General features: G+C 39.4%; 1 protein-coding gene across 4 annotated transcripts; it reads left to right on the forward strand.

Moving 5' to 3' along the window:
* Positions 1 to 414,513: 414,513 nt before the first annotated feature.
* On the forward strand, positions 414,514 to 926,075 carry SORCS1 (sortilin related VPS10 domain containing receptor 1). Of its 4 annotated transcripts, none has more exons than XM_030335173.2 (27): positions 414,514 to 415,089; positions 601,965 to 602,032; positions 688,490 to 688,589; positions 736,029 to 736,187; positions 752,707 to 752,780; positions 783,742 to 783,806; positions 799,186 to 799,304; positions 801,875 to 801,964; positions 808,324 to 808,503; positions 818,086 to 818,232; positions 826,295 to 826,397; positions 826,666 to 826,742; positions 828,719 to 828,810; positions 830,094 to 830,201; positions 831,631 to 831,748; positions 833,595 to 833,725; positions 836,836 to 836,949; positions 850,198 to 850,369; positions 873,076 to 873,262; positions 881,436 to 881,569; positions 883,768 to 883,891; positions 891,216 to 891,328; positions 894,039 to 894,170; positions 904,674 to 904,773; positions 920,613 to 920,718; positions 920,841 to 921,001; positions 925,833 to 926,075. In XM_030335173.2, exons 1-27 carry the CDS (start codon positions 414,532 to 414,534, stop codon positions 925,910 to 925,912), a joined length of 3,612 nt encoding a protein of 1,203 aa, XP_030191033.1. In that variant the 5' UTR covers positions 414,514 to 414,531; the 3' UTR covers positions 925,913 to 926,075. The 4 variants fall into 4 exon arrangements, with proteins under 4 accessions (XP_030191033.1, XP_030191038.1, XP_030191035.1 ...); XM_030335175.1 differs by having other exon boundaries at positions 414,532 to 415,089; positions 922,815 to 925,901; XM_030335176.2 differs by lacking the exon at positions 925,833 to 926,075 and adding an exon at positions 922,542 to 922,879 and having other exon boundaries at positions 414,532 to 415,089.
* The last annotated feature ends 227,358 nt before the right edge of the window (positions 926,076 to 1,153,433 follow it).

Consider the following 1,153,433-nt stretch of genomic DNA (forward strand, 5'->3'; position numbering starts at 1 on the left):
TGATGGCTTACAATCAAATGTGCAAATAATATGCTTAGAGAACATTAAAACAGGTCTAATAGGGTGGCAATTCATTTCCTTTTCAATACATATGAAAAGAAACTTTAATAGTGGCTCCCTTTAATGTATTCACCATGAAGAATGAAAGTCCACGCTAATGTAATTTAAAAACCTAGCCCTGCCTGCAAATTTCAGAGGCAGGATTAAAAAAAAAGCAAAAGCTTATGTAGCAGAGAGCTCTGGCAGTGCTTTTCCCGAATATACTGACTAGATCATCAGCTCCAGCTAAACATTTTCTTCTCTTGACATGCTTGAATCCATGCTTCTTCTCCTTTGTGGAATTTAATAGAAATTGTTACTGTGAAACCAATAAGAGTTTGGTTCTTTTGTTTTTGTGTGCTAGTTACCAACCCACTGAGACTGCAGATGGGTTTGTGGGACTCAGTCTTGAAGCCTTAGTTCTTTGCTTCTGTGAGTGACTATTTCGAACCCAGGGGTCTAGTGATGTGTCAGGCAGAGTACTGGACTATCTGAGGTCCTCAATGCAATGAATCCAGCTATACCTCTTTCTCACCTGAACTTGGCTTTCCAGATTTTGTAGCATCCAAAATGCCCCCGGTACTAAGTAACACAGAGTCCTCTGTCTTTGGGAGGGAACAAAGGGTTAATATTTTATAGCACAATGAGGACAGGGCAAATCGGCAAAGGACTATTTACTGGGTAAGAAAAAAAACATAAAATAAATCTTGAAGAAGTCTGCTCTGGAAAAATGTATCTTATATACCTTATACATTTACCCCTGCGTTTTTGTGTTTTTTTTCTTTTCTGGTCAAGTCTTATTGCATTGTGGAACATCAATAGTATAGTATAATGGAATAATGAACTTTTATTTATTTCAAAAATATTTTCCTGATTTTTACTGTTCATTTTTAAACAATTGTAAGTAAAAAAATGTTTATATTAAGGTATACAACGTCAAAATGGTGTTTTGGTATACCTATACATAGTGAAACAATTACTACAGTCAAGCTAATTAATACATACATCTTATGCACTTTTTTTTTTGGTGGGCTAATGAGCTTTTAAAATGAAAAATGCTAAATTAGGAAATCATCCTACCTTTCATTAAAAAATCATCAAGGTTCAGGCTTCTGCCCTGGTAATTAAAACTTAATAAGAAATATTCATGATAGTTATAATTCCTTCATTACCTTTGCCAATGAGTCTGTGAGTGGCTATTGATATCCAAAGGTTGGCTTCCACTTAATTATTGTGATCTTTCCATTAATGCCACATTTTTTCATCCCCAGAGCTTGAGCCCTATCACTATTCATGCATCATTTCCCCTATATGTGAGATGTAGCTCAAGATGATTTACCTTAAGTTCCATTTTACCAAGGGCTTAATTTTAATCATTACCTGCTGCGCAAATAAAATAAGAGAAGCAACGAGGCTCTCATTATTGATAAAAGTTGCATGTGTTTTTGATACAAGTTATGTTCAGCCACTCTCCTTGAAGTTTTCTGTAAATTTTGAATGAGCTAGGTAGCATGAGATGGCACAAAATCACAAAGACTGCATAAAGAAGCAATTAACAGCACACAGATATATTTGAATTGCTGTGTCTTGTTTTAAGTTGTTTGCAGTGGTTTTATCATTGCATTTCTGTTATTATGTGCTCATGTACCTAGGTGCATAACCAGGCAACAGTATTCTCGAAGGCAGTTTCTAGGATGTCTCAGTATTTTAAACTCCTTTCAGGGTCCAAAACCTAGTATGAACTCAAACCGAGTTCTTTTCTAAAAGAAAGTTAAGGTGAATGGGAAGATAAAATGGGTTAAGGTAGACAGGCTGGGACAAAAGATGTCGCAAGAAAAAATGCTCTGGAGCGTTTAAAGGATTAGAAAGGAATTAAACAGGAGGATTTACTGGAACTTCCACTTTTAAACAGTTGTAGATTTCCGAATACACGTAATAGGGCATATAAGGCCACTTACTTTGTAGCTCTGAGTAAATAATGTATTTCAAAGTTAAGTATGCATGTATTTTTTACCTCACTTACTTTTACTGGCTTCCAGATGTACCAATATCTGTAGTAGTGCTGGTAAGTATAATAAATGATGTTTACAGGATAAATTGTCCGATGTTAGTTGGTGACAAGAAGGGGAGACTTCCCATTGCATCCAAAAGTGTTGTTGCTTTAAGAAAAAAAAAAAAGAAGAAACAATGTGTCCTACTTGATGATATATAGTTATTCTAACAATAATAAAATCAAAGTTCTTTTGGGGACAAGCCCACCTTGCATGATGGATGAAGGTGATGTTCTAAAGATTTGATTCTTTGTCATTTCTTATTTCGCAAATATTTTATGACACCTGAATTTCATGGCAGGAAGAATTAAGCATCTTGCTTAGACTTCCTGGAACTGGTGACCTGGGAATGAATAAGTCTGTCAGTAAATAAGAATAAAATTAAGGAAAATAAGACCTAGAATTTCATAGTCTCTAAAACTGTAGTATTAACTAAAGTTTCTTGCAAAGGATGGAATTAAATCTCCTTGATGATGCACAAGATGATGAGAGAGTTCTGCTGCCTTTGTGGTTTTTTCTAATTGTCTCTGATAACCCTGAGGCAGGCAATTAGTACAGAGAATTGGAGAACATGAAATGCCCCATTAAGTACTAATAAAGTATGGAGATTTGGTTATAGAACACACAGGGTAAGTGGGGGACCTCTTGTCCGTTTTCTCACCTTTTGCCTTGAGCACATCGTTGCATTGCTGCACTGCTGAGGCACGCCAAAACTCCTTACCTGGATTTCAATCTTTGTAAGTAGCTAAGGAAAAGGGTAGGGTAAGAGGAGAAAGGATGTTGTAATTATGGCACAAGAAATTATTTCCATCTTCACCACCATCATCTCTCAAATAGCCATGAAGACTGAGCCAAAAACCCCTTATAGCTAAGTGGCCACTAGTTTCTGGCACTTCTATGCCTGGCCACAACTGCTCTCTCTGATCCCTGCTCCATACCGAGTTGGTCAATATTCAAAATTTAATGAGACTTAATGATGTGCCAGGAGTTGTTTTGTGTCTTGACATTAGAGGAGGAAAAAAAAAAAAAACAGTTTAGTGATTAAGAACTCCAGATTCAGGCAAACTTCTTAACACTTTGAATACGAGAAAGTTGAGTACGAGAAAATTAACATACTTTCTGTACTTTAGACTTCTTATTTAAAAATGTAAGAATAGTATGTAAATTAGCACAATGCAGGGAGAATTAAATAATGAACATAAAGCATTTATAAAAGTGTTACCAGTGTTTACATATTGTCAAATGTTGTATTATTGTTGACCAAGTGTTACCTCTATGTTAAGCACTATAGAAAGTGCTGGGATATAAAAATTTGTGTATCTGGTCTTTATGTGCTTACCTGGGATAGAATCCAGGATAAAAATGTTTCTCTATAGAATGATTTTTTTTTTTTCTGCTGGGTTGTACCTATAGGACCTTCCCTTGGTTACAAGCATCTAAGTCCTAAAAGGCGTTTCTGGTGATATCATTACGGGGTGTCTTGAGCCTACAGATCCTCCTGGCTAACCAGGGGCCTTCAGTATGTCTGTCTTCATGCACAGTTTTACCTACTAAGCGAATAATGGGCTCTCCCACTGACCAGCAGCACCATTGGCCAGACAATGAGAGGACTCCCACACTCGCGGTGAGATTCCTTCCCTGTAAGATGTGGTATCTGATTTCAGGCAGCTTAAAGTAGGGCCAGTAGACACATAAATCAGCACAATGAAGAAAGAGGGAAAAGCTACATGAGAAGTGTGTGATATGAAATTATTCAGTGTCCCCTCGCAATTTAAGTGTGAATTAGTGTTCAAGGATAGGGCTTTAAAATCCATCTGTTTTCTTAGAAACATGCTCTGCCTTTTATGAGCTATTTGAAGTAGGCGATTTACTGCTCTAAACCTCAGCTTCCTGGTCAGTGCAGTGAAGGTGATCACAGCACCTCTACTTAAGGTTATTGTGTGACGATGTGTAGCCTCTAGTATCTAGTACAGTGCCTGACACATATAATAGTCTTTCAATAAATTAAAGCAGTTGGAACAACACAAGGTGAATAGGTTAGGGACTTTCGAGTGTTTATTTTTCCCCTGTACAAAGGGGAGGTTGAATTTATTAAATATAATTTTTAGATACTTGGAGGATGATTCTTATTCAGTATCCAGACTTGAGTAAGGGCTTGCCATTTTGCACATTTCATGAAGCATCTACTTCTGTTAGGGATCACCAGGCTTTTATAACCCAAATCCGTTTTCTATCTTTCCTTTCCTTCATTTTGATTCTCAATGGAAACAAATTCTAAAGATAAGGACTTTTTGGTTTTCAATTACTTTAACTATTTCTGTCATTCAAAGAGCCATCTTAAAACAAATGAGATAAACATTAATAAAATTATAGATAGACAGGTGACAGCTAGATAGATGCAACTGTGTAATGAGAGGCTATTAAATTCCCCCCACGTTTTTACACCATCTTCATCTACATGATAAAATAGCGAGGGACTAAAATGGAAGAAGTAAAACAGAGAAAAATTGTACCAAAATTGAATTGAGCTCAGGATGGCATAATACTGCACTTATTCAAAAGAAAGCCCTGTTTATGTTGTTTATAAAAAATTATTAAAAAAAAGAAGATAAAATTAAAAAATATATATGTATAGTGTTCCTCCACAGAAAATCTCTTCTGGTTAATCAACTGTTAAATTCCCTCAAGCCTTATGAAGTTACTATTTTATGATAAAGAAGCCAGGGGTACACCAGGCTAATTATGTTGTTGGTTTCAGTCCAACAGTGACTTATTCTTGCAAGTTATTAGTGAGTTTATTGGACTTCTAAATCAAAAATTTATTAAAATAAACTGTGTTTTTCCTTGGTTTTGTGAAGCATCAGGGTTACAGATGAGAGTACATAAGGCTACAAAACCTTAAATGAAAGATTATAAGCGTGGGTTTCTAAAGTAAAGCTAGATTTAAAATTAGCAAAGATTGGGGCACCTGGGTGGCTCAGTTGGTTAAGCATCGACTTTGGCTTAGGTCATGATCTCACAGTTTGTGGGTTCCAGCCCCGCGTTGGGCTCTGTGCTGACAGCTCAGAACCTGGAACCTGCTTCGGATTCCGTGTCTCCCTCTCTCTCTGCCTCTGCTTGTGGTTTATCTCTCTCTCAAGAATAAATAAACATAAAAAATAAAATAAAATTAGCAAAGATGTAGCTTCATACTTGGACGTCTCAGCAAAATAATGCACTTCCTATGGAAAGGTCCCATTTTGATAAGAAATGTTGCCTTGAATTAAGGTGAAAATATGGAGACTCTAGGGAAATCATCTATCAAATGGCCTAGGGAGAGACGGCTTTCTTTTCCTAGTCCTGGCTCCTAAATGGCAGGTAGTTCTAGTATCATTTGCTTGGGAACTGTTCTCTTAACTCTCATTGGATTCCCATTTAAAGCTCGTCTTTATATCATATGAAATTCCTCACTGGTGATGAGAACCCACCAGTAGAATCTGAATCGATGAAAATTATCTGTAATATACATGTGTCATTTCCTCACTCGGAATGACTACCTTTCCCACTAACCAATGCCTATTGTCATTTTAAAATTAAGCTCTATTGCTTACCCTCTGTGAATTTTTTTCGTGTCTATTCTCATTCCCAGTGAATTCATATGTTGACTCTGTTCCACCAAATTGAGTCCTTGATTTTGTGCTACCTATAGTTCTTGCTTGGAATGTCATGGGTAACAATTTGTCCTCCCACACGAACTGAACACTATTCAATAGCAGAGGCAGTGATGTCACATGACGAGTAAAATTGGCTTCAATTAAAATATCAGGCATCTTTGGAACTTTCTGAGAACACTCTATTTTCTATAAATGGCATCTGAAATAAGTATTGTGACCTAATCTACGAGCCATCATCACAGGAGGTCAAAATATTTGCAACTAAACGTAAGGTATTTGCTTCATTGGTGTCCCTACAGAGTAGCCAGTTAGCTAGCCTTAGATTTAAAATGACGAAGAGAGGAGCTACATAAGGAAACAATAAATACAACAAAGTGCTTGATGATTAGGCAGCAGGGGTTTAAGTGTGCTGGAAAGTGGAGCAGGGGGAGAAGTGGGAGGGGAGAACAGGTGAGAATCACATCTGGGTGAAAATCATATATGCCTCCCAATCAATGACAAAGACTGTCGAACATTGACTTCCAAGAAGGGTGCAGAGGTTCCTGGGAGAGAAGCTTTTTGTTGTTGTTGTTCTTGTTGTTGGGAGAGGAGGGATAATTCTAATTACAGCATGGAGTCCCATCAGTCGGTTGTGTTCCCGTCCACACAGTTCATGTCAAAACTGAATGTGAAACAAAGGTTTTCAAGTTGAAAACAACAACAAGTAATGCAAACGGAATAAAACAGAAATCTCTGGAACACTTTCGGGCATCAGCAGAATTTCTTGAGTGCCACCATCACGGAGTATGAGCCACGAGGGAAGAGGAAATATTTCCCTTCCCATAGTAACACACCCTACAGCTGTGGCAGAAACAGAAGACCAAGGTGTTCTTAGAGGAAACAGCAGCACCTGGTGGGCAAGTGATTACTCATCAGGGTATTATAGTCACTTAGGGATTTTATGGAGACCTAGCAGTGGGAGCCAGCGGAAAACTGGCTTTTTTGTTAGCACATTATTCATCAATGTGGGGATCCCAGAGATGTTTCGCTGGGGTAAGGACTTTACAGAGGATCAGAAATCAGAGTCTATGAAAGTTGCTTTACTATTATTATTGTAACCTCACACACACCACAGTATGTTAAAGCTTAAATCATCTTCGATTTCAGGCCAATCGTTTAAACTTTAGAAAAAGAAACAGGGTAAAGAATACAAAACTCTTCTCAGAAGAATATTTATAACTTTTGAGTATAAAGTAAGAACTAGATCGACTCAGGCTCTTATTATAGAAATTAACAATTCTTACAGATACACCAGAAATCATTCCAAGAGGATAGTAATTTTGCCTTGGACAATTATTTTAAACATTGATACTACTCAGACAATAATTATGGGGTGTGTGATAAATACGGTGGGACTTTTGTTTTTGTAAGGAAAGCGTCTTTTGGACAAGGAAAGAGAGTGAAACTAAGACATGTAATCACTCCATGGAAAATATTCTTGCTTCTTACGTGTGAAATTTCAGATACAGAAGTATTTAATTTTCCCATTAAACCCAGAGATTGGGCTCTGAAGATTTTTAGAAGGAACAAATTCTAGAATTTATTCAGAACAATAACTGAAAAGGGCAGAAAAGGGATGTGAATGAACTATCACTGATGCTTCTAAGAAGTGTGCACGGTTTTTCCCTTTTTAAAGGCAACCTTGTCTTCCCATAAGTACCTGTGGCAGAGAACACAGTTGCAAGATCTATACGCCTGCTCCCACAACCACATTTTCACCATCATTGGTATCATGAACATTTAACTCAGTACTTAGTATTTGCCAAGCACTGTGTCGAATGATCTACTTATTCATTTATTTGATTCTCTAAACAATCCAATGAATTCAGTAGCTTTAATCCCAGTTTTCAGAAGAGAACGTTCAAATAAATAACATGTACAAGTTCATAGATGTGAGAAGTGGCAAAGCTAAGTTCTGAACTCAGGTATTCTGACCACAGAACCTGTCTTATTGATGAGTGCTTTATCCTGCCTCCCAACAGCTCCTGGTTATTTAAATCCAAGTATTATTTATGTCTATCTTGGAGGAATAATGGAATTCATCTTTCTTGGTTTATATTTGTCTAGATAAGGGATCCTGCTCTTACCCCTCAAGGAGAGTCATAACTAAGCTGTTCACAAACTTGCTTCAAGTGAAAACAAACAAACAGTGGTCAACCAAAACGGTTTCTCTGCATTTCTGAAATGACCAGTTACTTCCATATAACTCCAAAGCTACAATGCCTCCGCTGGGTCGGGGGATATTAACCCCCTTTGATGTCAGAGTGAGTAGCAGTGTCCCATGTGTTTAAAATGGTCTTTTCTATCCTGTTAGTATTTACAAATTTGAACGACAGTCTCCTATCTTCCTCAGTGCTGTCGTAATCTCCCCACCCTCACATCCCCAGCTATCATCATTTTTGAGGATCTAGCAACTATGTAAGTTTGATTAAATGAACTCACAATTTCTACCTCAGGAAGAACTTACTTACTTTGTTTGTTTTGTCACAATCTCAAACTCAGTTTACCATTATGCAACTTCCTTCCCTCTCTGTCTCCCTGCCTCTCTACATTCTTCTTTCTATCCTTTCTTATTCCCTTCCTTCAAAAGGCAAAGTGTGTGCCAAGAACTGGTAGAAACTGGAGTTTTGATGAAGAAAAATCTGTATTCTTTGCATCTGACAATGTAATAGGAGGGAATCAACACAGACGTCCATTACTGTAAATGCAGCATAGACATTGTGTAATGGGAACTCAGAAGGAGTAAACGCAGTTGGTAGCTTGGTAAACCAGATCTCTGAGGGGAAAAAACAATGTGTAGCGTTTACCAATTTCCAAGTTGTGAATATTTTCACCCTGAAAGTACTCAAACTATCAAAATCACATCACTGATGGTGAAGTTGGAAAGAGATATAAGTGTTTTGTTCTCATAAGCCTGTAGAAGTCACTTCTATCATGCTTTTAGCTGTAGCTGGTTAAACAGCTATGAGCCTTAGAGAAAGCTGTCACATTGGAGTTGAGATTTGATTTGTTTCTCATGTCTCCTAAACTCTTAACTCCTTGATCTGTGTCTTTACATCCTTTTATCCCCACCTCACTCCTGTTTATTATAAATACATGTTAATTTCACTAGTTTAATATAGATACATATCTATGACTAGGCTGAACTAGGAAACCTAAGGATAGATACATATGTATAGAGATATGGATATAAATATAGATATAGATTCCCAAGAGAAAATATTTACAAGCATCCCTAAACTACTGCATTGGTGCATGAAATGATAAAACTTGTTTGATATCCACTCATGAGTTCCATATTAATTCACTTTCTTTGGTCTCTCATTACCATTCTACATCCCCTCCTTCCTCCCTTCTCAACTCCTTGTTTCTTTAATATGTATTTTTTAGTGAGAGAGAGAGAGAGAGAGAGAGAATGAGAGAGAGGCAGAGAGAAAGAGAGAGAGAATCTCAAGCAAGCTCCACACTCAGCACAGAGCCCAAACCCTGGGATCATGACCCGAGCCAAAATCAAGTCGGTGGCTAAACGACTGAGCCACCTGGCACGCCAACTCCGTTTCTTTATAATTACTGCTGCAAATATGTACCATGACTCTGCAGCCACCGGTTCCACCTCTGAGCCCTTTATTCTCACAAAACAACTCCCATTCCTTCTCTTCTGGGCTCAGGTTCAAACAACACAAAGCTCTCCTTTTTTGGAAGGGGCCACAAAATGCCACTTCTGCATCTTTAACAACCTGGTGAACTTTTTCCATGTGTGCTCCTAGTCTCGTTTATTTCTGACTTCTCTGAAACTTTGTTCCGGGATTTGTCAATATTCTCTCTCTTATATGATCAAAACTCCTGTTTTTTTTTGTTTGTTTGTTTGTTTTTGTTTTTATTAGTTATTTCCCCCACCTATAAACAAGCTTGGCTTTTTTCTCCTGTGAGAGATTTTCTCCGATTGGATACATCCTCAAGCAATACTTTTAGCTTGTTTCTTTCCTACGGTGTATACTTTTCAGGAGAGTTTCATAGACTATTTTCCTCTCTTTCTCCTTTTAACATTAATCCCTTACTTTCTCACCAGGCTTTATCTGCACTCCTCTGTGATCAACTGATTTCTTGAAGGGCCCAAGGTGCGGCCTAAGGAGGCACTCCCGAGACTTTTCTGCCAGGATGAGTGTTGATTGGCTCTTTGCAGCTCCTTTCCTTGACAAGTGCTCTCCACTGCCATTTTGCCCTCCTACTTCTCTGACTGCATTTCTGTTTCGTTCTGTGGCTTCCTTTCCCATCCCCACTCCATAAACATTTCCTCCTTTAGCTCCTCTTTGTGGCAATTGTATTTACTCTATAATTCTAAGACAGAAGCTCTACAGACTTTTTAATGTTTGACATTAGACATTTAACCGAAGGCATTCTAGTGGGTGTGAGGTAGAAATCATGCGTCTCCACTGATGACTAATGATGTTGAATACTTTTTCATGCACGTCTTAATGCCAGTTTTATTTAAGAATATGTAAATATGCCTCTTTGAATTGTCTTTTCAAGTCTTTTGGCCATCTCATATTGTATACTTTGTATTTCTTTACTGAGCACTGGAGGAGTGCTTTTCTACCTTCTGGATGACAGCCTTTTGACAGATGTAGGTCTTTCTTTTCAGTGCCTTGCCTACTCCTTTTCAATGGTGTCTCTTGAGAACGTTGATGTTTTCATGTTGATGCAGTCTAATTTATTTTAACTTATGGCAGTTCTATTTTATCCAGATAAGTAAAGATATTCTCTTGCAGGATTGTAAAGTTAGTTTCCTGTGGTATTCCCTGGGCGTTTGGAAATGTAGGATTTATGATGTGTCCCCTGTTAATTTTTGAGTGTAATGTCAGGTAGTGGCTGAGGTTTATTTGTCATCCCTAGGAATATTGAATTCTTCTGGCACCGTAAGTTAAAAACTATTTTCCCCTTTGAATTGTTGTGGAGGAGGTCATCTGTAGATGTGACCTCTGGGTGACCTGAAAGCTGGCCCGGGGCAGTCAGAGGCTCCTCACCCCCCCCTCACCTGTCTTTGGAACTTTTGCTCTGCCCATTGTTCCCACGTGGGAGCTGTTTACAAGGATGCAGCCTTAAGAGAGTGAGGTATTGTGGAGACAGCTGGAAGGGAGGCACGGCTGACCCCAGTTAAGGTCTATTTATGAAGTTGTAAGATTCTGGAGAGCATACAGGGAGATCTACTCATCTTACTGCCAAGAGAAGCCCGGTAAGTAAGTTCCCTGTTTTTTTCTAATTTTTTTTTTCTTTTTATGTTTTCTTTTATTTCTGAGAGACAGAGAGAGACAGCATGAGTGGGCGAGGGGCAGAGAGAGGGAGACACAGAATTCGAAGCAGGCTCCAGGCTCCGAGCTGTCACCACAGAGCCCGACTCGGGGCTGCAACCCACAAACCATGAGATCGCGACCTGAGCCAGAGTTGGACGCCCAACCGACTGGGCCACCCAGGAGTCCCAAGTTCCCTTGTTTTTTAAGGCTGTCACCTACCAATGTGAAGTGGCCAGCCTTGTTTTCAGTGGCTCCTTACCCTCCAGGTATGGGTTGGGGCAGGGGGCGGGGCCAGTTTGTGAACCGACAGCTGTTTGGCATCTTTTAAAAAGCAGACCTCGGTGAGATCATTCCTTTCGTCCCCCTGGTCTATTTTTCTGTCCTTACTAACAAATTATTTTGTTCATGGTGGCATTACATGAATCTTGAAATTAGATCGTGTAAATCCCCCGATTTTGTGCTTCTTTTTCAAGGTTAATTTGGGAGTTCTAGGTTCTTTCATTTTCCATATAAATTTTATAATAAATTTGTCAATATTGATGGGAAAAAAAGCCTGCTGGGATTTGAATGAGATTAAATTTAATCTTGAGATCAAATAGCAGAGAATTGACATCTTAACAATATGGAATCTTTCACTGCATTAATAGGGATTATCTTTACGTGTATTCCTACCTGCTTTAGTTTCTTCCAGCAGTGTTTCATCTTTTCTCCAGTGTAGAATTCCTGCACATCTTTTATTATATTCATCCTAAGTATTTTATGTTGTCTAAGTAATGACAACTCATGTATTTCAGTTTAATATCCCAATTATTATTGCTAGTCTACAGAGATAAATTTGTACTGATTAATTACTTTATTTCTTGTGACTTTCGTAAATGCACTTAAGTTGTGGAATTTTTTTGGACCTTCCTTAAGGTTTTTCACATAAATAGCTACTGCCTGAAAAATATATTTTACTTGTTTCTTTCCTGTCTGTTTTTTAAACTTTTTTGTTATACATAAACCCTTTGTGTAATGTTTAAAAGACATGATGAAAGTGAACATCCTTGCTGTGTTCCCAGTCAGAAGAACACTTCTAATATTTTATCATTAAATATTATGTTGGCTGTAGGTCATACATATGGGTGCTTTATGAGATTGAGCAAGTTTCTTTTTATTCTGGCTTGCTGAGTTTTTTTTTTTTATCATAAATGTGTGTTGACGTTTTCAAATGCTTTTTCTACATCTACTGAGCTGGTATTTTTATATACACTTTATTCTGCTAATGCAGTAAGCTATATTTATCTAATTACAAATATTAACTTTGCATTCCTGGTATAAATTTTTTTTCAGTTTTGTATAATGTTCATTTGATATGTTACTATTTTGTTGAGAATTCTGCATTTAAATTCATGATGAATATTGGCTTGTAATTTTATTTTCTTATAATGTTGTCTGGTTTTGGCATCAAAGTTATTCTATTATCTGGCCTCATAAAAATGAGTTGGAAATGGTTCTTACTCTTCTATATTTTTGGAATAATTTATTTAGAATTGGTGTTATTTCTTCTATAAATATTTAATGCCAAATTCTGGTGAAGCTATCTGGGCTGGGCTGGTAATTTTAATTGTGGGGCACTCTTTGAACACAAATGTGGTTTATTTAATAAGTATTAAGCTACTCAGATTGTGTATTTGTGTGTCAGTTTCAGAATTAAACCTTAGAGAATATAACTGAATTTTCTAAAACTTTACAGTTAAGAAAACAACTTCATTTTAAGACCAAAAAAAAAAAAATGGACATTTTGAAAATGACAATTTTATGATGTATTTATCTAGAAAGCCTTTATTATGCCAAATAGAGGTGGACACAGATAATGCCATATTTCCCAAGGGAAGAGGAAATATATAAAATGTAAAACTCCCCAGAGTTCCCACAAGTAATCAGTCACTGACATGATGCCTCCTTTGGACAGACCTCGATATAAATGTCAAGAAGCATCCAGCCTGCCTGGTGAGACTTTAGCTGAGCCTGACAAATAACACCAGGCTAACGTACAAGTAAGCATGTCCATATGGTTGAGATGCAGTCAAATATTAGCATAGTTAAAACAACTGAGGAATGGAAAGAAAAACTTGATGCACCTGCTGCTATTTCAAAAAACAAAATCATTTTACCAAATCATTACGCCCTACTTGTGGCCTTTACCTCCTTTAACATAAAGCCGCTCTCCAGCTACTGTATATATCTGACAGCATCTAAATGTTTTTTAATCTTATTTATTCTTTTAAAAGAGTCAGATATAATTCAGATATGATCATTGGAAATAGTTTGGAGAACACAAAAAAGGAGACAACAAACAAACGAAAGACCTCAAAATCTTACTTTCACAGTTAATGCCAGAATATTTACTTAATAAAAGTATATGTTTATAATTAATAAATAGTATCATACTACATTCATATTATATATTTTTATTAGTATGATATAATTTTCCCATTCAAGGTAGACATTTTTGATTTTTTTTTTTTTTTTTGAGACAGAACCAACATGATGGGGTGGGGGGCACAGGGAGAGGGCAAGAGAGAATCTTAAGCAGGCTCCATGCCTAAAATGGAGCCCCAAATGGGGCTCTATCTCATCACCCAGAGATCATCACCTGAGCCAGAATCGAGAGTCAGATGCTCAACCAACTGAGCCACCTAGGCACACCAGAATTTCTTAATAACATAATATTATGACATCTTATAGCTACACTAGAATTTTGTGTAAATTTATATATTTGTGTAAATCTATATATTTTCTTTGCAGAAAATCTATATAATTCTTTGCTAGATTTTCTTATTATTTTGATAGATTCCTATAAAATTAAATAATAGGTCAAATGGTATAGAGTTTCTTAAGGCTGTTGGTAGAATATGCCTGGTTTGTTTCCTACAGAGCAATGGGAATATTTAAATTCACAGTACAGATAAATGGAAGTACCATTTACTTGCACGCTTGTAAGTGATCAATTTGTAAAAAACCTTTGCGCTCTTGCTAGATAAATATACCACTATTTTAACTCTTTAAATATTCATAAAATTAATTTTTATTAATTTTTTAATTTAGTATAAAATGTATACTAAAATACATTTTTAGTATATTTTATTTATATGTACTTTTTTTGTTAATCACATTATTCCCTTTTCCTACTTACCTATTAACATTTTAGTAAATAATACTTGTTGATATGTAAGTTCTTTAGAGAATAATCGAATTTTTCTATAATATTTTAGTAAATATTCTTCTTGGCTTTAATTGCCATTTAATTTAGTTGATGTGTTTTGATATGAGAATAATTATGTCAGCATTTAAATTTTTCAATTTCTTTCTTCTGGTTTACTTAATTGCATGTATTTTTAGAAAATTCCTGATAGTTATGAAAGCAATGTATCTATATGTTGGTGAGAGTTTTGCAGGTTTTTTTTTTTTAATGTTTAAAACTCAGTCCATCTGGTATTTATTTTGGTCTACTAAGCCTTACTATAAAGGAATTTATCTTTTCATTCCCATTATTAAGTTCAAGACTTAGTAGCTAATACAGCAGAACTTAATAGGTAATGAAGTTGATCAGTGTATCTTGTTTTCACTCTTTCTTTAAAAATATTAGTGGTGTTTCTCCTATATCTTAGAAGGGCACTCATTTCCAGCTCTTAGTACATGAAAATTAGTGATTGCATATTTCTGTAGTACAAGATAAAGAAAGTACATTTCTACAGGGTAGGCTGGAGAACAAACATAGAAGAGAGAAAGAGAGAAGAGTATTTGAGCTAATGAGGGAACAATAGAAAGTTTATTTTCAGAAGTGATCTTGGAGCTGCTGTTCAGAGCTTTGCCCAAACGAGTACTATATATGATTTGAATCTCATCAATATGAAACTGTCAGCAAATCAAGAATGTGGAAGGCTTTTTGGAACAATGACCTGGAGTTATCAAAGTATTCGATATTACAAGCAATGTAGGATGCTCATGATCTAGTTGAGACTGCAAAGACTAGAAGGATATAACTGGCAAATTAAGCATGTGAATTTTTACTGGATCTTGAATTTAAAAAAAAATGGGGGCGCCCAGGTGGCTCAGTCAGTTCAGTATCTGACTCTTGATCTTGATTCGGGTCATGATCTCACAGTTTCGTGAGTTTGGGCCCCACATCAGGCTCTGCGCTGGCAGGGCAGAGCCTGCTTAGGATTCCCTCTCTCTTCTCTCTCTGCCTCTCTCTCACTTGCACTATGTCTCTCTCTCAAAATAAAAACAAAAAAAAAATTAAAAAAATAAGAAATAAAAAATAAGGTTTTTCAGACAACTGGAAATGGAAAATCGATGGAATATCATAGGATAGAGTTGAATTAACGTTGATCTTTTCATGTATGGTAGTTGTGTTGTGGTCTTGTAGGAGAATATCCTTGACATCAAGAGATAGAGTCTGTGGTATTCTTGAGATGCACATTTGGAGGTGTTGCTATGGATACACCCTATTGTTGAATGGTTTAGTATATGGAGCCTGTGTACAGGGAGAGAATGGAGCAGTCAGTAAGTATGAGCATGTGAATTGTAATTATTCTGTAACCTTTTTTATCAGTTTAAAAAGTTTCTGAACACATGCATACATACACATATAAGGATAATAGCACCAAACTGTTATCACAGGCATGTCATGAGCAAGAATTGTGCTGGTTCATGGAAATAGCTTACTAATATTTAATACATGTTCGTAAATGTTAACAGAGAACCTTCATACAAGAATATTGAGAATAGATTTTCTAATGGATGATGTTGATGACGGTGGTGGCGGTGGTGGTGTTGGTTGAGTTCAAACCTCCATCCGATGCCCATATCTTTCTAAAGCAATTCTGGTATATGGGTTCCTCACTTATGTTTGAATGTCTCCAGTAAGAGTACCTCATTATTATTTAATTGCTATCCTTGCATAAACCCATTCTTCATGCCGTTTTAAATGCCTTCTCTTTCATGAGGTATTAAAAGCATTCTTCTCAATTGAGATTATATTTTTCTTTTGAATTCTGCAAACTGACTTATTGCTTATATTATTGACCTGGGCATTTAGATGTGCCCTGCTCCCCTGCCTCTGACTACTTTATAATAGTTCGCAGCATTCAGTTCAGTACCCATTTGTAGTATGAATGCAAATACAGTTTTAGAGCATAAAGAAAAATGCAGCTTAAGAAGAACAATCGATACTATGTCAGGTGTTCCTCTTTAAGATTCTGCCCCATTGTGAAAGTAGAGTTTTCCTAAAAAGTCTGAAATCTAAAGTGAGAAAAAATCATATGACTTTAAAGATCCCTCTGATTGCACTCTACAACCCAGAGTACGAAGAAGGACTGAATATTTCTGTGTACTTTGAATTCTAATATTCCTTGCCTACTTCCTAAGTGCACAGATATTTTCTATAATAAAAATTGGCCCCAGAATAGGATTAATGTAGATGAGATTCCCTCAAACACAATACCAACTATGATCCATTCAATTTAAGTTTCTACTTCCATGGGATTTGCAAGGAAAGAAATTTAATTTTTTCTGAAGACAAATGTATTAATATTTAATAAAAACAAAGTCAGATGACAGTGTTATTAAAAAATAAGAAATGTACATAACATCTTCCTATATTTGAATAAGACAACTGAATTGAGCAGCATTAACTCCTAGACATGAAATGAGATGTGGGTAGGCAGAAAAATTTCAGGCAGAAAAAAATGCTTATAGCACTAAAGTGCTGAATGGATTCATGTTATGGAAATAAATCACAGATTCAGTGTTTAAAAGGTTGTTCTTTCAGATATTGGTGAATATGGATGTGGTTACCAATGGCCTAGGAAATTGGCAAATGTGTTTAGGATGAGTTACCCAACATCACTCAAATAAAGGCTATAAAATACATAGTGGACAATTAACTTTTTTCCATCTCTAATCCTTTGCATTCTGACTTCTCTCATAATTTGTATAGTTTACTGTTAGGTGGTTCCAAGTTGGGCCTGGCCTTGCAGAGTATTCTAAACCTTTGCTATAGTACTCAATTCAGAAATTGGCATGTAAGACAAGTCAGCACATCCAGATTTCTCTCTGAGACTTATGTCAATCAGGTAGTTGTATTAACTAGGATAGGCTGTAGCAATAACTTGAACCTGACATTTCAGAAGCTTGGCAAAACAGAGTTACGGGGCAAGAGAAGTCTAATTTGGGTTGGCTTACACTTTTGCTTGTGACTTCACCATACGAAACACGTGGCCTTTTAGGTCACTGCACCAGCAGGGAGGGAGGCTGGAAGACACAGAAAAATACTTTTAAGAGCAAGGCCTGAATGGATATAGACGATTTTCTTCCACAACTCATTGGCTGGAGCTCAATCACATGGTTCTAATAATATGAAAATGAGGCTAGACAATGAGTCTTCCTGTCTACATAGGGGGAAGTGGTGTGCGAAAAATGTTTCTCTTATTGCTCTTCCCACAGGGATTAATAGTCTTGTAAAATATGAGCCCGGGTAATTAATGTCCATTTTTTCCCAACAAATATGGAGGGAAGAAAGCCTTCAACAAAAATAAAAGCAGACAAAGAGACATTGTCCTGATTATATCATTTGAATCTTACATACAACTTCATAATTGACTCCTTTTTCTACGTATTGTTTCTAAGTACAGTTTGGATTTCTCCTTACAACCAAGAGTCATCACTAATTTAAAGCTTTTAGACTTTTAGACTAAGGAGCCTAATGCTTCCTAAAATTAGGTTTATTAATCAATCCATAGGAAATAATTAATTTAAAATTATATCCTTAACACTATAGTGCACCTGGTAAACTTCTACTCATCTGTCAAGTTTTATTCTACTGTCATTTCCTCAATAAAGTGTCTTTATCACATTCTGTGGTGGATCACAGCTCCATTAATTCACATACTTCTCATGGGCAGCATGGCATGGAAAATAAAATATAGGCGCTGAATAGACTCCCTGGATGCCAACTCTGGCCCTTCCAATTGTCAGCTCTGCAGCATTGGCATTGTGTTGAATCCCTTTTTGCCCCAGATTCTACTGGCTGTAAAGTAGGTTTAATATAAAGTTATTTAAAAAAAAATTTTTTTTTCAACATTTATTTATTTTTTGGGGGACAGAGAGAGACAGAGCATGAACGGGGGAGGGGCAGAGAGAGAGGGAGACACAGAATCCGAAACAGGCTCCAGGCTCTGAGCCATCAGCCCAGAGCCTGACGCGGGGCTCGAACTCACAGACCGCGAGATCGTGACCTGGCTGAAGTCAGACGCTTAACCGACTGCGCCACCCAGGCGCCCCAAATATAAAGTTATTTTAAGGAAAAAAGGAGTTAATATTTAGAGAGATAAGCAATAGTAGCACACTTCAGGCAAGGCTTAATAAATGGTAGATATTTTACTGCTGTCATTATCATTTTACTTTTATTAGGCTGTGAACTCAATAACAAAGACAGTGCTTATTAACTGAATGTTTCAACAGTGTTCGAAACATGCTTTGTATTTAGAGAATACTCATGAAACTTTAGTTGAAAGGATCACACTAATAGTAACTACTTAGTAATAATTATAACAACAACTAGCATTATTAAGCCCTTACTATGTGCCAATCATGGTCCAAGTGCTGTGTGCATACCAACTCATATAATTAACAACAACCAAAAAAAGGAGTATATCACCATAGAATATATAAACTCTAATGGTTTAAAAATCTAAGACTTTATTTATCATTTGCAAAAATTTCACTTGGATGTTGCTCATTGATGAGGACTCCTAGGCGCACTTCTAACAGTACTGACTCAGGGCTCCAGGCTTTGAACTTGGTACTCCACGTCTTTAACAAGGGCTTCTAAGACCACTCTGGAAGATTACTTTTACACCTATTCCATCAATCTATTGACCAACACTTGTCACCCGATTGTACCATTATGAAAATAAATGAAAAACCAAGCTTCATTTGTGATTATTAGTAAAATGAAAGCATTTGATAAACAAGACATTTTAAAAATCGATTTGAGGAGGAGACAAGATTAACACTCAAACAAATGAAAAACAAAGATCGTTATAACTCCACTCAAGAACTTGAATGTACCCTGCAGGATGAGAAAAGGTTGGATTGGTGGGAAAAAAAAGGGGAAGGCATTTCAGGTGATGTGTGTGGTGCAACTAAAGGTGTAGAGGAAGATTTAGCAGGTAAACTTCCTGTCAGAAAAACCCAGACCCAGCACATGTAAACCCAGCAATGAACACAGCACACAACCATCACATCCGTGCAGCAAATAATATGTGCATCCTTCTTTCTAGAGAACCCTTTGGAGTTAGGGCTAAGAGTATTTCTTGGTACAGTTTGAAATGGACTCATTGGATCTGGTTGTCAGGTAAACAGGTTTTTTATATCTGAATCATCTCCTCCTCCTCCTCCTCCTCCTCCTCCTCCTCCTCCTCCTCCTCTTCCTCCTCCTCCTCCTTTTCAAATGACTATATACAAGATGGTCTACTGATCTGGGTAAGGGTGTTATTGTTGGCAACATTTTCTGATAATTTCAACCTGTTGCACCAATTCTGAGTCCTAATTGTTTTCACAAAGTTTAGTGTTGCCCCCTCACCTAGACTATACTTCATTTGAAAATAGAGACATGAGTCATTCCACAGTCCTAAGCACAGTGCAGTAAGCACAATCATTTAAATAATACTTCTTTATCTCTTGATTCACTAGTTATTTTTATAGATTCCTGGCACCACAGTTCTTTTTTAATCTCTGTACATAGGCTTCTAAAGAGAAAGACATAATCTCCAAATCCTATTTATCTATATATCTGTCTTTATGTATTTTTCCCTATTTTTTTCATCTTTTCTACTGGTGAAGCAACAAAAGGCTAAGTTGTGACATTTCAAGTCATGGACCTGTCTTGGTCCCTATACTCCATCTTGTGAGATATGGGGCACAGCTGACCACGAGCAAATGATTGCTATTTCCTACTTTACCCTGTTCATACAACCATCAGTAACTCACATTTTATTGAATATGTTGTCCCAGAAACATATGTTATTCCTTCACTCTTCTGCCACATTTGGAGGCTGGGTACCATGTTAGCTTGTGTGGGTGTCCAAGCTTGGCTTAAAATTCTAGTGCTTTCTCTCTTCAAGTTCTAAGGCATTTGAGGGAAGTGTAATAGCTTCCTAGGAATGCATCTGCCAAGTAAGGGGATTAACTAAGCAAAGAAATAGAAATGACATATCATGCAAAACCCAATTCAGGTCCAATTGAGGTGTCTCTAAGAAGCATCTTTTAAGAATAAATTTCTGGGGTGCCTGGGTGGCGCAGTCGGTTAAGCGTCCGACTTCAGCCAGGTCACGATCTCGCGGTCCGTGAGTTCGAGCCCCGCGTCGGGCTCTGGGCTGATGGCTCGGAGCCTGGAGCCTGTTTCCGATTCTGTGTCTCTCTCTCTCTCTGCCCCTCCCCCGTTCATGCTCTGTCTCTCTCTGTCCCAAAAAATAAATAAACGTTGAAAAAAAAAAATTTAAAAAAAAAAAAAAAGAATAAATTTCTAATACATATTACATTTGTATCTTAAAGTAAGCGGTTATGGAGATGAATAGATTGCTCTATGTGATGAAATAATTTGCATAGAATAAGTTTCACTCTTAATCTGAAATATGTTTCCTCTGAGGTCCAAAATAGGTTGGTTCACAGTGTTCTACTCTTCAAAGAATTGTATCTTTAGGCTTCTGGATAAAAAAAAATGAGATCTATATTTCCTTTAATAGGTCAATAAGGTCTGACTGAGAGCATTAGAATTGAACTTGGGGATCTAGTGTTGAAAATTTATGATCCAGACTGGAGGTGTATTTTATCTTCACTAATGCTGGCAAAAACAAAGTCATGAGGAGATGATAACAAATTGGATAAATGATGCAACGTTGTTCCAAGGAACAAGATTTGACTACCAGCTTAAGTAGATGGGACTAATGAAAAGCCTATAACTGCAGGGGCTCTGGAGCTAGAAGATACCATTGCACTAATTTTCTTCATTGCATAAGGGTTCAGGGTTGCAGCATTAGGCTAATGGATAAATCAGGCAGTGGATAAGAAGAAATAGCAAGAAAAGGGCAGGATTAGAATAAAGACTTTTCAGAAAAGAAAGGAAATGAGTTAGGAGGTTGCTGAAGTTTGCCTTTTCCCCCAGTGTGTGCATGGGTTTGTACAGTAGTCCCCCATTATCCACTGAGGACACATTCCAAGACTCCCAGTGGATGCCTAAAACCTCAGATAGTACCAAACCTTATATTTATGTTTTTCCTATGCATATATATCTATAGAAAGGTTTAATTTATAAATTAGTCATAGTAACAGGTTAACAATGATAACTAATAATCACATAATTTTAACAATACACTATAATAAAAGTTATGTGAGTGTGGTCTCTCTCTCACACACACACAATTCCTCATTGTACTGTACTTACCCTTCTTGCGATGGCATGAGATGATAAAACGGCCATATGATGAGATGAAGTGAGGTGAATGATGTAGGCATTGTGATGTACTGTTAAGCTAGTATTGACCTTCTGACCATATGTCAGAAAGAGGATCATCTGCTTCTGGACCATCGTTGACTGAGGGTAATTGAGACCCCAGAAAGTCAAACTGTTGGTAACGGGGACTACTGTATTTTCAGCAGGTGTGATTTCCTCCAGCCTTCAATTCACAGCCATTTCCTGGTCCAACCCTTTGTGAATGGAGTAGTAGTGTTCGTTTCATTTATTTGATATATGTAGAAATAACAAGCCGTTACCACCTAGCCAGAAAGAAACATACCAGGGGTGCAAATCCTCCACTTTTGCACATCAACTGTGTAAAACTCAGAATGCAAGGCTGAGGATCAGTGATGAGGATGTTCACTGATCAAAAGAGCTGTAGTTAGGTAGATAATGTGGCTGCTGATGACTGTGATGGTAGTCAGCATGATAGTGATAATGGGAAGTATCATTAACAGTCAAATTTTCCTCTCCGACTCTGTTTCAAGTCATACGACTTATTTAATCTTCACAATGGCACTTGGAAATAAACACTATTATTATCCCATATTTTATAGAAAGGAAATGAAGCCAAATAAAGTTGAGTTTGTCTCAATTCACAGAGCTTGTAGCTATCAAAGAAAAATTAATAGTGATAAAAGCAAGAACACAGCTCTAAATCGCAACAGCTGAGACTTCTGGAAAGAAAACAGCACCAACAACCCTTGTGAATTTCTGTAGTTTCCACCCCTTCCTCCAACACGGTAGCCCAGATTTTCCCAGTGACTTCTTTTTAGAAGACCGACCATTTCAGACCCATGTCTAACAGAGGGATGGAGTTCTCAGGCATCCCGATGTCTTAAGGCTATGATGCTATACCCTGACAAATTCTGATGTTTTTTCCTGGTGTTATTTACCATTCTGTATAGAATGTAATTCTAATTACAAAATTAAGGATGCTGGAATTTAACGAATTCCGTTCTCTTTTTCACTAAATCAGATGTGGATCTAAATCCCAGTACTCATGGATGAGTGACTTAGACCCTGTGCCCACCTATCTTGTTCCATTTTGACCTATTTGATGGCCCTGCAGTAAAGACCAAATGTAGACATTTAGAGAAGTTAGAAGGTTTATCCTTTGTATGTGGTCGCTGTTCTTCTGAGTCCACAGGAGACAGACTACCAAGAAACATTACTCTTCAGGTTATTCCCTCCAAAGTTGATTCCAAAGTAATATATAAATCACTGTTTTCAACATATCTCCTTTCCTAATACTTTTCTTGTTCCTGTAGATTGGCACATTAGAAGTTAGGCTTTATCTCGTAGCTATAAATATAACACCTTGGCATTAATATAGATTACACGCCAGTATGAGATCTGGCAAGAATGGTACTAGCCAATAAATCTGATGAGAAAAGTTAAATTCCTCTCCATGTACCAGCATTGGCAATTATATTTGATTGAAAAATGAGTTGTTCTCACTGGCACTAGAAGTAGCAGATTTCAAGTATTCATATATCAATAAATAGCTAATAACAGATGTTGTATATATCATTAAATAATCATAACAATTATTCTTCTTCAATAGGACTAGAGTACCTTGTGCACTGAAGCTGAGTAAATCACTACCCTGGATGGTTTCCTGTTTTACTCTAAAAAGCAAAGACTATAAATAAGATAAGCCGTTAGCTGTCACACAACTCATATCATTAGTAGCAGGAATATTTATGGAACCCTAAGCAAACCTAATATGATAGAAAAAGGATGAAAGGAAGACTGCAGTGGCATGGATAGAAATATTAGTAGGAGAAATAGCAAGTAACACAGCAGATGAAATAGAATAATATCCGACCTGATTTTGAATGAGCATTCTTCCAATCAACAGATGTGGTGATGCCTTGAAGTTTGCTTACACGTGGTTAGATATTTTGGTAGAAAATATGCCCTGAGTTCTAGCACAGACTCAGGAACACAGATTTTAATGTGCAAAGGTCTGTTTATCTCATAATTTGAAGAAAATATTTAGTTAAGTATTAATGGTTAGTTGAAATTGTATTCAGACATAGATTTATTCAGCTGTTTATAACAGTGTATAGAAATAACAGTTTTAAGAAGCTAGAAGTGAAGAGCCAGAAATACAGACTCATATTCATTGGAAGTCCAACTTTGTTATGTGTTCCTTTCCTGCCATTCATATCATATATGATGCAATGTCAAATGGACCTCGTGTTTCAAAAGGATTTCTGTAACTATGGAAATCACTTAGATTTTTGGTTGTATTTAGACTTGCATGTATCTCCTTGAGGACCAATATTCAACCCATTACAATTGCCAACAAGACTCAGGGCAAAAACTCGCCTATATGTTGCTTACAATAGACCCATCTTACATATAAGGTGGAAAAAACAAAGGAATTAAAACAAATCATATAAATGGTTAAAGAAAGCTGCCATAGCAAATTTGTATCAGAAGACTCAGATTTTAAGGTAAGAATCTTTATTAGAGATAAACAATGATAATTTCACAATGATGAAAAACTCATTCACCAAGAAAATATAATAATTCTAAATGCATATGCACAAAGTGATACAGCCTCTAAATATGTAAAGCAAAACTATGTGTAATTGAATAGAAAAATTGATCTATCCATAATTCTGGTAGAAAACTTGAACATAGCCTTCTCAGTATGTGGCAGAAAAGTCAAAAAAATTCAATAAAATATGGAGACTCTGAAAACAAACTTGATATACCTAGGCAGACATTGAGCACTGAACTGAACAATTGAAGAATACATACTGTTTTCAAGTGCACGCAAGATTTTTTTAACAAAATAGACTACGTCTTAAGCCACTGCTCAATTCTCAACAAACATCACATAATTGAAATACTAGTGCACTGACAGAGACCTGCCAAAAATTTGTAAATTAAGAGTTATAAGTGAAAGAAGATATGACAAATTAAAACTGGTAGTTTAATGGTCATGAGTAGGACATTGGAACAAAAAATGGAATATTCAATATTAAAGGAATTCAGATAAATCTGTGAATAGAGGAAATTTATAGTCTTAAACAAATACTTTAAAAATTAAGAAAGCCTGGAAAGTAATTATTTAATGAGTCATCCAAAGAATTTTAGAAAATGACATGAAACAGGTGCCCCAAAAGAGTAGAAGGAAAGGAATAACAGTGATAAAGTAGAAACTGACAAATAAAAAGAAAATCAAATATACAATGGGAAGAATAAAAAAAATCCCAAATCGGTTTCTTTTTTCAATGTTTATTTATTTTTGAGAGAGAGAGAGCGCGCGCAAATGGAGGAGAGACAGAGAGATAGGGAGACACAGAATCCGAAACAGGCTCCAGGCTCTGAGCTGTCAGCACAAAGCTAAACATGGGGCTCGAACCCACAAACTGTGAGGTCATGACCTGTGCCAAAACTGGACACACTGACTGAGCCCAGGTGCCCCTCCCATCCACACCATGCTGATTACTTGCACCCACAGATAGCTGTCTTTTGCTTGATGTTGATATGCTTCCAAAAGTCAGAACAGTTTAGAACGTTGGTGTAGGCTGTTGATTTTTAACATTGAGTTGGGGGCGGGGGTAAAAATACCCTATTCAGAGCCGATCAGAGTAGACATGATATGTCTTTGAGATTTCCCAGATCTGAAAAAATCAGTTCCAGTGGCAGTCTCTCCTTCTAGTACAGGGGCTTAGGACCATTCTTGTTAGAAGGAAAAAGTAAATAAGGCTTGTCAGAGATCTGTAGGGCTGAATATTCTACATGCATCATCAGAGTGAAGGAGTGAACAGAAGAACTTGTTGACAGAGCAGCTAGTGGAATCCTGCCTGTCATGTTTCTAGGTCAAACCTATTAAATTGTTGTCATATACATGGATCTAAATCCCAAGCTTACACTTTTTCTCTGTCAAGATTTTCTTAAGTTTTCCTAGTCAAAGGAAGCCTAATGATATGACGGTAACCAGGTAGACCATGGGATGAAATTTTGGGGTCATTCTGAATGTAAGGGGCAGCCACTGGAAGAGATTTCCTTTAAAAGATCATTGGGCTGTTGTGTGGAGAATGGATTTAGAGAACATGAATATGGAAGCAGGGAGACCAGTCACATAGCTGTATCAGTGGGCTCAGTGAATGTACCCAGCCAACCACCTGCAGATAACTGTAAATAGAATTAGTGTGTCAAAGTCACTCTGACTCCCATGGCCATGTCAGATACAGGGTTACTTCCTCAAGCTGTGTTAATTAAGCCTTCTCTCTCCTAATCATCTTGGAGCATTTATTTTCTCCGTGAAAATGATTTGTGCAACAACACCTCTTTTCTTTTTTCTCAAGCAGAGAAGAATCTGAGAATCAAAAGTTCTAGTGTTTACGGCTAGAGAGATGTTAAAAATCTTCCAGCTATAAAAATAATTACCCAAAATGAAAGGCATGAAAATGCCGGCTGGTTCTTATAAATGTGTTTTAGGTCATGTAAAATCATGTTAAAGGTACAATTAGAGATTATTCACCCCCCTACCCCCCGGGAAGGCTACATGCAATTTTCAGCTGCAGAAATTCCCTTTATCTCTTGAGCTCTAGGCAACCATCCCTGCAGACTGTAATCTGTTCACCTATATTACATGTAAGAATTGTTGCCGAGGTCAATATCTTCAGAGATATCAAATGTAGGAAGAATTGTTTCCTGTGCCTGATATGTGTCTTCTGTTAGGAATATTAGGCTGAAATAGTTTAATAGCAGATATTATAGAACTAATTCTGAATCTCCTTTCTGATGGCTAGAAAATTGATAACTCTCATCCATCAAAAATTATTCTCTAACGTAATTTTTTCTCCAACCCTGCTGTAAAGCTTTTAAGATTATTTTAAGAAGCATCTTTGCAGTTACATTCATCATGGGATGTGAAAGAACTAAGTTTTAATATTTTTTGTTGTCTGAACTTCTTGGTCCTTCTTTATTGTAAGCCTCTAGGTTATATCTTATTTGTGAAGTAAACTCTAAAGCAACTTTGAACAACTTCTAAGAACTTTTCTGTTTTTGGAAGGAGAAAGGCCTTTTCCATATTCTTATTTTACAGGCTTCTCATGTATCTACCTGCAAGCACAGTAACTTGTGAGCATGACTTCACCCCGTCATGAATAAATACTGAACATCTATGTACCAGACACTGTGTTAAGTTCTAGGTGTACAATAGCCAACAAAACTGAGGAGATTCTTGCTCACAAGGAGCCTTCAGCCTAGTGTGAATGAAAATTCATTCATCCCAACTCCCTCACTCTGCTGAGCTCCTGATAAGACATAGGGAAGATGCCAGGCTCTGTATTTAAGAGTCTTTATTTTGAAGGTGAAAGTCTGATATTTCCTCTGTGGCTTTAAACTTGCATATATACATTGCCTGTGGGCCTCGTATCAAGTTTGTGTCTGTGAGACATGGGCGTCTAAATGGTTTTTAAAATGTACTAAAAATGTGGCCCATAGACTTTGACTTTCAGTTCCTACTCTGCATCAGGCACTTTAATGTGCATGCACGTACTCATGTTTGCCTGCACCCTCTGTGCCTTTGCAGTATCCCTTACGAGCAGATTCGTATGACCCATGCACAAATAAGGGAATCAACAGTAAGAAAATAACTCACTCCTGGCCAAGCAAGTGGCAACGAGTGGACCAGGATTAAGGCTCAGGACTGTCTTCTTCAACAGCCTGTTCCTCCAACAGCACCCCCGCCCCACCTCTGTGTCTACATCACTGATGGTTTGGCTTCAATGGCTTTCAGCCGTTTCCACTTATCCTCATGGGATAGGGCAGCTTTTGCCCTTCTTAGACCAAAAATTAGACTTTCAGTGCCTTCAGCTGCTTTCCAGCTTGGTCTTGAAGGAAAAAAAAAGGTGAAGGAATTAATTAAGCTTAGATATTGCTCGCATTGTATATTTATATGTAGATATTTTTGTGTGTTTATAATGCTTTATGCTATAGAACTAGAGTACATAAGCCCCCAAACTGAGAATCCAAACGTAGAGCTATGGACTGAATTGTGTTCCTCCATACCATAGTTCATATTTGAAGCCCTAATTTCCAATGTGACTGTAATTGGAGATAGGGACTTTAAAGAGGTAATTAAGGTTTGATGAAATCATAAGGGTGGGGTCCTAATGCAGTAGGACTGACACCCTTTAAGGAGAAGGAGAGAAATGGGATGCACTTGCATGAAGAAAAAGTCATGTGAGGACACAGCGAGAAGACTGCCATTGCAAGCCAAGGAGAGACCTCAGGAAAAGCCAGCCCTGATGACACCTTTATCTTGGCCGTCCAGCCTCCTGAACCATGAGAAAGTACATTTCTGTGTAAGCCTGTGATATTTTGTTGTGGCATCGCTAGCAAACTAATACACATCATGATAACACTACAAAACAGAAGAGAGAAAGAATAGCTACCAGTTGGAGAGAAGAAATATTTTTAAAGTACAAAAGGGAGGAAATAAGTGCACAAAATAAGGAAGATGAGATGGCAAGAAAGCCCAGTAGCTTCATAGTTATTAGTGATAATTAAACTCCCTCACTCACAGCGTTTAACCAATGTCCTATCCTTTGGGTTGCTGAGAGAGTAAAGTTCCTCCCTTAGTTTAAGCTCTCTATGTGGAGTTCAGAACCACCACTATTTTTTTTTTTAGAGAGAGAAAGAGAGAACATGGGCAGGGAAGAGGGGCAGAGGGAGAGAGAGAGAGAGAGAGAGAGAGAGAGAGAGAGAGAGAGAGAGAGAGACAAAGAGAGAATCTTAAGCAGGCTCCATGCTTAGTGTGGAGCCCAGTGCAGGGCCCAATCCCATGACTGTGAGATCATGACCTGAGCCAAAATCAAGAGTTGGATGCTCAACCAACTGAGCCACCCAGGCACCCCCAGAACCACCACTATTCTGATGTGACTACTAAGAGATTATCACAGCCTAAATATATGACCCATGCTTCCTCCCCTAACCACATGAGTAAACCCATGGTTCAAGAGTGGAAAAGATAGCTGAACTTCCCCCTATATGGTAAACCGAGGGGACACTACCACATAGAAGAGAGAACTCTCTTTCACTTGGACAGTCATCAGCTAAATCTTCTGGTCAATCTTTTTGAGGTCCTGGGATGCGTCTCTGATAGATCTAGTCTGTACTAGATACCAAAGAGTCAGTGGCTGACAATTGAAAGGCCTTTCCAGTAGGGTTCGTAGTGAGAAAGTCTGATATCTCATTGACCAGAAATCTTTTTTAGTACCTGTGGATGACCACATAACATAGGTCAGCCATCATCTGTTGGCCATTGCAGACCCTGCTTTATCTACTAGCAATACTCCTATTAAAGTATTTCTGGTATCTCCCACCATGCACCCCAGCAAACTAACTATACTGCCTTATTTCACTTACAAAATTTGTGTGATAAAACATTGGTGGTGCAATGCAATATATAAGACACTCACAGTCTTCACCTCCTTAAGCCTGTTTCTTCACTTGTAAAACTGGGGTAAATAATAGCTACCTCTCATGATTCTTAAGAGGCATTAGATGACTCAGTATGCTAAAGTACTTAGTGCCTGGTACATGTAAGTTATCCAATAACTAGAACCTAATGATACTCTGATTATTCAAAATGGGCATATACATGAAGACTTCTTAGGAGAATGATACATGAAGACTTCTACAACTATGGAACAGGCCACAGCCATCTCTGCAGGAAAATACCAAGGTGGTATTTCCAGGATGCAGACTGCTGTTCTGAGCTACAATGTCTAGTATCTCTCCCAGTTCACCAGGTAACACCGACTGGTATCCTCTGGGAGAGAAATCCTGCTGCTTGTTCCCCGGCCCCCTCCCCCCACCTCTCTGTAAATAAGGACCAGAGCTAAATGTTGAGCAATTCTTTTCTATTGTAATTTCAAAGGAGTGATGGTTCCCTAACAAAATCCCAAAGGTTTATTTCTTTTTTTTTTTTTTTTTTAATTCACTGTTTACCAGAACTTGCCATTGCTTTTCCCAGGGAGTGCTATAAATAACCATCTAGGGGAGATATTTTGAGTATACAAGATGTAACCTCAGGAAGAATTCATTCTTTCTTAAAGCAGAACTCTCTTCTCATTTCCCCTCTCTGGGGACATAATGAATAATGTGTGAGAGTTAGGGAGTAATTAAGAATAATGGCAGTGTCAACCTTAGGACAAGTGATAAATCTTAGTTTGTTTATGATTTAGAAATTTTATTAATGCTTAGTCAAAAGACCACTTCTGAGTTGCAATGAAAGTATACTAGAGTAATTCTTTAGCCTTGGAAATGGAGAAACAGACTTGCAAAATATGTTCAGAAATTTTTTTTCCCAGGAGGCATAAATTAAACTTTGATATTCCATAGATTATTTCACAGCATGTGCAATTTCAAGGCTTTTCCGTAATATTTAATTTACTTTTAAATATGCATATGTCCTAGGTACCTAATGTCTACGCTGATGATATAGTCCCCACACTGCAGACTCATGGGGAGGTGGGGTGAAGGCACTTACACATAAATAATTACCAAAAAAATGTGATCAGTACAAAAATAACATTCTATGCAAAGTGCTTAGGCAGCACAAACATTGTGGTACTTGAATCAGTCTAAGAAAGGAGATGATTTGTCCTCAGCCCTACAGATTCTGATTTAATTGTCTTGCTGTGGGACCTGGCTTAGGTATTAAAGTTCCAATGATGATGTCTATGTGCAGCCACAATTGAGAACCTCTACCCTAATAGGTAGCAGTCCATTCTGCTGAATTTATTCTTGGGAGTAGCCGCTTTATGATCTCTCTCAGGGAAAAGACAATGGAAAAGTTTCATATTTGGGTTTCAGGTTTTCATCATAATAGAACACTAGATGCCATACCTGAGGGAGAGAAAGGTACTGAAAACTAGCTAGATATATTCAGAGACCAGGCCTTTATCATTCTGAATCTCAATTCCTTGCTCTAGCTTGCTCTCACTTGGACACTCCTGACGTTTAAAATTAATAAGTACAGAAAACACTGGAGAGAAATAGGTTAGGGAAATGATTCTCAAACCTAGTTGGGTATAAGAATCACCTGGAAGACAACTATTTTTTAGTTAATTTTTAGAGAAACAGAGACAGCATGAGTAGGAAAGGGACAGAGATAGAGGGAGACAGAAAATCCTGCACTATGGAGTATGGAGCCCAACATGTGGCTCGAACTCACAAAACCATGAGATCGTGACCTGAGTCAAAACCAAGAGTCAGATTCAACGAACTGAGCCACCCAGGTGCCCCTGAAAAGGCTAGTTAAAAGCATATTCCTGGGACCCATCTACAGGGATCTGGTTTCAGCTTGGGTACAGTAGGGCACAGAAATATATATTTTTAATAAGCTATTTGGTTGATTTTTGAATAGGGAATCTAAGAACATATTTTGAAAAAAAAAAAACTGCTGAGGCTTGAGGAATCTCCAGTAGTGTCAATCAAAGGGTTTCCTGGATTTTAGACATCTCTGAAAACATAAAGAAGAGATGGACAGAAAAAGAGGAAACAGGCGTAACAGTAAAGGGACCCTATATATGTGCCAAAGTACATCTTAGTGTAGAAACAGTACTTTGGTGTTAGAAACAACCTCCAAGGTGATTTAGTTCAATCACATGTATCAGTATCAGTTATGGCTTTACAAATGAATGGCCATGTAGCCTTTGTTGACCTTCACAAAGAGAGTTCCCTATATCCCTATCCATTTCTGGATGACTCTGACTGACCATATCCACCAAACTATACTTACTGACCTTTGGCTTTTAGCAGTATCAAACAAGCCAACGTGTTCCTCTCCATGGCACCTTTCATATACTGAATAAGGACCCTCTTGTTTACGTCCTGTCAGCCCTCCATTCCCCTTGAAGAGTCCTCTTCCTCCAATATTCTTCTTTCAGCAGTTTTCAGACCATTCGCCATCTTGGCCATAATGCTTTGAAAACTGTAAGCCTCACACAGGGTCTTCTTAAATGCTCCCAGGAGCGCAATCCTTCTGATGTTTTATACCACATCTGCTGCCCCCTTCCCCAAGTATAACGAGAATATTACTTTCTGAGATCGTTCCCTGTTACTTACTGTAGTGCATTTACAGAATACTAGCAAAGGATTTGGAGCACGAATAAATGAGTGGTTTTTTTTTGTGGGTTCCTTCAAATCATTAACTGACATAAGAAAGGGTAAACTCATTCCAACAGAAAAGAAGGCAGTGTGGGCAGAGAAATTGCAAAAATTGTTTGCAGACGTTGGGGCTTTGCCTCTACACCCAAAACCATGGGTGGATTGTCATGTTCTGATTCCACAAGATTTGGCTCATCACCAGAGGTGATAAATTTGCCATTTGATGGCAAATACAGTCTACTGGCAAAACAGAAAATGTAATCCCCTTCGTGAATCTTTGATTTGCAAACTTGTGTTTCTAAATAGTTTTCTATAATAACTGTGGCATGATTTTTATATACTGTGCACAAACAAGGCTGAAGGTTGTTCTTTAAGAGACTGGGGGTAGTCTGGGAAGGGGAATAGTGAAGATGTATTCCTCCCCATTGTTTGCACAGGAAGAAAAGGTACTTGTCAATGAGAAATTGGGAATCTGGATTAGCCAGTCTAAAACCTTCTAAGGGAAAAGATATGGAGCTTTTCTAATCCATCTGAAATTTTTATTATGTTGTTCAATCTAAGGTGGCTGGCATTGGAGGTGAGTTGTGGGCAGAGGGTCACAGAACTAGAAGATGTGAATGATTCCTTCTTTCTGTGCCATGTGTTTTAGCAAACAAGTCTGAACTTGTTTGATAAGATGGTCAAGTGTAACATTGCTGTACAAATATCCATAATGATGCTTTATCCATTTAGCACAAATCTCCACTGCAGGTTATCTGCCTATTTCATGAATCATTACCTTCTCAAGGCACCTAAAGCCCTTCATGATGAAGTTCCAAAACACCTTCCTGCAGAGTTGTGTCCCACTAGGTAGCTCAGGGCATCACAGCCTTAACTCTTTGCTGTGCCCTGAACATAGTAATTTCATTCAGACCTCAGACCATTTTTCTTGCTGATTCTTCACCAGGTAGATTACTACTTCTGATATCTTTCCACTGAAAATTTGACTTATTTTGCAAAGGCAACTCCAATGATACAAGGTCAATGAAGCCTTTCTTGAATTTTTAATAATTGCATGATTTATGGAGCTTCTATGTGCTGTGTTAGATATATTATTTTTTATCTTAATCCCCATATTCATCTCATAAAGTGAAATATTATTTTTCTTATTTTAGGACTGGGACTGGAAGTTTAGACAAGTGTTATTTGTTTACCCCTTAGGGTACCCAGTTTACAAGGGAAGACTTGAACTTTCGACTTAGATCTGCAGATACAAGAGTCAACACTCCTCATCACTGTCCTCTATGACGTTTATTATTACTCCCCCCTCTATTTGTACTTCTCCAAAAGGACTATGCCTCTACTTAAAGTACTTACCCTTCTTTATGCCTTCTCCAAAAGGACTTATGCCTCTTTATGCCCCTATTATCTATTTCTACTTTAAATATAGTAAGCTGGCCACAGGTCTGTTATCCTTGTTCTATTATAAGCAATTCCTTCTCATCTACCATCTTCTCCCTCTGTTAGAGAAAGAGCCAGATCCAATAAATATTCATTGAACTCAAAATGAAGGAACAATGGCTACGTCTTTTGCTTATGGCCATGATGTAGTAGCCTGTGTTAGAATAACTCACATTAACAGAAATACAAAGGAAGTCATTTAGCTAGAAGAAAAATAATCTCAGATGAAAGATGAAACAAGTTTTAAAAAATGAGTCTGTATGTAGATCTAAATAAATAAAGACTGTTTAAAACAATGGCAATAATGGTTTTTGAGTTTTAATATATGTTGTGAGTAAGGGTCATAAAATCTTTTTGTTGTTGGGGAAGTGGTAAAAGTAATAATTTTTTATATACTCTGACAAGACAAGAAGAAATGTAGAAGTGAATTAAGGAAATGTGTAACAGGCAAGCTATTAGAGGGGAAATGGAGTGATTTTTAAAATTCATAATTATTTCGTCGGGCTCTGGGCTGATGGCTCAGAGCCTGGAGCCTGTTTCCGATTCTGTGTCTCCCTCTCTCTCTGCCCCTCCCCCGTTCATGCTCTGTCTCTCTCTGTCCCAAAAATAAATAAACGTTGAAAAAAAAAATTTAAAAAAATAAAATTCATAATTATTTCAAAAGAAGGCAAGACTATGAAAAAAATATGTATATTCCTACAGAGCATAGATTATGATGGTGGATTTAGCTCAAATATATTATTAATTAAATAAAAATAGATCAAGTTCTCTAATTAAGATAAAAATTATAGGATTTAGAAAAGAAGAAAATAACTCTCATAATAAGAAATACCTTTAAATATAAGGGCATAGAAAAAGTGGAAATAAAATGATGTAGAAAGATAAAAGACACATCAAGGAAATACTAACCAAAAAGAAAGTTAGTATTGCCTTAATACTATTAAAAAAGGAAACATTTATGATCAGAAATATTTCCAGAGTTAAAGAGAATATTTAATGATGATAAAAGGGTCAGCCCAACAGAAATATCCACTCATCCTAAACCTGTATGCCATTATTAATGTCCTGAAACAATATATAAAATGAATGGTGGTGATTAGATCCTAGCATCTGATTTCTCCTTCTCCTGACTTTCAGTGATGTGATCATTCTTTTTATCAGGCCCATACATATAAAGAGCCTAATTCTGAATGTTTCACATTCAAGATGGCTTTTGCAACATTATTATTGCTATTAATATGATTATTTTGTTTATACGCATATATACATGGAAAGATATGCGTTTACACATATATAAAAAACTGTGTGTGCATGTGTGTGCGTGTGTGAAATGCAAATAAATAAGATGCTAAAGTGAATAGGCCAATAAAATTCTCTTACAAGACAGCTAAATCATTTGCCTAACCTTAATCATCCTACCTGTGACTGGATGATACACAGGATATACAGGCCTAGGCAATCCCTGGCTTTATACGAGTTTCTTTGGGATGACAATACTAAAATAAGTGGTATCTAATCATTGTATACTTTATCTTAATATTATTTTATTTATTAACTATTGGATAGACAATTCATGCACGTTGACTGAAATTCAAAACCACAGAAGTGAATAAAGTATATAGTATGCGTCCCTCCCTGTTTTGTTCCCAGATTAATCAGTTCTTCTCCTTGAAAGCAACAACTATTACCTTATTTATTTTCTAAAGGTATTCTGTGCATTTAATAATATCATTCAGTAATTATATATAAAACAAGAGATATATGTATGTGTGTATGTATATTTCTAGATGTGTTGTATATATGTGTGTGTATTTTCCTTATCTTTATTTATTCTTTTCTCACATTGCTTTATAGCTGACTTTTTAATTTAAAACTACCACCTGGAGACCTCATTGTTTTTCACAGCTGTAGAGTATTCCATTTTATGAAGATAGCATAATTTATTTTACCAGTCTTCCTACACGTAAACCAATTTTTCCCTATATTTTGTAATTACAGTTATGCAACTAATATCCAAATACATATATAATTTTACATCTCTTATGACAAAGACATTGGAAACACTTCTGTAGAATAAATACCTGTATTCAGAATTGCTAAATCAAAGACTTCATTTTTTTTTTTTTTTAAATTTTAAATGATTTTATTTTTGGGACAGAGAGAGACAGAGCATGAGCAGGGGAGGGGCAGAGAGAAGGAGACACAGAATCTGAAGCAGGCTCCAGGCTCTGAGCTGTCAGCACAGAGCCTGACGCGGGGCTCGAACTCATGGACTGTGAGATCATGACCCGAGCTGAAGTTGGACACTTAATTGACTGAGCCACCCAGGCGCCCCAAAGACTTCATTTTTAAATTTGAAAGCTATAGTCCAATTGTCCTTTATAGAGACATTCCAGGTTGCCACTCCCATTGCTAAGGACTTACCCTCAGTACAGTCCTCAACATAGTGCTCTGAGAGAATGGGACTGGAATGAAAGAGAAGCACTAGAGGCAACTGCATGTTTCTGAAAAGGCATAGCTGTAACACCCACCGATTGTGGGTGGTGACTAAGCATATCCCTCAGGCAACCTGATTAAGAAGGGCTTCTCAACTTGGGGGTGCTGTGTAGCTCAGTCAGTTAAGCATCTGACTCTTGACTCATGGTTCATGAGTTCGAGCCCTGCATTGGGCTCTGCGCTAACTGTGGAACCTGCTTGGGATTCTTTCTCCCTCTCTCTCTTTGCCATCCCTTGCTCTCTCTCTCTCTCTCTCAATAAATAAACTTAAAGAAAAGAAGGGATTCTCAACTTAAAAACTGCATTGGGATCCTCTTTCCTTAAACTAAAAATTATATGTAGCAAGAAGTGATTCTTTAAAGTTCCAAGACCTCAGTAATAAAAATATAGGAATTCCCACCTTAAATGAAACTCAATGGGGCAAGCATTAACAGTCAGATTGAGGAATTGAAAATAAATAAGCATTTAAAGAAGAGCTATTGAATGTGCACATGAGATTTCCCTGCAGGGAAAATGGGTGCATGCTGGAAGGAGGCAGGAGGGAAGGGTTGAGGACTATATTAAATCTTTGCAAATACATACTATTTGCTCTAGTTCAGCCAACATTAATTATCTTCTGTTAATTTGCAGTTGAGTTCACTGCAAAGCTCCAGAAATAACAAAAACACCTGGATACATGGAATAGAAAACAAATTTTGCCCATTATTAAAAAAAGCTTTAAACCTCTCTCTTCCCTCTCTTCCATCTTCCCCCCTTCCTCTTCTGAAACTACTATTTACATTCTACCAGAAAATGATTTTGTTCGCTGCTATCTTCACACAATTTTCACTTAGTTCCCCATATAATTGCAGGTTTCTCAGGAAAGTTAAAAAGCCTGCCTATAAGAACCAGTCTATATACTCTTGAAGCTACTTGTGTAATAGATTTGCAAATGTCTAAGTTCTAGGGCTTTTCCCCAGATGGTTCAGACCTGTATATGCTCTTGTCTGTGTACTTCCCCTTCATGGAAAGCAGTGGTCCTGGGTTAATTTATTACATCAATCCAGAATCTACTCCACAGCTTGGCATTCAGACCCCAGACAGGGAGTTCTCAGTGGCAACTTGCAGAAATTTATTCCCTACAGTGTAGCCACAGGAGTGGAGAATAACAAAGGATACACTGTCTTAATTATTGGAGAGTAGTACAATTTCACTGGGAAAGACTGTTCTCAGTTTATTTTTCCTATTTTTTGTTTGTTTCCTTAAAAGCCCTCCATAGCAATTAATCAAAAATATGGTAAATAGAGGAAAGGTAATCACCCTTACCCAAAGATTAACCACGTCAAACCATTCAGTTCTGTGTTGTTTTTGGTATTTTCTATGTTTTAAACACAGTTTATTCAGCATATATTTACAGAGTATCTGCTAAGTGCCTGGCATTATGCTAGATGTAGTTGTGACAATATCATGTGGTTAATTTTGGAATCTGAGATTTTTTTGTTTAACTTTATTCTATAAACCTTTCTTGTTATTACACATTCTTTGTTACATGTATTAAGTATATTTTAACATAAAATTATTGCTTGAGGTAATAGTTTTTATTCACGATAGTATAGTGGTTAAAGGTAATAGTTCTGTAGAATCTGAGTGAATCACATTCTGACTCACTCTTTATTAGCCGTGTGAATGTGAGGAAGATAGATAGTTAATAGGATCTTCAATGTTTGCTTGGATAAACTAGACCTAACCTATACACATGAAGTACATTAGCCTGTATCACATTGACTTCTTGTGAGCATAAGTGACTTTATTCCAGTAAAATGGTTCTTCTACACCACTAGGCTGCCCCCAACTCTTTGTCTTTCCCTCTGGCCACATCCAAAGTACTGGTGAGAGCTGAGGAAAATCATCCAGTATGGATGACTGAGAACAGGACGCATTCATTGTCATCATTTGCAAATGAAACATCATGAGGGCTGGCCACTACTGAAAAGATTCTAGTTAAAATCTCCTCTATTCCATCTTTCATCTCTATAGTGCAGGAGCTGCCCATCTCTCCAAACACAAACTGCTCTGTCACTGCCCTGGATCCCAACTTCTCTTCAGCATCTAAGCAAGTGTCTCCTCTGGGTCCCATACCTTCAACTGCTGCCTCCCAGTCGCCTGCATTTCACCAGCCGTTGAGAATGCAAAAATCTTCTCTGGTTGTAAAAACAAAGAAACCAAAGCCAAAGCTAAAATCATGACAACTTTCAAGCCCATATTTCCGTCCAGCTACTGCCATCTCATTTCTTATTCCTAGGTGAACCTCTCAAATAAAGTGGCTCCACTATCTTATTCTGCTCTTTGATCATCCTTTCCCTACTTGACCCACTTGAATAAGTCTTTTACCCTTTGCACTCCAGCAAAACCGCTCTTCTGAAGATTAGGATGACCTTCCTTTTTTATAAAGCCGATATACACTTCCAGATCCTCATTTTCATTCAGCTCTTTAGAGCATTGAGGACATGTGAACACATCCCCTTTTTAAAAACACTTTTTCCTTGAATCTGTGATACCACAAACTCTTGGTTTTCTCCTTCCAAGCTGTTCCATCCAAGTCTTTATTTCCAGGTTTTTTTCTGCCTGCCCTTTAAACGTTATTTTGATATGTTTTCCTTACCTATTGATTTATAAATTGCATACTATTATAGGCTAAACTGTGTCCCCTCAAAAGTCATACTTTGAAGTTCAAACTCGCTGTACCTCAGAATGTGATTATTTGGAGATAGGAGCTTTAAACAGGCACTTAAGGTGAAATGAGGTCGTAAGGGGAGGCCTTAATCCACTGTGACTGGTGTTCTCATAAGAAGAGGAAATTTGGACACAGATTTGGAGGCAATGGAGGAAAGACCATCGGAGGACACAGTGATATGGCAGCCATTTGCATGCTAAGGAGAGAGCCCTCAGAAGAAACCAACCCTGTCAACACTTTGTTCCTGGACTTCTAGATGGTGGAACTGTGAGAAAATATATTTGTTGTGTAAGCCATCTATGCTGTGTGGTATTTGGTAATGGCAGCCCGGGCACACTAGTGCACATATGCTAAAAGGTAAAAATCTTGTGTTCAGTTTCATGACATTTTACACATTGATAAGGTGACATGGAGTTACAACCTAGATAAACCCATAGACTGTTGTCAATCTCCCATGTGTCTCCACTAAAATAATACCTATCTTGATCTCTGGTACCACATGTTACTTTTGTTTCTCAACTCTGTGTAGGTGGAATCGCGTTGTGTGCCTTTTTATATCCTGTTTATTTTGCTCAAAATCACATTTGTGACATTCATCCCTGTTATTGAATAGCTGTACAGTGTTCTGTTGTGTGAATGGAATGGAACAATGTATTATATTAGTTCCTTTTTTTATGGATACCAATATTTCTTTTTTTTAAAGTTTATTTATTTTTTTATTTTGAGAGAGAGAGAGAGAGAGCGCCAGCCCGTGAGCTAGTGGGGGAAGGGCAGAGAGAGAGAGAGGGAGAGAGAAAATCCCAAACAGGCTCTGCACTGTCAGCACAGAGTCCAATGCTGGCCTCAAACTCACGAACCGTGAGCTCATGACCCAAGCCAAGATCAAGAGTCAGATGCTTAACTGACTGAGCCACCCAGGTGCCCCTGGACACCCATATTGTTTCTACTTTCTACTATTATAATTACAGAATGGAAATTTTACTATATATCTTTTATGGGACATAGCAGTAATTTCTCTTGGGTTCCTGTGCATACATTTTATTAAAAATGAGCACTTTTTTTCTCTTGGGTAGCTATGTAGGAATGAGATCACAGGGTCATAGAATGTGTGTGTTTCACTTTAGTCTCACTTTTTCAAAAATGAGTGTACTAATTAACACTATACTCATTGTTATGTGGGAATTCCTGTTCCACAGGCTCACCAGCAGGAAGTAATTTCTGTTATTCTAATTTCACCTCTTCTGGTTGGGAGTATAGTAGTGTCTCTTTGTGAGTTTAGTCTGCATTTCCCTGACTATTAATGTTACTGAGAACTTTTATAAATGAATATATATATATATTATATTTATATATTATATATACTATATAATAAATTATATTTGTATATATAATAAATATAAAGTATGCTATATTTATATGTTATATATAAATATAAATATATGTTTAATTAAAAATATACACAGTGAAATGTTTATTACAATAAAAATTATTCTTATTCATCATCAAAATATCTTCTTCTTCTGTGAGGTACCTATTCAAGTATTTTATCCATTTATGTAGTGGTTTGTCAGAATGTTTCTAATTTATTTGTAGGTCTTATTTTTATATACTAAATACAAATCCCTTTTTTTAATTTTTTATTCTTATTTCTTATTTGAGAGAGAGAGTGTGAGCAGGGTAGAGGGGCAGAGGAATTATGGGAACATACCCTGAGCTGAAATCAAGAGTTGAATGCTCAATGACTGAGCCACCCAGGTGCCCCATATGTATCTAAATACAAATCCTTTGTTACATGTGTGTATATATGTGGGTTTATGATGTATATGTATGTATATAATATATATATACACAGAAATATACACATACATATATAGAGTTTTCTGTGTGAGAAATATTTTTTCAATTGATAACATTATTTTTCACATATAATACTTCAGATTTTCTATTTAATCTTTTTTTTCAGTCTAATAAATTGCATTTTGAAGGAATTGACAATTTTATCTCATTTGTAAATTATTTCTTATAATTTCAAAATTTCACGAGATATTTTCAATGTCTGTAAATGTAATGATTTATATATTTTATTCATGTGCACTGCATGTTCCTTGTATTCTTATTTTGTTTTATTTTAACATTTCATTTTCTTTTTATGCTTCAATTTGAATATTTTCTATTGCTTTTCCTTGAATTCATTAATCCTATCTTCTGCTTATCAAGTTTTCTATTAAATCTAAGGAGTGAGTTTATAGTTTGTCTATTTTGTATTTAGGGTTAGATAAGGTGAGGGGCCAATACCATCAAGCAACATGGGATAGCTGAGTCACGTTATGATTTATGTTTTAGGGAGGGTCAATTTACTTCTGGTTTATACCCTTCTTCCTCATGCAGAGACTTCCCTGACTTTTCGTTCTACTCCTGGTATGTCTCTATTTCCTCATCCCAAAATAAGAATGAAGGATATTCAGCTCTATCCTTTTGAAGTTTTGAACTTTGCCCTTTGGCCCCTTTCTTTGAGGCTTCAATAGGACACGTGTCTGCTGGAGAGACAAATGTGTCCTTAAGGCAGCCTCTCCCTCTGGTAGGACTTTGCCTATGAAGCACTTAAAGATTATAAGAGCTTTCCTTGTGCCTTATAGAAGATGCTTTCTATTCTTCAAGCCTATGGAACACAACCTTGGAGCCCACATAATGCCCCAATGGGAGAACACTGGCTGCTCATTCAAGGCTCTCCAGGTTTTCAACCTCATACCCATTTGTCTGCCAAGGTCTCTCTCTTTTTCCTCCCATTTCATTAAAGCTGTGGAAACCAAACTTGATACTCAGTCCCTGATCAAACTCTGCAAATGTCCCATTCTAGAAAATGGCCAGTCATGGCCAATTCAGCTTGGATGGGCTCCCTTGTCTCCAGAATTTCAATTCATTTGCCTCTCACTGTTCACACAGTGTTCTAATTTCTTTAAATATATGTGTATTATTTATACAGTTTCTCCTGATTCTTGCAGGGTTACATGGGATGGCTGATATAACCTACTCTATCCTACGTGGCAGCAGAAGGCATCTCCTGGGATACTAAAGTTTGGAGTCCCTTTTGACTTAAGGGTAGGTACTCTTTTGCTTTTACAATTTTCCTACTGATTCCATATTTATGAGACTTTTACATTTATTTTGCTAGACCAGTACCTGAAACCCTGTAAGTTTAGAACTAAAAACATATTTATTACCTCCAACTGGCCCTCTTTTATACTTCAGCGAGTCATAACATTATCCACTTGTAGTGTTTTTTTTTTTAGTTTTTTATTTTTTATTTTTTATTTATTTTTTTAAATTTTCTTTTAACGTTTATTTATTTTTGAGACAGAGAGAGACAGAGCATGAACAGGGGAGGGTCAGAGAGAGAGGGAGACACAGAATCTGAAACAGGCTCCAGACCCTGAGCTGTCAGCACAAAGCCCAATGCAGGGCTCAAACTCACGGACCGCAAAATCATGACCTGAGCCGATGTTGGCCGCTTAATGGACTGAGCCACCCAGGCGCCCCATTAGTTTTTTAAATGTTTGTTTATTTTTGAGAGAGAGAGAGAGAGCTTGTGCAAGTGAGCAGGGGAAGGGCAAAGAGACCGGCAGACACAGAATCTTGAAACAGGCTCCAGGCTCAGTGCTGTCAGCACAGAACCCGATGCAGGGCTCAAACTCACCAACTGCAAGGTCATGACCTGAACCGAAGTCAGGTGCTTAACCGACTGAGCCACCCAGGTGCCCTGTCCACTTGTAGTGTCTCTGTTCACTGTCCAGAAACCTGAGAGTCTTCTTTGACTTATTTCTCCCTTATACCACCAATATAGGATAGCAGTCTTTATTATTTACCACTTAAATATTTCTTGACTCCATCCAATTCTCTATATGTGTACTCCCTTCTTCCTACTCCTTGCCACCATCATTGCTCAATGCAATTTTTGCTATAGTGGCGTAGTTCTTCCTGCTTCTATGCTTGATCTTATCCACCTCATTCTTCAAGGGTAACATGTGTGTCTTGTCCATTGAGGCTACGATTAATGGAATATTATACACTGGGTGGCTTATAAACAACAGAAATTTATGTCTCACAAAAAGACAAGTTTCCAGTAGATATGGTGTCTGGTCAGAGCCCCCTTCCTTGTATTCTATATTCTTACAAGGCTGAAGGGATGAAGGTGTTCTCCTGGATCTATATGATAAGGGCACTAATCTCGATGGGCTCCACTCCATGATCTAATTGCCTACCAAAAGCCCCACTTCCTAACATCATTGGGAGTTAGGTTTCAACATGTGAATTTGGGAATGGGACACACAGTCTATAGCCATAATCTTTTAAAGCTTCATATTTAATATGTTTCTCTGCCCAAATGTATGGTTTTCAATTTTTCATAAGAATATGTCTATAATATTTAATAAAGTCACTAAGACTGACAAGATTCAGCCTGTATCTATATATCTACACTTATTAGCATTACCCTCTGCTTTACTCTGCTTTATTCTGCTTCAGTTTGAGTGTTTGGAGGGTTTGGTTGTTTTTGTTGTTAATCCACTTTTCTCCACCACAAAACTTTTCATATGTGTTGTTACCCTGACTTGAATACTTCCTCTACCCGGTATCATCTGAATCACTCCTACTTATTTTTAAGTTCTTAATATAAATGTCATCTTTCTGAAACAGCCTTCTGTGAGAGTTTATTCTGAGGTTGATACTCCCTTCTCATACATATCATAGCCCCCTTTATTATTACTTCTACTAATATGTTATTATTCTCTCATGCACTATCAAGAAAGAGTTAATTTTTTGTAAGAAAATTTCCAAGTTAAAAATAATAGTTTTACTGACCCCCACATGCTCATCACCCAACTTCAAAAATTACAACTCATGGACAATTTCATCTATACCTATAACCACCCTTCCCTAGCTCATTATTTTGAAATAACTCCTACAAACGTTTCAGTATATATATATAATATATGTTTAAAAGATGAAGATCTTTTTTGAAGAAGAAGAGATTTTAGTTTCTATTACTGAGAGAGAGAGAGAGAGTGCACACATGAGTGGTAGAGGGAGAGAGAGTATCTTAAAAAATATTTTTTAATGTTTATTTTGGAGAGAGAGAGAGAGAGAGAGAGAGACAGAGACAGAGACAGAGACACAGTGCAAGTGGGGGAGGGGCAGAGAGAGCAGGGAAACAGAATCTGAAGCAGGCTCCAGGCTCCAAACTGTCAGCACAGAGCCGGACGTGGGGCCTGAACCCACAAAGCGCGAGATCATGACCTGGGCCGACGTTGGATGAAGTCAACCGACTGAACCACCCAGGCACCCCATAGAGTCTTAAGCAGGCTCCATACTCAGCACACAGCCCAACTCGGGGCTTGATCTCACAACCATGAGATCATGACCTGGGCCAAAATCAAAAGCCAGTCACTAAACCAACTCAGCCACCCAGGTGCCCCAAAAGATGAGGATCTTTTTAAAAAATTATACCACTTGTCGCATCTAAAACTCTATAGTATTTTCCATAATTATAGTAGTATTATAAAATAACTAGTCATTGTTTCTATGCCTCTGCTCCTCTCCCCAGTCCAGTTTGTTTCTTTGAATTGGGAATCAAATCATTAACCAGAAAATAAGTATACATTACAACAAATTAGTATCTTTCTTAAATATGTTTTATACATAGATTATTTTATTTATTTATTTGTTTATTGTCTTGCCATTTATTTGTTGAACAATCATGGGTTACTTGCCCTGTTAATTCCTCTAAGCTGATTTGTTTAAATTGTACGCCCATGATAAGGGTATTTAATGACATTTAGCATATTCCTCTGTCTTCTATGTATTCGTTATTTGCAGTTAGATCTAAAAGCTTATTTATATTCAGTTTTAATATTTTGTGGAAAATTGGTCAGGTGGTCTCATGTACTTTTATCAGGAGGCACATTATTCTGTTTTTCTCACTTTCTGTGAGCTCAACTTTCTTTAGTTGTTGGGTGCAGTCATTGTCCTAGGCTATTTTGCATGCATTATGTGTTCCACAAGGGCAGGAAACACTCGTCTTGTGCCAAGTCTAATACTTGTTCACACACAATGTGTTCAATTGACTAGTGAATGAGAGTATAGCCTATTGTTGTAATTTATTGTACTGTCATATAGTCTTTGCTTCCATATGGATTTGGGGTTGCTGCAAGGATAGATCCTTTTATATAACTTCCTGGAATGGACTGAAATTTTTGTCACATGATATATCAATGAAGTTTTGAGTGGATGCTTTCAATCAGCCAGGTAATTTCACACGCTGTAGAGAACTATCAGCTGATGAAGGGTCTTAAAGCATATAAACCTCTGAAATTTGATTATCCTAAATCCACGTGGCAGTTGAGAAATTAACTCCATATGCTTTTCAGCTATAGCATTTTTCATCCAAACTGCTCCTTTTGCCTTATTAATCCATGGTAGGGTTGCCATGGCCTCTAAATTTAAACTTACTGCAACCCCTTGGAACTAAGTTTATGATATGAGTAGTCACTCTGTGGTTTACAGTTTAACATGCTCAGTTAACTCTAATAGTGCTGTTTTCCTTCAACAGACATAAAGCACTTCCACGATTAAAGAGAACAGTAAACTTTGTGTGCCTTTATTACTTTCCCTTTATTTTCTGTTGATTCATATGCTGTCAACTTAACAAGAACATATTTTCCCAACCTATTCTTAGATATGTTATGTTTCTTGCTTTTCTCTTCTTGGTCTGCAAAGACAGGACCAAGTGCAAAAGAGGATTCTACTGTACTCCTTGTAGGCCTGTTCCATGTTAGGTTGATAAATCATGGAAGCAGAAGTCAATTGCCACAAAACCATTTATTGGAATGAGAATTACTTTATGTGCAGAGCTTGCTGGATTGGTTTATTAATTCTTACTAAATCCATCAAATCCTGATTTTCCAGAAATATAATACACAATAAAATTAAACAAAGTTCTCTGTCTTATAGTAGTATCTTGAAAGGAAATGTAACTGTATCTCGTTGCCATATCATAAATGCCATTATGTTGAATTCAGTAGTTAAATACACACGGACATATTTCAAAATAGATCTAATAATCACTGGTTATATTTCATTACCACTCTTGATTCCAAAATAGTGAATATCTCTAGTCATAGCCATAGCCCAGGTCTCTCTCCTGCTGATAAAGAGAAAATAATAATAATCCTCTTTGATAAAGATGGGACTTTTGCTTGTCTCCTGAGTTCCTAATTGAACTCCAGGTACTGGCAAACCACTTTTTTACTTACCCCTGAAGTGCTGCATTAAGCAATGTTTTATTATGTATTTCTGTGAAAACCACTGGGATCACCCTGTAACCAGTCCTCAAAATTAAAATTCATTAGTCTACCTGAAAATTAAAGAGGGAAAAATAATGTAAAACCCTTTCAAAAATTATTATAATGCCTGTCCCTGAGGAACATGATAACAAACCTTCCTGTTAACAAATTTGTTACATTAATTTAAGGAATGTTAATGAGCACATCCTCTTTGTAAAAACTCATTGGGAAATTTATTTTCAGCTCCTCTTATGAGACTTCCTTCTGAATCTCTTAACTGTTATTTAACGCTATATCTTGCAAACACTTTCATTTGTGAGCTAATCATATCTTCCCTCTGCTTGGGCTGTTAGGCAACTCTAAAGCCAAGCTGTAGTCTACCTACCACAGGAACGTGATTTTTTACCTGTCTTTTGAGTATTTATCTCCTCGCCCCCAAATTGGGCTTGAATTTATTTCCCTGTTTTTATATTTGTTTGCATTTTTCCCCATCTAATATCTATTAGTGTTATCTATGACAATTAGAAATGTAAATTCCAAGATATTTTATTGTACACACTGTGTTCAAACTGGTGGCAGGAGTGTTACAATTTTTTAGTTTATGTTCCATCTCAATTTGTTCTCTCAAATATGTTCCTCTAGAAACTCATATTTCTCTTAATTGAGTTACTTATTTCTGTTTTGTATTTTCATGTTGTTTGGTGACTCCTAGCATTTTTGGGGTTTTTTTTGTTTGTTTGTTTTGTTTTTTTAAAGCACTTCCAGGAGTGCCTGGGTGGCTCAGTTGGTTAAGTGTCTGACTCTTGATTTCAGCCCGGGTCATGATCTCATGGTTCATGAGTTCGAGCCCCACACCAAGCTCCATGTGCTGATAATGTGGAGCCTGCATGGGATTTTTTCTCTCTCCCCTTCTCTCTCTGCTGCTTCCTGCTCACTCTCTCTCTCAAAATAAATAAATAAACTTTAAAAAGAAAAGCACTTCCAGACTAGACTCTTGCATATTTTCTCTAGTTATTTTTTCTGTAGATGTCAGTACCATTTTTTTATGGTATCTAATTTTCAAAATTGGCTTAGTTTATTGCATGCTGATGGCAGTTACTATTTTTGTTGTTTGTCTTGCATGTTTTCTATAATCTAGGTTTCTATAATGTCAGGGATGAAAAGAACACATAGGCTCTGTTTGTCATCTTAAATCAGTGCCGCTCAGTTACCACTTTTTAAAAACTGTTTGTTTGTTGGGGCACTAGAGTGGCTCAGTTGGTTAAGCATCCAACTTCAGCTCAGGTCATGATCTCACAGTTCGTGGGTTTGAGCCCCACGTCAGGCTCTGTGCTGACAGCTCTGAGTCTGGAGCCTGCTTCAGATTCCATGTTTCCCTCTCTCTCTGCCCCTTCCTCCCTCATGCTCTCTCTCTGTCTCTCAAAAAAAAAAAAAAAAAAGTTAAAAAAATGTTTGTTTATTTTTGAGAGAGAAAGAGAGGGAGGGACAGATAGAGACGGAGACAGAGAATCCCATCTAGGCTCCACACTGTCAGTGCAGAGCCTGGTAGAGGGCTCGAACTCACAAACTGTGAAATCATGACCTGAGCCAAAACCAACACTTGGTTGTTTGACTGAGTCACCCAGGTGCCCCAGTCACCACTTTTTATTTTGCTAGAGGAGGGAGTCTATCACTCTAGGATGTATGTGGATCCATCTGTGGATTCTATTTTCTTTTATTCACATGTGTGTCTATTATTTCACTAATAGCATGTCTTGGTCAATTTAGGTTTATAATGAGTCTTGAAGTTGGGTTATATCCATCCTGTGATGTTATTCTTCTCCCAAATGTTTTTTGTTTGTTTCTTTCTTTCATATAAATTTTAGTAACACTTTGTTGATATATGCAAAATAACTTCATATAATTTTGATTGGGATTATATCGAATCCATAGATCAAGGTGGAAATAATTGAAATCTTTGCAATATTGAATCTTGTAGTCAGTGAACATGGAATACATCTCTGTTTATTTAGCTCTTTAATTTCTTTCATAAGAATTTTGTGTTTCAGTTCACCTGGGTGGCTCAGTCAGTTAGTATCCCCCTTCAGCTTGGGTCATGACCTCACAGTTCAAGCTCAAGCCTCACATTGGGCTTTTTGCTGTCACAGTGGAGCCTGCTTGGGATCCTCTGTCCCCCTCTGTCCCCCTCTGTCCCCCTCTGTCTTTGCCCCTCTCTTGTTCTCCCTCTGTCTCATCAAAAATAAACAAACATCTACAAAATTCTTAAAAAAAAGAATTTTTTATTTCCACATATTGATCCTATAAAAATATATTGTTATATTTATACCTAACTATTTCATTTTTGATGTAAGGGATGTGATAGTGTTTTTAATTTCAAGTTCCAATTAGTTTTTCCTGCCATAAAGGAGAGTAATAGACTTTTTAATGTTAATCTTGTATTCTGTACCTTGCTATAATCTTTTTATTCCAGGAATTTTCTCTTTATTTTTTACATTTTTCCCCATAGACAGCCATTTCATCTACAGATGAAAACAGTTGAATTTTTTTCTTTCAAATATGCACATTATTTATTTCTGTTTCTTTTCTCATTGCAGTAAATTAGGACTTCCAAAAAAATGTTTATCAGAACTGGTAAGAAAGTACATCCTTGCCTTGTGCCCAGTCATAGGGAGAAAGTACACAATTTCTCATTATTAAGTACGATATTAGCTGGAGAGTTTATGAATGTTATTGACCAAATAGAGGAAATTCCCCTATTTCTTCTTGCTGAGCATTATACCATAAATGGATGTTGGACTTTGTCAAATAATATTTCTATATCAAATGATACAATTACATACATTTTTTTTCTTCTTTAGCCCATTGATGTGATGTATTAAAATAACTTGTTTTTGAATTTTGAACAAATCTTACATACCTAGAATAAATCACATTTGGTCATAGTGCATAATTGTTTTAATACTTTGTTAGATGCAATTTGATGATATATTGTTGAGATTTTTGCATCTGTGTCTAAGAGATAGTGGTATGTAATTTTCCTTTCTTGTTATGTCTTTATCTGTTTTTGGTATTAGGGCAATACTGCCACCAAAGAATGAGTTAGGAAGTAGTAACTCTAGTTATATTTTCTGGAAGAGATTGTAGAAAATTGGTATCATTTGTTGTTAAATGTTTGGTAGAGTTAACTAGTAAAACCATCTGGGTCTGGTGCTTTTTTTATGAGAGATTATTAATTATTGATTAAATTGTATTTAACAATTATAGGCCTATTCAGATTATCATTTTTTCCTTTTGTGAATTTTATTATTTTCTGTCTCTCAAGGAGCTGGTTCATTTTATCTGTTATCAAATTTGTGGGAATAGAGTTGCTCAAAATTATTTATTATTATCCTTTTAATGCTCATGTGATGAATAATGATGGCTTTTCTATTTCTTATGTTAATAATTAGTGCAATTTACTAAACGACTTTTTAAAAACTGCATTTAGACTAATAATTTTTAATTACAAATGTACCACAAAGACTAGCAGAGGTTGGGAGTTGGTTAGCCCTGACAGTTGATAGAGGTTTTGCATCTTTGTTCACCTTTTTAGATAAGGTAAACTTTTCTTATATATGAGGTCTTTCTTATTTATATTTTTCTCACATACAACCATAGATATAACTAGATACAAAAACTAGTAGAGATATACCTGTTGTTAAACCAATATGTCAACATCCAAGAAGGAAATTCTTCCTTCTGTTAATAACAATTTTCTGACTGATATGAAAGTGCTATTGCCCCCTCTGTCCCAAACTCTTCTCTGAAACAGCGTTATCTTTAGCACTTTAGGATTCCTGCTTGAAAATCATTTTAGTATAATTTTATTTTGTGTATATTTTATTATGTGTGATGTTGAGTATTTTTTCACATGTTTAATGCTGTTTGAATTTCATTTCTGGTTAACTTTGATTATCATGTTTGGCCGCTTTTCATGTGAACATTTGGTATTTTTTCTATGAGGTTACAAACATTCTTTCCATATTGAAGAAATTGACCCTTTATCTGAAATACGAGTTTTTATTGTTTCCATTTTGCCATTCATCGTTTTTCTTTGTTTATGGCAGTTTTTGGTATTTAAACATAATTTTTATGTTATAATTGAACAAACTTTTCTAGGTGTGGTACAAAGTTTAGACGTCCAAATATTTTTGATGAATTTGAGTTAAAAAGTAATTTAAAATAGTCCCCGTGTCTTTTTATTAGTGATGTCTAGTTTTATTGTTTATGTTTATTTTATTTATTTATTTATTTATTTTTTAATGTTTGTTTATTTTTGAGACAGAGAGAGACACAGCATGAGCAGGGAAGGGGCAGAGAGAGAGGGAGACACAGAATGTGAAGCAGGCTCCAGGCTCTGAGCTGTCAGCACAGAGCCGGACTCGGGGCTCAAACCCACAAACTGTGAGATTATTACCTGAGCCGAAGTCGGACGCTTAACCGACTGAGCCACCCAGGTGCCCCTTATTGTTTACGTTTAATTCTTGGACCACTTTGAGATTCAGTCTGCTATGACAAATAAATCCACATTTATTTGATTTTAAATAGGCACCTAGCTTCTAATACCAATTTACTCAAAAAAAAAAAAAAAAAAAGGAAGGAGGAGGGAGAGAGGGAGGGAAGGAAGGAAGGAAGGAAGGAAGGAAGGAAGGAAGGAAGGAAGGAAGGAAGAAGCAAGGAAGCAAGGAAACTTCTGAGAGAAAGTACGCTTCTTGTAATACAAATTACTCTTTTTAAATGTTGTTATTGATTTAAATCCTTATAGAATATTTCTTCCTGAAATTATGGCCAATATAATTTCCTGATTTATAATTCTTCCTAGAATCAGAGGATATCTACAGAAAGCTGGATATCTTTAGAGGTCTTCTGAACTTTTGCTTTTTAGGCATGTCATATTGATTTCAATGTATTATTTACTAAAATTTAGTATTTCCTTGCCCAATGAAACATAGTGAGTTTTATACTACATCAATGACTATAATATTTACTAAACTCTAATTGGAATATAGCTATTTATTCCTATGCTTACATTTAGTCCAATTCTGCAAAATGCTTATTCTGTATTCTATGAGCATGGCACTCTGTCTGACACTGCAGGGAATCCAAAGATATTTAAGACTACCTCCTGCCCTCAACGAACTAACACAGAGATAAAAGAGTGGGTCAGTGAGTACAGTAAGAATCAGAAGAAAATATTTTTCTCAAGAGTATAAAAAATGCTAATCTTCTGGGAATATAGAAGAGAGAAAAATCTCATGTTTGTGAGGGAGTTAGGCAAGAAAGGGTTCATGGAGGAAATATTTAATATTTGAGATGGTTTCTACTAGGTTGGAGTGGGCTGTAAGAAGGTCAGTTGAAGAATGGAAATATGAAAAAAAAAATTTTAAAGTTGGAGTAGTCAGAAAACTCTTTCCACACAGAAAGAAGTTTAGTTTAACTGGGTTGTAGAATATTTACTGAGGGGCAATGAGAATTAAATTTGGAAAGGTGAAATGGCATTATATCAAGAATAGCATTTGCTCAGAATTTCCAGGTAGTGGAGAGCCATTTAAAGTTTGATGAGGTAGAGGGTAATGTAATTCTACATCACAAAACTTAACCAAGTAGCCAAATAAGGGTTGACATCAGTTTGAGTTTATTCATGAAGTGTTTAGGAAGCAATCTTTATTTCTGCTGTGGGAATCAATCCCACCTGCCCTTAGGAACTTCTGTCCTGTTGTGGAGGTGTGTATTTTATGTGTGTGGTGAGCAGAAGTGGGAGGTGACACTGAATACAGGCATCCCTCCTAGAACCTGACAGATACTAGGATTAAAATAACCAGCACTTGGCGGCTTTGCATTTTTCTCCTTGATTTTCTACGTCATGCAACAATAAAATACTATGTTGAAAGACCTTGACATTTCTGGGTTCTATAGGGTAGTTTTGACAAATGAAATTGCTTAAGGTGAAAGCCTCTACCTGTGTTGTCTCCTTGAACCTTCTTGGGGAACAGGTAAGAAATACTATAATGTCTTCTGGTGGGGTCAGGAAGAGTGTGCTGGAATACCATATATGTTTGCCCAACTTTTCTTCTGAAACTTCCTAGAAGACTTCTAGCCACTAATGCATTAAAAAAAAATCAGTCATGTAAATTTAATTTGCTGAAAAGCTTATGAATAAATAACGAAAACCACATTCTAATCAGTGTTTTGAGCTAGCATAATTATGTGATACTGGCCTGGCGGAGAGGGTGGAGAGTTGGACCTGAATGCCTTTGACATCCTGCCCTGTGGTCACCTACACACCTTCCTCCCTTCCATACAAGGCTTCAGTTGATAAAAAATGTTTCCTTTACCTATGAAGGCTGAGAGAGAGTTGATAAAGGCTCCCTTTGAAGGCTCTGATATCCAAAGGTCAGGGTTGACATTTAAATTTAGCACCTGGACACCTGCATTCACTTCTTTTCATTTAATGTCACCAGAGTGGCCTTCCTGGAAAAGCAGGATTTTTAGCACCTAAGTTTTCTGAGTGACAGATGACATCTAAGTTTCTTTTAGAGTGATATGACTAGGGATCCCATGTATACCCCAGTCCATAAGGAAGGATACTACTTTTCACATTTACCATGCTCAGAATTATAGTAAACGAATGAGGGGAGGTGAAGGAAAAAGAGAGAGAGAGAGAGAGAGAGAGAGAGAAGGTGAGAGAGGTTTTCATCCACAGGATAGAGAAATGTGAGATGGAATATATGTGATTTAAACATAGTCTAACAGTGATGCCAGGTACATCCCTACAAATTTTGGGGTAGAATAATTTCCATATGGATAAATAAAGAAGAAATCGAGATCACAGTCAAATCACAGAAGGAGAAACTGGTGATTGCTGAACATGGTGAAGTAGTTAATTGAAGTCATTGAATGACAAATTGATATTTCTATTTGTGCAACTCCTAGAATTTATTTTTATGGGGCCATATTTATAGTTTCTGTAATGTTAGCTTTTTAGATTCCTATTGGCAGCAGGTCTGGAAAATATGGAAACTTGATGGAGAAAGATTGTCTTTGAGCGAACCATGAACTTGGAAGATATAGATAGAAGACCACTGAGTAATAATAATAGATAGAGAGGCAGTTGCATTAGAAAGCAAATGCATGGTCCCCTTGGCTGGAGCTGTGAGATGGGATACCAGGAACATAAGGTCTGGTTATAAGTCAGGCTAAAACAGGAGGTGAAGAAGGGGCCCAAGAGAGTCAGCAGACTTTATCATACCTCAAACTGCAGAATTTTCTCTGGCATTGGTGCAGTTACTGTCTTCAGCCAAAGACCAAATACATTTCCTTGCTTTTAACGGGTAGCGATACAACAACACACACATCCACCATTATTGTTTGCTAAGTACAAAATATGTGCCAATATCTTTATAAATTTCTTTACCAACCTATTATTTAACCCTCCCCATGATCCTCTGAGGTGATACCATGATCAATCGTGTTGAGAGGAGCAACTGAGGCTTAGAGAAAGCAAATAATTTGCCTAATATTTCACCACCAATGTCTGTTAGTGGTAGTGTTTGAATCCAGATCTGTATTAACAGAACTGTTTTACTTCTTGGGGTCTGTAACTAAGATACTGTTATTATTAGGCTACTTATGAGACAACTGGAACTGAGAAAGTACTTTCTTATATTTGGGGTGAGTGTTTTCTGTGGAAGAGAGAGGGGCAGACATTCCAGGGATGTACTTTATTCTGTCAAGAAGGGCCTCAGGCTTGCCATTAAGTGTCAGTGCCCACACAATTAACGGAGCATTACTGAAGTGAACTCTGGCTTTGAAACTTAGAAATACGCTTTTGAAAGCAATTGCAGGAGAGGCAGCGCTTAAAAAAAGTCAGCAGTTTTGAAGCAGAAAGAAAAAGGTTTATAAAGAAAACTCTATTAAAGTCATCAACTTTCCTTTGCTTAAGGTCAAAAACTTACAGTATGCTGGAATACTATTATATTACAAATGAGTTCCAACAATCATCTATTTTCTTGGTCTTGTCAGGTCTCTGCCTGGGGTCTTTCTATTTGATCATTGTTGTGTTAATGACTATGAGCCAATGAATAAGCTATGATACCTACAGTTTTAAAACGGTGTGTGAGAGAGAGACAGCTAGAAAAAGAGAGAGAGGGAGAACAAAAAAGGATAAGAATACATGGTCAGAGGGATTCTTTCTACTGGTTTACATCACTGAAATCAATCTAATATAGAAACTATTGATTTATAGTTGAAAGCAAAGCAATCAGTCAGGAAAGTAAACACAAGCATTATTAACCCTTTTGAAAGGTGGAAGACTCAGAGAAAGGGGCATGTGGGGCAAGTCCTCCAATGTTTGGCTACCTGATTGACATCCAAGTTCTATACCCAGAAGATTATGCTTGAAAGAGAATTAGCCTCTGGCATTTACATAATGCATCAAGGTCAGCAAACAACTTTTTAAACCACATAATGAAATAAACATAGGACTAGAATTTGAATCGCATTAGAAATAAATTTCAGCCAGAATATGGGTGACTATTTCAAGGCAGGTATATAAAACATTTTTAAACTTCCCTAAGGCAAGTACATACAGAGCAAGTATTTAATAATTCTATGAATACATGAAAGGATGGAGAGAAATGAAGAAAAGGTGCGTGTGGGGGGAATGAACAGTCTTACATGTCAGGATTCATAAGAATGTTCTCTAACTCTAGAGCAATCGTTGTATATCAGAATTTTGATCTATGAAATGGTAATACATTGGGGGGGGGCATTATCCTTAGGTCTAGAAAGTTATTTCTATAAGGGATTTCAGGAATCATCTGCTCTATTTCTGGTATTTACAGTAAAAAAAAATTAAGGATGAGAGAAATTTCATAATTATGTGTATAACTCTAGTCAGTGTCAAAGCTAGGACTAAAACCCAGATTTCCTGACATTGTCTTAAGTGTGCATTTGGACATTATGTTAATTTGAGCTCAGGGTCAAATTCAGTAAAATTTCATTTTATTTGTAATTCCTCCTGTTCTATTCATGTTATGTATTATCTAATTATAGTCACTTTCGTGTGATATCTATAGAGCACTTTTTGAATGCCAATATCATGCTGGGCACTAGGATTCAGCAATGAATAAGGTGGGCATAGTCTCTGCTTTCATTGAGTTTACAGTCTACTGGAAACCAGATACCAAACAACCATTAATAAATGTAAATGGTGTTTGGAAAGTGGAGTTGAGTAGGGTCCTTATCAGAGCAAGTTTTATTATTTCTATTTTTTTGATGAGGAAACAAAAAGCATTCCAGGAGATTGTTGGGCAAATATTATAGAAAGGATCTGGGACTTTAATGGTTCAGGATCCCTGACATCTTATACCTTACATCTGTATGTATAGGATCTTAGGTTTATATCAGTTTCTAACTGTTTTAAAGTTTGACAACACAAAAAAAATACACCAGATAACATTAAACAGGCAAGGAAGATTTTATTCAAGATTTCCTGTAGGGGTGCCTGGGTGGCTCAGTCAGAGTCTCAGATGCTCAGCCAGCATCTGACTCTTGATTTTGGCTCTGGTCATGATTTGATGGTTCATGAGTTTGAGCCCTTCATTGGGCTCTGCGCTGACAGCATGGAACCTATTTGGGATTTTCTCTCTCCCTCTCTCTCTCTCTCTGCCCCTTGCCCTGCTCTCTCTCTTAAAAATAAATAAACGAACTTAAAAAAAAAGAGTTACTGTAATAGGGGAGAGAAATTGAACTCAATTCCTCTGAAACAAAAGGTATGGAAGTTTTAACTTTTGGAGTAAGCTGTGAAAGTACTAAGGGACGTTCGGGTGGAGGTTGGTCAATGTGACGTCCTATTAGTTTTCTAATTGTTCCTGATAGAAATTAAGCTGCTACCCTCTCACAGGGACTGGGGGATAGGGTCACTATCTTTCTTGATGATTACATTTCAAAGGGATGTCTCCCAGGTCCTTGAGAAAGACCTGGGTTATGAAGCTAGCAAAAGTCTGGGAAAAGAGAAAAGTTTTACAATTTTAAGTTTTCTAAAGGTAATGTTCCAAGAAAAGGAAATTCAGGTGCCTATATTCAAGAAGAAACCTATTTAAAACTTAGTGAAGGTGAGGGGAACATTAAGTCCATCTTGTCATAGAACATATTGAGGAGCTCATTAAAGCTTAGAGCCTTCTTCTCAAGAAAATACACTTAGGAACTAAAGTAGAAATCTGATCTTTTGTCTTCACAAAAGATTTGGTGAATACAAGGGTATCACAGATGTTGGTTAAGGAATGAGCACTTGACCCAGTTGGCCCAATATGGACGTACTGACAAAGAAAAATCTTTCCTCACTATTGGACAGGAAGCAGGAACAATCTAAGACAGGGTTGCTAGGGGTGATCAGATAGAGAGAGCCCACTGTGGAGCAAGCACAGCGAACTGGCAAGTAGACCTAGAAAAAAACAGGGTCCTCATAATATCACTGCAGCTTTTTGGATGTAGCCATGCCTAAAAATAGCATCTTGTTTTTTAAATGAAAATGAATGATTTCCCTGTTTTAACAAAAACAGTTTGAGCTGAGTTTTCTGGTATTTTCAGCTTGGTGGACGAAAGACAACAGTGAAAATGAGGATTCTTTCCTTAATCTTCTTATTTTACTCTGAACCATGAAGAATATTACATAGTCAGAATATTAAGTGTTATATAAGTATTATACAGGCATACTACTGGCCAGAATACAATATGTCAGGCACTGAGATCAGCTTGTTATGAAACTCTAAAACATAGCTGAAACCAAAGTAAGGAAAGAAGGAGCCAAGGACAATGAACCTTCACGCATATGTGGGTCCACTTAAGGACATTAATCCTTTTATATATCTTCTGGAGAACCCTTCTGTTTCCTTCTTTGGGCTATTGTTCTCCCATAGCAACCTGAGGCCTCTGATAAGGCTTTAACAGCAATGAGCTGGGATGTACTCAAGACTAAGATGTCATTGTGATAATGGACTTTTTCCCATGCTCAGCCCTCCTTGTGGGAAGAAGCAGACAATCCACCACTAGCTCCTTCTCAAAGCTCAGTGCTCAACTGTTGGCAGCCTTATTACATTCTAACAGAATATGTGTCCTCCAATATAGAATAATCAGGACAATATTGGGTACAACTTACCAGTGTGTTCAGTTCTGATGCAGTAAAGGGAGATAGTTCCATAGAAAATTCTTCCATTTGCTTGGGTGAGCTACCCAAAACCACAGGTGATGTCTCTTTCATTCATTACTAGGTGCTATTTCAGTACTTTAAAAATATTTTGTCCATCAACTTTAATCATTTATTTGGCAAAGTTTCTAAATGTGATTGGGAGCCCGGTGCTTGACCAATGGCTCTATTTTTCCAGATTTTTAAAATTTATTAAGCCCTCACTCCAGGCTAGGCAGTGTAATGAATAAATGTGTACAGATGCTTACATTTAGGATTCCCAGAAACTCTATGAGGTAAGTATTATTATTATCCTTATTTTAGAGAATAGGAAATAAAGGTTCAGAAAAATAAAGTGCTTGTCTCGGAGTCTCATAGCAAATAATTGAAAGCACTGGGATTCAGCCCCAAGCAGGATGCTTCCAAAGCCCATGTTTTTATTCACAAGTTCTTTGATGTCTTTGAAACTTCTAAGGATCTAGGGGTTTATATTAGTTTCCTATTGCTGCTGTAACAAATTGCGAAAAACATAGCGGCTTAAAACAATGCAAATTTATTATCTTTCAATTTTGATGGCCATGGGTCCAAACTGGTCTCACCGAGCTGAAATCAAGGTGCTGACAGACCCACATTCCCTACGGAGGCTTTGGAGGAGAATCCATCTCTGTCTCTTCCAGCTTCTGGAAGCTATCCATGTTCCCTGGCTTGTGGCTCCCTATCATTTGCAAAGCCAGCAATGGGGAGTACAATTGCTCTCACATCACATCATTCTGACACTTCTGCCTCACTTTCCCACATTTTTTCCCAGCTTTATTGAGGTATAACTGAGAAGCAAAAAATGTTGTGTACATTTGCATGTACAATGTGACGTTTTGATGTTTTTATGGGTTTTGAAATATTTACCACAATTAAGTCGGTTAACAATATCCATCACTCCCAGATAGTTATCATTGTGCATGAGTGTGTGTGTTTTTGTGTGTGTTTGTTGAGAACATTTAAGATCTACTCTCTTCCTTTTCACATTTAAGGACCCTTGGGATTATAGTGAATCAACCTGGGCGATCAAAGATCATCTTCCTACCTACAGTTTAGTTTATTGGCAACTTTAATTCCATTTGCAACCTTAATTTCTCTTTGGCTGAAGCTTACCCATTCCCAAGTTGAAGGGACTAAGACATGGACACCTTTGGCAGGTCATTATTCTGCCTACATCTAGCTCAAGTCTTAGAGGTACTGTAGTGGTCAGTTCTCACCTCCAGGCAAAGCCTGGGTTCTGAAGACACAGAACCTATTAAAGCTTTTCCTAGGCAAGTGCTTATGTTCCCTGATTTACTTGTTTAAACTAACTGGACCCTAAAATACAATGAGGCGACGTTCCTTTTGCCCTCACCTGCCCACACCACCTGTTCCGTTAAGCCTAGCCTAGTATGAATCAGTAGAATTCACAACCTTTGCTGTGCATTCCAATAAGGGCCTTATCCTCTATTCCTGAGATGGCAGATCTCACAGGTTCTCAGAGGAGCTGGATTAGCCAGAAATACCAGCAATACCTGACCTATTCCTGTGGACCCATCCTTCCTGGACGTGCTTTAATCATGCTGCTTCCCAAATACATCTTGTGTTTCTCAGAATGTGGTCTGTAAACCATCCACATAAAAATCACGAAGAGAATTATTTTCACTGTTGGTTCTTACTCCTCTTCTCTTGCCCAAGACTGGTCTGAGTTAGAGCCTCAGAATCCTCTTTAGAAATAAGTATCCCAGATGAGTTTTACTCCAGCATTCCAGGGTCACACACTGGAAAACACTCATACATACAAAGTTTCCAAAGCATGTTGAAATGGAGACTTGACTCTATCCTTTGGGCGTGTAGAGAGAGAGGGAGAGAGAGTTCTATGTCAGCTTGTGCTATAATCTTCTTATAGGGAGTCTCATTTAACAGTTCTAATAATCATACAAGGGAAGTACTACTATTATCCCCATTTTAAAGACATGGAAACTGAGGACTCTGAAATAGAAGTAACTTAGCCAATGTCACAGAGATATGACACATCCAACTGTATCCATACATTTGCTCTTTTTCCCTGCTGTCTAAATTGGGTAAAATTCTTCAATACAGACAATGACTTCATGGTAGAGTTTATCCTACTCCCAAAGTTATACCTGGCACTTCAGAAAGTCCTTCTCTAAATTTGAATTCAACATGCTTCACATCTGGTTTGAAATAGTGTAAGCAGAATTTCGAGTGTTCTCCTTCTGTCTCAATTCTGAAAATGATTAAAATAACTAGGAGAATACATTGCCATATAATTAAAAATAGAACCAAATCTTTTCTTTTTGGCACAATAATGATATTTTCGTAGTAAACTGTAACTCTTTACCAAGGCTGGTAAACTATGACAGATTCTTGGTTTTAAGTAGTAGCAATAATTTCAAAAAGTTTTTTGAAAATTAAAAAAACTACAATTAAAATATAAAATATAGAAAAAATTTTTTTTTAATTTATAACTTTTGAAAGTGAAATAGGTGCGTTTTAATAATCATGCTTGGGCAAGAGGAATAAACTGCGACCATCCCTGCCAGGCAGACCTTTTCCTTAACTCAAGTGATACTGAATGGACTGTGGTCATGTCTGAATGGGCCTGGCATGCAGCTTTGCAGGGCCCTGGAGATATGGAATAGGAGCTCATCTTCCTGTGGTGAAGAAATGTTTACTGGAAATTAAAACTTTCCTTTAATTTTTAATTAGTTTCTTTTTGTCTAACAAATAAAGCATTTAGGCACACATATATAAATATGCATCTTTGTGTATCATTAATTGCATATATATTTTTAAAAACTGTAGTATATGATTCTAGCGTCATAAAGTTATTCAGTCTATGTATGCACCCATTCACTCATCTATCCATTTATTCCTTATGAACAAAGTGATGGCTAGAATAATTTTCATCATACTAAAATACTAATATGTTCCCCCTCATGAGGAGAAGCTATATTAGGTGATTTCTTTTGTGTTCTGTTTTATTCTGTACTCCCCTGCATAGCTTAAAATTTCATAATGAACATGTTAGCTTTCTTTAATTTAAAAAAAATTTTTAATTTATTTTTGAGAAAGTGAGCAAGCGAGAGAGAATGTGTACAGGGGAGGGGCAGAGAGAGGGGGAGACAGGGCAGTCAAAGCAGGCTCCAGGCTCTGAGCTGTCAGCACAGAGCCCGACATGGGGCTCAAACTCACAAACCATGAGATAATTATCTCAGCCAAAGTTGGATGCTCGACGAACTGAGCCACCAAGACGCCCCTTAACTTTTAAGATGTAAAAAATTTTGTTTTTTTTCCAATGGCAGAAAGTTTAACTAATAAAGGGTTCATATCCTGCCTCCTGTGTCAGTTTCCACAGTATGAAACCCTAACCAAATTCATTCCCTGCTTTAGCTGTGGTAATTCAGAATTACCATAGTTCCTGTTTGCTGAGAACAGTATTCATTAAGTCACTTGTCCCAGTAAAATTACTAAGAACTCTGATTCCTCTCTATAGTGTCCTTGTTTAGAAGACAGATAAACATACGCTCACTGTAGCAGCATGGCTTCTGATTAACAGTTCTGTGTGTGGGATATTTATATGCCTTCGTAGTCACCTGTGGAAAACACAGGAGAGAAGCTGGATGAAGCAGAAACCAAGTTGGGGTACAGGCCCAACAACGGCCATGGCTGATCCCATAGGCACCTCTGGAGCTCACATGGCCCTTCACAGCTGTCCACGTTGGGCTGAGATGTATTGATGTGTTGATCAGTCACTGGATATTGGCCGCCTTGAAAGGGACGTGACTTGGTGGGTCAGCTGTCTCCCACTGGGGGAATCACTGAAGGTTCCTTCTGCTGACAGACCTCATAGCAGTCGTGCAATGATATCTTCATTAGAGGGGAGGCCTGGGTGGCATTTTTGGTGTTTTGTTCTCACTGAAGTGTAGTTTCATGAGGTCCAAACACATCTCTGGGGACCAAATTAGCAGGCCCATTTCACCACAATGCAGAGAGGAAGTGCCTCTAAAAGAAGCTATCTGGTAATGTGAGCAGAGATCCCAGCAGGCCTGGGATGGAATGAGGTGCTTCCTTCATGGTTCTGAGGATGTGTGTGGTCACAGTGGTTATTAAAAGCCCTCTAAGTTGCATTAGGCTCTTTTGTTGTAACTTCCCCTACAATTATGCCTTGTAACTGAACGAAAAGGACAAGGACTTTCTCTGAAGTCTTTCCAGCTGAAAACTTTCTCTGCTAAAGAAAACAGCCAATGTCCCAACTCTCCATTTCTTTGTCTGGGGAGGTTAAGGTTTTGTTTTTTTTGTTTTGTTTTGTTTTGCTTTTTGTTTTTTAACACACATATACCACCCCCGCCCCCGACACTCACACTGAGGAAGCCATCATGACCAACACTACAAACCAACATCAATACAAAAAAAAAAAAAAAATAGTGGATTATTGTTACCCTGGTAGTCTTTGGGGTTCAGGCCGCAGAAGATGACTTTTGTCCTTTTCAAATTCACATTTTTCCTGACTGAGACATTTTTATTAACTTCAAGAAGGAGAGATTCAGATTATGGGAAGGATTCATCTAGACTATCCTATCTCAGATCTTTTATTGAAGGATGTGTCTGGATTTTTCTTTTCGTTCTTCACATTCTACCTTTGTTGTTGTTGTTCTTATTTTGAATTTATTCATTTGTTAATAAACATAAATACTCTTGTCAAGAACCCTAAAAGTAGGTGCTACTGGCACCTCTATTTTAAATATGAGGAATCCTAGACTCAAAGACGTTAAGTAACTTGCCCAAAGGTTATTCAGCCTAATATGCAGCAGAGGTTCAAAGCAGGTCTGTCTGGCTCCAGAGCTCATTCCTTTCACCATGAAGATACCCTGTGTTCCTTTATGAAAGGGTCACGACTTTAAAATGGGCAATCTTGCAGAGTGGATGTTCTACCTCCCTACCCTGTTTCACTGACACCTAGAAAGCAAGTAATTCAGTTTTCAGGGCTAATTGAAATGTGAATGCTCTAGAGGAGGCTTTTGAAGGACCCAAGTTCATTCTGGGTCGTGGCAATGCGTAGGTCACCCAACTCAAAGTAATTGATGTAGTAGTAATAATCAGTTCCTTTTAGAGAGGATTGTGCAGTGTTTAAAATAGGGTTCAGGGGAAAATGTGTTATTTAGCAAAGCATCATTACAGCTTGAGAGGAAAATGACCCATCATTTGTTGTTAATTCCAGTTTTCCCCCCCTGCTCTTGTCCCTAATTTGGACCCAGGGTTTCCTCATTAATTGTATAAATGGGATTAATGACTTCATACCAGCAGAGAACATAAAGTACTTAAGAACTCTGGCCATATGACACATTATTGTAGTAGCAAATGGTGAAGTATTTAGCATTTATATAGTACTTTATTTGCAGTGTGCCTATTCTGATCGCATATTCACACACACATTATAACCCTAATGATCACTTTGTGCTTTTCTATTTGTTATGCTTGTATGTATTTGCAGAATTTAAAATTGGTAATATTAAGCAAAATTAATGCTCATGAAAGCCTGCAGCTGCCTGCCTGTGTGGTTTGGAGTTTCATTTATTCATAGAGCCTCTGCCTCCCCCGCAGAGGACCCTAAACCCATTAGGTTATTTGGCATCAGGGACTTTAGATCAGTCATCTTCTGTTGATGGAGAGTTGAATGATGCCCTAAAGTTATTTAATTCCCCAAGCAGCCTCTGTTAGGGCAGCTTCTCCACTCTTGGTGGTTTCTGGCTACAAATTCCATAACCTTCATCCTTTTAAGTAGGCCTAGACTTGAGGCACCTGGGTGGCTCAGTCCGTTAAGTGTCTGACTCTTGGCTTTGGCTCAGGTCATGATCTCACAGGGTTCGAGCCCAGCATCTGGCTCTGCGCTGACAGGTGGAGCCTGCTTGAGATTCTTACTCTCTCTCTGTCTCACCTTCTCTCTCTCTCTCTCTCTCTAAATAAATAAATAAGATTGAAGTAGGCTTAGACCATTCTGGAAGTGCCTGAGTTCTAACTGACCAACTCCCAGCTGACAACCACCTAGGAAAATGCAAAGTAGACTATGATGCATTTTGACATCTTCCCACTGAAGGCTGTTTATGACTGTTTCTGTTTCTGGATTAATAAATATTCCAGAATATTAACAACAATAACAATAGTAATAATAGAATAATACATATGACTCAAGCACCTGGGTAAGTACTCTGTGTATGCAATCTTGTTTACTCCTCAGAAAGTCTCATGAGTTCATTACTAGCATTAGGAAGGAGGAATCTGAGACTTGGAGAGTCAGGGTGACCTGCCCATGGTCTCACATCTAAGAAGTCTTATTCTAGAGTTCCAATTCAGGCAGGATGCATTCCAAAACAACTAGGAACCTTAAAGTCATCTTAAATCACAGGAGTCTCACAATTAGGGAGAGGATTTCATGACGGTCTTGAAAACAGACAGTGTCATCTGTCAGCTGCTTTGTGCACTCAACCTGCTGTTTTGCTTACAAATAAAAGTCAGGGAATTACCCTTAGCAATACGTCTTCTCATTTCTCCCCCATCTTCATTTATTTTTTTCCTTTTGAAAAAGATTACCTTTCTCAGCGGTGTGCCATTCCTGTTCAATTTAAAACTCCAAATTTACACTTCAGCTTTTTCTACCTCATATTTTAGTAAGATTGAAGTGTCTTTGTATGACTATTTAATGATATATTTGTGATAATGAGGAAATATCTGGCAAATGGTGTCTTGTTTTTCTATAAAGAATGTGAATTTTGGGCGCCCAGGTGGCTCACTCATTAAGCATCTGACTTTGGCTCAGGTCATGATCTCACGGTTCCTGAGTTTGAGTCCCACATCCGGTGAACGCAAGCCCTGCTTGGGGTAAACCCCTCTTCTCTCTCTCTCTCCCTCTGCCCCTCGCTCAGTTGTGCCCTCTCTCTCAAAAAAGAAATGTGAATTTCATTGAGGCTTGGGAAACTGCAATGTCTTGTTGATTTGTTCCTTCCTCCTCCTGCTTGTTTTGGCTACTCTAGTGTCCCAAATCCCTGTCTCCTATAGGACTGTGATCCGGGAGACAGATGCGTACTTAGTGTGGCAAATCAGTGAAGTACTTCTCTGCTCATTGAGGCAAGTATTTGCCTGGCTTTTGGAGGTGGGGTGGCAGAGGATGGGATGGTTTCTAAACTCTACGTCCTGCTGAGAGGGTGCTTTTCTGTCATGGCGTCTGGAATTTGCAAGTTTAGCTCCTCTTTGGGCAGAACCAATTCTTCCCTGTTCATTACTAGTAGGAGAAGAACAGGGTGTTTTTCCTGAGGAAAGGGGGAGGACCCCTTTTTGACCCCCTCCTGTGTGCTAGGCACCTTTAGACTTATCTCATGGAAAACTTACTACTTTCTCTCATGTTTGGAATTGGGGGCTGGAATGCTACTTTACAAGGCACAGAGATGGAAAGAAAACCTGGAGTCCCAGTTTACAGGTGCATTGCCATTCTCAGCTTTCTCATGGTCTTCATCACCCACTGGAGCTTTCCTGCATGTCTTTACTCTAGAATCCTTTGACACACCCAGCTGGGAGTTGTCAGCTTTGCAACAAAATATTTTCCCTTGCATTTCCGCCAAATGATATTCCTAAGTTCTCAGCCTTGACTGGAAGCCCTTCTTTAAAAAAACCTCTCCCTGCCCCTTTTGATCTGGGGGTGAGGGGATCATATGGTTCTGAGTTCTTTTTACTATCACCTCCCTCCCTCCGCCCGCTGTCAAAAGAGAACACAGCATGGCTGAGCAGTGCCCTCAGTCTGGGGTTGTGCGTCACAAGACCCTTTTATGGTGTTGACCTCTATAAATGCCACTTGGGGAAGTCTGTCACTTTTACAACTGCTGCAGCTCAGGGCCTCAGACCACTACTATTTGTAACATCAAATCAGGTTGAATAAATTTCTCTCTGACAGATTTAAGCTCTGTCGAGACCCAGGGAAAAATCATCCAAAGGGCCTTAAGATTAACTGATCTTCCTGTCCTCAATCGGAAATGAGTAAAAAATGTCAGCGAGTGGAAAGTGTCAGCATGTTGAATGTCATAAATCTGTCGGTAACCTCACTCTTCACATATATGAAATTAAGCAAAGCATTTTTCCCTCTGATTTTAATTTGAATTACGTACTCAGTATACTTGATAGATTGACTACTCCCCAGCTGGTAGGCATGATTTTAGGAGACATGGATGTGTGTTTAATTTTATCCTGCTTCCGGTTCAGTGGTTGAGGTGACAAGTGACCAAGCGTCAGGTGAAAAAAATAATCTGTAATAGGTGAGTGCAAACCACTTTTGATTACACCCAATGAGATATAATTGGTGATATTGGCAACACCAGGAATTGCATTGATTTTCCTATCCATCTGGAAACCTTGATGGCACTTTTATTTTCACCTGTACTATCCTTTTTTTAAAAAAAAAATAAAACTATTTGTACAATGAAAAAAAATACTAGTTGCAAGTTCCATGTGTGTATCTGTGCTGTTTTCCTGAACGAAATGCACCCGGATATGTGTTATCTTCAAAAACATCAAGATAAATCGGTTAATGATTTTGGACTCCGCGGGGCCCCCATCTACTGTTGTGCGAGTTGTACATCACACAAGGGCCCCCAGCCAAGGAGAAAACTAGTGTCTGGAATCCTGCCCATACTCCACTTGCCAAGTTGGCCACCCAGAGGAAGGGGCTTCTTTTTCTAATTTACACAAAAACACCATATGAACAAACAGAAATTAACTACCATGTGCCAGGAAAAGACTAGAAGCTCTATAGACTTTATTATATTTAATGTGTACAAAACTCTTTAAAATTAGTACTCATTCCTTACATGTATGGGAACTGAAGTTCAGAGAAGCAACCATAGCCCGTAGTTGAACATTGGATTTAAAAGCCTGCTCTGTGCCTCTTCCATGCCCTGTGCTTATCCACTGGGTTCTAAGTCCTCTACTGTACCATTGAAATGGGTTCCTAGGGAAGGGTTCCATGTCCTACCTTAGATGAAATGGGAAAAGGTAGCTTCTCTGTGACTGCCCCAGGCAGTTATTGAATTATTTTCTTGCTTATGTCCCCAAGTCACTCTCACAGCATGAAAAATGTCTCAAAAGACTACTCAGACTCTACTTTCATAATAAACACACGCTGCTCTTCTAATCAAGATGCATTTTGAGGCAAGACAGACAAACAAGTTCAAATTCAGAGGGAGGATGGAAGGACCACTGTGAAGTCTCATGGGACACAAGGAAAGCAGAACACCAAGCTTTGGGAAGATCAAGTCTTGGTTGTTTTTTTGTTTGTTTGTTTGTTTTTGTTTTAATTAGAGAGAAGGGAAGAGGGGGGTACAGAGAGAGAGAGAGAGAGAGAGAGAAAGAGAGAGAGAGAATCTTAACCAGGCTCCACAGTCAGCACAGAGCCAGACACGGGGCTTGATCTCACAACTGTGAGATCACGACCTGAGATGAAATCAACAGACACTCAACAGACTGAGCCACCCAGACACCCCTCCTTTTTTTTTTAATTTAATCCCTTTTTCTCAGGGTTTCTATGGATTTCTTTCCTCATCTGTTCCATTCTTTTACTCATCTGCTTTCTCTGTGGCTCTACTTCATTTATATATGTTTGCACATGTCCTGATATGAGGAGCCCTAGTCCTGACTTACCAGTACCTCTCAAATCCACCATTTGGAATTCTGTATCTCCCTATTTGAATTCCCAACCTTGGGGGTCCCATTGGCTTACTCTTCCTTCCATGATAGATATCCTACTCAGGTATCTTATCCTGTTATATTTAGCTATAGCTGGTTTCTGCTGAGATTTGGTTAGGATACAGGATTTAGGCTTGGGGCACATGGTATGGCACACACTCCAAGGTACGAACAGTTGGGAGCCCATATTAATGGGCATAGATTGACGGATTCCTAAAATAGATTTAATGAACTTTCCAGATTCTCTAGCTGATATTATACTTTGGAAGGGTCATAGCCTATCCAATCCATGGCAAAGGCTATAATAACCAAGGTGCTCATCCAAGGATGAAGTTGGGCCTGATGGAAGGATAAACATGTCTTAGGGTAGGAATGAAGAGAATGAATGGCTCTTAAATTTCAGGGGAAAAAAACTGGCTTTATTTATTTATTTATTTATTTATTTATTTATTTATTTATTGGCTTTTTTAATTTATTTTTTGGTGCCCATATTTCCATCACCCCTTTAAAAGTTGTAACCCTGCTAAGATCAGTGGCCAACAGACCTATAGTACCTTCAGCCACATGCATGTTAAATCTGATATGACACTAGGTTCTAATTTGCACCCTTTGCTTAAAACCTCCCTCATGATCTGGCTCTCTCCATTGTAGATGTCTCCATTTCCACCAGAGTAGCCCAGTTAGGTTGTGCTTCTGGGGTAGCCTGTTTGGATTGGCAGTCAGATGACCTTTGCTCTGGCCTGGTACACCCTTAATATGTGGCTTCTTATTTGGACCCTTGAGTTTCTTCTGGTCATAGCCAACCTTACCATTGTATCTTTCTTTATGTAACAGGTATTGAGAATGTATTTAAGTCAGGCACCGTGTTTAGTTCTACACTAATTCATTTGATCTTCAGGAAGCCCCTATGTGGTAGCTGATATCATTATTCTTTATTTCACAAAATGTAAAATAAAGTCTTGGAAATATAAAATATAATATCCAAGATAACCCAGAAACTAAGATGTTTAGATGGAATATAAACCCAGACTCTAGAGCTTGTATTCTGATTCACCACACTACAGTGGTTAATGCCAATATGCCCGATGGGAACACCTAACAGGGAATCTCCCGTACACAAGGAGCAATAGGCTTGTTTCTCTGGCTATGACACGTCTAAGTTACCTCCCCCCGACACTTAACATTTCTTGTGGACCTAGGCTATTTGGAGGCACAAATCAAGTTTGCAAATACTGGTCAGAAGGGACCTATACTTCAGCTTTTATCACCATCAAAGGAAAGCTGTCACTAGGATGTGTATGTGTGTGTGCTGTATGTGTATACACTGGTGGGTGTGTTTTTTGCCCAGTTTGAAGTCACTTTTCCTAGGAGAGGGAGGCTAACTATCAATGCTTGGCTGCCCCCAAAGCCTGGTTTTATGCTGACGCAATTAGCACTTTTACAAGTAAGTGTGATTACAGGACTCATTGATTTCTTCTGATGATTAATTTACTTAAGTAATTTGGTAACAATGACAATGATAATAGTTTTGCATTACCAAAAATACTATTAATGTTATTCACAAAAAATATGAATATAACTAATAATATAAATTAATAAAATTTGTATTTGAAAACATAGTTAATAATGTTATTCTATAATATAATGTATAATACATTATTAAGGTTATATAATATTATATACTATATATTCTTAAATATAATATATAATTATATATTTATAAATATAATTAATATTTAATTCTGGAAAAATCTCTAAATTTCTGCTCCCAGTTCAGTGGCATGCTGGAGAAATCATCTAAATCTAAATCATCTAAAGTGATTAACATGCTTTAATTGCTAAATCATCTAAAGTGATTAACATGCTTTAATCACTAGTGCATGATTTAGAACAAAAACAAGGCAACTTTCTTCACTCTTCCCAGTCTCCTCGTCTTTCCAACCAGATGGTCCGAAAACTATTCAGGCCACTTTGGACTTTGGTGGTCCAGATGGATAAGGATTAAAAACTAAGAATGGCTCTGGGCTATGTTTTAAAAACAAAAGGACAGACTACCCCTAGCCTCTTTAAGCCACTTTCTGTGACTGAGATGAAGCCATCAGGATCACCTGTATCCCCATATTTCAACGCACACACACACATACACACACACACACACACACACACACACACACACACACACACAGTTGTTCCAGTTATCTTTTGCTGGTGCTTGAAAATTTAGTAGCTTAATGTGACAACTATTATATTATAGCTCACACTTTTGTGGATTAAAAATTCAAGCAGGGCGTGACTGAGTGATCTTCCATTCCAAGTGGCATGGGTGAAAGTCACTTCTGGTATACAACTGGCAGACAGTCTGGTCTAGTATATTTATAAAGGCCTAACTCACATGTCTGACACTTTGGTAAGGGTGGCTGGAAGGCTGGGCTCAGTGGTACAACAGACAGGAGAGCTTAAGTGTGAACTTTCCTGCATGTTTTTTTTTTTTTTTTTCAGGATAATTAGATTTATGTAGTGTCTCAAAGTTCTAAGAGTATGTCAGTGAACAAGGAAGACCTATGGTCTAATGTGACCTAGACACTGAAGTCCCATAATGTCACCTCTACCATACTCAATTGCTTGAAGCAGTTATAAATTTATCACTTAGCACAGTGCCTGGCACTAAGGAAGTGCCCTCCAAATCACAGCTACTACAATGACATCACTGTTCTTAGTAGCTTCCTGAAGGTCAGGGTCTGCCTTGTAGGGAGATGTCCTCAGTGAGTCAGGCTGAGCACAAGAGATTGTGATTGCATTATATTGGCGCCTAGTTCAGTAAGGCCAAATCTGATCATCCCCTAGCTCAGAAAGCCTGTCCCCGCAGAGGCATAGCCTGGCTGATCTCTGCCAAGACAGGGCCCGTCTTGTTTACTTCAAACTGCATCTTTTTCATAATTGATAAGACCCAAGGACATCTCCATCATTCACCATCCTAATTCAATAAAATATATTGTTAACTAAGACAGTAGTGCTCGAAATGGCTATTGATTCCAACTTTCATCTGGGGTCAGAGGGGGGACTGTCATCCCTCTGAATAGGGATTTCACTGACAATATAAGATGAACATCCAAGCATTTCTCTTTCTGCTTCATCCAAAGCATGGTGTCAGAATTGCTTAAAGCAACTGAACATCGACAACTTAAGCACCAGCAAACCAAGAAAATATCCCTTATAAACCTTCTGGAAAGGGGGAAATGGGCAGATATCAAGCCCTGTGGCACCTCATTGGAGCAAACATCCTCCTACCGTTGGCCAACTTTTGTGTTGCTGAGCAAGAAAAGAGAGAGGTCAGAGTTTATCCAATTACAGCTCAACTATCATTAGAAAAACCACTTAACAGATCTGGGGAGAAATAAAATGTTATAGCTTCAGTGAGTACTTCAGCCAAGACACCCAGAGTATTATTCTATTGCTGGAAAACAAATTACCACAAAGGTAGGAGCTTAAAACAATGCTCATCGGCTCAGAAGGTCAGAAATTCAGACACCATGCAACTGAGTTGTGTGCTTAGGGTTTCACCGGCTGAATTTCATGCTGCATTTCGATCTGGAAGCACTTCTAATTTACACTGGTTGTTGGCAGAATTCACTTCTTTGCAGCTGTAGAACTGAGTTCATGTTTCCTTGTTGGCTTGCCAGCAGGATGCCACTCCTAGTTCCTCGAAGCCACCCATATTCCTGACACATGGCTGTCTCCATCTTCAAAACCAGCAGGAGAGTTTCTCAGGTTAAATCCCTCTCACATTTTTTAAAACTTTTTACCTTCCCCCCCCCTTTTTTTTTTCCCTCTGACCTCTAGACTCATATTTAAGGCACTCATGTGATTTGTCTGGCTTACTTAGATAATCTCCCTATCTCAAGGCCAGCAGATTGAGGGCCATAGTTACATCCATCAAAGCCCTCTGTGTCATTACCTACCTTAGTGTCTGAGTAGATTTCCGGGAACTGTGTGCATGCCAGGTGTCAGGAATCTTAGAATTCTACTTTCCACTCCAGGGATCAGGATTATTTGAATGCCAGGGTTGAAAGGGCTCTTATGTTATTTAGGCTCAGTGAAGAACTCTTGGAGAAGTATCAGCTGTGGAGTTTTGATGAGTGTTTCTAGTAACTGATATTTCAGAAATTAAAGAAATGCTTTCAGTTCACTTGAGTGGTCATGGAACACTTTGTGTATTGTGATTTAAATATCCTTTGAACCAAATGAAGGCAAGAGAATTTTCTTCAAAACCATAATTACTCTGTGGACCAGAATGTAAGCAGCATCAGAATTCAATGAACTAATAATAACACTAGTTATAATAAATAGCTAGGTAATTACATATTTTACTTCCATTATCTTATTAGGTCTTCCTTAAAAAACAAAACAAAACAAAACACATAAATAGGTGACATGAGGTGGTTTATGGTTTCTAAAAGTGTGGTCCAAAAGTCAATGCTAATAGATGCCTCAGGGTTAGTGAGGGAGGTGAATGTTAAAAATACAAAGCTGTGAGCTATATCCTAGCATCAAGAAGGAGATCTCTGTGGGTGTAGCTTACAAATCTGCATTTTAAACAAGCTTCACTGGTAATTTGTTTGCATTGAGAATGGATGATATTTCTTTCCCTGTGATAAGAGCTAGATTAGGGTAATTTCTGAACTCTTTCTCTGAGTTTACTCCCTCTACCATTTACTCCCTCTACCACAAGGGATATAGAATGTTATGTCTTATGGTAAAGTTTGTAAAGTTGCAAAGAACAAACTGGGATACTTAGTTTAACTCCTTTTCTTCTCCTTGGGGGGATCTGCCGGTGGAGAGGAGGTATTCTCTGCTGTTCTCCTGGGGCAGGCTCCTTCTTTGTGCCCTACATAAACATGGTGGCTGCCCTGGTCCAAAATGAATGGTTATAAGTTGGTCTAATCCTCCTATTTCTGAGGTTATTTGTCATAATCATAAATAAAGGAAGCACCTACTTAATTTGATACCAGTAAGCTTATTTTTCCCCCAGAGTGTAAAGTGGTATCTTTTCCTATAAATCATAAACTCTGTCTCCTTTGCCAAATCTCCCTCCCCCAGCCTAGTCTCTTCACGATTATTTTCTCCTTTTGTCTGTATTCTAGTTTGTTCTTCAAGCATAGAGAGGATTTTTATTTTCATTAGATCTTATTTTACATCAGAAATCCCTTCATTTACTTATGTCAAAGTAGGAAACCCTCAGAGAGGCCCAGCTGACCTTACCAGGAGGGAGATAGGGACAAGAAGCACTTCCTTTAAGGCCCTGAGCAAATAAACATCCCTTCTGTGGGGATTTATGATTCCTTTGACTCTACTCACCTCCTAGAATATGCTACATGCAACTTTTTTTTTAATTAAGGTTTTTTGTAAGACACTAAATTATGAGTTTTTTAAAGGCAAGAAACGTTATCTTTTTCCCTGTAATCTTTTGAGAATCTAGCATAATGCCAGGGACAGAGTAGTTGTGTGACAAATGTATATTTAGCATGAAATTCCTTGGGATTTCTAATATTTGTAATCAGGCAAATAATAAATACAATTGCAGAAAAATTGTAGACACCTGAAAATAAGAAAAAATAATATAATACTGGTTTTGCTATTATATTTTAACACATTTAAAAATAAGTTGGATAAATACAATTTTATAGTTAAATAAGACTTATAATATCATCATTTCCCAATGTTATTCTGAACATATATAGTAAAATAAGTAACAGTTTAATTATATTCCAATTGGTTTATTGATAAACATCTTATCACTTCCAATTTGACCATAGACTACACTGAACATTTCTATGTATAAAGGCTTTTTGAAGGTTAGAGAAAACATTTCATTAGTTTTTACTCCTAGAATTACTGGGTTAAAATTACTACTAATAATATAATTATTTTTAGAAACTTTTTTACACAATGTTTGCAACAACTTCCTTTTCTTACTCTTTAATGTGAGTTACATCAAATTTGAGTATGCATATCTTATAAACGATATTTGTAAGCATGTAAAATGATATAAGTCTTTGAAAATTTGTAGAACAGTTTTTTTAATGTTTATTTATTTATTTTTAGAGAAAGAGAGAGCATGGGCAGGGAGGAGGGGCGGAGAGAGAAGGAGAGAGAGAGAAGCCCAAGCAGGCTCCATGCTGCCAGCACAGAGCCTAATGCGGGGCTCGATCTCACATCTGTGGCATCATGACCTGGGCTGAAAGCAAGAGTTGTCTGCTTAACCTACTGAGCCACCCAGGCCCTCCTAGAACAGTTTCTTTTTAAGCTTTTCTGTGAAGTAAGTGCTATTCTGTACAGTGTTATGAAGTTTATGCACTGCACAGATGTTTCTCGGGAGGGGGTTAATGGGCGTGACGATGTGCAGGTGCACCATAGCCACACTACTCACTCTAAGCTGGCTCTGCTCAGTGCTGTTCCTTTTTCTAATTTGTGCAGGGCTGTCCTTTGCTCACCAAGCCATTTGCCCATGGGTAGATGGTACTTTATCTGAATACCTCAAACACTTCTTATAGGGCAGAGGGGCCCTGGCCCCAAAATTTTCAAGGCTAGGGGGTCCTATTTGTGTATTGGGTTTCCGTGTTCATGTTATTCTCTGAAATAAAGGTGCTCTTTAACTTGGGTGGGTGGGTGGGGCAGGTAAATGTGACACTGTGAAGGGCAGGGACAGTAGGATGTCTCTCTCTCTGTCTGTCTCTCTCTGGGTGGTGGGGGGAGTGTTTCTCTTTTAACTCTTATAGATCTCTGTAACTCAGACACTGTTTGTTTCTTAAAATGAATAACAATACAAATGGACAGGCAGTGAGTTGACTGACCTACAGGACATATCACCTTTCTTTTGTTCTCCCTCCCTCCTTTTCTTCTTTCTTCCCTCCCTCTGTCTCTCTCTCTTCCTTCCTTCCTTCCTTCCTTCCTTCCTTCCTTCCTTCCTCCCTCCCTCCCACCCTCCCTCCATCCCTCCCTCCCTCCCTCCCTTAAGTGATTAATATTTATTGAACACACAGTGTGTCATGATCCACACCACAGAAACCTGCACAAGCATATCCATAGACTGATGATTGGAATGTGATATGTCAATGCTATAGAGCTACACACAGACACATAGAAGAGGGACACAGAAGAGGGACAGGTTTACAGAAGAGGGACACAGAAACCAGGATAGGTTAACATATAGTTAGGACAGTGGGTAGGTAAAATTGAATGAACTAGAAACAAGCCCCTCTTGGAGAGAGGACTGAGTCAGCATTGACAGCATTTCTTGCATAAAAGAGGGCTCAGGTCTAGCTACTTATTATAATAACACTTTTCCTATAAAGATATATATCCTAAGTGGGGAGGAAAAGGAAAAAAAAATTCTTTTGCATGTAATTAATATTCCTAGCAACTTGCACCCTAACGAAAGAAAAAGTTTGGGGATATTCCACAAATATATTTTAGCTGAGTCCAATACTTTTGTTTGATGCCTGTTCAGGCAATAACCAGGCAGTAAGCCACTTGTGGCTTAATTACTAAATCATATTAAAACAAAGCAATTTAATTGCAATTTGTGTTAGAATAATTTATTCATAAAATGCCAGTATATGTATTTATTTTCTATAATCCATTACTTTCAGCCTGGTACTATGTGTGCTCCATTAAATTATAAAGTACAAGGTCATTAATCTACAATTCTACTTGTGATTATATTTTTAGATTGCATTCTGTTTGTTCTTCAGTTAGGATTAAATTGTTAGCCCTCTTAGGTCATTTATCTTTAGCTATTTAATTTCTCTGTGATCATCTAAAGGCTCTTATTATTGCTAATTAAACAGGTGTGATCTACTCAGAAAACAGTTGGCTTTCTTTGAACACCTGGTAGGATCCAAAATCAAGTCAGTCCTCTTCAGCTTTCATTGTTCCTCATAACTGAATCCCCTCTTTAGTGATTCTGAAATTGTAACACATATCTGCATGTTTTGGATTATGAAAGTTTTGGAAGCCTTTACAGAGAGCATTGGGCACATGGAAAAGTGCATATATGCAGGTACTCTTTTATTCATTTTTTTTCTGAGTCCGGCCTAAGGCTTTGGATGGCCAGGGCTGGTCAGCTGAGCATACAGATAATGAATCTGGAATTGTGGCATGAGGCTTTCCAGGCAAGTAGCTTCATGTAGAGAAAAACCCATGTTCCACCAGCACGGAATGCATGTACTCCTACTCAAGGCGAACCTTCTAAATAGCTCTTTAATATACTCGTTTGAGAAAGAGTAGATGGTTCTACCCAAACCCACCCACACTCTTGAGACATTGACTACTTGTTGGTAGGCGTAGGAGGGAAATCCAGTTAAGTTCCTCTTGCCAAAGCAGCAAGGGATGTTGAAATGGAGATTTTCAGACCTCTGGCCCTAGGAAAATTTTCCCAATCCTTCAAGAGAGGTATTACTACAAAACCATCCTCCATAGAGGGAGAATCTAGGACCTAGAGATAAATTGACTTGCCCAAGATAGCCGACAGGGAATTCAAATCTAGTTTTCCGGGATTCTAAGGCTCAATATAATGCATGGCATTCTATTTTCCCTTTTGCGGTGCCATACGTAGAACAAGCAATATTCCAGAACTGTGTAAACTGTTTGAGAATTAACCACTTTTGGCCATTTCCCGCCCCTGTCTCCCACATTCTTGCTATCCTCTACCAAGCATGAGACGCCCTGAGAGTCCAGGACAGAAAATGTAAGGCAGTCTGTGTTGTGTATTGTGGTGTGTCACTGAAGTTTCCCCTTTAGGACTCAGGCATTCACTAACCTGGCTTCAGGGAATGTTGCTCGTGATGGATCTCAGCTGTGTTATTTCTCCCCAGAAAATTCTCTTGGCCAAAGGGAACTGCTTTACCCATGTTTACACCCCTCTCCAAGGCACCCCTCCATCAAATGGCAGATTGACATAGGGAAATAAAGGTCTGGTTATTGGCCTCAATTAGGTAAACTCGTAAATCTTGAATCCTCATAAGTCCCCAAGCTTCAGAAGTAGAACACTCTTCCTTGTTAAAACCCAGTGTTCCCCATCATTTGAAGACAAAAAACAGTCTTCTGCCTTATAAGATTAAATCTCCTTTGAGAATCAACCCTTATAACCCATCCTGTCCCAAGATCAGTATGTAGGGTTAATCACAGCACACGCAAGTCAGGGGAGTCTAAATTACTAAAGTTGGGAAGTACTCTACTTCATGGAGCTGCTGGACCCATAGAACCAAGCCAGCTCCAACTGACAGAAGCCAGGAAATTATATGTAGGACTGGATCCTGAGGATGCTTCATCTAGGGACAGAAACACATAGTTGGGCAAGAAATATGTTGCTGAAGAAAATGATCTATCCCAAGATACAGGACTTAACCCTCTAGCAAGACTCTGGGAGACAGTGCTGATATGCTGCCAGGGTAGCTCCTGAAGCCTTTAATAATGTGATGGCTCATAATAAACTGATGTAGAAATGTCAGGGCCACTGAGGTAGATATTGGAAAAAGGGATTAAAAGGTTCAGAGGCATGAAAATACTAGAGTGTGTATACTATGGAAGGCTATTTACAAACTAGCTGGATTTGTTCTGTGACAGGACTAGAGGGCTTTGTGTTTCAAAGAGATAAGGTATGCCCTGGTGAGAGGAGCCCCAGCATCACTTGTAAGTTCACATTGACTGTCCTCTGTAGGTTGAGGCTACGGTGGGAGATGCTGTTACAAAATTGACCTGCCTAATAACAGTGAAATGGTGGGATGCTAAAATCACAGGGGCCAGGTTGCCATCCTAAAACATTAGATAGGTGGGCACAAAACTGATAATGAGTTATACAGGCAGAATGACAGCCAGGGAAGCCTAACTCATAGAGAGCTATGGAAAAAATTAATAAAACATAGTATTTCTAAGGGCAAGAATGTTAGGCTGGAAACAAGAGTGTTGTTTAATCTGTTCAATCCAAAGAAATCAAGAACAATCAAGGGGAAAATGTAAGATACCCTAATAATAAAATCATAATTCTTGGCCCACATTTGCTCAATGTTATGGAACTGAACTAATACATTGGTGAATAGGTTGTGTTCTCAGGAGGAAGGATCATATAATTCCACAAGTATATACAATAATGTAGTCCCTCATTCTCAAAGAGAGTCAAAACTACAAATAGATAACTTTTCACTTGAGAAATGGGAATACTATGGCATTTTGAAGAATATTAGATGCACGATCCACTTTGACATTAAAGCCCAGGAATCAGACATGTCATTCTTGTGCCCCTCTTAAAGTAGGATATGAGTATTCCCAGGGATCATTCCCTTGGTCCTCAAATGTGTAGTTGGAGTAAGCATATGTGGTTGTTGGTAGGAGCTTCCACCAGTTCCTTGGCCTTTGGGGTAAGAACTACCAAAGTGATGAAAGCCACAAAGACTAAGATTTTAAATTAAAAACAATGATGTATCCCAAGGAAGGCCAGGACTAGGGTGGAATAAGTGAGGCACCTAAGGCACAAAATTTAAGAAAACTTGCACTTTCAAGATCACGTACTCTAGCCCTGACTCTGAACCTGAATTAGGAGGCAAAGATTAGTGGCATACCTGAAGATGTAAAGGATGCCAGGAATATGGCCCAGATTGTAACCATGTTTAATGGCTCCACCAAAAAACATAGATATGGGAAGATGGCAGCAAATTATCACAAAAATCCATGAAGTAATAAATCTATATGCAGATGCTCTGCCAGATGAGGTATCTTTGCTAGAGCAGATTGACAAAACCCCAGTTATATATTATGAGGTCATTGATCTGGAAAATGTATTCTTCCCCATCCCTACCAAGAATTATCAAAAATATTTTGCCTTCATGGAGGGTACACAACAGTATACATTTATATTTATGCTTTAGGGCTATATTTATTCTACTATCCTTTGGTATAATATAGTCTCAAATGATCTTCACTGTCTGGACAGTCTACAGAACATTATGTTGTTCTACTAGTTTAATAACATTATGTAAATCAGACCAGATGAGCAGGAAATCGCAAATATGTTGGAGCTTTGGGTAGTCGTATACACTTTAAGGTGGGAGGTAAATTCTGTAAGAGTTTGGGGGCCAGGCACAAAAGTGGTGTTTTTAGGGATCACATGTGCTTGACATAACAGAGTATCTGCTTGAAAATAAAGCACAAATTGTTGCTTCTCTTGCACCTCCCACCACTAAGAAAGAAGCACAGCTTGATTATCTTCTTCATGTTGTAGGGTAGTGTAGTTTACACTTTATATTATTTCAAAGCATTTGCCCAGTAGCATTAAAGACTACCTGCTTTGAGTGGACCCTGCACTGTATAAAGGCTCTGAATCAAATTCAGGATGTGGTTCAAGTTCTACCATATGACCCATCACACATGTTGGTATTAGATGTATCTATAATGGGCAACAATGTCATATAGATTTTTTTTTTAATTTTTTTTTCAATGTTTATTTATTTTTGGGACAGAGAGAGAGACAGAGCATGAACGGGGGAGGGCCAGAGAGAGAGGGAGACACAGAATGGGAAACAGGCTCCAGGCTCTGAGCCATCAGCCCAGAGCCTGACGCGGGGCTCGAACTCACGGACCGCGAGATCGTGACCTGGCTGAAGTCGGACGCTTAACCGACTGCGCCACCCAGGCACCCCTAACAATGTCATATAGATTTTAAGGGCAAATCCATTAAAGAAGCAGAATATAGATTCCCTATGTTTCTTGAGTCAGGCCATGATATCACATGACTATGTGACCATAAATGTTCATCATGAATTCATTTGTCTCAGACTCAGCAGTTTATAAACTTGGATACAATTACATAGAAATGGTGTATCCAAGGTCAGGCAGGAGTAAGGCACAAGTAAGCTGATCAATCAGCTTTCCTAGATAGCCATGCCATCTGCCATTTTTGCTTTAGTTACCTTATTCTCTGCTAACAGAGACCAGCCAACAACAACAAAAAGTTTTGAGCTTGATTCATAGGTGAGTTACCTTAGTATGTTGATAGATACTGAAATGATTGGTAGATTGACTACAGATCCACCCCAGTGACTCAGACAGCATTTACAGAAAATCATTCTGAGTGGCAAAGTTTCGAGTGTTATACTTTGGAATCCACTTTAAAAAAATTAGGAGTTTAAGGATTTATTTTTAGAGAAATTCTAGGGTCATCCAAAATTGAGGTGAAGTTTCAGAGATATCCCATATAGTGCACCCCCCATCCCCGCATATGCATAGCCTTCCCCATTATCAACATCCTGCACCAGAATGACTTAGAAGAGTAGGAAACTAAAGTATTCTTCTGCCCTATGTGTTGAACTACTCTGGTCACTTCACTTACAACTTAGGCAAATAAAGCAGATGTTATTATAACTGATTTAAAAATGAGAAAATAGGGGTTCAGGCATATCCAAAATTTTTCTATGGCCTATACAGCCAATAGATATTGAGACCAGTGGATTCTAAGTCATGACTTCCTTCCTGTCCCCTCTCAGTGGAAGCAACATGCTACTACTTCTGTTGTAATAGCAGGAGGGCTTCAAGCTCCTGTATTAAGCAAACTTATTTTCTTTACTCAGGCAGAACAGCCTTTTTGCATGATGAGCGAGCCATTTTGCTGCAAGTTTTTGCTTTCTTCCCAAGCAAAGGGAAAAAGTAAAAATATCAAATAACAAAATAAAAGTATCAACTTTTTTTTCTATTTCTGTATGGGATCTTTTCCTTTTCATCATCAACAAGGAGACATTTTTCTCATAGATGTGAATGATCCAATTTTGTGTTTTGCTGACCATTAACATTGTATAATCAATATGTTTTCTTTCTTTCACTGGTTCAACCCTTTTGAGAACTTACTAGAGACCAGTTCTCTGCTCATCCTTGGAGCTATATAAAGGAACATTAATCATGCTCTTTGCCCTTGCAAGTCTCACATTCTATGGGGTAAAGAGATGTGGACAAAAAAAATGACAATATGAAGAGAAACATATTTTCATTGATACCCCTGTCTCCTTAAGTCAAGGATGATTAGGATACAATTAAGTAAGATCTCATTGGCAGAAGCAAAAAGAAGCACAGTATAGCGATTCTGAATGACTGGAATATATATGGGGAAGAGATGTCAGGGTACCATTAGAGGGAAGAGCAAGAATCAGATCAGTAAGTTGAACATCAAGGGATTTGGATTTAAGCAATAAACAAGAACTTCAACCTCTGTTGTTTGCTTTACAGTCTCCACAATTGGCAGACAATGAAAGAAACCATCTTCCTACACTGCCTTGTTCTGTCATCTGGATGAAAGTCATACCTCCACAGGGGGAATGGAGTGATTTACTAGAAGTATAGGAATTTGATGATCATGTTTTCAGAGCAATTTTGGATTTATGCCTGACCACAAGCGAGCATATTTTAAATTAAAATAGCTGGAGGCAATCTATGCTAATTTAATACCTTTTAATGTTTTCTATAAGAAGTAAATCAGATTACTGTTTCCTTGTTATTGGGTCCAGCAGAATCTATCCTATTTAGGTAACTTGAATCTGAATCAATCTGGCTTAAAGTCTGAGTGCTTAATAATAATGCTTCAATCCTGACATGGTTTCTAGGTCTAGTATTCTATGATTCTGTAGGGCTGTTCTTTCCTGGCCTCTTCATTCACAAAGTATGTGTTTTCATCACCACAGTGCTTGACAAATGACCTCCCTGGGGCTTGTCTACAATGTTGGCTGGACATCAGAATCACCTGGCAGTGTTTAAAAGCCCTGACACCCAAGCCAAACCCATGAGAAATTAAATCAGAATACCTGACTTTTGGAGATGGGACTGAGGCATGTGTGTGTGTGTGTGTGTGTGTGTGTGTGTGTGTGTGTGTGTGAGTGATTTATCAGGTTATTCCAATGAGCAATTAAGGTCAAGAATGACTATTGTATAGTAATCAGCCATGAATCATTTATTTTGTTTTAAAATCACATTCTAGGTGTTCATTATGTACCTGCTGTATACCTGCTAACAGAGGGTTAAGCAGTGATTGGAAAATGAAAGACATAATACAGGGTCTCTAGTCTCTAGGACATGACATTTTAGATTGAGGCTCAAGTCAACCGTATATTAAATGGTTAATGAAAAGTCCAGAGATCATAGTAAAAAGTTGCTACATTTATATGTGTGTGTGTGCGTGTATACCTGTGTATATGTGTCTTTTCAATGAAAGGGGGGTGACCATACATTTAAGTTTTCCCAGAGACAATAATGGCTTACATTTGTTTCCTTGGAATAATAGTAGTAGTCATGTACTCTCCTGTTTCCTACTTTTGCTGATAAATCATAAGCTCACCCTAAATATTAAATAATGAGGCAATGGGAAATCATGGGATGAATCTCAGGAAGATGCAAACATTGATGGGCACTTGTGGCGGAATTAGTGGGGCGAGAAAGAGAAAGACATCAAGGGACTAAGTAAGTACTTAGCATTAAGAGTGGTCACAATCAATGGGAAGAAAGTGAGAGGAAGTTCCAGCCAGCATGCAAAGGGGAATTAGAGAAATGAATCTTCCACAAGTAGTGTAAGTTGAACACACTGGAAGCCAAAGGAGTTTGTAGGGAGTTTTCCTTGTGTGGAGAAAGCTATGAAGAGGTCAGTTTTCCCTATGGCCACTTTAATGGAACAAGGAGTTCCCACAGTTCGCCCTTTGGTCTTTGGTTTTACTCAATACAGCCAAAGAACATTCAGTTCCCTGAGCCTGGGCTCATCCCCCATTTCCTTTCTCTCTCTCTCTCTCTCTCTCTCCTCTCTCTCTCTCTCTCTCTCTCTCTCTTCTTTTCTCTCTCTCTCTCTCTCTCTCTCTCTCTCCCCCCATCTCTCTCTCTCTCTCTCTCTCTCTCTCTCTCTCTCTCTCCCCCCCCATCTCTCTCTCTCTCTCTCTCTTTCTCTTCTCATTCCCCTTTTTTTTCTAAGCTACCTTGTGTTCATCTTCTAAATACAAATTTAAATGTCACATTTTCAGGTAGACATCCCCTACTCCCCGACTAGGTTACCTCTGTGAGGGACTAGGACTGAATCAAAACATTGTCCTTGCAATTGCTGTGGGTCAATGGAAAAGACGCAATCCAGGATACACATAGATTTAACCTCCATTCTAATTTTCCTTCATGTGTTCATAACATGGTTTAAAGTTGGTACAGCTTCAGTTTATACATAAGTTCCTTCTTCTCTGAGAGCTTAAATTACTACTTTTTAAAAAAGGCAACCATTAGAATCACTTTTTATATTCAGAGCAATAAAAGTTCATTTTGCACAAGCGAAATGGCAGCTTTGGCCTCTGCTTTGATTTTGTTTTTCTCTTCCTGCAGTAACTGTCTCGTGATGAGACTGTCACTTCCCTGAGTGCCCACAGACTACTCAGGTTATTCCTGTTTTGGTTTGTCAGCATCGATTGGACCACCAAGGCTTTTAGAGGATTTTTGTATAATACAATTGTCAACCCCAAAGTAATGTGATTTGTTGAGAGATTTTCAGCTTTATCACTGACAATAAAAAGGCCACATCGGTAATACGGTGACATTAAACAGTACTTTGGTTAAAGTTGGTATTCCACAAGCTAAAGAGCAGGTAGTAAGACATTACCAGGTATCTACACATGACAGTTTTTTTCAGGGCCAGTATCTCTCTCTTATAGAGTCAAAACCAAGACAGGGAATTAATTAATTCAACTTAACATTATTAAATGTAGAAACCCAGTTCTGTGCTCAATCCTAAGCATCCGGCATGGACCCCTAGTTCCTATTGGACTTCATGGTCTAGCTGCCTCTTGATCTGCACAGAGGTCTACACTGAACAGTAGTATTTTTCTTTTTTATTTCCTACAGTCTGCCACACCATAGTCTCTCCCCTGGCCCCATGATCAGCGGTCCACCCAATGGGAAGCAGCTAACAGATGCTACATTCACAGCACCAGAGCTGTGTTATAATTATATATAGAAAGGCGTTCCTCAGCAAATTCTCCACAGCATGTGGAGCTGTGTTTTCAAGGACAATTTCTATGTTGACATGTCCAAGGAAGCTTAATGAAATCACTGACATCAATCTAAAATTCCCCTCAGAGCTTGAGGAGCAGACAGACGGGAAGATTCTGGATCCAGGTGAAACAAAGGAGCATCCAGGGTCTACCTTGTTGCAGAACCTCTTCCTGAGGAGAGGATTGTCTCTGGGGTGGGCTAGTTGGTTGTCTCTAGAAGATAATTTAGCTGAATTCTGCCATATCATTGAATAAATTATTGATCATAAATATATGCAAGCTGCAGTAATGTGTTTAGACTGTTGAATGAGCTCAATCTTTTAACTTTTAAGATAATTTAAAATTTATTCTTTTCTTTCTTTTATTCTTTTTGTTTTACTTTATGTAAGTTCATCACCTCTCTGACCCTAGTTTTGCTTGCATTTTTAACCAAACTATGAGCTTAACCAATAATTTATGGGCAAGTAACCATTGTGCCTCAAAGATATAGATGTCCTTAAAATCTAAGGCAGAAAAAACAGATACAATATTAGACAAAGCATATGGTAATAATTGGTTTACTTCTTGGAATTTTTTCCTACAGTTGGCTGTCCTTAAACCCTGTTAGCATGGTGCTGGGCTTAAGGTCCAGTCTTATAAGTAACAACTACATCGATAGTAATTTATTTTCTGTTAACACCTATTAAAAGGAATAGCACCATGTGATAGACAGTGTGAAGCACCCCAGTCAATCAGAAATTACAGAAGCAATAAAGGAGTAAAAGTATAACTTATTTATGTAACACATATCCATTGTGCCTTCTGTATCTTGAGCAATAGCCTAAATGGGGGGATAGAAGGTTGTGAGACACAGTACCCCGTCTCCTCAGGGAGCTCACAGACCCAAAGTGGACATAGGCACACAATTACAAAAGACATAAGTGCCATAGGGAAAGAGGGGTTGGGGTGGGAATGTAACCTTGTCTAAGGAGATGTTCTCTGGGGAAGGAGAGACCTTGGAGCTCAGATCAGAAAGAAGAATGATGGAGAATGAGAGATGACAAAGGGGCAGGCAGAGGAAAGTGTTCTAGGGAGAGGCATATGACACAGAGATTCTGATATGGTGAGAAGCATAGCTCAATATGGCAGGAGTGCAGAGTTTAGAGAGAGGGATGGGAGAGGTGTGGCTGCAGGGCAACAGGGCCACGTGATACAGACCAAGAGAGACCCACCTGAGGCTTTGCCAATATAGTTTTATTGCCAAAAATGCATAATACAAATCTATTTATGAGTGAAGCATCAGACAAGCACAAATTCATGGATATTCTACAAAAGAACTAGACTAATCAAAAAAAAAATGTCAAGTTCATGGAAGATGAGAATAGATTGGAGAATTTTACAGAATAAATGAGACTAAAGAGCCATGCCACTAAATGCTGTTTGTGATCCTGACTTATATACTAGACCAGGAAGCAAACATATAAATAAAGTTATAAAGATAACTATTCCAGAAATTGGAGACATTTGAATACAGACTATGGGTTGCATAATATTATTATATAACATTACATTTCATTATTGGGCCAGTTGTACTTTGGTTATGTGATAGAATGTCCTTGTTTTAAGAATATACTTTGATGTATTTTAAGGATAATAAGATATGTCTCCAAATTCCTGTAAAATCTTTCTGAAAAAACATTGTGTGTCTGTTTGTGTGTCTGTGTTTGTGAGAGAGACAGACATTGTTCCCCCTTGATTTCCATGCCTTTGTTATGTGCATGCTCTGACAATTAAGTCTGACAGAATGTCAGAAAAGATTGATACCCTCTCTAAACCATTGAAAAAAAAAAAAAAAACTAAAACATCCTGTTCCTTAAGACTAAAAAAATGTATATTGTTGTTTTATTCAGCTCCTGAAAAATGTTCCCTGGGTTCACCTAAATTTTATACTGAACTTAAAAAGTATTAATAAAAATAACCAAAGTTCTATTTGAAGTACTTTGCATGCTTTATACCACTTAATCCTCAAATAGTCCTATGAAATATGAATAGTCATTATCCCCATTTTTTGATGAGGATTTGAAATTTTAAATAAGTCATTGATGGTCACACCACTAGTAAGTGTCAAAGTGAGGCTACAAATCCAGGTTACGCTATTTCCAAATCCATTCTATTAATGATTATACTGGTATTAAGAAGTAGACCTTGACATTTTGATCTTAAAGACAATTCCCAGATCCTTTGGCCTGCCAACAATGCCACATTGGCACACACAAGTGACAAAGCACAGTCTTTTCCATTGATGTTGGAGATGTAACGTTCTTATCACCCTGTTCTTCCGTGTCAGAGACTCTGTGAATGTCACAAGATGTTGGCCACAGACCCGTGCCATTTTACCACTGTCCCATGCACAGAGATGAGTGGTCCTTCTGAATGTTCAAATCCTCAGTTCCCTCCAAGCGACAAGCACTGAGATGTGACATGGTGCATTTCTTCTGCTAGGTCACCTGCCAAGCACCAGAGTTAACAGAGAGGACACCAGCAATGTCATGGTCAGTTGTCTGATTTGTCTATTCCTAGGAATATGGTGTCAGGAGTAGATACTACAAATACAGGCCTGAATGTGAACAGTGACCTAGAGCCAAAAGGAGATTCTTGTCTTTGCAACAGGCTGTTTCCTTTTCTTAAGTCAAGAAATCTGTCCTCATCCCTTTACCTTCTTGGCCTCACTTCTTCATCAACTATTTAATTGAAGGTGTAGATTAGCTTTCTCCTTATGGCAGTTTGGGTTTGTGTTTTGTGAGTACCAGTTTCAGCTGGGAAAGGGGAGGCAGGACACCATAGAAGTGAGGTGGGGTGGCCCTGATGAGGACCGTGGAAACCTGGTTGGTCCCGGCTCTGGCACCAATGAACCAGGCATCTCCAGGCCTCAGATTGCACATCAGTAATAATAAGAACTTAGTCCTTGTTCAAATAAGGCAGCCCTTTTTATGGTTGTTTTTCCAACATAGTTTTTAATACTGCTCAGTTTCGCTCTCAGAAGTATCCCCATTTCTATGATAAATCCTACAACACCCAAATACCAGAGAGAATAATTGGGTTGATATGAAGATCAGATGGAACAATACAGTGTGGACTGGAGATTCCCTGCACAGACCCTGTAAACAGACTGCTGAGGTTTAAATATTCACTTAGCCACTTATTAGCTATGAGACTATGGATGTGTGACAAGGTAAATTGGGCCACTCCCTCCGGGAACTATGGCAGGTCGTGAAGTGATGCACATATATAGAACTACATACTTTCTGAAATAGTCCCTTTATAAATATTCCTCATGAAACTGTAAGAGCCAGATACTTAGCTATCCTGATTCTTATTAATATACCCTTTATGATTAATATAGATAAATTATAGGTAAATCAGTTCTTGTCAAATGCCATGTAACCACCATTTCTACTTACAGGGCAATACATGCATGCATACATGGATACGTAGACTTAACTAGCTCTATGGAAAAGACTTATCAGTGTTTTCTATATTTAAATAAAAGATGTTATTGCCTCACTGCCAGTATAACTTCTCCTTGAAGTTTCCCCTAATAGTGGCTATGGGTTTGCTCTGAATAATCTTTACTTTTTTTTTAATGTTTATTTAATGTTAAGAGAGAAATAGGGAAAGAGAGAGAGAGAGAGAGGTGGGGGGAGGGAGTGCAAGTGGGGAAGGGGCAGAGCTGTCAGCATGGAGGCTCTGAGCTGTCAGCACGGAGCCCGATGCAGGGCTGGAACTCATGAGCTGAAGTCGGATGCTTCACTGACTGAGCCATCCAGGTGCCACTGAATAATCTGTAGTTTCTAACCTGGGTTTCTCTGTGAGAGAGCTGGGTTGGGGACTAGTTCTACAGACTGTATTCATTCCCAAGAGTGATCCCTCTGCCTCTGCACTGACCCCATTGGTTCCCCTGTGGCCCCAGGAGGTGTGGCATGCCCCTTCTTTTTAGGAACTCTGAATAACAAATTATTTGTTAAGTGCAATTGTCTCCTGATGTGTTGACCTCATCATACCCGTAAAATAATGAAACCTACATTTTTTAACAGATTCTGAGATTATTAGTCACTTACTTGCCAGGTGTTGGACATGTGATTCTAGTTTTTTAAAGAGTCACTTGTTCTTCTCATGGTGATCCATTCATTCCAGTGATTTTGCTTTTCCAATCAAGTAGCATGGACTTTCTCATGCCTTTAGGAAATCCCATTCACAAGATATTTGCAATAGGTAAGGAAAGAGAGTGATGAGTTGACAAAAATTTTCTTAGTATTACCCTAGGGATAATTTTTACATTTTTCTTTAGTGTTTATTTATTTCTTGAGAGAGAGAGAGAGAGAGACAGAGACAGAGACAGAGAGACAGAGAGAGAATATGAGCAGGGGAGGGGCAGAGAGAGAGGGAGACACAGAATCCAAAGCAGAAACAGGCTCCAGGCTCTGAGCTGTCAGCACACAGCCCGATGTGGGGCTCGAACTCATGAACTGTGAGATCATGACCTGAGCCAAACGAAGTAGGATGCTCAACTGACTGAGCTTAACTGACTGAGCCACCCAGGTGCCCCAGGATAATTTTAATACATGGAATAAAATCTCCTGGCACCATAGTTTAAAATAACTTTAGAGGAAATACCTATTATTCAATACTTTTTCACAACCAATGCCTTATGATTTTTGGTTTTTAAAGCACATCATGAACATTTCCTCATTTGATCATTGTGATAACAGTCTTATTATTTGTACTTTCTAGATGAAGGACATTAAATTCAGAGAGGTTGTGGCTCACTAGCTGCAGGGCTAACATTAGAACTGAGGTCGACTTGGTCCCAGTCTTGTGTTCCTCGCTTTGAATCGCACTGTTTCCCATCTATGACATTCCTTTTTATGATGAGATAGAGATAATGATGATAATGAAGATAATGACATGTATTCAAAATGTTTCATGTCTGGCATTTTTATTTTTATTTCTGAAAAAGTAGGCTTTCCTTTGTGCCCAAACATAAATAAGAGGTCATGTTTCATGATCTAGAGAAAAGAAATTATTCTTTCAATTTTTCCCTAGGCTTTTTTCTTCCATGCTAAGAAATATTTTTCAACGCTGTTTTCTTAACTGTAAATAAGGTTACAAGAGGGAGTATTCAACCAAAACAATTATAATTGGCTACAAACATAATCCAATAACCTCATTTCACCCATATTGTTAAAAGAGTTAATTGGACCTACGCTTACAGCCACCAGCTAAATATATTTCTGTATGCAAACAGTGAATCCAATTTCTTCCATAAACATCCCTCTGCAAACGTGGTGTACATGAAAGGGTAATGAGGGAGGATTCTGCAGTGTAAGCCCCAAACTTCACCCATTTATCCATTTGGTTACAAGTGTGTGATTCTATCATTTCAGAAAGGAGAGAGACAGACAATATGTGTCTATTATCTATATGCATTTTCAAGTAAACCAGGTAAATGATAGAAAAAATAGCTTGTAATTGCAGCCAAGCTCAGCCCAAATCAGGTGTCTTTTCTGTGCAGACATCTAGTAAACATTGCACCTAACATCTATGGCATTAATCTGGAGGAGATGAGGTATCTTTTGTCTGGGTGATTGTTTCACCTCTGGGCACATCAGCTTATATTTTTCTCTTTAAAAACTCAAATATAGTAAAATCTTACTTTTTTCAAATCTTACTGACTTGGAAGTGTTGCTGTTCAGGCCAGTAGTTAGTTCATTAGAGGTATTAGAAAGACATCTCACGTATGGATTTCTGCTCCTGCTGTGTTCCGTATTTACACTGCAAGCTGAGGCAAATCTGGAAGCATTTTAAACCTTACATTGTTTTCTTCTGAAAGGGAGTCATGGTCATGTTTTTGTTGTTGTTGTTGTTGTTGTGTTTTCTTTTGTTGTTGTTTTTTTTTGTTGTTGTTGTTTTTGTTTTTTTTACAGATGGGATCATGAATGAATGTGAATGAATTTTTTAACAAGTGCAATATACACTATGTGGGAAAATATTCAATACGTGAATTCAACAAACAATAATGTAAACAACTATGGAAGAGAAAATTTACTTTCCAAATACAAGTCTCTTTGAATTACTCTTAAAGCATAAATTATATTGTAACAGAATTCACAAATGGCATGTGTTCACCCTTAGTTCATTAACAAAGGTTTCTCCCTTGAATATTAACTTAGTTAATTCAGATTTTATTTGTTGTGGCTTTAAAGTACACTTTGCAAGCGAGGTTTTACCCAATTCCATTGTTGGTCATTTCTGTTAGCCAAATTAGTGAGCTTGTATGCCAGCCATTTTCATGGTCTGAGTTGACAAGCCTTATGCTTGGGATTTTGTGTTAATGCAGAAACTCCAGTTTTCTAGAAAATAAATTATTTTTCTCTGTAAATTTTATTAACTACCTTTGCTTCTGAGACACTCCATAAATAAGGAAAAGGCAAAATAGAATTCTGATTCCTCATTCCAAGTTTAAGCATTTTCCAAATACTGGGTGTTTGAGTTTATCCCTTAACATATTATTCAGTATTTATTAGCCCATTTATGTCTCAAGAAAGAGACTATGCCCCTGCCACTCATCTGTTCTGCTTACTTTGAGGATCTTCAATGTGCTTTGCACAATTAGTGTTAATGTTATCTTCCCCAAATTTGTTCCTATTCATATGTTTACCAAGAGTACACTCAGCACAGTGCTATTTGCTGTAAGAGGCAGAATAAAGGTAATTTTAGTTGTTAGTGTACCAATAATAGTCATTATACAAGATTTATGGAGCTTATAGTTCTTTGGGGGAGATGAATGATAGCCCAAAATAGTTAATGAGCAACAGAGACAGTATATGATTAAGGAAAGCAATTTGTGAATCCCGTTGTCAGTGTTCATGGGAATATAGAGAAGATAGGATATAATACTTGGGGGGAAGCTTCATGAGGGAGGTGAGGCATGAATTGAGCCTGAGGGTGAGAGCTGTGTGTGACTAGGATATAAATAGAGTAAAATGTGAGAAGAGAGATTTGACATTAAGATTTCAAAGTGACTTCAGGGCTGAACTATTGATGCCTTTGGGAGAGTTAGTATAGTAGGCTACTCTTTTTTATCCTTTGCTTTAAATGAAGGTAAATTCATGAATGTCAATGATTTGGGCTTCTCCCAATTTAGGCAGTCTCATTGGATCTTATTGCTGTGTCTGATATTTAATATTTATTAGAATAGCAATCTACTTCTTGGAATACTCCTCCCTAGCTCAATCTGTATAGTTTCTAGAGACTTTTTCCCCCCTAGAAAATATCTGTATATACCTTCTGGTCATATTTGATTGGCTCAGGAATAGACCTTGAACTAAGTTTAACAAATGAGTCTCCTAGACAAGATTTTTGATCTTGGAACAAGGGAGATCATTAGATCACTTTCTCTATTTGCATCTGTAAGATGTGAAACTTGGAAGCTATTACCACTTTCATGTTTAACCAGGTGTAAACAGCTGCTCTGTGGTAGGAGAGAAGAATGAGGTTGACACACAGAGACAAATGAGTGTGCATGCATGCACGTGTGTGTGTGTGTGTGTGTGTGTGTGTGTGTGAGAGAGAGAGAGAGAGAGAGAGAGAGAGAGAGAGAGAGATCATCTTGAGTATGTTGATGGTTCTATTTAAAGCCCAACCACAATCTTGTCCTTACCATACCTTTTTAGTACTTGCAAGTAAAAAGATACTTCTTCTTTAACAAATGCTATGTTCTGAATATTTATGTCTGCACCCCTCCCCAAAATTCATGTTGAAATCTTAACCTGCCAGGATGGTTTTAGGAAGTGGAGCCTGAGAGACAGGATGAAGCCATAAGGATGGGGCCCTTGTGAAGGGAATTAATGGCTTTATAAAAGACGCCCCACATCTCTCCTTTGCCCCTTCTGCTGAGAGAAGATATACAAATCTTCAACCCAGAAGAGGGCCCTCTGTCTACCATGCTGGCACCTTGATCTTGTGCTTCTAGCCTCCACAACTGTCAGAAATATATTTCAGTTGTTTATAAGTGACCCAATCTGTGGTATTTCGTTGTGGCAGCACATATGGATGAAGACGACAATTTAACAACTGATTTGGAGATGCAAAGTTCAGCCTATTCTTGTCCTTACAGCACCATTGTGCAAATTAAAATAAATATATTCCCTCTGGTTGCCCTGTAAGTATAGGACTCATCAAAGGAGCACAGAATATCTTATAGTCTCCACGTACCCACCCCTTAACCTGTTGTTTTTGTGCAGTAAAAAAAAACCTATATAACCGTCCACAGCAACCTTACAGAGGTCATGACCTTGGCTATAAGGACTATTTTGCTTAAATGATAGTCCTCTGTCCTAAACAGCCTATTAGTTTATTTTTGTCCAACCTAAATATCCTGGGGCACTTACCAGGAATATTAACTACCTGTATGGAGCTTTCCAATCATCAGGAAATGGATTTGTTATCACCTTCTTTTCCTGATAAACTCTGCCATAACATAAACAGAAAAACATTTTTTTTTTCAATGAAAGCGAGAAGTGGTAGTGGATATGAGTGAAAAATGTGTGCAAAAAAAAAAAAAAGCCAGTCCTATTTGCCTTTAGTTTTATGATTTGAGTACTCTAAGCAGGAAACTGTAACTTGATTCCTGAGTCATGAACACTTTTGACAGTTACACTAAGCTTGGGCACCAAATAATGTTCCTAGAGAAACTGAAAATTGGTATGTACATATTATATTGCAGTACCAAATGAAGTCATAATGCAAACAGAATGCTCACAGCAGGAATAGTTATTCTTGGGCAGATCTGGACATGCCCCCCAGCCTCTACAAACAGAGGAAGCCCTCCTCCCCAAAGTTTGTGAAAAGGCCAGAACATTATATTTTGTGTGTGGCAGGGGGGCCTTAGTGGGATAAATTCTTCAGCATAAATTATTGCACAACTTGTAACTCTTTTATATAATGAAGAATCTAATTTAGCTAGTCAGCTCAGGGGTAGAAGAATCCATTTTCTTTATAAAGAAGATACCTTACAGGGTAACTGAATATGGAACTAGGAAGGAATTCTCTTCCTAAGAACAGATATTCCCGAGCCACAGATTTAAAGATAAAGAAATCAATCTCAATGGGAGGGTGCCAGCTTGTGATTTATGAAGCCAATCGGTCAACATAAGTTTATGGGACAGGCAGGAGGGAGACTGTTGAAAACATGGTTCCTGCCTCCCATTGAGTATAATTTCTTTCCATCCTCAGAACAGTTGTGTAGATCTTCATTTACTCTTACTGACATCATGCCTTTCCAGTATCTCTGATCTTAGCATTGCGTCCCTGAAATCCATGGCCACGGTTACTTGGCTCAGTCACAGGAGGTACTGTGTAGTTTGGCGGTCAGACCACCTTTGTTCAGATTCTGACTCTGACACTCTCCAAAAAGACCTTGGTCAAACTGTAGATCTTTTCAGGATTTTGTTTTCTGCAACCACGAAATGAAGGTTCAAATAGACCTACCTTGTAGAGTTGTTGATCTTTTCCAAAAGCAACCTTTCAGTTTAACGAATTTTCTGTATGTGTTTCTATTCTCTATTCCCCTCATTCTCACTTGAATCTTTATTACTGCCTCCCTTTGCCTTGCTTTAAGTTCAGTTTGCTCTTCTGTATCTGGTTTTGCTGCATCCAATAAGTTTTGGGATGTTGTGTCTTCACTTTCATTTATATCAAAATATTTTCTGATTGTTCTCATTTTTCGAGTCATTGGTTACTTAGGAGTCCATTGTATGATTTTCCCATATTTGTGAATTTCCCAAATTCCCTTTTGTTACTGATTCCTAATTAGATTTCATTGTGGTTGGTTAACATACTTTGTATGATTTCAGATTATTGAATTTATTGAATTTCAAATTATTGAATTTTTAAATGACCTGACACATGGATTATTTTGAAGAATCCTGCTGTTGTTGGGTAGAATGTTATATAGATACATGTCTGTTAGGTCTAGTTAGTCTATACTGTGGTCCCGGTTTTGTTTTTCCTTATTGATCTTCCATCTAGTTGTTCTGTACATTATGGAAAGTAGAGTAGTGAAGACTGCAATTAACCCTGCTAGACTTTGCTTATGGGTGCTTTATGTGTGTTAGTGCATATCTCTGATGCTTAGGCAGGAAGTTTATACCTCTGCCTGAGTCTTAATTTCTTGATTAGAGTCTCAAGGTCAGCCAGAGGTGAGAGGGTAGGGACTTTTCAGGTCTTTTCCTGCACATGTGCTCAGCCCTGGGCATGAAAAATCCCTGTGTATGTGTATAGCCTTTTAAGTCCCCAAAAATGTGTCTGAGATTTTCACAGCCCCCTGTGAACATCTAGTCATCTATCCCACCAGCATTTTCTTTTATTGTATTATTTTTATTCTTTGGTGAATGCTTATTTTGTGCCCCATTTCTTTTTTTTTTAAGTTTATCCATTTATTTTGAGAGAGAGAGAGAGAAAGAGAGAGAGAGAGAGAGAGAGAGAATGAGTGGGGAAGGAGCAGAGAGAGAAAGGTACAGAGAGAATCCCAAGCAGGCTCTGCACTGTGAGTGTGGAGCCTGACACAGTGCTCAAACCCACAAACTGTGAGACCATGACCTGAGCTGAAATCAAGAGTTGGACACTTAACCGACTGAGCCACGCAGGAGCCCCACTGTACCCCTTTCTTATCATATCAAGCCTATTTGATATTAAACAATTGACACTTTTTTTTTCTTTTATAAACACCCCTGGGAGAAAGTATGTTCATGTGGTTTTAACTCCGAGCCAGGTCCAATAAAGACAAACGAGTTAGGTTTGATAGGGAACTTCTAGCCAGATCAAATAGCAGTTCTTTGGGAATGGTGCTTAGGAGAAGCTCCAGTCCCATTCTGCCCCATCCAGTGCTGCTGACCTCCTGGATTGTGGGGATGCTGATTCTCAAGGCTACAGCAGAGGCAAAGAGAGAGAGATGGTAATAGGGCAAGTTAAATGCAATAAAGTTCATTATTATTACCAAAGTTCTTTCTCTCTAATAAATACCACTCAGATAGTTATAGGCATTTGCTTAATTCCCAGAGCTCTGAAAATATTGATTTTCACAATTTTTTCCATTGTGCCCATTACTTCAGGGAGGAAAGAACTTTCAGAAGCCCTTTTTCTGCCACTCTCCCTGACTTTACCCAGGTGCAATTTTTTTTTTATTTTTTTTTTATTTTTTTTTTTTCAACGTTTATTTATTTTTGGGACAGAGAGAGACAGAGCATGAACGGGGGAGGGGCAGAGAGAGAGGGAGACACAGAATCGGAAACAGGCTCCAGGCTCCGAGCCATCAGCCCGGAGCCTGACGCGGGGCTCGAACTCAACGGACCGCGAGATCGTGACCTGGCTGAAGTCGGACGCTTAACCGACTGCGCCACCCAGGCGCCCCTACCCAGGTGCAATTTTAATCTTCATTCCCCTGTGAATAATGTTTTAATTTCCCCTCAGACTTCTTTTAAGTTTTCATCTTTATTTTTTTAATCTTATTATGATATGACCTCCTTATGATGATTTTCTTGGTTCAAGTTATTTTAATATCTTGGTTATGTAGATTAATGGTGTTTTAATTAATTTTAAATTGGCTCTTCTATCCTTTCTTCCTTTTCTTCTCCTTCTTTTCTTCTTCTTCCTTCCTTCCTGTTCCTCCTCATCCTCCTCTTCCCCTTCTCTTTCTCCTCCTTTCTTTTTTGTGTCTAACCCCACACATCTCTCCTCTCCTTCTTGGACTCCAATTATACATATATGAAAAATGTGCTATTGTCACAGATTCTGTGCTTATTTTTGGTCATGTATATTTCCTGACTGCTTCAATTTGGATAGTTTCTATAACTATGAGGTCAGGTACATTGTTCTTTTTTTTCTGCTGTGTCTGTCTAATCTGGGAATGTTATTGGTTTTTTTTTTATTTTAAGATATGATATATTTCAATTCTAGAAATTCTGTAAGATTACCTTTTAAATTACCCATTTCCTCAAATTCTATTTATACTTTGTCTTTAATTCCTTGATTATATTTATAACAGATATGGTAAAACATTTCTCTGCATATCCAAGACTGTCTCTCGTTATTAGTAGGTTTCTAATGATTGATTTTACTCTTTGTTATGGGTGACATTTTTAATTTCTTCTTATGTTTACTCATTTTTGATTGGTTGCATATGTTGTGAGTTTTCTGAAGTTTGTGTTTGATTTTATTTTCTACCCAGGTTTATAGGTCATTGGACTTTGATCTAAAATGCAATTAAATTACTTGTGGAACAATTTCATACTCTCAAGATTAATGTTTTAGTTGTATTAGGATAGAGTAGCCTTTATTTGACATTACAAGCATTACTTGGGCTTCTCTTGAATGTGCTAGATGTTTAGCAATGATTCCTCACTCTGACTAGTTGGAACCTCAACCCCTTCCAGCCCTGTGTGAAAGTTAGGAATGTTCAGCTTGCAGCTGTTTGATAATCTTTTGCCTAGCATTATGGATTTTCACATGAGGTTTCTTAGTACTTAATCCAAAAGTCGAGGGACTCAAGTGTCGATTTCTGGTATTCTTTCCCTAGGAAGAAATCTCTAGCATTCAGCAACTCAAATTCTACTTGCCTCTACTACCCTGAATTCTAAACTCTATCTCAGAGTTCAACTCACTATATCTGCAAAATTCTCTTTTTTTAATGTTTATTTATTTTGAGAGAGAGAGAATGAGTGAGAGTGGGGGAGGGGTGGAGAGAGAGGAAGAAAAAGAGAATCCCAACTTGGTTCTGTGATAACAGTGGGGCTTGATCCCAGGAACCATGAGATCATGACCTGAGTCAATACCAAGAGTTGGGCGCTTAACGGACTGACCACCCAGTCACCCCATTATCTGTCAAGTTCTACTGGGTTACTTTTGACCCCTCAGACAGTGATTTGCAGAATATTCCTCACCAGGATAATTGTAGGACTGACATTATTAGTTTCCCTGCTATCAGAGACCATAGTCTTATACTGCCAGTGGATCAGTATCTGAAAACATTTATTTCCCATATTTTGTTCTGCTTTCTCACTGTTAACAGTAGGAGGGAGAGTCTATTTCCAGCTATGGAATCAAGGTCAGAAGCAGAAGTTCCAGTCCTTGCTAGGTGAGTTTTAATTCCTTGGTAATTTTGGTCTCCCCCAACCCCCAAAATACTTCATGTAATTAGCAATTTTAAAATGCACTAAAATATTTATTAACAATAATAGCAAATACATCAGGATTTTCCTTCCTATGTTGACACTGATTTGTTACTTTTAGTTAAGAAAATTTCTTCTGTGCATTAATAAGACAGTCTTATTCTCTATACATTAATGCTACTATAAAACACGAAGCTTATTAATCACTTCTGCATGTATCAAGACCTCTGCATCAAAGAGTTCAGACATGCTTTGAGATGAGAGGTGGCAAAGCATAATGGTTAAAGACTCAGGCTCTAGGTTTAGAAAGATAATTTGCAAACTTTTTAGCGTTCTGAAATTTGCAGATATCTTTAATTAATTTTTATATGTGTAATGGTTATGGTGAGAGTCCCTACTTCATAGAAATTTGTCTGAAAAGTAAATTAGATAATGCTCATAAACAGCTTAGCCTAGTATATGTTGTATCTAGTATATGATGTATATTTACATCTTATCCGTGTGGTAGAGAAGTAGAAGGAGGAGATGGGGGAAAGAGGAGCAGGAAGACAAAGAGGAAGAAGAGGAAGAAAAAGAAGAGGCAGAGAAGACACAAAGTGCCAAGAACTATCAGGAAGTATCATAAAAATTGTGGGTGGCATCTTACAAGCTTAGTTTTTAACAAGAGAGTTTCCTTCTGCCATTGAAATGGACATTTATTCAGCCCACTGATATTGAGCTATATAACTTTACTTTACCAGAGGAAAATTGGATCTGTCACTAGTTAATTATGTTAGTTAAATACCTTGAAAGGTGTTAGGAGTAATTCACTAGGGGCAATACCTGCCACATTCTGACATCTTTGTGTGGGTACAGTTAATGATCACCCCATTACAAATTTAATCACATGTAAATATATACTGTGGCCCCTGGGACTCCAATCAAAATTCAACCCCAGGAAAATGACAATATAAAAAATAAAGGAGTCAAATGTTTTCAGTAGCTCTTTTAAAAAATAGTTAATCTTTGGGGAGTGCAATAGGAAAGTTTTTCAAACCAGATTGATCATTAGGATAGATAAATATTAACTCCAGATGCACTAGAGATTTCCTTCCTCTATCTGTAGGCACCTCTTTATTTCAGGGTGCTGTTAAGTCCATAAAGTATGACATGGAGCTACCTGCTCTCAGATCCCAGATGTTGTGTGGTCATTTTGGTACACCCCACAACCCAGTTCAAGGGTAAATCACAGCCAAGGATGGTCATACGGCTACATTGTTTCCAAATCTCTCAGAAAACTTCAACCTAATGCATTAAACTTCTCCTGCCAGAGTCAGACATAGAACCAATACTGTTCCCAAAAACACCCTGGCCTTTGGGTACACACCTGGTAATAGAATCAAGGCTTCATACAGATGGACAAGTACATAGTGACTCTAGTCAGAACACCTGCTTGCAACTTAGGGAAGGTTTTCACGTCTTAACACACAGTAGATTTTCAACACAGGAATGTTAACTGATCTTAATTCCCTGTAAAAGGATGTAACAATGAGGCTCACTCCAACCCCCCAATGTATTTCTGGTCAAACATGATGCCACAATTTGGTGTTCTAGAAACAGTGTTTTGGTTTTTTGTCATAATAGTTTGAATAAAATTTACTTAAGAAAACAACCTGCTATAAATAAAAATTTAAATCCACATAGAAATGGTTATTATGGCTTAATAGTTTCTCTGTATTTCCTATTGAGTAACATTGGGCTGCTGCATTACACCTGTTGGATTTGGACTTAATTACTCATACAAAATCAGTATGCTAGCTTTGGGGCAATTTTCATAACCCCGTATTTGCTTTGCTTTTCATGTGATATATACATATGCATAAATGGGTGTATATTTATATGCACACGTGTATATATACATGTGTATGTGAATGTATATATATCTGTAAGGAAAGTAAAATGCAGCATAAAAAACCAGACAGAAGGTCTATTTTATTTAGAATAGGTGTGTTGTTGACCGCAAGTGTGTGACCTCTATATGACATTCGGATAATAAAGTAATGCCCACTTTAGGCAGGTCATCTTAACACGGAATCTATTCTAATTCCAGAAAAAAAGTCAACTTCCCATGAGGAAGGTATATATTTTCTTTCAGTAAATCTCCGTGTTGGTCACACACACCTCACTAACATCACCAACACCAAACATTCCCGATGAAGAATCACATTTAGAACATGTGTCTCAGACCACACAACACAGTTGCTGAATGAAGATGGGGCCAGGATCTGTTTATTGATCGTTTTGTTCCAGGAACTTTCCACTTATAATAACACTGCAAGAGAGTTCATTTTATAACTTAAGAGAAAAAGTCTCAAAGACATTAAACAAGTTGTCTCAGGATACACAGCTGGTGTATTATACACCAGAGATTGCCACCAGTTTAATATTTGTTTACATTCTTCCATGCTCCATTGCATTAAGATAAAAATGGAAGAAAGGTATGGAGGGATATATTTATTACATATGTCAAAGCGAAAAATACACCGGACAATATTAAACAAAAAATAAGATTTTATTCAGGCTACTGCAATAGAGAAAAGAAGCCAGAACTGAGTCTGAATTCAACCCCACGGAAACAAACAGTAGGGTTTTAAGAGCTGGATTAGATCATAGGCCATCTGTGTTCGCTAGTTGGCTTTACCCAAAGGAAAAGTAAGCTTTCTCATATCTTCATGACAGGAGGCAATTTTACTACTTGGGGCAAGGCATCCCCAGGGGAAGTTAGGCTCCTACTCTTCCACAGAAACTGAGACATAGAAGGACTGTCTTCCTTGATGATGACATCTCCTCAAACAGATGGCTCCCAGGTCCTTCAGAAAGACATTCCTGGCTCCTAAAATTGGCAACAGACTTAAAAAAAAAAAAAAAAAAAAAAAGATTTACATCCCAAAGGGGCAGGAAAAAGATTTATAATTACAAGTTTTCAAAAGGAAGTACTCTAAGAGAAGGGAAATCAGGAGCCTAGAGGCAGAAAGAATTCAGTATAAAATGCCGTCAAGCTGAGGGGAATGATAAGGTGGTTTTGGTGAATATGAATATATCTGTGTTTAGTTTCTTGCCTCTTGCCTCTTGCCCTTTGCCTATTGTGCTTTTATCTTACTCCTTAGTTTCTGTCTTTGCATACTTCTCTCTCATCTCACCACTGGTAAAGCATAATATAAAAGATAAATGTGACTCTCATGCAAATGTAAACACGATTAATAGCTGACTGGTTTTTTCCGTTGATGATGGCAGGAGTGCCCAGGAGGGCCTTCTCTCCAGGCTTTTCTTCTTGTATTACATCTCCTAAAACTGTTTCTTCCAGTGAATCCTCATGTCCTGCAAGGCATGGCTTATCTAAAAAATAGGTTGTTATTGCTGTTCTGCATTTACCTTTAGATTTTCTATTGGTACATTTCATTGTCTTTTGCCATAGTGTTCACAGTGTTAGATTTTAAATCATGTATGATGTGTGCTTGGATTTATTTTTAGGTATAAATTTTGCTTTCTTATCTGGGGAGTTGCAGTAAAAATAAAACAGCATCTTGGCTAAATTAGGGTCTTAAGAGCATTCTGGTGGCATCGTTTTTCACCAGATGAGGCTCTCTCTCATTTTCCTTGTCTCTTTCTTTCCTATCTCCTCCTTTGCCCCTTCCTTGCCTCCCTCCCTCCCTCCCTCCTTCCCTCCTTCATATCCTCTCTTTCTCTCTCTCCTTCCCACCCTCCCTCCCTCTTTTCTTTATACTTCCAAACTCTGGCCCACCTTGTATGAACTCTTTCATAGGTCATGGTGAACTCACAGAGAGGTCCTACCTGAGAAAACGCAAGACAGAAGCCGACTGACCTGTGCAGGCTGCAGCATTTGAAACAGTACACTGTTTTCACTAATCAAATAATTCCTCTGGGTAAATGCTGTTACCCTGACAATATGATCTTGGAAGATGGATATTTGAAAAACGAGCACACTAGAAGGATATGAGCAGTGAAATGAACTTCAGATTATAATAGAAAATTAGAAGGGGGAATAAACATATCAATAGCAGAAGAACCTAGGTGGCTATCTATCAGGGGACAGTGTTATCAATCCTGGTACATTGAGTACAAGTGTAAACACTGAAATATTCATGAAGAGGATGGATGCAGGGAAGCTGAGTTACAACCAAGGGCTCCAGTTTGATTAATGCTATGCCGCCAGGGTAAAGGGACAAGAAGAAATGGGCATAAACAAAGGCAAAGGTCCATCTTTTCTTTTTGCTTTTGCTTTCTGTTATCCTCACTCATAAATAAGAATGTCAGAAAATATGAATATAAACACACATGCTTTGTATAGTACCTTGAAACTGAAATATTTAGATTTTTTTTTGTGAAAAAATCAGTGAGGGTCTTGGTGGTGGACTTAGTGAGGGGTAGGTACAGCCTCAGTATAACCTTGCTGTCTGATGACATTGGCTCCTTGGGCACACATGAAAGCCAGGGTTCAGTTATAAGCACTACATTTAGACACTGTTTCCCCGATGGAATTAAGGCAGATCAGACGTCACCCACACACGACATGCCAGCACTGACACAGGAAAGACTGGTGAAGGACCACTCGCCAGGGTCCTCAGGAGTGAAGCCATTTGCTGATCACTACCTCAGTGACCGTCTGCATTTTACTGCAGCTAACATTCAACTAAAGAGATTTATTCTTCTACTTTCCCTTAAAACGTATTTCTAGAAAGCAGGCTGAGGAAATAGTTACTATATAGGAAGAAATGAATACCCTGATTATTTTCCGGGAAAACCAGCCAACAATACTATTTATCTCTTTATTATGAAGATATATGAAAAAGGCAACAAATTGTGCTTGAGAATATAAACTGCCTGGAGTGCTAAAAATACTAGCTGGGCATTTACTTAATAAAGGTATAGACAACATGCAAGCTGTTTTCAATTAGATATACTTTGCCTTTGCTCTCTAAAATAGGGCAGTGTGAGTAACCTTCAACAACTTTTATTCAACAACCAATAATCCAGTGCATCCATATTTTGATGTCACAAAATATTGAAGCTTAAGATGAAACTCTTTCCTGTATTTATAGTCAAAACATTCAGTAAATATATAATTTAGGGTAGAAGGTAACATTCAGCAAATTAATGAAGTAAGGGTCTGCTCATACATCTCTTGTGAAAGCTAATTTATTTTTCAAATGCTCAGAGTTACTTGTAGAAATAGAACTTAAGGAAAGTCCTACTGTGAACTAATAAAATATAAGACGTTAAAACAGAAGTGAGCACAGAAAAAACATTTTAATGGCCACTAATGACTTAATTAAGATAGACCATCACACTGTTAACAAATTATTACCCTTGATAGAAAGAAGTGTGCCTAATGGACTTGGCATTATTTTTCTCTGTTCCACACTTGAGATGGTTATTGATCTTGGTCTATGACACATATTTATGATGCACTTGTCACCAATCTTTGTGTAGCTAGAGAGGCTGGTGGATCTTGACTTGCTCTTTCTATACTATTCTCATGTAAGTGTCCTTCAGAAGTACTATTGGGGAGCCTGTGGTTTTAGCTGACTTTGATGCATGAGTTTTCTGGGTGGCTGAAAACACTTGTTCAGAATCAACTGGCCCTCACCTCTTACTTTCATATGAAACAGGCCTGCCTATGGCCACGTTTCCTCACTGGTCTCCCTCTCTCTCTGCTTCTACTTTGTCATACAGACATCAGGATGCATGTAAGATGTTCCACTCTTTTTGTCCACACTGCAGCTCTTTGTTTCTAGATGGACTGAGACTTCTAAGCATAGTAACTGATACTGCTGTATCAGCACCAACTTTTCTCCTTATACTTACTACAGGAAAATTCTGAGAAGAACTTGTATGCCACCACTTACAAGTGTGAAGAACTTGATTTAAGTCCCTTCTCGGGTAGTGTTTTTATTTAATGAAGGTAAGAAAGAAAAGAAAGGAAGGAAAGAAGGAAGGAAGGAAGGAAGGAAGGAAGGAAGGAAGGAAGGAAGGAAGGAAGGAAGTTAGTTTATATTTTTCTATCCTTTATGCCTGTTGGCTCTGGCACAGTTCACAAGCAATATGCCCTCCTCATCCCACTCCCAGCTCACCACCCAACCAAGAAGACTCAAAAGGATGAATATAACTGCTGTGACTTGTTTACTCTATTTTTAAGTTTAAATTAGAAAATACGTCATTTTAATGGTTGAGAACAGGTGTCGTTGCTGCTTTTCAAACTTTTGGGGAAAGCTAAAAGATGACTGATGTCACAGCTGTGACTGAGAGGTAAGAGATCTCCCCTTCACTCTTCACCCACCATTTATAATAATTGTAACTTCTCCTTGACTTTATGGGCTGCTGCTTTCCCATGAGGACATGCTTGATTCCCCTTAAGAGCTCTGTGTTCTGGCATTGTTTGCTGGCCTTGCTCCATGTGGCTTAGCCCAAAAAAGATTCAAGGTGAGGGGGTGGCACAGATAGGGACATATACTAAGGCAGCTGATTTGCTTTTTATGGGGTTTTAATGCTAACTGCTGAGCTATATGTGGTTGTTCAACAAACCTTACAGTAGAAGTTGTCATCCATACTCTGTGCTGCTTATTGTTAGCCATAAGGAGCCATTATGAACAATGACATAGCTCAAGAGATTCTAAAGAAAGTGAGATTCCAATTAAAGGAGATCTCCTGGTGAAAACAGAGCACTTACTGAAAATTGGTCCACAGACTTCAAACCCCAATAGTTCAGAGCAAGGCTTGTGAAAATATATTTTCTCCATTTCTCTGTCTTTTCTCCTCTCTCCTCCCTCTGTCATGTCCCTGGTCTTCTTGCAACCTACTCTCCTGTGATTCTTTGTAATTTCATGTAAGCAGGCCCTCTATACTCCATTTCTGATGTGAAGTATATACCACTGCTGTTAGGAAAAAAATGATTGCTTTGGGTCTTAAATGAGCATCTATACTTGTATTTCTAATGATCTCCTGCTTGTCTACAGCAGAAAGTCTGTTAGCTTCTTGAATTAGCATGATTTGAGAACTCTTCCTCTTCTTCAATCTTCTCCTTCGGCACCCATCATCCCATTTCATGGTATTACTATCTCCTTTTGCCATCCAAGCACAAACATTTCCCTTCCCATTTTCTCCTGTCTCAAATCTCACATCTAATTGTCACCAGTAGTTGTTGACTTTGCATTCAATGTTACTTCCCAAGCTGCCAATGCCTTTTCAACCATGTAAGTTCCTAATGTATTTTTTCCCAACTAAATTACTTGCAAGACCCTTGAACTGTTCACTCCAGTCTTGTCCCTTTTCATCCATATCCCTGCTGTCACCAGTATGATTTTACCAATATGCAAATGGATGTTGTTTCTTCTTTTTTATTCTTTTTTATTTTTTAAATATAATTTATTGTCAAATTGCCTTCCATACAATACCCAGTGCTCATCCCAACAAGTGCCCTCCTCAATGCCCATCACCCACTTTCCCCTCTCCCTTCCCCCATAAACCCTCAGTTTTTTTCTCTGTATTTAAGAGTCTCTTAGGGTTTGCCTCCCTCCCTCTCTGTTTGTAACTTTTTCCCTTCCCCTCTCCCATGGTCTTCTGTTAAGTTTCTCAAGATCCACATATGGGTGAAAATATATGGTGTCTGTCTTTCTATGACTGATGTATTGCACTTAGCATAATACCCTCCAGTTCCATCCACGTGACAAAGCAGGAAAGAATTTCCTTGTTTAAAATTCCAGGGTGGTTTCTTTAATCTCAGACTCTAAAGCTCAAACTCCTTAACTGGAATTACATACCAGGCTCTTCATGATTTGTCAGCTATCTTTAATTATATGTTAGTCTTTCCCTTTCTTGCCTCTTGGTTCTTTGCCCCTCTAAAGTGCCATGCTTCCAAATCATTTTGCAACAAGATATACACTATTTGCCCTAAAATGCTTCACTCACATTCCTTTCTCTGGATAAATTCATACCCAGACCTCAAAACAAGGGTCAAATATCACCTCCTTCCCTCCTCACCTTGTGAACTAATGATTTTCCTTGGCATTTTAAGTTTTACTCCTTATGGCATTATTTTCTAATCTGATATTTTCTGATGTTTCCACATAACTATGAGTTTATAGTGGTAGAAAATATTAGAATTAATGAAGTAATTCAATAATAAATAAATAATAAATAAATAAAAAATAATAAAAGAGGATACTTTCATTTCTAGCCCAGAAAGAGTAACCAGAGCTAAATTTTACCTTATTGCACAAACTAATTAAAAAAAATGGAACACATGAAACAAGAGTTTTTAACACCTTGGGCATCAGGTAACTGAGATAGTAATCCCTGAAAATAAGAAAATGGATAAAGTCAGTTATGATTGATTGCTTATTGTCTAGAGAACATGTCTGAGCCATGGCACCATGAGGGGAATCCAGGGAGAGACTGGTGGTCTCCTTGAGCTGAGGAGACAAAGTTAAAAGGCAGGAGAGGTCAAGGCAGCTAGAGTTTATAGGGCAGAATACAGGAGAAGAGAGGCCAGCACACAGGAGAATAATAATCAATTAGATTTGTTTTGTCTTTTTAATAAATTGTCATTATAACATGCCCTTTCTATCCCTGACAATATTCTTTGTTGTGAAATCTAATTTTATAATATTTATATAGCCTCTTCACCTTTAGCTTTCTTTTAATTAGTGTTAGGTCATACATCATTTCCCATCCTTTTAGTTTTAACTCACTTTTGTGTTTATATTGTAAGCGTTTTTTCAGCTTTATGGAAATATAATTGACATAACACGGTGTAAGTTTAAGGTGTACAGTGTGGTGATTTGATACATGAATATACGGCAAAACGATTACCACCGTAAGGTTAGTAACACATCCATCACCTCACGTAATTATATTTTTACTGTGTATGTGTTGAGGACATTTAAGATCTACTCTCTTGGCAACTTTAAGGTATTATAACATAGTATTGTTAACTATAGTCACCATGCTAGATATTAGATCTCAGAATTTACTCTTCTTATAACTGAAAGTTTGTACCCTTTGGCCAGCATATCAACAACGAACAACCATAACTTGCTTTTTGCTCCAACCTGATAATCTGTCTTTTAATTGGACTCTTGAAGCCATTTATTTATTTTTTTAATCTTTTTTACCGTAATTGTTGATAAGAGTGAGTTTAAAGTCTACCTTCTTCTTTGTTTTCTATTCATTTGTTATTTTCCTTTTTTACTGCCTTTTTCTTGGGGGGGGGGTGCTGTGTATAAACTAGGCTGTGTCTTGAAACCACAACTGTGATCTAAAATGATTCTGTTTGTTAAAATTATTTCATTGTTAACAACAAAATAAAAATCAAACATTTACAAACTAAAACATATCCAGAAAGAAAATATTTGATTCTGTACTTAAAATAAACCTGAATGCCCTTTAAGTCTAACCTAAATAGTGAAGGATTAAAATTATGGCAGTAAAAACATAGATGACAGAGACAGAGACAGAGACAGACATGGAGACAATATAAATGGATATAAATATATAGATATAGACATGAAATGACTATAGAAATGGATACAGATATAATTTTGACATTTGGATCTCTAGGCTGACATACATGCAAGATTATGTGTCTGTATCTTATGAGCTCATTTTCTGACATATTATGAATTTCTCAGAAATGTACTTTGATGTCCACACATGATAAATCTTGCTGACTTCATCCCTATCCTTATATTATTTTTAAACAGGGCTCACATCCTGTCTTGTTTCCCCCAGATGTATTTGGGTTCCAGTCTTATAAAGTTCTTTTTTTTAATATGAAATTTATTGTCAAATTGGTTTCCATACAACACCCAGTGCTCATCCCAACAGGTGCCCTCCTCAATTCCCATCACCCACCCACCCCTCCCTCCCACCCGCCATAAACCCTCAGTTTGTTCTCAGTTTTTAGGAGTCTCTCAGTCTTATAAAGTTCTAAGTTAGAAGAGAGTTATCTGTTGTTTTTATAGCTTTGCTTTACTTTGAAAAAAATGATCAGAGAAAATCAATTGAAAATGGGTTAGATAATAAAGCAGAGGTGAGCAATATGATTTCCTTCTTAGCGCCCGAGCTATTTGGGCTGGCTGAGATCATAGTAAGTACACTGTCAGTTAACCACTTCACATTAGTTAACTACTGATCTAAGGGGCTGAACATCCACTGGGAACTGGAATCTGTGTGTATAATAGTGAGTGCTATTAATCCTCTGGTTCAAGTGCTCAGAATCTGAAAGGATCAGAGATTACAGAACCTTCCTTAAAGGGCTGTCATCATCCTGATTTCTGTAGCCTATTGAATTTAGACAAGTGTTCTTACGAGGGAATATGATAATATGTATTTATGTATGTTAGGGACTACGTTACATTCCCCCCCAAATTCCTATGTTGAAGTCCTAACCATAGTACCTTAGAATGTGAGTGTATTTGGAGATAGGGTCTTGAAAGAGGTAATTAAAGTAAAACAAAGTCATAGGAGTGGGTCCTACTCCAATACAACTGACGTCCTTATACTAAGAGAAGATTGGGACATACACAGAGAGAAGTTCATGAGAAGATACTGGAAGAAATGTCCATCTACAAGTCAGGGGGAAAAATACTCAAAAAAAAAAAAAAAAAACAATCCTGACAACTTGATCTTAGATTTGTAGCTTCTAGAAGAGTGTGGAAATAAATCTCCAGTACTTAACCCACACAGTCTGTGGTACTTTGTTATGATAAGGCTAGAAAACTAATACAATTTATTTATTTACTATGTTAAACTGCACTAACTCAAGTTGTTCAAATACCACCTTTTAAATATTTGTCCCATATTTTACAAGTAAAATTAAGTGGAGAAAGAATAGTCTTTTCAATAATCCTGGGACAGCTGGGTCAACCCATACAAAAGAGTGAAATAATATCATATGCAAAATTTAATTCAACACAGATTATAGATCTAAATGTAAGAGCTAAAACTCATAGGAAAACCATACCCAGAATTTAGTTTTGATCGGAAGAGAGAGCTTTAAATGGAAAAATTTAAGCATTCCTGCCTCTCCAGTGGCAGTTCCCATGAGTCTAACATTTGCTAGAAAGTTCTCAGGATTAGGAAGCATCATTAATGGTAATGGGAGGAGGGGAGAGAGAAATGGAACAGATGAGAGTGGGGATGAAAGGTGAACTTTATTCCTTATGTTTTGTTAATGCTGAATCTAGAATGAGCCATAGTAAAGGTGGGTATATTCTCCTACATCAGTACAACATTGGGAAGATTTGAGAAAATGGTCCCCTTTTGTCAGAGTGAACATGGGGCCAGGATGTGGTTCTAAGAAACAAGGAAAGAAAAGAAAATGAAGACATTACTGGGCCTGAGCTGAGGGTCTCACTACTTTTTACTGCCCAGCTAAAAAACCATGACCCTAAGTGAGCTACATCATTTTCTACAAGGTTATCTATATGAGCAAACCAAAGACATATTGTTTTGGGTAAACTGTAAGGTTATTGATAACATTTGTTCTGAAGTACAGTTTGGGGCAGTGAAGAGTTTAATTTGTACAGCTCCCATATTTATTTTCTTTCTTTCTTTCTTTCTTTCTTTCTTTCTTTCTTTCTTTCTTTCTTTCTCTTTCTTTCTTTCTTTTCTTTCTTTCTTTCTTTTTCTTTCTTTCTTTTCTTTCTTTCTTTCCTTCTTGCCTTCTTTCTTTCTTGCCTTCTTGCTTTCTTGCTTTCTAGCTTTCTAGCTTTCTAGCTTTCTTTACTTCTATATTAAAAATAGCTCCAGGGAACACCATTATTAGCTCTTAGGCTTTACTATTGTTTTTAGATCCTAGAACATACAGGATGATTCTCCTACATGTTTCTTGTTGCAGGTAGAGACCACATGGAGGAAGTCTTAATCCAAACTCTTGATGAAATCACAATGACTGACATAAAGAGGAATGTCCTGAAATCTTAACACACCTAACAATTATTGAGCACTCACATTATATAAGAACTTGTGTTTAGTTAGCACTTCACCTTACCATATCACCCTGGATTCTCAGTCTTTGAAACATTATGTAAATGCATATACATGTATGTATATGCACACATGGATGCATATACGTGCACATATAGGCACACATGCAAATACACATATGTATATATACATGGATAATGTGTATTGTGCATATACACATGGGTGTATATAAACCAATTATATAAAAACACATTCCTAAAATTCTAGGATTTCCATCAGTTTTTTTTTTTTTTTTTTTTTGCTCTATATCTCCCATATGTGCCCCTTAGGTTTTACCTAGTTCAAAGAGTAAGGTTGTGTTTCTGACAACCTTACACACTGGAGATGGATAATAGAAATTTATTAAAAAACCATAGGGGTGCCTGGGTGGCTGTCAGTTGAGTGACCAATTTTGAATCAGGTCACGATCTCACAGTTTGTGAGTTTGAGCCCTGCATCAAGCTCTGTGCTGACAGCTCAGAGCCTGGAGCCTGCTTCTGATTCTGTGTCTCCCTCTCTCTCTGCCCCTCCCCCACTCAGGCTCTGTCTCTCTCTGTCTCAGAAATAAATAAACCTAAAAAATTTTTTTAAAAATAAATAAAAAATAAAAAATCACAGTACCTCAGCATAAAAGGCAAAAATTAAAAGACAGGACTCACACCATATCATATGTACATATACCTATATATCTTATTATAACTATTTGCATGATGCTAGCTGAAGTTTCTCAAAATTACCCAGTGTCTGTGTGATATTTATTTTGTTCATATTGCTGCAGCTTTGTCATTCTGGAATATTCCCATCCTTTCTTTCTTTTATCCAAAGCATCTATTTACTTTCTGGTGTTGGCAGATGCTCCAGGATCATTATATTTTTCCTTTCCCCATCTCCAGACCCAGCCATTTCTCCCAGGATCCCTGATTTGTTTTATAGAGAATGGTATTTAGAAACCAACATCTGGGTTCTAGGTATGTTTATTGCTATTATGGTTTTACTTTTTCTAGGCCCACTCAGTGGATGAAACTAAACACTATACATATTTATACTAACCAACATGCAGAAAGACTTCTGTATTTATTCGTTTATCTATTAGATAACAAACTCTATTGTTCTAGTATTGCCAGATTAGAATTTTTATAGTTTACATTTGTGCACTGACATATCATATTTCTTCCTGCATGATGAACTTATTTTCTTATTTCATTTTATTTTGGGTATACCCTTGAATGTTCTTCTAATAGATGCTATCAGATCTTTTTCTGCAAATTCTAACAGCTGAGATATCTCAGGGTCACTTTCTACTGACTGTTTTTACTCCTTGACTTTGAGTCACATTTTTTAATTTCTTTACATGACTAGTAATTTTTTATTGTATACCAAATATCATGTAGACTACATAGTAGAAATTCTGAGGGTAGGTAGGTAATTTGGTTCTGCAGTGGGAAGCAGTGGAAATGTCTGCTTAATTCCCTCATCCTTTACCTTTTAAGTTGAACTTGGTCCCTTGGCCCTTCCCCTAATAAAGGTATTTCAGGGTTAGTCAACAGAACTAGATTTTCATTCTTTCTCTCACTCCTGGTTCTTGGTACTTTCTAGGAAATTTTCCCTTATTTTCTAGTCTATTTGGTGGACTTAGAGTCAGTCCTGTAATGTCTCAATTCAGTAATACTCTTGCTTTATCTTTGCATTTCAACTACCCCATACCCTGACTATAGAGGATACACCCAGCTGAAATTCTGTAGCAGTCCTTCCCATTGCAGTTCCCTAATTTTAAGGTTCAATTGTCTTCTAGTTTCTGTTCACTTTTATTTGTATTTTTTGCTTACTCATGGCTTCAAAGAGATTTTTAAAAATACAATATTGGGGCGCCTGGGTGGCGCAGTCGGTTAAGCGTCCGACTTCAGCCAGGTCACGATCTCGCGGTCCGTGAGTTCGAGCCCCGCGTCGGGCTCTGGGCTGATGGCTCAGAGCCTGGAGCCTGCTTCCGATTCTGTGTCTCCCTCTCTCTCTGCCCCTCCCCCGTTCATGCTCTGTCTCTCTCTGTCCCAAAAATAAATAAACGTTGAAAAAAAAAATTAAAAAAAAAAAAAAATAAAATAAAAAATAAAAATACAATATTTATTAGAATTTATATTTCTTATCTGTGGGAGAGCTAGTCCAACAAAATTTACTCTACTATTATAATAAGTGAAATAACCTATAATATATTCCTAATGAAATAAAGAAGAAATTGAAGGTTTTCTATAACCTTGGGTAACATAAGTTATAATTTATACATTATTACTTATTCTTTAAAATATATATCATTGTATATTTTGAATTTTTCTGGGCTGATCTGACATGCTATGTCAAAACTCATGCTTCCCTATATTGCATATTTTCTTACATGTAAAACATAAACTAAACAGCAACAAGACAGGTGTTTATGAAAATTGCAATTCCTGTAACTCCAAAAGATTTTATTTCAAAGATCTATAAAAAATGGAAATAACACATAGTTCTTACATTAGGTATTTATCTTAGGGATAAGCAATTGATCAATTAACACCGGGAGACATGAGTTTACAGTTAACTCATTTGTTTCTGTTAAGAGAGTATGATTTTGAGAAAATATTATGATGTATTAGTTATAATAATAATAGCTGTACTGTCACATTCTTAGAGACTTGGTCTCATTTTTAGCATTAGACATATATTATTCCATTTGATTTTTATAACTTAAAGGTGAATGTAGTGTCTGCCTTTCATAAATTAGTATACTTCTGCCAGGAAAACGTAGGTAATTTTTCCAAGCTCTCAAATAAAATGAGAGGTAGAACCAGGAATTCGGAGACAAGTGAGGAGATTAAGATTCAAAAATGCCACAGAGGAGACCCATGAATATTTAGAAGAGATTGGTAAAATATGTTTTGAAAGTACTCAAGAAATTGTGATATTAAGAAAATTTTTATCAGATTTCACAAGGCAAATGGCAAATAGATCCTCATTTGAAATTAATATAACAGATCATCTAAACCTATGACTAAGATCCAAATCTTATTGATATAAAAAGCTATGGCTCGAGGAGCACCTGGGTGGCTCAACAGGTTGAGCATTCGACTTTGGCTCATGTCATGATCTCACAGTTGGTGAGTTTGAGCCCTGCTTCTGGCTGACCACTCAGAGCCTGGAGTCTGCTTTGGGTTCTGTATCTCCTTCTCTTTCTCTCTGCTTTCTCTCTCTCTCTCTCTCTCTCTCTCTCTCTCTCTCTCTGTCAAAATATGTAAGCATTAAAAGCTATGCCTCCCACCTATGAGATCAGCAGCCCTGAACACGAATTTTGTCCTGTGAAGCTGTATTTCACCTTGAATCACAGTCCTGTCCCTTTAGCTTTTCCATGGGAGAGAGATTCAGTAACGTTAGATGACCTCCACACATTTAAATTTCAGGGGTTCAAGGCAGTTAAATCTCAACAGTGAGAACAAGAAGCAAGATAGAGCCCTAATTTGTGCACAGCCACAGGGACATAGATCATATTAGTGTAAGTTGGCTAATTGTGGGTTTTTCCTTCTGCCTTCTGCAAGTGAAACACAACTGTATTGAAGGAGCTAAGAAGTCACTTGTTGCACAGATATCTTTACAGTGTGGTTTTAAAAGTCAATTATCAGTTACTTTTCTACAATCACTAGGCTTTTGTTTTAGTTTTCATACCCTAGCACTTATTCCATAAGAAACACAAAACTTATGGCACAAAAACAGACACACAGACCAATGGAATAGAATAGAAACCCCAGAACTAGACCCACAAACGTATGGCCAACTCATCTTTGACAAAGCAGGAAAGAACATCCAATGGAAAAAAGACAGCCTCTTTAACAAATGGTGCTGGGAGAACTGGACAGCAACATGCAGAAGGTTGAAACTAGACCACTTTCTCACACCATTTACAAAAATAAACTCAAAATGGATAAAGGACCTAAATGTGAGACAGGAAACCATCAAAACCTTAGAGGAGAAAGCAGGAAAAGATCTCTCTGACCTCAGCCGTAGCAATCTCTTACTCGACACATCCCCAAAGGCAAGGGAATTAAAAGCAAAAGTGAATTACTGGGACCTTATGAAGATAAAAAGCTTCTGCACAGCAAAGGAAACAACCAACAAAACTAAAAGGCAACCAACGGAATGGGAAAAGATATTTGCAAATGACATATCGGACAAAGGGCTAGTATCTAAAATCTATAAAGAGCTCACCAAACTCCACACCCGAAAAACAAATAACCCAGTGAAGAAATGGGCAGAAAACATGAATAGACACTTCTCTAAAGAAGACATCCAGATGGCCAACAGGCCCTGAAAAGATGTTCAGCGTCGCTCCTTATCAGGGAAATACAAATCAAAACCACACTCAGGCATCACCTCACGCCAGTCAGAGTGGCCAAAATGAACAAATCAGGAGACTATAGATGCTGGAGAGGATGTGGAGAAACGGGAACCCTCTTGCACTGTTGGTGGGAATGCAAATTGGTGCAGCCGCTCTGGAAAGCAGTGTGGAGGTTCCTCAGAAAATTAAAAATAGACCTACCCTATGACCCAGCAATAGCACTGCTAGGAATTTATCCAAGGGATACAGGAGTACTGATGCATAGGGGCACTTGTACCCCAATGTTCATAGCAGCACTCTCAACAATAGCCAAATTATGGAAAGAGCCTAAATGTCCATCAACTGATGAATGGATAAAGAAATTGTGGTATATATACACAATGGAGTACTATGTGGCAATGAGAAAAAATGAAATATGGCCCTTTGTAGCAACGTGGATGGAACTGGAGAGTGTAATGCTAAGTGAAATAAGCCATACAGAGAAAGACAGATACCATATGGTTTCACTCTTATGTGGATCCTGAGAAACTTAACAGGAACCCATGGGGGAGGGGAAGGAAAAAAAAAAAAAAAAAAGAGGTTAGAGTGGGAGAGAGCCAAAGCATAAGAGACTGTTAAAAACTGAGAACAAACTGAGGGTTGATGGGGGGTGGGAGGGAGGGGAGGGTGGGTGATGGGTATTGAGGAGGGCACCTTTTGGGATGAGCACTGGGTGTTGTATGGAAACCAATTTGTCAATAAATTTCATAAAAAAAAAAAAATAAATAAAATAAAATAAAATTGTAGATTGCAGGAAAAAAAAATAAAATAAATGTTTGGCAAACTAAATATTGTATGCAATAAAAATTGCAGGCCCACTTTCAGTAAAATGATCATTTTTAGAATAAAAAACTACTTGATTGTTAGTAAAAAAAAAAAAAAAAAAAAAAAAAGAAACACAAAACTTAACCAAATAACCTATACAAATTAATGGCCTATTCTTTGACATGCAAAATTGATTAAATTCTTGGATTTCATTACTATTTAAAGGTCAGCAATATTTTGCCTGCTGAGAGCATACATATTGTTCCTGTTTTTTCATTCTCAAACATCTTATTGAATTTTTTATGAATCATACTGGCCAGGGCTCTTACTTGATGTTTTTTTGTTTTTTGTTTTTTTAATTATAAACCCTCAATCTCATGATGACATTTTGTTAAGTGGTTGTTGTGAAGCATTTCTAGAAAAAAAAAAAAAAAGAATGAGAGAAAAATTCTTGTAATAATTATTCCCTCGTGTATGACCTTCAGAAGCAGAAATATTAGGAATTCATCAAGGGAACAAGCTGAATTGCTCAACAGCAAATCAACCATCCACTGAGTCTGGAAACATAGATAATAATATGATAACTATTAATTTTAATACTGAAGATGTACTTGGAGACATGATGTGTATCTGCTGCATTTCCATACTTCAGGGGACACCTTGTGTACTCAGTTCTAGGGTTCTTTCCTTTTATTTTGTGTAGAATTGTCCATAATCTATTATCATTCTTCTCAAGCTGTCTCTCTCTCTTTCTCTTTTCACACATACACTGTAATTTTGAGAAACTTCAGCTAGCATCATGCAAATAGTTATAATAAGATATATAGGTATATGTACATATGATATGGTGTGAGTCCTATTTTTTTTTAATTTTTGCCTTATATGCTGGGGTACTGTGATTTTTTATTAAGTTTCTATTATCCATCTCCAGTGTGTAAGGTTGTTAGAAAGATAACTCCCTTTGAACTAGGCAAAACCTAAGGGGCACGTATGGGAAATACAGAGCAAAAAAAGCTGATGGAAATTCTAGAATTTTAGGAATGTGTTTTTATATAATTGGTTTATATACACCCATGTGTATATGCACAATACACATTATCCATGTATATATACATATGTGTATTTGCATGTGTGCCTATATGTGCACGTATATGCATCCATGTGTGCATATACATACATGTATATGCATTTACATAATGTTTCAAAGACTGAGAATCCAGGGTGATATGGTAAGGTGAAGTGCTAACTAAACACAAGTTCTTATATAATGTGAGTGCTCAATAATTGTTAGGTGTGTTAAGATTTCAGGACATTCCTCTTTATGTCAGTCATTGTGATTTCATCAAGAGTTTGGATTAAGACTTCCTCCATGTGGTCTCTACCTGCAACAAGAAACATGTAGGAGAATCATCCTGTATGTTCTAGGATCTAAAAACAATAGTAAAGCCTAAGAGCTAATAATGGTGTTCCCTGGAGCTATTTTTAATATAGAAGTAAAGAAAGCTAGAAAGCTAGAAAGCTAGAAAGCAAGAAAGCAAGAAGGCAAGAAAGAAAGAAGGCAAGAAAGAAAGAAAGAAAGAAAGAAAGAAAGAAAGAAAGAAAGAAAGAAAGAAAGAAAGAAAGAAAAAGAAAGAAAGAAAGAAAAGAAAGAAAGAAAGAGAAAGAAAGAAAGAAAGAAAGAAAGAAAGAAAAGAAAGAAAGAAAGAAAGAAAGAAAATAAATAAATATGGGAGCTGTACAAATTAAACTCTTCACTGCCCCAAACTGTACTTCAGAACAAATGTTATCAATAACCTTACAGTTTACCCGAAACAATATGTCTTTGGTTTGCTCATATAGATAACCTTGTAGAAAATGATGTAGCTCACTTAGGGTCATGGTTTTTTAGCTGGGGAGTAAAAAGTAGTGAGACCCTCAGCTCAGGCCCAGTAATGTCTTCATTTTCTTTACTTTCCTTGTTTCTTAGAACCACATCCTGGCCCCGTGTTCACTCTGACAAAAGGGGACCATTTTCTCAAATCTTCCCAATGTTGTACTAAGGTAGGAGAATATACCCACCTTTACTATGGCTCATTCTAGATTCAGCATTAACAAAACATAAGGGAATAAAGTTTACCTACATATTTATATAAATATGTACGTATTCATGTACCTAAATATGTACCTAAATATTTATATAGAAAGGTTATAAAAGACAAGGAAAACTTGAGAAATCATCACAGATTGGAAGAAGTTATGTAGACATGATAATTAAATGCAATGTGGTATCCTGGATTTAATTTTAAAATAGAAGAAAAGGACATTAGTGAAGAAACTTTTGAAATCCAAATAGTGTGCTGTTCAATAGTGTTGTATCAATACTAGTATCTTAGTTTTGATAACTGCATTATGTTTTTGTAAGATGTTAACATTAGGGGAAACTGGGTTATACGAGGGCAGGAATTCTCCGTACTATCTGTGAAACTCTTCTGTAAATCTAACATGATTTAAAATAAAGTTTAAAAAAATACAAAGTTGGGGCGCCTGGGTGGCGCAGTCGGTTAAGCGTCCGACTTCAGCCAGGTCACGATCTCGCGGTCCGTGAGTTCGAGCCCCGCGTCGGGCTCTGGGCTGATGGCTCAGAGCCTGGAGCCTGTTTCCGATTCTGTGTCTCCCTCTCTCTCTGCTCCTCCCCCGTTCATGCTCTGTCTCTCTCTGTCCCAAAAATAAATAAACGTTGAAAAAAAAAATTAAAAAAAAAATACAAAGTTATCTCCAAGAAAGAGATTTTAGAACTGGTTAATTCTTCATATCGTCCTATACTTCAAACTCTCACTTGAAAGGAGTTTCATTGAACAGAAATGATGGATATGTATTTCTGAAAGTGTAGAGAAGATGTGTACTTCTTATGAAGTGAGTTGAGGATTTCTTCTGAAGTCTGAAATTCTGAATAAGGAACTTACTGTGGTTCACTTAACCCTGTCTGTCCTTCCTCTCTACCAATCATGTGTATATGTGTGTGAGTTCATACATATATGTGAGTGTTTGTTCACACAAATATTAGAAATGCTACAGAAACACGGGCATCCAAACTCTAGATTTTCATACTGAAAAAAAAAAAGAATATGTTTAGTGATTAAGCAACCCAACTATTAATTAATTATTGAAAGTAATTGAGTTCATGTCACTATAATTGTCAGGCAAATCGGAGCATGAAATAAGTCTATTTACAGCACAAGTGAATTCTGAAATGGAGCAATTTACCTGATTAATTGGTAGTTTTTTCTGAACTTAGTAAAATTTAAAGCAAATATATATCCACTTCAAGCATGCCTTCAACAAATACAGACTGTCTTGGTAAACAAAACAACCTGGCCTGCCTTCATGGAGCATATATTCTAGCCGGGTGTAGGATTTCATGGAAATTAAATAAAGAACACATTTAAAAAAAATAGCATAAATCAAAAGCAACTATGAAGAAAACTAAGACAAGATCATGTAAGAAAGAGTTACCATGGATGTATTGTTAGAATGAGTGGCCAGAGGAGACCTCTCTAAGGAGCCTGCAGCTTTAAACTAGCATCTCTCCACTTTGAACCCAGCCATGTATGCTCTTTTTCACGATTTGGGGGCGGCAGCTACGCAAACCGTGTATTTACTTTGCCAGCTGCTCCTTATTAGGCTCTGCCAATAAGTGGCATGGAAAGGAGTCTGAACATCTCTAGAAAGGAAGAGACACACTCCTTTCTGTTGCTTCCAGCCTCGTCTCAGCCAAAGTTTTTCATCATGCTAGTGGGAGTTGATCCTAGAAGCAACAGCTCATTATAGAATACAACAATTGACTCTATTCCCCACAGTCCCATGAAGAGCCTCATCACATTCCAATAAGGAGCCAGCACCAGCTGTCTGGCAACCCAGAAGTTTTCATGGATGCAGACTAAACAGGTCCAGCAAAATGTTGCTCTCTCGAGCCAAAGAACCTTGAAAAGGACAGTCTAGCAAGATAGAAAGCTCATAGACACTAACAGTGCTAGTGCAGCCAAAGGGCACCAAGGCTGGGAAGGGCTAAGCGGATAGCAGGGACTTCCACTTTCACCGGGCTCAGATTTTCAAGGAAACGTCCTTTGACACGGTCTACAGCAAATGTTCCTTATTGGACAAACGCGTTGTGCTGTATTTATGTCAACCAAGCCTTATCATTAAAGTATTTTTTCCATATTTTCAGACATTATCAGTAATTCTGGTAAAGGGAAATATATAAACCTGGTGTATGTTATATAACATATTATCCTGGTCAGTGAATAACAAATGGTGTGGATGAACATACATGGAACAGGGAAGATTCTGTAGGCATAATGTAAATTCCTTGAAGCAGAGGATTTTATACTTTCTTATGTAAATCAGGGTTTGTTTGTTTTTTTTTTTTTAACTTTGACATTACTGACATGTTGGGACTGATAATTCTTGGATGTTGGGGGCTGTCCTGTGTGTGATAAGGTGTTTAGCAGCATCCCTGCAATCGATGCCAGTGGCAACACAGGTGTGATGACCAAAAAATGCCTTCAGACATTGCCAAATATCCCCCGAGGGGCAAAATTGTCCCTCAGTTAGGAAACACGGTTGTAAACCAATCTCTAGCATAGTGTTGTGGTCAGTATTTTGAACAGAGAATGGATATGTTCAATGGGAGAAAATTATAATTGTTGTGTTTAATGGTAGAATTTACCTCAGAACAGTGAGTGTAATCTGAGACAGGAGGGTACAGTTTCAAGTAAGAAAAAATGTTATCTTGGCTGATACAATTTTCTCTCTTAATATATTATTGCTTCTCTAGGGTAGGAATCACATATTCCTTGATCACCGTTATGTTTCTCTTGCTAGAACAGTGGCTGTAAATAGGAGATATTTTTAAAAATTACATGCATTCACAAGTGAACAAGTTCAGAAATCTTCACATATAGAAGTAGTGAGTTAGCTACTACTAACTAATGAGTAGCTATGAGTTCCCCATCATTGGAGTTTTTTACACTCCCCAAACGATCACACACTGTCTATCTCATCACAAGGATGCAGGCATCGGGTGGGGCTTGAACTACATGATTTATAAGACTTTTTCCCCTTCTGACACGATATTTTAGAATTCCATTAAATGGATGCACCTAATTTGCCTACCCTTTGCGCAGTTAGGAAAATCTGCCCCACCGTCTGTGAAGCACCACAAAAAATGAAACTTTTTGTATGTGAGAGAGATAGATTTCTTATCCTGGGGCCATGAGATGAATCTTTTTTTTTTTTTAAGAAGGGAACAATTTTTGGGAGTGGGAGCTATTTCTTTTAAGTTTATTTATTTATTTTAAGACAGAGAGTGTGTGCACAGGGGAGGTGCAGAGAGAGAGAGAGAGAGGGAATCTCAAGCAGGCTCTGTTCTGTCATCACAGAGCCTAATGTGGGGCTCAAACGAATGAACTATGAGATCACGACCTGAGCTGAAATCAAGAGTTGGACACTTAACTGACTGAGCCACCCAGGCGCCCCTAGATGAATCTTTTACAATGGTTTCAAGACATTAAAAAGCCCTTTCCTTTACTCTCCTTTCAGATCATCTCACCCTGCTACATACAGTTCAGAATTTTCAGGTTTCCCAGAAATGTGGTAGGAGCCTGCCTTCCTAGAAGCTAACTGAATAAAACTTTCTTCTGTTATGGTGGCTGATTATTGGATTTCTATCAGGGAATACACCACGGAAGCCAGGCCATAACCAATAAAACTTTTGTTGTTAAACGTTCCTGAAGTGTTGCTCCAAAGTGCCGTACAAATGTTATGTATTGTGATGTGCGAGGCTTCTCTTCCTCGTGGATGCATTAGCGGAGTAAACAGAGAGCAGTAACAACAGTGTCTTTGGGGCCTTTTAACTCCTGGAGCACCTTCTTCTGGGGACAAAACCACACTGGTTGAAATTCTTTTTCTGGTGGAAATGCTCTGTTATTGAAAGACATTCCCAGAGCAGCGTCGTCTGTTGCCACAGAAAAGCATCTTAGTTTTAAAAATAGCACCTGCTGAGGTTTTCTTAATCTGCCTGGAGATGATTGTGGGCCATTTGGGCATCTGCCTGTTTATTTCATCTCTCCTGCACATACTGCTCCATAGAAGCATAATTTCCTGTTTTCATTTTTTTTTCTTAATTTAGAAATATTATCAGCCTTTGAGTGAATAGAAATAGCCATTAATAATAAATAATGGTTGCAGAATGCTGAAAAAATCTGCAAAGGAGATTGTGGTTGATTATAAAAATGGTCACAGTACTTTATAGTACCTCTGATTAAAAGATGGGGCTTGAATCCCCAACTCTTTCTGCTGTGCTGTGGTGTTTTGACTGCCCTCTGGCAGAGGTGACCTTGTGAAGGTAGGTCCTGGGCCGAGGCTTGACGATGCCTGTAGCTTTGGCTACTGCTGCTTTTGGATTCCTGCACCCCTGTGTGAGGAAACTGAGGCTTCCAGACCCCCGCTGTTGCCACAGCTGACAACCTGCCAAGTGCCAGACTTGGGAATGACTGGATCCCGGTTCACCCAACTGCTAGGCAATCTGCTGGCTACAGCCAGCAGACTAGAGACTTACACAGTGAGCCCAGCTGAGAGCAACCAGAGGAAGTGACCAACTGATTCTCATCATTAAGAGCTAAAAAAAAAAAAAGTGTTTTGTTTTGTTTTTACTAATTTTTTTACTAAATTTCAGCGTGGTTTGTTACATAGCAAGAGATAACTGATACAGAAACTGCTTCATAGAAATGAGGAAATACAGTAACAGATGTAGATCTTATGCATATTTTTTGACTCCTAGAATATAAGCCTAATAAAAGCAGCAGCCTCATTTTTCTTGCTCGTGGCTGTATGGCCAATAACCAGGACAGTGCACGAGAGAGAGTTAATGAATTCAATGTAGTGGCAAATACTTTAAGCATGGCACTGTCTTAATTTTACAAGATTCTGTCCTCCCGTATACTCTGCGAAAACTGCTATCAAGGGGCAACCTCTATCCAAGTCAAACCAGAAGATTTCACTCTTGGGTGCAATTTGGATGTTCTTCTCATCCTGAGCTACAACCACCCAAAGAATGGTATCAGGCAGGCGGTCTTTCTTTTCTTTCTCTCCCTCTTTCTCCACCCCCCTCTCTCCCAGCTTCATTCCTCTGTGTCTATAAAGCAGAATTTCACATACGGTGTGCCTTACTCCAGTAGTCTGCTGGTTATTCAGCCGCAGCAACTGGTTACAACTGGTTTTAGAGCTAGGTTGCTGTCGACCATAATATTTAAGGATGCTTGTCTTTGGGGAAAAGCGCTTTCTCTAAGATGGAAATATGATGGTGATATAAGAGATATGGCTCTCAGTTGTGGTTTAAAATAACTGTGTTTATAAATAAGACTAATACCATGCCCACTTTAGGGGCTAAGCTTCTCTTGAGTGGATTGTGGTTTGGGAGAAGAGAAGAGCTAGGTTTTATATTTCCTTGATTAGGTATGGCAGATAGCAAAATATTGTCCTGACACATTCACAGAAGGCAACAGCAATCTTGTAAACTCTGTAAACACAGAAAACCCTGACAAGTCTCAAGCTCACATCAGATGGCTAATGTCAATGTCTGCTCGGGGAAACAAACTAAACCGAAACCAAAACAACCTATGGTCTAAATCAATAGGGGGAAGATTAAAATATACCTTAACAAAATATGCCGAATTTAATTGATAGTTTGTTAATTACAGGCCATGCTCACTAATTCATATTATAAATGTTTATGTATATAAAAGGGAAATAAACTATTAATGTTTTGTTTTGTTAATAAATTGTCACGAGAAAATTACTTGACATGGCTGAATGGCTAACTTCTCTCATTTTCCTATAGAAAGATTTGAATTTTAAAATGTTATTGATATTTGCTAATATTCTAATTACTAAGCCCTACCCCCACATGGCACACCTCTGATTTTGAATCCTTAGGCCAGCAGCCATTTGAAAGAAAGATATAAAAGTCAACACTAATTATTTCATGCCTACAAATAAGACATATATAGACAGGTTTATAAAGAGATAATCACCTTTTTTTAGCACTCGTTTAATGACGGATGCCATTTAATTATGGTAAGGAGGGCAGAAGGGACATACAATTGCTAAGGAAGTAGAATAAAGAAGCCAATTAACCATTCCTCTCCCTCTTCTCTGTGTTGTCCAATACCAGAAACACTAGTGCTATTTAAGTAGAGTCTTAAATATATACTAAAGTGCAGTAAATAAAAATACAAATTCAGTTCTTCACTGGCACTAGCCACATTTCAAGGCCTCAGTAGTGCCTGCCATTTAGACAATGCAGATATGCAATATTTTCATCATCTCAGAAAATTCTGTTGGACAGCATTGTTCTAGAGTACAATTTCTTCAGTCTCAAATTTCATGCAAATGAAATTTGCTGTGGTATATACCATAGTCAAATATGGGCACAATTTTTATTTCATATGCTTCTATCTATTGTTTATATTTATGAGTACTATCCCAAGTATTATCCAATAAGAAGATGATTCCATATGCACTTGAGAAGATTGTGTATTGTGCTGTTTTGGGGTGAATTATTCTATCAGTATCTATTGTGTCTATTTGATTTACAGTGTGTGGTTCAGGTTTTCCATTTCCTTTTTTGGTCTTGTGCCTAGTTGTTCTTTAAATTTTTAAAAGTTACTTGGGCTTCTGCTTTTCCTCCAACATGTAAAGAACTTGGAAGTCACCATACCCATCCTACAATAAGAAAAAAGTGACCAAACTAAAAATCAGCAACTGCTAAATGCAGTAGAGATTGAGGTCTCAGAACAAACAAATGCCCTGAAAACTGGAGAGACGGATAAATACAGGGAATTGGAACATACTAGGATATAAAGCTGCTGGAGGCAGAAACTGATAGGAATACTTAAATCATAATTGACTAATTTCTGGAGGTTAATCATGGACTAACTTGAGAGTTGGAGACTGCTGGGGGCTCGGTGTTGAGGACTTCTACACTTTTGTGTCTTACTTCCGGCAGCCTAACCAGGTTCTCACAGTGAAGATCAGAGAAAAACCCCCTGTATTTCTATCAGAAAGTAATCATTTAAAAATATTCCCAGGGTACTCCATTCTCACATTCCATAAAGGGAAACAATTTCGCCAAAGCCTAATTAAGGTGCAGGAAGGGAAACACTCAGTCCCACACCCTCTGCACCCTCCATACATTTTTCTGTAAAGTCTGTATTCTTGTCATTTATGGTCATTGAAATCTCTGCTCGGTAATCTTAGTAGTCAACTAATAACTGAACAGAGATTTATTAAAGTCCTTGAACCAGAAAATCTCCCACCCTTGCTGCTGGCCTCTGTGTGTGCACTGGGGCACACCTTCGACATTCCAGAAGTTTAAATCACTCCATTAGTCTTCATTTATTTTTTATGCAGAGTCTCAAGGTCAGCCAGAGGTGAAATATTTGGCTTTCATAGATTTTTTTCCCTTAGGATGAGTTCTGACCTCCTAGAACCCTAGGAAAATGCCAGTGCTTTTAAAAACTCAGTAGACGTTTCATTCTCCTGATTTTCATTTTAAGGTTTTTTGCCTAGCTTCTTGTCTGACCTAATTTAGCCACTATTTCAAGTAGCTGCAGTGTTAAACAATTGCTGCTGGTTGTTTTCAACAAACATTAGGGTAAGGCTTTCCTCTATGAGCAAGCTCTGGAAACAAGACTAGCCCTTTGAATGGAACTTTTCCAGTGAGTCAAGTTGTGAAAATTCCCCGGAGATGACAATTTTGTGGAGCGGTGCCAAATCTATTCTACCCCTGAGGTGATTACTAGAGTGCTGATTTTCACAGCCTCCATGGTTTCTGAAGCTACTAGCTTTCAAGTTTACCTTGAACCTGTGGAGAGGGGTATGGGAGTAGAGTGAGTTACAGCACTGTGGAGAGGGGTATGGGAGTAGAGTGAGTTACAGCACTGCAAATTGTATTGTTCCTTCCAAGAGTTAGCCATTTCTCTCAACTAAGGTCTCCTCAGATTGCTATAATATGTCTGGAATTCTGAAAATTTGATTTGACAAAGTTTGCCAATGATCTGATTGGCGTTAAGGAGAAACATGTTTTTGGCAAACCCGACTCAACTTTTCTGGATGTGTTTCTCATATTAGTAGCTTTTAATTAAAAAAATCTAGAATCAAATAATGATATTTATTGGGTATTTGGCCAGTGTTGAATATGGTATGGCTCATGCCACAGTTTTGATCTGTTCATGCACAGTGGGACTTTCCATGCAGGGATTAATATAAGGAAATCCTCCCCCAAATTATTTGATTCTATGTGATTTTGTATTTGGAAGGTTTGTTGCTTGTTTGTTTGTTTATAGGATGAGTACTTCATAAAATATACTTTGAGAAATGCTGAGATAAGCAGATCTTGGTTATTCTCACTAGGTACTTACAGCTGAATTAGCAAAGTGTCACTAAATAACAACATAGGAATTTCACACTCTCGACAGACTATGGATCTTCTTTGTGCCAGGTAAAAGTTTCCTGCCCATGATCAATTGGATGGGTTTATGATAAAGGAGGGCCCAATTGCCTTCTCAGCTCACCCCCCACAAGCTTAGAAGTTTATTAAAAATCAGATCTCATGGTTATTAGAAACTTTCCCTAATATCTTCAAGTAATTGAAAGGGCAAATAATTATATCACTAAAAATCAGTTATGTTATAATAAATTACAAAGACTTTCAAAAGGGTTTTAAATTTCATAAAAAAGATAGAGACAATGAACACTCAGAGTTGTCTGTGTTGCCAAAAATAATTAAAACATGCTAATAATTTATCCCCCAATTTAATCTATTTATTGAGCACCTAATATTGAAAGACGACGTGGTAACCAGGACCAGCTAAGTAATTTGAAGGGTTAAAAATAAAATGTGGGTTCAGGGCACCTGGGTGGCTCCGTCAGTTAAAAAGCTGACTCTTGATTTCAGCTCAGGTCATAACCACGGTTTGTGAGTTGGAGCCCCACATCCAGCTCTGCGCTGAGTGTGGAACCTGTTTGGGATTCTCTATCTCCCCCCTCCTCACTCCCCTACCCTACTGTGCTCTCTTTCTTTCTGTCTTAAAAATAAATAAGTAAACATCAAAAACTGTGGGTTCATTTATCCAATATTATCAAGAATTTAAAGTAAGCAAAAACATGGGGCGCCTGGGTGGCGCAGTCGGTTAAGCGTCCGACTTCAGCCAGGTCACGATCTCGCGGTCCGTGAGTTCGAGCCCCGCGTCAGGCTCTGGGGCCTGGAGCCTGTTTCCGATTCTGTGTCTCCCTCTCTCTCTGCCCCTCCCCCATTCATGCTCTGTCTCTCTGTCCCAAAAATAAATAAACGTTGAAAAAAAAATTTTTATAAAGTAAGCAAAAACAGAGCTTAAAAACCAAGTGTAAGACCCTTGTAAGAATGGGGCCTTGTATGATGGCATAGATCGTATACTCAAAATCTGGCCTTCCATGCTTGGCATACTCATAGGTAGTATTGTATTTAATAAGGTAAAATTTCTATTCTCTTTCACGAGACACTTAACCCTCAAAAAATTAAATGTTTGCCCAAATGACAGAGCTTGTAAATGGCAGATTTGAGATGGGAACCCAGGGCTTCTGGTTTCAACCGGTCCCTTCCAGCCTGCCAAATCACACTGTCAGCAAATACAATATTTTTTTTTTCCTTGATGGCTAGAAGAAGGGATATTAGAGCAATACTTGAAAAATGGTATGTTTAACGAATAGGAAAATGTTAAAGTAAAATGTTTTATAAAACATCATGGTGGAAAAGCATGAGGCTTGTTAATAAAATAATAACCATTAATAAATGTACCCATTAAAAGATAGGCAAAGTATTCTCATATGTCATTGTGTCATTTAGTCCACGTAATGACTCTATGATCAATGTACTAAGATTATTATCCTCAATTCACAAATAAGTTAACTGAGGCTTACAAAGAATGAATTATATGTGCTAGAATACAGAGCTTGAGATTTAAATTTGAGCAGCCTAAAAACACTACATAATATTCCCTTTGGTTGGAGTCCAGAGATCTGACTTGTAGTTCTGGCTCTTTCAGAGGCTCAAGTTGTAAACTTCAAACAAATCATTGACCCTTACTTGCCTTTTATTTTCTCACATTGGATTAAGTAGATGTTTAGATCTCTTGTACCTCTAAAAATAGGCTTTGTTTCTATAAAAATGAAGGTAGTGGATGAGAAACAAACAACATCCTATGTTTTCTTAAAGTATGCTTTTCCAGATTGTCTCTGAAACCCAGTGAAATTTCAAGCCAGTTGAAATTAAAAAAAAAAAAAACACTTCTTACAACCAAGTGCAGATGCATTACTTTTATATTTGAGATTTATTGTGTACTATCAGCATAGATTTTCATTTTGTGAATATTTGCCCAATGGGCTAATTCCTGGGAATATTAATAGATATTACTTGTGAAAAAGTTTCTAGCATTAACAGTTTCCAGTTTTTCTCTAAGTTGACTGAAAATGCGGATAACAGAACTTCTCGTTGTTCAAGGAGGAGTATAATATATGCACTGATTCTTAAAGTTATTTAACCCAAGAAACCTATTTTAAAAGTTTTTCTTTTAACTGAGCCATTCTTATTCAGAATTCTAGTTCTGTTGGCAACATTCAGCATGCTTTATCAAAAAGTACCAATTGGCAACACATAAATTCCAGCAACTCTCCTTAGAAGGCCACACATTTTTCCTGTGCCAGGGAAAGTTGCCCATCCAAGTAAAGGTGTACTTACATTAATAGCAGGTACTATTTATTTTCTCGAGTTCTCTCTTCCCTTAAAGAGTTAGTGGGTTGTTAATACTAAACTTCTCAGAAATAGGCAAGATTTCTACAGTAATGCTAACCTAAGTATGGGAAACAGTGAGTCACTAAGATTCACTGTTATAGTTTATCAGTCACAAAGGCATTTACATCAGTCCTTCAATCCCATAAAGAAAAGGGAAAGTGATAGAAATCCAAATGTCTATGTTGCCAAAATTTTAGTAGAATCTGACTTACAGAGCACTATTTCCATTCCTGATACAAATTAATATCTACTGAATACCTGCTATATGTCAGGCAGTGTGCTAAACAGGCACATTGATGGGTGGTATTTCATTTAGTCCTGATACTTCTACAAGATAGGTCTTACTATACCCCTTTCAGTAAGCATATATCACTTAAGTGAAAATTTCCCTGACCAATAGGGCTGGTGTATAGAGATGAGATGGAAATACACGGTTTCTGATTCCAAAATCCTTCTCCACTTTCTTCAGCCACAGCTCTGACCAATACTACTGGCCTTTCTTGGTATGAGGAAAAGGAACATTGAGTCCTGCAAAGAACAAGAGTTGAAATAGATAATCCTGTTTTTAAAAAAGGAGTACAGTAAGAGGTAAATAGGAGTCATTGACCCAAAGTGATTCTCAAATCCAGCTGGAAACATGGTATCTGTTCCTGGATTAAAGTTCCAACTCTACTACCTGAGAATGTTTCTCTGCAGCTTTGGGGTCTACCTCCTTGCCCCTAGTTCATTTCTGTGAATAATTCTTTCATTTTTTTCCTTAATTGAAATTATCTTAAAATCTTCATGAGATTCTTCTGAATGTTTTGGGGTTCAATACATTAGAAGAAGTCATACCTGCAAATCTCTTCTAGGCAGGTTCCTCTATGCTTGGGCTGAGAGTCAGAATGCTAGAGACAAAGCTCCTAAAGTACTTAAAAGCCCCTTTATCTGGTTAAGAGGGTCTATGAAGCATAACTTTATATCTTTTTGAAATATTAACAAAGGGCCTAAGTTTTAAACCTTCTAAGTGTTCTTTATCCTGATGTCATTTCTTATTTCAAGAGGTATTTGCTTTCTGGATAGGCTGGTAATGAAAAATAGTTTTAACCTTGCTCATTTATATTTCATATGAAGTTTGCCTAAGGTCTGAATAGCTCTTTTTTTTAAACTCGATATAGATAGATAGATAGATAGATATCCATATTTTATCATCTGTCACTGAGAGAGACCAGATATGTGTAGTTATCATCTTAGCCAAATCACCAGTTCATTAGGTATGTTTTATATTTTCCATTGTACCATAGGTGACAGTGTGGCCAAACTTTCTGCCACCACGTTACAAGTGTTGCTTTTAATGTACATTCCAATAAGAATTTTCTCCTTGTCCTTTCTGCCTTCATCATCAGTCTGCCTGAGACATTTCCAGCATGCCTGCTGCCCAGTCCTATTTCAGTGTTAGATTTTGTTACAGAAGCACCCCACTTCCACGCACCAAATTCTATTCCAAGAAGTGGTTGTTGAGTAAGAAACTACTCCAAAACCTAGTGGCTTAAATTTTAAATATTATGGGTCAGGACTTTAAGCAAGGATTGGCTGTGTGAGACTTTTGTTCACATAGCACTAATGTAGGTCAACAGATTATATTCATCTGCAGAATGAGTTGGTATGCAGGCTCCAAAATAACTTCATTCATATTTGTTGTACCTGGATGTAGATGACAGGAATTCTGGGCTCATATGGGAAACTCAAGCTAAATACTTACATTGTGCTTTTTCGGCATGGATTTTCAGGTTTGGATTTCTTACTTATGGGTTTACAACTTTCAATGACTTTTTCAAGAGGCCTGAATGGAAGCCCCAAGGCTTGTAATGACCTAGCATCAGATGCCTCAGAACTTCCCTTCACTGTATACGTTTTCTAAAGCAAGTCACTAATACCACACTGGGTTCAACAAGAGAGAATTAGAGTCCACTTCCCTATAGGAAAAGTAACAAATGATTTGTCAGCACCTTTGATCATACTAGAGTTCCCTTCGAGATTGTTTTTCATGAGAATGTGAAGTGTGGGCTCCCACTGGATGTAAATGTCAACTGCAGAAAATATTTCGTTCTCCAAAGAATTTTCCCTTCTCCAACCTGTTTGTTTCTATTAAACCCCAGTGTTTTCCCAATTTTATACATTTGTTCAATGATCAGTTGGATCTATTTTATTATAAGTGACTGAATGTCTCACTAAAATCAGATTTTCAGGGACCTACATTTTATTTTTTACAATTTGTTATTGTTTATTTATTTTTGAGAGAGAGAGAGAGAGACAGAGAGACAGAGGAGAGAGAGAGAGAGAGAGACAGAGAGAGGAGAGAAAGGGTGAGCAGGGAAGGGGCAGAGAGAGAGGGAGACACAGAAACAAAGCAGGCTCCAGGCTCTCAGTTGTCAGCACAAGGCCTGATGTGGGGCTCAGACTCACAAACTGTGAGATCATGACCTGAGCTGAAGTCAGACTCTTAGCTGACTGAGCCACCCAGGTGTCCTAGGTACAAACATTTTAAAATATTCTTGGTCAAAAGAACAAACTTTCTGATCTCCAAAATGGAAGAGACAAGTCACCTGATTTTGAATGAGGATTAAACTAGGGAATCAAATGGTGTGATCAGATCTCAGTATCTCCATTTTCAGACTCTATGTTCATTCAGTGCTTTTGCAATGGCAAAGTTTCTGTAAGATGTTTTAGGCCTGTATACCCCCATGTTCAAATTCATTGGCAAAGATGCCAATTTGTTTAGTAATTAAAAAAAGAAAAAAGTCCCAGGATTAGTTCTGATTGGATCTGAACCAGCATTGTGGACAGGAAAATAGAATAATGAGCCTAGATCACATAGATCACATGCTCATGATCACATACAGTCCTGGAACAAGGGAGTGTATGAAACTATCTGGATTCAAAAGGCATATGAGTGGGACAGTTATTTCTATAGAAAACAGTAGTGGTATTTTTACCAAGAAAATAATGACCTGATGCTAAGAGGCAGATACAACTTTCCATCACAGGCTGTTCTTTCACATGAAGGACCGTCACTTACCGTCTCCACCTGTTGAATCTTAAACAACCTTACAGTTCTGTCTAAAATGCCACTGCCTTCATGAAATCTATCTTGATTCATTCACCTCTTTTAACCACCTGAACTAGATTTCCTCCTAATTTAGGTTAAATTGAATTCTAAATTTCTTGTGTGGCTTTATATAATCAGCCTGTCTTATAACTGTTGTTGCACTTCTCTTAGATTTTCCACAAGCATGTATAATTATTTTTTTAACGTTTATTTATTTATTTTGAGAGAGAGGGAGAGAGACTGTGTAAGCAAGAGGAGGGGTAAAGAGAGTACATCCCAAGCAGACTCCATGGTGTCAGCACAGAGCCCAACGCGGGGCTTGATCTCACAAACTGGGAGATCATGACCTGAGCTGAAATCAAGAGTTGGATGCTTAAGTGACTCAGCCACTCAGGTGCCACAAGCATGTATAATTCTTAAGAGTAGAAATTTTGATGCCTTTGAAGATAAAGGTCAGTAACCTATATTTAGCAGATACATTAGATAAAGATCTGTCGAATTAGATGAGTTCAGTGACCCCATGATTATCAGAAAGAAATTCTTCTTCAATTATATATATATTTAAATTTTATACAAGACTTCTGTGTAAATTTGTACAACTAGGCAAAGATATAGTATAATAACCACTGTATTTTCCTACCTCAAATCAGACCTGGGTATTTACTTCTTCACATGTGATTTTGAGAGGAAATATTGGTTAGTTTAAGCCAAATTAGCCATTTTTTTTTCTTTTCTCACTTTATTTTTTTCTTTTCTCCTGTGATTAGTTTAAAGATATCTATATGACTGATAAAAACATGAGTGATCTTCTGGAGGGCTCTCTGAGTAAAATGTCTTTTTCCTAAAAAGAAACACAGGAGAAGAGACTGGTAGCATTTCTTTGGTTAGATTTTTTTTCATACCTATATGATACAAGAAACTCTAGCAGATAGTCTGTGACCATGAGAGGAGTTTGTCTGGTGGGTAAGAGGAGCATAGTGAGGCTGGAGAGCAGAGATAGAGCACAGGCTGTGAGAAGGCTGTTAAGCTTCTGTCTTAATAATCCTTGAACTGCCAAACTTTCACATAATAAATGTTTTCATTGTTTAAGCCAGTTGGTGTTGAGTTTTCCATTATTTGTAGCCAAAAGCACCTTCATTAATGAGTACAGTCAAGAATGGAATGTAAGTTTATTGATTCCCAGCTCAGGGATTTGTCCAAAAGATCTTGACACTTAGTGAGAAAGAAAAACTTTGCCTGGAGCCTGAAAACCATGTGATTTGTGGGCCTGGCCTAAGTTGATGGAGAACACTAATCACTTGGACAGCTACTTCATAGATTGAATGCTTAGGAAAGGATATGCTAGATTCTTTAGCATTTCCTTGTTCTTGGAATAGTAAAACAATATTCACAACATAGATTCTATCCTTAAGTATCTTTCATTCTTACCAAATGCCTGAGAATTGACCTGTCCAGACTGTTAATGCATGTCCTGCAGATTTTTCTGTTTCTAATCTCAACAGTGCTGTGTAGGAAGTAAATGATAGGTTCTCAGTCACTTGATATACACAAGGTGATTGGATTCCTGTGTGACTCCAGAGAAAACTAATCCCAAGAAGCACAGGGAGAGAAGGAGAAATGTAGGACAGAAAGAAAAATTTGGCCAATTTCATTCCTGTGGTGGAAACATCATCCTAATTTTTACTTGGAAATACTGTCAGGGAGAGAGTGAATATTGACAGGGACTTGCACTCAGAGTTCTGTGATTCCATGTGGATGAATGGAGTGCATCTCTTACAAATTATAAATTATAAAGCAGAAGCTGTTCCATGTAACTCTTTCTAAATTGCCATCTTAATGTGGTGATTATTTTGTGTGGGCATGCCTTGAACAGATATTTACATCAGGAAGCAGAGAAGAGACTGGGAAGAGACATGTGGTTGGACACTACTCATGCTCCTTTGGGCAAGTTCTGGCTCCTTAGAGCTGAGGTATGTTTGATAAACATAGCACAGAATCAATTGTCACATTTTCTAGGGATTTGTGATACCATTAAAACAAAATAAAATGGAAAAAGCTTGTCAATGTCTTCTCATTTGTCGTGATTTATTTTTTTTCTATTATTTAAATTAAGTACCACAGTTGAATCCACCCTGACTTGTAAGTGATGGGCACATGAAACTGAATTGTAATTTAACTTCCACAGTTTTAAAATGTGTTTTATTTCCTGGGGGAAAACATAGCTCTGAAATTGCTATATTCTTTTTTTTCGTATGAACTGATTAAGACCTTCTCAATTGACATGATTAAATGGTTTCTTCTTTTTTTTTTTAAGTTTATTTGTTTTTGAGAGAGACAGAGACAGCAGGAGTGGGGGAGGGACAGAGAGATAGAGGGACAGAGAGAATCCCAAGCAGGCTCCACACTGTTGGCACAGAGCCCCATGCAGGTCTGGAACCCATTAAACCTGAGATATCATGACCTGAGCTGAAACCAAGAGTTAGACACTTAACTGACTGAGCCAAGGCTTGCCTAAATGGACTCTTCTTATTGTTTGTGTTATGTGTATAATGAATTTATTCATCAAATATTTGTTGAAGGTCCACAATATGCTAAGCATCCTATTAGATGCTTTTTTTTCTATCACCATTGTAGCAAATTACCACAAATTTAGTGGCTTAAAACAACACAGATATATCTTCTTACCATTCTGACTGTCAAAATTTGAAATGGTTTTTATTGAGCTAAAATCAAGGTGTGAGCAGGGCTGGTTCCCACTTGACGCTCAAGGAAGAATCTTTGTCTTGCTTTTTCCACTTCCAGAGGCTATTGGCATTCCTTGGCTCATCACTAGATTATTCTGGCCATATTTTCTGTCTTAAGTATCCTGTGTCTGGCTCTGGTCTTCCTCTGCCTCCCAGTTGTAAAGATCTTTGTGATTATATCATACCCTCCAGGATAACCCAGTATATTTCCCCAATCCAAGATCCTTACCTTAATTACATCTATTAAACCCATTTTTTTTTCATATGAGGTATGATTAATAGCTTTGGGGAGTTAAGAAGTGAATTTGTGTGTGTGTGGCAGGGGGTGATGGTGGTGGTGGTGGTGAGGATACTGTTCAGCCAGCCACAAACAGAAAGTGATACCTTTCTTCTTAAGAGCTATACGGTCTAGCAAGGGAAATTAATATATTTAATTACACTGCTTTATAAAAAGAGAAATACTAGGGAAATGGGAGGTCAAAAGAGAGAATGCTCATATCCATCTAAGGATACAGGAAAAGTATCCTAAAGGAGATGGTTGAACTGGAATTTGAAGGATGGGGATATTTGGGGTTTAACTGATACGAATAGACATGGTACTTGGTAAGTGGCAGGGCACTTTTAGTAAGTGCTGTGTAAATTCCTTTATTTGTTATAAATGTCTCATAAGGTAGGGACTACTATCATTCCATTACAACAAATGGCTAAAGGAAGAAAGAGACAGGTTAAGCTATTTACCCCAAAGCACACACATCCTGAGTGGAGAAGTTCTTCTGCAGGACATCCCAGGCTGAGGTAAGAGTAACTGTTAAGGCAGAGGAATAGTGTTAATTAGAAAGCGGCTTTACTTTTCTCCCCTACACCCACCACAATAACCCATGTCACAGACAGAAATCTCAAGACCCTAACCGGGTAGGGGAGTTGACTTGTACAACAGGAAATGTTGAGACGAGAGACATAGAACAAGACTTACCCTCAAACTCTTAAAAATAGCTTTGCCTTTGTTTATCCAGTTATTTTTTTAAAAAGGGTGACATCTAGAAGCCATATTGCATAACTGAAATTTTGCACAGCAATTGTGAGTTTAGTTAACAATACTGTATTGTATTCCTGAAATATGCTGAAAGTGTAATTCTTCAGTGTTCTCATCACAAAAAAAGAAATAAAATGGTAATTATATGAGGTGACAGATATCTTAATTGGCTTGAGTGTGGTAATTATTTCACTGTGTGTGTGTGCATTGTGGATATGTTTTGTATATGTATAATATCACAATATCAAGTTATAAACCTCAAATATGTATAACTTTTCTTCATCAGTTATACTTCAGTGAAACTAGGGGAAAAAAGTAACTTCCAAGACTGCGGTAGGAGAGTTGCTGTCACAGATCCATAAGGCCTCTAACATGGGTCAGAACCATTCCCATTTTTGAGGGAAATCCCATACCAGTCCTCCCACTAGGCTACGGAAGAGCAATCAGAAAGAAATTGAACCAGACTGGCTACACCCACATAGTGAATAGAGTTGACCCTTGAACAACACGGGATTGAGCTGCATGAGTCCCCTTGTATGCGGGGTATTTTTTTTATACAGTACAGTATCATAAATGTATTTTCTCTTATGATTTCCTTAATAACATTTTCTCTCTTATTCTAGCTTACTTCACTGTAATAATACAGTAGATGATATATATAACACAAAATACATGGTAATTGAGTATGTTATCAATAAGGCTTTCAGTTAACAGTAGGTTATTAGTTGTTAAATTTGGGGGAGTAAAACGTTATATGCAGATATTCTACTGTGTGGGGGTCAGTGCCCCTAAATCCCGTGTTGTTCAAAGGGTAAGCTGTGCATAGCAATGGAAAATTGGCAACATAATTTTTATCTCTGTGACCATTAAAATGATGATGTGAATCTATATTTACAGACATGGGAAGATGTACCATCTTGTTAGTTGAGAAAAATAGGTTACAAAACAATCTCACAGCATCTCACTTTTTAAAAAAAAATATGTGTACAATGCATAAATAAATGCTGCCAGAATAAACAACAAGGTGTTAGCAGTGGTTATATTTGCTGGATTAGGATATGGATGGTTTCTACGTCTTTTCTTTTTGGTTTTCTATATGTTCTATCCCTTCACTCCTTTTTTATGGTGAACACAGATTTAAATCATTCGTAACAAAAAAGTAAAAGAAAATGATGCCAATAAAGACCTTTTGAAAGAGAGTTTCCCGTTTTTATTCCCCTCCATCTCCCCCCAAATGCTACAAATATTTTATAGGATTATCTCAGGGATGTCCCTGGGGCTCAGGAAAACAAACGGAGTTTCCAGAGCAGAGAAGCATGAACATGAAAATGTTTGAGAAAACAATGAAGGTTTTTTTTTTTTTTTTTTTGCTTTCGCCAGCACTGACTTGCGGTTTCTCAGTGGGATAATTATAACACTGAAGTAGGATAAAAAAAAAAATAGTACAATTATATTTAATTTGTTCCAGTGGCTGTTGGCTATTTTAACCCTAACCTATGAATATTATTAGCGAGCAGATTGAATCTTACCATTGTAAGCTGCATTAAATAGGTTTTTAGTTCACTTGCTTATTTTATTTTTATTTCTTGTTTGTTTGTTTTCTTTTTCCTTGGCAAGCACTACCAGAGTAATAGATTAGATTGCTGTGAAGTCTATTATATGATACATTATTTTAGCAGTGCCTATAAGACAGTAATGAAGAGCAAATTCAATAGTATTGGCATGATAAAGTGAAAACTATTAATAAGGAGAAAGAGTTCATCATAGTCATTAGATTTGAGGGCTGGAAAGAAGCACTGTATGTTAAGGGCTGGCAAAATTGCATTACAAAGTCATTTAATTTATATATGGATTTTCTTTTTTTTTTTAGTGAGTAATTAGTGTAAATAATTCTGACTGGTTTTAAAAACCATGGATACTGAAAAAAAATAAAGGAGTAAATGATGGGAAGCAGATGGATCATTTAATTTATTTCTCAATTACAGTTGACACGTTGGGCACAGAAATCTGCATGTCATCTACTTCTTTATGGTCCATTTTGCAGCTGTGTTTATTGTCATGATACATAAATACATTATCTCATTAATGGAACACTGAATAGTTTTTATTCCAAAACACACACCCACACACCCACACACATTCGTACAGAATGCTTATGCTCCAAAGAGAACACAACAGGAGAGAATATTTACCTAGCCAAATGAAGCAGAGAAGTAGGGCCTGTGTGGAGCAAAGACTTTAGAAAGTAAGACATGATCACAGCAGAGTGTAGCCTGTTATTTTTTAGGTATCATCTATTAGACTCCAGGACACTTTTCTTCTCAGATAGTCACACAACTAATGAAGGCACACTTGGAAAATCTACATGCAGTTCCTAGTTGATGTGTATTGCATCTGAGATGCAGATGTAGTCCATTTTAGGATCTCCAACTAGAAATGCCAGAGAGAGTGAGGGAAATATAAGAGCCTACCTCTGGCATTGTATTTAAAGTTGTAAAAGCAACATACATTGGACTGAGAGCAGATACGTCCTTTATTCTCAAGTGAACAGATGGACTGTTAACATTTGAATGGCTTCCCCATTAGAGTAGTGCAGTTGGCGGTGGGGTTGTGGGTGGGGCAGTTGCTAACTATTGGGTATAACAATCAAGAAGCTTTAAAATATTGAACACCTACCATTGCTTCAGTTTGGATTAGGAACTCATCTGGTCTGAGTATTCAGTGTTGGCAAGGATTATAGAAATGGGTGTGCTATTGGAAACATACTTCTTGGCTTGGTTTGAACATACAACTCCTATATTGATCCCACTCATTAATTCCCTTAACTATTATACGTTTATCTAACTATGTGGGCCACTTTTATTCAATAGCTATATCCATTAAAAATCCACACAAACCAAATTCTAGAAATGTTAGATGTACAATACAGATTCAGAGAAACCTTTATTCACATCTCAGTTTTGCACAATTTTGTTTATAATCTTTTTGACCTAATATCTCTGGGCCTCAGTTTCCTAATCTGAAACATAGGGGTGAGAAAACAAGTTTTGGCAAGGATGTAAAGAAGAAGTAACCCTCATGCACCATTGGTGGGAATGCAAACTGATGCAGCCACTGTGAAAAACAGTATGGAAGTTCTTCCAAAAATTAAAAATAGAATTACCATATGATCCAGCAATTCTGCTACTGGGTATTTACTCAAAAGAATATGAAAACACTAACTCAAAAAGATATGTTTATTGCATATGTTTGCGACAGAATTATATACAAATGCCAATTTATGGAAGCAGCCCAAGTCAAGTGTCCATCAAATGGTGAATGCATAAAGATGTGGTATATATACAGTAGAATATAATTCAGCCATAAAGAAGAATGGCATCTTGCCATTTGCAATTCTAAGCGAAATAACTCAGAGAAAGACAAATAGCATATGATTTCATTCATATGTGGAATTTAAGAAACAAAACAAATGAACAAAGGAAAAAAGAGACAAATTAGAGAACATATTCTTAACTATAGAGAACAAACTGATAGTTACCAGAGGGAAGATCAGTGGGGGGTTGGGGGTGGGTGAAATAGGTGATGGGGATTAAGAATACACTTCCCATGATCAGCACTGATAAATTTATAGAATTGTTGAATCACTATACAGTACACCTGAAACTAAGATAATACTGTATGCTAACTATACTGGAATTAAAATTAAAAAATAAAGAGTGGGAAGCAGCATAAGGATTAAAACCCAGGACTTAAATCCCCCATATATATAAAATAAAAGCACCTATTTCATTGGATTGGATTGTGACATTATATAATTACTGTGAAAGCTTAGGAAAATACCTGGTATGGAGTAGGTGCTAAAATTATTACACTTGTTATTTGTCAGCTTTCTGAGGGTATAAGCTTGGGGATTTGGGTTGAGTATTTTTTTAAGGCAGACTATTTGTATACTAGTTTAGGATATAGAAAAATGACTTATGTTCCAATAATGCATGCTAACTGATAAGACACACCTTCAAATTCTTTGTACCTCCATATTATGCTGATGTAGGGTGCTGTACAAACACTCAAGATTCAGAAGGACTCCAGTGGTTGGACTAATGTCAAGACTTTGTTCTGATGATAGATTTGATGCCCTTCAAGAGGTAAAAGTTAATCTAGAAAAAGTGGTTTGGATGTCAGCATATTAGAATATCTGGTACCTTATAGATCATAATTTCTAAAACTCATAGGTGTGTGTGTGTGTGTGTGTGTGTGTGTGTGTGTGTGTGCATGTTGTAGATCAGTCACACACACACACACACACACACACACACACACACATATCCAGGATTTCAGGGTCTTTGCATTTTTGGAAATCTGATGATGCATGGCTGCAATTTTCTTATCCCAAGATACTCTTTGATAGTGAGTCCAAGGCAAAGCAAAGGGCTAACTAGACAAGAGAAGAGCAGTTGGCAGGGAGAGGTCTAGATTCTGGGTTGTAAGGTACTAACAAGGACCTCAGGAGGAAAAATGTCTAATGAAAACTATCAAATTGATTACTGTATGGGTTTTCACAAAATTAATGATTTCTTCATAATGCCTAAGTCTTCAGTGAAGTAAAATAAGTGAATTAACTGCAATTGTGGCATTGATAGGGAATACATTAGAGGATTAAGCTTAAAATCTGGATAAGAGTTCAGGAAGCAAACAAAAGCACCAGCCCTAAGAAGCAGGAGAGGTCAAGGAAACTGAAGCCCACATGAAATTTGCAGAAATTTTTGGGGAGCCATGGGCCCCCACAGGCCATGGAATTGCATGTGTTCTACATTTAAGGCAATTTTGCCTACATCTTCAGGGCCACAGGCTCCAGCAACCATCTAATTTAGTTATAATTTTCTTGATATTTGCCATTGAGAGTGTGTCCCTACATATGATGTGTGATTAAAAGCATGGGCTCTCCAGTTACTGCCTTTATGGAGTCATCTTCACAGAGGATGTTTTTATGTTTCACCAAATGATGAGCAAAGAGATTGCAGCTGTCTCCAAGTCTTCTTTCTCAGAAGTGCAATCTGTAAAACTGGGCTCGCTCTCTTTGCAAAACTCAATTTTCCTGAGTTTACAGCTCAACTTACTCATGAGCAAGCTCAGACAATTCAATCCCTTGATCCCTGCTCAGTGGGGGTGTTGCCTGAATAAGGGTGACAGCTCAAGACAAGCCATCCTGGGAACAATTGTGAGAATGCAGGGGTGGTTGGCTGTGGTTTTCAAGAGTGTGAAGGGATGTGTGGGTTCCTTTAAGATGCCAGTTCCATGAGTGTCAGTAGGCAGCAGTTGGAAGGGTAAATGGGGAAACAGAGGAGTTTTAATTTCAGGCTAAGGTCTCAATTGCAGTGGAAAATGGGTGACAGGTGGTGGCTGCTTTCCTCAGTGATTTTAAATTCATTTAAAAATTACATAACTTGGCCATCAAGTGGCAAAAACTAAGTCTGAAACAGATGACTTTTAATTTTTAGTCCAGTGTTACTTTCTTCCATACATATCTCTCTTTCCAGTTGGAGCTGGGATTGGACATGAATTTGTGCATGTTGAAAAGACAAACTCTTACAGAGGATATGAGAGCTATCTGCCATAGCAGTCCATGGGAATGCCAGCATTCTAGAACTTCACACAAGTGATCCCTTAATTCCAGCAAAGTGCAATACAAAAGTTATCATTTCTCCCTAGAAATGGATCCTAAGTCCTATACTAATTAAGTTTTGGAAAAGAAATCGAAAATGTCTTGTTCACTAACATAACTATGTGCCTATTCATTTGTTCTCCTACAAAGCTATTAGTTCAAGAAATCTTTTAGATGCTGTCAGTTATGGATTTTATTAGACTATACGTAACAGAAAAGCTATTATAATGGCTTAGCTAAGTGGAGATTATTGATGTTCATCGTGTAATGAAAACCCAGAGCTAGATAATCTTGGGTTTGTTCAGCTGATCCAAAAACCAGGCTTCTTCTGTTTTCCTATAACTAAGCTCAGGGATTTCTTTCTCAACTTACAAGAAGGCTTCCCCACCTCTTGGCTCATGTCAGTATTCCAGGTAGAAGAAAAGATAGAAGCAACAAGAAATGGTAATGCTTACCTTAGAAAACTAAAGTATTTCCAGAAATTCCCAGTAGATATTTGCTTAATTTCCTAGGAAAGTACTATCATTTGGCTTCTCTTACCTTCAAGAAAAACTGGGAAATTGAATATTCTAGTTTGCCACGTTACTGACCATCCTAAAATAAAGGTTACGTAAAAGAGATTATACCTATGATAGTCTCATGCAGAGGAGCTCCTGCTTTGAAGGAAACTAAATATGAAGCAAATTATATTAATTCATTCACATACTCATTAAACAAATGTTGGTTGAGTTATTATAATAGTGGTACTGATGGTACAAAACGTGGATACAATCCCTTTCTTCAAACATATGGTCCAGTGAAACAGACATATGGATGGTTGCACTGCCATGGGGTACCCACTATGAAAGGAGAACCGTGGTGCAGCTAAGGAAGCACGAAGGAAGGGCAGGTGGGCCCCCAGGACGGAGGTAAGTGAAGACTTCCCAGATGATGTGCTCGCTGAAGGAACACTTACACTTTACATTTCCAAAGGATGGCCTTGAATATCATGTCAATTAAAAGGTAGAAAATTTCAGAGCCCATGTGCTTCTTATTAATGTCCAATTGCTCGATCTTTCTAAGCATTGAGGGAACTCAATGCTGTTTTACCAAAATCATACGGCTAGCATAAAGATCAAATGACCTAATAAGATAATAAAATTAACTTGCACTAATAAGTACCAAATCACTGTTGATTGAACGTGAGACTGAATGCAGACTCTACCACTATCTCCACTTCATAGTGAAGGACAATGCAGTTGACAAAAGTCAAGTACCTTATAAATAGTCTCATAGCAGTGAAAGAGCTGGGATCTCTAACCCAAGGCATCTGACTCTAAAATCCACCTGGTTCATGCTTTCCCAACTTCTACCACAGGATTTAGAAAACATCCAATAGTATAGATTACACTGTGCATTATAAAGTTTACACAATGCCTGTGAAGAAAATGTGTTGGTTCTACAAAGTCATCAAATTAGGGTAATTTGGCCTTTCTCTCCCTTCACTTCACATCCAGGTGGTCTGATTCAAGCAGTTGGGGTACCTCTTGTGTTGAAAGCACTGTGAAACACAAGAAATGCATTATGCATGATGCTCTCTTTACTGGAACTTTGATTTTTATGTGAAACTATTTTGCTCTCCAGAAGTGCTGAGTGTCCTTATAAGTATTCTTTATTCCTCTTTCCTTAAGAGCTTTCAAAAACACTTAAAGTAGTGTTTAATAAAATGTACAAATACCAAAACAGGACAAAATCCACTAACTAAAAATCCCAAAACAATGAAAACAAAGCTCAAACAAAAGTAAATATAATCACCGACGGAAAAGAAAGAATTAAGCAATAATGAATAATAATGACAGGATTGAAATCAGAAAGTCTACATTTCAGAACTGTAAGATCATGAGATATAAAACTCAGTAATGATCTTCCAGAGAACCAAAGCAAAAAGTCAAAGGGGACATATGACAGAGTTCTAATTGCATAATGAAAGAAAGAAAGTGGTTCTTCCTATATAATAAAAGGAACTGAAGTCAGATTTTCATTCGTTTTACCAATTTTGAAATCACAAAAGTTTGTCATTGTTCTCTTTATGGAAGAGGCATTTAATGGCCCAATTTATAAAACTCTTAGGGTTATAGTATTTTTAAAATGCATGTGACCTACTTGTTACTCTTCTGTAAGATTGTTCTAAAATAAGTAACATGTCCAGAGACATGGCTAAAACCAAGAGTGGTTTGATGTTGGGATACGAAATGGGCAGACGAGCCTTTCTGGGAGTATGTATGTTCTGTTTCTCTGGACAAATGGGAATCTGTAATTGTCCCGATTCTTTATTACCAGCAAGGCTCTAGTACCAGTTGAGACTTTCTAGGCAGCTGTCTTCAGAGAATAAACCAATTCTATCCCAGAGAAAGGGTCTGGATCCTTCAGTTTTGTCTTTAATTGACACAATATCTTCCAAACATCTTTTCCCGATGTCCCTGGGTATTGGAGAAACAAAGTTTGTTTTATGTCAGTTTCATTGAAATGAAGCAAGAAAAGAAATACAGAAAGCTCTGATATATGATCAGGTCAGAATTGTTTTCAAATAGCACTTAATTTTACCCTTCTGGGTATCCCTACCATTTTAAAGTTCGTATTTACTCCTTTTATTCTGAGCTCTAGGTGAGTGACAGCAATATCTCTTCAAGGGAGAACATATTCTAGAAAGAAAAGCCCAAGAATGTTGGGATGTGTTTATAAATGTATAGCTTCTATGTTTTCTTAATGAAGCACTGGAATGTCATACCTATAAAATGGGAATGGAAATGAAATCCTTTTTTTGTGTGTGTAATGGGAGAACTGGATACTGCAGAGACTTGGCAGTGATCTTATCTGGCAATCAGTTCCTGGAAGGGGGAGTTAAAGTAAGTCCGTGCATTCATTAAAATCACTGAACAAAAATCTCAGCTTCATGTGAATAGACATAGCATTTCTTCTATTTTATTTTTAATATATTTATGAGGGGAAAAAAATCTCACTTCAACAGTTTCATTAGAACATTTTTGACTTACAATTGGCATGCAAATGCCTGGCTAAATTGTTTAGCAGATTCATCACTATTCAGCACAGAGGAGCACTCCTGAGGGAGACAGAGAGAGCAGAATTACTGACCTGTGCCTTATTAAATCCACATAATCCAGAGATAGAAACTGCCTTTAAATGAAAGGTCAGGTGCAAGAGTTGGGGGGGGGGGGGAGTATTTTCTGCCATTGATGCGGAGGTTAGGGCCCTGAGGCAAACCTTGGCTCTTTTTTTGGTCTCTGCTTTTCCAGATCTGACACTTGACCTCTTGTGATCTCAATATTTACCCAAGTGTTTCTCAAACTCTTATTTTAGTTTCATGATAATAATGAATTATAGTTTTCTGAAGAAGAAATTCTTGTTGTTTCATCGTTTTTCATTGCTTGTTGTATCACTTTTCTTGCCGATAGGCATGTAGATCAGACAAACAGAGAGCTAGAGTACTTGGCATAAATTCATAGTGTACTATAGTATCCTGGAGTCCCACATATAAGTGCAGGGAGACTCCACTCGCTCTGTTTCAATGTAGCTATTTCTTACTGCATTTCCAACAGGTTTTAACATCCTAGTGGAACCAGAACTCTCCATAATGTTTGTAAACTTCCCTGTGAGATATTTAAAGTTTATACTCAGAACACATCAAATGTCAATCAACAAATACCATTGGATTCCTCTGTGAAAAAGACAGTTAGTCTCCAAAAGGCTTAAACATACATCTCTGCTATCATGGAGCTTACAGAATACATGTAACAAGACAATCATAAAAAACCTATTCTGCCAGTGTGATGAGGGTCCAAACACTAAACAATCAAACACTAATGCACTATCAAATTCTTATGAAGGAATAGTCCAGACTACTATGAAAAACAGGGGCACTTAATTTATTTTGGACTTTCAAGATACTCTGTCTGCAGACGTGAACATTATTCTGAATAATGGAAATAAATGAAACAGGGAGGGAAAGGGGGAGGGGTAAACTGGAAAGAAGATATAGCTTGGACCCAAGGGAGACATAATCTTGGTACATTTAAGAGACAGAAAGAAGACAAATAGGACTAGAGTATGCTCCTGGAGCAAATAAGTGTGGTTGAGGTTAAGAGAGGGGAGTTAGGCAGAGGTTTTATGAAAGAGGCAGAGTTTGAGTCTTGATGCTTCTGGGTTTCTCTCTCTTTTTTTTTTTTTTTTTTTTTTTTTTTTTTTTTTTTTGAGCAGGAGGTGGGGGTAAGGACAGAGAGAAAGGGAGAGAGAGACTTTTAAGCAGGCTCAATACCCAGCACAGAGCTCAATGCGGGGTTCAATCCCATGACCCTGAGATCATGACCATAGCCTAAATCAACAGTTGGATGCTTAATCAACTGAGTCACCCGGACACCCCTTGTAGCTTCTATGAAAGTATTCTTTCTCTGATAGGGAACAAGCTTCACCTTCTCTTACCCATGCTTTCTCTTGAGGTAACATAAAACCTAACAATGGTCTGTGATCCCAACAAGTTTCATAATTGGCATCCATACTGGAGAAAGCTTCAAAGAAGTGCCTTAGAAAAGCAAAATGTGAAACAGATTAAATCAAAAAGTGTCTTAGAGAAGGCCAGCTGCTTGCTTGTAAATCTTCCTTTGCTTCCCATATGAAATAATATTCTAAACTACTTTTCTTCAGATGTTCCTGTCCACTTCAGTATTTGTGTTTGGTTGAAAGAAAAGGCCTGTGGGGTTTGTGGAAGTTAACATTTGCAATATCCAATTTTCAAAGGTCTATGTTAAAATGCTGCTCAGTTGATTCAAACTTTCTTTCACTGGTCATCTGGACTGGTGAATGAACAGGTACTTTACATGTGTTGATTTTTTAGAGTTTCATTCAGGAAAGACTGTAAATCTTAGTATCTGCACCATGAGATTGTTCTTCCTAGAGATTTTGGCAAGCAACTCATTACTTGAGGGCACCAGAGTCTCCTCAGCCTGCCTGGGAATGAAAGGTTTTGCATCCAAAACATGAATTAGAATGAACTTTAAGACTTCATTTTCAAGTGGTTTTCATGTTTGCCATTGGAAACATTTTTGCTTTGAGGAGACAAACGTTATCCACCCTGCCCCTGAATTGGCCTGGATTAATTCTGAGCTGAAGCAAGAATAAGCAAGAACCAAGATTCACCCGTTATTAACAAAACATACATGTGCATACATGTACATATATTAATACATGCATATGTCATTTTATATGACACATAGAGAGAATTATGTAATAAATAATAAGCAAGACCATATGTCAAACATAGTTAAATTGCATCAACCTACCTCCTCAGCACTCAGAAATGATCGCTCCCATATGACATCCACATCATACCCCATGGGCAGACCCTCCCACTTACAAAGACATTTCAGATGTAAGCACTATTTGCTTTGGAATTTTCAAATCCTCTTCTTCAAGAATAAAGGCAAGAGTAGCTAATCATTTATTGAACACTTACTGATGTCAGACAACGGGCTGAGCACTTTACAATAATTTCATTTACTATCCATAGCAACTCTATAACAAAAAGACACATGATATTCTATTTTTCACGTAAGCAAATTGAGGTTTATATAGGTTACTTAGCTTGCCCTTGAACACACATGTACAATAAATCAATATTAGAAACCAATTCAGAATGATCACAGAACATAAGCTTTGAAAAGTCTATGGAAAATTTGGTAACAGTAGAGAAACAGACCTGGATTTAGAGTGAGGAGAACTGAGTTTAAATCCAAATTACCCTAATTTTCATGAGTGGCTCTTACTCAAACATTCTAGTTTCTCAGAGGTGCAGTTTCCTTATCTTGGAAGAGGAGGCAAAAGGCAAAATAGGAAATGCACAGTATATTACCTGGTATTAAGGTAAGCAACTATTAACTTGAACTTTAAAATTGTACCAAAATTCAGATAAAAGGCCATAATTTTTTATCACGTGTGGCTGTTTTGATGTAAACCAACATATTTTCATGAGTGACTAGTCATTCATATTCTCCAAGTAATTAGGAAATCCTGCCTCTGATGACACTGACACCATTAGTTTCCAGTATTTGGGATGGTCAAGACTGTGTATTGGAAATAATAACATGGAATATTGAGAGAGTTTATAGATGGCTTAAAATCTATAGGTAATGTTCTATTTCTTTGGCTGGGAGGTAGGTATAGAGATACCCTTTAAGTTACTTGTTATGCACTTTGCCTATGGAAAAAATAATAATAATTCAAAACTGACTACTGATGAGTGAGCCCTCACAGTGCCTATGATTTCCAGGCAGGACAGAATCATCTTTATATTACTTGTGTCCTGTCTCAGGGAGAACTTGCAGAAGCAAATAGCTCTCCCCTTATACCCATGGTCCTTCTCTGAAATATTGCACTAAAAGTCTTGTGAGGTTCACCATTAAATTGTTTCATGTGTGATTCTAATGTCTCCAGGTAGAATGTATACACCCTAAGGCGAGAGTCTGCATCTTCCAATCTGGTGTTTCCTCGTGGCATACAATTGAGTGCAGAACCAAGACTGAAGACCCCAGGTCGCCACTCTGTCTCAGCCTAGGTTTCATGCTCCAAGGACCAGAGGAGTTGGATATGAGTACGTTTTTCTTTCCCGATAGTCTACGATTCTGTGAATTATCTTATTAAAAAACTATGAATAATCTTCAGAAAAAGAAAAAAAAAGCTCTCAAGCTCTAAGCTACCTCCCAAATCATAATGTAAGCCAAAAAACTTCTAGAATTCTGCAGTAATCAGGAGGCAGCTATGAAATTTTGGAAACAGAACTTCTGCCTTTTGAAAGAAATAAACTAGTGATAATATTGCATTAAAATCATATCTGTTTTGAAAGGTTACAGCTTCCCTTTCCAAACTCTGGGCAGTTAAGTACCAAAGTTCAGTGGCTTTCTTTGGATGTCCCATGGGTGACATTCATGGTGCAAACACAAGGTGTTTAAAATCCTTGCCTGCCACGCAGTTACGAAGCTTCTGAACTTCATTTTTGAGCATCCTCCAGGGCCATTTCTCAGATGATTTCCTATGCAAATGGAATACTTTGGCCTTTGGCCTCTGGCTGGTTCTTGGATGCCCATTGATAAAACTGGGTTATGAGCACAGCCTGGCCTAAAGATCCCTCAGTGTCTTCTCCATTCTGTATTTCTATTGCTTATCCCCACTCTTCCCACGACAGCACATGTACTAGACCCTCTATATAGACAGATGGCTTTTGAATGTCTAGGACTCTGAAGATGAGACTATTTGAACTGAAGTGGTGCCATGTCTTTTGACTCTCTCTTCTTCCTTTATTGCTCACAAAGGCTAAAATATTCAGATAATATATTTGATTTCCTACCCTATTTTGAAGTTAGTTTGGACCTAGAGTTGGTGAACGACACCTAGAATAGGTGAGAGGATATCTACTAAGAGAAAGCAAGAGTGGCCAGAGGGAAGATGGGAGATGTAGGCATAGAACTTATGGGAGAGCTGCAGGACATAGTTTCCTTCCTGCCATGGAGCACAGATGTGCAAGAGCGTCCCTGGAGCAAGGGCAGCCAGCGTGTGATCTGTCACGATCTGGAGGGCACAGATGAGAGTTGTGGCCAGCAAACTGAAGATGGCTAGGAAGAAAGTTGGAAACACATGGGTTACTGACACCACTGTGACACCTAATGAAAACACCCTGGACCTTTTTACATCTTGCCTAGTGACAAAAGAAACACACTTATTCTAAGCTATTTTGATTAGCTAAAATCTTTCTGATTCAAGCCCAACATATACTCTTTGGGGTTTTTTCACCCCGCTGTCTTTTGTATCACATTTTTATTTTTTTAATGTTTATTTACTTGAGAGAGAGAGAGAGAGAGAGAGCAAGGAGGAGAGGGGCAGAGGGAGAGGAAGACACAGAATCCGAAGCAGGCAACAGGTTCCAAGCAGTCCACACAGAGCCCGAAACAGGGCTCGAACCCACAAAGCATGAGATCATGGCCTGAGCCGAAGTTGGACTCTCAACTGACTGAGCCACACAGGCGCCCCAATTTTGTACCATGTTTTAATTCACAACCATACTAGAAGGGAGATGATACATCCTCATTCACTTCTAACAGTTGGAGGAAACTTTAGATGTCATCGTTAAAACTGGACTGTGAAAAGTACATGGAATGACTAAATTTTAAAACATACATCAGAATTATTTATTCTGCAATTGTATAAAAACATACAACTTTGATTAAGGTAGAAATAATGTCAAGGAAAATTTGAACCTAGGAAAGGTCGGATAGGACCCTCCATGCCCCAGAACTAAGATATAAACACATCCTATTACAAAATAATAGCTTAGCACAGAGGCTAGTGACACCCAAGGCTCACGCAACCCTGACATTTGAATCAGGCAGACTATAAAGCCCGTAGCTGGTCCTCTGGGTGGGCTGAGGGTAATTGAAATGTGGCTAAATAGGGAAGCATTATTCATTGCCTCCTGGCTCTTGTCAGCAGCACACAAAGGTCTAGGGAACTGGAAACTTCATTAAAGTCATAATAACCACATTTCCAAACTGCAACCTTTGTTTAGTTACCTGTTTGCCACCAAATTATCTCTTGCTAGCAGTATGGAAATAAGCGGAAAGATGGTAACTGCTCTCCTCCAATATCTCATAATACACAGGTACCTTCCTTAGACTTAAGTTCATGCACAGCTCTTTTTCTTTTTAAGGATTTGAGGAATTTGAAAATGGCAAATCAGTTATCACCTGCTAATGTTTTGTTCATCAAAGAGCATTTCTGATTTAAATTTTTTTTTTTTTAAAGTGGTGTTTGCTGGGGCGCCTGGGTGTCTCAGTCGGTTAAGCATCCGACTTTGGCTCAGGTCATGGTCTTGCGGTCTGTGAGTTCGAGCCCTGTGTCCGGCTCAGAGCCTGGAACCTGCTTCGGATTCTGTGTCTCCCCCTGTCTCTGCTCCTCCCCCACTCACGCTCTGTCTCTCTCTGTCTCTCAAAAATGAATAAATGTTTTAAAAAAATTAAAGGAAAAAAAAAGAACGTGGTATTTGCCTCACATTTGCTGACTTCCAGGAAACTCACTGTGTCCTGTCCATCTTTCGCTATGAGCAACCATGTTGAATATGCTGCTTTAGAGTATTAGTTTGATACTTTACAAAAAGAAAGACCATTTTACTATTGAAATAAAATTAAAATGTGCATTTTATTCCTGAAAACATGGCCTGGTTAAGAGGAAATGAAGAGAATATAGCTAGTAACTTGTTCACAAATGCCCTGCGTCCCCTGGGCTGGTCTGTGCTTCCTGGCAGCAGGCCTTACGGCTTAATTGCTTTCATCAGCGTGTCAGACTGAGGTTGAAAAACAAACAGTGTTTCCAAGCGTCTTCTCTTTTAATTAATTATGACAGGGTAATTTGCTTCCATCTTAAGGCAAGTCAGAACTTGACAATATTTTTCTTAAAATGTTGAGAAGAACAAGTTTGTAAAAGGATGGAATAAAAAGTATATGTCCTCGCACAGCTTTTTTTAATGAAATGTCCAAGTGATTTTTATGATTTTGCTGAACTATCTATTATAAATATTAACTTCTTAAACTGACACAATCCTTATACTATCATTAATGAACTATCGAAAATGAGGTCTAGATGCTGAAATCATTGGGCAATTATTCAAATAGTTGGAGTGTCTTCTCCCAGAAAGAATTATGAAAGGTGAAGTGTCAGTGTTGGATGGGAACATATTTTATATATTCATCAGTAATTGGGTAATCAGTAGAGTTATTTTGATATCAGGAGTGCTAAGAATTCTTTTACATAGAATATTGAGTAAAGGCATTCGATTTAACAAAAGTTATTAGGCCTTTCCTGTATTGATGAGATGTCCCTCCTGTCCCCACATACACTCATTCAGTTAGAAAATTGAGATTGCTGGTCGATTCCTACTCAAGAATAACAATACCTGCTATTGGGACGCCTGGGTGGCTCAGTTGGTGAAGTGATCCACTCTTGGTTTTGACTCCGGTTATGATCTCATGGTTCATGATTTCAAGTTGTGCTCTGGACTCCACAGCTGGCAGTATGAAGCCAGCTTGGGATTCTTCTCTCTCTCCCTCTCCCTCCTTCTCTGCCCCTCCCCCAACCACACTGTCTCTTTCTCTCTCAAAATAAATAAATAAGCTTAGAAAGAAACACCTGCTATTTACTGAGGACCCCTAGGTCCAATGCATAAAGTCTATAATACTTAAAACAATCCTGTAAAGGGTTATATAACAAGCCCGCTGGACAGCTCCAGTAAATGAGGACAGAGGAATTTACAAACCATGCTCTGGAAGTTCTTGAGCCATGATTCAGAGAGACGTTTATTTTGTTATTCTACCACGAAGCTCTTAACCCTCTATGCAACTCAATGTATGTGTGCACACACACGCTCACTCACTCATGCACATTGGCATGCACATTCCCATCATGCAGGAGAGTGCTGTAGTGCAGGTGCTAATTGCAGTGAGAGAATGGAGAAAGTACGTTCTAATAGGAGAAATCCAATGAGGGCCTAGGCTATTGACTTCATTAACCTTCTCCCACCAAATTCTGAAAGTTTTTGGTGACTGTCACCAAGAATAGTTATGAGACATGACTGTAGGCTCCAAATCGAGAGCATGAAAACAAAGTTATGATGCATTTTGTGTGCCAGAGACTCAAGAATCCAGCTGAAGAAAGCCACTACAGACAGGGCCAGCACACAATCCTACTAACATTTGCTTAAATATAGTTATTTTACCCAAACTCTACTCATAAGAAACGCTTTCAGATATACCCCTTATAGTGTGCACTGGTCTTATTTCCCATTTGATTTTCAGAATGAATATGGTTAGCAGGAAATATATCATGCTAACTGAAGGATCTTTAAAACCCAAATATCCAAGACACTGTAACCTGATTTTTATTTTTAAGTATTAAAGATATGTTAAAGCTAGTTTTGGGAGTAGGGTCAATTATATTATGTATGAAAAAGATAATTATAAAAGTAAATATAACAGTAAAAATAAACAGCACCAAGAAGAGTGGCCAGCATATAGTAGATGCCAAGCAAATATTTAATAGATGGCTAAATAAAGGAAAATGGCAGATGCCTGGGTGGCTCGGTCAGTTAAGTGTCCGACTTCAGCCCAGGTCATGATCTCACAGTTTGTGAGTTCAAGCCCCGCATCAGGCTCTGTGCTGATAGCTCTGAGCCTGGAGTCTGCTTCAGATTCTGTGTGTCCCTCTCTCTCTGCCCCTCCCCCACTTGTTCTCTGTCTCTCAAAAATGAATAAATGTAATTTTTTTTAAATAAAGGAAAATGGCAATGTATTAAACTATTGTTTTTGTAATATGTGAGCATTTACTACAGAACGAAATTTCATCTAGCACTGGCTAAATGTCATCTTGATATTTTATTTAAGAAATAATATCTGAAATGATGTTTCATTCTAGGAAAAACAGAAGGAAAAAAGTATTGCATTTGAATCATATACCAAATACTCATTTTCATAAAATAATATAAAAAGGTTTTCAGTGAACTGTTTTGTTTCAGATTAAGACTTAACAAATAATGGTTATGAAATCCTTCTCAAATACCGAGTATTACCAATTCCTTGAGGAGGATATACATGTGAAGAGACATATGCCTCTTTTTTTTCTCAAAATGATTTCTAGATTTTTCATTTTATAAAATTATTTAGGAAAAAAAATCCTGTCTCTTATTTTTATGTTCCACAAATGAAAGATTTCTTAGGGGTCTAAAGTTCTGCAGGTGAAAAATAATCATAAAATGAATTTTGCAAGACTCTGTTTTTTTTAATGCTGACTTAAAACTATAAAAACAAGGAGGGGTTGCTTGAGAGAAATTCAAAATCAATCTCATTTTAGTGGTGACTGCTCAGTGACTTGCATAAAATAAATGAGTCTTGTCTGGAACAACCGGAAGTACATGCTAGAAAATATAGTTAAGATTGATTGTGAAGTAAGACAGCGTGGTTGCCTATCTGGCAAAAAAAACACAAGGAAATGTTCAGCTCATCTTTGTTAGATGATTAATCTAGTTCCCTTTTACAAAACCATTCACGTTTGTGGCAGAAAAGGGAAGGGGTTGTCAACGTCTAACTTCTCTAGCCAACAGCCTGGTCCAAGAATGAAGGTGTGTGCTTTGGGCTTAATGTAGTCCAAATAAAAGATCAATTTCTCATTTTCCAGAATAAAGTTTGGTATGAAATATGTAACAAAAATTTACTTAACTTTTTGCTTCATTTTGTACTTCTCAAATCTTCAGATTGTTTTCTGGATGAGTCATAAGACGCTAACAAATCCAACCTATTCCATTTGCATCTATGTCACCAACAGACGTTTGGTGGAGTACTGCTTATGTGCAAATCACCAAGTGTGCTAGGAATTGGCATTCTGTGGCAGCTCGGGGACTGGCATTCTGCGGCAGCTCAGAGATTGACAATTCTGTGGCAGCTCAGTGCTCCAGGGGCTGATGACCTGCCTCAGAAAAGAATTATGCAAACAGTGCAGTTATTCTCCAAGTCTGGCAAAACAACCACTCTCTGACCTCTGCTTCAGGAAACTGAGGCTTGGCCACTCTGACAGAATTGTCACTCTTCTTAGATACCTCCTCCCCCCACCTTAGAAGTCTCTCATCCAAGTTCTTGTTAGGGAAATTGTTATGTCCCTTATATCTGAATATTTTTCAAATTGTTCTCAGAAGGTCATTTGGTGTCATGGAGTCTCTCTCTCTCTCTCTCTCTCTCTCTCTCTGTAATCAAGAGTTTAGATATTTTCTCCTGGATTTTTTTCCTCTGGATTCAGTGCACGTCCACGTTAACAGGCACTCCCTGTTAGCACACATCTGATAGTCCCAGTGTTAATTATATGGAAAACGTTTCTGAAGGGCCAAGGAATGAACTTCATGTACATTTAAACAGCTTAAAGTTTGAGCGAATGTAACTCTGACAGAGCTGGCTTTTGTGAAAGGACAGTGCTGAGAGCTAAGGGCTGGGGTGCTCAGCCCAGAACAGGTAGCCATATAAATTTCTGCAATTTGTGTCTGTGGATGGCAGGAGAGACCAATCAAGATAAGGTATGAGCAAAATTGGCTGGCCCAGTAGGCTTCCTACCTCTTACTCTTACTTTACAACTGTATTATCCTCATTTCCAATGCTCCAGCTGTAAAAGACCATGTGCATAAGAAGTGCATGCTTGAGGATCCTGTAGGCAGAATCTAGAAGCTGTGCAGGAGAAGTATTTGTGAATAGCAGAATCAGGTGGCCCAATGAGAGGCATCTTAGAGTCCTTCAGTGTTACCTCATGCTGGGATCAGGACAGGGATGAGTTTAATGGGGTTAGTTGTTTTCCATAAAGAATTCTCCATGCTGAGGGTGGAATCACTTGTTTTTTACAGCTGCATGCCAGAAGTTCATCCTTCTCCCTGCAATGAATGCTGGTAGTATAGAGATTATTTTGGGGGGGGGGGGGAGACCATCATTTTTTGATTAATTATGCAATTTTACTGTTGAATTTTGTATCCTATTTTCTTCATTTCCCTTTTGCCTGTAAAGTTCATTGTTGGGATTTAGTTATAATCATTTTATAATTACTGTATTACAGCATTAATTGATGTCCCATCAAGTCATTAACCATATAATTTGATATAAAATTTATCAAGTCCCAGTGATAATCTATGGCATCCGTGTAGTGGCCAATCTCTCCTCATGGGATCTTTATTTTTTTATTTTTTTTAAGGATTTGAAAATGCTTTTGGATCTTATATAGTCTTAAATCTTACCCTGTTAGTAATCTACAGTACCCACACACTACTTATGGAGACTTTGTTCTCAGATGCAGCTCTGTGTCCCTTCAGTTACTATGTTCCTCTCTGTTTCTACCAACTCAAATTCATTATTTTTCTTTCCAGATGCCTGAGTGGCTCAGTCTATTAAACATCTGACTCTTGATTTTGGCTCAGGTCATAATCTCACGGTTCATGGGTTCAAACCCAGCGCCAGGCTCTGCGCTGGCAGTGTGGATCCCACTTAGGATTCTCTCTCTCTCTCTCTCTCTCTCTCTCTCTCTCTCTTGAAAATAAATAAACATTTAAAAAAAGGAAGTGACAGTTGCAGAAACATAGTCCTGTGTTGTGACGTCCCTCAGGACTGGTCTCTGATCATCTAATGTCAAACTGCATGCCTGTCATTCTACTACTAAGGCTTTAATGGGTTTGGGTGTCTTTGTATATTCTGGATCAAAACCCTGTTAGAGGATCACTACCTAAAAAAAGGAAGAGGATAGGACTCCAAGATTTCTGTTTTATTTCCACCCACACAAACCGTGTGAGCTCTTTGATACAGCATTGTTGGACCTTAGTTTTTGCATCTGTACAATGTGGAAATTGGACAGGGTCATGGTGAAAATCCATTACAGCTATACATTTTTGTTATATTAAATTCAATTTAAATACAATTGTATCCTAATTGCTTACAAGCCACAAGAGCTCCATCACTAGGTTTTATGCGAATTAAAAATTAATTATAATTAATGACACTGTATTGTGTACTTCAAATTTTCTAAAAGAGTAGGCCTTAAGCATTCTCCACACACACATAAAAAAATAATGTTAACTATGTGAGGTGATGTATTTGTTAATTAACTTGATCATGGTAGCCATTTCACAAAATATACTCACATCAAAGCATCACATTGTACACTTTAAATATATACAATTTTATTTGTCAATTGTACCTCAAGAAAGCTGAAGAAAATATGTTAGACACTATTAAAATGTGTGCTTCTTGATGAAGAACAATTTAAATGGACTTAATATGACCTCTTTAGAATGCATTGGATCTCAGATCCTGTATACACCAAAGGTTAATCCACTGGGAACAATGAAACAACAATGATAGAAACTCCAAGAAAAGCCCAATAAAGATCCATTTTGTCTCAGTAGAGCCTAGGGAATAAGAATCACTAAGCAGGCATGGGCAGGCAGATACTGAGGCTCCAGTAGACAACACAATCATGGGAGGGACCTGGGCAAGCAGTCCAAAGAGAGGTCAGGAAACAAACTCAAAAATATTAGTTTTAATGAGGATGAAAGCTTTGGACCAGCTTGGCGCCAACCAGACCACTCTAATCTCAAGACAGTCATCCCATTAACACATCTCTTTGGATAAGGCAACAAAATAGGTTATTTTGTGACAATTCAAGCCCTGGCTATGTTTCATCTTGCAGTATTTTCAAGTTTTGTGGGATGATTTGATCCATTTCTGGATGGAGGATCATTCTCACTTTTTCAAGAAGGTTTTTCTAATCATAGGATCCTTAACGTCTCTTGTGGGATTTTGTCTTTATCCCTGGCCTTCTGAAATTCTGAAATAGGTTCCTAGCTTTGGGTGTATGTTCATTCATTGTACTAAGCTAATATTAAACTGTTTCAGTCAGTGTCACTCAGTCCAGAAATTTGAGAAGTGTGGTGGAGGTATCAATACCTATCATGTTCATTGGAAACAAATTCACATTTATTCACACCATACTTGTTTCTTTGAAGTCCTGGACACCTTGTTTGGCATACTTGTGATGTTTTCTAGGCTCATGCCTCATTCCTTTCCACCCCATACCATCGTCAGTCCAAACTTTGTGCCCTCTCTTCCACTCATTCAAATTCTGTCAGTTACCAGGGGTTGGCCCAAGTCCCACGTGCTCTATCTAGCAAGAACTCTGACGATTTGAATGTTCACAGCTCTATTATTCATTATTATTTACTGGATATCATTGCCAATGCCACGCTGCACATTTTAGTGCCATATTATATACAAGGCCACAGGCATGTGGAACTGTAAACATGTTAGCTTTTCCTAGTCTCTTCTGTTTAAGTATTTATGCTTCTCTCTCTGTCTCTCTCTGTCTGTCTCTCTTCACTTTGTTGTCAAAAGAATGTCAGGTGATTTTAATAGCAAAATAATTAATGATGACAGTCATCATAATAGATTAGAACTTTAGTTTTATAGAAAATTTAATATTTTTCCAATAGCGTTCACCATTTAATTGAAATCTACCATTTCATTTCCGAGACAAACTATAAAGTTCCTTTCAATGTTCTCAAGGAAGAATGTTATGCCATTGAAAATTACTGAGAAGTTTTCTTGCAGAAGAAAACAAGTTTCTTGACTGCTTTAAAAAAGTTACAGTTAGAAAATTAAGCCCTTACTTTCTCATGGCGACTGAAATAAATGTATGCTCCAATGAAAAGGAATGTGAATCAATCTCAATATTCTCATTGAGCTGCAAACTTTGTTATTGTCCCTCTAGCACAATGTACATGCCATAAACCATGTCTAAGTAGGCAGAAGAAATTACTTCCATGAGATGTTTTCAGTTGGATGAGGCATTTAAGCTTTTCTGTTCTACCTGATAAGTGAATTTTAATTTAAATGCATTCTTAATCACAGCAAAAGAAAACTCATCTCTTCACAAACTAGCCAAAGTGCATTAATTTCTAAAGTATTGGCATATTTTAAAAATTCATCCAACATATCCTAGTCCAGATCTTTAAATATTCTACTTGTATTAATTTTAAAAAGTATTCAGTTGCATTGCGATTATATGGAGCTTCTTTATTCATAGAACACATAATGTGAGGCACTTTCCAGGTCCCATTTCCAGGGAATTTATCAGAAAAAAAACCATGAAACAGCAGAGAATTTACCAAAAACAGAGGCTTTCAGGAAGCCGCCTGATAGGGACCTAGGACATGAGGGCTTCTGAATGTTAAAGCTATCAAAGACAAATGTAATCAGCTACAAGAGAGCAGGGTTATGAGATGGGGAACAGAGGAAAGTAATTTACACACAGGACATTAGGAGATGTATGATCTACTGAGACAAAATGCCAACTTCCTAACTTTCACATCCATCCCAAATCCTCACTTTCAATTGCTTCATTTCAAAGGAGTCTGCCAGGGATGAGGAAGGTGTTTGATTTGGTATATGAGTAATAAAAATGAAGTGTCCAATTTCTGGACATATATCCTCCTAAGGACAAACCAATGGATTCCCCCAAGAGAATGAACTGCCACTGTTTCCAATGAGATGCCCTCTCTCACAAGTGGGCATATGACTTGCGTGTAATCAATAAAATGCAGAGGAAAGGACACTGCACGACTCTTAGATTAATTACAGCTTCCGCCTGCTTCACTGCAACACCTATCTTTGGAGACTTGAACTACCATTTAAGAAATTTAACTCCCCTAAAGAATCCATGCTTTGAGAAAGCCAAGCCAGATAAAATGATCACATATAAACTCTAAGGCTGGCAGTACTGATCTTTGAGTCATTTCCATCACATGAATGCATGTGAATTATCTTTTTGATGAGTCTAGCCGTCAGCTACAGAGTCACCTCCAGTTTCTGAGAATACCCACCTGAGGCTTTGGTAATAAAAATAAAGTACCTCAGGAACAATCACCAAATTCCCAACTTGCAGAATCCACAGGAATAATAAATTAGCTATTTTAAGCAAATGAGTTTGGGTATAATTTGTGACACAGCAATTTAAAATAGAAAAGAAATTTATTTGCAATTTAGAGCAAATAAAACAACATATATCCACCACCAGCACTTAAGGAATACAATAATTTAAGTGAAACCAATGTGTTTTTTTATTTGTTTCCCCAAAATTTTTTTGGTGGGGTGTGTTGGAAGCACGGAATGTAAGTGATAAATAAACCTAGAAATGTTGGTTCAAACCAGTATGTCCTTTCAATCAACTGAATTTCACTTTATATATTATTTCAAACGAGGATGTGCAAAGACCTTCCTTGACACTCTTTCTCTGTATAGTCCCTTTAGCAGATTTTGCCATATTGAACCTTAGTTTTAAAATCTAGCACCTAAGATTTTGTTTTGCTTTCCAGAGTGTCTCAAAGAATGCTCAGGCACAAAACTATTGCTAGGCCCTTGGAGCGTCACATGTGAACTGACAATAAATGCCACATCTTGGAGATGTTCTTGGAAGAATGAAAATTTCCAATGGTGGTGCTTATGGATTTCAAAGCGTCTTAGTCAGGAGACAGGTACTGTAATCAAACCTTGAAGTTTTATAGTAATATGTTCTGCACCAGCCTGGACATTGATCTGTCACTGATCCACTGTATTCCATTTCACTCCATGTCAGTGAATTGCAGAGGGCTTTTATACTTATTTTTAAAGCATGTTTCCTTTGAATTTGGAACGAATGCTTCAAGGTAAGTGGGACAGTGGCAATTTTCTTACTTTTCTGAAGCATCAGAAATAGAGCTGCTTTTCCAAGGTTAAGCAGCTGATTGGTAACTTATTCAGGACTAAAACCCAACACCATACAACTTAGCATGAGTAATTTAACAAGTATTTATTGAGTACTTCTCCAATGCCAGGTCCTGGGTTAGGCACACCTTGCATGTGAAGACTGAAAACTTGTTATGGAAAAAGGGCTTTGCACTCAGCACAGTAAGTAGGGTCTGAACCAAATACAATTAGATTACAGAAGAAGAAGCAAGTAACTGAGCCAAACTGAAAACACTGGCATGTTTTAAGTTAAGTCACTGAGGATAAAAATGCTGAGCTGCAGTGAGCAGAAGGGCATTTAAATGTGTCTCAGTCTGAGAGAAGAGAATAGGCAAGGACACAAAGTGCCCAGAGTGGTGAGGGAACAGGAGGCCCTTCAATGTGACTGGAGTAGGAACAGAAAAATACAGGTAGAGATATGAACAAGCTAATATCTAGGTGTTCATTTAGACCATTATAAATAAATGTGTATTAATATACATACACACACATACATATTTATCTATTTTAAAACATGTGACTTATTGTCATTTGGCATCAAGCTCAAGGAAAAGGACTATTGGGAATCTGCCTGGTTTTTATTACTGTGAGACGTTCACGTCTATCCCAAATTCACCTGTAGCCAAAGTTACATTCCATAGTTATACTTGTCTTAGTATAGGGTCTAGTGTAGAGACCAGATGATGAAATTCAGCCTTGCATTTTGGAAGTCTCCCTATGGACCCAAAGAAGCCCAGAAAACTATTACTTACAACCATTGTAAAATTAGCCCCACACGAGATGTGGTTAGTGAATATTTTCCTCTTGTAAGATTTGAGCTCTATTTTAGTGTGCTTTATAGCTTAGTGTCCTGGACAACTACTTTCCCAGCAGGCCCCCTTCCTGGGCTGAAACATAAGGAGAAAAATGGAAGAGGTGGCAGAGGATAAGTCTGATGGCCAATTTACAACATTTGGACTAAATTCTGCAGCCCACTGAGAGAGAAAAAAAAAGGTGTGTGTGTGTGTGTGTGTGTGTGTGTGTGTGTGTGTGTGTGTACATGAACATAGAGCCTAATCTCCCTTCAATTTGGCATTAGTTCTTAAATTTCATGTGAAAGATCTGATTGGTCTTTATTAGTCTATAATTTTAGAGATAGAGATAGCCAGGAAATGTCCTAACAATCTGTCTTAAACCTTTATGCCACAAATTCATTAATTTTCACTTATTTCAGCTTCATTCTTAATTTTAGATACAACTTATTTCTTCCTTCCTCATTCTACCTCGTTACTACAGTCTCCCTGTTTTTACGCCAGGATTATTTTTATAATACTATATAGATTATACTTTTATTTTGTAATATGGAGACAAAATCCTCATTAAGTCAATAAGTAAGCCCAAAATATATGCATATATACATATTTTTTTAGGGAAAGAGAGAGCATGAGGAAAGGAGAGAGGCAGAGAGAGAAAGAGAGAGAGAATACTAAGCAGGCTCCATGCTGAGCGTGGATCCCACAACCCTGGGGTCATAACTTGAGCTGAAATCAAGAGTCAGAAACTCAACTGACTGAGCCACCCAGGCACTCCAATAAGGCAAAACATTGTTAAGACTTCAAAACACTTGTCCTGTGGAAGAAGTCACCTGAGAAACCTAAAGACAATGTATCAAAACTTGTTGATAATCTCAGGAGATAAAGTACAGACAGAACCAACTACAATACACATACAACAGATGGTCCGTATATACATGCTTAATGATTAAGGCTCAGAGGACTAGCTAGGCAAACGTGTACCTCAGAATAACTCTGCTCCCATTGTGATAAACCAAGAGGATTTAAGTTCTTCATCAGAACAAGATTTCATTGAACAATGCACTCCCATTAGATTTAAAGATTTAGGGTGGGGATTTTTCCCCCTTCTTTAGGAAAAATATGTAGTGTCATTTCATTCCAGAAAAAAAACACACACACACACACACACACAAAAAAAAACTTGAGCACACAATTTGAGGCACCAGCAATGAATTTAAAGACAAAAAGTAACTCATGAATTTTGACCTCAGGTACTTCCTGAGACTGGAACCCAACAGTATCCCCACCAGCATAATGGTGCATTTGAGTGATAAAAAGTGTATATGTGCAAGCCATGGTTATGGGGAACTTGTTCCATAATTTTAACAAGGCTAGGTATTATCCTAGTGCTTAATATCATTCTTCGCCATTCCACTGAAGTCAGCTAAAAGAGTAATCAAGTTTCAGTGAATAAAACTATTGCCTTGGAGGACCAGAAAGTATTCTCTTTCACCATGGCACGTTATTGTCTAATTTTCCGAGATATTGTTCAGTCTGGGGACAAGATTGCTACATTACACAGGGTTGCTTTCAAATCCAAATAGGTTACACCAAAGACTTTGGGAAACCTGGTAAGTACTTCTATGATCTCTCTAGTTCCTCTCTGGAAAGGAACTTCAACATCATTTATTTTCATGATTTACAACCTTCTTTTGGCTGCTGACATTTTTTTCTAAGTCAGTCTTCAACAATTAATTCAATACAAATAATACATAGAGGCCAAGTGCTCTGATAAGAAATTCAAATTTTCATCTTAGGTAAAAATGTTCCTAAAAATGTGAAATTGAAAAGTCACCTTATTTCTCTAAGCCTCACTTATTTTAATATTTGAATCGAAATAATAACAGCTGTCTTACTCCACAGAGTGTTATAAAAATCAAACAGGTAATTTATGTGAAAATACCGTGAAAAATATCACATGTCTCTAAGATATTATTAGGGCATGACAACAAAAGCACAAAGTTAGCACATTTTTAAGTAATAAATTGTGTTATAAACCAGGGTTCTAAAAATGGAGAAAATTAAGTAGTATTGGTAGTTTATGTAATTATCCTTTTCTAGACATTCAGTATCACTCATTAAGATTTAGCATATCTGGGATTTTGAGAAAAGAAAACATGCTTCATCCCATGCATGGGATGGGGATGGGGTGCTGTGCATTTGCCATTTCTCTTCTGCATTTTCTTATTCATTTTCTTCTTTTCTAAGGTCTCCATTCTTCTTCCTTGGTGTTAGGACCCATATTGCTTCTCAGGACACATAGGGCACATTATTCACAATTGCCCAGTGAGGTCACAAATCACACAGGATTTCATTAGTGGTATGTTTCCAGTATTCAGAGCCTTGCCGTTGTGAATTCCAACCAGTCTGGCAGTCTCCTCAGTGTCTTTTCTTCATACTGCATTCTGTCTAAATTGCACAGGACCAAATAATCACCTGAAAGGCTAAAATTCCATTGGGATCCATGTCACTAGGGACTGACAAATTTAATATAACAACGTAAGTGTTTCTTCTCTCTTTCTAGCATGTTTTGAATAGAAACACAAGTGCTCTGTATGGGAAAAGGGAGAGTATACTGAATATGTGTAGTGGACTGGTGAGATAAGAACGTTAGGTGGGACTTATCCAGGCCCAGTGGGGACATCTAACATGGAGAACATATGACTTCCTATGCTAGGATTTGTTTTATTTGTTTTCAATCCCAGTCCTCCGTCTTGGCCACTGAGAGAATGAACAGAATAAGATACAAAACCCCACAGGCTTCCTGTAGATGTGATGAAACAAATTCCCTACATCCCATAGACATCTCCTGATATCCCACATCTATGTACTGCCACAAAGTCAAGGGTCTCTGATGTATTTGCAAACATTCTGCTGCTCATAGCAATAATCCAAATTATGCCAAGGGAGAGGTGGTGACAGCAGCATTTCTATGTCTCAGTATTGCCCCTGTAATTGTGATGGCTCATGAAGATACTGGCCGTAAGTCTATCTTTGGAATCAGCAGAAAACAACCGTTTTCTATTCTGAAGCAGGCCCAATGACTGATTGGAGTAGGTATAAAAATCACTTTCTGCTTTATGATGTGTGGATTAATGAAAGTATTAAACCATTCTAATGATAGATAAGGAAATTATTTCCACTGTAGCTGAAAGAAATAAAACTGTTCCATCTTAAATTAAAGAGGTCTAAAACTTTGCAAGCTCATCAAAAGTGCATGGGCAACAAAGAGGTACAAGTTTATAACCCATTCTGGAGTACCTTAATTTCTTAACATCCATCATTTTTCTGCTTCATTACTGTTCGTGTGCTCCTCAAAAGCTTCTGGGAAAACTAATTTTTGCAGAAAAGGATAATAAATATGGGTCAGGCTAATATCTTTTTTTTTAATAGGGAACACTGGGATTTCCCCATTTTATTAGCATGCTGCACTGTTAATTTTATTTTGTTGACACTGTTGCCTTTGTAGCAGCTGGGTCCTAAGCATGAACGGCATGATTTACTACTCAAAGATTAAATCTGGACTTGGAAAAAATCCAGGCAATATCATTCCTGAGAAGGTCACGGCTTGTGTGCATACCCCCTCGAATTGGTGATATTTGGTTGCGTTTTGTTTGTAGAGTCAGCATAGGCTTGCGGAAAACAGGAACATAAAGAAGGATGTGAAGATATATGTATCAGTAATCTCCCATGCAACATTTTTTGCTCTGAGAGGTTAATCTGATTCCAGAAATAGCTATAGTTCTCAGTTCAACACAGACCATGAACAACTTTGTTCAAATTCAACCTCAGGCCCTAGGCCACATACTCTTTTAATGAAGCTGTGCCCTGGAAAATTGATGGGAATTTATTTGGCATTCAGGTATGCACAATGTGGAAGTTCAACCAATCAATGCCCATGGAGCCACCCATTGACCCATAGGTGAGGGGTTTATGAATACGTTTCCCCCTTTCATCCCCTGAATAATAAATTTAGAGAGCCATTTCAAAATCTCCTCAGAAGGTGCATGGGATCAACTACCCCTAACAGCGGCCAAATCAATAGCTTGTCCTTGTGTTGGCTTACTTTACCTCCTCTGTACCTCATATGTGCTCTATGAGTTTACCTTCTCAGAACACTTTTTCTCATGCTAAGCTATAAGGTGAACCCATACTAAGAGAACATTTTTCTTACTCTTTTTCAAAGATGTTAATTATAAGTCACTTGTGCTGATGTTCTCTCCTCCATTACCCACCACTAATGAATCATGGAACTCTTCTGCACTCAGCCCAGGAATGGCCTCACAAACCTTTCAAGTACAATGTCCAGTTAGATTTATTACTTATTTTAATTTGACACATATTACCCTTTCTTGCCTTAAGTCCTCTGCCTCTGTTCCAAGGGAATCCATAGTCAACATGTGGCTCTGTCCCTCTTTCTGGAACCAGCCACCTTCTAGAAGTGCATGAAAGACTAAGGCCTCCATTACTCACCATGTAGTCCTCTACCCTTTCATGTGTTTGGATAGGGACACTGTGCAGCAGACTAAGATACTCCTCAGTTCAGTTCTCTTTCCTGCATGTCAATGGTGTGTTTAGGATTTAATTCTCTGTCTTACAAGGTATCAATCATTATTGGCTTTTCAGAACCATTGATAATAGTTGAAATTTCAAATGTCAACTCTGAAAATACCATGTTTCTACCATTTAAAAATATTGCTCAAGAACATTTGTTCCATGGCCTAGAATAATGTCAACTTTTTCATTTATCTTCTCCCAAAGAATCTGTATTTTTGAGTTCCGGACTTCAATATCTGATCATTTTTCTCCAACTGAATATCCCTGTTTTTAGTCTCTTGTTTACCAACTTAAACCTTGGAGATGCTAAACTACGTGTTCATTTCCTGACTCCAATTAATTTTATTTCATCTCTGAAAACCTAGAATAGTGTCCTTTAACTCAAAGACACAAAAATTGTTTCCAGAAGTAAGAAAGAGAAAACTATGATGGTATGGAAGTTCTGATACTTATTTTTCCCCAGTTATTTCACAGGAATGTGAAGGTGAGGTTTAGTTTTGGCTAATTGCTATGTCCTTCTTAACATCATTGCACACTAATGGTTTACCATAAGAAATTGTTGAAAGAAATTAATAATGGAGAAATCAATACTGGCTGGAGGAAAGCCAATAATCATGAAAGATGTGGATATCCTGACAAAGTGAAGTGAAGACTTTCAGGCAACAGAGAAGAGAGTGGTTCCTTGACTTCCTGACATGTAGGCAATTGTAAACTCCTGAAACAGGCCCTAGGAATTTCATTCATAAAGACCATGAAGGGAAAAGCACCTGCCCCAGTACTCAACACACAGATGGGTAGGAATGCTCTATGGTATACCACTCTTACCCAAACTCAGGTCATATTTTATTCTAGTCATTGCTAAGCAACCAGTTGCATGCAAGGGTAAGTTGACAGCACTTCTGACTATGGATTGAGACTTGCTTAGATTTAATAGTTAATTTGGCCAATATGTTACATTGCATTTTTAAGCAAATTTGGGTTATATACCTGTCACCTAACAGCAACCAAGACACTTATTCCTGAATGGTCTGAGCCTACCGTGACATGCGCTTATCAGGCCATGGTTGCTGAAATTATCTATTTACAGTTAAACCTGGGCATGGAAATAGCAATAGATGTTCAAATATATTAACTGGATGTCAATCACAGTTTTCTATGTCCCATAATAAAGTAGCACCTATCTTTTGATGATCAAGGTCAGTTATTAATGCTCATATGAAAATTTCTTTCTTTATTTGCTCAGGAAGCAAAAGTGACCAATCCAGATTTCAAGGTTAGTGGAACTCCTATTGCCTGGTTAGGATGAACAACCATTCAATTTAGTCTGTGATGAAGGAAGATCCTAGGAGACAAGACTTTCAGTTTTAAAACCTGGATAGTCTTAGGCAACCTAGGAACAAGCTGGTCATCCTACACTTGGTCAAGGGATTCCCTAATTAAGAACAAGTACTTCTATATCCATGGGGACATGGTGCACAAATGTTTCAAGTTGTTTACTATGAGGGTTGGGAAGAAGGGCCACTCCTGTCTTTACCTTTAAAATCCCAGACCCATTAGAACCACAATACTACATCATGACTGTTGGTTTAAGTTTTAAAATGTTGACCAACACTCAAGGATTGTCAACTCAACCTGGTGCCTCAGCTGTGCCTTCACAGCTGTGCCCTCAGCTGTGTTACTATAATTTGTTACACTAAGCCTGGTGTGTTAGGTCTTTTGAAGAGATGTATGGCTTGTCATAGATTAAGAACCTTTTTATGGATTGGACTTCATGTGAACATTAGAGGATCTGAGTCACCCAAGGATGGACTATCATCAGGTACTTCCTGTACCCTGCTTAAGACAACACCTATAGGAATCTTCTTAGCCATGTCTAATACCTATGTCTGGAAGTAGAAGGAAGTTAAAACTCTTCCTTCTGACCCATGGAGACAGAAGCCAATTCTCTTTCCCCATTCCCCATATATAAAATGCTGAGACTCACTCTGCATAAATTTTCACAAAATCCCATATGGGATCCAGTTCCGTTTCCTCTATGCTCCTAGTGGAGGAAGCTTGAAAACCCACTGTTGGATTTACCTTCCCTCTTTTTCTGTTTCACACCTGTCCCATGGTATTATTTACCAGAATAAATTACCTGCACATGAGCCTTGCTTCAGGCTCTGATGTATGGACTGTAGAGGTGAAGTTAGGGGATCACCTATCCTAAAATCAATGCCTTAGTATTTTATGGAAGTTAGAACTCTTGCTTGCAAGTGACAGAAATCTAACCCAGAATGGTTTAAACACACAATGTGACTTATTAGCCAAATTAAGTCTTAAATCTAGGCAAGTCTGGATCTAAGGGCTTAGATAATTTTATGAGCATCTTTCCCCTCTGCTTGCTTCTTGTGGTAGCTTCATTTTGAAGCAGTTCCCCAGGCACGGTGACCCCAGGCAGCCATAGACATACAGAAAATAGTTTCAAGTTCAACAGAAAGACATGTTTTCTTTCTTGATAATTCCAATAAAAGGCTTGGAATTATACATCACATCATTGTGTTAGATCAATGGGTTGTATCTATACCCCGTCCCAGCCAGTTGTTGCCTGAGATGATGCGATGGTCTGGCTCTTGAACTATATCTTTCCATCCCTGGAACAGAGGACAGGGGAGACACCACATCCCCAACTCAACACATGGTTTGAGAGTAGGAAAAGGATGGTTCATCAAGGAAGATAAGAAAGCAATGAGTGCTAAAAAGAAAAGAGATGTTGGGTAGGTAAACACACAGGGTCCACTATACATTGCAGTCCTTGAAATCTTACTCCCATCCCCTTTTCATAAAACAAAAACAAAACAAAACAACTTGGGAGCTTGTGTTCTTCTCTGCCCTACCCTCTACTCCTTAACAAAACACATAGCCTTCCCTCTAGGGGAGGCTAGGATCCCCACTTTTCTTCCACTGTTCTTCCTGGTAAATGCACATCCCTTTACAAACCCTCCATTAGTTTTTATATTTGCCTCTGTGCTTAGGTGTGAACAGCTTCTCTAAGGTCTGCCGATATGTCTCCAGTGCTTTTGTGAGCCTCTCCGTTTCTTTCCAGCACCTTCATTCAGGGAAAGTCACTCACTTCATCACTCTTATTTAACACCATTTGTTTTTGTGTGTGAGAGCATTTAAGCAGCAAGGGAGGCCTACTGAGGTCATCAGAGCTTCACCAATGCATTTTGTCAGGTACCAGGGAGTCTCTATAATAAACTGAGAAGTAGGCTGAGGCTTTTTGACTGCTCAATTCATCATGGAACTAACAGGACACATGAGGTGGGGTGATGGAGGAAATGCCAAGGGAGTAGGGAAAAGATACTGCTTAAAATGTCTAGCAGAGCCTCTTATTTTTCTGTGTTTACTGCACAAGGTTAGGGCTTGAAAATGGATCCATTTTTCAGGAGGTCATGCAACAATTCTACCTTGAATTTCAAGGAAAGGTGAAATCTCTATTTTCTGCTGCTTATCAGCTGTGCAGTGGGGAAAACTCAACTATCCCTGATTGGCTCAGGTGCTTTCCTACCAACTCATGTCAAAGGACTGGATGATATTGCCTCTGTGATGATTAAAGTTGTCCATGGTTAGTGCCCAGTACAGAGTCTACAGGGAAGGATTCACTTCCTGGGTGTCCTAGTTAAATTCAGTCCCTGTCCCTGGGCTGTGGCTAAATTCTTATTTAATCATTTCATAAAGAGGTATCGCTTTGTCACAACATGAAGGAAGGGAGAAAGCATATTTAGGTCAGTGCATATGGACCTACACTAATTTTAGGGAAATCAACATGTATGATTTATTCATGATAAGTTCAAGAATGTCATTTTCAAGGTAAAGAACACCTAGCAATTAGAGCATGATTATGCATGGGCAGGTGGACAAGATGTTCTTGCCAGAACCCCCATCCCTTTTTATAGCTACAGAAAGAAGATGGATTTCTGAAATCTTAAAAGAGTTTGTATTGGTTTCCTCTGTAGCTCGAGGTGGGATCTTCATTAAATGACTCTATCAGGATTATATTACCATTTTTCAGAGTTCCAATTTTTGTATATCTGAGGACATTTATTCTTCCCCAACTAAAATTTATACCCACTGACATCAGATTTAAATACCACACACTGTATCCCCACTATGATTAAACATTTCTCTTGACTTTGCATTTGCCTGTAGGTTACATCCAAATTCTTGGCATGTCATGTTAAAAATTTCAAAATTTTGTCTCGACTGGATATTCCAACCATATAATCACACTCTGGCCATTTCCCAAATATATTATGTTCACTGATGCCATTACACATGTTTTAAATTCTCTCTGAAATGGTTTTCTGTGACTGGTGATATCGTACGTCGGTCAAAAGGTTACCTCTCTGAGAAATCTTTCCAAATTCTTGAGCAGATATTTAGCTTTTCCCTCCTCCATGTCTCTCAAGAAAAGGAGTCCCCTTTCAATTTATTATTATTATTATTATTATTATTATTATCATCATCATTATTATCATTACTATTGGATAGTAGGCTAGGGTAGTCCTGGATAAGACAATTTTGTTCTGCTCCAAATGGTCCTACATTCTCAGGTAACCAGCTGAGGCTTATTCTCATATCAGATTCAGTCATAGAGTCAGAACAGAATAAGAAAAGGCCTCTTGAGACCTAAGCTCAAAACTGGCACACTGTCACTTCTATTGCCTTCTACTGATCAAAAAGATTTTTAATGGGGCTGAAAAGTGTGGCAATAAATTCCATCTTTAATGGTGGGAAGAGGGAAGTATGGGAATATGCAAGTCACTTTGCGGAATGTTGTGGGTTGGAACGTTGGGACGTTTTGGTATTCAGTCAATCACAGTGACCTTCCTTGCAGGTCTGGAATTGTACATGGCAGATATATGTAAATATTATTGTCCAAACACCTCTGAAAACCAAGATTACATCTCTATAATTGGGGAAGATGGATATTTTAAAAGGCACATTCTGAAATTTTCCCATAGCCACTGGTGTAGAGAACACTTAGTAATCCATGAAATATATTTCTTCAGTCACATATTGACTTGGCTTACATTTCAAAAAATGAATGTAGTACCTATGTTCATAGCCAGTATGTGCAGCCGAGTGTTCAATACACTGTGCAGTGCAGAAGCATGCTAACTGTGCTTCTGCTTTCTCCCTCTGGTTTTGTCTGTACTGTCTCCATCTGTGTTGTGTCATCGGCTCAACCTTACTGAAAGGATCTCTTAGAGAGTTTGGGGGAAAGGTGGAAACTCATGGAAAATTTTCAGTGTGGTATAACTCACAGGACTGAGACTCTAGAGCCATACATGCCAATAACTATGTTATTGATCCTCACTTTCAACTACTATAAATAAAGATGTCAGACTCTGCTTTTTCCAGTTTTAACATTGCTTGTTTCCAGGATTTAGTACCCTGATGCAATTTGTCGTGAAAATGATGCACGTCAGAGAACTTTATAATGTTCTTTGAAAATCTTTGTGGTTGGACATGTTGTAGGCGCAACATCTGGAATCATCATTGACATCATTGCAATCTTTTACTGAATGCTTTTGATGTATCAGGCATACATAAGCTCATTTCCTCTTCTCTTAGAAAATTCAGTAAGAGATATTTGATTACCCTAATTTTACAATTGACATTCAAACCAAACAAACAAACAAAAACAACTCTGAAACTTATAGGGAACTTGCTCTGGGTCCCAAAACTGCAAAAATATAGAATCTTGGTTAGGTTTGGGTCTGTGAGATTCAAACGTCATGCTCTTGTCCACTAAGCTATCAGACACATGAGCACTGTGGCTATCAGACACATGAGCAATCAAAGACTGAGCCATTTCAGGATTCTTTACAAGATCCAGAAATATGGAAGAAACAGATGTTTCCCTTCTTGATTATTTCCATCCCAACCAATACATAGCCCCTATGTTCTTTAAAACCTGGCCTCTATATCTTATCCCATCCAACAAAAATAATCTCAGATACCTGGTAATATTAAGATTTCAACATTTATACTTTCAAAATATTTCCTTTCATTATTTTTAGTTTTTTAAATTATACTTTCCAATTTATTATGCCAAGTATAATGGTCATCGTACATGCTTTCATATTTTGTATACAGTTTATTGTCAATTTAGCTAACATACAATGTATATGGTGTGCTTTCGGACTCGGGAGTAGATTTCTGTGATTCATCATTTATATAAAACACCCAGAGCTCATCCCAACAAGTGTTCTCCACAATGTCCATTACCCATTTTCCCGCCTCCCCATCCCCTTCCACCCTCAGTTTGTTCTCTGTATTTAAAAGTCTTTTATGGTTTACCTCACTCTTTGTTTATAACTATATATATTTTTTCTTTCCCTTTCCCCATGGTCTTCTGTTAAGTTTCCTAACTTTCACATATGAGTGAAAACATATATCTGTCTTTCTCTGATTGATTTATTCCACTTAGCATAATACTCTCCAGTTCCATCCATGTTGTTGCAAATGTCAAGATTTCATTCTTTGTCATTGCCAAGTAGTATTCCAGTGTGTATATGTGTATATTTGTGTGTGTGTGTGTGCATGTGTGTTTATATATATACACATACATATACACACACCACACCTTCTATATCCATTCATAAGTTGATGGACATTTGGTCTCCTTCCATAATTTGGCTGTTGTTGATAGCCTGTACTGCACAGCTGTAATCAAGAGAGTATGGTATTGGCACAAAAATAGACACATAGACCAATGGAATATAATAAAGAACCCAGAATTGGACCCACAAATGTATGGCCAACTAATCTTTGACAAAGCAGGAAAGAGTAGCCAATAGAAAAAAGATAGTCTCTTTAGCAAATGGTGCTGGGAGAACTGGACAACAACATTCAGAAGAATAAAACTGGACCACTTTTTTACACCATACATAAAAATAAACTCAAAATGGATGAAAGCCCTGAATGTGAAACGAGAAACCATCAAAATCCTAGAGGCCGCAGCAACTTCTTACTTGACACAGCTCCCAAGACAAGGGAAATAAAAACAAAAATGAACTATTGGAACTCATCAAGAGAAAAAGCTTGTGCACAGCAAAGGAAACAATCAACAAAACTAAAAGGCAACCAACAGAGTGGGAGAAGGTATTTGCCAATGACCTATTGGATAAAGGGTTAGTATCTAAAATCTATAAAGAACTTACCAAACTCAACACCCAAAAAACAAATAATCCAGTAAAGAAATGGGCAGAAGACATGAATAGACATATTTCCAAAGAAGATATCTAAATGGCTATCAGACACATGAAAATATGCTCAACATCACTCATCATCAGGGAAATACAAATCAAAACTACATTGAAATACCACCTCACACTGGTCAGAGTGGCTAAAATGAACAACTCAGGAAACAACAGATGTTGATGAGGATGTGGAGAAAGGGAACCCTCTTGCATTGCCGGTGGGAATGCAAACTGGTGCAGCCTCTCTGGAAAATAGTGTAGAGGTTCTTTAGAAATTAAAGATAGAATTTCCCTAAGACCCAGCAACAGCACTACTCGGAATTTATGCAAAGGATACAAGAGTGCTGATTCATAGGGGCCCAAGTCCCCCAGTGTTTATAGCATTATTTTTAGTTTTGAACCCTTCTCATTAAGAAGCTAGTATGACCTTAATTTTCATGTTAGAAATTTTACATACATTACACACATATATATACATCTAAATATACATACATAAATATATATGTATACTGTGTTCCTGTATACATAATTTGTAACATTTTTTGCTATGTTAAACCCCTTATGGATTTTATAGGATTCTCAGTTTTCAAACAAGAATAAACTTAGCAATTCATAAATTTAATTTATGGGCAGGGTGATCCATAAATTAAAAGGCAAAACTCAGAGTGGCCAGTGTGTGAATGTTGTCAACTTGCAAACAAACATTGGAACAAGACCCATGGACATTTTTCCCCTTGGAGCAAGCCTTTGAAAATGGAAATTAGTCATACTAACTTTAACTTCCATTTCTTTACAAAATGTTGCAGCTGGTCATTTCCTCAAGAGTACCACAGAAAGATGAGGAAAGCAAGTAGTTCCACAGATAACTGCACAGGAATCTTAAATTACTCTCCAAAGACGGGAACTGGAAGGAGGACTGCTGGAAGAATTTACATATATTGCTTGCCTATGTTTCTTTAACATACTTGCAAATATTTTCTTTAACCTTAACTCATATATTCAAAAATCAAATATAATTTGGAGACTTCTACTCATTTTGAGGAATGAGATTCGGGAAAAACAAATATATATGTATTTTAAAGTTTATTTACTTTTTTTGAGAGAGAGAGAGCACACAGACAGAGGAGAGGGAAAGAGAAAATTCTAAGCAGGCTCTGCACCATCAGTGCAGAGACTGATGCAGACCTTGAACTCACAAACTGTGAGATCATGACCTGAGCTGAAATCAAGAGTTGGACACTTAACAAACTGAGCCACCCAGGTGCCCCCAGAAAAGATATATTTATAGTGGCTGTCATTCTATATGTTACCACCATGAGAAATATGGTAAAAGTAGTGGAACCTGTGTATTAGAATGAAGCAGTAAATGCATATATTGAGTGAAGAATGTATGCTACCTCTGGTTTTGAAAGCCTTGTTCTTGAGTAATTTCTCATAAAAATTGGGTGCATGTGTATAAGATTTTGAGTCGTGTATCTATTAAATGGTAAGTTCTTTAGAGACATTATCTCACACCAGGCATACCAGGTTAGTATTTTTATCCTCATGTGATGGATCACTGAACAATTGATTCAAGATATATGGTTTTTATCTAATCAGAGTATATAGCATACAGTGTGTTAGGTGTGGTAGCTGATAAAGGCAAAATGGGTAGGAACTAAGGGATACTAAGTATGACAGGAAATGTCAATAAACATAAAGTATTCTATTTTAAGTACAAAATTGGGTGTTCCAAGCTGTTAACGATTTTTTAAGTAGGGGGGTAGTGTTAGGGGAGGTCTTGTGGAAACACGATAAAGGAAGAGCTTTTCCTGTATGGGCACCAGTACAAGGAAAGATATTCAGATGGAGAAATGCAATAACCGCCTTGCGAGTTCAATGATGTACATTATGTGGCATAGATCAGTATTAGGAAGGAGGGACTAGATTTAAGGGAACGAGGGTTTATCGGGAAAGAATTCTGCAGAAAATGACATGTCCTGGACTGTTACTCTTTTGCAACTTTTCTTCCCCTCTCTGTGATTCTGCTATGGCTGTGAATCAAGGGATATTGACACTTCATCCTGGGAAAGAAGGTTGGCCCCAGTCCAGCCATTAATAGCTCTTTTGAAGACTGAGGTAGATGAACCATCTCAAGTCATGCTTATGACTGTTGAGGAGCACTTAGGAATGCAGCTGCTGGAAGTCACGGTGTTCCCACCACAGGACAGAGTTTGCCTTAGAGAGAACCCAGCAGAGGCCACAGAACCAAGAATGAGAGACAGAATCCTGGTGGCATATCGGAACCGCCAAATACAGCCCTTCCCACAAGTAACAACTTCAATTCCCTTTGTTGGTGGTGGCAGAATTGTTTTTGTTGCATGAAGGAGAATTTAATAACTTTAAATACAATTGAGCAAAAGATTTTGGGATCTCTAAACAAAAGGTAAATCAGGAGAACACGGATATTTATTACAAAACATCCAAAATGAAGCTGTTCCACTGTGTCCTATTTAGAAATATTAAAGTGTGTGAGGAGCTGCGAAGAGATGCATTTTTCAATAACCAAATGTCATATATTTAGCTTGCACTGTTGGTTTATTATTTCTTTTACGGGAGTAATTTCACATACTGCTGCTTCTGAGAAAGCTGCCCCCCCCACTCCTCCTGTCCCTTCTCTTCCTTCACCAGGCCCTCAGCCAGTCTGTGTGAGCGTTGCTTTTTTTGCCTTTGCTCCTCAACATTTTCCACCTCAGAAAGATAACCTTCTAACTCTGAACTGGGTAAGGGATAGGTTGCCAAGACAATTATCCTCTTAAAGAGACTGAATCATTTTTATACATCCACTGACTGACATTTTCTATTCCTCATCCCACACTGAAACAAAAAGCAGTGACATGCCGGCCCTCATATCTTAAATGGATTAATCTTGCTTTACTATCTTTGGTTTCTCATGGTCAGAATTTACACTCATAAAACTTGATGTCATGGGTGGGATACAGGTAAATTTGAGTTTATAATGAGAAGGATCCTTTATTGTTCCCAACAGATCTTGTGCTCTGTGTAGGCAGTGATTAAGTAAGCATCTCAGGACTCATAAAAACCTACATAAGTTTCCTGGTAACAGATCTTTATTGAGGCCAGGCTAAGACTGAGCTTAGAGAATAATTATATAGCCTTTCTTGTCAAGAAGCTGTTTCAGGAATCAGGTAGGGGGGAATAGGGTGAAGCATGTTGAGGGCCCATTTGATAATCAACTCTGTTCTCAAGTGTCATCAGGAATGTAGAGAGGTCTGGTGGGAGGAACATCTCTCATTGGCAGTGGAATTAAAGAAGGGCAAAGTGGATCTCTGAGAAAAGCTTCAGGTTCAATGTGAGTAGCTCTTATGTAGGATAAATTGTTTAGTCACTAACCTTAATAAATAGTGGTCTAAGCAAGTGGGAATGAGCTGGCCATGTACCTATAAGAATTTGGACAAGGCAGAATTAAAACTTTTGAGCCAGGTGGATGGATAGGCTTTAGAATGGAGGCCAAACAGTAGTAATTGAAGTCACATCTCTCCAGGTCTGAGAAGGACAGATTACCACTTGTGGTTAAAAAAATGTCCTTGCAAGATTTCTTCTCATTACAGAAATAAATGTTAAGGTATATGTCAGAAAAATAAGAAGAAATAGATAGAAGAAAGAGATTAGTTCCCCCTCATCCTATATTTAATTCACAGTATAGAGGAGAAAGAGAGAGAGATGAGATTGGGAGAATGGGGTGGGGGTAGTGGAAAGAATGAGTGAGTGAATGAATGAATGAATGAATGAGCATAGAAGAGACGTGACAAGAAGAAAGGAATAGGGAAGACAGGAAGAAAGCTCCCAGTGGATGCATCCATAATTCAGTAACTTGCAGGATGAGTGTCATCAGGTTGAAATGAGCATCAACAGTATGGAAGAAATAAAAACCAGAAACTGTGCTATAAGGTGGCAACTTTCAGCACGGGGGCTGGAGTATGTGACAGCTAGGAGAGAGATGTGATACAAAGTCAACCAACTTAGTTTTTTCTTAGAGTCAAGAGATAACGTAGACCTGAGAGGTTTATTGTTAATTGAATAAGTCCTTCCTTCCTTTTGTAATCTGTTGGTAGTGGTAACTTCTCCCTCACCCTCTCTCCATTCTCCTTTCTGTTTAAAAAAAAAAATTAGTGCATCAAATCATCGGATTCTGAGAGCAGCATGAGGCTGGGCCAAGTGTGTCCCAGTTTGACATATGCTGATTATGCCTGAAAAAAGTAAAGATCTAGCACATGTGATGTGGGTTAGAATGGCAGCCAGACCTATCTGGGTGTGATGTCTTACACAATAATGCATAAATGCTGTGGCCTTACCAAGTTCGCTAATCTCTCTAAGACTCGGTTACCTTATCTTTAAAATGTGAATAAATGCATTCATTTTAGGATTGTAATGAAGAATGAAATGCAGAAGTGCTTACTATCATTCTTGGCATTGAATATTATAAAATGCCATAGGAATGAGGTAAACAAAGAATCCAAGATGAAGTTCTTGATATTGAGGGGGAGCAAGAGGCAGTAGAGGGTCCTAAAAAGAGCTTTGGCTTGGGAGATAGGCAGCCCTCAGTTAAAATTCCAGCCCTTGGATGTACCAACTCTTTGCAATGGATATGCCATTTTAATTTTCTTAGCTTGCCCATCAGCAAATGGAAATAATAAATCCACCTTGTGGCTCTTGAAAGGATTATTCTTAATACTTAGAAAAGAGCAGCTTAATCATGCAAAGGAATGATTTATAGGAAGAGAATAAGGAAAGACTATGTGTCCTTCTTATGCTACCTCTTGACTTAGGCTAAAAAAATTGGGATGATAATGAATAGTCCAGATACAGACTATCAATCCCTGATCAGAAGGTGCAAAAATTTCTTTGACGTGTTAATTGGGGACTGAAAAACATCTCTCATTGGCAGTGGAATTAATGTCTAAAGGCTGGAGATGGTGGGGAAAAAAAAAAAAACAACAGAGTAAACTGTTGCATGTTTAGAGCTGACAGCTACTAATGTGAGTGTCCTGTAAAAAAGGTAGGGCAAGCAGGAAAAATAAACTTATCAAATAATCACCTTAACAAGCAGTGTTTGCCTCTGTTACACTCACTCAGACCTGTCTTCATGATGAAACCATGCAGCCAGATCTTCAGAAGTTTCCAGATCCCAGAAAATTAAAACTTGCAGAAATCCAGGACATGGCTACTTAGCTTCTTCTTTATATTCCTTATTTCTACTTCTCATGGTTTCTCTCTGGTTTCTCTCTCCTCTTTCAGAAAACTTTTCTCTGCTACAGAGGTCATATGGTGGTAGTAGACAGCTTCCCTCAATTCTCAAATGCACATATTGTAATTCCACACATAGGCACAGACTCCCTCTGGCCAAATCAGCTTCTGGTTTGCATTCACAACACCTATTAGAGAGGTGATACTTACCTAACTTGCAGCAAGTGCCAGAGGCCAGAGGGTCAGGGTCATACTGCGGGCAAGAAAACAGTATGAGCTAGTAGGTACTACAAAAGGTAAATAAGCAATAGTTGCCCAAAGAGTCCCCCACTTTACACAGGGCATCTAGTGGCAGTTTTTCTCACTGGTTTGCTTCAAGTGAAGCAATGGGAAATGGGACATACTAAGAGAAGAAATGTTCAACTGGACAGAGTCTGGAGGAAGAAATATGGCGGACTGTTGTTTTCCTCAGTCAGAAGAAGTGGGGATTAGAGACTTTTTCCATCACTACCTTCATATTTCAATTTCCCATCAGAAAACATTTGGTTTTTACATTAGGCTAAGAATTTTCTTGGGGAGTCAGTGTGTAAAAGTTTCCCACTACTTCCTGTTCAAATAAAAAACCATGGCTGCAGGGAATGCACCAAATCCCACTCAGTTAAAAAATATACCCAGCATTAATCCAGTAATTATCAGCATTGAGGGTTAATCAACCTTCCCGTAAGTGAAACAATAAATTTCATAGTCTTTTCCCACTCATTAAGAATAACTGCCAGGTGACACTCTGCATTTTCTCTCCTCTACACCCCGAGTTGCACAGATAAATTCTTCTGTCATTTTTAATGGAAGCATCTATATGAATTTGAAACTTTTACTATGTTAGCTTTTTCATTGATAAATTTCCAAAATTAGCTAATTTTAAGGTCTTGTAAATCACAATGCTGGGTTAATGAAGAATGACAGGAAATGAGTTTAGCACAAGTTGCGGGCAATAGCAGTCGGTCTTGGTCCTCTTTCTGACCATCTGAGTGAACCTCCAGTCCTTTATCCAGCTTAACTCTGTATCTGAGCTTCAATTCAGCATTATGTCAGCCTGGAGTTGGCAAATTTGTTACATCTCAGGCACTGGAATGGATTAATAGTGCTGTCTAGAATAGGTGTTGAGAAGGACTGAGGGTTTTGTCTAGAATCTATTTGCAAAGAAGGCAAAGGTTGACATTATTGACTCTCCTAGAAGAGAAGAGATTACCAACATGTATCTATACATACTGCCATTCTATGCATACTGCTGGTTCTATCAACAGGAGCCTGGGGAGTGCCACTGCGCCCATACTGGGATTAAGTCATTCGGAATATGACTGACACTCAACATATGTAACTATGCTCAACACATCCTCTCTCTCCATCTCCCTCTCCTATCTCTCCCCTACCCTCCACTAATTAGCCTACAAAGAACATGCTACTAACTTACAAGTCAGGACTTGAGGCATTGAGTAGTAATGTTCCCATGATCACATAGCCAGGGAGTGGAAGAACTGGGAATCAAGGCCAGACAATCTGAGTCCAGTGCTCTCAAGTCCTGCACTGTGTGGACTCCAGAGTGTAGGGAATTAACACTAACAGACCTGAATGCTGGACAATCAACTAGAGACCTTTATTAGCTCCATATGTGCTCCTTTGTACCAGCCTCACTGCTAACTTGATTCAGATCCCTCGTGGTCTCTTTTACGTCCACAACAACACTGTGGGATAGCTGTAATTACTCTTAAATATGCACCTTAGAACCACTTGCAAATAGTAAAAATTGTGACCATTATAACCCAAAATAACAAGGAGATTCAAGTATATCCCACCCTATAGTTAAGATACTGGCATCTGGAGAAGACTGTAATAGAAACAGGAAGACAAACATATTTGCATGTACGTATTAAGGTTCAAAATGGTTTATTTCAAAAAAGAACTTTTTTAAGGGACAAATAAAAAAATCTGTTTGCAGTGGAATGCTATATTTGTATATATTTATTGTCAAAGAGTGTCAAATCTACTTCACTGCAGGTAAATGTTTTATGAACTCATTTGTGTTTATAACTCATTGTGTAGCTCATTTCTCATCTGTCAGTTATTTACGCTTTATTTTAAAGGACAACAAATTCATAAAAATTACAGTATTAGCAAAGCTTCCCATTAGCCACTTCTCCCTCCCTAAGTAATTTGTGTCTAGAGAATCAGTTTCAGACTGATTTATTTTTTATCAAACCTTTGCTTGGAAAAGTCCCTTTTTTGCTTATGACCAGCACAGATAAATCTTGGACTCCTCATTCTCAATCCATTGCCTAGGCAACACACACAGATGGTCAATAGTTCACACAAGTAGGCAACAGACCATGTAAACAAGCCTTCAAATTATTACCAGCACATCTTGGTAATAAAGTCAACATTCTGCCTAAGAGCTGATTGCATGTATACACCTCCACATCAGTCCCCTCGGGAAACGCAACAACTAGGCTTTCCAATGCTGTATGATTTCAACCTATTATTAGCATGGCTGCTTCACCAGATAGTGTGGACATCAGAGAAAGTACCCTCAGTTGGCAGAAAAGGGGTTGATTTTCTGTACCAGTTTTTTTAGAGTCAGAAAGGTTTGTGTATAGGAACTAATAGAAAAGGGGTAATGTCAGTATGCCAAATGGAAAGTTGGAACTGTACCTACAAGCCAAACAGAAGACAGGCAAAGTGGCCCCATGATGCAGTGGGAGAAGCAGGGACTATCGCAAATACAGACCCAGGATCCAGTCCTCCATTGACCATTTACCATCTGTGAGACTGCTGAGCAGTTTACTTAATATTGCAGGCTCTTTCGTCATCTCTGAAACAGAGATAATGGTAGTCCGGATTGTTGTGACAGTTAAGGAGAAATTTTAATGTCCACAACACTCTGGCTAAATGTCTGCATCAAGGTAGTTGTTCACCAAAGTCGTTTCCATGACTAATACCCTCTAGCATCACCCAGGAGAAAGATTTAATTTGAGTCCCAAACCTATCATTTCAGCAAAGACATCTTGTTAATTTCCAAATGAACAGCTCTACAGGATAAAACCCCTTTTATTGAATACTAAGGATATTGGGGCTGCCATTTCTCCCCGTGTGTGTGTGTGTGTGTGTGTGTGTGTGTGTATGGTGCTTTGAGCAGGGCTCTCCACCAATTTCAAGATTATTCTCCTTCAACCCATCTGGCAACCTCTAGTGCCTCTCTATTGTTTAACAACCTCTATTGTTTAACTTATTCTTTCTTCTGAGTAATGGTACCCTACACCCCCACTTCAATATACTCTTGAGAAATCATCACTTTTTCCATTCTCTGTCCATTAAATTCAGGTTGGGTGAACTGTACATCCTGGTTCCAAAGGTAAGCGCATAACTCAGGCCCTGGCCAGTGAAAGCTTTCACTGGTGCTTTCCTTAAAGCAAATTCAGAGAAGGCTATTTTTTCTTTCAGAGACGGTGGGCCAGAACTCAATATATGAAGAATGTTTCTCCATAATGAGTTTAACACTGGGACAGAGAGGGGGGAAAATATAGATTTTGTTGGCATGATTTGAGACCTTTGATCAGCTGTGTCTGAAGTGTGACCATTTTGATATTAGCACAAGGTACTAAAGGATGAGGGACACCTAATTCAGACTGGGTTTAGAGCCAGAGATGTCTTCTCAGAGAGTAGTGTTTGGTCATGATCAGCTAGGAAAAGAACGTCATGTGAGCCTTGAAAAGGAAGCACAAGTGCACCCCTATGTTAATATGAAAGAAGATAGAGGTTTTGGCAATGGGGAAAATTGAGAAAGATTGGAGATACAGTTTGATGGGACAGCTATGTGGTGGAACATTTTTGTTATTGGTATGTTCATATTTTTCTTTTTCACTCATCACCCCTTAACTGCAAAAGTGAAATGGTGGAAAAACTCCCAAGAATTAGTGTAACAAATAAAGACCATATGTTTATGAGGAAGAAAAGCTGAATTATCTGGATAATAAATCAATTCAAAGAAATAAGATAGAACAAAATGTTAATGAGAAAATAAGCAAGAGTGATATTTACTATCAGCAGGATGGTTCAAAATGCCTACTAGGGGCAGAAAGGAACATCTTCATTTACATAAAATGATATAAACTGGCTTCTTGTGTAGAATATAAAATATTTACTCCTTCCATGCCACATCCATTTCCTCCTTTAATGTGTCCCTTTCTACCTCTTCAGGAAAATGCCAGTAAATTTTTCCCATATAAGTCCAGCCCACAGCTTACTCCTTGTCTTCCATCATTATGATTTTGCTGTTATCTTCACCAAACAGAGTTCAATAAATATTTGTCCCATCAATGAATAAGTGGATAGTAAAAACAATGTGCATTGAATTATTTGTTTATTTATTCAATAAGCAATTATTGAACTCAGACTATTAGGCACTGGGGAGATAGAAATGAAAGATTCATTACTTGACCTCAAGGAGCTCACACATGACTGCTTGCCAGAGGAGAATTTCCTAAGAGCAGGATTTGTTTCTCCTTTTCTCCTTCTTTGTGTGTGTGTGTCTGGAGCCACAAGATGAAATATCTGAAATGTGAATAAATATTTATTCACATACTCTGCCCATTTCATGGGGAATGAGTAATTTTCTTTGCAAGAAAGGTGAAGTTGTCCAGGAGGTGGCGTCAGGCTTTGTATTTACTGGATTCCTCATGATGTCTGCTATGAAAATGAATGGAAGGTATCGTAGGGCTCCAAGAACCCTGACTTTTTCAAAGCTGAGCACTCAGCCTTTCTGCTACAGAGCTGGGAAACTGTCAGAACGGAAGTCCTAAGGTGGGATTACTGCCAGGAGCAAGGGGACACCAAGGATTGGGGTCTATCAGCACAGTGTATGCAAATATTGGTATCTTCACAAGATGGTCAATTGTCCCTTCTGGCTGCAGTGCGGGAGGATATAGAATCTGGAAAGAGGGAAAGAGTTTTGTTTTTATTGAAAAGAATCCTTAATGCTAAAGTTCTAAATTATCCCAGCATTAATAGATTTGCTTGAGTCGTAAGTCATGTATCAAACTCAATCAACTTTGAATATTTTTTTTAAAAATGTTTAATATTTATTTATTTTTGATAGGGGAAGGGAGAGAGAGAGACAGAGAGAGAAAGAGAGAGAGAACAAGAGCAGGCGAGGGGCAGGGAGAGAGTGAGACACAGAATCCAAAGCAGGCTCCAGGCTCTGAGCTGTCAGCACAGAGCCCGATGCGGGGCTCAAACCCACGAGCAGTGAGATTATGACCAGACCCAACCCAGTCACTCCCCAACTTTGAAAATTTTAACTAGATAGGAGCTGGTATTATGTGTTCATTGCTGCATATGATACTGTAACAGAATATTTTTGTTTATAGTAGATTTCTTTTGTTTTTATATTTTCTATCTTTTGAGAAAGAATATGTAGGAATGTAACAGAGGCCAGATGATGAGTTTCTAGCCCTTCTTTAACAACTAGGAGGACTTTTATTGAGAAAAGATACTTAGTATCTTAGACTCTGTGCCTCTATCACCTTCATCTAGAAAATGGGGATGATGCTCCTAGAATATTGAATTGAGAGTTTATGTAGGATCCTGTGGGCACACTGTCATGATCATTCCCTGTTCTGAACCTCCCTCTGAATCTTCTTTTTCTTCTAATTGGAGTCTGAGACACAGTACTTCACATCGCCTTTTCTTATTAGATTGAGGACAAAGATAGGATCTTACTATAGTCACAGCACAGAGTAGGTGCTCAGTTAACATACTTGGAAGAGGAGGGAGAGGAGGCAAAAATAATATTTATTCATTTACTCATTCACTCATTCACCAAATACATATAGGAGCAAGTGCCATTTAAAGAACAGTTATCATGGTTTACAGCCAGTAAGACAGTATGACCTTGACTTCAGTTCTCCTTTTGTTTCACCAGCTGATTCCCTTTGTGTTTTCCCAGGGCATTGGCCTTCGGGTATGATGCTCATTTTGTCATCCTGCGAGGCTCACAGAGACCTAAAGCGTGGAACACATCTCAACATGTACTGAATAAGTTGGAAAGGGGGAGGACCAAACTGGAAGTGTTGGACTGGTTTGCAGGTGACATGTACCTTTACCAATTCATTTCTCTGAGTACTAATTTTCTCCAGCTAATGGGGGCAGGATGTATTGATGTCTGAGAAAGCAAATCCCCCCATGCTCCAGCCTGCCTTTTGTTCTGTAGGACAAATGTTTTGCATAACACAAGTGTTTTATGTATTAACCAGTATCTATTTGTAAAAATAGGATATAATGAAATGAACATATATTTTGGAAGTAACAGATCCTAGGTTTAAATCGAATCTCTACCATAACCTATGATCTTAAAAAATACTTAACTTCTCTGCACCTCATTTTCTCTTCTTAAATACAGGGTAACAATATTTACCTCATGGTAAGCTTAAATGAAATAATGCATGTCACTAGCCTGGTCTGTATGTAAGGTAGGAAATAAGTAATAAAGTCTCTAAAACCTAAGGATTCTAAGATGCCAAGATTCAACAGTCAAATTTGAAAAAAAAAATCACTATTTAACAAAGTTTAGTCTGATTTGTCATAATCCTAAATATATAAGTGTATTTGTCTTTATTTAGTTCTTTTTTGGTAGGAGAAGGTCAGAGTCATTTCAGAATCAAGGCTAAGCCTTGACAACCTCCCTACCACCCAAAATCCAGTGTTGGTAGTAACACACGTTTCACAAGCACCTGCCGTTCTCAACTGGCTCACAGGATCGTGTTCTCTATGGATGGATGGCAGGAGGTCTTGGATTATTTCCCAAATCAGGGAGCTGTTTCTGGAGTTAGAATATTTGTCCTGAAATTCTTTAATCACTTAGCATCCTCTCTTCACAGATTTAATCTTTCTTCCAAGTGACCTACTGTTGCAGATAAATGCTTCCTGTGGTCTGGGAATTCATAATGGGCAGTAATTAATTACAGGTTAAGAAAATAAAATAGGAAATAAGGTAGTAGTTTTCAACTTCTAAATGGAGAGAGTCAAGGGTTGGACCTCAAGTAATTGGTTTCCTGATAAAGTTTTCCTCCAGGGGCTCTGAGAGACCTTTTATTTTAATAAGTATTTGCCAAGATTAGAGTTTTCTGTAAGCTACTGCCACCCCATTACAATGAAGAAAGACTGAAGAGTCTAAAGTCTACAACAGTCTCCAAGATTTGCTGGATTCAAAAGGGATATCATACCAAAAATAACAATGCAGCTGGAGGGTGATTAGTTTCCCTTCTCCAAGTCACCCAAGGGATCTTATTTGAATTTTATGATTGTGCAGAGTTGAGACTCAGGGTAGATGGGATTTGTTCTGTCAAAAGTTTCTAAATTAGAGCTAAGTCTTCCTTATCCTCAAAACTGAGCCTCTACCTAGAGCCCCACTCTGCCAGATAATTAAGAAAGCTCTATGTTCTTATCAATTATGGAATAGTTTCTGTTTTTATTATTGATATAATAAGTGACCCTCAATATATGAATTAATCAATGACTTAGCCATTTAGAGTTGTTCTCTTCTCTTTTAAGGCTTCACTGTATCTTTCTCGTTGGGGAGGTAGGATGTATACATTCAAAATGATACCTAGTATGGCATGCTGTAACAAGCGTTGAAGAAAACAAACAAACAAGTGTTGAAGAAAGTAGTTCTGACTTCACCAGTGGCTTCTGTGATAAGTGAAGTTTTCCTAGAGAAAGTGACGGCTAACTGTGATGTTCAAATAAATAGGATTTAGGGGAGTAGAAAAATGAGGTAATCTTGGAAAATGGTATCTCTATTAATGCAGAATCTGCATCATCTATATCTCTATCTCTACCTCTGTATCTATATCTATCTATGTCAATCTATATTGATAGAGATAGATATAGACAGATATAGATATAGAGGTAGAGATAGAGGTAGAGATAGAGATAGAGATAGAGATAGAGATAGAGATAGAGATAGAGATGGAGATACATGTTTTATTTTGGTATGGTAGCACTTTTACACATCTTCATTCAAGAGTTGGAGTCTAATTCCATACCCTTGATTATATCCTGGCCTTAATGACTTGCTTATAACAAATAGAATGTAGCAAAATGATGATGCATGACCTCCAAGGCTAAATCATAAAAGGCATTCCAGCTTCTGCCTGGCTCCCTCTTTTAGGGTAGATGTGACTAAAGAACTCTAAACTGCCATCTAGAATGCTGTCTACCTTAAAGCTGCCTTACTGGGGAACCCATGGAGAAACCACATGGAAGAAAATGGAGAAGCCTAAGGAGATCTGCTGATTTATCCCCCAGGTCTTCAAATCTTCCCAGTTCAAGTCCCACACATGGAACTAAAGAAGACCTCAAGCAGCCACCTCTCTTCAACTGCATGAGAAGACCAAACAAAGAGTACCCAACTTAGTTCAGACAACCCCAAGAGCCATGAGAGACAATAATCATAAATGATTGTTGTTGCTCATGTCTCTAAATTTTGGGTATATGATTACATAGCAATAGATAACAAAAATAGGAGAATAGTAACTGTATGATCAGTCTGGCTGGAGAAAAAAATATATATGTATATCATCTTGGAGATAAGAGTGAAACAAAACTGGAAAGCATGGTTAGGCTAGCCCAAGGGAAACTTGAATGTTGTGCTGAAAAGTTCAGTATTTTCTCTTCGACGAAAGTAAAGCATTTGGCATCTTCAGAAGATAATTCCTGGCAGGGGTGTGCAGACCAAGACTTGGAAAGAGGTGACTAAGTCTGGGTAAGAAAATTATTGGAAAACTCTAATGATTCACAAATTGCACAATGAAAGTCCTAAAAGAGGGGTGGGGTGGAAATGTATATGTATGAGACTAATTCCAAATTTATATGTATAAAAAAAAAGTCTCAGTTTGTTGGCAGGTCAAACACCTTCCCCTTATTCTTGTTTTCTTGCCTTTATAGTGCCTTCCACATGCTCAGCACATGGTTGGCCCTCAACACGTAGTCATGGGCAAGAAACAAAGCATGGTGTAATAAAAATATTTTTAAATTAAGAGAAGCAATTGATTCTAATTTTGGCTTCACAACTTACTGATCATGTAAAAATTAAGTAAATTCCATGGGACTAATTTTCTTCTCTTGAAAATATAATAATATTATCTGCCTCATAGGCTTGCTACAAGTGATTCATCTTCCTTTAAACCTCTCCTTAACCAATTGTATCGGTACTTGGGGTTTCTACTGCCTCTCATTGGCAGACCTTCTGAACGTTAAGTCTCTAACACCAATCTGTCCCCCTAGTCCAGATGATAGAGCCACCTGGCATATTTGTTTGGGCGCCTACAGATAAACATGTCAAAAATGTAACTGGTCACCTCCTTATTCCAAATTTCCCCTTGCCACCACAAATATTTGAATGCTTGTTCAGGGGTGCCTGGGCAGCTCAGTTGATTAAGCGTCCAAATCTTGATTTCAGCTCAGGTCATGATCTCAGGGTTCCTGAGCTTGCATGCATTCTCTTTCTCTCACAGTAAATAAATAAACTTAAAAAAAAAAAGGAATGCTTATTCAAAGGAGCTATCTTAACCAAGAGAAATAGATTTGAATAACAAAATCTGGCTCCAGTGAGAAATTATCAAGAGGAAAATACTTGATTTGGAAAACTGCCCATAACTGGCTTACCATCATAACCAGCTATCCTTTCAAACCAAATCTAGCTTTGTCCAAGTTACCCATTGTGCCCTGCATTTATTGTCTACTAGATATTAATGAGTTAATGAATGGAAAGCCTGATGTACAGTGTATATACATAGAACTGATGGATTTAAAAGTCACATGCCTACATTCACATACTTTAGGGCACCTATAGCTGAATCAGCCTTATCACAAACCAAGAGACAAACAAACAAACAAACAAAGTAAAGTAAAATATATACCCAGGATGCCCAAGGATTGATAGACTGTATGTTTGTGATCATAAATTCATTTCTTATTGTCTCCAAAATATCTCGTAATTTCCTTTACTTAGAAAACACAAAACATCTACAATGACACCTGACTTAAGGTGACTTAAAGGCTTCTCTGAAAACATAGGATGAGAAATCAAATCACTGTTAACACACAGAATTCTGAAGAATATTAATTTGTATTTCTATTTGAAAGGAACCAGACAGCGTAGTATAGTCCGGGTTTGGGTACCAGAGAGCATATGTATCCTAAGCAAAACATAAGGAGGTAAAATTATGATCATTTCTCCCTGCTAATCTCAAGTGGAAAGGGATTCTGAACTCCTTTGAGACCTTCTAAAAGGTCCTCTTGGCACTTTCTCACTCTCTACCTCTGGTCAAAGAGAACTCTTAGCTGGATTTCAAATCAATCTTAATTAAGATCACAGCTGAGATAAGAGCTTCCCTTCTGTTCTGAATAATTGAACTTTTATTTGAGGTAGGTTTGACGCATTCTTTTACATAACCAGGAATGTGAAAGAAACTATAGTTCCTCATTCTAGAAGATTCTCATAAATCAGTGGGGTAGGGAGTTTTGAAGAGTTTCTTGTGCTCTTTTTCTTAGTGGCTGTTTTTTTTTGTTTCTTTTTGCTTCCCCTCCCCCACCGCCCTTTAGCAGCCTGAGCTGATTTACATTTGGCAGATTTGGAGGCCACTGGGGCAAAGCCCAGGTTTACTGAGGGTGACTGGGGAAGCTTAGGCTGGTGGAAAAGCACAAACCAAACTATAATTTGCACAAAAGGAAGACAGGCTCGGATGCCAGCTGTTTTCTGAAAGCCTAAACCTGCTTCTGTCTTGCTTTTCCAATTATTATCTATATGCAGGATCAGCTGTCACTGATTTCAAGGAACAAGTCATGAACGCAATGATGTCAGCTCCTTCTGCGCCCTCCATACACCACAAGGGAAGTTACTGTTCCGCCCAAACCCTTAGGAACCCCCTCTTTAGGAGCTAGTTAAAAAGACCCTAAATCATAATAAAAATAATTCTTTCTTCTAACCATAGGAAAAACTGATACTTACATAAACCAAACCCATTACCAAAAAATATTTAAGTACAATTAGAGGTAAACGTTTATCAAAGCCATTTAATAACTTTATTTAGAAAGTTTTGTTCCTCTGAAGAACTAAGCATAAGCTATAACCTCATCTATTCAAAGTTATCAGAAATGCCGAAGCTAGTATTTTTATTGCTTGCTTGCTTGTTTGTTTGTTTGTTTTTAAGTAAGCTTTATGCCCAATATGGGTCTTGAACTCACGACCTGGAGATCAAGAATCACATGCTCTGCTGACTGAGCCAGCCAGGCATCCCCAGAGATAATATCTTTAAAATATAATATTTCTTGAACACAAGAAGAAAGGACTTCAGATGAGAGACACAGAGACATCCTAAAAATGGTAGAAATCAAAAGAGAATGAGTGGATTCCAGTTCCAGCAATGCCAGAGTACCTTTTATTAACCCCTCTTAAATAAAAAATGAAAACTCTGGAAAAATTATTAAAAAATGCTGTTTGCCATCCTGAAGACTGACAAGAAGCAGGCCAAAACTCGAAGCCATTTGAACTTTGGAGGGAGTAAAATGGTATTTTTTGAGATCAGTGTTTTATGGATTTTACCATTGGGGCATTCTGCATTACTCTGGTATACAACTCATGTTGTAAATGGCAGGGTTACGAGATTGAGGTGATAGAAGACAGACTGTAGTTGAAATAGTGGCTGGAAATTGAAGGAATCATCCTAAAAAGGAAAGAGCCATAGTTGAGGCATCTCCCAAATTTATATATTAACTCCTCAAACCCACAGCTGACTCTGCATTTCACATACACAGGGAAAACTCCAGAGAACCCAGAGGAAAGCAGTAAGTGCAAAAGTGAAAGAACTGAGCATAAATTTGGGCTGCTCAAACCACAATAGGTAGAGGGGAGTCTGAGGTTCGAATCCTACTAAATTATATAGTTGGTAAAAACATTGTGATTCCATTGAGACTCCAGAGGCATTAAGCCTTAGGAATATAGACAAGATTCCAGAACTAAGAATTCTTAGGTTCTGTAAGACTAAGGGAAAACCTGTAGGTAAACAAAAACACCATTACAGAGCATAAACCTAAGAATGCACAATGTCAGTGTGATTACCTACTAATTGTTTATTAGAATAAAAGTGATCACTCCTCAGAGGAAAATAGCTGAAGCCAGAATCTATAATTTAACATATCTAACATATGATTTTCTCCAGTATACCAAATTTTCTAGGAATGTGAAGAAACAGAGCAATTTTAGTTAAGATTTAAAAAAAAATAGCAGTCAACAAAAAAAGTGTCAGTATTACACAGGTGTTAAAGTTAGCAGAAAAGGAGAAATCTCAAGGCGAAAATGCAACAGATAAATTAACTGCTTGTAAAAGAAGTAAATCGAAATTCTAGGATCTCAAAATGAAATATACGAATTGAAAAACATACTGATGCTGTTATGAGCCAACTGAACAGCAAAAAAAAAGATAGGGTCAGTGATAATGAAAACAGATCAATAAAAAATACTCAATTAGAAAAACAATGTAGAAAACAGATGAGGAAAGTTTCAGTAACCCAGGAGATAATCCAGTGACTTACTATCTGTGTATTTGAAACTCTACAAGAAAAAGAGAGAAAGAGTAGTGATTTCTTACCAACCTTACGATAATTATCACTAATATTTATTAAGCATTTGCCATGTTCTAGGCATTATGCTAAACCATTTCATACACAGTAGTACATTTAGTTCTCTTATTGACCCCATGTGTTAGGTATTAGTACACTCCCATTTCACAGATGTGTAAAATGAGACTCAGAGAACTTAACTGGCTTCCCCCAAGGTCCCAGAGGGACAGAAAAACCTAAATACTGCCACACATGTCTTTAGTCTGTCTAATCTCCATGTTTGTGGCTCTTAATACATCTTACCTTTTATTAATAAGAGTTTTATAAAAATATTTTAAATCTATTCCTACTAAATTTTTAATGGGGATGTTATTCTCCTTCCTCTACTGACAAACTAAGAAGAAAGTATTCCAGGCATTATCATGTCACAGAAACATTTTACAGATGGAGAAAAAAAATACGGTGTTTTAGAAACAGTTCCTGTGAACGTGCATGAGCCAATTATACAAAATTTCTTTCCACGTCCATGGTCAGTGGCATCAGACTAATAGCTTAAAATCGGCATAATAGAGCATTTACACGAGAGAGGTTGCCAAACACTACAAACTGGAACTTGATTTCCACCTTCATTTCACTTCCTCTCCCTGCCAGAAGTTACAAACATTTGCCAGGGTACAACTGATATTTGCCAGTATACTACTGGATCCTACCTCAGTGGTTTGAAATAAAACATATTTTTTCATGAACACATGTAAAAAAAAAATCAAAAATAAAACTTATCTTCATGTGTAGCATGAGTTCAGGAGTACAATATCATTTTTTTCCGTATATATGTGTGGGCTCCACTTTCTTCTCTGTGTGGGCTCCACTTTCTTCTCTGCATGGGCCCCACTTTCAGACAGGATCTCCCTTTGTGATGAAAAGAAGGCTAGAGAAATTTCAGGAGGAAAAGGAAATACAAAAAGCATGTCCCTTTCTTGGGTGTGCCACTGCCTCCTAAGATTAGTTTTATTGGTTCCAGTTCGGTTCCCTAACTACCTGCGCATCCAATTTTGTGACCAAGGGAGGTGTTCAATCCTAAATTGCGTACTTCTCTCTCTCTCTTTGTTGGGGTCAGTTCCACCAAAGCACACAGCTTGAGATTAAATGAATTTCAGTTGCTCAGAGTAATGAGGGTATTTTTACTAGAGAAAGGGAATTCCAAGTTGCGTGGCTAAAATAATAACAGATACACACTTTATCCAGCATGTACATGCATATTCTATTTTAATCTATGCTGGAAAATAACTCATGAAATAAGGCTGATAAGACTTTCCAAAATTATGGAGACCTTGGCCTTGCTACAACACGTAGGTCTTTTATGCCCATTGGAGGCCTCTCTCACACAACACTGTCCTTACAACTGAAATATTTGAGTCGGATCTCTACCAAACTCCTTAGCAGCCAAATCTTGCCCACACAGTGCCTTAGACGCTGTCCATCCACCTAGCATAGTTTCAGGGAGGTGTAGGCTAATAACACAGACTTATTTCAATGCTGGGGAGAAAAGAAAAAAGGAATGGCAAAAACTTTATTTTTCTAATGTTAACAAGAGTATGTATATACATACAAGAATATGAGTTTAATCTTCTGTGTTTTTTTCCTACCGATCTGGGATTTAGCATAAGAAATATTAAATTCAATCTAAAACCTTGAGAAAGAATGTGATTCTATGTTTTAGACTTATTTAAAATGAATGAGGCTGCCAGTTCCCATTTCAGCAACAATATTTTCTAAAGCTATGCTTTGTAGGTTGGTCCTGCTGCACACACGGATTACCAGAGACGTACTACTCGGGTTTCCAGAGCGGAGGAGTGGTCCTTTGAGACACAACTAAAGAGACAAGCAGAGACAGATAAATCTCTTGACTCTCAACTTATTTTCCCCTTTTCATTTCCCTTTGTTCTTTGAATAGGGTCACATTGCTGTCACAAATGGTTCATTCTTCCGTGACTGTGTTTACCATCCCTTTTGCCCAAAGTGAAGCTGGTCCACATATTTTCAGCCCATGCCTTTGGTGGGGACAAGGGATTCCGTTTGTCAGATGCCCAGTAACATTTAACTATTATAAAACAAAACAAAAAACAAAACAAAACAACAATAACAAAAACCATGTATGTTCTCCATGTTGGATCAAGAGATGACTTTCTCTCTACAACGCAATGTACTTTTAAATTGTTTGGATCTCAGATCTTGCCGTCACTACTTTGGACATGCACAGATGTGTGTACCCTTTATTTTCAATATTCTCTCAAATTTTTACTAACCTAAGCCCTGTATTTATTACAACTTCACATTTATTCACACAAAAAAATCTTTCCCTACCACAAAAATCTTTTTCATCTGTCCAGTCTAAATCCTGACCACATTTTAAGACCTAATTCTTATCTTACCACTTCCCTCCCAAACCATCACTATGTTCATTGCTCAACCATTGAAACCCCATATCATTTCTCACTTAAATGCACATAATTCATTTTAATACTTGTTCATGGGAGTTCTCTTTTTCTTACCTATTTCTCATATTTTGTTTTGTTTTGTTATGTTTACATTTTTAGAGCCAAAGCAGCCTCCATACCCCTGAGGAGCTCTGCTCACAACTTTGTATTCCTTACACAAAAGTTTCTAGTAATACTTGCTGCTATGGTGAGCCCAACTATTTCCACGTGTGTTAGCACGTTTCTCTAACTACTGATGTGTTAATTCTCAAATTTTCCATATCTTAACATTATCTAGGGAGTTTGGGATTATGTATGTAAAGAGTTTTCAATGTAGAGGATCTTGGATAGACTCAGGAATTTTACTTCCATTTTCATAATGTTAACACAAATTATTCTGAGGCAGGTGAGAAAAAAATGAAACTGAAAAAATGTTAGTGAGGAACTTTTACCTGATTCTTTCCAGGGTGTTCCTAAATCATTAGTAAATGCTGTCCTAATAAATGAGAACATCTCTGCTCACCACACATCCCTCAAAATCCTAATCACTTAAAAAAAAAGTGAAAACCAGTAGAAAAGATCGCTGCTGAGAATGTGTGGTTTGAAGACACCTAGCTGCTACTTCTGGACGTGGAGGTGCTAAGTAGCACAGGTCTTTTACAAGTGAATTTTCCAGATTAATGATGCCACAGAAGAAAGCCATACACTTGGGTGGCCAATATGTTTTGCAACACTCTAAGATTTGCTAAAGTCATGACCAGCTGAAATTCCAGCCATCATTTACCTAACAGATGAGATACCTAAGTAATCTGATTACTCTCATTTTGATCCCTTACCAGTTGTTGGGAAAATGGTCATTAAATAATTCAATCCTATTTACAGTCCAGACTTTTTATATGATCAGGGTCATCTCACAGATGGAGCCTTCTGCATGTCTACCATATAAGAAGCTCTGGGGTGGGGCAGATAGTGAGTAGTTTCAGGGGCTCATCAGTGCCCATTAACAGGTCTAATGTGGTTTTCTCCTGTGAAGCTCCAGAAACCATGGACTCAGGAGACACGTGAGACAACAGGTGTAGCAGGGGGGCAAAACAGAAACAGGAGACATGGGTTCTGGTGCCCAGCATGTACAAAATAAGGATAGTGATGTTTATCAAGCTCTCAGCTAAAAATTTTCATTCTTTTTCTCATCTGAGGTTCCAAATAATGTTACATTGTTCATTTGCCGCGGAAGTAACCATGTTAAGGAAGATGAAATGATTTGCCTAATATTGCAGAGCTTGTAAGTGCTAAAATGAGGATTTAAAGCTGGCAGGCTGATCCTGGAAACTATTCCAAACTACTAAAAACTATGTACTGCTTCTTTTGTTAGGGACCTCAGATAACTCAATCTATAAACATCTGTGATATATGTGTGTGCACATGCCAATTCTGGGTATTGCATAGGATTAACCTGCAGTTCAAGTTAAAAAAAAAAAAGTGCATACAAGAGAATATGAGGTAAAATTAAAGGTCTATGTTGTCCAGACAGGTAGTGTGGAACAGGTAATTCGACATTTACCTTGTCAACCAAGAAAGAATTCACTGAAAATTTAAATAAACAGGCATGTATTTGGGGAATTAGAATTGCAATTCAGGAAACACAAATTCAGCTTAGAAACTTGAAGAGGGCAGATTTTTAAAGCCAAAGGTCGTTTAGGCCCTGTATGCAAAACAGGGATTGAAACATGGTTACCTGGGAGTGATTGAGACTTGTCAAACGGTGTTGGATCCTTTCAAAGAATGCAAAGGATTCAGGTGTCCTGGTGGGGGCGGAATTCAGTTCAGGTTGAGGGCTTGCAGCTGGAGAAAGATCCACCGGTTCCTCCAATGAGAAAGTCTATAAATTCCCTCCCCTCTGGCCTCTGGAGCTTATTTTGAAAAGATTCTCTGGGTTAGGCTTAGCATTCTCTCTCTGTCTCTCTCTCTCTCTCTCTCTCTGTCTTGAAATCTTTTACAGTCTCGTGGAAATTGTAAGGTCTCTTATAGTTTCTTCAGGAGTAGAAGGTGAAATATTTTAGTTTAAAAAAATTAACCAGGAAAAGGTTATGGTGAACAAAAAAAAAAAGTCTCCAGAATGCTAGCCTGAATTCTGCGCATAACGCATAACATAGTTTCATTTATAGAAGTAGCTTTTGTACTAGGAGACAGGAGGAAATTACTTAGTTCTGTAGAAGCTCTGATGTTTTCTCTGTAAAATGGGTCTGAGGGTAGAAACTTGGGCCATATGTTGTCTTAATGCCTTCAACTCTATCTCTTTCTAAATCTTTGAGCTCTCTATGGGGAAAAAAAACCCCTCTGGATCCAGATTATATGATTGAGGATATGGAGATCACATAGATGAAAAGATCTGAGATTCCTTTTGCAAAAGCTTAAAGAATATATTCTCTATGCATTTGAGAAAGAACAAGACATTTAAAAAGTAACTTCTAAGGGGGTAGTTAGGAGAGAATAGTAAGGATAAGGCAGCTGAAACTCTAGCAGTGGGTATGTATTTGGCAAAACTTAGTAAATTGGGAGCTGGGATTTTGGGACATAAACTTGGTCAGGGTGCAGGGTCACAGGAGAGAAGAATCAGGAAGATAAGTCGTTTCAAAGAAATTAAGGATGTTCTCATGAGAAAAGGGGTTAAATTTGCTCTTAGTAGCTCCAAGGGTTAGAATTAGCATCTGGAGGCAGCTTTTCTTTTGCAAAAGAGGAGCAGTTTTCACAGCTGTCAAACCCACCCAAGAGATACCAAGTTCCTGATTCCTGAAAACCTCTAAAGAGAAGCTAGAAGTAGTGATGATTTGAAAGAGATGGGAGTTTTAAAATGTGGGGTTCCTGTGGTCTGGCTGCACAAGCCCAGCAGTTCCTCAGAATCCTGGAGGAGGATATTAAATATCCAAACAGTAGAATCTGATGCATTAGATGCAGGGAAAGCTTGCAGACTTGTGTTTTGAGCAAGCAACGCCCGGTTGCTCTGTTGTAGCCACCACTAATATCCCTGAAAGTCCTGTTTCAGGTTCAGGATTCTCTGAAATAGCTTTTAAAATACATTGCATTGGGGCGCCTGGGTGGCGCAGTCGGTTAAGCGTCCGACTTCAGCCAGGTCACGATCTCGTGGTCCGTGAGTTCGAGCCCCGCGTCAGGCTCTGGGCTGATGGCTCAGAGCCTGGAGCCTGTTTCCGATTCTGTGTCTCCCTCTCTCTCTGCCCCTCCCCCGTTCATGCTCTCTCTCTGTCCCAAAAATTAAAAAAAATAAAAAAATAAAAACGTTGAAAAAAATAAAATAAAATACATTGCATTGAGCACACACGTTGTACAGTGGACTTCGAATATTTGCATTCCTTTCATGATCTTGTGTAGTGCTTGTCCTATTCCATGGGGATGGTTCTTTTACAAATGAGGAAAGTAATATTTTTGAGGCTATGCAGTGATGAAGTGGAAGGTTTCTATACCTCCTGCCCAATGCATGTTTCCTTGGGTCTCAAAAGAGATCCCCCTTGGAATCAGAGGATCCATGAGAGCCGAAGGAAGTTGCTTCCAGGAAGATCATAACACCTGGGCAAGTCTTGGGAGCAATGGCTCTTGGAAAGCCTTCCACCTCACCCACAGCAACTGTGGTTACCCGTCTTCCAACCCACACCTGAGTACTAAATGCCTCCTGTACCATATATGTGAGATTAATTCAAGGGACAGGGATAATCGGGAAGGGAACTGTGAGAGAAGGGGCGGGGGTGGGGGGGGGAAGATTTTCGAAATTCGATGTGTTTATCTGATTAATGCCTTGGCTTCCTGCCCAAATATAATGCATATCAGCACTTAGAGACACACAGAATTTACTCAAAATGAGCTGAGGGAGCAGGAATGTGGCAAATAGGTAAAGCAAACTGAATAATACAAGCACAATCAACTTGACCAGCATCAGGAAAGGGGAAGTGCCTACAGTATCATAAATGGCCTTTTCTGATGCCTTCTCAGCTGCAGAAAGGCAGCATGAGTGTTTTATGATGATCAGATGGCTCTATTTGCCTCTTTGATTTATTTTTCCCTTCAAGATAGGACAATAGAAGTCAGTTTTTTTTTTTCCAACCCAAAGCAGACCAAATTTTGCTAAATTAAAATGATTCTTGGGGCACCTGGGTGGCTCAGTGGGTTAAGCGTCTGACTTCGGTTCAGGACATGATCTCACAGTTCATGACTTTGAGCCCCATGACTTTGAGATTCGGATTCTTTGTCTCCCTCTTTCTCTGCCCCTTGCCCACTCACGCTCTGTCTTTGTCTGTCTCTCAAAACTAAATAAACATTTTTTTAAAAAAAATCCAAACAGATTCTGGATAAGTAAGCCGGTCAGATCTTAGAGGCCTTTCTTCATTAACAAAATCAGCATCCAGTGTTGTTGCTTCCAGCCTTTCTCACCAAATGAAGATACTTGGCAGATGCCATCAGCAGGGCTCAGGGAGAAATGCATTACATTACCAGAATCCTAAACAGACGCAAGGGCCAATTATTACATGTATGCATGACCTATGTATTCACGTAAGACCATTACAATTATATTTCACTGTTTTAAATAATACCATTTACATTAGAGATAATGACCTTCCTGAAAATAACAGTGGGGTAATTGTATTATGCAATTATGCTTACTCAGGTGTTTTGTGCTCTTCGAAAATAACACTAACAATGGAAGCCAGATGGCCTCTCAGGCGTGGTATGACAGTTCTCTCTTGTTAAAAAAAACACAATTCAACAGAGTAAGTTTAATGATTTAATTGGCTTCATTAAATGATTTATGAATTGAGCAGCATCCTACACAGCAAACAGAAAGAAGCTCTGTCCAGCTGCAGAAAAGAAAAGGGTTTTAAAGGTGGAGTACAAAGTTCACCCTCCTAAGGGAAATGGAAGGGACTTAACAATGGATTAATAAGTTGACGGAGAACTTCCAGTTTGACTGGTTGATGGTTATATTCCTGGGGCAGTTGAAATTGCAGTTTGGTAGGTTATATTCAGTTTTGGTTTACTGACCTCGAACTTGAACATACATGACTCCAGTTGGGTTTTCTCTTTAACATGACTTAACCATGACGGGCTGTATTGACCTAGTCTGTGGTACACAAAATATATGAGCTCTCAAGAGAGGACATCTTCAAACCTGCTCAAAAAACAATCTGGGGGCGCCTGGGTGGCGCAGTCGGTTGAGCGTCCGACTTCAGCCAGGTCACGATCTCGCGGTCCGTGAGTTCGAGCCCCGCGTCAGGCTCTGGGCTGATGGCTCGGAGCCTGGAGCCTGTTTCCGATTCTGTGTCTCCCTCTCTCTCTGCCCCTCCCCCGTTCATGCTCTGTCTCTGTCTCAAAAATAAATAAACGTTAAAAAAAAAATTAAAAAAAAATCTGGATGGTGGTAGACAGAAATGAGAACATGAACTAGGAGGCTTTAGAAATGAGACCTTAAACCTGAAAGGAATATTACATTGTTAACTAAAAGAAATTTAATTAAAAACTTGAAAAAAAAATTGAAAGACTATTTTTGAAAGATAGACTTGATCAATATTATAAATTTTGAGTTTATTTGAGCAAAAATCCATTTGAATTGGGCCTAGGCAAACCAGAAGTGCTGAGCTAGATGACTGAGAGGAACAAGGTGAAGGAAGTTTGACTAAAATCTGTGTAAATACTTCATTTGTTTCATTGTTTACAGGTATACTAGAAGATAGTGACTTTCAGATCTACTATTCTACAATCTTGCTAAATGCATTTACCGGTTCCAGGAGTGTTGTAGGTTTTATGAAAGTGTTAGTGAAAATAATTTTCTTTTTTTATTTCAATGACTGGGACCTCTCGTGTAATGATGAATAGAAAGAGGAGACAGGGATCCCAGATGTCTGGTTCACAATCTTGAGAAGAAAGTGTTCGGTAGTTTGCCATTCAGGGTAGGATGTTAACTGCAGGTGGTTCATAGATGCTCTTGATTATATTAAGGAAATTCCCTCGTAATTTTAGTTTGAGAGTTTTTATGATGGATCTACGTTAAGCTTTTCAAATTTTCTGCGAATAGAAAAACAAACCTACAGTTGACCAAATTACTGCACTATTTCTTGGATGGTGCAGTCAGTTACCATCTGACTCTTAATTTCTGCTCCCTTAAAGCCCCGCAGGGTCAAAGTGGAGCCTATTAAGGATTCTCTCCCTCGCTCTCTCTCTGCCCTTCCCCCACCCTCTCAAAATAAACTTTAAAGATATGCTGGGAATTAATTCTTAAAGTTATATTTTATTGTTTGAGAAAGTCTTTACTTGATTTATTTTTGGGAGATATTTTTTATGATTATAGAACTCTGAACAGACAGCTTTTCTGTTCTTTGCTTTCCTCTCCCAGCTTTCAGTACTGTTAAAACTTTAAAGATATTGCTTCTTTGTTTTCTAGTTTCCCAAATTCTGAAAAGGGATGTTAGGAATCCATAGCTTTTTCCTTCTGTATGTTTCTTTTTCCTCTGGCTACACTCAAGGTTATTCCTTTTTCTTCGTGTTTCAAGAATTTGACTACGATAAGCCTGTGTGTCTATGTGTTTGGTTTGATCTTGTTGAGGTGTTTTTGTTACTTCTCTTTCAAATTCTGAATAGAGATCCCTGAGTTTCTTGGATCTGTGGTTTATTTTGTTAATTAACTTTGGAAGATTCTTAGTCATTAACACTTCAAATATTTCTTGAGCAAACTTCCTTGCCTCTCGGCTTTGTGGGAATTCAGTTACATATATACGGATGTGAGATACTGTCTCATGATTCTTAGATACACATTGGGTACTTCACAGTTGTTCATCTTTTTGTTTTATCTTAGCTAATTTGTTGGCCTACTTTTTGCTGATTTTTTTTGTTGTGATCAGATCATTGAAAACCTATCAGAGTCTGGAAAATTTTTTTCGAAAATACTATATATGTAGGGGCGCCTGGGTGGCGCAGTCGGTTAAGCGTCCGACTTCAGCCAGGTCACGATCTCGCGGTCCGGGAGTTCGAGCCCCGTGTCAGGCTCTGGGCTGATGGCTCAGAGCCTGGAGCCTGTTTCCGATTCTGTGTCTCCCTCTCTCTCTGCCCCTCCCCCGTTCATGCTCTGTCTCTCTCTGTCCCAAAAATAAATAAAAACGTTGAGAAAAAGAAAAAAAAAAGTACTATATATGTATCTGTGTGTATATGTAAAATGTGTTATTTCTAGCATTTTTTATTTCAATCTTTTATTGATGCCTTTTGTGTTAAGCCGAATAATAGCCACCCAGATATGTACATAACCCAATCATCCGAACTGATGAAAATGTTCTACTTCATGGTGAAAGGGACCCTTGAAGATGTGATTGAAGTTAGGGCCTTATACAGAGCATGTTCTGGATTATCTGGGTGAGCCTAATTAAATCACACAGCCCTTAAAACAGAACTTTCTCTGGCTGGCAACGGAATAGAGGTAGAAGAGGTGAAGGCAGACAGTGTTGAAACATGAAACTGCCTGACCCACCAACCTTTGTTTTAAGATAAGGGAGCTTAATGTGCTGAGGAATTCAGGTGATCTTCTGGAGATAGAGACACCTTTTTACAAGAAAGCAGAGATCTCTGTCTTAGGACCACAAAGCTTTGAATTCGGCCCACAACCTAAAATCTGTACAGATGTCTATATATCTATTTTATTTTATTGGAGTTCTGTTTTCAGCATTCAGGTTGCAGGTATTTTGCAGGATTATAATGAACAGTTACCATTGTAAATAGTATTTTTTAAAATAATGAACTTTCTGAAAAAAATGCTTTTTAGAGGTTGCCCTGGAGTTCAATGCATCAAACGGTTTAACTTATCAGATTTTCAAGTATTGTTCTACCATTTCACATGTGTAAACTTTGGTGAAAATGAAGTATTTCAGTTGTATGTGTGAGAAAATCCTTACTTCTATTTATGAAAATTCCTTTCTCTAAGTATAGAATTCTGGTTTGATGCTCTGGTTTTTGTATTTTTCATCTCATCACTTTAAAGATGTCCTTTCGTTTCCTTCTATCTTACACTGTTTCGAAGTCTTGTAGAATTCTTCTATTTGTTACTCTAAATGCTAAGTGTCCCCTGCTGTCACCCCCTTCTACCCCCCACCTCTCCGGGTCTTCGATTTTTGTTTCTAGCAATCTCAACAGTATATGCCTAGATGTAGTGTTCTTGGTATTCTGCTTGGTAAACTGAGGTTCTCAGGTATGTTTTTGATATATACCATTATTTTTGGTAAGTTTTGAGCTCCTCCTCGAGTATCTTTTCAGCACCATTTTCCTCTCTTCTGGGATTCTAATTATACATGTTAGATTTTTTTTTTATCTTGCATCTATGTCTTGATGTTTTATTCTCTCTGCTTTTTTAATTTCAGTTTGATAACTTCTTTTGACTAATCTTCAAGTTCCCTTACTCTTCTGTGTCCTGTCTACTGATGAACAGTGGAAGGGATGATCCATTTCTGTTACTGTGGTTTTCATTTTCAGCACTTAAATGTGATGGTTTCTTCTAGTTCCCATCTCTCTCCTGAAACCACCTATCCAGTCTTCTGCATTGTCCAACATTTCCACAAGAATCTGGATCCTACCAAGCAGAGATATTTTCAATCTTGTCAGATAATCCTAACCTCTGTGTTCTTGGTAGTGCTGATTTTCTTTATGTTCTTTCACTTCCTTAATATGTTTCATTCTTGAAAGCCAGGTATTTTATACAGAGTAGTAAAGATGGAGATGAGAGAAACAGCTTTTATGCCTGGAAATGGGCACATTTTTCTTTCTGCTTGGTCTTTATTGATGGGCTTTGACTTAATGTAGTTAGAAATCCCACTGATACTGAGATTTTTGTTACTATGGTTACTGTCAGTGCCTCACATTCTTCAGATAACTCTACTCCTTATTGAAAGAAGTGGCTGGTTTCCAATGCTACTCCCCCTTGTGTCTCATTGGTACTGTGTCTTGGGTCTTGGGGATGTAGCCTAAACTACGGTCTTGCTCCTACCTTGGCTATAGTTCTGAGCCCACCATCCATTTCTGCTTCTCCCTATGATAGGGACTCTTTTGTTTGTTCTCCTGTCCTTTTTCCTCTGTTACAATGGATCTTCACCAATGCCCTAAGTACAACACTGCTTTTTACCCTTCCCTACACAGATGAAGACTTTTGTTCTCTAGAGGAGATAGGGGAGAAGAATTGTCTCATCTACTTGAACTCCTTGTGCCCTTCCCAGCTCTGTATCATAAAAGACACTGCTTAAAAATTTTCCCTAACCTTTATGTGCACACCCAATAAGGTTCATGGATGAAAAAAGAAATACCCTTCTAAAGGGTATAGGATTCCTCGATTTCCATGGCTTCCAGGAGATTCATGATTTCTCAATAGGCATGACCAGCCTCCATCAATTTAACCAATGATGATTGCTGAAATAGCCTAACAATTTCCAATGGATGTGGGCTTAAAGTCTTAGAGACACATTGGATCATATTTTGTGTAAAATATAGGAAGAATATATAAATTGAAGGAAAAAGAATGGAACGTAGTTATAGGGAAGAAACCACAAACATAATCTAGTTATATTTATATATAGTATGGAGGTACAATATGTATTGGTATGGTTTTATTACTCGATGACCCTACCTAAGAAAAATCTGGCACATACGCATGTAGAAGAATCTATGTATACATGTGCATGTATGTTTCTCTATTATCCTTATCATATTTGAGCTTAAACAGCAAGTTTAACTTGTGCACACATTGATTCCAAGTCAACTAAATCCTCATTCATTTTTGTAATAAAATTAAGTAGAAGTCAAAGCAATACAACAAATAATTACATAAAGTTATCAAAGAAACATAAAAAATACTCGGATAGTGACCTTATTGAAATTACCTTGCAAGAGGTCTCCTTTTTTCTAAATGGTTAATCTTGCCTAATGAGCTAGTATATAGAAACTCCAATGCAATGGCATGTCCCCAGTAATAAAAAAAAAAAAGTGGAGCCATTTGAAATTCATCCTCCTAGGTCTCCATATTCTTCTAGTATAAACCACAAAATCCACTAGAGATGGTGATTCCCTCTAAAGGAAAAGATTGCCTCTATAGAAAATAAAAGGAATCAGAAGTGGTTTTGAAATAGTATTTATAAATGACAACCTCTAGCAGAAAGACAAATAGGGAAAATGGGTTGTACTAAAAAGGTTTTAAGAGATGAGAGGGAAAGCAAAGAGCTACATTTTGACAAACTACAAATTGGCAGACAGTTCTGGATTTCTCTCAAGCTCCTATGTCTACAAATAATTACAGCACTAATTGCCAGATAACCCAGAGCAGTCAAGAGGAATAGCTACAGAAATAATTTGGAGTCAAAAGCAAAGAATTATGAAATGAGACTTGTGCTAAAAGTCCTGCTCTGAAATTTGGAAATTCAATGTATTGTTAAAATTCCACCCCTCTAGTGAATTCCCTGATAGAGAAACAAGTTCAGGGGATTTGAATAGTAAACAAAAGATAGAAGACCATCTCCTCTACAAATTGTAGATACTGTCTCAAGGTTAAGAGCATATTCTTAACACCAAAAATAGTGATTTTTTTTTTTTTGAAAGATCAATATGGTCAAACCAATAAAGGACTCACTTGAATTCCTGTGTGATTAAGTTGGATAGTTGAACTCATTCCCATTTTTGTTGCTCTGGGAAATTTGGGGGGGAAAATCAGATTCAAAAAATTTTACCATTACTTTCCATCATATGTTGATAAGTTGCCAAAATTTTGGTTTCTCAATGTTGATGTTTTTCATAATCTGTACAGCATTCCTTGACTGATAATAGGCTTGGAATCAACTAAATGTTTTAGGATCAAAGCTCGCTGTCCTTGCTCAAGGCAAGAATGTTCTTTTCTTTTTTTTTTTTTTAAGAAAGTTCCAGTGCAGGGGGAGGGGCTATAAGAGAGAAAATGAAAATATCTTAAAGAGGCTCCATACCCAGGACAGAGTCTAAAGCAGGACTCAATCTCAGGACCCTGAGATCATGACTTGAGACAAAATAAAGAACCAGACACTTAACCAACTGAGCCACCCAGGCACCCAATCCAAGATACTTGAGACATGTTTGAATTAGCAATTCTTACTCAGGTCAGTTCTCACCTGCCATGACATAATCCAAATGATTGAGTGAATAGCTCCACTTTGACAGATTTCGGTCACCTATTGACCTTTTCATCTATGGCTATGCATGCTCATTCCTCCTAACACTGCGGTCTGATCTCCCACATCTTCACAAAGAAAACTCCTGTTCACTGAACATCTGCGGTGGTCCACACACTGATGGGAGGCATTCAAAGCTGAATGGGGCACAGTCCTTTCCCTCGGGATGTTTACAGTCTTCTAAGAGGAGCTAGGCATACAGAAGGAGGGAGAAAGTCCAACATTACATAACAAACGCTACAATAAAAGTATAGCCAGGGTTTTATGGGAATCGATTGGAGGAGTAAGAATAGAATAGGATAGTAGAATTCCAGGCTGAAATGGGTCCTCAAAGATGTATGGTTAAAGTCTTAAAACAGGAATAGGACCTTCAGAGATAGAAAAATGAGGGGATAGAAATATTAGCATCAATAGTTAATATTGTGGAGTGACTGTTTTTAGAACTATGCTAACTTACTTGCATGCATCATTACATTTAATATTGTAAACAACCGTACAGGATAGATGTCACTACTATTTTTATTTTACAAAAAAAATGGCAATTCAATGAAATTAAGTACAAACACAACATTCAGAATCAGGGTGTCTAACTCTACAACACCTTACCATGAACCTTGCCTTCCATATTGCAATGGAGCAAGATCACTGGAGGCAAACAACAGTACCTGAAATAATAGGGAGTTGGGCAAGAAAAAGCAAAGCAAGAAAATGACAATATACCAGAGGGGCAGGAAGGAATGAGATCAGAGAAGACCTTAATGCCACAGTAATGAACTCAGGTTCTTAAAATGGAAAGCAACTGGGGCCAGTGACATTTAGCTAGATGGATGTCACAGTTGGATTTGCAATTTAATAAGCTTATTCCAGAGGAATTGTGGAAAACTGGACTACAGACAAATGAGACCAGGGACAGGAAGATAAGTTAAAAAATTGTCATATAATCCAAATAAGGAGAAGCTGAAATAAAGCCAGGGCAGTACAATGGAGGGGTGAAACTAGAACTAAAACCCACCTAAAGGTACAGTTATAGATCTTGTTGAATAGTTGTGCACAGAAGATAAGTGAGAGTAGCAATCTTATGTGCAACTGCATAATTGGTCATGCCTTCAATGAAATACAGAAAACAGGAAAAGAGACAGTTTTATGAAGGAAATAATGAATTTACTTTTTGCCCAGGCAAAAATACCTCTACGTCGTCCATGTAAAGGTATTTTCAGGAATATGTGGGTCTAGGATTCAGTTGAGAGAGGACTCAGGATGGATTGAGACTCCTATCCTTGGAGAGATTGCCTTTGTGGAGATGTAGAGATGGAATTTAATCATCTCATGGATGTTTGGGTTATTTGCCACAAATACTGACTGGTGATGTTCTAAAGGCTAGGTTGCAGTCCCAGAATATCTAGTAACATATCTGCTTACACTTACATTTAAATACTGATGTTAGTACACACAAGATTTTAACAAAATGATTCCCAATTCTCCACTCTTACCTGTATTCATTTCCACTTTGATGTGTATGAATTTGTTTATAGCTCCACCCATCTTCATGAACAGTTGGTGCATATTTTCTCAACCCTTAAATCTGGACTAAACTTTGACTTGCTCTGGGCAATAGAATGCTCCAGAAATTCTAAGCCAGGGACTCTAGAGGCTTTGCATGCTTCCACTCCGTCCCTTGGAACCTCAGTTCCATCATAAGTCCTAGCTAATCTGCTGGGGCATGAAAAGCAACATGCAGAAAAGTCCCAGTTGTTGGAACCAAAGTCAATCCGAAGCAAGGAGCCATTAGCTGCAACACAACTGAGTCCCGTGGAACTTCCCCCTGGCCAAGACTCCCCAGTAATAGGAAATGCTCGTTGTTTCACTAATTATTAAAATAGTTTGCTGACCATAACTTTTTAAAATTTTTTAAATGTTTATTCATTTATGATAGAGACAGAGCATGAGTGGGAGAGGGTCAGAGAGAGAAGGAGACACAGAATCCAAAACAGGCTCCAGGCTCTGCACTGTCAGCACAGAGCCAGATGCAGGGCTCGAACCCATGAACAGTGAGATCATGACTTGAGCCAAAGTTGGACACTTAACTGACTGAGCCACCCAGATGCCCCCAATAACATCTCTTTAATGTTTACATTATCCTTGGAGTTTTCTACAGGAATTCAGAAAATAATAAAAATATAAGTTCTAAAAAGATTTCAGTAATATTAATTACTTGAGAGACAGAGACAGAGAGAGGCAGAGAGGCAGAGCATCTTAAGCAGGCTCCATGCTCAGCATTGAGCCCAATGTGGGGCTCAATCCCACTACCCTGGGATCATGACCTGAGCCAAAATCAAGGGACATTCAACTGATTGAGCCACCCAGGTGCCCCTGTGTGATATTTAAATAGATGGTCAATTACATCAAAATTTGGCTTTTATGTTTTATCATGCACATACATAATTATTAATGACCTATTCATATATTTTTGTGGTTTGTACTTGGTAAAACATGAATACCACTATTCTAAAGGGAAATGTTCTTTCTGGAATCTGAATCACTTATTTAGAAAGAGTGGTAACATTGCAGACCCTTCGGAAAAGGCAGATTGTGGCTGAAGGCTACTCAACACTCTCATTGTTACCAGGTCCCAGAGCTGGAGCCTCTTTGTTCTCTATTCTGATTTTTTTTTTTCTTTTTTGAGACCACATGTAATGACTTCATTTTATAATAGTAGGGAACCTCCTTAAAGAACAAATACACTCAGATGAATTTTCATCAAAATAGTCGTAAAGGGGGGCGCCTGGGTGGCGCAGTCGGTTAAACGTCCGACTTCAGCCAGGTCACGATCTCGCGGTCCGTGAGTTCGAGCCCCGTGTCAGGCTCTGGGCTGATGGCTCGGAGCCTGGAGCCTGTTTCCGATTCTGTGTCTCCCTCTCTCTGCCCCTCCCCCGTTCATGCTGTGTCTCTCTCTGTCCCAAAAATAAATAAAAAACGTTGAAAAAAAAAGTTTTTAAAAATAGTCGTAAAGGGATTCTATGCCTCCTACCTCTCCCATCCTTTCAACATCCTTGACATTTTTTAATTAAAGGTTGCTGATAAATGATGTTAGATTGATCACATGTGAGCTTCTCTGACCTGGAACCCCTGAGAACAGAACCACAGGTTAATCCTTGCACAGCTTCCATAAGCTCAGTTTCATATCTATTTGGACACATGTGGTTGACTGGATAGAAGCTATTTTGACTGAAAAGCTTTCCAAGCCCAAATCAGTCTCTACCAGTCCTTTTATTCTTACCTTCGCCTTCTGTGTGTTTTCGAACTGGACTGAGCCTTAAGTATCTTTGCCATCCTGCAAAACCTGCACTGTTGTCTATTCTTAGGCACTAGCCAGCCTGATGTTCAGAGAGTCAATTGTGGTTTCCTGCAACCACATAAGGGACTCCCTGATGGGCCCCAGCCAGTAGGACTGGTTAGCCTTCCTTACAGAGGACACACAACTGTGTTTCTGCTCTGATGTCACCATCCTCCTTTCTGGGTCCCAGATTTTCCTGTCTGACTTGACTGTTTTTGTTTTTTTCTACGTCTGCTTTAACAACTCTGACTGGCAAATGCACAAAAGTAACAAAAAATACGTATGGTGTCTGCTCCAGGGGCTTTTTTTTTTTTTAATTTTTTTTCAAAGTGGGATTAACTTTCACTTGGGACTTCTCATGTCCTGAAGGGGACGCAAGCCTCCCACAGGTGTCAACTGTGGGATTGCATTTCTACACACAAATGTGTGGCCGCAAGTTGAAACAAATACTTACATTTAACCCTCACCCCATCAGTGGGCACATCTTACTCCAATAGACCTGCTAGAGTGTCCATTCTAGAGTGGAATAGACGCTCTTATTCCAATGTGAAAATCTAAACTTGCACAAACAAATTCAAATATTTTTAAGGTCTTTGCTGTTCAGAATGCAAAAGTACTAAGAAGATAAGTTCTAACAAGGATGCAGAGAAATTGGAACCCTCACAAACAGCTGGTGGGAATGTAAAGGGTACATTGGAAAATAACTTGGGAATTCCTCAAATAGCTAAACACAGAGCTGTCATATGAACTACGAAGTCCTCCCCTAAGTGTAGACCAAGGAGATTTAAATATGTCCATGCAAATACTTGTATGTAAACATTCACAGGGTCATTCATTATAACAGCCAAAATTTGTAAACAATCGAGATGTTTATCTCGTGATAAACTTAACTGATGAATGGGTAGATAAAGGGCGATATAACCACACAATGGAATAGTCTGTGGAAATTAAAAGATAGGAGATATTGATAAATGTTACAACATGGATGAACCTTGAAAACATACTCCTATGGAATATACTTCAACCTTTAAAAGGAAGGGCTTTCTGCCATTTGCAACACCATGAATGAATCTGGAGGGCATTATGCAAAGTGAAATAAACCAGACACAGAAAGACTAATACTGCATGATCTCACTTATATGTGGGATATAAAAAAGTCTAACTTGGAGAAGCACTGAGTAGGATGGTGTTTGCCAGTTGCTGAGGGTGGGGAAAATGGGGAGAGGCTGGTCAAACTTTCACTTGTACAATTAATAAGTTTGGGAAGTATACAGCAAGGTGACTATAGTGAATAATACTGTATTATATACTCAAATTTTGCAGAGAGTAGATCTTAGGTGTTCTTACCACAAACAAAAAAAAAAGTGCTGTGAAGTGATGGATATTTTAAATGGCTTGATAGTGGTAATTTCATAACCTATGTGTATATCAAACCATCATGTTGTATACCTCAGATAAGTACAATTTTATTTGCCAATTGTACCTCAATTAAAACAGAAAAAAATAAATTGGAGATGTAATGTGCCTGTATCCCTTCAGAGTACATTGGCTTAGGACGTGAACTTTTTTTTTTATATAACCACAGTGAAGTTACCAAATCAGGAAATTAAAATTGATAGAATATTCTTTAGTTTCACCACTGTTCCAGTCATGTCCAAAGGAAATATTTAAATCATTTGTTGCAGTCAGTTTTTATACCTCTTTAGCTTATTTTAATCTGGATGTTCTCCTAAATTTTTGTTTTAGGACACTGGTGGTTTTGAACACTCCAAAATAAGTTGTAGAATTGTTTTGTAGAATTGCCCTAATTTGGCGCTTGCCTGATGTTTCCTAATGACTGGATTCAGATAATGAGTGGCTGGAATTCTATACCAGTGATGTTCTATTCTCAGTATATCTTGTCCCAAGGCACATGATGTTGATCTATTACATTTCTGGTGATATTAACTATTACCCTTGTGTCTCTAAGGTATAGTCACTACTCTTCCCCTTTGAAGGTCCCTTGGTAACAGACACTTGGAAACTTTTATGGACTGAAGGTGTCTCTCCCCAAAATTCATATGTTGAAGACCTAAACCCCAATGTGATGGCTTTTGGAGGTGGGGCCTTTGAGAGGTGTTTTAAATGAGGGTGCAAGCCCTCATGGTGAGACTAGTGTCCTTATGAGAAGAACAGAGGCAGAAACTAACCCTCCTTCCCCATCCTCTGTCTTTTCCCCATCCCCCACATCACTGATCACGTGAGGACAGCAGGAAGATAGGCATGTGCAAGGCAGAAAAATGAATCTCAAGAGAAACCAAATTTGCTGCAACCTTATCTTGGAATTCCTAGCCTGCGAAACTCTGAGAAATACGTGTCTATCGTTTCAGACACCCGGCCATTACTGTTTTGTTGTGGTAGCCCAGGCAGACTAAGAATATGTAAATATGCCCTTACTCATCAATTTTTCACTGGCCAGTTTCAGCATCCATTAACGATTTTTTGTCTGAAGCAATGAAGATAATGATGGTTGCCAATTCGTGATTTTTCTAATTCCATCATTCCTTCTACATTTGTGATTTAAATTTTTATTGCAAGGAAAAACTTTATTCATATCTAACTGGACTCATGGAATATTATCTTATTGTATGGATTAAAAACTCTGAGCCTGTCTAAATAAATAATACAAAGGGTACCAGCTTCATGGGGCCCCGCATGCTAAATCTAGCATAATTTGAGCACTGCTTTACTTTATGGCACAAAATAACATTCTAGGCACAACTCCTTTTCTTCCACCCTATCCCTGAAATCAGCCCTTTCTCTTAAGTACCCAGATTCCTTAAGTGGAAGATGGTATGCGAAACTGAGATCTGACCACTAGGTGTGCTCATTGCTGCTTGGGTTATAGTCTCTCTCAGTGCACAGAATCAAGAATTAAACATATATGTGTGTGTGTGTGTGTGTGTGTGTATATATATATATATAAACATGTATACACTGACACATTTATATATTTATGTATTTCTCAACATACCTGTATTTATTGATGTGTGTGTATACATACAACCATACATATGTGTGAACATACATATATAACCAAAAACATCTATAACTATTTCTTTATTAAAATCATCAGTTGACACCAATGCCTCCAATTTCAACTGAATACCAGAGAGTTCATAATGTCATTCTCCCTCTCAGTATTCGTAATTTCTTTTTAGGACCAAGAGAAACCTGGCTCCTGTTTGCTACAATATAGATCCTTATTTGCTTAGACCAAGAATACACAGATGGTAGTTTTCAGAATTTTTAAGCCATTTCTTTGTGAAAAAGAAACCTATGAGCCAGAGTCCAACATATTTTAGAATTTTGTAATTTTGCCTTTAGCCGAGGCATATAATCTAAATACTGAAAAGTTGAGAAGTTACTTGATTATTTTTTTTTGTTTCCCTCCAATATGGCTAAATTATTTCTTCAAATATGGTTTATAAAAGGTTCTTCTATTTGTAATATGTTTTAATATTCTCCTGGTACATTTTGGTATTTTCCTTTTGAGAATTAGAAACACGAACATAGTTGTAAAAGTCAGACTATTCAAAAATGAATGGTCAGAGAAACATCATTCCCTACCCTATACTTCTATATTTTCCATCTTGTTCATCCATGTTCTGTAAGTAACCAGTCTCATTAAGTTCTAGTTTGTCCTTCCTGTGGTTCTACATGTACAGTTAAGACAGAAGCATATTTTCATTTCCTCATATTTCTTACACAATAAATAGCATACTTTGTGTAATTTTTTTATTTTGACTTTTTTTTACTGAACTTGTACGCTGAAAATTATTCCATATCCTAGAAATCTTTCTCATCGCTATTCTTTTGTTCTGACTGCATTGTACTCCATCATGTAGACACATGATAATTTACTGAACCCCTCTTCTCTTCTATATATAAGTACATAGGTTTCCAATACTTTCATCCATAATCAGTGCTGCAATGAATATTCCTAAATACCATTTTTTTCTATTTTTGGAGCTGCATCTTCAGAGGAATTCCTAGATACTGGGTTTCGGGAACATAATATGAACACACAAGTAGTTTTGCTGAATACTGACAAAATCTCCATAAGTTTATTACCAAGTATATTCCAAAGAGTATCTCATGAGCATCAAAGTGATTTTCTCCACCTCTTCACCAACAGCGCATGTTGTCATATTTATTTTTCCAGTCTGACATGAGAAATGGCAATCCAGTTTAATTTTGTTGTTTCCATTATGAAGGAGGTTAAATATCTAGACATGAAAAGACTTCAGGTATTATGACTTTAACCCCCTTAAATAGATGAGGAAATTGAAATGTCCAAGTCAAGATAAATATCTCCACACACACTCACATTATGTTGGATAAATAAATCCTATATATGGATGTATTAAATACATATCTCTTGCTATAAATGATAGCAAGCTGATTGTTTCTAGAGATAAAATGGGGAGGATAACCAGGCATCCTAGCTCTAATGGACTTGCACTCTGGGAAATAAAATTTAAGAGGAAGTTACAAATATCAATCAAAAATTGAAAAATTATATTACAGCTAGTTATAATTTAATTTCTGTATTGTGAGAGCATATAATAGAAATGATTGACCTTGTCAAGGAGGTAACTGTGAATACTCCTAAAGGAGTGAGAAATGAGCTTGTTATAAAGGGTGAGTGCCTGCTGATTAGGTGACTAAGGGCAAGGGGCACTGAGGATCAGACAGAAGAGTCTGTGCAGGGAATACAACAGGCGTCAAGAGCAGAGAACAGACCTGGGGTTGTCTCAGAGAAAGGACAGTGTTGGGTGTGAAGGGTCTGTAAAGTGAGAGTGGCTAATTGATGTGATACTTGAAGATCAACAATTTAAATGACTCAACCTGAGGGAAGAGAGATGACATGGTCTTATTTGGTTCAGGAGAGCATCCACCATAGTGGTAAAATGGAGAATTTCTACAGAGTGGCAAATTTGGTTTGAGGAGATGAATTCAGAAGCTCTGCAACAGGACAGGCTTTAACTGGAGTGTTGATGATAAAGATTTTTTAATTCAAAACTTAATGTCAGCTTTTCCCTTCAACGTCAGGCTCTGAGTTAGGGTCTGGAAGTGGAAAGAGGTAAACCTATATAAATAATATTTAAGAGTTAAAATAGGCAAGACATGTTGGTAGTTTCTATATGGAGAACCAGAGAGAATAATTTAAGGATAACACTCAACTCTGGCTTATGGAAAACAAAATGTATAGTGATTTTTATTTTTTATTTTGTTTTTTTATTTTTAATTAAATATAATTTATTGTCAAATAGGTTTCCATACAACACCCACTGCTCATCCCAAAGGTGCTCTCCCCAAAGCCCATTACCCACTCTCTCCTCTCCCCCACCCCCATCAACCCTCAGTTTGTTGTCAGTATTCAAGAGTCTCCGATGGTTTGCCTCCCTCCCTCTCTGTAACTTTTTTCTCCCCTTTCCCCTACCCCATGGTCTTCTGTTAAGTTTCTCAGGACATATGGTATCTGTCTTTCTCTGCCTGACTTATTTCACTTAGCATAATACCCCCCTCATCAGGGAAATACAAATCAAAACCACACTGCGATACCACCTCATGCCAGTCAGAGTGGCTAAAATGAACAAATCAGGAAACTATAGATGCTGGCAAGGATGTGGAGAAAAGGGAACCCTCTTGCACTGTTGGTGGGAATGCAAACAGGTGCAGCCTCTTTGGAAAAGAGTGTGGAGGTTCCTCAAAAAATTAAAAATAGAGCTACCCTATGACCCAGCAATAGCACTGCTAGGAATTTCCCAAGGGATACAGAAGTGCTGATGCATAGGGGTACATGTACCCCAATGTTTATAGCAGCACTTTAAACAATAGCCAAATTATGGAAAGAGCCTAAATGTCCAACTGATGAATGGATAAAGATGCAGTTTATATATACAATGGAATATTACTTTGGCAATGAGAAAGAATGAAATCTGGCCATTTGCAGCAATGTGTATAGTGACTTTAAAAGAAAACCTATGTTTGGGGAGGAAATTGAAACATTTGGACTGGACCTTTTGAGAATTGAAAGATTTTGAGACCTCTCTTGGAAGGTATTAGAGGTTCAGCTGGTCAGGGGAGTCCAGAGCTCAAGGAGATGTCTGAGTCCGAGATGCAAGGGGGTTTGAGTTAGCTGCAAAGAGCTAGCATTCGAAATGTTGATGCAGGTGAGGTCCTCCAGGGAGAGTGAATAGGAGGAAAGAGCAGAGCTTGGACTGAGTAAAGGTGGTGTCCCCTCAAGGGACACCAGCACTGAGTGACTATGGGGGAGGGGGTGGATAAATTTGGCAAGAGCGGTGAGAGGGAAAGTAGAATGGTACAAATCATGGAAACTAATTGGCTAAAGAAGCAGGGGTGTATTGATAATGTCAAATATTCTACTAGAGTAGAAAAGGACTAAAACTACTTATTAGACTTACTGACCAGGAGCCCCTTGTTGATCGTAGTGAAAACGGGAGAGTGATGGTGAGGTGACCTAGTGGAGAAGAACTAGGAAGCTTGATTGTCAAAAGAAAAAAAAAATCGGAAGTTGCATAATATTTTCCATGAAAACATACAAGCTTGCTATGTGTCTGAGATTCTATGTTTTTCTCCCTTTAATGCCATGCTTTATCTAACTATGCAGGTGTGGATCTTAGGTTCTCATAGAAGGTGCCCCCAGAGATCAGTTTAAAAAACCCACCTGGGGCTCTGAAGATCGCCCACTAAACGAATCTCAGACTAAGTTCCCATGTTGCTGTTGGAAAGGTTCCCAGGATAAGAAGATAACATCTGACAACCAACATAAGGGTTTTATCTTTATTAACCAAAGTGCAGCTCTGGGGAACATCTCAATATGAATAAATGATGTTTTTACTAATGCAACCAACATTCAAAAGTAACAAATCCACAGCTTTACACGGCAAGCAATAGTGACAGTTCTGTTTTCCTAAATAATATATCTCATTAACAGGAGCTGTCTACTTCTTAAGCATTAACTCACTGAATGCTGCCACTTGGATAACACATACTGCTTACAACATACATATGCTTTATGATCCCCCAAACCCTGCATTTCTATGACTTTTTGTTTTTATTGAGTGAATTTTATAGTGGCAAAAAGGTTGCAAAGTGAGACTTGTCACTTTCCGGTGGCAGTAATTTAACATCTAACAAGCACGACTCATAAGCCTCTGAGAAGTGGCTCAGGAACCAAGATGCTGGGGGCACAAACGGGATTGACTTTAAAAGGCAGTGAATGTGACTCAGAAATGGAAATCAGGTTGAGAAAGTATTCTCCATTGTGTACTTGAGAAGGAACAAAGAGGCAACACAGATCACTGGAAGATGTTAAACCAACTAATAAGGAGCAGCTGATGTCATGGTAGTAATGTTAATAAAATAATCAGGATATTGGTAATGACTCTCATCGATCAAGTGCCTTAATCTATGGTCTCATGCACTGAACCATGGGCTTTGTAAGCACTGTGATTTAATTATTACCTTATAAATTCTGCAAAAGTCTTAACTTCTTGAGACTTCAGTTATAAATCTGCAACATGGAAATAAAAACGACTGAAGTCACAAAGCAAGTTCAAGTCATGGAGATTTTAAGCGTCGGTTCATCGCTCAAACTCTAACCATCATGTCCATCTCTGAACTAGTAACAAGAGTCCTTCCACATATGGCTGCAAATCAATGAGGTGACTCAGTAAGGTGGAAGTTCAGTGAAAGAGAAGTTTACATACAAACTGCCCCACATGTAAAATAAGGAGATTGAACTAGACAAGATTCTAATCTTATTCAGAGTTAACCATTTACCCTTTATATTGCTAGAAACTTCTGCAGAGGGGCTGCTTCTTAAATCCTTACTGGCACCACTGAGAAAAACAAAACCTAGAGTCCTTCACAGCCGAAGACCAGGATGCATAAACGAAGGGTTAAATGGGTGAATGCACGAATGATCAAAGCCCTGTATACACAGCACTATTTTAAGTGCTGTGGAAATACAGTGATTGGTGAGGCTCAGAATGAGTACTATCTCTTTCAAGTCCCTGGGCTGCGGTGTTTTCTTATGTAAGAATTCTTAGGTGGGGTGGAATGCTCAGATATCATCAAACAAAATATATCTTCAGGATTCTTGATGGAGAACTTTTTTTCCATGTTGATTTCCAAATAGGCAGTATCCCTGGAGAGCCCAATATACTCTACATGACATAGTCAATATGGGTATTACCATTACACACAAATGAGTTTATATGTCTATACTTATTTTAATATCAGGATCTCTGGGACTAAAAAGTAAGTATAAAACATGCAACTTCATAATGTATGTTTTATATATAGCAAAACTTTACATTCAAATCAATTTTTTCTGATGCCGACATTAATATACCAGATCTTTGCCTAATATTTATGGTTTATCCTCTATTTTTGTTAGGTATATCTCTTGTTTTTATGTAAAGTACTTATTTAAAAATCTTGAGACCAATTTTTCAAACATACAACTATAATTTCCATTTACTAATTTACTATTGTGTTTCTATTTTTATTTTATTATTTTGCTCTACCATTCTTGTTCTTCCCCTTCTTCCTGCAATCTGTTATTTTTACCTTCTTTCCTTCCTGCACTAAGCTGTGTTACATTTTTCCACAACTTTTTTCAACTACATTATTTTTTCTTTAGCCTTTTTTAAATCTGTAGACATTTGGAATTTTTCTTATTTGACAATTTTATAGTGATTTTGTAGTCTTTTTTATATTCTTTTTTTTTTAATTTTTTTTTCAACGTTATTTATTTTTGGGACAGAGAGAGACAGAGCATGAACGGGGGAGGGGCAGAGAGAGAGGGAGACACAGAATCGAAACAGGCTCCAGGCTCCGAGCCATCCGCCCAGAGCCCGACACGGGGCTCGAACTCACGGACCGCGAGATAGTGACCTGGCTGAAGTCGGACGCTTAACCGACTGCGCCACCCAGGCGCCCCAATATTCTTTAGCTCTTGATTTATTAAGATTTATAGGAGATAAACAATCACATATCTTATTTGGTCTTGATATTTTTATGTGAACAGTAATAATCTTGGGTTTTTGCTTTAGTTTTATCTCCTTTTTAATCTCATCAAAAATAGTCATAGGGTTGTGGAAGCCCCACATGTGTCCACCTGTAAGTAAATGGATAAACAAAATTTGATATATATACACACAATGGAATGTTGCTTAGCCTTAAAGGAAGGAATTTCTAACACATGCTACAACATGGATGAATCTTGAAGATAATATGTATGCTAAGTGAAATAAACTGGGTGCAGAACGACAAACTATAGGATTCCACTTACATGATGTATTTAGAGTAGTCAAAATCATATAGTACAGAGAAAATAGCATGGTAGTTTCCAGGGAGTAAGTGGGGAAGGGGATTGGAGAGTTAGTGATGAATAGGTATAGAGTTGCGGTTTGACGAGATGAAAACAGTTCTGCAGAAAAGACGGCGTGATGGTAGCACATTTTGAATGCATTTAATAACACTGTATACTCAAAAAGGTTATGATGGTAAACTTCATGTTTAGGTGTTTAACCACAGTAGAAAAAAAAAACTGTGCATAGCTGGTCCATACATACAAAACTTTGTATTGAAGTTTTAAAGTTTTAACCTTTTTTTATTTTCTGCCAAGAATCCAGGAATTCATTGATGTTACGAGTTACGTTAGCATCTCAAAGAGAAATTTGAAATTGATGCAAGTCATGAAAATCTGAGTCACAAGTCACAAGTACTCCAGACGTAGGTAGGGATTTTTTAAGTCCCCCTCCCCCCCCACCTCCGTCAAAAGCTCTTTAAGTCCAAATATTGCCACAAGCACTGGTTATATTAGCAGCTGTTAGGATAGGGGTATCTCACCTATTTAACAAAGAGAAAGATGAATGTTGGAAATAAATTAACCAAGCCTATTCATAATCTGACAAAAAAATGAAATAAGAGTTTAGTCATGTATTGGTTGGTTCTTAATGTTTTTACTTATGTTTTTTATTGAGGTACAATTGAACTACAGCATCCTAGTAGTTTCAGGTATATAACATGATGATTGGGTATTTGTATAGATTATGAAATAATCACCACAATAAGCCTAGTGAACACCCATCATTATACTTAGTTGTAGAGTTTCTCTTCTTGTGATGTTCTCTCAGCAACTTACAAATACGGAATATAGTATTAAGTATAGTCACCATGCTCTACATGACATTTCTATGACTTATAGCTGAAAGTTTGTATCTTTTGACTCCCTTCACCCATTTTCCCATTCCCTCTTCCCCACATCTGGTGAACATCAATATGTTCTCTGTATCTTTGAGCTTGGTTTTGTTTGGCTGTTCTGTTGGTTTTAGAATCCACATAGAAGTAAGATCATACAACATGTGTCTTACACTGTCTGACTTACTTCATTTAGTATAATACCATCTAGGTCTACTCATGTTGCTGCAAATGGCAAGATTCCATTCTTTTTTATGACTAAATAATACATACATATACTTCCTTTGTTCATTCACCCATTGATGGACACTTAAATTGTTTCCACATCTTGGCTATTGTGAGTAATGCTGCAATGAACATGGGAATCTTACAACTTTAGGTATCTTTACACATTTCTGTATAAACTCATGGAATAATTTGAAGCCATAGACGTAGCATATAGTAAAGAAAGAAAATGAAATAGATCAATTAGTTGAAATTCCAACTTAAAGGATGTTTCAAACCTTTAGATCCAATGATTCCACTCAGAATTTACTCTAGGGTGTAATTAGAGAAATATGCAAAGATGTAAGTCTAAGAATGTTCACTGAGCACTAAGTAATGCATAGAATTGCTGAATCACTAGTATAAACCTGAAACTAATATAATACTGTATATTAATACTGGAGTTAACATGAAAAATTTAATAAAAATTGATCACAGCATTGGTCAGAGTATTGGGAAATCTGCAACAACACACATGTCCAACAATAGTAATTGGTTAAATAAATTATGACTTCTATAAAATAGAATATAGTAAAGTTATCAAAATGATATAAGTATATTGAGGTATAAATAGATTTACATTTAGTTGCTTTAAAAAGGTACAAAGTAGGGCACTAGGTGGCTCAGTCATTAAGTGTCTGACTTTGGCTCAGGTCATGATCTCATGGTTTGTGAGCGTGAGCCCCACTCTGAGTGAACCCTGCTTCCCTCTCTTTCTCTCGCTCCCTCTCTGCCCCTCACTCGTGCCCTCTCTATCTCAAAAATAAATAAAATAAATAAACAAATAATTAAGAAACAAAAAGGTGATGTTATGTAAATGCATTTTTAAAAGGAATAAATTTGTAGATTAAGGACATGATGCAGAGGCTTACAAACTAAAATTTACAGGTATTATTTTTAGACGGTGGGTTGATGGATAATTTTTATTCTTCATGCTTACCTTGAATTCTTATTTTCTCTCAATATCCATACAATTTTTGTACAATAAAAAAAATGAGAAAAATACATACCAGTGAAGATTTTAAGCATTTAAAATATTTTTCTGTTTGGCTTTGCTGTAATTATTGCTTCCAATAATTATGAAACCTAGGGTCTTGGAATTCTTTTAAGTTTCTTTTGAGAGAGAGAGTGTGCATGAGTGGGGAAGGGGCAGAGCGAGAATCCCAAGCAGGCTCCCAGAGCCTGACGTGGGGCTCAATCTCACAAACTGAGATCATGATCTGAGCCAAAATCAAGAACTGGATGCTCAGCTGACTGAGCCACCCAGGCCCCTCATCAATTTTTTTTTTCCAATGAGTGACTGTCATGCTAACATCCAGTTTTTAGAATTAAAATGTGACCATCTGAATAACTCATAAACTGGTTTTTCATGCTTCCCTGCTAGGGTCATTGTACCCATTAACAGGCTGACCTAAATTAGAAAACAGACCATGTATTTAATTCGATAGGACCAAAGGTAGGAATGTCACATTCATCCTCATCATGATCATTCCACACCCACTCATGCCTCTTTCCTCATAAAGAAAATACACTTGGGGGCTCCTTCTTGTGATGTTCTGACTTCAAAAAAGTATTCTCCTTTAAATCGGTTCCTCTATCAAATAGGACCTGGTCATATGGAGGAACTATGACTCTGATCATCTTAACTCCAACAGAAAACCTCTTTGCCCAAATGTAGATCGCAGTCTCGGGTCCCTGTGTTTCACTCTCTGACTTTCAGTCACTGTGAGTAAATATCTGATTGAGAGTCAGATCCCAGCTTGTTTCAAATGATCTGAGAACCCTAACTACTTAAAGCTAAGCTATTAGTAGAAAACATGCATCATGGCTGAAAGTTAATTCATTGATGTCGATAACGTTGCATTTAATCATTTTGCACTGAATTGATTGTATTAGATTGCATTGAATTAAACTGATCTGACAATGCTCAATGCCATGAATAAACTAGTAGATTAACCTAAAGGTGAAAAATTGTATAATGATGAAAAGGCTGAGAACTTAAGACACTCTTTCACCTTACTCCCAATCTCTCTAACTTCTATTTTATAATTCTCCCATATACAGATTAGACATTATGTCTGTTAGGAAATTTATTTCCCCTGTCCCTGCACTTGCACTTACACCATTCATTGTACTTGGGGTGCCCTTCCCTTCCACACTGCTTATGTAGATTCTATCCTATCAAATGCAAGTACTCCCTCCCAGAGACTTGATTGCCTTGCCTCCAACAGGAGGGAAAGAGGCTTTGTTTTCAGATAAGTAGCATTATTTTAGTGCCTAACACATAAGTCCAATGTAAAGTGGGACCTAAGGGATGCTGGCTGCATTAAAGAATCAATGGATAGATTCTAACATAAAAAACATGACATTGATCTGTGTCTGTTGTCTATCTACCTATAGCACTTTTTTTAATAACTTATGTTTATTTGGATACACATTTTCTTTTTTCTGTCTTTTTTTTTTTTTTTTATTTGATGCTAGGCCAGTTTAGGCCAAGGATTATGTCAATGGTAACTCTGTACTTGGCCTCTTTTTCTCTGACAGTGATTGGCACAATTCTTCACATAGATGAGAAATTCAACATAAATAGATTAAATGCAAGACCCTAATGAATAAACTTCTTGCCAACATGCATGTTGTACACTAGCCATATGGTAATATTCTCATGTAGCTATGTATTATTTATTTTTATTGAACACTAAATCAATTGGAGAAATAACCTACATCATGTGCATATTTATACATATTTTACCTTTTTCCACTTCTGTGCCTGAAGCTGAAGAACGCACATCTCCCACTCATCCTGTATTTGTTGAATAAATGAATAAATCTTAGCATAAAAAGACACCGTCCCATCCTTCCAGGTTTTTTAAATTTATTTACTCCTTCATTCTTGTTATTTGGGGTACTTCCTCTGTGCCAGACAGTAAATTATTCACTGCATATCCCAAACATTTAACACATCCCTGTTTAAAGTCAACTGTGTGTGTGTGTGTGTGTGTGTGTGTGTGTGTGTGTGTAGTCTCAGAAGAGTTGATTGTTGACAGAGGGTGGAAAAAGTAGGTGTCATGCTTATATTTAAGAGAAAAGAGAGCTCATACTTTGCTTTCCTACCATGATGAATATTACTGCATATGTATAGAGGGCGGGGTGAGAAATTCAGTTTCCAGCAGAAGGGTTAAGCTACTCCAAATGTAGATCTGCCTTCTGGGTTGAGTACACACTCAGATGAAAGGGGTTGGGAGGTCAGTCTTTACATCAAAAAAAAAAAAAAAAAAAAAAAAAAACTAGAGTAGAAGGCCATGGTCCAGGCAAAATGTCTACTCCGGATATTCAAACAGCAGAGAGGAATCTAAAATGGGAGCTACTCAGAAGTGAAGGGCATTAGGCATTTAGCATGGGGGAAATCTGTTTCTGAGTCACAGCCATTAGCAAAGCTTTCATTTTGAGGAGTTCGGATCAAAGAACAGCAAATTACACTTGAAGGATGTAACAAAGAAATCTTGAAACTACACCGGCATAAAAAAAAATTCATTTAATAAGATTTAAAAAAAAAAGACTCCATTCTTCACTAACAATGGTACTATATCACTCGTCATCAAGGTTTGTGAAACTGAATCAAACAACCAAAGACAGAAAAAAGCTATCAATGTGAAAATTATAGAATGGTAGATCATTGCAGATTTATATAGGTATTAAAAATAATGATGTTTCTTCATAGTATTTACTATTATCAGTGGTGAAATAATGAATTTATCATAGAAAAATGGAAAAAGAAAAAATAAGCCCTTTTTAATTTTTTTTTTGTTTATTTTTATTTTTGAGAGAGTGAGGGTGTCTGAGCATGAGTGGGGGAGGGGCAGAGAGAGGGAGACAGACTCTGAAGCAGGCTCTCGGCTCTGAGCTGTCGGCACAGAGCCCAACACGAACTCAAACCCACAAACTGAGATCATGACCTGAGCCCAAGTTGGATGCTTAACCAATTGAGCGATCCAGGCACCTTGAAAAATGCCCTTTATAATCACTTGATTTAACATTGTACTGGATATTTGAACTATTTCTTTAAGATAAGCAAATAAAGGACACCAGTTTGGAAACTTTTTTGTTCATTTTTTTAATAGCTCTCGGTATCCTCAAATGATGAATATGCCTATAGTATATTCAAATGTGCAGAGATTAATAGATTAACAAAGCAGTAAGGTCCATATATAAACATAAAATTATATGCCACCAATAAAGAAATATAACAAATTTTAAAATCAATCTTCTTTTAAATGGCAACAAATAGAATTAAATACTTGGGAATAAATCTTTTCAAAAATGTCTAAAATCTACACAGAAAACCACAAATGTTATTGATGTAAACTGTTTAAGGTTATATGAGTGTACATATTTGCTATGTGTGAAAATCTTAATTTTCCTCAAAACATTTTATAAAGTGAACACGGTCACACTGTAGGTCCCATCAGGATATTTTGAAATCATAAACTGATTGTAAAGTATACTTGGGAATTCAAAGTGAAAAAATACAGCCTAGACATTCTTTTGGAACAATAAAAAAAAAGCCAGAGAATTTATACTACCAAATCACAATATTATTAATAAGCTACAATAATAGAGGTAGTGTGGATTGGCACAAGGATTGACATGTAGACCATGGAAACACAATAAAAACAAAAAAACATAGACAGACCCACAATTACATTTTCTTCTCTATACAAAAGATAATGTGGTGTGAATAGAAAAGAATGGATATTTTAATAAATTAGGGGTATCGATATTGCAAAAAATACATATATAGAACTCTACTACCCAGAATACATTTTTTTAAGTTGTAGGCAGTACAAATTTAAATTGAAAAATAATAAATAAGTCTTTAAAAGGCATAGGAAAATATCTTTGTGATCTTTTTTTTTTTTAATTTTTTTTTCGACGTTTTTTATTTATTTTTGGGACAGAGAGAGACAGAGCATGAACGGGGGAGGGGCAGAGAGAGAGGGAGACACAGAATCGGAAACAGGCTCCAGGCTCTGAGCCATCAGCCCAGAGCCTGACGCGGGTCTCGAACTCACGGACCGCGAGATCGTGACCTGGCTGAAGTCGGACGCTTAACCGACTGCGCCACCCAGGCGCCCTCTTTGTGATCTTAAGGTAGGCAAATAGATTTTTCAAAAAGTAAATATTGTTAAACTGGACACATTAATAGTTTTTAAATCAAAAGAGTAAAGGAGAGCCAATTTATCATATCTGTGTATATATTTATATTAAATATAGATATATAGGTAGATAGAAAGGGATAAAACAATCTTTTCACCTTGCATTAAAAACATTAATTTGAAATGGATCATAAATTGTTTATAAAGTATATTTTCTAAAAATATAGACAAATAAGATCTTGGGAAAGGCAAAGTTTACCTAAATGTAAAACAAGAAGAGCAAACAAAATGAAAAACTAATTGAGACATTAAAATTAAAAGTTTCATTCAACAACATTAAGGGAATTAAAAAAAAAAAAAAGACCAGACGGGGAGAAAATATTTGCAATACATTTATATAACAAATGATTCATCACCAGAATATACAAATAACTCCTTCACATTAATGATTGAGAGGCTAAAGCCCAATAGGAAATGCTTAAAATAATTGAACCACCTCCACAGAATGAGATACGACAAATGACTACATGAAGAGATGGTCAAATGAATGTCCTCATGATGTGTAAACTAAAACCACCATGAAAAACCTCTACAAACTGACCAAAATGACTAAAATGATAACAACAGATTATACTAGGCATAGGTAATGAAGAAGTGGAATACTCAACTGATGGTGTGGGTGTAAATGTATTGAAATATGATTTAAAACTCTTTGTATCAGCTTTGGGGCTCCTGGGTGGCTTAGTCAGTTGAGCATCCAACTCTTGATTTTGGCTCAGGTCAGGACCTCATGGTTTGTGAGACTGAGTCCCACGTTGGGCTCTGACATGACATGTCAGCTCTGTGCTGACAGCATGGAGCCTGCTTGGGATTCTCTCTCTCTCTCTCTCTCTCTCTCTCTCTCTCTCTCTCTCTCTCTCTCTCTCTCCCTCTCTCTCTCTCTCTCTCTCTCTCTCCCTCTCTCTCCCTCTCTCTCCCTCTCTCTCTCTCCCCCTCCCCTACTAGGGCTCTCTGGCTCTCAAAATAAATGAAGTTAAAATAAAAAGAAAAAACAAATAAAAAAACAACCTTTTCATCAACTAAAGCTGAATACATGCATGCCCTATTGTGCAATGATCCTAGTCACAGGTATCTACCCAATAGAAATTCCAAAAGGTCTACCCAAGAATCTCCAACAATAGCTAAATAAACTGTGATACACTGTTATTTGGAAAGACCACCCACCAATGAGCATGCATGAACTTTGAGCTGCATACAGCAGCGAAGAGGAGTCCCACAGTCCTAACACTGAGGAAGAGAAACCAGACACAAACAAATACATGCTACATGAGTGCATTTGTGTCGGGTTTGAACACAGATAGCAATAATCTAAAGCCAATGTAACAATTTGTTTTCTTGGGTAGAGGGCAGTGGATACAGAGACTGGAGAGAAGGAGATTTCTTGGTCCACATTTCCTTTTCTTATAAGGACAGTAGTCAGACTGGACTTAGCCCAACCCTCACAATCTGGTTTTAACTTAATCACCTGCAGGAGTGTGATTGAACAGAGGTAGCCTAGCAAGAGAGTTTGAGGAGGGGAATAATGGGTAAGGGCAAACGTTCCTAGGGGAGCAAGCAGCCTGAATACAAACCACAGATGTGCAGGAAATTATTCATGTTACCAAAAGTGGTTCAACCAGCATGAGTCTTGGGTATGAATCACTGAGTAGTGAAGGATAAGGCAAGCATAGTTAGGCTTTTGTCCAGTTATGAAAAACTAGGATTATAGATGACATTATGGTACTTGGACTTTGGATAGGGAATTTGAATACTGCATTTGTCCCATATGAAGGTTGCGGACTGCCATATAATTGCTATGACTAAGAATCACTTTAACTTACGGAGTGCACGAGAAATCATGAAGCCATAACTCCCAAATTTATTTGAATCCTATTTGGATTGAGGAAAATGCATTTCATGTGTTATGATTTAGACGTTCAGTGGGCCACATTAAAAAAAGTTCTCCAGAAACATTGTCAAGGAGAAATCCAATTGGACTGTCGATTTCCTTGCCTATCATTGTCTGGGTTTCTGTACCCCTATAATAACACTAGCATTTCAGTCGGGTATGTTCAGCTGTATAACATGGCTCTATTGCCCACGGGACTGCAATTCAGGACATCCAGCCAAGGCTTGACCTGAAGGTTTTCTGCCCACATCTCACTAAGCACACGGATATAGAAGCTCAGCCAAAGGCAGGCCTGACTCTTCCTGGAGTGCCCTTGAGGCCAACAGTATGGTTCTGGCCCAGAAAATGTGTAAGCACCTGAAAGCTCATTTGCTGTTTTTTCTCTCCACGCCTCTTTCTTTTATCGATCTTCCCTTTAATCCCTCTATATTACTTCCTTTTCTTCACTTCTAGTTTTCCTTAAAATAGCACATGGGATTCTGTTTTCACTCTCTGCCTTGCCTCCATCAAATACTTCTATAATTTCAAGTTCATGTGATTTCCCAAATGAGTCCAGTCTTTGTATCTCTCTGCTTCTCTCCCTGCTGACCGTGCTCTCAGCCCTTGTTTCTAGTGATTTGGTCCTACACAGACTGCACTATCAGCTGAACCCTCATTTCTGTAATGAATCCTTTCCTCTGTTCTCCAGCTGAAACAGATCTCCCCTTCTTCTGAGAATCTGTCCTACCCACTTGCCACTTACCCATCATTGCACAAATGACAGATGCACCTGAACTTGAGGAGACCTGTATACACAGAAAAGAGTATATGCTCATTCAACACTTGTTGATCAGTTCTCTTACTGGTGAGAAAGAGAACAAATAAAAATGGAGACACATACTTATATAGGCTTCTTAATGACCCCTCTCTTATCTATTTTTTTCTCTGCACACTTGTTAAGTTGCAAGTTCCCCTCATCCTTTCTTGACCTCTATTTTATTTTCCTACCTGTTTTATTCTCACTTCCTCTCATTTTTTCCCCCTAATCCTTCTTTGAAAGATTTCCAAGATGGTGAAGACAACATGCACATACATACTCCCCCTCCTTCCCTCTCCCTCCTTCCCTCTCCCTCCTTCCCTCTCCCTCCTTCCCTCTCCCTCCTTCCCTCTCCCTCCTTCCCTCTCCCCCTTCCCTCTCCCCCCTTCCCTCTCCCCCCTTCCCTCTCCCCCCTTCCCTCTCCCCCCTTCCCTCTCCCCCCTTGCCCCTCCCCCTCCCCTTGCCCCTCCCCCTCCCCTTGCCCCTCCCCCTCCCCTCTCCCCCTCCCCCTCCCCTCTCCCCCTCCCCCTCCCCTCTCCCCCTCCCCCTCCCCTCTCTCCCCCTCCCCCTCCCCTCTCCCCCTCCCCCTCCCCTCTCCCCCTCCCCTCCCTCTCCCCCTCCCCCTTCCCTCTCCCCCTCCCCCCTTCCCTCTCCCCTCCCCCTTCCCTCTCCCCCTCCCCCTTCCCTCTCCCCCTCCCCCCCTTCCCCTCTCCCCCCCTTCCCCTCTCCCCCACTTCTCTCTCCATTGTCACCCTCCTCTTTCCTGCTCACCCACCCACACATACTGAGTAATTCAAGTTTTATTTAGAATGAATAAAAATAAAAATGCTTTAGGGCTCAGACCATGTAGGCCAAGCTTTGCCTGGAGACAATATTTACAGCTGAGTGATAAATAGGGATTGCTCTCAAGGGGTTGGTGGCCTGTTAACTAAAGCAAGGCTGGAAATACTGCCATAAGAATCACTGGACGTGGGAGAGTTCATACTCAAAGGATCCTGCACTCAAAACAAGTTGGCAAATAGCAACAAATGCAAAAAGAATTACTGTGGTCAGTTTGGAGATAGAGTTGTGATACAAGGTTAGGTTTGTCAGAACAGCCTGTCACCTGGCCTGGAGACATCACCTCCAGGATCACACAAACATTACTTGGGAATCCAAGCTAGAATTTGCAACATCTGAGAGCTGGTTTGGTCATCCAAACACCTTATTTGGATAAGTAGTGGCTAAAGGATCTTTCTAAATATATCAGAGTCTTCTGTTTCAAAGTACTAGAACCATAATAAAGGCTGGAACCCAGATACTTAGAATGAGGAAAGAGACTCTTTTTTTTTTTTTTTTTTTTTTTGGACTGGGGCATAGATTTCTTTTTCTAGGAACCCAGAAGTCATTTATTAGATTCAGTGAATGAGGTCCAAGTTCTTTCTGTGCTTGGAGGTGCACATGCAGTGCATCACCAATAACCCTATGGTTAGGCTTAGCTAAGTTCCTAAGTTAGGACAAATAAAATGAAAGGTCGAAGTCTTACACATATCTCCAGGCCTGCCCTGTATGACTATTGCACGCAAGCTCCCAATCTCCATAGCTTCCCTGATGGTGACTAATTGAAGAAAACTTTGAGATGCTGAGTCTCAGGATAGAAGAAGCCTCGGGTGGGGTGGGGGGGGGGGTGAGTTGCCTGGGTGGCTCAGTCAGTTAAGCTTCCAGCTCTTGATTTTTGGCTCAGGTCATGATTTCACGGTTCGTGAGTTCAAGCCCCACATTGGGCTCTGCACTGTCAGCTTGGGATTCTGTCTCCCTCTCTCTGACCACCACCCCCCTCAAAAATAAACATTAAAAAAAGAAGCCTGGAAGCCTAAGAGGCAGCTGAAGGAGAGTCATTCATAAAAAAGAAAAAAAGATATACACCCAATCACAAGTACCAAGGAAACTTTGGTGAGGTTGTAGAACATGAGCTAAGTGTTCATTTTAAGAAGAAAATAAACAATGGACAGAGATTAGTCTACCATGACAAGTTTGGGATCATAGAACAGCTGGCAGCAAGATTGATCAGAATGAACATAAGTTGGTTGTGATCTTCCTGCTTTTGCATTCCTAACTTTGTTTAAAACTCCCCATTCCTAGAAAACCATTCCCAATCTCCTTTCATGTGGTTTGGTTGGCCCCAATGGTCGCCATATTCAGAGGTGGCATAGGACTCAGGTCTAGATAACCAGTATATTCAGTTCCTTAGCCTCTCAGTGACATATGGATTCATAAACAAAAATGGTCCAATGAGAATGAATCTTGAGACATGCTAGAGCCAACTGGAAAGACAATCCTCTAACAGATATGTTGTTATAAGAATGTCAGTCTGGATCTTCTGAGGGGGTGGGCGGTGTCCATGAGGGAAAATCTTGTTTGAGAATGAAGCCAGCACAGTAGAAAGCAAAATGGAGAGGTAGTGATAGCTTCTTGATAACATTGTTTGAATACCCAAAGCCTACTCTTGCTAAAGTGAGGTAGTTTTGAACTTTTTTGTAGGCTATAAATTCACTTTTCCTTTAAGAAAGTCCAAGTGGGATTTCTGAGAATCAGAACTAAAATAGTTGTTTTGAACCCTTTTACCTCATCTCCTATTACCCTGCATCTGAAGTTTGGGTAAAGTGGCTCCAGGTAAGGTAAAAATGAGAAGATGCATGGGTCAGGATATCTCCCTGCCTGGTTATCATTCAAAGGAAGAAATACTGAGCTTTGTACATAGAGAACACTCAATAAATGTTTTTGATGGGTCTGCTGAATATCCTATACCATGTCAATAATACTTGATTCTAATTCCTTAATTTCTTACGCAATCTTAATCATAACACATCCTTATGACTAATAAGAAAATAAGATTTTTCCTCAAAACTGAGATACTTTTGAGAGTAAAAAAAGGAGCTCTTAATAATTACACCAAAATATCATGCATAAACTGGGACTTTCCTGGGCAAAGCTGGGGATATATATTTTTCCCTACATGTAAATAAGGATTTTTGACAGAAGCTCATATATGAACCTATTTATTCAAATCCCAGGAATGATACCCAATTCTGACTGCTTCTCTATAGAAAATAAAGAATAATAGAGAACTAGGAGTATGTTTAAAAAAAGTCAGTATAACTATTATCTAGTGTTATTATTCCCTCTAAGATTAAAAAAATCATTTGTGAATCTATATATAAAACACTGAATTTTCATAAGAAAATGGTCATAAGAAACTCTCCAGTCATTGTGATCTTTTAGAAAATAATTCTTGCTCAATGCACAAATTCTTAACTGGCATGTCTAATGGTTGCTGGCTTGCTTCTTTCCTTTGTTTCTTCCTTCCCTTCCTTTTCTTCTGTCCTCTGCTGCTTTTTTCCTTCTCTCCTTTCCTTCCCTTCTTTATTTTCTTGCTTTTTCCTCATCCATTCATTCAGGAAATACTGACTGAATCTTTAATCTATGCTGAGGCATAGATTAGTCATAGGCATTTAAAATGAAAGAAAACAACAACAACAATAACAAACCTGAGAAAACCAAGAAGTTCATTGAAAGGAAACCAACAAAAAAAAAGTGCATCATGTTTGAAGAAGGACATTTATTAGGACTTAAACATTGCATGAAGTTAAGGAGTATTCTTAATTTTTTTTTTAATGTTTATTTATTTTTGAGAGACAGAGAGAGCATGAATGGGGGAGGAGCAGAGAGAGGAGATACAGAAGCTGAAGCAGGCTCCAGGCTCTGAGCTGTCAGCACAGAGGAGATTAGGGAGTATTCTAAAGAAGTAGAATGTGTTCAGGTATTGAAAGGCCAAAGACAGGAGAGTTTGCCTTCCTTCCTGGACATGACCATAGATAAGTTTTCAAGTATGTGAGTGACAAGGTTCTGAACACTGCATGGTAGACTGGATACCATAAGGCTGGAGTTCATGATAAAAATAATCAAAGTGATGGTAAACATTTACAGAGCTCCCACTATTTTGGGGCACTGTTACAGGTGATTTACATGTTTTAATTCATATAATCCTCATACAACCCTGTAAGTTAATCTTAACTAACGCCATTCTGTAGAGGAGGAAAACACGGCACTAAGATAAAAAGAAACTGGTAGAGGACTTAAAGACTGCAAGTAGCATTGCTGGAATTTAAATCTAGACTATTTTTTCCACCCCTCCCCCTCAGGCAATCATTAAATTATGAGACCTCCGAGATGAATAAGGTCTCCACCAAGGAGAGCAACCATAGGAGAAATGTGAAGAAGCAAGATAGAAGATAGAACTTGAGAGTGACAAGGTTCTGATGTTCACATCAGACAATTATGTTAAAAGATCCAGGGAGAGGAAAGAATTGGGAATCATGTTAAACTTTCAACTTGAACTATAGTGGATGGTATCAGAAGAACCCAATCTCTTATAGGGAGGAGTAACAAGGCCCTCAAGGACATGGCTATGCTAGCAAGCAGGTTTGTTTTCAGTAACTCCATAGGTGCAAAATGTAGGCATTGAGACTCCATTGATCAGAATAAGTCAGAATATTAGTCACTGCACAGAACAAAGCAGGAATGTGAGCATGGTAGTAGCAGTGTGTTCCCCCAAGGCCCACAGAGTGATGTGATGAGCCCAGATGGCAGTTACACACTCTATAGGTCTCACTGCAACTTTAGAACTCATGGCCAATGGCCCAGTACGTTTTATAGCGAGCAGTAAACAGAAGAGTCCCCAGGCTCCAGGGAGTGAGGAGTTGTACCGTACATGATGCAGCAGCCTTGGCCTACTTAATTGCCTACATGAGTAGCAATAGAAATGGCACAGTGTCAGGGGACGATTGGGTCTTGAGCTTTGGCACACTCGATAAGAATGGGCAAGGACAGACAGCCTCTCCTAATAGGTGTAGTGATGGCCTTAGTCAAAACAGCAACCATATGCAGTGCCCCTTCTTCAAGAAAAGATAATACTCCCATTATGTGTAAGAATGTGTTGAGTTTGAGATGTTTTTACGACATCTAGAGAGCTACTTTCCAAGAACTAGTGAGAAGAGTTGGGGGAGAGGGTGAAGACACATAAAGAAATGGTCAGTAAGTAGTTAAAGCCACAGCTAAGGTAAAACTGAGTAACATTCTCTTTCTTTTTAGTCAATTAAATCCATAGAGAAATTAACCCCAGTTGCCCCTCTTGCTGTGTGTATTACCTAAATATCTTTGAAGGCCCAACCTAACATGATCTCTAGCACAGCTCTTGAGACAAGAGTTGTAACACTGATATTAGTAATTGACAGACTGTTAAAATGAAAGACTAAAGCCCCCCCAAAAAGACCCTTTTGTTAAATATTTTCCCAGATCATTCCAGTTCCTCATCTGAATTCCTATAGTACTTTCTTGTTTGACTGTTCATTAGGCCCCATGTGTGTGAAACCTTTTGCAACTCATTTTTTTTCCTACTTGGTTTTACTGGCTTAGAAGCTATTTAAAGACAAGGCTACTAAGTACACATATTTTTATTCCCCACAGCTTTTAGCAAACTGCCTTGTCTGAGATTAGCACTAAATAAGCCATTCATTTTGACACAAGCAGGCAGAGATTTAACATATTTTGTGTTTTTGTCTATGTTCCCCCAAAAGGAAAACATCCAATAAATGGCTTTCAAATTTGAACATTTAGTACGTGTCCATCACAACACTCATTTCATTGCATTTCCTTGCGTATATTATCTTATTTAATGACATTAAATCACAACAGACCAAAAAGGCTGGCATTATTATATCCATTGAACAGATGAGGACACTGAGACTTGGAAAGCTTATATAACCTGCAGAGAACCACAAAGACCGTGAATCACAGAGCTGGGTTTTGTACCACTGTATACCCTATTCCTAAGCCTGTAGTAACCACAAGCATACCCTCTTGACCTTGCTTATGCTCCTGCTTTCTCTTCGAAAGACCTAGCTCTTACCATCATTAATTCTGGAATCTAGATTTCAAGAACAGGCTATCTCTTTGCAGGCTAACAGGTTTCCAGGCCATAGCGACTGAGCAAACCTGGTGTGCAGTAAATGTTAAGGAAGTGGGTGCCACAGGTATTAGGGAAATTGTTGGCCTTTTTCCATATGTGGGCTCTGCCTAGCTCATCCCACAGGCAAGATACTGATGCATCTGCTCTCCCAAGGATGAAGGGGCTGAGGCTGATCAAGATAGATCGAATCCACTCTCTTCTCTTGAAAGAGGAAGAACCTGGGCTTGCCTAGCTCATGCTTCTATCAGCACAAGATTATTATTAGTAGTAAATAGGCTTTTATCTACCAAGTCTTCTGAAACATGCATCACCTGTTGAATAATAAATTTAAAGTAAAAGAATCCTGTTTCTTGGCATTGTGATCGACTCAGCACAGAATTAGTGTCTTGGATAAATATTTCCCATGTATCGGGCTTCAATTTTTGGCCAGTACCATTCTACATGTTCTGAAGGGATTATCTATCTTATAATTGCAATAACTCAATGTATGACAAAGCAGAGGAGGAGAAGTTAAGTATATTCTTTAAGGGCACACATCTGGTAAGATGGTAGAATTGAACTTTCATCTCAGAAGGTCTGACTTCACCACTTTTAACTACTACTTTATATTGGTTTTATATTGGCCTGGGATTTCTTTACATAAAGTAGGTACTCATAAATGAGTTTTGCTGTTGGTCATAGCATTGACTCACAAGATGCCAAGGAAGAAAGCCATTCTAACCTCATATTCCTGGAATGTAATTGTATCTCAATAGATTTCTAATCTAGTTTAGATCCTGTCAAATCTACAGTGAAAGAAAAAGTGACGTTGAATGCATCTACTTTTATACCTGCTCCCACCAGCTTAGTCCAAAATATCCTTTCCATAATTACACATATGTCTTTCTTGCAAAGCATGCAAATGCCCAAATAACCTGAGTGGAGTTTCATTTTCCATGGCAGTTTCCTTCTAGCCATAATAGGCCAGCTGGCAAATATCTCCAAAACATAGTTAAAAACTGTATTTTTATCTGTAATAGAAATGTCACTTGTCCTAGTATCCCCTTAAGCAGCAGGAGGGGGAGAGTGAGAGTGAGAGAGAGAGAGATCTATTTTGTGTGATTCTGCTTTTAAAATGCATGGCACTTTGTCCCTTTCAAACAAATGTTTCAATCTTTGAGGAGTTTTTGGATCCTGTGCCCAAGATTTTTTTTTGTAATCACTTGCAAGTTTCTCTATAGTCTTGGCTTATTTGGAATTCAGAGTCCTATTTAAAAAAAAAAAAAAAAAAGGAAAAAAATAGAAATAGGCTTTTTTATCCTGTTTTTCTCTGGAAGGCCAAAGGCCATTCCTCTCATCAATTCATGTAGCTCTGTAGGACCCCAGAGGAGAGGCCTTGAAACCCAGCTCTGTCAATGGATGAGCCCTGCAAAGGAAAGGTTTGCTGACTTAACAAAGGCTCCATAGCAAGAACAAACTGGAAAGAGCTGTTCCCATGTTCTTGGTGTCAATCCACTGTGTCAGGTCAGTCTTGCAATTGAGGACTGAGGAAATCTTGATGACTCCAAAGAATGACAGAGAGAGAGAGAGAACGGCCAAGGGAGTTAGACTTCTCTGCAGTCCCTGTGGTATAAGTTACCGCTTTAACTGCTTTATCTTCTGGTCTCTGAAACAATCAGTCTCCTGTGTCCTTCCCCTGGGTCCGATTCGCTCTGAAGTTTGCTTCAATAAGCCTTCCCTTGACCATCCCTTTTCCCCAGACAGGCACTGCTCACTCTCTAAATCTCAGCTCAGTCATGGATTTACCTATTTGTCACCTTCTCCTCTGAGTCAGTTACTAATCTAGACACAGTGGATACAGCCAGGAGCAGAAATAAGGAAAAGAAAATCAGTATTGGATTAAGCAACATACACCTATTTCCAGGGTTCAGAAGTGCTGTGAAGAAAAAAAGGAAGCGGGGCGCCTGGGTGGCGCAGTCGGTTAAACGTCCGACTTCAGCCAGGTCACAATCTCGCGGTCCGTGAGTTCGAGCCCCGCGTCAGGCTCTGGGCTGATGGCTCAGAGCCTGGAGCCTGTTTCCAATTCTGTGTCTCCCTCTCTCTCTGCCCCTTCCCCGTTCATGCTCTGTCTCTCTCTGTCCCAAAAATAAATAAACGTTGAAAAAAAAAAAAAGAAGCAAGATAAGGCAACAAATACGAGCAAAATAGGGGATTATTTTGCTTAGGGTGCTCAAGAAAGGTTTCTCGAACACCGTGGCAAAAGAACTGAGGCCTGCAGAATGTGAGGCTGGGGCAGGCCCATGTTTGAGAGAAAAGCATTTTGGGCAGAGGGAACAACAATTACAAAGACACTTGGTAAGAGGTCATGAGAACTACAAGAAGGAGAATGTGGCTGGAGGGAAGGGCATGATGGAGGGAGATACCGAATTGGTAAGTTCAAGCAGTAGTTGGGGCCAGATTGTAAAGAGGCCTGTAGGCCATGATATGGCTTTGGTATTTTATACTGACTGAGGTGGGAATCCAGTGGCAATTTTTGAGGAGAGATGTGACATGATATGACCTTTGGTTTAAGATACTGGGGCAAATCAGTTGACCATGGAGTATGTAACCATGGGTCGTCAAGGAGTGATAACAGGTAGGTAGACCGTAGTGACAGTGAGGTGTGACAGTAATGTGATACTTCACGTGAGAGAGGATAATTGAATCCATAGTGGTAGTGGCAGAGTTAGTATGAAGTGATTGCATTTTGTGATACATTGTGAAGTTAGTCTCTGCAATAATCAAGGTTTTCATGTGGGATAAGAAAAAGGAGAGAATTAAGAGTTTATTTTTTTTTCAAGTTAGACATCAAACTTTATTGATTTTATTCTTTTTAATTTTATTTTTTTAAAAAATTACATCCAAATTAGCATATAGTACAACAATGATTTCAGGAGTAGATTCCTTAATGCTCCTTACCCATTTAGCCCATCCCCCCTCCCACGACCCTCCAGCAACCCTCTGTTGGTTCTCCATATTTAAGCATCTCTTCTGTTTTGTCCCCCTCCCTGTTTTTATATTTTTGCTTCCCTTCTTTATGTTCATCTGTTTTGTCTCTTAAAGTCCTCATATGAGTGAAGTCATATGATTTTTGTCTTTCTCTAATTTAACTTCTCATAATAGCCTCCAGTTCCATCCACGTAGTTGTAATGACAAAGAATTACTTTAAAGTTTGGGGTCTGAGAAAATTAAGACAAAGTTGACCCTGCCATTTATTGAAAGAGCAAGAATATCAGTGGAGATGATTTTAGGTGAAAAATCAAAATTTTGCTAAAACTATGAAGTTTGAAATGCCTATATCAAATGGAGAACATCCCCTCGGTTTCTCTTACTATTGAATAAGGTTATATACGGACAAGGTTGGAGCAAATGTTACCAACTCATGACTTTGAAACAGGTCTTCTCTAGGAGTTTCCAAACCTGGCTTCTCACAGACACAGAAGAAGACATGTTTCTATTCCTTTTTCAACAATGTGTCTCTACTTACGGAACCACTTTTGATTAAATTTGTATAAGCAGCCCCAACCAAGATCACCACAAGCATGGCACTTCTCTAGAAGGATTACAGAGACTCTGCACATAGTTTTCATGGCCAAGATACATTGATTGCAACAGCCTAGTAAGAATACACAACTGGGTCAGTAAGGGGAAAAATAGATCAAGCAGTTCCAGTGTTTATATTCACATGAAGACTTCTTTGGTTCTCCCTAAAGAGACCACAGAGAACACATTATCCTCCGAATTTTGAAATGGAGAAGATAACACACACACAGTTCTTCTGCCAAGGGATGACTATTGGAAATTCAGGGGCCAGGATTTTCATTAGGGAGTAGCTACATAGACATGATGGCTGGCCATGACTATCATGCTTCAGACTCTTGGAAGGAAATCAGGTGATTGTGACTGGTATACCTGGCAGGCAAAATATTCTTATCACTTAGAGAACTTGACAAAACCCAAATTCCCAGACACCAGTCAAAGGGCAACATGTACACAGATCTTTCCAAAGATTAGGCATGCTGTATTCATTCTTTCCTGTCTAATTAGAGGTTACAGCATAAGTGCAGATATCCTAAGATAGGGAGTGAGACTTAGCAATCTGTGTGTGTGTGTGTGTGTGTGTGTGTGTGTTTTGTTTTTGTTTTTGTTTTTTTAAGATTTATAGCTAAGTTTGATCACCCAGGTCTGAGAACCATCACTTGTAGTTCATTGCGGCTAAGGTTCATAAAGCCACTTTTCCAGTGAAAACACAGCAGCAGGCATGGAAGAGGATATTGGACACCCTCTCTGTCAGTAATTGAGGTTTTAGGTGAATCACTCGCCACTCTTTCTTTATCTGTAAATGAATAGAGATAGATTTAAATCATCTCCACAGCCTCTTCAGCTCTAATATTCTTTGATGTAGGTCAGACAAAGTGGTATGAAATGGAAAGATACAGCATCTTGCCCAATGCCCTTCCCCACTCCCTCTCCTCACCTTGCTTGAAATCCAGAAAGCAAAGTCTATTGTCTCCCCTGTATTTCTTGAGGGATGCCGGAGCTGAGGCATGCTATAATATCAAGAGAAGCAAAGACTGCTTTTAACATAATTCTTCTCTACATTAATGTCACAAGCGACAAGACAATTTTATAGGAGAAGGAAGAAATGTGTTGTGGGAATGGAAGGGGGAAATAAAAACTTGAAGAGACACAAGGGCCTTTAGGAAATTTTAAAGACAAGTCTACCCTAAGACAAGACAACGCTACTGATAAATCTAGATTCCTGGGCAGTAGAGTGCTCTTTAGCATATTTTCTGTCGGTAATCTTTGACGGTCTTTATGAGAAAACTGTGCCTGCATGTTACCTGCAGTAACCAAGATGGAATAAGAAACTAAAGTTTGTAACTCTGTCATAGAATTAAGAGATCTTGATGACAACTCTTGTTTTTTTGTTTGTTTTTGTATTTTGTTTTGCTCATTTTGTTTTTTACATTTTAGGTTACAGAGGGGTTGAGTGGGTCTAGGTGCTACAACAAGGTATAGATCGAGACTAATAAAAAGGATAACACCTGACATGTATTAAACCCATAATAAAAGAGCAGATCATTAATAATAAAACATGATAAAGTCAGGTTCTCTTAGAATTCTCAGCTTTAAGGAAAAACACTCCTTCTTCATTTATCATCTTTCTTTAACCATCTCAAAATTCTTGTCTCCTGAACTGTATCCATATGCAAGCATATAATAATGTCCCATCATGATAAACATGATACCATCTCAAACTTTTCACCTCCTATTCACTGCACACCTACTATAAAATGAGATTTCTCCCCAACTACTTCCAGGAATACTCTCTCATTGAGTCTATCAACAACCTCCATGTTGCTTGATCCTGCACAGTTTCTATCTCACTCAGTCTTTTGACCACATCGACAGAGTTGACCATTATTATCGCTAACTTCCTTTTAATTTTTTAAAAAAATTATTAACATTTTACTTATTTTTGAGAGAGAGACAGCATGCAAGTGGGGGAGGGGCAGAGAGAGAGGGAGTCACAGAATCTGAAGCAGTCTCCAGCCTCCCCAAGCTGTCAGCACAGAGCCGACGCAGGGCTCGAACTCATGGACTGTGAGATCATGACCTGAGCCGAAATCAGCAGCTTCACCGCCTGAGCCACCCAGGTGCCCCATATTATCGTAAACTTCTGAGATTTTTCTACTCACCCAATTCTATAACTCCTGGCAAATCCTCCAGTTACACACATGTGTGTGTGCATGAACACACTTGTGTGTAAAGAGTAGGGACAATATGCACAAGAGTAAATGATACTTGAGCCCAATGCATTTGCATATATGAACCACATACTTGTGTAAATACCATCCTGATAAAGAAACAAAATATTGTCAGAAGGTTCCCTTCTGTCACCTCCCAGTCAATATACTCCTTCTCAAAGAATTCAATGCTATTCTGACTTGTATAAACCTGTACTGCAGGGCTCCCAATAGCAGCAAGAGGTAGCAAGGACGCTGACAAGCAGTTGACATGCTTCTGTGTGAGAAACATTTTTGTTTTTGTTTAATACCCACTGGCCAAATTATGTAACATGAGCAGACCTACATTAAGAGCAGAGCAAGAGTCTCCACTTTTTGTTGAGAGGATCTGCAAAGTCAGTCATTACAAAAGGATGCCCCTGCTCTGCTAAATCAAAGAGAGAGGGAGAGATGTGTCCATATATCACCTCCCCATTTACCACAACTCCGCTGTGAGGTGAATTACATCATGACAGGGAACAAACCTGCTATTTTCCAACATGTCTCTAGAACCAAGTCTACTGACCGTATCATAGATACTGATATATGTTTTTGAAAGGAATGAATGACTAATGTTGATAAGTTTTTAGGTCCATATTTTATAACTCCCATTTTAGGTGTAAAAAACAGCCCTAGATCATGGTCATTGTAGATTTGCAGAAGGAAGAAAGCAGGGTAGGGCGCAGGTTACAAACGTGTGACTATTACAGATTACGCTGAAGTGACAACCTTTGCCCAAATCCCCATGTTCCAAGCCAAGGAAAGATCTGCATTTCTTTGTTCTTTCAAAAGCTCTGCTTCTGTTTGGTTTGCTTGTTAGTCTTCTGCTGGAGAGATTGTTTATTGTCCCTTCTGCTTTTAATTATATTCAATAACAAGGCTAATGATAACAACTGATATTGAGTGCTTCCAATGTGGCAGGAACTATGCTACACATCTTTAGTTATTACATTTAATTCTCATTTTCATGTAGAAATATTTTTATTCCCATTGCACAGTCTAGGATCCTGAGACTCAGAAAAATTTAGTGACATTTCAAGGTATCAAAAAAAAATGTAGCAGGACTGGAACTCAAACACAAGACTGTCTGATTCCAAGTTCATTATTCTAGAGTTAAAAATTTAGTGGAATTTATCCACAGAAATAGATTCTTAAGGTTATACCCAATTTTAAATGTCACCTGGTTCAGCATCCAAAGTTTGAAACTTCTCTTCAATATACCTGAAAAGCACTCACTTGTTTATTTCTGTAATCCCTCCAGTAATAAGATAGCTTATGGATTTATTAGAAAGCCCATGACCTTTCTAGGATATATAATCATAATGAAGTTGAAACCTAATGGATTATCTTGAACTTTTAGGCATGCTAGTATTATAATCAACCATCTCATTGCCAGTAAGTTGGTAACAAACACAAGAACCTCATGGAGGCTGGGTTGACAGTGCATTCATTTTGTTCCTGGCAAAGCTGGATTGGAGAATTGTTTACGGCTTCCTATCTCAGACCTTGACTTAAACTGACCTGCCAGAGCAGAAATGAGGAGCCTGAGAATGGGAGACTTAATTCGTTGGAAGGAGGGAAAAAGAGCGAAAGGATCTGGTCATGTGAAGCTCTGTAATATGGGGCGAATGTTCAACATTTAAGAGAGAAAGAGTTTGTCAGATGCACCCCCATTCCCAGTATTTCCATTCAGTAGCCATGCCTTCCTGTGGGAGATAATTCAACTGATGCCAGATTCTCCCCCAGTACTTCTCAGATTAGGAACTTCCCCTTTTAGGAGGGACAGAGAGGGAGGGAATTTACAAATGAAATGAAAATACTCCCTCAGAAATGGCATATTTGGAATGTGCATGTGTACCTGTGCACATGTGTATATGTACACAGGTGTGGGTCAAGGAAGCTGAAACAAAAATATCCTCAGGGAATCATGGAGAATTAAGTGGAAAGTAAGTGCCTCACCCCCACACCAACAGATACTCACATATCACATGGGAAGCAGTAGGGTTCTTCTTGCTTAGCAAAGTTGAAGTAAATGATGGTGGAAAAAATAAATTAAGGGTATTTTTTTGTTTATTTATTTATTTGGGGGGGGTGGTAGTAGAGGCATAGGGAGAGAGAATCCCAAGCAGGCTCCACTCTGTCAGTGCAGTGCTTGATGTGGGCCTTGAATTCACAAACCATGAGATAATGACCTGAGATGAAATCAGACCCTTAACCAACTGAGCCACCCAGGCACTCCAAAGGGTGTTATTTTTTCAGATAAATTTTATTCCAGATTTTTCACAGAACATTTTCCTGGTAGTTTGTTCCTTAAGAAAAGGGTTTATTCTCCACCTCCCCTTCTTTGAGCCTAGAATTCTGGGGAATGAACTTATCCTCCTGTTTAGAAATCTATAAGACCCATTAATCTATGAAACTATATGGCAAATTCAACAACTAAAACAAAGAAAACACTACATATCAGTCACCCATCCCCCCATATAACATTTTTATTAGTCTGTAGAACTAGTATCTGTGAAAACAGAAGTTACCACTTACCATTCTTCATGCTGCGCAAGTCAAGAGGATGCCTTTCACCTTGTTGTTCTCCTAGATTTGTGTAGCCATTATTTCAATTTCCCGGCAGATGGCGATAACGTTTCTTAAGAAAGGGATGTCTTTTCTACTTTCTTTTCCCCCCCCCCCCCCCCCGCCAATTCACCTGAATTCACCTTTTATTGGAGCTAAGAGAATATCACCATCCATCTCAGAGTTATGCTTTCCACGGGCACTAGAAGAAATAGTGCGATCCAATACACGGTTCCTTTAAGGTAGTAAGCTGAGTTGTACTCCTTCAGGGTTTTTAAAAAACATAAAATTGGTGTTCCACAAAACATTAAATTCATTTTCCCTCAGATATCCAATACCTTCAAGTGGAGACACATTTTTCCCCCTCTTCAGAACTCAATAAAACCAGCCAGCAAACAGATGGGTTTTATCTCTGACCTGGGACAAAGAGCCATGCCAAACACCAGAGTTCTTTCCCCCAAAGCAGCAACATTCATGGGCTTGATTAGTTTTAGTGATTCCAGTTACCTGTGGATTTGTAGAAGTCACCTGTGGCAGTGATTAGCCAATGAGCTAGTAGATAGGGTGTCCTGTTTCCAATTCAGCCTTTGTGACATAGGCAATTTTGGCATATCAATGGCTTTCTGCTTCCATGTCCTCATATGGGAAATTGATCATGGTGATCATGTCTGTCATTCCTGCCTTTCATAATTGTGGAGCTGAACTGTACTCAATTGATTAATATATATATATATATATATATATATATATATATATATATGAAATGACATTATCAACCATAATGTACTATATAAAATATAAAAGTTTCTAAAATTTCCATTTTCTCTTTAAGGCAAAGATCACAAGCTCTAGTCTCCAAAGGACCAGTTAGGTAGTTTTATCAGCTATTAAACTATTGACGATCAACTTTGAACACACCTTTCTTTATACCACTTAGTGACTTCAGGGTCTAAAAACCAAATTCGGGCTTAGCCAGCTACAGGAAACTGGCTACAGAGGGCGCTACAGGGAGGTTGGGGGACCAGAAGAGAAGGGAAGCATTTGCCCCTCTCAGTTTTGTTTCCTTTTTCTCTTTGATTCCAGTTCCTCTTTTCATTCTGTTCCTACTTTGGATTGCTCTTTCTATCACTGTGAGCAAAACATTTCACCACCCCCAGTAAAAGCTGTACATTCCAGAACTAGCAGTTTATCCTTAGGGTGCCAGTTGTCCAACCTTTGCAGGTTAAGCTTTACGGTGCTTTTTCAAAGACAGGCACCCCATCCGGTACCCTTTTCTGCAAAAGCCCACATACCCCTCCGAGTGTTGCTTCTCAGAGGTTTATTTCAGCTCCGGAGACCTCCACGTTTTACCAGGCACAACCACTCCCTGTTTTTCTCCAAACTCCAGAGATGGCACCTGCTTCTTACAATTGTATGGGTTTCCTTGCCTCACTGGCTCCTAATACAGAAACAGAAATTAAGTAGGTTTGGTATAACTGTTTTTTTTACACATTTACTCCAATTTGCATAGTGAACATGTAATAGTTTCCACTTCCACAGATTTATGTTCCTTTCTTTATTTCTTCCTTTTTTTTTAAATTGAAACATACGATTCTCTTGCACTGATTTAATTTACTCATGTCTGCTAAATGTATGTATCAATATTTCACGTTTTCATTAACATTATTGGAAAATTTGAGCACAATTGCAACGAAAAAGACAACTCACTGAACTCAGTATTGAGGGGAAGTAGGGAGAGTTAGGGGAAGTGACAAAGTGGAGAGGGCATACTAAAATTGAGACTTGATGACTCCTGCTGATAGAGTTACAAGGGAGGAATGTGAGCCCAGTATTGCTAGATCCCCAAATTCTTCGTGAGACAACAGAAATCCAAAGTTCTGTGTCCTGAATAAACGCTCATCACTTACTGGAAAAGAACGTTAAGTATTATGCTGACTAACATTGTGCAGGCCACACGATAGCCATCAGTGGGTCAGAGCTGGCTCCATAGTTGTCAAAGTTGCATCCAATACTGTTCCTATAAGCCACATTTCCATGCATATACTCTTAGTCTTGGAAAATTACTTTGCAGCAGAAGAACATACACCCTGCAGCCAAGAGGAAAAGCCCAGTTATTAATGGAAGACTTTGATCACATAATCATGATTTTAGAAAGTCCTATTAAGAAGTAAGTGCTCTTTATTACTGAGACAATTTAGGAAAGAGTGGATGTTGAAAGGTTTTGAGGAATAGAGGCTAGCTTGGAAAGAAAACCTTCTAAATTAGCTTTTAAAATCGCTTGAATATAAATGACATTTCTATCCAAAATAGAAACCTCAAAATAGTACTGGCAAGTTCCAGCCCCATGAATGATATTAGCCGTTATGTGTGTAGAGCAACTGCTGTTCACTAGGGGTCCTCTGAAAAGTTTTGGAAAATGTTGATTGTGGGTTATCATTTTTCAGTAGCATATGATTTTGGAACTTTTTAATGGTAGATAATTGGGCCAAATTTGTAGTTGGAGATACTCTTGCACATGATGGTGGATTGTGAACATAGTTTTTACAGTGGGAAGATTCCAGTTTTAGTTTACAATCAGTTAATTTGCCAATGAGTCATTCACTTAATAGGACTAGCTGTTAGTTGATTGAGAAGCCATGAAGATTTTCCTAATTCCTCTCATTTTTTGCTCAACCTGTTTCAATTACCTTTATTCCTTCCTATCTTATCCCACTTCCAGCTGTCAGAGTTTCTGAATTTTCACTTCCCACCTACCTGGATAACTTTTTTTTTTTTTTAAGATATGTATATATTTAGAACACTTAGATTCACAGCAAAAAGTATAGCAATTTCCCAGAGATTGATGAACTTACACTGACACATAAAAATAACCCAAAGTCCACAGTTTAGAGTTCACTCTGGTTATATATCCTATGGGCTTAGATTAATATATAATGACATGTATCCATCATTATAGTATATTACAGAGCATTTTCATCGCCCTAAAAATCTTATGTACTCTGCCTATTCAACTATCCCCTCAACTCCAGCCCCGGGAATCCACTGATCTTTTAATCTCTCCATAGTTGTACCTTTATCAGAATGCCATTTAATTGGAATCATAAGGTATGTAGGCATTTTAGATTGGCTTCTTTTGCTTATTAATGTGCATTTAAGTTTGTTCCATGTCTTTTCATGGCTTGGTAGCTCATTTTTTTTGTAGCGCTGAATTTTCTATTGTCTGGATGTTTCACAGTTTATCCATTCACCTACAGGACATCTCAATTGCTTCCAAGCTTGGGCAATTATGAGTAAAGCTGATATAAATAACCATATGCAGGCTTTTGTACCGACATGAGTTTTCCACTCCTTTGGGTAAAATACCAATGAGTTGCAATTGCTGAATCATATAATAAGAGTATGTTTAGTTTTGTAAGAAATGGCCAAACCAGGGCACCTGGGTGGCTCAGCTGGTTAAGTGTCCAACTCTTGATATCTGCTCAGGTCATGATCTCCCAGTCTGTGAGATCAAGCCCCACCATAGGCTCTGCACTGTCAGTGGGGAGGCTGCTTGGGATTCTCCCGCTCTCTCTCTGACACTCCCCTGCCTGATCTCTCCCTGTCTCAAACAAATACACGTTAAAAAAAAAAAAAATTACAACTACGTGGACGGAACTGAAGGGTATTATGCTAAGTGAAATTAGTCAGAGAAAGACAAAAATCATATGACTTCACTCATATGAGGACTTTAAGAGACAAAACAGATGAACATAAAGGAAGGGAAACAAAAATAATATAAAAACAGGGAGGGGGACAAAACAGAAGAGACTCATAAATATGGAGAACAAACAGGGTTGCTGGAGGGTTTGTGGGAGGGGGGATGGGCTAAATGGGTAAGGGGCATTAAGGAATCTACTGAAATCATTGCTTCACTATATACTAACTAATTTGGATGTAAATTTTAAAAAATAAAAAAGCTTAAAAAAAAAAAGAAAAAGAAATGGACACACTGTCTTCCAAAATGGCTGAACCATTTTAAATTCCCGCCAGCCATGAATGAATGTTCCTGTTGTTCCACATCGTTGCTCAGCAGGTGATGTTGTTGCTATTCTGGATTTTAGACATTCTGTTATATATACTGTGAAATCTCATTTTAATTTTTATTTCCCTGATGGCTTATGCCCCCAAAAAGCATCTTTACATAGGATTTTTTGGCCACTTTTGTGTAGATCTTCTTTGATGAAGTCTCTGTTAAGATCTTTAGCCCATTTTTTTTTTTTTTTAATCAGTTGTTCGTTTTCTCGTTGAGTTTTAAAGTGTTTTTGTATATTTTGGTTACCAGTCTTTATCAGAGGTGTCTTGAAAATCTTTTCTCCCAGTCTGTGGCTTGTCTTCTCATTCTCTTTACTGTCTTTTGTGGAGCAGAAGTTTTTAATTTTAATGAAGTTCAGCTTATCAATTATTTCTTTCATGGATCATGCCTTTGGTGTCATACCTAAAAAGTTAACAGTATACCCAAGGGCGTCTACATTTTTTCTATATGTTACCTTCTAGGCGTTTAATAATTATGTATTTTAAATGTTTTCTAGGATTCATTTTGAAGTAATTTCTGTGAGGAGTGTAACGTCTGTGTCCAGACTGTTTTGTTTTGTTTTTGCGTGTCAGATATCCATTTCTTTCTAGGACCATTTTGTTCAAAAGACTTTATTTGCCTCATCACTTAGTCTTTGCTCCTTTGTCAAATATCAGCTGACTATATTTGGGTCCATTTCTGGGCTCTCAGTTATATTATATTGTTTTATTTGTGTGTTCTTTCACTAATACCACGTTGTCTGGATTACTGCAGCTTTTTAAAATTTATTTTGAGAGAGAGAGAGTGTGTGCACACTTGCTGGGGAGGGGCAGAGAGAGAGAGGGGGAGAAAAAAAATCCCAAGCAGTCTGAGCCCTGTCAGCGCAGAGCCTGATGCAGGGCTCAAACTCGAGAACAGTGAGATCATGCCCTGAGCCAAAATCAGGAGTCAGACACAACTGACAGAGTCACCCAGGTGCTCCCATTACTGCAGCTTTATAGTAAGTCATGACAGTGCCAGTCTTTCAAGTGCCACGCTTTTCTTTTCCTTTAATATTGTGTTGGCTACTTTATATCTTTTACGTCTCCAAATGATATATAACCTTTACTAAATTTCTTCATCGATTTATTTATTTTTTACATTTATTTATTTTTGAGAGAAGAGAGAGCGTGAGTGGCGGAGGGGCAGAGAGAGAGAGAGAGAGAGAGAGAGAGAGAGAGAGAGAGAGAGAATGAGAGAGAGACAGAATCAGAAGCAGGCTCCAGGCTCCGAACTGTCAGCACAGAGCCCTACGGCTCAAACCCATGAACCGTGAGATCATGACCCGAAGTCGGCTGCTTAACCGACTGAGCCACCCAGGTGCCCCTTCATAGATTTTTTTAAAAAGTAATGTTTCTTTTTTCTTCTCTTCCCTCAGTAAGCTCTTTGTGTAGTTGGTCTCCATTATTCCATAGTTCTTCTTTCTTCTAAGAATCCTTCAAGAGAGACTCTCCTACTACCTCTGCTTAAATACTGTATTTTCAAGGTTCAATATTCAGCCTTTTTCCTTCTTTCCCCGTATCTATATCCTGGACAATTTTATCTACACTCTTTAATTATAGTCTATGTTATAATAGATCCTGTAGTATAGATTTGGTTGCAAGCTCTTTCTCAGTTTGAGACAAACCACTTTATAAGACTGTTGGGCTTGCCAAACTGGCTCTCAAATGGCACTCCACCTCAAAATCATCACAATAGATGCTATTGTTCTTTTCTTTCCCTTTGTCCTTAGGTTTCTATCATATCTCCTAGAGTTAAAGCCATTAAGCCTGGCCATTCATAAAGCCATTAAGCCTCTCTCTTATCTCTTTATCTCTCTTAGCCAGTCAATCCCCACACCTACTCTTTTCTTACCTGGTAGTGTTTTTCAAGTCTTTCTAATTTTTCCCCATTTCCAGAACCACTATTATTTCAGTTGAGGCCTCAAATCCTCTCTTAACTATACTTCTTCTGCAAGCTGTGAGCAAACCACTCAGGCTCAAGTCAACCCATTGTCCACATTGTGGACAAATTTTACCATAGCACAATAACAATCTACTTTCCAGCTTCCAAAACATGCATCGGCTCAGTTTATAAGTATTTTGTCATCTGGCCTGTGATCCACTCTATAGCTTTCTTTGTGTTTCTCTTTGTGCTACTCCCATGTTCCTAAAGGATCATTTTTATTTCACTAAACTTGCCTCAATCTTGATCTTTGCAGGCCATTCTCAACCTCTCTCCTTTTCTTGTATTATGTAGTAAGTATTCTCTTCTAACCTCCTTTCCTTTTATTCAGTGTTGAATTCGTCTATTTTACTTGCTGGTTTCTCCATTAGACAAAGGAGAATATGAAGATCATGACCCACATATCAAATTCAGTTAGTTGGTTGATATTATATGAAGCTCTGTGTTCACTAGATTTCTGAAGATTGGTTGGATTTGCTGAAGAAAATACGACATTTATTATTATTTTCTGCTCCAAACAAGACCACAATAGATACATATTTGCATTTCTTCCACTAGAAGCAATCATTTATCTGAATACTATTGAATATCTTTGAATTATATCTGAGCACCTGTTCTATGTTAGGCACTGTGTTAAAACTGGTCTATAGCTTTTACTCTTACAATCATTGTGTAAAATAATCCACAATGTTCAAATGAGAAGAATTAAATTGCTAAGTTATATTTTTGTATAAGGACACACAATACATAGCAAAAGCAGGATTAACCTTATATCCTCTGACTCAAATGCCTGTTTGCCTTTGAGAAATACACGCTACACCCAATGTTCATAAAACTAAAAACATGGGTGGAAGTGTTTGATATATTTCCAGCCTTGTGCTGGATGTTGTAAGGATAAGGATATGAATGAAAATACTGTTCTTGCCCTTAAGAAGTTTATGTGAATATGACAAAGTATGAAGTAACAGAAAAATTAAGGACTAGACCTTATTCTTATCTTTGCTTGTTTGGGAAAAGCAAATGAAAAAAAGGAAGAGGAGGAATTTTATAATGGCAAGTCTGTAATGATGGTGGTATAAATGTAGATGCTATGAAGTCTCTCATGGAGAGCTGATTACTCCTTATGAAGATAAATTTCATTCTTCTTTAGAAAAACAGACTACCTTATGTCCATCAGGCCCTGCTATTTTTGGCATCCTTTAGCTTTCTTGAGGGAAGTTAGAATTGATGATGCCCTTATTATTGGAGCTACAATTAGGTGGTGAGAATTATCACCTTTCCCAAGCACAAAATGCCAGGTAAAACACTGGAAAGCACCTTGACTCAAAGCCATCCAGGTACTGATGGAAAGTTTGGTCCTACTGACCCACTGACACACCCAGGCTTATTAATTTTATAATCTTGTGCAAGTAACATGTTTGTGTCATCCATAAAATGAGAATGATAATTGTGACTTTCCAGGAGTTTCATGCTATGATGAAATGAAATAATGCATACAAAGTGCCTGATAGGAGGTAGGCGATATAAAATGTTGAGTGTGATGGTGGCAGCAATGATACCGATGGTGGTAATGACAACAATGACAAGAGGAGGATGATGATGCTACAGGTGACTTTGGTGAGGAGGCAGACCTGGGATCTCACAGTTTTGTGTTCCAAAATAGCACCTGAGGCCTGATGAGTCTCTCCAAGCTTATTTGGCCTCCACTTTCTCTAGGACTTAACTTCTGCTTGATGTATTCACATGCTCAGGGTAACAACCACACTTTGAATTTTATAATATTTGGCAGTTCAGATATTTTCTTATTAAATCAATATACAGAACACACTTGAAAGAAATCCTGGCATGTAATAAGACCTATGTAAATGTTAGCTGTTATTAGTATTAATGTTTTTATCAATACTTGTTAGTTCATTTAATTCATACATCAATACCCTGGGAAGAGACAGAAGACTTTTTAATTCCCAATATACAGACTAAGATACCAAATCTCAGAAGAGTCTAGTGATTGCCAGCACTTAGCTCTGTGCTCAAGGGCAAGGAACTTCTACACTTAAGATTACTTCTCCTAGCACATGTGCATGGCTGCTCCCATGGCAGGTGCTTGGTCAATATTGCTAAGCGCTTATGTAGCTGATTTCTAGGGGTCGTAGGAAAATATTGGTTTGGAGGCCTATTCAGGTCTAAGGCAAGGATACTCTTCATGTTAATGTCAAAAATAAGAATTAATAACTTGATTCAAACATTTATATACAAATAAAACAAAGGATTAATTAAGTATACATACTTTATAAACTTCACAAAAGCTGTGCTTAAAATCACAAGATCTTGTGTATTACCGGCCCCTCAAATATCCTTGATTGACTAATTTACTTGCTTTTGTTACCTGTGAGAAGAGTCTGAAAAGGGCCACTGATCAATACTGTACTTAGAGAATTGGACAAAGGAAGTAAATGCCCAGGCCCTTGACTGGGGCAGAAAAGACTGAACAACTCTTTGCGATTATCTCTTAAAGCAAAGTTCACTTACTGAGCAGACCTTGCTTCTTCCCCTTTTACAGGATGCAGTAAAAGGGACACAGACTTGGAAAGTAGCAAATGCTTTACCCACAGCAACTACTTGTTAGTGGAAATATATTTAACCGAGGTCAAGGAAAACATTATTTAAGGTAACTTGACACAAATGATAAGGGAGCAATTGAAATTCTCTACAGGTGACCCATCTGAGACAAGCTTTGTACTAGGTGAGATGGGGAGGCTCTGTGCTATACAAATAATTCAGAGAGCTCCAATATATATTTTTTACAACAACCATGTTCATCACTCAGTGTGTGACATTACTTTCACAAATGTACCATGGTAACTTAAGCTGACAACCACTAAAGAAGCATACAGGATACTATCTGTATTATTTTTATAATTCTTCTGTAAATCTAAAGTTTATTCAAAAGTAATATTAGAAATGTCTGCTAAATTTCCTATATTAAGTTGGTCTGAGGGTCCAGAAGATGACTGGGATAGTCAGTATTTTCATGCAAAGGTGGTAGTTAAACTGAAAGTTTCAAAAAACTAAAATACTGGTAAATAAGGTGAAACAGATGTAGGGAAGTCCATGTGTAGTAACCTAATCTTATTACCAAATAATGTTTCACAAACATCTTTTTTTAGAAAATGTTTGAGAGAGTGCATGTGCAAGCATGGGCGGGGTGGGTGGTGCAGAGAGAGACGGAGAGAGAGGAAACTCAAGCAGGCTCAATCCCTCAGGGAGCTTGATCCTATGAACCATGAGAGCATGACCTGAGCCAAAATCAAGAGTCAGACGCTTAACTGACTGAGCCACCCAGGCATCACTTTCACAAACACTTTTATATGTCAATTACGAAAGGTATACATCAGTTTTGAGTTCATAGTTCCTGGAATAAAGGTACACTAATGATTTGTTTAATAATACTCAAGGTATTACCGTTTTTTCTTTCTTTTATAACCGAATCTGTAGGAAACTTACAACTCTATCTCTAGCCCTTTCTTTATGTCATCATTGTACATAAGACCACTCAAGGAGACTAAGTAGATGAGAAGTAGAATCCTCAGGGGACTCTAGAGAACACCAGCATTTAAGATGGAAAGAGGGGAGCCTGAGAAAGAAGCATATTTTGAAGTCATCCTCAGCGTGGTGTGAAGGGTTAATAGATAAGAATGACTTAGAAGAGTCCACTGAAGTATTGTTCAGGAAGGAAGTGTAATTCAACACATGAAGAGTTAAGTGACAAAGCTCCAATAAGTGATAGGATTTGCAGTAAGGAAGTCATCCATAGCTATGATCAGAGCAATGCCCAGCACTGTGCTGATTACTTTACAGGGAGAATTGCATTTAATCAGACACAGTTTATGAGGCAGGTGATAAAATCCTCATTTTACAGATAAAAAAAAAACAGTAGCTTAACTAACTGACTCAGAGACACACATCTAGTTAGTGGTAAAACTCAGACTGAGACCTAGGAAAGCCAATGCTGAAAACTGCACTCTGAACAACTAAGCTCTACTGTGCCACCCACTGACACATCTAATTACTTTCAATTCAGCATTGGACATTATAGAATTTTGTGGGAGTTTTGTCCTCCAATTTTTCATAAACACAAATATTAACTCACCAGTTCTATTCTGGAGCATTCTCAGGACTGAGACATACCATCTGCTTCTGTGTGTTCCACGAGTTCTTAGCCCCAAACAAGATACACCCCGAGGTGTCCCATGAATAATTGATATTGAAGAAAAATGAGCATTTACATTGTTATTGTAAGGGCAGACCAGTCAGACTGTCCTCCAATGACACAAGTAACAGATCAAAAGAGCAATGTTAACTATTGACTATGCTCCCTGGTTCTAAGTGCTAGATCATTATACTTATCTAATTATTTGTGTGTGAAATATCCAAGGTGATAAGAATAGGCCACACACAGACCTTAATGTAACCATAATGGGTTAATAGCACACCCTTTATTCTCAATGCATGAAAAAGCAAACCACAAGAATTGCACCAAAGAGGGCAAACTCACATCTCTGGTGGGCAGTTCCTTCGAGCTTAGAGTCTGGAACAAACTATTATAGAAGGAGAATACTTTTCATTTTCCAGTTAATAAATAAATCACCAGTTGTTTTATATTTTTAAATATCTGAACAGCATCCCAGGGCTCTGGAAGGCTTTCTTCTCTAGTTACACTGGCATGCAAGCCATGGTGTTAATTGTGTACATAATCTCCTACATAAGCAATGGATTTTGCACCCTTCTGAAAAAGTGAGCACTATAGAAGATATCTCTTGCATAAAACTGGCTGCTACGGTTCAATTAGAGGAGAAATAAATCTTACCATCTTGATGACAGCCTGTGCAACTGAAACTAGGCAATATAGCTGGCTTTGAGAAAATGGAATCTTGTATTCTTTGACAGTGTAATTATGACTCTCTGTCAGCTTATTCTACTTTTTCATAAAAATCACTTAATACTTCACAAAGATATTACTTTGGCCATCAAATATCACTTTGAGAAATGTTAATAATTTAGGAACTTCTATATTAAAAATGGCTAATTCACTAAATGCATGAGATACCATAACCTAAGAGCCTCCTCCCCCCCTCCCCCCTCCACACACACACATCCTGAAAGTTCTGTTTTATTAGTTTGGTCCCAATGTAGGACCTTGGAGAGAGCAAGAGAGCTGCATTGAGGATCTACTGTTTGGTATTTGGAATTGGAGTGTCAACAGTGCAACTGCAAAGAATTGAGGAAATTACTGTAACTACTTATAGAAGAAAGAGTTTTTATCTCTGACAACATAACTTACATGTTATTATATGATTACTTTTTAAACTTAAGCCTAGAGCCTTCTTTTTAAAGACATTTCTCAATGAGTTATCGTACACTGGCAATGGGAAATTTTTAATACTTTAGTTGAATTTTTAAATGTATTTACAAAAAGTAAAACTTGCTCTCTTTGAGGTAGACTAACATGAATTTTTACCATGACATTCGGTCTTGTGTCCACCATCACAATGAAAATACAGAGCAATTCTACCACAACCCCAAATCCTTTGTTCTGTTCCTTTATAATAAAACCATCTCTCCATCCCAGTCCCCTGGCAAACCACGGATCTGTTTTCTGTTCCTGTGGTTTGGCTTCTGCTGTTGTATGAATGGAATTATGCAGTATACAACCTTTTGGGTCTGGATTCTTTCACTTAAAATAATGCACTTGAGCTTCTTCCACATTGTGTGTCATAGTTTACTATTTTGTAGTGCTGGACACTATTCCATTGTATAGAATGCTGTAGCTGGTTAATCCTGAAAAAAACTGCATTTATAATGATATGATGGCAATGATAATAGTGACAAATGGCATTGTATGAATGCTTATTGTGTGGTAGGCATTGGTTTAGGTCTGTCCATACACTACCTCATTGAATTTCCTCTTCTTAGGAAATAGGAAATAGCACTATTCCACTTTATAAAAGAGGAAAAGAAGGAAAGGCTATATTAAGTTGCCTCCCCAGGATTATACCATTTGTAAATGTCGTGGTCTGTATTAGAATCTGGGCAGCCTAACTTCTGACCTACCATTATAGCCACGATCATAAATTGGTTCCCAGTAATAGCTACCATCATTAAGCATTTGCCCTTGGGCCATGGACCTCATTTCATTTTCACACAAAAAAGGGTAGGTTGAGGAAAATGAGGCTTACAGAGATGATGCAACATGTACCAAATCACCCTGATAACACCCAATTTTCAACCAAACTGTGAAAACTGGATCTTCGTACTTTTAAGGGTATTTAGTTTTGATCAGTTTCTGGGTTTCAATTTCAACTTTTTATTGTTTTCTCCTATGACATTGCATTTTCAATTCATCTCAGCATGCACAGAGCCTTTTGCAGTTGGAATAACTTCTTGGGCCTTGGTACAAATCATATCCCAACCACTAAGATTAGATAATAAAATGTATTTGGTACAAAAGAGACCTAGTCTCTATCCTGATTTCTCTCTTCCCGTGGGGAATGGAAGGGATGAAAAAAAAAAAAGTATCCTGAACCAAACTACATGGAGGTGGCATGTGGAAAATACTCCTTTTTTCACTTTAACTTCGGGTTGTTCCTCAAGAGGTTAAATCTTTATTCCAGAATAAAGATAAAATTAAAATTGGATGCTAGATTGCATATGTTATCACCTTATCATGACTTGGAAGAGTTGGAAGCAATGACCTCTAGTAGAGAGAAGTAAAGGAGGCATGTGAATTTATTTTTCAGTTGTGATTATAGTAATAGTTCTGTACTCAGCTCACATCTGTAAGTAAAAGGCCTTGACGTACTTGATGTGCTTTAATTAACACTCACTGTACTGAGGACATAAATAGTATATCAAATTTACTAACGCATAGAATAGAAAGCAAATGTGAGGTCTTAGGGTCGAAGTCATGGCCTGCTGGTAATCGTGTTTCATGGTGGAGACAGAGTTACTAAACGAAAGAATAAGAAGCAACACCCAGAAAACGCTGTGGTCTGATACTTCAAAAATGCATCTTGCACATCAAAGGAGTTCTTTGGATTTTTGATTCCTCAACACGTTTCCATAAAAGAAACATAATCCTGCATAATCTTTCCTATCCTCCTTTCTGGATTCATTGATAGGATGCAGTTGTGGAATAGGGTGGAACGTGTGAGGTATGGAGTGTGTATCTCTTTTCTGAACAACCTTAAACGTTTTGGTCAACTTTCAAATGATTCCTAGTTGGACGTTTGGATGGCTGTGATTTGGAGCCCCAGATACATTTGGGGAATTATATGAACTAAGCCACAAAACTGAAGATGTGTTCTGAGGTGGGGCTAAGACAAGAGCATCCTTTAATGGGCCAGGATTATGACACTGTTCTTAGGTCTTCCTACTGGTGGTAATTGTCAGCTATTTGCAAATTTCAGCTCAGTATAAGGATGATACTGTTTTTGGATAATTGGAGCTATCCAGAGTGAGGTAGCTTGTCTTGCAGACAGGGAATGGAGAAGATTCCTAAAGCTGATGGGTGAGATGACAAGGTGCAAAACAAGACCTCATACAGTTCTAAAAAAAAAAACAGCTAAGAAAGTAGTTTAAACTTTTAAAAATAGCTTTATTGAAAGAGGATTGACAACTAATAAACTACACATATTTAAAATAAATAACTTGATAAATGTATTTGGTCATCTTATCCATTAAGTATGCAGTTCAGTGGTGTTAGTATATTACACTATTGTGCAACTGATCTCTAGAACTTTTTCATCTCACAAAACGGAAACTCTCTACCCATTAAACAACACTCCATTTCTCCTTCCCCTAACCCCTGTAATCACCAACCTATTTTCTGTTTCTATGAATTGGACCACTTTAAATGCCTCATATAAGTGGCATCTTACATATTTGTGTTTTTGTAACCGGCTTAGTTCACTTAAGGTAATGCCTTAGGGGTAAATGCATTTTGTAGCCTGTGACAGGATTTCCTTCCTTGTTGAGACTGGGTAGTATGAGAGAGAGAGAGAGAGAGAGAGAGAGAGAGAGAGAGAGAGAGAGTGTTTTGTTTATCCATGCATCTACTGATGGACACTTGAGTTGTTTCCCTATCTTGCCTATTATGGAGTAATACTTCTATGAATATGGGTGTGTAAATATCTCATTCAAATCCTGCTTTCAATTATTTTGGGTATATATGCAGAAGTGAGATTTCTAGAGCATATAATAATTTTATTCTTAAGTTTTTGAGGAACTACCATACTGTTTCCATAGTGGCCACACCACTGTGTACTTCCACCAACAGAGCACATGGGTTCCGAATTCCCTACATGCTCACTGACACTTGATATTTTCTGTTTTTTATTACGGTAATGACCTTCATGGTTTAGGGGTATAAATTTATAACTAGAAAATTTTATGAATTGAAGATATATAGCTTTCCTCGTTCAGATTATTTTCCTTCTGTTACCAATTACATACTCGACCCTATACACACCCACTTCACTTCCCCTTTCAATTTTTCTAACACATATTAGAATAGCACATATCATAAAAACAAACAGGGTTTTTAATGTTATATGTGAGGGGCGCCTGGGTGGCGCAGTCGGTTAAGCGTCCGACTTCAGCCAGGTCACGATCTCGCGGTCCGTGAGTTCGAGCCCCGCGTCAGGCTCTGGGCTGATGGCTCAGAGCCTGGAGCCTGTTTGCGATTCTGTGTCTCCCTCTCTCTCTGCCCCTCCCCCGTTCATGCTCTGTCTCTCTCTGTCCCAAAAATAAATAAACGTTGAAAAAAAAATAAATAAATAATGTTATATGTGATTATATGTGCTATAATTGCATGTGATATAGATACGTGGTATATAGATAGATGGGGATATAAATGTAAGTGGTTGCATGGCATCGATGATTATATGCGATTGAATCCTTATGTGTAGTAAGACACAGTAAACAGAAATAGGGTAACTTCCTTGGCAAATTTCCCTATATAGCTGTCTCACTCCCCACCCCCTGGGATCACTTCCCGAATTCACTCCTGGAGTCCTTGTCTCAGGGTCTGCTTCTAAGGAAATCAATGGAACACAGGTACCTAATTAGTCTTAATTATTCCGGTATATTATTTACTTAAAGATCAAATTAAAAGGAGTATATTTGATGGGCCTGGCACCATTCTTGGCAATTATATTCTGTTTTGTTATACTCATTGTCAAGTGTGGAGAACAATTTCTAATCCTTCCTCACTCCCACCCTCCCCCCATCTCTGCCCCTGGAGGAAGAAAGGTAGCTCTGTAGAGAGCCCTGTGCAATCAGAGGTTGAGAATCTCAGACCTGAGCAAGATGTATAGCTGCACAAGAACCATCTTCTCCATGTCTATTAGCAAATAGAAGTCTCATTTTTCCTCTGCATTTACTCTTCTAATCATCAGAAGATGAACAGTGATGAAAAATAAGACATAGACATTGGAATTAATTCTGTGTAGGTTTAAAGAGTGTCGGACCTCACTGAGGCTGACTCCGGGGAAGAAGTGTGTACAGGGTGGATTTTTCTGTTGGTTTGGATGGAATGCGGGCTCCTAGAGAATAGGAACCAAATTTTTTTTCTTCTTTCCTTTTCTGAGATCCAACATAGTACTTGGCATATGGGCATAGGTCGTTTTAACTTTTAGCATTAAATCTGTAAACTGTTTATTTCAGGGACTCCGGGGAGCAGCTGACATTAGTGACCATCTACTCCGTGCTGGGCACTATGCTAAATATTTTCAAAATTCATGTAATCTCATAAACACTCTACCTTTTATATGTGGCTGCAAAACAAAACAACGTAAACTAAGTTACTCAAAACAAAAATAACCAAGCGTCTGAAGTTGGTCATTATAGGGTACTGCTTTGGGCCTGTGCATCATCACCTGAAATGAGGGTGATTTTAGCCGGAGTTTGTTTCCAGATCTCTTTTTCTCTTTGTTTCTTTTAGTATCACATCACCTGTTAATCTCTACTATTTGCTGGCTGATTGCCCTGTTGTTACTGACAATGCCCTGGGGCACAAATTGCTACTTGGTCTGGGTCAATTACATTTGAGTCCTTCTACTGAGGCTGGTTCTTGAGACTGATCTTTGAAATTTGTTCTGACCTGGGGGGCAGTCTCTGCTTAGTAGTTTCTGGGCTCTCTGCTCCATCCCTGGGGAAATTCTCAGAGAGCTACAGATGTGGAGCTGGAGGCCCCAGATCAGTGTTCTGCTTTTCTGGTAGCTATATCCCTACTGGATGAGAAGAGAGCTGTGTGGGGACAGTAGCTTTAGGTCTTCTAGGCCTGCCTCTTCCAGTGCAGAACCTCTGCCCTATGAGTGAGTGAAGACAGTTGGGGCCCAATTATTCTTACCCTGCTATGCCTCCGGTGAAGCCTCTGCTCTATTTGTAGGAAGAAGAAGAAACACACTTTGGGCCACACTCACCAGAAATCTAGCCTCTGAATTTTACAGCTGTGGGTGATGGCGGATAAGAAATGATTACTGCTCTTCCAGAAAAAACGGCCGAGGTCAGGCCTCATGTCCCATGGCAATGCCATTGTGTTCAGGTACTTAATAGTGAGCTGGACTGTCATTACTGTGACCAATACTGCTCTGGAACCTGAATGTGGCTCTTTCTGCTGCTGACCTCACTGAAATGCACTTTAAAGTGTTCCCGTCTTCCTGATTTTTTTGTGTCACCAGCTTTAGAATCAAAGTTGAGTGTGGCTGCCCCTGATTTAAAGAATCTCAGTCACATCTCGCATCCTAGCTATAAAAGAAGTCAGAGGAGTGAGCTTTCTATCTCATCCCTATACTGGGAAGTGAAATTTGCCTTCTGTACTTAAGAGTCTACAAGTTCCTCACAGACAGATGAGTACAGATGCCTGTTACATATAACTTTGGAAAGAATATGTTGAATTAATTGATAACAGAACTGGGAATAGTTACTAAGAGAGGTTATACGTAACTGTTAATGTGGTTTTCCCTCCGGTCTCTCTCTCAAAGATGAAGAGTAGGATCATACTGTCCTCATCCTCTGAAGTCGCCAATGACAGAACCAACCCATTTTGTTCTTTCCAGGAGTCTTTGTCAGGTACATTCTCTGTGTCAGCCATTGCAGTAGATAATGGGATTCAATGGTGAGGACACACAGACATGTGCTTGGATTCATGGAGATGATAGTCTATTACAGGAGAAGCATGTTAAATAATATATATATTATTAATACATATTATAATAATTAATATATTATTTATTTTTATTATATATTCTAATATATTTAGTAATACATATTATTTATATAATATATAATAATTAATGTATTATTATATATTAATATATATTAAGTAATATATATTATATATCTTATAAATATGAGAATGTACAATGGGCATATGACCTAGGTGAAGAATTCAGAGAAAGCTTATCTGGGAAGGAGTGACTAAACAAAGACCTAGAGGATAATGAGAAAATAACTTAAGGGAGGTGTAGATGGCAAATAAAAAACTATTCCTTACAACAGAGGAAAAATTCTTGCAAAGGTCAATAAGACACTGGCACAAGTTCCCACTGAAAACACTGACAAAGAGCAGTTATTGAATGCCAGAGGATTTTGTGCCGTTTAAGGATGCAAATGGATACAGGGATGAAACTATATTGAGATTTGGAGAGTTTACTAAGGGTAGGCACTTTTATCCTAACAACTATGGGAAGCCATTAAGGGGTCTTCAGAAAAAGGGGTCCGCGTGAAGTCGCTTGGCCATCTTTGGAAGGTCTGCACTACTGTCTGTCCTTATCTCCTCGCTCGGGGCTGTTTGGAACTTCTGAATCCATTTCCTTGATAAGCTGAACATTACTCTTCCTGTGATAATTATGTCTATGTTTGGAAAAGGAAACTCGAGTCCTCGGGAGGAGAATGGACTAGATGGTGTGTGAGGCCACCAGCTGGGTGAAGCTGGCAGATGAGCCTAGATAAGGGAGGGTGGTGGCTTCACCAGGGGTAATGGCAGTGAATCTAGAAATAAAGATCTCCATCCTAACTTGAAGCCAAGAGTGATGTTGGACAAGTAGGTGGGGAAGGAGGACAGATACCAGCTTTGTACTCATTAAAGTCCCAGTTAATGCTGTGCAAGGAGTGATAGTAAGAGTTCAGCCAGATCATACTTTTCCCCAAATTCATTACCTGCTGCTGTTGATTTTAAATAAAATGTAGTTAGGTTCTCTTTATTCTTTCATGGAACTTGAACTGTTCAGTTGATTTAGTAAAATTCTCAGTAACTTCATTTTATTTCTCTGCTTGAAAAGTCATCTTTTAAATGTTAGGTAAAATAGTTATTTACTAGGGAGTCATACGTGTATAGTCCACAATTATTTCTCTAAATATTACTAGCTTTACATGCTCAAAATCTACGATCTTTCCAACAAATAATATATTTGGTTTAATAAGTATTATAATTTCCTCTCAAATTAGTTAAGGTATAAGGGAGACATTTTAGATAAAACAAAAAGCTCTAGTGTTTATTTTTAGATGTCATCTCCTGTGGCACAAGTCAGACAGACCTCATCTGTCATCAAGAAGTGAGGCAGCCTGGGTAGCTCAGTTGGTTGAGCTTCTGACTTCAGCTCGGGTCCTGATCTCATGGTTTGTGGGTTCAAGCCCCGCGTCAGGCTCTGTGCTAACAATTTGGAGCCTGGAGCCTGCTTCGGATTCTGTGTCTCCCCCTATCTCTGACCCTCCCATGCTCATGCTCTGTCTCTCAATAAATAAACATTAATTTTTTTTTTAAAGAAGTGAGGCAGTCTTGATTATGTGCCTTGTTTCCTGTGGAGTACAAATATATGTGAACATGTATGTATGTTTTTAATTTGTGAGTGTGCGCATGTGGTGTGAGTGTGTGTGTGTGTGTGTGTGTGTGTGCAAAGAGAATATTGCTTTTCATAAAAGAAAAGTGTGTTTTACCAACAGGTAGCCTAAGGTTGAATAATTATACATGTGAATCTCAATGGCCAAAAATTGTGAAGAGTAGTTGTCTCTGTGGCATGAATGCTTTCCACCCTGACCCCATGTCCCATAATATCCCTCTCCGGTCTCTATCTCAGTACCTGAAATGTCTTTGTGTTAATAGAAACACTCCTTGGAGAGGTGTCACAGGGAGGTGGGATCAGATCTTCAATGCTCGATGAGATCATAATTATCAGATCTTCTGTACTTGCCAATGGAGGAGAATAATTCACAGGAGCCATGGGAGCTTTGAGGGATGGTGTGTCAAAATCATAAATTTTGGGCCCATGGTGCTTCTGGGAACTACAATGGATAAGTATAGGGTATTGGCCACTTGTTAGTGAATATTGCTTGTGGAAACAGGTGACCAAAACCAAACTTGGCTAATTTCTCAAAATTTCTGGGGCCAGACCTCCTCCCTATCTTGAGAGTCTTCGAAAGGCTTATCGAGGCTCATTCTTTTAGAAACAAATTTGTGTTCCTTCAGAGGACAGTGCTTCTCACAATATACTCTTTAGACCAGCAGCATAAACATCACCATAGAACAAAATTCACCACACATATTTCAAAGTAAAATATACTTTACAGGATGTTTTAGGGACATCAGAAAAGAGATCTGAGGGCACAGTTAGCCATCTTAGGAAGCTCTTTATCTCCTGCCTCCAGGGCTGTCCGGAAGTTCCAATTTTTTTTTTCCTTTATAAGCTGAGCATATACTCACCTGGCATCAGGTGCTCAAAGTCTCACTTTCTACACTTAGCCCCTAATAAATATGATCCCACTAATCAGTCTCCCATCAAGAGGGAGGCTGATGCTTATTGTCAAAGTAAACAATTTTTGATGGTTCGTTCCATTCTCCTACCTCCTTCCCTAGATCAAATGCTACCTGAGAATCAGGACTGTGTCCACCTTAGCCACTCCTGTTTTCCCGATAGCATGTCTGGCACATAATTCTGGGAATATATTATTGAAAAGTAGATGAATGAATACAAAATTAATGATTAGATTAGGGGAATATCATCCACCCGTAGAAGTGATTAGAGTCTTTGGCCTTATGATACTCTTAGTCAATAAACACCTGGGTTCATCAGGACTACAGGGAGATCATCCAAGGTAATGAGGGGGAAAGAACATAGTATGCATGTAAAACAGAAAACGGTGATCAGCTAGTGGAGAGTCATATGTGTATTGGGGAAATGTGAGATCCACGATCAGATAAGTACGAGCTGTGGTTGCAGATTCCTTTGCCAGGAAAATGAACGCAAGGGAATTTGGGCCCATACTAGCAAGAAATGACACCACACGCTCTTGAGCAGAAGAATGGCATGATATCAACTTTGGCTAATTCTTATGAACTAGTTCCTATATACCAGACATTTTCATAGACATAATTTATACCAACCAACTATCCTGTGGGTGGGAGTTTCACTGTTTCAAAGCTGAGAGAGCTGAGGCTCAGAGAGGCTGAGTAATTTTCCCAAGGTCTATGGAGCAAGTGAAAAACAAAGCTGAAGTCCATCCCAGAGCCCCTCACTCCGAGGCCACTGCCCTTTGAAGAAAGATCAATTAGTCAGTAGTGTGTGAAAAGGCACACCCTTCGGAAAAGAAAGTCCTAAGATGGCCCTCTCTTTTCTAAAGGTGGGAGGAAATGGTGTGTGCGTGTGTGTAACACTCAATAGGTTAAGACTACAGACAGCAAATGCTCGAAAACGTTCCAGGCTCCCAGTTCACTATGAGTTAATTGAGCAAAGAGCAGTCTGTGACTCTTAGTAAACTCTTACAGCATCTCCCTTCTCTGGACTGTGAATTGTGTCTCTGGGAAATCACAGCAGGGCAGGCAAGGTGGGAAATGAATGTTTTTTCCCCTGAATGTGAGACAGTACTGTCTTGTTACTCCAGTCAGCCCCTAATGATTTTCTTGCCTGAGTTTATATGCACTTGGAGGTTTCTTGGTTTCCTGCATGGTCTCAAACCAACGTGTGGTCCCAGAGTGAAATTGTGACCTCAGGGAAGGGTGAGGGGAGAACAAAGAGAAAAAGGAGGAAGAAAAAAGGGCTGCTATCCACTGTTCAGTGACTTGATCCACATATTTGTATGGACACACAGCAGAGAAGCACCTCTGGTGGTCAGACATTTCTATGGGACTCTGTGTAGGCCCCACATCAGTCATGATTACAGGTCAGTGTGCGGGCCCCATCAGGCAAGGCTGCCATTTTTTAAATTGTTTTAAACTGTATTTATTTTTGAGAGAGAGACAGAGAGACTGAATGGGGGAGGGGCAGAGAGAGAGGGAGAGAGAAAGAATCCCAAGCAGGCTCCGCACTGTCAGCACAAAGCCTGATGCAGGGCTCAGACTCACAAACCATGAGATCATGACCTGAGCCGAAATCAAGTGTCGGACTCTTAAGCGACTGAGCCACCCAGGTGCCCCCATTTGTTTTTTAATATAGTTGAACCACAACTTTAGATGAGTTTCAACTGTACAGCATAGTTATACAACATAAACACTTATACATTTATTATATAAAGTTTATACATTATGCTATACTCACCACACATGTAGCTACCATCTGTCACCATACAATGCTATTACAATATTATTGACTATATTCTTTATGTTCTGCTTTTTATTCATTCCATAACTGGAAGCCTATATCTCCTTCTCCCCTTCATCCTTTTTATCCATCCTCCAACCCCCTCTCCTCTGGCAACCATCAGTTTATTCTCTGTACTTAGAGGTCTGATTCTACGTTGTGTTTGTTTGTTTGTTTATTTATTTAAGATTTCATGTATAACGGGAATCATAGTATTTGTCTTTCCCATTCTGACTTCTTTCACCTAATGTAATACTCTCTACAGGTCCATCCATGTTGTCACAAATAGCATGATCCCATCCTTTTTTTTATGGCTGTTTATTAGTCGTGTGTGTGTGTGTGTATCCTAACTTCCTTATTCATACTTCAATAGTTGGCTACTTAGGTTGCTTCAATATTTTGGCTCTTGTCAATAATGCTGCAATAAACATAAGGTACATACACTTTTTTCAAAATATTTTTTTCTGTTTTCAGACTGCCATTTTGATTCCAGGAAGGTAGGAACCACTCAAAGGCTGTCTCTAGTTGCCCACTGCCTCTGGATAGTTGCTAATCAAGCATGGTTTCTGTTAAAAATCCCATGAGCGTTCTTTCTGTCAGTATTCCTAGAGGCACTGAATACTCATAGTTTCTTGTTTACATGGAATATATCACTCTGTCAACTGAATCTCTCTGCTGGAGATGAGAAATGGCCCTTGCCGTTGTTTTAGATAGGTGCTAAGAGTGGAGAATATTAGCTTCTACTTGAGTTTCAAGGATAGAATTGGAATATTCATTGAAGCAATGGAAATAATTATATCCACATTATTAGTTCTGAATGTATTTCTCATTTACCAATGCATTTTTATGAGCAAGACACGGGCTAAATTATTTTTGTATAGTATTGTTATTCCTTATAGCACACTTGTAAGTAAATGTTGTTTTTGTTTTTGAGAACCTGAGAATTAGAGAACTAAGGTGACTTACCTAAGATCCCTCAGCTCATACATGGTAGAATGGGGATTAAGATTCCAGTGTATCTGTCTGAAATTTTAATAACTTCCTATTGCACCACTGTGCACTGAAATTTCAATTCATAAAAATTCAGAGATTGGTTCACAGTGAGGCTTTGTTTGGCTTCAGGAAAATTACATGTATTCTATGTGTCCTGTTTCCAGATCATAAATTGTTGAAAGTTTTTCCCCCCATAGTTTACATGTCTGATTATTGTTCTGCAGGAAAAGGCATATAGAGCAAAACAGTATATAGTATTTCTATCCTATGAGTTAAGGAAAATTGTAGTCAGTTTTTTTTTTCATATTTTACTCTTTAACCATACAGTAATAAAAGATGTGTCTATCCTCCTCAGAAGGATAGTTTCCTTCTCAGAGAGGTGCCAGACAAGGAAGGAACCCACGTAAGTAGAACGTGGATAATTTTGGCCTCCATAGTGAAGAAGTAAAGTGGTGTCATTCCAAAGATCAGAACATTCCTTGTTACATTTCAGTGGAAGAGAAGGTCAGGTACCAGTAGCTACAAGACACAACAAAATGGAAATGACCAGGGCCTTAGGAGGCCAGTGATCTATCCCTAAAATTTCCACTAACTGCCTGAGGGGAGGGAGGTTTCTTGTCTTTGGGTCTCATGGAGTCACATGTAAAAAAAATAGTTTAATTCACATTTATATCAATTTAAATTTCAGACCAAATCCAGCAAAATGAAATACTTATTTGAAAAAGGCCAGGTATAAATACATGGGAAAATAAATAAATATCTAATTCTTCTGAGAATTCTGTACTTGTAGGGATTACCAGCTGATATTGGAACTCTTGAGACAAAAGTAACTGTTCGTAAGGACAGAAAATTCAGCAATACCCTCAGCTCTGAAATAGGATGGGCTATTCCAGGAAGTAAATTTTTAAATGACTACTTAATATAGGTTTCTCTTTGAAATATAGCCTGACTCCCACAGGGTGCAAATTGTTTTAATAAACTTTATTCTGAACACTAGAATATTAATAAATTGAAGATAAGAGGCACTAAGTTGAAACCTAGTTAGTTAAAATGACCACAGAATCTTAATAGTAAATTATTGCTGGGGGTGCTGTTAGAACAGGATATTACGGGAGTCAGACAAGAGGCAGACCAGGAGAACATGAATTGGATGCCGCACAGTCCTACTAAAACAGACAACATTCAGATAAATGCATTTTTTTTTGTTCTAAAAGAAAAATACAAGTTATGTGAGAGCCTGTGTATTGAATTGAAAATCTCTGAACAGTTTACAGTTAAGAGAAATGAATTCTTATACTCCAGACCCTGAGCAACGATGGTAGGGGTCTCAGATCACGCACCTGTCATGGAGAGTAGCAGAGCTTCTGGATCAAGTTAGGGCAGAGCCTCTCCCACCGAACAGACAACAAAGGTTTGTTCAGGGCTTTGAGGCAGAGCACTGGGGCAAGCTTGGCAGCAAGGAGCCTCCACTGATAGAAGTCAGTGTCCAAAATACCAAAATGAAGGGTTAGAAAACCGAAGTTTATAATATGAGAATTCACAGGAAAGCAAATCATACAGCAGTTTTAGACTGGTGCCTCATAGTTTGTTGAAGAGTTGAGGAAGATAAAACCTGCTACTTGACAATTATATTTTGGGGGTATCCCTAGAGAAACCTGCCCATGTGTGCACCCAAAGTCATCCATTAGCGTGTTCAATATATTTTTTTTTACATTTATTTATTTTTGAGAGACAGAGAGAGACAGAGCACAAGCAGGGTAGGGACAGAGAGACAGGGAGACACAGAACCCAAAGCAGGCTCAAGGCTCTGAGCTGTCAGTACAGAGCCCTACGTAGGGCTCGAACTCACAAACCGCGGAATCATGACCTGAGCCGAAGTCGGACGCTTAACCGACTGAGCCACCCAGGCGCCCCTATGTTCAATATTTTTTTAAACGTTGAAACCATCTAGATCTTCACTAAGCTAGAATGGATTAATAAATTTGAGGGTGGCCATGCAATGGAACGCTATTCGGCAGAGAGAAAAAAAAATCTCAGTAGAAGAGCAATATTCAAGGTTGGGGGCTCCCCAGAAAACAGACTGGAGTCCCACATTTCCCACAGAAGTTTAACCCTAGGGGCTACTCTTGAGAAGGAGATGTTCTGCTGTATTGCATTCTCATCAAACCCCTCAGTGAATCCCATGTGGCACTCTGACATGGGGAAATCTTTTCAGAGTCATCCCCAATTCAGACAAGGGAGCTGCACTTTTGTGTACTAATCAGCCTTTCAATGGATGGTTGGCTGCTGGAGTGAAGTCACCAGGGCCAAGGCAGATCCCTTTGACTGAGGGCGCCCCTTGGAGAGGTCTCAGCTGAGAGCAATCCACAGCCAACATACCCAGTTGCTGAGGGAATGAGTAGCTCAATTCTGGAAGTTCTGAAAGAAAATCGGAGCAGCATACCAGAGCATCTAGATAAGCCTGTAATAACATGATAGTATTTCCTAACATAATGTTGATACAAAAAGTTGCATAGGAATAGAGAAAAATGCAATGTAATAATTGTGCAACATTTAAAAACATGAAAAAAAGTAATGTGCATTGTTAGACATCCATAAAGAAGAACTAAACATATAAGAATGATACTGACACCACATACAATATAATAGTTATTTCTGAGCATAAAAGGAGTTGTGTTATGGAGATGCTCACCACCTAGGTGTCTAGATGGCACATTTAATAACTTGCACTATTCTCTACAAATGTTTACACATTTGACATATTTCACTGGAAAATCTTAAAAATTTAATCTGAAAAAATAAAATTAAGATTTCTCATATTTATTTATTCATCATTCATTCATTCATTCATTCTGTATACATGCTTTTTTTTTTAACTGAGCTCAAACTTTGAAACGAGCCTGCTTCCAAATGCTAAGAGACAAGAAAAGTACAAGGTATTTTTCTCTTACATCTCAATAAGTCTGGAGAAAAATATGAACTATGACAAATACCTGAGATTATCAAGTATGGGGTATCCTAAAGAAATTCTATTAGATCATTTCATCTGAAAGTCATTATTAATGGCAGTCAATGATAAAGAATTCTGTGAATTAATGAGCCTAGGATAAGTACAGTGAAATAATGCAAAGTATGTTTCTGTGCTGCAGGAATTTTCAGAGCCTTTAGAATATTAATGTTTACTCTCTAAGCATAGATACAGGGGATACTTAATACATTTTGTTCAGGTTACTATGATCACTGAACTCCCTTGCGTATTGCTTTGTCTTTCCAAACACATTTTGGCAAACACTGGTCTAAGCCAACCATATTGATATGTAAAACAGAAAACTAAAGCGTAGAGAAATGGAGTGATTTATCCAAGTTCACTCTGCTGATTAGTGAATGATACCAGAGAGCAGGTAAAGAGGAAGGAGAGTGTTCATAGAATAGCAGTTACCAAAATACAGTATCTGAAAAACACTCAGCCATTGTTTTACAGACTGTGTGAAGGTAATGAGAAAATGTACCCATCCGTAAAAACCAAATAGAGAGTAATGTGCAATCCATATGATTTTTTTCATATTTTTAAAGATGTCCATCATCATTAAACAGCAGACAGAAAACCCTGAAACAGATTATGGCAATAATAATATTACTCTTTTGTTAAATGCCAATTAGACATCTGGAATTCATAGGAGTAGCTTAACACTGCTAATGTGATTATCCTCAGCACATGTACATTGCTTAATAATATGCATGTTGCTGTTAAATTAGCTTTATAGATAGTCAGAGGAGAATGGGACATTAGGGATCTCTCACCCTAAACTTCAGTCATTTTTCAGAAGTGGAAACTGAGACCCAGTTTGGGTAAACGGCAAGGTCAAACAACTAATTTGTGGCAGCACTGGGCTGAGACCCTGGGTCTTCATAGTTCTCGAGAAAAGAGCTTCCAGTCATGTATGAGTGAGTGTCACAATGCCAAATTACTGGAGGTTGCTCATAGGGTGCCACGCTGAATTCTGATGTAGACTTCCATCAGGTTTTTCCTGAAAGATAGTGACTCTAAAATAAGATGACTTTCGTTCCCCAGAAGCTAGGGTCCCCGTTCAGGTAAAGCCAGAAAATGGGGACTGTGGCCTTGGCTGTCTGCGTGAGGGGAGGTAGAGTGTAGTTGTTTGCTGCATGCAGGATTCATCAGCCACAAGTCGCTGTTTAAGAAATATTTCCACACAGATCCTGCTTACCCCCTTTCTGGGGGAATGATAGCTTTTCTGTCTCATCTATAAATGTCATCTCTGCTGCAAAGCATAAAGAAGAGCAATAATCACAAGAAATATGAAGATGATCTAGCTCAGAACAAAAGAATGGTACATGCAAATTTAGCTTCTCCGTACAATATACGGTGAAGGAAAATATTGAGGTGTATTTTGTTATTCTGCTTTTAGACTGTAGGGGAAAGGCAGATCTAAGACTGTAGATCTTCAGCCACTCAAACATTGTCTTTGGGAAGGCTTGGTATCACCAAGAAGACTCATAAGGGAAGAACCACACTGACTCTATTAGCCACCTAGTGACTGACTGCAACTGCCTTATCAGTGTGCAGTGTTACATTTAGGGAAAACCAGGTAGTACAGCACAGCACATATTGGATTTCCCTTACAGAAGATTAATCCTGTTTGTTAGGCCTTAGGAAGTTAACTGTTCTTATGTGTGTAAACTCTATGGACTATACGTTAAACGTGTAATGAAGACCCAGATACGTGTGTGCACAATAATATGGAGCTCACAGATTTTTCACAAGCTAAACACAAGCATTCAGCACCCAGATCAAGAAACAGACCTTCACTAGCACCAACATTCTTTTCCGGTCACTGAGCCCTACCAGATACAACTTGACATGAGCGTAGTCATATAGTATGTATTCTTCTGGGTCTGATGGCTTTTATTTAGTAGTTTGTGTAGTTCATCAATATTGTTATGGATAACTATGGATCGTTCACTATTCATTCTTTAAAGTATTTCACCATTTATGCATTCACCTGTTGATTAGCCACTGGGGAATTTCCAGTTTGTGGCTATTACAAGTAATACTGTTAGGCGCATTCTAGCTCAGGTCTCATGGTTTATACAAATATGCACATATTTTGAGCAACATAGAGAAGTATAGACTTGGGTCATCTGAAATAAATATATACAATCTGCATATTGTGTATGTATAATTGTATATATACATACAATACTATATTCAATTTTAGTAGATGCTACCAAAAATTTTTGCAAAGTAGCTCTACCAATGTATACTCTTACCAGTAGTATAGGAGGTTCTGGTAGCTCTGCATCGTCTGCAACACTTCATATTTTTAACTTTCATCATTTTGCCTATTTTGTGCTTATACACTAGTATTCCATTGTGCTTTTTTATTGAGGTACAATTGGTCTATAACACTATGTTAGTTCCAGGTGTACAACATAATGAATTGATGCTTGTATGTATTACAAAATTGTTACCATAATAGGTCTAGTTCAGTGTTTTAAATTTATATTTCATATTCATAACTGAAGTTGTACAACTTCTCATAGGTTTGTAGGTTTATAAAAGGCCCCTTTGTGACATACTTTTTATTGTTTCTTTGCCTGATATTCAACTGTTTCCTCTTCTCTTTATAGATTTATAAGTTACGTGTGTGTGTGTATACACATATAATGAAGACAAATCCTTTGTTTTATATACATTTATATTATAAATATGTTCTCTCTTTTGGGATTCAACTTTCACTCCCTTAGTAGTACCTTTTGATAAATAGAGTTTCTTAAATTTCACATAGCTCAATTTGTCATATTTTCCTTTTCTGGATAGCAAATTCTCTGTCCTGTTGAATACATATTTTCCTACTTTGACATCATGAGTATATTCTCCTATGTTTTCCTTTAAAAACCTAATACTTATGAATAGTGTGAAGGGCAGGTAAGATATATTAAGATATATTTTTCCATGTGTATTTCCATTGAACCAGTACTGTGTGTTAATCTGAAAAATAAAATCATTTCCTCATGGTGGTATCATCTTCCTTCACAAATCATTGGCTGGATTTATGTGGAACTGTTCCTGGATCATTCTGTTCCTGTTCAGTTGCTTAGCCTTGTTTCAGAAGAATACCACCTCCCATACTCTGTGCAATGAGTCTTTCTCTCAGGTAATGGAAGGCCTCTGGGTTTCTTCTTCTCCGTCAATATCCCCTCACCATTCTTGGTCATTTACATTTCATATGAATTTTAAAATCAGCATGATATTAAAAAATAAAGCAAGTGATCCTTTTGATCAGGATTGACTGTGGGAGAATTAATAGTTTTATTATACTAAGTTTTCCAACTCATAAACAGGATATATTAATTTATTGAAGTCTTCTTTAATTTTTTTTCAGTGAAAATTTATAATATTTAGAACAGAGATGTGCATATTTTTTCCTTTTTAAGGCTTATTAAATTATTATGTTTTAATGTATTAGAAGTATGTATTTTTTTGAGAGCACCTGGGTGATTCAGGTCATTATCTCACAGTTCATGGGTTTGAGCCCCACATTGGGCTTTGCACTGACAGTGCAGAGCCTGCTTTGGATTCTGTTTCCGTGTCTCTCTGCCCCTCCCCTGGCCTTTCTCTCTCTCTCTCTCTCAAGGAAAAATAAAACTTGAAACAACTTTTAAAGTATACATTTTTTTCATTTCCCATTTGTTGTAAAATCATAAAAACAAAATTGATTTTTATCTTTTACCTGTTATTCTGATATTTTGCTAAAATTACTTATTTACCTTAAATTTGAGTATAATTTCTTTTGGATTTGGTAAACATATGTAATCATGTATCCCACAAGCAAGAACTGCTTTATTTGCTTGCCCATTTTTTAATTTATTTTATTTTCCCTGCCTTATTGGACTGGGTAGACCATCAGCAAAGTATTGAAGAAATGTATACAGGTCAGATTCTATCTTCTTCTTGTTCTCATTCAGAGGAGCAAAATTTTAATTATTTTATGACAATATATGGTGTTCATTATACTTTTTTTATAAATATATCTTATCAGATAAGAACGTTCCCTCCTATTTATAATTTTCTAAAGAGTTTTATCATTAAAGAGTGTTAAATTTTGCCAAATTTTTGGCTCTGTCTTGCTCAGATGATCATATTATGTTAAATTTGTCATTGAGGATTAGGGCTTAGTGTTATTATATATTGTTACACACACGTATATATGTACATAGTTTCATATCTTCTATATATTTAAATTTTTTAAAGTTTATTTATGTGTTAAGAAAGAAACAGAGAGCAAGTAGGGAAGGGGCAGAGAGAGAGGAGAGAATCCAAAGCAGGCTCCACATTGTCAGCACGGAGCCAGATGTGAGGCTCAAATTCACGAACCGTGAGATCATGACCGGAGTCAGATGCTTAACTGACTGAGCCACATAGACGCCCCTCATATCGTCTATACCTTTTTGATTAAGTCAGCTATAAATGTCTGTCAGAGAAACAGCCACTGTGAATATTAGGTGCATAAAGGCATAAGGTGGGAGAAGCTAAGGAACATAAAATCTGGAAGAGAGTTTCACAGCATCAGAAAAAGTCACTAATCAGTGTGTCTCACGTACAGGTGTAGGTGGACAAGTTGAAACATTAATAGGAAAAAAAAATTAAAAGCCAAGGATTTCCAGCCACCGATGTAGGACCACAAAGAGGAAATCCATGAAGAGATGTGGGAAATTGTGCATCTATGAGAAGCAGCTAACACCTCTGTGGGTCCAATGTTGAGCATCTGGTGGAGGCCTGGGACCACTTTTTATAAGCAGATAAAGTATACCTTAATGCAAGAATTATTTTAAACATAAAAAGGATAATCTCATAGGGGCACCTGGGTGGCTCAGTCCCTAAACGTCTGACTCTTGGTTTCAGCTCAGGTCATGATCTCACGGTTTCATGAGTTGGAGCCCCACATCAGGCTCTGTGCTGCCAGCACAGCTTGGGATTCAGTCTCTCCCTCTCTCTCTGGCCTTCCCCCACTCATGCTGTCTCTGTCTCTTTCAAAATAAATAAGCTTAAAAATTAAAAAAAAGATAATTTCATAATAATAAATGGCTAAGGCAACATGAAGATACCAAATTCAAATTTACCCAATAACCTATTTTTGCAATATATTAAGCAAACATTAATAGAACTAAAAGAAAAATGGAAAAACCCATAATCGCAGTGGGAAATTTTAACAAATTTCTGCAAGCAGCTGATGGAACCAACCAAAAAAAAATCAGTGGGCTGGATTATGCGAGGACAACTCGTCCAGAATTGGCAACTGTGTTTTCCAGAACCCCTTTTTGTGCATCATTTTGGGTTGCAGATGACCAATAAACAAACTAACATGATAAAGGGAGCAGAAGGAGGCACCAAACATCTCTCTGGGGACTTTTCACCTTAGATAAGGGGAGACACAGGCAGATGAGAAAGTGTCCCTGTGGCCCCTGCTTGCTCTAGTTGTGCTCTCCTCTAGTCTTTGCTCATCTTGTAAGTGCATTACCTTGCTCACCAACAGTGTCTCCAGGCCCATCACCAGATGCTTGACTCTGAATCCACAGAAACTTACCAATGATCAGATATGATGACAGATAAATGTAGAGGTGCCCAAAGGGTCCCAGAGGTGAAGGACTAGATGTGGCACCTCACAACACCTACCATGATAAAGAGAGGCACAACACTTGATGGGCCTTTTTAGATTTTGAAGGGAACACATAACACACTGGAGTGTGTTCTTTCGTATCATCTGCCAAGTAAAGTGAAATCGCTTCTTTGTGACTCTTAGAAGTTGATTAGAGGAAGAAAGCATTAACAAGATCAATAGCTTACTATTAAAGAGTCAAGATTTATGAGCGTTTACTCTAGTAAATCTGAATTTGCACTTACCACTGAGTTAGGTTGCATGTAGCTCATGGTCAATAACCCAAGCCCCATGTGATTTGTTCACAGGCAAAATAACAGGTTAAAGGAAGATTGGTAATTACTACCAGCACTGCATCCCTCAGGCCTTTAGTGAGCACATATTTCTTATTTCTCCAGGGATGCATCATTGTTTCTGATTTACTACATTGTAACAGAGGAGAAATCCCAGGGAATTTCTTAGCCTTTCCTTCGATAATGCCTCTCATCCCATAGGTCAAAGGGCCCATGTAGGAATTTCACTTGTGGTCACTTATGTCTCTTCTAATCACACATTCAGGAATTAGGGAAATTAGCTAGATATATCTCTGGACCAAACAGGACCACTGTAATTGAGATGTAAACTAAGACCACCATGATCTGCCACTTTGGCCAACTCCAGTGACACTATGGATATCAAGCAATTAACACCAATGCAGAGCCATTATCTGTTAATACCTGCAATATCTAGACATTTCCTTTTGTAAACCATTACTCAAATGCCACAGGTTCCTTTAGGGAAGGTTTGGGGGAAGATGTAAATTATGTACTTGTAACAATGCTACTATAGGCTTTCAGATCAATAAACTAGCTTAACTCTGGAAACTAGGAGAGTACTAACAACTCTCAATTGTGTTGACTCAAGTCAGGATGCTGGCCACTAGAACTATTTCTATTATATAGATTTAAAAAATTCTATTAAGCTTACTATCTATTTAATTCTTTTTTTTTAATTTTTTTTTTTCAACGTTTATTTATTTTTGGGACAGAGAGAGACAGAGCATGAACGGGGGAGGAGCAGAGAGAGAGGGAGACACAGAATCGGAAACAGGCTCCAGGCTCTGAGCCATCAGCCCAGAGCCTGACGCGGGGCTCGAACTCCCGGACCGCGAGATCGTGACCTGGCTGAAGTCGGACGCTTAACCGACTGCGCCACCCAGGCGCCCCCTATCTATTTAATTCTTACAGAAACTGAGCAAATAACCACAGCCACAGATCTCTCAAGTCCAAAATGAAACCTGATTATAATACTTCTTTGTTTCTTTTAATAATAAACATGCCCATTTATCTGTAGCACTTATATTCTACTATCTTGCCTCTGCTACTCAAAGATGTCATTGTTACCATTAAAATAAGAAAGCTCATCTCTAACTGGAGGACTTTCCCAAGGTCATGCCTGGCCTACAAAGGAGGGAAAACACAGATAATTTCAGTGTTGAAAATGCTCCCCTCACAAATACATTTATCAATTCCTTAGTGAAGGAAATGTCTTCACAGGGAATATAGCTAGGTTATGAAATGATGAATATTGAATATAATGCATTAAGCAGATCAATAGCTGAATTTTATACACTCAAGTTCAGGCTGATCAGTTACAGTAAAAAACAAAACAAAACAAAACCTATCTTGCACAACTGCACTTGGGAAACAGGAAAGGACTACTGTTTTCCAGTCTAAGCAAGGAATCCATTGATTACTTTGACCCTCAGATGCTCTTGCTTCATCAGAGGTCTAAGGATATTTTGTTTTCCTAATATCTGAGGTTGTCTTATATGCTCAATGTTGTGTTATAACATCTTTTGAGTGACTTCAGTTTTCCTTAATTTACAAGTAGATATTTATGAACAAGTGAAATGACTACCTATGGCAAGGGACTTTGGTGTGGACTCCATCTATAACTTCAACACCATATGCTAGAAGTTCTTGGAGGGGACATGTATTAGTTATGGTTCTCCAAAGAAACAGAACCAATAGGATGTCCAAAATTTGCAGAGTGGGCCAGCAGGCTTGAGATCCAGGCTGAGGACCCAGGGAAGAGCCATTGTGGTAGTTCAAGTATGGAGGCACTCTGATGGCAGAATTCCTTCTTGCTCAGGGGTCAGGCTTTTGTTCCATTCAGGTCTTAAATTCATTGGATGAAACCTACCTACATTATGGGGTGAGGGCTGTGGCATGGTGGATAATCTATTTTATTCAAAGACCGCCAACTAAAATGTTAATTCCATTTAAAAACATTCTCAGAGAAATTTCCATAATAATGTTTGGCCACATATTTGGGCACCATACCCTGCTAAGTTAACACATAAAAATTAACCACCACGGAGCCTTTTGGCATTTTGTTTACCCTTATATTTGTAAGGCCAGCCCTTGTATGTAATAGCTCTTGAAAGATCTGGGCATCTTACTCTCTCTTACATACACTTGGATGGGTAATTCAAGGAAAGTTGCATTTTAGAAAGAATCACTACAGCTGCACTAGCTGTGCCATTGCAGATTTTGTTTTGTTTTCTTTCCTGTTGGTTTTGCCTATCTTTCAAATGATGTGCTTTATTTTTCTGACAACTGGCTCTGATTTGGAAACCAGGCAAAGCATCAAGATTTTTATTGGTGTGACTGATGTTAAGCTTTTGTTAATCCATTTTTAATCTCTTTTAAAGATATATAGCCTCAAGTCCTTGTCAATTACCCCTCTAGCTTAAACCCAGGAATACATCATTTTTTTTTTAATTTTTTTTTCTACGTTTATTTATTTTTGGGACAGAGAGAGACAGAGCATGAACGGGGGAGAGGCAGAGAGAGAGGGAGACACAGAATCGGAAACAGGCTCCAGGCTCTGAGCCATCAGCCCAGAGCCTGACGCGGGGCTCGAACTCCCGGACCGCGAGATCGTGACCTGGCTGAAGTCGGACGCTTAACCGACTGCGCCACCCAGGCGCCCCAATACATCATTTTTAAGTTATCTCTGCAAAATCCTTGCAGATCAGGGTCCACTGAATATTCTTTACAATAATTATATCCACCTTACTTTTCTTGTTTCTGTGCTATCACCTAGCTTCTGCTCTTCTAGAACCCTATCAGCCCCATTGATAGTAGGGAGTCCAATTTCCTAATGGTCTCACCTACTGTTGTCTCTGGCCTGCAAAGGATGCCCACGACTGAGCTTCTCACCAGTGCCAATACCCTCCGCCTTCTTCACCAGCACATTCCTTATCATCTTAGCAGGGGGGATGTCTTTGGAGCCCTCTTGAAGAGCATAGATGATAATTTTTCAAGTTTTTGTATAATAGTTCCATTCCAGCATTCCAATTTATGAGTTTTTTAATCTCTACCCAGCAAGTCTTTTCATCTCTGCCAAAGCAGTTCTGGCATCTCTGCTTCACTTAACGTGGGCTATTATTTTTTTCCAACTGTTTTTAAATGTTTACAAAAATTTTATTTACTTTTGAGACAGTGAGACAGAGTGCAAGTGGGGGAGGGGCAGAGAGAGGGGGAGACAAATAATCCAAAGCAGGCTCTGGGCTCTGAGCTGTCGGCACAGAGGGTTTGTTGAACCCATGAACCCACGAACCCACAAGATCATGACCTGTCCTGAAATTGGACGCTCAACCAACTGAGCCACACAGGAGCCCCTTTTCCAACCTTCTAAGAGTCATTATGGAGGCATATCAGAACCAGTTCCATGAGTGCTGGCCGGGGTGTCAAGTCTTGAGATTCAGGAGAGTTCCCCTACAGACACAAAGTCCACTATTAGGCATGATCTCTCAGGTCCTGCCTTGGTTATATGATTCAGGTCTTTTTCAGTGTATGATCCCTGAATATATTCCCTCTTGTCTCCTTAGCTGATATGGTGCTCCCCAGCAAGGCCATGTTGAGACTTGACCTTAGTTATTAGTCTGCTATCCAGAGGGAACATTCTGCAGCCATCTGCTTCCCCTGAGGCCTCTGCAAAGTCTTTGGCCAAAAGATTGACCGTGAGTCTGCACAGAGGGGAACAGGTTGTTTCTCTAGGCCCAGCTTCTCTGGGGGGAATCTGGAGTTTTAAAGTTTGATAAATGTAACCAACTATCACCACCCCAAGTCTAAGTTTTCCAATTACTCTTTGTCAAAGCCCTGACTTTGGCATTAGAGATTTGCCAAGCCTGCAAATTCAGCCTTGTCTCAAGTTCTGCTACGTCTATAATTCAGTTCTGTCCTCGGTGGTCACTACATTTTGCCCTCTGGCCACTGGGGAAAGACCCTTTAAACACCAATGTTTAAACTCCCAGGATTTCATGTATTACCTTAAATTGAGATTGGGTCACATTTTTCATGTTCTCTCTTAAGTGCTTCGGTGATCTTCAGCTGCCCTTATAATGTTTCCTTTTCCTTTACCTGTCAAATCCCAGAGGTCCCCCACAACCTGTCTCATCAGGACCCTGCCCCAGTTCAGCAGAGATAAAAGCCTTAGCGATTGCCGTGCTATCACATGCCAGTAGTTACCAACATTCCCTTTCTACCCCTACTGGTTTCCTCGTTGCCAGCTGCCCAGGGAGTGCTCCAACTCCAGAACCCTTTTCTTAGAAGTACTAGCTGTCTCAGGTCAGATTTTCTAAAAGAAGTCTGCAAAGTTAAAGTGCATATTCGAGAGGTTTAGGAAGCAAGTGTTCCCAGGGGACACTGGTGAGTGGGGAAGGTATGTTAATAAAGAGAAGCCAAGGTAGGACTCAACTTTTTTTAATATTTTATTTATTCTTGAGACAGAGAGAGACAGAGCACGAGTGGGGGAGAGGCAGAGGGAGGTAGAGAATCCGAAACAGGCTCCAGACTCTGAGCTGTCAGCACTGAACCCAACGCAGGGCCCGACCCCGCGAACCGCGAGATCATGACCTGAGCCAAAGTTGGATGCCCAACCGATTGAGCCACACAGGCGCCCCATGGAATCAATTTCATTTGAAATTCCATCCTTTATCTGATCTCTTGAGGAGTTCTAGAATCTAAAAAACTCAGGTCTGTCCTAGTTCAAGAAAGAAAGCTGAGCTTTTGTTACCCCTTACCAAGTATTTACTGGTGGTGAGCTGCTGTGGAAGAGGCAGTGTAGTACAATTCTCTGGGACTTTGAGATCTCCGTAAAAACAAGTGTCCAAGAGTATACTCTGAAGAAAGGTATGGGTGGAAGCCCTTAGCAGGAAAGCTAATAGGAACTGATAATGTGATTGGAGGTGAGTAGTAAGGGGGATCAAAACAGACCTGGGAAGAGCACAAAGTCATCTGCTGTACTTTGAAGTGTTTCTGGCAGCCAGAGAGCACGCCATGGCACCATAGGCTCGGGTTCATAGTGATGCCTGAGGATTTGCATGGCATTACACACTTTTTACATCTATTATGTCTTTTGTATTCATAATATCCAAGTAGGATAGTCAGAAGAGATATTATCTCTTATGACTGACAAAGAAACACAGTTACAAGGTAATCAAATTAGGTAAGAACCACAGAAGGGCCAGAGCCCAGATCATATGACTCTGCCCACCTCGCTGGTTCTCCCATTAATGGCTGCACCATATTATACACTTGAGCATCCTCTAAACTTAGTATCCGCTTCTCCAAAGCAGCTTTCTCATCTTGAAGTCCTTTTTAAACAAAATTCATGTTCTGTATAGCACACCAAACATCAGATATTCGTGTCATCAACACTATACTAGAAGGCATAGGTGATGAAGGAGAGGACAAGACCACCTTTTTTTTTTTTTTTTTGTCTATAAAGAGCTTATAGTCTGTTACTGGTTGAATTGTATCCCTAAAATGATGTGGTAAGTCCCAAACCCCAGTGCTTGAGAATGTGACTTTACTTGGAAATAGGGCCTTTGCAGAATTAATCAGGTTAAGATGAAGATTTAGGTGGGGCTTCATCCAGTATGACAGGTGTCTTCAGGAGACAGCTGTGAAAAGGTACAGAATCCCATATGATGACAGGAAGCGATGGAGGTGATGCAGCTACAAGCCAGGGAACAGCAGGACCGACGTCCTCCCCTAGAAGCTAGGAAGAGATCGGGAAGGGTGCTCCTCCACAGCCTTCAGAGGGAGTGTGGCCTCACTGTCACCTCGATTCCAGACTCCTGGCCTCCAGAACTTGGAGATGATAACTGTCTATTGTTCTAAGCCATCCAGCTTTGTGGCACTCTGCCATGGCAGGCGCTGGGGAACCAGCCCATGTTCTATGTGCAAGGACAAGAATAAACCAGCATAAGGATGAATATATGTGTAAAGATGGAACATTAAAGGACTTAGTGTTGAACTTTGAAACCACAAGGTATGGGTTTGAACTTTGCATAGGTCATTTGCTCTCCTGGAATCTTAAGCTCCTCAGTTAAGCTGTCCTGTTCCCTCCCTCAGATGTAGCACCAAGTCAAGCAGAGAAACAGCTGGCCAATGAAAAGTGAACAGCTTTTCCAGCCTAGCTTCTTTTTTAACTTGAGGGGAGAAATGTATGTACATTATTAACTTTTTAATTCTGGCGTAAAAGCAAGTTGCTTGACATTATTTCTTTAAACATATTTCAAAAGCAATCTGAAGATACAGAATGCTCTCTGGAGTTGGACTACATTGAACTTCCTTTTGTAGATTTCCAGGAAACTTACAGGCATTTGTTTTTTTTTAATTAATTTTATTTGTTTTAATTTACATTCAAATTAGTTAGCATATCGTGCAACAATGATTTCAGGAGTAGATTCCTTAATGCCCCTCACCCATTTAGCCCATCCCCCCTCCCACACCCCCTCCAGTAACCCTCAGCTTGTTCTCCATGTTTATGAGTCTCTTCTGTTTTGTCCCCCTCCCTGTTTTTATATTATTTTTGTTTCCCTTCCTTTATGTTCATCTGTTTTGTCTCTTAAAGTCCTCATATGAGTGAAGTCATGTGATTTTTCTCTTTCTCTGACTAATTTCACTTAGCATAATACCCTCCAGTTCTATCCACGTAGTTGCAAATGGCAAGATTTCATTCTTTTTGATTACTGAGTAATACTCCATTGTATATATATACCACATCTTCTTTATCCATTCATCCATCGATGGACACTTGGGCTCTTTCCATACTTTGGCTATTGTTGATAGGGCTGCTATAAACATGGGGGTGCATGTGTCCCTTTGAAACAGCACACCTGTATCCCATGGATGAATACCTACTAGTGCAATTCCTGGGTCATAGGGTAGTTCTATTTCTAATTTTTTGAGGAGCCTCCATACTGTTTTTCAGAGTGGCTGCACTAGCTTGCATTCCCACCAGCAGTGCAAAAGAGATCCTCTTTCTCTGCATCCTCATCAGGCATTTGGCTTTTAAGATTCCTTACTTAACTGACAAACATTCAGCTACCTGTGCCATACCGAAGGGAAGACAGAGATAAAATGAGAGGGAAATATTGTGGCAACACTTGGACGGTGACAATTCATCAGGAAAGCGTGGTGCTACATTAAGGAGCCTGAAATCTGTGTACGATTGTTGGAAATCACTTATGGCACCGGAATACTTCACCAAGTTTCTGTGAATAAAAGAGAGATGTTTGGAACACAAGCCCTCCCAGAGAGTGAGAAGTTCTAGATGTATTCGCAGCTGTCCCCCCTCAGGGTTTAGGTTTTGCTCCAGAGCCAGTTTCAGAGTCTTATTTCAAATAAAAGCTTTTACTCAATCTGTAATGAATTGAGATTCCAGCAGGTAAATCTCATTGAGGGAAATTGCTTCCTGCCATGATATATGATTCATTCATTCACATCTCTGAGCTATTTAGAGGAAATTATCCATGGGATTGTATCATTAGTTTAAAAGCTGCTGCAATTGTTTTTCTGTCAGTATAATTTTAAAAACATGTTAGAGTATTCATGGGAAAAAATGTATTTGAAAACACAACTATCTCTTTCCATATTGCTAAGACTGGGACATCAGAGATCTTTCTTTCATTTGTAAACAGTTGCATGGATAAAATTGACAAGTGTTAGCCCTCTGCTGTGTTTGTCACAAGATATAGTCCCTTGTTAAGTCCTTTCTTAGAGAAACTAAAGCTGGTCTAGATACAGAGAGAAAAGGTGGCAAGTTCCTTTTCTGAAAACTGCTCTATGGTCATCTGGAATATATCCCATTCAGTTTCTAAGTTCCATATGGAATTTGAGCTACCATTCCAAATTTCAAATGGAATTCAAACTATTCCTCTAAGCTGCACATGAAGTTGTTTTTGTTAATAGGACAAAAATAGAAAATTATATACATGAAGGAAATATTAAAACACTGGGGAAGGATGCGATGGAGACATTATGCCTACATAGTATGTCATCTAGGTTTTCTTGATGAGGGAGTTTTAAATGTCTACAACAAGCAAGTAAAAAAATATCTAAATAAAGAAATACCCCAAAGAAGAAAAGGATTGAACTTTGAAAGAAAACTTAGCCGAAGCATATTATGTAGGCTTTTGCTTCCAATAAACAAAAGCATCTTTAACTTTTATTCTGTTTGTTTGCTTTGTATTCATTGGCTTTCCTTGTAAGATACGTTTATTGGTCTACATGAGGGAAAGTAGGAGTTTCTCTCCCCTAGACTCTGCTGTAACACTTAATATATGAAGTTTGTCAGTGATAAGCAATATGCCGATGATTTTTGCTTCTCAACAGTCTAAAAATCTTAGTTTCACTTGGAATCATGCATTCAGTTATAATTAATGTAATTAATGATATAATGAATTTGTGACTCCCACTTTTATTTTCTATTTGGCTTATGTTTTCTGACCTTTCCCCATTCTTTGTTTTCTTCATGTGAGTTAATATATTTTAATTAATATACTTTATTCTAGTAATGTGTTAGTTATTTTTTTATGTTGATTGGGTATATTGAAAATGCCCGAATGTATCCTTAACTGATCACAACCTAATGAAAGTCATTACTTTACTATTTACTCTTTCTATTAGAACTTCAACATTTTTAAACAGCGTGTACATTCTCCACATTTTTCAGTTATTTTTTGATTGTCTATCTGTTTCTAAGTTAGAATTTATTTTCTTTCACTAGGTTAATTGACTATTTTCTCAACCTGAGGTATTGATAAATGAGTTGTGCTGTTATTCTTGAAGATAATGTCTTTTATTCGTTTTCTGTTGCTTTTAGTATTATTTCTTTCATTTTGTTTTTCAGCATTGCTTGAATGATATACCAAAGTGTGTATTGTGTTTGTGTGTGATGTCTATATTCTGTCTAGTGTTTACTGAGCTCCTTAAATTTGTAGATTTATATATTTCATTAATTTTAATAATTTTTCTAACATTTTGTCCTCAAATATTATCCATGCTGTGTTCTCTGTCTGTGACTCCTCTTACTCTTATAAATTTTTGGTATGCCCCCAAATATATCATACATTCTGATTTCTTTTTATCTTCTCCATTTTCTTATTCTTTATTTAATTCTATTTTGAATTGGTTGGAATTGGCTGGATGGTGAGCTCATGAATCCTTTGTCCAGCTAGCTTATACATCCATTGATGAAATAGTTTTCGCTTTTTTTTTCCTTGCTTCAATAGAGGTGTAACTTACATAGAATAAAATTCAACAATTCAAAGTGTGTAAATGGGTTTTGACCATGAAACTAATCATTGTGTAGAACATTTCCATCACCCCCAAAATATTTCCTATTCAGTTTTTAGTAATTCCCTTCTCTACTTCCAGTATGATTTCTTTCATTATGACTTTGCTCTTTCCAAAAAGTTTGTATTAATAGAATCATATATTTGTATTTTTTAGCTGGCTTCTTAGTATATTCTTTTAAATTTATTAAAGATGTTGCTAAATATATCCATAATTTCTTCTGTTTTATTAATGAGTGGCAAGCTCTTTTATGAATCTATAATAATTTATCTGTTCACATGCTGATGAACATTTACGTTGCTTTTGAATTTGTCTATTATGAATAAAGCTATTACAAACATTTTTACATTTTTGTAAGGCTCTGCATGTATATACATTTTCATCCTACTTAAGGCAATAACTAGGTAGAATGGATCATAGGTATATATGTAAATTCTTTTTTTCACTTTATTGACATATAACTGACAATATTATAATTAAAATATACAACATGATGATTTGATATGAGTATACATTGTGAAAGGGTTTCTACAACCAACTTAATAGGCACATCCATCACATCCCCTCACATATTTCCTTTTTTTACTTTATTGGATAACACTCAATCTCTACTCTTAGCAAATTTCAATTAAACAATAAAGTATTATGAACTATATCATCATGTTATACATCAGACACTCTGACCTTATCTGTCTTGTAACTGAAAGTTCGTACCCTTTTACCAGCCTCTCCCCATTTTCCCAACCCCAGCCCCTGGAAGCCACCATTTTACTCTGTACAAATTTGACTTCTTTTCTTCAAATTTTTATTTAAATTCTAATTAGTTAACATACAGTGTAATACTGTTTCAGGAGTAGAATTGAGTGATTCATCACTTACATATAACACCCAGTGCTCAACACAAGTGGCCTCCTTAATACCCATTACCTATTTAGTCCATCCCTCACCCACCTCCTCTCCATCAACCCTCAGCTTTTTCTTTATAGTTAACAGTCTCTTATGGTTTGCTTCCCTCTTGATTTTTCTTTTCCTTCCCCTATGTTCATCTCTTTTGTTTCTTACGTTCCACATTTGAGTGAAATCATTTATCTGTCTTCCTTTGACTAACTTATTTCACTTAGTATAATACTCTCTAGTTCCATTCACATTGTTGCAAATGGCAAAATTTCATTCTTTTTGATGGCTGAGTAATGTTCCAGTGTGTGTGTGTGTGTGTGTGTGTGTGTGTGTGTGTGTGTACTGCATCTTCTTTATCCATCTATTTGGGCGCTTTCCATAATTTGGCTATTATTGGTAATGCTGCTATAAACATTGGGGTGAATGTGACTCTTTGAATCAGTATTTTTATATCCCATGGATAAATACCTAGTAATGCAATTGCTAGGTCACAGGGTAGTTCTATTTTTAACCTTATGATGAACCTGCATCCTGTTTTCCAGAGTAGTTGCACCAGCTTGCATTCCCACCAACAGTGTCAAAATTTTCCCTTTCTCCATTTATCCTCATCAACATCTGTTGTTTCCTGTGTTGCTAAATTTGGCCATTCTGACAGTTTTTGTTTTTAAAGATTCTACATATGAGGTATAGTGTGCAGACATTGTCTTTCTCTGTATATCTTACTTCACTTAGCATAATGGCCTCAAGTTTGATTTGAGATTTTCTTCTTTTTAAGACTGAATAATATTCCACGTGTCTGTATTATGTCTATATAACTATCTGTATAAAATAGAGATAAATACTATATCATGTGTGTGTATAAAAAAACTTCTTAAAAATTGCTAAACATTTCTAACATGGTTTGTACTATTTGATGTTCCCATTTTCAATGTATGAGAGTTTCAATTGTTCCAAATGCTCACCGACACTTGGTATAATGAGTTCTTATTAATATAACACTTCCTTATGCTGTGGTATTCCATTATGGTTTTCATTTATAATAGATAATTATGTTGGAAATCTTTTCATATGCCTATTTGATACCCATATAGCTTCTTTGGCCTTAAAATTTGTAACTAATTTTTAATTGAACTTTTTTTCTTGTTATTGGATTTCAAGAGTTATTTATATATTCTAGATATAAGTCATTGATCAGATTAGCAAATATTTTATCCCAGTTTGTGGCTTATATTTTAATTTCCCTAATTGTATCTTTCGAAGTCCCATTTATTAATATTTCTTTCTATGTATCTTGCTATTGGTACTATATCGAGGAAAACTCTCTGAAACAAAAATTTGTTCCTATGGTTTCCTCTATAATTTTTATAGTCTTAGGTTTTACACTTAGGTCCAACAGTTCATTTAGAGTGAATTTTATATCATGAGTTATCATCCATAATTCTTTTTTTTCACATACATATTCAATTGTTCCAGACCCATTTATTAAAATGATTATATTTTTTATTCTGAATTATCTTTGAACATTTATCAAAGTGAATTGACTTTATGAGTCTGAATCAATTTCTGGACTCTACTTTGTTTCTACTTTGTTTTATTTATGTAATTATCTAAATTTAATCTAATATTGGACTGTTTGGGTTACGTAGATTTATTTTAAAATCTTTTTTTAAATTAAAAAAGAATTTTAAGATTTACTTATTTTTCGGAGAGAGAGAGAGAAAGCACATGCACATGAGTGGGGGTGGGGAGAGAGAGAGGGAGAGAGATTCTGAAGCAGGCTGCAGGCTCTGAGCTGTCAGCACAGAGCCTGATGCAGGGCTCAAACTCACAAACTCTGAGATCATGACCTGAGCTGAAGTCAGACGCTCAACCGACTGAGCCAACCAGGCACCCCTCCTTTTTTAAAAACAATTTTTTAATGTTTATTTAGAAAGAGAGCATGAGTGGGAGAGGGACAGAGAGAGTAGGAGTTCCAGAATCAGGAGCAGGCTCCAGGCTCTGAGCTGTCAGTATAGAACCCAACACGGGGCTAGAACCCACAAACCATGAGATCATGACTTGAGCCAAAGTGGGACACTTAAACGACTGAGCCACCAAGGTGCCCCTATTTTAAAATTTTGATGTCAGGTAGTTGAGGTGACCAACTTCTTTTTCAAAGTTGTAGAGGCAATTCTAGATACTTTGTGTTTCCTTATGAATTTTAAAACAAAGTTCATCAAGTTCTACCAACTAATGCCTGCTGGGATTAGGATTGTGTTAAACATATGGATAATTGTGGGGAGAATTGACATCTTAACAACACTGAAGCTTCTAATCCATGAACATGACATAAATTTCCATTTATTTAGGTCTACTATAACTTCAATGAGCAAAATTTTCTGGTATTCTGTATACAGGTTTTGTACATCTTTTGTGAGAATTACTCCTAAGTACTTTGTATTTTGATTTATTATAAATGGTATTTTTTTAGTTTGAAACGTTTATTTTTCATTCTACTATAGAAAACGCAACTGAATTATTTGTATGTTGATCCTGTATTTAGAGGATGTATATTTGAATTCATCAGTTTTTACTCTGTGATTTATTTTAAATGGTTTCTATTCCTACATCTTTAAGTTTTCCAGTCATAGTTTACCATTAATCTCTTCTATTAAAATTTTCACATCAGACTTTGTAATTTTCATCTCAAAAAAATTTGATTTGGATATTTTTTGTAACTTCTATGCCTCTATTTAACATGTACACCCTTTACACTAGCATCTTGAATACATGCTGTATTTTAATAATAATAATATTTATAATAACTGTTACAATACCATTGTATATCAAGTTTGTCATTTTGGTCATTTCTAGATGTGTTTGTATTGATTAATTTTTCTCCGGATTATGAGTCTTTTTTTACTACCTCTTTTCATGCCTGACAATTTTTTAATTGGATATCATACTTTGTGAATTTTACCTTCTTGCATGTTGGATGTTTATAAAAGTTTGCGGGTCGAAAAGATACATTACCAGCCTTTTCTCAATCTAAAGGAGGTAATGTGACCTAATTCTGATTGCTAAAATATAAAGAGCATTTGATATAAAAAATATTTAACTCCAAAATAAAATGTTATTTGTAAAGGAAAATCCATATTTTATTCCTGCCCTCAGTTTCCAATTCTGGACTCTATAGCATGAGATAATGATACCTGGAGGAGGGAATCATATTGGAAATATAAGGAGTGACTTCATCAACATACTGGGATAGAAGAAAAAAAAAGTGGGTCCTTTATGGCATTGTTGTGAAACCATATCATGCCTACCGGTGTCTAAATCTGAAGTTTCAAGTTTAATTTTAAATGTCACTATAGTTTAGGCCATTATTCTTTTCATTAGTATGACTATATTGATGTTAATTACAGTCAAAAATCCTTTAAATGTTTTAGGCACAGTGTCCATGCAGGACGTGTTATTTTATGGGATAGTAATGTGCTGAGCTCTGCTGGAACAGTATTCTTTGGCACTGAGAGGCACTATTGAGTGTTCCTGGGAAGGAAGTCTGATCATAGATGCAAGAATTTTAATTTGATAACTCTCTCACAGTTATGCTGTGAATCATATTATAGAAACACAGAATTGGAAATTAGATGCCGAAACTCAAACCATCCTCAGAAAATATAACTCAGCCTCTCCTATCCTTGAAACCTCTCCAAAGCAATCTACAACAATAGTTCATACAGTGATGAAAGTCTGAAGATATTTCTAGCTGTTCAGAATACTACATAAGAGTAATTTCTATAAAATCTTTAACTATGATTATAAATATGATTATTATCTTGCTGAGCAAAAGTTGCAGTCGCCATCCCAAAGCTCCATATATATATATATATATATATATATATATATGAACGTGTTTCCACAAATTAAAAGAGATATTTATGTCATCCCTCTGTATAAGTCTACCCTTTTTATATTATATAATATCACTCATTTCTTTACTTCTTCCACCCCCCCAAAAAAATTTCTTGTGAAGTCTCCACTATTCTGAATGGATGCAAAGCATCAAGATGTCAAATAGAGGAGAAACTGAATTACAGAGAAGAATTTTTGAATTCTTGGGAATAATCCAGAATAAAGTATAAATAAAGATTGAATTGATAGGCAGAAGAGAGAAGAGCCAAAATTTGGTGAAAGTTGTATAAGACATTATGTTAATCCTATCTTTTTCTGGTCCCCTCTGGAACTCAAAAAACCCTCCGACAGGTCTATTAGAGCCGCGAGAATGTATTTTCATGTCAAGGTGATAGTTCTTAGGAGAGAGAGTGCATCACAGGGAAGCAGAAACTTAGTGATCCCTAATATAGAATCAGAAGTAATGCAGAATCAGAAGTCTCACGGTATTTTGTTAAAATCTTGTAGAAGGACACATACATCCAATTGGTAGGTGTTTAAATTAGTTATGAAATTTGTTTAAATTTTTACCTGGGCCCTTAGAGATAGTGAGGCCCTCAGTGGCCATCTGAATTCCAACAATAAATAAAAAAAAATAAGTAGTATCGTGTAGAAGCACTTTTACATACTAACTTAAAAATGGACACAAGAATGGTATCATCCCATCATCCAGGAAGAGTAATGCTCTTAGGAATGTATATATTAAAATATGTAGGGTGAGAAGAAACCATAAACTGGGATCCTTTCTTACTTTGAGATGCATTTACCAGCTGGAATAGTTAAAACTTCTAGTTCAGTCCATTCCCACAGAATTCATCATTGCTTCCATATTTGTTTCCATTTTGTCTATGGTGAGAAGTTAAGGTGTGTATATGTATATGTGTGTGTGTGTGTATATATATATATATGTGTGTATATATATATATATATATATATATATATATATATATTAGAGTAGCTAAATAGATACTATGGATTTGTCTGTGTAAGGATACATATCAGGAAATTAGTGTTCAGTAACTTCCCTGCAGTGAGCTAGTAAATAGCAGAATTAGGACTTAAAATTATGAAGTTTGATTCCAGAACACAAGTAACCACTATTCAGATGCATCTCAATATGTTACTACATCTGGCTAGATGGACGTGTGGCAAGTAGACATGACATTGGAAGAAAGACTACACAAATCAAAACAGGGATCAAGGGTTAACTGAAAAAGCCTTTCAATGATTCTCTTTTCCTGCCACAAAGGAAAAGAAAAAAAATAGAATCTAAAACAAGAACAAAAAAAAAGAATATCAGCCAAGAAATAAATCACATGTGTAGGTGACACTTGTGGTAGTCACTTGAGCAGCTTCTGTATTCTAGAAGGTCATCAGTTCATGTCTTTTGTCTAGGACAAGAGTTGCTCTATCTAGAAGAACTAAAGATAATGCATAAAAAAGAAAAAGCCAATCTTTGCATAACATTTATAATACATGTATTGTTTGGGAGGAAAAATAGCAGGTAATTTTAATTTTTTTTCAAGTTTTGTCCCAGATGGCTATTGTTAGCTCTAAATCACAGCCACAGAATCTGTTAATACTGTGATCATGAATCCATGCTGTATAATGTCTCATTATTTCAATGTATGCTTCTTATGTATTGCCAAGATATGATAAAAAATTAAAATAACCAAGGAGGAATAATTTGTGGCATTTTTTTTCTAAAGCATGCTCTTAAATAACATTTAATCAGAGTAGTGTTATCCAAGGCATTTGGGAATTACACATTACATTAATAAGTAGTTTAGGTAAGATAAATTGTTTTAAGAGTGGCAATACAAGTAACATAGGTATTTCATAGTGTGAATAATTGTCATCCTGGGAAAAGGTGAGATATTGTTCAACTATCAGCACATGAACCCTGGGTAGATTATGGAAGACAGCTATTGGGAAAGTGTCAGATCCGTGGAGACAAGGAGCAAGAACCACCACTACCCTCATATTCAAGTATACTTTGACTGAAGAGAGATGGATGGCTCTACCATTCTGTGGGTTGGGGGTTGGGGGTATAGCCAGGCTTCACTTCCCTCTTGCTCCTTGAAGAGAGTCATCGTCACAAAGATCCTGTGGTGGACAAATTCGTTCTCTATCTCTAGAAGTATTCTTATGGCTCTGGGGTTCCTTATAAACCCTCTGGCTTCCTTTAGGGTTATGTCTGGATATCTACTATGTGCAAAATCATGTTTCCCCATGTAGAGAACAGCACAGAGAACAGGGGGTGGAATGATACATGGGTAAGGAAAAAAATAACAGGGTCTAAAGAGAATGCATTTTCTTTCAAGATTTGCAGAGCTAAGAAATATGAGGCCCATGAGTCTGGAAAGAAAACTCAGAAGGCCAGTGATATGGAAAGGGAGGTACCAGCCACTCAGAGGACAGATAGTGGTAATGGACAGGGAAGCAAAATAGAAAGAAGTTACTTTTCAATAGTGTATTTGATGTCTTAGTGACTGCAGTAAAGCAATAAAGTAGATAGATGATAGACAGATATATAAGAAAGGGAGACAAGATACCAGAAAGAAGAAAATTCTCTTAGCCCACTAATCTTAAGACTATGTTGAAGTTTTTTTTTTTTTATCTACTGACAAACTATGAAAATTAAAACCAAATTTAAGAAAGTTTCTGAATGTGTATTCAACAGCAAAATATATTCCTACATACTAGCAGTCAAAAATAATGGAAAATAAAGTTTTAAAGAATTACATTTACCACGCCATATAAATATTTATGAATAAATTAAAAAAATACTTCTACACTGAAAATTACAGCCTATTGCTGTGATAAAAAGCTAAATAATTTGAGAAATAATTGATGCCTAGGAATCAACAATCTAAACAATGTTAGGATGTCAGTTTTCTTCAAAGTTATCTATAGATTCAAAACATTCCTCTCAGAATTATGATACTGATTTATAAATGTGTGAAAATTAGCATGTTGGATCTGAAATTTATAGGGAAATACAAAGACCTATGAGACCCAAGACAATCCTGAAGATGAAGAAAGAGTAATTATGTTACCAGATGCCAAGGCTTATTATGAAATACAACAATTATTTCAATGTTATATTGGCAGAAACATGAACAAATGGACTGATAGACTATAATAGCATCCCCAAACATATTAATATATAATGGGCACTTAATTTATGACAAAAGGTGTGTGTATACAGTTTTATGGTGGAAACAATGTGCTTGGGATTAAATCATGGGGAAGCAATTATGTAAGAACCATATCCTTAAGTCCTATTATAAACATTTAATTAGAAATGAATCATACACCTAAATATGAACATTATTACAGTTTTAAATCTTTATATAAGATGTAACATATCTTCATATCCTAAGGATTTTTAAGCAAGCTATTAATGCACTCATTAAAATAGATACAGGAAGCCTGGGTGGCTCAGTTGATTGAGCATCCAACTCTTGATTTCGGCTCAGGTCATGATCCTAGTGTTGTGGAAACCAACCCTGCATCCATCTCTGTGCTGAGCCTGGAGTCTGCTTAAGATTCTCTCTCTCTCCTCCTCTCCCTCACTTGCATGCTCTCCCTCTCTCTAAAATGAATATATATATATATATATATATAGAGAGAGAGAGAGAGAGAGAGAGAGAAATAAATGATGATTTCAAGAATATTTTTTTAATGTTTATTACTTATTGAGAGAGAGAGAGATTGAGAGAGAGAGAATATCCCAAGCAAGCTCCACACAGTCAGCTCAGAGCCCAACACAGGGCTTGATCTCATGAACAAGATCATGACCTGGGCCAAAATCAAGGAGCTGGATGCTTCATCCACTGAGCCACCCAGGAACCCCAAGAATAATTTTGGTAACAGAATATATCTGAAAAAGATCTTATATCCAGAATACAGAAATAATTTTCAAATATCAGTATTAAAGTCAAACTATCCAGTTAAAAAATGAGGGAAAATTGTGAACAGTCTCTTTATAAAAGAGGATAATCAAATGGCTAATAAGTGTATCAAAAGTTGCTCAACATCACTACTTACCATGGCAATGCAAATAGTAGCATAATGTGATACCACCACAATCCCACTAGATGAATAAAATAAAAAGACTTAAAATACTAATGATGGCAGGAATGGTAGCAACTGGAACCTTTGAATATTGCTGGGAGTGCAAATTAATTCAACCACTTGGGAAAACTATTTTGTAGAATTTATTAAAGCTAAACATACCTATACTATAGTCTGAGGTCTCCACTCCTTGAAACATACCCCAGATAAATAAATAAATCTACCAAAATATAAGCATTTTTTAATACTGATTCCAAACTAGAAATATTACAAATGCTCATTAAAACCAGGATGGGTAAATTGTTGCATATTCTTAAAAAGAACAAATTATTGACACAACTAACGACATGGATAAAGCTCACAAACTTTATGTTCCACTAAAGAAGCCAGAAACAAAAGAGATGAGTTATAAGATTCTGTTTACGCTTAGGAACAAGTTTAAAATAATCCATGTATTTATCTAAATTTGAGCCTAAGAAGTTTCCTTCTGTGGAAGTATTGACTTGAAATGGATATCAGGAGACCTTCTGGGGTTCTGGATATAGTCTGCATCTTGATGTCATGTTTACCTGGGTGCCTACTTATGAAAAGAGCACTGAGCTTGGCACATAAGATCAGGTTACCATGCATGGTAATAATTCACTTAATTGAATGAAGGAAGTAGGAATATATTAATGAATGAATGATGGAATAAATGAGAGAATAGGGCAACATGTTACCTCATCTTGTATATATTAAGCACCTGACCACTGCCTGTCACGTGAATACATGATTGGAGTTGCTCATAATGTGCTGACGATCGTGGTGCCCATTTCACTGTGAAGGAGATGCAAAAAATGCAAATGGCCATGGAATCCACTCATCCTACCATTTACGTATTTCTCAGACATTACCAGTTAATACAATTTTGAAATGACCTCCTGAAAGCTTATCTAAGGTACCAGGTGAGGATGATCCTCTGAGGGCTTGAGAGGCTGTTCTTGAAAACCTGTTTTATACTTTAAATAACAGCCATTGTATGGGGTAATTTCCCTAATATGTGAAAAGCATGAGTGGGAAACCAGAAGGTGGAATTAGGAACAGGTTTACTTCCATCACTCTTAGTAATATATTTGGGGACTCTGTTCTATGCTGAATTAGAAGTTTGCTTTTTCAGAATGTTAAAAAAAAATTAAAAAGGGGGGGTGCGCCTGGGTGGCTCCATCAGTTAAGCGTCCAACTTTGGCTCAGGTCATGATCTTGGCGGTTTGTGAATTTGAGCCCCGCGTTGGGCTCTGTGCTGACAGCTCAGAGCCTGGAGCCTGCTTCCGATTCTGTGTCTCCCCGTCTCTCGGCCCCTCCACTGCTCATGCTCTGTCTCTCTCTGTCTCTCAATAATAAATAAATGTTAAAAAAATTAAAAAAAAGAAGTTTGCTTTTTCAGGATGAGAATGCTCCTGCTAAGGGATAAAATAAAAGTTATATTAAACCTGAGAATATAGCTACTGTTGGTCATTTCGTCTCTTACTGTCATTATATGAGCAAAGAAAGGAATTGCTATTCTGGTAGTAGTAATCTTCCCAATTATCATGAGATCTGGTTGATGCAACATAATGAGACAGAAGAGATGTCTGTAATTTGGAATATTCGCTGGGACATATTTTGTTTCTTCTGTCCCCAGTTACAACCACGCACAGTTAGAATGAGAGCTTCGCAAGGGCATGATAAATAGATCAGATCCTATAGGGATACAGGTCTGGTTTAAGGCACAGCCTAGTCAGTCTAGAGTAGCCAAGGACTGGACAAGCTTGAAGGGGATTTTATAATGCTTGGTAGAGAAGAGACAGGTTGAAGAGCAGTAAGTACCTTAGCAACAACTGCAGCAACAGAAGCTCAGTGACAGGTCATACACTGAAGTGTTCATGACAGGTTGGAACACACTTAGGATGCTGCTAACTGGATGCACAGTACAGAAGCTGGACTCTAGCGGAAGCCGTGCTGCCCAGCCTCTGCTCCCTGAACCGCACTATTCTCCAACTACCATCAAATGTATCTCTTTGCTTGAAAATGTTCTTTGCAAACCTCTGCCAGCTCGGCCTACATGTCTAGTATGCTGAACATTCCAGAGAGTCAGTACCAACTGGGAGCAAAATTCAACAAATGAGTGATAGTAGTAATTGCAAATGCGTTCTCATTCTTTGGGTGAAGTAAGTCTGAGACGTGTATATTACCCTGGCTTTAAGAGTTCTCCAGAAAATTTAAGCCTTGTACACAAAATGGTACCATGCTTGATAATGCATCCTGTTGACTGCCTCCTCTTCCTTATATCATCTCCTCAGTTAGCTACCAATGTGTCCTAGAATCTTCTCCCAAACAAAATTCCTATACCAAAGTTGGCTGCTGGAAGAACACTAGACAGAGTGCTATATGCAATATTGCCCAGTATATTTTTGAAAAGAAGAGAAGACTATATGTCACTAAATATATTTATTCAGCATTTTGGGGCAACAATTTATTTAAATTAGAGGGGTGCCTGGGTGGCTCTGTTGATGAAGCATCCAACTTCAGCTCAGATCATGATCTCACAGTTTGTGAGTTGGAGACCCGCCTAGAGCTTTGTGCTGACAGCTCAGAGCCCGGAGCTTGCTTCGGATTCTGTCTTCCTCTCTCTCTGCCCCTCCACCTCTCTCTCTCTCTCTCTCTCAAAAATAAACACTATTTTTTAAAAAAATAGAAAAAAAAAAAAAGAAAAGCCTTGAGTTTAGGATATAGGAACTAAGACCTCAGCATTAGTTACTGGGTAACTTTGAAATCGTCACATCACCTCTCTGGGCCTCATTTTGTACTACTATAAGAGGAACTCTATGATGCAAAACTGGTATTTTGTAATTCAATTTGGTGTGTTGTTCTACAAAAGAACATTTTTCTTGCCCATCCTCTTTCCCTGTTCTTCCCAGGCATGACCTCTGCACCATATTATTTTCAAATATACAGCACAAATTATATTTTTGTCTAGTTGCTATGGTGATCAGTGTAACTCAATTCCTTAGATAGAAGTGCCAAATTTTGTTCTCATCAAAAATGATACTTATCGTTCATGTTGCCTCTTGTGAGGAGTGGAGAAGCCAGAGAGCTCATGGCCGGTGGGACTGGAGAGTCTGCTGACAGCCTCTGTGGCAGGGGACAGAGAGGCCCACAAGAAAGAATACAGGGTAGCCGCACCCTTGGTAATTAGAAAATAAGGTTCTACCAGTGATTATCTGTGAATATTTTATACAGTATTTTAGAAAACATTTTCAAATCAATCTCCTACATATAAAAGTCAGAAATTCTACATAGCTATCGAGCCCTTCGGTCCATCATCCTTCCGAGTCTATTACCTCCAAATGACACGGCCAAAACATTACCTGCTCTTAGGCTATTGGCCTTATCCTTGACCAGTTTCACTTCTTTATGTTCCTTCCCTGGCTCCTAGAAGTTTCTTGAGATCACAACCCATGTCCTTCGAATACCTTATTTTAAATATATGCCTCATCATCCAGCCATACTGAGAGAACACATTCTTATCTTTTAGGACAATACAAATATGCTTGGACATACTCTAAAGCTTGAGTTGATTATTTCATTTCTACTTTTCTGATCAATTATTTATTAGTATTTCTCTATCCTCCACAAGACCATCTTTCTGTCTCTCTCTCTCTCACACACACACACATACACACACACACAGCCTGAGACTGAGTCATAAACATTTACTGGATAATCAATTCACTCTAAATATAAGATTTGCAAAATGTGAACTGAAGTAGGGAGGTTATGTGGAGTAAGCATAAGAGAATGAAAATAGTTCATTTAGAAAGGTAGGATCCTGCTGATGAAGTTATAAATTCGTAAAAACACTTTGGATAGCAATTCGAAGAAGAAAAGAAAAAAAGTCTATGTTCCTAATGATCCATCATTTTCATGTCTCAACATCTACCTTAAAGAAACACACTAGTGACTCAAAAGGTATGCACAGTGGCGCTCATTTTAGCATCTATTTAAATTGCAAAGATCTGGAAAAAACTAAATGACAAACAATGAAGCAATGTTTAAAATGTGGCCTGACTGTATTAGGAAATATTAAACACAGTTTAAAGAATAAGGTAGATCTTTACCTTCTTTGTAAAGATCTTGGTAATAGAAGAGAAAGTCGTAGAACAAAATATGCAACACAAAATATTACATGAACACAAATAAAAATGAAATTATATATGTAAATATGTTAGTGCATGCAGTAAAAAAGAATCTGGAAGGAAACACACCAAACTGGTTAACAACAAATATCTCCAGGAAAGGAACAAGATTTCCAATGTCATCAAAGGAGACTCTGGATACTGTTTTGTTTTGTTTTGTTTTGTTTTAAGAGAGATCATTAAAAATGCAGAAAAAAATAAAATAGTAAGCATCCATATTGCTGTTGTGGTAGGGTCCCCTCCATAAAGAAAAAAAAGAAAAAAAACAACCTCAAGGCAACTTGGCTATATGCATATGTGACAACATCCCTCATGACCTTGTAACATGAGACCACTTAATTAGACTACTACATGTTTGTGTGTTACCAAATATGGGAGACAAAGAAGTAGAAAATATATAAAAAAAAAAAAAAAAACAACACACCACATGGCGTTCAGGGCTCAGTTTTTCAGATACGAACCCAACTGAGCCATGCTGGCACGAATAAAGTTGCTTCCTGGAAAAAAAAAGCCTCAGCATCATGACTGTCTGCGCTAGAATCCTGCTACACTATTAATGATAATTAACCACAGTTATTTATCTTTTTTAAGCTATTTGCTTTTTTCTTCCACTTTATATTTTGTAAAAATAATGCATGCTTACTAGAATATTTCAAACAATGTAGAAAACTACACAAAAATAAAATCTTTATGCCACCCAGAAAATAGCTCTCTTTTATATTTGGTGGACATCATCCCCAAAACCTTTAAGAGCATATACAGAGAGATAGTAGATACCTAGACAGGATGATTTTCTAAGTATGACTTCAGATTGTATAGATAATTTTTTTAAATACAAAAAGCATTAATTTAAATTTTATGTAAATTAACAGAAGACAGTCCACTGAAGTCGTTCTTGAATTTAAAAACACATGATACATTACTGCAGAGAGATACTAGCTCCAAAATTACAACTTAAAGCTAAGGAATAAGGGGCGCCTGGGTGGCTCAGTTGGTTGGGCGGCCGACTACGGCTCAGGTCATGATCTCGCGGTCTGTGAGTTCGAGCCCCGCGTCGGGCTCTGTGCTGACAGCTTGGAGCTTGTTTCAGATTCTGTGTCTCCCTCTCTCTGACCCTACCCTGTTCATGCTCTGTCTCTCTCTGTCTCAAAAATAAATAAACGTTAAAAATTAAAAAAAAAAAGCTAAGGAATAAAAGATTAAGGGGCAAAATAAGGAAACGAACATACTGTGTTTCTTTAACATCTTGTTTCACTTTAATGTGACCTCGTTCCTGCCTCTGGTGGAAGGTGACTACCCACACCGCATCTATTCCCGTCGCATGTTTTAAGTGACACTCTTCTTTTCCTCTGCCATCTTTAGTAGCCTGTTCTATAAGCATCATTTGATATAAAACAGAAACTTATTAACTGCCCACCATCAATCCTTTTCAGTTTATACGTTCCTAAGAGTGTTTTTAAAATCTCTTAAATCACAGGATTTGAACATTAGAACATTGTAATTCAAGAAGGACTCATGGGTACTTTGTTCTCTGATATATGTCATGCTTGAGACTGCCAGCCTGTTGCCTTCTAATTTGGATATTCTTGGATCACTTTTTTTTTTTTTTTGTATTCAGAATATTGTTTCTGTAGAGCAATCTGAAGCCCATCTGATTTTTTTTTTTTTTTTTTTTTTTTGCCTTACAAGTGCTTTTTTTTTTTTTTTTTTCCTTTTTTTGATGCCCAAAGTGTCTTCGGGGTTATTCTTGATCCTCAAGAGCTTAACTAGCACCTGGAATGTTTTTATCAAATTTTCATGAAATACTTTATAATCTTTCAATATTTAGACAGAGTTCCCCTTTTTTTGTTCTCATTTTTTTTTTTTAAATTCAGGATACATTTTATTACATAATTGAATGAATTTCTCTTTTGCATTTACTCAAATACTCCAGTTATTCTTGCATTGGAATGCATTTATCAAGTTTTTTTTTTCCTTTGTTTAATATACTTCTGTTACAATTAGCTTAAATCTGCCCCCTTCTGTCAATAATAATGTTCTATTTTGTACCTTTTTTGTCCTCATTCATTTTTTACTCTTGCTATTATCATTCAGAATTTCTACCCAGATCTGCAGCTTTCAATTCTATCTCCTTCTGTCTTCCTTTCCTCTCATCTTTCAATTCTTGTTTCATAGAATTAAAATTACTTTTTTTAAAATTAAAAAAAAATAACGTTTATTTATTATTGAGAGACAGAGAGACACAGAGAATGAGCAGGGGAGGGGTAGAGAGAGGGGGAGACACAGAATCCGAAGTAGGCTCCAGGCTCCCAGCTGTCAGCACAGAGTCCAACACGGGGATGGAACTCACAAACTGGGAGATCATGACCTGAGCCTAAGTCGGTCCCCAAACCCACTGAGCCTCCCAGGCGCCCCAAATTAAAATTACTTTTATGTAGTGGCCTAAAATAAAGAAATTGTGGCTGTTGTCCCTATTTTCTTTGAGATAGATTTGTCACTTAGATCTGATTGTTTTTATTTTCTGTGATGCCCTTCTCTCCTTCCTTCTGAATAGGGAAAGAGTTAACCTTAGGAAAGGAGAGATAAGGGAGTCTCAGGAGAGAGACTGCAGCTGCCAATGGGAGGCTGAAGAAGCAAGAGGGGCTCAGGGGAGGGAAAAAAAGGATGAAGGTATTCCAGATCTTCTTGGGCTACGTGCCATGAGTGGAGTCTCACAAATTTTCTAATAAGGTCCGAATAAAAAGTCAGGCCAGTCAGTCGGGTCCCCTCTGGCTCTTGAGAGCTGTATACCTTCCCTCAATTAACTGTATCACTTTGCTCACTCTCTGTTGTCCCTGAGATTCGTTTTTTGACTCTGTGAGACAGAGACCAGTGTCTCTCCCACCGGTCTGTAACACTTCCTTCTTTTTCTTTCTTACTTTACTTTGAGGGAGCGAACCTTTGAAATTACATCAGTTCTGCCTGTCAGCGTGTCACCCTGAAATCTCAGCATTTGTCAGAGGCAGTCCGTATGTTCCCTTTTTAACAGCTTGCAATTCTCTTCAGTCAAAAAAGGTGGAAACCATGAATATTAATTGGGCTTTTTGTCCCAGTTAGGTATTCTAGTAAGAATTCTTGAAATTTTGTTGCAGCAAAGACTGTTTGGGGGTGGGGGTGGGGATCTGAGTGAGAATCAGTGTCACTGTAGCTCCCTGCTTCCCTCCAGAGGGTTCTGTTTCTTTCCTGCACAACTGTCTTGAAGACTGTCAATTTCAGTTCTAAATCCTAGATGCATATTAGACTCATTTGGGAATTTTTAAAAGCAAACAGTTAGGTCCTATCTTTCAGAAAATCTGCTTACTGCGTCCGGAGTGGGATCCTGGCATCCTTATTATTTTTTTTTAATTACACAGGAAATTCTAATAAGTAGACAAGTTTGAGAGCCACTGCATTATACTCTGTCTTCCCCTTTGTTTGATTGCTATTAATAATTACTTTTTAGGGGGTGGAGTTAAATTTTGCTCATTTAATTGAGGGTAAGAGTGTGAGATACAGTGTCAATTTATTTTCTCAAATAATAAATTTATTTATATTTATAATTTATATTATAAATAAATAAATGATTTATAATAATAAATTTATCTCTTGAAATAGCCTGTGTTTTGAAGAATAGACTATCTCTGTAGCAAATGATTCTCAGTCTCAGATCCTAAGGCAATAAATGTTTCTTGGCCTTACGTCCTATGTGAAAAGCCCAACAGAGATGTTCCTAACTATGTAACTCCCCTCAGTGGCTCGGGGATCACAGCTATCCAGGTTATGGTGCCACCATATTTAACACATGCTTTGGAAATAAACACTGTCATCAGCCAACTGGCAAATGGGGTAACAGAGAAAATTGAGAAGCCCACCCACTCCTCACTGCCTCCACCTGGAAAACACATCATGGATAGGAATCCAATGCAAGGAAGTCAGCCATGTAGGTGAAATAGGTGTGGTGAACAGCCAGCCATTCTCTTCCACATAGGCTTACTAATGTTTTCATAGTTTTTTTTTTTTTCCATAGCAAATATTCATGTATTATTTGTTGTAACTAAATTTAGTTTTTAAGATAAAAGGGAATTTTTTTTTTTTTTGAAAAAAGAAATCTGGCAGTGAGGAAACCAGACTGTAAGGGAGAGGGCTTTCTGAAGAGAAGGAAAAAAAAATAGTGATGGATTGAACAGAGTAAACAAACAAACAAAAAAAGAGAGAGAGAGAGAGAATTGGAAAAAAAGAAAAAGAAAGAAAACAAAGGAGAACCTAGGCATCCAGGGAGAGGATCTTAAACTGGATAGAATTGGCAACAAGAGCTATAAGTTTCTTGAGCAGGGATGGAAACATTACACATCGAGCCAACTTGAGTTTCAGTGCAGAAAATTAAACGGGATCTTTGCCAAATCCCCCAAAGATATCAGAAAACAGTAGCATATATTTAGAAGCCATAGCTCTTCTTGTCCCAATTTGTTCCTGACTTTCTGGCAGAACAGGTAGAATGGAACTCTGTTTTCTGTGCTCTCAAATCTTTGCTTTGACCTTCAGGTTCAAATTTAGAGAGGTAGGAATGTTTACAGTAAAATGATAGAGCATCCAGAAAGCAAAGACCCTATCCCAACAAGAGCCTCCATTTTTTTTTTTTTTTTTTTTTTTTGGAAAAGCAGTAATAAAACTAGGGAAATAAGGATCCATGTAATCTGAGGAGGGAAGAATGGTTTTGTTTCTTGCAGGTGTTTGGAACAGAACTATCTGTTAAAGTAAAGTGCCACTGACTTCCCTTCCAGACAAATTTCCACCGTCTCCATAAAAAGAAGCTGGTAAAGTTGCAATTTGTAGCAGAAAAAGCTCATGATCTCTGTGTTCACCCTTCTCTGCCTTATATTAATCTTTCAGAAACACTAGGTGGGATGATTTTCTGAAACATGGTGCTGTGTCCTGTAGGCTGGGCCCTGTGGCCTCTGCTCTGAGCAGAATTAGGACACTGCACAAAGGTTCCCTGGACAAAGAACAGAGGTAAAATGTACACTATGTTTACTCTTCTTGAAGGCTCTGACCCATTGCCCCCTGCTTCCAAAGGTGGACACCGATGGGAATTTCTTCACACTGTAGGGGTAGAGTTTTCTTTTCTTTTGTCTTTATTTTTTAATTTTATTATTTTTTAATGTCGATTTATTTTTGAGAGAGAGATACAGAGTGTGAGTGGGGAAGGGGAAGAGAGAGGGGGAGACACAGAGTCCAAAGCAGACTTCAGGCTCTGAGCTGTCAGCATAGAGCCCAACGCAGGGATCGAACTCACGAACCGTGATGTTATGACCTGAGCCAAAGTCAGCAGCTTAACTGACTGAGCCACCCAGGCACCCTAGGGTTTTCTAATTGCTCTTCTAAAAATATGCCATTCCCTAATGTGCACCAAAGGCTGCATTGAGGGGAGGTGTAAATCATCCCAAATAGAAGCCATTTCTGGCTGATACTTGATCGGATGTAAATCTGGTCTTTGAGATGCCTGACAGACAGGTGCGTTCACCTTCATCAGCTTCATGGTTACCATAGAGTAAGCACGATATCATGACACATTGGTCTGATTCAATTGATTGATTCAGGATGGACACCAAAGCCAAACCATATTAATCTGTTCCTCTCATTTTTTGGACTAAAAAAAAAATGATAATAATAGTTTTTGTGTGATTCTAATGTCTGGGGAAGAAATAACAAAGAACTTGGACTATGGCTCCCACAAAGGGAAGGAGCAAGCTACATAAAAGAGGAGGGGGGAAATGAAGCAGCTACAGAGAGGAGATCAGAGTCAAGCAAGAAGAAGAGACCCCTGGTGGTGTTAAAGCTTCAGGTTCCAGTTGCTTAAGCCTGGTAGAGTCCCTAGCCTTGAATTGTATCAGACAGCTTTCTCTTTTCAAGTACTTAATCATAATTAAGTTACTAAGTTATTTACTTAGTGCTAAGTATAAAAACTAAGAAAAATACAAAAGTCTAACCCTATGTGACAGAAATGGTTAAAATATTTTTTAAAGTGATTAAAATGCCTTCCCAGCAACACCTAGCCTCCCCTATCACCCTGTTTCTCCACTACTCTTCACAAAGGAGGTTCTTGAAAAACTCGTCTGCCTGTTATAGCCATTTATTCTTCACCCCATTATAATTCAGCTCATTTCCCCCATAAGGTCACAGAAACCTTTTACATCTTGGACAAAAACAACTGGGCTCTTTTCAATCCTTATTCTTCTACTCTGGCAATATTTAACACTATTGATTATTCTTTCTTTCATAACTGGTCCTTTAGGGCTTTTCCCCCTAAGTCTCTAACCACTCCTCACCCTCCTCTGCAGGATCTCCTCCCTTTTTTCCCTTTGTGCAGATCACCTATGGATGCTCTGAGGACTGTTCTCTCAGCCATTTTCCTTTTCATTCCATACTGATCTATGGGTGGTCGCTTCCACTTTTATGGCCTCATTTACTGTCCATCCACTAATGATTCCATACCTTGTGCCAAGATGTTAACTTCCCACTGCTGAATGGCTATCTCGCCTTGGGTGTATCACCCTAACTGACTACGCTGCTTTCCCCACACAGTGAAAATCAACACCATCAACACAGCTGCAACATTCAGAAAGTGGGAAGTTGGCTTTGACTCCTCCCTTTATTCATCCCCATTTCCAAGTTAGGACGTGGCGAATTAGGGCTTCACTTTCCTAAATATTTCCCAACTATTTTCCATCTCTAACATGATAATTCTTTTTCATCTTTTGCCATGCTCTCTGATGGCACTCTTGTAGGTCTATTTAATTCTCTACACAGAAGCCAGCAAGAGGCCAATTCTGATATTCTCAAACTTTTGCTTTAGACCCTTAAATAGATTCTGATTACATTTATCATAATGTTTGATATGTTACTATCTTGCCTCGTATTTCATGGACAGGGATTGTGTCTATCTTGCTCACAACCGTGTCCCCAGGGCCACAGTACAGTTTTGGGCACATAGTAGGGATTGGTAGCATAAGTAAATGCATGTTTACCGACTTTGGCTTTAAGTAAATATCCCCAAAAGAATTGCATAATAGAAATACCTCATAGTCCACAGAACTGAGTCCTAATTTCTGTTCTGCTGTCAACTTAAATTGTGATCTTGGATCACTGAGGGTTTTGCAACCTGAGGAGCCAGCGGGCTTACCAGGTTCCTCAACATCTGGCATTCAGTGCTTCTGGTTGTTTGATAATCCTCTTGATCAGAGTACATAGGTGAGCAAAAGAAGAAAACTGGGGGAAAAGGTCAGAGTTTATTAATAAACAGAATCTATAAAAATAGAATGGCTTTGACTAGTGCCTTTCAATTACATGAACTTCTGGTAGTCAAGTATGGAGAAAGCCAAACATGTTCTTATCCCACCTTATCTATGAAATTGAGCAGATAGAGCAAACATTCCCATTAACTGGGATGCCAGGTGTGAAATTAATTCATATTGCCTAGATAAATCAAGGAAAAGAGAAAGAAAAGCTGATGTTTCAGTGTTTGTGAGCTTGTAAACATCAGAATCCACAATTATAACTTCATGGAGTGGCCACATTAATCCATCCATACATTGTCATCTGAAATTACCAGTCCTACCAAAAGAGTTCATCAAGATGGTAATATGAATGGTTTTCTGTGACAGTGTTAAGCTAGGGGGAGAAAGGTGCTAATTGTCCTTAATTGCATGTATAATCTCAAAATAATGCGTATCAATTTCTAAAAGAAAAATCTGAGCAACACTTGATCGTCAAATATATTTAGTGAAATGATTCACCACTTGAGATTATAAAATCTTCTCTGAAAAGGAAAGCTCAATATGTTTCAGTGAGGCAAATTGGCTCTCCTACATTCATAATAGTTTTCCTACTTGAGTAATGTTTAATGACATCAACAATACTGACTAGCTTGTTTTCATTCACACTATCATAAACAACCTTGGAATATTTCAAGTTTTGTACTCAGTTGCAATTAAGTATCACAGACTGCCAATGTAATATTACAGAGTGGCACCTTATACTCTGGGACCCTAAGACTAAAAGTAGCAAATGTATCAACAATACCATGATGAATACCTTAAGAGTTATTTGTGATTAGATTAACTGCTCTTTTGATTGCTATGAAGATGTATCAGTAGCCACATACAGAAGTAACCAAATGTTGGTTGCTTAGAAAAAATACTAACATCTCTGCAGCTGACATTGTTACTTTTAAAAATCTAATATGATCCTTTTGGTCTACTTTTTCACTCTGGAGGAAGATGCCATTAGTGAAATTAAGAAGGAGCTAAGCTTAGCATAGCAATTGCCCAGTTCTCTCAAACCTTCTCTTCCACATGGTATCACATACATACACATCACCGTCAAATATTGCCTTCATGTTGTATTCTGGATACATGTGCTATGGATCCTTGCTGGATCCATGCACAGTCCAGCCCTCTCCAATTGATATTCTAGTTCAGAACATCACTGGTTCCTCCACACCAACTCATTCTGCCTTTTAGACCTGTGCCCTTTCACTGTTTTCTTCTCCTAGATGGGTGTCAGTTGAAAAGGACTGGTGGATTTCATGAAAGTGCTGGTTATCCTGATCTTTTGTTTTGGGGTATGTTACTGTTTGGGAAAAGTTACTGAAAACACATTTCCCATCATGCATGGCTCCATCCTTCACCCTTTTTTCAACAGGAGGAGTGATTTATCTGCCTTGGTAAGTCCAATATTTCGTCCCTAATTTACTGCCTACCCTACATGATCTATGGAGTGAGAAGTGCTGAGGATCGATCTGCATTGCTCATTTGTTGAGCAGACCAGGTTAGACCTGATTGAGTAAATCGAGCATTCTTCTGCATTCTTATTGTGTCACTGGGTGAGGGTTCAGTCCTTTACAATATGGAAAAAAATAGAAAGCCCTGCTTGGTCTTCTTGTCTAAAGCTGAGTTCTTCATTTCAAGCTTACTTTTAATGGTGTATGTCTCTATTCTTCGCTGAATTTTAGAACCCAGAGGAGAGGAGAGATACTCAGAAATACCCAATATGCACAGCAAAGTATGCAGTGTTCGCAGTGAAATGGGAAGTTATGTTTTAGTTATCACAATGAATAACTTAGAATAAATCTTATTTAATGATTGATAGACCAATGTAAAAGATATTTAAGGTTAGAAGATCTCTTCAATGCACCATACACATAAGAAAACTATTACGTCCCCATCTCTCTATCCCAAAGAAACCTATTGAAGCTTGATCATGTCAACATATTTTGTATCATTTTCTTTATAGACTCTGGATTCAGTGAATTTGGGTTCTGATCCTTTCTCACCTTTCTAGTAGATCAGTGACCTAGAACAAGTTACTTAAATTTTGTATACCTCAGTTTGCACATCTGAACAATGGGGAAAATACTGCCAAGCTCATAGTTGTTTTGAGGAATGAATGAACGAATGCTTAAAAATTCACAGAATCAAAAAATTCACAGACTAGTGCATACAAAATAATAAGCAAACCCATTACGATTATTATGACTAGTGTACTTAAAATTATTATATTTTGCTCCTTCTTTAGCTTTCATACTTTCTTCCTCCCTGACTGCCTCCCTCCTTTCTGCCCTCATGGGGTTCTGTCCTTCATGCTTGCTGTAATACATTGACCACATGCATGTCTTTCTCCTTGGAATTTGTTCTCTTCTTGAGGTTTGGGGGAAGTTGACATTCACAGTTCACAGTCAGTAATGTACTGAAAATTAGCTGGACACTTGGAATATTCTAAGCAACCTAAAGTGTTGGGACATTTAAAGGCATTAAAACTAATTGTTCCAACTGGAATTTATCCAGAACAGCCATGGAAAATGCATCGTGAAGATTTTATTGACTATAAGTGGCAAAGACCTTGATTTTATGTGTCCTCTAAATGACAACACCTCCCTTCTCTCAATTGTCTGCCAGAAGTAGAAGAAAGCAAATTGCACTTCTTGACAGAGATTACTTGGACCTAAAATGTCACAAAACCAATTTTTTTCCAGGGGTAGCGGCAACATATAAAGTATGTGAGAGGCTAGGTGACAGAGACTCAAAGTCTGGATTTCCCTCACTTCTTACCTCCAGTCTGCTAATTACTAGCTGTGAAGTTTGAACAAGTGATTTATTGCTTTAGAGTCTCAGTTGCCTCATTAAAAAAAAATGGGAACGAAAACATCGGTAGGACAGGTTTGCTGTGAAGAGTAAAGGGGGTAACATTACTAACGTGCCTTGCGCAGGGCCTAGATCAAGTAGGCAATCAATAAACATTACTTTTACTGGCCTGATTTCAAAACCTTCCTTTGTTTTCAGATTTCACTTCGGCTGGAATCTGGAGAAAGAAGTTACTTCTTTCATATATCAGTATTCAACATAGAATAAGCAAACAATAGCCCCAAATCTGAGCTAAAGTTCAGAAGCCTCCCTTTTCAAGTCTTCACAGATTCTACTGCTCATGAGACACTCTTGTACCCAGTCAATAATTAGGATGCTGAGATATTATATATTTATTTGATGCATTGAAAAAAAATATTTTTAACACCTGCTGTGGACTGAGGACTGTTAAAAGTACTGAGTAAGATAGTCAATGTTCCAGCTCTCAGAGGGCTAACATTCTAAAGATGGAGAGTTAGAATGAATAAACAAACAAGCAAGATAATAACAGAAAGTCAAGAGTGCTATAAACTAAAACAGGAAACTCTAAGAGACAATGTCTGGGTGGGGGATACAATTTTATTGATGAGTTTCTTTGATAAATATTTCAACTCACTATCTCTAAATGATGAGGGAGTCTAGCTGTGAGACAATCTCTGGCAAGAGCCTTCCAGGCACAGAGGAGAGTTAGTTCAAAGGCCCCGGAGGTGAGAATGAGCTTAGAATATTAAAAGACCAGAATGAAGACCAGTGCTGTTGTAGCAAGGTGACCTTATGTGGGAATGGTAGAAAGAGAGGCAAGAGAGATTAGGCAATCCTGAGATGATGAGTCATACTTGGGTTTTGTTCCATAGGCACTGAGAAGAGGCTGAAAAGTTTTAAGTTCTCTCCTCTCCTTGTCTGTTCCTCCCATATCAATCAACAATCAAATATACTTCTGCCCAAATCAAAACCTAACAAAGCAAAACTTGTATATTTTGGTTTATGCAACTGGGTACCCTGATGAGTCATTTAACCATACTTTGGTTTTTCAAAGAACCCAACTCTGATCACTCAATATTCCTTGCTAAGTGAAGCATTATTTATAATAGCCAAGATATAGAAACATCCTAAGGGTCCACTGATAGATGAATGGGTAAATAAGATGTGATACACACACACATACATACACACACACAATGGAGTGTTACTAAGCCATGAAAAAAAGCATGAAGGCTTGCCACTGGTGACAACATGAATGGACGTAGAGAGTGTTACGCTAGGTGTAACAGGTCAGAGAAAGACAAATACTATATGACTTCACTTACATGTGAAATCTAAAAAATGAAACAAAACAAACAAAACAGAAACATATTCATCAATACAGAAAACAGATTTTTAGTTACCAGAGAAGAGAGGGGTTGGAGGGTGGGCAAAACAGGTAAGGGGGATTAAGAGGTGCAAAGTTTCAGTTCCAAAATAAGTAAGTCATGGGCATATAAGGTACAGCATAGGGAATATAGTCAATAATATTATGATAACTTTGTATGGTGAGAGACAGATGGTAATGGACTCATTGTGGGGATCACTTAGTAATGTATAAAAATACAGAATCACTAGAAGACATAAATGAAAGGTGTTTTATATCAATTATACTTTAAAAATAATAATAATAATAATGATAAACCAAAAGATAATAATAATGATAATAATTAATAATGATAAACCAAATAATAATAATAACCAATAATAATAATGATAAACCAAAGATTCTCTGCTAAATGAGAACAGAGAGAAATATGGCTGCTGATGGAGGTTGCTGATCCTGACCAAAGTCCTCCCTACTGTGGCTTTAGTAAGTAAAATTTTGCATTTTAAGGTGTCACCTCAGCAAAGGGTATTCCTGCCTTTCTCTGTGACTTAACTGTTGCCATTACTGCCTAGAGAATGGAGAAAGAAGGAATTTACTGCTTGAAAGACTTCTTAATAAGTCATTGGCCTCAGCAAAGGTGCTTTTCCTTAATTTATAGAGGAAGTGATCAATCACTAGAAAATACATCTTTCTCGTTAAAGTGAGCTGTTGGCCTCCTGCCAGTTCATCCCACTGAACTAGAGGGTCTAGGTCAAGTGCACATGGACAACCACTGCCATAGGTTTTCAGGGGATTGTTATGAATTTTGTCATTGCAATCAGAGCCCCCAAAACCTATAAACGAGCTGGGATTTGTTAAAAAAAAAGTTATATGAGAAGAAATATGAGGTTTACATTTCATGGGGCTAACTGCAAAAGTTGTCTAACCCTTCCTCCAAGTATAAATGACCATATGCCTATGGACAGTGGTGCTCCTTAAGATTTAGAAACCTGAGGCTGATGGTCAAAGTAGGGGATTGTGAGATGTACAGTGCACACGGAGTTATCAGACACCTAAGCCTCTCCTTTTCAGAATATAGGAACAGGGAAGGAAGAACATTGGAGGAAACAGAAAAGCAAGAGGAAGGACAAGAGGACTGAAAGAAAAACACTGGCATTTCAAGGGAGCCAGAAAGACAGAGGAAGTTGAAATGTGGATTGCTCAGCACTCTGGAAAACTGGTCCATACCTACTGTTGCTCTTATTTTCAAACAATGCTCAGAGATCTAAGAGATATCTGTTCCTTCCCCTGTAATTTAGGGGAATGAAAAACCAGATGCCAGGGCAGATCAGCAGACATTCCATGTCACGCTGGCCTGAGTCCCGCTGGTTCCCCTGACCACACAATGGCAGCTTTGGGACTGCTGCTTTCTGACCCACAGGAACTATCTATGGCTCCTCATCCTCCAAAGAAGAGAAAAGGTTAGGCCAACTGAGAGAGGTTTTGCTCCCCTACTTTTACCAAGGTATTCTTATAAGGGCCTTCATAGGCCAAATTATGAAGCAGCCCCCAAGTATTTTTGATTCTTTCACTCAAGGCTCTCATAGGAGAATTCATCCACCGTTCTCCCCATACAAGATACTCTCAGAGACAGCATTTACACCAAGATGTCAGTGAATTTTACTCCCATCTGTGTTTCAACCCTAAATCTAAAAGAATCATTTACAAAGAGTAGAAGTTAGATATTTTCTAGCCTTACAAGCAATTTGTAATCAGTGGAGTCCATTGAAATCACCCTTGATATGATCTCTAAGATCCTAAATTATTTGACTTCTTCCCAGGTCTCTGACTTCAATTCAACCACTACCTGTGATGCTCCTCTCCCTTCACAAACTGTCATTTCATCACCCACAGGGCCTTTGTACATGTTCTTCTTTCATCTGGAACTCTCTTAGGCTCTTTGCATAGTTAAGTCCAGCTTAGCCTTCATATCTCAGCTCGAATGTCACTCCTTCATGGAATCTTCCCTGCCTCCCCAGACTCAGTCAGGCCTCCCAGCTATTAGTGCTTTTAGCAGCATGTACCACACCCTTACTACTCTCATACTGTTGTTTTTTTCTTATTGTTATCATTTCATCAATGACCATCTTTTCCCCTGCACAATAATGACATGAATCTGGAAGTTTACATGCTTTTTGCATGTTGTTTTCCCAATACTAAATGAAAATCTAGGAGGGAAAAATTCTAGACTGAAAGGGAAGCTATGCTAAAGGCCCTAAGGTAAAAAACAGCTTAACATGTTCCAACCAACAGAGGAGAGCCAATATGGATGACCAGTGAGCAAGAGGGAGGAATAGCAGAAGATGAGAGCAAAGAAGAAAACAGGGACAGAAATTGTAGGAACCTCAAGGTCTAGTTCCCAATTTACTGTAAGAAGATAAATCATTAGAAAGGAATATTGTGTGGATTTTTGTTTTAGTTTTTAGTTTGAAAAAGTGGTATAGATTCCCTGTATACCTTTCAAGCAGAAAACACCTTTATAAGTACATTATCAAAATGAGTAAATTGACAATGATACAGTACCACTAACTACAGACTGGATTTTATCAATTTTTATATGCACTGTGTGTGTGCATGTGCATGTATGTGCATTATTATGAAATCATATCACATGTATAGATTAATATAACTAGCACCACAATCAGGATATAGAATGATTCCATCACCATGAAGAAACTACCTCATGTTACCCTATAATGGCACAACTACTGATTTAGTATTTATCACTATAATTTTGTCATTTCTAGAGTGTCAGGTGAACGGAGTCACATACTATGTAACTTTTGCAGTTGGCTTTTGTCCCTCATGATAATGTCCTTCTTTGTGGTCATCTTGCACAGATGAAAAGGACACCTTACCCAGAATTTGGTTTGGATGCTACATATTCACCAAGAGGGTATGAAAATGTTTATTCCTAATATAATAAGAATTTGTGGAAGAATCAGAATATGTTCGCAAGCAGGTCCAAAATTGTCTTCCAAGAGCAAGGAGGGGAAACTACCTTTGTTGTTTATTGTGGTCAGGAAGTGGGACTGTGGTAAGGATTCCCAAATGTAGTCCAGGGCTCATGTGGTTTGAACTTTCCACCGACACCAGAGGAAAGAGAACCCAAGCCTTCTTATCAGCTTGCCCATATATAGGACAAAAGGGGAAAAGGAAGTGTGGGCTTGAAAGAGGCAGAAGTCAAACGTCAAAAATTGTGTCAGATGTTTAAATATGAACTTGAGGTCCATCTAAATACCGTATGTATCAATGGTTTATTTTTATTGCTGGGTAGTTTATATTGCATGGTTGTATCATAATGTGTTTATTCATCCACCCATGAAAGGATTTGTGAGTTGTTTCTAGCTTCTAGCTATTACAAATACAGCTCCTATGAACATTTGTATATAGGTATTTATATGGGTATAACTTTTCATTTGTCTATAATAAGTACCGAGGAGTGTGATTGCTCAGTCCTGTGGTAAGCATGTCTAACTACATAAGAAGCTGCCAAAATATATTCCAAAGTGGCTATGCCATTTTACATTCACCAACAGTATATGAGAAATTGCGTTAGAGAGGTTAAGTATGATAACGACATCAACTCGCTTACACTTTTAAAATGATCACTTTAGCTGCCAAGTGAAAAATAGATAAGGAAGAGTTAAGGGCAAGAGTAAGATCAGAAAGACTACTTAGGAGACCATTGTAAAACTCCAGAGAGATAATTATTTTACTTACAGAATTATAGTAGTAGAAGTAGAGGGGACTAGATAAAGTTAACACAATTAGTTTTAAAAAAAAAAAGTTCAGTGAATTTGGTAATTTGTCTGTGGTGGTAGTTGAGGGGAAAAGAGAAATTAAAGAATCAAGATTTTATCTTGGGCAATCAAATAGGAAATGATTGCTTTGCTTATTAACACAAATACAATGGGAGAAGGGCAGTTTCTGGAAGGAATAATTTATTATATTTTGATCATCTTAAATTTGTAGTGCCCATTACCTAAGTGGAAATGCTAAGGAGTCAGGTGAAATTGTTAGGAAAGGTCAGAACTGGAGACAAGATTTGTAGTAATCGACAAGGTTTGACCAGACTTGAGTTTGTCCTTTTGAGTACAATGGAGGAGGTGTGGGGGGGCGGGGTGGATTGAATAATCCATAGTGTTTGTAGGATAAAATAAAATGAATCATAGAAGCTAGCAGGGTAAAAGTGGTGAGAAGGACATGAAACAGTAAGGATAAAAAAATAACATCAAACGATTGAAGATTGCAGTAGGTTGTATAATTAGTAAAATGGAAATAGCAGGTAAATGATCTGGAAGGACAGACAACTTAGAAGGTCACTCAGGAGTCAGAAAACTTCTCTGCAGAACCACCCGTCCCATGTATTTCCAATCTTAAACCTTGACTATGGTGGTGGTGTTGACATGATATCGGATGCTTTTATGGTTCATGTCACATGTCAATTTGGCTAGGCCATGGTACCAAGATATATTATTCTAGATGTTTCTGTGAAGGAAATTTTTAAATAAGATTAAAACTTAAATAAGTTTATTTTTAGTAAAGCAGATTACCCTCCATAATTTGAGAGGGATTAATTCAATCTGTTGAGGTCTTAAAAGGAAAAACAACACCACCGCCAACAACAAAACTGACCACCTCCGAGCAAGCAAGAAATATGCTAGCCAACTGTGTTTGGACTCAAATTACAACTCTTATCTGGGTCTCAGCCTACTTTGCAGATTTGAGACTTGCCAGCCTCCTTAATCACATGAGCCAATTCCTTAAAAGAAGTCTCTTTTGTAGATATATCATTTCTCTCTCTCTCTCTCTCTCTCTCTCTCTCTCTCTCTCTCTCTCTCTCTCATCTATATATCTATCTCCTGTCAGTTTTGGTTTGTTTCTCTGGAAAACAAAAAGTGATGAATACAATGCCCCTCCCTCTCTTTTAGGTACCATTTAATCCACATTTTTGAAGTTAAGTCTGAAACTTCAAAACAACTTGATATTCCTGTGGGCTCTACACACATTTGCAAATAAGGAGGACTTGAGAAGACTTCAAAGATGTTTATGAAAATCTTCACAGAATACTTTCTATTTACTGAGGCCTTGCTTTGTTCCTGAACTCTATGTTCCAGACTCTTGGTTCTACCATACATTTGGCTTCCTGTGTCCAACTTTGGATTTGTGGTCCAGTTAACCCCTTAGATCTCAACCCCTGGCCAAAAGGGCAGATCCGCTGGTTGTGGAGGGGTGGGGGTGGAGAGTGGCTGCCCCCATTCACAGGAACGCTTCTCTTCTTCCCCATCTCCACCCTGTCTTCTCCCAACAGTTGGGAAAAGTTTCTATTATGACTACTCTGGCTATTGTACATATTTTATTTCATTTGAATATTTTGATGAACAACAGTAATATTCTGAAATCTTTTGATGAAACAATGAAACACCACTCAATCATTTAAAAAGAAGTTAATCCTTCAGTTTGTAATGACATGGATAAAACCGGAATGCATTACATGAAGTAAAATAAGCCAGACACCGAATAACAGATATTGGGTGTTCTCTTCAGAACATGGAATCTAAGAAATGTCAAACACATAAAAGCAGACTATAGAATGGTATTGCCAGAGACTGGAGGGTGGGTGAAAATGGGGAGGTGTTGGTAATAGGGAACAAACTTTCAGTGATAAAATGCACATGTCTTAAACATTTAATGTCCACCAGGGTAACACCAAGCACATATTGTATACTTGGAATTTGCTAAGAGGGTACATCTCATGTCTTCTCACCACAAAAGAAAAAAGTTGGTGCATAATGTAAGTTGATGGATATGTTAATTCCTTTTATTTTGGTAATTATTTCATAATATATACATTTATCACAACATTGCATACACCTTGAATATGCAAATTTTCATCTGTTTATCTCAGTGAAGATGGAAAAAATTTAAAAGACTCAAGCACAGTTACACATAAAATATAGTGCTTGTTGATGAAAATGACCAATATATTTTTTTTCTGTTCCCATGCCTTTATGTTAACGTTTCTTTAGATATTTGCTTTTGATAGTCTGAAGCTGGGTTTTTAGTCGAATTCTGGAGAATAACTCATGGGAACAATATTCTCTGAGTTAACGATTGTTTGTGAAAATTTATCTTCCATCTCTATACTTGGAAATCTATTTGGCTGGATGTAACATCCTTGGATTCTGTGTTCCTTCTTTGGAAATATTGAAAGTGTCATTACACTTTCTTCTAAAAGTGTGGCTATAGACAATAGTGATGATAAACGGATTCTCTTTCACTTATGTGTATTGTGGTAGTTCTGTCAGGGTGCCCAGAGTTGGTTGGTCTTTCTTTCTTCCTTTTTTTTTTTTTTTTAAGTTGCGAAATGTTACTAAATATGTCTTAGGTTTGGATATTCTAGATCAATTTTTCTTACGGATTTAATGGGTGTTTTAAGATGTAATTTTAAGTCTTTTTGTTTGTTTTTGTTTTTTATTTTCAGAAAAATTACTTAGAATTACAGTTTTTTTTTAATTCACTATTTCTCTACTTTGTTATTCTTCCTGGGAGACACATTTTATGTCATTCTGTATCTTCTTACATATGTTTAAATTTACCGCTTCCTCTCAAATCATTTGTTTTTTTTTTTAATTCAGTCTTCTGTTCACTCATAATTTTAATTTCTGAACTAATTATTTTTACATCTTATTTGCAAATCTTTATTAAGATCTAATACATATTTACAAAACTATTTCTAATTATGATTTATGTTGGATTTCATATCTTGTGCCGTTTTCTTTGTGTAGTTATCTTCCTTAAATATGTTACAATTCTCATCTCTTTTGTGGTCATGTTTTCTGGCATGCTTCCTTGATGTGGGAATATCATTCTTCTCCTTACGCTCTTTTTCTTATAAGGCCATATAAAATTCTATGTAAATCTTTTTGTTATTTGTAATGTAAGAAAATAGGGTTTTTCCCCTCACTTCATGGCTCTTGAGTAACCTCTCCTGTTGTTTTGGTGTGATGGGCAAAATATGTTTTCTTTTTGATGGCTCCTACCCCTGTTCCTCTCCTCCACTTTGACATGGACTTTCTTTTGTGTCTATGGCATGTCTCTTCAGGGCAAGGGTTTTCCTGAAAGAGAGCTTCTCTTGACTGATTTAAGAGTTCATGTGATTCAAACTACTCAGTCCCTTTAGAGCTCATATCAATCCCCTGCATTCACTTCCTTTTGAGTTGGCAAAGCCACTCCAGTTTGAGCAGCTGTTTTCAAGTTGACTGTCTGAATTTCCCAGTGAGCACATGTTTATCCACTTTTGTGTTTGGGGGAGTCAAGTCCACTAGATGCCTAGTTATTTCCCTTTTCCCTTTGCTTTACCCTGCCAATTTTATAGTAATATAATTACTATGACCGATGGCAGTTTATCCTCACATTCTATGTAGTTCATGTTGAAAAAAACATTTAACTGGTGTTAAGGCACACATTTTCCAATTTGACTATGTTGTTTGTTTGTGTCTTTGATGCTATATAGATACTGTCTATTTCATGGGGCATTGGAAAGTGTTTTAAATTATGCTTTCATTTCTATTTCCAAGAATTGCCTTAGTTTATCTTATTTATTTCACAATCCCTGAAGCTATTTAACATTATCATTCTCATTTTATGGCAAAAGAGATAAAGCTTTAGATATTAAACAAATTTTCCAAGGTCGAGTCTCTGGTAAGAGAAAGAAGTGAGATAGGAATTTGTCATTATTTTGCAGAGTACCCACCACCAAACACCCTCATAGGCTACTTCTAAGTGTAATCAAAGCTGACAATAGAAGGCAAAGTCAGAAGTGAACACGTGAAGAATAGGGAGAAATGTGTTGCACTTGAAGAGAATGGAATTGTCACAACCCTAGGTGCTTAATTTTTGGAAAATTGAAAGGTCAGTGTGGTCGTAGCCTTGTGGGCTATCAGAAAACCTTGAACTGATAGATAAGGTGTGAACAGGGGCATATGATTCAGAACATCGTAGAACAGAGTCAAAACTTTGGATTTTATGGGAGCCCATAGAGTATGTTAACATGTGTGCAAAATAGCATGTATATTCGGAGGGACAAATAAGGCATTAAGTATCTTAGACTCTGAATCATTCACAGACTACAAGTCCAAAAACATGGAGGATGGGACATGTATAGAGCATTCTTGGATTGGTGGGGTGTTAACTAAACTCGTACTCGATGTGGAGAGAAGTCACAGATGAACTGCAGAGTTGGAGTAGGTGAAGCCAGTCCTTGCTCAGGAGATCATAGGAACTATGGCTTCCCCATCATAGTAATCACTGCTGTCAGTTGCCAAGGAGACTACAAAGCCATGTTGCATAATCAGAAACTGAAGAGAAAGACTTGTTTAGTTTGAGATAGAAAAACAGATTTTTTTTAAAAAGCCACATTATCTTAATGACATTATATTATTCAGAACCCTGCAGCAGAAGGTCCATGATATGTACATGTGAAAATGTGGCAAAATGATTTCACTTCCTTGCTTCGTGTATCTGCTACCTTGTCTTACTCCCCCCCTGAGACTTTGTGAGTTGGTTTTGTGATGTCTCTTAGTATACTATCACGTTCTGCACTCTGTCCATTCTTATTCAACAAAGCAAATGCATCCGGGAAAACAGCGGAAAGGAAAATGCCGGTGACTCAGGTATTATTTTTAAATGCATTCAAATGACTAAGAATGTTGAAATGCTTGTAACTCTGTTCATATAAGGCTTCGTATCCAGCATTACTAAAATATAAATGAAAATAACATATAAATTAAAGCCACAGTTTCACATTTCATCATCCCTTTAGTGTTAATAAGTCTTATGTTTCTATTTAGACCTTGGCTTCTTCTATGTTTGGGATAAGTGGGAAGTGTTTGTCTAAAAGCCACTGAATAATGTGATGTAGATCAGGGACATTCTCACCTTCAAGGAGGTAGTGAGTCAGCAATATTTTTAAGGACGTATTTAAAAAAAATTCTTACATTGTTATGAATTATGAGTCATTCACCACCTCCAATGAGTTGAGTGATTGATTGTGTCTTATGCATCTTTATATGCCCAACTCTCTGGATACAGAACTGTAAGAGAGTTCAGAAAGAAAAAAACACACACAAACATAACTGGACATCTACTCCATGCCAAGAATTGTTTTTGATGTTGGAGATTACAGAGATGATGATGAAGCTATACTTGCTGTTAGTGAGCGTACAAATTTGTATGCTCACATTTAAGCATTATAAACAGCTTTAGATGAAACAAATAACAAAGTTATAAATAGATTTCTCTTGTATTATTCTCATTTACCTAAAAGCTCTGTGAGAGGATTGACTGGGTCCTAACCAACTCTACATCTCTCCAAGTGCCTGCAACTTAATACATTTTTGTTAAAATGAACTTTGTGTTCAGAAGACAGAGCAAAACTTCCTGAAAAACTTTACCAATGTTATAAAGACACAGCAAAAATGCAAAACAATAATTCAGAAATGATAAAAAATGTTTATTTACCTCAATTCCATGGTTGAAGGCAATATAAGAAATATAATTCCTATTTCCTTTTTCTTAATGGAGCTTGTAACTTTATGGACAAGTAGCACAAACAAACACTGAAAACATTCTAGAACATTTAGAAGGAAACATACAAATACATGGGAATACAAAATGCATGTGGTAAAAATGGTAAGGAGTGCAGGCTACTCTTTCCCGAGGTATTTTTCAGTAGTTTAGCTCATTCTTTGGGAAGCAAGCACCTCTGCATTGTGGCTAATCGAGGGAAAGGATGTGGCTGAAGTTAGGCGACAGGCAATGAAATCCAAAAAGCAACAGGTGCTTGCTTTGAATTTGTTATTAAATAAGCCACAATATCTGGCTTACTGGAGCATTTTGAAACGAGTCTACTCCTGTCATTAATACTCATAACATCTCACTGGTCATCAGAAAGCCATTCCTCTCTTCATCCCTTCACTTAAAATTGATAGTTTTTGCCTTCAGATTTCCCTCTTGGAGTACTTAGTGGTTTTAAACACAGTTAGCTATTCTCTATGAAATGCATTTTTTGTTAATCTAAAAAAAAAGAAAAAAGTCTATTTTAGTTCAGGACAACTGCTAGCAGAGACAAGTCAAGCCATTTAGATAGCTCTGCTCTATTTTCCATTTCAAATGTCTTCAGTGCCCCAACAATAGCAGATTGTCAGTTTTCTTTTCCGTGGATTTTAGCATTTCTCCATCAAGTAATTTTGCTGCTAACTCCCACCACATGTTAGGGTCTAATGGCTTTACTTTATTTCCTGCTAGTTCCAAAATAATCCCATTTTCCCAGAATTCTATCTTCAGTGCCTCTAACCATCATTCATGTCCAATGGACAAAACAATAATCAAACTTCTGACACCCTGGGACACTGGCAATAGTCATCTACAGTAGCTTTCTGTTGCTATAAAACTTCCCACCTGACCTCAGGGAAAATCTGGGTAGAAAGAGGAAAGCAGAAGGACATCCTCACTGAATTTTCAGACTCTAGCCATTAGAGGAAAAATTATATATAGGAGGAGCACAAGGTTGAATTTAGGTTTATGGGGCCTGAACTAAAAAACATTGTGAACTCTTTTAAGAAAAAAATATCGGGGCACCTGAATGGGTCAGTTAGTTAAGCATCTGACTTCAGCTCAATCAATAATAGCCAAAGTATGGAAAGAGCCCAAATGTCCATCAATGGATGAATGGATAAAGAAGATGTGGTGTGTGTGTGTGTGTGTGTGTGTGTGTGTGTGTGTGTATATGTGTGTGTATATATATGTGTGATATATATATATATATATATATATATCTACAATGGAGTATTACTTGGCAATCAAAAAGAATAAAATCTTGCCATTTGCAACTATGTGGATGGAACTGGAGGGTATTATGCTAAGTGAAATTAGAGAAAGACAAAAATCATATGTCTTCACTCCTATGAGGACTTTGAGACAAAACAGATGAACATAAGGGAAGGGAAACAAAAATCATATAAAAACAGGGAGGGGGACAAAACATAAGAGACTCATAAATATGGAGAACAAACTAAAGGTTACTGGAGGGGTTGTGGGAGGGGGGATGGGCTAAACAGGTAAGGGGCACTGAGGAATCTACTCCTGAAATCATTGTTGCACTATATGCTAACTAATTTGGATGTAAATTTCTTAAAAAATCAAAAATAAAATTAAAAAATTAAAAAAATACAAACTAAGAACCTAGGGACCTTTGTCTTAATGTGAATTCAGGAAAGTCGTCAGTCTTGGGTCTCTTACAGGTGCAAATCCTAGGATGCAGACTCTAAGGGATGGCAATATGTTATTCACTAGAAATTTTCTTAGGGGTAAGATGTCTGGCTAGAAAGTAAGACCCCAAATGCAAGCTCAAGTACACAACAATAGTCACGGCGGTATTTTGTTATAGCAAAATATAAAACATGTAGCTACTGACAGAGGCAGTAGAAAAGAATATATAAAAGAAGAAAAAGTGAAGAAGCATGCCAGAATATTCCAGTGTTTCCCCTGATGGTGAAGGGGTCAAAAGATATCTTTAGGAGAATACAATTTCCAATAGGTGGCTTTTATTTAGAGTGTCTTGCTGAAAATGTACAATATAAAATATCCCTGCTGCTCCCAGCCCATCCTTATATCCTCATGAGGTCTTCAGAATAGGTTTTTTTGCTCACTAGTACAGTAGAGGGGAACTAGAGAAAGTTCCTCATTTTGCATCAACAAAATGAGTCAACATCGGCAGACACAAGGCAAGCATAGCTGCATCTGATACTTTACAACCAGAGTAAATGCGGGAGTTAGGATAGAAATGAAGCACAACACGTGGGGCAGGGAGGGTCCTTTTGTGTGTTAGTTTAATACGGGAACGTTTTCGTTTGACCCCTCATCGTCTTCATTTTACAGCTGGAGAAACAAGGCAAAAACCTAAGCATGTATGTGCTCTGTATAGAACTAGATTCTGTTCATCCCAGAGCACCAAGTCCTTTGACTCCAAATCCAGCTATCTATGTGTGGACCAAACTACTCTTACTTTGACTGGCTTAGTTAATCCCTTTTCTTTCCTCTTGGAGATGAAAGGGATGTCTTTAACCTGCACTAAGATCTGAGCACTGACATCTGCTGGGTATCTGTAAACTGAGCCAGCAGGAGCCCCAGAGCAGCACTCTCTCAAAGTCTGCACATTAAATCAGCGGAGCCTTGGTGCGAGGACATGAGAGCACCTTGTTGCCTGTTCTTTATACTCGAATCCTCTGTGATCCCCACGGCCGACTTTTAAGTTGGGGAATCTACTTGGAAACATTAAGCATTGATAAGACCCTTCTTAATAATGCTGTATGTTTCAAATTTAATGATTACATAAGAAGGGGGATAAAAAGGTCACATTGCCTTTGTTTTGCATTTTGTGGGCCAGATCTCATTATTTTAAAGGTCTCTGTAGTTTCTGATAGCTTCTGTGAACACAATAAAATGCTGAGATTTTGTCTCCTCTGTTTTGTCTCCTTCTTGGCAACTTGTAGGGAATGCTCCCCAGCTGTTCTCTAGCCCACTGTATTATCTTTTATTCAGGCCTAAGAAAGACCTGTCGGGCAAGGTGTGGGTTCTGACTGAGCAGTGTGGCCTAGCACAAGAAATCCAGCTGTGTCTGTTAATTTCTGGGTGTGTGTCTGGGAAACCCACATCGAACTTGGGATGGGCACAGGGCTGGGAGGAAATCAGTGGATTAAGAACCAATGGACCTCACCTGAAATGCTTTGATCAATTGCAATTTTGAGATGCTCATTTTCTATCTGTGTATAAGAAACTTGGGGTGCCTGGGTGGCTTAGTTAAGTGTCCAACTTTAGCTCAAGTCATGATCTCACAGTTCGTGGGTCTGTGCCCTGCATCAGGCTCTGTGCTGACAGTTCAGAGCCTGGAGCCTGCTTCAGATTCTGTGTCTCCCTCTCTCTCTACCCTCCCCCACTCATGATTTCTCTCTCTCTCTCTCTCTCTCTCTCTCTCTCAAAATAATAAATAAATATTTTTTAAATTAAAAATTGAAGTCTGAGATTACTCTAAATGTGTACCGTTGAGTTCCAGAATACATGGAATATCAAAAAGCCACATTCACGATTCTTTTCTGACATATCTCACTCTGTCTCTAGAATCCAGAGTTAATTAGGGACACATTTTATCAGGCTTCTATTAGGTCATGCCCTTAATACTTCTGAGAATCCTTTTGTTCTGCTGAAAGAATTGAGTTAGATCACCTTAATCCTTCCAGAAATTCTTAACAAAGAATGGGACAACCACATATTAGACTTCCTTTGCCCTTAGATTGCATTTTAATGGTAGTGTCCAGTTTGGGACTTTGTCGTAAAGCTTTGTTCAAATAGCCAAAACTTTGAAATAATTAAATAATTATTTTTTAGGTTTTTTTTTTTTTTTAATCTTGCAAATCTCGGAATGGGTGGGCTGTCTGTATTTCTTCTCAATTACGTTTACAAATCTTTTTGTGTGTGTGTGTGCTCATTTGTTTTGTAACAATACCTTCTCAGACTTACCTACGAACCACCAGCTCACAATAGCAATGTTGTGACTCAAAACCACCCAGCTGAAGGCTCACTTATTAATATGTCTTCTGTATTCCAAGTTGGCACAGGTGATTGATTTACCAAATGTTTTGCCACTACATTATGTGGGTTATCACTTTGCCGACAGCCTCTACATGTTTGTTCGCTGATCATTCCCAGCATTAAAGACAGTATTTTTTTACTTTGGTTATGGTAACACACCGCTTTCAATGTCAATGTCTTCATCAGTCAGCAATTGTCTAGTAATATTGCAACTGTCAACATCATGCAACAACTAGCACTTATTTTATGGGTCTGTACAGTGGATGCAGTTTGGCTTACCTAGACTAGCTCAGTACTAGGCTGCATGTGTATGTCTCCTCTTCATATATATATTCTGAGGTCCATGCTGAAGGAACAGAAGCTACTCCCAGCATGCTCTTCTAATGGCAGATCGCTGGAGCATAAAAGGACAACCTTCTGAGCACAGTTAAAGCTTCTGCTTCCATTATATCAATTTAAATCCCATCAGCCGAAGCACATCACCTACCAAAGCCCAAAGTCTCTGCCCACTGTGAAGCTATCACAAGTGTGGGAATGTTATTATTCTTCTACGGGGAAATAATGAATTAGGGCCAATGATTTAATCTACCACAGTGTCTAACACATGAAAACCAGAAAACTTTCATGGACATTGAACAGTTATTTTTGGTCAAAAGAGTGAAAGAACAGCCCTTTGTACCATGTTATTGAATGTGGGGGTAAGGGTAAAGCCAGTGAAGAAGGAAGCCAAATGAGCACATAAAGCAGAAATGTGAGAGGCACAGAGGGTTCCCTTGATTCCTGACATCTTCCCCTTTCTTGCTCCCATATTCCTTCCTGAGCCTCAGAAGCTTTCTTCTGCTTCTTTGGGACTCTTACCTTATTCTTAAAATATATTTCAATTTTGGGGCGCCTGGGTGGCTCATTTGGTTAAGTGTCTGGATTCAGCTCAGGTCATGATCTCACAGTTTGTGGGTTCAAGACCCAGGTCAGGCTCTTTGCTGACAGCTCAAAGCCTGGAGCCTGCTTTGGATTCTGTGTCTGTCTCTCTCTCTGCTCCTCCCCTATTCATGCTTTCTCTCTCTCATTCTCTCTCTCTCTCTCTCTCTCTCTCTCAAAAATAAATATTAAAAAAATTTTTTTAAATATATTTCAATTTTATTCTTAAACTAGATCAAGTGGTTTTCTTATAATTTGAAACTAGACATTACCAGTGAATACAGAAGGATGTTAATGAGGGCAAAATTCTATATTAGGTCCCAACTGTGTTCAACATCCCAGCCCTGATGAGTAGGAAACTAGACTAGATGTCTCTCAGGTCACTCCTAGCTTAACAATGTCGGGGGACCTTCCTTCGAGGGATCCAGCTGTCAGGGGGAATCAATGCCTTCGTCACACTAGCACGTGTTACTAATATCAGTGAAAAACACCCCAAACTAGGTGAATAACTGAGCATACTTTAATGCTACACAAACAACTCAGTGTGTATATACTTTCCTGGAAGAGCCTAACAATCATCTAAACATCTACTGTCTATCTTCTTTCACGGTCCAGAATAAGCACATTAACTCCAGATTGTCTTCTTTAATAGAAGTATGAAAAGAAAACGGTAAGCCAAAGAAGGAACAGGGAGCAACATGAGTTTGCTTTTAGATGGTAATATTGGCAGATACCAATGACCTGGGTGTACAACATTGCTTCAGGGTAAAATAGTTTTTTGTTTCTTGTTTTTGTTTTATTTTGTTTATTTTTTTCAGGGCACAGGACTATTTATCCAATCAACTTAGTCTACTCTTCACTTCCTCAGAAAACTGGATAGCAAGTTGGAGAATCACTCCAGATTTTTTCATATACCCTAGGAAAAAAAACCTCCTCTGCTCTTTCCTTACACAGTTGAACTCTGGAGTTCCCCAATGTGCATCCAAGTACTAAACCCAGAAACTTGCTAAAGAATATGGGGTGGCACCTGTCTCCAGTCCTCCTGCATTGGCAATGTTATTTACTTAAAGGAGATTGGTGTTGGAATACAATACACATGATTTGTTAGTAATCGGACATTAAGCAAATTACTTAACCTCTTTAAGGTTCATGTGTAAGATGGAGATGATATCACCTATCTATATAGCTGTTGTGTTATAAGCAGGTGATACACACAAATTGATTGGCACAGTGCCTGGCAAATAGCAAGTTTTATTTTTATCTCCCTGTATTTTCTCTTATCTTGCCTTATCGCAGTAGTGTTATAAATGGACAGCTATGGATAATATACCTTTTTTTAAGGAGAAAATAAAGGCATTACCTCTTGACTTTTTAATATCTATTGATCTTGACTTCAGTCTTTAACCAAGTATTCAGTGGACTAAAGCAGTTCTGTCCCTCTCCACGGCTTTCTGGCTTTTGTGCTATCTCTCCATAGTATATTACAACCAGAAAGAGCGTTGGAGTTATTGTGCAGATGAAGAAGCAGACAACTGAAAAGATGAGGCGGCTTGCTCGAGGTCATTCAGCGAGGTAGTAACAAGGCTGAAATTACATTCTATTCTAGTCTACCTTTCACTTTCCCATCCAAACTAATAAAAGAAAATAAAGGAATGTACACATTTCTCTGGTTAGTTTCCTGCTAATTTCTTAGGTAAAACCACAACAAGAATTTAAACAAAAATTTAAAAAATAAGGATAATAAATACAAAATGGAAAAAGGTGTGTTTTTCTGACTTTTTCTTAGCTCCAGATAATGTACTTATATATCAAGTCTAGAGCTTCACGAGCAGGGGACATACATGCTAATAACGGTGGGTAGATTTCAGAAATCAGTGTAAACTAGTTTATTGAGTCCAAATATCTCTAAAAACCAATAGTCATCCAGTACAAGATCCAACAAGAGAATAGAAGGGCCTTCCCAGAACCCCCACCAAGTTTTGGATCTGGGAGCACTCAGCAGGGAGTCAACAGTATGATCCAGAAGCAAGCTTAATTAAAGCACACAGCAGTGTACCAAGTTGGACCACCTGCATCGCAGAGACCTGGAATTTGTTCAAAACAGACAGAATAAAAGAGAAAAAAGAAGAGAAAAAGAAGATTCCAAAGCTGTACTTAGCTCCAAGAGAGATATGTCCTGGTTGCTATAATGCCACATGAGAAGGTGCCTGGATGACGTCAGGCCTGAACATGCGCATCCGTGCAGTTGGGAGTTCAGCTTTAGGACCAAAACACATAAAGAGAGTTGGCAGGATGTGCCTGGTGAATGCTGGCACACAGTAGGTGGAATAATGCATGTGGCATACATGCAGAGAATGACCATTTTCCAAGCAGAAGCATCTGTAGGCATCTCGTTTTTGCCAGGCACAGAGGGAGCAAAGAGAATGGCTCAAGGTGTTACATTTGAAGAAAATGGCCACCAGAAGCATCAAAACCTCAGTGCCCCAGGAACAAAACAGGCAATGCAAGCAGTATAGTCTTAAGTGAAAAGAGACCATGAGGGTAGGGGGGATGAAGGACGACACTTAGGAAGTGAGACTGGGCTCAGTTCACCTTGGCCCTGCAGATCCAGGCTGAGCTCTGTTCTCCCTTTCTGGTCATCCTTCATTGGGTCTGTGGGCCCTGACCTTGAACGCTCAATTTAGGTGTGGTATCAGTTTGCTGGGGTATCACTCTTTGCTAAACATTCAATTCTGATTTAGAAGTTTTCTAAATATCATGCCCATAAGGCCTTACTTCTGAGATTGCCTCGTGATGTTTTCAATAATCGGTACCAATTTATGTGGAATTCTCTTTCCCAATCCATACTTAGCACACTGATAGTTTTTATGCTTCTTCTTACATAATTTCCAAACTTCTGTGTCATCCTAGCAAAGGCCATCTCACACTGTTTATTGGCTCTTTTTCCTAAAGATATCCCTGCCCTTTCTCCCCAGCAATAACTCTGGAATGGGTTTCTCCTCCCAACATAACTAGCATCACTCTCTTTTTTTCTTGTCACTGACACCTGCTAATGCTGGATTTTAAATTTACCCATTTTCTTTATTCATATCATTGAATGGCTCAGCTTCTGAATGATTGAGAAATTGTTCCTACCTGTAATAGGGAACTTCCTCGCTATTCTAAGTCAGTCCTTACCTCTACATGAATTTCAATATCACAGTTAACTATACACCATTAGTGTTCCACTAACTGCAGACGTTCTGAGAGCCTCTTAATTTTTCTCATGATATAGGCAGTTGTTATCCTTAATTAGCATCATAACCATTTTTAGGTAAATATTTAACAACCAACCCTCCATAGAAGACAGCCTTGATTTCTAGTGTTTGCTGATTTTCCTGGTGTAAATATTCCCACCATGTCAGACTTCAAGCTATAGATTTGACATGACTGAACACAGAATTGGGAAGAGAAGTTCACAATCAGTGCTTACAAGCCAATATTAGCTGCCTCCAGCACACCACTAAGTATTATTTAACATGGCACTTTATGCTCTAACAAAATAAAGATGTCATCATTTTTCCATAGATTTACAATTTGAATCAGAAAAAATTTACACAAACACATAAACATGTATATACACATGTGCAAACCATCAAGTGGAAAAATTTCAGAATCCACAATGGAAAGATAACTATTAGTGAGGATATTTCAACTGTATGGTGAAGTAAGATCTGTGTTATCATGTTGTATATAACACTAGGAATCTCTCACAAGATAAATTGCACATGCTTAGAGATTGCTTTGGTGACTTAAAAAGGCAGCAAACAAGTTTTCACATGGAAAATGTTTTGTGTGCTCAATTCAGTTATTTAGAACAGCTACCCAAAGGTCTCTGAAGTTGGACAGTTACTCCAGTTACTGTCTGGTCATTCTCATTTAGGGTTGTAATATAGAAAGTTATGTATCCAACAAAAAGCTACATAATGTATACTGTGTACCAGGCACTGTACTAAGGACCTGTGCTACAATAGAGTGATATAGACAAGATCTTCCTGTCCTCAGGCAGTTTACTGTCCAGTGGGGGAAGAAAAGGAGAAAAGACACCTGTGCATATTTACCTATACATCTGTGTGATTTTACCTGCTATAGAAGGTATGTGCAGGGCATTGTGAGAGATCATGACTGGTAAATTGACTTAGTATGGGAATAGGGGTACAGAGAAATTTTTCTCCAAAGGTGTGACAATTAACTAATAATATGAAAAGTGACTGGAATTTGATGAGGTAGAGGGGAAGGTGTTAGAGGGTACAGTAAAAGCCAAGGGAACTGTAGCATGTTGAGACATCTGAGGTGTGGAGGGGTGTGACTCATTTTAAAAAGTTGTTCAGTATGGACAGGATGCAGGGAAGACGGCCACAGATGAAGCTAGAGAGATGAACAACGGCCAGATTGGGCTGGGTCTAATGGATGGTGTTCAGGATTTTAAATTTTATTTCAAGAACTAGGATCGTCATTGGGTTGGGAAGTAGAGGGGAGGTTAACAAGAGAGTGATATGATTAAGGTGTCCTGAGGGCCTGAAAACCATGGCATTATGTGTATGTAACATAGAACAGGTCTTGATTCCATTTAAAACATTTCTGCTTTGGGATGACATAAAGAAATACTTCTTTGAAGATCTTTCCTATTTCTATATATCATTTTTACAAAACAACCCTAAGAATGTCATCAGATCTTTTATCTTTGTGGTACCCATCCGGAAGGACTACCCTGACAGTTGGGTGGGGGGAAATCTGGTGCTTTTTGCCCCTGGAGACTAGAGACTTCTTGACTACTACCTGTCAGCTTCTTGTTGCTATTTGCAGGAATTGTGTACTTGGAGATCTGAGTTCCAAGACTGATGGACAGGACAATGTCTTCTGGGATGGAGAAGGGGCGTTGTGGTTGTCCTTGGGAAAAGCAACAGATAGGTTACAATATTACAATTTGGAAGAGAGTTAATCTCTTCACTAGGATTTCCCAGCCCCACTAGCACACATGTTCACACTATTGTTGTGCAGCTGTTGTGAATGGCTAAATATCAGTTTAAAGTTAACAACCTGAGACTTCACCAAGTCCACAGAAACACCCAAAGTCAACACCTTGAGGCTCTTTTCACACAGAGTGAGGGGAATCAGATGGGCGGTTTGCTATTGATTCCCGGCTGCTGCTTCCTCCTCAGATCCATTCTGAGGGGGCATGTTTTAATCGTGTCTCTCCTCAACTCATCTTTTCTTTTTTGTGTTCTGGTACAGCTGGCCTCCTCCCTGCCCCTCCAACTCCATCCAAACAAAACAAAACAGACAAACAAACACTCCCTTGCTCCAGTCTCACTACCACTTTCTTTCCTTCCTTTTCTATTTGTATTCTTATTGATTTTCTTTGTGGAGGTAAAATTGAGTAGAGGAAAATTGCTCCAGAATTCAACACAAGAATATTGTATCAAGAACTCCCTAACAGTCAGCTCCATTTTATGGTGGAATTAGATCCCAGGAGGAATAGTAAGAGGGCAGTCATCTGAGTTATTTAAAACTCAACTGGACAAAGTCATGGAATATGTGCTACCAGAATGTCACAGCTCATGCCAAATGGGAACGAAGGAAATGAACATAAAAGATTTATTTCCATCCTCAGCCCAATTTTTCTCTAGGGCGAATAATGTAGCTGCTGCTAAGATCAGCTGTATCCATGGACAAAAAGATTCCCTGGCTCTCTGTTGTATATTCCTTAAACAAAAGGAGGAAAAAAAAAGATGATTCTTTCTTTGTTTATCAAGACTCATAGAGTCACAGGTAAAAATTTTAGGACCCAAGTTCTAATTTCAGGCTTGTTCTATGTCTGATAGTAATTACGTGGAAATTATGTGGAAAAGGTCTGTATGAAACATTTCCACAAATGTGCCTACTTAAACATCACTTCCTGCAATTTCTAAGTGTCATTTTTAATTACAAATGAGTAATACTTTCTTGTCACCAAAAAAGCACCTATTTTCTAACAGCAGGTTATTATAACAGTTGATCTGAGGTCTATTTATATATTTCTTAATCTCTTGGGTTTTTCGTTTGTTTGTTTGTTTGTTTTTAAATATATACCAGCTGAGAAGTCTGGCTCCAGGCCAAAATCCTATGTGATCTTTCAGGCCTGACCCTGGGCATTTAGAAGGGTTTCCAGGCAGCCCTTATGATGCACACTCCGTGCATTGAAGTTTTCTGAAGAAAGCTGTGGTCAAGGACTCAGACTTAGGCAGCTGCATCCAGAGGCACTTTGGCCAAGACCTCCTTATCAGGGGCCTTGGTTGATACACTTTTCTTCACTCTGCCTTGGTTTTTCTCCACTCACACCTCTTCCTTCCTTTCTTCCTCTGGTCCCTGGGTCTATAAAAAGGAACGAGCCTTTTCTGCAAGGCTCTTCAGCAGTGAGATGATTCCCTCATCTGTGCTACACGTCATCTGACCCCGCCTGGTGCAGTTCTGTGGGGGGAAATGTAACGTTGGGGAGCTGGCCCCTTTGCCTTTTGTCTCTTGCTTGTGCTGTTTCCTAAGGGAATAAAAGCTTGATTGCTAACTGTGAGTTTGACTCAGTGTCTCCTCACCTGGCAGCTGGACACTGGTATTGAATAATATTACAGAAAATCTTTCTGATACTAAATATATGACATATGTGAATGAAGTCATTGAGGTAAATCAATGTCCCTATGACGAAATTTAGATAAATATAATCCCCATCCTTCCCCAGAATTTCAGTTAAAAGCCACAATGTTCTGATAAACCAATAATGTCATGCCTATGGCTCTCACAGTTTATACAGCTCTGTGGTGGACAGAATAATGTTCCCCCTGCAACCATCCACATCCTAATCCCTGCACACCATGGATGTGCTACATTACATGGCAAAAAGGACGGTGTAGATGTGATAAGATAAGGACCTTCAGATAGGGAGATTATCCTGGATTATCAGAGGGGCCCAATGTAGTCACTAGGGTTCTTAAAAATGGAAGAGAGAGGCAAAAGAGGAAGACAAACTGATGTACCAGAGAAAGACTTACCACACCACTTCTGGCTTTGAAGATGGAAGAAGGGGACATGAACCAGGGAATGTTGGAGCCTCTAGGAGCTGAAAAGGTGAGGAAATGGATTCTTCCCTAGAACCTTCAGAAAGGAATGCCCCTTGCTACCACCTTGACTTTAACCCATTGAGAACTGTGTTGGAATTCTATCCTACAGAATTGTAACATAACAAATGTTCATTTTTTAAGTCACCCCAAGTCATTTTTTTACAGAGGCAATGATAAACTGATACATAAATATTATAAATATTCTGTTCACTTGGTCCTCAAAAGTGTTTCATGAAGTAGCTATTATAATTGCTATTAACTCTATTTGAAGTTATTTCCTATTTCTAAACTTTAGAATGTTCATTTTACCTAAAGCTCAGATGGGGGAAATAATTTGCTTGGTGTTGCACAGCCAGTAAGGGGCAGAGCTGGAGCACAAACATAGACCTGTATGAATCCAAGCCATGTCTCCTTTGTATTATATCCTCTGTCCCTCTCAAGAGTTTTTGTGACCTCAGCCTCTGGAAAAGCTCAGATGAGTTACATTGCTAAACACTGCCTATTTCTTATGCAATCCTCTATATATGTTGGGCCAAATAACCACACACATAAATGCAACGTTTCAATCAGGACCCAAGAAGCAGTTACTGCTTGGTTTCTTGCAATCAGGAAATCTCCCTTGGATTTTATATCACTAGGATGAAGAAATTAGCCCTGTGCCTTATTTCTGTGATCACTTTGCAATACTCTGTTCCCTTACAAACTCAATCAACTTCTACTACCACCAGGTCACAACACTGAAAGATAGTTCCTTAGCGTGGGTAGCAATAGCTCGCTATTGGCTAGAGTTAACAGAAGGGCCAAGCAATGTTTATGACCCCACTGTTACAAGCAAGAGTGTGCTGTCTCCTGTGGCTGATTGGTTCCTTTGGCCATGGATAACCACCAAAAGCCTCAAAACCCTGGCCTAATGGATGACAAGTGTAAAAGTGGCAAAGTGGAGGACATGGAATGAGTAGTCAGAATATTGTGAATATTGCTCAGGAGAAAATGTTCCTCAGTAAAGAAGTTAATCAGATCTCCACTCAGATGTCCTTCAAGGGTGGACTGCTCTACATTCAGTCTTCAGGTCTCCCTAACATAAGGGTTATGCCATTGTCACCTGTAGACAAAGGGTCCCTAATCTACTGTATATCTCTTTTTTTCCACGTAACAATAGTGTATTATCAGGCTCTGCTTTCTGATTGTTAGCAACGTTTCATCTCAGAAAATAATAATTTCTCTTGATTTTTGTCTTGTGGGTCCTTGCTCTCATGGTTCCCTCAGAAAAGACTTTGTAAGCAACAGCTGCCAACACAGACAGCCAACAGAGCCAGGGAAGAGTGAGTCAGCAAGCAACACTCCTTGGATTCTCTAGAAGTTGCCAAGAAATGGAGTATTTGGAATTGGTCCAGCTACTCAGGCCCATTGTAAATAGTGGTAGTGGTATAGTAATAAGCATAATAATAGCATTAAAATAATAATGGTATAATCTTTTATTGAGTGTTTCCTATGCTAGAAATAGTAAGAACATTAATTCATATTCTCATTTAATCATCATATAAACCCCTACATGCATGTATTAATATTCACTTAATTTTTTCAGATAAAAAAATGAGCTTAAAGAAATTAAGTGTATTTCTGAAGATCACATGCACACAGACCTCAGTTTGACTCATAACCAAACAGTGTTTCTATTCGACTGGGCAGGGCGAGAATGTGTAACCGGCTTTCTTACTGGTGACTTCTTTGAGCCATCAGTGTCTGATTCTGTCCCATCTCGTAATCTCTGCACAACTAGCAAGGACTAGGCTCCAGGAAAGTGGGTGAAGATCATGGTCAATGTGCAAAGGAGCCCATTACAAAAAGCCAGGCAGACTGCTAAGCTGAGTGATTGGTCCAAGAGGTTTAACCAGAGGAAAGAATCTGGATTCAAAACTAGTGGTATAGAAATTAGCCCAATGGGGTAGGAGCCAAGGCTAGGGCAGAAGGAAAGTGGTAGGGCCTAGATTAATTCCCCTAGCTGACTGGCACCAGGATATATCTAATTAAAATTAAAACATGTCTTTAAGGCTTAAGAAGATGGATGAAAATAAAATAAAACAGAATTTAAAAATAAAATAAGACTGGCCTGTCCTCCATATGGACAGTCTAGCTCTGGTGACTTGTGGAAACTTTTGGGTGGTACAGAGAGAGACTATTTAAACTTATTTTCATTGCTCTGAGGAAAAATAAAGCTTAAGTAGCACACTTAACTCATCCTTTCATGTTTGATATGAGGCTTGGTAGATAGGTGATTGATAGGCAGACAGATAAATAAAAGAAAGAATTTAAAGCTAATTTAAGGAAAAACCCTAAGTCAAATAGGTGGTAAAGTTATGGCAAATTGCATAAGGCAGAAGTTATTAAGCTCTTATGGAGATAATGTTTAGAATTTTTTTAATTCTTTATTAATCAATATAATTTAGTATTCCCAACCAAAAGAGACAAATGACTACACATTTTATTGAGCAATATTTTTTTTGTGATGCTGTTATAAGCTCACCGATGTGCTTGTTTCTTTAGTGTTTGACAAAACAAGGGGAAGATAAAATACCCCCTGTCTATCCTCAAGAAACATATAGTCTATTGTGAGGAGATGTAAAAACCCATAGGAAAATTGGCAAAAACAAATTGAGTGTGAATCTGAGAGGAACTGATGATATATTAGAGGAGGAAATAGTGCCTTTAGAGGCACAGGTGTCCAGAGAGGTTTCAGGGAATGGAGGAGGCATAGTCTGGTCTGGCCCTTGAAGGATATGTTGTATTTGCCTGGGTAGGGAGGAGAGAAACAATACAGGAGACTGACTGGTGTTATTCCAGGAGGAATAAGTATGTTGCATTTTTATAGAAATGTACAAGTGAGGTGTGTAGGAAATAGGCTTTACAGAGGGAACCTGATATTGGGATCCAGTAATCTAATTAAAATTAGTGTGTTCAAGTAATTCAACCAACAAAATACCTGGGATTACTGCCTATTTCCTATTGGGAGGTCCTCTGCACTGGTAGTGACAGGAATTTTCCATCTCACAAACTTTTCCCTTTATGAATAATAGGGCTCAAACACTCACCTCTTTCTAAGTATGAAGTCTATAGTGATGGAAGCAAAAATATTCATGTGTAAACCCACTAAGAAGTGACATAGCACATGTTATGTGTCAGGCACTATACTAGCAGACTCCAGAGATACTGAAATGTGCAAAACAGAATCCCTCTCAGAAGAAAACCCACAATCGAGGGAGAGAAACAGACAAATAAACATCTGATCATAACGTATTATGAAAATGGTATGGGAAGAGTTAAGGACACAGGTTCAGATGTCATCTAAAAGAATTAACCAATTCATCCTGGTGGAGAAGAACTGACAGTTAAGGATGGTTAAATAAGTATTAACTTGAAAGACCAGTAGTCATTTACAAAGCTGATGAGGTAGGAAAAGGTGTCAAGGAAAAAGGGAATACCATATGTAAAACCAGGAAATTAAGATAGAGCAGTGTTCAGAGAATACTAAATATCTCAGTAAAGTAGAGGCTGCATTGAAGTAGCAGTTAAAAAAATGAAGTTACCACAAGAGGCAGATATTACAGTTATGGACATGTGGATTACATTAATCTTCCCCTGGAAAATAATTATAAATACATACACAGACAAATATGTGTATATACGCACATATATGGTTATGGTTAGATGTTTGTCTGAAAGGGCAACCAACTCAAATATTACCTAAGGGGCTTCAAAACTTGGAGATAAGGATAATACATAATGTGAGGGACACATTATTCTTGAGTTTTCTCTGGGGACATTTTCTGGTTGGCAGGGCAGAGAATAGTCCCAAGTTAAGTGTCAATTTTAGTGGCCTGACAAGTCTGAAGAGTCAGAGACCAAGCTCCCCACAACCAAACAGCATAAATACAAGGGGCAAAGTTTTGGGGCAGAGAGAACCACAAAGAAACAATTCTCAAAATCTGTAAAGATATATTCTAAAGTCATTGAATAACTCCAAAAGTCTTTTTTTTAATGTTTATTTATTTTGGGAGAGAGAGAGAGAGAGAGAGAGAGAGAGAGAGCATGCGCTTATACAAGTGGGGGAGGGAGAAAGGGAGGAGCAAATGGAGGAAAAGAGAGAATCCCAAGCAGGCTCCTTGCTGTAAGCATGGAGCCTGATGTGAAGCTTCATTGGGGACTCGACTCGATGTGGGGCTCGATCCCACAAATTGTGAGACCATAACCTGAGCTGAACCAAGAGTCATAAGCTTAACTGACAGAGCTACCTAAAGTCTTAGGGGAAATTCCATGAAACCCAGTACATAACATTAGGTAGTAACTGAAAGACGAGAATAGAGGTTTCTGATGTCACTCAGAGTGGGGGATGGAAGTTGGAGTTCAAACACCTAGGGATTTCTGCTTGGCTTTAGGAATAAGGATGGTTACCTAGGATTAAATACAAAAATGAAATAGATCAATAAAGCCTAAAACCTCGTGCTCACTTCGGCAGCACATATACTAAAGCCTAAAACCATTCTTTTATTTTTTAAGTTTATTTATTTATTTTGAGAGAAAGAGAAAATGAGCTGGGGAGGGGCATAGAGAAAGAGAGGGAGACAGAGGATCCAAAGAGGGCTTCATGCTGATAGCAGAGAGCCTGATGCAGGGCTCAAACCCACAAACCATGAGATCATGACCTGAGCTGAAGTCAGACACTTAACCGACTGAGCCACACAGGTCCCCCCTAAAACCATTCTTGGAAGAATAAAGCTTATTTGTTGCAACACTACCTGTCTGACAAGAAAATGCAAACATCTTTGCAGAAAGAAAACATTATCAAGATTCCTTTTTTTTTGAAATTTATAAAGCATCCAATTATTAAATTGATACACTGCAAAAATGAAGACTGATTGGCATCAAATCAATAATAAAATGGGATGAATAGAGAAAAAGACCAAAAGAAATTTGACTTTTCAGAAAATAATTTTTAATTATAACTAATACATTCAAGAAAATAGGAGAGAAATCTTGAGAAAAGACTTAAAATGTGAAAATGCAGAAACCAAAAATTATAGAAATGAAAAATTCAATAACTAAAATTAAGTATTGGGTATAATATCATATAAGAAACAGCAGAAAGCCTGTAGAAAATATCCAAATTGAAGGAGGAGACCAAATGTGTTACAAAATTGAAAAAGAAAATTGTAAAAAACACACGGTATATGTTAAAAAGATATGCAAAGCCTGGCATTTGTCTCAGGTGAAAACAATGTGAAGAAATACTAGCCTTTTTTTTTTAACCTGACATAATTCAAGAAACTACAAGAATTGTAAGAGGAAAAAGTAGTTTAGAAAGCTCCATCTAGACAAATGATACACAAACAATTAAAAGCCAAAGTCAATAAGTTAAGAGCATCCTGAGGGGAGGGAAAATGATGAGCTGCCCAAGAAAATAATAATAAACCAATGAGATGTTTTAATTATGTGAATGGTTAAAAACAGAAGTAAAACATCCATTAAATGATGGATCTGAAGTACTGAAAGGGGAGAAGAATGTGTCATCCTAGAATTCTACCCCAAGGAGGATAAGTCCCACAATTGAAAGCAATTTATAGACATCTTCAGATTAATGGATCTGGAAGAATCTGTTGCCCATACATTTGCCTATAAAATATGCTAAAAGCTAAAAAATAATTATCCCAGATATAAATATGGAACTGCAAAAAAGAATGAAAGTCATAGGAAAGGAAAATATGAGGATGTCACAGGTTAGGTTTTTCAGGAAGTACACAGAAAGTTCGCTGGGGAGCCCTCTCAGAATCAACACCCTGGGGAAGTCAGGATGCCGAAGTGAGCAGAGGAATTTGGCTGCCATTCAAGGCCGACAAAGGCCTCAGCTGATCCTTCAGGCCTAGTACTCTTTTCTTTCATTTTCTGCATGAGGCCTTCTCCAGGAAGTGTGGGGTGATTCTTGGAAAAGATGGCTCTCTTCAACCAAGGGCAAATGCTATAAAGGGAAACCAAGTTGTGTGTTTTGGTTATTAACACTACCAGCAGCTGACTGAGTGTTTCAGTCCTAAAGAAGTTAAATCTGGACAGTGTACCACCATGACTATTACAGATCACCTCTTTGGCACTTGGATCTATTTATATCCTATAAGTTCCAGGAGGAATCTCCTCAGGATTCTGGTAGGCTTTTTCCACCCTGGATGAGTTGTGTGAGGGGAATATTTGTGGTATTAATTAGAGCCCTAACTACTGCAGCTGGTTTCATGGCCCAAAATGATACTTACCATCTTTTTCATCGACCTTGGATTACATCTTCTTCCCATACTAGCGTCTTTGCTGGTAGAGGTGGGGAGACAGACCCTTAGTCCTAGTTGAATTACCAGGACTTTTTCTGGATGAAGTTGTTCATTTGATGACAAAGCCAAAAGATTCCCATGCGGATCATTCAGATGCCAAATTCATGTTTCCCTGCCACATTAAAAAAATATTTTAGATACAGTGTGCACATGTGAGCAGGGAAGAGGGGCAGAGGGAGGGAGGGAGGGAGAGAGAGAGAGAGAGAGAGAGAGAGAATCTCAAACAGACTCCACACTGAGTGGAATCAAGAGTCCTATGCTCAATCTACTGAGACAAGCAGGCACCCCTGCCTGTCCCATTTTATAACATCAATCTTAGTTCTTTCTAGTGATCAGAGCCCATGAGATGTGCCATGATAACTCCTTTCCTTGCCTGATGGTTTGAGAAGCTAAAAACATTTGGGTGGCAGTTACTGTGCACAAGTTAGCAGCATTTTTGCTGTCTGCAAGTCAAGGCCTCTAAACTTATCGAGTCCAGAATTGTTTTTTCTCAGATGGTAGGCCGTGTGGAGCTGAGATCATGGCAGGAACTTGAGGATTCATGGCTGTCCAAAATCATCCTCTATCTGCCACATGATAACAGAAGTACCTGGAAGGAGATCACCAAGGAAGGCGATCAGGAAGGAAATCACCAAGCTTTCTCATTCTTCTTGTTTTACCATGAGTGTTAAAGAGAATTATAGAACTACAGGCAGGAAGCTGTGGTACTTTACAGTACTTGTAAGAATGCCAGAATAAATTACCTTCTCTGACCTAAAGGGACTTACAGACGTGACACGTTTGCCACAACAGTCAGCTCCCCCCTTCCAGGCTTCATTTCTCCCCAGTGTTGCCAGGTTCCAGCTTGACTCCCATGACATGATCTGCTATTTACTGATGTGCATCGTGACTGAAATGAAAAGGAAATCAATAAGTTGTCCATCCCACATCCGATGCTAATGGTATTTGCCTTCTGGTTCACCCACTTCCTCCATACAGCAGGCTCCTTTGCCTTGCTGCCAATGTCTCTTATATCCTCACTGTTCTTGGTGTGTGGTAAGGAAAGTCAGAAATTTCACCAGGATTGCTTGTCTTCTGATTCACTATGCATTGTCATCCCTGCCCCTAGATTTTTACGTACAATATTACTGGAAACAGTTGGAATAACAGCAAGAGAACAGAATTTGTAATTTGGTAACCAAAGGCTATAGTCTTCCAACAACACTTTGGGCAAAGCATTTTATTCTTCAGAACATCAAGTCCTTCATCTCTAAAAGGTAGGAGTCTGATAGAAATATCAATTTCCATTTCAACTAAAAGTTTTTTGTGATTCTATATTCAAAGATATTTCGGGGATTTGAGTTTGCCAAAGGAAATAAGATCTCACGTAATCTTAAAACTTTCTAAGGATGAGATAGACCTGATTCATTGCCACTGTTTTTGCCACATGGCATCTATTTGGCCAGACATGAGTTAATTATTCATGAATGGAATTGGGTTTATTTAGCCAGCTAATTTCATGAACATGGTATAATGAAAAAGTAATCTAATGAGGGTGTCATAGAACCAAATATGGGGAGTCATAAAGCACCTGGGTTGGCCCTAGTTAAACTTCAGCTTCTTTGTCTCTGAATTAGGGACATTACCTACCTCCCAAGGTTTCCAGAAGATTATGTCAGTTAATATCTATAAATCACATAGCACAGTGTCTAAACATATTAATATACATTGCTGCCTTCCTTAGGTTTTGAACATAGCTATGATTTCAGAGTCAGTAATCATGTAAATAGCAAGTAACATCCATGTTGACAAAGCTTAGAAAATATGTTCCTCTTCCTCCTTTGGTTAATGAGCCTCAGAAACAGGGTCATGAAAATACTGAGTTCTAAACCTCCAGCGCCCCTGCCCATGTGGCACCATACAAGCAAAGTGAAAACTGAGAAAATGGAATCCAAGATTTGTTAATGTCTATGGAAATATTTAGCCACAGGAAACATTAATAGCACTGTGGAAGCCCTACCTTGTACTCCCTTGTTGTCACAACACCCTTCTAGGAAGGTAGACCTTCAATTCTAAGAGAATAGCATAATACTAATTTTAAACCTTTTTATAAAATACAAAAGTTCTCGGGGCGCCTGGGTGGCGCAGTCGGTTGAGCGTCCGACTTCGGCCAGGTCACGATCTCGCGGTCCGGGAGTTCGAGCCCCGCGTCGGGCTCTGGGCTGATGGCTCAGAGCCTGGAGCCTGTTTCCGATTCTGTGTCTCCCTCTCTCTCTGCCCCTCCCCCCGTTCATGCTCTGTCTCTCTCTGTCTCAAAAATAAATAAACGCTGAAAAAAAAAAATACAAAAGTTCTTAAATTTCATAAAGTCCATTTAATCAATTTTTTCTTTCATAGATCTTCCTTATTAGGTCCCGTCTCAGAAAATTGTTATTTCCCGACAGCCATAAAGATTTGCTTCACACTATGATTATTTAACATTGTGTGGTTTTAGTTATATGATGCATTTTGAGGAAATTTTTGCACATAGTGTGAGGTAAGGATCAAAGTTGTTTGTTTTTGTTTTTATTTTTCAAATAGATAGCCAATTGTTCTAGCTTCATTTCATGAAAAGTTTTTTTTTTTTTCACACATTGAATTACTTTAACATCTGACATCTTTACTGAAAATCAATTGAATAAACAAACAATCAGACAAACTACCTCTGGTCTCACTGTTCTGTTAAATTCATCTATATGTCAATTTTAATGTAAATATAGCATTGTCTTAACTGCTGAAGTTCAAGTAGTGTGATTCCTCCAATGTTTTCCCTTTCAGGATTATTTTGTATATTTTAAATCTTTTGTACTTTCATAAAAAAATAGTATCAGATAATATCTGTTTTTTTTTAACGCTGCTCAAAATTGTGTCAGGACTTCTGTTAATCTACAGACAAATTGTGACATAACTGATATTTTAACAATACTCAGTCTTCCAATCTATGACTATGGCTTGTATCTCCATTTATTTAGATCTTTTTAAATTTACCAGAGCAATATTTTGTAGGGTCATTCTGTAGTTCAAACACATATTTTGCTATACTTATATCTTAAGTATTTAACGTTTTGATGTTATTATCAATGCTGTTATTTTTAAATTTTATATTCAAGTATTTATTACTAATATATTTAATAAAATTCATTAGTAATTATAAAACTTGTATCAGGTGACTACAATTGTATGTCTTAGTCTAGCAGGGTTTTGCAGGGGGAGGGGTGTAGATTTTTTTAAAAATGTTTATTTTTGAGGGGGGGAGGGCAGAGAGAGAAAAAGACAGGATCCAGAGCACTCTCCACACTGCGTGTGGGGCTCAAACCCTCGAACTGTGAGATCAAGACCTGAGCCAAAGTCAGATGCTCAACAGACTGAGCCACCCAAGTGCCCTGGGATTTTTTGTTTATTTGTTTGTAAATTCCTTGGCCGGTAATCTATGAATTAAGAAAGATTTAACTATTCTTCTCTAATCCATATGCTTTTATTCTTCTGAATCATTCATGACTAGGACCTCCAATAAAAACTGAATACAAGTGATGAGAGTATATAACCTTGTATTAGTCCCAGGATTAAGCAGATCATATTCATTCTTTGATCTTTAAGCATGATTTTAGCTGTGCGTTATTGATAAATACCTTTTATCATTTTTAGAAAGTTCTTTTCTATTCTTTGTGTAGTGAATGTGTGTTGACTTGTGTCAAATGCAATTTTAGCATATGTTGATATAATCCTATAATTTGTCTCCTTCATTTTGTTAACATGGTCAATAGAATTGATTGTTGTTCAATTGTTAAATCAATCTTGCTTCTTTGTATAATTCCTGTTCAGATGTTATACATTTTCAATTATATCATGGGATTTGATCTTCTGATATTATCTTAAAGATTTTTTTTCTTTAAATTCATGAGAAAAAATGGTTGGTAATATTTATTTTTTGAAATGCCTTTATCTGGTTTTGCTATCAGGGGGACCTTAGTCTCACAAAATATGTTGGGGAAGATTTCTTTCTACTCCATGTTCTGAAAGAGTTAGTATAGATTTCGAAATGTTTCTCCCTTATATGTTTGATGGAATTCACCTGGGAAGCCACCTACCCTGAAAGTTTGTTTTTTGAACATTAATGTATTCTTGATTCAATGCATTTACTATCTATTGTACTTACTTTCTGGATTTTGTCTTCTTCTAGTCATTTCTTTTTTGATACATTTAAGTTACCACATTTATCGGTTACCTTTCTTCATAATATTTACTTACTTTCCCATTTCAATAACAGCTTTAATCAGGTGTATTTAATGTACCGTACAGTTCATCCCTATATAATGTACAAGTCAATGTGGGTTTTGGGGGGTTGTTTGTTTGTTTTTACTGTATCGGCAGAGCTCATCACCAAGAATATCACGTGTCTTTTATCATCACTAGTGTCTTTTATTTACACTTCTTGCCTAATTTTTCTGTCTAGAATTTCCAGTACAAAGTTGAAAAGAAGTGGAGAGCACAGTCATTATTTTCTTGTACCTGATATTGAGGGAAAACCCAGTCTTTCACTATTAAGTATGATCTTAGATGGGAATTTTTTAGAGATAGAATTTTAGAGATAGAATTTTTCAACTTGTGGTAGATCCCTTCTGTGCCTGGTTGTTGAATTATTTATCATAAGGCATGTTGAATTTTGTTAAATTATTTTTCTATGTCCTTTAAGATGATTATTCAGTTTTTGTTCCTTATTCTCTTGATATGATTTCAGATGTTAAGGAAGCCTTGAATTCCTGGGAAAATTCCAATTAGGTCATAATGTATAATCATTTTTATATGTTGCTTCGTAGGGTTTATGAGTATTTTGTTGAGGACTTTTCATTTATGTTTATAAATAATATTGGACTATGATTTTCTTTGCTTTTGACATCTTCATCTAGTTTTGGTGTCAAGGAATACTAGCCTTATAAAAAGATTTTGGAAATACCTCATCTTATTTTTTTGAAGAGTGTGTGAAGAATTAGGATTGATTCTTTAAATCTCTGAAAAAATTCACCAGTGAAGTCAGCTGGACCTGTAATTTTTTTGGTAGGTAGTGTTCAGATAACTAATAAAAGCTTTTTAAATTTGTGGGTATTAGGGAATGAATTGTCTTCCAACCAAAATACATATGTGGAAGCCCTAACCAAAATATGACTATATTTTCATAAAACATGACTGACTTTTCAGAAGTTATTAGCAGAGTTTGCTGTTTATTATGTATATAAAGTACATTGTTAGTTTTGTATTATAGGAGCATATTGTATTCATCATAGAATTTTTGGGAGAAAACACACTCGAAAGAAAGATACAGAAAGGCATCCTCATAACCCAAAGATGATCACTGCTATTCTGATAACAGTAATTTTAGAATTACTTTTATTACATATAGTCCTATGTATAGTGGTGATCATGCTCTCTATATAATTTTCTATCTTGTTTTTTATAATAATCATTTATAGTAAATATGTTCCTATATTATAAACTCATGTTAGTTACTGTATCATGTTCCCGAATGGTCGTGTTATGATTTAATTAAGTAATTAACGTTAGATGAGTTCAAACTGATGGAGTCCTAATCCAATACGATCAGTATCCTTTTAAGAAGAGGAAAAGACATCAGACTGACTCTCACTCTCTATCCACACATGGAGAAAAGATCATGTGAGGAGACAGTGAGAAGACTGCTGTTGGCAAGCATGAAAGAACGCTCTCACCAGAAATCAAATGCAGAGACTTGTCCTGGGATTTCTAGCTTTTAGAACTATGATAAAATAAATTTTGTTTTCTAAAACCTCAGTCTGTGGTATTTTGTTATGGCAGTTAGTCTAGAGATTAATACAGTAGTTCTATTGAGATTTTCTATTTCTTCTTCAGTTTCGGTAGTTTTTGTCTTATAGGAATGTCTCCATTTGATCAAATTATCTCTGGGTGGCTCAGTTGCTTAAGTGTCTGACTCTTGATTTTAGCTCAGGTTATGATCTCATGGTTTGTGAGTTCAAGCCCCACACTGATGGTTCCACTCTGATGGTGCAGAGTCTGCTTGGGATTCTCTCTCTCTCCCTCTCTCTCTGCTCCTCCCCTGCTTGTTCTCTCTCTCTCTTGAAAATAAACTTATTTTTTAAAAAATATCTAATTTGTTGGTATATAGTTTTTCACTGTATTCTTTTATTTGTATCTCTTAATTTGTATAAGTCAGTAGAAACATTTCCTATTTCATTCGTGATTTTAAAATTTTTTTTTTTCAACGTTTATTTATTTTTGGGACAGAGAGAGACAGAGCATGAACGGGGGAGGGGCAGAGAGAGAGGGAGACACAGAATCGGAAACAGGGTCCAGGCTCTGAGCCATCAGCCCAGAGCCCGACGCGGGGCTCGAACTCACGGACCGCGAGATCGTGACCTGGCTGAAGTCGGACGCTTAACCGACTGCGCCACCCAGGCGCCCCTCATTCGTGATTTTAGTAATAGAAATCTTCTCATTTTCTTTTTTTGTCAGTCTGTACAAAGGTCTGTAAATTTATTCAAACAGTTCAAAGAACCAATTGCTTAACATTTTTTTTTCTTTTTCACAAATTTCTAGTTGATTTCATGATTTGATTTCATGATTTTCATGAATTTCTAGTTTACTATTTTCTGACTTCTGTTTGCTTTATTTTTCTTAAGTGTATACATGTAGGTTATTAATTTCAGTAATTTCTGCTTTTTTAATGAGAGTGTTTATAGCTACGATTTTCTATTTAAGTATTGCTTTTACTGCATTCCTTAAGTTTTGGTATGTTGTATATTATAGTTAGGTTGGCTCAGTATTTTCTAATTTCCTTATAATTTTACTTCTGTCTCATTCATTATTTAATATGGTGTTTAATATCCACAAATTTTGAAACTTCTTTGTTAATTGTTCCTAATTTCATTCCATTCTGTTTAAATCCTGAGCTGTGAAGCACTAGCCCAATGTGGGGCCCAATCTCAAGAACCGTGAGATCATGACCTGAGCAAAATCGAGAGTCAAATGCTTAACCAGCTGAGCCACTCAGGTGACCCTAGGATGGCTTCTTTAGAGAAATGTTTACTCAAGTCTTAGGCCACTTTTAATTATGTTATTAATTTTTTATTGTTTTTCAATTGAGTTGTAGGAGTTATTTATATTTTTTAGAAATTAACCTTTTATCAGGTACATTGTTTGAAAATATCTTTGCCCATTCTATAGATGTTCTTTTCACTTTATTGGTTGTTTCCTTTCCTGAGCAGAAGCTTTTTAGTTTGGTGCAAAACTATTTGTCTATTCCTGCTTTCGTTCCTTGTAGTTTGGGTGAAATCATGAAATATTCATGAAATCATTGGCAAGACCAATGTCATGAAGCTTCCTCCTACATTTTCTTCCAGGAGTTTTATAGTCTAACTATTATGTGTGAGTCTTTAGTGAATGTTGAATTAATTTTTATTTATGATGTAAGATAAGTGTCCAATTTCATTTTTTTGGAGGTAGATACCCAGTTTTCCTAACACCATTTATTTGAGGCTTTCCTATCCCCATTATGTATTCTTGACATTTTTGTGAAAGATAAGTTGACCACATTGTGTGAGGCTATTTTTGGGCTCTCTACTCTGTTCTATTAGTTTGTATGTCTGTCTTTATGCTAGTACCATACTGTTTTAATTATTGCAGGTTTGCAATATATTTTGAAATCAGGATGTGTAATACCTCCACCTTTGCTTTTTTTCAAACTTGTTTTGACTTTTAGGGGTATTTTTTGTTATATATGAATTTTAGAATTATTTTTCTACTCATAAAAATATCATTGGGATTGTGATAGGGATTGTAATGAATCAGTAGTTTTGAGTAGTATAGACATTTTAATGATATGATGTCTTCTAATACATGAATGTAGGGTTTCTTTCCTTTTTTGTGTCTTATTTAATTTTGTTCATCAGTGTTTTGAGCTTTCAGTATACAAGTATTTCACTTCCTGATTTAGGAAGTTAGTTAGATTTACACCTAAGTATTTGATGATTTTTGATGCTGTTGTTAAGTTGGATGGTTTTCCTAATTTCCTTTTCAGATATTTCATTATCAGTGTAAAGAAACACAAGTGGTTTTGATATTTTGATTCTATATCCTGAAACTTTACTGTATTGATCTATTAGTTCTAACATTTTTGGGGGGTAACCTGTAGGGTTTTTCTATATAAGATCAAACCATCTCCAGACAAGGACATTTTTACTTCTTCTATTCAGATTTGAATGTCTTTTACTTTTCTTTCTTGGCTAATCGTTCTAGCTAAGAGTTACAGTGTTATGTTGTAGAGAAGTGACAAGAGTGAACGTTGTCTTATTCTAGATCTTAGTGGAAAAACTATGTTTTTCACTCTTTGAGAATCATGCCAGTTTTGGTCTTTTCTTATTCAGGCTTTATCGTGTTAAAGTCATTTCCCACTATTCCTGGTTTGTTGTGTTTATGATTAAAGGATGTTGGATTTTGTCAAATGCTTTTTCTGCATTTACTGAAATCTTTTTTTTTTTTTTGTATCCTTATTCTTTTAATGTGGTGTATCACATGGATTGTTTTTTTTCATTTGTTGATCCTCCTTGCATCCCAGGGATAAATCCCAAATGGTCATGGTGTGTGATCTTTTAATATGCTGTTGAATTTGGTTTTCTAATATTTTGTTGAAGATTTTGCATCTATATTCAGCTGGGATGTGGGCCCATCATTTCCTTTTCTTGTAGTGTCTTTGGCTTTGGACTTGGGGTAATGCTTGCCTCATAAAACGAGTTTTGTAGTGTTCCCCCGCTTTTAAATTTTTTGGAAGACTGTCAGAAGGATTGCCTTTAATCTACTTTAATTGTACAGTAGAATTTGCCAGTGAAGCCAGTAAAACCATCTGGTACTGGGCTTTACTTTTTTGGGAGGTTTTGATTATTGTTTCAATCTCCTTACCAGTTATATGTCAGCATGTTTCTAGGAATTTATTCAACTCTTTTAGTTATCCAGTTAATTGGTGTATAATGAATTGTTCATATTCTCTTATGATCAATATTTTTGTGGTATCATTGTAGTGTCGTCTCTTCCCATTTTTTTCTTTAATTTGGATTCTCTCACTTTTTTATACTTTTTTTTCTAATAGTCAATTTGATCTTCAAAAAAACTTATTTTCATTGAGTTTTTTTCTAATTTTCTATTCTCTATTTATTTCTGATATAATCCTTACTATTTCATTCTGCTAATGCTGGGCTTAGTTTTTTCTTCTTTTTCTTATTCCTTGAGGTTTAAAATTATGAGTATTTTTAGATCTTTCTTTTAAGCATTTATCATTCAAACTTCTCTCTTAGTACTGTTTTTGTTTTATTCCATATATGTTAAGATGTGTATGTGTTCATTTTAATTTGTTTTGGGGCACCTGGGTGGCTCAGTCGGTTGAGCGTCCGACTTCGGCTCAGGTCATGATCTCACGGTTCGTGGGTTCGAGCCTTGCGACAGGCTCCGTGCTGACAGCTCAGAGTCTGGAGCCTGCTTCAGATTCTGGGGCTCCCTCTCTCTCTCTGCCCTCTCCCGCTCATGCTGTCTCTGTCTCTCAAAAATAAAATAACATTAATTTGTTTTAAGACGTTTTCTAATTTCTGAGGTGCCTGGGTGGCTCAGTTTGTTAGGCAGCCGACTCAGCTCAGGTCATGATCTCACAGCTCGAAGACTCATGGGTTTAAGCCCTGCGTTGGGCTCTGTGCTGACAGCTCAAAGCCTGGAGCCTGCTTCCAATTCTGTGTCTCCCTCTCTCTCTGCCCCTCCCCTGCTCACACTCTCTGTCTCTCTCTCTCTGTCAAAAATAAATAAACATTAAAAAAAATTAAGATTTTTCTAATTTCCTTTTTAATTTTTCCTTTGATCTATCAGTTGTTCAAAAGTGTGTTAATGTACACATATTTGTGTTTTTTCCAGTTTTACTTCTGCTATTGGTATCTAGATTCTTTCCACTGTGTCCAGAAAAAACACTAGGTATGATTTCAATCTTTTCATATTTGTTAATACTTGTTCTATGACATAACATATGGTCTACCATGGAGAATGATCTGTGTGCACTTAAGAGTGGTTTATTCTACTGTGTTTGGGTTGCTTATTCTGTATATGTTTGTAAAGTCTATTTCTTTATAGTGTTATTGAAGTCTTCTGTGTCTTTATTGATTTTTCTGTCTTGTTATTTAATTAGTTATTAAAAGTAATGTAATTAAGTCTCTGACTATTAGTGTATTTTGGACTATTTTTCTCTTCAGTTCTCTCAACACTTGATTTGTATATTTAAGAACCCTGATATTGGGTGTGTATATAGTTAGAATTGTTATATCCTCCTGGTATATTGACCCCACTATCATTATGTAATGCCCTTTTTTTTCTTATAACAGTATTTGACTTAATATTTATTTTGTCTGGTATAAATATAGCCATCTTGATCTCTTTTGGTTACTACTTATAGGAAATGTTTTCTCCATCTCTTTATTTTCAGCATATATGTGTCATTAAATCTGAAGAGAGTCATTTGTTGTCAGCATATAGTCAGATCTTGTTTTATTATCCATTGGACTGCCCTATGTCTTTTGGGGAGGTTAATCCACTTATATGTAAAGTAATTATTGGTAGGGAAGTATTTACTGTATATCCTTTTATTAATTGTTTTCTGTTTGGTTTGTAGTTCTTTTGTCCCTCTTTTCCTTTCTTCCCATCTTCCTTTGTGTTTCGTGTTTTGTATTGATATGCTTTGATTTCTTCCTCTTTTTCCTTTGTATAACTTCTATAATGTACAAAGTGTATATTCTATAGGTTATAGAATATAGAATATAAGTGTATTCCTTGTGGTTACCATAGGCTTACATAAAACATCTTATAAGTCTATTTTAAGCTGATAACTTATTTCAAGCTCATTCAAAAACTCTGTACTTTTATTTCTCCACACTTTATTATTGATACCAGAATTTATGCACTTGGTATTATTGATGTCACAATTTGCATCTATTTATGCTGTGCATTTGTTTAAAAAATATTTATATTTATTTTACTAATTTTGTGTTTTAACTTTTATGCTACAATTAAAGGTGATTTACCTACCACTGTTATACCAGACCAGCATTCACTTATCTATATATTTAACTTTACCAACAAGTTTTACATTCTCTATGCTATCATGTTACTATGCTGTGATGTTTAAGCATCCTTTCATTTCAATTTGAAGAAATTCCTTTAACATTCCTTTCAAATCAGGTTTAGTGATGAACTCCTGCTTTTATTTCTTTGGAAGAATCTTTATCTCCACTTCATTTTTGAAAACAGTTTTGCTGGGTATTCTTGACAGGCTTTTGTTTTTCTTTCAGCACTTTGAATATATCACTCCATTCGCTTCTAGACTGCAAGGGTTGTTGCTAAAAAATTCACTGATAATCTGAGGATTCCCTCAGATGGGACAATTCTCTTCTCAATCTGCTTCAAAATTCTCTCTGATTTTTTACAATTTGATAATAATAAATCTGTGTTGATTTGTGCTCATCTAATTTGAAATGTCCAACTCTTTCCCTCCCCAGAGATTAGTTGAGGTCTAGGATTTTTCACCTGTTGGCTTTTCACAAAGCAGAAAGAAACTATAACAACTCCAATAATGCTAAATCACAATATCATCTTTGTTTTCACTGCCCACCAGGAAGCTAGAAAGCTAGAGTATACTGGTCATGTTAATGCTCTGAGATAGGCAAGATGGAAGCCAAACCTTTGACCAGCCTACAGAAATGTTGGGGCATGGGAAGCAGGGTCCAACTCCTTCCTTCTCCAGGGAGAAGCTGGGAGCTAATATATATCACGATTCACAGATTACAGTTTTGGTGGAATGTGTCTACAGATTTCACACAACCATTCCAGTAGTGAAACAATTCCACTTACCCTAAAAGTGTCTATAGGATCTGTAGTAATATCCCACTTTTCATTTTTTTCCCACTTTTCATTTTGATATTGGTAATTTTTTGTGTTCTTTGTTTACTTCATTAGTCTAGTATGGGATTACTAATATTATTCTTTTCAAAAAACCAAATATTAATTTTATTGAATTTTCATTTCCATTATTTTCTTTTACTACTTCCTGTGAGTTTATTTTATTTTTTTATCTTCACAGGACATAGTCTCAATTACAGATTTTTATATTTTTCTTATTTTGTAATATAAGCATCTAAAGCCATACATTTTTCTATAAGCACTGATTTAGCAATAGGGCCAAAGCAAGGTCAGCAGGTAAAAACAGGAAAGGAGCAAGTAGTTACACATGTTCTTTGTTACCCTCTTAGCCTGAAAGCAAGTAAAAGGAGGTGATCTGGTACCCCTATCCTACCAGAAGGAACATGGATATTTTAACTCCTTGATAATAACAGAGAGTTGATCAACAAGTTGTCAGATTTGAGTGTGAATTAAGATAGTAGGAGACTGAAATATCCTTCCACAGCAAAAATATCCTCACCATCCATCTGCCTATCTCTTTCATTCAGCCATTGTTTAATGTGCACCTAGTCTGTGTTTAGTAGTGGACTAAGTTCAGGGCACTCCACAATGAACAAGACACTACTCTCAAAATGTTCTAAACCTCAGACACTGAGTATCTTTGTGGAAACTGTACTGGATTTCTGGGAAGGTAAATACTTAAGGCTTGGTATAATAAAAAAATCTCAAGTTTTAAGCCTAACTTTACAGCTTACTAGCTGTGTAAAATTGAAACCAATTACTTACTTTCTTTTTATCTCAGTTTCTTTATCTTTGGAAGCAGGTTTGAATGCTATTTACCTGGTATGGTTATAGTGAAATTACTAACTACAGAGCCCTGATACAATGTCTACCATAACACGAGGTTTAGTTTATTTTTTTTCTATCATTAATTGTTATATGTTTAAAGACCTCTGTAAAGGATATTGTGAAATAGATGGACCCCTGTTTCAAGAATTTTACAGAAGCTCGAGGTAAAGTTGCCGAGAAAGCCAGACCCAGGTATAACTTTAGGTACAAAACTTAGAATTTTTCAGTCTGTGAAGGGCATTATTTTTCATATGAGAAATCTGCCACAGCATTGAAAGAATGACAAAATAGTTCCTCAGAACTGGGGGCATTTGGAATTTCTAAGACCCTTAAGCATGGGGCTCATTTAGAGTCCCTATTTCCTGAAAGAAGCATTCAGGTGTCTGGGTATTATTTCAAGGCTCATATTGTTTTTTCTATTAGTTTTATATTGTTCTGCCATGCTTTACTGCCTGAGAGTATGCTCAGCCTGTGAAGCTGGGAATTAAGATCCTAATTTACATTTTCATGAACCAGGGATGCATTTTTCTTCAGGAGCACATGTCAATTACTTGTAAGAAGAAATAAACCTCATGAGAACATGGGAATGATGTGAATACTATGGTTGAAAGTCACAAACACATAAATCTGTGGGAGAGAGTGATGTTTTAAGGAGCATTCTCAGAGAAAGGCCCATTGGTGGCTAGTGTAGACACTATAACTTCTTGAAAGAGAGATGTGACCATCCAGAGTTCTCAGATTTTCACTCCCAACCTTCAAGTTATTAAATATGCCAGACTACATGGCTATGGGAGCTCATAGGAGTCTTATCTTTTTGTTGATGCCCAAGGAAAAAATAAGGAGGCATTATGGAATAAAGGAGTCCAATTTTGTTTGTTTCAAAATAGTGAAGGCCAATATTTTTTTAAGCCCAACCAACACCCATCAAATAGTTTCTGATAAAGCGTTGCTTAAAGTTTCTTTGGGGAATCACCTTGTACCAATGCTTAGCTCACAAGTTTTGAAATGAGTTGACATTAGTCAGACCTCCAGGGTTAGGTCCTAAATTGTCTAGACTGGAATTTGCCCACCAGGATTTATACTAGAATTACTAGGGTGCATTCAAAAAATTAATGCCTGGGTCTCACTCCCACTCTGACCTAATTTCTCTAGGGTAATAAACATACCTAAGTATTTAAATCTCCTAAGAGATTTGAATGTGGGTCTATGCAGATCTTATAGTTTCTGGTATAAGATTATCAGCTGATATAATCTCACTGTCCAGAGTGATTGGTTCACAGGTAGGCATTCAACCTAAAAAAAGGCCAGGGAGATCCTGGCCCTACACAACTGTCATGGCCTAGGGAAGAGAAAGTTTTATCTTTTCACTTAGACCTCATGACAAAATGATACAACATGTAGAGCTTCTGTAGCTAACTTGTAACCATGAAACAAGTGTCATCTGAGAGTAAAGCCAAAACACAAAGGAGAATAACACTGTGTTGAGAAAGAAAGGGATCTTGGTGACATCGTTCAAGCCACACCTGAAACCATCTCTATCTCTGGACTTTACAATTCTGGGAGTCACCACATTACTTTTTGGCTTAAGATAGCTTGGGTTGGATTTCCTAAAATTTGCCACAGAAAGTGTCCTAAGTGATACAATGGCATGGAAACTTGGGCCAAAGTTAATTTGCAAGCTTGGCTTCCAAGTAATAATAATAATAATAATAATAATAATAATAAATAGAGTAATTGAAACTAAGCGTTTTTAAACCAATGTTTTCTTTTTAAAAATTTTTTAAATGTTTATTTTTGAGAGAGACAGAATGTGAGTGGGTTAGGAGAAGAGAGAGAGGGAGACACAAAATCCAAAGCAGGCTCCAGGCTCTGAGCTGTCCGCACAGAGCCCAACACAGGGCGCAAACTCATGAGCTGTGAGATCATGACCAGAGCCAAAGTCGGACGTTCAACCTACTGAGCCACCCAGGTGCCCATAAACCAATGTTTTCAATTTAGAAATGAGAAGACGAAGGTGCACGGTGCCTGGGTATTATATTTCAAGCTACATTTCAAATGTAATGTTACTGACCAGAAAACTAGTACATTGTCCACCACTCTATACTACTTTCATATTTGATTTCTTGAGATCCAACACTATGCTTATCTCTACGTATCTTTTAATGCAGTAGAGGAAAAACAAATAAATGAGCCTATACCCAAACACCAATTCTTTGAATCAACATTTGCTAAAAATCTTCTATATGAAAGAAAATTTTAAGATATGGGATACAAAATCTATGAGGCATGGTTCCTGTCCTCAACAAGTTACACTCAACCTCAGAAACAAAAGAGACATTAATTGGACATAAGTAAAGAAAGTATTTTCCGGTTTACAGAAGAGAAGATTTACACAACACACAGCATTAGTGATAAAGCATCCAGACTTACTGTAAAGCACAACTTCAATCCTGCCTCTTCCACTACTAATTTTTGAACTTGTACAAGCTGCTTACCTTATTTTAAGGCCTCCATTTTGTGGTCTTAAAATTGGAACCATGTATACCTTCCTAAAGTAAGATTACATGAAATATTACAGATCGGATGCCCAGCACAGTGCTTGGTAAGCACTGCTCACTAAAGTAATACTGTTTTATGTATGCACACAAAAATACAGTAAGAAAATGTGTGGCACCCTATCATTACAACACTGTGGCATGCAAAACAGATCCGAGTAGCAGCTGCATGTTATTCAGAGGCTATAATAGTCAATATGTGGGTTGAATCTGGTCAGCAGATTGTCTTGTTTGGCCTATACAGTATTTTTAAAACTTTCTAATTATTTGCCAATATCTAAAAATAAGACCAGCTCACATAAATACCCGGATTATTGTCTTCTCTTGGAAAATGAAAAGATCTGAATATGTGATACCTAAACTTCTCCACAGTAGCAATCAGCTGGAGCAGAGCAGTAGCTGACCATTTTTTTATGAATATAAACTTTCTTATTTGTCAAGCTCTTTACCTTGTCTCCTTTACTCATTTGCATTATTTGCCTGGTCTTTGAAGGAATTCAAATTAGGGGACTCTAATGAATGTGTATTAAAATAGCATCGGGCGTGCCTAGGTGGCTCTGTCAGTTAAGCGTCCCACTTTGGCTCAGGTCATGATCTCTCAGTTCATGAGTTTGAGCCCTGTGTTGGGTTCTGTGCCAACAGCTCAGAGCCTGGAGCCTGCTTAAGATTCTGTGTCTTCCAATCTCTGCCCCTCCTCACCCTCCCGTGCGCTCTCTCTCTCTCTCTCTTTCAAATAAACATCAAAATACAATAGCATTAGTTCCATGATATGTTAAATAGGTTTTACACACACACACACACACACACACACACGCACGCACACACACAGAATTATATACACACACAAAATATTACTCAGCTAAAACGGTTGGAAGTTCTTTAAACTGTAACTTCCCCTTCCTGGAGTATCTCAATTGACTTACATCTCCAAGAAATGCTTAAATAAAGAAACCTGTCTTTTAAATTATTTTCAACCAGTTTTTCCAAGTGTTTTTTTTTTCCCTGAAGAAGGTTTGTTACCACTGCTAAGAAAGGGTGTTAGTATACAACATAGTTGCAGTCTGCTGGTATAGATGTAAACACACCTGTGGGTTCATAGGAAAGAAAAGTTCATAAGAGCTTATTTATGTGTTATATTTCTAATGCTTAGATACATTCTCCAAAACAGGGCTTCAGAATGGAATTAGTAAGTAATCTGAAATTTTTAAAATACCATGACATTTTTCAAAATAAATTTCAATTAAAAAAACAGTAATCTAAGAGTAAGAAAATGTTCGGCATCACGTGGGTATAAATAATTATGTGAGATGTATGTGGGATTCTCAAGAAAAGTGAGATTTAGGGAAAGTAACCCACCTACATTACTGATGCCATTCCTTGAATTGAAGGTCTCTGCAGTAGTAACACAGCATTGGATATAACCTGAATCTTGAGCAAGTGTCAGCTTTGTGTTTTTCTCTTTATCCCCCATATTGTACATTACAATGATCCCAGGCCTTGAGAACGGCACATATTCTTGTTTGTAATCAAAAGCACTGGGGAGATGTGAGGGCTAATGATTTGCTTCCCTTCTCTGAGCTGAAATTAGGGTGATCCATAAACTTACACTTTACATCTTTTTTTTCTATAGATCTTACTTTTCTCTCTTGCTTTTGAGTGATGTTACTCAGAGAAGCATGGTTTTGCTTGGCACCACTGGCTTTACCTGGTAACATTTGAAATATCAATAGATGTTAATAATCAATAAACTAAGATATGTATTACATATAATAGACAACTGGTAACCTGCACAATAGAATAAAGACAATGAAAACGACATCAAACTGCAATGGTGCTAGGTAATATTTTGACCTGTTTCCTGTGACCAAGATGACATTAATGTCCATTCCCCTCAGATGAACCAAACTTCAGACTTCTTCAAGACTATAACCGCTGCCCTCCATTTGTTTAGTGCATTTACTTGAGAAAACTTGCAACTGTAAATTCTTTCCGTTCCCTTTGAGATGTAAATCTTTTCCCAGTCCCTTGCTGGTTTTATAAGCCAAGAATGACTTTCTCAATGACTTGGGAACCATCCTTTGAAATGTAATCGTAGGAAAGATAGGCAGGAGCCTATCTCCCAGTTATATCAGAAGTAATAATAGCCAGAGACAGAATAACAAGAGCCACAGACTAACCTCTCTCTCCAGAACTTTCTACACCTCAGAAGTTAAAAACCCTCCTGCTTTCTGTTTTGCCTTCCTTTGTTTCAGGAAGTTTTGATTGAAATCTTCCTTTGCCTATTTAATGTTGTACAATGTTTTGATAGCTCTTTATTTGCTCCCCCCCACCAAAGTACAGTTTAATAAAGTCCTTAATTGCTCTGCATCCCATATAATATATATTTTAACTAGAGATATAAGATGTTCATTCAAACACCATTTAAAATTAACCAAAGAAAACTACTCAAATGTCCATTAATAATAGAAAACTGCATCATCGTGTATTTATAGGAGCACATAGGTGGCTTAGTCAGTTGACTATCCAACTCTTGATTTCAGCTCAGGCCATAATCTCAGGGTCATGGGATTGAGCCCCCTGTCAGGCTCCATGCTGGGCATGGAGACTGCTGAAGGAAGGAAGGAAGGCAGGAAGGAAGGAAGGAAGGAAGGGATGAAGATCATTCAAACACCATTTAAAATTAATCGGAATTGGGGTGCCTGGGTGGCTCAGTCAGCTGGGTGTCTGACTTGGGCTCAGGTCATGATCTCGCGGTTCGGGAGTTGGAGCCCCGCATCCGGCTCTGTGCTGACAGCTCAGAGCCAGGATCCTGCCCCGGATTCTGTGTCTCCCTCTCTCTCTGCCTCTCCCCTGCTCACATTCTGTCTCTCTCTCTCCTTTAAAAATAAATAAACATTAAATAAAATTCCATGGGTAATATGTTGTAGAAAAGGAGTTAATAAACTTAATAAATGTAAAAAATATTTATAAACAGATAAAAAATCAATTTGTCGGACTAAGCAAGTTACAAAAGAGAAAATACAAATGGACAGAAATATAGGAACATATGTCACCTACCAGTAAACAAGAAGTAAAAATGATACCATTTTCGCCTATCAAATTGATAAAGATTTAAAAATTTGTTAGTAGTTGTTATTGTCAAGATACAGAAAAAGAGGTACCCTCAGCCATTATTGGTTGGGGTGTAAACAAGTTCAACATATTTACATACTTGTATTATGATGTATGATCCTGACAATTTTTATTTGTCAATTATACCTCAAAAAAAGCTGACAAAAGGGGAGACATCTGGAGGAAAAAAAGACATGCAGTACCTTGACAGGCTGTTTTCTTCAAAAACAAGTGAATTTTTCATTAATTTCTTCTCTTGCTCTTCTCTACATACCCTTGCTACTCAGTCAACATCCCCACATTTATCAAGCAATAGTGACCATTGATTCTTTCGGTAAGTTTTTTGTTCACTGGTAACATGTAATTGAGAGGTCCTTCAATATACTCAGGTATATATACATACATTTACATATACTGTGTATGTGTGTCAGTATATATGTAGCTATACTTATTTTATTATTTATTTTTTTAATTTTTAAAGTTTTTGTTTAAATTTCAGTTAGTTAACATATATGTAGTATTAGTTTTCAGAAGTTGCATACAATAGATTTATCAGTTGCATACAATACCCAGTGCTCATCACAAGTGCCCTTATTAAACATCACCCATGTCACCCATCCCCCACCCATTTCCCCTCTAGCAACCTTCAGTTTGTTCTCTATAGTTAATAGTCTGTTTTATGCTTTGCCTTTTTTTTTATGTCCGTGTTCATCTGTTTTGTTTCTTAAATTCCACAGATGAGTTAAATAATGTGGTATGTGTCTTTCTCTGACTGACTTATTACACTCTAGCTCCATCCACGTCATTGCAAAGAGCAAGATTTCATTCTTTTTTATGTTTGAGTAATATACTTGTGTGTGTGTGTGTGGTTCAGTTTCATTCTTTTGCATGTAGCTGTTCAGTTTTCCCAAAACCATTTTTTGAAGAGACTATTTTTTTTCATCAGATATTCTTTCCTGCTTTGTTGAAGATTGGTTGACCATACAGTTACAGCTATACTCATTTTAAATAGAATCCCTGCCTGCAATTGGAAACAAACAACTCCCATTTTGATGATCACCTTTGTATTTTTTTAGCATTAAGAGAATTAATTTCTGATTCAAATCCAGAAATAAAATTAATATTTCTATTTTCAAATATAACCAAGACATTATCACCCTCCCTCAGTCTAATTTCAAGCATAGTGTTCTAGATTTATTAAAGTCCCAGGAGAGTTGATGCCTGTCTCATGCTTTTACTTATTTTTAGTCAGCTCAAGGAAAAATGTATTATGTCTACTCCAAGAAGTCATTCCACTCAGTAAAGGAGATTCTATCCATGTAGTTAGAAGTACTGGGTTAGCCATGATTCATAAATACAGGTTGCTATTTCCTACAGATTGAATGTTTGCGTCGCACCAAAATTTTTATGTTGAATCCTAATTCCACTGCGATGGCATGTGGAAATGGGGCCTTTGGAGATGATTAGGTCATGAATGTGGAGCCCCTCTGAATGGGATTAGTGGCCTTATAAAAGAAACCACAGGAAACTCCCTTGCCCCTTCTGCCACGTGAGGACACAACAAAAAGAGGTGTCTCTAAATCAGAAATCAAGTCTTCATTGGATACCAAACCTGCAGGTATCTTGACCTTGGATTTCCCAACCTTCAGAATTGTGAGAAATAAATTTCTATTGTTTATAAGCCCTGCTCAGTCTATGATATTTTTTTATGGCGGACTGAAAGGACTAAGACACTATTGCATGACAAACAAGTGGGATTTGGGAATCTATTTCAATATGGTAATTATGGTATATACTGTCAAATGTAAATGCAAGAATAACAATAATTTTTCCCTTGAAATTAATTCCCATTTCTCATGTAAAATTGTTTCTCTCAAAAGACAACATACTGATGATTTGGTGCTCTGGAACTGAAAAATTATTTCCTGTGGCATGCAGTTGTCATCTATGATGAGTAAGAGATGTGTCCTTGAGATGGTCCTTCAAACTAAGGATTGTGTTCTTACTTTCAATAATTTTCAAGTAAATCCACCCACCTGGGAGGGGGGCTCCCCCCTTCCTGTCCTAAGAGATTGAGACAGAATTCTGATTTAAGATAGCATTTAAGATAGCATTCTGATTTAAGGCCTCTGTAATTTCTTTGTTCTCATTACAGAAGGGTTCTTCCGAGGGCTGGAACTTAGAGAAAAAAATTTTTTGGCCCTGGGAAGGCATTAATGAGTGCTAGAGGGTAGAGGAGGAAAGTTGACAAAGTATTTCCAGCAACTTCAGAAGTAGAATGTATTAATTTCCTCCATTATCTTGGTATTGTTATCATGTATTAATCCTCAGAAACTCTGGTATTCTTCAATAGAAACCACAGTTATTTACCACTGCTGAAGCAAATCTTGCCGTTATAAATTGAATTACTAAGAGAAATAAAAACCTGAAAGTAATGAATACAAAGTTTAAATGAAGTTTTTCAACAGCTGATTATTAACAAGTGGCCTGTCATAAATGCTAAGAAATAACCATGGCATGATTTTTTTTTTTTAAACAGAAGAATATTTTCAATGACTGATGTCAACCTAACTCATCAGATTTTGGAAATGCTGGATGACCAAAATGTCATGAATTTCATCAATAAATAAAGTAACTTAGGAATTTGAAGATATATTGAAGAAATACATTTAAGGTTGCTGGCCCATAAGTTACTAATCAAAGAACCATTTTTGGACTAGAATATGTCATAGATAGAAGAGAACTAATTGCCAATCTGTTTTTGGGGGTTGGGGAGGGGCAATGGTGGGAAGAATCATCAGCTTCAATTTGAGGCCTTGGAGATCATCTGGCTCTGAGCTTACCAACTTTCAGGTGGTTTGATGATAATGCAGAAAACATTGGAATTTAAAGGTTAAACATGGTTCAGCTTCCAAGGTGATTTCTGTGCCCTTAAATACCTTTGTAAAGATACATTGTTTCACATGAAAACAGAGATTTGCTGTAAATTCAAAGAAGTAATTTTGTATAAATTTGAAAAATAGAAGTCAATATGTCAGGAATTTTACTGATTTTTGTAAGTTTTATACATTTGGTAAGGATAAGTTAATTTTTTTATATTCTTGTTGAACAGGTAAAGGAATAGCCTGGATTCTCACCACCCCCAAATGCCAGTGGTATTGATGCAAATCTTTGTGATTTCTCATATAGATCATATTTTCCTAGTTGAGAGATCATCATAACTTCTGATATGTGTAGAGTACATTTTGTTTGACACAGAATTTTCATACACATTGTTTTATTTGATTCTTTTTTTTTTTTTTTAATTTTTTTTTTTCAACGTTTATTTATTTTTGGGACAGAGAGAGACAGAGCATGAACGGGGGAGGGGCAGAGAGAGAGGGAGACACAGAATCGGAAACAGGCTCCAGGCTCTGAGCCATCAGCCCAGAGCCTGACGCGGGGCTCGAACTCCTGGACCGCGAGATCGTGACCTGGCTGAAGTCGGACGCTTAACCAACTGCGCCACCCAGGCGCCCCATGATTCTTGTAACAACTCTATAAGATGGAAAACAAAAATACCATTATCTCCATTTTACAGAGGTAAAAACATATGTAACTGATATTTATTAAAAGTCTACTCTGTGTCATCATTGGCATGAATGCTGCAGACGTAAAATTGAGCAAAGAACCTTTCCTCATGTCAAGAAATTAATAGTTCAGGGCAGAAAAGGGATAGAAAAACAGAAAATTAAAATACAAAATGGTACAGGGTCCCTACTAATACCATACCGTTGTGCAAGCACGAAAATATTAAAGGTTATGTCATTGTTATTATTCAAGGATTGTCAATGATCAGTTCTTCATGGGAAAATCAGCGGGAATGTATACTAGAGGTGAAACTTGAATAAAGAGGAAGAATTCTCCAAGAAGACCTTGGGGAAGGAAGGGAGGCATTTTCAACACAAATAATGGGGGCATTATGCAGTTTGCAACACCCAAGGTCATGAAACTATTTAAAGACAAAAGTTAGGTTCAAATTCATGCTTTTTCTACAAGATATTTTCCCCCAATTATAAGTATTCAAACTCTGGTCAAATAAACTCTGGGCTTCCTAAATAAAATAGTGCCTGACCAATTGCCTCTAAAATGGGTGCTCAGAACAAACCATCATTGGCATTCTTGATTTTAAGCCACATTACTTTTGGGAAGAAATTGCTCTGTACTGACAAATCGCAATAGTTATGAACATAGTAATAACATAACAAGAATAATCAAATGCAATGCAAATGAAAATGCATCAATTCAAGCTGAGTTTCAGGTCTCGTTATGTTCATTCAAGTTTAATGTGCTTTATGATTTTCTGGAAGTTAAGATAAACTGGCTTCTGCAATTTGGGCTCATTTGGCGATTTATGTTCACATCCACATTCTTAAATTTTTAAGAGCAGACAGCCAACCCAGGTACTGTCATCTGGTCATATACAAACTATTAGGGCTAGGGTAAGGAGGGCCGGGTTGTTTATATTCATGTTCAATATATTATCATCATCAGGCTCAAATTGAACTAGCATATGTTTATGTGTAAGCAACCTTTGAAAAGCAATTTGCTCAAAACTTGGTTCTTTTATTACTTCTCAGAGATTGATTAGATATTATGCAATCTTACCCAGGGCTGATGGTCTCATTCTCATTGATTTTCATTTTTTTTAATAAAAGATTTTTTTGAGGTTTATTTATTTTGAGAGGAGAGAGAGTGAGCACAAGTGGGGGAGTGGCAGAGAGAGAAGGAGAAGGAGAATCCCAAGCAGGTCCCACTCTGTCAGCACAGAGCCCAACACAGGGCTCAATCCCATGAGCTGTGAGATGTGATCTGAGTCGAAATCAGGAGTTGGGTGCTTAACCACCTGAGCCACTCAGGCGCCAGTGATTTTCTATTTTTAATATAAAGGGGATGAAATCTGGTTGGAAGTGGGAGCTATTGGATTGTTCTGAAGCTTTTTTTTTTTTAACTGAGATTGAAAAGCTGGAGGAAAAGAACATGAGAGAGTTTGGTAGCATAGCTGGAGGTCTCCCAGGTCTCTCCTCAGTGCCACCAATGGTTGGAGTTCAGGTTTTCCTCTCATCTATCATAATAGGGTGAGTTTTTCCCAGTGGCTAATTGTATGTTGTAATTAAGCCTGCTGTGCACCTATTCTGTAAATAACCCAATGAAAGAAGACACTCTGGCTGTGGAACAACTCATATCAACAAAGACTTATCATCTCCTTCCCTGGCTTTTCTCTCATTTGCCCGTATAACAAAATCCAGTGTAAATAACCATTTAAAAAGAAGAGAAAAAAGCAAGACCCTTCTAGTCTCTAAAATGTGATTAAGTTGCAAGTTTGGCACGGTAACTGATTTCCTAACCAGCTATTTTCCCAACAAAGAAATACACACTGGAAACATAAGATTGATGAGTTGCTGAAGTTACTTATTGAATTTATTTACCTTAACCACCAGGATGGTCTTGCAATGTTATGTCTTATTAGCCTCCGTGCAGAGCGTATTTTACCTGATATAACTAGGTTATCTCTGTGCAGGGAAAGAATGGCCTTCTTTAGAGCTCCACCTGTCAGTTCTTGATGGAAATAATAGTGAATCGACGCATTTATCTACTCTACCATTACCTCAGATATTCTCTACAAACTATAGTCTGGGGGCCAAAACTAGCCAAGTGTCTCTTCTATGTGTGTGTGCACGCGTGAGTGTGTGTGTGTGTGTATGTATGTATGTATGTGTTAGCTTTCTGATTGTTGTTTAGGCACGTATATAGAGGTTATTATAAGGATACAGTCGTGTCTCATGGATGCTGGATGGAAAACACTCAAATGAGGCATCACTCAAGGGTGAAATTCACCATCTCAATGTTTTCCTCTGGTTTTACTCCCTTCAGTCCATTGCCTGTTTGTGTAAATAAAGTTTTATTGGAGCACACAGTCAAGCCTATTCATTTATGTGCCCATGACATAGTTGGATAGTTATTAACAGAGGCCTTATTCTTCCCGCAAAACCTAAAATATTTACTATCTACTCCTATCCAGTACAAGTTTGCCAATTCCTGCTCTATTCTAAACATCTTCAGGTGTAAGTTCTCACTCTCTTTTACTTCTCACAGAAATAAAATAATAATTGGAGTTTACGTATTAAAACCTTTGTTTTCTTGTAGTTCGAAAGGATCAAAGAAATGGTTGAGAAATAGCGCACTAAATTAACCCTAAGTCTACAATCATGAGAAAGAGAAACCACTTACTTGCATTAGTATTACTATTACTGTTATTACTAACAACATGCATTACCTATGTGAATGTCACTATGCAGGGCACCTTCCAAGTTTCTGTAATCCCTATACCAGCTCTGTGTAATGTTATTATGTCCCTTTTCTACATGACGAAATTAAAACCCAGCAGTGCCTCATAACTTGCTCACAAAACACGCCTCCTCAAGTACATGATAGCAAAAAACCAGTCTATGCCTTTCTGACCCAAAAGCTGATGATTTTAACTACAAAAGGAGTGTATTCCATAGGGTGCCACTTAATAACTTTAAATTCAGTTAATTGCAGTGAACTCAACATTTATTTGAATCCTTCACTTACTCAAGTCATTGTGGTGAATACAGAGGGATACAGAAACATGAACGAGATGCAGATGTGTCTTTAGGAAACTCAGTTTGGGGTAGTAAGTTCTGTCCTTTAAAAAATAAACACTCCACAAATGACACAACTTTGTTCTTACTTCACACTACATCTCTAATTTTGTTTTGTTTCTTCTAATACTTAGCTAAATAAACTGCTTTCAGTAAAGGTGCAACTGATTAATAGCTGTAGCAGTTTCTGACATACTCAGAGAATGTAAATGTGGATATTGGGAGAGTGAATGGATACAGTTTTGAGTCAGGGAATAACACAGTCTTTCACAAGAATTGGATATGGGTTGGGCTGGGACTGAGAGAAAGCAGCATGAACACACTGGGTGTCTGTGTAAATGAGAAGGTGGGAGGTGAGAAAAGATAAAGAAATTGAACCAGGAGGCCTTCAATAGCAAACTTACCTATTGGACGATTTAATCAAAGTCACGCTGAACAGATTTGGTGAGAAGGTGAGTGAGTACAACGTCAGTTGTTGTTTATTTGTTTGTTTTAAGTTTATTTATTTCGAGAGAGAGAAAACATGAGCGGGGATGGGGCAGAGAGAGAGAGGGAGAGGGAGAATCCCAAGCAGCCTCAACACTGTCAGCGCAGAGCCTGATGAGGGGCTCAAACTCACAAAGCTGTGAGGTCATGACCTGACCAAAATCAGGAGTCACATACTTAATGGACTGTGCAACCCAGGGGCCCCTACAATGTCAGTTTTAAGTACGTCTCATCTGTGTTGCTCTGTTTGGAGGGTCAAGTTGATTAGAGTACAGGGTCAGGTCCTGATGTAACTCAGGCTGCTGAAATAATACAACGGACGATGCAACACTGCCTCCAGGGATGCCCATGGCTGAGTAGTTGGGGAGGTGACCACCTCAATGACTGATCTTAGTCTGCCTGCTCCAGCCTCTCTGGTAGGAAGAGTCTTCCACTTTTCTGGTCTTTTTGATATTTTCTCCGGCATGGTGACAGGCCTATCCTACAAACCATCCCAGCAACAACGAGGCCATTTCTGGGCCTGGATCTCTCCCAAGCTTCCAAATTAGAGAATGTCAAGTCAACAAAGGGGGAAAATGCTTTCTTCTGCTTTTATGCTGTCAACCTTCATTTGTCCTGATGTCTTTCTACCCAGTATCCCGGGTCTCATCTGAAGATGTCAATATGAAAATAAGGGCTTTGAATCCACCAAGACTCTTTAAAATTATTTAAAAAAATAAAAATAAAACCTCTTAGTCAGAAATGGGTACAATACTGAAGCCATCAGTAAAAATGAAGACTGGCAGTTTAATTTTACTAAATACTGTAAGAGAAAGGATGTCAGCCACAATGACTGGTGGGCCTGCCCAGGGTGACACATTAAACTCTGCTGAAGAGAATAAATAGTTAATTTGTTTAACCTTTTCAAGACTTTACATGGAAAACCCTGGGAATTACACTCCGGGTGGGGACTTCAGAAAATATTTTTCCTCATTTCCCCTGATTTCAGTGTAACACATTGGCCAATTCAGGATTATTTATTTATGGATGCCTAAAACAAAATTCCAAAATCCCTCTTCATGTTCCTCTTGCTCAAGCAGTGTGCCCTCTGTGCATCCCCAGCTTATGCAGTCTTTGAGGATGACATCTCAGCAGTGACAAGTACATTTACAAGACTCAGGTCTTCTCCATTCAGATGCTTCTCAATTTAGAATCCATCAAACATGTCAGGTGCAAGAGGTTTGACAGTAATGAAATAGGCAAATACATACCATGTTCTCACTTTCTGTTGGAGACAAGGATGGTAACTTTGGAATTAATTGCAAAGGGCAAGTTTACTCAACTGAAAAGGCAGAACTGGCACCACAGATAGAAAACAAGACTTCATGCTGTGGGGAGGCAATGATGAAAATGGGAATTTCAGAAAATTTAACCTGTATGTAAACAAATGAGAGGAGTATTAGGATAGTGGGTTTTAAGGTAGGAGTGGTGTGTGGATAGGAATTGCCAAATATCAGGGCACCCAGGAAGAGACTCTGTAAGAAATGTTTGAAGGTGCACTCAAGTCAACACCTGCGGAAGAAGTGAAAGGAAGATAATTTTCAGGGAGAAACTGGATTATGATGAAATCATAATAAAGGACTCAGTTTATCTTAGGGGTGAATCTTGACACTGAGATGACCCTGCAGAGTTGTTACAGTTTAGGGTAAGAGAATGCTGGCCCTTCAAACCTCCATCATATCCCCAGAGGGGAGGATGTGAAGTTAAGAAAGGTGTTTCTATTCAGCCCATGGCAGGATCTTGCAGATGCAAACCTGCAAAATTTTAGTCTCCAAAATCATTGGCAGGTGGACGAATGAGGGTTTCAGTCTTAAGTAGGGGGATAGGGGAATTGGAGGGTTCCATGTAACATCATGGCAGCTTTCCTCATGAGTCACTCCAATTCATTTCCTTCATTTAAGGAAACCATTTCTTCATGATTATCCATTCTAGATTCCCTTGTTCTTGTCTATGTGACTTACCAGTGGGGTAACCCATATCCTTATTCATTCGAGCTTGAGACACTTGTCAGGCTGAGAGTACTGTGCTTGTCTAGTAATTACTAACATTTGTATCAAGAGACATCTATGTGGATCAGTAGGGTGAAAATCATATTTTCCCCAATCCCCAAGCACATTATCTCCACTTCCTCCCAACATACAGGATCATGACCACTGTCATGGTGGTGACTCTTTCCCTGCTGCTTTCACAGTTCAGGAGGTCAAGGGCTATGTGTTTGTTTGTTTGTTTTTATTTGTTTTGTTTTGTTTTAAGATTGACACATTACTACAAATTACATGATATTGCTCAGAACCCCAGAATAATACATCATGGAATCCTTACTTGTGCTTACCAGAATCTACTGAGCATCTTTTTCTGCCACAGTTTCCTCTAGGTCACAGGGCTGCCCAGATCCTGGTCCTGCTACAGGATCTTTTCTGGATGTCTTTGATATGACCTGATATGTGGGTCAGTGCAGTACTCCCAAAGGTGGAAGATGCTGCCTCCAAAAAGTCAGAGGTCTACCAGGCATCATGTTTCTTTCTTCATGATAAGCATTGTGAAATGTAATAGTTTGTCCTTTGGAGGTGATGTCCTCACATGCCTCATTGGATCCTAAATCATTAACTGATGTAGCTAGTTCCTGAATATTCATGGACTTTATCTCCCATTCTTTGAAGTGCATGCCTTTTACCAAGTCCTCCAGTGAACTTGTCACTTCTTTCTTATCTAGTCTGATTAGCATGATGTCATAAATAAGTTCATCAGTGTGATGCTCTGTGGGGTGTCCAGATGGCCTAGGTATCTTCAGACTGTATAATAACACAGGATAAAAGAGGGTAACAATCTCTGAGCATCTCACTGGGGCTGGTTCCCTGCTCACCAGCACATTCCTTATTGCTTTGGTAAGTAGATGGTCTTCCCAAGGAAAAATACTCATCTGGTGAATTTTCAATATTTACATGGCATATAACTCCAACAAATTCACTTTTCTGAGGCTTTTGAATCCTTAATCTACCTTCTCCCACAAAAATGCTGGCATTTCTTTTCCAGTTAGGTAGGGGTCATTGCTTTCTCTGACTCCTGAGAAAGATAAACCCATATACTCCAAAATTCAGCTCTGCATTCTGCAACCCTTGATCCAACACCTTCAGAATCTTGTTCCATATGTACTGTTGGGTACTCCTGCCTGTATATGGTTAGTAGGTCTTGCAGCTCTTTAAAAATATAGTTAATTTCCTCCCTTAATAATCACAGCATTTGGGGCGCCTGGGTGGCGCAGTCGGTTGAGCGTCCGACTTCAGCCAGGTCACGATCTCGCGGTCCGTGAGTTCGAGCCCCGCGTCGGGCTCTGGGCTGATGGCTCGGAGCCTGGAGCCTGTTTCCGATTCTGTGTCTCCCTCTCTCTCTGCCCCTCCCCCGTTCATGCTCTGTCTCTCTCTGTCCCAAAAATAAATAAAAACGTTGAAAAAAAATTAAAAAAAATAATAATCACAGCATTTATTGACTGAGTTATGTTCTGTATTCACTCTATTTATCCATCTATTAGGCAAGAGTGGATGTTCTGTCCAGCAAGGCAAAGGCTTCTACATAATCTTCAAGTAAGAGGGGTGAGGTTCAGGGTAGCACTTCTTTTTTTTTTTTAAGTTTATATATTTTGAGAGAGAGACAGAGACAGAGAGGAGAGAGTGAGAAGGGGAGAGGCAGAGAAAGAGAGGGGGAGAAAGAATACCTAGAAGGCTCTGTACTGTCAGTGCAGAGCTCAATGTGGGGCTTGAACCCATGAATCATGAGATCATAACCTGAACAGAAATCCAGAGTCAGACACTCAACTGACTGGGGTTGAGGGCCCTGGGATAGCAGAAAGTGAGAGAAATAGTACACTTCTCTGTGCACAGATCATTTGAAGGAATCTCAATGATCCTTTGAGGGAAATCTAAGAAGTCAATATTTTTTTAGTTCATCAAACCAATACAATTTTCCAGGATTCTATTCCTTCCCAAATAGGATCCTGACCTTGGCTTGGCAAACCTATCATATCTGGGATACCCAGTCCTCTTGGTAGCCTCTTGTGGTCTTAGGAGTAAGTGCTGAAAACTGTGCTCCTCTTTTTCAACTATAGGAAATATGAATCTCTTTATATGGTACCAACAAGGCCCTCTGGCTTTCATCCTTAGCTTTTAATTGCTGTTTAATTGGTCTTCAGTATTTTATTATCTTTTTTCAAAGCATCTATTGCATCTAGGAACACTATCATTTAGTTCCTATTTCCAAGTTTTTCTCAAATCCTGGCTATATCGCTCCTGCTTGTGTGTTTCCTTTCTCCCAGTGTCATCCCAGTTCTTCACTGTTGGAAAGTTCTAAAATTGTCCTGCAGTCTTGTGCCAGGGACTATCCATGCTCAATGTAACACCAGTGATGGCTTCTCATTGTCACTCTCTAGTGGGTACTTGATCTCTGAAATCTCATCATAGTACGGGCTTTCTCAGAACTGAGACAAGACTGTCCTCCTGGACACAATGGTCACAGATTTTGTTTCTGGAAATCAGACTCTGAAATGGAGACTGAGGTTCATGAAATGTATTGGGGAATGCTCTTGGAATCAGCTCCTGTGGAGGAGGTGAAAGAAATAAAATTGAACAAAGGGGAAGTTGAGCTCTGAGATCGTCATGCAAAAGGCTTGAGCCAGTCCTCCAGGAAACTCTGGTGATTCCTTTAGAGTTTTCCCAACTGGGGAAAGTACCTTTGCTTCCTACATCGACCAGTCATTATTCCTGTATATCCCCAGGGAAGAGCCATATAATCTAGACCAGACAGCTGCCATTCATGAAGGGCAATCTCTGAGGGGGGACTAAACGACAATCTGCCAGTAGCTCTCAGCCTCTGAGGGAATGATTGCTCCAGTGCTTAACCAGGAGAATCTAGACACAGCACAACATTCAATGTAAGATCAGAAAGATCAATAAGATAATGAAAATGTGTTCAGCATTGGGACTAGGCCAGTGAGGCCTCCCAAGCAAAATTTAAGGGGGGAACAAAAAGCCAATAATCAAAATAAATATTTAACTCAATATTTTATAACAAAAATTAATGTAAAAACAGTGATGAACCAGATATCAACGTTTTGTCTTGAATTTTAAAGAGAGAGAGCAAGCACAAGCAGGAGAGAGGGGCAGAGGGAGACAGAGAGAGAATCCATGCTCAGCACAGAGCCCGATGTGGGGCTCCCTCTCAGGTACCATGAGATCATGACCTGAGCCCAAATTAAGAGTAATCAAATTACTGTTTTTTTGTTGTTTGTTTGTTTGTTTTGCTTCGGGCTCTAATATGGCTTGACACAGCTTGATGTACGTGACTGGTTTTGTTTTATTTGTTGAAAAGAATTACTTAAAATATAACTGACTCTTCAATACCCCTGGGAATGGTGCACATAATAACCAAATCACAGCAAATAACTTACTGAGGGTCTTTTATACAAGGGATTGAACGAGGGATTTCAGTAAAAACAAGCTCCAGGATTTATAAGACAGGTCTTGTATTTCCTGTTTTCCAGAGGAGGTGGAGTTGAGTCAAGAGATTAACAATTTTTACATACATAAGTATTTAGATGAATCATAGTCTAGGTTTTATTTATTTTTAGAATTTTTATTCAAATTTTTAAAAGTAAAACAAAACAAAACCCCCAGCTTACCTGTTTCTCCCCCACTCCCTGCCTCTTGCCACCACCAACCTCTTTTCTTTAACTATACAGTCAGTTTTGTTTTCTGTTTTTTGTTTCTTTTTTTGACTCCACATATACGTGAAATCATAATGGTATTTGTCTTTCTCTGATTTCACTCAGCACAGTGCCCTTGAGGTCTACTGTGTTGTTGCAAATGACAAGATTTAATTTTTTATCCTTGAATAATATGCCATTGTATGTATATAACACGATCTATCCATGCATCCATCAATGGACACCTAGATTGTTTCCATATTTTGACTATTGTTAACAATGCTGCAATGAACACGAGGTGCGTGTATCTTTTTGAGTTAGTGTTTTCATATTCTTTGGATAAAAACCCACAAGTGAAATTGATTGGTAGTGTGGTATTTCTATTTTTAATTTTTTGAGGAGCCATCATGCTGTTTTCCATAGTGACTGCACCATTTTGCATTCCCACCAACAGTGTACAGGGTTCTCTTTTCTCCCCATTCTCAGTAACATTTGTTATTTGGGGAGGTGAGGTTGATACTAGTCATTCTGATAGGGATGAAATGGTATCTCATTGTGGTTTTGAGTTGTATTTCCTTGATGATTGGTGATGTTGAGTATATTTTCATGTGGTTGTTTTATTTCCGTTTTCGCACCTCTTCAATTACCGCTGTCAGTGAGATTTGTTCAATTATCTTTCAAAATTTCAAAGGGAATTTTAGCAAGATGAGCTAAAGCCCCTATTTCTGTGGTTTATCTCCAGAATAACACTGATAGTCACACTCTCTGCCTTGCCCCTCCCCCCCAATCAGCTAACCCATTTCACATTCTACTTGCTCTTTCTTTGTACTTTTGTTGGTCTACATGACTTATATGGCATCATATAGGCCTAATTACTGAGGCATCTACCCTAGTTACTTTTCACTTTTCAGGCTGTGTCTTCTCCTATTACTTATTCAGGGGGAAGCTTGGTTAAGGAAGCCTCAAGAGACACCAAACCGATCACCTGAGTAACGTTCCCACTACCACCTTCTTGTAGGAGTAACCCTGTCTCCTCAAGATGATGAAAGCCAACTATTTTAATCAGAATGGTACCTCCCTTCTTTGTCTACTGGTCCACTGTCATGAGGGGACCAAACTGAACAGGTTGCAGTGACAGTTTAACTTTAGTGAAACTTATGATGTGTCTCCTAGTGTAAGCATCCCCCCTCATGGAATCAGGACCTCTCCTACACTGTCCAATATGGTAGTCCCTAGCCACACATGCCTATTGAGCACTGGAAATGTGGTTAGGGCAAGTGAGAAACAGCATTTTAAATTTTATTTCGTTTTAATGCAGTTAAATTGGAAGTTAAATTTAAAAACCGAAACAGTATAAATTTTGAGTGTGTGTGTGAAACAAAACCGTACTGTTCTGGGGTGGTAGCATTTTACTTTAAGAGTGCAACACATAGATATTGTTTTGTTATAGTGCTCATTTACCATTTGTGGTGTAATTTCTAGTATTCCATAAACAGAAGACCAATCTAAGCAGTATCAGTAATTTGACTTAATTGGAAGTATTTTTTTCTATCCATTGATGTAAAATTGTAATATCCTTATTTCCTTATGTTATACATACAGCATGAATTAAGAGATACCTGTGTGAATTTTAATAGATAATTCAAGGACCTATTATAGTTACAAGAATAGAATTAAATTATTATTCATGTTTAAAAAATAAGTATGAACAAAATGTAATATTTAAAATGTACACATAGTACTAATGCAGAATAGAGTGGGGCAGAAATAAAACCATTTCTCTTTAAAAAATGGGAAGAAAGTATGTCATAAATTTCACATCGAATGGCAATTGTAATTTTCTGAAATGGAGCAAAATAAAAAGTCCGTCTGTGCCTTGTATTAAAAACAATTGAGGTAATAAAGTGAACAGTATTAAGAGACATTCTCAGAAAATGCATAGTGAATTTGGTAAGAAGTTTCTTCTCAAGTCATAAAAAAGTCAATCAAAATGAGGCAACTGATATCAGAATTAAACATCCAAATACAAATTTTTTTAACAATTCTTTAAACGTTCTGAAATTATAACTTTACCTACTATAAAATGGTATGCACGCTTGAGTGCACGCACACACACATATACAACCACACACACACATTAGATGGAAGGATTATGACTTCATTTACACAATTTTGTTGAAAATCTGTGAGAAACAGATATTTCGCAAAAACAAAAGTTCCTCAATTGAATCACCAAGTAATTGTTTACCAAATACTGGATTTTTACAATAATATAAAAGATGAATTGATTCAAATTTGAAAAATTTCACTTTTCTTTAGCTTTAGATGTTTAGTTTGATATAAGAAACATAGCCCCTTAATATGTTGGATGTGTTTTGCCTCAAAGGGCAAATATACAAAGAAATGTCAATTTAAGGCCTAAGAAAATAAGCTCAGAGCACAGAATTTTTTTATCTCTCACATCCGTCCAAGGAGAATTTCAGATTGATATTAACAATTTTGTTTCTATCAGAATAAATTGTGCTTTGTTAGGTCTAGAGTCCAGTTGTATTAGATTTTAAAATGAGGTACTATTTTCCCTAAAATAAGAGACTTATTCCAATGAATGCCAGATATTGAAATAATTAGTGCATAGTTGTTTTTTTAAGCAGACTATATGAAAAATATCATGGATAGAGTTTTTAAAATTTTCTCACTATATAGGTACCAATGCCATGAATCACCACCAGTTTGTAGAACCTTTCTAAGAATTAGAAGATAATGAATTTATTAATTTTATATTGTCTGTCAATACGAACTGGTTGAGTCATGAAATAATATTGCCAAGATGCATTATATTAATTCCAATTCAAGATTTTCTTGAAATAAAAGTAACTGTCTTATTTTGGACTGCTATAGCATGTACTACAAACTGGGTGACTTAAGCAATAAACATGTTTTTCTTAAAATGCTGGAGGCTAGGAAGTGCAAGGTCAAGGTGCCAGCAATGTGGTGTCTCGGGGGGAACCTATGTCTTGGCTTGTAGACAGCTGACTCTGTATTTGTATCCTTATATGGCAGAGAGAGAAAGAGAGGTAGGTGTTGGGGAGAAAGAAGCAGAGCTCCTTCTTTTTATATGGACATTAATTCCATCATGAGAGGCACACTCTTATGATCTAATCTAACCCTAATTATTTCATAAAGGCCCAACCTCCAAATACCATCACAGTGTGTATTAGAGTTTCAACATCTGAATTTGGATATATAAACATTCAGTTTTGAGCAACAATATTTGTCAAATGTTCTGTAATCAAAGACAAACCTGGCGATGTGATTTATGCCTTTCTCACTGATATTACACTCCATATGAAGAAGTTAAATTTGAAGATCTGAAGGAAGGAAAAGCGTATTTGTGAACTACTTAGACAAGTGTGGTCATTTTTGTTGAAATTAAAAATTTTATATTAACAAAAACGTATTTTACACATTGTTTCTAACTGGAATCCAATGTGCAGATTTTAACTGTATAAATTCACTTCAATATTTAAAAAACAAATTGGAAATTCTTTGCTGATAAGTTTGGAGTTGCTTTTCAATTGTTGTATTACACACCTTTGAATTTTATGTTATGATGATAACCTGACACAAGAACTGATAAATTTATTTAAGCCGGACAGGTATAGTTTTGAAATGGATCACCTTTGCTTCAAAGTCAAATCAATTTTTCTAAAAGAAGATGAATCAATGTTGTCAATGTAGATGCAAACGCTAAAGGAATTTTTTACTTGATTCAGTTATTGGAAACTTTTAAATTATGTTTGGAATAACGTGGGTATGTGAATCTACTTTTTCAACTATAAATTGGATCAGGCAAAAATCATCCATTGACGCAAAACCTGAGGGGAAATTTTGATGAGAACCAGGATATTTGCATTGCCTTAAAGTTACTCCTCACCAAATGTTTATTCCTTGCAATGGGTAACAAAAATTATACTGTGAAAATATCAGACAAGACTATGACTGAGTAATCAAAATTTACACTATCAACAAGGGAAATAGGATATCACGTGCCTCGGGATGCGATACCTGGAGGAAAGCACAACTTCATCTATGTAGGGTTCTGGCACACAATACATATCCCCATCGAATCTCAAGTGACCATCAGGCAAACACAAAATAAACAATACTTTATTAATACAGGGAGAGGGTGACAATGTTATTTCAAAAATTTAATGTTATTAAAAAAAAGAAAACAAAAAACAAACACAGGCTATGGAAACGTTCCAGATTAAAAGAAGCTAAAAAACATAACAGCTAAACATGACACCTTACTGTAGACTGGATTCTGGTTTGGGGGGCAAATACTGCTGTAAAGGATGTAGTGGGTCACCTGGTGAAATTGAAGCACAAACGGTGTCAAATGAAAACATGGTACTAATGTGAAATTTACTGAGGTGGGTAACTATTGTGGTTATATTGAAAAATTATAACCATTGTTAGTAGTAGTAAAATCATTCTTATCATCTTGGTCATTTATTGAACACGTGCTCTGCTAAAGGTTCTATGTGCATTGTTTCCTTCAATCCTCAGAAAACCCAGAGATAGAGACAATCCGGGGTAGTGTTGTCCTTGTAAACGTTTTCCAGTGTGGACATCTCTGGGATTACAGCCAGCTGATTACTGAATCCAGACAAGGGAAAGCACTTCTGCTGTGAAATGTCCTTTAATCCTGCTTGAAAACAAATTCTGTCCATCAAAGCTGAGCACATCAGAATGGACTTAGTGCAACCAAGGTGACAGGCCCAGGAAGGTGTGCTTGCTCTCCTGTGAAGTGGGGAGTTGGGAGAGGGTTTAGAATGCATTATCTGAGGATGTCTTTACTTGGTAACACAAGAAAAAGGGTGGTCATGATCGAAAGTACAATGTACACCATTAGATATGCGTGGTTCCAGAGCCAGCTGTGGCTTCCACCAGAATTGTTGTGTGTCCCTTGTGTAAGTCACCTGACTCTCAGAGCTGATGTTCTTTGCCTGTAATTGGTAGCACGAGAAAGTTTCATCAGATCTTAATACTGACTGCAGATTAGAATCACCAAGGGAGCTTGCTAAAGTCAAATAGCACCAAGACCAAAGATAAAGCAGACCAATTAAGCCAGTCTCTGGAGGGTGGAGTCTGGAGATACAGGTATACCCCCAAGTGACATTTATTGGTGTTGAGATATGACTTACATGCAATGAAGTGAACAAACCTTAAATGTAGAGTTCAATGTATTTTTACCACATATACTCTAATGAAGTTACCTCCTGCATCGAATATATAGAACAATTCTACCACTAAAAAAGTCTTCTGCAGGGTTTCTCCCAATCTCCCTCCACACACCCCAAAAGTAACAAACATGCTGATTTCCAACACCACAGATCAGTTTTGCTAGTTTCTCAACTTAACACAACTGGAATAAAACTGTACATCTTATCCTGTGTCTGTTTTTTTCCCACTTGTTATTAAGCATGTACAATTTATCCATATTTTTTTGTGTAGTTAATTCATTTATTATGGCTTCACAGTATTCAACTATTTGAATATATCACAAGATTTTTTAAGAAAATTTTTAAATATTTCTTTATTTTTGAGAGAGAGAAAGCACGAGTGGGGGAGGGGCAGAGAGAGAGGGAGATGCAGAATCCAAAGCAGGCTCTAGGCTCTGAGCTGTCAGCACAGAGCCTGACACAGGGCTCCAACCCACAAGCTGTGAGATCATGACCTGGGCCAAAGTCGGATGCTTAACCGACTGAGCCACCCAGGTATCCCTGAATAGATTGCAAGTTTTAATCCATGTTATGGGAGATGGATATTGAATTGTTTCCCAAATCTTGCATATTATAAATGGTACTATTGTGAAAATATGCATACAGGTCATTTGGAAGATAAACACACTCTTCTTGGATGTATACCTAGTAGAGGAATTGTTAGAGCACAGGGTGGTAGCTCTCTATTTCTCTTTAGTAGATATGACCAAAACATTCTTTAAAGTAGTTGAGCCACTCTAATTCCCATCAGCAGTAGAGGGGTTAACCAATTATTCCCCATCCTTATCAACATTTTCTGTTGTCAGTCATTGTGATCTTAGGCCTTCTAGTGAGTGTGTAGTGTTGTTGCCTTGTTTAAGAGTGCGTTTCTGTTTTTGTAGTTTGTTTTAATCTCACTTGACTGGAGAATAGAGCACCTTGTCTATGATTACAGGCCATAAGGATATTCTATTTGTGAAGTACCTTTTGAGTTTTCTCAATTTTTAATATAATTGTCACCTTCTTACGGATCTATAGTTCTTCATCTATTCTAGATGTGTGAAAGTTTTTAGATATATGCATTACAAATAGGCAGTGACTCTCTTAATGGTGTCTTTTGATGAACAGAAGTTCTAGTTTGAATTATTTCTAACAGTTTTTCTCCAGACAGCAAGTTCTGAGAGAGTTAGTGTTCAGGATGTTTCTAAATTTTCCTTTGGACCAACACCAATGGGAAAGAGGGGAGGAAAGGAGATGTCTGTTGGTGCATGACCAACAGTCTTAGCTGAATACAGGGAGCTCTGGGAGAGTATATAATTTCTTAGAGTTGTCCTGAATTGGGCCAAAATGGCAGAACTTTTATAACTCTGTCTGGATCAGGGCACTGATCTGACCCTGGAAGAGTATGACTTTGGGCAACTTAAGTTCTCTGCACCTGAGGCAATCCCTAAAGTGGAATGATAGCTGAACACTGTCCACTGACAGCCCTGCCAGCAGCTGGGACAAGTTCTTGTTGGGGGATCCAAGTGCCACATCTTTCTGCCTATCCCAATAACCAAAACATACATTTTTCATTTTATGGTTAGTGCTTTTTGTGTTATGTTTAAGAAATTTTTGCTTCCTTCAATATTATGAAGGTTTTCTCCTATGTTTTCTTCTTGAAGCTTTTAAATTTTTCTGTCATCTTTAAGCCTTATAAGGTATATAATTTTTGTATATGATATGAAGCATAAGTCAAAATTACTTTTTTTTCTAATATGGATATCTAACTGAAATCAGCTCTGTTTATAAAAAAAAAATCGTTTGCCCATTGCATTCAGTGGCACCTGTTGCATTTTTCCTTTTCTTTTCTTTTCTTTCTTGACAGAGAGAGTGCAAGCAAGGGAGGGGTGGAGGAAAAGGGAGAGAAAGAATCTCAAGCAGGCTCCACACTCAGTGCAGAGCCTGACATGGGGCTTGATCTCATGACTGTGAGATCATGACCTAAGCCAAAATCAAGAGTTGACGCTTAACCAACTGAGCTACCCAGACACTCCAGCACCTGTTGTATTTTAAAGTGTAGTTGGAGTTGTTAACTATGCTAGAGATGAATTTTAAGCTCTCTTTCAGGTCTGAGATTCTAGGTACAAGATAATAGGTATTACAGTGTAAAGAAAGGGAAGTTATATCATTGGCTAATCTGAAAGTGGCCAATGATAATGGTGTGTAACAAGTAGCAGTTATGGTGACCTAATAAGTTTCATAAAATATTTGTGAGGCTGAACCAAACCTGATGAAATTTTATTTGAGTTCAGGTAAATAAAATCGAAGTTGCAGTGGAAGACTTGTTGGCTATGTGCAAGCTACAAAACAGTGGAACACTGATTAAATGGGTACACATATACTGGCAAAGTCTTTTCAGTCTATTTAGAGTCCATTAGATACACAATATAGATACTAATACATTTTTCCTATGGGAATCAGAATAGGTTCTTTGAGTAGGTAGTGTTTTATTGTTTTAATAAAGAGTGGAGAGTAAAGAATATGTACATGGGTAACTCAAGATTGAAAGAGGATTTGAGATGTCACAAATTTCATAAATAAAGCTTTGCTTCTACCCAGCAACACTGACCTTTACATGCCATTATTTTTTCTCTTTCAGAACTCATTCTTTAAGAGTTATCTAAAGGTTACCTCCCCTAGGAAACCCATCTCTTGCTCATATGACTCCCAACCCATCACTTATTGATTCCATCATATTTGCCATGTCAAATCCTCAACTAGGCTGTGAGTTCTTCAAAGGCAAGGACCGCGAATTATACATTCCTTCATTGTCTTCTTCCCAGTGCTTGTCACATGATCTGGATCACAATGACCTGTCAACGAATTTTTGTCAATACAAACTTTAATTTAACAAAGATAAATCAAATGGTGTAATTTCCCATCTCAAAATCCTAAAATTGGGCTTGACACATAGTAGGTTCTCAATACTTCTCTACTTTAGAAAAGTGAATTGTGCTCACAGAGTTCTTATTAAATCTATTACAGTAATCATTTTACAATATATAAGTATATCATATCAATACATGTGCACCTTATACTTACACAATGATATCCGTCAGTTATATCTCAATAAAGCTGAAAAAATAAAATTAATTAATTTGTTTTTAATTTTAAAAGAAACCTGCCCCACAAAGAAAAGTGCAAATAAGTGTATAGGAAATGATGACTTTTTCCATTTGGTTAATTTATCATGCTTGCTAATTAGAGAAAGGAAAGAAAATGCCAAGTTTCCATGGTACCAAATCATAGGAGTGAAAGGGGTTATCTTAAAACGCCAAATCTTTACATTTGCTATTTGTCTTTATGAGAAAAAAATAATAGCCCAATAGATGAGGGAGGATAGACTTCTAGCAAGTTGTGTAGCTGGATTAATTACTGGAAGTTTACTTTTAACAAAAATTGTCTTTCTCACAAAATCACTTCCGGTTTGAGGAATGGGTTAACTGTGGCTATGCATTTTAGTTTTCCACATTTCCAAAGCATAAGTAAGGTACATGTTTTTTAAACAACACCCTGACACTTAAGCCATACACTCAGAAACTTTCGCTTTTTTAAAAAAGAGGAACGATACTTGTAACCTAGACAAAGTAGTAAGTATACCCTTCCTTGTCTGCAAATCAATAAAGAAAAGAACACTTAAAAATGGTGGCTTTTGGAAGACATTTCCAATTGTTGTTTTCACTTTTTCCCCTTCTTATTTCTAATTATAAGAGTTTTGGGTAGCCACAAGTATAAAGGTTCATAGAATAAAGACATAAAAAGACATGCAGGAGGTAGTGTATTTGCCTGAGTTTTATGAAGCTGGTATCAATCTTTTGTTTCATAAACTTCAGACTGGTTATTACTCTAAACACAGGCTTTGGTGCATTAAAAGTGGCATTGACAGAAATACAAATAAGAGAATTCCCAAGGGGGTGGGGGAAGGATAGGCTTCCCTCCTACACTCGGAGAATGGAATTCAAGAAAGGTCACACAGTACCCAGACTGGAGATAAACTTGAGCTTAACTAGCTCAATAAATGATTCATACATACAGTTTCCAGTCTTGTTTGTTTCCCAATAAGAGGAGAAAGGACAAAGGATTTGATTGAGCCTCAGGACTGAAGCTGAGGGTGATACATTTGAAAGTGCCCAGGCCCAAAGTCAGGAACCTGGAGGAGTTTTTGACCCAGCTTTCAAGGGTCCTGTGACGTTGGACAAATCATTCAACTTGGTGGGCTTCAGAGGTTTTTTTGCTTTTCTTTTACTCGGCTCCATTTTTTTTCTAACATGTCAAATGACAGCCTTGAACAAGTAACTTCTAAAAGGCTTTTCTAGGGTGCCTGGGGGGCTCAGTTGGTTAAGTGCTGACTTCAGCTTTGGTCATGATCTTGAAGTTCATGAGTTTGAGCCCTGCATTGGGCTCTCTGCTGACAGCTCAGAGCCTGGAGCCTACTTTGGATTCTGTGTATCCCTTTATCTCTGCCCCTTCACTGCTTGTTCTCTCTCTCTGTCTCCCAAGAAATGAAAAAATGTTTAAAAAAATAAAAGACTTTTTTGGCTTAACAAGATTGTGGACCTATAGCTGCAGTCCTTAATACTCGTGAATTACCTGACCATACCAGTTGACCACTCACAACTTTTCAAAGAATTAAAAATAGATATTCTTATCCCAGTTTTACAATTGAGAAACTCAAGCTATCCTAGGCAAATGACTCACACCTGGCTACAAGTTGATGATGCCAGTTCTAGATTTCATGACTTCTAATCATGTGCTATTCAACAAAGAGAATACAAGTTCTTTCTTAATTGACCATTCAGATAAAATTGGAAAATAGTTCATTAGTCTCCTGATGATATCCAAATAGAAGGAAGGAAGGAAAATAAAGTCTTTAGTGAAATGGCTCCATAATGGACCAAAACTCTAATTTTATCTAAAAAGGAGAGATTGAATAATTAGGATACAACCCAAAAATCAGTGAGGAATGACTAATTAGGGGTCAACAAAAAATCAGCCACAGAGACAATCAAAGGCTTCTAAGCAAATAGGTAATTAAATTGTAGGAGAAAGGAATGTATATTATGTATATTTATAGAATCACCAAAAATTTTTCAAAATACATTATATAACTACTTAAACTCTATTTTTTCAAGACAAGCCAAAGCTAGAAATAGTATATATACAAAGTAGATGTTTCTTTTTTTTTTTTTTCAACGTTTATTTATTTTTGGGACAGAGAGAGACAGAGCATGAACAGGGGAGGGGCAGAGAGAGAGGGAGACACAGAATCGGAAACAGGATCCAGGCTCTGAGCCATCAGCCCAGAGCCTGACGCGGGGCTCGAACTCACGGACCGCGAGATCGTGACCTGGCTGAAGTCGGACGCTTAACCGACTGCGCCACCCAGGCGCCCCCACAAAGTAGGTGTTTCTAAGTAAAATATATAAGTCAGTCAATAAATTCTTTGGGAAAAAAAAAAATAAATTCTTTGGGTAATCAGGAAGAAGTGAAATTTTTATGAATAAAGGCTATCATTCAAGGCTTCTTGGAGGGAGTAGGGCTAGAACATGATGGGTAGGATTGGACAGGTAAATCAGAATGGTGAGAGTTCTTTAAGTAAAAAAGAGGTTTGATTTTTTTTTTCCTTTGGACAAACTTAGAAGTATCTTGGTAGCAGATTTTAAGTATAACGTAATATGAGTTGGTCTTAAAAAAGAGTAATAATTAGTTATAAGATGCAGATGACAAATAGATGTATGACCATCAGGGGTCCTTCAACAGAAGGGATTCTTTCTGGGCATTGGAGTAAATAGCTACCATGCATAAGGCACAATGCTACCTGCTTCATGTTTCATTTAATTTTCACAGTTTTGTTCTATTAGGCATAATATCAGCCCTACTGTGTAAATGAGTATATACTAGTTGATAAATGTAAAAGTCATTTTCTTAAAGCACGTACTCCTCAGTGATGTAATTCCAGGCCTCTGAGGTCTCCTTCCCCTGGTTTAGCAGAAGATACAAGGAAGTTCTGGTGAGAAATGGCAACTGTTAACCTTATTCCCTCTGTCAGACTACAGAGTGATTACCAAATACAAGCTCACATCTCCTACTGAAATGCAGGCTAGATGGAGACTGCCATATTCAGCATGTAGCCTTCCAGGTCATTGTGTTGATTTTCTGATCCCACCCCACCAGAAGGGGTGAGGAGAAGAGTAGGCATGAGATATCGTTATATGGGTCATTGCTGGTAATGACTTGATCACTGTGTTTACACTTTATGACTAAAACTCAACCCTGGGCTACACCTACTGACAAAGTGTCAGTCATGCTCACACTCGTCTTCATCACTATGGTCTTCTACTTCCTGTCAAGATGGAAGGAGACACAAAGCACTGAAGAATTGCTTGAGAAATATATTGTTAACAGCCCCAAGCGTGTATGTAAATCTGCACTGTCACAGAACTGATGATTCTGCTCTGCTTTACGAGGTTCATCCACAAGTGAGATGTTGGGAACAGCACTTGGAAATTGGTCAGTGTTCTCTCCTTTATAGCTCCCTCAAGGCAGTCAGAAGTGCTTGTTGTAACAGTAGTAGAAGGGCATAAATAAAGGATTTTATGTGACATGACTTGGGGTAATTTCTCCATCGCCACCGAATGAAAAACAAAATCTTGAATTTGGCTTTCAGAGCCTTCAATTGGTTTTTCTTGCTTGCTTTCCAGTCTTATCCTCACAACTGGACTCTTTCTCTGTTTTTGCCCTATGATTTCCTACAATTACATTTCACTCACCTTATTTCCTTTTTCTATAATGGTCTTCGCCCTTATAACTGCCATCTTCCTAGACACCAGTCCCTGGTTCTCTCAGCTGGGCATTTATATGTCATTTCCTCACAGCTTTCCTTCCTCCTTCTGTCCTTTCCTCCCTCCCCTAAACTTTTGCAGCCATATTACTTCTTTCCTACATTGTAATCTTTTCTGAGCTTACTTTACCATCCTATTGAATGCTATGTTCTTCTAGAGGGATCTGAACTTCTACAGGACATAGAACTAGGGGTACAATGCAAACGTCTGTATCTCCAAAGTCCTGGAGACCAAGCTACATGCTGACTAAATAGGTATGCTTGACAGTAAAAAGAGCCCTTGAGACAATAGGTATTCAAAAGCATTTGTTGAGTTTTAATTGTTTGTTTTCTTGCTTGACTTTTGAGGCTACTATAACATTAAAATTATTTCATTCCTTGTTAATGTATTAATTAAAACCGATACCACATACATATCATTTGTTACTGTTTCAATGTCTTATTACTTTTGTCTCCAATTAGTAGTTAAACAAAAAAAATCTAATAGCTTATAGTTCTGGTGGTCAGAAGTCTGAAAGGGGTCTCAGTGGGCTAAAATCAAGGTGCCAAGAAGACAGCATTCCTTCTAGAGCCTCTAGAGAAGAATCTTTTCCCCTACCTTTTCCAGCTTCTAGAGGTCATCTGCACTCATTAGCGTGTGACTTCTTCCTCCATTTTCAAGTGAGCAGCAGAGCATCTTCTAACTTCTCTCACACATTATGATCCCTGATTCGATCCAGGGCCACCTCCAAATTCTTAATCACATCTGCAAAATCTCCATTGCCATGTAAGGTAGCATAACAACAGCTCCAGGGATTAAAATGTGCACATCTTTTCCATTATTCTGTCAACAACAGATATCAAAATAAATGTGTGGTCTAGCTGAGGATTTGTAATTGGAATTTTTATAGCAACTCCTCCTAGAATAGGAAAGAATTGCAAATCACAGCTCAGGACTCTTACTCTCTGGTATCACCGGGAGTACGTTGGGTTTGGTCCTAATATGTAGGAAATAAAATGAACGTAGGGATGTATTTTCAAAGCTCTCAGATACAAACAAAAAAAGAAACTTTTTCATTTTGAAGTTGTAAAAGATTATTCAGTTGACTACTAAAACACATTTAATCGTGCTACATTTATAGAGCCATGAAATATTTACAATCCAATGCCTAAGGCGGATGTCATATAGTACATTCCTTCCACAGTTCAGCAAATCATGGATGCAAACACTCAGATGGATGCTTTCAAGCATGTTAGTGAAAACAAACCTTTCTTTAAAAGTTGATTTTTTATTTGGAAAATTTTTTCATTCAAAAACATACTGTTTTCTAGATACTTCTAAAATAACATAAATAAGACTAGCTTATAAAAGATTTTTTTCCAGCTAGCATTCAGTCTTTTGGTTCTATTATTTCTGTAGAGATAAGATGACCTAACTGTTCTTTACCAGATATAGTATGGTTCTGCCATGCCACGACACATAATTTAAGTAGCTACCTTTAGGTGTACTTTCAAACATGTATATTTATAGCTTTATCTATCTATAAATAGAGAGATACAGATATCGTTATTCTCCCTAAGCTGATTTTCCTAGAGTTCTAAAAAACTCTTCACTACTGTTTTGGTGCTTCTAGTTCTAGCTATATAAATGCACTTGTAGTCCCTGGGAAGTCATAAGTTTATTGCAATTGGCATGCGTGCATGCATGCACACACACACACATATACACGCACACATATACACACACACGCACACACACACACAAAGTGATAGAGGAAACTTTCCTTTGTAGAATATTGAAATTGTTTTACTAACTTTTATCTTGTAAATATTTACCTGTTTATATGATAATGATTCTGATTTACGGTTCTATAACCGTTATTCTTTCTTTACTCTTTGCATTTTAAGCAGTCGTCACAAATTTAGTTACGTGGTATTTCATCAATATTTATAAAATGAATAGAACATTATTTATGAAAACTACTGTGTACTAGGTTTTGCACCAGGTTCTGGGGTACAATATTAAGAATAATGACATTGCCCTTGCCCTCATGGAGCTTATGGTAATTTAGTGGGGAATACAGATAGTAGTCAAATTATCACAGAAATGGAGATTTACAGTTGTGATGAGTGACAAAACAGAGAGGCATGTGATGCTATGATGCTTGACAAAAGCTCATCATGAAGGTCTGAGAGAGCTTTCCCGAGAAAATATATTTATTTATTTTTAAAAAATTATACTGTTTATTTATTTTTGAGAAAGAGAGAGAGTGACAGAGTGTGAGTAGGGGAGGGGCAGAAAGCCAGGGAGACACAGAATCTGAAGCAGGCTCCAAGTTCCAAGCTGTCAGCACAGAGCCAGAGGCAGGGCTCAAACTCACAGACCATGAGATCATCACCTGAGCCGAAGTCAGATGTTTTCGACCTAGCCACCCAGGCACCCCCTGAGAAAATACGTTTAAACTCTGACCTGAGGATTAATGGGGCAAGGCTATGTGAAGAAGGGAGGAACTAAGCATTCCAACTATGGAGGACAGCCCATGTGGGATGTTTCGGGGTCAACATGATGACGGATCCAGCTACGGTGGGATGGTGGCATCAGATGATGCGGCCCCTAAGTGTACTCCAGGATCTGAAGTCTAAGAGCTATCGGAATCTATTGAAAGATTTTAAGCAGAAGGGAAACACGGTCAGCTTGAATTTCAAACCAGTATTTGGAATTTTAAAACTAATGTGGAAATTTTTGACAACCATGATATAAAGGGAGGAAGGCAGTAGAACTTCAGGGTCAGAAGAGAGACATACTAAGCAAAAGATAGTAATAATATTCATTTATTTATCTCTTACTGTTTGCCTTTCATTTTGTTAAATTGTCATACCGTTACTAAAAGAAAAGTCCGTTTCAAATCAGTTGCAAGTATATCCTTGGCAATCTAACCCCTTACTGACCGTTTGGCTCTCAGAGATATTATCTTTTCCGTGAGAACAACAAAGAAGAAAATAATGTGGAAAAGGTCAGCATTATGTGACCAGATAGTTGAAAGTATGGTGCTTATGTCACTGGTAATTAGTTATTTCATTCAGCATGAACTGGCGACTACAACTCAGGCATCTGGTGGGCAGAGTCTCATGGGTTCATGGGCTAACTAGTTTCTCATTGTTGTTAAGTTCCAGACTCCTTACTGTGATGACCATTTTGTGAATGCGGGTCTTTGTTATAAGAGGAGCAGTTGGCAGAGTGCCACCATCCCTGCAGAACCTCAGAACATATGACTTATTGAGCATAGGTCAATGGCATTGTTTTTATAAATAATGAACAGTGCATTTTCTTATCATCTAGGACATTAATGCCAATGATACCCAATAGAGTTCTGAACTTCTAGTTCATGCTACAGACCTATCTGTTATGTTATATAGCTTAATAAATAAGGATCTTACCCAATCATGATTTTAATCACCTTTTCATAGTCTATGAGATTGATGTTTGGATTATAATTTAGCTATGAGTACTCTCTATGTGTCCAAGGCATTCTAATTAAATATTTGAGCCTATTACTCCTAATTTCTATCCTCTGATAGTGAACATACTATCTCTTGAGGATAGAGTCTCATTATTTTTCAATTCTACCATGTTTTTAGTCCAAACGCAACTTGGTGGTTTTTCCTTGTCCTTTTCTTCAGTTGAAATCCCACCCAAACTTCAAGGTCATGCTACTAACATTCATTGAGTTTTGGCCGAATACCGCTCTTTGGGTGGTTCTGATGGTTGTCTCCTCTGAATCCTCAAGTGTTTCTGCCTCTCAAACATGTTAGATGTTAAGTTAGACAGAGATTCCCCCCCCCAGAAGTACATAGAGCAGTATACTATAGATGATTAATACATTGAGTTTATCAGAGTTAAGAAACATCTCTGAGACCCCTAATTTGAGGCAGGATCTTCCCACGTTGCCTTGACTGTGTGGAAAAACACACTTCTTATTTTAAAGCTGGGCCAGGTCTCCCTGCTGCCAAGCTAATAATAAACATAAATCCAGGATTCTCAACTGAGAGAAGCTTTTCTGCTGAAATGATTTCAATCCCAAGTGTTAAAATGTGTGAAAATAGCCAAAAATAACAATGAATGTCAATTACTATGTATAAAGGGCTTCTTTTCCATTTTTTTAAACAGATAGCTTTGTGTTCTTTTCATAGAAAGGCACTATGAAAGGAGCAAGGCTCACTTTTGTTTATTGGCTGTTTGTTTGTTTCATTAATCGCGTGAGAAAAACTTCGACTCTCTGGTATAAACAGTTGTTCTAAAGAGCTAATACAGAGATTGTGATATGGACTTTAAAAGTTCACAGCGCACAGAAAAAGTACCTAAATCCATCAACTTATTAAAAAGGAAGTAATAAACATCTATTTCCTATACCAGGGCCTGTGCTTCATTCAAAAAATGGAAATGTTTCTATAGCATTTACTATACGATGAACACTGTTCTAAGTACTTTACAAACATCACCCTCTTTGATCTTCCAACAGCATTGTGAGTATGGTTCTGGAATTACTCTCATAACTCCCATTTTATAGACTGAACTGGGGTACAAAGAGATTAGGCATCTTCCACAAGTCACACAGCTAATAAATTATGGACCTGAGTTATGAGATCAAATAGACATAAAGATTCTGCTACAATTATGTGGTAAAGCATGAGAACCTCCAAAATAAAGGAGATAAAATCACTCCTGATAGATTAGAACTACTTTCCACGGCATAAAATAGAGAGTGTAATAAAATTGGATAGAAGACAGACAAGTATGATTTAAGCTAGAGAGTTGGGAAGGCCCTTCAATAGATGTCAATAATACGAAAATTATTTTAGCTTTGAAAATAAGAATTTAGGCTCCTAACCTTAGTGTCATCTTCTTGGAATCCTCCATGCCATGAGAGAGCCAAGTGGAGGAAGAAGTGAATGCACAGGCTGAAGTGAACATGAAGAAAGATGAGGGAGAGGTCCAAGTGAACTGCTAGCCTGTGCACCCATGGAAACCACAGGAGCAGAAATAAGGAAATCCAGCGGCCAGAGACACTGGTACAAATTGTTGGACTGTATGCTTACTTTCTAGAACTTGATTCAATGGATCCTGAACATCCATTGCCGTCTGATTGCAATGACCACCTTTCAGAGACCTGCTTTGCTCACGCTAAAAGAGTCCCTCTTGGTCCTTTGCCCTGGACTTGTGACTTTCAGGACTAATTCTTTTCATTTGTGGCTGAATGTAACGTGTGTTCAATAAAGCATCTCTTCTGTTGTCTTAGTGGAAGAAAAACAATTGTGGAAAAGAAAAGAAAGAAAAGAAGAGAAAAGAAAAGAAAAAAGAAAAGAGAAAAGAAAAGAAAAGAAATGAAAAAAGGATTTGGATCATCAGAGGGAAAGGAGAAGACACTGCAGGTAGAAAAAGAGAAAAAGACAGAGGGAATTAGAAAATGCAGGAGCAAGGCCAAGCCTAGTGTCTAGTGAAAATAATCTAGAGACAGGGTGTACGGGAGACCCTCCAGGGGAGGCAGTGGGAGAAGTTGGTTCAGGACTTCTATCAGGCCAGACCCTGAGCTTACTTATTTTTTAATGTTTTCATTTTTATATAATTTAATACTTAGAAAATTTAAAAGAATTTGCGTAAAAATATACCTTTAACCCAAATTCTCTAACTTGAAAACACATTGTCACATTTGTGCTGTGTATGTGCGTGCATAGGTTTACACACACACACCTTTCTCCTGAACCACGTGAGAGCAAATTGGAAGCACTGTGTTCCTTTCTCTCAAATTCTGCAATGTATAATATTTTTTTATTTTATTTTATTTTTTAACGTTTATTTAATTTTGAGAGAGAGTGACAGAGCAGGAGTCGGGGAGGAGCAGAGAGAGAGGGAGACACAGAATCTGAAGCAGGTTCCAGGCTGTCAGCACAGAGCCCAATGCGGGGCCCGGACCCACAAACCGTGAGATATTACCTGAGCCACTTAACCAACTGAGCCAACCAGGTGCCCCTGCAATGTATAATTCTTAAGTTTATTCTCTTACATTACCATGGTATAATTTTTAAAATCATGAAATCTACATTAATACAATATCATTAACTAATGCAAAGTCCGTAATCAAATTATGCCAAATGTGTCAATAATGTTCTTCAAAAATATTTTTTTGTCAGGTCCAAGACCTAATGAAGGATTGAACATTGTATACACGTCATGTCTCTTTGGTTCTCTTTAATCTGAAAAACTTTTTCAGTCTTTCTTTTTTTTTTTTTCTTGACCTTGATATTTTTGGAAAACAGTTATTTGGTAGGTTACCCTATAATTTGGGATTGTCTGGTGTTTTCTTATGATTAGGTTCAGGTTATGTAATTTTGGCAGAAATACAGCAGAAAAGATTCTGTGTCTCTCCCAGTACCTCATATTAAGGATTACAACATGTCAATTAGTTCCTGTATTGATGGTGTTAGTTTTGATCATGTAGAAGTGTGAGTTCGATCAGGAGACAAAATTTGAGAAGGTTAAACAGGAGAGGCTTAACATAAAGAATTATTGGCTGTGATAAAAGAGTAAATATTAGACTAACTATAACTACAAAGGAAATCTATACAGTATTCTAGGTGGAGGGAGAATACCCATGAAAGTACAAACTTAGACATTCAGACGTCTTTGGAGAAGGTATTGTTCATGCCACAAGATAGCAGAGAAGTTTCCTGGTTTGGCCAAGTTGGAGCTGGTTTAGACTTGCTGGGTAAACAATACACCATTCTCTAGAGGGCTGGCAGAGATAGGAGGCCATCAAAGCATGCAGGCCATATGGGGGCTTGCAAATTTGTGGACCACTTAGGTCATAGGTAGGCAGCTTGCAGGCAGTTCCATGGGTGGTTTGGCTTCCAGTTCTAGAGAGCTATAGAGCACAACGTTTAAGCTGCAATGTCACAAAAGGATTACATCCTGGCACTCTGAGCTCATCGAGGTGGGGGCACACTAGTAAATATCTGTGTGTGTGTGTGTGTGTGTGTGTGTGTGTGTGTGTATATACACTTGTATAAACTTCAAATTCCAATCTAACACACTACGGTACATTAAAGTATTCTCCTCTTCCATATTTGTAACTCCCTTCTCCAACAATGAGAGCACTTGCTCCCATTACATTCTATATATTTATTCAATTACTCAATCCTAGAATATATGGACGTAGTCTGATAACAGCAAACACATTCTCAACAAAAAGAAACCTACTAGAGTTAAGCACTTGTGTTTCTTTCCCCCCCACTTTTTGGTAGAATATTTATGTTTACACAATGGAATTCACAAATATGAGGTGTGAAATTTAAGACTTTTTATAATGCATAAATGTTTACCACCCCAGAAAATTCACTTGCTCCTCTTATCACTCGCTCCATCATGCCTCCACCAAAATAAAATATTTTTTTAATATTAAGTTTACCTATTATAGGATGCCATATAAATAAAATAATACCACATGCGCTTTCTTGTGTCTAGTTTCATTCACTTAATATAATGTTTTAAGATTTATAATGCTGTTGTGTAAAATAGTAATGTATTTTTTTTTATTGCTGAGTACCATTCTATTATTTGAATGCATGACAATTTGTTTATACAGTCTTCCATTTATGTGAATCTGGGTTGTTCCCACGTTTCCAGTTGTTAACTTTTATGAATGAGATTACTATAAATGTTCTTGCACAGACCTTCATGTGGACATTTATTTTAGGTACATTTATTCTAGGTACTTAGCCGAGTACCTAGAAGTATATTCATGTTTACCTTTATAAGAAACCTTTCAAATATTTCTCTATCTTCAGTACCACCATCAATGAATGAGAATGCCAGGTGCACCACGTGTTATAAACCTTTTTTTTTTTTTTTTGTCTTTGCCATCCTATAGTAGATGTGACATACTCTATCTTTGAAGATTTAGTTTGCATTTACTTGGGAAAAAATGATGTTCAGTATTATTTCATGAGATTATTTGTCAATGGGGACATTGTTATGGACTATTTGTATCCCTATGAATTTTTTATGTTTAACCCCTAAGCCCCATGTGACTATATTTGTAGATGAAGCCTCTAAGGAAGGAATTAACGTTAACTGAGGTCATAAGGGCGGAGCCTGGTTCAGATATAATCAGTGTCCTTAAAGAAGAAACACCAGGGAGTCTTCCCTCCCTCCTGCCTCATCACTCTCTCCACATCCATGTACTGAGTAAAGGTCACATGAGTACAAAGTGAGAAGGTGGCTAACTGCAACCCAAGAGGAGAGTCCACACCAGACAATAACCCTGCTGGTACCTTGGTCTTGAACCTCCAGTCTTCAGAATTGTGTGAGAATACATTTTTGTTGTTTTGGTCACCCAATCTGTGTTTTGTTTTTTTTTTTGTCTTTTTGGTTTTTTTTTTTTTTTTTTTTGTCATGGCAGCCCTGGCTGGCTAATACAGATATCTTTTTTTTTTTTTTTTTGTAAAAAGTATCTGTTCATCTGTTCAATTTGTTTGTCCACATGTTTTATTTAGGTTATTGGCCTTCTCACTGGTGAACTATAAGAAATTCATCATAACTATATCTCAGGTAAGTGGTATGGGATCATAATGGCTGCTGTACTGGATTATTAAACACTGGCTGAGTACTGAACTGTGTGCTTTCTGTACTTTATCTCTTTTAAACCTCAAAACAACCTTATGAGGGAAATTGCTATTGTATTTCCTTAAGGTCTTGCCTAAGGCTCTGTGTTACCCACGTGGACTAATCCCATTCCTGACTTTTACTAACCAAAGTTATGTTGATTAATAAAGAGACCATTTTGTTTTTCTGTATACTTGTCATTTTTTGAATTTTTCATGATTTGTCTCGGTTTGCATATTAATTGGTTGATATATAGAAATATGTGTATATGTGTGTTTCCATGGATGTGTGCAGAAGACATTTAATAACACATAAAATTTCATCACAAGTTGCTTTTGTGTTTCACTTCTTGATTGCTGTATAACAAATCACCCCCTAATTTAGTTAATTGAAACAACCGTGCTTTACTGTTATTCCCTATGCTGTGGGTGTGCTGGACAGTTCTTGTGTTGATCACACTTATAGATCACTGGGCTCACTTGTGCAGTTGAAATCAGATATGGCTTGAAAGGTAGATGGTCTAAAATGACCTCATTCACCTGTCTGTCACTGTGTTGCCCATGGGCTGGGATGCCTCAGTTCTTTACTATGATACCTCTCATTTTCGGGTAGGAGAGAATAGCTTTTAGTTAGCATGAAGATCACAGGGCAACCTAACAACAGGGAAAGTGCCAGGATGTACTTTGCAAATCTTAATTTGCTGATGATCCCTTACCTGAGACAAGTCACATGGCCAAGTTTGAGTAAATGTCTGAGGGGACTTGAATGCACCTCTTGATGAAATATGTGGGTGTCTCAAAGTGTACATGTGGGATTTTAAATAAGTGACCAAGTCCATTGTCATTGAAAGACAAATTTAATGCAACTCATTGTTTCCCTAGAAATAAGGAGCAAGGAACACCACACAGGGCACAGAAAGAAAATCCAGTGTCAACCAGGGGTAGAAAGGTCCAAGGGAAATACATAGGTTATAGCCTTTATTGGGGTTTCTGCAAGAAAGACAAGGCAGAGCAGAGTGACCATCTTGGGACTGGCTAGTTTGAATAATTCCTGTGGGCTCCAGGGTATAGAAGCTGTCCCTAAGTGTCTGATACCTGTCCCTGAGTTGATTTAGGACCAAAGAAATATTGGCTTAGTTGTGTGAAAGTTAGATAAAAGAGTCAGTAAAGGGTATGGAAGAGGGATTAGTTGGTTTGCATATGAAAGGCAGGTCACCAAGTTGTTTACTGTCTGGAAGAAGTAGCTAGCCCTGGAAAGGACAATCTCTCTTCAGCCAGCAAGGGCCCTCCAAAATGTCAAAAATCATAAGATATAGAAAATTAAGAATATGAGGGTACCCGGGTGGTTCAGTCGGTTAAGCATCTGGCTCTTGATTTTGGCTCAGGTCATGATCTCATGGTTCATGACATCGAGCCCCACATCAATCAGTCTCTGTGCTAACAGCATGGAGTCTGCTTGGGATTATCTCTCTCTGTCTCTCTCTCTGCCCCTATCTCTTCCTATCTCTCTCTCTCTCTCTCTCTCAAGCTAAATAAATAAACTTTTAAAAAAGAAAAGAAAATTAAGAATATGATTGACACGCTGAAAAATATTTTCTGCCCATTAATCCACTTTAGATGAAGAACCCCAAGTATCAGTGTTCTGTATGGCCTGTGTCAGAAAAGGGTTAGGTAAATCTCCTTCTCTACAAATAATAATAGTGACAACTAATGTTCACTGAGATTACACTATGTTCCAGGCATGATACACATAGTATATCATGATTTAAAGGAATGATCACCATCAATTCTCACATAAAACTTATGATACAGGCACTATTATATCCTCTACTCTCCAGATAAGTAAACTAGAGTTGTAACAAGAGAATTTGGATCTCAGAAGCAGAAAGTTGAGTTAATCATTCTCTTTAGCACAGAACACATTATAATAGTTGAGCCTGCGCAACACCAGCAAGTTTCTGAATGAGGGGGATTGCCTGGAATTGGTCCAGTGTAGGTAGGGTTTCCCCTAACATCTTTTCATCAACATCTTAACAGTTATCCCAATAAAGTATAACCTTTAAAAAATGTTGAATAGGGACCTTTTTTTTGGAGAATTTGTCCTGAATTTCTGACCTTTGTGTGGTTCTAAAACTTAAGCATTTAATCACCAAGCTTCATTATCCTAAATAATAAGGTGTGGAGAACATTTCCTATCATTACTCACTCTGTGTGTTCTCTCCTGTATCAGAGAAGATACACATTTCCATAGTCGAAGTAATTCCAATTTAACTTCAAACTTAACTCCCCTTGCTCTTCTTTATTGTGCTAAATCAGTCAAAGCTTCTCAGTCATAGACACATTTCCAACAAATTGAATGAAAACATAAGTGTGTGTGAAAAGTGCATAAAACGATTCTTCTAGACTGCTTAGTTATCTGTCTCCATCTGGGTTCCTCTGTAACTCTCTCCTCAGTTTTTTTATTTTTTTTTATTTTTTTGGAAAGTAACATTTATACACCTTCAAAGTAATTTATTTTCTTTATTCCTTTAAGTGCAAATCTAGGGGCCATTTCTGAGTGTCTGAGACTTTTTTTTCCCCTTTGGCTCATTTCACACTTTTCTCTTTAAAATGATAACTCCATGAAGCAGGTGGTCTCCCATGTCATAATTACATTCCCTGAATCTTCTGGGTGCAGATCTAAGAATTACTGCCAGAACCTTTAGTGGTGGAGACGACAGAAGTGAACACAATTGCTTCCTCATCATGGAGGCTCATGTCTACTAGAAAGATCTTGGGAATGCTACACTTCAGCTGCTTTCATGGCTTTCTGTAGGCAGCATAATTTCCTTTCCATTAGAATGAGGAAAGAGAATCTTTTGTGTGGTGGGGGGAGTTGAAAGCTAGAAAACCAGGTACATCCTCATATTTTATGGATTATATTACTGACAGCATGAAACAAACAATAATGCTAGCAGTATTATACCACACAGATATGCTGAAATCCCACCCGGGATTAATTTGAAAAAAAATTTAGCAACCGACAACCACCATCATCAACCCACAAAATCTGAAACATATTGAGATCAGGTAAAAATTAGGACCTTCTGAGAGATGTCTAAGCCATACAAACAAATGCATTCACTATTATATTTTTTTCTAGGCTGAAAGCTACAAGGGGACAATTCAGATGATGAAAATATTATTGTTTGTTGGCTGAAAGAATTTGAAGTCACAGATACTAGAGAGAAAGGAGACCCAGTTGTGTGAAAATTCTGGAGAACAAATATTGAGATTTTTAAATTTAGGAATGGTGAGGAGACTTTATAGCAAAATAGAGCATCAAATAAAAATGTAAAGGAGCTAGCTGAGCCATTTTGGGGTTATGAAATTTTATATATTTACAACATTGAAGATGTTAGATGAGAGAATTTTGTACATGCAATATCAGTATTAGTCTTTTTCTTTTAGCACTATGAATAGTGAGTCATCTCATCTTGTTCTTTGGAAACATTTTCCTACTATGGTCTCTGAGTTAGCAAAGTTAAGTTCACAAACATATTTCCATTTAAATGTCCGTCAAGTTCCAATATGGAGGCAGAAGCAAGACCTTCTATTTTCACAGAAATAACTTCTATAAAATATCGTTAACCATGTGTTAGAGAACTGAATAAAACAAAAAGAGAAATCTGAGGTATGACAGAGGCAATGATTGAGGAAACAGCTACCACCTGTAGGAGAGGGGGAAGAAATGGAAGAGGTTGGGTTATTAAATGCACAGGTTTGGGGAAATGACTACAGAGAGCTGGAACTCAGGTCTTTCAGGAGGACCTACTACTGCTTGATTACCACACATAATCTGGTACTGGTACATAAACCACTACTGCTTGATTACCACTCTTGCTCAAAAGCTCAGAGCAAGTTCTTGTAGAGCTAGGACCAAGACCATTGACCTTCTAGACTAGAGGTCATAGTTAAGAAGTGTAGAGGTCAACTGCCATGGAGGTAAAACTCAAACTGCTAAAAAGAAGGTATTGGACAGCTGGCATATCTCTAGCCTCATGGGTTTCTCAGTGCAAGTCTTAGAGTGGCATACTAAAATATGTACAAATATGTACACCAAAAGCCCTGCTAAGCACTGTGCCTCCTATTTAATGGTATCAGTGCATGATGAAGCAAGTTGTCATTTACCTCAGAGGGGATAGCTCAACATACTTCCCTGGACCTTCAGATACTTCACAAAGATAGTATGTCACTGAACCATCAGAAAGTTCATCTCACCATCTGGATTGCAGGCATTTTTCCAAAGCAACTGAAGTGATTGCTATTATCTGTTCTTCTGGTCTGACTGGCACAATGTCATCAGTGCAATGGACAATTGTTAAGATATTCAAGATTTCTGCAGACTATAATATGAGTCATAGATAATATGAGATTGGATGTTGCCATGAGGCAAACTTGTTAAGATTAATTGTGGGGTAAAACAGATCTGCCTCTAATGGATAGATCTTGCAAACTGGTATAGAGGGGGGAGAATGGTTTTTCTAGGTAAATAGCTGCATTCTAGTTTCCAGGAAATGTGTTCATTTGTTCCGAAAGTTACTTTACCTTATCTGGAACTGCAGCTCTATTTGGAGTTTCCACTTAATTAAGTTTAGGATAATCACAGTCATTCTTGGAGATGCTTCTCCCTTTATCATGGGTTAAACAGGAAGACTAAATGAGGTATGATAGGTTATCAGCACTCATTAATATTTCAACTTTTTGATAGAAACACTACACTTCGCAGTCTTCATGGGGGTATGGTATGATTCTATCTTATTCTGGTACAGGAAGGGAATTCTAGGGGCTTCCACTTAGTTTTCCCTTTTACAATAGCCTTTGGTCAATGGACTAAGAGATATTATGTGCATTCTGACATTGGCTATGTCTGCCTATTACAATTATTCATTTGAGGAGTAGGGAAATATGTTATAGTGTACTGACAAAACTTTTGGCCTATTTTAATGCAAATTTGGTCCAAAACTCCATTTATTGCCTAAACACAATTGTCCCCTAATTAACTTACAGATCATAATCACATTTGGGATTCACAGAAATTACTGTCAGATCAAATACAGTGTCTACTGATCTTGGTAAGTGTTAAGTAATTCCATTTCCCTTTATTAAAGGGGCTCATGCTCCTTTGAAGAGAGTTTGGAGGGATATTTACATATATATTTGTGGCGGTGTGTCCCTTTTTCCTAAGAAGGGATCCCCCCTCTGGACAAGCAGCTCCAGATTTGTAAGCTAACTATGATCTGAAAATTAGGTGAATGGCCGTGATTTTACATGATGGTAATTAAAAATCACCAGAACTGGAGTATGTTTTTTCTTTTTTTTTAATGTGGATCAAGTAATATTTATTAGACCAACCATCTAATTTTTCCCAAAGGCATCATAATTAATGACATCAAAAGTTCTCTATGGGTATAAGTAGTCTGATTTCTACTACATCCCTGCTGTTGGTTATAACAAATATTTCCAGCTTGTCTGTGATGGTTAGTTACTGCCAATTGTCTCTTGTTCCTCTGATCCTATCATCTCCTTTGAAATCAGGCAGTTATTTCCTGCTGTCCTAACCAACCTAGACAGGGAAGCTACCACAGAGCTTCCAAGGATACTAATGATCTCATCATTAATGTATTTCTCAATGCCTTATTGAAGCTATTACCTTCGGGGCAGTCCTAGAGGATATACTGGGGATGTAATGAAATGGAAGCCTTGAATGTTAATTCTATCCCACATTTCTACCTCTGTGAACCTTTGGATTCTTTAATTTACCTTATTCCATGGAAGTTCAGGCATCTCAATCGTATTAAATGAGGGAAATCACTATATTCAAGTTTCAGTCTACTATCAAAACTATTACCAACTCTTCTAGATTGGTGAATACTAAATTCAGAATCTCTCATAACTACATCCATATCAACATATTTCGCCCAATCGAGGTTATACTAGAGACTTCTTTATCTTTGAGGGGCTCCAAGGAAGCTGTTAGACTCCATTCTCATATATATTCCCAGGTTTCTGCTAGTATAAATGAGCAAAGTCTTGAGAATTTTTAAGAGGATTAGCTATTTTCTGCTGGACCAAATTTTAAGTTTTTTTCCCTAAAGGATTCTAAGATTACCCAGGGATTCTAAGTTATGATTCTAATGGTAATAATATATAGGTATACAGAGCAAGTTGAGAATAATAACATTCCCCTGTAAGGCAACACCCCAGATGAAGTTATTACAGGGTATTCAAGAGAAAAATAACTAGACTCCTCAGAAACAAGAAAGCATGCTGAATCCATTGGCAAAAGAGACTCAAAATAACTTGATAATCAAGATGCTTAGCTTCATCTAAGTCTACAGGTATATTCCCATTCCAAATGTTAGGACCCCAATATTTTCTAATAAATATCTTAATTTTCACATGAGATACTTGGTAAAGCTGTGAATCCAACATAAGGTGTAGTTCTGCAACTTGCACAATTAATGTTTATGTCTGGATTTATTTAGCTTAACTCTGTGGCTATAAGAATAAGATATTCTCTGAGGGGCCACCAGAGTAGTTGTTGATTGCTCGGTCGTGTCCTTGTAACAGCACTCAACTGGTCTAAGGGTTAACTTGCTTTGAGCTTATGCACTTCTTGCTTTCTGACCTAAGTTCATTGGTCTGTAGCAGAACTAACCTACAGAACACTGGCTTTGAGAAGTAAAGGACCAGGCTTTCCCAGAAGATAAGACCCGGCTGCATTTGAAAACAGCTATCACTGCTGCTAGCAAGTCTGTTCAGGGTCATATCAATATATGACTAACTGCCTGGGCACCTGATTCTCCTGAACGTAGCCCCCCTTCCCTTTTCCTCTGTCTTCCCCTTTAAAACCCTCCAGCTTCACCTAGATAGGGTAGATGGTCTTTGGAATGTTAGTCCCACCATGTTCCCAGGTTGCCAAGCAGCTGAACCTGAGTTCAGAACCCATTGTCTGTCTGGTAACAGTCTCAGCTTGTTAATTCTTTAAGCACTCTAAGACAATCAGAAGCAGTTTCCCCACCCCAAAGTCCTTGTGATCATCATTACTGCCATCATAGTCAAATGCAGAAAGCATTGAGTCTCCTGAACACCTGACTTCAGAAGTCACTTTATCACAACCATAGGTGATCATTTAATTGCTTCTCATACCGCCAAATGCCATGGGTTACCAGCACCCCATTCCTATCTCAAGGAATACAACACTGCTTTCAAACCTGAAGGCATAGACAAACCAATCTCAAATCGTTATCTTCAAGGTTTTGTTTCCTGGGAACACAAATTACCAATTTTACATCATTCAGCTTCCAGTCAGGATGCAAAACAGCTCTCCGAATTTTAACAGGACAAATTTAGTGTGACAAGTGTAACCAGATATTGGATAATCAAAAGGCAAAAGAGATCACCGATGTATCACTGAGGTAGTGGCTTCAGCTACCACCCCTAGGACTTGGGAGAACAACAGGAAGAATGAAGGGAAGAAGTCCCACCCCCCAGACACTCAGCTCTCTGAAGAAGGGGCCCCAGTAGACTGGAACCTCTGTCACAGAATCTCAGAAAAGCACTCGTATCAAGATAGAACTGAAACCAAGACGGAAGTTGTGCTGATATTTCCGAGGGAGGACGAGACTAAGACAGAAGCCAGCCACCACAGTCAGGATGAACAGCCTGGGTGGTAATGCCAGCCGCAAGTTCATTTGTCATTCTCCTCTTACAGACTCAGTGTAGCTCCCCCTCCTGGCCGAGAGTAACAGGAAGCCAGCAGGCCCAGCAGAAATGGAATGTGCACAGTTCCAAAGCCCAGCATCACAGAGTATAAAAAGGTGGGGTTTTAAAAGAAGAGACACTACCATGATAATCACCGCATGCTGAATAAGTCGAATAATTCTCAAATCAAAACGTATTGCAGGCATTACCTAAAAATGAGAATAAAAAGCTACTTTGGCATTATCTCAAAACTTATTTAATGTGGTTATAGTTTCCCATATTAGTGTGCAGAGAAGACTGTTTTCCTTCATGTTAGCACAGCTAAGAATAACATAATTACGTGCTTTAAAAAAAATCTGTCCTAATTAAAATGAAATGATTTTTGCAGTAATAAAAAATGGTGAGATTCTGAAATTGGTGACTAAGAGTATTTGCTGAATTTGTGCACATGAGATTCTTAAGAAAAGAATATGCCATCTGGATAAGAAGAAGAATGAGCTGTGGAGGAAGAAGCAGGTTCTCTGGATAACCTTTAGAATTTTTTCCCCAGCCTTGGTAGCATTTTGCTGTTTAAAAAAAAAAATCAATGTTCATTTCACATCTTTTTAGAATATCTAGCTTTATCACCACTAGAGCCTACATTTGCATAGGGTTTTGAACTTTTTAAAAATGTTCACATTTGTATTAGTTTTATGTGGCTGCCGTAACAAATTACCACAAATGTAATGGCTTAACAATCCAAATGTATTATCTGGAGGTGAAAAGTCTATATGGGTCTTTACTAGATTAAAACCAAGGCATTGGCAGGATTGTGCTTCTTTCTGAAGGCTATGGGGAAAAATCTGTTTCCTTGCCATCTTTAGCTTTAGAGACCTCCCACATTCCTTGGCTTGCAGCTCCCTTTCTCCATCTTTAAGCCAGCAACTCTGCGTGTCTTTGATCATTCTTCTGTAGTCATCGTTCTCTCTAACCACAGCTGGGAATGGTTATCTGATTTTAAGGACCTGTGTGATTGGGTTAGGCAGACCTGGAATATGTACACATTTCTAGGTCCTTTCCTTAATCACATGTACAAAGTCCATTTTCCCATGTAACTGAATATGTTCTCAGTTTCCAGGGATGAGGCATAGACATCTTTGGAAGCCATTATTCTAACTAAGGGAGCACCTGTAGGAATGCAAGGCAGGTGTTTACAGGTAAGGGAATTGTGACATAGAGAAATTAAGAAACTTGCTAAAGGTTTCATTTCAGGCTAATAGCAAAAGCTTGAACTAAATGTATATTTCACACATTAATTTGTTTTTATGATGTCATGGAATCATAATTGCCAACATCTAAAATTATCTAGCCCAGTCTTCTATAACACAGATGAGGAAACTGAAATCTATAGAATGAGTGGCTTACTCTGTACCAAATGCTAGGTGAAAATGGAAGCAGAAAATCTATATTTATTACACCACTTTGGCCTTACAAAATTGCTCCGTATCTTTACAAACTATTTTAAACATAAAATTCGCAGTCAACGTTTCTGTGGGCATCTGGGCACTTGTCCACAGGTGGACTTGCTATAGACTAGGCTTCACGTGCACAGAGCTGGCTCAGCTCTGGGTTTTTAGAATTTTTGGATTAGAACCAAACTGTTTAAGGCTCAGTCTGTGTGTAACCAGTATGTTGAGCAAGCACGACTCCTGACATAATCAAAACACAACTTTATTTTTGTCTCTCACCATCTTTCCAAAATGTGTTCAGTTGTGATAATGTTTCTCGGCCCCGGGATGAAAACTTCAAGTCAATGATATTTTTGCTTGCTTCTTTTAGTTAAAATATCTTGGAGTCACTTTAAGCAACAAACTGGCCCTCATTCAGGAAGTAGAATGTCCAGTTCAAGATATTGATGCAAACTTTGGATCTGACTTAGCATTAAAACGCTCTCACCTTCCCAGCCTGCAGAAGACTGCCTCTCCTGGAACCCTGCAGTGGAAAAGAGAAGCATGGTTGACTTCTTCTGTATTTCCTTGCCTTGTGCTTTCATTGCCCTTGTCCCACCTCACTAGACTGTTTCTAACTCCTATAGAGTTGGAGCAGAGTGAGAGTGTTGTGGAAAAGAAGTGCAATCTTTTGTTTAAATGCTAGTTTCACAAGCTAGTTTTCTGCTCCCTGGGCAACTGTTAGAGCTGATCCTTTCTCTTTGGATGCTGTTAGAGACCTTTAGGGTTTCTTTACTGGGCCTCTCTGTCCATATATTTCATGCCCTGGGCATCATACTGTGATTGGTTGATTGCCCTACTAACTTCGGAAACCCCTAGGATCCAGGGTTATCCTTAGTTTTTTGCTGCTGAGACCTGAAATCACTCCTGAACTCTCTCAGTGGCAGTACTAGATGACCCAAGGTGACTCTAGGCTGGACAATATTCTCCCACATGACCTGCCACTGGCCAAACAGAAACACCTACATATCCTTTGTACTGACTAATTCTTGGAGGAGTGCTGGTTTATTGCAAAATAACCACAAAGCAGCCCCTCTAGCACCACCAAGATTTCACTGATAGGAGTTAGACTATAATTTTTGATCACAGAAATCATATATTAAGTTTCCTATATTCTCAGGAACACACACACACACACACACACACACTCACACACGTATATATTATCTAACTGAAAGTTCCTAACATTGTAGAATTAGTCTAAAGACTTTCCTTTGAACATTCGCGTATATTAATTTGGAAAGTTACTTTGCAATTTTCCATCTCTTGTGCCTTGGTGCTTAGCTGGAATATTACCTCTAATTAACTTTTTCATATGATTCATCGCCAACTTACTAACACCCAAATCCTAGAACAGTGGTCCTTAAAAGTTTTGCATGCATTGGGATCTCCTGGAAAGTCTGTAAACTTTGTTTCTGATTCAGTGAGTTTCTCCATTTTTAACAAGTTTCAAGTAATGCTAATGCTGCTGGTTCCAGGGACCACACATTGAGAACCACTACATAGGACAACAGGATGCCAATGTATCCCTGGTCTGGTACTTTCTTGGAGTTAACAGTTGGGAGATACAGAAAATTCATACATGTGAAATTCTTACATAAAATCGAATAAGTGTAATCCTTCCTCCCATCATCTATGATCTAGTGTCATAGAGTTAGGAACTTTGTTTCCAAATTACAAATGGTTCCATGTAGCAGTATGATTCACTTTGTTGATCAATCCATCTATTTATTTAATTACTCAATACGCATCTATTGATCACCTATATGTGCCAGATAATTGTATTCTGAAACAGTGTTTCTCAAAGTGTGGCCTCTGGTTCACCAGCATGAGCTGTGTTTTTTTTGTTTTCTTTTGTTTTGTTTTGTTTTGTTTTGGGCTTCACCTTCCATGTCTCTAATGCAGGAAGCCCCGAGTGAGGCATGAGAATTTCCATCTCTAACAGGTTCCCAGTTGCCGCACAAGTGTCAGTAGACGCATCTAAACTGTCGTGAAGATATTTCTGTTTGCCCTTTCCAGTTTTTAAAACTAAGTAGAAACAATGACTTTCTTTAAAAATAAAAGTCACCATCTAAATAATTTTGGAATTATTGGCCAACTAAAGAAAAAAGCTTATTTTTGGCATCACAGAACATACCATCTTTAATGATAAAAAACTACAAATACAGTTCACAGTCAATTTTATTTATAATATTCTCCTTTTTTTTATTATGCTCTTTCCTGCAATTAGCTCTTTTGAAATCAAAGGCTATAGGTGACAGCGATTGACAAGAATTTTTATAATCCTGCCAATCAAAATAAATCCCCAGCATAAAGACATCATAGTCCTGTTGGCAATGACTAAAATTCAGTGACATATTTAAAAGGGTCCAGTGGACACACAAAAACAAAAGAGAACTACAATATTTTAAACTTCTGATTATAGCCAAGGTGTAAGAACTTGAATCAGAATAATCCCCCTGTTGAAAACAACGTAAAATGTAGGCAGTAGCATAAAATGACTGTTTTAAAGGCCTTGGAAATAAACTATACACAGAGGACTCAAGGGGCTACAATTCATACAATGAGTTAAGATCCATATACCCAGAGTTTTACTCCTGAGTCCATTTATCAATTCATGCTTGGGGAATTATTTTCCTTAAAAAAGTAGCAGTCATATTGGGTGAAGGAGACCGAAGCTGAAGTTTAGGATGGACAAAGCAACTAGGACGTAAAGGAAAGATTCTGCAGGTAAAGTAAACATTTAAAGTGAGCAAAATGATATGCATGTAACCTCACCTTGGAAACTCATGATTTGCACATTGCAGGATAAAACATCAAGGAAAACAGCAGAAAATAGCAGCTACTTGGAAATTAAAGAGCTGAGCTGCACATTGATTTCAGCCACCATACAGTTCTGGGGAACCAAAAGGTGAACTTCAAGGCCTGTCAAGGTACACTGGGCCTTTCCCCAGTTTTGTTTGAGAACCCAGAACTACCATATCATAGCAGAAATAAAGCTGACATAGAGCAGTTCTAACAAACTCTAAAAACAAATCTTACCCAGATAAAGTTTGAGTATTTTATCCATCACCCAGAAGAAATGTTTATTTTTAATGTTTATTTTTGAAAGAGAGAGAAAAAGTGCAAGATGGGGGGCTGAGAGAGAGAGAGAGAGACAGAGAATGCAAAGCAGGCTCCAGGCTCTGAGCCGTCAGCACAGAGCCCAACGCGGGCTCAAACTCACTAGCCATGAGATCATGACCTGAACCGAAGTCAGACTCTTAACTGACTGAGGCACCCAGGCACCCCCAGAAGAAATGTTAAAACAATTATGATAAAGATAATTCATCCAGAGTATTTAAATAGTTATGTCTGGGATCCAAATAAAAGTATAAAACATGCAGTGAAACAGAGAGAGAGAGAGACAGAGACAGAGAATAGAAACAGACCTGAAGATGAATCACATAAACAGGCAAGCAAAATAATTATAATTAATATGTTCTGAAAAAAAAACAGAGAAAAATGAATAATGGCAAAAGAATCCTTTAAGCTATAAAAATAGTCAATTATAAATTCTATACTGAAAAAAAATTAATTTTAAACCTAAGAAGCAATAGGGAAGTGTATTAGAAGAACAGAGTATGTTTGATTGGGAATGATGTTAGATTAATGTAATCAAATTGTTTCTTAGAGGGGAAAAGATGGAAACATAGAAAAGAGTATAACAATTTTAACACAGTTCTAATTACATTCTATAAGGGGGAGGAGAGAAAGATTCATAGGCAATATTTGAAGAAATACTGGCCAAAATAACCCTTCAAAATTGGCAAAAAAAAAAAAGAAAGAAAAGAAAAAAATAAATGTAGCATCAACAACAAATGATTACCATGCAGTTGTGAACTTCTTATGAGATACTATTACTTAATTAGAACTTTGGGAGTCAGATTGTTTATATGCCTTGTGTTGATCTCATGGAGGATGGCATTAACATCTTTGATTTTTGACTTTGGACTCAATCATGAGACTTGCTTAGGTTAGTTAGATGATAGCATACAAGACACAGAGGTGACTTAGGGAACACTTCCACACTCAGGCGTCTTCTCCCAATCTTGTTACCATCATGAAAGACTATATTTCAAACAGCCTGCTGACACCATGGGAATGGCAAACACCAAATATCACCCAACCGCAGCCAACATGCAGAGGCATGACTAAGAATTAAAGACTGCTGTTTATAATTTTAGCTTTAGTTAATGGTTTCAAGAATAGTTTCTTGGGGCGCCTGGGTGGCTCAGTCGGTTAAGCGTCGACTTCGGCTCAGGTCATGATCTCACGCTCCGTGAGTTCGAGCCCCGCATCGGGCTCTGTGCTGACACCTCAGAGCCTGGAGCCCGCTTCAGATTCTGTGACTCCCCCTCTCTCTGCCCCTCCCCTGCTCATGCTCTGTCTCAAAAATAAAATTAAAAAAAAAAAGAATAGTTTCTTAAGCAAGACAGTATGACAATTGTAAAAAATTAAAATATATATATATAAATTTACTAAATTCTCCAATTACAAGAAAGTTGCTGGGAAGTTGGGGTAGAAATACTTTTCTCTGTTCCTCTCAGTGATACATTCAAGAACATTGGGCATTATATATTATGCAAACATAAGATGATTTTGAAAGATGGAAACAAGAAAATATATCAGCTGGGTACCTTAAGGCCCAAAGAACAATATAGTGGTGAATTCCCTGGGCTTTCTTTTTGCCTTACATATCACAGATTTCAAGTTGGAAAAGCTGGCAACTTAAAAAAAATACCAACAGGCACAGAAAAAAAAATGCTAACAAAAGACTGTTCTCTCCAATCAAAGGACAAGGAAAGGTATACACTAGCAAGACACAAATCTTTTAGTCAATAACTGCACTACTCTAGCCAAACATAACAGAAACAAAACAAAACAAAGCAAAACAAAGCAAAACAAAACAAAAACTATCTGTGGCTTCATTCTCAGCCATGCCAACAAAGGCCAAATAGGGATCTTAGACTCCCTACCTGGCTTCCCTACAGCCAGGCTGTAACAAGGTATGCCAAATCCCCTACCCACCAGGGTGGTTTCAGAAAAGACAGAGTAGGGAGTCAAAATTTTCATCCCTGCCAGGCAACCATAAAGCACTCCTTCCCCATAGCAAAGACCATATAGGGAGCTTAGACTTCCACATGTACTGAAAGTAATGAGGAATCCTCTCTCTTCCTTCTGAGGTAGTGTAGAAGAGGTCTAGTGGAGTGACAGAACTTGCCTGTCTGTCCAGTGGTAACAAAGCAACCCTCACTTGGGTGTTACTGAGGCTATGCAGACAGGAGTGCTAAGAACTTTGAGTCTCCCAAGCAGTGAGGTATCAGTGCTAACCTAGTGGAGAGCCAAAACTCTAACCCCACCTAGCAGTAACAAGGAAGACACCCCTGTGAGTGTCAAAGAAACTGAGAGGGCAATGTGGAATTCTTCTCCCACAAGGCAGTCGTGAGACAGTAGTCCTTTTTCCATGTTGGGAAGAAGCAGCAAAACCAGAGGTTTAAATAATATAATACCATAAATGGCCAGTTTTCAACTACAAATCTCCCCTCATACCAAGAACCAGGAACATCACAATCTAAGTGAAAAGAAGAAGAAGAAGAAGAAGAAGAAAGACAAGCAATAGTTGCAAAGACCAAGATGACAAATGTTAGAATTATCTGACAATAATTTTAAAAGTACTCCTCAAAAAAATGCCTCAATGAACAATTGTGAGCACACCTGAAACCAAGGTAAACATAGAAACTCTCAACACATACATAGAAAGACACAGCAAACAGAAGATGCAAAGAAGAACCAAGTCAAAATTTCAGAACTAAAAAATACAATAACTGAAATGTAAAACTCAATGGATGGGATTAGAAGAAGAGAAGAAAAATATAAATGCAGAAATTATCAACAAACTATTGATAAGTCAAATCCAAGAAAGTATAAAAAGAATTATACACCACAACCAATCAGGATTTATTTTATTTATACAAAGCTTGTTCACCATTTGAAAATCAATTAATGTGACCATCATATCAACAGAGTAAATAAGAAAATCCCATGATCATATTAATAGATGCAGAAAGAGTATTTGACAAAATCCAACCCTCACCCATTATAAATATTCTTGGCAAACTAGGAATAGAGGGGAATTTTCTCAATTTGATAAAGTCTATCTGCAAAAAAAATCTCTAACATCATACTTGATGAAATATTCAACACTTTGCCACTAAGATTAGATACAAGGCAAGGATCTCCACTCTCACTACTCCTTTTCAACACCACACTGAAAGTCTCTGCTAATGGAATAAGCCAGGAAAAGGAAATAAAAGTTATACAGATTGAGAAAGAGGACAAAAACTGTCTTTGTTCACAGATGACATGATTATCTATGTAGAAAATCTGAAAGAATTGACAAAAACAAAAACAAAAAAAATCTGGAACTAATAAACAACTGTGGCAAATTGCAGGATACCAGGTTAGTATACAGAAGGCAATTGCTTTCCTATATATTAACAATGAACAATGGAATTGGAAATATAAAACAATGCCATTTACATTTGCATCCCCTCAAAATGAAATACTTACGTATAAATCTAACAAAATATGTTCAAGATCTATATGAGGAAATTCATAAAACTCTGATGAATGAAATAAATAAAGAACTGAATAAATGGAGAGATAGTCCATATTCATGGATAGGAAGACTCACTATTGTCGAGATGTCAGTTTTTCCCAATTTGACATGTAGATTCGATGCAATCTCAATCAAAACTCCAGCATGTTATTTTGTGAATAGCAACAAAATGATTCTAAGGTTTGTATGGAGAGGGAAGACATCCAGAATAACTAAATAACTAACACAATATTAAAGGAAAAGAGCAAAGCTGGGAGATTGATGCTACCAAACCTCAAGACCTACTATAATGCTACAGTAATCAGGGCAATGTGATATTGGCAAAAGTATAGACAAATAAATCAGTGAAACAAAATAGGAATTCCAGAAATAACTCCCCCCAAAATATAGCCAACTGATCATTGACAAAGAAACAAAGATAATATAATAGAGAAATATAATCTCTTCAACCAATGGTGCCAGAACAAGTGAACATCCACATGCAAAATATAAATAAATAAATCCAAAGAGTTTACACACTTTACAAAAATTAATGCAGAACAAATCATAAATCTAAATGTAAAACACGAAACTATAAAACTGCTAAAAGATAGCACAGGGAAAAACCTAGATGACCCTGTATGGTGATGCATTTTTAGATACAACACCAAAGATATGATCCATGAAAGAAATAACCAATAAGCTGGAATTCATTAAAATTTAAAAGTTCTGCTCTATGAAAGACAAAATAAAGGCAATTAAAAGACAAGTAATGGACTGGAAGAAAAGACATCTGATGAAGGATTGCTTTACAAAACATACAAATTTTTTTTTCTTCTTGAGAGAGAGCAAGCACAAGATGGGGGGTGTGGGGAGCAGAGGGAGAGAATCTTAAGCAGGCTGTATGTTCAGCACAGAGCCTGTCGTGGGGCTTGATCCCATGAACATGAGATCATGACCTGGCCTGAAATCAAAAGTCAGACACTCAACCAATTGAGCCACCCAGACACCCCCAAAACATTCTTAAAACTCTAAAAACTCATCATGATAGGAAAACAAACAACTCAAATAAAAGTGAGCCAAAATCACAACAGAGACCTCACTAAAAAAGATATACAGAGGACAAATAAGTTTATGAAAAGATGTTCCACATAATATGTCATCACAAAAAATGCAAATTAAAACAACAATGACGTATCAATACTCAACCAAAATACAGAACACTGACAACACCAAAACCTGACAAAGATGTGAAGCAACAGGAACTTTCATGCATTGTTGTTGGGAATACAAAATGGTACAGCCACTCTGGAAGACGGTTTGGCAGTGTCTTATAAAACCAAACATACTCTTACCATATGATCCAGAAATTGTGCTTGTTTGTATTTACTCAAGGAGTTTAAACTTATACCCACACAAACCCTGCACAAGGATGTTTATAGCATCTGTGTTCTTAATCACCAAAACTGGACGCAACCAAAATGCCCTTCAATAGGTGAATGGATACATATACTGCTGTACCCAGACATTAAAATACTGTTCAGGACTCAAAAGAAATAATTTATCAAGCTATGAAAAAAACATGGAGGAAGTTCGAATGCATATTACTAAGTGAGCAAAGCCAATATGGAAAGGCTACATACTGTATAATTTCAACTATATGACATTCTGGGAAAGACAAAACTATGGAAACAATAAAAAATTTCATGGTTGCCATAGACAGAGGCATCAAGGAAAGATGAATAGGCAGAGTGCAGAGGACTTTTAAGTCAATGAAAATACTTTGTTATTATGATAATGGATAGATACATGTCAGTATACATTGCTCAATACCAGGATGCACAACACCAGGAGTGAACCCTAAGGTAAATTATGGACTTTAAATGGTTACAAAATGTCGCTGTAAGTTCATGCTTGGTAAAACAAACAAACAAACAAACAAAACAACAACAACAACAAAAAAGTACCAGGCTGGTGAGTGGTGTTAATAATGGGAGAGGCTATATATATGTGGGGTATATGAGAAATCTCTGTAACTCCCTTTCAATTTTGTTTTAAGCTGAAAACCCCTTTAAAATGAATAAAGTGTTAAGAAACAATACAAAGTAGGAAGAATTGACCTACTCAGTTTCAAGATGTATTATACAGCTTTAGTAATAAAGACTATAAAGGGGGTGCCTGAGTAGCTCAGTTGATTATTCGTTGGACTCTTGGTTTTGGCTCAGGTCATGATCTCATGTTTTGATTGATGAGTTTGAGTCCTGCATTGGGCTCTGCACTGACAGCACGGAGCCCGCTTGGGATATTCTCTCTCTCTATCCCTATCAAAATAAATAAACTTAAAAAAAAAAAAAAAGACTGTATGGAGAGGTAGGCGCACAAATCAATGGAAAAGAATAGAGCTCAGAAATGAAAACCAATATGCCCAACTAATTTTTTACAAAGTTGCAAAAGCTTATGAAGAAAAGATAGACTTCTCAACTTAAGTCTCACACCTTATACAAAAAATAACCCCAAATGTATCACGGATTTAAATGTAAAATGTAAAGCTACAATATTTAGAAAAAATAGAAGAAGCTTCAGGAATCCAGGGATAAGAAAGAATTCTTAGATTTGACACCAAAAGCATAACCCATAAAAGGAAAAACTGATAAGTTGGACATCTAAAAAATTAAAAACTATTCTGTGAAAGACTCTATTAAAACAAGCTCTGTAGTGGGAGAAAATATATGTAAACCATACACCTGAAAAGGGACAAGAACCTAAAATATATTTTAAAAGACTCTCAAATCTCAGTAGTAAAAAAAGAAAATCAAACAGCCCAAGTAGACTATGTATTTTGCACCGACAAAGGTAAAAAGGCAATTCCATGGAAGAAGAATACAGATTCAGCTGTTGGTGCTAGAGGAACTGAACATCCATAAATAAGTAAACAAAGGAAACTCCACCTAAATCTCACATTCTATGCAAAAATTAACTTGAATATATCATGGAATTCAATATAAAGTTTAAAACTATACACTTTAGAAAAAATAGAAATCTTAGGATCTTTACTTACAGATTATTTTTTAAGAACACAAAGAGTGACAGGAAAAAAAAACTATATGTTGCTTTAAAAGACTTTAACTCTCAGGAAGATTAAAAGTGAAAGGATGTAACATAAATACAATGCAACGCTTTTTGTAAAAAAAGAAAGGCATAGCTATATTAGTAAGATGCAAAGTCAATCTTAAGGCAAGAAATACTACTAGAGACGGAAAGGAACATTTCAAAATGATAAAAAGATGGGTTTTACAGGAAGATCAAACACTTCTAAATATAGTTGATCCTAACAAAACATCTCCAAAGTATACAAGACAAATTGAAAAAAAAAATCAAGGAGGCACAAACGTAATTGGAAATGTTGGTACTATATCCCTTAGTAAGTAAAAATTAAGCAGAATATTTGAAAACATGATTAGGAAACTTGACTGAAGGGATATATACAGAACACCAAATATAAGTGTTGCAGAACTCATTTTTTCAAGCATGCTCTGAACACATGCCATTATTGATCAGAGGGTAGACCACTAAGCAACATTTGACAAATTTCAAATAATTGAAATCATATACAGTATTTTTTCTGATCATAATAGAAGAAACCTAAGAATTTAAAATAAAACAGTGATTAGAGAAATACAAATCTCTGAAAATTCAAGATAATACTTCTTAATTAATCATTAATCAAAATATAAATTATAATGGAAATTTGGACATTTTAAAGTGAATGATAATGAATGGGACATATCAAAACTTGTGAAATGCAACTAAAGCAGTGATCAGAAGGGAAATATAAAGTTTTCAGTGTGTGTGTGTGTGTGTGTGAAAAAGTTTGGAAAAAAAAATATAAGCTTCTAAGTCATGAGAAGAAAAAAATAGTAGTAAATAAAGTAAAATAGTAATAATAGTGAAAAAAGAAAAGAAAAAAACACAAAATGGGTACAGACAAAAGTTGTTTTAACAATTAATAAAATTAATAAACTTATGGAAAAACTGAGCAAAAAATGAAAGAAAACAAAAATTATAAATATTAAGAATCAAAAACAGAACATTAATATAAATGTAATAGGTAGCAAAATAATAAGAAAAGTATAAGAGGATAACAGAAACAAACTTATGAAACAGATTTAAAACTTCAGATTGTGGGGAACCTGGGTGGCTACTTGGCTAGGTGTCTGGTTCTAGATTTGGGCTCAGGTCATGATCTCATGGTTCCAGATACAGCCCTGTGACAGGCTCTGACAAAGTCAGTATGGGATTATCTCTTCCCCTCCATCTCCCCCACTCTCCCATTGGCATGTTATCTCTGTCTCTGTCTCTCTCAAAATAAATAAGTAAACATTAAAAAAATCAGATTCAATGTATAAATTGGAAAAATACAATCTACCAAAATAAATGCAAAAATAAAAATATACACTTTTAAATTTCGGATTATAATATATATTTTAGATTGAAAATTTGTAACTATTTAGATTTTTTATTTCTTTTGATTTCTGAAATATGTGTGTGTGTGTGTGTATATATATATATATATACACACAGTGTGTATATATATATATTTATATACACACTGTGTATATGTATGTATATATACACATGAAATTGTGCATGTAAATCATATTTTCCTGTCCAGTAAACACCAAACCCTGAACACATTAATGGTTATTTTCCCCAAACACGTAAGGAAGAAAATACACCAATCTTATACAAATCCCCCCATAATATAGAGCAAGTGGGAACGCTTATTTTGTATTATGTAGCCAACATAACCTTGATCCCCAAATCTGGCCGATATATTACACAAAATGAAAATTAAAGGACAAGATATCTCATGAATATAATGAGATATTATCTCTGCACCATTATTATCTCTGCACCTCCCCCACTTGCGCTCTGTCTCTCTCTGTCTCTCAAAAATAAATAAACGTAAAAAATTCCCACTAAATATACTTCATGGCGAAATAATGAAATCTTCCCCCTGATTTTCTGAGCCCAATGCCATCATATAAAGCAGTCCACTGCCACCATTTTTATTCAACATCGTATTTGTCTTCTTGGCCAAAGCAATAAGCAAAGCATAAATAAAAAAGTATATGAAAGAAATATTTGAAGGAAAGAAATAGACATTCAATTTGCACATGATACTATGTGCAATTCATTTTAGAATCTTCCAGAAGATTCTAAAAAAATATTAGAATAAGTAAAATTAGCAAGGTTACTAGGTGCAAAATTAACATAAGAATTAATTGTTTCTATATACTAATAAGTGTTAATTGAAAATTAAGATAGATATAATATGCACAATGTCATAGAACACCTTCAATATCTGGGAATAAATTTATTCAAAAATGTGCAGGAATTCTACACTGAAAACTAGTGAATATTGCTGAGAAAAATAAAATTTCTACATAAAGAAAGAAAAATAATATATTCATGAATTGAAGAACTCAATATTTTTTAAATGTTAATTTCTCCTTAATTGATCTCTAAATGCAATACAATCCTATGAAAAAGTCCAACATTTTCAGTATCAACAAGGTAGTTCTGAAACAATCTGGAAGAACTAAGTAGGGGACTTCACACCAGACATCAAGATTTATTGTAATAGTACAGTAATTAATAAGTGTTTTATTAGCATAGAATTTGACAAACTGAGTTAAACAGAATAGAAAACTCTGACACAGACATACATACAGTCACCTGATTTACAGTAATTACATCACAGCAGTGTATGGGTGAAAAGATGGACTTTTTAATTAATGGTATTGGGTTAATTAGTATCCCTATGAAATAACATGAACTTTCATCCTTACCTCGTACCTTATATAACAATTAAATTACAGATGTATTATAGACATAAATTGGTAAGGAAAACACTGTAGTTTAAAGAAAAAATAATACATTCATGAATATGGGGTAAGAATAGATTTCTTAACTAAAAGTGAAAAGCATTAGCCATAAAGAAAAGTTGTGAAGTAATTGAGGAATTGTATTACATACATATTAAGAATTTCTATTCATCTGAAAATAGGATACAGAAAAAGCAAGCCACAGGTGGGGACATTATATATAAATTATCACGACTGCCTCTAAATAATATGAGGAAAAGGATTATATAAAAGCTTCTACAAATCAGTAAGACTGACCACCTAATATTTTTAAAAATGGCCAAACCCTGAAACAAGCACTTTAGAAAATCGGATATCCAAATGGCCAGTAAATACTTTAAAAATACTCAGCATCATTATTCTTCAGGAAAATGTAAATTAAATGACCGTGGGATACCTCTAACTCTCTCTAGCATGGCTGATTTTTTTTTTTGATAAGATGTTGATGAGGATGTAAAATTCCTAGAGCTTTCATACATTGCTATTTGTAGCAAACACTTCGAAAAACTGGTACTATATAATACAAGTGAACGCATGCCTTGCTAGGACTTCTTGAGTCCAGGCCCAAGAATGTATCCTATAGAATGAGTGTTATGTCTACCAAATGACATGGACAGTGATGCTCAAAGCCACTGTATCCATAGTAGCCCAAATGTGGAAAGTACTTAAAGATCTGTCACTAGTAGAATGAAAAAGTAAATGGTTGTATATTCATACTACTGGAATACTACATGGCAAGAGGACCAATTGTTAGTACACACTACATGCATGACGAATCTCACAATATGATATTGAGTTATAAGACCTTGACACAAGCGTATGCACTGTTTAGTTCTCTTAAATATGTTCAAGAAGAACAAAATTAATTTTTGGTAACAGAAGTTTTTTTTTTTTTTTTTTTTTTTGTCAGAGTGGATGCGCTTTGGTGTTATTCATTGGTAAGATTCAAGAAGCCTTTGGGATTCTGGGAAAGAATTCTATCTTTATCTGGGTGTGTATGTGTGTGGGGGTGTACATGCATGTGTGTGTGTAAAGGTAAAATCACTGAGCAATATAGCTAAAATTTTGACATTCTTGTGGATGTAGGCTAAATTTCAAAATAATTTATTAAAATACATTTTATATGGGGTGTCTTGGTGGCTCAATCGGTTAAGCGTCATGATCTCATGGTCCATGAGTTTGAGCCCCACATCGGGCTCTGTGGTGACAGCTCAGCAGCCTGGAACCAACTTCAGAGTCTGTGTCTCCCTCTCTCTCTGCCCCTCCCCTGCTCACACTCCGTCTCTCTCTCTCTCTGTCAAAAATAAATAAACATTAAAACAATTTTTGATTAATAAAATAAAATCCATTTTATACACTAAAAAGCACTGTCATTTTTATTGGGCAGGGTTCCCTTCAAACAAGCTATAGCTAATAGCAGTAGGTTGGAAGACATTAACATTTCAGTTAATGATTTTTTAATTGCTTATTTATTGATTCAACTTTTGTCTTGGGTGTAAATTTAGCTTTATGTGACATTTGTGGTGGGTGGCTGTGACTCATCCCAGTGATGATTATCTGACAATATTAAGAAAAGCTAATAAAAAAAAAGGAAAGAAAGAAAGCCTATCAAAGATATGAGGACTCAGTTTTGTCATTCATTTATTCATTCAACAAATGCTTACTGAATGTCTACTGTGTGCCTGCATTGGGTTGGATACTAAGGCTAGGAGATAAATATGACATGCGGGACCCCTAATCCACAGGAGTAGTGTGACGGACCAGATGGATGGATAAAACAGATGATTATAATAACAAAAGTATAATGTCAGAATAGGTGCAGGATGCCGAAAGCATATAGAAAATAGATATTGGTTACCTATTTATCACTAACCCAATAGTACTGAAATATAAATTATAAGATGATTTGCATAAAAAGAACCCTTAAAAGTCAATGGATAAATCCCAAACATTCCCTAGGAAAATGTGAGCATGTTGAGGATAATAGCATAGGGCATGGTAGGCAGGGACCAAGAATTGGGTTATAAAAAATGGTGACTGGTAGGAACCATGAGGCTATCAGTTCAGGCTTAAATCCGTGGTTAGCAGACAGCGAGGAAACAAAAGTAGATAACATGAATCTAAGTAGGTAAGGGAGTGCAAACCTAGAAAATATCAGAATTGGACTAGAAGATGGAGAAATGGCATAAAAGACTCTGTAGAAGTCCAGCATCCAGCAGGCACACAGCACCAGATTAATAATGAACCAATCACCTCTTTGGATAGGGTTTCATAAGAGCGCCCCAGCTAAGACCACATCTGAATTGAGAAAATGACAAGGCTTTGCCCACAGTGCGATTCAGAGTCCTACCTGGTAACGGTAACTAAGTGGATAAAGGTAGCTCCCTGAGAGCTTCCTGGTAACATTGTTTAAGGCAAACAATCATAGATCTCTGTCTAAGCATTGATCTAAGCTTACTCGTGTCTTCAGACTCTATATAACATCTCTACCCAATAAATTATACATATTTACTCCATGATACATTAAATGGGGGATTCCCCCTGACCTATCTAAAATTAATTTTTCACATTGCAAAGAATAATTCAAGTACATAATCAAAATTTCAGACTACCACCCAGTCTACTGCTTACCTCCTAAAAGCTTGTGAAGGTCAAAGACGGATTCCTTGTACAACGATGCACATAAAAGACTGGTTTGACAAGAAGAAGGCGATGGTTCATTCCACATTTTCAATTTAATTACAATACAAATGCCTGAGTTTCAACGCGTGTACTCTACTTTTCTTGTTATATCTTATGGGTATAGTGGTCTTAAAATTTTGTTTTATTTCTGGCAGGAGACAAATTTATTTTTGGCTGGGTTTTAATTTCTTGTCTTCCATCTAGGGAGGCACGTTGGAAACCAATGTCAAGTGGAAGGTGATATTTGAACGGTGAAATAACTTTAACAAGAGCTAACACATGTTGCTGTGTGAGATGTGTGCATTTGCTCTGTGCCATATAGAGCAAGCAGCCTTATCTGTAGAAGGTGATGGAATGTCCACTTTACAGGTTAGGCAACTGAGATTCAGAAAGTCAAATGATAATTGTACAGCTAGTGAGTGATATATATTGGATTGAAAACAAGGATTCTGACTTCAAAATTTGGAAATTTAAGCTCCACACTGTACTACCTTCAAGCAGCAGCAGGAGTAGACAGACATAATAAACTTTGGCCTTTGACCATTTCTATTTCCTGCTTTTCTAGTGTGCTTCTGTGCACCTATCAGAGATTAACACACTGTTGGGGATATCTGGACCCTTGGGGGCTGGACTACATCTACTCTTTGTCCAGATAAAATAGAGAAATGGGAGGCAGCACAGAGCAGTTAATGTCTACCCAACTGTGCTGCTTATTCTTTGATTTGTTTCCTCCTTTTCTTTGCAAGCTACTCTTGTGCTCTGAGAGAGAAGTCCCAAAGATCTTATTTTTCAATGGCTACTGTACATTTTACAGAGTTGTATTCTGCTAGAATATTATGCCCTAGAAATCGACTGAATTTGGCTTCAATGTTAACCTAATTCATCTTTGGATCAGTTCTGTGGAAAAGAGACAAAAATAACCAAAGGCTTCTTGTGACATGAGAGCTTTTGGTTGTCATCTCAGTGGCCCTTAAAGATTTGGGGAGTAGCTTTCGGTCTCTCTCTCTTCTCTCCTCTACCCAGTACTCCCAAAGAAAGAAAAGTGTAGCTTCAACTGAGTTCATTTCTTGCTATTTGTACTTTCAAGGAGACTAGAATCAAAAAAAATGTTATGAAGCTGGTTTCATGATTTACTGTGGTAAAGCCTTTTTATGCTGGACTAACGGACAAGAGGAGGACGGGAGAGAGATGACAGAAGTTACCTTTTACAGTTTCTAGATAATTTTAAGATGATAATTTTTAAATATATTCTAATACTTTTTTGGTAAAGGTATATTTTTAAAAGTCTAATAATACTGCTCTAAATAAACTTACTTAGTCATAGTGCACATTTTCTCTCTTTCACATTAAGTATGACTGTTTAAATGGGAAAAATATATGCATATATGAGCTCACACAATGACAGTGATATTATTTCATGCTTCTCTCTGCCTATTTAATTATACAAACCATCTCTAGAAACCTGAAATGATTGTGTAGGCAATGCATCATAGCTAAACAAAAATGATGTGGGATTTTAATTCATGTATGTACAAATTGGGGGCAGATTTGGACTAAATGGTAGAGGTGAATGATAACAAAATTCAGTTTTAAGTTTTTCCTCAAACTCTCATGACCTTGGATAAATTTCTTTTTATTCTGTATGATGCAGGTAAAAACTGCCCCCTACCTATCTTTTGGAGCTGCTGCAAGATTTATTAAACTAGGGGAAAGAAACCCAAAAACTGTTTAGAGGTCTGATAAGACAGGAGTTACATAAATACAAGGCTGGATTGTTATCTCCAAGAGGTGTATGAAGTTGAATTAACTTTTACAACATCCTTGTGAGTCAAATAGATAATCTTAGACCTATTTTTACGGATAAGAGGGTTTAAGCCCTTTGGTTAAAGCCACTTCAAATGGGGATATGAGAAGAGACACAATTACTGGATGCAGACCCAGGCCAGTATGTGTCGGCACCTGGAAGTATTTTAAAGAGCGGTGTTTTGGGTTTTTTTTTGTTTGTTTGTTTTTGTTTTTTGTAAATTCCCATTATCCCCTTCGGTAGATAATGGGAAGAGTCTGCATATTATTCTCCCTCTTTCTTTCTATGGTTCCTCATGTAATTGATCTGAAATGCAAGACACCTTGTCTCAATGGTATCCAAGGGGAGCCAAGTATTTTGAGAGCTATTAAAAGACATTGTTCTAATGATGAAGCATATAATGTGATTTAGTGCAGCTGAAGCCAAGTTATCCACTAGATATGGAGGGACCTAGGAAAAGGGGAAGACAGGAAACCAGTGTGACAGCTTCTGTAACTCCTGCAGTAAGGTTGTGTCTGTAGTGAATACACCACTGTCTTTAACATTAACCCCCATGCCCACCGAGTAGAAGCAAGTATAAATTGGAGAATACAAATTTCACCTTCAACCTAAACAACTTGTTTCCAAAATTGCTTAACATTATTAGAAATTATTCAAAGTGCTAATTGTAGTGCCTGGCACATAATAAATCATCAATAAACATATTTTTTTATTAGTTGGATTTGGAGAAAAAGTAGTATTGCATAAAGTCAAGAACATATTAGGAATAAGATGCCTGTATTGAAGCCTTCCTCTTTCCCTAAATGGCTGTGTGACTCCGTGTAGTTGTATAAAGGGATCTATGAAGTGGGAACAATTATAGTACTTAGCTGAGATGAATTTTGTAAAAATGAATGAATGAGCTGATACATGTAAAATCCTCAGCATTTCTGGCACACACACATATCTTATTGACAAAGTGATAATATTGGAAGTTGTACAGATAAGGCTACTATATCCATGTGGCTCAGCCAGCCAATCATTATTTACTGAGTACTCTCAATGAGCCAGGCACTGAAGGAGGCACTGGGGAAAGAAGAAATGTATCAGGGAGATGCAATCCATACCTACATGTGGTATTCTGGGGAATTTTAGCAAAAAACATTCAAATAAAATAACTGAAGACTACTATATATGCTAAGAAGAAACGAATAGGGGGATGATATGGAAAGTGTGAAAGGAAATTCTTCTTGGCTGGGGAGTCAGGGAAAGCCTCTCCAAGGAAGCACAATTAAAGTGAGGAAGTCAGCCATGTGAAGTAGGTGTGGTCGTGGGCATTCCAGGCAGGTGGAACAGCATATGCAAAGTTGAATGAGTTGGAAAAAATCTTGGCACATTGGAGGAAGTGATGCCCAGAGTGGCTGGAGCATATGGGTGATGGGGGGTTGGGGGGTGGCCAGGTGGGCGGGGAGAGCTGCCAAATGTGGTTGAAGAAAGCAGCACTCACCTCTTTCAGGCCTAATTGGCCATGCAAGGATCACATGTGGGTTTTATTCTGTTTGCAGCAAGTCAGTGAAGAGTTTTAAATAGAGGCAAAGAACAATAGTTTTTGTTTTATTTTGTTTTGTTTTACATTTCAAAGACCCCTTTTGCTGCTTTGCAGGGCAAAACATCTAAACTTTTCTGACCATGCAACACCAATCAGCACTTGGCTCCAAAATGTTCATATTCTTCCTCTGTCTCTCCTCTCTGTGTATAGTTAGATAGATGGAAGCGTGCATATATATGTTAATTGGTAATTAAATATTAATGAGGCTATTTTCTTCCTGCACACAACGAATTACCTTGTGATACAATTTGGGTGCTTATACTCCACTTTGGAGATGACTAATGAAGGGACAAGATGGAGCAGAGCAGTCGTGGAAGGGGGAGAGCAGTCAGGAGGCTGTTATGCTCGTCTAGGTGAGAAATGACGACCACAGACTAGGTGGTGGCCTGTTTTTCATGTGCACAATAAAAAGACTCCTTATTGGAATTACAAACCTATGCTCTCTACTGGCATCTGATAGCAACTGTTTTCCTAACAAATAACCCATTCTTAATGCACTGCATTAATAAAATCTGTCGGGTTGCTTAGTGAGTTGCTGGATAAGAAACACCTTGAAATAGGCTAGCCCACTTTCTCCCGTGATTAGCCCAATTCTTGAAGTCTTCTGGAAAACAAAAGTGGCTTAGGGAATTACTGGTACTTTCCTTTTCTGCTTGTTGACTAAAGATCAGAGACATAAGAAATAAAATGAACTTATACGGAAAAAATTCTTGGACCCAATTTCACCCATATCTGTGTCACCTTTTTCTCAAATGAATAATTAAAGTCAGGCATTTAAAAAGAGGCTGCCCTCTATGAATTCTCAGCAAATGGATTGCAAATGATTTCATTTTAAAGGGATTATTGTAATCAGTCTGTTTGAAAAGATGGGAGTTGAAATTTTTGGGAAGGAAAAATCAGCTCTTTCTACCAGTTCTTCAGGAATAACTGTGTTTTGAAATCAAAACAATCTAAATTTTGGTAGGGCAATAATAGACTACCAGAAAATTCTCATTCACTAATTTCTTTTTTCCATTTTGCTTTTTCCAGTCCTATATTTAGATGGGAATTTATTTGGGTTCTGACTTTCTAATCTGGTTTTCCTCTACTTGGAGGAATTCTCCCACACTCATCCATATTGGAAAGGAGGTTAGCAGGGCATAGAAAGAAGGCATTAAGTAAACAATCCTGCAAAGCTCTGAAAACCTTTCTCAGGAGAGGAAAACAGCTGCCCTGGGTTTTAACAAACATTGCATTTTGGGAAGAGGGAGGACCTCTGGCTCTCCTCTGCATCTAGAAGCCTGCCAGGCAGTGTTCCTTTTGTAGGAGGATCCAGGCTTGGGGAGTTAAAGTGCTTTTGCAAGAGTAGTCTGTGTCTCCCTTACAAACAGGTCACATTCTTTGATTTCAAGTCCTCACATTTAATGGCTAAGAAGTCTGACTCCCCTTCATTTGCATATTTCTCAGATTGGTGATAAGAACTATGATTTCAGTTACTTTTTGAGTAACACTGCTCTGGGTTGGATTAAGAGAAATTCCTCTTGGACAGTATCAAAAAGGATATTATTAATTGAAGAATAATTACTGTTACTTTTAACTTGGTCCCATCACAACGTCACAATTCAGATTTTTCAGTGAGGTTTCTTTTGCAAGTGTGAAAATGAACAAAAGATGTAATTAGAAACTGAAAATTGTATTATTTTTCCTGGCATTCATTTATTTAATCAGTAAATATGCATTGAAGACTTTAATAGCTACCACACGATAAGAAAAGTGTTATTAGGCACATGAAGACTACAAAGAAATCTGAAGGTATTTCAACCCTTAGAAGCAAACTTTCCATTTGAAAAAGGCTTGGATTTTGAGAAATTCTTTGTAATTTTCAAAGCCCATTCACCTGCTATAAATCTTCATCTGAACTTTTGAACAGTAGCAGGGGAGCTGGGCTGGGCAGACATTATAATCATACAATTATAGAATTTTAGGAGTGGAAAGGATTTTAAAGGTCATCTAATGCAACCGCTTAATTTTAAAGTGTAGGAAGCTGAGAGATTGCCACTTTGTCTGAGGCCCCACAGCAAACTAGTGGCAGAACATCCGGCAAAGCCTGGAAGTTTGCTAGTAAGGATCTCCAGGCATGTGCTAGTAGCTCTGGGCTGGGCACCAACGACACAGGATAAATATAATACCGTGCCTCTTTTCCTGTATCTGTTTGCATACAGACATAGAATAGTTTCACAACAGGTATTTATTGCATTAATGACGGACAGATTTCCTACCGCGTAGGACAGTGGGGCGAGCACCGAGGATAAAAATGGCAAAAAGAATAAACTGGTCACTTCTTCCAAGTTGCTCACAATTCCTGTCCTCAGTGAGTTTGTGGTCTCTTAGGGAAGCCAAGATATACGCCCACAAAATGCAGGAAGATTGGCTTCAAATACAGTGAGCGCTATAGGGGGTCCGGAAAGCTATCTAAGCGTAATAATTGATGGAAAAATCCCCCTAACCACACGCGCGCGCGCACACACACACACACACACACCACACCACACCACACCACACCACACCACACCACACCACAGGATCATTTAATTACATCATTCTCTGCTGTTGCCTTCCCGGGATCTCCCCCAGGGTGGGACACGCAGGCTCTGCTCAAGCTGAGGTCAAGACGCCAATTCACGGAGACTAAGGAGGCAAGGACCAGAAGCCCACCCAGCCTTAACATCTAAACTGGAGGAGCCCGGGGGTGGGGGGGCGGGGGGAGGAAAAGGCAGCCGAGACTGACAGAAACAATAAAACAGGAATAGGAAGTCCCCAACACAGCGAGCGCTCCGCGAGCTCCGGCTGGCCGCCCCCACGGGAGGGGCGTGCGGGCTCAGCGCGGAGACCGGAGACCGCGGCCGCGGGGGCGCCGAGTGAGCGGCGGCGGCAGCGCCCGCGAGCCCGAGGGGAGGGTCGGCGACGCATCCAGTCCCCGCAGCCACCCGCGCGGCGCAGCTCGGCAGCGGGACGCGGCGCCCGGAGCCCCGGCAGCGCCCTCCTCCCCCACCCCCCCCCGCGTCGCCCGCCAGCGCGCCAGCGCCCGCTCCGCCCGTGACTTCAGTCGAGCTCCACCCCCGCGTGGCGGCGGCTCGCTCGGTCCGAAGCCGCGCTCGGCACCAGCCCAGCCTGGGCAAGCGGCCGCCACCTGCCCGGCGCCGCCTCCGCCCGCCCCCTCCGCGGCCCAACTTGGATGGAGTTGGGGTCCTGAGCGCCCGCCCCTCCACGGCCCGCCGGCGGAGAGCCCCGCGCCGCCGCCTCCGCTCCGGCCCCCTCTCCGCTGCTCTCCGCTCCCGCGATGGGAAAAGTTGGCGCCGGCGGCGGCTCCCCAGCCGGGCTGAGCGCGCTCCTCGCCGGCGCGGGGCTCTTGGTCCTCTGCGTCCCGGGCGCCTGCGGCGGCGGCTCCTGCTGCCCCCAGCTGCCCCCCGGCTCGGCCCCACGCTGGGCTGCCACCCCAGGGGGCTTCGTTGGCCGGGGACCGCGAGGCAGAGCTGCTGCCACACCCCTGCCCCTCCTTGGGCGCCCGCTGTTCGCGGTGGCCCCCGGAGACCGAGCGCTGTCCCTGGAGCGGGCCCCGGGCACCGCGGCGTCCGTGGCGATGGCCCCACGCGCTGGCCGGCGGAGACGGAGTGAAGCGGAACCGGGGAAGGCAGACCGCGGAGAGGGCGCGAGCCGGAGCCCCCGGGGAATGCTAAGGGACGGAGGGCAGCCGGGGCCTGAGACTCTGGAGCGGGACCCGGACAAAGCCACTCGCTTCCGGATGGAGGAGCTGAGGCTGACCAGCACCACGTTCGCGCTGACGGGCGACTCAGCACACAACCAAGCCATGGTCCACTGGTCCGGCCACAACAGCAGCGTGAGTAGACGGGGCCTGAGGGCAAGGGGTGACAGGGGGAAAGGGTTGAAAGCAGGCTGTGTGATCTGATGGAGAATTTGGAGAAACGGGGTTTCTGCACTTGAGGGATGCTGCAAACTAAAGTCTTCCCTGCCCACCTCCCCTAGGAGTTAATGTCACCCACCAGGAGACCCACGACACCATCAGAGTCCTCTCAAACCCCCTCCCCCCGCCCCCAAAGCTTCAATCAGGGCAGGCAGATACCTGTTTCCTGGTCTTATGGGTGTAGTAACAGAGCTGAAGACCCAGGCAAACAGAGGGGGTTAATGCAGAGGTGAATGGGTTAAATTTCCAGGCAGGATGACATTCTTTTAAGTGACTTTCCCTTTACTTGCTAGACTCAGGGTGAGCACAAGTGAGATCAAGAAGACTTTATTCGTAAGCTTTTTATTTTTCTGCAAAGCTCCTAACCCCCCCTTCCTCACAAGGGAAGAGATACGTAGTGGAAACTAAGGTGCCCTTAATGTATTCTCTGTTTCTGGGGACCAAGTGGATGCAAGTTTCAGGACAGGAACTCTCTAGCATCTTCTAACAGCACCAGCCAGTGTGTTTTGAGAGCTGGGGCTTTCCAGCCTGTGAATGAGTGTGGTTGTTCTCCCCGCATGATCAGTCCCAGGAAGATCAGATATATCCCAGTGACAACAACCCCCTGTTCTTCCCCATTGCCTGACCTCCTCTAGAGAAGCTCACAAATAAAGACTCAGCCCTCCCTTTAGGAAGGGACCAGGGGGATTGCTGGATTCCAGAAGAGTGACACCAGGGAGAGTGGGTGCAGTCCAGGACCTTTGGCCACGTCAGGGAAGGTTTTCGATTTTTGGAAAAGCCTGCATGTTCTGAATCTGGGGTAGCTATTCCAGCTTAAAATGCACCTGGGAAACTTCAATGAGCTGAAATAGTAAAGAACTAGCTTTGATGGGAAGAACTGAAGATAATTTAAAAGTGTGGAAAGTTCTCTAGGCTGCCATGAAGCAGAAAAGAACACAAAAACCAAGGATGAGTAAAACGAGAAAAAAAATCAAAGTTTCAGCTTCCATCAGGTTATTGAGATTGTAGCGTTTGTAATATGCACACTCTGTGCAGCCTGGTACCTTTCAAAATGTTTTCAGTTGTGATGTCATTGCCAGAAATCTTCCCAGAAAACTTCCCACTTCAGTGAGTTGTGCTCATTGTCAGCTTTTTAATGAAAGTTGTGAACATTTGAAAACAATAGTCTGTCATTATGGGTTCCTTGAGTATATAGATATAAACTGTATTAAGGCAAATCCTGACAAACAATATTTTGTATTTGTGTCTCTGTCCTGGGAGCACCAGCAAGGTTTTCCCTACAATTCAGCTCTCACGACTGAGGCCATGGTTTTCTATAGTTCTCAGGAAAGGTTTAATCAAATAATTGAAGCTGAAATTCTTTCCGTTAAAGTTCTGGAGACCCTTGCCCTCATTTCTTACCTTAACTATCATATCTTTCATATCATAACCACTAAAATTCATCCCCCAATTTGAACTTGAATCTTCTTAAACTGATTGAATAACTTTCACACTGCTTTAAATGATTAACTCAAAGCTGCTGGCTTTAAGGGGAGATTTTAAACACATCAAACATATTACATCTTGTTGAATCAAGAAGTGGAGGACATTGAACTCAAAATATTTCTGGCTTTTAATGTAATTCAAGCTGTAAAATATCACTCACCCATTAGACCTCTACTTTAGTTCATCTCTTGAAAGATCTTGGAAAGAGCTGGAAAAGGAGAGTACATCTTTGGCAAATTTTAAACTCCATTTAAGAAATGGCGCCAAGCACTGCCAGCCTTTTTCTTTTTTTTTTCTTTTTTTTTTTTTTTAATGATGCTTATAAGCACAGTAGGGCTTATGAGGGTCAGGGCTTGGACAGCCAACATGCAGGGAAATCTGAGATAATGTAGGAAATCAAGGTGGTGCACATTAAAGACTTGAGCCCTCAAACCCTGTTGCTAATGAGATTTCTACTCTTTGAAGTTTTTAATTCTGCAAGGAACCCCTCTGCTCCCCAGCGCTGCCTTTTTACACACAAATTACAGGTTTTTTAGTGTGTGTGTGTGTGTGTGTGTATATATATATATATAAGAGAGAGAGAGAGGGAGAGCAATCGTCTTTATCCAGGTCCCACAAAACAAAGCTGGCCCAGAGTCATAGGAGAGACAAAGTTTAAAAAACAAACAAACAAACAAAAAATAAATGAAGGAAGGCATAAAAAAAAAACTTTTCTGGGCGACTTTGTCATGTAAAAAGCAGTGTGGAGACTTGGGTTCTAATGGTGGTTTATTTGTGGTTTGCTCTTGGCAAGTTGATTGCATGGTGAGTGTGAATTTCCTCATGCCTAAAATGGGGGCAATGCCAGCTCATTACGTGCCAGGTTACACATGAGCGGGTTGTGACTGTCGAGGACTACACCTGTTTGGAACTCTCAACTCACAGCCCTTCATTTCTCCCCAGAGGAAACAAATACACTAATTTAAACTGGAGGGTGACATTGGGCAGCTCTCATTTTCTTCACGGTTAGGTGTCAGCCCCCCCCCCTTAAGCCCGCCCCCAACCCGCTCAGGGCCACAGGCAATACACATCCTCTGAATCTGTCTGACCTATAGCTAAAAGCCTTTGCTAAGTAGGGTTTCTGATCACAATAACCCCTGCCTTAAAGGTGTAAATGTGTGGTAATTATAGGCTGCCTGTCAAACTTGTGAGGAATTCTGGATGTTTCTCTCGCCTCCTTCCCTTCTTCCTGCCCCCTCGCTGTTGGACTTGTGCAGTTGTGTAAAGACATGACTGTTTTGCCTCATCCGTGGGAGTGATGTGATTCCTCTCCACTGCCGTCTAGCTTGATGGAAAGTGTTGCTGGAGTTGGTGGAACACCTGGGGGGATCTTTTGGCATGAAAGGTGCTGGGGATGAATCATTTGTCATGAGCTTGGTGTCTTAAGCAAGAACATATTGTTCCTACCCTACTCATCCTAGGCATGCTGTGCCCTGATCTAAATTTATACAGTAATCCTTAGTTTGTTAAAATATATATTTGTCTGTATATGTATGTGTGATGAAGCGTGTATTTATTCCTTATTTCCAAGAGATTTCAAAGTGCTACACTTATTAATCCTTATAAAAATCCTTGTTAGGTAATATGTGAATGGCAAGTGTTAATATCTATTTTTCACATTTTAATGCTGGAGTCAACTTGGATATTTCAGCCTAGTGCCTTGTCCTTTTCTCACTGGAAATAGTATTAGAAGGTTTGTTAACAGAGGCTTTCACTTACATTTTGCCATTCTGATACTTTAATGCTGCATTTGTCATAGATCATGATGGTCTGGTTGATTTCCATGTACCTCCTTGAGGCCTTTAGCTGTTCCAGGACTTGACATTTACCACGGAACCTTAGTGAATACACCGAATCCCAACTTGGGTCAGGTTTTGGGTAGATGTCTTCTCTTCCATCACCTCACTTAATTTTCACAGGCCTGCTATGAGGAGATATTCTTATTCTCATTACATAGAGAAGAAAAACCGAGGCTCTAGAAAGCTGAATGAATTGCTAAGATGTTACAGAAGGTCAGTGTCAAATAGGGGCTGGAACCCTGAGTAAGCTGATTTCCCAACCTCACAGAATGGCTGGTCTTAAAGACTTTAAGGTAGAACAGAAAAACTCAGGCCTTTTGGAGTCAGAATTTTAAATCATCCTATCTTGGGGTGGATTTCAGATGATGGTGGAGGAAGGTACAGTCCTAGCTGTAAGCTCCATCTGTAGAAAAGCAAGGACTTTAACAGGTGCCTGTCACATTGCACTCTTTACCTTAAGTAGTGATTTGCTCGTTCTCTTATCCGCCTACCTCTCCATCTTTAGTGAGACATGGAATCTGCACCTGGTGATTCATTGAGCACGAGGTAACCTGCCATCATTCAGCTCTCAGATCTAGTGTTCTTCAGGAACAGATTCCTTTTCGAAGTTACTTCTAAATCTGATTTATAGAGAGGTTGCACGTAAACACTTGATTTGATTGTACATTTAGACATATTTTTTGGCTTGTTTTTTAAAGTAAAATGATAAAGGGTTTTAGCTCTCTCTAACAAGCCCACATAATTCCTTCTCTGATCGGTGCTTTGTGCTGTTAGCGAACGTTAATGTGGTGTGACACGGGAGGCAGGGGGTTTGGAAGCAGAGAGATTGGAGTTTGAGTGTTAGGTCTCCTGCTTACCACACTTTGCCTTGAACAAGACACTTAAATTCTTTGAGCTTCGCCTTCCTCAACTGAAATACGGGGATAGTACAGCTTTTGCAGGCTTTTTTCCTGAACAGTTGATATCATGTATATGAAGTTGCTGATACATAGTAAGTGCTCAACAAATGCTACTTGTTATTTTAGTTTAATAAATAATTCTCCAGTGGTGGATAAGAATGCTCAGTTATAGTCCTGACTGTGTACACAAACTAGATGTGTAGTCATAATGTGTCCTATGTGGCCTCAATTTCATCCTCTGTAAAATGATGCAGATAGACTAGAATGCCATGGAAATCTCTTACAGGTTAGAAGTAGCTTAATAGTTTGTTCAGCCTGCACGTATTGTGCACCTACTACATTTAAGTGTACTAGGAGAGTTGGGGACACATGAGTGACAAAATGACCTGTACCCTTGACCTGTAAGCAGCAAGCCTTTTGTTCCACATGATTCCTCCTTTTTCCATGGTTAATATGTGTATCCATTCATAGGAAATCAAAACATTTGAGATACAAGCTTGCATTCATTTCAATGTTGACTTGCAGCAAAATCTAATTTATTATGTTTTTTTTGTGTCACATCTTCTCATTAAGGAACTTTGTATCTTTGGACAACAAAATTGCTTCATATGAGATTGGGAATTTAGTTTCCCCTAATATATTCAATGGGGTTTTCTAGAGGAAAATGACATAAATGTTGAATCTGGGAACTCTATCCACATCTTTTTACGGAGGGACCCCAGAAACTCCTAGACTAAGGCACAAAACCTGATGGAATTATTTAATAATTCTTTAATGATTTATCTAAGAGAATAAAAATTGCTCACCTCCAAGGAGAGATTGCCATGTGGCAGCATTGTGCTAAGAAGCTTGCACAAACTGTCGTATTGACTTTTAATTCTACAAATATATATTGAGTCCTAATATTTGTTAGACACTTCTAATACAGATATATGTGCAGCGACGCCCAAAGGTGGGAGTAATTATTCCCTGCCCTCAAGGAGCTTTCCGTCTTGTACTTAAAGAGTTCTCTGAAGAGGGAAGAGAATCTGAGAACCCACTGAGGGCAGAGGATGCTATCGGAGTTCAGAAGAGAATCAGACATCTACTGACTAGGGTGGCCTTCAAACTTCCTGGTGGAGCAGGTACTTCAAGTGAACCTTGAAATGTAGAGAAAATTTTTATTAAGAGATGGAGGTTATTACAAGGATATTTTGAACTGAATGGATAGCAAGAGTAAAGGTCAAGAGTAGAGATGTAAATATTCCTGTGTGTTCCAATAAATTAGCCTACTTTAAATGTAAACTATGTTTAACTGATGTGTTAATCTTAGAAATCATTTTAAAAATATGATTTAAGCCAAGATATGCAAATTCTTCTTCTAGTGTCTTTGGGTATGTTCCAACCACCCCCCAAAAGAAAAGAAAACCTTTGTGGTCACTGAAAGATGCACTCTTTACCTTCGTGAAAGATACGTGAAAGATACGATTGCCTTTGTTGGCACCTTAGATCTCAGCTGGAGTCATCACTGTTTCTTTTTTTTTTTAATTTTTTTTTTCAACGTTTATTTATTTTTGGGACAGAGAGAGACAGAGCATGAACGGGGGAGGGGCAGAGAGAGAGGGAGACACAGAATCGGAAACAGGCTCCAGGCTCCGAGCCATCAGCCCAGAGCCTGACGCGGGGCTCGAACTCACAGACCGCGAGATCGTGACCTGGCTGAAGTCGGACGCTTAACCGACTGCGCCACCCAGGCGCCCCAGTTTCATTTTTACATAGACATTTTCCACACACAGTTTTCCGTAAAGGCCTTTGTTTTGTTTAAGTCCTTGGTCAGAAATATCACTGGCCAAGCTGCCCAGAGGGTAAATTAATTTGGCTCCTTGCCAGCTTATGTTAAGTCCCTCAACATACGTAAAATATGTGTTCTGTCTTTGTGGATATCTCAATTACCATTCTATATCTCTGGCTAGAAAGGGTGGAGAATGCATCTGTGTGTCCTAGGGAGGAAACAAGCCAAATGGTGTCAGTGCCGTGGCTAACAGGGATGGCAGGGAATAAGTGTGGCACATGGGAGGTGGAGCCGGGCTCCGTGGAGGTGGAGTGGTTACTCTGGAGGGACATGCACACTCTTTTCCGTGGGGTGGATCGAGTAGTCAGATGGTTGGCAAGAAACAAAGTGGAACCTTGCTGTGCAAAGTTCATAAGGAAAGAACAGAGCCTCTTCTAAACTGTAAGTAGAGAGAAAAAGGACACGAATGTTCTGTAGGAAATCCTACATGAAATTTTCCCTGTGTATAAGAGATACTGTGTCTGTTTCTATAGCCCTCCTGAATGTTGTTACAGCACTTTAGATCCCTTATAGCCATTTCCTTTGCAAAATGCCTCAGCTTTCAAAGATTGGAACATTTCTTTCCTTACCTCAGTTGGTTTTCTCCCCGTGGGCCTATGAGATAAGAAAGACAAATATCATCTACATTTCTCAGGTAGGGAAATGAAGGCACTGCTATTAAGCAGGTCAGTTAGTGGAAGAAGAGAGTCAACAGTGTTTTGCCACACCATGTGACTGATTCTTGGCTTGGTGCCCTGCTGGCTTTCCACAGGCAAGAGTTAGAACACAGCTACATCCTAGCCCCTTGGTTTATCTGAGGCCTGTGCACCTGTGTCCATAATGTTTTCCACTGTGGGAAGAAGTGTGGGTATGGGCCATGGAGATCCTGAGTTCTGTGCTCAGCTATTCAAGTGACTTGTCCTGGGCTTCAGAGCAGGTGGCCTCATCAGAAGGCTCATGGCATTGTTTAAACCTTTAAAAGGGGACCTTAAAGACAGGTGATGGGGCTTTCTGCAAGCAAGGTCTCTGGCAAAAGGTCTCACCATTCTCCATATTCCACTGCTAATGGACCTGAGAGGTAAGATTACTTACAACTGGGCTAATTGTAGAAGGAGCTTGAGGGGGAAGAGAGACATACCCACTTCTTCCTCTCTTTAATTGGCTGATACAGATTAAATGTAGTTTAAAATAATAGTAAGTGTGATCTCAGTCAAGGGAACCTAACGTGTCAACATTTGGGAGCAGCGGTAGTCAAATTGAAGGGTGCCTGTTGATACTGATGGGGTTTATTGGCTCAAAGATTATAACAGAGTTCTCAGTATTGCCTTCACTGCTTATTCTGACTTTTGGGGCATGGGTGGGGGGATGGAGCAAAGGGGAGTTCACTGAACACTAGGGATAGCTCTCTATAGCCAGATAAGATATATTGATTATAACAGAAACCCCTCTTGACAATTATATAAATAACCACCAAATTTGTGAGAAGCTTCCCTGAAAGAACTTTCTAGAACATCACACTGTTTAACTTCATCTTCCCACCATCGTAATACAAATGAGGTATTATGGTCCTCATTCTAGAATTGTGGAAGTCAGGGCCTAAAGAACTTGCTTGGGCAAGGTCACCCAGTTAGAAGGTGGCACAGCTGGAATTGGAATTTTATCCTTTCTGGCTCCAAAGCATTTTCCATTTGATCACGTTGACTCTCTGTAAGGGTTTAGTTCTGAGTTTCTTTAGCAAGAACTTCACAAGTCAGTGCAGAGGGATGGTAGGGGAACTTTTGGCATGAGGACCCCACCTCAGGGTTTTTCCCTGTCATATCATCCTGATCAGGGCACTAACCTGATATATTTTACTTAGTAATAAGCTGCTTCATGACAGAGCTCAATCAAAGCCTCAAGGGCCATCCGTCCCCTTGAGTGGCTCTCCTGGGGTTATTAAAACGTGTCTTCTTGTTATTCTGGGAGGATGTGTGGGATGTGCTGTTTGGCTTCTCCCTGCTGGCTAATGAACCTTCAGTGAAAGTATGGACAACGTGTACACTTTTTAAAGAAACTGCTAATAAAAATCATGCTATCAGAAGCTACCAACTAATCATGTTGTGCCCTGAAGCCAATGGATTGATGCCTTTAGTCATCTTTCCCTAACCAGAGTAGCAGAGGCTATTGAGACACCAAACTGTGGACCATAGATCCTTCTGCTTCAGGGTCTTTGGGGGAGGGGAGGGGAGTTAAAAGCAATAGGCCTTCCCCTTGTCTTAGCACTTCCCAAAATACACTCTTGGTAAGAATCATTGGGGAGAAAGGGCTATTTTAGGCATGGTTGTCACCTGCTTAGAAATCTATCTGTATCCATGTTTACCCTGACGTAGGTTTTGCCGAGTTGATGGGGGAATTCTAAACTGGGCAGCTGTGGGCACCTCGGGCAGCATTTCTTAAAGAGCTTGCCCTCATGGGACCTGCTTTTACATCTGTTGATGGGGACTAGGAATCTTTATGTTTTACAGACTCCCTTAGGAAGTCTATAAAGCTTGAAAATCATTTTCCTAAAATTCATGTGTGAGTTTTGAGGTCTATGAACCCCTTCTGTTGTCTGTACAACCTTGTGTCAATATGCTTCACTTTTCCCTGTGGTAGGCTGGAGCCCACAGCTTTTTTATCAGCTTCTCCACGGAAACTGTGACCCCTGTGGGAAAGACCTGGTACAAGGTGCCTTAGGAGAATGAGAGACAGTTACGTGGGACAGTGCAGATTCCCCAGGAAGAAGATGATGCTTTTTTGCGAGATGGTGATTTTTTTATCGCTGAATATATCCTAGGCAGTTATCTTTCCTGGATGTCCAGATGACCACGGGCAAACCATGTCTTCAGTGGCTGAAAGAGTACATTATTTTAATTAGAACACAATGTTTAGTTATGGGTTTGAGTTCCCACTCCGCTGTGTGCTAGATCCGTGAACTTTATAATTCTGTGCCTTCATTTCCTTAGCTGTAAAATGGTAATGATAACGCTATATTTTTTATATGGTTTCTTACCGGTTAAAGGAGACACTAGATACAAAAGTGCTGAAAGCGGCATCTAGCAGATAGCAACCAATCATTGAAGGTTAGCTATTATCATCATTATTGGTGTTATCACAATTTTGTTAGTATTAGTACTAGTATTACTAATGCTCAAGTATGACCTACTAAATGGTGTTTTTAATATGTTGCTCATGATAATACTCTTGTTTCTGCAGTTATGTTTTTCTTCTTTTTTTTTAAATTTTTTTTTTCAACGTTTATTTATTTTTGGGACAGAGAGAGACAGAGCATGAACGGGGGAGGGGCAGAGAGAGAGGGAGACACAGAATCGGAAACAGGCTCCAGGCTCTGAGCCATCAGCCCAGAGCCCGACGCGGGGCTCGAACTCACGGACCGCGAGATCGTGACCTGGCTGAAGTCGGACGCTTAACCGACTGTGCCACCCAGGCGCCCCTCTGCAGTTATGTTTTTCTATTTCAGCTACATTTTCTTGTAATGAGTCCAAGACCCTGTCTTATGCTTTTGTCATCCTTCTCAATGTCTCCAGCTATTTGCACATAATAGTTGTAATAAGTGTCTGGACGTGATTTCCAGTGTGTGTGTGTGTGTGTATGTGTGTGTGTGTGTGGGTGGGTTGGTTGGTGTGGGGGCTTCCACACCAACAAGCAAAACTCTGACAACAGGTGAGTGTCCTACAATTCAACTCAGCTTCGGCACTATGTACCAGAGGCAGCACCTCAGAGTCCACCAGTGAAGAGCTCAGTCCAACAGGACTGCCACCCCCTCCCAACTTCAGATGCCATTCACAGCCCAGGGTGTCGCCTGTGCTTTTGACCAACTAGCTGTAAATTAGAAGTTCCAATGAATCTCTCCTTGGGTTTGATTAATTTGCTAGAAAAGCTTATAGAACTCAAGAGAAACATTTTACTTACTAAATTTCCAGTTTATTACAAAAGGATATAACTCAGGAATAGCCATATGGAAGATATGCGTTGAGCAAGATTTGGGGAAAAGGCAGAGCTTCCGTGTTCTCTCTGAGCATGCTGCTGTCCCTGAATCTCAACATGTTTACCAACCTAGAATCTCTTAGAACCCTATCCTATTGGGTTTTATGGAGGCTTTATTCCATAGGCACAATTGATTAAATCATTGGCCAGCAGTTCAGCCTCTAGCCCCTCTCCCTTCCTCAGAGGTTAGGGACTGGGACTAAAAGTTCACAACCTTCCAATCAGGTGGATGGTTCTCCTGGCAACTAGCTCCCATCCTTAGGTGTGGTCCCACAGTCATCTCATTAACATAAAAAAGGACACCTTTATCTCTCTCATCATATAGGAAATTCTAAGAGTCTTCGGAATTTGGTACCAATGATGAAATGAAGATCAAATATACATTTATTATAAATCACAATATTGCAAATTGCTTACTAAATATTTGCTGTTGTTGGGATAGAAATTTTTTCCTCTACCCTTCAGAGTTCTTGTCTAAGAATTAAATTGACATGAGACAGAATGACAGGAGAAAATCATATTTTATTCTTACATGTAGGGAATCCACATAAATATGAAATTCCAAAGGCGGTAAAGCAGAATGGTATATATACATCATTCTGAACTAAAGAGAAAGGGGTATGGGTCTGAGACTTGAAAGGGGGTGGAGGAGGACAATTTACAGGAAGATAAAGAAGATCAAATGTTTAGTAAAGGAAATATTTTCCGAACTACATAGAAACAATAGGATACAGAGAGGAATTTTAGCAAATGCTTTGCTAGGTTCCTCCCTGTCTCTCACACTTAGTTCGTATTATAGGTGTAGTTGTCTATGGTGATAGCACCCTTCCTGAAACAGGTCCTCCATCCAGATTCTTTCTGGCAGTTAGGGGGAAGGTCAAAGATTTTTCCCAAGTCTTTTGGACTTTGATTATTTTCAGCTTGAAATCTGCACACAAAGTCATACGTTTTGGGGCCAGCAGCCCTTAGTAACTATACTATTTTGTTTGCTTGTTCCTTGGGGAAAATGGCTTTTCACTTAAGCAATCCATGATCTTGTTTACGAGTGTTGTAGAATATTCAGCCACAAAAAGATTGCTTATGTAAATATATATACATATATATACGTGTATATTCACATATATACATATACATATATATATACATATACATATACATATAAGTATATAATTGGGAAACCACCCACAAAATACCAGAAAGGGAAAAATAGATTGAAAAATAGTACAAATATAAGACACATGAAGTCCGTGGGGTTTTTTGTCTATGGATTTCCCTCATATATCTCAAGCCTCTAGAAATATACCTGAACATGGAAGGGCTCAATAATTTCAAAATTTTATTGTATGCTATAAAATACCATTACAAAAGAGGAAAGGTATGATTCAAAACATTTCCTGTGATTATAATGAATGTTGGCTTTATAGGTGATGCTTTTTGTTTGTCCAGTTATGCTGTTGTTTCTCAATAAATATACATTGCTTGAGTTACTTTTAAAAGTTACTTGAAAAATGAAAAACATAAGAGTGAGCAAAGGAGATTTTGAACTTGGCCTCATTAGAACTGAATTCCAGGCAACTGAACTAAACAAAGAGCCCACGTTCAAGTTGCCTGATTTGCTTCCAATCGCTATTGTTGGGAGAGAGCGAGTGCCCAGGGTTTTTGCAAAGCAGAAAGATCACTCTGTGTCTCTCTTCCGGGTGAGCAGCAGCAGGGGCCGGCGGGTCTTTTGTTTACCTTCCCTTTTGCTGATCCCAGAAAGAGAGATCTGAGGCCATTTCACCAAACTGACAACCCCTTCCAGAAATTGTAGTAGCTTCAGTTCCCATTAAAAGAACATGCATTCCATTTTGAATCTTTGTCTCTGTCTTGAGCTTAGTCTCCATCTCTAAATCATATATGTACACATGAGCGCATACATAATAAATGTGTGCATCCCATATGCTCACAACTGCTTAAACACTGATGTACTACACTTAAGTGTCTACTCTCAAAAGTGGAATATTAGATATTGCTGTAAGGATGCTTACTGATTGTGAGAGCTGAATGGAAGAACATCTCCAGAACAAAGAAAAAGAAACCGAAGAGAGACAGACAGTGGAAGCTGAGAGATAGAAAGAATAAGAGAGAGAGAGAGACAGAGAGAAAGACAGAGACAGCAGAGGTGGACCAAGAAAGAGGAGGATAAAGAGAAGGTGAGGCAAGAGACAGACCAGAGACAGAGAAAAGCAGATGGAGAGACAAAGAATTGTAACAGAGACATGGAAGCGTGGAGTAAATCACAGAAAGAAAGTGAGAGATGAAATAGGAAACACACCAGTAAGTGGAGAGAACTCACTGTCAGCTCATCAAGAATGCAGAACAGAACTGAGTCCTAGTCTCATGGTACCCTTGTCCTTTGGCAACAGCACTTCCCTGGCCTTTGCTCTGGGGGGTCCATACCCAGCCCTGTCATGTTGCCAGCAGACACAGCCAATCTTACGTGTGTGGTAGCTCTGAGAACCACTCGTGTTGGTTGGCTGGGTGTGGGGTGGAAGGGGTGTGTGTAGTGTTTATGCACTTTTAAGCATGTCTTAAGAGTGCTTCCTTGTGGGAGATGGAACTGATTGTCTGGATGGTAGAAAGGCAACTTGTAACCTTTCCTTTTATACCAGAATGTGCTGTTTTGAATTTTTAACAGGGGCATGCATTTCTTTAATAATAAAAATACTAAAACATGTTTTAAGTGGTTGTTGTGTCAGGGCTGTGCTGAGTCTGAGAATACAGAACTGAATAAGACCTGCCCTTTGCCCTTGAGGGCGCATATTCTGGTGGAAGTAGACAGACACATAAACAGATAAATTGCAATTTAGTATGATAAGTGCATAATAGCTGTAATAGAGCTTTGTGCAAAGTGCTATGGGAGCAAAGATGAGTGGGGAACAACTAATTCTTTGTGAGAGTGGGAAGCAAGGCTTTAAAGGGAGGTGACATTTAAGCTGGTCTTTACACAACATGAGGAGTTTTGCAGACAGAATAGGCCACTCCTCACTCTTTTAAACTCCCCAAATTTAGGTCTTGGATTCATTTTAGATTGCTAGTGTGGTCAACAAGCTGTGACAGGAATGGCACTGTCTTTCTCCATCATCTCAGTGTCCAAGTTATTTGGAACCTAGGCTCATGGTATGTTTAAATATCAGATTAGACTCCCCAGTTTAAAATGTCTGTTAAGTGCTTGGCCTCACCCTGACCAAAGGAACTTGATTTTCCAAAAGAGGAAAGTTTTTCCCCTGAATCTTTGTGTACCCACGTATGCTTGTACACAAATGTGTACAGATGCATACATACATACACACACAGATTCAAGGTATTTCTGTCTTTTCTATTCACAGAATTTGGTTAAGCAATGATGGAATTTTTTCAAGGTTATTGTATATATTTCTGCTTTTAAAGAGTTAAAAGTTGGTGTTCATGTCATTCTCTTGGACATGCTTCCCAAATCAATATGGGGAACTGGGTGCATTAGGATGAGTTGGATGATCACCACTTAAGATTGCAGTATGACTCAAGGCAGTAAGAGAAGGCCACAGAGTGGCCAGAGATACAGGAAACGTGTGCACTCAGAACTGGATCACGAGCCCATGATCAATTGAAGAGATGTTTCCATAGCCTTTGAGTTCCACCATCTCTGTGCATTGAATTTTCAGTCACACTGAGCTTTGAGATGATGTTACAAGGTCCAGATCTGGCTTTGGAGTATTGTGACTTAGGAATCTTGACCCAGCTTTTGTGCTACTGTAGTAGATTCAATGACTCAGGAATTTCATCCTTTTCAGGCAGAAATGACTTGAGAATGAGCTTTTTAGCTATGCGTAAATATACTCTGAGACATATAAATGACCATCCTCAAAGAATAAGACGAACTCCACCCTGGTCTGAATGCAACCTTGCCCACCCCCTACCCTCAGATTCATATGTTGATATGTAACCCCAAAGTGATGGCGGTAGGAGGTGGGGCCTTTGGGAGGCAAATAGGTCATAAGGATGGAACCCCAATGAATGGAGATTAGTGCCTTAATAAAAGTGATCTAAGAAACTCCCTTACCCTTTCTACCTTGTGAGGACACAGCAAGAAGATGCCATTTGTGGAACCTGGAAGTGGACCCTCACCAGAAACTGGATTTTATGGTGTTTGGGTCCTAAACTCCCTGGACTCCAGAGCTGTGGGAAAGAAATGTCTGCTGTTCATAAGCCATCAGTCTATGGTATTTTTTTTGTAGCATCCTGAATGGACTAAGACAAGTTCTCTGCCAATTACCTAAGGCTCATTTCCTATATTAGACTCTCCTTGATATTCATTTAAGTTAGATTAAAATCTTAGGGAAAGGAAAAGGAAAAATCGTATTTGCTTTAAAAGCTCATCAAGTATGGAAGTGCCCAAGTGCCTCTCACTCAACCTAAATGTAGGTCTTGAAAATATCTGTAAAGAAGCAACGGTTATATTACCATTTTAGGGAGAGGCATTAGTTTATCTTTCTTTTGCATGTGGGATTTGATGTAGTTTATTTAAGGCAGGGGTTAGTCAACTATGACCTATGTACCAAATTGGCCTAACACTTGTTTGTATATGACCCACAAAAATGTTTTTACATTTTTATTATTTTTTATATGTTTTTACATTTTTAAGTGGCTAGGAGAAATAAAAATAATGATGGGTCATGACACCTGAAAATAATTTGATATAAAATTTTATTGGAACACACCCATCGTCATTCATTTATGTATTTTTGATGGCTGCTTTGGGGCAAAAATGACAAAGTTGAGTAGTTGTGACAGATTGTATAGCTCATAATGTCTAAAGTATTTATCCTCTTACCCTTTTTGAGAAAGGTTTGCCATTGTTTGATTTAGGAGATTGGAGAGAATATAAGCAGTGAGGCACAATGAAAATACCGAAGTTGTTACCTGCATACTAACTTGAAGATGGTCCTTTGACCCTCTCTTTCCTGCCTCAAAGGCGAACATACTCTTAGCCACTGCAAATTCTCACTGCCAATGCAGACCTTTCGTTCTCTGTTCCTGTCCCTTTGCTCATACTACTTCCTCTGCTTAGAAACTTAATCATCCATGAAAAAGAGAAAGAAAGAAAGTTAATCAGCTTTGTTTCTGCCCAGTTAAGTCCATTTCATTCTTTAAGTCATTGCTTGGCTATCATCTCCTTTCTGAGAATTTCCACAATACTTCCAAGAAGTACTGAGATACCTGCATCTTATAAGAAGAGATCTTATGTGCCAAGTTACTCTCTTTATGCCTCTCTCCAAGCACTGTCTTAGATTCTAGTCAATGTGTCAAAGCTCCATTCTATTCATTTTTTATTCTTGTAGTTGGTCCACAGGAGGTACTTGATAAATGTACATTAAAATATCAGAACACTAAAGCAGTATCGGATCATTTCATTGGCTTTCTTTGATAAAGAAGGTTACTGGTCAGCATTGAGACACTGTAATGATAGGCTGTCTGGATATTTTTCACTGTCCTGATTCATGAAATATAAACTATCTGGATTGCCTCATGCAAATAGTTCGAATAAAATGACCCAAAATTATACAGAAAGACAGAGAGAGACATAGAAACAGATAGAGGGAGGGTGGGTGGGAGGGAGGGAGAGATTGAGAGGGAAAACATAAATTCAAATCAAATAAATCAAGTTGTGTTGGAGTTACAGCATCCTTCTATCATGAAGGGTAAGGATGTGTCTTAATGAAGTCTGATGTTCTAGCTGCCAAGATGTGCTGATGGCTGGTAGGGGCTAGCATTGCCTCGGGCGTGAGGGAGAAAATAACTTCATGCTCCTAATTTAAGGAGCTGGATTGAGAACCAGCCCCCATGATAACAGAAGTCTCAGCAAAGCCAGAGCATTTGAGAAATGGTGAAGACATATTGCATTGTGAGAGATAAAATTGCATTTGTGATAATGGACTGAACCAAGAGCACCATGACAATGAGAAAAGAATTATGGATTAAATGGACATGTTTTTTTCAGGCACATTTACCTGAAAGGGTACCTTGAAGGTTGGTGGATTTCCCAAGTGAGTTTGGACAGAGTGGGAATTCAATTAAAGGTGGGTAAGGACTCCTACGTATCGAGATCTTAGACAATAGTTGATAAAATAATAGTCAACACTTACGAGGGGTTTGCAATGTGCCAGGTACTATTCTTGGTAATACACGTGTCAGCTATAGAAAGTAGGCATTGTTATTATCCTCATTTTAGAATTAAGAAACTGAAAAACGAGAAGGTAAATAACCCACCCAAGGTCACTAGGATAGCAAAAGGTAGAATTGGGATTTTAATCCAGATAGGTATGGTCTAAAAAGCTCGGTTCTTTGACATTATATTCATGGCATCCATTCGTGACATTTGGAACGCTAGAACATTTCATCTATTTGGTAAATTCAATTTGTTCATGTAGTAAATCATTATTAAGTGCCTAATACACATCAGGCATATGGCAGACACTGGGAATTTGTTTGTGATTAAACCAGCAGAGTTTTGACCCTCTAGGAGCTTAGAGATTGGTGATCCATCCATGTACTCTCTGTGGAGAGATTATGATCCAAGAATCCTTTTCAGAACTCCCAAAGCTTACGCATTCCTCAGGAGTTAATTGAAAAAAAAATATCTAGGAAAACATTTTTTAAACATTGACAGGCAACAGGTAGAGTTCTGGTTGTCATGGTTAAAATAATATACTCACAGAAATCTTTGTCTAAAGGGATATAAACACTTAGGGGTTCTCTTTGTCACGGGCTTTGGCAAATTACTGTATAAATAAAGGACATTTATAATACACATCTCTGCTTCTGCCTTTATATCTAAATCACCATCCATACCTCTACATAGAGCTGGACAGTGTCTCATTCAGTGTCTCTGCTTTGTTTTCCAACTTTGCAGCCAATTCTATTATGTAGGTAGATAAAAAAAAAACATACGGCTGATTTTCTATGAAAACAAAAATGCTTGCCCCTGCTATATGATTAAGCAAAGATTTTCTCTATAGATGGAGAAAAATTATAAAACTATTTCAAATGCAGCTATAGCACTTAGTTAAAAGTAGAGCTAAAGTGACATTTATTTAACAAATAATTTGGGATTCTTTCTTACAGCAGTTCCTTTTCTTATGTGGAAATGATCCTATCTATTTAAGAAGGAGTCCTTGATTTCTTTCTCTAAATCAGGGGCCATTTAAACTAGATTGTGTTGTATGCAACTGCTATATTTCAACCTAACACCTAAGTCGCCTTAATTCAATCAGGACACATTTGAACGGTCTGACCTTGATTTATTATTAAAACTACCCTATAGCTAACTTTTTTGTGTGTCTTTAACGGACTTCCTTATTTTTAGGCCTGCTTGCATTTTATTTATGCTAAATTGCTTGCAAAATCCTGAGTTTCTAATTAAGACCTATTCTCTTTCTTTGTTAAAACACTTGGTGTGGGCTACTTAATTTTCCTGCACAGTGATTTTGTGTTGGACAGTGTATCTTAAAATGCAATATTTTGACTGCAATTGAGACAGAAAACCAGGATAGTAAATGGGTTTTGCATCCTTTAGACAAGACCATTTCTGCAATGTGCCCGTCTGGGATGACTGACAAAATGTTTCCTTCCCATAAGTTGCTAGTTTCTGGCCTCTCTCCAGTCTCCTCATTTACTTCTGTAGGTGATTTAATTCAGCAACTTTCACTTCACTATTCCTGGTAGTTTAAATATCTTGTGCCATCCAGAAATGCCTAATGTGTTTGCCCAAGATTTTCCTACCAAACAATCTGCTTTATTCATTGCTTGCCCATGTTTTAACACCACCTCCCACCCACATTGGTGTTTATCACATTGTTTTGGGATGGATATGAGCAGAGAAATCAGAATGCTTTCATACCTCCCCCTTATCCACGGGAAGATAGAGACTATCACGGCCTGGCTGAAGAGGGAGGTAGATTAAATAACACCATGCACCCTGATAACTTAATTCTTTAAAAGAAGCACTACAGAGAGTCGTGGCATATTGAAATAACCATTTCTTTTTGTTTTGCTCTTTTTCAAGAGGTGGTGTGGTTATTCGTTACACATATATCCTTATAATCATGTATAGAATGTGGGCAAGAGACTGAATGCAAAATGCCTTTGTCCCTTTTGTGAGGCTATTGTTCCTCAAAAATTGTGACCACACCTACACACAACACTATGCTGAAGGGTGAGAGGAATGTGGAGGAACTCAGCAGGGGGAGCTGTTCTCTGTGAGGCAGTGCTGAACCTAGCTCTTGACATAGGCTTCAGCCACTCACTGCTGAGTGCCCACCTAGGCAAGGCCGAGGGCTCTTATTTGTTTGGCTGGGACAAGTTAGCTGTAGGATTATGCTCTCTTTAAACTCAGACAGTGTTCCACATGGGTATATCCCTTTATATGATGAGATAGGGTCAACATGTGCCTAGCTCTGTAGCCGACCATTCTGATTCTCAGGAATATAATTGGTGGTCAGTAAAGACTTACTAAGAGGAAGAGAGTGTGGTAGTTGAAAACATGGACTGTGTTGCCTCCTGGTTTTGTTTTATATCTACTAATTCTTTGCCTTTTTTGTAGTATCAGGGAAACCTTACCATATGCTTAATTTTCTGATACGGCTGGGAATACAGAAGTAGTCCTCCTCTCAAGTGGCTGGCCCTCTATGGGGGAAATAAATGGTTAAAATTCTTTTGGTATGTGTAATACACAGGTATTTACAGAGAAGAATCTAGACAGAAGGGGGTGAGTGAGGTGATGACATCAGCAAAGACTTTCAAGAAGAGGTAACATATCATGTCTCTGGTAAATAAAAAGGATAAATAGGAATTGTCAGCTGAAGCAGTGAAGAAAATATGCTCCTCATGGAAGAACTGGTACATGTGGCAAGTCAGAGGCACGAGAGGGAACAGCCCATGAATGGAAGGGAGGGCCACTAGCACTGTGTGGGAGGCTGGGGAAGGAGATAAGGCTAGAGAAGCAAACTGTCGTCATAACCTGAAGGGCCTTGCAAACCAAACTGGAGAATTTGGGCTTTGTTCTGAATGTATTTGGGAGTGACGTGATCAGCATTTAAGTTTGGAAGAATAAATACGGTGACAATGAATTGGATGGACAAAACATTGGAAAAAGAGGGCCTGGTTAGAAAGCGACTTATAGAATTCATTTGTCCACTGAGCCCATTTGTGAGGCATAGTATGAGCGGCCGAGTGTCTGACTGTGCCCTGTGATTTTCACATGTCCTCTTTAAGATAACACTGCAGAGGGCAGGGCCAATGCACACAGCGTGTCACAAAATGTGTGTGATCAGTTAGTGATATCTTTTGTTATATACTTAAGTCTTCACCTTTGGAAACATACATTGCCTCAGCATTGGCAGAAACTAGCTAGAAGGAGGCCTGTGGTAGGATTCAGAATGTCCAGGTGTGGCCCTAGTTCCATCACAAATTTTTGGGGTACCTAACATGAGTCATTTTAATTTTGGGGTCTTATTTTCTCTTTTGCCAAATGGAAATGCCAGACTGGACAATAGCAAAGGTCTTGTCCATTTTATGGACCTATAAATGTTATCCTACCTATGATCTAGTAATAAGAAGGATTTGAAGTGGTATTTAGGAAAAGCTTGGAGAGAAGCCACATTTGAAACTGGAATTTACACTGAATCACTAATGGTTGAGAGGACTTTGTAGGGATAGACAGTATGGATTGGAACCATGCTCAAACATTTTAATATAGATCACTACACAAATGATGTATAAATATATGCTATGGATGAATCTGCTAAACATATAGGAGGTGTTTAATAAATATTCAAATTAATTTTAAGTAGCTTTAACTAACAGATGACACCTGTTTTCCTCTTGTCCTCATGCCTAATGCAGTGCCCTTCTCACAGTAGTGCTTGAGAAATGTCAGTTAATCAAGACAGTTTAAAATGCCTTCTTCTTTCTGAACATGGTTAGATGTGTTTATATAGGAGTAGTACAATGGTTTCAGCTGCTTCTTGCAGTGCTGGTTCTCTATGCCACAAAATTCAAGCTTCCCACACAATCTCCAGTAGGATTCATGAAAGCAATCCCCAATGGGAGCTCTCCTACAACCCGTATTGCCTGGACTCACATTTTAATATCTTTCTTCCTCCCAAACCTCTGCTGCATTTGAACAGCACAGGAAAATGGAGAATGCCCCTGGGAGGCAGCAAATGAGAGGGCTACCCCAGGATCCATTTTTCCAAAACTGAACAGGAAAGCTTTGGAAGACTAAAGCAGGAGAGGATAATATAAGGTGCCCTATCTCTTTCCCTCCACCATCTTTTCCATCTCCTTAGAATCAAGGAGCTTTATTTAAGTGTGTTAAGTTAGCAAGAACTGTGTTGCAAGTTGGCGGGGGCGGGGGGGAAGAATGGGGCTATTTTTTAAGAAGGTGAATGCTGGTATTTTTTATCGTGCTGTGTTCAGTGAATTCAATGGAATGGTGTTGAGGACAGAAAATGACACTGCTGCCTCAGCATAGCTCCCTGAGTGCAGGACCCACCACTGGGGACTGTACTGGGGAAGCTCCTATGTTCAGCATGAAGCCAGGCATCTGGGGAGTTGTGATCAAAGGCAAAAAAACTCCTCTTTGCTACAGCCAGCCTCTAAAATAGACCCAATTAATCCCCTTAACTAGGAGCCCAAGGGATTCCTCGGCCCAATGCCCATTACCACTCCACACTACCTAAGACTTCTGCATGCACACAGACAAGAAACACTAATAATAACTTCGCATTATATGATGAAGAGCTAGGGGCAATTTTGAGTTAATGATCAGAGCACTGCCCCAAAGCAAGTCTGCATTACATAACTACCACCTTCTAGAAGAGCAGTCCAATAATCCCTGTTGAACACACCACATACTTTCTCAGTTTGTTCTGGCTTGGAGAATTGTAACAGTGATAACAGTTGGCTCAGGGAGGAAATGTTGAAGTTTATGTTTTTACCTAGAGGAGACAGTAATAATTTTAATTTGTTCTAATGTTGAATAATGTGTGTGTGCCCCTCCCCTCCATGATGTCCATCTCTGGAAAACTGGACAAGATGAAAGTTGGACCAAAAGATGCTCAGTACAGATTCTTAGGAGCTGAATTTGAGTGCACGTGGGGATTTTGCTGGACACTTCCATTCCTTGCTTTTCCACCAGTCTGATTTTGGTAATTGAGTGTTGTTAAATGTTGGGTCCCTCATGAAGAGGAAAGATCTCTGAGATCATTTCTTCTGATGCCCTCATTTTACAGATAAGAAATCTCAGGGCTGTGGAAACTGAACTATATATACTGTGAAGGACTTCAGAGTGGATGCTTTTGTTTTTTCAAAGGATTCAAAACACTAGTAGTCTATATGTAGGATAAAGACTAAGTTTGGATTCTTGGTTCTGCCATTTCCTAGTTGGGCAACGTTGGGTAGGTCATTTAATTTGTCTAAGAGAGTTTCTTAACCCACAAAATGAAACTAATATTGCATGTACCTAAAAGGATTTACCTGAGTCTCGCAAGAGGTCATGTGTGTAAAGACTTTTACACAATGCCGGTCCAAACTAAGTACAATATATGTTAGCTGCTGGGACATTGAAAGACCTTTGGAGAGGTTGTAACTATAGATGTCTTGAAAATGGTTTGTTGCAGGAATACGTATATATGTGCGTATATATTTTTTCTCGATCACAAAGGTTGAAGATACAGCAGACTTTTCTAACCGAAGAATTTTCTATTAAAAGCAGTTGTAGCATGGATTTCACTTAAAAAGCAACATTATAGGCATTCACTGAGAATATTCAGAGTGTTACCTCCATCTGCGACAACACGGCCCAATAAGAACAAATGTGTGTTCGCTTATTTGGAAACTCAACACTTAAAAGTCAACCACAAAGAAGCAAACCACAGCAATGATAGTGTGAAATCATCACTGACAGTAAAACTGCATGTCATGAAATTAGAAGTTTGAATGTTCACAGCTTTTAACCTAGCACATTTAAAAATCTATATTATATATTTATTGAGATAAAATTGGCTCCCTTTAACCTTTTTGCCCAGCTCCAAACCCCCTTCCACTGCGATAATCACCAATCTGTTTTCTGAATCTCCAAATTTTGTTTTGTTTTTTATTTTAGATTCCACAAATAAGTGAAACCTTAGATATTTGTCTTTATCTGACTTATTGCACTTAACATGATACCCTCAAGGTCCATCCATGTTGTCATAAATGATAAGCTTTCTTTCTTTATTTCTGGCCAAAAAATATTCCTGTGTGTGTGTGTGTGTGTATGTGTGTGCATGCGCATGTGTTTGTGTATGTATCACAGTTTCCTTATCCATTCATCCGGTCTTGAGCACTTAGGTTTGTTTCCATATATTGGCTATTGTAAATAATGGTTCAGTTAACATAGGGTTGTATATATCTTTTCAAATTAGCATTTTTGTTTTATTCAGATAAATATTCAAAAGTGGAATAACTGAATCATATGGTAGTTCTACTTTTAAATGTTTAAGGAAGTTCCATACTATTTTCCATAGTGTAACCCATTTACATTCCTGCCAACAGTGTACAAGGGTTCCCTTTTCTCTACAACCTCTCGCAATAGTGCTTGTTATCACTTGTCTTTTTGATTATAAGCCATTATGACAGGTATGAAGTAATATCTTATTGTGGTTTTGATTTGCATTTCCTTGATGATGAGTGATGTTGAACATCTTGTCATGTGTCTGTTGGCCATCTCTATGTTTTCTTTGGAAAAATGTGTATTTGGATCCCTGCCCATTTTTGACTGCATGGGTTTCTGTTGTTATTGAGTTGTTTGAGTTATTTATATATCTTGGATATTTGCCCCTTTACAGATACCGGATTTACAAGTGTCTTCTCCTATTCAGAAAGTTGCCTTTTTAATTTTGTTGATGATTTTCTTCACTGTGCAGAAGATTTTTAAGTTGATGTGGTCCATAGTGTTTATTTTGGAGTCTGCTAAAAAAAACATATATTACGAAGTTATAGTAATTAAAACATCAAAGTACTGACATAAAAACAAACACATAGATCAATGGAACAGAATGCAGAGCTCAGAAATAAACTCACGGGAATATGGTCAATTAATTTATCACAAAGGAAGCAAGAATATACAAAGGAGAAAGGACAGTCTCTTCAATAAATGGTTTGGGAAAACTGGACAGCCTTGTAGAAAAGAATGAAAGTGTCCCGCTATGTGGTTTACAAAATCAACTTGAAATGGATTGAAGACTTGAATGTAAGACCAGAAACCATAAAACTCTTAGAAGAAAACATAGGTGGTAAGCTTCTTAACATAGCATACTTTTAAAGTCTTCTTTGAAAACCTGTGTTGCTGGAATCCACATGTGTGAGAGAATTGTGAGGGTAGCAAATGTAGCTTCACAGATTTCATGAGGAAATTTGGTTGCCGAAGTTTGAGATAGTACGTGTTCAGATAAACACAGCCATAGGCTTATTCTCTTCTCAGATGTCAGGCAAGTGAAAATTGTGGATGACTATTAGATCAAGACTGAGTTTGTTTTACTGCCGGATTAATTTGAAGGCTGCCTCAGCATTATCTTTGTTTATATCCTGGAGTGGAATGCAGTGGTTCAGAGAATCCACAGGCCCATAAACATCGGTTTGCGTCTTGGGTCCACTTTTTGCCAGCCAGGTGACCTTGAACAGATCACTTAAGCAATTTAGACCTCAGTTTCTTCATAAAGAGGGGCTGATAATGGCGACCCCACGGAAGTGTTGTGAGAGACAAATGGGAGAACATACGTGAAGCACTTTGCGCTTGGTTAGCTGTGTGGAGGTTCTGAATACCTACCAGTTATAATTTTTAGCTTTATTTCTGGGCTATTATTATTATGTTTTGGTGACTCTATGTTTCTCAGAAAGGACTGTGATCTCACTGGAAATAGTTTTTAAAAAGTCCTGCTGAAGGACTAATGCACGTGGATTGGTTACGTTTTGTCTTCTGGAGCGTGGCTTACATCATGGCAGTCATGTGGCAATGGAACAGCCTTGTGCATACAGGCTTGGCGAACTCCTAAATCTTGGTGTATATGTGTAAGGCCTGACTGTACCTTAAAGGATCTACTTTCCATTTTCCTCCTCTATCTTTCCTTTTCTCTTTCTCTCCCTCTCTCCTTCTTGTTCTCTCCTTTGTGTCCCCTAGGATTTACTAGGAGTTCACTGCTAAATCACCAACTGATTTCAAGGGAAGACCGTGGTGTCCTTAATTTATTTAGAAAGATTTTAGAAAGATAAACGATAATGGAAACTATATTTTGTTTTGGTTTCCCCTCCAAACACCCCCAGACTTTCCAAATAAGCTCATCTTATATCAACAAGGCTAAAACTAAGAGTACACTTCTGCTTGGTTTCTGATTTTCAAAATTATGTTTGTGTGTGTCTTTCCAGAAGCAGTTTCTGATTTTCAAAATTATGTTTGTGTGTGTCTTTCCAGAAGCAGCAACTTAAATGTCCTCCTTTTTACCTGCAATGTCTTTTAAAGAAAGAAAGAATATCCAGATGATTTAAGCAAATGAGAATTTAATTCATAAGATTTAATCTTATTTCTGTGCTTAGATTCATAGCTTTAATCTGTAAACAAGCACATCATTAGGGAGATAGGTAATTACACAAATTAGATTGGAGAAACTTTGCCAGGGGAGATGGATTTTGTTTACCCTCATGTGTTTGGCACCAAAGGAATTTCTGTCTCACACAAAGCTACATCTTGTACGGCTTGAGAAAAGGAAATGAATGGAAAGTCTAGAGAAGGAATACTTTTGGCTCTAGAACTAAATCTTAACAGCAATGAACTCTCATCTGGCCTCTTCCTGAGGGTCAGTCTGTATTGAAGGACAGTACAAAGTGTGGAGCAAATAGAGGCATTAAGATTTGTGCTTCTCAGGAGCCCGGCACATGATTATTGCTTCAAATATGTTCTTTGATTTAAGTGGAAAGTCTTCTAAGATTTTAGGATGTGCTTTGCACATGTTGAAGTGTGCCCATGAACAATCAAATTGTCCTGGGGACCTTTACTGTTAAAAGTGATTTCTAAGATTTAAATAAAAAGATACATGATTTGCAGAGTGTGCAAGTCTACTTGAGAAGTAAAATGTAAATATGAATTGATATTTCTGTCTGCTCACCTTAAAAGAAGGGACTAGTAAAACTTGGTGAATAGCGTAGACCATCAGCCTCGCAAGGAGTTTACAGGCAGATATGGTTATGAGGATTGAAGCAGGCAGGGAAGGATGGGAAGGAGGAAATAACATTCTCTGTGGAAAGATGGATTCTCATGAAGAATAATAAGCAAAAATTGTGCAAATATAGTTTGGATCATGGAGGCTAAGTGTTCTCTTTCTCTCATGGGCATTAGGGATCTGGTAAATGCTGTAAATAAAAAGTGACCTAAAGAAAGTGCATTAAAATAAGAGTGGTCAAGCATGAATTTCAGAAAAAAATATTATAGAGATGGGGAGATTGTTTAGGAGGTCAAGCATTCATTGTTTTATTTTTAAAGAATATTGACTGAGCACCTACTATGCACTAGGGATCATACCAGGAACAGGAGATTCAACAGTAACAAAGCAAATATGAATTTTGCCCTGAGAATTTTTAGACATCAAAACCCGAGAGAGATGATTATAGCTTTGAACATTTTGGTGATAATGAGAATGGAAAGGAACTATTTATCCATCTATTCAATACCTCACATATCAAGCATATATGGAGAGCTTATTATATGCCAAGAACATGCGTACCTGGTGGCTCAGTTGGTTAAGTATCCAACTTTGACTCAGGTCATGATCTCATCGTTCTTGGGTTCGAGCCCCATGCCAGGCTCTGTGCTGACAGCTCAGAGCCTGGAACCTGCTTCAGATTCTGTGTCTCCCTCTCTCTGTGTTCTTCCCCATACCCCACCCCCCTGCCCCTTGAACTCTGTCTCTTTCTTTTCCAAAAGTAAATTAAAAAAAGATTAATAAAAAATTATATTCTAGGAACATAAAATAGGAGCCAGAGGTCCTATAATGAACTGGATGCACATGGCCCCTGCCCTTATGGAAATCAGAGTTTAGTAGGTAGAGAAAGATATCAAATACAGTACAGTATTGATTTTTTTCTTGGTGCAAAATTATTGAAGCATAACATACGCAAATCATAAATGATACATTTTCACATAGCACACTTGTGTAACTAGCACTAGACCAAGAAACAATATTATCATCACCCAAAAATGCACTTGTGCTCTCTCTTAGTCACTATCCCACAGGGATAATCACTATATTGCTCTTAAAGGTAAAAAAAAATAATGTTTCTTGTTTTTGAACTTGATATAAATGGAGCTATACTGTATATACTTTTTTGTAACAGGCTTCTTTTGTGACAGTCATCCACATTACTCCATATAGCAGCAGTTTGTTCATTATTGTTCCCATATAGTATTCCACAGTGTGAATAAACCCCCACTTATCTATCCATTCTCCCCATAATATGTGCTTGAGTAATTTGTAGTTTGGGGCCAAATACTGCTGCCGTGAACATTCTTGTAAAGGCCAATATTGCAACAATTTCAATACATTCTGTGAAAGCACATATAGAGGAGGTTTAACCTAAACTAATGGGGCAGAAGAAACTATATAAGGAAGTGAAATTTGGCTTAGAGAGAATGCGGTCCAGGCAGAATGAATGGTATATGCCAACATTCAGGACAGGGAGCAAATTCAAGGGTTCCTCTAGGGCAAGAATGGCTAGGGACTGAGTAGGATCCGTGCAGTGGGTTCAGAATTCCCTGAGAACCCACGTCATCTACTTCCCATGCAACAGCCAAGGTCTGTTTTGTCCTCTCTGTCATTCCCACCTCTCAGCCGTCTCTTTCTCCACCTGGCTCCCAGGCTGGAGGGATGATGACTGAGAGGCCAGCTGGCAACTACAGAATGCAGGGGTTCTCTGATGGGAGACAACAAGAGCCATGAAACCACAAAGTCCCAGATTATTCTGTTGATGAAACACTTTCCAAAATGGAACATTGGAAATGTTTTTTTTTATTAAGAGAGTTGGCTAGACCATGGCCTTATACATGTCTAGTGGAGTGATTTGAAGGGAATTTGTTCCTGAATAGAGTTAGATGGAACTGATTGGTTGTCCTGAATTTGTTCTGCAAATGGAAAGAAGGGAAGGCAGAGGCTCAGTGAAGTATAGGGAAGCAGGCAGTGGGCACTGGATTACTGGAAGTATGGAAAGGCCAAGAGAATATTAACGTTTTATTAGAAACTTGACCCCACATCTATTTCTGTTTGGATGCAGGGCAAGGACAAATGACTGAGTGGCTTACTCAGCAGGTATTAGTTCCTCAGGAGAGGCAGTGTTGCAAAGAGGCTAAGAGAAATGAACCCTGAGATCAAACGGCATGGACTTGAATCCTGACATGTCTGTTTACTGGCTGGGTCATCTTGGGCATAACATTTAACCTCCCCATGTTCCTGTTTGCTCATATATAACACAGACATGGTAAAGGCAAACACAATGACCAAATGATAATATACAAGGCGTGTAGAACACAGTCTGCTGTATCTCAGCATCTTGTGTTAGTTATTTTTAATTTTTTTAAAAAAATTATTATTTTTTAATTTAAATACAAGCTAGTTAATATATAGTATTATAACAATTTCAGGGATAGAATTTAGTGATTCATCACTTACATATAACACCCAGGGCTCATCCCAACAGTGTCGTCCTTAATGCCCATTGCCCATTTAGCCCATCCCCTCACCAAACACCCCTCCAGCAACACTCATTTCTGTGTGTTTAAGAGTCTGTTGTGATCTTGTGTTAGTTATTATCAATTGGGCACCATCACTTACCAGCTGTGACTTTGGACAAGCATATTCCCTCTCTGGACCTCAGTTGCTTCATCTGTACCCCAAACTCTGAGGTCTCCAAGCCACCTTCTAAGAGTAACATCTGTGATTCTCCAGAACTAAAATGGTATGACCACACAGCATGGTGCTGAAGTATGTTTTGTATGCTCTTGATGTTGACAATAGAGCCCCAGATTTGCCTAGCAAAACCCACTGCTTTCAAGCTTTGATGGCTTGAACTCAATCTGGACTCAATGCATTCTGGTTTCATTGAAGACTATGTAGATCCCTAGATGGGATCAGAAAAAAATAAAGATTTTTTGCATGTTTTCTATTCTCTCATTCCCTTTTGATTTTTTAATATTTTAACAGATAATTTGCATGAAGTGAAGCCAGGATTCCTTGCACTCTCCCTTGCATATGGGTTCACCAGCCACTCCTGTGAAATGTCTGATAAATGCCCCCATAAGTTGTGCATAAACAGATTTCTGGTTTCTGCCTTCTTGATCTCAAGTTGTCTGTTCCTTTCAGCCTTTTTGTTTCTTTCTCTAGTTTCCCCTAAGACTTCAGAGTCTTTGCTACTAAACAGGCCACAGTTTACTTTCATCCTGATGAACCACTTAAAAGAAAAACCAGACATTATTTATCTAGAAACAGGACTGTGGCAAAGAGTGGGGGCAAATGAGGAGATCAGGAGACACTTTCAGTTGCTATAACAACCATATGTAATATCTGTATTCTCTTTCTTTTTTGCTTTTAGTAGCGTATCTAATTTATCTTTTGGTTTCTGGTTATAAAAGTCACCTGGGATCATTTTACAAAAGGACACGTGATTTTTAACAATACCTGAAAAAGAAACAGAAATGCAACAATGGCTATCAAGTAACATGGGTCTCCTGCCTGCCAGATACTTGACTGGGTGTTAATATATGTAATTTCATTGTAATTTTCTGGTTTCTTCTAGAACACTGTAGGATATATTTCTTTTGGGAGAATACAGTATTAATCTGATGCACTTATAGGTGGAGCCATTAGGTAACTCCCAATGCATGTTCTGACCTTCTTAGAAGAAGCACTCTTATGGATTGGCAGGTGTTAGGCAGGGGAGGGCAGTTTTATCAGTGCCCTTTCATGATTTCTCCAGTGACTTCTGTTCATTTTATACAATTAAAGCTGTGTTTGGTCACATAATTGTATATCTTCTTTGTCAAAAGGAATCCTGATCTGTGTGTGTGACACTATTACCTTTACAATGCTTAATTAGAAAAGAATATAAACCACAGTTATACTTCAGTGCATTCAGTTTTGTTCCTACTATGTGCAAAACACTGTACTCAGTGCCAGATTCGGTGAGTAGATATAATCTGCAGCCTTCTGGAATTCATATTCCAGCAGGAGAGAGAGTAACATACATGAATAATACAAATACTCTTATAATTGTGCTAAGTCCTAGGAGAGATGTCCCATGATTAAAGGAGGCTGAGGACCTTACTTTCTTTAGAATAAATTTACTATAACAGAGACTTACCTGCCATTGTATAATTGTTCTTTCTCATGGCCCCCTTTTTTGCATTTTAAATCAATTCACAAATATTCAAGGAACATCTATGTGTTGGGCTCTCTGTTCAGCACAGGATTTACACTGGTAAATAAGACAGGACCCTCAATCAAAGATATATTGTATGGGGCGCCTGGGTGGCTCAGTCGGTTGAGCGTCCGACTTTGGCTCAGGTCATGATCTCGCAGTCTGTGAGTTTGAGCCCCGTGTCGGGCTGTGCTGACAGCTCAGAGCCTGGAACCTGCTTCGGATTCTGTGTCTCCCTCTCTCTCTGCCCCTCCCCTGCTCATGCTCTGTCTCTCTCTGTTTCAAAAATAAATAAACATTAAAAAAATTTTTTAAAAAGATATATTGTACATAGGGGCACCTAGGTGGCGCCTAGGTGGCTCAGTTGGTTAAGCGTCCGACTTCGGCTCAGGTCATGATCTCACAGATCAGGAGTTCCAGCCTGCATGGGTCTCTGCGCTGACAGCTCAGAGCCTGGATCCTGCTTTGGATTCTGTGTCTCCCCCCGCCCTCTCTCTCTGCCCCTCTCTCACTTGCGCTCTTTCTCTCTCAAAAAATGAATAAAAACATTAAATTGTTTTTAAAAGATGTACATATATACACATGGAGTAGTAAGAGTGTGATTTCCAAAGGAACGTCTCCTTTTCCGATTTCCACCATGTTGTGTGCTCCTTATTGTAGGCAAAGCCAAAGTCATCAACTCATGGCCCAAGGCATCACCTGAACAGCCAGAGCTAGGTTTTCAAAGATTTTATTTTTTCACTCCTCTTAAAATCCTTCGGGGTTCTCTATAGGGAACAGTAATGACCATCCCTGCTGACCTTTCCATGGCCCACTCCACCCTCCCCCTCACATTTTTGTCCAACTACATGGAACTACTGTAGAATGACAAGATGTCAAACGTCAGTGGTCTACTCCAGTCAGCGATGGAGGGAGGGAAAGCTGTTGGTAGGAATTGATAGTACAGAGTCTAAAAGTCATAAAATATTACAGTGAAATGACAGCTATTTCTTTATGGAGTGAATCATACCCACATACTTTCCCCTCTTCCTTCTTCACATCTGTGTCCCACCCCACACCTCCCTCCCATTCGGGTGAAAGTATGCCAGTGACTTTGCCCAGGGCCACTAAGATCCTCTGACCCCTTTTTTGTCTTTAGGAGTAGGAGCAGCAGCAATGCACAGGGGCAGTAATCTCAATGACGCACATGGAAATTGTAGTGATTTGTGGCAAAGGTGGTGGGGATCTGGAGTTCTGAATGCTGTCCTTTTCAGCAGCTCTTCTGTTACACATGGAAAGCTCTTGAGTAAGCTGTTCATGTTTGCTGCTGAGATAGCAACAGGCAGGAGAAGACAATTAGTTAACCAGAATTGAAATCAGGGGATCCGTGGAGGATTTCCTTTCTAGACCCGTTTAGTTTTCAAATTCCTGGAGTCATGATATTAGAGAGTTTCAAAAACTGTGGCTGTGATCAAGTGCCAAGAGTAGTCAAAGACACGCAGAGAGAAGGCTGTGAACAAAACGGTGGGGCTGCGTGGAAGGACTCTTCCCACAAAGTCCATCCCACTGTCTAGATTTCCAGCTCCTTTAAAGATATCTTCTATTCCTGACAAGGGCAAAACAAAACAACAGAGCTCTAAGGCTCTTCCAAAAGTGTGACCGTGTTTTCAAAGACAAGAAAAAGCCTGCATGTGTTCGCCCAAGTAAGCTGTGCAAGGACTCATTTTTCTAGATTTTATTCTTAAAATGTATGAGAGGAGAAATAATAGCCGGAATGTGGTTGCGCGCTTAGGGTAACAACAGGGCTGTTGAAGATGGTAATCTTAGTGAATCTTGTTAATGCTTTAACAAACAGACAATAATCACAATCAGCACATTGATTCTTTGAATGGAAGCAGCCACGGAAGTGCTGCTTAAAATAGTGTGTTGATTTTCACATTAAAGTAGGCCAAACTCTCTCTGTTTACAGTATTAATTTGCTTAGCAAGCCCTTTATTTCATTGACAGTAAGGAGATAAGCTTCAGCCCAGCTGTGACTGAATTATCAATCAAGCAACAAGTATCTGTTGTCTCCTGTCTGTGTGCTAAGGATTGCTAGGCACCGTGGTGGATACATCACATAAATAATATATAATAACTCCAGTTTCGAAGGAGATTGAGGAGTTATGTTAGCTAATATAAAAGTTAAATGCTACCTTGTGGAAATGAGCACATAGCATGCAAAATGAGAACAGAGAGAATGGCATAGTGCTTTGCAGAGTACTGTGGGTTCTCACTGGATGTTTTAGGTTAGGTATATTTGGGTAGGAAAAATGCAGAGTTTCTCATAATTGGGGAAAAACTTGGCTATAGGAAGAAATAATGGGGTTTCCTGCAGTTTACAGAAACTTGACCCTGGTAAGGTGGGATAGATGAGGGTTGGGGATGATGAAGGAGAGAAGAGGAAGAGAAGATATACGGCGGGGGGAGAGAGGGAGACTGACCCGTACTGGAAGCCTTTCAATGTGATGAAGAAGAGAATTATCATAAATTCCAGCTCAATGGAGTCCGAGATGTTTAATTTTTGAGGCTTGATTTTACTACTTTATTCTTCTTGAAGAAAGAAACGTTGATGGAACATGGTTTTTCTATTTTGGGTCAACAGCACACGTATTGGAAGGAGGCTGGGGGCAGGCGACAGGGGAGAGTAGACAAGGATGGGGGTTTTTCTCACCTGTTGATTGTGCCTCAGCTGCCCAGTTTGCAAAATGGATGGGAGATAACTCGGTCACAAAGGATTATCATGGTGGTGTCCTTTGTGTAGTATAGGCACTGGCTAGAAATGTTCTAAATGAAAGAAGAGTGAGGTGCCCTTTCTAAGGTACCACAACATCCAAGAGAGGGCATGAAACCACGCCATGGGGAGCGACTGTTTTTGAAGAAGGCTTTGCGGTTGGTAGATAAGTTACAGGACAGAGAGGTGGGGCTCAGAGGAGCTGAAATTCAGTCAGGACATAAGGCCGCAGTGTGATCTGAAAGATTGCAGTAACAGGCCTGGGGGAGGAGGGCATGCCGATAATAATGGCCATGCCAACACCCGTGGACACGAATGCATAAAGAGCTGCAGTACAAGATAGCTCGTAATTAGAATAGGTAGGGTAAGGAGCGGGAGAAAGTCTCCAGGGCCCAGCAACCTCTGTGTGGTGTTTGCAACAAGGGAGCCTTGAAAAGTGATTTCAACTTCTAGTTCTTTTCACTTCTATGAGGTACCTAGAATAGGCAAATCCATAGAGACAGAAAGTGAAACAGAGGTTACCAGGGTTGGTGGGGGGTGGAAATGGGGAGTTACTACATCATTGGTCCAGAGTATCTGTTTGGAATGACAGTACCATTTGAAAACAGATAGTGGTGATGGTTAAACAATATCGAGAATGCATTCAATGCCACTGAATTACACACCTAAAAATCCCTAAAATGGCAAATCTTATGTTTATTTTGACACACACACACACACACACACACACACACACAAAAGAACAGCCCTTTCAGAATTACCAGAAACACTACCTGCTTGAAAAAAAACTCTAGGGCTCAAAGTCTATAAAGAAATCTTTTCAATCTTGTGTTGTGTATAGGCCAAACTGTGAGTAGAAGTTGATATCAGACAGGTCCTAAGATCTTTTTATTTTTATGGTCATGTCACAGTTCTGTGTTGCACAGAAGGATTTCTCAGCCATGCAAGGCCACCACTGTAGTGTTGATTTACTCTTGCAATTCTAAATAAATTGCTCCCAGCCTTTATTCCTGTGGGAAGACTTTGGAAGGTTTTTGGTTAATCATTTAAATTACAATTTATCTCTTCAAGTTATTTAACTCTGTCACTGCCTGGAGACCTTTTTGCATTTTCCATTTTAATGATACTTGAAATATCAAGCTTGATTTAAAAAAAATGCTGATTATTTGTGACTCTGCAAATAAAAGTAACCATAAGATGAAGCCTCCCACTTTTTTGAAAAATTTACTCTGCCTCTAAGGGCTGTTGAATGGCTAGGTTTTTCAGATTTTCTCACTGTTGGTGGTTCTACTGAGGATGTTTGCATTCTCTTGACTCACAATAAAGTCTCAGTTTCAGGATCATAAAACAATTCTTTTTTTTTTTTTTAATTTTTTTTCAATGTTTATTTATTTTTGGGACAGAGAGAGACAGAGCATGAACGGGGGAGGGGCAGAGAGAGAGAGGGAGACACAGAATCGGAAACAGGCTCCAGGCTCTGAGCCATCAGCCCAGAGCCCGACGCGGGGCTCGAACTCACAGACCGCGAGATCGTGACCTGGCTGAAGTCAGACGCTTAACCGACTGTGCCACCCAGGCGCCCCTAAAACAATTATTTTAATCATTCTTTTTTGTTTGTGAAACTCTTCCCATCTCCCCTGATCGTTTGGTCTTTTTTCTCTAGAATATATAGAATTCTTGGATGTTCCTGAAGAAATCATTTAAGTCTGCTGCAGTTCTAGGGGATGGGATCTTCTCTGTAACTCAGAACAGCATAATTCCATCTCCAATAAATAAACTGACATTGACACCCACAGAAACTCCCATTTGATCGGGGCAGAACTTTTGTGAACTTCAGAAAATGATCAATGGTCTCTCATGTAGAATCCAACAATAGCACTAGTGCTAGTGATGGGGAAACCAAAATCAATAAAGAAAAGAGATTTCAGCCAAGGCCTCAAAGAGGTTATCTGGGGCAGTGAGAAAGGAGAATTAGAAGAGCTGTTGGAGAGGGTCTTAAAGATCTCTGTCTGAGGGCTTGTTCAGAGAAGCCTCTTGAACGTAAGATGACAAGTCTACACTCCCATTTTCAAATTAAATGGCAAGTTGGAAAAAGTGGCTAAAACACAAAAACCTAAATCATGTTTATGTGAAATATTTTCCTAGTTAACAACTTTTACTCCATCTCTACCTGGTTTCTCCCTAATGAACAAAGGCAGTTGCGTTATCATTCAGGCTCATGTGGAGCCTTTGACAAGAGTTATTTGTACATTCTTTTTCCTCCCTCGTAATTCTAGTGCCCAATTGAGCCCAATCATTGTATTTCTCTTACCATTGGAGGAAATGGCAGCTCTTGCTTGAGACTGACTGATTTATTCCATGTTCTTTCATCCTGCGGCAACTAAATTCTAGTTAAATTTATTTTTCAACAAAGGTAGTCAGCCTCTGAGAGATTCTCTTTTGAATGAATGACAGCAGACGGTTCTAAGACCATTCATTTGCTTATATCTATTTGCTGTATCTAGACAGCTATTATCATGCATGTGGTACTTCAGAACAGTTTTACCCAGTGTGCTGTCAGTGGCAACCAGCTCAAGGCACCTGCTCCGCTGGACTTGTGCTTGGCATCTTGAATCATGACTGAAACTTTTGATATTGCCTTGATATTTTACAAGTTCATGTTCGGAGACAGGTGATGGAAAATAGCATCCTCATTTGCAAATAATTTACTGGTTTAAAGGGGCTTTAGATGTGTGATATGTTTTCAGCAGCCATCTTATGAACACCTTGGCACAAATGAAATGGGTTCCTCCTCAGAGTCTCGTCACTAGAAATAGTGGCACCACCTGGGAGTAAAACTCAGGAAACTTGATCAAATACTGAGCTGATAGCTAAAGGGCAGTGAGGAGAAATGCCAGAGAACTAATGTTAATCCGCATTATGAGGCAAGGAGAAGCCTTGGGGAAATGCTCCAACTCCAAGTTAAAGGGATGTTAGAGTTAATGAAATCCCAGCTAGGAAAATGCGTCCTGGAAAAATGATTTGGCAATCATTTGGTAATCCCCTCTGTTGTGGTTGGGGTTTTTGTCTGCATGCTTGTTTTTTTGCTAAGCACATTATGTGGATTTTGTCATTAGATTTGATCCTCACAAAGCAACGTTGTTACTTCATTTTGCAGAAGGAGTACTGAGGTTCATCGAGGCTCAGAAACTTGTCCAAAGCCAAACGACTGTACATGGCAGAGATATAGTCAACCACTTCAGGCCTGATGATTTCAAAATATTAGCCACACTGCCCATTTGCCTTGTCTCTGCTAGTGAAAGTTCACTGTTGCTTTGGGCAGACTTCCCCAATTGTGGAAGGAGAATGGAGCATGGTGTCAGCCTTTGATCCTGCTCTCCCATTTGAGGATCCTATTGCTCGTGTGTAAATCCTTCCTCATGGAGAGCATGATTTAAGTTAAGTTTATCTGGAAGAAGGAATTAATACTCCTGACCAGAAAAACAAGTGTGGTGAATTTTTTTTTTTAATGCCCATGGAGATTTGTAAGACTTCCTGCTTACCCTGAAGAGCTTACAGTCTAGTGGAAACATCGACAGAAAGTAAAGGAAGATGTGTTGAAAACCTCTTCAGTTCCAGTCACTTTCCTAGCTGTTTTGCAGAACTACTTTTATGCAATCCTTGAAACATCTGAAGAAACTTTTTATTTTCAAGACACTAAATACATTTTTATTGAGCCTTTTAGTTTACAACATGAGGTGAAAGGAAAGTCAGTACTCTTTAACTACTATTTTACACAGCTGTAGGAAAATATTTCAGACCTTAGGGCATTATAATGGATTACATTTAGGAAAAGTTGGGAATCAGGTAAACAGTATCTGAATTCTTGAATTTTCAAGTTGACTCTTTCCTTACAATATTAACGAGCTCTGATTAGTTACATGTTTCTTCAAGGCTATGCTTTATTGTTGTTGATGTCTTTATATCTGAAGCATTGCTATTTTAGTCACTATCCACTAATTCCACTTCAAGGGTGAGTTGTGCATTTGATGGAATTTTGGCATCAGGCTGTGAGAAAAGGTTCCAAGATGATACATTATTGGCCCAAGGTTACACAACTGGTAAATGAGAGAGGCAAGATTTACATCCAGGTGTGCCTGACTCCAAAACCAATCTTTATTGCCATATTCACCCAACTCCCTATTATATAAGAGTGTGACATCAGATCTGGAGGGAGAAGTGGGTCCAACCTACTAGTTGGAAGAAATCAAGCAAGGTGGCATGGCTTTGAACCAAGCAACCCATATGGAAAGGTAGAATTAGAGCATGAGGGCAGAGGGGAGATCAGCCCACACAGGAAGGAAGCATAAATGAAGTGACAGTGAATCAGAAAGGCAAGGGGTGTATACGGAAGACATCATCAGAGGTTATTCTGTTGTTTGGGTGCCTCTGTGTCTTCAAGAAAATGATTCCATCTTTCTATTCCCTTGAGAATTAATCAGACAGTAGGCAAAGTTATGTCATGTGGGAAAGATACCCAGAAAGGACACACAGACACTTAAGAAAATGAACTAAAAGACATACCAGTTACATAGAAATGACTAACTACAAAGAACATGTCTTCTAAGAAAATCGAAGTAATGGTGGGGTCAGAACCTATGCAGGGTTAAGCAGATATATCCTGGAAAACTAGAATTTGAAGCATGGGACTGAAAGCAGAGGGAACTGTATGCAAGGAAAGTGCATTCATTGGTCCAAGAAATCTAAGGAAAAGAAATGCCCTAAATGACAACATAGAATCCTGAACCAGTTAATTTCTCTTACCTGGCAAGATCTGGCTCATTATCAACAAGCTTTCTTGAAGAGCCAATGTACCATGGGCATTTTTTGCAATTACATATCTTCTCTGAATAATCAGTCTGTCATGAACACGATTCAGGTTGGCATCTTATTTGCTGTCCAAGCCACCAAAGATCTGTAAATCATGTTAACCACTGCTGGGCTCAAATGAGCGGGTGGGGGAAGAAAAGGCTACTTGCCCATGGCGCTGAGTTGTACACTGCTCTCTTGCTGTTGCTATTTATGGCAAGCAGAGTGCTTATAAGTATTCTCCCAATTTGCTCATTAGTTCCTAACAAATCTTTTAGACTCTTTATTCTGTCATGGACAGACTGTGTCCCGTCTGCTTGGAATTGATTCATTAATACAATTATGTTGAGGTCACAGATCCTCCTCATAACTGGGATACAGGGAAATGCCCACAATTAAAGGAGATAAAATCCCCATCCATCAAAAGAAGTGCCCCAGCAATGAGCAGAACTGTTGTGTCCCCTCTTGTTGGCGTTTCATAATGAGGCTGGAGACATGGAGACAGGCTGTCCACACATGTGCAGGGAATGGGTCCGAAGGAAGATTTCCAACTTCATCCCAGAGGCTGAAAATGGTTTAGATCAAATTACTGGGATGCAAAAGATCATAGAGGTTCTTCTCTCTTACAGGTCATGGGAGGTCAGATTAGTTTTTGTTTCTCATTAAAATTTGATTACAGTCTGGAGTCCCAGAATTTTAATAAAGTGGAAAGCTGTCTGTCTTAAGATTTTCTTATTTAAGAACCATAGTAATCTGAGTGGTCCAGGGAAATTTTCAAAGATGCTGACCATGTGTCCTCAAAGTCCTAGCATGTCACCTTTTCTAGGCTGATGATCTAAGTGTTTAATTGCAGTTTTAAATTTAGAAGCAGGCATTGGAAGGCTTGTTGTTTTGTTTTGTTTTTGTTTTGTTTTGTTTTGTTTTGTTTTGTTTTGTTTTGTTTTGTTTTGTTTTAGACAGGGTGAAGTAAGCCTTGGTTTCCTTGGAGGAGGTCAGGCTTAAAGTGAGCTTAAAATGAAGAGGGCTATGGTATCACTCAAGAGACTACCAAAGCAATGACATACACAATAAGGAAAGAAAAGAAACAATTAGGTCAAAGAGGAGATAATAAAGTCAAGCAGAGATAAATGTGACCTTAAATAGGTATTTAATCAGATTGGATCATGTTTAATCATGTGTTATAGACATTTGCTGACATGTTCGTTTATTGGCAAATCACCTTAGGGACGAAGGAAGGAAGAACATTCCAATTTAGAAGCATTGGTAGCCTTTCTTCTGGGACCTGAAGCATTTCCCATAATGATGGTTTAATACAATCTTGGTCAATTACCTTTCTGTGAGAGCTGGGGATATGTGCCACCTTGCTGGAAATGTTAAAATCCCATTAAACTTCGGTTATTAGTGCAGAGGGGGAAAAAAAGAAACACACAACTGAGTGATTCAATTAAGACAAGCTACCAGATGTCTGTGGCACTGAATTAGTTTTCCTGTTATGACCAAGAAATACTGATTTTCAACTTAGCTTAAAGCCTGTTTTCCCCCTCATTCACTATTATTTTTAGCTTCCCAGTCCTCTCATGCCCCCCCACCCCAGTTGCCAGATTTTCAAAGTTTTAGCCCATATCCAAACACAGTAAGCCATTTCTTCTGTATAAAAACATGATACAGTCACCACCTGGCGAGTAGTGTCGAAGACAGAGTATCTACATCCCCTTACCAGAGTGTGGATGGGAAGACATTGCCCATGTTTGAGATGTTGCTTTTTGGGACTAGGGGACTGCATGAAACTTCCTGACTCATGTGTAGAGCACATTTGTGTATAGCTTACTAGCAATTTCTAAGAAACAAATCATGTGTATCTCCAAATCCTTTGCAAAATGAGCCACAATTGCAATGTTTGTTGGAAAAGGGAGAAAATCACCTCCAAAGAATGCTGAATTTTAGGTCCAGCTTTGCTAACGTTCAGTGGTGGGTAAAGTGCTTAATCCTTGAGAACACCAGTGGTTTTTTCTTTGATAAATTTAAGAGAGAGTGATCTGTGATTTCTACAGATCCTTCTAGCAGCTATGTTACATAATTTTGTGAAATGATTCCACAAACACCAGGAAAAACCAAAACAAACAAACGCACAAAAATCTTAGAATCTGCATGTTAGATACCTAGATTTTCCGATAATGATAATTCTTATATGACTCTCTTGTCATTCTTTGTGTCTATATGTCCCTTAATTATTAATTTTGGAGAAAATCAAGCTTGATTTTAATTGTATTGTGATACTGAGGACTTTGAATGGATTTATTCTGATTAGTCATTAGTTCATAACTGACTGATATTACACTGGCAACATAAAATCAGACTGGTCTAGAGAGCTTACATGAAGCTCAATATTGGTTGTCTGTGTCATTGGTAAGAGGGAGATCCAGACAGGCAGGCTCTTCTGACCTAATGTTTCTCAGGATGCCCTTCTAGTGAGAGCAGACGCTGTAAGGTTGGATGCTTGAAGTTGGTCCTGACTTCCAATGGCACAGCCAAAGCGATTTTCATGTTGAAGTGGCCAAATATCACTATAATCCTTGCAAATTTCTGGCTGAGCTAATTGGTGAAGCTTCCAGGCCTTTATGGAAATAAAGAAAATGGTCATTTTTGTTTTGAGAGAGCTGGAAAGAGTGGACAGTGAGAGAAAATTTAGCTCTCAACCATTGCAGTTAGCTGGCCAAAAGGCTGACAGTTCCCTTGATCAGGTTGGAGAACTGCTGTCTGCTCTGTGAGTTTCATAAAGAAAAAAAAAATAACGCATTTTATACATATCCTGACTGGTTGTTTATCAAGTTTGGATCTTTTTCTTTCCTATTTTATTTTTGTTTTTATTATTTTTTGGTTTTGCTCGAACATAACTTTGCAAGTTGATGGATCACCTACTCTTAGATTGGATTACCTTTTTGTTTCTTTTGTACTTCCCACCACTGGTAACTACACCAGTGCTCAGAACAAACTGGCTACTAGTTCCCAAGAAAAAGTAGCCAGAGGAGAGTTGACACTATTAATTATACACTTCCGTCCTTTTCAGTCTTTTGTACTCAGGTATGAACACTTCAGAGCTAGCTTAAGAACAGTCTCCAGTTTGGGACAAAGACATACGTTTCAAAACTGATCAGCCTCGATTCTGTTTTATGTTAGCTATTTGGCAGGTTTCCCATGGCATACCTGATCCTAACATTGGAATCAGACTTGCAGAGGCAGTAAGACTTAGGTACATGCAATAGAGGCTTATCTCCACTTCAGACAGTGGTCAGAGTTGGGAACTCTAGGTTGGAACATGCCATGCTTATTGGGACCACCGAACACATCTTCTGTCTTCTTGGGGCCGCTGTGCTCCACAAGAACAGTGGTGACAAATGTTTCACAAGCACACTAACACTAAAAGGCATGGTGCAAAGGAGTTTTCATACATTATATTATTTAATCTTCACTGTGACCATCGTAGGTAGGTGTAAGTGCTGTCTCCATTTTGCAGATGGGGAGTCAGTCTTTGAAAGGGCAATGTGCTCACATCACCCAGCTAATAAAATGGTAAATCAGATTGTAACTCTGACTTGCTGTCTCCAGGGCACCCACATTTAAACATGAAACTATATCTTAGAGGTCAAAGAAGATTCTCACAGTTTGAATTAAACATTCTAAAAATTATCCAGTCATAATATCATCTTTAACTCAGGACAGACCCCAGATTTGTTTATAACCTAGGCATTAATTTATGACACATTATGTTCATTGAATGTGCCTCGTGCTAGTTGCTGGGGTATAAAAATGAGTTTAGACGTTTTTTTATATTTCTTGCTCTCGAAGTGTTCTGCCTTGTGACTTTTAATCTGTTCATTTCAAGATTCTCTAGTTGAACCTACTTTGAATAATTAGTATTCACACAGTTGCAGTCCATTTTAGTTTCTTTTTTACTGGTTATTGAACAAGTATGGTTGTCTGCCATATTGCATCATTACCATATGCACAGTATTTCATCTGTTCTAAGAATTCAGCATCATTTGTGGGAGAACTGTGATTTTAAGGACCAATCGCTTCACTTTTTAATGGGGAGATGTAACCTCATTTAGAATCTTTTACCATGTGCCCACTTGTAAGTTGGAAAATGCTTTGGTTCTCTAATTAAACACTTTGGGCCTCACTCAGTTTGTTTGCTTGTTGTCTTACCTTTTTTGTTCTTTTTTTTTCTGGTCTGTTTGTTTCTGCCCCATGATTTTTAGAAGTTTGAAAAAAGTGAAAAAGAGAGAGGGGATATTGTGGGTGTAAAGCAATATATTTTCTCGTCTTGAATGTGAGGGAAAGCAGTAACAGTGAACAGAAGGGGCTTGTCAGAATGACTGATGTTGTCTGTGCATCTCTAACAATGTCTAAAATGACATCAACAACACTGAGGATTTACTTAGCATTATTCCAACTTGAGTGTTCTCTTCTGCTTCCCTTCATGCCCAATTCATAGCTTATCTCCAGCTATAAATTCAGGCTGTAAGACAAGTGTTAAATTGGTGCCTCACTTTGGACCATGAGACAGGATTTTTCCTCTTTTTGTTTTTATTGGGCTATTGTGCTGTCAGTGTCAATACTTTCGTTCACTACCATAGCTATTCATTTATGAATCACTGAATATTAGGATTTTGTGTTCTTTCCTTCTTCAGAATCTCTCTCTCTCGCTCTCTCTCTCAAACACACACACACACACACACACACACACACACACACACACACACGTACATGCACACAGAGTCAAATGTCCTATTTTTTCTGTAATTAATTTGAGTAGCTTCTTCTTCCCCCTTCCTGGTTTAGCGATCAGAGAAGCAGAACCCTGACTTTAGACCAGAACTTCTGTCAACTTTCTGCTCAGCAGTTCTTGTTCTGAAATGGGGGGGGGGGAGGGGGCGAGAATTAAAAAAAAACAGACTTCTGATGGTTTTGCTTGAAGGAGAAAACAAACATGGGAGAAATATCAGGATTGACCAAGGCCAGGAAAGGCAGGCACTTGGTTGTATTGGGCTTAGGGGGCGAGAATGGAGAGATGAAAATAAGGATGTAATTCGAAAACTATTTTCCCTTAGGAGATGACATCTTTCTGCCCTCTGGAGTGTATAAGGTCACAGCCAGGCTCCACAGCACTTCTCAAGTCTGGCACTGAGCACAGACTGGCGCACCTGCCTTCACGGAGCCGTCCAGTGGTTGTCTTTCTCCCCTTGGCAGATGCCCATACACCAGCCAGTGTCCCCATGAGGATGGGCTTGCCTTCATTTCCTTTTCTCCTGCTGTTTGTTATAAAAATCACACATGAGCAAATTTTTGTTGGAAAAGATTTTTAAAAAGTGATAAAAGTATTGGTGTTCTGTGGTCTGTTCCCAAACCATGGTTCTTTTGCCAAAGGTTACTATGGCAAAATACTATGTATTTTTTTCAGATAGTTTACATATACTGGAGATGCATATACAAGGAAACAAAAAATGTTATTTTGTGTTGTTTTTAAAGTAACTAGTTTCATCCTGTATGTACTGTTCCATAGTTGTGTCTTTTCTCTAAATGACATTTCATGGACAATTGCCATGATGTTACGGAAAGAACACTGTGATTTTTACTATAGGATCGCGTTTTATAATGTGGTTAAGTCACAGTTAGCCACATTACCATTAATATATTTAACAACGTGGTGATAACAGCCACCACCTAGCCTTCCCTGTCGTGCTTTTCTTGAAACACCTGAGAAGCCAGATGGCAATGGCCCAGACACATCATCGTATGGATTTTGCATAATTCATGGAGAGCAGGGAGAATGCTTACGTTCTTGCGGCAGCTTAGCTCTGAACCCCTGCTCTACCTAAATCTGGGCATTTTATGGATCATCTCAACATTCTACATGTTTTTGTGCAATCAGGAATGTCTCTGAGGATAGCCAGGAAGGAATTCTATTTTATGAGCTCCTACTATATGCCAGCCACAGTTATGGATGAGCTCATGTCATCCTATGGCAATCTTGAGAAACAGGTGATAATGACCCCAGTTGAAAAGGGAAAATGAGGCTCAGGGAAATGAAGTAACCTGCCCGAGACTGCACGCAGATACTCAGTAAGTGGTGCATTATAAATTTAAAAACTCTGGCTCCAAAGACATTTGTGATTTCCACTATGCCATATTACCTTCTAGTTTGAACTTCATGTTCGAAGTGCTGGTTATTTTGCTCTTTACCTCTTCATTTCTTCATACAGACCCCTAAGCAAAGCTATCATACCCCCAGTTCCCTCTGCTCCTTTGCATAAGTCAATGCTGCTGCTTTTTGCGCTGGAGACTTGAAATATGGAACCTAGGGATTTTCTCACTGTGGTCTTCCCTACAAGGGAGCGTGTTACAAGAAGGGATGTTCTATGGAAATTAAATGGGTTTTCTTGAATGCGGTTAGCCGGCTTTTCGCATTTTCAGTTGTAGCAATTTGGTGCCAGTGATGCATGGCTGGTTTAAGCAATCGTGCTTTGCCTCTCAAGTTAGTCATCTCTGGTTTCGTGGAAAGAATCCTCCCTTAGAGAAATAACAGGTGGGAAAGATCTATTAGGTTATCCTTTGCATTATGAGATTGCTTACTGCTGTGAATTTGCTGGGTCTTTGCTTTATCCCTGTTTCGAGTGACCCACGTTATAAGTCTTTGGTCTTTTTCTATAAACTAATAAGTATCACTGTTGCAATTTGCTTAGTCTGAATGGCCTCTTACTTATTTTGAATCTGCCAGTCTAAATCAGACTCTTACCATCAGAGAATAGAATAATATAGTACTATACAATCATCTCTCCCAGGCACTTGGCTACAGGCAGGTGAGTTTCTTTTATTAGTTTGTTTCTCTATTCATGCATTTATTTATTCACTCAGCAAATGCAAATTAAGTGCCTTCTATGTGTATAACACTATAAGAAATACCTTAGGACCTACCATTATGTGATGTGGTTTATGATATACGATGATGCAAGGTAGTCAGCATCCAACACCCACCCTCAAAGAGTTCAGCTAATTGTTTATTTCTGATGGTAAATATACTCACTTGCAAAGGTAATGCCGATATGAAGTGGAATTAATAACAATGATAACAAGGAGATAGGTTACAAAGCAGGCCATGATTAAAAGCCTGGTATTTATCCTAGATGGCATATGCTTTGTGCTCTGAAAAGGTAGACAGAATAAACTGGAAAAGACCATAAAAGGCTGTACCAAGTGGTAGGTTTCAGGATAGGTGTGAGCAGTCTTGCCTCTCAACGGGTAACTCCATACACAGACACTCTCCAGATTTCTTCATTTTTCCACAACTGTGCTGTCTTGATGATCAAGACACATTATTTTATCTACCTACAAATTAATTCAATTTAATTTGTTACAGAGCTACTTGTTTGGTCCTTAGGGAATATAACAAGTACGCAGCAGCTGTGTGGAATCAACACTTTCTTCTTAGCTCTACTGACCAGCTTTGGGACGTGGACAACTAGGCTAACCTCTCTGGGCATAAGACTTTAAATATGTAAAATGAAAAGTTTGACGAGGCTTCTAACAATTCTTGAGGTTTTGTTTTGTTCTTTTTTTTTTTTTTGGCAAAGGATTTATTTGGACTGTTTAATTTGATTGTCTCAACAATGCTGTAAGACAGGCACAACACTCTCCATTTTACTAATAAAACAAAAATAAGGCCAAGCAAGGCAGTGTAACTTTCTCAAGTCCTTAGACATAGTAAGGTGTGTCTGCTTTATAATTCCCTTAATGGGTTTAATAGGATTTCTCCTAGGGACCATTCAAATAAAACCTTATATAAACCATATCCTTTCTCTAAAACCAGATGTGTGCCTCAGCTGAGTGCCGGAAATGTACAAAGCAGCAAGAATCTGTAGGTAAATAATAACAGCATCTCAATATTTCTTTGTTGTATGTGTCCATCTGAATAACTTTGATTATTCGTCTCTGAACTCTAATTCTTTTGCACAGTTGTGAAGGCATACTTCAAAACCCACAATAAACTTTTGATATTTTACCTTATTTTTTCACTTTCTGTACTAGCAGGTTCAGCTCCTTTGGAGGATTGTCTACTGCTTTCATTTTACTGGCTGTGTGCTGCATTTCTTAGAGTATACAGCAGTCAGGAAAGATTAGCTGATGCCACAGTAACAAACAACTCTGAATTATCAGAAGCTTAAATCAGGAAATGTTTGTATCTTATTTACATTATGTGACAAGTGTGAGTCATCTGGGGGCCCTGCTCTGCGTGACTATCATTCAGGGACCCAGACATTGAGGAGTTCACCACCTGTAACCGCAAGTTCTGAGGCTGGGGAAGAAAGCTGTGGAGGGTCTCACATTATAATTAAGTGTTCTGATCTGGAAGCCATATATGTCACTTCTTGTCACCGCCCATTACCCACATCTAGTCATGTGTCCTTAGGTGCCTAGAAACAATCAAGATGCTGCTGTACTCAGGATATGGTTATTATTACAAGAGAAAGATGTTATTGATATTGCAGGTATCTTCAGAAATTAAAAGGAAGTAGAAGTGGACAAGGGCATAAAGACCTCATAGGTACTGTTTACCTAGCTATCACTTCATCTGTGTAGTCCCCATTGATCTGTTTATCCTTTCACATTATATAGATTTTCATAAAGTCCCTTACAACCTTAGGGAATAAGATAGGGACAATTTTTAAAACAAAAATGTTGATGGATGTGAAGTAAGTCAGTGAAGGAAAATGATAAAGTCCTAGAATAAATCTGTCATGGGCATTTGTATATGGTATTATTCTCTTCAGCTAATATATTATTCCCCACATTCACTACAAACTTTCTAGTAGCTAAAGCAAAAAATATATATACACGTGTATTTATAAGATTAACAATGCTCATTTGATTTAAAAAATGTAGTTAAGAAGACGAATCTTATTCCTGATGCTGAGAGTTGAGTGTGATTTTTTTTTCCTTAGAACTCTGAAACTCTGCAGGAATCATTTCCTTTAAGAGCTATAACAGCTTTTCTTTATAATGCCATCCAATATTTAGATGGATGGCTTGTGGAAGAGTGGCACTTCTTTGGTAGCTAACTAAGTACAGGGTAAATAGATAGTTCTCAGGTATGGCTTGGTTCCAGTAAGAGACATCTTGTACTCATCTGTCCATAGCAGCCATTCAGCAGACACTTATTGAGCTTGTGATATGCTGGGCACTGTGCTTGATTTGGGAAATACCAAGATCAGATGCTCATTGTGTAGCTGGATTGACCTATTGCATAATTACCACTGAGGGAGGGCATCTTGCTCTTGTCAAATGTGGAGTGAAGGTTGAATTTGTTCAGCATAAAGCTACCCTAAGAGGGAGTCTCATCTGTATCATCTGAATGTATGCAGCAATAAGAGAGCATATTTGGTGATGAGATCCTAATCCTAACTTCTCATTAACTGCATCCAGCGGCAGAGGCATAACCATTTCTTGCTTTGACCAGTCCTGGAGGCCAAAGAAGTCCAAATCCAGTACAGCTTGTTGATGTTTTTGTTTGTTTTCTTGTCCTTCTAACCTTCTGGACTTTTTATACTCTTTTCTCCCCTCTTTCTGCCCTTCTCATGTAGTGCTTCAGCCATAAAGAAGCACTCTTTCCTTCCTGATCTCTGCATTCTCAGAACTATCACAAGGGCTTTGGATACACTGTGTTTGTTCACTTTCTAAATCAGTCTCCCTCTCCTTCTGCCTTTTACATGTCCTTCTGATCTTAACTGAGATATCACCTTCTGCCTTTACACTTATTTGAGTCTCCACATGGTTAATTTGAGCCACTCCTCTGTTCACCCCCACAATTTGATTCCTCATTAAGTTAGATATGCTAAGCATGGTAATTGACCCATAGCATTTACTCAACACACATTAATGGTTTGATTCCTAGTCTTAGTACGATTATACCTTCAATATATATGTTAATTATTGAGAACTAAAATTGAGTTTTCTGTCCGGTATATCTTCCCCTGGTTGGTTATTTTGGATGCACCACTGCCGTTCAGGCCATTCTTGGCTCTTCTAGTTCTCTCCTTCTGATTCTTTCTCCCACACACCTGAGGTAGTTTCAAACTTGCTAGCTCCCTATTTCTGAGGTCTGGTCACTAACTCCTGACCTGTCCTTTTCTGAAACCTAGACCCTGATGTGACCCCCTAAAAGGTAAACAATACCTGTGTATCCCAAAGGAATTTCTCTGCATTCTTCAGAGAATTTGGTAAAGTGGGGTAGGGGGTAGGGAGTAGAGGAAAGGACTCTGCCAATACTACGACCAGATGAGGTTAAGTAGTCTTCTAAAATGCCAAGTCTTGGAATGCATTTTGGGCTTCCCTTTCTGGGGTAGGCATTTTTGCTTTTGGCCTGTTTAAGCATGCTTTCTTCTGGGAACGTGACCCTGATGGTCCCTTCCCCACTTCCAGACCATGTGGTTACAGTAGAGTAGATCCCACACACCTGATCCTGAGGGACACAGACTCTGGTCTGTCAGTAAGGGCATAGCATCCCTCTTGGCCAGAAACACAGGTTCAAAAGAAGGGAGGTGACAAAGGCCAGTCTCTTTCGAGCCAAAGAGACTCAATTTCTAGATTTTTGCTGGAACTAATGAATCATAGGGCTGCTGAGCAGGTCAGATATAAACCCAGGACAAAAGTATAGCAGCCTGATGAGAATTTGCTTAAGTATAATCCAACAGCAATGAAAGCTAAGCTGAGAGGTGAGAGGCCGATTCCTGGCAACATTTGAGCATCTGGAGGCAGTCAGACCTGAGGATTCTCCCCTTAAAATTCTCAGATGCATGGGCAATATATCTTCTTTGTTGTTGAAGCTTGATAGAGTTGGGTTTCTGTCATTTATGTCTAAAAGGGTTCTAACTAAGGCTCTACCTATTAAGGCAGAGGAAAAAACTATATCTGCAATACTTTATTTCCAAATAGATGAGTGGACTGTTAGTCAACCCACAGTGAAATGATGGCCTGTTTAGAACTTGACTTTTCCCTGCTTTAAAATTGTGCCCATGGCAGTGGTCACAGGTGGTCAGGAGGATTTGGTTTTTGAGTCATGCATGAAGGAGCACAAAGGGGGCATTATATGGCTAATGGATTCCTCCTTGGGATTCCCTTCTCTGCTTCCTACTGAAATGTAAAAGCCTACACAATGCAGATGGCATATTTCATTAATACAAACAGAAGTCCAGGCAACAGATGCTTCAGGGACTGAGGGGAAAGGAGATTTCTATATTTCTCCAACAGCAACAACTCCGATGACAAATTTCTCCCACTGAGCATATTGAACCAAGAGCAAAGAAACATGTAGTTTTCAAGCCTTAGGCACTCTATGGTATTTAAAAGTAGGAAGATCAAAACCAGCATTTTTTGATAAAGAATGTTTATGCAGAGGAAACTGTAGGGAAAAGGAATGAGTAGAAAAGTGAGGCACGCTCTGTGAATTTCCCGGGGCTTTGGGATGGGCAGGACTTACAGTGTTCTATGTCTGTCTAGAGAGCATATATTAATAAACCTTAGTCGGGGCTACTGTCCTCTACAATGACAAAAGCCAAGCCAGGCCAATTATTTGCACATCAAGGTCTGGGTTAGGATGTTTCCTGTTCCTTTGTTTCTTATATTGTTTTTTGGGAAATGTAATGCAGAAATGATTAATTACAGAGCAGACCCAATTCTCTTTCTGCTTATGATCAGGTTAAATCAAATGCCCGAGTTTAAATTATGAAGCTGTGTCAGGGTATAGTGATTAAAGAATTATAAAAAATTATACAATACTTTCTGATCATATTCTCCTGAGCTCATTGTAACTTTGGACAACTGCCCAGTCAGGAGTATGGAAAGAGAGAGGTATGGGGACAGAAAGAATACAATAGGCAGAAAAGTGCTTCTGTACCATTTTGGTGCTATTTTACTGAAGAGGGAACATTGATAGCTAGCATCTGGAGGCAATATTATGGCAATTTTTGGGGCTTCTCAGCAGGGTACTCATTATGATGGCAGTGATCACAGGACATCTTTCAGCTCAGAAAATGTAAAGATTTATATTACTCTTTGCAGTTGTGCATATGTGTGTATAAGTATGTATGTGTGTGTGTGTAAGTATGTGTACCTGTATATTCATTCTTTACTTGACCCTCTAATTGTGTGTGCATTTTTAGCCTATTCAGTTTTCAGAGTAGAAAAAGCTGAGGTAGGCCAAAGAACCACAATCCGTAGCTTTGCATCTAATAGACAGATGGTCAGACTCCTCTGGTTTTTTAAGGCTTTCTCTTTCTTTCCTTTTTCTTTTTAGAGCAGAAGTAAAACGCTAATGAAATGCCCGGTGAGATATAGGAAGCAAAATAAAATACCTTTAACAAATCCCAGTTAAATTCCCTCTTTATGTGTAATTCAAAAGAGGTGATACCATTAAAATTGTGAATCACTTATGATTTCATGCTGCTGCTGGAAACCAGGCTTCACGTGGTACAAGTTGCTTGTTCCTGCTGTCCTGGCCCAGAACCCTACCTAACACCTTTCCCATTCCCATGACTTCACAGAATTCAGAGGTCTTCTCAGATCCAGCTCTAGCTCCAGGGAAGTGAGATATGCATATCGGTTTCTATGAGAAAGGCCACAGGTTTTTCCTTCTGAACTTTACATTGTTTCATACCCACAGTATTTGAGAGACTAATAACATAAAATAATTTAGCCTTAATAATGACAAGTGTCTAAAATGCAATGGCCGCTGTTAACCATTCATTAATTCATTCATTCTGTACTTAAATACAGATTTTGTGATGTATTATGACAGTCATCAGTGGAAAATGGTCAACAAGATATGTATGGTTTCTTAAGATCTACAAAGGAAAGCTCCCTTTCTGTGTTGTCCAATCCATGTTGAAGACATTGACCATTCCGTGGGAAGGAAAGAAGATAATAATTAGAGTCATGGTAAATTAAGAATTGCATACTCAAAAGACTGAAGAAACTGAGTAGTTACATATATGTACAAAGTAGGTCATCTTGAGGTTGATAGGGTGTGATGTGACTCGTCATTAACTGGAGAATGTCATGCTTAAAGACATTCAAGTTATTTTTATTTTAAAGAAAATGGAGTCAACTTTTCCTGAACATAAAACATACACACATACATATGCACATTTAGTCGATGAAGACAGACTTCAGGAAATATTTTACTTAACTTTCTTAAATTTGAGGTTATTGCTTTCTTTCAAGAATATATGTTCATTGTTTCTCAGCAGAAAGAATTAGTATTTTCTTAAGGAGGGAGAATTTTGAAGTAACATTAAGAATCTTGGCAGATAAACTTTGGCTCTTATGTGGGTATTTTCTTGATCTTTCTCTTGAATCCTCTGTAGGAGTTAGATCTTAAAACAATTTCAGGAGGGAGTGATCAAGATCCAGCCCACTAACCACTGAAATCGTGGGTTAAGACTAGTGCTCACTCCTCTGGGTAATGTTCAGCTTGAATAGCTACAGATAAGAAATGTTCCCCTACCAACTAGGATGACTTAAACTAACCCAGCTGAAGGCGGATTTTTGGGCTTTCTTTTTGACATTCTCAAAGCTGTCTTCTTTTGTATCCCCAGACACATAGCTTTGACTCTGTCATAAAGCCTGTCCCAGAGACTATTTAGTTACCTGTTATTATAGGTTACAAAGACTGAAACACTCATATTTGAATCTATGTGAGGTAAATAGACCTAAGTGCTCATTATTAAGCTTAAACCTGAGTAATCCACAGAAATGTCTGGAAGGAAACTTGCTTTAAGTTAGTATGGGGGTTGTGTGACTCAGAAGGATTGTAACCTATCAGGAGACAAAATGTCTTCTCCCCTTGGCAGGTATAAATGTGAAAGAATTGTCATTTGTTGTTGTGATTGCAACAAAATTAGAGGTAGCAGTAAATAATCATATTCTGTTGAAATTACATATTTTATTGTCTGTAAGGTAAATGAGGTCAGGAATCATACCTATTTTGCTAATTATATCTCCTACTACAAATACAATGCCTGGCAAATAGTAGGCACTTAATGCATGATTGTTAAACCCATAGAGAACTAATGAATGAATTAATTTACTTTCATCTATAATGGCCTTATGGCTTTTTATTTATACAATCCTATGGTTCTTTGGTTCAACAATTTTAAGGGGAATGCATTTCAAACACATACTAGCACTGTTCAATAGAATTTTCTACAATAATAGAAACGTTCTATAACTACTCTGTTCAGTGTGGTATTAGCCACATGTAGCTATGAGCACTTTAAGTGTGACTAGCGTGACTGAGAAACTGAATTTTTAACTAAGCTTAAGTTTAGCTTTACTTAATTTAAATACAAATAGCCACATGTGGCAAGTGGTTGTCATAGTGCTTGCCACATAGACCATTTCTTAACTTAGAGAATAATGTTAAACTACTGATTGGGAGCTCCGTGTTTGGACCTGTTTATGGAAAGGGTCATATTTTAGGAGGTGAATGTACAGGCCTCTTGTATCTTCTGGTAGTTCCTCCCTCAAGAGGAGATGGGCTTTGAGTCTAAGTTGAAATATTATGTGCATGTAGCTAATAGAGGAAGAAAACATTTTGTATCAAAATGTCCTTAGTGGAATGGACACTATATCTTGTTTGTTTGTTTGTTTGTTTGTTTTGCAAAAACTTATATGGGGGCCTAATTCAGTACCTTGCACGTGGTTGGTCTTTCATGAATAGTTACTGAAGAAGAATGAAATTTGGTCTTGTACCCCAATGTTTATAGCAGCACTCTCAACAATAGCCAAATTATGGAAAGAGCCTAAATGTCCATCAACTGATGAATGGATAAAGAAATTGTGGTTTATATACACAATGGAGTACTACATGGCAAGAGAAAGAATGAAATATGGCCCTTTGCAGCAACATGGATGGAACTGGAGAGTGTTATGCTAAGTGAAATAAGCCATTCAGAGAAAAACAGATACCATATGGTTTCACTCTTATGTGGATCTTGAGAAACTTAACAGAAACCCATGGGGGAGGGGAAGGAAAAAAAAAAAAGAGGTTAGAATGGGAGAGAGCCAAAGCATAAGAGACTCTTAAAAACTGAGAACAAACTGAGGGTTGATGGGGGGTGGGAGGGAGGGGAGGGTGGGTGATGGGTATTGAGGAGGGCACCTTTTGGGATGAGCACTGGGTGTTGTATGGAAACCAATTTGACAATAAACTTCATATATTGAAAAAAAAAACGCTTCAGATTTAAAAAAAAAAAAGAAATTTGGTGTCAGCAGATGTGAGTTCTAGTGCTGTCTCTGCCATGCACTTAGAGATCTTGGGTCTAATACTTCAGAGTTCTCAGTTTAGTTTTCTTATTTGGGAAACAAGAATATTAACAAATGCTTCCCAAGAGTAATGCTCAAGGATTGCATGGAAGAAAGTATACATACATGTATGAAGGTTACCAAGAGTAGATCTAAGTGTTGTCAGTCTGGAACTTCAGATTGATATCTCCAAGAAACTGACTTCAATTCCAGAAAAAAAGTTATTCGAAAGTACTGGGAGTTAGACCACAAGACATCAGCTAAATTCCCTCATTCCTTATAAAATGATGTCATGTGCAAGAACAAGGTGTTGGGTGAGCCCAAGCAGAGAACTGCACCTTTTCTAATTGGAAAAACCTCCCTGCCTTGTGATACTCACTCCTTTGTCAGGTCTCTCTCTCTCTGTCTCTCTCTCTCTCTGTCTCTCTCTCTCTCTCTTCTTATAACAGATAAAGATCGCCTAGAAACCTCATGGGGGAAACAACAAAACAAAAATATTGATCTAGATCATAGGAGGAACTCACCCCAATACATTCAGAAAAATGACTAGTTCTTTAGTGTGGCAAGGAGCTCCTGGAAAATGGTAGTTGTTTCTGGGTCCCTAGGTATCTGCTGAGTGGCAGTCTGGATGTTCAGAGAAGAGCCATAGGATTAAGGGGCTGATATGGATTGACTTGGGAAGAAACATGGAAAGAAATATAGACAAGCGGGCAAAGAAAAGCCTAACAAGAGATATCATAACTGCTTGCCAATAGTTGTGTAACTTAATATAAAGAACAACCTGGGTAGTAGCCAGAAAATACACATATTACAAAAGTTGTTTGCTCTTCAGCTTATCTGATGATTGTCTACCTATGACACAGGACCTGATCTGCACAGATCCTGTCATGATAGTGGTTTGCAGAAAATGCTGTTACACAGTAGGATTAGCAGATATTCATTGATCATCTAACTGTGCAACAGGCACAGAATGGGGCATTTTCACTTATTTCCTATCATTTTTACAATGTTGCAGTGATGGTAGACTTTTGTATGAGTTGATCCTGGAGGCTAAGAGATGGCCCACTCAAATAGAAATAGAGAAGCGTTTAATGAAGGGACTCATCAAGGCTTATTGTCAGACTCAAAGGAAACTAATCAGCAATGAGGAAGTACATAGACACTAGCAAGAGTGTGCAACTATCATTCCTAGGCCTGAAGCGACAAGAAGAGAATATGGTGACCAGAATGGACAGGGAGTCATAGCAGTGGCAGAGGAAGGGAATAGGAAAGTGGTAAACACAGAGGAACGGAGCCACTGCTTATCAGTGGCCTGGGAGAGAAGCAGATGGGAAGGAGAGAGGAATAAAAACTTTGGTCTGTCTCTCTCCAGCCTTGCAACTCCTGCCATTTCCTCCCCTTGACCCAACCAGAAACCAGGGGACCCAGTTGATACAGCCCCAAATGTCAGCATCCTTTGGCACACAGTATGAAGAAGGAGGGTAGGAAAGAATCTGGAGGGACAAATGAAAATTATCCAGCCAATACTTTGCCTTTATTTTGCAAATAGGGAACTTGAAACCCAGAATGAAGAAATGATTTGACTAATAGCATGCAACGGAGGGATCAAACAAAAGGTTTCTGATTCTAGAAATTTTATTTATTTAAGTTTCCATTTTAAAATGAAGTGCTAGGTTAGACTTTATTGGGCTAGGTTTATGAATTGTATTCTCTCAGCACAGAGTTTTATTCAGTTCCTTGCTTGAAGACTACATCCTAACACTGACCAGTCATTTCCCAGAACTTTCCATTTTTCACAGAGTATATGGTGAGAGTAGTGTGTATTTCCTCATCTTTGAGCACAGATCTCAATACCAAGAAAAGGTATTGTCTTTAGAGTAGATGAATTGTTTAATACAGTATGCGAGTTGGTGAGAATTAGTGTTGGGATAGCATAGAAAAGTGAATGGGGAATATCAGATGGGAGGTCTAACTGGGAATTGGGGGGTGAGGAGTTCATGGAAAGAATCTTGGGTTAAGAGTGTGTTTCCAACTGGTTATGTTAGGAATTGGGCCTTTAAAAACATTGATAATTGGGGTGCCTAGGTGGCTCAGTTGGTTGAGCTTCTGACTTTTGGTTTCAGCTCAGGTCATGGTTTCACAGTTTGTGAGTTCAAACCCCACATCAGGCTCTGCACTGACAGCACAGAGCCTACTTGGGATTTTCTCTCTCTCTCTCTCTCTCTCTCTCTCTCCCTCTCCCTCTCCCTCTCCCTCTCCCTCTCCCTCTCCCTCTCCCCCCCTTCCTCTGACCCTCCCCTGTTCTCTCTCTTTCTCTTGCACACAAAGTAAATAAAAATTTGTAAAAAATACTCCTTTAAAAATATTAATAAATAAATAAATAAATAAATAAATAAATAAACATATTGATAATTTTAGTAAATCTTTATATTATTTTAAAAAATTTTTAAAGTTTACTATTTTGAGAGAGAGAGAGAGGGAGATAGCATAAGTGGGGGAGGAACAGAGAAAGAGAGAGAGAGAATCCCAAGGAAGCTCTGCAGTGTGGGCACACAGCTCAATGCAGGGCTCGAACTCACAAACCGTGGGATGACTTGAGCTGAAATCAAGAGTCAGTTGTTCAACCAACTGAACCACCCAGGTACCCCAGCAAATACTTAAGAGAGTGCATATAATAAGGCAAGCTGTGTTCTAAACCTTGTATACATAAGCTCTGTGTTCCTTAGCAATTTGAGAAGTGCTATATATGAGAAAATGGAGGCATTAAAGACACTGAAAGCCATACCAATAATATATGGTAAATAGGATTTGAATCTAGTCATCTGGCTTACCTTGTGGCCAATTCCTTCTACTTTTTAACATTTATTAAAGCAACACACAAAGCCTTAAGGTTCTTACTCCTCATTTCTTAAGTGGGGTGAAACATAACTTTGTCTTCTGTAGTACAATAATAACTTAACGATATATTATCTACATGGAAGGTGGCTGAAGACACTGGAAATTCATCTGTAATTCATCTATGAGCAGACAGAAGTGTGCCAATTTAGTATATTTTATAATGGCAATGGTCGTTTCTAGTTGGATAGAGACAGCGAGTGCTTCATAAATACAAGAGGGAAATTCCTGGGCAAGTTGGGAAGTGTGTTTTTATTCTTGGGTTTTTTTGCATATTGAATCCCACACACCATTTGGAAATAACTATGTTGGGGTTATGTGGTTTATTGTAAACAGGACACATAACTTTTTCATATTTGGCTTTAAAACATTTGGCTGAATCACTTTTATCATGCTTCCTTGGATGAGGAGTAAGTTTTTTTCTTTCTTTTTTATTTTTTTTATTATTTTTTTTTTTATTCCTCATGATTTCTGCCATCTACTTAGCCATTTGGTAACTTTCTAAAATTTTATTTTACTGTGCAACTCAGCACTGATAAATCACTGGCCCTTACATATTGAGTGGATTTAAAATTTATACACTGTGACTCAGGTGGGTAGAAATATAACTTTATTTCTCCATAACTGAATATCGCTTGCTCACCAGCGCACATTTCTGCTTAAGGAAGGAATACTCGTAGGCCGCTTGAATTTATCTCCCTCACTTCCAGTTTTGGTCTGTCTCTTTCAGGTTAAATCTAACCTTCCAACCCTCTAGAGAAGATACTCTTCTCTCAGAGTTTTTTTACTCATCCTCTGTCTTTCTCTTTCACGTGGGTTCAGAGGGCCCATGAGTTCAAGGGCCGCAGGGAACATTGTCAAGTGGGGGGTAGGCATCAGTCACTCTGTACTCTGGTTCTTACACACTTCCACTGATGAACGTCCCCCCTTGACCTTTGATGTTGACTCTGATTCTGACGTAGGTGATGAGGTAAATTGGTTCTGTGTCCTTTGGTGTGTTAATGCCCTGGTGGAGCAGGTCTCCATCTTACTCCCCACTCATGTGATGTTTTTACCTAACACTGACGGTGGCTGCCATTTAATCCCTGGCTTGGACTGCCTACCCTGTTTCTTCTCTGGGTTCGCTTCACCTCTTGCCTGATGACTAACCGGTGTCCTTAGGAAACATCCGTGTCCTCCCTGAGGCCAGGGGCAATTTCCACATCTCTTCACACCATGGGGCCACCTTGATGTGAGACACTCTGAAAGGCTGCCTTCTCCTATGTCCAGAAAGAAATGGAATACCTTCTACCCACAGATCACCAAACCTGTCTCTCAGACTTCTGCTGTTTTGCCAACTGAAGATTTTTCTCTCGGAAGGGGGCAGAGCCGACTATGTCAGGGGCCATACCTAACCCTAACTATGTTGCTTCCCTAAGTCTCCAGGTCACTCCTTCCTGGTCAGACGTTTCTCTCATTTTTTGGCTGGCAAAGTCCTTGCCCTACTCTGTGATTTTGCCAACCACTGATACATGCAGATTTATAAAAATAAAATAAAAATAAAAACAAAAGCCTCTTCCCTATTTCTTGCATCTACATATTCCCAGTCAAAGGTTTTGGGCTTGAAATCACTTGTGTAGGTCATGGCTTTAGAAGAATAAAAAAAAATATTTTTGGGAAGTTACAGTTGAATGGTGAAATTATCTGTCTAGTCTGTAACTGTTGCCCTCTCTTTTGAGACTATATCCCTCACCCTCCTGGTCTATTGTTAAGGAAGAAGGACTGCTTAAGGGGTAAAGAATTACAAAATGAGATTATCATTTAGGTAATATTTAGAAACGTTAGCCAGCTTTATTAATAGATAGGAGCTGCTTAATGCCATTTTGGAAGAATACTTAATAGAAAAGATTTCCCAATGAGTTAAGATTCCCTATACATAGTAAGACTATGGATTATGCATTCTGCAACAACTATTCACCATACATTGCTGTTTGGGGTCTAGGACTGTAGCATAAAATAAAAGGAACTAAACTCTTCCCCTCATAGAGTTGATATTCTAGAGAAGAAATATAAAATTTATAATGTATAATGCATAAGCAAAATATGAAGGACATTATATGGTCATCAGTGTTATGGAGAAAATAAAGCCATAAGAGACTCTTTTTTTAATGTTTGTTTGTTTGTTTGTTTGTTTTGAGAGAAAGAACGAACAAGCAAGCAGGGAAGGGGCAGAGAGAGAGGAACACAGAGGATTCACAGCAGTCTCTGCACTGACAGCAGAGTCTGATACGAGGCTCAGACTCATGAAATGTGAGATCATGACCTGAACTGAAGTCAGACGCTTAACCAACTCAGCCACTCAGGTGCCACAAGCCATAAGAAACTCTTAAAAAGAAAGAGAACAAACTGAAGGTTGCCAGAGGGGAGATGGGTGGGAGGACAGGGTAAATGGATGATGTGCATTAAGTAGGGCACTTGTTGGGATGAGCACTGGGTGTTATATGTAAGTGATGAATCACTAAATGCTACTCCTGAAGCCAGTACTACATGGTATGTTAAATGACTTGAATTTAAATAAATAAATTTTAAAAATTAAAAAAACATAATAAAAAACTAAAAATCTACATAAATTTAAAAAAAATAGAAAAGAAAGCAACAAGGATGGTGCAACATCTGGGAGAAGCAGGGCTTTCTGTAGTTTTAAATGCAGTGATGAAAGCTGACATATCTTGAGGAGATCAGGGAATGAGCCAGGTGTGCTTCTGGAGGGACAGTGGTCTAGGCAAGGGAATGGCAAGTCGAAAGTTTCTGAGGCAGGAATGACCCTGCTGTGTTGAAGAAAGAGCAAGGAGACACAGTAGCTGGAACAGCAAGTGAATGAGAGAATAGAAAACGATGAGGTCAGAGGGCTTCTGGAGGAAGAGGTGGTGACAGGTGGACAGGATGAGGCCTTGCAGACCATGGTAGGGAACATGGCTTTTATTCTGAGGGAGGTGGGATCCAGTGGAAGATCTTAAACAAGGAGTGACACAAAGAGCTCCCTTTGTAACAAAATTGCTCTAGTTGAGATTATATTGGGGTGAAGCAGTGTAGAAGGAAGAGATTCCATTTAGGGATTCATTTCAGAAAATGAAGCAAGTGACAGCTGGTTCAGACCAGGTACACGGCATATAGATGAGGAAGGTGCTCATGTGTTGCATGTGGAAATCACCCATGCATTTTGGGAGCCAGTATTATGATTCAAAACAAATAAAGAAAAAACGGAAAGAAACCACATGCCTGAGTGCATGTGCGTGCGTGTGTGTGTGTGTGTGCGCGCGCGCACACACACACACACACACACACACACACGGATTCTGCTGTCAGACTGGTTGGGTCCAAGCTGTAGTTGAAGCACTGACTAACTGTGGAATCTCGGAGAATTCTACTAAGGTCTAAGCCACATGGGGGCTTTTAAAAGGATTATAAGAAATGACATGAAAAGCAACAAAAACAGTACCTAGCTCATAAAACTCAAACTGTCACCTGAAATCATTATTGTCATGGTTACTTTTATCATTGAACTTGAAAAAGCAAAGTTGGAATCAGAACATTTAGGGTTTCTTTCTTTCTTTCTTTCTTTCTTTCTTTCTTTCTTTCTTTCTTTCTTTCTTTTTTATTTTTCATGGCTTGTTTTCAGCCCATGCATCTGGGGATGTTTTCCAAAAAGCTTTCAGTGCTTTCCGGATTTGTCTGGTGTAGGTGCTTAGAAGTAAAATATAGAGACTTCTGTTTCTTGAGCCCTACACTTGGATCTCAAGTTGAAAGCTACAAAAACATGCATTTGGCATCTTATGGTTACTGTGAAAAGAGACTGTAAAAAGAAAATTGTGATAGGTCTCTCACATCACCTTAAGCCAGCTCTTTGCTGATATGCAGTACAAGTTTGGTTCCCAAATAGTGGATGACTCAGTAGGGAGAATGAAAGATCTTAGGAGCCATTTGGCCAGCGGGCTTATTGGGCTGCAGCCCTCTCATATCCAAGGCGGGAGGATGATACCATCAAGAGTCGACACTAATAGCTGTTGGACATTCAGCTCTTCGTGTGTACCAAGCCCTGTACTACGTCCATCACTCTCATCCTGCAAAACAGGTGATGCTGTTCCTGCTTTCTAGAGAAGTGAGGCTCAACATTACCCATTTCCATAACATAAACAGCCATCTACTGAGGAATCTTTGTTTAACATCCTGGCTTTTCATTGCAAAGGTAGCTTACTTCAGTCGTGGGCAGCATCAACTATTGAAGTGTTCTTGGCATCTTAAAACCTGCTAACTGTCAATAAGTCCCCTTTTTTTCTGAGCTCACATTGTTTTCAGTTGCACTTAGCATGGCCTCTAGTGCTTCTGTGTAGGAGCATATCTAAACTTCATATGTTTACATGTGCTCTCTTTCCATAGGTGGCTTAATTGGAATATCTTTTCATATTCTTTAATCAACTTTCAATACTCTTAAATCATCCTTGCTGCTTATCACCTAATTCTCTTGGATTTCCTGGCATCTTAGTGTCTTGTAGGTGATCCCATATTCAGTGAGACTCAGAGAGTTGTGCATTCTGATGGCGTTACTGAAGGGGCTCACTCGTACACAAAGACAGGATAATAAGAAAGTGAGGGATGGGTCATGAAACCATATGGCAGATACTTGGCTATTGGGGGATCCTAAGGTTTTTCCACATCACCATCCAAAAAAGTAAAATGAGTTGAAGAAAATAGGCAGCCATATGGACCATTTATGCTTTGAGGAAACAGAGTCCAGCTGTTAGCAGCAGGTGGGGGTCTCTGGTGGTTATTATGTCTTCAGCATTCAAAAGCTTTTAGGCAAGGGGCTCTGAGGTAAGCATTATTGCAAAAGGTGATTGAGTCTCAGTGACTTACTCTCCACCTGGCACATTAGCAGCAGATGAACTCAGTCAGTCTCTGGAATTTTAAGCCTATGCCCATGCTTAAACTGTTAAAGATGACTTTAAAAGAGACACTCCATTCATCTCCCTGAGTTTACAGGATTATCAGAAGACCAGAGGCACAGATAGAAAAACATCAGAAGAGTTATCCTGCCAGAAATGGAAATTGATGTCTCATCTTAACTTCAGACATCCCCCTCCTGTTTATAGGACCCCACTGAGTGATGAAACAGTGGATCGTAGTCATCATCAGAAAGCTGACTCCATAAAAAAAGGGAGGCAGAGCAGTGTTGACTTTGAATTCTAAGACATTGGCATTATTAATGCTGGGGACCCATAAACAAGTGGTGAGGATTATGGGATTTACCAGAAAAAGCTCAGATGGCACTCCTCACCAGCTCCATTGCACAGGCAAGATGGGTTAGTAGAGGAGTTATGTTAGGCAGCTGCAGGGCAAGATTTGTGTGACAAACTGTGGCAAAGGATGGCTGTATTAACTGCTTTTGTTGGTGTTTTTCCATGCTGTACCATACCTGAGGGCTTGGGTATCCCATGCTTTTTCCTCCAGAAACCCTATAGAGGGGATGCTTTTGTCCCATATGACTGCTCTCTTTTAGGAGCTGGCTACTTCTCCTTTCTTTCCACTCAGCAGATTGGTGTGTGTGTGTGTGTGTGTGTGTGTGTGTGTGTGTGTGTGTGTGTGTATAAAATGGAGGCAATGCTGTCACCTCTCCATCTTGCCAAACCCTATCTCTATCCACCTAAGTCACAGAGCTCAGAAAAATGGCACAAAACACACTTGTGTGCGTACATTAGAATAGGTTTCTGGCCATAAATTTTGGCCTATCGATCCTATATAAAGGGTTTCTCTTGACTGTGTTTCCTCATATCATTTCAGCTGTGAAATCTTGGTACAGTGAAGGTCAGGGGTATATAGGATGAAAAGCTTGGCTTGTGTGTCAGACAGACTTCAATTCTGTATCTCACTGGCCAATCTTTCCCGAACCTTGCTTCATCAGAGTAAAGGCTTTGGTCCATGTTAAGTGTGCGGTCAATGAGGCTATTAGTATTTATGATTTCACCACCTCTCCCATGTCCAGAATTTGCCGACCCCACTAAGCATCCAGGTTTAGTGTTGGCTCTGCACAGTTGGAAAAGAATAACTAACAGCTACCCACAGCTTTAAATTGTGTGAAGTAATTGCATACTCTCTCTTAATATCATCAAAAATAGTGGAAGATAGAAAGTATTATTGTTGTCATCAGTCCTCATCATCACCATCATCATCATCATCACTACTACCATTATTTTACATAGGAGAAAGGGAAGGTCAGTGAAGCAGTGACCCAGCCCAAATTACAAATCGAAACCATACTGTTCGCTCTTCCTATGGGGACAGTGCTAAAAAATTAATCATACCAGGGAAACCCGTAATTTCTTCCCAACTTCTCACTGGAAGCTGATGCCTCCCATTCTATTCTCTTTTCTCCCCTATTTCCTTCCTCAGGGTGCCTGATTAGACTCAGGGTTCTCTCTATGGGTGGATACACCGTGACGGGTCACTGGTAGCAAAAGTGCTTTTGGTGCTTCTCCTCCCCCGCCCCCACCCCTTACAAGGACCCATGAGTCAGAAGGTTGGAGATCAAGAAGGCTTATTTACCCCAGAGAAAGTCCTGAGCCTGTCTGTGTGGAATCATTCAGGGCTCTCCACTTCTTTTCCCTCTGTCATTGTTGGCTGAGTTAGGAAGTGAAATAAACACAGACTTGAGGGATTTGGTGGTTCTAAGGATGATTCATTTTTCCTAGTTTTCCGTTCAGGATTTTAAGTCTGAAAAGAGCTTCAGCAATCTTAAAGTCCTTTTGAAAGTTGTAAAGATGGATGGAATAAGTATGGCTAGACTTTTGTGGGCTGATTTTGAGGCTATAAGAACTTACAGTAACTTGAAGTTAGTTTTGTGCCATTTTTCTGAGTTCTGTGCCTTAGGTGGGTCGAAATAGGGTTTGGCAAGATGTAGAGGTGACAGTGTTACCTGCTTCTTATGCTTGGGAGAACTGGTTTGCTTTTACCTGACTGCCTCACACTTGAGTCCTGTTGTGTTAGATTATTTTACCTCCCTACTTCATGCATTTATTGTTTTCCTTAATTATACAATAACTGGTTTGAGCCCTTGCTCAGGGTTTCACTCTGTGCTTAGTGATGGGGACAGGTAGTATGAAGGACACCCACAAAATCTTCAGAGATAGTATGTGTTAAGATAGATTTTCATGTGCCTGGATTAGCTTAGACTAGTCTTCCCTGAAGCTCAGAATAATAGACTACATACAGTATTGGTATTATTTGGGTGGAAATCACACAAAAACTAGAACGTCTCTCTTTTTTTTTGATAACCCCAATAAACATTCTTTTTAAAAGAGATTGAATTCTTTTTTATTAGAGAGAGTGAGTGAGAGAGTCTGCAAGTGGGGAGGGAAGAGCCGTGGGAGAGAGAGACAGAGAGAGATAGTGAGATAGAAACTTAAGCAGGCTCCACACTCAGTGCAGAGACCCACATGGGGCTTGATCCCAAGACCCTGGGATCGTGACCTGAGCTGAAATTACATTGGATACTCAACCCACAGAGTCACCCAGGCACCCTACCCCAATAAACATTTTCAGTTGATGTCAAGTAACATCAGCCTTGTTATTTGCTAGTTTATTCTGTGAAAACTTTGTCTTTGGTTTTGTTTTAGTCTAACAAGGATGCCAACAAAACAAAATTACCAACTAAAATGCTCCAAAACTGACAAGGTTTGTCATATACTTACATGAGAAACCTAGGGATATGATTTTATGTGATTATACCTATTGATGTTTTAGAGATTAGCCATTGGTTGATACAAACTGTTCTTCTGGAGTGGCTTTTTCACATCATGAGATCCTGAGTCAAACTCCTTTTGCAACTTGAGAGTGGTTACTAGCAACAATTGATATTAGTTAACAGTAATAAATTGTAGTAGCATTAATAGTAATTTTCTCAAATTTGCTTAGATACAGGGAGCATTAGTTGGAAGGGATTAGATTTTCCTCCAGTAAGCCAAGGAAGAGCTGACCCAGAAGGTTTCAGGAAAAGGAGGAACCATGGCCACTCCAGCGGCTGCAGAAGAAATTGTTCAGGAACTTTATTATAAGGCCTACCACTAGTGTGATGGAAACACTGCATCTGTATTACAAATGACTGTGCCCAGAGGAATAGAGGCAGAAGGTTACTGATCACCCAGTGCTGACCCTAAGAGCTGACTTTCTAGAAAAGGTGAGTCAGACAAGCAACCAACATGCCTGCTTCATTACATCTTTGGGTCTCTCATGTCCATCTATACCATTTCCCCTGTGGATCGAAGATACCCCAGCTTAGAACTATCCAGCTATTACACAGATAACAAGAGTGCCACCCATCCCCTACCTAACCAGGAAAAACCCAAAATCTCAACCAGAGACTGCATCCAAATGCAGCACGAGGAACCACTGGAAAAGCAGCTTGTCCGTCACTGAGTTTCCTAGGTGATGTGCTTGTCTCACAGTCCTGAGACTCAGGGATAAAAAAAGATGAATTTAACTATCACCGCTGCAATCTGTATAGACAAAATCTAACCATTAAAAAAGAAATTTAGTTTGCTGAGTCAATTACCCAACCCACGGCAACTGAGAAACTCTAAGAACCAAAAAGAGGAAGAGACAGAGGTTGAAACGGGCTCTATGGAAGATCTCTGCAGACAGGGGTCTCTTGCTGATATTTACCTTTCCCCTCCTCTACTCTTCATTTTAGTTTTGCCATGTTTTCATGATGAATGAAATGTTTATTCTCTAAACATTTGGCTTTTTGGTGGCCCTGCCTGTATAAGGTTCTAGTAACCTTCCATCTTTTGTACTTGTAATTATCTTCATCATCATTACTACTATGTATTAAACACCCACCAGGGGGGCGCCTGGGTGGCGCAGTCGGTTAAGCGTCCGACTTCAGCCAGGTCACGATCTCGCGGTCCGGGAGTTCGAGCCCCGCGTCGGGCTCTGGGCTGATGGCTCAGAGCCTGGAGCCTGTTTCCGATTCTGTGTCCCTCTCTCTCTGCCCCTCCCCCGTTCATGCTCTGTCTCTCTCTGTCCCAAAAATAAATAAACGTTGAAAAAAAAATTAAAAAAAAAAAAAAAACACCCACCAGGTTCTAGGCATTAGACTTGACATATAGATATATAGTTATAAGTATTGTTATATATATATAGTTTTATATGTATATATAATTCAATGTTTACAACAGTTTAAAAGACTGTTGTTATTTATAGAGAATTTAATAGCTATTCAGATACATTAAAATTTTGCCCAGTATTAAGATAGAAAGTAATAGAACCAATGTACATAGGTCTTTTGGGATCTTTCCATTATACAATGTTGCCTTTTATTTATGAAATAAAGACATTTTTTTTCTCTGGGAAAACTTAGCGTATGGAACAAGGATGAAGCTGCTTAATAAAACCCGACTAGCTAGTTCCACTCTGGAGTGCCATGTTTTCTAGGGGAAGAGAAAGGGGGCGGGGGGCGAAGCTGTTCTAAGTGATTGACAATGCCCCAAATTTTAAGGGCCAGCCAGCCACCAGGTGGCAGGTTAAATGCGCTGAGCTTTTTAAATTTTATAGAGGACAATGATTTGTCCTTACCAAGAACAAGACTAAAACGGACTTAAAGTACAAGAGAGGAAGTCACAGAGGAATAAAAATGAAATGCAAATTTTGTGACTCTCAGTGCTGTTTTGATTACTGGTGCTATTTTCTAGGTGGAATTAAATAGCATGATCTCCTACCAGTGCACTATTCGAAACCACGCCAGTGAGTCACTTCATGGAGCCGATAACAATGATACACATGTTACTTGAATAATTTCTTTTAGGTGAGAAACAAACAAACAAATGAAGTAATTGATTAGTGCATAATGTCACACATTTACAGGTGACAAAATAGAAATGTTGAATCTAGACCTACCTAACTCCTAATTCATGGTCTTTTCATTCTGATATATTTTTTTAACATTTATTCATTTTTGAGAGACAGAGAGAGGTAGAGTGTGAGTGGGCGAGGGGCAGAGAGAGAGACGTACACAGAATCTGAAGCAGGCTCCGGCTCTGAACTATCTGCACAGAGCCCAGTGGGGGGCTTGAACTCACAGACCACAGGAATGTGAGCTGAGCTGAAGTCAGGTGCTTAACTGACTGAGCCACCCAGGCACCCCTGTGACATATTACTTCTAATTTGATAAATGTATTACTTAAAGAGAGAAAAAAAAATCTAGGATAAAAATTTTAGAATACCTCAACATTCTAAGTTGTTCCCTATGAACTTCTTTAGCTATTACATACTATAGTCTCTTAATGAGTTTAGACACCCTCCCACACTCCCTCAAAATAATCCACCTGTGTTATTAAATGCATCATCTCACACTGGGGATTTGAGAGTGGATTAATTTCGCCTCTGTGTATTCACATATTGGACTTTTGGTAGTATTGGCTAGGTTTTACTATGATATACAATGGATTAGGATTTGTGTGTGAATTGTGAAGCTGTTAAATAGATTATATGTCTCTAGAAATCAATGAGCCCTCTAGGTATTGTGCTTCTGTGAGATTACTCAGATGCTTCTCCAGTGTCTGAATTCTCTTCCCTGTGAAAGTAAGCTTTGAAAATTCTTATTTTGACAGCATCTGTAGAAGTGCTTTAAACCCCAAGTCACTTCCAGGCTTTGAACTTCTTTATTCAGTCACATTCTCCTTTTGAACAATACAGCTTAGAAATTTGTTTGGTAATGGGGAAAAGGCCTTGGTTTGTTTTATTGTCAAATTCCAATTGCTTTGTGAGTGATTGTAAAATGTGGAGCTAGTGTCTGTAATGCAATTGCCTCAGCATAATACAAAATGCTCATTGTTGACTCCTCCTGAGAAAAACATTGGATGGCTGTTAAAAAGGATTCTGCGTATACTTCTAGAATGTGCAGCCAAGGAGGATCTGTTACATCCGTCTTCAGTGTGTGACATACGTTTGGATGTCACCAAACTTCAGTATTTTCTGGTTTGGGAAATGGAGCAAATGCACTCGGGAACTTGATTTACTTGCCCTATCTCCCTTCGAAAGAGCCCCTGGCATTTTTCTCACCCACATTTCCCCATGGTCACATTGTGTTGTCCTTACTGTAGTCTCTAATTAGGATGCTTTTTGATAGTAAATAAATTATTGAAGAGTTTAATAAAATAAAACACGGCATGAATTGTCCATAAAGAGTAAACTGTAAAACGAGCTTTAATCATGTTTCTGTGTTTTGGAAGGAGATTTCCCATTTGTTTGCAGAAGACTAACCATAAAACTCTGCATAATAAGTCATTCCAGTTTGAGGAGACCCATGGTGGGTCAGCTCAGATATGATATGTTGATGTTCCGGCCAGCTTTTGTTTGTTTTGTTGTGTTCAAATGATTACCTCAGCAAATAAGGCTTTCTTAAAATTCAGACAGTGTAGTTTTCAGAGTTGTCTAAGATACGATGATTTAGAAAAGACTAGAAAAGCCTAAAGTCACAGTGACCTGGAGTGGCATGTCTCTGTCTCTCCCTGTCTCTGTTCAAATGTGAATAGGGTAAAGGACTTGCCTCCTGTGCCTGGAAGATTTTATGTATCTGGAACCAGAGGTCTCTTCAATAAAACAGAGGCTCTGAGGGCTTCATGCTTCTCTAACTTCTCATCAAGACCTGATACTGGTATTGAGAGATGAGCACACAATTTCAGAAGCTGAGATGCTGAGATTTGGAAAAACCTACATGCCCTTGAGTTTATATGAGGTGGATCCTCAATGTTTTAATAAGCTTGTTATCAGGATCTCACAAAACATGGACCCAGTAATTTTCAGGAAATGGAATAGATTAGAGCCCCAATTAATTTTGTAAGCTATATTCCTTTTAGATCAATTCACAATGTCTTTTGAATAATTTGTCTTTGTGGCTTTGTAGCATTCATTTGGTCTCATTATGGGGTAGGAAGTTAGTTGAGCAATACATCAAATAATGCATTATAATACTTCTATTTATTTTTTAGATGAAGACGCCAAAGAGTACATTTGATTAGCGTGCATTTATAACTCTGTTGTAGACTATTAATGACCATTAACAGATAAAATTACATTTCCGTTTTCCAAGTCATATTTTTTTACATCAGGAAATTCATTGTAATATTTTCCTCCCCCTTCCTTCTCCCTCTCTGTCTCTCCTCTCTTCTCTCTCCATACATACACGTACATACACACTGATTCTGTGCTCAGTATACAAACTGTGACTTCACTATATATATATACATACATACATATATATATATATATATATATATAGAGAGAGAGAGAGAGAGAGAGAGAGAGAGAGAGAGTGTTCTTGTTCAGTTACAACCTTTTTTCCCCCTGCTATAGAAATTCACATTAGCATTAGGTATTATTCCTTACAGTTTTAGTTTGTACACTTTTAAAAGCACCCTGAGCTAGAATATGGGAGGATATATCACCTTTCCTTATACTAGGCCCTTAATGTCAGGACAAAAGGCCACATGGTGGAGTGCTAGTGTCGTGTCCAAACCCTCAATAAGATCCTTTTGCAGTCAGAATCTAAATGGAATGCCAGGTTGCCCCAGTTCCTCCCTGCGTTCCCAGTGAGAGGCTAATATGCAGCTCTGCCCTGTTCAGCCTCTTTTTCATAAAGATGTAGATCCCCTGTCCAGAAGAAAGGCTTTCTCTTAAAGCAGTTTTAACTCATTTTTCAACGTAAGGATCAGTTAGGATTCTTCTAAATGTGTCTCATTTCCTAGAATTGGGCAAGAAATCGGTTTGAGGGATTACACGAATTTACAAAATGGTTATGAACACTACTGAGCTTTCTGAGGGAATGAATTAAAAAAAAAAAAGTATGACCCATGGTACTCTTGTACTTTAAATGGCTGGGTCATAAGTAAGAAGGGTGCTGGTTAAAAAGCATGTGAAATAAGATTGGAATAATACGAGAAAAAAATAAAACTAACAATTGAAATGAAATCATTTGAAAGTCTAATGGAAGAAAATGAAACAAAACCAGAAGTCTGTTTTGAAATATATAAGATTAACAGTCCTCCAAGATTTTTCGTCAGTTGCTTTAGATTTAAATATTCTTTTTTTTAATTTTTTTAACGTTTATTTATTTTTGAGACAGAGAGAGACAGAGCATAAATGGGGGAGGATCAGAGAGAGGGAGACACAGAATCTGAAACAGGCTCCAGGCTCCGAGCCATCAGCCCAGAGCCCGACGCGGGGCTCGAACTCACGGACCGCGAGATCGTTACCTGAGCTGAAGTTGGACACTTAACCGACTGAGACATCCAGGCGCCCCTAGATTTAAATATTCTTCTCTTTAAAAATGCTCACTGAACTCTTAAAAACTGAGAACAAACTGAGGGTTTATGGGGGGTGGGAGGGAGGGGTGGGTGGGTGATGGGAATTGAGGAGGGCACCTTTTGGGATGAGCACTGGGTGCTGTATGGAAACCAATTTGACAATAAATTTCATATATTGGAAAAAAACAGAATAAACAGAGGGTTGATGGGGGGATAGGAGGGAGGGTAGACTGGGTGATGGGCATTGAGGAGGACATCTGTTGGGATGAGCACTGGGTGTTGGATGGAAACCAACAATAAATGTCATAATAAAAAAAATAAAAGTTAAAAAAAAAATGCTCACTGAAATTCCAAGTTCCCCTTAGTGACAATGAGCGTTTCCTTTAAAACTTTCCTTTTAAGTATTTAAGTATCTCCTGTAGATACCTTCTGACATCAGAAAATCCAGCTCTTGGATTGTAAGGATCTTTATTAAACAAACAAACAAACAACTCTTTTTTTGTAGTAAAAGACCTCATCACTTTTGAACAGAAATGTGTCTAAAATGAAAAAGAGTGGCACCTGAGTGGCTCAGTTGGTTAGGCATCTGACTCTTGATTTTGGCTCAGGTCATGATTTCAGAGTTCGTGAGTTCGAGCCCCATGTTGGGCCTTGCACTGACAGTGCGGAGCGTGCTTGGAATTTTCTCTCTCCCTCTCTCTGTGCCGCACACACTCTCTCTCTTTCAAAAATAAATTAATAAAATGAAAAAAAATAAATTAATAAAATGAAAAAGAAAAAAATGTATACCTAAAAAATGTTAACAAAGAAGAAAAAAAGTTAATTAAAACAAGCTCTTTTTAAAGAGTAGTGAAAGTAAAGTTTCAAACATTTGAGGCCATTTCATTTCCACCTCAGAGCCCCTGAGGCCAGAGGCCCTGTTCAGACAGCTGGGAAACCATGAGATTTTCCTGCTCTGAGAGTTTCTGGAAGTGCAGGTGTGATTAAAAAACAAACAAAGCCTGAAATTAAAATGAAGGAAAACTGTGCAATTTCACAACAAATTGGACAATTTAGAAATTGTGCTGTTGCTTCAAACACGCCAAGTGGGAAAGTGCTGTTGTCTCTTTGTGGGATCTCTTCTTATCAGTTTTAAACTGAGTTTTTTCTTCACTCACGCAGAAACAAAGCCATGTAAATTTATTGGGAGTTGGAACACCAAGAGAATTTCTTTCTAATGCTTTCCTGTCAGTCCAGGTAGCTTATGGCAGTGTTTTACTTTGTGACTTCTTCTCACTGGTTTTCTGGGTCATGTTAGTCACCCATGAGATGGCCCCACAAAAGAGGCCAATGGCAGTTGCATAGCTATTGGTTTTTGTTTGTTGGTGTTTTCATGTTGTTCCTTCTGTTCCTTCTTAATCTGTTTTTCTTCCTATCATACATTCTGGGTATTTTTTTTTTCTCTTTCTCTCTGTCTTTATATATTTACTAGATCTAAAACTCTGCTAATCTAGGAATTGACTAAGTGTTATCCATGGGCAGGCAACACATCACATGTGATTAACTTTTTCTGAGTGTGCTGGATGCCATTGTCACAGAAGGCAAAGACAGAAAGCAGCACTGAAGGAACTAGCTTCTCAAGTGTTTGACCCACAGGAGGCAGATGGGGGGGTGAGCTAGCTGAGAATAGCTCTCAAAGTGGCAAAACTTGTGGCTCAATGTTACAGTGGTCTCATATAGTGGTAGGCGTGTCCCTGAACTCACATTCTATTTACATGATATAGGAAATGCAATCCAGTCAACTTTTTATTTCGATGAGTTTTATAAAACCCCTTGTGAAGAAACATGTGCTACCTTTCACATAGATAATTTTCTTGGGGTCAAACTGTGACTCAGTGACCTGGCACTTATTTCAGGAGATGTTTTCTTACTTTAGCGTGATCCACTGAGTGCTAAAGTTACAGGAAGATCGGACTCATATAGAACAGAGGGAAGGATTAATGAGATGGCTTAGCAAAGTACTTAGGCATACAGGTTCTAGAATCAGAAAGACTTTGAACTGTGACTGGAGTACTTACTGGCTTTGTGACCAGATTGACTGACCTTTCTGAACCCCTGTGGATTCACTTATTGAATGGGAATATTGATAATACTTCCTAAGTTTGCAAGACTAAAATGAGATGATAAATGTAATGTGCTTAACACACGATCTGGTCAAGAGTATATTAGCTGTAACCATGAAAAATGGAAGTGGGGGAATCAAGAGAAGGCTCTAGGTGCAGGATAGAACCCTGGGGACCAACCATGCCTTTGATTTTTCTCCAAGATTCTATTTTAAATATTACATTTTTTAGACCATTGAGATCAGTTTCTTCAGGTGACAATTACTCTGGGAGATTGAATACTATTTTTACTGTCTTAATAATCATGTTTTGAGGATGAATAAAGAGGAGAACTTGCAAAAATTTGCTTTTCTAATTATTCTAGCAGTGGGGCAACTTTTAGCCCATGCCTGCAAAGCACTTCTGATAGAAGTGTAGTAATTTCTTAACACCTTGCTTACAGAACTGCTAAAAGTCCTTCACGTGCAAAGCTTTTTATAAAATGATGCACTATTTGATTGAAGACAATCATCTATCAGTAAGTATGTTCCTACTTAGACACAGGGACTAGGAGAAAGGATTGTGGGTAGTTGCTCAGAGTACATTTTTTTTTTTTTAATCTAAGGAAGCGAAGCGTTCCTTAGATAAATTGGAAGCATTATTGGTGTTCAAAATCCCTTCTGGCTAATGCTGGAATGACATGGGCTTAAGGGAGATCATCTCATTTTATTAGTTGCCTGTAGATTGCAGAAGGTATCTCAGAGGGAGAGATTTAGTGCCGGGGAACCTGAGAGAAAGCTCTTCTTTGGCAGTGACAAGATGGCACGTTGAAAAATAACAGTATTGGGGCGCCTGGGTGGCGCAGTCGGTTAAGCGTCCGACTTCAGCCAGGTCACGATCTCGCGGTCCGGGAGTTCGAGCCCCGCGTCGGGCTCTGGGCTGATGGCTCGGAGCCTGGAGCCTGTTTCCGATTCTGTGTCTCCCTCTCTCTCTGCCCCTCCCCCGTTCATGCTCTGTCTCTCTCTGTCCCAAAAATAAATAAAAAAAAAACGTTGAAAAAAAAATAAAAAAAAAAAAAAAAAAAGAAAAATAACAGTATTGTTTAGTGTCCGCCACTCACAATACCACTGGGGGTTTTGTCATTCATTGGAAGGCTTTGAGGGTGCTAATCAAATACATGAAAAGCAGGTTGTTCAAAATGGTTCTAAAAATGGAAAAGAACCCAAATGTTTATTGCACAGTTTTACTGCTGGGAAACATGGTCTTTAAGACTAGAGTGTTAGTCATATATTCAGTTGGGTCTCTGAGGAATTTCAGGCTGGTGAGAATTATTTGGATTGCATGAGCATAATCATGTTACAATTTGAAAACTAAATCTCTCTTTGTTTTTACCATACATTTTATTTTATTAATCTCTTAGATGGGAGCAGCTCATAGGAAAATTGTAAGTCAGCCAAAGGCAGACACTGGGGTCCATCCAAGATACCTTCAGTATTGGCCAGTAAATCCAGGTTTTGTGATAACTCTGAGTTCTCCCGTTGGCAATGTTTGTGTGGCATCTGTGCTGACTTCCACAGAGTTGTCACTCCACCAAGGATGCTAGTCAGATGGAATGAGTTTCTCACACAGGACCTTCCTGGTTTGTTTCTAGAGATTTTTTTTTTTTTGCCTCAATTTTCTCTTATCCATTTTCCAGAATCAGAGGCAGGAGTGTGCAAAATCTCTTTGGAGGGTTAGTTAGTTGATGTCTTGGCATCTAGCACATTTTTCTTTCCTTACTCTTTTCACAGTGAAAGATGTAGCAAAAAGTCTTTAGTAATGGTGGCTGTTGGAACAAGTGATGTTTGTTTACTTCCTCACTATCTCCTTCAGGATTAAGCACTAAAAAACAGCCCTCTGTTCTGGCCGGTGTTATAGAATGTGGCCACTTAAAAGTTGCGTAGTTCTGACTGCCTTAATCCCAGTGACCCAATTCCAGATAGAATCTGTGTTGGCACAACTATAGAACTCTGCCAAAGAATGGTGAAAATTCTGTATACAGTGAGAGGTGTTATCTCCTTTAGACTATTCCCTCATGATCTCACCCACCATTTCTAATTAATTAACTTATTGAGCGCCTTTTATATATTTCATGAGGAATACAGTATAGTAAAACATGGCATTTGTGTTCAACGAATTTAAGGCTTGTTGTAGATAATACGTAAATGCCACTGCCATGAAACAATAGATCATCTTCCTATTGCTTGGTGCTAAATTTTGAGATATGGGATGTTATTGCTTTGGAAGCTCAGAAGAGAAGAATTTAGGACAGTGAGTCTCAGTGGCGGTCCTAGAAGAATGACCAAGTACAAAGAACACTTTGTACCAAGTACATACATCCGTGAAGAGTTTCCTAAACACAGTTAGTGGAGAAAAATGCAGAGAGCAGCTTCTGCAAGAATACCAGGTGCTGGGGGGATACTTGGGAACTGGGTTGAATGGAAGAGGTACATCCAGACCCAAGGCATTCGTTAGTTTTGGAACTGTTGCCATTGCCAGAAAACACTTTAGTCTGGGATCTGAGCAAGACTTCTCGATACAGAAAGAGTTCACATGCAAAGTCCCTACCCCATAATTCAGTGTCAAACACAGGCTCCTCTCCCTTGGGTGATAAATTACTTTCTTGTTTCTAATCTTGTTTTGAATTCTCTGCAAGCTGAGCTAGAACTGGTTTGAATTGAATGAACACTTTTTTTTTTTTTTTTTTTTTTTTATCCCAAGCACTTCTACTACTCCAGGGCAGAATCCCCTGTTTTCTGGCTGTAAGTTATCTAGCAGTGTGGCCTGTCCTCAGAAAAGTTAAAATTGCTACAGTGGAAGATTTTGTTGTTAGGATTAATGATGTAGAACCCCTGCCTCAAAGCATTTTACAATAGTATTTAATGTACATCACATAAGAAAGCCATTTCAAAAGTAATATTGCTAATATTGGGCTTCCTCTAAATTTTTCTAATTCCCTTTTATTCACATAACACTTAATATTGATTTTAGGTGATCTAGGAATAGCAATTACATTGAACAGGTGGGAACCATAAGTTTCCCAGACATTAAACGGTGGTTTGGAATTGCAAAATCAGTGAAAACGAGTTTCCTGACTTCCCAAATTCTCACCCTCCTTCTCTTCCTAAGTATTCCCTTCTCCCCTAATTGCCACACTCTCCTCTAAACCTCTTCCTTTCCTCTTGCTATTGGTAGCATATAGTGAGCAGACCATCATCCTCTAGAGGCATCAAGGCATCTTGGTTAAGAGGGAAAGCTCTGGAGACAGCGATCCAAATTTGAGACCTAGCTGTCTGTTACACAGCAGTGTGGCCTTGACCCATTGATTCAACTCTTCTTTGTTTCAGTCCTGTTAAGTATAAAATGGATACAATAATGGTAGCTATCTAATGGATTGTTGTGAGAATTAAGAGATGGCCCTTAAATGCTAAATACAATGCTTATAATGAATATCCATCAACCTAGTTATTAATAACGGAATACATAAAATAAAGATCTTCATATATGTTTTCCTGAGTTTTATCCTATACTTCTTTTCATAGAAGCATGCAGAAACTACCACCATAAAATCATGTCTGTTAATTTACACATTTGACAATAACTAGTGGTAGATGAGTAGTAACAGTTTGCAAGAATGGTAGGATTTTAAAGTATGTATGTTTTAAACATTTGAGACTGCATTTGGAATGTATACAACAAATAACATTCATTATGCCACCGAATTTGAACTGAAAATGTTTATAAAAATGGTATTCAGTTTTGAGAGTTTGATTACCTAATTAAATGTTTAAGTATTTTAAAAACTGGAAACATAGCTAAACCACATGGAAGACCTCAGAGACCACAGGGGAGGGAGAAAGTAATAAAACATCAGAGGGGAAAAATGAAACAGGAACACATGAAAGCCTAGGTCAGTGGAGACTGAGAGTATGAAGGAAGAAAAGCATCATTAGAAATGAAAAAAATAGGGCAAATCCCTTGGAGGTGGAGTTATTAGAAGTAACAGATGCATATAATCAACAAGCCGCTTTCATCTTGAAAAAGCATAACAGATAAAGGATGCATGTCAAGTGTGAGTGCTACAATAGAAGACTTTTCACAGAGGAGTTAAATATATTGGATAAACACACCAACTACTCTCATGATGCAAATCTTTCATTCATAGCGATGTCCCAGATACCTACAGTATTACGGGAAATGGGTTCCGGGGCTATGACTTGGAATAGCAGCTACCGTCATCAGAACAAGCAGAACAATAAACTCGAGGGACACCTTGCAGGGTCTCCCTTACCGTGTTCTTCCCCTCAGCAGGAACCAAAATAAAATACTGACCTCTGTTTCCTCACAAATAACTAGATGTTGCTTTCTCAGAAGTTCCAACAACATCATTAAGTGTTGACTCAGAAAAGGAGAGTGGATTTTATTTTGCTTCGACTGAACCAAGGGAATAAACAACTTGCCTTTATATATTATTAATTATTGGCAAATATTTGTGGGATGAATGAATTAGACCCTGTTCAAACATTGATAGTATGCTGGGTACCGCTAATTTTGAATTCACTGGGGCACTGTGCTTATTGTTGAGAAGAGGTTGCTACAAGGAATATCAATGCTGTAGGATATTAATATGCGTTAACAAAAATGTTAAAAAGGCTTCCATAGTCAAATATGTGTGCAGTATGCTGGCTAACGCAATAGTAAGTAGATTTCTGGACTGTAGGACTTCAGAGACTTGAATATGCTAAGTGTGCATGGCAAATAACCATGAAGGTTGTCTTGCCTTCTTCACACCAGCCTAAGTTTTTCAGAGTATCTCAGAGTCCTGGCATCCTGTTAACCATGGTGCCACAAACCTAACCACAGACTTTGATGTCACGATGTCACCGACTGTGGCAGCCCACTGATTGTGTCCCAGTATTTGAGTTTCAGGCACTGTGCAGAAAGTCTCTAGTTAATCAATGAGGACAGTGGTGGTCTACCTCCTTAATTTTTCTTCCTGGTGCTTCACCCTTTTGAAGCAATAAAGCTTTGTTTCTTTATAAAGAAAGGAAAAAGAGGGGGCAGCAGAAGAGAGTCAGCTGATACGGCTGGGGACAGTGATAAAGGGAATGTGAGGCTAAGAACTCTTAGCCAGAAAACAGAAACTGTAGAGACAACTAGGGAGCGAAAAACTGAGTTCAACTGTGGCTATTCTTGATAGTAACATGTCCGACACATGATCCATATGGAAACTGGAATGATTCAAGAACAGATTTTACTAAGTTCTCCAGTTAGGGTGCATGTTGCTCTCTATATAACAAAAACAACTTCACCGAAAGGTAAAAAGCTAGATGGGTTGCGTGTGAAGCTATACACAGGAAAGGTGTGACTTCAGAGACATGAATGGGAGGATTCAGGAATCTGAAGAAGTATTCTGTATTTGTGAGCTTGGGGATTTCTGACCATCTTCATTATTTTTTTTTAAATATGTTTTATTTATATTTGAGAGAGAGAAAGAGACAGAGCATGAGCAAGGGAGGGGCAGAGAGATGGAGACAGAATCCAAAGCAGCAGGCTCCAGGATCTGAGCTGTCAGCACAGAGCCCGATGCAGGGCTTGAACTCACGAGCAGCGAGATCATGACCTGAGCTAAAGTCGGACGCTTGACCGACTGAGCCACCTAGGTGCCCCGACGATCTTCATAATAACAATCTGTCTTTTGTGCGGTGGTGATGTTTTATCCAGGTGTCTGTGCAAAGAACATTTACTCTAAAGAAGGCATTGACTCCACTTTACAGATGAGTAAACTGAGGTCCAGAGAGATCAAGGCGCTTACACCCCATCATTTTTGGAGATTCAAAGCAAAGCCTGCCTGCTGTCATACTGTGCTGTACCATGCTGCTTTCTTAAATTGAAGTTAACGGAGGAATCACTGTTACTGGTTTCTGGTATCAGAATTTCAAGCCCTCTATTTTAACATATAAAATTTAATATATTCTGAGTCATTATGAAGTTGAACTGTCCAGTTTGTAAAATCCCCAGGGATTATTTTGAAGATTTCTTCCAGGCGAATGTACTTAATAGGGCTGATCTTTACAGATATATACTATGCCATTTTTGGATATTTATGCCTTGAATATCTACTGCCTAACAATCAACACTCACTAAATATGAGTTACTATTATCAGTGAAAACACTTATAGAATGCATCTTATTAAAGAGATACCTGAACCCAGATTAAATGTTACCTTCTCCATGCCATCTTCCCTGGTCCCCCAACTTAGAAGATATTTCTCCAGTTCCTAACTGTCCAAAGAATGTCTTGCATTCTTTGTTGTCATTGCAAGAGGCAGTATGGCCCAGGAAAACACAAAGGACTTGGGGTCAGAATGCTTGGAATTAAATGCCACTTGCCCTATTTATTGGCAATGTGACTTGGGCAAAATAGCTTAGATTTTTATGCTTCAGTTTCCTTATCTGTAAGATGGAGACACTAAGAGTATCTGCCTTATAAGTTGCTGTATTATTAAGTTCATGTGTATTTGACACTTTGAACGGTGACTGGCAAGCATTAGTACTTAACAAATGGGATTTGTAATTGAATTCGTGTCCCTACCCTCAATTGGATTGTAAGGTCCTTAAAGATAGTAGTGGTCATGCCTCATTCATCCCTGTTTGGCAAATGATGGGCGCTGGATACATATTTCTTTATTGAATAAATGTGCCGAATGAATGGCGACGAAGACTTTCCTCACAGTTTGGCTGCAGTTTTCACGTATTTGTAAAGAACTGTAACCATCAGGTGAGTGCTCCTTAGAAAATTAGTGGCATCTCTTTTCCCTGTTTTTCCTGGCCTTTCTACCTTGGCTGATCCCATCTCTCCAAATCTTTTCCTCTGTTTAAAGTGGTATCCTGGGGCGCCTGGGTGGCGCAGTCGGTTAAGCGTCCGACTTCAGCCAGGTCACGATCTCGCGGTCCGTGAGTTCGAGCCCCGCGTCGGGCTCTGGGCTGATGGCTCAGAGCCTGGAGCCTGTTTCTGATTCTGTGTCTCCCTCTCTCTCTGCCCCTCGCCCGTTCATGCTCTGTCTCTCTCTGTCCCAAAAATAAATAAACGTTGAAAAAAAAAATTAAAAAAAAAAAAATAAAAAAAAAATAAAAAAAAATAAAGTGGTATCCTTAGGGAAGAATTATGTAAGAATATGTGTGCTACATTAATTGAAGCAGTAGCTCATTGTAATTAAAAGTAATTGAGAACATACAGTGAATGGGCTTTATTGGGAGCACAGCAGGCATCAACCAGACAGAGCGTCCTGGTGCTGTCCTAGCCTGCTGAACTCTAGTAACCCTGCGGCACTGGGGCACAATGGGGCCTTGTGTCAGTGTCACTGCATGTCACTGAGTGCCCTACTGGGGAAGTGACCTTTTACACAGAGATCTGTGTGTCCCTTGCTGGCTCTGGATAGTAGTCTAGATAGAGTAGTTAAAAGCCTAGGGTTGAGGGTCAGGTCCGCATGTGGCTTCTGGGGTAATTATTCAAATTTTCCTAGTCTTGCTAGCTTCTCGTTGTTGTTGTTGTTATGTTATGTTATGTTATGTTATGTTATGTTATGTTTAGAAATGAGTATTAGGGGTGGCTGGGTGGCTCAGTTGGTTAAGTGTCTGACTCTTGATTTTGCCTCACGTCATGATCTCACAGTTCACAGGATTGAGCCTTGTTGTGAGCATGGAGTTGGCTTGGGATTCTCTCTCTCCCTCTCGGTCTGCCCCTCCCCTACTCATGCTCTTTCCCCCCAAAGACACATAAACATATAAAAAAAAGAAGAAACGAGTATTATACTGGCTGTCTAGAGTTGATCTAAATAATGCATGTGCTCTCATTTTCTTTCTTTATGCAATATTAAGTGCTCACTCTTTTCTATTTCTCTTTTTATACATATATCTATATGTGTCTCTATTATATATATATATATTATTAATAGACATATATAAAGAGAAAAATTCATGGTATAGAGTTGAAGTGAAATACTACCGATTATCTAAATCACACTCTGGCATTTGCAGGTGCTTAATGCATGTTGTAATGTGATTGGCATTCTAAGGCATCTGTGTGGATAAGGTAGCTAGAAACTTTTTCAGTTGTTGATTTGGAAATTAAAAAAAGTCTGGAGGCTTTCATTGGCTGAGTATGGCTTGCCTTTTAGTATTAGCTCCAGACTCACCCCTCTGTGGGCTTTGGGAAGGACCAGCTGAACCTCCCCTAACTGTCCGTCTACATTCCCTGGGGCCCTGTGTTCAGCTCCGCCCTTAGAGGGTGATAGACCAAAACGGCAAGGTTGGAAAGGAGGTCAGGACTTCCTGTCTTCCCTTTACCGTGAGTATCACCATGGCGGTGCTGCTCACCTAGACAGCCGGAGTGCTTGCCTTCCTGTAGCTGCAGTCTAACTGAATTGCAGTTTTTCCAACATTTAAAGAACTGACCTCATCGTGAACCTTAGAGATGCCCCGTGAGCCAAAGCAGCACCTGCTTCTCTCAGGTAAGAGTTTCTGGGTTTCGTCAATTATAGCCTCTTTCCATCTTTCTCTCAGCTTTCTGCATTATCACCTCATGATACTTTAAGTTCCCTTCAGACATGGTCAGTTACCTGTTAACATTTTTATACCCAGCTCATAGCTCTTTGAAATTCTGCCTGTCCAGGGGAGCAGTGTGGTTTCTGCCTGCTGGGGGGCTGCCATGTGGGTCAGTGCACCTGTGCAGCTGGCAAATGCCAGCTGGGCAGTGGCTTGCTAAGTACTCTATAGTTATTAGATACAAGGAAGTGTATGAATCTGGAAGGATGGTTCTCCAGGGATGTGGTGCCCTCGATGTCTCACTTTCTGATGGGAACCTTAATTGCAGAGGAAGTTCTCTGCCCATAACCGTTGCCACACTGGTGAAATGACTCACCCTAAGGCGGGTGTCCCTAAGAAGGTTCATAGGTTGCAGGGGGTTCACATAATCCCTTGCAGTGGTGTGCAGAAATTGAATGCATGGACACTTTTTGAAGGAGAAGCTTTTCATTTCAGCAGGTTTTTCATGGAGCCCTGACCCATAAAAACTTAAGAAACACAGTTGCAGTGGGGTTATTTGAAAAAGAAAATATAGATGGCTTTTTAAAAGAAGCCTGAGAAATATTTTGGGAATGAACATAAATAAAAATAACTATATAAAATATATAGTGGGATATTTCCTGCCCTTGAGGCTGATGTGGGAAGAGCAACTCCTCCTCCCTGCCAAGGTCCATGCTCCCTCTTTTGGCAGCGTGATTCTGAGCCAGATGGGCTGTGATTCTGACTTGTGCTGGTCATTCCAGCGTGCCCAACCTCAGACTGGATAGAGCCAAAGCAAATGTTTACATTGTACATCTTTTGCATTATTCACTCTTAACACTTAGTAGATGCCAAGGGAAGGATTAAAAAAAAAAAAGCAAGCAAAAAAAAAACAAAGAACCTTCCTAGGGACTTGACTCAGGTCAATAGCAAGCCTCATTTATGAGGCTTTTTTTTGGGGCATATTTTTTCTTAAAATCATTGGAAAATTGATATCACTCTCCTTATATAACATATATTCACAGGATAAATATATAGGTATTTATAAATATATGCATTTATATATGTAAATATATACTCATATATATGTATGTATGAATTAGAATGCTCCAAAATATTCAATATCATCGCTAAATAAGATAATAATTTTTGTTTTGAGAATTTTCCAACAATCCATGCAATCATTACAAACATGTATAATTTTTCTGTATTACTCATGCCCTATGAGAGTTGGTATAGTGGATTTGAAAAGAGAGATTTTTAAAAATGATGAGGGGAACGTAATTGTCTTTCTTGAGACTGATTTTGCATCCACCATATCTGAGCACCGTAGGAAGTCTAGGAAGAGATGCTTTCAATGGAGGATAAGTGCTCAAAACTGTGTTTTAAATTCTGCAATCCTGCTCTCTCATTTTTTTAGCAATTCGTATTCTTTCCAAGTGTAGAAAGAGGCATTTAAGTGGGACTGTAAAATGATGCAGCTGTTGTGGGAAACAGTCTGGCAGTTCCTCAGTAAGTTAAGTGTAGACTTACCATATGACCCAGCAATTCCTCCTAGGTGTAAACCCAAGGGAATATTCACATGAAAAAAACAAACAACAACAACAAAAAAAATAACAAAAAAAATACAACAAAACCAAAACCAAAACAACCCACAAACTGTGTCTGAACGTTCACAACAGCATTATTCCTAATAGCCAAAATGTGGAAACACCCCAAGTGTCAATCACCTGATGAATGGGTAAAGAAAGTGTAGTCAATCCATAGCATATTTTTAAAAATTATTAGGCCATAAAAAGGAATAAAGTACTGATACATGCTACAACTTGAATGAATCTTAAAACATTCTATGTCAGACATATATCATATGACTTCACTCGTATGAGGACTTGAAGATACAGAACAGATGAACACAAGGGAAGGGAAGCAAAACTATAAAAAAAGGGAGGGGGGACAAAACATGAGACTCTTAAATATAGAGAACAAACAGAGGGTTACTGGAGGGGTTGTGGCAGGAGGGATGGGCCAAATGGGTAAGGGACATGAAGGAATCTACTCCTGAAATCATTGTTGCACTATATGCTAACTAACTTGGATGTAAATTTAAAAAAAAATAAATAAATAGATAAATAAATAAAATAAAACATGCTAAGTCAGGGAACCCAGATAGAAAAGGCCATATTCTATACAATTTTATAGAAATCTCCAGAATAGGCCAGGCCATGGAGAATAGAAACAAAATAAGTGATTTGGGAGAGGGGAGAGAGAGGAGGGACTGACAAGGGGCGTGGGGTTTCTTGCCGAGTGATAAAAGGATTCTGGAATTAGATAGAGGTGAGGGCTGGCTGCACAACTCTGTGAATATAGTAAAACTTACCGAATTGCATGCTTTAAAATGATGAATTTCAGGGTGTATAAATTACGTCTCATTAGAAAAGTGGAAAAAGGATTGGTAAAAATCAATCGTTTGCATTGAACGAGAATCATTGCAGAAGACATTTTTGAATTTTGTACTCCTTTCTCTTTCAAATAAAGACTGCTTAATTTGTCTAATTCAAAAGAGATTTTTAGGGCTACGCATATGAGTTTTAAAATTTTAGTCTGCAATGGGATTCTGAACACGTGAAAGTGGTAGGGCTGTAGATGGAGTCAGCATGCATATCTCGAGCTTTGTGACCACATTCCCTTCCCTGGATGAGATCACTCCGTGCTCACGTTGGAGGATCTGCTCAGCTGGACAACGTTGTGCTCCTCTGAAGTGCTTATTCATCAAGTGCTATATCTACAGTGTCAAACCAAAGTCAAGGACACACTTTAGATTGAGAACTCCATTTATAATCAGAAGGTCAAATGAGGTCAACAGCAGCAACAACAACAACAACAACAACGAAATAGCCAGTATGTGCCATAGGAACTATAGGGACTCTGCTAGCAGTGTGTTCTCTCACCAGCTAGGTTTCATATGTAATTAATTATTGTTGTCCGTGGATAATGCCCACCCACTCCCTCCCACCCCGCCAAAGATCATAGTGAGCTAGGGAGAAAAAACAAAAAAAACCCCTCAAGTTTAAGAGTCAGACTGATTTGTGCGTAAAGTAACGCATGTTCAAATACTTATTAGTTACGTGACCTTTTCAAAAACTACTAACCACTTTAGTAACCAGTTCTTTATGATTTATCCTAAGATTTAGAAGGTGAAATGCACATGCGGCTTGATAATATTTGAGGGATTAAACTCTCGTCTCTCCTTGGTACCTTGTACCTGCTTCACCAAACTCAAGCACACAGTGTGCTTGCTGCTGAGGAATCTTCTCTGAGGAAATTGGTAGGAAAAACGATAGATGTGCTTTACAGATCTTCCGGGCCTTTCTTTCCAAAAACCCCGGCCCAGAATGGAGTCAGGATTTGTGGCAACAGGCTTTTCTAGAACAGATTAGAGATGAGAGAGAGAGTCCTCCAACCTAGGGAGAGGAGGGGGAATACAGTCACCATAAAGCAAGGTAGTCCTTGTTATGTTTCTCAGCAATACCATTGTGATGGTGGCGCGTCTCGGAGAGGAAATGAGGATGGGGTCATAAGAGAGCCAGAGAAATCATTCAGTACCACGCTTGCCATGGAGGCAGCAAAAAGCTTGCTTTACTTGTTTTCCTTGCTTGCTTTATTTATTTATTTATTTATTTATTTATTTATTTATTTATTTATTTATCTCTTGACAGCTGTGTGGGTTGGGGGCATAGAAGCATCATGATTAGCATCGTCATCGTAGCCAACACTTAAGGTAGTGCTCTAAATGTGCCAGACATCTTTTGTAAGTTTATTTATTTAGAGAGAAAGAGTGAGATAGCAGGAATGGGGCAAAGAGAGAACGAAAGAGAAAATCCCAAGCAGGCTTCATGCTGTCAGTGCAGAGCCCGATGTGAGCCTCGATCTCACAAACCGTGAGATCATGAGCTGAGCTGAAATCAAGAGTCAGACGCTTAACCAACTGAGCCAGCCAGGTGCCCTTGTGCCAGACATTCTCTAGCCACTTTACACATAATGCTTTTTTTAACACTTACAACTCTCTGAAGTCGGTGCTCTTTATTATCTCCATGATACTAATAAGGAAACTGAGAAAGGACCACAGAGGTAGAGTGAATTTTCCAAGGTAACACAGCTAATAATTGAGAGAATGGGCATTTGAACAGTAGTCAGTCTGATGCCAGTGGCTTTTAGGTACCATGTGACATGTGTCTCATAATGATGAATTAAATATTGTATAGAATAAGGGAACTAATAGTTCCTAAATAGTTGCCTTTATGGACCAGATTTCATATCTGCTGTGCCTAAGAAGGCACATGGCATTTCATAAACCTTATTGATATATGCATACAAAAATTATACTAAGAGGGGTGCCTGGATGACTCGGTTGAGTGTCCAGCTTTGGCTCGTTTCATGGTCTCACGGCTCACACTTTTGAGCCCCACTTCGGGCTCTGTGCTGACAGCTCAGCAGCTTGGAGCCTGCTTCTGATTCTGTGTCTCCTGTCTCTCTGCCTCTCTTCTGCTTATGCTCCGTCTCTGTCTCTCAAAAATAAATAAACCTTTAAAAAATTATACTAAGATGTTTTGGAGTGCTAGACTGATTGATACCCCTTTCCAAATGAAATATTCTTGGCTTGCACATTACAGAAGGAGCAAGTCTAGGAGGCCAATATGATCTCTCAGAGCACTGGGCAAGGATCAGAAAATGTCATCAAAATGGGCATCCAGCAACTGGCCAGAAACTTGTGGTCTTGGGGAAAATTCTTGAACCAGCTGGCCACTTTTCTTCCCCAAGATTTGCACTTGGATCCAGGGAAACTGTGTCAGTCTGTGGTGGGAGAGAAGACAGGCTACATTCATAGAGCTGATGAGTCCATGAATGGCCCAATCCAGGAGGAATGACCTCAAAATCCCACAGCTAAAATCCCTGAAACTGCCTCATCTCCAGAATGACTGTGAGTTTCTGCCCAGCTCACATGAAACCATGCTACCCTATCAGTTCTTTATAGTTTTACCAACATAGTAGGTGTTACAACTTTTCTGTATTAACGCCACACTTTCAGTATTAGAGTTGGCTAATTAGGCAAGCAAGGTTATGTTACCGAGGGCCCCACTGTGGCCAGAAGCAGATTTTTGTTTCATATTCCAGGGGCAACAAGTCAACACCTGTCATTTCTCCTTCCCTTCTACTTAAGTAGTTGGGAATACATTACTTACTCTTTTTCCTTTAATCTCTCTTAACCTTTAATAAAGGAGCCAGTCCTGTCCTGAGTTTCTTCCATAGAAAAATTTCAGTAGTGTTCAGAAAATAATGATAGACCTGATTAAATTATATAACAAAGTAGGCATTTTGAATCTTATGATGTAAGAGTCAAGGACTAATCAGCATTAACTAAATGACTTTTGATCAATTGAACTTCATTTCTCTCTAGCCTTGGGTCTCCAGTAGAGTCATTTGTGGAGCCTTGTAGCAGATGGCTGGCTCTTCACTTTCAGATGACTGTTACCTTTGAAAAGGAAGACTAAGTAAGGATCCTAAGAAATATTTCCAGATTTCCTTGTGGTGGTTTGCATACGCATTCTCATTTCACTCAAAAACATTTTTATTTGGTAAAGTGATTGAAGAATGACAAAAACGGTAGCAGCTCATAGTTTTCTGCCTGAAGGGATTTGAGGCTCTTGGAACCAAGAGTACAGAGCAAACTTTAGAGTAAAATGTAGGAGCTATTTCCTGCCTAAATGGCAGTAGAAAGTGTTCATGATGCTTGGAACCCTAGGGGTGAACTCCAAGCTACCAATGCCCTCTCAGTTTCAGACAGAATGGGAAAATCAACCATCTGGATTGATTTTATGTAACTTTAGGACATGGAGGGATAAAATCATAAAAATATTAATCACCATGAACATTTCCACTTGTCTTCAAAGGCGCAGGCTCCCTAGGACTGAGAAATTTCTTTATGAAGGTTGGGAAAATTGTTTTCATTATAAGAAGAAGGTGATAGCTAAGTTTTGGATCTGAAAATCAAACAGGTTGGATTTGAATCTTGTCTCTGTAATTTACTAGGTTTGAGATTCGGCCTCAGTTTTCTTTTTTTCTTTTTCTTTTTTTTTTTTTTTTTTCAGCGTTTATTTGTTTTTGGGACAGAGAGAGACAGAGCATGAACGGGGGAGGGGCAGAGAGAGAGGGAGACACAGAATCGGAAACAGGCTCCAGGCTCTGAGCCATCAGCCCAGAGCCTGACGCGGGGCTCGAACTCCCGGACCGCGAGATCGTGACCTGGCTGAAGTTGGACGCTTAACCGACTGCGCCACCCAGGCGCCCCCAGTTTTCTTGTATTTGTAAAATGAGGGAAATAATAGTACCCATCTTTAGAGTTTCTGACAAGTTAAAATGAGATTATGCGTTAGAAGCTTGAAACACTCACTAAATGTTGACCATTGATCTTTTTATTGCTGTCTTTTGCTGCATTCTTATGGCTTAGAGTCCAAAAATGCTCGTTAGGAATGCTGATGTATGCAGAACTTCTTAGGATTTATTGGTGGGGAAGAGAATATTCATTCAAATTAGACATTTATAAGATTTCAAAACAAAGTGATGCTGCCTTTATTTGGATCTAGTACTCTGCTTCCCCACTATTTAGATGGTGTTCTTATGCAAGAACCCTGAGACTCACTTTCTTCTTCTGTTAAATGGGAATCATAGTAAACGACACTACATGGTTGTCTTGAAGGTGGATGGAAGCTACTTGCAAAAATAGCACTATAAAATTACTACTTCCTTTAATCTGTACCAAGACCACTGGAGGTGTATAATAAAGTCTTATGAACAGAGCTTACAGAGATGGTATAATTATACAAAAATATAACTCAGTGCATCAGCAATAAAAGATCGCTGTCAGCAAGAGAAGAGGAAAGAATTTGTGTCTGCCGGGGGACAGGCAGGATCAGGAAGGTAGATACTGCTTCTGGATAGATTGTCAATAAACATACCTTCAAAAAGATTACGTAATATAAATCTTCAAAGAGATTACGTAATATAAATTCCAGTATATAAAGTGTAGGTCAGGGTGCAGCAGGCTGTTTACATTAACTGGGGCTCAATAGAAGGCAGGATAGAGAGAAGGCTTCAGAGAAGGGTCACTTTACTGGTTGTCACTTCTTGCCCTAAGCACTGTTTTCATGGGAACAACTGGTAACCATGAGCCAAAGTGGATCTGCTTCTCTTCACTGTTTCTCTCCTTCAGGTACAAAAAGTATAGCTTTGAGCAACAGGCTTTTGGAGGCCTAAAATCAATCAGGACAAATATTTCAATTGATTGTGGGGGTCAGGGTAGACAGGGGTAGGACAGATAGATATAAATAACTTAAAAAAAATTTTAATGTTTATTTAGTTTTGACAGAGACAGAGCATGAGTGGGGGGAGGGGTGCAGAGAGAGAGACACACACACACACAGAATCCGAGCTGTCAGCACAGAGCCCAACGCGGGACTCGAACTCACAGACCACGAGATCATGACCGAGCCAAAGTCGGACGCTCAACCAACTGAGCCACCCAGGCGCCCCTGTATAAATAATTTTTAATGGCCCTTCCAGTTTTAGGATTCTAAGGTGGTAGGTCCAGATGCTGGTAGTTCATTCAATCTTTTCCATTATTAGCCAAGGTAATTATTTAAGTGTTAGAAATAAGTTGAACTACTTGGTAGGGGGGATTTAAAGCCACAGGTATCTGCCTGAAAGAATTGTAAACATTTGTGAATAAACAGTATTAGTTAGTGGAGGGAGTGAGGTAACGTGAGGACACATTGAAGATCGTTGGATAAATGTCTTTCAACTCTGTGAGGTTTAGAAAGTATTGAACTCTACTGAACATTTTAAGCCTGGTTTCCTTACTGTTTTTCCTCTTCTTCATTTATTTCAAGTATTGTAAAATTCACTAAGATTTCACTGCAACTAAAGAGTTATCGTCATTAACTTTTGCATGATCCCACTGAGTTTCCATCTTTGATTTAGAATGTGGATTACTGAGGAAGAAGTTGCAAATTCATGTAGGTACTTGATGGTGGCATGAGAAAGCTAAGGATTGATATCAAAATCTTACCATCTGGGGGCGCCTGGGTGGCGCAGTCGGTTAAGCGTCCGACTTCAGCCAGGTCACGATCTCGCGGTCCGTGAGTTCGAGCCCCGCATCAGGCTCTGGGCTGATGGCTCGGAGCCTGGAGCCTGTTTCCGATTCTGTGTCTCCCTCTCTCTCTGCCCCTCCCCCGCTCATGCTCTGTCTTTCTCTGGCCCAAAAATAAATAAATAAAAAAAAATTTTTAATGTTTGCTTATTTTTGAGAGAGACAGAGACAGACTATTAGTGGGGGAGGGGCAGAGATAGAGGGAAATGCAGAATCGGAAGCAGGCTCCAGGCTGAGTCAGCACAGAGTCCTATGTGGGGCTTGAACTCACGAACTGTGAGATCATGACCTGAGCAGACCAAGTTGTATGCTTAACTGACTGAGCCACCCAGGCACCCCAGAAGACCACCAGCTTTTAAATGGTCTTAAATGGTTAGTTCTATAGAACTTTCTTAGCCATTTGTCATGTTGGAATGTTTTCCTCTCATAGAAATAATAATACTATGCAACTGTCATGATTTTTTTCACAAGTTTTTTATATACAGTTTTATTAAACTATTGCCTACTCATTTCAGGAAACATGAAAATAGAGAATCATATGAAGAACAGAAAAGCTCCCATTCTCCCACCGATAAGAAAAAACTCCTAATATGTCGGTGCATTTCATTATTTACCCACACATATTTACATAAATATGTACAAAAATATACGTATACACACAGAAACATACACACACATATATACACAAACATATGTGAGACTAATTACATACACACACCCCTTCTAGGCTACTTCCCAGTGTCTAGCAGTCACTCAAGGAAAGGTCATCCACTCTCACTGTCTGAATGTCTGATTTTATGGAACCATATTTATCCCTGTATAATTTGAAACATGCTCTATGGAATTTTTCCCTTGACCGGAAAGAATTGCTTGAAACAACAAAAGTCAAAATCAAAACCAAAGCACTACATGAAAGCACAGCAAAGCTCTTAGGTCTTCGCACATTCTTACCACCGACTTCACGTTTTAAGGTGCATTATCCCTGACCTTGTTGAACTCTTGGGAACTAGAGAGAGAAGGGGCACTAACTAAAGGAAAAGGAAGTGATAAAGGCGTGGCATAAACCCAAGTGATCTGCGTATCAGTCCCCATGGGCTTATGGAGTGGCCACATTTCGTTTTGTGGTGGTTTCTCTAGAGCGTTTGAACAACTAACTTCTATCTTCCTGACCCTGAAATTCAGACTTCATGGCCCAGCGGAGCTGGACTAGTTGTCCTGAGCTGTGGCAGGTAGGTTATGAATAGTTTTAGATTCCTGTGGTGTTTTAACATCTCCTGTTTTTATGAGTATTTTAATGAAGGCAGTGGCTTTAGTTAGCTCTGATTATAACCCAAATGTGTCCCCTCCTCAAGTTAACTTTACGTGCCTCACTCACTGTGCAATAGTGTGATTAAAATAATAGAAAACAATGCTACAGAGGTCTTAATATGTTTTAAAATGTTAATATTGATTTAAAAAAATAAGGTGAGGGTAGAAGAGATGACCTGATTTTTCCATTGACTTTAGAAGAAATTAAATTCAATTTCCTTTTAGGACTATTACTGTCATAAATGTAATAAGCTCTTTTAAGTTAAGAAACTAAGCCTGCATTTAAAATTATATATGTGCACCCTGCAAGCTGTGTGGTTTTGGACAGATTGCTTAACTTCTCTGTGCCTTAGTTTCCTTATCAATAGATGAGGAACTGGGGGCTGCTTATACCTACTTTACAGGTTTGTTGTGAGGATTCCTTCATATAACAAAATGGGAAGTACATTTAATAATGCCCGATATGGAGTAAAAACTCAGTAAAGGTTAGAAATAATAATAAGGTTAGAAATAAAAGGTTCAGGGTGCCTGGGTGGCTCAGTCAGTTGAGCGTCTGACTTCGGCTCAGGTCATGATCTCGCGGTTCGTGAGTTGGGGCCCCGCGTGGGGCTCTGTGCTAAGAGCTCAGAGCTTGGAGCCTGTTTCAGATTCTGTGTCTCCCTCTCTTTCTGACCCTCCCCCATTCATGCTCTGTCTCTCTCTGTCTCAAAAATAAATAAACGTTAAAAAAATTAAAAAAAAAGAAAAGGTTCAGATTAGCTTCTAATAATTGTTTTATAGTTATTATTGACTAAACCTTATTCTGTTACTGTATTTCTCTATTGCATTACAATAAGCATATTTGCAATTTGCAATTATTCATGCATGTATGTACCGTGCCCTACTTATTTCCAAAATAATTTAAGGTATCTTACATAATATGATAGATAAAATGAAATAATAAGTTACATGGATCAAATAGAACAACCAAATCACTAAAGCAATGATAGAATAATTATACCAGAACCTAGGTTAATAAAGCTATTACTTTGGAGGCTCGATTTTGCTCTGAACTGCCCACAAAAAGGCAAAGAGGATAGCGGTGAATTATGGAGCTTTTACTATCTTATAAGGGGAAGCATGTTGGTTTTTCAAATAGTTTTTTTCTCTTGTACTTCAATCTAAATGAAGCGTATTGCGTTGGCCTTTGCATAAGGGGCGTTGAAACACCCAGTGGATGGTGTCTTTATTAGCAGTTTTACTACAAAAAAGATACCATGAATGGTCTTAAAAGTCATATTCTTTGCCTTTAATAAGCTAGAAGTAAGCATTTTAATTAGGTATGTAGTCTTTTGTCATGATATTCTAGTGATATTTGCATGGGAATTTACTTATTAAATTTATTTTCCATATGATAAGCATCCATTATGGATGTTTTTGAATATGCTGTTTTCTTTTGTCATTTGATTATTTGTGTACATAATTGCCTGAGTTAGGCTACTATATGTAGTATAATTTTGTGTTGAGTATCATTAGATTACTTGGTAGAGCGTCTGAACTGGTTCATTTTTATATCTAATTTTCCTTAAAATTGCCTTTTTCTTGGTGGAATACATCACTAGCATAGCTCTTACACTTGTCAGGCGCGATTACTGTTATTTTTCACTCTTAGATGTATCTAAGTGGAATAGAGAAGATAAATTTTCGTGAGTTAACTTGGTAAGCGAAATAGAAGGTGTATTTGGAAATGTGTGTACTTCATTCAGTATCCATTTGTTGAGCATTTTTAAGGCTTTGGTTTAGGGTCTACTGATTATATAACATGAACTAAAATATGATTTTTAAGCCACTTAAAAATCTAGAAAGACAACCATGATACGAGGAAATAAAGAATAATGAAATAAGTTATATTTGGTAACTTTTTTTCAACTAAAAACATATTGTCTAAGCGTAAACATAATTAGAAATGTCAAAAGAGAGGGGAAGACTGTGAGCTGGGGCTTGTGGTGGCAGTTATGACAAAGTAAAGGAAAAGGGTTGTTGGCAGATATTGAATTGGGCACCTCCTTTCATGATCACACAAGGGATGCCTTTGATCAAAAGGGGGTGCTCCAGGGCTGAAAGCATGCTTGGGGCACAGAAGGAGGGAACCACCCTGTGTGAGGACAGAGGGCCGAGGAGGTCGGGCAGCCTCACATTTGCAGGTCTGGAACATCTGAGATTTCCCTAAGTACACGACAATAAACATTATAGCACAGAAACTTACCTCAATGTACACTTTGTCATCTTTGAAGGCCTTTCACATACAGGAATTAATTATAACCGCACAAGAACCCTCTTCAGACATTATCCAAGTTTTACAGATGAGAAAAAAAAATCAGTTGGATGGGTTATAAATTACTGAGAATCCGATGGATAAAAGCGCAGAAGACAGGGCTAGAACTCAGCCTTTCGCCATCCTTGTCGCCATTTCTTTCCTGCTGTGTACATTTTAATACTGCAGTGACTGTGTGTTCCTGTGTGATGGTGTGTCTGTGTGTGTGTGTGTGTGTGTGTGTGTGTGTGTGTCAAGGTTGCAGGGGACTTTTAGTTACACTAGAGCTGCGTTCTGTTACTGGTAAGGATTTTGTGTATGAGGACAAATGATAAATTAAAGATCACTGTGTTTGTCAGAAGCATTCTTTGACCCGCATGATAATCAAATATCAAATCTCTGGCATTCTAATATACTTCATAATTGAATTTTATTTCATTTCGTAGAACATCTACTCTAGAGTCTGAGTAGATTACTGAGGTTTTTTTATTTTTAATTTACTTTTTTTTTTTTTTTTACACCCAAAAACTTGAAATAAAGTATTATCTCCATTGTCTGGGCTTGTGGAGCATAAGCCTGCTTGATGGCAGGAGGGTGGGCCAGATGGACTTCTGAGGTCCCTTTCATTTTACAGAACTCATTATTGTCTCATCTCCGACTGCTCCAAAGGTCCTTTCATAATAAAGCTCATAGTCAAAGCACTAAACAGGCCTATCCTTTATACAGAATCCCCTGGATTCTTTACAACAGCAGGACTGCAGGTCCTTGAATCTGACATCCACAGTGTTTCTGAGACTTTTCCTTTCATTGTCATTTATGACCTCGCAGGAAATCTGAGCTTCTTGTTTTACTGGGAATTTGAACATCTCTTCTGCCATCTGAGCAGTTATCAGGCAGCATAAAGGCTTTGTCTCAACCAGAGATAATGCCTTTAAACAGTGTAAAACACAGCAAAGTAATTGCTTTTGTTTAAAGGTCCTTATCTTGGAAGAGAAAACACTGAAAAATAAGATTGTGTGGGAAACTATAGCCATATCATGTCATGGTTTCAGCAAAACTAGACTGTTCGCATTTGTCACTTTTGCTGAAAGAGTGTCTTTATAATGTGTGCGTGGGATTTGCTTTTGGCCTCATATTAGGAGCTAGCTCTGTGGAGTGAAGTCCCTTGTTTTGAGCTTATTGGCTGGCCTGCCTGTAACCCTAGGCTCCAATGAGAAAACAACAAAGACAGGTTTTATGTTCTGTGTTAGAGATGATTTAGATTATGCTAAGGAATTTTTATACAGACATTAGTCATAGGAAACAAATTCAGATCAATGAAAACATAAAAATGGCTTATTGGTTTTCTGTCACAAGATGCATGATGAGGAAGAGTTTCAGCACATGAAAAAAAAATAAATCCACTGTTAGCAGGGTGCTTTTACAGTTGGTGATTTCCCTATTTTTTGTGAAAAGTTGAAAAATTGCGTTTACTCCAATGTCATTTTGATAGCAAACAGATTCGGATTTGTAGTGCTTTAAATTGTACTACTTGAGAATAAGGCAGTCTTAGGCAGTCAGAATTAGGAGCCAAAACTCTGTGTCAACCCACACTCTGAGGTAAAGATCTTTAATATTTGTAATTGCTAACATGTGTGACCGCTAACGTTTATTTTCTGGTTCCCATGTGTCATGCATAGCTCTCTATCTATGAATTTATCTCCCTGTGAGGTATGATTATTATCCCCATTTACTCATAAGGAACCCGAAGCACAGAGATGGTGAAACACTTGCTCAAGACCAGTCTGGTAAGTAGCAGGGCTGGGATTCAAACCCAAGCATTCTGAATTGGGAGTCCTTGTTCCCTGAGACAGCAAACAACCTGGAGTGCTTTCTGAATCACCAAAGAAAATGACAGTCAAAGATAATTTTATTGTTTCTTAATCTAACATATGCTGCATTATTGAATGCCACCCGTGTTGACTCTTTAAATGAAAATCCTCTGTTAGCCAGAATATCTATTAACTGGAAATCCCTATTTCTCTGTCGAATTGAACAAACGTTGACTTTCGATGTCCCACTTTTGAATTTGGTCCAGCAAACACATTCCACTCTCAGAAGGTTGTGATTCCTGTGCCATAGTAGCTGCATCGCAAAAGATCCTACTCTTTTTCCCTCGACAAGCAACCAAAACGTTCTGCAAATCAGATGGGTTTCTTTCATTTAAGGTGCTGTAGCCTGAATATTTTTGTCCCCTCATAATTCATATATTGAAACCGAATCTCCAAAGTGGTGGTATTTGGAGGTGAGTCTTTTGGGAGGTGATTAGGTCGTGAGGGTGGAACCCTCACGGATGGGGTTAGCGCCCTTATTAAACAGGCCCCAGGCGGCTTCCCTTGCCTCTTCCACCAGGTAAGGACACCTTTGAGGAAGGGAGCTGGCAGAAGAATTAGTATTAATGTGTTGATTGTGGTGTACTTCTATTAGCATGTAATCTTAAATTTGTACAGAATTTGGCATTTGTAAATTGAGAACAAATGTCATCTAAAATGTAATATATTTTTCTTTTATTGCCCTTGTTAATGGTGGAATCTGTGGGGGCAAATAAGATATTGAAGCTCAGTTCTATCAGACATTGTAAGAACCTGGATTTCTAGAGGGAGGGAGGAAGACAGGGAGAGAAAGAAAGAAAGGAAAAGACAGCCACAGCTCATGGGCAGAAAATCGACACCTGACTGTAATAAACATGAGAAAAAATTCCTTTGTGTGGGTTCAGGAGTAGAGTGCAGTTGGACCCTTTTGCAGGGGGTGTGGATTGGGAAAGGTGAGCCTATGACTTATAACTCCCAAGAGGCAGAGACTGATAATGTTGTATGATGCCTGTTATATGAAGGATAGACCATTATCTTAATTGATTGTGTTTTCTCATAATTGAACTTAGTGAGTTGTGTTTATGTGTGTGTAAGGAAGAATACACTGGCTGGCTTTATAATGATGATCACTTACGGTTGAGATTTGTGTTCAAGAAACTCATTTTAGGGGCATTTTTTTTAACCTATGGGGATACATCTGTTTAATAAAGTGGCTATACACTGATTATTTGAGAGTAAACAATGGAGATTTCATCCTTTTCAGGTCCTTTGAGTTCTAGAGTTTTTTTTTTTCCCCCACTTCTCTGTGTGTTCCAGCCATGTTCTTTGGAGTCTTAATGATGACATTTAGAACAAAGAGAGGTCAGTGGTCAAATGTGGGGTTGGGGAAAGTGAAGGTTGGGTGCGGGAGCTGATAATTAAAGTTTTTGAGCATAAAGTGACAAGAAAGCCACCCAGCACATGGTGAAAGAGGGATAAACAGAAAAGACATAAATAGAGAATGATAATAAGCTGAAGTTATAATATCTCATTTATGGGTATATACCAGTTAACTGTGGCTTCTTAGTGACAAGAACCCCCCCTACATGATTGGGCCATAGATATTCACTCTAAGACTATAGTAAGATTGCAGACACAGCTCCAGTGTTTTCTGTCTGGCCTGGAAAAATTTGGGGTAAGGAAAGAGTAAATTTCACCAGTACATTAGCCAATTGGATCAACTTATTTCTCTTATTTCTTGCCTTCTTGCCCTTTGTCATTTATAAATAATTTGGATGAAAAAGGGAAACATTATTCTGCTTTCTATACATCTTTGAATTAGCTGTCAGTGGTTGTATGCTGAGCATATGGTTGGAGACTGTCTTCTCCTGCCCTCATGAGTCATTTCCTTCTGTAAACTCAAGTTTCTGTGCCACCAGAATGCATGGCACATCGTTCTATTTCCTAGTAATTGGCAGAAAACGATTAAAATGAAAAGCTCAGTGGCAGAGGCAGGACGTTTTATATGTGTCTCACAGACTGATGGCCCATAGCCCTCCTCCCGTGTGCCTTGCAAGGTGGGACAGTGGTCGTGCCCTGTGCTTTCCCAATGAGGCAAGAGAGCGGAGTCTGGTAAGTGACTTGTTTTTCCAGGACATGGTGGTGGTTTGGGATCTCTCGAGTCCTGGCCCATTGTTCAGCTCACTGAACCATACAAGTACATCACTTCATCTAGGCTCTTTTATGAGGTTCTTTCCCATTCCCGAGCACATTTTTTTATAATGGCTGATGGGCTGTTTGTCGTGATTAAAGCCCCCCAGACGTCTGTACTCTGTAACAACCAATGTCTATAAGGAGCTAGTTCCACAACTTCTAACATTCTTTTCTGCCAAATGTCATAAAGAAACTACTGGTTTCTGAAATTAAATAGCTTTGTTTCTCCACGGCTGGAGCTCAAATTGTCAAAAGGGGGTGTGTAAAGAAGAGTAATCTCTCAAAGTGATCCCTCACGGGTGACTTCAGCCTTCAGAAGAGAAAAGGGAGTTACGGATTGGGTCCGAGAGCAACTCCTTTGAACAGAACATATCTCCTTGTTTCTGTCCTGATACGGCCTATACTGAAGCAGGCTGCACTCTCAGCAGACTGGTGCCAGGCGTGTCCTGGTATCTTCCCTATTTCTGAAGCAACCACAAGGCACCTCCAGATGTTAACTAGAAATGTCTAGCTGTTTAATTTTCCCTGTCTTCTATCACCCCAATGGGCAAGTCTTCCCTTTGAACCCAACAGTCATTGCTATATCTGGTAGGAAAAGAACCCACAGAACTTTGTGTATTAATAAACAAGGTCGTCACCATTGCAGAGCACCCTCAGCAAGAGCGCTTACGTGCTGATAGCAGTCTTCCCTGCCCACCAGGGGAGTGTAAAAATCTAAGATGGACACTGCTTTTAAAAAGTGTTTTCTGGGGGGAGGCACCTGGGTGGCTCAATCAGTTAAGTTTCCGACCTCAGCTCAGGTCATGATCTCACGGATCGTGGGTTCGAGTGCCGCATCGGGGTCTGTGCGGACAGCTCAGAGCCTGGAACCTGCTTCAGAGTCTGTGTCTCCTTCTCTCTTTCTGCTCCTACTCCACTCATGCTCTGTCTCCCTCTCTCTTTCAAACATAAACATTTTTTTAAAAAAGTGCTTTTTAATTATTTTTTTTATAAGTTATAAAAATGTATGAATTGCAGTCATCGTCATTGCAAGTAAGGTAAGAAATCTTTGGACGTGTATCAAGCACTCTTCCATATTAAATCTTGCCTGTATAAATTGAACTTGCCAACTACTCCTTTATGTCCACCTCTCTTTCCCCTGGGCCAGACCTCTGCTTCTCTCCTGGATCCTGGCTTCACATGAAAAGATGCTAGTGCTTTGCTCTTGTTTCGAACACAGAAGGTAACGGGGATGAAGGAACTGGTGGTATGGGGGAAATAAACCAGATGGGAACAGGAAGATGATGCTCTTTGTTCTTCAAGGTTTCCCTCTGACATCTTTACCCCCATGAATTCTTCTCTGGTCCAGTGATTCAAAAGCAATTTCCTTTATTTCTGTGCATTTTATTTTGGCTCCTCCATGGTCCTTAGCGCATTCTCTTTTGGAGCCGAGGTAGCCGTGCTCACGTCTGGCCTCCGACTACATGGTAGGTTCTGTGAATCTTAATAGGAATGGCTAACACTGGGATGCCTGGGCGGCTCGGTTGGATAAGTGTCTGACTCTTCATTTTGGGTCAGGTCATGATTTCTTGGTTCTTGAGATCAAGCCCCACATCAGGCTTTGTGCTGACAGCATGGAGCCTGGCTGGAATTCTGTCTCGCTCTTTCTGCCCCACCCCAAATAAATAAATAAGCATTTATTTAAAAAAAAAAAAGAGCAGCTAACACTTACTGGGCCTAGAGTCATGACAGGGGCTCAGCAAGTGTGATCTCACCTGGTCTTTTTTCAGAAGGCACTAGGAGGAGAGTCTACTCTTTATTCCATTTTGCAGACAAAGCGAAGAGATGTAGTAAATAATTTGCTCAAGTTGGATAGTATTTCCTAAGTGTTGGGATTGAGTTTGACAACTCCCCCGCACACTCTAGCCAGTGCATAGCTTGTACCCTGCAGTTGCCACCTGGCCATTGATTAATAAATGTCTGAGGGAGTAGAATTCTCTGCCTTTAGCCTATCCATTGCACCCCATGCCCTGAGTTGTCATGTTAGTCTTTTAGCAAGGCTGTGAATGTAACATTTCCCTGGTTATCCTTGACTCCCAGGTAAAATCTCTCTCTTGCTCTCAGTTCCAACCAGACTTTCCTTCTTTCTGTCCACCAAATGTTCCCCACTGTGTCTGTTGCACGGGTAAGGTATACACGCTGATCTCTCTGTCTGGAATCATCCCCTCTCCACCTCACCCATTTGTTCTCCTCCTTTGGACATTAACTGAAACTTCCTCAGGACATCTCCCAGCCACAGCCTCCAGTTACACGCTCTCGCAGTAGCACCCACCATTTATGTTTCAGAAGTCATCACAGTTAGAGTTCTCTATTGTCTCAGGGCCCTTGGCTGGATCTGCTCATCTCTATATCCTCACCATTCATCACAGTGAAGATACTGAAGTTAAAAAAAAAAAAAAATACGTAAGTTGTTGTTCACTTTTCCACTTGCCTCTTACCCGTTGTGAGGTTTCCACTTCCCATTTCCTCTCTCTGCACCATATTGCGTATCCTTCTGGAACCATTTGTTGAGGCATTTCAAAATAAATATCAGCTATATGAGAGGTCTTCAATGCCTGATGGATATCAGAGTCACCTGGGGAGCCTTAAAATTTCCGATAGCCAGGCCCCACTCTTGACCAATTAAATTGGAATCTTTTTGGGGCAGGTGCCAGGTAATGACATTTTTTGTTCCTTTAAGGGCTTCTCAAGTGCAACAAGGGTTGAGAACTACTGATTTGAATGGTGATTGCACACCACAGGGACTCTGTGTAGAACTGCTCTTTTCCAAACAGGTGCATGCATTTCGTAAATGTAGACAAGTTATGTGCAGTGGGACTGATGGAAGCAACTGCAGGCACTTACATGTGACGGGAAGACACCAGAATCTTTACGAGACCCCAGGATTGCTGCTTAGCTTTGTTTTCAGTGAAACCTATCCGACTTCTGAATCATTTGATTTACCTCTTCTTTTTTGCTCCAAGCAGATTTTTTTTCAAGCATTTTCAGTGAACTCGGTAGGAGGACTTTCTGTCGCTATCCAAGTGTGTTTTTAAATATCATGGCTCTTCAAAGTTGCAAGTCAACCTTCTTTTTCAGTTGGAGTCACTTGACTAAAAGTATTTTTTTTCTGATTCAAGGGAAAAAAATACACAAACGGTGAAGGATAAATATTCATATCTGGCTCACTGTGCAGTTCATATTCGACTACATACTTCACCTTTGCCTGTCCAAATTCATTTACCTGTGGTAAAATGTGATCTGCATTTTTTTTTAGAAGCAGAGATTTTTAAAGGCTTTCAGTAATGGCAGAAACCTGCTAAAAGCTGTTCTTATTTTAATATAATAAATCATAAATTTGTAAAGTGGATTTCCCTGGAAGTATGAGTTTTAAAATTTAAGTGTGTAGGGGGGTACATATTTGAAGAGACTAATGGATCAGGACTCTGCTAGTGGAAACCAAAATTAAAAAGTTTAAATAAGAGAATTTGGCTTGGGACAGGGTTTCTTTAGCATCTGAGTGAATGATTGAGTGGCTGTAAGTGAGAAAAAGCAATGGGTTATATCTGTAAGCTTTTAAGTGCACAGAGAAAATGTGCTCCCAAGCTACACATGTCATTGCCTCAAGATTTCACCATACCTACATAATAGTTGACTCCTACTTTGTACTGATTATGATTATGTTAGAATAATAGTGAGCCACATGGGTTTCAGTAAAAATGCTGAAAGTTCCTTTGTTTGTTATGGGTTCAATTGGGAAACTATTGGAACAATAAAGTTCATTTGGGAAAAAATCATTTTCTGCAACCATGCATTTCAGGTCTTTTCCTATCACTAATGTTCTAAAATAGGCCTATTTTACTAGAATATAATCCACAAAATTTGATGAAAAAAAAAGCCCATTGTAGGGTAGAAGTTGACAAGTGGCCAGAAAGTAATTCACAGAGACAAGCAAAGACAAATGCACAGGAGGCGAGGGGCAGATTCAGGATTTCTATTATACTGTTGTTTCGAAAAGTTCTCCTGTGATTGCAGAGGCTAGAATTCTGTGTCTGTCCTTGCATTATCCTTTAAGGAGGTGATATCTATCTGTGTGTCTGTCTATCCATATCTCTACATGTGTTTATATTTGCCAATAGTGGATGCTCGGTAAATGGTACTTGAATCTGAAGATACAGAGAACTACAGTGAGCATACATCCACGAAAGTTGTTCTGGAGAGCTTCAGTGTACATCTGTGGTTCTGGGTAATTATTCACAGTGCCCCTTTCAAAAACATCTTGGTTCATTTCTAATTTAATTTTTTTAACGTTTATTTTTTTTTTTTTTGAGACAGAGAGAGACAGAGCATGAGTGGGGGAGGGTCAGAGAGAGAGGGAGACACAGAATCTGAAACAGGCTCCAGGCTCTGAGCCGTCAGCACAGAGCCCGACGCGGGGCTTGAACTCACAGACCGCGAGATCATGACCTGAGCCGAAGTCGGCCGCTTAACCGACTGAGCCACCCAGGCACCCCTCTAATTTAATTTTTTAATGTTTGTTTATTTTTGAGAGAGAGAGAGAGAGAGAGCGCCAGCCGGAGAGGGGCAGAGAGAGAGGGAGACACAGAATCCAAAGCAGGCTCCAGGCTCAGAGCTGTCAGCACAGAGCCCAACCTGAGGGTTGAAATCACGAGCCGTGAGATCATGACCTAAGCCCAAGTCTGAGGCTAAACCAACTGAGCCACCCAGGCGCCCCTATTCATTGCTAATTCATATGGTCACTTTCTTTAGAAGCAGTAAGTCCTACCCCTTGGGCTTGATTACCTGAGATGTAACGCATTGGACACATCTTGAAATTTGAAAATGATCCTTGATTTGGACTAAAATGTCATCCTCATGTCTGAGGTTGTCCATAGATTCCCAACTGCTGAGAAATGATAAATGAGTCTGTCCTGTGACCAGCAGGTATCTGCAGGGGTGGGTTAGGGACCAGAGGTATTTAACAGCTCCATTAATGACTGGAAGAGCTGTGATAAGCAGCTTGCTAATGAAACCTGCAGATGATACTAAATTTGTAGGTGTTGGAAGCAACAATTGAAGCATGAATAAAAAAGGTTCCAAGCCAGGCAGGAGCTAGAACTACAAGTCTGTTTAGGGTGACTTTGTAAAGCAGTTTTATGCAATATCAGTAGTCCAGAAGACCAAAGTGAGGCAGAGCACAGAGGTGACTTATGTCATTGAAAAGTCTGTGGCCACAATTCCCTTAGTCTCTAAATCAAGGAGAGAATGCTGGCAAGACAGAAGATTAGCCTCAAAATAATTGGGTTCAAATTCCAGCCCTTTCATGGATTAGCAGGTTTTGAACAACTTACTGAATCTCTGGGATTCTTAGCTCCTTTCATACATGTTAAAATAATTACGTATCTGAAAATGTTTGGTACTCATATGTAGCTCAATACAGACTGGTTGAATCAAATTTTAAGTGCAGCATCATAACCCCCCAAATTGTTCTTTCTTCTATATCAAGAGTCCATGAGTCTCTAGTAAATATATAGATAGGGCTTCACAGGATCCACAAACCCTCTGAGATGATATACCAAATATTCGGTGTGTGGCTGGGTGTTTTTCTGGGGAAAGTCTATAGCTTTCATTATGTATTTAATGATGTAGACAGCTAGAAACACATAAGAACCTCAGCGCTGTGAGCTTCTTGTAAGTTCCTTTTGAGTAATCTAGCCACATGCTGAATTTTCTTTACCTTCAACATGCCATAATGGCTCACATTGGGGCTTGGAAAGTTGCTGTCTCCTGCCATCCCCCAGATATTTTCATGGCTGGGAAAATCCCAGCTCCTTGGAAAGGTTTTCAGGTACTCTGTATCACTGTGCCCTGTTTTGTTATCCTCATAATGCAAGACCAGCCAAAGTGTGAAAATTACTTTTTTGAAAAAAATTTTTAATGTTTATTCATTTTTGAGAGATGGAGAGAGACACAGCATGAGTGGGAGAGGGGCAGAGAGAGAGGGAGACACGGAATCCGAAGCAGGCTCCGAGCTGTCAGTATAGAGCCCAATGTGGGGCTCGGACTCATGAACAGTGAGATCATGACCTGAGCCAAAGCCGGACACTTAACTGACAGCCACCCAGGTGCCCTGAAAATTTCTCGATTATTATTTCACTCACCTGTGTGCTGCCATCCATTAAACTATAGGCTCCTTGAGAACAGTGCCTTTGGTTTTCTTGCTCACTGCCATATGCCTAGTACCTATAAGTGACCCATAATAAGTGATCAGTGGTTATTTGTGGCAGGGAGGAACAAACAAGCCTTTATTTCATGTGGAAACCGTCACATAGTATAGGTTAAATGATTCGATGACTAAAAGATTGGAAGGATACGTGAATGAATGAGTACTGCTCACTGAGATTGTTGTAGAAATGTGGAGGGAAGGAGGATACCTGAATGATTCAAAACTCACCGTCCTCTTCTTTGGCCCAGTAGAGAGTTTTTGCTGTCTCACCTTTAAAACCTTTTCCATTATCTAGTTCTTAGGTAAATCAAGGTGGTGCTTTTGGCTCTAAAAAGAAGGATCCCAGGCACATCTCCTGTACTGCAAGAATGGACTGAGCGATCCGTCCATTTCTTGGATACACGCAGGAACTCTGGTTCAACTGCTGACAGGATGAACTCTTGGCATTTTGAATTCTATCCGGAATTCAGCTTTGAGGAGAGGTTCCAATAAAAGCATTCTGTGCCTCCTTTTATTCAGCAGGACTAGAAGGTTCCAGAAATAAAGCCTAAATGGAGTGGCATTTTTATCACTGGGGTTTCTATTGAACTGCCCTGCAATCAAAATACATCCTTCAGAATCAGAAAGCAATGTCTTAGATTCTTCTCCTCATAGGAATCAACCTCCCCTGATTGTGGGAAAGGAATTTTCCTTATGGCTGAAGCCTATACTCCTGTTCTTATTTGATTGATTCATAGCTCACATTGCATTTGCTCTGTCAAGTGTTTAAAAGTGGCCATTTTCTCTGAAAGCCTGTCAGCCCTGGATAGCAAGTTGCAGAATAAAAGAAAATATATGACCCTTATATGTAAGCATCAGCTATTGAGCCAAATCTACCAATATCTAAGATTCAGAGAGATTAATTAACAAATGTATTTGTTTTGACTAAATCTCTCCCTTAGGCTAGTTTTTAAAACTTAAAGATTCTGGTTGCTTAGGCCTCTTCCCACAGGAGCACGTGTTAATGGGCCAGGTTTCTTGAAACTCTTGGGATGTACATGCGTACTTTATGCAACAACAAACACAATTTCATATACTAATATCCTTTATTAAATGGGCTTGAAGCCAGAATCCTAAGCTGAGGCATACTGCATTTTTTGACTGGTTATTCCCTCATCATACAAACCGTTAGTCAGGGCTGGGATATCAGCATCATCCTACATATGCCAAAAGTACTGGAAAAATCTTTTTCCTAAAAATCCAGGTTCATTTCTAGACTCTTGTAATTTTTACTGCATAATTAACAATAATGTCTGACACTGTCATCCTCTTGACAGAATCTAACTTGGAGCATCTGGTGTTATTTAGCCAAGAGCCTAGTTCTATTCTCCCAGTACAAAAGGGTTCTGATTAATTAATCATTGCCCAACCTGAATAATACATTAAAGATAAACTTCAATGCTTAGTTAAAAACAAAGGGGAAAGTTTTCTTATGTTAGATGGTGGGTTTTCCTATTAATAGACATGTAAAAATGAGTATGGTTTAGCATTTACTTACCACAGATTTTAAGCCAGAAGTGAAATAGGCAGTGTCTTCTTAGATGACTGGGGTTTTGGGTTCAACCAGCTGAACTTACCGCCTGCCCTGGAGTGTTTATCCCCTGCTCCTCTCTGAGCTACCCCACCTTGTCTTTTTAATGCCTCTCTGTCACACCCGATAGGTCCTGTTTTCTATGTGCCAGGAAGGGCTCAAGGAGAGAATAGTTCATTAGGAGTCTAGATTGTAAATTCGGTATGAACACTATTGTTTCATTCAGTATCGTTCACTTAGTGCCCAGCAGAGTCCCCGACACCAGTAGACATTCAGCAGGTGTTTGCTCAGTTTGCAACTAGGGATCCCTTTGCTGTGCCAACTAGTGGTATCACACATCCCCGAGCTACTAGTGCCTTCTTCTTATCAAATACTAGAAGTCGGTGCAGTTTACATTCCATCTGTTTTGCTCTGTATGAATATGGCTCTCTGACCCACAGGCTCAATATCTACAGACTTCTAAAATACTTAAAGTGTGTAATCTTCATTGGGTTGATGATTTCTGTTGCTTTTTTGCCCTTTTTAAAGAGTTCTACAATAGGTTTTTCAAACACAGAGTCTCTGTTACTGTTACTAAGTGTGATCTTGTGTGGCTTTATCAAAATACATCCCCCCATGAAACCTGTCCCTCTGTGTGCTGGTTATGTCCCTTCTATGCTTTTCATTTAGACCTAATACAGATATACTTTTCTACTCTATCAAATAACACTCTTTCACCTATGTTCTAAGTAGGTATGAAAAGTTGTACTTAACTTACGTAGAGGATATCGGTCAATTCCAAAGGTCATGAGATACTTTCCATCTTCACATACTCCCTAAAATGTTTATTTCTGAGTCCCTGTCAGTTCATTCAAAAAACATTTACTTTGCAAATAGTACACCCCAGGCGAGGCCCTAGGCACTGGACATACAACAGTGAACAAAATGGCAGGCTCCTCCTTTTGCGGTGCTCACTCATCATCAAAAGACAACACAGAGATGCACGCTGTACTATTTCAGTTGGTGTTAAGTGCTATGAAGGAAAGTAAGGCAGAAAAGGTGGAAAGACAGGGAGATGGTATGCTAAGGTTTTTTGTGTTGTTACTGAAGAGTTCCTTGGGCATGACTGCGTACCAGTTAGATGCAGTGCTTGGTGCTAATAGCCCATTCCCTCTAATGGATTTTCAGTGTAATGAGGAAGATAGGAAATCATAAAAGTAGTTAAAACAATGTTGAAAATAATCAAGCCAATAAGAGAGGTTTAGCACGGTGTCCAAGGGCTTTGGAAAAGAGAAACAACCCAGAATAGGGGTGTAGGAGATTGGGCTTCATTCACAGAGAACAACATAAGCAAGGACATGACATTGGGAAAGTACTGGCAATGCACTGAAGTAATGAATGATCCATTTTGGCTAGAGTGCAGTGAAATAGTTGGGTACCATTGAAAGAGAAGCATCAAGGGGCGCCTGGGTGGCGCAGTCGGTTACGCGTCCGACTTCAGCCAGGTCACGATCTCCCGGTCCGTGAGTTCGAGCCCCGCGTCGGGCTCTGGGCTGATGGCTCAGAGCCTGGAGCCTGTTTCCGATTCTGTGTCTCCCTCTCTCTCTGCCCCTCCCCCGTTCATGCTCTGTCTCTCTCTGTCCCAAAAATAAATAAAAAACGTTGAAAAAAAATTTAAAAAAAAAAAAAAAAGAAGAGAAGCATCAAGTTTCCTTGTGGCCAAATTTTGAAGGGCTTTGGATGCCAGCCTGAGAAATTGAATATAAGAGCAACTTAAAAAATATATATATATATATACACATATATATATACATATATATATATATATAAAATAAGATATATATATATTTTTTTAACATTTTTCTGATTATCAGAATAACACGTTTTCAGGATAAAATGCAGACAGTTCTTAATGAAGTTTCAGACAGAACTGTGACTGAATCAGAGCTTTAGTAATAAAATAAGAACCTGTCAGTAGCATATAGACAAGCTGAGAGTAGAGGATTTGCAAAATATCGTGTAAGCTTATTGACATTACCTACAATAGTTTTGGTTTTGGTTTTTTGTTTTTTTTTTTAATTTTTTTTTCAACGTTTATTTATTTTTGGGACAGAGAGAGACAGAGCATGAACGGGCGAGGGGCAGAGAGAGAGGGAGACACAGAATCGGAAACAGGCTCCAGGCTCGGAGCCATCAGCCCAGAGCCCGACGCGGGGCTCGAACTCACGGACCGCGAGATCGTGACCTGGCTGAAGTCGGACGCTTAACCGACTGCGCCACCCAGGCGCCCCTTGGTTTTGGTTTTTAATTACTTGTTCTGCTGACATCTGGGTTCTAGCTAAAATAAAAGTGAATGCCAGATGGGCCTTTTCCAGAAATCTTATGAAATTCAATGGGGTGCCTGGGTGGCGCAGTCGGTTAAGCATCTGACTTCAGCCAGGTCACGATCTCGCGGTCCGTGAGTTCGAGCCCCGCGTCGGGCTCTGGGCTGATGGCTCGGAGCCTGGAGCCTGTTTCCGATTCTGTGTCTCCCTCTCTCTCTGCCCCTCCCCCGTTCATGCTCTGTCTCTCTCTGTCCCAAAAATAAATAAACGCTGAAAAAAAAATTAAAAAAAAAAAAAAAAGAAATTCAGATATGCAGCCACCATCATGGTTTATGGACTGTTTGACAGATACCGAGCCTTCTTGGCTAAATGTTCTTTCTTGCACCTTGTACTCTAAATGGTTGTCCGAAGTGTTGTGCGGCCTCAAGGGAGACTGGTCCTAATTAAAGATTGCATTTTCTGGAAGGATTTTAAATCCCAGCAATTAATACAGGAATTTAGAAATCCAAATGATTTCTTCCTTGGAATCAAAGTCCTTCCTCTTTTCAGATTATTTGTTTCCTGTTGGAATAATAAATATGTCTTCTTTCACACCCCCTGGCATACATAAAGACTCTTTCATCTTCTTGAGTTTTCTCACCCTCTCTTTCTGGGCTGCATATGGACTTGTATGGGCTCCAGTCACTTTTCCTTTGGAGCCCGTTTCCCTATAAAAATATATTAAAATCACATTTTATGACCGAGTTGATATAAAGGCAAATATATGTTGTTTATTTGAACATTGTATTTGAGCTAAAATTTATTTATTTTTTCTTGTGACTTTGAAATAAATTAAACCATAGCCATGGTCTCCTAAAACTAAGGTGAGCCTTAGGGACACCATGTGCTTTGCCTCCAGGGTTGGTTGGTCCTTCTTCCTTTCTGTGGACAATTGACGATAAGCCGAATTGAAAACCAGTACGCATGGCTGGGCCCAACGTTGTTCATGCCCCATAAGACTCTACAAATATGGACTTCAAGTCAGATATTGCATACTTTGAAAATGTCTCCCAGTTCTCCAGTAGGAACTTGGGGAAAGGTCAGATTCGTTTTACTGACCTTTTCATTCTGGTCAGTGGTGGCAGCTATAATCTCCTATTTTCAGGGAATCTGGGAAAAATAGAGCACTTCCATGAGACCCACCAACTTCAGAATACTTACATAAGAACACAAGGGGCCGTTAACTGGGCCCCTTTAAATGGACTTCCAATTTCTTAGGGCTTGTTTAACAGGATGAGGTATTTTAGACCAGAGTCCCAGTGTACAAAACATGGAAATGTCATGCACACATGGGCTGGTAGCCACTGTCCCAACAAAAACCTATTTGGGTTCCTCCCCTCTAGTGGTTCTCCATTATAGAAGAAAGCCCAACTCTTAACTTGCCACCGACTGTCCTTCCTAACATTGTGTGACAGCACTCAAAGCCTGGCATCTCATTCTCCAGCCATGCTGAAGGACCTGAAGTTACTCAAATGTTCAGTCTTCTCTTTGGGCTAAAATCCCCTTCTTTCCAAGACCTGTGAGTTTCCTTTGCCTTTCGAAAGACCCCTAACAAATGCCATCCTTTCTCCTGAGCTTGTGTTGACCCGTTGGTATAAAAGCCTCTCCTTTCTTTGTACCCTGCCTGCATATCTGATATACCACCTGTGACACATTATTGTGTCTGTTTAATTGTGACTTTACCCTTACAAGTTAGAATGTTTGTTTCTTGAGAGTAGGGCCTATTTCTTACTGTTCCTACAAATTACATTGACTTTATTAAAAGCAGGGTACATTTTTTTAATTTATTTATGTTTGTTTGCTTTGTGTATGTGTGCGTATAATTTATTTATTTAAATCCTTAAGAATAAACACAGTATCTGTCTAATGTTAGACAGGGCAGGATATCTTGATTGCTTGCTTTCTTTTTTAAGTGAAAAAATAGCCAGGCATGTATTGGGTTCGATACGACTGAGATTAGGATGAAAGGTGAAAATCACCAGAAAAATATTTAAAGCAAACAGTTAAAAATGAAGGATCTCCTGGCTTCGTTATAAGACTTCATTATAAACAGTTCTCCATAATACATTTTTGTTTTTGCTTTGTTTTGTTATGGTTTTGCTCCAGCAAGAGGGAGAAGAACAAAACTAGAACAAAACTGTGTGATCTGTTGGTGTGAGCAAAAGTGGGGAAGCTGATGTGGCAAAAAGCGAGTGCCTAATTGGGAGATTATAAAAAGGGGTAAGCTATGTACTCCTTTCTTTTGTGGAACTTAAAATTGAATGCAGACAGCATTATCACAGCCCAGAGACAGAAACTAGCAGGGCTTTTGGAGGGATAGTCTAGCTCCATTCATTGAATATTTACTGAACTAAAGACACAGATCATGGAACATTTTACTCTACTAGATGGAAAGATGGTAAACATCAAATCCTACAACTAAAAATATAATTGCTGACTCTGGTAAGCCTCTTAGGCAGTTTGTTGTGGAAGGGCAGGGGCAGAAGGTGGCTTGGTGTGAAACATGAGGCTGGAGGGATAATATGGGACCAGATCTTGACAGCGAGAAATATGGCCTAAAGACCATGGCAATGGAGAAAATACATACTTAGAAAGTTTTGGGGCCATGGAAGGAAGGGAAGAAGACCACCACAAGGACTGCAAGAAAGACTCATTAGCTTGTTAAATAATTAATTAATTAACTTAAATTTAGAAAGAGAGTGTGCGGGGGAGAGGGACACAGAGAGAGAGAGAGAGAGAGAGAGAGAGAAGCTTAAGCAGGCTCCATGATCAGTGTGGAGCCCAACACAGGTCTTGATCCCACGACCCTGGCATCATGACCTGAGCCAAAATCAGGAGTTGGCCACTCAACTGACTGAACCACCCAGGTACCCCACAACTTGTTAATGATTTTCAAGAAAGTCAGAAAGACTTGGTTGCTTTGCGTGTTTGGAGGGCTGTTCTTCCTATGATTCTAATACAGGTATTTCCTATTACTTTATGTCTTCATGGAAAGAGCATCATTTGGATGCAGGCTCACTGGGTCCAGTGATCCAGGCTGGGTCCCAAGGACCAGTCAGGAGGGTCCTTGGCTTTACACAGGATATGAATCAAACACAAACAGAGAGGAAGTGAGAGCAGAGTTTATTGAAGGCAAAGAGAGAATACAGATACAGAGTTTCTGGGAGACTCAGAAAGGAAAGAAGAATGAGTCTCTATCTTTGCTGGGGACTGTACTTTTTACTGAGGTTTGTGGTTCAATGGATGTCTTCTTACACATCCAGAGTGTTTAAGTGTCCTCCATAAGTCACTTATACCCCGGAGCCAGGGGTCTTGGTGAGTCAGTGGTCTATGAAAGCATTCATGACAACGCCACCCAGTCACTCCTTATCCGCTGTGCTGGGAGACTCCAAGGAAATCATTAATTCCTTGCCCTTTACAAGGAGGACATACATTAGCTGTCCTACCAGGTGTGTGTAAGTTAGAGTTTAGGTCCTTACAACAACAGAAGCAGGAAAAGGAGCAAAACAATCCCTCATGGGATCCCTTCAGTTTCCCTATTGGTTTCATCTGGGAAAGGAGAACGTGTACCTTTCAAACGACAAAGTCAATGTTGTAAGACATTTGCCAAAATGAAACACGCAGGTTGAATAAAAACTTGTGACAATAAGGACCTATGATACTACCCATTCCTAAGTCCTCCTCTCTGGGGATATGAGAAAAGGATTTTTTGCTTTTCCTTAGGTGCTTTTCAGAGATTTGCCTGGACTAGATTTTAATGATTGAGAATCATCAATCATTAAATCATCAATCATCAAATGAGGTCTCAACATTTCCCTGGAAAAATTTTTTCCTACTATCAAATTTGATTATCTTGCAGATTCCTTTTTTTCCCCTATTTGCTTAATTCTTGATTTGAAGGATGACAGATGATGAAGAGGAATGTATTAGAAGCCTGGGGTCTTTGAGGGGTGCCTGGGTGGCTCATTTGTTTAAGTATCCAACTTTGGCTCAGGTCATGGTCTCATGGTTCGTGAATTCAAGCTCCACATCGGGCTCTCTGCTGACAGCTCAGAGCCTGGAGCCTGCTTTGGATTCTGTGGTTCCCTCTCTCTGCCCCTCTCCTGTTTGCACTCTGTCTCTGTCTCTCTCTGTCTCTCAAAAATAAACATTAAAAATTTTTTTTAAGAGCCTGGCATTTTTGGGAAAAGAGTTGGGAAGTCTAGCTCATTTTTTTTTAATTAGAGAGAGAGAGCACACAAGTGAAGGAGAGGGGCAGTGGGAGAGAGAATCTTTAAGTAGGCTCCACGTTCAGAGTGGAGCCCAATATGGAGCTCAATCCCATGACCCTGGGATCATGACCTGAACCACAGTCAAGAGCTGGCTGTTCAACCCACTGAGCCACCCAGCTGCCCCCATCACACATATTTTAACACATTTATTTGGAGATTGCTGCAGAATTTGTAATTTGGAGCCCACCACAGCTGCATCACTGTATAATGGTCAGTCATCACCTCCCCACTAGTATAGTGGAAGTCTGAACTGACCCATACACACAGCATGAGAGCTGCAATTCTCCCTTACCATGCCAAAAGCAGATAGTTCCAATCAATCTCAAACCATTCACACTGTCCTAGGATGGCCTTGAAAAATACCACCAAGAAATTTGAGTGAGCACAAGAGAGAACACTTATTTGCCAGCATGGCTCTAGATGATTTCCAAGGTTCTTTAGAAGTCTAGATTATGTGAGTCTGTTTTAGAATTCAGTTATCAGGCCCCTTCCTGCCAGATGAGAGTTATTCATGATTATCACTCTGGTTCATCGTTCTTGTTTTTGTTGAGTTCCTGGGTAATTTTGCCCAGTACAGTGCCGAAAATGATATGCCAGACACAAAGACAGAATGAAATTTATAGGTACAAGTTCTAAACCACAGCAGGAGATCTGTGGCTAACTGGTTTGTCAGCACAGTTTATTTAGTGTGGTTGTCCCATGCATAGTTACAGAGGATGTGCTTACGAGTCTGCTGTACTTGAGGGTTGATAGCATTGTGAAGTTTTGAAGGCTATCATCTCTTTGCTTGATATGGTGCATTTTAAGGTTAATGATTCTTTGTTATGGACTCAGATTCGAAACCGGAACAAGGATTTTAATTTTAAAAAGCTGTACATTTTTTCTAAAATGCCTTAAGAGCTGTTCTTTTCTGTTTTATCAAAACCTAAAAGGTAGGTAGGAACATATTATTATTCCCATTTGTGATAAAGAAATCGAGGCATTGGAAGGTTAATTGGCTTGTCTAGGGGAACATAGATATGTACTCTGAAAGCACTGTTTGAAATGCAGTGCCCCATCCCTGCTGGCTAAGGGTTCGGAGGTCTATGATCTCATTCCTCCTCACTTTTCAGTGCATAGCTGGATTTACTGGGCTTTTATGTAAAATTCTATTTGAATGTAGAACTAAAAAATGTTTAAAAACCATTGGTGTAAAGGAAGGAGAAAGGAGCTGGAAGCCTGAGTGTATTTCATTTGCAAGTGAATAACACAAATGGGACCCCACTGACCCCAGAGCTGAGGGGGTTTCCACTTCTATAACCACATCAAAAGGCATCCCTACCTTCAAGCCCCTTTGGAGCCTGGTGCTTTAGTCATCAGAAATCTCCCTTCCAGGCTTTCATCTGGACATTTCTCTAAGTATGTTTCGTTCTTGGCCAGGATCTTCCAGAAGGTGGCGAAGATAGCCAAGAGTCAAGAAATGCTTAAGCCACAGCAGAGGGCGAGACCTTCTTTCCCAACCAGAGGTTGGGCATTAACCAGAGGTCTATGGCTGCCTCTGTGCATTAGACAGGGCCGTGTGCTCCTGGAAGAATCATCAGATAGGAATATATGTGGTAAGATATGCTGCACTTTAGTGTTTTCTCCCGCAAATACAAATTATGTCATGCTATAAATTTGTTCTGAACGTGCTTTTTTCCACCCCCTTAGCAAGACATTTAGATGTTTGGTGCATGTGAATTCATGTAGATTCTTCTTCTTTTCTACTGTTGCATGGTATTATTGAATTGTGCTAATACAATATTGATTATTTAAGAATTTTACCAATAGCAGACATTTAAGTTATGTGAGTTGTATTTCTCTTAACAAATAACAGATCATATTAATGGCATTTCATATACCCCTTGGACTACATATGAGATTATTTCTCTAGAATAGATGTCAGGAGGTAGATCTGCTGTGCTAAAAGCTATGAGCTTTCCACTTTTGATGAGTGTCACTTGCCCTCTAAAAATTTCACCCATCTGATTAGTTCTTCAAGTTAAGATAATGGTTGCTGCTGCTCATAGCAAATCCTTATCGAATACTCAGATATACCATCAGAATACTCAGATATACTCAGAAATACCATTTCTCAGGTACTCTGTCAAGTATTCTCTTTTAATCCTTACAAAAGCCCTGAGAGGGTTACCCCTGTGTGCGCGATAAAGGCCAATTTTAGTGGGATTGCTTTACAGAAGAGTATGTGCAGCTCAGAGAGTTGTAGTCACTTGGCTAAGTTTAGAAAGGCGTTTGTATTGTCTTGATAAACTAAAGATGAACTTCATGTTCTAAATTTAGAGGGCATATTACTTGGGCCATCCCAAGTGGTCAGGGAAGAAATCTGGCCCCATGTCTTGGGCCACATATGTTAAGGAGCAAATTCCCAAATGTTCTATCCCTGTGTTCCATATATGTGATTTGGATCCCGTACAGTATTTCTGTAGTTATTATCTGGCATAATGAAACGTAGAGTGAAACACAAAGCCAATAACAGAAAATTGCTACTGAGGTTCTTACTGATCGAGAGTAACCTAGAGAAAATTAACATGGCGAGAAGAAAAACTGGGGTGGGAAATAGTGGGGACATTGGTTAAAGCAACACACATTTCAGAGTAGGGCATGTGGAGAACAGTGGACTCATTGGCTATTGTGCAACATGATTAATGTGGTGATGATAGTGACTTAGGAATTCTTGAAGGATATAAGCCTTGTGACTTTGTCCCTGGCTTCCTGGCTGGAGTCAGTTGGTATTAAGTACCCTGATTTTCCTTAATCTTGTGAAGAAATGTGTTTATTTAACCTCCAGTTATTGTGGTCAGATGTTTAGCTTATTTAACATAGATTGCAGTGGTGGAAGATTGTCTGGTCGCTTTAAAAAGGAGATCAACTGCTGAGCTCTTAGGAGGTGGTTAATTGGTAGCTGCTGAGTCAAAGAGGAACCCCATGCCTCCCAGCTGAACCCGAAGGAGATCCAGAGAGGAAGGAAGGCTGCTTCCAACTATTCCAGAAAGAATGAGCTGAGCTCAGTTATTCTGAGAGTAAGGAAATAATCAGACCAGATAAATTTAAGATAGTTCGGCTCATACTAGAGAATATTAAAATAGTCTTGGTACATTGGAATTTTAGAAGTTTCTATAGAACAAATGAGAAAGCAGCATATATCAGGCCAGAATTTTCAGTCAATTTATAAAGAGGTCTGGCAAACGTTTTACTATAGGTTTTTTGGATTACCTTCACATTGCTTGGCTTAATCATGTTTGGTAGTTTGACTCTGTTTGATTTTGTAAATGACTCCTCTTTGCTTTGGCATAAATTCTTGTGACATGTCTTTAGTATTTTTTTTTAACATTCTGAACCTATAATGTTTTAATATTGGTCTTTTTTTCTGCATACCTCAAGGTCTGCAAAAGAAGAACCAATCACTGTTGACTTCTTGGCACGGATTAGAAGGTAGAGCATCTTTCAAATACTGTAAATATCTTAACTGACTCAGCCAATGGGAGGCCGACTCTCCTCCTTAGATGGTGAATATTTATTTGGAGCATAGTAGTCAGTGTCTGTCATAGCAAGTTAATGTCCCATTTCTGACTGAAGTACTAACATTTATAACCTTTATTGCCCTGGAAATGTGTGTCATGCACTGGGCACTGTTAAATATGCATTATGTCATTTAACCAACACCACCTGCCCACTGGTCTCAGGGAGCTTGTACTTTCACCCTCACCCCCATTTTAACAGAAGCAAAAGAGAGTTTAAGCAGTCCCCCTGGGACCATGGTTATTGAGCAGCTGATTGAGAGCTGGAACTCGCTTCTGTCTGATTCTAGGACTCGTTATGCTACCTTGCTAAATGCTTGCTTTCCTTTCCTTGCCTTTTTTTCCCCCTACATATTTTCTACACCTTTAGGAGAAATATGATTTTTGTTTTGTTTTTCCATTGCAAGAAGCTTCTGAAGTCTCAATTTGGTACTCTTTAACAAATGTTCTCTTTCCTCTGTAGCTTTGTGGGGTGACACCTGGCCCTAACTATCTATGTGGGAGAATGAGCACATGAATAAAGTGTCCTCAGAAGTGCAAAGAAAGTTCCTTCTTTTAAAATTTGATTTGGGACTTGATGAGCAAGTTTCTCCTATTAGCCTCTCTACCTGAAGCAGTTGGGACTAATGATCCTTTTCTGGTGTTTATCTCAAAGGGATGTTAAAAGAATTAGATGAGTCGTTTGCTGGAATAACAGTATAATATTCAATATTTTGAGAATTACACCAAGTTTCCCCACGATTTGGCCTGGAAATGATTTTATCTGAGAAAAACACTGGGTTTCCCTACTCCCATAACTCATTTATAAAATATGCCAATACGCATTCAAGCTTTTTGGGTCCAGAAGCCACATAGAAAATGCAAACATATTATAGTTGTTTAGTTCTTATTGAGCTATCACCAGGTTGAATACAGTCCTAAAATGAGCACAGTGATCCCTTCCTCCTTTCCAGGAGGAGCGTGTCCTCATGCACTAAAGTTAATCACATAACTTGTGTCAACATGGAAACATATCACAATCATCGAACCTGGAAAGACCAGCTTCGTTTCTTTGGTTCCTGACTTAAAAAACAAAAACAAAACCAAAAACAAACAGCAAAAAAAACCCACACAACCATAAATGGCCAGACAGAAAACTAGCAGAAGTGGAGCCTTCTTTTTACATAGAGCCCTGTACAATAAATGAAGGTGACTCTAACATCCAATTTAATATTTTAGAACTTGAACTTTTCTTAACCAAGGGATTTTTTCTTTACCCAAATGTGAGTGGGTTCATGTGAGTCTAGATATTTTAACAGGAGATATTCAGGAGATGCATAAGAGGAGGAAGCGTGGCATAAGGAGCTCTCAAGTCTTAGATCTGAAGCTATGGCTGCCTAGAACAGTTGGAGTTCTCGCTTGTGTTGAAATCACCATTATGAACAGTCACGTGGAACGAGGTCAGAGGGCAACAGTGAATCTCTAGACCAAGCAACCTGAATTACTTGATGAGGTCATCTACCTGTGTGATGGGCTAAGAATTTAGGTCCACTTATAAAAGTGTCAATAACTCCTTCCTCGGGTGTGTGTGTTCATGTACACGTGTGAACATTAAGTATACTGGCACTGGTTCAAGGTTCCCCATTTGTACCTCACAAATACTCCCTCTAAGAGAGGTCTAAAATGAAGAAAACAAAATCCCAGAATTTCTTATTACCAATGCATTAAACACTTCCCTTTTATACTGGCTAAATTAAACAAACAAACAAACAAACAAAAAGATGCATTTGGGGCAGGCTTTTAATTTCACTTTATCCCTAACAGGTATAGCATTTTGGCACAGTATAAACATACAGGGTCAGGAATCACATCACCTGCATTCAAATCCTGAGTCTGCCGTTTACAATAAATATGACATTGAGATATAAACTGTAAAATTAGGTTAGTAATGATAATGTTGATTTCATAGGAAGTTTGTGAGGATTAACGGCATACAGGTCAAGCACTAAGAGGGCCAGAATTCTAGAAGTGTTATCCCTGTAACTATTAGCCTGTTCTGAAACACACTAGAGATTTAATGATTCTTCTTTTTCTTTTTTTTTTTTTTTTATGTTTATTTATTTCTTTTTGAGAGAGAGAGAGCGCTGTCAGCACAGATCCTGATGCAGGGATTGAACTCACCAACCATGTGATCATGAACTGAGCCAAAGTCGGACACTTAACCAACTAAGCCACCCAGGCGCCCCAAGATTTAATGGTTCTTAAATGTGAAATAACTTTGAATTGAGATACGAGATTTACCATTGGCAGGCAAAAACAAGTTAGAGGCAAAAAAGCCCAAATTATGGGTGATGTTTGCAATCGCTCAGCCGGCCCTGTGTGTCATCTGTGTAAAACCCCACTGGGAATGATGAAGCGCCATGCATAGTATCCTGTTACTAATGATAGATATGAGGCTCTCACTCCATTTATCTACCAAAGCATGGTTCTGCTGCTATGGAGTTGGCCAAAAGGTGGGGCTCTAGGTCACTGGGTTCACTCTGAAGGTTGTTTTGTTTTGTTTTGTTTTGTTTTGTTTTGTTTTGTTTTGTTTTCATAACGGGAAAGAGACATTCTTGGTGGGAAGCAAAGCACCCTGAAACCCTGGACTTTTCCTTCAAAGAGTAACCCTGCATAACATCATTTGTCATCCTTCTTTTCTGGAGGAATTCACTGAAGAAAGATACTCTAAGATGCCTTACAGTAAGGGGCACCTGGGTAACTCAGCCGGTTAAGCGCTCTTGGTTTCGCCTCAGGTCACGATCTCATAGTTTCATGAGTTCGAGAACCATGTCAGCCTCCATGCTGACTCTGCAGAGGCTGCGTGGATTCTCTGTCTTCCTCTTTCTCTGACCTTCTCCAGCTTGTGCTCTCTCTGTATCTCTCTAAATAAACTTAAAAAAACTGTTTAAATAATATGCCTTACAGTAACACTGGATCAGAATGTCAGTTTCCACATGTGTAAAGATGTAGGGAATCGGGTACCGTGTGCAGCACTGTCTTCCATTTAATGTGGAGATTGGTTGGGATTATAAATGTTGTAATAAATATCCTAAACTTGTTTTATGTTATAGATGCCCAGTTGAAAGTGTACATATGTGTGTGTTCTTAGTTACACAGAAGAGCTAAATCATTCAACTTTGGCTGATATTCCTTTAATATGACGAGGATCACACTCAGTTTATCAAAGCCATTCAGAAGTCAAGTTAGCATTTTTATGTACTTAATAAAAATGAGTAAATAGATAAGCCACTGTAAGTGTATGTATGTATGTGTGTGTGTATCTATATATATATAGATAGATATTATATATATATATATTATCTATCTATCTATATATATATATGACATGAGGTTTATGGGAGAACATTGTGAATGGTGTTCTGGGAGAAACAAAAACCAAAATCAAAAAAGATAGGAGTTAAGTTCCTACTAACCTGACCTGTCAGAAAGACAGGTATGTCTTCCATATTTTAGGTTGTGAATGGAGCTGGAGAGAGGCTCAGTTTTCTCCATTAGAATCATGGGTGTTGTTTTACACTGAAGTACAAAGGAAGCAAAGTTAGCACCCCCTGAATGCCTCTCAGCCACACTTCTCAAGCAGCCTCTGGGCTCCTCACTCTTGACTTGTCTCTGATCCTTGGAGTGAGGCCAACTGGACGCATTGACTCAACCACGTCCATCTCCTTCCTTGCCCCTTCTCACCAGTTTTGTTTATGAGACCTTCTTTACTACACAGTCTAATTAAGACTTAGAGTGCTTCCAGATGTGACAAATAAGAGATTTTCCTGTTGAATTGATCTGCCTATCTCTCTTCTCTCCAAGCTGTCCTGTGGAACTCTCTTTCCAAATGTGTTTATGATCCTGATTAACAGTTTCCCCAACCCACTACCAATGAGCTAGGGGATTAGCTGACTTAGAATTGTATCTCCCTTCTCCCAGAGCGTCAGGGGTGATTAACATGCCACATGCAGCTGCTTTTCCTAACTCTGTATGTCATTATCCGAGAGGCTTACCAGTTCCAGGCTCCTTCACTCTACATGGCTGAAAAGTTCTCCTGGAAGCAGAAAACCCACTTGTACTGTTAACAACAGAACTCAGAAGACAAGGAAGTGGGGGTAAGGATTTTAACAAAGCAGCAAAAACTTCCTGTACCTCAAGGAGGGAAGAAACAACTGCTAAATTCTAGAAGCTTTCTTTAGACTCTTTACAGGAGTATTTAATCTTGTTCACCTGTAGGTCTTCTGTCTGTAAAAGGAGGGATTCCCTATCTTGGTGGATTGTTGCATAATTATTTACTATTTCAATTCAATTACTTGAAGTAGGAACTTAGTTCTTGGGACACAGACATTAGTGTTTACTTGTAGATAGATCACTGTGTTCAAGGCCTTCACCATCACCTGTTGGCTGTAGCAACCAGACACATGTACAGCCTGTGCTATGCTCCAGACAAGAATCGAACCAGTACTGTTTTGTGGCTATAAGAGGAAGGCTTGGTGGGAAATGGGATTTGAGAAGGGCCTATCATATCATGTGGGTTCTTGGACCTGCTCCTTCCTTTAAAATGAAGACCACAAACTTGTTTCGTTGGCAGGTTTTGAGGTGGACAAGTTTGGTAGCGATTGTGACAAAAATCCTTCCAGTGGTGAATTTTTGTTTCTAGTTTAATGGTTGCAGCAGTGACTTTGAAGATCTGATGTGGTCTGAAGTGTCCTGAGTGAGGCGGGGTTGGGAAGGAGGCATAAGTGTGTTATTCCAGCTCGTTTCATTGCCTCTGTCAGAGCAGATGTGTTGTCATTTTCCTTTGACATTGGACATCGTGGAGAATTACCCAACTCACAAGATATCCCCCCTTTTTTTTTCTGGAGACATTTCAACATGTCTATGGGGCAAAGAGGAGGTTCCTAGCAGGCTTGTTTATAGTAAGTGACTTCCCTCTCCTAACTTATAGCTGGTTGTATAATCAATGCAGTTTCCCACCCTAGGAAACTAGAATTGGGACCAAGGGAGAGCAGCCATTTGAACAGAGAGAAACTCTGGTTGTTCTCGGGAAGCTATTTTCCACCCAGCGTGTGGAATAAGGAGCAAGAGAGGGGGGCGGAAATTCAAATAAGGAGAGAAATCAAGAAAAGATATGGATGAAGAACACTCCTTGGATCTTCATGGTTCTCATGCCCGATTTCAGCCCCAAGGCTTTCAGTCCATGCTATGCCCCTTTATGCATGTAATCACTTACCCTTTATTTTCTCTTTTTTGCTTAATCTAGTTCCATCTGGTGTCTGTTAATCGTTGCAAGCACAAAAGTCCTTATACTAATAGATATATGTCTGTGTGTCTTATGTGTATTTATGTGCCTGGAATGCAGCTCTGGGTAACAGATCCAGTTCAAAATGCAATCCTTCAGAGTCTCAGTCCCACAGAGAAGCAGTGAGACCCTGCTCTTGAGTCTGTCAAAACATCACAAAGGCTACCACTGATTCAACGGGGCTTTCCTATCCCTCCTTTGGCACCATTGGATTGTGCATAGATCTGAGATTGTGAACACGATCGAGTAACACGTGAGGAAGAATGACATTTCGGGATTATTCCAGATTTCTGGCTTTGGAAAGCAGAACTACACAGGATTCTAGTGCAGAAATGTTGAGAAAGGGAACCAGAAGAAAGGAGAGGAGATGCCGAGGCTAGTGTGGAACACAGATACACTTTCAAGTGTCAGAGAGAAGCCCAGAGAATGGCCTCTAAGCAGTTAAGCATAATTACCTGAAAGCCAGGGCTAAATGGAGATTGGGTGTCATTCACATTTTGAGGCTGTTCATGCAAAGTTCTTCTTTCCTACCAATATCACAGAAACCTTCCAGAAAAGTCAATCATTTTCAATAAGAATGGAAATAAAGTCATTCAAGGCAGCTTGCCAAATTATATTACTCTTTGCCTTCAAGCCATAGGCATTGATTCCTAAAATGACTCTGGACATGATCAATTGCTTTCAGATTGCTAATTTGATGAGTATTATAGACCAGGGCTAGAAAAATTGTGTTAGAAATGGGAGGGGGAAAAAAAAGCCTGGCAGGGGTTGGGAAGGATCACTGAAAAGTTACTTTTTAATGAAACCAAACGAGGTAGCTTAGCAATGAATGAAAGGACAAACTATCGATATGCCTAATCGTTCTCATGATCTCTCGTGATCTCTGATTTCAAGGGTTAGGGAAAGAAGAGTTTGTTCTATCAGTATATTCAGCCAAAGGTGGGAAACTTCTAACTTTGAGTGTGATTTCATGTGTTGAAGACATCTGCCTCAGCCTAGGTGATGATGCCCCCCAGCTAAACTAAGCCTTCCCATTCAGAAACAAGGCAGTTTCTGAGGAAAGAACAGTTTGAGAGCTCTGAACAGCAGTCAGCCCTCTAATTGTTTCTCAGAGGACAGCCAGGAGAGGCAAGATTCTGAGATTCAGGTGAATTGCACAGAATACTTGGAAGATTGAATGTGTCTTGTGTGTCTCCACATCGTGGCCTTTCTCCTACTCGCATGTCTCTTGCTCCCTTTTTGTGTTTGTGATTCTCTGCCTTTTCCTGAGTTTTTTGTGTTTTTTTTTATCAGCCAAGCTTTATCTTCTATTGTCTTTCTCTCTTATGTCCATTTCTTTTTTTTCTATATATTTTAAATATTTTCAATATAATGTAAAAATGAGTTTTGCCCTTAAAATGATTATTATATTAATTGAGCAGAGTTTGGTTTTTGTTCAAAAATGAGTTTGGCTCATGACTAGACTTTTACCTCAATCTTTCACTATCCCTCCAAGCAAAGAAAAACATACTGCGTAAAGTTGCTGTTTCACCTCTGTGAATTGGGATTTAAAAGGATCTTATTCATATATGTCAATACCTATTATATTTGTGATTTCTCTTTGCGTAGCAGAGCTATGGGTGTGGAGAACTGAGACACAAAGCGGGCATAGACGAAAGCACAGTGGACTTTGGAATGTACAAATTTTGGATTTAGGTGTGGTCCCATTATTTAGTAATAGCTGTAGGACTTCAAATAAGGTATTTAACGCTGTTTTCTTATCTGTGACTTTGGGATCAAACTGATACCTACCTCATGGTGTAGAGAGCGGGATAAAGTACTATGAATGTAGGTACAGTACTTAGCCCAGGTCTTTAGGAATTCTCAATAAATGATTGCTATTATTATTAATAATGCTCTTATTAGACTCGTCTGAGTTCACCTAGTACTAAGTAATACATGTGGGAACTGGCATTTGACCAACAAAAGAGATACTCATATGACCAAAAAAAGTAACAGAGTAGACCACTGTTGACGTCCTTCATTTTTTTTTCAAGTGGCAAAATGGTTAAAATAATTTTAGAATCTGTAAGCTCTTGTATGCTGCGGTAATTCTCTCTGGACCCGCATACGTTTCCAAAACTCATCTTACGTGCTTCTATTTTCTACTAGCTGCATTCCAAACACACCTTCCTTCTATCAACTCCTCCATTGCCACGATGTTCCTTCCTGCCTTAGAGACGCCGCCCAAGCTGTTCCCTCTGCCTAGGATGTAGTTTATGTTTTCAACAATAGTTAAGTCTCTGATACAGGAATAAAGAGCCTACCTACCAGCAGAGAACTTGGGTAAGAGTGGGACAGAGACAGAATGTGTTTGCATGTGTATACAGCTGTGTGTGCTTGTATTTGATTAATGTCCACCCCCCCCCCCCCCCCGGCCCATCTTAACTGTAATGTCTGTCAGTCAAGGGCATACTTTCTTTACCTTATCCCATATCCGAATACTTAGTTCTGGTCTGACACACAAAAAAGAGACCAATACGTACTTACTGGATTAATTGAATGACCCATTGAGCATTTAAGAAATAGGCTTCAAATGGAGAGACTCTCCTTTCATTCATGGGGCTTTATTGGGAGTGAGTGAGCTAACACTATGCATGTTTATCACATACTGTGGTTTGGAGAAATTGTAGGGCAAGGGAGATGCAGACTGATTTTTGAGGTTGGATGCTTGAATGAATAGTGTATCCTAAGGAGGCTGTGGGCGCCCAGGAGAGTAGGTAGATTTAGGGAGACTTTTCCTGACTAATGTGCTCCCAAACCCATAAACCCATCCTCCTGACTTTTGAAAGCGAGTATTGACCAGTATGCAAATGCCTTTATGGTACTTTCCCAGTACTGTTACACAAAGATAGCAATATACCAGTGAATGACCCAAACATTATCTTATAAAAACAAAATTAAACTTCAGGCTTGCCTAGGGGATTTGCTTTAATGAAGTAAAACAATTGATTGAAATCCCTTATGAGAACTTCTAGCACAGTATCTGTACATCCTATGGGCTTAATATATATTAATCTTCTTCCCATTAGAGCAAAGTTAAGAAAATTATAGGGCTTCATTTGGCTTAATATCTTTAACTGGGCTGACTTCTTGATTTGTTATCTAGTGACTGTGAGTGTTCATTTCCTAGAATCACAGACCATTGAGCCGGAATGACTTTAGAGATTCTCGGGTCCAACTGATTCATTTTAACAATGAGCAAAGAGAAGCCAGGGGAGGTTAAGTGACTTGGCAAAGGTCACACATGTGCTTCTTTGATTTAGAAGTAAGCATATGTAATCTGTTATGCTCCCTGTAGTGAAGGGAAGTGAGGAGAGACAGAAAAAGAATTGCCTGGAGACGAGAATCTTGGGAGTTACACCAGCAGATGTAGCACATGGTTACTAGAGTTCAAAGTCCTATTTCTCACAGTTGATTGGTTGGTCGGTCGTTTTCTATAGCAATGCTTAGTTGAGTTGTAGAGGGTTTCCTGAGGATTTAGTGAATATAGCCAACTATTCACACAAACCAGGTATTGCTAATCTGTCTCAAGAACACGGTTTAACAGTGGTTTCTTCCACTTAAGGAGCACCTGCTATGTTTGACCCTTTACACTAAGGACAGATAAGAAAACGGAGTCTCCAAGGTGATCGACACATTGCCAAAATTACAGAGCTAGGAAGTGGTACAGATGGTGCCTGAATCTGCACCACTTTTTTTTTTTCTGTCCCTTGTCTGCTGTTTCACATGAGGAAAGGATGGGAAATTCAACATTAAGGATAGTCAGATGCGAAAACATTAATGCCATCATCTAAGATCTGTTAGCCTAAATCTTGAAATTCCTTTTGAACTGAATAGTTTTACCAGGTAAAGATACAGATGCCCTCGATCCACCTGGTGGGAGTCCATTGATCCAGAAAACACCATCTTCCCCATCAAAACTGACCAGTTCAATTTGTGAGGGATAAAATTTAAAAAAGAGAGAGAAATAAATTCAACCCCACGTTTCTGTTTTCTTTGGTAAAGTAACCTTTATCTCATTCACTAAAACTCATTTACTTATTCTTTTATTCACTCACGAAACATAGTTTGAGAACTCACTTAGTAGCAGACACCACATGGAGAAATGAGGATACAAATAAATGTCTGTTCTTTTCATCAGAGTGTTCACATTCTCACTGAGGGAGGACCGACAGGTGCACAAAGAATTGTGATGCAGTGGTTTCGGTACCTTGACAGAAATCCGCTTGCCACGGAGCCGGTGGGTTGTGTTTGGGGCTCAGGTAATTCTGTGTATAAGGACCTGCCAGAGGAGTTGAGGGAGGGGAACCTTCCCCTGCAGCACTGGGTAACTGAAACTTCTGCGGTGTCCTTGCCGATCCTGCTAATAAATCAGGCAGGATCACCGTGTGGCTCTCGTGGCTGTCCTTGAGGAAAGGTGTCGTAGAGCTGCTCAGGGCTGAGTGTAATGGTTTATGACTTCAGCACCTGAAGTCCTATCACACAGCAAGTTCCCTGGAGATGGTGATCATACAGAACGAATATTGCTTAGCTGGTGATAATGTCATGCTGCCATGCTGAGTTACACGGGTTGCCTGATTCCTGCAGCTAAAAAACTCCTGGCTGATTAATCCCGATGCCATGTAAATAGAGTCAGTGTCAAGGAGATCGTAAATGAGAAAATGGATGCTCGGGTGGGGACATTAGTGAGGAATAGAGAGACACCACCACCCTGCTCATTCCTCAGTCAGCCCCTGACAACATTATTATCCGGGTGACAGGAGGCACGTCACTCAGCCAGATTCTGGAAGGCTTCCAGATCTTCCTCCCCTGCCCCCACCCCCAGCCCTGTTTTCAACAGTAAATATTTTACAAATCATGTTACCAGGCTTTCTCTTGCTTGCCATGCCTTCAGGGAGGAGTTAAAAGAACAGCCCAGAATAAGAGAACCTGATAGTCAGGCACCTTAATTGCCAAGCAGAGAAACTGGGGCATGAGTTATTCATATTGTTAAAGGATTCATTAGAGATTCCTTTAAGACATGCTCTCACATTTGACTTACAGAAACTTAATTGCACATATAAGCTAGATTTCCAGTTTGCTGACACTCAGCTCTTTAATTGGTTTCTACCCAGAGATGTACGGGTCCATCCACATCAGTTGTCTTGTGTGTTTGGCGACTTTGCTGCCAATGTCAAGTGTCCTGGGGTGGTGCCACATCACACAGTGCACTGCCTCTCACCACCACGCTCGAGCCTCTCTTTTCTCTTTTCTGGGTCTTTCCTCTCCCTCCCTTCCCTGCCTCTTCCTTTCTCTGTGTCTCTCTTCCCATCTGGGGAAAAAAAAATATTTCGGGGATAGCCTCTGCTTCAAGCTTTAACCAGGGCACTGCCTGTAAACAAATCTGTTGCTCTTCCAAATAAATGCATCGCTGTATGAAAGAAATAACTATGGTATAAGAAATTTCATTAAATGGCATTTCTGTCCATCTTGTTAAACTTTCCATAAACATTTCAGTGTGTAAATGAAATTTATTTCCAACCTATTGGAAAGACTTTAGAGATTTGGAGTCATTTATTCTTTACCACGATGCTGGAGATTTCCTTTTATTGTGGGTGGTCACAGCCCTGTGGCAGATGGCGGATTTTTTAGGTTGGCAACCACAAGGTCTTGGGTGGGGGAGGGGAGGGCTTTTAAGTTGTGTGAAGAGAAGCTGATGTAATTTTCAAGGCTGACTTTCAGCTGACCTTCAGCCATTCCAGGGCTTATCTCTTCATGCCAGGGTTATTTCAGCAATCCCTCCCATGGCCCTCCTACTTCTAGGATCTCCCCCTTGCTTCTTGCTGTTGTCAGATGCACCTTCCTGAAGGGCTGTCTTTATCCCATCAAAGACTCCCCTGGCTTCCTACTGCTTGTGGGATTAAGTTCCAGCTCCTCCGTCTGACATCTAGGGTACTCCAGAAATTAACCTTCCCCTGACTGAGTTGACCTTCCTGAAATGTGCCTTGGTTTTGACATTCCCCCTAGGAGTCCTCTCGAGACACAGAAATTAACCATTTTGTTATACTTTATAATCAGTTGGTTTTGTTTTGGGTCTTGTTTCCAGTAGATCTGATTTTCTTCATCTTCTTTATATTCAGATACATGGAGCATTATAAAACATAATACCGTCACACTTTTTTTTCACCCAACCCTCCCGCCCCCCCCCCCCACACATACTTCACAACCATTCATGTCATGGTGAGGCTTCCATTGTTGCAGTCATGTGCTTCAGTTGAGGGGCACAACCCTTGGGAGCTCCCTGAGGTTTTAAGTCTTCCTACAAGTCTTAGCCACACATCTGGGGTATGCTTGAACCTTCAAGAACTATTTATACCCATGCTGGCATTTCTTGGGTTTGATCCCTTCTTTCAGACATACTTTACCATGGTGATAGTTCCAAATAAATCTAGAGATTTCAGTCAAGGTGTTATAAATTTTGGTGTGTTTTTGTTGTTGTTTGTTTGTTTGTTTGTTTTTTAGTTGTAACATTTCCAATCTGTTTTGCTTTTTTGGCAAACCATTTATAACACTATACCCCTCCTTACTTTTTTAGGTTCTGGTTTTGTGACCTCTTCGACAACACCTGGCAAAAGTCATTTGACATAAATTGTATTAGCAGTGACACACTGCGCTTTGCGTCAGGTCATTTTGTGGGCATTATTCAGCTAAACCACTCCCCAATACTGAGAAACCTACCCTTCAGCTCTAAGCAGGCTAGCTAGATCTCTGCAGATTCTTCCAAAGTAGAATATCCTTCTTCTTCCTTACCTATTCAGATGCTCCTAGAGTATTTAATGATATTCAGGAATTACTGTATTTTTAGATGTGGTAAATGTCTTAACAGTTTTAAATGTCTTACAGTTATTATTCTTGGTAAGAGACCATGCCTTTTTAAAGATGTACCCTATGAAACAATTACCGATGAAATAATAGTGCATATTGGGTTGCCTTTAATATAATCCAAGAGGAGGGGTGCCTGGGTAGCTCAGTTGGATAAGCGTCCGACTTCAGCTTGGGTCACGATCTCGCGGTCCATGGGTTCGAGCCCCGCGTCGGGCTCTGGGCTGATGGCTCAGAGCCTGGAGCCTGCTTCCGATTCTGTGTCTCCCTGTCTCTCTGCCCCTCCCCCGTTCATGCTCTGTCTCTGTCTCAAAAATAAATAAACGTTAAAAAAAAATAATCCAAGAGGAAGGTGAGACAAGTGGGCTGAGGTACACGTTAAACTGGACGGTCTATGGGTAACTATTGAACCTGGGTGGTGGTTACTTGGGTGCTTATTATACTCAAACGTCCTGAAACTAAATGCATTGACATCACTTCAAGATCTTGTTAAAATGCAGATACTGATGGGGTGTTTGGGTGGCTCAGATGGTTGAGTGTCTGACTGTTGGTTATCGGCTCAGGTCATGATCTCATGGCTTGTGGGTTAGAGCCCTGCTTTGGATTCTGTGCTCACAGTGCAGAGCCTGCTTGGGATTCTTTCTCTCTCCCTCTCTCTCTGACCCACTCCCCCCCCAAACACACACACTCGCTGTCTCTGTCCCTCACAAAATAAATAAATAAAACTTAAAAAAGTTAAATATAAAAAAAGTGCAGATTCCGATTAGAGAAATCTGCGGTTGGGCACAGAGTTCTGTATTTTTAACAAAACACCAGGTGAAACTGATGTGCTGATCCTCTGACCACAGTTTTGAAAGCTTTGAGAAAGTATTACAGTATGTTCTTCTCATTTGTAAATATTCAGAATTTTCCAAATAACAACAAACCGCTTCCAACCATCTCAGCCTAACTCAGGTTCCATGGCTTCCTTGACGTTTTTTCTCCGCATATTAGAACAGATTGGTTTCTCCCTGTTTTGAGCTTTACTAGGTGTTGTAGTCTCTACTATGTATTGCTATGCAATCATATGGTATTCCGAACTGTAAGTTTCAATTTATGTGTTACCGTTTTCCTGAGAGTGCAAAACTTCTCATGTCCCAACCATGCTGTGTGTCTTTTGTACCCGTGTTCCCTCTAACACATGTTTCTGTAATTAGATTTGCCTCATGGTGGGGGAAGGAAAAGTAGATATTGCCTCAACTTGGACGTGCTACAATGAACGCAACCAATTTAAAACCAAGAAAGGTAGTTCGGGGATAGGGAGTGGCAGAAAAGGATGGAAAAGGTTTTAGTGTTAGTGAGAGGGTCTTTGATTACCTCCCTTTGTGGCAGGAAGGCCACCGTTTTTGGGAAACCTTTGTGTGTGGGCAAGATTGTGGTATTGCTATAGGAGACCTGGGCGTTGCCCTGACATGGAGAAGGTGAGCTGCCTGGCTTGTGACCTGTGGTGGAGCCCAGTAGATGGTGGCTAGAGATCTGCCATGCTCTAGACGCAGTGGCTGACATCCATCATCCGGTACAACTCTCACAGTAACACTGCAGGTAGTTACTGCTACCTTCATTTTCCTGAGGGCATACTTCACTGTGAACTTGCATAAGCCACCTAACCTCTCTGAGACTGTGTCATATCAGGGTTCAAACCCAGAGCTCTGATTTTAGAGGCCAAGCCCTTCATTACTAGGCTCTCACTTTGATGAAAATTGTCTCACTTGTTGTCTGCTGAACTTGAGAGAGACTACTTGGCGTGTTTCTGCTCCTCTCTCCCTGCACCCTGAATCAAAATGTTGAGGGTGGGGCTTAGGCATCTGCATTTTTTTTAAATGTTTATTTATTTTGAGAACAAGTGAGCAGGGGGAAGGGCAGAGAGAGAGAGAGAGAGAGAGAGAGAGAGAGAGAGAGAGAGAGAGAGAATCCCAAGCAGGCTCTGAGCACTGATTCTGATGCAGGGCTCGATCCCACAAACCCATTAGATCAAGACTTGAGCTGAAATCAAGGGTCAGATGCTTAACCAACTAAGCCACCCAGGCACCCCTGGAATCTTCATTTTAACATCCTCAAGTTTTTGGCATCCTCAAGTCTGACCCACTGCTATGTTGTTCTTCTGACTGGCTGAATTGCCCACACATGTGTGCATACGCATGGATACAATCATCAGCTTTAATCTAGACTGGTATTCTGATAGCTTTAGACATGCTCTCTGGGTCTGTTTCCCCGTTTCTACTGTCTTTAATTGTTGTGACATTTAGTTGAAATTTTGTATACAAGACATTGGGCACACAGTAGGCACTTAATAAATATCAGCATCATCTTCCCTTTTTACTTTTAATGGAGAAGAAAGCTTAGTTACCCAAGTGAAAGTTCCTTATCTTGTAAGTGTGTGTGTTGTTGTATCTATGCAGAGAGGGGTAAGGTAGATTTAGTTGGGAATTTAGTTCCCTGGGGTTGGGGTGGGTGGGAGTCTTTTTCCAAGAAAGTTTAAGGATTACTCTTTTGTTCAAAATTTCTTAAAATTGCTTTCTCTGAGTCAAGCACCCAATCAAAAGTATGAAATTTTGCATAGCTTCCAAAATCCATTAGAGAGGTTTGTCTCTAAATGTGTAGGGCACAGAAATATGACACATCAATTCAGTGCATTTGTGTTCTATGCTGTCCTAGGGCTTAGGTACAAAAATAAACCCTGGAACAGAATTTCCTTAAAGTGCCTTTGAGGAACATTGATTCTATCCATGTTAATTGATGATGACGTTAGTCACAAAAAGTTGTAGGAATGTGAAGCCTAAACAGGTTTCCTCACTGAAGAACTGTTTTGCATCTTTAGTATATGCTAAAATCTAGAGGAACAAAAGTTAAATGTCTCAAACATGCGGATATCAGACATTCCCCCTCTCCATCTTCCTTTCTCCCCACCCCAGCATTGCAGAGGACAGGTAGTCAAGGCAACACATCCGGGCATCGGTTTTGAACAAAATCTTATAAGCCAAGTCATCTGGGGGTTATTCTAATTCCATACTGCAGTCCATTTACTACACATAAGTCTAACCAAAAGAGCTTTTTTTTTTTAAAGCCCATTAGTGAAATTCTGAGATTAGAGGCTGCCCATTTAGTGAGCATAAAAGGTAAAGGCATTGTCCTATTTATACCTCCTTTTAGTCATTCTTGTCTGGGCAGAGTGACTTGGATAATTTGAGATAAAAGCACTCATCCCAAATTGACTTCAACTCAGTGGTCATCACCATAGGGACATGGGGTGACTCTCCCTAGGAAGAGGGAGCAGAATGGCCTTGGCTTTTTGAATTTTGGGTCCGTATCCTCAATGACTGCATTACTTCTAAAAGCCTTCTCGGATTGTCTGTGGTTCACAGTGATTGCTCCTTCTTGGAACCCCAGAGCACTCGCTCGGCTTGTAGCTCTTGTTCTGGCATTTACTTTCACAGAGTCCTGTGTTGGAGCTGCCTCCCTAAGTGGACCATAAGTTCCAAGAGGGCAGAGTCACGCCCCGGTGGGCTTGGCATGGCACACTCCACATGGTGCACGGAGACAGATACCGGCTGTTGGGACAGAATGCACAGCCCCTCTGCACTTGCCTTTAGCATTCGAGAAATTCCAGTGACACCTTTTGATTGAATGGCACTTTCTCCACTTGGGTTGTTAGGGCTTTAAAAAGGATGACTTCTAGAAGGAGCCTGCAGAGACTGAAGCATGTGGCACAGGGAAAGGGATCGGCAGAGTGAATGAGCTCCCAGTGAGCAGACACTGACTGAACCCTGATTCACTCTGGAATGCTGCAAACCAGTTGCCTTTTCTGATTTGGACCAGTTGAAAAACAATCTTTATAATAATGTGTTTTGTGGTTCACAAACTCATATTCCTATAATAACCAGTTTAGCAATAAAAATGAATGGCGGAGACTGTGATAAGCCTGAGAATATATGGTCATTGAAGGAGGAACAGCCGTTTTTCACCTTGACTCAGTTGTTGCCATCAAGGATTTGAGCTAAAGATTGCAAGATACTCAAATGTTAAAACAGCAACAACAACAATAATACTCTGCAACTGGTAGTTATAATGACAGATCTGATTTTTACAAAGTTTGTTTATTGAAGTATGGAGGTTCCTCAAAAATTTAAAACTAGGACCACCCTGAGACCCAGCAATTGCACTACTAAGTATTATCCAGAGGATATAGGTGTGCTGCTTTGAAGGGGCACATGTACCCCAATGTTTATAAGCCCAAATGTCCATTGACTGAAAATGAATAAAGAGGATGTGGTGTGTTTGTGTGTGTGTGTGTGTGTATGTGTATGTATATATGTGTGTATGTGTGTGTGTATATATGTATGTGTATGTATATATATGTGTATGTATATATGTGTGTGTGTGTATATATATATATATATATAATGGAATAATACTCGGTGATCTAAAAGAATGGAATCTTCCCATTTGCAACAATGTGGATAAAACTAGAATGTATTCTGCTAAGCAAAATAAGTCAGAGACAAATAAATATATGATTTCACTCATATGTGGAATTGAAGAAACACAACAGATGAACATAGGGGAAGGGAAGGAAAAATAAGATAAAAACAGAGAGACAGACAAACCATAAGAGAGACTCTTAAGTACATGAGGGTTGCTAGCAGGGTGCTGGGTAGGGGGATGGGCTAAGTATGGGTATTAAGGAGGGCACTTGTTGTGATGAGCACTGGGTGTTATATGTAAGCGATGAATCACTAAATTCTGAAAACATTATTACACTGTATGTTAACTAACTTGGCCTTCAATAAAAAAAAAATTAAAAAAGAAAACAATCACATTTGTTTGTTGCAAGTTTATATTTATCATGTAGAGCTACCTTCTAAATCTACAATTTCCCCCACCAGTCTGCATCATATACTTATGCGATGCTTAAGAGTTTACGAAACGGTTGACTATTATTATGTCATTTAGTATCTACCACTACCCTGTCAGATGGGCAGGGATCCCCTTAACAGACACAAAAACCAGGGTTTAGATTGGTAAAGTGAGTTGCCCAAAATTATACAGCAGATCAGTAACAGAGCTAGGGCTCAAACCTAGAACTCCCAGTACCTGGTTTGGTGTTCTTTCCACCAAAGTGCTTTGTCCGAAGGTTGTATTTATTTATTTATTTTTTTTCAGTTTTGAAAAGATATTTTCTGATTAAAATATAACATATACAGATAAAAATGTACAAATCTCAAAATCACTGCTCAATGAATTATCACAAAGGGAATGTGTGTATACACCTGAACATTCCCAGCATGCAAGGAACCCAGGTCTGTCCCTACCATTTTCCTCAAAACTAACCACTCTCCTGACTTCGAATTCAGTACGTTGTTTTGGATTTTACCTGTGCTTGTTCTTGTTGTAAATGGAATTAGCCACTTCGTATTATTCCATGTCTAGTTTCTTGGGATCAGAATTGTGATTCTAGGATTTATTGTTGTTTGTTTCATGTAGCAGTGGTTTTCTCATTTCACTGATTATGATATTTATCGCATACTATTGCACTGTTAATTTATCAGTTTCACTGTTCATGGACATATGAATTGTTTCTAGTTTTTGGTTGCTACAAATAATGCTGAGATGAACATTCTGGCACCTGTCTTTTGGTATCAAAATAATTTTTGTTGGATATATCTAGCGGTGGAATTTCTGGGTTATAGAGTAAGCACTGCTTACTTTTAAAAAAAATTTAAATGTTTTCATTACTTATTTTTGAGAGAGAGACGGAGAGAGACACACACACGGAGAGACAGAGTGTGAGCAGGGGAGGGGCAGAGAGAGAGGGAGACACAGAATCCGAAGCAGGCTCTGAGCTTTTAGCACAGAGCCAGACACAGGGCTCAAACTCACGAGTTGCAAGACTATGACCCGAGCTGAAGTGGGTCGCTCAGCAAGTTGAGCCACCCAGGTGCCCCTTGCACCGTTTACTTTTAATAAACACTGCCAAAGAGTTTTCCAGAGTAATTGAACTAATAATCATATTCCTACTGGTGACGTAGGAGAGTTCCAGGGGCTCCACTTTTCACCAACAGTACATATGTTCATGTCTTTGTGATCTTAACTATTCTAGTGGATATGTTCAGGTGTATCATTAGCGCTTTTTTTTGCATTTTACTAAGGAATCATGAAGTTAAGTATTTTTTTCATGATCTCTCCTCTTTTGTGAACTCCTTGTTTAGCCTCCCTCCCCCCCACTTTTTTTCTGTTAAGTAATCTTTCCTTTTGATTGAAGGATTCCTTATATGTTGTAGATACGAGTCCCTTACCAGCTATATATGTTGTAACTATCTTCTCCCACTTAACACTTTGCTTGCTTCTGTTAATGGTTTCTTTTGATGAGTAGAAGTTTCTCTTTTAAAATAGTCAGTTTACCATTCCTTGCCTTTCTGGTTAGTGGTGTATGTGTCCTGTTTAAGAAATCTCTTGTCTACCCGAAGGTCAGACCGATATTCTCTTAGATGATCTTCTAGAAATTGTATTTTGTTGCCTTTCAAATTCAGATCTACAATCCACCAAGAATTGATTTCTGTGTCTGATACAAATTAAGGTTCAAGATTTATTTATTTTTCCATATGGATATATCCGGTTGAGCCAGCATCATTTATTGAAAAGACCATCTTTTCCCCTCTTTTCTACATTGCACCATTGTTATAAATCACATTTCTATCAGTATGAGACAGTTTTCTTAATTATCTGTTCTTTTCTTTTGACTTATCCATTCACACTGTTTAATTTTTATATATCTACAGAAAATCCTAATATCTAGTAGTGTAAGTTCTCTAAATTTTCCTTGCTGTATTTATGGTATTCATGGATCCTTTTGGCCAATTGTGTTTCCATATTATTTTATAATCAACTCCTAATGTTCTATTTTGACTTGGGTATTTTCTAGCCCAAAGTGATTTCTTTGAGACACTTACAAATTTGTCAGCTGCACTCAGAAATGATAGAAATGAAACTCTTAACTCATGCACGTGTTTTTCAGGAGACAATAGGAAAGACCCCATGCCAGGCACCTGTCCTCATTATTTAAGATCATAGTTCATTCAAAGACCAGCAGGCCATGTATCATATGTTACTGTATCATTATAGTTATTATTTTAAACTTATTTCAAAGTCGACATATCATTTTCAAATATGAAAATTTTGTCAGTTCTCTATATTTTGATACAGAAGAACTGTCCTTATTCCAGTCAGGAGTGCTTCTGCATCTGAACCTTTGCACTGGCTGTACCCTAGGCCTAGAATGCTTACCTCCAGATACCAGCATGCCCAACTCCCTTACCTTTTTCCAGTTCTTGCCTAAATACCACTTTCTCAATGAAACTGATTGTAGGTAAACTTAGAACTTTTACCCCACTTTCCCTATTATATTTGTGGGGTGTGTGTGTTTGTGTGTGTGTGTGTGTGTGTGTGTGTGTGTGTGTGTGTGATGACAGTAACATTTGTTGTTTCCTGACATACCATCTAACGTATTTCTGGTTAAGGGTCATATGTATTGTCTGTCTTTCCATATCATCAGAGGTGTTGGCACTCTTCCTGAGGGGAAACTAGTACCCTACATATAGTAGATACTCCACAAATACTTGTAGACTAAGTTGAATGAATAGAAGGTTTCTTTCTTAAGCTAATCCCTCTCTACATGTAGTTTAGACATGTATGGGATAGTCTAGCAAAAGGGTGTAGCAGCGCTAGAAAGTCAGGTGGCATGCACAAGCATCTGAGGAGCCTTCTGGAAAGAACCCATCCTAATCATAAACATGGCACTGTAATCCAGCAATATATCGCTGTAGTGTTTGTAGGGGAAGGATGATTCTGAACTCACTGGCTTCTTGTAAGAATTCACGTCGGCATCCTACAGGGAGGGGAGAAGCAAGTTAGAAAGAAAATGAAACCTTTTTTTCTACAGAAATGCTATAAAAAAGAAGTTATCAAACGTGAATGTGCATTACAGTTATTTAGGTAGCTTGTTAAAACACAGACTCCTGAGCTCCAACCTTATTGTTTTGTGGCTGTTGTCAATGGCATAAGGGAAGATCATTTGTATTTCTAACAAGTTTCTATCCTATGCAGGTGTCCTGTGCTGGTCCAGGCCAGCACTTTGAGAGCCAGTGTTACAAGGTATCAGAAAGCAAGTGAGCTGGACCCTTTGAATGTGACCCTAAGACAGAAAGAAGCAGTTTTGCATTCCCTAGTCTCTCAGTTTGCCACAGAAAAACTTTCTAAACTTGGAAACTTTGAAGCATTTTAACAGCTATGAAGTATCCACTGGAATCAACAATGGGACCCATAAGAGGGCCAGCGCTCTGCAGCACTAAGCAAAAGCCAGAAAAGGTTACACGGAAGTGGATTCCATGTGACGGAAATATTTCCTTTTTCCTTCACTTAACCCCCTTTTTTTCTCCTTCCTTCCTTCCTTCCTTCCTTCCTTCCTTCCTTCCTCCCTCCCTCCCTCCCTCCCTCCCTCCCTCCCTCCCTCCCTTTTTCTTTCCTTCCTTCCCTCCTTTCTTCCTTCCCTCCCTCCTTCCTTCCTTCCTTCCTTCCTTCCTTCCTTCCTTCCTTCCTTCCTTCCTCTCTCCCTCCCTCCCTTTTTCTTTCCTTCCTTCCCTCCTTCCTTCTTTCCTTCCTTCCTTCCTTCCTTCCTTCCTTCCTTCCTTCCATGTACACATTTAAGCTGCCCCCGAGGATGATGGGAAATAACTAAGTGGGCCTTCTTTGTGGGAATCTGGAGATCCTGAATTACCAAGAGCAGGAGTCAAGCGTTACACGGGTTACACATTTTTGCAGACCTTTTAGCCCTGATAAGCTTGTTAGAAACAAAATCTTCAGCAATCTGGACTTACATGCTTGTAGCGTGAGGAGGTCAGGCACGTTGGCAGGAGGAGGCCTAGAGGGAGCTGACAGTGTCATTGCAGACTCCATGTTTTATTTAATTCTGTCTTCCGGCCACTAGCCAAAGGGAGACTCCAAACTGAGGTGGTGCTGCATTCTAATAAATAATCCTAAAGAGCTCTTCAGGTTTCACCTGGGCTTAATTACAACACGTAAATATGCAGACAGCCCGTTATTGATGTTGGTGTGGGTGCCCGGTGCCCGTGCAGGAAGGGGAGACTAGCAGTGAAACATTGTACCGGTAAGGGCCTCTTATTAGCCCCTTCAAAGTCGGAGTGAGTCTCCTGCGGTTCCTTGCGATTCACAGTTACCTCGGAACTAATTCCCTTCCTCTGCTTGGCAGGTTCCATGTCAGTGCCCCGTGGAGTTCCTGGCCAGCTCCACGCCATTTACTTGAACTTCTGTAGGGCTTCTTACTGAATTTCAACAAGGCCTGGGCTCTGGGTTAAATGCCACACAAGTTATGCAGTTTTTCCTACAAGTTTGATTCCTTGCCTCCAAACTTCCTCCAAACCTACTCAAGGTAGATGCAGTGTCGTGTTGCCAAGGGAGCCCGCCAAGTGCTGGAGGGCAGTACCTAGATCCTTTTTGTTCACTAGTTCAACATTAACTAGCTACTTACTGTGTATCAGATACTCCACAAGCCCCTGAGATATGGGAGGGAATGCTCTTTTCCTGATCTTCAGGGGTCAAATAAAGGAACTAAATTGGACACCTTGACAGATAATGGCAGAGACATGAACAGAGACATGACTGTAGAAGAGGAGCAAGTATCTCAGCCAGAAGGGGCAGGTGCAGCCTTCTCAGTGGGGTTGGTAACTTGACGTGCATCCTTGCTATTTGATAGGAGTTAGGGAAGTAGGTAGAGAGAAGAGCATGGGGAGTGCATGTTACAAAATATTATAAATTAAAAAACATAAACATGATGAGTAACCGAATAGATTTAGTGAAGTTTAACATTAAGACAGGGATGGAGAAGAAAGGATCATGGTGAGTTGGCAGTCATTCTCTTAATGCACATTTGTTTTTTGTGTATAAAACAGTAGTTGACTACATGGATTTTAGAAATGGATGGTTTAGATTCAAATTTTGATTTCTTCCACAATTAGCTGTGTGACCCTGGGCAGGTAACTTCATCTCTCTGTGCAGGTTGCTTAACTTCTTTGTGCCTGAGGCATCACAAGTAAAAGAGGGATAATGATACTGTCTTTCTCACAGAGTTACTGCGAAAGCAAGTTAATATATGGAAAGTGCTTAGCGGAGTCAGAGCTAAAGACATATGGTGCTAACTTTGTTATTATATATTATTATTAAATATTTAGTATGTTTAACATCATCATAATCTCCATTACTTCTCCCAACGATCCTATGAGCTGCTAGTGCCCCGGCTTGGATTTTTCTCCCCAAACTCGTACAACATCAAGACTTTGGCTTTTAATCCTAATACTAGACTACAGTTCTACAAGCCGCCACTGGAATGCCACAAGTGTTCAGCCAAAAAGTCGGCAGGGGAGTGGGACAGATGAAACCAGACCGAACCTGAAGGTTATTCCCTGAAGCTAGACTACAACGCGGAGTATGGAAGGCAGGTGCACAATCGAAGCCAAGCCAACAACCCCATTTCAGTTTTAGGCAACATTGCATAGGAATTCATGGAATCCAAACCCGCTCCGTAATAGCTCCCTCTCCCTGTTGCCTGGCCAGATTCGTGTGGTGTCTGTGTGGTCCTCTGCTTCTGATGTTAAATGTTGCCAAAAAAAGAGGATGAAATAGTAAACATATGTGGTGATTTTCCCCTCTTTCAGAAATGAGTATTGCCTAATGCCACTAGTTATTGTAAAGATAAATCAGTGTTTGAACAAATTCACCTTTTCAATCCAGTGCCTTCTAAGCTAAAAATACCCCAAGTGTGCTAAATTAACTGGTCCTCTGTGTCATGCACTGAAAGACACTGGTGAGAGAGAACCCCCTGTGCAGTGACTTTTGGTGTTCAGGGAAGTCAAAAATAACTAAGTGGGAGCTTTGTAGAAGACGGATGGAACATTCCGTTGTGTTCTCTGTTGTATTCCATTGTATGATCTGATAAATCTTTAAACACCTCCATGGACCAGGTTTCTAAGAGGTGGGGATTTTTCAAGATCTACACAGAGTTGGAATTCCGTGGGAGGCTGTGGCTGGCTGCTAGGTAAACCTTGTACCCACGAACATTGAATGAGAATCCACGTAGCATCTAAAGGAAGGATCATCAGGTGGCTGGCAGGGCAGAGGCAAGGATATGCATTTGCAGGAGAGAAAGAGCAGTGTCTGAGGCTTACATAGATTTCTATTAAGAAAACGAGAATGTGGGGCGCCTGGGTGGCGCAGTCGGTTAAGCGTCCGACTTCAGCCAGGTCACGATCTCGCGGTCCGGGAGTTCGAGCCCCGCGTCAGGCTCTGGGCTGATGGCTCAGAGCCTGGAGCCTGTTTCCGATTCTGTGTCTCCCTCTCTCTCTGCCCCTCCCCCGTTCATGCTCTGTCTCTCTCTGTCCCAAAAATAAATAAACGTTGAAAAAAAAATTAAAAAAAAAAGAAAACGAGAATGTGTGTTTCTCTTGAATGGGGAAGGTCTTGTTTCTTGCCATCTGCTTGCTCTTGGTGAATTTGATATATTTTCTCTCTCAGATTGTCAATGAGCATGTTCTTCCTGCAGGAGGTGGCATTTGAATAAGGAGCGAAAAGTGGTTCTAGAATTAAGAATTGCGAGTTTTTCCCACTGTGGATGCTGATCTGAGAAAGGGAGAATGGAACTAATACCAATCCATAAAGGGGACTTGATTTTGTCCACGGCCAAGAAGGTGGAGAGGTGGACACAAGGAGCTTCTCTTCATGGGGGTGCCTGTCGGGATGTCTTGGTGATGAGGGCAGACTTATTTTTTCTCTTCCTGTGCCCCTTTCCTCCGTCCAGGCCCAGCATGCAGGACTCGACTTTGTCATTCTGGACAGATCTTATAGCATGTCACAGAATAACAAGGCTCAGCCCCATATGGTTCAGTTGACTTACGCATTTTCTGGTGGGGGTATGAGAAAAGTCATGGTGTATCTGTCTCTGGTGGGAACATCTGACTTGAAGGCTCTGATGTGAGAGAAGCTAAACCATTATCTGCAAGACATGTTCCATACAGCAGGAAAAAAAAAGAATCAGGACAGTGCTGCCAATAGATGCTGTCATGGTCCACAGGGGCCACCAGAACTCTGAGCTCTGCCTTAGAGAAGAAAAGGGACATTTGAGTTATTCAGAGGTATGGGCCCTCCCCAACTGACCACAGCCCTGAGGTTAACCTCATTATTCCATCTTTTCCCACTAAACTTTCTTGAGCCAGGCTGATTTTCCAAGATTTGTGCTTGGTGGTAAGGGAAGGGCCTGATCGAAACTGATGCCAGGGTACTTGACATCCCCGAGCTGTGGATCAACACATCTGCAGGAGAGACGAGCTGAGTGATGAATGCTCACCAATGCAGGATGTGTAACCAAATGGCGTTTTCTTTTCAAGAGTCATTCAGAGAAAACGGGGGGAAAAATGCTCTGCCTTGTGAGCAGGTAACTAGGCCTCAGATCAGTGGAGCATGGCCAAGTATGGCTTGAGTTTTCTTTTATATTCTTTCCTGCAGAGCAGCTATTTGAAATGTTTCTGGCCCGGTGGATTTTCAGACTTACTTAGCTAGGAGCCCATTTTATAAATGAAACTTTTTGCGAAATCTCCTTTGTCCTGTAAAAAATTAAATAGTATTTCATTTAACTGACTTCTCAGTTCAGATTTACATGCACTTTTAAAATCTGTAACTTCAAACATGAAGGTTATTTAGATGAACAAAAATTTGAAAACAGATGTTATGGCTGACTATTACTACATTTAGAAATATGTTCGATGTTGGGGTTGAGCATCCGACTCTTGATTTGGGCTCCAGTAGTGATCCCAGGGTTGTGGGATCAAGTCCTGTGTCAGACTCCGCACTGAGCATGGAGCCTGCTTAAGATTCTCTTTCCCTCCGCCCCTCCACCCTGCTTGCACATGTGCATGTTCTCTCTCTCTCTCTCTTTCTCTGTGTGTCTCTCTCAAATCAAAAAAAAAAAAAAAAAAGAAAAAAAATATATTTGATTCTGTGATTGTTCATGCTAGTGTGGTTTTCTAGAAGTGGGAATATACGAGCTTATAAAAATTTTTCAACAACTCAAATCTCAATTTCAAGATATACTTCTGTTTCCCTCCTATCTTTTTTCTAGTCAAATTCACTGAATGTCTTGAATCACTACCATCATTTAATAATTATTTACATCTCCCAAGATAAAACCCCATTTTAAAGGTTAAGTAAAAAAAAAAAAGTTTCCTCAGAAGCTTAAAATCTTTATGTTTGTTGCAAAATACTGCTGTGTATGAGATTGTAACATTTTCAATCCTTTTTTTTTTTTTAATTGTGCGCATTTTGTCAAGTTTCTCAGTGACTCAACAGTTCAAAACAGGAAATTTTATTTTGCTTTGCATGCTCACTACAAACTTTAAATTTCCATTTCATTCCCGTCCCTTTGCCCATAGTTGTAAGCTTGGTAACATTACACCCTGCATTGCCAAATTGAGCATGTTCTGCTTACTAATAACTTCCACAAGATTCACAAGAATCTTGTTGGAACCATATTGTATGTTTGAGAGAAACAAGCAAAAATTAGTGATTTCTTGTCTACTTGAAATACTCATCCTTGCACCTTGCATTGATCAGAAGAGCTGAAGAACATCAGTGAAAAAATAAAAATTGAAACTCACTGCCCAAATAATGTTAAGACATCTGTGATTCAGTGAACAGTGCACAGTGCATTATCTGCCACAGTGTTGATAGACGATGCATCTTAAAAAGTCCATGCAAGATACAAAGACTACTTGAACATATTAAGGGAGTAACTTTTACAAGGGCCGTGGTATTTTACAGATTTTCCTACCTTTTCTTAGCATCTATACAGATGGAACTATGTTTTTGCTGTACTGGATTGTATGTTGCAAAAACAGATCCAGACCCTTAAGAGTATCTGTTGTATAAACCTAGAATAATCAAATAGGATATCTTCCTGATATCTCCTTGCCTGCTCACCACTCACCTGAATATGTGAAACAGAGAGAGGTCTACAGGGACTGTTATCATTTACAGCTGGACTCTGACAATCCCATATACCTGACCTTTGGGCAGATTTGTCCCATGTGTGGAATTCACTTTCTTTGCTCCATCTCTGCACTCCGTTCACAAATAATGTTTCTGACTGTGGATTTTGTCTTGTTTTGTTTTGTTTTGTTTTGTTTTGTTTTGTTTTGTTTTTTCACATGATCTATTCTTCAAGCTACCTACTGCATTGTCACAGTCAGGCTTTAATCCACTTCTTGTCTGTTGTGGACATACCTCCTTTTCAGGTGGTGAAGCAATTTATATTGGACACGTTTTCATCAACATACTTGAATTTTCTTTGCATTCATGTCTTCAATAACATTTGCATGTGTAATGGTCTCTGAGAGAAACTAGGATGTAGATTTTTACTTCATAGAAAAATGACCTTGTGGCTTGGCTGAAACACTGTTTTGCACAATTGCACTGCATAAATCCCATTGAGGTTTGGACATCTATCACCTTAAAAAGTGAAACCAATGACAAATGCTTATTGTACTGTCCTTTTATGAATGACTTTATGAAAAATATTGGGGACACTGCTGTTTTATGAACTGTTGAGATTGTCATTAGCACTAGTTGAAGAGTCATATGATGTCAGTAGAAATTGGTATCACGTTTTGATCAATGAATGATCAATGTCATCTTGTCAATTCTAATTAAACGAATTATCCAGGGGTGCCTGGGTGGCTCAGTCGGATAAGCATCTGACTCTTGATTTCAGCTCAGGTCATAATCTCATGGTTCATGAGATCAAGCCCTGTGTCTGGCTCTGTGCTGTCAGCATAGAGGGATTCTCTCTTTCCCTTTCTGTCTGCCTCTCCCCTGCTTGCTCGCTCTCTCTCTCTCTGTCTCAAAATAAATAAGAAATATACTTAAAAAATTATCCATAAATGTCATGACATGTTTCTAATATAATTACTTAACCTGTGGTAAATAAATGCAATGCTGTTGAAATTTATACAACATACAAAAATTTTATAGTAGTTATCATGGGAAGACCTAAAACTTAAATAGGCACTGACATTTTATAAGAATATGTTGCACAGTTGACCTTTGAACAGCTTGGGTTCGGACTGCACAGGTCTACTTACGTGTGGAATTTTTACCGTACAGTATTGCCAATGTGTGCTTAATAACATTCTCCCCTTTAGCTTACTTTATTGTAAGAATACGGTATTTAATATAAATACAAGCATATGTGTTGATCAACTATTTATGTTATGGGTTAAGTTTCCCATCAGCAGTAGGCTATTAGTAGTTAAGTTTTGGCGGAATCAAAAGTGACACATGGATTTTTGACTGCATGAGGATCAGCGTCCCTGACCCTACACTGTTCAAGGACCAACTACGTATTCACTTGCTAGTCCACACTTAGAAAACACCCATGACAAGGGGCTGGGCCTCGAATGGTACTCAACTGGATGTGGAACAGATGTGCTGCAGTAGTTCATTCACTTTAGTATACTCCTGTGTAATGGGCCAACACAGGTTTGATTTTTAAAATCTTTTTTTTTTAAGTTATGTGGAATATTCTACTTAGCTGTTTCTGAGTTACAGACCGCTCTAAAATATTGTGACCTCCAACTCCAACATTACTTATCTTGGCTATGGATCTGCAGTTTGGGCACGGCTCGACGGTGGCATTGCCAAGCAGTGTCAACTGATGAGGCTAAATGAGGCTGGAGAATCCGTCTTCAAGATGGCTCACGTACTGACTGGCAAGGTGGTGACGGCTGGTGCCTGGACACTCAACTGGGGGCCTTCCTGCTTCATCGGGGCTTCTCTGTAGGGTTTCGTGGGCTTCCTCTTAGCATGCAGGCTGGGTTTCAAAAGACAGTGTTTGAAGAGACAGGAAACGGAAGCTGACAGTTTGTTAAGACGTAGTCTGGAAGAAGGCACACTATCACTTCTGCTCTATTCTTTTCTCTTCAGAGCTGTCAGAGACCTACACAGATACAGAGGGATGAGCCAAGGAACCTCCTTCTTGGGAGCAGTGTCAAAGAATCTGTGACCATCCCTGATCACCATACAGAGAGAGTTACCACATTGATAGTGGATGGATCTTTACAAGAAATTCCAAATAATTACCCAGGGATTACAGGAGAAGTTTTAGAGTGAGGTTAACACAGGGAAATGGCTTAACCTAGAAGAAAAACGAACCACTTTGATTGCCTCTGGAATGCTAGTGTTTGCTAGGGAATATATTTGAGCAAATGAGTTTTGTTTTTTTAATTATAATCAGTGAAAACACTGAAAATGTAGTTTTAAAAGGGATGAGAATGATAGAAGAATCTGGAATTCTGTGGAAAATCATTTGAAACATATTTTCGTCGACTCTTCTTTCAAAATCTATTTTTTGTCTTTTCTCCAAATATATTCTGAGTTCTATTTGTCACCCTCCTGGGTTTCCAGTTTCTTTATTGTTTATAGAGTATGTTGCTGTGCTGTCTGTTCTTTTGGTGCTCTGATTTAATTTATATCCATTCATTCATTTAACAAGCACCTATTGAATATTAGGTGCTAAGGACAGGGTGAGCTGGGATACAGAGACAAAAGGACATAAGTTAGACTTGTCTCTTTTCCGCTTCACTGGTCTATCACCAGAACCTAGAACAGGGTTTGTGAGGTAAGCTGTTGATAAGTGTTGAGTACGTGAATGAGAGTTCACAGTGTTCAGTGAACTGAAAACCTGATAGGAGATACAGAAGTAAGTAATTAAAACTCACTGTGACGTGCATTCTAATAGATATGCACTACAATCGGGACATGTAAAGGGGGGCCCCAGATCCAGCCTGAGATTACACACCCCGACCAAAACAAATCACCACGCAATCAAGAATGGACGGTTGATAGAATTTTCGATCATAATAGTATATAAGCTGGACTATTTATTGATTCTAACTAATTCTAGGTCTTCATTCAGGTAATTATCATCATGTATTAACAGAGAGGTTAAAAAGGGGACCTGTAGCTTCCATTATTTTTAATGTCACACGGTATCTTAGGATCATTGCTGATTTTGCCATTCATCTATATTTTCATGATCTCACCTCATTAAAATTTTTTTCTCTGACTACCACAGCAAAATAATCTTACTGTAGGAAATATGTAAGGTACAGAGAAGTACAAAAAGGGAAAAAAATCACCTACAATTTCAGCAAGAAATAACTATGTTTACATATATATGTAGTCATATAGAAGAAAAGAAAGTACAGTTTGGGGATTATAAGGTTTTATGTGGTTTTTAAAATTCCTACATATTTTAGTAAAAATTCTATACTCAGCTTTTATTCATGAAATGCCTTTCAAAAAATAACTTCCTACATCTATATCATCACATTGTATAAAATTTCTGTAATTTAATAACCTCTATTTTCAAAGTCTGTTTGGTGTTCAGCTGGGTTTTTTTTTTCCTATTATAAATAATGCTGTGATGAACTTTTACATGTGTATCTTTGACCATATTTCAATTATTTTCTTAGGATTTTTTGCTATGTCTGTGATATTCTAGTGACAGCCATAAACATTCTAGGATTTTTTTAGATAAATAGACACATTCTTTTCTTGAAGTTTGCATTATATTATCACTTTCTCTCCCTCTCTCTCTCTCTCTCTCTCTTTCTCTTTCCCTCCCCACCCCCCCGTCTGTCTCTCCCTGCCACACATACACTGGCATACTTATGGGGATTTATCTATTTCATCCGTTACAAACACCTCATCTATAATGGAAGAGATATATTCCACATTTTTCCTACCCTGCCTGTAACCCAAAGTATGGGCCTTTAGAGGGGGAGTCTAAGAGGGACTTTCCAGAAGAGCAGACACTTGAACTGAATAGTGAAGAGTAATTAGAAATTAACTGAAAAAGGAAACTGGAGATTGATTGTAGCAGCCTGTTTAAAAATCCAAGCTTATATATGCGAAGTGATTACATACAAGAACAGTAGGATTCTTTGCTTTAAAAAGGAGTATGGCTTGGATTTTAAATTTTTTTAATTTAATTTTGGGGGGCGGTTTTAATAATATCTCTATTAACTTTGTCCTTTCTATGCAATTTTCTATAAAATAGCCTTGATGGTATTGAAAGTGTCACCAGGTAAATCATTCAGTGACACTCTTTTATTTTTAATTGTTATGTAAATTCGTGATGAGGTTTATTCATACAGTAAAACATACTGTGGGGATTATGGTAAATACTTGTGTATGTATTTATAATGGAAACTTATTGGTAAATTACACATTTAAAATAGATTAAGGAATAGAAGGTATAATTGAATCACATTCCATCTTTTGTTGACAAATACAATTGTATGTACTAAAGTGTACAGTGTGATGATTTGCTATACATAATTATTGTAGAATGACTGCCAAGGTCAAGATAATTAACACATCCATATTAATTCTGTGTGTGTGTGTGTGTGTGTGTGTGTGTGTGTGTGTGGCGAGAATGCTTAAGATCTACTTTGAGCAACTTTCCAGTATACAATACAGGGTGATTAACTGCAGTTACGTGGGTTGCCTTTTATGTTATTTTATTTCTATTTTAGAGAAAGGGCACATGAGCATGGGAGAGGGGCAGAGGGAGGGAGAGAGGGAGGGAGGGAGGGAGGGAGGGAGAGAGAGAGAGAGAGAGAGAGAGAGAGAGAGAGAATATCTCAAGCAGACTCCATGCTCAGCACAGAGCCCAACATGGGGCTCAATCCCACAACCCTGGGATCATGACCTGAGCTGAAATCAAGAGTGGGACACTCAACCTACTGAACTACCCGGACACCCCATGGGTTACCTTTTAATTGCGTTTCTGTAGTCATGTTTCCCTCCTTCCCTCCCCCTTCACCCTCTCCCTTCCTAACTTCCTCCCAAATTTTTAGGGCCATATTAATTATGTAAATGAGAGGCACCAGGGTCCTGAGCCAGAGGCAGGGTCTTCTCTACGACATGGCCTCCATCCTACACAGCTGGCCAGAAGCTCCATCCAGCATTGCACAGATATTGCAGATAATGTCTTTGACCTTGTAGAGTGTGGTACACTGTGATGGCACATTTTTGTAGTGGGAATTTTAGATATGGAAAAGTCACCGCAAAAGCATCAGATCTAATATTCTCCCTTGGATATTTATTTAAAGAATTAATAGTAGATTAAGGAAACAAATTTATCAATAGGTAGGTAGATTGATAGATAAATATGTTATTTATATTTCTACTTGCATATATGCTTCAGTTTTACATAGATATATATGTTCTTATATTGCTGCTCCATTGGAAGCGTGCAAGGGGTAGATAGTTTATTTGTGCACATGGGTGCCTTTTGTAGGACAACTTTTTATAGTAATGGGTGAGCTGAGCAATACAACCCTACTCTGATTTCTGTCAAAATGCCAGTCTTCTAACTCAATCTCAGTTACAACTCCCACACTGAGTGATGCATGTCAGCAAATAGTGGGACACAGGCATGTGGAGCCTTTACACTTGTGTTTGAGAATAACACATGTTATTTCCTCCAAGATTTAAAATCAGATGTAATAAGTTCTGAAGAGAAAATAGGAACCTAACTAGTTGAACTCTTGATAGGTACAGATGAGTTTCTCTGTACAAAATGCAGCCTGGAAATGCCAGACATAATTATCTTAGTTCATGTGTAGGCAACTCTAGCGTGCATGTAAATCATGTGATATAGAGTGTTCAGGAGAGTTACACTGTGTTTTCTCAAATTCTCCCAGGTTTTTGCAGCTATAGAAATGAAGACTCATTAGCTACAGTGTCGGCTTGAGCGGGCGCTCTGTGAGCTGGAAGGAGTTGCATACAGGGGGGCAGGGCACTCGGGGGGGTAAAAGAGAGACTGTTTCTCAAGGCTTCCTAAATTAGTCTCAGGTAGGAGCTTCCCAGGGCCCTGGTCTGACAGAGTAATTAAAGGAGGCTGGTAAGGTTCACTTGCTTCATAATTATTTTTTAGCTCCAATATAGTTTTGACTTTACTAATTCAGAATTATTAAGAGAGATATTAGTTTGGCTTAATGAGAAGCATGAAAAATATAACATTTTAAATTGAAACACGGCTTTATTACTTGGGGCTACATTCCAAACCACAAACTAGTTGCTTAACACCTTTGTGGTGATGCTCCTGGGCCTGCTTTAATGATGAGATAAAGATGATTTTTAATTCGCTCAGGGCCATTCTTTTTCCTGATTTGGCATACAAATCCAGTAGTATTTTGCTGGGTTCATTTTCTGTGCAACTCCTTTTTTTAAAATGTATATATTCTTGGGATTTTTTCCTCCCAAATCATAAAAGTGACACATCACCACTATAAGAAGTCAAAGGAAAAGAAATGATCTGAAGATAAGAGTTAATAAATACCCTCTCTTTTAAGTCCAATCTGAAACATAACCACTAATAACAGTTTGGCATGAACTTTTTTAGACCCAAATTTAACTGTCTCAGCCAGGGCACACACTAGATGCTCAATCAATAGTTGCAAAGCTGACTTGAAACCAGTCCCAGCTTACTAACAGCCAAATTCTGTCTCTTATGGTGTCCCATTTCCTTTCATTCCTGTGTATCCCAACCCAAGCTTGACCCTCCACAGCTTTGCTTTTAGCTGGACTGCAGAAATGGCTTCTACCCAACAACTGGTCTGAAATGTGCCCTGTGTTGTATTTCCTTTGCCCAGAAGCCTCCCACCGCCCTCCCCAGTGCCTATGGAAACAGTGACATGCCACTTAGACACCTCCACACTTGGCCCCCATCTGTATAACCTCATTTCTCTTGCACTTTCCCCCTTACACATTTAAATTCCAGACAAGCTGGACTTCTGAAACTTCTTGTCTACACCTAGCTCCTTTCTGTATCTCTGCTTATGTTAATATCAGCCTCAGCCTAGGCTTCAACATTAATTTAAGACACTGCTGTGTTCAAGACCGTGAGCTACTCACTCCAGAGTGACTTAACCTTGTAGAGGTAAGACATTGTTACTACTTTTAAATGTAATGTGAAAAATGTTGAGGTAATTATGTAAGAAGCTCTAACCTCTCCCCATTTCCCATTGTTTTGTCCATGCAAATTACATCCCCTTTTCTTCTCTGACATCTTTCTTTCCTACCCTCCCCAAAAGTGGCATTGGCCATTCTGGATTTGTGTTCCCACCGGACATCATATTCTGCCTCAGATCACAGACTGTCCCCAGTTTTTCAACTCAGTGATGCATGTAAGCTGTACACGTTCAGTAGAACCCCTATTTGGAATTTAGATCTGCCCCAGGGGCCAGCCATGCATAGTAGGATCCTTGCTGCTGATGTTGTATTCTGAGCACTTAAGGTAGGCAAGGCTAAGCTATGACATTTGGTAAGTTATGTGTCTTAAATTCATTGTAGACTTAGGATGTTTCAATTTACAATGGATTCATTGACACAAAATCCCACCATAAGTTGAGGAAGATCTGTGTAATTACTTGTGTCCTTATCTTATCCACCCCACCCCCCAACTAGATTATAATACCTCCTGAGGACAGGGACCATCATTCATGGTGACCCATGCTATGGGTCCCCTGAAGCAAGCACATTACTGAGAATAATGTCTTAAAACTATGAGTATTGTTTATTAATTTGTATATATTTACTCAACATTACCTGTATAATCTAATTTATTTTTTTAATTTATGTTTATTTATTTTTGAGAGAGAGAGAGAGAGAGAGAGAGAGAGAGTGCGTGCATGTGAGTGAGGGAGGGGCAGAGAGAGAGGGAGACACAGAATCAAAGCAGACTCCAAGTTCTGGGCTATCAGCACAGAGCCCAACATGGGGCTCAAACTCAGGAACCACGAGATCATGACCTGAGCTGAAGTGAGACGCCCAACCAACTGAGCCACCCAGGCACTCCAGTGTATAATCTAATTTAAACACTCACATTGGATAAGCTAGGTATTTGCTTTAAGCTTACTGAAGTTCAAGTTTTCAGGTAAAATTGACTCCTACAGTTAATGACCTGTCCGAGGTTTTTGCTAGTTCAGGAAGAAAGTAGGAATATGTATGTTCTCAGCACCACTTAGGCATCTACTTCCTGTGGATTTGGAAATACAAATCTTTCTCTGGCCTTCTCAGTAACAGCCTTTAAAAAAACAAACAACCAAAAAAAAAAAAAAATACCCACTGATTTCAAATCCTTGTGAGTTTTGTGGACTTAACTGAAGATTTGGCAGGGAGAGCAGAGAAAGGAGGGACCCAGGAGCACAGGTTTCCATCATGACTTGGGTTTGATTTCTCTCTTCCTTCTCCTCCACACATCTCCCCTCCTTACCTACCCTGTTATAGAGTGTTCCTGGAAACTCCAAATGTCCCCACCAGCCATCGTCTGCTGAGATCTTTTTAAACCAAAACAAATAGAACAAAACAAAACAGAAAACAAAACAAAAAAACCCAGGATTCAAATCTGAGAGGAATTCTGGTGTCAATGGTTAAGATAATACAATTTCCCCTATTGTTACACTTGAGAAATCCCATTTTCATCATGCATAAGTAAAATGTAAGCTCAGCCTTTGCCTAAATTTGTAAGGCCTGAATTAAGGAGGTGTATTCTCCAGGCTACTGCCTGATCTGGAAATAAGAATGGCTCAGAAGTCCCTGAAGCTAAGTTATTGTTTGAAAGAGCCGAGCTTCTGCTGGTGCAAATGGAAACAGTTTGTCTTAGAAGTCAAGTCTAGATGATTTCTCTTCTGACAAAGTGCAGAGATGGGAGAATAAATATGTACCCTGAACTCTGGAATCCTGTTTCTGCTGTGTAATTTAAGGCCAGGGACGAAGCACATTTTCTTAAATGAAACAAATGGTGCTATAAATGGTAATAGAAACAATGCATCTTCCCTGTGTGATGTGGCTCTGATGAGCTGCTGTTAATGAAACAGGACGCAGCAGACGCAAAATGATCAGAGTAGAGGACCAGAGATGGGATTCCATGTGAAATATAGACCCTCGTGCCTGGAGATCTGATGTTAGGGAAGAAAAAAAGATGTCTGTCTGTTCATGTATGTGTGTGTATCAGTGTGTGTTTGGTAGTGGTGGTGGTGGTGGTGGTGTGTGTGTGTGTGTGCGCGCGCGTGCGCGTGCATGCGATGTGTGTGTATATAAGTACATATTTAGTGGTCTGAAGATGCTGGGCCATCCTTGTTTCTGTTAAAACTGGAGAATGTGAATCTAAAGCCGTCATTGGATGCAGGCTCTTGGGAAAGCATTCAAGGATCTGCTTCATTTGAGGCACTTTAGAAATTTTGTTACTAGTTATTTCTGAAGATTTCGCTTGGAGTCATTCCTTGCGGACATCAGATCCCTAGAATTTTTCAGCATTGAAGTTGGATAGTCAGTGACAAATGCAAGAACTGAAAAACAGTACAAGGCACTGCTTTTAATTGCCTGTTTATTGTCTTTACCGTCCAAGTCTCCTCTAGAGACTGTTAGCTTTACTAACCATGGAGATGAATTTTTGCAGAGTCCAAAACTTTAGGAGCTCCATGCATCAGAGAGGTTATTTCCAAAAGAGAGGAAATCGCTCCTTGTTTAAAATGAGGTAATGGTATGTGTGTAGAGGGCGGGGGGGGGGGGGGGGCGGGGAGTGGAAACATTTAGCGCTAATGAATAATTCACTTTGATTTACTGGAGAAATGAAGGAAGATGGCTCTCTGCCCTTCTCTTAATGTAAAAAAGATAATGGCCATTTCACTGTAACATTGTATCTGAAAGTATCTAATACAGCTTATTTTTATTCCAGGTCAAGTTATCAGCCTTTAAAAGTAGTTTAAGACTGGCTGTCGTATTAAAGTGCACTTTTAGAAATAAAAGGAGTCTGAGATGAAATTGTGCTTGAATGCTCCTTCCCTCCCCTACCCAGGTGTCCTTGCAAAGACAAAATGTGTGTCTTTTTTTAAAAAAAAATTTTAATGTTTATTTATTTTTGAGAGACAGAGCGCAAGCCTGGGAGGGGAAGAGAGAGAGGGAGACACAGAGTCAGAAGCAGGCTCCAGGCTCGAGCCCGATGCAGGGCTTGAACCCATGAACTGTGAGATCATGACCTGAGCTGAAGTCGGTCACTTAACCGACTGAGCCACCCAGGTGCCCCCAAAATGTGTGTCTTAACTGAACATTAAAGACATGAACGAAGCCAGAGGTCGGGATGACAGGAAAGGCCAACGTGAATGACCTCCCCCCACCAGTAGTTCACGTAACCGGGCCAGCCCCCTGTGAAGCTAACGCTGTGGGCGCATGGGTTTTCAGAACCTGAGTTATTTCTTGTACCTGTTACTCTGCACCACAAGTTCTAGGCCCCTCAGCTGAGGCACAATTTAATAAAAGACTGACAGTCATGTGAAGGCAGTGGATATGCACATGCATGAGTGTGTGCTTATGAACTTGTGGGACTTGACATGATCAGTACAAGGAGGTTTTGTGCATTAGGCTTCTGTTCTTGCTTATGTTTGCAAGGCTGCTCATACGTTGCATTCGGTGGAAGTCTTCTCCTAAATTAAAAGCAGACACTGTAAGTATCTGCTGAAGCTCTAAAAAGTGACCAGAATAAATGGTCTCCAACGCAGAGTCCTCTCTCTCTCTCTCCTTTCTCCAATTACGCAGCTGTGAATAAGGGTACTGGGGAGCTGAGAAGGGGTGTTGTTCAATGTGGGGAGATGCATAGTTCACCAAATGGAAGCAAAGTTTCAAATATGTTTATGTTTTTTTTTCTTTTCTTTCCTTCCTTCCTTCCTTCCTTCCTTCCTTCCTTCCTTCCTTCCTTCCTTCCTTCCTTCCTTCCTTCTTTTCTTTCTTTCTTTCTTTCTTTCTTTCTTTCTTTCTTTCTTTCTTTCTTTCTTTCTTTCTTTCTTTCTTTCTTTCTTTCTTTCTTTCTTTCTTCAAAAATGGCCAAATCATAGTCTCAAGCTTTTATGTAGACATTTAGGGAAAACCTTCAGTAGAGTAGCACACATTTCTCTGACATTTGATGCCTTTTGGGAGGTTTCCTGAATATGGGAAATCTGTGTTGGTTATAATTGGATGACTTGGAACGTGTCCCTGTTTGCATGAGAGTAAAGTGCTTGGACATGGGATGAACTGGGGTAGGTGTTTTGCTGGGGGCTGGGCTGGAGGGTTGCTCTGTGGCAGCATATCTATGAGAGTATACTCCAGCTATAGTCAAAGAGCAAAGCACCGGGTCAGATTCAGAGATCTTTTGCCAGGAGAGAAGTTCTAAGAACACGGCAAAGCTGGAAGCCTAGGGAAATGAGTCAGACACTCAGAAGCAGGGACCATCAGGAATAAGGCTGGGAAACACAGCAAGTGCTCAGGATGAAGGCAGAACAAGGTGAACGCTGAGTTCGCCAATCATTTGTGACATACCTGTGGGTGCCAGTCACTGGGCTGAGGATGAGGGTAAATCATGCATAGCTCTTGCCCAGTTAAAATTGCTGTGGAAAAGTGTCAGAGGGTTATCTGCTGTGGTACCGGCTCTGTGGTCATAACGCTGCATCCAACACCCTAAAGGCCCCAGGCTCTTCTGGTGCAGCTTTATAAAGAAAAACGGGATGCGAAAAGGATTTTATGCATTCCTCCTACTCTTTCCTTCTCCCTAAATGAGAAGAAAATCCAAGAAAAAAAATAGTAATGGAAATGGAGTCCCATATGCTTCATTTGTGATTTTAAATATACTTCTTTTCATTTTTAGAAAACATCATAGATATTCCTTTATTGCTGTCATGTAGGCACTGGGCAAGTTTCCCTGAGTGTTACAGACATTGAGTTTAAGTTTCTTACAAATTGGGCTTTACCATTTCCCCAGAGTATTGACACCAATCACTTTATGTAGGTGACATGCTCTGGTCAAGTCATCTAGAATGATCATTGCCTGTCTGCTATTATATCATTGGGATGCCTCATTTGCAAATAGGAAAATTGTAGCTCTGAAAACAATATGCTTATGATTTCTTGATACAAAGAAAAGGCAGGTGGTGGTTGGGGTAATGCCTGAGAGAAGTTATCCATGTGACTTCTGTGTGTGATTCACACTGATTTCTGAGGATCTTGGGTCTCCAACTGTAGCTCAAATAATTCAATGTTTAAATTTTTAAATGTCTGTTTATTTTTGAGAGAGAGGGAGAGAGAGGGAGAGGGAGGGAGAGGGAGAGAGAGACAGAGAGAGAGAGAGAGAGAGAGAATGAATGAATGCAGGGGAGGGCAGAGAGAGAGAGGGAGACACAGAATCTGAAGCAGGCCCCAGGCTCTGAGCTGTTAGCACAGAGCCGGGCGCAGGGCTCGAACTCATGAACCATGAGATTATGACCTGAGCCGAAGTCAGACACTTAACTGACTGAACCACCTAGGTGCCCCACAAATAATTCACTTTTTTTGTGAAAAATTTGTTCCTCAGTTGGAAAACTTTACGTTGTCTATAGCACACCCTTCTGGTAGTTAATCTGATTCTGATTTTATGAAAGCCATTCCATAGTTTTTCAAATTGAAGACAAACGATGTAGCCACACTAAAAATCATTTTTGTCTACAGGCAGGCAACTTCTGACCTGACCTGTGGAGGTCCATTGATACCCCCAGCCCACCCGGGAGGGAGTTCTGCCTGCATTTGCACATTCATTTCAACATTCTTGTAATCTCTGTAAATTGATGCTTTTTTGGACTTCGCTTTGGTTACAACATCTGGCAGGTTCCTTCATTATGAGTAAAAGAAATGTTGAACGCATGTTCTTTTTGTATCTGTATGAGAATCATGATTTTTCCGATTATGGAAAATTATTTCTAAAGTGCTGTGTTGCCATAGTTGCTGCTGTTGCGACCAGTACAGCTCTAAGTTCTGTATCTACCATGACGGATGTGTTGGGGACAAGATCAGTGTACAACTTCCCATGTAGCCCTCCCTTCAGAAGAAAAGAGCCATGCAACATTCTAGAAAAGCAACGCTTGAGGTAACTTTTATTAGCATACCTCACCTGGTAAAGCAAAGGCTACATATCGTACCTGCACAGCCTTTTTACTCTCTACTCCTTCTCAACTTATAGGGTAAACTGATGTTAGCTCCATCTGTTTCAATCCTCGCCAGAATGTAACAGAAAAAATACAACTCGTTGAATGGATCCCATTAGTTTCTCTGCCCCCCCCCCCCCCCCCCCCCCACCAGCTGACGTATAACTCCAGGACTCACTACCAATTCAAATTCTTAATTCGTTCCTAAGGCTGCTCTTCTGTTCTCACTTTTTAACCCCTAATATCCACCCTTCCCACGTGAATTCGAGCCCTTCTTTCAGGAATTACTAATAGCCGTTCTACTGACAAGGTTTCCATTTGATTTTCACAAGATGGACTGGTCGGTTTACTTCGCTTTCTGGGCTCAGAGAGTGGAGAGGAGACAAAACACATTTCGGCTCCTGCCTCTAGGGTGTCTGTCAACTCCCAGCCCGATTGCTATTGATGAGTTATTGCCTCTTAATCTTACCCTTCTCCTCAAAAATATTCGGCACCATTTCAGAATGCCATATCCTGAGTTGTTAAACCTTCACTAGTAATTTCACATTCAAATAATGCTAAATAGCACGTTTGCCTGCAAAATTGAAATGGAATCTGAACTATTACTGTTACTTCAGGGCAAAAACAGCTCAGTGGCATAGACTTCTGTCCAAAGTAGTTTTAATCAGCGGCTAAAAATAAAATCAAAATCACCATTTACATTGATAGCGTTTTCAATACAAAAAATGGTTTTGGAATCTTTTCCCAAAGTATCTATTGGCCTAAATAGGGTCAATTGCTATAACTGTGTCTCTGTAATTTTTATTTGCTATTTATATGATACAATCCTATTTTTTTATTCCCTGATTACTTAGAATGGAATTATATACTGAGTAGGAGCATACTGGCAGGCAAATGGATACCTGATTATATTATTTTTCTCCAAATCCTCTTTTTTAAGACATTCAGCCTATTTCCTAAGGATTGTTGTCATGCTGTGGTCATTTTGCATAAAGAGCTAACCTCAAAAAAATCAATTCTGTAGCTAGAAGAATTTCAATATCATGCAGGTTCCCTGAAACTCGTTGGGACTAGATTTTAATTAAGTTTTAATAGACCTATATTAATAGCAAAATAGGTTTATTTTTCTTATCAGAATCATGAATTAGTATGTTTGTCTCTAATTTCCCCTACTATATAACTTATTTCCCCTTCTTTCTATAACATCCTTGGATGAATAAAATTTACTTGGTTGATTATTGGCTTCCAAAAGAGCATTTTTTCCCCCTTCATTTAAAGCACATTCAAAGTGCTGATAGTTTCAAATGTGAACAGTGAGGCATGATACAATTCCAGACGGGCAGTCCTTTTTGTTACAGAATGAACAACAACAAAAAAATATCTAGTTTTTAGCTTGAGGAAATTATTTGTTTAAAAAGATAAATCTTGAGGGTGCCTGGGTGGCTCAGTCGGTTAAGCATCCAACTTCGGCTCAGGTCATGATCTCACGATTTGTGAGTTCGAGCCCTGCGTCAGGCTCTGTGCTGACAACTCAGAGCCTGTAGCCTGCTTCGGATTCTGTGTCTCCCTCTGTGTCTGCCCCTCCCTTGCTCATGCTCTGTCTCTCTCTCCTTCAAAAATAAACAAACATTAAAAAGATAAATTTTGTACACTCCTCTAGAAATCAAACATTCTCATTCAGTCTTTAGCCTGTATCACTGCCCTATGGCATTGGCAGCTAGATCTTTTATTTCCTTGAGCCTCAATTTTCTCCTCTGTGAAATGGGCATGACCAATAGTCAGAAGGATGCCTTGAGGGTTATATTAATTAAAAATGCATGGGGGCGCCTGGGTGGCTCAGCCAATTAAGTGTCAAGCTCTTGGTTTTGGCTGGGGTCATGATCTCACATTTTCATGAGTTTGAGCCCCACATTGGGCTCTGCAGTAGCAATACAGAACGTGCTTGGGATTCTCTCTTTCCCTCTCTGTGCCCCTTCCACACTTGTGCTGTCTCTTTCTCTCTCAGAATAAATAAATAAACTTAAAAAAATGCCAGTGGAACTTCATGTGAAGTTGGTGTCATAAACCGCAGGAAGTGAGCAGTCTGCTGTCAGCGTCCACACACGGGACGAGTTTCTGGCCCCACATGGGGAACTGAAGAAGTGCTTAGAACCTTGGCCTCAGGAGTAGTATCTTGACCTAATGTGAAAGCGCTGTGAGAAATAAGTGGAATCTTAGAGTTGGACAACAAAGCCTCATAGAAGAGTCTGGGAAACATCTTAGAAACCACTTTATGGTTTTCTCATCTTGGGAAAACTGTGGTAAACGTATGATACTTTTCACTTGATTATAATCTGTTGTTAGTAGGTCCAAAATTGGCCTCTATTTTCCTGGTTTGAGCCTACACAGAAGACCCCTCCAGCTCCACGTTATCACGGAGGAAAGGGAATCTGAGCCCCAGGAATGTTGGGGAAGCCTATCCAGGAGCCGGGGATTCATTTGTCCATGCCTGTGCTTTCAAGCCCCCGCAGACTGTAGTTCTTGAGAGATGTACCAAGAAGCACATTAGAGACAAGCATCAGCAGCCTATCTGTTGTGATCCTGTGTTGCCTGCTCAGTCTTCGCCTTTTTATTCCCTGTTCCTTTCTTCACTCTAAGTTATTGAGACAGTATTCACACTGAGCCACCTTATAACAGATGATATTTAATTGCATAAAATATTTCCTCTTTTCAGATCTGTCACTGGTAGAAGTGGGGATAAAAAGACCCAAAAGACTAATTTACTTTTACCATCAGAATCAGATTCTAAATGTAGAAACTAATGAGACGTTTGCATACTTTTAAAATGAAGTTACAAACGTAAAGTGCAAAAATGACTTTATACAACCCCCGTTTCATGCTTTGTCTCTTCTCTTCTGTCCCTCGCTCTTGCTTTTTTTCTCTTCTTCTTCCGTTCTCGTTCTCTCTGTGTATCCTTTCCCCTTCCCCCTTCTAGTAGTTTCTGTAGCCTGCCTGGGATTTAAGATCCAGCGCTGCTCCTGAGGTAATGGTTTTTTAATCAAAGACAGATAATTATTAGTGATGTTCAAGGCTGAAAATCACGGATTCACCTTCCCTTGATTCTGTTGACTGTATTCCAAAAGGCATAACTACTTGTGTCGGTACAGCTGGCAGGCATACGTTGAGGACTCACACAGAGATCTGTTCGGAGAAAATCAATTTTCAAGTTAGAATTGCCCACTACAATTAAGATCTGTGCACTTTCCAACATTTCAGCCCGAGCTCGCCTGTTAAATCCAGCTAATCGTGCTCTCATTGTTTCGGGTTCTGATTTCATCTACTTGAGGAATGGAAAGGACGGAATGAGGGTGCCATCCCCCCGTCCGGCTTGTCAAACACATCTCTGTGGGGAGAATTATTGAGCCATTTGAGTTCTGTAACCAGGAAACGAGAAAGCTGAAATAACACTCTTGCTTCTAGAACACATGCTGAGTAGGCATTGGCTTCGGTGGAAAGCTCTCTTGTATCCCAAGGGCCTTACATGTCAAATAGAAAACGTAAGTCAAGGGCAATGGAACATAAAGTTGTGTGCTGTACCTGGTATTTGACAAATGGCTAAACATAAGTCAGATTAGTTAGGCTCACGGAGTACTGAGTGGGTGAAAAAGTGACAGCTTTCTTTCAAACATGATTTAGAATAACTGACCTCCAGTACTCAGTGGCTACGGATGAGACTCCCTTTAAGCAAACTTATTGTGTCAACAATTATAATCATGGAAAGCACAAGATAAAAGGTCATTAACTCATTTTGCAGAAGGGTAATTTGCCCCAATTAAAAGAGGTGTCCATAAATCTCTTTAAATTATACACTCTTTTGGTAGAATTGCAATCATTTTTGCATTTTTAATACGTTAGTTTTTTCTATTCTTTTTTTTTTTTTTAGGAATCAATTTACTCACACTCTTAAGCGTAGACCCATTGCGTTAACTTTATGTGTACGTGCAGAAAGAATAGGATATAGTAGGAATGGAAAGTGGCAAATAAAGGCGTGGGTTCTCTCCAATCTCCTTAAGTCCGCTTATTCTTTTTTTTTTTTTTAGTTTATCATTTTGAGAGAGATATACACACACATGCACTCATTAGTGGAGGAGGGGCAGAGAGAGGAGAGAGAGTTCCACGCAGGCTCTGCTCTGCCAGCACAGAACCTATTGTGGAGCTTGAACCTGTGAGGCTGTGAGATCATGACCTGAGCCAAAATCAAGCGTCAGACCCTTAACCAACTGAGCCACCCAGCGCCCCAATCCTGTCATTTCTTTTAAATGTTTATTTATTTTTGGGAGAGAAAGAGACACAGTGTGAGCAGAGGGAGAGCAAGGAGAGAGGGACACACAGAATCCAAAGCAGGCTCCAGGCTCCAAGCTGTCAGCACAGAGCCCCTATGCGTGGCTTGAACCCACAGACTGCGAGATCATGACCTGAGCCATAGCCAGACACTTAACCGATTGAGCCACCCAGGCGCCCCACTGTTGTTCTTAATTCTCAATGATTTTGGTCCCATTTGCCCTTGCGATTTGTGCTACCATTCACTATGACGTTGGTAGCAGCATTCACTCTGAAGAAAGAACAATTTGAAACATGTTGTAGACTCCCAAAGCTGTGAGAGGGATTTCAGGTTTCACAGGAGGGTGAACGAATCTTTGCTACAATCAGGTCTGGACTGGATAAGACGTGTTGGGTTCGAAGGGACCTAAGGAGACTCTCTCCCCCTAACTGCTGGCTTCTGAGCAGACGATCCTAAAAAGGAAGCTGTGTGCTATTTCAGAGACGTCTTCGTTGCAAGAGAATTTTTTACAAGGTGAACCTTTTTTGTACATGTTCAATAAATGACCCTTAAGATTAAGAGCAACTTAGATGAAGCTGAATTTAGGAAGTGTGTGCACGTAGAGAAGTTCTGACTTAGAATGGGTATCAACGGAGGCATGCTCAGTACTGCCTGTTCAACTTGAGAGTCCCTGCCATTAAGAGAGGGTAGTGATGGTGGATAATAGGGAGGGGCTCTGCTAGGGAACTGCATTCCGGGTGAACTTTAAAACGTCAGCAATGTCCTGCTGATGGAGACAAGGCACAGATGAGGCTTGAAGATGGGTAGTGGAGAAAGGAAGTAAGAGAGAGCTAACTTTCCATACATCAAGGTTATTGCTTACTATTAGTGAACTTGACAGAATGAGGGTGGTGCCAAGGGAGACAGACAGCCCGAAGGGGAGTTTTAGGGAAGGCGCTTGCAATATTCTAACATCATTTAAATTAGAGGCAAAAAGCCCTTCCTAGGGACATCTGATCCTTGTCTTATCAGTACAAGATTGTGTTTTATAGAATAGTCTCTTCCACTTTGCTCAGTATACTATGGTTTCACATGATGGGACTTCTGGCTGTTTCCCCTGGGAGGTTATTACAAAGTCTGAAGATATTTCTGTGTTACAATTGTGTTAAAAAGGCACATTTTGAGACCTGATTTTATTTATTGTAGAGCATTGCAAGCATTTATACTGCTACATGTGTGTTAAATATTAATGCATTTTTCCTACTCTACTGATACCTAAGCATCATGCGAATGTATAATTCTGGAAAAGCATTCAAGAGCTTCCTAGGAGCTGCCCTACTTCACACTTAAAAGACTGCCCTCTTGCAGAAGATCCATTAAAAAAAATTAAAATGGTTACCCACTTTGTATCCCAGTGGCTCCCTAGAAATGAGTTTCTCTCCAAAAGTGGACAGATTTCTTGGATACACAGAAGTTAAGACGAGGGGCTGGCATAATTATCAGCCCTCGAGCTGTATGTGGGGACTAAGTGGCCTTACCTTAGTCAGCTGTAAGCAGAGGCAATATATTTTTCATCTCTTACTCTTCTTGTCAGCTGAGATACGGATACTGCCTTTCCCTGGTACCTCTCTGAACAAAGAATGATTTTAAACCCACCACTATTTTAGATCTTGGGAGTAGCCAGATCGATCCCTTTGCCCCATGTGAACGTGGGTATGGTGTGACTCAAATTTTATAGAATAAAGTTGACATGTGAGACAGAGGTCCACTTCTGCTTTTCCCATTGCTTCTTTTGATGACTTAATTTGACACGTTACAGCAAATTCACTGAGCATGGAAAGAAATGGCAGATGGATAGCTTCCCATAGTCCTCTGTAATAGGGTGAGAAGAAAGGAGGATGACTCTGATGAAATGGCCTTTCTCTAACCGTTTAGTATATTTTTGTTTTTACCATTGTTTTGTTCAAGGTGGCCCTGGAATCCACCTTGAACAAAATCGGAAAAGAATAGAAAGCATTCTAGAACATAAGCAAGCGACTGGTTTTGTAATCACCACCATCGTCGTCGTGTTCCAAACGTTGTTTGAAAATTGAGTTAAAAAAGGAGACACACTTGTAACAGGCAGAGTTTTGGGGTTTTTGTTTCGTGTTGCGTTTTTGTTTGCTTGTTTGCTTTTGAGGAGGAGCCCCAGGTTGTTAGAGGAGTAGTGGCTAGCAGACTAGCTCCTCCATAGATAATAACTGCAAACTCTGAAGAGGAAACAAGCAGAAATTACTTGAAGGCGTTGGAGAGGGATCAACCATGGGCAGACTGAAGGTGACTTAACTGGGGAAAGGAAGGAACCAAACTGGGCAATACCTGTGTTTTCCCCCGAGAACACACCCCCATCCGAATGGCACAGTGTGGGTCGGCCTCAGGGAGAGAGCTGCTACGATCAGGGTGTTGGTGTTTGGAGTTGGGGGCATTCAAAGAGGCTAATGACTGATCATGCCTCTGAAATGAAGAAGCCACAGTGGTGGGAGCCTCAAAATCTATATCAAATATTTGCTGATTCCTGGATTCTAAGGAGCCAGTGGACACAAACAGTTTTAAGATGAAAACAGATAAAACCGGGTGTCACCTGATGTTTACTGAAAGGGGAAGAGTTTGTGGTTTGTATTCTGCCCAAGCAAGGAGTAAATACCTGAGCCTTCCATTCAAACACAGAAGGAGCACACCCTAGTGATCAAGAGTATATATGAGAACTAAGGAATTTTCCAGAAGTCTAAGGGAATATCTAAACTGTCTCATGCTAATAAAGTATAAAGTTAAGGTTCCACAAGCCCCAGGTGATTGGTTAGTAATTTTTTAACAGCCTATTAGGAGGGAGGAAAAAAAAGTCTTCATACAAGGGTTACAAAATCTAATTCCTTCCAATATAGTATCCATGATGTTCTATGAATAATAACAAGTTACTAGTCATATAAAGAAAGTGGAAAATGTCACTTATGGTGAAGGCAATAACTTGTCAAGAGAAACCCACCTGAAAACATCCTTGTTGTTAGAATTAACAACAAAGACTTGAAAGTTGTTTTTATAAATACGTTCAAGGACTTAAGAGAAAAGGTGGTAATACTGAGAAAGTATAGACGGAGGTTTTAGAAGAAAAAATGACAACTATCAAAGAAAGAGCCAAAGGGAAAAGATCCTATATAAAATGAAAACAAGTATTAGATGAGAAGATTGTACAGAGAATAAGGAAATACTCATAAACTTGAAGGTATATCAACAGGAATTATCTAACCCGAAGAGCAAAGTAAAAACAAACAAAACAACAAAAACTTCTCCACTAAAAAATTAAAAAAAAAAAATAGAGCTTTGGTGAACTGTGAGGGGGAAAAAAAGCCCCAAAATTTGAACAAGATATTTAAATATCTAAGAGGCTCAGCAAACCCCAAGTAGGATAGATACAAAGGAAACCACAAAGTATCCTACCCCAAGTAGGATAGATACAAAGGAAACCACAGTGCGCTATATTATAGCCAAGCTACTGAAAAACATTGTGTTTCAAAATTCATTTTGGGTAAGGCTGCTATCTAATATGGAGTTGATTCTTAAGGAGCATTTCATCGTTACATTACTGTTACCAGCAGAACACAGGATGTGGGAAGAACCTGCTAGGTCTATGAACAAATAGACCAGAATTTGAATTCTGGCTCTGATGGTAAATGACAGAACCCGTGGAGAAAGGGGCACCCTATGTCACATTTCCTCATGTGTGATATTGTCAGTAACCATAGTAACCGCATAAGGCTGTGTGACGCTTGGATGATATAATAGGAGGTGCACTCACTTAACATAAGGCCTCATGAAAAGCAGCCTGTAAATGCTCACCTCCTTCTTTTCTTTCTTCTCTCCAGGCATTTAGAGCGCCTTTGAGTATACATGATTCTGGCTATTCTGTGGCATATACATAAGGGTATATTTTATGAGAGTGAAAAACTAACTTTCTAATTCCAAATCAGAGGCCTCTGGTCATTTCACCTTGATTTTTTAAATATTTCATATAATGTTTCCAGTTGCAAGACATGTTTCCACTTTACAAGGGTTTGGAAGACAAACATGGAAAACACAGAACTCTGAAAATTTGCTGATCCGTATTTTTAAGCAACTCAGAAGGAAGGTGGTTCATGTTTGCTAATGTTTTCATTCTTATTTATGTGTCTGTGAGGTTTCAGGATCGAAGGCATCTCTGACGTATGTTTATAAGTATGTGCCTGTAGAGATAAAATTCACTTCCATGGGGGCACCTGGGTGGCTCAGTCGGTTGAGTGTCCAGCTTCGGCCCAGGTCATGATCTCGAGGTCTGTGAGTTCGAGCCCCGCGTCGGGCTCTATGTTGACATCTCAGAGCCTGGAGCCTGCTTCGGATTCTGTGTCTCCCTCCCTCTCTCTCTGCCCCTCCCCCGCTCATGCTCGCTCGCTCTCTCTTTCTCTCTCTCTCTCTGTCAAAAATAAATAAACATTAAAAAAAATTTACTTCATGGGGCGCCTGGGTGGCTCGGTCGGTTAAGCGTCTGACTCCGGCTCAGGTCATGATCTTACGGTCTGTGAGTTCGAGCCCCGCGTTGGGCTCTGTGCTGACAGCTCAGAGCCTGGAGCCTGTTTCAGATTCTGTGTCTCCCTCTCTCTCTGCCCCTCCCCTGTTCATGCTCTGCCTCTCTGTGTCTCAAAAATAAATAAATGTTAAAAAAAAATTCACTTCCATGCCTTTCAGTACCACATGAATGATGGTGAGAACAGTAATTCTTGGGATTACGAATGGTGATCACTATGTTCATTTCTGTAGAGTTAATTGGTTTAGCTATGCCTGAAGCTTTGCAAGGAGATCTGGGAAGTACCTGAGACATTGCTTAGGCAATTTACATGTTAGTAAATAAGCTTGTGTCACTGGAAATATTTCTAAACTGATTAAGAAGTAAAGTAATCACTCTCAGCTATAAATTATCATTCCATCCTCTTAAAAATATCACCTTTAAATTATTGAGATAACACTTTGGTGGGACTTGTTTTAGGGTTCTTTTTTTATAATTGACTAAAATGTATCAGCCTGTTTAAATATATGATCCCTTATTCCACTTCCGTTCCTCTGATATATAAAATACATTGATAATTTCCATTAACACAGAAATTGGTAAAAGTTATTAGCTTTTGCATTTAAAATTTTTTAACACCTGGCCTTAAAAAATGTCATCTTTCTTAATAATTATCACCCTATGCGTGAAAGTTAGATATAACCTTTACAAGTTGTCATTAGGACCGAGGACAACTTATAGGTAACAAGAATTTTGCCATTGATTCCCCTACTGGAATATTGGGTATTCTACCAAATATTGGGTATGTCACAATTGCTGCTGTTTAGGTGACTTAGGCTTCTGTTTTTCTATTGCTGCTGTTTTGTATGGAGTTTTTCAATCTGGAAGTTTGTGGTAAAGTCAAACACACAGATGGCAATGCACTGTATGAAGGTACATCAATGTTTACCAGTGGTTACTATTCATAAGAATGGCTATTAATATTGGCAAAGGCTGGTTGCAAAGACCATGGGGAGTGTTGCTTATGGAACTCTAGTAGTGATTAAAGGCAGTAAATCCTTGGGAAGCAGTAAGCACTTTTTACTTGAATGGTTGACCATATTCGACCATTACATAACAAGGAAAAAAAAAAAGCAATGCTGTTTTTGGTAGGGCCCCCACTGTCTTAAGGAAAGAGAAAAAACCTCTGATTTTCAAAATTCTATGCATTGGGTTGCCTGCTACCTATAGGATAGATTATATAAGAAAATAATATCAGGGTGTAACGGTATACATAATCATTCTGAATTAGGCAGTAAGCTGTATATTGTCAAAATAGCTATTGAAAAGTCAGCACAAGTTTGAGTGTTCTTTTTTAGTAACACCTTTGGTATTTCATTAATTTGACCAATGGTCACAATAACCCTGTGCCAGGAAGCTAGTCACTCATGGTGTAAGATAAATGGAATAAGGTCTCTGATATCAAAGAACTCTCCCCAGACTACCTTCAGGAATAATCAAATGTTCTTTATTTGGTTATTTTATCTCCTTAAAAAATATGAACTCTGGGAGAACAATATATTAATGGGTAAATTTTAACCAAATTCTGATGATATTCCAATAATATTAAAATGAAGTTCTGGGGGTGCCTGAGTGGTTCCGTCGGTTGGGTGTCTGACTCTTGATTTTGGCTCTGGTCATGATCCCAGGATTGTTGGATCTCTCTCTGTCTCCCTCTGCCCCTCCCCTGCTCACACTCTTTCTCTCTCTCTATTTTTTTTTTTGTTAATTTAATGAAACTCTGGTAAGCTACAACCAGGAACCCAAACTTTGTCTTTTCTAGAATATTTGATTATCATGTTTGTATCTTTTACCTGTGATCCTGACCTCTTTAAGGGACTGGGAATAAAGTCAAAAGCACAACTGAGTGCCTTGAAAAGATAATTTGCCTAACTGTGAGTTCTGATAGATTACTAAAATGGTAATAATTTTATGAAAGAGAAGTCCCCTTCCTCTCCCTACCCCCCCCCCACTTTAAAATCTAAATTAGTTTTTTCATCCTTGAAACTGGGCACAGTCCTCTGTTTACATTTCCACATTCCATGGACTAACATACTGTGAAATTTCAAGCCTAGCTGTCTTGGCTAATGAATATACAGTATGTTGAAAAAGTACGATTCTTAGCTTGGAAGACAGAAGCACAATTTTGTTAGCAATTCCTCCATATCAATATTTATTTAGCTCCATATATGTGTGTGTGTGTGTGTGTGTGTGTGTGTGTGTGTGTATTCCCCCTAGTGGTTTATATATATTAATGTTATTCTTATAAGTCAGCACAGCACAGTGAGAATCTTAGGCATTAAGTCATGGCTGAATCTGAATATTGCATTTCCCTTGATCAGATTTTAGCGATAGCCTTTCTTAAAGAATTCAATTAAAGAATTCAGTTTAGCCTCTCACACACAGTCTAATCCAAGACTATGTTCTATCTCTTGTAATTATACCTGACCATTTCCAGGTACCAAAATCCTTAGATAAATAATTACCATGCTTTGGCTAATGTATTGATGCCTGAGTCTTGCTGATGGGATTTGAAACTCTACACAAATGATGAAAACCAATAGATTTGAGTGGGTCTTGGGGTCAGAAACTTAGTAACCCTCAGTGAATGTTCGGTGCTAATAACGTTTTCTGAGCTTCTCACAGGATTTCCATAAGACTTTCAAACCCTAAGGGACATAGAAGAATCAAGCAGCTCAGAATGCATTTACAGAGAAGAAGATGACAGGAAAAACCAACAAACAACAAAACAAATAGGCTGTTCAATGCCCCCCTTGCTTGGTAATGAGGAGCCCTGTTCTACCTGTCTTCTCTTTGGATAACTGGTTATTTTTCTGAACACTACCTTTTTTAATATGCCTCAGTCTAAAGTTAGGGGCAGGAATAGAATTCTCAAAGATGAAAGATCCATTATTCTTTTGAATCCTCTGAGGTTATAAGTACCCTGGAGAAGTGATAACATCAGCAGCCTCTATCCTCTATTTTGGAGGCACATTGGTTGTATGAGAAAGATCATCTGCATCCCTAACATTGACATCATCTCTGATGACGTTCTTTACCTAGAGTTTAAATAAATGAGCTTCGGAAAGTTGCCCCAGAATTTTCTTCATAGCCGTGGTTCATTGGAAGTCGTGTATCTAGTGGCCATAGTTTTTTTTTGTTTGTTTGTTTTTTGTTTTTTTGTTTTTTTGGGTTTTTCGTAGTGGCCATAGGTTTTATCAGGTACTCAAAGAAATTTATACCCCGCCTAAAAAAAAACAGGGGCAATAAGCTCAGAACTCCCAATCTCACTAGAATTCAGATTTAATTATTCTCCCCCACTGAAGCATTTGGACAGACTCCTGGCAGGCCACAGTTACAACAAACGCATTCTTGCAAACAGGTTGAAACTCCTTATCTTCTAGTAGTTGGTGCATTTCGGCAACATTTGCCTCGCATTTTATTTTATTTTTTGGTTGGTAGGGAAAGGATGGGGGTTAAACCTCTTGTATACTGACAACATAAATAACATCTTCTGGACCAGTGGGTTCCTGCAAAATAGACTTGATGAATCTCTGCTATCTGAGCTGTGATCTTTCGATTGGTTCGAATCCCTTGAAACTTAAGGAATTATTTACCATGGTCTACCCTGGTTTTTTTTCTAATAAACAAAGGAAGCCTTTAGTTCAAAGTTCAAGGAATCATGTTTCAATGAAATAAATTAAATCTCTCAAGAGAATGAGCATTGAAGGAGAAGAATGAAAAATTGATGACCTATTAACAGTTATAATTCTCCACCTTGAATTATTGACAGCATATGACATTATAACCTTACAAATTGCAATCTACAAACAGTGTAGAAAATATGACCTTTGAGTTACAACTGGTCTCACAAAGCCTTTGGCTTATTACAAACAGCTGCCACCAGCACATTTTCTTGTAGACTGCAGAAAAGAGGGGATGCGTATAACCGGAGAACTGGATGCTATTTAGAAAGAGCTCAGCAAGGCCACTTACAGGCAGAAGTGATGGATGGTGAGTGGCAGCAAACTTCTCAGCCAGGGTGAAGGTATTAGAAGTTTGCTTGTCATTGATTTACAGTCACCAAATAGAAAGAACTAATTAGCCGAAGTTGGTTGACTTAGCACTTTTTCTCCTCCACTTTTGAAACAGACAGGGACTTAGAATTCATAAGCAGGACAAAGTAGCTCCAGGGTATTTCCACCGGTCCTTCTACCAACAGTTGTTCTTGAGGATAGAATGCAGCTATAACTTGGATATGAGATGTGGGTTGGTTTTTACTCTGTCACAAATGGTAGAATAAACGTTGAGACTTTTTTTATGTGGCTTTGGGGGGGGGGGAAAGGTAAGTCACAGACACACAAGTAGTATATGTTTGTTCTGATATATTGCATTTGGATATTACCCACGGACATGGTTCATCATATTGACCCATCATCGTATCGGACTTGTTCTTTGTACTTTTTCCTCTTGATTCAGGGAACACCTTTGTTAGGTTTTTCAAACATCCCAATTGTATTTGTGGTAGAATACCCTCAGAATATTGGAAGTAGCCCTGAAGTCATGAGAAATGAGTTTTGTCACTGGTTCTGTCACCAACTGAGCGTCGACTTGGACAATTCACGTGACTTCTCTGGGCTTCAATTTCCCCTCATGATTTCAAACACAATTATTTAACGCTTGATGGTCTACTGTGTGTCAGTGCTTAACATAGAATATTTCAGTTAATCCTCATAATAATGCTCTGAGATCCTCTGAGGAGCTGAAATTATTCCACACTTCCCTGATGAAGAAATTGGAGCGGACAGAAGTTAGGTCACCTCCCATGAGAAAGTGGGAGAACCAGGGCACCATCCTGGCAGTTCCAAAACTCAGACGTTGATATCAGAGCTCACAAACTCACATGAATGCTAGCACCACGTGAGTGGTGTCGGTGAGTAATAGCAAGGAGTTTGCTCCAGTGAAAGGCGAGCCCATGTTTCGTAAGGGGGAGTCAACTGCTGTATCCTGCTGGCTACTTATGCTTTGTGGGGATATGAACCTGATACTGCTAGTTTTTCTGATATTTTTCAAAGAGAAGTGAGAATTCCAATTCTGTGTATAAATTCCTGGTTTTTAAATGCTGGCAATTTGATCCACTTTGTTTTTAAATCTGGCTGATGGCCAGTATTGTGTAGGGCAAACAAACCATGATTTGGGGCTGCTGTGGTTTGACCATCATCTGTGTAATGATCTACGACTTAAACACTGCCTCCCCTGCTACATTATAAAATGGCAAATTAGGACTAAGTCATCTCTAGGTGCCTCCTAGCGTAAAAATTCTGTGTAGTTCTTTGATTATCTCAAGCCTCTAGTTTCTATATATGTGTCTTTTCAAATTGCTGTCTTCCAAACTTTTTAGGAGAGCTTCTCCCAGATGCTTAACATAGTAGGCCCTGTCCTGTCAAAGATGTCTCTAGTCCTCTTTTTTTCAAAACTTTAAAGAGTAACCCCCTTAGATTATTCCTTGTTCTTTTTCCTACAACATCCAGGGACTCCCCCCTTCCCCCCAGCACCCCGTAATCTCTCTTCCTTTTGTTCTCTTCTTTCCATTTTTATTCCTACCACCCTGGTACAAGCCTCCAAATTTTTGCACCAGCACATTTAAATAGACTCTTAAATGTCTCCTTAACTTTCAGACACTTACTGCTCTAATCCAGGGTTTAGCAAACTAAAGTCTTAGGGCCAAATATGGCTCATCACCTGGTTTTGTAAAATGGTTTTGGAACACAGCCACACCCTTTTGTAGACAAATTGTCTGTGGTTTGCTTCCATGATACAGCTGTGGAATTGAGTAGTTGTGACACACATGTTGTGGTTCGCAAGCCTAAAATATTTACTATCATGTTCTTTAGGAAAAAGTTTGGTAGTACCTGCTAATCCATTGCTTACATAGGTGTCAGATTTAAAATACATCTTTGCATCTTCAGTGTTGCGTGCGTCACCTCTGGGCTCAGAATCTTAAATTGTGCTCCATATTTCACCATGTACACACACAAGAAGAGTTCTAGAGATTTCTCAACCTAGCATTAGAGACCACCCAAAAATTACCTTAGTGTGTCTTTACAACCATCTTTTTCAAGCATCACTGTAATCTGTGATCAGGCTGGTTTAAATGATGAACCACAAATATGCCGTGCTCACCCGAACTCTGAACTTTTGAGAAGGTGCTGCCAGCGGCATAATTTGCGTCCCATCATTCTTCGAACTGTGGTATTCAACGGGCACTTAGTTCTAACCCAGCTAATTGTTATTGAGAATCTACCGCGCATCAGGGATGGCAGTTGGCTTGCACATATAAATAATTTCATTCGTTGTAAATTGACTCACATTTTTACCCAGACGCGTCTGCACATTGTGTAATTATTCATTGTCCACCTACCAGGGGTTCTTTTGTGTCCTATTCCATCCTAGCACAAGAAATTATACTTAAAAATTCAACAACTAGATGACAACCTGATGGAAGAGACAGGTAAAAAGCAATGACAGTGGTGTGCCTCAGCCATAGTAGAAACACGCTACGCTAAAGAATCGCAGGTGAAGCTACACAGAGAGCCTGGGATGGCTTCACGGAGGAGATGGCATCTGAGCTGGGTACTGGAAACTGAGAAAGCCCCAGAAGCCTGAAAATCCATGGTGGTTCAAAGAATAGCAGGGAGGCCAGGAAGGCAGGGTGGCAAGGAGAGGTGGCACCAGATAAAACTGGAAAGAGAGCGGGTGCTATATAGAATGGACCTTCGATGTCCTGTGGAAGAAGAGGGGATTAATTTAATCCTGTTGGGGCAGGCAGACCTTGAGTGTTTCTAAATAAGAGACTGATAATCAGATTCTGCCTAGATCATAAATTCCTGGGTGGCAGAAATTACATTTTATACCCCTTTGTCCCCCATAGGGTCTATTGGCTCTGCCTTGAACACAGTGAACATTCAATAAAGAGTTGTTCATTGATTAGTTTCTTCCTGAGGGTGAAACATTTTTGTGTTGGCTGGTAGCCAACAACATTTTGAGTTTTGTCTGAGCTTGATAAAATGCTGACACCAAGATAGTTAAAAAAGGGGGGGGGGAGAGGCAAATATCATTAAGTTGACAAGAAGCATCAAATTCATGACATTTCTCTGTGCCTATCATCTTCACCCCAGTGGCCAGAAGTGTTGTTTTCAGCTTTCAGCAAATTTTTGACAAAATTGAAACTACCTAAAAGAGGCCAAAAATTTATTCTTTCTTGAACCACTCATGGCCGGGCTGGGGAATATCGGTTTTCTAAATTCCTTGAGGGTGACATGTTATTAATTATTACTATTTAAGCCAGAGGGAAAGGAGATGAAGTTCATGGGATGGAAGGCTTCTGCTCTCCCTCTGGGTGTGTAAACGGTGAGCCCTCAGCCCTCTGCACCGTGAGTGACAGGAATTATCAGCCTGTACTCATTGTCACCAGTTGCAAGAAATAACACAGGGCTGTAGGCGTCTCAGCTTTAAATGTCAGACCTCAGGTCATTATGTTCGTGCCGTTGATTTTTTTTTTTTTTTTATAGAAAAGACATTTCAAAAATTTGTAATCCGAGCTAGTTTAGCCCTGTGGGAACTGTTTCGCTTCTTTCCCCAACCCAAACTAGAGTTATGATTTCATTCTGAGAACTTCATAAAGTTGGGGCGATAGGGCAGTTCCACTTTCCGATTTGACTGAGAACCAGAGCCATTCTTTTTTTTTTTTCAAGTTTATTTATTTATTTTGAGAGAGAAAGTGCTTGTGTGAGTGGGGGAGGACCAGAGAGAAAGGGAGAGAGGGAGAATCCCAAGAGGGCTCTGTGCCCGATGTGGGGCTCAATCGCACAAACCACGAGATTGTGACCTGAGCCAAAATCAAGAGCCGGACGCTCACCTGAATGGAGCCACCCAGACACCCCAAACTGGAGTCACTCATGTGACCCGAACCAGTTTCCTTTGCTGTGGTTCCAGTGCAGACAAACTTGGTAATTAGTAAGACCGGTAAAGAACAGCCTCAGTAGCCTTGCCTCACGACTAACCCTGGTTTCAGATTCTGGTGTTTGAGGCCAACTTATCTTGGAGGCACAGCATCTCCCAAGGGTCCGTGGTCATCCTGCATCCCTGCTGATCCTTCCATAAGCCTTTTGTCCCTCCTCCCTTGTCTCATTTCCTTCTCCTGCCTCCCTGAGCCCTACCACATCCAAACACACCCTCTCCATCCAGAGGGCATGTGCACATCAGGCTTGCACTCCTCTGGTCCCACGTGATTTGCAGCCCCCTTGGCTGGACAAGCTCTGGATACAGTGTAACCGCCTCTGAGAAGAGTGTTCAGATTCCCATCGTCCTACCAGGCAAATCCTCAGAGTGTTTCGTATGCACCCCTATCTTTTTTTTTTTTTTTCAACGTTTATTTATTTTTGGGACAGAGAGAGAGAGACAGAGCATGAACGGGGGAGGGCCAGAGAGAGAGGGAGACACAGAATGGGAAACAGGCTCCAGGCTCTGAGCCATCAGCCCAGAGCCCGACGCGGGGCTCGAACTCACGGACCGCGAGATCGTGACCTGGCTGAAGTCGGACGCTTAACCGACTGCGCCACCCAGGCGCCCCCGTATGCACCCCTATCTTAATGCTTATCACACTGTACTTATAAAGGGGTTTGAAGCCCCCACCCCTCAAATAGTGATCAACTCAAGGGCATAGAACTCATTGCTTTTTATATCCATAGTGTATGCCAGACTCTTAAGTTCTGTTCTTGGCCCACAGTTGTTGCATGAAAAAGATAGTAATAGCTCTGACGTAATAATAAGTGACACCCTCCTAGTCATGGCATCAGATGCATTAGCAGAAGTAGGTGCTCATTTAAACCTTGCGAATAAAGGGAAGGGTCTCCTTACTGAATCTCACTCAAACACAGCCCCCTTCAGATCCAAATGAAATCCCAAGCAAAATGCAAGGACATCACCTTTATCTTTATTGCACTTGCCTCCCCGCCAGGCACTGCCATTCAATAATTCTGCCAAGTGGTATCTTTTCCTCACGACAGAGTGCTAAACAGTGATTTATTGCTTGAATACACATTGCTTTCATGGAAGTGATTTGTTTAAAACAACAGTAAAGCACTAAATAAATTATTCATTCCATGCTAATTCTTCACTTTTATGTGCTGTAGTAAGCGTCAAAATAAGCAGCCTGTGGGGCATTTTATTTTTGCCACATTAATCTTGGACAATTTAAAGGAAAAAAAAATAGGAGGAAATCTAAAGAAGAGGTTCCATTTTCAAGAAAATGTTTTTTTGCTTTTTTTTTTTTTTTTTCTTCTAGCCCCCCTGCAGCAGCCAGGCAGTGAGTTCTGGTAGATGGGCTTCCCCTTCCCCCACGACTGGACCCAGAGAGGCCCTCACCCTCCTGTTCAGCTCTGTGAACAGCACACCTCCTCTTCTCCACACAGGGCCATTCGCTGTGGCCCATTCCCTGTCACAGGGCCAGACACTGATTCTTTCCTGGGAGATTTGCATTTCCTAGGGCAGACAGGGTGTGAGGTTTCTATATTTCACGAGTGTCTTGATATAGGATTAAAGGATTAAAAATTGAGAGGAGCAGCAGTGACATACTTACACATTTTTGCAACTGATTTCCCACATGGAATAGAGATACCTTTTTTTTTTTTTTTTTTTTCTAGTCTTATCTTTCTTTACTGAAGCCTTGTTTCTTGTGTTTGCAGTGGGGTCATTTGAGTGACTTTCAGGATTCTTCATTAGCAGAGGGGGATATAGACAGTCTTGTTGTAGATTCTTGAGAAGTTTCTCTCCTCTTTTCTGAACATGACCCTTCCATGTTTTATACCTGCCGGGGGATGAGGAAAGTTGTGGCTCTCTGGCCTGTGGCGTCCACAGAGGTCTCAGCAAGAGAGACGCAAAGATTGATCCCTCAGCTCAGGATGGTAGAAAAACGAACTCAGCCCATCCTTCAAGCCTTTGCTCCAGATCAGAAGCCAAGAAGATCTAAGCTTACATATGTGTGACCCAAGCCCCAGGCCATCCCATCTCATGTGTAAGAATAGCAAATACTATCCTCCAGCATTGTAAAATGAATTAAATGACATACTGTGTGTAAAGCACCCGGCTTGTAAGAACTTGAAAAGATCCCATTTGTATCCAGCTAGGGATTGCTCCTTTCTCTTTGTTCCCACAGTACTTAGTATCTACAGCACTCAGCTCTGTGAGTCTCCCCTTAGCTGTTATGTGCAGTGAGGGGAGGTATTTGTTTTCTCTGTTAGTATCCTCAGTAGCACTTAGAAGAACAATTATGAATTGTGGTAGACCTAGAAAAACAATTGAATAGATGATAGATAGATAGATAGATAGATAGATAGATAGACAGATAGGTAGACAGACAGAGCTTAGCATCAGGCTGATTAAAAGCAAGAAGTATACTCTTTGAAACTTTCTGAATCTCTTGTCTTTCCCTCTCCAAAGAGGCCATGCAGCATGGTGGTTAAGCACCTGAGCTCTGGTCTAAGTTTATTTGAGTTCAGATACCAGCTTCCCACTTATGTTCTAGCTGATGTTGGGCAAATTCCTTAAATTCTGCCATCTGAAAATGGCAAACAAACAAATAAACAAACGCAAGCATTGGCTTTATAGGATAGTTAAGAATGTATATAGATTATATTATTTAAAATGCTTAGCGCAATGACAATTTTTTTAAAGTACTCCCTAAAGTAAACTGGTGATAACAATCCAGTTAGAAATGGAATTCTAATTTTATTAATCTTATTCAATAGGAAAAGGGAGGGAGGAAGAGTTCACTTGACTAAGCTCATACAAGGAATTAAAATTGGCTCTGTAACCAGAATCCAGCCCTCTCATCTTCTAACTTTAGGTCTCCAACCTGCCACCATACTTGATTTGGCTTTGTCCCATTGTACAGAGGATGCAGTTTTGAGTGCCCTTTAGGAAATAGTTGAAAAACCTGGAATTTAGATTCTGATTCCAACTACGTACCTTGATGTTCTTGTACTTATACAGGGCTCCCCATTTCTAGATAGAAGAAATTCACACAAGGGGAAGTAGATCTCTTCAGTTCCTGGCCAGCTTTTGGGTATCTTGCATGAAAGCTTACACTTTTGAATGATAGCACAGAAAAAAATCAGTAAACCTTTGGATTGCTTCCTAGGCATATTTTATAACTACCCAGCCCTCCCAAAAGAGATACACAACATTGAATTATCTGTAGCATTTAATCCTTTAATCAGCCTAAACTTTTAAGAGGAAATCCAGTGTTTGGAATGTCATCCATAAGATAACAATTTCAGGAAATAACATTGCCCTTGTGTTACAGTTACTCAGATTTTTTTTTTTATCCTGCTTTTCTAGATGCTTGCTACAATAATTGCTCACGTAACTGGAACGTGTTGTTTATGCCTGGAAAAGTCCATTACCAATATAACTACAGTCAGTCAGTCAGTCAGTCAGTCAGACCACTAACAAATATTGAAGTTCTTTAGGTCAGGCAGGAGAACATTATGTCTGGGTTCACATGCAGTTGTGAGCATAAAGGACCATTGGAAGCGTAGTGACTGGAATGTGCGTGTAGGAACCATGTTCTACTTTATGAAATTTAAACTTTAAGATCAATGGGAGGCCACACAGATATTCCAGAGAGTGGGGAAAAAACGACATTGCTCTTTAAAAAAAAAAAATAAGGTTACAGTGGTAGCAGGGCAGAGGCTGGCTTGAGGGAACTGAGGTGAGAGGGTGGTGGCGTTGTTAGAGGCACTGGAGCAGGCCAGAGCAGTGAGGGGGGTTAACGATAGAGGCGGTTAGGGCTTAGTGACTGATGAGGTTTGGGGAGAAAACAGGGGGGTCGAGTGAAGGCAGGCTCAGAGCTCTAGCTTGAGCAACGACAGTAGCATTTACTAAGCCTGGCAGCACCAATAGCGTAGATGGAGGTGCTCGACAGTGGATGGTATTACAATGGGAAGAGACCTTACAAATGGGTAGTGTAGCCATGGAGGAGACTGAAGCCCTCAGTGTCAGAGTTCAGGCTTACGTCCATGTGTCCGGGTTCACAGCCCAGGACCACTGAAACGATAGTTGCTTCGAAAAGATCTAATGAGCATCTCATGTGGAATCCCATGCGAAGGTGGCCAATAAGTGAAGCCAATGAAGGTCAAGAATGAGAGTCTTCACAGGCATGGGCTCCTTCGCAGGCTGGGTGTTTGCGGGGGAAGCTTCAATTGTTTCAGGCACGGAGGGAAAGCTAGGGTGCAATCAGAAAACAGTAAACAGTTCTCTTTTCTCATTTCTGCCAAAATTGCCTAAAGGTATCTCAGAAAAAAAAAAAAAAGTGTGCAGATTTTTAAGGCACTGGCAATTTGCTGTGATCTAATTTGTCATTCTAATAAGTGCTGTCTGGTAAATCTCGTTTTATTCATAATTTTGTATTCTGTTTCTTGAAGAGAGGCCCTCAAATTGTAGGACTGTCATCCCCACAAAACCATGTCTAGGCCTGATCCTACTGGTCACATTCCTCAGTTGACTTTTCTTTTTCTTTTTAATGTTTATTTTTTGAGAGAGAGAGAGGGAGGGAGGAAGGCGCAGAGAGAGAGAGAGAGAATGAGCAGAGGAGGGGCAGAGAGAGAGGTAGACACAGAATCTGAAGCAGGCTCCAGGCTGTGAGCTGTCAGCACAGAGCCTGATGCGGGGTTCAGAGTCATGAACTGTGAGATCATGATCTGGGCCGAAGCTGGACGCTTAACCTACTGAGCCACCCAGATGCCTCCCTCAGTTGACTTCTTGTAACTCTCCCCCATGTCAGAACTGGCCCCCTCCAGTCCTTCTGTTCATAGGAGCTCCTGCTCCTATAACCGAGTCAGCATATGGCATGCTAAGATTATTCCTGACTCTGAGAAGCTCCTGATTAAGAACAGATTCTTCTAAAAGTATAACCTCCACCATTTGTCAGACAAGGTGGTTAGAGTTACATGATCTTTGCAGTCCTTCCTAATTTTGTCATCAGTTTCCTTTAAAAGAGTGACAAAATGCTAAATATTTAGTCATCCAGATGCCACTGGAGAGGATTAGAACTGGAGTCCTATGGAAGCATTTTGGTTCTGTGATTAAATTATAAGAAATGCATGAGAATCACTTAACTTCCATAGGTTTTTTTTCTTCCAACAGAACACTTTATTACTTATTAATAAGTTTTACTTGGGATTTCCAGATGCTATTTAAATTTCACTTTCAAGCCAGCTTTTTTAAGTTTTGAATTTCCTCTCAGGCAAATTGTGTCCCATGACACCTTAGCACTCAGACAAGGCAAACAAAAGATCTATTAATAAAGGTCAGTTGTTATTGATTATTTATTTATTTTATAAAAGACAGTAAAATGTTTCTCTTCCTCCCTGGTTCACCTTAAGACTTCCCCATGGTAAAGGAAAATATTTGAACTTACCGTGTTAACTATCTCTGATTTTTTGTTCTTACTGCTTTTGTTAGTTTCACTGAATGGTAAAGGAGAAGAGAAAATGAAAAAAAAAATACAGCCTGTATTCTCATTTTTTAATTTCATTGTTCTTGAGGTTCCTCTTCTGACACTTGGATCACCATAAGATGCATGTCTCTATTTATTAGCTTCCTGTTAGTATGTTATGTTAACCTTGAAAAATAATATTTTAAAAAATTGAGTTAACCTCTTCAGACCCATGAATAACAACACAAAAACCAAGATGCAAAAGTGGAAAAGGAATGACTTGGGTCATTTCTTTGTATTGAAGCTTAATATCAGGAAGCATAAGAACAGAAGGGCCCCTCATCATTAACACACAGTTTGCTGCTTAATGGTGTGTTCATCTCGTGTGTGGGTTCTCACATAGGAAGAGTTTAATATTTAGATAGTGTCTCTAATTCAAACAGAGAATGATTTGAGAGCTTGGAGGTTTGTATTCCTCAGATCAGTGTATCAGGGATGTTAAGAGGGAACTTCTCCATTCCTCACCTCCCTTCTCTCTCTCCTGACAAACTCAGGTTTTTTCCCCTTTTACTGAAACATAGGGGTTTCCTCTCTTTCTTTTCTAGATTTCTAGAAAGAAGATACTGAAAGAAATGTCTTCTTACTGTTTTATAACTCCTTATTTGTGCCAAATGACATAATTCAAATAGGGATTAAGTCAAAGGAGGATGGTCTGTTCATTCCTTTCTAAAAATAATGGAGGGGAATGAGGAGATCATGGTAAATACTTTGTTTCTTTAAGAAACATTTGGCTTGCATGGGTTATCCTATGTGTTTTCCTTGAACTGTGTCTCTCCAAACTATCCACTGAATTCCCTGCTTCTGTTCCCCCATTCCCTAGCCCCATTTATGTTCATGTCTTGAAGCTCTGCCTGTAGGTCTTTCCAGGTCTGTTTAATTTTTCTATTTTACTCTCCCTATATAAAGAGGGCTTGGCTTGAATATGCATTTTCTCATATATTGTACACTTTATCTTGGTACTCTTTGAGGATTACACTGGTACTGGTATCATGCTTTTTTCTAGGGGAAAAAAAAAAAGAAGATCGTTTAATTTAGTATCTCTCTAGTTCACCTGGTGTTAATGCAGATGACTAAAATAGAGTATAATTTAGAGCAGAATAATTTAAATAGAGGAAGGAGACTATGAAATGGTTAACATTATCCACTAGATATGGATATATGCTTTGGGAATTATCCTCTTTTTTTTTTAAGAGACAGAGAGAAAGGGGAGAGGGGAAGACAGAGAGAGAATATTAAGCAGGTTCCACACTCAACATAGAGCCTGACACAGAGCTTGATCCCACAACCCCACAACCCTCGACCCTGGGATCATGACCTGAGCCAAAATCCAGAGTTGGATGCTCAACAGACTAAGCCACCCAGGTGCCCAAAGCCTATTTTTTATTTAAAAAAGGAAGAGGAGGAGTAAGAGAAAGAGGCAAGGATATGTAGGACTGAATTGTGAGCATTGTGAGATTAACAGATTTTGGAGAGAGTTGTTGTGTTGTTTTTTTTTTTTTTTTTTTTTTTTCTTTTTTTGGAGTTGATAGTATCCGTCACCTTGGAGAATAGAAGAACAAGTCCTATTTTCAAGATTTGCTTCAAAGAACAACTTAAGTCCACTGGATTTGTTTGCTAAATATAATGACCTAGCTCTAGGAATAGAGTATAATAGCCTTTTATTACATGCATTTCTTTGTTAGTCACTACCAGGAGAGAACTTGACTTTCAGCACACGGAGTGGGGAGAGATGTGAGTTGCCTTGAGTGAGAGCTGCAGTTTTCCTCACGTGGAAACTCCTGGGACAATGCTCCTCAGATCATGTGCCATCAGTGGCTGCACATCTTAGCTGCAAATGACCTCTAGATGGGAACAGACTCAGAGGGAGAATATAGCAAATTTTACTTAAAAACATTCTACCTTCCACAAGGACTGTTCCATATGCTGTGGTTTGCTCTGTGTCTCCCGGCACAGAGTCAGTTATCTGTCTATCCCTGTGTCTGCAGCACTGTTGGCTGTCTGTCTTGTAAGCTCCCCAGGAGAGGTGCAGTAGCCATCTAACTCACACCATTTCAGTGTCATTCAGAGGATATTACATAAACAAGCATTACATTAAATTAGGTGTGGGCTCTTAGAAAACGTGAAGACCATTTGGGATTAAGGACTCTCCAGGGGCAAAAATCTACTGATTGCTTTCTGGCTGGCCCCACACCCCAAATTCACCCCACCCTTTCTACTGGTTTTCTTTTCATACTGAGTTTGTATGTTCTGGATTACCTCCGTCTGATGACTTAAAATTCCTGTGTATGGTTGTTGTGTGCGCCATTATACTAATCTTTCAACTCCCTTCTGAGGTCTCTTACTCTGATTTAGCTATTATTGATTTCTCCTCCCTTTGATGACTCAAATGGAGCTCAATTCCACATTCACTTAACTCTTCCGAAAATGAAGATACCATAAGCTGTTCTGTTGAAATCTTCACTTAGATGTGCATGCATTCATTGTCCGGAACCCTCATCTGGAGGCTGCCAAGTTCTGTGATTGAAGTAGAAGGATCATCTCCTAACAATGAATTTCACCAAGGTTCAAAAGTTTTAAAAAATAAATTAAAAACAGCAAATGGAAATGCCATTGATGTAAAGTCAGTGAGGAATTAAAACTCAAGTTTGTCTCAATGAGGAAAAAAAAAAATATCCCAGGGATGTCTGAAAGAAGGAAGAGTAAAGGAGTGGTCTGTGGCCAGTAACACGTCTGAAGGACAATAGGTCTCCAATACTTTTGAATTGGACACAAAGTGAGGACCCAGTTCTGTCTTGCCTTTAGTTACTGGAACACTTAATTAGGATAACATACCATGAGGGTAATGAAGCACCGTAAGAGTCTATGTATAATGTGAGTTAAACTTGTCCACCACTTACCAGCTAAATAATTTAAATCACTTAGCCTCTTTGTGCCTCAATTTCCTCATCAGAAAAGAGAGAGAGAGAGAGACAGAAGGAGAGAGAAAGAGAGAGAGAATTACTTGAAATGCCCTTAATATTTAAATTTGGCACACGGACTATGCATCCAGTAAATGTTAGATGTTATTAATAATAGCAACTACTTAAATTTGCGGAATACTTTAACATTTTCACAGAATTTGTCCACTTCTATTGTTTGTTTCTCCCATCTCTAAGAGACTAAGGAGAGATAACATTATCTCTTTTTTTTTAATGTTTGTTTTTAATGAGTCTGTTCAATATTTAAGTGACTTCTTTGAGGTCACACAGTGACAGACACTGCTAGTTGTTCTTTGAGGTCACACAGTGACAGATACTGCTCAGCAGCCTCTACCCACTTTTCTGTTACTGGCAGGGCCCATCTCTTACCATAGAAAACAGCAAGTCTATCCCCAGACCTCTAACCTCCTTGTTTTCTCAACTTTCATTGAAGCCATGATGTGGCTGAATCCTGGTCATTGAGACGGCAGAGATTTGCTCTGAGGGCTTTCGAAAGAGTTTCCTTTATAAGCTAAAACCCAAACCAAACCAAACAAAACAAAAGCAGATATACACTAGAGGTCCTTCTTTACTTCACTGAGTGTGACTGGGTCTGCATATGCTGCAAAGAAGTATTATGGCCGCCGTGTGAGTGAGGGCACCCGGCACTAAGTATTGACTCCATCAGAGAGGAAATACATACATATATCGTGTGGCTGCTTGACAGCATTGTGAGGCTACATTAGTCCCGGAACTCCGTAAACTGTGGACATCTTGTTATATGAGACAATATATCCCTTATTATTTGCGTTATTTTTACTATTCTGTTGCTTGCTGCCAGAGACATGCTAACAGATATGGTGGCTAAACCAAGACTCAAAGTCTGGTCTTCTGATTCCAAAGTGTTTGTTTGCTCATTTATTTGTTTTCGGGAGAGCATAGTGTCAGCCTATAATTAAGGCCTCCACAGAATAGCCAGATGTATGTGTCTATTCTGATATTCTCTGCATCCTTACCCCTAATTTAAGCCTTAGCTAAACTCAAGGACTTGCTCTCTGCTGACTCCTCTGTGAGCTTTCACACCTCAGGACCTCTATCTTCTCGCTCCCTTCCCTTAGAAAACCAGCTCTGTAGCCTTTCGTCTCCAACAGAATCATACACATCATCTGGGATTTGTCTTGACTGTCTTCTTTTGTAAGAGTCTATACCCGATTATACTTTTCTTTCTTCCTCTCTCAGAGATTTAAACACTTTTCTCTTGCGTGTGACCATCTGTGTACAACTTAGTGTGACCTTAGTGACCTTAGTGTGACCATCTGTGTACAACTCTGCCTCTCTACTTGACTGTGAGCTTCCAGGGACGGGTCCTGAGTCTCATTCTCCCTTTGTGTCCTCACAGCATATATATATATATATATATATATATATATATATATATATATATATATATATATATTATCCTTGCCTCTTAAGATGGCTTAATAAATGTTTATTGAATTAAATGTGTAGAATTTTAAAGCCAAAAGTTCTTTCTTCTGAAGAAAGCTCTCATTTTCTGGGAATTATAAGAGGCTCTTATCCTTGCATTCATGACCCCCCTAGGATTCGGGAGATCAGTGATATCATTAAAGTTATATTCATTGTTTTATGCTCATAGATTTTATTAGATCAGATTCTTAAAGAATTCATAGCTACTCAAAAGAATTAGAACTTCTGTTTAAGTTAGAAAGTTGAATAAATGCTTTCTGAGCCAAAGACGCAATCTGGAATATGCATATTTTTAGGAAAACTGCTGTAAGTTTACTTTTTTTCCCTAAAACTGGAATGTAAAGAAAACAACCCAAAAGAAAACAGATTTCTGGCTCTTGAACACCCCTCTTTATATTTTATCCAGTTATTCAGTCCCCTGAAAGATTGCTCCAGATCTCTTCAGACCTTACAATTTTTTGTCCCCATATCACTTCTATCCACATATTTAAAAATATCCAACCAAATGGTCCCTGGCAAGCAGCTGTAGTAAGGAGAGGTGGCCATCTGAGATAGAGCAAACACCAGGTGAGGAAACACCAGGGCATGCTGGAAGCTGGTGGAGAAAGGACGAAGGTAGTCAGCTTTCATCCCTGAACCAACCTGCCGGCATCTTCAGTGTGGCTTTGCCATTGTGCACCCAAGCAGGACTGTGGCCCAGCCCAGGTAGGTGGAATTATGAACAGTAGCATGGTTGAGTTCTATGGAACCTCCCCATGTGTTACAATGACAGAAACACCTGCCCAGGCCAGCCCTGAAGCACCAGTAACAGAGAGAAATACAAAAGAAAATGCCTTGTTTTATAGACCAGGACCTGTGTCACCATCTACATTATTCAGGAACTGGAACTGTAGACCTTCAGGAATGAAAGAGACTTTAGGATCTTAATGCCCAAACAGCTCACTGTCAAGGAGGCCAAGGCCACCCTTTTGTTTTCCCTGGGATTAGAATCTACTTCTGCAATTGGACACAGAAAAAGGAAAAAAGAAAAAAAGGAATGCAAATCATTAATAATTGAAAAACAAGGGGACATGTGTTGCTTTTCTAGGATTTGCCAGAGTTGAAGACGAGTTGAGGTAAAGGGCAGTGGCCAGGCCAAGGGTTCTGATAGAACTCACCTCTCCCTAAATGTCCATAAGTTCTCCCACAGTTACCTGGCCAAAATTCATTGTTTAAGAAGAATAGTAAGCTTGTTAGACCAGCTCCTCCTTCAAAACATTCTCAGCAGCCCTCTAGCAAGCAAGTTGCTAGTCTGCTCCTTAGCTAAAGAATTAGAAGAGACCACTAACAGGGGAATATTTACATTCTTCTTAGGGAGTAGGGGGAATGGGAGATTCATTGATGCCCTAACCTTCCATCTGCCTTCTTCTGGGATACACTGTTTTAAGTTAGCAAGGGAAAGGGTCAGTACACTGTGTTTCTTCCTTAGGAAAAGAAATGGAGAATTCCTATCCTTCTACTTGAGAAGTGTGGAATAAACGTTGGTCTAGGAATTAATACAGTTGTTTTCACAAATATATTGTGTAGAATCAGGTTACCAGGAAGGAATTTTAGGGGGGGTCCTTAATGTGTGGGTTTTCATTTCTAAATGATGTTTTTCAGTTAATTAAAAAAAAAAAAACATGCCGTCACATTCAAAGGTGTCATCTGGCCAGCTACTTGGCATACTGGAGGCTGCCAATGTGTAAATCTAGGGTGCTTCCATGTTAAGACAGCCGAACGCACACCTGGAAATAAGACTTGCCCTGACATTTTGCTGCAGCAGAATATTTTTTCCTGGGTTTTGCTGTTTTACACTAGAACACTGTTAATAGCCATCCATATACTAGTGTGTCTATCTCTATGAATGTTCCTGTTTCATAACCCGTGCAGAGGGAAGTTGAGGTTAGATGAGGGGAGGGGCATATTGGCCTTTTCCTGCCCCCCCCCGGGTCCATTGTGATGGTTGTTCACCCCCACGACCATCTTTATTGAGGAATAATTGACAAATATAATTGTATATATTTAAAGTACACAGTGTGATGATGCTTTGATATACATATGCATTGTGTAATGGTTGCTAAGATAGAGATGATTAACATATCCATCACCTTGCATAGGTATCTCTCTCTCTCTCTCTCTCTCTCTCTCTCTCTCTCTTCCTCTCTCGGTGAGAATGCCTAAGATCTACTCTCAGTAACTTTCAAATATACAATATTGTATATTAATTATAGTCACCCTGCGTACATTAGAGACTCAGAACTTCTTTTTAAAAAAATGTTTTATTTATTTTTGAGAGATAAGCACAGATGAGGGGCAAAGAGAGAGGGAGACAGATAATCCAAAGCAGGCTCTCAGCTGTCAGCACAGAGCCCAATGTGGGGATTGAACTCACAAACTGTGATATCATGACCTGAACCAGAGTAGGATGCTTAACCCACTGAGCCACCCAGGTGCCCCCAGAGCCTCAGAACTTCTTATAACTGAAAGTTTGTACCTTTGACTTGGATCGCCCCATCTCCCCTTCCCTCCTAGCTCCTAACAGCTGCCATTCTATTCTGTCTCTATAAAATCAGTTTTTGTTTGTTTCTTTTATATTCTGCATATAAGTGATACCATACGCTATTTTCCACTGTCTTATTTCACCTGGCAAAATGCCCTCCTGTTTCATCCGTGTTGGCAGAAATGGCAGGATTTTCTTTTTAATGGCCTAATAATATTCCATTGTGTATATGTGTATATTACCACATTTTTTAATGTGATGATTTATTGGCACCTATGTACAGAGGGTTGGGTGAGAACTGGAGTTGTTGAGTTGGTGGAATTATTCAGCAGGAGCTTTCTTTGAAGACTGTGGGAAAAGAGGGAGTAGTTTGGTGAGACCAAATAGTATAAATTTAGCTCAGTCCTGGGAGGAAGCCCATGATCACTTCCTCAAAGAACCTCACTCGTCCCTGCACAGACCCTGGCATTGTTTCCGGCACCCTCCCACGACAGTACTTTGAAAGAGTTATTCGCCATGATCAAGTGGGATTTATTCCTGGGCTGCAGGGCTGGTTCAATATTCACAAATCAATCAGTGTGATCCACCACATTAATAAAAGAAAGGAGAAGAACCATAGGATCTTTCCAGTAGATGCAGAAAAACCATTTGACAAAATACAGCATCCTTTCCTGATAAAATGCTCAAGAAACTAGGGATAGAAGTAACATGCCTCTACATCATAAAGGCCACATATGAAAAGCCACAGCTAATATCTCAATGGGGAAAAACTGAGAACTTGCCCCCTACAGTTAGGAACACTGCAGGGATATCCACTACCACCACTGTGGTTAAACCTTCTAAGGATTTAATGTAACAGCTTGGAAGGTTGGCTTCAACACGCTCTTTATACATATGGACAACGTGAAGTTTCCCCCAGTAGCTTTGTAAGCAATGGATATGGCAGGAAGGAGCCACAGCAGAAGAAACAGGACAGATGGCTCCTAGACTGGTTGGGAATTCCTTCAATGTGCCACTGTGGAAAGTCCCAGAAATAACTGGGTGCTGAGATCCTGGCAAAGTGTAGGTAGAGGTGGTTAAGCCACTGACAGTTGGATTATAGCCATTTAAAGAAAGTATCCTGGGGCCCCTGGGTGGCTCAGTTGGTTAGGCATCTGACTTTGGCTCAGGTCATGATTTCTCAGTTTGTGAGTTCGAGCCCTGTGTCCGGCTCTATCCTGACAGCTCGAAGCCTGGAGCCTGCTTCGGATTCTGTGTCTCCCTCTCCCTCTGCCCCTCCTCCTGCTCGCCCTCTGTCTCTATCTCTCTCAAAAATAAATAAACATTAAAAAAAATTTAAAAAAGAAAGTATCCTAAGATTTAAAGAGGAACCTAAAAAAAAAGCCTTTACCATATGGTCATCACTTATTGTTTGGAATCAGGGATATTTTGGTACTATATAATAAAAAAAAAAGATATAGAAAGAAATGCGATGCTGATGAGCATTCCATTTTGTGTGTGTATCCATCAAACAGTCTTACTCTCATTGATTGGATTATAATTAAAAGTCTGTGCAGTTAGGCTCAGAATTAAATCTATACAGGAAAGTTGTTTACTGAATGAATAAAAATAAATTACTATTTATGTATTTTAAGTACATATAACAGTTCACTTGATGAAAAAACTTCACTGATCTTTTTTTTTTCTTTTAACGTTTGTAAAATGCACAAACATATTAGACAATGGGTCCAGAAGAGGCAGGCCATTGCATTTTCCCCTTTTTTCTCATCTCATACTGGCAGTTTAAGTTGTGGTCCCTTTAACAGGTACTAATTACATTAAATAGTATTGCTAATTAACCAGAACAGAAAAACAAAGAACCCACAACAAACCAGATTAAACATAATGACGGATCACTATCCAGGAATATGGGGTAAATATGGGGGTAAATAATGCACATAGACTGTGAACTGGGGAAAAAAAGAGGAAGAGAGAGATTACAAAGAATCCATTGGAGACACAACTAAAGGTTAGCAGTTCCCCCTTCTTTCTTGCTCTCATTCTGAGAACAGAAAGATGAGATTGATTCAAGCAGATATGCTTTGGAATGCCAGAAAGGACACCTCTTCTGGTGCAGTATTGATAAACTGCCTGAGTGTATCAGTGGCATTTTAGTTTTACTAGCCCCTCAAAGAGAGTCAGGGAGTGGATTTTTAACCTCCCTGCCCACCTGCCTGTGAATTGTTTAAACAGTTTGTGTGTGTGTGTGTGGTGTGTGTGTGTGTGTGTGTGTGTTGTGTGTGTGTGTGTGGTGTGTGAGAGAGAGAGAGAAAGAGAGGGGGGGGGCGGGGGCTCCCCACCATTACCTGCTGGGTTAAAAGCTTCCTTCTCTGGGGCCTCTCTGAATTCCCTTGTCAGATGGATGAGAGATGCAGCCTGTGCCCAGCTGAACTTCATTACTTAGTTTTCCTGCTGTATTGTAACAAGAGAGCAACTACCCACAAGTGCTTTATGTCCACACCCCCATTTTCTTGGTGGAGGATTCGTAGGCCTCTTAGGTAAAATCATACCAAGGTAGAGTGGCAGCATCACTCTGTGTCTTCCAACAAACAGCCACCCTGCTGCCACTGATCAGTGTTCCTGGGATAGTGGTGATTGAAATTTAGCACTTAGAGCAACTTAATTGGCACGCAGACCTGTTAAGCATATGCCCCCACCATAGGTACACCATCTGATGTACCCATAGGGTGCCCAGTGTTTCACACATGCTCACATTTTACTAAAGAAGCAAGTTTTGAGGGGCACCTGGGTGGCTCAGTCGGTTAATCTCCTGACTCTTGGTTTTGGCTCATGGTTTGTGGGTTTGAGCCCCAGGTCGGACTCCTTACTGATGGTGCAGAACTTGGTTGGGACTCTCTCTCCCTCTCTTTCTGCCCCTCCCCTGCTTGTGTTCGCTCTCTCTCAAGAAATAAACTTAAAAAAAAATTAAGAAAAAAAGTAAGCAAGTTTTGAACAGTTCCTTGAAGGAAGCCTGTGCTGTGGTTTAGGACAGGGGTGGCCTTAGAGCATGGGTCCTGAGATCTCTGCCCATCTTTGAGTTACCATATTTCTTCTTTCCTGTGAACTTGGAACAAACCTAAGGTTGTAGAGTTCCAGTTTGCTTGCTGTGAAAGAAGCGTTGGGAATCTGCTCATTAAAGTTTGTGCCTTAATCAAGCCCTGTGCTAGCAGAGTGGAACTTGGAAGGATTCAGCATTCCTTGGCAGCTTCCTGCCTTGGAATTCAAGGTTAGAATGTTTTGTGCTCACTGTGACTAGAACTGATCCCTTGGTCTTCCGGGAAATCCTGGAAGTCGATGTCAACATTTTTCTGCTGAATTGGAAACAGCAAGCCTGGGCCAAATGTTCTAGGCTATGAGAATTAGGAGAGAAATGGAAATCTCAACAGAAAACGGATCACACCTATAAGTTCTGGTCCTTATGTAAGAAGAATAAATGAGGGCTGGGAAATCACTGGTTAGGAACTCACTGCTCTGTTGAATCTTCCCAAGTGTCCTGGTGTTCATGAGCTCTAGGTACCCGGGGGACCCTTGGCGTAACTGCAGATGCCTGGAGAAGCAGCCTTCTCCAGCTGCCGTGCTGAGTGTCAGTGGACCGAGGAGGGGTAGATCAGCTGTCTTTCAACCTAGGTTTTGTTTGGTGAGCTTGTCCTGTCGTAACTGGATCACAGAGCAGCAGGCCCCATCTGTATTTATGTTCTCCTGGGCATCGGGGCAGGGGGGGAAATCCTGGGTTCTTAATAAATGGTTAATGAATTGTGAAAGAAAGAACTAAGTAGTTGGGATTCCTCTGAGTGATGTGGACAGCAGCGCTGGGCTCAAATCAGATGGGGGTTTGCTGTGACGCTAATGAAGCTGAAATGTCAGTATCCCTCAACTGCAGAGGCCCCTTCCTGGGACCCGTCCCTAAGTTTAAATTCATAAGTTATATTCTGCTCCTTATGGAGGGTTCCCCAAATCCTGTAAGCTTTCAGGACCCCACAGAGCAGTAAATATGCTCCTTTTAGAATGTTCTTGCTGAGCCCTGTGGAAGCATGGATTCCATCCAGTGGCTTTCCCCAGAAATTGTGGAGAATCAGGAGACATCGATAAAGCCAAACCTACAAAGCAAAAGAAAGGGAAGGAACTGACATTAAAAACGCTATGCAAATTGAAGAATAATTAGCATGTATTACCTAATTTAACTCCGCACAGCAACCCCTTTCTAGGCAATAGCATTACTGCCCCCATTTCTTAGTAGTCGGGAATATTGAGGTTCAGAGAAGCAAAGCATCCTGCCCAGGTGGTACAGCTACTAGGGCTGGGAGCTACAACATTGGCCTTTCTCTTTCCTGACCATCTGCTCGCTGGCCCCTTGCAGGGTGCACATTTGACAGCTTGCTAGTCTTCCCTGAAAGCCTTAAGCCCACCGGGTAAGGATTGCCTGGATGGGCAGGCAACGCTTCCTGCAGGATACAGAGAGAAGTTGGGGAGGGGATCAGGTCTAGCGGTTAAAGGAGGCACTGGCAAAACCCTTCCCAGTCCAGCATAAGCAATGTTGTAACAATTCATTCAATTATGTTAAGCACCTATTAACGGAATCCTGAGTTCTCCCTTGGGCCTTTCACAGCTAGTAGATTGTAATTGTTGGAGACTAACCGTGATCTCTTCTTTTTGCCTTCAGGTGATTCTCATTTTGACAAAGCGGTATGACTATAACCTGGGGAGCATCACTGAGAGCTCGCTTTGGAGGTACGTAGATAAAGTGAGCTAACGGTTACTGTTGTTCCTTGATCATCACACCAAGACTGCTCTCCCTCACCCCCTTTTCCTGGTGGGAGGATTTTTGGTTATGTGTTCTCGTTGCCTCCCCTTTTTGCTGTTTGCCTTAGTCATGGTTGGGATTTATCTCCAGGCAGGCCAGATCCTTCCTTCTTTCTAAGTTTGTATTGGTCACAGGTCTTTTGCAAAACTGTTCATCAGGTTGTCCTGACGCATTTGGGTTCCCCTCAGTTCTCGCTGATCTTTGAGCTCATTGGAGCAGCAGTGAGGGAATGCAGGTGTCTTTGAAGAGGAGATCAACCTCACCTCTGGTTTTGCAGTGCCCGGGGAACCTTCCAGTGTAGGTTCTGCACTGCTTCCCTTCCTGGCCCTCAGCTTACCAGCGCACAGGTGTGCACACACACTCGCATACATGCCTTCATCTCTGGGATTCACAGTGTGTTGCCTCACACTGTAGAAGGTGGTAAATTCTTTTCCAGGGGAATGCCATGCCATAGATCCTTCAGGCTAGCACAAACTCACTGAACACCAGCACGAATGTGCAGTTGGGGTGAAACTAGGGACAGAAACGTCCTCAGAAATCCAGGCAGCTATTCTCCCCTTTTGGTTCTTGGGGACTATATGTTCTGTTTGTTTCTAAAAATCTGCTTTATTGATCTAATCCCGATGGGGTCTTTGCCAGCCTATGTCACGTGTCCCACACCCAAACCAACAGGAGAGCACTGGCTCTGATTGGTTAGCCTGGATCTTGTGACAGTCCCCGGGCCTAGAAGAGGATGGAGATGACTTCAGGGGTGATATTCAGTGATCATGGGGTTGACGTCCAGCCCAGAGTCTGATTGGTCAGTGCCTGGTTGTAACGATGGCTTAAACATGGCGTATATCACTTCTGATCAGCCATCCCTGAATACATACACTTGTGTGCACAGATAAAGGGGGAAGGGGTATACTAATAACAGAGACACTGGGAGTAGTCTCGGGGCAGACACAAGCTAGCGAGTGTCCTCCATGTAAGACCAGTGGGAATTTCATCACCTGTCAGTTAACATGACCAGAAGAGACTAGCTGCTGGTCCTCAGTCTCAGGGCTAAAGTCTAGGGAGAGAGATTCCAATCTGCCCTTCATGCCAGGGGTCCATGCCTGCTATAGTGACAATGACAGGGGTGGTGGGGAGGAGGTTACTTTACATAGTAACAGTTTTGGTCGCAGGTCCTGCCCCTGTGAAATCTAAGGGAATCTACCACACAAAAAGGATGTTCATTGAATTTTGTTTTAACCTGATGGCTATTTTCCATAGACTTCATACTATGTATAAGAAGCCCAAAATAAATTGTTGTGTGCTTTAGGAAAACCCCAGCGGACCAAAGAAAAGGATAGAATCCTGTTCTTGTGTTTGTTGTGAGGTGTTTGTTTGTTTGTTTGTTTGTTTGTTTATTTTTAAATATATGAAATTTATTGTCAAATTGGTTTCCATACAACACCCAGTGCTCATCCCAAAAGATGCCCTCTTCAATGCCCATCACCTTCCCTCCCCCCCCCCCCCCCCCCCCATCAACCCTCAGTTTGTTCTCAGTTTTAAGAGTCTCTTATGCTTGGCTGTGAGGTGTTTAGATTATTGAACTCCTCCTCCAACTGGAAGGTCAGTAATGCAGAGTTTCTGTCCCAAGGAAATTATGTCACTAAATTAAAGTGTGGGGAATGTGGAAGGAGCTTGAAAAAGTACAGTTCTTTAATGCATTAAGAACCTGACACTTGCTCTGTTGTTTGAATTCGGTACCCCTTCGTCAGGCTGTGACTGAGTAGGGTTCTGCTTCCCTGATAGATTTCTCTAATGCATGTACATACATGAAAGTAAAAGCCAACTTTTATTCCTCAGTGCATCTGCTGTATAAAGTGTTGTCAGCATATTAGAAAATTAAAAGATATGCAATTCTGTCTCAGTGGGACGGAGGCTATCAGCAGCCCTAGTCTCAACCTGAGTGGTGGGAAGGGCATGCCCAGGGCCAGGAGGAACAGCTTGCCCTAGACTACAGAAACTCAGGTTCGCCCCACCCCATTTCCCTCTCACTGGGCCACTGTGACCAGCCGAGGGAGAATAGTTCTCTCTCACCTTAGAGGAGAGGGTTAGTAAAATAAAAATGACGACCAGTGGGGCGCCTGGGTGGCTTGGTCGGTTGAGCGTCCGACTTCGGCTCAGGTCATGATCTCGCGGTCGGTGAGTTCGAGCCCCGCGTCGGGCTCTGAGCTGTCAGCACAGAGCCTGAGCCTGTTTCGGATTCTGTGTCTCCCTCTCTCTCTGCCCCTCCCCTGTTCATGCTCTGTCTCTCTCTGTCTCAAAAATGAATAAACGTTAAAAAAAAAAAAATTAAAAAAAAAAAAAATGACGACCAGTAATACCAGGTCTTTCTTCTGAAGGAGCAACCTCCAATGGCCTTAAGCTTAGGAAAGTGTGGCAGGGGCGATCTGCTGACCCTTCAATCTTACCTTCAATCAAACCCCTCAATTTCAGCGGAGGATATATACATATATACACACACACAAATACACATACATATATACACAGGCATGTATACACAAGTAATATACCCACATATATTTAATTTTATGATATACCCCACCATAATCATTTGCCATGTATGTCCTATGTTATACTTGTCATTTGTGGCAAATAACTATTATGGGTGCTCTATACCATTAGAACTATCATTTTATACTTTGATAAAATAACCCATGCCTTAATGAAAATATAATTTAGAAAAGAGCAAGGATAAAGAAAAAAGATATTTAGAATACTTCATATATGCTTTGGTAGGGTGTGCATTTTTGGGTGCCGCGTGATGCCCATGTTTGGTCTTTAGGGAATCTCTTTGGGGGTGTTAATATAGAAGAAGAGATAGGTCTGGGTCAGCCTTGCTTGAAGGAAACTAGTGCTAAGTGTGGACTCGTTTTTTCCTACGTCAGCTCTTACTTGCTTTTCAAAAAACCTGCCAAAAATTGTGGGGGGCAGTTGCTGGGGACACACCAGGGTTTAGGTATTCTCATTACATCCACGGTCCAGAGCACTGGATTTATCCCATAGATGATGCTCGGTAAGTAACGCGTTTTTGAACAGACCAGCGAAATCTATGATTTTATATATTTCTTATTCACTTGTTCAACAAAGATGTACTGAGTAACTTCTTTAGGTCTTAGATTGTTCTGGCCCAGGGAGAGGAATGTGGTTGATACATGGATCGGCAGCACGTGAGCTCTGTCTGACTGTCCTTCGGATGTTCATTGTCTAGAGGGGGCAAATTTCTGTGCATCATTCACATGAGAGATAAATGTACTTGGTGTATAACCAGGGTAATGAATCAGGTTCTTAGGCAGCCCCCTAGAACTGCCAGAACCCAGAAGAAGATAAACCTAGTGTAAATACACAACTGTCATACACAAGATAAGTGTTCCGTCTTTACTTTGCTCATGTGTATATTTTCTTGTCTTAACTGGACTTTAAATCCTTAAACTCAGCACCTTTATGATTTAATGATCATCCTTTTTAATGATCAACCTTTATGGTTTAATGATAACGGCAATGATGCTGGTGATAATGGTGATAATGACGACAGTAGCAAAAACTAACTTTTATTGAGTGGTCACTATGCATCAGGCACGATATCAAGTGCTACACATGCATTATTGCATCCCCTCAATTCATTTTTATGATGTATTCAAGGTCATCCAATTAGTAAACAATAGTGCAAACACTTACGGGGGTAGTCATGAAGTTCAATCATTTCACTGCTTACCTGTCTTCTGGAGTCCCATCTGCCTCCTGGTGGCTCATTCTGTACCTAAGCAAATGAACAAACAACATTTTAATCATAAATACATGAAATGAGTATCATTTTCAAAGCACTGTGACATTCTGAGCAGCTTGTTACCTATTCCAGAAAAATCCTGGGCAACCGGGAAATGGCTTCTTGTCCAACAAACAGATCCAATGCGCTTTTCAGGTGAGCCCTTGTTCTATACAACTTTTTCCCTCTGATCAGTGAGAAGGGCTCAAGTTGCAAATGCCTTGGGGTGTCAGGACAGGAAAGAGGCCAAGAGGCAGCTGTCCTGGTAGTGATGTCCTAGGGCTTTACACTTTGCTGTATCAACAAGCCCTGGATGATGGGGTGAGACGCTGCTCTACTAAATTAATGAGCGTTTGCTCCCAGATGGTCTTGGCGTTGATTACACCTTAATCTTGGAGCAAGTTGTTGATTTTGTTTTGTTTTGTGTTGCCATTCACTCAGGGAACCAAACTGAGAGGAAAGGGGGATGATCTGACACAGAACAATTAACTACACCTTAGAATCTTCTCTGCTTTACAGTGGATTAGCTTTGAGGTTTGGTGGAACTGGGGGTTTTACCATATTGGAGCAAGATAAGCTTAAAGGTCGAGATAAATAAAATGTCACAATCTAGATACAGTCTCTCTGGGAATAAATACATTCATCTTTCTTCCCTCTTGTGCCAGGGTAATCAGCACTTTGCTGAGAGAGGCTTAGCTGGTGAGAAAGCCCTAGGCAATTCTGGAAGCAGCTGAAAGGATACTCTTCAAGGGACACGCAGCCTGCAGTGCCTCTGTCCTAGAGGTCGGCTGACATGGCTGACTTCTCTTCAAGTCCAGTATCCCAGTTCAGATTCAGGTGAAACACAAGCCAGCATCCGAGCACATCTTCAAATGATGTACTTTTCAAGGAGCACTACTTGCTTTGGGGGGACAGGTGCGGGGGTTAAGGTAGGGACAATGGTTAGGCTTTCTGCTTGATTCCAGTCCGGGAGCCAGCCCCATCTCCTCATCACAGGAGTATCTTTGTTTCTTCTTTGGGTGTTCACACTGCAGTTATCAAGAGAGGCTTCCCAGTGGAGTCTGTGGAGAGAATGGCCATGGAGTGCCTTGGGGCAGCGTCTGTGTGGGGCTGGCTGCAGAGAGGGGTCTCTGGAGAGCGCCTGGGGTCCAGGCTGACAGCAGCTGACCTGAGGTCTGTGACTCTGCCAGCCCTGTGGTTGAGGCACATTAGCTAAGCGTGTCTGGCCTTCCCACTCATCATCCAGAGGAAGAGCAGGGGGCAGCTTGGCACAGGTTCTCAGTCCCTGCTTTGTAGGATGGTTTGCTACAAAATCCTGTCAACCACAAAAAAAAGGATATAAAATAGGAATACCCACCCAAAAAAAAAGAAAAAGAATTAAAAAAAAAAAAGGAAAAAAAAAAAACAATGAAAAGAATCAAGCTCGAGTGTGGTGATTTCCCCTCAGGAGGGCTCTTTATGTCACGCAGCTCTGCTATTGTCCCTCAGCCCCGTGCAGGGCGAACGTTTAGTGCCTTTCCAGGGGCCCCACGGGGAGAGCCACACTCCCCAGCAGGACCAGGAGCTGCTTTAGGTTCTGGATTCTTTTAAGCTTTCTAAATTTCACTCCCTTTCCCATATTTGTGTCATGTGGAGTTGCTGCGGCTCCTGGAGGTATAAGCTTATTGCATTAAACCTTACTGTAATATATGCTTATTATAATAAGCCAAACAATGCAGACACTAATAAAAATTTTAATAGTCTCTTACTCCTCACACACGTCCAGCTTTCTTGAGGTAGGTGATGCTGAGAGCTTTTGGTGATTCTGTCCATACCATTAGGACCCAACTCAAAAAAAAATTTTATATATATATGTATATATAATATAGATATATACACACACACACACATATATATTATATTAATATATGTATATAAGTTAATATATATATAGGTATATATTGTAAATATATATGTATATATATGTATTATGTATATATATGTGTATATATATATAAAATTTTTTCTCAGCATCACTTTTTCATTTGTTTAAGAAAATAAGAGTAAGTATCCACAGGACTCTGATACCTGTTTGTTTTACTTAATAATGAGTCATGGGTGTCTGTCTAAATGAATACATTACAAAAGAAAAGTCAGCTTTGTAAGCATCAAATAGTGTGGAGGTGGTATGCTGGATTAGCAACGATGTCCTAATCAGCTTATGCACTGTTTCACGTGCACCAGAAAATGTTCTCATGCTGTCTACCTGCCTACCAACACCGCAAAATAGACATTCCTTGTGTCCCCAGTTTACACATGAGAGAAGGGAGGCTTGGAGAGTTAAGTAATGCTCAGCATCATGCAGCCAGGAACCGATCGTGGCTAGCCTGTGCCTCCTGTTAGCTTTTGAAAAAAAAATTTTTATGTTTTATTTCTTTATTTTTTTTTAATTTTTTTTTTCAACGTTTTTATTTTGGGACAGAGAGAGACAGAGCATGAACGGGGGAGGGGCAGAGAGAGAGGGAGACACAGAATCGGAAACAGGCTCCAGGCTCTGAGCCATCAGCCCAGAGCCTGACACGGGGCTCGAACTCCCGGACCGCGAGATCGTGACCTGGCTGAAGTCGGACGCTTAACCGACTGCGCCACCCAGGCGCCCCGTTTTATTTCTTTATTTTTAAGAGCAAGAGAGACAGAGCATGAGCCAGGGAGGGACAGAAAGAGCGGGAGACACAGAATCTGAAGCAGGCTCCAGGCTCTGAGCTTTAAGCACAGAGCCCAACATGGGGCTCAAACTCACAGCCTGTGAGATCATGACCTGAGCTGAAGTCAGACGCCTAACCGACTGAACCACCTAGACGCCCCACCTCCTGTTATGTTTTTAATGGATCTATAGCTCATTTCCATGGTGTTTGCGATTACATATCATGCTTCCACAAACACGTGACTTTCTGAAAAGATGGGAATAATTCACATACCAAACAGCAGCAATAAGTTACATACTTCCTGATGATTTCACCAGTGCCGGCTATTTTCAATTTAAAAGTTGAACTTAAATTTTTAGTTTTAATTTAATTCCATTTAAAATTTTGCTGGTCTTTTTAGTAGAAATGGTGTCTTAATCTCTGCGTGGTTTAATGGGTATTTCTCTGACCACTAGTGATGCTGAACACTTTTTCATATATTTATTGCTCTGTGGACCTGTAGACCTCCTGTTCCCACCTGCCTCCCCCTGAAGCAAAAGTAAATTGTTGCTTACTCAGTAACCCCATAGTGTGTTACCTATCTTTGTCTTAGGATGGTTATTAGATATATATTCATTTGGTCTAGTTTAGCACATACCAAATAGCCCCCTATTCTGTGCCAGGCACTGTGCGAGGCAGACACTGGCAAGGAAGGAACATGTAAGTAATTGTTTCTTCCCTGCAAAAACTGAAAATCTAGTGAAGGGCAGACACTCAGCAGGTGATTTCTGAAGCGTGGCAAATACAATGCAAAAGTTATGCATGAATTAGTGTCTGTGTTCTCCTATTTCCATTCTGACCTCTTTCTGAACTCAAAGGCTATGGTTAGGTCTTAGTTATTTTTGTTTGTTTGACACTCACGGAACTTGGCACACAATAAATATCATTAATTTTTTTTTTTTTTTTTTTTTTTTTTTTTTTTTTTTTGCTTAGAAGCAGTATATTGGGGCTCCTGGGTGGCTCAGTCGGTTAAGCGTCTGACTTCGGCTCAGGTCACAATCTCACGGTTCGTGGGTTCAAGCCCTGCATCAGGCTCTGTGCTGACAGCTGAAAGCCTGGAGCCTGTTTCAGATTCTGTGTCTCCCTCTCTCCCTGCCCCTCCCCCACTCGTGCTCTGTCTCCCTCAGTCTCAAAAATAAATAAACATTAAAAAAAAATTTTAAAAAGAAACAGTATATTAAGAAATGGTTCAGGGTTTCCGAAAGCCAGGTCTATGTCTTATACTTGCTTATATCCTAAACTTTTACCCTAATGCCCTCCATGTAGGGGATGCCATTTCGAATAATGTGTTGCATGATCTGGTGAAACCCCAGGACATGCATTCTAAAGAGTAAGCACACAGCCAGCGCCCAGAGTGAAAAGCCCAGATTCAATTGTGGGAACCCAGTTTGTCCATAGAGCACCATGAATGCTTGTCAGCACCCTCAGCTCTGACAAAACCTTCCTGCATCCCCACATGGAGGCTGTTTCTACAAGGATCTGGCTGCATTCTGCCTGCAGACTCTGCGGACCTTCCTGACCTCTCTGTGAGAGTCAGCCTCTGGTTGTACCTCTGCGCTCATCATTTGCCTCGTTTGCCTCAACGGTTGACTCTCTGTGGAGTTTCCTATTTCTTTCTTCAGCAAGCAGTAGATGAGATACATGCAAAAGCATTCATTGCCCTGATATTCTAGAAACGTTATCAATATGAGCCCAGGAAATAAGAAAACTTTACTAGAGAAAGTGGAGGAACTAACATCCAATGTTAAAACTAGTTAGAGATTCAGGAAGTACTTACAATGTTAATTACCACTTTACTACACTGTCTTTGAGTAAAGAACTGTGTACTAGACCCCAAGAAGTTCACAAGGTACAGGATTTAATTATCATGTGTAGCTATATACAGTCTCATTATTCAGTCAACATGACTAACTTCTCATTTTTCAGGTCTCAGCCTGAACACCACCTTATTTTTGAAAAGGCATTTACATCCTTCTTATTTTAAAGAGGACCCTTGTATTTGTCCATCACATCTCTTTGCTTATTTTATTCACTGTACATGTCCTGATCTGTGATGATTTTATTCATTACTTGTCATTGGCTCATGCCCACTACTAGAATGAATATAAGCTCCCTGAGGGCAGAGACCTTGTCTGGTTTGCTTTCTGTTTTTTCTCACATGCTCGGGAAAGTGCCTGGCACATTGACATTCAAGTGAGGTTTGTCAAATTAACTGAATGTATAAATAAGTACACACCTAGAATGATGCTAAATGGTGTGAATCCAGATATGAATAAGATCTGATTGTTGCCCTGAAGCAATTCACAGTCTGGTGGGAGAGACAGATAAATAAATGAGAGATTAATGTGTCAAGTACCATAATAGAAGCACCACAACATGCTCTGGGTCGGGGAAGGGAAAGCTTCATGGATGAGACGATACCTGATCTGACTCTTGACGAATGAGTAGGAATCAAGCCAGTAAAAGAGGCTATTTATTTATTGTGTACTGTATTCTAGGCACCTGTACATGCTGTTGACATGGCGTCTTAAGGAGACTACACAAGATCACAACATGGTCTTGTGTGTGGATGGAGTATTTGGAAATGATTTTGGAAAAATTGAAATGGGCCAGTCCATATCCAGCTGTGCTAGATATTCTGACATTTATCCCAGGGGAAGTAACGCATCATTGAAAGTTTGGAGCAAGGGAAAGACTTGATGAAATGTAAATTTTAGGGGGAAAAACTGACCTCTGTATCATGTTGAGGATTCAGTTGGAAAAGAGCGAGACTGTTGACCATGAGAACAGTAGTCAGTAAAGTAAGAGAGGAAAACGAGCTGACTTGTTTTTGTTTTTTGTTTTTTGTTTTGTTTTGTTTTGTTTTGTTTTTTGGTGGGGAAGCATGAGGAAATGGAGTACGGGATATGGTTGGCAGGGGGTGATGATTCCAGTGGATCTTATACAGTGAAAACCAACAGGACCAACAGGAGGAGTGAGAAGGTGTGAAGAAGAGGCATTTCTACAATGACTTTCCTGCTAGTGTCTTGCATAGTGCAGTGGATGGTGAGGCTGTTACTGCATATACATTTGCTCCACTGCTGTCTACTGAGCACCTGCAACTGTGTGTGAATGAGAAAAGGATATGGAGACAACTCCTCCAAGAAAGCAGCTGTGAAGGGAAGTGAAGGAAGGGAGCTGATTTTTCCATAAAGGCGGTCATAGGCTAAAGGAATGCCTTCCTTTCCTTAAGAGAGGGTGATGCTGACCGTGTTTTATAGGGGAATAAATAAGATGTTGAAAATGCAGGAAAACCTCAGAGTGAATGAAACTGGTAGGAGATCGAGTGGCAGAGAGGGTATGTGTTAGGAGCTCATATGGGGACTGTTCAGTCATGTAGATCAGAATGGGCTGAGGGGTGAGCACAGCGGGAGCATTTCTTTTACCACACAGGGAAGCCGGAGTGGGGCACACATAGATCAGCTTTCCTGGGAGACCAGGAGTTGAGAGAGTTCCTGACATTTGGCTTTACGGTGAATGGAAATGGGCTGGAGATGGGGTTCAATAATTTGGAAGAGCTGCTGCAGAGGCAGGAAGCGGGACTTCTCAGGGGCCTGCAGGTGCAGTGCTGGGCATATCAGATCCCAGCTGAGGCTACAGACTACACTCAGTGTGGCTGTGCTTTCACTACCGTGAGCCTTGTGTAATACTCAAGAAAAGGCTGCTTATGTAGTTCCTGAGAGTTGTTGAAGAAGGACAACAGGACGTGAGAGCTGAGGGGAGGTTGCAGCAGTACATGAGGGGGTCCGTGCCAAATCGAGAAGAAAGGAAGTTTGGGATTAGGGGAAGACAAGTGGTGAAACAGCAGAACCCCCAATCCAAGCATGTTGATAAGCTTAAAGAACACTGGAGAAATAGTACCCAGAGGCGTGTGACTTTTTATAATATTAAACTTAGAACATATCTCGCCCCCAGCGGATGTTGTGAAAAGGAACTGGCTGGAGCAGGTGGAGTTTATCAGAAAAGCCTTTTCTTAAAGTTGCTGTTAAGAAATCCACTCAGCTCTGTGGGAGAACGAGCTTCTATTTTTCTGCATGTGTATGAAACAACTGGATATACTTGTGAGGTCCCCCACATTCCTAGGTATTTGTGAGTGACAACTTACCTCCACATCTTTGGGGAACACTAAGCAGCATCCTCAAACTGGTTATAGTAGCTTTCCTCCAGGCAGGTCTTACATTCAAGACCTAAGACTTGTCTATTAGCCACATCTGGTAGTCACTGCCTTACCTGTGTTTAAGAGAGAGAGAGAGGGAGAAATAAAGAGAAACAGAGACAGAGACCAGCCCACATGTCATACTGAAGCGATGTTGAGTTATTTCTGGTCACTTTTTTTTTTTTATTCCCAAAGTGTCCCCTGGAGCCCATGCCAATGATTTGTTCCTTTTTTCTTTAGAAGTCTAGTTCTGGGATTTAATTTTCTGGATTCTCAATTCTGCCTTTGGCTTCTCCTGTCTCCCTCCTCTCAAATAACCATATTCCTTGAACTTGGTCATTCCAGTTATTAGAACTCTCAATAAAGGAAGATCATGGGGCGCCTGGGTGGCTCAGTTAAGTGCCAACTTCGGCTCAGGTCATGATCTCATGGCTCGTGAGTTCAAGCCCAGCGTCAGGGACTGTACTGACAGCTTAGAGGCTGGAGCCTGCTTTGGATTCTGTGTCTCCATGTCTGCCCTTCCCCCAGTTGTGCTCTGTCTCTCTCCCTCCCTCTCTCTCTCTCTCTCAAAAATAAACATTAAAAAAACTCTTAATAAATAAAGGAAGATCATTATATGTTCCCACCATGGTGAACTCCCTGAAGGTTTTGCCAAACGACGTTTCCTCTTGGAAGGCTGGTCCACAAACAGGTCAGCACTTGGGCTTGGATGTTGAACTGCCCACACATGAATCCAGGTTCTGTCCACTTGCTAACTCTGAGGTGCAGGGGAGGCATCTTAATCTCTGCTCCATTTCCTCATCTGGAAAAAAAAAAAGAGGCTGTAATAGTATTTATCTCATAGGACTATCAGAGGACTATGGTGACATTTAGGTTAAATGTGTATCATCTACTGACCACTCAGTAAAGGATGCAAAACAAAGAAACAGAAACATTGGATCTTATGCTTCTATGGTCATCTTTGTTTGAACTGTCTTTTCTCCTGTGTTCGATTTATCTAATAAATAAAAACAATAGCTATTTATACTGGCTATTTATGATGTGCCACGGACTTCTCTTAAGAGTGCTTTATACATATAAATTAAATTCTTCCAATAACCCTATGAGTTGGTACTATTATTATACCCATTTTATAGATAAGGAAACTTGTCCATAGGGTCACAGGGGTATTAAGCAGTAGAGAAGAGAGATCCGGATCCAGGCTTTCTGGTCCAGGGCCCAGACTTTGAACCTCATGGGGAATCTTGTGTGATTCCTTCCCTGATCACCCCCTTCATACAGAGAATAAATTACTACTCCTGTGCTAACTCTTACTGTTAGACACATTTTCCTTTTTGAATGCATTACTTTGAATTGTAAGTACTTTCTTTATATTTATTTCCCTTACTGGGAATATTTTGAAGGTCGCCTGCTGTCTTGCTCAATTTTGTATCCCTGATGCCAAGCACAATTCTTGGCTTGTTGTATGTATTCAGTAAAATGGAGCACTGGGGTAAATGTATTGGGGAAAGGAGATTTAAAAAAAATTATCTATGGACTTAACTAATTTATGTAAAGCTTGTCTCATACCATATATCATAGGTAATCAAAGGTTAACTTCCCTCTGTCATTGAATTCAATAGTCAGTTATTGCTGTCACTTATTGACATTGCACATAAAGGAGGTGACAAATATTAATTTGAGTTCAGCATGTAGATTGACACTTTTATGCTGCACGTCTGTGGCGATGCCTCTGTGAGTGTCAGAAGTGGGTATGATTATAAAAGGAAGATGAATTTATTCCCATCCGTGTGTCCTAGTTACTTGTCCTGTTAGCGTTAGAGAGTTGTATAAAATAAATATATGTTGGGCCCATGGGAGTTCCTGATCCTGAGTGCTGTGCTGTCACCAGAGAATTCACTTTAGGTAGAGGGACATGGGACATCATGATAGATGGGCCTCACTGGGAGCAGAGGCTAGGGGAGTTGTACATGTCAATGAAGCTGGTATCCAGGGGTGGGGGCTTGCCCTGTGTGTCCTAGGACAAGAGGAACAAAAGCAGCATTACTGGAGAACTTGAGAAAACCCTTTTTCTGATTTCAGGTGAGGTTTCCCGAAATGCTGTTCATCCATAAATCAAGCTGGGGCACTTTCCGTTCCGTTCTCTTCTTTCCAAAGGGAAATGGTGTGCCAAAGAGTTATTCCTCAGCACGGCTTTATTTCTTCCTCCTGCTGGGATGTATTAGCAAGGTCATCACCTTTGGTTTATTGGCTTCAAACAATCTGTGATTGCAGAGGATTATGACTTCTTAGCTTGCAGAAGCAGGAGATGCAATCAATTCATGAAAGGCACAGGACTTTTTTTTTTCTTTTGAAAAATGTATATTTATTTCTGCCAGCATTTCTGGGGACCAAGACTTAAAAGAGCTTTTTGAAAAGAATTTATCTTTGAGTGTCCTGCTTCATCGTCCCTTTCAAATACGAACATTGAGACAGACCAGTGTGAACTTAGCTTTAACTCTTTGAGTTTGAAAGAAATAAGGTGGCTTGACAGAAGTCTGTCTTCTCCATCCCCAACTCTACACTATATTAATCAGGAAATTTATGCTTGCTGCGTTATACCAGAAAGATACACTTGGAAATAATTGGGGGCTGGGATTAGCCAGGCCTGTTATAAGTTGATGTATAAATTCTTTTCTTTGGTGGGGCAAGGAGGTTTTTCATCTGAAAACCCTTACTTGATTGGTAATGATTCTGAAATTTGTTTTCTCACTTATATTGTCGTTTGGCAACTTCCTAGATCACCCTTTCTCGGTTTATTATTCCCTTCTCCCAGTTGGCGATCTATCACATCTGACCCCAAAGAAGTGTGAGAATTTAAACCACCCTCTCCCTTCTCCATTGCTTGGGCCATTTCCTCTTGTTGGGTGGCAGAAAGCCATCCCAACAACCTGTCTCTTCAAAACTTAAATGGATGTTATAACATGGTTACTATATTTTTACCGGGCGACAGTTGATCCCAGTCTGTAGTGGCCTTAGCAATCAGAGTTTTGCTGACATCTAGTGATTGTGGTTACTGCTGTACTCTTGATAGAGGTCTGGCCTCTAATTTCCCCTTCTTGGAAGCTCTGCAAAGAAGCTGATGCTCTGATGCTGAGATGACATAGGAATCTGTGGACTCTGCCTATATCTACTACTTTAAAATAATTGGGTCAGTTTTAGAGTGTCTGCAAAACTGGAAGACTCTTGCTCAAAAAGGCCCTTCTTACTTATCATTGGCTTGTTTAAAACCAACATGATACGATTGTTCCCCCGGTCACCAGGAAACATTTGGGACTGGGGAGGGGGTGCTACTGGAGTTGGCTACTGTCCAGGCTTTGGCCAGCATGGAACAGCTAAGGGTCTTGCCTCCTTGATGGTTCTAATGATTTCAGTTTCACTAGCCAGCATGGCAGCCTGGGGTACATCAATTTGCCCTTTGCTCTTGGGTACTGATTCATCTGTGTTCCTCATCTGTTCCAGATACAGCTCTGCAGGACATATTCGAACTGAAACTTAGAGTGATTTCTCTTATTCCAGAGACCCATTGTAGTTGGGCGAAGGTCAAGGTACAGGTACCAATCTAGTTAATAATGGAAAACGTCAAGCTAGTGGATGTGGGGTGTGAAAAGCCCCTGAAATAGGCTTCAGAACCTAGAGCAGATTTAAATTGTGCATTTTTGGTTCCTCTTCCCTGTAGTTCCAGGGCCAGCTTTCTTTGTAGATTTGGCACTTTATGTCACCCAAGAGTCCCTGTACCCACCGGAAATAATGCTACCCTTCCTTTCTTACGGATTCTTTGTCCTTGTGGAGAAGGTAGAGTTGAAATGTCTAATTACCCTCTTGAGCCCTCATTTCCCTCATCTGATACATGGGGCTGATAACCTGCAGCATTTCAGATTTAAAGGAACACAAATATGCTAATTTAAGATTAGACTGAGTTTTTATTGTATTTAACCAAAGGCAAAAATCGATCAAAAACAGGGTGGTCACAAAGAACTGTTAGTGATTTTGTCCGTGAAGGATAGTTTGCTGCCATGTCTGAGAATCTGGTATTTTGAATTTTGATGATGCTTTTAGAGTTGAGGCTTACATTATATTCAAGAACAATCGTTGTAGTTGATACTTCCTTGTAAGTTTTCATTTTCCTCCGGGGCTAATGCCAAGCCTGTCATCATCTGATCTGTGGAGGAAATCAGGGTTCACTAAATCCCTGAACAAGAGCTCAGCTTCCGGCTTCCCAGTGTCCATGAAAACCTAGTTCCCTGTAAGCACATCTCGTGTAGGTTTGCTGTGAGGAAAAATCATTTTTGCAGCTGCAGATGCACAGTAGGGCTCAGTAAGTGTAAGTTTCCTCTATCAATAGTATTTTCATACTCTGTTCTTTTCTTGGTGGCTGAAGACTTTGGTTTCAAGCTGCTGAAAATCGCACCAGGGCTGAGAAAGCCTCTCAGATGGGCTCACCCAATCTTGGCTCCTATTGTGGACTTGAGTGTCTTCTCACTGCATTTCATCTCAGTTTTGTGCTCTTTTCTGGGCATAAGATTCTGGGGTTGTGAGTTAGTACCAATCCTGTTGTTTTTTCCTCAGAGAATCACACAACTAGTGGCCATTAGCTACCACTCAGGACCCAATTGGACATAGGAGGGAAAGAGCTTGATGAAGTGCCCATGTCACAACGGATGCTTTGGAAGACCAAACTGAAAGAAACGAGGGGAATTGAGATTTTCAGCAATTAATCTGCATTTAAGAATAGTTAGCTTCCTGCATCATACTACACAGAACACTTTTGCAGATTTTTAGGAGGTAGAAGAGAGTAGCTCACATTCAAATGTGGCCCTAGATGGTGATAAAAGTGTGTATTCAAAATAACAGAGCTTAGGGGCTCCTGGGTGGCTCAGTCAGTGAAGCATCCCATTCTTGGTTTTGGCTCAGGTCATGATCTCACGGTTTCATGAGTTCAAGCCCTGTGTCAGGCTCTGCGCTGACAGGTGGAGCCTGCTTGAGATCTTCTGTCTTCCTCTCTCTCTCTGCCCCTCCCCCACTTGTGCTGTCTCTGTCTCTCTCAAAATAAATAAATAAATTTTGCAAAAAAAAAAAAAAAGGGGGAAAAAAAAGAACAAAGCTTAAAAAAACAAAACAAGAGCAAAACAAACCTAGAAAACAAAACCAAAAAAAGAACAGCGTTTCCAGGCTGCCAATTTTTCACTTTTTAACTCTTACCTTTCAGAGTAGTTTTCAGAAATGTTAGGAATTCTAAATGAAAATTGAATAAGTTTCATCGTAGACTTCCCTCAAACTTTGGCAAATACGTCAAAGTATTAAATCTGTTAAAGATTTACCACTACTTTACTCATTCCTATGAAAATAAATAGTATGTCTCGTGCATGTTTGAAAGTTGGTATGAACACATCGTGTGTTCTAATCTTAGCACTGCCACTAATTGTGTGATCCTAGCCAAATCATTTTATTCCATAGAGTCCCAGGCCCCTCATTTATAAGAAGAAAATATGTACTAGATGGACTCTGATTGTCACGATAGCTTTGATGTTCCATATGTCTAAGAATCGTTGCTCTGAATAGCTGTGTTGCTCAAAGCACGTGTCCTCATATATTTTGGAATGCTAATGAGAAGATATTAATACCCTTATTTTAGATTTTTTTCGCCTTACATGTCTCCATGATAGCTTGTTGCTAGCTTATTAGAGGTAGACAGAAGCAGGCAAACTCACTCTGGGTTTGCAGGTAGTAACCTGGTTTTATGGCCACTAAATTAGAAACCCCATACTCGAAATTAAAATGACATAGAACAGGGGTGCCTGTGTGGCTCAGTTGGTGGAGCGTCTGACTTCAGCTCCGGTCATGATCTCACGGTCCGTGAGTTCGAGCCCCACTTTGGGCTCTGTGCTGACAGCTCAGAGCCTGGAGCCTGCTTAACATTCTGTGTCTTCCTCTCTCTCTGCCCCTCCCCCATTCATGCTCTGTCTCTATTTAAAAAATGAATAAACGTTAAAAAAAACATTTAAAAAATGGCAGAGAACAAATAATTAGCTTGCCTATATCACCTTATGTCTTTGAACCTTGATTTCCATGTCAGGTTGGTGATGATGATAATTCCGTTAATCAGGTTACTATAAGGAGTAAATAAAAATTTTTAAGACTTGTCTGATACGTTTTTTTTTTTTTTCAACGTTTATTTTTATTTTTGGGACAGAGAGAGACAGAGCATGAACGGGGGAGGGGCAGAGAGAGAGGGAGACACAGAATCGGAAACAGGCTCCAGGCTCTGAGCCATCAGCCCAGAGCCTGACGCGGGGCTCGAACTCACGGACCGCGAGATCGTGACCTGGCTGAAGTCGGACGCTTAACCGACTGCGCCACCCAGGCGCCCCTGATACGTTTTAAGAGGTAGAAACAACGGAAACTCAGGTCTTCTGGTTGTAAAGGAAAAGAGGGAAAAGAGCTAGTATCATTTACTGAAAAGCCGCTGTGGGCCTCACTTTTGTAAATTTTGTAAATTTGTAAGATGAGGATTTTAAAAATGCTTTCCTTAGCTATGGTTGTTCTAACTATCTGGTAACCAGATATCATGATGATCCACATGTTCTTCAAGTTGTAAAGTGATCTGGAGGTAGTTATTCTTAGTTAGAAGTTGGAGCAGGGAAAACTTGACCTTTGTATTTGCTCCAACATGGCAGGGGACATCCCAGATGTACCTAGTGTCATTGCAATTCTCTAGACCCTGGACTCCTTGAGAATCAGTGTTTGGTTTGCAACTTTTGCCTTGTAGCACTGGAACAGAGAACAATGCCTACCTCATAGTGAATACTCAATAAGTATCTCTTTAATGAATCAGTGAATTCATAAATCACTGATTTCATTTTATTTTGTCTTATTGATCATACGCCTGGCAATATGCTAAGTATATTTCATAGTCAGTGGCTCTTTATGCTGGGCACATTAGAATCTCCTGGGCAGCTTTTAAAAATATGTGTGTGTACCCACCCCAAATCAATGGAATCTGAATCTCTGGGACTGAGCCCAGGAGATAGGTAGTTTAAAAGCTGCCCAAGGGATTTTAATGTGTGAGAGACACACAGAATCAATGAACCCTTGATCCACTATTTTCCCGGGCTTTACATGACCGGGCTGCTTGCTAATGTTGCCAATTACTTACTTCTGGGCATCCAAGTTTCAGTGAGCATGTTCTCCCATCTTGTCATTTGTCATGGCTAAAATATTCTACTTTAACAAGGATGCAAATTTATCATCCACATTAAGAGTGTAATCTTTTTTTGCATCTAGTCCTGAAATGCAGCCGTGCTCTCCATGTAAATCATAAACTTAGATCCTTTTGTAGTGTGAAAGAAAGCATGTAAATTAGGACGGAGAAAATTAATGTTGACGAAGATTCTGGATATGTTGTAAATTGCAGAGGCCTGGGTCTCAGACTGGTTTCAGAATTGCAACATTTGGTAATTGTTCCATAACATTATGAAATGAGGAGGCAGCCCTGGGAAGGTGGTTTGAATTGGACGCTAATTCCTATTGAAGTGTTTGCTTCGCAACGGTGTTGGTGCAAACCAGCTCACTACTGCCATTGCCGCCAAGGGGGGAGTGCTCACCTTGAAGGTACTTCCGATTCTTCGAATGGGAGAAGAGACAGGATCATTCTGGGTGTTTGTTGAGGATGTCCTTAGAGCAAAACTTTGTCTGAATTCTTCGAAACCATGTTGCTTTGTTTTTCTTGGACGTTGACATTTTCTTCTTCTTTACTTCTTGAGTCCCACTAATGTGTCCTTTTGTTTAAAAAGCTAACATACCTTGTGCTGTAGTCAGTAGGCACACACATGTGTTGAGGAGGAGGGGGAAAGATTGCTATCACTCCAAGGCAACAACACATACCTTTGCTTTGTCACTGAGTGACAATGTAAGATAACAACTCAGAATTCCAGTAATAACACAGGGTGACAGGAGTGCTGTGAGGTGCTTCAAGGAAGGGTGATTAGATGCCAGATGAATGGTATCAGGGGGCCTATCAGCAGCTACATGTGAAGTCATTTTTACTCAAGCCAGTGATTTCTACTCTGTTTTTAAAAACCTTAGGGTATCTCCAGGTATTTCAAAAAATGTCACACACTTCTCAAAAATAATAATATACTTGTAGCGTATATTAATATCATACCTAGTATGCTTTTAAGGGAACATGGGGGTGGACCAAAAATTCACATAATGTCACTGTTCCAGAAATGAGGGATCAGATGGGTAACTGATCTGCTTGACACATCATTTCCCCATGAGAACACCTCCCGACTGTAACTGTCAATGTCCCTAAACCCTGTCTTTTTTGAACCTCCTGGAACCATGCAAGCCTGTGACTATTCCTGCTGTTCTGGAAGAATCTGCATTTTTTTTCCCCAGACATTTGTGCTATCTCACTGGCATATGCAATCTAGATTTGTGGTGCATTTATCTCTTATCACCCTTTTGTTTCTCTCTTTCCTCTTACCTTTGATTCCAGAAATGTTTTTAAAATAATGGATGGCGGTTAATAAACAGCATGGCAGGCTGGAAAAAATGAACAGTGGTGTGCTCATTTTGATAGACTATGCTGTCTACAGATAATTTACCAGGGCAGAGTGCTGACATACACAGCCCCACAGAAAGGGCTTATCCCTGATCTTAAACCAAAATCATTCTTGAAAGTTTCCATTATTCATAAGGCATGATCCATGAAAACTGCAGGAGGCTGTCCCGTGATGATGCCTCTGAGCTGGTGGCTCTCCGGTTCAGGAGTTAGAAACAAGCAAACATCTGTATTTGTGCACTTGGGGCGATTGCCAACTTCCAGAGGAAGAACTTCACGCTGGAGTCCAGCATGGTGAAACAGAGTTTTCTGCCTTTCTGACCAAGTATTCCCCCTACCCACTTCCATGCCCCCCCAATGAGTTCTGAGACCCTGTTCTTGCAGCTGCTTTTAGCTTCATCGCATTAGATGCATTTTGTCACCTTTCTGTCTTGCCTCTACTGTAAACCCTTTGATGGTAGGACAATGTGGCTTTGTGTGTCCCTCGCCTACTAGAGTGCCTGCCACATCAAGTAGGCTCATTAAAATTAAATGACCAGCTGAGTGAATGAATAAAGATCCAAAAGAATATTTCTGGAGTGGGGCGCCTGGGTGGCGCAGTCGGTTAAGCGTCCGACTTCAGCCAGGTCACGATCTCGCGGTCCGGGAGTTCGAGCCCCGTGTCAGGCTCTGGGCTGATGGCTCGGAGCCTGGAGCCTGTTTCCGATTCTGTGTCTCCCTCTCTCTCTGACCCTCCCCCGTTCATGCTCTGTCTCTCTCTGTCCCAAAATAAATAAAAAGCGTTGAAAAAAAATTTTAAAAAAAAAAAGAATATTTCTGGAGTGTTCTGGGTAGTATCTGAGTGAACCCTCTTCCCAAATATTATTGAACCTTCAGAGTCCGCCAGGAGACAAAGAGCAGGACAAGAATCTCCAGGTCTTCTCAGAATTAGGAAAGAAACCATACAGTGTTTATCTTCCCAGGATTCTACCCCACAGCATATGGCTTTTCCAGAATCACACACGTATATTTTGGGGGGATCCAAAGGCCACAGTATCTGCATTTTAATATATCACATAGCCAGCTTCACCACAGTTCAACTCCGGGAAGTTCTGATCTCAAAGCTCCACTGAAATCTGATAAGATTATCCTGTTTTTGAAAGGCAGACTCCCTCTTGTCTGCCTTTGGCTACTAAAGCTGTGAGCAGATATGAGTTGGCGAGGTCATGGGAAGCATTAGGACACTAGGTCTCCTAAACTTTTGATAGAAATTTCACTTAGAAACCTTACCTAACAGTGTGATCAAAAAACAAAACAAAACAGGGGCACCTGAATGGCTCAGTCGGTTTCTGCTCAGTTTCTGCTCAGGCCATGATCTCACAGTTCGTGAGTTCAAGCCCCACATCAGTCTCTGTGCTGACAGCACAGAGCCTGCTTGGGATTCTCTCTCTCTCCCTCCCTCCCTCTGCTGCTCTCTTTCTCCTCTCTCTCTCTAAGATAAATAATAAACTTAAAACAAAATGAGAGTCCTTACTCCTCTGAGAACCAGTGTGTCTTTCCAGATTCTAAGAAAAAACAAAACACAAAACAAGACACACTTGATCTAAGTACTGATACCATCAGTAGAGCTCTCCTGTCTATGGCCTTGGAGCTGGCCATTCTCTTTCATGCAAAGACGGTAATTTTTAATGAGATGCACAAGTGTGCACATACATGCATAAACCTACACAGGCCAGCTTCTGCATATTCCCAGAGGCAAAATGAGGCAAGGCTAGCAGAGGTTCTGTAAATAATTTGTATTCAAACATACAGCAGCCCTGACACTTATTTTGCAGGATAAGCTGATAACTGTTTACTCTAAGCATAATGACTCTGTTAAGAGTGACCTTTCGTGATGATTTTCTAACCAATTGGTCTTAACCCTTTAATTAATTCATTTGTTTAAGCAGAGGGAACCCTTCGACCTCTTTTCGCTTAGCCATCATTCATTTGACACCATACTCAAAATTATTGGTTTGGGAGTTTTAATGACCGTACACCATTTATTTTCATCCTTCTGGCTGGAATATCAGCAACGGAGGGTTCTGATTATTCTGGTGTGTGTGTGTGTGTGTGTGTGTGTGTGTGTGCGCGCGCGCGTGCGCGCATATACCTTCACAAGTGTGTGTGGTCATTCGTTTATTGTAGAAACCTTGCTGACTGCTCCAAAATTCAGCCAAGAACAGCACTGTAAGTGACAAAGTTTGATTTTTCATGCACTCAGGATACTAAAACAATGGAGGGAAAATGAACCAGAAAGACTGCAAAATAGCCTTTCTTCAGTGATTTACTTTTCCAGAAGCTGATGAGGGCTCTGATCTGTCTTGATGCGGCTTCATTATTAGAGACAGGGAAAGAGGAAGAAGAAAATAGTGCCTTTTCTTTACAAAAAAGGCCATTTTAATAGGGATGGAAAGTAAGCACAGTCCATATCTCTGGGGATCTTAGTTTTCTATAATGGGACAATTCACATATTTTTCTATTCTAATATCCCAAATCTTTTTTTTTCTTTCCTTTGTTTACAATTTGAATTTTTCTATTAACTGTTACAAGGAGATCTCCATATAACATATAGTGGAAAGGAGATGTAAAAAGGCTGAGCAGTTTTAGAAGATTTTAGAAGTCTTTTGTTCTGAAAAAATTCATTCTCTTCTGATCTTTGATATAATCGTAATCCCCTTCTAAGTCTGTCCTCTAAGGCTAAGCCACCCTTGAACATGAAGCGGTTCTTAACCACTAAAGCATATTCATGGAGACAAAGCAGCACAGAAGGAGCCATTGATAATCTCACCTGGGAGAGTGTCTATCTTTCCTGTGGATGTTTTAATGCTTCTCATCATCAGTATACTTTATTATTTTATTTATTTTTTTTATTTTTTGTCATCAGTGTACTTTAATAGTGTTCTCTAATTGGATATAATTGCAAGTAAAAGAAAATTTTCTTTTTTTTCCTATAAAATTACACATACATGCAATCACAATCACTGTAGAAAAACATTTAAAAATATAGCAAGTTTATTTGGTTAGAAAAAAGGCAGAAGAAAAAGTAGACGTGGAGGTGGGTGGGCAGAAGCTCCTCCTCTTCGCTGTCTCCCTTTTCTGACTTCTCTTCGCCTTCTCCTGGAAGAATGGATTACTTCTGCCCACAATCACTTGAAATGCCAGATCACGTGCTCAAATGGGGCCACTGTTTCTGTGAGCCCAGGGCATAGCCAGGACAGGAGCCTGCCCACCCTCCCTGCTCTGTTGTCTCTCTCTGGTCCATGTACCTAGCTCAGAAGAACCCTGGCTACAACCCTATAAATATATTATTTTTCTTTTATGTTCTGTTCCTGGTACCAGCATAGATACATGCATGTTATCACTGACGTAAGCATTAGTCACTGTCTCTTGATGGGAAGGATGGCTGTAGTTTAAGACCCTTGATCTAATATCATTTTAATATCAGTAACACTATTTAATAATTCTTCTGCTTCAGAGTGAACTGTTGGATGTGTGCCTCTTTATACTTCTGAGTATCTGAGATTTCAGTCTACTTTTGTATTGTGTCTTCTTCTCTAGTATTCTTTTTGGTTTTAACCACATGGGATTGTGATTTTTTGACCATTTTTGAACTACAAATGGTTTGATCTTACAATAATAGTGAGTGCTCAGTAAAATGTGACTTTATCATTCATTGAACACTTCCCATGTATCATCCCCATTAAGTCCCAAAACAGTCCACTCAGGATTGTTTCTTTTAATCCCCACCTTTCAGATGAAGTAATTGAGGCTCAGAAAGACAAAGTGACTATTCATTATTAGATGTCAGACCAGGAGGCAAGCCAGGATTAACATGCAGTTCTCTTTGACTTTCCAGTTGTTTATTCAAGGCAAACACATTATTTAAAAAAATACATGTTCTTAATGGCAATGTAATAGCTCATTATGTAGATCTGCTTTAATATTTTTAACTTAAAAATGTTAAATCCCCTGATTAACATTTACATTGTTAATATTTTTTCATTATTATGAAGAATGCTGTGGTGAATATAATTCTTAGTATACATATAACCATATGCTGTAGCTGGGACTAAATGTATTTTCTTTTCTTGTATCTAATCCTGTGACCTCCATAGATGGACAATATCCAATACCAGCCTCAAGATACCGACAGAAAAAAAAAAAGATACCTTTTTTAAGTCATTTTTTACTTGTAAAGTGTTTTATTTTAGAATATTTTTAACAGCAGAGCTCTGGTTATGTCTTTATATAAAACATTAGGTTTGTGCACAAATTTCCAGGAACACAACTATTTTAGAGAGCCTGATATACCTGTAATTGCTTCTCCTTCCCATCATCAAGGAAATCTTAACAGAGTCATTGGCTTTACTACTCCCTAGAACATGATGTCCCTTCGGCTCTAGTATTACTCCCAAAGATGTAGGGCGACTGTTTTGTATTGTGTCGTTTCACTGGGAAGGAACAATTTTATCATAAAAATAGAGAAATAGACTTGAAGCAATTATATGTGAAATGCTACATGAACAAATTTCAGGTTATCCAGACAAAAGGGAACACTAATTGAACCGAGACATTCTTCTTCTCTCAAGCAATTTTTGATGGGGGGGACAAGTGAAGTGGGGGTAGATTGCTATTTAGGGTTGGAAAGACCCTGACTCTTGTCCTGGGGTCTCAGCCAGTTACGCATCAGGAAATGAGCTTGAGGCCAGCAAGAGGGGCTGCTTATGAGCACCTGTATTTCAAGTCAATTTCATGCTAAGCAGGGAGCTTGTGTAATTTGGGTGTTCAGTTTCTGCTGCAGGGACAGCCAGTTAAGTGCGGTGGTGGTCCCACCCAGGAGTCCAAAAGCAGATAGTGAATGCTGTGTCTTGTGGAAAATGAGTCATGCAGAGTGTGTAGCATGAGTAGTGGCCAGCAATAAGCCCTGGGGGATTTTTGAGGCTGCTCTGACTACAGAGCAAGAAAGGATTGGGGAAGGGACCTTTGTGAGATACGGCAGAAAACCTTAGAGAAGACAATCACTTGTCAAGGATTATGAGGCTTTTCCTGCTTCAAATTAGCCATTCTGCCAGAGTTTTGATATTTTAATTTGCAAGGTCTCAATGATTGCAAAAGGATATTTTTAATGTGTATGACATGATGCATAATATAGAATCGAAGAGTAAAAATATAATTTTAAAATAACTTTTGAAGTAGATATGTTTTGGAAAAGTATGTGTGTATTTCTCTAGTATATCTATTGAGTGAGCAAAATAATTATCATTTTGCATAGATCAGAACATCCAAAGTTTGTTGAAAGCAGAACGAAGATTTATAAAACTCAAGATACTTATGAAAGTTACACAAGAAATACATTTGGCTGGTCTGTCTTTGTAGAAAAAGTGAATTCACATTACAATCATGTTACCTTGAAATGAAAACAAAACAGAATAAAATGTACTTAAATGTAAAAAGTAAATTTTTTTTCAATATATGACATTTATTGTCAAATTGGTTTCCATACAACACCCAGTGCTCATCCCAAAAGGTGCCCTCCTCAATACCCATCACCCACCTTCCTCTCCCTCCCACCCCCCATCAACCCTCAGTTTGTTCTCAGTTTTTAAGAGTCTCTTATGCTTTGGCTCTCTCCCACTCTAACCTCTTTTTTTTTCTTCCCCTCCCCCATGGGTTTCTGTTAAGTTTCTCAGGATCCACATAAGAGTGAAACCATATGGTATCTGTCTTTCTCTGTATGGCTTATTTCACTTTGTAAAAAGTAAAATTTAATGGGTGGAGGATTCCTATTCACTCCAGGGGATATCCAGCTGCAGTATTAACATTGGCAGAAGGGAAAGGATGATGGTCAACTGTTTTAACAAGATCCTTCCATGCCACTCACTGTCATCTTCTTATACTTTCTTTTCAAATTTCTCTTTTGCCTTTTGCATACCTTTGGACTAGCTCCTACATATACGTCTACAGTGTACATATTATCTCTATCTCTATCTCTATCTCTTTATGGATATTTAGCGAAATTTCTGGAATTTTCATAATATTAACAAATGTCAGAGCCTTTGTTTCTTTGTTTTGACTTCATTTTTTACCATATCAGGCAGTTTTATTGTATCCAATAGGCTTAAAGATCCCTTTCCATCATTGAGCAATTTATCGAGCATCTCTGTCATCATGCATTTCTCACTATAACCAATGATTTTAATGAAAAAGTAGATGATCACTTTAAAAGACTTTTTCATGAGAAAGAGAAGACAAGCCACCAGACTGAGAGCAAATGTTCGCAAAAGACACATTTGGTAGAGGTGTGTTATCCAGAATTTCCAAAGCACACTTAAAACTCAACAATAAGAACCCACTTAAAAAATGGGCAAAAGATATGAACAGGCACCTCACCAAGGAATGTATGCAGACATCTCACCAAAGAAACCATATGAAATGATGCTCTACATCATCTATTATAAGGAAATTGCAGATAAAAACAACAGTATTCCATGGCACACTTTTTAGAGTGGCTGAAAGACTGGCAAAACTAAATGCTAGGGAGGGTGTGGAGTGACAGAAACTCTCATTAATTGCTGTTGGAAATGCAAAATGGCACAGCCACTTTGGAAGATGGTGTGGCAGGTGTTTACAAAAGCACACATAATCTTACCATATGACCCACCAGTCTTGCTACTTGGTATTTACTCAGATAAGTTGAGAACTTACGTTTACATAAAATACCTGCACATGGATGTTTACAGCGGCTTCATTCATAATTGCCAAGACTGGAAGGCAATCAACATGTCCTTTAGTGGGTAAATGGATTAATAAACTGTGGTATATTCAGACAATGGAGTATTATTCAACTCTGAAAAGACATGAGCTACCAAGCCATGAAAAGGCATGGAGAGACCATGAATGCATATTTCAAAGTAAAAGTAGCCAATCTGAAGAGGCTACATGGTTCCAATTATATGCCATTCTGGAGAGGGTAAAACTATTGAGACTATAAAAGGAGCAGTGATTACCAGCATTTTGGGAGAAGAGGAGGGATGAAATGGGATATTTAGAGCAGTGAAACTATTCTATGAGATGCCATAATGGTGGACACATGTCATTATATACACCAAAACCTGTAGAATGTACAATACCAAGAGTGAACCCTACTATAAACTATGGACTTTGAGAGATGATAAGGTGCCAGTGTAGGATTATCCATTATAGCAAATATACACATTGGGTGCAAATGTTCATAGTGTGGAAGACTGTGTTGGATGCCAGGATATAGGAACTCATACTTTCCACTTAATTTTTCTGTGAATATAAAATTACTTTAAATGAAATAAAGCCAATAAGAAAAACACCTAAAAACTCCTTTGACAAATTCTATTACTTGATGGTCCCAATTCTTTGACTTTCTGATCAACATTTTTATCCATTTGTGGTGTTTGTTTACTCTTATAAGCCCTTCAGAGAGGAATTATGGGTCTGCCCAGGTAACAGAAGCTGCTGGAGTCTTCATGTGCAGTTGAAACCAAGTAGTCTCATCTTCCCTGTCCTTTGTGAGGCAATCCTACAATTTCTTATTCTGTTGAGGTTCTGTATTAGCGCCCAGTGGTGGTTGCATTTTGAGCCCATGATACATGGAACCTGTATAAAGGAAATCAAAACTTTGTCCTTGGAACAAAATTAAGTGCCCAAAGTAACTTAGCCCTTTCATTCTTTCTTAAGCCCTAATGTTCACCACCTGAGGAGACCTGTCTACTCAATATGACTGTCCATTTACAAGTGGCATTTTCAGATTCTTGACCTTATTATATATTTCTTAGTGTTTTCTGCTTCTGGGACTTCAAAAGTTCAACAGATCAGAGGGGATTTCTCAACTCCATATAAGAGCACACAGGAAAGCAATTTCTTAGATTTCCCTTGTGGGAGTAAGGTGCTTGGCTCGTATGAAGAAGGACCCTAGAGAGAGCTTTTCGGAAAGCCCAGGCAACAAGAAAAGAAATAAGCACTGTTCAGATTGAATTTGTAATGGATGGAGGCGGGATGTCAGCCTGCTAACCTGGTTTTGTGTTCCTAGGCACTAGACCCTTAATGTTAATACTCACAGAAGGTTTATAGCTTCCAATGAATCTGTACACTTTCTACTGAGGTGCCAGTGTGATAGGCAGGCATTACAATTCCAAGGTTAACTGTGAGGTGAACACTCCCCTCTCTCCTCAACCCCTGCCTTCCCTACCGTATTCTGACTTATAAGTTAAATGGTTGTTGTAACCTGTTTCTACATTCACACCCTTCGGTCAAGTAGATGAGTCGGATAGAAGATAACAAATATGTCAGGAGGGTGAGAGTATGTTGTAAGGTGGGTACCATTACAAAGAGAGCCAGAGAAAAGTATACTCTGAGCCCTCTCTTCCCAATTTCAGGAGGTTGGTGCCTGTCACATCACTTGAGCCTGGTACGGATCAGGAGGCAGAGGCATTCAGTAGGACTTGCGTGTGAGGAGCTAGATGAAGAAGGTTTCTTGAAAAGGAGTTATCAGGGGCGCCTGGGTGGCGCAGTCGGTTAAGCGTCCGACTTCAGCCAGGTCACGATCTCGCGGTCCGTGGGTTCGAGCCCCGCGTCGGGCTCTGGGCTGATGGCTCGGAGCCTGGAGCCTGTTTCCGATTCTGTGTCTCCCTCTCTCTCTGCCCCTCCCCCGTTCATGCTCTGTCTCTCTCTGTCCCAAAAATAAATAAACGTTGAAAAAAAATTTAAAAAGAAAAGAAAAGAAAAGGAGTTATCAGAGCACTGAGCTATTTCTTATCACCATCACATGGTGATGAAGAAACGGGCTTCAAGAGAGCTTCCTCTCTGTCTCCCCAAATTTGGCGATACAAAGACTAGCACCTGACTCTTAACTGAAACAAATGGTTTGTGGATTGGGGTGGGACTCCTGCCTGGCAAATCTAAAGCAAGAGGCAGGAGCCAACCACCTGCTCGATGATGGGTCACAGAAGGGGCTGCTGCTTTGGTGCCCTGGGTCTGGGAAGTGGGAGTGTTTAGCAAAAACCAGGCTGGAGAGAGTATCGCTGGTGTCCTCTTGGGTCTTGTTCAGCAGACCTGTCTGACAAGGCCAGGAGACCTCACAGTGGAAAGGGGGGCCTCCAGGTGACCACCAGCTTGGGATAGGGTCCCCAGTTATTACTTAGACTGGAGATACAACTGTCCAGGCCCCGGGAACATAGGAGGCAGGGATGGCAGAGGGCTCTGAAGACGTCACCAAAGAGTCACTTTTACCATCCTCTCTGCCCAGACTGCTGAACCAGCCAGAAGTAAGAATGACCCTTATTCCTGCCCTGCCTCCTCTCCTGCCCTTCTGGAACAAGGCAGCATGTAGAGAATTCAGCAGGCTTGGTTAGAGTGCTCAGAGAGCAGAAGGCCTCCCTCCCACAGTGCAGGCTTCAGGCTGGAAGGCATGGGGGGAGTCAAGGTGGGAGTAATGGGGACTGGAAAGCAGGTGTGGGAGGTAGGAAGGTAGGGAGTAGGGAGAGAGAAGGGGGAAGATTTAATGCAGTCAGATACAGCTTTCGGATTACTAACTTCAACGGGACAGTTTACTGAATTAATGCAGTATGTGGCATTACGTTGACTTTGGGGCTGTTATATTAAAATAAACAGAAAGCTCAGGGGTTTGCCAGGGGTTTCATCCAGGAAATATTACTCAAAGAATAAATTTTAAGAAGAGAAAGAAACAAAACCATATTTTAAGTCAGAAGTCATGTGCGTTTAACACTCTGGTTACAGGTGTTACCTGTAGATTTGAATATGGAAGTTGGCCCTGGGTCCCAGTGGGTGGCTGGGTCACTTTATTTCATGCTTAGTGTCTGCCTTTTTCTTTGCATTGGCCATTGCTCTCTGGTGTCCAGTGGTGGGAGTGTAAAATTCCTCTCCTGGGAAGTGATATTGTAGCCTCTGAAGAGAAGGGAGGAACTCACCTAGTCCCTAAACCTATCTAATATCATGAACAACCTGTGGGAGGAAGTATTCAACTATTTTAAATGTGATTATACATGAAACTTAATGTACTAACCTAGTCACATACATTGTGAACCTGGACAATGTGCAATTTAGCAAGATTATACAATTAACTTTTCAAACTGTAATCCTTTTGAGAGGGGACGCTAGGAATAATCATGTTGAGACAACAGGAATAAATTGGGATTATCCCGAGCAAGCCGGTACATATGTGGTCATTCTATACATATTCTGCTCCTAATTTATAGAAAAAAGAGGTCCATCCTTCCTTCCCTCCCTCCTTCCTTCCTCCCTCCTTTCTTTCTTTTCTTCCTCTTTTCTTTCTTTCTTTTCTTTTCCTCTTTTTTCCCTCCTCTTCTTTTCTTTTCTTCCTTGTTCTTTTTCCTCTTTTTTTTTCTCTTTTTTCTTTTTTTTTTTTTTTTTTTGTTTTTTTTTTTTTTTTTTTTTCCTTTTTTTTTTTCTTTTCTTTCTTCCTTTTCTTCTTTTGCTAGAAGTCAGAGCTAAAATCTTACCCTGCTTTTGTGCAGCATCATGACATTTACTATGTAACGCCATTAAGCATTCCCTGAATCAAGTAGCTTAGAGAATTTACTTTTTATTCACTTCATGCTCAATGATATTATGGGTCACACACACACAGCCATCAGAATCCAGCCAAGGCACTCAAACGGAGGTATGAAATTATGAAACAATGCACATCTTTCCAGGAATCTGTACCTGCCCCTGGTTAGAGGTCCTGGCAGATATTCTTTACCCAGGCAGACCACGTTCATGGTAATAGGGGAAAAAATGACCACAACTGTCACGATACTATATGAAGTGTCAGTGAAACTAGGTGTGTTCCTCCTAAGAGTCCATGGGATTGGGTTAGAAAGTGTATGAGATTTAAAATCAGGAGACCTTGACTGAAATGCCTCATTCTGGTATTTACCGCACAAGATTTAGCAGGTATTTAACCCTTCCCCATGAAAAGAGCATTGCTTCCCTTCCAGCCGCTCTTTATAAAGAGGTGTTTAAGTGGTCAATATTACAAAAGGCCATAGAATACACACTATATATACAACTTCCAAGGTAGTTATTATGAAAGCTCCTGTCACTTCTTTTCATTTACCACTAAAATTAACTATGAAACTTTTTAGCCCTGCCTCTTCCTCTCTCTGCCTCTGAGCCCAGATGTTGAAACTTCTGGTAAGGAGTAATTAATTACTTGTTTTTCAGTGCTGATCACAGATTTGAGGCCACTGAATACACCATTCATTTCTGTCTGTCTCTGTCTCTCTCCATATCTCCCTCTCTCTGGGTGTCTCTCTGTGTCTCTCTGTTTGAGGAGGTAACGTGTGTGAGAATGCGCAGCAAATGGCAAAGTTCAACCATATCTTCATTATTAAGAAGCCACTTTGCTCAGGTGCTCTTGTGTGTGGCAGAAGGCACTGTAATAAACCAGGTGCAGATTCTTCCCTCTCAGGAGGCTGTAGTCGACAGGAAGATAAAAAATACAAAAGGTAGTTACAATGATGAAAACTTAATTGGTGAGTTCAGGGAATAGTAAACAAGATATAAATCCACCTAGTGATCCGAGGATGTTCAAAATGAGCTGTATCTATTGAGAAAACAATTACTAAGGAAGAAGTTAGCATAGGCCTCCAGCCAATTTGGCTGCAGTTTCTAGCCCTTGAAGTGAACACCACTCATAGAAGCTGTCAGGTATTTTTAGACATTTGTTGTGTTCCTTGGCTTGAGTGGAACCATTCCTCCCAGAATTTGAGGGACTCTTAAGAACCTAGAGATTGTCAGGCTGGTTTGCAATCCATTAATCAACACTGGTTGAATTAAACACTTAATCCAGTGGTTTTCAGTGGGGTATCGAGGGGTGAATGTTTCCCACACATGATATTTGGCAATGTCTGCAGGCATTTTTGTTTGTTATGGCTGAGGGTGGGGGTTGCTACTAGCATCTAGTCCTTGGGAGGCTGGGGATGCTGCTAAACATCCTGCAGTACCCGGGACAGCTCCTCATGACAAAGGATCACTGGGTCCAAAATACCAACAGTGCCGGAGATGACAAACCCTGGCCTAACCTTCCTGTGGATTTAGCACCATGGGGGATACAAAAACAAGGAATAAATAGGATTGCTGCCCTCAATAGATTTAGAGAACTAATTCAGAGACCAGAACACTATGTTCATTAGTTGAAATACTTCTACATTCTGAAATATTTGCTGAGCACTTACTACGTGCCAGGGAGTCTGCAAGGTTTTTGCATCACTAGTAGTCATGGTAGCACCTGCACTGATGAAGCGTAGAATGTACTGAGGACACATGTTGTAAAGGAAAACCTACAATTCACCGTATCATGAGATAAGCCATAATTGGAAGGGAAATCCATGTTGTCCTTAGAATAACAAGAAGGTTAGATTGCTTGATCAGGGAGAACTTCCCTGAGAACATGGTATTTCAGGTGAGAAAGAGTTGGCCAGGTGAGAAGTGAAGGGGGTGAAGGCAGCAGGCGGTGAAAGCCAAGTGGCCCCAGGTCCCAAGGCAGAAAAAAGCTTGTAGTTGTAAGTAATTCGGGTAGTTTGGGTGTGCCAAAACGTATAGATGGGGTGCAGTCAGGTCAATTAACCTGGTAATAATTCAAGGAAGAGAGAAATAAATACAGGTAAGAGTCAGCAGGGAAGATCTGGAGGAGAAAATAGCAAGTTAGTAGGCAGGAGAGAGGGATCTGCAGGCAATGGTTTGGAGAGAGAAATAAAAATGTCTGGTTTATAAAGACAAAACAGTCTGGCCTTCTTGGATTAAAGTAGGACAAAAAAGATATGAACTTTGACTTTCAATCAGAGTGTTTATTTTTATATATTTTTAGTGTTTATTTTTGAGAGAGAGAGAGAGAGAGAGGAGAGAGACTGAGAGCAGGGGAGGGGCAGAGGGAGACAGAGGGTCTTAAGCAGGCTCTGTGCTTAAGGGGCTTGAACTCATGAACCAAGAGATCATGACCTGAACTGAAGTTGAGCACCTAACCAAAGTCAGACAGGAGCCCCTTATTAGAGTATTTTTTAAATGGGGCCCTTTCTTTGGTGACATTGTATGTGAGTGATTGAAAAAAAAAAAAAAAAAAAGAAAAAGAAAAATTTGGGAAAGTAGACCCTTGTTTGTAAAGGGATTGACACAGGCAACTTTATGTGGAAGACCACTCTAGCAGGGAAAAGTCATATAATTCAAAGAAGCAAGTGTGTGGGCCTGGAATTGGCTGATGGTGGGATGGAAAAATATAAAATGTATTGCTATCAGCAGCTACCCACTTCGTTCAATAAATGTGTTCGAGTGTCTGATGCGCTAGACCCTGAGAACATTTTGGTGAGCAAAATCAGAAGTGGTTTTCAGGGGCGCCTGGGTGGCGCAGTCGGTTAAGCGTCCGACTTCAGCCAGGTCACGATCTCGCGGTCCGTGAGTTCGAGCCCCGCGTCAGGCTCCGGGCTGATGGCTCGGAACCTGTTTCCGATTCTGTGTCTCCCTCTCACTCTGCCCCTCCCCCGTTCATGCTCTCTCTCTCTCTGTCCCAAAATAAATAAACATTGAAAAAAAAAATTTTTAAAAAGAAGTGGTTTTCAGCTCTCAGGAAATTTAAAATTAAGCACAAGAGATTCCACTAAAATAATGAAAGTAACTCTTCACAGAGTTAAGTACTGAAATGAATGGAAATTTGTCCTCATACACACCAATACCTAGAGGATTCTAGCTAGACAGCAGTGACAGGAAAGACTGTTCTGAGAAAGTGGCAACCAGGAAGCATATAGATGTTGGCCAATGAAGTGGGGTGGAAAGGCAAAGAGGAAACACCTCACCCAGGGCACTGACATGGTGGAGGGAGGAGTCATGGCCCACAAGAAGAACTCAAGGAACTCCAGTGTGATTGGAAGGGAAGGGTATGGGAAGTAGAGTATGGGTGGAGACCCACTGTAGGGAAGGCTGGGGGGGAAGATGGCATAGATGTGGGTGGGAATGGGGAGAAATGGGCAACTGTGCATTTTGGAAGATCCAGGAGAAAGTGCTGTCAAATCATGTAGGAAGATACTGCAGAGAACCAAGGAGGGATAGCGCGTCTTGGTTAAGGTCTTGACAGTGGGAACATGCGCTGGTTTGTTAACATTCAAGAAATGCTCAGCAGGTGTTGGGGGCCAAAATCTAAGATTTGGGCATAAAGCCATTGAAGGAGATGAGAGTGTCAAGAATGAAGGCAAGGTGCCTGAATTGCCTAATAGCATAGATAATGGTACCATTCACTGAGGGAGGGAGGCTTGCAATAGGATCCATCTTGGGGAAGAAGATCACAGGTTCAGTTTTAGAAAAGTTGCATTTGGGGTATGTTGAGGTATCCTAGAGGAGTTCTCACATGCAGGTCTGGAATTCAGAGAAGAGGTCTGGGCTGCAGATAAGCAACCACCCTGCTCCTACTTCCTTAAAAGCTGACACTCCTTCCTCTGGAGAGGCTGGTCCCTTGCCCCACCCCTCCACCCCATCCTCACAGTTCCATCTCCTTTGACCTGCAGGCTTGAAAATGGGGGCAGCCTACCCCTTCCAGCTGACAGTACTGCTGATCAGAAGCAAATCAAGGAGCCAAAGAGAGTTTAAATCCAAGATCAGTCATTGAACACATGCTTAGGGGAGAAAGAAGGAGAAGGGTTAGCAATCAGGTATGCCAGTGGAAGGGGGGGAACACTTCCACCCGTCATGATTGGATAGAAGGGAATGGAGTCTCGCATTAGCCATTCATATAAGTCCCGAAATAGCTGATTAATGCTGTGCTGGCTAATGAGCTAATTGGATGGCAGGACTGTCTTTTGGAAAGGGATCTTCAGAGTTATCAAAACCCATCCTTGCCTTTTGGGGTTGAAGAAATTAAGGTCCGGGGAGGATAAATGGCTTTTACCCAAGTTCATCCTACGTATTAAGGACGTAGGGTGGCTGCCATTTCAGTTGATTTCACTGCCCTGTTGCGCTCTCCCCAGGAATTCTGGTTGTGAAGGAGAGTAACACAGAGTATTATTTCACTGCCCTGCACTTGGAGTGTAGACGTTGATCAAATAGCCCTAGGCCCCTTTGGTTTGAGGAGAAAGTGTTTTGTTACTTTTTGCTGGCATATACTTATAAATCACCCCACTGAAACCCAGAATAGCTAGATAATGATATGAACCTTAGCTACAACATTTAGCAGTCCGTTATGGCATTCAGCAATTTTAGTTTATTACTGTCCCAAGGGGAGAAAGGGGGGAAAACACTGTAAGAAACAAGCTAATAAATTTGTTTTTAAAACCCAAGGTCCTCCTCCCTCCTCCCAGCAAGTGTTGTAAATTCTGGGCATTTATGGTTTGCTTGAGGAAGCAAGCTCAATGTCAAAAGTGTTTTAATAGCCTTTGATTTACTTTTTAAGTGCTTATTAGGATGATTGATGACAGTGTTTTGAAACCAATCACAAACTTGGGAGAGACAGGGAATTCATTGCTGTCTTCCCCTTGACTCCAGTGCCTGTTGGTTTGTTCGGTTTGGGAGGGGGACATACAGGCAAAGCAGAGACTCTTCATTACCTTTTCTCTGGGAGTGCCAGGTGGTTCTTCTTTTTCCCATGTGTCACCTAACAGAATATGGTTTGGACACATGGACATTCCTTAGGCTTCTGTCCCTCAAATGCCCAGTTCCAGTAGCCTTCTACTGAGTAGGAATGGAGGTGGCCTGTTTTGGGGTCTTCACCCTGCCTTCAAGATGTCCAGGATGAATTATCCTTCTGTGTTAAGCCAAGAACTCAGACAAGAACGAGCACTCCATCTCGTATGCCGCCAAGTCCTACTGAGAAGTAAACCAGGCGGTTGAAGCAGTAATTGGCTTGGGTCTTCATTTGTTCAGGCCATAATAACTGCCTCACCGTGCACAGTCCCAGTGGGGTGAGCTGTGAAACCCCTCTCCAGTAGACAGAATTAAGTTGCATTTCATCCTGTGCTCATTCTCAGAATCCCCAGTGGCCAGCAAAACTGGACTTTCAGATGTAAATAACTATCACCTCTGCATGAAAATCCAGGAAGTCAGTTCCTGGGTCTCTCCTTACAAGACATTTAGAAGAAGAATCAGTGTATTTCAGTTCCAGCAGCATTGTCCTTCCCTCTATATCCAGCCACAGTGTTCATCAATTTGTTTATAATTCCTGGGGAGCCTCTGGTTCCGCATTGAGTAATGGACATTGGGAGTGCTCACTGCTTTAAACACTTTCTAAATCTGGATTCCCTTCTGTGCAAAAGGCAAATTGACAGGAAGGAGATTTTCATTTTCTCATTCTAAAGAGAATTGACATAGAGAAGTGTGTTTGGGTAATGACACCTGGCCAAAGGGAAAACATTTTGGCAATGTAGTCCCTGCAATTTTTTTCACTGCCCAGTGGTGTTGCCACCACAGAAGAGGCTCATAATCCAACTGCCTATCAGAATCCCATATGAATCTTTAAAAACTTCAGCAGTTCAGCTCCCACATCTGGATGCCTGGAGTCGAATCTGGGTGTCTAGATTTTAAAGCTCAAAGAGTTTGGTTCTCCTTATGCAACCAGAGTGGGGAACCAGGATTGTGCTACCTAGCAGGGATTGCTCAGTTCTCTCATGTAATCACATAGAGTGCAGTGGTTCTATCTTTTGTGGACTTAGATGCTCTGGGGAACCCACTGAAATGCAAATGCTCTGGGCCCCCAGACATTCTGATTCCTCTAGGTCAGGGGTAAGTACCAGGCATCTACAATTTGACAAGATCTTCTTGTGCAAGAAAGAAAAGGTCATCTCGTGAGAAAAAGTGGCATGGGTAGACTGGCAGGTGCCATTGGTGTTGCGTTTACTTGTTTTTGTTTTATTCTTGTTTGGTTATTCTGACTTATAGGATTTTGCTACTTTAAACACATTGATTGCACTTCATTCCTACTTCTCCTCCATGCTCTGTAGGTGCAGCCTTACTTTCTGGCCATGGTTAACCTAAAGCAGTGGTCCCTGAGGAGTCTTCCTAAGGAACTTTTAATGTAAATGGATGCCAAAGCCCCTGCGTCCACCAAGAGATTCTAATTAAATTGGTTTGGGCTGGCACTCAGACCAGTACTTTAAAAAATTTCCCCATACGATTTATAAGGTGCAACTGAGATTGAGAAACCACGTCCTAGAAAATGTGCAAAGCCCAGGAGTTCTTGGATTGGCAGAGAAATGCAAAGAGCTTTACTATGACTGCAGATACTGACAGTGCTTTGGGGTCAGGTCTTCCAACCTTGGGGACCATGCTACCTGATACTGAGGTCAGGATCCTGACTTCCTGATATGATGTCCTGAAGTTAATCTGTAGAAATTGGGCCGGACTTTGTGACTTTAAAAAAAAAAATGTCAAGAGAAGAAAAAGCAAAAAGGACATATGTAGGTTTTGTTCTCATTACTGGGCTCCAAGGGTGATGTCAATAATCGTTACCGCAGTAGGGAATCCCAATCTGCTACTGGCTGGGATTGTAGTCATTTGTGGAATCCCGAGTGACACATCAACCAGGTAGCTTATGGATAAAAGAAGCTCTCTTTTCTTTGAAAAGCCACCTTGTTGCTTTTCAAAACTAATCTACAGACATCATCAATAACAACAAAAAGTTCTTGGTCTCAACTGAAAACACCCATGTACTTGCCCAGTGCTTTACAGTTTATAAAACCCTTTCACATACATTTTCTCCCTTAACCTTTACAAGAGATCTGTGAACGGGACCAAATGAAGCAAGTGGGGTTCAGAGAGTTTAAATGATTTATCGAAGCGCACACAATAGGCATAGACCAAACAATATTGGGGTGCAGTAATCAAGCTGCTTCCAAATGCAGACCACTATCATAGTCGGGGACGTGGATAGACATATTTAAGATGTTAGTCATTGCTACTTATTTTATGAATAGTAGTCAGTGATCAACAGCACATCGGACCTATGATGTATGGTTGTTATCTTAGATCAGGCTAAGAAAAATAGTTGAGTTAATTGAAAGAAGAAAAAACAAAGTGGAGTGAACGGATAGCACATGTGGTGGTCCAGCGATTAGGTAGAATCGTGGTGGCACATGAATGACCCTGGACTGGGCAATGCTGCTCCAGTCATGCCTTCTTTAAGTGCATATGTATGTTCTAGCAGATACTAATCATTGGAAAGGTTAAGCACAGAAAAACCGTGCAGTTAAAAACAACTTACTATAGCTTCCTCTGCCTTCCAACAGGAGATAGTTGTCATAACTGACGTCCTTGGTAGTAATACATCCCCACCCTCTATGCTCCGTGCAGCGACTGTTAGGACGAGTTAGGAAGCAAAGTCGTGCATGGCCCTCTGTCTAGGGCAAACACTAAAAAGGGTTTACTCTGTGCCAGGAACGTGATGAGCACCTTTTCCTGGGTCATCATTTCATGTGTGCCTCACGCAACCCCCATGGCTCAGTATCATATTCTTTGATGTCCTTTTGTATTATCTCCTTAGCTGCATTTTATATGTAAAGAGACTGTGGCAAAGAGTTGTGTAGTAGCCTACCCCAGTTTCACACTGTAGAAAACCAGACTCCTGGCATCCAGAGCCCAGTCCTCAACGTCATCCCTACACCTCCACCAGTTGCAGACTTTGCATATGTAAAGGAGAGCAGGGTCAGATCTATGTTTGCAGGCAGAGGCCACAGAGAACAGAATTGTTCTGCACTATTTATTTAGCAAAGCTGTTTTACTTTGTTAAAGCAGAATGGTTTGGCTAGGAAAAAAAAATGCCAGTAAGTAGTTATGAGTGAAAATTGCTAAAAAGTTTTTAAAGTCATTTTTCCTGCCATGATATGCAATTTGGTTTCCTCCCCCATTGTGCTGAGCTCTGGAGACTTAACTCCCTGCAAATCAGCAATCATATCGTAGTGATACCTGCACATGTATTGTGTGGAGATATATATATATATATATATATATATATATATATACACATATACATATATACATATATACATATATATATGTATATATATATACTATAACATATATACATATATATGTATATATATATATACATATACATATACAATCTATATGTATATATATATATACTATGTATGTGTGTGTGTGTGGAGAGATAACAAGCAAAAGGGGACTGGATTTCACAGATAAGAGGAAAGGAATGTCCACTGGAGGGTAATAAGTGAGAGAGATAGAGAAACCAATTAGATGGAATTGGAAGTAATTTTGAAAATTAATATTTCGAGGATGCATGAAAATCCCAGGAAGGATGTGTGTAAGGATTAAACTATTAACCGGGATAGAACAGCACACCCTCCCCCCCACCCCCATTTATACAGTAGCACGTAGTTGGTAGAAAAGGCGTATCTATGTGTTCTTGGCAGAGGTGAAGTAGGGACATGGGCATGTGGATTTCAGAGTTGATATGATGCCATGGTCTGGGAGCAAAGAATCCCCCTCTCTGTATGTACATGTGTGAGTCTGCACTTCTCTATTTCAATTTCTATTCCTGAATATATTTTCTTTCTCCCGTTCGTGCCACACTTTATATTCTCCTACTCTCTACCTATAGCCACTTTGCAGGTAAAAGATGATGACTTATGACCAAAGGAAATACATTCTTTTCACCTCAGTGAAGTCAGCAAGGGTCCTCAGCATGAGAGCTATGGATTGAGGGCAAGCAAGGCAGCCATGCAGCCAGCATAAAATTGAATGCAGCCCTCAAAGTCTGTGTGGTCTGTGGATTTTCAAATGGTTGTGCCAGAGCCTTCTTCCCAAACACCAAGGGGGCTAGGATCCTACACTCTAGGAGGAGAGGGAATGGAGAGGGCAAGATACTGCTTGCGTAGTGGATGTTGGATGATTAGCTGAGGTGCGCCTCTCAGGGAAAAGCTGACCTGGAAGTCAGGCATATATTTTGTCCAAAGCATCTGAGGGAACAAGGAAGACAGGAAGGGTACAAGTACCATGAAGGCAAATAACGGAGTGCATGGAATGTTTAAAGTTGGTTGGAGGGACAGGAATTAGGTGGTGGAGCCTAAAGATTCCTAGTGCAGATTTTAATGGTTTCCACAGATGCAGATCAGGATAATTCTTGAAATCATAAATGAACAACCCAGGACTGACTAGAAGAAGCAGAATAGTGCAGTCTACCTACCTAGGATGGCTTCTAGTGCCACACAGGGAGCAATTCTATTGCAAGGTCCCTCCAGTGTTCGGGGTGTGCTGTCTATAAGGACTAGTGGGCCCATGGGAAAGGGTAGACAGTGTATCCTACTGAAGATGCATCCAGCTTGTCCCTTGGGGGTAGCAAACTTAACTACACAGGGAAATTCTTCAGCTGTACAGCTAAAACAGAGAAGTAGTCCTCCTATCAGCCATGCCAGTCCAGGAAAAGGACAAAATTGATCATTGGAATAAAAGAGGATCAATGCTAAGAGTTCCTGGAAGCCTTTAGTGTTGATAAGCAGTGACATCAGCTTCAAGTTTAGCATCTAAATTCTGTGTAATTGTGTTTCATGAACTTCTTAGTACTACTCGTGGTGGTAAAAACACCTATCCTAAACATTAAACATTTCTAAGGCTGTTGGGGACTTAGGACAAGGAGTACTAGCATATGCCCAAAGGTCATAAGCTCTGTTGCCTGACAATGATGATGGGGGTGCAGATACTTGGGTGTAATGGTGTATAAGCTGCCGTGCCAGGTTCAAGGGTTGGGGAAAGAGACGTATAAATCATGATTGCTGACCCTCTAGGCAGACTTCTGCCCAGAGAAAAACGTTGAATAAGAACTTAAGGCTACATATTTTGAGTCAGATTATGGATACATTCCACACTCAGAGGAATGACAGTGGTCTCTGGCTGTTCATTAAGCTTTCCTAGGACATTTGGACATGACTGTACTTGCATTGATAGGTATAGGTAGCATCTTTTTTTTTTATCTTATTCATAGATACGCTTATTTTATTTTTGTTATCAAAATGGAAATACTCTGATTACTTTTCTGATTGCCAGAGTAACATTGACTCTTTAAATATTAGAAACAATTAAAATATGTAAAATCTACCAAAATCCCAGTATCCTGGGATAAAACCTTTGATATTTGTGTATGCATGCTTCTTTATTTCTGTATGGGTAGGCACAAATAGGGGGCTAGCTTAATCATAGCACATTTGACCTATATCCTTTATTCTTTCCTCATATTAGTATGTATTAAGCATATTTTCATGTCAGTAAATATAAATCTACCTCTTTATTTTAATAAGGGACAATACTCACTTATTGAATATATAAAACTGTGTGCCAGTGCACCCATTATCAGACATGAGGTTCTTTCTAATGTGCTACTATTATTTGTAATACTGGGATAGAATCCTTTGACCTAGCAATTTCACTGCTAGGAAAGAAGCCAGAAATCCTGTAAAGAGTCACACAAAATGATGTACATAGTTACTCTTCAAAACAGTTGCACTGAACATACACCTACCTGCAAGTTATTTAAGTGCTTGTCTCCCACATACATTTGGCAGAAATGGGTATTATCATTCTTTTTCAATTTTTGTCATTCAGCTAGCTTGGAAAGAAGGTGTGGTGAAATAGCATTTTGGGGGGTCTGTATGACCTTTATAGTGTCTGGAGACTGATTCTTTTATATTATGGCAAGTTGGTCAGTTGGCACATCCCTCAGTCACGTACTCAGTCCCTTCCCCAGGGCACTACAGCTGAACTTTCCACACTCTATTAATTTAAAGATGCTTTGGGATCCAAGCAGAATGTCGATTTCCGTACTCTGGCCTCAGCTTTGTATTTAAAGTAGACTCACCTGTTATTACAACATATAGTTGTTGAACCTAAATGCTTCCCCAAAGGAGAGAGAGGTGTTGATATGAGACAGAAGAGATTGGGTTATAACAGGAAAGAAATTGACTTAGTTATAACCTCAGAGACCATACAAAGAGTTTATAGTAAATTATGGGAGGTTACTAATAATAAATTGTGAGAGTGTTTTAAAGCATTCTGGGACTTTCTAACCCTTAAATTCTGTGTTTGCACAGTTGATAGTAGAGTTGGCTGCATTCCATATAAGTCATTCTTCTGACACACCCATAAATATACCCACATACACACATGTATGCACACGTGAACCAGTGCTTGTATTATAGGCAAAGAAAGTGAGATCAGGGAAGTAGCATAATTTGATGAAAAGTCAGACAGCAGATTATCGGAAAACCAGAGTCCTAAGTCCTAGCTTGTTTGCAGATTCATTCCCTAACATTTTGGAGTGAAATTATATATATATTTTAAAATCGCTCACAAAATAGCCTAACTCTGGAGCCTTCACTGAGGAAGAGGGAGATATGGAAGAACGACTAATAGTTCATTAACTTTTAATAATCTTGCCCCATATAAATCACAGGGATGAAAAGTACAGCATAGGGAATATAGTCTATAATATTGCAATAACATTGCATAGTGACAATGGTAACTACACTTATCATGGTCAGCATTTCATAATGCTGGCAATTGTCATATCACTATGTTGTATACCTGAAAACAATAAGACATTGTATATCAAATATGCTACAATTAAATATATTTTTCAGATTTTTCTTTATTGCATTTAGTAATATCAATTTTCTTAGAAATGTATTAATTTGACCTAGATTTTCAAATATATCAACATTATATGAATAGAGGAATTTATATATTCTTTAAACACTGCATTTACCTTTTTCTTCTCCAGTTTTATCTCTTTACTTTTCTATTAGTGAATTTACCAGATTCACATATTAATGCTTAATATTCATATACTAATTCTGTTTCCCTAAGAAGCAACTCCTGGATTTATTGAGAAATTTTAATATATTTTTTCTCTTCTCTATGTCATCCTTTCCCACCTTTATTTTTATGGTTTCCTTCCCCCTGCTTTTGTTTGTAAAGATTATGGTTATTTTTTACCTTCTTAAATTTAATAATCACTTTTTTGGCCTTCATTTTAACTACTTAATTATTAAAGTGTTTGAAATGAAGCATTTATTTTAGATGCACAGTGGAGTTGTGGTATATCCCATGTTTTGATAATAGTGTTTGCATTTTCATTATTTTCTAATTAGTCTGTAATTGTAGTTTTCATTTCTTCTTTCACTCCATACCTCTCTTTGGAGAGTGTTTTTGGTTTCTTAGTATAACATTACTCTTACTTAAAAAAATTGTTTAATCTAACTTTACTTCTTGAAGTTAGCAAATTATGTAGCACAGTATAGAAGTCACAGATCCCAACGTTCCTCTTTATTTTACACCAGATGTCTACATACAAGTTGGCCAATAGGAGTCCACTCGGTTGGACCCATCTGTAAGATAATTAGGTAGGCTTTTTCCACATTTGACATAGTTAAGCTGTAATTTTATGTTTCCACTTCTACGGCTGTGTACCTTTCCAAGATTTTATGGGTTTGTCCACAGAAGGGGAGGGAGATAGCGATGCCATTAATAGTTCTATTAAAAACAGTTAATGATCTACTTCAAGTCTCAGTGTTAGCACCCAGGATGCTGGACCTCCACTCTCCTCTCAAGCCCTGGGCTGTGATTTGTCTAATCACCAAACTCCTGTGGTCCTTAGATGCCTTCTTCTCTGGTACTTCTTGCTTCTCCTCTTTCTGGGGCTGAACCTTTGAATATGGACCTCCTTTTCTCCATTAGAAAGTAAGCTCTTAGAAGACATTCTTATATGTTCTTTTATATGTCAATATAGACATGGGCATATACTACACACATAATAAACTCTGAATAAAGTTTTTTTTAAATAAATCTTGAGACCGATTTTATATTTTAAAATTGATGTAAATTACTTGATTTGGCAAATTTCAGCACATTTCATGGCCGCCTATGAGACTGGTGGGGAAAGGCAGAGCTGTAAGTATACATTTACTATATGGCACATTTCCCTGGTGTCGACTATTGATAATATTCCAAGGAGGAATTTACAGGAGCTGGATGATATCCATGATTCCAGTAGTAAATATGTGAACTTTGGCAATGTCAGTTCACTTCTCTCTGCTTCATCCACAAGCAAAAAGAAGCTATGTTTTCCTAGAGCTAAGACTCCTGATTCCTAAACTCTGAGTTAGGGCTGGAGAAAGAAAGGTGATTTTTCTAAGGTATTACAAAGCAAACAATGGCAGTGATGCAAAACCCATCGCTAGTCTTGGAGATATCATAGTCAACAGGCAAATAAAACCATCTAGTCCTTTGCATACAATGGATGTAAATTATAAGATTTGTATATAGCTACAGTCCAGTCCCTAAGACAAAACCCAAACAAATGAGGAAAGGAAACCTTTTCCCAAGCTGAGGCATCTCACAGTAAGTAGGATTTGATTTCTTTGCCCCACTGGGAATGTTGTTATTAGTATAATTTAAAGGTAATTAAAAATACATTTGGTTTAGTTGTTACTTTCTCTTCAAAGTCTTCATTCTTTCTTGTCTCTGAGAAAGTCCTGCTGCATCAGTTTGATCTTCCAAAATAAACAATGTTTGTTAACTTACAGATATTTTAGGAAAAAGCGTTAAAAGATGATGGTGTGGGAAATCACCACAGATCCAAGTAAAAACAGAATTGTCTTGCATTTTTTTTTTTAATTTTCTAACAGTTATTCTGCTTCAACTCTTGGAAATGACAAGAAGCAATTGGCACTCACGATGAACCTCTTTTTTTCTCAATTCACGAAGACAGTTTATTATCAGATGCATGGCCTTGGCTTTGCTGCTTTTTATGCTTGTCAGTTGTTGCCCTAATTGAAATTGCAGAAACAAAAGCTTTCATAAGGGTCCATGAGCCCTTAGAATTAGCACATGCCCATTAACCACAAGACTCTCCAATGATGGATGTAAGGACTGAAAACATTAAAACGGAAGGGGAGACATGCACCACCAAATCTGGAGGATAAATTAGACAAAGGGAACACTGTGTAAATGATTTTATTTCACCTGCTAGTACTTGTTCTTGATTCAATGCCTGATATGCCCTGTCCTACAGGAATAACCATCCGTAGAGTCACTTTCCCGGTAGAGCCAATCTAGATTTCAAAATAACTTCACATAAATATAAATATTATGCATCTGTATTGCAGGAAGTTTGGAAAGTTCATAAGTGTTGATAAGAAAATAGGTCACCCATAATTCCATTACCGATTCTAATAATTATGAACCACTTGATGTGTTTCTTCCTATTTTCTAGGTTTATTAACATTAAAAAAGTAAGCTCATACCATATATAAAATTATGAACCTTGTGTCTTTTTAAGCATTATACATTAATTTCCATGGCATGTTGTAGCTTTTAAAAGCTAAAATTTTAATGTTTATTTTAAGTATCCTAACATATGGTTGAATAGTTATTTTTTTTTCTCTCAGTTGGCTTTTAGGTGATTTTTAATTGACTATTATAAATCCTACTGTGGTGATTTGGGGGGACATTTTGTGGTCTACATGGGTGTGATTTATCCTTAGGTAAATCTGTAGGAGGGAAATATTAAATAAAGGTTTCTGGAATATTTTTAAAATTACTGGGTCCAATTTCAAGGTCTATATTAAGGCTTCTATTACAAATGCCAAATTAATTTTCAAATATGTTCTCCCAATTTACACTTCCACTGACATTATACCAAGTGCCTATTTTACTAAAGTTTACAAGCATTGCACATTATCTTATTTTAATCTCTACTTATTTTTGTAATAGAATAGTAAAATCTCCTTTTCAAAATTTTGTGTATCTTTAATTGTTTAGGAAGTTGAACATTTAAATGTGTTCTCTTCCTTGTCTTAATGTTGTAGATAAATTCGTATCTCTTCAATAGTTTTCTACCTAGTCTGGTTTTCATTAAAAAAGAAAACAGATTTGTGTACTACATTTGTACACTGTGTGTACTGTATTGAGCTGTTTTCTAGTTATTGTGGAAGAATCTCTTGTATCCTGGGTGATCATCGTGATGGCAACACTGTTTCTAAGGCTGTAGAGTGATCTCTGTGTTTGGTCCTAATATTCTCTTAGGGAGGGAGTTTAGCATGCAACTCCATAGGAACTTTCTCTAGAGAGCAGCCTTTGGATAGAGGGGCACCATCAGCAACTGATATGTGAGCTTTTAAAGTAAGGATGCTAGAAGGGCTAATGGACAAACAAAGCTAGTGGGGGGGAAACCCATGAAGTCCTATAGATAGATTGTCCCTTCAATTACATGCTGTAAACTTAATGGAAGATAAACTTTCTACACCTCAGTTTCCCGCGTATGTAATAAAGATGATATTTGTTCCTACTTCATAGAGTTATATGACTTCTTAAACTTAAAAAAAAATAGTATTGGATACTGTCTTAGGTGAGTTCCCCCAGAAACACATTCAGATAGTAGGATTCTGGTACAAGATATTCATTGTGAGACAATCCCTGGACACCAAATTTGGACAATGGAGACAGGTATAGGAAGGGAAGGGTACAATGTAAGCGAACTTTACCAAATCAGTCAACACTGTGGGTGACTGGAGCTTAATCTCACTGGGGACATCTAGGAGTCACTGTAGAACGACCACCCCTGAGGCATCGTGTACAAGGGGTGAGGGTTTTAGATTATTTATATGCCAACTTTTATCAGTATTTGTTTGGAGGCTGCTGCAGGGGGTGTTCATTCCCTGGTAGCTCCTGGAGGGCGGGAACCCCTGAAACCCTAGAAAATCCACAGGCAGCTAGAAGTAGGGTTATGAATACATTATGGTAGTGAGGCCAAGGACGTATGGGTAGAGAATTGGCAGCTATGTCAGTACCAGGGAGACTACAGATCCCTGGACAGTCGGTACCTGAGCACTGCTGTGATCCTCACGCCCTACCTCAAACACAAGCAATGTCACATCTGATTTAAGTTCTAGTCAACAAGTATTGTTGCCAGACACTGTGAAAGCCACAGGGGATAGAATGACTAAGACATAGATTCTGGACTCAAGCAGCTCACAATCCTGTTTTGTACACAGCGGGGTAAGCCAACGGTGTGATAAATGCATGCCACTTCACATGCAAAATCAGGGGTTGATGTAGATTTCTGAGAGAGACAACCGTGAGAACTCACAAAGAGAAGTCACATCTATGTAGTGTGTGGTTTGGAGGGTGGTTTGGTAGAGGTGACCTTTGAGCTTCCTTTTGAGGTATGAGCAGGTAATAGCCTTTCAAGGAAGGATGAGATGGATACAGGGAGAAAATCTATATAATGTAATGAGTGAAATCATGGGATGATGAAATAAGATGGTTTAGCCAAGGATTTACCAGTACTTCCATATTCCTGGAAGGAAGGGCTCATTTGGCCAAGTGGTAGTTGTGGAGTCTTGAGAGCCACACCAGTGGCAGGCGATAGAGAACCTGGTGAAGGAAGTAGTGATGACATTTTGAAAGTCTTGGGGAGTCACGGAAAAACTTTGCACAGAAAGCATTTTGAGTGCTATTTAGAAGAGACTCTGTGCCAACATGACTCTGGAAACAAGGAGACCAGTTTAGGGGCAACTGTAGAAAGTTTAGCCAAACAGTAGTAAGCCCTAGTGGCAGAATAGAGTTAAGTGATGGTAACGAGGTGAAATCGAAAGAATGTGAGCGCTGAGTCATGTGTAGAATTATTGAATCACTGCATTGTACACTTGAAACTAATGAAACACTGCATGTTAACTATACTGGAATTAACCTTAACAACAACCACAAAAAAGGACATGAGATAGGTGATGGGGGTTGAGGAGCCAGATGAGTGAGATGGAGCAGGTCTGGATGGTTTTCAGGATTTCTGACTAGGCCACTGACTGCATGTTTGTGCTGCTCATCAAGCGGATGTTGGAGAGAGAATGGAAATTTAGCGGGTGGAGGACACGATGATGTGATGAGGCAGGGTGTTGCTTTCTTTCTTTGGTGTCCGTCATTTCCCCCTCCTTCCTCCCCATTAATGTCTAGTTGAATCATCAGTCTTGATGGAGCAGATTTCACTTTTCTTGCCAAACCCATGTCGTGAAATCCTCAGGACTCAATGGGGAATCCATATGGGGAACTTCATGGCTGCCTCTTTGGTTCATGTGAAAGTGAGAGCAAATGAGTTGGATTAGGGTTGGTTTTTACCTACTACAGAAAAAAAAAATGATGTAACCCTGGCTTCTCTTCCCAGCAGCCCTCCCACCTACCAGTAGGACTTCGGAATGGTTCCCTCACTACCTGGAGAGATTGTTGTGAGAAATGAATGACATAGGAAGTAAAGAATATGCTTAGTAAAACCTTAATGACCATGTAAAAAAGTAATTAATCCATAAAATAAGGGAAATCAATTCAGTTAAAACAAAACACTACTCTGACAAGAATAGGCGAGACCATGCAGTAGGTCCCTTACCTTTGAACTGGGGACAGAATATAAATAATCGTCCTTTAAGGTTTGTGGGAAAAGGTGATAATAAAGACAAAGGCAGAAATGGGTGGCTTAGAACAGGGGAAGAAGCCATCAGAATGGTAAATAAAATCAGGAGCTTTTTCCTAGGGGAAACATAAGGAGGGGAAAACAAAGAGATTAAGATGAATGATGTAATCAGGCTGGCAGCCCTACCCGTCTTTCACTCCCCCACAAGTCTGGCCCTGGCTCCTGTCAGACACACCACCCACACCTTCTCAGCAGTATCGCCTGGATCTGCACCCTGAGAGCCATCTCTGCCTCCCCCCCCCAAAAAAAAAAACCCTCATCTTTTGATTAGTGACAGTGGCCATTTGTGTGACACTGGAATTGTGGCTTCCTGGGCCACGTGGCTTTTTGGAATGGCTGACATGGTTGTTCTTTCATGAATAATCAGAGGAGGAGGATTATGAATGTGGGTGGCTCACTAGCTCCTAATCTACCTATAAAACTTTCCGCATGGAAAGTCCAACAGAAGAACAGAAATCTTGCTGAAGAAGTTGGTTGTCAGACGTCTAATTAGATGGGCGGATGATTAGCAGGCTCAGTGCTGTAGGTGAGCTTATTTTAATAGTGTTTGGGACATCAGTGGGCAGAACTGCAGCTGATCAGCATGAACTGAAAGAAAGCTGAGGAGCAAAATAACAAGACTGGAAGTGGGAACATGGGGACATTTTCAAAACCTTGCCTTAAAAGAATCAAAGGGAGGAGAGGCTTTCACAGGGCTCTCATAGCTTGTTGAGATGTCAGTGAGGGCATTGCTCGTTTGAAGTTATTTGTGCAAATAACATTGTCAGGTGGTGTTTTCTATTTGCAAGCAGTGGGAATCAGCTCTGGCTAATTAATTGAAGTAGAGGTTACTTGCAGGAAAACTGGTGCTCACAGAAGCAGTAGGAGTGATGCCCCAGCTTAGGAATTGATGGTGGCCAGACCTGCACCAAAGGTCTGACAAAAAGGGACTTCAGTACCATCAGGTCAGGGTGCTGATAGGAAATGTCCAAACGCAATGGTTTCTTCCATTCTTATGTTTCTCACTTAAAGTTCAAAATCCTGGGCTAGCCTGTCACCCTGGCTAAGCTTTGGCTACAGGATCACCCTGTGGTTCTACATAGTGGAAGGAAAAGAATTCGAACCCCTTTGAATTCTACACAGAGAAGACACCTGCTTTTAACCTTCCCACCCAACCTTCTTCTCAGTGATGGAGAGGTAATCCCCCATAAGGGAATTTGGATGTTGGGAAGGAAGAATGGATTTTGAGTCACACAGGTACGTGCTCGTACACACATACACACACAACGGCAAGTTTCCAGTGTGGAAATTTGTGCCTCAAGTGGTTTCAGTTTAAAAGCTGGAGTAGTGGGGCACCTGGGTGGCTTGGTTGATTAAGCATCCAGTTCTTGATTTCAGCTCAGGTTATGATCTTGTGGTTTGTGAGTTCGATCCCTGTGTCGGGCTCCATGCTAACAGCACTCCCTCTCTCTCTCCCTCTGTCCCTAGTCCCTACTCCTGTTCATGCTCTCTCTCTCCCTCAAAATAAATAAGGAAAAAATATAAAAAGCTTAAGTAGATCAAGTTTACCTGGGGATCCCTGTCAGGAAGGCTCCCAGCTGATACCTGGATTATATCTGTAAGGAGAAAAGATAATAAGTTGGAATATTGGAAAAAAAAAAAAAGACTTGAGGCACCTGGGTGGCTCAGTCGGTTAAGCCAGGTCATGATCTCACAATTTGTGGGTTCAAGCCCCGCATCAGGCTCTCTGATGTCAGCACATACCCCACTTCAAATCGTCTGTCCCCATCTCTCTCTGCCCCTCCCATCCTCTTGTTCTCTCTCTCTTTCCAAAATAAATAAACGTTAAAAAAAAAGAGACTCATGTAATCCTCTTAATAGCTGTATGAAACATATTCTCAGATTATCCCCATTCTGTGGATTGAGAAACTGAGATTTGTGGAAAACAACTTGCCCAAGATTTTACTAAGAGTGTTTCTGAATCCAGCTAGAGCTCTTGGCTCTTCTGCTAGATTTTGGGATTCTTCATAATGTCAATAATGTGATGAAATAGCAGGTCACTTCTTGTTTTACCTGTCTAGATAGCTTTGTTTTGCTGGTTTTATGCATCCAAACTCATGAGCAACTACTTTGCTTGGTGGAAAAGTCAGATTGACAGCTCCATCAACCCCTTCCTCCCTCCCTCCCTCCCTCCCTTCCTTCCTTCCTTCCTTCCTTCCTTCCTTCCTTCCTTCCTTCCTTCCTTCCTTCCTTCCTTCCTTCCTTCTTCCTGGGTTTCCCAGGTTTATTCCACACGATCTTTTTTATCCCACCTCAGAGGTCTCCAGCATTGCTGCTGTCATTCTCGTTATTTTTCTAAGCCCAATCCTTTAAGGACCTGGCCTGAGATCACCACATCTTACTTAACAGTGATGGTCTCTCCAGCCCATGTAATTGCTTTAGACTTGTATGAACAGGGATTGGAAGTTGTGGCTTAAATGGCTTTTTACACAGACCATATAACTTCAGCCTTCTTGCCTCACGTTCACCACAAAAGACTTCCTGTTCTCTCTCTCTCTCCCTCTCCCTCTCTCCCTCCCTCTCTCTCTCTCTCCCTTTCTCTCCCTCTCTCCTCCCTCCCCCCCTCTACACACACACACACACACACACACACACACACACACACACACCATTAACTCGCTGCATGCTGACAGATTTTCCCAGTTTGCTGTTCATTAAGTTATATTAACTGTGGAAATAAAATATGTCACATGATCAAATGTTATTAGATAAAAATGAATTTGCCACCTGCTGCTTCACCCCTGCCCCTCTGGAAAATAAAAGGAATTGGATTTGCTGAGAAATCCCCTGACTTGTATTTTTTTTTCTCTTTAAGAAGCTCCATATGTCAGGGACAGAGCCACAGCTGTAGTGAGTCGTTGAAAAGTCCATCTCTGTTAATAATGAAGAACTTCTATGCAAATAAAAAGCCCCATTTTATAAGATAAACTTCCTGTTTACTTGCAAACTCATGTTTTATATCAGAACTGATGATGTATTCAACCTCATGCTGCTGGCCAAAAGAGCTGGGAGATAATTACCCATTTTGGAAGAGTGTGAAGTGTTGAATAAAAACATTCAGTTTGTCTTTTGAGCTGAACACTCCCTTTACCCTTCTTTCTCCTCTTCTTTCCCATCTACTTTTTTTTTTCTTCATCTGTGACTCTTTTAGAGGGGGAAAAATGACACTTCCTGACCCTTTCTACTATTTTTTCTACTTATTTTTCCCTAGACTAGATACAGCATATGATGACAGCATCTTTTATTTTTTTTTTGTATATATTTATTTTGAGGGACAGAGTGTGAGAAGGGGAGGGGCAGAGAGAGAGGTAGAGAGAGAGAATCCCAAGCAGGCTCTGAGCTGTCAGCACAGAGCCTGAAGTGGGGTTTGATCCCACAAACTGTGAGATCATGACCTGAGCCAAGATCAAGATTAGGACTTTTAACCGGCCGAGCGACCCGGGTGCCCCAACAGCATTTTTTAATTTGAAGGCTATTTAGGGATATTCATAAATTTGGGTGTGTAAGATCATATTGCATTAATTTATTTCGCTCATTAATTAATTGTACACATTCCATAAATAGTGCAGTATGGGTCAGGCACTATGCCAGGTGCAGATCACATACTAATGATCACAGGTACATGTGGCCCTTGCACATGGCCTTTGCGTGGCGTTTTTAAGCTAACAGGAAAGAAAAAAAAAAAGGTTAGTAGCTTTAAATGAAGGTATCGTGATAAAATCTGAGATAAAGTTGATATGTATAGATCAAAAGAGGTGTTTCTCATTTATTTTGTTGACTTATAATTTTTATAGAGTATTCATTGAATGTGATCATATTTGGTAACTGATGACAAAACTCTGTCCTTGGATGAGGGTAGGAGAATGACAATTGATAAATTTTTGAAATGGATCTTGTTTCTGTTTTCCTGTGGTTTTATTGAGGGAGATTTGCAAACTATACAAAAAGACATTATTTTGTCATTTGAAACCTGGAGTTTAGTATATAATATATGGGGTTTTAATTATCGAAAGCTCTTTAGAATGTTAGAACTGCACACTGTGAACCCTAGAATAATAGGCATTATTCTTACTTATATTTACATCTTACCTGAAGGAAAACTCTGGAGAGTCTGTGGAATAATTGGAGTGGATGTATAAATGAATGAATAAATATATGGCTGCAACTTAGGCGCTGATAAAGTCCTAACATCTGTACCTACAACCTTTATCATCAGATTTAAAGGCTTTGAACTGAGAGGGCACTTTGGTAAATGTTGGCGTGGAATGGTCACCTGTGCTAGGCGTTCTATAGAGCAGAAGAATGACACAGACCCTAGGTTTTCCCAGCTATGGTGTGATTGAGGACATTGTCTAGGATAAACAGTCACATCTGTTTAAAATAAGTCAGACTCTGACTTAGAATAATATACTGTTTTTGAATCAGAGAAATAGTCTAAGTTGCAATCCTACTTGAACTGTTGCTTAACTCTAGGGTCACCAAGGAGTATCGATAAGTTGACAGGTACCCTGGTTGATTTGACCACAGGGGAAATCTTGGTGCATTTCATTCAATTTCACATCTGCAGATTAGCCTACTAGCAAACCCATATAGGGTATAAAATGCCAAGAGACTTTGCCCATGGATATAGAGAAGGATTTGTGTCAAGTATATTCAGGGTCATATGTAAATATAGTCTGACATTGAATGTTAAATTTGGAGCAAATTGATCAGAATTAAGGCAGTGTTGATGCATACCAAATTGGGCAAGCTATGGTGGAAGGAACAGTCTATCTGCTGCCCAAAAAGAAATGACATCACAATGCATCTCTTAAGTAAGTTAAGCATGGGAGATTGTCAAATAAAACTAGATGACTTTTAATTCTCCTTTATGTGTTTAAAAAAATAATGGATGGATGGATGGATTGGTTTAGCTGAAACCTTAAATTAAGACAAAAGTCTATGATGTAGTTCTTTTTTCTCTGTTTAAATCTTTTCTGTGTAATTGTCGAAGAGGAAATCATATTCAGTTTAAAGATCTAAATTGAAACATAGGATTACTTTAGTATATTGATATGGATCAAGGGAACTGTAAACTTAAATCTGTTCACTCATTCATGTATTTGGCACCTACTGTACACAGGCATTATTGTTCATTGTGATCACTCTGCTAACTTGTTTATTTCTCATCCAAAAATACTTTTTTCTTTAAGTTTCTAAGGGCCGCTGGTTAATAGCACAATTTACCAGGTGCACTGTGTAAAAACAGCTTCTTACCCCCTCCAGACCAATCATCAGCTTGATTAATTAATTTAATCAAACACTCCAGTGTGACAGTTCATCCTAATTAGCTAATAATATTCTATTTCTCAGCACTCTTGGAACATAGATATTTTTGTTTTGTAAAATAACACAGTCACCATATTGCCTTGCTATTCCTGAAGGCCTGGGGGCTACCCAAATGTGGGATAAGTTTAGAAAATGTTTTCCACTGAGAGTGAGTCAGAGAGGAAAATGCATCATAAATAATACTAAAAGAATAATCTTTGAATCTGGAACACATGCTAAGCGCTGGCCTTTCTGCTGGAGCAGTCATAGTTTCTATGACCTGGTATCGATGCTCTCAACTCTGTTCCATAGGACAATTTATTCAGTCCGTGTTGAGACATGGACCCACGATTCTACTTTCAGCATAGTTGTCCAGGGGAAAACACACACAGAAACACACACACACAACTAGATAGATAGATAGATAGATAGATAGATAGAGATATATCTATCTCTATCTATCTATAGATATATATAGATATCTATCTATCTATCTATCTATATAGATATCTATGTATCTGTCTCTATCTATCTGTCTATCTAGTTGTGTGTGTGTGTTTCTGTGTGTGTTTTCTGTGTGTGTTAGATAGATATATCTACCTATATCTATCTATATACATATACATACGTATGCATACATATACATACGTATACATATACATACGTATATATATGTATGTATATCTATCTATATGTATGTATATATGTATATGTATGTATATAGAGAGAGATGGATAGATATAGATAGATAGATAGATAGATAGATAGATCACAAATGGCGCCAGTAGCTGGCATTCTGCTTAGGTTCATAGTGTCGGTAACTACCATAACTAGGCTTTTCCCACCATAAACCAAGAGGGGATTTTGTTTATTTCACAGCCACTGCTGAGTTAAGAATTGAGAAAAGTCCCTTACTGTTTCTGTTCAACATTCTTCCCTTGTAACCCACTGATTTATTTGACCATTGCCTGTTCCTTTGTCTGCCTTATATGCCATTTACAAAAGTTTTCCCCATCACTAATACCTCTTAGGGCTGATTTTACATACTAATCACCAGTGATCACATTTTAATTACATGGGCCTTTGTTTTGTTTTCTCCTTTTTAATAAGGCTCCACTGAGGAGATCTTCCCCTTTCTGGGTCTAATCAGGTTGTCAGATCAATTAAGGTAATTGACAGCAGGTTTATCACATTCCTTAATCAGGAGTGTAGCCATTTTATTAGAGGAGAACAATCCCTAGATGATTTGGAGATAGAAAAAAAGGTTCAATCTGTATAAATAGAGGGAAAGAGACAACCTGAAATGTCAGAGTTCTGAATGAGAGAGGAAGATCAGACAGAAATATAGTAGAGGGTTTTCAGAGCCAGACCCCATCAAAAAATAATGCAGTGGTCCCCAGAAGTGAGTGTGCTTCAGAATCACTGGAGTGATGGTTTAAAAATTAGATTGTTGCTGATAAAGAAATGTATGAAATGAACACATTGTTCATCTTAAGCCTACACAATGTTATATGTCAATTATTTTGAAATAAAACAGAATGGAAAAAAAAATGTTTCACACATAGCTACGTAAGTAGATATTTGTTAGAGCCTAGAAATCTGTATTTTTACAAAACATTCCCCCAGATGAGTCATCCCAGAAGGTGGTCCTGTGCACAGGGCACTTTGAGAAACATTAAAGATATCGGAAGATGGCGGCCTAGTATCAAGCTAGGTCAAAGGCAGTGCTTTTTACACTTTACTGTGTGCACAAATCACCTGTGTGCTCTCTCCCATTGGGAATACGTGTGCTGTGAGACTCGTGCTCTTCTAGCAAGTTCCAGGGAGGGATGCTATTGCTCCTGGGCAGTGGAATGCACTTGGGGTGCATTGGACCCTGTTCTTTTTTTTCTTGGTTTCCTCAGTGCAGAAGGCAAGTTGACAGGGCCAGGGGCCAGGTTGTCTTCCCATTAGAGCTACCAAAAGTCATGAGGTAAGGAGGTGAGGCTTTCTGCCAATGTCTGGGTTGCAGACGGCACCAGCGAATGGGGCTTAGCCTCAGGATGCCTCAGCCTGTCATAGTAACATCTTGACTTCCTCTAACATGCTCTGAAACTGTAGGAGGATTATATCTAATCTCTAAATACATAACACAAAGACAGGAATTTTTGTTTTGTCTTTAAAAAAAAAAAATGTACCTCCCAGTGAAAGAGTTTATTGGAATGACCTTAATGTTAGGCAAGTCATTATTCTCCCACTGTTCTTGCGGCACATAGGCCTCTCCCTAAAAACGGCACCTTGTAATTTTTAATTCTTTCAGATTTCTCAGATGCCTTCACATCTGTGGTTAATTAATTTATCAAACATGAGTTCTCTTCTGTTGCTCCAGTGCCAGACATGATGCCTGGAGCAAGACCTAGAACTGGGTTCCTCTACCCTTAAGCTTATAATCTAATTGAGATGAGATATAATTCAGTGGTTTGTATCACTGGCTGTGTTTTTATTTTGTATGCAAATAGGACATTCAGTCCAGTGGAGGATAGATTAGTTCCATCTGAAGTCATCACTCAAGTGACACTTGAATTGGTCATGGAATGAAAACCTGTGAGGCCAACAAAACAAAATATCGCTCCCCTCAGTTTATGTAACCAAGGCTCACTGATTCCCTGGAATAAACACATAAGTCTGTTTTAAACAGGTTGGTCTTGATTATTTCCCCCATGTTGCTTCTGGCCTCCATATTTTGACTTTCTTTCAGTGCTGTTTCTACAGAGAGAGAGAGAGAGAGAGAGAGAGATGGGGGGGCTCTAACCTCCCATACCTTCTAATAGTCGACTAGGCCATGGTGAGCTTGATTTTATTAGAAGACCTAAGACTTTACCTATTTTTTGACCACTAACATATTATTCTTTCCATCCTTTCCATAAAATACGTACTACCTCAGACCAGCTTCTGAAGAATGGAAAAGTGCTCATGTTCCCTGTGTTCTCCTTTAAGAATGCAAAGAACATTCTCAGATTCAATTTCACTTATCTTTGTGACACCACGGAAGGTGGGGATGAGCCAACCCTCTCCCCATTTATAGTTAATCAAACAAAGGCCTGAGGAGCTGAGGATTTGCTTCAAGTCATCCAGTAGGTCTGTGATAGAGGAAACGACACAAGCCTATCTTGGTGAGCACATAGTTGTTAGTTTTTTCTGCATAGCTCTTCTGTCTTCAGGTAGAGTGTTTCTGTCTGCAAGAGAAAGAACATGGAAATACAAGGTGTGTAATAAATTACCCATACATTAGGAAACAATGCATTTGTAATGAAAATTATAGTCACTTAAACATTACAGAGCATAACTTAAGAAAGTAAATCTCTAATGAACAAAGGGAAAAAAAAAGGAAAGAGACAAACCAAAAACCACTCTCAACCATAGAGAACAAGCTGATGGCTACCAGAGGGGAAGTGTGGGGATGGATGAAATAAGTGAGGGGAATTCAGAGCACACTTATCTTAATGAGCACCGAGTTATATATGGAATTGTTGAATCACTATATTGTACACCTGAAAAAAATAACACTGTAGGTTAAGTACACTGGAATTAAAATAAAAAAAAAAAGACAATCACAAAAAGAAATACTGCACAATTTTGCTTGTATGACCTGTCTAAAGTAGTCCAACTGATGGAAGCAGAAAGTAGAATGTTGGCTTCCAGGGCCTAGCGGGAGGGAGAAATGGAGGGGGTGGGGGGTATTGTTTAATGGATATGGAGGTTCAGTCTGACAAGATGAAAAAGTTCTGGAAATCTGTTGCACAGCAGTGTGAGTATACTATTGAACTGTACTTAAAAATGGTCAATTGGGGCGCCTGGGTGGCACAGTCGGTTAAGCGTCCGACTTCAGCCAGGTCACGATCTCGCGGTCCGTGAGTTCGAGCCCCGCGTCGGGCTCTGGGCTGGTGGCTCAGAGCCTGGAGCCTGTTTCCGATTCTGTGTCTCCCTCTCTCTCTGCCCCTCCCCCGTTCGTGCTCTGTCTCTCTCTGTCCCAAAAATAAATAAAGGTTGAAAAAAAAAAATTAAAAAAAAAAAATGGTCAAGACAGTAAATTTTAGGTTATTTTTTTTTAACATGTTAAAAAAGAAAGTAAACCTCTATAGTGATCATTACTAGATCATCTTGTATTTATTATTTATTTATTTATTTATTTATTTATTTATTTTAGATTGTGTGTCATGTGGGCAAATTTTATAAGCTAATTATTTGTCCCACATAGTAAGAGTTATCACTTATTGAAAGCCTACTATGTGCTAAGTGCTTCACATCTGATTCTTTAATTTTTTTTTTTATATTTTTGAGAGGGTGGGGAGAGAGAGACAGAGAGTGTGCACGCACACACGAGCAGGGGAGGGGCAGAGAGAGAGGGAGACACAGAATCTGAAGAGGGCTCTAGGTTCTGATCTGTCAGCATAGACCCTGACGTGCAGCTCGAACTCACAAACTGCAAGATCATGACCTGAGCTGAAGTTGGACACTTAACCGATTGAGCCACTCAGGCACCCCCACATCTGCTTCTTATTTGGGAGGTTTTATTTAAATTTGGAGTCTCATGACTGTGCCACAGTAATAACATTTTAAATTTTCCAATAACCCTTTAATCTATCTAAGATTACTGCATGTCAGGTGTGATTTTGCCACTTTGATCTCTCTATTCTTTTTAACCCAGAATAGTATAAAAATGGTTATATAAATAATTCCTGAAGAAAATAGTGATGTTATCCTGAAATAGTGTAAATTAACACATTTCTGACTTCATTTTCATTTTACCTTGTCAACGGTTCCATAGTTTTATTTATTTAATTGTTTTGGATTTATTGAAATGTTATAATCATGATCGATTATTAATCAATATTGTTATTAAAATGAATTAACATGAATATTTTCTTGTGTGACTGATATTGGTATTTCACTGATGTTTTTGAATCTATTTGTAATACCTGTTGTAACTGATATTTCTACCTTATTTCAGAGGACTTTGACTGTTGGTTCTATGCAGACAACTCTGTTTTCAAGGTCGTAAGCCTCTGCTATGTTCTGGGTCATCCCTTTCTAAACTTTCTGCATTTAGAGGCACCTGGGTGGCTCAGTCGGTTAAGCATCTGACTTCGGCTCAGGTCATGATCTTGCAGTTCATGGGTTTGAGCCCCATGTCGGGCTCTGTGCTGACAGCTCAGAGCCTGGAGCCCACTTAAGATTCTGTGTTTCCATCTCTCTCCCTGCCCCTCCTCCACTTCTCAAAAATAAACATTAAAAAATAATAAACAAGTATTCTGTGTTTGGTGACTGGCATAGCCCTGGACACATGATACTTAATAAAAAAAAACTGTTTTCTTTTTTTTAACGTTCATTTATTTGCAGAGAGACAGAGGCAGCGTTAGAGGCAGAGAGAGAATCCCAAGAAGGCTCCACCCTGTCAGCACAGAGTCAGACACGGGGTCCAAGCTCACAAAACTGCCAGATCATGACTTGAGCCAAAACCAAGAGTCAGACAGTTACCCGAGTGAGCCACCCAGGTGCCCCACTAACCACTGGCTTTTGGATGCAGCTGCAAAAAGCTGGCTTTTAGCTGCAGCTACTGCAGCTCTAGCATTGCTCATATCCTCGTATTGTCTACTAAAACTGAGCTCCCAACGTCACACTTTGAAAGCAGGTGTTTCCACGTATACCTGTCTGTGCTTTCGGGCATTAGAGGTTCTAGGTTCCGGAAAGGGAATGGATCTGACGCATAATCTTTTTGTATGCTTGGAAGTCAGTACATTTAGTTTACTTCTAATGAATGATACCTGCAGAGCAGCTACTCAGGATCTTTAATAACATCCATCCTTCTTTCATGCCCAGGCTGGTAAGGTTGAGTTGCAATGAGCTGAACAGATCGATAGTAATCACAGGGTGCTTGGAAAAGACAGCCTCCTCTATAATCTTGGGACAGCTTAGTTAGTGTTGCCACTCAACACAAGATGAGTGTGTGTGTGTGTGTGTGTGTGTGTGTGCGTGTGTGTGTGTTTGTGTGTATGTGTGTGTATGATAGTTGATTTTAAGTATTTCTAAGAACAAAACAACAGCAACAATTCATGGTTCCTACTGCCTTTTCTTCTTTATAAGAACATAAGCGTGTAAACAGCACAGCGAGCATCCCTGCTGCTGCTGCTCGGAGACTGTCTTGTACTTTTCCCCCAGAGTGGTGCTCAGAGACACCCTTATTAGTTTCTCATCTTTGCTAGAACAATGGATGCAGTCTTTTCCTAAGACCTGCCAAGTCTCAGTCCTTTGCTGCTGACCTCATGGGCAAAAATCATCTTTAGATGTTCGGCCATGAGTCCTTTCCTTTAGAGTAAAATTAGGAACCATTTAATAATTAAGGGCCAAAAAGTAGAGAAACCAGGACATGCAGTCCTATTTGATCTGAGATTGACCTGAGGAAAGTGAAAAAATGATTATTTTTTCTTTCTCTCTTTTTCTCCAAGTTCTCTCTCTTTAAAGTTTTTTTTTATTATATTTTAATAAAATAATTGACATATCATGTAAAAATTAGAAAGCATAGAGAACCAAAAGGGGGAAAAATGATGTGATCACTGTAGCACTGCCTATCTGTGTCTGTCTAAATTGTCTGTTTATGATATCCTGCCAGTTCCATCAAGCTTTCCCAGAAATCCAAAACAAAAATTTTCTACTGTCCAAAGCACTATCTTCAGCCTAACACGAGGACCATAATTTTACCAAACCATGTCCCTAATGATGGTTACATCTTAGTTTCCAATTGTTCATGTACTTTTGTATCCTCAGTGGGATTTGTAAGCTGCAGTGAGCTTAAAACCTCCCATGCTTCTTTCCTCAATAATAGACGTTTAAGTGCTTGTAGCATTGAAATGATTTTAATTATCCAGTAAGATCATGTTTTCGGTTTTTTTTTTCATTACCATCTTGAGATAGCTTTTTATTATGAAAAAGAAATCTAATTCTTGAATGAATAAATAGATATCCAGGTCTTTAAAAATGCTCTCGGTCTCTGTTGTTTCGGGTGACTTTCCTAATTTCCAACCACTGGTGGTATTCAGCACTGAAGGTGTTTGTGCTCCAGACAAGTGGAGGGAAATTTAATTTGCCTGGTATGGGCTTTAACTGACAAATGTTAAAAATTGACCTTTTCAACAGAAATTTACTTGGAAGTCCTAAGTGAAACTCTGCTCTAAGCTAAATTTGTCACCAAGACATGATTAAATTCTTTTAAATGTAGATCAATTGCACATATTATTAATGGGAATTGAAATCTCCCTAAATGGTTCCATAAATTTAAAAGAGAAAAAAGAAAAAAAAAGGATGTGAAGGTTAAGGTGCCTTATCCACCAAGTGGATAATCTTGTATTATCTTGGAACTCTATTTGAGGGAAAGAGTAGGCTGTGGCTGGACTATTTACAGTATTGCATGATGGGATTGAATGCTAAGTTTCCAATACCACTAGAAACCAAGAGCCCCGCATCTCCTAGCATATGGTGACAGTGATGAAAATATGTTTCAAATGAGAGAAAGAAAGAATGAGAGAGTAAGAGAGAAGGAACAAGGGAGGGAGGAGTAAGTTTTGACAACTTTCCTAGATGCTAAGTAGCTCACAGAATTAAGGAGAAGAAGCAGTATTAAAGAGATGTGGCCTGAGAAATGGCTGACGTGTTCAGCAGGGAAAATAACAATGTATTTGGCTCAGATCTCCAGCTATGGGTACACTGTGAAGTTTGAGCCTTGATTAGAGATGCCAAAATATAAAAACAGAGAACTGGATTCTTCCTGTGGTGACACTATATGAAGGGTCACCTTACCTGTGCAAGGTCAGAAGCATCATTATTTTCTTTCTCCTCATGAGTCAGAGAATCTTAAGTCAAAGAAATGAGTGGAGCTGGTAACAGAGATGCAACCAAGATCATTGGTTAATAGATTTGCGAATTATCTTTTATGATTGTGAATATTAGCTCCTATGTGCCCCATTCAACATTTGAGCATGACAGAACCTGCAAGATGAAAGAGAAATGAAAACTGTATCAAAGGGTAAAAGGGGGAAAATGTGAAGGTGTTATTATATTGCTGATAATTTATTCTAAACTTATGAACCTTACCCCTCATTCAGAGGTACTCTTAGGGCTTATAACATGCTTATGCATATCAGACACATATCTCAGATTGGTGGTAAGTGGCTCTTCTAAAATCAAATCAAATTGAAAGACATCTGCTTACTCTGAAAGGTCAATGACTCTACAAATGACAAGGGGAGCAGGCTGGTTGGATATTACCTAAGCAGGCTTGGGACACCTTATATGGAACCTCTTCTGGGACTTTCAGCAGCCATGTCTGCATATCATCTGGTTTTTGTGGGCAGAATGATATGGCTTCTAACGTATGGTGATGGCAGTTGTTCACTATAATCAGAATGCAACTTGAGTCCAGGTTTTGCTGTTGGGGAGGCTTTTTGTTTATTTTGTTCTTTGTTTTTCAATTGAATCCTTTAACTTCAGCAGTCATCAAGAAGTCATTTACTACAGAACTCCCAATACAGCCCTGCCTGGACTACATCTCTAGACAACATAATTTGTTGTTTATCCCATTTTTACTAAAATTCTTTAGGAAAGCCTTCTATGGGCACTTGTGCTTTGTGTTTCATTTTGTTTTGCCATTCGCCTTCTGTTCCATTAAGTGTGTGTGTGTGTGTGTGTGTGTGTGTGTGTGTGTGTGTAAAATCTCAGGATAAAAAGCTGAGTCAGCAACGAGGAATTCTAATCTGAAGAATCTAGAATCTAGAACAGAGTCAGCAAGCTTTGGCCAAATTCTACCTACCACATGTTTTCGTGAATGAAGTTTTATTGGACCACAGCCACTCCCATCTGTTTATATATTGTCTATGACGTCGTTCCTGCTACAGTGATGGATTGGTATGGACCACAAAGCTGAACATATTTTGCGTCTGGCCATTTAGAGAAAAAAGTTTGCCAAACCCTGATCCAGACAATATTCCAAACATTGCTCCCAGGATCAGGTTGGTACAACTCGGTAAATTGAAGATGAGAATGACACATAGACAACCCAGGAGCAACCACAGTAAACCTATAGGCAGAGAATTTAGGGATTCACTACTTTCACTGAGCATCTGAAAGAGATGCTAACTTAGATTTTACTTTGGATGAGATTTCCCTTTGAAATCCTAGAGAGAAATGGACCAATTCATATCATTTCTGTGTCCAAGGTATTTACAGGGCCTGCAATATATAATCAAATGTTCAGTACCTGCCGTTGAATGAATACAAACATACCATAGGGCAATTGGCACCATAATTATTACCAGTTCACTGGGGGTTGATGGGGCACCACGTAAGAAATATGTTTTAAGAATGCTGGGTTAGTAGGATGGCAGCAAATTGTAATCTTCTCAGCTCCTGCTGTTAATCCCATTGGTCTTTAACTACTTTAGTTGTCTCGATTTCTTTTGTCTCTTCTCCATAAGTACATAAGTTGTGGATGGATCATAGGCATGAATTTTATTAGATGGGATCTGAAGAAGACATTCCTAATATAAATGAAGTCACTGGAACAATTGACTAAGAGATGTTAATGAATTTCCTTTTCTGGCCTTTAAAAATAGTGGGATGCAAGGCCTGCTCTCTGAAAAGGTTAAAGACCAGGGGTGGGGACTAGTCAACTTAAAATATATTTATCACCCTTGGAATTTTTGTCTCCAACAGAGAGCAGACAGAAGAATAGATATTTATTAAATTGGCACAGTGTGCCAAAATGATAATAATTCTTTTAATCTTCACTACCACCCTAAGGTCTAGGTACCATTCTCATTTTGTAGGGAAAGACATTAAAACTTGACGAAGTTGGAAAAATTACTTGTAGTCATCTTGTGAGTGAACCACTCGGGTTATGAATAAAGGTCTAGCTATCTTCAAAGCCTAAGGCAGTTCCACTGGACCATCATAGCCCCTCTCTTCCCAGTTGGTCCTTTCTGTCCTTTTTGAAGGGATTTACTCTATTTTGGAAAGTGGAGCTACTGCTTGGTTTTTAATGTAGCATCTGATTCTGTGCACTGATGCAAAGAGGAATTCTGATATTTTGTTCCATTTTCTTTCTTCTGCTTGTTTGTTAGCCTCCTCTTTGTTTATCCTGTAGAGTTTTAAACACTCTAAACCTTTCTCAAAATAGATTGTTCCAAATCTAGGAAACTTTTGAAGTTAAAGATTCCTGGATACTTCTAGGACCTGTTGGTCTAGAAGCTCTGGGGAAGAGACCCAGGAATCTGAAGTTTTAGCAGGCTTCCTTCCTCCACCCTCTGTCATAGATATCAGGCAGATTGTCCTTTAGAGAACTGGCCTTTTAATGCCCCTCAATGACCTATGATTTAGAAACTCCTCAACTTTGAACTGTTTTCCTAATTAAGCTTATAGATATAGTTTTTCTTTCTTTTTTTTATTTTTTTACATAAAAAAGATTACCTTGTTGTTCTTTAGTTCCAAATCTAGTCTAGTTAATATTTCTAACTGCAGTATGGCTGGCTCTTTATGATTCTGTCAGGAAGAATAGAGCATGCTTATATAACTAGTAAAATGGAACTCTTGCACACGAAGACTTCATTTTGGACCGTCATTGGGAGCCTGATCAGTATCTGTCTTAGGGTCCAAATAAGGATACCCATTACAATTTGAATTCCAAACTCTTAGCCACCAAGTGCCATCATTATCAATCTTATTAAAACTAATATCTCCCATGAAACTCTATTAGATTTCTATTGCTGCCTAAAAAAATTATCATAAACTTAACAGTTTAACAAAGCACAGTTTTGTAGATCAGAGGTCCAGGTGAACTCTGCTGGTTTGCTGCTGAGGGTTTCACAAGGTTGCAGTTAAGGTATCGCCTGGCTAGGCTCAGACCTGGGGTATCTGGGATAACATTCTCATCCATGTTAATGGTCAGGTTATTGACAAATCCAGTTCCTGAGGCTGAAGGTCTGAGGTCACTATTTCTTTGCTGGTTGTCATCTAGTCCTGTTCTTTCTGTCCAGAGACAGGCCACATGTCTTCACACATGGTCTTTCCACGTTCAGTCCAGCAGTGGCACCTGGCATCCTTCTCAGGCTTACTCTATGGCTTAGTCTTCTGCCTCCACCCCCTGACTTTAAAAGCACGTGTGGTTGTACTCGGTCCATCCAGATAATCTACGATAAACTCCCCATTTTAAGGTGAGCTGATTAGTCAATAAGATACTAGCAAATCGAATTCAACGGCATATAAAAAGAATTATTCACCATGATCAAGTGGGATTCATTCCTGGGATGCAGGGCTGGTTCAACATTCGCAAATCAATCAACGTGATACATCACATTAACAAAAAAAAAGAGAAGAACCATATGATCCTGTCAATCGATGCAGAAAAGGCCTTTGACAAAATCCAGCACCCTTTCTTAATAAAAACCCTTGAGAAAGTCGGGATAGAAGGAACATACTTAAAGATCATAAAAGCCATTTATGAAAAGCCCACAGCTAACATCATCCTCAACAGGGAAAAACTGAGAGCTTTCTCCCTGAGATCAGGAACACGACAGGGATGCCCACTCTCACCGCTGTTGTTTAACATAGTGCTGGAAGTTCTAGCATCAGCAATCAGACAACAAAAGGAAATCAAAGGCATCAAAATTGGCAAAGATGAAGTCAAGCTTTCGCTTTTTGCAGATGACATAATATTATACATGGAAAATCCGATAGACTCCACCAAAAGTCTGCTAGAACTGATACATGAATTCAGCAAAGTTGCAGGATACAAAATCAATGTACAGAAATCAGTTGCATTCTTATACACTAACAATGAAGCAACAGAAAGACAAATAAAGAAACTGATCCCATTCACAATTGCACCAAGAAGCATAAAATACCTAGGAATAAATCTAACCAAAGATGTAAAGGATCTGTATGCTGAAAACTATAGAAAACTTATGAAGGTAATTGAAGAAGATTTAAAGAAATGGAAAGACATTCCCTGCTCATGGATTGGAAAAATAAATATTGTCAAAATGTCAATACTACCCAAAGCTATCTACACATTCAATGCAATCCCAATCAAAATTGCACCAGCATTCTTCTCGAAACTAGAACAAGCAATCCTAAAATTCATATGGAACCACAAAAGGCCCCGAATAGCCAAAGTAATTTTGAAGAAGAAGACCAAAGCAGGAGGCATCACAATCCCAGACTTTAGCCTCTACTACAAAGCTGTAATCATCAAGACAGCATGGTATTGGCACAAAAACAGACACATAGACCAATGGAATAGAATAGAAACCCCAGAACTAGACCCACAAACGTATGGCCAACTCATCTTTGACAAAGCAGGAAAGAACATCCAATGGAAAAAAGACAGTCTCTTTAACAAATGGTGCTGGGAGAACTGGACAGCAACATGCAGAAGGTTGAAACTAGACCACTTTCTCACACCATTCACAAAAATAAACTCAAAATGGATAAAGGACCTGTATGTGAGACAGGAAACCATCAAAACCTTAGAGGAGAAAGCAGGAAAAGACCTCTCTGACCTCAGCCGTAGCAATCTCTTACTCCACACATCCCCAAAGGCAAGGGAATTAAAAGCAAAAGTGAACTACTGGGACCTTATGAAGATAAAAAGCTTCTGCACAGCAAAGGAAACAACCAACAAAACTAAAAGGCAACCAACGGAATGGGAAAAGATATTTGCAAATGACATATCGGACAAAGGGCTAGTATCCAAAATCTATAAAGAGCTCACCAAACTCCACACCCAAAAAACAAATAACCCAGTGAAGAAATGGGCAGAAGACATGAATAGACACTTCTCTAAAGAAGACCTCCGGATGGCCAATAGGCACATGAAAAGATGTTCAGCGTCGCTCCTTATCAGGGAAATACAAATCAAAACCACACTCAGGTATCACCTCACGCCAGTCAGAGTGGCCAAAATGAACAAATCAGGAGACTATAGATGCTGGAGAGGATGTGGAGAAACGGGAACCCTCTTACACTGTTGGTGGGAATGCAAATTGGTGCAGCCGCTCTGGAAAGCAGTGTGGAGGTTCCTCAGAAAATTAAAAATAGACCTACCCTATGACCCAGCAATAGCACTGCTAGGAATTTATCCAAGGGATACAGGAGTACTGATGCATAGGGGCACTTGTACCCCAATGTTCATAGCAGCACTCTCAACAATAGCTAAATTATGGAAAGAGCCTAAATGTCCATCAACTGATGAATGGATAAAGAAATTGTGGTTTATATACACAATGGAATACTACGTGGCAATGAGAAAAAATGAAATATGGCCTTTTGTAGCAACGTGGATGGAACTGGAGAGTGTGATGCTAAGTGAAATAAGCCATACAGAGAAAGACAGATACCATATGGTTTCACTCTTATGTGGATCCTGAGAAACTTAACAGGAACCCATGGGGGAGGGGAAGGAACAAAAAAAAAAAGAGGTTAGAGTGGGAGAGAGCCAAAGCATAAGAGACTGTTAAAAACTGAGAACAAACTGAGGGTTGATGGGGGGTGGGAGGTAGGGGAGGGTGGGTGATGGGTATTGAAGAGGGCACCTTTTGGGATGAGCACTGGGTGTTGTATGGAAACCAATTTGACAATAAATTTCATATATAAAAAAAATTAAAAAAAATAAAATAAAATAAAATAAAATATGTATAGTAAAAATAGAAAAAAAAGGTGAGCTGATTAGTAATCTCAATTACGTATGCAACGTTCCTTTTGTCATTTAGTCTAACATATTCATTAGGGAAGGAAACCTTTGGAGAGGGAAGCAAAAGTCTGCCTACCACATCCACATACATCATTAAAATTTAATAAAAAAAATAAATTGTCTAACTGTAATATAAAGGTAAAAGAAGTATCGTGTTTAATAAATGAATATATTTTTCATGTATTTTAAAATGTAAGACTATAGAGCCTACACTATTAGAAACTGTCCACAGGAAGAGTATGATGAAAGCTTGATACAAATGGTGAGGATCCAAGTTCCATGAGCAGCATGTGATTTTAAGAAACTGTGAACAACTCTTGGAAAAGTTCCCAATAGAATTTTGAAAAAGAATAAAAAGAATTCCCTTGAGTTAAATGGGAGTCAGATTCTGTAAAATATATATTAAAAATTCCAGGGGCGCCTGGGTGGCGCGGTCGGTTAAGCGTCCGACTTCAGCCAGGTCACGATCTCGCGGTCCGTGAGTTCGAGCCCCGCGTCGGGCTCTGGGCTGATGGCTCAGAGCCTGGAGCCTGTTTCCGATTCTGTGTCTCCCTCTCTCTCTGCCCCTCCCCCGTTCATGCTCTGTCTCTCTCTGTCCCAAAAATAAATAAAAAATGTTGAAAAAAAATTAAAAAAAAATCCAAAATATATATGTTCATATGTACATGGAGTTTGACAGTAGAGATATTTTTCCAGCTATAGGAAAGCCTAGTAAAATATTTGAAAATGATGTATGACAGTATCTAGCATCTCTAGGCCCATGTCCTATATCCCCCCAATCATTATGACAATTCTAAAACATCCAAAAATTACAAAGGTTCCCCTAACAGTTGATGACACCCCAGATGAAAAACACTAGCAGAGTGAGAAGGGAAATTTTTCAGCTTAGAAATACTGGTTGGTTCTCTCTGGACCTTTAAAGGAAGCTCTGTTGGAGCACCTGGGTGGCTAGTTGGTTGAGTGTCTCACTCTTTATTTCCACTCAAATCATGATCCCAGGGTCATGGGATTGAGCATGCATTGGGCTCTGTGCTCAAAGTGGAACCTGCTTGAGACTCTCTTGCCCCTCTCTCTCTCTCTGCCCGTCCCCTACTTGTTTGAAAGAAAGAAAGAAAGAAAGAAAGAAAGAAAGAAAGAAAGAAAGAAAGAAAGAAAAGAAAAAAGAAAAGAAAAGAAAAAAGAAAAGAAAGAAGGGAGGGCGGGGGAGGGTAGGAGAGGAGAGGAGAGGAAAGGAAAGGAGAGACAAGGAAAGGAAAGATAACTCCTCAAAAACAAATTCACTAAGTATCATACAATCTGGCCACTTACACCATAGGGTCATGCATAGACAAGGAATGAGGGTCAGACCTGCAGTATTCAGTTCATTCTTGGGCAGTGTGTTACAGAAAGAATGTAAGATAAAGGTTACAAGTATGGACTTCGGAGTCAGACAGATTGACATTTGAAAGTAGGTTCTACCCGTTATCAGTTGTCTAGGTACGGACAGGTTCCCTTAATTGCTGGAGAATCACTTGCATCATCTGTAAATAGGAAAGTCTGTCTGTAAGAGTACCTTGGCAGATGCTATGGAAGAAGCCTCTGCTTTTTTCAGGCATGCCCTCTCCCTTTGCTTCTGTTCCCTGTACCTCAGCACCAGAGCAGGGTTCTGCATGTAGCAGATGGTTCATCTTTAGGGTATAAGTTCTTGAAACTGCAAGATGAGGTTGGCTTTCCAGAGGGACTGGATTCTTCGAGAATCTGCAGATTCCCGTGTCCTTCTCCAAAATTCTTGTCCAGAAGGTCCCAAAAGTGTCTCATGATGAGTAGATCAAATATTCAAATACTTAATTTCCACTGCTCACCAAACTTTGCCCATGGTTCTTGCTGAGGGCTCTATCCATTTTTTGACTAGAGTATTATCTCTTCAAAAATAGATTGATGTTTGAATTTTCTCCTACAGCCCATTAAGAACCTGAGTTTTCTTCCCTGGGTTTTAGGGAAGATTGGTTATTGTTGATAATTTGTATAAAATCCCAGCTGTGGCAAAAAGAAAAGATCTCGGGATTTTCAAACACATTTTAAAGCAAACAAGGGTTGAAATGTCTTCGGAGGTATGAAAATAGCAACCGATTCTCATTAGCCTCATCACTGTAAGAAAAAAATTGGTAAATGTCTAATTACTGAAGTCCTTATGCCAGGTGCTATGCAGAGGACACTGTACAGGCACAGTCTCTGTCCATGGGACGCTTGCTCTAGAAAACCCTCTTAATAATACGAAAGTACCGCATCTTTGGGTACAAGGATGGGTGCTGATGGTGGTGGTATTTTCAGGAGCCACAAGAAATTACATTGCAATGTGGGAGGGAAGTATAGCTCACAGCTAACCACATAAATGATGCTCAAGAAAGAGCTAAAGATTCAACGAGTCCTGGAGACTTCTTTTCCAAGGCAGTCTCTGAACAGAATTTGGGGAGATCATCCTTCATTTTGAGAGAATTAAGCTCATGCATGATGTGGAAATGCTGGGGCATCCTGTCTGTCATTTCTCCACCACCCCTCTGTGTAGTTTTGACACACGATCCACGTGGCTGACCATTTTTCTTCTGGGAGGAAGCCAGAGAGTGCATTCCCTTGAGCACTTGCTCAGGTATTAATCTCCAGCTCTGTGCTTTCATTTCACTTCCTGTAAAATTCCATCAAATTCCATCTGTAGATCCTGTGCTTGACCTAAGGTTAGATGGCAGGGGAACAAGATACTGATTCTCATTTTGAATCACAATAGTTGCTATAAATAGCAAACTTTATAACTTGGTAGCTCCCTTGGATGCAACATGATGGATGAGCTTCTGCTGATTAAAAAAAAAAAAAGTCCATAACTCTTAAACTATAGTTCAAGTTGAAGTAAACTATAATAATAAAGCACAACTAATATACTCCTGAATTATTCATGTTGAGTATAAAAACTGCGCCTTCAATGTCAAAGAAGCCACATCCCCTACAGTGTATCTATAATCAGAAATCACAGGAATTACCCAGTCCTGAATGAAAAGGAAGGTTCACGTACTTTCGGTGTTATGGTAAAAGGAGCATGAACCAAAGAAATTATTGTAACTAGAAAATGTTATAAAGAATAAATCGAAATTATTATAAATTGTTAATAGAAATCATTGTTAAGTTACTGTATTTTGGTGCAGTTGATAAGTTGATGATGACCTTCAAATACTCCCCACTGACAAATGAAACCCAAGGATGACTCCTGACTGAAGTCCTTCGTCCAAGCCATCCTTATCCCCCAGCTGGACTCCCTGCTTTTCCTACTTCTGCCATTCTCGAGTTTGTTCTACAAACAGCAGTCAAAATTAGCTTTTAAAAACTGTTGTCAGGTTCTGACATATCTTTGAGCAAATCCTTTGTATGCTTTCCCATCTCACAAATGAGAAAATCCACAATTCTTAGGCTATACTCCAAGGAAGGCCTTGCATAATCTAGCCTCTGCCTGCTTCTCTCTACTCATCACCGTCTAGAAGCTATAACCACACAACTTTCTTTGGTCCCTTGAATATACCTTAAGGCCTTTGAACCTGTCATTTGTTCTGCTTCAAATGTACAGCCATTTCCCTCCGCAGCTTAAGTCATCTGCCCAGAGAGGTCTTCCAAGGTCATCCAGTAGTCACCAGACTGTCACTTTTTTATAGCAATACCCAGTTTTGTTTTCATCCGAGAACTTATATAAACAGTAAAATATCAAATAATCTTCTTCATGGGATTGATTGCCTCTTATGCTAAAATGCATGCTCCTTGAAACAAGGATCCTTTCTTATTTTGTTTTGTTTTGTTTTTGTAATTTAAGTTTGTTTATTTTGAGAGGGAGAGAGAGAGAGAATGCATGCACATGAGCTGGGGTGGGGCAGAGACAGAGCAGGGGAGAGAGAATCCCAAGCAGGCTCTGTGCTGTCATCATGAGGCCTGATGCTGGGCTCGATCTTACAAACCATGAGATCATGACCTGAGCTGAAATCAAGAGTCAGACTGAGCCACTCAGGCATCCCATGATTCTTGCTGGTTTTATTGAATATTTTATCCCCAGTATCCAGCACATTGTCTGTCATATATTGTCCACAAGTCATCTGCTTTGTTGACTGATAAGCTCAGTTGTACACATACGTTATTATAGAAGTGTTATATACTTTTACTGTTTTAATGGGCTAGAATCACTGTTGTTTTTTCTTGTTTTTTTTTTTTTTTTTTTTTTTTTTTTTTTGCTTGATAGGTAACTAAAGCCTCACTGATCTGATTCACTCCTATCACTAACAGTAGGAAACCTAGACCATCCCCAAATGCCAGCAGACTTATATTTAAGAGAAAAGAACGATTTCAGGCACAACGTTGACTGTCATTGTGGAGTCCAGATAGCATTTTCTCTGATTATGCAAATTCTTTGGCTCTCAGATGCCATGAGCTCATTGTATATTAGTAAATATTTATAAAGTGCTCTGTATTGACTAAGTGTTTCACAATAAGGTTGATTAGTGATTCCTCCCAGCAACCTTGTGAGGTCAATCAGCATTATTAAAGAACAGCCCAGAGATGTTGGGCAGTTTGCCCAAGGTCACTCAGCAGGTCACTGGCAAAGCCTGCATTGGCAACTTCAGCGCCCATTACTATGACAAGCCCTGGCGTGGACTCCTCTTGGAAGGGTGACCCTTAATTGCTTCTCTTGTAAGGTAGGCGTATAAACACTAAGTGTTCCGAAGTGAGAGAAGAGTAAAGGCCTTGAGTTGAAGGAGTTATTGGTGCAATTAGAAACTGGAGCCAGCTATTGAAAATTGAAAATGGTGCTTAATGGAGGTGAATTAGAGGACATTATTTTTGAGAGAATGAGAAAATTACAATGTGAAGAAGTAGGAATGTAAAAAGCAGGGCTATGTGTAGAAAATTAATTTGGGTGGCATTGGAGGTTGAGAAATAAAAGTTATAGGACCAAAATATTTTAGGAACAGTCTGGGTTAGGGTATCAGGCGTAAATTCCATCCAGAACTAATTTGAGTGTTCCAGAATAATATGCCACCCTCTCAGCTGCAGCAAGCAGTGTTTTCTGATGTTTTTTGAGGGTAAAACCTGCTTTCAAGTGTTTGATTCCCTAAAGTCCAACCTACAAATTACACAGGTCCCATCCTTTTCTTGCTGAATATCTTCTAAAAATGATCTGTTTTAAGAAACCATGCTGCATCTCACTTCCCTTTACATTTTTTCTTTGTTTTTTTTCTTCCTTCAGGATTTAAGATAAGTTGTTCTAAGTCAATGATCTATTATGTTCTATATAATTTTCATCCTTTGCAGCTTCAGATTATATCTCCTTACTCTGTTCCTTGGAAGCAAATTCTCTGAAACTAACCACCAACCACAATAATAACTGCTTACATTGAAAAAGGATTTCTTGCTACACCAAAAACTTTTCAGGGAGCATCTTCTCTGACCCTTCCAACAAACCAATGAGAAACAGATACCATTTATAGACCCTTTATACAGACAGGGACACTAAGCTTCCAAGTGTAAATCCAGAACCTTTGTTCTATGAAAATGTTAGTAATATAATGCTTGCCCTTCTCAGAACCTTCCAAAAGCTTATCATGGCATGCAAGGCTCAGTGTATTCTAGGTGCTATCGTCTTCATGAGGGGCCACCTGTGTTAGCACTCTCCTCCTTGTTTATAGCCTTTGCTGTAGACTGCTCACCTCCTTTCCGAGTCATGTACTCGGACCTCATTTAATGCCCTGGTACTTGTTTTTCCTCACTGTTCGTAACACTCTTTCTCAACATATATACCTGCCCACCTTCTATGATTCTGATTTATTCTCAAATGCCTTATCAAAGAGGACTTTCTATGTAAAGTAGCACATGCCATGTTCACTCTTTGTCCTCCTTAACTCTCTTATTTTACTTCATGGTATTTACCATCAATTGAAAATTTATACGTTTGCATATATGTTTATAATCTGTCCCCACTGGAATTTAGGCTCCACAAAATTTTAGCAATTTCGTATTTTTTTCTTCGTTTGTCTCTTTTATTTCCAGGGCTCAGAACGAGGCGTGGAACGTGGGAGACACAACATCACCTAAATAATTGTTATTTGAGTGAATGAATGGACCATGGCACTGTATTGCTTGCTATGCTATTTCTAATAATTAGATTAACTTCATGGTAGCTACACATTATGCCTGGTTATGAGGAATCAGTTTTGGACTTTTGGTGAACATTTTGTAGCCCCTGTTACCAAGCATTCAGGTACCATCAGTGCTACAGAAAGATGTGAGCCAAGAAGGATGTGAGTGTTTTAATTTATAGTATGTAAGAATTCAGGGAAGGGGCTATTTTAAGATCATGGATGGGACTGCCAGTTTTTCCTAGATTACTTTGCTTTTTAAATAAAATCAGAAAATCTGAGGGAAGTAGGACCTGGAAATTCTCCTGGGTGCTTGTGGATGTCAGTGTGGTCTGGAGTAATAGCGTAGGTTAAAAGTCCATCCCCAGTCAACTGGACCATCCAGGTTTTGTTGAAGGGATTTTGCTTGTGGGTCAGTTATATATCGCTGCAGGCAGACTGGACAGAGTACACATCAGTGATTGAAGTGTTTCTGGGTTTTGTGTTTGTTTATTCCATGAGGGACACTGGAGTACTTTCTTTGTAAGGATTGTATGTAATTTAAATTTTTTTTAATATCCTCTTTGATTGACTCCAGCTCTAGTTCTGCTCCCTTTCCCAAATGTAATCATAATATTCAATTTGGTATGATTCCAAAGTACAGTTGTATAAGTTTCTTAAACATCTAAGCCTCTGTTTCTTTGTTTTGCTTTGGGGGAGAATCAGCTTTTTCACATATAATATTATGTCCCTTCCTTACACTATTAAGTGATGCTAAGAAGGATAGGCTTTGTAAAGTGATTTTTTTTTCTCTGATGAGATTAAAGTGCTTTTGCATATTTGATAACCTGTAATTCTGAGAAGTGTCTTGGTATGAGAATCAGAAAACCTGGGTTCTCTTCATGACTTGAGACTCAATTAAATGCTTGGCTTGCTTTACTCCTGACTCTTAGCTCCTTTGTCTGCAGAATCATAAGGCTGGGCTTATTCCACTGTGTGGAAACTCCTTTATTGATCCCCAGAAGTTGTTTGAAAATGTTAAAGAGTTAGTAAAACTGGGAGACTAGGGTGTGTGTGTGTGTGTGTGTGTGTGTGTGTGTGTGTGAAGAGATTTGATGGGTTGGGACAGACCACGGGTGTTTCAATGAGGATAGTTCCCTATCTGTTGAATGCATAGAATAGGGCTTAAACTCTTCCACTGTGAAGGAAGGAAGGAAAGGAAAGGGAAGGGAAAGGAAGGGAAGGGGAGGGGAGGGGAGGGAAGGACTTTAAGGAAACTCACAGCAAGACCAGAAAGAAATCAGACCTGAAAAGACGAAAGACCTCAAAGCCGACCCAAAGCAATAAGCAGCCAGCCCTCCCCCGCCCCCTGAGTTTTTTTCCTTCCAAGGGTTCAGGAAAGAAGGAAGGAAATCATTGACTAGAGCTGAAATCATCTCTAAGACCTTATTGAAGTTCTAACAGTGTAGCATTTTTAGTTCTCCTGAAGGTAACAAGGAGCCCCTGCCCCCCCAAAAATGGTGATATTATACTGCAATGATATGCAACAATGAACAAACTATGTTTTCTGACCAGGCTCAGTCATTTCACTTTTGAAGAAACTAAAAAGAAAATAGACAAGATATAACAGGCGAAGGATATACCTCCATCTTAACACTCCAACCCCTGGCTGTCTCCTGCAATTTGGGGATGAGAGTTTTCTCTAAGCTTTACTTCTCAGAAGTATGTTGTTGGCTCCTCGATGGATCAGAGTTCCCCCATACTCCTCCAACTACAGGAATTCTTGAATGTTAGAAAACAAGGCTAGAGATCAGCTAGTCCAGTCCTCTCCAATTACACATGGAGAAGCACTCATTCATTTCTCAGTCACTTAACGGTTAGGATACTGAAGGTGGCAAGAGCTCAGTTATGCACCATCATGTGAGGCTGCAGTTCCTTCCATCCATGGGGGGGGCGGGGAACAAAACAAAATAACAAACAAAAAACCTGACAATCTGACCCTAGACCTGACACCCAGAGAACAACTCACACCTCAGGATAATTGGATCGTTTAATATCAGGGAATCAAGTCAAGCCCCTTGTCACTGCTAAATGTGTAGCTGCTTAGGCTTCCAGAATACATTTTTTTCACAAGTTTCATACGCATGTGCTGATTGAAGGGCTAGGAGGACCGAGTAACATTGGCTTCATTCACAATGAATGAAACATTTACTAAAGTTTGCATATTCCCAGGTCAGGACAGATACAGTGCTTCTTTAGCAAAACAGTGTGTCATGTACGAGAGTAAAGCACTCTGGCAGAAATCACATGTGACAATAAGCAATCGCAGCTCAAATTATTTTACTGACAAGGATGGTAAAAGAAGCGATATATATACATATGTGTGTGTGTGTGTGTGCATGCACACACACACATACGTGCCATTTCCTGTCTGACACTCTACACAACCAGGGCGAAAGTCCACCGTGGCCCCTGGTGCCATCAATACCTCTGGAGTCTTAGTTTATTACATGCTTGGGCTAAGGGGTCCTTATTCAAACACAAAATTGACTTGAGGATGATAACTGGCGGAGTTATACAGTAGTGGTTGATTGTGTGAGAGGCAGGTGACCTAAGCTCCGTGTGCTTCACTGGGAAATCCCATCTCTTTTTCTCCCCCAGCTATCTTCCTTAGAAAGAGCACAACTCCAGTGCATAAGCTGCTACATCTTTGTGTTAAGCATGCTGGCTTTGGGGACTCACTGCCTGGGTCTGAATCGGGCTCTGTTGCCATGTAGCATTGGGAAAGTCAGTCATCCTCTCTAAGTCTTGATTTCCTCATCCATAAGATGTACCAGTACTTAACTCATGGAGTGCCATGAGAACTGAGTGAGCCAATCCTTGTAAAGTGCTCAGCCAGAGTGTGGTATGTTTTCAGCATTCAGTCAGTGTTCAGTATTATTATTCATAAGCAATTTGGCAAGTAGTTATGAGTGTGTGGTAACGCGGCCTGTGAAGATGTGGCCTCAGCATGAGGATAGATGCCCTTTGCAATGGATCAGAAATGCCTGAGGATTAGGGTCCTATCAGAAGAGAGAGCCCTCGGTAAAGCTGAACAGACATGCCTCCCCCCCAAATTTATCTTTGTGTAACTAATAAATATATATTATGTTTTCCATTGCCATATTTATACAGAATACATTAATAATGCATAATACATTCTATGTACACATTTGTATGAGTTCTTCCTAAGTAAGCCCCTAAATTCTCTTATATTTATGTCTCTTAATGACTCTTGCCTGACATAAACTCAGGGCGTGGTAGCCCAGAAATTTCCTTGCCCCCTTACCCTCCAAAAAGAAATACAAAAACCAAATGTGGAATTTCTCCAATTATATTTTCTGATAAGACGGGAGAACATTTAAGAGAGGTGGGGTTCAATTCACTCAGCAACATGATTTGAGCCCGTTCTAGATTTCAAGAAGTAGCTGTCATGTTGGAGAGAGACACAAGAGTAAGTATAAATGAACTGTGCTCTCTAGTCGGTGGTATCAGATGGGGAGAGGAGAACCAGACAAGGTTATATATGGCAGAATATAGAAACAATATAGGAGATGTTCAGTTGAGTCTGAGCTCCGTTCTGCAGAGGGATGTGAGAAAGTTCAGTGAAGGAAGGATGTTTGAATCCAGCCTTGAAAAGAGAAATGGGCAGAAAGAAGGTTGAAAGGGTAAATACGAACTACTCCTGCCTTTGGAGAGCACAGTCTACATTAACACAGAAAATTGTGAGCATTGATAGTTTCAATATAACATATAGCCAAAATAGAGATCCAGGTATCAGTGTTACCTGACAACTTAAAGTAGCTAAAATTCAAATTTTAGTTATTTTTATGCTCGAAAGATGAATCTAAAGATATTTCAGAGGTAAAAGTAACCCCTATATTTGGTGTTCACTGTATTGTAGACCAACGGTCTTATTACCCCCAGCAGAAGCATATGTGGAAATGTGTTGTTTACTACATCGCCGCCCTTTCCTTTCCGTGATACATAGAGTCACACTGAAATGCATTCCGGGTTCTTACCTCAACTACCCTGTGTGGCTAGAAAGAAACTTTAGGAACACAATGTGATAATCCCACAAGGAAAAGAAGACAATGGCACCGAAAGACCAGAAAGATGAGCAAGAACTTTTATACCTTATGGACACAAAGGTACCCATCCCTTACATTTAAAAAATAACTTTAAAAAAAATTCCAGATCAAAATAAATTGGAAATCCCGTGACCTCTGGCAGAGTGGAAATATCTTTATAGCACGCTGCTGTTCCTGTCCCTAAATCTACTATTTAACCCCCTTCTCTCTAACTCTGCCAATTAACCTGAGAAGCTCAGGGTATCCAAGAAACAGAGGGAAGCTTGTTCAGCTCAGGATGTACCATAACGTCTCAGCAGCACGTTTAAATTATACGTTTAGGCTGACAGGCAAACGTATTTCACGGCAGAATCCTTAGAAAGCAGGAGACAATTTCCTTCAGGTCCACGTCATCATTTGATGTAGATTGCCTATTATATTCTTGAGGTATTATGAAAAATGGATTTGGAGATATTTTCTTGACAGTGGGTAGACTAATGGAATCTGGTGACTGTATTTAAAATGTGCAGGGGTTTGTTATAACGTGGTAATAGAAATATCAGTTGCACTGACAGGTTAAAAAAATCTGTCAATGCATGATAATGAAGTTATTTAAATGTCGACTCACTCGCAAACATTTTCCAAACCCTAAATTATTCTCACTGCTTTAACCTCATGCATCCTAAGTTATTAAGGAGCAGTGTCTGCGATGCAGCCAATGTGCCTTTGGCTTTGGAAGCTATTTTTATGCCGCCAAATGCACGAGGAGCAATGAAAGTGGCTGCTCTTAATGATTTTAGGAAAGAAACAAAACACAGAAGCCGCAGCTGCTTGATTTAGAGGTGAATGTTGTTCCACTTTCAGGATATCTCATTGGCACCGATTTGAGTAATGCTCCTATGCTTCCTTGCTTCCTGTCCCCAGGCTTCCCTCTACAGCTCAAGTCTTTGCTTTGTGACCTTGGAAGTATGGCTTGATGGGTCTGGGATAGGGCATGTTACCTCTCTGGGGTCTGAAGGGAGAGGAGGAGGAGGTCAGGTTATTTGGATACTTTCTAAAGCTTTTTGAAGAAGTAGTCTGACTCATCCTTGGTTCATTGAGTGTCCATCAGGCTTCGTGCATTCATTCACCTTCCATATGGAGAAGACACCTGATGTGCCAGCACTGTCCTGAGTCCTGGCGATTTGGGGCTGACCAAACATAAGCCCCCTGCCCTTCTGGCACTTCAAGTAGTCTAAGATGCTAGCCAAGCACTTCTTAATTAACAAGTAGAAGAGCATAGAACATGCTCCCAGTGCAGGTCCCATGGTACCCCACACAGCTGATTGACTCTGTTAATAGCAGGACTGCAGCACCCTGGCCAGATTATGCAAGCTTCTTAATTTTGACTCAGTAGAAGTCCAACTGACCACACAAGAGGAGCAAGCTTCCACTGAGTCAGCCGGTCAGTCAAGAACAAATTATGAGTGCCTGATGTGTCCGGGGCACTCCTCTGAAAGCTAGGAAGACAGAAGTGAACAAAACAGACATATTTTCTACTCTCATGGAGTTTTCATTCTGGTGGGGGAAGACATAAAATAAAAAAGTAAGTAGAAATCTATCAGATGGGGATAAATACTATGGAGAGAAAATAAAAGAGGCCAGGGAGGATTGAGTGTGCTGGGGGTGTGGGAAGATGCTATTTGATACAGGATGACTGATGTTCAGAAAGAAATGAGGGGCCGTTTGGGGAAAGAGCTTTCCAGATACATGGAATAACAAGGCTGGAGTGGACGAGGGCAGGGGCAGGCAGAGAAGGCAGGGAGATTAAGAGTTAGACATCTATTCTATCACCAACTTGTTAGATAAATAAGTAAATATGACTTGTCCAAAGGAAGTCTGAAGTTTATTTGTTCAGGAAACCAGGCACTGACTGGTTACTCAGCTACTGAGTTTCTGTGTCCACTTCTGTTTGACTCCAAGTATTTAATATTTCTCTTAAGCTATGACATCTTGGTAGTCTTCCTGAGACATCGTCAAATAATTAACAAGTTGGCCCACTTACTTTTTCCATTTTTCTAACCTTACTAGGAGCTATGGTGGATGAAAGACATACCTTCTCTTATCATTGTGAGAGGCTTTTTAATGTTTTTTCTTTTTTTTATTTTGAAAATTATTTTATTTATTTTATTTTTATTATTTTTTAATATGAAATTTATTGTCAAATTGGTTTCCATGCAACACCCAATGCTCATCCCAACAGGTGCCCTCCTCAATGCCCATCATCCACTTTCCCCACCCTCCCACCCCCCCATCAACCCTCAGTTTATTCTCAGTTTTTAAGAGTCTCTTACGGTTTGGCTCCCTCCCTCTTTAACTTTTTTTTTTCCTTCCCCTCCCCCATGGTCTTCTGTTAAGTTTCTCAGGATCCACATAAGAGTGAAAAAATATGGTATCTGTCTTTCTCTGTATGACTTATTTCACTCAGCCTAATACCTTCCAGTTCCATCCACACAGCTGCAAATGCAAATGGCATGATTTCATTCTTTCTCATTGCCACATAGTATTCCATTGTGTATATAAACCACAGTTTCTTTATCCATTCATCAGTTGATGGACATTTATCTCTTTCCATAGTTTGGCTATTGTTGAAAGTGCTGCTATAAACATTGGGGTGCAAGTGCCCCTGTGCATCAGCACTCCTGTATCCCTTGGGTAAATCCCTAGCAGTGCTATTGCTGGGTCATAGGGTAGATCTACTTTTAATTTTTTGAGGGACCTCCACACTGTTTTCCAGAGTGTCTGCACCAGTTTGCAGTCTATGCTTTTCTTAAGATCAGTTCTCTCTGGCTGGCCCTCTGTCCTTTTACCTGATATGAAGAAAAGCCAGGTTTTGGTCTGCACCATATAACATCAAAGATTTTGAGTTCATATTCCTTTTACAAAGAAATGCTAAGCCAAATTTTGTAAATACGTTTTCTTTTTCTTTTGTGGCTTTTGAGAGAGGCAGTACAGCATGGAGTTAAGTTAGAAGTCATCTTCCAAATTCTCTGGCATTAAGCAGTTTGACTCTACTCCTGGATTCTCCTTATCTGTAACATGTGATTAGTATTAGTGTCGATCTCATGGGATTCTGCATGTGAAGAGCTTAGATCACATTTTAAGCACCCGATAAACACTCATTTTTGTTCCGTATTAGGTTTCCTAAGCATAATAGTCCATTCAACAGTGGAAATCCTGGAACAGTTATTATAGAAGCAGAGTGTGGGATCTTTCACTTCCAAATTCTAATTCTTACCCTTACTTCTCCAATTTGAGGCCCACACAAAGCTACTAGCACACATAACCTTTAAAATATGATAGACTAGATTTGGTTACATTTAAAAATGGTAGGGAGGGCGCCTGGGTGGCCCAGTTAGTTGAGCGTCCGACTCCAGCTCGGGTCGTGATCTCGCAGTTTGTGAGCCTGTGTCGGGCTCTGTGCTAACAGCTCAGAGCCTGGAGCCTGCTTCAGATTCTGTGTCTCCCTCTCTCTCTGCCCCTCCCCAGCTCATGCTCTGTTTCTCTCTGTTTCCAAAAATAAATAAATGCTATTTTTTAATGGTAGTAACTTCATGAATATTTTCTAAGAAAGCTAAATCTAAATTATTTTTTGTGACTAGGATTCTTCTTGAGGGTTCATGTTATGGGTTTTGGTGAGTACTGGGTAAAGAATACCAAAAACAATCAAGAAAAAATTAGTGATAAATAAACAAAAGCTGCCATTTAGAGATTGCTTATTACATGCCGATCATTGTGTTCAGCACAATGAATGGATTTTATGGAATAATTTAGTTTACAAATGATTCTGTGCTTATTTATTATCTCATTTGATGGTATCAGATTATAGCACAGGAAATACAATCGCACATTTTATTTCGACCACTTCTGTGGAAACTAGTCATGCTCTGTGTCCTTACCTTCTTTGAGTGTGATGGGACACTACCCTCTGAAAGAGATCATAAGGTCTCTGGGAAGGTAGGTGGGGCCATACACTGAATGTGCTTTCTCCATCCATCAAGGAAACTCATTTCAGCTCTTCGAATATAGTAAACACTTAAATAAAGACATACTTTCAAATGCTCTAAAAGTCACTATTTAAGAGATGTTTGCAAAAAAGGTAGTGTAAGGATTAAGGATCAAAAGCAAAACCAATGGCACCTTGATTTAATCACTTGCATATTTACTTTCCTGGAATGCTTATTTTTTTAAGTTTTCAGCTTTTTCTTGCACAGCATAGGTGTTGACAGAAAGCCTGTTTTTCATCTGTATATAAGTCAACCTATAAACAGAACTTGAAAAAAATTGCTTTGAATGTTTTAAAAAATGATACAAGTTGAGAAGTCAAGGCTGTTTCTATTGCATCTTAAATACATCTCTGCGTGTTATATTTTTTTAACATTACTTTTTTTTTGGCCTTGACAGCAGCAGTCACTTTTTAAAATTTTATTATTATTTTTTAATATAATTCATTGTCAAATTGGCTAACATACAGTGTGTACAGCATGCTCTTGGTTTTCGGGGTTGATCCCGTGGTTCATTGCTTACATACAACACCCAGTGCTCATTCCAACAAGTGCCCTCCTCAATGCCCATCACCCATTTTCCCCTCTCCCCGACCCCCCCCATCAACCCTCAATTTGTTCTCTCTACTTATGAGTCTCTTATGGTTTGCCTCCCTCTCTCTCTGTTTGTACCTTTTTTTCCCCCTCCCCTTCCCCTATGGTCTTCTGTTAAATTTCTCAAGTTCCACATATGAGTGAAAACATATGATACCTGTTTTTCTCTGACTGACTTATTTCACTCAGCATAATACCTTCCAGTTCCATCCACACAGCTGCAAATGGCGTGATTTCATTCTTTCTCATTCCCAAGTATTATTCCCTTGTATATATAAACCACATCTTCTTTATCCATTCTTCAGTTGATGGACATTTAGGCTCTTTCTATAATTTGGATATTGTAATGGCAATCACTTTATTATTAGCATAGGCTGGCACTTTTCTCTGAAGATTTGATTGGTTTAAATATTTTTATTGTTCTCCTTTTCTTATAAAACCAAGGTTCATAATCTTTTGCTTTTTATTTTTTGCCTTTGATATGCTTTTCCAAAGCATGTTGCTCAGAACACTAATTTAATTAGCTATCTTTCAAGAATGAATCCTGTAATCAAATATGTTTGGAAAATGCTTCATGGAATATGCATTTAAGAGGTTCACAGTATATATTAAACTAGCAAAATAGACACATGTGTGTGAGAATAATAAAATTTATATGTTCTGAAGTAAAGGAACATTAAATTTTGCCTAATAAAGCATTTCCTATTTTTTTTTTTATCTTGGATAACATTCCTCTCCCTCATAGCTAGGAATGATACTTAAAATATTTACCAGCCAGTATATTGGCTCACCAGCCAGCCTGCTGCTCAACTGTCTGTCTCTCATCCGTTCTTTCAGAGCCCAGGTCCCTAGGGGGCTGCAGTCCCCACTGTTGACCATGTTAGGATAACTGTAAGCATCTGTTAGCTACGAAGGAGAGTTTGCAGATGGGCACTAGGAATTGCTTTCCAGGGTGCAGTGCCTTCTCCAAGGTCACTGTCTCCTCCACCAGGGCTCAGTCTGATTGGCATGAGCACTAACCAATCAGAGCAGGTGCTCATCTTAGCGCTGAGCAAGTTTCTTGAGGACCTCTGCTGTGCCAGCTTTCAATCTTTTGGTTGCTGGACTGTGAGGAAATCTAGGAGGCCTCCAAGGGAGAGGCCATGTGGTAAGACTGTCAGAAGTGATACTCAGAGAACTTAGTGCAGTAACTATTTACCAATTGGTTTGGAAATAGTAAATATTTTTATTTATGTACCCTTGAACCAATCTATCCTGGCTGATTGTTAGTTTTACCCAGGACACATGTAACACTCCATCTAATTCTAGTTCTGTGGGACAACCTCGAACACCTGCTAGTATGTCCTGTTTTGTGTGTGTAGAAATGCATCATTTTTTCCCTCTCTCCATCTATCAGTTATTATGATGCCATAATGCTTAAACATGCAGCTCTGCTGAAATTGAGAATTAACAAATTTTTATTCAGTTTCTGAGCTTTGAAAAATCAAGGGGCAAGAGGTGGCATTAAACAGTAATGGCAGATACCTTGAAGGATCTGTACTGCTGATGTTATAATAAAAGGAAAATATCCAATAACATACTGTAAACTCTCTGAAAAAAAGTTACCAATGTATATGTAAGCTAGTAACTCTATATTGTCGTTACATTGAGATTTCAGCTAAACACACACATACAGACACACACACACACACACACACACACACACACGAGTGAGTCCATGTAGTGTCCTTAAGGGATCATCCTCATTTGCCCTGTAAAGTATACTTCTTGAATGTAAACATATTCATTGAATATCTTAAGGGTTGAGTTGGTAAAAATGATGAGAAACTCATTATTGCCCCTCTATAGATTTGTTCCTACTTCTCTGGCCTCGATTTCCATTATCCCACCAGTAAAACTGAACCGTTCTCTCATCTCCAACATTGTCCTACTGATGTCCACCTATGGCTAGGCAGCACCTGTCAGTGTAGCACACCCTGTCCCCCTGGCATAGCCACCCCCATGATAGATTTTGCCTCTATTTGTTTGTTCTTAACTTGTGAGTATTGTTCAAAATAATGATTAGAAGAAGTAATCTGAAGAGCTAGAGAAAGGCTAGTGATATTTTAGAGACAAGAAAGTCTTAAGAAAGAGATGACTTGATCTAGTAAGGCCTGGTTAGGATTGGGGGGGGGGTGGATACACCAAACACCAGGATTGGGCAAGTGGAGAAAGCAGTCTTAGAAGTTTTTCAGAGAGCCGGAGGAAATTTCATATCAGCTTGAGTTTGAGGGGAAAAAGATGAGTATGGAAGGAAGATCTAAAGAAGTGTGCTGTAGTTCATGGATAAGATCTGTGAAAGCTTTGATTGCTCTTCAAATATTCTTGGCTATCAAGCCAATGTTTGTTTGATTGGGCTAGAGAACAGGCTGGTCCAGAAGAAAGCCAGTTATTTATTTGGGTAACACAAGGTGCCTTCTAGTTCATCATTCTCTGATTACTTCCCTTTCCTAAAGCTCTACCCATTTTCCATTTTCAAGTGCATTAGTTCTTCCAAGAAACTTTACATAATACCCCAATCTTCACTGATTTGGAGCATCATCTAAACTCTATAAAGTGTTGACTATTATAGAATTGTATTTATTATATAATATTTATAATTTATAATATAAAGTATATAGTTTGTTATATAGTAATATATCTATAATGTTTATTTATAGATAATTAATAGATAGGTATTACAGATAATTATAGATATACATTATAATGTATATATTATATTTATAGATATTTTATTATATAACAAATTATGATTTATATTATGAATTATAAATATTATATAATACATTATATAAGATTATATATATAATATTTATATTAAAATATAGTATATAGTTATATATATGCATTTATATTTGTATATCTATATACATATATATAGTTTATATGTGTATAAATTTTAGGGATAAAATGCCCTGGATCCCCAGCCAGAATAAATTGTTAACTCCTTAATTCCAAGATCATGTATACAGCTTTCTTGCTCCAGTGCCTGGTCCAGGGTGGGTTCTTAATGTGTGATGATGTGGGTGTTAACACAAACGCCTTCTATGTAGTCTTCATGACCTGTAGGGATTTGTATCTTTTATTAATATCAAAGATTAATTAAAATAGTTACATTTTTATGTGTCCAATTACACCAACTTTATTTTCTAAGCCTTGTTAATTCTTTTTTAAAAAATGTTTATTTATGTATTTTGAGAGGGAAAGAGAGCGTGCACGAGCAGGGGAGGGGCAGAAAGAGAGGAAGAGAGAGAATTCTAAGGAGGCTCCATGCTGTCAGGAGCTTGATCTCACAAACAGTGAGATCATAACCTGAGCTGAAATGAAGAGTCAGATGCTCAACTGACTAAGGCACCCAGGCACCCCTAAGCCTTGTTAATTCTTGTCTGTAACATTGAACTTAACACATGATAACCTTATATTTCTGCCTCTCAAATAAAGTTGTTAGATTTTGAAAGTGGGGCAATGTATTGCACCCTGGTACATAGCACAGGTTTGGTACATTTTAGTTCTACAAATGTGAATGAATGAATGAATGAATGAATGAATTAATTGGGAATCTCCTATATGTAAAAAGAAGGCAAAGAGGAAATTACGTTTCCTTCATTTTAAACAAAGAAACAAACAAACTGTGGTTTAATAGAAGTAATGCGGGACCTAGGGCCAGAACACCTGGATTCAAATACTAGCTGGCAATTTGTCAGCTGTTTTCTTTGAATAGGTCACTTAAATTCTGTCAACCTCTTTCTTGAAATACAGATAATATTCCCTCCTGCACGCGGTTGTAATGATCTAATAAGATTACAATTCTGAAATATGTAATAAACTTTGATAGAGAAGGTGATTAAAGCCTATTGATTCAGTCAGAATTAATAAGTTATTGACCAAGGGCTAGATAAAGATGAGAGAATCTCCAAAATAGATAGGGTCAGTGCCAAGAAGTAATGTCCTCCCAGCTGAAGGTTGCTTAACAGCAGAAAAGGCCACCAAATAAGATTGTGAAATTTCACTTATTATTAAGATGTTTTCTTACTCTTAAATAATAGGAAAAGACTGAATGACTTTGAAGGGACTGATCCACCATATATTCTATGACTCATGAAAGGAAACACGATTTGTAGATAAATCATGAGAACCTGCTTTTCCACGGTGCCAGACATAAAGCAAAAGTTTGAAAATGTCAAATCTGCCAAAACTCTTCATTTATGTGGTCAATTCGAGAGACACTCTCATCTCTTAATCTTTTAAAACCAACCACATATTTTATGCAGAGTACGTACATTAAGGAGCAGTAAAGAGATGGAGTTTTAATTTTTACCAATTCAATTTAAATGCAAATGTTAACCACTCACATGATGCCACTGTGTACATAATTAAGCATCATTATATACTACATGAATCATCTAGAAACCTCCTGAGAGCCATTCTACTACGTAAAACATGCATTATACTGACAAGCGGCCAAGTGACGTATACTTCTGTCCTCATTAATGCTCCTTTTGAATTATAGGTCAACTGATTATGGAACAACCTATGAGAAGCTGAATGATAAAGTTGGGTTGAAAACAATTTTAAGCTATCTCTACGTGTGTCCTACCAACAAGCGTAAGGTAAGATATGTATATTCGGTTCACTGTTTCTTCTTGACGTGACTTGTGTCTTGGCTGGCTAGCCTCTCTAGCTAGCTAAAAATCCATGATTTTACAATTAATCTGGGAGGAGAGGTGTAAAGATGAGTTGACAGATGTTAAGGGGGTAAAATGTCTGACTTCTCATAATTCCCAGAGCAACAGCTGTGAATGTAGGAGGGTGAGAGGTAGGCATCTCATTACCATTTCTGAAAGGCAACTCCAAGGAATCCTTGAGTGGATGCTGCTGACTCTCTTGCAAGAGCTCCGACCAGTCACGAGAATCAGAAGCAGCCTTGACAAGATAGAAAAAGAGGTGGGGTCTTCCTCTGAAGTGCCCCTGTTTTCCCCTGACGTGAGTAAATTAAATAGAATTGAAGTGAATGTGTCCTCTGGTAGCAGGATGGGCATTTAATTGCTAAAGTATGTTCAGCCTGCACACAAATGTCAGAACGGAGGCGCTGCTGGAAGGAACCATGGAGATTGTCATAAACTGCACCCTAATTTTCTAGATGAGAAAAATTAAGGTTCAGTGAAAGGTAATGCTTTGCCCCATTGCAGAGTTATGGGTGCAACAGAAACTAGAATTCAGGTTTCTTGGTTGTCAGCCATACTGTTGCCTCTGCATTTTACTGCTCCTAGTAAGAGGGTTTATCTGCCTTTCCGAAAGAGATGTGACTTTCTCGAAGAAGAAAACATTTGCTTTTAAATGATAAAGACTTATTTGTCTCAGGAGGAGAGAGCGGCACCACGTCCATTCTTTGGTGTTTGTAAACTTGCATTGTCAGATTCTGAATTCTGACATACAGTTTCTAAGTGTTGTGCGAACTGCATGAAATAACAGTATCCATCCGGAAATAGAAAATTGTTGTCCATTAATATGTCATAAGCCATATTTTTTTATGATGGTAGCACTGATATCCAGGTTTTCGCTTTAGATATGTCAATAGTTAAGTGTTAGTGACCTTGGCTAGGTTCTGCGTTTTGTTATCTGAACTATGGGAGGTAGATGAGAACATCTCTCGACCATCATTCCTCAACTCTGGCTGCATATCCAAAGCACTAGTTGATTCCCAAATGTGCAAGCCCTGGTCTTACCCCCATTGCTCTGGATTAGGGCCCAGGTAACTGTACTTTGAGCAAGCTTCCTGGATGCTTCTGGTATGTATCTAGGATTGAGAACCAGTTTTGTCAAGTGTAACATTCCCTCTGGCCCTAAGCATTTCAAGTGCTTCAGTAGAAGCAGTGGAAATAGACTCTGGCGTCATATGGCTTGAATGCAAACCCAGCTAAACCAGTTAACAAGTGTATAAACTATGGTGATTTACTTAATGTCTCCAGGCAGTGTCATAGAATTTAAAACAGGGGTAATTCCAATTCCTGCCTCATATGAATAGTGGTAACTATCATATGAAATGAGGCATTTCAGGTGTTTAGGACAGAACAGTTAAGGCTCTTATCAATGTCTTCTCTTTATTATTTGTTTCTCATCTGCCTCTTCCTCTTTCTTCATATAATTATTAGAAGTAATAGTAGCGACTATCCTCCCTAAATAGAAATGTTCAGTAGACCTTTCTGTAATGATAGCAATGTGCCTTTAATCTGTCCACCACCTGAGACATTAACCACTTGTGGCTATTGAGTATTTGAAATATAGCTGGTGTGACTGAAGAACTGGGTTTTAAATCTAATTTCGCTTTAACTTAAATGTAAAAAAACCACCTGTGGCTGATGGCCCCAATACTGAACAGCATAGCTCAGTAATGTCAACGTCACGGATGTAGAGGTGTATGTTGAACATTCCTTCTTCCCCTCACTGGCTAATTACTGGTCCATCATCAGCAATTACATCCAAACAATTTGACCTAGTGTATACAGTCCTAAAGTGAGCAACTGAACTTATATCCTTTAGTTTTATAATGAGATTTAGTTGTTGGTTAGCTTTGAATCAATTCTTATATCCCCTATTGATTTTTCCTCCACTTTCACATTTTTAATTAATTTCATTTAAGAGTCAACAATCTGTGGGCATCACAGGCTACAAAGAGAAATAAATCACTATTCCACCCTCAAAGGTCCTGTATTCTAGTAATAAATGGAATGTGACTTTCTGTCATTGAAAGTTCCTTTGACTCTGTTTCCGCCTAACAGATGACTTTGGGTGTGATATTTACATGTTCCCCTTTGCAAAGTGATAGAGGCAAAAACAAAGGAATTTATAGCTGAAAGAGACCTCAAAATTGTTTTTAGAATTGTTCTAATCTAGTGATAAGTCCCTGTTTTATTGATGCTGTTAGAGAGGTGTATTATTAAAAAATAAATAAAAAAAGATAAGATGCCAACTACTGAGTGTGAGCATAGGATTTTCTGTAGCAGCAGAGCAAGTGGCTCCAACATTGTCGGCAGGAGCAGAGCTTGAAAAGTGAGCCTCTCAAGCCCAGGTGTGGCTCCTAAGGTGGGAAGGGAAGCTTAGAGGGAACACAGCCAGGAGCCCTGCCCTCCGATCCACTCACGTCCCTCGGTGTGCAGCATCAGCCGCTGCACACTTAGTCTGTTGTTGTCTGCAAGACTGTGAAAAGTCACCGGCCATGGCATTTAGCTAAAATTAAAACTTGGCAGACCCTATTTCCAGAGAAAGAGAAGTCATTGTCCGTGACTGAAAGAACAGCTTTCTCCGGGCCTCTTACCTTCTAGAAGAAGAGGCGGGCCTGTGCTGTTTCATTCACACCGTTTAAGGGTGAACCTGAGCCGAAGGATCTTTTCCTGTACAGATAAATGAGGCCTTCAGGGTCACTTTCTGAGACGCTGATAGATTTAAGAAATATTGGAGGACGATGAAGGTCTTTACAATGGTGCAGAAATCAATAATGTTGACATAGCAGTATATTTGTGTACAGTTTCTCTACTTATGAGGTGAATTTATCACCATGAAATATGTATTCCCCCCCCACCAAAAGGGACATACTCCAACCAAAGAGATAGTACCTGCACAACATTTTAAAGTGTGAATATATTTCCCCCAATCAATGAGAGTTTATATTTTTTAAAAAGGTGAAGAAAGAAGAAGAAGAAATAAAGAAATATCAGACTCAATTAATTATGCAGGACAAAAGCATTCAAGTTCGCTCCGATTCTCCTCGGACTTCTGCGTCCTCCAGTATAAAGGCAGACTCCTTTGTAGGGTTGTATTAATTCTTTTCCATCTCTAGGGTGCCATCGAGCAAGTTAACATCTTTTGTACCAGATATGTCTCTCTGCTTTTCACATCAGTGGGAGCAACTGGAATAAAACTGACATCAGGGTAACTGCCTTGCATTCCCAGAAACCTGTTTTTGCCTTCACATCCTTATTGCTATTTTTAGCTGCTTGGGAGGACGAGCACAGTTCTTCAATCAACGTGGCTCCAACAGCGGGCATGACACCCTGGCTTTGCAGACAGCTTGTTAGGGGCATTCCTGGGATCAGAGTCCAGAACAAAACAGGCCCTTATTTACAGTTTAAATTAATGATCATCCATTGGCTGTTTCTCTGCAAGCCTGCTGTAAATGACAGCAGCTTTCCTTGGATACGTCTGTTACAGTAAAAACTGTAATCTCATCATAGGGCAGTCTAGGAAATCTTGACTAAGAGACCTAGAAAGCCTGCTCCCAGGTATTGTCCTAGCTCCCTCTTTCAAAGGAGCCCTGCACCTAGTAGATGAAATAGGCCCAGAAGAATAAGGATAAGTAGATCCTGGTGCCGGAGGAGAGGCAGGCTAGCTGTCTATCACCACGTCTCCAGAGGAGAGCGCTCCCCAACCCAGCCCATGATAAATCCCAAGGCTTGTTGGTGTCAGCAATGGTTTATTGGCTATATACATGTAATCGTCTATTGTAAAGGATGATTTAACATGCACCTGAAATGAGCAGCTAGGATGTGGAGGGTGATGGAAAGAACTAATACAAATGTAACAAAGAAAGACAAAATCGATGCTGAAATCTTCGTCTCAATCTTAAATTCTCACTGAGTTTATTGGTATTCTGCCTAAAAAGAAAACTTCTTTAAACTCTGTGTGTGTCTATCAGCAATACCTTTCCCATCACCCCCAACCAGCCTTAGCTGCTCTCCCTTCATGAGGTGTTGTATAACATCTTCGAGGATTAAAGAATACAAAATCCCAAGTGGAATTCATTGAGAGGAAAAATAAGAAAAAAAGGTGTTTGGTTTTGTTTTTTAACCTGGAACATACAGTTCGTTTCATTGTTATATCCTTGTCCTCTCCATGCACTTTGTTCTCAGCAAAGAAGAAACCTAGAGAGTATTTGCTCTTTATATTTCCTGTGCCCCCCCACACCCCAGTTTCTTCTCCTTTCTGTGTTATCACCACTTAATTAATACTATTCCTGCTGAGAGAGCCTTCCAAGACTTTCATCCTATAAATAGGACCCCAGCTCCTCAGACGCATTGATCATTTTTGCGGGTCTCTTGGTATATGCCAGCATTAAACACTGTTTGCATTTTCTCCAGATGTTAGGTTTTAATTACCTTACTGTACGTGGCACTTTCTAAATAAGCGTTTGGTTATTGACTCCTTGTCTTTTCTCTTTATATCCAGGGCATGCTTAATTCCTCTTGACATTTCCTTGGGAGGGGTGTGTGTGTGTGTGTGTGTGTGTGTGTGTGTGTGTCTGTGTATGTAGATAAATATGGATATAGATAGGTATAGATATAGACGATATAGATCTAGATCTAGATCTAGATATAGATATAGATATAGATGTCATGCATGTGACTTCTGGGGACAGAGAAAAGATGCAGTTGATAATATCTGCCAGCTTCTCTTAGGAAAAAATATGGAATCATTGAATCAGAGCCTAAAAGTTGTTAGAGGTATTCAGATTCTGCTTTCTCATTTAACAGATATGGATACTGAGTCCCTAGAATTTAGTGACTTGCCTGAGGTCGCATGCAACTCAAATTAGAATCTAAGATCATTAATTAGACCTTTAAGGTAAATGTCAAATATCCTCTGTTCCACAAAATCTAATCAATTCCATTAAAGAAATGTTCTCACTCCTTTTTTTTCTTTCTTTCTTTTTTTCTTTTCCAGGCATCTGCTTCTCTTTTCTAGCACTTTTCTGTCACTCCTGAGTAGTTGGTCTTGACCCTGTCTAATGCCCCATCTAGAATGAAACGCCATAGAGAGGATAAAGTACCTTCATCAGCTTCCTAGGTTGTAACAGGCCGAGCGCAGCATCCTGGCGTATGGTAGATGTCCAGCACATGGCTGAGGATTTGAACCAAACTTAGGTTGGCTTTTGGGCTCCTCGGCTGGAACTTGAAAAGCAAAGGACATTGTAAAACCAGCTTTCGCTCGTTTTTTTTCTCTAATTATGAAATTAATTCTTTCAAGTGAATAAATAAGGATGGTAAAAATCCCTGTAGGTTTTAGTTATTTCTAGGCCAAAATGTATAATTTTATCTTTTCTAGCCAAGAAGGGCATGATTAATATTTAAAATGCCAGGACTTTGCATAGCACTCCCTCAACATTATCTGGCGAGGCCAAGGGGAACCAGTTTATTGTATAATACATCAAAGGGGGTACATGACATTTCCCTTGGCAGATACTCAGCAGTTGCTCATTCCGCCCTAACTCTTTTATCTGTCCCTTTGTACACAAGATCATGCATTTGCCTCTAATCTTTTAAAAATAACATATATTTCATTCATGAAGAAGTGCAGCCCATGAACTCAGAGACACAGTGGAAGTGGCATTTTCCAAACTTCCCTATGCTTAACCTGGGCAATGATGGCTAAAGGGAGAGATCATCTCCTCTGATCCTTCCTGGGAACAGTTGAGTGTATGTGCTGTTTCAGTCCATCAATCTCTGTTCTGTTCTCTTCTTGAGCATTCAGAAAGAAAATCAAGTGCAAGAAAACATGCTGCATGTACATTTCCCACCCCCTCTGGGTGATTTTCCAAGAGTCATCCAAGCCATTGGGTTTCAGACAAGCTACAGAATACTAAGTGCAAAGTGCTCTGTTTGAAACAACCAGGGTGCCAGGAGCTGGGCCCACGAGCAAACCCTCTCAGTACCCCAAGGTGGCCCTGGGGAGCCCCCTGGGACTCCTGGGCTCCATAGAGCAGAGTTGGGGAAAAAAACACTCATCTAGGCCATCCATCCTCTGTATACTAAACTACAGCTGAAACAGCCATGTACCTTGTACAATTTTATATGAATCAAAGCACCCATGATAACATTTATAAATAAATATGAATGAAACCATAATCTTTTTGATTTCAGCACATTATGTTTATAGTAGCACCTAGTTGATTTTTATTAAACCTTATCGGTGTCTAACACTAACGTAAAAAAACATAGCAAGTTAATAATATACCAATTTTCTCAGAACTGATCCAGTTAAGTAGTATATTACTGTTTTATTTCAAGTAGTATTAAGTATTGCTAAGTACTTTTTTACTGGAAAGAAGCTTCTTGCATAATTAACATCATATATTTCTTATTCCTCATTTGTAAGATGTTGTGTCTATCACATATAATAAGCATCTAATACATTAAATATTAATCATGAGTTGCTGCTTTAAAAAGTTATATGTGTATGAGGATCAAGTTTACACAACATCGCTTTCAAAATTCAGAGTTTATTATGATTATTTTTTAAAAAATACACAGATAGCTAGCTAGCTAAATAGGTAGGTAGAAAGATGATAGATCCACAGATCAACCTTTTCTAAGTTTAAATAATGCTTTCTAGTTGGCATCAGGTGGTGTTTCTTTATCACACTGAGGAAAAAATTAGAACTCTGTGTTTTGGTTGTTCTTTCTTAAAAAATGAATCTAATCAGGATGGATCTAGTCTGCATTGGTCTCCAAATATGATGAAGTAAGACTGGCCCGGAGATTGCGTTTTTCTTGTACCACTGACTGGGTCTGAAAAGGTAGGTTGCTTTTGTGGCCAGGTGAGCAGAAGTTTTCAAAAAGGGAAAGAAGACTGTATCAGACACTGATCATTCTTCAAATACACATAATAGACCCCCTGCTCAGCTTTCTTTGAGGATCAGATTTTTTTTTTTAATTTAGCTATCTGTTGTTGTTTTTTTAATTTATTTTTGCCTCATCATCTGTCCTTATTAGAACTTGTATTCTCTGAAGTCTGCCTGGCCTAATGTTAAATGCCCATCCATTACCCTTTTATGAAGGTCAAATGCATCATTTCAGGTTGGTTCCAAGTTATGCTCTGCTGTGGAAAATGGTCAGAGGTCTTTTCAACATTCTGGTCTGTTTGCTTCCAGCATACTCCCTGTGGCTTCTCAGAGGTTTCCATCATCCGGTGTTTGACATACTGTATCTAGAACATTTGTTTCTAGTGAATAGCCCGAGCTGCTCTCATGATGGATGGAGATGAATGCCGGCCGCTACAGGAAATTGCCATATTTACTAGGGTGGGGATGTTTCACTCCAATATATCAGATCTGCCTCAAGCTTTCTCGGTGCTGTCAGGAAAAACAAAGTCAATGTCAATGAGCCTTTAATAAAACCACTTTCTCCCCCCTTGGAGAAATTAAGAGAATACCACCAGCCTCAGAGGCTAAATCGCTTCCATTTAAACATTCCTTCTTCTGACCTGACCTTTCTCTTAACCAAATCTTTTTCTGTTGGTTTTGTTCCTCTGTTCTAGGCATCCACCTCCCATTTTACTGGGTCCCTAACTGCTCATGTACTTCTCATTCCCTAACCTTCCAAGTCAACTACTGAAAATAACTTATGCAGAAAAAATACTGTAATTTGTAGGTAAGAGGATGGGCTTAGATCTTCGGAGGTAAAAAGGCATGCACTATGGGATATAGATTTTGATGATTGGGAGAGAGAAATCTCTTCTTCTGGCTTCCTGGGGCTGTGTGTGTGCGTGTGCGCAGGTGCGTTTGGGGGCTAGAATACTAAGTATTTCCTTGCCTGGCAACTGGCACCCCAGAATGAGCATTCCTGTAGTGAAGAAGAGGATGATGTGGATGAATCCAAAAACTAAAGTTAGGAAAAACGAAACCTCCGAATACACAGTCTTTCACAGATACAAGAAGAGGTGTAGGAGGAAAGGCATAGATGTCAACCCAAGAGAGAAGGTGGCAGAGACGACTGCACAGCATTTAAAGTAACAAAGCATTGATGAGAGAAAGCTAATACAAAGCACACAGTGAAGGCATAAGTTAGAAGAAAAAAATATAATAAAACTATAAATGTTTTCAACAGTAGATTAAGAATCTCTTGAGATCTCTCAGAGAGAGGAAGGCTAATTTACTGGGAACTTATTAAGACTTTCCAAGGGAGTACAATTTAGCCTTATCTCTCTGTTCTTCCTGAGTGCTTTCAAAGGGGTAAAGGATGTTGATGGCCGTGGCCGAAATTGGTTTTGCCAGAAAGGAAAACACAATTATGACTCAAGTGTGGGGGAGTAGGAGGCCTCGATCAGCTCCCCAGCTCCCCAGCGGTAGATTCAAATATCACTGCTGCCGCCCACAACTTAATGATTTTTTGTCCTTTTAATGCTGCCTCTCTTAGCTGCTCCCCATCCCTCTGTGTCATGGCCTCTTCTATTTACATGGACACCTTGTGATTTCTGCACTTGTCAGGTGTTCCAGCTCAGCACCTATTTACAGTCACGGTGGAGCTACATTTTGTCATTTGAAGGTGGTCACTGTAAATTTTTGCCTTGTGGAATCATTAGTTGTGGTATAATGGTTCATGTAATGGACCCTGGAGCCAGTCTGCCTGGCTTTAAATTCCAGCCAAGCCACATACTAGTTGTATGCCCTTAGACAAAGCTTTGTTTGTTGGTGTGTGTGTTATTAACCTCTCTGTGATAGTTTCCTCATGTCTAAAATAAAATAGAATGATGCGTCAAGATCATAAGGCAGTTGTGAGAAGAATCAAAAACAGGCAAAGAAGAACAGTGCCTGACACATAGCAAGTGTTCAATAAATGTTAGTCTCATTGTGACCACTATTATCGCCTTCAAATGACATGGCATTGCCTACGCTGTCATTTGTCAACTCAACCAAAATTATTAAATGTCTATTTTGTGCCAGATCTTTTTAAGAGCTAGGAAGTACAATAAAAATATAAGACATTGTCCTTTCTCTTAAGGATCGTGCAGTCCAGTAGAAGAGATGAATGTATAAACAGTCAACTACAGTACAGAACTTACGTATCCTAATAGCTGTGTACATAGAACTCTGTCTTTGGAGATTCAATGAAGGCTTCACAGAGAAGCAAATATTTGTCAAAGGAGAAGGGAGAAAGATGAAAACTGTCTTTCATTGTATGTCTTGAGAGAAACCAGTGTTCATAGACCACAGTGCATACATATAGCTTTGATTGGTTTGCAGATTTTAAATGAATAAGCATGTGCCTATTTTGACTCTTAAACATGCTAATTTCCATTTCCATCTGACTATATTGACTAATTAGACCAAAAAAATGCTTTCATGACCCAGCTGAATTTTAATTCTAAAATAATAACACAGTGTCTTTTCAATTGTTATAAACCTTTTTCCTGTCTTGCTTATGAAATCAGTAAATGGCCAGTGGTGACATTATTAAGATTGAATTAATAAAAGTAAATTTTACCTTATTGTAGTTGATCACTACTGATATATTCAGCATTTATCTTAACTACTTGTCATTCAGAACTACTGATGAGATTTGGAGGTACAATTTTAAGAAATCAATTTACACATTTTATTGAACACTTGGCTTGTGCCCAGTTCTTTGCAAGCACATTGGTGAATGTTAAAAAAAAAAAAAAAAAAAAAGAAGTGTGAACCTTGCATTGCCCTTATGGAATTTACCATCCTGCTGCAGGGATGCAATTAAAGAACAGTGAGAGTCAGAAGATGATGGATTGCATGGTACAAATGACAAAGGCTCTAAGAGTTTAGAGAGGAATGTAGTCTGGGATTGTCAGGAAAACAGCATAAGAGGGGCTTAAATTGCTCAGTGAAGCAGACTGGTATGATGCAGGGTCCTGACATTTACAACAGAAAAATGTAATCGAGTTGAACCAACATTATTTAGTGCTAGGTGGTGGAGATACACACGTGCATAAAACAGGGCACTGTCTGCAAAAATGGAGATTGAGGGGAGAGGAACATAGGTAGAGATGAACGTGGGTTTACATTGGCACAGGTACTACAGCTTTTATTTCCTGAAATCTTAATAACTGGATAATATAAATTACACATCCTACTCTTTTGCATTCTAAAAGTGCTCCTCAAAGTGGTCCTTTGCTTATCTGAATTGTGGATTTCAAAAATATAGTGTCTTTAAATGTATTGAATGCTTAGGAGAGCGCCCAGGTTAAGGCAGTAGGTGACTGTCAGGGATGACAGGGAAGTGAGAAGTATCGAGTGAAACAGTGCAGTAAGAGAACCAGTGTAGCATTTGTAGGGGGTTGGGAGGGCGATCCCCTTCCCACTGAACACTTCTGGTGTTCATCTTTTCCGGGGACAGGGACTCATCCTTTCCCCTACTACTGCTAAGAGGGATGCAGTTTTCTCTCGAGAGAGAGGGAAGAGTTACAACTTCTTAGCAAAATGCTGGTGTTCTCTTTCAGCAAACCCAAATTTCACTCGGATGAAGTAGCTTTAGGAGCTAAGCCCAACCAGCTTGACTCAAGAATCGGTAGAGTTTGAATTTCAGAGGACGTCCGGGAAGACAGCCGAACTTCTGCTGAGGAAAAAGATGTTGGGTCTTAGGAAGGCACTTGTCTGATAGGGGAAGCAGTCTGCTTTATTTTGAATTTATGTTATGTGGTATGTTTGTGTGTCTCTGCCCCTTATGCTTTATTAATTTACTATTTCACCGACAGACTCACATATTTTCTCCGACAGCTAATGCTGTCTTTGTTCCTTGGGCCCAACGCCTTTGTGCTTCCATGTGGAAGTGTGTTACTGACATTTACAAACTCCCACAGAGGACTCAGTCAGTTACCACCATAGATATCCATTGTTCCAAGAGAGCTGACCTTTACCCCCAGGCACCAATTAAAATCTACTGCTACTCACCCCTGCAGTGCTTGCCGTAATTCTGGCTGACTGCCCAGTGTAACTGTTAGGAGGCCTTCTCCTTTAGTGCCATCTTCTTCTTTTTCTTCCCCAAACAAGAAGAGAATGGCCTGCAAATGGAAACACATGCTTCTTCTGGAAGAAAAAAGAGGCAGACCACCAGGGTGGACAGCAGTTTTCAATTAAATCACCTTTTGTGTTGACACAAATGAAGACCTTAAATGAATGGTATAATTAGGCGAAATTTGGGTCACTGCCTACAGGTTTATCCCAGATTGACATATCAGCAGAGCTCTCCAGTTACTTGGTGGTGGTGATTTGTTACTAATTGCAGGGCCACTGTGCCCTAAGCGTAGCTGGACCTGCTCTGTAGCAAGCTGATAGAGACCACAATCCCAGCATGCAGGAAATCAGGCGCCAGCCCTCTATATGTCACATTATGTGTGTTACCAGCACAACGCCAGGATGGTCAACTTAAGTTCCTTTCTATAAAGGATTTTGAGATCAGGGTTTTTAGGGCTGGAAGTAGTTTGTATGATATGAGATCACAGATGCTCGTCATAAAAAGATTGATATTTCTGCCGGACCAGCAAATTAAGATGTGCTTATTTAGGGAAACAGGCATGGCAGTGTATTCAGACATGTATCACCTCCTTTGTCACTCGTTCCGCTCTTCGTATCCCCCCCTTTTGTATGCTGGGAGTATGATATTGCTGACATTTTAATGGTGTTTGAAGACAAATTCTAGTGACCCAGTTATTTCAGTAGAAATGGCTGTCGTGCAAACATAGAGACAAGTGGCCCAGGAACAAGTCTCTATACTCAGATTGAGACCAGAAGTCCCGATTTGCTGAGAGTAAATGGAGCTTGAAATTTGCCTTTCCCTGTTTAGTTTAAAATTCCAGAGGTAAGCAAGTTAAAGCTTGATGGAAAGCACTGTCCTCTTCTTGTAGAAATGGCCTCTCCCTCCCACCTTCTCCCTGCACGGACAATGTGAACCACACTGAGAAAATGCAATTAATTCTTGCATCTGCAGAGCAAACGGTTCCTGCAGTTATATTATGCTCCCCCCTTTCTCCTCTCCTTACTATTTGAAATTTTATAGACTTGTAAAGATTGTATTTGTATGAGGGCTTAAAATTTCCCACGAGCCACCACATTTCACTTTTCCCGCCCCGCAGACCTTGGTAGAGCCTGGGGCGCGGCGGGGGGGTGGGTAACGCAGCAAGTGGGAAGCCATCTGGCTCCCTGGAGATCCATGTCAGCATTTCATTACCCAGAAACCACTGGAAACTGGTTAAGCTCATATGACAAAACCCAGAAGATTATCAAACCCAAAGCATTTGGCTCCACTTATTACAAATACAAAGTTTCATCCATGGTTCATTATGTTCCTCCTATACAAACCCAACTCAGGGGAATTACAAAGAACTCTGAAATAAATACGTGGGAGAGAGCGGTGTTGAAATGGGATATTACCTGTCTACAACTGCTTAGTTTGCTGCTGCTTTCATTTCCTTCACTCCCCAAACCTTCCCTTTCCACCTTCCTTCCTTTCATATTCTCTCTCTTTCTTTCCCAAACTCATTTATATGGAAGAGAGAGAGACAAGAGCACCTTGGGTATTTGACACAGAATATATTCTCAAAATGATTACAAAATGTGTGTGTGATCGTCTCATCCATACAAAAACATTGGGTGGGTGGAGAAAGTATTTACTACTCGAAACCTTGTTAGTGACTGGTAGTCTTTAAGCAGAACCCAGGTCTTTGCATTTCTGGTCTGTGTTCCTTCTTTTCTAAATTTATTTGTGAGAGGGAGGGTGGGAAAGAGGGAGAGACAGAGAGAGAGAGAGAGAGAGAGAGAGAGAGAGAGAGAATCTCAAGCAGGCTCCACACTCAGTGCAGAGTACGATGTGGAGCTTGATCCCACCACCTTGGGATCATGCCTTGAGCCAAAATCCAGAATTGGACACTCAACTGACTGAGCCATCCAGGTACCCTGGTCTACCTATGTTCCTTCTATCACCACTTCCTAAGTATTTCTCCAGTTGTCTTGTCTGGGAGGTTACTTTTTAATAGTATTCTTGAGACGAAGTGCTGATTCCTCTATAGACCTTTAATAAATTTTGTGTTTGAAGTATGAATTATATAATCTCAGATAAAATGTGAAGCACGGAGAAAATGTAAAGGCAAGCCATATGTCACATTTGAAGTCAGCTTGTATAAAATAATTCAGCCTCCTGCTTATCATTTCATGATAATAGCCTTGACACCTTTACAGGCTAAATCTGATACTTTCAGAAATCTGAAAAGGACTCCAAACAGGGTCCCAAGGAAGTTTCATTTTAACCCCAGGTCCCAGTATGCTTCCCAGTTCGAACTCAGGAAATACTTGCTAATAAATGACAAGGGAATGAGTAGATAAATGAGTAAATAAAAGAAAGGTTATGAATATATTTCTTCCTAAATATTTCTCTCCCTAAATATTTCTAAGATGAGAGTGGCCAGCAATAATCAGACTAGATTAGCTCTGGCAGGAGGATGGACAGAGTAACCATCTTAGCACTTGTTAGCTCTGTCCTTCCATCCTGTAACTGGCAGTACTCCTCGGGCTGGCCCTGAGCTTTCGTGGTAGCCCGGTATGCTGCCTTTGTGACTCACAGTCTGTATTTGTGTACTCGGGGTTATTATTTTCCACTAGAGGAAATGCATATCAGACATGCACCTGTCCTGCCATCACACCTGTGGCCAATGACCTGAGAAGCGGGACAACTAGCCAATATTTGGTGCAGGGATCTACTTAGACTCCATCGGGGGCACCTGGGTGGCTCAGTCGGTTAAGCATCTGACTCTTGATTTCAGCTCAGGTCATGATCTCAGTGGCTCATGTATTCAAGCCCTGTGTTGGGCTCTGCTGACAGTGTGCAGGTTGCTTGGGATTCTCTCTCTCTCTCTGTCCCTCCCTGATCATTCTCTCTTTCACTTTCACAACACATAAATAAACTATAAATAAATAAACTATAAGTAAGTAGATAGATAGATAGATAAAAGTAGACCCCATTATCCTAAAGGGTGGTCCCTGGAGAAATCACACCTTAGAAATGGTTCTAACATCATTGCATATACACACTGGGATGGACTTGGTCTTCCCCTAGCGTGGGCTGTGATTAGACCTTGTGACATTGTTTTTCAACTTTGAAATATATCATCATTCAATCTCTCGACACCAGCTTTTTCTGCAGAGGCCACTACTCCCTTTCAATTCCTTAGAGATCCTCTTCTTCCAAGCAATTTCCTCTGTAGCAGCATTGCCAGCAAAATGAAACAAAACAAAACAACAAAATTACCTTGTTAAGAGTTGACACATGGGCCCAAATGAATAAACTTCCTGACTGCCCCCCACTTTTTTTTTACATTTTTTTCTATATGAAATGGATAGTAGAAAGTGTAAAAATTATAAGAGGGAGAGATGTAAAAGAAGCATTAGAAAGGAAGTTGTTCCAACTAGACCTAAATTGGAACTCGAAATTTCCCTTTGCCTCTTGGGCTAAGTGGCATTTGAAATAACCCAGGCTCATATTTGCCAGAGAAGTAATAGAACAGTATGGTTCCTGTTTCTCAAATGCATGCATATAATAAACTGTAAACTGTAAGATAATCACATATGAATGAAATGTACTGAGAATATTCCCACACGTGATGATAGTTGATGTGGAAACAAACAAAAAAAAACAAAAAACAACTCTGAAATCAACAGGGAAAGCACCGTAAACTCCATTTTGACATTGACATATGTAAAGCTCAAAAAGTGGGCTGTCCAGGTCCTGTAGGAGGTAACCACACATAGAGTTGGCAAGGAGCATAAACATCTTCGGAAGCTTCTTAGTTAATATTCACCTTCCCTACACACTAACTAAAGAGGATTATCTCCCTAGAGCCGCAGTTATTTCCTCCAGGGGACGTGGAGGGCAACAGCGTCTGCTTGAGGAAGCGAGCAGTAACCATAACTCTGGGTTTTAGCCGTTTATAGAAGAATGCTGTTAGCTTGAATGCATTGCTATCTGTAACCTGATATACATGCAAATCCTTCAAAGTATGTCCACCTGCCTTTCAGAAAATTCGTGGAATGAAGTGGCCAAATTGGTACTGAGTTTTCTAAACCTGTGAATATATTAGATATTAGAATCACCCAGAGAGATTGTTGAAATGTAGATTCTGGGTCAGAAGCTCCGAGAATGTGCATGTTGAGGAGCAGGGACTGCCTCCTCGTCTCCCCGGGATGCGGTGGCACATGGGCCGAGGGCTACACTGCTGAACAGGGAATCGCTGGCCTAACAGTGAGGTATCATTTTCCGGTGACTCCCTTGGTTTCATTTCTCTTTAGAAAAGTAAAATAAGTAGGTACAGTTCTTGGTGTTGGTGACACACAAGTGTATTTAAGTTATGTGTTTGGAACTGGCTGCCCTCTGCTGGACACTGGAAGATTTGATGTGAAATGAGACTTTCTCTCCATTTGTCCCTGACATTAAAACTGGATTCATCATTTCCCTCCCAGAAAGACAACTGTATATACATTTGACTGCTGGGTGGATAAAGGTCACAAGCACATAGACGCACCCGGGGCAGTTTTGAGATTTCAGGAAATGGATTTAGGAGACTTGGGAGTAAATTAGGAAAGAATAATATACAGGCGTGTGTCATTCTTCTTCTCTTCCACCTAAGAATGAAGTAAGCAGGGACTGGGATGGTAATTCTTAGGCACTTCATGGCACAGAGCTGCTTCCTAGCATTTCAACTTTGCCGAGCTGTGGGAGGCTACTATTACAGTGTTTGTTTAGCTCAGGGAAGGGTGCTTCTTGAAATTTTGCTTTGTGCCAGTTCCACTCCATTATCCCCGGGTTCTGACTTCATTCCTTTGCACAGCAAGTGGCTCTGTGTTGGTATGAAAAACAGGCAGCCCACACAGCCTGACTTAGTAAAAGCTGCTGTTCAGAGAGCCCAGGAGAGAGAGGAACATTAAAAAAAATAATAATAAATGAGGCAGGTATTTTTTGAAAAACAGGTTTGGGTATAAACTCTAATGTATGTCATTGTAAGACGAGTGACAGGAGGAAGTATCCTTGCTTTGAGTTTGGACCAAGGAAAGCATGGTTTTACGGAAGCATGGATGTGTGAACTCTCACCTGTCAGTGAACTTGAACCCTCCCCAGCTCCCAAAAGAAAGATGGTAGTGAACATGAGGACTTTTTATTTCACGTCTCTGATGCCTCCCCTTCCGTACCCACAAACACTAGGTAAGTGAAATAAAAAATAAAGGAAGAAAAGGACCAATGTGAGTTGGAAAAGAGACAGACACAAATGCCCAGAGGGTTCTCTTACTTTACTCTAGAGCCAGACACTTATCCAGATTCTGGAGCTCTCGTTCATATTGAAGGAGAATCTATGAAGGCCATAGAACGAAAGGAAGAATAAATTGTTCAGAGACCACCAGATGCCCCCCTTTCTAGCCCTTTCCTTTGTACCAAGAAGCTCAGCCTTCCCGTGCCCCAGCATTGCCAAAGCTTAGCTGTCACTCATCTCCATCTTCTAGTTTGACTGTCATGTCTTTCCAGCTCCTGCAGTGACAAGTGGAACTGAACAGGGCTGGGAGGGGGATCCTGGCACAAGAACGCCTTCCTGGGAGACCAGTGTAAGACTGGAGCCTGCTATCTTCTCCAAAGGGCAGCCCGGCTCCAGAGCAAGCGTATCAGCCAAGGGATGAGTAAATTCCTTCATCCCTGGCACCTGCTGTCTCTGTGCCAAGACTCAGTCCAGCTTCATTTCCCATGTCCAAGAACTTGGAGGAGACTTTTAGTCTTGGGGGGATTTGCTTGTTTTAATTGTATACCTCTATAGTCTCTCCCTCCCCTTTCCCCACACCTGACTCCCACCCCTGAAAGCAAGCAAACAAGGTCAGAAAGAAAGAAAGAAAGAAAGAAAGAAAGAAAGAAAGAAAAGAAAAGAAAAGAAAAGAAAAGAAAGAAATGGAGAGTGAGAGAGAGGAAGGAAGGGAGGAAGGGAGGAAGGGAGAAAATATGCCTTGGCTAGGAAAAAAAAAATATGCAAAGATTGAATTTGAGTCTGATGACTTGGCTCAAATCCCATATCTTGTTTTCTTTACAACTGGCGGTAAAACAGACAACTGCTTCAAAACCATCTCAGCTTTTCTCTGAACAAGTTCAATATCCTTTTTATTTCCTTTTGCTCTTCTGGGTTAACCCTTAAGTCCTGTCCAAAAACAAGAAGCAGTGTGACTAGTGTATGTGACATGAGAGCGTGTGGAATAAATCAGGGGATGTGGTATGTTCGTCCCACTTAACACTTAGGCAATGCTGAAGGGTAGTTAAGAGTGCAGCTCCTGGAAGCTACCAACCTCCACCAATAACCCAGCTTTAGTGACGCTGGTGTGTGTGCCTCAGGACGTACTTCTCCGTGCAATAGGGAAAATGAGGTAGGTGAGCTGTGTGCTGACCATTAAATGAAACAACACACACAAGTTATGTGGTGAATACCCCTGACTACTAATTTTGTTCTGTATCCTCTTCGTCTTTCAAGGTGCCAGGCTTTGCCTTCTGTGAACTCAAAAGCCAATGGGACTTTCATTCCGCTGTACTTTTTGTAGATAAACTCAAAGCGCAATTGCAAAGGAGAATTGTTTTCCTATTGTTTTTTTTTTTTTTCCCTGTGTGTGTGTACATGTGTGTGTGGAAGACAGACGATACCTGCTATTGCAGGGCACTCTTGCTACGGGGTGCAGACGGTCCTAGTTTACTATTCTAGACAAGTACAGACTCGTAGGACCAGCCTTGGGGAAAGTGAAGACCAGAGGGATTATAACCATTCATTCTGAGTTCTATAGTTGGTTCATTTCAGAACCAGCAAAAGAATCCCAAGCATCTTATTCCATCTCGAAAATGGAGAAAGTACTAATTCTCCCACCTCAGGATTAGTGAAAGAGTAAAATGCAATCATACATGAAAAGATAGCTTTATAAAATTTCAAAACTAAGTTTTAGAGGTACAAGATCAGTGTTTTTATAGTTATTTCCAAGACAATATCTTGGGGAAATGATGGAGAAGGTTTATATGAAAAAGGCATTCTTTGAGGTATGGAGAAACGTGTATGTGAGAAAAAAAAAAAAAGTAGGAAGCAGATTCCTCTATGATCACATCTGGCAGTCTTTTCTCTCTCCTCTCTCTGTCTCTCTCTGTCTCTCTCTCTCTCTCTCTCTCTCTCTCTCTCCCCCTTTTTGGCAGGGAGAGACAAGAGGCTTAGTTTTTGCAAAATTGTGAAAATGCCACCTACAGAGCAGAGGGGAGTTTAGAAAGAGAACAAAGATCCCTAACTGGGATGGAAGCCGCAGACTCTTCTGATTTTAATTACCACCCCGTATAACACGGCACCCTCTCACCACTTGGCCTTAAGTATTCTCTTGTGTGATGTATACGCAAAACCACACAATGTTGGGTGCTACTATTTCTTTATTTGTGAATAGGGATAATAGCACAGATCCTCCTAGCTCATTGCACTGGAGCAAGGACCAGGAAATTACAAACACAAAGGGATACATATTTTTTTGAGCTAAATTCATTATTTTAAAACCGTGTTAATACCACAGGGAAGAAACTTCGGAGAGGGTGTGATCAATCCCTCCAGGCAAGCTCTAGAAGGACTCTTGGGAAAAGAAAAAGTTTTGAGCCTGGACCTTGACAAAAAGGGAAGATTTAAAGAATGTCCTGACACTGTAAACTGATGAGGGAATCATGGCCGATGACAAAGGAGGCTGTGATGATCGGGCACACTGTACATATTCTGTGCATCACTTAACTCCAGAAACTGCTTTGACCCAAAAGTAGTTGGAGCCCAGCAGCTGGTCTTTTATTGGCAGAGGGGCCCAAGAAGACAGCATGGGGAGAGGCTTTTGTTACAAAGTTCCTGGCGGAATGCAATTACTTGGAATGGAATCTGGCCAGGGCAGTTGCTGTTAATATCACTTACCCTTGCAGAAAAGTTTCCAGGGAGCCTTCATGGCTCTGAGTGGTCAGGACCTCTCTTTTACATCTCAGTGAAGAGCCTGCAAAAGGACACAGCCGGAAATCACCAGCCAAGAGAAATCACTGTTGGTACCTAGATCTGCAAATTCAACATCTGAGCCCGCAGGTGAGGAGCAGGCTGTCAGGCAGTTTTAGTGCTAAGCCAGTGAAACAGTTTATTATAACATGTCTTAAGAGTCATTTCAACAGAAGTTTATATTTTCAAGAGGGGCACCTTCTCATTCAGTGTTGCTCTTTGGTCTCTCTCTCGACACACAAAAAAAGGTTTTTTGTTTGCTTGTTTGTTTTTGTTTTAATCCAGCCCTACATTCTTCTTATTGATAGAAGTCCTCTCTCCCTCGCCTCCCTTTCTTCCTTCCTCCAAAGCGGATGGTCATGTTAGCAGAACACCGTTGATAGTGTCACTGACCTATACTACAGTACAAGCTAAACGGCTACGGGAGTAATCTCAAGAGAAAGTGGGAAAGAAAGGGAAACCTAGTTGGGTTCCCTTGAGTTAATCTCATTGTGCTAACGTTCCAAGGGAAGAAGGATGGTAAACATATGTGCCTTTCTCCCATGGCTTTATTGATATTCCGTTCAGGACTTTGAAAATTAAAATACAGTTTCTCAGCTCCATTTATAGCATGATGGTAAGTGAGTGGGACAGGATGTTGAAAAGAGCCAAGCAATTATGCATTTGTCATGGGTAATGGGGAAGGAGGAGTTGTCTTCTTTATTTAAAGGGCTTCCTCTTCCATCAAATGGGCTGTAGTCCCACAGGACTTTGCCTGCTTTAAATGTGTAGTTTCAGTGTTGTTCTGAATACCCAAACGTAGACATATAAATCAGTGCTCTGATGGCATGAGTTCACTGTTGGAAACTCTGAACGACAAGCCTGTCAATAGGCTGAGTGGCCTTGGGCAACTTGTCTTATCTTCCTGGCATGTGGGAATAAAATAGCATCATAAGATTCTCTTTTTTTTTTTTTTTTTTTTTAATAAGTTAAATGGATAGTAACCTTAAGATCTCATATAAATGCCATGGGGTCCTTTCTACTTAACATATTCCAGTTCCTTTGATGTCTACTACAATCTGCTCTCTTTACCTGACCTTTACTTTGTAAGACTAAGTAGTAATTTGTAGCTTCTGGCTTCTGCATGGGGTTCCTGAAGGTAATAGATCCCAAGCCTTACCTATTCCAGGAGTAAGTTAATCCTTTAAAACCTCCACAGTTAGTGCCTTATCATCCTTATCAGGCTTTCTGATACTTGTTAGATAATATCCTTTAATCTAACCAATTGATTTGTTATCTCTGAACACCATTGTAGTCTAATTTGCAGCAGTGATGTCCATTAGCAAGTGATTACAGTAAATAAACTTAAATTGAGATAAAATACCTTTTCAAGTCCTTTGGATGGCCTGGGGAGTGATAAATCTGTGGTGCTCAAGAAGGCTTAAAAGGTTATGACAGTTGGATCCTGAGGTTGATAGAAATGGTTTTGAAATTCAATTTCTTATATTTATAGTTTGCACATAATCTTAGGGCATCAGCGAGAGGTCATTCTGAAAACACTGAATAGCTGGAGCTAGTTTGCAAAGTGAAAATATAAATGAATCCTCTTTTCTTAGTGCATTCGTATCCCACAGAATGGGTTATCTATCTTCAAAACAGTGATGTTTTTCCCCAGAACTTTAATTCTGAGTACACCTCTGTGCCGGGATCTGCCGTAATATGCTATGTTCATGAAGACATCTGTGTATTTCAGTATTGTTTGCGGGTGTATCATGCTGGGAGATTTCATTACTCTGTTCAAGTGGAGTTTCTACATAACTGTAGCTTATCTTTACAAGACAGTACTGCCTTCCTTCCCTTTAGTTTACCTAAAAATATTTCAAAATTATATGCTCACCTTCCTTATTAAACAAAGTATTCTAGATTTGTTATTTCCTTCATTGTATGAACTTTAAATATTTTTTTATCTTTGTAATAGTAGTATATGAATTTTCTCTTTTGATTCAATTTTTTTCTTTACCTTTGTTGTTGTGGTTAACTTACTTTACTAGTTTCTGTTTACCATATGGAAAAAAATTGTCCTTGGATAAATAATGTCCTGTCAAGGCTTCCATTTTGCTACTTTTAATAAGGAATTTTCTGACCCTAAATGGGAAAGAAATGAAAATTTTGTAATGGCTTAAATTGAAACAATTGTATTTTGATTAGCTTATTATAGAAGTCAAGGACTTCTGTGGCCCTTTTAACTAGTACTGATGAATGGATAAAGAAGATGTGTTATACACACACATACACATACATACAATGGAATATTACTCAGCCGTCAAAAAGAATGAAATCTTGCAATTTGCAAGGACATAGATGAAGCTAGTGTGTATTATTCTAAACTAAATAAATCAGAGAAAGACAAATATATGATTTCACTCATATGTAGAATTTAAGAAACAAAACAAAGGAACATTAGGGGGAAAAAAAGAGGGAGGCAAGCCATAAGAGACTATTTTTTTATTATTTAAATATTTTAATGTTTATTTATTTTTGAGAGAGATGGACAGAGAACAAGCAGGGGAGGGGCAGAGAGAGAAAGGAAGACATGGGATCCAAAGCAGGCTCCAGGCTCCGAGCTGTCAGCACAGAACCCGATGTGGGGCTCAAATTCACAAACCATGAGATTGTAACCTAAGCTGAAGTCAGATGGTTAACCGACTGAGCCACCCAGGCACCCCTAAGAGACTCAACGATAGAGAATAAAATGAGGGTTGACAGAAGGTGGTGGGTAGGGGATGGGCTAAGTGTGTGATGGGTACTCAGGAGGGCACGTGTTGTGATGACCACTGGGTGTTATATGTGAATGGCTCACTAACTTGTACTCTTGAAACTATTATTACACTATATGTTAGCTAGCTAAAATTTAAATAAAAACTTGAAATACAAAAGCAAGCAAACAAACAACTAGTGCCTTGCATTCTAGCCTGTAGCAGCTCTCTAGCAACAAGTTGCATGCTTTTTTTTTTTTAATTTTTTATGTTTATTTATTTCTGAGAGAGAGAGAGAGAGAGGACAAGCGGGGGAGGGGCAGAGAGAGAGAGAGGGAGACACGGAATCTGAAGCAGGCTCCAGGCTCTGAGCTGTTAGCACAGAGACTGATTCACGGCTCGAACTCACAGACCGTGTGATCATGACCTGAGCCGAAGTCAGACGCTCAACCGACTGAGCCACCCAGGCACCCCAAGTTGCATGCTTTCTAAATGACATAAATTTCCCTTGCCTGACTTTTCATTTCTATCCTATAACCCTTTCAGATGGTGGTATTTGCTTATCACTAATGCATCAGGGGTGAAATTCTAGCTTGATTCACCCAAACTTCAAGGATGCAGCTTTGCAAGAGTGATATCTATGTTTGAAGGTCCATATAGGCTCTTCAGAGTAGAGTCACCACATGTACTTGAAGCAAAGAAGAAATGGGTACCTTCTGAGTGTGTGTGTGGCAGGCGGGGGGGGGGGCAGGGGGTGACAGGAACCATCTCCTTGCATGTACTTCCATCCTCCCTTTTGCCTCCAAAATGAAAGTGGCAGGGCTTCACCGAGATGGGTCTGACTTCTATTAGTATGGCATTCTTAGGCTGGGTAAGAACCTTCTGTTGAAGAAAGAACATGGCTCCAAATCACAACCCATTCCTCTACTGCTGACACTGGGCTAGATGACTTGATGTGGCTCCCACTTTGGGGTGGGGATGTTCGTGATGGGCTTGGAAGGGCAATAGAAAATATATCTGAAGAAGGGAGACATTCTGCCATGGGTTTTCAAATTGTTTTCAGGCCACTCAGCTCTATTTGTCAAGGTTTTATTGGCCTCTGCCAAGCTCCCAGCTCTGTCATAGACAAGGTCATGCTCTTTAATTGATTCAGCCATCACTTATTGAGCATCTATATGTGAGGCAATAATCTAGGTATGGGATAAGATGGTCAGGATACTTCTTCTCCATAGTTTTAATTCTAGTAAAAAAAAATGCAGATTATAGAATAAATAGTTTCTAAGGGTTTTGCCACATATAGATCAGGGTTCCTTAAATAAAAGCCCATGGAGAGTACTTGAGCCAGATTTAAGGTAGGCAGAAGGTCAGGAAAGGTATTCCAAGGATAGAGGTGTCAGATTAAGAAATTAAAGAATTCAAGGAGATAAGAAAGCATGTCTAGCTAAAAGTATGTATATTAAACACCAATAGGAAGGATCACTCACAGACTCAAAGACAGTTTGTGAGAAGAATTTTGAGTTTGGGGAGGGGGATAGTTATTCAAGGCTAAAGAGGGAGGTGGGAGTAAGATCATGAAAGGTTTTGTGTGCCATATAAAGGAGTTTAAACATCATACTGAAAGGGATGGAAATACACTGGAAATTTTAGGTGGAAAATGGACATGAACAGACATTTATTTTGGAAAATCAGAGAGCGCAGGGGTGAAGGCAGGTCAGGATAAGATTTAGGAGCCCAAGGCAGCAATGTTTGAAAAAGATGATGCATTTCTAATCCCCAGGCAACTCAACCTGAAAGAAATTAGCTAATGTAACCTACTACCTAGTGGAAACACCAGTCTACAATATGCACTGTGTATGAGACAGGAAGAAATACGTGTAAGGACGAAAACCAGAGACTTGATCAAAGAGTGAAAGTCCAAACATACTGAGATATGAAAACTTGAGATTTGAGAAAACCAGGAAGAAAATACCATTATATTCAGTAAAGTCCTGATTTAAAAGGCCAAGAGACAGGTGGAATTTGCCTGAAGAATTTCAAGAATTCCCACGTTCGTACATTGTCTTTCAGAGATTCTAAGATTTTTTTTTTCCATTTAAAAACTTTTTAAATACCTAAGGTTTTACTCAGAGACTTCTGGGAAAAGATTTTGCTTTGGTGATTTAAATACACAGTCTTCTGAATTTGAGAATAGTATTACCTGACCTTAGATTTCCATGGGATTTCAGGGCTATCTATAGATGTTTTGCTTTCCTAAAATAGAATTATTTTAGGATTTTAGAGTGTGTCTGTAGCTAGCATACCTTTCTTTGGCATCCCAGAAACACGCAGGCTGTATCCATGATGTCACTGACATCTAAGTAAGCATTGCTTCCAGATGTCCAGATTCCAAATCATCATCCTCCATTGTCTCTTCTGAAAAACAGCATTTCACTATACATTTTCCCCAAAAGCATGAGATTAATTATTTCCATACGCATGGTTGGTAGTTATGTTTCCAAACTACTGCTGATCTGGCGTCTAGTGGAATTAGTCTCTGGGCAGTGTCCTCTTTTTTGAATAAGAGATTTTCTTTGATGAAGCAAATATGACAAATACTTTCTCACTCTTTCCCATCAGTTTGTTTGACTGACCTGTGCCTTGCCCAACAGACTTCCTTTTTCTAATGAAACCCCAGGTTTCTAAATACCCTCCTTTTTTCACAGTCGCCACAAATTGGTCCTATATTCTCCTCAAATTTAACCTGTACGATAGGCCAATTGTGAAATGGTTGCATGTCAGTTTCACTCACACGAATCATCTATACAGTAGATATTTGGAGATTTTGATATGAAAAATGTCCTTGTAGAAATCAGCTGTAATAGGGAACTTTCTGTAGCCATTCTCTGTTACAAACCCAGATTGGGAGCCAGGGAGAGGATGTGAGGCCATCCATCTCATTGCATCCCTTGGCTGTTACGATTCCATAGATACTGCATTCAGGACTTCTTTTATCAGTTGTTCATAACTTTCAGAGAATGCTCTTCCCTCCCGTCCTTATTCGCATCAATCAATAAACAATATACTAGCTGGAGATAAGCCAAGATGTGTCATTGAGATAAGGAAGGCTAAAGAGCTGATAGATGTTAGAGAAGAGATACTGAGTGTTACCAGTACCCACTACAGCTTGGATTCTCACAACTGCAGCCATGCTACCAAGAAGACAGAATCTAACCATGCAAACATACAGAGTATTATGACAGTGAAAACCACTGTTAGGCATCAGGCTTGTGTGTGTGTTTCTGTGTGTGCATGTGTAGGTGAAGGAGCACATAGTGTCCTGTAAAACATGCACTGGTAAGTTAGGTGCCCCAATTTTGCATATTTCCCCACTGTTCAATATTCTCTAAGTAAGCATGTTCTCCTCTTCTAACATAAAATATACTTCTTTGTAAAGGCATGGGTATATCCTGGAATGATGTGTCATTAAATCTGTTTCATCAAGGGGCGCCTGGGTGGCTCGGTCGGTTAAGTGTCCGACCTTGGCTCAGGGCATGATCTTGCGGTCCGTGAGTTCGAGCCCCACTTTGAGCTCTGTGCTGACAGCTGAGAGCCTGGAGCCTGTTTCAGATTCTGTGTCTCCCTCTCTCTCTGACCCTCCCCCATTCATGTTTTCTCTCTCTGTCTCAAAAATAAATAAACGTTAAAAAAAAATTAAATCTGTTTCATCAAGAATACTACCCTTCATTGTCAAAACCATGATTTTTATCTATGGGCACATTGCTTAAGCATCTCCTTTTAAATCTTGCAATCTGGGTGATTTTGCTTTGGTGAACAAAGGTCTGGGCCCAAGATCTGTGCTCTAGGTTGGCTTCAACTTATGTTGCAGATGGTAAGGCCCTTGCACATGATCAGGTAAAAAGAGAAGTGGCCCAGTCCTCCTTATCAGAAGGGACAAAATTATCCACAAATAAAGGATGATTCTTTCCTTCCTGTGTCATCGGCATTTATTACATTTTTTATTATTTTTTTTATTTAAAAAAATTTTTTAACGTTTATTCATTTTTGAGAGACAGAGAGAGAGCATGAGTGGGGAAGGGGCAGAGAGAGAGGGAGACACAGAATCCAAAGGAGGCTCCAGGCTCCGAGCTGTCAGCACAGAGCCCGACGCGGGGCTCAAACTCACGGACCGTGAGATCATGACCTGAGCCGAAGTCAGACCTCAACTGACTGAGCCACCCAGGTGTCCCCTGTGTCATCAGCATTTAAAGCAGCATTTTCCTGCAGGACTTTTTTTTTTTTTTAATTGTATAACGTCAAGTTTTGCTGAGTATCTACGCCATTGCACATGCTTTGCTTTGCCTCCTCTACAGGCAAGGCTTCCCTGAAGCCAGGCTTACATCACCTGCCTCGTGATACTTTCTGCCACTAGCCAATCTTCCCACATTTCTTCTAACCCTTGGATTCTATAGTATCTGCACCCCATTTGAGATTTTGTCTTTACTCTCGGGTTGCTACTTTCTATTTTAGAAAATGTGATACGTACTCAGTAAAGGAACTTCAGGCAGAAGGTATTCTGAGGCAGTGACTTAAACGTATCTATCCCTCATGTGCCTGACTGAGTGAGTTGACCTTTGAAGGTGCTCAGTACATGCTTCTAACTTCACAGTGAGGCCGTATAGCATAAAGGATGGAAACATATTCTGGAGCTAGATGTTTACATTAAATCTGGGCTTGGCCACTTACCATGTGTGATTTGGGGCTGGTCATTTAACCTGTCTGTGCTTCAGTATATTAATCTGTAAAATGATAAGGCTAATAGGAGCTGCCTCGTAGCATTTTAGATGTACATGAGTTAAGATCTAGAAAGCCCTTAGAACAAGTCCTAGCAGATACGAAAGGCTAGTACATATTGCTATTAATATGACGTCTTGTGAATTAGTAAGATATCAAAATTACAGTCTAATTATGGTTAATACATAACATGTATACAGGGATTCAGTTTAATGCCCCAAACAATTCTGTTTAGGGGCATTCTTCCTTGTCCTTCTTGTCCCCCCTTCCCTCCCTCCCTATTCTGTTTCCCTCCTCATTTTCCTCTTTCCCTTTCTTACTTTGTCCCAACTGTCTTCTTTAGAATTACAAACAGTGGCACATATATTAGGCAGTGTAATAATATGTGAATATTAAGTGCTCATTTAAACACTTTATGAGTTATGAGTACATTATTCTAAAATACAAAACAAAATTCTGTTCCTGTGCATTCCGTCACCATATTAACAACTTACTGTTCAGAAGACACTAGAAGAGGATGAAAGATGCTGTGTGTGCCATGGATACCCCAGTCTGTAAAGGAGACACACGAGTGAAGCAGCAACAACACTGAGTCATTGGTTTGGGAATAGTATTACATCCAGTGTGGTTTTGAAGGACAGAGGAAAGTCACCCAGCCCAGTCTACTGGGAGTATAGGAGACTCTCTTTCTTCTCAAGGTTGACCTATAACCTGTTTACGTTTTGGCCTCTCAGTTTGTGGTGTTAGTGGTTTGTTGATGAATGAGAACATGTAGACACAGTAACCTCTCATGGGTAGCTTTGTTTACAGTCCTAGAAGTGTTCTGGAAAACAGAGATGCCAACCTTCAGGAAGTCTTGCATTCGTATGGTGGCTTTATTTAAGTATTATTTAGGGGAGCACTTTTTTGCTTTCAAAATGATTCATGGACGTGAGCAATTACTTTCTCTGGCATGTGAGTCCTCTGTGTATCTCTTCACTCATAGAGCGTCATTTCTTGGTTGGGAGATTGGAGCTGTAGCTCAGAGCTGAAGTGTTGGGAGACAGTACTCACTGTAGGTCAGTTACAAATGAGATAACACATCCAGTGCAACAGCGCATCATCATCAGAAGCTAGGTCTGTGTTAAGATGCAGCACGATAGGGTTGGCAGCCGACTCTGATTGTGTATAAAAGGGCCTGCTTGATCCCTTTAGCCAATGCTGCATTTGAGGAAGTGCATGTAATGGTTCTGCCCTCGGTCCTATAGATCTTTGCCTGAATCTAGGAATTGCAGGCTTCCGTGCAGGAAATGGAAAAATAAGGTGACTGAAGGCATTTCTCCCTTTAGGACCCTTAAGAAATGGTACCTCATATTTCAAAGAAAGGTCAAATAAACTTTTTGTGTCTTATAGCTTTACTTCTTGGCTAATCTGCCTACTGTTCTTTAAAAAAAAAAGCGTGTGTGTGCGCGTGTGTGTGCGCGTGCGCATGTTTTGGAGGCTTGTGCGATTAGTTTTATTTTGTACAACCCTACACCACTCTGGGGAAGTACCGTTTCCCTAGGTGTCCAGACTGCTCATTCAGAGCCCCAGCCCGCCAAAGCCATCATCTGAGTATGGTTGATTGCATGGACTTGAAGGTGGTAAAAGCAAACTGGCCATCTGTCTGGGGCCCGTGTAGACACATAAGAGAGATGATACTGGATAATATTCAGATTGATGTTTTACCCCAAGGGTGGTTGGAGGGGGGTTTGTTTTGCATGTTTTTCAACAGACCTGGTTTAAAAATTCATGGATGCACCTGGTTGTTTGTTCCTGTTCTCTGTTTTTCACATATTGTGGTACAGCCAAAAACATCCTCAGCAAGAGACTAAATTGGAAAAGGGTTGTATTCAGAGCTTAGAAGAAAATCTGTGCAGTTTTCATGAAAATCACCTAAGCAGAGTGCTGTAAACTGAAAAGATAGGGTATTTTTCAGGTCAAGATTCCCAAGAATTAGCAGCACCATGCAGTTTACTTTTCAATCAGTCTTAGAGTAAAACATCCTTTAGCCAAATGCTATATTTGAAAGATGGAAATTTGGGTTGGATCCTATTGCCTTTGAATTCCAAAATGCTCAGAGGTATTTGATGCACTAGATGAGGACAAAAAGAGCCAGAACAAAATGGCACTGTTTTTTTTCCAGTAGGTAATCTTACTGAATCTCTTAGAGTGAAGGTGATAGATCAGTGAGCAAAGTGGTTATTGGATCAAAAAAGAAAAAAAAAGAAAAAGAAAAAGAAAGGTGCTATCTCTTATATGTATGATTTATTCTCGGTTCAAATAAAAATTCCGGTTCAACTGTGGATGAGCCAAATTAAATTTGGTTGGGATCCAGGGAACTCAGTTTCACATCAATTAATCAGTAAAAAGTTTCTATTCCCCATGCTTCTTTGTCTCTGTCTCCCGCTCCCTCCTTTACACCAGGAAAAGTGAAGAAAAATATTTAGCCTCAAGGCTGAGCTTTAATAAACAGAGTGACCTTTACATTTTAGCTCAAAGAAATAAATATAATCTTATAGGTATCATTGACAACTGAGCATGGGTGGGATGGGACTTAAGGGGAGAAGGCAGCACTAGAATTTACCTTCAGGGAGAAAACAAATTTGATAAGGGGACTGGTGAGAAATGCCGTTATGTCAAGAAGATATACATCTTCTTAAAAATCTGTGATCTTAGATATAGAAGCTTGCTGAACTTTCCACAATTTAAAGCTCCCATTTAGCACAAACTTCTTTTGGCTGTTTTTGGTACCATAGGTTTACCTTGATTTCAGAAAAATCTGAACTGCCAACATGTTAATTAGTCAATTCTTCACTAGACACAAACAGCACTGACTTGTTTTAAATAACAGGCGATTTTTTTTTGTCTTTCTCCTTTGATCATCTGTTTCTTAAATCCACATATGAGTGAAATTAGCCTATAGTTGAGCAAAATTGTCTAACAAAAAAAAAGCTTATAATTAAGTGTTGAATGTCTTATGTAATTTCTTGAACATTCTATTAAAAGTGAAAAAGAATAAAAAAAAATAAAAAAATAAATAACAGGCGATCCTTATACGTTCTACTAAATAAGAACAAAATTTAAGACTCAAATGCCAGGATCTAGTGCCAAGAAAAGATCAGTTAAAGATAAAGAATGGTATTTTGATTGACTAAAATTTGATTTGCCCATAATCTCACTAGAATGTTCCTTTTGCCCCAGAATGATTATGTTATGTTTGAATCAAAAGAGACACTAGAAACTGTATTTCTTTTCCAACCCAGACTTTTAAGAGGTGAAATTACGGCTCAGAGAGGTTAAGTATCTTTCCCAATGTCCCAGAACTGGACAGTGGCAGAAATGGAGCCCAGTTTCCTATCCAGCTAGACGCTGCCTTTCCCCATGACCTCTCCTGCAGCTCCCCTACCTTTACAGAACATTCTGATCAGAAACAGCGGACCTCTTTCCTAGTCCTATAGTTGTAGCATTCTTTTTAACTCCCTCATATTGGATAACCTGAGTACTTGTAGCAAACATCTCGCTCCCTACAAATGCCAAAGATGACGTAAAAGTTCATTATTCTAAGGGCTCAGAATAACCCTTTGGTCATCTCTTCAAACAAGAAGGATCATCAAAGCCAGGCCTTCTTTCCACGTCTGTAGCCAGCAACAATATCACCGGCTCTGTTCCTCAGTGTTCCCGTTCTGATTGTTTTGTTTCTTGTCCTCACAGATAAATTTGAAAGTCCTGAGATTGATCTAAAGCCACAGAAACTGGAAGGAGTTGTAAGAGGGAACTAACACCTGCCATGTATCATCTCAGACCAGTAACGTAGATAGTGGATCAGTACTTCCCAAAGTACGTTCGCAGAGTCCTGCTTCTCCAGAACCCCCATGAACAAAAACGATTTCTGTCTTCTAATACATTTGACAGATGTTACAAATCTCCTTCATTTTGATTCAGAACGTGCTCTCTAGAGACTTTATTTAGTAAACCAAAGAAAGGAAATGTAAACATTTTTTTTCTTTACACTAGTATTTCTCAGATTTACATAACAATTGCATTTTTATAGTATTATAACAATTTTGCTAAGAAAATGCTGTGCTCCTTGCTTTGGCTCCCTTTAATAATCATCATGAACACCTACTCTGTGTAGTGGGCATTTTTAGCCCCATCTCGTAGCCATGGACATAAAGGATCAGACAGAAGAGGTGGTTTCCCACCTCTGCTAAGAAGCAGCCCACCTGGGACTCAAAACTAAGTCTGTATTTTTGGTTTCTACATAGGAGTCTCAATTTAAATACCTGTTCGCTTGAACCATTAATTATTGATGAGTTAAGTGGCTAGGGACTTTTTGAGCACATGCACTTTATTTTAAGGAAAAAAAAATTTAAAAAGAGCATATGAGTTGGGGGAAGTGAGGAATAGCTTCAGTATCTAATGTGCTCCCTGGCCTCACAATCTATTGTTTGTTGTCCCATTTTGAACAGCAACAGTGATGCTATACTTCTCTTTTATTTTAACTCTGAGTTTATGCTGTTTTCTTTTTCTTATATTAATGGCAAGGGCCAACAGAGGCCAGTTTTCAGTGTCGAGAAGTCAACAAAGGGTGAGGTGGAGTGTGGTAAACTGGAAACCATATGACCTCTCTCTGTAGGAGATGACAGCTCTAAAGCTCTTGTTGGTTATGGCCACTTGGGAATAGGGTCTCTGTAAGTCTGGAAGTTATTAGAAAATAGGCTGATAAACATTATGCTTTAGGCTAACATTATCTAAATCAAATGGAAGTTGGGTGCTGGTCAGAGTCAGCTTGGGACCATGGAGTTTTAACCTCTGCATTGCACTGTGCTACTTGCCAAGGGGGAAAAGAAAATCTCGCTGAAATGATTCTTTTTATCCTGATGGTTTCCTTTGTGGCAGTTCCACATTTTGTGGCTTGAGGAATGTGTTGAACATTGAAAAGGCACATGTGCTCACTTACATCGGCAAGTGTTAAATTGGGGAGACATATGTTTATTCTCCCCTCCTGTTGGATCCTTGAAGAGTGTTGTTTGTCAGATATAGCTATAATTTCCTAAGTGGTGTGCTTCTAAAAAGTCTTTTTTTCATAATCTGCAGTACTTAAAAATATGTCTGGAAATAACTATAAAGTATGATTGGAATCTCAGTGGATTGGAATCCTTGTAGTAATGCTTAAATGCCCAGTTTTAGGACTACTTTTAGTTGGTCTAAGATTGTCTGGGTATGTTCCTGACAAACTTTTCTTAGATGAACCATTGCAATAACCTCTCAAGTGAGTTCCTTGACTCCACATTTTCATCGCTCTTTTTTTAAAATTATATAATGTTTATTTATTTTTGAAAGAGGGAGAGAGAGAGAGTGTGTGAATGGGGAAGGGGCAGGGAGAGAGACTCCCATTGCCAGCCCAGAGCCCTATGTGGGGCTCAAACTCATGAACCATGAGATCATGACCTAAGCCGATGTCGGACATGTAACCACCTGAGCCAGCCAGGTGCCCCAATGTTTTCTTTTCTATAAGCCAACCTCTTTATTACCTCCACGGTAAAGATTCTAAGTGAGCTATAGTCTTTCTGTTGTCCTGTATTGAATCTGTATGGATGACTCAGAATAAAGAGATTCTCTTGCCATTTAAGTCATAATCCCTTTCCATGGCTAATGAAGCTATGGAACTTGGCTGTAGACTGCTTGACCTAGCTTCTGCCATCCTGAGGGACTGGCTATTTCCTGAACATGTCATGTGTGTTCGCATTTCTCTGTCCTTGCATGCTGACTCCTCTGCCATGAGATCCTTCCCGCCCCTTCTATCAAATACCTACTCAGCCTTCAGAACCCCTTTTAGTGTCACATGTTCTGTGTCTCGTTCCCTCATTCCAAGAACAGGAGCACAGCTGCTTTCCTGTTCCCTCACGTTACTTTGTACATCCCAGGACCTATACACCTGTGTGTTTTCCCACTGAATTTTGTCTGTTGTTTCTGGATCAGAGCTGGGTTGTAGAAAATTGCAGTCTAGTAAGGCATTCAGTGTCTCATTCATCACTTCCTCCCCAGTCTTAAGCCTAGTAGCTAGCCCTTGGTACCTAAAACTACCTAAATAAATTAGAGAGAAGAAAAAGAAAGAAGGAGAAATAAATGGCTGAATGGTGAGCATCTGGCCACCCCACAAGGAGTGACAATTTTCTCTCTCTCTCTCTCTCTCTCTCTCTCAAAAAAAAACCCCTCTATATTCCAAAAGTCATATTTTTTCTATTCTTGAAATGCCTAAAAAAGGATTCTAAGCATTTTAACTATTGAGAGTATTTTTTACATTTTTATTGAAATATCTTATAAATAAGATTATAATGTTCCATTTAGTGCCTCACTTATCATTTGAATGTAAATTGTACCAAAGAGGAAAAAATGCCGAATTTACATTTTCTCATACGTTTGAGACAAAGTTGGTTAATACTCAATCCCAGCTCATGCTCACTGGATAGAAAGTCTGCTTATTATGTGGTCTCATGTTTAGAATACAGTCCTGGGAATTGGGTCCTTAGCTATGAGCCATAGAAATGCCAAAAAATGCTCTGGCATTATCTTGGTGAAATCCTCATACCCTCCCTGCCTAATTTCACCCCCTTGAGGTTTGCTTCACTTTCTAGTTGGAATATCTTAATTCGCGTTTGTAAAGTGCTATATCATGCTTAAATGGAAACATCGTGTATGTATAAAATCTTCTTAAATAGTAGTTTAACAAATTTGAATCTCTTTGTGAGTGAACTATTTTTTAACATCTTATGATTTACGATAAATGGGTGACAAGAAAGGCTTGCCTGTGAATTGATGGCATAGTAAAAAATGGAGAAATAATGCTTTTCTGCAGCTTCTTTATTCAGGGAACACAATTCCTGAAATATTGTGCAGTGTAGAGTTTCTAATCTCTTTGGAACTTGTTTTCAAACTTGAAATACTCACCTGGGATCACCCTTGTGTATGTGTATAGTATGTGCAGAATGATAGTACAGAGTGTTTTCCAGAAACTTAGATAAGGATAGGAAATATGTATAAGCACATTAGGCACTGTTACAAATAGATAATAAGGTAGGAATGGCAATTTATACATATCAACAAGAAAAAGAGGCACGATCATGATTTAAAATGGAGAAAAGGGGCGCTTGGGTGGCTCAGGTGGTTAAGTGTCCGACTCTTTCCATGGTCTTGCGGTTTCATGAGTTAGAGCCCCGCATCAGGCTCTGTGCTGACCCTGTAGAACCTGCTTGGGATTCACTCTCCCTCTCTCTCTTTCTGCCCCTCCCCTGCTCGTGCTGTCTCTGTCTCTTTCAAAAATAAATAAACTTTAAAAGTACTTTTAAAATAATAAAATGGAAGAACAAATCCTAAGCTGGATTTCATTATTATTAAAAACTGCTTTGGGGAACATAGGTGGCTCAGTCGTTAAGTGCCTCTTTTTTTTTTTCCTTGTTGTTTCAAATTTTTATTTAAATTTCAGTTAACATGCAGTGAAATATTGGTTTCAGGAGTAGAATTCAGTGATTCATCACTTACATACAACACCCAGTGTTCATCATAAGTGACCTCCTAATACCCATCATCCATCTATCCCATCCCCCACCCCCTCCCTCCATCAACCTTAAGTTTGTTCACTGTCATTAAGAGTCTTTTATGGTTGTGTTTTGGTGTCGTATCTAAAAATTCATTGCCAAATCCAAGGTCACCAAGATTTTCTTCTATGTTATCTTCCAGAAGTTTTATAGTTGCATGTTTTACATTTAGATCTGTGATCCGTTTGAGTTATTCTTGTGAAAGTGTAAAGCCAGAGTCTGATTTCATTTGTTTGCATGTGGATGTCCAGTTGTTTTAGCTATCTTTTCTCCATTAAATTGTTTTGCTTTAAAATACTAATACTAATAAATAATAAATAATAAAGTGGAGAAAAAATATGAACCAGCAGTCTACCAAATGAGGATATTCAAATGTCTAAACACAAATGACAAAAGGAAGAGAGGGAGGAAGGAAAATTGACTATCATTAGTAATGTGTCTTGATGCAAAACATGCCTTTTCACCCAGTCAGCTTAGAAAACATTATAAAAAGAGAGAGAAAAATCTCGCGTTGGTAACAGGTACTTCCCAAGACATGCCAAGGAACTATGACTTAGGACTTTCTTTTTCTGAAAGACATTTGGTCATATGAATCAGAAGAAGTTACAGAATTCATGTCTTTGCTCCATAAATTCTACATTGAGGAAACGACTTGAGGAAATAATAATTGATGTACAGAAATATTAATATACTTTGGTTCATAAGATTATGAACCAGTGAAGTTTGGGTACCTTCTAATAAGGGATACATTACGTAATGGCTTATCCATAGAATCAAATTCTGTGTAGCCAATAAAAAATGATAACACGGAAGAATATTTAATAGCCTAGAAAATGTTTGCAGTGTAGTTTTAAAGTGAGGAAAGCAGGTTAAAAAAGTATCATGCGTACTCTCTTGCTTTATAAATCTCTTTTCTCTCTCTCTTTTTCTGTCTCGCCCCCTGTCCTTTCTTCTCCTCCCCCATTTGTATCTTTGTGTGTATCTATGTTTGCATAGAAACAAAGATTGGGAAAGCAGATATCAAAACATTAGTGATAATTATCTCTGCCTCATGATGATTGAGTGATTTTTCTTTTCTTTCTCCTAAGTATGTTTTAGGGGCATTTTTCAAAATTTACTGTAATGCATACATGTTAATTCTTGCTCATATTTGAAAAAAAAATTACTAAGTTTTAAAAAAAGATGAATAATAATAAAAAAAAAAACCAACATGTTCATACCATTGGCACATGCATATTTAGCACACACTAGACACCTGCCAAGTAGGTTAAAAACCTGTACTCCTATCATCTTTGTCTTTATCCTTTTCTTCTGAGTTGAAGGAATTAGGTCCAGGACCAGCTGTTTGTGAATTGAAGAGAGACCAGGTTTGAGGGGCTCCCCAGTAGCAAGACTGAGCTGCAACTTGATAGTTAAAAGTGTGGCGTTTAGAGGAGAAGAACATGATTGGTGGGGATACTAACGAAGAACCTGTTAGTCTTGTCAGCTGTTCCACAGAGGCTGAAGCAAGTAGAGAGTGTCTAAGAACTGGGAGGTAGTCACTCACTATTTCACAGGTGAGGCTTCGCTTAGTGATCAATATATTTGGGTAAGGTTTCCAGAAAAACATAAATTTGCTTTAAGATAGGTTTAACTTGGGAAATTCGTTCCTAATTTAATAAATATATGTCATTGGGAGAATTATTTAGACTGAAGGTGGAAGAGAGGTTTCTATTATATTAGCAAGAGCCTGTCTGACAGTGGAAGGCTGGGGGTGAGTTAAGAAAAATGGTCTGACTTCAGAAAACTATTTCATGTTCAGCAGAGAGCTCAGCACACTTCAGTAGTTCTAGAAAGCATTATTATATCATAGTAAAATGAATTAATTGAGATATATTTTCATGACCCTGAGTTTCAGAGAAAGGTAAGTAAAGGATATGTGGTGTAATTCTGTTAAGGAATGTGTGGGTCTACCCATGTGTTTGAAGATTTTTTTTCTCTCATTAAATGTAGTAACTGTTTTTTTTTTCTTTTGTTTGTTTTTAATTTGCTTGGTTACCTACTTTTGGAATAATGTTTTGAGGGTTTTAGATAAATCTTTGTCCCACTAGGTTGAATTGTAATTTATTGCCCAAACAATACATTTTTGGGTGTCAATAATAATATTTATGATGATACAACATGACTAAACCAGGACTGTCTAGGACAAAATCTGTCCAGGACATATGTTCACTCTCCCTGGGATCCATTCAGAGAAAGCCAAACTGGCTGTGAACTGTCATATGGTCAAAGCAGCTCTGAAATCAAGATCAGCCAACTTTGTAAATGGTAGTGTCTTTATAGGTGTATTTAACTCATCACATATCTGAATCCCAGTCTAAAAGTACTTTCGTACAGTCACAAAAGAGAATTGCACCGTTATAATTGGATTGTATGGCAGCACCTTGATTAAAGAATCAGTCTAATTGTTAAGCGTGGTAACTTCTGAGCAATCGTGATGACAAGACTCGTAAATGATGTTGGCACAGACCCATAAAAGATCATGTGGTTTGCAGAGGTTCTATGATGGCAAGATTTGTGTTCTTTTTGAACACTTTTTTAGAGCCCTTTTGTTCCTTTTGAATTGGGGTGCTGAGAAATACCACTGAAGTCAAGAGAGTTGACTTTGTGGTTATTTTCTTAAAGTGTGGATTCCCTGTTGGTAGTATCTTGGAGCAGATGAGTGTTTTACAGAGTTGGCATAGTATCAGTAGGAATTGAGTTATGCGGCAGGATGCATATAAAATTAAAAAAACATAAAATAAAAATTTTGGATGGTTTTACATGGGCCTGCACCATGATAAAAACTGAAATTTCTGTATGTGTCTGAGACACATTTACCATTCATCCATTCACCCTCAGACACAAATGGTCTTGTGTTGTTTTTGTTAGTCCGAGGTTACCTAAAAGTCACTTGTTTTTTTAAGACCCAAGAGAACAGTAAGTATCTTGGTTTCAATTGCTAGGTTATATTGTAATTGGTATTGGTGCTTTTGTTGTCAACATAAAGAGACAAAGAGTATTTTGCTCCTAAGAAACTCCTTTTTTAAAAAGTATCGTATCCTTAATTAAATGATGAGACTGTAATACCTAGATATGGGCTCCCTTAATAAAGACTTAGTTATGCACACTATAATGGACATTTAACACATTTATCCTTCTGTAATTTAATCTGGATAATTTATACACCCTAAAAAATCCACAGCCTGGAATTCTGTGACCTTGGGTCTCTTGATGTCTCTGTGACTAACAATAAAATTCATTTGGTCTTCAATAAATATTCACCTTGAAGTGATACCAGATTAGGAATGTACTGCATTCAAAAAGTTTAAGGTAGCTGAAACCCAATGAAAAATCTGACAACTTCAAATCATCTGTATGTCAAATATGCTCTGATCACAAGAAGACCTTAGTATTCATATTGAATATAACAATAATAACAAACTTTGAATCATATTCTCCTTTTAATTTTAAGTGACAAATTGTACAGAAAATAGTTGTCATCATGTATCTCCAAAATGGCTGCCACCAATTCTTGCCACTCTTTCCTCTGTATAAGTATTCTTCCTCCCTGAAGAGGTGGAGTTATTCCCCACCCCGCCTTTACATCTCGCCCAAAATTGGTGACTTGTTTATCCAATAGAACGTGGCAAAATGGATGTGCTGGGACTTCTGAAGCCAGGTCATAAGAAGCATTGCACCTTCCACTTGAGTCTCTTGAATTACTTGCTTTTGGGATACTCACACTTTGAGGAAGCTGGTCACCAATTAAGAAATCCAAGAATGATGAAAATTCAATGCTTTGTGAAGTTCAGACAAGATGGAGAGAATGCCCTTCCATGTAGAAAGAGAGAGATGCTAAGGCCAATTACACGGGTGAAGAAGCCATCTTGGAAGTAGAACCACTGGTTCCAGACTCACTGTTGACATCATGTGGCTTTGAAACCAACTACCTCGCTGAGCTCTTCCCGAATTCCTGACCCACAAAACCATGAGCAAAATAAATAGTTGTCTGAAGCCACAGTTTTGAGGTGCTTTGTTAAACAGCAGTAAGTGGAACAGAGACCCTTTTCTCTTTAATATATTGTACCCGTTCTGCTATTTATGAGTATGCATTTTCAAGTGGAATTAACCTGAGATATAGAAGGGCCTAGAAAATGCAGTCTTGGGGGGAAAAAACCACATCATCTTAAAACACTGCACTGCTATACCGCCTGCTCTGAAGGAAAAGAAGAAAGTAGGGAGGAAAAGCAGCAGATCGTGTAATTATCCCCAGGGGCATGTCGATTAAGCATATTCACCGTTTTCTCCCTCTCAAAAACAACTCGAAATGATCAGTGTCTGTCGTTAAATAATTGAAGACCTAAGGAAAAAGAATTTACATGAAGCAGATCTCTGTGTTAACAGGAGGCACTTCTTCCTGGATGTTCCCTTTCCGCCCCATCTTCCTGGGAGCTCTGCAGTGATGCTGCAGGGGAGATTCTCACTTCACTCATCTGCAAATCCTGTTTGAGGGAAACCCCTGGTGGTCTCCACAGTCTTCTCAGGAAAGCTTTAATAGCCAAATGCATTAGCGGGGTCTCGTGTGGCTGAGACCTCATTAATCTTCCCCGATCCACCCTGGTATATTTGCCCATTTACCATGAAGCATTAATAGAAGTAAGTAAAACTGAAACATGCTTGTCAGGATGATGGTACGGTAAAGCAAGGGATGAAGAATGTGGGCACATTCTGTTCACTCGTTTTTAGAATAGGTTCATTCGTATGGGCTCTTCTTTTCATTCTCTTGACTTTCAACTTGACATTTACTCAAACTCTAAAATCAGATGCACAACTTAGAGATTTAACCAAAAATGGTGTGTCCCTCACCTAAATCAATGTTAAAATATACCGATAGCTTCTCTTTCTTGCTCTCTCTTCCTCCCCACCTCTTCTCCTTTTATCGTTTCTGGTGGAATAAAGAGATTTCTTATCATTAAATGAACATCATTTCTTGTAAAGTTTCCCAGGAGCAAAGAAGATGAATGTCCGTTTCTCCCAGCATCGCTCCTCTATCTGATAGCAGCTAACATTTTAAAATGATGTAACCTTTTGGCATTTATAGATCTTTGGGGATTTAAGAGAAAAGTTACTCTGGGACTTGTAATGACCATGGAAGTGTGTTCTGACTGAGTTTGAGTGGAGGCTATGGGATAATGCTGGAATTTTGAAGGAAGCTCAAATATTCTCAAGGTATTTAATCAGTCTCCATAGTGGCTGCAATACTAAAAATATCTCTCAAATTTGTCCATCATTCTCTTCTTTTAAAATCTTATTTTTTAAATGTTTTTATTTATTTTTGAGACAGAGAGAGATAGAGCATGAGCAGGGGAGGGGCAGAGAGAGAGGGAGACACAGAATCTGAAGCAGGCTCCAGGCTCTGAGCTGTCAGTACAGAGCCTGACGCGGGGCTCGAACTCACGGAGTGTGAGATCATGACCTGAGCTGAAGTCGGACGCTTTAACTGACTGATCCACCAGGTACCCCTAAAATCTTATTTTTTTAAGAACCAGATGATACAATGCTAACTGTTCATGAATATTCCATATTCCCTCCTTTCCCCTTTGTATGACAATAGCTATTTCTCTGGCAAAATGACTTCATTTTTTAGGTGCCAATGAGTCATATGATCTCTTTATCATAAAATCAGTTACACTGTTAACAATTTTTATTGGCTTTGGCATAAATTTCTTCGAGAATCTACTTGTGAGGGAAATGTTTGTTTCCCCACCTGTGCTATGATTAAGTCAGGCCTTGTTTGCTCATTTCTGTCATTTTTTTCTAACCTATACTTGTGATAAAGCATAAAACCAGTCTTCCGGAGGAATGATGCTAGAAGGGTGAGAAAAGAAGGCCAGGGTCATTATTAAAAATCTGAGTGTGAAGCAGGTCTGGGTATTTTGATTTCATAGATTTGTATTTACAGCCAAAACATTACCTTTATTTCTTCAGGAATATCTCATCAGTCATCTTGTTATTGAGAGTCTCCATTACCTAACTCCTAACTGCTTATTGCCAACCCCCTTTCCTCATCTAGGCAATATTTCTGTGAGATACTTAAAATATAGTCCGTCTCTCTCTCTCTCTCTCTCTCTCTCTCTCTCTCTCTCTCTCTCTCTCTCTCTCCCCCCTCCCCCCCTTCCTTCCTCTCTCCTCCTCCCCTCTCTTGAACTCAACTCCCACATTTTTATAAAACATATAGTACTAAATGTGCCATTCTTTGTGAAGTACTAATATTAACATTAGCATAAAACTTAGCATTGCTTTCACACAGATGAACTTAATCTACACATAAACCCTTGCAGCATATGCCATAGACAGCTTTACCACTGACTAGCTGTGTGACCTTGAACTAATCACCTCATTTCTCTAAGCCTCATTTCCTCATGTGCCAAATGGACATAGTATCTACCTGAAGTATTTTTAAACAATTTAAGGAAGTAATATTTTAATGGCTTAGTAGAGTGTCTTGTACACAACAGATACTCAGTAAATGTAAACTTTTTTTATATAGTGTTACTACTCTCCATAAGAGAACAGGCTCATAAAAAGATTAAGTGAGCTATGAGCTTTTCAGAGTGGCATAACTGATACATAGCAGAGATGAAACTCAAATCCATTTTTGGAGTCAGTCCCCTTGTTATTTCCTGTGATTATAATTTATGTTTATAGTTTGTTTTTCCTTCTTCTTGTGACATGAATGACCTTCACAACGTGTACTCTCTTTCTTAGTTTTTTTCTGAGAAATTACACACATTCACAGCAACATTGACTGGGGTCAGGTTTAGGACTTGATCATGAGTCTTCACATGGAAAACAGATCTGTGGTTCACGATCCCTATGCTCAGCCCTGGAGATCAACCTGTCCGTGTACATGAACATATGTTTCCTTTGTAGGAACGATTAGTTTCATCCACAGTAATGGAAGCAGATTCTTGCCATGAAATGGTGTTTTTTAGTTTGATATTCTCTAAGTTGACTCAAAGGAGAGAATTATGTTCAGTGGTTCCAAGAGAAATAAGAACTCAATCGTAGGCTTTTTTTCTTGAATTGTCTTCCAAGGAGTGTAACCTATACATTGTCATTCCCAGTGAACATCATTAATTTCCTGTGTACTCTACACAGTTCGGCAAAAGGAGCACAGTTTATTGTTACGTAATAATTAAGAACTGGAGTTTTCTGACAAGGCTAATAATAGATGTATGAAGGACTGGAATGATAATATTCTATATACTTCTTGAAAATACTTTTTGCCCCTAAAAAGTCAAAGCCTTTGGGTCCGCATTAAGAACAATAAAATTGAGGGGTGCCTGTGTGGCTTAGCGGGTCAAGTGTCTGTTACTTGATTTCTGCACCAGTCATGACCTGGTGATTCTTGGGATTGAGCCCCCATGACAGGCTCTGTGCCGACAGAACAGAGCCTGCTTGGGATTCTCTCCCTTCCTCTCCCTCTGTCCATCCCCTGCATGTGCATGCTCTTTCTCTCTCCACCCCTGCTCTCTCAACATAAACAAACTTAAAATAAAAGTAAGGTCACAGAACAAACTGTTTAGAATATAATGCCACAGTTTCCCTGCAATTTCATTGAATCAACTTTCAGGTCAGGAGTAAACGGTCTGTTGCCCAAATGTTCTCTTGGCCTCTTAGTATTTAATGACCGTACTTTGTGTTAATGAACATGGATCGTGCGTTAGAGGAGCTTCACTGAGTTTGGGAGAGGGGGGCGGTGAGTAGGAGTCGGATTGTATACTGAGTCCACCTTTCTACAGATTCTATCAGTGTATACTTATTTGAGCTTTTTTTTTTCTATTTAATCACTTCCCTCTCCTTTTCTTGCTGTTGTTTGTACTTCAGTGACTTCCTTTTCATGGGTCACTCTAGGATCCCGTATAGCTTTCCCTAACACTGTCCTCCAAACGGCAGCCACTTGGTAAGCACTTATTGTTGTCACTCTCCACTCATCTGGTAAGGATAAATGCTCAGCTCGCCTTGGGAAAAGGCAGCTTTTCCACCTATATTGATAGCACATCATTTACTTGCTCCGATTCAATTTTACCTAATTTGTTTTTAATATTGAAGCCAGAGGTTTGCAAATAGCCTCTTATAGTGTTTATAGACAGATTCTTGTTTCAATACAGTGGTTAGGTAACTGGAGTGCCCAATCGCTACTATCGGTATTTTTTTTTTTTTTTTTTTTGGTCATTGTCATTATCATTATGGAAAGTATTTGTTTTGCACCTGTGATACAGGCGTCTAAATCTCAGTTAAGCCTTAAGCAAAGCAAAAGAGATACCCCCAGTATATTACCTCTTCATGATTAGAGTCCATGAACGACAAGGAATAGACAAATGAGCAAACAAATAGTGAACAACACCTAAAGTAAATACTTTGTGCTTTAGGACCAGAGGAATGGTAGGGACAGGTGTATTCCTGGAGGTGGTGAAATTGCCCCTTATTAACTACCACTTTGTCTAAATGGGTAAATGATGGAATTCCAAGAACAACACATCTAGGAGAATCTGGAAAACTAAATAGTAGGGGGATGTCCTCAGTAGGCACCTGGAAGAATCAGAAGGCTGCCAGGCAAACTTTTGTAGAATTACATCATGTAGCCATATGTTGAGTTTGAAGCAAGTCAAAGAGAATAAAGATGTATTTAATTTCTGATGACACTGAGTTGTCAGAAGGACTAATACCAAAAAAAGAGAGAAGTGACATATTTTAAATCTATAAATTGTATTTCGTGTTCATTTGTCACCTCTAGGAAAAGCAAATAAAGTTTCTTCCTTCTCCCAAAGTGGATGATGAATGATTGCTTAGGGTTGGGTGGCGGGAGCCTGTGTCACTGTTATTGACTTTCTATGGAAAACAATTCATCTACAGATGCAGTCAGCGTGGTGTGTGTGCACACCCAGCAAGGCATACGTAAACTGGTTCTAATCATTCATGGGCTGCTCTGAACAGAGAATAATTACTCTCCTGTTAAAGACAGGCTCTTCCCCTTGTCTCTACTGTCCTTACCTCCAAGTACAAAAGCAAGGATTTGTTTGAGAGGACTCAGACTCATAATGTCACTGGGGTCCAGGGACTGCATTCAGCCAAAGTCAGGTATGAAAAGAACCTACTCATTTACTCACTCATTTATTCACTCATTTGTTTATTTACAAAGATCTATGGACCTACTATGGACCAAGCTTTATGCCAGCCAAACAAGGTCCTCTCTGGTTAGAGAACTGACTTGAGGAACTGTACAAAGTTTAGATTCATGCCTTTTACAAAGTCCTCCTAAAATTCCCTCATTATGATCCTATTCTAGAATGCAGAGGATTAAACATTAAAAGCCAAAAGGGGCCAGAGAGCCAGCATAAACCAGCAAAACCAGGGATCATTGAACATATTTAAGAAATATAATCTGTTGAGGCACCTGGGTGGCTCAGTCAGTTGAGCATCCAACTCTTGATTCCAGCTCAGGTCATGATCTCATGGTTCATGTTTGATCAGGTCAAGATCTCATGGTTCATGGGTTTGAGCCCCACATCAGGCTCTGCCTGCACTGACTGAGTGGAACCTAAGTGGGATTCTCTGTCTCCCTCTCTCTCTGCCCCTCCTCTACTCATATGTACAGGCATGTACTCTCTCTCCCTCTCAAAATAAATAAACTTAAAAGAAGAAGTGCAATCTGTTACTTTTTGAGGAGTATTAAGTAACTTGAAGGTATTATTTTGATAATATTTCCTAGGAGAACACCTTTTGAGAAGATAGGACTTTATTTATAAATGCCATCATTTATGTCTAAAGATTGGATCACATTTATTTTTACATTGTTTCTTTTTCTCAAAAAGGTTAAACATTTTTCTATTTAGATGTTGCTTAAATTCATTATTTACTTCTTAACTTATTTACTTGTAATAACCTTCAAAAGGATACCATAAACCTCAACCCATTTGAACAAATTACTAAAAAAATTTGAATTTAATGACTGAAATAATAGGATTCTATGTATTCAGTTAACAGTAAATTGTCAAGTACTTATCGCTACTCAACCACTGCACTGATTGTAACCTAATTATGTTGAAGGCTATGATTAAGTAATTGAAATATTTTATACACAATGGTACATACTCGTGTGTGGATATGCATTTGTGTGTTTCTGGTTCAGTTAGAAATGAACATAGGCCATTATATTAAGTGGAAAAACCCACTACATCCATGATACTATATATAGATGCGAATAAAGAAGTAGAGGGAACCACACACATGGTTTGACTTGTTCAAGGAATAGGGTCATGAGCAATTTATTTTTCTTTTATTTTAAATTCTTCTGGCAGCCTTACAAAGTTGTTTGTGCAATAAAAAATGGCTAAATAAAAATGGGTCCAGATTGACCTGTTTGTTTTGCCTGGATTTGAGCAGAGATTTGAGAGAGGAACCAATGGAAGGTTTGTGTCATATAGATACACCTATAAATCTTACAGGGGAGAATTTCCTGACATCTTCCATCATTTCCAAAATGTCAGATTTTCAGATAGGGTTTCAGGTGAGGACTGGAGAGAGAAGCTGAGATTTGGGTCTATATACTTTTAGCATTCAGAACAAAAAACCAAGGGGGTCAGGAGTTTTGTTTATTTAATATTAAGTATCCTTGCATTTGAAAATGCTTGTGTTATTCTATCTCCCCTCAGCCAGTATTATCCGGAATATCTCATATGGTCTCATGACTTACACCATTAGTGAGTCTCAAAAATATTTTAGATGACACATGAAAATCAGCTTGATTTGAGGATATTCTGTAGGCCTACTGTTTTTATTTTGGTGAAACAGTCTGCCAGGGGAAGCAGGTGGTGCAATCTGCTCTCATGGGAAGAAAGGAAAACATATTTTGGTTGACAGGGAAATAGAAAGTCAGAGGAGGAAAAAAAAAATCACCTTGCCTGAGACAATGGCCGCTCTACAGAATCGATCCTCTTCATACTATCATGGAAATTACTTTCTGGCGGTAGAGCCGAAAGGTTGTTATGTATTATTGTCAACTGTGGTTGGAGACACAAAGCAGTGCGATCATTTGATGACTTATTTGTTATTTGGAAAATGACAGCTTTTATGTGCCAATAAATATGAAATCACCTGCAAGTATTCTTGTGAATTTAGGAACCATCCGAATGTCCTTTCTTAGTGCATAAGGTAGAGTTTAATGAAGCCACGTGACTTGTACTTAGTCAATTATCTGGCGGTTCTGTCTCCGCCATCCGATGAGGGAACCTTGCCCGCTTGGTGAGTGCAAGACAGAGAGGCCCGTGTAACTTTGTCAGAATTTCTGGTTGGTGGACAGCGGCTTCCCCAGAACATGGAAGGAGGCAATTAGTCTCCAGTTTTAGGTGTGCTTTTCATCTTGTGCAGAGTGTGGCTGACGGCCACAGCATCCCGCTTACTCCACCACATCCCTTTTTCTCCTTCAACAAGGGCGGGTTGAAGGAATAGCAAGGAGCTTTAAATTCATCCTGGGTTACAGAAACACAATCCAGGCTGAGTGTGTCTGGCGTGCGGTGGTCATGTGCCATTGGCGGTGACAGGACACCACTTGCAAAGATGACGCTGACTATTCTGAGGTTTTAATATGATTGCCTCCGCACGCTTGAGAAAGCCCCATGTGTTTGATCTTTTATGACATGACCCTATTTTTTTTTCTTTTCCTTCCTCTCTCTTCTTTTCCTGGAACTGCTGCGTCCTCAGCTGGCAGTCTTTAAACCCTGGGCTGCAGTGATTTCTCTTCATACGACCACACATTAAGCATATCTTTCATGCTTCTCTGAACCAAACTCAGAAAGTGCCAATTAATAAGTTGATGGGGAACAAGTTAATGGGTAGCATTAAGGCCACCTGTCTGGAAGCATTAGGTGTGCCCGTTGACTGAGTGAAAGGAGACCTGCAGAGAGTCGGGAATGAGGTACTTTATCACACATTCCTAGAGGCATAAAATGAGAGAATAAAAGTCCGTTTTCAGGGCAGCCCCTCCATCTTGTTGCTCTTGTGGATTGTTCACACTGCTCTGGCCAAGGTTAACCATCCTCACGAGAAAGGACAAAGCATCTGAAGCTGTGAGTGTTTACACATGTAAAGCATATTTCTTGGTCAGTAGGCTAAAGATTGAGAAGAACATCCGATACTTTTCCATGGCACTTCCATTCATATCTGCTCCAACTATTCTGGGCATCTTTCTATTGGACGTGACTGGTCTGAAAACTCTATTCATTCATTCATTCATTCATTCATGTATACATTCATTCATTTATCCATTCATTTATTCATCCATTCATTTGGAAAGTACTCACTGAGTTTATAAAATACGCTGGGCCTTACTCTAGCTGCTGGGAGTATACTTGTGGGGGAGAAAAAGAGAGGAATATCACAGATCCCTGTTCTCATTGAGTTGATGTACTAGTAGGGAGTATGTAGATGAGAAGCAAAATAAATCAGCAAATTATAAAATAGGTTTAAAGGTGATAAAATGTGGCCTTTATACAATTTCCAGAGGGGGATTTAGAAAGCTCAGCCTTTGAGTCAAGACTCAGAAAATCAGATTAAAGGTAGGAGGACACAGAATATTGTTGGTGTGAATAAGAGGGCTTATGATTAGAGGAGAAAAGGAATGGGCCCCATCCTCTTTCTCTTTCTTTCCACCTTAACCACAGCAGACTATGACAAGTCTTGAATGGAAAGTAGACAAGGCCCAGTAGGAAAGAGGGCTGAGGTTAGGGGAACAGTAGGACATATTTCAGATTAAGGACATAACCTTGAGAAAATACAAGGAGACCCATAGAAGACAATAAAATGCACTTCATTCTTTCCTCTCCCTTCCAGCTTGTCTGCCTCTTTGATTTTTTAGTGAAAACAGTTTCATGGCATTGGTCCAGGAGAACAAAGCGACAGAGCCAATGTCCTTGTTTAGCCAAGCATTCTTTAGTCCTTCTTGCTGTCTTACCGAACTGTTAGCTCCTTTCTTTAGTTTTTGTAAGTTTGGAAACTTAACGTTTTGTTGTCTTCTTTCCCCAACAATTCTCGGCTGCAGATCATGTTACTCACAGACCCGGAGATTGAGAGCAGCTTACTGATCAGCTCAGATGAAGGGGCCACCTATCAGAAGTACCGGCTGAACTTTTACATTCAGAGCTTACTTTTCCACCCCAAGCAAGAGGACTGGATTCTGGCATACAGCCAAGACCAAAAGGTGAGCATAATTACCTCATTCGAGACAACAGTGCCTCGTTTTCTAGGGAACGGACCACGAGTTGATTGTCTCTACCTTTCTTCTCGGCAGTGACTTTTGTTCTGTGCAGTAGCCTGAACTCTGAACCAGGGGGTCAGGAGCAGCAAGGAGGATTTCAAGGTGCTTGCTTGAGCTGTGTAAATATCTGAAATAACATACAAGGGAAGAGCCTGACACTAAGGAAGACATGGTGGAGAAGCAGTTATTAATAGATGCCATGGGCCATCAGGGGCTCCTACCCCCCATGGAATTTGAGACAGTGTTTTGTGCATGTGGAGATGTGAGCATTTTTCTGGTTTAAGGGCCCAGAGCTTTTTTTCAGAGCCTTCTTGGGAAGGAAAACTCTCAAAAGGTGAAGAACACTAGTGATTTGCTAAAACAGTGAGAGACATGGCCAGAGGAGCAGTGATAATGTTCATAGAGGACATTATTCAGAACCAAGTCATTTCACGCTGACAAGACAACTCTGTCTTCTCTTGGTGGTTGTGCTGAAGGAGAGGTCTACTTTTTAAGAACATTGACTGAGGTTGTGCTAGTGTGTGTGTGTGTGTGTGTGAGAGAGAGAGAGAGAGAGAGAGAGAAAGAGAGATGTGTATATATTTTATGGGATATATACTATATACTACACATACACTATAAAATATCTCTAGTCCCTGCTTTTAAGAAGCTTAAATTTTCAGGTAGAATATAAGGTGAGCAACAGCAGATACAATTAAAGAAACAAAGGATTTACAGGCAAATATGAGACTCTAGCTATAAAAGCCAATGAGAAAATACGTGAAATATTGCAATGCTCTTTGTGAAATGAATGATTCAGTGAAGTTATTCTGCAAAATCTTTTTATGGGAATCTTGTGCTAGAAATTACATATATTTAAAGAGATACCGAACTTCTGTGAGTGAGGAGGTTATTCTAGGGTTTGTTTGTTTTTTTTTTTTTTCTGTCGAGCAGATGTAGATGTGCGGGGTTCTTCCTGAAGGCAGGGGAAGGGTAGACGCAACCTTCCAAGATCTCTACTGACTCGGGCATTTTGGAGGTGGCAAATTAAAATTCTTAGGATTGGAGTTTTATTCATGCTGCCCTTACTGCCAAACAAAATGCACATTGAGACTAAAAATAGAAAAGCTTTACAATTAGTATCTTCTTTTCCTCTTGAGCAGCCTGGCTACCCTTTCAGCAGAATGTAAAATTTCATTCCTGGAGTCAGGCCACAGTGCATCTGGTCCAAGATGGTGCAGTTACCAGAGGCGAGGCTGAGCAGCTCGGGACACAGAGAATTAGTCATTTAATCCACTGGGTTGACTGTATTTTATTTGACAGTTGGTTAATTTTCCCCCTGATGCCAGAGGCACAGTGAGGACCAGATTTACCTGGCTAAGTAGAAACTCTACAGTTGTGCTGGAAGAGATGCCCACACATGTAACCCTTCATGTTCCAGCACTTCAAACAGGGCCTCCCACAGCCACTGTGGCCGAGTGAACAACCCTGGAGGACTGTGGACATCTGAGTTGTGGCCCCAACTCAGCCACAGTACTTGGTGAATGGTACTTGGTGTTGGTCTTTGCCTCAACACGTGTTTACACAAATAAGTATGCTTGCAGGTGCACTTCCAATGAGATGGACAAAAATACATTAGACTCCAGCTCTGTTGTAGATGCTCCTCATGGTGCAATGTTGGTCTAAATCAGTTTATCAAGGAGCGTTCAGTCCATGCGGGGAGAGAAGATAAATGTACATGAGTTCACTAATAGCCTAAGAGAAGCCAAAAAGGCAGTACCCTCATTCACACATAATAGATACCCAGTTGAAGTAGCTGGATGGATTATATGAAATTGGCAGCCCAAAGTTCAGGAGATAGAGATCTTATGAAGTGATTTCACCTTGACCTTAAAGAATATATGTCATATTTCTGTTTGGAGGACCACACTGTACACAAGAGGAATGTTCTAAGCAATAATATAAAGTTAGAAAAACAGTGTTCACAGGGTTGAGAATGCATCCATTTGACTGAAACTAAAATTTAGTAAAGTTAATTCTGTATATATTTTTGGAATCTGATCTTGACTGCTTGTTGCTGTTTTGACTGCCTGACTTCTAGGCAAAATAAGTTTTGTTTTCATAATTAGGACCCTTTTGAAAAATTTGGCCAGTGTGATGATGTCTTCAGAGGTATACACTACGAAGGTTATTCTGGTAGCAAAGTTAGGATGAACTGGGATAATATGAGGTCAAAAGCAAGAAGACTGGTTAGGATTATATGGCAGTAGTCCTGGTCTGAACCAAAAATACCTTCTGTGACCATGGACCAAATGAATTCTATCACTTTAGAGCTGGAAGGAGCCTTAACAGTCTTTGCTGGTATGTAGCTAACAAACCAAAACTATGAGAAGTTAATGAATTTCCCCCAAAGAGGAAAACTACTCATTGGTATCACATGTCAAAGTTCAGTGAATGGAATAAAGGCTTATATGAAATTTGGTAGCATTCTCATCCTTGATTATGACATCTAGAGATTAGCAGTTAGGCAGAAAGATACCAACCTTACTGTTGAGCTCTCTGTTTTTCCTAGAGAGAGTGAAGGAGAAATCATCCTAGAAAAAAAAAAATTGTAGATAGCCTTCTAAGATGAGTCGGGGATAGAGTACTCCATATCTTAGGGCTTAAGTCACAGAATGAGGAGTGGGGCATTTGCTGGGAGGCAAGTGGGCTGCAGCCATAAGATGAGCCATTGGCCAATGAGGTTGGCTGGAAGTCAAGTGGAAAGGGTGTGTGGCCACTCAGGTGGGTCAGTGATATGAAAATAATAGCCAGCAAACACCCATGAATCATGGAGCTTTTAACACTGATGAAATGCTGCACTGAGCACCAAGGAGAGCCCTGTGCTGGTGTTGGCAGGCCAATGACTATATTTGCCCAGGAAAAGGGAACATTTCTTCTTTCATGTAAGGATTGCTCATCAGTTTTTCTGTGACAACTACTATTGCTACTGCGGCAGAATCCCCGTGAAGATCTTAGTCTCATTGCTGGTCCTCGCGCTGCTGGATGCTTTTCTACGCCAGCCTATGGTGAACAGAATCCTCAAGTAAAAGGTGCTGTCCCTTTGAAAGAATCTTCTTCAGGTGGCCACTCCTTGAGAACTCACCCGTGAACAGAGTCCTCCTCTCCCCCCTCTTCCTGGTCTCCTGCCCCCATTGTCTTCTCAGACGTGCCCTCCCTCTTTTGAATACATACTCTCCCTCTTTCGCCACCCTTATTTTCCCCTTACTTCCCTGCCGTTGCTTTTTCTCTCCTTCAGTACAGGAGACTTTTAAGGCCCTGAGGACAGAGTCTGGAGCCCTGGCTTGCAGGACAGAGCCCATATGAGCTGCGGTGTTCTGCCCTGACTGCATTTCATCTTGTGTGCCTCAGTACCGAGAGGATGTTTTTTGATGTGCGCATTTTAAAGGACCCAAAGTGTTTTGTTGAGCCTGTTGTCCTTTCTGGCCCAAGAGAGAGTTTTACTGGCCACCAATTCCATAGGAAATCAGATTTATTTTCTTAAAAATAGCTTTTCATCATGGACAAATGTGTATGGACCAAGGCCCTCAGAATTCATAAAATCAGGCCTTCTGATGTTTCAGTCTTTTTTTTTTTCTGAGAGAAATCTGACTATGATATTCAATGTCTAGATGGTTGCCAAGAGGTGAAAGCTTTCTTGAATGAGCATGTGGCTTTCCAAACACCACAGGAATGACTGAAGCAGAAAGCAGTACCTTTTTTTCCCTTTAAGGTCCTGAAGTACCCTGGCTACTTAGGGAGCCCTGTCCGGGGCCTAATGCAGTATAGACAAAGGAGTTAGCCTCCTTGGCTTCTAATGGGTCTTTGTGAAGGTGTGCCTTTGGAAAGCCCTGAAATCTCCAGAAATGTAAATATAATAGATACTATGGAAATTTTGTCAAATGGACAGAGGGATACTGGTCCCATAATGTCACACTACTAAGAATTCTTACAAAATAGCAGTCAGTCACAATGGACACAACGAAGAATGCATAGCATTTAGTGCAGGACCACCAAGATCTTGCTCTCCTTTATTTATTTATTATCTTTTTTATTTCCGTAACTAAGCAGTCCGCAAAGCAAACATTCTGTACATTTGTTTGTTTGTGTGTTTGTTTCTTTGCATTCGGAAATGGAGCCGGCACCGGAAAGCAGAGAGAGAGTTCTTCACTTCCTTGCTAGTTTCCCCTCACTTGCTTGCCTCAGTGCAGGAAACCACCCAAGGAAGGCTTAGCAGCAGGCTGAGTCTGCCAGATTACATCTTTATTTTAATTTGGCAATAAACTAGTGTACAAACTGTGCTGTAAAACATTGCCTCCAACGGCATCTCTCAGTCTGTCTTAAACACCTCACTAAACATGATGTGTTGGGAAACATTTGAAATGAGAGAAAACAAAACGCAGATGTGACTGAAAGAGAAAAAAAAGAAGAAGAAAATTATAGGAATGTGCATATACCTCAGCTTTGCAGACCACTGTGGCACTGGGCCCCCGGCCTCTCCATTAGGGGTTGCACTGGGGGACAATTTTTAAAGGGGGGGGGTCTGCAGTGTTGGGAAAGCAACATGACCACTTGGGGCTCAGGCCAGTGAGCAGCTCTAGAGGAAAGGCCCCCTCACCTGCTTGCTCCACTTAACCCCCTGGCAAAGATCTGCAGGGGGGCCTGCTGGCTCTGACCCTTTTTCTCTGGTCCCAGGAGGTGTACTTCCTCTTGCCGCCCTTGTGGATATCCAAGTTCATTGAGGCCATGAACAACGAGCAAGAAACGGTACCGAACAAAGCGGCTGGGTCTGGGCTGTGAGGTGGAGAGCAGGTGTTCATGTAGACATTTAGAGGGGTGGGGGTGGGGAGGTGTTGGGAGGCTCCACCCTGTTGTTCTTGCAGCCTTGGGTAGCTCGTCCAGTGTCACCAGACCTTCATATTTTCTCAAGAGAAGGAATCCTGGTCTATTAGATATGGTATTTTCATACTTTTAAGTATTTACAACTAACTCAAATTAAAAAAAAATAATGTTATTTATTTTTGAGAGAGAGAGAGAGATAAAGCATGAGCACATGTGTGTGGGGGGTGCAGAGAAAGAGGGAGACACAGAATCTGAAGCAAGCTCCAGGCTCCAGACTGTTAGCACAGAGCCTGACATGGGGCTCGAACTCACGAACCGTGAGATCATGAACTGAGCTGAAGTTGGACACTTGACTGAATGAACCACTCAGGCGCCCCAACCAGCTCAAAAACTTAAAACAGAAAATGGTGAGGGGAGAATAAATTTCATCTTGCTGCCTTGCATTAGTCCCCAAATCACTTTTCTTTCCCTTCTGTCTTTCCCATCAGCTTTCTTTTTCTCCTGTTCATGGATCTCCCTGTCAGTTTTATTTCAGACATTAAATTGTTTTGTGATTTTTTTATAAGTTTTATTTATTTATTTTGAGAGAGAGAAAGAGCATGGGAGGACAGAGAGTGAGGGGGAGAGAGAGAGAATCCCAAGCAGGCTCTGCACTGTCACCTCAAAGCCCAGTGCAGGGCTCGAGCTCACAAACCGTGAGATCATGACCTGAGCCAAAGTCAAAAGTGATCCACTTAACCGCCTGAGCCACTCAGGTGCCCCTGTGTTGTGAATTTTTAAAAAAATGCATCCAAATTGGGGATCAATTCTGTGGCCGTAAGACAGAACCTTTAGGACAGTTTGGTGGGCTACCCTTCATTTTGTGACAGTTCTAGAATATTCACCAGTTTACATTGTTTCATTTATTCCGGAACTCGATGATTCAGCATTCCAAGTAATATCACGTGAGAGCCTGCTCGACTCCTCTGTATTCCAAAGAATCACAGTTTATGAAAGAAGCAAGAAATCCTAAGGGTTGAATATTACCTCACCTTCAATATTTTGGCATTTATGTGTATGTGTGAGATATACACAAAACCGAATCATAGCTTTGAAGGGGGCGAACATGTTTTGATAAGGAGGCTCTTTTCACACATAATTGAAACCCTAAATATTAACAGTCGGCATTCTCTGCATGAGTGAAGACTAACTTTGAGCTAAAATGATATATTGATAGAAAAGGAAAATTATACTGCCAATGTGTTCAATAGCATACGATAGAATTTTAGTAACCTGTATAAAAGTAAATAAAAAAAATACTCCTTTTAGTTTCATATCCATTCCTAAAAACCAATAAATAAATAAATAAATAAATAAATAAATAAATAAATAAATAAAACAAAACAAAACAAACAAAAACAAAACACCTCCCTCCCTCCATTCCTTTTTAATCTTTCCTACGTCCTAACAGAAAGCCTTTGCTGATCTTGGTTGTTCTGGATCTTGGCAAACTGTGACTGCTTGAAAAAGGAATAAAGGTCAGAATTTTCCAAAACTCAGTCGTAGTGCTTTCTCGCCAGTAGGAGACAATACAGCAAGCCAGATAAGATCATGAGCTCTCTACTCTGTCAGGTCCTACCAATGACGGGGTGACCTTTGGCAGGTCACTGTATGGGTTCTACAACTGTAAAGTAGAAGTAACAATAAGAGAATGTGCCTCACGGGACCGTGTGAGGATGCTGATATAACGTGTGTAAAACACTTACCACAGAGCCTGGTGAAGAGTAAGCATCGTAGAACTGCCAGCCAGTGTATGATTCAGAGGCCTGAGAGCGAGCCGACCTGGTGTGGCGTCGCTGGATTTAGACACGGGGCTGCCTTAGCGGCAGTTCGGTGTCTCCCCAGTACCTGAAGTCGTAGACATTTAGGTCAATGTCAGATGCCCCCTTAGCATTCAATCGCTGAAAGGTACCATGGAACCAGAATGAATGGAGCAAGGAAGAACCGATGCTCAGTACTCAAAGTATTGATTATAATAACAGTAAACCATTAAATATTAAAGCATTTGTCTTCACAGTAACTCTGTTTGTTTTTTAATAGACCTGGTAGCCCCTAAATGTCAAAAGGGCAAGATTGTAATAAATTATAAATAGATCCTTGAAACTCAGCTCCCCGGGGATAGTCAAATAATTTCTGCACAAGTGCACTTAGCAAACAAATAGCTACCTAATGCCATCCTGTTTCTCCAAGGCACGACAGTAAGTAAAAAGGCACTCAGTTATGTATATGAAATATGTTGAGCATTATAGTCCTTGCTGATTTGGTAGGATTTCCATGTGCTTGAAATTTTCCAATGTCAGAGCTGATTTCTATTCTCATGAATATGTAAATAATGTAAGTATCCAACTACAAAACTGGCAATTAGAGTGGAAACCAGGGAGCTTGCTAAATGTCATCCCCAGTGCTTGTTTATAAAACAAATTCTCTAGCTGAAATGCCATAATATGTAAACAAGAGAGGCCTCTGTTCACCTTAGATGCCTTGTTTAACTAGGTGGTATCGTCATTTTTCACTTGCGACCTGGAACACTTTGAGCTACCTGTTCCTAACCATTTGAATGGAAGGGGCTGCAAGAAGGAAAACTGGGACATATCGAAAGGAGTTGCTAGGATTAAGGTTTGGACAGGCACAATTATGCTATTTGGTAGCTATTTAAGCTTTGAAATAAAGTCAACATTTTTCCTTGTGCCGCTTTTTAGCCAGCTCTTTTGATCTGTTCTGTCCACCAGTACTTGTCTGAATGAAGTTTGTCACCTCCTTAAACCAGGTCCCAGTCTGGAAAAGTTTGGAGGACATTAGACTGCTTAAGAGAACCTGGATTTCTTTCCTTACAGAGCTCATTTGTAAGATGCCCAGAAAGCCCTGCCTCTCAGGGGGGCCCTTTAGAAATCTTATAATGCTAGGATTTTCTGCATTCTTCCATGTCAAGAGTGGTTGCAAGCAGTGATGTTGCCAAGAAGGTCAGGGCTTTGGGGAGGAGGAAGGCTTGGCCTTGTGAGTAGACACATTTTGTGAATTTATGACTATGATTTTCATATTTAAAAAAAAAATGTGATCTTGGCCAACCTTTTACCATGATATTATAAGTACGTATTACAAATGCACAGTCATTGTTCCCAGGGACTCAGAGGCCACGATCACATAGCTGGCAAGAAGAAGAAAAACCGGAAGTTACACACCCTCCTAAAATTGCCAGGTTCCTAAAATCAAATGAAAGGGCACCGATACAGACCTTCAAGACTCTCATTCTCCCCACTTACTTAACTCCAATGCCTGCCTGGCCGACGCAACTACAGGCATGTCGAGAAAATATCCCAGAACAAGAAGACTTGTGATTCAAAGCCAAATAGCTTCTGTTGCCCTAGGAAAGACCATGATAAAAAAATATTCAGACTCAGAGGCTGGGAACTTGGAATTCTTATCTAAGACCCTTCCTTGCTTCCAGAAAGTCTGGAAGAAAAAGACAGTCACATCTGCCTCTCCCTATCATTCCTGCCTTCCTCAGGGTCTGTGGATACTGAAGCTTGATGGCAATAATCAGTAGCAGAAAGAGGAGCGAGACAGAACTAGCACTGACCATTCATTCATCCTGTAGCAAGCCTTCTGCAGGGTTTTTCACACCAAGTGCTCAACTTTATTCTTGCAGCAAGCATTAGTGATGTTATTATGCTCATTTAGCATTTGGGGACTCTGCGGGTCTAAGGAGTTAAGAAAATTTCCTAAGATGGCCTGTCAAGCAATTGCTAGAACCAGAGTATAGTTGTTGTTTGAATGTCTTCACGCTCTGTCATTGCATTAAAAAATCCAAAACCCCCCCAAAAAAATGTTTGCCTCCCTGGAAAAGCCATTATGGTTTTTAAATTTTCTTTAATTGCCATTTCCCTCCCCCTGTTTTTATGTAATTGTCTCTTCTCTGTCCGACCTACCACATATCCCTCTGACAGATACCGTGGTCCCCATATCAGGAGCTGATTTCACAGCAGAGGGAGGACTCTTGTTTGAAGATCACACGGGAGAGGAAGCGAGGGGTGGTGGGACCTGTGAGCCGGAGGGAAACCAGCCCTCACTGGTTCCTAGATACCCGCACCCCTTGAGATAGAGAGGAGTCTGCTTGTAAAACTTCCCCCTGCCCAGGCCAAGTGATGGGGCTTTCAGAAGTGACCCACTTGATGGGGACGCCTGGGTGGCTCAATCGGTTAAGTGTCTAACTCCTGATCTTGGCTCCGGTCATGATCTCAGGGTTTATGAGTCCATATTGGGCTTCACGGACTTTGTCCTGACAGCACAGAGCCTGCTTGGGACTCTGTCTCTCCCTGTCTCTGCCCCTCTCCTCTTGCTCTCTCTCTGTTCTCTCTCAAAATAAATAAATGAACTTAAAAAAAAAAAAAAAAGAAGTGACCCACTCTAATGTTCTACTTCTGGTCAGATGTTTTTCTTTTTAAATGTTGTTTTGTTTGTTTATATTTTTTAATGGCCTCCCCTTCCCTCTGTCTCATGCCCAGGGGCCCAGTCTAATCAGGCACTCACTGGTCTGGTGCAGCACCTTCCAGCTGGCCTGTCTCCCCCATTCCATCTTCACGGTCCTAATGCATTGGTCTTACAGAGACACAGCTCCAATTATGTTCCAAGTGACAATTTTCTCCTGCTTATTTTTATGTTTCACAACTTCTGAGCTTTATCATCTGTGCATTTAAAAAATGGTATGGGGCACCTGGGTGGCGCAGTCGGTTAAGCGTCCTACTTCAACCAGGTCACGATCTCGCAGTCCCTGAGTTCGAGCCCCGCGTCAGGCTCTGGGCTGATGGCTCAGAGCCTGGAGCCTGTTTCCGATTCTGTGTCTCCCTCTCTCTCTGCCCCTCCCCTGTTCATGCTCTGTCTCTCTCTGTCCCAAAAATAAATAAACGTTGAAAAAAAAAATTAAAAAAAAAAATGGTATGATCCTATGGCTATGGAGGGCTACTCCTTTTATCATCAGTTGCCTTGATATTATGGGATTTGTCACATAGATTCTATTTCAGCATCTAATTATTTTATTTATCTTATATTTATTTCTCCATCTATATTAGATCATCTTTAAGGCCAAGATTCCATATTATACACACACGCACACACACACACACACACACACACACACACACACACACACCCCTCCAGACCCAGGTGCACAGGAAGTATCTATAAATGAAAGTGGCCCTCGGTCACATATTGAACCTTCCTTCCCAGACAGCCCCAGCTCCATATGTCTAATCTCCCAAGCCTGCCTCAAAGTGCCAAACCCAACTGTGGGGCATGTGACAGACTTCAGTGACAGCTGGGGAATGGCCAGTGACAGATTTGATAAATCCAGCCACAGGAGAGATTGATGGAGCCAGTGATATGCCATCATTCCTGCTCACTGTTCATCAGCAAAGGCTGAATCCACAGCCTTGGTGCTCTTGTCTTTTGACCTTGGTGACATTTGGATCCAGTCTGTATTAGCTCCCTGCAAGTTTCAGTAGGATTGCATCTGTCCATCCACATCCATCCCGCACCCAGGCTCTGTTTATAGCCTCTCGGCCCCCATGGCTTCACCTTTCTGCACATGGCCCAGTCAAGCTGGGTCTCTTGCAGTTCACAAACAAAGAACAAAAACACGACCCTAAGCTTTGCAGCTCTGTTTATTTGCTCAGACTAACCCGTTCATTCTGGAACACTTTTTCACCTCATATTTATTTTAAGGAATTTTAACTGTCCTCCTGGGCCCATCTTGAAAGTTCTGCCAGATTCCCAATCTGGAAGAGTCTCTCCTGCATAGGCCACCATAGCACTCTGAACTGAACATTATACATGATTACTATATGTTATCCGTGATATTCTAGCCTTTGGTGTGAGGAATTTGCATGTGTTGGCGACAGGAGTGCTGGTCTGAGACAGCCATGATGCGTCTCTCACCACCTATCCCTATACCCACCAGCCAGGAAGAAGACTTGTGCCAACGCTTAGGGAAGCTTTATCAAACTACTTTAGGTACCTCGGGGTGTGCTATTCCCTTCAAGTGAGGTCAGGCCTTGTTTCGTGCCGTAGAACCAGAGTATCCGGCACACTTCTGACGACCATGGATTTCTGTGGATGGATTCTCTTTCTTCCTGTTGAAGCTGGTGGACGAAAGAGCTTGATATTTGCAGTGCCTCGGGCCTGGCGTTAGGAATTCATTTCAAGTCCTCAAGGTGCCATCTCTTTTTTCCTAAGAAGAATTCAGTAACAGCATTGAGAACTGGAGAATCATGAGGTAGATGAGTGCTTTGTACCCAGACCATCCCCAGGGCATTATTAGGATGAGGCAAATAAAATAAAACTGGCAGGGTTTTCTGTCAGCCATCTCAAGAAGTGCAATTTGCAGGCCTCCTGCCTCTAGAATGTTAAGGGCAGAGAAGCAAAAAGGAGCAAGCAGGCAACCTTGAAAAGAGCCCCCAGCAGGAAGTATTCTGCCAACATGGAAGCCTCTCAAGGAGTCTGTGTGGAGGAGACCCAGGGGCCTGCCTCCTCACTGGGAAAGTCTCCATGAGGAGCTTTGTGGAGGAAGCATTCAATCCTGTCAACCACAGATCTAAAAGATGTTATCGCTCTTCCCTTTTGCCAAATTGTGTCCTCGCACCAATATCCTAAGTGCAGAAGAAAATCCCTAATGTGCACTTGTCTCACTTTGAAAGAGTGGCTGCATTGATCTGATTTAGAAATATTGAGAAGACTTTCCAGGGACAGTGATGATTGCAGGCTTTTGCATCGGCACACGGAAGTGGGATTTCTCTTCAAAGAAAGATGCTTCCCTGCTGGGGCTTCAGCCACCATGCAAATGGTAAGAAGATGGAAAATGGAAGTTGCCACCAGCTGTGCTCACACCTCCCTTCTCTCACCCCGGCTTAGTCTGCTGAAGAGCAGGGACGCTGAGCAATGCCAATGACTCTCACTATTCTCACCCGCAAGCTCTCGGTCTTCCTGTGGCATCCATCTTTGTTCTCCCCTGAGCCTGCAGCCCTAATCCAGTTGCATCTCTGCAGCCTCCTGAGGACGGCCCCAAAGATGGCTGAACTGGTTAAAAGCTCACAACAAAACTAACCCTTGCCATTGTATTCTTTGCAATTAACTGTATTTTTATCTGGACTCTTCTCACAGCAGACAACGGCAGATGGCAAAACAAACCAGTGTGAGAGATGTCTAAAAAAGAAAAAAAATAAGAAGAAAGAAGGAGGGAAGGGGGGAGGGAGGAGGTGGGGGGAGGAAAAGAGAGGGAGAGACCATTCTGGAAAGGAGCCTGGCAGGAGGGAGAAGTATTGACAGGCCCAGACCAGCATAATGACAGAATGGAGGGTCAGGCCCTGAGGCTAATAGTAGATCTGGAGTGTAGATGAGCATTGGGTTTGTGCTCATTAAGTTATATTTACTGAGGAAGGAAAGAGGTCTCCGGTAGTTTAGGATGATTTGAGACAGGAAGGGCTTTCTGCCTTGCATTCTTAGTCAACCAGAATCCTTTCCATGTTCCCTTTCTAAAATTTCTACTCCTTCAAAAAATTTTCCCCAATTTCCCCCAATAGTTTGTACCAGTGTTAGCCTAATAAAAACAAAACCAAAAACCCTTCAAGAATGGTGTTTTGGTGTTTACGACAGAGGTTAGTAGATGAATGTTGCCCTCCTAAAACAAATATTGTGTCTTCCCTCTGATATCTCTCTCTCTCTCTCTCTCTCTCTCTCTCTCTCTCTCTCTTTCTCTCTGCTCAGCATTCCTGGAGAAAGCTGTTCTGTTTTCTCTGATGTGACAGATAGTAATGATAGTTCTTAGTGTTGTGTTCTGACAGTCAAAAGAAACCTTAGAGCCAGAGACAGACAGACAGGGAAATAAATCTTATTTAGGTACTACCAACACTATGAATTGTATTAAAGGACGTTGACTCGTTCTACACAAAAAGCCTTCCACTGGCGGCTGAGACAGTGTCATTGAGTAAAAGGCCTTGAGCCCTTTCTCTGCTTTATGGAGGAGAATTTTGCTGTCAGACTCTGCAGGTTTCATTAACACGTTAATTTGAGTGGCTCTGAGTTGGTAAACTTTTCTTGCTCTGACTCCAGCCTGGACACTAGGGGGAAAATGTTTAAAGTAGTAGGTGAAGTACACAGAGCAGCTTTGGCTAAGGGTAAATAGGCAAGACCCTGCTTCCAAATCCTTGGCAGTTTCAAATGTACTGATTTTTTATAGTTTTGGCTTGTTCATTTGTTTATTTTTTAGATCTAGACCTCTACTGTGGATCTATGGAAATAAAACATATCCCTCTGATAAGTGACCTTTGTTCGCCCACTGGGAAACCTGGGTGGTACTTTACTGGGTAGATTCATCACTAGGGAATTTGCATGGTATAAAATCGATACTCCTCCCCCCTCTTATCATCACTATGTGCTAGACGCTTTCTGGAAGGAAAGGATCCCCGATACCTATGAGCTTTGTAGTCCTGTCAAAGGGGCAGTGAGTGGTCTCAGATATTTTAGAGTGATTTAAGATAGGGAGGAACTCCTGCCTTGCATTCCTAGAAGGTTCTCTTGGAAGGCTACTGAGTAAGTTAAATATAAATAGGTGGCCTGTAGTTTGATACCATCTGTGGAACCATAGATCTTTGGAAATGAGGCCACTGGGAATTTTAGTGTGTAGGAGAAAGTTCATAGAAAAGGTATATTTTGATCTGGGCCTAAAAAAGAAGACTGACATTGAGGTAGGCAAGTCCTGAAGCCACCGCAGCCAGAGTGGGTAGCATCAGTGAAGACACAGCAGAGGAAATGTGTTCAGGTGTGGATGAGAGAGTGAGAAGGTGGAGTCCGCCAACACCAAAGGGGACCTTTTGAGAAAGAAGGCCGGAAGTAATGTCACCAAGCTGAATAAGAGGCTTGGTTTATTGGATTGTCTGGTATATCTACTGCTTGAGGGGCCTCTGGATGTTCACAAATAACAAAGCAGCCCGTGAAGACGATAAAAACAAGTATCATGGGACATACCTGACTGGTCCACAGATTCTGAATCCAAGCCTAGAGGGATCAATTTAAAAAGACACTGGGGCGCCTGGGTGGCGCAGTCGGTTAAGCGTCCGACTTCAGCCAGGTCACGATCTCGCGGTCCGTGAGTTCGAGCCCCGCGTCAGGCTCTGGGCTGATGGCTCGGAGCCTGGAGCCTGTTTCCGATTCTGTGTCTCCCTCTCTCTCTGCCCCTCCCCCGTTCATGCTCTGTCTCTCACTGTCCCAAAAATAAATAAACGTTGAAAAAAAAAATTTTAAAAAGACATAGAAAACACACACACACACACACACACACACACACACACACACACACATATGCCAGCACCCAGTGATTCCTCACAGAGATGAATTTTCTGTGGGGGCAGGGGTGGCCCCATATGAACCCTCAGAGTTAATATTTGGTTTTCAGGATATCTGGGAGTCCAGCTTCACACCCAGAGTTGTTATTATTTCAAACCATCCTTCTTCTGTTACAGTTGCATAAATCCTTATATATAAAGATAGATATTAACGTACATTTATATAGAGACAGAGACACAGACAATGGTGTGGACTCTGTTCTCTTTAAACTCATGGAAAGAAGTGTAGCTCTGGGCTTTAAAAAAGATAGAGCAAGGGGAGAAGGAGGAGCAGACCCTCCCATTCCAGGTGCTTGCTGTTGTTCCCCAAGTCTGTGCATTCAGATGCCAAGTGTTCGCAACACGCTGGCAAACAAGTAGCAGGACGTGTGTGCCCTGGCTGCTTGGGTTCTGAATGGAGAGAGAGTGAACTGTCCCATCTGTTGTTATCTCTGTGATGGGAACTGTGTCCCCAGCTCTGCGTGGCACTCTTAAAAGGAATCAAGCATAAAATGTATGCAGGCAACCTTTCCCCAGGCATGATGGGGCAGAGAAAAATAGTAAGACTTGAAAGAAACAGCCATAAATTCTCCTTGACCAGATACCCAAATACTGTGTCATTGGACTCAGTTGAGCCACTTGCTTAGTAATCACATATTTCAGCCTTTTCTTTTTGGCTTTAGAGTCTGTTTTGACCCACTGGACATACTGTCATAGGAAGCTCTTCCAAGGGTCAGTAAATACTCACTTGAGCTGACCTGTTCCTTGGACTTGCCCAGTGCATGTGCAGCCTTGGTGAATCACTCGGTGAGTCATTTGACCCTTCACTGAGTGCTGAAGCTGGAGACAAGACAAGGCTGGGCAATCATGGTATTCAGTAGAGTATGACTCATTATCCATTCACTGTGGGATTGGGCGAATGCAGTGGTGGAAGATTGGGATGTGACTGGGTTACAGACCAGGCACACAGTAGAAAGGAGATGTTTCCAATGATATTTATCACATTGGTAGCCAAATGTCCATGGGACCCAGAATGCCTAGAGCAACAGGAATCTCCAGGCTGCCATGAGGACACTTCTCTAGAGCTGTAAAGATTATTGGAGAGGAGCAGAGGTGTGGAGTGAGCCAGGATAAAGAGCAAGATGTAAAAGAAGAATGACATTTGGAAGGAATGGAATATGTGGAGCATTAGACCCTGTCTCATGAGCAGTGTTTCTTTGTAGTGGCCTCGGGAGAGTACTGAAGCCATGTAGCATGTGGACTTGAACTCTTACCAGCTGTAGAGCCATCTGTAAATTAACTTCATATATCACGGGGATGATGTGTGGATGAAATGAAATAATGCATGGGGAGCCCTTGGATCAAAGTGAAGGTGTAGTCCATGTGGGCTGCTGGAATAGCCTGAAGCTTCTCTGGCTGTTGTGGAAAAGACCAACAACAACACTGGCTCCCCTGGGCTGCAGGTTCAGTTCCGGGCTCCCTGACTTACCATTCAAAGCCTTTTCCCAAGTTGCCCTCAACATTCACATCTATATTTATGTAGATAAGCCAGGCTTATTTGTATACTGTCCCTGCACATCTCACCACTTTGACCACATCACTCCTTTTGCAATGAGTGTTCTGTTTTTGTCAGTGTGAATGCTACCATTCATTCGGACCTCAGCTGAATCCGCACACATCTGTGAAGCATCCCTGATTTCTGAGTCTCCCTCCTTGGCATTCCTCTGTTCCTGGTGGCCTCATGCATTCCTCATGACTTTAGTCAGGTTCAGGTCATACTATCGGCTCTTCGAGAGCCAGGTCTTGATTTTGCACTTCTTCATATTCCACACAATGATCTGCACGTGATATCATTAGGTCACAAGGTACCACTGGCTCTGTCACCGGGTGAAACCAAGTATGAATCCCAGCTCATTCTGATGTTTAGAGGGTATGCGATTTCCAACAAATCACTTCATCTTCCTGCACTTCAGCTTCCTCAGTTGTAAAGGGGGGATATTAATATCTGACTTGCAGAGTGTACATGAGGAGTAGAGATGACACGTGGATCATTTACCCTGCAGGTACTCAACAAATGGTAGGCACTAGTGTTGTTGTCATTGTTATTCTTACTGTTATTGATCCTGTGAACTAATATTTGTATATCCAATGTGCCACGGGTCATAGTGCTGAACAATTTCTCTTCTCAACAGTTATACAGCTCTGCCGAATTTGGGAGAAGATGGCAGCTTATCCAGGAGGGTGTCGTACCAAACAGGTTCTACTGGTAAGTCTCGTTGTTTTTGTAACACATTAAGAGATCACCTAGTAAATGAGCTTTGGAGTCTTTTTCTCACTGAAAGCTCTCACATGAGGTCTGTCCTTTTTAGACATGCCTACATCCCCCTACAGAGCAGGATGTGATGTTGGAATAGTCAGCACCTTAAGGGAAAGTTACAGCCTTGTCACAAACTGCTCAGTAAGCCCCAAATAGATCACTGAGATTAGTGAACAGCATGGGCTTTGTAACTGTTGTTTTATTGTTTTGATGGGACTTGTGAAATAGACACTTTTAACATTTTAATACTGGTTTTTATCACTAAAAGCATTATATGCACATATATTACAAAGTCAAAGGTTTTCAGTGTGGATAAATAGATCTTATTCATCCAAAAGTAGCTTTTCCTCCTATCCCTGGTTTCATGTCTCCTAGATCTCATCATGTGGACACAACCAGCTTTCTTCGGTTCTCATTTCTCCTTCCGTGAATTTTCTATGAGTTACCAAACATATGTATATTCTTAGCTTGGGCTGCTATAACACAATACCACGGACTCGGTAGCTTAAACAGCACATTTCTTTCTCATGGCTCTCGAGGCCAGCAAGTCCAAGATCAAGGTGCTGGCAGATTCCGTTCCTGGTGAAGATCAGGATATTTCAGAGGATATTGCAAGATGTTTCAGAGGATAGTGCAGGATATTGCAGAGGGCTGCCTTCTCGCTTTGTCTGCACACAGGGGAGGGGAAGAGAGGAATAGCAAAAGAAAGAATAAAGCAAGGAAAGTGATATTCTTTCTTTTCTTTACCACCTATGCCCATCCCCCTGATGATACTAGAAGTGGCTTCCCTCCATGGGAATGGGTGGCCCCGATTGAAAAGAAGGGAGGGGTGCCTGGGTGGCTTAGTCAGTTGAGCATCCAACTCTTGACTTTGGCTCAGTCCAAAACCCCAGGGTCCTTGGATCAAGCCTCACAACAGGCTCCATGCTGAGTGTGGAGCCTTCTTGGGATTCATTCATTCATTCATTCTCTCTCTCTCTCTCTTCCTCTTTCCCCTTCTCCCCCACTTGTGCCTTTGATCTTTCTTTCTCTCTCTCTAAAATTAGAAAAAAAACTGGGGGGCACCTGGATGGCTCAGTTGGTTAAGTGTCTGACTTTGGCCTAGGTCATGATCTCCCAATTCATGAGTTCGAGCCCTGCGTGGGGCTCTGTGCTGACAGCTCAGAGCCTGGAGCCTGCCTCAGATCCTGTGTCTCCCTCTCTCTCTCTCTCTGCCCCTCCCCTGCTCATACTTTGTCTCTCTGTGTCTGTCAAAAATAAATAAATGTTAAAAAAAATTAAAAAACTGAAAAATAAAAAACAAAATTAGAAAAAAAATTTTAAAGAAAAAAAAGGGAATAAAGAAGTTCCTTTCGTTTTTTGTTTCCAAGGGCCTACATCCTGGCAAAGCAAGAAGAGTAGGAAGTATTCTAGTGTAATGTTGACTTTACTTATCAGCCACTTTTGAGTTTACAACCTAACCCCTGCTGGAAGATGTGACTACCTTACTTGACCTAATCTGCCCCTAGAAAGGACATTTAGATTGATGTTAGACTTTTGCTGGTACCAACAGTACTATAAGAACTGGCTCAAACAAGAGTTTCAATATTTCATGTCCACATCATTCAGAATCATTGGAACCAGGACCTTCAAGGAGCCAGCAAGCTCCCTGCTTGTTGTGTGTCTCCCATTTACTCCTCCCAAAATCACACTGCCTCTCACCAGCCTTTGGGCTTCCAGGCACCTGATGGCTCCCCACACCCAACCCAGGTCTCTCACTTCTAAGAGCAATGTGTTTTCATCTTTCTCATTTTCAAACCCTGCCCTAAAAACCCTTGTGGGAGTTGAAAGCCCAAGGAAATGCATTAGAGGAGTCTCTTAACATACTTGTGAAACTGCCTGAAAAAGTGAAGGACAAGTCATTTGCAAACAAACTGGCTCGAAGAGAACACCTAGAGAACTATGTATGGAACAACACCTTCTTTGTCCGCCTCATGAAGAGACATTGATAACTAAAGGGACACCTGGGTGGCTCAATCAGTTAAGCATCCGACTTTGGCTCAGGTCATGATCTCACGGTTTGTGGGTTCAAGCCCCATGTGGGTCAGGCTCCGTGCTGACAGCTCAGAGCCTGGAGCCTGCTTCCGATTCTGTGTCTCCCTCTCTCTCTGCCCCTCCCCTGCTCACACTGTGTCGCTCTGTCTCTCAAACATAAACATTAATTTTTTTTTTTCAAAAAAGAGAGACATTGATAACTGAAGAAGGTTTTTATTACACAGGAGCTCTTCACCTCCTTCCCCCTGCTTCTCTTGCTCAGAGGTGGCTTGAGCCTTGCTTTCAGGGTCCACATCGGCCCCTCTCTTCTCCGGGAATCCCCCTCTAGCTGTCACTTAGTCTCCCTTCTCTGGTGGGCGTTTCTTGCTGTCTTACTCATGCTATCCCTTACTCACAAGTATGCAAGGTGTCAACCTTGCACCTCCATCTGTTTTGCCTTATAAATTATGGAAAATCATGAAATCACTTTTTGGAAAGAGGGTCCATTTTTTTTTCTATTTTTTTTTTTCATTCTCTCTTTGACTTGATGTTCCATGTGCATAGCTTGCCAGTGAAGAAGTGTAAGGGACAGATCTTTCCTCAGTCCTGCTTCCAAGTGACTTCACATAGCTGCCTGTGGACCCAGCAAAAGAAAGTAGGAAGTTGCAATTCACAAAGGACTAGATAGACATATGTTCTTACCAATAGAAACAAAGAAAAACAATGACTGAAAAGATGGACAAGAACAAAGAACTAAGATGGGACTATTTCCCATGCATGTGGTACATGGTACACACTATTTTCTAGCTCATGGAAGGTCTTATTCACAAATAGCATTTTGAGGTGAACGGACCAATCATTTCTTTGGCGGGTGCTAATTACAGTCCATTTTTATCTATTCTCTGAATAGAAGTCTTTCATCTGAAAGCCTGATTAGCAAAGCCCTTTTAACCATATGTCGTAATACTATTATCTTTATAAAAATGATTGTGGATGAATCCTGATTAATCTGTTAAGTAAAATAAATAATACCCCTCTTTCTACCTTTGGGAACAGAGAGACACATCTTGTCCATTCAAGCCCCACACAGTGATAAGTATGATTCAGACTTAAGCTATTTAATTGTTATAACAGTTTAATGAAGTAATGAAGTAAGACTTGCATTATCATCATTAACAGATAGGGAACTTGTGGCATGAAGAGATTAACTAATTTAGCCAAGGTCACACAGCCAGAAAGTAGCGGAGCTGGGATTCAAAGGTAGACAGTCTGGCTCCAAAGCCCATGCTCTCCTAAATCAATGGATTCCGTTGCCGCTGCCTCGTGGCCTTTTTTTTCTGGGCTGAGGCTATGAGCCCTGGAAATTCAGCCCATTCAGGCAGATGAGGAGAGAAAACCTTAAGCTCTTTTGGCCATGGTGCCGGCATGAGTATCTCTCCAACTGGGCTTGGCAGATGGCCCCCATGGGTCCTTTAAGCTCTTTGGTTTTTCCAGAGAAGGCATGAGACCTTGTAAATTGCACAGTGCACATGACTGTTGATGAAAATCTCTTGATCTCTGGCCACGTGGTCTGTATATCTGACTGAGCAACTTCCTGAGGCTGGCAGCAAAGGTGTCAGTCAAAGCAATATTTATTAGACTCACTCCTGGAAACCAATTGCTTCAAATGACATAGGAACCATGGGGCTATCTAGGATTGCTCAGCAAGCTTAATTACAAGAGGCCCCCTTTAATCATTTTTGCTTGGAGCCTGACTGCGGGGGTGTGGAAAGGCCTGAGGGCAACTTTTCTAGTGATGAATTATCTAGCGTAAGGGACTCTGGGTAATAACACAGCATTTCCCATAGAGAGAAATGAAGATGAATTCATATCTTTTCCTCATCACCAAGTACACTTGAGAAACATCTCTTCTGGTTGGCAATAGCAGTGCTCTCTCCGAAAGTAGTCGATGGCAATTAGAAAATAATTATGGAACATAAGACCTTATTCTTATGTCATCGCGGCGGTCCTGTTAGTACGACCATAACTAACATGAATATGAACTGTCCTCCACGGAGTTCATATTGTTTTTAAAACAGATTTACAGATTTACACGAATACATAGCAGCTTATAAAACACATCTTAGTACAATATTGCCCTTAAAAGAGTAGGTGTCCTTTTTATTTCCCTAACTGTGATAGCAGTCTTGTTCTTCGCTACATCAGGAATCGATTACCCTGGGAGGCAGGATGACCTGGAGATTAAGGGGCCCAGAGATACTGAGGTAGGAGTTCCAGCTTTACCATTTAGTCTGTAAGGGATCCTGGGGAAGTTACTCCTGGTTGTCTCAGGTTTTTCCTCTCTGAAGTGGAAATAATTAATACCTGCTTCATTAGATGAGATGTTTCTTATGAGCTGGTTACATACCTGGCACCTAAGAATTGTACTAAGTGCCCACTGACTAATCGTAATGATATTCTTAATAGAGGCTGACCTTCAACATCTATTGGTTTTATTCTCCCCCCAGCCCCCACCATGCTGGCTTCATTCTCAGGTTGGTTCTCCCACTTGTGGTAGTGACAGATATTATCAGCTCTACTCTACATTCTAACAGTTTAGAAGCCCTATCAAATGAGCCTACCTCTTTCCTCACATTTCTAGGGATCAGATCTGTGTGATTAAGGCTATACAAGGCAGTACATTACTCACGTAGGTCAGGGAACTGAAACAGGAGATGGGGTTGAGTCCCAGGCAAACTGCATGGTTCAAAGTTAGGGGAGATAGGATTGCTAAAAAGGAGGAAAACAGGATTCTGTTATAAAAGGCAAGAAGAGATTTTTATGAGAGACAAAATAGAGATGGGAGAACTGAGTGTCAGCAAGATAAAGTTCCATAATAGGGATTTGTATACAGTCACTAGAATGATCTGGACGCCTGATAAAAGCATGTCATTTGATCCTTATAACAAGACTGTGAGGTAGGGATTCTTGTCCTCATTTTGATGAAATAGAAAGATGATGTATTTTATCCAACATAATATATATAATACATAATACAGCCAAGGTTTGAAACTTGGTCCGTCTCGGCCCATGGCCTTTGGTTACAGTAGTAAAAATCAGTCCTGTATTTAACACTTATCTCTGACCTGCTTCCTTCAATAATAACAGATTAATAGTTTATTAGGCAGGAGCCAAGGTTTTGCTTTGACATTGAACAAGGACACAGAGTTGGAAGATCACTGGTACCCAAATGCCTTGAATAGAGTGAAGTTCCTGCCAAAAATTCACTAATAGCAGTTGCTGAATGTGGCCTTGTTGGGATCTGATTCAACTTTTGAACAAAGCATTGGAAGGCAGTTTTCATTATAAGCTACTCAGCAATCTATTATCTATGCAAAAGACAAGGCAATCTTAGAGCTGTTTCACTTAATTAAAAATAGGTTCAGGCTTATCTTATTGATTATGTTGTTCTGACATATAGGGGGCTGGCTGGAAGCAGGGACAGCTGAATGGTGATTACATATTTTCTGTGACTAATTCACGCACAGAAAATTAAAAGTTGACTCAACAATGAGCCTTTGTATTCTGGAATGCCAGCCTTGTTTCAGTTATGTCCCTCAGGGGACACATGACAGCTGTACTGTGCAGCACAGAGACACAGGAATACTCACAAGTCTATACTCAGTGCTTTTGAGCATGTATACACATTGTCATTCATTCCCATGTGCCAGTCAATAAGAATGACTCCCCATTCCATGTCTTTGGCAACAAGTCCCATTTATTGAGCACTTACTATGTGCCAAGCCCTATGCTAAGTGCCTTGCACACATTGTTTCAGTCAGTCCTCAAATCAATGATCAGAAATAATTTAGTCATCAAAACTTTTTCAAGATACGTGATAGAAAAATGCAACCTGTTTTAAGGGAAAAAAAAGTTTTTGATTTTTTTTGTTTGTTTTTGTTTTTTTTTTTGTTTGTTTGTTTTTTTAAGAGATATGGGGTCATGGATCTAGAAAGTCTAAAGGTCCAACTGTATTTAGACTCCACTGATTCAGAGGCTCCTTAAGTTGATCAGATCCTGATATTTCAGCTCCACCCTCCTGGATGTTAGTTTCACTCTCAGGCAGGCTTTCTTCCTGGCAATCTCTAGCAGCTAACATTTTCCCAGATTTACTCCAGTGGAAAAGAAAATACCTCCTTGCTTGGCGGTCCCACAGAAGTCCCGGGATTAAATTTCATAGTCCTTGATGAGGTAGCATACTTACATCTAGACCCCGGGGGTAGAATCAATTCCAGGAAACCACATGGACAGAAAGTAAGGAATGATGATACCCCTGAAAGACTCGGTAACTTTTACCAAAGAAAGTGAGGTTAATGAGATACTATCAGCAAGAGGTTTGCATTGCTGGTAAGTGTTTTAATTCCCATTTTTGGATGAGAAATAAATGAGAAGATAAATAAGAAAACAAAATCCCAGAGAGATTAAATAATCCTGACTCGTGTTATGTGTTAATAAATTATGGTGACACAATTTAAACCCAGATCCGACTGGCTAAAAAGGCTGTGTTGTGTAAGCACGCTCTGTTCCCTGGCTGGAACACCAGCTTTCCTTGAAGCTTTTCTGAGGACCCTGCTCCACAAAGCTTTCTTCTCACTCACAGCTGTAAAGTTAGCAGGCATTTCCTTTTGACCTCATACCCTTTGGGCCTGATGTCCAGTAGTTAGAGTCACATTTGTCTATATACCTGGCCTGTTTTTCCCATCCAGAGTTCCCTCATCCAACCTCGGGCATGAGACACAGATGCATAAACTTGGGCTGGTGTTATATGGCTATGTCAGAAAACACTTCAGCGCTTAAAATAATCTTTCTGTGATTCTGACTCATATCACTAACACTCATCCCCAAGTCTTTATTGAATATTGCTGCTGGGCCAATGCGAGGAATTTTTTTTTTTTACCCTTGTTGTTGTTTGGTAGTTTGTTTTTTATACCACCAGGCCACCATGACCTTTCTTCTTCCTCCTTCAGATATGCTGGCCACTCAGCATGGCTTCTCCGAGATTTCTAAGCCATTCTCAACAAAGGGACATAGAGGATGTGGCATGAATTGGCTGTGACTCTTCTCTCTTTCCCCAGATGGGTTTAATGGATTCCTCTGCACTCTTCTCTCCCCATGTCTTGCAAAGTGGAAATGGATTGGGGTCTAATCATATTACAAAAATAAAATAAATAGAATAAAATAAACTAGTAAAGTAAAAAGTAAAACTCTGTCTTATCAAAATAGCTAGAAAATTGGGTGTGCTTTCAAACTCCACACCCGAAAAACAAATAACCCAGTGAAGAAATGGGCAGAAAACATGAATAGACACTTCTCTAAAGAAGACATCCAGATGGCCAACAGGCACATGAAAAGATGTTCAGCATCGCTCCTTATCAGGGAAATACAAATCAAAACCACACTCAGGTATCACCTCACGCCAGTCAGAGTGGCCAAAATGAACAAATCAGGAGACTATAGATGCTGGAGAGGATGTGGAGAAACGGGAACCCTCTTGCACTGTTGGTGGGAATGCAAATTGGTGCAGCCGCTCTGGAAAGCAGTGTGGAGGTTCCTCAGAAAATTAAAAATAGACCTACCCTATGACCCAGCAATAGCACTGCTAGGAATTTACCCAAGGGATACAGGAGTACTGATGCATAGGGGCACTTGTACCCCGATGTTCATAGCAGCACTCTCAACAATAGCCAAATTATGGAAAGAGCCTAAATGTCCATCAACTGATGAATGGATAAAGAAATTGTGGTTTATATACACAATGGAATACTACGTGGCAATGAGAAAAAATGAAATATGGCCTTTTGTAGCAACGTGGATGGAACTGGAGAGTGTGATGCTAAGTGAAATAAGCCATACAGAGAAAGACAGATACCATATGGTTTCACTCTTATGTGGATCCTGAGAAACTCAACAGGAACCCATGGGGGAGGGGAAGGAAACAAACAAACAAAAAAGACGTTAGAGTGGGAGAGAGCCAAAGCATAAGAGACTGTTAAAAACTGAGAACAAACTGAGGGTTGATGGGGGGTGGGAGGGAGGGGAGGGTGGGTGATGGGTATTGAGGAGGGCACCTTTTGGGATGAGCACTGGGTGTTGTATGGAGACCAATTTGTCAATAAATTTCATATACATAAAAAAAAAAAAAAGAAAATTGGGTGTGCTTTATTAGTAAGGGAGTGTGGCTACTTTTTGAAGATACTCTGCCTCATCCTTCACCCAAAGCTCTGAAGTGGGTCTTCGTTTGCCAGGAACTTCTAAATAAACACCATCATTAGCTTTCGATTTTATGTCCAGGTGGAGGTGGAACATCTCACAGTTCAGAATCAGATTTTGATTTTTAGGCGTCTGTATTTCTGTGTATCCTGTAACCCAGCCTTAGCATTTTTGAGCCATATTCCCCTTTTATATGTTGATTTTCCAATCCGCATCACTTCTACCTCCATGAAGTTCCACCTGCCCACTTTCTTTTCTATTCCCATTACTCTGGTTCATTAGGAATGGTGAAAAAGCCCCCCTCTCCTGATAGCATACTAATGCCTAAAGAATCTTGTAGGCATTTCCCTGATCAAGCATTTGCCTTGTTCCTCATTGCTTACAACACAAAATTAAAAAGAGTAAGAACATAACTAGATTCTTGCCAACCTGAGTTTGAATGCACATTTTTCTGACCTCCCCTCCCCATCCTCCCAATTCTGTGTGCTAAATTCCAGAAGGCCAGATAAATAATTCTAAGCACTGATTAGTCTATGGACCAGTTTATCCCTCTTATCTCTCTGGCTTTATAAATATGCCTACCTGGGGGATAAACTGTCCTTATTATCATTATTATTTTTAGCAGTGACTACTTTTTAGCACTTACTATGTGTTAGGACAGTTTTGATCTTTGAATACAAAAATAATGGATGAGGATTTTTGTCATTATTAGGATCACAATGTTGGATCTTTATGGCCTTACACTGATGCCTGCCTTTACTCTCTGAACCTTCTTCGATACGTGCTTCTTGTTTTTCTAGGCAAGAAGAATCTCTTTCTTTGAATTTAAATGTGGTTAATGTGAATTTAAATATGTCACAAATAAAATGCAGTGCATCATAAAATGTGTTGTACTGCAAATCTGTCTATGTGATTGTTGGAAGGAACACAGGCTTGGAGTCAGCACATCAAGCTTCAGATTCCTGCCTTGGTTTTTACTGATTGAGCAATCCTGAGAAACTGCTTCACCTGCCTGAGCTTCAGTTTCCTTCTCCCAAGGCTTATTTTGGGAATTAAAAAGGGCATACGATAATTATTATTAAGTAACTTAGCACTTAGTGGGTTTTGCATATCTGTCTTTTTACTTCCTCATTTCCCTCTCCTGCTAATGGGTAATTTCTTAAGGACCAATACTGTCTTTAACATGTTTCCACCTATTTTATGTAGGGCAATAAATGGAACAGCAGAACTTGGTGTGCATACACGCGTGCGCGCACACACACACACACACACACACACACACAAGGTACTGACTTCATCAAATGCACACATGTATGTATATGCACTGCATGAACCCGCAAATACATCCAGATTGAAACACGTCTTGCATGGACTCCATTTGTTAAGTCAAGGAGCCATAAAAGATGCCTGGGTGGCTCAGTCAGTTAAGCATCCGATTCTTGGTTTTGGCTCAGGTCATGATCTCACAGTTCATGAACTCAAACCCTACGTTGGGCTCTGCACTGTCAGTACAGAACCTGCTTGAGATTCTCTCTCTGCCTCTCCCCCGCTTGTGCCCTCTCTTTCTCTCCCAAAATAAATAAATAAACTTAAAAAAATGAAAAAGCTAGACTTCTAAGCTGTCTGCGTACATATTGAAGGGAGAAGAATTCTAGATCAGTAAAAGGAACGCTTTTCTATGTGGTAGGCTGCTTATTAGCCTAATAGGCTGTCCTGGGGGATAATGAGATCTGTGTAAGCACGGATGAGGTGACCGCACCCTGGACTGCCCTCATGGGGAGTTCTGCCCCAGACTGCCCAAACTGACAGATCCTTGATACACTTCTGAGTGTGGGCTCAGGAGAAGAACCCCAGACCGCCCTTTCTTTGGAGTACTGATTTCATTGTCTCTTCTCTTACACTTTCCCCCTTCCTCCCAGACAATCTTTTCTGGTCCTGAGCCCCCTACCAAACTACCGTCTGAGCTGAATCATGCCTGTGGTTTGAGTCAGGAGCAGGGAGAAGAGGCAGGAAGTCATTCCTGAGATCCCATCCCCAGAGCTACACTGGGGCATTTCTGGTACCTGTGCTGTGAGTGCTAGATAAGAGGATTTTCATTTTTCTTGAGAGGCCTGATGTTTTATCTTTTTTTTTTTTCCTTCTGTTAATGACCTCCACATGAGTGCCATTTTCTAATCCTCTTGCACTTTCCTCCACTTCCTAATCTCCCCGTATGATTAGCAAGTTTCCCTCCACATTAAGTTAAATTCCCCCTGCTGCTGCATGTGAGCCCATCACTTTTCTCATGGTCTTCATTCACTAATGGCCATCACTGATCCCCGTCCTCCTTATCTTGATGATTTCCTGTCTCCATGGGCTGCAGCTCCTCCATCTCTGAGCAGCTGAGACTCCATCACTTCTCCAGATTCCCACTAAGAACTATTATGATAGCAGAGTGCAAGAGCGAGGGGAACATCCTCATTATTATGGCTTCCTAATTTAGAACAATATTAAAAGAAATTGACTTATGCTCTAGTGATCAGACTTCACTTAGTCTTCAAGTTCAAGAGCCTCTGGGTTTATGCTGTGTCTGTGTGTGTGGTTTCTCTTGCTCATTCATGCATATGTCACTTTTGTGTGTTGTCTTCAGTCAATAAGAGGTTGTGTTTAGGGGCGCCTGGGTGGCTCAGTCGGTTAAGCGTCTGACTTCGGCTCGGGTCATGATCTCACAGCTCGTGGGTTCGAGCCCCCGTGTCGGGCTCTGTGCGGACAGCTCAGAGCCTGGAGCCTGCTTTAGATTCTGTGTCTCCCTCTCTCTCTGCCCCTCCCCCACTCATGCTTTGTCTCTCTCTGTCTCTCAAAAATGAATAAACATTTAAAAAAAAAAAGAGATGGTGTTTACGGTTTGCAGTTGAGAGCTCTGGAGTCAGAATGACTTTGCTAGAATCCTGTTCTCAAGAGGTGTGACAATGAGCTGTTTAATTAACCTCTTTAATTAAGCCTTATAGTCTTCATCTATGTATCAGTCATCATTGTAGGGTTGTATATACTTACCAGGATAAAAATGAGAACTCAGGTTAAACTCTAGATACATACAATACATGATGAGTAAATATGAACTATCATCTAAAAGCAGAATAAGGGAGAGTTGGGCGTTAGTTTCTGGAATGTGGCAATCTCATTTTGACATCCAATTTCACAATTTATATTTTCAATGGGATTTTTTTTTAATTTAAATTTTAGCTAACGTATAGTGCAATATTGGTTTCAGGAGTAGAATTCAGTTATTCATCACTTACATACATCACCCAGTGCTCATCACAAGTGCCTTCCTTAATACCCATCACCCATCTAGCCCACCCACCCCTACCTCCCTCCATCAATCCTCTGTTTGTTCTCTATCTTAAGAGTCTCTTATGGCTTGTTTTCCAGTCTCTTATCCCCCTACCTTTCCCATATTTTCATTGGTTTTTGTTTCTTAAATTCCACATATGAGTGAATCCTATGATATGTGTCTTTCTCTGATTGACTTCTTTAGCTTAGCATAATACATTCTAGCTTCATCCATGTCATTGCAAATGGCAAGATTTCATTCTTTGGATGACTGAGTAATATTCCTGTGTGTGTGTGTGTGTGTGTGTGTGTGTGTGTGTGTGTATGTGTGTGTGTGTGTGTGTATACACATACACATCACATCTTCTTTATCCATTCATCAGTTGATGGGCATTTAGGCTGTCTCCATACTTTGGCTATTGTTGATAATGCTTCTATAAACATTGGCATGCATGTACCCCTTTGAATCTATATTTTTTTATCCTTTGGGTAAATACCTAAGACTGCAATTGCTGGATCATAGGGTAGTTCTATTTTTAGCTTTTTGAGGAACCTCCATACTATTCTCCAGAGTGGCTGCGCCAGTGTGCATTCCCATCTACACTGCAAGAGGGTTCCCCTTTCTCCCCGTCCTTGCCAACACCTATTGTTTCTTGTGTTGTTAATTTTAGCCTTCTTACTTGTGTGAGGTGGTATCTCATCTTGGTTTTGGTTTGTATTTCCTTGATGATGAGTTGTGTTGAGCATACCTTCATGTGCCTCTTAGCCATCTGGATGTCTTCTTTGGAAGAGTGTCTATTCATGTCCTCTGTCCATTTCGTCACTGGATTATTTCTTTTTTTGAGTGTTGAGTTTGTAAGTTCTTTATAGATTTTGTATTCTAACCTTTAATCCAATATGTCATTTGCAAATATCTTCTCCCATTCTATAGGCTGCCTTTTAGGTGTGTTTATTGTTTCCTTAGCTATGCAGAAGCTTTTTATTTTGATGAAGTCCTAATCTTTCATGTTTGTTTTTGTTTCTCTTCAGTGATGTATCTAGTAATAAGTTGCTCAGGTTGATGTCAAAGAGGTTGTTGCCTGTGTTCTCCTCTAGGATTTTGATGTTCCCTGTCTCACATTTAGGTCTTTCATCCATTTTGAATTTATTTTTGTGTATGGTGTTGTTCTTCCACTTGTTGCCATCCAGTTTTTCCCATTACCATTTGTTGAAGAAACTGTCTTTTTTCCATTGGATATTCTTTTCTGCTTTGTCAAAGGTGACTTGATTATAGAGTTGTGGGTCCATTTCTAGGTTTTCTCTTCTGTCCCACTGATCTATGTGTCTGTTTTTGTGCCAGCACTATACTGTCTTGATGACTACAGCTTTATAATATAGCTTGAAATCCAGAATTGTGATAGCTCCATTTTGGTTTTTATTTTTCAGGATTGCTTTGGCTATTTGGGGTCTTTTGTGATTCCATACAAATTTTAGGATTTTTTTGTTCTAGCTCTGCAAAAAATGCTGGTGGTAGTTTAGCAAGGATTGCATTAAACGTGTAGATTGTTTTGGGTAGTATAGACATTTTAACAATGTTTGTTCTTGTAATCTGTGAGCATGGAATACTTTTTCATTTCTTTGTGTCCTCTTCAATTTCTTTCATAAGTGTTCTATAGTTTTCAAGTACAGGTCTTTTACCTCTTTAGTTAGGTTTATTCCTAGGCATCTTATTGTTTTGGGTGCAATTGCAAATGGGATCGAATCCTTGATTTCTTTTTCTGCTGCTTCGCTATTGGTGTATAGAAATCCAACAAATTTCTGCACGTTAATTTAATGTCCTGTGACTTTAGTGAATTCATGTATTTTTATGACAATTTTGGTGAAGTCTTTTGGGTTTTCTGTGTAGAGTATCATGTCATCTGCAACTAGTGAAAGTTTGACTTCTTCCTTGCCGATTTGGATGCCTTTTATTTATTTGCTGTCTAACTGCTGAGGCTAAGACTTCCAGGACCATGTTAATAATGGTGACAGTGGACATCTTTTTCTTGTTCCTGATCATAGGGGAAAGGCTCTCAGTTTTTCCTCATTGAGGATGATATTAGCTGTGGGTCTTTCATATATGGCCTTTATGATGTTGAAGTATGTTCCATCTATACCTGCTTTGTTGAGGATGTTTATCAAGAATGCATGCTGTAGGGGCGCCTGGGTGGCGCAGTCGGTTAAGCGTCCGACTTCAGCCAGGTCACGATCTCGCGGTCCGTGAGTTCGAGCCCCGCGTCGGGCTCTGGGCTGATGGCTCAGAGCCTGGAGCCTGTTTCCGGTTCTGTGTCTCCCTCTCTCTCTGCCCCTCCCCCATTCATGCTCTGTCTCTCTCTGTCCCAAAAATAAATAAACGTTGAAAAAAAAAAAATTTAAAAAAAAAAAAAAAAAAAAAAAAAAAAAAAGAATGCATGCTGTATTTTGTCAAATGCTTTTTCTCCCTCCGTTGACAGAATCATAAGGTTCCTATCCTTTATTTTATTAATGTGGGGTATCGCGTTGATTGATTTGTGAATTCAGTGGGAATTTTTAATGCAGACGTGTATTTTACTTTCCTGTTGCCCCAGAATCAGGAACAATGGATAGAAAATCAGTTTAGTGTTTAATTTTATAGCTTCTCAATTACTTAGAAACCCTTGTTACTCGGTTCATTTAATTTATATCAATTGAGTGAGTAATTTTTAGATCTAACTCCTGGCCATGAACTTAGAGGAAACACAGTTCCTGTCCTGGAGGAGTTTGCAGCTGCTGAGTTGGGACTGTAGCATGACCCCCTCTGGGAGTTGAAAACCAGCATCTGGCTTGGGGCCTGAGGGCGCGAGGTTGGCAATCTGGAAGAATAGCTGGACATAGAACTTGGGAAGGGAAGGGCAAGGACAGACCAGACCGTAACTTGCCAGCAATTTTTTGCTGTCTGTTGGCACCTTGAACCAAAACGACCTTCAGAGTGAAATGGCTACTGCTTCCCTGCTGTCTTCTGCATCTCATATGTACTTCCTTTTGGTCAGTTCTAATCTGAAATTATAGAGACTGTGGAAAATATGGTTGTAGATTGGGCAAGTCGATCCAATACAAAATCACCACAGTCTACCCCTTGAGAACTTGGTACCTGGCACATTTGTAAAACCATATATAATCTCCAAGTAAAAACAAAAACATAATTATGCTTCACCTGACAGTGATGTGATTGTCCCCCATATAACATAAAACATGATAAATGCCTCCCCAAAAAGATGAGAAAAAATTGCATATTCCACATTGTTTTCTAGTAATATACCTCTTTTAACTGAGTCATGCTTCTCCTTTTTGTATTCTGTAACCAAAATACCAAGAAGTAAGGTCAGCCACTATTATCTCATGTTAAAACATTGAGAAATGGGAAGAGGAGAAGGAAAAAATAAAAGACACACACAAATATATATTCATATTAAGTTATGATGGAGGGTGTTCCTGGGGAATGGTTTTTAAGGAAAGGGACTTGTCTATTGATAGGCCAAAGATGAGAAGAAATTGACCAAAGAGCTAATGGAGTGAAATGCCTAGAACACTGCCTGGAGCATACCATATCTCATCAACTCTAAAATCCCATTGAATGATGATACCTTTATTTTATGTATTGTCAAAAAAAAAACATGCCAGTTAAACATTATCATTTATTTTTTTAATGTTTATTTATTTCTCAGAGGGGGGTTTATTATTTCTCAGAGCAGAGAGAGTGGGGGACACAGAATCTGAAGTAGGCTCCAGGCTCTGAGCTGTCAGCAGAGTCTGATGTAGGGCTCAAACCCACGAACCACGAGATCATGACCTGAGTGGAAGTCAGACACTTAACTGACTGAGCCACCCAGGTGCCCCTAAACATTATCATTTCAATGATTATAAGATAACAATGAATTTAAGAGATGTTAAATTTTTTTTTTAAAAAAGTGAGCATTTTGGAATTGATAAAGTAGATGCTCAATAAGTATTTATCAAATATGTGAAAATTAAAGAATGAATATGGGGATGAGGCAGCCACAGATACCTACTTTTCAAATCGAAGGTTAGATAATGTTGTCTTAATAGGTAACTAATAAGATGTGGGATGGTAAATCCTAAACAGAATGGTAGAGAAGATCTATGAACTGGCTTGTTTGACATGGTAGGAAAGAAAGGCAGAGCAGACAGAAGATCCTTAAACCAACTCTTTGACCAGGGATTCCGTGTAGATGGCCAGCCCTGATGTGTTTATGAATGTATTCAGAATGTTACTGGGATTCTTCGAGAACTTTGAAGCTATCACATATGACCTCCTATGAATTGAAGGAATCCCTTCTACACAATTCTAGATAAATGGCTAAAAACAGCCTTTTGGATTGAGAATGAACTTTTTCTGTCTGTCAGGATCTCTCTTTCTCTACAGAGAATAACCAGAGGAAATGGACCTGTCCCACTGTTTTTTATCGTTTGGCTCTGGCACTTAAAACATCAACATCTCTAAACAAAGCAATTCCATAATTTAGAGAAAGCTGTCAAGGTTTTCACAGGCATGGCAAGATGTGCCCTGGGGTGGAGGACAGAACCTGCTGCAGCATTTATGAAATTTATGGTAAAGGGTTTTCCATGAGTGCCTGAAGTTTAAGGCAGATAAATACCAGAAGACAAATTCTACCAATAATTGAATTACAAAGCCATTATCATGTGCTGAACAGAGCAATTTTATGACTCTATTGTGACAAGATGAAACTTGTTAGAATATTTATGTGCCTGGGAGAGCTTCTGCATCACTAACCCAGAGAACAAACTAGCTCTTCCAGAATGTGCCTCCTATGGGCAGTTAGCCTTCCTGTATTTGGAAGCCAAGGAAGGCAAGGTGCCTAAGAGAGAGGAACCCAAAGCAGGCATAGTGTACAGGCACATCAGCCGGAGCTTCACATCCACCCTCACACTTCAACAGTTCCTGGGCCAACAGATTTATGTTTTCAGCTGCAGTCAGACTCCTCCCACAGTAATCAGGGCCGCTCTAGAATCAGAAAAAACTCTGGCTGTCCACATGCATTTCTACTTCTAAATAAAGGAAGAGTAAGAACATCTCAGTAATTAGAGCCACTTTTCCAATCATATCATTTTTTTAATAGTATAACTTTATTTTTTGTGATTATTGAAATCTATGAATCATAAATTTACAGTAGTTGGAATGCTACAGTAGTTTACCCACTTTAGGTGATAGAATGACCTGACCCATCCATTCCATGTGACGCCAATGATTTAGAAAGGGCAGATCACTTTCCTATTTATAGTAGTTTTGTTCTAAGTGAGTACATCCTTGGGCCATTTGGGTATAGTTTCCCCCCTAACTTTTTATTTCAAAGTAATTTTGGCATTAAAGAATTGTAAAGATAGAATGGAGAGTTCCCATATCATCTTCAGTCAGCTTCTCTTAAGTTAACATGTTTTATAACCATGGAGCGCTATTTACAACGAAGAAATTAACATTGGTAAAAGGCTGTCAACTTAACTGGAGATTTGATTTGGATTCCCCCAAAATTTTTACATAAAAAAATGTGCTTTTTTCCCAAAATCCCACATGCCACTTATTTGTCGTATCTTTTAGTCTCTTTCAATCTGTGGCAGGTCCTTAGACTTTCCTGGTCTTTGATGACCTAGGCAGTTTTGAAGAGTGCTAGTCAGATTTTTTTAGAATGTACCTGAAATCAGGTTAGTCTGATATTTTCTCATGATTACAGGGTTATAGATTATTTGGAAGAATATCACAGAAATGATGTCCCCTTCTCATGGCATCATATCAAACAATATAGTATATCAATATGTCTTATTACCAGTGATGTTAACCTTGATCACTTAAGGTAGGGTTTGCCAGGTTTTTCCATTGCAGAATTACTGTTTTTCCTGTTCCATACTCTATTTGTTACAAGCGAGTTACTAAATCCAGTGCATTCTCAAGGGAAAGAGAATTAAGCTCCAACTCTTGGCAAGAAGAGTATCAAAAATTTTGTGAACATATGTTAAAAACACCAAAATAATTAATAAATATTTTGGGAAAGATTCTTTGAGGCTATGCATTTTGCCCACTAATTCTAGTATTCCTCAGTGGATCTTGCCTGTAACAGTTATTTCTGTGGTATTCTGATGGTAATTTCCTACTTTGATCATTTCTTATTATCAGTATTAATTAGAATTCCCCTATAAGGAATAATTGTCCCATCTTGATCATTTATCTATTTACACCATTGGTTAGTGGCCAGAAAAGATGATGAATAAGCCCATCTTACTGGGGTTGTTGTTTCTTTAGATATCTCTGTGCCCTTGTTCTGGGCTAGTTGGAACACAATCCCATTAGACACTAATATGCCATTAAAGTGCCACTTGCTAATTAAAGGCAAGATCACTCTGTCTAGTAAAATCATTTTTAAAGGAATATTTTAGGGTCTGACCTGGGATAAAGATCTCAGAAGGAAATGGATTTTCCTAGTGACACAACTCCTTTATTGGCCCTGGAGGAGGGGATTTCCCTCCACGGTTCTGGGCTTCCCCCAGTTTGTTCAGTTGGGCATCTCACAGCATCTTCATCATCAGGAGGGTGACTTGGAGGTACTCATCATCATTAACACACACACACACACACACACACACACACACACACACACACACATTTCTTCCTTTCCCCATCTTCTTTGTCCCCATCAAAGAAAAAGCAAGATTTTCTGCTTCACACCAAACACCCAAACTTCTATAAAAGAGTACTGACCTTTGTTGTTCAATACTGACTTTAATTACCAAAACAAAGGTTCCTGGTTGGTTCAGTCTGTATAGCATGTGACTCATAATCTCAGGATTGTGAGTTTGAGCCCCACATTGGATACAGAGATTACTCAAAAAAAAATTAATTACCAAAAGAAACAATCCAGGTTCCAAACTTAACCTGTTAAAAAATATATGAAAAAGAAAGTACAATAAATGGGTAAACATCCTAAACAATTTAATCCATTTTACAAATGAAAACTTGAGTAAAATCATCTCTGTGGATATGAGGCCCATGAACATGATAGGCAATCTATAAAGAAAAATAAAAGACAAAATGAAAATGTTGAGTCTCACAAATCAGAAATAAAAGCAACAAAACAAACAAGATATACAGTTTATTAAACTATCACAGGGATAGATTTTTTTTAAGAAGATAATACTTAGCCTTGGTGAGGCCTTGGGGAATGGACACTGCGTATGCTGTTCTTAGGAGCAAAATTTATATAAACTTTCCGGAGGACAATTGGACAGTGTAACAGGAGTCTTTTTTTTAATGTTTTTATTTATTTTGACAAAGAGAGAGACAGAGCATGAGCGGGAGAGGGACAGAGAGAGAGGGAGACACAGAATCTGAAGCAGGCTCCAGGCTCTGAGCTGTCAGCACAGAGCCCAACGCGGGGCTCGAACTCACCGCGAGATCATGACCTGAGCTGAAGTCAGACGCTCAACCGACTGAGCCACCCAGGTGCCCCAATGTGTAGCAGGAGTCTTAAACAAATGCTCATTCTCTTTGAGTTAGTGAAATTCCCTCCTTGAATAATTCTGCCTATTAAAAAATCAAGCGTTTAGAAAGACAGACCAATATTTACCTACAAAGATAATCATCACAGTATTATGTATGGACACTACCAATACTCTGTAGTCAGCCTATCAGTTAAGTAAATTACAGAATACTGGTGCAGCTGGCAAAATAGTACGTTCCAATATTATGGTATGTTATGCTATGTTCCAGTATTATGTTATGCAAAAGTTGTTTTTTTTTTTCTAAAAAGGAATGCCTACAGAAGCAGAGAAAAAGTACCCTAAAAGATCAACAACAAAATGTTAAAGTTGGTTGTTTCCAGATGAACGCACTGTGTGAATGTTTTATTTTCCTTTGTATACCTTGGTCCGCTTTCCATTACAAGTGAACGCATATTATTTTTACCATTAGCTTTCTAAAAGCAGTGTTATTTAAATAAATTATACCAATTACAATAATAATAGAGCATTCAAGGATAATTTCCAGCTGGAGGAATTCAGGGTGGGTGCTGGTGGTGGCTGGAGACAAACAACAGGAAGGCTTGGTGACCTGCAGAGAAGCCACTGGACAGAAGCTCTCCTTTCCTGCCCCTTTCTTCCTCCTTATCAAGTCTTCACCCTTCCATCCAGGCCTCTTTTGCTCCTTGCCTGCTCGTCCCCCCTCCTCTTTCATGGCGTCTCCTTTCTGCTCCTCTCCCTTCCCTCTATTTTAACTTCTCCCTGCTTCCTCTCTTTTCTTTCTGTCACACTGAGATGTTTTTGACTCTAACTTTAGAATTTTCACCCAGAGTGGATTATTAATTTAAAAAAATCAAAATGTATGTTTGATGCTTTCCATCATCACATTCGTTTCCTCGGCCAGGCAGTCAATACGAGTTCAAAGGCACATTGGCACTGGCCTTCAAAGTATTTTCACGGGGTATCATCACTGTGTTTGCCCAGTTCCAAATCCCTGGACACCTTGTAATCAGAACTCCAGAAATTCTTTGTAAATAAGCAGAGTACTGGAGAGAGTAGCTGCCTTGTGACACCCCAGGAATGTGTGCCCCTGCTGTGATGAATCTGATTTCTTCCTGTGTGTAACTGGATTCTGTCCTTGCTTCCGTCCATGCTTTACTGACTGGGTTACTTTCCCTTCTCCACCGAGGGACTTGTGAGATATAGCCTTCTGGGGTACTTTTTCTGCAGTGTCAATATCCAGCAGTGTTTTTGTTTCATAACAGGTTCAAAAAATAAAGCAGAGCTATGAGAATGGTTAAACCAGCCTTAGGTAGGGGGCGGGGACCTACTGGTCCAGTGTAGAAACTAACATTATGTTTCTCAGAAGGATCAGAACTTATTGTCATTTTTCAAGTAACTGCAGAGAAGCCACATAGGGGCCCTGATATTTGCGGATCTAAGCTAGACTTAATTTCCAGGCTAGTTTCAGATTCTAGGATATGGAACCCACACAAATATGCCTGGGTCCACACTACCCTAATGCCCATTAAACATGTTTTAGTCCGTTGGGGTTGCTATAACAAAATGCCACAGACTGGATAGCTTATAAACAACAGAAGTTGCTGTCTCACAGTTCTGGGGGCTGGGAGTCTGAGATCAGGATGCCAGTGATATGGGGGTCTGATGAAGGCCCTCTTGAGTGGGTTACAGGTGGTTGGTTACCTCCTTGCTGTGTTCTCATATGGTAGAATGAGCAAGGGGGCCCTCTCTGGTCTCTGTTATATGGGCACATATCACCTACCCAAGGCCTCACATCCTAATACCATCTCCTGGAAGTTAGGCTTCAACATAAATTTGGGGTGAGGGGGACACAAACATTCAAGCCATAGCATCACATAACCCTCGCAGGATGTCACATGGTCTGAAGTTTTCTCATCATCTCTCCTTACCTTTCTGGTGTAAGACACATACATTATCTTTTATGTTAATACTATCTTTGCTGAGATACTAAGGAGTAAAAAGAAAATGAATTGTTTTTCATGAGAAGGACCATTGGAGTAAGTTAAGAACCTGGGTTAGTAGTTTCAATCTTGACACTGTCTGAGTGATGTGGCCTTGGACAAGGTATTTGCTCTCTTGAAGCCTTGGTGTCCTCAATTGTGACATATGGTGTTTGAATTAATTAACCTGTAACAGACTTTTCATCTCAAGACGATCCCTTAATTTATACTGTTGACGAGAGTGATAGCTTCACCTACTCTTTCTTTAACTCTTCGGAACAGTTTTTTTTTTTTTTTTTTTTTAATGAAATCTTGTTGCTAACATTCTTTTTTACAGATGATACATAGAACTGTAGAAAAATTAGAAATCCTAAGTTCCTATCTGATTGTGTCATTTATTAACTCTATGCCCTCAGGCAAGTAAATTGCGTTCAGAGCTGACACTGCCTTTCTCTTATCTCATCATTATTTTTCCTCAGTTTGTGTCATGTGTGAATTTTGTAGACACACAATAGGTATTCTCATCAGAGTTGTTGACAGTTGATGAGCAGGAAGCCAACAAGGGCACAGCCTTGCAAGTCCTGTGTGGTATCGATTCTGCGCTTAACAGATGGACACCAGCCATTGATCAACACCGTATAACAGTGGTGTTTTTGATGTAGTTAAAGCTTCGTATAGTTTGTATATATTTTTCCTACACAACTCTCCAGAAAGGTTGTTATCACCACCTGATAGATATTTATGTTTATTTATACCTTCCCTGCCTTCTGCATTGAAATGGAACATCGTGAAGTGCAATGATTATCCTGTTTAATTTCACTACTAAACCCTTAACACATTAGAACTTACTCTGGCACATGGTCCCATATCCAGTAAATATTTGTTGAATTCATTCATTCATTCATTCATTCATTCATTCATTGAAAAACTTAATTGAGAATCACCTGTCTGCCCCTCCGAGGTTTAAATACTAAGGATAATCCAGGAATCCTTAATCTAGACCAATAGTCTCCATGGTGATTTACTCGCAGCAGCACCCCAGAGATGTAAAAGATGATTCATTCAGATGTAGGGAGAAGATACTGCATTTCCTGGGTATTTTGCTCCTGTTTTACTTTCTATTTTGTGTATATTTTCTAGAGTTAAAGTGTAAGCATCTTAGTGCATTTCCTCATCTTACAGCTAATAAATCATTGTATATTGGCATGTGCTCATTTTTGCTTTCCTTCCTTGGTATGATCAAACAAAAACTGTGAAGTTTGCTATTGTTGGACTTCTCTTCTAGAATATAATTTCTCTGAGCCAAATTGTATCCAGCAACAAAATGCTCAGGTTTTGCTTCCTTTACACTTACTTGTTCTTCTCTCTAAAGTCCTTTGCCCTTAACAGAAATGGAAAGAAAGGGGAAGTGGTGAAGTTCTGTCCTCTCCTTGTCTTCTCTTAATATGGCCCCTCTAGTCTCAAGCTGGACATTCACACCTTCCTCCTCTCACTTAGAATTTAAGACCAACACACACACACGCACACACACACACACACACACACACACACACGCACCCTTGTGTCTTTAGTGGTGCGTCCTGCCACTGCTCTTCCATGGCATTACCTTCCAAGCACTCTTAGTAAGTTGGTGGCAGAAGTGCAAGTGCTCTGGGGTTCGAGAAAATTCCAGGTCTCCTCTGCATGCTAACCTCACTCATTGCTTCTCTCAATCCCTTTGTGACTTGCACACATCGATTATGTTTCCTCATAGACTTTGTTTTCCAGACTGAATAAACATTCTTTCTGTTAATAATAGTACAGGTTTATTGTTATTAATTATAAGAATAATGCATAAATACACATTCCTTGTAAAAAATTAAACTACTGATAGGGACAATGATTTCTTTGACTGTCACCCCCAATTCTAAAACCTCTCTCAGAGATGACTACTGTGATAAATTTTGTCTGTGTATTTCCAGTGTTTTTTTTTTCATTTATTATACATTTCTGTTTCAGGTCAATCAGTAGACAATAGGTAGACAAATGGGGTATTTTCATTTAATAAGTTGCAATAAAGTAGAGATCTATGTCATTAATTTTATGGTGTGGCATGGAACAGTCTCTAAGATGTATTAGAGTAAAATTTACAAGTTGCTAAAAGTACATAGAGTATGATAGCACTACAGTTTAAAAATATTTTAAAAAGGGAGGGAAGAAGGGGGCGCTGGGTGGGTCAGTCGGTTAAGCATCCGACTTCAGCTCAGGTCATGATCTCACAGTTTGTGAGTTCCAGCCCCGCGTCGGGCTCTGTGCTGACAGCCCGGTGTCTGGAACCTGCGTCCAATTCTGTGTCTCCTTCTTTCTCTGCCCCTCCTCTGCTCACTCTCTCTCTCGAAAATAAACATGAAAAAAATTAAAACCAATAAAAAGATAAAAATAAACTTTATTAAAGAAATATTTTGAGCTACTCCTTTACCTCAATCCCAAACTGTTGGATCATTTAAAATATACTTCTCTGTATCTCATTGGCTCACTGACTTCTGTTTGGGGACCCCACTGACCATGTAGTCATCTTCCCTGGTGCCTCTCTAGATCCCCTCATCTGTATTCAGGAAACAACAAAGGTAAGGAGAGGGGCCCAAACAATGGGAAGTGAGAAAGTGGGAAATTAATCAATGGTTTTAGAAGCAACGCCATTAAATGAGAGAAAGGGAAAGTAGAGGGAGGGAGAGCATTGTGGCAAGATGGATTTTCCTGACCAATTTAGATCTGGTTGTTTCAATGACTAGAGAGACATAGTGCTAGTTGCTCAGTATTGCTTTCTGTGTTCAGCTTTGTTTCTACCATGCACTTTGTTTAACAAACATCCTCATCCCCCTACTGCCTTCCTGAGCTTTATGTATCTCTTAACTGAGTCAGATACCCTCTCCATTCCTCACTTTGCTTCTGTAAACACATACACAAGCACATGCACACACACACATTTGTTGCAGATATCACATAACTCAATGGTTGGGCTTCCAGGTGGGGGGAGTAAGAATGGCAAAATGCAGAATTTGATGGGGCTAAGGATGTTGGCCATGTTGATTCACGGTAGCCATTATGCATTTAAAAAACTAAGCACTTATTTTTGTCTGTCTTTCTATTTATTTGTTATTTGTAGCAACTATATTTGGTTTTGGGAAATGAGTGTGACAGTGTGGAAGACAGAAGAAAGCAAGCAAGCATGTGTCTTAGGATTCAGAGAGAGGCTAAAATGACGCGTTTAGGATGCTTTTGATTTACTTTTTCCTAGCCCATTTTCTCCAGAGGGGCAGGAGATGAGACCTCAGGATAAGCTGCTTTGTTCTAGAATAAAAGTTATCGCATTAGCCAGGACTCTCCTGATGACCTTTGTCTTGAGAGCAAGCTGTGAGGGTAGCAGAAGAGGGAACCCTTGGCTACAGAAGAGGAAGTCAGGGGATCCAGCCACTAATACCTGCCAGCAATTTGTTTCTTCTCCCTGAAAGGTAGAATCACTTGCTTCTATGGGCTTTGTTGATGGAGAGAGCCTGTGGGAACATGAATGCTCTTGCAAAACAAAAAGCAAGCAGGGGTTTCCAACTCCCCAGCCTCTGTTACTCTGCAGATCCCTATTCCTTCCTCCTTATGCCATTAACTGCAATTCTAAATCTGAATAAATAGGTGCTATCCCATCATGGTGTTTATTTTTTAATACTTGCTCTGCGGTTACCCATATCAGGACATTTTGTGGCTCTGCAGCATTTATTGAGCACTATATTAAACTGGTATAAACTCAGACAAAATGCCAAGCGAGTGATAAACTAGTGACATTTCTGAGTTTCTCTGTAGAAAATGTCTGCAAAGGCTGCATTTGGCTGATTGCATTTCAGAAGGCTGACGTTGCACTATATCAGGGACTGATTGTTTTATTTGCATTCTTGGCTTTAGTTACCCTTAGATTTTTATTCAGAAATGATTTCTGCATGTGAACACCACTTTAAGATACTAGAAGCATAGGTGTGAGAGGCTGGCTTTGTCTTGTTTTCAACAACAGAGCTGGATCTAGCATGGCCTGAGGGCCTTCACCTTATACTTTGCCTGCACGGGGAGACCCACACATAGATAGACTGGGATGGAAGTTCTTCTTTTTAGCTATTTACAGCCTTGCCCACTTAACTCACTTCATTGGCATTCCATGGCTTTTAGGATCGACTAAAAAGCACAGGGTGCTTCATGAATGGACCCCTGGCTAACTTTTGATTTTACTTCCTACTTCTCTACTCTGCAAACGGATCTGTTTACTTGCTAGTAGATGCCTGTATGGGCCATTCTCTCTGACCCTGGGCCTTTTTATCTGCTATTATCTCTAAAAAGAATGTTCTTCCACCTCTTCTGTCCATTGATCATATTACTGCATATCCTTGAAGATTTAATTCATTTACTCTACAGAGTTCTCAGACCTTCCTTCTCCCACAGGTTCCCATCTGCAAGTAAAAGGTCACTCCTCTTACATCCTTAGCTAGCACCCTGAGTATCTTGTTACATGGGGTGACTCTCTCCTCTTTAGCTCTAAAGCTCTTGAGAACAGGGAATTTTTAGCCCTTCTTCTTAGAATGTTTCACTAAATAAAAAATGGATTTTATTTGTTCATATAGTTGATCTCTGAGCTGTTGACTCTTTTTTTTGTCTATTGATATATGATGATAAATAATTTTAATAAATAATTTTTGCTAATGGGGTACCCATGAAATCTCAAGAAACTTTTATTACCAACATTAGTTTTAATTTTCAGATGGATGTTTACATTCCCCACCTACTTCCCAAAATAAGAAAGGGGGAAAAAAAAGTGAAGAATTCAGCTGCATTTCAGAGCCCTTGCAATGTACAAGGAAGCTGCTAAGTGCTTTAAGATATATATTCTAGGAAAACCTATTTTAGCCTCGTTTTATCAATAAAAATAGTAAAAGTACAGAGACGTTAAGTAACTTGCTAAATTTCGTATATACAAGTACATCGATAGGGGTATCTGGAATCTCCGTCAGCTAAGCGTCTGACTTTGGCTCAGGTCATGATCTCACAGTTCACAGGTTCAGGCCCCAGTTGGGCTGTGTACTAACAGCACAGAGCCTGGAGCCTGCTTCCGATTCTGTGTCTCCCACTCTCTCTGCCTGTCCCCTGCTCGCACTCTCTCTCTTTCTTAAAAAGAAACATTAAAAAAAATAAGAAAAAATAAATAAATAAATACATTGATAAATGTTTGCATGTTGGTTTATACTTCTGCTTTTCTAAAAGCTCTCAGTAAACATTTATTGACTATCTATACATGGCATGCATGGCACCCGGCATGGAAATACAGAAAGGTTTGAGTTTGTGAGTTAATAAGGATAGACAGTGAAGTCACCAGTTGAAGCATAGGCTAATTTATACTATGCCAAAGTATGTGCATCGTTCTGGAAGTTTCTGGAAGGGCAACCAACTTAGCATAGGTGGCATCTTCACTGGAAAGTCTATTTTCAACTTCATGTATCTGCTGCTGAGCCTATAAAAGTGCACAGACTATAAGAGTTAAGAAGTTCTGGGGTGCATATATGTTTTAGAATTAGTGGGTTTTTTTCCTTAGGGTAAATACCCAGTAATGGAACAGTAGATCATACGATAATTCTATTTTTAATTTTTTGTGGAAACTTCATTCTGTTTTCTATAGTGGCTGCACCAGTCTGGATTCTCCCAACATTGCACAATGGTTCTTTTTTTTTTTCCACACCCTTGCCAACACTTGATTATTTCTTATGTTTTTTTTTCAATTATTTTAAACATGCTGATAGTTGTAAAGTTTACTGCATCATTATGTATAATAGCCAAGATATGGAAGCAACACAAGTGTCCATTGATAGATGAATGGGTAAATATGTGGTGTATGTATAATGTGGAATATTACTCAGCCCTAAAAAAGAAAGAAATGAAATCTTGCCACTTGCAACAACATGGGTGGGTCTAGAGAGTATTATGCTAAATTAAATGTCAGTCAGAGAAAGACAAATACCATATGATTTCACTCATGTATAGAATTTAAGAAACAAATGAACAGCAACAAAAAAAGAAACAAACAAAAAATACTATTAAATGCAGAGAACAAACTGCTGTTTGCCAGAGGCAGGTGGGTGGGGTAATGGGTAAAATAGATAAAGAAGATTAAGAGTACACTTACCTTGATGAGCACTGAGCAATGTATATGACTGTTGAAATATTATATTCAAACTAAATATGTGTGTGTGTGTGTGTGTGTGTGTGTGTGTGTGTGTGTGTATTTTTAAGAGTTAAGGGGCACCTGGGTAGCTCAGTTAGTTAAGTGTCTGACTCTTGATTTTGGCTCAGGTCAGGATCTCACAGTTCATGATCTCATAGTTCACTGATGGCACAAAGCCTGCTTGGGATTCTCTCTCTCCCTCTCTCTCTCTCTTTCTCTCTCTCTCTGCCCCTCCCCCACTCATGCTTGCTCTCTCCCTCTCTCGCTGTCTCTCTGACTCTCTGAAAATAAATAAATAAGCATTTTCAAAAATCTTTAAAAATAAAAATTAATTAAAAACAGAGTTAAGGCAGAAGAAGAATAAGAGGGAATTCCAGACAGAGACCCCCCCCCCATACATGCAAAGGCATGAAGTTTCCCCGCCCTTCTGTGAAATTCATTTCAAGAAGGGAATTCATTTTCCCAAATATATATATATAGAGAGAGACAATATAAAGATTTATTAGATACAGCCGCTTATTGCCTCTTTGTATAATTAAAGGATCCTGGATCAAACATTTTTATCTCACATTTCCAGAGAGGTTCTTTTTGAGCCCCAGAACTGAACAACCCAGTATATCAGATATTACAGCAGATATTGACCAGTGTGAAAATGTTGTCTATATACTTACTGAGGAAACATTCTTCTCTATGCTCTAGTGAACGCAGAGAGCTCAGTGATAAAGAAAACAGAAGACCTGCCTCATGAGAGCTCAGTGAAGTAAGAGAGGCATTTATATAAAGAGATCTAGCAAACCAATATGAACCATGACAGGTTATGTACAGGGTGGTCTGGAAGCATAAAACAAGGGTGTCCAACCCTTTATGCCTAATACCAGAAGTCATACTTACTATCATGATGGATAGTGATACTTGAAGCCATTCTTGAGATCTCACTCTGAAAAGGAAATCATCAAGGGAATATTTTAGGTTAAATTTTATGTTTATGCTGTTTTTGATTTGTTACTATTTTTGAGACTTATTGAGGTATAATTGACAAATAAAATTAAAATATATTTAAAGTATACAGTGTGATGATTTGAGAAACATATACAGTGTAAAAAGATTTCCACACTGAGTTAACATATCTATCACCTCATATATTTACCCTTCTTTCTTTTCCTCCCCTTCCCCTTTCTCCTTTCTCCTTTCTCCTTTCTCCTTTCCTTTCCTTTCCTTTCCTTTCCTTTCCTTTCCTTTCTTTTATTCTCTTTTCTTCTTTGTGAGTACATTTAAGTTCCACTCTCAACAAATTTCACTTATATAATACAGTGTCATGGACTGTAGTCATGTTGTACATTACATCCTCAAACTTTATTCATCTTATAACTGAAACTTGGTATCCTTTTACCATCCCTGTCTCCCCCACAACCCCTGGCAACCCCCCATTATTATTATTGCCACCATTATTAAGCACAATAATTGGTCTTACTATACACAAATAAGCATCAAACCCCACAGTTACAAGTAAAATGTATAAATGTGCTAGGCAACAGTGCTTGGTGGTCAACTGCAGTGATGTGCTTGTGCAAGGTGTCTGGTCAGTGACAGGACCGTTAAAACCAGCACGTCTGCAGACATTTAGCCTTGTTTGGCTTCAGCTTTTGAGAATGTACCGGGACCACAAAGTAAAAGCAGCAATAATTCTTTATAATCTGTGACTGCAGATCTGGAGGTACTCCTAGACTCCCAGGAAAAGGGGCGAGCCTATCAGCAAATAAAAGTTGTTGGAAACATTGCAGTTTGACTTTAAAGTTTTATTTTCTTGTTGCAGTTGTTTTCCTACAGGTAGGGAAAAAAACAGGCAGGGTAAGAGGAGCTGGTTAGCCACAGGAGACTTTGCGGAAACAAATGATTCTGTTTTGTCCCTGTCTCTTTCTGTGAATTGATAAGAGGGGACCCATCACTTGACACAACAGCTCCTGCCTTTAGATGTGGTATAAAAGATCTTAAAAGAAAACTGCTATTATCGATTTGGGGCTATGAGCACATGGAAAGTTGCAACTGGATGCAGGGTAATTATTTCGTCTCCCGTTGACATTCACCATTAGCCGAGCAGATAGGTCTGCATGCTAGCTTTCACAATGTGTTTCTGAGATGCCAGCCTTCTCCTGGGAATAAGAAGAGCTAGTCACGTCAAGGAAGGAACTCAGGGCGGCAGGCAAGGTGGGAGGTGAGCAGCGTGCAGCTGCCTGCTAATAATTTGCAAAAACTCAGCAGTTAACTGCTGAGATTTCTAGTTGGAAGGTTTTTAGGGAGCTTGTTTTCTTTTTCAGCCTCAGGACTGTGGCCTTGTCAGAAGAGGTCACCTGTGGATCCCGTCAGCCCTTCAGTGTGGGAAGTAGAGAGCCACCGTCCCTATGAGCTCTAGCATTTAACTGAAATGATGGTCAGGATGTCACCGACTGCCTGTATTCAGATTGCACTGATGGGAAGCGTCCAAGTGTGTGTCCCCTGTCTCTTTGGGGGAAATCGTAAAACCCTTATGAGGACATTTCTGCTTCCGGAGAGAAGAAAGCAGGGTTTAATGTTGTGAGCATAGACTCTGAATTTCAGACCATGTATCAATCAGAGAAAACTTACTGACAGTGATAATAGGGCCGTTAGGAGACTCCTTTTCTTAAGAAGAAGAGAGACTAAGCTAGCTATGCTTCAGAGTCTTTGAGCTGAGAAAATGAGTTCAAATAAGAAAGAGCTCTGGGAATGCCCTTAGGACAGTGATTAATTTACTTATTTCAAAGAGCTCACATACTGTTATATCCTCCCTTCCTTTCTCCCTCCCTCCTCTCATTTCCTTCCTTCTTTCATTCAACTTTTGACTATCTGTTATAGCTCAGGTAACAGAATAATTATTTTCTATTTAGTATGGCTCACTGCAAGATTACACTAAATAATATACGCCTCCAAGGCACTTTAAATAGACTTTTATTTTACTTTTTATTTTATTTTACTTACACATATGGTTTCAGGCACCCTTCCTAAAGTGAGGTACATCTGCATTTTCCTCTCACCCTGGTTCAATATACAGAGAATGGTCGCTCTGTGCCATACGGGCCACTGCATCGGTTCAATCACATGGTTTGTTCCTAGTTCACAGGACAATAGGACGTAGTTTTGCTCATTTCAAATGAAAAAATTAATTAGATCACTCAGCAATGTAAATCACCATTCAAATGACCCAACTAAAGCAAGCAGCTTACTTGGCATCTGCCTGATAAGTCTTGAAAGTTTAATATACTGTCAGTGAGATTGTCACTAGCTGAGCCCACAGGAAGACACATATGCCATGTGTAGGACTTATTTGCAAGTCTGAGCTAATAACATACAGCATCTTTGCCAGAGTTAAGCCCGGCCTTCGTCAAATAAAGGTTTCATTATAGTTTTTATTTGAAGTGGGAATTTCACTGTCAGGTTGTATAAATAAACATAATAGACATATTCCAAGACTTGTGGTGTTTAAATCCTGTGGACGTTAATAGTCTGTGGGCTCAGCTGAGTTTCTCGAAGACACATATGAAGTCATTCATGTTGGTGTTCCTTTTCCTCTTTCTCCATGTTTTAGGTCTGTGATGGGATCAAACAAGGAACCAGATCTTGTGCATCTCGAGGCCAGAACTATAGATGGTCGTAAGTAATTCAACTCCTCCATGATGTTATCAACCTACCATGAGCCGAGTCTATGTTTTAGGGAAATCACAGTGGCAATAATCCAAGTCCTTCATAATCCAGAATTGTCTTAATCACTTCTGGCGTCTCTCATCCAATCAAGGTGTTTTTCTTTCCCGGTTATGGGAAAGTTCCCCAGTATCTTACTTCTGAAGTTTTTGTAGTTATTGTCATTATGATGTTATTGCTGCTGTTTTGTTTTCGTTTGTTTTTCCAGTTTCCTTATTTTATCAGATACCACCTAGGCAATATTTCAATGTTTTGTCTGGGAAGTCACAAAGCACTTGGAAATGACAGGGACAAGAGAACCATTCTGTGTGTCCCTCATCATAAACAGGTTGAAGGACACACCGATCGAGTTCGTTTGCTGGCGTATTGGTAGTGTTTAGCAACCCAGTTAGGCCGGCTGCAAGGAGAGACTATGCTTTGTGTAGAGACTGGGGCTTTGAGTACATGAAACCGAAAAAGAAAATTGCAGTCCAGGATCCACACCCATATCTCAATGACTCAAAAGTTCACTCACTAGTTATGAAAAATTAATAACTTGAAAAAGCTGCTTAAGTTCTTTATGCCTCAGCTTCTTCATCTGTAAATGAAATAACTTAATAATAATGATTCTTGGGGCACCTGGGTGGCTCAGTCGGTTAAGTGTCTAACTTCGGCTCAGGCCGTGATCTCATGGTTGGTGGGTTTGAGCCCCGCATCGGCCTCTGTGCTGACAGCACAGAGCCTGGAGCACGCTTCAGATTCTGTGTCTCCCTCTCTCTCTGTCCCTCCCCCGTTCACACACACTCTCTCTCTCTCCTTCAAAAATAAATAAACATTAAAAAAATATTTTAAAAATAATAACAATTCTTGTACTAGCTAACATTCACTGAGCACGTACCCTGTACCAGGAACTATGCTAATCACTGCATATATTTTATCACAAGTAATCCCCACAAGAACTTGTAGGTTATTATCCTAATTTTACAGACGAGGAAACCAAGGCATAGCTGGTTTAAGTAATATATTTAAACAGCAATAACCTAAGTTTCCTCTCCCTTCTTTGGTCCAGAGGATCTCCAGAAGGTCTAAGGAGTGGAGGAGTACCACCAGGCCTATGATAGGGCACCACAGGTTAAAGGGATCAAAGAAGGAGAAAAGAAGAAGAAGAACAGGTGAAGTAAGAAAGGATGGGGGGAAGAAAGAAGCCAGTCTCAAGTAGAGAGAAGAAAAGGCAAACTGATATCCGCAGTTACTGCAGAGCAATGAGGTTGCCCAGCCCAGAGCCAGAGGGTGATGATCTAAGTATTGAGACCTACCCCTCGCAATTCAAAAACTTCATCATCACTGTCTCCTGTACCTGTCCACTTGCCCTTAGCTCGTCTGAACACAAAAGCGGAAGGTAGCTGTACTTCACTAGCTTACAGCTAAAAGAAGCGGGTCACCCCTGCACTCCAGACTCTCCAGAAACCACACCTACTTCATTACTGTGCACACAGCATGAGCTTTTTCATCTCCAGCGGTTCCACTTCCCCTTTGGGGAATCAATATATTCCTTGGCAGAATCAGCGGGAGCACAGTTCAGGGTCCAAGCTATCACCTTCCTCCTTTATAAATTCAAGCAGGACTGCCACATGTAATATGTCCAGCACTATGCCTGACACAGAATGAACTCAGCAGTTTAGAGCTTTCTTCCTATCTCTTCAGTGGGCTCTCTCTGGTCACGACCCCCGCCCCCCCTCCCCCATTGCTGTAGAACTGATTAGGTTGTCTTGGATGGCAAGGTCCAGTTTTTACTACACAAGAGCCAGAATAATCTTTCCCTCAGGTAGAATGATTCAGGACACCTGACCTTGACCTACAGTTCCAGTGTAATCTGGTACCTGCCCATTTCCTTAGCTCGTCTCCCTGTGTCTTCTCTTCACTCCTTGTCTGCAGGCCTGTGGGCTTGCTGTGAGTTCTTGGAATGTGCAGGGTCCTATGTGTCATCACAAGACTCTGAGGCCTGCTGATTCCTCTGCTTGGAATATCTACTTCCCTTCTGCCTTCCCTGACCCATTCGTTGTAATTAATCAGTAGGGATGTTTCAGATGTAAATATTTCTTTTTTATTTTAACTTTTTAGTTTGAAATAATTTTAGGCTCACATAAAAGTTGCAAAAACTAGTACAGAGAGTTGCCCTGCACCTTGCACCTGGCTTCCCTCAAAGATGAGCACCAGTGTAACCACAGAATAATATCAAAACTTCCAGTCTAAACCAGTGTCTTATTTTATTTGCTTTCATTCAAAACTCTTCTTTGTCTTTATTGTGCTCATCTCAGCTTGACGTTACTCAATCTATTTACATTCCTTTTTCCATGATTATTTGATTACAGTATCTTTCCTTTACCAGTCTTGACGTTCTAGGAGTGAAGGGGCCGTGTGTATCTTTGTTCAATATTGTGTCTTCAGCACATGCCTCAGTGTCAACATGTAGATAGAGCTTAATACATATTTGTTGAATGAATGAATACACACAGTTGACACATTGTCAGGGTTACCAAGTCACTTACTAAGTTGTCGGAAAATTTTAGGGCATTGCATCTCAAGCTTGGACATAACCTGACCCAACTAGGGATCTTGTTAAAACGTGGATTCTGATTCAATACGGGCCCAAAGACTGCATTCCTAATAAGCTCCCCGGCGAAGCCAATGCTGCTGGTCAGTGAAACATGTTTAGAGTAACAAAGTCCCATAACGAAAACCTAATGAAAGAGCTTTAGGGTCTGTCTCCCATGACTGCACCTCTTGTTTAGAAAGCCACAGATAGAATTGGTAACATCCCAGATTGCTTTAATTTTCAAGCTTTTGGGGATAATACTGCTTCTGGCTTGTGGCATCTAATGCACATAACCCCCTATCCTGAAAACAATAAGGCTGTCGCTTTCCCTGATCTGCACGTTTTCTTTCACCCAACATTATTCCTATGCTCCCTGCAGCCATGAATGTTGATAACGCCAGGCTGTCATCTCAGGCTCAGCTTTCACATGGCATGAAATAGATCAGTTCTAATTTTATTTATTTTATTTTACTTTTTTTTTTTTTGCAAAGGCAGCATCTTCAGAAACTACCCAAGAGTGAAAATTCAATAAAGGGATTTAATTTGAAAAGTTATCCCTGTCAAAACAAAACAGGAAAAAAGAAATTACCTACCAATTGAAATAAAGGATCTAAGCATAATGCCTGACCTGACTGGGTATAAAAAAATGAGATTTTCTCAATATCATATTCAGTCTCTCTCTCTCTCTCGCTCTCGCTCTCGCTCTCTACCTCCTACCCCTTTTGCACTCTTTCTCTTTTCCTCTTCCTTAAGGTACCTACTTCAGGTCAAAGAAACAGAGAGGAAGAGGGGAGTAGGAAAGACCACAGAGAGATCAGAGTAGTAAGGTATTATTAACAAATATAGTGGAGAGTGTATTTATTTCTTATTTATTTATTTTTTTTTTTTATGGAGAGTGTATTTATTAAACTCAGGTTCCAGGCTGGTCAGTGGCTCTAGAAATTCCAATGTCTGATGTTACCTCTCTCCCTATTCTCTGATGGAGATCCTTCTTGTTTTTCTGTGCCTTCAAGGTTATTTAGGACACAATTTAAGTATGTGGAACCCATTGTTTATATTCCAGGTCATGCGTCTTGTAGGCTATATACCAAATCAATACGCTATTTTTTACTTTGAATAAGTACTTTCTTTCTGATGTTAATGGATTCAGGAATTTTGTAGTTTTGACACAGGAAAAATCCTATACTAGCTTATGTGTCTCCTCCCCACAGGGAGGCTTACAAATACTTATCTGGGCTTGATATTCAAAGTTTGGTTTTAGTCTCATTTCAAATTTCCCTAGGTTACATTTTATAATTTATTTCTGTTTCAACCGAAGTCTCCACAGTTGAGGACAAGTAAGCTCTGGAAAGCATTTGCTCTGTTATGGTCTATGACTAGCATAGACATTTCTGCCACTGGGCTCTAGAATCTTGATGTCTTACGGTTTACACTGTGACAACGTTGCTATTATTCCTTGCCTTACCTCTCTACCTTGGGAGGCAACCTCAATTACAGTCAATCACAGGAATTATTACTGGAAAATTTTGAATGTATTTATTGGATGTGGCATTTGTTATTGGCCCTCGCATCTAACTCGGAACAAATTGACAGGTCCTCACCCCAGGTATAAAGATTTTGCTGTTTAAATATCTCGTGTGTCTGTGTGTGTGTGTGTGTGTGTGTGTGTGTGTGTGTGTGTGTGAGAGAGAGAGAGAGAGAGAGAGAGCCAGAGAGCCAGAGAGAGAGAGAGAGAGAGAGAGAGAGAGAATGTGCTTTCACACATGCATTATATGCACCCAGTGCACTAAAATAATAAAAATGAAACCTATATTCTACTGATTCACCTAATATAAATGCATTTGTGAATGTAATGCATGGGGTTAGAAAATGTTAACTAAACCATTGGATTGAAAGCTTTGTGAAAAGCCATATCCTATTTTATTTTGGTTCTGTGTACAAAACAAAGCTCAGAAACTGACCCATCTGTTGACTTAATAAATGTCCTTATCTGTATAAGCATGTCTTCTTTTTTTATTCTTTCTTTCTTTCTTTCTTTCTTTCTTTCTTTCTTTCTTTCTTTCTTTATTTTTATTATATGAAATTTGTCGTCAAATTAGTTTCCATACAACACCCAGTGCTCATCCCAAAAGATGCCCTCTTCAATGCCCATCACCTCCCCTCCCCTCCCTCCCACCCCCCATCAACCCTCAGTTTGTTCTCAGTTTTTAAGAGTCTCTTATGCTTTCGCTCTCTCTCCCACTCTAACCTCTTTTTTTCTTTTTTTTCCTTCCCCTCCCCCATGGGTTTCTGTTAAGTTTCTCAGGATCCACATAAGAGTGAAAACATATCGTATCTGTCTTTCTCTGTATGGCTTATTTCACTTAACATAACACTCTCCAGTTCCATCCACGTTAAGCATGTCTTCTTAAAGAAGGGCTTTAAGGGCCTGCAGAGTCCTGGAGGGTCAGCAGAGGCCTGGAGGGCTAATGGGGGCATGTGAGAACCTGTCCAACTCCCTGTAATTGTATGCCGTGTGTTTGTCTATGTGATTGTGGAAGAAAAGAACAGAACTGTTACCAGAATTCTTCACACACCAATTATGCAGGGATGCATAGTTCTATTTTCATACACATCTGCAAACATGACCTTGGAAGGAAACCTGTAATACCTAGTTTAAACTTTATTGCTCCTCCCTTTCACTTCTGAAATGAACAGCCTCGCCAGTGACATGAGTGTTTCCGTACTGGTGGTGATCCGTGCTACCATGGACAAGGGACAGGGGACAATTACTGGGCTCGTTGTCTATTTGCATGAGTAAGTAACCTTGTAACAACTTGCATAAGGACTAATCTCTTTCACTGGGGAAAAACAACCTTGGCCCTTCAACCAACTGTGAAAATGACCAAAAACTCTTGCTGAAATGAACCACAGACCAGCATTTTACAAGGTGAAATAAAAATCAAAGGAGACTCACAACTTTATATAACCACCATACCACAAATTCTGGTCATTGGTGAGAACTGGACATCCCCTTTCCATTTCCTATTCTCCAGCGCTCCAATTGATTTCCATATTGAATAGCATGCCTAGCAGTGTCTGGAGAGAGGAAGCACGGCCGCAATGCTCTGGGGTCGTGATGGAGACCTCGGTTCTCATCAGTCCTCAGGATGTTATCTGCGGGGCGCTTTCAGTTCTTCCTATAAAAATAGATGACTTTTATAACAACAAAAGTAGCAGCCATGACAATAAAAAAAAAAAAAGGATAAGCCGCACTCAGGTGCATCAAGTGAAAAGTAAAACCCACTTCCTGACCTCCCTTCCCATTCCCCAGAGGTGGTAATTTTTTTTTTAATATTTATACTGCATTTTTTCAGAAATCGTTTGGGCCCATACCGGTGAATACGTATGCGCATACACATACATACACACTCAGAAATGTTCACGTTGTAAAACCGTTATGCCAAATTCACTGTTGGTGAATACCATAGCCAGTTAAATTTTTCCACATCGGCACATATAAATGTAGTCACTTCATGACCGATCACTACAAAAAACCCTACCGTGCAGGCAGCTGTAAGCTAGTTTGCCGTTCTCTCACTGACAGACGTGTAGGTATTTGGCCCTTTCAAGCGGTGCCAATACATACATCCACATGCACACACGTTACTTACTTGGTTAGTAAGCACTCACCCTTGTGCAGGCAGCAAGCACTGCTGAAAAGAGAAATTTAATAACTGCAAGCAGATCCCTGGGTCTGCAAGTATATACATTTAGCATTTCAGCAGACCTCGTTACGTTGTCCCCTGAGGTGCTTGTGTCGTGCACACTCACTCACTATGAGGATGCCTGCCTGTGTTTGTAAGCCCTCAGTAGTCCAGGGCATTATCAGAGATCTTTCAATAATAACCCATCTGATGAGCAAAGAGCCATGCCCTGTTGTCTTAATTTGCATCGATTTAATTATGAACGAGATCAAGATTATTTATTTATTTATTCATTCATTTATTTATTGGCTATTTGTATTTCCTCATCAAGGAACCTTCAAAAGATACCAAATCTCTTTAACGTTCTAGGGAAGATTCACACTTTGGCGTGTGTATATAAATCTAAAAAAGGATCAAAAATAAATAAATAAATAAATAAATAAATAAATAAATAAATAAATCTAAAAAAGGATCAGCCTCGCCACCCTCCCTCCAGCTAAGGTCCCAACACTAGCACACCAACTGGCATTATTAGACACCATGTTTTATAATCTTCATTTACCTTCTTTTCCTGTCCCCACAGCAGGCATCAGGCATTAGGCAGCATGGCGGCACCTTGCAGTTGGCTTTTTTTCCTGGCTGTTTCGTTCTGATCCCATTGTTCGTACTGCAAAAGCCACTTCATTTCAACTACTTGTGATTTCAGCTTGGCCTCTGAGTTAGTAGCCTTAAAGACAGCCCTGAAAACTAACCAGAAAAGCGTGAAACGTGATAACACAGGCTTCCCCACATAGCAGTGAACACCTGACAGTGACACACAGCCACAGGCTCAGCTGGGCAGCTTTCAAAGTGTGCTCTTTGTACCAGCTATGTGTTACTTCCCCTGTGTCCTGTATGCCCAGCCGCAGTGGGAAGGTCTGTGCCCTGACTTCCCATCCTCAGGAGGAGAGGACAGAGGTACACAAGAGAAACCTATTATCCCCAGGCTTTAACTCTACGACAGAGGTCTGGGTTTCTACTGGGTGTTTAGGATCCCCCAGGACACAGCAGCACTAGTCCATATAATGTGTGACAATTTCCAGCCATCTGGAAAATTCCTAGTGCTTCTGACTCCTGCTTAAAAAAAAAAAAAAAGTGTTCTAAAGATCTTGGCACTGACTCCTACATTCCCTTCCTTTGTCCTCTATGTTCTCGAGCAACAATGGTGCTGGTGTCATGGATTATATTCCTATCATTGGCCAGGCACTAAGGCACTTCCTGCTAATCTTTCGCTGCACCCTTACATCAATTCTCGGAAATAGGCTCTGTTGTTATCTTTCTCATTTTAACTTTGAGGAAAACAAGGCTTTCAAGGATTAAATGTTTTCACCATTGCCTCAGGGCTAGAATATGAAGCCAGGTTTGCTTCACCTCAGACATACTATTCTTTCATCAACAGATATCATTGGACCTGAATGCTGTGCCAGGTGCTGTCCCGGATGCAAAGGAGAGATGGAAGGGAACGTTGCAAAGGCCTCACTCTCCTCGACTTTACCTTGTAGTTAGGGGAGATGTCATATTTGAGTGAATAGTGAAATAGTCTCTATCCCCAAAAATCTGCTGGCCAGGTGGGCATAACAGGTCCACAGTTCTGTGTGATGCAAACTAAAATAAATGCTGTCACAGGACAATTTCTGGCACAAAGTAGACCATCTGTGGAGAGGTATAAATTTGGGTGACCCTCACCTGTGGGCTCTCAGCACATGATCCTTCCTGGGATGCACTTACCATACCGCATTATAGTTGGCAAGTTATTTTTTTTTTTTTGCATTTCTATTAAATTATTAAGTCTCTATGTTCTGTCTCATGGCCCTATTTCCTAGTCCTGTACTTTGCAAAAAAAAAAAGGTATGATCTCAGAACTTTTCCTGGAGTAGTCATGACCTCCTGAGGACAACATTTAGAAAGTTATACTGGACCCAAATCAAGAGATTTCATAGAAGAAAGCAATGCCACAATCTTGTTATGCCAAGGGAGAACATTTGATCTAAGTTTATAATTTTCATGGAAATTTTTTGAACTCTGCGTAGTATTTTCAGGGGCCATGGCTAGAGTCTCATTTTTGCAGATGCCAATTTCTGACTGGTACATGCCACAGAGGGCTCTAGAACCCTGATGGTACTGAAGGTTATATAAGCACAAGCATGTGGGCTCGACGGGTGTGTGTGTACGTGTGTGTGTGTGTGTGCGTGTGTGTGTGTGTGCGTGTGTTAGGTGGGAACATTTAAGACGAAAGTTCTCAAACAAATAATGGAACAATATAAAGGACAAAAGAAAGATTTATATGCAGATGCATGGGCTTTAAAAACTTCCCTGTTTTAAGGTTGAAAATTAATGGAGTTTAGGGTGAGTTTTAAAGTGCTCATGACTGACTGCCTACAGAGTTTATGGTTTTGTCTAAAATGAAACTTTTGTAATATTAAGGTATACAAAAGGATTTGGTGCTAAATATTTTTTGAATAATAGAATCACTGGTAGAGTTCTAGAGATCTATGATGTTTTTCTTGCTGTGTCATTTACTAGCATGTGAGCTTAGACAAATCTCGTCTCTAAGTCTGGAGTTCTTCATCTGTAAAAAGTACCTCTTTCTGAATTTTTTTTTACAAAGTTTAAAAAAGAAAAAGCATGCGATCCACTTAGCATGGTTCCTGACCCAGAGAAGAGGTCACTGTGGTAATTCTGGAGGTTAATGCTGCTGCTGCTATCATTGGAGAGATTCTGGGAAAGGAGAGGTCAGCCTGAGCCTCAGGCAAAACCCCACAGAAGAAAGCCCAGCAAGTATTTGGGCAGGGTAACAGGCAAGGAAAAGGAAATTCAAACCCAAGTAACTGCCTGAATGGACACAGGTGTCAGCCAGGAATGAACGTGCTGTTTAGAAATAGCAGAAGTCCTGAAAACATAGACTTAACCAGCAACATCACGGAGCTTCGTTTCTTCAGGCAGGGGTGGGAGGAGGCAGGTTTCAATGGGTAAAGTATAGTGAAGACCTGTCAGATCTTAAAGTAATAGTCTGATTCTTAATGTCCTTTTTTAGTTCTAAAGTTCTCTCTTTTTTTTCTTTTTAATGCTCATTTTTGAGAGAATGAGACAGAGTGGAGCAGGGGAGGAGCAGAGAGAGAGGGAGACACGGAATCTGAAGCAGGCTCCAGGCTCTGAGCTGTCAGCACAGAGCCCGATGGGGGGGACTCGAACCCACAAACCGTGAGATCATGACCTGAGCCGAAGTTGGATGCTTAACCAACTGAGCCACTCAGGCGCCCTATAGTTCTAAAGTTCTAATAATCTTCATTACAAAGAGAAAAAGTCTGAAACCTGGCTTGGTAAGTGACCTTCTCAGAATCATGCAGCATGTTGGAGATAGAGCTAGGACCTAGAACATCATTCCCAACAGGAGGAAGCATTTGCAAAGCAATATGGCTGCAGGCTGACAGGCCCCGTGTGCTGGGCACCCAGCCAACTCTCATGTCCTCTTCATACCCCTGGTTATCTTCCATTTCTTCCCACTGCCCACTGACTCACACAAACACCTATTAATTATACAAGGAGAATACTTTTCATGGTGCTTTGAAAAGGACTTTAAAAAATCTTTAATTGAAACCAAACATCAAATATGAAGAAAGATGTGTCAGGTAGAGATGTCTGGAGTACTTTACAGTTGAGACACAGTGGATGGTACTGGTGATTCAAGAGAGAGGACTTCAGTAGCAATCACTGCTCCTGTTATTGGAGCACGGTCTAGCCCAGCCCTAGACTGAACACATTTCATGACTGAAGTCTTTGGGCATCACAACCACCGGCAAGATGGCTCCCATCTTTTCCAGATCAGCGTGCAGAGAGGTGAAGCGGTTGCTTACGTTTACAAAGCTAGCAGGCCTTGAACCTGCATTTAAAGCCCTGTTCCTCTGCTCAAAGCCTGGCCTTCGAAAGGCAGCCTTTGTCTACATCACAGATTCTGCAGGGGTGGGAATTGCATTATGCCAAGCGGCAGCTGTTATACAGAGTGAGGATGCCTGAGAAGAGCAGCACAGGGCCCTAATTACCTATGGCAAGGAAAACATCTGTGTGGGAAAAGTAATGAAATTAATTCTAAAGTCTAGCAGTTGCATGCATTAATTGATGTTAATTAATGCCAAATTACAAGATACTTCCTATGGAATCGCATCATACACTGACTAGAATTGAATATGGAAAGAGTTCATCATACTTAATGCTATTATAGTAAGCCCCAAGGGGAATAAGAGTGATTGGTCCCTCATTATGAAGTGCAGCCAATTTCTCTCTGTTTCCATTAGGAGGAGAAAGAGAACAAACCAGGAGCCCTTTACCAGGGGCAGGCAGCTCAAAATTGTTCATTTCCCCTTCAGCTTGCAAATTTCACTTTGAGCCTCTCTAAGCAAGCAGTGGTTTCAAAGCCTCTTCCTGGGACTTTGCTTGTGTCGCCCAATGGAACCTTTGGTATTTCTTAGCCCAAAGACGGGCTCATTACACATATTGTTCGTGGTGCTCTGCCTCAGTATGTGTCATGGGGAGTGGGAGAAGCAGAGGAATTAGAGAAGCTTCTCTGATTTTTGTGGGACAGATCTCACCCGCCCCCTCCACCTCCTGGCTGAGACATGCTTTCCAGGGCTCTGCACACAGTTGTCTCCTTCTCTCATATCACTACCTGTATACTATTGTTGACATCTCATGTATATCTTTTATTCATTTTTCCAGTGTAAGCATACATATGTAGATATCTATATATACAACTTGCAGAAAATCGGGTTGATATGCACATATTTTGGTAACCTACTTATTTTGGGATAGTTTTAGGTAAACAGAAAAGTTACCAAGATAGTACAGCTTTACTAGCTCTCCCCGATGTTAACTTCTTAAATAACCAAGGTCTGCTTTTTAAAACTAAGAAATTAAAGCATTGATACAAATTATTAATTAGAAACCTATTTTTATTATATGAAATGCATTAACCACTTCCGTAAATCTTCATATACTTTTTAGAATCAGGATTTTAATAACAAACTATGCATGTTCTGAGGTTTTAAAAAGTTATTCCTCTATGTTTGACCATTTTTCTATTTAGTTTTGTTATAAACAACACTGATGAAAATTAAAGTACCTAAATCTTTGCATAGATCATTACTTATTCCCTTGGTTAGAATTCTCAGAAATAAATGTGAGGTCAAAGAGAGTATTTTCAAGGATCTTGATCCTATTGCCAAATTACTCCACACAAAATATAAATTTACTTGTCTTTCTTTTTGTATCTGGGTGTATGCATTGCTACTTAGATCAAAGACGAAATATAATTAACAGAAGTTGGCCCCAAACTTACCAGCATTCTTCACACAATACAGAGTAGTGGAAATAAACCAGCTTTGGAGCCAACCAAGTTTGAAACCCATAATGCTATTTCTGTAAAACATTACGTATTTGAGCTTCATTCTCTTTATCTAAAAAAATAGTCGATATATTGTACTTTGTAGTATTATCAAGATTAAATGTATGAAATAAATGTGAACCTGGCACATTGGTATTCAACAATTGTTAGTTTCCCTGCTCTTTTATTTTCTTCCCAAATCCCTCAGCTTCATAGTTTCTCAATAGCTGAGTTATAAATATGAGAAGTGTATCTTTATATTTTCCGTCTTATACTTGTTCAGGAACCTTTGAAGAGGAGGTTCAAGTCTTAAGAAAGCTTTAAACTCTGAGACCCCATACAAAGAAAACAAGCACTGTGTATTTATCAAAAGTTCTCATCAGGTGACAGTCCAAGAAATTCTGATTGGAAGTTGTATTTGTAATTTGAAGGCCAAGACCTCCTAATCAGGAATCTTTGATTTAGTTTGGTTAATCGTTGTTTTTGTTCATTATCTCACATAAGAAGTGCAGAAAAAGAGCAGCTGTAAGTTCAGTATAATCAGTAACTCAGTGTCATCAGGAAATAGGTCCTTTTCATCTCTTTGCATACTCATTAGGTAAGCTTAACTGTAAGCTTACTGGCTCCTCTATGTAAAAAGAAGGCTAGAGCAGTTCTCAGCATCACATTATTCTAGAGAGGCAGAACAGGGTCTTCTGCTGTATTTCCTGGTCTCTCCCCTGTAGCCCCTTACAAGACTGCCCTCTCTTCTCATTTACTAGAACTCAGTTTTAATGCTCTTTCCTGAACCAACCAATGGCAAGGGGAGTCAGAAGACCTTTTGCGGGCATAGACCCAAGAGGATTAATCCTTGCATGTGGGCACTTCTCAGTCATGCAGGAGGAAGGATAAGTCAACCGATCCAGTATTGGCTTTTCCATCAAAGAGGCCGGGAGGAATGGGTATCGGGCAGGTCACCAAAAGAAACATAGCTGATACAGAAACATAACTGGAGTACTCAAATTCAGTTTAACTAGCCTTTAAAAGGCCCCCAAACTGATCCAATTATTGTGAAAGGTAGCAAAAGAGAAAATAGGAATGTTATCATTATTGATAACAGCTCGTATCTGTACACATTTGAGTTTTAAAACATTCAGCATATATGCTATTATAGTTAATCCTTAGAGCCAAAATTCAAGAGAGTTGACATTGGCATTCACATTTAATGGATGAGGGTGGCAAGGCTCAGGAGATTGAAATTTCTTTTGAACTATGTAGCTAGTAAGTGACCAAATAAGAACTCAAGCCCCGGTCTCATAGTTACCAGTGTCCATTGCTGTGACCCCAAGCTACCTTTGGAAAAATAAAAGTCGTTTAAAAGATGTGGAAGAATCTGGTGGAGTGTGAAACTGTGAGGTGAAGATTTTGTGTGCTGTGGTGGGAAGGGGGACGATTCTGGGAAGGACTGACTCCCAGAAATTGTCTTCAAGGAGAAAGACCTTGAGTTATGCCCTAAGATGGAATGATAAAGAATGTTTGAAGAAGGTGGTAAGTAAGAATGAGTAGATGGCTCTTCTTTAGTTCATCTACGAGATGGTTTCACTACAACCAGATGGCTTAAAGTACTTCAGAGCCATCCCATCCCCACAGACGGCAGAGGCATGAAGGAATATTGTGAATAAAGTTCACCTCCAGTCTCATAAGAGCTTATCAGCAATTACATGTCCTTGGTCAGATGGAGCAAATATGCATGCCGCCCCCTTGTGGTCCTCCTTGTAGAATACAGATTTTACCCAATTTCCATAGGTAAAGATGGTCCTGGAAATGTCCTTGAGAGAAGTCATTAGTGAATCCTTGCATCCAATGCTATACTATTGCCTACCCCCATTTAAATGTAAATCTTCATCTCCTTATTTTGTTTTAATTTGGAATAGTGGATTTCTTTATACATCCCTGATATCCTAAAATCAAACATCCATTTATTAAGCATCAAGAAAAAAAAAAGGTAAAATGACTTTCTTCTTCATTGAAAAAGATATATTACAATAAAAAGGCACATTCTAGTAAATATTTACTCATTGGCCAATATGTCCCTGGAACAGTATTAGAACCTGAGGGTACATCAGTGAACAACAAGAAAAAGGAGTCACTATCTTCAAGTAGCTTATATTCTAATAGAGACAGAAATGAATTCCATGGAGGGGAATTAACAAAATGGTGTGTGATCCAGAGTAATCATGGAAGACCCTCAGAAATAATAGTAGAGTGAAATCTAGAACTTTCTTTGTGAACAACCAGGGGAAAAGCATTTTAGGCAGAGGGAATACAAGCGAAAAGTCTCGTAAGTAGTAGAAAGTTTAGCCAAACTTCTGCATGTAAAGGAAGCCAGATTAGAAGACTCACAGAGAGGGGCGCCTGGGTGGCGCAGTCGGTTAAGCGTCCGACTTCAGCCAGGTCACGATCTCGCGGTCCGGGAGTTCGAGCCCCACGTCGGGCTCTGGGCTGATGGCTCGGAGCCTGGAGCCTGTTTCCGATTCTGTGTCTCCCTCTCTCTCTGCCCCTCCCCTGTTCATGCTCTGTCTCTCTCTGTCCCAAAAATAAATAAACGTTGAAAAAAAAAAAAAAAGACTCACAGAGAGAAGAAGAGATTAACATGTGGGGACATTGGAGTGGTGGGTGGTAGAAGATTTGAATTTATTTTAAATACAAGGAGGCAAAAGGAGTTTTAAGTATGAAATGACGTCTGATTAGTAGAGAGAGCAGAATAGCTGTGGTTGAAAACCCAAGGCAGCCACCCTGATACATTGCACTTCCAGCCATAGATAGCAAATGTATAGAAGAGTTAATTTAACTGATAGGTTTACCATCTGCTGTCAAGTCTCAGGTAAGATCAGGGTCTTGGTTTTCTCATCTGTAGAATTATTGACCCAAGGAACAATTGACCCAAGAGCAAATTATTGGACCCAAGGAAACTCCTCTCTATTCTATTTCACTTAAAATTATTAGCAGAAAGTCCTTTGTCTTGACATGGAATTTTACTGCTTATAACAATGTTTATAACTTCTTGCATGAGATGGCTGGTAAATGCATGTTATATCCATGTTTCCCTGCTTGTTGGTCAAAGGTCAGAGTGTGGAGGAAGAGCCTACAAATGCAAAAAAATAATTAGGAAATCGTAAATATTATTGCCAGTTTTTAAAAATATTTTCATTTAGGTTTGGGAGAGGAAAATTAATTAATGAGGATTTAGTATTCCAGGATGCAAGGTTTGGTGGAGGTGAGGGGGCATGCTGGTGATGGTGTTGACAGAAAGTGAGTAAAATAATGGGGTGCCTGGATGGCTCAGTCTGTTGAGTGTCCGACTCTTGATTTCGGCTCAGGTCATGATCCCAGGGGGTGGGGTCAAACCCTGTGTCAGGTTCTGCGCTGAGCATAGGCCTGCTTAAGATTGTCTCTCCCTCTGCCCCTCTCTGCCATTTGTGCTCTCTCAAAAAAAGAATGAGTAAAATAATAATGATACCACTTTGAACGATAATAATGGTAAAAATAATGCAGCTAAAGAATGTGAGATTTGTTTCAAGAATTGGAGATAGCAAGGGAAAGAAAAAAGGTCGACTCTGAGTGTAATACTCAGTGTGTATACCTTCCCCCTACCTTTTTTTTTTTTTCTTTCAGATTCACAGTACCTAACTTGCCGAATGCAGAACTGCACAGAGGCCAACAGGAATAAACCCTTCCCAGGCTACATTGACCCAGACTCTTTGATTGTCCAGGATGATTATGTGTTTGTTCAGGTATGAAAGATCCACTTCTGTTGATTGTCTCAGTTCTCTTCCCTGCTTCCGTCCCTAATGCAGCCTCCTTTGCCTGCTTACACTCCCTTGAGGGTAAAAAAAGGAAGAAAAATAAAATCATTATCTTCTTGACAAAAGGAACATTGCCAAGTGTCGAAGCTTCTATGCTCACGGAATATTAATTAGCTCCTTTGAGCAGCGTCTGGAGGACCTTATCAACACGTGGTCACGGAGGCACTGCTTAGAGTATGAAGGTTGTCTCCAGAATGATGCGCACTTTTGTTCACCCTTCCTCTGCCTTCAGTGAGACTGAGTGGATATGTCACTCTCTTCCTATCAGAAGAGTCAGCCAATCAGCCTACTCCTCAATACTTACCTTAAAAATAGAGAAACAGATGGCAACAGGAAGCTGCGGGGTGACTGGAGGTAGTGGGAGGCAGAGGCGAGGTGGAGAGTAATCAGCCATTATTGTCATGCTCTGACTATGATTAGGATGAGAAGTGAAGATGTATGCAGTCGGGTTTTTCTCTCCTAAAGAGAGTGGGAAACCTTTTGAGGTAAAGTGGTTAGAAGAGACAGGGAGCAAGTATGCTCTGCTGCTTTTCAGCATTTCAGGAAAGTTTTAGGTTTGTTTGAACAGTGATTTACTTAGTTGTTAGGTAAGTTTAGACAGACTTCAGTTATTGCTTCCCATGGTAAGAGTGACAAAGGTACAATTGCTGAATAGTTCTGTGTGTGTGTGTGTGTGTGTGTGTGTGTGTGTATACATTGAATATATTGACATATATTTATTACATATATTCATTTTTACACACATTATATATATATATACATACACACACACAATTTCACTATGATTGAGACACATTCTTAACACTAATATATTTATTTGGACAAGAAATCATAATTCAGAATATTCAATCCCATGTTTTAAGGAAGCAAATGTTCAAAATGCACAAAATCAACCTATGTACTCTTAAAATGTTTTGCAAATGATTATACATACACATACACTTCATTTCTTTGTTGGGGAAATGAATAATGAGTACTCTGATAACTTCAGCATCAAATTATCAAGTGACATTAAAATGGTTACACGTATTGGTTGTATCTATAATTCATTTCTCAATCACTGTTTCTGCTAGGAACCTTTTCTGTTTTCTAATAATGATTTATAATCCACATATGTGACTAACCAATGAGAATCAATTATGCCTTTTAAATGTTATGTATTTTCTACCCATACCGCTGTGAACGTGATCCTGTGAACACTGTGAACATAACCCATCCCTAGAATTAGGAGGTGATCTGGCCCAATCATGGTGGACAAGATAACTTGCCAGTCACTCTCGTACGTGTCTGATGGACCTTCACCCACAGCATTTGTTGACACAATCTGAGTATGCAAACTCCAACTGATGTTCCAACTCCAGATATTTATATGGATTAAGAGTGACTCCACCAACTCATAGAAATACAGACTAGATGGTCCTTGCTATGGGTTAGGGGGTGGGGAAACGTTGGTCAAAGGGTACAAATTTCCAGCTATTAGATGAATAAGTTCTGAGGATCTAATGTATAGCATAGTGACTATAATTACCAATATTGTATTATATACTCAACAGTTATGAAGACAGTAGATTTTAAATGATTTCAGTACACACAAAATATCATAATTAAATGAGGGGATAGAGGTGTCAACTAACCTTATTATGATCATCATTTTGCAGTATACGCATTTATCAAATCATCACATTGTACACTTTAAAGTTACCTATCTTATATGTGAACATCTCAACCAAACTGGGAAAAAAAAAAAAACAGTGGCTACAAAGGAGAGGGAGACTGACAGTAGAGCCGTTGCCAATCCACGAAACAGTGCTCGTGCTGGGGTGGAGACTGCACCCCTTCTTGCCCTCCCTCGCACCCACAGGGTTCACTGGGCTGTGTGTGCTGGACAGACTTGGAGGAAGTAGCTCAGAGTTCTCTTCTGGAAGATAGAGATCTATAATGATTTTGGGCTATGATCCTGGCCAGTTTTCCGTCTAATGTGTCAGCAGCGCGGCTGTATGTGAGACATACTCGCATTCATCTAGGGTACAGCATCAAACGGAACTCAGCGCTCAGAGATGAGAGACTCCAGCTCTGCCACTGTTTCACCCGGGCTGTTTCCTTCTGATATGGCATGGGGACCTGTTTGCGTGGTCATAGTCTTGGGCTGGATAGCTGGGGACGGCTGATGGACGTTAAGCCAATATACCCTAAGGCTTCTCTCGTTAGAAACACAAAAGAGAAGAAAAATAAAAAGGAAATGAAAATTTTTCCTTGTTTCTGAGCTACAGGGCAAATCCAAGAATTTTATGTTCACCCAGTGGGCTAGGTTGGGCCTCAGACCAGTTCACATACACTGTATGAGTCGTTTTTGAATGGAGCTCTAGTTCCTCACACTTGTCCACCATAGTCATTCACACTGTTGGGTTGGCAGCTACCCCCTTCCATTCATGGCTGTTGTTCGAGGGCCTGGAACTATTATAGGAGCTCTTCTTACAACTCTTGTGTTTATGATCCAGCTGACATCAGGAGGACGGCCGCATTACTACGTGTCCTACCGAAGGAATGCGTTTGCCCAAATGAAGCTGCCCAAATATGCTTTGCCCAAGGTATGAGCTGAATGGATTTCTTCATTTTAGTATTTTCTTCAATTCACATATTCTTGACCTCACCCCTTTCCCAAGGACCCTTTCAGTCTTTCGTATTCATTTATCTCTTCTCATCCCTCATGACTGCTTTTCACGTTCTCTCTCTCTTTCTCTCTCTCTCTCTCTCTCTCTCTGTCTCTCTCTCTCTGGAATTGTTGTTATAGGAGCATCTAAATAAATTGTCAACTGATTTGCTTTTACTTTTCAAGAAATATGTACTGGTATTCTAGCAAAACATAAAACATGCTTTGGATATTATGTCAGTACGACGGGGGTGACACATTTCTATCCCATTCTACTGTGATTAATTTTTGAGAGGGGGTACATCTATACGGCATCCAACCTTTGCTTTCTCTCTCAATAGAACTTACGATACTGGCTGTCTTTAGAGTTCTGAGGCACAGCTAAATTTTTTGAACTTTCCCAAAGACGTTACTCCTTTGGAAATAATGACAGACAGAAGTTAAAGACCCTCAACTGCTGACATTCCCTGGGCTCTTTCCAGAAACACTGAAGAACTGTGTTGATATGGAGCGCCACCTAGTGGAGGTCAAACTGACTTGGGCGCTCCAAGCTGTGGATTTGTGGTCTGAAGTAACTAATGCATTGTGCCTTGATCTTAGAGCAAGGGAGGTACGTATGACCGTAGGAAGGGGGAAGCGTAGGTTTAAATATAGTTGTAGCTCAGTTTTGAAACCTTTGGGTTGGGCAAAGAAAGTAGAGAACTTTTTTCGACTGAGTTTTCATGACTCTTTATCTTGTGTTTTTGTCCATGACTTTGTAGTATGTTATCGTGGCCCAACACCAGCTAGCTGCCAGGGAATCGTGTGATAGACACAGCACAAGGTCATTGCAGATCTCTTCTTCCAGGAAAGTAAATGGTAGCCAGTTGCTGTGGCTTCTCCAGGCAGAATTCTCCTTCTGGGCCATCATTTTGGCTCTAAGCCTAACAGGAGTAAGGTGGGCTGAGACATCAACACATTTGGGATAATAACACACATTAAATCTCCCTGTTGACTCCATGAACAATATCCATGTTAGTATTTACTAATATTTCCAGCAGCTAAGAAATTAATGACAGTGGTAATTGCCCAGAACTATTTCTGTGCTTGTATACATTTAACTGCTCCTTGGTCTTGATTCGGTTTAACGTGTTTTACAAAAGGACAAGCTACAAGTTTGGAGTTGTGCCTTGGATGAGACATGGGGAGAGTCCATATGTAAAACTAAATCTGAGTGCTGTTAAAAGTACCTTGGATAATCTTTTGGAAAGGCCCAGGAGGGATATGATCATGCCTCCTCAGTAAGTCCAATGGAGCCGTTTTGGGTTTTTTCCCCCTTCAAGTGCCGAAATGAATTGCTATTTCTTTGATTGATCAGCAAATGCAGTAGTTAGCTTGCAAGATTTACACCTTTAAAAACAAGAGTTAAAGTCAATGCAGGGAGATGCCCTTGCTCAAGAGGCATGTGGGAATTGAGACCAAATCAGGAGCAGCAGATGTGAGTCAATCATCTTGTTCTAGCTCCTGGGAATATACTCTTTGAGTGGAATAAGCCTGGGCCAAACCAAATGCTGTCTACAGCAGGACTGAGGCCAGCACTGAACTCCCCTGAGCTCCCAAACTAGGATCCTTTATACCTTTCTTCTCTTGAAATAATTGAATAGTTTACTATTATAAGATAGCAGATCCCCCACAAATTTTGATATACTGGAGGGCCATCAAAAGAAAAAAAAAAAAAAAAAACCATGGACCAAGGAGCCCCAGAAATGGTAGTTTAAAACCAAAGGAGCATCAGACCTGGCACTGGAGTGTTAGGAAAAACACGTACTTTGCATTGCTTCTTCATGGCCATCACATAGATTGCTATTGACAGTTGCCCCCAGTGACATCTAGCCAGTTGTACTTTGAACCTGAATCTGCTGTCTGTCCCCTCCCCTTGCTATCCCAGATGAGCACGCTCCATTACTAGCTTGATGTGAGATAGGAGGGTAGAATGCAAGGATTAATTTAGCTTTTCCCTGGAAAAATAGGAGTCAGTACAGCAAATGAATGTATTATGTAGTCCAAGGAGATGTTTACTTAAGGCAATGAGATGCCTCATTACAACCCATTACAACTTCAAAGAGAAGCCCCAGCTTGGGTGGAGTGATTTATGGGAAAGGCACATGTATTTCGTGGCCTTCTATCAAAGCCAGGGCTGCCTTGGCTGGAAAGGAACAAAGCTTCATGCGCAACAAAGGAATCAAGACAAACCAGCACTTTGATGTCAAATTTTCTGTAATCATCCACTGCCTTTGTATCAGCTCTTGAAAGACTATGGTTACCCTGAACTGTGTTTAAAAAAAGTTAATAATAATAATAATAATAATAATAATAATATAATGGTAATGATGACCAGAGAGGGGGATGGGGAGACTTTAATGTTGCTGCTGCTATTAAAAGCATGAAAGCCCTAGACCAGGAGACACAGTGAAGGTTTCCTTCCCTTAACTTACTTGGAGCTCATTCTGAGCCCCTCAAGAGAGATAAACGAGGCAATACATATGAAAGTGCTTCAAGCACTTTGGAGGACAGATACTCTATAAAAGCAAGGTAATATTATTATCAGTATAGATCTCGTTGTCTGTGTGGTGGGAGATCGATGGCACCCAGGGCATGGGCGGTGCAGAGACTGTTTGATTCACAGAAGGAGGCCTGGATTCCAGACCTACATAGGTCACTAACTTGCTGTGGAACCATGGACTGGCTTATCAATTTCTTTCTGTTTTTTGTTTGTTTGTTGTTTTGGGTTTTTTGTTTTGTTTTGTTTTGTTTTTACATTTTTAAAATAAAATAAATGTTACTCTGAATCAAATATCCTTAGAGATACCTCATGAAAATTTGGCTCTATGATCAAATGAGTTTAAGAAGAAACCTAAATTTCATTCTATGTTCTTTGCCTTGAGAATAATGGTAGGTCACTGGTGTCGAAGTTTCTAGGATGTCCTTTGAGCAAGAAAACTATATAATTCATCACTGATCAAACATTCCCAAAGAGATCCACTTAAAAAAAAAATAAATTCTATTAAAAGTCCAACACTGCTGGTGTGCTATGGAACAGACTTGGGAAAACACTCTCGTAGAAGATCTAAAAGGCTACTTCTTGTTCTAAAAGTTTGTGTGTCAGTAAAAGCATTCAATATAAAGTGCCATTCTGGTAGAAAAAGCATATTTACCTGATAGAGGAGAATATAGGCATGAATTAAAAAGAAAGATGCCATTGAAATATGTCAGGTCCTTCAATTCAAATACCTAAGACCAACATCATTTTTTAAGTCTCTTCACTGTAATTGGATTATATATAGAGAGAGAGAGAGCTGATCTTGGCCCTTATCTAGAGGTAGCCATTTGAATTTGTTATTGTTATGTGACTGGTTCTCTATGTGACCTTGAGGCACTGTGTTTTAGTTCTGAATCTACAAAATAAAGATTTGTCTGAGTGGGATAGTACAGTTAATGTACTCTATCTAGTCCCTAGCATTTATTAAGGAGATGTGTGTGGTGACCCAGACTTCAGGGGTTCACCAGTGCACAAATTCACTCCAAGGCACAGAGGTAGGAAGTAGTTATGGAGGGACCAGATCTGTGTTTAAATATGATAACATGAATTCAGGAAAAATACTGCATCCTGCTGATGAGTGAACATGAATTAGGAGTAGTTCTTTGAGGATTCTAAATGCTACAATAAGGATTTGGGTCTTTGTCCTAATTTAGGAAATGGGGAGCCATAGAAAGTTTGCCCTCAGTGGTTGAATGGCCTTTGAGCTAATTTCCATACCTAATCCCCTCCATTCAAAAGAAGCAAAATACTTGCATGAACTACTTTTTATTAAGTATACTGGTTAACACTCCAACATTTGCGGTGAAAAGAAAGGCCAAATCAACCTTGCTTAGTCAACAGAAGAGATTTAAGGGCATGTGTCACTGAAAATAGCTAGCCCGTATGAAACAAATGCTACATGCCAGGCACTATAAATGTGTAACACTTAGTAACTGATTTAATCCTTACAACTCCATGGAGGGCACACTGTTATCTCTGTTTTACAGGTAGAAATGCTGAGGCACAGAGTTTAGTTCACACAGCTAAGTTACAGAGGGAAGATCTGAACTCAAGTAGTTTTACTTGAAAGTCCATTCTTTTAACCTTTTTTTTTTTTTCCCCCTAGTGTTCTCTCTAGCTGAAAGGTTTACAGGTGGGGCAGGCTTCTTATCTGTCCACAATCAAAGACTCAAAGACATTCACAGAATGTGGCCTCTCTTTCTTTTGAGCCTATTTTCTTCAGGACTGTCTTCATCTCCTGCCCCTAAGATATGTCTCCATCAGATCTAGAATTTTACTTTTATTTTATTTTATTTTATTTTATTTTATTTTTTATTATTTTATTTATTCTTACTGCTTATGAACTAATAGTAAGATATATATATGTATGTGTATATATATATATATTTTTTTTTCCTAATAATGCCGCAATCATTCTATAATTCTGTCTTACTGGCTTTTTGTTACATACCATCACTGATCCAACCACTGTGGTCAAGGACATTGCATATTCAACACGCTCATTTCTGGTGCTGAGGGTGGAAGAAAGTAGCAAAGACTGAGTACAGGGAGGAAATTTCTCGGAGAGCAATGAGGGTGTTCGTCAAAGAACATCAAGCTACAGTTAGCTGAAGAAATGGAAATAGACATTTGGCTGATATAAGCAATGGCCAACTTCCATACAAAACATAAGTCTGCATTACTGACCTGCAGTGAATTAATGGGAAGGATTCATTTTTGGCCTCCTACTCTGTATTCTTTTTATAAAAACGTTATCAAATTCTGGAGTATGGCATGTGGTACCTAGTAGGGGTGAAGGAATATGAAGCTGTCTGCATGAGGATCTCTTCCTTCTGGGGTCATAGGAATTCACTGTGATCCCGGTAATGGGGAGAAAGACTTGTTCCTATACATTAGAGCAGAATCCAAGCTGAATTGCCTTTGTTTGATTGAAAGAACGTCAGTGTATACAAGGAGAACTTTAGGATAGAAGTTAGGTAGAATTTTCTAGCACTGATATTCTTGCCAAAAAGCATTGAACAATCTCCCGAAGCTTTTCAAGAATGGAGGATGATCCATCTGGAAAGATTTGAGTATTAAGCTGCACAAAGGCCAAGAATATTTCCTTATTGTTCTTCTGTCTTTGTGCTTCTATATAATTCTGGCTTTGGTTTCGTTTTGTTTCTGTTTTTGGTGTTTGAGAGTTATACCAGTGTCTGCTGCGTTGGGCAAAGGGTGAAAGGCCGCCAAGAGCATGTGCGCGGGAGACAGCAAGCCTTGGTTTATGTCAGCCTCTCCCTGAATATCCGCTACTCTGGAGTTCTGAATGGGGAGGAAAGGATTTGGAAGTCCCACCCCAAGGACATCTACTCACTGCCTCCATACTATCTTTGCCTTATTTTTATCTTCCAGAACTATCAGAGTCTGAAAGTGTCATCAGTTAAACAGTCTACTTGTTTCCCTCTCTCACTTAAGGTTTTTCAGTGAACTTCTCAGAGTAAAGGTTTAGATAAACCACCAAGTGCTTGAGCCCTCCTTGACATGACAGCTAGTGCTTTGGGGTTCTCAGGTGAACGTTTTCCTCCTGGGCTTCTGGGAGTTGCTGAGCCTTGGGCAGTGTTTCTCAAACTTTCACATGTTAACAGTTAAAGTTTAACGAACTTTAACTCTAACTTAAACAGAACTCTGAATCAGTGAAAAATTTTATTTAAATGCAGATTTTTTATTCAATAGGTGGGCCTGAGATTCTGTGTGCCCGACAAGCTTGCAGGTGATGCCCCCATGCTGGTGACCCATGAACCACACTGAGAGATACAGGGCTTGTCTATTTTCTCACTCTCTCTGACTTTTCCTCACATTTACCCCACATAAGCCTTCTGAACATGTACCATGTCTGTGCCTGGCAAGTATATCAAGATGACTGATTCTCCAAAGTCATACATATTTGAGAAGGTATTCTTCATTTATCTAATGAAGTAATTAAATTATAAATGAGCTACCAAGCATTTCTCTGCCCTATTTTCTCATGGCCTTACTGCTTAACTTCACAAATGACAAAGGAAATACATGGTTAATGCTAACCTAATCAATTCTTAGTTCACAAATATACACAAGGAAAATTTCTATCTTCCACTACAGTGCCTAAGTGCCTATCCTGTTGGTCTTCATTAGATTCCACTCTCTTCGGACACATGCCATGTTAATGTTCGAACCTCTTCATCCTCTGTATCTTTCTTCAGGACATGCACGTCATCAGCACAGATGAGAATCAAGTGTTTGCAGCAGTGCAAGAATGGAACCAAAATGACACCTATAACCTCTATATCTCAGACACCCGTGGGGTCTATTTCACGCTGGCCTTGGAGAATGTTCAGAGCAGCAGAGGTCCTGAGGGAAACATCATGATTGACCTCTATGAGGTATGTCACGAGGCATGTGCAGTCCTGAGCCCCTGTAGTGCCTGGACTGGAGGTAAAGGCCTACCATTGGCTGTTGCCTTGATCATCTTAATTATTAGTTCCTTACGTGGCCTCATGCCATTCGGGAGAAGAAGGGATTTGTAGAGGATTTTTGTTGGTTAATTTTTAATCTACAGAACACCTGTGGGAAAAATTATTTTTTCATGAAGTCCACAGGCCATGTAGTCCCAGAGACCTAGAGAGAGTATCTGGAGAAGCAGTCAAACAATTGAAAGGTTTGAACAAGAGTGATCCTAATGTGAATTTTGAAAATAATCTTGAAGGACAGACACGGTGTCCCAATGTGAGCAAAGGGGTAGTGGGCATGTTCCCTCTCTCTTTGAAGAAAGAAAGAGGCAACTCTGCATTGGATCAGAAGATGCTCCCATTGGATTTGAATACCTTTTTTTTTTTTAATATTTATTTATTTGTTTGTTTGGAAAGGGGGTGGGAGGGGCAGAGAGAGGGAGAGAGAGAGTCCCAAGCAGACTCTGCACTGTCAGCACAGAGGCCAACTTGGGGATTTATCTCATGAACCGTGAGAGTCAATCAAGACCTGAGTCGAATCAAGACTCAGATGCTTAACCAATTGAGCCACCCAGGTGCCCTGGACCTGAATACCTTTTTCATTAGATAACTTCCATTGGCTAATTGTCATCCTCTCAGAGGGACAGTGAGTGAGACAAACATGTAGGTCTTACTCTCCTAAATGGGAGGGGAGAGGAAAGACAAAAAACAAAGTTTACCATAATTCCCTAAGAGAACTACGGCGTTTTGCTTCTCAAAATGACCAAGGTACAAAATAAAATCATACATGTTGGATCACTTAGCTTTCATGACAAATGCCAACACTTGAATTGCCATTTAAAGCACAGCTAGGTAGAAAGAAAGCTGCTATTTGGGGATGGATTTTAGCCATTTGTCAGTCTTACCTTCCACTATGAAAGATTTATAATGGGTTATAATGAGCCATTACAAAGTGTATTCAGAATTTGGGAAGTGTCTGTATCATATACCTATATCCTATCTGAAAAAAAATCTAGAATGGATTCAAATATGTACAGTCATAATGATGCTATCTTTTGGTTGAGTATGAGTTTCAGAAAGTCAAGAAGTTGCTTAAATAACAAGAAGCAAGGGAATAATATCCAGTATATCAAAGAAAGGATCCAATTTCACTTAAGAAATTTAAACCCACTGTTGTAATTCTTTTTAATGCTGTCTACCTCTCTTTTCCTTTAGGGGCTCTTGGGGATTTTCTTCTAGTATCTAAACTTCTCTGTATGTATAAATGCGCATTAACAAACTGTATGTCCCATTCAGAGTTCAGACTAACATGGGACATAGTTTGTGTGTATATATTTAGAAAAATGCACTGCAAACTTTTTTACACATTCACAAGTTTTTTTCCACTTGTTTCCTGCCCATGTTCCAGATAAATATAGTATCATATATCTCAGTCTCAATCTGAAAATGTATTCTGGAAAATATTTACATATTCTGGTGATTTAGTTTCAAATTTGTGTTGGATAAAATTTGTGATTTAAAGTATAAATTTTGGAGTCAGGTTGACTGGATTTAAATCCTAGCTATACCCATGTGTATGTATTCTAGAGACAAAGCCAATAATTTCCAAGCCTCAGTTTCCTTGTTTAAAATATGGAGATATACATAGTATCTACTTGATAGGATTTCTCTGAGGATTACTTGTGTTAATCTTAACGTACTGTAAAATGGTTCCAGAAATACATCAATGCTCAACAAATTATAGATAGCATAATTAATATTATAGTCCAATGAGTTTAAGCTATAAGACTTAAGCTTTAAGACTATTCTTATAGTCTTAAAGTCTATATTCTTATAGTCTTAAAATCTACCCATATTGTTTAAATACCCAACACATTTCTACTATTTTGGATCTCTCTTGCTTCCCATATTGCACTTAGCATGGCCATAGTAATTCTTGAACACCAACTACTTGTCTTCTTATAAACAAGCGTAAATTGCCACATTTCTTTCCTCACTTCTAAATGCTGTACAAACATTTAAACTTTAAATGTGTTTTGTGGAAATGTCATTCATTTTCGTGCCTTGATCCAGCACTTACGATGGAAATAGCTTGCTTCAAGAGTCTCATAAGAAGTCAAAGCAGCTGCCCCAGATCAATCACCCAATTTGTTTCCCTGGTCTTGATTCTGTCCTGTTCTCCCGAAAATATTTTCTGGTTTTCAGATTGCATTTTTTTTCCCTTTCTGATTAACTGCTCCCCTCTTTTCAATCTATTGTGGAATAGTTTGTTGTTGTTGTTCTGTTTTGTTTTGTTTTTTGTGTTGTTTTGTTTTGTTTTGTTTTTGGATAAATTTTGTCTTCTGCCAAAACAGAGACCATTTTAATTGGTCCCTTGATGATGGAAAAGATGACAGCTTTGGACAGGAATGACTTTGCAATGTTCTGTGATTCACACTTGTTTTCATGAATGATTTTCTGAATTCAAACATTGCTAACAGGTACGGAATGCGAAAAGGAAACAGGGTGTCTTCGGGACACGGCAAACCATTTCTTGGCTAATCCTTGTGTTTCCCCTTTGTGTCTCTCTTGCAGTTGACTGTCTGTAGGGAAACTGCTGGCTCTTATTATCATCACTTTGAGCGGTGGTGTGACTGCATTATGTAAAGGTGTTCTGCGTCCTGGGGCCGGGGAAGAAGAGTCTTTGGTTTTATTAGCCTGACAGTTCACAGCAACTTGAATTGAACTTGATGTGATCAGAACGGCGGTGCCGTATCTGCTGTTTACCTAGATAGAAAGAATATTGGCTGACGTGGAACCTGGCACAAATGTTCCTTAACTCTGATTGTTCTGGCTAGCAGAAAGCTGAAAGCCATCCAGCATGAATTTCCCAGTAGAATTGCAGTGAATGATGAGTGCTTAGAGGTAAATGAAAAGTAAGCAAATCCGTAAATGAATTAATAAGGAGCAGAGATGAGCAACATATGAGGTAGGGGTAACAAAGACAGAATATATAGAGTGCACGTCCGCTCACATTTGGGGGTGACTGAGGAGGACGGCATGAGTCCGTTGCTTGTATGCTTCTGCATGCCAACTACCTGCCATTGCTGTTTGCTCTTTAAGCTGTTTCAGCAGAGGCCGACTGTGTAATGTGTAACAATAGGAGTCCGTGTATCGAGGAAATGTACTGTTGATGAGTCTTTGTGGGAAATGCAAAAGGAAGCGCATGTCTCATTAAAATCAATCATTATGTTCATATACACACATTAGAACCTTACAACAAATGTGGCCCTTTCTGCCCTAGAAGCACATGTGTGTATGTGATGACGTAGGGAGTGCTGGGGACCAAGTGTTGGGTGACCATCTTACGTGGTTTAATCACTGCAATGCTAGAATGTTCCCTCAGTGTCAGTTGGCCATTGAACGTGTACCACATTTGAAAGAGTCAAGAAATGTGAACCAGGAGAGTTGTCCACAGAGCAAAAATGCTAGATAAGGATTTTTGTTGATGAAGGTTCATAATAACAATGGATAATATTTTAGGGGCCAGTATGTGCCAGGCACTGTGTAAAGAACGTCCCATTATTATCTCATTCAATCCATACATTAACTTTATGATACTAGGACTATAATTACTCCCATTTTAAACATGAGTAAATAGAGGCAGAAAGAATGCAATCATCTTTGCAAGATTACAAAGCTAGTGGCAGAATTAAGATCTAAATCCTAGAGTATGCAACTCTTTTTTAAAAGTTTTTTAATGTTTATTTATTTTTGAGAGAAAGAGAGACAGAACATGAATGGCGGAGGGCAGAGAGAGAGGAAGACACAGAATTTAAGGCAGGATCCAGGCTCTGAGCTGTCAGCACAGAGCCCGATGTGGGGCTCGAACCCACAAACCATGAGATCATGACCTGAGCCAATGTCGGACACTTAACTGACTGAGCCACCCAGGTGTCCCTAGAGTATGCAAACTCTTAACAACAAACTATTTGTGTCTCTAGAAAGATTTGGGCTTGTATTTGGTTGTGGCCCAGCAATATCCCTAAGAAAAGACATTGAAAGGTAGGATAAATAGTACTAGACTTTACCTAGAAGTAGAAGAAACCAGACAGAAAAAAGAAAACAGTCTTGGAGAAAGGCCAACTCAGGATCTGCAAATGATCTCTCTGGACCTATTCACCACCTTCTGAACCACCTTAGTCTGTAGTTAGAGCTAAATTCAGGCAGCACTGTCATGTCCCTTCCAATTTTGTCTGGTGGATGTGTTTCTTTCAGAGAAGCCTAGAAACAAGTGTTCTAAAATTCTGTCATTCCTGAATAGCACAAACCCTCCAGGGGCATCACGTGGGGATGGGTAAGAGAGGACCGCATGCCTGACGGTGGCCAGAGCAAAAAAGACATGACGAGTGTGTCTGAGACGTGTGATTCCTAGTGTATCCGTCTGGTGTGGATGATGAGAGGGGGTCTGACAGCTTTGAACAATATCCATCCTCCTGTGGGAAGGGAATATTAATTAATGATGATGAAGAGCACTTTGGCTTAATGGGCAATGACAGTTTATCCCAGCCAAGTGGAAAGGGCTGTGTTGGGAGTCAAGCCACCTGGCTGGCAAATTGGGGATGCACAGAATGTGTGCATACATGAGTGGGCACAGTGGGCATGATGGAAGACATAACCAATGAGCAGCGCATGTTCTATTGCACACATAGTGTCTTCTTCACACTATGAGTGCACCTCTTTAAAAGAGAAAGCCGAACAGTTGCAATGATGTACTGACACCTTGACTTCTTAGGGAAAGGCTGCCTCTTATAATCCAACATAGGAATTAGAGAAGAAAAATGCTTTCCTATCCAAGATATATTTCTTACTGGGCACAGAATGTACCATCTAATTGTATTTAAGGTTACTTACTCTCTCCTTAGTAGGGTAGTGTTGCCTGGTTAAGGCAATAGGGAAGAAAAGAACACTTGGACATTTCGGGGGGAGTGGGCTCTTTGATTTCAGAGTTACCCCTGACCCTGCTTTCCCTGAGTATGTCTCTCTCCTGGCTGCAGTTCTCTCTTTAGAACAGAAAAATATTCTGTCTCCAAAGCCTGAAGAAATTATGGTCACAGATATGTTCTCTTTCTAGCTACACTTGTTGATTCATATTTTTTTTATTCTTTCCAAATTTTGACACTTTGGATTTGTAATTAATGTCTGAGACAGAGAGGGTAGGAGGAATCATCTCCCAATCCTCAGTAGAGTCAGAAACAAGCAAAAACTCCCGTGCAAGGGTTTTCCTAGCTTAGCCTCCACATGCAACATGTGAAAGAAAGTTTGGGAGAGAAGAGCACCCTCTAGAGATGCATATTAAAAAAACAAAGGAAGAATATAGGGTTCTTCGTTAAAATCACCAAAGAAACCCAAGTCCCAGCACTGAACACATTCCCACTGTCAAAAACAATCTGTTCAATGAACATATAGTTACTTAGACATTCTAGGTGCTTTATCGTCAGTGCTTGGAAGAATGCATGATAAATAGTTGATGCTCAAACAATATTTATGGGATAACTATTAAGGAAACGTACTGAAGAACGAATAAAAGGTAGCCTCAAGTAAGTATGACATCCCATCCCTGACATTTCTCTCAGAATACTCTAGGATGACTGAGAAATTTGAAGAAATAGTAGGGCCCAAAGCATTAAGTGTGTGGGCTCTCGAGTTAGACAGATTGAAGTGGAGTCCAGCTATAAGGTTCTCTGGAGAATGATCTTAGGGAAGTAACTGACCCCATCCAAACTTTGGTTTGCATGCGTGTAAAATGAGGACATCATTGACTCTGCCATTTCGAGTGCATGAGAGATTAATGTGCTCATGCTTACAAAACCTTTCGTATAGTGCCTCACGCTTCATAAGTACTCAGTAAATATGGGATAGTGTTATTGCTGTCCTATCTTCTCATGCAGAATTCTTACTACCTATTTTATTAAAAGCAAAATAAGTCTTATACAAAGTGACTCTTCTAATATTCATTTTCGTGAGGGAGTATGGTGGAGTGAATGATAATCCAAAAGTTACATTAGAGTGGGAGACTGTAGTGTGAGATCTGTCAGGAGAAGTGCTGATGACTGTACAATGGTAAGGAATGTAAGGATCCCTGGAGAAGTTTGGGGGAAGACTGATGCTCTTAAAAACCTACACAGTTGTTAAGAGCCATGATGTCATCTGGGGGACAAAATGGAGGTAAGAGAGGAAGAGTTGGGGACAGTTAGGAGTTTTGGTTTCTGGGAAAAGAGCTTATGGAGCTGGGTTTTGAGGTATGCCTGGGTAGAAACATTTCTGGATATTATCCAGGGGAGTTGGGGACAGCCTATGTGAACAAGGAGAGTAAAATAAGAGAAGGGAGGGTGGCCCTCCAAAGCTATCATCCTAGGGCACAATGAATGTGCCAATGTGCTTTGTGTCGGCTTGAGGTTTGAGCTGTAACACTTCATGTTTAAAGTCTAATCAAAATGGTATTTGGGCTCATATGATATTAGAGAAGAAGAAATAATAACTGATTACCTTTGAGACTTCTGGTATCAAATTCCCCATATGCAAGGCAAAGAAAGATAAGTGGCTTCTCAATACACTCAGCATTTTTGTGCAGAATTCAGAAAGGTAGAAAACGTAACAGGTCTTTCCCCAAAGGAAGACGAACTCCCAGCAGTGAGCTGTGTCATTCCCACAGGGGAACATCTTCCTCAGAAACCGTATCCATGTGAAGGCATGTCTTCCTTGGGACTATTACTTTTTCCTGTCCTGTTCCATCCTTCAGCCCCACCTCATTCCAAAGCAGCACATACTGTAAATACTGAGGGAGGTTTTCTCGCAACATAAACATGTCCCCCCATCCTCAGTGGAACCCCAGACGCACTGTTGTACGTACAACTACACACACATTCCATATTTTGGGCACTAACACCACTCCCTTGATTTCCAAAGTGATAGCCAAAGTAAGAGGGTAGCGGTTGCAAGAACCGTAGCATGAGACCTCATGAAAGAGCCCTTGAGGAAAGCGTGTCACGCATTGGACACACACAGAGATGGGCTTCTCAGGCTCGGAGCAAAAGGAGCAGTGGATGAGCACAAGAAACTTAAGAGCAGGGGTGACCATCTCTGCAGACCAAAGAAGCAAGACAAATGAAAAAGACACCACAAATGGGATTTGTACAGATAAAGCGCCCTGGCCACAAGAGGAAAATCAGCAGACCCACTCCAGATCCGTCCCTTATTGCCACACGTTGCCTCTGCCTTGGCACGTTTTTATTCCCCAAGATAAACCTGAAGGCCAAGCTGCCAAAGATGAATTACAAAACGCAGCTCTCTGCTCAAGTGGCATTTGATAATGCCACGCAGTCGGGGGCCAATAAAGTCACCGCTTCTGCAAATCAAATGAACCAGCTCCTAAACACATATAACCCTGTTCTGACACTCTTGCCAAAAAAGGGAGAGGGCAGGAAGGCAAATGGGCAATGAAACTACTGGAATAGGTAATCGTTTTATTCTTTCCGTACTTATTGTAACCTAGAGTGTCGCGTGGTTAAGACAGCATTGCTTCTCATGTGTGAGTATGCTGTGGAGGGAAAATAGGACTTGGTGAAAATTCTGATTTATGAAATCTAATTTCTAAAGAACTGGCAGTTTAGTCATATTTAAACGTGTAACAGCCTCTGGAACATATGCAAAACCAATATGGGGTTCCCTGGCGAGCAGTCCTTGTAGAGCTGGGATAGTGAATAACTAAATATTATTTGTAATTGACGTACCATTGTCGGGAGGTACAGTGCTCCTGGAATTTATGTCTTCCGCATTTGTCGAGAATCAACAATGCAGAAGAAATTGTCTGCTTGCTCTCGAAATGAGGCTTGTTTTCCTAAGTAGTTCAAAGTATTCCTCCCAGCTACTCATTTATACCATTTATTTGCTTAACAAACTTGTCGTTCCAAAGGAGTACGAAGTTGGCCCAACTCTAAATTACCCCAGATGCCACATCAGCAGGTACAAACTAATGGGGTTTGACTGTGTCAAAAGCCAAGGTAAAAATGTACATATTCTGTTGATTGAAACCCAACATCTTTAAGTTGAGAAATTCAGAGCTGTATTTGTTAAAAGGGCATTGGAAGTCAGACAGATCTACATGCGAACCCCAACTCTGTCATCATAAGCAATTAAAATTTGCCTACACCTCAATTTCCTCATCCATAGAACCCAGGTCCTAGCTGTTAGGCAGGTTTGTAGTGAGTGTCGGATGTTTTATATATAAAACACTATGTTTTATGTATAAATACTACATTTTATATATGAAAACACTATGCACTGGGCATAGTGCCCAGTCTGTGCTTCACAAAGCCACTCATTGGGTTCCTGTTTCCTTATCCTCAAGATATGGCTGCCGATAACTCTATCTCATGGTTACTGCAAACATTAAGGGAGGTGGCTTGTGCACAGCCCTGGAATGTGCTGTTCCACACATTCAGACCTTTCTCCCATTGGCCACCACTCTCCCTGGGTTGTCATAATTCCAAGTAGAATATAAAAGAAGTATAAGTGGATTTAATACATTCTAAAACACTTGAAAAATACGGTACACACTAATGATTTGTTATTGCAGTTTGTCAACTTACCAATTATTACCTCTTTCCTAAAGTATGGAAGAGAGAAGGCAATCATATTGTCAGAGCCAAGGAATTAACAAGGACTGTTTCTAGTGGGAACAAGGTGCTATAGGAATGCAGGAGGGAATGATTTGACAGTTTAGGGAAATCACTGTGTCTTTATATTTAAAAGCTGTTCTTTTTTGTTCAGTGTATTTCAGTGACTTAATAGAGTGATCTTTTTACAGAAAAAAGAGGGAGAGAAAAAGCAATAGAATTTGGATCATGGGCTTTAACTGACCTTTTCCAATTGCCTAAGGCTGTAAATAGCTCAAGGGTTTAGACAGTTGTTAAGAGCATGGTCTGTGGAGCCGTAAGCAGAGTTAAATTTCCAGGTCTGCCACTTACTATCTGTGTGACCTTAGGTAGCATGACCTTGGAGAAGTCACCTTACCTGGATAAGCTTCAGTTTCCTCTTATATGAAATAGAATAAGTGATACTTAGCCAAGAGGTTTAAATGAGATAAAGTATTTAAGACCATGGGTGCTATGCCTAACATAAACTTAAAGTAGTCCTATTTATGTATCATTTACCAAGCACCACAAATGAAAGCACCAGATTTTAACTCTAGGCAACTGTAAGATACCACCAACTTACCTGAGAGGAAACAAGAAGCTTCTATCAAATTTACAATACAATAGCCATACCATAAGGGGCATAGACCTATTGCCGTGTGTCCCACAGTTCAGGGAATCATTCTGCTTGAGGATTACCACATCTCCACTATCCCCACCCTCTCCTTCCTCCACAAGTGCTCACAGCTGAATTGGACAATCTGCTTTTTTTTTTTGTAAAGTAAATAAATATATCCCATCTCAAATTGATGTATTTTTCAGCCATGTCAATTTTTCCCAGGTAGCAGGGATAAAGGGAATGTTCTTGGCTAACAAGAAGATTGACAACCAAGTGAAGACTTTCATCACGTATAACAAAGGCCGAGACTGGCGTTTGCTGCAGGCACCTGACACAGATCTAAGGGGGGACCCCGTGCACTGCTTACTGGTGAGTGTTCACATTGGAGAGGAATGTTCCGCACAGTGAAGGGCTGGAACTGGATATTAAATAAGCAGATGAAGATCGTTCCAGGGCTTGTTGCTTAACTGGTGAACAAAAGGGGACAGGGCTGGGAGTGAAGGCAGAGTATGTAGAAAAGGGGCGCTGTGCTGCCTTGTGTGATAAGCCAAAGAGATAAGAGGACTTGAGTAAGTTCCTTGCTCATTTCAAGGATTTTGAGTTGTGACCAGGTTCTGATGAAGACCTCAAATTGTAGTTTAAGGGAGAATGTGATCCTTTCCATCTATGGTGGGAAGATACACCCTTACTTTTGCATGAATGATTTGTTACATATCCAATGATGCATAAGTTCAGCTGCAAAATTGATGAACTGACAGCAGAATGTATAGGTGTATTTTCCAACAGAGATGTTTAATCATATTTTCAGAGGAGTTTATGCCTCAAACAAGGGGTAAGAACCACTGATTTAAACCCTCACTTGTACCCTTTGTAATGTGTTCCATTCATCTATGTCTCATTCTGTATAGCTGGGATTGGTAAACCATGGCCTGTGGGGCAAATATGGCCCACCAATTGTTTTTCTGAATAAAGTTTCACTGGGACACAGTCATGTTTATTTATAAATTGACTCTGGCTGATTTTGCTCTAAATGACAGAATTGAATAGTTGTGTCAGGGACTATGTGGTACATAAAGACTATAGTATTTACTATCTGGCCCTTAAGGAAAAAAGAAAGAAAGTTTACTGTACCCTGCTTTGAAGTAAAGCTTTATTTTAGTTGCCTAACATTTGACACTGTGTAGATAGATCCGCATGAATTTATTTCTATATTTGATTATATGAAGGTGTCCAAGAGAAGGATCAGAGCTGAGTCTTGCCTTTAGGGAGTTTGCAGTCCACTTGAAAGACACTCGATTAATAAATGAGAGAGTAGAGGGTCACATCTCACTCTTCATAGTGGTTTTGGGGCTGCCCTGTGCTTGATACATGGATAGATACTGAGTGAATGCAGAAGGAGGGGAGGATGAGATTAATTGCAAAACAAAGTATAATTTAGTGCTAATTTCTGTGAAACAATTTATAAAAAGGAGAGATCAGTATGTAAACCTAGAGGGGAGACTTCTTAGTTTTAGTAAGAAAGTTTTGTATACACACACACACACACACACACACACACACACACATGCACATATCAGTGTTTGCAGTCTTCATACAATTCTCACTTTGATGTTATCCACACTCAGCTTGCTTTGTCCCAGGAAGTCTGAACAGTCACTTTGCAGGTTCATCTCATACAGCTATAGGCGGGTCACCCTTGTACTCGAGAAGATGCCAGCAGCCATAGCTTGACCTTATTAGTTGCAAAGGATATCACAGTTGTCACTGTGCATCAGGAAAGCGGGTTAAAATTCAGCCTCCCACTCAGCTACCATCCTTATTACTGGCAACTTACGGGGGGGGGGCGGGTAGTAAGTGCACAAAGCTAGTGACAGTAAGTAAATGTAACACTTATTTATTGAATACCCACTGTATACAGGGTATTCATTGTCCAGTAGCTTTTTAAAAAACCAGAGCCACCTTCCAAGTTTAGCTATTCCAAGTCGGGGCATTGTGGTATTTAGCCAAAGAAGCATGGGATGCACCAGTGCTTCAACATGGCCCTCCATCCCACTGTGCATTTTGGAGATAAAATGCCCATGAGAGCGAATTCACCACATCACCTGACGAGGCTTGCCTGTGACCGCTGTGGCATCATAAATGCGTGGGTGGAAATGCCTCTGACACAAAGCACTTAGTGAAGGGCCCCCTGTTACAACTTCAGCCCGGTTTTAGGAAGTCTTATTGCCATGCCTCCAAAATATAAACGCAGTATCAACTTGTTTACCCATCTCTACTGGGACTGTTCCAATCTAAGCTGCCATCATTTCTCACCTGCCCTGGAATGAGAGGCTCCTAACTGGTCCTCCCGTCTCTACCTGGCAGTCTCTTCTCCACACAGCAACCAGCACGATCTTTTCTTTTTCAATCCAACTTTACTGAGGTAAAACATACATAGAAAATACCCACTTTCGGGGCGCCTGGGTGGCTCGGTCGGTTAAGCGTCCGACTTCGGCTCAGGTCATGATCTCACGGTCCGTGAGTTCGAGCCCCACGTCAGGCTCTGTGCTGACAGCTCAGAGCCTGGAACCTGTTTCCGATTCTGTGTCTCCCTCTCTCTCTGTCCCTCCCCTGTTCATGCTCTGTCTCTCTGTCTCAAAAATAAATAAACGTTAAAAAAATTAAAAAAAAAAAGAAAATACCCACTTTCAGAGTATAGTTTGACGAATGTTGACAAATGTTATGGACCTATGTAACCACTACCACAGTCAAGATAGAATATTTTCATCACTCAAAACTTCCTTTGTGTCCCTTTGCAGTGAGTTTTCACGCCCCCGGTCCTAGGCAATCACAAATCTGCTTTCATTTACTGTAGATTAGATTTCTCTTTTCTCAAATTTTATGTCAGTGAGATCAACTTGAGCTTTAAAAATTCGGATCTTGTTCTTAAGGTTTCTAATGACTTTCTAATTCAGGTAGAATAAAGTTCAAGTACATTACCATGGCCTGCCAAGTCTCGTATGGTCTGGCCCCTGTTTTCTTCTTCTGCTTGCTCTCCCGCCTCTCTCTCTCCTTCTCTATATAGTCCATTGTGGGGGAGGACAGCACTTTTTTGCATACCTTTAACTCACCCTGCTCATTTATGTCTTAGGCTCTGCATTCACCATTATTTCTCTTAAAATGCCTTTTCCCTCGTCTGGCTTTTTCTTGGCATTCAGGTCCTTGCCGGATTACCTTAATCTAAGAGGCTTCTTAAGTTTTCTCTAAGAGTTGACTCAACTCTTTTTTATCCATGATCCTTCTCGTTCTCTGAAATTAGCACATATGTTTGTTGACTGTCTTGCCTACCTTCCCCTGCTCAAATATGAGCTCGAGTATAGGAACTGAGCTGTCTTTTGGCCACTCCAAAGAATAAGCTCAAGAATCTTACCTGCCACGTGGTAGGTGTTCAGCATGTGTTGTTATGGGTGTTGTTTGTCTGAAGTCGATGTTCCACTGACAGGTGTTGGTTGAGTTTCACATTTCAACTTGAGTGGAAACTTTCCCTTGCCACTGACAGCCACACAGAGCGATTCATAATATCCATCCCTGAAACTAAGAGGCCTAGGTTGACCCCACAGTTAAGAAAATCAGTAGGCTCATTAAGATCCAGGAGAGATGAATTAATGGGCTCTAAATGTATGGCACCCAGGAGTCTTTGGCCTGCCTCCCTCATTAACTCTCTGATGTAGTTTCAATCTGAGTTTTAGAAAACACGCTGAGGAAAGGCAATGGCAAAGGGAGTGGGGAGCAGGGACCAAAATCACTTATAAAAATCTGCCAAAGGCACAAAATAGAAAAGAAAATCTTTGAGCTACAGGAGACCCAGACTGTTAAGAACCTTCTTTATGCTTGGGAGCTGGTGGCAGAGAGGAGATAAAAAGTGATTTTAGATTGTGAGTACTTGGAAAGTGACAGTGTCACCAAAAGCACAGCCTAGTGATTAGAAAGGAGATTTTCCAGCAGGGCTGTTACAAATGTGGAGTGGAACAGGTTCAGAATTACAGCCCCAAACGGAATGTTCCTGGTAAAATGTATTCTATAGAAATAAGACATCCAGAGTAATTTGGGGCTGTATTTTTGGGACTTTTAGACTGATTGCCTGGAGGGCTCAGCTAGGATTTCTTTTCTCTGAAGAGTGCATTGTACACTTAGATGGGGTATTACAGGTCATGGTCCACCTGCCACCAAAGCCTCAGAATTGGGTTCCCAAGAGGCGAGATGTGAGCTGAGCCTGTGACAAATCCTGGGTCCCTAGGGAAAGCAGAGTGTTCTGTAGAGAGAGGCTGTGACTTCTTTATGGATTCAGTTGACAGTTCTCTAGTGGAGCTAAGAAGCCAGCTACCCCCAGGAGATTCTTGACTCTGCTTTCTGCTCCTTTGCACTGGCTGTGACTCCCCACACTGTGCTGGATTGAAGTGCAGCTCAATGCCCCCAGAGTCAGCCTGTTGGTGCAGAGCCCTCTCTCTCCCAGGCTGTTGACTCTTTACTAAGAATCTAATGGATTTCTAGCTCCAGTTCAGGGTCATACATAGCACAAATGTGTGAGTTCAGGCATGGATTTGGAGGATACTGTTTAAGACCTTAGCTGCTGCCTTATTGATAAAAGGTCTGATTTGGCTTTTCAGTACAATACTCAGATTAGGGGCCCTAGGGATAAGGGTACCATGAAGATGAGACCCAAAGGCTGTCAGTGCAGAGGATGGGGAATAGAAGAGGTAGAATGAGATGCTGGTTGACTCTTAAATAATCTCACAGTTTTTTAGTTGATTTAATTCATGGTGGGGGGCATATCTCCTGTCATTTAGTAATTTTCCATTGGTCAACCACAATGCTCAGAAGATAGTAGCTGGTTAATGGATCGGTTAAATCCAACAGACATTTATTGAACACTTACAATGGCCAACGGATTTTGTTGGTTAAAATAAGAAATATAAGAATAAGACAAGAGAAAGGTAACTTGGAGCTAGAGGTCCACAATGGGCTTCGGGAATCTGTGAATTCCCTAAAATTGAACATTAAACTCTGTGTGCATATGCCTTTGTGTAATTTTCCTTGGGATAGAGTCCTTAACTTGCCTCAGATGCTCAAAATCTGAACCTGTTCCTGAAGAGATTAAAGACGAGAGATCTAGTTGCTCCTAGTATTGACCAGTTGATGATATGCCATGCCCTGTGACTGTGTGTGAGTAAATACACAAAGGATGGTTTCCAAACATGTATGCTGCACCCTTCATTGTCTGTAAGTCAGCTGCTAGGCCTTGGTGGTTTCAAGGTACAGTTCTGTGTTTTCTTAATGTGGAAAGATAAGGAAAATAGATGCCTTTGTGACAAACTGTACTTTGACTCTTCCGAATTGGAGATAACTCTGCAAAGATACTCCAGTATTTCTGACATGGTAGGTAATGGGAGAAAAGAAGGGAAGAAGGCTGGAAAGAAGGAAGGAAGGGAGAGGTAGACAAAGTGCCCCTGCCTGGGCAAAATGTGCATAACAGTTAGCGAGCCCTGTCCTGTGTCCTGCAGGAATTGGCAGTGGCATTATAATAAACCTCTCTATTAAGTTTTGGTGATTTGACTTTGACAGATGTTCAAAGCTGGTCAGGTAGAAAAGTTTAACTTAAAAAAGTAAAGATAAACCACTTAACATTGTTTTTCTTTGAGCATTGATGTAGGCTCTATAACTTCCTTACACAAATGGAAGAAGGAAAAAAGAAAAGCCACAGAATATTCTCCTCACACCAGCTGGGGGCAATCCAGTACTGCAAATGTGAGAGTGGAGGAAAAAGTGCACCAGAAAGAGCACGTCTGATGTTGCCGCTACCGCCTGAACTGGTGTCTTTTCTTCTCAAATTAATTTATCTCGGGGCTCTGAAAGCCATAGCAACAGAGCAGTGCTGAGGTGACCAAGCCAGAATACCCTCTATTCTTTGGAACAGCCAGGACCAGATATCAAATAATCCTTGATCAGGCTGGGTGGAGAGGGAACATCACAATCTTCTAGACTGTTGGGTGGTGAAGTAGGTGGCAAGCATCTGGTTCAAGATTACAAACCAGGTGCTCCCTTAGCCAGGGATGTTCCCTCTGTGGGGGACACAAAAGTCCCTCCATAAAGCCCATGGGACAAGGCTAATCCCCTAAGAGTTAGGCATGTCTTGGAATGCTATGGCAATAGTCACATTAATCTGATTATGTGGTTTATAAATAAACCCAAGATACTTCTGGCATTGTTCCTAGGTCAATTCCTAGGAATTGTTCCTAGACCTGTTTTCAAAAGGTCTTTCAAGTCCTAACATAAAGCATTGCTTCATGTTTTGAGCATTTATTGACTGCCTTTTTTAGATTCTGTGCTGGGTTCCACAGAAGACTCAAAGTAGCACTTAAAGTTTTCTCTTTGTTTGTAGAGTTTCTCTCTTAGGGAGGTGGTTTCTTTTTATTTGTTGAGTTTATCTCTTAGGGAGATAAAACTGTAGGTACCTCAGACAGATAAGACAAGATTGCAAGTGGTCAAGTTAAACAGCTGTAAATCAGAGAAGGAGGGGAACCTGATAGGCTGTAGTTGTCAGGAAAACTTTCATGGAAAAATGGTTTGATATCTCTTCTTTATCCTGTCTTAGCATCTATCTGAGTGCAACGCAACACTGTCCTGGAACTTCTGGAACATGTAGCAGTACCCGTCCTCGTCTTCTTCTTGGGCAAAAGGAAGCCAAGCATTTAGTTCCCACTGATTCTTTTTATTTGTATTTTTAATTTTTTTTTCATATTTATTTATTTTTGAGAGAGAGAGAGAGAGAAAGAGCACAAGCAGGAGAGGGGCAGAGAGAGAAGGAGACACAGATTCCGAAGCAGGCTCCAGGCTCTGAGCTGTCAGCATAGAGCCCCATGTGAGGCTCAAACTCACAAACTATAGGATGAGCCAAAGTCGGACACTTAACTGACTGAGACACCCAGGCGCGCCCCCCCCCCCCACCTCGTGCCACTGATTCTTTTTATAAGGGAAGCTCTCCTTCGTCTTACGGAACATTATAAAGTAAAAATGCCTTTTGTGAAAACTTTCTATGAAATCTCCATGCAAAACTGGTCTTTATTATTATCTTTCTCCCTTGAGAGTTTACCTTCTGTGTTGGCCGTGAGGAAGGCCCTGTTGTGACCCACGGTTTTATTTCACCAGTATTTGGGCTGCTTTTCTTCCTGAGATTCATTTGTTGTTTGTCATTTACTCTATCCTATATAAATTTAATCACTGTATCTCTGTAGCTTTCTGAATATCTGCTGGCTGAGACTTACGGAGCAGAATGAAAGTAATAACAGAGATACATTGGTGATTCCAAAAACTCAAGTCGATAAGATTAGAAAATAATCTTTTTGAGAGATGAAAAGAGATGTGGGTTCAGACACAAACTTGTAGTTTTTGACAACTCAGTACCAGAACTATTTTGAATGAAATTCGTGTAAGATTTATTATCCTGTATTTGAAAACTGTTGATAGCTTCATCAGAGAATTTGATCGAGATTGTTACACACAGACATCAAGTCCCTTAAATTTTCATTTAACTTGTTATTACCAGTACATTTTGTCTACAGGTATGACTTTTATATTGAATAATACTGATCCTGATAATTCTCTGACATGGATACTATGTCAGTCATCTGATAGATGTTAGGACAGTTTCACACACAGCTTCTTCTGTACAACAGAGACCAAGTTCTCCCATGGAGGGTGGCCGGGAGGTGCCATCTGACTTCTTCAGAACCCTCCCAGTCTGACCAAACCTTCTTTTCAGACTTCATATCCATCCTTCCTCCTCACTGTAACCTGGCTGCCTACTGTATTATAGCTAAACTCATTCTGCTTCTTTTCTTTGTTATTGATATCACTTAGGCCTGAACTATCTTCATCCTCCTGAACATCTCACCTGCTGTTCATATGCTACACATCATTGCCTCAGGCACCATTTTCTCCCCAAAGCCTTTTTCTGATCCAGCGTTGAACATAGTTGTGTCAGCCTCTCAAACTTCATATTCCGTCTGTATTGATCTTATGACTGTTAAAATAGTCTCTCTTTATGGTAATCAATAGAAAGATCTTAAGCTATATATCTCATAATGGCAAAGACCAAAATTTAGTCAGTGTAAGTCTTTCATAAGCTACATCTCGTGTTTTTCAGATAGAGTACTGAAATATTTCTTGAATGACCAAATGGCAATCAAGGCAGTAGAATAGGCCTAAATCAAAGGGGCCCCCACCTTCACCAATTTGGCAGCTGTCTTATACTTAGTGGACCCCAGGTATCTGTGGAATGAAAGGTGCGTGCATGGATGAATGGATGAATGGGATGGATGGATGCCCTGAAACTGGACTTTAGATGACCTTTTTGATCATATGCTTTCATGACACTCATTTCTCCTCTTCTCAGCCCTACTGCTCACTGCACCTTCACCTGAAGGTCTCTGAGAACCCCTACACCTCAGGGATCATCGCCAGCAGAGACACAGCCCCCAGCATCATAGTGGCTTCCGGTAAGAAGCTTGCCTGGTTGGCTTGCTGTGGAAGATTGCATTTATTTTCAGAAGCTAGATATCTGTGCTGGAAACTTAATGAGTAAGCAAAAAGATATTTTGAAAGTCAACCTAAAGCCATTGACCCAGAAGCAACTCTGCAGAAAAACCCTGCTCAGATATAGTGTTTACAGTGTAAGTCTATCTCGAGCAGTGGAAACGGCCATTACAGCCTATTGTTAGCTTTTGTGAAAAGCTCCTTTCACTACTGATGATGTGCTCTTTCTAGGTAACATAGGTTCCGAATTGTCAGACAGCGACATCAGCATGTTTGTCTCTTCAGATGCAGGGAACACCTGGAGGCAGGTGAGAAAGTATCCTGGGTCAAGTTGCTGCAGTTTAAATGACATAAAAATTGTTCAACTGGGTTAAATTCTGAGAACTCATTCAGCTGTACATAAATCCTAAAGCTTGTCAATGTGTTATTTTCCTGTTTTGTTTTATGAGAGTCTTAAAGTTTAGCAAATATTTGTACAATTTGTTTGTTTGTTTTGTCATTCAGTAAAAATGACCCTTTTTCAGAGTCTCTATGTAAGAAAGCTTATAAGTGACAATGAAACCAAATCGGATCTGACAGAATTTTTTTCCATAAAAGGAAACCAGGATCCTAAAGAGTTTATCATATTGGGAACATGGAAGCTGGAGGGTAGATTGTATACCCAGCACTGAGCTGCCCCCATAAATTCCCCTTGCCTCAGAGTCAGAATATAGAGGAAAGCAATGATTCTGAAATAGCCATTACCCAGGTGGTGTTCTGAAATGTCTATATGTTATGTGCAGAAGACAGAGTCATAACCATCAGGGTGCATATGTTAGGAAAAGTAGAAATGGAATCACTGTAAACCAACATGTTTAGCTTAAATGCTTCCTCTCTTTCTTCTAAATGAAAATTAGATACCCATAGCTTATAAAACAGACATTTAATGAGATTTAGCAATCATAACAAGATATGTGCCTAATGCACGGTTGTTACACTTCAATAAATATGTTTTAATAACCTACTGACGTTTAATTATCATACAGTAACTAGACCCGTAAATTGAAATCTAATGCACAGGTAATCACACAGAAGTGAGAACTCCCTGCTTTATGTTTTAGATAGAGATGCCCATGTTACAGTCCAAGTTACCATTTCCTAGCTTCTGACCCCTTATGGACCCTCTGTATGATTCACATGGTTTGAGGAGAGCAAGGCAGGAAGATGTTTGCTTAAGAATCCCCAGGGCTATTGCTGGAGCCTGCTTCAGATTCTGTGTCTCCCCCTGTCTCTGCCCCTCCCCCACTCATGCTCTGTCTCTGTCAGAAATAAATAAACATTAACAAAATTTTAAAAAATAAAAAGAATCCCCAGGGCTAGTGATCTTGGAGGTATGTAGGAACATGGACTGTTAAGCTTCCTCTGGAGAATAGCTTGAAAGCCAGGATCCCATTTTGTTTCTTCCAACACCCCAAACAAAGAAAAGGACTTTTTACATCTGTAATCCTGGGGTAAATCTTAGATATAAGAAATTAACAAAGGGAAAAACAATCATGTCTGTAGTGTAACTGCAGACAAGGTGACACCAACAAAGCAATTATGAAAAAACAGCGCATATCTCATATAGTGAGGACACGAGACTTGTTTGTAGCCCATCTCCATTTGACTTCAAATTGGTTTCTCCACTTTTGGAGAAAAACCTAAATGACACATGTACCCAAAGATGATTCCATTTGGATCAGAACTCCTATATGGCTTGCTAGAGAATCTATGAATTGAACCAGAACAGCTTTCCTCTGAAATACTTGGAAAACTTGAAATAATTACATCTGGAAAGGGCCCTATAACTCCGCAGGTCTCGGACCCGTGAATTACTACACACATGGTCTTGGGTAAGTCACCACATCTCTCTAAACCTTAGTTTTCTCATCTGTAGAAACGAGAATGCTGGGGTAAAGTATCTCTAAGGCTTCTTCCATCCAAAGATGTTACACAATATGATGGTTACCCTGCATTCTGAGAAGTGGGTCCTAAGTGGGAATCAACAGAACTTGCCATAAAAATATGGGAATAGAAGCATGAATACATAACTATTGATTCTTCAGATTCATTTGTGGCACACCTAAAATCATTTTGTGCAGTGCCATTGGTATACGCAGCCCACCTTGGGAAGCATTATTTATAAGTGTCTTTCCAAAGAGGTGGGGACACCTTGGTGTATCATGGGAAGGACTTTTCCTCCTCATATGAAGGCTAATTCTCTGAACTCTGGGTGTGTGTCCATGTGGATGTTTTCCTCTTGCAGATCTTTGAAGAAGAGCACAGCGTTTTGTATCTGGATCAAGGTGGAGTCCTGGTTGCTATGAAGCACACGTCTCTCCCGATTCGACATCTCTGGTAACGGCACTGATCATGAGTCATGCACCCGATGGTTCCATACTGCTAAGACCAGTTGAGGAGTCAGGCTATCAGTTGGTGACGGTGTTTACAATAAAATGTCAAAGTCTACTAGAACAGCATTTATGCCTTTGCTCTATCAAAATAAGGCATCGCCAGCAGTTTCACAAGAGGAGGAAAGGAGACAGAGAGAAGGAGGGAAGGAGGTGGGGGTAGGGCTGGAGGGAAGGATATTGAGAAAGACCGAGATTCTACCCCTGAGAGAAGAGCTGCATTATGGTTTTCAAATATGACATTGCCCTCCCCAGTACCTTAATCTTTAGGCACACTTGTGGGTACAGTGGTGTGTCAGGTAAAATAGGTAGAAGTCAAGAGAGGCTTAACGTGTGTCCGTTATGTGTGTTCTGCACAGAGATCAGCAGTTCAGGGCAAATCTGTCCCTATCTCATTTCCCCCTGATTCGATTGGGGGAAGGAGGTTACCAGTCTGCACCTCTACCGGTAGGTCTTGCCCAGATGGACATTTAAGGCCTAACTTCCAAAATGGTTTCTAGTAGACTCCTTCATCTCTGTTTTTGAAAAGGGCTCTCTCCACAGCACAAGCTTGTTCAAAACCAAAAGCCTGATTTTCCGCCTGGTGTGAGTTACTTAGGAGACTGAAGAGAAAACTGTGGAAATAAGAGAAATGGAGGCTTAGCGTGGGGGAAGGCATCCGCAGGGAAACACAGAACAAAGGAAACATCCTGGGTGACCTTCAGAGTTGCAGACTTCTCTTACTCGCAAGAGCCAGTCCTGTACCCATTCACTCAAGGAGTCAGCCAGGATGCAAAACAGTGTTAAGAGGGAAGCCACCAAGGGTTTGATCTCTTGGAGGCAGCTGGTTCAAGTCCATCTAAGTAGGTCTTACAAGGCCATTGCTCTTCAGAATCACCAGTAAGACTTGCTGCTAGATTGCACTGAGGTTTTGGAGAGAGTCACATTGAGATCTAAGATCTAATAAAATATCCAAATTAAAAAAAAATTCTATCAAAGACTTATTATCATTCCCATTTCATGCAGCTCTCCCCTTATGGCTGTTATAATACATCTGGGTCCTGAATCGCTTGGCTAACTGTATTTCTACCTTCTGATGTAATTAAGAGTACGTATTCACATAAAAGGCTCACTTTGACAGTGTCCCCAGTACTTTTAAAATGTATTCTTCCCTGGTTGATAGTATTTTTCCTCTGAAAGGATTTCTTTTTCTTTTGAGATCTGATGCCTGTTATTTTTTTCTTTCATTAGGTTGAGTTTTGATGAAGGGAGATCTTGGAGCAAATACAGTTTCACATCTATTCCACTCTTTGTGGATGGGGTTTTGGGCGAGCCTGGGGAAGAGACTCTAATCATGACGTAAGTTTTAGCAAAGCTTATTCACTTTGCTACTCTTATATTTGAAATTGCTAGCAAGGTCAGTACACCTGACTTCATGATTCCTCCGCAAAGGGGAAAGAAAAATGTGGGCGTGGCCAATTTCTTGGCTCTTTACTAATTAGGAGACCCATACTGAGGACTGGCAGCACAAGGGCACAGTCTATTTTTTTCCTATGCTGAATGGGTTTAGGGAAATTAGAAATTATTATTTCAACAGAAAATAAAACTATAAATTTAAAACTTTAATAATAAACTCAATATGTAGAAAATCACAGGTATATAAGAATGATTTCACTTTAAGGCAGAACGCAGAGCTTGATCAAAACCCCACAAAGGATTTTATTTTTCCCTGGCTCTTTACCTAACCCAGTTGTGAGGTGTATTAGGAAAACTGTGAGAACAATCTGTTCTTGTGAAATTGCATTTGCACTCATTCTTGTCTGGAAAGTGACGATCATTAATTTGTGAAAGACTTGATTAATGAGTTGCCTGCTTAAGGGTTTCAAAACATGAGCTTTGAATTTGAAATATGAAACGGTGAGTTTTTTTTCTTCCCCTGGAAAATTAGACATGGAAAACAGAGAGAAGGTTTTAAAGTAGTCGACCTTGTGATAAAAAATCCTAGTGAATAGTTGGTACATTTTCTAATTTTTTCTTCCCCTTTTTTAATGATAGAAAAGATCAACATAAATTTAATATGCCTAATAGCTACCCTTTGCCCCTGGTATACATAGCTCAATTAGCAATTTGTTCCATAATTTATCTTTATTCAGTTTTCATATTTGCAAAACTCGGATGAAAAAATGCTGACTGAAAAGGCTACTTTGTGGCTTTTATCCGTGGATATCTATGGTTGGTGATTCAAATGCCTCATTATATACCCGAATTTCTCTGAATTTCTCTGAATAAGGAGAGTGGAGTGCACAGTGTAGGAAGCAGTTCTAACTAGTTGGCCCCATTGACCACATTCCCTAGGGACTGGTGGGAAGGTAAAATAGCATGGAAACCATGGGAACCAGGTATATTAGCAAGAGAACCTACAAGTGTAATCTTGGACCACATAGAATGCAGCATTTGTAATGTTTTTCTTATTTTCTTTTCTGTCAACCAACCATTCTTGTGGTACGATATGCGGAAGTGGGTTTTTAAGTCAGACACCCTGTGTTCTGAATCAGCCAGGTCTTAGTTGTTTCTTTGCATATTAACAATACTCTCTGAGCCTGAAATTACTCAGATGTGATAGGGAGCCAATAATAGTAACCCTCCTCATACATGTGCTTTGAGGATTGACTGATATGATCAATGTAACGTGTTTAGCATCATGCTAAGTTCATAGCAAACACCCGGCAAACGCTAGCTATGGGCCCCGTTACTCTTGTGATTATTTTTATCATTTTGAATTCTGTAGAGTGTTTGGACACTTCAGCCACCGCTCCGAATGGCAGCTGGTCAAGGTGGACTACAAGTCCATTTTTGATAGACGGTGTGCCGAGGAGGACTACCGACCCTGGCAGCTGCACAGCCAGGTAGGACGAGGACAGCTGAGGTTAAGTCCTGGGTGGGAGGCATGGGTCATGTTGGGGGAAAGCTGGCCATTAAAATGTAGGAATAGGGGGTTCTCTAGGTTACAGTGCCCATCTACCACTTTCTTGCATGTTTTGTGTTCCACAGCGGTGAGCAAACTCAACATTTATAGCTTGTGGTGAAGTAATTTCTTTTTTTTTCTTTATTGTCCTAGGAGATAATGAGATAAAATTCAAATGTGCTTGGCTTAGACTTACAACTCAAAATGAAATACCAACTCAGCATGCAGATCCAAACATAATTTATCTGAGCATGTCATATGGTTACAGGGTAGGGGCAGGGGTGACAAAAGGATCTTCAGTTTTATCTAGCAATGCAGAGATGTAAAATAATAAAATTATGCACGGTGAGCAGTGCCAGTAAAATCCTCTCCTGTTGCCCTGTGATTCCCTGGGATTGGGTAGTGCCTCTTGCCTCCTCCAAAGGTACTCTCGGTACAAGGGGGCAGAATTATTAATAGGAAACTTTCCTTCATTCTGGCCCCTCCCCTGATCAGCTCGTATCAGAATGCTTGGCCAAAAGCATTTTTCTGTTGATTTCCCAAGGTGGAAGTCATTCTACAGGTCTCTCTGAGGACATGGCAGAGGTTCTCACTGCACAGCCACCACCATACTCAGGGAGGAACCCATCGTCTCCCCAAACCGAGACTAAGTACACTTGACCCTTGAACAACAGGGGTTTGAAATGTGCAGGTCCACTGACAAGCAGACTTTTTTTCAATAAATACAGTACAATGCTTTAAGTGTATTTTTCTCTTACTTACGATTTTCTTCATAACGTTTTCTTTTCTCTGGCTTACTTTATTGTAAGAACACCATATACAATACACATAACATACAAAAGATGTGTTATTCAACTACTTATGTAATCAGTAAGGCTTTCAGTCAACAGTAAGCTATTGATAATTAAGTTTTGGGGGAGTCAAAAGTCACATATGGATTTTTTACTGTGCGAGATGGTTAACACCTCTCACTCCTGTGTTGTTCAAGGGTCAAAGTAATATATTTACATATAGATGTGTCGTGGAGCCAGTTAAAGTGAATTTGCTCAAGAAACACAGTGTATACTAGCCTGGACAAAACTTTTTTCTGTCCTTGAGACACAAAGAAAGCTGCGTTTGACAGTAAGGGCTGCATCAGTTAGCATCATATACTCTTCGCAGACTCAATAATAAAAGTATTACGTACATTGCTGTTACTTTCCCTTTTGAGATGTGCAATCACTATGCTATTCAAAGCTTTTATTTATTTTGTGGAGAAATACTGAGTTTACTTCTCTCACTTGTCTGGTAGTTGGACATAAAATCAGTGCCATAAAGCTGTGTGGGCAGAGGCATAATAAATTGGGACAAATGGATCTTTATACTTCTTAGGAATACCCTTCTTTCATATGCTCATAAATGACCAAATGCATAAATCTTTTATTACAGAAGAATTAAACTTAATTACCAGAGATTTCTTGGCAATACATTTGTTATAAGCCGAGTCTTGGCTATCTGTGTGTCCCTCATAGCACTGGACCTCAAACCTCGCCAGGTAAAGGTTTGCTGAATACATCAGGAGTGAAGGATGGCTTTTGACACACCCTCACTGCTTCTTAGGATTGCATTTATAGTTGCATTCTACACCAGAGTTCTCGACATCAAAAAGAAAATGCCATTAGTACAAAGTAGGTGACCTATGTCCACATTACACTAAGGTTTGAGAACATCTCTCTGAATGTCCTGAATTGCAGTAGGGAAGGTCCAAGTGATGTGCCCAACTGAGTGAGATCCTTGTCTCCTTACAGGGGGAAGCATGCATCATGGGAGCAAAAAGGGTATATAAGAAGCGAAAATCAGAGAGGAAGTGTATGCAAGGAAAATATGCAGGAGCTATGGAATCTGAACCTTGTGTCTGCACGGAGGCCGATTTTGACTGGTAAGCTTGTGCTGATACTCAGTGTATCAAATCTGTGTGAGTCTTAATGAAAGCTGAGGTTTGAAATAATAGTGACATATACAGAGCTAAGCGACAAGCCTCGTATTCTTATGAAATTACCTTTGGAGGACAACATTTATTGGTTATGTGCATGTGTATATGAAAAAAACTAGGAATTTCTTTGGACTGAAAGAGGATTCAGAAGATGTCTTGTAGCTATCCCCACATGTTTGCTAGATCTCAGGACAAAAAGGGAGACCAGATCCCCCCTTGAGTTGCTTCAGACCACAGCACTTAAAACAGTAAGTTGACTTTTCAGAGAGCAGACATATTTGTGCTCAAGGTAAAAACTTCCTAGAATCTAGGTTCCTACTAGTGGAACAATGAGCTTATAAAGCAAAGTAAGTTTGCTGTCACTGGGAGTTTTCAGTCAGTGGTTAGTTAGCTGATGATTGTGTATGCAAGCTGTGGAAGACTTTTCTGATTTCAAGGCAAGGATTCAGTGGCATTGGCAGTCTATGGCTCTGTGGACGTGGTGGTATGGGAGACCTCTCCCTTTACCAGGATTAAGCTAGTATAAACCAGAAAAGTACTGAGATATTTGAGCACGATAGCATTCTTCCTGAAGCATTTGATAAGCAGAAAGCTAGCCTGTGTTGTCAGCAATGCCCTTACTTTGTTCCAGGTCAGTGTTGGCATTCAAATGAGGTTGGAAATTATTAAGGATGAGTAGGTGGTAACTCCCTTCATCATATCCATCTCATTTTCTGTTCCTTTTTCCTTTCTTCTTTTTTTTCCTTTTTCCTTAAATTTATTTATATGTTTTGGTTTAGAGGAAACAATTGTTAAATATATATGTCAATGTTAAGTGATTAAAACTTGACGTGCATACGGAACCAAAGTTATTCCTTTAACATTGGATATCTACCTATGTAGCAATCATAGATCACTTATCTGACCGTCAAAATATCAGTGCTGGGCTGAGATACTGTGCACATACACATTATATAGCTTTAGAAAATGGAAGTCTTCTCTCATGGTAGACCTCTGGAAACATCCTCTGAGTGAATAGTTCTGTGCAGGCCTGCCAAAATTGGCCACCAGGTCTCAGACCAATAACCCAGGGCTGTTTCCCTCTTTTGGTAGACAAGGCAAGCCAAGAGCCAGTGCTAGATCTCTTGGGCTCAGCCAGAGGACAAGAGAACTTCAGTTACATTGGAGCTCACAAGGAATTCTGCCGGGGCCTCCCCAGCTGTAACTTCCATTGTAGCCAGTGCAACATTATTACAATGATAAAAAATATATTTTTCCTGCCCTACCTTTCAGGACTGACACCCTGAAATGCATTCATAAGGAAAACTTCCATGGAATTTTAAAGTCATTTATCCCATCCTTCTTTCCAACTGTTTCTCCTTTATCCCCTCTATTCAAAGAGGATTTGTAAAGGATGACATTTTATCTTAGTCATTTAGCTTTGGCCTTACCAAATAGTCATTCCTTTGTAAAGAGCAAATGTATTCTAGTAGAAAACCAAAGAGAAAAAATGAGATGAGATGTCTTGATTCCCTGATGTCTCCTGGAGGTGTGGGTTTTGGGGCAGTCTTTTCCACAGGGTTCCACAGTAAATGAGTCTTTTGTTATTGTCATGTGTTGTTTTTCTTCTTCCATTTTAAGCTAATCTAGAGTAAAAGGAACACAGGGTGAGGAAGGCAATTAGGCTTTGCCCTTCCCGTATCTCTGCCTCCCCTACAGTGTTGGCCCAATTCTTATATTCATTTGTGACTGGAATCTACCTCTAACTGAAATGTATTCTGAGAAGTGGTCAATGAATCATAAACGAGGCCATTGCAAGGTTTTCTGGTCAAAAAAAAGGGGGTTTTGTTACTGCATGATTTCTAAAAATATTTTGGAAGACTCACCATGACTTTGTTGAGTTTCTACCAGTAGCCAAAGCCTCAATGAGTCCACTTGACTATAGCATAATAAAAGGTGGTTGTCACTAAATGTTCCCTCTCGGCTTGGCTCTCCCCTGGACGTTCCCCCAGATGACCTTGCCTGCCATCCCCAGCACTTGTAAAATAATTCCCTGAAATGAACACCGCGTATCCTGCAGGCAGCATTCTGAAGTCTTCCTCTCCATGCTGTGTTGAAACAGCACCAAATCCAGCTGATATGTGCAGGATTCTAAGTGCCAGCTGCCTGGTGACAGGCCCCATGGCTAAGCCTGTTTCTCCCTTCCCGACCCTTGTGTGCCAACATCTCACCTCCATCACACAGATGGGCCGATTCATACTAATGCTTGCTGGTGACTGCCTGTGATTTGTCTGTGCATGTGGAGGTCAATTTGTTGTCAATCTCTGTGCCCAAGTTCATCCTCCAGAAGCCAAGAATATCAGGCCACACAGAGGGCTCTGGAACCAAGAAACAGAGGAGGCTGGGAGAAAAATCTTTGACTCTTGCCAAGCAAGAGAGAGGCTTTCAAGCCGTCAGTCTCCACTGACAATGCTAACTGACTGGACAAAATTTTCCTCAGAGAAATGCTCATGACATTCCTGAAGGACATTTCCTTTTCTGCTGTGACTTTGAAGCATATGGCTTGTGCACAGAGAGACCTGGCTCAGCTCTATTTGGTAGATCCAGATGTCTTGGAAAAGCACCCCAAAGACATCACCAGTAATGGGAATCGTACCACATGTGGCTGTGTTTGTGTCACTGATGTTGACACTGAGGGTTGAGCTCCCACCACTGTGTGTTTTCTCTTTGTAGCTGTCTTGGGGCCCAGCCACCATCAGTGTTATGTATTCTCCTAATGAGAACATAATCTGCTCTCTCAGCTTAAAGCCGTTTAATTGGAACTATTGGTCATTGAGTCTTCATCTCTACACAAGCATCTCTGTTGCTTTCAAGTTATCTCTTCCGGCATTAGCCTGGGTAATTGACAGATATTCCACAGGGGAAAAACACTTCCATTTTTGGAAAGGTATTGATTTGGTGAACTCTTGTTTGTTGACCACTTGGCTAGAGTAGAAGTTGGCTGTGGACTACCATGAAACCATTTTCAGTAATTTTGCCACCTACTGACAGGTTTCTTTTGGCCCTTCCCCCCACAGTGACTACGGTTATGAGCGACACAGCAATGGTCAGTGTCTGCCAGCATTTTGGTTCAATCCGTCTTCTCTGTCAAAGGATTGCAGCTTAGGACAGAGTTATCTCAACAGTACCGGGTGAGTTTCTGAAGTGATGACCTTGAGAGGTCAATCTCTGCTGTTTTTCAGCCTGTGTGAAACGTGCAGAATTACTCCTGCTTGAAGACCAGGGCTTTTGCTTTACAGCACGATTTATTTGTTTTTCGTCCTTTTAGTAATGTCGCACAGATTTGTGTGAATAGTACAAATTTCGTCTGAGAATGAGACCCCACTTGCAAATAAAGAAACAAAATGGGTTCCTTGGATGGAGAAGATGATGATGATTATAATAAGTTTCTTCATTTTATGATACTTCATTTCAGAACTATTTCTGTGAAACTACCCTTTACTCTCATTGCATCTCTGTGAAGAAGGCCAAGTAAATATTTCATAGGTGCACTTCCTGTTTTATCGATGTGGAACGTAGAGCGAACAAAGAAGCTCAGTGACTTATCACAAGTATAAAGCTGTTCGTGGAAGTGTCTTTCTTTTTCTTTCTGTGTCCAGTCTTGACACATTTAAGGCATGCATCCTGATCTTTGTAAATCTGGAATTACATTCTAAAAGTTTGTGTTTAATGTTCTGTGTTGTGGGGCTTATCCAATATCATCTAAGAAATACCATAAAAGAAAATATTTCATGACTTTTCCACAAGTGTAGTTGATGTGTATAGACTTTAAAAATAGTATATGGAACTTATTTGGATTCTACTGCAAACATTATGTATAAAAACATCTTTCAGCCATTTGGAGAAATTGAATATGGACTGGTGATAAGGTGATATATTCATCAGGGACAGAGAAACAGAACAAATAGGAAATTACATACATTTTTATATGCATCTATATATATACACATGTATATACATGTACATATATGTACGTGTGTGTGTGTGTGTGTAGGAATTGGATCGCAAGTCTGAGTCCCCAAGATCTGCAGGGTGACTTTGCAAGCTGGACACTGACAAGAGCTGATGGTTTGTTTGAGTCCAAGTCTGAAGGCATGAGAACAGGGAAGCCAATGGTGTAGCTGCTACTAAAGGCCAGAAGGCTCAAAACCCAGGAGAAGCCAGTGTTTCAGCCTGAATGTGAAGGCAGAAAAAAAAAAGCGAATTTCCAGTTTGAAGGCAGGCAGGAAGAATTCCCTCTTACTCAGGAAAAGGTCAACCTTTTTGTTCTATTCAGGCCTTTACCTGATTGGACAAGGCCTTCCCACATTGGGAGAGCAACCTGCTTTACTCTATCTACTATTTAAAATGTTAATCTCATCAAAAACAGCCCTCACAGAAACACCCACAATAATATTTGACCAAATATCTGAGCACCCCATGGCCCAGTCAAATTGAGGCATAAAATTAACTATCAAGGTGGTATTAGATTATTTCTAAATATAAATATTCGTATTACTTTTATTGTGTTAACTAAATATAGTTACTTATTTAGGTGTGACAATGGTATTTTGGTTTGACTTAAAAAAAAGAAACCTTATGCTTTAAGGATATATGATGTGTGACATTTTTTTTTTAACTTTATTTATCTTGAGAGAGAGAGAGATAGAGACAGTCCAAGCAAGGGAAGGGCAGAGATACAAAAGAGAGAGAGAGAATCCCAAGCAGGTTCCACGCTGTCAGCACAGAGCCTGAAGCGGGTCTCAATCTCACAAACCATGAGATTGTGACCTGAGCCGAAATCAAGAGTCAGATGTTTAACCCACTGAGCCACCCAGGTATCCCGAAATGTGTTATAAAATGTTAAAAAACAGATACGTATTGAAATTTTTTGAAAGTGAGTTAATGAAGGGCATGGCTATTCATTATACCCTTCCATCTCATTTGTGCATGTTTGAATATCCTGATCTTAAAATGTGAAAAAGAGAGGGAGGGAGGGAGGGAGAGAGAGGGAGAGGGATGCCTCACCAGTAGGGCCAGATCCACGTGAAAGTTCCTCTTCTCCTCTCATGCCAGCTGCAGTACACAGGTGAGGACTTCCACATTTCCATTTGAGCACTTCCGTATTTGAGATTGTAACAACGTGTTTTAATTAAGAACAAGAATTACCAAAACAGCCTACATTTTTCTTTTAAAGGAAGGAAACAACACGGACTTATACCCTCAGATACTCTTATCTCTGATGTTAGGGATTCCTAGAACTTTGGAAAACAGGGATAAGCTGTGATTTATTCGAAGCATAGCATAAAACCTGAGGAAAATACAAATGACATTTTTACAGCAGGGGGTCAGTGAGGCCGTCAGCGTGCACAGCGTGGAAAACTGCAGAGGGCTGCTGACATATCCACACTTACCAGTGAAGGAACGCCCAAGAAAAGAGTTTTATTACGTGCATGTACCAGCATGTTTAGACATTGTAAAGGGCATTGGAAACCCCTAAAGCTAATTTCAGAACTGATTTTTTTCTCACTAACTCAGTCAAGGAAGTTATATCATTTTCCCTTTGGTATTGATGAGGGGAGGTCCCAGTACACAGGGTCTAAATTGTTCCAGACACTATTCAAGTCACTGGAATAAGACTAAGTGTAGGCGATGACCCTCACTCTTCAGGTTATTGAGAATACACACACACACACACACACACACACACACACACACACACACATTTTAGGCTATCCCTAAATAGGTTGCACCCTCTCTTTGGTAAAGTTAGTATGTAAAATTCAAATAAACCCTGACCCCTATCAAAGAAAACCTCAGAGATGATTGAATCATAATAAAGAGTCTGTTCAATAGTATTTTTCATCTATATCTTATAAAATTAAAATGTCAATTAAAAATGTTACTCAGCAGTAAGTGTCCAGGTATATAAATGTTAGTCAATGCAGTTGTGTTTATTAATCACAGAATCACAGACATTACTGCCTACAACTCACCTGCTCTCTCAGAGCTTTGTTCACGTGAGTATTGCATGATCGCATCTGACCCAAAAAGATTTTTGTTCAGTTACCACATCTACCAGGACGCCTGGGTGGCTCAGTCGGTTAAGCGTCCGACTTCAGCTCAGGTCACAATCTCTCGGTCCGTGAGTTCGAGCCCCGCTTCGGGCTCTGGGCTGATGGCTCAGAGCCTGGAGTCTGCTTCCGATTCTGTGTCTCCCTCTCTCTCTGCCCCTCCCCCGTTCATGCTCTGTCTCTGTCTCAAAAATAAAAAAAGGTTAAAAAAAATTAAAAAAAAAAGTTACTACGTCTACCAGTTTCCTCTGTTCCATGCAGACTTTCTCCAGAAAAGCATCCACATCAGCGAATGGGCTTGTGTAAAGAGGAGATGTGATAAATGCCAGCCATCGGCTGGTACCATAAGCATCTTGCTCTCAAAAGCAAGGTGCTCTCAGGTGGAGGAGTGACCACCCTCACAGGGCCCTGTGGGCTACAGTCAGGAGGAAGGGTATGAATAGTCACCCTGCTGATTGGCGTATTGGCTGTCTGTACATTCTGCATTAAGAACAAGAAGATCCTTAGCTGGAGCAGGTGCCTGAAATCATCTTCGTGGAAAGCCTCCTCCCATCAAATTCCCATTTGCTGTATCTGGAGCCAGCTCAGAAGTTGGCAAGTGGTAAAGAATAGATGAAATTGAAAAAGAATGAAATGTCCCTCCAGCCCCTCACCTTGGAACTGTCCTGGCTTTGTGTTGAGTCACTGGAATTTATAAACACAGATTCAGTATTTGGTGTAAGACACTACAGGGCCGCCATTAACAATTTACCTTTTCACTTAAAAGTATTTAATTGCAAAAGAAATATATACATATGTTTTTCTGTGTTTAAAAAAACAATTCAGATCGTCACCGCTCTCCTGCCCCCTTTTCCCACACAACTGTGATCTGTTTGGTATTCATGCTTCTGAACACTTTGCATTTGCCAGCAAATAATTATGCCAAGAAAGAATGTACAAAGTTCATCTGAGAGGTTGTTCTTATATGTCATTTCCTATTAGAGATATTATTATTCTGTTTTTCCTTTTCATTCAGAGGTAGATCTTAAACAACTTTCCAAGACAGAATATATAGGTCTCCCTTCCATACAATTTCTTTTAATTCCAGAGTATTAAAGTACCTGGTATTGTTTCACCGTGCCTTTTCATGGACATTGGGGTTATTTTCTATTTTCTGCCACTATAGTCAGTGTTGGAATTAACAAGCTCGTACCGTAATAATTGTTATAAAAATACCCAAAGATAATTAGATTCTCTTTTGGCAATTGGAAGTGTTTCTGCTGACTTGTAAAGCAAATCCCATTCAGCCAACTGCTTGCTTCTTAGACCTGCAGATCCAGGTCTAATATTGCCAAGTCCATGCCAAATATTGCCCCATATGGGTTAAGACACTAGCTTCCTGCTCACACACTACCAGGAGTCCCACGTGTTAGAGATTCATTTGTATTAACTGTCCTCTTCTTTTAAAATAAAAATGCCAATGGCTTATCTAAGGGAACGCTGAGAGGAAGGCCGAATGGGATTTCCCAAGTTCACTAGGGGAGGAAGGTCACTTCAGGCAAAAAGAATAAGAGATGACCAGGCTGAAAGGGTCACGTGATGCCAATGCCTGGAAGTTGATGACAGACCAAGGAGCCACAGTGCATCCTAAGCCTCTCCCAAGTTGGTCTTAGCTATCCATGGGCACCCGTGCTCTGTCAGTCTGGATTCCGTGTTGGCATCAGGCAGGCATGAAATACAGAGGAATCACAAGGGAAAGGGCAGCCTGTGGGTAAGAGAGACAACTCCATCGGTTGTACTGGCCAGGTGCCCTGCCCGCATCACGGCACCCCTTCCAGCAGAGCCCACGGTGCAGACACACAGTCAGAACTTGAACTGAAAGGGTCTACTGAATGACTGCCCCTTGTCAGTCGGGTTTGACAAGGAAATCTCCTAGCAGCACCTTCTGAGAGTTTGGTTTAAAGCATGCAGATAAACCTTCCTCTTCCTTTTATTTTGCTTCACCCTTACAAATGGTTATGGTTGCCTTCAGAGTCAGCTTATTACCCTGTATATATAGCAGTGTTCGTGGGTTTGCTTACTTCACCAGGATGGAAACAGTCTAGGATCAGTTATGATTATGCCTAATAGAATTACTATTTTTAGGAGATGCCGACATTTTTATCAGCTTCACTGTAGAAACATGAACAATTTTTGTTTTAGCAATTAGCTACATCTGAGAAAAGATAATTGGAATAAGAGCGGAAATGGGTGCAAAATGTCCCTCAGGTGGCTGGCGCTACCTGTCCTTAGTTCTTGATCCAGTGGTGTCCAATTTCTAAGGTTCACATCATGGAACCTCATGTAAGCAAAGTTCCACCATGTTCTCCATGGTAAGCTCCCTGCCTCTTTTCATCCTTTGCCCTCACACCTTCCCCAAGCCATTCCATGGAAAGCCAGGAGGCTGGACCAAGGCCTCAGGCATTATGGATAGAGAGTGAAATGTAATGGGGGATGTTCTAAAAGGGAGTTATTTTAGAATGAAACAAGTAAGGGTTTTAAATGACTTCTGCCATTTACTATTATCTTAGCAAGTGGCTTCCTTTCTTTGAGCCTTAGCCTCTTAACCTATAAGATTGTGCTATTTGCTTTTGGGGTTTGACTTAAATGCAGCACTATATAAAATTTTTTTTTTTCAACGTTTATTTTTATTTTTGGGACAGAGAGAGACAGAGCATGAACGGGGGAGGGGCAGAGAGAGAGGGAGACACAGAATCGGAAACAGGCTCCAGGCTCTGAGCCATCAGCCCAGAGCCTGACGCGGGGCTCGAACCCACGGACCGCGAGATCGTGACCTGGCTGAAGTCGGACGCTTAACCGACTGCGCCACCCAGGCGCCCCAATGCAGCACTATATAAAAAGCATGTAGCACAAAGCCTAGCAGATAATGGTCACTTTGCAAAATGCATATGCCTATCACCGATAGTCAGCATCTAAGGGCTCCTCTGGAGTGAAGGAAAAAAAGAGGGGAGACATCCTTTCATGGTGTATCTAAAGCCCCAGGCATTTATTTGATACTTAATAGTATCAACTACTGTGACCTAGGACATGTTTAATCTAAGCCCCTGTTTTTTCATCTGTAAAACAAATAATCACCTGTATACACTCATAAAGTTACAGGATTACTAGGCATCAAAACACATGTCTCTTTCTCTCTACCACTCAAGGCAGATAACACCTTTACCTGATTAGTGAACAAGTTCCTTTTTTTCAAATAGAATGAAATCAGTATTCATTTGTATATTTTCCTGCATTTTCGTACTGAAATTACCCTAAATTTGTTTCTTTTTGTTTCTCCATCTGTGTCTATAAATATCTCAGTTTACACATACACAAACATAGTCTCTAGTTGTACTTCTATACGGTTAAATCTTGTTTATACGATTTTGGATCCAGGGAACATGCTGCAAATTCAAGTTGCTAAATTAACTAGGACATTGCTTGTTTCATGCCAACCATAAAAGATTCTGTAAATATAAAATAAAGTGGGCATTGGATTGGTTTATTATAAGAAAACCAAGATAATCTTCTCACGGGACAGATTTCTTCTTGCTATTAAGCTAGAGATATTTCTAGATGTGTTAAAAAAAAAAAGTATGTGTATAGAAATTTCTGTCTGTGGAGCTTCTTTTGAGAAGCCATTAATCCCTTCTGAAAGAATGTACAATAATAGTTCTTACTGTCCCTCAGGGTTAGTTTGTTAATATATGCAATGAGGATATTTACTCAAGGGGCCTAAATAGATTTTTAGCATTAATTTTTAACATTAATTCAGTATCTATGTAAGAACATTTAATGTGTCTGGCAAATACACAAACACATACACACACACACATAAATCTAGCAAAATAGCAATCTCCATACTATCAACACACATTTGGAATGTTTTAAAAATTCTTTCTAGAAACATATTCCTTTCTACATAAGCCATAAGAACACGTAGACCCTGGCTAACCTGCCATTGCCCTGGAGTTACTATTTCCAGGGGCTTTGAGGGCTGTGGTCTTCTCCCAAGTGACCCCACTCCTGGGCTTGGAGGGGATTTTGATATTCAGTGTGATCTCCTCAGCAAGATTTGTCAGTGTGCACCATGGAGAATAAGCAGTCCTAAAAGTGGTGCATGTGTTTAAAGTCCACAGAAAGGAGATCACTTGCATAGTTTACAGACTGAACACTACAGGGGGCTGTGTAGCTGTTGTCTAGCAGAGCTGTGCAGTCTCACAGCAGATACTCAATAATTGTTTGTTGCCATGAAGTTGACTCTTTAGAGTACGTACCTTTGCTAGGATATAGTTTTCCACGTTTTTATGGGATGACATTGGGGTTGAGAAATGAAGAGGGCGAATGTCGCTGTGTGGAGACCTAGGTCCTCATATAGCTATTCTTGCCCATGTCAGTGGTATTGGCATTAATGATTCTTATCCAGGTTGTCTTGCATGGTGGCAGGAGACAGTAAACTTAGTCTAGAGACCGGGAGCTGTTAACCGCTTCCCATGTGACCTTGGAGAACTCGGAACTGTATCACTTTTACTTATGATATTTGAGATCCCTTCAGACTCTGACATGTCCATGACCAATTTGAAATGATCAGTATTAGGATTCCTAGAACTCCAGGTGCTCAAAAAAAGGGGAAATTTCTTTATATAAATTAGTTGTACAACTCATTGGCTCAGATCGTGGATTCTACGAGTCGTTCTCATGATTCTTGATTTTTAGTCATTTAACCGGGCCATATGTAACATTTCATCACGTTGACATTCAAAATAAAGTCACATTCCATTTACTAGTCAAAATAAATTACTGCTTAGTGCAAGGAAAGTTGTTTTGCTTTTTTGTTTTTGTTTTTGTTTTTGTTTTTGTTTTCCATCAGCTAGCCTCCTCCTCCTCCTGGTCTCCTAATCCCAAGCTTGCTTACCCAGTTTAAAGGAAAAGTCCTGAGAACTGTTCCTTTGAGGGGGAGAAACTTGGAGAAACCTGCTCAGTCAGCCACAGAACCCATTCTTCCTGAATGTTGATGTTATGGCTACTACATAGGTTTTGTGTTGAAACATGGGAACATGGGTCTAGGAAGGTTTTAAGTCTTAGTCATGCACTGTACTCACAGCTAGCTGCCTTCTCCCTAAGACTCACACTGCCCTTTGTTTTGTTGAGTGTTGTAACAAGGCTGTTTTCCCTTGAAAGCAAAGGCACATAGTATGATCCAAGAAAATAAATCATTTAAAGTCTCATTGTGAGCACAAACGAGGGATACCATAGCTCAGTGACCATAAGCCTTGCCTAGACTATAAGAAGACCTACAGTTACAACTCTGCCTTGGTCATGACGTGTGATGACTACCCTTTAAAAGGCAAGAGAGGGGCGCCTGGGTGGCGCAGTCGGTTGGGCGTCCGACTTCAGCCAGGTCACGATCTCGCGGTCCGTGAGTTCGAGCCCCGCGTCAGGCTCTGGGCTGATGGCTCAGAGCCTGGAGCCTGTTTCCGATTCTGTGTCTCCCTCTCTCTCTGCTCCTCCCCCGTTCATGCTCTGTCTCTCTCTGTCCCAAAAATAAATAAATGCTGAAAAAAAAAATTTAAAAAAAAAAAAATAAAAAAAAAATAAAAGGCAAGAGACAACACCACAGAGAGACATGATTTCTAAGCTGATTTTTACAGAATGAGTGAAAGGTTGACAGGAGGAAAGAGCAGCCCAGGAAGAATGAAGAGCACAGGCAGAAAGAAGGCATGTAGCCTTCAGCATGGCCTGGGCTCAAGAAGCACACTGAAAAGGGCTGAAGCTACAAAAGTCCCCTGAGGATAGATTGGGGACTGCACTTAAAACTTCAGTGGGATCCTTTATGAACAAGCCTACAGGAAGTTTTGAATGAGTCTAAGAAAGAAATTGACATAGTCCGATTGGATTTTAAGATCATGAGAGTGCAATTTCTGTTTTCTGGAAACTTGCTGTGTAATAGCAAGTTCGTGTTTAATACTTTAAATGCTAACTTTTTAACTAACTACTGATATTTTAGTATTTATTAAGTCCTAACAAGGCATCAGAGTCTAAACTAAGCCCTCTTGAATGCAGTATCTTATTTAATCTTCTCAAGAACGTCATTGAAAAGAAAGATGCTGTAATTATCCCTCCCTAATTGACAGGCAGAGAATCCAAGCGTTAGAGAAAGGTTGGGTAACTGACCAGGTTCATACAGTAAGTGCCCAGATTTAAACTCAGGCGCTTTGGTTCCGCAACACTAGTTTTAACCCCAGGGAAGTGGTCTTTAGTTCTGGATGCACACAAGAATCACCAGGGGAACTTAAAGCAAAAACAAAACCACCCTAATGCCCAGAATTCTCAGTTAAATCGCAATTTAATCAATTCTCAATGAAATCAAGACTCCTGGGAACAGGGTCTTGGCATCTATTTTAAAAGTGCCGGCAAGTGATTCTAAAGGACAGAGTTGCAGTCTACTGAGCAAGACTACAGTGTCACCTTAACATACAGGGAATAAACATCCATATTCTACCACCACCCTAAAATCGCAAGAAAAGAAACAAACTACGAAATAGTAAAATCACAGAAAATGAGGACTTTCATGGCTTTTTTTCCAGTTTTACTCTCAGAGAAAAGCTATGGCCTTCATCTGTTTTAAGACTGGCAGGCAGCAACGAAGAAAAATCAAAGGAGGTAAGGGTAAAAAGGAAAAGGTGACAAAGGGGTTTCAAGGTGGGAAGGAAGAGAATGGTTGAAGTCGGGGCTGTTGAAGTAATAAGACACTATCTAATGATGAGCGGTCGGTAATATCAAAGGCACATTTGCAGAATGTTTCCTTTTCAGTAATTGTACAAAGACTCCCTTGCCATTACAAAGCACTTTTCTTCTTGGCAGATTGAAGAATGCTTTACCAACTAAATGCATCCCAGTAATATTCAGAGCTTAGGTCCAACATAATCATAAGTTGCCTTGTTATTATGGAGGTAGCAGCCCCACTTAATAACATATTAAATGCATTATTCATTTATGTAACTCAGACCCAGGGACAGCTGCTGGGATGAAAATAGAACCATTCTCTAATGCAAAAAGCAGGTGTGTGCTTACTTGAGTAAATGAACTCTATATTTCTGCACAATTTTCTTCTAAATTTCAGGGACAGGTCTGGTAGGGCTAATGTGATGCCATTTTCATCCAGGAAATAAAATGGTTTCAGAATGGTTTTTAATGAGCATTTAAAAAAAAATTACCAACAGTCTTCTCGGTGGCAGAATCCCAGGGGGGATGGATTCGTGCTTTGGATTTAAGCAGAACTGTTGCTGCTGGATTCAGGAAAGCCTGGGGCAATGATTGGTCAGAACGGCGGCAAACAAAGGAATGTACTCTAGCTGATGATGCCAGTGGTGATGGTGAGCCCATGTCTTTATAGCTGCTCGCCAAGACAGAGTCACAGGTGTGCTTGGATGCTAAGTGATTAAAAATCATAACCTGCCTTCAGTGAAACGTGCAGGGAGTTTCTGATGCACAAACTCACTGGGATGGCATAATTACTGTGTGACATCACTGGTCATTTTCTTGCTACCTTTGCTGGTACCAGAATGTCACCATTCTGCAGTGCTGGTGCATTTTTTTTCTCTCTCTCTCTTTCTCCCATCTACCATCATTTTCTCTTTTAATCAGTATGCACTGAAGCACAGTGGATTTTCTTAAATATCAAATGGAGTGATGTTAAAAATGCTCACCCAAGATAATGACCAATCAGAATGGGTAAGGATCCTAGTGCAGGAGCAGAGATTTGGAGGCTGCCTGAGGGGCTAGGTGTTAACCCCTTAGTTTCTGGATTGTAAGGAGAAGCAGGGACTTCAAAGATAGGAATTGGTCACAGCTGGGCTGGTGAGTGAGGTGCTTGAAGGGTTTGGGGCAGTGGTCCTAACCAACTGCTATGCAGATATTTTAGCATTTGAAATGGTACAGTCAGGGGCTCCTGGGTGGCTCAGTCGGTTAAGTGTCCGACTTTTGGTTTCACCTCAGGTCTTGGTCTCACAGTTCTCATGAGTTCGAGCCTCACATCGGGCTCTGTGCTGGAAGTGCAGAGCCTGCTTGGGATTCTCTGTCTCCCTCTTTCTCTGCCCCTTCCCCACTCATGCTGTTTCTCTCAAAAATAAGCAAATGAACATTTAAATTAAAACACACACACACACACACACACACACACACACACAGTACAGTCATCCCAGTGTGAATCTGCTATCAGCTTTGTAAGTGCCCCAGGACAAGGATGCCCTCAAGGAACTTAAACTTCAAGTCACACAGGAAGACAGTCAGACAAGGCATAAATGGGTTCCTATCAGGCAAATCATAAGGATTCCTTTAAGAGTTCAGAGGAGGGACAATCTCCTTCTATTTAAAGAGTCAGTACAGTCGTGGTAAAGAGAGGAAGTGTTCTAGAGACACATTTTCTGGGGTCTTGATTATGTGATCATGAGAAAACTGGTTAACTTCCATGAATCTTAGCTTCTTCATCTATATATTGAGAATAATGCTTTCCTTAAGCAGAACAGTTCAGGGTATTTTTAAGATAAATGGCAAAAGTCATGTAAAGAACTTAGCACAATGACAAGTATAATTAGCACTCTCTCTATATGAACTTTTTATTATCTCACTTCTTATTTTACTATCCTTGTCAGGAAAAGACAGATGAAAGGATTTGTTGCTTAAAGTGTAAGTTTTAGGCAGCTGAGAGAGCATGCACGAAGACAGAGAAGCAGAATGAGCAAAAGAAAATAAGTACTCTCAAAAGGATTGAAAATAGAGGTTTGGCTAGGGCAGAAGGAGCTTTTTGGTGAGAAAGAATTCAGAGACGTAGTGAAGTGAGCTTGCGGAGGGCTTCATGCACAAGATGACAGGATTTATGGCTTATCCTAAGGACATTTGGAAGCTGTGAAGATTATGAACAGGTCACAGAAATAATAATACTAAGTAAAAATAACTGGTAACCTTTCATAAGCACTTGCTAATCATCAGGGCGGTTTTAAATACTCTGTGTACATCAGTCCATTTAATTTGTACAACTACCTTGTGAGGTGAATTACATACTAATAACTGACCTTAGAGTGATCCGTGGTGTTCAGAGTACTTTCCCAGACAGTGTTTAATTTGACTTTCTCAACCATGATCTTAAGCAGTCAGTCCTGAGACTCAAAGCACAGGAAAGGACATGGGCTAGATTTGAAGGAGTAGGAAAACTATGGCCTGCGAGTCATAGCTGGCATACTGCCAGCATCGGGAAATAAGGTTTTACTGAAAGCCAGCTGTCTCCATTCTTTTATGCATTACCTGTGTCTGCTTTCATGCTGCAATCAAAGAGTTGAGTACTTGTGACAAACAGCAGATAGTTGGCAAAGCAAGAATATTTCCTATCTAGCTCTTTGTGTTAAAAGTGTCTCCACTTCTGGTCTAGAAGAGTGGAAAGACCTTAGACTCTGAGCTCCACCACTCATTCTAGGTAAGTGGGCTTGGGAAGTCTATTATATGAATTCATAAAGTGGTTACTATGGCCCCCACCCAAAAAGATGATGAACAGGTAACACTGAAGCTCAAACTCTTAAAGGTGAATTGTCCTAAAAGCACAGATTCTAATTAATTATGAATCTGATAAACTGCATAGGACCAATTTGTGGAATAATCCTTTTTTTTCTCTATTAAAGTTAAAATAAGAAGAAAGAAGCGAAAGAAGAGGGAAGATTTACTCAGTCTGCATACTGGTCTCCTTATTATGACTTTTCAATAATTATCCAGTATATCTCTTCATAAAATATCGAGTAGAAACGATCACATTTAGCGAACTTTCTGTACTACACCATTACCATAGCATCCTCTATGGGGTTTAATGTTAAGTCACATAATCCATAACAATCTATTCTTTGCCTGAATTGCAAATTCCCTTGCAATATGCATTACTCATTCTAACCCTCAATCATATAGCCTTTAAAGTATCTCCTAGACTACTGACAGATGTATCTTCAAGATTATAAACATGGTGAGGGCAAGAAGCATGGCTTCTATTGCTGCGCACTCCCCGTAGCTCTGAAGTGAAATGATTCATTGACAGAATAAAAGAATGATATTAAAGTGCTAATAATATGTACAGTATGTTCCTCTGATGATTTGTCTTTCTGGTGGGTGCTTTATAGGAATTAGCTCTAATCCTCAGAGAACCATGCTGTGTAGTTATTGATAGCCCTCAGGGCTACACAGTGGTAGGTAGGTCTGGCTTTAAAAAATTGGGAGTGATTTGAATGGTAATGAGCCGGATTACAACGTGAGCTTCTCTCGTTTTAGGTATAGGAAAGTGGTTTCCAATAACTGCACCGATGGAGTAAGAGAACAGTACACTGCCAAACCGCAGAAGTGTCCTGGGAAGGCCCCGCGGGGGCTGCGGATCGTCACTGCTGATGGGAAGTTGACGGCAGAACAGGGGCACAACGTTACTCTCATGGTGCAGCTGGAAGAGGTAGGACCAAAGCCCGAATCCCTTTTGTCTTCTAGGGCCAGTGATTTTTTCCTAGGAAATCAGGTTTGGTGTGCTTTTGTTTTGTTTTTTTTTGTTGTTGTTTTTTTTTTATTTTTTTTACACGTCGTTGAAACTTTTTATGTTTTTGTACCTTTAGGTCTTTGGTTTGTGGTTGTTGCTGCTGCGACTTCACCTTCTCTGACACATTTCCTCAATTATTTTCATTTCAGTGCAAGTTGTTCTTCATGCTGACCTAATCTATCACTTCTTGGGAATTCTTTTTGGAGTTAATTGTGCCTTACTGGCACTTCCGGCAAAAAGGTTCCTCAGAATACATTAATGGTATTCCTAAAATAATTAAGCACACACACATGTTCAGCCTAAAAGGTATTACTGCTGTCTTCCTCTCTCAGCCCGAAGTCTTGGCTTTTCTTTTCCGAAGGCAGACTGCTGGCCATACATGGAACACAAAGGCTAATCTAAATATAATTAAGTATACTGTCTTCGGCAATTGAGAGTTTGTATTTTTGTAGCACCTCTGCAATATCACTATGAGGATCAATTACTATTTGACAAATTATGGTTACCTGAGATTTCTGAAAATGTAGACTAGATAAAATGAAACTTATACTGTGTTTTTTAAAATACACACAGGCATTTTTCTCATCTTGCAAATGAGGAAGATGTTCTCTAAAGGAGAAATAATTTCATTAAATGATCTCAATTATGAAGCCAGGCAGTGCCATATCTAGCCGTGTTTTCTGAGTGCTAAAATATGGGAAGCACTGTGCTAGGCCTTGTGAACACAAAGGGATTTAAAAAGTTAATAATGAGGGGCGCCTGGGTGGCTCAGTCGGTTAAGCGTCCAACTCTTCATCTTGGCTCAGATCATGATCTCAGGGTTCGTGAAATTGAGCCCTGCATTGGGCTGTCTGCTGACAGTGCAGAGCCTGCTTGGGATTCTCTCTCTCTCTCTCTCTCTCTCTCTCTCTCTCTCTCTCTCTCACCCTTTCTCTCTCTACTCCAACCCCTGCACGTGCATGTGCACTCTCTCTGTCTTGAAATAAATAAACTTTTTTAAAAAGTTAATAACAACACCAAGATTAAGATCATCATCATTGACTTCCATCAACTTCTGACAGCTCAGTGGCTTTCAATCTGTAATATGAAGAAAAATTACCTGGTGAACATGTCAAAACAGTTTTCCCAGGCCATTTCTCCAAAGGTTCTGACTGAGTAAGTTGGGGGGGCAGGGGCTAAGAATATACATTTATGACAGGATCATAGGTTATGCATTGTGCTTTGAGATAAACAGGGGCACCTAGGTGGCTTAGTTGGTTAAGTATCTGACTCTTGGTTTCAGCTCAGGTCATGATCTCACTGTTCTTGAGTTCAAGTCCACGTCAAGCTTGGGATTCTCTCTCTCTTACTCTCTCTCTGCCCCTCCCCTACTCATGCACACACACACACACACACACACACACACACACACACACTCAAAGTAAATAAGTAAACTTTAAAAAAAAAAGAATAAGCAACAAAACAAGGGCAAAGTCAAAGGGGATAGTGTAGCCTGACAGGCTTTGGAGTGTGACTTGAAGGGGGAAAGATGAAGCAATTAGGATTGCTTTGTCAGGATTGATCAAAATCATTGGTATTTTAATTCCTGTAGGAAAAACAACTGTGAATTAATGAGTTTGAAACTCCAGCTCAGGGTGGTGCTGAGGCTTCTGGTCCAAGGACCACTTAGAGAACCGTTCTTGTAACCTAATACTCCTTTCTGGTATCTCCTTAATAAGTGCCTTTCAACCATACCTAATCGCCTAGATACTAAGGTTTTCCCAAATTTTTCAGTTGGATCTAGAAAGATGCAGACCAATTTAGGCCAATTGGAGTTGCTTGCATTTCACAGAACTGGGACCAGTGCCTGAGGCTATGACATATTAGCTCACAGCAAATAAATTTATATATAGAGAGAGAGAGAGAAAGAGAGAGCCAGAATAAGATTCTGAGAGAGAGAGAGATGAGGGGGAAGAAGACTGTGACAGAATTGTCAAGAGGATTTAGGAAATCAAAATTCTTTTGTTCATAGATAGGACATTCATTGCCATGAGTCCAACAGTTCATGCTGAATTCCTCTCAAGAACTTTGCCAGTTCATACATCACATGTAGAGGAGGTCAGATTTCAGATTCCCAGTTAGAAGGTCGAACAGAAAGTGTTGGCTAAAGAGTTGGCTCACAAGGCTGGGAAGATAAAAGTTGACTTCAGGTCAAATCCCAGAGAGAAGAGAAACATAGAAAAGTAGCACAATTCTGTGCATTTTTGTCCCTCTCTGAGTTGTTTGGCAGCATCTACGTGATACAGAAAAAATAGAACGCAGTCACAAAAAGGATGAGAAGTCAAGCATAGTTTTTAGAAGGATTATATTTTGAGGAAACAAAAATTAGAGTTCAGGGACTATCAGGGAAGGAAGCTCTGGTGAGCAATACAACACTGGGTTCTTGAGACTTCTAGAAAACTCCATCATATTTGTTTTTCATATAAAATATTGAACATTTAATTTAAAATATTACATATATATCCAGAAAGAGGACCATGAGGAGGAAAAAAAGCATCAGAAAAAAGAACAGTTGTCTGAGATATATTTAATATGTTCATGAATATGGGTTAAGAAAGAAAATGTAACCCACCAGCAGCAATCAGTAGGAGGCAGTCAACAGATGGAAGTTGTAGAAATAAAGATGTAATAACTGATATTAAGAAGTTAGATGGATTTACAGCCGACTGAACCCATATAGATAGAGGATCAGTTAACTGGGAGAAAGGACAATTGGAACTTTAGCATTTGGCATAAGAGAGGAAGGATAGAAAATAGAGAAAATAGGAAGGGAAGGGGCACCTGGGTGGCCAGTTGGTTAAGCCTCCGACTCTTGGTTTTGGCTCAGCTTCTGATCTCATGGTTGGTGAGTTAAAGCCCCGCACTGGGCTTGCTGTTGGGCTTGCCCACAGTGCAGAGCCTGCTTGGGATACTCTCTCTCCCTCTCACGTCCCCCTCCTCTGCTCACACACGTACTCACTCTCTCTCTGTCTCTCTCTCTCTCTCAAAACAAGTAAACTTAGGGGCGCCTGGGTGGCTCAGGCAGTTGGGCATCCGAGTTTGGCTCAGGTCGTGATCTTGTGGCTTGTGAGTTTGAGCCCGGAGACAGGCTCTGTGCTAACAGCTCAGAGCCTGGAGCCTGCTTGAGATTCTGTGTCTTCCCCTCTCTCTGTCCCTCCCATGCTCATGCTCTGTCTCCCTCTGTCTCTCAATAATGAATAAACTTAAAAAAAAATTCAAAATAAGTAAACTTAAAAAAAAAGAATAATAAGGGAAAATGATGAAAGACTACCATAAATGTAAGTGGAGACCCAAAGGAGAGAAGAAAGATATAGAGTCAGAATCATTTTTGAAGAGATAATGTCTAATAATATTCTGAAACTGACAAAAGGTGTGAGCATATCAACATAGATGGGAGAGAATCCACAAACCCCAAGCAGGAGATATACAAAGAAAACAAAAATCATGTAGGTATCATATTCAAACTACTGAAATCTAAAAACACAGAGGAAAATTTTTTAAAGCAGCCCAGGAGAAAATGGAATGACATTTTTGAAGTTCTGGAGGAAAAACAAATGTGAAGGTAAAATAAAGACATTTCTCAGACAGAAACCAAGATGAGTTGTATAAGCTGATTTCTATAAAAAGAAATACTAAAGGTAATTCTTCAGGCATAAAGAAAATGATGCCAGATAAAAGTACAATAATGGAAAGAGTGAAGAGAAAGAAAGAAGGCATATTCGGGGGTAAATTGCAATTAATAATAACTTTGCAGGCCAATAATGATCAGCTATGGGTTTAAAATATATGTAGAATTTAAATACATGACAACAATAATTCAGTGTGTATTAAATGGCATTAAAGTGTTTTCAGTTCCATGAAATGTCTGTAAAGAAGTAAAAGTACTAATTTATATTAGACACCAGCAAGTCCAGAATATGTGCTTTAATATCTAGAGAAACAGCTAAAAGAATAGTCAGAGACATTAAACTATCAAGTTATTGACAGAGGAACTGGAATAATATTAAATGCACCTCATTAATCCAAAAGAAAAGAAAGAGAGGAGAGGAAACATTCTTACAGTCAAGACAAATAGAACAGATACAGAAATAGTAGGTATAAACCCAAATATTATCATTAATTACATAAAATAAATAGTGATTTTTGTGGCTTGCTTAAGAAGTCTGTGTCTAATCCAAGGTTGTGAAATCATGCCACAGTTTTTCTTTAGTTCCCACATGTAAGACTATACCATCTTGAATAAAACCAAGGTAGAAACAGGTTTTTCTCTTTGCATATCCATTGATCCAGCACCACTGAAAGACAGTTCTTCTCATGCTGAATTGCCGTGAGCCTTTGTCATAAATCAATTAAATGTACCTCTGTGGATTTGTTTCTAGATACTGTGTTCCATTGGTTTTGATTTTCAAACCTGTGTTAATTGATCATTCAAACACATTTTAAGTACTCTAGATTTAGAGTAAGTCTTGATAATTGGGCATATAAATCCTCTGACCCAATTAAAAATCATATATTATATATAATTATATATAATATACTTTATAAAAATTTAAGAAACTAAACATATGAACATAGTGGAAGGGAAGGAAAAATAAGATAAAAAACAGACAGGGAGACAAACCATAACAGATTCTTAAACATAGAGAACAAACTAAGGGTTGCTGGAGGGGTTTTGGGTGGGAGGATGGGTTAAATGGGTGATGGGCATTAAGGAGAGCATTTGTTGGGATGAGCACTGGGTGTTATATGCAAGTGATGAATCACTAAATTGTACTCCTGACACCAATACTACACTATATGTTAACCAACTTGAATTTAAATTAACGAATGAATGAATAAAGGAATGAATGACATTAAAATATAATGCATACCTACAAACAAAACTAACACCTTATTTTCAATATATCTACCCAGAACACTACAACACATTTGGAAAAAAATTTTAAAAACATAAAATGTGTAGTGAAATATACCATGATTGTGAATTGAAACATGCAAGGTTATGAAAAGATGCCAATTTCCCCCTCATTGGTCTTATATTCAAGGCGATTTCACTGAAGTCCCAGAATATATTTGTGGGTAAAAATTGCATGATCACAAAACTTATATGAAGAAGCAAGGGCTCAAGAATAGCAAAGATAATCTTAAAGATGACTCACAGAACTAGATGGTTTACATTACAGATATCAAAATTTATTATAAAGCTATAGTAATTAAGAACATGTCAAGATATATATATATGTATACATATATACACACATATATGTACACACACATATATATATGTGTGTGTATATGTGGTGTGTATATACATATATGTATATGTATATATGTATATATGTATGTATATGTATGTGTGTGTGTGTGTGTGTGTGTATATATATATATATATATATATATATATATATATCCTATATATCCAAGCTGATCAAGAGAGGGAATAGTGAGTCAAGAAATACACGCATACATATATATGCGTGTGTGTGTGTGTGTGTGTGTGTGTGTGTGTGTATACACACATCATACTCTTTGTGACAAATGATACACTGTAGTAGAGTAGATAAATTATCTTTTCAATACACAGTGCAGTGCCATCAAAGTCCACGTGGGAATACATGAATCTTGATTTCTCTTAACACAAAAATAATTCCAACTGGGTTGTCCATCTCATTTTGAAAGATAAAACTAAAGTGTTTAAAGAAAATGCAGAAGATTGTTAGCAGAGATTGTTTTAAAACGGGAAATGAAATGTACTAAATATACAGAATAATATGGTTTGATTAGACTATATTAAAATTAGGAATTTCTTTTCTTGAAAATACACTATTTAGAAAATAAAAAGGTAAGCCCTGGAGGGTAAGAAGTTATTTGCAATACATAAGTTCAATAAAGGACTCATGCCCAGAAAATTATAAATGAATTCTACAATCAATTCTACAAAAATTCTGGCAACTAGCTAGAAAATGCACAAATGACTTAAATGGACTTCTCAAAGAGGACAACCAAATAGGTGATAAGCATATGAAAAAATTCTCAACATCACTGCTCATCAGGAACACACCTGAAAACTAAAATAAGATATTACTATCTACCTATCAGAAGATTAACATTTTCAAACACTAATAATACCAAGTATTATTGTTGGAGTAACTGGTCATTCATACAATAGTGCTTGGAGCATGGATTGTTACAGTTTTAGAGATCTGTTTGACGTTAACTACTAATCACTGTACTGTTCTGTAAATATATGTGCAGACTATAACCCAGGATTTCTACTCCTAAGTGTACACTCATCAGAATGCATACAAATATGCACCAGAATATGTGGAAAATAATATACATGGCGGACTTACTCATAAGAGGTCAAACTGGAAACAAACATGTATCAACAGTGTCATCAAGAAATAAGTTACATTATACTTATAAAATGGAATGCGGTACAACAATGAAAAAGAACCAACTATTCCTCCCTACATAAACTTGGATGAATCTCATATCCACTATTACAGTAAAGAAATCAGACTGAGAAAAAAAAATACATATATGTATACATATATATATATGTATGTATCATGTGATTCTGTTTAATTAAGCTGCAAAAGTAGGCAAAGCTAATTTATGGTAACAGAAGTGACAGTGACAGTTACCCTTGGAGAGGAGGTGGTGGGGGGGTGGGATTTGGGGGTACTGGAAATTTTCAATTTTTTTCATTGATTAATGGATACATTCATTTTGTAAAAAAAAATCAAGTCGTATATTTGATTTACTTATTTTTTCTTTATGTCTTTTAATGCTCGACAAACAGCTTACTTAAAAATCATTTGAGAAATTCAAATAGCATTTATCTGTACATTTTGTATTTAGGTCTTTAGGGAAAAAAAAAAGAAAACGGAAAGAAAACTTTGGGGACATTTAGGAAAGGATGTACTTCCTGGGTCAATCCTATATTCTATACTTCCCTGTATAGTGAGCATGAAGTCATCTTTCCCAGAGATATAAGGAACCTGGTTATGATGACTTAGAAGGACATGATCTTTTGAAGCAGCAGATGTTTGTGTGGAAGCAGGCTTCAGAATTCAGAGTTTTGTTCCATTTCTAAGAGCACAATAGCGCAAGGTCTGAAACAAGAACTCACGCCTGGTCGGCTCTGGCCTTTGTACACCCTCCAGGGACAGAGGCCAGGCTCTCATCCATTCACCTTTGCTTTCTATGTAACAAAGATCATCAGGCATCTCAGACTTGGCTGAGTGATGTGAGAACAGATTGGGGAATCTGGTTCTAAGATGTGTAAATTCATGCCTTCTGGGCGCACGAAGGGGAAAAAAAATAACAAGTTAGTTCATTCCACTTGAGTGGGCAAAGCTACAGCAGCGAGAAAGAAATCTGCTATCTTCAGCTGTCAGACCTGGCCCCTTGATGCTCTTGTCTCCGAGTGCAAAGTACAAGCCAAAAAGACTGTCCCCACATCAAGAGGCCCTGGGGACCTCAAATGCAGCTGTGGGATTCTGTGCTGATGTTCACAAACCGTCCTTACAGAAACACCCGGTTTCTCTATTAATCTCTGGGTTATATACATAGGCTTGGGTGATGCACATGATCAGGCATACAAAGTAAAGGAAAGTAGTGTCGCTGAGAAGCTGGGGAGCATTGATAAATGTAACACAGTGACAACAATTTGGATATCCAGCCTTTAATGAACACTGAGTGTAGTCCAGTTTGTGAATGTTTTCTTGTATTATTTCATTTAGATCCCACAGCAACCCTAGGGGAGTAGGTGTTACCCTCCTCATTGCATTTTATAGATAGCCCAGTTAAAGCACAGAAAGGCAAAGTAACTTACCTGAGATCCCACAGCTACTTACACATAGAGTCAGGAGTCGGATCCAGGCTGTATGGTATCTGGCCTTTTTATTACTTCTCTCTGGTGGAAAGCGCCAAGTTCTGGGAACGGACCTCATGTAGTTCCTAATGTTCCCTAGAAATACTTCCCTGGAGACACATGGTAACAAAGACCAAGAAGTAGAAAAAATAGGCAAAATTTTCTATGCCCTAGCCAGTCTGGCTTATGGCTGCTGCTATATTCTTACACACTGGTCATATATAAAGCCAAATTTTCCTCCTGGATTTTCTGAGAATATTATGGCTTGCGATCAATTTGTTGAAGACCATTTTAGCAACCAGAGATCCCAAATCCTTTCTAGGTTTCCTTCTCTTTGTAAAATTCTATCTGTATTGAATGGCTTCTATGTATCTGGTATTGCTTTATCCATTCTAAAGAATATTGGAAATATAGGACATGAATGCAGGACTCAGAGAGTTTGTCCTCCATGTATGCCCAACTTCTCCAGAGTCTTGGGTATGAATTAGATTAGAAGAATTATTTAATCAAATCCAAAACAGAAACAAACAAAACCCCTGACACATGCCACTGGCACCACACGCGGTCTGTATTATCCCCCTCAAAGTCTCTGAATCCGCTTCTCATTTGAATTTGACACTCCTAAATTCACTTTAAATACAGTATTAGGCTCTTGCCACCATACCTAGTGCCAATTTTTCACAACAGTAGGGACATTTCTGCCAAGCTTCTGATGCTTCTAAAGTAACAAGTCCTCAAGGTACCAAAGGGGCCAAGAAGTCCCCACTACATTCTGATAATTACACGACAGTGTGATTAATGCAGAAATAGGCATGAGACTCTCCAGTTTGGTATGATATTTTGTCATTTGGACACCACGGATTAGGCCTATGTGTCTCCTGGCTTACTCATAATTCAGTTTTCTCCTATAGGCTTGTCTTCTGTCTATTGGACTGGGTAGGGCTAGAGACTGATATCATGCCCCGTTCTTTGCCCCCAGTTATTTACATACAAGCCCCTCCATGTAGGCTCCACCTCCTGTACATATCAAGTGAAGTTTGAATGGCCTGAGGAATCAACTGTGCCACCAAATAGTTATCGTGTGTATTTATTGGTTCTCCAACACATATTTTACTAAGTTCCAAGTTTACAGTATGTACTTTTCATTTATGAGTAGACCTATTTCATTTTGTAGAGATCCGTGTTTTTGGTAAACAAGGGTCTCTGCCATATCAAGTTTCAAATAACAATCTAACCACATGAAATATAAAATAGTAAACATTTTATATTCATTGAAAACAAACATACAATTTAGTTTACTGCATTATATTGTAATAATATTCTTGGCAGCCCCCACCACACAATAAATGCCGTTAAGGTGTGAATCATGCCATGCTTGGTTGTAGGCCCAACATCTCTTCTCACTGCGCCTAACACATGGATAGAACTCAGTCAGCGTGTGTGGATTTGGATAGGCTTCCCCAAGGAGTATAGAGATGAAGCCCAAACTTAAAAGGAAAAGACTCTTAAATTTTCCATCACATCCAAAACATGTTTAACTCTTCATCTGAAATCTAAATCCCGTCCTTTGTTCTGTACTAATGCTTGTCCTAATTCTTTTTTTTTTTTTTTAAATTTTTTTTAACGTTTATTTATTTTTGAGACAGAGAGAGACAGAGCATGAACGGGGGAGGGTCAGAGAGAGGGAGACACAGAATCTGAAACAGGCTCCAGGATCTGAGCTGTCAGCACAGAGCCCGATGCGGGGCTCGAACTCACGGACCGCGAGATCATGACCTGAGCCGAAGTCGGCCGCCCAACCGACTGAGCCACCCAGGCGCCCCTGCTTGTCCTAATTCTAACATAAGAATATCAATGAAAACCTTGCTAACATCAGAGCGAAGAAGAGAACGTCTTAGTGATGGAAGATTCTCAAAGGCTAGGTACACTGATGCTGGCTTGTATGTGTTGGAGTAAAAATTGTGCAGACTTGACATGTGCAAGAAATGGAAGGTGTCCTTCAAATAGCATGTGGGGCCACCCTCCACATCTAGGTGACAGAAAGGGCTATGTAACACAGCTGGTTCAAACTCCCAAAGCTTGGCCCCCCCACCTGTTACTCAGAGAACCACATAAGTCTGTTAAAGTTGAGGAAAAGCCCCTGTTGTCAGAAACTCCGTCACTGCCATTTTCATGTTCTCTCCCAAAGTACTGTAATGAAGGATCCTTCACCAGAAGCAACAAGGCAAAGGAGACAATATTTCTTCCACTGCAGACTCCCTCATTGTGGCTAATACAAGAACACACAGGGGCGCCTGGGTGGCTCAGTCGTGTGAGCATCCAACTTCAGCTCAGGTCATGATCTTGCGGTCTGTGAGTTCGAGACCCGCGTCAGGCTCCTTGCTGACAGCTTGGAGCCTGGAGCCTGCTTCGGATTCTGTGTCTCCCACTCCCTCTGCCTCTCGCCTGCTCATGTTCTGTCTCTCTCACTCTCAAAAATGAATAAGTGTTAAAAACAAATTTTAAAGAACACATATACATATACACTCTGCATTTATGCATCACTGTTTCCTTGGGGACAAAGAATAGTTAATCCAGAGACCAACCAAAAGGGGAGAGAAACTGTCCATAAAGTTATATCTGACTAGCCAAACATTTTCCAACCACACCTGAATTTAAGGGAGCCTATCAAAGGTGTTTTGCCCTGAGATCCAAGTATCCAATGACAGGTGGCATCCCTCTGTCTGGAGACTTGTTTAAGATGGATGTTCTCTGGACCACTAATGAGCACCTAATGAGCCTATAGACTTCTCAGTGCGATAACTCGGCTTCCTGGAGAAATCCAATGCAAGAACCTGAAGGCATAGGATGGATGGCAGAGAGCCTAATCAGTCTTAAGAACTCAACAAAACCCATTTGGAAGGCATTCATTGGAGAGGACTATAGGCAGAAATGGTGTCTGTCTGTTACAGAAGATAATTAAATCTGTTTTAAACAGCTGTAAGAATAAGGAGATGCAATTCGCTGCATAATTTAAGACTTTTAAATTAAATCTGAGGCAAGGGACTAAAATTAAAACTTTGATCTGTATCTCATTGTCTTAATACTTCAATTTACATACAAAGACTGGAACTTAATAAGGAAAATTCATGATTATAACTTCTTCGGTGAGATTTAACTTCAAAACATGAAGGCTGTGTCCTCATTAAATGGATTTCAATGATCTGTAATTTCACATACATTGAAAGACTTATGGCAGCATAAAAGTAACCACAGTGTAATAACACTTCATAAATATTGCAGGATGCTCCCAGCCGTCGGATGATAGAGAACATGACTCTTGATAAAATTTTCTGTGAGAACCTCATTTGTTGAAGTCGTAAAGGAATTTGACCTACTTTTTCATCTGGGGGAAAATTGGGGCCTTTAGAAGTGGCACAAAGAGTTAGTAGGCAGTGTTCAGTCTAGACAGGTATCAGTGTCTAAGCCAGCCCAGGGCGGACTCAGAAGCCTCGGCTGTTTTCTCCTTTCACACAAAGGAACAGGAGCTGATTTCAATGAGCCGTGGGGACTTAAGAGGCTTTCTCATGTATTATCCCATACTCTATTCAGCTTTATTCTCTTTGACTCTAGCAAGGTAACTGAGCCACTTGATTTCTTCTCCCTTGCTGCTTCAAGTTAAAAAAGAAAGAGGGAAATGAGGCGGGCAATATAGGTTGTCTCTAGCCAGAGGCCTAGCATCTGAAGTTCAGGTTGGCTTGGTTACCAGCTCTTTTTTTTTTTAATGTTTGTTTATTTTTGAGTGAGAGAGAGAGAGACAGAGCATGATTGGGGGAGGGGCAGACACACACACACACCCACACACACCCACACACACACACACACACACAGTCTGAAGCAGGCTCCAGGCTCTGGGCCATCAGCACAGAGCCCGACGTGGGGCTCAAACCCGCAAACCATGACCTGAGCCGAAGTCAGATGCTTAACCGACTGAGCCACCCAGTTACCCCTTTTAGCAGCTCTTTCTAAGGCTCCACTTTTCCTTCCCTCAATACTGGTCCACATACATTGGGGTGTTGCTATTCTTTAGGGTTTCAGGGAATCAGTGTTTGCAAAGCACTTTGCCTTGACAAGCAAAGAGCGACACCTGGCTCATTACCGAGCGTTTCAGTCTCTCAGCCTGTCTGCTTTAGGCCCTACAACACCAGTGCCCCATTTCATTCACACGGCTGGCCACTACCCCTGAAGGAGAACTTCACCCAACCATGCAAGGTTTGCCCAAGTGTGCAGCTTCCTCAGGTTTCTGGCTTTGCACTTTGTCATTTATTATTCCATGACTTTGTCTTATCAGCTCCTTCCTTAGTGTAATCCACCACTTTTTTTTAATTTTAATTTTTTCTATTAGTTTTATTTATTTATAAGAGGCACGGAGAGACAGAGCACGTGTGGGGGAGGGACAGAGGGGGAGGGAGACAGAATCCAAAGCAGGCTCCAGGCTCCGAGCTCTCAGCACAGAGCCCGATGTGCGGCCCGAACCCACAAACTGTGAGATCATGACCTGAGCCGAAGTCGGACGCTCAACCAGCTGAGCCACCCAGGCACCCCTAGTGTGATCCACCATTTGTGTGCGTGGACAGTCTATACCTTGTGACCAGTAGCACTTGAATGAACTATGCATCTTCACCTAAGAGCTGAGATCATTTTAGCAGCCTGAAGGGGTGTTGGAATATGAGTGGATCTTCACTAATGCGCATAACAAGAATAATACAATTATGAAAAATAGGGGCGCCTGGGTGGCGCAGTCGGTTAAGCGTCCGACTTCAGCCAGGTCACGATCTCGCGGTCCGGGAGTTCGAGCCCCGCGTCAGGCTCTGGGCTGATGGCTCAGAGCCTGGAGCCTGTTTCCGATTCTGTGTCTCCCTCTCTCTCTGCCCCTCCCCCGTTCATGCTCTGTCTCTCTCTGTCCCAAAAATAAATAAACGTTGAAAAAAAAATTTTTTTAAAAAGAAAAAAAAAAAAAGAAAAATAGCAGGTCACCTACCCTAAATTTGATGATTTGGCTCATGGTCATTCTGCCTATTTTTATAAGTAAAGAAATTGAGGTTCAAATGTAAATTGCATTTCAAAGGGCATGTAACCAGAGTCTTCCAACTCCCAAGTTACCAGCTGACTCTGTAGGGCACTTCTTCTTCATACAGTACTCCGTAGACCTCTATAAAGTCACTTAGATCTCTCAAGAACCTAATAATTTGGAAAAGTGAGGAAGTAAGCATCTGGGCAAGAAATCATATATCCATTTCAGAGATAAGATCTTATGATTTTGGTTAAGTCTAGCAAGTGATGCTAGATAAAAAAGTTTTGAACGCTATTTAGAAATTTTGAAAGCATAACATAAAACAGTATAATGATTCCAGGATTGTGTGTGTGTGTGTGTGTGTGTGTGTGTGTGTCTACGCGTTTGCACACGTTCAAGTGCTTCTCATTGGTTACTATAACATTCACCAATCTAACAATGTCATCTCTGGGTGATACAATTATGAGCAATTTGAATTTTCTTTTTCATCATTTGATGTGTTTCCTACATTTTCTTTATGAATTTTCCATGACTTTCTCTCTTTTTTCTTCTTTCTTCTAATTAAGCTAACATATTTCTATAAAGTATTTTCTAAGTTTTTTTTATTTTGAGAGAGAGAGAGAGAGAGAGAACACACATACAAGGGAGGGGCAGAGAGAGGACAGAGAGAATCCCAAGCAGGCTCCTCAGTGTTAGCACAGAGCCTGATATGGAGAACGATCTCATGAACTATGAGATCATGACCTGAGCTGAAATCAAGAGTCGGATGCTTAAAAGATTGCGCCACCCAGGCGCCCCAAACCTAACATATTTCTATTGTATATTTTACTACATAAAAATATGTTGGAAAAATTCATTGCGTAAGTTTATTCCTAAAGGAATCTCCCTACTCCTTTTTTAAGCACCATTTTGCTCTTATCCCATACCTGAATGCTTTAGACTGATTTTTTAAAATTATTTAAAAATATTTACATGATTTTTGTCATTTGGTGGCACCCTAGTTTTCCTACCAAAGCTTGCTGTGGTGATTCCTAAAGCCACCATGTAGTGGTAATAATGTACTGATGTCCTATATTACCTAAAAAGTGTTTTTAAAACATAATGGGTCACAAGTATGAGCTCTATCTACCACAGTGTCTAGATGCCGTAAGCGGACCTTGGCTTATAGTTATTGATCTGCTTACACAAGCCAAATGTCCCTCCTGCCTTATGGTATTCTGTTCCATTCTAAGCCAGACACCAAGTACAGAAGACATAAAAAGAGAATGTGGAAATTTGCTGTTCGTTTCAAACACATGGTGCTATGGCTCATTTGGAAATGAAGGATTAAACCATTTTGTAATGTTCCAGTTGGAAATTCTTGGTCTGAGCATTAGATCCCGAAGTGTTTGGATACTTAGCTAGGCAAATCCCAAGGATCAGAGTCCTCAGTGAAGGGCCCAGCCATCTGTATTTCATCCTAGGGAACGTGAAATATGTATCCAGTCAAATGATTTGGTGGATCCATAGTCTGGTCTTCTGGCATCACTGACCTTGTTGGACCTGAGTTCTCCGGTGAAATGTAAAACCCCATATGCACTGCCCTCCTCCCTTGTATGAATATTCTCCCTCCGGGTCAGAGCGTACAAGTTTACTGCTGCTACCTTTTCTTGCAAGAGGTGTGGGGGTCTGCACATTTGGGGAGGCACCTGTGCCAGAGAAAACCATCTCTGAGTAGACAAGGGGAGGAGCTGACTCTATAATTATGCAATCATGCCACTATGGAAGTATCTTGAGATTGTGTCCAGAGCTCAGTTTTTAAGCTGAAGAGAAACCCAGAGAGCATGAATTGAACCACATATTCAGGAAACACTTTCCCAGCAGATCTAGTGAGGCAGTCTCAGCTTTCAGTAATGCTAGCATCTCTTGAAAAGGATACCGGAGAGAACCAAGACTTGCTTAGGAACAGAAGATAGGGCATTTGCAACTGTCTTTTCTTATAGACTAGTGTTATCCTGTGCTGGAAGGACTCAGTTTACCATTATAAAAGGGCAGGCTCAACACAGTCATGTCAGTTGATTCTTGTTTAGAGTTCTTCTCACTCTGTTGAGCACTCACATCAGCAGGGTGTTCACAAAGAAGTTTTGCAGCTTCCATGGTATTTTACAGAACCTGGCATATCATACTGAGCTCCTCTTACATTGCTATTTAATGAAGAATTTGATCCATGTTGGCATTCCGTTAGAGGGTTTTAGCTACTGGAACTTACAAAAGCTTTCTGGTTTCACATATGAGTGAATCCTTTCTTCAAGAGCACCCACTGGGAATGAGCACAATAAAATAGTTTCAGTTGTGAACCAGTAGTAGGAGTGCTGGACTTGGAGTTAAGAAGAGAGAGTTTGGTTCAAACTAGTCTTGGGACTCAAGGCAAATCTTAACAGTCTTTTGGGGTTGAAGATTAAATGAGATACTATACAGAGAGCAGTTATTATTTCTGCCACAGTGAACTTTCAAGAAATGCTGTCTTGGGGCGCCTGGGTGGCGCAGTCGGTTAAGCGTCCGACTTCAGCCAGGTCACGATCTCGCGGTCCGTGAGTTCGAGCCCCGCGTCGGGCTCTGGGCTGATGGCTCAGAGCCTGGAGCCTGTTTCCGGTTCTGTGTCTCCCTCTCTCTCTGCCCCTCCCCCATTCATGCTCTGTCTCTCTCTGTCCCAAAAATAAATAAACGTTGAAAAAAAAAATTAAAAAAAAAAAAAAAAAAAAAAGAAATGCTGTCTTTTCTCTTAGCGACTACCAGGAGCTGTTCTAGAATAATCTTACTTGCATATTTTATATAAGAAGTCACCTGCCAGAGCTCACTCTTACTGAATAAGCACAAGGTGGATAGCACTGCTCCCATGAACTTATTTCCACCAGCTGAAGAAACCTTCTGTTTGATAGCCAGGACTCAGTGTACCATAGTGATCTCTTTTCCTGTTTCTTGTTGAGATTCTGTTAACCTGAGTCTGACTAAACCTACCGGGAGTAGGCTATGCAACGCACAGGTGGGTTACTTTTACTTTGTGCTCCCCACTCTGCTAAACATTTTTAGTATTAGAAAGGGCTGAAATATCTTATTTTTGTTTCTGTCATTCAATGCTGTCTGATGATTTTTTGATTGTACTTTGTCGTCCAAAGAGCATTAGAAAGAACAGAAATCTAAGACCAAAGTTGGCTGTACTCCCTCATCAATCTATGATCAATCTGTGTCCCCTTCTGGTTGTTTCTCATATACCTATTCAATATTTAAACATTTACATTAATGGTAGAAATAGAATGGTGTGTTTTGTGGTATTTCTTGTGTCGTACCATACTCCACCCCCCGCCTTTGAAATTTGGTGAAGTCTTTACTTTCTCTTCTTTACTCCCTCCCTCTTTTAATCCTAAGTGCTGGTCTCTGTCTGCACCTCACATCTCTTTGCCCCCCATGGAGTCAGTGTTAACAGACTGCACTGCATTTACCATCACCTTTATGCTCGTAAGAACACACACATATAGTACGTATACTGTTACCTGTTGTGTTTCTGTTTGTGACAACAATGGGTTATACTCAAGTCAATTCTCCGCATCGTACTTTTTGCCACATGAACTTTAAGCTCCCTTTCAAAACTGAATTTTCGTGAAGGCTGAGGCAAGCTGAAGCTTTGCAGGGACCAGACTCTGACATATGAGCCCCGTTTCTATCTGCAGTGAGTCTATAATGCCTTCAGGAGTGTCTTGGAATCTCATCTTGGGACGAGGCTGTCAGTGTTGAGTTACTATAGCATTTGTTTTCCCATTTTCCTCTCAAGCCATGTTGCAGGAACTGATAGGTTCATACACCTTCCATTCCTCAGGTTAATCTCGGCTCCTTAGTGGCCATTTGATATATTTGTTTTTCTATTACAGAAGTCAGTGATGCCCTTGTAGAATCCCCATATGGATTTCATGTGGCTTTTGTGCTTTTCTTGGGCGCATCTTTTGAGCTAATAGTTCTGTATCTATATCAGGGCACATGACGAAAGGGCAGCAGGTCTAAAAAACGTTATCTGGTAGCCTAGATATTTGCCAGCCTAGGTTCCATTTCAGGAATGATGATTTGTGGTTTATTGAATTGAAGTAACTCTCAATTATACACACATTTTCCTGACTGCTGAATTATGAGTACCTCTTGTTCCCCATATTGTCTATTCTCTTTACGGCTTCAACGTGACACTGCTTCACCAGAAGGAAGACATAAGAATGTAGTATGGTGTTCACGTCAATCCATATTTCCCCTTCTAAACAAAGCTGTTGTCAGGGTGAGGGGGGGTGGGGAGCCAAAGCCAGGGATGGAGTCTAACAGGAAAAGAAAGTGATGCCTTGCCTTTGTTATCATCTTTCTCTCTCGCTGGAAACTATTACAAGTAACTTTCAATTAAGGAAGTTCACCAAGGACTGAACTGCGTGGATAAAGTTCAACCACAGATAATCTTAAACCCTTAAGTCTCACTGGCTGTGGGATTTCAGGCATCTTATTTAACCCGTCTGTGCCCCAGTCTTCCTGGTGTAGCAGAGCAAAAGAACATCTTCCCTTGCTATCTCCCTGGACTCCTGACAGCCAACCGAGATAATATATAAGGAAGCACTCCAGAGAACAAACAAATGGACAATAGTCCAAATTTGTTGAATTAAAAGAATGATCTGCAGGCCCTGCATCAGGCACTGAGGGCACAGCCAGTAAGGACACATCTCAGCACCGAGGAGTTCATACCAACTACTTATGGATTAGCCAGCAACTCGTTTTCCTCCAGAAGTTAACTAATCTTGGCCACAGATAGTGTGGAATTTTTGCACGTAATTGTGCACCAGACACTGAACAACAAGTGCGGTTCTTTCATTCCTGGCCTTGTTGGTGCACCTTTCACACTTAGACCTCGAGGACATCCTGGGAAGGCTTCGCCACCATGCCAAGATGGAAGGAGAATAGCATCAGCTGGTGCCATGCTGTATTCATCTGCAGATGGATTAAGTGACAAGAAAACCTACTATTCAACCATCCGATCCCACGGGCCTCAACCTTCGGCACAGCCCAACATCCTCTTTGGACCTTCTCGGACCCCAGCAGCACTGAGCATCTTCCCCAGAGGCCCCGAGCCAAGAGGGGAGGGGTCTTGAGTGGTAACTGGGCATCAGCATTTTTTCTTTTAATTTCTACAAGAGATGCTGATAGCAAAATCTGAGATTCACTGCTTTCAAAACCAATAAATGATGGGAGTTAATTTTGACAGGAAGGTACATGTAATTTCCTGTTGCAACTCATATCTCAATCTCCCATCATCTACCCTGAGCTACCCCCTAATTAGCTTCCCAGAATACCTGGGCCTCCTTCCAATTCACCCTCCATATTGTAACCAGAGTGATCTTTTTGAATTAAAACCATCATCATGCCGTCTTCCACTAAACCTCACTTTAATGGCTTCCCATTGCTCAAAATAAAAATCAGAAACTAGGCCCCAAGTTCCCAAATGTAATTTTTCTCCCCTTCAGTCTGATTTAATAATGTGTCCCTCCTGTGTCTTTAACTTCCTTTGATTATACCACCCCCCTTCTGCTGCAGGGCGTTTGCACATCTGGTTCCCTCTGTCACCCTTGCCTGGACTCCTCACCTCCATGTCAGTCACTGGTGTCCTTTGTTTAGATAAGTTATTTCTTCCCTTCAGGTCATCACAGCTCAGATATAACTTTATCTGGGAAGCTTTCCTGGAAATTTTCAATCAGATCCAATTTTTAGCTCTCCACCTCTCCCGACTGTACAACTTGCAACACGATGTCATTCCCTGTAATAACTTTTTACTTAGGTTTGATTATTTAATCTGTCTTACTGAAACGATAGGCCACATCTCTTCTGCTTGGTTTGTTGTAATTTACTTACCATCATTTTCCCAATTCATGCCTGACACAAGATAGACATTCAGTAAGCAACCATTCAATTGGTTGGTTGGTTGGTTGGTTGGTTGGTTGGTTGGTTGGTTAGTTGGTTTGTTAGTTGGTTGGTTGGTTGGTTCATTGGTTGGTTGAATGAATGACCAGAAAGCCAGTCAAAGTAGGGGAGTATGCCTAATCAAATGGTGATAGAGGACTTAGGCTCTCTTGCCCTTGCCCTGTTTCTCATTCTCTGAAACGACTTGGCAGCTCTGTCTCAGATGGTAATTTCAGCCCAAGGAAGTCAGAGGCTGATGACTGATGAGCCCCAAAGAGAAGCAGGTACAGCTGTGTTAGGCTTGAGAAGCACCTAAGAGCCTCTGAGGGCAAAAGTGTGGCATCTGGTTTGATCCGCTTGAGTGGGCAAAGCTGCAACAGCAGGAATAAAATCTGCTACCTTGGCCCCTCAGAGTTCTTGGTTCCCGGTGGAGAGTACCAAGCCCGGGGGCCTGCACTCGTGTCAGAGGGAGGGAGGGAGAGAGAGAGAGAAAGATCTTCCTAATACCTGACCTAATACCCTAAAAGCATGATTCCCCTGTGAAGTCAGCCCTGCTGATACATTAGACCCAACACCATGGCTCTCTTCTTTCGTCTATTAAATGCATGGGGAGCATTGTCGTGACTGGATAATTAAGAATGCTGTCAGGCCAGAAGGCTAACATGACAGACAGTAGTCATCCAGACAGAACTTGGGAAGAGTTTTAAGTGCTGAAAGAGGTTTAAATCCAGGCCCACAAAAGCAGAGCGGTGAATACCAGACAGGAAGGGCAAGGCAGGTGGACTCCAGCAGGGGCAGACAAGGTTGTACTTTTCCCAGTTGCATGGGGGCTAAGGTAGAATCAGCTGAGCTGTGAATCTCCCCTCTGTGTTCTTGCAAATGGTGACTGTTACCTGATGTCCATTCTGTCTCCACAAAGAACCAACCCTTTAGCTCACTTTCTTTTTTTTTTTTTTAACATTTTTTAAATGTTTATTTGAGAGAGAGAGAGAGAGAGAGAGAGCGAGCGAGCTTGTGAGTGGGGGAGGGGCAGGGAGGGAGGGAGAGAGAGAAAAACCTAAGCAGGCTCCATGCTCCCACATGGGGGGCCGATCTCCTGATCGCAAGATCATGACCTAAGCTGATATCAAGAGTTGGACACTTGGGGCGCCTGACTGGCTCAGTGGGTTAAGTGTCCGACTTCAGCTCAGGTCATGATCTCGCAGCTCTGGAGTTCAGGCCCCATATTGGGCTCTGTGCTGACAGCTCAGAGCCTGAAGCCTGCTTCAGATTCTGTCTCCCTCTCTCTCTGGCCCTCCCCTGCTCACACTCTGTCTCACTCTCTCTCTCAAAAATAAATAAACATTAAAAAAAAAAAAGTCTGATGCTTAATTGACTGGCCACCCAGGTGCTCCTAAACTTCTCTTTCTTTCTCAGTCTCTGTCTCAAACTCCCTCCCTCCCTCCCTCCCTGGCTCCCTCCTTCCCTCCCTCCCTTTCACCCCTTCCCCTCTCTCTCCCCCTCCCTCACTGTCCCTCTCAGTCTCTCCTTTTCTCCCTTCCTGCCCCTCCCTCCTACTCAAGTGCCTGGGCACTAGTTTGCTTGAGCTCTCCTGCTAGCTCCCTCTTGCCTTCTCAGAAATTATATTGCCTGTCTTGTTCCTCCGTTAACCCAGTTAACCCTAGCTATTCCTGATAATTCCCGGGACACTTGTCCCAAATGATGTGAGATCTTAAGGTGGTTTCTTCTTCTGTGCCCATACCTATGGTTGTCTGGCAGCAACTCTGTTGAAAATCCAGAAAACATGAGAGAAATGAGCAGAAACAGTATGAGAAATTGATCAGTCTGATTTGTGCAAATGAAGGACAAGTCAGCAAGAATGGTTGACATTTATATTTATTAGTGAAGGGAATTCAGGTAACTGCACCATGTCTGGGCTTGTGGCTAATCTGTCTTGTAGTTCTGAATGGAGTTTCTTTCTCCCACCCTAGGGGAGAGTTCTTGCCCATGCCCTACTGAGAGTTAGCTAGTGTGCCCCCCACACAGTGCTTGGCTGGGCATAGAACAGAACAGTAGGTCATGGAGATTCATAGGATTTGAACGGCTTTTCCTTTCCTTGTGAATTAGCCTTTTAAATGTCAGCATTTTAAACTTGGCCTTTTCAAAAAAAATATACCAGATGAACCTTACTTAATCGAAAATATTTTTTTATTTAAAAGGTGTTTGTTTGTTTGTTTTTAGTTTTTTTTTCTCCCAGTTAAAATGCGAAATGCTAAGAAAACAAACAGAAAACTTGAAACTTGATAAAGGATGGGCTGCATGGGAAGGAAGCTGTTTTTTGTGGTTAAGGTCTAAGCAACTTTGTTCCTAAATAATCTCTGCTGTTATTCCAAAAGGCAATTTTCTTACAGGTCCCGGATTTCATAAAGCAGACCTGATCCTCCCTCTCCTGGCCTACCGGTGGGAATATTAGAATGATAGGATTCCAATCCAGCTGTAAAAAGGGTTATGGCAGGTCCTTTACAGCTGCGTTGTTTTGACAGTAATTTATTTTGAAGCAGAGTTTTACAGATGACTGATTAACTCACGTGTCTTAGAACAACCTTTCAAGTTAAGAAAGTAAGGTATTCTTATGCCCATTTCATAGATGAGGTAATGGACACCCAAGGAGGCTGAATGCATAAAGTCATGCAGCCTGTTACTGGCACGCTGGGATCCAAGCACAGGGAGCCATCAGTGTTCTACCCGCCTGTAATGAATGAGATGCAAATCCAGGGAGATGGGCTCAAATCTAGGTCTGCTGCTAATTAGCCATGTTAACCTTGAACAGATAATTAAAACGTTCAGCTTCCCCACCTGTAAAATGGACAAATATTGGCCTGTTTTTTTCTCTCCCAACTAAGATTCTGTGAAGAATAAAATGTTATCATTCTGATAGCACAAAATGCTGAAGTATGAAAGCATTAACCTTTATTATCTTTTTTTTTTTTTAAATTTTTTTTTTTCAACGTTTATTTATTTTTGGGACAGAGAGAGACAGAGCATGAACGGGGGAGGGGCAGAGAGAGAGGGAGACACAGAATCGGAAACAGGCTCCAGGCTCCAAGCCATCAGCCCAGAGCCCGACGTGGGGCTCGAACTCACGGACCGCGAGATCGTGACCTGGCTGAAGTCGGACACCTAACCGACTGCGCCACCCAGGCGCCCCAACCTTTATTATCTTAATAACAGGGCTGAGTCCAATGTCATATCAGGTGCGAGGCAAGATGTCTTTTATGCTTCTCCTTGTATGGTTAGGGAACCAGAAATAAGGGGCCCAGGGGTTCTGAACACATGGGAGAGGTCTGTGACCATGTGGGGTAGGCTGAATTTTTAAAGCTGTGTGTGTATACCTTTTATTCACGTGGATGCTAAGAGCATAAACAAATCCCTCTGAGAAACTGAATATCAAATTAGAGCTGATTAATGAACACTGAATTTTTCCAAACCTTGAAACTTTCGGTCATCAGTGCCCTTCAGATTTGGAGACCGTCCATCTTGGTAAGCTCCTGTCTGCTAGGGAATGTCACAGGGATTCTGTCAAACACAGACAGATGCTCCCAGCTGTAGGAGGGAGCCAGAGTCTGCCATTTTCCCGGAGCCAGGAACCAGGAGAAGCCCCTAGAGCGGAGGCAGCAAGTACCAACTCCCCTTTCCTGATGTTGGGCTGTTTTTCAGGGTGACGTCCAGAGGACACTCATCCAAGTGGACTTTGGTGATGGCGTGGCAGTGTCTTACGTCAACCTCAGCTCCATGGAAGATGGCATCAAACATGTCTATCACAACGTGGGCATTTTCCGAGTGACGGTGCAGGTGGACAACGGTCTGGGGTCGGACAGCGCCGTCCTGTACTTACATGTAACTTGTATGTTATTACTGTTGTTGGTTTATGACATATTTTAAATGCTGTGTCCTTTTAACATATAACCCCAAATGTCGTATCTAGAAGCAGCTCACAAGTTATCTTTGAGTAGAAGGGGAGAGGAGACTAAGAGAGCCAAATGGGGAGAAAATAAAAACAGGGGACAGAGTTTGAAGAATCCTAGAATTTGCGTTGCCTGAAATTGGTCTCATGGCACTTCCTGTGCCTCTTCCAGATGCTTCTGAGATCAAACACCTGTGTCTACGGCTGGGCCTAAGCAATTTGCTGAGCTATTTGACTGAATATGGATTTGTCTTTTTTTTTTTTTTTTTTAAGCGAGAAACGTTTGAAAACAACTCCCATGTATGGCTCAGTCTACTGCATTGAGAATTAGCACTAGTGATGGAATTTCTCCCCATCTCATTATTCTTCTCTTCCCATGATACACCTCACTGTTGATAACTCTTTTAGACTCGTGCTCCTGTTTTGAAAGTGTATTTCCTGGGCTTTTATCCGTGATGATTCGGTGCTAGAGAGAAGTTGGTGTCAAGAGAGGGAAAGAATGTAAACAGTGTTGTGTAAGCTGCATTACGAAGCAGTTCCAAGAGGTGTCGAAGCGCTTGCCCCATGGAGGAATCTAAAGATGTGTTAAGTCTGACGACATCATGACTGCTGCTAAGCTGTGTGTAGTACAAACGTGCGCCATGAAGGCCCCTTGTGGCAGGGGTGGGGGTATCCCCAAACAGGCTTAGGACATCTTTAGATTGCTACAGAATGCTTTGCTTTAGAATGGAAGTAGCTATGTGAAGCCCCGGTGGCCTAATGGAGAAGGCACTGGCCTCCTAAAATGAAAGCTCCTTTTATGGACAGCCTGGTCCAAACTAATTCCAAATTCTAAGTGAAGAATATTAAGGCCAGGCAGTATCCCATGCCTCCCACCTGCCCCTGGCCCATGAAACTAAACTGAGTATAGAACATACCAACTGGAATCTTTTTTTCTTAAGCTTCTTTGGTCTAGTGGGAGGACAAGAGTATCCAGGGATTCCCCAAGTGATTGTTAATTACTGAGGATTTCAGCAGTACCAGTAATTCTTGATCTTTCTCTCCTGTACACTCATGACAAAAGGGCTTTGAAGAAACGCATCCTCCCTCCTTTGGGTTGAAGCAAAGTTGTACAAGATTCCCAGTGTGCCCACTCCTCCTGCCTCTTTTCAGCTAAAGTTTATGAAGCAATTACTATGTGCCCACTTTTGTGCTAAGCAAGCTCTTTGCATGTATGATCTCACATCTCAAAATGACCTGAGGAAGTAGGCACTATTAAAAACCCTACTTACAAAGAGCTGTGGGTGTCTGGGAATTTGAGTAATGCATTTGTAGACCTACTATCTGGCAAAGCCAGGCTGCAGACTCAGGAGTGCCAGCTCTTGATCACTGAGGTCAGTCTTGTCAGTGATGCAGCTTGTCTCCACCAACCCTTATCCCCTCCACTCCTTCACAGATTGTCCCGAAGGAACATGAACTCCTTGCTGTACCACTACATAGGTTCAAGGTGCCTTCCATAGGCTCTCTTCCTGCTGACTCCATGACTGCCCCACCCCAGGCTGTCCTGTATGGACTTTCTGGAGTTGCCTCTCGCTAAGAAATAATCTTTCTTACTAAGGAATAATCAGAAACTCTCTCAGAAGTACCTCACCAACATTGGTTATTAGTAGCAAAACTAACTTGCCACACAAATGCTGGTACCTTTGCTGAGAATGGCCACCTACCTAGCAACCTGTCGTTTTTCCATGGCTTATTCTGTAAGGGGGATTTTATCCTTACAGCCATTCAGGCTCTCCTGAAGAATTAACAGTGATTTTATTCCATATCTCGCCTGTGTATGAAACATCTACCACATGCTAACCATGTGTAAATACCGAGTTCAAGTTCAGCACTAGCTTTGTGTCGCAGTTTCTCAGGGTCTCCCATAGATCATCCACACCTTGGTCTCTTGGTCACCCTGTGGATTCTTCCTCACCCCTTAAACATGATCAGATCCTCTGAGAGCTAGCTCCCTAACCTGGTTTTCTCCCAACCTTACTCAACCCTGGGAAGGAAAACAGCACAGAGATTAAAGGTTGCTGAAGCCATGGCTTCTAGAAGAAATGTACTGCTTTGTTCAGTGGCTTTTTTTTTTTTTTTTTCCGCATTAGCCTAGTTGAGTGAGTGGCTCAGTGCTTTGACTTTCACCTTAATGGCAGATGGTTAGTAATGGAAAATTTTGTGTTCTTCTTTTTTTTTTAAATTTTTTGTTTTTTACATTTATTTATTTTTGATAGAGAGAGACAGAGCACAAATTGGGGCAGGGCAGAGAGAGAAGGAGACACAGAATCCGAAGCAGGCACCAGGCTCTGAGCTGTCAGCACAGAGCCCCATGCGGGGCTCAAATTCACAAATCACAAGACCATGACCTGAGCTGAAGTCGGATGCTTAACTGACTGAGCCACCCAGGCGCCCCTGGAAAGTTTTGTGTTCTGATCGCAATTTTGTTAGGCTTATCTTGGGTTAAGTGGTTGGATAAGCATACTTCATGTAATGGAACCCTTTCTAAGCCTGGCCTTGGGGATAAGAATGAACTCTTTTTTACTAACTGCATCAAAACAGGATTTTTTTCTAAACTTTCTTTAACTCACATACATCTAAAACCCCCGTCATAAGCAGTTTCAGCAGGTCTGACATATTTGCTCACGTCACCACTTCTCTCCTAAAGTTCATGTCACTGTGCAAAGGCACATGCCCTCCTTTGCTTCTCCTGACACTTGTACCATGACAGGCAACATCGGCCCTTTCTTGCAGATGGAGCAAACGAAGATAGGAGAAGTGCTTTGACACCATTGTATACTAAGACGAAGTCAGAACAAGACCGTAATTGATTCACATTCCCCCAAATCTCAAACCTGAAGGGTCTCTTGGCCATTTTGGGCCACAGTACCAGGGTATGGGGGCAGGGCTGGGGGTGGTCTTTGTAGAAAAAACGAAACCCAAACACTGGACTGAGTTGGGAGTTGGCCCAAACTCCTGGCCAAGTCACTCCATTTCTCTGAGCCTAGATTTTCTGCTGTCATGTGAGGAACGCACATCTTGTTTCTCAAAGGTTCTTTCAAGCAAAATATGCTGTGATCTGTCAACTAGCAAAGCTTGATTTCCCATCATCACAAAGTAGCATGTGCGTTTCTACTTAGTGGGTTCTGAGCAGCAACCCTTAGGTCATTTCGCCAAGCCTACCCTCCGCTTTTCTCACTAACACCCTCCCCTTTGTCCAGAATTCTCCCCCATTTCCTGTCTTGAAGAAAGATTCTCTCTACCCTCCAAGTCGGAAAGGTGATTTGAGTCCAAATCAGAGAGTTTTGGTTTTGTTCTTGTTTTAGTTTTTAATACGGGTTTGCAGAAGTCATCAGAAACAAGTGGAGAGGATGTGCCTGCTGTAAAGTTTCCAGGAGTGGGTGAGCCATTCCCACTGGGAGGTTGGGTAATCTGTGGTAGCCTGACAGAAAGTTCTTGGAGATAGTATTTACTGTGCTCTGCTAGTCTGCAAACTAACGGGACACGTGGTGGTGCAGCCAGTGTTGGCCTCAGCTGGTGGGAGCGGGTAGAATTTAGAGGACACGCACATTTCTGCTCAGAAAGCTGCCCCATCTCAGCCAGATTTGCAGGAAAAAAGTCACCGAATACTGTGCAGATTAGCAGAATGAAAGGTTAAAAATAAGTAGTTGAGCCAGATTTCTAGATCTCTCTGCAATTATCTCCTAACATAGGTACCATTTACAGATGCCTTTCTGCTCTTACCTTAGGGTGAAGTGATCAGTTTGTTGAAAACCTATGTAGTTTTGCAACTTTTCACATGATTGTTATCTTGGCTGGCAAATGTTAGACTTGAGTTTTGTAAAGCGTGGTTGAATGAGTCACCCACCCCAGAACTGCATGATAATAATGCAGTGTTCATTCCAGACCTGCTGTATTGGAATTTCTAGAAACGTGCCCATAATCTGCCTTGAACAGATTAGTATAATCCGTATGCACATTGCAGTTTAAGGGACTCTGTTTTAGGATTTCATCTTTATACTTTGTTATACTTTGAACTACTTTAGTTTCTCCTAGAGCATTTTTTACATTTCAGACAAACATCAATGTAATGCATACACAATATTCAATTCTACAGTCAGAGGTCTCCAGGACAAATGGTAGAGTCAGTCCCAAACGATCATTGTGTGTGTAATTGCACGTGTACACACACACACACGTGCACAATGTCCAGCTTCACAGGCGTCAGCTGCTTCCTGCAGCACATTAGGACTAAACAAGAAAAGAGAAGGGAAACCCGATTCACACAAGTAATTTCCCATTTCCCTCAACCACCTTGCAGCAAAGATTCATATGGAGTGATGCAGTGCCACCTGCCGCCCTTCTTCGGCACCACAGGCACGTTTGTCATGGAGCTACCTCTGCCAGCTTGTTCAGCTCTGGATTTAGAGCAGCCAGCCAGCTGGGGGCCTCCAGGGACTGGAGTTTCGCTTCCACGGCTCCCCTAGCTCAGACTGCACCCTCTGTACATAGAAGAGATGCTTAAAAGCTAGGTTTGGGGCAGCAGAAACTAGGTATGTCAAATGCACAAAAAGTAAATGAATACAAGAGGACAAGGTGGGAATATGAAAGGTAAATTGCACACATTTGAATGAACCATGCAAACATATGGGTACTTCATGGCCTACAAGCCAACATGCTATGCGTCCTGAATCCTAGGTCTCCTTGGCTTCCACTCTTTCCCTCCATTTCTCCCCTGCAGCCACTTGGGCTTTCTTGCTAGTCCCCAAACATGGCGAGCAAACTTCCTCCTCAAGATTTTGCACTTGCTCTACCCTCACCCCGATGCATCACAAATAGTGCACGCCTTCACTTTATTCAGGTCACTGCTCCAATGTCATTTCTTCTGAGACACAAAACTAGCACTCTATCACGTACCCCTGCTTTGTGGGTTCAGTGCCTGCCTCCCTCAATAATACATAAGCCTCACCAAGTACCAGGTGTCCCCAGCACCTAGAATAATGTCTGACATATGGCAGCACTCTAAAACTATTGAATGAATTAGTGACCATTTTTCACTAAGAAGATTCAACTGTTGCCATTAAGAGGACACAGGCACCATCCTCACTTTGATATTCTGACTTAAAAAATATATTAATGGGGCACCTGGGTGGCTCAGTCGGTTGAGCGGCCGACTTCGGCTCAGGTCATGATCTCGCGGTCAGTGAGTTCAAGCCCTGCGTCGGGCTCTGTGCTGACAGCTCAGAGCCTGGAGCCTGTTTCAGATTCTGTGTCTCCCTCTCTCTGACCCTCCCCCGTTCATGCTCTGTCTCTCTCTGTCTCAAAAATAAATAAACATTAAAAATTTTTTTTTAACTTTTTTTTTTTTAAGTTTATTTATTTTTGAGACAGAGAGAGACAGAGCATGAACGGGGGAGGGTCAGAGAGAGAGGGAGACACAGAATCTGAAACAGGCTCCAGGCTCTGAGCAATCAGCACAGAGCCCGACGCGGGGCTCGAACTCACGGACCGCGAGATCATGACCTGAGCCGAAGTCGGACGCTTAACCGACCGAGCCACCCAGGCGCCCCAAAAAAATTTTTTAAAAAAATAAAAAAATAAAAATATATTAAGTACTCATATGTGAGAGAGACAAAGACAATGAACCCCGTTAGAATGGAACTGGCATGTCTAACAAAGCTCATCTAGTCCTTGTCTTCTAGCTGAGTCATTTAACTCAGATCAGGGGAGTCAGGAAGAGCATTCCAGAAGAGTGGTTCCTGGAACTGAGACTTGAAGACTGGCAGGTGCCTCGAGAGGGGTGTCTAAGCCAAGGCCTCAGGGCAGAACAGGGCCTAGCCTGCTGGAGCAAAACAGCAAGAGCCGTGTAAGAAATGGTAACATGTATAAAGTGCATTTGCCAGTGCCTGGAATGTATTTAAGTAATCAGTGGATGCTGACTCTTAATAGCTAATTTGTTAAAAAGGGAAAGGTCTTTTGAGCATTTGTCAGCTGGCTAGAGCACGAGCTCTAAGATCAAACTTCTTTGGTCCACACCCCAGAATGGATGTTTCCTGGCTGCGTGACCTTGGGAGAGTCACTTTCCTCTGTTGGTTCATCTCTAAGCAGATGTGATAGTATCGCCTACTCCATAAGGCTGTGGAGAGGAGCAAATGAGACTCAAAAGGGTCATTAGCAGAATACGTAGCACATAGTTATCACTCAGTGAATGCTGCCCTTTTATTATTGTATTGAACCGTTCTGACTTATGAACAACTACTTCTTATCATATGGCTTATAAGCCAGGAAATCAATTCTTGCCTATATTCTGGTCACCAAGACTCTAATTCTATAAAGAGAGAGAAGCATAGACAAAAGCAGAAACAAGAAATTGCATTGTCTGTTTATTTACCCAGCAAAACACTCGGTTATCTGCTACATCTCAGGAACTATGCTAGCCTTTATGTATAAAGGTAAATATGAAAGACTCTTACCTTCCAAAAATTTGCAGCCTGTGTTCTCTGTCTCACAAATGTTAGATCAATAGTTCTTAACTATCATCATCATTATAATTAGGGAGTGCGAAATTTAGTTTTGAACAAGTGAGTAAGCAAGATCAACTTGGCTTTCTAGAAAAATCACTCTCACAACAGTTTGTAGGGTGAGAGGTACGTAGTCATTGCCATACATTGTATGAACATATAAATTGTATACATTCAAGAATGAACTCATACAACCCACATATGCATAGTTCAGAGCCCACGGACTGACATGCTATATGTACAAATACCTCTTAGGTCTCAATGGCTTCCACTCTTTCCCTCCACCTCTCACTGCAGCCACTTGAACTTTCTTGCTATTCCACAAACATGGAGATCCAGTTCTTCCTCAGGATCTTTACACTTGCTCTACCTTCACCCTGGAGCATATGTTTTGTTCTGGGCACCGTGGCACTTGGTGCAGCTTGTCTATTACTGAGGCAGGCAGGCAGTGAACACACAGAGCGGGAGGGTGGATTAGCATGGGAGCAGGTTGGAAGCCAGAAGATCTGTATGGACCGTGAGAGTCCAGGTGTATGAGCCAGGGAAGGATTGGGGATGGTGAGAGGAACTCTAACTGAAAGGTATTTATGAAACCAGATCCGTGGTTTCTAACATAGAATGAGTGGCAAGGAATAAGGAATCTACATTGACTTTATGCTTCTGGGTTGGTGCCCTGGATATACGTTGTTTTTTTTTTTTTTTTCATTAAGATATGGAGATTACAGAAGGGGTGGGGGGCGTGTAGGAAATGATGAATTTCTTAGGAACATTTGGCTCCTAATGGAGTCCAGAGTCAAGTCGGTGATTTTTGAGTTCTAAGCATGAACTTTATTAGTTGAAGGTCAGGATGTGGATGATATTGTCCATCTAGCGGGCCTCCGTAGTTAGAATCGTCCCCCCCCCCCCCCCCATTTTTTTCTTCAGTTGAGCACATCCTGAGAACCTGAGAACCACAGGGCTGTCTCTACCTGCTCATGCATGCTTTGTCCTAGACAAGCTGACCTTAACACCAAACATGTGGTGTTACATATGCTCGGGCAGCGACACACACACACACACACACACACATATGTGTCTACACATACACAGATCTTTAAAATCTAACAAAGAGTAAAGAATCATCACATCTAAAATGGTTTGGGGATTTGTGAAGTCACCACCACCACCAGCTCCCCCTGCCACCCACCTGGACTCCGTGAGGTTTCCTTCATCCTTGTTTACCGCCACAGATATGACCTCTTGGAAAGACTTTGCATCTTCCTATGAAGTCTCGTATCATGGCTCTTCTTTTAAGGACTTCATACATTACTTGTAAATTTCTAAAGTTTTACACATGCATAACTCAGGTTTTAGGCCTGGAAGAAAGACCAGTAAGTGGAAAATATTGAGATACAATGGGTCACGATATATATTTTTCTCCAAAGCAGGGGCAACCCCTGGCACTTTCCTCAGGGAATAGGACTGTCACGTTTTGGAGACTTCCAGAACTAATACGTATTCTCTTCAGAGCAGGGAAAGGTGAAGCAAAGAAAGGTCTTCCTTCTCCATGACTCGTCTTTTCTCTTGTGTCTCAGGTCCCCTGGAGCATGTACACCTGTCTCTTCCCTTTGTCACCACGAAGAACAAAGAGGTCAACGCAACTGCAGTGCTATGGCCCAGCCAAGTGGGCACCCTCACTTACGTATGGTGGTATGGAAACAACACAGAGGTGGGTCAGCCTTCCACGCGGCATCTAATGGCAGCTCAGCTCACACTGGCTGAAGGGAAAAGAGGAAATGAAATGGCTTCTGTAACTCAAGGGTCTAGGGTAGTCCTCGTTTCGGGGAGAGCAGGCTCTTAGTACACCAGTCATCTCAACAGTTTGTTGCCTTTGTCTCTCTGTCTGTCTCTCACCGCACCACCCCTACCCCTTATCTTCCTCCACATTGGCCTTCTTCTCCAGTGAGATTTGCCTTTGCAAAGACCCTTTGCAGCAACCTGAGCTATTTAACTGTCACCACCTAGCAGGGAAAATGAACTGTCTTTCATAGAAGTTCTTACAGCTGCCCCAGAATGGAGTATTATTGACCAAGCCTTCCCAGTGGTGGGAATGGAAAAAGAGGTGATGAACTCAGTCTCCTTGGAACCACATGGTCCAAGAGAGGGCAGAAAACGGTCCACAAAAAGAAAAAAAAAGCCAATGGATAACAGAGAGTCTGAAGCAACAAATACTTACTACAACCCAGCCCCCAAATGGCCTAATCAGACGTAGCCACAGCTTTACCCTTTGTGTTTTCCCTGTGAAAAACCATGGCCTGTGACCAGAAGTCAGCAGCACCTTTAAACTCCATAGAGACCATAAACCTCACTTACTGTAAGCCCTTCATTTTCCAGAAAAAAATGAGGAGGACACACAGGAGGTGGTTTCCCCGCCTCATTCAGCGGCTTCACCAGAGGCCAGATCCAAGGCCTCCCCGTGCCCACGGGAATTGTTTTCCCCTCATACTAGGCTGCAAGCTCCGTTTTGAACTGACTCCATTCTCAGAGATTCAAATTGGCTTCCAGATGTCCGTGCAGGCAGCCAGCCTCAGGCCTCCCCAGGGGGCGCAGGGATGAGTTGGTGGGACTAGAACCCTTCATCTTCCTCCAGCAGAGTCGTTTTCTTGCACTGGGGGGCTTTGCTCTTCAAATGTAGTGCAACTTATTCCAATACAAATCTGTTTCTACCCCAGAGCTTAATGTTGGCTCTCACTGGAGACCTAATTTTGCACAGGCCCAGGGAAGATACCTCTCCTGACCCCAGCCCTGCTACATGCCCAGCAGGGGAAGGAAACGCTCACCTCTATGGCTAATTTGACTCAGCTGCTGAAAAGAAGCCTTTTTTTTTTTTTTTCTTCTGAAACCTCGCTTATAAATTTGACCCCAGTAGGGCCCACTACCCACAGTGGCAGGGGAGAAATCTAAGTTATTTGCCTGAAAGCTAGTGCTAGAAGGTGAACGTACTAAACAACTTTCTTCCGTGTCTCCTTTTTTTTTTTTTTTTTTAAATCTTTCAGCAAAAAACAAATTCTCCACAGATTGTGTCGAGTAGACTTCTTATGCCGGGCTTTGGTCTTCCCTCTGCCATACAGGGAGGAACATGAATTTAGATTTTAACATTAATTAAGAAAAGACAGGAAAGAAAAATGTTTGTGAGGAATGTTTTGAGGGAGGTCAGTAAGCTAATAATCTTTTCCTCCAGGACCCCAGCATCTGATTATATTACAGGCACTACTCCAAATCCTTTTTTTTTTTTTCTCTTTTTCTTTTTTTCAGTCCTCAAACCACTATCCAATTAGTACTTGTTTCCATAGCAGCTACTTCCAAAAACTGCTGATAGGGCTTCTCAGAGGAACCAAGCCACACAAGGCCACTCCAGTCTAAATAGTACAGTTTTGGTGTCCACGGTCACTGTGTTCCATTGTAATTTTCTATAAATGGTACACCCTGGAGATGAACAACTGGAAGCTTACAGATTTTCAATGACTACTGCTTAAATCTGGATTAATATGAACTGCCTGTTTTGGTCTGATTTGAGTATTTCTTTGTGTTAAGGGATCTGCCTGCTCTGAGCAGGTTACAGATAGAGAGCTATATCCCACCAACCAGCAAGACCTACCAGTGTCCCCAGACTGCTGTGTAAAGATACCGGAAGAGAGGTGTCGTATTCACAAGGAATGGGCAGAGTCACTTAGGGTCGTGGTTCTCGTAGCTCCTTTCTAGCCTGGACTTAAGATGATGGGGAGGCATACGTGGAGCCGGTCACCCAGGGCCACACCAGGAAGAGCCTGTGCTGACTTAAGTGGCTTGTTGGTGGATCAGAGCTAGTGGCTGTCTCATCTGTAATTGAGCAAGTGTCCCCTGACTCTAGGCCTTCACCCATTTTAGCCTCTGATCACCTTGGAGGGAAGCATATCATTCAAGTTTACTTCTGAAGGGATGAACACCATCACAGTCCAGGTCTCTGCTGGGAATGCCATCCTGCAAGACACAAAGAGCATCGCGGTGTATGGTGAGTGCCCTGTCTACGCTAACCCGTCGCTGGGCCCAAGCTCAGATGAACTAGCCTGGTGCTTTCGTCCCACTGGCCACCCTGGCTCATGACCTCTAACCAGGGAAAAGAGCGTAGTGGTAGAGAAAGAGCTGAGTCAAGTCTGATCTCCTCCTTTTGGGAGAGGTGGTTCCCCGGCATAATTGCTGTCATAAGACCCTGGGGGCGCTTATGGGACTGTTCCCTGAAAGTGGCTCTGGGGCACAAAGGGCAACTCTACACCCATTCACCTGGGTGGGGTGGAATGAGTTTCATTATGTATAAAGCTGATCCATTCCATTTGGTATTCTGGTGGTGTTTGAATAACTAAAACCCCCATTATAAAAGAAAATAGATAATATTTAGGCTTTTGTTCAACTTTAAGGGGTGCCTGGGTGGCTCTGCCAGTTAAGCATCTGACAGCTGATTTCAGCTCAGGTCATGATCTCACAGTTCATGAGTTTGAGTCCCACATCAGACTCTGCGCTGAATGTGGAGCCTGCTTGGGATCCTCTCTCTCCCTCTCTCTCTGCCCCTATCCTACTCATGTGCTCTCTCTCTCTCTCTGTCTCTCTCTCTCTCTCTCTCTCTCTCTCACACACACACACACACACACACACACAATAAATTTCAAACAATTTAAAGTTTAACTTTAAGAGTCTTGATTATTAAGAAGAATCTACCAATATGTAAATATTCTGAAGATCTCTTCCAGAAATACATATCATTAAAAAAAAAATACTCTGATTAAATTAAAAGCAATACCATGCAGATGTCATGTATCATCATAGATTGGATATTGGTTGAACAAGCAATGATACAGAACAGTCTGCTAATCAGTTGGGGAAGTTGAATGTAGTCAGAGTATTGCACAGAATGAAAATATACTGAAATGGAAAGATAGGATCACTGACTTCAAATGGGGGATTAAAGACAGTTTATACATATCGATCTCATTTTGGTAATTTTTTTTTTCTGCACCAAAAGATAGATAGGTATGCACTGAGTGTTATAGGTGGATGATAAAAATGTGAAAATTATTGTTAATATGAAAGTGGTATATATGCATCATGAAAAATTAAAATTTAAAAGTAGATAGGAAAGGTAAATGCTGTGGGGAGAGAGAGAGAGAGAACCAAAGACAGGGATGAAGGGAGGGGGGGTGAGACCAGGAGTGAGACAGAAAGAGAGAGACAAAGAGAAACTAGCTAGTGGTCCAAATATTATCAATTGCCCCAGTCCCAGAATTAATTGGCTCTGATGCAGGTACTGCTTTCATTTCTCATCTTGCGATCTTGACCTTCAAATTCAAAAAGCAATTTATAAGCATTTTTGAACAAGTCTGAGGACATTATGCCTCGCATGGCTGGGTGTTAAGAGTCATAATGTGTCCTCCCTCCTCCCCTCCCCTCCCCCACCCCCACAGGCCCCTGAAAGTAGCTTGATTAAGCCCAAACAGTGAGAGCAAACCAGGGCTGTGGTTTTCCTAACAAGGTCCCGTCAGTGAGGCAACCTCTTAGCCAGGTGGCCAAAATGGGGGAGTGCCTTTGCCTCTCTTTCCTTCTTCATCTCTTTTCTATGCTCAGTGAATGCACTGAATCCTCACGACAACCTAGCATATAGTAGGTGATGTTAATACTCTCATTACTTCAGCGGGACAGATAACTTGCCCCAGCTAGTATGTTGTGGATCTGGGCTTCTAACCCTGCCCACCTAGACCCAGGGCCCATGCTCTGAAATTACCCCCACTAAATAGCTTTCATGTCTTTTCCATCTGAGACTCCCTTTCCTCTCTTTCCTTCCTGGATGTCATAGGTGACACTAATGGGCACTGACCCATGACTCCCAACAGATGTTCTCTTGGTTAAGCCTATCAGCAACCTCATCAGAACCACAGAGAGAACGTTAAACCTAGAAGGTCTTTGGCCTGACCTGGCTCATGCCATCATTTCGCAGAGAGGAAATCGTAGCCCAGAAATGGGAAATTACTGGCTTTGAGTCATTCTGCTATTCAGTGACAGCTCCAGTAATAATAATAATGGGGATGATAGTGGTAAAAATTAACATTGACAAAGCCCTTACCAACATCTGTTCAAAGCACCTGATACATACGATGTTTTACTGAATTCTCTGAGCAGACTTATGAACAATAGGCTATATTTACTCCTATTTTTCAAATGTAGAAATATGAGCTAAGTATAATAAACAGATAGAGCCTAGGAATCTGAATCCAGAGGAAATGTTTCTAACCACTTTCCACCCACTTGCCCGGCTTAGTTATCTTTCTCCCTAAAATGTCTTTAAAGGTGTCATCCAAGAGTGGATCGCTCTCCATCAAATGAGCAACCTTCACTAAAATCATCTCTTTATCAAAAGCTTGAGCAAGGAAGTGGTCTTCCCTCCTCTAACCAAATTTCTGAGCAAATATCCTTCATTTATCTTAAGTTAGATGAAGTGTCAGAGTTTCAGGCATATTACTAGAAAATCTTGTTTTTAATTGTTTTATGTTTTATTTTATATTTGAGAGAGAGAGAGAGAGCATGAGCAGGGGAGGGGCAGAGAGATGAAAACAGAATCTTGAAGCAGGCTCCAGGCTCTGAGCTGTCAGCACAGAGCCCAATGCAGGGATCAAACTCACAAGCAGTGAGATCATGACCTGAGCCGAAGTCAGGCGCCCAACCAACTGAGCCACCCAAGCGCCCCTGTATTACTAGAAAATCTTAATGAAGTGTGTGATCTATTAAAGATACATTATATCACACAGAGTTAAACAGGCAAGATTGAACTCACCTAAAATAAAAGTCAGGAATATTTTTAAACCCGGGGATGAACTAGTGGAGGAATTCAGAGGTGAGGAATTATCACCGTCATTAGGCTGACTGTGTTTGCTAAATGGTGCTCATGAAAGGTAGGCTCCTTCCGTGTCATGGACAGAGGTCCATTGTGCCTGCCTTCCTTCCTTCCTTCCTTCCTTCCTTCCTTCCTTCCTTCCCTGGTACACATGGCAAGAGTATGTCAATCTTATTTTTGTACTGAGATACAATTGACATATAACATTTTATCAGTCTCAGGTATACAACATAATGATTGAGTATTTGTATATATTGTGAATTAATCCCCACAAGTCTAGTGAACCTCTAGCAGTGTATGTAGTTACAATTCTTTTTTCCCTCATGATGACAACTTTTAACTTTAACTGTTTTAGCAATTTTCAACATTCAATGCAGCATTAATAATTATGATTACCATGCCCTATATTATATCCCCGTGACTTATTTATTTTATGCTTAGAAGCTGTACCTCTTTACCCTCACCCATTTTGCCCACCTTCCCACTCTTGCCTCTGTCAACTACAAATCTGTCCTCTGTATCTGAGGTTTTGTTTTGTTTTTGTTTTTTCTACATTCCACATATACATTCCACACTTTCTGTATCCATTCATCTTTCTATGGAGAGTAGGTTATCTCCATATCTTGGCTATTGTAAATAATGCTGTGGTGAATATGGGGGTGCAGATATCGTTTCCAGTTAGTGTTTTTGTTTCCTTCAGGTAAATACACAGAAGTAGAATTCCTAAATCATCTGGTCATTCTATTTTTAATTTTTTGAGGAACCCCATACTATTTTTCTATCTTTCTTGATGGTTGCATTTCAAAGATATGGTTCCCAAGTCTTTAAGAAAGACATTCCTGGGTTGGAGAAGATGTGCATCTCAAAAGAGCAGAGGAGGAATCTACAATTGCAAGTTTTCGAAAGTAGTAAATGCTCTAGGAAAAGGGAGGTCAGTGGCTGTGGTCAGGAAGAAATTTGCCTAAATTTAGTCAAGCTGAGGGGAACATTAGGGCCATCATGGTCAGACTGAAGGAAGCATTATATTTAGGAAATGGACCAGGAAAAGATTGTCCACCCAAAGCCACAAAATAGACTGTAGGAAAGAAAATCTAATTTGTATTGTTTTCCTTAATTTGCTTCAGGGCACAGGTTTGCTTTAAAAAAATGTAAATATGCTGCAAACACATGTGCGCACACACACACACACACACACACACCCCACAGGTGGCCTATGAACAACACGGGTTTGCACAGATCCACTTATATACAGATTTTTCTGATAAATACAGTACAGGACTATGATGTATTTTCTCTTCCTTATGATTTTCTTAATAACATTTTCTTTTCTCCAGCTTACTTTATTGTAAGAATACTGTATATGAAACATAACATACAAAATATGTGGTCATCGACTATTTCTGTTATCAGTAAGTCTCCTGGTCAACAATACACTATTAATAGTTAAGCTTTGGGACGCCAGGGTGGCTCAGTCCATTAAGCATCCGACTTCATCTCAGGTCATGATCTCGTGGTTCGTGAGTTCGAGCCCTGCGTCAGGCTCTGTGCTGACGGCTCAGAGCCTGGAGCCTGCTTCAGATTCTGTGTCTCCCTCAATTTCTGCCCCTTCCCTGCTCATACTCTGTCTCTCTCTGTCAAAAGCAAAGCAAAACAAAACAAAACAAAACATTTTTTTAAATGAATAGTTAAGCTTCTGGGGAGTCAAAAATTAAATGTCGATTTTTGTGTACCAGGGTGAGGGAGGGCATCCTAACCCACACATTGTTCAAGGCTTAACTGTATGTATGTATGTATGTATGTATGTATGTATGTATTTCAGCTACTTATGCTTTCCACTGCTCCCACATGCACCCCCTGCTTGTTGAGTAAACTAAAGTGTGCAACTCCTGTCCCCTGCTAGTGGGCACGCTAAGTTATTACAGAGAGAGCTGTATCATTTTTCTGTTTGTGTCTTTTTATTAAGATAAACACCTTCCCTTATAGATTTGGTTTCTATGGTTTGGTAAGAGGTTCAGGGAAAATGAAAAAAAATCAACTTACATCTTTTTTTTTAATATTTTTTAACGTTTATTTATTTTTGAGACAGAGAGAGAAAGAGCATGAGTGGGGGAGGGTCAGAAAGAGAGACACAGAATCTGAAACAGGCTACAGGCTCTGAGCTGTCAGCACAGAGCCCGACGTGGGGCTCGGAATCATGGACCGCGAGATCATGACCTGAGCCAAAGCCAGACGCTGAACCGACTGAGCCACCCAGGCGCTGAACCGACTGAGCCACCCAGGCGCCCCCACCTTACATCTTTAAAGTGAAAAGTTAGGGTTCAGTGAGTGATTCCTTGGGGCTTCCATTTTCCATGCTGCTAATTAAGATGCATTTCGTTATTCTCCATCAGAACTGAAGTGGTGATACTCATATAGGTGACCAGTGTCTCATAAAATGGACAAGCTTTGAAAAATAGGACTTTGGAACAGGCTAACCACCGAAATACACACCTTATAATTTAAGAATCTTCAAAGCCTGTGTCTGATAAGTCTTTAGCATTGTTAGGAAATGCAGAAGTGGGCTCTTATGTTTTCTGAATGTGTAATTGGCATTGCTGATGTCACTGAGCCACTACTGAAACATGAGGACATGCTTAAAACAAGAAAGAAATGGAGCACATGCACGGATTACAGGGAGCCTCTAGAGAAGTTTACGCATTCATTCACTGAATAAAAATTTATTAATTAAATGACTAGAAAAACCTACCATGTGCAGGGCACCATCCCACAGGACCAGGAACACAGAGTTTCCATCCTCATTGACCTAGTATTTCAGTATGGGAGACAGACAGTAAAAACAAAATACTTTAAGTGGCCAGAAGTCTGAAGATGACAAATAGGGTCATATGATGAAAGGTGTCTGAGGCTGCGGAAGAGAGGATAACTCAGGTTGCGAGTGGCAAAGGCTTCTCCCAGGAGAGACTGCATGATGAGAAGGAGCCACCTGTGCTGTCTCTGGGGAAGTGGAAGAGTGCTAATGTGGGAAGGAGCATGACAGCATGCAGGAGCAGGGGGAAGACAGGGTCCTGGAGCACAGGGAAGCCTGTGGACGTGAGGCAGGAGAGAAAGCCTGTACCGGGTTATGTGGGGCTATGAAGGACATGGTTAAGAAGCTGAATTTTTAGGGGCACCTGGGTGACTCAGTCGGTTACACACCACCTTTGGCTCTGGTCATGATCTCACGGTTTGTGGGTTCGAGACTCGCATGGGGCTCTGTGCTGACAGCTCAGAGCCTGGAGTCTGCTTTGGATTCTGTGTCTCCCTCTCTGTGTCTGCCCCTCCCCCGCTCGTGTTCTGTTTCTGTCTCTCAAAAATAAATAAACATTAAAAAAATTTTTTTAAAAAGCTGAATTTTTATTCTAATCACCATGTGGGGCCACTAGCAGGTTTTAGGGCAGCGACATCACCTGGCTTGTACTCAGCTAAGTTATCCAGGGCTGGGCTCTGAAACCCGTCACTGTGCTTGGGCCAAGGCCACGCCTCCCATGTGCCAATCCCAGCTAATGATAGAGTGTGACAGGGATATTAAAGCAGACCCATTCCCAGGGTGCAGGGTACTCCTTCATCACTGATGTGCCTTCGGAGACTCCCTGACGGTCCTGCTGAACCTTCTTCACACTGCAGGGTGGTCAGCAAGCCTTGCTCCCTCTCTTCCATAAATGTCACATATGCATCTGTCTTGGTGCTGTGGTTCTCCGAGTTTCTCTGGCTTCCCGTATTCTCCCCATCAGACCCTTGCTTTTGTCATCCCATCCTATCTTGAGGATCACGATGAACTCAGGAGCTACAGAGAGAGTGAACAAATTATTTGGGTTAAGGAGCTTAAAATTCCATCAAATGACAGTTCCATACACACAAAACATAGCAACAGAATGACAATAATTATAATCATGTAATCAAATAATAATAATAATAATACAATCATATAATGATAATGGGGATAGGTGCTACTCACAGTAGTGCCCTTAAAAAAGACAATGAAACATGGTGGGGAAAGGATTCAATCGGTAAGTGCTCAGACTAGAGCTTGAATACTGTGTGTGTGGACAATAGAAAGGATGGGGTGCTCCTTGGAAGGGACAGACAGTAAGTGCAGAAGCTCAGGGTCAGAAACCTGCCATGCATTCAGGGCATGCCGGGCCTTTCGTGTCTGGGAATGCACAGTCCAGAACTAGGAACCGTGGGCAAAGGCTGCAGAGCAAGGCATGGGCCAGACCTAGGGCTTTGGTTTAGAAAACGAAGGCTGGGAGAGGTAGCAGGCTTAGAACGGGAATAGCAGATTTTCCTTCCAGAAGGCTCTCTGGCAAGTGTGGAGGAAAAAGACACATTACGAAGGCTTTGCATAAAACATAAAGTACAGCACACTTTTGAGAAAACTCATGGACTTACGGTGATCATCCTACTGTTGTATCCCCAGAGGAATTCCGGTCCCTTCGCCTGTCCTTCTCTCCGAACCTGGACGACTACAACCCTGATATCCCCGAGTGGAGGAGGGACATCAGCCGAGTCATCAAAAAGTCCCTGGTGGAAGTGAGTGCAGACAGTTCCTTCTCTTGTCCCGACACGTTTTTCTCTCTGTCTTCCAAGAGCTGCATGGTGAGGGCCTCTTGTGCAGAGAGCTGACAGCGCACGAGCTAGAGCCCGTGGGAGGTCTGGCTAAACACCTGCTTTCTGCGTAGTGGATCCCCATGCAGGCAGACACAGCACAGTCGCTTGGGTTAGGGGGATGAGACTGGGAACAAACACATGGTCCTTCCGCCTTGTGAAACTTTTTTTCTGCTTAGAGAAGAGAAACATGGAAATTTATGACCATCATATTCATACGGCAGGGTTCATGATCAGGTCATTAGTAAGTGTAAGATCAGCCACCTGCTCAACACTGAAGGGACACAGCATGAATACGATTAGTGAGAGCAACCCTGGCCTCCAGCCCCACAGGCAGTGAGCCCTCAGCACGTGATGGTCAGCCGTCTCTCTGTGTCTCAGTTCTTTTAAAGGCATTTCTTTCCTGCAACCACCCCAATGGGAGGGTATTATTGTCCTCATTTTGCCGGCAAAACAGCTGAGTTTCAGAGACTTTAAATAACTTGTTTAGGTCTCACAGCTAATAAGTGATGAAGCTCCTGCATTGAAGTGAAGGGTCTGAGTCCAATGTCTGGGTTTGTACACATGAAACACAACCCCCTAAGTTTTCTGGGAGAATACCAAGATGGTGTGGTTTATCCCTGTCTGAGTATCACTGATAATTTGGGAAAACAGTCTCTTTAGGCACATCTTCCCCTGCATACGCCATTTTCGTGAGTAAGCAGAGGAATGGGGATATCATCTCATGGAGCTGCTTGGATTTATTGCACAAACCCAGAAAATCAGAGATGAGCTGTCTTTCCCCAGGGGATCTTCTTAGTCTGAAAAGGAAAATCAGTTGAGGGTGTTTTAGCCATTGTTTCCTGGACCGAGGAACATCATGCCTTGTGACATAAAGAAGCTGATGGGCTAAAGGCATTCAGATAACCCCTGCTCAGAAAACAGATCTCATGTCCAGCCTTTTGACAAAGGGACAGCCTTGTCCTCATTCATGCCATTGTCTGTGTTGATATTTATGTAGAACTTAACAGTATTCCAAAAACTCTTCTCAGTGCTTTTCCTTTGTTAGCACATTTAATCACAAAAGAACTAGCTTCTGATGTAGGTACTCTGATAATTCCCATTTTACAGCTGAGGAAACTGAAATAGAGACCTTAGGTATCCTGCCCAAGGCCAAACTGTTAAAAATCAGACTCGAATCAGACCACCCTCGTGGGATCCCAACCACTCCATTCGATGGCCATCCTTTGCTTTATTACATGGAGAAACAGGAATACATGGAACAGTGGGGTGGAGAAGGACTACCTTCATGTGCCTCTGTGTAAATGCCACCTCACCTTTGTCTTCATGACTCAGCGTCCGAGACCTTGGTGGTGGCTAAATATCATGGCCACCAGGGGGCGCAGCGACTAGACTACAGGCCCCCTGGAATGGATCCTTCTGCCCTTGGAGCTGTTTGTCCCTGGGGTGACAACTGGTTTCTCTCCTCCGCTGTCCAAGAGAGATGACTCACACCCCTCAATGAGTCCACAGATACCTTCCTTCCATCTGTAGCATTCTGGGGATCCATATCCCTATAGGCCTCCCAGGTAGCTGCCCGACTCCCCCAGGTGATTTATCAACTAGGCATTAGCTCGGCAGTGACCAGTCTTCCAGGCTGCTTTGTCTTCACATTTATAGTCTAGGGATCACATCCCCTGGGCGTCTACCTTTCCACCAGCTGTCCAGAAGGCTAGAAACTCCTGCTCATCAATATTTCCAGGCTGCCGCATAGCATAATCAGCTAAATACAGAATAAACATGTTGACTCAACATCTCTCAGGACAGGGTGTTGTAGGGTGGAGGGGCCAATCCCTTCCAATTTCAAAGACTCCTTGACTACCCAATCTCAGGAGGCAGCTGACCCAGCCCCTGGTTCCTAGCATCCCACCCTGTCTTTGAGATGGGTAGTTACACTTGGCTAATTCCTTAAGCCCTAAGGTACCGTACTATCAATTGGACTCTAATAAACCCTATAAGAGATACAACTTGGGGTCAACTTTTTTTGGCATTTTTCTTCCAATTTACTATGTAACAGAATATTATCTAAAAACCAGTTCCCTTGATCTCATCAAATGGGATTTTTCTCTTGACACTTCACGGTGAAATCTTTAAGCAAACGTCATTCAGTCAACATTTTTGCATATAATGAGGATGATTCAGATATAATGTCTGAGTTTCAAATCGAGGAAGGCCCTAAAAGAGGACGTTAGCTGGGATAGGGGCTCCTGCATGTAAGCGTCAGGCGAAGGGAGGCAGTACAGCCGTGCTTGAGAACACGGGCTTCGTGGTCAGACCACAGTTCCAAACTCAGCATCACCATACACTGCCTGGGTGGCCTTGGGCCACTGTTTAACCTTCTTCTACCTGCCACGTGTCCTGTGGCAGAAATAGAGATGCAGCACCCACATCCCTTGAGGACAGATCGCTAACTTCGCCCCTGGGAGTGTCATTGGCACGGGCTTCAGCGGCCTTGCACCATGTCAGGTCCTTTCCAGAAAGCTCACGTCCTTCTTGCCTGCCTGCACCCTCCACCCTCTCAGAGTACTCCGTGCTTTTCCATGCTTCTCACCACCTTTTCCTATGGGACTTATCGGAGCTTCTGTCTCTCCCTCAGGCCACAGGGGTCCCAGGCGAGCACATCTTGGTGGCAGTGCTCCCTGGCTTGCCCACCGCAGCTGAACTCTTTGTCTTGCCCTATCAGGATCCAACTGGAGAAAGCAAAAGGTCAGCGGAAGACCTGGAGCAGGTGAGTCCCCCAGGTGACATTCAGGTTCCGCAGCAGTCTGAGCCACACCCCTGCTGGTACCGATCACCAGCACAGCAGCTCTCAGGGCGCTGGACCTGAGAGGGAGCATACTGGCTGCTTGTGGAGTCTTCAACATTGTGGTCCTCTGTGTCTCATCCGTGATCTGGTGATCCTAACTACAGCATCACCACAAAACCCACGCAGGAGTGGTGACTGTAGGCAGTGGCTAAACCATTCGGGATATATCTCCACACTAGAGAACACAGTATTTACAATGAATTAGATAAATCTGTGTGACAAATTGTCCAAGATACTAAGTGGGGGAAAAAGGAAGTGGCTGAATAATGCATGGAGGTTGAACCCATTTACCCCTTTTGTTTCTTACTTTTATAACGAGCGCGTCGCGAGAATCAAATGGCGTGACACACGTGATGTCTTTTTTATTTTTTATTTTTTTTAATTTTTTTAAATGTTTATTTATTTATGTTTTTGAGAGAGAGAGAGAGAGAGAGAGACAGAGTGTGAGTGGGGGAGGGTCAGAGAGAGAGAAAGACACAGAATCTAAAGCAGGCTCCAGGCTCTGAGCTGGCAGCACAGAGCCCGACACGGGGCTCGAACCCACGGACCGAGAGATCATGACCTGAGCCAAAGTCAGATGCTGAACCGACTGAGCCACCCAGGTGCCCCCATGATGTCTTTTTTAAAAGGTATGACTTGTATACAAATCGTCAATCCTCTGTACCCCCACTATGTGAAATTAACTTATTTGTGTTTGTAATAAATGAAGTAATATTAGCTCCAGATAATCTCTAGTGGTCCGTGGGGTCCATTTTTTTCCTCATGTCCACCATCTCCTGCAGTATTAGACTGGTGTGTGTGTGTGTGTGTGTGTGTGTGTGTGTGTGTGTGTGTTTCTCTTTCCTGCCCCCTTTGATCTTTGGCCTCTCCCTCTCTTCCTTTTAACTTCAAAAGATTCTTTAATCTGTGTTGTGAGGATTATTATTATTATTATGCTGTTTCTCTCCTCTCTCTACTTCCTCCTCTTCTTCCTATTCTCCCTCTCCTTCCCCTTCCCCCTGCTCCCCTTCTTCATCATCTGTTGAGATAAAATGATCAGTCTGGAGCTGGTTACCTCATTAGAGACTGCACGATTCTGGTTTCTCAGTTCTTTCTGGCAGAAAGATTAAAAATAGGATTCTTCCCAGGCTCTGAATAAATACTGGCTTTGTCCCCTCGAGCACGTGGAGTTTTTCAGTTTGCTTAGAATGAGCCCATAATCGAAAGGAAACAAAAATAATACAAAAACAGGGAGGGGGACAAAACAGAAGAGACTCTTAAATATGGAGAACAGAGGATTACTGGAGGGGGTGTGGGAGGGGGGATGGGCTAAACGGGTAAGGGGCTCAAGGAATCTACTCCTGAAATCATTGTTGTGCTATATGCTAACTAATTTGGATGTAAATTAAAAAAAATAAATAAATTAAATTAACTAAATAATAAAAAGAATGAGCCCATAATCTAGTCCCATGATCTGTAGTCTGCCAGGCTGACTAGAGAATCTCCTATAACAGCCTTATAACAACAACCCCACATTACAGCCAGGCCCACCTCCCAGCACACACCCTCCTTTTGACCCTGCTTTCTCACTTGGCAGAAGGCTCACCTCTGTAATTCCCTCCTTGTACAAGTAGGGAAGAACAAAGCTGTCCTGGAGAGCCCTGTTGAAGTCCATTTCCTAGAGAACTGCAATTGAAGAGCAGGTGGGGTAGAGTAGGGGGGTGGGATTTGCTTCTGACCCCGCTCAGCCCTGGCACTCAGTTTCCCATTATTTTCCACAAGTTATCATCTGCACTTGTGACTTGGTGGGAGCAAGAAACGGATTGCCTCTTCTGCCAGCACTGCTGAGAAGCTGGGCGGGAGGTACATCAGTGTCCACAGCCTTTAGGTAGAAACGCGTACATTTGTTCCTCCTCTGGAAATCTTACCAGTTCTCCATGAAATCCAGATTCTCATGTTTTCAGGTATGGAAGAGAGTCCAGATTTAGAGCCAGCTAATTTCCTATCACATCATCTGTGCATCTCTCTTTCTCACACTTTTCTTTTTTTTTCCTAAAAGGATCCTATTTTCTCGATGAGAAATGTGGACAGAAGAGGGGTACGTTCTATGAAGCTTCTTTTGCTTGTTTATGAATGTATCTTGTTTTGACTCTTTTCTCTGGAGTTCTTGTTTTGTTTTTTCTCTCTCTCGTCTGAGAGAGACATTCTGAGAGATGAGTGGTTGTCCCTGAGGCAGCCTGGTGTCACCGATGAACCATCGAATCAGAGGTCTCAAGGCAGCTGGCTTGTTTGAAAGCTGTGTGACTTAGCATTTGGCACACATTGTGGGGAAATTAGCCATTTTATTAGAACACATGGGAGTGGAAACATGTAAACCACGTTTCTAGTTTCGGCTCTGATACCCATTATTTTCATTATTTATAGATGAAGTAACTTAGGATAAGGAAAGTTAAGTAAGTTCCCCAAAGTCACACAATCTGTAATACCCATTTTGTAGGGTATTTGAGAGAACATTAAAGAAATGATACGCAGGGCGCCTGGGTGGCACAGTGAGTTGGGCGTCAGACTCTTGGTCTTGGCTCAGGCCACAATCTCACGGTTGGTTGGTGGGTTCGAGCCCCACGTCTGGGCTCTGAGCTGGCTGGCAGCACAGAGTCTGCCTGGGATTCTCTCTCTCTCTCTCCTTCTCTCTTTGCCCCTCCCCTGCTTATGCTCTCTCTTTCTCTCTCAAAAGTAAATAAACTTAAAAAAAAAAAAGAAATGATATGCAAAGTACTTGGCTTTATAATAAATGCTCATTAAATGGTAGGTAAATGATGGATACATGTGTGGTCATCTTATGATAACAAGAGAATATATGGAAATGCAAAAGGGAAGTTTTGTTTTTTGTTTTTTGTGTTTTCTTTGAGAGAGAGACAGAAGCAGTGTGAGTGGGGGAGGGGCAGAGAAAGAAGGAGAGACAGAATCCCAAGCAGGCTCCACACTGCCAGTGCCGAGCCCGACGTGGGGCTTGAACTCACAAAATCCCGAGATCATGACCTGAGCCGAAACCAAGAGTCAGGCACTTAGCCAACTTAACCACCCAGATGCCCCCAAAAGGAAAGTTTAAGCTTGTGAAAGAGACTATTGGGCTTGGTCAAGGGCATGTATTGAAGAAAGGTGCTGGTGGGAGTGAGAAAAAGAGAAATGAATGAAATCACACAAAATCAAGAAGAGAAGGAGGACAGGCAGAGATAGAAAGCGTGCGCATGGGTAACTATGCAGGAGTAAGGAAGACCCATCAGAGTTTTCAAGTGGGTTTGTATCAAGAACGGAATCAGACTAGCAGGCTAGCAATTGTCAGTCTGTTTAAGGAAACTACAAGTGTATCCAGCTTATCTAGGACTCAAAGCAAGCAAATATCAAACCCAGCACATGGGAAATCAGTGTCCTTATATTAGGGAATGTACTCATCCTGATTTAAAAAGTCCAGTAACAAAATCAACACATAAAACTGAGCCTTGGGTCAAGATGCCGTGACATGGGCTGCCCTTAGAAACCTGTAGTTTTCAACCCTAAGAGGCTGCTTGGACGCTTCTCTCTGACTCAGTCCCTTTAAAATAAAGGAATTTGAGGTCCCAACACAGAGAAGTCAGTGACTTGCCTGAGGTGACACAGCTTCTGTTTCTACAAGGAACTCAAGCCCGCTGTCCCCCACACGGCCCTGCTGCAGACGTGGATCAGATACCACTCTGCTCCTTGGGCCTGAAAATACCAAGGCTGTTGCACCAAATGAATGAGAAGTGTTCTGTTTTGTTTTGAGTTTGGGGATCTTTTTTCTTTTTATTTCTGATTGCGACTGACAGATAACCAGTTTAAACCAGTTTAAGGAAAAACAGTGACATTATGAGCTTATTTAACTGGAAGGTCCAAGGATACAGTGCCCACATGGATGAATTCAGAGCCACTCAAAAATGTCACCAAACACGCTCCTCCTTCCCTCATTTCCCCATCTCTTTGCTACCATATGAGAACGAAGCCAATGGGCAGGAAGGCAAGGGTGGCCACAGGAATCTCCAGCCTCGATTCAGCTGGCCGGTCAGCCCCATTCAGGAAGCACTGCCTCTCACCCAGTAGCGCCACAGGAGTCTGCACTGGCTTAGCCTGGGTGAAGTAGGCATCTCTTACAAGTCCCTATAGTCGGACAGACAGAGTGCTGCCTCCGACAACTCAGAGGTTTGATATGTTGCCTGGATCAGGGGTTCGGAAAGCCTCTCCAGAATCCACTGGACAGAGATGGGGAAGGACATGGTTCCTCAAAGAAAAATAGGGAGAGAGAAGTAACACCAGGGAGACACATGCAAGTGACTCCCTTTGTAATAAATTCCACAGAAATTTTAAATGAATGCAAAGCAGATCCAAATAAGAAGAAGGAACGCCCGCCCCTCCCCACTGCGCCCTGAAGTCTGGCACTCAAATCCCAGATGGAACTTGGGAAGGGCTGACCTTACCCCTCTCTTAATGCTCCAGCTGCTTTCTTGTAAATATACAGCACAGATCTCCCAGCAGGGGAAGAAGTGGGACCCTGGCCAGATGGACCCAGAAGATTGTAAGGGTGAGGCCCCAGCAAAGGGCTCTTGGCTCTCCTCCCTTAGCTTCCCCGGGGGAACGGCAATGCTGGCTCAGATCAAGCTATCTTGTCTGTGAAATAAATTGAAAATTCCTCACAGTGAGAAGTACTTGACCTTGTTATCAGGATAACGTGGGCAGGGTTAATCAAGTGACCTCTGTCTGGGAGGGTTCTACCAGTCTTTACTTCAGATCTCTGGGGAGTAAGAAAAGGCTCACTTGCCCTTAGCTGGCCTCATCAGGGATAACACATCCTGCTTCCTCAGCTTCTCAGGTATGGAGCAACCTTCCCCCCGCCCCCCACCCTGTACTCCCTTGCTTCTGAGTCCTTGGAAGCGAACTGATTTGTATCTGGCTCTCCTGGAAGGAGGAAAGACCATCATGTTCTGCCAAGGTTGTTTGTGATGCTGTGCTGGGGAGATAGGGAGCCTACATGTTGTCTTGCAGAATCTTAAAGGGCATGAAAACATTTAGAAGAAACAAAACGATTATGGAAAAAAATGTCAACCATCAACAATGAATTTTCTCCTTAACTGTCTCTCTTACCATATACCTTTGACAGATGCAGAATCCACCATCTAGGGGTACCTGTGGCTCAGTTGGTTAAGCTTCTGACTTCAGCTCAGGTCATGATCTCACAGTTGGTGTCTTTGGGCCCTGCATCAGGCTCTCGGCTGACAGCTGGGAGCCTGGAGCCTGCTTCAGATTCCTTGTCTCCCTCTCTCTCTGCCCCTCCCCCATTTGCACTCCATCTCTCTCTGTCTCTCAAAAATGAATAAGTGTTAAAAAAAAAATTCAAAATCCAGAGAAAGGAAAGGTGTCTCTGGAAATGGAACAGTCTACTAGCAGCATTTTAAGGAATTAAAGATTCATTATGAAATATAATTGATAATCTCAGACTATTACCTGCATAATCTGCCCTGTCCAGATTTTTTTAACATGGGGAGATGAATTATAGAGATACTCTGGAGTTTACGAAGAAGAGCATTAAGGCAGGAAACTCTAATTGAAAGTTGATTAGGTAAGAGTTGGACCAGAAGGAATATGGCAAAGGGAGACAGAAACTTAGAGCTGGTGATGGGGAATACAAGGGAAGGAAATATGTATAACCAATGTTTCTTCATTATATCACGCGGGAAACTTCTCAGGCACTTTAATCAAGCTGATTCTTTTGGGCAAAGAAGGAAGGGAATGGAGTATGCTGGTGTTAGATAGAATTAGTGTTTGGTTCCATTGCCCTCTCCATGATATAATCCAAAAATTATGCTGGGTGAAGTGGGAAAGGTCTCCCTCTTTGTTGAGGGATCCCTCAAAGAGATCCTTCTTTGTTGACTCCAAAAAGATGATTTTTCAACTGCTATTTGAAAGGACCTTAATAATGTAACAGGATCAGGAGTGATCTACTTGGGTCAGCTCCAAGGTCAATACAGGCAAGTATCACTGAACATGGCACCAGAATGCTGTCTACGTTCAGTAGGCTTTGCATTCCTCCTGCCAACTTCAGAGATAAACATTAACATTTTGGCCCAGTGTAGCTTTATCATTGATACATCTGCCAAAGACCATTTTGTGTCTGTAGTTTGACCTTGTACTATTTCTTTGGCTTATAAATTTCATAGATTTACCAACTTCTCTGTCCTTAAATTTCTCTTTTTTCGTGTTTCAGTGTTTGACACTTCCATTACAACCTGAGAGTGTGTTTTCCCCTGTTGGTTTCATTTAAAATTGTTTGTATGTTAAATGTGTTCTTTGTGTGGTAACCATCACTTCTGTAGACTGAATATGTCCAGCTCAGGGCACTTGGGTGGCTCAGTTGGTTAAAGTATCTGATTCTTGATTTCAGCTCAGGTCATGATCTCATGGTTTGTGGGATCAAGCCTGGCGTCATGCTCTGTGTCGACAGCGCGGAGCCTGCTTGCAGGTCACTTTTTCCCTCTCTCTCTCTGCCCTGCTCTCACTCTCTCCAAAATAAATAAATTAACATTAAAAAACATATTTCTAGGGGCGCCTGGGTGGCGCAGTCGGTTAAGCGTCCGACTTCAGCCAGGTCACGATCTCGCGGTCCGTGAGTTCGAGCCCCGCGTCGGGCTCTGGGCTGATGGCTCAGAGCCTGGAGCCTGTTTCCGATTCTGTGTCTCCCTCTCTCTCTGCCCCTCCCCCGTTCATGCTCTGTCTCTCTCTGTCCCAAAAATAAATAAACGTTGAAAAAAAAATTAAAAAAAAAAAAAAACATATTTCTAGTTCCCTGCCTTCTGGATACATGATAGGGTTGTACCTTGGAGTCTCTCCTGCGGGCAGAACCGTGTGACTCATTCTGGCCAATGCGCTGGGAGGAGAAATGATTTGTGTCACATCCAAGCTGAAGTATTCAAATGCCAGTTGTAGACCCTTGAGGGCTCTTTTCCCTCCTGTAGTGCTGTGGATAGAAGCATCCACCAGGCTGTGTCCCTATGTAACCATAATGAGTACCACTGCCTACCTGCAAGGGGTAGGAAATGTAAGCCAGAAATATGCCTTCATTGTTTGAAGCCTCTGAGATTCGAACACTGTTCCCTCTGCCTAACCTAGCCTATTCTGATTGCTATACTTAATGTTATATGTTGTGAAGAAGATAAGGAAGAGAATTGGCATTCTCTCTGTAGCAGGTCCCTCCCACTATGCTCTTCTGATGGCAGCTTTCCCAGCATTTTTATCGCGTCCCCACTGTGTTTTTAGCTGGTACTTCAAGTGAAACTTGAATCACACGCGTAGTCCGCCACGAGGCGGATACCAAGAATAATATGTTGTTTCTTTGATCGTGATTATTTAGCTGAAGGAGAATAGAAAATGGACTGTGTAGGAGAGCAGCAGGAGAGGGATCACAGCACAAAGGATACATGAAATTTGCTAAGACAACACACTTTGGACAGTAAGAGAAAAATAAATATATGGAACTGGCTTCAGCAGGTTCAGTGTCCCAGCAGCCACACATTATTCCACTTAGTTTGTATCATGCCAGGTTTTGTGTTTCTCATTCAGGCTGCTGCCACTGTGGATTCCCTATGGATATGCCAATCCCTATGGATTCCAGCTTATTCCACTCCTTTTGTAGCCGAAGTCTCTTCCAAACATTACAAATTGTATTAACTGGTGAACAGGATGTGGCAGACCAGAGGAGAGGGTTGGCAATTGCCTGTCCGCACAGCTTATACTGGTCAGCTGACATGGGACTGCTGTCACAAGCCGTGCACCTCACAGATGAATAAGAGATGGCAGCATAATTATTGAAATGCTACAGTTTGGTTTGTTTTGTTTTGTTTTAATTTCCTACACCTGATCAGCCAGACCTCTTTCCAGGTATCTTTTGCTCTCTCTTTTTGTCACCTGGTTCGAGGAAAACATTTTTAATGAAAATGCCCCAGGATTAGGAGTCAAACAAAACCGAAGTCAAGTGTCAACTCTTCAACTGTTAACTGGGTAAACTTAGGTATGTCCGGTGACATCCATGGTCCTTTCCGTGGAGACACCAGCAGGCTGTGTTAGAAAGATAGTAACAAATATACAACTCTGCCACTATAAAGTGTTCCATGCATATGAATTGTATGGTATATTATGTATCTGTGTATTATATAAATAAAAAGTATTTAGCTTAGGATCTGATGAAAAATATAGGGTAAATAATTGTGCAAGCGGCATGAAAATATTTTAAATATTGTCCAAATCTGTCAACAGTTTCATACTAATTTATTTGAATAGAGAATTGCATGGTTATGATTGAGATTATTCTTGTGTGCAATGTACATTTCATTTAGTTTTGTTTCTGTGCATAATTTCTTTCCCACAGATATGTGTTCTTTATTGCATGTCCTTTGATGCAAGTTAACTACATGAAACTTACTTTCTGCTACCAGATTATTTTGGCATAGCCTGCTTAATTTTGTAAATGATACAGATAAATCCAATGAAGTAATGTTATAAACCAAAACAAATCTTGGAAGTTAATTATCTCACAAGGAACTCTCCTGGAGATTATAAATTAGAAATTTGTTGTTCTGATGAACTCTATTTTCTGGTTTAGTTATTTGCATCTCTCACTTGAGGAAAAAACATCTTCGGGAATAAGAAATAAATATCACTTCAACTGGTTGAAAGAGGGAAGTCTTTCTCTTGCAAATAAATGTTTCCGTTTTGGCCACAAGATGGACTCTGCAAAATAAGGCAGCTCTTCAATTACTTCTGACAAGTCTTTCCTATTTGAGTTAAAATAATTTACTACAAATGTAAAAATATATATATATATATATATATATATATATATATATATATACACACACACACATATATGCACATATATGCATATGTATATAAACACATATATTTCACACATATTTGTACACATTTCTCTCTGTGTCTGTGTGTCTGTTTCATAACCAAAACTTTTCTGATTGACCTCTACTAAAAATGCTCTGTCAGAGTCCCATAACAACCTTACCAATTGAATTATAAGATACGATAGGAACCTATACATTGCAACACTTTAGAGATCACAGAGGAAAAACATCTTATATAGTCTGTGTTAAAAATCTGTTCCTATAAACCTGGAGCATTCTGGAAGATCCTTCGTGTCCAGGAAAAAGAGTAGCCTAATATAGAGGATAAAGTTGTTTTCACCATAATTGTATCACAGACTTGTTTTTCTGCATGGTTTGCCAAATGAAAGCATTTGAGACGCTGAGCTTGCACTGGATCCCAGGTGTTGAACCTCGGGTCACTGACAGTCCTCCCAAGTTCCCGTTGTTAAGCAAAGAAGTTCATGTGCAGGGCAGTTCAGTTCCATTACCCATCAGGGGCTTCTGCCAGGAACTCTCTGCTTCAAAACAAAGCCATCAGCCCCTGCTTAATTGATAAAAGGATCAATCAAAGGTGTCATTTTGGCAAATCGGTGGACTACATAAAACTCAACAAATATAAAATGGAAAAAAATGGTGGGTCAGAAAGCATCTAATTGGACTTAAATAGCATACTAAGTAAAATATTAAATTGATGATTAGAATGTTAAAAGTAAGGCAAGGATTCCAGATAAAAATAACAGGGGTGTGGTTTTCCCTAATATCTTTTCAGAAATTGTTCGAAAGAAGAAGAAAATTGAGCTGGGTTTTCTACTTTGAACAAGTGAACAGTGCTGCCTTGTCTATAAAACTGTCCTTATGCTATTCCTACTGAAACATGGTCCTTTGCCTCTTTTTAGGGTTAAATATTTTGTGGTCCAGAATTCCATAAGTCTGCCCAGTACACCTGTGTCAGCCTGGGGAGTTGTTTAGCTGATGTCCATAAGCGTGAAACAAGGATCAGCCAATGCATTACCTAGATTGTGCTTTTTATTATTTAAGCAGAACTATATTTATCATTCAATACATATTCATAAAGTATTCTGTGAAAGCCACAGTATACAGTTGGGGGAAGGAGAAGGGAGCACAGATGAGATGGAGTCTACTATCAAAAGTAAAATAAATGAATACAAACCTCACCAGAATATGTAAATTGTACAAAATCACTTAAGTTTTTATGTTTAACAAATGCTCTTTCAAAAAACTGGGCATGGCTTTTTCTAGGATAATATAGGATAATGTTTTAAGAACAGGAATTTTTATATTTACTATTTGTCCTATTTTGTTGGATGTAAATTCCGATCATGCTTAAAACACCGTTATGTCTGCATATTCTGGAATAAAAATTCAGAATCACACAAGACTCATTTATATAACTCATGGGATGCCTTGGTAACTACAGTCAATATCTCTCAACATGTAGTTGGTATGACAGTTTTGGTGGCACTCATTTTGACACTTCTTCTTTCAGATATCAGAACTGCTGATCCACAAGCTCAATCAAAACTCGGTGCACTTTGAGCTGAAGCCTGGGGTCCAAATCCTTGTCCATGCGGCTCACTTAACAGCAGGTCAGTCTACAGGTCCCTGGCTTCGGGCTAGTGGCTCTAGCAAAGGGGGATCCCGGTCTGTCTTTTCATCTTAGCAAGACGAGGTGTTACCACTGCTAACGAGAAATAGGGCATCAGTCTTTGGAGGTTCCCTTGCCTGGCATTTTTGCCCTACTGAGGACCTGTAAGAGTAAGGTGACGTTTCTACTTAGGCACCAGCAAAAATTGTCAGGGAATCACCTGGATACACACTCCTCAAAGGATGACACGCTCTGTCTCAGCAGGAGTCTCAAAAATAAAGTTAACCTTACAAATAACCTTTTTTCTGATCTTGTTGCAAAACTTTATTTTCAGTTATTTACGTTACCAAGAGTTTTCTTTCTTTCAGTTTTGGGATAGTGAGTAGAAATAACCGGGACTTAAGAGCTGTACAGGGCCATAGCCAAGATCAACCCTAAGTTGGTCATGCATGATCTCAGTATCCTTGAGCTTCTGTCTATTCACCTGCAAAAGGTGGTTGGGGGATCCTCCTGCTAAGTCTATATAGAAATCTCAGTGATAATTCAGGTAATTCCAAGTGTATATAAATACATATTTTTGTGTTACATTAATAATAAATTAATATTTACTGAGTACGTATTTTTACAGAGTATAGTTCTGGTATACCATGGAATACAAAGGCCAATAGGAAATGGTCTTTGTCCTCAAAAAGCATATAATCTGATTGAGGTGTGACAAAATTTGGTGGCAGCAATGGTGATGGTGCCGTGGGGTTGGGAAATGGGCAGTAACGGGGTATCTCAATGAGTAAAATGCATAAATGCTTAAATAGAGACTTGGTGTACTTAAGCACTAGATTTTGCAAATTTGCAGCCAGATCATAGGTTGCAATCTTGGCTCCCTCACTTCCTTGCCATATAGACCTTGAGAAGAGACTTAACATCTCTGAGGCTTAGAGGTGGCACTCTTACCTGTGTCCATGGGATTGTGTGAGGATTAAGTTAATTCGGGTAACGTACTTAGAGTAGTGCCTGGCACTAATAATAGTAAGCCATTGTTTCTCTATTTTTTTTTATTGTTAACAATCAAAGTTGTATAGGAAATGTAAAACAGAAAGAAATTGTGTGTAGTCAGAATGATACAGGAAGGCATCACGGAGAAAGTAGTCTTTGGGAAGAACCTCGATGGATAGGAAGGATTGACCTCCAGAGATCATTTCAAGCACCAAAGCCCCAAGGAAGGATCATGAAAGTCTCCAGGGTTTGGGAGATGCTGAATAAGTGGGGACATAAAACAGCAACTTCCACCTCCCTTCTCTGGTTGTCTGGAGATTCTGGAGGTGTGCCTAGGTCTAGAGGAAGGCCAATGAGGTTGGCCACTGGCCTGTTTTCTCCTTGGATTCTATTTTTTTTATTCTTTATTAGGGTTTCATGAACTATTTTATTTAGGAAAAAAAATCCCACTGCCTTAAAAAATACTTAAAAGTCACTGTTGTGAGGATGAGATATGGAAGTAGAGTATGGAAATATGCCAGGCTGCCATTTGTACTTACTTTGGTGGGCTCTGGGAAGCCATCAAGGTGATTGAATGGAGACATAACTGAGTCAGAGTATCACTTCAGATGACCCTTCAGAGCAAGAAGGATTGAGGAGGGCTGATTTTCTATTCTCCAGCTTGTCATCCTAATTCATCCATTGAACAGGCATGTACCGAGTACCTCCCAACTCTGATCCAAGCAATGTCCTCAGCATAGGACAGAGTCTGTGCCTTCATGAAGCTTCCATCACTGGAGAAAGCCACACAAGGAACAAATTAAAAAATGCCCCTTTTTGAGTTGTGTTGCTCATGAAAATGCCATGAAGAAAATGAGAAAGTGTGAGAACATCGAGAACAATTAAGTAACACCTGTGAGAGCAACTGTTAAGCCTCAGGCAGGAAAGAAAGCTGCCAACTTATCCCAGGGCATTTGATAATCTAGATGAGCTGTTTCCTCCCAAAAGGTTGACCTGTGGTCTTTGGTGAATGGTGGTGACACAGGGCAGTTACACATGGCTGGTTGTACTGGAAAACAAAGTACAAGGATATCAGTTGCACTCATTCCCATGTGGCATCATAGCCACGCCATTGACACATTTTTCAAATGACTGAAACGTAACAACTTCAAATTGTTTTCAATAGATTTACCAATTGGGGCACCTGGGTGACTCAGTCGGTTAAGCTACTGACTTGAGCTCAGGTCGTGATCTCATGACTCGAGAGTTCAAGCCCCTCATGGAACTCTGTGCTGACAGCTCAGAGCCTGGAGCCTGCTTCAGATTCTGTGTCTCCTTCTCTCTCTGCCCCTCCCCCATTTGTGCTCTCTCTCTCTCAAAATGCATAAACATTATTTTTTTAATAAAAATAAATAGATTAACCAATCAATCTAATTAGACAGTCCAGCTTGTTTAGGTGGCAGACTGAACCTTACCATCCTCTCCTATGACAGCTAGAGTTCCTTGTTCCCTTTTGGTTTAGAGGTTAAAGACAACTGAGCCATACTCCACACTGAACTCTGGGTTTGAAGGGATGTGGCCAACTAGCCCATCCCCCATAGTGCAAAATTTGCTTTACAGCTACTCAGATTCTAAACGAACACTATCTTCAAGCAACATATTTTTCTGTGGAGTAGCTTCATTTATTAGAAAAAAAACCTCCCTTACTGTTTACCTGGGACCTCTGTTGGTAAGGGGACTGTCCTCGGTTAAATGAGGCAGAGAACTAACCCCACTCCTTCAGCTCTGGAGGCCACCTACATTTTCCACCTTTGCTTCCTCCCATGCTTCTACTCTAGCAGTTATTTTATGTGCCCGACTTTTATTTAACTGATTATCACATCACACTCCAGAGATGGTTCAGAATATTTTGCTAAATTCGAAATCTTATTTTAAATGTTACCTGAGGAGGCTTTCCTGTAATGACAACTGGTAGAGCTGGGATCAGGCTGAAAAATAGGGATCAAAGAAATGGGCGATTAGCTGAAACTGGTTTGGCCACAGCGTGGCCAAGGGAAACCTATATAGCAAAGGCATCCAAAAGCATCCATGTGGGATTCATAGTTGCAGATAGGAAAGAAAGTCCATTCCTGATAACCATGAGGGTTAATTACACTAGTGTAAGTTCCAGCAGGCAAGGAATAATGCAAAGTTGGGAGGATCTGGAAAATTTATCCAATTAATGTTTATAGTTCGTTCCACCACTGGGAATTTGGGGGGCGGATCTCTGGGAAGAAGTGGTGGCAAAAGGAAGGTATGTTACCGGTGCTCAGGTAAGCGCACTGACATTTGAAGAAGAACTTCCTGCAATATAGATCTATATGATGCAAGATTACTAAGAGAATAAAATAAAAATGAAGTTCGGGGCGCCTGGGTGGCTTGGTCGGTTAAGCGTCCAACTTCGGTTCAGGTCATGATCTCACGGTCCGTGGGTTCGAGCCCTGCGTCGGGCTCTGTGCTGACAGCTCAGAGCCTGGAGCCTGTTTCAGATTCTGTGTCTCCCTCTCTCTCTGCCCCTCCCCCATTCATGCTCTGTCTCTCTCTGTCTCAAAAATAAATAAACATTAAAAAAAATTAAAAAAAAAAAAAAAATGTAGTTCAAGGCAAAACCCCAATGTTAGACTAGGTAGTTGGAAGAGAGTGAAGAAGTCTTTGACTTCCAACCACTGTGGCTTATTCAGGGTTCTTCTCTGTTAGATTGGAGAGTAGGGCCTTTTGACAGGATGACTTCCAGACATTGATCAAGTGGCATTATTGATCAATTATGACTGGCCCAGTGACTGGAGTAGATGTAGACTTCTATGTAGATAATCAGCTCCAGTTTGAAGAGTAAAGGAAGAGGATGTCAAGGGCTGATGGAATAACGGAGTTGGAGACTTGCTGTGTTGAATGTGGCCATGTTCCCCATCACTGCATTAGAACTGGTGCAACATCACTCTTGGCCTCACTTTGACTGCAAAAGACAAGATTTAGGTTAAAGTGTGCTCTCTTTAATGACTGTGACCAGGAAGTGAAATGTGTGATGGATCAGTTTCCCATTGGAGATTGCTCCTAAATTAGCCCTAGCCATTCGATGTTGTAAACTGTTCGAACAGAGTAGCAGATTGTGTCTGCCAAGACTTTCTTTAAGTTGAAATTAGCACACTCCTGTTTGGGTGGCTAGGAAGAGAAGGCCGAAGGTCCCTGGGGGAAAGAGCAAAACAGTGAGGAAGAGTATTTGAGGTAGAATGTCTACCTCACTCCCTTTCCCTGCCTTTCATCCCCCCTGCAGGCAGGAGGAAATAAAAATTGAAAAAGAAGAAAAAAGAAAAAGGAAAAAGGACCACTGTTTGCAACATTTCATGTCTCCTAAGCAGGATTGCTAATACCTTCCTAGGGACCATTCCAGCACACTGCGCATTCCATTAATTGCCCAGCAGATGTTCAGCAGGCTTCTTTTAAAAATGTTTGAGCCAGAGTATGTTGCTGGTGAGAGAGGCAGTGCATAATATGGTTTGTCTCCAAGGAAAAAGAACTGTCTCCTTTCAGGAATTTACTGGCCTTATTTTGTTTTTCAAATTCAGTTCCCTGTTTGCTTTTATGGGAACACAAGGTAAGCACTTCTAGGTCTGGATGTCATTAGAGACTGGATTTAGGCTGTTTCCCCCTACATGTTCTACCTGGGAATTCATTAGCTTTGGTATCTACACTGAGCTAAACTTTGAACGCCGTCCGTGTTTTGTTCTTAGCCACTCCTGTGCTTCTCCGTTTCTTTTCACTTCCTCTTGAGAGCTCAGCCACTCATGACAGCTAGGTTTCTGAAATTCTCTTTGTGGAAAAAAGGGATTTGAAATTGCATGTGAGTATGGAGAGAATGAGACTATTAACAAGAAGTTGAGGGAGGGCCGTGGCCAGAGTGGCTCTCTTTGGCTTTTGAGACATGAAAGCAGCCGTGTTTAGTGGACAAAGGCCATGATGTTCCGCAACAACTCAGAGAGTGGGAAAAAGGAGTAGAAATCGATCAAGCCAGGTACCGGAGTAGAACGCCGGTGTTTTGACTGAAGTGTACCTTTGTTCATGCTGTTCTCAACTAGAATATATCTACACCTTCGCCACCTCTCTGCATCTCCTAAGTCTGTTTGATTTTTAAGACTTAAATCAATGCCAACATTTGCATGGTTGTCTTTCTAGAGACTTTTTACCCAGGATATCATCTATTCCTTCTCTCAACTCACATGGACTTTTTAAATCTATATTTGTCTAGTGATGATGGTAACCATTGTACCTAGCAGAGAACTTGCACATATCAGGTACTCAATAGCTATTGCCTTTATAAATAATTAGATGTGTAAATAATTTATAACCACTAGAGATATATTCAATATCCCATTCCCTCAGTGAACCTTTAGCTTCAGTCTACTGGATTGTGAATCTGTTCCATGACATCCTGCCTCTTAACAAATAACTGGTGAGGTAGACCTGGCCTTCTCTTCTCCAATAAGCGTCTGCGGAAAGCACATCTTTGTGTTTTTCTTATGTCACATGTCCCTTCAAGAGGCATTATAATTGTTTATATCCACGTTGTGGGAAATAAGAAAGTTGAAGAAAAATTAGAGTTCTGTGTCCCATATTAAGGAAACCTAGAGAGGAGGAGAAGGACTGGCAGGAGAGCTGTTCCAGAAGGAGATTGCACCAAGTATACGTAGCAGCCCTATTTCCCTGCCCTGGTCACTGGCAGGAGTGTTTCCCAGGTCACACTGTGCCTCACTTCATGGCAGAGCTCAGGGTCAACACGTTAGATTGCACTATCTTGACCTTGTCAAACCAGACCTTCTTCACATCTTTTGTGACATCTCCCTTGAGCTCTCTCTCATCCATGGTTTTACCCTGGCCTTCTATTATTCCTTGGTATTATTTTTATTTACCTACATTCTCTCACAACTTAAGAGCTACGATGTCATCCCAGGGAGAGTTTTTCCAGTAAGACTCACAGGAAGGCTTCAAATCAGATGCAGAGCATTTGATCTCTGTTGGTGCTTATGAAAAGACAAAGTTAAGCTGTTAAGAAGATATCCTTAAAATGCCAGCGGTTTTTCTCATTGCCCCTCGTACTTGGAATTTACTCAAGGGCGAGGTCCATTTCAGATTTATCACCTTATTCCTCGCGCGACACTGTGCCTTACTTTGCAATTAGTCCTTTAAACCTTTGGTTCATCTGGTGATGTGAGATGAGCTAGGAGCCTCACTCAGTCCACACTGGCTGAACCTGAGGCACAACAGTGATTTGCAGGAAGCTTTACTAATTCTAAATAAAGAAGATGAAAAATATTCCATGCAGCAGCCAGGTTCAATAAAGATGAGCTTTAAGGTTGAATACGGACTCACCAAAACAAAGAGAAAATAAGCATGCCAGGTTGAGGGGCTGTGTTGAGCAGAGGCAGAGCAAGGTGACTTTGTGTGGTTTATGTATAAAGTGATGCATAATTTGATGTGGTTTGGGGTATCTAGATATATATCCTTAAATGTCCTTAATTGATATATCTACTGAAAGTAAAATTATGAGCAGAGGCAAGAGAGAGGGATACATTCAGGGAAATCAAATCTGCCATTATTTGATACTCCATTTATGTTACAACCTTTGTTGTTCATCACCCATGCTTGCTAGTGAGAAAACCCTCAATAATGCATCCTCGAAATTGCAAAGTATGATGCATATGGAAAAGGAAAGAAGGGGCAGATGGAAGAAGGATTTTTTTAAATAATAAGTTTGGGCAACAGTCAAGCTTTCTCTTTTTAACAACATTTTTTTACACATTTTAGAAGATGTTTTCAACCCACGAGGCAAGAGATGGTAACTTATCTGATAGAGACGGAGCCCTAGAAGTAGGAGCCTCTTTTTTGGTTGCCAAAGATCAGTGGTTCATGTCGGGTTTGATATCATAAAGCAGATGAGAGGAAAACTCTACCTGGAAGCTGGAAATAGAAGGTTGATTCCCTGGTGAGACCAGGAGCAGACTGCGCATTCAATTCAGAGCTAGAATGTACCACCTTAGAACTGATTCCTGGGTAGGAGGGGTCTGCTGACAGTGGATAGATCAAAGCCCTAATTGCTGGTACAAATCTTCTAAGCTATTTCAAACTCTGTATCTTTGTTGCGGTGAGAACCCACAGTCATGAGTAAATTCAGTGATTGTATTTGGCCATGCGAGTGGGGGAAAACAGCTTAAAAATGTGTTGATTCTTTCAAGGTAGAAGAGATGAGGTTCTGCATGAGAATGGAAGTTAAAGGCTGAACAAGCAAGGGGTACTATTTTATTTGAGAACAGAAAACCTAACTAGATTGATTCACACTACATTACAAACAACAGCACCACGGGGATGATTTGCATCTCACAGGAATGACTTATTGGACAAATAAACTGAAACTTACGTGGTGTGGCTGCCACACAGAGGACCTACAAGAGCTAGAAGTGCTGGAACTGATCCTTCCCTGGAAACATGTATGGTTGGAAAGACTCTGTATAAGCCAGTGTAGACGAACCCAGTTATAAAGCATCTGTTCTTGACCCAACTCTGCTTTCTGATTATTTAGACAGCTTCACAAAAGTAGAGATTTTTCAGGTCTTCCTGCACATAAATCAAATCCCAAGGAGTGATACTGGTAATGTGCATTTTTAACAAGTTCCCCAAATGATGTGTATACAGCCAGGTCTTTCCCCAGGCTCACCAACCACTCCCATAGAGCATTTTACAGACACAACTCCATCTGTATAACAAGGGAATGTGCGTGTCTGTCGCCAGCAATAAATCTGATTTATAGCTCAGGGCATCCACTAAAACAGAAGCACGCATTAAAAAAGAAAGGCCTGTGATATTAAGTGTAGGAGGAAATTAGTAATAAACATTAAAATCTAATTTTTCCGCATATCTGGAGCCAACCTAATTGGCAGAATGGGTAGATGGCAGTGGGAGGAAGGGGGGAAAAATGAAACATGTCTGTGAATCTGAGATCTACTATATCCGTTATCTAGATGAATGGCAAAGGCCAGCCAAGAGCTGTGGCCGAGAGGCAGTTGAAAAATGATTAAAGTGTGAACTAGAATCTTAGTGGCAGATGTAATTGAATAGCCATGAGTTTTATGAAAGTTGAACAAATTGTATTATCTAGATGCTATTAATGTGCTAGTGGGAGCATAAAATGATGCCTCTGCATTTCACTGTATTTTTTGCATGCGTTAGAGAACCAGGGTGATCTTCTACCCTCAGCTTTCCAGCGGGGTCACTGCTCTTCCAGAGTTTTGGATGCAGATGATAAAAAATGTGAAAGGTTAATATTGCTCAAAGGAAGAACCTCAAATTCCAGGTTTTATATATATATATATATATATATATATATATATATATATATATTTTTTTTTTTTTTTTTTTTTTTTTTTTAAATACAAACTACTCCCACCCCATCCTGTCTGTCTAGCAGTTGCCTTGTTGAAGCTGTTTAGGTTTAGGAAAGCTGTCCTTTGTCAAGGATATGTGTGGGTTTTTAATAAAACTGTTATCTTGTGTTATCTTGGCCTCCATCGTTGCTGCTGACTGGTTCAATTTCTTTTTTAGGTGTAATAAAAAGATAACTATCACAGAGATATTAGAGAATTAATATTTCCGGGCTTCAGTTGCTACCCTTGGATATGTTATGAGTAAATATGGGAGGGGGTAAGGAACCAGAACTTCAGCCTAGGTCAGGATACATCATGAATTGTGTGCAACACTTTCACATTGAGAAAGAGACTTTCCACTTGAAGGTGGAATTAGCATCAGTTGAGAAGCTTTAGAAAGTACAATATCATCTAAGTGACATCATTATGGATGCAGATGCCATATTGTGGAGTTGTGGGGCTCTGAACTGTAAAGTGAAATAAATTGTTGCAATAACATTTTCCATTTAGGATGAAATTAGTACTAGTGAAATTCTTCCACAGCCAATAAATTCATCCATCCCTTTAGTCTCCGGTTGCCTTGTTATCTACACAGTTATCATTCACAAATCTTTGTGAGTAAACTCATCCCAGTAGTATTTTTCCCTTCTTCTATTTTTCCCCCAAATAAACGCTTTTTGTCCTCGGCAAATATTTAGGCTTTTTCACCGTCGTGTGGATTCAGTGGCTTTTGACAACTATTAAGCCACTGTGGCTTTATGGCAGGTAATAACGGGTGCCAGCATATCTAAACATACTCCTTTCCCCAATGTGATCGCATGAATGTGTTATTTTCATAAATATATCAGAGGCCAGCATTGAGGTTGCTCTTTAGCTTCTAATAGATTCTTTCTTCACCATATTTTCCTGAGATGTTTCTGGCCCCATAAAAAAAAAAAAAAAAAAAAAAAAAAAAGAAGAAGAAGAAGAAGAAAGAAAGAAAAAGAAAAAAGCCTTAAATGTCTACATGGTAACTGGCCTAAGTTGGCCTGGCCTGAGGATGTTTCTAGAAACTCTTAGGTGGAAAATTGTCAGGGGGAGGGATCATACGAACAGTTCAGATACAGGGTACAAATATGCATCAGGCTGGAAATAGAAATGATAGTTAGGATGCAGGAGACACAGTTCCCCAAAGGGAAGGCAAGGCACATAGTCCAGAGAGATTGGCATGAGATGGAAGGCAGGAGAACACATATAAAATACAGAGAAGACACCAGACTTAGGACAAGCTACCTTTTAGACACTAAGTTTCTTCTACCTAGAGGTGAACAGGAGTACTCTGGGTTGTATCTGTAGTGTGTGCATAAGCTTTAAGAGCACTCCTTTTCATCAGTAAAGTGTTCTGGTTTAGAAGAGAATAGTTATGGTTATCTTACTTATGTCCCGCCAGTCTGCCCGTGGGAGCAGAGTTCCATGGCAAGAATTGGGTAATGTAGAGCCCAAACATAAGAATTGCTAATTGGTGGGGCGCCTGGGTGGCTCAGTCGGTTAAGCATCTGACTTCGCTCAGGTCATGATCTCACAGTTTGTGAGTTCGAGCCCCGCATCGGGCTCTGTGCTGACAGCTTGGAGCCTGGAGCCTGCTTCAGATTCTGTGTCTCCCTCTCTCTCTGCCCCTCACCCGTTCACACTCTGTCTCTCTCTGTCTCTCAAACATAAATAAACATTAAAATTAAAAAAAAAAAGAATTACTAATTGTGTGTTTAACCAGTAGAGAGGAATTTTGAAGAGAGAAGGTATTAGTAAGCTATTGCTACGTAACAAATCACCCAGAAATTCAGTGGCTGTTTAACAGTGAGCATCTATTATTGCTGTTGAGTCTGCGGATCATTTTGGTGGTCCTGGTTTTGTCTCTACTCATTGTGTGTCTGCAATCAGCTACAGATCATTGGGGAGGGAGTTCTACTGGTCTTAGCTGGGCTGCCCCATGTGCCAGGTCTGCTGGCTGTAGGCTGCTCTAGAACTAAGTTCTCATCAATGTGAACTGTCATGCTTCATCAGGCTACTCTAGGTGTGTTTATACATGACAATGACAGGATTCCAAGAGATAGAGGAAAAGTGCAGGGGCCTTGAAGCTCACATTGACACACTTTCACTCCCATTTCATTCCATGGCCATATCATGTTGTAGTACTAGCCCCGATTCAAGGGGTGAGGAAACAGATTTCACCTCTTGTTATGAAAAGCTTCAAACTCAAATTGCAGAGGGCTGGGATACAAAGATGGGTAGAGAATTTATCCGGTAATACAGTCAATCTCCACAAGGCTGCCCACTCTCTTAGGGGAGATTGGAAATGCTTTTAGGTAGTTTAACAAGCTCTCCCAAAGTTACAATGAGGTTAAGCTACTTTTAGCAATCAAGGGGTATGTCTTTTATTTTGTCTTATTTTAGTGACCCAGAGAATGTAAAGGTCAGGCACAGTCTAAAGATAAGGACTGGATGTTTTATGAGTGATAGTAGGTGGGACCTTGCATGCAGTATTCTCAAACTGTTGTGCACAACAGTGACCTGTGTAGCATGTTGCATATAGTTTTCTGAGATCGATTCTCAAAGACATACGGATTTTTCTTTTCTCAGGTGAAGCCTAGGGCACTGAATTTTCACACATTCTCCAGGTGATTCTGATTCGGGTAGTCTATAAATTTATACTTTGAGAAACACTTTACAAAGTAAGCAAGATTTTCAACCCTGGAACTTTCAACCCTAGAAAATGAAAATACACCTTTCTCTTCTTTTCTGTCAACTACAGTGATAAGTTTTGTCTTTGAGTCACCCATAGTTGTCCTTACGTGTCCAAGTGACCTAAACTCTATGGCTGGACGTTCCTGAAGACTATCTTCAATTTAAAAATAGTAGCAATGCTTCACATTGTGAAGGCATTAGTGCCTTCCCTGGAATTCTCACACAATCTGGTCATTAGGCCTCCAGGATTGTGGCTTTATCTCATTACAGTATGGCAGTCCTTATGGCTCTCATGATTGGGTTTGGATTTGAACTGACAGAAACAAAAAGTGTTTTTGTAAATGAAAACCTGTTGCTCTTTCTGCATTCTAGATTATCTTTGTACCATTTCCATATCACCTTAATTTCTGGAAAAGAGATTTCAGATCACGTGGATTTCATGATATCCGGGCATGTTACTAAAGCCCAGCTCAGGTCTGCTTTGGAGGCAGGAGAGTCAAAAAGAAAATCAAAGTTTGGCAAACTTGCTTTTGTGAGTTTCTTGACAGCACTAAGTCCTGCATTAGAAATGTACAAATGAATTTGAAATGTAGTTCAGGGTTTCAGGGTCAGAGTGCAGGTAGGAGTTCTCCAAGAAAGTCCCTTTGCTAGGACGAGAGTACAGACAGCACTAAGGATTTCTAGCACTGCTTTCACTGGCTGATGCCACCATATTTACAACATGGAAATAGACCAAACAAAGGGGCAAGCCTGTAGCAAAGGGGGAGGTGGTGCCCAGTATGAAGCTCTTCCTCAAGTATGTTGCATGGGACCTAGGTCTGCAAAGGGTCTTTGGCCATATGATTTTGGGAAACACTATGGTAGAGTTCAATGAGTTTCTTTCCTGCAGGACTGCTGTGAAAGTTTAATTACTGATGAGCATTGCAAATTTCTAAGATGGGGATTTTTCAAAATTATCTAGCATGGTTAATTCCATCATCCATCGGGGCTTGTTTTCTATAGAAGACCCTTTCGGGATACAATAGCAAAGACAGGACAGTGTTACACACATTGAGCGTGTACTATGTGCTGGGTATTATGCCAAGTGCTATAAAAATTCCGTCTTGGTTTATCCTCACAACTTTCTAAAACAAGCACTTAGTTTTAGCTCCATTATGTAGATGATGGCATTGAGGTTCAGGGTAAGTCACTTAAGCCCAGAAGTGGCAGACTCAGAACCTGGTACCAAAAAGGGACTATAATCAATTTCTTCACCCCAGACATGGAGTTTTGAAATTGCTTTCATGCACACAGGCCATGACCATTTATTCAGCACACCCTATATACATCATTCACTTTTCACAGGAAGACTTGTTATCCTCATAAGCAATGCCATTACTATAATCAGCCTAGGTCCTCATGAATAGAACATAATTCAGTGCACTTCTGAGTCCTCGCAGGATTTCAGAAACAATGTGAGCCAGCACCCAGGCTTAGAAAATGTGGACTCACTTACAGAACAGACATGTCCCTGCTTTTACTCTGTGTGTGGATAATGGCAAATAAACTGCTCAGCACGTTCTTTCCCTTTCCTATCTTGTTTAGGCTGCAACTGGAGAGGGATTAATTTATGCTAATTCCACACAACAAACTAAAACCCATTTATCACAAGTTTTCATTCCTCAGCAGAACACACACACACGCACCTAAGTGTTAGGCAAACTACGATAATGCAGCTGCTGTTGTGCGGCAGTAATAGGCCCGTTTATATCCCGGGCCAGGTCAGCAAGGAGCGCCACGGAACACAGAGGGCAGTGGCGTCCAGTCTCTCGCTGCTCTGCCTGCTGCTGCCCCCCACCACCATCCGCATGCTGCTAAGTGATGCAGAGATGGGGGCAGCAGACAGCGTGCGCTTTAGAACTCAGATTACAGAAGTTCATTTTCCCAAAATACTTTGCTAATTACTTACCAGTGCTATTGCTGCTTATTTACGAATGATGATTTAATGAGGAATGATTTGGAATTGAATGATTTAAGCCTGTGGTGTGGAGATAGAGGATGAGGAAGGGACGGGAGTGCACGCGTGCGCGCGTGTGTGTGTATGCATGTGTGTGTGCGCACGCACACTTTCTCTGCTAGCGAGAGCCTGGCCGAAGCAATTTCCTCTCTTTATTTTTCCACTTATTCCAAATGCCAGCCCTTTCAAGCAGTTACCAGTATCCTTCCTGGTAACTGCATAGCACTGATCTCTGCTGCTTTTGAAAAAGCATGCAGCTAGGAAGGAGAAGTTTCCTCATATACAGCTAACCTGCCTCTACACCGTCTTAAACAGAGGCCCCTCCCTGAACCTGCATGTGTTCCCTGTCAAGCTAAGGGTTTGCATTAGAGGATTACCTATAAAGTATCTTCCCACTTTTATTTCCTTGTGTGTGATGACACGATTGTGATAATGTCAAGACAGAGCAAGACCTTCTCTTTGAGAGTTACAGATGGAATTATATGATAGCTAAGATTTGCTTCAGAATAACCCAACAGTTGAGGTTGTCGGGACTAGATGGGGCAAAATAAAATAATGTTGTCTGTGGATTGGTGTGTGTTGAAGCCAGGTGCTGGGCGCTTTTCTCTATGCACATGTACCATGCACGCGTGCACACACATACCATATGTATGAACATATAGATGTCACCCAAGTGTAAGAGTGCATGCTCTGTGATTCTAATTGGTCCTGTTAAGGCTTGATAATATTTTAGCTGGAGCCACTTAATTTGCTTCTCACACTGTAGTTCTTCCATAGATATATAGAAGATACATTTCTTGGTATATAGACAGAAGTATGTTTTTAAATTTCTGGTATCTTCTGCTGAAATTTGCCCCAGGTATGTGTTTGGGATGGGGCTCGGGTTTAAGGCTTAGTACTTCCACTTCCTGGTTCTGTGTCCTTTGGAACGACATGAACCAGTGAGAGCCTCACTGTTCTTTTCTGTTCAGCAGAGGTCACACTGCCCCCGCCTTCCATTTGTGCGAGTCAGTCGTGATAATGTCCATGAAAAACAAAAGGTGGCCTCTTCTCCAGGGACAGCCTGCCAATTCTGGTGTGTGTTCCCAAGTGTTTCTGGACTCCTTTGCTGATGGCACTGTGTTTGCCTCAGTGAATGAAAGACACTTTCATGTTCTCATTTTGACCCGGAAGCACCTTGGCCTTGGCTGTCTCACCACAGCCTCCTCACACACAGACTCACCCACGGGCACCACAAGCACATGCGCTGCTCAACTTACACAGGAGAGAGAATCACAGGGGTTGCTTAATTTGCCTGCTTTCTAAAAGCTGATTCTACTACAACAACTAAACCTGTTTTCTGAGAAAGAGGGCTTGACCTGTGTTTCCCACCAAAACGATTTGGTGTCCGGAACATGGCTTTTCAGTAGCGCTGAGTGGCTGGAACTCAATCGTACAATAACCAGACAGAGCAGAGGCTTCCTCGGGTCTTGTTGGAGAATGTCAGTATACAGTCCCCATTCCTGAACCTTTGTACCTGGGTGATGAGAAGGTTGCCTTCTTGGCTCCCAACAGAGAAAAGCCACGGGAAATGGTGCTTGAAGGTCACCCACATTTCTGACCACCAGACTTGACTTAAATGATGGAAGATAAAGGTCAGCATCCAGGCTTCTAAGGTGTGCATGTGGTTTGGCTTTTATGCTTGAGCTACGCTATATTTGCAAAATGTCAGTTTTTGAGAGATTGAAAATTAATTGCAAACAAAGCCCTTAAAGCACGAACAGATTTGACCCTAAGATTGCAGAGGACTTGGAGGTGGAGAGAGAGATGCTACGCTCTGAGAGCAAACTCAGGGCTGGAGGACTTTTATGGATGCAAATGCATCTGTTTGGTCCAAGAGGAGAACTCACTGCATCTGAGAGGCTGGTCTTTCCTGGTATGAGCTGTCAGGGCTTTGGGAAGTTCTACAGACGACCCTGAATCATACACCCCTCTGCCTGCATCACAGTGGCTGATTTTGTGAAATACTCACTTAGCCATCAGTTTCCTGTGTGCAGAAGAGATAAGGATGCTCCATTACTCTCTAGTTCTTTGTCTCACATGATGGTTGCAGAGACAGAGGGGGGTGGGGATAATTCATAAAAATCTCCCTGTTGGTTTTTCTGGGGATGTGCATTGCTTAGCGCGAGGAAAGCTTGCATTCGAGAGTATAGGAAAGTATAGTAATTATAGTCTTATAGGTGTTGATTAAAAATAATAGCAGCAGTAGTAATAAACTGTGGAACTTACAGAAGACTTAATGCACGTCTAGTACTGTTATCAGTGCTTTACGTACATTAATTCAACTGGTCCCTACAAAAACCTGGTGAGACATGTACTGCTGTTCTCATCTCACCACGTAAGCCTGTTGCGTGAAATAACGTGCCTAGAATCCCATAGCCAGCACGTGGGAGAGCAGCCTGGAATCCCCGAAGTCTGACTCCAGGGTCTGTGTTTCCAGTCATCCACTGCACTTCTTAAATAGGCCAGCTGGAGCATCCTAGGGGCTAGGACAGGCTCCGATGCCCCCCTCACGTGTCAGCTGTGTGACATCCATCTGTGTGCAGACTCCACCTGGTTTCCTGGCACTCACCATGCCTCTGTGGGGAGAGTTGTGAGCCTCTTACAGAGCCAGGCATGCCCCCATCTCTGCCGGTGACCATGCCTTGTATTCTCCCCTAGCCCCGCTGGTGGACCTCACTCCAACTCACAGTGGGTCTGCCATGCTGATGCTGCTCTCAGTGGTGTTTGTGGGGCTGGCCGTGTTCGTCATCTACAAGTTTAAAAGGTACGTGTCCTTCCGTCCATGTCTCCCCTCCCCTGTCCTTCTCCCCGACAGGTTCAGAAGCATGAAATGCCGCGATGTACGTCTCCCATGCATAGCCATGATGCTGTCTGTTAATGTTTTAGGAAGATCCCGGGGATTAATGTTTATGCCCAGATGCAAAATGAGAAAGAACGAGAGATGGTCAGTCGAGTCAGTCCCACTGAAAGCAGGCCCCATATCCCTCAGACTGAACTCAGGAGGCCTGGCCAACTGATAGATGAGAAGGTGGATTCCCAGCTCATAGGTAAATGACTCCCAGTAGCCCTCAGCTGTTCAGCCTGGGTAGTTAATGGCTGACTCTGCCTAACCCCTTTCTGGCTTGACGTAACCACTTTCTTCTGCTCTAACATTCCTGAGAGAAACAGCTAAGATGTCTTTTTCCCTGCTTCCTCCCATTGGAATAAGAAAAAGAAAAAAAGCCTTCTTGCTCCTATGTAGTTTTTTTCCCTCCCTCTCTTGTGACTTTATTCTTCTTTTTGCAAAAACTTTTCCTTTAAATATGGGGCTCCAAAAATGTTCATGGGCAAAGAGCAAAGCATCTTTTCTAACAATGTACAAGAAGGACGGGCCTCAGAGGCTGGATCTGGTCATGTGGAGGGCCAGGCAGCTTATGAGGAGCAGGCTATGGAGTGACAGGGTAAGACAGGACAGCCTCACCTAGAGACAACTCTAAGGAGGAGAAATTACTCCAAAATACTTGTAGAGAAGTGACATGATAGAGGAGGACCGGGCTGATGACCCTGGGTTTTTGTTTGTTTGGTTTTTTTTTTTCTTTTTAATTTGGCAGTCATCTAAAAACTGTCCTCCAGGAAACACGGAACCTGGGAATTCTGAGGACAAGAGGCATAAAATTTGTAGAACATTCCAGGAGTGACGTTTCCTGAAAGAGACCACTGGAGGGCTAGACTGTTACAGAGCAGATCAGCAGATTTTTTCCTCATTTTTACCTGTCCCCTATCAGAAGTCTTAAAATGGACCTTACTCTGTATCAGTAGAGCTCTGTCTCTCTGCCTATGAATTAAGCATGGGAATCCCAACAGCTAGGTCTAGAACCCTACTATTTGTGGCAGAGGAAACTTGCCAAGGGAGGTTGACAAACCCATGGAACCACCATTGGGATCCATGGCTTGCCAGGAATCAGGAGTTGGCATCAGGAATCAGGAGTTGACGTTGTAATATTGCCATCTAGATCCTGTATTGTTGCCCAGGGTGGATAAATTATTATTTAACCATTCATGCCTCTCTCTAATGTCAGAATACCAAACCTTCTAGAAGGCCATTCATTGCCTAGGATTTTGTATCTGCTACTTAGAAAACGAAATGAGCACCTAAGTGGAAACATAGCCCTCTCTTTAAATGGATGGGGGAAAAGTTCTTGGCTGTATTGGGGAAAATTTCAGTGCAGTGACTGGCTTGTATCAGAAGTAATAATAACAACTGTAGCCACAACTGGGGTCCAGTTTTCAGAGCGTGCTTTCTTTTATTTGGGGAGACAGGGTGATAAGTGTGTAATTGCTTTAGGTTCAGGAGAAAAAGGCTTTTCTGTCTTTAAGTCCAGAGAAGCATTCACCCTGTCTATTTACTTCTAAAGCTTGTAAGCGCATTTTTGTGGGTCATTTGGTTTTCAATCCCATTTCCACGGGGTATGAAGCACAGCGCCGTTGACTTTATTAAAGTGGCGATCCCTCCTTCGCCAGGAGCGTCCGGCAGCACACTGCACAGTCTCTGACACCTTCCCATTTCCAGTGTCATTAAGTGAGTAAGTGTTACACGTTTTCTCTTAGGAGAGTAGCTTTACCCTCCCCTCCCTCCCCTTCTACTCAACCTGGTGACTCATCTCTCCGATTGCAAAGAGCAAGACACGCCACTCCGCCTTCAACGCCAAAGCGGGGATCTGCTGGGGCGCAATTTGCAATTTAAGGAAAACCCCCAAAGGCTACAGGCGACCTGCCGATCAGGAAAGAATTTCGCTCTTGTCAAGTGCACCATCCTTCATGACCACTAACTTTATGTTTTTTTTTTTCTTTCCTTTGTTGTTCTGTTTCCTATTTTGCCAGGAAGTATTTCCATAGTTGCTGAGAATCAAAGCACAAAAGAAATCCCTACCTATGTAAATGTTTGAATGGAGGACGCCAGTAAAAACAAAAACAAACAAAAAAAATAAAATAAAAACAATCAAAATCCAAACAAACAAACAAACAAACACTCACTGCATCGGGACTTTTTAATTCTTCAGACACAGACAACAAGGGTTTTTAGCTTTAAGCCTGTGCATGTGGACAATACCTTGAGAACATGCTTGGAGGGGCAGTGTACAGGTGCTCTATTTTAATGGAAAAAAACACTCCCCTCCCCCTTTCTCCCTCTCTCTCTTTTTTCTGATCGGTCGTGTTTGTAGAACATTCATAACATATAGAGGCCAAGGAAATCTGCATGTGTTTTTGGAAATATTCTTGGCTCTAGATTTAACAGCTATTTTAGCTCTACGGGCTGACGGGTGGATTAGCCACCCCAGCCCCTTTCATAAGACACAAAGACATGCACAGGAGTGTGAAACCCTGAGCTGTTTCTCTGTTCCACTTTCCTTACTGCCATTTTTCTGTTCTCAGTTATCTCTGGTAGCTCTGTTGGCCAGCGGTGACCACAGGGCTGCTTTTTTGCATTCTGTATGGCCACAGGGATGAAGAAGCGAGTTGAAGTTCCATATACTCAGGCAGAGTGATGCAGGCAGGCAGGGGGCAGGCATGTGAGAAATGGACCTTTCCCTCACCCAGGCTTTCCCTTGCAGCTTCCCTACTCTCACCCCAACCAACATAGAAAAGAGAATCCCAGTTACCCGTCGTCTGGCCTCCCCATGTGTTTGCTATCCATGTGTGATCATGACCTCTTGATGTCTTTGTACCTCTTCCTTCCAGTTTCCAAGTGGTCTTTCAAGTCCCCCTACTTTTTTCTTCCCAAACATGTTGCAAGATTCTGGACATGAACCTCGGTATTTCCTAAATACTGGCCTGGTGCCTGCCAACCTTGCCCTTGTCACATTCAAATTTCTGATCCGTCAGCATGCCAGCTTCCCTACACACTGACCAGGCTGTCCTGCCCTGCAGGGTTCAGCTCCATGTACCCTTTGTCTCCTCCTGGAGAACCTGCCCCTTGCAAATAGCCTTGCCTTTTCTCACCTGGAAACATGCAATGTGTGTGAAAGAGTTGATACATGCAAAACAATTCAGACCTGGCCATGTACACTGGAAAAGAAAGCAGACAGATGCGTAGTGGTATTCTCACACCTTAACAAAAATCTCTCGTGTGCAGATTCCAGAATATTCTCGCGAGAAATGTTTTGACATGTTACTATGTGGCAGGGCAGTTTCCTTCTGTAATGGTTGCTATTACCCAGTATTTGTTCTCTCACCGTAGAGTAAAACTATTTGTAAAATAAAACTGATTTTAACGAGAAGAAGAAGCAGGTTAATGGATTTAATATTGAAGAGTGTCAAAAAGTCTGAGAACATATGGAGGTCTTGTCTTACATAAGGATGCAATTTTGGTTATGAAGGAACCCAGACGTTTCACATGTGTGATCTCTGATCTCTGAGTATCGTAGTATTGGCAAAGGAAAAAATAATAAGCTTCAAGGGGAGGAGGTAGATGTCTAACTAAAACAGAATGACTCAAGGCATGAAAAATCCCTGTTTGCCCAGGGCAATAATGAAAGAAGCACCAGAGAAAGAATGACACAGAAGCATGTCCAGCAGAAGCCCTTGGAGGATTATGAGTTGGGTAAAGCCCACTCTAAAATATAGTAGAAAGCAGTTTTGAAAAACCACTCAGAGGGAGCAGCCTCCTTCTTGGCCATGTTCCCAGGCCAGTAACAGTTTATAACAGGGTCCCAGTGATAATGGGGGTGTCCCAAAGGTCTTGAGGAGCCCTGCCCTTATGTAGCTGGGCAGGAGAAGAGTGACAAAGCTGCAGTCAGAAGTTAACCAAGCAGAAGTTTTTGTGATTGAGGATGCCCAGTGTGGATCTGGGAAATGGATTATGCCTGCGGCAACCATCTGTTTGTAGAACTCAATTGATCCCCAACCTGCCAGGCTTCCTATCCCATAGGACACATCCTCATCGATCCGCTTCAGTTGGAGCCGCCCAAGTTTAATCTGGAAGACAAAATGTTGGGAAACCAAAAGAGGCTCCCTCAAAACAGCACAGGGGGTCCTTGGAGTTGCAGTTCAAGTAATTTTAATTGGAAAATTATGAGAAATGGAAAAACCCTCTGAATCTAGCACAGTGCCTTGCCTAGAGTAGGTATTAAGAAAACCACTCGTTGAAGGGATACATGAAAAGACTACGTGAGAAAACATAGGGAAGGATGGGCTTGCAAGTCCTAAAACTCGAGGTAGACATGAGATACCTGGCATTTTGGAAAGTGATCACAGATGGCCAGCTCTCTAGTGAGCATCTCCAGGGTCCTCATGTGCCTCTCCTCCAAGCTCCCTCCCACCTGTAGGAGATTAGTGAGGCTAGGTACTGCTCAGAGGGGACCTCATTGTTCTTACAATCTAGCTCTATGGTTCTCAAAGTGTGGTACCTGGACCAGGAGAATCTGCATCACCTCAGACTTATTAGAAATTTGGGGTCCCCCTACTGAAGTCCTACTGAATCAGAAACTCCGGGGGGCTAGGGGCCCAGTAGTCTGTTTTTACCAGCCCTTCAGGTTACTGTGATGCACACAGAAGTTTGGGAACCACTGCACCCTGCCATTCCAGCTCAATCCCAAAGAGAACATAGTAATGAGAGCCTACAAATGGGAGGGACCCAAGTGCCTACCTACTCACTAACAGCAGGTGCAAACACAGTGAGGAGTTTGGTGGGCCAGAGGAGTGAGTGGCGAGGGATGGGCGTGGAAGGGAAAATTCAGGGCAAGCTAAAAATCTGATATTGTGATGTTTTCCAAAACTCCCAGAGGGCAAACTGTGCATGCTCTACCCTGAAATACCCAGCCAACATTTTCTCCTTCGCCTTATTCCTAATTGGATTCACTGTCCAAAATGCAGAGGTTTGCCTTGCTTTTTTTTTTTCAGAAGTTCCAAACAGCAACTTTGAGAGCAATGGGGTGTTTGGCAGCTGTTCTGTGTTTTCCAGGATTCCAACTGAGCATTGAAATCCCTCATTTGCCAACTTATTTTTATAGGAAGCCAATTTAAAAAAAAAAAAAAAAAAAGTTTTCTTATAGTATCGGAACTACTTCTAATTTTCAAATGACTTTTTTGATGTATTTTTTTGTTAAATACTATGTAGTGTAATGTATAATTGCTCTTGTTTATTGCTTTTACAATCATATTTATTAAACAGATAATGTCTCTAAAGTCTTGGCCTCAAGGAGTGTATTTTATGTCGAACCCAACTGTGACATTCAGTCTTGATACACAAGTGATGCAACTATAGGATTTTTATTAAGGCTAATGACGTGACAATAGACTAAATACCACAGTCTCCAAGGGTTTTTCTGTTTGTTTGCTTGCTTGCTTGGTTTTCGTTTTTGCTAACGAAGGAGAGTACAAATACCTAAATTCTACCTGTATTCTAGTGGACTATATGGTGTTGTTGCTTTATTAAAGTACATGATCCTACTTAAAAATCACTCCAAACTGGTTACTTTGGAATGCGTAACATGCTCATTATATTCAGTTCAAAATTAGAACTTATTAATATGGGACAAACCCATTCAAATTGTTTAAAATCTTGTAGTTACTGAAGGAGCGAACCTCCATGTGATACAATGACCTGAAAAACCCGGGGAGTGGTAGAGACCCAGATGACAGCATAAAAGAGGCTCCCACCCTGAAATTAGGAGAGTGGAGCTCTCCTTCTGGCTATGCCAGCTGTGTGACCTTGATCAAAGACTTTCACATACGAAAGCTTCAGCGTCCCCATGCATGTAATCTGAAGGAAGAAGATAACTTCCAGTTTTGGTATTGTCAGTGGGTGAGTCATTCCTGAGAGGCCTCGACAGCTGATTTAAACCTGATGGAAAACAACGAGGTGGACTGGATCCCAAATCCTCCAGCCTTGTGGCTTACTTACTTGGGTGGCATCTCTTCTTAGGCAACATTTTGCCCTTATATTTTGTATAGACAGAACCTTTCTTAACCTTCCAAAGACCCACCAGGCTCGGAATGATGTTGCCTCAACAGCATTGTCCTCAACATGCCTGAGAATCCCTGTTGTTTTTAGGTGGCCTTTAACCTTTCTTTCCCCACAGGCTAATCTTCCACCGGCCCCTTCATTCTTTTCCAGGCCAGAGCCTGTGCTGTCCTTCCCGATCAGGAGTTTATCTCCTGTTTCCCCGAGCGTACAGGCAGTCATACAAAAATCACCCCTGGAGATTTCAAACTGAGGACAGGAAATTTGTTTGCGTGAGTAACTGAAGAGCCAAGATGCCAAATAGGGGAAAGCAAGGCAAGGCCAAGATTAGCATCAATAGGAAGCCTCTACCTTGCCTAGGCTGGAAGGACACAGGGATTCCTACAGCCCAGGACCAGGACCACCAGCTTGACACTGAAGTCATGGAGGACATGGCTGGCACTTTCTGGAAACACAGAGGAGCCACAGCCATAGCGCAAGCAAAGAAGATGGAGAGAGGACACTTACTCCCCTTGTGCTGGCCTTCCCATCTTCAGCCGAAGCTTCCCATTGGCCAAACCCATCCGTGAGCCAGTGGGCAGTGGACCCTGGGAAATGTAGTTTCCTGAAGTACAAAGCAGAATAGGGGGAAGGGGAATGAACTTGAGAAAACACAGGCAAGTGACTGGCACAGCACCTCTTTTAAGTTCAGACCACCTCAACTCCAAACTGTCCCACAGTTGAAAGGCAATTAGTTAAATAGTAGGTGCTCCTTGCCCTGTGATCCTCTTTCACATACTTCCCTTTGAACAGCACGTATTTAAAACTTAGCAATATGTTTTTGTGCACCACTTTTTACACCTTTCTCACCGAATTCTACAGTCCTGTAGGAGAGGATCTTTATTTTTTTCTTTCATTTCATTGCTTCAGCCTCTAGCGCTGGACATCGCCATCAGGGGGCACTAGATAAATGTTTGCTGAAACTCAACCTGGATTTTTCAGCTCCCTGTCGTGATCAACAAGCTGAATCGCAATCTGTCAGACTCCCCTTACCCAGCATTTCTAATTACATGTTAAATTGGTGCTTGTCAAGAACCAACAAATCCTTGCCCTTCATCTCTCTTACCACTCAAGCTGCTGTATTCACAGACCTATTCTTACATATTAATTTAAGTGAAATCATTGTAGTTTAGAAAAAGAAAAAAAAGGTTAGAAAATAGTGTGAGAAACAAAGGCCTAAGTTTGGTTTCTGAATCATTATGTGTTTACCTAGTTCTCAGGAGTTAATAGTGTTTTGAAAATGCATGTGAGGCTGATGCTTTTGTAGTAGGGAAAATCCCAAAATAATTCTAGATGAACACATAAAGGAAGTAGGCATTATAGTTTTCATGTTAAATACCAGAAAAGTAATCTGTTGAAAAAATACAAATATTTGTTAATCCCTATGTGTTGCAGACTTCTTTAGGTCTGCACATTTGACGATACAACTGTGAACAAGGCAGATAAGCTATCTGGCTTTATGAGCATATATTTCTAAAAGGAACATGAACAAATAAAATGTAATGTAACATATACAATGCTATAATACCTATAAGATAAATTTGATAAGTAAAAATTAAATAAACACAGCAGAGAGCAGAATGACCAGGGATGGAGATGGGAGAATGGGAGTTGGTCCCTGGCTTCCCTGGGATCTGAAAGCTGAAAAGGAACATTAAAATAAAATAAAATAAAATAAAATAAAATAAAATAAAATAAAAATACAATAAAATACAATAAAAATAAAATAATAAAATAAAGTAAAATAAAATAAATAAATAAAATACTTTAAAAGGCTCCTGGGTGGTGTCTGACTTCGGCTCAGGTCATGATCTGGTGGTCCGTGAGTTCAAGCCCCATGTCCAACTCTGCTGACAGCTCAGAGCCTGGAACCTGCTTCAGATTCTGTGTCTCCCCCTCTCTCTGCCCCTCCCCCCACTCTCTGTCTCGGTCTCTCTCTCTCGAATAAACATTAAAAAAAAATAAAATGAAAGTTGAAAAGGAACCAGTCATTGGGAGACACATACATTGTCCGAACTTGTTCAATGTCTATCTCAGATAAACCTCAACCAGAAAACAAAATTTTGGACTTCAGCACAGCAATTAGAAATGGTTCTGAGATTAAGAAAAAGCAGCTTTCACAATGGTCATGCGTACGAATCTTCCCAGGGAGTTGTATATACAGTCCTTTCTGTTATGTGACATATGAGTTCCTAAAATATCACCTCATGATGCTAAATAATGCAATAAAAACACAAGGCTTAGAAAAAGAAATGGGACCAGGACACAATACACAACATACACAAACTTTCCCATGTGTCAGCTTAATGTGTAATGTGTCTGTGACACATTAATAAAAGATACAAACCTTTCTCAGCCTGTTCTTTTATAACACAATACCAGATACTGGGTGGCTTATAATTAACACAAATTTATTTCTCGGGGTTCTGGAGGCTTAGAAATCCAAGATCAAGGTGCCAGCAGATTCAGAGACCTGTTTTCTGTCTCGTAAGTGGCACCCTCTCACTGGGTCCTCATCGGGCAGGAAACTGTCCCGCATCTTTTCTGCAAAAGCAGTAATCATTTCCCAAAGGCCCCACCCTCTAATACCATCACAGTGGGCGTGAGGTTTTGGATATAAGAGTTTGGGAGGAGATATACACAATCAGACCACAGCAAAACCTAGTAAAAATGGTAGCACAGTTTTATGTGTATTAAATGGCTAAGAAATACACAGATAAGGGGCGCCTGGGTGGCTCAGTCGGTTAAGCGGCCGACTTTGGCTCAGGTCATGATTTCGCGGTCCATGAGTTCGAGCCCCGCGTTGGGCTCTGTGCTGACAGCTCAGAGCCTGGACCCTGTTTCCGATTCTGTGTCTCCCTCTCTCTGACCCTCCCCTGTTCATGCTCTGTCTCTCCCTGTCTCAAAAATAAATAAAACGTTAAAAAAAAAATTTAAAAAAAAAGAAATACACAGATAAAACACCTTGAAAAGACCTGAAGTTGGCTTGTGAAAGAGGGCATTAGAGTGCTTATAGAATTATTGTTATTGTAATTGAGTTATTGTTATTGAGTTATTGTAAAGTGAGTTATTGTGACATGAGTTATTGTAAAGTGAATTATCATAAAGAAGGAGAGTTACCTGAAATCTGACAGAAAGTTATTAAAACCAGATGGATGCTGTGGCTTGGGTCACATGAGGCAAATGGAGGTAACTGGTAGATGCTGGAGGATTGTGTGTGTGTGTGTGTGTGTGTGTGTGTGTGTGTGTGTGTGTTGTGTTGTTACACAGCTGAATTCAGCTAGGTATAGTTTTGTCTCTTCACCTAATGTTTCTTATAGGGAAAATCACACATAAATACAAAATTTGCGTTATCTTCAATTTTTTCTCTAATATACCCCATTAGAACAAATGTACATCTTCAAAAAATTTTTATCACAGAATTAACAGTAATTCTGATGTTAGTTTAAAAGTAATTTGGATATACTGATAGAAGGAAGAAGTCTAACTTGACTGCAGAGGGAAAATAGAAGAAGATCGAGGCAGTCCTCATCATCATCACTCTCAACCTGAGCATTTTTAGTGTGAGACCAGCAGCCTGCCCATAGTACAAACCTCAGAGTACCACTCAATTTCCACCAACCTCAGCAACTCATGTTTAGAAATATATATTTGTGGGGCGTCTGGTGGCTCAGTCAGTTAAGTGTCTGATTCTTGATTTCAGCTCAGGTCATGATCCCAGGGTCGTGGGATCAAGCCCCGCATCAGGCACAGTGCTGAGTGTGGAGCCTGCTTGGGATTCTGTCTCTCCCTTTGCCCCTCTCTCCTGCTCGCATGCAGAACTCTCTCTCTCTCTCTCTCTCTCTCTCTCTCTCTCAAAAACAAAAACAAAAATTAAAAAGAAAAAAAAAAGAAATGTGTCTTTGGCCCCAAGAATGTTAAATTGTGGTCAAATCTCTTTGTTAAAGAATAAGATAGTATGAAAAGGCATTTATAAATATCCCATGAAAAGTGAAACTGGAAGTTTTAAAATATTCAAAAATAAGCTTAAGCTATCTAGATCATGAAAACACTTTATGAACAATCCTGAGCAAGATATTTCAATATATGCACGTAGAGATATCTCCATGAAATCTTCCTGCCAACAGAAGCATTATACAGCTTGCAGATACAGAAAAGGGATGCAATAAACAGTATTTATAAACTAATTAGTGATAAATATTATATAGCCATAGAATAAAATAGAATGCTTCCACTAAAACTATTTTTCTAAAGAATACTTAGTGGCATGAGAACATTCTCCTGTGATGTTAAAAGGATGCAGAATTTAAGACTTTACATAGTATGAAAACAATTTATACAGAAAACATATAGGGACAGAGACATTGAAATATAGTAACACTCCCTATTTCTAATTCATAAAATTAGATTGTGTGTTGAATATCGCAAGCCAGCGCTCTCTGAAGAATGTTTCACACTCTTAGGTACTCACGGTCAGCACCTGAACTACACTGAGGAGGGTATGTGTAAACAGAAGAATTACTTCTGGAGGAAAAACATCTGGAAGCTTCTGGAGGATACCCTGACTTAGTTTATGTAGTTGCATTGTTAATTGTTCAACCAGCAGTTGTTCACTCTCCCTGCCATCTTGTGGCCACAAGAAGGTGCCAACCATACCCAGTAATAGCACCAGCAGAGAATATCACACACACACACACACACACACACACACACACACACACACGACGAATGGCAGGGACTGGTTTAGCCAAGTGTTCCCTAAATAACCGCGCAGGATGTTCTCATTGGCCAAGGGTAGGGCACAGAGGCAACACTGCCAGCCAGAGGTATAAGCAAACCAAATTCATAGTGTAAGTCTAGGTCCAAGCACTGATGTGAATATATATGAACACTAAGTCCAAAGGGCCAAAGGCTATCATGATTTTAATTCCTAAGCCAAGAGTTCAGTTACATAAAAATAAAAGATATGAATGGAACCAAAGTATAGAATGAGGAAGTTGTGAATGGAAAATGGATTAATGTCAGTAATAAAGCAGCTGCCATTTTGCAACATTATTTATGTATCGTTACATAATGCACTGTATAGTCATTGTCTCATTTTATCCACACAAGTTCTTAAGTAAGAAAGGTTTTCTTCTTTTACATTTGGTGAAAACAGGGCTCAGAAAAGTGAAATGACTCACTTGCGATCACAGGATAGCAGGTCTGTATGACATCAAAACATTCATTTTTCCTTCTGTGCTGTGCTTCCTACAAGATGAGCAATGTTTTAGACTCATGTCTGTGGTTAGTAGGTGGCTGGGTAATTGGTGGTCTGGGTTGACCCAAAGGGTAAGTCGAGACTCAAAGACCAGACAGGCCTGGGGCTCGGGAAGCTTAGAAATGCTCCCAGATCTGTTCTAAATCAAAGCCCTCACATGCGCTGGATTAAAGAAAAGAAAGCTGCTCCATGCAATGAGGACTGTTTTCTGAACCCTGCAGTGCACCGCATTTCAGATGGCTCAAAACAAGGCAGACACGGTCATCCTCAGTGTCATGCCTGGCCAAGCTGCAGTCTGGAGGAATGCCCAGAAAGATTCAGTTCTTCCTTCTAGCACTGCAGAGCTTTTCTCCCGGTTGGGATCAGATAGATGTCCCTGGGGATTTATGGGATCAAATCACTGGGCATCCAGGGAGGGAAGGTGGACATAAGTTGGTAAAATGGATCTCTATCACACATGTGCATTTTACTTTGGAGAGGGGGGTGAATTGCTACACTAGTGAGAACAAGGGAAATAATTAACATAAGAGTTTTCTGATAGAAATAATGTGAAAATGCTTCCAGGAAATCTAGAAGGGCAGAGAACTATTACTGATTTTTTTTTTTTAATATGGCAGACAAACAAATCAGTTCTTTGTTCTGCCGAGTGTATCATTACCAATTTCTAGATGTATTTCCAAATGTGTTATATGTATTATTTCTTCTTTTTAGCCACTTAATTTCATGCAACATATACAAGGGTGTTGGGGCTTTGGGACAGGAGGGGGCAATAAGGTATAAAAGGAGAAGGGAAAAAAGTGGTGATGCATGGTACATTTGCTATGTTATAAGGAATAAATGATTTAAAACGTGAAAATGCAGGGTTCCTAGGTGGCTCAGTCAGCTGAGCACCCAGCTCTTGATTTCAGCTCAGGTCATGATCCCAGGGTCATGGGATTGAGTCCTGCCTTGGGCTTTGCACTGAGCATGGAGCCTGCTTGTTATTCTCTCTCTCCCTCTCGCTGCTCCCCCTTCTCTCTCTCTAAAATGAAAAGGAAAAAAAATGATGATGCTTTAAGGTAGTAGGTTCATCTAATAATGCAGAAACCTCTGTCTGGAAAGTTTAAGTTGCACGTCCAAGGTTGCAAAACTGGCAAAGTAGTAAAGTCAGAATTTCAACCCAAGACTCCTAAAGGACATGCCCACTCCTCCTTCCATCCGACCCCACCTCCCCTACAATCTTGCCACAGGCAAGGTGCAAACAGGAGATGGTTTAAAACAGCAACTGTTCATGCAGCTCCCTGCTCCAAATGTACTTGTGGGGAAGAGTTTACACAAGGAAAAGAGTTATCCTTCCTTTGAAAGCACACCTCAAATCTCTCAGCCCTTGCTACTGAGTTAGACAAATGAAGACTTATTCCTTTTGACCTTACTTGATGTGGTACATAGGGAAGACAGGCCATCTAAGCTCTCCCGGAGGAAAGAAGTGATATTTGCTGCTAACTTGGGCAAACAAATGGATATAGAGGAAGTGTTTTCCAAATACCAACACTAAGAAATCTGAAACCCAGGAGCTCATACAGCACTGAGAGTAAACCACAGACATCGCTTAGCCCATTGGGGATTGGGCTTTTTACTGTGATCTTCATGCTTCTGCATGAGGTTTCCTGTCACAGCCTCACTGCAGGGCAAGACCTTCTTTCCCCGCTGTGGCCCATGGAGTGAGACATTTCTTGTAATAACTCACAATGAAGCCTCGTGGCTCTATCATACATGAGCACATTTGACCAAATGTGGTTTTGGGTTTTGTTTTTTTAACTGATGAGAATCCACAGTACTACTGCAAATAGGAAAAAAAAAAAAAACAAAAACTAGTTGGTTGGGATGTCCTGAGTAGTCATCATGAGATATGAGTGGGAAGGACAAAGAAAACAAGACTGGAAAGGACACTGGTGAGACAAGACTAACCCAGCTGAATGGCTCTTTCTCGAATATAAGGTGGTATCCAAAGAGGTATAAAAATTTTAGATTGTGTTAGGCACAATCCTATAGGTGAAACATGTACCTGAAGATTCCACTCAGTGATTATACCAGAAGGCAGGCTGGCGGCCATGATCCCAGTGGCCCCTACATGTCCTCAGTCATCAGTGTTAGTCTATGATGAGTAAGACTGTCCTGAGGCACCTGGCTTTGGGAGGTCAACAAGGTCTAAACCTGATGGACAGAATGGCAGGAACAAATCAGAGCATCTGGGTTCCATTTCAGTGGGCTATTAGCAGGACAGAGCAGGGCATCTGGAGTCTAAGAAAAAACTGAGGCCAAAGGCTAAATACCTAGGCATAGCCATGTGGTGGACCAGAGAATAGTGGGGATTCATGAAAACATTAAGAATTAAAAGCTAATCCCAAGCACACTGGACCCACAGCTAAAGGCATTGACATTTTCTCTCAGACTGAGGAAGTGGGCTGGAAACTTCTATATTGTTCAATCCCGGTAGCCTTGGTTCTGGGGCAAAATGGACTCCATTTTCTCCAAACCTGGGAATGGATTCTCTGGTTATTTCTGGGATTCTTTGACAATTTCCCAAAAAGTGACGTGAAAGAAGAGCTAAGTGAATGAAAATAACTACCCATTTGTTGTCCGGTTCAAGTAGATTTCGTCTGCACTTTCTCCCCCTCTTCCCTACCACTATTTGCCTCTCTTTACCATCAGCACTGAGATGGGGCCCACGTCTGTGTAGTTTTAGGAGACAACAAATAAAGTCAGTGAACATGTAACCAACTCACCTTCAACTCTTTCTCAGGGAAAGTTTTTTAGTGAACAAGCACATTTGTTTATTCTGTATATGCAGATGCACTCTTTTTGGTATAATGCATGGTAGGCAGTTTTTAGGAACAAAACCAAGGCCACACCAGGATGGTTTATTAAGCGTATTACAGTGGCCCGCTGTGCATAATATCAGAGGCACTACACATGGGACTGCTATCCATCCACTCATGGGAAGCAGAGGCACAAAACTCAACCTGCGTCCAATATTTTTGGCACTCAGAGGATATCTCTGTCAAGAGTCCAAGTTTGCCAAAACTGCTTTGCTAGAATCATAGAATTCTAGAGCTGGAAGGGAACTTAAAAAATCATTCTCTAACTATTTCTTAAGCACTGATTAAGTCCTCTGCATCATGTTAGACTATCAGCTTGACCAATTACCTCATTTGCTTGAGATCCAGCTATTTTCTCATGGACACATAGCAAGTTAGCAGCAGAGCAAAGATTCATCTGTTCTTTTCTCTGTGATACCTTCTCCCGTCTTCAGTTATGTAGAACACAGCCAGGATCCTTGGAATGAATAGAACAGGATCCGGTAAATGTGAGAAAAATGATTACCCTCTAACCCCAGCTTTGAGGGTGTGGCATGGTCCTCACTCCATGAAAAATAAAGCATTTGTTTATTCATTTATTTATTCAGCAAACAATCTGAATAACTACTGAACCACAAGACAGTCTCTGAGGTGGATGGCTTCTAAAGCAGCAGCCAAGTCATCAACCAGTAATTTTTTAAAAAAGCAATTCTAACCTTTGCTTGCATCTTTCAAGGACCATTATTGGGAAAATGATTCATAAGCCTAGCAACAATTTTCAAAAACACTTTTGAGTTGTCCCAATTTTCTCCTTCTCCTGATTGCTTTGGAGTTTCTCACAGCAAAAACGGAACTCTGGGTAACTTTTTCTGTACCCTCCATTCTGGCTTGTATCCCCCCTCCAGGCTCTTTGTGGTGTAAATCAACTCAGATTGCTGCTAAAATCCAGTCCCTGGCCAGATCTCTCCCTGTGCACTTGATTCTGCCTTCCAAATGATGTATTTTATATAGGTGGATGAGAGGAAGAGAGGGAACCTTTATGCTTCCATAAATCTTGCCTGAGAATTGTATGTATTAATAGGAGGAAGTAGATCCAATGTGATTTGGCAAAATGTCAAACATCAAAAACAAGAGATAAAGTGGTGTTAAACAGTAATGCCAAATTTGGAACTTGGAGAATAATAATGCTCTTTGAAAGAGAGGATCTTGGCAAAGCTAATGATTTCAGATTTAGATACATTGCATACAAGAGGTGGTAAGGACCCACTGACAGCAGTGCTGAGCAGTTCCAGCAGATAGTATAAGGATGTTGGAACATAAGAAGTAGAAAAAATATAAAAACCTAGACATCCAGTGCTCTTTAGTGCAGGGAAAAAATCCTAAGTACATCATTACTTAGTTCTGGAAGGTACTTCTCCGAACAAAGGCGTATAGTCGTAATGGTGATCTACGTCAGAAAGATGCATTTGTATTATTCAGAGTCTCTTTATGGAGGAAGTGGGTGGCAAGTATAGCATATTTTAGAAAAATCCACTGACAATTGTTAAAAAATAGTTTGGCATTTACAGTGATACGGTTCAGTTATTTTAAAAGGAAAATAAGAAAACCTCACTTAGGCAAAACTCCCGATGCCCTAAAGTTGCCACATAAATAAACTAAATGGGGGTGACACTTGAGTGTTTCAATTATTCTCAAGAAACCAGCAAATCTGGACATTTGAGCCATAACTGTCTTTTGGTAAAGACTGTTCATCCTTATTTTTTTCATTTCAGGTGTAACCCATTTTTCACCAGCGCTGGCTACTTAGACATTGCCATAGTAATGCTAGTAAATAGGATTACTAAAGTGGATTTCTATCAGTGTGCTCGGAGTCCCTGGTATCAGAGCTTCACTTCACAAGTTATTAATGGATTTTCTTGCCCTCAAGTTCAGTGCACTGGTCTCAATGTGAATTTGGAGTTAATCTGGATTAATGTCCTGGATCTTTCCCTTACTATGTGGCATGGGCAGGTGTTTCATTTCTTCCCTTGCCTTTCCTCTACTCTCATTTCTTTTCCTTTATTATTTTTCTCTTTAAGCTCAGTTGTACAAAATAAGATATCCAACAACTTCAAATGATTAATGCATGGTTTAGAAATATAATCTATGGAAAACATTTAGTGCACAGTCTGGCATATAGTAAGAACTCTATAAGTGCTGGCCAGGAACTCTAGTAGTAGTAAGTCGTACTAATAGTAATACAATGTTCCAAATGTTCCTGTATCTGGTTGTTTAAGGTCATGGATGATAAGCATGGCTTAAATGTAGTACTGCCATATATTAATCAACGTTCTTCAGAGAAATAGAATCAATGAGATATGTAGATTTTAAATTGGCTTATGCAATTCTTGGGGCTGACAAGTCTGATATTTGCAAGGCAGACCAGCAGGCTGGAAATTCTAGTGAGCTGAGGTTACAGTCTTGACTCATAAGGCAATCTGCGGGCACAATCCTTTTCTTCTCTGGGGAGCTCAGTCTTTCCTCTTAATGCTTTGAACTGATTGGATGAGGCCCACCCACATTATGGACAGCGGTCTGCTTTAGTCAAAGTCTACTGATTTAAATGTTAATCCTGTCTAAAAAAATAACTTTCACAGAGCAATTGGGACTGTTTTTAAACAAACAATTGAGCACATTAGCCAAATTGACACATAAAATTAATCATCGCATGTCAGCAGCATAATTCCCTGGACTATGAACTGGTCTGGCAATTAGGTACTGTACTTTTCCCTGCCATTCTCCTTTCCTCTATAGTCTCCTTAGTCAAGCCACTTCTCTGAGCCTCAGTTTTCTCCCGTAGAGTATTTTTCCAATTTTTTCATGCCCCTTTCTAGGGATTGTCTTCATTTAGGAAAGTTGGTCATTGTGTAAAAAATGTCATGCACATATGTAATAGTCTTGAACAAGTAAATATAGCCTTTTTACTCTTCCAGCTAGAAAATGAGTAAAGTTGGGTCCTTCAGGAGGTTAGAAGTATTGGCAAGCCACTGCCCACTTTAAGGATGTATCCAGATGGCTGGCTCACACCTGACAACTCTGTTCTCAAGGGAGCGTTGAGTAAAAATAGGCCTTAATTCATTCCTACAAATAAATTAAGATGGCCCAGGGGGCAGTGCACATCAGGACCGGAGACTTTCCCATCATAAACCCAAAGGCAGCAGGCAGGGGAGCTCAAAGCTCAGCCCTTGCAACAGAAGCTGCTGGGCCACAAGGACTGAACTACTGTTGTATTGTTTTCCCTAAATTTAAAAAATATGAACAGTTTTTCACGTTTTCCACAGGCTGCAAACATGAAGAATGACACTCGAGCAGGAGAGAAGGAAAAGATAGAGAATAAAGAATAACACAAGAACAAGGAAAAGGAGAAGGGGAGAAAGAAAGGGAGCATAAAGAAATGTTTCTAGGCAGATGACACATGCAATAATTGTCATCAAACCACCAAGTCATCACTCCGTGTGCGGTGAGGGGTGGAGGGTTCTTTGAACCTCCAGGCAGGGTGGAGGTGGTTGGGAGACCCTCTGAGAAGGAGGGAGTGCGTGTTGCATATTTTGCTTTCTAAGAAATTAAGATGCTAAACTGAATGTATTAGAAGTCTAAGTAGAGGAGCCTTGGAATTAGAGAATGGCATTAAAGGAAACAAAAGGTAGTCATTCCTACTGTCAAACTGGGAATGGAGCAATTCTCTAATATTTGGGAGGTTGCAATGAACTGCCATGACCAAGCAGGAGCCAGGGCAGTGGTCATTTAGACAGGAGACTGCAGAAAGCAGCAGCTCTAGAGAACTGGGCCCAAGTCATAGGCAGCAGAGGATAAAAGCGGAGAAAGAAGACAGAGTCACACTCCTGAGCAATCAAAACAGAATGATCCAGTGTTTTCACATGCGAAAAGACAGATGGCCTGAAGTCTATTCTAGTCCTCGTCTTCCTTCAAAGTTCTGTCCTTCCGCTGTGCTTAAGAGAAGCATTAATATCTGGATTTCCTCAAGGAGGAGAGTTTGAAAAGATGGTGAAGCTGAAAGTCTCTGCAATCACCATCACACAGCCACGGCATCCCTCTTTAGGAATAGGAATGGGAGAGGAAATACAGAGCCCATTGTATGTACAGAGAATGGATAATCTTCCAGATTGGCTGGAACATGGACTCCAACAGTGAGTTTTTTGGGATATAAAACTGAAGAGATGGGTTGGTGATGTGTTGTGGAGAGCCTTGAATACCAGACTAAAATGACAGGACTTGTGTTTAGTAGAAATTTCATCTCCAAAGCCTTTGGAATTTTTCAGTATTAAAATGGCATAGTTATACTTCTACTTATAAAATTTACATTGAAGCAGGTCTAAAGATAGAAGTTCTCTTAGTTATCTATTGCTGCATAAGACGTTATCCCCAAATTTCCCAGTTTAAAATGACAAACATCTATTATCTCATAATTCCCAAAGGACAAGAATCCAGGAGTGAGTTAGCTAGAGAGTTCTGACTCAGGCTTCTTCATGAGTTTGCAGTCAAGGTGTTGGCCAGGACTATAACCATATGAGGACTTGAGTGGGCTGGAAGATACACAGAGGTAGTTCAAACTCATGGCTCTCACAAGAATCCTTAGATTCTCATCACGTATACCTCTCTACAAGACTTCCTAAATGCCTTGTCTGCATGACGTAATGACAGACTTCCCCTAGCATGGATGACCCAAAAGAACATGAGTGAGGAGGAAGCCTGGAGATTCTGAGATCCAGTCTCTGAAGTCTCCCGCTGCCACCTCTGCTCTGGTTCATTCATTAGAAGCAGGTCACTGTTGGGGCGCCTGGGTGGCACAGTCGGTTAAGCGTCCGACTTCAGCCAGGTCACGATCTCGCGGTCCGTGAGTTCGAGCCCCGCGTCAGGCACTGGGCTGATGGCTCGGAGCCTGGAGCCTGTTTCCGATTCTGTGTCTCCCTCTCTCTCTGTCCCTCCCCCGTTCATGCTCTGTCTCTCTCTGTCCCAAAAATAAATAAACGTTGAAAAAAAAAATTAAAAAAAAAAAAGAAGCAGGTCACTGTGTCCAGCCTACACTCAAGGGGAGGGAAATTAGTCTCCATTTCTTAGAGAAATAGCAAAGAATTTAAGGACCCAAATTAAAATAATAAAGGTAGCTTAGCATCAGGACATTCTAGAGATTTTCTACTTTACATCTGGTGCCACCCATCCCATCCCAACATCAGAAGGCTAGTACAGAGGTGAAGGAACACCAAATGAGCAGATCTTAGCTAACACAATGTGGTGGTAAGAGAAATGTTAGAGGCAGCACATGTGAGGTACATTATGAAGGAAGATTTTAGGAAGACATGTAGTAAATTTCATAAGCAGGAAGGAAGAACAAACGATATCCAAAATATTTTTAATTTATAAATTAAATATTTACAATTTTAATTACCCGTGATCATCAGATATGATAGACTAGACTGGTCTGATGATGATGCCATTGAATAAATGAAGTCTGAGAATGAGCTGAGGAAAGATGGGGAGATAATGTTTTTGCTTTTGGAAAGGCTGAGTTTGGGTGATCAGTTGGCCTCCCATGTGCAAACACTAGCAGGCCGTTGAAATACTAATCTGGAATGGAATGTTGAGCCTGAGAAGTAAGGGTGGATGTGGCCGTCATCTGCACTGAGCAGGAACATAAACCAGGCAATGTATGAGTTGAAAGAGCGAAGAAGGCCAAGTTCAGACTCATGAGAAATAGCTATATTTAAGGGAAGGAAGGAGAGCTGGTGAAATTGCCCAAGAAGAGAGTTTAGAACTGCATGGGCCCCAAGAGATACCAGTGTTGTGGGAGGACAGAGTCAGCTTATACTCTCAAATGCTGAGAAGTCAGGAAGGATGTAGACTCTGTGGGACACTGTATTTGGAAATTATGTCTTCTGTGGCATCTAAGGGAGGGCTGTAAGTGGGATGGAATGTGAGGCAAAACCCACATGGTATGGCATCGAGTAGTGAGTGCAAGACTTCAGTGATGTGCTGAAAAAGGTTTCAACTGGCTTTCTGGGGGTGGGGGGCAGGGGGAGGGCCTGACTTGTAGCATGCGTTGGACTTCATGGTGTCAACATTTCCATTATAGCCAATTATAAGCTATCAACGCTTTAACAGTTGACTCACAAAATTCCTGAGAATTTGACAGTTGATTCTCATGAGTCTATATGAGCAAGTTGCAGAATATCACTGGAGGACTAAAAGAGGAATGGGTGTATGTTAGGTATTCTTTTTGAACATTTTGGAAATAGGTATGGTAACTTACACCCATCCCTTCTAACTATGGAAAGGCATGGCATAATCCCAGAAAACTTCACAATATCCAGAGGGAGGAAGGACAGAGGAATTTTTTTTCCTCCACTGTATGTGTCCCTAGCTGTTGGTGTCACATGTCCACCTACAGCTCCTTTGTCCTTAGTGTCTCTCCCTCCTTCCTTTCCATCACTCTCCCCCTCGGGCTGACTTCATCTCACAGCAGCTCACATACAGTTCTTCAGTACGAGTCCTTTGCATTGAACGCTCACATTCTTCATGGATGAAGTACCAAAAAAAAAAAAAAAAACTTTCTAATATGTGTCATCTCTCAGTAGATTTTTGATATGGCATGCTTAAAGCCTTCTCCCCGACCAGGGATAAGAACAGTGAGGGATAAAGGGACAAAAGAGGAAGGACATCAGAATATAGAATGTGAGATCTCATGGTGAAAGACTAGCTACCCAGTACTTCTCTGTGAGAACACTCACATTTGTCATGATTATTGGGAGTTTGGACAAAGGCATTCTTGGTCCTGAGCCACCACCTCTCCACAAAGGAATCCCAACAAAGACAATACAAAGAAAAGGGTGCTCTTCTAAACTGTAAGTGTTTCTTCTGTGCCAGAGGATAATGTGCTTATTGGAGAATTCAGAAGAAACTCAGTGCCAACATTTATTCATGATGTATGTTCTTCCAAGCCTAAAATTACAGGACTTGAAAGCTGTGTGAGTTTAAAGCAAATTGATCAAGACCACAACTGTTAATAAAATGCATGACTACAGTCTGTATATTAACTATGATCTCAGAGGAAATACACTTGGGAATCTCACACCAGTGTTTTGCATTTGAGTTTAGAATCCTCATTTTTTAAAATGAAACTTTATTGTAATTATTAACCTGCAGAAATTGTAATTATCCTTTCAATGCTTGAAGGTTCCTAATGGAGAGGTGCCAAAAAAATCCCACTGCTAATTAAATCCAACTGAATATTTCCTTTACCTGAAGATATAGAAGTGTTTCTTGTTTGTCAAATCCCTTTTAGCCAAATAACCACTTAACTAATCTCAAATTGAATATCTTATTTAAGATTTTGAATTATCCTTTCTCTCCAGGGAGCTGCTGTTGAATATTGTAATAGCATCATCCAGGGAAATATTTCTTACCCTTCTGACTAGAGGAAAGGGGAAAATATATGTTTCTTTATACCACTAAGTAGATTGAAATCTGGGGAAATGAACAGGCTGACATTTTTAAGCAGAGGACATTAGTAGAAGGTAGGCATGGTTTCCATAACTGCATATAAATCCTCATTTTGAGCTCACAAAAAAAAAAAAAAAAAAAAAAAAGAAAGAAAAGAAAAGAAAAAGAAAAGAAAAAAAAAGAAAAGAGGATTTGGATCATTTCATGTTTGGACTAATTTGGTTCTTCTTCCTGAAAATTCTAAATTATGGATCTAACAAGCATTACCCCAAATCACCAAATAATGACCTGGAGCCCTACAGGTCATTAGAAGGTGCAGAGTGACCCAGACATCAGCATATTACAACAGAGAAAATAGAATCAGATCTGGCTCTCACTTGCTAGCTTTGTGACCTTTAATAGTTCACTTAAATGCTTAGTGTTAGTTCAAATGACATCAGTCTGAGACATGCCTGAAACAGTGCCTACCTTTCTGCCATTTAGGACTATTTTACTTGAAATAATATCAATAAAAGCATGTTATAAAATTAACTTACGTTATTTCTCTGCTCCCACCATGGAATGGCTTGCTATTTCACTCAGATTCAAACCCCATGTCCTTTCCATGGTCTGTGATCTGACTCTGTATTGCCATTCTGACCTCGGTTCCCGCTCCCCTTTCCTGTGTTCTTGCTCTTCCGGCCACACTGACCTATCCCCTGTTCCTTGAGAAATCAACTTCTACACTAGCCCTCTGCACTCACTGGTAGCTATTCTTGCAGTGCTCTTCCCCTGATTTTCTCCAGGGCTTAAATCTGTGAGGTGTTCTGAAATTTCATCACTTCACTACAGCTGGCCCTTCCTATCCTTCTTAATATGAGACAATTTATTTAAAATTTTAAGTCTCATATAAACATATGTGATAGTAATCTTAATGTGTTAACTTGGAAGGTGTTTTTGGAAAGATTATCATTTAAATTGGTGAACTTCAAGTTAGCAGGTTCCCTTCCATGGTGTGGGTGGGCCTCATCCAATCAGTTGAAGTTTTGAAAAAGACCAAGAAAGAGAGAATTCTCCAGCAGACTGCTGTCAGACCAGAACTGCACTTCCCACTCTCCTGGCTCTCCAAGCTGCCATCTTTTAGACTGGAACTGAACCAGCATCTGTAGAGCTCCAGGCTGCTGACCTTCAGACTGGAACTGTACCACCCACTCTCCTGTGTTCCAGTCTGCTGGCCCACACTGCAGGTTTTGAACATGAAATCCTTCATTACTATGTGAGTCGATTCCTTATAATTTCTCTGTTTCTCTCTCTCTCTTTTTTTCTCTCTCTCCCAATCTGTGTGTGTGTGTGTGTGTGTGTGTGTGTGTGTATCCTAATGGTTCTATTTTTTGGGAGAGCCCAGAGTAATACAACACCAAATTAACAAATATCAAATATTTTATTTAACTCATCAATTTTAATGAGTGAACCAGTAAGATGTGAAGACAGCTTCTAACTTAAATTACACTCATGGTTTCTATGAGTCAGGAACCTGGGTATGGCTTGTCTGGGTTGTCTGCTTACTGTCTCACCAGGCTGCAGTCAAGACATTGGCCAGGGCTAGATCATCATACGGAATATTAACTGGGGAAGAAGCCATGTTTAAGATCATTCAGATTGTCGGCAGAATTATTTTCCTGTGGTCGTGCGACTGAGGACCCCGACTTCTTGCCTGTCCTCCCTCAGTTCCTCAAGGCCACCTATAGTTCCTAGAGACTGGCTCTAGTTCTCTTCCATGTGGGTTTCAACAATATGGCCACTTATCTCATCAAGCCAGCAGAGAGAGTCTCTAGAGCAAGTCTGCTAGCAAGACAGAGATTTATAGAACATAATCTTGGAAGTGACACTCTGTTACCTTGTTACAGAGTCCAGTCACACTCAAGAGGAGGGGGTTATAGAAAGGCATGAATACCAGAGGGATGGATCGGTGGGTGCACCTTACAGTCTGTCCCTCATACAGTCAAGGTCAATCAAAGGCTCAGATTCCTTTAGAATCCTATAATACCTAGACACTCCACCAGATAAAACCCAGTTTTCCATTGGAAGGATACCCAATACTCTACAAATTTTCCTAAAATCCTTCCCTGCTTTATCTTTCTTATGACTTATAGCTCTCTAAGCAACATCAATGAAAATAAACATAAGATAAGTAAAATACATCATCTGTCTCCTTCATTAGGATGTGAGCCCCATTGCAGAGACGTTTGTCTTTTTGTTCACTGCCGAAGCACAGCATGGAAAACAATGGTGGACGCTAGATACACAATAATATTTGTTGAAAGAAAAGATAAATGATTAACCTGTTTTGCAAGGGGTATTGAGGAAGATGATGGTGTGCCACAAAGAACACTGGGCTAGAACCCTGAATCCTGGGTATGGGAATTGCTCTTAAATGCTTACGAGTCCATCAGCTGCCCTGGTCAAAACCGCTCTTCCTTAGAGGTAAGTAGGAATGGGGAAAACTATATAAAAGGGCTTTTCTAAGAATGTAGTAAATGAAAGTGAGTCATCTGTTTCTAGCTCTGACATGTAAAGAGATTGGACATTGTCACTCCCATCCTTACAACAACAATAGAAAACTGGACACGGTGGAATAAAAGGTGACTTTTCTTCAACCCATCAGAGAACTGAAGTCACAGGCAAACTGCCCTTCCCAAACTTGATGAGACAGATGAACTCCAAGAGTCACAGCTGAAACAGGCTTACTTGGAGAAGAATCCACTAGAGCCATGAAGCGGGAGGAGCACTTCACTGGTAATCGTGATGAATCGTTGAGGATGAGCGTGGATTCACTTGCGAATGAGTGACTCATGAGGTGCTGAGTTTTGGGGGCCCCCAAAGTTTTGTGAGTTTGACCTCCAGGACATACACCAGGTTCTCATGGTCAAGAACTAAGAAAGATACTCTCATGGCTCTGCCGGGGGTAGGAGAAAAGTAATCCTTGTGAACGCACCCAGAACCTTTGTAACAAAGGCTGGCTCTCAGGAGGAAAGTACTTTACCAGCACCCTAAGTGACTTAGGTTTAGGGGTCACTTAAGACACCTCTAGCTTTCCTGTTCATCTAAGGGGGAAAAAGCAACATGGTGCAGGTCACACAGCCCAGGGACACAGTTCCACGAAAAGTCTGAAACAAAAGATTGTAGAATGCTTCCCACTCCGACAACTAACCCCTGCAGCAGCATAATACCAGGGGATTGCAGCTAAGAGAACTGCAAACACAGACCCTGTCTAAGGAAGACTTCTTAGGAAAACCCAAAGACAGACAACAGAGACCTTGGACCTGAAGAGGCTTCTCACCAAAGAAAATAAACAAATGGGAAATAAGCATGTGAAAAGATGTTTAACATCAGATGCCATGAGGAAAGTGCAAAGTAAGCAAGGAGATATGGCCTCATACCTATTAGAATACCTAAATCCCCCAAAATCGGACCATGCCTAACTCTGGTAAAGATTCAAAGCAGCAGGGACTCCCATTCATTGCTAGTGGAATGCAAAATAGTACAGCCATTTGGAAGACAGTTTGTCAGTTTTTATTCAGCTCAACATAGCCTTACCATATGTCCAACAATAAGGCTCCTAGGTATTTACCCAAATGAGTTGAAAACTTAACGTCCACACAAAAACCAGCACACAAATGTTTGTAGCAGCTTGATTCATAATTATAAAAAACTGGGTGCGAGGGATTCTAGGGAAGAGGAGGGAGGGTTGAATAGGGAGGTGAAACTCTTATAGAAGATACTGCAATTGTGAATACATACCTTAGGCATCTTTCAAAACCATTGCACTTTAATGAACAAAAAGTGAACCTTAATGTGTACAAGTTTTAAAAACCATGTAGGGGTTCAAGAGAATCCAGCTGTTGATTTTGAAGCCGATAATTCCTGTGCCCTTTCCTTCTTCCTCCTTATTGTTGATTCTCATGTTGAGATATGAGCTGAATCTCAATGACTTGGAAGAAATGTTTTTCTGTGTGTGTGTGTGTGTCTTTTATAAAAAAGTGGCTCATTTTAAACTTAAATTTGGATACAACTAATCTACACTATGCTCTCTCATAGAAAAACTTTTTCTTTCTCCATTATTTTTTTTTTTCTTGTGATTTGCCCCCAGTAAAACAGAAAAGGAAACAATAGAGACAGGGAATGAAAACACTGGCTTTGTAAATAAGCGTTGGAGCAGCAAAGTTCAAGTTTGTGGACAAATGAAGAGGCAGTACTGTTGATGGGCCTGATGGACTCAGCTCTGAAAAGGGCAGAGATTGACTCCTTAGTGGCGAGTTGGAGGCTGAACAGCAAAGCCCCCCCCCCCCCACACACACACCCTCTATAAATTTTCAGTCAGTTCTTATGAGTGAGTAAAGTTCCAGAGTGGCACAGTTGGCTTACTGGTCAACCGGCAGTCACATCCACTCAATGACCTATTTGTACACATAGGCTTTTTCCTAGTATGTTGGCACCATGGAGCTGGCACTGATGAAGGTACTCTTCTGCCTAAATGGGTTGCCTATTTTCATACGTGTCCCACTCATCCCTCACACTCAAATTAAAAGAATCCAACTTACTCTACCCTCTTGTGAGTAGCATTTTACTAGCCAAGCAATGAGAAAAATGTATACAGTTTCCATCAGTATTGACTTTTACCATTCTTTTAAGATATCAACAGAGAAGATAAACTTGGCACATCAGGATAGACATGAAATGATTTTCCCCAATGTGGGGCATCAGCATTGAAGTTCTTAGCAACTAGGGAAGATGTATGTAGAAGTTACCCACATAAACACATCTCTTGCTCATTAGGTTTTAGAACTTTCCTTTCTCCACACAGTGAGGGAAAAAAGGAATGAATGATTTGGAGGAAATGAGAGAATGTTTTTTTTTGTTTTTGTTTTTGTTTGTTTGCTTTCCTTGTTTTATTCATCTTTCATTCAGGAGGATTTTCTTGCCCTGTACAAAGAGCCTTTACTCATCCTTACATTCCTCTACAACGTAAAGCTTACATTTATTGAAAGCCTACTTTTTGCACTGTTTTAGAAGTTTTATATGTAGTGGCTTACTTGATACTCATAATAATCCAGTGAGGTAGATTCTATTATGAATGTATTTTACATATGAGGATACAAAGTGACAGAGAGGTGACATACTTCACTCAAAGTGATACAGCTAATCAGTGATGATTCAAACCCTAGCAGCTTACAATTTAACACTCCCAATCCCATCACCAGAATAGAATAGGACCAGACATACCCTTCCTGCCTTCCCCCACCATGATATTGCTTAAATCACTTCACTACTTAAGACAACCACCATGTCTTTTGTAATCTTTCTTTCCCTTCCTTCTTTCCTTCCTTCCTTCCTTTTCTTTTTTTCTTTTCTTTTCTTTCTTTCTTTCTCTCTTTCTTTCTTTCTTTCTTTCACCCATCACAGCCAATAGATAGATTCAAGTTATGCCCTAGGCAATCTACTCTTTCCTTTTGACATTAAAATATCAATTTATCACCTTCTACTTATTCCTAGAGATATAAGAAAGTAAAGCATGTTATCTCAAATATTCAAAGCATTTAATGGAAACCTGCAGCACAGTTAAAAGGTAATTACCAGACTTTGTATACTCATGGTTAGGATTCCTTGAATTCTTAATATGGAACACAGTGTTTAGGTCATGTCTACAATAGAAGTTCTAGAACATATGATCTGAGGTTTTGACAGAGAGAAAGTGTACCAAGATACAGAGATGTCCAAAGAGATTGATTTTATTCTTGTGTTTGTTTGCTTGTTTTTCCTTGGTGGGGGGGGGGGAGTTTGTCTTTTTTTTTAATGTTTATTCATTTTTGTGAGACAGAGAGTGACAGAGCATGAGTGGGGGAGGGGCAGAGAGAGAGGGAGACACAGCCCAAAGTAGGCTTCAGGCTCAGAGTTATCAGCACAGAGCCCGATATGGGGCTTGAACCCACAAACCGTGAGATCATGACCTGAGCTGAAGTCTGGCACTTCACTGACTGAGCCCCCCAGGCACCCTGGAGTTGGTTTTGATACAAAAGAAAAACAACTTCTAAAATATCTTCTAAAAACACACACTTAGAGTTTCACTTTCGTGAGAAAGTAAACAAACAGAAATCAAAGAAACAAATAAATAAAATACCTAGACACTACTAGTAGAATGCACTCCACTTAAAACCTTGAGCTTTCAAACTCAGGAATAATGCAATTAACCTGAGGATGGTGAGGGAAAAAAAAGAGCTTAATCACCAATTATTTATTGAGTATCTATCATGTTCCAGGGATTATATATGCATTATGATAAATAACAGAGGAGAACAAGTCCTTCTGTTGGAGCTCTGAGCATTTACAAACCAGTTGAGGCATGAGGTATAGGTATATATCTATGAGGAGAAAGATCCGTGGAATAATTTACCTTGGTATGGTACTGTTTTCAGATCACTTTTTGTTATAAATGACAGAATACCAGCACAAACTGACTTAGGCACAAAAGGGAATTTTGAACCCTTGGACTTGGGCCAGCCAAATAGGCTCACAAACGTCACCTGAAATTTACCTGTCTCATGGTTCTACTTCACTCTGTGTCTCTAGAATGGCTTTTAGAACCTTATCTTCTTTTAGCTTACTAACTGTAGCTGAAGGAATTGTTTTTCAGTAATTCCAGAAAATTTGAGTTTTGGAGTTCTTGCTTGGATTATGTGCAATCCCTGAATCTATCTCTGTGGCCAGTAAGAAGAAATTCTCTGATTGACAAGGCCAAGGTTGTTTGTCTAGCTGAGTATTGGAGTAGGTTTAGCATCATTCATGCATTAAGATTGGGAATTAAAATGAAAATCAGATGCTCTGAATAGTTGAGGGAGAAATGGATGCTGCATGGGCAGAACAACATAATCTTCCCGTATGACCGCAGAACCATGGTGTATTACAGTGGCCCGATTCGGTGACCTTCAGGCTTGTCACACTAATAGCCTCAAAGGCAAGCCCACTTTGTGAATGACATAGAGGCTTTCTTTGGGATGAGTCTGGGGTGCAGCTTACTTATCCCAGAGCTAGTTGACTGACTCCCAGCCAACAACGTTAACTTTTTAATATAAACTGGGTCTCGGTCAGCTTCCAACTTCAAGTCAAGGTGTTGATTTTTATCCATTATAAAAACACTTAAGTCTCTGGTCACTATAGTAGCAACAGTAGGGCTTATAATTTTGGTTCTGCAGACCTAGCTGCCTTAACTGATTGCCTCATTTTTGGAGCCCCTACCATGGTCTGAATTCCGTTTTTGTTTCCTGTCTCCCACTCAACGGAGTTCTAAAACAAAATTCAAGTTGACAATGTCCAATGATAAGATCTACCGTTGATGCCTACAGAATGAAAACATCTTCATGAGCTTTGGAAGAGACTTCTATTTTTGCATATTTCTTCAACTGCCTTTATTACATAGATCCATTGTCATTTTTTTTTTAATTTTGGTAAAAAAAACATAACATAATATTTACCATCTTAACCATTTTTAAGTCCACAGTACAGTTGTGTAACAGCTTTCTATAACTTTTTTATCTTGCAAAACTGAAACTCTATACCCACTGAACAAAAACTGTGTTTTTCCCTTTTACCCTACCCCCTAGCTTCTGGCAACCACCATTCTACTCTCTGATGTCTCTTAAAAGGGCCCTAATCCCTATTCATATGATAAATAATTGAGGTACCAGCAACACTTAAAGCCTAAGGGACCTGAGAGCTATTGTCATGCATCAAATATCTGCCATGCATATCTTCTGAATAGACTGCTTCAAATCTGACTTGGAAGCAAGTAGGATATGAATGATTAAAAATAATACATTACGGATGATTCCAGGGTCTGGCATAAGGGTCAGATATTGGGAAGTACCAGAGGGAAGAAGTTAGACCCACTTAAGGAGGCACTTTGTAACAGAGCTGTCTTACCATGTGATATGATTCCTCTGGGAGAATGGAGTTTCACAACATTACAAATGTTCAAATATAAGCTCCTAATAAAACAGAAGAATTTGATAGAAGGTCATCCAGGCATCATGCAAAGATTAACTTAAATGTTCCCTTTATTCTCTCCTAGCAGTAAAATTTCTCTGTGGCTTTGGAAAAGATAAAGACTATGGTTTATTAGTTACTTGGCATGACATAAATACAAAATTCAGTGTTTTATAGGAGATCCAGAAAGTTGAAAATTCAAACTACCTTACCTTGTGAACATACTCAACCACAGTATACTTTATCAAAATTTAAAGTACATACGGGAGGTAAAGGGATTTCTTCCATTCTTGGCTATAATGGAGTATTAAAACACACACACACACACACACACACACACACACACACACAGAACACATGAATAGACACTTCTCTAAAGAAGACATCCAGATGGCCAACAAGCACATGAAAAGATGCTCAACGTCGCTCCTCATCAGGGAAATACAAATCAAAACCACACTGAGATACCACCTCACACCAGTCAGAGTGGCTAAAATGAACAAATCAGGAGACTATAGATGCTGGTGAGGATGTGGAGAAATGGGAACCCTCTTGCACGGTTGGTGGGAGTGCAAACTGGTGCAGCCGCTCTGGAGGTTCCTCAAAAAATTAAAAATATATCTACCCTATGGCCCAGCAATAGCACTGCTAGGAATTTACCCAAGGGATACAGGAGTACTGATGCATAGGGGCACTTGTACCCCAATGTTTATAGCAGCACTTTCAACAATAGCCAAATTATAGGAAAGAGCCTAAATGTCCATCAACTGATGAATGGATAACGATTGTGGTTTATACACACAATGAAATACTACGTGGCAATGAGAAAGAATGAAATATGGCCTTTTGTAGCAATGTGGATGGAACTGGAGAACGTTATGCTAAGTGAAATAAGTCATACAGAGAAAGACAGATACCATATGTTTTCACTCTTATGTGGATCCTGAGAAACTTAACAGAAGACCATGGGGGAGGGGAAGAAAAAAAAAAGAGGTTAGAGAAGGAGGGAGCCAAAGCATAAGAGACTCTTAAAACCTGAGAACAAACTGAGGGTTGATGGGGGGTGGAAGGGAGGGGAGGGTGGGTGATGGGTATTGAGGAGGGCACCTGTTGGGATGAGCACTGGGTGTTGTATGGAGACCAATTTGACAATAAATTTCATATTTAAAAAAAATAAAAAAACACAGAGCACCATAAACAACTATAAAACTGGGCAAAATATATTAACTGACTGCATTCATACATTGGACACTAGGAAATGCTGGAATATAATGCCTGAGAGAAGGGAAATAAATGAATTGAGTACTACAATTTACCTAGATAAATGTCTAAGGACAGTTCTTGAACCATGGTGCAGGGAAGGGCAGATAAACAGGGCCTGAGGAACTTGCTGAATGAAAGACAGAGAGGTCAATATCGAAGGAGGCTGAGGCCACTGGAAATGTGAGTAGAACTCTGAAAAGATAGAGTAATGTGAAAAAAAGAATTCTAGAAATCTACATAAGGGTTCTCTTGAGTAATTGCTAAGTAACAAGCTACCCTTCTATAGGGTGGAAAAAACCAGATGAACAAATAAGGATCACAGAGCAGTAAGATGATCACAGGGCAAATCTCACAGAGGGTAAAGAGATATCCAGGCTTCAAACAGCCAGAATGGAAAGTCCTTTGTGAAGTCCCAGAGCAGTGAATTAATTCCCAAAATTTCGTGTTGTAGGAATAAGGCTGAACTATCCTGGAATGAGAACTACTCTAGCTCTAGACCCACAAAAAAAAAAAAAAAAAAAAGCTTAAATCACACCATGAATAAATCATATGCATCAACAAGTGTTCTTTAATTCTTGACACTCAACATTGAGCTAGTACCAAATACGTCAAAAAGCAGGTAAAGGCATTCTGCAACCAAGGAAAAAGATCTGCCATTAAAAACAGACTCATCGAAGAAGAACTAAATAAATGGAGGGATAGTCCATGTTCAATATTATCAATATATCTGTTATTACCAATTTGATCTATAGATTCAAAGCAATCACAATAAAAATCTCAACAAGTTCTTTTATGAATATTGACAAAGTTATTCTAAAGTTTATATGGAAAGGCAAAAGATCCAGAATGGCCAACCCAATATTGATGGATAAAACAAAGTAGGAAGTCCTGGCTTCAAGACTTACTTTAAAGCTACAGTAATCAAGACATTGTGATATTGGTAAAGAAATAGGCAAATAGATCAATAGAATAGAATAGAAACCTACCATAGTCATAAATATAGTCATAACATAAACTCATCTTTGACAAAGGAGCAAGGACAAGAAAATAAGAAAATGGAGTAAGGATAACCTTTTCAAAAAAAAAATGGTACTAAACAACTGGATCCATATGCAAAAACATGATTCTAGACACAGACCATATACCCTCCACAAAAATTAATTCACAATAGACATAGGCCTAAATACAAACACAAAACTATAAACTCCTAGAAGATAACTTAAAAGAAAACCTAGTTGGGTACAGCAATGAATTTTTAGATACAATACCAAAGACATGATCCATTAAAAAAGTGATAAGCTGCACCACATTAATATTAAAAACTTGTGCTCTGGGAAAGACAATATCAAAAGAATGAAAACACAAGCCACAGAATAGGAGAAAATATTTGCAAAAGACACATCTGATAAAGGACTCTTATCCGAAAATAAACAAAAGAGTGCTTAAAACTCAAGTATAAGAAAGCAAACAACCCAATTAAAAAATGGGCCAGAGACCTCAACAGACACTTCACCAAAGAAGATACACAGATGACAAATGAGTTAATAAAAAGATGTTACACATCAGGGGCGCCTGGGTGGCTAAGCTGGTTGAGTACCCGACTTCGACTCAGGTCATGATCTCGTGGTTCATAAGTTCAAGCCCCATGTTGGGCTCTGTTTTGACAGCTCAGAGCCTGGAGCCTGCTTGGATTCTGTGTCTCCCTCTCTTGTCTGCTCCTCCCCTGCTCACACTCTGTCTCTCTCTCAAAAATACAGATTAAAAAAAAAATGTTAAATAGATGTTCCACATCATATGTCAACAGGAAAATGCAAATAAAAACAACAAGATTTCACTACACATTAATTAGAATGGCCAAAATATTGAACGCTATCAACAGCAAATGCTAGAGAAATGTGGAGCAACAGGAACTTTCATTCATTGCTGATGGGGATGCAAAATGGTGCAGCCACTTTGGAAGACAATTTGGCAGTTTCTTACAAAACTGAACATACTCTTACCATGTGATTCGGCAATCACCGTCCTTGGTATTTATCTAAAGGAGTTAAAAACCTATGTCTGCACAAAAAAACGCACAAGATGTTCATACCAGCATTTTGCATCTTTGTCAAAATCAGCAAGCACCCACGATGCCCTTCAATAGTTGAATGGATAAATAAACTATGGTACATCCAGTCAATGAAATATTACTCAGTGATAAAAAGAAATGAACTGTCAAAACCATGAAAAGACATGAAGGAATCTTAAAGGTATATTATCAAGTGAAAGAAGCCAATCTGAAAAGGCTACACCCTATATGATTGTAACTATATGACATTCTGGAAAATGCAAAACTATGGAGACCATAAAAAGATCAGTAGTTGCAAAAGGCTCGGGGTAAGGAAGATGAATAGATCGAGCAAGAGGATTTTTAGGGTAATGAAAATATCCTGTATGGTTCTATAATGATAGATACATGCCAGCCATTAAATCCACAGATGTACAATACCAAGAGTGAACTGTAATATAAACTATGGACTTCAGGTGATAATGATGTGTCAATATAGGTTCACCAATCGTAACAAATGTACCACTCTGGAGCAGAATGTTAATGGTGAGGCAGGCCACGCATGTGTAGTGGCAAAAGGTATATGGAAAATCTCTGTGACTTCCTCTTAGTTGTGCTGTGAACCTAAAGCTGCTATGAAAACTGAACTCTGAATTTTTAAAAATCCAGAAATGACAGAGATAACAGAAGTAACTCAGTAGGATGTCAAAGTAGCTTTTATGGATATGTAAATGTTTTTAAAGATTAGCATGAGGAAAAAAAAATGATATATAAAAGGACCAGTGGCATATCTAGAAATAAAAAATAATATATCTGAATTGAAAAATTCACAGCATGGAATTAATACAAGATGGGAGATTGCAAAAGAAAATATGATCTAACTTCAACAAGGAACTCTAGCATTTATCCAAACTGAAACACAGATACAAAAAGAAACACTTCAGGAAGAAGAACATTGTCTCAGTGACCTTTGGAACAATACCAATTGGTATAACATGCATATAATTTGAGTCTCCGAAAATAGGAAGAGGGGCAGAAAAGCATTGAAAAAATAATGACCATTTTTTTCCATATTTGATGCAAACTATAAACACACAGCTTATAGAAAAACATACCAAGGGACATCATTATCAAATGGATAAAAAATAGTGATGAAATAAAAATAACATAAAGGCACCAGGCTATTAAGAGACATTTGAAATTCTGAGGAACAAAGGTCAGAATTACCATGGAGAAAAGGATAGAGCAAGTGCAGAACAAGGGTAAGAATCACTGAAGGTTTCCTATAGAATATGCACGTCAGCAGAGAGTGGAGCAAATCTGGCGAGTGTCTGTGGGGAAAATCTGATAACCTACAATTGTATCTCCAGCCAAGAAAAAAAAATCTCCAAAAATTAAGGTGAAATGAGTAATTTTCTGACCACAAATGCTGAAAGAATTTCAAGGCAGCAGATTCATACTATGGAGAATACTTTTAAAGTTCTTCAGGTGGAAGGAAGTCACACGCAAGGGACACCTGGGTTTAAGTAAATGAAGACCACCACCAATGGGAAGTACAAAAATCATTTTACCTCATTTTTTTTCAGTCTTTCAGAGGAAATTGACCATTTCAAATAACAACAACAATGCATCGTGTGGTTTGTAATATATGTAGAAAAATGTCTGACAAGAATATCACAAAGGACAAGCGGAGGAAAATTAAAGAATATTCCTGTAAGGCTTATACATTTTTACATTTTGGATACATATTGCAAACTGTGAGGCCCTGACTAAACTAACAGAGGAAGTTGAACGGAATAGAATAAATCAATCCAATAAAAGGCAAGGGAAAAGAGAAAAAGAACAGACACTGCCAAGATAAATAAGAAACAAGATTATAGATTGGATCCTATTCATATTTGAAAATCATGATTTGAATGATATAGACAACTCCGTTTGAAAGGCAGAAGTTTTTCTGACTGGACAAAAGGGAGTTCCAACTGTAAACTATCTACAATAAAACCATTTAAAATATAAATCCACAGAGAAGTGCTGCTAGGGAGATAAAGTTGGTGGTATTGATATTTTTTATCTCGATTGTGGTGTTAGTTTCACAAATATATAGCTTGGACTCCTGATTATACACTTAAATGGGTACATTTTATTGCATATAATTTCTGTTACAGTATGCATATTACAATGCAGATGATACAAGCTTTCATTAAATTTTAAATCAGTAAAGTTGTTTTTTTACAAATCAAAACAGAATCCAGTTTAAAAAATAGTTAAGGTCAGAGATGTTCTGCTTCATGTAACTAAAGGCCATCCAAGTATTTGTAGTAAAGTTCAACATATGGCCTAGTAGCCTCTAGGACTTTCAGGAATATTCCTCTTTTCCTCTCTAACCCTAGAGCAAGAGCACTGACTTTTCCCAGAGTTAAAGCTGAGTTTGAGCCACCTACGTTCCACCTGTGCTCTGTGTGCAGCATAAAGCTCCTATTTTTGCAGGGTTTCTTATGATATGAGCTAAAAGGACACCATCAAGCTACTTTCCTGCACAGCACGCTGGTCTTGCTCCAAACTCAGTAAGCACAATTGGCAAGGTGATATGGCAATGCATTTTGTGGGTGGGGGAAACTACTTTAAGACACAAGCTAGGGTTTATTACATAACTCTGATTTTTAGCGTTACATTATACAGTCACCCTCTGCTCCGCCCTTCCTCCCTCCGTGCTCCAAGCACTAACAAACCCTCTCCTTGGTGACAGCTGTGCATACACACACTTCCAATGGTAAAGTCTAAGGAAGGAAATGACTGACTCCTGAACCTAACGGGTTTCAGGAATGGAGCCCAGATCTCTGAGCAGATCCCCTCAGCTCTCATAGGTACCTAACTCTGGTTTATCAAGAGGCGGCTCCAGCAAATGAGTTTCAGTGTGTTCCTGGTGATTTATGAGCTTACAAACTAGGTCATGAGTAGGAAATAAATGCCATTTATCAGCTTTCTGGAGTCAATGGCAAGCCATTGAAGAGCTGGCTCCTAAGCCTGATAAAGAAATAGCTCCCACCTATCCAGGTGGGGCAGGGAACACAGCTCACCTACAGCCAGAAAGCAAAGGTATCATCACACTTCTTACCAAATACTTCTTTCGCCAAGAGATTTTTCAGTTCCAGTTGAGAATTAAAAAACAAAAAACAAAAAACAAAAAACCACACAAAAAAAACACAAAAAAAGGACATGTCAAAATTAATGTTGAGAATTGGTGTTATGAATAAAAAATTGTGCCAAATTAGCACTTCAAATTTAATTTTAAATGCAGCATGCTGCCAAGCAACTTGGAACATTTGCAGGTTGTTGGGAAATTGTTACGAATGGCAAATAGCTTCCTCCACCGCCTTCTCCTCCCCTGTCCCCCAGAGCATCTCCCTTGGGAGAGACAGGGAGATGGGATCTCTGTGGGTGTTGGAGGGGGTGGGGCAGATGCTAGGCATCAAAGGGGCCTGGGGTGACTGTGGAAAATTGTTAGATTGTTTCTATTTGCATTTCACACGAAGGATTTTCAGCTCCCAGATTTGAAACAATAGGAACTTCTTAAATTCAGATCCCTACACCTGAATTCACATTCCTTGAGACAGAAATGATTTAAAAAAAAATCAGCCTTTTTTCATTACTTGCTCTATCCAAAAACCTGTAAGAAAAATTGCACATTGTTTCTCCAAGGTAAAAGATTTTTTTTTAGCTTGCTAAACTTTTTTTTTTAATCAAAAACCAAGTTAACTTACAGTAGACTTACTGTAAGTTAGAAAAAGTAAGAACATACTTTTCTTATTTATTTTTATTTTTATCTATTTTTTAAAAATTTTTTTTGAACATTTATTTATTTTTGAGAGACAGAGACAAGGCACAAGTGGGGGAGGGGCAGAGAGAGGAGACACAGAATCCGAAGCAGGCTCCAGGCTCTGAGCTGTCAGCACAGAGCCTGACATGGGGCTCGAACCCACAAACCATGAGATCACGAGCTGAGCTGAAGTCAGACGCTCAACCGACTGAGCCACACAGGCGCCCCAAGATTTTATTTTTAAATAATCTCTACACCCAACATGGGGCTTGAACTCACAACCCTGAGATCGAGAGTCGCGTGCTGCCCTGACTGAGCCAGTTAGGCACCCCTATTTTTAACCACCCCCTTCTTCATACATTTTTGGTTTATTATGTTATGCATTACTCTGCGTTATACATTTTATGTTCATACAACTGTACATTTTGAAAGAATCTGAGAGGACATCTGGTTTACCTTCCTTTTTGCAAGGGAAGCTGAGCTGCAGAGAGAGAGAAGTCACTTCCCAAAGCTCACAGAAAGCCTCTCAGGAATTCTAGTCTTTGTAGCTTTCACCGTCTGGCCAGGATGATTTGCATGACACGCCTCTTCTATATGCAAGAAAAGACTGCTTGCTTTGCTCCCTCTAGAAAGAATATCTTAAATGTTTGGTGACTACATTATTTTGCACACTTGCCTCAAAGTTACTCTTGAAATTTTAATGTATTCTCTTGTCAATCAACCAAATGTCCAGACTCCTGTTTTGCTGTATGTCCTGGAGTCTAATGGCCTGAGCACTCCCAGTATGAATTTTGTCCTCTCTTAATGGGCCACAGTGGAGCAAGAATTGAATACTGGCAGAGTAGTGCACACAGTGGAATATGAAAAGGGAAGGAACTGTTCACAGGCTGGGAGATAATCCAAATATCAGACTCTTGTGGGGGTGGAAGAACCAACAAGTACAATATTCAGAGGAAGCTTAGCCACTGGTCATACTCCAGGAGCCAAGTGAACCACATTTTTATTCATTTATTCATACAAAAAAAATATCACTGAGCACCTCTTATTTGAATGCAATCTATTAGATATTCTGGAGAATGCAGAAATACATAGCTCATATATTTTATCTTCAGAATTGAATTAGAAAGCCACACCTGAATTCTAGAAGGCACACTGTCAAAAAAAAAAAAAAAAGTTAATGTTAGCTTATTTAAATTCTTACAATGGACTATATATTTCCCCTGTTAGAGATGAAGGTACTAAACTTTGGTTAGTTTTAAGTAACTAGTCCCAACTTACGGCAGTTATGAAGTGTCAGTGCCGAAAGTCAGCCTCAGGGAATTTAATTAATAGCCAAACTCTGAGCAAGGAAGCCTGCATGGACGGCATGAAGTGAACCAGAGGCTGTTTGTGATTTGAGTAGATGGGGATTGAAGAGAAGGGTCCATCACTGGAGGGAAGAAGAAGGGCCAGAGAACTCAATGATTCAGGGAACTTGTAGTTTATGCCAAAGTCACATCTATTGGGATCATATCATGGATAGGCTGGTTGTGTATTCGAGCACTGTCCCACAGGGCAGTGGTTTGGAATAATTTGGACCAGAAACACAGAATTTGATTACATCCCATATCAAGACAGACGGCCTATGGAGTCACTCCTCCATTGCTACCTCCACTAGAACAAAAGAAAAGCCTGTTTGAATCATCCTGTTCTTTGTCTTTTACTTCATCATTTTCTCTTCCCTGGGCTGTAGGTAATATCACTGGTCAGACTCTCTCCACGTCAGCAAAATCAGCCTGGAGAGAGACAAAAAAAAAAAAAAAAAAAAGACAAAAAAAAAATTAGATCTTGCCTTCAGTAAAGATGCTCTTTGCCTGAAAAACAACACAAAACGAATCAGCTTTGCAGTTTTTTTAAAGCAATTCTTGTAGTGTTCAATAGACGACAGAGATGAAATGAATTATACCACTGAAACTAGGATCATGTCATCTCATGATTGGATCATGTTTTATTCTTTTTCTGTGTGGTTTTAGATATATTTTCTTACTGTGATCCAGTAATTCCTCTTCACAGTTGAGGAATCTGGGCCAAGAGAGTCAAAAACTTTGCCAGGATGATGCTGATGTGAGTGACAGAGCTAAGCAGGACCACAGGTCTAGATTCTGCAGGATCTAACTAGATGGTTTATGCCCTAACTCTCAACTTCTTCCACTTAGATTATTGGCTGTCTCTTATTTTAAGGAAAAAATAAATTTTCTTCAAAATGACTACTTTCATTCCTTACAATCAAAATATATATTTGTTAAGTATTTCTTTCTTCTTGCATTAGGGGTTTCTTGAGCATTGGGGTCATGTCTTAACCATCTTCATATTTTTCACAGCCCCTGGCATATACCAGGGTCCTGCACAAGGATGCCCTGCTTAAGTGTAAAAAATGTATATGTGTACCCGAAGTGGAGAGGCGGCATGATGTAGTTAATCACATCAGGGTTAAAAGGTAAACAGACCTGGCTCTGTTTTTTGCTGTTTGTAGAGTTTTGAGCAAGTTACTTCACCTTTCTGATTTTTTAGATTTGTTTTTTTTTCCTTTGTAAGATGGAGATACTAATAGAACTTAATCTTATAAGATTCTCCGAGAACTGAAGGAGATTAATACATGTGAAATGCTTATCACCATTTGTGGTATTAGTAGGTTTCTGGTTCATCGTAGCTGTGAATATCTAACTACTCATGTTTGAGAAGGCAGGAGTGAAAAAGACTTGCAGTGCCATCGTTGGTTATTAACAAGTTTGAATATGTAATGCTCCCATTGAATCACACACCTACTCCTCTTGAAAACAGCCATTTGAACTGAGCAAAACAACCAAAAGGTGAGGGTTAATTTATACAGAAGTGTACTGTGTTCATTGAAAACACAGCCTTGAGTCTTCTGCAGTGTGTGAGATAATTTAATAATTGATTCTCCTGTTATTAATGCAGGAGAGATGGTTCTTGTAACTTTTGTCCTTTTCACCAGGGTAGTGCAGCTTCAAGGGGATGATGGTAGGCTGCAATAATAAGCCTGAATTGATGACACCTAATGACTTCTCTCCTTGTGGCTCCAAGTATCGGTTTTGTGTTCAGATCAGTGAGTAGAAAGCTTCACTTCTCTTCAGAATGACATATACATTGCCAGTAATTACTTTCCTAAAATGGAAAAGGAATTAAAATAAAAGGCTGAATGCAGAAGGGGGTGGCAGGTTTTTGGAAAAGTGTATCGGCAATTTGAAGCATGAATAATTAATTTTGTCTTGAGATTAAGTTCAGTCTGTGTTTATGATCTGTTGGAAAAAAAGAAAAAAAAAACCTAATGGGTTCTAAATAAATTCAGTATCAATTTAAACTATTAGAGGAAGTTAAATCAAAATAATTAGGATATTAAAATACTTTGTGCATTTCCAATCACTGCCTTATTGAGGCTCTGGATCTTTTCCAAGGAACAATAATAGCCTGAATATATTAGGATGTTTGCTTCTCTTAGAATGTTACTGTTTGCTCATGTAAAGATGATTGAGAACTTGCAGGAGACAGAAAGCCAGATTGATGTGTTGACATATTCAAGGGAGAAGGTGCTATATAAATGATAAATTATTTTGTACATATGGATTAAAGACAGCATTGTGACAATTTATTGTTAAAATAGTTGAACTTGATTATTCCTTATTTACAGTAATTGCTTAATTTCACACTATGGGGGGGGGGAGCATTATTTTTGTGGCATTTTCAATTACCATACAATGGGTTGGTAAAATCAGAGTGAATTCCAGTAGAACCCAGAGCTTCTTTGCTTATTTGCTTAAGGCTATCAATTCTCATTGTCATATAAGTGGAAATAAAGGGATTCTTCCTCTATGTTACTTATTAGGATTTTCCTTCCTTTTATGCCTTCTTGGAGCAGAGCAAGCTTGGAAATTAGAACAAATATAAAAAAAAATTGGGATATATAGTTTTTCCCCTTTCTGAATGAAAAGCTCATTTATCTGTAAATAATTTGGGTGAATTTATTTAGTGATTGTCATGGTGAAATGCCCATCAGCATTCCAGAGCTCTTGAACTGTCTGGATACAATTATTCCGAGGCTTTCAGGAATTGGTCTCTAAGTGATTTCCGTGCAATATTTCAATGTTTTGTTTGTTTGTTTCTTTTCTCCTAAATATTATTATCCAGCTCATCTACATTTAATGTTATCTTTGGAAAAATATTACTAATTAATCCCTATCATAAATATGATTTGATAACTGAATATCAGAGCTGCCATACAATTACTGTGGCAATATAGCTTGCTTTCTTATTTTTCCAGAGAGAGAAGAAAAGAAAGCAGAATTTCAGGGCATCTTGAGTAATTTATTCTGAAACTAAAGCATTGCATTGAGTACTTTGCTTTTTGGAGAATCAGAAATTTAGTCAGGATTTGTAAAAATATGGATCCTCTGTCCCCAGCAGACATCGTAAAGTATAATTTTTAGTAATCTTACAAATGATCTGGCAGAACAATAAACATTTGAGCTCCAAGGAGCTCAATAAAACTATAAACAAAAATTAAAAGGAACTAAAAATTATTCTTAGTAAAATTATGAAAATATTTGTTGTGTGTCCTAATGAGAATGAATAATGGATACCTAATTCACTATTTATATGTATAGTGAGTTTTCCCTGGTTTGAAATACGCTTCTCAGTTTGTAATGTTAATGGAAATGCATTATTTCTTTGCCTCATTAGAAAGGGGTTGTTATGCTTCCAAAACAGAAGTTTTATATTTTCTAAAATAAGGCTGAGCATCAGCAGTTGGAAAATTATATCTTTAAAGGCTTTTGTCTCACCTCAGAGGATTCAATTGGAAGAGGCTCTACTATGGATGGGGGCAAGATTTTTTCCTGAGTTAATTTTCCTAATATTTCTAATAGAGAAACCATGTCTGCATTTGTCCTAGGACAATGGTGACTCACTTCTGTCACTCTCTTCCTTAAGAGTCTGTACTTTCGTTCCTCCTATATACAGTAAAGCTAAAATCATCCTTTTTCAGTCTTCCTCAGGAGGTAGATAAATATTGTGCGAGAGAAACTGGAAAGATTGACAAGAGGAAGGTAGGTTAGTATGGTGGAAAAGCATTGGGTTTGGAGCCTGGTAGTCCTGTGTTTTCTTGCTGACACCATCACTGACCTTGGGCGAGTGGCTGTATTTTACTGAGCCTCCATTCCCTCATTTGTAAAATAAGTAAACTAATAACACCTACCTCGCAAGTTTCTCATAAGCAACAGAAGTGATTTATGTAAAGCATCTATTACAGTGCCTGGTAAATAACGTGTATTCAATAAACATGGACAAGTAATAGGACAGGCAGTCAAGGTCATAGTTATTGGAATTGTAATATTTACACATCCAGCTCTTGTCATTTTGCTAGGGGTGACCATAAGTCCCTTATTCACAAATTATTATTTTTTAAGTTTTGGAGTGTTTTAAATCCAGTGCCTACACATTCCAGCTAGATAACTTGAACATGTCCCAGATCAGGTGTGATTTGAGGAGTGGCAGGTGGTATTCAGGATCCTGGTCAGGGAGGCAGCACACAGCTGTGGAGCCCAGAACACTGGAGAACACCTGTGGTGTCTACACAGGGCAGGACTATTTGCTTCCAGCTGGTTATTTTCATTGAGTAAATAAAGGTTTCTTGTTAACCAAACCTTCCATGATTTCCCAAGAAAACCCAGGAAACTGGAGTTAATGTAAAATATCCTCCATGTTGGAAGCACACTAAAACATATTGTGTATAATAACAGAAGTTAGGTAACTCACACAGATTTAGCAACAGAACTAAGATTTGGAGGTAGGTATTCTCATGGCAAAGTTTTTGCGTTTGACCTGGGGTTTGCAGAATGAATTAAGAAATTCTTAATTATAGAAACCATTGTAGGGCAAGGGTGGGGGCACCCAGGTGGCTCATTCGGTTAAGTGTCTGATTCTTGGTTTTGGCTCAGGTCATAATCTCACGGTTCCTGAGTTGGGGCCCCACATTGGGCTCTGTGTAGACAGCACGGAGCCAGCTTGGGATTCTCTGTCTCCCTCTCTCTCTACCCCTCCCCCATGCGCTCTCTCTCTCTCTCTCTCTCTCTCTCAAAATAAATACATAAACACTTAAAAAAGGAAAAAAAAGGTTGTAATGGAGTCTTGAAGGACGAAATTCTATAGGACTTCAATTTTATTTTAGGCATACATCATTCACTAACATTTACTGAACATGTTCAAAATGCAGATCCCTAAATAAGAAGCAGTGACAAGAATAAAGATATTTAAGTCATGGATTGCTGTCTTCAAGGTTCTTTTAGTTAGTAAGAGGAAGTGTGTGACTAGCAAAGCATCATAATACAGAGATGAGTTCCATAGGATGTTTCTAAAGGTTTTTGGTATTAGAATGGAAGCTTTGACTAGCAGTTAATGGGTAACTTGACAAATATGGTGACATTTTAACCTACACATCCCCCAAATAGGTTACATTTCAGTAGGCACATATGAAAGTACTAGGTGTCTGTGTAAGCAGAGATTTTGTGGCAGAAGAGACTACATTGTAGAAAATGCCAGGACTAGCCCAGTTATTCCAGGTATTCTAGAATTAGGAGGATTCACAGAGGAATAGAAGAAGGTGGAAAGACATTTGAGGGCTAAATAGGGATGCTAATGTGTCCTGTTTTCCCCCTGTTGTAATTCTAAGTCCATTCCCTAATCATCACATGAGCACGCATGCACACACACACACAAACACACACACAATTTCACAAAAACAATAACAACACCAAACTAACATGAAGTTTCCAGAAGGGCCAAAATATTTCAGACAAGTGAGCAAGGTCAGTTTTTGAAATGATTTCCTATTAGTGCCCCACAATAGAATTGTGAACAATCAAAGAGCCATAAAGAATCTCCTTTCCTTGCTTCGTTTATAAAATAAAAATCATAGGAGATAGAGATATTTCAGAATGAGACCACAGAAAGGAAGATATATTTTAGCAAAAGGGAAGGAGATTATGAATGGCCATGGATGTGAGCTGAGAATTACTGGCCCACTACCTAGACTGAATTATAATTCTCAGTCCTCTGCCGGAGTAACACACACTTGCTGTAATCTATTGCCAAGCACAATACTGTTAGGCGGTCATAGTGATTCCATAACTTCTTGTAAGTAAGTGTTGGCTCCCAGAATAAAGTGTTCATGTGTAATGAATACCATTATATAAATAAAAGTGGTTCTATTCCCTTTTCTTATATTAAGAAAAACTTGGGGTGCCTGTGTGGCTCAGTCGGCTGAGTATCCGACTTTGGCTCAGGTCATGATCTCATGGTTTGTGAGTTCGAGCCCCACATCAGGCTCTGTGCTGACAGCTCGGAGCCTGGCGCCTGCTTCGGTTTCTGTGTCTCCCTCTCTTTCTGCCCCTCCCCCACTCATGCTCTGTCTCTCTCAAAAATAAACACTAAGGAAAATTTTTAAAAACACTTTATTAATTTAAAAATATAAATGCCATTATAAGTCTAACTGATATGAAACTGTTTTCCAATACACACTACTTAACAGAAATAAACCAAGACTGCAAGGCAAAAGTTCTCCTTATTTTTGTCTCTTCGATCTCCTTGTTAAATCATACCTTCAAGTAAACGTGTTTTAGGTATATAAAATGTTCGCACTGTGCATGGCATAGAAAACTGCTCTGTGCATTTGGCTATGATAATAATATTACTTGTTATTATTTCTATCATCCTCAGCAGAAGATCTCCTCCCAGGCTGGATTGGAAAACCCATACCCTAAATTTATTTTGATCATTAACCTCGCCCGAGATGCTGCTGGATTCATGAGGTCTGACAAGGCAGAGTTTGAACAATATCCCGTGGAAGGCCATTGAGTTTCAGCACCAATCATTGTGAATCTATTTATTTGCTGCCAAAGCCTTTAATTTGCTGTGTTAAATCACAACTGTAAAAATTGTCAACTGAAAATTTCCCCATCAAATATGAAGCCTTAAAACACAAATTACCTTTTCAAGCATGCATTTCATATTCTTCCTTATTTCTTTGCATACTATGTCATTTTCCTCAGGGGGTGGGAAAAGTGGTTCAAGAGGGACCTGTCTTTGAAGTTATTTTAATCTTTATTCTATCCAGTCCTTTCTGGACTCACACTCACTTAATCTGCTTGATTTTTAAGTTGTGCTTATATCCTCCAGATACCAATTCATGACATCCTTCCAAAGAATTGTTCATTAAAATCTAATTTTTACCTTCTAATTCTGGCTTTTTAGCTAATGAAATCTGCAGTAATTATAAATATCCATCTTGCAAAACCTCAGAATTATTGGCATTTATATATAAAGTCGAGCAATGAAGGAATGATATTAATACTGAAGTTAGCTCTTTCCTTTTCGTTTCAATCAAGTGAAGTTAGTACATATATAGTTATGTATATTTAAATAAAAGAATCTCGTTTAGCTACTTTCAATATTTTTACACTGTCATTAGAACTCTTTTGAATGGTACCCAAGGGAGACCACATCTAATTTAAACTTCATGGCAGAAAAGACATCGGGAAACTTCAGATCCATTATTTAGCTTGATGATCTAAAAAGATTGGGGAAAGGTTTCTGTGATATTAGGCTCTGATCTACCCAAGGTGCCCTGTAGTGATGGCCTTTTGTCATTTTTTAATGAATTATCAAATGAAATTTTATCAAAAAGACAAATCATTTATGAAAAGCTGAAACAATTCCCTAGCTCATAAGTTTAAGCTTTGCATAAGCAGAACAATAAGCTCTGAGTTCCCTCAGCACTAACAATGTAAGAGCAAGGGTGTGCATCCTGATGTGATGGGGGTAAATCCGCAGAGAGCACAGTGCAGGTCTGTACCCAGTCTGTACAACCCCAAGTAAAGTTCAGGTGATAGATGTGCAAGGTCCACAAAATATGACTTCCATTGAAGTCGACTGGCTGTTAGAGGGGGAAATGGACTCTTATGGCTTAGTAAAGATAGGACAGACTTTGCCCAAGGATACAGGGTTAGAATTTGGCAGAACTGTGATTCAAATCCAGGGCTGTTGGATGCCAAATGTATATAATGTATCTGAGCTTCCATTTCATTATCTACAAAATGAGAATAATAAAGCCTACTTCAAAAGGACTGATCCAAAGGTTAGATAAGACGTTATCCACCATTTATTGAATGCTTTCCATATGCCAGTTTACTGCTTTCATTTAATACCAAGTGTGCCCTGGGGACTAGAAGGGAAAATTAGCTACTGTTCCTCAGTGATTGAATAAAGTCCATTGCCCGCTAGAACAAAGCATGAAATGAAGTCCATTGTTCACAAGCAGATAGGCTTCAGTTTCTTTCCCTTAGGCTGGTGTTTCAGACTCATGCAAATATATGCTTCATATATCTTCCTTGGAGATAATTGAATGGGAAATACAAACTTCTGGGCCCCTGCTCTGAACTTCTGCTTTGAAAGGGCAATTGAACTGACATCAGCATCAACATCAAAGGATGCTTTTGATAAAAATAATTTTTATTCTTCCAGCATAAAATAAGAGAAGACTTAACCGGATTAATGCACTTCCCCTTACTTCACACCAGACTTAATTTCAAATACTTTGGCTAAATCTGATAGTTTCCTTTCCTGTCCAATACTTCATGAGGGGTTATACTAGCTAACCTCTTTGAAGTTATACTAGCTAACCTCAGTCTTCGCAGATTGAGAACATACTTCATGTTATTTTGCTTATTTATCCCTATTTTGGCTTTAAGAGAAAAAAATAAATTATTTTCAGGGCTTTCTATACAATTTATCAGATTCACAGGAAGTCAAAGTCTATTATTTTAGGACCACCAAATCATAAGATTTTTGAGTTTCAATGTTACTTATTCAACATTTCTTTATGGAATGTCCACAGCAAGCACTATATTCAGATAGATTGATGATAGATGATAGATAGATACATAGATAGATTCACTTGATATATATTTATTATTAATTACTATGCATTGAGAAATCTGAAGAGTAAACATAGTAAAGAAATAATTTGTTGTTTTTCTTGCCTCCTAAGCTCTTAGAGATGGTCCAATAAGACATGATTAACAGGTAAAACTAAGTTACTAAGGAATAAAACAAAATTATAGATGGAAATGGTGCAACGTATTATTAAAAACAAGAGTTGGGTCACCTGGGTGGCTCAGTCGGTTAAGCACCAACTTCAGCTCAGGTCATGATCTCACGGTTCATGAGTTTGAGCCCCACATCGGGCTCGCTGCTGTCAGTGCAGAGCTCGCTGTAGATCCTCTGTCTCCCTCTGTCTCTACCGCCCCCCAGCCACTCACACTGTCCCTCTCAAAAATAAATAAAACATTGAAAAAAAACAAACAAGCAAGAGTTATCAATAAATGATAGCTATGTGTCAGGCACTGTGCATTTATTATCACATATGAAAATCACGTATGATCATTACCAAAATTCAACAAGGAAGATGCAACTAGTTTCTTTCTAAAGGAAAGAAATAGAGATTATAAATGATCACATGGTTTTTAAGACCACTTGCCAAGTTAGTGGTAGAGGTGGGACAGTGACTATCAAGAGCTCAAGGTCTACCCACTCTTCTAGAAAATCTCTTACACATAGAGAAAGTCAACCCAAAGCCAAGGGGAAATCAGTATGGATGGGATTAGCTGAAAAAAATGTCCATGGATGAGATGTGTATTTTCTCTATACATCAACACGTGTGCCTGTTATGGGGTACAAGCTCCTATAATGCTATGTCCCTTTGAAAAGCAAGTTATTTAATAATTTATAATGATTTTGAAATGATGCATTTTAAATAAATATTAAGGTCCTTAGAGGTCTATGGATTAGGAATAAGAATTTATTTACTGGATAAAGTAAGAATACATCTTCACTTGGGAGACATAAAGCTGAGAGGCCATTGAAATCATAAGGTTTAGCCCTTTGTTTTATAATAAAAGAACTGAAATTCAGCAGTGTTTTCAGCTCTGTGTACACATTTTAAAAGGGAGTTGAAAAACTGGAATGCGTTTAAAAAAACCCAAACACATTCTGGAGAAACATGTTAGTGTTTTTATTTAGTGTATTCTGTGCCTTCACCCATTCCTTCCATACACATCTACTCTGTGACTATGCTTGCCTTGTGCCTGGAACAAAACAACTGGAGGCTACAGTCTGCTCAGCAGTGAAAAAGCAAAGACCTGAGTCAAAAGACTCGGGTTGCAGAGCTCTGCAAATTAATAGCTCTGTGACTATGGACAGCCAGTTTAACTTCTTAAGTTAACCTTGTGGACCGACAATGTTGGTTGAGTTCCCCTAAAGCCATCTGCTTCCTTCTTTCCCTGGTAACAGAGGACTGATTTGGCTTCTGTGTCAAACTGGGTAACGTGCTTGGTGGGAAGGGAAACTCCTTGTGTGGCTCTAGAGGACGAATCGTTTTTATGCCATTCATGATAATCCCACCATTTTCAGTCAGTCAGTGTCAGGGAGGGCATGTGACTCACTGCTGCCCAACAAGAAATAGGGGCATGTTGGCTAAGTGAATTCTGGGAAATATTTTACATCCCATGAAAACAGAAAGCTTCAAGAAAAGAATCGCTTGATTCTTATTCTCTCTCTGCTAAAGGCTATAGGAAGTCATTATGTCACTCTGTCTGGTTGGTTTTCCTGTTCTTTCCATCCCTACCTGCCTGTCCAACTCCCATGTGTGGTCATTGCCTCTACTGTAGTGAACAATATGCTGTAGCCATCCTGTGAACATGAACAGAGATATTGCTAATATGGAACAGAGATATTGCTAACTAATATGGAAGCCGAGAAAGTCAAAAGCCCCAAACTATCTATCTTACCTTGCTTTATTATTCTTAATAGTTATCACTATATGCTCTAATTTGCATGTGTGTGCTTATGTGTGTTTGTGTGTGTGTGTTCATACAAACACATCTCTCATCTGCAAATCTATCTATCCATCAGTCATCTATCTACCTGCTTACCTGTCTACTATTTCCATTTGTCTCTTACTTCCAACCCAAATAGAGCTAGAATAATAGTTTAAGAGGATAACAATTATTGTGTTTACTGCTGAATCCCCAGGGGGATAAATGAATGAATGACTCTTTGACAACATTGTTGAGATGCTATACCTGTTACTAGATTTCTTAGAAACCCTTAGTATTTAAATGGCTTTTAACAGGGTGCCTGGGTGGCTCAGCCAGTTAAGCCTCTGACTCTTGATTTTGGCCTAGGTCATGGTCTCACTGTAGGTTTGAGCCCCATGTCAGGCTCTGTGTGACAGAGTGGAACCTGCTTGGGATTCTCTCTCCCTCTCTCTTTGCCCCTCACCCACTTGTGCTCTCTCTCTCAACATAAATAAATAAACATTTAAAAATAAATAAATAAATAAATAAATAAATAAATGGCTTTTACTCAGGTGGTCAGTTATTTACCAAAGAATATAGTGTAATTTATATGCTATATAACCCAGAATATTCTAAAGCTATAAAATGTTTTATCAAATGGTCTCTTGTCAATTTTTTTTTAGAAAGCTTTAATAGTTTGTATGGTTGAATATCCTTCTATACTTTTATTCTCCTACTTTTATTCTCTTTGTATGAATTATCTGCTTATTCCCTTTGAATAAGTCAAAAAAAATTTAAAAGAGAACATATTGAAGAATAATGTCAAAAAATAATTTTTTTTTCATTTGCTAATTTTTTTTTCTATAAATTGAGGTAAGCCCAGGGAGAAAGGAAAAATCAACTAATAAGAATCCCTATGTTAGGCTGTGTGAAGAACACACAAACATAATGCAATCCAAAATTGTTTTTGTCCTCAAGTTGCATGTCCTGAAAACCATACTGAATGCATGTACAACATCAAAAACAACAGGGCAATAAATATACAATGTGTTCTCAAATATGTGAAAGATATTTAAGGATTGTAAATGTACTCTTGTAGCCATATGTATATATTCAGATTTGTGCTTATCTCTCTACGTTGTAATTATTTATTTACACGTTCATCTTTCCCACTAGAATATAAGAATTCCAAAACTTGGACCTGAATTATACTAGTATATGCATTGTTGGCAGCTGGTAACTTTGCATCTCAGCACGTAGTAAATGAGCAGTGAATGATTGAAAGATCAATGAGATATCAATGAGTTTGAAAAGACTTCACAGAAGCCCTCTAACTAACTATTGAAGACTGATTAGCATTTGAAAGGACAGAAAGGAGCAGAGTATTTGTAGCAATGGAGAACTTGATGATGCAAATCACAGAGGTAGGAATGGTTGTTGAATGGCCACAGATCAGTAAGGCCAGAGCACTAGGACAAGGAAAGGGTAATTCACAGGAAAGAGATGGATAGAAAATGGGGTTCAATAAGGCACAAATCATGGAAATCTTTAAAAGTCAGTATAAAAAATTATAATTCACAGGTACCGCAATAGGGAATGAAGAGCTTTGGTCAGAGGAGTGAGACAGAAGAGGCAATGACCAAGAATGGGAGTTGGATAGACACGTAGGGGCAGACTGAACAGGAAAACCAACCAGACAGATCCCATGTGACTGGTGCCAGCAATCAGGCAGTGACATAATGACATCTGGTATTCTGGCAGTACCATCTATGGTCCATCTTACAAACGCTCTTTAGTCTAATGAAAGTAGGTATTTGCAACTCTGTCACACTCTCAAATTTGAAGGATTTCTTCATTCGTTTATTCAATACATATTTTTTTAAAAATCTGTCACGTGTCAGGGAATATGCAATTTGTGGGGATACAAATGTTTAGAAACTGGTTAAAGATATGGAGCTGAAACACCGTGCCTCAAAATGTTCAGTTTAAATCCCTACGTAATTTTATGTATGAAGTTTTTGAACAAAAGATGCTTTCCTTTTGTAATGCCTTGGGTTGATGTCTTTTATACCACAACCCACAACTCAGTTGTGTTATATTGTCATGGTGCAATTTTTAGGGTTCTGTCTGATGACATTGTGGACATGAACATTTGTTGAAGCATTAATAAATGAAAGCAATTATCGTCCCAGACATTCAGTTTTCTGAGAAAATGACAAACCTTGACTTTTAATAGCATATTAAAAACCACAGAAATGGGACGGAGCAGAGAGCCTTAAAAAAATGCATCATTTTGCTACTGCCATTGGTTTCACTGTGCTAATGACATGAAATTATGCCCCAAGGGTCAGTATTCATCATTGTGTTGATTTCTTCCGGAGGAGGTAGACTGCTGTAGTATGTATCAAAAAGAAAAAAAAAAAAGAAAAAAAAAAATCAAGGGGGAAAAAAGTAAGCCCAGATCATCAGCACGCAACAAAGAGAAGAACAAATATATGCGACTATCTAGATACTGTGTTGGTTTCATGACCTATGCTTCTAGGGATGCCATTGCCTATATTTGCAAATATAGACATGACAGGAAAAGCTGACTTCTAAGTAATTCGTGCAAAATGGTTTATTCAAGGAATGAGTCAGTGAGTACAATTGATAGGGAAAAATCTGTTACAATATGGCCAGCAGGACTGACAGGGGAATTCCAGTCCCCACAGGAAGACTCCCCTTCCGGGTTCTTCTTCCCACCCCGCTCCCCGCATGCGCCAAATGACTACTAATACGGAATGCGGACGTGACCGACTATAAATTGTTCCCTCTGCTTATGCCTGGGCTCAGACCTCTGGAGAGTGATCTCCTCTGACCTGCCAGTGTGAAATAATCTTGCCTTCCAAGATCTCCGAGTGCCGCTTGACTCTTCTGCCAGGTGATCCAGACCAGGTTCCGTAACATTTGGTTTCCTGACCGGGAAACCGTGCTGGCCCATTGTTGCCACCGGTTTGGGAAAAAGGCGAGGCGGTGACGGAACGAGGAATCGCAACCGAGAAGGCGCCCCCTGCCTGAATTTCGGCAGTCTCCCTCTCGGTGGCCTCAGGCCGGCCCCAGTCTGTCTGCCGTTCCCACTGGACTGGAGGAGACTTGGCCGTGGAGGATCTGGACCCGATGTCGGATACAGGTAAGGCCTGGGGCCCCAGTTCAGTCTGGCCCACCCATAGGGGCAGAAGGGGGACCTGATCACTCCCTGGAGACTTGAGAGGTCTCACAGGTAGAAATTCCGTGGGAAGGAATGTCATAACCTCTGGTGTGTATGTGAGTGAATATGCGACTGGGTCTGGCTTGCCTGCCAGGTTCGATTCTGTGGCTCCATGGGCGGGCACCCTTAAGGTCTCCAGAAGCCCATGGAGTCTGAGTGGGCCTGTCTGTGATTCTGTGGTGAATGGCATACAGTCTATGGCGGCATCGTAATAGTTTCCGGTGGTAAGTCACAAAGCTGAGACCGCTATGGCTAAGTGTCATCTAGGTTCCTTTGGGACACAGCCAGATGGGCATCTGACTGATCTCCTCATTAGAAGGGTCACCCCTACCCGTCTGTCTGTCTTTTTGACTCCATCCCACGGAACATTGCAGGGTCAGGACAGAGCAAAGAAGGGGTTTTTGGGAGACTATGGAATTAAGATGACACCCGGCAAGTAAGGACCCTATGCGAGTTGGAATGGCCTACTTTTGGTGTAGGATGGCCTTCGGAGGGAACCTTAGGTGTCCCAATGGTGCACCGCATCTGGCATGTTGTTGACAGAGACCCAGGTTATCCTGATCAGTTCCCTTATATCGACACCTGGTTAGAGATTGCACAAACCCTTCCCCCTTGGGTGTGAGTTACCTGCAACAAACAGGGACACGCTAGTGTCTTAGTGGCCTCGACAAAGTGGTCCAAGGAAGGTCAACAGAAGTCCTGACCTCCACAAATTCTTGCTGGTGATCCAGAGGAAGAACCAATCTTACCCCGCTGTATGAACCCCCCGGTATCCCAATACTCCGCCACCTTCAGTCTCCCCACCACCTCCGGACTCAGCAGATCCTCTCTCCCCCCCAGATCAGTGGCCAAATTCTGCCCTCGGCCTGATTCAGGCATCCTCCAGATGCTGGTCCACACCTGCTGGTACCAAGAGGCTGTCCTCCAGGGCATCTGAGCAGGGGCTAAGAAGCCCATGAATATGCCCTGCAGCAAGGGGAATCCCGGGGATTATTTTGAGGGTCTCTGCGAGGCTTATACCCTGTCTGATCCAAGGCAGAAGAGAGACACGACAAAAGGACAGGGAAGGTCCAGCCGTCAAATGTGGGGAGGCCCCAAACCTCTTTAGCAAGGGATCTCCTACTACAAGGAGAAAGGACATTAAAAGAATAAATATTCCAACTGGGGAAAGTCCCAGAAACCCAGCTGATATGCACAAGAACCCTGCAAAAAAGACCTCATAGGCCTAGCAGGAATAGATTCATATTGAGGGGGACCAGGCTCACTACTTCTTGGCCCCCATGAACCCATGTCAAAATAAAAGTAGGGGGCCAAACTATGACTTTTATGTGAATTTGGGGGCCACACGGTACGGCATGAATTCCTCTACCTACCTGAGTGCCCTATCCCTCTCCTCGGCCAGGATATACTCTCAAAACTGGGGGCCCAAATAACCTTTGAGCCAATGGGATGCACCAGCCTCCAATTGGACCCAAAGGGAGGCTATTCTGCACCCAAGCCCAACCAAGCGGCCCGCCCGAATTCAGGACTGCCTTTCCCACTGTATGGACCAAGGACAACCCTCCCCTCCCCCACCGGACTTGCCCACAACCAGGCCCCAGTCATTGTAGAGTTAATCCCAGGGGCTCAACCACAGAGACAGCGGCAATACCCCCTCCCACAAGAGACAAGGGCAGGCATCCAAGAACACCTGACCAGACTCAAAGAAGCAGGCATTCTGGTTGAGTCCCAATCACCCTGGAACACCCTGCTTTTGCCAGTAAAGAAGCCGGTAGGAAAGTACCAACCAGTTCAAGCTCCTTGCACCTGGTGGTCCCGAACCTGTACACCCTCTTCACCCAGATCCCAGGCTCTTCCAGATGGTTTACCTGCCTAGACTTAAAGGATGCCTTCTTCTGCCTTCTCTTGGCACCCCCCTCCCCCCAGGGATCCAACTTTTGTTTGCCTTTGAATGGACTGAACCAGACACAGGGCATCAGATGCAACTGAGTTGGATGTGCCTCCCACAGGGGTTTAAAAACTCACCTCACCCTTTTTGGGGAGGCACTGGCTGGAGACTGCTGGCTTTCCAAGGGAGGCCACACACTGCACCCTTCTCCAGTATGTGCATGACCTCCTCCTTGCCAGCAATATCTGAGAGAATTGTACAGAGGGCAGAAGGGCCCTCCACCAACTCCTGTCAGACTCAGAGTATCGGGTCTCATGAAAAAAGGCACAGATCTGCCAAGAGCAAGTCCGATACTTAGGCTTCCTCCTTACCCAAGGAAAATGAGCACTAGGGCCAGAGACCTCCCTACCCCAGCGCCAAACTAAGAAGGGGCTATGAAAATTCCTAGGGGCTGCGGGATTCTGCCGAATCCGGATTCCCAGATTCTCAGCACTGGCAATACCCCTCTATAATCTCTTGGTAGGGCCAGATTGAGAACCCCCTGTCTGGAAAGAGGAGGCTGAAGCCACATTCCTAGAGATAAAGTCCGCCTTGGGGCAGACACCAGCCCTTGGCCTGCCAAATATAAAAAGCCTTTTAATCTCTTTGTGCATGAGAAGGTAAAGGTCATCCTCAGGGTTCTCACACAGACTGTTGGCCCTTGGCCATGGCAACAGCATACCTATTGTAGAGGCTGGACCCGATGGTGGCAGGATGGCCACTGTGCCTTAGGGCACTAGCTAGCAGCCACAGTTCTGCTCATTAAGGAGGCAGATAAACTCACCCTGACAAGAACTAAATGTCAAGGTTCCTCGTGCTGTTGTGTCTCTCATGCCTCTCTAACTCTTGGCTAACACAATACCAGGAATCCTCTGTGAGAATCCACGGGTCACTCTTAAAACAGTATGGACACTGAACCCTGCAACTTTCCTACCTTCTGAAGGACATCAGATCATGACTGCTCTGCGGTGACAGATAAGGTATTCACAAGCTGCCCAGATCTGCTTGACCAGGCCCTACAGAACCCAGACCTCACTTTGTTCAGTGATGGTAGCAGTTTCATCACAGAGGGCATTCAAGTGACGGTATGCAGTGACTTGTCTTAATCCGAGCGCTCAGCTCTAGTAAAGACAAGCTCCTCAACAACTCCCGGTACGCCTTTGCTACCATACACATACGTGGGGCAATCCACAAAGAGAGGGGCCTCCTCACCACGGTAGAAACCAACAGAAACAAGGAGAAAATACTAATGCTCCTTGAGGACTTCTGGCGTCCAAAAGAAGTTACAGTTCTACGCTGCAAAGGACACCAGGAGCGGAACAACCCTACAGCATGAGGAAATTGTCTAGCAGACAAAGCAGCCAAGATAGCAGCTAATAAGGAGGTAGACATAGCTCCCTCCCTTATCTGCACTGAGACCCCCACCAGGAGTTTAAAGAAGAAATTGTCCCCTGTCCCCGGTTCTGCTTGCCAGCCACAATCCACAGGGATAACAGGCCTATGTTCCTGGCTGACATTATACAAACCAGCCTCAAAGCTCAGGGAAAGTAGAGCAGATGAATTGCATACTCAAAGGAACCTTAGCCAAGTTATGTCAGGAAACAGACCTCCCATGGCCGGACCTGTTGCCCCTGGCCCTCCTGCGTGTCCGTTACACATCAGGAACTCAAGGTTTCTCCCATTTTAAACTAATATATGGGAGGCCCCCTCCATGTCTAGGGAGCCTCCCGGGGAACCTGCACCAAATAGGGGATAAGGGAGTAAGAGAACACAACGATATACCATTGAGAGGGCCCCAGTCTCTTTAGGATCCCCTGTACGCCCCTTCTCACCAGGGGACTCGGTCTAGGTCAAAGGCTGGAAAAAAGACCCTCTCAAATGTGGTGGACTGGGCCTCATACTGTTATTCCGACCACCCCTACTGCCCTCAAGGTCACAAGTATCACTCCATGGGTCCACCACTCCAGAGTCAAGAGTGCCAATCCTGAGGAGCCCCAGAATTGAAAGACTGCCCAAATCCAATCTCAGCCCTGCTCCAGCCACACGCTGGAAGCTGGCTGGTCTACCCATGGCAGAAGCTTGAGGAATCACTGGTCCAATGAAATGAATAGACTGTCCTTACTCCTTGCCATCGGATTGGCAGAGGTTGCCCCAGAAAGCTGGGGAAACAGCGAGAGGTTCCTGCTCGCACTCACCTTCCTCTTATGGATAGAATGTTTTGTTGGTATTGATTGCCTCTGATCTGGGCCCCATTTGTAAGAGCAGGGTGTCTTCAGTGGAAGAATCTGAGGGGTTGAAAAGCTTAAATGTGTAAACCTCTATCGGTCTGCTGGTTTGCCTGCCAGTAAGAAGGTTACTAATGCCATTTTGGGAAAGTGTTTTCACTGATGTGTGTGCCTCAAGCTTCAGGAAAAAGAGATTAAATCATTCTCAAGATAAAAGTTGGTGCTTAGATTAACCTTCAGCCTTAAGGCCCAGGCTAAATGAGGAGTGTTGCTACCTGTCCTCCCAGGGGCAGGGATAGCCATGGGGATAGGGACTGACATAAGGGGCATAGGCTCTTCTGTGGGACTAACGAGTGGCCGACTCCCTAGTGTCCCTACAGAGTCAAATAAGTTCCCTGGCAGGAGTTGCCCTCCAAAACAGACAGGCACTTTTGTTGCCGGGAAAGGGGACACCAACATCTTCCTTGGAGAACAATGCTGTTACTTTGTAAAGTAGTCAGGAATGGTCACAACCAAAGTCAGGGAACTAAGGGAAAGGACGAGCCCGTAATAAATGAAGATGATGCCCTCTAATACAGCCTAGATCTGTCTAAAGGGACATCAAAGAGGGGAATGATAGGGAAAAATCTGTTATAAGATGGCCAACAGGACTGATAGGAAAATTGCAGCCCCCAACCAAAGACTCCCTTTCCAGGCTTTTCTTCCCACTCCACTCGCTGCTCTAATGCGAATGCAGAAGTAACAGACTATAAACTGTTCCCTCTGCTTACGGGATTCAGACCTCTGGAGAGTGATCTCTTCTGAGCCCACCAAAGTAAAATAAACTTCCTGCCTTCCAAGAGCTCCAAGTGCTGCTTGGTTCTTCTGCCAGGTGGTCCAGACCAGGTTCCATAACACAAGGAGTATTATACTTAGGGAAACTACAGTATTCTAATGGGAACATAGGAAATTAACAAGATTATCCCAGTTAAGAGTAAACAGAAGATCACAATAACAGTAGTAGAATTTTGTTGTGGTTATTGTTGGTTGTGTTCACCTGCAAGAACTCCATTTTCCTCTAATTCTTCCTGATTTGGTAAGGTCAGAAGTGAATTATTTTTGCTATAATTTGTGCCTTTTCTATTCTTTTTTCCTGCACTGTTCATATATGATAAAATCAGAGGGAGAAAAGTTACAAACATGTAGTTCAACCCAAATAGTTATCACACTCTCCAGGGGGCATCTTATATGCCGTTTTTGTTTTTGTTTTTGTTTGTTTGTTTCTGCTCTATTCCATTGTCTTCTGTTGAGGCTATGGATATTCTATGTTATTTCCTTCTTTCTCTGGTCTATATCTTTGCTCACACGAACTTTCATATTTCATATTCACATACATAAGACCTAGAGAGATGGTAGTTCATTCCCCTACTTTTGATTTATTCTGTTTCCCAGGTACAAAGTAGAACTACTTCATTTCCTCTATGTTTTTACAGAGTTCACTAAGACAGTTCTTTTATTTTACTGATTTAAAAAAAAAAATTAGCCAATCTACTCAACTGTCAGACATAAATTCATGAAGATTGGATTATAAATGATCAATACTCTTCTCTCCTCAAGACCACTCTTGCTCTTTGGCATTAATTTATCGTTCTTGGACCAATTTAGTACTGCTCAACTCTCTTTTCTCTTGAGATAAGATATTTCTCAGAAGGTTACTGGATCCATTATATAAACAGTCTTCTGGAGGGCCTGCCTCACCCATCTTCAGACGTGATCAGATAAATCTAAAACATTGAGAGAATATAATTTAGCTTCCTGCTTGGAAACATCCACTCTAATATATATGTGCACTGTTATTAGTTTGTGTATTTTACATTCAATATATTTTTCCATTGTTTACAAGTATCCACATGTAAAAAAAAAACACAAATAAAAATTCAATTGTCATATCATCACAGAGACTCTGAATAACATTTTTTCATATATAAGGCATTTATATAGCTAATTATGAACAGAATGAGGATCTGTTTTGTTTTGTTTTGTTTTAATGTTTATTTTGAGAGAGAGTGCAAATGCACGTAAGCAGATTAGGAGCAGAGAGGGAAAGCGAAAATCCCAAGCAGGCTCCACTTGTCAGTGCAGAGCCCAACCAATGCAGGGCTCTATCCCACCAATCATGAGATCATGATGTGAGCCCGAGATCAAGAGTCAGCCGCTTAACCTATTGAGCCACCCGGGGGACCCCAAGGATCTGTTTTGGATCATTGTTACTTTCAATTTTAATATTTTAACAATTTAAACATTTAATGGTTGGATGTTTTATGACTTGAGTCCAGTTATCTTTGTATATCCCTCCATTGAGGATATTATGGTTAATATCTTTTTACCTGAACAGGCAATAGGGAGAACACAGAGTGATATAAGCAAAGACATCCCATTGTTGATACTTGAGCCTGGACTATGAAAGAATTTTATATCTATGATACCCTGACACAGTATTCAATCGCAAAAGTAGGTGTATGAGCCATTGTATGATAGGTCAAACCCTGATCTGTACAATGGACAGAATTATTTGCTTTGGCATCACATAGCTGCAATGTTCATATTAAAATAGCTCACATATTCTTGAATACCCATTTGCAATTCAATAATTATGGAAACTTTGTATTCCTTTAAAATTATTTTCATTTAAAAATTGAGAGCTAGGTTGAAGGTACAACTTGTTAGATGCTGTAACTAGCACTCAGTGACCCACAGTGTAGGTCTGATTTATTATGCAAATACAGAGGCAGAATAATATATTCTGTTTAATCATGCAGAGGTTTTTTTTTTTGTTTGATGGAGTGTCCAGGCACACAAATGAATATTCTATGAATCCAAAATCTACTTCAGAAAGGAAGGTATTTATAGGGGGTTGTAAGAGCAAGGTGCCAGAACTGTGATTTACAGAATATGCCTGGTCGATTTTAGAAAAACAGTTTGTCTTTAAACAACTGAATTTTATAATGAGAAAATTACCAAAAGCTTTTAGCTACTCAGGTTATTTAAGTGAAAGATGAATTTGTCCATTATGAGCTATAAAACCCATTGATTACTTGACTTGATTACTTAAATCTTGTGGCCTGAGAATCTTGTCTGACTGATATATCCCCCCTTCACCCAGAATGTATTATTGAAGAATGATTTTATGATACTGCAGCATTTCAGGTAAGCACTGTTCTCTCAGAAAACATGAGGAGATAATTCACATGGGCAAACGATAATATATTTAGAGGCCAGCAGCATTTGTTGGCAGCCATTAACCATTCCCACGCCAGTGCCAAAACTCACATCTCAAGTCTAAAACCTGAACTCAGCAGGAGAACCATGAATAATTTGGTTTTTAGCATTTTTCTCAGGGTTCAAATACCTTTCAGCAAAATTATATATATTTTTTTGCATGAGAACTGATACATATATCAGAGCAGAATAATTGGGAAAATGTTGACTATATGAATGAATGAATATATGTGGAGATTAGGTTCATGTGGGTTGCCTTGCAGAAGTGAGAATATTGTAAAATTTCTTTATTCTTGATGCTAACCTTGAGGGTAGGTACTATTATTCCTATTTTACAGACAAGAAATCTTCAGAGAAGCTATATAACTTTTCCAAAGACATTCAGCTGAGAAACAGCAGCATTAGTATTTCAAAACAGATTTTTCTACCTTTTTGTGTGCTCTTAGAGGAGGACCATTGGTGATTTCAGACTTGATTTTTAAAAACCATAAAGAGAATGTCGTGATAAAAGTTATAGAAGGAAACGTATGTAAAAGGAAACAACCACCAGAAATTTAAAAAAATTGCACTAATATATTGTTAACATGCCAACAGACTGTGGACCTACCTAATTTGATGGCTGTCTTCTAGTTCATTTCAAAAATCAGATTAACGTTTATGAGTCAGTTAGTAAAGATTACAGTGTTTGTTGCAATTATCCAAACTGAGCTGACTTCTTCGAGATTCCCTGCTCTCTCCACAATCCATGAGAGACTGATGAATCCTCTCAAGAAGAGAATTTTAGAGCTTATTAAAAAAAAAAAAGAACATAAAAAATACAATTTGCACTCAAACTGACAGATTTTAAAGTTGCATGATTTGTAATGTTTGAAGGAAGCCAAGGCCAAGATTAACTCATGATGTTCTTAAAATTATGATGGCCATCTGCCTTCCAGTATGTTAATGTAGAACCAATCTCTGAGAAGTGCTCCTCATTACTGAAATAATAATAATGTAGAGTGTTGTGCAAATTGCATTTATTTGATTGCTGCATCATTAAGAGTCTTTGATGCTTCAGGGCCATCTCTACAAAAATGTTCAGCAGTAATTTGAAACAATTCTGGCTATTTACTACATTCAGTCTTGTTCATATTCATTATTTATTTACTTTTTAATTTTTAGGTAATTCTTCCAGAAGACAGTTGAATAGAGAAATAATTTTTGCTTTTAAAAGTTTATTAAATGGGGGGCACCTGGGTGGCTCAGTCAGTTGAGCGTCCCGCTTCGGCTCAGGTCATGATCTCACAGTTTGTGGGTTCGAGCCCCCCGTTGGGCTCTGTGCTGACAGCTTAGAGTCTGGAGCCTGCTTCGAATTCTGTGTCTCCCTCTCTCTCTGCTCCTCCCCTGCTCATGCTATGTCTCTCTCTCTCTCTCTCCTTCAAAAATAAATAAAAACATTAAAATTAAAAGCATAAATAAATAAAAGTTTATTAAATGATAGTACCCTATTTCTACTTGAGGTTGTAATTTTTTTTTTCTTTCTGTCTTTATCCCTAGTTGCCATGAGGATGAGAGCTGCTTTGTTCTATCTGATGGCTACTTTTCTGGTTCTGTGATTTGGGGAAGAAGGGGAACAGATTTCACAAAATCCCCTTCATGTCTTTACTTAGAATGAGGCAAAGAAGAAAAGGTACAAGAAATAGAACTCCTGTTGATGGTTCCCCAAATGGCTTTTGCCCTTGCCTTTCTTCTCTGTAGCTGTGTTATTATCAGCATTTCCTTCTTTCCACAGTACCACATGTACTGTCCTGGGGCAGCACAGTCATGGGGCAACAAAGGCACAAAATGGGGCCTGTAGAGGATCCAATGGTTGGCCAAGGTAATGTACCACTAAACTTCATAGTTTATTTATTTATTTTGAAAAAGAGTGAGAGTGTGAGTGGGGGAGGGGCAGAGAGAAAGGGAGAGAGAGTGAGGATCCCAACAGGCTCCTCACTGTGAGTGTGGGGCTCAAACTCATTAACCACAGATCATGAGCTGGAAGCAAGAGCCTGATGCTTAACCCACTGAACCATCCAGGCTCCCCTGTACCACTAAACTAGCCAACAGAATATGATCCCTCTGAAAGTAGAGACCACAGGTGTTTTGCATTAGTATCTCCAGTGCTCTAGCACATAGTAGGAGTCAAAAATTTTTATTTAGAGAATGAAACTGACAATCTCACTTTCTTCCCCTCTCTACACCTAAGTGTATTCTTACCAGCAATTTGTGACTCCTTATGCTTATTTAAGGGACTGAAAAATCTTCTTAGGAGGAATAACCGGTCTGCTTGGTAGAGTTTGTTGGAGAAGGAACACCAACGTTTGGGACAATGGGTGTTGTCAAAAATAAATAAATGCTGGGCATCTGGGGGGCTCAGTTGGTTAAGCGTCTGACTCTTACTCTCCACTCAGGTCATGATCTAACAGTTCATGGGATCAATCCCCGCATCAGTCTCTGCACTGATGGCATTGAGCCTGCTTGGGATTCTCTCTTTCCCTTTCTCTCCACCCCTCCCCCTGCTAGTGTGCTCTCTGTTGCTTGCTCTATCTCTCAAAATAAATAAACATTTAAAAAAGAAAGAATTTGTTGGAGGTGTGGTGGAAGGATGGACAGAGAGAGGAATACATTGCAGTAGATCCTTTAGCAGATGAATGAACACAATAAGAAGGGATAGCCAGAAGGGTTCAAAAGTGATCTGAAATAAATACCTATTTCAGTGACCTCATCGGGTTAGTATGAAGAGCCTGTGCTCTGAATCATAGGAAGAATAGTGATAAATACATCAAAGAGTGTTGTTGTGAATTTGAAGCTACTAGTTCATCACATGCCTTTCCCCTCCACATTCTGAATCAGTGGGCCAGCTTTATTTCTGCCTATTTTGATTAAAAAACCTAGAAGGACGGGGCACCCGGGTGGCTCAATTGGTTGAGCATCTGACTTCAGTTCAGGTCACAGTCTCTCAGTTTGTGAGTCTGAGCCCCACATCGGGCTCTGTGCTGACAGCTCGGAGCCTGGAGCCTGGTTCGGATTCTGTCTCTCCCCCCCTCTCTCTCTCTGCCCCTCTGCTTCTTGTGCTCTGTCTCCGTCTTCCTCTCAAAAATAAATAAACATTAAAACAACAACAACAACAACATAGCAGAAACATGAATTTAGGTTTCCTAACAGATCCTTTCTCCTCTCTAAACGTAAAAAGCAGGTGGGATGGCAGGCTGCATTTGCAGAGCACACACTCACCTGGCTGGATATATGGAAGGTGACAGACAACCCCCCACCTTATCAAGCGTAGAAAGGGCAAGATCCCGAGATCCAAGCAGCACAATCAGCATTTACCATATTAGCCCTGCCTGAGAGAGAAGTAAGGACAATTGACAGTAGTAACTTCAGTGGTCTCACCAATCAAATAAATGATCCCTCTGCCAACAGGGAGAGAGGGAAGAGGGGTAGATTCTTTTTCCCCATTCTCTCTGAGTATTAGAAGTTCCTTGTATACAGGTTGGCAAGAGTGAAGGGGAAGGAAATGGTTTCTATAAATATTATCGTCTCCGTTATCATCCCTTCTCTTTCAGTGGCAAAGGATTCAACTCTCTGTGAGGATCTTAGGGGCACAGGCTCAGTGACGGCAAGTCGGCAGATAATTTCACAGTGAGTAGCGCCTAGTGGGAGCTTTGGACACGATTTCTCTCTGGCTACCGGAACTCATTCTAATGACACTGGATAGTAAATTCTGGACCCTGGTTGTGTCATACTCTGAATATCCTTCCTACTAGTTTACATCTGTAGGAGCTCCTCAAACTCTGTAGGAAGTATTGCATGAAAGCATCTTTTATGGGATGGGTGAGTATGAAAACTCTAGCGAAATTCCCTTCACACACTGATTCCTCTTTGGATCTCTTTTTGTAGTTCACAATAACAGCCACATTTCTATTAAATTAGAAGGGCACAAGCTACAGAATTTAATCTTAGTAGTGCTTAGGTTGTCCTCTCTCTCACTCTCTCCTCCCTCCCTCTCTCTCTCTCTCTCTCTCTCACACACACACACACACACACACCACACATACAGCCAAAAAATTGTGATTGAATGATTTATAAGCCTTTCTACATAAATGTGAACTGGAGGTTACATGCGTGTGTGGAGGGGGGCTATTCTTTATAAAGAATTATTCTTTATTATGAGATACAGATGACAGCAGCAGCTACAATTATAAGCCGATTAGGTAGATAATTGACAACACAAGCGTACTGTGGTTGTGTTCCTTTTGTTTCAATTGTGTTTAATACAAGTGGCATTCTGTACTGTTCACAGAGTGAGGCTTCTAATCAAGGCACAAATGATCTTCTAATTAACTGCCTTTTGTCTGATCCTCTGGAATAAAATGTAGTTTTGTTTAGGGAAATCAAGTAGGTGTCAGACTCATCCCAGACTTTATTACAGGGCTCCTCTCTTTGCTTTCCAGTGGCTTTATCATCAGAGCCACAAAATTAGTGCTTATACACTGTGAGTGCCATGCAATCACTGAGTAAATCATACCAGTATCTTTACCAACCAGGCATATTACAAAATTCTGAATTGTGACTTGGTCGTATTTTCCAATTTTGTCTCCAGTGGTTTTGATTGTTATCACAATCAGCTTGTAAAATCATTTCCTAGTCATTGATTCTTATGCATGGCTGCACATTAGAATCACCTGAGAGGTTTTTAAAAACCATAAATGCCCACATTTCCACCCCAGAATAATGTAATGAGTCTCTAGAGGTAGGAGGACCCCGTGGCAGGTGATTCTAATATGCACCAGAGTTGAGAATCACTGACGGAGACCAAAGGTCAGCTTTCTCATTTTTTTTTTTTTCCTGTAAAGCCCAGATGGGAAATATTTTAGGCCCTATCACAACCACACAATTCTGTAATAACTAAGTAACTGCCATCCAGCAGCCATAAACAATATGCAAACAAAGGGGTATGGCTGCATCCTGGTAAAACTCTATATGCAACTGTGAAATTGTGATTTATAATAAGAAATATTTGGTCTTTGTCCTCATTTCTGTCCCAGAGCTCCTGAAACTTTTGGAATTTTCTAAATGATGAGGGTGTTTTTTGTTATATAAATCAAGTGACTTTCTGAATGTACTTAAGGATGCCAGACATCTGGGGAGAAGTCAGGGCCTGGAGGTTGAATCAGTCGCCAATGGCCTACATTTAATCACTTGTGCCTATGTAATGAAGCCTCCATAAAATCCCAAAGGGATGGGTTTGGAGAGCTTCTGGATTCATGAAAATGAGATCTGGGGGGTGCCACGCTTGGACCCCTGGAAGCTCTGTGCCTTTTCTCCACATATAGCCTGAGGCTTCTCTCCCATCTGGCTGTTTCTGATTTACATCCTTTTATAAGAAACCATGATCTAGTAAATAAAATGTTCTTCTGAGTTCTGTCCCTCTAGCAAATTAATCAACCCCAAGGAGGGGGTCGTTGGACCCTCAATCTATAGCTGGTGGGTCAGAAGCATAGGTAAGGACCTGAGACTGTGACTGGCATTTAAAGTGGGAAGGGAGGGGAGGTCTTGTGGGGCTGAGCACATAACCCATAGAATCTGATGCTGCCTCTGGGCGAAGAGTATCAGCATTGAATTGAATTGTAGGACCCCCAGCTTATGTCAGAAAATCGCTTGATATGGGGCCTCCTCCCATGCACACACAAGTTGTTATTAGGTTCCATAATCCTTTCAGTAACCAAAGGCAGTGTTAAAATTCAGCTGACTAGATTTTAAAAATCTAATTGGCTTTATTAATTGATTTCATTAATCAAGCAGCATCCCATCTGTCAAGCAGAGAGAGGCACCAAGGAGTTGTACAAAATGCGAGGTTTTTATAGGAAAGAGGGTGGGGCAAGGAAATAATTAACCAAAGAAAAGAAAGGATTGTTTCCGACAAGGTTGCTTTCCCTTAGGGGGAAAGAGCAGGGCTCTTACCTTGCAGATGACCTCATCTGTTGAGGTGGGTATTGGAGAGGACCCCTGTGACGAACTGCCTCTTTGGTGTGGATGAGGAAATTCTTGAACAAGCCTTTCTGGGGGAGGTTGAACTATTGAGTAGGTTAAGTACTAAGCCCCGGTTTGGTGATTTGGCCTAAATGACTCATTTTGGACCTATGCTTTTCTTTTTAACACGAACAATGTTAAAATGTACGTGGTCTGAGATTAAGGATTTGGATTCAATACTAATTTTCGCCTCAGAATCAGTGATTAATTTAATAAATGGTCGTCCATCATGATGTGCTGACAGCAGAATATACTAAAGAGAGCATTAGCTTTGTAACCGAACCAACGTGACCTGACTCCTTGGCAAGTCACAGATGCACTAGGTGAGCTGTTGCACAAAGTGAACTTTGTTTGCAGCAAATAAAGAGATCACAGGGAATCATTTCCAAAGCTGTAACTCGGAGAGCAAGGGTGAATGAGTTCCTTTTATTTAGACTTAAGGTGAATATTTAGAAAGGAGAGCCTTGTCCTTGTTTGTAGAGGTGGGCAGAAGGCCGTGCATCTTTAGGAAATGTGCCTAACACACACATTGTCTGTTATGTAAATGAGGTTTGTGCTCCTCCCTGGGCGGAGATTTTAGAATCACAATGAGGTAAAGGCAGTTTATTCCAGAGGTCACTGCAGGGTCCATCTGTGCAGGTGTGAGTCTGGGGTTATGTTCAAACTGGTCTTCCTGTGGGCAGTCATTATTGCTTGAGGGGTAGTTTCGGTTTCCTTCATGGGGTGTTACCCCCACAGGGTCCTTTTTCTGAGTTAAGAGATAAGCTGGACAGAAAAGCTTAAGGAAAAATGTGAGACAAATGTCAGCGAGTATAAACAGGTGAGTAGTAAAGGTCAGGTCTTGGGGTCTAGCTGGTGACAGCTTTAAAGTAAAAAAGTATCTGGGTTCGAAACCTTGCTTACACTGCCACGATTTGCTGCATAAAAATGAGAATGCCATTCAGCATATGTGAGACACAGCGTCTTCACTTCTAAAATAGGAATAAGGCTAGGACGTCAGGGTGTAACCGAATCAAGGAGAGTTCGGTTCGCTCCTTGGTGCGTCAGAAACTGTTCCAGGTGGAGTTGTCGCACAAAGAAAACTTTATTTGCAGCACATAGGAGACCACAGGAAATGGCTTCCAAAGCTGTGACTCCGAGAAAGGGTGAAGGGGGGTTCCTTCTGTTCAGGGTTAGGGTGAAGATTTAGACAGGAAAGCCTTGTCATCTGATACTGTGACTGAGCAAAAGGTGGCGCATGCGCCTTGAGGAAACATGCCTACGCACACTGTATGTTATGCAAACGAGGCTGAGCTTAGGCCCTGACTCGCACCCCGGCAGACTCGCGCCCCTGCAGATGGACCGTGGAGTGACCTAGACCGTAAGCTCCCAGTGGTCTGGATGGTCTGGCCTGGCTGGAGGTCTTGTCAGGGCACTTGATACCCCCTCGAGGGGCAGTTTTGCTTTCCATTTGCCTGAGTTAAGAGATAAGCTGGAAAGAAATGCTTAACAAAACTCCTGGGGCAAAGGGTAGAGCATATGGGCAGTAAAGGTCAGGTCTTGGGTTCTACCTGGTGACAAAGGGACCATGGTGCTGCTGAATTTCTCAGGAAAATTCAGTAGTTTCCCTAGCAAATAATACTTTATTGCGCACTTACCATATAGTAAGTGCTGTTCTAATCATTTCTATTCATCAACTTATTTCATTCTCCTGTGGGAAAGACAAAGATAAAAATGACACGGACTTGTCTTCACTGAATTTCCACCACAGTGGAGAAAAATATGTATATTCATAAACTGCTACATTTCAGGAATTTATTTCAGAACGTGGTAAACTGTTCCTTGCTAAAAGATTTGCTGCGATATACTAGGTATTAGGGAGGGAGAATCACATTCAGGTGTGTTAATTAAAATCTTCAGAAAATGGGGCCCCTGGGTAGCTCACTCAGTTGAGCATCGCATTTTGGCTCAGGTTATGATCTCACGGTTCACGAGTTTGAGCCCCAAATCGGGCTGTCTACTGTCATCACAGAGCCTGCTTTGGATCCTCTGCCCCCCCCCCCCCGCCCCTCCCCCCTCCCAAAAAAGTATTAAAAAAAAGTCTTCAGGGAAACAGCTGGTAGTAAGACTGGTGCCTGAAGGCTGGGTGTAATTTCACCTTGCAGGTCTAGGAGTAGTGGAAGGAAGTTGGACAAAGATGGGGAAGTGGGGAAGCAGGAGATGTGTTTAGGGAGGAAGGCTTCATTCGCCCTTGTGCTAGTGGAACAGAAAGTGTTACTGCAGCTTAGAGTCACAACGTGCAGGAATCAGATTCCCAGGTTACATAGTGGAACCTATTATAAATCAACAGAGAAATATTTGAGGATTGTAGAGGTGATGCTATGTTTTGAGCTGTGATTTAGAAGAATGAATCTGACAGTGGGGGGAGGGAATTGTGGTATTGTTCCTTCTACTCATTTCATAGAGTTGTTGTGATGATTAAATGAGTTAATAGAGTAGAGCTCTTAGAGCAGTGTCTGGCAAAGGGTGAGAACTGTACAGGAATTGTTATTGTTCCATAAATGATATGAAACCATTATCTAACCTTTAAACAAGTATCTTTTTTTTTTTTTTTTTTGATTTGTCTAGTGCAACATAGCTCTAAAAGACAATCATAGATGTATTTGCATCATACATTCTGTACTGATGTTAAGGGCACAAAAATGCTAATGCTTGAAAATAGGGCAAAAGAGGTGGGGGCAAGCCTGTCAGTGTCATGCTAGTGCATTACTAAGCCTGTCCACAAACTGTTTAACTTGGGCCCACTGCCTTTGCAAACTAACCATAGGAGGTTTTGAGCTTAGGCAAGACCAAGTGCCTGGAAGTGCAGCCGTGGAACATTGGATAGATTCGAATAGGAGACAGGAAACCAGAGCTCAGTTAAGCTTTCCAGCTAAGAAGCTGTGAGAATTTTAACCACAGTGATGGTATCAGACGTACAAAGGAGAACTCAGATTTAAGAGCCTCGATAAGTTCAACACCATGGCGAAGCAGAGGATGGCTAAATGGCAAGAAATAAAAAGTCTACATCAGTGTTTTCTAAACAGTGGAGTCGTTAACAAAAGTCGGGAGGTCTCAAGGAGGAGGTGATTAGTGGCGAAGCTGTGGTCGATTTGTGGTCGATTTCTTTCGACCATGTTCTCTTGGAGGTATTCAGAGCAGAGCTATCCTGCAGGTAGTTGGAAATGTGAAAATTAATCAAAACCAAGTGGGAATCCTGCAATTCCATGAATTGGGTAACTGTGAGAAACCATGAGCAAGTTTCCCTGCAGAGATATCCTACCACCTTTTCCTTTCCTGTTGGCTCAAGATTTGGTCAAGTCAAGGAAATTCAAAGGACATACTTGATTGTGCAAGAAGCCAACTTCACTGTAGGAAATCACTAATCTATTCTAACTGTATGCCAAGGTAAGATGATTTTCTCTACCTGTGTGCATTAAGGGGCATGTTTTACATAATACTTCTCAGAGCAGATCCATGTGCCATAGAAAGCTAGTTAATTTTGTTCTGTTTTGTTTTCTCATTTCATGGTGGATACATTTGATATACTTCTTTTATTTACTCAAGGTGAATGGATGCCAAAAATGTGAAGAAGTCAAATATTAAATTTTAAAATGGGAAAGTATGCAAAAAGCCCACACAGCTCTCTGCACCTTTTCCTAGGGTTCTGTGGACTTAGAGTTGAACAGTGTTGAATGAAGGTCTTGTAAGAAACCGTGTAGATAAGAGAAGGCTGAAGGAGTTGGAGTAACATTTGAGGGTAGCTGGGAATCAGGAAAAGTTTCTGAGATGAACATGTGCACAATCAGATTCCTTCAGGTGTTTGATGTAGACTAGTATAGCAGCCAAGTTGACAAGGAAAGAGGTGAGTTAGGAAGCTCTTGAAGTGAATAGTGGCAAAGTATATGAAAGACACCAGAGAAGTAGAATTGATAATATTTAGCAAATGACTAGTTGAAAGGAAAGGAGGGTGAGAAACATGCATCAAAGGCCACCATATTTTTCAAGCTTGAATGGCTGAAGAATGTTAGTTCAATTAAACAGGTCAGGAAAGCTGGTAGGAGAAGATGTGGCTTTGTTCCTCGTTCTGGAGCAGGGAGGACTTTGAACATGAAAGTTAGATTATCTGTTAAGGACCTTTAAAGAAAGGTGAGATGTGTGTGAGGTGAAGGTTAGGGAAAGAAGAGGGCGTGGGTGACTCTTTGGGTTGGAATTGAGCAGAAGGAGGAGAGGTTTTCGTTTTGCCCACATACCCACTGACCCACCAGTGGATTCCAGGCCCATTTCCTGATTCAAGCTTCTAGGAAGTGTGATGACAAAAGACTGATCCATACGTGGTGGGTCACTGCCTCAAAGTCACCAAGGACCGGACACGGGATTGTGTACGTTCAAGGGATGGGAAGCTACTAGAAAAGTGTGGGCTCTCTCTTCAATGCATACACCATCTACTAATGTTTGAGGGCTCCCTCTGTGTTTTTTTGTTTGTTTGGTTGGCTGGTTGATTTTGATTTCTCCTTTCAGATAATTCAAGACTAACTACAACGTACTTGTCATTTTTTTCCAAACAAACGTCTGCTGATTTCACTTAGTAATTCAAGAAAGGTATAGGCTTTGCTTCTCTCTCAAAATATCCCCAGGCCAACCCTTTTCATTTTACTTTCCTGCTTCATTAAAAAATGTGTACTTCTGCTTTGGGAAAGCTACACTTATAAAAATCTATTTTTATTTTTTTTTAATTTTTTTTTTAACGTTTATTTATTTTTGAGACAGAGAGAGACAGAGCATGAATGGGGGAGGGATAGAGAGAGAGGGAGACACAGAATCGGAAGCAGGCTCCAGGCTCTGAGCCATCAGCCCAGAGCCCGACGCGGGGCTCGAACTCACAGACCGTGAGATCATAACCTGAGCTGAAGTCGGACGCTTAACCGACTGAGCCACCCAGGTGCCCCAAAAAATCTATTTTTATTTTTTTGCTAACCTTCGTCCGATACCCACAAGTAGTAGTGGCATATAGAATAGTGGTATAAGGGTATAAGTATAGTTTCCCACTAGGCAATTTAAGGGATACTAACAATAGACTGTGGTTAAATTAACTGTCAGATGGTCCTCCTCACCATGACCTTTTATTTAGGGTGGCAAAACTAAACCCTCCATTGTTATGTGGTGACAACCCCGCAACCACCCACCTCCACCTCCCCCCCCCAAAAAGACAAAAGCAAAACATACAAGAAAGCAGTTGAAGTCATGAATTCCTATACAATCAGTTTTACACAAGTAGTTAGTAATCAGTTGTTGGAATGCATTCAGAGGGTATTCGTACTTGGCATTTGGGTAGCCCTTATTTACAGTGAGCACATTTCTGAATTGTGTTAATGAAACTGATGCTGATATAATCATTTCTTTTCTACAGTTCTTCTCAATTTGGTTTCATTCTCTAGCCCTTTTGAAAGATCCTAGGGAATAATGTGAGAATAATTGTCCCCATAATCTACCACAGTCATGGCTTTTTCTAGCGTCCCTTTATTTATTTATTTATTTATTAAAAAAAATTTTTTTTAACGTTTATTTATCTTTGAGACAGGGAGAGACAGAGCATGAACGGGGGAGGGTCAGAGAGAGAGAGGGAGACACAGAATCGGAAGCAGGCTCCAGGCTCTGAGCTGTCAGCACAGAGCCCGACGCGGGGCTCGAACTCACGGACCACGAGATCATGACCTGAGCCGAAGTCTCGGACACTCAACTGACTGAGCCACCCAGGCGCCCCTCTAGTGTCCCTTTAACAGTGGCCATTGACCTAGTTACTTTTAAAATAATCAGTTGTTTCATTGAACTAACCCCATGATGGTGGTAGCTAAAGGCACTTTTTTACTCCCTAATGGGGATTTACAAACAAGTTGAAGAAAACCATTGCATTTGATAGTGACAAATACCTTTTATTATCTTCACTCATTTTTTTTTTTTTTTTACTGGTATTATTAGAGTCATTTTCCAGTTCAGTAACAATTTCTAGTCCTACACTCATTGAAAACATGCAGATCTTCACTGTGTCTTTATCCTGTTGCCTTAAAAAAAAAAAAAGTAGCTTCCAGATTCTATGATGAGACAATTGCCTCCTGAGAGGCAGATTAAGTAAAATTCATTTCTATTTTTGTTAGAACTGGCGATGACTCTAAAACCAGGCACCTTCTCACCAGTAATTACTTTGTGGCAGCCTTCATTTCAGGAGGTGCCAATGAATGGAATCACACCAATCTGTCTCTAACACCACTGGCACATCAATGAAAAGAAAAATTGCACGGAGGATAAAAAACACCTATGTCTGAAACAAAACAAACAAAGGAAGGGCTCTAAGAGCATTTTTTTATCAGCACAACAGTGTCCGTTTGGTGATGATGATTCACGGAATTAGTGATAGAGAGCTTCTGGTTCTTGGTAGGTGTATCTTAAAGCAAAATACACGACCCCATGCCAAGCATTGCTGGTGACAGTACTTTGAAATGATAGGTTGTCTCAGAAAATTTCTTTCTTTGTTGACGCAGGCTAACGTTGTTATATATACGAACATACATATATGTATTTGACTCCTCACTGAGAATAACCTGTTCATCATTAATTCCTTATAACACTCAACACTCAACATTGTCCACTCTGAACTGAAGGCAACCCAACTCAAAGGGGGTTAAGCAAAAGGAAGTTTCTCACACACCCTCTCTTCTCAAAATTGCATCACTGAAAAGCCCAGTTTGGAGTTTGTTCTATTCACAACTATATTCCAGACCTTGAGTAATGTGATTAGAGTTTAGTCTATTTGTCTCCATTTGTCAGTTTATCCTTCTCTTGGGCTGTATTCTTTTTTTTTTTAATTTTGTTAATATTTTTATTTATTTTTGAGACAGAGAAAGAGCATAAGCAGGGGAGGGGCAGAGAGAGGGAGACACAGAATCTGAAGCAGGCTCCAGGCTCTGAGCCGCCAGCACAGAGCCTGACATGGGGCTTGGACTCACAGACTGTGAGATCATGACCTGAGCTGAAGTTGGATGCTTAACAGACTGAGCTAACCAGGTGCCCCTCTTGGGCTGTATTCTTAAGCGGGTTTCCACTTTATGACGGTGTTCGCAGCTCGAGGCTTTTGTCTCATTAGCTGAGCATAATCAGCAATTCCATGCCTGCCTTTCATTGGCTTGGATCCCAGGCCCATGTCTGACTCAGTTACTCCAACTAGATGTCATGGAGGGTGTTTAATTGACCAGACACGGGTCATTTGTCAAAGCTTGGGATAGAGGTAGAAGAAGGATGATTTTCCATTGGAAAAACATATTATTTCATTTAATACTTTATGGGTACAATTATTGGTATATGGGTGAATGGATGAGAGACACATACAAATAATGTCAAAAAAATCTACCAGCTTTTGAAATGCTTTAACCAGTGTTTCTCTTTTCAGTCCTTGGGCAGAACAAATCTTTTACCACTTGGCATTTTCATGGCACTCATAGGTGTTTTGACCATAGCCTTTTTTTATACTGCCACATAATGATCATTGACATTACTATTTCCTTAGACATTTTCTCTTCTATAGAAATGTGAGATCCAAGAAGGCAGAGAAAAAGTCCTTTTTTATCTTGTATAACCTCCAACACTGTCTCCATAGTAGAGTCTCAATAAAAATGGTACAAGTGGTTTCATAGTTCGTTCTCATCTATTTAAACTATTGAACTTTATGGCACAAAAACAGACACACAGACCAATGGAATAGAATAGAAACCCCAGAACTAGACCCACAAACGTATGGCCAACTCATCTTTGACAAAGCAGGAAAGAACATCCAATGGAAAAAAGACAGCCTCTTTAACAAATGGTGCTGGGAGAACTGGACAGCAACATGCAGAAGGTTGAATCTAGACCACTTTCTCACACCATTTACAAAAATAAACTCAAAATGGATAAAGGACCTAAATGTGAGACAGGAAACCATCAAAACCTTAGAGGAGAAAGCAGGAAAAGATCTCTCTGACCTCAGCCGTAGCAATCTCTTACTCGACACATCCCCAAAGGCAAGGGAATTAAAAGCAAAAGTGAATTACTGGGACATTATGAAGATAAAAAGCTTCTGCACAGCAAAGGAAACAACCAACAAAACTAAAAGGCAACCAACGGAATGGGAAAAGATATTTGCAAATGACATATCGGACAAAGGGCTAGTATCTAAAATCTATAAAGAGCTCACCAAACTCCACACCCGAAAAACAAATAACCCAGTGAAGAAATGGGCAGAAAACATGAATAGACACTTCTCTAAAGAAGACATCCAGATGGCCAACAGGCACATGAAAAGATGTTCAGCGTCGCTCCTTATCAGGGAAATACAAATCAAAACCACACTCAGGTATCACCTCACGCCAGTCAGAGTGGCCAAAATGAACAAATCAGGAGACTATAGATGCTGGAGAGGATGTGGAGAAACGGGAACCCTCTTGCACTGTTGGTGGGAATGCAAATTGGTGCAGCCGCTCTGGAAAGCAGTGTGGAGGTTCCTCAGAAAATTAAAAATAGACCTACCCTATGACCCAGCAATAGCACTGCTAGGAATTTATCCAAGGGATACAGGAGTACTGATGCATAGGGGCACTTGTACCCCAATGTTCATAGCAGCACTCGCAACAATAGCCAAATTATGGAAAGAGCCTAAATGTCCATCAACTGATGAATGGATAAAGAAATTGTGGTATATATACACAATGGAGTACTATGTGGCAATGAGGAAAAATGAAATATGGCCCTTTGTAGCAACGTGGATGGAACTGGAGAGTGTAATGCTAAGTGAAATAAGCCATACAGAGAAAGACAGATACCATATGGTTTCACTCTTATATGGATCCTGAGAAACTTAACAGGAACCCATGGGGGAGGGGAAGGAAAAAAAAAAAAAAAGAGGTTAGAGTGGGAGAGAGCCAAAGCATAAGAGACTGTTAAAAACTGAAAACAAACTGAGGGTTGATGGGGGGTGGGAGGGAGGGGAGGGTGGGTGATGGGTATTGAGGAGGGCACCTTTTGGGATGAGCACTGGGTGTTGTATGGAAACCAATTTGTCAATAAATTTCATAAAAAAAAAATAAATAAAAAAAAATAAATAAAAAAAAATAAATAAATAAACTATTGAACTTTAGTTGCCTTTTTTACCCCCTCACTTCAAGTTCTGGTTTTCCTTCCTCTGAGAAGATTGTATAAAGGGTTTTTACTTTTACTGTTCATTTTCTAAGATTGTATTGATTTATTAAATCAATAAGGGAAACCTCATGTCATCTCCTCCATGAAGTCTTTCTCAGGCACCCTGGTCTTTATAGATCATTGCCTGTTTATTAAATGTGTTAATAACATCCTTTCTTGCTATTTTAACACCACTTTATGTGTTTTTATATCCTCTCTAGTCAACTACATTAAAATACCATAACTTACCTTCTATTCCTCTGCAGTTCTTGAGAACAATTATATAGATGCTTGGTTAATGTATGGCATATTGAAAAAGTGTGCAACACAAGAAATCAAAGGGAAAAATATATTGTGATGTTAGAGATGGCTGAAAAGAACTCAGCTAAATATGTATGTTAGTGATATAGACTAAAATACCAACCATCAAATCTGTCTCAAGGTGAAAACAGATGACATTTCTTCATTTCCTAATTTTCTACCCCAGATATATTCTCTTATGTAGTTAGAAAAAAGGGCAGGTTTTAGAAAAATCCAAAGGGGGAAAATTTGGTTTTGTATTACTCATATTTACTCAAATATAATTTTATCAATAATTATCCTGTTGAATGTGTATGTGTGTGTATGCGTGTATATCTATGTGTGTGATTATATAATGTTTGTAAAGATAAACTACAAATCGACTTCTGGTCATGGCTATTTTAAATTCTGAATTAGTGGTATTTACATTGGCAATGACTTTGTATTCTTGGATATACTATTGTATTAATTCCCATACAAAATTCAATAGGTAATAATCTTTTTGCCTAGAATTTTCAAAAGATAAAGGAATAGTCTTTAAATAATATAATAATTACCTTAAAACATTATATCATAACACGGTGGAGAAAAAGAAGGCTGAAAAATTGGATGGTAATTCCCTAAGCTTTGCATTAAATGTTGCAAAGAAAGGATCACAGTAAATTTGTGATACACATGTCTGATAAATGTGTTAAGTGCCCTAAATTCTTCAATTTTGATTAAAGAGAAAGGCACATACTTTAGAATATCACATGTTTAGACAGAATAAGTTTATATTCTACACATATATTCTATTTATATTCTTGATTGACTAAAGAAATAGGAGAATCAAAATACTACATTTAAATTTTCCTGGGTAAATATTCAGTTAGGACTCCCAGAATTTTGTGGTATTTGATTTAGGAAAGATAGTTCATACATGACAGTGTTAATGGTATGTGTTTCAAACTAGATGCGTCAACTGTATGAATGTATTTAGGGGGCTTATATGATCATTGAAAAAATGTATTGATAATAAATTTTCATTCAGGTGATGAGTAATACATAGTAATTGTCATCAGAGACCTGAAAATACGGTACAGGGTGCTGATATAATAGAGTTTGTCATATACAGTGATGACGGTGGTTTCAAGAGACTCTGGTGGCTGTGTTGGGGATCAATGGACAGCTGACTTCTGACTTAGGTCAAAGGGACCCTATAAGGGTTTACTGGTGGGCAAAAGCTGGGTGGAGGTTATGCGAGGGGGGTCTGTATGGTTTCCAGTAGAACATCTGGTGTTGAAATCCCTGAATCATGCTGTGCCTTTTAGCAAGACGTTGACGACCATTAGTTCTCTCTCAAGTAAAATTAAAATTATTTGACAATGGTCATTTGCTCTTTGGAGAAGATCTACTAAATGCATTTAAAAATTTTTAATTTAACAAGTGTTAAAATCTCCTGTTCCACTCTAATTTATCACTGAACAATATCTTAAGATATCTCGAAACTTCCTAAGTTGCTAATTATGAAATCACAAACCATCATTAAACTGTTCTCTTTTTTTAAGTTTATTTATTTATTTTGAGAGAGAGAGAGAGAAGGAGGGGCAGAGCGAGAGGGAGAGAGAATCCCAAGCAGGCTGCATACTGTCAGCACAGAGCCCAACGTCAGGCTCGATCTCATGAACCATAAGATCATGACCTAAGCCATAATCAAGAGTTGGACACTTAAGCAACTGAGTCACCCAGGCGGCCCATCATTAAACTATTCTTAACTTTTATGTGCTCTACCAGAAATACATTATTTTAAATGATAATAGTTATCTGAAGTTTTTTAAATACAATTTTAAATATTGGGGTGAGTGTTTAAGACATAGATGGGCATTTTGCATTATAATGTAACTTATACATATAATGTTTGCCCAGTTTTTTAAACAGGCAGATTTTGAGACATGTTACCAGCTTAGTATTTGTACTGAGATTATAAAACTTGATTTGGTTGGCACCTGTAGAATCTAACGCTAACAAGAGATCAGGTAATCTCTCTATATTCTTGATCATTTTCTCAGGGCAGTTCAAGAAATACAGGAAATGGAAAAGTTGTACTTTGAATCTAATTGTTTTTTGAGTGACATTAGATAAAAATTTTAATCAAGCATTTTTTAAAAGGGATGCTGGCATCAAAGTTTAAAGTGTTGTCTTGCATATTGATGGGCTCTAAACTTTTGGAACACATACTTAGAAACATGGTTTCCCCTGTTTCTCTCCATATGGGTGGTTGGCAGTTAGTATACTCCTCACTTCTTTTTGCCTCTTGACTCACTTTCCTCCCAGGAGACAGAGACACTGACTTGTGAGGCTGAAGAAAGCTTGGTATGTTTTCCCCCACACCTTTCTCTTCCCTCTATCCAGATGATACACCTAAAGTTTTGCGCTTTCTCTTTTGCTCTCCATGCCATATCTCCTATCAGGGTTACCTCTGACTAGAGAGACACAAGACAAACCATGTCCAGGGATACCTGAGACTAAGTGGCTACCTGGAGGTCATTGTTAGGAGGCTCAGGTATAGTTAGATGTGGTTAGTTGTTTGCAAGATATTGACCAGATTCATCAGTAATAAAAATATTTATGGTCCCTACCTTTGTTCTCTTATAACAACTTTTTTTAATTAAATTTTTTTTAATGTTTATTATTACTTTTTGAGAAAGAGAGAGAGAGAGAGAGAGAGCATGAGTGGGGGGAGGGGCAGAGAGAGAGGGAGACACAAATCTGAAGCAGGCTCCAGGCTCCAGGCTGTCAGCACAGAGCCTGATGCAGGGCTTGAACTCATGAACTGTGAGATCATGACCTGAGCTAAAGTTGGACGCTTAACTGACCGAGCCACCCAGGCACCCCATAACTTTTTTTTTTAAATTGAGTTTCGTATAACAACTTTCAATTGGTTCAGAACTCTGCTAGAAACAGGGGAGCTTTTTATTTGGCATCCTCAAACTCCCTCAGTGGGATTGCCTAAAAGGATCTGTCTCATTTTATAGTCTCACAGAGGTTGACCCTGAGTGAAGATTAGAGAGCATATAATTTAGTAGGGAAAGGGAGGGAGGTGGGTAAAGGACATGTTATTAAGCCAGTGTCCATGATGATCAACTTGACATTTATCCAGCGGGGGAACTTTGGAAACAGACTAGGGCTACCCCAACCAAGATGTGAGAGACTTGGGCCATTTATACAACACCTTCCATCAGTTATGATTTGGGAGCTGCTTCTGAAGAGCATTGATTCTCTGACACTTCAGGCCTGCAGTATGGCAGAAGGTTCTGGAGCCATAGCCAGGAATGGATAGCAACATTATTCATGTGCTGGAAGTTGAAATTGTAGCCCATATGTACTGAAATAGAAAAGGGTAAGTGTTATGTAAAGGGCTTAACAGTGCTCTAGAGCTGGACATGAAAGCTTTATTAGGGTCAATTGTGTAGTGGGCATTGAACCCCTCAAGTGAAACAGGCTTTAGAAGTTCTGGCATTGAGATCCCCTGAAAGCTATCTGTTTATATGACTAATATGATTTTAAATTAAGTTTAATTAATATACCAAGTCTCTGCTTTAAAGAAGCAATATACAAAACTTGGAGATCTGTTTGTAAAGTCAAATCGATATCCCTCTTTGGTTGATTAGTAGGTATCAGTTATAATATTAGTTACTTTTCCTATACACTTTGGTGTTCAAACCTCAAAATTCTCTGAGGCAGCCCTCATATATTATCTCTCCAAACTGGCATGGTACCAACCAGAGATCTTGAAGTCAAAGTAGAATTATATTCAAATTCTAACGATGCTATTGAATAACTATTGTCTTTGGTCAAGTTACATAATGTCTTTGACTTTCAGGTTCCCAACCTAGATAATGTAGATTACATTAAACACCCAACAGATCTGACACTTGAATGAAGTAATGCACGTACAGGACCAGCAGGGAGCCTGGCATTTAGTAGATAATCAGCACAACATTAGTTTCCAGAACCATGAGGAAACAGAGTATTAGAAAAGTAAACTTTTAGAGATCATACAGGTAGCAAGTGTTGGAGATAAAATTAAATCCACTAAAGACACTAAATACAGCAGTCATTCCACAACATCAATCATCAATAGAAATCTTTGCCTCTGTTTTTTTATCTTCTAGGTGCCATCCTGTTGGTGACTATAATTACTGTCCCTGAAGAATGAAACAAAGACTTCCCACTAAGATCTATTGTAGTCCAATTTATATTTTAGAAGTTTAAATTGATAATTAAGTGATTTTAACACAAACTTTATATTTGAATCTTAACTTTGTTTGAGGTGCTATTCTGCTGTAAGTATCTGGTGATAGAGCTGGCATGTATTTAAAGGATACTTAAATTTTATTAAAATGATGAAGCTAGGATTTGGGCTCTGAAACTAGACTGGGGTTTGAATCCTATTCTACCACTTACTAGCTGCATTTGTGCCTCAGTATCATCATTTATAGAGTACAGATTGCTTTCACCAAAGTTGCTACAAAGATCAAATCACTGAATATGTAGAAAGTGCTTAAAATGGTGCTGTTTCCATAGTAAAGTCTCAATAAATGTTATTATTTGGGAGAAAAGTTTCCTGACAGAATGTTGTGTGATATCATAAAATGAATACATTAATGAATGTGGGATTAGGAGCCTTGGCTAGGAATTTTTTATGTCCTTGCAATAGTTGATGATGATCAGGACCAGAAATGAGTCTTTAATAGTCAAGAGAAAGCCACGTAGACGGAGACCAAAATGGAAACTACAACCAAAAAAATGTAGAACTTGCTCCTGGCATGTTTCCAGAAGTCTCAAGTTAAGAATAGGCTGATTAGCACAATTATTTAGTGACCAGTAAATTCCTTGAAAAAAATGAAAACAAAAGCAGATAATTGAATGGGTACTTAAGAGATGATATCAAATGTGACAGAGCAGAAGTAACCACCTTTTGTGACATACCTGATAATATATTTACTATCTTCTGCCAAGATAGTATATGTTGTGAATGAAAGTCCTCAGAATGAATGAATCGCATTATCATGAGACATTTGTCCCATGAGCCTCCATGGATAGAAGTGGAGCCTGGGTTAAGGAGGCGGTGAGACAGTCGCACACCATATTTGGAATCACTATCCCCTTTTGGCCCTGTGATTCAACCCGTTCATTTCTGTACCATCAATGTCTATATACGTGGTGATTTTCTTTGCTTCTCTCCTTCAAGGCTGAATTCCTTTAGTGTGCCTAGTCCACCTTGGAACTTAACTCCACTTTTGGGTGAAATTCTTTCTCCCATATCTCCATCAACATTAAGGGCCACACTTGGGAATATGTCACAGAATGATTGGGGAACTTCATAGTGGCCACAGAATGTTCAAAGACAGTGCCAGTTGGCAGGCTGCCACACTTAACTAAACTCAGAGACCCTCTGAGGGCAGTTATCTAATTGTAGAAGTCAGCCTAACAATATCGTATCTTCCAACCATTTGTACTGTTACATGAACTGAATTTCTTATAATGTGTGTAGTTGTTATCAGGAAACATTGAAGATGCTTTTGAGAGTTCATCATTAGTCCATAGGATCTAAATTAGTCCAGGAAGGGGCATTCAAACTGACCTGCCTAGGGGTGCCTGGGTAGCTCAGTCAGTTAAGCTTCCGACTTTGGCTCAGGTCACAATCTCATGGTTCATGGGTTCAAGCCCTGTGTTGGGCTCTGTGCTGACAGCTCAGAGCCTCGAGCCTGCTTCAGATTCTGTCTCCCTTTCTATCTGCTCCTCCCCCACTCACTCTTTGTCTCTGTCTCTCTGTCTCTGTTTCTCTCTCAAAAATAAATAAACATTAAAATATTTTTTTTTAATGAATAAACTGACCTGCCTAAGTAGGAGTGAAGTTTGAAGAGTAGTCCAGTGGTAGAACTCTAAACGGGAAAAGCTCTTTTGGCATTTGAGGAATTGAGCTTTGGTTCAGCTTTATGGGGTCAGTCTGCAGGGAAGTCTAGTAATCAGACTGCCAGAGATTAGAGATAAATAGACCTCTGTAGCTAAGGCTAAAAGTGAATTCTGTATTCTCTTGGCTCATTGGTTTGTGTAAATTCATGCTGCCCTCTAAGTAGTGCTTCCAAAAGCATCTTGTGGGTGGGATGAATCGTGCATACGTAAATGAGTAGGGGAGAGGGCATCAAGAAGGACCTAGAAGAATTAACAAGATGATACTGAGACCTAAAAATCCAAGCTTGATCATCTGCCAGCTCTTTGAGGGCTGACTTTGTTCTTAAATGGTGGTAAATTTATTTTATTTTTATTTTAATTCACAATTAATATTTACCACATTGAATAAACTACAGACATTGTTTTATCATTCTCTTGTGCTCTAATCCCTCTTCCTGAGCAATACCATCTTTTGTCTACTGTTTCACTTAATGCCAATTTATGATGGGAGTCAGAAGAGTCAAATGACCCAAATGAAATCATGGATTTATGTGTATTTCTCTGTGATTGGAGGTGAAAATGCAATGGCAGTGGGAAAGACTGAGCAACGATGAGAAGAAAAAAGCTGCTTAATGTCAGGATTTGGGCCTAATGCATTATAATGGGGATGGTAGCTCTACAAGAGGGACCCACATCTGGAACTCTTTATCAAACCACTAGTGTGCAGAACTTTACTGTAGCTCTAGAGTTTGGGAGTTTTTATACTTTTGTGTCAAGTAGTGTGGCTTACATGATAGGTATTTGAACCTTGATAAGCTAATGGGTAGTCATCAGTTATTGTTTAACTGATGTCATGTGACAAAGTCAAAAATGGCCACACACCCTTGAAGTAACCAACAACTCATAGAAATGTTATGTTCAGAGAGGAAAATTCTGTTTCACTGGATTAGCTTCTTTATAGGGGTAAAGTCTATTTCTTTCATCTCTGGCCAACCTATGGGATCATAACATTCATGCATAAAATCTCAGGGCAAAGCATTTAAGCATTGAGAATGTTCTTTTGTGGTTTCAATGAAGTGATCAAGAATAGAAAGTATTTTGGAGTGATTCCAAACAAATTCAATGAAACAAAAACAGGGAAGTAGTTATGATACAGTTATACCAATGTGATTACATCTGATGATTATAGTCAACAGAAACGGTCAAAGCCATGGTAATTTTGGGGAGGAAAAAATGTGTTTGATTTCTTATATTTCAAAATTTTTTTCTAGCATGTTTGTTGTGGGTCTGAGGCACTAGCCAGGACCATGCCATCAAGGGTCAGCTATGTTTGCAAAAACTATTCCATCAGGATTGGTATAATCAGATGAATGGTCTGTGTCTTAGAGTACAAAAGAATTCAGGACCCAATTTCCACACTGTTTTTGTTCCAAAATGTGGTTGTGAATTGGCTATTGAAAATTCTTAATAGTTTTCCTACAGACTTATGTTTTTTGTTTGTTTGTTTGTTTGTTTTTATGTCAAGCCCTGGCCCCAAACTGATTTAACTTATAATGCAATTGAATACACATGACACTGGCTTGGTTTGTGAATCTCTGAACCAAAGAATCAAGGCAGGAGAAGAAGAGAAAGAGAGGAGAGGATGAGTTGGACATGGAGAAAGAAAACAGAAAGCAAATAAACAAAGCACACAAAGGCAGAAATTATAAAAAGAAGGGAATGCAACGTCTCTCCAATTCCAGAGTAGATGGCTCACCCCAAGAAAATTGAGTAAGAAGAGTTGTTCTGGAAGCATTCTGTGTCTCTCTAGCTCTTTCTCCTTCTGTTTATCACCCCAGCCTTTTATATCTCTAAACCCTTGCCTAGTTTCCACCTCAAGGTACTTTAGGCACCAGGAGTATATATCCCTCTCATGTTCTATCTCCACAGTACTTCTGGTCTAACCTATTTGTAAAGGAAAAGTAAAAAACAAACAAACAAACAAACAAAAAGCCTAATTTACACTAACTTCAGAACTGCTGCTAGAGTGACAACACTCCCTATGCACTTCTATTCAAAAATTATTTAATTCCAAAGTATATTGAATGAGTGGAATTTCAGATGGCTTGAGGATAAGTGAACAAATAGACGTAATACAGAGAGAAGATCTTTTAAAGTTCAGAGGTGCAGAAAGCATGCAGACTAACCTTTCTCAGGAGGCTATTCACAAGCTAGCTGTGCTGGCCCTTCATTGCTTCACCCAAAGAATCTCTAAACACTCTTAAGGTTTTTCAAGAAATCTCTGTCATTTCTAAAGTTCTCTCTCATTCTCTCTCTCTGTCTTCCTATTGGAGTATTAGTGCCAGCAAAGGGGGGCAGTGTGAACTCACCTTTGTGTTCCTTTACCCTTCACTCCATTTTCCAGGCTTACCTGGCATTAAGTGTTCAATATCGAATAGTCTTCAAGAGTGTAATGCATGTTTTCTACTTCCCTTCTAAGGGCCAACACGTTAAAAAGTACCATTTCTATTGTTTTTCAAATAAAAGAAAGCATGGCTTTTCCTCCTCCAAATAGAAAGTCATGGTTATATTTCTATGATTTAAAAATTGGAAGCTTCCAATGAAAGTAGGTGCAAGCAAGGGATGTGCTTTTATACCCTGGGCCATTTTCTCTAGAGGTGGAGTTGAGACAACTTGAAACCAAATTTAACTGCTCTTCGAAATAATGGGAACTTTGTGAACAGGGTCACTCTTAAATAATCAAAGGCATCACATCTTCAAAAAGCTCACTGTCATTGCCATGGCATTTGATACAGGAGATGCTGGGATGAGAAGGGAGACTTCCAGTCACCGGAAAGATTGCAGCCTAAAATTATATTGGAAGGGTTCAGTAAAAGGGAAGATAAAAAGACCATGACACTGAAGCACTGAAGGGTTTTGATTATTTCAGCATGTGGTCTAATAGGCAACAAATTCAGCAAGATGAGGATTAGCATAACGTAATGAGACCGGAATTAAGGAACCAGAAAACTGTAAAGAGAGTAGCGAAGATTCTTCACTTAGGCAACACAGATCAGGGTAGGCACGAACGAAAGGAGAGAGAAGAGCTGCCCATCAGATTCTATATTCTCTTAGAATCGGTCCCCATCTTTAATACAAAGAATGCCTCTGAGCCTAGAGTGTCAAAAAGCCAAGATATTTCCTAGATATTTCACTGGGTGTCAGGATATTTTCTTTTTCTTATGTAACTCACACTTCTTAAGGAAAATGGGACTTTTTTTTTAAGAGACAAATTAAATCCCATTTGCAAATGGATCAGTAATGCCAAGTTGTCAGAATTTTAAAACCTGTGAGAAAAGATGGAAGACATTTGCTTCACAATTACCGGAATTTGGGTGACATCACTGGGTGCTAATTGCTTCTTCACAATTGAAGAAGGGGCTTGTTAAAATTGATTTAGTTGGATTTAACACACAGTCCAAGAGCAGATAAATGGAAATGATGTGCTCCATGAAGGAGGTGCTATTAAGAGAAGCAGATTGTTGTTCATGATGGGACTCCATAAAATAGGCATAAAGAGGTTAAAATAGGCATAAGGAGATGATGAACAGTTAGAAGCCAGGAACAATTGAGTCATGTCCTCAGAGACAAATGGGAATATATAATGTACTTTTGAGATCTTAATGAGAAATTTATAGGTATTTGAAGCCAAGTATGATTATTTTCCCTTTCTTAAAGAAACATATTGATGTTACAGGGTTCTTTGAATATTCTTACCAAGTTTTCCTGTTGCTGATCAATTTCCATAGTTAGGACATCTACAATGATGGTCGTAGCAGTGAGGATGAGATTATCATATTTGTATCTTTTTCAAGAAGATACTGCACTATGGTATGCTCTATTTCAAGACAGAAGGTGTGTTAAATTGTTCTTTGTTCTGTTTCTAGAGTGGTTATGGATCATCATGCAATGGGCTCCTCAGGTTTTCTAAATGATTATCTTAGCATACAATCCTATTTGGAATGATACTGAAAAATTTACGGTGGCTTCCGTGCAAGGCTTGGGAGCAGAGACTAGAAAATGAACTCAAGAGTAAAGCTCTTTTTATTATCAGTGTATCTCACACCTCATGTCCTTTCTTTTCTTATTTTGGAGGATGAGCCATTTGGGGAAGTTCATTACATTATGTGTGTTGTTCTTACACCAGAATGAATGCATAAGGCAGACTTCTGGCAGCTACTTCTGAGATGTACTACAGAGAATGGTCAGAATGTGCCCAACGGTGTCCCCAGCTGGATAAAACATGTAGAGTAGTAAGCTGGGTCTCTGTTTGCCTTGCAGGTTGGCATATTTTTGCAGATTGTGAGGAGTACACATTTTTCTTATATGAGCTCTGGGGGGGAGTAACTCTCTCCAGTTTGCCTCATGTGGTTAAAGTTAGCATGCTTGTCTTCTTTCCTTCTACCTTCCTTCCTCTCTCCCTTCCTTCCTTCCTGAACCAGATTAATGGCAACTGTAGATCAAATAATCTGGGGATTTAGGTAGTGTGTTATTTGTATTCTTTTTTTTTTTTTTTTTGGTAGGCAATGGAAACTAACAATATTGAACTTCTTGGGCATTCTGAGATTCTGAAAAACAGTGAATTTTAGGAAATCCTCCAACCCTTTTATGTTCTGGGAACCAGGTTAAAGAATGACTCCTCCCCATAGGACTTAAATAGACCCATGGATGTCCCTCTTGTTTACTTATGATAAGACCAGACACAGACACTCCATTTTTTTTTTTTTAAATTTTTTTTTTAACATTTATTTATTTTTGAGACAGAGAGAGACAGAGCATGAACGGGGGGAGGGCCAGAGAGAGAGGGAGACACAGAATCTGAAGCAGGCTCCAGGCTCTGAGCTGTCAGCACAGAGCCTGATGCGGGGCTCGAACTCACGAACCGTGAGATCGTGACCTGAGCGAAGTCGGACGCTCAACCGACTGAGCCACCCAGGTGCCCCCAGACACTCCAAATTCCTATTCTTTTTCCCTCCTGAACGATCAGCTGAAATGTTTGTCGCCACTGATCAACTGGAACAAAATGCTCATTTGTCAAATTTGGCTAACTTGCTTTCTTCTCCAAGTCCCTGAACTTTGACCTATCCTCAGCTTGAGCTTCAGACAGCATCTCCTTTACCGCCCTCAGAGAATAGGCTGCTCTCAGGGTAAAACATTCTCTAACCTGCTGTCCATCAACCCAGCCTTTCCCTCCACTTTCCTATGGCTGATTCTTTTTCTTTTTTTTTAAATGTTTGTTTAATTTTTGAGAAAGAGAGAGAGAGACAGAGCGCAAGTAGGGGAGGGGCAGAGAGAGAGGGAGACAGAATCCGAAGCAGGCTTCAGGCTCTGAGCTGTCAGCACAGAGCCCGACACGGGGTTTGAACCCATAAACAGTGAGATCATGACCTGAGTCGAAGTTGGCTGCTTAACCAACTAAGCCACCAAGGAGCCCCTGTTTATTCTTTCTAAACTTGTTTACTCCTCTCTTTAAAAGAAAACTTTGTTGCCCAATATTTGGGAACACTTGCATATATTATCGTCTGAGCATTCTCCTTATTGTAACAGTCCCTTCACTATCTCCAATGCCTTACACTAGTCCTTTTGAATGAAGTCTCTCCTAAGTCCAGATTTTTAGTTTTTAATTTTTTTTTTGATTTGACAAAAACTTGTAGAGAAAGTCAACAGAAGATATGGAGCAGTTCAAAGGCTTAACTGAATAAATAGATCATAGAAAAGGACAAACTAGGTAGAAGTAACCAGATTTCATGGAAAGTTGATTTAGATCTCCAGAGTTGGGACTGATGAGCTCCATCCATGTCTTGCCCTTATATTATTCCTCTCAAGAGATGAATTCCAGGGACAGAGAGTCAGTCTTGTCTGACTCAAGTCACAAAAGGGCATGCCAAACCATAAGAGACTCTTAAAAACTGAGACTAAACTGAGGGTTGATGGGGGGTGGGAGGAAGGGGAAAGTGGGAGATGCGCATTCAGGAGGGCATCTGTTGGAATGAGCAGTGGGTGTTGTATGGAAACCAATTGGACAATAAATTTTATATTCAAAACAAAACAAAACAACAAAAGGGCATGCCACGTCACCTGACTGGACGTCCTACAACAGCATATATACTGGAAGAAAGGTGATTCCTCAGATAAAATCTCTGATCCTGGTCCAAAACAGGAGAGAAATGTTGGGTAGGTCTTTACCCAGACAACGGTGATTTACTACTATAGGTATTATACTTACCTAGAAAGCTTAGCACACTTAGAATTTCCACAAAAACAAAATATATGAGAAAATTACAGATTTGCATATACATGGAAATGCAGCTCTATGCCAGTAATTCGTATGGCTAATCTGCAAAGTAACCACTTGGTGTCACTTTGATATATGTATTTTCATTCTTTGTCAAACAGAAATAAAATATTAACAGTTATAGTTATATAACATAATTCTCTCTATATACTTATCTAACACATATTTCAGGAGCTCAGGATGCGATGTAGTAGTAGGGGAAGTCATTAAGGTGCAGCTGACTTTTTGTAACTGACCTAATCCATGTGTCTACAGAAGAGATTCAATGTCTTCTAACCCTTCCCGGCAATCTTCAGCTTTATAAGCAACTCTGCAGAACTATTTCTCTCTAGCCTTATGTCTTCTCTCATTTGTTTTGGCAGTGTACAGGCATGAGCTAAATTATGAGAACTTTCCTCCCACCAAAAAGCATGTTATATTTCAAATATTTAATAACTAAGCGAGAGTTTGGTCTCTAAGATTAAGCCTAATTCTTTTAGTCAAAAAGCAAGACACTTCAAGAAATTCCCTATGTGTGTGTGAGAGAGAGACAGGGAGACAGAGACAGAGTGAGGAGGAGACCGGGAGAGGTATTTCATTTAAAAAGGACTAAATTGGGGTGGCCTGGTGGCCTGACTCTTGATTTTGGCTCAGGTCGGGATCTTGTGGTTCATGAGATCGAGCCCCACATCTGGCTCTGCGCTGACAACATGGAGTCTACTCTGGCTTCTCTCTCTCCCTCCCTCTCTGAACCTCTCCCACTCATGCATGCACTGTGTCTCTCAAAAGAAATAAACTTAAAAAAAAATAAATAAAAAGGATTAAATGCTGTTTTAGCAGGGTCGGGTAGTCACTAAGACTTGGATAGAAATCCATACACATTTAAAAAAAATTGTTTTTAATGTTTATTTACTTTTGAGAGAGAGGAAGACAGAGTGCAAGTGGAGGAGGGGCAGAGAGTGAAGGAGACACAGAATATGAAGCAGGCTCCAGGCTCTGAGCTGTCAGCACAGAGCCCAATGTGGGGCTTGAACCCACGGACCGCGAGATCATGACCTGAGCCGAAGTCAGACGCCCAACTGACTGAGCCACCCAGGCGCCCCTCATACACATTTTTAATCTAGGGAAGGTACTAGAGCTGTAACGTAGTTGAGCCTGGTAATTAATTCCATGTTAGGACTGAAATGTCTTTCATTTCTAAGGTGCTTTTGGCATGAGAAGTCAGGGTTCCATGTGGCTGATTCACAGACCGTATGAATTAGCTCACATTCAGCTGATTGATCAGTTTGTTTATTGCTCAGATACAATACTCAGCAAACTGATTGACAGAGCCATGAGGAAAGCAAAACAAAACAACAAAACAAAACAAACTCATCACCACCAAATAGGACTTCTGGAAAGTAGAAAGCACTATTCTAACATTCATAACAGAGATTCAGTAAACTCTTACCAATTAATTAAAGCAGATCTTGCATATCTGTAAAAACAATATTACTGTAATTCATTCTGCAAGAAGAGACTTTGAACCTAAACTTTTTGGCTCAAATACTGACCCCATCATCTGCTAATTTTTTTTTAATTTTTTTTTTCAACGTTTTTTTTATTTATTTTTGGGACAGAGAGAGACAGAGCATGAACGGGGGAGGGGCAGAGAGAGGGAGACACAGAATCGGAAACAGGCTCCAGGCTCCGAGCCATCAGCCCAGAGCCCGACGCGGGGCTCGAACTCCCGGACCGCGAGATCGTGACCTGGCTGAAGTCGGACGCTTAACCGACTGCGCCACCCAGGCGCCCCAATCATCATCTGCTAATTGTATAACTTTAGACAAGTTACTTAAAATCTCTGAGATTCTGCACCTGGAAAATTGGGAATAATAACAGTAGCTAATTCATACTTTGTTTCTGAGAAGATTAAATATGTTAATATATCATAGTATGCTTAAGAGTGTCTGTCACGTAGTAAATTTCCACTAAATGCTAGCTATTTATTATTACTATTATTTTTATCCCATAAGTATGCAAAGATACCAAAAATTATTTGCTTTGGAAAAGTCAGTTTCTCTGAATTCTAGTTGCCTCTCTTATAAATGACAACTTTTCACCATTGGTCTTTATACATGATTATTTTTAGTTTACAGAATCCTTTCAAAATATGACATATGACAGTTAGGTGCCTGACTTCGGCCCAGGTCATGATCTCACGATTTGTGAGATGGAGCCCCATGTCAGGCTCTCTGCTGTCAGTGCAGAGCCTGCTTTGGATTCCCTCTCTCTGTCTGCCTGTATCTCTCTCTCTCTCTCTCTCTCTCTCTCTCTCTCTCCCCCCTCCCCTGCTCATGCTTTCTCTATCAAAAATAAACATGTTTAAAAAATGACATCATGTAACCTTCAAACAATATTAGGAGGTAGAGGGCACAGGTAAGACTGTTTTTCATTTTATGGATGAGACAGCGGAGGCTCAGAGAGATTAACTGACTCGCCCAAAGTCTTTGTAACACCATGACTTCAATGCGAATGTTTGTGGCATAAACTCCTGTACAGTTTGTAGGACAATTTCTAGAATCTCCCCAAATATAAGGATACTTATAGAGTTTCTGTCTAGTTGAAGCTTTGAAGTTAGTGGGCAGGCAGCCACTCATTAAATCTCTCTCTCTCTCTCTGATTCCATAGTAGCTGCAAGCCTACATAATGTTATCATATTATAGTCTACTTAAGTGAGTTTAAACATGCGACCTTGATGTATTGCTGAGAGCATTACACCCATGTGATTCTGCTCTTCTGGTTTATGGAGAGCCACTCATTTTCATATACATTCTGCCAAAGTGATTTCTGTGACGATACTTCTGGTGTCAGCTGATCTTGTGACGGAGCCAGAGCCTGACTCAGTCACCTGCTGTGGGATAAAATAGCCGGGGGTCTTTAAGAAACGTGTTCGGCTTAACTTCTAATGTCATGGTTCTTCCTAATAGCGTGGATTACAGTGCCAGAGCCTTTTGCGATGGTTTATTAACCTGTCAGAAGCATATCTTTGAATAATAATGAAGCCAGGAGATGATATTACCTTGCAGCATAAAGGGAGTGTTGAAGAGCTTTTCCTGCTCTCACTTCCATTCTGTAGAATGTAATCAAATGCAGCAGCCACACTCTTCCAACCCCTGTGCTTCCTGCCTTGCTCCTTTGCATTCACTCAACAACCAACACCAGTGCCCAACAATCAAAAAGTAGCATTAGATTATCACCAATAGCTTGTTACAAGGAAGAATTCCTGTAATTCTCCAACAGTACAGGTGTGCTCTCTATCAGGGGGGAATTTCCATAGTGGTGTCAGTTACCCTGACAGAACCAGCTCTGATTGGCAGGAAATGTCACACATCAGCTTCTCAAGGGTCTGTGAAGCTTTTATATATCATTATTCACCTTTAAATAAAATACAGCTAAAACTGACACTCAGGTTTGTAATGAGATGAACACCATTGATGTTTTCTGTATAGTAAGGCAGGGAACACATTCTGAAAATTCCCAAAGAAGAAGAGCCATCATTTTTAGTGTGAAATAGCAGTCATCAGAAATGTATTGGGTATCCACTTTATTCAGCCCCTGGCTAGACACTGTGCGAGAACCTTACAATAAGTAAATGAAGCAGAGTTGTCTTTTAGGAGTTCATCACTTCTCTGGGAAGGTAAAGCATATATTCTGGAAATAATTTTTTTAAGTCGTGAATTAACTGTGGCGCCCGAGTGGCTCAGTGGGATGTTTAACTTCAGCTCAGGTCATGATCTCACAATTCATGAGTTCAAGCCTCGCATCAGGCTCTGTGCTGGCAGCTCAGAGCCAGGAGCCTGCCTCGGATTCTGTGTCTCCCTCTCTCTCTGCCCCTCCCCTGCTTGAGCTCTCTCTCTAAAAAAAATAAATAAACATTTTAAAAGATCATGAATTAACTGAATGCTTAAATTCAACATAGGCAAGTGCATGACTATGGATGGTGAAGAGAATGCATGTTTTGAGTGATCAGGAAGGGAACTATGGAGGAAAGAAGTGGGTTCAGCAGGAGAGATTAAATCAATTCCTTCCTGACCATCTAACATACAAAAGGTTATGTGCTAAACATTTTGTTTATGTTGGATGGGGGAAGAATAAGGATATCATTGTGAGGAATACCTAGGTAAATTGAATGGAAGGTCCTGATTTTTCACTTTCCTATGATAGAATTCTACATCTACACTCAGACCTGGTATGTAGTGGGGTTGTATACTTCCTTTCACCTTGGTCGTGGCCATGTGACTTCCTTTGGCAGATAAGTTGTTAATGGATGTGATGGGAGCAGAAGCTTGGCATGTGCTGGTCTAGTTGGGCTTGCTCTTGTGTCTTTAGGTCTGCCACATAAAGCACGTTGCTGAAATATTTCCCCCTCTTCCCAGATCTGAAAAAGAAAATCCATGGAGCAGATCCATGCCCAACACTAGAACAGCTGGACCCCATTATGCAAAAGCACAACTCACCAGCAGAGCTCTTTGGAGCTCAGCTAATTTATTTTTAACCTGATCGAGAGAAGGAGAATACATGTTTTGTATAAGCTACTAAGATATTGGAGTTTTGGCTACACAGCAAAAGCACACTGAGAAAAACAGAAAATAGAAATTAAGGTGGCCCTCACAAGAATTTTAATCTAGAGGGGAAATAATGGCTGATTTAAATATCTATACTATCAAATGACTATACTATTCAATAAGTAGGATAAGTGTCTTGAAAGAAGTATAAAGTATTGTGGGGAAGAGAGTTCACAGGAGAGGTAAGAGGCCTTATGTTTACAAAGATTTCATGAAAATGATAGCATACTCTTAAAGGAAGGATAAGATTTGATCAGATTGTGGGGAGAAAAGGGAAGCAAGGAGAAAGTATCTGACAATACCTAAAAGTTGCTTTTTTTTTTTTTTTTTTTTTTTGGTAACCCAAGTGCCTGACATGAAGCTTTTGATTGCTTCGATGAGGCATCCACTTCAAAAACAGCTGTCCTCCATAAACACTTTGCCAGATACTGGCCTAGAAAAACAACCAGGCTGCCCGTGCCGAAGTGTCTTTGTTTGAGAGCTCTCTGGTTGACTTAGTAACTGACCATTTGATTGCTTGTTTTCCCTTCCCACTCATATGTTTTACATTCACCAATACAGAGTGCACCCTGAGAAGAAACCCTGAGGACCCCCCCTTCCGCCCCCCATAAAAGCAGAATGCCAGGCCTGTGTGCATGGCACCCTTGTTGTGTGAGCCCAGCCTACGATGCACTCTCCAGGACTGGTGAGTAGTAAGACTTGTTTTTTTTTTTTGTTTTGTTTTGTTTTTTTTCTTTTTCCCTAATTTATTTGATGGTTGTGGCTGAGGTGAGTCTTGCAATCATAATAAACAGCACAAGGGTTGGTCCAGCCACAACAAGGGGAAATATGTGTGAGGGTTCTCCTTGGGCCTAGGTGAGTGCCCCCAGGCATTTCTTCTAGCCAATAACATCACTGTGGAAGGGCTGAGGCCAGGGCACAAAACAATATTTCAGTTTGGAGGGCAGAATTCATTGAGAAAGAAAGCAGTATTTGCATGGGATGATGTATTTGATTTCCATTGCTGCTATAACACTTTACCCCAGAGTTAGTGGTTTCAAACGATACCCATCTATCATCTAGTGGTGCAGGCCAGAAGTCTGGGTGCAACCTCATTTAGCTAGGCTCTCTGCTTGGAGTCTCCCAAGGCTATAGCAAGGGAAGCAGAGCTGTGTTCTTTTCTGGAGGCTCTGGACATATATCCACTACCAGGCTCGCTCATTTTATTGGCCAGACCCAATTCCTTGTAGTTGTAGGACTGAGGTCCTCACATCCTTGCTGGCTGTCAGCTGGGGACTGATCAGCTGCTTGCTTCCTCTCTGACTGCATGCGACCTCCCTCCTGCTGGGGTGGTTGGTGGGGGGGGGGGGAGTTTGTCTTCTCCTCCTCCCTCTCCAGCAGACTCTTTGGCTTCCCCATTCTGCTTTTAAGGGCTCATATAATTACACTGTACCCAACTGGATAATGTGGGATAGTCTTCCTATTTTCAAATCAGCTGATTGGTAATTACCAGTTGGTAATTTCCACCTGCAAAGTTTTTCAGAAGTACCTAGATTAGTGTTTCATTGAATAACCAGAGGACAGAAGTCTGAGGTGGGAGGTAGGGGACTTCTTTAGAACTCTACCACAGGGGATATATATGAAAATTAGTCTTATCTGAATAAAATTGAGGCAATAGTTAAGAGAGTACAGAGACATAAGCCTGGACAGATAGATTAGAGCTTGAGACTAGAAAGCTTTATATGCCAGGATGGAGGTGATAGAGAGCAATGGAAAGTTCTTGTGTAGAGCTGTCAAAAAATCAGAACTCCACATTTTTATACATTATACAAGGGCTTATTGGGCAACAACTTCCTTTGTGTACTGTGTAAAAATGTAGAATTTTACAGAACATCAGCCCATTTTGTTCGGGAGAAGATACAAGTTCCATTTGACAGGTTATTGTAATTGTCATGGTAATTTTAATAAGATGTAAATTTTTAAGTTTATTTAGAGACAGAGAGATAGCATGAGCAGGGGCAGAGAGTGGCAGAGAGAGAGGGGAGGTGAATCCCCAGCAGGCTTCGTACTGAGCACAGAGCCTCACGCGGGCTTCATCCCATGATCATGTGAGATCATGACCTGAGCCAAAATCAAGAGTCAGACACTTAAATGACTGAGCCACCCAGGTGCCCCTGTAATTCTTTTAGTAGTAAATACAGCAAGAGGGATAGATAGGAAAGCCCACCAGGGCCAAATGTAAAAGATTTTGGATGCTGAGTCATGGGCTGGAAACTGAGGGAAGTGGGGAGGATCAGAATTCACTGTGATTTCAAGCACCAGTGGTTGGAAAGAAGGTAGTGCTGTACCTGAAACACGGAGTGAAATGCACATGAAGAAGGTTAAAGTTTGTGTGGACAGTTTCGGAGAGAAGCTACTCCACAGGCAGTTGGGATATAATCTGGGCTAGAGACCCTGAAGCTGTCCTCCATGAGACAAATGCCAAAGTTTGGGGGGCACATAAGACCAGTGAGCGACTGGAGAGAGGGTGGGGAGGGAACACAAGGAGAGGCTGAGAACAAAACTTTGAAAAATGGCTACATGTTGTGAGGAGAGATACAAACAGAATCTAGTGATGGAAACTGAGAAAGGGCAGCCAAAGTCCTAGAAAAGAGAGAAGGAAAATCCAGTGCCAAAGAGGTAGAGAGAATTTAAGAAGGAAATGATTGGTGATGTAAAGTGCAGAAAAATTAGTTTATTCCCGTCTTTGCAAGCATTAGAAGTTGACCAGAAACCAGTTCGCTCTAACAGATGGGAAAAAGATCTCCAGTAAGCACATGATGATCTCAACATTGTGGTACATACACGTATAACTGTGTTTTTAACTGTGTCTTTCATTTGCAAAAATCTCCTAACTGACGCCCACCAAAAGTCCCCAATAAACAAAAATTTCTTGGCTTCAAATACATAGATCATTCAGGAAATGGCAAAGAAAGAAAATTTACTCTCCTTTTCGTTGGCTTCTATGGGACAGAGGTTTCCTTAAAAAAAAAAAAATATCCTTTTAGTTGCCAGAAAAAGGGAGGCCATGATCTTTTCCCTGGAGAGAACACTTTCAGAATAGAGTGGCCTGTTTTCATCATGTCACAGGTTAGTGTTTGGCAATTATTTCTGATGTTAAAAAGAAAAAAAAATACAAATGATTATTCGTTTGTATTTGGTCAGGTTACTCCTGACCAATGAGAATGCATACAACCCCTCCTAAATTGTATAAAGTGCAGAAGTACCACCTACCCACCCTCAAATCAAATGTGCTCCTGAATAAAAGTAAAAATTGAAGAAATGTGGCTAGTGATTATAGAGGGGAAAAACACCCAGATTCATATATGTCTAATTTAAGCTTGTATGTTTTTTTATTGTAGAATTGTTCTAGTATCGTATATTGTCTCTACCTCACCCCCAAGAGATTCCATTAATTGACATAATATTGATTTGTGTAAATATTTATGGCAGGACCTCAGCTTCCCATACTTGGATCTTTTATAGTCCCTTATTTTTGGAAGGGAGAGTGAGAGATCTTAGCAATTCAATAAACATTTATTTAGTCAACATTGGAGACTCTTGGCCAATATAGGAGAAACTCTTGTTCTTGCCACTTCATTGGGGTCTGAGAGGGCTCCATGGAGGAATGATGTTCATATTGGTTAAATTTCCCTACGACTCACTAATTGGGTTCAGTTGGGTGAAACCAACTCAAACTTGGCTGGCTCTTGGTGCTTCCCATCCCCCCCCCCCCCCCCCCCCCCGCCCCCGGTCCCCATAGGACTTTCAGCTCCTAAAAAGCCTTGCCCAAACCTGAGTGGATATGTGTTCACAGACCCTTTGGTTAGTTGCACATGCCATGGAGAATCCAGTTTTATTCTTCTCCTATGTAGGTACCCCTCCCCCTCAAATGATGCCTGATGACCAAGAAGCCTCTGGAACATGATGCAGCAGTGCCACTCTTTCTGCTTTCTCCTGTGAGACCCCAACACACCTGCCCCCAGGACTGCCTCCTGATGGCCTAAGCTATTGGCTCACTGTGTCAGAGGCTGTGAGGTTCCATACAGAAAATGGAGACTATCTCTTTTCCAGAGGCTGTCACACTTGTGTTGGCATCCCTCAAAACATGAATCCTGTCTTGAAGCTGGTATCTGCAGTTCTTTGCTTCACAGGGCTCAAAGACTGAGTTCAGCCAGCTAAAAATAGCTGAATAACACCATGCTGTTAATCAGTTTGCCATACAGCTCCCAGGTGCCTGTAAACTCCCTCCCTTTTTCAGACCAAACCAAAACTTATCACAGAAATGTATAATTTCAGCCCATTAACGTATTGGTGGGATATTACGCAATTTCATTTTTTGAATCAAGGTATCTCTGATAGTAAGATATGATCATAAAAGTGTGAAATATGCATCTGTATCCATGTCTAAAAAATGGGGAAAATAACATAATACTGAATCCTTCAAAAGGAAACAAAAGGTTTTCTTGCATAAGTTAAGATAAAATTGAAAGACAAAAGAGAATATCAGTAAAATGAAATTGGCAATATTTACAAGGCAAAGTATTAGTATATTAATATATAGACTTTTTTTATAAACAACCCAAAAGAAAATAATTTTGCATAACAATAAATCAAAGAAGAGATAGAGCTCATAAGCTGATGAAAATAGATGCAAATATGCCAATAATTGGAGTATTTCAAATTAAAATATCAAAGGATTTGTCCTCAAACATGCAAAATTACATTATAGGCAAGGTTACAGCAAAATAGGTACCATCCTCTATTGATTTTGGAAATGCTATTTGTTGTGAGTACAACTTTGCTGGAATTGATTTTTGACCTGTTCATATCCTTTCACCTAGTAATTACGTATCTAGTGCAAAATCAGATGAACACAAACTATAGTGTTATTTATAATGTTCCAAATTGAAACTAATGTCAACACTGAAAAATATTACATTGGCCATTGTTTTTGTTGAGTCCATACTTGAACAAAATACCACAAACCTGGTGGCTTACAAAAACAGAAATCTCTCAAATTGTAGGCTAGGAGAGTGAAGTTAAAGTGTTGCCAAGGCTCTAGGGGAGAATTTGGTTTTTGCATCTTCTATCTTCTGGTGGCTGATGGAAATCCTTGAATTGTGCTTGCATCATTTCAGTCTCTGCCTTCATGGTCATGGTGCCTCCTTTCTCTATACCGACCTTCTTTTAAAAAAAAATTAACGTTTATTTATTTTTTGAGAGACAGATACAGAGCATGGGCTAGGGAGGGGACAGAGATAAAGGGGGAGTCACAGATTCCTAAGCAGGCTCCAGGCTCCGTGAGCTGTCAGCACAGAGCCCGACGCGCGGCTCGAACTCATGAACCATGAGATCACTACCCGAGCTGAAGTCAGACGCTCAATCAACTGAGCCACCCAGGTGCCCCTCTATACTGACCTTCTAAGGACCCTTGTCATTGGATTTAGGGCCCAACTAGGTAATCGAGGATGATGCCCTACTCTCAAGATCTCCTAAACTTAGTAACATCTGCAAAAAGACCCCTTTTCTAAATAAGGTAATATTCTCAGATTTCAGGTTTTCTGATATGAATGAATCTTTTTTGAGGACCACTGTTGAACTCATTCCAGCTATTAAGTTCTCGTGTATCCATTTGTTGGAATAAAGTCATTGAAATCACATTTAGATGGTATGAGAAAATTACCTCAAGAATATTGAGTAAACAGGAAGATAGAATGGTATATGGTCTAAAATTCCACTTTTGTAGAAAGAAATTTTAAAAAGGAAAAAAAAATATCCCACAAACACACATAAAAACAAAGTGGAAAACTTTTTATGTCATGATGTACCCAAATACTTCTCAAAATGACCTTTTTCAGAATGGTGGGATTAAAATTTGCTTTCCTTTCCTGTTTTCAGTATTTTTCATCTAAAATGGGCATGGATTTATTTTATAACAAGTAGGTTTAATTTTGTTGTTAAACAATAGAATAAAAGATGTGAAATAAGATGTAAAAAATGAAAACTGATAAGAACAAGCAGTTATTTCATTAAAACAATTAACTGCAAATATATGAAAACATGTAGTTTTTCCATATACTTGTAATAAACTGGAGAACACAGTAGTAAAGAAATCTAATACTCTTTTTTTTTTTTTTAATAACTTTATTTTGAGAGCAAGAGAGAGAGCAAGGGGGAGGGGCAGAGAGAGAAGGAGAGAGGGAATCCCAAGTAGGCTCTGCACTGTCAGCACAGAGCCCGATGAGGGCTTTGATCCCACTAATGATGAGATGATGAGCCACCCAGGGGCCCCCTCTAATACTCTGTTAAAACTTCAAATAAAAACTGTATTGTAATTACATGGAAAGGGAAAAAAAAGAAAAACCCTACTGAGACACAAACATACTGGAAACTAGAGACCTAGTCTGCATTATTTGATGGTGAGACAGTGTTGAAAAATGCCCTCTCTCTCAGTTGCATAACAGCTTGGCAAACAAGAGACAAAGAAGTCATCGGAGAAATAATGGCACCCAGACTACGGAAAGGGCTGTACACAGTCTTTGCCATCACAGTGAGGTTCAGGGATAATCTTTGATGTTCTAAATGTGCTGCAGTGGCAAAATCTTCAACCCTGCTTTCAAGGTACGAGCATTAAAGCTTGAGTAAATTATTTCTTTTAGCTGAGTCAAGTTTACTTACCTGTAAATTGGGAAGCATAAAACCATTTACTTCGCAGGTTTATGTGAGAGTCCGATAATGCAACGGGCATGGAAGTACTTGGTAAAACTGTAAAGAACTCTGTAAAAGTTACTGCTCTTTCTGTTTGTAGTACATGTGCACAGTGACCATGGTCTCTTGGGGCTCATAGAAAGTCAACGAAAGAAGCCTTGCTGAAGACAATTTTGATAATTTCTTTATCTTCACTATTCGGAATTATTTCCATGACCTTGGGAAAACCAATTAAAAAAATGTGAATGTTTATTTTGAGAGAGAGAGTGTGAGGAGAGAGGGACAGAGAGAGAAGGAGACACAGAATCCAAGGCAGGCTCCAGGCTCTGAGCTGTCAGCACAGAGCCCAAAGTAGGCCTCAAACCCAGAAACTCGGAGATCATGATGTGAGCTGAAGTCAGATGCTTAACTGACTGAGCTGGGGTGTCTGCGTTTGAGAGTTAATAATAATCTCCCTGGGACCTTAAACTGAGTGGAGTCGTTCTGTACATCAACACAGGAATATCACAGTGGATCACCTTCCTATCGTGTGACCAGATCCATTGGACACCCACGGAACTAATTCATTTGGCTGATTTAATTAAAACAGTTGGGCAGCATTTATCTGACATCTGACAATGGATTTTGGTGGTCTGTTTCCAAAATAAAAAGGGACTCTGGTTTTATCTAACTGATAAGGTTGTAGCAGTTGGAAGACTCAGTGATGTGGAGATTTAGCTGGAAAATTCACTTTTAGTGGGGATTTAGGAATAGAGTGAAGTTCAATAGAATTGAGAAACGGGCTAAGTGCCTCAGAGTTGCCTTCTGCCCTAAGAATCTGTTGGGAAAGCAAAAAAAAAAAAAAAAGATCTGGTTTAGCAAACAGTAGGAAAATCAATAATACTTAGGATGTTAATGAAATTAGAAATTAAAAAATGTGCTGTTATGAGCTAGTCTGAGTTGTGCCTGGAGAATGATTAATAGCAGAATTTGAGGATTCTTTTGGTCTAGCTAAAACTCTTCTCCTCAGACAGGACTTTGAGCTCTTTGAAAAAATGGACTTCAGATTGAACTCCAAAAGGATTTGTCAACTCTACCCAGTTTGCTCATGATCCACTAAAGACCACCTAGATATTTAAAAACAAAACAAAGCAAAAAAAAACTACTCTTGAATTTCCAAAAAAAAAAAAAAAAGTTTAGTCCTCCCACAATTTCTCCCTTAACTCACACATTCTTTCAATAAATTGTTTCTAGTAATTCAGAAGTCAAATTGAATGGAGGGGAAGGCTAGGAGAGGGCTCCTGTTATGTAACAGATCATTAGGTTCTTGCCTCTCTTATACATGAGGAAAATTCCAGAAAGGGGAAAAGTGTATTTTTGCATTGCTTGATTTTTCCCAGAATCCCTTGGCTGATGGCAGCCTTAGGAATAACCATAAAACCAGGAGTATTAGGTATCCACACAATATGTAGGTATGATGGTGGTCATTATCTATCTGGGATGATAGATTTGTGCTTTCATTTTTCATCATTATAAAAACTGTACATTGTTGAGGAACTAATAAATCCCAATACAGCAAGCATACCTTAGGTGGTTCCATGATATTTATGGAAACTACATTTTCTTCCTTGTACTTTAGTATTACATTAAAAATTATGTTGAAAAGTTATTTAGGAGCAGGGCCCATTAAAATGTAAATAGAGGTAAAAGGTGAGGTTTAATTCTCAACCTGCTACTACTTACTTTTAAAGAGACCATATTTGCATTTTTTTCAGAATCTGGAGTCCCTGATGATCAGGATTTGGGGAACCGTGTTTGCTTTGGAGAAGACTTGCAGAGCCCCTTGAATCACAGGTAAGCTTCTGCCTGCTGCCTCTTTCTTAGAGTGGTTCTGGGTGTTTGGCATCTTTATTGAGATTTGACTCCTAGAAGCATTAAGAAAATACGGACTACAACCCTGCCATATCTAAAATGAATTTACTGCCTCCCCTTCTTTAGACTGGCCTTATCTTCTGCTAGTCAAGTAGTTACTCTGAGAGATTTAAAAAATTAGTAAACTTTTTCTGGTGTTTTGTGCGGTGTGTGTGTGTGTGTGTGTGTGTGTGTGTGTGTGTTTTGTCTTATTTTTTGTTTTTTTTTGCTGAAGTTTGCAATCAAACATGAATTCTGGGCTATTTAGTAAAAGCAAAGTAACCAGCTTTACCCTTCCATACCTCAATGGACATGAAGCTATGGCCAGTTGCTTCTCCAATAGATTCTAATAAAACAATACTTTTTCTTAGTAATTCACTCTTCTAAGCATGGTTCTACATCATACTAAGCCAGTCCCAGGAATCTCCTTCTCCTCTCCCTGTGTTTGGAAATAGGTGCATGATAGAATTCTGGCCAATAGCAGGCAAGGTAGATCCTTCTTGGAAAGTATGCTCTATTTGTAATAACAGACACAAAGACCTTGTCCTATTCTGTTGGAAATCTCGATGTCTAAAAGCTATATATATATGGAAGCCATTTGATGACCCTCAAGACCAAGCCAACAAACTGAAAATGGTTAAGGGAAAAGAGAGGGGATACATGTGTCCTTGATGTTGAACTAATGAGTCATTTACATTGGAGCTGCCCTACCTTGTGTTTTCTTAGGAGTTATTTTCCTTAATAGTAAGGAAAATATTTTTCTCTAGAAAAAGAAAGCACAAAGAAAACCCAATACAACATTGACACCAGGATGCAAGTTAAAAGCACGAATAACCGATTCTTACACCAGCTTGATGAATGGAGAACACTTCACATTGCTTCAGTTTAATTTTCTTTTAATTTGACAGTCCTTATGTTAAGGTTCAGAACTCAGAATCTCTTTCCCTTTAAAGGCTGAGTTAATCACTTGTTGAAAGCATGGAATAAAGAAGTTGAATCTCTGATGTGTGTGTGCATTTGCACTGCTAAATATCAAGGAGAAGTGTTCCTCTTGAGGCCTAGTTTCAAGTGTATATTCAGCTTTGGTCACGACATCATATTCACATTCAGGAGGTGGGGCTACTATATTGGACAATATAGATTTAGAGGGAATATCAATTAGCATGCTTTTGATGGGTCACGGAAGAAGCAACTCAAAATGGACAAGAAATACAGAGATAAGCTGTCCTAGGACAAGTTCCATGGCATCCTTTGAGATTCAGGTTCTTTCCAGAGTTTGGTTCTGCATTCCTTGAGAAGTTGGCTTTGCATTGTAGCTACTTTACAAAACCAGCAGAATTCCACCAGACATGATTTGAAAAGCTCTGAACTAGATGTGTTTTTATATTTCTTTAGGTTATAGAATTCTGATTTATTCTATCTGAATATTTTGTAGAGAAAAGCTTATATGCCTTTGAATGTGCAGTCTTCCTCAGAACACCTAGTGACCAAACTAGAACACAGAGGGCTTTAATTTTGTCTGAGAAATTCTGGTATGAAGCAAGATACGTTTGGCAGAAATAGGTTAAATGTGAATTTAATAGCCCTTGAATGTTTTGAGCAAAGCATTCACCAAAATTCTAATGGGAAAAAAAGTTCATTCAAATAGTTATAAAATACATATTCAATATGAATTTAAAATACCTAAAGGGAAGATCATAATTTGAAACGCTGATGCAGTACCAGCAAGCTTGGGATTTCATTTACCCACTAACACAGTGGCCAGAAAAACCTGTCATCTGTATAATGCTAGTCTGTATGCCAGATTATCAAAGGAGACTATTACAGTTTAATAAATACATCTCAACATCTGGAATAAAGAGTATTAGCATTCTTCTGGTACACATGATAACAACAAATACTCACTTTTTTTGTAGTGTATTTATTATATACTAAAAAATTCACTAACTACTTTTAGTGTTTGGGATGGCCTCTGGATAAAGTATAATTCAAGGAAACACATTTAAAAGGGTAGAAATCTGTCATCCGCATATATCACACTGGTAAATTTTGATGAACTGTCACTGGTGATTTTAAACAAAAAGCCTCCATTTTTAATGCTTATGAATAAATAGGGTGTATTCAATGTCTCCTGGTTCCAGTCAATCTAGAAATACTTCAACAACAGCTGCTCCAACTGAATTTTGGCTCATTGGGTTTCTGTCAAAACTCAGAACTACAAATACTGCTCTGAAGATAGGAGGCGAGGGAAAACTTCAAGAGTGTAAATGATTTTGAAGCTCAAAATAGCTCACATTGACTTTGGCACAGGAGTTTATAAATCTATTCCTAACTCAAGCCTATTCAGGGTGCTTTGTAAATGAAATAGTTGGCAATATCTGTAAAATCTCATCATCATGAAGCCTAACTTTTCATTCTTCTACCATGAAGAAGATGGGGACAACGAGGCACCCATCGAAGTAGGTAGAGGCAGTATACACAGTGCTTAAGTGTTTGGGCTTTAAAACCAGGCTGCCTCGCTGGAATTTCTGTTCTGCTAATACTGGTAGTAGGATCTTGGATAGGTTGCTCAACCTCTGTGCACCTCAGAGCAAATTCAGATTGGAGATAATGCCACTTCCTAGAGTTGTCAGGACGGTTAACAAAGTGGATCCACACAAAGAACAGTCCCTGACACACAATATTCAATATCTTTAAATGGCTCTTGTAATTGAGTTTATTATTAAGAAATTCCTTAGCTTACTCTTCTCAGCTAACTCATATTTTTTTCTTTTTTAAAAAATAGGCAACATGCACATCTTTAGACTCGTTCAAATCATCAAAGCCTAAATCTTAGCAATCTTGATGACCTTTCCATCCTAAGTGGATAGGAGTCCACAAATCCCCTCTGGAGAGCTCTCCAGCATTCTATATCAAGAAATTAAGTAAACCTCTTGGAAAGTCAGAAGGGCCAGCTTGCTTCGGTATAGCCTGGCAAAAATTCTTGAAGCAGTTGTGAAGTCTTTGGGTATAGAGCCAACATGTTCTTTTGATAGGCTTTAATCTTCCATCAGGGTTATATTTATTCTTAAAGTCACTTCCAGTTCCTGAAAGATGATTAACTTTGCTTTGGACGTATAGCCAGAGAGGTTGTTACAGTTCCTAATTCTCTTAAATCTCTGGATGTGAAATTCCTTTCACACAATATCACTGACCTGGAGTAAGTACTATGTGATTTGTTAGCATGATAAAACTAGTAAACCATAGTAGACAGGGTAGCCTTCTGAGGCCTGTGATTTCTCACAGCACTTGTAGTTTATGGCAATATCTTTCATCCAGGGAATAGGTTTGATTATTTTAACACCCTTAAAGATAGAGAATTTGTAGGCTATTTGAGAGGTGGATGCTTGGATAGTTTGCTAACACAAGGTCAGGTTTCTTGTTTTCTCTGAGACAGAACTATTTGAACAAATGCTCTTACATCTTTGTTTGTGGTTCTTTTTTTTATCGAGGCCAGGGATAAATTTACATTTAAAAAATTCCATGATCATCTTTAAGAAGGAAGCTTTTATACTATGCTATTTAGAGATGGGAGGTATTAGCCTGCATTCATTACCTGATTTTTCACAAACTCCTGTCTTCAGCTATAGCTCTGCTTTATTTCAAGACAACTTAATAAAACGTCTTCGGATGAATTTCTCAATCAGAGCCCCCATGACATGTAATTAAGTAATGAAGCTCAGATTTTTAGGAAGGGATTCGTGTTGAATTAGAAGTAGGAGAGATGACTTAACCAGGCTTTGCACAAAGAAAAGTGGAGATGTGTGACAGGGAGAAAATCGTGTAGCCAGAATGACTAATGAACCTGCTGTGGTTTTAAATTATAATGTTATACCTAGAAAAGGAGTAAAAAAAAAAAATGAAAAAAAGCCAGAACTTGTGTTGCTTTTTTGTTGTTGTTATTGACTCTATAGTAAGGCCCACGGCAGTTATTCTGAGTTTAATGTTTATAATAGTCCCTCTTGGTGCCTATTAAAATGGCAAATTTCTTTGTCCCACCTAAGAACTGCTAAAGGAGGAATCTGAAGCTTATGTGCAATGAAGTTTGAGATTAGCTGGCATGAAGTAGCCCCCCATTTGCCTCATTTTTGCCTTGATATCTCATTTGCCTTTGCTAAATCTCTAACCCAGTCAAGTCCCTGCCCATTTTTCTCCCCTGGGCTTTGTTGAGGTAAAAGTGACAGATCAACTTATATATATTCAAAGTGTACAATGTGATAATTTGATATGTGTACATCGTGAAATGATTACCACAAGCAGGTGGATGAACACTCTGATCACCTCACAGAGCTACCTGTTTGCGTGTATGATGAGGATGCTTACGCTCCTCTCAGAAGATTGAAGGTAGACAGTAGAGTGTTAATAACTGCATTCACCGTGCTGTACAGGAGATCCCCACAACTTGTTCATGTTACAGCTGCGGGATTGTACCCTTTGACAAGCATCTCCATTTCCTTCCCTCCTCAGCCTCTGATAAACACCATTCTTAGCTCTTTCTGGGAGATTTTTCCCCCCTTTTTTTATATGCCACATAGAAGTGAGCGTATTCAGTATTTGTCTTTCTCTGTCTGGCTTATTTAGCGTAATGCCTTCCAGGTTTATTGGCATTGCAAAAGGTACAGTTACCTTCTTTATCCTGGCTAATATTCCTGTGTATCGTGTGTGTGTGTGTGTGTGTGTGTGTGTGTGTGTGTACCACATCTTCTAAAAACTTAATTTTTTTTTTAAATTTTTTTTTTCAACATTTTTTATTTATTTTTGGGACAGAGAGAGACAGAGCATGAACGGGGGAGGGGCAGAGAGAGAGGGAGACACAGAATCGGAAACAGGCTCCAGGCTCTGAGCCATCAGCCCAGAGCCCGACGCGGGGCTCGAACTCACAGACCGCGAGATCGTGACCTGGCTGAAGTCAGACGCTTAACCGACTGCGCCACCCAGGCGCCCCAAAACTTAATTTTTTTATTATTGCAACATAATTGACATACAATGTCATATTAGCTTTAAGTGTACAACATAGTGATTCAACAATTCTGTACATTACACAATTCTTACCATGATAACTATAGTCATCATATGTAATCCTACAATGTTATTGCAGTATTATTGGCTATATTCCTTGTACTATATTTTTCAAGTCTATGACTATTTTATAACCGGAAGTTTGTATGTCTTAATGTCCTTGACCTATGTTGCCCATCCCCTCCCCACTCACCTCCCCACTGGCAATCACCAGTTTTTCTCTGTGTTTATGAATCTGTTTTTGTTTTTTCATTTGTTTTGTTTTTTAGATTCTGCATGTAAGTGAAATCATGTGGTGTTTGTCTCTTTGACTTAATTCACTTAGCTTAATACTTCTTAGTTTCGTACATGTTCTCGCAAATGGTGAGACCTTACCCTCTTTGGTTGAGTAATATTCCATTATCTATAATCTGTCCTCTCACATTTTTATCCATTCATCCATTGACATACCCTTAGGTTGTGTCCATATCTTGGCTATTACAAATAATGCTGCAATGAAAATACGTGGGCAGCTATCTCTCCAAGATCCTGACTTCAATTCCTTTGGATATATACTCAGAAGTAGGATTGTTGGACCATCTGGCAGTTCTACTTTGAATTTTTTAGGAACCTCCATACTCTTTCCCATAATGGTTGTACCAATTTACGTTTCTGTGCAACAGTATACAAGGGATCCCCTTTGACTTCAACACTTTTTAATCTGTTGCCTTTTTATTTTTATCAAAGCCATCCTAAGAATTGTGAACTAATATCTCATTGTGATTTTGATTTGAATATTTCTGATGATTCATGATATTGAGCACATTTTAATACACCTCTTTGCCACTTGTATATCATCTTTGGAAATATTTCTGTTCAGGTGCATTGTTCAACTTTTAATCAGATTTGTTTAATTTTTGTTTTTGTTTGCTATTAAAGTGTTTGAGTTCCTTGCATATTTTGGACATTAACCCCTTATCAGATATTTGGTGTGCAAATATTTTCTCCCATTCTGTATGTTGACTTTTTATTTCGTTGATTGATTTGCTGTACAGAAACTTTTCAACAGTCTTACTTTGTTGCCTGTGTTTTGGGGTCATATCCAAAAATCTTCTGCCAAAAACAGTGTCAAAAAGCTTTCTCCCTATGTTTATTTCAGTTTTATAGTTTTAGGTCTGAAATTTAAGTCTCTAATTCACTTCAAATTAATTTTTGTCAGTGGTATAAGATGTGAGTCTAATTTCATTCTTAAGCATATTAGATATCCAGTTTCTCCAATACCACTGTTGAAAGGACCATCCTTTCCCTGTTGTGTATTTTTTGTTTTGTTTTGTTGCACCTTTGCTTAAAGACTAGTTGACAGTGTATGTGTGGGTCCATTTTCTAGGTTCTTTATTCTGCACCACTGGTCTCCATGTCTGTTTTAATGCCAATACTATACTGTTTTGATTACTACAGCTTTGTAATATAATTGGAAATGAGAAAGTGTGGTGCCTCTAGCTTTGTTCCTCTGGTTCAAGATTGTGTTGGCTGTTCAAGGTGTTTTGTTTCGTATGAATTTTAGGATTGTTAATTCTATTACTGTGAAAAATGACATTGGAATTTTGACAGGGATTGCACTGGATCTGTAGACTACATTAGATAATAGGGGCATTTTAACTGTTCTTTCAATTCATGAACACCAGTTACCTTTCCATTCATTTGTCTTCAATTTCTTTCATCAATGTCCTGTAGTTTTCGATGTACAGATGTTTGGTTAGTGGTGGTATTTTTTACCTCTTTGAAAATAAACTTACTCCTCAATGTTCAGAGCTGATGCAGTTAGTAGGAACTTGAGTTGAGTCTAGTTGTTATAATATTTATTTAGTAGTGATCGCCTGCCACATGAAGACTATCTGGTCCTGAAAGTCCTGGGGGTCCTGCCTTCAAGATGCTCATGGTTGGGTAAAAAATAGAGAGAAGCTAATAGATACCTATGTCTGACCAGTAACATGTGAGAAGTACTTACCGTGGGCCCTGAGGAAGAATATCTAGCCTAGCATCAGGGATGTGGGGAGCGTCAGGAAATAAATTCTGAAGGAGATAAAAAGACAGAGGATTCTAAAGTGATGAGCAGCCTTTAGGACAGGGGCATTTGGGAAGATGAGAAAGCAGGATGGGATGGGGAGTGTCATTTCTGGCAAAGTGAGGTTTTTGGAGATAACACATATTAGGTGATTCTGAAGATAAGTCTAGATAAAAAAAAAAAAGCAAACCTTTGGATTTCATACTTAGGACTGCAGACTTTGTACTGAAAACAAAGGGAAGGTTGACAAAAGGATTTGTTTTAAATGTACTCAGGCCAGAGATGGCATATAATTAAAATGTAATAGTATCAAGTGGTGGAGATGTTTGCCCATCAAATCAGTTTGCAGTTTAAGGAATAAAACATAATTCTTGGTTCTTTTGTGGATGACAGTGAAACCGCCTTTGGCTGTAAGAACTCAGTCTCCTCTCTGAAATCAATAGATAAGATTAATGGGTAATGTTTACCTGAGCTGAAGCTTTATGCTTTTGGAGTAAAGATATCCTAGCATGCACAGGTGATGCTACTTCAGAGAATATATATCAGCCTAGCTCAGTCTACACATTAGAGGAACTCTATTATCCATAGAGACAATAGAGCATGATGGTTAGGGACTCAGGATGTAGATTCTGGTGCCCTGGGTTAAGTCTGAGCCCTGTCATGTTCTATTTTTGTGACCTTTGGTAAATGACGTAATCTAAGTCTCTGTATTCTTTTTTTCTTTTTTTAAGTGTGGATGGTAACACACTTCTCAAGAATAGTTAACATTAGATAATATATTGTTAGGAGTTAAATTGTGCCCCCCCAACCCCCCACCAAATATATTGAAGCGTTAACCCCTAAGAAGGTATCACCTTAGATTGTGACCTGATTTGGAAATAGTCTGGACAGAGGTAATCAAGTTTAAATAAATTCATTAGGGAAGACTCTTATCCAATATGATTGGTGTCCTAATACAAAGGGGGAGTTTGGACATAGAGACAGGTACATAGGGAGAACAGCTTCTGAACATGAAGGTAGAGATTGGGGTCATGTATCTCCAAGCTAACCAACACCAAAGATTGCCAGCAAACTTCCAGATGCTAAGAAAGAGGGATGGAACAGATTGTCCCTCACAGCCCTCAGAGGAAACCAATCCTGCTGACATCTTGATCTTAGACTTCTAGCTTCCAGAACTCTGAAGCCATACTAGATGGTTTTTAGCCATCTAGTTTGTGGCATTTCATTACAGCAGCCTTAGCGAACTAATACATATGCATAATCTGCCTGACTCATAAGTTCTCAATTATTACTAGTTTTCCTTATTGATGTTAATACTGTTTTGTCACAGCCCTGGCTTGCTACTCACTCTGCCTTACCTGACATTGGTCATTTGGTGAGTGGGCCTTGTTCTAGGAGTTAAGAGGAGGAAAGCCAGAAGTACAATGCAATGTGTGATGCACAGGTACCACAAAGATATGTGTATAAATCAGGGTCATTCAGGAAATACTAGAACCAGTTATTGACCAGTCCAAGGCAGGTTTGGAATGGTGACATGACAGACCAGCAGAGAAGAGCAAGGGCTTTAGAGATTAGTAGTCTAGACTGACATCTTCAGGAAAGCCAACTAACAAATGAATCAACAAAACACAAAACAAAGATTTGATTGTGGACAAAGTGGAAACTGAGCATGTATTGGTAAGATAAAGGTCTGCTTCCATGGTTGTGTATCTTTATTTATTCCTGAATCAAAAGTATCTTATTTTTATATGGGATTGACTACAACTGAAGACATTTGCAAGAAGGAGGAATATAGACAGAATAGAAGAAGGGAGGGGGGAGGAGGGGAAAGAGGTATGTGTTAAGGAGCCCAGCCTATAGGTGGTGATCATTTCCACCGTGAATGAGACAGTTGGCAGAATTCCTCAGGAAGGTGTGATGGAACCTATATCAGTGCAATTTATTCTTGAGGGGCTCTTGTGGTAAGATTTGTGAGTCCATTAACTCTGGACTTAATATTTAACTGGGCTTTGCCTACACACCTGACCAACCATGGTAAGAGAAGGCAGAGAAAATAAATGCAAGTATGTGTGTGTGATAGAGGAGTGAGGACAAGTGATGAAGAAAAAGCAATAAAAAGGGGATATAAAGAAAAAAAAAAAGATAGGCACCATGATTAAGTGCCTAGATTCTAGTTCTGTGACTTAGGGTAATTGACCTCTCAAGATTGTTTCTTCATCTCTATAATGAAATTAATAGCCCCTATCTCCTTAAATTATTATGGGGATTAAATTTGCTAATATGCAAAACCACTATCTTGTTTTTATCCTTGTGTTTTTATTGTGCTGGGCATCTATTGAGATGGTACACCTAATGTGTGATGCCATCAAAAAGAATCTGGTAGAGCCTCATGTGCCAAAAAGGCAGGATGTTCAAAGTCAACAGTGAAGTGCAAAAAAGCAAACTGTAAGAGGCAGTGTACAATGTCTTCCCATTTGCATGAAAAATGATACATTTTCTTTCATATCTGTGGCAGAATAAAAAAATGATTATAGTCATTCCTCTATAGACGTTGTCTGGGACACCATAGACATAAGTAAAAGGAATCACATTGTACTGTATTTTTCTTTGTTACATTTAAAATTTTATCATTTGTGTACTCTTTTCTTTTCTTTTTTTTTTTTAATTTTTTTTCAACGTTTATTTATTTTTGGGACAGAGAGAGACAGAGCATGAACGGGGGAGGGGCAGAGAGAGAGGGAGACACAGAGTCGGAAACAGGCTCCAGGCTCTGAGCCATCAGCCCAGAGCCTGACGCGGGGCTCGAACTCCCGGACCGCGAGATCGTGACCTGGCTGAAGTCGGACGCTTAACCGACTGCGCCACCCAGGCGCCCCTATGTGTACTCTTTTCAATGAAAAACAAAAATAGAAATGAAAGTATGAGTTCCTGTCCTGCAATGTGTAACTGAGATTATATGTAAGTTACCATTGGCCTCACAGTTAAAAAGCTCTCTAAAACATTGACTGTGATGATTAAGAAAGGGGGTTTCCTTTGGCTTTCAATATAATTGTGGAATGGATGAAAAATGAGTGACTGAAAGAATGGGGTGTTAGAATTTTAAGTTATGCTATTTGTGTCACTTCGCTGCTTGCAATTTTGGGGAAAGATAAACCACACTTTGTATGGTGTGGTTTACATGCATGGTTAATGTTGGCTCATCTCCATGGTTTCCTAATCTTCTAATGACCTGTAGTTTTGCCAGGGCACCCATTTTCATGTTACCAGACTGGAGTTTAGAGAATGGTCCTCCAAGTGCCCCAGAGATTCTCCACTAAAATGAGATTTCCTGGCCCTATGCTTTCCTACGGAGAGTTGTGTACTTGAGTAAAACTTTTCAGTTGAAGGGGGGGAGATCACATAAGAGGAATGTGTGCTTTAGAGCCAATAGTGTACAAGTTTTGTTCCTCCAAAGAAAGACGTAACCAAAAAAGAATTCTCTTTAATCTTGATTTGTTGACATTAAACAACCAACAAACAAAACAAGAATCATTATAGATGGTTTGAAAATGTTAATGTTATGCGCTGGATAAAGTTAAATTTTTTAGTGTTAAATTAGGGCAGAAAAATTAGTCTTGAAGGGGCAATCCTTAGCTAGGTGGCTAACTTAGGCCATTCTTCTCATCTTGATCTTCTATAAACATCCTTTATTTATGGGTTTATTTTAGAAGCCACCATGAGTCAATCTATATCCCACTTAATTTCAGCAGACGGGTGCTGGGAAACTTGTGTTGTTTTCTTCTGCTGTACCTGGACTGACAAGAGGCTGCCTTTAATTGGTGATTTGTAGGGAAGCAACTAGACGGCAGCTCATTAGTGTTGGAGCTGGTGACTCTGAGGCCATCCGCTGGAAATGGGCTGAGAAAGTTGCCCTCCACTGAAAACTTACTCTGCTAGTATAATGTAACCCCATACCATGTAAAAAACAAAACCCTTTAATACTAAGGAAAATACTTTGTTTTTCTTAATTGTCTGTGCTGTGTAAAGTTAAATGTACTGCTTCACTATATATGTATGCAGCCATGACATTTGTTTTGCCTTGATTGGGAAAATCTCCATCTTGGCCAGAGCATAAGGGGCCTGTGGAAGTCTAATATTTTAAAGTTTCTCCTACTAGTGTCTTTGGTTCCTCTTTGATTACTCTATAGCTGTTAGTTGGTTAATTATATTTTCCAGTCTGCATACTTCATGACAAATAGGAAAAAAAAAAAAATTAGTATGAAAGCACTGTTAGTAAAACACCCAAGACATTAGTTATCTTGCATCCACCACAAAGAATAACGGGTTTGGCTGTTTCCTTCAGTTGGTTTGTGAAATAGATGCTGTGGCAAGTTAACTATTAGGTTTGATTTCCTCAAGGTCCTAGAATCCCAATAATCTGATCTGTTTCCCAGATAATTCTATGTCCTTAAGTGTCAAATAGAAATTGGAGCTCTAGTTCCTAAAATTGCAGCTTCAAGCTTACTTATTTTGGTGCTTCTTTGAGAATCAGACTTTGATGCTTTCATGCATGCATGCATGCATGTTTGTTTTCAGCCAACACTTACTGAGTACTTACCGTGTTCTGGGTGCTGGTTGAGAAGCTGAAAGTAAAAACATGATGACAAATTACGCAAAATCTGATATGAAGGATCTTTAGGAAACAGACAAGTAAATAGATGATTCTACCCGAGTGTCTCAGTAGTAAATACAGAGTATTCTAGGAATATAGAGGAGGGATACCTAATTTAGACTGTGATGGAGGTGGGAGATACGGAAAGTTTCTGAGATCTGAGTTGAGTCTCAAAAGATAGGTGGATGTCGGCTAGGTAAAGAGTTGGGCAAATTTACTTCTTTAGAAGCTTAGAATTCTTACTATTTATAGAAATGTGGTAAAATTAAGATCCATTGAAAAACTCATAAGAGAAAAAAACCTATGTAAAGAAAACATTAAGCCTAGAATATTAGGCAGAGGAAAATCTGTAATAAGCTGGGTAGAAAGGGAAGCTGAATCGTAACCTCGTCTCAGGTACAAGGATCAAGATTTAATGACCTGGAGATTCAGGATGCTTTTTAAAAATCATTTCTGGGTTATCTTATTCATGCATTCAGATTTAGTAGGTAGGTCTGGAGGGAAGGGCCAATAATAGGAATTTGTAACAAGCCACCCAGGTAGGCACGGGATTTCCCTCCCCTTAATTTTTGTTGCCATCACTATACCCAGCCTCTCTTTTATCCTTCTACTAACAAGTCCAGGAGAGGCTAACATTTTTAAAAAGTATCATTTTAAATGTTAAGCAACAATAGAAAGGACATAAGATAAGAGTCATTCAGTTAGTTAAGGTTATGCAGCACAAGGTCCTGCTGCTACTGTAAACACAATTTAGAGTTTAGGTTTAGAACAGCTTTACATGGACATTCTTGGATTTCTTTCCCTCTTAGTAAATTTCTCTGTGAGACAGCTCATAGCTTATTTCCTGCACCTAGAAGTTTATCAATTGTTCATTTTACCTCTAACTCATTTGGCTGCAAACATCTAAGGTCACCTTGATGCCCTACCCAGACTCCTTCAGTCCTACTTGGGTTTCTTACTCAGAGGAACACCTTTATCCTTAGCTAATTTGGAAGGATAGATTAATATTTCAGTTCTGCTGATGCTCTCTATTCACTCTAAGAAATAAAGGGCCTTTGTTAAATCCTTCCTAATGATAGTGCCACAGGTCAGAAATAACTTCACCATGAAATAATGTCTATGACAAAACATTTGCACATATACCTTTAAGGCACATGCATAGTTCAACCGATATTTATTGAAGAATGAAGAATTACAGTAATTGTGAGTCATTCAGAGGCACCTGTGTCTCAGAATACTGATATCTAGGAAGACCTATGTGATATCTTACTTATCTTCTGTCTGACATCAGGAAAAGTAACTTTGCCTTGCCATGGCACTATTTCAAGAACTCCTTGAGAATAAGTAATTATGATGCCCACTTGTCTCAAGTTGTTACCTTAGTTGTTGTAATCTCATGAGAAATGACTGATTAGGGATTATTGGATAACAGGAACTAGGCTACTTTGTTGGAGAAAACAGAACTGTCAAAGTGAAATGATGATATAGTTGGTTTAAACATACATTCATTTGACAAACATTTTAAGAGTGCTTTGTCAAGAGCTTTAGGGATAGAAGAGTAAAATACTACTCATTAAGAGCTTGTAAGTGGACCAAATTCAGTAACTATACTTGATTTAAAAGAAAACAAAACAACAACAACAAAAACCCCTGCTTTTCTACAGCTCCATATAAAGTAGTATAACTTTAGACTAACTCTCCGTCTCCAGCCCTGAATGGGAACCTTTCTTCAAAGTGAGTAAGCCAGGGAAAGTAATTTAGTCTGGAGTTCTGAGTTGGAAACACAGTAATTAAGTACAAGTCTGGGTTATGTAGAAAGGTGCCCAGCTGCCCAAGAAAATTTAGACACCAGGGCAGGGAGATTGATCCTTGCAATTTTGGTTCAAAGTCTTCAGGGCAACATTTAGTTCTTTTTTTGGAAATTTTAGATCTCTGATATGTACAATGCAACAAGGGAAAAGCCTACAGCAGGGCCATGTGCTGCCTTGTCTCTTGTATTTTTCCTTTTGATGCCTTTCAGGCTGTATTCTAATGATGAGTCAGATGGGCTCATTCTCCTGAGAAGGCTGCTCAATTAGGAGGATACGATAACCTTTGAGAAAGAAAGATGAAATGCTGATGAGCCAACGTAGGAATTAACATTTTCAAATTGCTTCTGTACCAGCTCACAACATTGGTAACAACAACAGTAATTATCATTGTTATTTCAGAAAGCTGTTAGTTTCAAAGTGGGTGTGGAAAGTCAAACAAGAGAATAAACCTTCTCTATCCTAGTGACATTTTTGGAGGCATTTTTTTTTACCCTGATCCTCAACCTAGATTTATAGAATCCATCTCCCTCTGAAAAATCATAAGCAAGGCCCAAGAATATATAAATTCTGTTAAAATAAAAGAAAATTAAGGGGAAAAACCTATTCCAAAGTACTACGCTACTGCAGAATTATTCTTTCTGGGTCCATAGACCTATGGAAAACATATTTACCAGATATATGAAACAAGAAAAATAAAATCTGCTTTATGTTTTTTATTGGTATGAGTATTAATGTATGTTCAAATAATTGGACGTCATTTACTGAGGATATTTTTGGGTAGACACTGAAAGTGATAATAGGTTTTTTTTTTTTTTTTTTTTTTAATTTTTTTTTCAACGTTTTTATTTATTTTTGAGACAGAGAGAGACAGAGCATGAACGGGGGAGGGGCAGAGAGAGAGGGAGACACAGAATCGGAAACAGGCTTCAGGCTCCGAGCCATCAGCCCAGAGCCCGACGCGGGGCTCGAACTCACGGACCGCGAGATCGTGACCCGGCTGAAGTCGGACGCTTAACCGACTGTGCCACCCAGGCGCCCCGATAATAGGTTTTAAGGGTCAGAGGACAGATAAGATCCCTTCCCTCTTGAAACTTGCAACCCATTGTCCTCTGACCTCTTTGCCTCTGCCACTTTGCTACTCCCTAGTCAATGTCCTCCACCTCAGGGCCTTAATATCAAGCGTAAACCGTTGCCTCTCAAATTACTTTAACGTCGACCTGTTACTTTTAACGTCATATATATATATATATATATATATATATATATACACACACACATACGTATATGTATATGTATACGTATATATGTATGTATGTATATGTATACATATACATATATATGTATATGTGTATATATATATATCTCCATCCAACTCTGTGATGACAACATCTTGAAGGGGCTGATGATTTGGTACTTTGAATTAACTGTCAAAAATGGAACTTTTTCCCTCTTACTGTCCATGTCTTTGCCAGTCTATTTTTCCTCTTCCCTTCTCCACCCACAGGATGTGAGCTTCATTCTGTTTGATCTGGCTAAAAAGTTTGCAGTCGTCTGTAATCACCCTCCTTCCTTCCTTCCCTCATTTTCTCTCACTGTATTTTCCTAAATCCAATTGACAGTATATTCTGTTAATGGTAAATCTGAAGTCTATTTCCATTTCTATGGCTTCCAAATATTGTCTCTACTCTTTTTTAATTTTTTTTTTACATTTTTTATTTATTTTTGAGAGACAGAGCACAAGTGGGGGAGGGGCAGAGAGAGAATGAGACACAGAATCCGGAGCAGGCTCCAGGTTCTGAGCTGTCAGCACAGAGCCCGATGCAGGGCTCAAATTCGCAAACTGTGAGATCATGACCTGAGCCTAAGTCGGATGCCCAACTGACTGAGCCACTCAGGAGCCCCTATTGTCTCTTCTCTTATGCTATGTTAAGGCATCAAGTTTTCTTACCTGGAATATAAGAAACTGTACTTCATTCCAATTGGTCTCAGCTTCCAATGTTGATCCTTATAGTCTATTTTCCATAAAGCACCCAGCAAGGACATTTAAAAACAAATTAAGAATTTGGTATAACCTTGGTCAAAACACTCTTGGGATTTTTTTATTTTATTCTAGGTAACAAAGTCCCAATAATGGCCTCACACATGGTCTGATCACATTCCCCCAAACTATCCTCTCACCTACCACTTCTGTGTTCACCTCCAACTCCAAACAAATCTCTCCCACCAGATTTTTCACTTGGGCTTCACTTTGCTTGGTATGTACTTCACCATAAATACCTGTATAACTTGTCTTTCATTTTATTTAACTACTTAAATTTTACTTTCTCTGAGTGGCTTTCCCTGACCAAGCCTTCTGGACTACACATGTATCCTCCTTACTCTGCCTTTAAATTGTTCTTAGTATTTTTTATCCGTCCAATCATCTGTTCTTATAGTTGAGCCTCCATTATTCACAGATTCCATATTTACCAATTCTCCTACTTGCTAAAATGCATTTGTAACCCCCAAATCGATACTTGGAACATTTTCATGGCCATTCACAGATATATGCAAAGTGGTGAAAAATTGGAGTGCCTGATGAATGCATGTCCTAGCTGAGGTCAGACAACTGATGTTCTGCTTACTTCAGTTCTCAAACTGTAAACAACTGTTGTTCTTGTAATCTGTTAGTGCCAGATTTTTCTCATTTTGGGGTCTGTGTCTCTATAGTGTTCCTGAAAGAGAAAATACTTTTATTAGATAAGCTTTGTTCAGGCATGAGTTAGTGCTGCTGGCCGTGAGTTCAATGTAAATGAATTAATAATATATATTAAGTAAGGTGTTTCTAAACAGAAACATACATAAAGAAAAGGTTATGTATTGATTGCTTGATGAAAATGTTGTGACCAGAGGGTTGCAGGTACCTAACCTTTTTCCCCTTAGGAGCAGTGGTTTCATTAATTCAGTATTTGTGGTGACTTTATAGAATGTAATTACTGCTTAATAATGAGAATTGATTGAATTTTGTTTCTTTGTTTCACCCCACCCTCACCTCCAAGATAGAAACTTATGAGCAAGGATTTGGTGTTTGCTCCCACATGCCCAATACTTAAAACAGTGCCTGACAGATAATGAGTGCTCAATAATGATGTAATCAAAGATAATGCTATTTTGAGACAAATATAGTATGTTAGTATGGTGAGAAATACAATAATCTAGGAATACAACATAGACATTGTAGTACAGTCTCTGAAGGCAGTAAGCGGGGCCATAAGGTAGACTAGTCATTAGGCATGCTGATGTCATTTTTTTCTGAGGCCTACAAGGGAAAGACTAAGTCAGCCTTGAGAAGAAACAAGGAAAAAGTATTCTAGGCAAAGGGAATAAGAAGTGAAGATACACAGTGAAAGTGATGGCAGCAGGGATTGAACAAAATGAGGGCATTGTGAGCAAAGGGAAGAATGGTGGAGATAAGCTGAAAGAAGCAGGCTAATGCTAGATCAGGAAGACATTTTGTATTTTAGATCTTCTGACAAAACAAGGAGTACATGGAAATATTTTAAGCAATGCGAATTGATAAATTTTATTTATACCCCAAAGAGACGAACAATAAAGGGGAGACTGATTAGTCAACAAATGGGACCAATTTTCAAATGCCATATATTCTGTAACTGCCAAATAACAATTCTGGGATGGTGTCTTAGTTGATTCAAGTGTGTATACAAGCTGCCATGGGGCTGCTACTTAGATTTCTTGCAAATAGACTTGAGAAAACCATATGGGAATTTCCAGGGGATAGCCTGTAGCTTTCACAGCAGAATATTTTCTATTTGGGAAGGCCCTCTTCAAACACTTGTGCAGATTTTGAAGAAAATATAAAGAGACAAACTTGGGAAAAAGGGAACACTTTTGTGGTCAGAATGATCTCTCAAATGAACCATCCCAATCTGGACATCAGGGAGTGGCAGATGTAACAAGACTTAATAGCAGTGACATATTTTAAAAGTCTGGTATAGTGTTCAGCCTTTAAAATGTGTTGAGTAATTGATAGTTATTATTGTAAACTCTCATAATGAGTTTTGTAGTGAACTAGTTTTGAAGTGTGTAAGAAAAAAAATTGCCTCCATAATAGATTTCTCCAGATGTACATGTTTAAAAAAGTGGTATTTAATCATAAATGAGTTTGAAGTTTTGTTAGGTTAGCGAGTTGGTGTTACTGTTGTTATAATCTCTAGGCCAGAGAGATTGTCAAAGATCACAGTGATCATTTCATTGCTTCTAGAAGATTCACTGGCACTAAGAATGTTCAATAAGTTTAAATTATACAAAGAACTCTTGTTTTTAGTGGTCTCTCAGAATACTGTGTTAAGAATGCTGATGCATAATCTTGACTTGTAGTACTATGATCAACGATTAATGTCTACTATACATAGTTACCCCCTCCTAACCCTAATGTGCCCAAATTTGGTCATGTCTTAAGTAAACTATCTTGGAGAAATGACTGCTAGATCAACATGATGTACTGAAATGAGCATAGAATGACAATCAGACAGAATTGACCTCAAACTCCGTTACATCCATTCTAACTGCATGTACTTTAGAAAGTACATCAACATCACTACTTGTCTTTGTACAAGGAGGGTAATGATGGCTATATACCATGGCGACCAAATAGCACAATAGATACAAGTTAATGGTATACGGTTGGAACTTGGTAAACATTAGCTCTCTTTAAATTCCCGTTTCCTACTATTTGGGAAAGACCACTTGTTTCAAATGCACAAAGGCAGTTTTGGACATACTCCCATCTTGGGCCATTCTTAGAATTGAAGGCTTAAAAAAAAAAAAAAAAGAATTGAAGGTTTACTTGTGCTATTACTTTCCTTCATGGGTTAACATTCTATCCTTCTTTAGCTCTCCTCACTCATTTTGTATAATGTCTGTTTATTATTATACTACACCTCTCATTAGTGTTGAAGCCAGAAGACCTTTGTCTTCAGGGACTGCCCTTTACTGGCTTGATGTCAGTTCTGATCCCCTTCATATACCTCTAAAGAGCTCTCCTATGAAGAAACTCAATTTTTATCAAAAACAGGAATCTGATAAATATAAAATATCAGGACCTTAATCTTTTTCCCCTCCCAGAAAGATCTATATTTTAAAATGGGTTTTCTGTGAGAGAAAACTTCTTAAAACAAAGATGTAGATGTTAATTTAAATATCTTATATGTTAGGAAGAAATCATAAAACTGGGCAGATCATGGCTGATTTCATATTCCATCTTTCCACATGTTTTTATCGAACACTTCTGTGTACCAGATATGAACTAAACATCCCTAGATTCTAGAAAGGAGACTGTGCCCTTTGTAATCACTAAAGATAGAAAATGGGCAAGAATCTGATTGTGTTCAGTGTTTGGCTAGTGGTTATCACAGAATTTAAATGGAAAGTGTTATGGAATTAATAACACCTGGAAGATCACCTTTATCTGTGATATGATTACAGAAGGCTTCATGGGGGAAGGTGCATTAGAAATATGTCTTCATGGGGGTGCCTGGGTAGCTCATTGGGTTAAGCATCTGACTTCGGCCCAGGTCACGATCTCCTGGTTTGTGAGGCTGAGGCCTGCATCAGACTCTGTGCTGAGACCTCAGAGCCTGGAGTGTGTTTCTGTCTCCCTCCCTCCCTCTCTTTCTGCCCCTCCCCTGCACTCTCTCTCTCTCTCTCTCTCTCTCTTTCTCTCTAAAATAAAATAAACATTTAAAAAGATTTTTTAAGAAATATGTCTTAATGATAGGAAGCATTTAAGTAGATACGGATTATATTAGAAGGATGAGAACTTTGTGTATAGCAGTAACATGAAAATGAACCAACTATGTTCAGGAAATGAAAAACAGTTCTGTGTGGCTGAGTTTGGAGTGTGCATATGTATGGGACAGATTTTCACCAGATTACAGAGGGTTTTGAATGTATGCATTGGGGGTGATTAAAAGAATAATGAAGAATAATTATTTTAAATAACAAAATAATAAAAGAAGTCTGGGGTGGGTTTTTTTGTTGTTTATTTATTTTGGGAGAGTGCATGCATGTGTGTTTGGGGGAGAGGCAGAAAGAGAGGGAGAGAGAGAGTCCCAAGAAGGCTCTGTGTCATCAGCACAGAGACTGTCATGGGACTCAATCTCATGAACTGTGAGGTCATGATCTGAGCCAAAATCAAGAGTTGGATACATAACCATCTGAGTCACCCAAGCACACCAAGAAGGAAGACTGTTAATAGAATGGTGTTTTAAAGAAAAACCTGGGGGCGCCTGGGTGGCGCAGTCGGTTAAGCGTCTGACTTCAGCCAGGTCACGATCTCGCGGTCCGTGAGTTCGAGCCCCGCGTCGGGCTCTGGGCTGATGGCTCAGAGCCTGGAGCCTGTTTCCGACTCTGTGTCTCCCTCTCTCTCTGCCCCTCCCCCGTTCATGCTCTGTCTCTCTCTGTCCCAAAAATAAATAAACGTTGAAAAAAAAAATTTTAAAGAAAAACCTGGCATTTATGTGTAGGTTGCACTGGAGTTGGGAAAATATAAACTGGGAACATCGAAGGGCTAGTATTAGGATAAGACAGGAACATGTCAGACCTGAGTTAAGATAGTAAGGGTTAGAATGTAAAGGGCATAATGAATGTGAGATATATGGTAAAGGGAGACTGTATAAGGATTTGTGAATTACTCTCACTTGCAGATATATATTTTGGATCTATACTTGCATGTTGAAATAAATACTAGAGTGAATTGTGGGGACATTCCACTTGGATGTGGGACAACCACATGAGCAAAGCATTACTGTTAGTAACTGAAAACCAACAGCAACAACAAACGTTGACATTAAATAATTTCAATGCAGTTGATTTGTGAGTAAAAAAAAATTGCTTCGCATATCTGAAATAGTACATTAAATTTATGTTACAGAGAAGGAGTGAAAAAAGTCATCAGTCATCCACATAAAATATGCATGTCAGGAGAGTGTGCCTTGTGTGCCATTTTATCACATCTTCTCTACACGTTTTTAGGTCAAATGAAATGATTTATCAGCTCATGCTAAATTGCCAATTCTCAGATAATGTATACCTCCAGCTAGATCATTCGAAAGGATTTATCTCTTGTAGAACACTACATACAAAGTGGCATTGTTTTTGTTCTGTGACTCTGCTTGCAGAGGAGACATTAAATACACAAAACTATTGATTTTCTTGTTTCACAAATGCTTCCAAAGCTCTTAACTTGACCTTATCCAACCAAAAGCAACCATTTTACATTTGTCAGTGATCACAAGCAGTTGCAGAACATTTTACTGAGGCTGACTTTTCCTTTTCTCTTGCCTTTTTTGCATAATCAGAGCTTGAATTTGGACTGAAGGCAGAAAGGAGAATATGAGAAACTGAGCCTCAGTTATCTAGACCCATTAATAGATTTCCACAAGATACTGAACCTTGTTGAATCTTCAAATCCACCAACATAGTGTATCCTTTTATTAATTTTGATCTTCTTTGATTTCTTTTATCAGTCTTTTGTAGTTTTCAGCGTATAGATCCTGTGCATGTTTTCTTAGATTTATAACAAAATATTTTGAAACTATTTTAGATGAGATTATTTACTATATATCAGTTCATACTTATAAATTAATAGTATATAGACATATGATGAATTGTTGACCTTATATCTTGTGACCTTTTAACTCAGATAAGTTCTAAAAGTTTCTTTTTGGTAGATTTGTTGAAACTTTCAAAGAGACAATGTCATCTGTAAATAGGGATACCTATTTCTTCAAATCTATATTTCTTCTGTTTTTTCTTTTCCTTTTTTGACTCATTGTTAGGTTGGGACTTGTCATAGAAAAGTTATTGTCGGGGAGGCACCTGGGTAGCTAAGTAGGTTAAGGTTCTGACTATTGATTTCATCTCGTGCTGAGATTGAGCCCCATGCCATGCTCTACACTCACTGCTTGATGTGCACATCCTAATGCGCACACTCTCTCTCTGTCTCTCAAAATAAATTTAAAAAAATTGATTAGGAATAGTGGGAATTAGACAACCTTGCCTTGATACTGATATTAGAAGAAAAATGTTCAGTAGCTATAGGTTTTGTTTTTGCATGGATGCTCTTGATGATTTGTGTTTTTGTGGGGTTTTTTTGGTTTTTTTTTGTTTTTGTTTTTTAGCAATTATGGTTTGCTGAAAATTTTTTATCACCAAAAGATGTTGAATTATCAAAAGTTTTTTTTTTTATGATCACCTGATATGATGATACAGTTTTGCTCCTCTTAGACTGTTAATATGGTAGATTACATTGATTTTTGAATGTTGTGCTAGTCTTGCATTCTTGGATAAACTCTACTTGATTGTCATATATTATTTTTATATGTTGCTTAATTTGATTCACTTGTATTTGGTGGATGTGTTTGGAATCTTTTCATAGGATACATTCACCTGTAGTATTTTATTGTACACTTTTGTCTGGTTTTGGTATCACTAATTTTGGCCTCATTTTATGAGAAGGGAGTATTTCCTTCTTTAACACTTTTTGGAAAAGTGCATGTAGAACTGCTATTTCTTATTTAGTGATTGGTGGAATTCATCAGTGAAACGGTCTGGGCCCGAGCAGTCTTATTTTAGGATTTTAACTATTATTTTAATATATTTAATAATTACAGGACAATTCAGGTTATCTAGTGTCTCCTGAGTGGGTTTGGGCAATTTGTGGCTTTCAGGGCATTGGACCATTTCATATAAATCATTAAATGTACATAGAGTTATTAGAGTACTCTTTCGTTACAGTTTTAATATTTTCAGCTTCTGTAGCAATAGTTTGATTTCAATCCTAATATGAATAATTTGTGTGTATTTACTTTGGTAAGCCTTGCTTCAAGTTTATCAATTTTATTGGTGTTCTTAAGACTCTCTATTTTTCATTTTACAACTTCACTGGTTTCTACTCTTCATTGTTTTATTCTGCTTGCTTTGGATTTATTTAGCTCTACTTTTTCTTATTTCTTAAGGTGAAATCTGAGATTATTGTTCTGGTAGGCACAGACACCTGCTGAGGGCAGCTAACCCAGACACTGACTATTTAGCCTTGCTTTGCTCCAAATCCCATGCCTCTGTGCCCTGGCCTTTCTGGTGTAAACCTGCCTCAGTCCCAGCTCAGTGAGACTCTCCCCAGAAGAGCAGCACAGCTCCCCACCACACCAGGTACCTCTAAAGTTTGGTGTTATAAAAGTCATCAGACTTGGCTGGATAGAGGTCAGAGTGCACTGCACTGCTCCAGGCAGGCAAGCAATCCGGAGACAGACAGTGTGAAAACACTGATCTAAAAAATGCCTAGGACAGACTAGGGGAAATCATTTGCTCCTCTGGGAGGGCTTCCCTGAGAGTAGCAAGCATAGACTCCTATCTCCTGAGACAAAGGAACTGGCTGGCATCATTTCACTTACCCACCCCTCAGTATAAACCAACTTCACTAAACAGCACACTGCCAACACGGGATGCCTAACCTGCTTATACCAAGCCCCACCCCTGTACTCCACTGGTACTGCTTTTATCAGGCAAGTATGCCTGAGGACCAGTGCAGTGGGCCCCTTCCTGAGAAGACCAGCACAACCCTCCACACATGCAATGTCTACTGACCATAGAATTCCGCAATGCTTTAGTTCTAGTGGAAATAGAATCAAGTCTCTTTTAACAAGCAGACCAGAGCAAACCTAGTTAAAACCTCCACAATCTGGCCAAGGTACAAACACTGCCCACTGCAGGCAAGGAGAACCTCTGCAAACAACTGACCTAAAGGTGCACCCAAAACACAGCAATGGAGTGCATGTAGCACATACCAGAGACACTCCCTGAGTGCCAGGCCCTGGAAATTAGAGGACCTCTTCTTCATAAAGCCGTTACTCTCAGGAGCAGGAAAATTAACAGGCTTCTCTAACACACATAGACAAAGACCTAGACAAAATGCCAAGATGGAGGAATTCATTCCAAAATTTGCAGTCACACTGATGGAATTAGAATGTATTTTGCAAAGCAAAATAAGTCAATCAGAGAAAACAAATACCATATGATTTCACTTATGTAGAATTTAAGAAAAGAAATAGATGAACACATATAAGAGAGAAGAAAGAGGAAAAAAAGGGACACAAACCATAAGAAACTCTTAAAGATAGACAACAAACTGAGGAGTTATAGAAGTAGGCGAGTGGGGCATAGGCTAGCTAGTTGATGGGTATTGGGGGGGCATTTGTTATGATGAGCAGTTGGTGTTGTATGTAAGGGATGGATTCTACTCCTGAGACCAATATTGTATTGTTTGTTAACTAATTAGAATTTAAATTAAAATTTGAAAAGAAAAAAGAATCATAAGGATATGCACTGGGCTTGAGAAAAGCATGTAAAACATGGAAACCTTACTGCAGAGGTAAAACAGCTAAAAAACAATCAGGCAGAAATGAATAATGGAATAATTGAGATTTTTTTTTTAATTTTTATTTATTTATTTATTTATTATTTTTTGGGGGGACAGAGAGAGACAGAGCATGAATGGGGAGGGGCAGAGAGAGAGGGAGACACAGAATCAGAAACAGGCTCCAGGCTCCGAGCCGTCAGCCCAGAGCCTGACGCGGGGCTCGAACTCACTGACCGCGAGATTGTGACCTGGCTGAAGTCAGACGCTTAACCGACTGCGCCACCCAGGCGCCCCAATAATTGAGATTTGAAACTGACTGATGTAATGACCACAAGGATGGAAGAATCAGAGAAATGAATAAGTGACATAGAAAATAGAATTATGGAAAATAATGAAGCTGAATGAAAGAAAGAATAATCATGAGAGTAGACATAGAGAACTCATTGACTCCATCAAATCATAGGAGTCCCAGAAGAAGACCAGAGAGAAGAGAGGAAAGAAGGTTTATTTGGGGAAACCATGGCTAAAAACTTCTCTAATCTGGAGAAGGAAACAGACAGCCAAATCCAGGAGGCACAGAGAACTCCCAATAAAATCAACAGAAGCAGGCCAACACCAACACATATTGTAGTTAAATTTGCAAAATACACACATAAAAAAAAGTCCTAAAAGCATCAAGGCAAAAATCCCTAAGTTACAAGGGAAAACCCATAAAGCTACTAGCGTATCTCTCCACAGGAACTTGGCAAATCAAAAGGGAGTTGCATAATTTATTCAACATGCTGAATGGGAAAAATCTGAAGCCAATAATACTCTATCCCGCAGGGCTATCAGTCAAAATAGGAGAGATGAAGAGTTTCCCAGACAAAAACTAAACTGGCTCTACAAGAATATTAAAGGGATTCTTTGAATGGGAAGGAAAAACCAAAAGTGACAAAGACTAGAAAGAACAGAGAAAATCTCCAGAAACCATGACAAAACAATTAATAAAATGGAACTAAATACATATCTATCAATAATTACTCTGAATGTGAAGGGACTAAATAGTCCAATCAAAAGATGTAGGATGTCATGGGGCACCTGGGTAGCTCAATTGTTTAAGCATCTGACTCTTGATTTCAGCTCAGGTCATGATCACACAGTCATGAGATCAAGCCCAAGTTGGGCATGGAAAAGCTTAAAATTCTTTTTCTCTCTCTCCCTCTGTCCCTACCCCATTTGTCCTTTCTCTGTCTCTCACAGTCTCTCTCATCTCTCTCTCTCTCTCTCTCTCTCGATCCCTCTCTCTTTCTCTGTCTGAAAAAATATTTTAAAAGACATAGGGTGTATGAATGGATAGTAATAAAAAAAAAGAAAAAAAGAAAACACCTATAAGCTGCCTACAAGGGACTCATTTTAGACCTAAAGACACCTGCAGATTGGAAGTGAAGGGATGGAGAAACATTTCTCATGCAATGAATGTGAAAAGAAAGCCAGAGTAGCAATACTTGTATCAGATAAGCTAGATTTTAAACCAAATACTGTAACAAGAAACAAAGTAGGGCATTATATCATAATAAAGAGGACTATCCAACAAGATCTAACAACTATAAATATTTACATCCTCAACTTGGCAGCACTCAAATATATAAATCAATTAATAACAAACTTAAACTCATTGGTAATAATAATAGTAGGGGCTTTAACACCCCAGTTAGAACAACAATGGACAGATCATTTAAGCAGAAAATCAACAAGGAAATAATGGCTTTGAATGACAGACTGGATCAGATGAACTTAACAGATATACTCAGAATATTTCACCCTGAAGCATCAGAATACATATTGTTATTAAGTACACATTAAGCATTCTCTAGGATAGATCATGTAATGGGTTACAAACCAGGCCTCCAGGACAAAAACATTCAGATTGTATCATTCATATTTTCAGACCACAACAATATGAAACTTAAAGTCAACCAAGAAAGAATTTGGAAAGACGATGATTACATGGAGGTTAAGAATATCCTAATAAGAAAGAATGGGTCAACCAGGAAATTAAAGAAGAAATTTAAAAAATCCATGGAAACAAGTGAAAATGAAAACATGGTGGTCCAAAACCTTTGGTATTCAGCAAAAGTGGTCATAAGAGGACATAGCAATATAGGACTATCTCAAGAAGGAAGAAAAATATTAAGCCAACCTTATACCTAAAGAAGCTAGAAAAATAGTAACAAAGAAAGCCTAAAGCCAGCGGAAGAAAGGAAATAATAAAGATTAGAGCACAAATAAATGATAAAGAAACAAACGAAAACACAGTAGGACAGATCAGTGAAACCAGGAGCTGGTTCTTTGAAAGAATTAATAAAATTGATAAATGCCCAGCTGGACTTATCAAAAAGAAAAGAGGAAGGACCCAAATAAATAAAATCACAAATGAGAGAGGAGAAAGAATAATCAGTACCACAGAAATACAAACAATTATAAGAGAATATTATGAAAAATTATATGCCAACAAATGGGACAATCTGAAAGAAATAGATACATTTCTAGAAACCTGTAAACTACCAAAACTGAAATAGGAAGACATAGAAAACTTTAACAGACTGTTAGCCAGGAAAGAAATTGAATCAGTAATCAAAAATCTCCCAGCAAACAAAAGTCCAGGTCCAAATGGTGTCCCAGGGAATTCTACCAGACATTTAAATAAGAGTTCGGGGCGCCTGGGTGGCGCAGTCGGTTAAGCGTCCGACTTCAGCCAGGTCACGATCTCGCGGTCCGTGAGTTCGAGCCCCGCGTCGGGCTCTGGGCTGATGGCTCAGAGCCTGGAGCCTGTTTCCAATTCTGTGTCTCCCTCTCTCTCTGCCCCTCCCCTGTTCATGCTCTGTCTCTCTCTGTCCCAAAAATAAATAAACGTTGAAAAAAAAAATTAAAAAAAAAAAAGAGTTAATACCTATTCTACTCAAACTATCCAAAATATAGAAATGGAATGAAAACTTCCAAACTCATTCTACAAGGCCAGCATTAACCTGATTCCAAAACCAGACTAAGTCTCCACTAAAAAAGATAACTATAGACAAATATCCCTGATGAATATGGATGTAAAAATTCTCAACAAAATAATAGCAAATTGAATCCAACTTTACATTAAAAGAATCCTTCACCATAATCAAGTGGGATTTATTCCTGGGCTGCAAGAGTGATTCAGTATTTGCAAATCAATCAATGTGATACATCACATTAATGAAAGGATAAGAATCATATGATCCTTTCAATAGATGCAGAGAAAGCATTTGAAAAAGTACAACATTCATTCTTGATAAAAACTCCCAACAAAGTAGGCATAGAAGGAACATTCATCAACATCATAAAGGCCACATATGAAAGAACCACAACTAATATCATCCTGAATGGGGAAGAACTGAGAGCTATTCCTCTAGAATCAGGATCAAGACAGGAATGTCCACTCTCAACAATGTTAAGAGTGCTATAATTTAATATAGTACTGGAAGTCCTAGACTCAGCAATCAGACAACAAAAAGAAAAAAAAAAATAAAAGGTATCCAAATGGGCAAGGAAGAAGTCAAATTTTCACTATTTGTAGATGACATGATACTCTATATAGAAAACCGAACAGGCTGCACCAGAAAATTTCTACAACTGATGCATGAATTCATTAAAACACAGGATACAAAATCAAAGTACAGAAATCTGTTGCATTTCTATACACCAAAAATCAAGCAGCAGAAAGAGAAATCAAGGAATCAATCCCATTGACACTTGTGCCAAATCCCATAAGATACCCAGGAATAAACCTAACCAAAGAGGTAAAAGATCTGTACTCTGAAAACTATAAAACAATGATGAAAGATACTAAAGATGATGCAAAGGAAAAACATTCCATGCTTATGGATTAAAGGAACAAATACTATTAAAATGTCTATCCTACCCCAAATAATCTACACATTTAATGCATTCCCCATCAGAATACCAGCATTTTTCACAGAGCTAGACCAAACAATCCAAAATGTAGATGGAACTACAAAAGAAAAATCAAAGCAATCTTGAAAAAGCAAAGCAAAGCTGGAGGTATCCCAATTCGACTTGAAGTTATATTGCAAAATCATAGTGATCAAGGCAGCATGGTACTAGCACAAAGACAGACACATAGATCAATGTAAAGAGTAGAAAACCCTGGGATAGACCCACAACTATATGGTCAACTCATCTTTGACAAAGCAGGAAAGAATATCCAGTGGAGGGGCGGGGGGGGGGGGGGGGCAACAAGTCTCTTCAACAATTGGTGTTGGGAAAACTGGACAGCAACATTTGGAAGAATTAAACTGGACCACTTTCTTACACCATACACAAAATACATTCGAAATGGAGGAAAGAGTGAATTGTGAGATGGGAAACCTGCAAAATCCTAGAGGAGACCACAGGCAGTAACCTCTTTGATATCTGTTGTAACTACTTCGGACTATATATGTCTCCTAAGGTAAGGGAAACAAAAGCAAATATAACGTATTGGGATTTCATAAAAATGATTCTGCACAGCAAATGAAACAATCAACAAAACTAAAAGGCAGTCTTAGGAATTGGAGAAGATATTTGCAAATCACATATCTGATAAAGGGTTAGTATGCAAAATATATAAAGAACTTATAAAACTTAACACATAAAAATAAAAACAGTCCAAATAAAAAATGGGCAGAAGACATGAATAAACATGTTTTCAGAAAAGACCTACAGATGGCCAACAGACACATGAAAAAGCACTAAACATAACTTATCATTAGGGAAATGCAAATCCATAACACAATGAGATATCACCTCACACCAGTCTGAATGGCTAAAATTAACAACAGGGAACAACAGATGTTGGGGAGGATATGGAGAAAGAGATACCCTCCTACCCTATTTGGTGAGAATTCATTAGTACAGCCACTATGAAAAACAGTATGGAGGTTCCTCAAAACACAAACTAAACTACCTTACAACCAAGCAATTGTACTACTAGGTATTTACCCAAATTATACAAAAATACTTATTTGAAGGGGTATATGCACCCCAATGTTTATAGCAGCATTGTCTACAATAGCCAAATTATATAAACAGTCTAAATGTCCATTGACTGATGAATGGATAAAGGTGTGGAATATTACTTAGCAATCAAAAAGAATAAAATCTTGCCATTTGCAATGACATGATAGAGCTAAGTGAAATAGGGCAGTTAGAGAAGGGCTAATACCATATGATTTCATTCATATGTGAAATTTAACAAACAAATATGAATATGGGGAGGGGGGGGAGAGAGAGTCAAACGAGGAAACGGGCTTTTAATGACAGAGAACAAACTGAGGGTTACCGGAAGGATGGTGGAGGGGGCAATGGGTTAAATAGATGATAGGTATTAAAGAGGGCACTTGCTGGGTGTTGTTTGCAAATGATGAATCACTAGATTCTATACATGAAACTAGTATTATAGTGTAGCTTAATGAACTGGAATTTAAATAAAAACTTGAAAGAAAAAAAAATGAGCTAACTTTGAAACCCCATCCCCCAGCTTTATTGGGGCATAATTAAAAAATATAAATGGTATATACTTAAGTTGTACAACTTGATATTCTGATAAATGTATACATTGTGAAATGATAACCACAATTAAGCTGTTAAAATATCCATCACCTTAAGTAGTTACCTATTTTTTCTTGTATGAGAACACTTAATATTGATGTTACTTTCAAACTCCAAGTATACAATATTGTTAACTATAGTCACCATGTTCTAAATTAGATCTCCAGAATTAATTTATCTTGGGTAACTGAAACTCTGTGCACTTTGACCAATATATTCCCATTTCCTCCACCCTCTTTTTTCTGACGAGAGTTTTGTTGCTATCAAGCTCTTCCTATTTACTGCTTTAGGAGCTTTCCACAAAATTTGACATGCTGTACTTCCATATTATTTTAGTTAAAAATATTTTCTAATATCCCATGAGACTCATTGACCCATAGATTATTTAGGTGTGTGTTGCATAATGTCCAAATTATTTTCAGATTTGTTTTCTTTTTGTAATTTACTTCTAGATTAATTCCATATGCTCAGAAAACATACTTTGTATGATGTCAAGTTTTTTATACTTAGTAAAGTTTATGGCCCCAAATATGGCCTTATTTTGGTGGCTATTTCATGGGTACTTGGGAAAAAAATGTGTATTCTGCTTCTGTTGAATGTTCTATAAATGTCAATTAAATCTTATTAGTTGATGTTGTTCAGTTTGATAGTTTTGCTATTTTTCTATCTCATGGTCTTGGTAATTGGGAGAGAAATGTTGAAGTCTCCAACTATAATTATAGATTTGTCCATTTCTCCCTTCAGATCTTTTATTTCAGCTTCATGTATTTTGAAACTCTGTTATTAGGTAGATATACATTTGATATTGTTACCTATTTTTGGAAAGCTGATATTTTGCCATTATGCGATGTTTCTCCTTTTCCTATTTAATTTCCTTTGTTCTACCCTTTCCTTTGTCTGCTATTAGTATAGCCAGTCCAGCTGTCTCCTTGCTTTAAATGTTACCCTTTAATTTTTTCTCATCACTTATTGTTTACAATGTAAATAATGAAGGCTGTAATTTATTTCATTGATCTCTGCTTTATCAGCTCAGAGATAGATTTGCATTATTTTGGATATAATTTTCCTTTAGCCTTAAAGTTGGAAAAAATACTGTTTTCTATCATTTGATAGTAAGTTTTAACTGTATTGAATACAATTTTTTAGAATGCTATTTCTATTTCTATTTTAGAGAGTCTATTTCATTTTTTGATAAGTGTGTAGTCAATTTTAGTATATGTATGATACATACTTGAAACAATATTTTCTCTTATTTCAAGATTTGTGTATATGTCAGACACTACAAACTGCCCATTAATCCCTTCTATACTATAACTTTTTAATTGGCCCATTGTTCCTTAGAATAAGGACAATATGTTCATCCTCCATGTAGCTGTATCTATCAGGCTTGAGGAACTTTGTGAAGAGGTAGATGTCAGGCATTATTGGCCTATTTTCCTTTGTAAAGCTTGGAATATAATATTACTGATCATTTTATCATCCAAATTCCATCTTAGATATTAAGAATGTGGGTCAGTCCTTTATGATACTGGAATAGAAAACCAAAGGAAATGTGGGTTCCTGAAAATTTGGTGGAACAATGTCATACACACCAGGCCTGGAATGACCAACCCCAATTTACAAGTATATTTGTAATGCAGATTTTTATTTTGCGTAAGTATTATTGTTGTAGGTTTTCTGTTACCTAACTAAACCTAATTCCAATTACAGCCTTATGGTATTTTTTCCATATCTTTATTTTTAGTATATTTCACGTGTCATGGTGGTAGACATCACTACTTTATGAACTTATGTCTATAGATTTTATTGACCATCTTTAGAGTTTTTCTTTGATTCTCTTCACTGAACCTATTTATGAATGGTGGTCTGATGTCTTGTCCACAAAAATGAGCTTTTCATCATAGATCGCTTTAAAATAGTCCTTATTCTCTTACTTAGCTCTGCCATTTCCCCTTTCATCTCCATTCTCTATCTGGGAGTATCCTTGTGCCTTTGCCATTAATGAATGTTAAAATTTTATTTTATTTATTTAATATTAAATATTAAATATTTGGTTTATTTAATATTCTATACTAGTTTGGACATGTTTTTCTAGATTCTCATTCATTAGTGAGAGAGAAAGGTGTTGTTCAAAGGAAGTACCTTGACTTGGAATCCAGTTAGATGACTGTACCTGTTATGTTGCTCCAAATGAACTGTGATGAATCAAGAGCACTAGATTGTATCCACGATGTTTTAAAGACCTAGAAAAATAGTTTTGGATGAGTTATTTTATTACTTTGTAGTGAAATATGTGCATCTTATGAATATTTTAGTTTCTTCATAGAACAATTACATTCAACTGAGGCCTTCATTTTTTCCCCATCAATCACTTTTAAAGTTTTACAAGTATTCATTTGTAGTCAACCCCTCTTAAAGTCCATAGGCTAGAAATGAGAATCGTGTCAATATCTAGTGAGGGCAACAAATACTTGAACTCTGAAATTCCTCACTAATCCTACTTTTCGGTGGCTAAAGTAATGGACTCTGAGCACCAATAATGTTAGCCATTTCTGGGGAAGGATCCACTTTTCCAATTTACCCCTTAAGGTAAATCTGTTGACTTGTGGGTAGAAGAGTAGGAATCTGGAAAATAAATATAAATTAGAAACTATCAACACAAACAATATCAGATTATAGGGAAAATAAAACTTTAAACTTTAACTTAAACACAAATTGATTAAAAATAGATTTGTATATTTAAATATTATTGACCCCAGTATTATCATTTCTCCCCAAAAGATCTGTACCAGTTTCCTATGGCTGTTGTAAGAATTTACCACAAACTGGATAGCTTAAAAAGAACAGAAATGTATTCTTTTAAAGTTTTGGAGGCTAGAAGTTCAGGATCAAAGTATCCGTAGGATTAGTTATTTCTGGAGGCTCAGAGGGACTATCATTCAATGCTTCTATGTGAGGTTCTGGTGGCCAGCTATCTTTGGCATTCCTTGGCTATAGCAACATAACACTAATCTCTACCTCACTCTTCAGATGATCTTGCCCTCTGTGTATTCCTGTCCAAGTTCCCCCAACCCTACCTTTCTTACATAAGAACACTTAAAAATCTCATCCTAAGATCCTTAACTTAAAAACATCTGCAATTTCCAAACAAGATCAATTCACAGATTTTGGAGGTAAGGGCACGAGCATCTCTCTTTTGGGGTTTGCTATCCAACCTAAAATGTCCATTATATATTCAGATAAGTGTGGTTCATTTCCACATTCAGAAATTAAGGATGCCTTGGGGGCATGAACAGGATGTGTTTCATGGAATCTAGAGGGAAAGATATAAATTGGAACATTGATATCCAGGGAGGAGATACTCTCTAAACTCAAACCTCAAACTGTTCTTTATAAGCCTACCTGTGTATCTCCTTAGAATATTGCCACTCTTACTGTGCAGGACAAATATGAGAATTCTATTTCACGCAAATAAATTGCTTTACACAAAATCATTATTCTTACTCGAGGATTATAATGTAACATAATACTTTTAAAAATAGCTGTTGATTAAAAGCAGGTAAGGATGCACTTGGGCAAAATAAGCGTGGAAGGTCTGAATGATCTACCATCTAAGGTGTTAATGGATTTCGTTGAAAAACTTACTGAACCACTGCTGATGGTTATTTATGAAAATTTAGTGAGAACTGGGAAATGACAGAACTGAATGCCAACACTGTATCAATTTTCCAGGGTAGAAAGAACTGCTATTATAGTAATTATGGTTCAGTGAATGTAACTTAAATCCTTGAATAATGGGACAACTATTAAAAGGAAGAACCTGTAAAAACCTCTCGAAGGTAACAAAATCACGAACAATAAATAGAATCGGTTTATAAAAAAAATTGTGACAGATGGAATTTAATAACTTTTTGATAGGATTACCAAATTAATAGACTATGGAAAGAAAGTGATTGTAATATGTTTTTATTTTATTATACATGATAGTCTCTAGTGAAATTTATATCAATTCAAATTTTCTGGAAAATGAGTAGTGCCTGTAGGTGAAAAACTGCTTAAGTTCTCAAACAGTAAAAAAAAAAAAAAAAAAAAAAAGAGGAAAGAAAGAAAAAAAGAAAAAAGGGGGGGGAGTAAATTATATCGTTTGGGAAAGATTATGCTATTCTGATTCATTTGGGTTTAAAGTGAAAGTAATTTTTTTCCCAGTTTTGAGAGAAGCTGAATTTTATTACTTTATGTGAGATCTTAAAGAGACAGTTTTGTTACTAGAAATCTTATCAGTTTAGAAGAATGAAAAATGTAACACAAAAGTGCATGCCAATGAGACCTGTACCTAATGGTCCTTTTCCTCTTGCCTTTATTTATTTATTTTTAAGGGAAGTAGGAATGTGATAAAATTTGGAAGTAAAGTGATCTAGTAGCTAAAAGTACAACAAAACATTTGGACCTGGGCTTTAATTTAGCTCTAAAAGCTGTATTTGGTTTAAGAGGCTCTCTGATGTTTTAGTTTTTCATTTATTAAAAGAAAGATATTTTAAAAGACATTTCCTAGTTCTAAGGTATATTTGATTCTTAAGAGAAGTTGCCTTGGGAATATTTGATCCAATAGAGAAAAAAGTTTAAGTTTGAAAGGAGATGAATTGTATTGATACAAGTTAGGGATTGAGGAGCGCCTGGGTGGCTCAGTCGATTAAGCGTCCGACTTCAGCTCGGGTCACCATCTCGTGGTCCGTGAGTTCAAGCCCCGTGTCGGGCTCTGGGCTAATGGCTCAGAGCCGGGAGCCTGCTTCCGATTCTGTGTCCCCCTCTCTCTCTGCCCCTCCCCCGTTCATGCTCTGTCTCTCTCTGTCTCAAAAATAAATAAACGTTAAAAAATAAAAAAAATAAAAAAGTTAGGGATTGGGTTGGGAGAGAAGGTGAAATCAGACCATAGGCATGAAAAATTGTAACTGAGACAGCACTGTGTAAAATGTATTGCATAAAAGATACAGCATTAAGTATGATATTTACCAAGTATGTTAAAACATTATAAAATTATAAGACCAATTATTAAATGAAAAATCAGAATGCAAAATTGTATATAAAACATGTGCTCGGCCATGTAAACAATATGCAGAAAAAAGTGAAGGAGATAAGTTGAAACTGCAATCATTTTTATTATTGCAGGTTAAGATTGGGAGATATATATATATATATATATATATATATATATATGACTTTTTCAAATTTTCTGTGATGAAATAGCAATATAGTATTAAACACCCTCCTGAAAAAAATACAAATTTTTATATGTACCAGTGAAGTTTTTTTGAGAGAAGTCATAAAATCGGGGAACATCAAAGCAAGCTATTAAATATTGTGTTAAAATGGGAACTTTATGTGTATTATTTCCTTCAGTCTTTAAGACAATCTTTTGAGATTGATGTCAACTTTAATTGTCCCTTTGCATCACGGTTTGAGTTTGGGGTAACACATTGATTAAAAGCTACCAAATGAATAAATAAGAGGCAGTTTAGAAAAGAGAAGACAGATGAAAAGCTTCAGGTGGTGATTTATGATGTGAGACAGTTTATAGAGAGTTCTGTCAGGAATAAATGTGGTCCAAAAGAGATAAAGTAAGGACATAAAATGACACAATTATTTAAAGAGTACAGAGCAGGTAAAATTGGTGGAAGGTATTGAATTGTCATGGGACAGTGGGGCGTGGAAAAAAAATCCCATCAGAGAGTGATATCTGAACCTAATGAGTGCCATATGGTTTGAAACAAGTATTTGGAATTTTAAAATTAATACTTGGTAGCATGCTATTGCTTTGCAATTACAAGAGAAGTTGAAACAATCCTGAGAACAGGTGTGAAAATACTGAAGTCAGAATAATTTCCATTGGGTCACTGGTTACAAATGGGAGGCAAACTTAATAATGGATCGAGGCAATTAAAAAATAAACTGATAAGGGCTATTATACACATGTGTTAGAATGACTACACCTTAGCTTATTGATCGGGCTTGAGGTCACAAAAATTGTCAACCAAAAATGATGTGTCACCAGTTGGGTTGCAGTAGGTAACATACTAAACAACTTAAGAAGTGTTTTTAGCAAAGGAACCAAATGTAAATCTGATGATACTTCGAGATGTAACATTCAATTGTAAGCGATATAGGGGACAGACAAATATTGGGAGACAAATCATTAAAATCTCTAAAATATCAGAGAAGAACAATCCAGTTTCCTTAACATATTAATTGCAACAAAAGAAAGAAGAAAGAGGAGCATATTGAATAAAAGAGAATTTAAAAGGAAAATACTGCTTGCTAGCAAGAATGTGAAGCACCAGGAACTCTGGTTTGTTGCTGGTGGAGTTCAAAATGTTACAACCATTTTGGAAGACAGTCATTTTCTTTTAAAGCTCAGTGAAGTCTTATAACATAATGCAGTGATCTCGCTCCTAGGTATTTACACAACTGATCTGAAAACTTCTTAACATTGCATGCAAGTTTCTGTGCACATAGCAGCCTTATTCATAATGACTAAAAACTAAAAGCAATCAAGATGTCCTTCAATAGGTGAATGCATAAGCAAATTGGTATATCCTTACAACAGAGCACTCCGTGATAAAAATAAATGAGCTATCAAGTCATGAAATGACATGGATGGATATTAGATGCATATTTCTAAATAAAAGACGGCAGCATGAGAGGTTATATACCATATGATTCCAATTAGCTAATGTCCTGGAAAAAACAAAACTGGAGACAGTTAAAAAAATCAGTGGTTGTCAGGAATTTGGGAGGACAGAGTAGTGTTAACTATGTGACACACAGGGGGCTTTCAGGGTGCTTAAACTATTCTGTGATACCATGTGTAAGTATATGACTGTATGCATTTGTCAAAATTGAGCTTAATGACAGAGAGTAAACCTTAATGTATACAAACAAACAAACAAAAGCATATAGAAAGTGGGGGGATTTCATGATGAAATGCAAAATGGAACAAAACAATCTGTATTACAAAAATATGGAAGAACTCACAGAAGCAACGGGAAAAGTGCTAACACAAATAACTTTGGAAATGAGGTTTGTAAAGACAAAGCAAAAGAAACTCTACCCATAATACTCAGTACTACATGCCATTTGATAAAATTTCCCGAGGGATGTAAGTTGATGAATCTGATACTACAGTACATATACAATGGAATTGAATAGCTAAATAAATAGATAGCAGATGATGTGAACCAGATTTTTCACCACTAGAGTGAGAATTTACAGATGAGAGGGGGTGAATGGAATAATTCTTGTAATAAATTAGAGTTGGAGACAAGAGTATGAACTTACATGTAGCTCAATATGCAGATGGCTACATAGAAACACATCTATATAGGTAGAGGTATGTACATGGGCTAATAACTACATATATGGTTCTCCGCTCCATCAGCTAAGAGGGCCTAAACAAAATGATACCTCAGTAACAATGAGTACCCCTAGTGCCCAGAATTTGATTGCTAATACCATTCTCCATTAAAAGGAACTAAAATCCGGGGCGCCTGGGTGGCACAGTCGGTTAAGCGTCCGACTTCAGCCAGGTCACGATCTCACGGTCCGTGAGTTCGAGCCCTGCGTCAGGCTCTGGGCCGATGGCTCGGAGCCTGGAGCCTGTTTCCAATTCTGTGTCTCCCTCTCTCTCTGCCCCTCCCCCGTTCATGCTCTGTCTCTGTCTGTCCCAAAAATAAATAAAAACGTTGAAGAAAAAAAAAATTTAAATAAAAAATAAAAAAAAATAAAAAAAAAAAGGAACTAAAATCCTTAGAGAAACGGCTGATGGTAGGACTGCTCTGGGAAATGTACAGGGTGAAGCTAGAGCCTGTTGTAGTGCCTGAAAGTAGGGAAGTGTTTAAAAACAAAATCCTGTGATGATGAGAAGTCTCCTGAAGGAAGGCCCAAGGGCCATACCTATAACATTTTGAGTAACAAAAGAAAGTAGTATTGGAATGGAAGCATAAAGCAAAATACATTGTAACTCCAAGTGTAAAATATTTGTGAGTCCATACTGATATAATTAAGAAGTTGAATGAATCCATAAGTGGAAAGTTGTGAAAGTATGCCATACAAGGAAATTTCAAATAGTTCTGTAGATGCTCTGTCCTCAAGAAGATGGAGCATCATTGTTCATGATGTAAGTGTGTGCTGCCTGGAGGGTCTTCACTGCAAAGAGTGCAGTGTGAAAAAATGGTGGTGAGAGGGAGTGTAATTTTACAATGGAGACCCGACAAGCACTACCTCAGCAAGGTGGTTGGGGTTAACCATAACAGTAATTTAAGTCATGTGGATAGTGTATACTTCTGATAGGTGATGAAAATGGCACTGGATCTCTCTGATCTTCCCCCTAAAATTCATAACCTCATTTGATCCCAGTGGAGGGACAGTCTACAAAATACATGGCCAGGACTCCTCTAAACTACCATGGTCATCAATAACAAAGGGAAGTGAAAAGTTTTTACAGCCAAGAGGAGCCAAAGAAGACATAATAACTAAACATAATGTAATTGAATGGGGTCCTAGAACAAGAAAAGACCTTAGGAAAAATCTAAGGCCTCTAAGCATGGACTCTAGCTCATAATATATCAGTTATGGTTCGTTAATCAAAACAAATGTACGACAGTAATGTAGGATTTTAATAATAGGAGAAAGAGACATATATAGGAATTTTGTACTATTTTTTTCAAATTTTCTCTATATTCTAAAAGAATTAAAAATAAATTTTACTAAATATTTAAAAATTAAGAAAAGAGAGATAATTATACTAAATATGTGGTACCTCTGGATTGTGATATAAAGAATCCGACTATACAAAAAAAAAAGAGGACATTTCAATAGTGATTGGATATTTGATGCCAATAATTTTGAATTATTTTAGGCATGCTAATAGTTTAATGACTTAATAAAAAATATTTTTAGAGATAGAAAAGTGTTCAGAGAGGAAATGACCTATTAAGTCAGCTAGGAAGGAGGGAGGGGAATGTAGGAAGTTTGCATAAAACAAGATTGGTCATGTGTTAATTGTTGAAAGTCGGTAATACGTATTGGGAGTTCATTGCCATATTCTCCTGTATTTTAAATATTTTAGAATTTTTTTTTAAGATTGAGAAACATGTATGTTCAAGAAAATGAAGGAAGAATTAGCAGGAAACCTGGAAAGCCACCGTCATGGGTTGCAGGGGGTGTGGCACAAGTATATTCTGAGTTTTATTCTTAACTCTATCCAACTTAGAGAAAGTTGATGTTCTAAATGGCTTTAGATGTCTAGAAAGAAATGTACTGCTCACATTTAGGATGATTTCCAAGGGCAAAGGGAAGGTTAGTCTCTGGAAAATGTTTGATTTGACTAGTTTTGAGCCATTTCATCAAAAGAGTTTTTGTCTCAAACTCATCTGTAGCACTGGTCTACCAACTGATTTATAATCCATTGAATAAGTTCATGAAAATGGATGCAGTACAAGTTTTTGTTTTATCAATGAGCCTGATGTTATTTCTTCAAATGCAGACATCACTTCTTTTTGGTTACTTTTAACTTTCTTATCCTCCTCTGCTTAAACATCTTTTTATATCTGTATGTGGAATACAAGTTGTTCTTTGTGAAAAAGAATGCTTATATACTGTTGGTGGGAATTCAAACTGGTACAGCCACTGTGGGAAATGGTATGGAGGTTCCACAAAAAATAAATAAATAAATAAATAAAATAAATAAAAACAAAAGAATTCCCATATGATCCAGTAATTTCACTACTGGGTATTTACCCAAGAATACAAAAATGCTAATTCAAAAGGATATATGCATCCCTATGTTTGTTGCAGCATTATTTACAATTATTTACAGCCTGTAAGTGTCTACAGAAAAATGGATAAAGAAGTGTAGACACACACACACACACACACACACACACACACACACACACCAGGAATATTACTCAACAATAAAAAAGAATGAAATCTTGCCATTTGCAACAACATGGATGGATCTAGAGGGTATTCTGCTAAGTGAAATAGGATAAAGAAAAATAAGATATGATTCCACTTAAATATGGAATTTAAGAAACAAAACAATGGAAAAAATGAGACAAACAGACTTTTAAATATAGAAAACAAACATGGTCACCAGAGGGGAGGAGGGGAGGAGGGTGGGTGGCAGGATGGGTAAAGTAGGTGATGGGGATTACACTTACCATGATGAGCACTGAGTAATGTATAGAATTGTTGAATCGGTATATTGTACACCTGAAACTACATAACACTGTGTAATAATTATAGTGGAATTGAAAAAAAAAAGTTCTCTAGAAATTTTCACTGTGGTAAGCAATCACTTAACTTTGTGCAGTTTTGAAAGATGGTAACATCTGCTTAAACCCATAGTAAATCCATACAAGTCCTTAAATGTGGTGAGAATAGCTTGGTTTTAATTTGGAAGTAGGGCGAGACTGCTGTACAGATGTGCTGTGATGAATTATGACTAGTTGGTTTTATTTATTTATTTATTTATTTATTTATTTATTTATTTATTTATTTATGCACCTATGTTTTGCAGAGTGTTAGGATGTGGCCGTAGTGAGGGTAAAGGCTGAGTTTTTGGCAAACTGCAAATAATCGTGATGTCAGCCAGTTGATTCCACATGTATTCTAATAACTCATTCGATAATAGATATTTTATCATCTTCATGTTGTCAGAAGGTAAGGTTTATTCACTGGAAAGGGTCCAAGTACATCTACTACATATAAAAACATTTATGCTGTATAATTCTAGCAATGTGAAGGACTTTCTCTGTCATTGTCTCTCCCCCTCTCTACTTCCCACACCCTCGCCCTTTCTCTCTGTGTGTAGAAATTTACTCCTTGATCTGGAAGTTTTCCTCAAGTGACACTACTTACTACTACCAGAAAGAAATGAAAATCTTGATATTCTTTCCACCCAATCTCAGTGTCTCTGAGTTCTTAATATCTTTACTGCACCCTCTTGGCATGATCCTCTCCAGAGGATGAGCCACATGTAGAATTTATTTTTTTCATTTCACATGGAGTTTTATGTGTGTTCATGTGTAGGCATATATGTATGTGTATTTGCTTTGCAAAAATAGGACAGGCAGATGAAAATGCTAGTAAATAGACAAAATCTGCACCCTGAAAAAATGTCAAGCTTACACAAAGTCTGTAGATAACCATTTCACCTTTGGCTAACGTCTTCATCAGTAATTAGTCACAACATGTGCCTGTTTGTGGTTAGAGTTGTTGTGCACCTTAATAAACATGCAAACATCTTCATAAACTTATCAAATACCATAATCTGTTGTCTCCAGGATAAAACCCTAGGTGCTGGTTTCAGTCCTCCTTGGGGATCCATTGTCAGTATCCTCTAATCCTATTGCTTGGCATAAGCCATGTTTACTATTTCTGAAATATGTCTTAATCTTTATTCCTCTCTTTGTTCTTTTTTTAATGTTTGTTTATTTTTGAAAGAGAGTGTGAGCAGGGGAGCAACAGTGAGAGGCGAACAGAATCCAAAGCTGGTTCTGCACTGACAGCAGCAGAGGGACCAATGTGGGGCTCAAACTCAAGAACCATGAGATCATGACCTGAGCTGAAGTCAGACACTCAACTGACTGAGGCATCCAAGAGCCCCACCTCTTTTTATGTTCTATAAACACCTCTCCATACTTCTTTCACTGGTAGCTCTAATCCTAGCTACCTTTTATGTGTACCCCTTATGCAGATTTCTCTACCTTCACAAACTGCCCCATGACAACTTCCTTTTCCTGAATCCCTCGAGCAATAACTCATACCACAAATGGGAGGCTTTCCAGATTGCTGGCAATATGTCCACAAGAACCAAGTATTATGTATCTTTGTATATGAGAGCCCAAAGTTGATGTGATACGAACATTTGTGGGTCTAGTAAATGACAGTTTTTCCAGGACATTGTTTTATCCTAAACCCCAAATGATTATTGGCTAATATAAAAAAAAGAAGCAAGATGATCAGTCTAGAGAATTGCTTTCTAAAAGCCTGTGAATCATGGATCAGCCAAGAGGGTTGCATCATAATTGTGAGAGCTTAAAAAAAAGTATTCAGGGGCGCCTGGGTGGCGCAGTCGGTTGGGCGTCCGACTTCAGCCAGGTCACGATCTCGCGGTCCGTGAGTTCGAGCCCCGCGTCGGGCTCTGGGCTGATGGCTCAGAGCCTGGAGCCTGTTTCCGATTCTGTGTCTCCCTCTCTCTCTGCCCCTCCCCCGTTCATGCTCTGTCTCTCTCTGTCCCAAAAATAAATAAAAAACGTTGAAAAAAAAATTAAAAAAGTATTCAGAGCACCACCTCAGAGAATCGGGTGTGGATTTGTGGATGTACCCCAGAATTTGCAAGTGTAGCCCAAGAGAGTTAGCCCTGAGGAAGGCATGTGTGTTCAAATGCAACTGGTATTTTCTGTTAAGCAAAGGCTTACCACCATAGCTGCACATTATAACCACCTGGGATGCTTTCAAATCAAGCTGATGCCAGGGTCTCACCTTTAAAGATGCTGGTATAATTAGTCTAGATTAGGCCCTGGTATTAGCATTTTTAAAAGCTCCCCAGGCAGTTCTAATGTGCAGCCAGGATTGAGAACTACTGGAATCTACACCTTTTAAAATTCAATTCATTAAAACTGCTGGAAATATATCACTGTGGCCTCTCAGCCATTTACCATGCTTTTTCTTTCCCCTCTCTTATTCCACTCTTCCTCCCACCCAAACCAGGAGGTGCTTTCTTCTTTTGTGGAGTTACCCCACCATTTTCCACCACCACATTGTTTTTAAGAATCTGTGTTTGATGAAAATGCATAGTAGCTCGCTGAGTTCACCTCTGAAAGCTGATTGCAGGGGGAGAGGAGTAGGTTAGGAGGTATTTATAGCATGATTTTACCATTCTCTATCTTCTTAATGAGCAAGGGGGGGGGGAATCTTTGAAAATGCCTTATATTAACAAGATAATGGCCTGTGTTTAAATGGTAGTGGGAACTAATTCTTTGTCTCAAATAAATCAGCATAGAGCATTAGTTTCAAGAATTAGAAAGAAAAACAAATACTGATATGTTGCCTGTTTCCCCCTCAATCTGCAACTGCCTTTTTCCCACCTGAGATCTTCATGCCTTTTTTTCCCTGAGAATTTATCACTTTTGCCAGAATTGAAATTTGCTTTGGAAATGATTCAGTGCTAAGTCAAAGCAGCAATGAGTGCTTGTGTTTGAATCAGTCTGTCATCCATTTGAAGCAGAAATCTGATGCATAATTTAGTTTCTCAAAATGAAAGAGAACATAGTATGTATACATATATACTGCTTAAAGTGAGCTAAGCATCTGGGTGGATTTCTGGAGTTTGCCTCCTTATAGATATGTACAGGTGACAGGTATGGTTCCACTCATCCCTAGGATACCACAGGTGCATGTGTTTTCAGCTTCAGATAATTGCAGTTGAAAAAAAAAAAAGAAATTGGGAGGGAATGTTCTATTTTGGCCTTTGATTAATTGGGTCCTCAAGGCATCAAGAGCTGAGCCTTCTAGTTTCAGAAGCAAAAGAAAGTTATGCCCAGAATACAAAGGCATAAGGATGCACACATCATCCTCCCATGGGAGATTACGATGCAGCTTGTGGTTGCTATCTTTTAAATTGGCCCCCATCTAAGAGTTGTATTTGTATTCCTATCACTGTAGTTTTGATGCAAGGTTCATGGATTTAACCAATGGAGGTGTTGATGAGGAAATTAGAGTTCCAGCATGTTGGCACCAATTAACTGGTGGTTATTGCAGCAATATTCCTGAAGGAAGAAATGCCCATTAGTTATTGAAGCATAAAATGAGTCACGGGAATGTCTGCCTTATTTTAAGGATAGATTTTTAACCCTCTAGGTTTTTGGAATAAGTTTTTGAGTTTGGAAGTAGCCAAAGAGCAGTGTGGTAGACAGACTAGAATCATACTCATCCCTATCTTTTGATGTATATATGCTTGTGTGATCCCCTTGAGTGTAGGTCCGACTTGGGGCTTGTTTTTTTCTAACCAATATAACAAAAATGTGGGATCTCACTCTCTTACTAATCAGTTTATGTTATATGGCAAAGATGATGGGATGTTACATTTTGTTATGTGAGATTCCATCTTGGCAGATTGAGACTCTGTGGTTTTTATGACCTAAGTAGCCATGTTACAGAAGTCTGTGTGGTAAGAAACTAGAGGGAGCCATTAGGAACTGTGCATGGCCTCTAGGAGCTAAAGGATGGTTTCTAGCCAATAACAAAAGCTTGGACTCATCAGTCATACAACCTTAAGGAAAGGGTTTTGCCAACAACTAGAATGAGTTTGAAACTAATTCTTTCCAAGTCGACCCTTCAGATGAGAATGAGCCCAACTGACTTGATGATAGCCTTTTAAGACCCAGAGCAAAGGCCTGAGCTAAGCAATATCCAGACTTTGGGCCTACAGAAACTGTGAAAAGGTGTTTTGTTTTAAGCCACTAAATTTGTGCTAACTCATTATGCAGTGATATAAGAATAAAATAAGAAAAAACCTGGGGGGGGGGGCTTTTAAACTAATAAATAATCCCAGTTGGCATTAATTATTTAATTACATGAGCCGTGTAGTTAAGAGGTAGCAACTTAAATCTGCAATATCATCTTAATCTTCTGGATTGGCAGTGGGCTTTATGAAAATGAAGAACTTTCACTCATTCCTACTAGACACCATACTTTGGGGGTGAGGGGACCAAATGTTTCTGTTAACACGTTGGCATTATGCAATTCCTTTGTGCTCTTTGTTCTCAGAAATTTTCATCATAGGAAAGAGAGAATAATCTTCATTTTTCATCAATGAACGTGCTGTTTGCCATTCTGCATACCCCAAGGATTACTTGTGAAAAGTAACAAAAGACTTCATTACAGAAGCCAGGCTCATGGGGCTTGATAATTTATTTGCCTTGTTATTCACTATTCAGTTGTTAGAGCTCAAGGCAGGTAGGTGTCTCGATCTTTAAAGTAGGACAATGATGTAATATATTTCCAATCAGTGGATAGAGGGAAGGTTGGAGCCTACATAATGTAGAGCCAATTAGGCACATTGGTTAGGAAAGAAGACGTTCTGCATTATTGCGTATGGATAGATTGCCCAGTTGTCAGAGAGACATGACTCCATTGCTTTATCTGTCTAATCATATTTATTTTGCCACTCTTAAAAATATAATTTTTTTCTTTGTATATTTACTAGGATACTGCTAACTTTATTTTCTGCAATCATCTGGACTGTAACTGCAGAAAAGTTAATAAAGTAACATTTAAAACTGTGAGAGGATACCAAGACAGAAAAAAAAAAAAGTACTTTCATAAGTCTAATTGGATCAACATGTAGGTTTATTTTTTGCATAAAAGCACTTATATTCTTTGGCAGGATTGTTTTGTTTTTTTAGTCTTTTTTTTTTTTTAATGTTTATTTTGAGAGAGAGAGAGAGAGAGAATGAGAATGAGAATGAATATGAATCCCAAGCAGGCTCCATGCTGTCAATCCAGAGCCTCATGAAAGGCACAATCTCATGAACCTTGAGATCATTACCTGAGCCATAATCAAGAGTCTGACACTTAATAAGCTCTGCCACTCTGCTGGTTTTATTTTTTTATTTAAAAAAATTTTTTTTTTTTCAACGTTTATTTATTTTGGGGACAGAGAGAGACAGAGCATGAATGGGGGAGGGGCAGAGAGAGAGGGAGACACAGAACCGGAAACAGGCTCCAGGCTCCGAGCCATCAGCCCAGAGCCCGACGCGGGGCTCGAACTCAGGGACCGCGAGATCGTGACCTGGCTGAAGTCGGACGCTTAACCGACTGCGCCACCCAGGCGCCCCTCTGCTGGTTTTATATAAAAAGAAAGCAGCTTTCTTTTTATATAAAATATGTCTATTGAAATTTAGATATACTTTTACCAGGTGGCCATTGTTCCTCAGTCATAGCCTAAATCCGTATTTCAAAAATAATATAATAGACCCTTGAACAATCCGGGTTTGAACTGCACAGGTCCACGTATACATCGCCTTTTTTATTTTTTTTATAAATACACTACTGTAAATGTATTTTCTCATGATTTTCTTAACATCATTCTCCAAGCTTTATTGTAAGAATATAGTATGTAATACATTATAACATACAAAATATACATTCATCAATGTTATTGACAAGGTTTCCAGTCAACAGTAGGCTAGTAGGTAAGTTTTGGGGGAGTCAAAGTTTTATTTGGATTTTCAACTATCTGCAGGGTCAACACCTCTAACCCCTGTGTTGTGCAAGGGCAAACTGTATGTTAAAAAATTTACTACACTACACATTACTAGCACATATATACAAATGGATGTGTGAGATAAGGGATGTGTGGATATCTATCTGTCTACTTCCCTGTTTATCTACCTGTTTGTCAACTCTCAATTTTATTCCATTTATCGATATATCTGTCCTGATGCCAGTACCACTATTATTTGGATTACTATAGCTTTGTAGATAGAAACTGTTGAAATCGGGTAGAGTGAGTCCTCCAATCTTATTCTTTTTCAAGTTGTGGCTATTTTGGGTCCATGGCACTTCCAAATGAGTTTTAGGATCAATTTTTCCATTTTAAAATAAAAGGCAATTTACAAAAAGAAGAAGAAGAAAAAAAAAGAAGAAGAAAAGGCAACTGAAAATTTGACAATCTCATTACCATTTTAACAATGTTAAGTCTTTCAATCATAAAGCCAGGATGTCTTTCCATTTATGTAGCCCTTCATTATTTTATTTCAGCCATGTTTTATAGTTTTCAGTGTGCAAGTCTTGCACTTCTCCTATTTTGCAGGAATGAGTTAAATTTTATAAGTATTTTGTTATTGGCGATGGTATATCAGAGGTCATTATTTAAATTTCATTTTCATACTGTCAGCTACTAATATTTAGAATAACAATTGAATTTTGTGCATGCATCTATTATCCTTCACCTTCCTATACTCGTTTATTCTAATAGTTTTTGTTTTTTTGAGGGAATGCTTAGACTTTCCTATGTGTAAATTCATGTCATTTGAAAATAGTAATAATTTTCCATTTGTCTTTCCAAAATAGCTTTTGTTTTTTCTTCCCTAATTTTTTGAACTTCAGTACGATGTTGAATAATAGTGGTGAGAATGGACATCTATCCCTTATTCCTGATCTTAGAGGAAAAGCTTTCAGTCTGTCAACATTTAGTATGAAGTTACTATGGGTTTTCATAGATAAATTTAGCATATTGATAAATTATGATAAATTATAGATTATGATATAATGACCCTCTTAATCTCTTATTACTACAGTCTTTGTTTTAAAATCTAGTTTGTCTGATATAAGTATGGCTACTCTGCCTTTGTTTTGAGGTCCACCATTAGTATGATAGATCTTTCCCCATTCCCTCACTTTGAATCTGTAGGTGTCCTTACGTCTAAAATGAGTTTCTTGTAGGCAGCATATAGATGCGTCTTGTTGTTGTTTTTTTTTTAATCCATTCTGATACCATATGTCTTTTGATTTGAGTATTTAGTCCATTTACATTCAGAGTGTAAAGTGGGTGTTTCTAATGATGTTCTCTGTTTCTTTCTAGTCTTTGTTGGTCTTCCCCCCACCCCCCACTGAAAGAGTCCCCGTTAATATTTCTTGCAGAGCTGGTTTAGTGGTCACAAACACCTTTAGTTGTTGTTCATCTGGGAAACTCTTTTTCTCTCTTCTTCTATTCTGAATGATAGCTTTGTTGGATAAAATATTCTTGGCTGCCTATTTTTCCCACTCAGCATTTTTAATAAATTCTGCCACTCCCTTCTGGCCTGCCACATTTTTGTGTGCAGATCTGCTGTGAACCTGATCTGTCTTCCTTTGCAGGTTAAATACTCTCCCCTTCCTCTCCCCCACCTTGCTGCTTACAAGAGTCTTTCCTTGTTTGTTCATTCTGTAAATTTCTCTATGCTATCTATGTCTTGGTGACGGCCAGCTTTTGCTGAATTTAATGGGGGTTCTCTGTGCTTCTTGGATTTCAATGTCTGTGACCTTCCCCAGATTAGGTAAGTTTTCAGCTATAATTTGCTTAAATAAACCATCTGTTTCATTTTCTTTTTCTTCTTCTTCTGGGATTTCTATGACATGAATGTTATTATGCTTGAAGGAGTCACGGAGTTCCCAACTTGTACATTAGTAATCCAATACCTTTCTTTATTTTTCAGCTTATTTATTTTCCATAATTTTATCGTCTATATCACTGATTCACTCTAGTTTCATCTATCCTCATTGTCATCACCTTTATTTGGTTTTGCATCTCAGTTACAACATTTTTTAAAAAATTTTTGTCTGACTAGTTTTTGGGTCTTTTATCTTTGTGGTAAGGGACTCCCTGGTTTCCTCTATGCTTTTCTCAAAGCCAGCTACTATCCTCATGGCTTTTGTTTTAAATTCCAGTTCAGACCTCTTACTTGTATCTGTATTGATTAAATACCTGTCCATGACTTCTTCCTGTTCTTTGTTTTGGGGTGAATTCCTCAGTCACTATTTTTTATTGTGTGTAATAGAAAAGTCTGTTGTATTCTTGCTTCTAAGAGTAATGGCTATATTAAGAAGAGGGCAAAAAGGCGGTGGTGGTGATGGCTAGATCCTATTTCTCTTAAAGCTGAAGCCTTGCAGCACTCTATGATCAGTAGACTTGGTGCAAGCAAGGGGTTTGTGCTGGTCTTGTGTGTGTGTGTGGGGGGGGATTTCTGTGCTGGTTCTTAGGGGGACTTGCCTGGTAGAGATGCACCCACAGGGGAATTGCATTGCCCTGCTCTCTCTTTCCCCAAAGAGAAGAGTTTTTGCATGCCACTTTTCAGTGAGCCCTCACAGAAGAGCCAACAATCAGCTCTCTTGTGTCCCCACCTTCTACCGGGTCCTGGCCTTCACCTTGCCTGCATCTGAGGTGACTGCCTGCTAGGGAGTGAAGGATTCCTGTGTTTTATTTTACACACACAGCTGGGTTTCAAAACTCCAAACTCCAAATTTTAGGGACCTGCACCGATCCTCTGGGGGAGGGTCTCACCATACTTTTTCCGTCTGCTGGTTTGTCCCAAAAAAGTGGTTGCGTGACCATGCAGTGGTTCAAAATTTATGGTTGAGTGCAGCACAAAGCCTGTGTCAAATTTTGCTGCCCTCAGCCGATGTCTTTGTTCCTATGCTAGGGAACAGAGCAGCACATTGGGACTGCTGGTTCTTGTTGTCCCTGGAGAGGCCAGGCAGCCACTCCCAAATGCACTCCAAGCATGGGAGCTCTTTGTCCCCATGTGACCCTGGGGGTCCTCACACCATGTAGCCTCTTCCCAGGTCTCTGCCTTTCCTCCTCACAGAAACACTGCTAAGCCTGACAGGCATGACCCCGGCAATGCCATGCACTTCTAAATCTTCAGACTTTGTGCTCCGCTGCTTATAATAGCTTGAGGCAGTCAGGTCCTCTCCTTTTCCCAGTCCGTTGTTTTGGGGAAGTGTTTTTGTGGTGCAGTTCGTTGCGCACATTTTCATTCTTTCTCCCTCTCTCGCTCTCTCTTCTATCTCTGTAACCAGGGCTCCCTCCACTTCACAGCACTTGGACTTCTTACCTCCCCCAAATCTACTCTCTGCAGCTCCTACCTTCCATGATGTATCTGTTTTCCTACTTCCGGTTGTGCAGTTTTGCTCTTTCAGTCCTCAGATTGATTTCTTGGGTGTTCAAAATGATGTGATATTTAACTGTGTTTGAGGGAAAAAAGCAAACTTAGGGTCTCCCTACTCCTCCACCATCTTACCTCCTTCCTGAATATGTTGTCTTAATTTTACTTTCATAATTAAAGGGTAATTCAGTTTGATATAGAATTCTTGGTTGACAGTTTTTGTTTTTTTAGCCATTTGAATCTCACCTCACTGTCTTCTGGCCTCTGCAAGTTTCGATACTAAATCAGTGTTCATCTTACTGAGAAGCCCTTGTGCATGGGGAAATGTCCCTCTGCTACTTTCAAGATTTGTTGTCTCTGACAGTTTGATTATGACATTTCTAGGTGTAGATATCTTTGAGTTATCCTACTTGGAATTTGTTCAGCTTCTTGGAAACATAGATTAATATTATTCATCCAATTTGGTATATCTTAGCCATTATTTCTTTAAATTCTTTTTCAGATTCTTTTTTCTCTTGTGTTCTGGGATTCCTCCAGAATGCATATGCATATATTGGTACTTGACAATGTCTCACAGGTCTCTGAGCCTCTCTTCAGTTTTCTCATTCTTTTTTTCAGTCTGGATCATCTCAACTGACCTGTCTTTATTTTGCTGATACTTTCTTCTGCTTGTTAAAATCTGCTGTTAAGCCCCTGTAGTCATTTTTTTTTTCATTTCTTATTATATTTTTAAACTCCATAATTTATATTTGTTTTTCAAATGACTTCTATATATTTTTTGATATTGTTTATTTGGTTAGATGGTATTTTTATATTTCTCTTTATTTCTTTAGGCATGGTTTTCTTTAGGACTTTAAAGATGTTTAATATACCTGATTTAAAATCTTTGTCATTAAAATCAATGTCTGGACTTCCTCAAGTTCTGTTTCTATTGATTGCTTTATTTTTGTCTCTATGGGACATTCTTTCTTATTCCTTTGCAAGACTTGCTGTTTGTTGTTGTTGTTGAAAATGGACATTTAAAAAAAGTTTTTTAATGTTTACTTATTTTTGAGGGACAGAGACAGAGTGTGAACGGAGGAGGGGCAGAGAGAGAGAAAGACAGAATCTGAAGAGGCTCCAGGCTCTGACCCGTCAGCACAGAGCCTGATGCGGGGCTTGAACTCACAAGCTGTGAGATCATGACCTGAGCCAAAGTCAGATGCTCAACCACGTGAGCCACCCAGGCGCCCCGAAAATGGGCATTTTAAATGACAACGCGACAATTCTCGAGTTTTTACATTTCCTACTGTTGTTATTGTTTTGTTAGTGACTTTTTTGAATTATGTGAAGTCTGAATTCTTAATCATCTAAGGCCATTAAAGCCTTTGCTCACTTAATTCAACAGTCAATGATTAGACAGTTATTTCCTTTGATACCTACAGTCAATTAGTCCCTTAGTCTTTGTTGAGGATCCATGTGTGTGTTGGGTGTTTGCATTCAGCCAGGCAGTTTATAGCTCCATACTAACCTTTAATTTCTATTTGCACAGAGCCTCAAGATTAGCTAGAAGTAAGAGTTTAGGGCCTTCCTAGGTCTTTCCTCAGCATATGCACTGTCCTGTATATGTGTGCGATCTTCTAGTTTCCTGGAAATATTTTTGAGCTTTTCAAATTCACTTATGTACATTTCATTCCCCAGCTCTTCTTATTAAGCTTTTTGGCTAGCTAGTTGTTTGCCCTGTTAAGCAGAACTTTAAGCAGCCACTAAATTTAACGATTAGGTGTGATTTTTCAATAAATGCCTAGAGGCAAAAGGCTTTTTATATTGTGTGCGCTGAGTCAAGTCAAATAAAGTCACTCTTGCAAACCTGATATCCCAGGAAGCCAAAAGACAGGTCAAATAAAGAAAATTCCCTGGGAATCGAGCTTTGAAGTCGCTCTAACACTGTTTTGTCTTTCCCAGTTTTTTTTTTTTTTTTTTTTTTTTTTTTTTTTTTACTGTGACTGTGGACTATTGGTTTTCAAGGATACCGCAGATATCGGGAGGGAGACCTGGGAATAGTGCAAGTTAAATTGCCACAAACCTTGGAGTTCTTACAGAGAGTCAGCTGTTTTTCTTGACTAAGCATTCCCCAGATTGCCGCAAACCTTTGGTTAATTTCCAGAGTTCTAAAAAAAGTTTTGATTCTTTTTTTGATGGTGTTCTTTTTGCTTTTATGGAGATGATTTGTTTCAAATTTAGTCCTTACTCCACCCTTTTTCCTGACTGCAAAAATCTGCATCATTGTATGAATGTTTTTATGTAAGGTTTCACAAGATGCTTCTGGCTTTTCCACAAATTGTATTAGGTGATTACAACATATTTAGAGATGATAGTTTTGAGAGACTGGGGGAGAGATGTGTTAATGTGTATTAGCTTTCACCAAATTCTTGAATAACACTTGTGATCTCTTTATTTTCAGTTGGTGACAATAGCATAACATTCTTAGACTGTTAAGATATTGTCAATAATAGTATCTCAGTATTTCAAACCTAGCTAACAGGTTTGAACCATGATGTGTTTTGTCCCAAATAATGAGAAAGTAAGTACCTGACTTCTACAGTAAAGCACTTAGTAGTCATTAACAAGGCAACAGAAACTTTCCCAAATATCTGTGAAGAACACAGCCCAGACTCAGGCCTTGCTATTTCTCCTCTCAGAAAAAGTATCTCTATTACACTCAGGCAAACTCTTGCTGCTTAAACACTACAGTAATATGCCCTAAAGGGCAATAAAGGAAAGTTAGCCCTTTTATCCCAGAAGGGATTAAAAGGAAGGGGTGGGGGAAGAGTTGTTCACACATGTACCCTTGTCTACATCTAGGGATGGTTGGAGGGGAAAGCAAGTAGCACAGGTGCTTTCTCCCATATTCTGGGAGAAACCTAATAACATGAGACCCAAGCAGAGCTGAGAGGGGAGGGGTGGCCATAGTGAGAACAGAATGAATTTAATGGTTTGCACTTGTGACCCTACCTAGGTCTCCAAATATTTGAATAGAGTTGAGAGTCTGACTCAGTGCTCATCACAGTAGTGGTGACAGGCCAGGCCAGAGGGGAGAAAGACAAGGTGGCAATCTCCAGGAGTTCTCTATGGCAGATTTAGCATAGAGCAGGCTGCTTGGGTAGGTAGCCTCAGCCAGGTGAGGAAAGGCCTCCTGAGAAAGAATAAACCACATATTCATTTGTTATTACTTAATACAAGCTGCCATATTTCTCAAGTGGATCATTATAGTAGATTCCTAACTTGGTTTCCTGTATCCACTTGTATCCTGTTAGTTTATTCTCCACCCATCAGCCACTTTTCCTTAACCCTATGCTAAACACCCTCCAAAACCAGTGGGATGGTTTTCTATCTCAGAGGAAAAGTCAAAGTCCCATATGACTTAAACCCTATCATCTCTCCCACTTCATCCCCTGCCACTTGACCCCTCAGTCATTCCTCTTCAGCTACCTTGGTCTCCATTGTTTTTCCTCTAACATGCTAAGCACACACTCCTTTCAAGGCCTTTGCACTTGACTTTTTCTTTTCTACAATGCTCTTCTTCCATATATAGACTTGATTCACTCCCCCATTGGCTTCCAATTTCTATACAAATACCACCTTAGTAGAGAGTTCTCTCCCCATGACTGCATATAAAATAGCACCCACATGATGCCTCACTCTCCATGTCCCCTTTACTGCTTTGTTTTTATGTGCTACCACCTGATATATTTTTGGTCTATATTTTGTCTCTTCCTACTAAAATATGGAAAGAATAGTGTCTGGGGCATGGCAGAGACTCAATATGCATTTGGTGATTTTAATTAATTAATTAATAGGAATAGGAATAGAAATAGGAATAGGAATAGAATTTAGTGATTCATCACTTATATACACTACCCAGTGTTCATCACAACAAGTGTCTGTTCTTGAATGGAGAATAATGTACAATCATTTGGGATACCTAGGTTTTTTAGTTAAATTTCTTCCTGCTAACTTAAAGTGAGAGCCATATCTGTATATTTCAAAACTGTGGAATTGGACTCAGTATTTAGACCATTGTCTACTATTGAGGAAAAAGGAAAGGACAAATTATAAATTCTACTTTAACCTCAGAAGTTTTGTTTTTTTTTTTTAATAAAATTTAGGTGAAAGATCAAAGAGAAAAGAGCTCTGTTGCTTTTATAGAGTAGGAATGTTCATACCATCTCATGATTATTAAAAATCTTCCATAGGTTTTATTCTCTGAAGAGTAGCTCATATCTGATTACTTTTTCTCACATTGTCCTTTTTTTTTTCTTTTTTTTGGCCTCTGGCACAATTAAAAAAATGCATGAAAATGAATAGAAATTGTGAAATAATTTCCCCCAAGAATATGGTATATATGATCCCATCTCACTTCCCTCCCAAATAATGCTGACATATCACATGGACTGCTTAACTATTCTTTGGTATATTGAACAATTCATAATGGCTCTTTTTTAAACATATTAAATTATAAGTCATGTAAATAAATGATGCCATGAGGAATATGGCTATCTAAAGTCTATTCCTCCTGGGGCACCTGGGGCACTCAGTCGGTTAAGCATCCAACTTTGGCTCAGTTCATCATCTTGCAGTCCGTGAGTTGGAGCCCTGCATCGGGTTCTGTGCTAACAGCTCAGAGCCTGCAGCCTGCTTCAGATTCTGTCTCTCTCTCTCTCTCTCTCTCTCTCTCTGCCCTTGCCTCTTTCTCTCTCTCTCTCTCCCTCAAAAATAAACATTAAACAATTTTTTTTTCAATGTTTATTTATTTTTGGGACAGAGAGAGACAGAGCATGAACGGGGGAGGGGCAGAGAGAGAGGGAGACACAGAATCGGAAATAGGCTCCAGGCTCTGAGCCATCAGCCCAGAGCCCGACGCGGGGCTCGAACTCACGGACCGCGAGATCGTGACCTGGCTGAAGTCGGACGCTTAACCGACTGCGCCACCCAGGCGCCCCTAAACAATTTTTTTAAATGAACAAATAAAGGCTATTCCTCCTGAGCCCTCAGAATCCCAGTTCATCAAGTAAACCCAGAGGATCCCCAAATAAGTAATTTCTGGAAATTGTAACTATATTTGAATGTAATGGTGATAAAAAGAAACAAGTTTTAGGAGAAATATCACAATAAGACATTCAGGCAAAATCACTTAATCTGTTTATATCTTTATTTACTTATAAAAATCTCTAGAAACAGCATAGTTTCTCCAGATCAGATCAGATTTGTGAATGTACAACATGTAACGGAAGACACAGCGTGTAAATTTTCATCAGGTCCAGCTTAAGCTAGCAAGCTTTTGCGCTGGGGGGTAGAAAGGGTTCTGGTTTAAGAATAAAGGAACCAAGTTTTTCTTTCTAATTAGATCACTAACCATATGACTTTTCAAATGTGGGCCTCAGGCTTTTTATAAACAAAACAATTGGGTTGCCTGAATGACATTGATGGCCTATTTTCCATGCTACCTTATCACAAGATTGATTAAGTTCCCAAAATACTCACCCTCTGATTGACTCATTTTAAAATAATTGTGCTATTTGGATGAACTAACTTTCATTTGAGGATGTGAGGGTGTTAAGAGGCCTGGACAGGAGTCAACCTATTTGGGGTTACTTTCTTATCCTTCGTAATTTTTAGAGAATGTGGCAATTTGCTGAAGTGGACATGGTGGAAAAATCCTTCTGGTTCTCCCACATATGGCTCTTAGCTCACCTAAAATCCTCTGGTTTCTGGGCAACTTTTCCAGATTAAAAAAAAGGTAAGAATTCTGCGTGACTCCAAAACTTCAACCAGTTGAATTCTAGCCTTCAAAATAATACTCCCCAATTTAAAACTCTACCCAAAACAGCATTTAAAAATTATTTGCGAATATTTTCTCTTTTTTATTTTTTAAAATAGTAAATACATAAACGAAGACACTATCCTTCATTTTTTTTTTCTTTTTTAAATTCATCAAGTGCCTAGTTTGAGATGAAATTCAAGGTTTGGTTATCGAATAACTCATTTTATAGCAGTGAATAATGTACCTGTAAGACCAGATTCTTGCTGCTCTTACTCTGCTAATAGCTGATTCCTGAAGTCCCATGAATTAAATTCAAGTTTATTTCTGGGAATATGATAAAATGAAAGAATAATGATCACTGACTGATGAATTTATTGGAGGTGGTTTGTTCTACTTAGTTTTAGATTGTCAGCATCTGCTCCGTTAAAAGCATTGGATTTCTATTTGTAATAGATTTATCCTTAAAACAAATGAGATGAGAGGCTATCAGTGCCTTAGATAAGCTCCTGCACACTAACCTTCATATCACATCCTGCCTACAATTTATTTCTTCTCTGAAATATTTAAACAAGTTTCTGAACTCCAGATGATTCAGATCATGACTTTCTTGAGCCATAAAAGTGTTGGCCCTAGTACATAATGTACCCCTGCAACCAAAGAGAGCCAAAAATGTTCTGTGGTGTTCCATATCTAATTCCAGGAAAGAGTCTTTCCAGTTGTCCAGAATGTTATATAGTCTAAGAGAACTCAGTGAAGATTATTTTATGCTTATACGATATTGCTTCAGAACAAGGACAAATGGTACATCTGTGGATAAAAGTTACTTTTCCAAAGGCAGTCTTCATTCTAATACCAAATTTAAAATGCCCTTTGAGAAGCCCCTTGAAACTGAAAAAAAAAAACAAAACAACAATAAATCAAAGACCCTCAAACATGTAAGGTTTATTTAGCTGCTCTGTGGTAATTTTACTGACAAGTTAAGTCTTGATGCTCAAGAAATAGTACTTCAGAAGAGAGCTTTGTAAATCTAGGGAGGATATAAGTCATGAAAAGGCACATTACAGGCCAGGAACTAGCTGGCTAAAATATGAATAAGGGTTATGCATTTTCTACTTTATATATATATGTATGTGTGTGTGCGTGTGTGTATACATATACATATACGTATACATATACATATACGTATACATATACATATACATATACATACACATATACATATATAAATATACATGTATGTATGTGGATAAGTATACACACAATTAATTAATTTAATGGGGATATTGTCTGAGGAAAGGATTTCTATATCCTGGCAACTGTGGGATTGCAGAATATATTAAGAAAGAAAAGATTAGGACATTGGTACTAAAAATCATTTTCCTGTGTCAACAATGCCACCTGTGCCTGGTCTCATGGGAGTGGATGCTGTAGCCCCAGTAGAATCTTTAGCTGTTTGTAACCTCATGACCTATCTGAACAAGCATCACCAAGTGAACTCACTCCTAGCTTTCTTCCCCACAGAAATTATATGAGATAATGGATGTTTATTGTTTTAAAGTGTTAAGTGTTAAGCACTTGGTTATTCTGTGACCTACGAATAACCCACGTCCTATAAGACCCAAATTCTCTCTCTTTTATCTGCTCCTTGAGGCTCATCTTTCAGCACACTCCTCCTGACAACCACAGCTTCTACCTAGCTGTTCTTTATTTGGTTCCTGGAACCCACCCTGCTCCTTGCCACCTCAAAGCCTTTGCATATGCATTTATCTTCTTCCATTGCCCAGATAAAGCTATTTTCATTTCTCTTCAAAGTAACTTCTTCAGAACTTTTCCTGACTGCTCTGTCTGTGCAAGATTTCTCTCTGCACACCATGCATTTTCTTCATAGTACTAGTTCTATTTTAAATGTTTAGGCTAACATTGGTTTTCTTTCTCTCCCACTAGACATGAGGTTGCATAAACACAGGACCTGTCACTCCCTTGTTCATTGTATTCCTAGCAGCTGGTGTAGTATTTCACAAATATGAAATCATTTAATCTTTTTTGGTTAAAAAATTAAAAGGAAAGAAAAGTTTTCATCTTTGAAAGGTATAGTTATTGATACTAACTTATTAAAATTATAACACATAGACCAATGGAATAGAATAGAAACCCCAGAACTAGACCCACAAACGTATGGCCAACTCATCTTTGACAAAGCAGGAAAGAACATCCAATGGAAAAAAGACAGCCTTTTTAACAAATGGTGCTGGGAGAACTGGACAGCAACATGCAGAAGGTTGAAACTAGACCACTTTCTCACACCATTCACAAAAATAAACTCAAAATGGATAAAGGACCTAAATGTGAGACAGGAAACCATCAAAACCTTAGAGGAGAAAGCAGGAAAAGACCTCTCTGACCTCAGCCGTAGCAATCTCTTACTTGACACATCCCCAAAGGCAAGGGAATTAAAAGCAAAAGTGAATTACTGGGACCTTATGAAGATAAAAAGCTTCTGCACAGCAAAGGAAACAACCAACAAAACTAAAAGGCAACCAACGGAATGGGAAAAGATATTTGCAAATGACATATCAGACAAAGGGCTAGTATCTAAAATCTATAAAGAGCTCACCAAACTCCACACCCGAAAAACAAATAACCCAGTGAAAAAATGGGCAGAAAACATGAATAGACACTTCTCTAAAGAAGACATCCAGATGGCCAACAGGCACATGAAAAGATGTTCAGCATCGCTCCTTATCAGGGAAATACAAATCAAAACCACACTCAGGTATCACCTCACGCCAGTCAGAGTGGCCAAAATGAACAAATCAGGAGACTATAGATGCTGGAGAGGATGTGGAGAAACGGGAACCCTCTTGCACTGTTGGTGGGAATGCAAATTGGTGCAGCCGCTCTGGAAAGCAGTGTGGAGGTTCCTCAGAAAATTAAAAATAGACCTACCCTATGACCCAGCAATAGCACTGCTAGGAATTTATCCAAGGGATACAGGAGTACTGATGCATAGGGGCACTTGTACCCCAATGTTCATAGCAGCACTCTCAACAATAGCCAAATTATGGAAAGAGCCTAAATGTCCATCAACTGATGAACAGATAAAGAAATTGTGGTTTATATACACAATGGAATACAACGTGGCAATGAGAAAAAATGAAATATGGCCTTTTGTAGCAACGTGGATGGAACTGGAGAGTGTGATGCTAAGTGAAATAAGCCATACAGAGAAAGACAGATACCATATGGTTTCACTCTTATGTGGATCCTGAGAAACTTAACAGGAACCCATGGGGGAGGGGAAGGAAAAAAAAAAAAAAAAAAGAGAGAGGTTAGAGTGGGAGAGAGCCAAAGCATAAGAGACTGTTAAAAACTGAGAACAAACTGAGGGTTGATGGGGGGTGGGAGGGAGGGGAGGGTGGGTGATGGGTATTGAGGAGGGCACGTTTTGGGATGAGCACTGGGTGCTGTATGGAAACCAATTTGTCAATAAATTTCATATATATATATATATATAAAAGAAAAAAAATAAAATTATAATATGCAAAATTATGCAATATTAATTAAAATTTATTTTACAAGGCAAATGATCCAAAAGCAAAAAAAAAAAAAAAAAATGAAGAAGGAAATGGCTAAGAAATTTACAAAAGGATGGTGTGTCCAGAGTATTGTTTGTTTCAGATAGCTTTCCCACTAAGCAGTATTAAACTAAATAAAGTATTAAATAGGAATTTCTTTGAAGGAATGAGAGACTTACCAAAAATACTGATAATTTACTGGGTAAATTTAGAAGACAAGAAGATTTTTAAAAAGTTGACATTTGTTTGATGCTGTTTTCCCCTTCAGATCATTTCTAAATGCTGGCTATCCCTGCTATTTATTTCTTTTTTTAAAATTTATGTTTATTCATTTTTGAAAGACAGAGAGATGCAGAGCACAAGCAGGGGTGGGGCGGAGAGAGAGGGGGACACAGAATCTGAAACAGGGTCCAGGCTCTGAGCTGTCAGCACAGAGCCCACCACAGGGCTCCAACTGATGAAATGCAAGATCATGACCTGAGCAGGAGTCGGATGCTTAACCGACTGAGCCACCCAGACGCCCTATCCCTGCTATTTCTGAAAGTAAACCTCATGACTGAGAAACTTAGCAGAGCTTTAAATAATCTCACAATGTCTAGGGGAACAAAATATCACAATTCATGGTCCACCAAGGAGGAGGAACACGAGTATGCAAAGTAGGCTTTGATCCCCAATGTGCCACATCTGGCGAATAAAAGTAAACTGGAAATTGAAAGCCCTCTAAAAGGAATGAAACAAAGCTTTGAATAAACAAATTCAAACACTGAATTAAGACAGTGGGCCTCTGGCCTTAACTACATATACAAAAGCCAATGAAATCCTTTTGTGCATAGATTCAAAATTACCCTTGAAAAAATTTTGAAAGGACTATTACTTAAAAGCACTTTCATGTGGAGAGATTACCCAAATACACCCACCCTTACACACACGTAATCTTCGCTATTAACAACATCAGTCTATCAGAGTTATACAATTGTTACAGTTGTCGAGCTTACATTGGCACAACGTGATTCTCCAAAGTTTACATTAGGGTTCATTCTTGGTGTTGTGTGTTCTGTGGGTTTGGACACAGCATGTGTCTATCATTGTAGCATCATAAAGATTACGTCACTGCCCTAAAATTCCTCCAGGCTCTTCCTAATCTTTTCTCCTTCACTCTCCCAAACATTGGCAACTACTCATTTTTATATTGTCTCCATAGTTGTGCTTTTTCCAGAATGTCATGTAGTTGGAATCATATAGTATGTAGCCTCTTGAAATTGCTTCTTCCACTTAATAGTATGCATTTAATGTTCCCCCATGTCATTTCATGGTGGAATAGCTCATTTATTTTTAGTACTGAAAGATACTCCACTGTCTAGATGTACCATAGTTTATTTATCCTTTCACTTATTGAAGGACATCTTGGTTGTTTCCAAATTTTGACAAATATAGATAAAGCTGCTATAAATCTCAAGTGCGGATTTTTGTGTAGACATAAGTAATCAACTCTTTTGGGTATATACCAAGGAACACGCTTGCTGGGTCATATGGTAAGGGTAGGTTTGGTTGTAAGAAACTGCTAAACTGTATTTCAGTGTGGCAGTACAATTTTTCCATTCCTACTGGCAATGAAGAGAGTTATTCTTGCTCCAAATCCTTACCAGCATTTGGTGTTTTCAGGGTTCCAGATTTGACTTATTATAATAGATACGTACTGGCATCTCATTGTTACCTTAATTTGCATTTCCCTGATGATGTATAATGTGGAACACCTTTTCATGTGTTTGTCATATGTATATTGTTGATTAGGTGTCTGTTAAGATCATTGGCCTATTATTTAATCTGGTTTATTTTCTTACTGCTGAGCTTTGTTTTTTGTCTTTTTTTTTTGTAACAGTCCTTTATCCCATGTGTCTTGTAAATATTTTCTTCCATTCTGTGGCTTGTATTTTCATTCTCTTGACTGTCTTTCACAGAGCAGAAGTTTATCATGTTAATGAAATTCAGCTTCTCAGTTATTTCTTTCATAGATCTTGCCATCAATGATATACCTAAAAAGTCTTTGCCAAACCCAAGGTCATATAGGTTTCTCCTATGTTATCTCCTAGGAGATTTATAGTTATTCATTTTACATTCAAGCCTGTGATCCATTTCGAATTAATTTTTGTGAAGGATATAAGGTCTGTGTCTGATTCAGGTTCTTACATGTAGATGCCCAGTTGTTCTAGCACGATTTGGTGAAAAGAACACATTTGCTCTATCGTATTGACCTTATTCCTTTGTCAAATATGAGTTTACTGTATTTATGGGAGTGTATTGTAGGGTTATCTGTTTTTTTTACATCGATCTACTTGTCTACTTTTTCACTAATATCATACTGTCTTGATTACTGTGTCATTATAGTAAGCCTCAAAGTCAGGTGGCATCACTCCTCCCACTTCGTTCTTCTTCAATATTGTATTGCCTATTCTGGGTCCTTTGCCTCTCCATATACACTTTAGAATCAGATTGTTGATATACCAAAAATAACCTGCTGGTATTTTTATTGGAAGTGTATTGAATCTATAGATCAAATAGGAAAGAACTGATATCTTGATAATATGGAGCCTTACTCTCCATGGGCATAGACTATCTCTACATTTATTTAGGTCTTTGATTTCATTCATCAGAGTTTTACAGTGTTCCTCATACAGGTATTATATATATTATTAGTTCTATACCTAAGTACTTTATTTTTTGAGATGTAAATATAAATGTTATGTTTTCAATTTCTAATTAAATTCCACTTCTTCATTGCTGGTATACAGGAAAGCAATTGCCTTCTCTGTATTAATCTATACTCTATAACCTTGCTATCATTGCTTATTGGTACCTGGAGTTTTACTGTTACTTCTTTCAGATTTTCTATATAGGTGGTCATGTCATCTAAAAACAAATACAGTTTTATGTCTTTGTTTTTCCAATATGAATGTTTTTTCATCTTTCTTTTTTTGCATTATTTTTACTCCAGTACAGTGTTGAAAACAAGTGGTGAGAGGAGACATCCTTGCCTTGTTTCTGACGTTAGCTGGAAAGTGCAAGTTTCTTACCATCAAATTTAATGTTAGCTATAAATTTTTTAATATTATCCATCAAGTTGAGAAATTTCCCCTCTACTCCTAGCTTACCTCAAGTTGTTATCACGCATGGGTGTTGGATTTTGTCAAATGATTTACTGCATTTTTTTATAAGATCATGTGATTTTTTTCTGTTAGTCTGTATATGTGATAAGTTACCTTAATTGATTTTCAAATGTTGAAACAGCTTTGTATTACCTGGATTAAAACCCACTTAATGATAGCGTATAATTAACTTTATTCATTGTTGGATTTGGTTTGTTAATGTTTTGTTGAGGATTTTTGCATCTATGTTCATGAGATATATTGATATGTAGTTTTCTTGTCAGTTTTTTTTTCTGGTTTTGATATAAAGGTAATGCTGCCCTCAGAATGAGTTGGGAAATATTCTCTCTGCTTCTATTCTCCTTAAGAGATTTTAGAAAATTGATATAATTTCTTCCTTGAATGTTTGGTAGAATTCACCAGTGAAACCATCAGGGTCTAGTGTTTTCTATTTTAGGAAGTTATTAATCATTGATTAAATTTATTTATTGGATACAGGTATATTGTCTGTTTCTTTTTTTGTGAGTTTTGGGAAGTGGTGTCTTTCAAGAAATTGGTCCATTTCATTTAAGCTATCAAATTTGTGAGCCTAGAGTTTTGTTTTTTTTTGTTGTTGTTTGTTTGTTTGTTTCTTTAAGTATTCCCTTAATGTCTGTAGAATTTGCAGTGATATTCCCACTCTCGTTTTTGATATTAGTAATCTGTATATTCTCTTTTTCTAGTTAACTTTGCTAAAGGCTTATCAAAGTTATTAATCTTCTGGAAGTACCAGCTTTTAGTTTCATTTCTTTCTGTTTCTTAAGAATCTATTGATTTCTGTTCTTATTTTCTTCTGCTTACTTGCCATGTGATTTGCTCTTCCTGGTCTCCCAACATGGATACTTACATGCTTGATTTTAGATCTTTCTTTCTTTCTAAAAGGTACCTTCAGTGCTATAAATTTCCCTCTATGCACTGCTATTGCTGCATTCAAATAATTTTGATAAGTTGCATTTTCATTTCCATTTAATTAAAAATGTTTAATTTCTCTTGTGACTCCTTCTTTGACTCTTGTGTTATTCAGAATTGTGTTTTTTACTCTTTGCATACTTTGGGATTTTCTCATGGGATTTTCTCTTTGGGATTTCTGTTACTGATTTCTAGTTTAATTCCATTGTTGTATGAAAAAAAATACATTGCATGATTTCTTTTAATTATGGTGTGTTCTGTGACCCAGAATGTGGTCTATCTTGGTAGATATTTAATATTAGTTTGAGAAGAATGTGCATTCTGCTGTTGTTAGATGAATTAGTCCATAGATATCAATTATATGCAATTGATTGCTGTTATTGTTGAGTTCCACTATGTCCTTACTTTTTGTCTGCTACATGTGTGCATATGTATGTGTATATTTTACATAATCATCTGTATGTTTTATTTAAATATGGGGAAAATATGAAGGAATCCATCAAGTTGCTAACTTTGGTTTCAAGTAAGATGAACAAAGAGGTGAAGGGTATTGAAGTATGAGGACAAAAGGGAAAATATATAAGAAAAAGAGAATGAGAAAGAGAAGGAACAATGAAGAATGAAATATATGTAGATCTAATAATCTTAAAATTAATGGATGGTATCTCAGGCTAATAGGATTTTAGGTCATTTTAAATTTATTGTTATACTTTATTCCCTCATTTCCTATTTTAAAATGAGCATGCAATGTTTACACGAACAGGAAAACGGGCACCTGGGTGGCTCAGTTGGTTAAGCCTCTGACTCTTGGTTTCTGCTCAGGTTACGATCTCATGGTTTGTGAATTTGAGCCCACACTGGGCTCTGTGATGACTTTGCAGAGCCTGCTTGGGATTTTCTCTCTTGTGCCTCTTCGCTGTCCCTCCCCCACCTCTCTGACTCTCAAAAAAAAAATAAATAAATAAATAAACTTAACAGGAAAACATAATAAATCTGATTTTAATGGATTGGAAAAACTTTTTGAAAGAAAATATTTATGGTTGAAATCTAAAAATGTTCTTTTTTAACTTGAAACAATTTAATCTTACACCTGAAGGGCTTATGAATTTCAAATGGTGAATTTTGACCTAAAGGAAACTAAAAGGAAAAAAAAATAAATAATTGAAAAAAAAAGTTGGTATTTAAAGCATAGTCTACTTTGGGAGGTATTTTTTTTTTTTTTCAGGAAAATAACTTGGAGGAAAAATATAACCACAAAAGCACATTTATCTAAAGCTTTATATTTTGAATACATGGATTATCTGTCCAAAGAGCCATCCCAGTGTTTAGTATAGAATGCCTTCTCTATTTTTCTTCCTCCCAGCAATAAAGCTGTTAGGAACCACAATAAAGACTATGCATAATGCCTGGTGAAATGGTGAGCTGTGAGTTAAAGAACAATCATAATTTGCTAATTTTTCCAAAATGCATTTAAAAATCCTTTCACATTAATCTCTGTGATTCACAAAGAAGGGAGGCAGGCTGGCAAAGTTTAAATGATTGAAAATGATGCCGGTGGCCTTCTGCAAAATCTGATTACAGCTTTGATGATTGATAGCTTGCCATTAGCACAGAGGGGGAAAAAGCCTAGAAATTGAACCAAGTAAATCAAGCAAAATCTTTCTAGTTTATAGGGAACACTTAGACATGATTCAAAAATGTTTTAACCAAGATTTCATTTTCTGTAAATATATGTTGCCTTCGAATATGAAGTATTCATTTCAGTGACTTTCTCCTGAACTGCACTTTAATCTTATCTTCACGAAAGTCCAGCTTGCCCTGCCACCTTCCCCAGCCTTCAAGGCTGGTGTGATTTACTTAAGTGACAGGGTACCAATCTATTTGTAGTCCTGTTTTCATTTGGCACCTTCTATGGAGTGCATGTTACTGGGGAGACCTGAACATCGGAAAAAATCAGGAGGTGAGTAAAGAATCTCCCTTTTGCTTAGAAATTCCTTTGTATTTGCTAAATGCCTCATGTCAATTTGACATATAGGGCAAGTTGTTACAGCTCATTAATTTGAGCATTAGTGCATTGATGATACATTCATACTTCTGCATAACACCATGGACCAGAAAAGACCATTCATAGTATATACCACAACTACAAAAGATTTTTTGCAACGGACTTTAAGCAGAGAATAACTATCATGGTGGGATTCACTAGCAACATGACACAGGCCTTATTTTAGTAAACTTTCAATAATTAGTCAGATGAGTTGTGTACAGTCATGGAGAAAATATTTGTACATTTATATACCATTCTTGCTTGTGTATAAGATAATTAGTTACTGTGTGATAGTATTGAGGGACCCACCATGTCTTTATTAGCTAAACATATATTCACTAACAATGCTGGTAAACATCTTCTGACATTCACTGTCTCCAGAATCATAAAAAGTTGACTACATGTCATTGTTATAAGCACTTACTCTATGCCAACACTGTAGGGCCAATATTTACAGAGCACCTGCAATGTGTAAGACTGTATGTAAGGTCATTGAAGTAGAGGCCTTGGCTGTGTTGTTTAAGTTGAACAAAATGGTTAGTATAGAGTAATTTTGTTTCCTGTGTACACATTTTTAAAATTAATACATTAAGCTATACAATTCTTGTTTTTCAGTCCCCCTCCTCCCTAGAAAAACCTAGGAAGTAAGTGCTTTTACTGACCTTCTTTTAAGAAATTTAAACTGAAATCTAGAAAAGATTACTACTTTCCCATAAACACAACTGATGAGTGTCTTAGAGTATTGTTTTCCAGGTAGTTTGAATACTTGAGGACATAATTAGTCACTGGAAATTTTAAAGAAATATAAGATGGCCAGAAAAGAGAGGTTCTAAAATTAAGGCTAGGAACAAGTCAATGAGCCTCTTTGACCTCAAGATATTCTCTCTAGTTACCTACCTTTGAAGTTAGGTATTGGGATTGTTCTGTATTAATCTCCTGTCGCTGCTACAAGTTACCACATGCTTGGTGGCTTAAAACACCACACATTGTTCATGTTATGGTTCTGAATAACAGAAGAAAAAATGGGTTTTTCACTAGGCTAAAATGGAAGTGTTGACAGGGTCGTGTTCTTCTGGAGACTAGAAGAGGATCTATTGCCTTTCTTTTTCCAGCTTCTAGAGGCCATTCCTTCCTTGACTGGAGATCTCTCTGCCATCTTCTGAAGCAGCAATAGCCACGGAGTCCTTCTCAGGTGGCATAACTGTGGCTGTAGCTTTCAGTCTTCTCTCTCTCTCTAACTCTTCTTCCCTCTTGTACTTAGAAGGACTCTTATAATTGCCTTGGGCCTATCAGATAATCCAGACAACTTCCTACCTCAAGATTTTTATCTTAGTCATAATGAAAATGTCCCTTTTGTTATATGAGGTCACCTATTCCCAGGCTCCAGGGATTAGAACATGGTTATCTTATTAGAACATGGGGCTTCTTATTCCACCTGCTACATGGTCCATACAGAGAATAAAAATAAGTTGGGAAAATACCTCAGAGGCTTTATTTGAATTCCTCAAGAAGTAAACCAATCAGCATCATTCCTCTAAAGCAACAGAATATTAAGATTGTTCAGGAATATGTGTTTTGAGTAAATCAAATTCTTATTTACTGAGCACAATTTTGCCTGAATTTGGTATTCTGGATTTATGGGTAAAGACATAAACTGCTGATGGAGGTTCACGTTGTCGTGGATCTGAGGAAATCACTGTGGAAGAACAGTTTCATGCACTTGATTTCATATACAAAAGGGTTCATGCTTCAAAAATGGAGAGAGAGAGTTGGAGGGCTCCCTTTTCCTTTTTGAAGGACAGTTTTATATAAATTTGTGGTTAGATCCTTATTGCTTCTCAGGCCATTTTGATTTCTCTACCTGAATCTTGGGAACACATTAAAACTAGACTGGAGTAATATCCATTTAGTCACCTAGCAGGCAGTCTTCTAGTAACCCAAATCAAACTGTTCATCTAAGTTGGGTTATTTTTCTTCAACGTGACTTTCCTTATATTGTTTTCCTGTTCACATTTGTGATTCAATTTCTGTTGTGTACAGGCTTACTCAGACTTGTATTCAAAATTCTCCTAGGTTGTTCTCACATGAATTTTTAAACTTTCATTATTCTCTTAAGGGAGATTTTGTTTTTCTTTACATTTTATTCCAAAACGTGATAAGGGATGTTTGTAGATGCCCAGGAGCAAAAGACATGGTCCTGGAAAGATCTCTGGACTTCTTTCCCCAACTTCACTTAGAATACCTCAGCTTTATCTGGCTTATGCATTGGGTTTCACTGCAAGGTTATTGTTGAAAATAAGTTTCCATAGGTGTTTTAATTATATTGGCTTTATTATACTGGTTTATTATACTATTTAATTATACTGGTTGCTCTCTATGAACTATTTGTTTCATCAAAGATGCCTCTTGACTGGCCAGCAAATATCTCACACAAACTGGCTTTTTACATTTTTTTTCTGTCTTTTCCCCCTATCCTACATTATTATTCCCTATCCAGATCCTTCATCCTCAAGGGCAAAATCAAGTTTCATCTTATGTGTGAGACTGTCCCTGGTCACTTCAGCACAGAGTGATCTCTCCCTCTGGAACACTAAGTGTGGCACTTAATCATATATTTCTTGTCTGTTATATCCTTGGTGCTATGCACAAAGCATGGCATGCAATGGTTATATCCATGATTATATGCAATGGTTATATGGTGTCCCGTGGAGGAAGAAAGATGGGCAGAAGGAAAGACCAAAGGAAGAAAGAAAAATGTTTCTGCATGCATTATGTTTAGGTGTTCCTAAACTTCCACTGTTTGGCTTAACTTTTCAGATGTAAATAAAAATCTACCCCGCTGGTTTACAGGAAAGAGAGAGGACAGCAGGTTTCACATTTATCACCTGCTCTATGATGTGCTGGGTGCATTATATGATCATCCTCTTTAATTTAATCTTCATAGCAATGCTTTGAAGTTTCACCAAAGAGGAAATGGAAGCTAAAAAAGTTAAGCAACATTACTCATGTCACACACACTAGCAGGGCTTGAATTCAAATCCCAGAGTCTGTATGCTCTCTGGATTTTTTGGCAAGCTCCCATGAAGCTAGTTACTGCTTTGTAAATGTCACTGAACATCTGACAGGAAGAAAATACTTATATTGTATTTTTATTGTAGGAATTTTTGTATTGTAGGAATTTTGTATCGTAGGAATTTTATATTGTAGGATAAACGAATGAATTATTGAAAACATTATTTTAAATTGTTATTTTTTTTTATTTTTTTTTCAACGTTTATTTATTTTTGGGACAGAGAGAGACAGAGCATGAACGGGAGAGGGGCAGAGAGAGAGGGAGACACAGAATCGGAACGAGGCTCCAGGCTCTGAGCCATCAGCCCAGAGCCCGACGCGGGGCTCGAACTCACGGACCGCGAGATCGTGACCTGGCTGAAGTCGGACGCTTAACCGACTGCGCCACCCAGGCGCCCCTGAAAGCATTATTAAAGAAGGGTGATGTTAATGTCTTTTAATAAACTACTACTCTTCTATGGTCTACCACTGCCATTGTCATGCCCTAGCTGTTAGGAGCCCAGACACTAGAGCCATCTGGCCTTACCTTCAGTTCTCACTATACCTCACATAAGCCGTAGATCCACAGTTAAATTACTTAGGCTTCTTTGCCTCAGTCTTTTTATTTGTTACAGGAGGAAAGTAGCTGTATTTACTTCTTAAGGTTATTGGTAGGATTAAATGCATTTATCCCAGCTCTTAGATGATAATAACATTTATTGAGTGCTGCCTGCTATCACTGCTCCCACCAACATTTATTAAGTTTTTAATAAATGCCTAGTGTTAGGCTTGCATTGTGATTATAAACCACCTAACAGCCCTATAAGCTGAGCATTTTTACCATTCCCATTTATAGATGAGGAAGCTGAAACTTAGAAATTGCTTGCCCAAGGTCATTCAAGTGGTAAATAAAAGAGCTGGACTCAAGCCCATGTCTGTCTGACTCTCATGATCTAAATGACTGAGACTTCATGAAAACATTGGCCTCTATCTTGTCTGTTCTGGCTGGGCTTTTGGTTCCCTGTCTTCTGTCAATGGATTCACTCCTAACATATGTTCATTGTGGCAAGTGTGGCAAGTCCCTTTTCTCCACATTATTGTCTCCATTCATTGCTTTCTGACTATAACTAGTGTCCCTATGACTCCCCCGCTTTGTTGTCAGATCTGAGATTCTACCAAATTGGGAGGTCGTTTGAGTGTTGTCCTTGCCATTCTGGTTTCTCATTCTTGTGATTTGTATCAACTGTATTACACACCACACACACACACACACACACACACACACACACACATACAGAGTCTTTCTGCTTTGGGTTTCCTGAGAAAATTATCTATTATCCAAATGGAATGACATCAGTTAGTCCCAGCACCACAGATTTCTATAAGTGTCCTCAGGGCTCAGGGGATATCTTCATCTAAAATAGTGCTCCCAGGAGAGTCCTACTTAATTTTCCCTACTAAAAGCAACTTACCGTAAGCAATGTTGGTAAGGCTGTGTGCCAAGTATGTTAATCTACTGCCTGGAAAATGCTTCAGCCTAGGCTGATCTCTATGACTCTGATGCACTTGTGATCTTCTTAGGAATCACCCAGGGATGGAATACAAAGCAAAATACCTGAATTAGAAGGCTGTACTTTGATAGTTACAACGGTGAAAATTCTTACCTTTCTTATGTCTCTCTCTTATCAAAGTCAGAGAGACCTTCACAGACCGTTTTGCTGATTCCTGAGGCAAACGAGGGCAGTTATTATGTAGATCACCTACTGTGTACGACTCAACATGCATGTATTTAGACTTTTTTCACAGATACAGGGCTAGGAGCTCAGAATACAAGCATCTAGAGGCTTTTAAGGAGATGGGAATCCAGTAATCTCAGATGAATAATATGTGACTTGGCATCAGTTTTCTCATTTAATCCTCGTAACAGTCCTGAAAGAAAGAAATTATTATCTCAGTTTTTACACATGAGCAATGAGAGTCTCAAAGAGGTTTAGTATCTGGCATTTTAATTCAGGACTATTTGGTTCTGAAATCCACGCATCTTCTACCGTACCACTGCCTTCGCCAGTGCCCTCTGCCAAAAGGGAACTTTTGTATAACGTTTGTACTTAGGATTGCAACTTTTGCATCAGACAGATCTCAGTTCAAGTACGAGCTCTGCCACCTATAACCTCTATGACCTTGGGTGTGCACACATATACACATACATGTATATGTTTTTCATATAAATCTACATTATAGGATTGCCATGTGTATTAAATGAGATGCTGTGTTAAGCCTGTTTTAAACTGAGTGCATAGTAGATACTTATTAAATGGTAGTTACCGTTACATCATTATTAGTAAAGGGAATTTATGTGGGTCTATCCTGGTTATAGTAAGGAAAACACCATGTGAAATGTAGCTCTCTTCTTCCACAGAACTAAGATAAAGAAATGGAATTAGCTGGTGGGTGAAGTAGGACCTGGTCAGCAGGACTTCTACCATTAACATGAATGAGTCTGCTCCATCCTTCCCTAAGTCCTTCAAGTTTACTGTTCCTTTTATAGAATGATCCTTTTGGAAATCACAGAATAAGGAAAGTGCCTTCTTATCCTTCATGGCAGATCTATACTGAAACTGATTCTCGATTATTCAGTGTCAAGCAATAAAATATTGAGGAAGTTCCATTAAAATGCTAGGTTTTTAGTTAAATGAAGTAAGCCTGCGGAACCTGGTAAGACAATGCACAACCTTCTTGCTTTATGTGACTCTGTGGCACATTTGCCTAAAGAAAGAGAAAAAGTATTCCAATAATACTCTTGAGGAGCTTGAATGAGTACAGGATCAATTCTTACCTTTTTGTCCTTAGTGATCCATAAATATAACTTCTGATTTGGAGACTGGGTATGGAGTACACCTACTCATTCTCTATTTCAGCAAATATCTATTGAGCTCTTTGCTGTAGTTTCTTCCATCATGTGGAAATGACACTCTGGTGCCCTTCATTCAGTGTGGGTCACATGCTTATGATACATGCTTGAGTAATAGAAGGTTGTGTAAAGTATTATTATAGTTCTAGCAGAAAGGATAAAGGTATGCAAAAAAAAAAAAAAAACAAGATAGTAAAGGACAATACAAAAGTAATAACTATTTTGTACCGGTGAGGTTATAGGGAATTTTGGTGCGCATGTGTGTATACTGTCCATCATTTATATACCTTTGTCTATGACAAAACTCCTAAAGTCATTTTTGACTGAGCTCTATCTTTGTTTTACATATATCATGTCATTTAATCTTAGTTACTCATTATTCTTTATTTTTATTCTATCCTCGCTCCCAAGGTGATCTCATTCAGTCTTAGGACTTTCAGTGTCGCCTATTTCTGATAACTCTCAAATTTAATTTCTATTTCTGCCTTCTCCCTTGAGCTCCATACACAAACATAGAGTTATTCAGCTTCTTATATTGAATATCTGATAGGCATCTTGATAGCAGAATGTCTTAAACCGAACTTCTGATACCTCCTCGACAAACATACTTCACTAATTTTCTTAAAAATTTTCTCTTTCTGTTAATTTCAAGCTCTACTTTCCAACAACTTGTTAAAGTAAAAAGCCCGCGTGCCATCCTGGATTCGTCACACGTAGATCCAGTGAGCAGGTTTCATGAGCTGTATTTTCAAAACCTATCCCCAGTCTGAACACTCATATTATTAGCACCCTGATCCAAGCCGACATTCTCTCTGACCTGGAAGACTCTGTTGGTCTCTAATCTGGTCTCCTGCATTTTCACCTGGTCCTTTTTACATCAATTTTCCACGCATTAACTACGGTGACATTAAAAAACCCCACACCAGTGCACTAATCTGCTCAGAACCATTCAGTGGTTTCCCATCATACTCAGAATAAAATTCTTACTGTGACTGAATAAGACTCTCTCTGATTAGCCACGGATTACCTCCTTGACCACATTTCTCCCCTCTTCCCCATTCGTGTTGCGTTAGCCACACTGGCCATTTCATGGTTTCCTGGGCACGCCGACTTGTTTGTAACTCAGCAGAATGCTATTCTATTGCCTGGCCGACTCTTCTACTACCTTTTCCTAAGGCTTACCCCCTCACTTCGTGTATATCTTTTTAAAATGTTTCCTCCTCAGAATTCTCATCTGACTGACACAGATGGAACACCCACCTTCTCTTCCCATTACCCTTCTACTTTTAGCCATTCTTTATCTTCACCTGAAATTACATACACGTATATTCATATGTCAACACATATCTATATTCTAACTTATATGAGTTCCTTGGTATATATCCTTAGTATATGTTCCTTGTAAAACTCTTTCCCTTCAAGATTATGAATACTTCATGATCTGGAACCGTGTCACAGTCTGTACCTATTGCACAGATCAGCGTATAATAATTACTCAATAAATGTATGTCAAATTGAATTGAATCAATACAGTGCCCTTCACATTTATTACTCATTTGCTTGTATAGATTTTTAAATTGACTAAAAGATTAAACAGTCCATCTTTGAGGGCTCATGCAAAGCATTAAAACAGTTAAAATAGAAATACAGGTTTAGCTCCCTGCTTTCAGTTAAATGCCAATCCTTGCTTGGAAGATACACTCTGGTAGCTTACACATATATGTAACAGATCTTTAAGCTCGATATTGAGTAAATATTTTTATTGCCAAATTTGAGTTGAGGAAATTGAAATTCTGCATTGACTTTTAGTGTCATAAACTGTAAAAGCACAAATGATTACTAGAGATTAACTAAATCTACTTAGTAGCTGGGAGAAACTAACAGAACTCCCCAAGTTCTTACAGACTCCATGGCTAGGAGCCAAAATGATGGAGCATTGGCCATGTTGGAATAAAAAGATTTTATTTTTCTGATATATGTTTTTGGACTTTGTCCATGAGTCTGTCTTGTCTTTTGTTCTCGATCGGGAAGGTGGCATGCTAGGGGTTGGTAAACCCGGTAGTGAAAATACTGTGGATCCTGTGTGTTCCTCGGGACATCCATGCTGAAATCAAAGAGCAAGTTTCAGTTAATAGCAGATTTTGGCAGCAATGACAATTACATCAGTCCTGTTGATCCCGTGTCTCTTCCAAGGCCCAGGATTTATTGCAATATTTAGTTGCGATGTAACTCCTAATGCACCTAAATTGATGTTTGTGGTTAAAGCAACATGTTTTTCAGACACACTGGTATTTTACCAACTCTGACCACAAGAAACCTATCTATAAAATAGCGCGGTAGAGTATGTCTGTTCCAGTGAGTTATTTTTCTCTAACATCTTCTAGAAGACATTTGATGTTTTAGAACTTCATGAAAACAGCTGAAAGATTGAAACTGTATGAATCCACATTGTTGAATAAGTATATATACTGTGCTATATATTTTATATTAATTTGATTAAGGCAACTCTGATGTTAGAGAGACAAATATTGCATTTTTATTAATTATTTACTTACATTTTTAAAATATCTATTAATTTTTGAGAGGGAGAGAGAGAGAAAAAGTGTGAGCAGGGGAAGGGCAGAGAGAGAGAGAGAGAGAGAGAGAGAGAGAGAGAGAGAGGAGGCCCAGAGTCCAAAGCAGGCTCCAGGCTCTGAGCTGTCAGCCGAACATGGGGTTCAAACTCAGGAGCAGAGCTGTGAGATGATAACCTAGATCTAAGTCCTATGCTTAACTGCTTAACCCACTGAGCCACCCAGGTGCCCCTTATTTTTCCCAATATAGTATCAGGTGAAATCTCTCAGCTGGGCATGGCTGAGGAAAGAGTCTGTTTTGATAGAACCTGCATTTCTTCTTCATTTCTTCTTCATGTCCTATGACTAAGCACATGGCAGTCCACCTTAAGTTTTTATTTCCTCATCATATCTAATAATTTTCAGGAAATTCTCATCATTACATGTACTTAAAGTTCATTTTTAGCCTTAGGAATCTCTTTGTTACACATAAGAAAAATCCACTCAAAATGCTTAGCCACAGAACAGACTTGATAGTAAGGATATAGGACTTTGTCCCAGAACCCGAGTTCAGGGACTGAAATCAAGTCTGAGTGGGGGTTCTGAAGCTTGGGGTTGTACAGCTCTCAAGAATCAAAGCATACTGAAAGAATGATTCCCTTTCTAGACCCAGTTTCATCACTTCTTTTTTTTTTTTTCAGCATATCTCCTTCATTCTTTAGGTCCTGAGTTTATAGATCTAGCCCAAATGATGAACCAGAACTGATAGGCAGCAATTAATCCTGATTCAAATAACCAAGACAAAGTGGATTTACCACCTTGGATGAGATACCCATATCAGCAAGGACCATGGAAACATCACTAGGGCAAAGGGGCTGCAGGGTCCCATTCCTCAAGATGGGCAGCGAAGAATATCGCAGACAGGCATTGGTGGCATGGGCAGGCACTGCAAAATGTGCACGTTGCTAGTACACTTGTCTCTCGGGTGATTTGCAAGGAGCTTTACTCACCTTTGGTATATTAATCTCTAGTCCTGCATGTTGTTAGTTACTTAACTGGGGAAAGGCTTTGCTTTTTGTGTACAATGCAGCTTCCTACCGTTCTCTCTGCTGTGTTCCTTTATAAGTATCTTCTGGCTCTGTATGGTCAATATTTACACCTTTTTATCCTTTACTGAACAAACATTCCTTGGTTGTTCATGACTAATACCTCTTGTTACAGAAATAATAGACTTACCTCAAAAGATTCCTTTTTTCTCTGCTTATAGGCAGATGGCCAGGATTGGTAGAGAATAGTCAAATGGTGATTTTGTTTATTCTGCTGATTTTCTCTCAATTGCAGACATACTAGTCTCTAGCAATCCTACTATATAGGTCAACTATATATCTTTTCCCACTCTCCAGACAACTATATATAACCTTATTGGCTTTCCTCAAGTGTCCTCCATTTTGCTAATTCTTTTCCTTCAGCTAATAACTTCCTTCATAATTTATTAACCTTATAAATCAATAGATACTTCCTCATCTTTCCAACATCAAATATACCAATGACTCACATTTCTGCTCATTCTGACAGCCCTTATCTTACAATGACTGGAATTTTTCTTGCTCCTAAGGAAGGCTGACCCCTAAATCTATCCTCTCCTGCTCAAGGGTCTCAATACTGATTTATACACATTATCTTGAGCATCATTTTATCCCTCTCCATTGGTTAGTTCCCCATATCATTATTAAAGCATGTTCAAATATTTCTGCTTTTAAAATGCATTCTGTGGACTTTACCAGATTTCTTACCAATACCCTATTGTTTTTATTCTTCTTTGTTATGAGATTCCTAAATGTGTGGTATATGGTTTCCGTTTTTACTTGATCATCTTTCATCCTTTTATCAACCCATTATGATTGTTTTCTTATTCCAGCCACTCCACTGAGACCGTTATTTCAAAGCTATCAATGACATTTAGGTTGCTAACTCAATAATTACTTCTCTGTCTTTATCTGAAACTTTCATAAGTGCTAGCCATGGCTGGTGATTACACTACTCTTCAAACTCTTTCCCCTTGCTTTCCATGACAGAACATTTTCCCAGCTTTCTCCCCAGCTTTCTTCTACTTTGGTGTCGTCTTGTTCTTGACCCACCTTACTAACTGCTCCTCTTCAACTTGTAATGTTGCCTTGCCCCAGGGTTCAGTAATGGATCCTCGTTTGTGTAACTACTCAGTCTTCCTAGATGAACTCAGCCTCCTGCCTATAAATAGCATCGATTTGCCCTGCACCTTTGAATTAACTAGTCACAGCATGAGTTACACCCACAATGCTACACCAGTATATGTACCTATCTACTTACCATACTGCTTAGATATTCAACAGACATCTCAAACTTAAAAGTTATCAACCAGAATTCTTGATTGCTGCCTATCCTCGTTCTACTCATCCTGTATTCTTTCCCATGCAAGTAAACCTTACAATCACCCACTAAGTTGCTTATGTTAATAATCTTCAGCCTTACTTTTCCCTCTTTTTACCGTATGAAATCCACTACCATTTTTTTTTTTTTACTCTACTACTGACTCAATTATTGACCCACTTCTGTCTCTGTATTGCTATAGCTCTCATCCAATCATCAGCCCATCTTGCTTATATATCTTGAATAAATACATGGCTTTCAATTTTTTCCCTGCAACCCTTTGTCTATTTGCTTCTATGATAAATTTTTCTTAAAAACTTACAGATAACTTGACTCCTCTTGCTGAAAATAAAACCCTCCAGAGGAACTTGGAATCTCACTCTAACCCCTTATTCTTACTTAAAGAATTCTACCAGACCAAGCTTCTGACCAGTCTCTGAATTCATTTCATAGTAGCCTTCCCCAAGTATATCGTAATCAAGAAGAAGAAAACAAAAGTTGCACACATTCATTTTTTTTTTTTTTTAATTTTTTTTTTTTAACGTTTTATTTATTTTTGAGACAGAGAGAGAGACAGAGCATGAACGGGGGAGGGGCAGAGAGAGAGGGAGACACAGAATCGGAAGCAGGCTCCAGGCTCTGAGCCATCAGCCCAGAGCCCGACGCGGGGCTCGAACTCACGGACCGCGAGATCGTGACCTGAGCTGAAGTCGGACGCTTAACCGACTGAGCCACCCAGGCGCCCCGAAAGTTGCACACATTCAAATGGCTTCTTTATTTCTTCAACACACTAACCTTGCTCACATTTCAAGGTCTTAGTCAGTTTCAGCTGCTATAACAAAACACCAGAGACTAAGTAGCTTAAATAATTTCTTAGAGTATTGGAAGCTGAAAAAATCAAAATCAAGGTAATGGCAGATAGGGTGTCTGATGAGAGCCTACTTCCTGGTTTGTAGATAGCTGAATCCTCTCTATGTTCTCACATGAGGGAAAGAGAGCTAGCTCTCTGGCCTCTTATAAGAGTACTAATCCCATTCATGAGAGCCCAACCCCATGACCTAATTATCTCCCAAATAGTATCACGATGGGTCATCTCCAAATACCATTACAATGAATTTTAACATAGGATTTTTACATAGGGTTTTAAACATAGAGTTTTAACATAGGAATTTAGGGAGGACACATACTCAGGGTTTTTGCAGTAGGTTCTTTGGAATGCTTGTTCCCTTTATTCGGGCTTTCTACCTTTGTTGGCATTGAGATTTCAACATTACTATTGCCTCTTGAAAAAAAAAAAAAAAACAAAGTTTCCTTTGGCCATCATCAGGTCTCTTTCTACCTTGTCACTCTGTTTTCATTCCCTGCAGAACCCTTATCTTTTGAGACTGCAACAGTATCTGCCTTATGGTATGTTCTCCATAAATATTAGCTGTTGATGTTTTTCCACAACATTTTGACATTTTGTGGCATGCGTTGATTTTGTTTTTTGAACAAACAAGAACATCTAATTTGATTTGAATTAGAATAAATAAGACAGAGTACAAAAGTGTGACTGAAAATAAAGCAAGAAAACTGAACCCTACATTGAATATTTTCAGAGCAGCATGTAATTAACCAAAATGGAAATCTGTTTGTCAGAAGATGGGGTGGGGATGAGAATCCATAATGATTGTAGTTCTTAGCATCCTGTTTTTACATCTTAGTGGAAAGAAAAAACAATCTACTGAAGATTATCTTTATCTTTCTTTTACTGATCATTGATGAAGTTTTGGGGTGATGGTGCGGTGGTCTGGAGCTAGTGGCCAAGAAGGAATTTTTGATGATGTCATTGGTGCAAAAAGGTGATTTTATTAAAGCATGGGGCAAGACCCACAGGCAGGAAGAGCTGCACTGGTCTCCTTATATAGGGAGGGGGGTTAGGGATAGAGTATGTCTCTAAAGAATTTTGGAAGCAAGGTTTCCAGGACCTTGAGGGGCTAGGTGTTGCTAGAGAAACAACATTTATTACCATTTAGAAAACCTCAGTCACGAGACCCTTTAGGTGTAAATCGAAGGGCCATAAGCTTGGAGTATGATTGCCAGCATATATCTTGGGGCAGTTGAGATAAAGGAAGTTGACTTGCAGGATCCTCAAGTTTGGGATAATATTAAGCTAAGGTTCTCTTCTGCCCCCAGCAAAGTGTCATGTTTGAGGCAGCTGAGCTCCCAGAGGGAGGTCACTCTGCTGGTCTCAAGGATTTGTTAATGGGCTATAGGGAGTAAGGGAATTTAATTTTTCATTTGCCTTAGTTTCCCACATTACCATGGCAAGAACTTAAACCTCTTTCCTTTATTCTTGGTGAGCTGGAAGTATTCCAAGGGATATCACACAGATCCCACCTGGGGTGTGTGTGGGGTGCTAGCTTGTGTTTTGCCCCTCAGCCTGCCTCATGCTCCCTCATTAATCATGACTTTCCAAAGCTCTGTGGTATATTCTTTATGGGAAGATTTAAACAAGACTGGTACTTTCATCTCACGTCTGACCCTAATTTTAGTCCAGGCAGATCGACTTGGGGAATTTTAGTCATACCACTGAGTGGTCTGGGGAAGTTAACAGGTCACATAATTGAGAAAGCTCAGAGAGTAAACTGTGGTTCTCCAAAGAATTATTTTTTTTTTTTTTTTTTTTTTTTTTTTTATATGAAGTTTATTGACAAATTGGTTTCCATACAACACCCAGTGCTCATCCCAAAAGGTGCCCTCCTCAATACCCATCACCCACCCGCCCCTCCCTCCCACCCCCCATCAACCCTCAGTTTGTTCTCAGTTTTTAACAGTCTCTTATGCTTTGGCTCTCTCCCACTCTAACGTCCTTTTTTTTTTTTTTTTTTTTTTTCCTTCCCCTCCCCCATGGGTTCCTGTTAAGTTTCTCAGGATCCACATAAGAGTGAAACCATATGGTATCTGTCTTTCTCTGTATGGCTTATTTCACTTAGCATCACACTCTCCAGTTCCATCCACGTTGCTACAAAAGGCCATATTTCATTTTTTCTCATTGCCACGTAGTATTCCATTGTGTATATAAACCACAATTTCTTTATCCATTCATCAGTTGATGGACATTTAGGCTCTTTCCATAATTTGGCTATTGTTGAGAGTGCTGCTATGAACATTGGGGTACAAGTGCCCCTATGCATCAGTACTCCTGTATCCCTTGGATAAATTCCTAGCAGTGCTATTGCTGGGTCATAGGGTAGGTCTATTTTTAATTTTCTGAGGAACCTCCACACTGCTTTCCAGAGCGGCTGCACCAATTTGCATTCCCACCAACAGTGCAAGAGGGTTCCCGTTTCTCCACATCCTCTCCAGCATCTATAGTCTCCTGATTTGTTCATTTTGGCCACTCTGACTGGCGTGAGGTGATACCTGAGTGTGGTTTTGATTTGTATTTCCCTGATAAGGAGCGACGCTGAACATCTTTTCATGTGCCTGTTGGCCATCTGGATGTCTTCTTTAGAGAAGTGTCTATTCATGTTTTCTGCCCATTTCTTCACTGGGTTATTTGTTTTTCGGGTGTGGAGTTTGGTGAGCTCTTTATAGATTTTAGATACTAGCCCTTTGTCCGATATGTCATTTGCAAATATCTTTTCCCATTCCGTTGGTTGCCTTTTAGTTTTGTTGGTTGTTTCCTTTGCTGTGCAGAAGCTTTTTATCTTCATAAGGTCCCAGTAATTCACTTTTGCTTTTAATTCCCTTGCCTTTGGGGATGTGTCAAGTAAGAGATTGCTACGGCTGAGGTCAGAGAGGTCTTTTCCTGCTTTCTCCTCTAAGGTTCTGATGGTTTCCTGTCTCACATTTAGGTCCTTTATCCATTTTGAGTTTATTTTTGTAAATGGTGTGAGAAAGTGGTCTAGTTTCAACCTTCTGCATGTTGCTGTCCAGTTCTCCCAGCACCATTTGTTAAAGAGGCTGTCTTTTTTCCATTGGATGTTCTTTCCTGCTTTGTCAAAGATGAGTTGGCCATATGTTTGTGGGTCTAGTTCTGGGGTTTCTATTCTATTCCATTGGTCTGTGTGTCTGTTTTTGTGCCAATACCATGCTGTCTTGATGATGACAGCTTTGTAGTAGAGGCTGAAGTCTGGGATTGTGATGCCTCCTGCTTTGGTCTTCTTCTTCAAAATTCCTTTGGCTATTCGGGGCCTTTTGTGGTTCCATATGAATTTTAGGATTGCTTGTTCTAGTTTCGAGAAGAATGCTGGTGCAATTTTGATTGGGATTGCATTGAATGTGTAGATAGCTTTGGGTAGTATTGACATTTTGACAATATTTATTTTTCCAATCCATGAGCAGGGAATGTCTTTCCATTTCTTTAAATCTTCTTCAATTGCCTTCATAAGCTTTCTATAGTTTTCAGCATACAGATCCTTTACATCTTTGGTTAGATTTATTCCTAGGTATTTTATGCTTCTTGGTGCAATTGTAAATGGGATCAGTTTCTTTATTTGTCTTTCTGTTGCTTCATTGTTAGTGTATAAGAATGCAACTGATTTCTGGACATTGATTTTGTATCCTGCAACTTTGCTGAATTCATGTATCAGTTCTAGCAGACTTTTGGTGGAGTCTATCGGATTTTCCATGTATAATATCATGTCATCTGCAAAAAGCGAAAGCTTGACTTCATCTTTGCCAATTTTGATGCCTTTGATTTCCTTTTGTTGTCTGATTGCTGATGCTAGAACTTCCAGCACTATGTTAAACAACAACGGTGAGAGTGGGCATCCCTGTCGTGTTCCTGATCTCAGGGAAAAAGCTCTCAGTTTTTCCCCGTTGAGGATGATGTTAGCTGTGGGCTTTTCATAAATGGCTTTTATGATCTTTAAGTATGTTCCTTCTATCCCGACTTTCTCAAGGGTTTTTATTAAGAAAGGGTGCTGGATTTTGTCAAAGGCCTTTTCTGCATCGATTGACAGGATCATATGGTTCTTCTCTTTTTTTTTCTTAATGTGATGTATCACGTTGATTGATTTGCGAATGTTGAACCAGCCCTGCATCCCAGGAATGAATCCCACTTGATCATGGTGAATAATTCTTTTTATATGCTGTTGAATTCGATTTGCTAGTATCTTATTGAGAATTTTTGCATCCATATTCATCAGGGATATTGGCCTGTAGTTCTCTTTTTTTACTGGGTCTCTGTCTGGTTTAGGAATCAAAGTAATACTGGCTTCATAGAATGAGTCTGGAAGTTTTCCTTCCCTTTCTATTTCTTGGAATAGCTTGAGAAGGATAGGTATTATCTCTGCTTTAAACGTCTGGTAGAACTCCCCTGGGAAGCCATCTGGTCCTGGACTCTTATTTGTTGGGAGATTTTTGATAACCGATTCAATTTCTTCGCTGGTTATGGGTCTGTTCAAGCTTTCTATTTCCTCCTGATTGAGTTTTGGAAGAGTGTGGGTGTTTAGGAATTTGTCCATTTCTTCCAGGTTGTCCAATTTGTTGGCATATAATTTTTCATAGTATTCCCTGATAATTGTTTGTATCTCTGAGGGATTGGTTGTAATAATTCCATTTTCATTCATGATTTTATCTATTTGGGTCATCTCCCTTTTCTTTTTGAGAAGCCTGGCTAGAGGTTTGTCAATTTTGTTTATTTTTTCAAAAAACCAACTCTTGGTTTCGTTGATCTGCTCTACAGTTTTTTTAGATTCTATATTGTTTATTTCTGCTCTGATCTTTATTATTTCTCTTCTTCTGCTGGGTTTAGGCTGCCTTTGCTGTTCTGCTTCTATTTCCTTTAGGTGTGCTGTTAGATTTTGTATTTGGGATTTTTCTTGTTTCTTGAGATAGGCCTGGATTGCAATGTATTTTCCTCTCAGGACTGCCTTCGCTGCGTCCCAAAGCGTTTGGATTGTTGCATTTTCATTTTCGTTTGTTTCCATATATTTTTTGATTTCTTCTCTAATTGCCTGGTTGACCCACTCATTCGTTAGTAGGGTGTTCTTTAACCTCCATGCTTTTGGAGGTTTTCCAGACTTTTTCCTGTGGTTGATTTCAAGCTTCATAGCATTGTGGTCTGAAAGTATGCATGGTATAATTTCAATTCTTGTAAACTTATGAAGGGCTGTTTTGTGACCCAGTATATGATCTATCTTGGAGAATGTTCCATGTGCACTCGAGAAGAAAGTATATTCTGTTGCTTTGGGATGCAGAGTTCTAAATATATCTGTCAAGTCCATCTGATCCAGTGTCTCATTCAGGGCCCTTGTTTCTTTATTGACTGTGTGTCTAGATGATCTATCCATTTCTGTAAGTGGGGTGTTAAAGTCCCCTGCAATTACCACATTCTTATCAATAAGGTTGCTTCTGTTTATGAGTAATTGTTTTATATATTTGGGGGCTCCGGTATTCGGCGCATAGACATTTATAATTGTTAGCTCTTCCTGATGGATAGACCCTGTAACTATTATATAATGTCCTTCTTCATCTCTTGTTACAGCCTTTAATTTAAAGTCTAGTTTGTCTGATATAAGTATGGCTACTCCAGCTTTCTTCTGGCTTCCAGTAGCATGATAAATAGTTCTCCATCCCCTCACTCTGAATCTAAAGGTGTCCTCAGGTCTAAAATGAGTCTCTTGTAGACAGCAAATAGATGGGTCTTGTTTTTTTATCCATTCTGATACCCTATGTCTTTTGGTTGGCGCATTTAATCCGTTTACATTCAGTGTTATTATAGAAAGATACGGGTTTAGAGTCATTGTGATGTCTGTATGTTTTATGCTTGTAGTGATGTCTCTGGTACTTTGTCTCACAGGGTCCCCCTTAGGATCTCTTGTAGGGCTGGTTTAGTGGTGACAAATTCCTTCAGTTTTTGTTTGTTTGGGAAGACCTTTATCTCTCCTTCTATTCTAAATGACAGACTTGCTGGATAAAGGATTCTGGGCTGCATATTTTTGCTATCTAGCACCCTGAAAATCTCGTGCCAATTCTTTCTGGCCTGCCAAGTTTCAAAAGAGAGATCAGTCACGAGTCTTATAGGTCTCCCTTTATATGTGAGGGCACGTTTACCCCTTGCTGCTTTCAGAATTTTCTCTTTATCCTTGTATTTTGCCAGTTTCACTATGATATGTCGTGCAGAAGATCGATTCAAGTTACGTCTGAAGGGAGTTCTCTGTGCCTCTTGGATTTCAATGCCTTTTTCCTTCCCCAGTTCAGGGAAGTTCTCAGCTATTATTTCTTCAAGTACCCCTTCAGCACCTTTCCCTCTCTCTTCCTCCTCTGGGATACCAATTATGCGTATATTATTTCTTTTTAGTGTATCACTTAGTTCTCTAATTTTCCCCTCATACTCCTGGATTTTTTTATCTCTCTTTTTCTCAGCTTCCTCTTTTTCCATAACTTTATCTTCTAGTTCACCTATTCTCTCCTCTGCCTCTTCCATCCGAGCCGTGGTGGTTTGCATTTTGTTTTCCATTTCCTTTAAAGCGTTTTTCAGCTCCTCGTGACTGTTCCTTAGTCCCCTGATGTCTGTAGCAAGAGATTCTCTGCTGTCCTGTATGCTGTTTTCCAGCCCAGCGATTAATTTTATGACTATTATTCTAAATTCACTTTCTGTTATATTATTTAAATCCTTTTTGATCAGCTCATTAGCTGTTGTTATTTCCTGGAGATTCTTCTGAGGGGAATTCTTCCGCTTGGTCATTTTGGATAGTCCCTGGTGTGGTGAGGGCCTGCAGGGCACTTCCCCTGTGCTGTGGTGTATAACTGGAGTTGGTGGGCGGGGCCGCAGTCCGACCTGATGTCTGCCCCCAGCCCACCGCTGGGGCCACAGTCAGACTGGTGTGTGCCTTCTCTTCCCCTCTCCTAGGGGCGGGATTCACTGTGGGGTGGCGTGGCCCGTCTGGGCTACTTGCACACTGCCAGGCTTGTGATGCTGGGGATCTGGCGTATTAGCTGGGGTGGGAAGGCAAGGTGCACGGCGGGAGGGGGGGCAGGCTTAGCTCGCTTCTCCTTAGGTGATCCACTTCAGGAGGGGCCCTGTGGCAGCCGGAGGGAGTCAAATTGCTGCCGGAGGTTTGGCTCCGCAGAAGCACAGAGTTGGGTGTTCGCGCGGAGCGAGCAATTTCCCTGCCCGGAGCCGGTTCCCTTTGGGATTTTGGCTGGGGGATGGGCGGGGGAGATGGCGCTGGCTAGCGCCTTTGTTCCCGGCCAAACTGAGCTCTGTCGTCCGGGGGCTCCGCAGCTCACCCTCCCTTTGTCCTCCAGCCTTCCCGCTTTCCGAGCAGAGCTGTTAACTTATGATCTCCCAGACGCTAAGTCGCGCTTGCTGTCTGAACACAGTCCGTCAGGCCCCTCCGCTTTTGCAAGCCGGACTCGGGGGCTCTGCTTGGCCGGCGAGCCGCCCCTCTGCCCCGGCTCCCTCCCGCCAGTCCGTGGAGCGCGCACCGCCTCGCCGCCCTTCCTACCCTCTTCCGTGGGCCTCTCGTCTGCACTTGGGTCCGGTGACTCTGTTCTGCTAATCCTCTGGCAGTTTTCTGGGTTATTTAGGCAGGTGTAGGTGGAATCTAAGTGATCAGCAGGACGCGCGGTGAGCCCAGCGTCCTCCTACGCCGCCTCCAAAGAATTATTCTTAATTTTATGCCATGTGTTCATGGATGTTTTCTTCATGAATCAAAAAAAAAAAAAAAAAAAAGTATGAGGTGGGAGATGTAGAAGATTTTCATATCTATAGATTTAAGTATCAACTAGCTATTAATTTTGTATATAGGGCAGAGACTTGTATTGTTTATATCACCCAGAAACTGATCACTTTTCTACTAAGAGTGGTTCAGATTTCCTGGGGGGAACCACCCTGTTATCTCACTTTGGGGTTGCAGGTTGTCTGGGGAGTCACTAAGTTGCCAGCTCCAAGAGTGGGTATATTTCTTAGTCTGGCCAATGAGAACACCACATGCCCTTGGCCGAAGTACTTGGTTCAGTGATAGGCAGATAATCAGAGTCAATACCATGAATAAGACTTTTATTGGGATTACTAGGAGAAAACACTCTTTTCTGGTTTTGCCATCTTCATCACGATAGACTAGGGCCTGTATCTCTACTCCATAGTGTAACTCAAAGAGAGTCAGAGTTCAGCTGAACCGGCCCAGTGGACAGAGAGAGACCAAGTTGTGACATTCTGCTGTATGTATTCCTGGCTTTCTTAGTTATGGAAACTCATAAATTGCAATTGAGGAAGACAGACTTAATGTTCTGTTCATTTTTATGCTACAATATAAATTAACTTGTATTGGCTTTTAAGTTGTATTTATGGTTGTCTTTGTGGTGAGAAAATACTTATTAAGCATAGATACATTATTGAGAATTACCTTTTTACACTATTTTGTGGATCTCATGGCATTGGCACTTGAAGGGAGTAACAAAGAGGTTTGAAAACCAGGTCAGGGGGTGCCTGGGTGGCTTAGTTGGTTTAGCACCTGACTCTTGATTTCAGCTCAGGTCGTGATCTCATGGTCATGAGATCAAGCCCCATGTTGGGCTCTGCTCTGGGCATGGAGCCTACTTGAGATTCTCTCTCTGCCTCTCCCTCTCCCCCTCCCCTTCTTGTGCTCCCTCTCTCTCTCTCTCTCTCAATAAGTAAATAGATTTAGTAAAAGGTCAAATCACTAAGTTTTACACATAAGACTAAAATAACATTGTGTGCCAACTCTATTAAAATAATAATAAGAAGAAAACACATGCAACACACAAAACATCTTGTCATACCAATTTTCATTTCCGTTTGGAAAGATAGGATTGCTTTTGTGACGCAGTTGCATGGGGTAAACTGCTTTCCATAGTTGTCAAAATGAGAAGAACCATCGAATTTCATGCTTCAGAGAATGACAGATCAATATGGTTTGGGTATGTAGAGGATTCATGGAGGATTAGAGACTTGAATTAGATCTTAAAGCTTAGATAGGCAGTGTGTGGTTGGAGAAGATTCAAGACCTTACTTTTGGTGAGGAGCAAATAGCAAAACCTTGGGGTCTTTGGAGGACAATAAGCCAATGGGATTGGAGCTCATAATGTCCCTTAATAATATGGGCTAGTCTTACTATAATGTGCCAAATCAGTCATTTGAAGAATGTGGTTTTGTCAAATCTCAAAACAAACTTTCAGAGAAGGATTTATTTCCAGCGTACAATCCAGAAAATTAGGTTTTATGCAGTTCCGCAACATGCCTAAATTATCTGGTTTACAGGGCACAATAATAAGTAAAATAAATACAACTCCTGGCTTAATACAGAGCTTGCACTTTTGAAGATGGCACTGGTGAAGTGGAGGCAGTTCAGAGAGAGTTGAGTACTCCAGTGAGAATTCTCTGGAAGGGTCTCTAAGAAGTTTTTTAGTTGCCCATACAGTGAAGATTTAAGTTGAGTTAGGCTTTTGGTGCAATTGGAAACAACATATATAACGAGACATCTTCATCTGGTCCATGATGTGTCGAGAAAGTATCTTCTCATTTGGAGGAAGGCTTTCTTTGCCTCAGTTTCATCCCAGTCTCTCTGGGAGCACCCTGTCTTCATTGCTGGATCCATTCTCCAGCTTGTTTCTGCAGGTTAGAGTGAAATTAGAGTTGGAACAGGAAGGCTAGAGCCTGTTCTGCATTACATGCGTTTAAAGTCTATTTGTAAATTTTTCTAACAGCTGCGAAGTGGCTTTTTAACGTGTCCAGTCATTGAAATGATTGTGTAATGCAAGTCTTGTCATACATCATTAAGATCATCTTCCTACCTCTAGGCCGATTTAGGAGTGGCTCAGACATTTGGACTGCCCTGCTGAATAATTCCAGTTTGTTTATAGCTACCAGAAATGCAACATTAGCTTTGGTGATTCCAGAGTGACTGCTACATTCAGATGTTCATAGTCTTACCAGCTTTAGAGTTATTTTGCAGAACCTGTCCTTGTCTTGGTTACTAGGGTGTGGGAATACCAGTCTCTTGTTATTTATTATAGGAGATAATCTTTACCCTGGAGATCTATGTCTCTCTCTCTCACATTTAAATACAGAAATGGAGAACTGGCCCACAGTGCTATCCTGTGTTGGCATTAGTGCCTTTGCCTAATTGTAAAGCTCCCTTTGAGTCTTGTGTTGATTTTCTGATTATTTCCATGATCTGTTGCTTCTGTCATGGCAACATTTTCCCCTTTTACATTCAGAAGCAGTAAACTGCAAACATAGTGTTTCATTTTAGTTCATTTTTATTAAGAATACTGGTTACACAAACCTGTATCAGTATAAATATACTAGAATTAAGGCTGAGGCAGTATCCAGGGATGTAACAACCATGTTGGAAGCCAGAATCAGGCATCAAGGTTCTCATTCATTCAAAGAAGTCCAAAGCTGGAGAGAGCAGAGCCATGCGCTAGCCATAACAGGGAAGTAGAAATAAAGCCACAGTAAAGCTAAAGCTGAGGAGTAAGAGTAATTCAGGGCAATTCAGAAGCTAGAAAGCCAGTGTGGGTCAAACCCAGCACACGTCAGACGCTTCCTCAGGAGCAAAGAAAACACTCTGTGGGACTGGGTCCTGATGCTGATGGATTTTATTTTCACTTAGAAAAAAAAATGTGTTCAACATTCAGAAGCTTCTACTTCCAGAAATTCTTTATGTTGCCAAGTGATTTATACGACCCTTGATTGAAAACTGATGCATGGTGCTTTGCATATATTATCTCTGATCCTCACAAGAACCCTCAAGGTAAGTATTTTTACTTCAGTTTTACTGATGAGGAATTTGTAACTCAGAGTGATTTGGTAAATTTATCTAGGATTATACAGTTGTGTGGCAGAACCAGGATTCAGAGCTAATTGAGTTTGAATCTGGACCTGATTTGGTTTTCTCTGAGCTCCCTCACCCCACTTTCCCTTTATCAAATGGGATACCAAGTCAGAATGTCCTCTCTTCATCTGGGGTCAAAACTACCAACAGGCAGAACATGAAGTGATGAAAGCAAATGTAGAATTCAATTATTCTTAATTTATCGTCTGTTCAGATTAGTTCAGAGAAGTTAAGTAACTTTCCAAGGTAATCCATCCCAGTTTTGCTAAAACCATTCTGAAAGTGAGTGTCTAGATTCCTCGGCCAGTGTTACGTTCCTAGATCTTAGATCCTTTGGACCATGCTAGTGAGTGTTGAGGCTTTGAGAATTTGGAGTCTTTGCCATAACATCCTCTCCTCTGTCTTCCCTGACAGCCTGTGCACTTTGAATCCAGAAATGTATTCACTGATCACACACTTTGACCTTATTAAGGCTCGAGAAAGGTTGTCATCCAAATGAATATCCCTGGAGGAATGATTTCACATTAGAGAGGTCATAGGTGAATGCCTGGTGTCAGAATTGATCCATCATACATGAACAGGCAGCATGTGATTACATTTTTTGGTTGGCGTTGATGCTAGGTAATAATAAATTCCTTTTAGCCTCAAGGGATTTGTCGCAGCTTGAGTTCTGCCGTGGAAAATCTCATCAGTTTAGTAGCAATGAAGTACTCCTCTGAAAAAGGTGTGCAAATGATTTCTGATATCAAGAAAACAACCCACGGATCCAGTCATTTGCATGGAAATTAGACGAAGCCCTGGAACTTGGGACCTGATTTTGTTTTGGACATCACTGAAAAAGAGAAACACTTGCATCATGCCAGATACCAAGTAACATTTTTGTCAAATCAGTTATAATTTTAAAACTGATAGGAACAATAAAACTAGTATAATTCTCTGTTCTGCTGGCTTAAACTTTTCCATCCACCAAACGACCAGCTACATGTTCTCTCCAAAACAGTCGTTCTCCAAATGCAGCTCCTGGATCACCAGCATCAGGTACTTTAGCATCATAACTGGTGAACTTGTTAGAAATGAAATTCTCAACACGGTCCCCAAATCTCTGGAGTCAGAAACTTTGAGGATGGGAGCCAGGAATCTTTTTGTCAAGCCTTCCACGTAAGCTTGGTGTTCACTAAAGTTTGAAAATCAGTACCTTAAAGTTGATACCTATTTATGTCATCCTGGGCTCCTATATTGTGACTGTGCTCTTTGCAGGAGTCAGGAACTCAAATGCGTTTAAACCAAGAAGTCACAGGTAAACTCACTCTACTAGTATTCAAATGTTGTCATAGCAGTGCTTTTCTTGAGCTCTTGGATCTGTTTTCCTCAAGGCTATTTTATTTATAGGTAGCTTCTTTATATATAAAGAAGGGCACTGGCAATTCTAGGATTAGAAAGTTCTCATGGACATTTTTTTTTCCCCTTCCTGATTGCTTGAGAGTATGAGGGGGATTACTGTCCTTAGCCTCTCTTGAATCAATTGCCATCCCTGAACTAACAATCAATGTAGTCCCTCAGATGGCATATTCAGAGTAGTCAGATTTGGGCCATTGTTCCACATGGAGCCAGTGAATGGTATCGGCACCATTTGAACCACATCTGCTAAGATCCGTTTCCCAAAGGGAGAAGTAAAAAATAGAAACAAACAGCAAAACAGAAGTTCATGGTGAAGTCATTCCCCTACAGTGGTGTTGTGGGTTGAAACATACCCCCCACAAAATGTATATATTGATGTCCTACCCTCTCCTACCTCAGAATTTGGCCTCCTCTAGAAATAGTATCATTGCAGATAGGATTAGTTTAGGTGAGACAATACTGGAGAATGTTGGGCCCCTAATCCAATGTGACTAGTGGCCTTATGAAAATGGGAAATTTGGACATCCAAGCACAATGAACATCATTTAAAAACCGGGGCTACTGTGCTACAACCCAGGGAGCTACCAGAGGCTAGGAGAGAGGCCTGGATCAGATCCTTCCCTAGCATCTGCAGTTAGAACGTGACCCTGCCAGCATCTTGATTTTCGGACTCTGAGCCTTGAGAACTGTGACACAGTACATTTACTTTGTTTATACCACCTACTTTGTAATACCTTGTTACGGCAAACTTGGGAAACAAGTGTAAAGGTCAAGTGCTTATTCTTTCTAACGGCTCATAAGGTTTGTGTCAGTACTGTTCAACACTGCCTGCATACTAGAACCATTTAGGTAGTGTATCATTTAGGCTCTCAGGACACATGGCATGCTCCGTGGGAGTAACTGAAGAGAATTTAATAAACTTATTATTTACAGAGGTGTAGCTAGGGTTATGAGAACAACCAAATAATGGTGAAGCCTCTAGCAGTGTCAGCAGCAAGATGCTGTCAGGAACTCCCTTGAGCTGGGAGAAGGAGAGCTGAACTGCCAGATGTTGAAGTAGCCAATTTAAGCATCAAGCCAAAAATGAGAGTTAAGCCTTTAATCACTGGCGGAAATTGTAAAACAAGCAAGAGTCTATAACCAGAGAGAGTCTAGACGCTCAGTGTTCCATTGTTCCCCATGGAAGGGCACATCAGTCAAGGGTCAAATGTATTAGCACAGATGTGGGGGTCATCTCAATGTTGAGGGATCCCCAAGCAAGAGCCTGTGGCGGTTTAATGGACCCTTGAGTTGGGGAGTAGTGGGGAAAGGGTGGCAGTGGGGGAAGGGCTAGGAATGAAAAGAGTTAGGTATTGAGGTAGGGTGGAAAAACATCTCAAGGTTTCCCTGCCTTTCCCTGATAAAGAGGTCTCAGCAGAGGCACTTGAAGAAGACCCCTGCTCAAGGCCTCAGATATAAAGACCTACAAACGAAGTCACAAAGTGTGGAAATGTAAACTATCAGAGTATGTCCAGCCAGAGAAACCTGAGCCCTTGCCTTCAACTCCCATCATGGAGTGGAATGTATTGGTTGTGCACCAAGGCAAGTGTGAACCGTACAACTTTCCCCCAAGAAGCCCATCTAGGTAAAGCATCTGTAATTGCCTACAGTCAGGGCTGAAAATTCACACATAGGTTTTTAACCAGAGCCAGACTTCTCCGGTGGCATTATTTTACCAGACTGGAAGAGGTGAAAATAAGGGAGGAGTGTAATTTGAGGCCGGTGAAAGTCATTGTCATGATCACTGGAGCCACCCTCAGAATCAGTGCCACCCTCAGAATCACAGGCAGGGGGACAGCATCATGGAAGAACCTCATCCTCCAACATCCTTCCCCTTCTCCAAATTCCCCCTTCCTCCAAATCTATTGGGAGTGCAGAGGGCATGGGGGCTGGGTGAACATGGGGGCAGTTGTTGGCTGTTAGCCTGCCACAGTACAAATCTGAGAATGGCCAGGAGTGGGGAAGCAAATGAAGCATTATCAGTGCTCTGAGCTTTGAAAAATTACCAGTGCTAGGGCTCCAACTTTAGAGATTCTGATTGAACTGTTTGGAAGTAGGCTTAGTAGGAATTGTGCATATTAAGTTTTGTAATGAAATCTAACCTTCACAAATTACAGGCAGAAGGCTTAATGAATTATCGTGAAATGAACACACCCATATAACCACCACAAAGGTTGAGACAGAACATCGATGCATTCTAGAAGCCTCCCCGAATCATCCTTTTCTAAGCTTCTTCCCAAAGACAATCACCATCCTGATTTCTGACACCACAGATTTGTTTACATTTTTTTTAACTTTATACACATAGAATCATATTGTTTACATTCTTTTGTGTCATTCTTTCACTCATAGAATCCATCACATCTAAGTGTCTGTCCTATTTCTGAACGAACTTGGAGCAGGACTGCCATATGACTTAGGACGTCAATACTTACCAATCAGAGAGTTTTCTTGACTCTGAAAGGAAGAGTCACTTCAAGTTTGGGATCTTAACATGAACTAAAAGAAGAGTTCCCATTTTGCATTTTCCAGCAGTTAGACAGCTACTTGTCTAACAGCAATAAACAGACATATTTTGGCAGGATTAGTATTGCTACTTTTTAAGCCAAATATGTTACAGCATATATTAGGGATTCAAAGAAGTCTAAGCTGTTTTCCCTAAAATGACATGGATTAGAATGATGCATGAAAAGCAGCTCACTCTGTCAGGCAGAATAGCATGGGCGTGACTGTAGAGGCACTCAACATGCTTGGAAAGACCTTACTTGCAGGAAAGAAGTATGCTGTCTTCATCACTAAGTAGAGGTTCCCAGGAAGTTTTTTGTTTAGTGTTATGGACAAGTTGTTTACGCGAGTTGAGTACAGGTGTGGGGTTAATGATTACTAGTTAATGACTTCAGCAGATTGAAATGAAGTAATGTGCTTTTTGAGGGAAATAAAATGTGTCACATAAATACAGCACAGGGGTGATAATTTCTAGTCATACAAGGTAAACATTTAGACCATAACAGATTCCAGAATCCACTTGTGTATTTTAAAAATGTAGCAAGGGATACAGAAGGTCTGTTATAAGGAAAGACGGTTCATTACCACACACAGACATTGAGCATGAAGGCCGGAAATATATATGTATTATATATGTATATATAAGTACATATATGTATGTACTTATACAAATACAAATACAAATATGTATGTATTATATATGTATATATAAGTACATATATATATGTACTTAATCAAGCCTTGTTTAATTTCACGTGAACAGTAACTTCAACTTTTAAATCCAGCTGAGACTTACTTGACTCTGTTTACTGAGTCAGTGTTGTGTAACTAGGGCCTTATGTCCTGCTGAGTGGCCAAAATCCAGTTACTTTCCTTCTGCAGATAGCAAATATATTTAGAACTTAGCTTGAAAAGAATGATGTGTGACAAGGGGCTTCTCTATGGGAGAGTCTTATATTTTTTGGAAGAGGAATTTTATGAAATATGATCGGCTCTGTCTATAGAATTCTTTATAAATACAACCCCTGCAGTGGCATCCAGATTGGATGTACATTGGCAATTCCTTCCTGGTACAGGTCTTTAATGTAATAAAGGATCTCCAGTCCCTTTGTGTAAGTGGTTATTCATAAGCTATCGTGTTTTAATTACACATAAAGTCATGCTGATGAAGTGAATTCCCAACTGATGCTCTGACTAGGAAACTAATTCAGCTCATACTTTGGGGACACTGGCTCTTGAGAGCCTTGCTTTGAATTATGCAATTTGCTACATAGATTTGTAGCAAATTCTTAAAGGGACTCGTTGTGTTTTTTTTTTTTTCTTTTCCTTCCCCCCCCTCCCCTAGAAATTATTCTTATTTTGACAGTTGTGTGCCATATACTTATAACATAAAACTTTTTTTAGAATTTTAAGCCTGTTTTGAGTTTGATTATTCTGGGCAAAACTCCTATTTCTGTAGCTAATATGCCATTCCCCATTCTCTTACCATGGAAAACATTTAAACGCTGACAAGAACAAAATAATCTCTCATAACTGAAATGGTTCTAAGGGGCTTTGAAGAGAACCACATTCTTGCAAATCTCCCTCAGACACTAAGTCAGTGTCCTTGCCTGCCAACCATGTCACTTACATTGAGGACTGAGAAGGTAAGGTTTGAAGAGATTTAAATTTGTATGGTGGTGGGGGTGTCAATCTACCAATTCAAGAATTGTTTCAAATATACACAATGTGAGTGACCATAGTGATTTTTTTTTAAATAAGATGTTTATTTATTTACTTTGAGAGAGATAGAGACAGCGCAAACACGGGAGAGGCAGAGAGAGAGGGAAAGAGAGACTCTCAAGCAGACCCTGCACTGTCCACACACAGCCCGATGTGGGGCTCGACCTCACGAACTGTGAGATCATGACTTGAGCTGAAACCAAGAGTCGGGTGCTTAACTGACTGAACCACCCAGGTGCCCCAAAATAGTGATTTTTAATGAACAGTTCCCTCTGTCAAAGAAAGGATGAGATGCTAAGGTCTCCTATGTCCAATATATTAGGGTATAATTTCCAAAATATTTCAGATGCTTTTTCTAAACAGTATGATGATGAGTAGGTGGGGTATGAAGATTAGAGAGCAATTTTCTCCAGATGCCCATCACTGGCCCCTTATAATTCTATGGTGCTACTTTCACTGGTCTGTCACAAAGTGAGAATGCTGTCAACTCTTAATGCTATTGCCATTAATTTCCAGTGGTTCTTTTGTCTTTCTCTTTTCTACTTTTTTGACATTAAAATTATTTACTTAGGGCATATCATGACGGTACTTGTTGAGGTCTATTATTGTTGCTGTTTTTTGTTTTATTAACGCACTTACCTGAAAACTTTTTAAAAGCCAATGTCTTTATGCTTGATACAATTCCAAAAAAAAAAAAGAAAAGTCTGTAAATGACAAAAGCCCCCAAACTTCTATTTTATAGGATGCTGCTCTAGATGATCAGAACTATAAAATAGATTGAGACTTAGGTATTTCTCCTCTGTAGACTCTAATACGCAAGCAATACTGTAGGACAAAGGATTAATGAACTGCTTCCAAGTCACATTTTGAACTGACAACTTAGGAAGAGTGCCACTCTCCTGTTGGTCAATGTTCCCCTTGAGGGAAGGGTTTTCAGGAATACCTCCTCTAGTTTCACGCTTGTCCTCATCCTCACCTAGATTTTACAAGGAGGAGTTGCTATACATTGGTCTGATTTTTGCTTGACTTTGATTATTATGCATGGTTGTAGCTGACTCTCTCAGGCTCTGTATTCTACATGGCTTGAGTGCTAGGAGGATTCAGCCTGGGTATGGACCTGACCTTCATTACGTTGTCTTTCTCCTTCTGTGATTATCCACCCACGTGTGTACCTGGAGTTCAACAATATCTGAGATTCATGTTTCAGCTCACTGGGGGAAGGAGGCCTCTTATGTGGGGTTGGAACTATACTTGGAATTTGTCCTATTATACTTTGTGATACCACTGTTTATTGTTTATACAGTTGTCTCGAGAAAATTGGGAGTGGAGATGCATTCTGGCATAGGACTTGGTTGGGGATTCCTAGATTCTATGGCTATGGTTCCATCTAATACAAGCTCAGGTAATACTAACAATACCCTGGTATTATGACAAATGTCAACTTTGCTTGTTCTGAGCAGAGATTTCTATAAAAGTCAGAAGTTTCCGAGATTATTAATGACTGGTTTTGTGCTGATTTTCCTTTAGTAAATCCTTTTCTTACTCCGTTGATCTGCTTATCCCTTCTTCTCTCAGATCACTATTTACCTAATAGTTGTGATTCTTCCAGGATGTGTCATGCTTTGTTGCAAAATTTTGTTGGAGATTTGTATGTCTCCTAAAGGACTAAAGCTTCAGGTGTGAGGGCTGAATTCCATTCATCTTTGTATCTCCAGCACTTACCACTGTACCTGACATGTGGTGAACGGTCACCAAAATTTGTTGAATGAGGATAGGAAGAAAAATGTCTGATACTCATGAAGTTGTAACATTTAATTATATCAGCAGATAGAGTCACCATTGTTAACATGTAATTCTTTCCAATCTTAGTCCTCTGAGTAGCAGCAGGAGCTTTCTCTTCCAACCTTGTGGGTTCATAGGCTGAGTTTTTTGGATTTGAGATTCTTTGGGATAGCTGTAAAAGTGTCATCCATTTCCTCTAAGTGAGGCTGTCAGAAATGCTGTCCCTTGTCCTTATGATGCCCATATATGACTTTTTGTTTTTTGCATTATTGAGCAGCATGACAGACATTGACCCAAAGTAATTAAACCCCTCATCTGATCTGATGTTATTTGGTAGTGACAGCCAAGTTCTTAGGCCAACACATTACCCAGGAACCCAGAATCTCAAAGTGTATTTTTATTTCTATAAGCTTTGCTTACAATAAAGTTTTGTTTTCTTGTTTTACTTCTAGCACATCTGTTTGCCTTATAAATGCATTCTTTATATGTTTAGTCTCTTGTGAATCATTTTTTCAAAAACAAAGCCTCGGTGTACAGAGAGACTGATTTTTCTTTATAGTGTCTATAAAGAGCTATATTACACTTCTTAAATGTAATGAAACTAAGAGGAAGAAATCTGGAATTAGTTGCCTCTGTCATCAACAAATAGAGCTTTACCAATGCAGAATAGTATTCAGTAGGTATTTTGACTTTGATAATTTGTTTCTGCTGTATTTGCTACTGCTATAAATTACTAAAGTTTACATAAGTGCTTGAGACAATCAGCCTTGTTTTTTTTTTTTTTTTTTTTTTCCCTATGGTTCCGCCTAGTTAATTTAAGATTCCAGTTCTTTTTATTATTGAAGTCATGACAGTCTCAGGCTGATGCCACTGCAAATTTGATAAATAATGTCTCTAACAACTTCAGCAATATCACTGACCAAATATTGATCCAAATAGACTAGGGAACAAGCCCAGTGGGAAATCAATTCTTAAGTTGCTACTCTTTAAACATGGTACTTTAATCAATTATGAATCTTCTAAATTTTCCTAGTTTCAAACTCATTTTTATGCATTACATATAGATATCAAGGAAGGATCTTCAAAAGCTTTACTGCAACCCAGCCATCCCATGTGTATATTCTCTAACTTAACTATCTTTCAACTCTATGGAAAATGGAATGTGATTAGTTTGATAGTGCTCATTTTCAATTACTCATGTATTTAACAAACCCATTTGTCTCCCAGTGCTCACACACCATTCCATTATAACATCTTTCTCAAAGTTTTCCGGGAAATTACATAAACTTGCCTGTCAGAAATTTGAAACTCTGCCTGTTTTATTCTGTCTTAAAAGACATATGTCCATCTCCAATTTCTTTGCATCTTTCCCATTTTTCGGAGTCTTCCAAGAACCTGATTGTATGTCACATAACTCACATTTCCCGTCAGTATCCCAGGGTATCCTTCTAAAGCTCAGCCTGGAATTGTTATAATCTCACTCAATCTCCTCACTCCCTTTAGACTTCCCAATTACTTGCATATAATTTTCTTCTTCAGAGAAGGGGCAGACAATGTAGATGTTGAATAGCTCAAGTGTATCTCGGTTGATCGCCAGCATTGAAACAGTTGTTTTTGTTTATTTGTTTTTTTCTCATTTCATTAATAGTGTTTACAAAGCAGTTTTAGTTTTACTGACAATCATCATTCTGGTTTGTCATGATATCCTTCTTTACATTATCTCTATATTTCCTCACTCATTGAAGCTTATCACAGGTTTCGTTACACAACCACCCCGTTTCCTTTTTTCTGTCTCACTGAGGTACTTTACAAATGCATGGTCAGGACGATATGTCTTAATTTTTTTAACTGAAGTATAATTGGCACAAATTGTATTAGTTTCAGGTGTACAGCAGACTGATTGAACGACTCTATCCAGTAGGCTATGCTCACCACAAGTGTAGCGACCACCTGTCACCATAGAAAGTTATTATGCCATTGACTACATTCCCTATGCTGGTACCTTTTATACCTGTGATTTCAAATTACGTTTGTTAGAACCTCAAAATCCCCTCAAGCCATCATCCTTCCAGAGTGAAATGCTGTGGATTTGCATCTGTAACTGGAACATGTAAAAAGTTGGCTTCTTAAAAATCCATGCTAGTCATTTGATAGCCAGGCTTCACAACTACATATACCAGAGGTGAACAAGTAAAATTGTTAATTTTATTCACAGTTACCTGTTGTTTTGAAGTCCATTAAAAGTAGGTCACTTTTATTTCACCAGTCAATATTCTTTTTTTTAGGCCAAAGTCAGTTTCCTGACATCAAAATCTCTCAACTTCACCATTACTGAATTTTAGGCTGGATAATTCTTTCTTGTTAGGTGCTATCCTGTGCGTTCCATGTTGTTTGGCAGTGTCCCTGGTTTCTCCAGACCTTGTCACCTGTCTTGTTAGTGGTTAAGTTACCCTGGTTGAGAACCACTGCTCTACTAGATTGCTTTGCTCTCTAGAAGATGGAATTTCCAGTCAAGGTCCTGTCATTTGCTTTACCAATTCTCAAGCATACTTCATTTCTTTGACTAGCGAGTTTTGGTAACAGTAATTCATCCATTTCCGCCTTCTGCTTAAGAAACTATCATAAAATATTTTTTTCCTCTTATCTTTTATCTTTAAATACCTTTTTTTTTAAATTAGACATCTGCCCTCAGGTGAATGGATTGTATAGTAAATGTTTATAGTACTGAAATTCAGAGCTATTCTACCTCCCTTTGAGGCATAATTGGGATTTGAAATTGTTATGAGATAGATTTGCCTTTTAAAAGATACAGGGTTTTTTTTTTTAAAGAGTTAAAAAATGACAAAAGTACTCACTAACAATATAAGCTTAAAAATAAAGATGTACTGAATGGTGAATAAACTGCTATGAAAGTTTGAATAACATATACAACACTTGATGTAATATGAGAAAGTTTAATAAAGAAGGCAGGACTTTGGATTTTAAAGGAAATATAGGATCAAATGGAGAGACAGAGAATGTAGCAAAATCACAAATGGCTAAACTATTGGTGAACAAAAGTTGCAAAACTCCAGAAAGCTAAGTATCTGGGGGACATTTGCTCACTTTACTAGCTCAACTGAAGAAGAGTGGTTCAAGGGAAATGGTGAGCATTTTCCTGGGTGGTAGATTGTCTTTGGCTGCTAAACAAATTTCCTCAAAGTTAGAGGCTTAAAATAACTCAAATTTATGTGTTTACAATTTTGTAGGTTAGAAATCCTCATTGGACTAAAACAAAGAAATTGACAGGTCCACATAGTTCCATGGAGCTCTAGGAGAGAATCTGTTTCCATGACTATTCTAGGTTCTGGAGGTCTTGCATACCTTGGTTTATGGCCACCTTCCTTCATCCTCAAAGCCAACAACAGCAGGCCAGGTCTTGCTTATTCTGCTATCTCTCTGGTTCTCTAATTACAGCAAAAGTACTCTGATTTTAAAGAACCATGTGATTAGATTGGGCATACCAGGGTAATCCACTAAAATTTATTTATTCCAGGGTCTTTAACTTAACCATAGCTACAAAGTCCCTTTTGCATATTAAGTAACAAAATATGTTACAGCTTCTAGGATTAGGATGAGGGTGGGCATCTTTGGGAGAGGGGTATTATTCTACCTACCAGATAAAATGACTAAATGTAAAGATCCTTGAATAATTGCTAAGGGGTAATGCCTTATGTCCATAGAGAAGGAGGAGCCATTGAAGGGGAATCAAGTTTCATAAACTCATATCGTTATTACATATGTGAAAGTATGTTTCCATCACTTTAGTAGGCTTCAGTTTTTATTTCTCCTTTTGTTCTAACATTTCTGTATTGTCCATTTGATCCCTCTGTATCCATGCTTCCAGTTGCAATGCAACCTGGATCCTATGAACATCAAATTATATAGTGGGGCTTTTGGCATCCTCCTTGTTGATGTGCTGTAAATCAAAGTGGAAGGCAAATAAGCCAGGGATGGAATAGTGAGAGGCATGCCTGGAACAAATATATCAGCTCCAAGTCACAAGGAACATGTAGCCATGGGATAAAACAGAAGCTAAGATGAAACATTTCTCCAGAAAAATGATGACGACTGACTGGAGGTTAAGGTAATGAAATGAAATGGGCTGTCTTAGTCCTTACAGGCTGCTGTAACAGATTATCCTACACTGGATAGCTTATTAAACAACATAAGTGAGTTTTTCACAGTTCTAGAGGTTGGGAAGTCCAAGATCAAGGTGCCAGCAGATTTGGAGTCTGGTGAGTATCCACTTCCTAGTTCATAGGCAGCCATCATTTGTGCTGTGACCTCACACAGAAAAAGGGGTGAGGGAGCTGTTTGGGATCTGTTTTATAAATGCACTAATTAATCCCATTCATCAGGGTTCCACCCTCATGACCTAATAAGCCCCTCCAGAGACCATACCTCCAAATAACATTGCATTGAAGATTAGGTTTCAACATAGGAATTTGGGGGTGGGGAGGGCCACACAGTCTATAGCGTGCATAAATAAAAGAGAGCAATCACAACCTACAATATGTAACAAGAGTTTAAAATTGAAGCAAAGTCTGCCTCAGTGAGAAATCCTCTGATTATTCTTGCAGTAAGAGTCAATAACTTACTTTTCCAAATCAAGTTAACCTAGAGCTCACACTTTCATGATTAGCATTTCTCCCTGATTTACAAGACCTGGTAGTCTGCTGATAGGAGAATCATGGAGTATTGGTTACAAAATATACTTAATGATACGCAGTTTCTAAACCTGCATTGTAATCTCTGGAGGGAGAATTTTTTTTAAAAATGCATATTCTCAGACCAGCCCAACCTGCTCTATCAGACTTTCCAGGGAGAGATTGGTGATTCTGTGTTTTTAAATAAGCTCCCCAAACAATGTCTCCAAAGATCAGTGGGCTGACTATGGAAATGGCAGACATGTATCCTCATTTCACAGAGTGAAGTGAGGTTCCAAAGGAGTTAAAATATTTTCCCAAAGTCATATTTAATAGAGTAGGTGTTGTCAGCCTAAAACTACAGTCCAGTCATTGTGATATGACCATTGGTGTGTAGGAAGACATGTGGCACATATCTTCTAACCAATGAAAGTTTTATGCACAAAGCTTCACCCTTGACCTGGACAGCTTTTGGCTTGGCATTACAAATAGCAAAACCTAAAATACATCACTCAAAGAGTTAATGTTATGTGTCTGTGTAGATATATGCTTTCATTTGCTACAAAGCACATATGGACAATTTCCTGCTTCTATCATGAGGAATGTGAAGGCACCTGTTCTAAAACCCCTGGCCTCCTTTTTCCCTCCCTATCTCTTTTTTCCAAGTTGGTCTATTGTGCTTGAAATCTTAGGCATTCAGAACTTTCCTTAGGCCTGCATACATTCTCTGAAATCTTCTGGAGAATAAGGTTTTGATTGGGGTGATGCATTTGAAATGTCAGAGGTCTCTCTAGCTCATCTTAAAGAAATAGGGAATGTTGACAGATGTGCTCGGAGAAAATAAGGACTGAAGCAGATCTTCGCAAATCCGTACAAACTACCTCAGTTATTTATTTTTCACTTTCTGTTTTTTTTTTCCTTTAAATTAAGCCATGTGTATCATGCAGATAGTTACATAAGAGAATATATTATTTTAAACAGATCAAACCTAAGTTCTAATTACATGTTTTGTTGAAAGTTTTCATCCTCTCCTCACCCCTAACTTTGCATGTAATGTCTAGAACACTTCTTACCCCATTTTGATTTTGCATTGGAGGACTAATTGGTAATTGCAGAGTAGTTTGGGGGACCATTTATTCACTTCAACAAACATTTGCTCTGTCCCTAGGTGACAGACAGAAATTGAGGTGGTCTCCATCGTCCTCACTTCCTGGTGGTCACACTATTACATGATCTCGTGTGCTTCCATGTAGGAAGAACCTGTGACTTGCTTCTAAACAATAGAATATAGCAAAGGGAATGGGATATACATAATCATATCTCACAAAATGGTAGTGTCTCTCTTGCTGAAATATTTCTCACCCTGACTGTGAGGAAGCAAGTGGCTATTTTGGGGAATCTTACATAATAAGGAATTGCCAGCAACCCGTGGAGGTGTTTCTGACAAGTACAAGGAACTGGATTCCTCCAACAACATGAGTGTTGGCTTACATGCCAAAGGTTAAGTGGGTATCAGTAGTGTGCTGCCAGTCCTTCATGAAGAATGGGTGTAGAACTTATAAATAACAAGGTTCCCCCAAAGGGAATAATTGTTTCTATCATATGTAACATGCAATCTATTGACCTCACTCGCACTGATTTAAAGATTGCTCTGGAGCTGGTTAAAGATAGATTGAATATGCCTCAATATCACAGGTGCAAAATAAACTTTCTTCTTCTCTTTCAAAAAATATTATTTAAAGTCGCCCAATAGATGATATTTTAAAGACTAGGTTTGTAATAGAGAATAATCAAATTCAGAGAATGATGTACCTTGAGTTGCTTAATTTTGTAACTGTCTCTTATTGTATGATTAGTTCTTGATACTTGAGATTATTTTTTCTAAAGTGTTAACTTTTGAAATATTCTGATCAAAAAAATAAGGGATGTACATAAACATAATAAAGGCCATGAATGACAAGCCAAGATTTAACCTCATACTCAGTGGTAAAAAGCTGAAACCTTTTTCATAAGGATCAGTAAAAAGACACATATGCCCACTCTCACCACTTCTATTAAACATAGTACTGGAAATTCTAACTAGAACAATTAGTCAAGAAAATATTAAAGACATCCAAATCAGAAAAGTAAATTGTCTCTGCAGATGACATTTTGTGTATAAAAAGTCCTATGGACTCTACCAAAAAAAAAAACAAAAAAACAAAAAAACTATTAGAACTAATAAACTAAATAAATTTTCAGGGCACCAAGTCAATATACAAACATCAGTTGCATTTTTATAACAGAAAAAACTATGCAAAAAAACCCACAACAATCTAATTTACAAAAGCATCAAAAATAATAAAATACTTAGGCATAAACTTACCCAAGGAGTACACCAAAAACTATGGATTAAATTGAAAAAAGACAAAATAAATGTGAAGATACCCTGTGTTCATGTATTGGGAGAATTCATTTTGTTAAAATGCCAATACAACCAAAAGTGATGTACAGATTCAATTCAATTGCTATCAAAATTCCAATGGCATTCTTCACAGATATTTAAAAAAAAATCCTAGAATTTATATGGAACCATGAAGATACAAAATACCCAAAGCCATTTTGAGTCAGAAGAGCAAAGCTGGAGTCAGCACATATCCTGTTTGAGACTATATTACAAATCTATAGTAATCAAAACAGTGTGGTACTGGCATAAAAATACACATGTAAAGAGACCAATAAAACAGAATAGAAAACCCAGAAATATACCCATATATATTTGACTGATTATGACAAAGGAGCCAGGGATATATAATGGAGAATTGTGTTCATTTCTGAATGTATGATAACTGGCTCTTTGATATTAGATTAACATAAAACTCTTTCTTCAAATCAGTTACAAATTTTGCCTTTATTTTTTATTTTTTTTAATTTTTTATTTTTTCCAATATATGAAGCTTATTGTCAAATTGGTTTCCATACAACACCCAGTGCTCATCCCAAAAGGTGCCCTCCTCAATACCCATCACCCACCCTCCCCTCCCTCCCACCCCCCATCAACCCTCAGTTTGTTCTCAGTTTTTAAAAGTCTCTTATGCTTTGGCTCTCTTCCACTCTAACCTCTTTTTTTTTTTTTTTAAGCTTAGACAACAAATATTGTCCTTTTGGTCCTTCTCATGCTTGATTTCCCCTGTTAACCCTTTTCCAACACATACCTCTGCAGAGCTCAAACCACCAGTAATGACTAGTGTCAGAATACTGAAGGATTGATGCTATAGCATGACATAAGGCAAGAGCAGTGTCTACAATTATAGTAAATTGTCAAGTGTTAATCAATTTTTGTTCATCTTAGTGACTGCCTAGTACCCTGGAACTAGACTCAGGGAGATCAGAAGCTACCTTTCTCTTGTGGGTGATGCGAGGATGGGGCTCCTTTCTCTCGTAATTTATTCTACAATTCTATTTGTTTAAAAAGCAGTGATCATTACGTCCACACTGATTTGTATTCTTAACATGTGATTTTTGCAACTTGCTTAAAAAATTGTAATGGCATACAGGAAACATGTATGTGACATGTGATCTTCTCTTCAGTGGCCATTACTGATTGGAACATAAATGGACAGCTGATTTAGGGTTGGCATCAATTCATAAGTTGGTTAATTAAATTATCTATGAAGAATTTGAGCTAAGAATAGACACCAGAGTCCAGCAGTAGTAAAGTAGTAAAGTAAATGCAGTAGTAAAGTAAATGCTATCAACATTAGTTAATAAGAAAACAATGTTGTTAGCAGAAGTAGAAAGAATATCATATCACAATAGATATTGTGTTCATGCTAAAGTCTTAAAGTAGACATGTGATAGAATGAAAAACTCACTACATTGTTTAATTTTCTTTATTTCACAGTGATGAAACTCTTAGAATTGGATGCTCTTCCTAATCTTTGATCCAAGATTGACAAGAGTTGATTGTCTCTTACATATTTCAAAATCTAAGATATGGATAATTGAAAGACAAATAATTTTGTTCTCTCTTTTCCTTGATTCCAGTCACCAGTGATTATTTCATACATATGAATCGTGTTGATTAGCAATACATATGCCTTTGTAATAAACAATGGAGATATTAAGAATAAATAAATGCTGGGGCACCTGGGTGTCTCAGTCGGTTGGGCATCTGCCTTGGGCTCAGGTCATGACCTCATGGTTCGTGAGTTTGATCCCCGCACTGTGCTCTGTGCTGACAGCTCAGAGCCTGAAGCCTGTTTCAGATTCTGTGTCTCCCTCTCTCTCTGCCCCTCCTCCACTCATGCTTTGTCTCACTGTCTCTGAAAAATGCATAAACTTAAAAAAAATTAAAAAAAAGAATTAGAGAAATCAGTGACTCATTAAAAAAGAACAACATCAGAATCTTAGGGGTCCCAGAAGAGGAAGAGAGAGAAATAGGGGTAGAAGGGTTATGGGAGCAAATCATAGCAGAAAACTTTCCTAACCTGGGGAAAGACACAGACCTCAAAATCCAAGAAGCACAAAGGACTCCCATTAGATTCAACAAAAACCAACCATCAACAAGGCATATCATAGTCAAATTCACAAAATACTCAGGCAAAGAGAGAATCATGAAAGCAGCAAGGGAAAAAAAAGTCCTTAACCCACAAGGGAAAACAGATCAGGTTTGTAGTAGACCTATCCACAGAAACTTGACAGGCCAAAAAGGAGTGGCAGAATATATTCAATGTGCTGAATCAGAAAAATATGAATCCAATAATTCTTCATCCAGCAACACTGTCATTCAAAATAGAAGGAGAGATAAAAAGTTTCTCAAACAAAAATTAAAGGAGTTCATGATACTAAACTAGCCCTGCAAGAAATTTTAAGGGGGACTCTCTGAGGGGAGAAAAGATGAATAAATAAATAAATAAATATGAAAGCAGCAAAGATTAGATAGGATCAGAGAACAGCACCAGAAACTCCAACTCTACAAGCAACATAATGGCAATAAATTCATATCTTTCAGTACTCACTCTTACCATCAATGGACTCAATGCTCCAATAAAAAGACATAGGGTAACAATGGATAAGAAAACAAGATCCATCTATATGCCATTTACAAGACACCCACTTTAGACCTAAAGACACCTTCAGATTGTAAGTAAGGGGATGGAGAACCATCTATCAGGCTAATAGTCAACAAAAGTAAGCTGGCGTAGCCATACTTATCACACAATCTAGACTTTAAAATAAAGCTCTATCAAGACATGAAGAAGGGCATTATATCATAATTAAGGGGTCTGTCCATCAAGAAGACATAACAGTTGTACACATGTATGTGCCAAATGTGGAAGCACCCAAATATATAAATCAATTAATCGCAAACATAAAGAAACTCATTGATAGTAATACCATAATAGTAGGAGACCTCAACACCCCACTCACAGCAATGGACAGATATAAAAAAATCAATAAGGAAACAATGGCTTGAATGACACACTGGAACAGATAGACTTAACAGATATATTCAGAACATTTCATCCTAAAGCAGCAGAATACATATTCTTCTCCAGTGCACATGGAATGTTCTCCAGAAGAGACCACATACTGGGACACAAATAAGCTCTCACCAAGTGTGAAAAGATAGAGATCATACCGTGCATATTTTCAGACCACAACACCATGAAACTCAAAATCAACCACAAAAAAAATTTGGAAAGGTAACTAAAGAGTTACTAAAGGTAACTGGAGACTAAAGAACATCCTACTAAAGAATGAATGGGCTAACCAAAAAGTTAAAGAGGAAATTAAAAAAATACATGGAAGACAATGAAAATGATAACACCACAACCCAAAACCTCTGGGACACAGAAAACATGGTCATAAGAGGAAAGTATTTAGCAATCCAGACCTTCAAAGAGGGAAGAAAGATCTCAGATACACAACCTAACCTTATGCCTTAAAGTGCTGGAAAAAGAGAAGCAAATAAAACCCCAAACCAGCAGAAGACAGGAAATAATAAAGATTAGAGCAGAAGTTAATGCTATCAAAACAAACAAACAAACCAACCAACAAACAAACAAACAAACAAAAAAACAGAACAGATCAATGAAACCGGAAGCGGGTTCTTTGAAAGAATTAACAAAATTGATTAGCCAGTTTGATCAAAAAGAAAAAGGAAAGGACCCAAATAAATAAAATCAAGAGTGAAAGAGGAGAGATCACAACCAACACAGCAGAAATAAAAACAATAATAAGAGAATATTATAAGCAATTACATGCCAATAAAATGGACAATCTGGAAGAAATGGACAAATTCCTAGAAACATATACACTACCAAAACTGAAACAGGAAGAAATAGAAAATTTGAACAGACCCATAACCAGTAAGGAAATCAAATTAGTAATAAAAAATCTGCCAAAAAACAAGAGTCCAGGGCCAGATGGCTTTCCAGGGGAATTCTAGCAAACATTTAAGGAAGACTTAACACCTATTCTTCCAAAAAATAGAAATGGAAGGAAAACTTCCAAACTCTTTCTATGAAGCCAGCATTACCTTGATTCCAAAACCAGACAGAGACCCAACTAAAAAGGAGAACTATAGAGCTATTTCCCTGATGAACATGGATGCAAAAATCCTCAACAAGATATTAGCCAACTGGCTCCAACAATACATTAAAAAAATTATTCACCACGACCAAGTGGGATTTATATCTGGGATGGAGGGCTGGTTCAATATCCATAAAACAATTAACGTGATTCATCACATCAATAAAAGAAAGGACAAGAACCATATGGTCCTTTCAATAGATGCAGAGAAAGCATTTGACAAAATTCAGCATCCTTTCTTGATAAAAACCCTCAAGAAAGTATGGATAGAAGGATCATACTTCGAGGTCATAAAAGCCATATATGACAACCCAACACTAATGTCATCCTCGATGGGGAAAAACAGGCTTTCCCCCAAAGGTCAGGAACAAGACAGGGATGTCCACTCTCACCACTGTTATTCAACATAATTTTGGAAGTCTTAGCCTCTACAATCAGGCAACACAAAGAAATAAAAGACATCCAAATCAGCCAGGAGGAGGTCAAACTTTCACTCTTTTCAGATGTCATGATACTCTATATGGAAAACCAAAAGATTCCACCAAAAAACTGCTAGAACTTATTCATGAATTCAGCAAAGTTGCAGGATATAAAATCAATGCACAGAAATCGGTTGCATTCCTATTCACCAACAGTGAAGCAACAGAAAGAGAAATCAAGGTATTGATCCCATTTACAATTGCACCAAAAACCATAAAATATCTAGGAATAAATCTAACCAAAGAGGTGAAAAATCTATACACTGAAAACTAGAGAAAGCTTATGAAAGAAATTGAAGACACAAAAAAATGGGAAAAGATTCCATGCTCCTGGATAGGAAGAACAAATATTGTTAAAATGTCGATACTACCCAAAGCAATCTACATATTCAATGCAATCCCTATCAAAATAACACCAGCATTCTTCACAGAGCTAGAACAAATAATCCTAAATTTTTTTTTTTTAATTTTTTTTTCAACGTTTTTTATTTATTTTTGGGACAGAGAGAGACAGAGCATGAACGGGGGAGGGGCAGAGAGAGAGGGAGACACAGAATCAGAAACAGGCTCCAGGCTCCGAGCCATCAGCCCAGAGCCCGACGCGGGGCTCGAACTCGCGGACCACGAGATCGTGACCTGGCTGAAGTCGGACGCTTAACCGACTGCGCCACCCAGGCGCCCCAAATAATCCTAAAATTTGTATGGAACCAGAAAAGACCCCAAATAGCCAAAGCAATCTTGAAAAAGAAAACCAAAGCAGGAGGTATCACAATCCCAGACTTCAGGCTATACTACAAAGCTGTAATCATCAAGACAGTATGGTACCGGCACAAGAACAGACACTTAGATCAATGGAACAGAATAGAGAACCCAGCAATGGAACCACGAACATATGGCCAACTAATCTTTGACAAAGCAGGAAAGAATTCCCAGTGGAATAAAGACAGTCTCTTCAGCAAGTGGTGCTGGGAAAACCGGACAGCGACATGCAGAAAAATGAACCTGGACCACTTTCTTACACCCTACACAAAAATAAACTCAAAATGGATGAAAGACCTAAGTGTCAGACAGGAAGCCATCAAAATCCTCAAGGAGAAAGTAGGAAAAAACCGCTTTGACCTCAGCTGCTGCAACAATTTCTTATTCAACACATCTCTGGAGGCAAGGGAAACAGAAGCAAAAATGAACTACTGGGGCCTCATCAAAATAAAACGCTTCTGCAGAGTGAAGGAAACCATCAGCAAAACTAAAAGATAACTGACAGAGTGGGAGAAGATATTTGCAAATACATATCAGATAAAGGGTCAGTATCCAAAATATATAAAGAACTTATTGAATTCAACACCCAAACAACAAATCATCCAGTGAAGAAATGGGCAAAAGACATGAATAGACACTTCTCCAAAGAAGGCATCCAGATGGTCAACCAATGCATGAAAAAATGCTCCACATCACTCATCATCAGGGAAATACAAATCAAAACCACAATGAGATACCACCTCACTCCTGTCAGAATGGCTAACGTTAACAACTCAGGCAACAACAGATGTTGGCGAGGATGCAGAGAAAGAGGATCTCTTTTGTGTTGTTGGGGGGAATGCAAGCTAGTGTAGCCACTCTGGAAAACAGTATGGAGATTCCTCAAAAAATTAAAAATAGAACTACCCTACGACCCAGCAATTGCACTACTAGGTATTTATCCAAGGGATACAGGTGTGCTGTTTTGAAGGGACATATTCACCCCAATGTTGATAGCAGCACTATCAACAATAGCCAAAGTATGGAAAGAGCCCAAATGTCCATGGATGAATGAATGGATAAAGAAGATGTGGTATATATTCACAATGAAGTATTACTCAGCAATCACAAAGAATGAAATCTTGCCATTTGCAGCTGCGTGGATGGAACTGGAAGATCTTATGCTAAGAAAAATTAGAGAAAGACAAATATATGACTTCACTCATATGAGGACTTTAAGAGACAAAACAGATGAACATAAGGGAAGGGAGACAAAAATAATATAAAAACAGGGAGGGGGGACAAAACATAAGAGACTCTTAAATATGAGAACAAACAGAAGGTTACCAAAGGGGTTGTGGGAGGGGGATGGGCTAAATGGGCTAGAGGCATTAAAGAATCTACTCCTGAAATCATTGTTGTACTCTATGCTAACTAATCTGGATGTAAATTTAAAAAAATAAAGTAAAATAGTTCTAAAAATAAAAAAAAATTGTTTGGCAAGCTGAACTGGTAGTGAAGTCAGTACTGATGCAACTAAAGTGGAAAATTAAACATCGTTGGACTTTATCTTCTTGACTATCAGTATACTTTCGGTGTGACCCAGCTATATTCCAAGAAGATGCTTATGGTAAAAGAAAAAAATGGGTCTAGACCAAGGAGAGTGAATTAATAACTCTGTGTAACATCATCCGTACACACCCACACTACTCCTGTGGCCTTATTATCAAACATATTTTCTGCCACGAAAGTTTAAGCATGATGATGCATACGCTAAGTGAAAACCATGGCCAATTGTGATATGTACCTTCCAAGATGCTTAAATGATAATAACTTACAGTAAGTCCAATCTATGCAAATTTGTTTTGCTATTGGTGTTAAATGTGTTCTTGTTCAGATTTTCTGACCTCTTAGGGGTCAAACGTGGTGGAAGCGCAGATCTGACTCAACTGCTTTTAAAAAATCTTTAATCAAGTGTTATATCAGCAGGCAACAGATGGAGGGAAAGCTATTTGATATCGCATCAGTAGCAATGTGCCCAGCACACGATATGAAGCACAGATGTTTATCTGGAATGGCCATGAAGTTGGAAGCTGAAAACTTGGAAGGGAGCTATTGAGTTCTAAAACCTCTCCAATGCCATATTGTAAACAGGCAGGACAGACTCCAAGGGGTAGCATTAATACCTGATTCTCTTATGTTCTTCTAGTAATAGAGGATGCACAAAAGCACGTATGCTCAGTACTAAAACCCCAAGTCGGAGATGTCTTTTTCAACTCTGAACAGTATTTCCAATTAATGTGTTTTTGTGAGAAATTTCTTTTTCCCCAATATCTCTTTTGAGTTTTACATTCAATATTTTATTGTATCTCTCATGCTTTATATGATGAGAGTCTAAACTAATCCTCACACATCCTTTTGCCTCCTTAAAAAATATGCATAGTATAAAACATGTAAGTATCATTTACCCTATGGGAATTTCCCCACCTGCCAAATGGTTGTGAAGTTTTGTTTGTTTTCCATGTGTTTGCTTTTATTGATGAGGTACCATTTTTATTCTAACTTCTCAAGAGACCATTCTTCACTCAGCAAAGAGTGAAAATATGTAAGTCGGCTGTCAGTTCACATCATGAGCATGAATGAAATTACATACTTAAAGTGGGATTTCTGCTTTCTGTAGGTAGACAGGCCCACTGATACCACTTGCGAGGCTTGGGGAAAGAGGACAAATGGAGAGTGTTTCATCTAGTGCCTACATTTTCAATTATCTTCCCTCATTCCAGGCTGTACTGTGGAGAGCCAGGAGCATGTTTGTGAAGACCTCAGACCATAAGTCCCAGTTCTGTCATTCAGTGCCTTCTTGAAAAGAGCTGCCTCTTGACTCCTAGGATTTAAAGGTACTTCATTGTCATGCTCTGCATTTAGGAGTACAGGCTGAGGGAAAGAACTATATGCTGCAGGAAGCAGGCTTGGGGTTATTCAGATAGGGAGTTCTGCAGACTTCAGTATCCAGAGGGCAGCATAAAGTAGGTATGTGGGCTCAAGTTGGGCTTATTTTTTATTTATTTATTTATTTTTTTGGCCTCACAAAGCCCTTTTCCTACATGGAGGGATACAGCTAGAAGAGTGCTATAGCAGGGAACTCAACAGCGTAAGACCCAGGACAGTGGCCCAGTTGCCTGAGTCTAAGGTTGTTATTGTGTGTAAATTTTATTCTTTTATATACACAAAGGAAGATAAAATGAATTATGGTAGTCCATACTTAGGCAAAGACAAGTGCCCAATTTGTACATCTTGCTCACTATCATGGACGAACTTTCCCCCATCATTCCATTTATGTTATTTCCATTTGTAGGATTGGGTATATCTTAAGGTGCCCCCCTCCAAGGGGCATAAAGCTCTCTCCTTGAGTATGGATGGGATCTGTAATTTACCTCTAACCAATAGAACATTGCAAAGATAATTGGACATCATTGGTTGTATGTCAAAGATGATGGAATGCTTGCATAAGACTCAATCTTGGGAAGTTGGACATAGAGATTGTTCTGCTAGTCTTGAAGAAGCAAACTGCTGTGTTAATTACCTATGGAGATGTGCACATGGCAAGGAACTGGGTAAACCCTTGAGAACATCTCAGTCCTACAACCATAAGGAACTAAATTTTGCCAATGAGTACATGAACTTGGAAGATGACCCCTAGCTTTAAAAAAGATCACAGACTAGTTGACACCATCATTACAGCCTTATAATAAATACACTGAGCTGAGAACCCATTTACATGGAACCCGGATTCCTAACACTGTAATAAAATGCATATGTGTTGTTTGAAGCTACTAGCTTTGTGATAACTTGTTAAACAGCATAAGGAAATGAGTGTATCAGTTCTTTGGAGTTCAGAAATTTGTTCTTTCTTGACTTTGTCCTACTTAGTCTTTCCCACAGTGATTAAATGTAATCACTCTATTCTTGTGCAAAGATCCTCGTTTTGTTGGTGCAGGATTGCATCCTTTAAGAATGCCAAATTCTTTGTATTGACTAAGTACAGGCTTTTCTTAAAAAATTACTTATTTGAGTTACTATAACCGAATAAAGATGATCACGTTCAAAGATGTGCAGATTTTTTGAAGACCTTGCTCATGATGTGTCCCCTTTTTCTTTCTAATTTATTCTTCAAGCATATACTTATTTCTCTGAAATCTTTTTGATTTCTTACTTTGCCACATGACACCATCAGAAATGTTCTCTTCTTCCTTCCATATGTAAACCATTTTCCTTGATCTGCTTTTAGAACTTCTTTTTAGTCAATCCTTTACTTAGCAATTGTATATGTACCCTTCCTTTCATAATCAAATTATATTCTTCTAGGTTGGAGACAGGAGCAGAAATAAAGTCATTAATGCCTTTTTTATGTCTTTTTTTAAAAGAGATTTTATTTTTTAATTTTTTTAATGTTTTATTTATTTTTGAGACAGAGAGAGACAGAGCATGAGCAGGGAGGGGCAGAGAGAGAGGGAGACACAGAATCCAAAGCAAGCTCCTGGCTCTGAGCTATCAGCACAGAGCCTGACGCGGGGCTCAAACTCACGAACCGTGAGATCATGACCTGAGACGAAGTCAGACGCTTAACCGACTGAGCCACCCAGGTGCCCCAAAGAGATTTTATTTTTTAAGTAAAGCTACACCCAACATGGAGCTCACACACACAATCCTGAGATCAAGAGTCACATGTTCTACTGACTGAGCCAGCCAGGTATGTCCTGTCTTCGGCAGTGCCTCTTCTACTCCTTGGGTAGAATGGGCTCTTCTTAACCACTTGGATATAGAAATGGAAGTGATGTTGTTGAACTGTGCAGTATTCAGCCCCAGCATTCCTCAGCCCACACTCAGATTCTTTGGAATCTACCAAAACAGGTCTGATGATGCATGTCTTGTTGAGGCTCAATTGATCTTTTCCATCCTCAAACTGGCAACACTTTATTGATAGATTTGGCAACTTTGATTCAACAAATCCTCATTTGCTTGGAAATTTGGGTGCCATTTAAAATAGTCCGAGCGAAAGAGGGGATAGAGAGAGAGCCCCAAGTGAAGGATGTGATCTGATCTATAATATATATTTGAAAAATACCTTCTGTTATTTTTAGAAGGACAAACAAAGGCTGAAATCAACTGGGAAAATCAAAGGAGTACCTCCTATTTCTGCTCTAGTTCTCTTCTTGGCTAGCAAGAGCCAAATGGAGCCTCCTGTGGGTTTTTGTCATTCTTGGTTGAAGCCCTGAATGTTGGCAGACTGTCCCCACAGGCAAGGTAAAAGGAAGAATTGAGACAATAATCAGGGTAATTCAGGCACTGTGTGTGCTAATAGAGAAAACAGGTGCTTGGGGCTTGGTTGACCCAGCTTGGAACAAATGCTAGGGATAAATGGCCTTCATGCTTCTTTCTGTTTCATAACTAGAGGGAGCTTGAAAACTGTGCCCTATTGATCTCTCTGAAGACAAATCTTCTGTTTCCTCATGAAAAGTATCTAGATTTCTTTAAACCTCAACTACTTACAAAAATATTAAAAACCTCAGCCATAATTGCATCATTTCCCATTAAAATCTAGGCATTCACTTCAAATAATACCGATAATCTAAGAATTGAACAATTATATAAAAAATGGTTTGAGGCACTCAAATATCTTGTTACAATGGGGGGAATTTAGCAGAGATGCTATGTGTAGAGGAAATGTTAAAATCAATTTGAAGTTTTAAGAGCCTTCTTTCTTTGGATTAAATGTAGCATTAATGCTTTGGGGAAAAGTGTGTCTTGCTCTAGTTTTCTGTGCAGCAGAAGTAGGAGAAAAGGATAGCTGATTCCAGATACTATTGCTTCCTTTATATAGCAGATGTGTTTACTCTGTGATTTTGATTCCAACATCCACTCCGGTGTTAATGGAGATAGTTTAACCAAATTGTCTCTGCAGAATTTCCTTAAAAGTTATAGGGGATATACAAAAATTCACATGTGATATACTCACTTGATTTTAATACATATTTGATTAAGTCTGGCCAACAAAATAATTTGCAATGGCAGAACCTATACAGTTCGCTTATAGAGCCAGCAAGTGGAAAACTTCTTAGCTGAAATAGTTATATAATGTAGGAGGAAGGGGGCAGTTTCCCAAGATCTGTTTACAATTAGCTTTTATGCTAAGAGAATTACATAAAATTTAACTCCATGTCAAACCTGGCATGAAATAACAATGGGTAAATCATGCAGACCTAGCCCAGAATCACTGTGAACTTCTTTATTCTCTCTGATATCGAACATAATTGCTGATTAAATATGAGACCATGATTAAAAAAAAAAAAAACCTTTTACTTGCCTTTTAGCTTTTTAGTTTAAAAATGGATTCTCTTTGGTCATTTAGCTTCCATGAGGACTGCTTCCTATATTTAGTTTTCAGGAAATTTCCTTTATTTCTTAAAAAAAACAAAAAAACAAAAAAACAAAAAAACCAACGTGTTTTGTTACTTCACTGCAATTCAAAAAATGGAAAAGAAAATAAAGAATCTAAACAAAATCCACCTCCTGATTCCAGCAGTTCTTTCTTGGAAGCTACATGAGAGCGATTAGGTCCCACTTGCCCATGATGAAACTAATACTAGAAAGGCCACCACTCATTGTAGAAGCTTAATGCCATTATCTTCATTGAAAATATAGCAAAGAAAAATCTAAAGCCCCTTTTTATTCTCAGAAGTTACAGTTGTGTCCTTTGATCTCCAAATTAAAAAAAAAAAAAATCCTGTTTAACTCTACCTATTGAAAATGGATATGGTTTACTTCTAAAAGTACATAGAACAATCAATGATTTAAAGGGGGCAAAAAATTAAAGAGATTGAATTAAGAGATGGGAAGGGGTAAAAACACCGGTAGTCATTGATTGCTCATTTGGATGTTGATTCATCTTTGAACATAGTTACTGATCATCTATGTCCTGAGCATGGTCCCAAGCACTAAGCAAACAATAGTGCACATTATTTGACTTGGTGAAGTTTGCCTTTACCAATGGCTAGAAAGGCATTCATCATAGGCAATATAAAGGCATTATATTTTTTAAATGAACACATAATTATGAACTGAGTAAACTGTATGAAGGAAAGGAGCATCATTCTTAAACAAGAAAGTAATAACTTGGCTTAGTAAAGTGATAAATGAAGAAGAGAGTGATGAAGGAACATTCATTGCTGCCAGAGTGGTATATACAAAGGATATGAGAAGCCAACAGCGTTGAGGTAAGAGTGTAGGGAGAGTGCTTGGAAGGGTGAGCAGAAACCAAATCACATTTCTTTGTGGCCCTGTTAAGGATTTTTATTTTATGTGCAACAGAAAGCTTTTGGACAATTTTAAACACTGTTGCCATAATTAGATCTAATCTGTGACAGGTAAACTTTTAGATGAAAACTCCAGTAAGTATTATAGAATCTACTTTTGAGTTCTTGTCCACTTATTAACTAGGGGCAATGCTTTCATATCCAGTGAATGTATGTGTAGTTGTATAAAATTTGTGCAAAAATTAAACTGTGTCCTTACACCTCATAAGAACAGTTCTAAAAGAGCTTCAACAAATGATAAATTTACCAGTTTTCTTTCAGTTACTATGTCAATATATATTTAGAATTTTGTACATGTTATTTAATTTCTTTTTTCTTCATTTCAATTTGAATTATAGCATCTGTCAGACTAAATTTTTATGTAACAATTTCTAGCTTTATATTGAACTGATAAACCTAATAGTCGTTATCAGTAACATCAGTGCACATATATATTTCTTTAATCTTTTCATAAGGGCAAAATACAATGTATTATTCATATCATTGCATAAGTTAATAGTGATCGTGGCAAATAGGCTCTTAAGGTAGCCCTAATGATTCCTATTTCCTGCTATTCATACTGATATGTGATCCCCTATGTGGGGATCCTGAATATGGACCACACCTATGATTTTTTTATATTAGAATATGGTAATAGGATGTGCATGATTATTCATATATGATTACATGATTTACACAAGCTTGTAATGCTCTTCTTGCTAGAGTTTTTCCATCTCTTGCTTGCTTTGAGGAAGTAAGTGGTCCTACCTGGGGAGTCCTACATGGCAAGGAATTGTGGGTGACCTCTAGGAGCTGAGAATGTCTCTAGTCAATAGTCAGCAAGAAATTGAAGCCCTCAGTTCTATAATTGCAAGAGATTGAATTCTTCCAACAGCATGAGTGAGCTTGGAAAGCAGAAACTTCCCCAGTTGATCCTGGGGATCAACCCCTGACAAATTAGCCTTTATTGCAGCCTTTGTGAGACTGTACACAGAAGATCCAGCTTAGCCATATTCAGATTCTTGACACACAGACACTGGGAGATAGTGAATGTGTGTTTTTTTAACCTCTAAGTTTGTGGTGATAATGTTATGCAAGATTAGATCAATACAACAGTGACGATGCCAAAAATGTACTTTGTATGGCAGAAAGGATCGCTGTTCAAACAGATTAAATGTTACCAGTCAGTAAATGCATGGAAGACTAAAAATTCAACCTGAGAGTTGATTTAGCAGTATCTATGCATTTCTCTGAAAGAGTTTTTTCTCACAAAGTTGATTGTATGAATGCAGAACAATAGTTGCCTTTCAACTTGCTCAAGTCACAACTTCTTTGTTCTGTTTCCTCATCTCCAGAAAGGTAATATTTGCCCTTCTTACATAATGGATTATTATAAGATTAAATTGATATCATTTTAATTAATAACTATCACACCTAGTACGTGGAAGCCAATAACAACTATAATATGGTAGCTATTTAAGTGGAAATATGAAGTGTTAATGAGTTCTCCTCTACTCCCTGTGACCTACCATTAATTATACATCCACCTTAGACAGATTCTTCATTTAGAGCTTTTGAATCTTTATCTCTTTATTTGAGTTAAGAAGAGATTGATAGTTGATCTCCTTAGTAACATTCAGTATGTCCCTTCATTTTAGCAAGGGCAGGTGTATTACCATAGTCCTGATTTATAGGAATTCAGACAAATGAGTTGTTTACCCTTAAACTCTGTTCTTGGGTGCATTGCAACTCAAAATTCTCTTTTGTGAAAATTCAGTGCTTTCCATTTGTCCATGCCTTGCCATTAATATTTGCCTTCACATTTGCAAGCTTGTCACAAAAAATGAATTTATTTTCAGTCCTCTACCATTTGTGCAAATGCTGCTGTCACCGAAGGGTGAAGATACAGACAGAATTTAAATGCATAATATCACAAATGTTTTTAAAACTCTTTTATTAATGCAGTTCACAGCAAAATTAACATAAATAATATTGTTTTTAGTCCATTGGTTCCCAAAAGCATTAAGATGCAAAAACGTATCTTGGGGAGAAAGGATTCTCAATGTGGTTAGCAAAAAGTGTCAGCAATTGGGTGTAAAATGTGGTTCAGCTGCTTCTGTAAAGTTAATACTTTTTTAAAAAGATCTAAATGATGAGAGATCTTTTTATTGTTGTTGTATGTTTTCCCTATTGGCTGATTTTTCAGCTCATAAAGTATTCTTGCTGCTGGGTGAACCATTTGCGATAGCTCCATTGTGGCTGATTTTCTTTTTGTGTCAATGGCCAACCTGCATCAGAAAGACTAAGTATCATAGTTCAACTTGATAGGGGCACCATTCATCAAAGCCTGGAAAATTAGAAAACACTTTATTTAAATTAAGACACATCTCTTAAAATGGTGGTACTCAGGGGGCCCCTGGGTGACTCAGTTAGGCGTCCAACTTCAGCTTAGGACATGATCTCAAGGTTCATGGGTTCGAGCCCTGTGTCTGGCTGTGTGCTGACAGTTCGGAGCCTGGAGTCTGCTTTGGATTCTATGTCTCCCTCTTGTATCTACTCCTCCCTTGTTTGCACTCTCAAAAATAAATAAACATTAAAAAAATTGTGGTGCTCAGAAAATTGGTTATTTTACATTTTACATTCACTGAATACAAAATATTCAGGAGCAGGAATGAACAAAATCACACAGTCACCGGGTTGCACGTCTTAACTACACTTTTAAAACTTAGCTGTCCCAATAAATGAAAATTAATCCCAACAAAATGAAAATTAATGCATATCTGTTTAATGTAAATATCTTATTTCTTTAAAACTAAAAAGCTTTAACAAAACAACAAGATGGAGATAGTCAGGGAGAAGTGATACAAAGGAAAATGTAACCTTGGCTAACATTTCTTGAGTACTTACTATTCCATCTCTGTTATGTTGTTTCTACACTGGTTATAAGGTTTACTTCTTACTACTAATCCTACCAGCTATGCGCTACTCTTCTCTCCATTTTACACTAGAGGAATGTGAGATAATGAGATGTGAAACAATTTCACCAAGGGCCAGAAAGTTGGGATCTAAATCCCAAATAGTGAAAGGGCTGGGAACCAAATACTGTCAGGTGAGTTCCAACATGAGCTCACCATAATGTTTAATGTAGTGGAAGTAGGGCAGGCTTTGTAACCAGTGACACGTGAAACTGAGAGTCTGCTACCCAGTAAAGGTCTCATCTTGGCTACTTAGATCCTTCTCAGTGATGCAAGGGTTTCAAAATAAAACAATTTAGAAACCAAGGATAATATGAACATGACTCAAGTTCTTACCTTGGGTTTTGGAGTACCATGTGAGAGAATCTGTACTGCAATGATAATTTCCCAAAGCCCATCCCACGAGTCAGTCTCCTATCTTTATCCCCACCCCCATTCTTGAAATGTTAGGGATAGGGACATGAAGAAGGACAGTGAGAGAGCCAGGCCGAAATTATTTTTAATGGACAAAGGAAGGGAGAACTTGAAGCACTCATATATTACTAACTTTTGTTTGGTTATGTTATTGTACACTTAAGGGCATTGATGATGGTATGTATTTTGGAGACTACATAGTTTGAAAATGTTCATTATTAGAGCTTGTCCAGATAGTATTGGAAACAAAAGTACACAGACTCATAATGACTCTTTGATTTTTTTTCCATATTGCACAATTCTTTCAAACTGAAATAATGCTGTTATAATTACCCATGTGGGTAGGCAGAGATGATGATAAGTAAGGACAAGACTTTTATTACATTAATTGATGTTTGTCTACACAACTATCGAGTTGGGCTAGCTGGTTTAAACAAAACCTTTCTCTATTATTTTGAGGATTATATATAGATTGTTTGTAAGAGGTTCTGTGTGGGAAATATTGATTGCTAATACCATTTTACTGGATAATAGCTCTTCAGTAAGTTTAGATTTGGAGTACAATTCCATCTTTACTCTTAAGTGACTTGAACGTTCTGTGAGAAGACATTTTCATTTCATCTGTAGGCCTCATGATATCATCACTTTAAGCCACAAACATTGACGAAGGGCAGCCAGTAGCCAAGATGTAGGAGACAGCTCGACCTTGTGTTTCATCCAAGAGGAATTCAACTTCCAGTAGACTCCTACTTAAACCAACAAGAAATTCATGTGTGACCAAATTCACATCAAACTGAAACATAGTTTGGGATGCCTAGCTTTGAAATCACAATTAACTATTTTTTTATATTATCGCCCTTTCCTACTAATTAATTGGCTTCTCTAGGTCTGAAAATATATTTAGAAAGACAAAAGAAAAATGATATTTAAATGTTTAAGAATCCTTCAAGGCATTATGTTAGAATTTAGCAGGTAGACCCTTCATATTGGTTAATTTATTAATCCTACCAGTCTGATAGCTTAGGGATCATAGCATATTAAAGATACAAAACTGAACTCTTGCCTATCACATATAAAGAAGGGCTGGAACAAGATTTAAACTGAGAGTTAAACAACAGTTTATTTTTGTAGTATACTTTAATTTTACAATAATAAGTAATAGATTTCCCATATACCCCACACCAAGATTCCCCTATTATTATTTTATGTTACTAAGTTGTATTCACTATTAATCAATATTGAAACATTACTATTCATTCCATCCTATTTTCAGGTTTCCTACTGTTTTCTTTTTTTAAAATTTTTTAATGTTTGTTTATTTTTGAGAGAGAGAAAGAGAGAGACAGAGCATGAGTGGGGGAAAGGCAGAGCGAGAGGAAGACACAGAATCCAGAGCAGACTCCAGGCTCTGAGCTGTCAGCACAGAGCCTGATGTGGGCTCAAAATCAAAGACTGTGAGCTCATGACCTGAGCCAAAGTTGGACACTCAAGTGACCAAGCCACGCAGGCGCTCCTCCTAAGGTTTTCTTTAATGTTACTATGATAGCCCACACTTCTAGAATGGGGAGTTACACTACACCTCCTTAAGGATGGATACATTATTTGGATAAAGTATCCAAATTAATTATCTAGATAAATTATTTGGAATTCTTCATGGGAAATTTGTCTCTTCATTGTTTCCTCTATGTATTTATTTATATTAGTATATGTTCATGGATATTTATTTTACACATTGGGTTGTAATCTATTACTACTTTGTTGCTGCAAGTCTGAAATCCAGATGTTGACAAGAACATACTCTTTTGAAAGCCTCTAGGGGAGGATCCTTTCTTGTCTCTCAAGTATTCTTTGGTTTGGGACAGCATAGCTCCAATCTCTGCTTCTTTCTTCATGAGTCTCCCTTCACTTTCTTCTCCCTGTCTCATCTCTTCTTATGGGTACCCTGGTCATACTGGATTAAGGCCCATTCAAATGACCTCATCTTAACTTGATTCCATCTGTAGCAACCGTGTTTCCACATAAAGTCATATGCACAGGTACTGGGGGCTAGAACTTCAACAGAACTTATTTGGAGGGATATAGTTCAACCCATTTACAACAGCGGTTTCAGAATTGTTAGCCTATATCCCCACTGGAAACAACTTTTCAACTGGAGTACAGTTCTTATGTACAATTTCTTTTGTCTTTAGTCTTACAGAGTCCTCTCATTTCCCAAATATATCAACATTTTTCCTTCCATCCTCTTCAATGACATTGTTTCATACGTTTCCAATACAGTTAGATTTTTTTCATATTCTGCATTCTGACTTTTTTTTTTAAGTTTATTTATTTTGAGAGAGAAAGAGTAGGGAAGGGGCTGAGAGAGAATCCCAAGCAGCTTCATGCTGTCAGTGCAGAGCCTGATGTGGGGCTTGAACTCATGAACTGTGAGATCAAGATCTCAGATCCCCTGCCTTCTTAAATAATTTTTTTTTTAATTTTCATAAATTAAAGTTTACTCTTTGTGCTGTAAAGTTCTGTAGGTCTTGGACTGGGCATAATGTTATGTCCCACTACTACAGTATCATCCAGAATAGTTTCACCTCCTCAAAAAAACAACCTGTCTTCAAACTTCTCCCATCCAATGTCTGTCAACTACTGATCTGCTTATTGTCTCTATAATTTTGCCTTTTCCAGAGTGTCATCTAAATGAAATCAAACGATGAAGTCCTTTCCTCCCAGCTGCTTCTGTTTAGCGATGTGCTTTTGAGTTTCATCCATGTGTTTGGTAGCTTGAGAACTCTTCTATTAATTTAATAATATTCCATTGAGTGGATGTACTGCTATTTGCTTATCCATTCACCTATCAAAGGACATCTTGTGGTTGCTTCCAGTTTAGGTAATTTTGAATTAAGCTTCTGTAAGTTTTAAACCCCTGCAGATATTTGTGTGGCTACAGGTTCAAATTAGGTAAATCATTATAACTACAATTGCTGGGTTATAAGGTAAGATCATGTTGAGCTTTGTAAGAAACTGTCTGTCAAGATGTTCTCCAAAGAGGATGTACCATTTTGCATTCCCACCACCAATAAAGGAAAGTTCCCATTGCTCGGCATCATCAGCAGCAGTTGGTGGTGTCAGTTTTTTGTTTTTGTCTTTGTTTTTATTTGAGCCATTCTAATAGGTCTACAGTGATCTGTCATTTTTTAATTTGATTTCCCTAATGACAAGTAATGTTGAGAATCTTCTTATATGCTTATTTTCCATTTGTGTATCTTCTTTGGTAAGATATGTGTTTAGATCTCTTGACTGTTTTTAAAAATTGAGTCATTTGTGTTCTTATTTTGGAGGAAATATCTTCTTTAATGTAGAATTTGAGACTGCAGTGTAGGAAGGATGATCTCTATGTTCCAGGGACTCTGGAATGTATTATTTCATTTCAGCCTAAACTTATTCTGATAAGGCAGGTATCATGATTTTATTTTTACATATACAAAATCTAAGATAAGGGGCACGTGGATGGCTCAGTCAGTTGAGAGTCCAACTCTTGATTTTGGTTCAAGTCATGATCTCATGGTTGTGGGATCAAGGTCCACAAGCTCAACATGGAGCCTGCTTGGAATTCACTCTCTGCCTAGCTCTCTGACCCTCCCCCCACTTGTGCACAGTTTTGCTCTCTCTCAAAATAAATAAGTAATCTTTAAAAAAAATCTAAGATTAAGGGATCAAACCTAACATATAGAGTGCATAGTCATTAAGCAACAGTCATAAGAGGTAAGATGATCTTTTTTCTAACAGACTCTAAAAGTGGTTTCCAGTCCTGTCAGACCTAGCCACTTCCTTTTTTGTTACAAATATTTTTATGTCTCATCTAGTGTCACAAGATGATACTCATAAATAACCTACTTAAATACATAATAAAACAATTCATATAAAACCCTGTAATATGAAGAAAAAATAAGAGGAAAGAATATAAGAGAAAAATGTGTTTATATATAAATACTTGTGCATGATTGTATTAAATTATAATTCTAAAAGTAGCATCCACCTGTAATTAATTAATTTAGATGTAAAAGATCACAAGCTTTTCTATACAACACACTCAGGAATTTGAAATAAAATTATATGAGCAGACACTAGAAGAAAAACTAATGTCAGATTAAGTATGAGTCAACTAGATTTGAGTAGAGCACAATAAGGAAAGATAAGGAAAGATAATGCTTATGTGAAATAGGGATAACATGCAAGGAGAAATTAGAAAATCTAGAAGTGGAGAAATGAGAAAGCATTAAGTCTTTTCAAGTAAGTTGTATCTAAAAGTCATGCAAGATGTAGAAAAATTATTTATTGGGTGATACAATCATCCATTGTAGGACATTTAGCATCTCTGCCACTCAACCACTGGATTCCAGTCATAACCCCATTCATTGTGACAAACCAAAACATACTCCAAACTTCCTTAATGCCCCCTATTCTAAATCCATATATTAATCATTGTTATTAAGTAATTGTTATAAGTAATTTGAGGATTATCGTGACTCAAGTCACGTCATAAAAATTTTAGAGCATGTCAGCATACTTTGGACAATTTGATAGCGATTAAAGTATTGAAGATCTTAAATTGTTCCAGCTGATGGCCTTGAATTGAATGGGTTAATTCTTGGATAGCACATAAGCCTTATGAAAATTAGTAAAATACATTACATAGAATCAAATGCTTTAGATTTGGACCAAAATTGGACCCCAAAATCTTAAAATTGTCCCACTGGTCCAGCCTCAAGTGCCTCTAGTCACAGAATCAGAATCTTTCTCTGGTAGAAACACTGAAGAATGGGCTGTGAAAAATCATTGGTTTCTTCTTAATGAGCATCCATTAAGTATTGTTACTAAGAATTGTGCTAGGTAGGTATGGAGAAAGCCTGTGTAATAAAAGTCCCTCTTTTTCAACTTTTTAGCCTCATTAAGTCTCAGAGATTAAGAGTATATGGCAATCACAGTCTTAATAAGCCAATACTGTCTTGTCATCTTTTAATTTTTCTTGATATAGGTTTATGTTTTCAGTGTGGGTCGCCTCTTGTGGTAATACATTTTGTAGATTTATTCCTTTTTCTCTCAAATAAGTGTTGCTGTTATCAGCCCACAATTCTCTTGACTTTAAGGAAGAACTTTTATCATAGTGTCACAGGAACTGAAAGAGTAGTCAAGCTGGAGAGCACAGAGTACGGGGGTTGAGGGATTTGGAAACTGAACAAAGAAAAAGATATGGCCACTAGGTGGCAATAGCCCACACAAGGTTTATTTTGGCGACCCTGTGACAGGTTTGCAGATGAAGAAATCCCTTATAGCCTGAGGACACATACAAGTTACAGGAGAGGGGAACACCACTGAGAAGGGAAAGAGGATAGGGAACTCCCAGGAAGAGGAGGATCAGAGAAGAGGCCTAATACCTAGGTGATATTGCTTAGCAGCACAGTGGGAAGTCTCTGGGTCACAGAGCTGCAAAGGGCAACAGCAGCTTGAGGTATGCACAGCCCTAGGGCTTATCTATAGCTAGCACACGTTAAGCAGAGCTTCATAGGTATGCAAAGTAGGCAGGCTCTAAATACCTAAAAATCTGCTTCTTTGGCTTATATTTAAAACAACAATATATTTAAAAAGGAGTTTGGTGCTTGCAGGCTGTTGAACTGTTTGGTCTCAGTCCACCAAGGCATTAAACCATTAATAGGCAAATACACAGAGGTCAACCCTGGCTCATTTACATAACTGCTTTATCTAACATAACAATATATGGTGGAAAGAATTTGAGTTTGGAATCATAGATAAGGATTTGAAGTCCTTCTTTTATCTCTAATTAACTCTGTGACCTCCACAAATCCCATTACCTTTGAGAATCAAAGCTGTCTCAGGTGAAACAAATGAGTCCTAGAGCCAACTAATAAGGTTTGGAGGAAGATTACATGAAATAATACATGCAGAGAACCCCGGGAATAGAATATTTTCAGTCAATAGCAGTTGTCTTCAGGGTCCTCTCTCTTACTTTGCGGTATGTCTTACTTTGAAGACTCTTGGATAACAAAGCTTCACCAAGAGCTTGCACGTGGGTCGTGTATTTTGGGAGTGATCTCAGGAAACAGGAGCGGAAGGCCGGAGAGAGGGAATTAGGAAAAGAGGGAAAGCTTTTGTTCAGATGTGGCCTGGGGAACACATTGAATGTGCCTCGAGATTACTCACCAGAAGAACAGAAGTAAGGGGAATTGATCTTTGGGCACTTTGCTCCACCCCTCCTAATTGGGTTGTTAACTCCTTCTCCCTTCTGGTCTGCATATGTGTGAGTGCTAGTTGGTTTCCAGAAGCTATCCAATAGCACCAGCATTGCAAAGCCAGAGAGGTAGAATGGCACAGAGTCAGAGCAATGACACTCCGTGTGAGATGCTCTTCAGTTACATCTGTAAGAGTCTGGTTGCTACAGCAGTGGATGGAATAAAAAGTGGACCAAGGGATGGTTTTGGGGAGCACATGGTGTGTTTGATAAAGTAGGCTAAGTGAAGTGGAAGAGAGGTGTCTATGAAATAATGGGCAAATCCATCTTGGAAAGAAGGGGTTATTTTTTTTAAGTTTATGTATTTACTTATTGAGAGAGAGAGGCTAAGAGAGAGGGAGAGAGAGAATCCCAAGCAGACTCAGTGCTTTCAGTGCAGATACCAATGGCAGGGGACTCAATCCCACGAACCGTGAGATCATGACCTGAGCTGAGATCAAGAGTTGGACGTTTAACTGATGGAGCCAGCCAGGTGCCCTAAGAAGGGGTTATTTTTTTTTTTAATTTTTTTTTTTTAAAGTTTATTTATTTTTGAGACAGAGAGAGACAGAGCATGAACGGGGGAGGAGCAGAGAGAGAGGGAGACACAGAATCGGAAGCAGGCTCCAGGCTCTGGGCCATCAGCCCAGAGCCCGACGCGGGGCTCGAACTCACGGACTGCGAGATCGTGACCTGAGCCGAAGTCGGACGCCTAACCGACTGAGCCACCCAGGCGCCCCAAGAAGGGGTTATTTTTAATAAAACCATGAGCTAACTTATCGATTTTACAGCTCAGAAGTATAACATTTTTGTAGGCTACACATTTTCCAAATCTCCTTGATTTTTGAACTGGTCTAAATTTATGTATTTTGATTGACTATTTCTCTGTAAGAAGATAAAGTGATAAAAAACCATGGTTTTCCCATTCTATTGAATTCTTTTGGTTGCAAGGGACTGAGGCTTTCTCACTGACTTAAAGCACCAGGATTTTTTTTTTTTTTTTTAGGAAGTTACACATGTATTATAACCCAGGGCACATCTTAAGGTAGGCATTGTTAATTTGTGCAATTTCCACCATACTTGCTTTTCTGAAAGGGAAGAGGAGTGGAACGCTTAAAATGTGTGGGGCATTCCTGTGACTATTTCATTTAATAAATATACAACCAGGAATGAGCATGAGCTGGAAGATGGGCATTTCTGTCATAGCAAGAACATCGCAGGAAACCCTAAGGAGATTATGATGTTTAAAGAAGCATATTTTCGCTTAAAATTTCTCCCGAAAGCAAGACAGTCACTTCATCTGGTACTCAATGAAAGAAACCATGATTTGCTCCGAAGCTAGAAGGAAAAGAAGGGGGAAAAAAGATACTTTAGTTTCTGTAGTGACATTTTCCCAAAGGATTTTCAAGGGAAATGATGACTATCTTCAATGTCTGTTGTATGCAGTCACTATAGAATCTAAACTCTGAGTACAATGTGACACAACTGATAAGCCAGACCAACCAGAGGGAAGGAAACTCAGAAATTCTGGGACCATTTAAATATTTGAGCTCTCTCCTTTTTTGGTATTTTTCCCTTTCTATATCCTGTCGATCATTTTTCCCTTTACGGTGCTGCTTATAACTTGGGTTCACTCACAGCTTTGACATATGAGGACTTTTATGGATCAAATTCTGTTTTAGGGCACCCTTTGATTCAGCTAATTTTCTTATTTTTTTATTATGTTTTTTGCTTGAATTCTTGAGACCCTATTTGATCCAGTCCATTATTTTTTCAGGCTGTAACACTTCAACTGGCCAACCTGAAAGTTTACTGTTGTGGAGTATTACTGTCCTAGAATCCCATCATCCTTGGGTATATGACAGGGTCATATAGCCTGTGCATAGATTTTTGCAAAGAAAAAATGGTAGCTGTGGAAGAGACAGTTTACATAGAAGGGGGCTGTGGCTCTGGCAGACAATCTGAGAATGTGTCTACTTACCATCATTATTTAGTATAAAAAATAAAGAGTATTCTCCATTTCACTAGCCAATAGTCAGCTAATACCCTGCACATCATTCAGACAAAACTGCCTCCAAAATCCAAGCTTCTTTAGCAAGAATTTGTTTCCAAGGATGCTTGCATTTGTCTTCTCTCTTACAGTTTTTGAACTTTTCTAATTGTCTTCAACATAAAAGACCCACGATTTTTTATACCCTGACATTCTCAATTCTCTTGATTAGTAATAAAAAACAAAATTCGTATTGTAAACTTCCTTGGGGACAGGTGGATTCAGAGTAATTTACAATTTGTGGGCATTAAAACTAAACTTCCTTCTGGTATTTAAGAATACCCAAAGCTGAGGGGTGCCTGGTTGGCTCATTAAGTTGAGGATCTGACTTCAGCTCAGGTCATGATCTCATGGTTTGTGAGTTTGAGCCCCGTGTCAGGCTCTGTGCTGACAGCTCAGAGCCTGGAACCTGCTTCAGATTTTGTGTTTCCCTCTCTGTCTGCCCCTCCCCTGCTTGGACTCTGTATGCCTCTCAAAACTAAATAAACACTGAAAAAAAAAATTAAAGAATATCCAAGGCTGATAAGGACATGGACTTAGCTTTGGTTAAGGACAAGAAGAAGATATTATGTGGTTACATGGCCATTGAAATCTAGTTGAACTCCAACAAATTTAAACAGTATTTGGTTGGCCTTAATAAAAATACATGGATTCTACTAGATCAGATATAAAATATCTTCAAAATATTATTTCTAAATAATGAGAGAAACAGTATTATTTATTATTATAAATGAACCAGTTTCTCAAGGAATTTGAGTGTATTTAAAGTTGACCATATAAAAAAGAAAAAGGAGTAAATAGGAGTAAATATGTTGTGTGAAAGGAAAAAGATAAAATTCATCAAAATTTAATTTTTTGTCATTAGGCATGACTGAACACATTTTTATAGAATATAAATTATAATCCAGGGTCCTTAACCAATTCATAAATGTCTACATGAAGGGGGGGGGAACCTGTTTGTGTTGAATAAGATGCAGAGGTACATAAAACAAAAATCTTGAAGAAGGGTATGTATAAACAATTACAATATGAAACAGCAGATGCTGAATGTCATAACAAAGATAGTTATTTATATGATTTCTGAGTTAAATATGTAAGAAGTTAGCTGGATGCGTTAAGAAGGACGCCATGATGAAATAGATATTTGGATGATCCTCCAGGAAGGGTAAAAGTTTAAGGGGTATTGGGCAGGGAGGAACAGAATTACAGACAAGGGAAATGGTACATTGAAGCTGAAAAAGCTGCTTGGGTATAAAGCTTATGTTACATGTAGAATTGACAAAGGAAAATTCGAAATAATAAGACTGAGAAGAGAGACTAAAATAAAAATGTTGGGTACCTTGAATGCCAAATCAATGAGTTTTGGTCATTTCCTCTTTTCAGTAGATGGGATATAAGTAGGTTATCAGAAGTAATAGCAATTAATCTGCAGATGCATATGTCCTCTTTGGCCCCAGAGCCTCCATAACATGGTGCAGGCATTCATTCAATTATATCTTACAGATAAAATTTTCTATGCATCTCAGCCAGACTTAAGAAAGGCAATATATCCCTGAAGATGGAAAAAGATGACTTACTCTAAAGTGTCACATTCTATTTATTCAAGTGTAATTAGCATAGAGTATTATATTAGTTTCAGGTGTACAATATCATGATTCAACAATTCTATGTATTATTCAGCCCTCATCACCATAAGTGTACTCTTAAACGCTTTAACTTACTTCACCCATCCCTGCCCCACCCTCTCTGTCAACCATCACTTTGTTCTCTGTATTTAAGAATCTATTTTTCATTTATATCTTTTTGTCTTTGTTCATTTGTTTTGCTCCTTAAATTCCACATGTGAATTAAATCATATGATATTTTTCTCTAGCTGACTTCACTTAGCAGTACACACTTTAGATCCACTCACATTGTTGCAAATGGGAGGATGCCATTCTTTTTTATGGCTGAGTAATATTTCAATGTATATCTCTACCACGTCTTCTTTATCTATTCATCTATCAATGGATAGTTGGGTTGCTTCCATATTGGCAATAAACACAGGAGTGCATAGATTGTTTCAAATTAGTGTGTTTTTTTGGGGGGGTAGTAAACAGCTAGCAGTGGAATTATTGGGTCTTGCGGTAGTTCAGATCAGAAGATCTGAAGTGGGCTCCATGCTGAGAGTGGAGAACCTGATGCAGGGCTCAGACTCAACAACTGTGAAATCATGACCTGAGCCAAAGTTGGAAGCTTAACTGACTGAGCCACCTAGGTGCCCCGGTAGTGCTATTTTTAATTGTTTGAAGAACCTCCACAGTGTTTTCCACATTGGTTGCACCAGTTTTTATTCCTACCAACAGTACGTGAAGGTTTCTTTTTTTTTTCTTTTTTATTTTATTTTTTTTCATATTCTCACCAACACTTGTTTTTTCTTGGGTTTTTAATTTTAGCCATTCTAACCAATGTGAGGTGATACCTCATTGTAGTTTTGATCTGCATTTCCCTGATGATGAGTGATGTTGTTGAGCATCTTTTCATGGGTCTGTTGATCATCTGTATGTCATCTTTGCCACATTCTTCTATGTAGTTATCTTTTTTTTTTTCACTACTTAGCTGGGATAGATATATTTCCTTATGAGTTGATGCAAAACTACACGTCATCCCCTCTTCTGTGAGGTTCACTTGCGCAGAGTATCCCATGCACCTGGAAGGTTGTTGTGTTTTGACATGTTGATTCTTAGGCGAACAGGCATTGGCCAGAGTGCTGAAATAGATGCCCATTCCATGGCCAGTGCAAACATATTTATCTTTTAGTTGCTCAGATGGAGATGTTTGATGCTTGATAGGAGCAGAAAAATATTAACTGCTCTTAGCTAGGAGATAAGACATCATTAATAGGCTGCTATCATTGTTTGAGCCCTCTAATAAAGCATAGATGGAGAAATTCAAAGAATGTTTGAAGCTTCAGTAAAATAAAACTGAATACATTCAAACATGCATACTGAAACTGATGAAATTTGGAGAGGTTTTGAATATCTTTGGCAAGAAAACAGAAAAAAAAAAACAAAAAACAGTACAGTGAATGTAACCTAGCTAAAGAGACACTTGAGAAGCCAAAAGCGATGTAAAGAACTTTACACTCAGGGGATATTCAATAAATATTCATTGATGATGATGAAAATCAGGGGATATCCAACATATGTGTTTATGTTATTGGATTTTTTCTAGATCTTTTATGTTTCATCGCATTGTTGTAAGGTTCACATGGAAAAATAAACTGTGCTCTTTGGGCCTCAGTCTTCTTGCTTATAAACTGAAAGGTTTGGACAAAGGTCAGAAACTTATAGCCCAGAGGCCAAATCTGGCTTATTGCAAGTCTTGGTAAATAAAGTGTTACTAAATGCAGACATGCCTGTTCATTTATGGATTGTCTGTGGCAGCTTTTGGGTGATGACAGGTGAGTTATGTAGTTGCAACAGAGACTAGATGTCTCATAAAGTGAAAAATATTTGCTATTCATCCATTATAAAACAAAATTGCCTACCCTGGACTAGGTCTCTCAGCAATTAAAATAACCCACAAGTCTTGAATGGATTCTTATATTAATTAGAGCTCTGGTCTGTGCAATTCGTCAGTGAAAGTCTTCCAGAATATGACACATTTATATTCCTGACAAACACTGGATTGAGAGGTTTGCATGTGCACATGCTCAGTCACTTAGCAAGTACCTTGAAAGCTAGAATCTATTCTTCTAAAGCCAAATAAAGCCTAAATAACCATTCTCCTTTCTCTCACTGGGACTGCACAATTATTGCTGCATTAAATTTGATTAGTTCAGACCTCATTAACTTGATATTTGTTATAATTCAGGCTGACTGGGCTGTAATATACCATTATTGTTGGTTGGTTTGTTTGTTTTTCTGTAAGAATTTGTTGGAAGATGTACATAATAAAAGAAAGTTTATAGGGGAATATTTTACCTTATAAACTAAACCCTCTTGAATGATAAATTAAGTTGATTGCAACATTCCCCCTACTTTTTCTGTTTGTTGTTGAAACTGATCCCCCAAAAATGTCCTCCATGAAAACCTTAATTGGCCGTCTGAATAAGAGACATAATGGCCTGTGCATTGAATTCAAAAGACCTAGGTACCAATTCTAGGTCTGAAACCTTGTCATATTTCTTCATCCCTTTAAGTCTTACAGCTTCCAAATTCTTTAACCCTTCTTCCACCAAGTTGCAGGGACTATGTATCTTCCCGTTGGCTCTGGGTGGCTTGTGATTCTTCAACCAAAAGCAAAGGCTCTGTGTGGCTCCCAAAGCTTAGTCATAAAAGATGATGCAGCTTCTGCCTTGATGTCTGGAACACTTGGCTTGAAGCCCTTAGCCACCAGGAGAGGAGTCTGTCAACATGAATATGACATGCTTTAAGGAGGACAAGCCACTCAGCAGTCTTGGTTTCTAAGTCATCGTGGAACCTGAGTTGAGAATGAAGGAGACCCCAGATCATTCTGTCTTCCAACTGTTGAATCATGCAGCTTTTGAACCTTCCCAGAAGAGATCCTAGATATCATAGCCAAGAAAAGCCATTCCCGTAAATGATAAAATATATAATGAACAATAAAATGGTTATAGTTTCAAGCCACTGAATATCAGAATAGTTTGTTTAGCAACAAAAAACTGTTCCATCATGTGCAGAATGGAAACAGTAGTCATAAATGGAAGACAATTGTGTGGGAAGACTAAATGAAATAATAAAATACTAAAATGCTCAATTTATAATAAACAGTACATTGCAGATTTAATACATTGTTCTTGAAAATACTTCCTCAATTCAGATTTTTTCCATTATGACTGGGTTTTGTACTATGTGTTTTGTACTTCTCTGCAGCACCCCATGCACCCAGCCTCACTTCCACCTAAATAGGAACTATGGATTTAAGGATATCAAGCTCAGATGTTTGATAAAGTAGATGGTTAATAATACTTATGTTCACTATTCAAGAAACTAAAATCCAAATGAGATTTAAGTCACTATTAATTATTTGTGTATTTTCTGACGCATCCAAGTAAACACTTATCAAATGCCTACTATGTACCAGGACCTCTCATACAGCCGATGATAATCGGCCATGGGGAAACAGTCTGTTCTGCCTTTGGCCCAGCAAAATAATTACTGCAGTTCCTGATTTAGTAACACTATCTTTGCCAGCAAGAAGTGTGTGATAAACCTGCATCTTCTCTGATCAGACAGACACTGGCATCCATGTGAGATGACACTCCCCGCATCTCAAGGTTAGCTCACACTGAGGAGCTAACTCTAAGTTTCCTCTAAGTTTATTCTGCTGTTTGGTTTGTCAGTAAACATGGAGTGGTAGAATGTGTGTGGCAGAGGCTGTGAAAACACAACAGGAGATTTAAATTCATGGTGAATTGAAGTGATGTTTTTTTAATCCAAAGCAATTCCTTTCAAACCCACATCACTGAAGGGCACCAGTGCTGATGAGAAAAACTGCATTGAGACCACTCTGAGTGGACAAATTGTCCTGCACTTAAGCCTGGAAACAAGCACTATGGTAAACAATTCTTTGCTTCAGGATCATAATTCAACCCTGTATTTGTT

This window comes from Lynx canadensis, chromosome D2 (genome assembly GCF_007474595.2).
Source record: "Lynx canadensis isolate LIC74 chromosome D2, mLynCan4.pri.v2, whole genome shotgun sequence".
Taxonomy (NCBI): Eukaryota; Metazoa; Chordata; class Mammalia; order Carnivora; family Felidae; genus Lynx; species Lynx canadensis.

Excerpts from the sequence above, each read along its gene's own strand:
- SORCS1 (XM_030335173.2), top strand. The coding sequence starts at position 414,532 with ATGGGAAAAGTTGGCGCCGGCGGCGGCTCCCCAGCCGGGCTGAGCGCG. Across the intron at positions 415,090-601,964 it reads GGTCCGGCCACAACAGCAGC|GTGATTCTCATTTTGACAAA; the intron begins GTGAGTAGACGG and ends TTTTGCCTTCAG. Across the intron at positions 873,263-881,435 it reads CCTGTACTTACATGTAACTT|GTCCCCTGGAGCATGTACAC; the intron begins GTATGTTATTAC and ends CTTGTGTCTCAG.